At 44.1% G+C, this 1,153,433-nt stretch overlaps 9 pseudogenes; 5 read left to right on the forward strand and 4 right to left on the reverse strand.

Moving 5' to 3' along the window:
* Window positions 1-90,146: 90,146 nt before the first annotated feature.
* LOC136646669 (5S ribosomal RNA) lies at window positions 90,147-90,263 on the forward strand (annotated as a pseudogene).
* A 325,890-nt stretch (window positions 90,264-416,153) lies between these two features.
* On the forward strand, window positions 416,154-416,270 carry LOC136646163 (5S ribosomal RNA; annotated as a pseudogene).
* Window positions 416,271-714,171: 297,901 nt separating this feature from the next.
* On the reverse strand, window positions 714,172-714,288 carry LOC136646418 (5S ribosomal RNA; annotated as a pseudogene).
* Window positions 714,289-736,412: 22,124 nt separating this feature from the next.
* Window positions 736,413-736,532, reverse strand: LOC136647199 (5S ribosomal RNA; annotated as a pseudogene).
* Window positions 736,533-814,500: 77,968 nt separating this feature from the next.
* Window positions 814,501-814,618, reverse strand: LOC136647134 (5S ribosomal RNA; annotated as a pseudogene).
* A 47,145-nt stretch (window positions 814,619-861,763) lies between these two features.
* LOC136646268 (5S ribosomal RNA) lies at window positions 861,764-861,877 on the reverse strand (annotated as a pseudogene).
* A 192,445-nt stretch (window positions 861,878-1,054,322) lies between these two features.
* LOC136646357 (5S ribosomal RNA) lies at window positions 1,054,323-1,054,442 on the forward strand (annotated as a pseudogene).
* A 20,978-nt stretch (window positions 1,054,443-1,075,420) lies between these two features.
* On the forward strand, window positions 1,075,421-1,075,537 carry LOC136646963 (5S ribosomal RNA; annotated as a pseudogene).
* Window positions 1,075,538-1,118,476: 42,939 nt separating this feature from the next.
* Window positions 1,118,477-1,118,596, forward strand: LOC136646773 (5S ribosomal RNA; annotated as a pseudogene).
* The last annotated feature ends 34,837 nt before the right edge of the window (window positions 1,118,597-1,153,433 follow it).

Consider the following 1,153,433-nt stretch of genomic DNA (forward strand, 5'->3'; position numbering starts at 1 on the left):
AAGAAAAGAGCAGGCAGAGAGCAGCGACTGCAGGAGCAGAGCCCTCTGGTCCCCTGCTGGTGGCCTCAGCCTTCCTTCCTGTCTGCGTAGAGTGTCAGAGGGTGCTATAGCTGCCCAGCAGTTGTCAGGTGACTCAAGGGTTTCACAAACTTCTGTTTTTAAAAAGTGGGGCAAAGGGTAATCTGGGAGATTCATTTCATAGGTCCAGCAGGTTCATCATTTTTTTTTTCCCCCTATGGTGGCCCACAGATACCTCTGGGAAGAATCCCAGAAACTGGGGATGACAGCAACAACCGTTCCCCACTGTTCCTCTTTCCAACTCTGGGTACTCAGGGGTACACTGCCGCTGAACATGGAGATTCCGCATGCCAAATAGCCATTGATAAATCTCTCCTCCCTGGGCTCTCATCCTCCCTTTCAAAAGCCATCTAAGCTGGTGGCCATAAACACAGCCCACGGCAGCAAATTAATTGAGCATTGTGCAAATCCTCTGTATCGTTGACTAAATCTAAGGTGGTTGAGCAGATGGATCAACCCCTCTTGTTTGGGAAGTATCTTTTCTTTTAATTAAGAGATTTGAACTGTTGATTAGTGGAACGTTAATTGGCTGGAAGCAGCCTTCTGCTTATTAAGTGATGTATGCCGAGGTACACATGGGAAGTTGTCTCTATTTCCTCCATTAGAGTCTTAGTAGCAGCTTGTCATGAATGACTGCAAGGATTGTCTCAGGGCCTTTCAAAAGCCAGCCATTCACTGGGATGCTTTTTCTTCTCTAAAAGACATGTTCTCAGCTTCAGCATGGCTGCTAGCCAGAAAAGCAATTTCCTCTTTTAGTCTTCCGTTCTTTTTTTCCCTTTTTTCTTGGGGGGGGGGGGGGTTGAAAAATCACCAGCTTATATCAGGAAAGAGTATTTCAGTCTGAAAGGTGGAATAACATTTACTCCTCTTACGCAATTAATGGAAGTAAGAGGATCTACTCAGGAAAGTGAGAGCATGAAGCAATTAAAAATGCCCAAAGAAGATGGAGCACAAATATATCCTCTGCTATCTAATTTGTTGGGGGGGACGGGGACGGACGGACCAGCTGCTTCTGCTCCAGAAATATTTTGGCTTTCAGCATTTGGTTTTACAGGAGCCTATATTATTTATCCAAAAAGTCCATAGCACACAGTCTTTATCATATGCAACCTTCAGTTGGAAGGCCATAAATTCCCATGCAGTGACTGTCCCTCTCTCTCTGTTTTATCTATGCTAGCAGTATCTGGGGGGAAAAAACCAAAATATCTCTGTGATCAGTTTATAGCATCCTTGTTGTATTTATGTTCATGGGAAGAGATAAGAAAACTCAGATGCAGCTCTGGATGGAAAATTTGCTCTAATGGAATGCAACCCTGTCGACTTAAACAAGTTTCAGTCAAACTAGAATTACAATTCAATCCTATGCAAGTCTGCTCAGAATGTCCCATTGTGTTCAGGTAAGTGTGTGTATTGGATTGCAGGCTGAAGCTACTTCAGATATACATGCACCAACTTAAATTAACTGCAGACTGTCTTAACTGGCATTTAACAATGTCTCAGTATGTTTTAATTGTGTTTTAAAAAAATACTTCCTAGTAAATGCAAAGACTCATTCAGTTTATATAAACTATCCAGACTCAGTGACACATTTCAGGAGCAATAAATATTGCATCTTCTAACAGTTGCTTTGGATGTAGTAAAGGAGCAGGCCTTAATAGAGCCCATCAGTGCTTTTGCAGCTTCACTTATTGCAGACTTAATGAGGCCCTTCCACTTTTAGGCCTTAGAGTGGATGACATTACAGCATCCATCTGAATACAAGACTGTTTCCAACATTCTGTTCTGCCTTTAGTATGGGCAAGAAACAGAACCTAGGATAAGATTGAGGAGGAACTATGACAAGAGGAGCAGGCTTGATTCTCAATGACTGGGGTTCCTGGATGCACAAGAAGCTGGGAACAGCTTCACGCCACCCCCCGTGGTGTCCTAGAGTGCACAGTGTTGCTTTCTCACATCTAGTTGAATGGCTGCCTTTCATTCTTATGGGAAAAAGTAGATTAATTTTTAATTCTAGTTCAAACTTGCCTGCGGTCCTGACACGGGGCCCAATCCTATCCAATTTTCCAGTGCTGCTGCAGTTGTCCCAGTCAGGTGTGCACTGCATCTTGTTAGTGTGCCATGAGAAGGAAAAGGCTGCAGATCACTGCCTTAAAGGCATGCTGATTTATTTAAATGGAACTGGAGAAAAGATTACGCACAGTATAAGGGGCAACCCTCATTAAGCCACTAAATTTTCCTTTAAAACACTTCTCAGCTGTTGTGGGTAGACCTAGCATGGTGATTGCAATGAAAGGGATCTGTGTTCCCCATGCTGGGTGTAATTTAATGTTTCAGAAATTAATTTATTTTTAAAAACCCTTTGCAGCCAGCCATAATGCATCTTCATCTTAGTTTTCCTCCGATTACATTCCTGTTTTCCGCATTTATCTGGCTAATTTGGTTGTAATATGACAGATCTTATCATGTTTCACAGACTTTGTTTTGACACTGAGTGGCTGCGCAAGCCTTTGCTTGCCGAACACAACATTCCATAAGCACCTTTTAAAGCTCTCATCCAGTTTATTGGTTTAGTCATAAATATTTTTATGCCTCTCTGATGGATTTTTATGGATTTCAATGAGTTCACACATATCTGCACACAGTAGACTTTTTTTTAAACTTACAGGGGAAATGAAGTAATTTTTTTTTTTTTGATGTTCCCCACTGGCTTTTGAATGCATTATTTTGGTAAGTGGAATTTAGGTGGAGCTGAATGTTTTCCAGCAAACATTTCTGCAAGAAAAAAGGCGTCAGGGAGGAGTTTCCCCAAAGTTTGTTTTTTTTATTGCACCAGTTTGCTGCTGTTCATAATTCCAATCAGTCAATCAGTCACACTTCTGGTACTGTATTTTGTTGGAAAATTAGCCCTTCTTCTAAACAGTGATGCTGCAATCAAATCTGTCAGCCTGGTGACTTCACTGTAGGCCACCAAAGCTCTTTCAGAGTGCTGGCAAGGCTTTCTGAACAGGCTTTATCCTCCTTAACTTCCTTTGCCTTCGGTGACATTATTAGGAGCCCAATCCTATTGTCCTCAGCACTGGTGCTACACACGTGCTACCAACTCTGGGTGTCACAATTGTGCCATAAAGCATGTTTGTGGCATCCAGAGAGGAGCACCAGAGCTGGGTTGGCACCAGTCAGTGCTGGGCCTCAACACTGGGAGAAGGAGGAAGATGAGCCACTGCTGGTAAGTAGCACCGCCAGAGGGCTATGTGGCCTTCTGGGAGGGAGGCCTTCTGGGGTTGGGGGAGGTGGGGGAGGGCAGGACAGGGAGAAGGACCAGCCCAGGAGGGGTGGGACCGGTGGAGGCCTCCTCTACCTCATCCTATCCCTCGCATCTGGCTGCAAAGCCTGACACGGTGCTTCTAAATTCTGCGCAGGCAAAATAGCTGGTGCAGATTGTGGGATCTGGGGTTTTCTTCTGGAAGGGGACAAAAGGGAGCTTAGGAGTGGGCTGTAAATAGCCAAACCCGATTGACTGTTACTAGGACAAGAGGTTATCTTTCAGACAAAAAACAAACAAACATGAATTCAACCTTTGAAGGGGTTCACAGCAAGGCGCAGCTATCGCCACTGAATGCAAGTTTCTGAAAACAGGTCACCTGAATAATATGTGAATTATGTGCTTTCTTCTTGAAACATTACTTTGGATAAAAACCTTCCCTCGATAATCTCTGGAAAAGGGTCCATTTCACAGAGGGCAAAATGTTCATAAAAGGCCCCCTGTTTCAGCTCAGTCCTATGGAATTAACACTTGTGTTAAATCCAACCACTACCCAACCACTACTCCACTACCCATCTAGTCCAGCTTCCTGTATCTCACAGTGGCCCACCAAATGCCCCAGGGAGCACACAAGACAACCTGCGTCCTGGTGCCCTCCCCTGCTTCTGGCAATCAGAGGCAGCTTGCCTCTAAAACCAAGAGCTTGCACATACCTACTATGACTTGTAACCCGTAATGAACTTCTCCTCCAGAAATTTGTCCAATCCCCTCTTAAAGGCATCTAGGCAAGATGCCATAACTACTTCTTGTGGCATAGAGTTACACAAACTAATTACACGCTGGGTAAAGAAATATTTTCTTCTGTCTGTCCTAACTCTCCCAACACTCAGCTTTCGTGGATACCCCCTGGTTCTGGTTCTGGTGTCCCCAACCACACTTGACTATTCTTGCAAAAATAATATTTTTCAAGTCAATTGTGATAACAGGTTATGGCAAACATAAATTTAAGTAGCTCAGCATGGCCAAGCGACATAGAGTGAGAAGTCAGAATTAAGGCCAGTGGTCCTCACGGAACCCAGCGATTCTGCTGTATGGTTCTTACCTTCTGGTTCAGATCACAAGATTTGAAATTTCCATATGAAAAATTAACAGTTGACAGAAGGACAGAGATATTTGAAATGGTATTCGGAGATGGGGACCTTATCTCAGTGAGACAGTACAGTACTTGTTTTGTGTGCAAGGGGTTCCAGGTTCAAACCTTACCATCTCCAGGTAAGACTGGAAAAGACCTCCATCCAAACACCTGGTGATTCACCACCTGTTGATGTTAATCCACCACTAATGATCTCAATTATTTAATAGGCAGCTTCTAAAATTTCATGGTTCTTTCTTTCTTTCTTTCTTTCTTTCTTTCTTTCTTTCTTTCTTTCTTTCTTTCTTTCTTTCTTTCTTTCTTTCTTTCTTTCTTTCTTTCTTTCTTTCTTTCTTTCTCATTTGGCAAGCATTGAAAACATGACTTCTTGCTTCTCAAAGTTTAGTTGACCACCCCAACATGACTGCATGATGTCTATGCACTGTTTCCCTTTTCTGCTGTGATGCAAACAGCTTGGTTACAGCTTCCCTTGTGACTCCATCCCAATTGTAATCCTGGCCCATTTGTTGGCCCATGTTGGAGCGAGGACCACAGAACGCTGTCCCCCAGGAACTGTGGTCCCCCACTTACCAGATATGTCCAGAACCTCACATGGTGTCCTCTAGCCCTCTGAATGCCTTCCAGAGTGCCATTAAACATCTCTTCCAGTTTTCCAACAAAAACTGGAAGTAATGTTTAAAGGCCCTTCAGAGGCTTCAGAAGCCTTTTGAAGGGCTAGAACAGGGGTGTCCGAACTTATTGGCAGGAGGGCCACACCATCTTTCTGACACTGTGTCAGGGGCCAGGAAAAAAAGAGTTAATTTACATTTCAAATTTGAATAAATTTACATAAATGAATATATTAGAGATGGAACTTATATGAATGAATGAATGAATGAAGGTCTTGCAATCGCTCAAGGCCTTGCACAAAGCAAGGCCGGCCTTTCCTTTGCTGCTGACTGCTGCATCACAGATGTGAAACAGCAGTGGAGGGAGCCTTCATTCCACACACAAGAAGTCTTCTCACACAAGAGGTCAAATAGTCACCCTCGTGCTGAGAGCAGTTGTGTTGGGCCAGCATGGGCTCTAATAATTTTCCAGAGAGCCAGAGACTCATTGGAGATTAGGGGCTCCCCATGGACCAGATTGGGAGTCCCCGAGGGCTGCAAGTGGCCCCCAGGCTGGGGTTTGGGCACCCCTGGGCTAGAGAATGCCACATAAAGCCTCCCCAACCCTCAGAAAGGCTCCGGAGGGGAAGGTGGCGGCTGCGTGGCTGGGGGGGGATGTGGGCATTGGTGGTGCCTCCACAGGTGTGGCGCCCTGGGGCGGTTGCCCTTCCAACCTCCCCCCCCCAGAACACCAGTGCTCCATCCTATGCCATGCTGGTAGCAGATGAATACAGAAACCATGTGGGAGGCACAGGATTCAGTGGGTGGGTTCATGCAAGCTGCAGTGATTGGATTGGGGTAGTGGGGATTTGAACAGTGTTCTCCATGTTATTCTAGCCCTCCCACATAGCTTTGCTGTCTACATTTGTCATTATATGCTGCATCTACACATCCTGTGTGTTATTTACCCACCAAGTTGAACAGACCCCACCAGCCATCTGTAGTGTTCCACCAGATGCTTGCTCAACCACCCAGATTTTTGCTGCCTCCTGAGGTTGCAAGAACAGGGTAAGATGGGATTGTTGAGCACCTACCATGCCAAATACACAACAAGCTGATGAGCAGCTCTCAGCTAGGGGGAGGGTGACAGTTTTTTCAGACCTTTTAAGTGTATCAAGGAAGGACAATAGTTCCAAGCAACCAGTTGGTCCCTTGAACCAATAGCTCATTAACAGATGATTCTCATTGGAAGTTTCTTGACTCTGTATCCCGAAACTCATGATTTTATATCAAAATTCTGTTTTGCAGAAGAGAGACTTTATGTAAGGCTATGTAAGGGTCTGATTTCATGACTGTTGTTGAAAGGGAAATTGTAGGGAACTTGGACATATGGAGGGATGACGAAGAGCTGTGCTGAGCAACATTGACCCCAGTGTGATATGACCACACATAACTACCTACACAACAGTTTGGCTGTCCTCTTTTTGCACTTAGCCTGTGTTTCCCCTTGTAACATAGTTTGGAACAAAACTGACTTGCAAAGCGGTTCCAATAGCAGCTGTTTGCACTGATTGTGGGGACAGCTCTGGGAGTTCATGGCCATTTATGAAATGTGAAGTGCTCAGAATAGCTCTTCTTTCTCTGGGACCCTTGGGCTTTTCTCTTCCGAGCTACAACCAAACTGTGCTTTTCATAGTCAGGTGTAGCTTGATGGCCGTGTATCCACTTGTCAGGTGGATAGTTGTCCAAATTAAACTACAGCAATTTGTCACACAAGGAGTCTGGGGATGAACTTAACAGATGTGAGCAAGTTTTCCAGGTTAGAAACTTTCCAATATGGGGGTTTGTTCAAGAGTGTGATCCCCTACCAACATTCTGAAGTAGTATATTCTTGGAAAGGCTGTACCATATGATTCTTCTGAATGCACAGATCGGACTAAGAGGAATAGAAAAAGAGAAGTTTTGCAGTATTAAGAACATAAGAAGAGTCCCACTGGATCAGGCCAAAGGCCCATCTAGTCTAGCTTCCTGTATCTCACAGTGGCTCACCAGATGCCTCAGTATTACATGCTGCACATGGCTACCAGAGAATAGAAAGAACATTTTTGTAAGTGCATATCATGCGATGCGATGCACTGCCTGGTCCAAAATGCAATCCTTTGGAGATAATGATATGCTCTAGACCAGTGATTTTTCAACCAGTGTGCTGTGGCACATGGGTGTGCTGTGAATGGTCTGCCGGTGTGCCGCAGGAGTTTGGCACGCCATTTATTAGTAGGGTCATTGGGGGATATGAACCTCCCACTGGCAGTGCTATGCCCTTTGTCAGTTGTCCAAAAACTAATGGTGTGTCTTGACTGTTTTAGCACCTTGTCAATGTGCTGTGAGATATAAAAGGGTTTAAAATCACTACCCTAGAGGTTAAGATCAGCTGATGAAACTATGCACCATGCCACTTGGAAATTATGAGGAGCCAGACTTTCTTAGTGGTGGCACCCCTTCTTGGGATCATCAAGAAGATCATCATCAAGAAGATCATCAAGAAGATCTGCTAGGCTGATTTCCTTTTAGGCATATGATAAAACCATTTCAAAAACTCTTGGCTGCAATTTCTTTTACTACTGGTCTGCTAACTTTATTGCTAATTTTATTATTTGAAAGGTTTATAATGCATTACATTATTTTATATGGAAGCTTTGTTCTTTCAAGCTGTCTTGGAGGTCTGGTGTAGGCTGAAAAGTAGGAAATTGATAAGAACAATATGGTGGATCAAGGGGATACGGGGCACAGAATTATGCTTCCTCTGTACATCAGAGTTGTTGGAATGTTAAGAAGAAGCAAGCCAATATGGTCATATGCTTTTAATAGCTACTTGCCTTCTCATGTGTGCCAAGTTATAGTTGCTTGTTGGTGGCTAGGGAGGGAGAACTGTTGTTCATTGGAAGATGTGTGTGCCTTTCAGGCCATGAAGGACCGGAAATAGGTGTACTAAGCAGGTAAGTTAGTAAAAATGTTTGTGGACCGGTAACCTGTGTAGACTTGTCTACAAGGCCGATTACAGTGTCCCAAATAAAGGCCTCCATTTTGCAATTGCAAGAAAGCACATCTGGAAACATATGCTTTCTGTCTCTCCTAATGGACTGTGTGTTGTCTTCTCCCACACTTATCTTACATATGGCCTTCTCTGCATCCCTGGAGTTGTTCATTATTCCTCATGCCTTTTTCCTTTCCTGATTCAGATGCCATCCCCATTCCCAGCATCGTTGCTGACTCTCTGACTCTGTCCCTTCTTCTGGATACCTCATCACATGCGATGCAGCTGCAGGAATCTGAAACTCTCTCCGCGCAGTGTGGAAGCGGAGTGTGTGTCACTCCCACGCGGCAAGCCTAGGAGGGTGCTGCATCTGTAGGACTTGAGCCAATTGTTCCTGCCAAGAGGATATGGGAATTTTATATTTCAGGGCGGAAAGTCCCATGAAAATTGGGACATCTGGTCCTTTCACATTCCATCTTATCACTGGATATTGTAGCTGCTCTAAAGTGTTAGAAAAGGGAGGTTTTTTTTATTAATTTTTTTACATTCTGTATTAGAATACACAACAGATGTGGGATGTGTGGGGCTGGGAGGTCCAGCAGATGTGTGATGTGTGAGGTCGGGAGGTTCTTGTCTTCAGGCTGGGGGATGAAAAGGGGTGATGGAGAACACTTTTCCCTGCATGACTTCACCTTTAGGCTTGCTATGAAGCATAGCCGGATGTCTGTTACCAGTATGGTTTTTTGTACAAAGAGAAGGCAAGTTACGTTCTGGGGACTGTTCTGATCTAACTGGGACTCCCAAATTCTACTTGTATTTCTGCCTGTCCTAGCTTGTGAAACAGCTCTCAAAATAGTGCAAATAATGCCCAGATACTGCAGAACTCCCCAGTACCTTAGGGCCTCCTGAATGTATTGTAGGCATGTGCCGACTTTGATATACTATGAATATGGAGTTGATATTATATGGATGAAATCAAGTTAACCCAGACCAAAAAGGAACAGAATTGCAAAGAAAACGTTCCGAGAACGAAGGGGTGAAACCAAAAACGTGAAATCAAGGAATAGTTGGTCAAGATTTTGGAGAACGCAGAAATGGACAAATGGACTGTATGATACAAGTGTGCACCACTTAGCAACTGGGATATGTTCTGTTATCCCTGTTGTTATGCGATTACACTGTTAGGTGAACATTCAGCCCAATCTAGTACCTTTGTTGTGTAAACAGACACTTCCTGCCAGGCACTAGTTGGCTGCACAGCCTACTGGAAATAGATTGCCTCTTCTTTGCATTAAGAGCCTCTTTGTTGTGTTAACACACACTCCGCTGCAGGCTATGGGAGACGTAACTGCATTATTAAGAGCAGTCTTTGTTGTGCTTTGACCTCTGTTGTATATGTGGTCCATCATTAAGCAGAAGGTCATTAAGCGACACGCCTATATTTGTCATGGACATGGAGAAATCAGCACTGTACTTTTAGCCGAGAAATGGGAACCATTTTAAATTACCAGAATTAAGCAGAAATTATCATAAAATATATTTTATTTTTATCTTAACAAATTTGGAATAAAATATATAATAAAAAACATGTCATGAATAGTAGGTAATTGTCTATATATCACATTGGGGACAACCACTTTTTATAATGGAAAAACATCCATAGTTTTCACATAAGCCATGATATGTTTATCACGATAGGCAGTGATTTTATAAATAAGTTTGCCTGCAGAAGTAAAATACAATTTAAAAAGACCCGAATGACACATACAATCAAAATACAGGACAACAATGTCTCTTTTCACCTTCCTTTAAAATTCTTCAATTCCAATTATCCCTTCTTTTGTTTTAAGTACAAGGAGGTCAGAAACAGAACATTCAGATAGACTGAAATCCTCCACCACTAATGTCTCTGTGCACCTGTGTTTAGTGCCTGATTTATGCCCCTTCATGAAGAGAAAGCTTCATTTGTATGTAATCAGGAAATTGTTGATAGTTGATTGCATGTGTGATACTGGACGATGCAAATAAGCAAACCCCTGATAATGGGGCATGTGGTATTTGCCTCTCTAATGAAGTTGCTGCACTAGATTAAGAAACAGGATTGGCATCAAAATATGTTGCAGAGTTTCTAGGTCTAGGTTTGTCTCTGTGTTGTTCCTCCCCTACGCTTCATGTGTAGATCATTCATGTTCAGAGGACTGTATGGAAGAACGGACCTCCCTTCTTAGGCTCACTTGGGGGAATCATCTTGTTCCTTGGTTCATTCGAGGTCATTAAGCTTGTGCTAGAAAGGGTTATCAGGTGTTCTGTGTTGCCTTAGTTGCCTTAGACCAGTTGCCTTAGACCAGTGATTTTCAATCTTTTCCATCTCATGGCACACTGACAAGGCGCTAAAATTGTCAAGGCACACCATCAGTTTTTTGACCAATGGCAAGGCACACCATGCTAATAGTAGGGGGCTCAAATTCCCCAATTGCCCTACTAATAAATGACCTTCCCCAAAGTCCCACGGCACACCTGAGGACCATTCATGGCACACCACTGTGCCACGGCACAGTGGCTGAAAATCACTGCCTTAGACAGAGATTTTTAACTCTCCTGTTACAATTGGAGTCAAGGCAGCTGTATCTTCTCCCACCATTAGCAATGCAATAATCACCATTAACTTCTACTGGGTGCAAGTATTTTTACACACATAGAGGCTGAGAAGATTGGAAGCATGTAGGTACATAGGCGTTAACATCAACCTCCGTAAAAGCACCAACAGCATCTTGGTGCCTTGGTACCATGAATCAAAGTCTTAGACTTTGCACACAAAACTCATACCAGTGTTTTATTTTTTTTTTAATGGGTTGTCTGCCAATGTGATCATAGTGAATTTCAGAGGATGGCTTGATGGTGCAGCTGCCAGGACCCTGAAGCCAAGAAGGGGGCCCTTGGTGAAAGTGAGAAAAGCTGGATAAACAATCAAGCAAGTCTATTTTGCTTTCTTCTTTGCTCTGTGTAATTGCCTTGGGCAGCCCTGTCCTATACTTTCTACTGCTGCGTGGCAGTGCAAAAATGGCCACTGCTGTGGACCAGAGCAGCTGCTGGAGGACTCCTCAGGGTAAGACAACCTCAGTTTCCTTACCCTGTGTAGAGTCCTGATAGGTCTACTATGCTGGCACAGAACCAAGCTGACCTGTGTCAGGCTCTGCAACTCGGGAGGGGGGGAATAGGATTTGGCCTGATCTGCCCTCTGGCCTGCCCTCCTCTGCCCTGTTTTTCTTCTTCAGCTTCATTTACCTCAAAGAGTGTTGATAAAATAAACTTTCATATATATGCTGTCCTGAGCTCCTTGGAAGGGACAGAGAGACTCACATTTGAGAAATAAATGATCACCTGGGATTGTCTGCAGGACATTGCAGTGAGTTGGGGAGGCAGATGACTTTTGGTGAGAAAATGGCATGAGGAACATCTGTTAACTCCCTATGTGCCATGTCTTGAGCCCCCATGGCTGCTCTGTGACAAAGAAAGAGATGCTCCAAGTCTACTTCCTCATATTCTCTTCATTACGGCTTTAACCTGTCATGAAGTTTGTCTCCTTGCCAACAAAAAAAGTTGTGTTCACCTCAGTGCTAAGGAATGGGAAAACATAGATGGATGTGCGCAAATAAGCAAAGGCTGCTTTGCCGTTCATTTTCTTTCATAGGAGAGATGGCAACTCTAATTCATGCTTAGCTATGCGCTGCTTCCAGGGATGAATTAAACTTGATGCTGACAGAAACAGAGCTGATCTGCTTTATCTTGCCAAAGCAACAACCAATAGAAGGGGTAAAGGGGGGGTGTTTGAGTGCAGCAGGGATGGAAATTTACTGGACTTTTTGCCTGTTGAATGCATTGCTTTGAGCAGAGTATAAAAAGCTAGTTGCATCTAGCTATACTTGTGCATGATCTGAGGCAACCTTGCTGCCTTGCTTTGGTACCAGCAATAAACAAGCTGTTTTCTGCTGTACCTTCCCTCAGAATGTTAAATTGGGATCTAGCACTCCGGGTAAAGAACCTCACACTGCCTTTGTGGGTTCAAGGGCGACATCCCTATACTTCGCAAAAGCATTAGTGGGCGTATTCTGCAGGTGCAAGGAGATTCAGGGCAGCTCATGTCACCATTATGCCAAGGCTTCTTTTAAATCCTAGATTTCCCATGTAATGAGCCATAAGGCTCTGCAGATCATGGGGTGATTTTCATCGTGCCACTGATGACTGACCACAAGAAAGGGCCAGTGATCAGAGATGCCTTAACTCTTACTGTCTTTAACTCAGCATTGTCTTTTACTCTTCTTCTTTTTTTTTTTTTTTTGCTTTATTCCCTTCTCTGGATCTAGGGTGAGTGGATCTAGGCAGCCACTCTCACCAGCCTGCTGCCTGACTGGGCCTCATGAACATGTCTGCCCTGATAAGTCTGTTACTGGGAATAAAAGGGCAGCATTCCTCTAGATCAGTGTTTCTCAAACTGTGGGTTGGGTCCCAAATTTCAGGTGGGTCCCCATTCATTTCAATGCATATTTTATTTTTAATATTTTAGACTTGATACTACCATGGTATGTGATTGCATTTTGGGAAATGTCGCAGAGCTGTACTTTTAACAAGGTACTTTGTAAAGGCTTTTAACAATGATAGTCAATGGAGCGTACTCCTGGGTAAGCGTGGATAAGATTGCAGCCTTTGCGATAGTTGGGGAATTTTTTTAAACACAGAGCAACTGCTTGGGAGGGTTAGGAGGGGCCTTCTTTATTTTAAATTCATTTTAAAACTTATTGCAAACTTTCATTGATTTGATTTTGTTTTGTGAGGGTGTTAAAAATTTTCCTACTTGATGATGTCACTTCTGACCATGATATCACTTCCAGGTTAATTACATCACTTCCAATGGACCCTGACAGATTGACATTCTAAAAGGTGGGTCCCTGAGCTAAAGGGTTTGAGAACCACTTCTCTAGATAAATAAGCAGGCTTGACATGTTAGCTTTCAATGATAGGATCATTGTGTCCTAGACAACTGTGTCCTGGTCAAATGTGTCTCACTACTGGACATTTGCATCTGTTCTCTTTGTGTCTTCTCAACTGGCAGAGGCTCTCCAGGGTTTGTCCCCAGTTCTACCTGGAGATGCCAAGAGCTGAAATGGATCTTTTGCATTCAGATCATGTGCTGTACTATGAGTGATGCCAGCCCTATCCCTAGGTCAGGGTTCTGGAAGAAAATAGCCCATCCACTATGATGATTTAAAGCGATAGTAGTGTATACATGAGGCATGCTTACCAAATTTGCTTCTGCTAGAATCCAAACTGAGTTTTGAAGTTCTGCTATACTCGGTATGTTTACTGAGGTGCAACTCAAATGTCAGCATCCATTATTACTTTGAATGAACATTTCTGAAATTTTGCAATCCATAACTGAGGGAATTGGTTCAGCTTTAGCATATACTAACTTCTCAAGTGCCCTTAGTCTACCCAGCAGAGGAATATACCTAGAGTGTGTTATATTCTGACTTACTTTAATGACTTACTTTAATGTCCCCTGTGGGCTGGGGATAAGAATAGGCCCTCAGTTAGGCTGTACTTGTCGTAAGAGGCGACTAAACAGCCACCGGGTAGATGGGACTCGTCAGCCTGGGAAGGCAGCTCATCTGAGAGAAGGAAAACTCTGATCCCAAACCTCCACTGCCTTGTGGCTACATGCAGTTATGGAAAAAGGCTTCAGGAGTCAACCTCGAGGCAAAATCCGGAGCCGGAGTCCCTGAGGCAGTTCATGGCTGAACACAGTCACGTTCTGGCAACTCCTGCGACGCCGCTGGAACCAACCGTATTGGCTTCTGCCTTTCCATTGGACCATTTCAGCGATGTGGAGAGGGGGGATTTGCTGCATGGGTAACAGCCTATCCTCCATATCTACTTTACCCAGGCTTCACGCACTGGAGAGGACACTCGGTTCCAGAACCACCATTCAGAGCGTGACACCATAGTCTTCCGAGACTGAAGGATGCCAACAACAACTTTAATGATAGAATGAATGCAATCTACAGAAAGGGTCTATATCACAGCAACTATGAACTTCTGAATTCTAGAAGAATGGAGCAGACAAGCCAAAGAGAATTGCTACATAGATCTTGATTCCTCCACTAATCCCAAAACTTGTGGGATAAGGCATAAGGCATCTGTTGAGCAGAGATAAATCAATACAAAGTCTCTCTTGAGAACAGCATGCACAACTTCAATAATTGGCTGCACCTCGAGTTTTGTGTAATAGGACAATATTTACTCTGTTGGTGTTATATAGTGGGTCCATGCGAATAAAGGAAGGCATAGTGATAACAGCTCAATACCTTTTTTCCATCTTCAGAACCAAACCTAGCAAAAATACAAGGCAAACCCCTGGCTTTTTATAGCCTTTAACTCCGCCCAGACTTCCCGTGATTGGTGCAATTGGAACCTTAACTAGAGGGCCAATCGGATGGTAGGATTTCGATCCATTGGCCAGCCATGTCTGGGCCAATCGGTTATGCAGGATTTCGATCCTGCATAACTTACATACATAACAGTTGGGGCAACCATCTTAGTCCTTTCTGTTTATAAATTCCATAAAACTTGCTGAATAGGTAGAGCTCTCCTCCTCACCTCCTCCTCCCCCCCCCCAACCCCGGCTCCTGCTCCACTCAAGGCTTTTAAACAGGAAGGAAGTATCGTTTTCTTCGCCAAGCACAAAGAAGGCTCTGAGCATCTAATTGCAGCTTTCTGTTAGCAAATGGGCCCAGCAAATCATTTTCCTGTAGAAGGCGCATGCCAAACTCTTTTATAATACTGGTTTGGAGAGAGAGAGAGAGAGAGAGAGAGAGAGAGAGAGAGAGAGAGAGAGAGAGAGGTTTTTTTGGGGGGAGGAAGGGGGGAATCTGCTTTTCAAATTATTCCATTGCTTTGCAGAGAGGAAGTATTAATTACACGACTGCAAAATGTAGATCAGAGTGGGATTTAATTACAGGACAGGCTTTGTGTCTGTTGTCCGACCAAATTCAACAGGAAATGTTCCCAATGCCAGCAGTTTCAGGTGTTTTGTAGCCTGTTTTATTCTCTCGTTCTCACCAGGTCTGAAAGGTGGATCAGGTGACTCTGTTGCCCCATTGTCTGCAGATCCACAAAGCTTCTATTACCACAGGGCAGGTACACCATTTTTTTTTTTTTTTTTACAAGGCAGGAAGTTTAACTTTTTTAAAAAATAGGAAACATAATGTGATCTCAAATCCATTCTGGGTTCTCCCCCACTTTCAACTCTCCCACCTTCCTGTTAAAACAAGATGCATGATTTTGACTCTTCGGTTGCTTTTGGCGCAAGTCACACCTGTGAAAATGTACTTTATTTGTCTGCCTAACACCTGTGGCTGCCTGCCCATTTTTTTTTTTTTATTGTGAATGGTAAGTGTTTTTCAATAGTCACTCAGGCAGCAATAGCAACTCTGTTACTTTGGATGCTTTTCCAGGTAGTGGGTTGAAGTTTTATGTTCCTTCCCCACCTTCCACTTCTTCCTTCTTCCTTTAAAAACCTACTGACCAATTTCATTGAATTTTAAATAACGATCTTTTAATGGTGCTTTCACTGTATTATTTAGCTTTTTTGCCTGCACAAGAGTTGAGCAAAGAAAGCAACCCCCTTCCTCCTGCCATTGCCAACAGCGAACAAAACAGAATGTTTCCCCATCCTTTGCCCACTTAGATCTAAACCTCAAAGACCAGCCCAAACAGGTATGCTTTGTAATGCTTCCAGAAATGTTCAGGCTTGGGATCTGGTAAATCTGTAGTGGGCAGAAGTTCCATAACTGGGGGGGGGGGGCACTGAGAACATATCATGCAATTGCATTGAGGCCAAAAGCACACCTGCATAGTAAAGCACTCTATCATTTGGGAGATTTCCCCTTTCTCCCCAAGCTTCAGTTTATGTGCATCTGCAAGTGAGTCTTTTTTTCTTTTCTTTTCTTTTTTGGAGGGAGGTGTTCAAATGTCATTAAATCCCCATCAAGCAAATGTTGCCGACCACATGCCCAGTGCAACTCTCCCAGCTGCTGTCCCATAGATTCTGATGCAGCCCCACAATAAGTCGTGTGAGACTGCCTTTTTGCATTATCTGCCCACTGGCTACATCTGCCTTTAGCAGTAAAAAGCAGTTGCAATGTATAGGAAAATGTACATTCTAGTCCATTTCACCACTGCAACAGGAATCGGTTTCTTTCTACAAGTGTCACTATGTGCTCTAGAGCTAGTGAACACACGTGGTCTTAACCAAATTAAAAATCTTTTAAATATTTAGTGGTGGGTGGGAAGAAGAACAAAGACTGACTATAGAACTATTCAGACATAGTCCTCCCTGGACTATGCCCTCCACTGCATAGTTCTCCACTGCAAGAAGAAGACAAACCAGAGTCCATTGAATAGCAATGACCCTGTATTGACATGTGGAATATATGTAGCTGCCTTCTACAGACTCAGATTAATGGTCTGTCTAGGTTCACCTTGCCTGCACTGACTCTCTTGGGTTTCAAGAACAGCCTTTCCCAGTCCTACCTAGAGAAGCCAGGGATTGAACCTAGAATTTTCTGCATTTTCTGCAAGGGGCACTTGATCCTTCCACTCTCAACGACCTTGGTGCTTATCTGCAGAGGGCAGGTTCTGAAGACAGGCCCATGTTCTTAGCCCTGGGGAGGGCTCTTCCCACATTCAGACTTGTACTCTGCACTCTATGTTTGCAATGCGCACGATTTTAGTTTTGGTTGAAAACCCCACCAATCTCTCTTAATGTTGAATCATCATCTTATCCTTGAAACATTCCTTGCTGTCTCTCCCCCCCCCCCCGCCCAAAACTAGCTAAATTAACATTTTTTTTTTCAAGCCTAGTGGGGGATTTTAGCCTTTGATTAAAGTGTCAGGCTAGCCTGATAATGGAATGGTAATGTAGAAGAAACCATTAGCAAAATGTGAAGGGATACATGCAACTTTCAGGCAGCGTTAACAAAGGCAACCTTGTGTCGAATGCAAAAGAAACCTAATGCCTACAAACTGCCCAAGGGTTTGAAAAACCATTTACTAGCTGACATTAGACCCACTCTGGAACCTTAGATTATTACTGAATGGGTAATTTAAAATATGTCCAGCCAGGCTCAATTTATTTCCCAAGGGAGTATCCACTGTACATCTTTCGCTGCAATTTTCTAGTTTGTGCGTTTGTCTGTGTCCTTCTCTGTCTTCAGCAGCAGCCAGACAACAATCTTTGTGCCTGAATAATTTTAATTTCATGTTTGTGCATGTGTAGGGAGAAAGGTATTTAAACAAGAAGAGTCATGTCTATATATCATTTATTCTGTATATAACTTAAAGGCACATGTGTCCCTTCAAAGTGCAAACACTGGTTTTGCATTTTTGAGATTGTTACATAACTGTGGAAACATAAATCCATGCATAAAACAAAACGGTATTGTGCCTGCCAAAATTCAGGGCTCATTTGGAAGGAGAAGATGAAAAATCAAAGTCTTAACCTTTCCAGAGTTATGTATGTACATAATAAAGGTTGTTGTTAGTGTGGCACTAGTCTTGATCCGGGGGTAATGAAGGGGAAGGAGACTCTTTACTGCAAGAGGGGGAATGGCAGAGAGTACCTTGGCCACTCTGTTTAACTGATTTGAAATTGCATTTACTCCCCCCCCCAGTTTATAGCAATTTCCAGAGGAGTAGCTGTGTTCGAGCCCAGTCCTAAATTTCTCTCCCCTCCCACCCGCCCTGCTGATGCAGCCATGCCAAAAAAAAAAAAAAAAAGCTGTACACTGCACCCAATGGGGTGGTGGTGGTGGACTGGGAGGCTTCAAAGGGGAAAGAGGAATTATTTCCCCTTACCCCCTGTAAGCCTCCTGCTCCTCAATGGGTCTCCTCAGACCTGTGAAAGCTCTGTAGCTTGTGCGGGCCCAATCCTATCCAACTTTCCAGTGCCAGTGCAGCTGCAATGCAGCCCTGAGGAAAGGGAATAAGCATTCCTTTACCTTGTGGAGGCCTCCATAATTAACCTCCCACAATAGGATGCAGTGAACACCCCATTGGCACAGCTACCCAGGGTGGGAAAGTTGGATAGGATTTGGCCCTGAAGATCCAAGGAGAGAAAGGGAGCATGACTAGGATCTGTGCCATCATCGCCATCGTCACCAGATCTACCCCTCTGCAGTTTCCCTGCCCCATTCACCCCCCCATCCAGCCCAGTTTTGCTCCCTCCATGCCCTTTCCCTGACCACTCCATCCCCTTCACTGCCTTATCTTTTCCAGCAGGCGCAGCCAGGTCTATCAATGGAGGTGGAACACTGCTGCCTCCTGTGGCAACTTTTGGAAAATGGCCCCCAACTGAGAGCTGTGCATTCCATCGGAAGCCATTTTACAACAGTAGAACTCTGTTCCGCTGTTGTAAATACCGTATTTTTTGCTCCATAAGCTGCACCTGACCATAAGACACACCTAGTTTTTAGAGGAGGAAAACTTACTTTTAAAGTAAGCCTGCCCTCCCCCTGTGGCGCCTGTGCAAATGAGGACCTTGCCCCCGGTGTGGACCTTGCCCCCAATATTCGCTCCATAAGACGCACACACTTTTCCCCCCACTTTTTTGGGGGGAAAAAGTGCGTCTTATGGAGCGAAAAATACGGTACTTCCACATTTTCATTCTGAAATACAAGGTAGAATCACTTCCTTGGATTACACTGGGTCTCTGTAAATATTAATGTCAATATCTCATATGATTATGCAACTAGCTAATTGTTTAAAAAGAAACTGGCCAGCAACCACTAGTGGTTCTATAAGAACAGAAGGATACATGTCACCCCCTAACCTGAATGGGTTCAAAAGTGCAACAAGTATTAGGATCTTAAAACTGGGCATTTCTGGATATCTAACATGCTGGGTGATAAAGCAGTGCTTTGCATTTCTTGGCAGGGCTGGGAAACACCTAGTCTGAATCCTGGAGAGCTGCTGTCAGTTAATGTAAATAATACATTCTACAAGGCAACTACATATGTCGATATGTTTTTTTTTTATGATATATAGGGCGCAATCCTACCCTGCGCTGGAACAGGCAAGCCAAGAGGCTTGCACTGTATCCAGCGCAGGATAGGGGCTCCAAGCAGCTCAGCCAGAGACAAGGGGAAACTTTTAAATTTTTAGAGTTAAGGGGGAAATGAATTAACTTTCATTTCCTGTTTAGCATTCCATCTAGTTTCATCAGACATTCAGGATGCTAGCAGCCTCCTTGTGCTATAAGCACAAATGCTTATAGTGACCTATTTTGAGCAAGAAACACTTCCCAATAAGCATTTAAAGATTGTGATTGGGTGTACAGTGGGCTTCTATTAATACATTCATCCCCCATATTCATGGTTTCCATATCCACGGGGGGGGGGGGTCCCACGGAACAGATCCTCCACAGATTTGGGGGCACACCTGTATATAAATATTCTTAACAACAACAACAACCAAAATACTACTAATAACAATAATAACTTCACCCTTCCTTATGGCTTTCTGGTGAAGACTAGAGAGCTTTTTCTTTCATTTCATCAATAAGGGCTTACTAGCCGATCAACAACTGTGCACTTGTGCTGCTCTATACTGGGTTGATTGCAATGCCCCTGAGTCCTCTGCCTCATGACAGCTACTGTGGCTTTCATTCCCACCCTTGCTCATCTGCGGCAGCCAAAAGAGAGCCAAAATGGTGTAGGAAAGCCAGGATGATGGTGGTTCAGCATTTAGACCTGGAAGATCTTAGACCAACCACGTAGCTGAGCCAGTCACAATCATTCAACCTCACCTACAGACAGGATTGTTGTGAAGGCTAAAGGAGGGGAAGAACCATAGGACACTACCCTGAGCTCCTTGGAGGAAGGGAGGTATAAAAAAATGAGTTCCTGCCAGCGAATCGCCTGCCTAACTAGTGAGGGAGTCTCTACACTCAAGAGAGGGCAGTGCTAGTGGTCGTTCACTGCAAGGGTTTTGTAGCTTGAAATAACTTTGTAGCTTGAAGTCACTTTGATTTCTTATTTACTTATTAAGCTTATATTCTGCTTTTCCAGGGACTGCCCAGTGTTTTCCAATCCAAAGGAATGCTGATGTTTCCAGTTGTTTAGTGTCAGCAATTCTGTAGCCCTGGGACACTTTAAGACCATTTGCTCGGCTTCTTCTGGAAGGAGCTGTTGAAGACCCGGCAGGGCTACTCAGGAAAGCTGTTGGCTTCACATTGCAGAGTTTGGCACGATCAAACATCTGCAAACCCGCTTTGCGTAATTGTTTGCATAAGGAAAAGTCTGCATATCACTTTTGAATTTGCCTGTGAAAGCAACTCTTCTGATTTCTCCCAAATAGGTCTCATGGAGAAATGTAATGTGTGACTAGATGAATGGTTATATGGGTGCACTCAGCAATAGTAATGTGCTAGTAGTAGTGTTTGTGAAGCTGTTGTAGATATGTGTATTATTTGCTGTATATCACTTCTACGTCACATGCGGGGACGGCCCATCCATGAGGCCAACTGAACCACTTGCCCCAAGCAGCAGATGGATGGGGGGCACCCCACCCCACTCTATCCCCCCCACTTGCCTCTACCAGGTGGATCAGAGGCTGGTGCATCATCCAGTAAGGACAGAGGCAGCGTTTTGTACACTGCCGAAGGTACCAGGAGGTCTTGGGCCAACCTTGGTCACACATTTATAATTCTCCAGGCAGGAGTGAGGACAAGCATGTTAAAAACAGTCTCGTGGAGAAAAGTGACCAGTTAAACGCATGTGTGGGATGTGCTGAGAGATTAGTAGTCAAATGCTTCTGAATACTACAAATGGAAGAATAAAAAACAAATATTTAAAAAATACAAATATATTCCCTCCACACCTTGATGGGAAACTTCTGGTGAATGAAGGGTTCTATACAAATAGAACAAATATTTGTAAAAAACCCCATTTGAAAAAAATGGGGTTTAGGCCAGCCACTTTAAATCTATGAGAAGGGCGGTATACAAATACTGTAGTAGTAGCAGTTGTAGTAGTAGTAGCAATATCCTCTGCAGCCTTGGTGATTTTTGAATGTAGTAGCTTATGATGAAACAACTAGTTAATGATACTGGAGCAATTGTTTATGACAATGTTTCTCAAACTGTGGGTTGGGACCCACTAGGTGGATCTTGAGCCAATTTCAGGTGGGTCCCCATTCATTTCAATATTTTATTTTTAATATATTAGACTTGATGCTGCCATGGTATGTGACTGCATTTGGGGAAATGTTATAGACCTGTACTTTTAACAAGCTTCTATGCATATTCTTTTAACAATGATAGTCAATGGGACTTCCTTCTGGGTAAGTGTGGGTAGAATTGTAGCCTAGGATTGTTAAAATTTTTCCTGCTTGATGATGTCACTTCTGGTCATGACATCACTTCTAGTGGGTCCTGACAGATTCTCATTCTAAAAAGTGGGTCCCAGTGCTAAATGTGTGAGAACCACTGGTTTATGAGAATGTTGATTATGTATGTGCTGTTGGAAATTAGGGTTTTTCACAATTGAAATACAGCAATTCATTAATTATACCAGCTCAGAGAAGGTAAGTGTATGAACTAAATTTCTGTCTGGAAAGTTGGAGGCTATTATCTAATACTATGTACATATGGAAAAGTACTGTTGTATAGGTTTTTTGCCTGCAGCGTCAAGGATTGAATTCAATGATCCATATCTGAAGGTTATTGCTAAAGCCGACAAAGTCAAAACTAATTTTCCATGAGATATACTGATTTGATACGACTGTATTGAACCGAAGAAAGAATGACCTGTTCCTTGTTCTTGAGACAAGGAGTTCAGCTAGTAACTTATTGTTTTCTGCTGCTTAGGGTGTAATTATGGCCCCATACAGATAACATTCAGTCTCTTTCCTTAGTCAAAGAGGCAGAATATGTACCCTCAGATACAGTACCCTCAGAGGATACGTGGATGAAAATTGTTTGACTCTGGTAGAACAGAGAAAATGAACGCATGTGAGTCACTTCAGAAAATAATTGCAAAACGTTCATTTTGCTCTTTCATTATTGTGGAAAACACAAGAACACTAAGGGCGCAATCCTAACCCCTGATGTCAGTGCTCCCCAATGCTGACATAAGGGCAATGCAGCTCTGAGGTCAGGGAACAAACATTCCCTTACTTTGAGGAGGCCTCTGTGAGCGACACCCAACTGCAGGATGCAGCACACGTCCCATTGGCACTGCTATGCCAGTGCTGGAGACCACTGACATAAGGGGCTAGGATTGTGCCCTAAGGGTCCAATGCTATCCAACTTTCCTGTGTTAATACAGCCGTACCAATGGGATGTGGGCTGGATCCTCTGCTGGGGGGGCCAGTCACTGAGGCCTCCTCAAGAAATGAGAAACCTCAGGGCTATATTGCGATTGCACCAGTGCTGGAAAGTTGGATAGGATTGTGCCCTGAGGCTGCACAGATGACTAGGCTACACTGGGTGATTCCTCTCTTGGTTTTATATTTTTTATTTATTTATTTTAAACTTCTTTTTTTACCCACTCTTAAGTCAACAAGATACCCAGAGCGGCATATATACAATCAATAAAAAGAGCAAATATAATGTAACACTAATATAACAAAATGTGTTTTTTCCCCTTCCTTAATGTCTATGCTTTTCCTCCTCCTCCCAGGACAGTGGATGATTTCATCCGACTCTGTGAAAAAAGGAAGAGCAGGCAGCCCAATTCTAATAAAATTCCCCTGCACCGCTGCAGCAGGGCCAGTGCAACTTGTGTTGTACCCCCCAGGGGAATTATGCAGTCTGGAGGTCTCCTCAAGGTAAGGGGATGTCACCCCTTGCCCTGGGGAAAGCCCCACCCACAGCAACAGGTCTGCACCTGCTAAATTGCTGGTGCATGTCCAAATGGATCCATGTCAGCGGATCTGGCCAGGGAAGAGGGATAAGATACAAAGCACGCCAGCTCGAAGATCCCGCCCCCTTAGGGTGGACCTAATCCATCCATCGCCTGTACCCTCCCTGCCTTCTCCCTGCCCTGCTACAACCTTCCCCACCCTACCCAGCCTCTGCTGCCCAGTGCATATTGTTCCAGCACACATGGAAGTTTGCATCGGTTCAGGAAGGATGGCACAGCGCTTTCTGCTGGCACTACTAAGTTCTGCGCTGTCACTGTGTTATGGCACGTTTGCAATAGTTTGTGCTGGTGAAGCACTCACTCTGCCAGCACAAATGCCCAATAGGACTGTGCTGCTAGTCTCCCACTGGAGAAACAGGTGGAGATGGCAATGGTGATGCTTCATCTCATGCCTCATGCACAGCCAGTGGTTCTGTTAGCACCTGAGAGGGGAAGAGTATCCCAGGACCAGCTGAAGAAGCAGTGCAAGTGGAGAGGGCATTAGTGGTACTTTAATCTTGCTGGCTTCTTTTTCTGTCTTTCTCCTTATGCTCACAACTCAGTGGATGATTCTATGTACACAATATTTTACCATTACATCACTGTTGATGTGATGGCAAAACCTGTGGTAGGATCTGTGATGATTAGCCATAGAATCGTAGAGTTGGAAGTGACCTTGGAAGTCATCTAGTCCAGGGGTGCCCAAACCCCGGCCCTGGGGCCACTTGCGGCCCTCAAGGACTCCCAATGCAGCCCTCAGGCAGCCGAGTCTCCAATGAGCCTCTGGCCCTCTGGAGATTTGTTGGAGCCTGCACTGGCCCAACGCAACTGCTTTCAGCGTGAGGGCAACTGCTTGACCTCTCACATGAGCTGTGGGGTGAGGGCTCCCTCCACTGCTTGCTGTTTCACATCTGTGATTTAGCAGTGGCAGTGAAGGAAAGGCTGGTCTTGCTTTGTGCCAGGCCTTTTATAGGCCTTGAGCTATTGCAAGACCTTCATTCATTCATATAAGTTCATCTTTAATACATTCATTTATGTACATTTATTCAAACTTGAAATGTAAATTAATTCTTTTTTCCACCTGGCCCCCGACACAGTGTCAGAGAGATGATGTGGCCCTCCTGCCAAAAACTTTGGACACCCCTGATCTAGTTCAACAAAAGTGCAGGCAACTGGAGCATCCCTGACAGAATGGCTATCCATCCTCCACTTAAAAACTTCTACTTAATATGAGACAGTCTGTTTCAGAGCAGGACAACATTTTCTGTTAGGAAATTCTTACTCATGTCTAACCTAACTCTTCTTCACTTTGGTTTCAACCCATTGGTTCTAGTCTTGCCCTCAAAGCCATAGGAGTACAGGTGTCCCCTGGTATCTGCTGATCCTGTATCCATGGATCTGGTTATACACGCCCCCCCCCCCAGCCCCCATGCCCTATTCCCTTTGTTTAGCTTAATTACATTTGTGTGAAGTGATAACATGTCTTGCTTGAACAAACATTAGAAGCAGAAAGCTTATAGAAAGACAAGCAGGCAAGCAGCCTGCAACCTAGAAGGGAGACTAAGAACAAGCAGGAAGCAGGAAGTTAATATTTGCTTGGGCAGCCCAATCCTATGCTTCCCGGCATTGCAGGTTACAACGGTGCCAAAATGGCTGCTGCTGTATCTTGCAGGGCCTGAGATGCCAACAGAGGTTTCCTCAGAGGAAGAACATTCGCACCCTTACCCCGAGTAAAGACCCAGCCCCTGCAATGAGGCTTTTTGAGTCTTGAGCCAGCTAAATTGCTGGTGCAGACTTGAGAAGACTCATGCTGGGTTTCTGAGCCCAACATGGGGGATAGAAGAAGGCCTCTGCTAGTCCCACCTCCCTCACAGGTTGGTCCCACCCCCGATCCACCCTCTTCTTGCCCAAGAAGGCCTCCCCCCACCCTCCCCACCCCTGCGCCACCCAGTGCTCACCTCTCCGCTGACAACAGCCAGGTCCTCTTCAGTGGTGCTGAAGAGGTGTTGCAGGCCTCCCTGCCAGTGCCATTTACTCTGCAGGTGCCACAAACGTGACTTGTGGCACGTTTAAGACATCCAGTGCTGGTGGTGAGAGCCTACCACTGGTGCTGAGAACCTAAGGATTGGGCTCCTAGTCTCCTTTCTAGGCTGCAGGCTGCTTGCCTGCTTGTCTTGCTATAAGCTTTCCACTTATAGCATTTGTTCAACCAAGATATGTTACCGCTTTGTGCGAACATAATGAAGCTAAACAAAGACAATGGGGTGCAGGGTACCAGAGACATAGAGTTCTCTCTTATCTATAGTTTCCAGGATCTGTGAGGGACAGGATCATATCCCCTGAGGACACCTGGGGGGGTATTCTGTAAGTACTGTCCTTCTATGTAACAGGCCTTCAGATTCTTGAAGATGGCGATCGTATCGCCCCTTACTTGTCTCTTCTCCATTGGCCTGGGCAATATATTGCTGACAGTGTTCATTATTTCCTTTGAAAGGTCAGTCCAATCAAGCCATTTCTTAGATTCCCAACTTGCAGTACATTGAGGCTACAATCCTGTGTACACGTACCTGAGAGTTAGCCCCATCAGATGCAGTGGACATTACATCTGAGTAAACATGCATAGGATTGCCCTTTGAAAGAGGTTTCCACCCACTTCTGCCAGCAGTGATACGTAGCCGAGGTGGCGGGAGAGCGGCTCACAATGTTAGGACATGGAGAAATTGTACTAGACTTCACAGAGGTGGAAGGGGAAGTGAGACACGTGATGGCTATTTTTGGTGCCAGCCACGTGTTTATCATAGAGTTTGGCCTTCAGCCCAGACCAGGGCTGTTTATTCTTTTGTGGGAAAAACGGAAGACTGACAGTACCAGGAAGCTCCCTGAAACTCAACCTTGCTTCATTCAAATTTGTCCTCCCACTTTCTTTGTGCTGACTTCACTCAGTTGCAGCTGTGTTTTATTCAGGGGTCACTGCCTAATTTAATTGGAACACCTCCTTGTCAACAATGACTATAGATTTCAAATATCATAAGCGGAAGCTTCTGATTATGGGAATGGTGAAGGAGACCAAACAGTTGTAACGCTACAGGATAATTTTTTTACAGTTAATTTTCTTAAATCCAGAGGATTAGCTCCAGCCATTTATGTCCTCAACTAGTTAAGCAAACTGTCCTGTTGCAAGATGGTTTCTTTTTTTCCTTCAGAAAATGAAATATTTTGCTGATGGCCCGCTAGCAAGAAGCAAGCGTGCACTTCCATTCATCCGTCTTCCCAAATATGCAGACCTGTTTTTCATCAACAACTATTGGCATGGAGTCCAGAGCAGTTGAACTATCTTTTCCGCATGTGTAGAAGGTGCTAGAGGCAAACAGGCTCATTAAAGTGTCCGTTTCCGGCATGAAGACAAAAGTCGTATGAAGGCTGAGAAGGGGGGAAGTTGTAAAACAAGGCAGGACCATTAAATTCTTTTTGTAGGGGGAAAAAGAAAGCCTTAAAGTGTGATGTAAAAAATATTGATTTTGCTTTATGTGAAGCTAATGAGTTGGCCAAAAAGGCACTGCTTGCTAGAAAACATTTGCTGTTCTCTCTATATATTATATTGCACATTATAAACAGATGACGTCTTTGATTCTTAACATTTGAAAGGACAAAGAAAAACCATTGCATTTGCTCCCAATGTGTCACGGTATAGGTCTGGCACTTTGCATAGAGGCATCTGTTATACCAATCTTTCTCAGCAAATATTTCCTATGCCCTGTAAATCTAGCCTACAGTCATTGGCCTTCTCTTGTTTGGTCTTCAGATCAAAACCATGCCAGACTGATGTAGCCTTCTGCAAAAGCATTCCCAGAAATCATTTTGATTTCCATGCTGCCAACCAATGTTTGTTTTTGATGTTTCCTGTTGTGTTACTCCCCCCCCCCAAAAAAAAAGAACCATAGCAAATTTTGAAGCAGTCAAGGTATTGATTTGCACAATACCTACGTGTCGATCTGGAACTGAACATGAATTGAAGTCTACGTGTAAGTGCTCACACCCCTTTACTTTTTGAGGAAATGTGAAACCAGTTTCTGGATGAGGTTTCTTATGTATTATACATTTATTGAGACTGTAGGGAAATTCATTTATAATTGGGATTGCAAATGTGAGAATCCCTCACCAACAGAAATGGAGAAACAAAGCAGAGCTCTGTGAATGACCATTTCTGCTTTCTTGGACATTCAATAAATACAAAGAAACAATCCTAAAAAATTCTCTTTCAAGCTTACTAAAATGCTCATAGAGTGAGAGCTTAATACTACAGGTTGAGAGGACATATTTTAATAAACAGGGGTGATGTTATAGGTCAGCCAGGTCATGCACTGACCAAATGCATCAGAGGCCCCACCTGACCAGTCTGACCTCCCATAAGTAGAGGTATTTGAAAATGGTATTATTTTAGTCAGAAGTAAGCCCATTGTGTTTAGTAAGATTTACAGCCCTATTGTAGCCAACTTTCAAGTGGCAATGCAGCTGTGCCAGTGAGGCACACACTGTATCCTGTGGTAGGGGAGCATTCATGGAGACCATCTCAGGGTAATGGAATGTTTGTTCTCTTACTGCAAAGCTGCACTGTGGCCACATCAGCACTAGAAAGTTGGTTGGGATTGGGCTGTCTGGCTTTAATCCTATCTTACTCACTGGAAACAAACACCTCTACCCATCAGTACCAGTGGTAGTGGTATTGCTAGCCAGTTGACAGCCTCATGCTACTGCTGTGCATGTATTCACCTGTATCTGTAAATGGGAGTGTCCCCTGCATTGTCATGGGGCCTCTCAAGGACTCTACCACTGACTAGTGGGGAGGAGGAGCTGCTGCCCACCATTGCTTGCCATCTTGGGGGAGGACAGTGGATGCTGGGAGGCCACTGCCCAGGTGCTCAGGTAGACCTCATCCACCTCCCCTTGACCAATTCCTGTCGTTCTCACATGGGTGTGTGAAGGGTCATATGTGAGGGATGGACCTAAACAAAGGGCTCCTCTCCATGTTCACGGATTCAGAGCAACATTCCAAGGATTACTTATGTAAGTGGCTTCTGGAAAATCTTTTTTGTAATCAAACCTTTGAAGTATAGTTATTAAATCAGGTGTGGTTTATTTTGCGCTGCTGCTTTTTGGTTTTAAACTGCTTTTGCTGAATTTTGTTGTAGCTTTTGTACTGCTTGTATCATTTATTGTGGTTTTGATATTGTTATTAATGAGGTTTTTTCCATCAAGAGATGCCATACACTTTCTCTGAAACAGAAAAGCAACAGAAACATTATTAAAACAAAATAAGTATAAACCAGAAACTACGGGGTCTTCTTCCTTTTCGAAGACTGAGTGACATTTATCCATAGGTACTATCTCTCCTCCCATGTAGACCTTTTTTCTTTAGGAAACTTACAATTGAGTACATCGGCTTCCCACATGGTCTTACGCCTACACGCTGATCTAAGACCAGCTTAGCTTCATGAACAAAAACAAAATGTCAATGCTGAAACTGTCAGAATTCATCATAGAAATCTAAGATCACAAAAGAGTCAAACAATGTCATTATAGATCACACACACAGCACCGCCACGCAATCACCACGTTTGCGTTTCAGGAATGCCCTTTAGCTACAGCTGAGTTGAAAATTGCAACTCTTGATGAACTGTGTGCTTTTTCACAGCAAATCATATGCTATCTTTAGCTCCTGTTTATCACAGTGGCTTCACAGAGAAATTAAAACAAGTTTTCATATAAGTGAGGCCTTGCGTTGTGGTTTGTTCCAGCTGGCAGTGTGGATTCATTAAAATAACGTGCCACCTAAGGAAGGAACCGGCTGTTTTACCTTAAAGGCAGCATGAAGCATAAGGGAACTAATGAATAAAAGGGCTTTAACACTGTGCTTGTGATAGCACATCCTGCCTGTATTTTTAAAACATACTGACCAACCTCTAGGTTACCTTAATATTTACCCACCAGATGGACCCTGCGTGAATTCTTAGGGCTGCAAGAGCCCACAGCAGGTGACACATGGAAAATCTGCTCCACAGGGCATTCTCAACAGGAGTTGCCAAAGGGTAAAATGGGGCATGACTAAGAGGTCAAGGGGCAGAGTCTCACTGAGCCTCTAGGTACTTACATTTGGTCATGTTGACTGAGTTTCATGATGATGCCTATGAGCCCATGCAGGTCATTGTAATCTTGCTCCAGGATGAAAGTAGTTCTGGGGAAGTTTCCTTATTCAGGTTGTAGATGGTCTGTAGCATTCTCATTGCTTTGCGAGTAAGTGTCTTATACAACAAATTGTTCAATTGCATCACTTACAGCTTAATCTTTTGTTTGCTAGCGCTGGTGAAATGGGCACGTGTGTTGTCACAAATATACCAGGTAGGCTCTCAACTGGGAGGCATGGAGTGGGGGAGGGCAGAACAGGAGGATGTATTACAGGCTGGGGGAGGGCATGAAGGAAAGTGGTTCAGACCCAGGGGGGCAGCTGCAGCTACTGCCACATCCTAATCTCCCTCCTGGGCCTGAAAGCCTGACACGGGGCTACTCAAATTTGTGCCAGCGATTTTGCTGGTGCAGATCTAAGTAGCCCCATATTGGCTTCTGGGGCTTTTCTTGGGATAAGGGAATGAATGTCCCCCTCTGGGAGCCTCCATTCTATCTGTTCAACCTATCAATCTGCAAAGAAGCAGGTGATTATAAATGGTACCACAAACTTTCAGCTCTCACAACGAACGTGACCTTCTCAAAGTCTGCCCAGGAGCATTCCACCATCCAGGGAAGTGGAAAGTGTGAAAACATCAGTGTATATTTGCATGCACTTCATGTGCCCCCTGAAAACAAAGTGATGAAATTAGCTAAATATGCCATTTGCCGCATTTAAAACATTGATTACAATCCAGGTTATTTTGTTGTCTGTAAATAAAGAAAATTAAGAGAAACAACCAGATTCTTTTCTAATTGTTTAGAGGGAATGCAGCCCCTTCCATTGTTTAGATCAGGGGTGCTCAATAGGTGGATCGCGATCTACCAGTAGATCGCGAGCCAAAATGAGTAGATCGCGGAGTGCCGACCCCCCCCTTCAGGTGCCTCTGGGAGGAAACGCCGGGAGTAAGGCCCATTGTACTCAATGGGACTTACTCCCAGGTAAGTGTGGCTAGGATTGCAGCCTCACAGCCTAATCCTAGGCATGTCTACTCAGGAGTAAGTCCTGTTATACTCAGTGGGGCTCAAGGTACACCAACATACATTGTACACATAAATGTTATATGTTATGATGGCGTGAACATTGTAAAAAAAAACTCTGGTAGATCTCTGGGCCTTGCTGGGTTTCAAAGTAGCTCTCGAGCCAAAAAAGTGTGAGCACCCCTGGTTTAGATGGAATGCAGAATGATAGCAAGTTGCTGCTTTATAGGTGACAGCAGGACTTCTGAGAAACCTTTTTTCCAGTAACAAATAAATCCACGTTTGTTTGATAAATTAACATTTCAACTGAAGTGGGATGTCTGCCGCACAAATGATCATCAGGCCATGTCTGGAATGCTGGATGTGTTTGGCAAGGCAGCAACTGTAATTTATGTAATGATTTGACACATTTCACATCCTACCTTGATACCATTAGGATAGGAAAAGCTTTCCCGCTGACATTAACAGATGTGGTTCGAGATCATTTTGCTGTACTCAGACCGGAGGCAATCAGGAGTGAATGAAATTCCTTCTCTAAAAGCCAGACGTTTACTGTGCCAGTCAAGGACTGGACAAAATATCTGAAAAGGGCTCCCTGTCGATTGCATAATTCATTAAAAGGGGCTCGACAACATTTGCAGCTTGTTGCAGTCTTTTAAATATTTATTCAGTTTCTTAGGCATTTAGTGTTTGAAGAGGGGCCGTGGGTCAGTGGTAGAGCACATGCTTTGCATGTAGAAGGTCCCAGATTCAATCCCTGGCATCTCTAGGTAGAGCCGAGAAAAATTCCTGTCTGAAAATCCAGAGAGCATCTGCTAGTCACTAGTGCACTAGATCAGGGGTGCCCAAACCCCGGCCCTGGGGCCACTTGCGGCCCTCGAGGCCTCTCAATGCGGCCCTCAGGGAGCTCCCAGTCTCCAATGAGCCTCTGGCCCTCCAGAGATTTGTTGGCGCCCACACTGGCCCAATGCAACTGCTCTCAGTGGAGCGCAACTGTTTGACCTCTCGGTGAGCTGTGGGATGAGGGCTCCCTCCACTGCTTGCTGTTTCACATCTGTGCTGCAGTAGTGGCAGAAAAGGAAAGGCCAGCCTTGCTTTGTGCAAGGCCTTCATTCATTCATATAAGTTCATCTTTAATATATTCATTTATGTAAACGTATGTAAATTTATTCAAGTTTGAAATGTAAATTAATTCTTTTTTTCCCCCCCGGCCCCGACACAGTGTCAGAGAGACAATGTGGCCCTCCTGCCAAAAACTAGATGGACGAATGGGCCGACTCTGGAAGAGATATCTTCCTCCATACCCTCCTTGCTCTGATCATCATACCTGGACAAAGTAGGCGTGTTTACGTGCATCGTGTTGCAGCTGCCCTTTTCCCAAGTAGAAGAAAGTTAATAGGTGAAGAAGGAGTGAAGAATGAAGTAGTACTGAAAATGCAGGAGTACTGGGATCAAAATCCAGGACATGTTTGTGATATCTTATTTCCCAATATGTACAGCCAAGCAGGCAAGCACTCTGGCTGTCAATGCTAGTCTTTAAAGCAGCATCAGGTTGGGGCTGTGCAGTCAGGGGAGGCAGGGGATGCAGAGCCTCACCTGTTATACTACAAGGAAAATAGTCTCAGCCTCCCCTGTGATTGTTCAAGTTCTCCACCCAGTTTCTGAGTGGTTGCGGAATCATAGGGAAGGCTAAGCTCTAGAAGCCTCAATTCTAGTTTCTTCCTGTATAGCAGGGGTCTCTAAGATGCGGCCCGTGGTGAGCATCTATCCAGCCCGCGGCCAGCCTCTCTCCGGCCCACAGCCAGCCTCTGATCCCCTGAGAGCCTCTGGCCCAGCTGATCAAACACAACCAGAGTTGTGCTTGTGGGTTGGGGGAATGGGGTTGTGTTTGTGCTTTGGGCTGTGTTGGTGTTTGGAGAAATCCTGGACATTTGAACCCATTTATTCATTCATCTTAACTTCCATCTCTAATGTATTTATTTAAATTTTATATTTAATTTTTTTTTTACGGCCCTCGACACTGTGCCAGATGTTTGATGCAGCCCTTCAGCCAATAAGTTTAGAGACCCCTGCTGTATAGTAACAGGTTCACCCTTCTCTCTGATTGCACTCGCACTGTGGTTTCCAGGTAATGCCCCAGAATGCCTTGCAGCACCATAGCAAGTGCCATCCCAACCATTAACTTCGTCACACCACTGTATCAGGCACTTAAGAAGGGAGGCCACAGGGGAGCAGGGAGACAGCAGTGAGGATGCTTTGCATTAAGAGTTCTGCATATCATAGAGGAAGAGAAGAAAGGCTATGACCCTATCATTTGCACAGAGTTCTTTCTTCAGAGGCTTCCATATTGAATGGACATATCATCACTCTCCCTGCCTGCTCCCCACCTTGATGACTTACAGTGGGCTCCTCCCATGCTGCATGGGTTTTCTGACATGACTTCAATGGCACTGGAAGGACCCAGTAACAGCAACTTCCGTGTTGTTGAGGTCTCAGGACAGGGGCCTCTCTAAGCCTGGTTCTGTGCATGCTTGCTCAGTCCCACTGAGTTCAGTGGGATTTACTCCCAGGGAAGCATGCTTAGGGATGCAGTCTGAAGCACTCTTCCTTTATTTCTCTCCGATCCATATTTTCAAGCACAGCCACTTATCATGGGAGGGGAGGTAGGTGATGGTGGATTCTTCTCTATCTCCCAAATCCTGAAAGAAAACAGTGGTTACCCTGGAAAAGCAGGCCAGAACACAAGCTTACTATGGAATTGAATTTGTGCCAGATCCAGCCAGGAGCATATGTAGTAGGTGTTGGTGAAAGTGACCAGGAGCCAGGAAGTGATCCTAAGAAATCATAAGTAATACCTGGATCCAAAATTCAAGCTTTCTTCTGCATCTGCTTCTAATGCATCATGCCCTGCATGATGCCCTTTCCCATGCCTAATGAATGGTTTGGCTATCATTTAGTTTTTAATTTGGACTTTGTTATGGAAAAGCCCAAAATTATTCAGATGAGGGTTTTGTTTTTTTAAACCCTCTTTTGTCCATGATGACAGTTTTACCATTCCTTCAGCACATCTGGTTCTAACTCTGAAGTCCAGGAAAGGGGGAGGGAGAGTGTATAACATTGGCAAGGCATTCTGCCTATAGGGGGGAAGACTGAAAGACACAGTTTTCCTGATGATTCCCAGTGTCTGTGTACTAGAAAGGTTTCTGGCAGGTTGTATTGACAAGTAACCATTTCTGTATATTTTATAACAGAGCTTTTCACTTTCCCCCCTTCTTTGGATGGGGTAAGTATCACTTTTCCAAATGCACTTTTTCCTTCCTTCCCTGATCATTCCTCAAAGCATGCCTTTTTCAACCAGCTAGCCATCTCCACAGTCATATCTTGCCACTTTATGTCCACGAATTCTTTTGTGAAAATGTTTCTAAGAGATGTTGCTGCCGCAGTGGCATTATTTTTCATCCTAGTTACTGTCACTGCTTAATTATTATTAAGCGTCCCCTTAGAGAAATTGGGCTTAGGCTACCTCAGGACATTTAACAACCCATTGGACAGTTAAGAGATTGTGTTTTTGTTTTCATATTGCTAAACTAGTAGTAATAGTAAATGATATTCATGTTATGGATTTCTGTGGTTCCAGTACAGTTAATTCATTGAAACCAATGGGGTTTACTCATGATTATCTTTAACCAGGGGTATAGTGGTGGGAGGAAGGAGCAGAGTTCCAGGACTTCTACAACAGGAACAGTGATGTCATCAGCAGAAGTACTTAAGTGCTGCCTTTCAAACTTTTTTTCCAAAGGACTTTAGCCAAGAAAAAGCAGGCACTGCAGAAGGCAAACTGAGCCATGTGCCTAGGGGCATATGTTAATATTGCAGCTGTTGTCTTTCTTAAGGGCTACCAGACTGACTGTATGTAGCTCATGTTACATTTAAGACTAAAATCCTATGCAGATTTATTTTGGACTAACAACCCAATCCTGTAACTGTAACTCCTCGTGCAGATGCAGCAGCCCTGGCATGGCTTCTACTGCATTCTGCAGCCTCTGCGATAAACGGTTGCTGGCAACACAATGTGCCTTGCACTGGCATCCAGCCCAGTTAGGATTGGGTTGTAAGTTCTATGCAGGTAGACTTATTTCTGCATAAACATGCAAAGGTTACACTCTATAACAGTGGTTCCCAAGCACCTCCAGGGGAGTTGGGAACCAGGTTAAGTGTTTGCATGAGCAGGCAGGGGGCAGTGATGGTGCTGCAGCAATTGCGGCGCCACTGCTACCAGTGGGGTTTTATACTTACCTGGGGGGCAGCACTGACCTCTGGCAGGGTACAGGAGGCTTGCAGCCTCTTTCGTGGGTCTCCCTGCTGCTGTAAAAACCCTTATCTCCGATCAAAAGGCACTTCTGGTTTTTGTGTGAAAACCGGAAGTGCCTTTTGATCAGAGATAAGGGCTCTTTACACAGAGGGGGCTGCGAACCTCTTGCACCCTGACGGATGCCAGTGCTGCCCCCCACCCAGGTAAGTCAAAAAACTCCTTAGCAGCAGTTCCATTGCTGCCGTCCCTGAAGAGCCACTCCCCTTCAGGGGAATGCTCTGCTTCTGGTTCTCCTGGTGGATCATGACCCAAAGCTTGGAAACCATTACTCTATAACAATTCTTTAAAAAAAAAAAGTGATTTTTTTTCCCAATTTTGTATGCATTTCTTTTAAAGCAATTGTAATCCATTGCAGGAGTTTGGGATGACATGACCTACATCTTTCGGGACATCAAGTCTTGTGGGAAATCATGTGACTGATGACTCAAATTCATACTGCCATGACCGCGAAGGTCCTTTGCATTCCTGCCCTCTATTTTGAAAGCACCCAAACCCGTGTTAGCACTTACATCTGTATTTTTCTTAATATGTTACTTAGGCAACCCAAACATGCTCTTTGGAATTTCCTACTCTGAATGTGAACTACCTAGCTTGAATGTTACCCAGTGGAGGGATGTCAAGGATAAATTCTCTGTTTTGTGACAATTTGAATTCTTTAACCTTCTACTGCATGACCTATCTTGAGGTGACTTGTAAGATTTTGGCCATCCCATTTCATTAGGTGGTGGGGAAATACTCTTTGCCCTGTTCTGATGAATTCCAGAAGAGCAGCAGTATTAGTCTGTCACAGCCAACGCAACAGAATCCTGCTGCAGTTTAAAGGCAAATGGATACACTCGTGATGCACACTTTTGTAAGTGTACACAGATTCTGCTGTATGGCATGCAATTTTTGTCAGTCCTGATAGGTTGAGCTTAAAAAAAAAGGCAGATCAGGAATATCTGTTTCTCAAGCACCCCCAAATGCTTTAAAGCAGTGGTTCTCACACATTTAGCACTGGAACCTGCTTTTTAGAATAAGAATCTGTTCAGGACCCACCGGAAGTGGTGTCATGACCAGAAGTGACATCATCAAGCAGGACAATTTTTAACAATTCTAGGCTGCAATCCTACCCACACATATCAGGAGTAAGTCCCATTTACTATCTTTGTTATAAGAACAGTAGCTTGTTAAAAGTACAGGTCTGTAACATTTCCCCAAATGCAGTCACATGTCATGGTCACATCAAGTCTAATATACGAAAAATAAAACATTGAAATGAATGGAGACCCATCAGAAATTGGCCCACGACCCACCTAGTGGGTTGCGACCTACCGTTTGAGAAACACTGCTTTAAAGGTTTAACAGGACAGTTGGAAGATAATTTTGGCATGCAGTAACTACATCTTTACATTGTTTAACAATGTTAGCCAGGGAACCAGCTAAAGGTACAAGTCTAGAAGGTTGGTAAAACACCCCTTCATGGCCTTGGTTTATCATAGCATGTCTATTTTTTGCATTAAAAAATGAAAAAAAAAAAACCCATTTGAGAGGTGCTCAAGACCACTAAGAGTGTAAAAATGGAAAACAAAAATATCACAGAAACAGAGTAGGTGTCTGATGTCTTTGCCTATCTTCCCCTTTCTGTTCTTCCTCACGGATATATATACTGTATTTCATTGATTATTTTTCTCCATCCTCATCGTTGCTTGTATGAATCTAAAACCTCAGTTCTTTTTTGGGGGGGAGAAAATTACTCCATGGGCACTAAACATGGTTATTGGTCAAATCTTCCATATGAACAAATGCATCCACTGAATTACCCCAAAGGAAACTCGATTGGGTACAAACTAATTTGTGACCTCCCCCCCCCCCCAAAGTTGTTTCCCTCTGGTCCAACTTTCTTTCCCCAGTTACAATAGATCCCACAGTCCAGAAGTTTTGAAAAATGAACCCTGTGCAGGTTATTGGATACCTGGCATTTTAGGGAGTTGGGCTAAAATGTTTGTCAGGATTGCCAACCTAGAAGTAGGCAGATAGGCTGGCCAATACTTAGGCAGAGGTTTCATAAGGCCAAAAAGGTCTTCATTGGCTTCTCAGGGTCAACTGATCCCTGCTGGGCTGAATGCTGCAGTCCGTTTCTGGACACCTGCAGTGGTGGTGCTACAGTGAGGAGAAGATCAGAAGTTTCTATAGCTTGCAAGCTGCCACAATGAAGCAGAGAACCCGGTCCTTGCTGCCCGATTCTCCAATTCTTAGTATTTTACATTGTTACCGCTTGGTTTTTGAAGCTTTAAGATTGCTGTGTGGCAGCCATATATCAAAAATGACAGGATGCGGCTTCATTCTGAGTAGGAGATACTCATCTTCAGTGGTGCGCACCCTCTGTTTATTCCATTAGCGCTGCAAACGTTTAGAGGTCTGCATACGTTGCATGAAGGTCACCACCCGAGCCAACAATGTGTTCTCTTATAGCAGAAACACATTCACACATGGCTCCACTTTGACTTTTCCTTCCAACCCTTTCTTGAAATGCTGTTGGGAATGATCCAGTTGGTACTACAGGATGCATGCATTTCCCCCCCCCCCCCAGCAGGTTGGCAAATACGCAATGCAGGTATACAGCAAATCAGATACACAAATAATGCCGCATTTAAAAAAATATGTGTTTCAAAACCAGGAATTTGTAGAAGGGCTGCATTTGACATCCTCCCCAGTCTTACTCCCTTTCTGGAAGGGTCCTTATGACTTCCTGGATTTTGGGACATTCCTTCTCCTTTCCCTTTCCCTTTGATGCCAAACTATTTTATGTAAGTTCTGAGACAATTGACTTGGCTATCTCTACCTTCTTTTTTGGATGCAATTTCCTTCTGATTTTAAATTTGTCACTGGGGAAACCTTTTTCTTCCCCTAAGCCAAACAGCTGTTTTTATTTTATTTTATATTTTTCTCGGATTTTTTTTTCCCCCCACTAAAGGGGTCGAGTTCCTTTTTTGGAGTTCATTCTGTTCTCCTCCTTCATATCAAAATAATAAAATGCAGATTACAAATGGAATGGGATTTGCTTCAGTTCCTTTAAATTCTGTTGATTCCACCATCCTTCCTTTTCCCCGATATGGGGCTTGGCCTCTGGTAATGAAAATAATACATCTTTTTGATGTAGTGCTTGTTGCACCAAAAAATCCACTGTGAAGGAGGAATTCTGACATCATTCACAAACTTTGTTTTATATGTTTCAAAAGATTTAACCATCTTTTCTCTCTCCAAAAAACAGCCTAAAGTGACTTATAAGAAACCAAACTAAAATATAACAGCCTCAAAAATGACTGAATATCCACACCAACTATGATAATAAGGGCCATACAATCCCTCATGTAAATGATGGCCTAAACAGAGTTTTTTTTAGTCCTCTTCTGAAAACTGTTAGGGTTTGGTAGATCTTTCAATGGAAGGGAGTTCAGAGGCTTCATTGATTGAGCTGAATTAAATACAGAGCCCAACTGGCTGATCATGGTTTAGATAGCAGGTTGATCAGGGAAATTCCCCAGTTCACATTTCTCCTTCATGGCACACACACTAGAAGCCCAATCCTATCCTTGAGCTACACCAGTGTACGTCCATATATGCAAGCACAACAGTGCCACCAGCATAGAAACATGCTCACCAGTGGATGCACCATGGACACTTGTGTATGTCAGAAAAGCACCGCAATGACATAGCTCAGACATCACTCGGATGCCAGCTGCCATATTATATGAGGTGAGTGGCAAGAGAACAGCGGGTGAGGTAGGGGGACAGAATATTGACAGCCATGACAGCAAGTGCTAGCAATGCACTAAAGGGGTTGAATTTGTGTGGGTATGGCTAGTTGGACAGGCTGCTGAGGTAGGCAACCTGTGTCATAAGCTAATCCAATTATTGGCCCATGTAGTGTTCCTTCTAATAGGTCCATCAGGTGTTTCTCATTCAATGAGAAATACTGTTTTATGTTGGGAGGGGGGAAAGGTGAAAGGAAGCACCAAAAAGAAATCCAGCTGTTTTTTTTTCTCAAAACGTGCATACACCCCAAACTCTACAATGTCTGCTCCGAGCAACTTCAGTTGACGATCAACATAATGTCCTGATAATCCCACTAAAAATGAGTTGATAGTGTATGCGATGAAAGAAAAAGCTTGAAATGTCAGCTGCAGGTTGACCCTTCTTATTTCTTAGCCTTTTCTAATCAGGGGATTAAAGCTGCGAGTGTGTTACCGATTGATAGCATGTTTCAGTCAGTCACCTAGGTGGACCTTCAGTCACTGAAGTGTTGTTTTATACAGGTCACTGGTGGGAATTTTTTGCAGTGGTGGAGAAGAAGAAGAGGAATAAACCTGCTCCTACTCCGATCACCCATGATAGACAACAGGCAAACACTGTGTCATACACACGTGTGCATGCACATGTATTTTTCCATGTACACACATGTAGAACACAGGGCACAATCCTAACCCCTTATGTCAGTGCTTTCCAGCACTGGCATAGCGATGCCAATGGGACGTGTGCTGCATCCTGCAGTTGGGTGTCACTCACAGAGGCCTCCTCAAAGTATGGGAATGTTTGTTCCCTTACCTCAGAGCTGCGTTGCCCTTATGTCAGTGCTGGAAAGCATTGCCAGCAGTGCTGGAAAGCATTGCCCTTATGTCATGCCACACATGCCACACATGTGTATCAGAACCATTTGCAATCACCTTGTGACACAGCCCAATAGACCCTGGCAAGAACAAGAGAGGCTGAGTTACAGGCTCAACAAAGTAATATTTTGGGTGGGAATAAATATACAATAAAAAGGAGCAGTTATTGAGAATAAAGTGCAGTAGAATACATACAGGTACAGTCAGTTCTCCTTATATGCAAATTCGCTATCTGCGAATTTGCTTGTCCATAAGGGGCAGAATTGGTACCTTCTTTCATTATCTACGCCTCTGATCTCATTATCTGCTATGCAGTGACCTTCCAGAGGCTGCAGGGACCCATTTTTGCCCAACCCACAGGCCTACACATTTGACCCTTGTTGCATTTGGGCAGAAATGGTTTTAAATGGCTGGCAGAAGCTTCCGCGGTCATTTTAAAGGGATCTGTGCTGGTTTCAGGTGCCATTCCAAAGGTCCCAGCAGCCTCTGGAAGGTCTCTGCAGCATATAGATATTTTGGCACTTCCTGCTGCTCTCTGCTGGCTTCCTGAGGGTCTCTGTTGGATTCTTCTGATGGTACCCCTCCCCACCCAAGGTAACCCTTGTACTTAACCCCATTAATTCCATAGGACCAATGGTTTGTTATCTGTAAATTTGCTATCCAATGGGGTTTCCTGGAACCTAAGTGGATAAGAAGAACTGAACTGTAAGTTGTTCGGTAGATCAAGGGGGAAACTGAACTTTTCTTCCATTTCAGGAACATGGGCATTCAAAGTGGAGGAAAGGAAAAGAGACAAGGGGGAATCAGGATGTGGACAGACGGATGGGAACATCTATGGAAATTGGGAAATAATAAAATTGATTGCATATGCACACATACCTTAGAGCAGTGTTTCTCAAACTGTGGTTCGGGACCCACTAGCTGGGTTGCGAGCCAATTTCAGGTGGGTCCCCATTCATTTCAATATTTTATTTTTAATATATTAGACTTGATGCTGCCATGGTATGTGACTGCATTTGGGAAAATGTTACAGACCTGTACTTTGAACGGGCTACTCTGTATATGCTTTTAACAATGATAGTGAATGGAACTTACTCCTAGAAAGTGTGGGTAGGATTGCAGGCTAGAATTGTTAAAAATGTTCCTGCTTGACTATGTCACTTCTGGTCATGACATCACTTCTGGTGGGTCCTGACAGATTATCATTCTAAAAAGTTGATTCCAGTGCTAAATGTGTGAGAACCACTGCCTTAGGGGATATTAAGGGGACCACACTGTATCTGCTGTGTTGATCTGAAACATAGAACAATGCCGGCACTGTGGGGCTAGATAGCTGAAATTCCATGAGCTCTCAGGGGAGGCTCAAGGGAACAGGTTTAATTGGGGGGAAAGGGAGAAATGGAAGTGACACATGGAAGTGGACATGCTTTCCTGTACTAAAGGCAAGGAGGTTTTTTGAGAGTCTATTCAGTGGACCCTGATTAACCCCTGAGGGCTGGGGGATAAGAATAGGCCTTCAGTTTGGCTGTACTTGTCGTAAGAGGCGACTAAACAGCCACCGGGTAGATGGGACTCGTCAGCCTGGGAAGGCAGCTCATCTGAGAGAAGGAAAACTCTGACCCCAAACCTCCACTGCCTTGTGGCTACATCCAGTTGTGGAAAAGGCTTCAGGAGTCAACCTTGAGGCAAAATCTGGAGCCGGAGTCCCTGAGGCAATTCATGGCTGAACACAGTCACGTTCTGGCAACTCCTGCGATGCCGCTGGAGCCAACCGTATTGGCCTCTGCCTTTCCATTGGACCATTTCAGCAATGTGGAGAGGGGGGATTTGCTGCATGGGTAACAACCTATCCTCCATACCTACTTTACCCAGGCTTCGCGCACTGGAGAGGACACTCTGTTCCAGAGCCACCATTCAGAGTGTGACACCATAGTCTTCTGAGACTGAAGGATGCCAACATGATTCACAGTTTGTCTGGGTATGAGAGGGAAGGCATAAGGAGGAAGAAAAGAAGAAGGGGAAGCAAAAGAATGCCATTTCCCATTGTACCTGTTCTTGGGAAAGGTGCACCAGGTGCTTCTTGATTGCAAATGACAATGTCCTTCAGTTAGCTCTGATTGAGTTGGCAGTGTTAAATAGTGGGTCCTCTATGCAAATAGGCATAGAGATAACAGCTCAACACATTTATTTCATCTTCAGAACAGAACCTGGCAATGAAAACACAAGGTAAACACTCCTGGCTTTATACCCCTTAGCTCCACCCAGATTCCTCTCCATTGGTGCTGCTGAAACTCTAAACTAGAGGGCCAATCAGACAGTAGGATTTCAATCCACCACCCAATTGGCCAGCCATAAGACTGGGCCAATTGGTTATGCAGCATTTCAATCCTGCATAACTTGCATATATAACGGGAAGTGAAATTGGTAAGGGGAAGCCAGGGGCCAAAGGGGTTCTCTTTTGTGATCTAAAGGGTTGAATTTGTCTTGAGACCAGGAAGTTCTCAGGACCATGTCATTGTTTTGCAGGCCTGAATAAGATGAGAGGATAAGTTGAAGCTGCTCTTGGAATTCTACCAGAGACCTCTCTGATCTAGAGAGGCAAGGAGGGGGAGTTACTCCAAAGAAGCAATATTTTATCTTTTACCATAGTCTTGTGGTCCTGATGCTACTTTGGTATCTGATCAAGAACAACAAGAGTCTGGCCTGATCATTCCTTTTTTTCAGTATGCACTCATTACCACCTGAGTAGTGGTGGGCCTTAGCATTGTCAGTTACTTTCTCTATTCATGCCCTTTGTTCTTGCATATCATGTCCTTTTCTGTTTGTCCACTACTGGGGCACTGAGGTACCTCAGACAACCTCTTGCATTTTCAAGATGGCAGAACCATCAACCAGGCTAAGTAAGAGCTGGGGAAAGATGGATTGGGCAGAAGGGAGTGATGGACAAACTGTGGTGTGACTGAGCGGTGGAAAGCAACTCTATCATAAGATATACATTCCATAGGGGAGTACAAAAAGATGTGCTAATGTAATCCATTAGCTATTTTTTTAAAAAACCTTGCATGTGTGCTTACAATAGCATCAACCACCTGGACTGCCTGAGAAACAAATGAGTAGCCACATTACGGAAATGTCAAAAATTTAAAGATGCCTAAGACTGTCGTTCTACATGCATTTACCTGGACGTAAGTCCGTCGAACTTTGGGGGACTTACTTCTGAGTAGACATGCAAAGGATTGCACTCTAAAATCTTTTTCCTAGATAAGCTTAACATTGTCACCACAAACACTGAGGACCTTTTATTCTGTTTCATAGATTAGTTGAATCATGAACAGTGACTCCAGTGGCAGCCATTTAAAATATCAGAATTTTCAGGAGAAATTTGCATTTCTAACCAGAGGACTGTTGGGTGTTTAAATTTTTTTAAAAATTAACCTGCATACTTACATTCCCCCTGCTCCCTTCCCCCCAAAAAAGTGTTGAGGGAAAGCTTTCTCAAACTGGTTCAACAGTCCTTGGCATTTAAATCAGCTGCCAAGAACTGCTCACAGTGAATTCTTTGCAAATAACTTACAGTTAACCACATAAGATGCAGCTGGATTAAGCTAAACCTTCTTTTGCTACCTAATGTGTTATGCTTTCCAAAGCAATTTGGTGGCAGAGACAGATTGTTAAAAATGCAGGAAATTCACATGCACCCCAAGTGACGGCAGATCTTCGGGCAGTGAGCATGGGAAATAGAGAAGTCCTATTTGTGCTGCTTCCAGCTTCTTGCCATGTTTCTTCATCCAAGCCAAAAACTGCATTGCTCAATATTCCACAGTGGCCAGTGAAAGGATGAATGGAATTTAGTTCTCTTTTGTATGCTCTGTGAGGAGAGAGAAAAGGGCACAGTAAAGCTTTTATTGACCCAACTCCAAATCCAGTGTGTCTAACTAGGAAATTGTTCATTCAGATGGAAGCCAAAAAAGCATCTATGCTTTTAGGGCAGCTGAGACAGCAAAATCAATTCAGAAGACAACGGCTGCGTTGAGTATGTTTTTAAGGGGAGGGAAATGTAAAGCTAATGCAGTCCGTAGTCATGTATAGGACAAAGCATTGTTGTTTTGCTGGTACTTATGAAATTAGGACTGACGAGAGACATCAAGGATAATATATTTTGTTCTAAGATAATCTGTCAGATATGTAACCCAGAGTTACAGTAGTCTTTCTAGTTACTAGTATCTCTAGTCTTTCAGGTCTTTCTGTTGCTAGACTTGACAACTGTCTTAGGAGAAGGGAGAAGCAATGTACCCTTTGCTTTTCAAGATGATTCGTGGTCTTATTGAGGGTCCAAATCTGACTCCATTCCAACCTCTCGTTGGGTGGACAATTTTTCCTAGCTCATGTTAGCCTGAACAACCTTTGACCCATCAAGCTAAATGCCACCTGCTGGGTATGTATGACAACCCATCAGGCAATAAACCTGCTGGTTTTGCTACCCGCCTAGACCAGTGTCAAACACCTGGCAGGCCGAAACACATAGCTGTGTGGATCTCTGTTTGGCTTAGTAGGTCACATGTTCCATAGGCCTATTCGAAGCTTACTGACTCATGGCCAGACTAGACATTACCAAACAGACTGCTAAAAATGGCAGCCACCTGTTTGGTTCTACCCCATTTTGTTTAGTAGGGCTTACCCATGACCTGTTGTCATGATGTTCTGTGTTGCCCCATCTTCACTCCATTGGTAGTTGTGTGTGTGAAGGACCAAGATAATATGGAATGTTATGATATTAGGATATGGGTATGTTTTGCTAGCTAGACACTAGCCAGCAAACGTGGCTGATTTTTTGGAAGCTACTATGCATTTAGTTTAATACCTACTTCAGCCCTACAGCAAAATATTTTCACTTACTTCTTGCAGACTGTCCAATCACCCTCTCACCATAGGATGCAGCACACATCATTTGTGGAGCAGCTCTATTGTTGCTCACCTGGATAGGATGTGGGGGACAGGGCTGACAAGTTGAACTTAATGTAGGTTAATTAGCTAGAATTCATATGATTACCTGACTGAAGTACTTTTCATTCATTCTACCATTGCAATGCAAGCTCCTCCCCAATATACAAATGTTTGTTTCAAGAAGTGGAAGAAGGTTAAAAATTGTATTATGCACACAGCCCTATCTGTGAAATCAGAGACCCTGCTTCACATGGAGAGGTGCATACAAACATACAAGCATAAACACAGGCTCATTTCACACACTGACACAAATGCATGTAGGTTGTGGTGAAGCCCACTACAATGAAGCCTGCTCCCCACCTCTGTATGTGTGTTCTGCGTGGTCTAGGAATAAAAAAGAGGTAAGGTTCTTCTTTTCTTTAATTTGGTTAACAGTGCTAGAAATTACTGAAAGGGCTGTAAAGGTGGATGAACACATTGAGAAGGCCTGAACAAGTTAGTGACAGGGAAGAGAACAAGCTCAATGGGCACATAGGCTGCAAAGAGGTGCAAGTCTTGTTAGTGAAGACCTTCAAAATCTTGGAGCAAGCCATGAGCTTAGTAATGTGTTTAAATATTGCAAGGGATAGACTTTCAGCTTCAATTAGAATAAGCAGGGTTTCATTTATTTTCCAATCCTGCTTCCTCTCCACTTCAGTAAAACTCATTTGGTTCCAGCCAAAATACACTTGTCTTCTTTGCCCACTGTTTTTAATCCAGGTCTTGTTCAATGTGCTTTCTGGGACTCTGAACCTCCATTTTAAAACACGTTCCTGTTATGCTTATGCTCAGCCTCTTGTGGTTACATTTTCCTATTGCTTTCCGTTGCGTGATTTAAAGAGTGTCAGAAGGGATGGTGATAACCCAATCATGGGTTAGCTTTTTAGAAAGGAATCAAATGGTGGTTTAACAATTGCAAAAAGCTACCCCACATTCATCTTCAGTGTGGTCATCCTGCTTCAGTCTGCCCTGATCTTATATTCATTCAGTACCTGTGTAATTACTGAAGAGCAGCTGCATGAAATTTGGTCAGTTCATGTACTTGAGATGTGCCTCCACCTTGGGAAACAAAAAGATTGCATATGAATTTAAATATACAGGTATGTATACGTGAAGAAATGCCACAGTATTGCATTGCTGTCTTCAGATAAAACCTTGATGCATTGAATTAAAATTTCTACATTGGTGTGTGGTGAAAGAAGCTCTCTAGATGGAACATGTTCGTCATTCCTGGAGCATTGGGGAGACCTACATAGCTTATGACCCACCAAGCTGAATGCAGCTCACCAGTCATGCATTTTGGTGCCTCAGGTGTTAACAACTCCCTTGTGTTTGCAGTTTCAGTCTAGTATTCAATGCTTTAATTGTGGGGAGGAAAGGTTAGGGGCCTTAATGAAATCCATGCTCAAAGTTCCCTCAATTTTCACCAAATATTACCTCCTTCAAGGTAGCTTTGTATAATAGTGACATGCAGACCAAACTTATGCATGTGTGTTTGGAAGCAAGTCTTATAGTCAGAGGGGCTTACTCCCAAGTTAGACAGAAAATTCTGCCTAAGGGGCCTGGCACAAAAAATGAAAGGGGCTGGTTCTCTTCTGTCCCCCACTCTAATTTGAACACCAAGCAGATTCAACAGATAGCCCATGGTGGACTATCAAGCATAGCTGGTGGGTTCTTTTGGTGGGTTACAAGCTTGTGTGTTGCCTGGCATGGTTTCAAATATGAGTGAGGCCAGAAGGAATAAAGAAAAATGGTCTGTTAGAGAGAATGGATCAATTTGGGTATGGGAGACAGTTTGAGCCCATATTTTGCTTATGGATATACCTTGGAAAGTATTCATCAAAAGTATACATCTTGATAGAATGCTTAACCAATGGCAGAGAAGAGATTGCTACTAACCTTTGATCTGCATGAGCATAAGTGCAACAGATAACTTTGAAATTTGCCACACGCGAAGCTTCTTTTACAAAGTATCTCAATACATGACAGACAGCCCAATACTATCCGAGACTGGGCAGTCGTTTGCACCCATTTACAACAGCGGAACTGTCTTAAAATGGCTGCCAACAGAGTGTGCAGAACTCTGTATAGTCGGAAGCCATTTTGGGAGTGCTGCGAAAAGGGGCGACAGTTTTCCCTGGCCATTGCCAGGACCAGCCTGAATACACTGGAGAAAGTAAGGCAGCAGCTGGGTATGTTTGAAATGGGGCAGGGTGGGGGGAGGAATGGGATGGGGGTACAGATGGAGATGGATCCCATAGCAATGGCATGCATCAAATCCAATCCTCCTTTACACAGCCTCCCCACCCCCTTTCTCTCCATGAACTTCCGCCAACTAAAGAGCTGAAAAGATCTGAGGAAACCCACTGCAGACCAGAGGCTTACAGGGGGGTAAGGGAATTTAAATTTCCTTTCCCCCCTGAAGCCTCCCAATCCTCCCCTCCCTCCACTGGATACAGTGGGCGCCTTTTCAGTGTGGCTGTACCAACAGGGGGTGGTGAGGACAGGATTTAGCTCTAAGAGCAGTAGTTCCATCCATAAACCTTTATTGGCATTAAAAACAATAAATAACTGTGGCCAACACAGTGGCTATGATACCGAAGAGAAAGTCACAACAAGGGACTAATAAGGAAAAAAAGGGAGGAAACAAGGGAGGGACATGGGATCAAGGTAGGGGTTTTAACTTTGAAACTACGGAAAGCAACTCTGCTACTGCATTGGTGGTAGCCACAGAGTTGTCACCCAGAAGGACAAGTAAAGGTTCGGTAGAAATACCAGAAAAAAGTAGACAAGAAGGGTTTCAGGTGTGTATCTCGGAGGGATTGATGAGCTGGGCAACAAAGTAATATGTGGTCCACTGTGTCCAGTTCTAAGGAACAGAAAGGGCATAATCTGTGGTCACGCAGGATATAGGAGAATCTGCCAGAATGAACAGCTGAGGGAAAGATGTTAAATCTCGCGAGCATGAATGCTCTCCTCATGCTAGGGTTAATTAGATTACTGAATAATTGAAAGGGCGACCAAGTGAGGGGAGGAGACCAAAAAACTGAGGAGAACAGGTGGGGTTAGGAGTGGAAGAGAGTTGGTTAAGTTCAGATTCCCAAAGTTTGGATTTATTGATTGAATGGGCCCTATGGAAGTTAACATCTGCAAGGGAAAGAGCAGTAGTTTCTAGCAGAGCCGGGCCAAACACTGACAATTTTCTGTGTGAATTTATGGATACAGAAAGGGAGCTCAAACCACCACCACCCCAGCATATCTCGTACTGTCTACTTCAGGGGTGTCCAAAGTTTTTGGCAGGAGGGCCACATCATCTCTCTGACACTGTGTCAGGGGCCGGGCAAAAAAAAAGAATTAATTCACATTTAAAATTTGAATAAATTTACATAAATTTACATAAATGACTATATTAAAGATGAACTTATAAGAATGAATGAAGGTCTTGCAATAACTCAAGGCCTATAAAAGGCCTTGCACAAAGCAAGGCAGGCCTTTCCTTTGCTGCCGCTGCTGCCTCACAGACATGAAACAGCAAGCAGTGGAGGGAGCCCTCATCCCACAGCTCACGCAAGAGGTCAAACAGCCACCCTCATGCTGAGACCAGTTGCATTGTGCCAGTGTGGACTCCAACAAAGCTCCAGAGGGCCAGAGGCTCATTGGAGACTGGGGGCTCCCTGAGGGTCGCATTGAGAGGTCTTGAGGGCCGCAAGTGGCCCCAGGGCCGGGGTTTGGGCACCCCTGGTCTACTTGATAGTGATGTTTTCCCAAGTGGCTGAAGGCTAGTAACTATCATGTCTCTCTTCCCCTGCCCCTTAGCCCCTGACAGTGACATTACATTATGTTATATCATTTTGAGAGGGGCTTTTGGGAGATGGCAACCACTACTGCCATCATTGCGAGTGGCACTTTTTCCCTGACGCCCTATCAGAACAACACAACAACATCATATGCTCTTAAGGGCTTCTGAGGAAAAGAGATGGAACTTGCAGCTGCTGGGAGAAGCACTGCTGGCCTGACTGCCAGTTTCATCCTCACCCCTGAAATGGATCCTCCCCCAGTATTGTCACCTGCAAAAAGGGCAGTGAAAGAGCGGGGTATAACGTTGCAGTGCTTGTTTCAATAGAACAAGTATATTGCAGGAAATACACATCAGTGGTAGCAGCAGGTTCAAATAAGGGCAATGTGGATGGATGGGGATCTAGAACAGGGGTGCCCTAACTTTTTGGCAGGAGGGCCACATCATCTGTCTGACACTGTGTTTGGGACTGGGGAAAAATTAATTTGCATGTCAAATTTGAATAAATTTACATAAATTACTATATTAGAAATGGAACTTATATGAATTAATGACGGTCTCGTGATAGCTCAAGGCCAGGTCAGATTGGGGGTCCCCGAGGGCCGTAAATGGCCCCTGGGCTGTGTTTTGGGCACCCCTGGTCTAGAAAATGAGTCCTGTGAGGAAATGTTGAGGGATCTTGGCATGTTTAGCCTGAAAAAGAGAAGTTTGGGGGGAGATGTAACTTGAAAAGCTGTCACATGGAATTTTTTCTCTCTCTGCCACTCTAGAGAGGAGGAGATTTTGGTTGGATATCGAGAAGAAATTCTTAACAGTGAGAGTGGTTTGACAGTGGAACCAATTATTGCCTAGGGAAGTAATAGGTCCTGTGTTGCTGGAGATCTTGATTGCTGGAGATTATGATGTCCTTAATTGTGAAGGGTTTTTAATGTAAATTATGTTTTTAATGGTGATTTTATGTTCTTTGTTTTTCCCCACACTTGAGTCCCTTTGGGGAGAAAGGCCGGGACAGGAATACAGTAAATAAAACAAAGTTGCTTGAAAGGCAACTTTTGAAGTTGCTTGAGAGAGGACTTTCCTGCTTCAAGCATGGGGTTGGACTAGATGACATTGAAAACACCTTCCAACTCTAGGATTCTAGGTTTCTGGAGCCCCCAAAAATTAAGGGTCCAGCTGTATATAATGTTCAGTTATGGGAATGTTTCCTCAAGTTTTTTTTTTTTTTTTAATCTAAAGCAGCTGTGAGAACCTGCAAAGTGAATAAGAAGTGTGTGTGTGTGTGTGTGTGTGAGAGAGAGAGAGAGAGAGAGAGAGAGAGAGAGAGAGAGGACTGCTAATCTTTATCACTGAGGGATGTTTTTCTTTTCTTAAATGAACCCCTCCAAACTTCTTTTGGTCATGTGGGGTTACAGAGTTGGAGGTACATGTCGTCTCATGCTTTCTTTCTTTGTTTTGCAATATCTTCCTAATTCGCAGTCTCTGCACATTTGGAAACCAGATGAAAAATTGCCAGATGAGGGAGATTCATCATAAAGGATGACACTTGAGAGGGCATGGCAGCAATAGAAAGGTGATTTCACAATCACTCTCTTCCAAATCAAACTTCAGAAAGCATTTAAAGAAAGGTTCACATCTTATTACTCCAAGCTGTTTTGGAGAATGTTTCAAAAATTTTCCCTTACCTCTTTGTAAGCCCTTTGCTCTGCAATGGGTCTCCTCAGACCTGCACCAGCTCTGTAGCTGGCACAGGTCTGAGGAGACAAAGGGGGCAGGGAGGATTTCAAAACAGGGGATAGGATCTGGAACATGGCTCCCCATGACTTTTCCAAAACCATTAGGGCAGGGGTGTCAAATTCATTTCATGTAGTGGGCCAAATTGCATTCCTGGAACCTGTTGAGGGCCAGAAGTGACATCATTAAGCAGGAAGTAACATCATTAAGCTGATGATGGCCAGAATTAAGCACTTTGTTCTCACATAGAAACTCAATAGCTGCAAATAACAGAAGAGAGAATGTGTGAATCTTGTTCATAATTTCAAGATATGAAAGATCATGCTGAGAGAGCCCAACTATTATGGGGAGCAGAAAAATTGCTTCCAGGGCCACATCTGTCCTGTGGGCCTTATGTTTGACACCTCTGCATTAGGGCCTTCTGCTGCATTAGCAGCGGACTCCTGGAGAGTTTGAAAATTGCTGCCTTTCTGGGTTTTTTGTGTGTGTGGGGGGGAGCAGTGATGGCACTGGTAGCATCAGGCAAGCAAATCTGGTTGGGCCATCCCTGATTTCCACACATGGTGGTTTTATTTGACAGCCTTGATTTCAGTTGTCATCTGCAGTCATAGCGTAGGCTCCAGATTTCAGAGATGGTAAGCCCTAGCCATTGTAGTGAGCATAAGAACATAAGAACAGCCCCACTGGATCAGGCCATAGGCCCATCTAATCCAGCTTCCTGTATCTCACAGCGGCCCACCAAATGCCCCAGGGAGCACACCAGATAACAAGAGACCTCATTCTGGTGCCCTCCCTTGCATCTGGCATTCTGACATAACCCATTTCTAAAATCAGGAGGTTGCGCATACACATCATGGCTTGTACCCCGTAATGGATTTTTCCTCCAGAAACTTGTCCAATCCCCTTTTAAAGGCGTCCAGGCCAGTCGCCATCACCACATACTGTGGCAAAGAGTTTCACAGACCAACCACACGCTGAGTAAAGAAATATTTTCTTTTGTCTGTCCTAACTCTCCCAACACTCAATTTTAGTGGATGCCCCTGGTTCTGGTGTTATGTGAGAGTGTAAAGAGCATCTCCCTATCCACTCTGTCCATCCCCTGCATAATTTTGTATGTCTCAATCATGTCCCCCCTCAGGCGTCTCTTTTCTAGGCTGAAGAGGCCCAAACGCCGTAGCCTTTCCTCATAATAATAATAATAATAATATACAGTATTTATATACCACCTTTCTTGGTCTTTATTCAAGACTTTATTCAAGGCGGTTTACACAGGCAGGCTTATTAAATCCACGCAGGGATTTTTACAAATTGAAAGAAGGTTCTCTCTTTCAAGAACCACCACATTCAAGATGTTACACTCCGATCTGGTTTAACATTCTGGCCTCCATCCTCCCACAGATGGAATAGCTCAGCTGCAGCTTGCCAGCTGCTTCAAGGTCGCACGGTGCCGGTGGCCTCGAACTGCCGACCTTGTAGATGTTAATCTTCAGGCAAATGGAGGCTCTACCCTCTAGACCAGACCTCCTGCCCTCTAGACCAGACCTCTAGACCAGACCCTCCTGCCTTCATAAGGAAGGTGCCCCAGCCCAACAATCATCTTAGTTGTTCTCTTTTGCACCTTTTCCATTTCTACTATGTCTTTTTTGAGATGTCTTTTTTGAGTGGGTCAAGTCGGACCTGGGCCAGCTACCCCACTCCCTTCCTTGACCAATTCACCTACCCCCACTCTCACTGCTGATCTCCCCCTGCCCTGTTCTACCTTTCCCTGTCCTCCTTCTTCCCTTCCCCTTCCCCTGCGCTACACAGTGCCAGATTTACAGCTCCAGCGACCATAACTCTGTCCACTGGTGAGAGCAAGGTAGGCTGTGGCCTTCCTGCAAGCGCCGCAAACAGGCATGCAATTGCAAAATGCTTCAAGACACTATTGCAACAGCGTAGCGCATGCTTCACCGACATTAATGTTGGAAAGGACTGAACCATAAGTTAGCATTGGAGATGAAAGTGGAGTAGTAAGATAACTACTTTATGGACTTCTGATTCCATCTAGCCTGCCCCAAAATTCAGATGACAACCCAGCAGTGTGTTGTGAATCTTCTTCCTTTCTTCTGCACACAGGCAGGGCTGAAAATGCAAAATGTAACTTGTTTCCTACCAAGCATCAAGGACGCACATACATCCTTGATTGGATTATGTTTTTCAGTATTGCCAAGATTTACTTGGATCCGATAATCAAATTCAGAGGCTACCAAATTAATATTTCCACGTTTTTTTTTCCATTCATAAGGCCCATTCCAAACTGGCTGTGGGGTAGGGTTGGGTTTGGTGTATAGATATTGAACATCGTGGTCACTGGCATTAGAACTGCAGGGTGGGTAGGCAGAAGACCTCCTCGGTGTCCAATCTAAGCCATTTCTTGGGCCTTATCTAAGACGAGCACAAGCAATCCTTTCTAAACTCTTTCGAGCTCCATCTTGGAGATGTATCAACGAGCATAAGGTCAGATTAATCAGATTTAAAAAAAAACAAAAAAACCTATGCCAAATTGTTGAAGAGCTGCATTCCAGTTTTCACGCTATGTCTATAACATACCATCATTTCTGCAGCATTTTCAGGGGGCTTTTATATCAGCTAAGTGAAATGCACTGAGATCTTTCATCAATTCATTGCCGAACAATGCAAGCTTCATTTAAACTAAATAGCAGTTCGGAATGCCTGAATCCAGCTGAACGTTATCTTTAGGCAGTTTGGTGTAATTATTTAATTAACGGAAATGAAGTATTGCAGTATTGAAGGATCTGAATGAGTGCTGAAGGGCACTGTGGATGGCTCAGGGTACAGCTCCATTTCAGGGCAATTCACACATTCTCAAAGAATGAAATGGCGAGTTTTCATTGCTTGCCCCTCTGTTCCTCTTTCAGCTTTGCTCCGCAATTCAACCAAAGAAAGCTGTCTTCTGCCAGATAGCAGGGACGTTGGTTGCTGAAGCAACAGGTTGATTGGGAGGAAAAAGGCCTTTAAAATAAAGATGGCTCCTTTCCAACTTTTTTTTTTTCCTTGTGGCAAGAAAAGCTGTGCTGGGGATCCTGTAATCAATAAACCTGTTGTTTGCTGTGAGGGTTTCACTCAACCTTTGAATGTGGAGCTGGTGAAAACTAGACTTTCACGCCATTATTTTGAGAATTTAAGACACAGAAAATACACTGAAATGGAATTTAAAATGTTGGTTTTCTAGCAGCAAGAGAAACATTTTCTAAAAGCTCTCAGAATGCAGTGGCTTCAATGCAGCGTTGTTGAGAGTATAATTTTCAGATGGCTCAAATCTGTAAGAACAGCCCCACTGGATCAGGCCATAGGCCCATCTAGTCCAGCTTCCTGTATCTCACAGCGGCCCACCAAATGCCCCAGGGAGCACACCTTATAACAAGAGACCTGCATCCTGGTGCCCTCCCTTGCATTGGCATTCTGACATAGCCCATTTCTAAAATCAGGAGGTTGCACATACACATCATGGCTTGTAACCCGTAATGGATTTTTCCTCCAGAAACTTGTCCAATTCCCTTTTAAAGGCATCCAGGCCAGATGCTGTCACCACATCCTGTGGCAAGGAGTTCCACAGACCAACTACATGCTGAGTAAAGAAATATTTTCTTTTGTCTGTCCTAACTCCCCCAACACTCAATTTTAGTGGATGTCCCCTGGTTCTGATGTTATGTGAGAGTGTAAAGAGCCTCTCTCTATCCACTTTATCCTTTCCATGCATAATTTTGTATGTCTCAATCACGTCCCCCCTCAGGTGTCTCTTTTCTAAAGAGGCCCAAATGCCATAGCCTTTCCTCATAAGGAAGGTGCCCCTTCCATAGGTGCCCCTTCCATAGTCGCTCTCTTTTGCACCTTTTCCATTTCCACTATATCCTTTTTGAGATGTGGTGACCAGAACTGGACACAATACTCCAGGTGTGGCCTTACCATCGATTTGTACAACGACATTATAATATTAGCCGTTTTGTTCTTAATATCTTTTCTAATGATCCCAAGCATAGAATTAGCCTTCTTTACTGCCACTGCACATTGGGTCGACACTTTCATTGACCTGTCCACCACCACCCCAAGATCTCTCTCCTGATCTGTCACAGACAGCTCAGAACTCATCAGCCTATATGTGAAATTTTGATTTTTTGCCCCAAAGTGCATGACTTTACACCTACTTACATTGAAACGCATCTGCCATTTTGCTGCCCATTCTGCCAGTTTGGATAGATCTTTCTGGAGCTCCTCACAATAACTCGGAAAAGTTTGGTGTCATCTGCAAACTTTGCCACCTCATTGCTCAACCCTGTCTCCAGGTCATTTATGAAGAGGTTGAAAAGCAGGACAGGAAAGATCCTTGGGGCACACCGCTTTTCACCTCTCTCCATTGTGAAAATTGCCCATTGACACTGACTCTCTGATTCCTGGTCTTCAACCAGTTCTCAATCCAGGAGAGGACCTGCCCTCTAATTCCCTGACTATGGAGTTTTTTCAGCAGCCTTTGGTGAGGGAACCATGTCGAACAACTTCTGAAAGTCCAGATATATAATGTCCACGGGTTCTCCCACATCCACATGCCTGTTGACCTTTTCAAAGAATTCTAAAAGGTTTGTGAGGCAAGACTTACCCTTACAGAAGCCATGCTGATTTTCCCACAGCAAGGCCTGTTCGTCTATGTGTTTTGAGATTCTATCTTTGATGAGGCATTCCACCATCTTACCCAGTATAGATGTTAGGCTGACTGACCTATAGTTTCCCGGGTCCCCCCTCTTTCCCTTTTAAAAGATTGGCATGACATTTGCTATCCTCCATTCCTCTGGCACCGTGGCCGTTTTGAGGGACAAGTTGCATATCTTAGTCAAGAGATCAGCAACTTCATTCTTCAATTCCTTAATAACACTAGGGTGGATGCCATCCGGGCCTGGCGACTTATTGATCTTTAATTTATCAATGAGGTCTGAAACATCTTCTCTTTTAACCTCAATCTGACTTAATTCCTTGGTCAGGAAGGGCCATTCGGGCAGCGGTATCTGCCTGAGGTTCTTCTGCCGTGAAGACAGATGCAAATAACTCATTTAATTTCTCTGCCATCTCTAAATCTCCTTTTATCTCCCCTTTCCTTCCCTCACCATCCAGAGGGCCAACTGCTTCTCTGGTGGGCTTCCTGCTTCTAACATATTTGAAGAAGCTTTTATTATTCCCCTTAATGTTGCTGGCCATGTGTTCCTCATAGTCTCGCTTGGCCTCCCGTATCACCTTCTTACATGTTTTTTGCCACAGTTTATGTTCCTTTTTATTCTCTTCATTAGGGCAAGACTTCCATTTACGGAAGGAAGCTTCCTTGCCCTTCACAGCCTCTCTAACTTGGCTGGTTAGCCATGCGGGCACCCTCCTGGACTTAGTCGAGCCCTTCTTCCTTTGCGGTATATGCTTCCGCTGGGCCTCTATTACTGTTGTTTTAAGCAACCTCCATGCACTCTGGAGAGATTGGACTCTTCCTACCTTCCTTTTCAACCTCCTTCTAACCAGCCTCCTCATTTAAGGGAAGTCCGCTCGTCGGAACTCAAGGGTTTTTGTGAGAGATTTGCCCAGTATTCTTCCCCTGACGTACATGTCGAAACGGATCGCAGCATGATCACTGTTCCCCAACGGCTCCGTAACATCGACATCTCTAAACAGGTCCTGAGTACCGCACAATATTAAACCCAGAGTCACCTGTCCTCTGGTGGGCTCCATGACCAGCTGCTCTAAGGCACAGTCATTTAACATGTCAAGAAATCCGGTCTCCTTTTCGTGACCAAAACACAAATTGACCCAGTCAATATTTATTATTATTATTAACAGTATTTATATACCGCTTTTCAACTAAAAGTTCACAAGGCGGTTTACAGAGAAAAATCAAATAACTAATGGCTCCCTGTCCCAAAAGGGCTCACAATCTAAAAAAATATGAGGATAATTGAAGACCCCCATGATTACAACCCTGTCCCTCCTTGTCACCTCCCTGATCTGTCCGAATTATCTTCCAGACATACTGAATCCGACATACCTTCCAGAAGACCTGCATGGTTTGTGACCCACCAAGCTTACTGCAGCCTGCCAGCAATGGAAGTGAGGCCCACTGGTTTCTTGACAACTTTTCTCCCCTAGTTTTGCAAGCAAAATATCCCTGGTGAGCCTCCGCAGAAGGACTGATGGGCTGCATTTAGCTGGGTGTCCCAAAAAAAGGTGTTTAGACTTGCCCTTAGAACAGCATTTCCCAATCTCTTACAACCCACAACACCTCCACTCGCTGCAAACGCAGTGCATGGCTCCTGGAAGTGACTGGTGATGGTGTTATCCTCACCAGTCACTTCCGGATTTGGGGACTGCACAGTTGCTGTAAAAGCTGGTAAGAGGCTCAGGGCGAGCAGTCGGGCCATTTCAAGTTTGCAAAAACTGAGTGAGCTGAGCCTCTTACTGGCCTCTGTCCTGTGCAGTTTTGCTGCCGGTGGTCTGGTGGCCTGTGGCTCCTTAGGAGGTGCTTCATGATGCCCCAGGGTGCCCAGTTTGGGATCCACTGCTTTAAAAACTGCCTCTGCCTGTATGTACTATTGTGACTTAGAAGTTCCTGAAGGGACAAAAGGCTTGGCAGTGTGTGAGCTGCACCCACTCTTAAGTTGTTGGTGGGAGAGACATTCAGGAGAATGAGTTTGAAAAGACAGCCCAGGTGGCCTCTTGTTATCTGGTGTGCTCCCTGGGGCATTTGGTGGGCTGCTGTGAGATACAGGAAGCTGGACTAGATGGGCCTATGGCCTGATCCAGTGGGGCAGTTCTTATGTTCTTATGGCCTGGTCACTAGGTAGTTAGGCCTCATTTAATATTAAGGAAAACTTTTGTTTGTGGATGAGATTATACCAGTACAGGGGGGTTTGGAGTGCACAGGTAATGCACTTAGCAGTGGTGACACCACTGCTGGCCAAAACTGTGAAATCTTGGTATTTTCAAATAATACCATTATGTTATATATCAGTCGATGCTTAATTTAATGCAGAGTGCAATGAAACAAACCACATTGAAATAAAGGTATTCTATCAAATGTTATGGCCAAATGACCAGAAAAGGAAAACACAACTGCCTTATGTAACAAAAGTTGGATTGCTCCTTAACTCAAGTCTGACCAATGAGATGGATTGTTCTGAGAGCTAATGAGTTGTTATTATGACACAGCAGGTAACCAATAAGATGTTACTATGAGTCAGTTCTCATAGCCATGTATCAAAGCTAATCCTTATTCAGTTGTATGAATGTCATCAAGTTGGCCACTGGTCTTCTTGTTAGTTACTTATTTGTTGGGTGACCTGTACTGTTCTATATTTAAATAAATACATAAATAAAGTGAATGGGGGTAACGCCAAACCTCATGATGCAACTGCATTTAGGCTGTGCAAATGATATTGTAATTTATTCTGTATGGTCTGGTATGGGAGGAGGTCCATCATGGGGGTAATGCAATGACCTCTCACACTGGGGTGACGCAAACCCTAGTGTTGCCTCTACTCAGCATGCTGGCTTGCCTAAGGCCACCTTCTGAGTTAATGGAAGAGGTGAGATGTGTACCAGGGAGATTCTGATTCACAGCTCAGTCACAAAGCAACAGGAGCTTCCTGTTCTTGAACTTCCTGTTGCTGTTCAGGAACTTCCCTCTGTTCTTGGTGGCCCACAGGCATCCCTTGTAGGTTGACCGAAGTTATGGACCTCGCTTTCAGAGTTTATAGTTGATATACATTTATAGCTGATAAACGTTCAGAGTTTAGAGTTGATATACATTCACGTGTGTGCCTAAAACAGAAGTAGTACAGGATAGGGATTTTGACACGATAGGGATTTTTAAGCTATACCAAAGTGTTGAAAGTCCATGATCCTCATGGATGTGGAGTTCAGTGCAAGTGCCAGATTGCTAGAGGCCTTGGGGCACAGCCCCAGACTGGGTCCCCACGGTGTAACACCACCCCCAATGGTGCCTAAGGGTCTACCACTGCCATGTGTATTGAGGGTTTAGGGTCAGCCTGGTTAAGTGGGACCTGTGATAGGTGTTGAACTTGGCCAATGCCCCTCTTAGCTAAAACCTGATTCCACCATTGTTAGATTTACCATCCGCTCCAGACTTTTGGACATATAATTGTATGCATTATTATTATTGATATGCCACTTTTCAACAATCTATACAGCAAAATCAATTTAAAAAAAAACATACAAACTGTGCATGTGCCAGAGTGGAGGCATGGCACCATGCTAGAAAATTAGCAACCATACAGATCAATTACTCAGCAGGAGTGAAAGAAAGTGTGGGAGCCCTAACCTTCCTTTTCTCGTCCTCCCTCAAACAGCTCTGTCCATGTGTACAGGTACAGAAGCATCATATGAGGCTGCCATGGCGATGACCTGTGCTTATGTGCTAGCTGGCCTTCTAAATGAAGATTGTGGGCTCCTTGGATGAAGAGACCTGAACTTGCTTTTCTTCTTGCTTATGTTACCCCATGAAGTTGCATGCCGGCTCTATGCCGGTGCTGCATAAAGTAATGAAATAATTTAATAATGGAAAACTAGGACTAGCTAAAAATTCTTGCTTAAGTGTACTTGCTTGTAGTCTCAGCTACTGCCTTGACACCAGCAAAATGTCCCTCACACCTCTGCACACGCCATGGCTTCACTTCTGCATAAAGGACTTCATGGATAATGGTGAAGCATGTTCAAGACTGCCCCTTACATTGATCAATCATGAAAACTCCTTTTCTCATGAGCTCTGTGTACCAGGCTTGACGGAAGACAATCCCAACACTGCAGCACAATAAAACGTTCCAAATGTTAAGGATCAAAGAGGAATCAAGACATTTGTATTGCAAGCATATGAGATCCTGATTTATAATTCAAAGAACTGTCTTCACAATCCCAATTGAAAACACAAAGGCACAGGGAAAAGATTGTGCTGGTCTTAGCCAGGCACACATGTGTTCTAAAGGTGCATTGACAGACTGTATGGTGCAAGATCTAAAAGCCTACAAGCCAGTTGAGAAATCCAGTTATAACAGATAGAAAATAATGCAGAGCAAATCTACTTCTCTTTTGCAATTTGGCCATGATCCATGCAAAATTAAGAACTTTAAAGTCAAATTGATTTTAAGGAAATTTGTGTGCATCCCTAAATCTTCCATTTGAAATTAAGTGGACATAAACGTGGATTATGTTTCCTGTCCTGATTGCAGGACAAGTGTGGGTTGTCATGGAATTTGTACTTCTAGCAGAATGTATGTTAGACCAACTTGATGGAAAGCTGGGTTCTGTCCTAACTATGTGATATGAGAGATGTACATTTGCCATCTCAGATCTTCAAAGTAACATCTGGCATACAAAAGGTGCAATGTGACTGACAACACTTCCAAGTATTCTCCTCTTCAGCTCTGGTTCATTGGCTGTTGCACATGGAGGGAGGCAAAAATGCTGAACTCAATGATAGCATATCACATGAGACAAATCACATCAAATTGGGCACTTGGTGGTGGACCATTGCAATCCTATGTTCATAATAGAGAGCCAGACCTTCAGAAATTTAAAAATAAATATAGTAAAGATGCCATCAAATTCAAAACAAAACTTTGACTTTCAGATCTTGGGCTTCCAGGCCACAATATGCAATCTTCTTTTGTACTGGCTAGAGCAGTGTTTCCCAAATTGGAGGGTCATGCAAGGGAAGCATTTGGCTCTGGTCCCTTAAGGAGCAGGGTAGGGGAATGGCAGTGATGCAATATAAGTGGTTTCTGATAATTATTTTTTGTTAATCGGAGGCTTGGGGAGCCTTGCAGAGGTGTGTGCTGTTTGGGGATCACATCACTGCCATAGCTACTGCCCCACAAAGACTTAAGTGGTTCCCAACTCCTCCATAGGGGTTTGGGAACCACTGGGCTAGACAGAGCTCTGCTTTCTGTAGTGAAGGCCATAATAGAATTTTATAGCTGTGGAGATACAGCTAGGCCTTTTATGGCTGCTGACATTCTTTCCACACATAATGCAGTTAGACTTTTGTAATGATGACAACTTTGCCTTTCCCTAATATGATGCGGGTGCCTTTATAGTCTCCTGAATTTTTAGGGTGTTTCTTCCATCAGAAGGTAGACTTTCACTTATGCCAACACAGGGGTCTCTGGAGGTGTGCGTGCAGTCTTACGTTGCAAGAACTGGGCCCTTATGCTCAACTCACTACACAATAAATGGATTATGCATTTAAAAGGGCTGTATGCAATCAAGAAGAAATTTTAATTAATCACCAATAGAACTGGCTCTCTGGAAATAATGAAGCCTGACAGTTTAAAGTTTCATCAGCACATCATGGAGATTAAGAACACTTTTTGACTTGAACAGACAGCGTCCCAGAGTGTCAGTTCAGTCTGAAATACTTTAAAAAAGCTAGTGTGTACAGAACAGATCGTGCAACAATGTCATTGTTTCTCTTAATGCTGTCATTCCATCAGGAGCCCAATGCGAGGCTCTTTCAACTTCCGAGAAACCTTCCCTATCATGCAGTCCTGGTCAACACTGAAGCAACAGAGATTACAAGACATCAAACTACAATCTTTTTATCTCAGGCTCTGTATGTATAAAACAAGGAGTCAGTTTCCCTTTGAAGTTCTAATTGACTGTCTGTATCAATCAGTGCCTAATCCCTTCCCTGCATGCATTTTGGTCTCCGCAGTAACTGAGCCTGCCTTCCCTCTGCCGCATACAGGAAGGCACTTTAAAAAATGGCCATCATAATGCAAATGAATCATTGATCCAAAATTTAAAAAATAAAACTAAAACCGGCATAATTCCTGCTCTTGCTTTCACTAGATAAGTTTAATAGAAAACAATCTTAAAATGTTTTCCTTTGGAGTAAGCCTACTGAATGACTCCAACGACCAAAATACCAGCTACTATAAGAGACTTGAGGACTGCAAAGACATGCAGGCCTCTTGGACTGTTTGGGGGTTTGTCATCTAGTGGTAGGAGAGAAGCACTATTGTACACCCACTCCATTTCCTGTTTGGATCCCTCAACTTCCTGTCTACCTTTTTGGTAATGTCCACACCGCTCATCTTGCCAGTTCTTGGAAACTAGCAAAAGTACTGTGAGCCACTCAAATTTGGGGGTGGGTCACAAGTGCTTTTGGTAGTTCTGCAATGGGACCCAGGAGTTGAAAAGGCATCTGAGGAGGATGCATTGCAAAACTCTGAGACCCAGGCTGGCCAGTATGATGCTGGGCATTTGGGGAAGTGGCAGAATTATTTCTGACTCACCTTTTCCAAACTGAAGTGAACTGTAAGCTTGTCATAAGTGTTCATACTGCAGTCCAGTACTGATGTTTGAGTATTATCATGCTGTAATTACGTGGGATTTCTCTAACACTTTTTGGCACGCTACTGAAGAGATGTGACAAATACTTCATTACGTCAGTGATACGAAATGAAAGGAGTGAGCAATCTGAAGGCCGACAGCTGGGTCCTGGTTCCCACTGTCCAATGACCACTGTCGCACAACTTGTGTGATTCCACAAGCAAGGTGAGCCTGCCTAGAGTGGAACACCCTCATAGAAGCATTGGCTAAAATGACTGTGCCAGCAGTCTTAGCCACTATCAGATTTGGCCCTGCAGTGCCAAGCATGGTTGCATTGCTATGTAATGGGTGCAGTGGGGGTAGGAGCAAGACCACATAGGGTTAGCTTCTCACATAGCATCTTATGTGCTATTTCACCATCTCAGAGCCAATAACACAAGCTCTGTACTTAATATGTCACAATGCATGTTTACAAGCAAATTGCAACTGCCAGGCATACTATCAGAGCAGTCTGGCCTCACTAAGTATGCACTCAGGTGACATCCATAACTGTTCCCAACTTTTAGCTATGAATATCACATATATTTATTTCAAGCTTTTATATGCCACTTTAAGGCAGCTCACAATCATAGATTTAAAAAAAAATAAAGAACCATGTTAAGAAGATCTGGGTCAAAGTAGGGGCCCAGGGACCTTCAAAATGTGCTAAATATTTAACCAGCCATCATGACCTTGCATTTTTCAGGTAAAAACAATGCCTCTAATCAGTGGCTCAAATTTTATTACAAATCTCTCCTAAAACAGACCCTAAAAATCACAGTGAGTCCAAATTCTTAGTACGTTCATCTAAAGAGATGTGTGTGTGTGGGGGGGGGGGGGGAAGGAGGAATTGTATTTATTTAAGGAAATCCAAGTTGACAAAGCATTCAAAAAGCAGAAAGGGAGAGAATGATCCACACAAAACATGAGAACGTACACTCAGCTTCCCATACGCCTAACCCAGGGCTTTTCAAACTGGGGCGTCATGACGCCCCAGCCTGCGGGCTCTCGCCCCTGCCCTCTTAAGGGGTGGGGGAGCCTGGAGGCAGGGAGGAGGCAGCAGCACGATCCCCAGGATCATGCTGCTCAGCGGGGCTGCAGGGGCTTGGGTTACATGTCCCCAAGCCCCTGCAGCCTCCTGGGGGTGCGGGGAGCCCCGTGCGACCTGCAGCAGGGCTCCCCGCAGTAATGAAAGTAGATGCAGAGTGATCACGCTCCACTTCTGTTTTAGCAGAGGTGGGGCGCGATCGCTCCGCATCTACTTTCACTGCTGTGGAGAGCCCTGATGCAGGTCGCGCTGGGCTCCCCACACCCCCGGGAGGCTGCAGGGGCTTGGGGACGTGTTCCTAAGCCCCTGAAGCCCCCCAAGCAGCACGATCCTGGGATCGCACCGCTGCCTTCCCCCACCCCTGTTGCCTCCCCTCTCCTGCCCACGCAAGAACTTAGTGGCTCTCAAACTCTCGCAGAGAGTTTGAGAACCACTGACCTAACCTATTTGTTTGGCTGGACAGGTCCTCACATACTAGGTTGTAGAAAATAGTCATTTGTTCACCCCCTTCTGAAGAAGAAGGCTAGCATATATTCCTCTCAGATCATGTCCACGAGTTCTGGGAAACTCTTGACCAGAGAAGTACAGAAAGAATGAGCTAACTCTACCTTTTTAACAGCCTCACCGGAAGAGGAAGAACTGACTATTCATGTTGGCTGCAGCTAGCAGGGCCAGTCTTGTTTCAGCCAACCAGAGGAGATGTTTTACAAGAATCTGAAACACCCTTTAATACTAGAGTCCATGCAAGGTGTGCTTCACAGTTGGTTTCAGAGGAAGGAGGCAGCTCATCATAAACACTCCAGACTGAATTAGCATAACTAACAGGATAACAAGAAAAGAGGAAGTGACTGCTGTCTGATGACAAGCGCTGAGTGAATGACAAGTGCATATTAACTTGTCCAGGCCACCAGGATATTCTCAAGTGAGATTTTATGCCTTAGAAATGGAGCTCATCAGGCTACTTGACCAAACTTTAAAATATTTAACTAATTTTTGGCACATGTGCTCATCCCCCCCAGTGAATGGAAGTGCAGTGAGGATGGAGCGATTCCCTTCATAGCAGTGCTTAGGTTTTGCACCTGGAAGGTCCAGGTCCCATCCATTTAAGTGGAGCATCTCCAATTAAAAAGATCACAGATAGTAAGGCTAGAAAAGATATATGCCTAAAACACTGAATTACTGCAACCATTTGACTTAGAACAGCGATTTTCAACCATTGTGCCAAGGCACATTGGTGTGCTGCAAATAGTCCGCAAGTGTGCCATAGGAGGTTGGTGGAAGGTAATTTATTAGTAGGCCCATTGGGGATATGAGCCTCACAGCAGCAGCATGGTGTACCTTGTCAATAATTAAAAAAACAGATGGTGTGCCTAGCACCTTGTCAGTGCTCCGTAAGATGAAAAAGGTTGAAAATTACTGACATAGAGAGGCTTGTGTTAGATGAGCTAATGGTTCAACAATGCAAGACAGCTTGTTACACTGTCAGGGCAGCTTTTACAAGTTTCCCTTCGAGGGAATTGAAAATGTTTGGTCCCTTTCTCACAATCCAGACATTCACAAATATACAGGCTAAGCAAGTATCATGATAGTGCAAAAGATATAATGCATATTAACAAGTCACATTAAATCAGCCAAGACCTAGACCATTGCTCCCTTGATCTCCTTTGTGCTTTTAAGACTTGACAAGGATGAGCCACATAATGGAAAAGAGCCCAAAGAACATTCATATTTTGCCAGGGCAAACAAACAAAAAAATCTTAATGTTAAGTTTCATCAACGCTTTGGCTTGGAATTAAAAAAGGTATTACTAGATAGTGGCTTTTGTTCTAATGGACCAACATAGCTGCCTATGCTTTTCATCAATATAGGGTGCAATACTAACCAACTTTCCAGCACTGGCATAGCTGTGCCAGTGGGGAATATGCTGCATTCTGCAGTTGGGGGGCAGTCACAGATGCCTCCTCAAGGTATGGCAATATTTGTTCCCTTACCCATAAGCTGCATTGCCCTTATGTCAGTGCTGGAAAGCGGGTTAGGATTGCACCCATAGTTACACGCCATGGGCAAGATCCAGCTCAAGCCTATTTACATTTACTTAGAAGTAAACCCCACTTGTTCAATAGGTCTTACTTCCAGGAAATTGTGCTTAGAACTGCAACTGTTAAGTGTGTGTTTAGATCTCTCCCATTGAAATCAATGGGGAATAAATGTGCTTAAATTTGGCTGGACTGTGCCCTGAAAGTGTAATGGCTTTGAGTAAAAATCCATATAACTGCATGTTGGGAAATAGCCTTCAATAAAGGGTAAATGGAAATGTTCCGAGAACGAACAACAGGAAAATGCATCATTGATCTAAGGCTCACCAGAGACACCATGAACGAAGCAACAGCTTCAGCCTGATTAAAGACAACATAAGAGATATGGGATCTGGAACAGAACATAGCCTGGATTAGAATCAGCCTGGGGCTTCCTTGAGGAACATTGGCTTTTAGCCAGCAAATTACTTTAACGTGCAAAAGATGGATAAGCAAAAATGACCTTGAGTTGTAATTCCATTGTACAAAGAGCAATGATTGTTGTCCCTTGTGCCTACCAGGCACCCTGTCCATTCACTGGCATCGCTAGGGGGTGAGGGGGGTGCGGGCCGCACCGGGTGACACGCCAGGGGGTGACGCGCCCTGGGGGAGGATGCGCCAACATCGTGGCATTAGGAGCTACCCCATCATGCCATACACCGTTGGATGCGGAATGTCCAACAGAGTGCAATGCAAAAAACAGAATTGAAATAGCTCCTTTCCTTCAAATGTTATGGCCAAAAAATGAAGGAAAAAATGCATGGAGCCCTATGGAAAGTGAAAGTGAGCCATATCGTTTACTCGCGAGTAGGCGTACTTGCCATAGTCCATCGGAAAGGGCAGGCTGAGAGGTCTCCAAGGACGTCAGAATGGTCCTGATCCAATGAACAGCCCCCCAAAACACAAAAAGGAGGCGGTCCCTGCCTCACTCCCAGCTGCAGTCTATTGAACCGTATGGAAAGCAAAGCAGCCTCAGGGTCGTGTTTACTCACAAGTAGGCAGGTGGTCAGGTCAGGCAAAGGGGAATGTGAAGCCACCAGAATGGTCCTGATCTGATGGACCTGGAGTGCAAAATGCTCCAGAAGGCAGCCTCCCCCACCACGAAGAAGGACAAAAAGGAGGCTTGAACTGGTAAGAGGAAAGTTTTCTATTTTGCACTTGTAAAGCCAGGAGGGTCTTTTTTTTTTGATGTGCCTGAAATAGAAGAACTTTAAACTGGGCACTGGGAGGGCTGGAAATCTCACTGATTCTTTTTTTTTTTGGGGGGGGGGGGGGTTGCAGGCAGGCTGCAGAGTAAGCCCCATTGACCACTATGGGACTTACTTCAGAGTAGACATGCATAGGATTGGGCTCACAGGCTGCAATTCTACCCACACTTTCCTGAGAGTAAGCCCCATTGATCACAATGGGACTTACTTCAGAGTAGATTCACTTGGTGGAACAGGACTGGCTCCCCCTTATTTAATTATTTCTTTAATTTTAATTTAATTATTTATAATTATTTATTTTGATTTGCTTGATGATGACACTTCTGGCCATGACATCACTTCCAATGGGTCCTGGACAGATTGTCATTCTAAAAAGTGGGTCCCAGTGCTAAAAGTTTGAGAACTGCTGCATTCGGAGGAATAATACCCTCATGTTATATATCAATCAATGTGTAATTTCATGCCAAATGCAGTGAAACAAACCATATTGAAATATCTGTGTTCTAACAAAAGGTACAGCCAAAAAACCAGTGGGGGCATGGCGATGGTACATCACCACGCCCACTACATGGGGCGTTGCCCCGCCCACTGCATGGGGTGACGTGAAGGCCTCCTGCACTGGGTGACACGAATCCTAGTGACGCCACTGTGTCCATTGCATGGCAAACCAGCAGTTTCAAGTGGCTGCAAGAAGTACCAGCAGACTCTCACCCTCTCAGACTGGTTGGTGATGGCTGGAGGTTGTCTGCAATAGCGCTGCTGCAACTGGGCCAAACTCATGCTGGTCATGAGGCAGGATTGTGGTGGGACATTTTTTTTCACCCACATAGCAAGGTGGGTAATATGTGGTGGATATTAAAGTATGGTTGTTGCAACTTATCAGCCCTACAAGGGTGTACTGTGAAACCTCCTTCAAGGTGTGCAAATTGTTCAGGCACCTGTTTTCTTTGCTCAGGGAGGTGATGGTGATGGATTAGAACAAGCATGATATCATAAGAATATTCAACTATTTTCAGTGTTGTAATAATCCTTAGCTGTCTGCCATGAGCCCAGGAGTCTCTGGTTTCAGTATACTATAGTCTTTGAATTCATTGGTTGGTCTTAAGAAAGGCCCTGTCTCTTAACCTCAGCCTTTCTTCTGTAATATGGGGGGATATTAAAGAATGGTTGTTGCAACTCATCAACCCTACAAGGGCTTCCAGGGGTACAAAGCCAGGGTGGTGGCTCTGGTAGTAACCACCGAGGCAGACCTTTGTACATTGCTAGTGGGCCATGTTTGGCTTGGTAGGTAAGGTGTACAGGCTTAGAATAGCAATCTATGTGAAGTTCTATCTGTGCTTAGGAAAAGGTCTAAATAAATATATTTTTTTTATGAGTGGTGGATGTGCTTTCTGAATAACAACTTTGGAGGCAGGCATGATCTTATAACTGAATAAAAAATTATTATGAATAATATTATCCAGAACTGGATCAAGCTGCAGGGAGTCAGTTCCTGAGATTCTGTCTTCCCACAGATCAGTCTGGTGCAGAACAGTTGTCGTACCAGTTTGGCAAGAAGAAACAAGAGGTGGTGCTTCGACCTGCAGGGGAAAAGATCCTGAGGCCAGAAGCAGGCAGGAGACAAGAGGTGCCCCAGAGCTGACGGTTACAGCTCAAAAGACTGAAGGGCTTTGGCCCACTTTTGGGGTTTATGAAACTTCTAATCTCCTTGTACCAGCTTAGCTGTAGTGTCGGATTGCAAAAGTGATTAATGGAAACATGGAGTGTGGCCAAGAAAGAACATTACAGCTATCCATTTAGATCTAATTCATAACACAAGGCATACCACTTTGCTCAGCATGCCCAGGACGTCTGATAAAACGAGAGTGAGTTGTAATTCCAAAGTCGTGTTTCATAACTAGCTGGGTTTTCATAAGGCTCCCAGGAACGTCAGCGCAAAGAGACACTGGCAGGGATGGTGGCGATTGTTCTCTTTGTCATAAAGACTGAGAGCTGCTTTTATCAATGGGAACAAAAAAGAAAGCCAGCTTTCTCCAAAGCTACTGTCCTCCAAGAGGACAGACCAGTTTTCACAACCACTTTGCGTTCCTGCAGTGTGTCGTCATCGTCGCACCCCCCTCCTGACTCAGGTTTCAGTTTTCTATATTTTACCTGAAGATGAGATCATGAGACATATCATGATATTTTGGGGTCAGGTTGCCCTTGGTGCACATTAACCTCAGCTGGAAGGTGTGCGGCGGCACAACCATCTACGATCTGAGCATGGAGTGAAAATATTACACAGCTGTATCGTCTTGGGCGGGGGGTGGGGGGGAGGCACATAGGAAAATGTAATCTAGGCCAGAACAAAGTGGTCCACTCACAGGCAAACTGTTCAAGAGAGATATGCCCAGAAGTCCTGAACAACATCCTTGAAAAAAATGGCATGTGAATAAAAAATAAAAACCTAATATATAAGAGCTGTGAATGCCTCCAGAATATTAATTCTGACCCTGCTGTAAGGAAGGTCCCTACAAGGAAACACAGGGTGCAGTCCTAACCCCTTATGTCAGTGCTTTCCAGCACTGGCATAGCGGTGCCAATGGGACATGTGCTGCATCCTGCAGTTGGGTGTCACTCACGGAGGCCTCCTCAAAGTAAGGGAATGTTTGTTCCCTTATCTCAGAGCTTCATTGCCCTTATGTCAGTGCTGGAAAGTACTGACATAAGGGGTTAGGATTGCACCCACAATTCTTGAAACATCCTCTGTAAGTAAACAGAGCTAATAACCTGAGAGTGCCCTCCTATGCATGTCTACTTGGAAGTAAGCCCCATTATGTTCAATGGTGCTTACTACCAGGATAGAGTGTATAGGATTGCAACCTGCTTGCTCACTGGCACAGCAGGCTGCTATGTGGGGTCTGGATGATGAGTGACTCCTTTCTACTCATCTTAAGCAGTGTCTAGTCAAAGCGTATCTCAGGCAGCGATGCCCAGCAGGAGGAAGAATGCCAATACACTAGGAACAGATAATCATTCATTCAGGTTTTTCAGAGAATCCAGGTAATGTCCTTGCCAAACAGTTGCATTCTGACACATTTGTTTTCTCCTTTCAACTTTTCAATGATCTGTTTTTTAATGGCTTTTTTTTGGGGGGGGGGCCTTTGAGTACAATTGCATAACCTGCCTATTATATACGGGCTGGTCAAGCACTATTGAAGTGGAAGAGCAGTGATCCAAGAGGCACTTTGAAACATGGCTCTGGAAACCTCAGTTTCCTTCACTGCTTCTCCAATTAGGAAAACCGTTCTATAGTATAGACCAGGGGTGTCCAAAGTTTTTGGCAGGAGGGCCACATCAGCTCTCTGACACTGTGTCAGGGGCTGGAGAAAAAAAAGAATTAATTTACATTTAAAATTTGAATAAATTTACACAAGTTTTCATAAATGAATATATTAAAGATAAACTTATATGAATGAATGAAGGTCTTGCAATAACTCAAGGCCTATAAAAGGCCTTGCACAAAGTAAGGCTGGCCTTTCTTTTGCTGCCACTGCTGCATCACAGATGTGAAAGAGCAAGCAGCGGAGGGAGCTCTCATCCCACAGCTCACATGAGAGGTCAAAGTGTCACTCTCACGCTGAGAGAAGTTGCATTGGGCCAGTGCGGGCTTCAATAAATCTCCGGAGGGCCAGAGGCTCATTGGAGACTGGGGGCTCCCTGAGGGCCGCATTGAGAGGCCGCGAGGGCCGCAAGTGGCCCCCGGGCCGGAGTTTGGGCACACCTGGTATAGACAAAAAAACTGTCCTTCTCCTATAGCCCTCCTATTAGGGCAACTGTCTTCTTTGTTTTAATTAGAAGTAGTATTCTGCTCTGTGCAGAGTATTCTCAGTATTCACAGATAGGGATTGAATAAGATATTCAGTATTCACAGATAGGGAGATGCTCTTTACACTCTCACATAATACCAGAACCAGGAGACATCCACTAAAATTGAGTGTTGGGCGGGTTAGGACAGACAAAAGAAAATATTTCTTTACTCAGTGTGTGGTCAGTCTGTGGAACTCCTTGCCACAGGATGTGGTGCTGGCGTCTAGCCTAGACGCCTTTAAAAGGGGATTGGACAAGTTTCTGGAGGAAAAATCCATGATTTTGTATGGAGCCATGATGTGTATGCGCAACCTCCTGATTTTAGAAATGGGTTATGTCAGAATGCCAGATGCAAGGGAGGGCACCAGGATGAGGTCTCTTGTTATCTGGTGTGCTCCCTGGGGCTTTTGGTGGGCCGCTGTGAGATACAGGAAGCTGGACTAGATGGGCCTATGGGGCTGTTCTTATGTTCTGTGCAGAAACACAGACATGTATCTTGTATCTTGTATCTTGTATCACACATCAGGCAGGTGTGAGGTAGATTGAGGTTCAAGAAAGATTTGCCAAGCTAAGTTTGTTACGATTGAAGGTGCTGCGACAATCTTTTTTGTTTTCCTGCTTTTATCGATGGGAACAAATAAGAAAGCCAGCTTTCTCCAAAGCTACTGTCCTCCAAGAGGACAGACCAGCTGCAACAGGCATCCATTGCTCTCCTTCAGATATTATGTGCATATACATGACCTTAGGAATTGTCTCACCCCTCTTGGAACGACAATGTCAGAAGCAGGAGGACAGATGTGGGTAGATGTTCAAGAGGGAGTAGTTTGAGAACCACTGGCCTAGTTGAAGCCTCAGCTATTTGCTCTTGGGCCATTTTGTGGCCAGTTGTAGTCAGAAGGCTAGCCAGAATCTATTGCTCTGGGGAAAACCAGATAGGAAGACAGGCAATCCCCCCAGCCCTACCTGTCTGCCCTACCATGGGACTCTTCTGAATGGTGCAGAATTCCAAGAGACTCTTGCAGCAAGGTTGAGGAGGCTGAAGCATCACAGAAACCTCGGCAGAGTGTGAGATTTCAACAGGTCAAAAACATGGGGGCAAATCACAGATTTTTATTGCAGGCAACAGCTCAGCTCCAAAGTTGAAACGTCCAAGAGGAAACACACACGTAAAATTAAATAAATGGCACGAATAACGGTTTTCCAGAGATATCTGTCTTCTGTGCTGGAAAGCTGAGCATTGGTCCTTTCATCAGTCGTCAGACCTGACGGTTCCATCCAACTGTCATATATTGTCCCTTAGGTAAATATAATAGATAGAGAGGCTTGCCTATGAAAATCAGTCCTTTTGCTTATTTGTTTGTGCTGGAACTTTTCATTACCCCCTAGAAGGAGTCTTGGAATGCTGTGCAATAACTGTGCACCAGGGCTTTGGAAAGCTATTTTCAATTTTTAAACAAAACAAATCGTTCCAGTAGGATTAAAATACCTTAGAGCCATAGAATTCTCTAGTATGCATGACTGTTACATAAATTACAGTTCTAGAAAGTGGTCAGAACAGCCTCCACTTCGTTCTCCCCCCCATTGTATTGCAGTATGCAGAATTGCCCAGTCCACACTGAGAAGGCTTCTGAATCTTTAAGACTTGCAGAGGAGGAGACAGTCTACCAGGTGCAGATTTTCCCAACTGCACTGCCCTGAGGTGAGAAAAGCTACAACTGTCTCCTTATTTGCGACTCTAAAAGGGATGGAGCCTTCTCAGGGCCTTGAGCGGGAACCTTGAGCGGGCTCTCTTGTATTGATGTTCCATGTACAAATCTAATTACAGCAGCCTCCACCTCCCTCCAGTGCTGCTGGAGGAAGTAGAAAAAAGCTTCTGAGGTTCCATATCATTTCTCTTCACCTACCTGGTGCTTACAAAGTAGGCACGGAAAGGCAATTTGGAGCCCGCGCACCCCTTCCCTGTGCTTTTGAAGATTGCTGCATGCAGCCTCATGGCTCCATCCCTCTTCTGTTTGGAACGACCAAAAGCACAATGGGTTCCCAGCATCCTCTACATCTGATTATTTCAAACAGAAGAGGCAAGAACTAAGGAGGCTGCATGCAGCGATCTTCATAGAAGTCTTCTTATGTTCTTATGTAAAGGGAAGGGGGAATGGGAGCACACATAGGAGGGGTACACGCAGGCACGAATAAGCAGAGGTTGCAATGAGTAAAGGGTTCAGGTAGCGCCGCAAATTTTTTCTGCTGGAAAGCAGTTTAGTAGTAGTAGTACTAACATTGGTCCAACCTCGTTATGCACAGATTTTTTATACACAGATTTGACTCAAAACGAATGGCCACTGCAAATGAGAAGGAATGTGCTGATCCCTGGAGAAGGGGAAAAATGCATCCCTTTAAAATCACAGTTGGGAAAAAACAACTGCTTTTCTTACTGTTGTAGAGAGACAGTCATGCAAGCAATCATTCCATTCTTCAGCTGAGCCAGGCAAAGGCAGGGGGTCCTTTGCAGTTCTAATTGCTGATTGCCTCTCTACAACAGTAAGAAAAGCTGTTTTTAAACCACAGTTACAAAGGGACTCACTTTTTTATTTTTTTAAACTGCTTTTATTTTACACATTTTATGGTATAGGCAGGGAGCCCCAGAATCAAACCCCTGCAGATGTTGAGGCACAGCCTTATTGCATTAGGAGCAGTGGAGGGGCAAGAAACCTGGAAGTGGGTTCTTTAATCTATTTCTCCAGTGTTTTTTTATCCACAGATTTTTTTTAACCACTAGGGGTTCCGGAATGGAACCCCAGTGGATTACGAGGCATGACCTGTAATGGATAGCGGCACTTTATACTAGAACTACATAACATTACCCTTTTATTCAGTCGTTTAATAATTTTTTGTGTATCTATTGTGCATGCATGTGTGGCATATGGACAAGGCAGTAGGGTAGCCACAATCTCAGCCTGCCTCATTAGCTGTGCCTTTGATCATTAGCTTGATCAACTGATATTAGCAGGTGATTGTCTCCATGTTGTGGAAAGCCTCACCTGCTGATTTCTGCACCTCAGGCTGCTGTGAAAGGCACCAGAATATGCCAGGCTTTTGGTTTCTGACTGGATGAGAAGTCCAACCAGTAGAGTTTGCCCATTCTTCTCTATATTGGACAGCCATATAGTCTCTTCTCCAGTTACTTTGTTCTTTTCTCATCCTGTTTCTCTGTTGTCCAAATCCTGATGTCATCAGCTGTTGCCAAATTAAGTGTTGCATTCTGCACTGCTGCCAAAAATCCCCCACCCCCACCCCTTCCATGCGAAACCACCCAAAAGGATCTGGGTTGCCGTCTCATCACCATTGGAACACAAGCTGCAGGAAGTTACAGTCTTGGCATGCTAAGCTCCAGCTGCAATTCTGATCAAAGAGCAGCTGAAATTAATGGTATAGAAATGATTGTAAGAACAGTCAGGTGTTTTTATAAGTGCAGAGACTGCTCAAAAGTAATAGGGGAAAGAAACAGATGAAACAGACTGGCCTCAGCGGATATGTTTATGAATGGACTAGGAATTGTCAACTCTTCCCTATTTAGTACAATAAAATAATAGGATGTTAAAAACAGTGCAGCCTTTAATGAGGCAGGACTGTGTATGATATAGTGTTTTATTGCAGCCCAAGCAGCCCTGAAGTCGTTTCAGCTCTCCAGGGTTTTATAGGAGCTGAGCAGGCAGCTCAATGTTAGCAAAATGGTTCCTGGCAACAGGAGTCTCTAGAGAATGCTCTTAGGACAGGCAACGTCTTGTGAGGGAACTAGCCATGGAAGATCAGAGAGGTCTAAGGGCAGTTCTTCTGGTGAGAGGAAGCTTTGCGGCTGAAAACCTCCAGGGGGAACGTCAGTTGTGAATCTCTCATCTGGTTCCCACAAGCTTCTTGGCTGAGTACCTTGGGAAGATGGTAATATGGATTATTCCTCTCCCATTGTCACATTCCCTTGTGAGTTTGGAAGACCAGCTATCTCAGAATATGATCTCCTGTTGTTTGTTCCTCATGTGATGAAGATACAGTTTGATATTTCAGCTATAAATCAAAACCATCTCCAAGACTGCAACGAGAACCTGCCAGATCAGCCACATTCCCTGAATCAGCAACTATGCTGTAGGAATCCTGTCTTGTACCCATTGGCCCTTCGAACCCCAAACACTTCCTTCCTGCTGGATTAAGTAACTGACTGATAAACATCCAGGAAAGTCTTGATCATTGAGATACTTGTTGAGAGCTGTCTGCAAGATGACAGGCAGCTACTCCTATCTTGCCTCATTTGTCTTTCCTAATTAGCAATGTATCTGGAAGGGCCAACTTGCTCCCTCTGAGGGGTGGTGTTGATGATGGGGGAGAAAGCCTTTCTTGAGCTGCAATGTTCCATTTGTAGAACTCTCTCCCCAGGGAGGCTCTTTTCTTGTTTATATGATGTATTTTTGGACCAGGTAAAGACATTATTTTAAACATTATTTACTGGTTTTTTTAACATTATCTTCTCTTTTTTCCAACTGTATTTTAAAATTGTGACTGTTTTATTGTTATATGCTACTGTTCTTTTTTGTGAACTGTTCACTACTGCTGTTGAAGAGTGGCATAGCATACTTGTGGTGTCAGTTTATCCACGAATTTTATCCGCATTGAGCTGGACTTGGCTCCACCTGAACCCTCTGAAGGGAACCGGAGCTCTGCTCCAGTCACCACTGGAAGGCTTTCTCAAGCCTGCAGAAGCCACACGTGTCCACCTGTGACCTCTGAGGGCTTCAGAAAGGCCAAAAAGGCAAAAAAAAAAAAAAAAAAAAGCTGTTTCTGGAAGGAAACCGGAAGTGATTTTTTAATGCCTTATAAGGCTTTAGCAGGCCCAGGGAAGCTTTCTGGGATTTCCCTGGGCCTCCCAATACCTTATGAGGCATTAAAAATGTAACTTTGAGCTTCCCTTCAGAAACCGGAAGTAGCCATTCTGAAGCCCACAAAGGCCGTGGGTAGGTGCGCACGGCCTCCGCGGGATTCAGAAAGCCCTCCGGAGGCAACTGGAGCAGAGCTCTGGTCTATTTCAGAGCAGAGCAGAGCTCCGGTTCACTTCAGAGGGGTTAAGGGGCTAAAAACCATGAATTTGCTTATCCACAGTTTTTGGTATCCATCAAAGGGGGGGGGGGTCTGAGAACCAATCCCTTGTATGCATGTATACAAGGCCTCACTTGTATACATTTATAAAACAAATAAATAGAGCTAATGGTCCCACTGACTGGTCTCAAGCCAGAGTGATACTAACCCATTGGGCCTTGTGCTTGAGAGCCCAAGACTCCTAAAGCAAAATCCCTTCTCAAAAAGTGTCCCATTGAACCCCCCCCCCCAGGGAGGGGGGAGAGGTTACTCATCTCAGGAAAAATGCAGTTTCTTAGTTCTTACTAAGATGTGAGTGAGCAGATAATATAATCTAGTAAGTAAGATAATATAATCAGATAATATAATCTAGTAAGTAAGTCTTAGGGCTGTCTCAGCAAACTTCCAGTAAGATCCATAGTAGAGAAAGAAATATGTACCAGTATGTTCTGGTTTCCTTTCATAATTGTCTGTATGTGTTGATGCTTTCATTCTCTTTGTGGTAAACAGTACAAACACCTTTGAGATTTAGGTTCACTGACAGTGTAGTTCTGGAATGTCAGAGATATCCCATGTGCTAAAATTTTCTGGAGCATTAGTGGTTTGAAAAAGAGTGGACTGAGGATAAGATCTCACAACCTGAGAGGTGGGAATCAGTGCTGGTACCAGTTTGTTGGGGGTTCTGAGACAAAACACTGCACTGAACACCTCATGGTGCTTTTCACCTGCCCCAGTGGAGCATTTGGTGGCATCATTGTTACGGAGGGTTCAGGGGCTGGCCCAGCAAAGTAGGCCCTCGGATTGTGTGGGCTCTTGGCCAGGGTCCAAATTGGTTTATACCCAGGTGAGGATAATCAATTTGTGTGTCAAAGGTGGGCTGAATTGGACATGAGTATTGGGGCCCATCTCCACCTAAGGGCTCTGACTGGTCAACCCTTCTATGGTGGCATGGGTTGACTAGCACACTTATGCAGTCTCCACCCTCATTGCCAGCCCCACTGGCGGATGGGAGAGTGAGAGATGGAGAACTTAAGTTGAGCTTTTTGCAGCAGCAGTTGTCCTCCCCATCAGCCAATGTGCTTTGTCCCAAAGATGTCATTGCTGTAAACTTTGGGAGAAGGTTGGCCAGTTTGGCTAGTGGGAAAGAAAGATCTACTGCAGAAGAATTCAGCAGCTTCCGCAGGTGAGAGGAACTGGTGCCTTCGCAGACTAATAAACCGAGGAGTGTGTGTGAGCCCAGTTCATGGCCTGTTCCCAAGCCTAGACTTGGGGATAAAGAACCCCTTCTCAGAGTTTGCCCTCCTCCAAGGAAATCTCTTTAAAAGAGGTCTGCGCCTTAGAAGTGAAATAGTATATACAGAGCCTAGTGCAAGTGAAGGAACTCTGTCATAAAGTCCAGAGGTGGAGATTTTTAGCCTGAATTTGCAAGAGCCCTTGCGGAGCCTGATCCTGTTCCAGAGTCATCTGAATTGGCATTGACTTCTGCACATGGATCTCCCTTATGAATTAGGATATCTGTGTTTCAGATGAAGTCAGTGGGCAAAGTCCTGTGACTTTTCCCTGCAAAGTGACTATGCTTGAACCGATTGCATGGTACCTTGCAGGAATGTTGAAAAAGAGAGGTGATTTTCAGGAATAGACTGACTTGCAGCTGGAAATCAGTCCAAACAGCTGGTCAGCACTGACATGCCATGATAATTCCTGGATGTATCGAAGTCAATATATTCTTCTTTCTATCTTTAGAATGGCAGGGCCGCTGAAGGCTTTTTTCAGCATCATGTTATTGGCAGTGGATAACATACCAATGTTATCCTTTTCACTGTACATAGAATGTACAAAAGGGTCCTTGTGTCTTTTCAGAAATTTTGTGACCATTTTGTAGTGTCACTGTAAACTGCTTAGGATTCATATTTACCTCCCATCATATCCCATCATCATTTGAGCCATTTCCACGTGCCTGAATATGGAAGCTCATGTTCTCTCTCAGATCACAGCAGAAGCCACTAGATGGCACTTCAAACGGAACTGAAATTATTCCTATGCTTTTCATAAGAGGTGAAATGTTCATGGTGACGTGAGCTTGTGATGGCTATTGTAGCACGACAGGTTGACCCCTACAAGATAAATGGGAAATAGGTCCCACGGAAGTAAATGGGATTATCTTCCCAGTGAATGTGATTAAGATCAAGGTAGAAACTTATGTAGTTGACACGGGAACATGGTTGTCTAAAATAACCACCTCTTGCAATAACCATTTTAACACATATCTGCGCTTGATGTGTAATATAATTCTTCTTACTGCTTGACAGGATGAAACAGATGCCCAAGCTACTTTAGTGGAGGTCAGCAGGACAAACCTAACAGCACAATCTTATGCATTTCTACTCAGAAGAAAGTCCCATTGTGTGACTCGGACTGTAGTCTAACAGTCCAGTCCTAACCAACTTTTCTGCCCTGATGCAGCTGTGCCAATGGGGCATGCACTGCATTCTGCATTTGGGGGGGGGGGCAGTCACAAAGGACTTGTCAAGGTAGGGAAATGATTCTTCCCTTACCTTGGAGCTGAATTGCAGCTGCGTCAGTGGTAGAAAGTTGTTTAGGATTGGGCTCATCCTCCTCTGAATCAGGCTATGTTTTGTAGATACAGGGCTGGCTTTAATTGGGCCCCACGCTTAAGGGGTCCCCTGCACTAGGATAATCTACTCTAAACTTGTATGCAATTTGATATTAAAATGTGCTTGGATCCATTTGGTCCATTAACGCACATGAAATTTTTAACCACCCATCTAGATTGCTTTCCATTTGAGATATAATAATTCTGTAATAAACTGTATTTATATTTCTAAAATTCTAAAGACCTTGACTGAGAACCTGCAAAAAATGTTTCCACTTGGGCCCCGTAGCTCCTAAGGCCAGCCCTGTGTAGATCCACCAGAAATGAAACACGAAGGCTTTGAAACATGTATATCATAAAGTTTCACTTGGCTGGGTATATGTAGGAAGATGCCTTATTCTGGGTCAATCCTTATATCTAGCTAGTTCAGTATTGTTGGCACTGACCTAGTGGCAGCTGTCTAAGGCAGGGGTGTCCAAAGTTTTTGGCAGGAGGGCCACATCATCTCTCTGACACTGTGTTGGGGGCCGGGGGGGGGAAGAAGTTACATTTGAAATTTGAATAAATTTACATAAGTTTACATAAATGAATATATTAAAGATGAACTTATATGAATGAATGAAGGTCTTGCAATAGCTCAAGGCCTATAAAAGGCCTTGCACAAAGCAAGGCTGACCTTTCCTTTGCTGCCACTACTGCATCACTGACGTGAAACAGCAAGCAGTGGAGGGAGCCCTCATCCCACAGCTCACGCGAGAGATCAAACAGTCGCCCTCATGCTGAGAGCAGTTGCGTCAGGCCAGTACAGGTTCTAACAAATCTCCGGAGAGCCAGAGGTTCATTGGAGACTGGGTGCTCCCTGAGGGCCACATTGAGAAGCCTTGAGGGCCACAAGTGGGCACAGGGCCGGGGTTTGGGCACGCCTGCTCTAAGGTTTCAGAGAACAATCTTTCCTTGCCCTGCCTGGAGATGCCAGGGATTGAACCAGGGATCTTCCACATGCAGAACAGGTGCTCTGCAACTGACCTTCTGACCTCTCCCTAGTTTATGGCACACCTGAGTTTGCTGCTGGGCAAATCACCTTGGTCTCTAGGACAGTTGTAGAGTCTATCCACAACTTCTTGTAAACCATGCTGCCTAGAAGCCATACTAAGTATCTGTGAGAGGGATGGCATTCCAGGATTTCATGCTAAAAGGGATTTCCTCCTTAAGTCTGTGCTTTTAGTCATGAGATGCACTCGTGCCCATTCAGACTCCCCAAGCTGCTGGCTGCAGGTGCTGAAAGATTGCATTTTGTATCTTTCTGATGCAGCACACCAGCCAAATGTCCCCTTTTCCATTGATTTTTTTTTTTTTTTTTTTTTACAAGCTACACAAGCATACCCCTGGCTTGGGAGGACTTAACCAGATTTTTTGGGGCAAAGGTACAAGGGAATACAGATCACACCAGTCAGTGGCAGAGAGAACATAAAGTAAATAATGAAAATCCCAATTACAGTTGGCTTATTCCATACTGAAATTGATATATCGATATAGCCATGAACATATTTAATGTCAACCATGCAGGAATGAGGGTGGATTTTAAACTTGCTGAGTGTATCACCATATGTAGAAATGTTTGCAAAGTTATCTTTCTAATCTACTATGTGAGAAAATATGTCTCATGTAGGGTGCAATCCTAACCCACTTTCCAGCACTGACGTCAGGGCAATGCAGTTCCGAGGTAAGGGAACAAACATTCCCTTACTTTGAGGAGGCCTCCGTGTGTGCCACCCAACTGCAGGATTCAGCACACATCCCATTGGCACAGCTGTGCCAGTGCTGGAAAGCACTGACATAAGGGATTAGGATTGCGCCCTTAGTATGCCCATATATCCGATCTGTCTAGCCAGACCTGTAATGCTAAAAATATTTCAAGTGTTCCTTAAGTTCTTGTGTATTGTAAATGCAATTTTGGGGCCTGTTTATCTTTGAATTTCCTTTCCCTCTATGAGTTTCCCTTGTTTACTTAAACTGATCATATATATTATCTCCATAGTCGTGAGAACTGCTGAGGGAGAGAGGGTGCAGGGCCTTTGGAGTGGTGACCCCTGGGCTTTGGAGCAGTACACCAGATAAGGTTTTTGTCAGTGCTCCCTGTTGCTGCCCTATCATGAGAAATGCAAGAGCCATTATCCAGGCCTCAGCGATTGGGAGAAGTTAGTTGGAGCTACTTTCAATTTTCATAGTTTGAACAAAGCTGTTTATATTCGCTTTATACTGGCTCTATTTTTAAAAGCCTAGTTTTTATAGTTCTTGAACTTGTTTGAGAGATCTTTCCTTGTTTGCAGGAACAAAGGGAAAGCGTAAAGTCATTAAATGGAAGGTATTGTGCAGAGAATATAGTGCATTATAGGACAAGAAGGATGATAGATAGAATGTGTTTAAATTCTGTAGACTTTACAGAAATCTCTCTTCTCATATAAACCATGAAAACAGAACTTTATACGATTTGCTGCTGCCCCTTCAAGTAGACAAGCCTAAGGTGGCTTTTATCACTTAAACCAGCAACATGTGTTCAGCAGGCGGAAATAACCCCGTATTTAAGGCACCCAGAGCTCATTCTCCTGTTTAGCTGCCCCTGCACCTGAATGGGGGCAGGGAGGAGAGAGTGAGTCTAAATCTTGAGACTTCACTCAGAAATATGTGACACAGGTGTCTGGATGTCAAAGATCATGCTGGACTTGTACGCTCCATAAGGACTCTGCGAAATGTGTGCAACAGGCTGGCTGGCTTGGTGAAAGTCATTCAAAGGGGGTGCCATGTTGGTGACCCCCAGGTCAAAGGTGGCCTTGCTTTTGGTGTCTTACAAATGTTTGACAGATTAAATGCCTACCTCCTGTGGTTAACAAATAAGCCTTGCATGTTGAAAGAATGCATATGCATTTGAACTTTCTTTAGTGGCCTCTTTGTGATTACCTAATCTCTCCAGATCAGTTAAATTTAGGGTCAGTTAATACACTCTGCAGCATTGAGTGGCAAAGTGCGTTTACTAGATCAGTCATTCTCAACCTTTTTTGGCCATGTCCCCTTAGGAGTTCTTCTAAGGTCCCAATCCACCACCACCACCACCCCCAATTTTGGCAGTGATAGTCTTTGGGCAATTTGGCCAAATTGGGTCCTGCAGTTTGGAGGGGCTCCAGGCCACCGCTGCCACAGCATGGAATAGTCCATGCCAAGGTGTGGCAGATGGAATGCATTTCAGCCCTCCTGCCTGCTCTTGAGTCCATTTGACCTGAATGGGCCTCCTAGAAGCAGTTGGTGGTGACGTTATTACATCACCACCAACTATTTCTGGGTGGTACGCTTCGCACATGGCACAATTAGCAGATATAAGCTTTGCAGCCAATGTGAACCTTGTCAGTGGTACTAGTGTGGCTGGATGATGAGCGTGGGTGCAGTGGGGAGGGCAGGGGGGCACACAAATGCACTGCATTGGGCCCCACTGCTCCTGGGGCCAGCCTTTTATTTTGGGATACATGCTGCTTGGATATTTTGCCAATTCAGTTACCAGGGCCCCCTGTAAACCCTTGGGGCTCCGCTTCTCACAGTTTTCAGTCTGTAGTCCCCTTCAAATGTACCAGCACTTCCCACAGGAGTATATAGCTCCTGTTGAGAATGGCTGTCCTAGATGATACCACCACAGGTACAGGAGGAGGCTTCATGTTTAATTGCTCTTCTGTGCAAAGATGCTCCCCTGCATACAGAAAAGGAGCATGTCAGCAAAAAGATTCTCTCCTCTTCCTGAGAAGAGCAAAGCTACATGTTGGGATAGATGCATAGCTTAGGCCTGCGTGTGTGTATGTGCATGTGTGTTTAAAGTTCCCAGATTGCACCTTGCAAGGAAGAAGTATTTAATTCCATTTGTATGCTTTCCTCCTGGAGCAAATAGTAGCTTCAGGGGCATTATTTTTGTTGGCAATGCATCATGGCAGGAAAGACTTTTGCAGTCCTGCACCAAATGCCATGTCCCCAGGCCTGATCTCTCCCCATGGGTTCTAGTGAACTCACTCAGCCATAAGAACATAAGACCATAAGAACAGCCCCACTGGATCAGGCCATAGGCCCATCTAGTCCAGCTTCCTATATCTCACAGCGGCCCACCAAATGCTCCAGGGAGCACACCAGATGACAAGAGACCACATTCTGGTGCCCTCCCTTGCACTGGCATTCTGACATAGCCCATTTCTCAAATCAGGAGGTTGCATATACACATCATGGCTTGTAACCTGTAATGGATTTTTCCTCCAGGAACTTGTCCAATCCCCTTTTAAAGGCATCCAGGTCATGAAGCTTCCTGAATGATCTTGGGCCTCTCAGACTTACCTATCTTATAGGGTTGTTGTGAGGTCAAAAGAAGGGACTATATACACCACCCTGAGCTTCTTGGAGAAAGGGTGAAAAAGAATATGAATGAATTTGGAAAAAAATTAAATAAATAGGCTTGCCTGTTCGAGCACAAGTTAGGATTGGGCTGCCCATGATGTTGTAGGGTTAAAAAAGTAAAAGAAAAAGGTAAGAACTTGACAGATAATCTGGAGGCACAGACAGTGATTGGATTTATGTAACAGGAATCAGAATTGCAAGAATTCATTCACTTGAGTACAGATATTTCCATATTGTTTCATATACTAAGGGCCAGTTCTCAGATGAGTTTATCACGGGCAGCCCATTCCTGAGCTGCCAGGTGCACGGGGTTGCAGCAGCACCAAAAACGGCTGCCGCTGCATCCTGAGAACAACCCACGCAGCATCGGCAGCTCCTTGGGAGAAGGGAACTTTCATCCCCTTCTCCCGGGTAAGGCGAGTAATCTCGCAGTGCGGCTACTCAATTCTACGGCAGCCCAAGAGCCACTGACCCGGCACAGAGTCTTAGGATCTGGTAGAGCAAAGAGCCATCTGCCCTGCTCCCTCCCCCAGCATACCTTACAGCAACATTGCATGCCGTTTGCAACAGTGCGTGCCAGTGGTAAGCCAGCGTGCACTGTATGGGATTGCACCCTTAATCGCTTTAGGCTGCAGTCGTATCCACCTGGGAATAAGCTGTATTAACTATAATGGGATGTACTTCAGTGTAGACATGCATAGGATTGGGCTGTTAGCTTCAGTGAAAGTATTTGTGCATGTGAATGAGTCATGAGAGACAGAATTTTCATATCTGCTCAAGACCATGCTTTTCTATAAAGCGATGCAGGTCATTGAGTGTGGCGCAAGCAAGTGATGAGACATCAGTGGTGTATAGGCATGTGTGAACCAGCCCTAACCCTAACCAACCCTAGCATACTGAACTAGAAATGCTTATATTTTCTGCACAGGTACATGAGAAAGGGAGCATTACATGTGTCCCCTGTATCTATGGGGAATATATTCCTGCCTCCCTGTGGATACAGGAAACTGTGGATAAAAGTGAACGCTATCTCCACAGTCCCTCACAGCCATCCCACGCTCATTTATCTTATTTACACTCATCTGAACCAATTGGGTATCTTGCTTTTACAGGCCCCTATAAGCAGAAAGCTTATAGACAGACAAGCAGGCAGGCAGGCAGCCTGCAGACTAGAGAGAACAACTCAGTGCACTGGAACAGGAAGCAGGAAGCTTTCTGCTTCCTGTTAATGTTTGCTAAGTTGTCCGCCTTCTTTAGTGTCCTGTAAAAGCAAGATACCCAATTGCTTTGCGCAAACGTAAGCAAAATAAATTAAGGTTATGGGGGCCATGGGAAACCACGAATACCAAATCCACGGAGATGGGGGGAATGCCTGTATTTTCTAGCATTACAAGCCTTATACTAAATATTGAATTTTTTTCTGATATGCCTGGAGATTAAACCTGAAACATTTTAGCATACTAAGCATGTGCTCTCCTCTGAGCTATAGTGGAGAGAGAGAGAGAGAGAGAGAGAGAGAGAGAGAGAGAGAGAGAGAGAGAGACTTGCTTCTATGATTTTTGAGCTTTGAGTATAATACCTTGGTTATAAGCTCCTCGAAGACGTTATTATAAAATGTGCCTATTGATGATGGACTTGAGCTGTGTGGCAAAGAAACTTCAAGCACCAGAACCCCAGTCTGGAGAATAGTGTGGAGTCTGCAAACGTAGAAGTTGTTGAACATCCCTGTCCTAATGCCTCAGTGGACTCACAGTGTTCAGTCTTTTCCTTGTCACTGGGTTTACATTCACTTAGGAAGGTTTGTGACTGGGTCTTTCCTCAAGGTCGTGTTTGAAGACTCGTGAAATGCCTATGCTCCGTTTTCATGCCCCAGCTGTTTTCTTGACCAAAAATGTGCTGTTTGCTGGAGCAAGGAACAGCTTGTACTCATTATTCAATTGCAAGGAAGTTTTGACTAGGGTTGGAGTTGCTTTCCTTCAAAGGGAAGAGAAAGTAGTTCAACACAAGTTCACAGAGCTGCTTGAATTGACTGTGGCGACACTTGCTAGACATTTGCTGTATTCTTTTGTGTGCAATGTTACTATTGATTTTTATTTATTCACTCAGAGTTTGTACTGTGCTTTTTGATCTGCTGGTCCCCAAAGTGGCTGACAAGGTATTTGAAACTCACATGAGCTATTGCACTCACAATTAAAACTACAGAACCGATATCAAACCATTTAACAGCACAATGCAGGCTTGCGCTTGAGCCGGAGCAGCCACCCCCATGCTGGCTCAGAGTGTCTCAATCATGCTGTAAGACATGTTTGCAGCTACTTGTGAACCGGCTAGGCTAGCACGAAGGCCTGCATCAGTTCAGCAGCCCCACATCTGACCCAGCACCATCCAGCACAGGTAAAACATAGGTAAAGTAGCACTGGGCAGTGAGGGGGCTGGAAGAGGGTGGCAGGAGGGCATGTTGGAGTTAGGGAGGGGGTGTTTTGGGGTGGGCAAGGGTGTAAAGAGGGGAGAATCAGGCCTGGGAAGGGGGTTGAATTGGTGGCGGTAGCAGTGCATGCTGCATCAAAACCCCCTTCCTGAGCAAGGCAGCTTCCTGGATTTGCACCAGCAATATAGCTGGCACAGATTTGGGGAGCCACATGGGGTGGTTGAGGCTTTACCCAGGATGTGGGGAAATATATCCCCTTGCTCCAAAGGGACTTCCAGCCACCTCCTTAGCTTGCACTGAATGCAGCACAGGCCATGTGGCCTGGCTGTGTCAGGACAGCTTAGGATTGGGCCGCCCAAGGAGCACGTAGATACTGTTTTGGTTTTTGAGTGATGGGCACATATCCTGAAACACGGACCATCTTAAAAAAGGTGAGAGAGAGGAGGTGTGGAGGGGGCATCTCTTCTAAGATAGGCTTGGCCATCATCTTTGCTGTCTCGCAGCTTTGAGTAGCTTTTTGCCTGTGAAAACTCATGCATACCATGAATTACGCCACAATCCTAACCAACTTTCCAGCACTGACATAAGCGCAGTGCAATTCCAAGGTAAGGGGACAAACATTGCTCTACCTTGAGAAGGCCTCCATGACTGCCCCCCAACTGCAGGATGCAGCACATGCCCCACTGGCACAGCTATGCCAGTGCTGGAAAGTTGGTTAGGAATGCGCCCTTAGTCTTTAAAATGTCTCAAGTTCCTTTATCAAGTATGGTAGGATCAGCTGATTGTCATGTATATACATGTGCAGTCTTGTCAAAAGCATTGCATGTATTTTGTATTCTCAGTACTTAAACTCTAAGGGCAAACCACCCCTACCCTCCAACTTTCACCAGAAGCAAGAGCTCTTATTCCATTCCTATATACGAGTGATCAGTCACAAAAGTGTTAAAAAGGTAGTGTTTAATATAAGAGCCACCTTCTAGACTGCTGTTGCCTCTGCTGCCATTCCCCCAAGACCCATGCATCCCTTACCTGCCTCCTTCCTCTACATGGGTTCTTTTCTGGAAAACTGTTGCTGTGCATCTGCTGATGCTCACCTTTTGCTGCGGTGTCTTGATTGTGCAGGTCGTGCATTGCATCTTGTTCTACTGGAAAGGCTGCTGCACCACAGGTTTTGACAGCGCAGTAGTCTGTTATGATTGGCCCCTGACTCAGTTTCAGGCAATATGCTATTGGTTATCCTTACCCTGTTTGGGCTAAGAATGGTTCTCTTATATTTCACAGGGGAAGAAGAACTGTGCCTTTTTATCCCAGCATAGCATTTTTTTTCTGTTGTCATTGGCTGGTATCGCATTGGTGACTTTTTTAGATTGTGAGCTGTCTGGGTCAAAGAACCAACTTTCCACTCATTTTGCTATGTAAACTTGTTTGTGAACTTATTTTTTTGTTTGAAGATAATATTAGTAATAATAATACCTGGAAATGTTTGAGCTTGAACCTGGAACTAAACACTGGTTCTCCTGTTCCGCTAAGACAGGGATGTCCAAACTTTTTGGCAGGAGGGCCACATCATCTATCTGACACTGTGTCAGGGGAAAAAAAGAATTAATTTACATTTCAAATTTGAATAAATTTACATAAATTTACATGAATGCATATATTAGAGATGGAACTTATAAGAAGGAATGAAAGTCTTGCAATAGCTCATGGCCTATAAAAGGCCTTGCACAAAGCAAGGCCGGCCTTTCCTTCACTACCGCTGCTGCATCACAGACATGTACCAGCAAGCAGTGAAGGGAGCCCTTGGCCCGCAGCTCACACAAGAGGTCAAACAGTCACCCTCACACTGAGAGCAGCTGTGTTGGGCCAGCACAGGCTCCAACAAGTCTCCAGTGGGCCAGAGGCTGATTGGAGACTGGAGGCTCCCTGAAGGCCAGATTGGGAGTCCCTGAGGGTCACAAGTGACCCCCGGGCTGGGGTTTGGGCACCCCTTGCTAAGGCCTCATCCCCTTTGCTCTCATGTAAATTGTGTAGGGGCACAGGATTGTGTGTCAGCACTAAATGTATCATGCAATGCTAATTGTATGACTTGATCAGCAAAATCCACTTCTGAGATCTTTGACCCCTTTACTAGTTGTCATTCACGAACTATTGACAACTATTTGTCTTTTTATAGTCCCTTTTTCAAAAGGAACATCATTTTACTGGAGAATAAGCCTTAATGCTTTGATTCTACAGTCCTTTTCAGGTGTTATAACTGCAGCCACTGCCCACAGTTTTAAGGGGATAGGTGTACACGGACAAACCCCACCCACAAGAGTTGTAGCCTTGCCCCTTGCTCTCTCGGAATACAGCAGTGGTTCTCAAACCTTTAGCACTATGATTCACTTTTTAGAATAAAAATCTGTCAGGACCCACCGGAAGTGATGTCATGACCAGAAGTGATATCATCAAGCAGGAAAATTTTTAACAATCTAGGCTGCAACCCTAGCCACACTTACGCAGGAGTAAGCCCCATTTACTATCATTGTTAGAAGCCTGTTAAAAGTACAGAGCTGTAACATTTCCGCAAACGCAGTCACAGACAATGGTAGCATTAAGTCTGGTATATCAAAAATAAAATATTGAAAATGGGGACCCACCTGAAATTGGCGTGTGATCCACCTAGTGGGTCCCGACTCACAGTTGGAGAAATACTAGAATACAGAATTTGTTTGCAATGGAAAATGCTGCAGTCCATGATGCAGAATGCTTGCTGCCCAGCATTCCTTATTCCAGAGAGGCTCCTCTGTCTCTGTTGACGTGTCCCTTGATAGTGTTTGGACAAGAACATGCTGGCTAGTAAAACACACTGAAGGGATAAACAATCTTGGGGGAAGCAGATGGGAAGACCTTTCTCTGTTAGCACCAGAGTGCATCAAATTCAAGACACATTTGTGCGAGTGTGTTTTTATCTCTGTTAAAAAAAGTCTTTTGGAAATAGTTACTAGAAACATGAAAAATGAAATACTGAAAACACACACAGCAGTGAATGATTTATGATCCGTAAAAAGTAACCTTACTATATATTCTAATTAGTCATCTCTACCCCTTTTTAATTCATAACTGCTGTTTTAAAAAAATTAACACATGGACTGTGGGTTATCCCAGTATAGTAAATAAACTCGAGAAGGTGTATGGGAAGCTCTTAATTCTGCTTACCACACAAACGGTACTGATGGTAGAGTCACATGAAATTAAAGCCAGGTTGTGTGAAAGGCTGAGCTGGAGAACTTTTTCCATTGCAGTGGTATTACTAAACATTGCCCTTGATGCCTGAGTACCTTTCCTGGACATAGAGGAGACTTGGGTTCTAGCCTTCTGTTCAGTGTGTAACCTTATTGGTAGACCTGTTCTGCAGGATCCTTGTGATGATTGCTGGGGACAGGTTCAGACAATGCTTACTCCATCTGATAACAGATGTGTGCACTTTTGATGCACATACATCGCCCCGTAGTTTCTTATGGGGCTATGGGTTATTTAAATCATCCCTCACCATAAAAATGCATGTTTCAGGCGGGGAGGGGGGGCAAAAATAGGAAGCATAGTATGTGAGAGTTAGAATATTAGAGGAGGAAGGGACCTTGGAATGATCTCATTCATTTGAACCCCCTGTTCAGTGCAGGCAACACTTACAACATCCTTGACAGGTGGCCATCCGATCTCTACCTGAAAACTTCCAATGAGGAAGAGCTCACAGTTGCATGAGAGCAACTGTTGCAGTGCTGGACAGCTCTTGGTTGGCAACCTTCAGTCTCGAAAGACTATGGTATAAGCCTATAGCACCCGGTATTCCCAGGCAGTCTCCCATCCAAGTACTAACCAGGCCTGGCCCTGCTTAGCTTCCGAGATCAGACAACATCAGGCATGTGCAGGGTAACAGCTCTTGCAATTAGGAAATACATCATACTGAATGACGTGGGAATAAGCTAATTCTGCTGTCTATGGATTCTAAGGGCGTAATCCTGAGGTGCCCATGGGCTGGCTCAAGTCCCTTGTGCCGGCCCAGGAGGGTCACAAATGTGCCATTAGGCATGTTTGCGCCTCCTTGGAAGGAAGCCGGGCTGATGCTAAGAGGTGCACTGGCCTGCAGAGGCTGACACAAGTCTCCACGCCAGCTTCGTCAGTGAGCCTTGCGTCAGCCCGGCTGGATCCCTTATGCTGGATCCCAACCCTCATTCCCTGGGAGTTTGGAGTGGTGTGAAGCTGCTTCGCTCTCCTCGGACTTGTGCCATCTCAGGAGGTGGTGCAAGTCCGAGGAGACCCATTGGCGCAAAGACGCCTTACCCGGAGGTAAGGGGAAAAATTTCCCCTTGCCTCTGGCTAAGCCTGTTCCAGCACAGGTAGGATTGTGCCCCAAGTCCTGCTGTCAGGAACCAGCGTGAGGAACTTTCTTCTATGCGACAACCTTTTGGATATCTGAAGATAATTTCCACATCTCCTCTCAGTCTTCTCATCTCCAACCTAAACACACCAAGCTCTTTTAACCTGTCCTCATAGGATTTAGTTTCCAGACTCTTTGCTATCTTTATTACCTTCCTCTGAGCCCATTCCAGCTTATCAATGTCCTTCTTAAAATGTCACGTCAGTATTCCAAGCAAGGTCTGAATAGAACAGCATAGACTGGACTATTACTTGTTGAGATCTGAACTATATGCCTGTGTAAATGAATCCCAGCATTTGCTTTATTTGTCACAGCTGCATCACGTGGCTGGCTCATGTTCATCTTGTGATCCACTATTAGCCCAATCCTATCCTCTGCCATGCTGACACACTGATGTAGCACACATTGCATGCTATGGTGGGGGGGGGGGGTTGGCCAGTGAGAGGTAAGTAAAGGTGTTTTTCACCTATGGCACCTGATCACCTATGATCAGACCCATGCCAGCTATTTTACTGTTGTAAATCTGAGAAGAGGAAGGGGGCAGTGTGGGTTGAAAGAAAAAGTTCCAGCTTGTGCCTTTGCCAGCGAGATCCACCCCCTGTTCAAAGCACTTCATGTATATTGACGGACTTCTTACAATCATCAGTAAGGTGTGTACGTCTTCTTTCACACATTGCAGCTGGGGAGTTGAGAAGAGGGGAGCGACTTGTCAAAGGCCACCTTGAGAACTCATGGCAGAGACAAGTTCAGAATTCTTGCAGGAGAAACTGACATCACTTTTTTGAGAATTGTTCTAAAACTGAGTGCATTGTCTCTCCCCCCCCCCCCCCATGAACTGTAGACTGGATGCTTTGCTAGTCTGTACAGAATACCATTTTTTAATAAATGAAATCCTTGGACTTCACATTTATTTTTCAACGGATTGTAATTCATCTCCTCCACTTTTAACATACCAAGGCTGCAACACTATACACCTTAGCAGGTGCTAAGCCCTACTTGAATCAAATTCAATGGAAATTCCATCAGGGAAACATGCATTGGACTGCACTCTGCACCACCTCTCCTGTCCTGCTTATTGGACTCCTACAAAGTAGCATTCTCTTATCATTTAGGAAGATTCTCTTTTGTAATAACTTACTTGTTCTCCCAGCAACAAATAGAATGACTTCTCAGTCTGTTTACCAGTAGCCTTATCAAGCAGGCACATCAAAGTTCTGCATTCTCTTTATGCTCGCCGTTTGTTGATAACCTTGTCTGAGTTTGTCTAAATGCCTTTAATTCTCTCTGTACTTTCCATTCCATCCTTCTCTTGGGATTATGGTTGTCTTTTTCCATTGGAGATGGTTCGTCAAGCACAGATAGATATCACCGTCAGTGAAGAGAAACAGATTTTGGAGGTTTACTGTTTAACTCATTTATGTCCAGGCTTTCGCCATGTATAGGATACACACCCTTGAATTTCCAGTGCAATCTGAAAAAAAAAAAATGCATGCCCTGATTCTTTAATTGTGTTTTGTAGCGGGGAAAAAATATGAATTTGGGATGGTGTATCCTGCTGAGAATAAAAGTAGATGTGCCAGTTCTTTTGTAGGAGTTATTTTGTGTGCAATTTATTTCAATCAGTTGTACAGGACAACCATTGAGGTAGTTTTTTAAAAAAGCAAGTGGGACCAAACACTAATCAAATCCAAATGCTCACCTTTTGGAGAGTTCTTCCCCCTCCATTGTTAACAAATTCAGAAACCACAGTTCATACTCCGCACATGCCCGATCTCGTCTGATCTCGGAAGCTAAGCAGGGTCAGGCCTGGTTAGTACTTGGATGGGAGACTGCCTGAGAATACCGGGTGCTGTAGGCTTATACCATAGTCTTTCGAGACTGAAGGTTGCCAACCATATGTATAGGTTAGAGGACAGTCTGAAGGTAAATTTGCTTGATCTAAATTAAGCCAGATTTAGAAAGGACTTCAAGGTTATGCCATGCCTTGATCACTATTGTTATAGTTTTTGTTTTGAAATGCTCTTTGTACCCCAGCATAGTGTTCATCCATCATAGGCTTTTTGATTAATGAAAACTAGTTGAATTGAATGAGTCCATCTCCAGGGTTTTTATCCTTCAGTAAATTTTTCATGACTTGGCCATCCTTAGTTCCCATGCAAATGACAGCAACTTGGAAGAAAATTAAACACGTGTGCTCCAGCTTGGATCAAAATGCATTTCAACTGTGGCTCTGGCAAATCCTGAGCTCTGGGGATAGCATTTATGTGTGCGGATTGTATATCTGCCGCACTGTCACAAGTATGCAGTAATTGTCAGACCAGAATCATTTTTTTTTTTACATTGCCACATTATCCACTTGGTCAGAAATACATATTTTAGACATCTAAACGTTCCTAGGGAACATACGGTTTGGATTAAGGGAAATAACATCCCACAAGCTAAACCTAGAACTTGGAGAATCAATGCAGTGTAGTGCTAAGAATGCAAACTAGGAGCAGGTTTAACTAACACTGCAGCTATCAACAAGTGAAGTCACTGGACTGGGTTACCAGGGCCGACTTTTGGGCAATTGGGGAGATTTTGCCCAATTGGGCCCTGCGCGTGGTGGGGGCCCTGCACAACCTTTCTGCCCAGCACTACTTCCACTTGGCCTGAAATTGGGTCACTCTGAAAGCAGCTCCCACCCACTGCTGCTTCCAGTTGGTGCCACTCACTTTTTCCTTGCCCTTGCAGTTCCCAGCATCATCCTCTCTCATGTCTTGCTCCGGAGTGGGCTTCTGCGGACAGGGCAGCGACGAGCAAGAGTTGGGGAGTGCTGCGGGCTGGGTGCATGCTCCCTACTCTCTCTGGCTGACCTCCCAGGTGCCTATTCTGCACAACCACTAAATTTACAGGAGTCCTAGCCACTTGCACAGAAGTAACAGTTGTTTTTTTTCTTGGTCTCGCTCCATTCAAGCTAAGAGTTAAAAACAATTAGTAGAGGAGGCCCTTCAAAAGTATTTCCAATTGGGCCTCGCAGCTCCTAAGGCCACCCTGGCAGTTTGAATGAATTGAAGCATGCTGAGTCAATATGATCCCTCCTCCCTCTCCCCTTACTGCTTCAATTCACATGCCACCAACGTTCTGATATGTTTACGCTCTGCAGCGTGTCTGAAACCAGGAGCAGTGCTTTAACTGTGGTTCACAAACCAGGATGTGAAATTGAGATATAACTCTGGTTTCACATCTTGATTGCAAACCATAGTTAAACCACTTTGCCCAGCTTTGAAAGAGCTGCAGAACTGTGGTTTAAACAAATCAGAACATTAGCATCAGAGCTGGAGGTAAAAGGAGGAAGAGGGAACGCACATGCTTGGTTCAAGCCACGCACCTGTTCAAAACAAACCATAGTTTGCGTAAACAAGCCCAGTGTCTTTCAGTTTTGGCACCATATAAATACTAAGCATCACTTCAAAAGTAAGCCATAATTTGTAGAACATCTAATGAGATCTGTGGCTATGTACATCAGTATGAAAAGGACCTACACATGTGGGGCTTTGTTCGCCTTACAGGTTATGAGCGAGCTTGGCTTTCTTCCATGTGGATTGTTTATGGTTCACACAGATCCAGCCTTTAGGGCTGATTCACATGACTGTTTTTTTGTTCTCTGCATGAATCCGTACTCAAGGAAGAAACACATGGAAGGGAAAAAAAGTATATTGGATGCCTGAATCAGCCCTTTGGAGTATAGTGGTAACTTTTGTCTCGAAGGATAGAATGTCTTCTGAGGTTTTCCCTGATAATATTTAGAACCTAATGTCTTTCATCCTTGCATTACATGTGTGACGAATGTGAATAGCTGAGTATTTCCACTTGTCTGGAAGTGCAACTAGGCTAACAATGCTGGATGTTAATACTTCCTGTGGAATGAGGTTTGAGAAGCTGCACACAACTGTTCTCCATATGGAGTATTTGTGCTTCTTCAGTCTGTTGTGTGACTGTGTGGATGATTGCTTTCTGCTGTTCTCCATGTCCCAGGACAACCTCAGTAATGAGACATTATTTCTCGAAAGGGACTGGGGAGGGGACACACACAATTAATACTTAACATAAAGTAAAAGAAACAGGCTCAGGAAATTGGGTAAGCAAAACATGAAATACATTTCAGTGTAAACTTGCCTTTTCTTTGCCTTTTTATTGCAAATGTAGTGCCAAGTGCAATTTTGGTGTCTGTCCAATATTACAATTTAAGTATTTTGAGCAGGCACAATTGTACATGTACGCTCTGAGAAACAGAACTTGTAAGGGCAGATTTCAAACTGAAACTGACTCTGTATGAAACTAAAAAAAGGTGTAGGAAATTATGTCCAGAGTGAGTTGAACAGGCACAGTATGACTGTTGTTCAACATGGATAAGCTCTTGATTTTGTCTCTGACCCTTCCAAGGGGGTGAGAGGTTGTTGTGAAAAGTGCACAGCCTTCTCTGCCTTAGGCCGGCTCCTTTGCTAATTCCAGGAGCAAAGAGTCCATTTCTGAGCTGCCCGGCACACGGGGCTGCCATGGCACCAAAAATGGTTGTCGCCGCATCCAGAGCACTCTAGGCAGCCATCAGTGGCTCCTGGGTAAAGAAAGTAGCTCTGCAGTGGGTCTACTCAATTCTGCGGCAGTTCTTTAGCTGGTGCAGAATCAAGGAATCCCATGCCAGGCCGTGTGGCCTGACACAGAGATCCGGTAGAGCCCAGCTCCACTGAACCCTTGCCCCTCCTGCCACACTCCCTCTCCCTCCATGCCATCCCCACCCTCTGCCCACCTCAGAACACCTCCTCCCTGCCTCCCGCCACACCTCGATTTACCTCTTTGCTGCCAGGCACATCTCATGGAGCACCTGGTGGCGGATCGCCAGCCTCCGACTGGTTGCTGTCCCAGCATGGGCTCGTGCTAGGCCAGCTCCGGGCCTGGTCCGGCACTAACCACTGCAATGATGCCATATTGCGACAATTCAGGATTGGGTCCTTAGGCACCTCAAACTCTGCCAGAACACCTCCAAAGGCCATAGAGACTTGTTTTGGGGAAGGAATAAGATTAAAACTGGGACTATCGCCTGTAGCACCAGGGAGTATGCCTCCTGGGGCTGGGCTGGGTTGTAGCCTCATATGGCCATCAGCCGTGGTGGTCCTCAGTGTCCCACTTCAACCTCCTTGTCCTTGGCTCAGGGAAGGCCTTATGGAGATGAGATGGGGTTAGGCAACTCCTCCCCTTTCTGTTTCACCCACCCCAGGCACTCCTCCTGCCTAGATGGCCCAGGTCTCTGTGGGTTGGGTGACCCTTCTCAGGGAAGCCCTGCCTTCCAAAGTGTGGCTCACTGGTAGGTCTGCGTCCCCCATTGCAAGTGCAACAGCACCACAGAACAGCAGGACTTTCTCCCTCAGCGAGGTGTCCATCACCGGGTTTTGATGCTTTGCTCAGTTGCATCTTCCTACCCCCTTCTAGGCAGTCTTTGGCTTGAGTTCTTTCCACTTTGAATAGGGGTTTCAGTACAATGCGAGATATTGAGCCACAAGGATGGCCAATTAATTTCTTTCTCTTCTTTCTAACACATACCCATTTAGCAACTTACTGCTTCTCTACTTGTCCTTAAGAGGAGGGGAAATTGCCACTCGCTCACTCATGAAGCTTACACTTGCCTGCCATCCTTCTTCCAGTTACTGCTGGAGTATGCAAAAACATGCCTTAGAGCAAAGTCACCCACACCAAAGTGAGCTTGATACTTTTATGGAGCATCACCCTTTCTTTTGTCTCTTTGACTTTCACCCAAGCAAATTCGTGAAGCACTTGCAGGAAGAAAAAAAGAATTGCTGATAGCTTGGATGAATCCATTGTGGGCTTCAAACATCACCTATAAATCTCACATAATTTGAAAGGTTTACTGGGATGCTGTGCACCTGCAGATTGTTAGCTAACACCCACCGACACATTTTATGGCCCTTTAACACCTCATAGTTCGTGCAGCTGGAGGGTCATGTGAAATCGGAATGCCTAAAATTTGTCCTAAATGGTGTTGACATTTTGGGGACAGAAAGAGTGAAATAAAACTTACACAAACCCAAATCCTTTGGACTAGTTTATATATCTGCCCTATCAACACGGGATTGGAGCCGGATGGAAAGCCCTAGCATCTCTGAAAGCCCAAGTTATACTTTAAGATACAACTGTGAAGTTCTAAAATAAAGAGGTTGAAGACCTGATCACCATTCAGGTTTGGCATCAAGCCATCCTTAATGGCTAGTCTCTGCCAGCTCTTTGGAGGAAGAAAAATGAAGTGTCATTACTTTTAATTGTTTTCTCATCTCGCATGCTGATTTGACTGAAAGGGAATACTAGAAATATTGGGCTATTTGTGAAGCATTTTAACTAGTGCTAAGCTGAAGTTTCATCAGGTTCCATTTGTAATGTGAAAGTTGCCAATTTGGGGTACTAGGGATCCACTAGGTATTTATGGGGAAGTCCTTCCTAGCTGAGAAGGACCAGCTATGAAGATGCAGGCACCCAGGAGTTACTCTAACAACAGAAGCAGCAATATCAATCAAGTATTTCACTGGTTTATGGTTTATGGTTTAGATCAGTGATGTTTAACCTTTTTTCATCTTATGCCACACTAACAAGGCACTAAGAGCACAAGCTTATGCATGTTGACTCAGAAGTAAGTTCTATTGTGTTTGAAGGGGCTTACTCTTCGGAAAGTGTGCCTAGGATTGCAGCCTCAAATTGTCAAGACACACACTATCAATTTTTGCACAACTGACAGGACACACCATGCAGGTAGTGGGGAGACTCCCATTCCCCAATGGTCTAACTAATACATGACCCTTCCCCAAACTCCCATGCCATACTTGTGGACCATTCGCAGCAAGTATGGACCATCCGCAGACCGTTAGCGGTGTGAAGGGAGGCAGGGAGGAGGCGTTCTGAGGTGAATGGAGGATGGAGAAGGTGTAGCGGGGGAGGAAGTGGGGCAGGCGGGGGGCGACTGGTGGAGCTGAGCTCCACCAAAAACACCAATGTTTTCAACACTGGTTGAGATTCACTGATCTAGATACTGACACACAGACAACAGAGGGGGGTTGGGGAATGGAGTCATTTGTAAATAAGGGAAATCTGTGTGATTGTTCACTTATGCTAAATTACAGTAGGGCAACAGAACTAAGGTGCCAAAGACTTAACGGCAATGATAGATTTTAAGAAGCAGTTTGAAAAAAGTTAGTGAAGAAGCAGCCTGCAAAGGTTCCAGGTGGTAGATCTGAGTTCTCAAGAATATGTAACTCAACATAAAAGGAGCCAATACTGGTTCTATATTCCCTATTAACAAAATAAATAGAGCCCCCTCTCAATAACTGTGCCTATCTGCTGAAAAATATCCAAGTGACCCATAATGTATTAACAATACTGTACGTTATTATTACAGATGTACATCACTTAACGATGGGGAGATGTTCTCCTATCCTGTTGTTATGTGATTAGGTTGTTAAGCAAACATTCAGCCCAATCTAATGCCTTTGTTGTGTAAGCAGACACTCCCTGCCAGACACTAGCAGGCTGCACAGGCTACTGGAGACTGATTGCCTTTTCTTTGTATTAAGAGCCTCTCTGTTGTGTAAACAGACACTCTGCTGCAGGTTATGGGAGACCTGACTGCCTCATTAAGAACCTCTTTGTTCTGCTTTGACCACCGTCGTATATGTGGTCCGTCATTAAATGGAAGGTTGTTAAGCCTGTATTTTTTAAAAAATCTCTTCCACCTTGCTCCAGAAAAAAAATGGGGAGAGAACCACTGCCACATATTGTGAATTTCAGAGACAATCTGTTGCGAGCTGGAAAAGACGTTCATGCAGCTAGCTGCCGTCTGGTCGGAGCGCACACACTCCCGGCGACAAAGACGACACAAGGCAGAAGTCCTCCACCAAATGCCTCTTTACTATGTACAATATTTACAACAGCAATAGTCCAAATAGTACAAATGGTACAGGAATCACTGATCACACTGACGTAGCCTTTGGCACAAAATCCACTCTGCATCTCCCACAACCCAGCTTGCTCCTGCTGGAATATATATGAGTGACAGCCAATCAGAGAGCAGTAAAATCTGCAAAGTCACTCTGACTTGGCATGTGCTGACACACACACACACACACACACACACACACACACACAGGGAATGTCACCTGGTATGGATCACTAGATATTTCATCATCCTTTGCTCCCAGGATGCTGTGCTGGCTTAGTCAGGCCAAGGCTTCAGGCCTGCTACTATTCAGCCAGTAAATTACCTAACAGTCCCGGGGATGAACCCTTAACACAATCAGTAAACAACGGGAGGATCCAGAGCAAATAGAAGCAGACTTTTTCAGCAATCCTGTGTCTTCTTATACTAGAGAAGTGGTCAAAAATTAAATTACTGAAACTCTGGGTGAACACATCATCCTGATTTAAGGCATTCTCAATTCTTCCTTCCTCTAACATGCTAGGTTATAGGCTTGTCATTTTTAGCAACCTGTTAGCTCCCTTGTGGAGATGTTTCCTCTATGGAATATTGAGGAATCATGTTTTAGTGGTTCCAGTCCTTCCTCACTGGAATGGTCCACAAGGTAGTGCTGGGAGACTGCTGTTCCACCTCTTGGCTTCTGGTAAGTGTTGTGCTCCAGGGCTCCCATCTTATCTCCTACCTTGTTTAACATCTACTTGAAATTGCAGGGTGACGTTCTCCAGACAATGGCCTGAAGTATTATCAGTTTGCTGATGATGAAACTTGGCACACACTGTCTCTCATTTTCATCTGTGACAGGGAAATTGAGGAGGTTCTGAACTGGTCCCCAAGGTTAGCAATGACTAGATGAGAGTGAATAAATTGACAATATTGAAGTACTATCAGTTGGGTGTTCCCCTGATCTGAGGTTAGTCATTTAGCCTGTTCTGGTTGTCACTGTCCTCCCTCTTAAGTTTCAGGTATGCAGTTTTCAATATGTATTTCAAGAAAACCTACCTTTTCTCAAGAAATAACAAGGCCTGGTTGTACTGTCTCTGTTATTGCAGGATACGGAGCCAGGATGGTGTGGTGGTCCTGGTGTTGAACTTAGACCTGGAAGTTCCAGGTTCAAATTCCTGCTCATGAAGCTACCTGGTGATCTTGGGCTAATCACTATCTCCCAGCCTCACCTACCTCCCAGGAATTATTGTGAGGGCAAGTGAAGGAACCACGTACACCACTCTAAGCTCTTTGGAAGAAGGACAGTATACAAATGTGGAAAGTAAGTATGTCTATCAGCAGTAGCAGTGCAGGGCTGGCTGAAGCCTGGGATGGGGTGACGTGATGACAGTGTAATGTCACCCCCTGTCACACACCTCCCATGCTTGCATGTTACCCCCTGGCTTCTGGAATGGCTCTGATTTGGAGTCAACTGGAGCCAAAGGGCAGGTGGGAGAGCCATTCTTTGCTGCGCTTGCCACCCCAAGCGCTTGGGTAGCAAGCAAAACATGTCCCCTGCAGAGAGTCCAGAAAACCCTTGCAGTGCCATGTGGGTGGCCACACTAACCTCCCCCTCCTCAAGTCACACCACTGCTTCTCAGAGACACCCTGCTGTCCACAGTTGGAAGCAGAATACTGTTCTATCGGGACCTTTCTTCCAGTTCCAGCAAGGTGGTATGCTCTTACAGCTTCCAGCAGCCGTCGTATGGCTGCCATAACATTTGAGTCAGCCCCAGGAGCTTAATTTTAAAGAATATGGAGCTTTGATAGAGACACTGTTTCCAGTGTGCCAGTTATGGTCAATTTGGCCTGCCTCATTTCCCTTTGAATACACTTAAAGATTACGAAGACTCAAGTGCTGCACTGGTCCGAAATCACAGTTTCAGAGGGAGGACTCATGGAAATAAAGTGAGTCGGATTTGTTCCATGTGCATTAATTGGCAAAATTAAACCTATACCCTCCTGCGCAGGTTATATAATGCCCACATTCTTGCAAACTGTCTTTCGCCATCTGCACTCAGCATGTTGTCACACCCGGTCGTTAACTTCGAAAAGCAAGTCTTGCTCCACAAAGGCGTTAGAATAAATGGGTTGCCGTAAGAAAACAATTTAAAAAGAGTCACCTGTTGAGAAGAGGCACTTAATCAAGCCTGTGTAAAGAGACCACCCAAGATTAGACAGACTATCCCCCCCCCAAACCCAGTGTGGCAGTTTCAATCCAGGTGCATTAAATGAAGAGACTCACTGTAACGGCCTAGGATTGAAACTGTTGCTTCTAGAAGGATCCCTTTGTCACCTGAGTGAACCCATTGGCGGTAAAGGGATGGGTTTCATGCATTGAAATTGGCAGCGGATGATACACGCAAGGGTTGATTTGTAGGATACTTTTGGCTAGAAGGAGATCTGGTGTGGCTGACACCACAGTCCTATGTGTGTCTACTCAAAAGTAAGTTCCATTGTGTTCAATGGGACTTGCTTCCTGGAATATATAGGATTGACACCTGAGTGGCTAGAGCAATGGCTGACGGACCGCAGGCCCTGCTCAGTAGTAGAGTAACTGGAGGGGGGGCAAAAGGGTAAGTCCTGTGGGTGCCACAATGTGCCGTATAAGTGGCCCCTCCCACTCACTGTCAGAGCCATTCTGGGCAGCCATTCTAAGCAGGCACTCTCTGAACCAAACAGCGTCTCCTGTGTGTTGACATTGCTGCCTGGAATGACTCTGAGGGTGGGTGGGTGGGAGGGGCTGCTTACACGGTGCAATGCACTGCCTGCAGTACTTACCATTTTGCCCGTCCTCTGCTTATGCTACTGCTGCTTTTTGTAGGAAGCTGCCTTATACTGATCCATCTAGTTCTGGCAGCAGCTCTCCAGGGTTTCAGATAGGTATTTCTCAGAAATACCTGGAGATGCCAGTTATGGAACTTGGGAAGTGTGTCTCACTGAGCTCCGATGACTCTACTACTAGCAGTGCTCAGGCCTACCTGGAAGTCATCCCCTTACACTACCTGGCTCCAGTTCATGACTGGTAACGCAATGGTCACCTGAGACACTCTGCCACAGTCAGAAATCACATCCAGCAGAGCTAAAGCATGAGGGTAGGCAGAGGTTCACCTAACCCAGCAAGAAAAAAAAAGAACTCAACAAGTTTTTTAAAAAGTACCTTTTGCTTTTCCCAGGCTGCTCCTGCTCCAGCTCAGTCCGTTTAAAGCACACAAACACAAAGAAGGAGAGCTGCCAGTCAGTTCAAACTCACTATGTCACACACTATCATTAACTTTGAAAAGTTTTGTCCCCTTACAAGGGACAAAACAGGCAGGGACACCTGTGCAATTAAAACCAACAGGGAGAGCAGCCTTTATTTGCCCAATAATATAAAAAAAAAGACAGCGCTTGTGTAATCAGACTCTGGGGAGGCAGCAGGAAGAATTGCCTCCCCCAGGTTAGGCTGGAATCATGGGTGTCTTCAGCAAGGCGGCTGTCTTCCAATCAAAGAACAGCAGGACGCCTGCATCAGCAAGATCTGGGGAGGCAGCAGGAAGAGTCGATACTCTTCTGTTAAAAAAAAGTCATGAAAAAAGCCAGGAGACTATGCAAACGTATAGTGCAGAGACGTATAGCAGAAACGTATAGCAGAGACTATGGTGCTCTGTATAGCACCAGGAGAGGCAGGTTGCTTCGGGGGGCCTGTGCTGAGCTCTCCCAAGCTCCAAATAGGGGAAGAAGAGGTGAGTTTTTTTTTAATTATTTCTGAAGGGGGAAGAGAGAGAGAGTGTGTGTGTGTTTCAGAGACTGAGCTTAAGGGGTATGGGTGGGGGACGAGTATTGCCGCCCTTGGCCTGGACCTCACTGCACATCACTGGAGTCTGGATCAACTTGAGAAGGAAAATTTTCTCCTAGGAGCATTCTACTTACCTGCACTCTGTAACAGAGGAGCCATGAACTCTCAACTCTCATTCAGTAGAAAGGAAAAAAAAACAACACATTTTTTTTAAATAGGAAAAGAACTAAGAGTTTGCAGAGACCAGGTGCTGCTCATGCAGGTAAGTCATTTTCACATGTCAACCTTCATCATATAATTCAAACCCAGCAGAAAGTATTCATCAGAGGTGGTACTTCCCTTGCTAACTATAACTGAGGGTGCAATCCTAACCAACTTTCCAGCATCGAGGTAAGGGCAATGTAATTCCGAGGTAAGGGAACAAACATTGCCTTACCTTGAGGAAGCCGCCGTGACTGATCCCAATGCCCCACTAGTACAGCTATGCCAGTGCTGGAAAGTTGTTTAGGATTGTGCCCATAGTTTTGTTAGTTAAGACAACAACTCGTACCTGCTTGAAGATACAGATGAGCAGAACTTCCCAGTTCTGCTTCAGATGATCTCGAATATCACTGCAGAGCCCAAGTTAATTGTGACTAAACCCCTCCATGTTGATGGCCTCCACGATCAGGATGTGGTCTGCAGGTCAGGGCCTGGGATATTCGCAGATGACCTTGCAAGGCTAATGGAGTGCTAGGCAAGCCAAAGCCTGCTTGGAAATGCTAGGGTCTTGATGAGCTACAGAGCTCTGGGCAGCCTGGTTTCACACTGGCTGACCTGACATTTAAATTGTTCATTTCCTTCTCTTAATTACTTCTCAACACCAGCTGTAGCAAATTAGACTGCAAAGAAAGAAGTGCAATTCTGAAAGTTAAGTTTTACTTATACTTTTTTGTGTGCACATAGCAACAGTGGTCCTCTTCTGGATTCTGCCTGATACCCCAAAGGAATAACATTGGGAATGGGGACAGAGAATGTAAGAGTATCTCTTCCATGGGCAGTGCACAAAATAAGGCTGTCTTTGTCTAAGACTGATTCTCCCAAAGTACTCTTTGAGCCATGGATGACCAATCTGAGCCATCGGAGACACAGGATGCAGGTTTTTGTGGCACATTGGCACTCTGCCTGCCTCTTATTACTGCCATGCTGTTGCTTCACATCTTAGAGCATGTGACGCTCTGCAACAGTCTGATGTGTTGGCTAAAGTGTTGTATTTGGACCAGGAAGACCTGCATTCACATCTTGGCTCAACCATGAAGCTTATTGGATGACCTCGAACCAGTCACTATCTTTCAGGAATGTTGTGAGTATGAGAAGCGGAAGCGGGGTGGGGGGGTAGCTCTTAAGATGACCATCATCCAACTCATTGGGTGATCAAAGGTAGATAAATCTGAAAAAAAGCAAATGATTTGTTTAAAACATGTTTCTCAAACTGTGGGTCAGGATCCACTAAGGTGGGTCATGAGCCAATTTCAAGTGGGTTGCCATTCATTTCAATATTTTATTTTTAATATATTATACAATATATTATACATTATCCCCTGGGGGCTGGGGATAAGAATAGGCCCTCAGTTTGGCTGTACTTGTCATAAGAGGCGACTAAACAGCCACCGGGTAGATGGGGCTCGTCAGCCTGGGAAGGCAGCTCATCTGAGAGAAGGAAAACTCTGATCCCAAACCTCCACTGCCTTGTGGCTACATCCAGTTATGGAAAAGGCTTCAGGAGTCAACCTCGAGGCAAAATCTGGAGCCGGAGTCCCTGAAGCAGTTCATGGCTGAACACAGTCACGTTCTGGCAACTCCTGCGACACCTCTGGAACCAACCGTATTGGCCTCTGCCTTTCCATTGGACCATTTCAGTGACGTGGAGAGGGGGGATTTGCTGCATGGGTAACAGCCTATCCTCCATACCTACTTTACCCAGGCTTTGCGCACTGGAGAGGACACTCTGTTCCAGAACCACCATTCAGAGCGTAACACCATAGTCTTCCGAGACTGAAGGATGCCAACTCATTATACATTAATAATTATATTTTAATATATTAGACTTAATGCCACCAAGGTATGTGACTGCATTTGGGGAAATGTCACAAATCTGTACTTTTAACAGGCTACTATGAAGATACTTTTAACAAATATAGTAAATGGAACTTAACTCCTGACACTATCCAACTTTCCAGCTCTGGTGTAGTCACAATGCAGCCCCTTGGTAAGGGAACACATGTTCCCATATCTTGAGAAGGCCCCAATGACTGCCCCTCCACCACAGGATGCAGCTCACATCCCACTAAAACAATTGCCTCAGCATTGGGAAATTGGATAGGATTGGGCCCTAAGTGTGGGTAGGATTGCAGCCTAAGATTATTAAAATATTTCCTGCTTGATTATGTCATATCCAGTCATGACATCACTTTTGGTGGGTCCTGAACAGATTTTCATTCTAAAAAGCGAGTCCTGGTACTAAAGGAGAGAGAACTGCTAAATTAAAACATTGATATCTTTGCTTTCCATTCCATGGAAGGCACTATTCAGGGTTTAATATTTAGGATCACCCACTCTGACTGAAGCTTTTCCAATGTGTTGCAGCATCATTTCGCCAAGAAGGCCCTGTTAAAATCTCCGCATTTCAGTGGTCCTCTGGAGACTGATGTTGATTTCTGGAGACCCCAGCCCAATCCTGGAGGGTTAGTAACCTTACCAATAACCGATATTAAAAATATCAACATACTATTGCAGGCTCTAGAGTGGCTCTCATACTTTGGATTTGACTTGTTGTCCCCTTGCCAAAACATTCAGTCACCCCTTCTTAAAGCCGCAGCTTTCCATGTACCAAACTGTTGCAGTTAATGTACTCTTGTATATGTATTTGTTGTTGATTAAGCACTTTTCTTTAGGATGCTGTTAATTGTGAATGTCCCAGTGTTTGCTTCTCTGTTTCAGAGCTCCACTGGCAAATGAACTTGCATTCAATTTCATATGTGATATCAAAAGGGAAGACGTTATGTATTTATTTCCATTATTCTGGTTTTCCTTTAGATGTTGGCAGAGAGATATGGGGAAGAACAGCGGGGACCACCAGCAAGCAACATCTGGGATGTAAAACAACAGGAAGGAGTTGTTCAGAGGGAAGAAAGAGAGGGGGCTCCCCTCCTTCAATAAAGATTTGTGACAACATGAAAGGCAATAACTGTGACACTCTTGAAAACCAAATAAAGGTTTGACACACAAAAAGGAGGCTTTAAATTAAAATTAAGGGAGGGTTGCAATTAAAATAAAGCAGAACTGAGAGAAATGGTCAACACGCTATGACATCTATCCCCCCCACCCCCCAAAAAAATCCTTTAAAATGCATCAATTATATGGAGTTTTTGCAACATGGGCAAATTATCATTGAACCCTGCCATGAATGCCACTAATTTTTATTCAGTGTCAAGAGCAAGCAATGTTTGTGTTCATTACCCAGCACCCTTCAATAAAGACTCAGGCAAGGGCATATGGTATAAAGGGCCACTTTATTAACTATTTAAATATACTTAAGATTGCGACAGGGTCTAACAAATAAGTCATGCGGGTTTTACATGGGGGAAATGGAGCTGCCTGTCTACTTCCCCCTATAATGATTTGGGCGACCACACCCGACTCTGGGCAGCGTCAGTACAAGGCTGCCGCCCCCTTCATTGTCACCCTGAAGGGCCAGGGTGGCAGGCTAGCTCAGGCCACCCGAGCAAACCCGCGATGCGCCTTTGCCACCAGGCTGAGGTTCATCCAGCCTGCGTCACCCAGCCAGGAATGTCAGCATGACCAAGCGTGGAGTCCACCTGGCCCTTGCCACCATGCGGTGTACTCCGAGATAACCTTACCTACCCAAAACCCGCACGACACCTGCCTAAAGTGACCAACAAGACCTATGGAAAACCCCGACTCGGCCCCTAACTCCATAGTCTGGGGTAGGCGAAAAACCACCAACCAACGTGCCAATTAGGCTGATGGCAAAAATTCCTACCCGGCCCCAGTTGGCGACTAGCCAGTCTCAGACTGCCAAAGGGTGGGCAGGTGGGTGATCGCTGCCTGTTCCTGACTGAGCCAGCTCCCCATGCAGCCTGCATGTGGCCTCAATCCAATTAGCCCCCAGCCAATAGGCTGCGGGGCTGGCTGCTCCTGTGCCTCGTGCGGGTGCAGGGCATATGCCGGTGGCATGTTAATTCACATGCCACCAGAATTCTATGAATGCAGATAATGGTAAACAAGGTGTTAAACCTTTGAGCTTCCAGTTAGTGCTGCTAAGTGAGTTAACTCCTAGATTTCTATTTACAAAATATGAAAGGGGGAAACAATCATGTTTTTGTCTAAGCAACTCTATATGTGGATTGAAAGGCTTTCATACTTTTCAGAGGTTGATCCAAACCTTGAAGAAACTCCCTATACTCCAACTTCAGATTTTAAAAGCTGCAGTCCTTTGGGACTTCTACAACTTGTCCCCCTTGGGTCCCTGCTGGCCATTCACTTACTATGTTCATGATGAAGAGTTCTGTAGGACTCAAAAATTTGCTGTTTGGGAACAAAAACATAGAAAAGTTTGCTGTTTGGATACTTTTGTTTGAAATGACATGTGCACATGGAAATGACATGTGTGCATCCCTCAAAGTTTATGATCGTTTTATGAATGTTGATAATGGTAAACATTTGTTTAAGAGAGTGACATATGTTGCCTGATGGAGAGGGGTTTGTAGATTTGATGAAACTTTTTATTTTAAAAGCAACTGAAACATCTTAAGTGTACTGTAAACATTTTTTTAAAATTGTGTGAGAAAAGGTCATTGGTGTCATAGACTTCCACAAGTAATATATAACCAGCATTTCCATTGATATTCAGTCATGGTAAACCCTGGTTTGCTTCTTTCTAATGTGTATAAACGGCCCTTAGGAAGTCATTTCAAACCAATCACTTCCAGAATTCCCAGCTCACCAGTTCCACATCAAAATGCCAAATTTCAGTAATTGGTGTTTGAACAGCCTGCCGACTTCTGCATTAGTATATATTTGTGTGGCTAAATGGGAACTGAATGCTTATTTAGGAAACCACACTCAAGAGTGTTCTTATTTCTTACATAGCCTTTAAAAAAAACAAAAACAAAAAAAAACCAGAAACGACATCATGGGTTCATATGGGCCCAATCATAACATCAAGCGACCACTCTGAAGAAGTCTAAACTTCAATTGAAAGCAAGTCTTTCAAAGTTCATGCATCTTTCATAGTCTGCGTAACCCTTGCTCACCACTTAAAAGAAGGACCCAAGGATTTATGAAGTCAGAATCGGCGTTCTTAAGAACATTTCATATGCTGAGCAGACTAGACTGCAGAGATCAAACTTGAGACCAAACCACTAGAATAAACTCATGAGACACTTCCCTAAAGTGCAATCAGATGGCCCTGTCCTCCCCTCACTCACTTTGGTGGCATGGCTTCCTCTAGTTCAATGAAAACCCACAGCACCCCTCATAGTATTGCTGCCTTGCACTTGTGGTTTGTGTCATGAAATCTTTCTTTTCAATTCAGCATATGGCAGAAGACAGCACCCTCTGGGTAAAAACAAGCTTTGTCTGTAGCATGGTGCCAGATTTTCACATGCATAATGCCATCGTCAAAAGCTAAAGCTTTGGTTGAGTCAGCAGGCAAACAATGTTAGTTGATATTCCCGCCTAGCAGTTGTTGTGTCCCGTACCCTGTCCCCCCCCCCCATGTCTGGGCCATTTTAGCAGCTTCAGTGGCCACGTACAGCAGCATGTATGTAGAAGCTGCTAGTCTTGCTAGGAGGAGTCCTGGAATACAGGGACTGCACCCCATTCAGAACAGGCAGACACAATGTCACCAGGTTAGTGGTTCTCCTTACCAAGAGCACCTCTGTCTTATTTCAGTAAGACCTGGTGGCGGAAAGTACCATGAAACACAAAGAGTTCATGTTCAGAACCCTTCATTCAGAGGGGTTCCATTTGTGCTATATATGTCATACAATACATGGGGGTAAAGCAGTATGGAGATTTTGAAAAATTCTTGCATCCATCCTTTCTACTTGGGATTAAGCAACAGTACCTTTCAAATACCAGTTGCGAGTGTAATACACACAGTGCTTAGTCTTATGCAAACATGCTGGCTTTTGAAAAGAGACCACACAATGAGTCCAATTGTGCAAACCATGTCTGACTAGAATTAGGTCAAGTTCTAGCCGTGATAAGCGCCAAGCAGTCCTCAGCACCTGAAAACAGAAGCATACTTACAGAAACAGGAGCATATTCTGGCAGAAGAGTACTGGAGACCACAGAGGAAGTGAGTGTGATTTTTACTTCTGCCCAATGGAATCCAGTATTAATGTCTTTAAAAGGCATTACCCTTGTTTTCCTAGCATTCCTCCATGAGCATGAAGGTCGAGTCATGCTTTTTCAGAAGTATGCAAGAGATTTTAGAACATGGCTTATGGTAGTGCATTCTCTAGTTTGCTGGAAGATAAATCAACAGCAGTGGAGCATGTACCTGTCAGGGCTGGTAAGATGAGGTACAGGAAGCCAGGTACCATCCACAGAGTAGATCATGTGCAGGTGGGTGGTTTGGTTATGTCTTCTATTTGATCTTCTCTCTGAAGGTGAGTTGCTCAGACTGAGAGGCCAAATGCACAGTAATTAAATATTTACTGCCCAAGCCTATCCTTGGCTGGTAAATAGTGTGCCATGATGATGGTGCAGGCTCCACTGAATGCTATGGGCTGACCAGGGACCATGATGTGATGGAAAGGTAAATAAAATACATCTTTACTTACTTATTCTGCTACACCATGGACCCCAATGGGTCTATTCAGATAATAATAATAATAATAATAATAATAATAATAATAATAATAATAATAATAATAATAATAATAATAAACAACTTTATTTATACCCCGCCCTTCTCCCTAAAGGGACCCAGGGCGGCTTACAACATGTTAAAAACAGATTAAAGACATAATTTAACAAACAGATAAAAACATATTAAAAACACTAACAGATACCATAAAACAGTAGTCAGATAAAAAGTCAGATAAAAAGAGCATAAAGCAGCAGATCGTAGAGGAATCAGGCCTGTAGAAAATACCAAAAGATGTTAAAAAGATGTCTGTCTTATTTGAGTTTCCATGAACTCAGAAGGCTTGTTTAAACAGAAGGGTCTTCAGGCCTCACCGAAAAGTCTCAAGAGAGGGAGTCTCAAGTCAAGGGGAATTCCATAGTGTTGGTGCCACTACTGAGAAGGCCCTATTTCTTGCCGCCACCCCACGTACCTCCCTAGGCGGCGGCACTTGTAAAAAGGCCTTCACTGATGACCTAAGAGGACGAGCCAGATTGTGCGAAAGTAGGCGATCTCTAAGATACCCTGGCCCAGAGCAGTATAGGGCTTTAAAGGTCAAAACCAGCAAATTGAATTGGGTCCAGAAACAAATGGACAGCCAATGTAGCCCCCGGAGAAGCGGGCTGACAGAGTCAAACCGCCTAGCTCCAGTGACCACACGGGCCGCCGCATTCTGCACTAATTGCAGTTTCTGAACCGTGTTCAGGGGCAGCCCCACATAAAGCGCATTACAATAATCTAACCTCGATGTCACCGTAGCATGGATCACCGTGGCCAGGTCTGCACGATCCAAGTACGGCCGCAGCTGGTGCACGAGCCGAAGCTGAGCGAAGGCCCCCCTAGCCACAACCACCACCTGGGAATCCAGGAGCAGCTGCAAGTCCAGGTGGACCCCCAAGCTGCAGACCTGCTCCTTCAGAGGGAGTGCAATCCCATTCAGAGCAAGCCGATAGTCCAGCACCTACATCGAGGATTTCCGAACCAGGAGAGCCTCTGTCTTATCCGGATTTAATTTCAGCTTGTTAGCCCCCATCCAGATCCTCACTGCTTCCAGACAGCGCTCCAGGCCCTCAACCACCACCCTGGAGTCTGGAGGAAAGGAGAGATAGATCTGTGCCAACTTCTTGGCTGGCACATGTGTGCACATTTGATCCTTGTTGTGTATATGTGACGTTGGGCAGAAAAGGCTAAATGTAATGTGTAGTTTGGCTCCCAAGATCCAAACTAGAGTCTAAGGCTTTCTAGGACTCCTATTAGCTGCTTTTGTCACAATGAATCAGGCATCTATGTTAGTGCAGATGCACAAATGTTTGCTTTTCAAAACAGGTAAATGTTTAACCAGTATTTGAATATCTCCCTCCTGGTGCCACTGATGCCACTATCTCACGCAATGCAATATTTTAATTGCTGGACTGTCAATAGGGCTATTTATGTGTGTTTCCACTTCAAGAATGGCAAAGAACGGGTTTGGTTCATCTGGGCCACAAGACTCTTTTCCTTCATAGAATATGACCTGAAAATTACTCCCCAGGTGAATCCCATCTCCAAACAGGACAACGTGGCCATTAAGCCAGCAAATGTTTGAGATTTTAATAGCTTTTATCATCCAAATGTAGCCATTGTACTGTAAATTCTTTAGTGGCATATGGGGATGCGTTGGCCAATTCTTGCAAGAAGATCATTCTCCTGATGTTTTCATCCTGCATTCTTTAGAATGAACATGGTTTTACAATGTAAATATCTCCCAGCTATTTGTAGAGCCTTGTGCTGGTGCTAGCATTTCATTCTAGCCTGAAATCCATATAAAGCATGCACGGCTTCTGTCATGCTCAAACACACGCAAGAATTGTAAGTCGTGTTAGCTGGGATGGCACTAAGCATCATCTAGTTCAAAATGTTATTAAAAGTAATGGAAGGGTCATACCTTTATTCGGACCAACTAAAATTTCACTTTGCAAAGTATCACTTTGTGATATTCCAGTTTAGTGCTTCCCAAACCTTTTAGCACCAGGACCCACTTTTTAAAATGACAATTCATTGTGACCCACTAGACTGAAAAAGAGATCTAGAAAGAAATATTTTATTTCTTATTAATAATTGGTAAATCATTAATTAATAATAATTGGGTCCTGCGCTCCCAAGGCTGCTAGGGACCTTATGTATAGTATGGGTGCATAGACATTTGCTAGATTCTCCCTAGGAATGGAGTCTCTAAAATTTCCCAAGGACTACTCCCCCAAATCATTATAGTCATTCTTCCAGGGTACCCAGATGGTTGAACTGGAGAGCAAAATGTGCAGTTAGGGATTTTCAGGCAAGACAGAAGGCTAAATTTGGGTTCACATATGATCTACAGCACACCAATTGCTAGAGAAAATCAGAAAATGTGACATTTTAAATTGGGAGTAGATTTAATTTGGGAAGATTACTCATAGAACAGGTTAGCTTTCCATCTAATGATTTTCTTCTGCAAATCAGGCAAGAGTACTTGCAAAGTTTTGTTTTTTTTTTTTTTCTTTTCTTTTCTCCAGCTATCAAAAAGCTTTTGACAAAGTCCCTCAACAAAGGCTCTTGAGTAAACTTAGCAGCCAGGGAATAAGAGGATGGGTCTTGTTATGGATTGGTAACTAGTTAAAGAACAGGAAGCAGAGAGTAGGAATGAGCCATTTTCATGGTGGGGGGGGAACTAAAAAATGGGATCTCTTGTATTGGGACTGGTACTTTTTAACTTTTTCATAAATGATCTGGAGTTGGGAGTGAACAGCGAGGTGGCCAGGTTTGCAGGTGACACCAAACTTAGGATGGGTGGTGCAGTTTCCATTCATTGGACTTCTTTGGGTATGCAATCCATTGCTCTGTACATTCCATGCGCACATCCTACATAAACACAACAGGGCATGGGCAGAGGACACATGATACAGCCACCTTGCTGAAGCTAAGCAATCTCGGTCCAATCAGTGACTGCTGGGTGACTGCTGGAAACCACATGTACCTTCCCTTGAGTTTCATAATGAAAGGAAGGAGGAACTAAAAGTCCCATCCTATCCTGTCACACTGTAGCATGCAGCCACTCCAAAAAGGTGCAAACTGCATGCTATGATGGGGGGGGGGGGTGTGACATGAAGGAAAATGGAGGTAAGTGAAAACATTTTTACTTACCACAATGTAAGTCCTTAGGCTGCCCATAAGTCTCTTTGGATATCTACCACCCATTTTAGTGCTGTATGCCTGAGAAGGGAAAAGAGGTGGGGAGGTTTTTAAAAGAGGGGATAAGATCCAGTAAGTGTGACTGCTGCCAGATCCACACCCTCCCTCCTCTGATATGCTCCCATTTCCTCTGCCTAAAGGCCCTATTTCTTCCCCTCCCTGCCCATGGCCCACCTTCACTGCTGACTTACCAGTGCTGAGGGATCTAGGAGGGCCACTGTCATGTGGCTGGTGCCAGTCGCCACTTATGGTAGGAGCCAGGTAGCGCATGATAGAGTGTCGCATTTTGCAGTGTCATAACTTGGGCTGTACTACTGGTATGTGAGTACTGGTAGCACAGCCTAATTTGGACTGTAAATAAAAGAAATATACACAGAAGGAACACACACAGAGTGTATCTGCCTTCCTCCCACATCTTACCTGTTATTATCAGTGTCACTCTGCTTGAGAACATGCGTGTGAGTAAATGTGTACTATGCATACACCGTTTCCAACATTCATTCATTTTCTTTCATGGCCAAGAACTGGAATCCAGGTCAGGGTCATGGAAATAGGGGCACTGGCATGATTCTCACTGTTTGGGGTCACCAATGGCAAGAAGCAGTTTTACCCCTTTCACAAGTGCCCCTGTGGAAACGAATGGCTGTCAGCTCCCCCTTATAGGGAAGAAATAAAGTGCTCCATTTGCGGAACTGTTTTGGTGCTGTCAAAATTTTGACATCAAAAAGGGTGCTAATTGTAATTGAGTAAGTGCGTACTCCCAAACCTAAGGTCTCACCCTTCGTTGGTAGGAATTGCAGACAAAATGAGAATTTCATTGATGAGAATCCCTTGCATGTGCACATGTTTCTGTGGGGAGAGCGTAGTACATCTCTACAGAGTCTTAACAAACAGAAGCCCCCCTCTCCACTTGTGTACACACACACAAAGACATGCATGCACGCGTGCACACACCCTGCCCCCCCATGACAGGCATTTTGCTAGTTAATGAATAAGCACAGATATGGCGCTGAATTCCAGTGCTAATACTTGCAGCTCAGGGGAAAGCTCTTTACAAGAGAAAATGTCTATAAATGGATCTTAGCAGAATCTCCTTATTGCTTGCTCAACACCTTAGGCAAACATTTGTTTTCTACTGTAGTACATATTTGGCATTGTTCAAACTAACCCTTCTTTCAGAGTACATATAGTTTTGTAAAATGTCAATACATCATGTTTGAAAAATAGCTTATGCAATCTTGGAACGTCTCCGCTGCTTGTGTTCCAGTAGGAATACGAATCCTTTCATCGCCTTATCAGTAGATTGTTAAGGATAAACTTCCCGCGGGATTCTTATGCTGGGTAAGGTAAGTCAATTGTCATTGCTTTGAGTTAGTCCGATCGCTGAGGTGGCAACCCTGAATATTTGGGGGGAAAATATTAAAAAATTAAATTCAGCTCTCAGGACTGTTTCACATTGTAGTGAATCCAGATGCACATGGAGTTCACCCTTATCAGGGAGCTGCTATCCAACTGGCCCTTGGTGAGCATTCCAGATTGCTATACAAGTTTACAAGAATGCATTTGTACAGTTGTACACCTAAAGATATTAATTTATTTAAAGTATTTTTACCCATCTTTCTCCCCAAGGGGACCCAGATAACATCTAACCTAAAACAGAGATGGCCAAGGCCCTTGTTTTGTTCTTTTGCTTTTGTAACTGTGGCCAAAATAAAATCCAGAGTGTGAACAAGCCTAACTCCAGTTGAAAGTACAGTATCTGTTCATGCCCTGATAGGCTTGTCTTGAGTCTATTGAATGAAACAGCAGGCAGGAGAGACAGGGAGGGGTGCAGGCCTGACTCTGTACCATACCCAGGACTGCAGGACTTTTTACCTCTCTATTATTTGAGAAGTTAGAAAATACACCAGGTCTTCCAGGTGCCCCCCCCCCACACACACATGTAAAATTTACAGTTCATTTTTTTATCAAAGTGCATTTGATATCAAAGTGCATTTTGATAGTGCAAAGTGCATTTATCAAAGTGCATTTTTATCCCGCAGCTACAAAAAATAAGATGAAAGATCCAAATAAATCCAGTAATTATATGAATAAATTTGGAATATATAAGGAAATGCATGTAAAATTAATTCAGTAGAATATCAACAAAAATGCTATTTTTTGTAAGCTGTAAGCAAGTAAGCTGTTGGATTTTACAAAATAATTTATAAAAGGATTTTGGTTTCTGACAGGCATTCTTTATATTTGTTGATTTCTTCTCCGTTGTCATGGATCCATCCATCCATCCATCCTCTCCTTTTCATGAAATGTATCAATTCAACCATGAGAGCAAGGTTACACTTTTTTTTTTCTGGCAATTTTGTCAAGCTGAGTATTACCAGAAGCTTACACAGTGGTGGACAGAGGATCCTGGCTATCAGTATCCTTGTAGTATTTTAAATGTAAATATCAGGCCAAAGGCCCATCTAGTCCAGCAGCCTGCCTCCCACAGTGTCCCACCAGATGCCTCATAGAAGCTCAGAAGCAGGAGATGAAATCAAGGCATGCCCCTCTCCTGTCACTGCATTTGTGTGCATCAAATGTGAGTAGAACAACCAATCCCTCATCTTATTTTCAGTGCAGCTGAAGTAGCACAATGAGGAATGCTTTCCTTTGTCCCTTCATCCCTCTCATTAGCTCACTGTTCACATGGCTGCTTGCTCTAGCATGCGGAAGATAAGATTGGGCTGCAAGGCTGTCTTCTTGGTTTATGGTTTAGTTAAGCAAGACTCACCAGCCATAGAGGAAATGTTAGGTTCATAGCAGTCCCTCCAGCATCCATTAGAAGGAGGTGACAGTGGCATTGATGCTGGATGCTGGAAGGAGGATGGAGAGGGCTTACCTTTCTCCCTCACGGTTCAGTGCAACTCCTGCCACTTCCTCTAATGGCCATGGAGGGAACGCTAAACCCCCAGAGTTCCCTCTGCCAGGAAGAGGTGATGGTGGCAATGCTGGACACCAAGCAAGAGAGGTAAGCCCTTCCCATCTTCTTCTCACATGCGATAGTACAAGAAAAGATTGGATCCAGTCTGTACTCCATGGAGGGAGCAAGCTGGGGGAAGCAGCAGGAGAGTGCCCCTCCACAAAACTACCACTTCTTCCCACTTATTGCTTGACAGAAAGATCTCAGCCCATGTCATGGATGGGTTGCCCCTGTGGGAGGCATGCTAGTTTATGTGTGTTCAAGTCTGCATGCCATTCTCTACATTCCTTGTACCTTCCTTATTCCATTCTATTTTCTAGGAGAAAATTCTTCTTTTTTAATCCAGTGAAGGGCATTGATGTATGTACAGTCTTCATTAACCCCTATTTACACCATCTCGTATGGAGGACAATTCCTCTTTATAAATTATTTCACTATAAGTCCAAGCTTTCTGATCCCTAAGCCTAACTTATAAAGGGGACATTTGGCTGCATTTGGCTTTTTAAATACTTGCAGTCTGAAGAATCAAGCTACGCGCACTTTGCTCCAAAGGTTCTTGAAGTACACTGGTCCTGATCCAGCAATCTGCACATACAGCAGGGATCTCCTGCAAGCATGTTTTCCCAGGCTGAAAAGCCCCATCCAGCACCCTCTCAGCCTCAGTCCATTCATTTGCAAGAGCTTCTGTAATCTGTTCAGTGATGTGAGGAGATAAATGAGAGGTTGGATTCAGAGCCTCTAGTACAATCTCCAACAAATTGACTGAGGGTGCCCAGTTTGGCAAAGGATTCCAGGTAGGACTCTTTAGCCTTAGACAAAGCATGTGCAGTATCCATTTGAGCATGTGGCTCCTCATGAACCTAGGGATATGGGCACATATGGCCATAGCCCAGATCAGGATGACTGGAAAGATTCTAAGAGGTCAATGTGTACTCTGCTCAAGCAAGGATGTAAAGAGCAGGCAGTACCTGTGGAAAATAAGAAATGCTTTTCTAGTTCAGGGGAAATGCTGCCGAAGCCTTGTAAACATTAAAAACTAAGCTACAACCCAAACAGCTCTGCAGCGAACTGGAGGGGCACTTATCAATTACATATGCAAACACAAATGTTTTTTCACCGAAACAGACTTCTAAATGAGCTTCTGTGTCTGGCTGAAAATGAAATCTTTGTGGGTTTTCAGATCCACTGGAGTGAGCTGAGATTTGCTCTCCTCGCACATGAAAGCCTTTAAATCTTGCTCAACTTATCAACTACCTCAATTCCTGCTACGTATTTGGAGGTCAGTTCTACTATCACATGACCAAAGTCTTGTGTTTCCTTACCTCCCTCATTGTGTTTACAGAGAATGCTGAGCGTGTACATGTGTATGGAGAGGAAGAGGCCATCACCAAGTTTGCAATTTACTGGAGTTTAGTCTATGAGGAGTGAGTTATAAACAAAGACGAGCAAAGGCCACTCGCTCTGGCCAAGAACACATTGATTGCTGGCAATGTTGTGTTCTTGGCTTTCAGCTTTGTTCTTGCAGTATGGGGTTTTTTTCATAGCTACTCAAACCAAACTGAACATTCTTCAATAGTGTCTTTCTATTAGGTTTAGCCCCTTTCATTGCTATATGTACTGGTTGCAGACATCTTTTCAGTTTGGACTTTACATTTGAACTTATGCAAAATTGCACATGCTGCTACTAACTCAGTGGTTTCCAAATTTTTTAGAGGCCCTGCCTGATTAATAAATGCCAAGGGATACAATTATAATGGTGACCGGGCAGCAGTGCTTCCCAACCAAATAACAGCGTCTTTAACCCTTGATGCACATAGTCTAATCTGCCCGGTCAGTTTTGCATCCTAACAAAAATGGGGTCACAACCCAATGGTGGATCCTGGACTCACAGTTTAGGAACCACTGTACTAACTAGTATGCTTGTCTAGTATATGGGAGGGTGAATTTCTAACAGTGATTTTGTGATGTGTGAATTCAGTGAACATAAAACATGACCACTGCCACTCCTGTTTTCCTGTCGAGGTCTCTTTGCAACAAAGTTGATTCCATCTAACTGGTCACCATGCTTGCGGTAGTGTCTGTTGGACTCATCTGGCATAAAACCATGGGAAATGCCAAGTTGTTTTTTCAGTTTTTTTAAAGGTGAAACTTCCCATGTTTACCCATAAGGGAGTATTGCAAGCAAAGAACTTCAGTTAGAGAGAAACTCAAGAGGTCCTTCTTAAGGAGTTCCACAGGGGGTAGCCATGATAGTTGTAGCAAGAAACAACAAAGGCTGCTGTCCTGTACACACTTTCCAGGGAGTAAAATCCATTGAATAAAATGGAACTTACCTCTGAGTAGACATCAGAGGAGTCCACTGAAAATCTAAGGATTAACACATTTATTTCAGTAGAAGCTTTCATGGACTACAGTCTACTTCATTTGATCCATTGTCAGGTCAGATTGCCTCTGATGAAGTGGACTAGTCCATAAAATGTTGAAATAAATGTGTTCTTCTTTAAAAGGTGCTACGGGGCACATTCTTGTTCTTCTTAATTCAGGCAAGATGGCTAAGATCTGAAGTGCTACTGATGGGCTATCACAAATGGCTTGCAGGGCAGGATCCACATCATTGTTCACATGTTACACAGAACTGTTTTGCTTTGGCTGATTGACATATTTCAAACCAATCCTGTAGTTTTAGGCAGTTTGTCATCTAGAAAAACTTGTTCCTAATTCAGTGCCATTTCCTATTAAAATAAATAAGTAAGTAAATAAATAAATAAATTTAAAAAAGCTACATAGATTCTGCATTTGGTGGCTCCCAAGATATAGGGGGCAGAGTCTCAAAATAACATAAAATGCATTTTAAAAACATCTGTTAGCGCTGGTATCTTGCAGGGAAACCAATATGTCAACTTGCCCTCTGGTCAATGACTGCTTAAAGAATAATACAACAGCAGATGTACAATCGGAGCCAGGATGCTGGAATATTTGGACTTCTGCCTTGTCCACAGTAAGAGGAAACGAAGAGCTCATGACAGAAGCTGCCTAAATACAGCTTACTAATTGCTTGAGTGCTGCCTGCTTTCAGTTGGCAGAATATTGCTGTCTTCCCCTGTTAAAACATCTGCAATGTATTCTGGGGAAAGATACAAATACATATATGCTCATATGGTTGGAGCCGTCTCGACTGCACAAATAGTCACCTTGGCGTGCCAGGCTGGCATCCAAGGTCACACTTTCCAGAGTAAGCTGCCTTTTGTTCCTGAGATATGAGTTGCAAATATTTCACACCTCTTCCATGGAAGGAATCTTGGAGTAAGGTTTGCTAGTATCCAAGGTTTCAGTAGCCATGGTAGTAGCAGGAATGTATCCCCTGAGGATACTGAGGTATGCCTGTGTAACATAAGAACAGTCCCGCTGGATCAGGCCATAGGCCTATCTAGTTCAGCTTCCTGCATGTCTCAGGGAGCACACAAGACAAGAGACCCGCATCCTGGTGCCATCCCTTACATCTGGCAATCTGAGGTAACCCAATTCTAAAGTCAGGAGGTTGCACATACACATACAAGTTGTAACCCGTGATGGACTTTTCATCCAGAGATAGAGGCACAGTGTTTTTGATTGGTCTTCTAAACCAATTCATATGAAGAATATTCCTCTCCCTTTGCCCCTCCCTCTCATACAGATCCATCTAAACTCAGGAAAGAATCCTGGAAATAGTTATTTCTCCAAATACCCTGTATTTTTATTATGGCTAAGGTAATTCATGTGATGTTGGGACTATCTTTTATTACCATCTCTGTCGAAAAAAGGAAACAGGGGTGGGGCAGAAGGTATCCTGGCTTCATTTCCTGCTGGTTTGAAAACTGTCAGCTGCTAGACAGTCCACTGCGCTCACCGCACTCTTGACACGAACGCACGCTACGGACCTCTGAAAATATTTTCATACTCTTCCTTTCCAACTGCAAGCACAAGCACTTTTGCCATGTAAGCTTTTGTGTGGAACAAAGCTGCTACTGCAGCTGTTTTCATGCAGCACTAAACTGTGATGGGGTGCAAGCTTCAGACTGACATCAAAGACAAACAATAAAATTAGCCCCCAGCACTCAAGGCCCTCTGAATTTCATATTTTTTTTTATTTTTTAATGAAATCTATCTATCTATCTATCTATCTATCTATCTATCTATCTATCTATCTATCTATCTATCTATCTATCTATCTATCTATCTATCACACAGTACACTACTTAAGTCATCTTTACAATGCTGTGGTTGCCTCAGTGTTGACACTAGCTGTAAGGCCCATAACAGAGCAAGACTACAGTTTAACTTTGAACATATGAATCAGGTATCTGCTAGATTCACCTTGTATATGAATCTAGATGTTGGAAAAGTCTGCCCTGCCATCATTTCAAGTTCTACTGCTGTTGAATTGCTGGTGAACATCTGGGAACCATCTGTTGACAATTCAAATCTAAATTCCTGCTTGGACTTTAAATAGTTTCATGTTCCTTTTATAAATAAGTACTTTAACTTGAGAGATCCTTCAGTGTAGTCAGCTAGAAATATGAGGTGGAACGTTGCGAGTTCAAATCTCACCTCAGCCGCGAAGTTGCTAGATAATAAGGCCTTGGCTCACAGTCTCAGTCCCTCCCACCTTCAATATGGGAATAACGAGGGGTGATGTCACAAGTTAACCAATTCAGGCACTGGCGGAGAGCCCGGCAAAATAAAAGCACATAAGCAAGAAATCATCATAAAATTAAACATGGAAGAAACGAATCACACAACAGCATTACAAGATCAGCAGCTGATGTATGATATCAAAATGTGCTTCCAGACAGCACCATTCACTCATCCATTTGACCGGGGTGTGGAGGCAGATTAAGGCCAGGAAGGGGGCAGTATCAATGGTATCAGTGACAGCACTGCTGCCAATATCCTATCCCCCCCGTCCTGATTTTGATCCACCTTCCTGGGTCCACTTGGACTTTTGCCGGCATAGGTTTGAGTATACCCATTTGGATGGTGGAGGCTTAACCCCAGGCAAGGGAGCAAATGTTCCCTTACCTGGAGGACACATGGGAGCACAAGCTCCAGTAGCACGGCTGCATCAGTGGCGGCATGTGGGTGGGTGAGGATTTTGTTAGGATTGGGCTGTTATTTACTTAGAATACTTCTAAATCACTGCTCAAGAAAACAGCTCCACTATTTCTGGAACAGATTATTATTGCAGTTGTTGAAAATTTTGGAGTTTTGTGTTGCAAAAAGGAAAATGTTCTCAGCATTAATCTGGCATTCTCTTTTCAAAGTTATGTTGATTGCTTTTTGCCCTGCCTGTGATTTAACTTTTGTATACTTTTAAATGAACAAGGAAAAAAGAAAAAAAAAAAAAACTTAAGGGAAAATATAACAGGAGAGGAACTATTCATGCCTTATAGCTGGAGCTTCCCCCATCCCCGCTTTTTACATAATACTTCATATGACATTATTCCGTTTCATTTTTCTACTTACAGCCAAGTTCTCCAATTTATCAAGATAAATTTTTATGTTCTTCCTATCCCATTTATCAGTGTCTGGTCACTATAAATTGATTGAAGGGTCAAGATAACCGGAATGTGTGTTTACATGCTGAAAGTGAAGTACTCCTTCCAAATGCTTGGACTAGATTTATCTTGCCTTTTTTTCCCCCCTTCCTCTGGGAAGAATTAATGGAAACAGGAAATCTGCAAACATTTAAAATGGATATATGAGATTATTGGAAAAAATGCCTTTCCTACAAATAGAGCTTTTAAAAGAAAAATAATCTACAATGTTTGGGAGCCGTAGGTACTTAACTCAAGCCACATTTTAAAATAATGCATGCAATATATACCACTCTCTTTAAGTTTATATTCATAAAGGCCTTGGGACTAGGCTGGCATGAGGTGTTTTGTATCCCACCATGGACAGGGAAGTTCATATGATGTCTGATATCCTACAGATGGGACATGCTACCACGTGGTAGTTCCAGCAGGTAGAACTGCCTCTCTTATCACATATGGAGGAAAATGATGTGGGAAGAGGTGGAAATGGCAGAATATTTGAGACTGATCCATAAACAGTGCCACATTGTAGTGATATAGCACCACTGAAACCTCCTTAGTCATTATGGGAACTAGGGTCTCTGTCTATCAATTTCAAACCAGAATGATGTCAACCAGTACATGTACTCATGGAGATGAAAATCTAAATCAATGGTGCCCAAACCCTGACCCGGGGGCCACTTGCGTCCCTTGGGATCTCCCAGTCCAGCCCGTGGGGAGCCCCCAGTCTCCAATGAGTCTCTGGCCCTCTGGAAACTTGCCAGAACGCGTGCTGGCCCAATGCAACTGCTCTCACAGTGATGGCGACCATTTCCCTCTCACTTGAGCTGTGGGATGAGGGCTCTCTTCACTGCTTGCTGTTTCATATTTGTGATGCAGCAGCGGCAGCAAAGGTAAGGCCTGCCTTGCTTTGTGCAAGGCCTTTTATAGGCCTTGAGCGATTGCAAGACCTTCATTCATTTATATAAGTTCCTATATTCATTTTTGTAAATTTGAGTAAACTTATTCAAATTTGAAATGTAAATTAATTCTTTTTATTTTCCCCCGGCCCCTGAAACAGTGTCAGAGAGATGATGTGGCCCTCCTGCCGAACTGTTTGGACACCCCTGCTCTAAATGAATAGTGTTTGCTGGGGGATTTAAACATTGCTAGATGCCCAGTTTATAGCCGGGAAAAGAAGACTCAGGTTCCTCATTCTGGAGTCAACTGCTTCCGCCATTCATCCATTCAAACTTTTGCAAATGAAAACACCTAAGGAGGCTGAGACAGGGATGACTGAATGGATTATGTGATGACATATTGAAAGAAGAATTGGAAAATAAGGTCCAATTCACAAAAAAGTGCCTATCTGTCATGAGAAGTCTGCAACTACTCCTAACAGTTGGACAAGACATTATGTGAAATGCATAACATGTTGGTGTTTCTTTTTACTTCTTAACAGCTAATAAGTAAGGGGGGGTAAAGTGGGACAGAACCATGTTGGTGGGAGGGGCCTCTAGGAGTTTGCCCTGCCTGAGGTTCTGATCCCAATTGTGTCCTCATGTGCATTCTAGTTCAAAAAAAGCTTCCACTGAAAGCCAATCTTAGCTTTTCCTCTAACTAAAATAGCATGCAGCAGGGAGGTGTGATTGAGATCAGAATGATAGTAGGGACAAAGTCCTAAATACCCCTTACCCCCATGACAGTTCTGTTTTCTCATGTACTGTTTTTTAATAGATCCCAAGCCATATTTCATATTTTATGCAACACCTAGTTTGCCCAAAGTCTTCTTGTTGGCTTTGAAAACTCTTCACCTGAAAAGCAAACTTATTCCATTGGCAGCCTTCATTATTTTACTTTTGAAAGCAACCCTGAACTTAAATCAAGGGTGGACAATCTGAAATACTTGGATAACCAGGCCAGATAATCCACATTATGTAACCATCCCATAAGTATTGTAAGTTGCCAGTTGTAAGCTGTTTATGCCAAAACATAAAAGAGAAATAGCTAGTTGGAAGTACAGAAGTCCCCAGATCCATGCAGAGAGCAACTTCATTCTGTAAGAATGCAGCCTCAACTGAAGAGATGGCTGAAATCATTTTTTGGCAAAACAGGCAGTCGCTGTCAACTGTGTCCAAAACAAGGCCATTTTGCCCCATATAAGCAAGACTTTTGAGAGTTCATGTTTGCAGCACATGTATTTTTAACACAAAAATCATCATGACATCTGAAAAGTTCCAGTGATTATCTCCCCTCCCCACCTGATATTTTATTGTACTGTATTTTCTTCTCCAGGGCATTAACAAACCCCTCAGTATTTGATGAAAAGGAGAGATAGAACTGTGTGTCATCAGCATACGAATGGCACCCTACTCCAGATCTCTTAATGACCTCTCCCAGTGGTCTCATGTAGATGTTTAACAGAATGTAGGACAAGATAGAACCTTGTGGGACTCCAAATGCCAATGGCCAGAGTGCTGAACAAGCATCCCCCAGCACCACCTTCTGGGACCTATCAGCCCAGAAGGAGCGAAACCACTGTAAAACAGTGCCTCCAATCCCCAGCTCAGCCAATTGACCTAGAAGGATACCATGGTACTGAAAGCCACTGAGAGGTCCAGCAGGACCAACAGGGAACACACAGTCCCTGGTACAATCACTTACCTAGACAACCAAGGCCTAGACTAGGAGTGTCCAAACTTTTTGGCAGGAGGGCCACATTATCTCTCTGACACTGTGTCCGGGGCCAGGAATAAAAAAAAATTAATTTACATTTCAAATTTGAATAAATTTACATGCATTTACATTAATGAATATATTAGAGCTGGAACTTATATGAATGAACGAAGGTCTCAAGGCCTATGAAAGACCTTACACAAAGCAAGACCAGCCTTTCCTTTGCTGCTGCTTCACAGACATGAAACAGCAAGCAGTGGAGGGAGCCTTCATTCCACAGCTCATGCGAGAGGTCAGTCACCCTCACACTGAGAGCAGTTGCATCGGGCCAGCACAGACTCCAGCAAGCCTTCAGAGGGCCTGAGGCTCATTGGAGACTGGGGGCTCTCTGTGGGCCAGATTGGGAGTCCTCGAGGGCCGCAAGTGGCCCCAGGGCCGGGGTTTGGGCACCCCTGGTCTAGACAACCAACCAATCTCCATCCCAAAGCCTGGTCTGAAACCAGACTGAAAGGGATCTACATGGTCTGTTTCAGTCAGGAATCTCTGTAGCTGGGACACCACCACTAATTCAATCATTTTGCCTAGAAAAGGGAAGCTCATTACTGGCTAAAAATGATCCAGAACAGTAAGAGCTGTTTAGGAGGGGTCAAACTACCACCATTTTCAAGGCCTGAGCAACACCCCTTCTATCAAACATGCATTCACCACGACCCATTCAGCAGCCCCTCCACAGACTGATCTTTAAGACATACTAGGGAAGGGCTGAGGAGGTAAGTAGATGGCCTTACACTGCAAAGGACCTCAAGTAATATAAACTGAAAAGAATCCCAAACAATAGGACCAACAAATGTTGAGGGGACATCAGTAGGCACCACTAATGTGGAGTTCAAGTCACAATGCAAGCAATTTTATCTATCAAGCAATCATCACACTGAGCCACCAAGTAGTCTTCATGTATTACTTGAGGGGCTAGATGCAACAAACACCCTGCTACACAGAAAAGCTCTGCTGGGTGGCATTCCATGGACACAATGGTGACAGAGGGGAAAAAAAGAAAGAAAAGCTCTCAGAGCTTCACTGCTATCACCACCATGGACTAGACTCTAATATGCATTCTAGCCTGTGTTCACTGGACTCATTGCGAGTCTTCCCCCACTGTTGTTCAAGTTGTCTGCCCAGTCATTTCATTGCCCACAGTTCCTCAGTGAACCAAGCAGCTGCTGCAGCTCTGTGACAGCACATAGGAGCAATCTGACCTACAGTTCTAGCCTGTCCTGACAAGGGGAAAATCATCTAAGGGTCTCAGGACTCCATCGGGCTCCATCAGTCTCCAAGGATGGACCATACAAATCTGTCCCCTGCCTCTGTGGAGGCAAGGAGCCAAAACTAACCTAATCCCTACCAGGAAGTCCATGACAAAGAGTTACCTTAATCTCTTCCACCAACAGATCACCTTCCACCTGCCCAACAGTAAATATTTGGTCCAAAATATTGGGTCCACCTATATTTTTATGATATTTGTAAGCCACTTTGAATGCCTGTTAGGGAGATAGGGCAGGTATAAATTTGTAAATGAATGAAAGAATGAATGAATGAAATATGATCAGCAACATGCATTCAGGATTGTAATTTACTGAGATAGGCCTATGATTGCCATGATGACCAGGAAATCCTGCGCAACACCTACATCAGGGGCCTTGACGTGAAGTCACCCAGCACCACCAGCAGGGGACACTCCAATGCAACTGCCAAGATTTCCCCAACCAATTCAGGCAGGAAGCCTGTTGTGCAGCCTGGTGGATGATACACCAACAGAATTCCCATCTTGTCTCACCCAGTCAGCATAGCACAACAGCATGCAAACCTGGCAAACTGCTTGACAGTGCAGTGTCCTCTGGATCTTTGCAACTCCAGCTCCCTACCCCTGTAGCCATGGCTGCTGCAGCACACAGAAAAGTGGTAGACAAAGCTGAGAGTGGCCAAGCCCTCCTGCCTCCTCCAGCCCGGGCTCTACGATACATGCCAGGTCATTTAATGTTAGAGGGCCTCCTCCAGCATTAAATCTGGGATCCGACTGATCTTATTATTTACTGTTCTGGCCTTCAACAGCAGCAACTTCATGCTAAAAGGGTCATAGCCAGAACCACCAGCAGCCCTGGGGTTGAGGGAGAGACCAGAAAGAAGGATACTCTGTTGATTACTAACTCTCTCCTGGAATGGCTGGCCCACTCTCTCTGCCACATGAGACAAACAGGGCCACTGGGACGTGTGTGCCCGCGCATGTCTGTGTTTTTCTTTTTTGCTGCAGCAGCAGCCCACAACGTCTAATTTCAGCACTGTATTTCTTCAGTCACAACTGGACTGTGCCCTTTAACTCTTCAGCTGAAGAATCCCAATTCAGCCGCTTCAGAATAGGAAACTTCTGAGGTGAAAAATTGAGTGTAACCACAAAGTATTGACTCACTGCTGAAGTAATGAGCGGCTGAGGAAACAAGTTATTGTTTGAAAATGAAATGCTGTTGCCAAGCGGGCTGTTTTTACCGCAAGTGCCAAGTCGAGGTATAGAATAGAAACAAAAAGAAAATGCAGGCCAGGAGATGGACCAAATATCCTGCTCTCTGTTTTGTTTTAGTTTCAACCTGTAATGAAGTTCTTTCAAAGAATGCCACCATTTTGACTTGCACACCATTCTGACTTGGCCTTGGTGGAATATTGGCTACATGCAAAAGATCTACCACAGAAGCAGTTGTGGACCTACCATAAGGTCCGATGGGGCAAAAGCCCCAGGCGCAAGGCACCAGGACCCTGTGGAAGCCTCCACAGGACCCTGAGGTGCCCGACGGGGGTGGAAATTTTGCTTCTGGTTTTCTGGAAGCACAGTTTAAAGCATAGGGAACCTCATAGGGGTTTCTCCGATGAGGGTGGAGGTTGCGCGAGGCTCCATGAACCTCAGGTGAGTGGGGGGGATTTCTGTGCAGGGGCAGCAGTAGCCCGCGGGGGGGGGGCACCATCGTGGACCTTTGCCCTGGGTGTGGGGCTGGGAAGGTCCACTGCTGCACAGAAGGCAGGCTGGCTGCCTCTGATTGCCAGATGCAGGGGAGGGCACCGGGATGTGTCCGTTTTCTTGTGTGCTCCCTGGGGCATTTGGTGGACCGCTGTGAGATACAGGAAGCTGGACTAGATGAGCCTGTGGCCTGATTCAGTGGGGCTCTTCTTATGTTCTTAAGTCCTGAAAATGCAGCCAAGGTGCTCCCTTTCAAAGAAAATTCAATAGCATAATAGCTCTGTTAGTTATGACATTTTCAGACACAGTCTAGTTCTGGCACATTTTGTTTTTCCTTTCAGGGAAGTAAAGCCAGCCACAAATTCTTTACAAGTTATTTTTCCATCCTATGCAAAAGAATGACTTTTTTTTAATATATATTTCTGATGACTTCTGCTGGGGTGGGAGGGGGAGGGTCAATTGTGCTATCTCCAGACCTGGTCTTTTTTTTTTTTTCCTTTCCCATAATCTTGCATGTAGTAAGCTAATTACCAGTCAGAGTCGAGAGCATTCAGCACTAGGACCTTTCCCAGGCTCTGGCTTGCACTTTTTTTCCCCCCTATGTAACACTGCCAGTCTATCAGCTGTTAGCTGGATATTGAACAACAGCTGCCATCCACTGTAAACATCCGGCTTCCACTGAGCGGCACAAAGAGCCAATTGACAGGCGCAAGCATCAGAATGCATAGGAATGCGTTCACAATTACGGTGTCATTCTTCGGTGTTTAATAGTTCTAACAGAAACAGAAAAAAAGAGGGGGGAGGGTGAGCCCCCAAGATAAATGCAGTTGTGATTCATTGATTTTGTTTCCTGTTTATTACAAGACAGTTGTGAGGCCTTAAAAAATGTTTGAAGGGAGCTCTTGTAGTTATCAGCAAGCAACATTGTGATCTGTGCTAAGAATATTAAAACAGCACCTGGGACCATTTCACACAGGATGTGGCAGGAAACTCAGGTTTGCCATCAAGCAGACATTCCCCAGGCAGCTGCAGCCAATCCTGGCTTCCTAGCAGAACTGTGCAGGACCCCTATTGATTCCATTCACATATAGGCGGTGCTGTTTTAGGTGTAAACACGTGTTATTTTTAAGGCCATCCTTCAAATGTGAAATGTGTCATCTATACCAGAGCCAAGTTGTTGGGGTTCCGACGCAAAGCCTTGCTCAGGACCCCCTATAATGCCCTCAGCTGCCTCCTGATGGCATACCCAGCAATTGCACTGCCACTAGTATTGAAGGGTCATGTGTTCCTGGCCAGTGGACTTTTGTCCTCGATCAGTATCCCATGTGGCTAAACCCAAGTGGGTGCTAAATGTTAAGAAAAATGGGATAAAAACAGTGGTTTCAATATGTTGGTGCCTGAACGTGCATAAGCATAAAGTGCTTTCTAGCTTATATTTTGGGGCCCATCCAATCACATCTCCTTCATTTATGTAACCATAGGAAGTTCAGAATTGCTCTATCAGACCAACTCATATGGAAAATATTAGCACCATTAAATGAAAATGTGTGGACTAATGGAAAGATGAGGTGGGGAAGTGCTCTGAGTATTTACCCTTGTGTGGGCCCAATCCGATCAAAGTTTCCAGTGCTGATGCAACCACAATGCAGCCCTGAGGTACAGGAACAAACATTCCCTGATCTTGAAGAGGCCTCCATGACTGCCCACCACAGGATGCAGCACATGCCCCATTGGCAAAGCTGCATCAGCACTGGGAAATTAGATAGGCTTGAACCCTGTATTGCCTACCATAGCAAAAAGTATTCATCAAGAAGCCTAGATTCCATCCACCTTTCTAAGTCAAGTAGAATGTTCACATTGTTGAAAATTTATTCATACAGTACAGGTATTTGAAAGGTGGACATAGTTGGAATAATACTTGATAAAGTGAGATATAAGCAAAGCAGAAAGATCAATAAATTATTAGGTGTTTGCCTAGGTGTATCACCCTCAATTTGCAGAAGTAAACTTGAAGGGTTTCTGGCTCTATCCTCCAGCAGGTCTGTAAGATACTAGGCGAGGGCCTGACCTCCACATTCGGTAAAGCTGATACAGATCCTGAGAATCTTAATGTTGCCTCACGCACAGAGTCACTATGATAAATGGAATGTTTTGGTGGAATACTAAATTGGGGGCAATTTGGTGACATTTGTAAAATGGGTGCAGAAACATCATCTAAAGGGGTGATGTTTGTCATATGCCATGGGGCATGAGTCATTTTTTTTGATTCCTGGCACCACTGATTGGAGCAGGAGACTCCAGGTTATTTGATAGTAAAACCAAAGACCAGAATGGAGAAGCAATAATATACCATTAATATAAAGACCAAGACATGCAGCATTCCCTAACTCTCAGCAGCTTGTTGCTGAGGGAGATCATCAAACCTATTGCTCTGTGCCTGCCTGCCTGTTCAAGTACCTGCCTCTTCTCCAGTCCAGGTGGAGGGGAGGGAGAGAGTCTGCTTTTGGCCAGCACCTGGAATCCACACCTGATACTTTGGGGCAAACGCCAGGGCCCTGAGCACTCCCGGAGGGGGGGGGGGTGGGGAGAGACAGGCAGCAACTGGCAATGACTGCCTGAGCCTCCTCCCTCACTGTACTTTGGCGGCAGGAATGATGGTGGACTTCGCTTTCTGTGATGGGAGACTTCGGTTCCCTTTCGTCGTGCTGTTAGCTCAGGTGGGCTGGTAATAGCAGCATTCTAGCCAGTAGCCACCCACCATGTTGTTGTTGTTTCCTGACAATGCCTCAAATATGTTCACACATCTTCAGATCTCATGCGACATTGGGCACTGTGGGGGAGAAATATGGCGACCAGCAGCCAAATGCCTTTGTAATTGCAATTGGTTGGCTACTGCTAGAGGTAACAGCAAAGAGAAATGAATGCGACGTCTGCCACCTCACGTGTTGCCGTAGTACAAGGAGAAGACTCAGAGCCCAATCTTGAGCTGCCCAGGGTGCGTGGCTGCGGTGGCACTGAAAATGGCTGCCCAAAGCAGCTGCTGGCGGCACCTCGGGAGAAGGGGACTTTCATCCCCTTCCCTTGGTAAGTGCAGTAGGCCCGCAATGGGGCTATTTGATTCACCATCAACCAGAAAGGTCAGCAGTGAGGTAAAAGCGTCCATGTTGGACAGTGAGCCCAAGACGGAGGCTTTGGATCCAGTGGAGTGAAGCATTCTCTCTACCCTCCATTCTCTCTTCCCTCCATTCTGCTTCTTTTTCCTTCTCTTCCTCCTCCTCTTGCTCCCAGCGCCCTTTAGAAACAAGCCTATGAGAAATCAAATGAGAAAAGACCTCAGCTACAAGAAAATACAATGCACAATACACAATACAAAAGTCAGTGAGCAACCTTCATACAGGGATGGGAACTGATGGTATCCACGTCTCTCTGGCCCTCGTGCAACATATTATCCACTGCAGCCCACCAATGTGGCATAAACGTAATTGTTTTGCATCCTGCTTTGCCTCGGTCCTGGTGTTTCTAGCCTGAGCAAAATATTTTGGATTTTAGCTGCAGAGCAGGCTGTGTGAAAAGTTACTTTATCACATGGTTGGCACTGCTTAGATTCAGAGCCTGAAGAAACAAACACATATTAAAAATACCATAACCTCAGCAAGTCAAAATTATCAGGAAGACAAGTAAAAAATGTCTTTTGGATTGAATGCAGGAGAAAGCTGGGATGTTGCAACTCCCTTGAAATGTAGGTTACTACTTCAGTCGAACCCATTCAGTTTTCTGAGCTGAGGCTGTGGTATTTGGCATCATTCCTTCTGTTCTTTTGATAAGGACCTAAACAGGATGTACTTGTAAATTAAATGAAAAACAGCTCTGGGAGGTTTCCTCCCTCCGGAATAAGTATTAAGATTGGCAGATGGCTGAAGTCGAAATACACAGGAATGCACTTCAGCCAGTACTTGGAAATTGTTCCTGCAGATATTACTGAGGTCGATTCATCAAGTCCCACTGGGCATCTCTCTGCAGTGAGTCAGTTTTTAATGGCCTGGAGCAGAATACTTGAATCCAAATTGTTTCAAAACCACCATAGCCTTAAGAACTTAAATGCAAAAATAACTTCCAAGTAATAATAATCTCGCCTCACGACATGCTGTTTAATTTCACGGATATAGTTTAGTTAGTCATGATTAAGTTAATCATCTCGGAAGCCTTCTGAATGAGCTGATGGACCTTCTTGTGCCTGCCTCTTCGTATACACAAATCCCGCTTAACTGGTGGCCCACACCTATGGAACAGACTATAATGTGAACTATAATGTGTACTGTACTGTAACGGACTGTAATGTGAACTCAGGATTACATCAGGATCTGGATCAGGATCTGAAACTCAGGCCAAGCTCTGAACACCATCTTAAACTTTGCCTGCCATTGGTGCTTGCAGCCATGCACTTGGAGAAGGGAGCAATAATGATCTCATCACAATTCAATGTGGTTCCCAAACCATTGAGCACTGAATGTTTTAGCACTGAGACCTACCTTAAAAAAAAGTTTCACTTTACCAGACACTCAAGCTTCTGTGGCTATAATGGTGATTGGACAGCAGAGCTCCCCCCAGGTAACATATTGTTTAAGCCTTGATACACTTAGCCTAATCTGCCCCATCACCCAAAATTGAGTCGTGACCCCACTGGTGGGCCACAGAGCTGCGCTATGCAATTTTCACCTTCTGTTGGTATCCCTGTATGAGATCCTCTGGTCGTCTTTGCATTTTGAGACTGTACCTGCATTTTGAATGTGTGATGTGCCCTGTACATCTGCAATCTTGATTAGAAATGTTCACCTTGATTGTGTGCCACAAAGAGGCACATCAATACCCAATCTGAATCCATTCACACACTGGTTTACACATTTACACACCAATACTGAAACCTTCAGAGTCCCTTTTACACCTCAATAACCAAATGAATGTATTTACCCCCAGATCTGCACATAACCAGCCAAAACCCCTTAAATATTGGAGAATTCTGACCAACATTGTATCATTCTACCCGGTGCAACAACCCCTGTGCATGTTAGGTCAAGTCAGAGTTTCCGAAACTGTTTGGTACCCCCTGGATCCCTGCAAGTCTTCCCTCAAACCATGTCCAACTCAGGTAGCCATAAGCATACTTTGAAACTATTTTCCTCCTTGCAACTTCCCTTTCCTTGTATCTCATCTGTCCTTCACCAGTCTCAGCTCATAGGCCATGGTAAAAGTGAAGGGCTTCCCTAAACCATTTTCCCTTGAAATCAAGCCCTTTTTTTACTTCTTTGGGATGCTGAATGCAAGCATGTACATGCTCAGTTAACTCAGTTAAGTGCTCACTCAGTTAAGTGATCAATAAAGGACTGGTTAATACATGTGCATGCATTACAAAGTCTCTGTACTTTGAATATGATAACACAACTTATCATGATAACAACTAACATGATAACACAATGCTAACACAACTACTTGTTTAAATAATTATTTCAATAAAAGTCAAAAAACTAAGATGCACAAACAAGCAAAGAAACTGTCCTGTATTTTAATCAAATAGTTTACTCTCTCAATAATTGGAAGTAAAATGGAACTAATACTAATTCATACTAGTTCATACTCATTCACATAGCGGGCATCATATAATTACCTAGGAAATGGCATTACATTATATCAGGCTCAGGGTTGCCTATACTAGTGTTCCAGGTTTCAGACAGAGTACTTTCCCAGTTCTTCCTGGAGATGCCAGGGATTGAAAACTGTGACTTGTGCTCCACTGAGCAAAAGTCCATTACCAACTTATTGGCTTTAAAAAAAAAATTTATTACCATGGCTGGAAGTCAAATCCATACAGTCAAATGTTCTATACATACCCAGTGGTGGTTCTAGCTTGGGGGGTAGGAGCAAAAGTCCTGTGAGCCCAATTGTATGCTCTCCTGTCTTTTGGATAGCGCCTGTGTGTGCCAACTATTCTTCAATGATACCCAAGAATCAGGCAGTGGATGGACATAAGAACATAAGAACATAGAACAGCCCCACTGGATCAGGCCATAGGCCCATCTAGTCCAGCTTCCTGTATCTCACAGCGGCCCACCAAATGCCCCAGGGAGCACACCAGATAACAAGAGACCTCATCCTGGTGCCCTCCCTTGCATCTGGTATTCTGACGTAACCCATTTCTAAAATCAGGAGGTTGCGCATACACATCATGGCTTGTACCCCGTAATGGATTTTTCCTCCAGAAACTTGTCCAATCCCCTTTTAAAGGCATCTAGGGTAGACGCCAGCACCACATCCTGTGGCAAGGAGTTCCACAGACCGACCACACGCTGAGTAAAGAAATATTTTCTTTTGTCTGTCCTAACCCGCCCAACACTCAATTTTAGTGGATGTCCCCTGGTTCTGGTATTATGTGAGAGTGTAAAGAGCATCTCCCTATCCACTCTGTCCATCCCCTGCATAATTTTGTATGTCTCAATCATGTCCCCCCTCAGGCGTCTCTTTTCTAGGCTGAAGAGGCCCAAACGCCGTAGCCTTTCCTCATAAGGAAGGTGCCCCAGCCCCGTAATCATCTTAGTCACTCTCTTTTGCACCTTTTCCATTTCCACTATGTCTTTTTTGAGATGTGGTGACCAGAACTGGACACAATACTCCAGGTGTGGCCTTACCATAGATTTGTACAACGGCATTATAATACTATCCGTTTTGTTCTCAATACCCTTCCTAATGATCCCAAGCATAGAATTGGCCTTCTTCACTGCCGCCACACATTGGGTCGACACTTTCATCGATCTGTCCACCACCACTCCAAGATCTCTCTCCTGATCTGTCACAGACAGCTCAGAACCCATCAGCCTATATCTAAAGTTTTGATTTTTTGCCCCAATGTGCATGACTTTACACTTACTGACATTGAAGCGCATCTGCCATTTTGCTGCCCATTCTGCCAGTCTGGAGAGGTCCTTCTGGAGCTCCTCACAATCACTTCTGGTCTTCACCACTCAGAAAAGTTTGGTGTCGTCTGCAAACTTAGCCACTTCACTGCTCAACCCTGTATCCAGGTCATTTATGAAGAGGTTGAAAAGCACCGGTCCCAGGACAGATCCTTGGGGCACACCGCTTTTCACCTCTCTCCATTGTGAAAATTGCCCATTGACACCCACTCTCTGCTTCCTGGCCTCCAACCAGTTCTCAATCCATGAGAGGACCTGACCTCTAATTCCCTGACTGTGGAGATTTTTCAGTAGCCTTTGGTGAGGGACCGTGTCAAACGCCTTCTGAAAGTCCAGATATATAATGTCCACAGGTTCTCCCACATCCACATGCCTGTTGACCTTTTCAAAGAATTCTATAAGGTTCGTGAGGCAAGACTTACCCTTACAGAAGCCATGCTGACTCTCCCTCAGCAAGGCCTGTTCGTCTATGTGTTTTGAGATCCTATCTTTGATGAGGCATTCCACCATCTTACCCGGTATGGATGTTAGGCTGACCGGCCTATAGTTTCCCGGGTCCCCCCTCTTTCCCTTTTTAAAAATAGGCGTGACATTTGCTATCCTCCAATCTTCTGGTACCGTGGCCGTTTTGAGGGACAAGTTGCATACCTTAGTCAAGAGATCTGCAACTTCATTCTTCAATTCCTTAATAACCCTTGGGTGGATGCCATCAGGGCCCGGTGACTTATTGATCTTTAATTTATCAATGAGGTCTGAAACATCTTCTCTTTTAACCTCTATCTGACTTAATTCCTTGGTCAGGAGGGGCCGTTCGGGCAGTGGTATCTGCCCGAGGTCTTCTGCCATGAAGACAGATGCAAAGAACTCATATGTTCTCATATGTTCAAAGGACATATGTTCTCCTTCACCCAGTTACCCCCACTATGTTGGAGCCGCTGAAGAAGACTCTTGCCTCCACTGCCTTGTTTGCTGGCTGAGCGTCCAGCGAACAGGCTTATCAGGAGGGAATGGTCACAGGCCTGGGCCAGAGTATTGGTCCTTGCATGAATGTGAGCCTCTGGTCCAAGCTCCGCCCAGCCCTCTAAGCTCCCCACAGCCCTACCTGTATAGTCAGTAACTGTAGATGCTCTCCTGTCATATCATGAATTGTTTTTGAAACTTTCTTGGGTTTTACCAGAGTTAAAGTGGAATGCTGTTGGAGAAAGACAAGTGCCAAGCCCCTTTGGGCATTTCTTTGGATCCTGGTCTCTGTGTTTTGTAAATTATAGCCTCAAAGCAGCTGTGTCATTAAACCACCGTTGTACTTACTACCAATTATCAACATCAGGATGTGTAATTGACTGAAGGGTATTTAACAAAAATAAATAACTCTTGATCCTCTTAGCAAAACTGTTTGGGAATTGTGTCAGAAGGCTTAAAAAAAATGTTTCAGACATTGTTACAGAAGACGGTGTATTGATGGCTATTTGCTATGAACACTAAATGGAATTTTCTTGTTCAGAGATAGTTGGCAGTTGGGGAGAAGAGAACAACAAACAACAGAGAAGAATTATTGTCTTCTTGCCCTGCTTAGGAGCTTCCCAGAGGCACCTGACATGCCAGTTTGAAGAATGGCATGTTGGACTAAATTTTTGGACTGCATTTTTGGCCTGATCTCAAAAGGTAGCAGTTAACTCAAAAAAAAAAAAACAACTCCTCATCTGGTCACTGCCTCATTACAATACACTACAGTACATTAGCAGTGAAATCTCATGAACCTCCGCCCCCAAGGTGATAACACATAGGTTCCTAATGATTTCTGTAAATCAGTGATTTTGCCATGAAAGGTCAGCAGGTGTGCCACAGGAGATTGGAGCACAGAGGTTGAAAATAGCTCGAAAACTTTTCTGGTTTCTGTGGCTCTTTTCCTAGGGCAACTGTGTGTAGTAACAAATTGTCTGTCCCTCTTTCTGCACCAGCTCTGGCAGTGAAGGAATAGGGACAGAATATTTGTTAGTACAGACAGTTGCCCTAGAAACAGAGCCACAGGACCCGGAAGAGCATCCTGGAATCCAAAAGTGGCATCACAAGAGGCGAAGACCAGAGAGAAAAAATGTTGACAATCACTGCTCTAAATGGTAACATTTGGTGGGAGACAGAACTAGCAGACTTCAATATTTCCAGACCAGATCCTGCCTTGAATCAGAATAGGAAACACAGGACTCTTTTTTTCCCTGTCTGTATTGTATTTATTACCATATTTTTGTCTCACCTTTCTCTGCCTAAGGGGACCCAAGGTGACTTACTAGGTTTACCCTCTATCCATCCTGAATAGCATCAATGGACTAAAGATGGGTTTGGAACTAAACCAAGGAATCATTTCTGCCTATAATCAGTCCATTTCAGTTCTTTTCAATCAGTACTGTACAGAATGGTAGGGGGTAATGGACCATACTGTTATGGTGAGCATGAATTACTCTACCACTAGGCCTGACTCCAGTGGATATAGAGACTGCTGTGGCAGCAGTTCCCTAGTGGGCAAGACATGGCTATGCAGCTGCCTCATCCTTCAAAAGAGGTACAATCTGGGGAAGGAAGATGCAAAGTGAGAGATCAAGAGGTGCCTCATCCTTCAAAAGATGCTTCCAAAGATCCTTCTCATGCCTGGATGCCTTTAAAAGGGGATTGGACAAGTTTCTGGAGGAAAAATCCATTACGGGGTACAAGCCATGATGTGTATGCGCAACCTCCTGATTTTAGAAATGGATTATGTCAGAATGCCAGATGCAAGGAAGGGCACCAGGATGAAGGTCTCTTGTTATCAGCTGTGCTCCCTGGGGCATTTGGTGGGCCGCTGTGAGATACAGGAAGCTGAACTAGATGGGCCTATGGCCTGATGCAGTGGGGCTGTTCTTATGTTCTTATGTTAGGTGGCAGCAGCTGCAGAGACAACGGTATGTCACCCGGTCCTGTGTATAGTTGTCTTTTTCTGGTGGCAGATATGACAAACTGGGTATTGCAAAACCAATATCCATAGAAGGTGGTAGGAGCAAAATAAAAATAAAAATTAAAAAACATCCTTTCATTCTTTCTTTTTTCTTTCCAAACAAGTCCCTGATGCTAAGTTCACAAGTTGCTTTGAGTAAGGCTGCAACTCAGTGGTCAGTTGTGAATCACCAGTGTGGATCAAAGGTGTAACAATGGCCAGAGCAACACTTACTAAGCAGGATCAACTTCATTCTTGCTTTCTTCATCAGCTGAGCACTGGGCCAAAAGAATTCCTGGTGGTGGTAAAAAGCATCATATTTCCCACTCTCTCCTTGCTCTGAAACACTTAACATTAAAATCAATACAAATGCAACGAACAAATAACGTACGAAGTCTACGTCCATTTGCTTGTCTGCTTCTTTGGCTGCTTCCTGTCTGTGTCCTGATGATGGTAAATATATGGATATAGATCTACCAGTGTATTTTACTTTAAAGCATGTGATTCAATTCCAAGAGTATCTTAATTTCAGTGGTGCAAGAGGCAAGTTGGCATCATAACTGGCTACAAAAGCAGTGCAATTTGCAGGTTGTTAAACTATTTCTAATACATATCTAACTATGAAGTATGTACAACTTTGAAAAGATGCCATAAAAATGTTTTGATTAATTCTCTGACTCAGTGATCTTCAATCTTTTTAGTCTCATGGCACACTGACAAGGTACTAAAATTGTCAAGGCACACCATCAGTTTTTAACAATTGACAAGGCACACCATGCTGTTGGTGGGGGGCTCATATCCCCCAATGGTCCTGTTAATAAATGACCCTCCACCAAACTCCTGCGGCACACCTGGGGACCATTCATGGCACCAGAGTGTTGTGTGGTTGAAAATGGCTGCTCTAACTGGACATTAAAGCTCTGCCTCAGGTATCATCAGCTGCAAAGAGCATAATAAGGCCTTGGCACTTAAACAGCTGTCTCAAAGATACCTGACTGCCATAGATGCAGATCATCATGCAGTGATATGAGAAAAGCTACGCCTGTTGAATGGTCTTCTTTTCAATGGTTAAAGTGAAGCTCTCTCTATCTTTGCATCTGGCAACTCCATTTATATAGAAGTGGATTCAGACTCCACTTTTCAATTATAACACAATCCTGAACATACACAGAACTGCGCTTGCAATTTTCCACTGCCTGATTTTCAGCTAACCCAACAAAAGCACCCCTAGAACAGACACATTCACAGTGTGAATTAGATGCATTTAGAGGTTAAGAAATCAGAATTTGGGTAAGCAAGCACTAGTATGGGAAACTGGTTATTAAAGAACAAAATATCAGTTACTGCCACTGACTAACTATATAACAAATGTATAAAATGTGAAAAAAACAGATAATAGTCTAGGCTGGGGTGCCAAGCATAAGGTCTGGGGGTCTGATGCAGCCCACTGAAGTTTTTTATCTGGTCCTCAAGCTCTCAGCTGCTGAGCTGTGCTGAGGTGGCACTGCTGAAAGGGTGACCTATGAGATAATTGGGCTCTCCCATATCTTGAAATATGATCAAAGTTTGCTTATTTTCTCTTGTCATTTGAAGCTAATGAGTTCCTAAGTGAGAAGAAAGTGCTCACTTCTGGTTATGACCTGTTTAATGACATCACTTCCTGTCTAATGACATCACCTTCAGCACTCAGCTATTCAGCCCGCTGTATGAAATGAGTTTGACACCCCTGGTCTATACCTTGAATCCAGACTTATCCCTCAACTCACAGCAGCTCCTTTCAGTGGAAGTGAAAAGTTTGGAACCAAGACTATAATCTCACTTTTTCACATATTCTGTTGCTTCTTAGACAGACACCTGGTTCACTGCCTTCACCATTGCTGCTGTAGCTTTCAGTCAGGGATCAAAAATTCACAGCCATTTGAGAGCCTCTGCAGCCAGCCTGACCCCCAACATTTGGTTCCACTAGATCACATTGTATAATAATAATAATAATAATAATAATAATAATAATAATAATAATAATAATACTGGTATTTATATACTGCCTTTCTGGTCATCAGATTACTCCTCTGACTTTATTCAAGGCAGTTCACATAGGCAGGCTATCTTTAAACCCCCGAGGGGATTTTTACAATCACAGAAAGTTCTGTCTTTCAAGAACCGCACAACATTTCAGATGGATCTTTCACAGTCTGGTATCACTTCTGGCCCCCAGTTGCCTCCCACGCTGGCTGACGAGCAGCTCCTTCATCTCTCACTTGAAGGGCAGCCAAGACGCTTCTTCACTCACACCAAAGAGCATGTGGAATACCTCAGCTCAGCTTGTCAGCTGCTTCAAGGTCTCGCCATTCACAGAGCTGCTGGTGGCCTCGAACTGGCGACCTTCAGATGTTATCTTTGGGCTAACAAAGACTCTAGACCAGAACTCCTGCCAATCCAAAATCAGAAATAAAGTAACACAAGAAAAGAAAATATGATGATGCATTCATTTACTTCATTAATGTAAATTAATCTTCATCTGTTTCCTACATAGGAATTGCAGAGAGGGAAATGATTTTCTAGTTCAAAGATGTAATGGGTAGCCCAATCCTATCCAGGTTTGGGCTGCTGGGTGATGAAAAGTCTGACAGCGGAAATCACTTCTGCTTTTGTAAAATGGTTGCCAATGGCATGTACAACATGCTGGCAGTGGCCATTCTGCACGCACTACCATGAGAGGCAGCAGTGCCGCATCTCTGAAAAGGCAGGCAGAGAGGACTCCAAGGAAGTCAGAATGGTCCTCATCCAATGAATGCAGCCCCCAAAACACCTGAGAAGGAGGTCCCTCCCTCCCTCTCTCCCAGCTGCGAGTCTATTGAGCCCTATAGAAAGTGAAGCAGCCTCATGGTTGTGTATACTCATGAGTAGGCAGACGTGCCTTGGCTGGTGGTCAGGCCAGGCAAAGGGGAATGTGAGGACACCAGAAGGGTCCTGATCTGATGGAACTGGAGTTCAACTGGTGCTCCAGAAGCCCTCCCCACTAAAAAGGACAAAAAAGAGGCTTGAGCTGGTAAGGGGAAAGTTTTATATTTTGCACTTGCAAAGCCAGTTGGGTCTTTATCTTGATATGCCTGAAATAGAAGAACTTTAACTGGGCACTGAGAGGGCTGGAAATCTCACTGACTCTTTTTTGGTGGGGGAGGGAGGGTTATTGCAGGCAGGCTACAGAGTAAGCTCCATTGACCACTATGGGACTTACTTCTCAGTAGGCATGCATAGGATTGGGCTCACAGGCTGCAATCCTACCCACACTTTCCTGAGAGTCCCATTGACCACTCTGGGACTTACTTCAGAGTAGACATGCATAGGCTTGAGCTCACAGGCTGCAATCCTACCCACACTTTCCTGAGACTAAGCTGCATTGACCACAGTAGGACTTACTTCAGAGTAGATTCACTAGGTACAACAGGACTGACTCCCCCTTATTTAATTATTTCTTTTATTTAAATTTAATTATTTATTTTAATTTGCTTGATGATGTCACTTCTGGCCATGACATCATTTCCAATGGGTTTTGGACAGATTGTCATTCTAAAAAGGGGGTCCCGGTGCTAAAAGTTTGAGAACTGCTGCAATAAGGTGTTAGTAAGTTGACACGGGATGTGTGTTTGTGACTCTACAAGTTTTCAAAATCAGTAAAATCAGAGTTTGGAGGAATAAGACCATCATGTTATATATCAATCAATGCGTAATTTCATGCAGAATGCAATGAAACAAACCACATTGAAATAGAATCTGTGTTCTAAGAAAAGGTACAGCCAAAAAAAAACTGGGGGTGGGACGATGGTACATCACCATTCCCACAACCTGGGGCATTGCCCCTCCCACTGCATGGGGTGATGTGCAGGCCTCCCGCACCGGGTGACATGAATCCTAGTGATGCCACTGCCCCAACATACCTACCAGAGCCGATAACTCAGTGGTGGCGGTAGAGGGATGGGTTGCTAGGACAAGGGAGTGGGCCAAACAGAGGAAATAACTGGGCAGGTAGTGGTCAGGACCCAGGGCAGGGAGAAGGTGAGAGGGGTGGATCTGGCAGCAGTGGCTCACATCAGTTCCATATCCCCTGTTCCAGTGCTCCCTACCCTTCCTCTCCTTGGATATACGACACCAAAAGTGGTGACATATGCCTGAGGATACCGATAGGTGGCCCCAAGCCTTTCTGGGAAGTAAGTATAAATATTTATTTATATCTCCCATTGTCCTCGGGTCACCCCCAGCCCCAGCTAGAAGTAGCACATGCCTTTTTGGTGTGGCTGCATTGGTTTGACTGGCAGTGGATAGGACTGGGCCCTAAAATACTGGAAAGAATTGTCTTATGGCAAGAACTGACAGTCAATGACATCAACATTGGCTTGGTGTATGGCAGTCAATTGCTTTTGTATTGATAGTTGAGAGGGATATCAGTGACCTACGGCTCCATCCTATTGGGCTAGTTCCACTCTGTTCTGCTGTCTAGAACTATGTTCTGCTGTCAGGACATATAGAAACACACACAGCATGTCATCACTGGCCATTGTGGAGCCATTTCCACCGCAGATGGAACAGGTAAGGCATGCAGGGAGAGGATTATGGGTGGGAAGGTGGGGGAAGTGGGCATTCTGGGGAAGGAACTGTGTGGATAGTGGGGAGGTGGCAGAAGGAGTGGATCCAGAGGCAGTCACACATGCCAGACTTGATTCCCTCTTTCAAAAACCTCCCTGCCCCTTTTCCTTCTTCAAGCATACACCACCAAAATAGATGCTGTATGTCTGAGAAGACCCATAGGCAGCCCTAGTAAAACATTTTTACATATGTCCCATTTGCCATTTGGTCACCCCCCCCCCCATAAAATGTAGCACACACCCTTTTCATGCGGCTTCATCAGTGCTGGTGGCAGGAGATTGTATTGGGGCCTTAGACAGGCAGAGTCTTGGTGGTACTGTGGGAAGACAAACAGATAAATAAGGTTGAGTTTAGTCCTCAAAGATGCACCGTAAACCTATCATTCATAATTATACAGCATGTTCTAGTTCTGAGAATCCCAAGGCGGCCCCCTTGTACTGGAATGGTCAGGGCGGAAAGCAGAGGTCTAAAAGGCCAGAGAAACAGAGCTACTCATTCATTTGGTGATGGATGCACAGATGTTTTCCTCCCTGAGGGAGGATGGAGGAGGAGGAGAGAATAAAAGAGATAATAGCATATCATGTCAGCAGCTTTCCCCAGGAACTGCAAAAGTGATTCTCTATTATCAAGGGAGTTTGGGAGATAATGCATTTGGAAGCTTTGCTCCACACATAGGAAATGGAGGCCTGGGAATGTCTGTAAAAAAAAAGAAAAAGAAAAAGAAAAAAGAATAAGAAAAATTACAAAGCAATGTAACATAAATGAAGAAAAATTGATATAGCAATACTGGTATTATTGAAATGTTTGGGTTAGTGGTTGGATCCCCCACCCAAAGGGGGGGGATAAAACTATTAATTGTTAAATGAATGTGGAATAAAAAGATGATGTTTAAATTTACAGGATAGCCAGGACACACATGGAAGCCAATTTCCGATTTTTATTTTTATTTTTTAAATATGGGCACCACAATGGGGGTGGAGCCAGTTATGGTGCAACATGGCACCTCAGAATCTGGAAATGGCTGGCTGTTGACCCCATGATTCTCCCTGGCAGAACATAGTTTTGTTGGTGATGCCAGTAAAATACTGACTAGCTAGTGACACAGAAGTGCTCCATATGTCCAGCAATGTTTATATATTGCAGAAACACATACTACAAGAAGTCATACTTGTCCAGTCTACGAGAAGAGCCCTGATGGATCAAGTCAAAGGCCTATCTAGTCCAGCTTCCTGTATCTCACAGTGCCCCACCAGGTACCTCAAGACAAGATACCTGCACCCTGTTGTCACTCCCTTGCATCTGGTATTCTGCTGTAGCCTACTTCTAAAACCAGGAGGTTGTGTACACCCATCATGGTCTGTAAGCTGTGATAGGCTCTACCTCTATGTCAGACCTACATGACCTGTACTTAAGATGAAGCTGAAATACAGAATGCTTTCAGGGGCTCTCTTTTCAATTATTTTTACAGAGGTTTTTTACTGGTTGCTGGTAGTCACATTGGCAAATCGCTGTGCACTGATGAGAATGCCTGCCAGATCTAGAAATCTTTTCACAGAAGATCATGAAGTCCTAGATTTTATCAGTTCACTAAAAGAGGAACAGCCATACCTTAACACTTAATCCCATTTAAGAATGCTGTATCATGCTGAAACCTAGGCAGCCTCAGAAAGGGAAATAGGATGAGGAGCAGGAGTCTTCAACTGTTGCAACCTGGGCCTAAGGAAAATTCAGTGTGAGCATGTGTAGGCTGGCAGGCAATTGTAATGGAAGATCAGAAGATCATCAGGTGGATGATGTGGTGTTGACAGCGATTCCCTGTTTTGACAGCTGTTTGACAGCTCAGGGAAGGGCAGGGCTGGATCCACAGCTGAAATCAATCAAGGCCAATGGAGACCTGGATGGACACCTGAGCTTCATTTGACCTTGATGGGACTCTGAATGAACTAAGGAGGTAGCTCACAGCTGAGCTGCATTTGGACTTAACAAGGGGCTGCAGGATAAAAGGCAGCTTCAGAAGAAGCAAAGCTACCTGACCAAGTGTACCCTGATCCAGAGGGAACCAGACCAAGAGGGCTACCTGACCCAGATCTACAGTAGAAGGGGACTGCCAGGACTCTGCTGGAGGACACAGAAGAGAAGACTGCCAGGACTCTGCTGAAGGAGACACTCAGTTGAAGACTGTGCTGTGCTTTGGAGACTGGATTGGAGGCTTTAGACCTTCACCCACTGAGTTAAGTGGAGTTTTGGGGAGGGAAAGCCTCTGGACAAGAGGACTTGCAGGGAGTGTAGCAATAAATTTTGTTAATTGCTTGACTGATAAGGAGTTCTGCATTTCTTTGCACACCACAGCTGTTGCTCTTGGAAAAGGAGGGTGTTAATTAGCCAAAAAGCAGGCAAAGGGAGTTGAAATATTTGGACAGGACAAATTGGCGTAGTCGGCAGGATAGGGAAAATCAGGCAAGACAGCAATACACAAAGCCTCATGTCTGCACAGAAGTGTTCTTGGATGCTGAATGGAACAACTGTCCACATAAGCCAGCAGCTATTATTCATTAAAATAATTATATCTCACTCACGTTGCCTAACAGAGGCCCTAACCCTGTCCAGCTCTCCAGCGCCAATACAGCAAATATTCCCTTACCTTGAGGAGGGTTCCATGACTGCCCTCCTACACCAGGATGTAGTGCATTCCCCCTTGGCTGGAAAACTAGATCCACCAGTGCTGGAACACCCAGATGCACTTAAAATCAGTACATAATAACAATAAGTGAAAATAATGAAACAGTGAAAAAACTGAACCATCCAAAGAACAAAAAACAGCAAGATAATACATCACAAAGCAGCAGGGAAAGCACAGTAATCACAACCAAAAACAAACTGTAAAAACATGAATGCACCAGGTGATCACAGGCAAGCTACTCCCTCCCAGTCTCATCGCCCCCCACCTGCAATTGAAGGAAAATAATACACAGGGTTGTTGTAAGATAATAGCAAGATAATACAATAGAAAGGCTTTGAACCTCTAAAATGCTGTGCAAGTACTTGTTGTTGTTGTTACCCCTTTTTGCCCAGCCCATAGATGTCCACATTTGGTTCCTGTTGCATATATGCAACATTGATTAGAAATGTTAATTTAAAAGAATGTTAGATAAATAACATTGAAGCAATTAGAGTGCAAACAACCCAAGATATCCTACAGACCACTGTAGGACTGTGGGTTGGGACTCACTAGGTGGGTCACAAGCCAATGTCAGGTGGGTCCCCATTCATTTCAATATTTTATTTTTAATATATTAGTCTTAATGCTATCAAGGTATGTGCATGTGGAGAAACATTACAGATCTGTTCTTTTAACAGGTGACTATGACGATGCTTTTGACAATTATAGTACATGGGACTTACTCCTGCGTAAGTGTGGGTAGAACTGCAGTCTAAGATGGTTAAAAATTTTCCTGCTTGATGATGTCACTTCTGGTCATGACATCAAGCCCTGACAGATTCCCATTCTAAAAAGTGGGTCCCGGTGCTAAAGGAGTGAGAATCACTGCTATAGACTACAGGGAATAGGTCAAAGGATTTGCAGAACCCAGTCGATAGAGCGTGGAATAGAATTACTGGGACTTGAAGAAGCAAGTGCTCTATGAAGCTACTATTTAACTGAAACCCAATGCTTCTTCTTTAAAGGATATTTTGTAATCCCTGGGTGATGAGTAGACTTTTCAGCTTGACACTTGGGAGGAAGCAGAATTTTAGAGGAGTGGGATTGGGAAGGGGTACTCTTACAACAGATCATCAACCCTCTGTGCATCCCTTCTCCATTAAAACGTTTAACATTAGTTTATTTGTTAAGCTGTCAGGAAACAAATTGGGATTCTTCCTAGATTTCATACTGGATTACACGAGGGGAATTCTTGCTGGATTCTGAATGATGTTTCCCAAATGCACCCCCCACCCACCCAATATCACATTACAAGTTTTCAAAATAAATGTGTTTTGCAGGCTAATGAGTAATGAGGTACTTAAGAGAAATTGCTGACCCCAGCCCCTTTTCCCGTGTCGAAAGAACTTAGCATTCAGTGACAACTCTAAGGGGATTTATTTAAGCCTCAAATAAGTATTTTGGGGGGACTTAATTAGAGGAAGTGCTTCAGCTGGATTCAAATGCCAAAAGGGATTCGTTTGGGACTAAAACGAAGCCTTTCCTGTACTCAAATTAGTCCTTTCAAAATAGTTTGACAGGGGGGGAAAAAGGAATCTGGAAAAGGTAATTCTTCTTAAACTATCATGTTTATGGCCTGTGCTGGAGATTTGTGTTGAGAGTCGGAGTAATTCCAAAAATATTGCTGTTGCTGTTATTTTCAAAATTGCCTTCAGATCAAAGCACTGTGTAATATTTAAAATCCAAAGAAAGGCTCCCCAGCTTTAGAACCCTTCTTAGAACCTTGGAAGACTGTACATGTTTGAATCAAGTCCTAGTTCACAATGCCATACATTTGGTGAGTTTAGCAAGCTTGCATAAAGATGGCCAATAAGGAAATATACTGGTTCCAACGTGGGTGGAATTAAAGCAGTGTTTACCATGGGTGAATGGCTGTCTGAATAATAAATGTGTTTATTAGGCCTATGTGAAGAGTATACACAGGAGTCCTATCAAGAGTTGTCCAGGTGGAGCAATGGCCAAAGACTCACACCTACTAGTTTTGAAGGGCAAACCATTATCGTAATCTAGAGATGACTAGAGGATGAATTACTGTAGCCAGGTATCTTCTCCAGGAACAGTTACACTTCGTGCACTAGCCATAGCAGATAAAAAGCTCTTCTCAACACAGATGGCCTGTGGTCCTCTGGGTCATGGAGCTCCCCTAGCTACAACCTGCTCTTTCAGAAGGAGTGCCACTCCTTCCAGAACAGGTTGCAAGTGTATTCCCAATTTAGCTTGAACAACCAACCAACAGGACCTCCATCTACTCTGGATTAAGCTTCCATTTTTTTTTACATCCATCCTATCTTTGATAACCCTGACAGTAATTCAGGGTGTCCACTCCCTAATAAGGAGCTGCTGCGAAGAGCGCTGGGTGACATAAGCATGTTACAACAGTGCAGCTGAAGCCTCCAGTTCTGCGTAGATGCTTAAAAACATAAATGACGATGGATCCTTGCAAAACACTATTGGACAGAAGCAAAGGGATGGAGCAGAAGTAATCCTGACCTATCTTCTGTGACCTACCTTCTTTGACTTACCATCAAGGAAGGTACAGAGACACCTATATACAGCAACCCCCCTCCCACCATTCCTTTAAGCATCCTAGGAGGATACCATGGTTGATGGTATTGAAAACTGCTGAGGGATTCTGGAGAATCCCAATCCCCACCTCAAATTTGGTCGGCTCTCCCATCCACGTGAGAGATGTTCTTGTTGGACATTGGTGGCTGGACAAGGGGTAGGTGGAGGTTAAGCTTACCTGTTTAGCTGTGCCTCCCTTGCTGATCCCCACCCACACTCCCTCTGCCACAGTCTGGGCCTGACTGGTTGCCATTTTGGGCCAGGTAGGAATTTTTCTGTCTTGCCAGGTTGGCTGTGGCAAGCAGTTTTTTTTTTTTTCTTTTACCTCAGACAGTGGGTAGAGCTGGGATTTTTCTTACTCTTTGTACTAACACTGTCACTTTTGTTTTTGCAGGTTAGTGCGGATATGAAGGCTCTTGGTGTGCACCTGAAGGTCAGCAAAGGCCGGGCAGAACCAACTTCCACAGTTGCTTCCCAGCTGACAAGGTAGCCCGGCTAGAATTGCCTGGCCCACCTCAACTGTTCTCTAACCTGGGGTGGGCATCTGTGTTTCGACTGCCCGGCCCCTTGCGGTTTTGATGATGATAAACTCGTGTGTCCCTTACAAGAAGGCTGGGCTTGGAGTCAGGGTGGGAATGTCTGCTTGGAGGCCAGACTATCATCTGAAGCCTCTCCAGCATTTCCCTATGCACTATCCAGAAATCTGTCTTTTTTTTAGTCTTCTGCAGCTCTCAAGTTTCCCTCTGCATCTGGCAATCAATACAAGTGGTCCTTTCACCCCATCGTTGTCTTGATGGGAAGTGCAGGGGCAGTCAGCATGGTGACATTGCCCTCATTCATCTTCCAGTTCAAGTCGTCCTGAATACTCTGAATACTCTGATTTCTTTTCCAAAACTGAACTGAATGCCAGATAGGAAAGGAACCAGGTAATCAGCCTCTTGCAGGAAAACCTGGAATTGGGATTCTGCCCCTTGCTCAAGCATCTGGCCTAAGCATGGTATATTAGAAACTGGATGGTCATTACAATAATCAGATGGGTTCAGGCAAACCTTTTGCAACAAGGAAAAACAATGGCCTTGGAATGTGTCCCTCCTTCAGTGACACCGTCACCATTTCCATTGTCCAGGTCATAATCTCAGCTAGCTTGATCCACCAGGACAGACAAGAGTCAAGAATGCAGGTGGCTGGTCTTACCAATCCAAGAATCCTGTTCACTTCCTCAGATGAAATACGGTAGGCCAGCGGTTCTCAAACTCCAAGGGAGTTCGAGCCCCACAGTAAGTCCTTGCGGGGGCAGGGGGAAGCAGCATGGGCTGCTGGGGCTTGGCTGGACTTACCAGAGCCTCCTGCAGCCTCCCAGGGATGTGGGGAGCCCTGTGCAAGCGTCTGCAGGGCTCCCCAGGTCTTCAAAACAGATGCTTGTGCAGGGCTCCGCGCACCACCAGGAAGCTGCAGCAGGGACTGGTAAGTCCAGCCAAGCCCCTGCAGCCCCCTTAGTGATGCGATCCTGAGGATCGTGTTGCTGCCTCCTCCCTGCCTCCTTGCTGCCCCCGCACCATAAGGGGGCAGAGGCCATGGCCTTCAGGCTGGGGCGTCATGATGCCCCAGTTTGAAAAGCCCTGCGGTAGGCTGAAAGGTTATTCAGAGTCAAAGGTGATTCAAATCTGAACCTGAAGCAAGTGGAATAATTTGTTTAGGTTATGCTGGGAGACTCTGCCCCATGAAAACGCCCTGATGGCAGCACAAGGATGAAGAGGCAGCCCTTGAAAGTTTGTTAAAGGCAAACGCTGCTGCAGATGCATTTCACATCCGCTTATTTTAAACCAAAGTACATTAGTTATAATGATTTGCAGAACCCTAGGAAAACCGTATATGATCTACCTAGATTATGTTAGAGATCATTGTCTCCAATTAGGACAAATTAAAAGAAGAATGTTCTTATGCATGCAATGAGCATTGAATAGAACCGCAGAATATGGAATTATTATTAATTTGCTACTATCCTGATTGTGTAAGTGCTTAACTGTTATTCTAGGTTTCCTGTGTTGCCCTTTTCCTCATCTTCAGGAAATGCAAGTAATATTGATTTCATCTGGAGTCAGCCATGGAATTGTTCTGCTTTCAGTTGAGGAAGAAGCCGAGAGGCACAAATAAGGGGGAATACACTGGAGGAATCCCACAGCATCTGCATCCTCTGTAAACAGTCTATCAAATACCTTACAATAACTTGAGGTTTTGCAAAAGTATGGGCTGAATGACTCTAAAAATACATATGGATTAGGCCAAATGTGGGTATTAAAATACATTGTTGCCCTATAGTTTTAGAAAAGGCAAACCCAGAGCCAGAGCCTACTTTGCAATAAACTTCACATTCACACAATCTGACCTAGAAGATGCCAGGAAGGGCCTTGAACCTGTCTTCATCAGTGAGGTCCAAGCATCCATCCCCTATATTGCCACCAACCCCCCGTCCCTGGCAGGCCATTTTTTTCCAATTGGAAAAAAGAGGGACCAGTGCATTGTTCAGGTAAATTTCTTGAAATGAACAGTGGCTGAAGATTCTCCTTTATGATGTCACACAGAAGGGAATTGCAAAAGAGCTGTTAGTGGACTTTTCCTTTATTTTTTTGTTAAAATCCTTACATCCCTTAAGTTTAACTGAATCTCCATCCCTGACATCCTCCAGTCTGATCATGGTAGTCTAGAAGCATCCCAAGATCATGGCTTTTAGCCACGGCAACTTCCATACCTGCCAAACATAGAAAAAGTTGAGTCCCTAAAGCTGTCAGAAGTTGACTGAGCTCTGAATATCCGTGGTAGTTGTAACACCCAAAGTACCATCAACAGGTGAGTGGAGGGTGCCATGGGAAGCTCAGTGCCGGGCTTTGTCCCAAGGCCCCCAGCAAGTTGGTGCCAGCACTGTTCGAAAGCATATACACAGAAGTAGTCGTGAGGGATTTGGGAAAAGACCTAAAAGACAGTGAGTGGTATTTTCAGCCATGAAGCTTAGAGAAGTTGTGGTTTCAAACAGTTTGCTGTTGCAGTGTGAAACTCACAGTGACCAGAGCAATCACTTGTGCTACAAGTGCCTCTCTTTACTTTTGCTTTTACAACACCAGCATGCAGACGTACACATCCATAGAACAAGGCAGCCTCTATGGGGTGTTAGATTCACTTATAAAATGCTGGCTGCCATTTCTCATCTCCCTCACTGCTCCTCATGCATACAACACACTCAACTCATCCTAAGGTGGGGACTGAACTCATCCTATGCTGGTAGACATGGAAGTTGCCATGTAATTCATGAGGGTATGTAAAGCCAGATGCTTGCATGCTTTCCACATCTGTAAAAACATAGCACAATACAATGCCTGAACCATCTTCTTGGTGTGAATTAGAAAGACATATGATATCTTAAATGGACAAGAGTACCAGATGCATGTCAAAGGCTTCAGGAAATTAAAACTTGAATGTCCCCAAGGAAAATGTGTTTCCTTTTGAGAATTATTACAGATGTTTACATTGCTTTTTTTTTCTGCCTGTGAGGAAACAACTCATTAAGTTGCTTGTTCAATATTGTTGAAGAATAAAGGTATTCCTCCAAGTTTACTTGCCTGTGAATTACCTGTTTTTAAAAGGTGGATGAATCTATATTTTTTTTCTTGATATCTCCTGCTATTTCCATCCCTGCACTTTTGGGCTGGATGGCATACATACAGCCAAATTTATTTTTGTCTTCAGGTCTCCGGAAAAGGGAATTTGGAAAATATCTCTCAAAAGCTGGGAATAGATATGAGACTGTTGTCCTCTGCTCACTTCCCTTGGAGCACATGATGCAAGTAAAAGAATGGAGAGGTACAAGAATGTAAACAACTGAGAGCTAGGGAGCATCCTAGATCTAGGCAGACATGATACACTGATGCATGGAATAGTGTCGGCACCCTTTTGGCTGTGGTGAGCCATGCAATTTTGTGCATGAGGTCACAGCACTACATGAGGCACATGATTTTATGGACACTCATAAATGTAAGAAGGCCACATCCAAGTTGATTAAATGGCAGTGAAGGTAAATGAGACCATGAACTGTGATGACAAATAAGAAGATGGTACTGAGAAGCAGCAACTGCTAAGGAAACCCAAGGTCACTGAAATGATGTAACTGATGAGCAGGGCTAGGATTTTCTTGGTGATCTGTTTGGCCAAATCTTGTGCTGTTTCCAAAATAAGTTTCAAAACAAGAAACTATTTGCCAGAAACAGCAGTGGTTCCCAAACATTTTAGCACCAGGTTCCACTTTTTAGAATGACACTTTATCGGGACTCACCAAGCTTTACCAGACTAAAGGTTTACCAGATTAAAAAGGGAGGTCTAGAAAGAAATATTTTATTTATTTATAAGTAATCAGAAAAAGACCCTGAAACATTCATCCCCCTATATTTACACATGCTTGCAAACTGCAGGAGCTGAGCTCTTTGCAGGGTAATTAGCAGCTACAGTATCTCAAGCCTCAGGGATTGAGTCAGTTAGTTGTGTGATCATTCCATCATCCTTTCGTGACCCATCAAAAATCAGGTCATGACCCACCAGTGGGTTGTGACCCACAGTTTGGGAACCAGTGCCTTAGAGGTTTGCCCTCCATATGAAACATTCAGGCATCCTAGCAAATTTCTGTTTGCCTCCTTCAAGATAACTACAGATGTCCCACCCATGCAGAACTTTCTAAATATTTTTGGTACTTGGAGATTTTTGCCTTTGAATATGCATTTTTCATGTATCTGCCGTACCTGGAAACTGTTGATAGTCCTCTCTTCCATCAACTTTTCCTTTTCCATCAACAGTTCCTTTTGTCCACCCTGAAACTACTGTCAATCAATGTCACTCTGTAACTCCCCAACTCTTATCTTATGAGAAAGGGCAAAACATTTCTCTCTAACCACTCCTTCCATCCCATTTATAATTTTATAAAACTCGATCATGTCAGCTGCCTTTTTTTTCCCCCCTAAACTAAACTAAAAAAGCCCCAAATACTTGACCCTTTCCTCTTTACCAGGGTGTTCCATCTCTTGACCTTTTCTATCCCTTAAGAAAGTTGTCCTTTTCTGCACCTTCTCCGCAGATCGCGCGTTCTCTCAGTGCTTCCTTTCTAACTCATGCCCAAAATGTACCACCTGCCGAGGACAGAGTGGGAGAGGCTGGAAAGAGAGTCATACAGGTGGCCGACCCTTTCCTGGCCTTTCACAATGGGAGAAGGAGCTCTGTGTTTAACAGGCTGCCCCATCCCTCCCATGGCTTTCTTTTGGTTGGAGACGCATTATACATAATGTGTCTTTGAAAAATAAACACATGACTGTTTTGTAGACTTAACCTAAGCATTTAGCCCACTTTTCTGTCATTCATAACTAAAGGACCACCAGCAAGCTTAGCGCAACCTCTGGCCTTCATTAAGCACATTGTAGTTCCCCCTCCTGAAAAACGTCTTTCCTTTTCTGTCTTATTCTGTGTCACTTCATGGGTTAAGTACTTGAGAAAATGGACAGTTTTGAAGCAATAGATTATCCATTCATGGCTGGTTGTTGTTTTTTTCTCCCTTCCTCCCCACTCTCTTGTGTTTCTTTCTTTGCTGTTTCAATGAAAGATGGAGAAGAACAAAGAGATTTGGAAGAAAGTCAAGCTAATCAGATTGAAATCTCCTTTAGTTCAGAAATGCAGGAGTTAAGTCCCCTAATTCAGGCTCTGAACTGCTCAGTAAATTGAGAGGAAGCCTCCGAGAGCATTCTTTATGGGGTTTTGTAGGTTCTGGGAAAGGAAAGCAATGCTCTTTCAAAACGGTCACATTAGACCCTCTCCCTGAGGCACCTCATCTTGCAAGAACGTTTTTATGTAGTTGCACTGTAAACATCATCTGGGGGGGAGGAGGAGAGGGAGAAGGGAAATATACAAGCTTTGTGAGGAGCCAAATGATTAATCTGGAACTGTCCAAAAGACCTTGGATCAACTGAGGCTATTTCATATGGATGCTGCCGTTCCTCTTTGTAGCAATGGGAAGGGTGTGCACCGCATTTTGTTTTTTTGTACATACAGTGGAAATGATGCACTGTTGTCATTGAACTAAGGAATTCGGGGAGGAGGGGAGCAGTATGTTGTGTCTACAGTCCGCTGAAGCAGTCTTTCGATTCTTGTCAGTTCCAGCCCTGCTACATCACTTTTACTTTATACAATTAGGAAAGCAGGTAGTACAAGAGTGGAGAACAGGATTAAGAATTGCCATCCACCTAGCCCAGCCATTTTCAACCACTGTGCCGTGACACACTGGTGTGTCGCGAATGGCCCCCAGGTGTGCCGTGGGAATCTGGGAGAGGATCATTTATCAATAGGACCATTGGCGGATGTGAGACCCCATTGACACCACAATGTGCCTTGTCAATTGTCAAAAAGCTGATGGTGTGCCTTGACCATTTTAGTGCCTTGCCAGTGTACCGCGAGATGAAAAACATTGAAAATTACTGACCTAGTCCATGGTTTGCTAGCCCCCATGTCCACCTAGCCCATTGCTGTCCACTGTAATTGGCCATTGTTTCTCCATGTTTCTGTCAGGAGTCTTACCCATCTGTCCTGCCTGAAATCCTGTTGAATATGGCAGGATTGAATTCAGAGATTCTACATGGACAGTGTCTGCACTTCTATGCTATGGACCTTAAAATACCAAGCATTTTCTGCTAGATTCCCCTAACACTAGAAACCCCAAGGTTTCAATTTCCCAGGGTTTCCTGGGTATAAGAAACAGTTGTATGTCTGACATGTTATTCGATGTGCACAATATGCCCTATGGCCTATTCCTATGCTGGCTGTGCACCAGCATACTGTGCGTTGTGGTGGCTGCTTTTGGTTGTCACAAAGCAGCCTCCGTTGATGTGTGCTGCCGGGCCACTGGCTGGGATAATAAGATTCATTGATACAAGTGCGCTTAAGACTCCCATCTTTGATTTTAAAGAAAATATAGTCTATTGAGAGTGCAATCCTGAGCACTCTCTGGACTGGTGCAAGTCCCTTGTCACAAACGTGCCATAAGTCCTGTCTACGAGGACTTGTGAGTCAGCTGGGCAAGTGCAGGGACACATGCCAGCCCACAGAGGTTATATTTTGTCTGCACTGACTGAAAGAGGTAAGTTTGAGCCAGCCTCCAGTGCAGGAGTTTGTGGAGAGTGGGGGAGGGCAGAACGGTGACATCCCGGGGTGGGGGAGGGTGGGCAGCAGGAGGTCCATTGGGCAGACGAGCCCCACGAGAGGGGGGCAGAACCAGGGTTTGGCATTTAGGCCAGATCTTAACCCCCCTCCTGAGCATCCTGACCTTACACCAGGCTGCTCAGATCTGTGCCACCGAGTTCAGTGATGCAGATCCGAGGAGCCCCATTGGGGAAGCTGATGCATGACACAAAGTAAGGGGAATTAATTTCCCTAGTTTGTGCAGTAGCAGCTCTAGCTCTACACTGGAGAAGGGGCAGGCAACCTGGCCTGCCTGTTCCAGCACAGGTTAGGATTGGGCTGCCTTTGTCTCAGCAATAAGATTTGAACTTCTAGATGTAAGGTAAATGGCTCCAAAATAGCAAACAGGCAGTCCAACTTTTGGATTGAAAGCACCTGTCAATGAATTCAGTGCAGTCCATCAAATGAATGAACTGACAAAGGTGCTGTAATTTTCATTAAATGGCTCTCTTTAAAGGTTTTCTTTTTAAGACTAGAAAAAGAAGTTGGGTTGTCTCTTTGAAAAGGTCTTCAATGATGATGGCATGGTGGTAAAACTGATCTCTAGGTGTGACCAAGCCTATGTTCAATGCATCTTACAACCTGATCCTATCCCCTGTCAGCCCACAGCACACAATGCCCATGCCAGAGCATGCACTTGATGCTATAGGGAAGAAGCAACCTGATGCCCGTGAAAGGGTGACAAAGAGAACACTAACAGGAGGACCTGTCCACCACGACTTTGTCCAACCCCCCTTTGATGCCATCCAAGATAATGGCCACTTCTTATGCAACCACATGTTATGCAACAAACTCCTTAGACAAATTATTTGCTATGAATTCTTACCTCCTGTGACACTGGCACATATCTGAGTAGACCCAATGGGCTGCCATGGACAGGACATTACCCCAGGATAAGGAAACAAATGTTCTTTTAACCTGAGGAGGCCTCTGGAGGCTGAAACTACTCCATGGAATACAGTGGGTGCCACTACATTGCTGCGCAAGAAGTTAGTTAGGATTGGGCTGCATGTTGACCAAGCTTGTAATTTTCTAGAACCCCCTGGAGCCCCTTTTAAATGTTGATGTAACATTGGCTACCTTCTAGTTCTCTAACGTGGAGGCTGATTTAAGATTCCTTAACAGCTGTTGGGTGGATGTCACATGGACCCAGTTGTTTGTGATTTATCAGTCTGCTCAAGAACCTCATCACTTGTCACCCCGTCTGACTCTGGGCTTCTGACTCAGTTCAGGCACAGATGAAGATAGAGGCAAAGTGAAGACAGATGCAAAGAATTCATTCTGCTTCGCGGCAGTCTCTGTGTCCTCCTTTACTCCCTCATTATCTACCAGTCCAACTGCCTCCCTGGCAGGTTTCCTGTGCTTGATGCATTTAAAGACATTTTTATTATTTGGATGGGTGTTTTTAGACATGCACTTCTTGTCTTGCATCTCTTAATGTCAGCAGCAGGGCTGGCACATCAGTGCAGCTCACATCAAACAGTGGGTTGCAGGCAGCAGTGAACAGACTCAGGACATCTTGAAAATGCACCATCAGTGGCAATCTGCTTCCCTACCTAAGGAAGGGGGTAGGCAAGCAGATGTCCCCCTGCAAAGAGTGTTGCATGCGTCAGTAGCGGACCTCTCCAGCTCTGTGCCCCAGGGCAAAGGTCTGCAGTGGTGCCCCCATGGGATGCTGTCACCCCCCCACATGCAAATCTGCCCCCCCCCCACTTACCTGGAGCGCACAGACCCTTACGCCACTCCAGGACACATCGAGGAAGCCTCTTGAAGCTTCCCCAATGCTTTAAACTGTGCTTCCGGCAAACTAGTGTGTGCGCCACTGGTGTGTGGGTGTGTTTTCAACACAGATAAGAGGGCTGAGGGTGGATGAGGAGATAGTGGAGGCAGCAGTGATGATGGTGGCAGGGAATCAAATTGTCTGCACCTCAGATGTGGTCTGAGGTCTACCAAGCATAGATTTCCTTTGCCAGAATTTGGGCTCATTTGCTTTCCTCATTTGGTCAAGACTTCTATTTTCTGAAAAAAAGTCTTCTTGCCTTTTATAGCTTCCTTGACCCCACTTGCAAGACATGCTTGCCTCTTCCTGGATCAGGTGGTGACTTTTCTTCTCAGTGGTATACATTCTCATTGAGCTTTTCACATTGTGATTTTAAAAATAATCTCCATGGACTCTGGAGAGATTTGATCCTCTTGAGTTTCCCTTTCAGCTTCCTTTTTACTAGTTCTGTCGTCCTTGAGAATCCCCCTCTTTTGAAATCAAATGTGTCTGTTTTGGACTTCCTTGGAAACTTTCCAATTACATATACAATGAACAGAATAGCACTGTGGTCACTGTTCCCTTTCAGTGGCTGTTAACAACACTTGTATCTCACATGAAGTTCTGGGCACCACACAGAATTAAGCCTAGGGACACCCACATCTAGTTAGTGCAGAGACCAACTATTCTCAATCACCACTATTTAATCTAAAAATTTACCCTCTTTGTAAAAGCCCTGCACCACACTGCTGGTTAAATGACTGCTCGCTGTCACTTCATTATTTCACCGACCAATTCTCTCCTCTTCCCCCCAGTGTAGTGATCCCAAAACGGCTACTCCAGCATCCTAAGAACATAAGAACAGCCCCACTGGATCAGGCCATAGGCCCATCTAGTCCAGCTTCCTGTATCTCACAGCGGCCCACCAAATGCCCCAGGGAGCACACCAGATAACAAGAGACCTCATCCTGGTGCCCTCCCCTACATCTGGCATTCTGACTTAACCCATTCCTAAAATAAGGAGGTTGCGCATACTCATCATGGCTTGTACCCCATAATGGATTTTTCCTCCAGAAACTCGTCCAATCCCCTTTTAAAGGCGTCTAGGCTAGACGCCAGCACCACATCCTGTGGCAAGGAGTTCCACAGACCGACCACGCTCTGAGTAAAGAAATATTTTCTTTTGTCTGTCCTAACCCGCCCAACACTCAATTTTAGTGGATGTCCCCTGGTTCTGGTATTATGTGAGAGTGTAAAGAGCATCTCCCTATCCACTCTGTCCATCCCCTGCATAATTTTGTATGTCTCAATCATGTCCCCCCTCAAGCGTCTCTTTTCTAGGCTGAAGAGGCCCAAACGCCGTAGCCTTTCCTCATAAGGAAGGTGCCCCAACCCCGTAATCATCTTAGTCGCTCTCTTTTGCACCTTTTCCATTTCCACTATGTCTTTTTTTGAGATGCGGGCGACCAGAACTGGACACAATACTCCAGGTGTGGCCTTACCATCGATTTGTACAACGGCATTATAATACTAGCCATTTTGTTCTCAATACCCTTCCTAATGATCCCAAGCATAGAATTGGCCTTCTTCACTGCCGCCGCACATTGGGTCGACACTTTCATCGACCTGTCCACCACCACCCCAAGATCTCTCTCCTGATCTGTCACAGACAGCTCAGAACCCATCAGCCTATATCTAAAGTTTTGATTTTTTGCCCCAATGTGCATGACTTTGCACTTACTGACATTGAAGCGCATCTGCCATTTTGCTGCCCATTCTGCCAGTCTGGAGAGATCCTTCTGGAGCTCCTCACAATCACTTCTGGTCTTTACCACTCGGAAAAGTTTGGTGTCGTCTGCAAACTTAGCCACTTCACTGCTCAACCCTGTATCCAGGTCATTTATGAAGAGGTTGAAAAGCACCGGTCCCAGGACAGATCCTTGGGGCACACCGCTTTTCACCTCTCTCCATTGTGAAAATTGCCCATTGACACCCACTCTCTGCTTCCTGGCCTCCAACCAGTTCTCAATCCACGAGAGGACCTGTCCTCTAATTCCCTGACTGTGGAGTGTTTTCAGTAGCCTTTGGTGAGGGACCGTGTCAAACGCCTTCTGAAAGTCCAGATATATAATGTCCACGGGTTCTCCCGCATCCACATGCCTGTTGACCTTTTCAAAGAATTCTATAAGGTTGGTGAGGCAAGACTTACCCTTACAGAAGCCATGCTGACTCTCCCTCAGCAAGGCCTGTTCGTCTATGTGTTTTGAGATCCTATCTTTGATGAGGCATTCCACCATCTTACCCGGTATGGATGTTAGGCTGACCGGCCTATAGTTTCCCGGGTCCCCCCTCTTTCCCTTTTTAAAAATAGGCGTGACATTTGCTATCCTCCAATCTTCTGGCACCATGGCCATTTTGAGGGACAAGTTGCATACCTTAGTCAAGAGATCTGCAACTTCATTCTTCAATTCCTTAATAACCCTTGGGTGGATGACATCAGGGCCCGGTGACTTATTGATCTTTAATTTACCAATGAGGTCTGAAACATCTTCTCTTTTAACCTCTATCTGACTTAACTCCTCGGTCAGGAGGGGCCGTTCGGGCAGCGGTATCTGCCCGAGGTCTTCTGCCGTGAAGACAGATGCAAAGAACTCACATCATCCTGCAGAGATGGGAACATTCATTCCTTTACTTGGGGTAAGCCTCCATTGTACAGAGGGTGATGCTGGTGCAGTGTTTCTCAAACTGTGGGTGGGGACCCACTAGATGGGTCACCAGCCAATTTCAGGTGGGTCCCCATTCATTTCAATATTTTATTTTTAATATATTAGACTTAGATGCTGCCATGGTATGTGACTGCATTTGGGGAAATATTACAGATCTGTACTTTGAACAGGCTACTATATATATGCTTTTAACAATGATAGTCAGTGGGACTTACTCCTGGGTAAGTGTGAATAGGATTGTGAAAAATTTCCCTGCTTGATGATGTCACTTTCCGTCATTGTCTTGCAATCCTGCCGACTATGCCAATTTGTCCCATCCGAATATTCCAACTCCCTTCTAATGCCCACTTTTGGTTAATTAACACCCTTCTTTTCCAAGAACAACAGCTGTGGTGTGCAAAGAAATGCAGAACTCCTTATCAGTTGAGCAATTAACAAGAATTTATTGCTACAAACACACGCACTCCCTGCAAGTCCTCTTGTCCAGAGGCTTTCCCTCCCCAAAACTTCAATTAACTCAGTGGATAAAGGTCTGAAGCCTCCATTCCAAGTCCAATTCAGTCTCCAAAGCACAGTCCAGTCTTCCCAATCCAGTCTTCTGCAGCAGAGTCCTTCCTCTCCAGCAGAGTGTCTCCTTCAGCAGGGTCCTGGCAGTCTTCTCTTCTGTGTCCTCCAGCAGGGTCCTGGCAGACCCCTTCTCCTATAGGTCTGGGTCAGGTAGCGTCTCCCTCTGGGTCAGGGTAGCCCTGTCTCCTTCTGAAGCTGCTTCTTATCCTTCGATGTCTCATAATCCAAAATGCAGCTCACATGTGAGCTACCTTGTTAGCCCCTTGTTAAGTCCAAATTAGGCTCAGGTGAGCCATCTCTTCAGTCCATGTCCATTCAAAGTCCCATCAAGGTCAAATGAAGCTTAGGTGTCCATCAGAGTCTCCATTGGCCTTGATTGATTAAAGCCCTTCTCAGAGCTGTCAATCAGCTGTCAGAACATGGAATCGCTGTCAACACCACATCATCCACCTGATGATCTTCTGATCTTCCATTACAGTCATAACATCACTTTCGGTGGGTTCTGACAGATTCTCATTCCAAAAAAGTGGGTCCCGGTGCTAAAAGTGTGAGAAACACTGTGCTCGTGAAATCACTAGCTGCTTGGACCTGTGCTGCAGGATCAGGTCTGGGAAGGGGGTAGGATTCAGCGGCCCTAGCTGCCAATGAATCTGCTCCCTTTCTGCAGCTGATCTAAACTCCCTCCCCTCACTCTGTCGCTGCCCTGTTCCACCCTCCCCTGTTCCATCACCATCTTGTTCCATCTTCCTGCACCCTTGTTCCACCTCCCCCAACCCATCCTGCTTCCCCCGCTGGTCTGCCTTTGTTGGTGGGCTCGTAACGATTCACCAGCACAGGAGAGATCATTCCAGCCTCTCCGCTGGCGCTACTATAGCAACAAACTTCACGTGCTGCCTGAGCAACTTTTACAACTGCTGTTCAGACAATCTATGCTGGTGGAATGTGCGCTCCACCAGTATACAGCTACAGTAAGATTGGGCTGTAAAACCAAACTGCATTTGGGTTTCAAACATGATGGGTTGATTCTCATCACCGTGACTCACTTGGCCATTGCCATTGCCTTCTTGTTGCTGGTTCCACAGGTAGGATCAAATGCAGACAAATAGTGCTTACTGCACTGCATGCGCATTGACATTGCGTGCTCTGAGCAAGGCTTGCTAGGGGCTTTCAGCAACTTGCTAAAAGGCAATGAGCTCAGGCTACTCTCTGGACGTGCACACAGCTGCTTCTGCAAATGGCGCCAGAGCTAGAAATCCATGCAAACAACAGTTGAAGTGTTAACGATTATCTGATACCATAATTATTTCAATATGCCATAATCTCTAAAGTCTTGCTCCGGGTGTAGGTACTTATAAGTGTGTCAATCTCTTTTTCTTCTTCTTTGAGATTATCAGTTATGACCCCCCAAAATCAAGCAACCTAGAAGCAAGTTTCAGGAAGCATGGGAACTGTGTTCCCATCCCAGGCAGACCAGATCCATGCTTCCTATACTCTACAATCTTGTTGCACATCACTTGGACTAACGTAGTCAAAACTGACTCCTTTCCATTTCCATCTTGTAAATGGTCAGCCACGTGATCCAATTTCCCTTGAGAAATTAAACTTTTGGAGACAGGGAAACGTCACACCTCTGTGTAAAAGAATAGATTCAGCTGTGCCTGGGAAAATCCAAAGCCCCTTTCACAGTCCACTTGAGTTTTAGCAGTTCATCCCATCATCTTTACTCACTCCAAGCCTCTTATGGACAAACACAAAGGACAGCCCACTTTGCCGGGTTTCACAAAAAGTTCCCAGTCCCATAACAAATAGAATTAATTATCGGAAAAAGACCCCCCAAAATTATATCTTTTAAAATTTAAACCCATTCTTTCTCCCTGTATGGTCTCCCCCCTTCCTGCTCTCATTTAACTTTAACTGAGTGAGCTTGATCAGCAGTTCGAGCAAAGAAGCTCAGCCACAAGGAGGCAAGGAGGAAACTTACCAGAGTGTTGCTTGAGACAGTGAAATGGTTTTGTGTCACTAATGGGGTCGGCGTCATTGCGTTTGGTGGGCTTCCAGTTGATTTACCCTATAGGCTGAGAGATTAAAACATGTTCACTTGTTTATGAAGGGTGAATAAATAATAAAATAAGATGGACAGAAAGGTGAACAAAGTTGGATTCGTCATGAGCCAGCTGGAACTGGAACTGAAATTTGCCTTTTGTATTTAGAGGGCTTTGAGCATTGGAAAGTATGCAGCTCACTACACGTAATAAGGTTGCCAGGTTGGAGGCATCCCAAACCCGGAGATTTCTGCGGCAGGACATGGAATGTTGCAGGACTGGCAACCCTTAAAAAGTGGTGGTGGGGGGGGGGATCTGGTATCAAGGTGGATTCCAGCAGCAGGCCAAAAGGATTCACTCTGCCACCAGTTTGCCTGAGAAGGAAGAAAAAGGCTACCTAACTTCCCTTGTGCTGATGCACTTTGCCAACAGGGCTCATCCTGAATCCTGCAGGGGAGTTTCAGGTGCCAGAAACCTCAATGAGGTAGGGGAACCTTTGTTCCCTTGCCCTGGGGAAAGCCTCTGCTGCTCCAGTTGTCCTACTCAGATCAACCTGATGCAAGTCTGAATGAATGCACATAGGTGAATCAAAGTCAGGAAAAGGAGATAGAGTATCAGTAGCGTTGCTGCCACCAATACCTCTCTCTTCCTGGACTCAACAGCCCCCATCCCCAGCCGCTTCTCCATGCTGTTCTCCCCCTCCCACCCTACCCTCTCTTGTGCCAATTTACCAACACTGCGGCTGCCATGGTGGCCACCATTGCATAGACTCAGCTCCTCACCACTTTGTGGCGGCAGGCTGGCTGTGATGTGTCACCTTTTGTGTCAACTGTAATCTACGCTGTATCACCAGAACAAGCAGTCCAGTGATACAGTGACTCAATAGGTTTGGGTCAAAATTCCTTTACCTGCAATCTGTACAGTCCATGCATTGTATTGCTCTGTACAGATCAGGTCTTGTAGACAGCATCTCAATCATTTTGACTGCAAGCAGGAGCCAGTTCTGCAGTTTTATAGCACAAAGAGAAGGAAGGTTGATTCACTGGTGTTGCTAGCAGGGTGAGGGGAGTGCAGACCGCACCAGGCGATGCACCGGGGGGGGGTGAGGTGCCCTGGGGGGAGGACACGCTAACATCGCGGGGTTAGGAGCTACTGCGTCGTGCCATACACCGTTGGATGTGGAATGGCCAGCGGAGCGCAGTGGAAAAACAGAATTGAAACCACTCCTTTCCTTCAAAAGTTATGGCCAAAAAACCGGAAGGAAAAAATGCATGGAGCCCTATGGAAAGTGAAAGTGAGCTGTATTGCACGTTTATTTGTGAGTAGGCATACTTGCCATATTCCGTCGGAAAGGGCAGGCTGAGAGGAATCCAATGACACCAGATCCAATGAATGCAGCCCCCAAAAACACCTGGGAAGCTCCCCCCTCCCAGCAGCGAGTCAGAGCCCGAAACAAAGCCACGTGGCCACGTTTTCTCGCAAGTAGGTGGACTTGCCTTAGTCAAGGCAGGCTGAGAGGCTCCAAGGACATCAGAACGGTCCTCATCCATTGAGTGCAGCCCCCAAAAACACTGGAGAAGGAGGTTCCTCCCTCCCAGCTGCCTCCCTCCCAGTCTATGGAGCCCTATGGAAAGCAAAGCCACCTCCCAGTCATGTTTACTCGCGAGTAGGCAGACATGCCTTGGCTGATGGTCAGGCCAAGCAAAGGGGAATGTGCGGACACCAGGAGGGTCCTGATCGGATGGAGCTGGAGTGCACAGAAGGCAGCATGCCCTCCACCTAAAAAGAACAAAAAGAGGCTTGAATGGTAAGGGAAAATTTTTCTATTTTGCACTTGCAAAGCCAGGTGGGTCTTTATTCTGATGTGCCTGAAATAGAAGAACTTTAAACTGGGCACTGGGAGGGCTGAAGAGCTCACTGATTCTTTTTGGGGAGTTGTCATTGCAGGCAGACTACAGAACAAGCCCTATTGATCACTATGGGACTTACTTCAGAGTAGACATGCATAGGATTGGGCTCACAGGCTGCAATCCTACCCACACTTGCCTGAGAGTAAGCCCCATTGACCACAATAGAACTTACTTCAGTGTAGATTCACTTGGTGGAAATAAGGAATGGCTCCCCCTTATTTAATTATTTTATTTTAATTTAATTATTTATAATTTATTTTAATTGCTTGATGATGTCACTTCTGGCCATGACATCATTTCCAATGGGTCCAGATTGTCATTATAATAAGTTGGGTCCAATGCTAAAGGTTTGAGAACTGCTGCAGTAAGGTGTTAGTAAGTTGACACGGGGTGTGTGTGTGAGAGAGAGCGAGAGAGAGAGACTCTACAAGGTTTCAAAACCACTAAAATCAGAATTTGGAGGAATAATATCATCATGTTATATATCAATCAATGCGTAATTTCATGCAGAATGCAATGAAACAATCCACACTGAAATATCTGTGTTCTAACAAAAGATACAGCCAAAAAACTAGTGGGGGTGGGGCGATGGTACATCACCACACCCACCTGGGGAGTTGCCCCGCCCACTACATGGGGTGACACACAGGCCTCCCAAATGGGTGATGCGAATCCTAGTGACACCACTGGATTGATTTCCTGGATTGTTTGACTTGATAGACTGCTGAGTTAGCAGGGCTCAACCTGGTCCCTGCTTTGCAAATAGAATTTGGGTCTCCAAACTTTTCAGTAAGAGGACCACATTGTATATTTTACACATTTTCATGGGCCAAAAAAAATTGGTTTTATATAAGGCAAAGCAGGGCCTTAGGATCTGTGGGGCCAAACTGGAAATGCTTTTGTGGGACCCCCTCTAATTTTGTGGAGCCCTCTCTACTGATTGTTTTTAGCTCTTAGCTTGAATGGAACCAGACTAAGAAAAAAGGTGTCTGTTACTTCTGTGCAGGTGGATAGAACTCCTGCACCTTTAGTGGTAAAGTGTGCGCCCAGCCCGCAGTGCTCCCTGACTCTTGCCCATCGCTGCCTTGTCTGCAGCAACCCACTCCAGAGTGAGAAGGGGGAGACGATGGCACTGGGGGCAGTGAGAGCGGGGAAATTGAGAGGTGCGCATGCTGCCATCTGCATTTCAGGTCAGTTGGAAGCAGCAGTGGGCAGAAGGGCAACATGGGGCTGCCACTATGCACAGGGTCCAATTTGGCAAAATTGTCCCAATTGCCTAAAAGCTGGCCCTGAGGCAGAGATGAGCAACACATGGCACACTGTCTCTGTCCGATCCGTTGTGAAACCCAGTTTGTTATGATTTGTTTACACGTGTGCAAAAATGATACTGTTCCCTCACTGCAATCATTTTATGGCATTTTTGGCAAGTCAATTTGTAGAAATCTGATTTGTTTTATTGGCAGGGATGAATTAATATTGACTAACTATGGTTTGAAGGTTAAAAAGGCTCAGGTGCCTGAAAATGAAGGTTATTCAAGCTGACACCACTCTGGCCATATGGAAAGGAGTGTGGCAGACAGAACTGTCCATGTTAACTGTCTGACTGCATGGTTGGGGAAAAATACGTTAAGTTGCTGAGGATAAAATCTTGTGGCAAGCTGCATGTGGCCCCTGGGCTGGAGTTTGGAGACCCATGATATAGAAGGTTTAATAATTTTCAGTTGCAGGCATTTCCAGGTAAGGCAATGAAATCCTGGAGAGTTGCTACCAGTCAGAGTAAAGTGGGCTAGTAAGGCAAATTAGAATGTTTAGTTAAAATGAATCGATCTGGCTCCCCACAAGAATTATTTCTGCCGATATCATTTCACAGCGTTGGTCTGCAGGTCTCTGCTATTTACATATTTGTGATGCTCTGTGCCCAGGAAATGTCATGTTTACTTTACCAACGATAGGTACAATTACACAATTTGACAGCAACCAACATTACTTTCTGTGCTCAGTAAATATGTGAAATTGCTTCAAGTTTTTATCTTCAGGAATGCATCTGCAAGGAGGTTGGCAGCTCACAGAACATCTGTCTTTGGATGTATGTAGCTGTCTCCAAATCACCACTTTACTCAAGCTGCTTTAGTACAAGGCAGCTTGTCATTTTTGCCTGTATTCACAGTACAGGCATCTTGCCATATCCACGGTTTCACTTATCTGCGGTTCTTAAATTCCCCCAATCACACTCGGGACTCACTTTTATTCATTTGCAAAATGCTTTTCAAAATGAAGATTTTGTTGTTAGATAAACTACGTTTCATATAGTGTTTGTGGTATCACCCATGTTATGAGAGGGGTATTACTGTATCCAGGATGAAGAGGCATTTACCTCTAGATGGCTCACCTCTCTCCCAGATGAAAGGTTTCAGGTATCCTAAATATAATTTCTTACTTCTTACTCCCTCTCAACTTTCAGATGGAACCCCTCTTGTCTTGTGTAGGTTTGAAGAAATGTGGGACAGCCTTATATAAGATGATTGTGTATAATAATACTCAGGCACAAGTATACAGACTTCAGGTATCTGTTCTGTAATCAGCCCAGGGTTAAAAAGCATTGACGCCAGACATTTGTGTTGTTTCCAAGTCTGAACTTCCTAGAAGTGAGAATTTGAGGAAACAATCCTGAAAGTTTAACGGCTCCTTATCTTCATGTCGGCATCCGCATAAAGGAGCTATTGTGGCCTCAAGTGTGAGTTTTCATTTTGTTTGGGTTCATGTGGACCTTGCTACCTTGGGATGTGATGTTTCTCTTTTTCTGCATTCATTTTCAATGGAGTCTTTTAGAGGGGTTCATAAGTGTGCAACGTGATCAGAAATCTTAGCATTAAAATACGCTTTTAGAGAAGGTGAATTTAACGTCATGCGTATGCAAGGGAGGCATGTGATAACATAGAACTTTTGACCCTCTTGCTGTAGAAAATATTAGCAGGATGAAGTGGTGCAAGTTGGAGAAAAGTTAACATAGTTTGAACCCCCTTGGGTTCAGCTGTTGTCCTAAACAAATGGAAAGGTTAAAATACAAAAAGGCACCTTTTAAAGTGGTGCAGGGGGAGAGCAATTGTTCCTCTTCATCCCAACACGGCGTCTTCTCCAACAACTATTGCTGGTGTCTCTTCTGTATTGTTTTTAAAATTATTATTGTGTGCCCTTTGGTGGCAGGGAACCATTTATTGATTTATTTTACAACGTAAAGCACTTTGTGAACTACTCTTGTTGAAAAGCGGTATATAAATATTCTTAATAATAATAATTCACAAACAAAAAAAAAAAATTTTTAACTACCAAGAATGTTTGAACAAATGTAGGATATTTTTGGGGTGCTGAATTGAAAAATGGTATCAGTCTTGCCCCATTTGGTCTCGTTTTAGGGGTACAGTATAACCACTTTATATGCCGATTCAGCATCTTCCTCATGAGAAAGCTGACACCATGCCTTTCTCATGAGGAAGATGCTTGAATCAACATATAAGGCGGCTCTGCCTTACCCCCAAAACTAGAGCAATTTGAGCAAAGTTGATAACATTTTTGGATTCAGCACTTCAATTATACCCAAGAATAGGTCTAATTTTAAAGACCAAAATGTGTGTTGGGCTGTGTAGTAGCAGGGATGGGCAAATCCAGTGCAGCTTAAACTGAATCTAGTCATGACTCTCCGCCCCCTGTGCCTCGACTCAAAAACGAGTCATATCGGGGGCACTTTCCAAATCACTCAGAGTGTTTTTTGCGACTCGAAAAGACTTGAGTCTTGAGTCTTTTTGATACATATGTCAGGCCCGGGGGAAAAAAATGGGCTGCTACACAGGTGTGTGTGTGTGTGTGTGTGTGTGTGTGTGTGTGTGTGTGTGTGTGTGTGTGTGTGTGTGTGTGTGTCAGAGTTCTTTTTAAACACTTCCCTGCTGTCCCATGTCCCATCTCTAAACAGGGCAGGAGGGGATGGTACAAGCAGGTATAGAAGTGGCAACAGAGAGAAGGGTCACATGCAGCAGCTGCGAGGCTAACTAGAATGGCTTACCTGAAGCTTACCAATCCTTTGCAGTCCTACTGCAGCCAGTAGGGGTTTCAATGGGGCTTCCTTCCCCCAAGTAACAGTGGAGCTCACAGCAGCCATGTGGTTGGAAAGCGTGATTGCTACAACCCCCTTCTTCCTGGGCTTCTCCAGCCATTTCCAAGGCAAGAACCCCCATGGGCTCCTGCTCCTGCCCTGCTCACCGAAAAAACCAATCAGAATGCCCATTCTTCTTCCAGTGATCATCAGTTCCTTCAGAGATTCACAAGAAAGCCTGCTCCCTCCTCTTGCCTCCCAACTGATGCAAAAGCAAAGCACAAACCCTTCCCTGCCTCCTGGCTGGAACTTACTTGCTGCTCGCTCAGTCTGATTGATAGCCCCACGTGGTCTTTTTCGCCACGAAAAAGGTAAGCAAGCACTCCCAGAAACAGTCTTGAGTCTGTATGTGTCAGGACCAAGTTCCAAGTCAGTGGCCTCAGACTTGAGTCAATTCCTGAGTCATTGGCGCAAAGCTGACTTGAGTGTACACGAGTCAGTGAAAAATGCTGATTTTCGCGACTCAGACTCGAGTCACCTGACTCCAGTTCCCATCCCTGAGTAGTAGTAGTAGTAGAAGTACTTCCCAGCTAACTCATAGATGTTACGGCTGCATGGTGACAGACTCTTAGTTTCCAGCTGCTCTACAGACATCAGTGGAACTCATATGTTGAAAACTCAGTTTTAAGGGCCACAGACCAATGATAAAACCTAAAAATACAGGTGCTAATAATTAATTCTGAAAGTAATGAGATGATTATTTCTAGTCTATTACTTTGCAGATCTGGCTGCATTTTTAAAAAGACAAATTAAAGGAACAGTCTGATTTCTGTTACATAGCTATTCATAAAATATGAGGATGTTTGCATGGGTGGCCTAAAATGGGTGCCAAGAGAATTATTTGGATATGTTTCGCGCAAGTGCTTTCCTTGATATCTTCCTTCTGCCATATGTTTATGGAAATACTGTACACATGTGATGAGGCTGCTGACAGTAACGGATGGTTGCCATTACATGTCAACTCAATGGTAAACTGGGCTGTGCTGGTTGGAATTTGTCTTGCCAATACTCATTTGTCTCTGAGCACAATGCAAAATGCTAGGTTTGGACTTTTAAAGTTCAAAATAGGTTGCGGGATCTAGAAGACTGTAGATTTCAGGGACGAAAGGTTGGCCAGATTGGGCTCTGCAAAGGTCTATAACAGAAGACACCCATAGGGAAAGCAGAGCCTTTCCCCAGGGCAAGGTTCCCTTAACCTGAGGAGATTGTAACTGCCCCCCCATCCTAGAACGTCGCATGCGCTCCATTGGCACATCTGCTTTGGAAGCAGGGAGTGAAATAGGTTTGGGCTGCTAAATTAGGGAAGGGAGCCTCTTGTACTTAGCTCTTCAAAGAGGTCCCACACAGTGGAGTTCTATCCCATTGGCCTCGTTTTACCCCAGGGCACATTCCCCCATCACTGAGCAGCTATGTCTCTCCTGTAGGGCCTTTCACCATTCCCTTCTCAAGAACTCATTTTGAATTTTACAATTAACTGATAATAGGTCATTCATGCTTTTGATGGCTGGCCTTGTGAAATGTAATATGAAATTAATTAATTGCATAGTCTGACACAGTCCAATTCCTTCAAATCCTATTAATCAGCAGCCTTCAAATTTCGGTCAAACAGAACTTTATATTTTATTAGGTCAAAAAGAACAGAGTTGACTGTTATTTATTTTTTTAATGGGTTCCTTCTCTTAAAGAGAAAGAACATTGATATGTAGGATGTGAAAATGAGAAAGTAATGACAAATGGAAAGCTGGACAGGAAATATTGTCATCCTTTCAATCCAGTTAGAATTCTTTTATGATACTTAATTCCAAATTATTGGTTTACCTTCATGAATGGATAAATGAAGTTCTCACTCATGTCACAAATATTGCCATACTCAATTGTATCCTATAACTGTGGCAAAAATCAAACATTGGAGGGGTGTCCGTTGTTCCTGCTTCCATGAAGTCTGGGGGAACTTGTCAGAGAGTCTGCAGGAATTTGGGAATGAAATTCTCCCAGGTTAGAGAAAGTTCAACCATGGTGTCCCTTTGATTAATTTTCTACCGTGTGACTTCAATTTCAATTTGAAGCTGCATTCTGTTGTCACAATTCAACAGATTCAATAAGACAACGGAAGTTTTGGTGAACTGTAGATCCTAATTTAGATGAACCCCATACAACAGGAAAAAAGGAATAAGGTAATAGTAGATGTGTACAACTTGGAATCTACCAAGCCAAACACAATCCTCCAGCCAGTGGCATAGCTAGTGGGGGCAGAAGTTTCGCACCGGAGTGCCATGTGAGGGCGTACAACTGTGAGACCATCCAAGATGGTGGCCACAGCAATATCACACTGAAATAAAAGCTGCGGCCATCTCAGTTCCTTCCAAAGGAGGAGTGGGGGTGGCAGGTAGTGAGATCATTCCCACCACAACTGCTGTCTCTGTTGGAAGCAACTGCTTGCATTTTCACTGTGCTCTAAGAGCAGAGTGAAATGAAAAAGCAGCCAAGTCAGTGGCTACTTACCTGAAAGTAATTTATGGTGACCTGGTGATGTCATCACATCACCACCAGTTACTTCAGCACTTGTGTGGTGGGGTGACGCCTGGAGTTACCGCCATGGGCAACAGATAAGGCAGCTACATTGATGCCTCCAGCAATCTGTTTGTTATATTATTGTCTATGATTGAGAACCCCCTTTTTAATATACTTCCAGTCAGGTACAAAAACAGGAGTGTTATTGAACCACTAGTTTTTCCTATACGTGGCTAGTAGTCTCCAGTTGGCTTAGTGGCCCATAAGATGTGCAAGCAGCAAACACCTAAGTCAAGCCATGGAAATCATGGATCCTTAAAGTCCTTCTCAAACTTTCCATCTTCAGACAATCCTTTCCAGATTCTGCTGAAGAACGCATTTACATTCTCAAGGGTTATGGGGAGTGCACAGTCACTTTACATGGTGGGCTTGGCCAAATCTGTTTGGTCTCACTGTCACTGTGCATGGACTGAATGTGTACTACAGGGACATATACTATACTTCTTGCAGCATATATCAGAGGGAAGTAATGCTGGTTGCAGACCAGCTCATCTGCTATTGCTGATTTGTTCACTGGAGAACACCTGATAACCTTCTAAAAGTTCACTGAGAACAGTTAGCATACTACAAAATTCTGACATGTAAGATAAATCACAAGAGAACCATATTTGAGGGACTTTGGGAAACTCCAACTTAGGGCCTAACCTGGAAGACAAGGAGAGACAATGCATGAGCTGGAAAAAGTTGCAGCCACTGAGATACAGAGGAGGACCCATTCAGGAGCAAAAAATAGGTTGTTGAAAAGCTGTGATCAGGAGACAACTAGATATGGTATAATTGTCTGGTTGTCTGAAATATAGAAGCTCTTAAAACTGGAATTTGGAACTGGATTTGGAAATGCTTTAATCTGAGTACGCAACTTACTAAAGTGCAAATTCACTCAAGAAAGAAAACTTAAAATTACATGAAAATCATGTACTATGTTTATGGCCCAGTCCTACCCCCCGTTTATGCCAGAAATCCTTGTGATCTCCTGCTGTAAGTCCATTTATAATGGCACAAAAGGCACAGGTGCCCCAGAACTTCTAGCGTGAATGGTTGGAGGCTTTGTGTGCCCGCCAGTGAACCACCCAATCCACACTGAATCAGGTAAGGTGGTGGTGGGGCAGGTTGTGCATAGTTTTGGGGAGATTCAGGGCAGGGGATTGTTCAGGGTGGGATAGAAGTTATGCACATGCTTGATCCTACCCCTTCACCCAGCCCAGACTCCACCTCCTCCTTCTTTCCTAGCCCAGATGCATCTCCTTCCATAAACTTTTTGCAGTTTTATGCCAGCAAAATAACTGGCATGGGTTCAAGGAGACCCATAGGCAACCAGGCAGCCAACTGGGAAGCAAGTAAAAGTAATCTGTATTTCCCTTTCACTGACCATCTGATTATCCCACTGTAGCATGTCCGTTGGTGCAGATGCATGCTATGGACTGGCGGGGATAGGATCAGGCTGTTAGACCTGGTTTGGAGAGCGTGGTGAGCTCGGAGAGAGTTTGGAGAGCTAGTGCAATGGAATAACTTTTGCTTTGACTGACCTGCTATTTCTTTTGTTTTGATCACCAACTGTGCATTAGTCATATTGCAAATTTTATTTCATGTGCTGCAAAATGCTTTGACCTGTTGCTGTTGTGACTGAAAGGTGGGATTCAAAAAAATGCAAGCATAAATATGTTTTAAAAAGATGCTTTGGGTGAAGTTGTGGCATGTCCATTGTTAAACATGAGCTTTTTGGGTGAAGTACTAGAAAAGGTTGCAAAAATAGACAAACGTATCTTGATCAAGGTGACTGTTGCAACAGAAAAGTGTGTTCTGAGCTGCTGTTCTGAACAGTTGGTCTGTTGAATTTTAAATCGAGCATGCCAATGTCTCCAGTAATGTCCTTCAGTTGATATTTATCCATTTCTGTGCCTTACCCAATCTCAAATATAAGATGATGGTTTCAAGCCTGATAATAAGTGCAGAATTATAAAAGAAAACCTTTATACAGCAAAATCTCAACATGTTAACTTTATCTGTATGAAAACTAACTTGTACGCTTAAAAAATTCTCCCCAAGTTAACTCATATGTACAAATCTATTCAAGATGCCCTTGGATTTGGAGGAAAAGGGGATCCTCTAGTGGATTTGTCAGGAACTGAGTCCTTTGCTGAGAAAGCAACACCAATCCATGAAGGAGTTTTAAAGCTACAATAATGTTGATCTATACTTAAAGATCCAACAAAATAACATTCACTGGGCATAATTTGATATAATTTTCACAGGAATTTATTCATAGATTCATTTAAATAATTTCTACTCATCAAAAGAGGCACAAGGCAGCTTACAACATATTTTTGAAACAGGAACCACCGAAAATAATCATACATAAAATCAATGTATAAAACCAGTAGCTTAAAAATAGACAGTTTCAGTGATTCTAAAGTGATCCAAGTGTGAAAGACCTCGTACAAATCATAGGTTTTTGGCTGCTTACAGATGCGGATCCTGCTACAGGGAGTCTCCCCAGGTACAACATTCCACAAATATGGCACAGTTGCCAAAAAAGAGACCCTCTTCACTCTAGTGCCTGCCAAACTCATCTACTGTAGGTTTAAAGTGGGCATGTGAACAGGGCCTCTGAAGCTGCTGTGAGACTCAACAGGATCATATGGGAAGATAGCGAATGTTCAGTTTATAATCATGGCTCAATCAGATACTTACTGGCTGTCATCATTGCACCTCTTCTTCCCGTGCTGACTGCCATAAAGCAGTCAGCGCCTGTCATAAAAGATGCTCCAGCAGTACACCACTAAGAACACTGGTGGTCCGGGGGGGGGGGGCGGCGGCCAGGGTTTCAAATGCCCCAGGCAGTACAGTGTACCTCCCTCATCTTTCAAAGGCCTTTTCAAAGACAAAACTGGGCAGTGAGGGGGCACAATGGGTGGGGAGTCTGTGGGAGGGGGCGTATCCAGCAGTAATGATGTGCACTGGGTCCTATCCTCCTTTCCTGCAGTTTCCCTGCCCCCTTTCTCTCCTCAGACCTGCACTAGCAAAATCGCGAGCGCAGTTCCAAGGAGACTCATTTCAGGTCAGTAAGCTTGCAAAGGTGTAAGGGAATTTAAATCCCCCTTTGTCTCTGAAATCTCCCAATCCAACCTCCCCCCCTGAATATGGTGCACCCATTTTTGGTGCAATTGTACTGGCAGGAGGGGGAGGATAAGATTGGAGGGTTAGATGATGTTGGGGTGTTTGTGGTATGGTTACGCAGATCTCTCCTTTGGAAATTTGCTGCTCTTATGGAATCACTTTGTATTTGAGATTTTTTACATTTTCTATCTGGGAAGAAAGTCTAGTTGGTTTCAAATTTAGGTCTCTCTAACAGATCTTTGCCCACCAGTTCTTATATCTTAACAGGCCAAAGGAAGCTGGGGAAGGCACTGCCCAAGGAACACAGGAGGTGTTCTAGAAACAGGCTATGTCAGAATGCCAGATGCAAGGGTGGGCACCAGGATGTGGTCTCTTGTTATCTGGTGTGCTCCCTGGGGCATTTGGTGGGCCACTGTGAGATATAGGAAGCTGGACTAGATGGGCCTATGGCCTGATCCAGCGGGCCTGTTCTTATGTTCTTAAGTTGTAAGAAGAGAGGAATAGAAAAGACAGCACCCCAGAAGAATGAAAGGGAGAAAAAGAATAGAGGCAAACTATGAGAGAGAGGGTTACAACCATTATTCTTCATGTCTCAAATTTACAAAAATGAAAACCTGACTCTGCAAAACTTGTAATTGTATTTGATCCCAGTTTTTCTTAGATTCCTCTTCCAGACATCATCATCTCTTCCAGTCAGCTTCTTCCCGGCTTCCTTCTCTCAGGAGAACTCTGCTGTGGATGAACTAGACAAGTATCAGCAGAATTTGGCGCTCCTGTGTCAAAATGAGCCCAAGTGTGCGGTAAAATGCTTAGTCCCATGTTCCTGCCAGATTTTAAAATGAGGTTACAAGGCAGGAATATCCAGTTTAAACCAGTAGACACTCTCTGAGGACTACAGATGTTTTGTTAATAGCTTCTCTAGACCTCTAGTAACACACATTCAAAAAGCAAATCTGAAAAATTATAGATTATATGCCAAATGAATTTTGTAGTGTTGATTGTTAAATCAGAGTATGCTTTGCCTTCTTTCTGCATTCTCATAATAATGAAGAATACAGTTGCAAATACCTGCACCAAAGAATGTGCCATAGACAAAGTTGGTTAATACAATATCATGCCCAAAATTCGGAATACTGAAGACCACGGTAGAAATTAGGGGTGTGCAAGTCAATAATTTTTATGTTCAGAGTCCCATTTGCTTTTGGAACTTTCATTTTGATCATTTGGGGCTTTCCAATATGCACATACACACATAGGCATGCATGCACTGCAACCACCTGGCAGTGGCTATATTTGAAAGCCATATATTTGGGTGGCCAAAACGTGGCTCACGAACCACGTGCAGCTCTTTAATATATAATGTGCCGCTCTTGGAAATATGTTGTTTGAGCTCCTTTTTGCATCACAGTTAATATAAAATATTAATATTAAAATATATATATTTTCAAGCTTTATAATTATTTACTGGGTATAAACTGGAAGCACACTGGATTGAAACAAGTTTAATGTTCATGGTGAGTAAATATATTAAAGAATTTAAATGCTTCTTAAATACTGAGGCTCTCAAACATCTATCTTCGGAGCTCTCTTGTGGCTCCCAAACACCTGAAGTTTATCATATGTGGCCCTTATGTTAAGCAGGTTTGGCCACCCCTGCCATATACAGTACTCAAGAATGCAGTATTGGCCTGGTATAGTGTGGATTAAAATCCTGGCCAGTACTAGGAGGACTCTATGCAGTGAAGCACCTGCAACTGCCAACAAAGGTAAGGAGAAACCTAATATTAGTTGTAAGACTTACAACCCAATCCTATTCCACTTCAGTGCTGGAGGAACGAGTGTTCTGCCTGTTGCTGTTGCCTCCAACAGTGTGCAGAGGTGCGTGCTGCTAGAGCATCAGTGCGAAGGTTGCACCAGCTCCCATGTCTGGCTGTGATTCCATCAGGACCCACTGACCCAGAAATGTTAGTGGGGGAGGTGGAATGGGGCTGGAGAAGGGCAAAGTAGGGTGGCAACAGGGTTCACAGATCATCATGGATGATATCCTTTTTCTGTTGTTCTTCTGTCACAAAAGAGCTAGTTAGGATTGGGTTATAAGCTACCACAGGATACTTCGGTCATCTGTGTGGACTGTCTACATCCTCAAATCTCCCACAACCAAGATTCCCATATCCAGCCCAGTGTGAAATGTAAGTTTAGTCAACACAGTTCATCTTTTCTCCTTATCATATGATTGTTGTCCAAATGCCTTTCCCCCCAATATATGATGTTTTATTGCTTCACCAGTTTCCAGAGACTTTGCTGTTGCATGAAAAATTGGTAACTGACTCAAGATGAACCCAATTGTAGTAAGAATGCTATGTTACCACTGCAGAATGGGCATGGGATTGTCTTTCCAATTTCTCAGGGAATTTCTTAGGGAATAGATTGATAGGCTGGGTTTGGGAATCTTGGTAGTGGGAGATTCAACAGAGAGGAATTTATGGAGAACATGTTGAGCAAATGGTGACTATCATATGCCATGTAACAGTGGAGTCACTAGGGGTGTGGGGGGATACAGACCACACCAGGTGACACACTCGGGGGAGGGGGATGACACCACTACTGGTCAAAATTGTGAAAATCTTGATATGTTTGAATAATACCACCATCATTCAATGCATAATTTCATACAGAATGCAATGAAACAAACCACACTGACATACCTGTATTCTATCAAAGGTTACGGTCAAATAACCAGACAAAGAAAACACAACTACCTTATGTAACAAAAAGTGCATATCTTTAATACAAAACTGACCAATGAGACTGATTGTTCTGAGAACCAATGAAGTGTTATTATGATACTGCAGGGAACCAATAAGGTGTTAATACGAGTCAGTTCTCATTTGCATGTTTCAGAGCTAATGTTAGAATTCTTATTCAGTTTTGTGAGTGTCATCAAGTTGGCCATTGGTTTTTTGTTGGTTACTGATTTGTTGAGTGGCCTGTACTGTTATATAGTTAAATCTATCTATCTATCTATCTATCTATCTATCTATCTATCTATCTATCTATCTATCTATCTATCTATCTATCTATCTATCTAATGGGGGTTACACCAATGCTAGTGATGCCACTGCATTTAGGCTGTGCATATGATATTGTAATTTATTCTGTATGGTCAGGAACAAGAAGAGTTCCATCATGGGGGTGACACAATGAGCTCTCACACAGGTGATGCAAGCCCTAGTGACATCTCTGCCATGTAATAAGGCCAATATTGGTGTCATTAGTCATGGTGCACATTGATATCAATGACAAAGAACCAAATAATGAGCTAGTTCTTCCAAAAGGAGATGATTACCTTTTCCCTGCTTCTTCCAGTGTATGATTGAGTGGGGATCTGTGATATGTCAGAATGTAGACAGTCTGTACAGATGAACAAGGTATCTTTTGATAGCTTATAGCCCAATCCTAACTAACAATTTATGACAGTGAAACAAAGTTCTGTTGTCATAAATGGCAAACAGCAGTGGTGTTGGCGGCCCTCTACCAGTACTGGCTACCCATGGAAGCACAGTTAAGCTGGCATGGGGGACAGGCAGTGGGAGGAATGAGAAAGTTTCTGGGCAGGGCAGGGGAGGGTGGGAGGTAGGAGGGGACGGATCAAGTAGCAGCACTTGTACTAAGATACTATCCCCATTCCTTACTTACACTAGCTGGCATAGATCTGAGGAAGCTCATGAGGAAAGCAGAAGCTTACCTCAAGGTAAAGGAACAAAATTTGGCCTCTGTGACTGCTCCCCCCTGCCAAAGGATGCGGCACAGTTCCCACTGGTGTGCTGTATCAGCACTGAGAGAGTTGTTTAGGTTGGGCCTGTTGTCTTCTGTATCTAGAGCTGGCCTGTGTTTTTGTAGACTTCATTTTTGCAGCAAAAGATGCCATTTCAGGCTATGTCATTTTCTTTGAAAATCAGTGCTTCTGTAAGAAGAATCTCCTTCCATTGTGAAATCATGGTTAGCTAGAACAGGTTGGCTAAAACAGGAGAGCCATGTTCTCCTGAGCACATTCAGCTTTTGTACAAGACATATGGAGTGGAAGCTGGCCGCAGTGACAAGGAAAATGGACAAACCATATCTTTTTTTTCCTTGTCATTTTTAGAGGCAGATTAGGGAGTAGGGAGCTTAGAATGAGCACATGGTTCTGCTAGAATAGCTGTTATAGAAGAAGGTAAGACACCAGAGAGAGGCGGAGATGAAATGCTGAGAAGAAGGCATGAAAAAGCATCATCTCCAGCCAAGAAAACTGAGGTGTGGGAAGGACTTGGGGGAATTGGTAAAGCAGAGCAAGAGAGAGGCTGACTCTTGAGTCAAAGGTTAGGCAAGACCAGAGTTAAAATGGGTGATGATAGATCCATAATACTCATTAGAGGGATACCAAGGGAAAAACAGACAAAGGGGCAGGTATAAACAATAGAAATCCTGACACTCATATAGCAATTCCAAAACAATTGCCAGGTATTTATTTTTGTAAATAAATAAACAAATCCATAAATAAATAAAATTCCACCATCAATCAGAGGAATTCATCAATTAAGTCAGACTGAATAAAAGTGCTTTCAAAGAATAAATACTCTAGCAGACTGGATAACTTCTTTCAGAGTCAGTTCTGAAAAAGGTCATTTTGTGGTCTGTAATTCTTGGGCAACCCATTCCCAGCCTGTGTTGGAACAGGCAGGCCACAGTGGCCTGTGCTGTATCCAGTGCTGGTTAGGTGCAGGCTGGAGCCTCTTACGCCATGCTGAGCCCTCGCCTGCCATATGGGGCTACTCTGATCTGGTCACCTGGCGCAATTTCAAGCAGCCTGCGTTAGGCTGCAAGGCCTGGGATGGGGCTTAGGATACGGCATGCAGTGCTACCACTGATCCCACCTCCTCTCATGCCCAATTCTCCCCTCATTCTGCCCTCCACTGCCCCCAAATGCCCCTCCCCACCCCTGGAACACTCTCCTGCCATCTTCTCCTACCCTCTGCACCATCCAGCACAAACTGACCGACTGGCTGGTGCAGGGGCTTGATCAGACCCTCCCAAGTCAGTGTGGGCCTCCACACCAGCCCATCCGGCTCCCAGGTCAGTGCAAACATGCCTTATGGCACATTTGTGACACCCAGGAGCCGGCACAGGGGGCCTGCGCTGGCTCAACGCCGTGTTTGACTGTGCCTTAAATTGCACTTGAAGAGGTACTCCTGACTTCAAATTTAGATTGAACTTGTTTAGATATTGGTAATCCAGGAAAGATCATGCTGCCCCTGCATCTTGTGCCCTATTCCTCGACCTGTCCTTTTGCCCATCAAGGGAGTGGCAACAGGATACTGATGCTCTCAGAGGCATCTGGTGGGCCACTGTGAGACGCAGGAAACTGAACTGGATGGGTCCTAAGTATGGTTCAGCAGGGCTCTTCTTACGTTCTTATTCTGCTCTCTTGACTAATATGGAATAAAACAGAAGCTCTGCTCGCTGAAACATATGAAGATGGAGGAAAGGAAAGAGTCCCATGAGCCTTGCCCAGAGGTGCAGCAATAGGATCTTTGCTTGCTGCACTTGAACACTGAAAGGAACAGATGGGATGTCCAGGTGGCAACTAGCAACCCAAAGACTAGAAAGCGTTCCTCAGGAAAGAGTTATGCTGTATTACTCAGAGAGCTAAAATTCCAATTCTGGTTTTATTGGGGGGGGGGGGGGCTCAGCATGAGAAGTAACATTTGTGAATCCAACTGGACTTATTAGGTAGACTTGTAAAACTTTTGGAGTCTTCCTTCTCCTGCCCCCAAAATCCACCCACGTTTTCAGAATGGAAATAAGAAGGCTAACCCAGCGTGGAAGCATTCACTGCAACTTCGATGTCACCAAGTGCTTTAAACTCTCTTTAGGCAGAGAAGGCAATACACAGTGTTAATGACCCCCCCTCCCCCAATGTGATTGCCTTCGTAACAGTGGGTGAGATCATCATCATGAAGGCCTTTACACGGCAGCTTCCTGATGTACAAATTAGCCCACACTGAAGCAGAATGTCACATCATGTTACTTCAATAGCTTAGCTAAGGTGGGGCTAGGGGTGGTTTGCCCCAGCTGACACCCTAGGTGTCAAACGTGCCACTGAGCAGTTGGTAGGCTTGACTTCCCCTTTGGGTCTCATGGTCTCTACCTTTTGCTTTGAACAGCTTCTTAAAGCAAAGGGTAGACCTGGCCTCCACCTTGAGATCCCCTGGTGAAGGTCAGATCTACTGGTTGCTCAAAGCTATGGGTAGACCTGGCCTCCACGTTGAGATCCCGTGTTGGAGGCCAAGTCTAGTGGACTCTCAAAGCAAAGGGCAGACCTGGCCTCTAATCATATGGGGGGGGGGGTGTCATCAACAGTGTGCAGGTGGAGAGCAGCCAGATCTACCCTTCACTTCAAGCAGCCTGCCCCTAGTGTCTACTACCCCAGCTATGCCACTGTGTTACTTCAGGGTTTTTAAAATAGGTATAGGTACAGTTGTTTATATTTTGGGAGAGGGAGGATATACATTTATGTGTTTATATTGTTTGTATTGTAGTGCTGTGAATGAATGCAGTTGTTGCAGTTAGCATTCTCATTCATTCACAATGCGTTTTTTTTGTGGTACACTCTGACCTCACTCCTTCAAGGAAATGAACTCTCTTTGGATTCTGCTGGACTTGTGCCGAACCTGTGCAGCCCAGTGCTAAATAAGTGTCCTGCCAGGTGCTAGGAGCAAAGGGAATTGGACTCTATGTGAGGAACGGGCTGCCATAAATTGCATGTGTTGTTTGACTTGTCTTCTGTTGCAGCTGGATGGCCTGCTGTGCACACTCACCTCCGTCGCTGGCAACACCAGGCCATTTTTCATAGCAGGTCTTACACACTCCATTATCGGAACATTTCCAAGGGACAAACGAAAGGTCACTGCAACGTGAGCTGCTTGCCAGAGAATGCAGCTGATGACCCCTTGGAGAACCCTCTTTCTCATTTGACATCTGCAAGAACGCTGAATGTGTTTTGACCTGGTTGTGTCTTCAATTCTCCTGAAAGACAGCAGGCCGATCTCAAAAAACAAACCCAGACTCAGTTACTGAAAGCGTGAAGCACATTTCCTCCAGGGAGACAATGTCATGGAGCAAATGGTCTCGCTTTCTTAATAAGTGCCTGGGCCACATCTTTTCATTGCGATGGAGTCCCCCAACATCTGGTCTCATTGGCTGTTTGGATTAGAAGGCCTTTTACCTGCAGTAGTACTTATGAGGGTTGCAATGTTTGCTGACTGGAACCATCTATATATAAATCAGGCTTCAACACCATAGAAAGTACTTTTGCTAGGATATATCTAAAGCAGTGCTTCCCAACCTTTAGGAGCCCGTGGACCACTGAGACAAAAATTGGAATTGGCATGGACCACAGGCAAGCAGGGCCTCCAAACAGAATTTTATTAGGGGGTACAATGTTTCTTCCCAAAGGGGGAGGGGATGAAACAGAGTCGGGGAGGGTGGCACAGGCGTGGGCAGAGCAGGGGTGGGGAGGGGGCAAAATAGAGCAGGGGGAAGGTTGCAACATCAGGAAAAGATTTTGGAACCCAGGTCTACCTGTCCACACAGTGTCAGCAGCTAGATACGGTAAACCAAAGTAGATACAGAAAACCATATCCTGACCCACCCCCAGCCTGGGACACTGACATGGGTCTCGTTGATCCTGCGTCTGCTCAGTAGCGGGCACAGATCAGAGGAGACCCACTGGGGCCCCCTATGTCTTACATGGGGTAAGCTTCCTTCCAGCCCCACTGGATGCAGGGGTCACCATTTCGGTGCCACTTTAGCCTTGGGCACTGGGAAGCATTGGATTGGGCTGCCCATTAGGCTGAGATTATTTGGTCCAAGGTCACCCAGTAGGCCACCCAGTAGGTTTTGAAACTGATAAATTAAGGGCACAATCCTATCCTGTGCTGGAACAGGCAACCAAGAGGCTTGAGCTGTATCCAGCGCAGGATAGGGGCCCAAAGTGGCTGAGCCAGGGTAAGGCACCCTGGCCTCTATGGGTCTCCTTGGACTTGCTTCACCTTCTTGAGGTGGCACAAGTCCGAAGAGAGCAGAGTGACTTGAACCGCTCCAAACTCCCCAGGAACAGGGGTTGGGATCCAGCATAACTATCAAGTCCCAGCCCTGCCTCGCCACCCGCTCCCAACCTGCCCCTGGGACACCCACTGCCTGTCCTCCCCCTTCCCTGGAACGCCTCCCTCCAGCCTCCTCTCCGCCTCCCCCCTACCCACCCCTAGCTGGGCTGACACAAGGCTCGGTGCCTCCATCAGCGTGTAGGCTTGTGTCACCTATGCAGGCCAGTGCGCCTCTTGCTGACTCCCGAGGAGGCGCAAACGTGCCTTACAGCACGTTTGTGACCCTCCTTGGCCAGCCCATAGTCTTCTTACCCATGGGACCTACATGAGAAGATACCTTGGCCCAACAGGTGACCAATGTTGACAGACAAGTGCTTCAGACCAAGTGCCCCAGAATTGACTGCAACGTGAAATCTTCCTTAGCAGGGAAATTGCTTTTTGAAAGATTCCTTCCCTAGAGTACGAAGACTGAAAACCATTGATCTTCTCAAAGCAGCTTTTGGCAAAAGATTCAACAAGGAATGAGAGAGAGAGAGAGAGAGAGCAGCAGCAGCAGCAGCAGCAGCAGCAGCAGCAGCAAAACTATAGCCAAACTCACAGGAATCACTAATATTGTTTGGGTTAAGGGAAGACAGAATTTTGTACCTTATAATGATCTTTTCTACTACTACAACAACAACAACAACAACAACTACTACTACTACTACTACTACTACTACTACTACTACTACTACTACTACTATTTTAATGCTATGTCTGTATTTTGAATCAACTTGTGTTTGAAGACCCAGGGGACATCCACTAAAACTGAGTGTTGGGAGAGTTAGGACAGACAAGAGAAAATATTTCTTTACACAGCGTGTGGTTGGTCTGTGGAACTCCTTGCCACAGGATGTGGTGACGGCATCTGGCCTGGACGCCTTTAAAAAGGGATTGGACAAGTTTCTGGAGGAAAAATCCATTATGGGTTACAAGCCATGATGTGTATGCACAACCTCCTGATTTTAGAAATGGGCTATGTCAGAAGGCCAGATGCAAGGGAGGGCACCAGGATGAGGTCTCTTGTTATCTGGTGTGCTCCCTGGGGCATTTGGTGGTCCGCTGTGAGATACAGGAAGCTGGACTAGATAGGCCTATGGCCTGATCCAGTGGGGCTGTTCTTATGTTCTTATGAATTTGAGAACTTTTTTTATATGGCTAATGAGTACAGCCAGCTGAATATTTGTCTTTTCCAAACTATGGCTCTACAAATGCAAAGTCAGGCCTCTGGCGCTCCATAAACAATCTCTCCTGTGGTTCATCTATAAGAGCAGGAGTAATTTCAGGCAAAACAGCTGCAAAGGCTGCACCCTGTTCTAAGGAGGGACTTCCTAAACCGGACCAGCTGTGTCTTAACTGATTTGGCAGTTCGGTAAGATGACCATCCAAGCATGTACTTTTCCCTGGGCTGTAATCAAATCCTCCAGTGTATCCACGGTGATTTCTTTGCAATGTGCACACCAAGTAGCCCTTTCTTAAAGTGCTTTGAAAGTAATGTTCATAGAACAGTTGTGGAGAAGTCTGCAGTAAACAGCAGAAGGAAAAGACCAAGGGGGGAGGGGGGGAGAGAGTCAAAGCTTCAGTTTGGTACCAATAATATTCTTCCTACACCAATCATTGGTATCAAATATGGCCCTTTTGGTAGGTTCAGGGGAAGTGCCCAAGCATTCCTCTGAGCCCATTAGAAACTTGTAACAAGACCCCTACGAAGGATCTTGTCTGTGCTGAAGAAAAAAAAAAAATTAAATGGAGCATTGGTGTTCTTTAGCCCTTTTGCATAAGGTCCTTCTAGTTCTGGCTGGCTTCCTACAGCATCTTTTCCAAGTGTTTTTAATCTCGTTGGGCTCACATCCTGTGTCACTTCCTGTATTTGAGAGGTCTATAGACAAAATGCCTTCTGGTGGCCAATGGTTTAGCAAGTCTGCCTTGGGTGCCAGGCTGGAAGGGGGTCACAAGCACACGCTTCAGCCACTTCCTGAGTCAGAACAGCAGCTGCAGTACATGCACACTTACAGTGGTGACTTCGGCAATGTCAGAAAATCACCAAAGCCGCAGCTGTGTGCCACTGTTCTGAGTCCAAACTCAGGGTGGCTTCTTGATTTGGCTGCTGTGCCCCTTCCTTCTCCTTTGGAGAAAGCCTTTAAAGGAGGAGAAAGGGTTGTGGCAGCCAGATGGTTCTCCGCCGAAGAAAAAGTGGGGAGGTGGCCTTGTCCAGGAGAATGCCGAAGTGACATTACAATGTTGTATGGCATCATGATGTCATCAATCCAAGCAGTGCGCCCCCGGCGACACCACTGTTGGTGTCCCCTCTTCTACAATGGTGGCCTCCTATGTGGGAAACCAATGATGAAGAGGAGCAAAAGCAGCAATATGAATGTCACACCAAACTACACACAATTAGCAGTAGTGTGCCACTTTGTATCCATCGCTTTTTGCAAAGATGTTGGCATTGGCAATCCTGAGTGGAAGCCCACAGGCAGATTTTTTCCCCTGTGGTCTTTTTGCCACTCAAAATGTCCCCCAAGCTTATCCCACAAGAAAAAAGATACAAGCCATCACATCTGCTCTGCCCCTTTGATTTTCCATGCCCCTGTTTACTCACTTATGCCCAAGGCCATTTCCTAGGATCAACAGCTCCTAATTATCATTATAGTTGGAAGTGCCCAGGGCCAGTTTTGTTCTATGTGAAATGACTTCTCCCTTGATAAACACTTAAAACATCTACTGGATCTTCTACAGGCAGATGCTCTAGCCAAATGTCTGGTGACTGCTCAATTGGCCAGTGATTCCCTCTTCAGTGAGGAAGAAGCAAACAGTGGAAGTGATTTGATTTCTCATAGTCCAGACATTAGCCTTTTGCTCAACCAGGTGATTAGCCAAGATCAGCATGGCTTATTCAGTCCATTTACTTGACCTTTCTGGATGAGGCATTTAGGGATGTCCTGGGTAGCTGTTTGCCTTGGAGTCATTTCCTGCGTATGTATTGCAGACAACAAAACAGCAATGATTCAGAACAATGGGAATCTGCCATCTGAATCAGCTAGGATTGCTGTCTTCCTTCTTGACAGTTCCTCTCTGTCTTTGATAGCTGCATGACAGGCAGAAACTCAGCAGGTGTGGATTTTCCCCTGAAAACAAAGCAGAGATGGGTGAGCTTCACATCTTTCTGGTCGTTTAGTTGTCTTATTTTTTGATAGCTGACAGAGGTCATATAACTATGTCAAGACCAGCATGCTGGAGTCTTCATTCCTTAATTTCCCAGAGAAGTGAGTTCTTTATGAAAAGAGAGAAAAATCTATGAAACTATAACTCTGTCAATGACGCTATAGCGTAGCTTAACGAGACATTATGGAAAAACAAGGGCCAGAGAATCCTGAAAACATTATTTTCAAGAATGTTTCAGGAAGGGTGAAACTGAAAGTGACATCCTCTAAAATGGAGTGGTTGGGAAAGTTAGCAGAAAAAAGAAAATACTTTTTTTTTTACCCAGTGTGTAATTAATCTGTGGAACTCCTTGCTACAGGATGAAGTGTTGGCAGCTGACCTAGAGTGGATTGGACAGATTTCTGGATGAGAAGTTCATCACAGGTTACAAACCACTATAATAATAATAATAATAATAATAATAATAATAATAATAATAATAATAATAATAATAATAATAATAATAATAATACAGTTATTTATATACCGCCTTTCTTGGTCATCAGATTTCTCCTCAGACTTTATTCAAGGCGGTTTACATAGGCAGGCTATTTAAATCCTCATAGGGATTTTTACAATTGAAAGAAGGCTCTATCTTTCAAGAACCACAACATTTCAGATGTTTCTTTCTGATCTGGTTTCATATTCTGGCCTCCATCCTCCCACACTCAGAGCAGATGGAATGGCTCAGCTTGTCAGCTGCTTCAAGGTCACACATTGATGGTGGCCTCGAACTGGCCTCGAACTGTGGATATTATCTTCAAGCAAATGGAGGCTCTACCCTCTAGACCAGACCTCCTGCCCAACCTCCTGTGTATACCCTATAGCAGGGGTGCTCAATACATCGATCGCGAGCTACTGGTCGATCTCGAGGCAAAATGAGTTGATTACAGGCTTCTCTCCTGTCCACGCATCCCTAGGAGTGAGCCCCTGGCAGGCTTGTGAGCCCAGTGAGTGAGCCCAGGGAGCCCAGGGAGTGAGCACCTGGCAGGCTCCTCCCTGGGAGAGGAGCCACTGGCAGGCTTCTCTCCTGTCCACGCATCCTGGGAGTGAGCCCCATTGACTCTACTGGGGCTGACTTACCTTTCCCCTGTTTTTGCACTGGTATGTATGGAGATCTGCCCCCCCCCCAACTTCCATCTGTTGGTTCTGTGCGCAAGGGGTTTTGCACTGGTCTTGCTGTGATGTCTATATAGAGATCTTCCCTCCCCCACACCTTTCCCCTGTTTTTGCACTGGTCTGTATAGAGATCTGCTCCCCCCCACACTTGTATTGGAATCGAGGAAGATCTGGTGAGGAGGTAGATGTGGTGTCAGCAGTGGCCCCTTTAAGGGTAAGGCCTGGGCTTCCAGCAGAGTGTGCTGCACAGCTGCAGCCACTTGAAGGCAATAGGGCCCTCAGGGATATAAGAGCACCTGAGGCAGGAAGGGCTCCACTTATTTATGTGAGCCAGCCTTTTCCTACATGAAGATCATTAAGTCCAAGTACCGTTCCACCATGACTGATGAACATTTGGAAGTGTGCTTGAGGCTGGCTGTCAGCAGCTACTGTCCAATTATGCATCCTTGGCTGATTCACTTCAGTGCAAGTCATCAAAGTAAACTCAAGTAATTACAAAAAATGTTTATAGTTAATTATATTGTGTTGTGCAATATTGGCTCATGCGGTTATGCAAGGTACACCAACATACATTGTACACATAAATGTTATACGTTATGATGGTGCGAACATTGTAAAAAAACTCTGGTAGATCTCCGGGCCTTGCTGGGTTTCAAAGTAGCTCTCAAGCCAAAAAAGTGTGAGCACCCCTGCCCTATAGGTATACACAACCTCCTGGTTTTAGAAGTAGGCTACCTCAGAATGCCAGGTGCAAGGGAGTGGCAACAGGATAGAGGTATCTTGTTGTCTTGATGTGTGCTCAGTGAGGCATCTGGTGAGCCAATGTAAGATACAGGAAGCAGTTGGCCATTGGCCTGGTACAACTGGGTTTGTCTTATGTTCTTATAAGTGGAAAACCAGCTGGCAGGAGGCTAGGCTTCACTGTTCTAAGACAGCCATTTCTCCTCTCTATGTATTTTTTCACTTGGGGTTCAAAATATATTTGCAAGATCTTGGATAGGAGGATGAGAGCCACTTTCTGGGTAACATGGAGTGGAAAAATAGCAAGTGAAGGATGGGTTAAGCCTCCAGTGGTGCTTCTCTGCTTATATACTGTCTCCAATTTTTTTTTAAATGATCTTGGGGCTCTCCATGCTTACAATGTGTCCTTAGAAAATTTTCACCACTTTGGCCTTCACCTTTCATTCTGGATTTCTCTCTCTCTCTCTCTCTCTCTCTCTCTCTCTCTCTCTCTGGTTTGAGAAGTGCTACAATAGTTCTGAAGGTTAATGAATGAAGATGGAGTTCAGGCAGGCTGCCCTCCTCCTGACCCGGGTGACAGCTGTAAGGACTCCAGCTTTACAATGCAGGGCTTCATCATCCTAGGAGGAGAAAGAAAGAACAAAAGAAAAAAAAAACAACAACCCAGAATGATCTTTATTAGCCAACAAAATGCTTTTTGGGGGGGGGGGGAGCTGGTTGTTCATATGTTAATAGACCAGTTTAATGGGAAGGTTTGTGACATATGAAGACATACTCTCACAATCTGAGAGACTATAAAAATACTTTCTGTATAAAATGTCAAATGATGTGATGTCGACTGGAAAAAAAATAATGGCTGCACATGAACACATTTATCTCCGTGGAAAGAATGTATTTGAACATGAAATTACAAGTGCCCCAGGTGTCCACATTTTCCAGGGATGCTCCCAAAGTACTCCCAGTGCTTTACTCCCAGAGACAGTAAAATGTTATCCCTATTTAGCCATTTGGAGAAATTCTTTTTAAACACACACACACACAACAGGTCAGATAAATATACATGCATTAGCACAGCTTGAAATGGAGAAACCTGTTAGACTTTCTTAAAGAGAATAAATGAAAAGGAAAAATTTATCATCAGTTTACTAACAAGCGTGCATCAGATGCTGGTATAGTGCAAGACAGAGTGTTGAAGAGTACTTTAATGGGGGCATCTATAAGTGAAAATTGGAGCTAGGTTAGACCCCTAATATCTACTCAGATTAAGTCCCATTATAGTCAATGGGATTTACTCCCAGGTAAGTGGGGATAGGATTGCTACCTTAGACATCTGCAAGGTAAGACAGGGTAGGGTGTGTGTGTGTGTGTGTGTGTGTGTGTGTGTGTGTGTGTGTGTGTGTGAAAAGGAGTATGTAAAATCTATAGCGAAGTGGATAATTGGGAGAGTGGCTAATTCTATTCCAGTTTGAAAATGACATCCAGAATTAGAAAGAGACAATTAAAATGGTTGTGGGGTTGGAACACACGCCTTATGAGGAAAAACTTAAGAACTGGGGTCTTTTTAGTTGAGAAAAATAACAAATAAATGGGGGGGGGGCATGATCTATAACATTATGAAAGTTACAGAAAGCATGGCTGGAGATGCCAGATGTTCCCTCTCAAAATACTGGAATTTGGGATCACTCAATGAAATTGATTCACAGTAGATTTGAAACTGACAAAACACACCATTCATGATTAAATTATGAACATTACTACAGGAAAGTGTGGCGATGGTCACCAGTTTAGAAAAACTTTTTAAAAGAATTAGAGAAATAACCCCTATGATTCATTTAAAATGCATTTATTTCTCTTTAAAGCAGTCTAGTGGGGTATTTAACATATGCCAATAGGACCAACATTTTAGTTTTACATGTCATACAAAGCATTGACAAGGCTTCACATTTCCACTAGGTGGCACTGAATGCTTTGATATACAGAGGAGACATTCTGTTTAATGGTTTGTGGTGTGACACACATTAAATATGCCTGGCTGGAGAGAGAGAATCACGATATATATATACACAAATCTGGGAAATGTTTTTCAATGAAACAGCTAGCAAAAGACCTATCGCTAGTACATGGGCTTCAACATTAGTTTTAAAATCCAGGGCAGTTTTAAGCTGATGTAACTCAGAGCTGCTCTACACATTATGTGAAATGAAATAATTGACATGGTAGAGTACTGGACAGGGATTGCAGACCCTTTGGGCCCAGGACTAATAATAATAATAATAATAATAATAATAATAATAATAATAATAATACAGGTATTTATATACCACCTTTCATGGTCGTCAGATTTCTCCTCAGACTTTATTTCAAGATGGTTTACATAGGCAGGCTATTTAAATCCCTGTAGGGATTTTTACAATTGAAGAAGGTTCTGTCTTTCAAGAACTACAACGTTTCGGATGGATCCTTTTATGATCTGGTATCACATTCTGGCCTCCAGTTTTCCTTCCACGCAAGCTGATAATCCTTCATATCTCACTTGAAGGGCGACGAAAGAGCAGGTGGAAAAACTCGGCTTGGCTTGTCAGCTGCTTCAAGGTGCCGGTGGCCTCAAACTGGCGACCTTCAGCTGTTATCTTCAGGCAAACAGAGGCTCTACCCTCTAGACCAGACCTCCTGCCCTAACTAACATGTAGAAAAATATTATGTAAGCCATTGTTTCTCAAACTGTGGGTTGGGATGCACTAGGTGGGTCAGGTGGGTCCCCATTCAATATGCATTTTATTTTTATTATATTAGACTTAGTGCTACCATGGTATGCAACTGCATTTGGGGAAATGTTACAGATCTGTACTTTTTAATAGGCTAATCTGTACTTTGTAGCCTTTTAATAGGCTAATCTGTACTTTTTAACAGGTAGACCACAGCTGTGATACAAGGATATCTGCAAGAGGGATCTGAAGGCCTTAGGAGTAGACCTCAACAAGTGGGAAACCCTGGCCTCTGAGCGGCCCGCTTGGAGGCAGGCTGTGCAGCATGGCCTTTCCCAGTTTGAAGAGACACTTGGCCAACAGTCTGAGGCAAAGAGGCAAAGAAGGAAGGCCCATAGCCAGGGAGACAGACCAGGGACAGACTGCACTTGCTCCCAGTGTGGAAGGGATTGTCACTCCCGAATCGGCCTTTTCAGTCATACTAGACGCTGTTCCAGAACCACCATTCAGAGCGCGATACCATAGTCTTTCGAGACTGAAGGTTGCCAACATGACATATGTTTTTAATGATTATAGTCAATGGGGCTTACTCCCAGGTAAATGTCAATAGAATTGCAGCCTTTGGGATATTTGGGAATTTTTTTAAACAGATCAGAAACTGCTCGGGAGGGTTAAGTGGGTCTATTTTTTTCTTTATTTTCTTTATTTTTAATAAATGTTTAAACTTATTGTAAACTATTAATTTACTTAATTTGATTTGATTTTGTCATATGGAGGTGTTAAAAATTTTCCTGCTTGAAGATGTCGCTTCCGGCCATGACATCACTTCCAGGTTAATGACATCACTTTTAATGGCTCCCAACAGAATGCCATTCTAAAAAGTGAGTCTCTGTGCTAAAAAGATTGAAAACCACTGCCGTAAACCATTACATACCTATCACATCAGAGTGGCATACAATCCAAACAATGATGACGACAATGATGATGATGATAGCAGGAGGACAAAGCACATTTTTAATGGTCCTGTCCCCCAAAACTATCTGTGTGAGAAAAACCAATCAAGGAGAAAGATTTGGAAAAGTCTCCCTAGTATAGTTCTCCATATGCAGGGACCTGTTTACTTAGGAAGTGCACTTGCAAGCCTATGACTTCTCCCTATTGTCAAGATTCAGCCGTGGAAGTAAAAGCCCATTTTCCAGCTACTGGAGAAAAAAAAAATCAAACTGTTTTATTTTAATCAGTTTTAATGTTATTTTTGCCAGCATGGGAGACAGGATGCATTCATGTGGTGGTACCAATAGGAGACATTCAAATAGCCAGCCACTAAACCCTGCACTTTGCTTGCTTATTTAGCGACATGATCAGTGGTGAGAAGAGAGGGGGAATCAGCACCAGGTTGCTGGGACTACTGGGGCAAAGCTTGGTGTTGGGTCCCCGTCCCCCCAGCACCATCTGCCCAATCCCTGATGGTGCATTGGCCCCTGATCCTGAGGGTTCAGGGGTTAGCCTTCCCAGGTGAGCCTTCTGATATATTTAGGCCCAAATCCTAACTGACTTTCCAGCACTGGCATAGCTGTGCCAATGGGGTGTGTGCTGCATCTTGCAGTTGGGTGGTAGTCAGCAAGGCGTCCTCAAGGTAAGGGAATGTTTGTTCCCTTACCTCAGAGCTACATTGCCCTTACCTCAGGGCTGAATTGTTGGTTAGGATTGCGCCCTTAGACTCTACCTGCCTTGGCATCTGGTGTCACCTATGCTGCTGACCAATGACACCAGCCAGCTTCTGAAACCAGGACTGGCAGAATAGACATCTGCAAAGTGAGACGGGACAGGGAAAGGAGAAATAGATCCAGCGACAATGGCATATGTTGGATCGTATCCTCCCTTTCAACCCCCCCCCCCGCCCCTTTCCCTTCCTTGGATATAGACCACAAAAATAGGTGGCATAAGACTGAGGAGACCTGTAGGGGGCCCTAGGTTCCTTATCATTAAAATAAGGATAAGGATAAAATAATAAAATATAATTACATACTTTCTACTTGCCTCTAGGTCACCTTCCACCATAGGATGCATCATCATGTGCCTTTTTGGCATGGCTGCATCAGCACTGCTACTGGGGTATAAGATTGGGGCTGAAGATTGTGTAGTGTAGTGTAGTGTAGTGTACTTCACACTACAAATTTACAGCACAATCCTGTGCTGCCCAGTGCTGGTGCTCCAGCTTCAGTGCTGGCACTTGGTCTCCTAAAAGTGCTGTAAGGCACTCCGCCACCAGTAGTGAGACCACAGTGTCGGCAGAGAGGCCAGCACCAATCAGCTCTGGGCCTCAGCACTGGAAGAAAGCCAATGATGACCACCCAGCAGAAGGCTTTCAGGGAGGGGGAGAGTGAGGGAAGGTAGGGAGGAGGCAGAACTAGGGAGAGGCAGGAAGGGTCATCGGACAGGCCTGGGAGGGCAGCAGGGATGGCTGCAGAGGGTTCTGCCAAATCCTATCCCCCTTCCCAAGCTGAGCTGCCTGATATGGTCTCTTTGGTTCTGCGCCCACTCAAGAGCTGGTGCAGATCCAAGCAGACCCATCAGGGCCAGCCATACTTGACATGAGATAAGGGAACCAAGGTTACCCCAAGTAGACCTTTGACGCCTTCCCTGGCCCCACAGGATACAGCGGCGTCCATTTTGGTGCTGCTGTTCCCTGCAGCATTGGAAAGGGATTGGATTAGGCCCTTAGTAGGTAACTGATGGTGTAACATGAAACATATGGTGTGCACATGTGTTTTATATTTATACTATGTACTTATGTACATGACTGGGGCTTGAGGTGAGTGTTGTTTCAGGGGCAAGGCTTACATACGTACATACAACTCCTACAAAATGCTAGACAAGTTCTTCTGGGAAAGAAGCTCCTTAACAGAGGCTTGTCATTCCTTCACTGCTCTCCATGCTGTTCACCCAGCAACAGCAAGAGAAGCCAGGGCTTGATTCTGCAAATGGTCTCCTATCAGGAACTTGATTCACTTTTATAATGTGGTGTCAGCTGGCAGAATGCTTTGAGCACAAGGCTTTTAAGAGCTGATTGGAACCGACGGCAGGATTCTGTTGGTGAAGAACAAATGAAATAGAATCCGGATGACCCCATTTTAGTAATATTGTTCCTGCATGTCGCCTGGTGAATTTGAAGGGGAAAAAATAGGCCGGGCTGGGGGGCGTGCAGGGAAAACCTCAGAATGTAAACTGCTAAGGAAAAAAGGAATTACCTATGCATCTGGTGCTTCACAATCCATCACAGAATCATGGAGATTGCTGGGCACTAGAGTAACAGACATGCTTGATGGAATGAATGCCTGTATTCAAGTAAGGCGCTATGGCTCGATACGTTCAAGGAAGATAATGTCTGTTCATTTCAGCACCTGCTGGAAAAGAAGTGCTCCTTAAATGCTGAATTGGAAAGAGCAGGGTTCCTTGGGGGATCCAATCCAATCCACTCGTCCTTCCCTCTCCAGGGAACTATTTCACAGCCATGCCTATAGTCCAGGAAGACTACAATCCAACACTGAGTTAAGACACAATTAAGTCCATTGATTGCAGCCTGGAAACCAATTTGCTTAACTACTCTGTCTTTTGGATGTGCTCTCCTTGTCTGACTTGAACCGTGGTACTAGTTGAGGAGTCGTTTTCATCATTTACTAGGAGCAAGTCTTGTATTCGACATGGCTAGCAGTTCAGATGTCTTTATATACATTTGACCAGAGGCAACAGTGGATCTCCCTTGACAAGAGCCTTGCATCTCATTCCCTTGCAGTGCTCGTGCTGCTTTTTTAGCATGTGATTTTAATAATGAATGGAAATTATAATGAATGAACCCCATTCATTGTAGTCAAGTGACGGAGCTGCAAATCAGAACTTCCCTCATTCAAATTTTGCCTCTGCTGTGAACTCGGGAGGTGGCCACAGGCAAGCCATTCCTGCTCTCTAAGCCTCAGCTTTCCAGCTGCAATATGAGGACAACAGGACATATCTTACAGCAGGTTCTCACACATTTAGCACTGGGACCCACTTTTTAGAATGAGAATCTGTCAGGACCCACCAGAAGTGGTACCGTGACTGGAAGTGACATCATCAAGCAGGAACATTTTTAACAATCCTAGGCTGCAATCCTACCCACACTTACCCAGGAATAAGTCCCATTTACTATCATTGTTAAAAGAATATACATAGTAGCTTATTAAAAGTACAGGTCTCTAACATTTCCCCAAATGCAGTAACATACCATAGTAGCATCAAGTCTAATATATTAAAAATAAAACGTTGAAATGAATGGGGAACCACCTGAAATTGGCTCGCAACCCACCTAGATGGTTCTGACCCACAGTTTGAGAAACACTGCCATACAGGGTTGTTGTTAGGACTACATCATCAAGATAAGACAACATGAAGGACTTTGCACACTCAGAAAGCACAGGTTATGTTTGGTATGCAGAGAGGATATTTTGTTCATCTCTTCTAAAACTAGAGTCAGGGGTTATCCAATGAAAGTGACCGGTGGGAGATTTAGGATGGACAAAAGGAGGTACATATTCAACTTCACCCCGAAATGGTGAGGTCTACTGCCTAGGGTGGTTGTAAAAGGGGATTGGACAAAGTCATGGAGGTCAAGTCTGTCAGTGGCTACTAGTCACAATGACTATGCACTATCTCCAAGTTTAACTGCAATCTGTCTCCACATACCAGTATGTAGTTGCAGGGGAGGGAATTTTAAATGCTGTACCTTGCAAAGACATTTTAGAAATTCTAAAAAACAATAAGTGATGATTCACAATGATGATGATGTCATATCTTAATCCAGGCATTCAGAGACTGGCCACAGAACTGCTGGTAGAGATTTGTTTATCGCATGAACTGGCACTTCCATGAGAGGCCTACAGTCTAACAGCCTGATCCTATCTAACTCTCCATGAGGCGATGCGGCTGCACCAACATGGTGTCTACTGCATCCTGCGTAGGACTTTGGTCTCCACAGCCCTCCTCAAGGCAAGGGAATATTTGTTCCCTTGCTTTGAGGAAGGCCCCTGCCAGCCTGGTGGGTCTACTCAGACCTGCACCAGCAATATCGCTGGCACAAGTTCCTATGGACCCATGATGGCAGATCAAGTCCAGGAAGGGGGATGACAATTTGGTGAATGGTGCTGCCACCAAACCCAGTGTGGGTCGTCCAGGTATGGGGCCCAATTTGGACAAATTGCCCTAAGACCGGACCTGGTCTAGGCCCACATAAAAGCACAGGCTCAGAAAATCATCACCTCCATGTGCCCCACCTCTTTGTGATCATGCTGGCAGACCCACACTCTCTCAAAACATGAGGCCGATGCCTAGCAAGAACACAATAAACACATGCCTATCTATACGTATACATGTCGGGTAACTGTACGATTTTATACTCATGCTGATTATCAAGCTTGGGCTCAGTGGAATGGTAGAATGTTGCAAGTTGAAGGTCCAGATTCAATCCTTAGCATCACTCATTTAAAAATTATGTCATGCAAAAGGCCCGGGAAGGATCTATGCCTCCAATCTTGAAGAAATGCTGCTGCAAATAAAAGGAGACAGCACTGGATGAACACAACATGGATTCCTATGTTCAAGATTCTATAGTGCCGCTGGGCCCATTCTTAGTCTGAAAATTGAATCTAAAGGGGGAAAAAAAAATATCTTTGTGACTTCCCCACAGGCCTGGTGGTAAAAGTCCAAACTTCAAAGGTGAAAGCATGGCGCTCTGCTTAAAATAAATAAATAAATACCGGGTGAAGAACCATGAATTTAAAAAAAAGCATTAAAGTGAAGCTCGCAAGTTGCAGATATTCCTTCTAGCGCTGTGGGCAGGGGAGCAGAAGTGAGTGTGTTTCATTTGGTTTTCAACCCCTGAGGGGCTGGATTTAGCAGTAGATTTGCAAACACTTTCCTACTTCACATCACACATCTAATTATCAGCGCCTTCTGTTTATAGCGCAGGGATCGTGATAATGAGTGTGAAACCCTTTGAGGCAGCTCCTTGCAATTGTATCAAGAATATGATGGGCTTCTTATGTGAAGAACACCAACGTTGACAGGAGCTGGCTTTGAGAGTGCTGTTACACAGTCAGTATTGTATTTCCATTTAATTTGAGGCATGCAGGAGATACACATTTACAGATATGTACGTAGTGCTAGGTGCCTACAGAGAAAGCAAAGGGTTAGGCCAATTATGTGGCTATTTATGAGGATTGGGGTGCAATCCTAACCCACTTTCTCATACCGACATAGGGGGAATGCAGCTTCGAGGTAAGGGAACAAACATTCCCTTACTTTGACAAGGCCTCCATGAGTGCCACCCAACTGCAGGATGTAGCATGTGTCCCATTGGCACCGCTATGCCAGTGCTGGAAAATTGGTTAGGATTTGGGCCGTGGGCTGTTAGAAGGGTAAATGCTCATAAACCAGGGTGTCAGTTGCTATAAAGAAAGGGGAGACAAGGAATTGAGCTTCTCAAGCTTCTAATTACTGGAAGGGAGAAATTAGAGTTGAGAGGATGATGTGTGCTCCTCTCACTATATAGGAATAGTTCAAGAGAAGAAAAAGAAAATGAGATACCTTTCCCAACTTCCAGAATCACTGTGATCCCCACTGCTATATATCAATAAAGTACTTGGTCTCGGAACTGGCAGCCAGCCCGTACTAGCTCTAAATGCACTGCTGAGGATGGCCTCCTGGGTATGTAAAGGACAAATGTATTCCATTTTCTTTTTTCCTCTGCTGAAACTTCCTCCTGCTCCTGCCCAAGACCTGAGCAGTGCTACAAGGTTGCTGCTCCAGGTTGCTCCAGTAGAGGCAGGTCTCACTTGTTGTCTGATATTTTTTTTTTAAGTTCAAGAAGTAGGTTGCTGTAACACAATCACTTTGTTTTTATCTTGATTGAGCTAACCAGAAAAAAAAAAAAAAAATTACAGGTGGCATTATTTTTAAAATGCAGGTCTAACTGTACTATCTTTGACTCTAGTAGTTAGTTGCAGTTGTGTGCAAATGCCCCAGGCGCCAGCAGCTAGGACCCTGCAGAAGCTTCTCTGAGGCTCCCAACGGGGGTGGAAACTGCTTCCGGTTTGCCGAAAGCACAGTTTATAGTGCCGGGGAACCTCACAGAGGTTTTCCTGGCATGGGAGGAGGTTGCACGAGGCTCCATGAGCCTCTAGTGAGTAGGGGGGGGCGGATTTCTGCACGGGGGGGTGGCAATAGCCTGCAGGGGGTGCCATCGCAAAGCTTTGCCCCGGGCGCGGGGCTGCGGGGGTCTGTGGTTGGTTAGTTGACTAAGAAGGTAGCCTTTGGCATCACCTACACACCACTGTGCACCTGCACACACACACACACACACACACCAAAAAAAAAAAGAGGGAGGCAAAACATTAGTAACTTTCTGTGCAATTATGAGAAGGTATTTTTCATAACAGTTAATATTCTTTTACATTTTTAAGTGCTGCAAGTATTTTGTTGAAAGTTCAGAGGAGACTAGTGAGGGCTTGGCAAGCAAGCTGGTTGAAATGGGCCCTTATCATTTCATTTTCTTTATGAGAGATTATTTAATTAACGCTTTCATTGTGATTATAGAGCTAGTGTAACATAAGGGCTAAGGACCCAATCCTATCCCTCGCCAGCTGTGTCTGTGCAGCCGTGTCAAAAAGGTGTGGCAGACAAAGTGTCCTGAGAGCAAATGAGAGGTAAGCATAAAACATTTATATTTACCTGCTGGTAAGCCCTGTGTCTGCCTATAGGTCTCATTGGATATACAACACCACTTTGGGGGGAGGGCATATCTCCAAGGAGTACAAAGGGGTGGGGAGCTTCAAAAAGGAGGGATATTGGATTTGGTGTGTTCCATTACCACTAGATCCACCCCCTCCCAGTTCCTGCCCAGTTTCACTGCAACATTGGAAAAGTTGGTAATGACATTTATGAGACCCCCAAATGGCTTGGTAAATGATTCGGTTTTGGGGATGTCTTGCCACAGCTCCTCCCCACTGGGACTCATGCCCGCTTAAGGCTGATTAGTTTCCCTTGTTAAACTCACAAGTGCAGCAAGCAAAAGTCAGAGTCCAGTCCCAGTCCACAGATTCCAAGTCAGTCAGTCCAATCAGTTAAAGTTGCCACACTGGAGTCCAGAGCCAATAAGCCGAGTCACAGTCCGAGGTCGGCCAGTCTTGTCTCCTCCAACCTACACTCCTTCTACAACCCACACCCCCTAGTTCCTCCAGGTGCTGTTTATATACTTCTAGGTTCACTTTAGCCTCTAGTGGCTGCAGCTGTGCAGCACACCTCCAGCTACCACCTGGGCTTTAACCCTGCATTTACTTAGAGCAAGGGGCACTGTGGACACCACACCCTATCTCCTCGGTGATATCTTCCGCAATGTTGCTACAGGGGGTAGAAAAGATTGAGTCATTTAGAGATGTACCTTAACCAGCTTTCTCATCCCTGCTACTAAAGTATGACCTTGCTTTCTCCTTTCACTTTAATCTGATGTATCATGGGACAAGTTAGTCCAAGTCATACCACTTTGTTTTCAATAGTTAAAAGTTCAGCATCTATAGTTCAATGATCAATAACATCATGTTTGAGTCCAGTCTTCTGTGGGTTAATTTACAAGATAGGTTTATCTGATAGGTCTTCCAGTGTCCCACATAATAATCAAACAGCCATCCCCCAAGTGCTTGTTTTCACTGAGTCATTATCACAGTTCTGCTATCAAGGATAATTTGTCTTCTGCTAGCTCATCACTTAACAAGGGCTAAGATGTGATGAGAATAAATGACAGCAGGTTATCCAGGATAATGGTTTCATACAATTAAGTAGTAAGGTCATTAACTGCAGCTATAATGGGAAGACTTTAAGTCCTCTTGCTGAGAGAGCTGGTCTAGTGGGGTGAAAGTATCTCCCAAAGTTACCTCAGTGTTGTGGATCGTCTGCAGTAGTTGCTGCTTTCTTACTGTTCCGGCGATAACAGAATTTGTGAGGAAGGAGCTGTATTGTGGACTCCCATTATAGGACCTGGAGATTCTGACATACCAGGGCAGCACAGGTAAGAAATACATAGTACCAGCTCTCATGTTAATGAGGTAAATCCCACTAATTCTTCCATTCTGAGACAATTGTATTTTCAGACATAGGTAAACAGTGCAATGGAGACCCTGGGCGATGTCACACCCAGGGCCGTGACTCCAGAGTGGTGCCCCCATCACTTATCTGGGCGCTCCAGATCCTCACACAACATCTAGGAGTGTCTCTGAGCCTCTGAAGGGTTTCAGAAGTGCCTCCTGAGCCTCTGAAGGATCTTTAAACAGTACTTTTGTGGAAAACCAGAAGTACTGTTTAAAACGGGTGTCAAACATAAGGCCCGGGGGCCTGACGGGGCCCGCAGAAGCTTTTTATCCGGCCCTCAGGCTCTCAGTTGCTGAGCAGTGCTAAGGAGTTGCTGCTGAAAGCAGTGCCAGTGAAATTGGGCTCTCCCATATCTTGAAATATGATCAAGATTTGCATATTTTCTCTTATGTCATTTGCAGCTAATGAGTTCCTAAGTGAGAAAAGTGCTTATTTTGATTAAGACCTGTTTAATGACATCATTTCCTGCCTAATGACATCACTTCCGGCCCTTAGCATGCATCATGAATGCTATTCGGCCCTCTGTATGAAACGAGTTTGATACCTCTGGTTTAAAGGGCCTGCTAGAAGCTCAAAAGGCTTTCTGAGTGCTTCAGGTTGATGCAGGTGACTTGCCGCTTGGTACTACATGGTCCCCTGGCTCTAATGCCAGGGATGCCAGTGCCAATGTGTGTCTACAATAATAGTAAAAGCCCAATCCTATGCATCCTACGCAGAAGTAAGTTCCATTGTGTTCAGTGAGATTTACTCCTACAAATGTGTGGACAGGATTGCAGCCTAATTTCATTTTGGTTAACAGATGTAAGCTGCCATCTTCTGTTATTTGGATCCTGTACCTCACAGCGGCCTACCATATGCCTCAGGAATCACACAAAACTGCAATATACTTGCATCTTGCTGCCACTCCCCTGCATCCAGCATTCTACTTACCCTCACACCCCACAAAGAAGACAGCTGACTACACTTGGGTTTAACTTGGGTCACTTTATTAAACACAAGTGACCAATTTTGAATGCATGAAACCTACTGAACACACCTTCCCTCCTACCATCCATGGCCAACTCGAATGACAGAAAAAAATTCTGACCTGGCCTTCATGATGAGCAACCAGCTAATCTCAGACTGTACACACCCATAATGGCTTGTAACCTGTGATGAAGTTTTCCTCCAGAAACCTGTCCAATCACCTTTCAAAGGCATGGAGACCAGAGCCATCACCATATCCTGAGGTAAGGAGTTCTACAGACTAATTACATGCTGGGTAAAGAAATATTTTCTTTGGTCTGTTCTAACTCTCCTGACATTCAATTTTAGTGGGTGTCCCCTGGTTCTGGTGTTGTGTGAGGAAAAAAACATCCCTCTACCCACTCTATCCATCCCTTGCATAATTTTGTATGTTTCAGTCGTGCCCCCCTCAGGCATCTCTTTTCCAGACTGAAGAGCGCCCAACACTATAGCCTTTCCTTGTAAGGGAGGTGCCCTAGCCCAGATATCATTTTGGTCACTCTTTTCTGCACCTTTCCTAGTTCCACTGTCCTTTATCAGATGTGGTGACCAGAACGCAACACAATACTCCAGGTGTGGCCTCACCATTGATTTGTACAATGGCATTATAATATTAGCTGTTTTATTCTCAATCCCCTTTTTAAAGATCCCTAGCATGGAATTGGCCTCCTTCACTGCCACCACTTTTCACCTCTCTCCATTGTGAAAACAGCCCATTGACATGTACTCTCTTTTTCCTGGCCCTCATTCAATTCTAAATCCATAAGAGGATCTTCCCTCTTGACTGTGAAGTTTTCTCAGCAGCCTTTGTTGAGGAACTGTATCAAAACCTTCTGAAAATCCAGATATAAAATTCATGGGTTCTCCCACATCTACATGCCTGTTGACCTTTCAAAGAATTCTAAAAGGTTTGAGAGGCAAGACTTACCCTTACAGAAGCCATGCTGATTCTCCCTCAGCAAGGCCTGTTCTTCTATGTATTTTAAGATTTTATCTTTAATGAGGCTTTCTACCATCTTACCTGCAACAGACGTTAGACTGACCAGCCTGTTGTTTCCTGGGTCCCCTCCCCTTCCTTTTTTTAAAGATTGGTTTGACATTTGCTATCCTCTAATCCTCTGGCACTGTGGTCATTTTAAGGGACAAGATACAAATTATAGTTAAAAGATCAGCAACTTCATCCTTCACTTCCTTCATTCTTCAATCACAAATGCAGCAGCTCTCCATACTTTTGGGGGAGGGCTATGGAGATGTTCTTTCTTATGAGCTTGGCCTCAGTTCTCCACCACCAGTCACTCCTTCCTTTCCCCCCCCCTCCATTTTGCTTCCGTTCTACTCTCATTATTTATTTCAAGCTCTGTTTTTATTGAATTTCTCCCTTTGTCTTGGGAGGGGAGAGAAAGGATGAACAAACAAGTTGAGTGAAGGCAAATGAAAGAGCAATTTGCTCTACTTAGTCATCACAATCCATACTCGTTGACAGACTGTCCCATCCAGGAATTTATCTAAATGCCTTCTAAGCTAGCAGCCACCACTGCATCTTGTGATAATGCATTCCATAAATGGACTTCTATTTACTTTTTATTGACTTATACTGTGCTTTTCCATGAAAACCAGCAGGGTGTGTTACAATGCAATAAACAGCAGGATCAAAGTTGTGATTATTACACATCAGATGTTGAAAACCTGGACGAATAAAAAGGACTTCTCTTAGACCGGGGGGGGGGGGGAATCATGTGCTATGTGGTATCTTTTTTGCACAGTTTGTGTATCTTGAATTTACTGCTCACTGGGTGACTCCCATGGAGTTCCAGCATTATGAAAGTGGAAGAAAGCCATTCTCTCCACATGAAGCATATGTTGATAAATTTATAAATTTATCTTATTTTTTTTTTTAAATGAAAAAACCCAATGCACTTCAGCGTTCCTTGCAGGGACAGTGCTCCAAACTGCTGGTTTTGGTTGCCCATTTCTTCAACGGTTTCCAGCCCTATGCTGTCCTTTTTTGAGACAGGGAAACCAAAATTGTACACGGTATTCCAAATGCAGCCATACCATAGATTTGTATAAAGGCACTATGCGACTGGCCATTTTATTTTCTGCCCCCTTCCTAGCATAGAATGTGCCTTTGGGAAACCTAAAAGCTTTGAGTATTCTCCAAAATGAAATATATTCTGCACATGGTCTAGGGCTGAAGTTTTCAAACTCAGCACAGTAAGTTCTTGCAAGGGAGGGGAGGGAGGCAGTGGGGGCGGGGGGAAGGCAGCGACGTGATCCCCAGGATCGTGCCGCTCAGAGGGGCTGCAGGGACTGGGATGCACTCACCAGTCCCTGCAGCATCATCCTGGGGGTGTGGGGAGCCCTGCACGAGAGCCTGCAGGGCTCCCTAGCTGGTTTGAAGTGAAAGTAGAGCGATCGCGCTCCACTTCTGGAGCAAAACCGGATCTTGAGGCTGTCTGTGTGTTTGTGCATGCTGGTTCTTCCCTCACCTCTGCCAGTCTCCCTGCCCCCAGGAGCCCTGTTATCTTTTTCTTTGTTAAGCCGAAACAAACTTTTGCTGAGTAAATTTGAAAGTTCTGTATATTATTCAATTTGCAATTCATTTTGGACCCAATGTTCTTATGTTCTTATGTTCAATGTTAGGACATTGGGTACCTGACCTGTACTTACTCTAAACCACATTTCAGGAAGGTTGGAGAAGCGGTTTCGTTTTTTGTGAATGGAAATGTGAAAACAATGAAAGGTCACTAATTTCCCTGTGGATTGAGACCAAAACCAGGGAGGCGGTGGATCTTTCCATCTGGTTCATCTGTATCAAACTTCAGTAGGATTGGACAAATGGTGATGATTTTAGAATCAAGTTATGAACAAACTTTAACCCAGACTGCTCTCATCCGAACAGGTGGCAGCAGGGCCGGCCCATTGCTGGTGCAAGTCCATGTCAATCTGTGCAAGTGGATGAAGCCCAGAAGAGGTTAGGTTTTGGCATGTGCCACTGCCACTGAAACCACCCTCTTTGCAGGCCCAACTCACCCCCTTCCTGTTGCTGCCCTGTTTCACCAACCCCCGCCCTGTTCCTTCCACCCACCTCCCTCCTTTCTGCAGTGCCATCAAAGCTGGGGCAGCGGGCATCCAGTACCCACTGACACAGAGCTGGCCACTCTCTGCTCCTGCCAGCGGCCAGCCTGCCTATCTGGCATGACACATTTTGCGACAGTTGGAAAATGCGTAGCTCGACTGGAATGCTCATTCTGACAGCACTGCCCGCTGTTAGGGTTGAGCCACAAAAGTGTAGTCGTGTCTTCTTGGAAGTAAGCTACAGTGGGATTTGCTCCTGGATAAGTGCACACAGAATTGCAGCTGAAGTTGTAGTAGTATCCAGCCGAGCCAGCCCTCACATGGGCATTTCGGTTCCTGCTTCATTCTCCTTCTCTGCCCGCGGCTCTTCTTCAATCCTTTTCATACACCAGATGATTCATAGTCAATTTGTCTCTCTAGCATTCCATTTCGCATTGTTACCACTGCTTCATAAATAGCAATCAATAATACATATGTGCTTTTGTTGTATATCTAAACCTCTACAGCAGCTCCTTTCTGCAATGCAATAAACAATTAATATTGTTGGGAAACAGAGTGAAATAGATGTGCTCTCAGTGTTGCTACCAAGAGAGCTCCTGGGGTGCGTTTATTCTGATCTGCCTTTTTCCCCACCTCACCTGAAGTTTGTTTACTGTGTTACTTCTTGATAACCTGGACCTCAGTGGTGGACTTACCCCACCCTGCTCCCGGGGCAAAAGTCTACAATGCCACCTCCCCCACTCTATGCTGCTCCCCTACCTCCAAAGCACGACGGAGCCTCACGCAACTATAAGACCAGCTGGGAAAACATTCTGCGGCTTCCCCGGAGTCTTAAACTGTACTTCTGGAAAGCCAGAATGCCAACATTGACAATCATGTAATCAGTAATGATGTCCCTCTAAGACAGCCATTTTCAACTACTGTGCTGTGGCACTCTAGTGTGCAGCGCGAGTGGTCCATAGGTGTGCCACAAGATTTTGGGGGAAGATAATTTATTAGTAGGGTCAATGGGGATGTGAGCCCCGCACTGGCAGCATGGTGTGCCTTGTCAATTGTCAAAAACCTGATGGTGTGCCTTGACAATTTTGATGCCTTGTCAGTGTGCCATGAGATGAAAAAGATTGAAAATCGCTGCTCTAAGAGCTTAGAAGATGTGAGGAAGAGAAAGAAGAGCAAGCAGGCCCAGCAATGGTTATAGGTGTTTGAAAACGGTGTTAGAAGTAATCCCATTGTGTTTGGTATGAGGCTGTAAACCTATATTCCTCACCAGAAACACCTCTAGCAATGGCAAGGGATGTCGCTTGAAGATCTTGGAAGAGAAAGAAGATATCTTTGGGGGGTACAGAAATAAAGGATATAAATGTGGAGAATTTGCATTTCTAGCTTCTCCAAGTTGACAATTTCAGTGTGAGGAAATCTATAATCAGTGGCATATTGCCCTTGGGGCAAAATGGTATTTGCCCTCAGCACCAACTGCTTCAATTCAATTGCTTCCCCAGTCGGGAAGGAATTGGAGGGCGTGAGCCCTCTTGGCTTTTTTTTTTGTTGTTGTTGCTTCTCTTGGCAATGGATAGGAAAGTTGCACACTTAAGCTTTGAAGTTTGCCTTAGCTGCCATCCATGTAAATTCATTTTTTATTTTCCAAAATCATCTGTCAACAGGCTTGTCATTTTATGGCATTTCTGTATGTACCAGTGGATAAAGAGCAATTTGCAAAACTGCTTACGTTGCATTATTGGAAGGCCACCATTTTTAAATGGCATGCACAGTAATTTTCATATCGTGCTGGAAAGGCTTCTGCAGACAATGCAGAACAGCTTCATAAATTCCAACAGAAATGCAAACATGCTGATTAAATTACTTGACAAGGAAGGGAACAAAAAAAAACACTTTATGAATTGCAAATGACACCATTTTTTAAAAAAGCAAATAAATAGGAGAGTATCAGAAGGTGGATAAAAGATAAGCAGCTCAATCCTACTTAAGTCCCCACGTGGTGATGCGTCGGTACCAGCACAGACTACACTACATCCAGCAGTGGATTTTTGGCTGCTGGAGCTCTCTTCAGGTTAAGGGAACATCTGTCTCCTTGCCCTGGCATAAGTCTCAGCAACCACAATAGATCAATTCAGACCTGTACCAGCAATATCACTGGCACAACTCCGCACTGATCCATGCAGACAGATCAGACCTGGGAAGAGCCTTGGATTTGGTGTGCCAGCTGGCCAAAGCACCGTATATCAATAGGAGAGATTTCAAAACATTCACAAGTGTGTTCTTTCAAAATCAGGGGTGGATCCAAGGGGGAGCCATGGGTGTGTGGCTCCCCCAGACTGAGACCAGATGTAACAAAAGGCTTCCACAATGAACATCATTCTCAAGACTGACCCAGTTGACCAAATACTGAATGCACAGGCAGGTGCAAACTCACACATTGCTGTGTGCGTCTAGTATTAGGGCACAATCCAAACCTGCGCTGGAGCAGGCAAGCCAGGAGGCTTGCACTGCATCCAACTCGGGTTTGCAGTGAGCAGCAGCTCAGCCAGGGGCAAGGGGAAGTTCTTCCCCTTACCCCTGGGTACAGGCTGCACTCTCCATGGGTCTTCTCAGACCTGCGTCACCTCTGGAGGTAGCTCAAGTCCAAGGAGAGTAGACTCTGGGTCCCAGCCCCGCCCCTAGGTCCCTGCGCACCCACCCCCAGGCCTGCCCTCCCCCTGCCCAGTAATGCCCCCTACTGCCCCCCATGCCTACCTTTGTTCCTTTGTTGCTTAGGTGCTTTGATCCATTAGGTGGGTCGCAAACTAATTTCAGGTGGGTTCCCATTCATTTTCAATATTTTATTTTTAATATATTAGACTTGATGCTACCATGGCATGTGACTGCATTTGGAGAAATGTTACAGAAATGTTACAGATTTTGAACAGGCTACTCTATTTATGCTTTTAGCAATGATAGTCAATGGGACTTACCCCTGGGTATGTGTCATTAGGATTGCAGCATAGGATTGTTAAAAATTGTCCTGCTTGATGATGTCACTTCCGGTCATGACATCACTTCTGGTGGGTCATGACAGATTCTCATTTTAGAAGTGGGTTTTGGTGCTAAAAGTGTGAGAACCACTGATCTAGACTATATCACTTCAGAAAATGAGGGCTCACGAGATTTGATACTCCTCTTCATCAAAATAAGATCACTCCATGTAAAAATAAAATCACTCCATTTAAAATATTAATTGTTAAGAACAAAGATTCTATCCCAGGTTTTTCCTTGAAAGCTAGTTTTCAGTATGCTAGGAATGATCTATATAGAGGAGCAATCAATCATGTGAACTCCAGTTGTATCTTGACATGGTAGTGTTCAGCTATCCTCAGAACTTGGCCAGAGTCACACATTCCTATTGGTCACAGGCAAAACCACAATCCTGTCTCCAAGCCTGACTGCTGAGTTGTTGTTTTTTCCTCTTGATTGTCTCTGTAGTTATGTCTGAACATTGGAGTTAATCTGATTTTAGTAGGCTAAAAGCAGAGAGGAAAAATAGAACACCACCAAGAGTGGTGGTACTTTTTTCTGGCTTAGATATCGAACAGAGACTGCTACCCCTGCTGTAAAGATATGGCTTGCACAGCCTCCTAACTTCCTACAAATTTGAGTATGAGAAAACTCACTTTAAGGCAACACCATCCGTTTAATTTATTACCCACCTGTGTGTAAACATAACAATAGATTCCTTCATTCTGCAAGCATGTGGCATGCTATTCTGAAAATATAATGAATGAAATGCAAAATATATTAAAGCAAAGTTATGGCTGACATTTAACATACACCCTAGTCTGTGAAATCAAAGTTACGGCTCCCACCCAAACCGTATCTCATTCCCTTTGCATAAACATGTTCCATAATGTATGTGTGCAGGGTGGCTGAATTATGGTTTCCATGGGAATGCTCACTCTGAATATGCACATTTGTCATTTTCCTGTGTAGAACTTTCAGTAAGAAATTGCCTTTATTAATAAGCTCAGCTTCTGGGATGTTAGGAATATATTTGTTATAATGGCACATAGAGAGCTTTATGAATGGACAAGGCAGAAGGTTCTCCTTAGTGCTTCTCTATTGTATATTCACATATTTTACTGAGAGCCCAATGCTATTCCCCCCCACCGCCAATGTAGCAGCACCAAAATGACTACCGCTGCATCCTGCAGCAGGGGTAGTTGTGCAGCGGGGCCAGTTGTGGAGGCCTCTTCTGGATAAGGGAACAATCATTCACTAAACCAGGGGTAAGCCTCTGTGGCGTGGGGGATGATGGTCTACTTGGGCATGCGCTAGCTAAATAGCTGGTGCAGATCCATGTGGACCCATGCTGTGGGATCGAGACCTTGAATGGGTTTAGGATTTGGCAGCACTGGTGCTACTGAGATCTGTCCCCCTACCTGCCACCATCAGTGCTGCACAGATTAGTCGTCAGTAGGTTTCTGCTGGCAGAGAGGCTAAGATCAGAGGGCATAAATGATGGTATGGGGAGGATTGTGAGCCACCAATGTTTGCCATATCCCAAATCCTCATCCCACCTTGCCTTAAGCTGCCTCTGGCAGGCTCCTCAGAACTATACCAGTTAGAGAACTGGAGTAGATCTAAGGAGTTCCACTGGGGACTGAGGCATGACTGAGAAGGTAATTAAATTCCCAACTTGTCTTGTCTCTGATTGGTGGGCAAGAAGCAGGGCTGTTGTGCCAACAGCCCTACATCATGTATGCTGGCCTGGGAAAGTATTGGGCTATTATTCACATTCTTCCAGGTTCTTGGTCCTTGCACTCTTTGCAAGATAAGCCTTTGTGGAGCATAAATGCTACCAATGTCAGACTTGGGCAAATACATGAAGGGCTGTTGGTGCATGACCCTGCTTTTTGAACCTGTGGACAAGACCTATGAGATTGGATACTTGGGGTCACTTGAGCCACTTGAATTTTCTGAGAACTGAAATCTTGGGAATTGGTTGGGCTTCGTGATCTAATGAGCTGACTGTAAGTCAGGTCCTTTACTTACTGATCAGATGGAGAAGGCAAACAGCAAATTTAAAAACAAAATCAGTAGAGTAGGAATGGCTCTAGCTTAGATTGACTCAGTAGTCCCTTCACAATGCTGAGCTCCATATAGAAGCCACCTAGGTGATGGGATGATCCAAATCTGGTGAAAAAATAGACAAAAAAATAAAGTAAGAAGTTTTCACCACAAATGGTCCAGGGTGCTGGAAAATTGATTCAGGAAGGGAACTACGTTAATGAACATTTGAACTTGAGAAACAGATTTATTGGAGACTTGATTGACTTTAGGATAGAAGTGAGTCATGGAAAAGTGTTACAAAAATGTGACATTGATGTTTGCTCCCAGAGGTTTTTCTTAGATAATTAAAATTGCTTTGACCCTTAACATTCTGCAGAAGGAATATTTCCTGGCTTGATTGGTTGGTTACATGTGTGCTTTTCTTCGGATCAATTGGTCATTGCTCCCCTTGCTCACATGGTCTAGAATCCTGTGAAATAGTGATGCAGGGCTGTCAAACCTGAACATTAGTTTGACATTGTTTGGGCACTTTGGGAGACTAAAGGCTCAATCCTAACAAAATCCGTCCCCCATAATGCAGTAGCAACAATGGAGCATGTGCTATATCCTGCGGGGGGGGGGGGGCAGTCATGGTGATCGCCTTGATCAGTGTTATTCAAACTGTGAGGCTCTTTAGGGCTCTTTAGTGTTATTCAAACGCTCTTTAGGGCGGTGCCAGGAACTCAAAGGGGAGGCGCTGGATGTCCTCTCACAAGATACAGTCACACCCCTGGGCAGAATAGGAGCCCGTCTTCTGCCTGTTGTCTGCGCTTTTTTTTAAAGCAGAAGAAACAGGAGTTGCTCAGCTGAGATAGTGGCTGCTGCCACCCCACCCTCTTCTGAGTATGCTTGACCTGGAGTCCTTAACCCTCACTGATCCTTGTCTGGTTGGTTCCTAGTTCCCAGCCTGGGATCGCTTCTCATCAAAGTGAAATCTCTCTTTTCAACCCCCTCCCTCTTCCACTCCCCCCTTTCGATCTCCAAACCTTCCCGCTTTCCTCCCCCTCCCCAAATAAAACGCTTCCTATTCTACCAGTCATCAGGACTCTTAAAGTTGCTTCCATGCAGTTGGCAAAGGGGGAGGGGAGAGACAAGCACACACTTTACTTGCCCAGGAGCAGAAAAAGGGTACTGTTTTTAAAGTGATTTATTAATCTTGTTGTTTGACTGAAGAGCAGAGGCTGCATTTTTAAAGTGATGAATCTTGCTATTTGAAGGGAATACTTATCAGCCATTGATGAAGTGATTGCCAGCCCAATCCTATCCACACTTTCCTGGGAGTAAGCCCCATTGACTCTAATGGGACTTATTTCTGAGTAAACATGCATAGGCTTGAGCTGTACATCTCCTAGTATAGGAGACAAATCAGCTTCCTAACCAAACCCTTATCAGCTCTGATACATTTTCATGGTCTCTTTTTGTTTTCCCCATCAGCTGCTGGAAGAATTTAATTTCATTAAATTAATAAAGGGTTCAATCCTATCCAAGGAGAATGCAAGAAATGCCTAGTTGGATTGGGGTCCACAGGGGTGTGTATGTGTAATGTTGATCAGACTGGTTGTTCACAAAGTTCATTTGACAAAACAATTCTATTGGTATGCTTACAAAGTTTAAAAAAATGAGTCCTCCTGGACCAGACAAAATCTACCTACTCCAGCATCCTGTCTCCAACAGTGATCAGCAGCTGATCATTTATAAAGCATGTATATTGCTGTGTATTAATAATATATTTTAAGATCTGCATTTAATTAATGATATGATTACTATAATTAATATAAATATAATATATATTTAATATTATAATAAATATAATATTATAATATTATATTGAATATAGTTAATATTTCTGGCCACTTCCTGTTTAATGATGTCACTTCCAGCCCTCAGGAACATGATGGAGAGTCATGGCCAACAGCCACGTGGGGTCAAGGGAGCCACTGGATGGAAACGTTTGAGTAGCACTGTCCTTGGTGCTCAGCTTTTATTGCTTTTACCCTTAGGCAATCCCCCACTGCCCCCAAAAGGTCTCCTCGAATCTGCACCAGATTTTTTTGCTGGCAGAATCTGAGAAGAGTAAGGTAGAGGAAAGTAGCCAGAGAATGGTGTTAGGATCTGTCACACACTGGTGTGTCTGAGACTCACCCTTCCCTCTCCCATTCTGCCTCCTACCTGCCCCTCCACCCAGAAACTTCCCATTTTCTCTCCCTCCCCACCCCGTTCTACCCACCCTAGCTGCTCCCTGACCCCACAGTTGGATTACGTTCACTGCCATAGGTAGCTAGCAATGACAGAGGGCCTCCGGGACTGTTGCTGTTTGTGGCAGTGGATCCAAAATGGCTTCTGACAATGGGCTATGCATGTTGCTATATGGCCATTTACCGCAGCAGGACTGTGTTTTGCTGTTTTGAAGAGCAGCCTAATCCTAGTTATGATTGGACTACCCATTAAGCAATTTGAATCTTGTGAAAATTATCACAAGTTTTGTGAATATTGTGCTTTAATACTAATATTCCACCTTTCCACTCACAAAGAGATGGTCAAGTGACAGTATACTTTAAAAAAAACACAGATCCAATAAATCAAAATCAATAAAACATTAGCATTGTTGGAAAGAGGCTGGTCTGTTACCTAGATCTTTTGTCCTAGGTCCCAATTGTATTGGGCGACTCTGCTGGAATGCTTCTTGTCCTTCAGTCTCAGAAGACTATGGTGTCACGCTCTGAATGGTGGTTCTGGAACAGAGTGTCCTCTCCAGTGCACGAAGCCTGGGTAAAGTAGGTATGGAGGATAGGCTGTTACCCATGCAGCAAATCCCCCCTCTCCACGTCACTGAAATGGTCCAATGGAAAGGCAGAGGCCAATATGGTTGGTTCCAGCAGCGTCACAGGAGTTGCCAGAACGTGACTGTGTTCAGCCATGAACTGCCTCAGGGACTCCGGCTCCGGATTTTGCCTCGAGGTTGACTCCTGAAGCCTTTTCCATAACTGGATGTAGCCACAAGGCAGTGGAGGTTTGGGATCAGAGTTTTCCTTTTCTCAGATGAGCTGCCTTCCCAGGCTGATGAGTCCCATCTACCCGGTGGCTGTTTAGTCGCCTCTTACGACAAGTACAGCCAAACTGAGGGCCTATTCTTATCCCCAGCCCCCAGGAATGCACGTTCTAGCTATTCAGCATAACTTACAGTGGTCACAAAATGCAACCCACCATTCAGCAAGCTGGGCTATCCCTGTAAATGATGACTGACTGAAAACATGCACTCCCAGACCCAGGGAAAAGCCCTGGCACTTGTACGTCATTGTGGGTGATGGGCACAGGGCAGGGATGGGCAGAATGGGGAAGGGAGGGGGAGGAATGGGATATGGACTGGGGATAGGGAGGGTATGTGATAAGGCCAGGGAGGGATAGTATTGGCTGCAGTGATGCCACCATCCTATCCCCCTTCCCAGCCTTGATCTGCTTTCCTGGGTCTACTCTGACTTGTGCCTGCTCAATTGCTGGCACAGGTCCAAGTAGACCCATTCAGGCAGCAGAAATGTACCCCCAAGGCAAGGGAACAAATGTTCATTTATACAGAGGAGAACTCCAGGACTGTCCCTGCCCCACCCCACAGGAGGCAGTGCACCTTCTGGTGGAGTTGCTACAGAGGCAGGAGGAAGTTAGAGAGGACTGGGCTGTGAGTGAAGAGGGCTCTTCTGTTCCTTTTTATTCTGAAGCATTTCAAAAGTGAAAAGGTCCCCATTGCTTTCATAACTACTGGGCATTCAACAAAGCATTTGACATACCCATAACAAAGCTGTCCCTACTATAATTTACTGTGTGCCTTTCATCATAATCTATCAATATAACTGCTTGCTCTCTGGTACAATTTAGAAGCAATTTTCTATCCTTTTGGCCATTCATTGTAATTTGAGTCTTCTGAAACTGTATTTAGTGCTTTTAGAGGAAGTTCATTTGCATCTATTCAATGGGATATATCGGAGGCAGTATTCTCTAAGACAAGCAGCTGGCTTTAATGGTTTTCCACTCTCCTTATTTCCTTTAAATTTGGCTTATATCTAAATAGAAGGACATTGGGTACATAAGCAATAAAGACATAATGATCAGCACAGCAGGGACTTATCAGTAATGGGGAAACGTGGAAGAAGCAAGTTTCGCATTTGAGTAGAAGAAAAACAATATCCAGATCAGCCAAGCAGAGTGGGAAATTTTATGAAAAGAGGCTCTTGTACTGCCTAGTATATTGGCTTGGTTGGCAAAGGTGAGCATTTCAATAAGTAGCATTGATTGATCATCTGGGAAACAGCTTGCACACCACTGTCACTTAAATGTTTCAAGTATGGATCGAAACAAAAGTACTACACTATAGATATGGTTGTTTGTTAGCTGTTAGTGTGGGCTTTGAAGACATTCACCTGAGGCAAAATCATGTATTTGAAGATTATTGCCTCCTTGCCGACTCTGATTATTTTCATTTGCAAAACACATGGCTGCCAAATTATTGACTTCAGTGATGTTGGCATGTGTTGTGCAGGGATGGGGTAGAGAGTGACTGGAGACTTCTCCTCCGGTGTGAGTGGTGATGTTAGCAGCAGTGATGTTTTCCAAAGGGTCTGAGTTGCAAGAACATCAGTCTCAGCGACAGGCAAACTGAGAAACTTGCCGAAGGGCATCAGTGACAGTCTGACTTGCCCCAAAATGCAGATGACTGGATTGATCGGTCAGAAAGATGGAAGGAAGAAGTTAATTAGCCTTTATGAATAAGTTAATAAACCAAGAAGGGAAGCAGGGATTTGATTAGAATATTTCATTGGATGACGATCCCCGGGAGACCCAGCCATAGATGAAGAACTTGCATTCTGAGTATTTGTATTTATTTGAGAATTTTGTTTTTATTATTGCAACCAATCAGGGAGGTGGCATAGCTAAGTGGCCCTTTGGATGCAGAAGATCCTGTCTTAGTTTCCTATCTGGTGAGATCCTGATGAACCACTACAGTCAGTGTCAATAATACTGAGCTAGATGGACTCATCTGACTCGTGAGAAGTTAAATAACTCAGGATAAGGCAGCTTCCTATGTTCTGCCTGAGGGTTTGGGATGACATATACATTGAATGATGCAGCACATTAAGTTTCAGAGCAAGAATAAGTGGCATGAAAACACCCTAATGAAGACATTTAAAGCTGATATTTTTGTTGTGACCTAGTCTTACAGCCCAATCCTAGAAACCCCCTTGTGGCACTGCAGCTGCGCTGGGACTTTTGGCTGCCAGAGGTCTCCTCGAGGTAAGCCCCAGCAGTTGCTAATGGTCAAATCAGGCCTGCTCCAGTGATAATGCCCGTGCGAGTCTGCATTGACCCATGCAGGTGGATCAGGTCCAGGAACGGGGTTTGGAGTCAGTGGATGCCACTGCCACTGAACCCGCTCCCCTCCCAGGCCCAGTCTGTCCATCCTCAGCCCCATCTCCTCCTCATTCCAGCACTTTCCCACCCTCCACCCACCCTGTTCCACCCCCTGTACCGGATTTACCTGGAGGGCCTCCTGGTGGTTGACAGCATGCACAGGAAGGCTCTGGCCTTCCTACCAGTGTGCTGGCTGCTTGCGCTGCCACAAAGCACTTTATACCGGCTTTCTGGCAACCTGAACTGACAGAATGAGCATTTTCATTTTGGCTGGATTGGGCTGTCACCGTGACGTGGCTTTGGGGGCCTCATAACCACTTCTGAACTAAAAAATTTACTGCTACACCAAAGTTGTTGGCAAATTGCCGAGACAGAATCGATGTTTCAATGAGCTGCAAACTGTATGTCAAGGTTGGCCCACTTTTCAGCACACTCCTGTTCATGGCTACTCAGAAATAAGTCCCATGGTTCAGTGAGCCTTAGGGCACAACCCTGACCAACTTTCCAGAACTGGCATAACTGTGTCAGTGGGTCATGTGCTGAATCCTTAGTTGGGGGGCAGTCATGGAGGCCTCCTCAAGGTAAGGCAATGAATGTTCCCTTATGTTGGAGATTCATTGCCCTTATGTCAGTGCTGGAAAGTTGGTTAGGATTGCAGCCTTACTCTCAGGAAAGTAGTATTGTCTACCAAATGGGAGCTAGACTCTTATAGATCTCCGTATACTTGAGATCTTCCCCAAATGATGGAGAAGGAGTTCCTAGAATCAATGAGAACCTCCTCCCCTGTTCAAGCAGAATGTGCATTGAGGGACATTTCATTGTAGATTCTGTGGCAAAGCCAGGTGACACAAAGAGTACCTCTTATACCATGGGAATAATACAAGGGGTGAGTTTAAGGCCAGAGTATACCTATCGCAGGAATACTCTAAGAAATGGACCTCCTTAGGAAGTATTTACAGTGTTGATAATCTCTATAATGTTGTAATGTTCTATTCTCTGGAGTACTGGTGATCTCAGTATGATGGCTCAGTGTTTTGGCACCAATCCATGCAATGCGTGGATCTAGAAATGAGATAACTTGCCCCAGGGAGACTTCTCTGTAGCTTCCCTTTGGCAACTTATGTGCTACTTGTTCCTCTCCCCATTTCATGGAATACAAACTTTTCACAAAATTTAGAGTAGAAATGCAAAGTGCGCTGTGAGTTATGGATCTTGCTCTGTGATGTCAATTTCAAATGTAAACAGATCAGTACATCCTTTCTTTAAAAGCTATATGATTTCTCTGATTGACGTTCTGCAGTATTTCCTTGCTTATTTACATGCACTTGTCAGTGTATTTTATGTAGATCTGTATATTTTATGAGTCTGACAAGCGTATTTTCTTCTGCTATTTTGCAAGATGATCATAGCACCTGCCAAGTTCTCTCTATTTAGATACATTTTGTCATCCTTCTAAGCTTTCGCTCTGCATTTTCCTCCACGGTAACTTAACCAAGCTGTAGATACTCAGTTCATTAAATGAACACTTAATTCTTTTGTTCGGAATTTGAGATTATACAGCTCAGTGGGCATACTCTCAAGCGTGAAAAACGAATAGTGACGACAACAGTAGGATTGTTAACCTTTGTTTCAGCACCTTGGACAGCTATACAAAGAGCCACATATGTCTATTAATGTCTTCTACCTTTGGTTAATATAGAGGCTAAAGATTTCTGTTATTGGCATCTGTACAAGTCAGTGTTTCATCTGTTTTGAAGAAAGTCTTTTCCTTTATTCCCTCATCAAAGGAATTCGACAACATTGAGATACTTCCAGCACTTAGTGGACAGAAGGACTCAGGGTCAACACAATGCTATCCACAACCGAAAGTAGCACTATTCGTGTATTTCTATACTGTCTTCTAGCCTATTTGAACTCCAGATTTTGACAAGTATAAAGCTACAGTGGAGGACTTCAGAAGGTGCATGATATGTTCTGTAAATATCTCAACAGAAAACTTCAAAGTCATTTTGAACTTGAAATGCGTTTCTTCTGAAATGATCCTACATACAATAAATGTTCTACAAAGGTCTTATAAGACATGCTTTGAGGAAAGACAACCCTCTTATGTGGGCTTCTCCCATTGTGACCTGTTGCCTCTTTTGTTACTGCAGCAACCTAAGATGGAGTTGCACTGTACTAGTTCCCACACTGCCAGTATAGCAAATGAACAGGGCCAAGAGCTGGACTTGGTTAGTTTTATTATACCACTGATTCCTGGAGCTTGAGAATGAATGACAATAGGAGTGACATAGGCTCTGCATGGTGCCAACATTATCTGGATGTCTTCTGGATCTGGACCCTGTGTTGTGGTTGAACGTGGCTCAGATACAGACCAGTCCCCATGGGGTGGGAGCAAGCCACCAACGTCGAAGGCACATCCAACTTGTGTCAGAGTCCCCAGCAGTGACACTGTTGCATCATGTAACAAGTGTTAGTTGCATGCAAAAATGCCTGCTGGACCACAACCTTATCAGCGCTGGCCAGCAGAAGTTATTAAGATCAGGGCACTGGGGTAGAGCCCACACATGCCAGGCAGTGGGGCAGGACAAGGGTGGCATGGGGCTGACCATTCAGTGGGTCAGCTATGATGCTTGTGGAAAGCTGTCAAGCTGTAATCCACAAAAGGCATTTCCTCTGCAATGCTAGTACCTGCTGCTGCCATGTTTAGCTGCATGGTTCTTATTTTATAGTGACAGTGCCACTTTGGGAAATGTTATCCTCAGGAAGTCTTTATCTTCAGTCAAATAAAAATGAGTGGAATACCTACTGAAAATGAAAATAAATTATTTTTGAGTCTTGTGCTATTGTTCTTGGAATGGATAGAGAGAGCACACAGGCTGACAGCAGATAGATACATCTGCAGTCAAGGAAACTTTCCTCTGGAGAAGTGCTGGATGATGGACTCCCTAAAGAAATTAGCAAACTGAAGTTACTTGACAAAATAATGATCCAGACCATGCAACCTTTTCAAATTGCTGTCTATTTGAATGCTGAAATAAGTGATCGTTGTCTCTAAGCATCCTATACGAATAATGCACTGTATCTTTCCCACACCCTGAAGGAAAATAATATCCGCTTTGTCAATTGGGGCTGCTATACATCCTCATTTAGTGATAACAGACCATGTTTGTCAACAGAAAAAGGCATTGTCAAAAGGGCACTTTCAATGAAGTGCATTCGGATTGTGATGGAATGTTTCAAGGCTGGACAGTTTGGGCAGATCAGACCATTCAAGGAAAGGCTCAGTCATAAAAACAAACAGGAGGGACGTTGTGAGCTAGGAGCATTATCCAAATGAATGTGGTGGGTAAAAAATTTAACTTTTCAATTTCTGCTGGAACAGAAAATCTTCAGATGTGCTCAAGCAAGTGATGGCACTGCTGGCTCAACACCATGGCCCAGCAAAGCTGCAGCCTGGAGAAGATCCCTGTGCCATTGGTACTGATAACTCCCTTATTGTGTACTTTTTTCCCTTGATGTTTGAAAAGGATTTGTGATAAAGGTGTTGTTGTTGCTGCTGCTGCTGCTGTTATAACTACTACTACTACTACTACTACTACTACTACTACTACTACTCTAGTCTCATAGACTCAAAGCAGTTTACATTGGCAAGGAGAACATAAACCCCTTTTTTCAAATGGGGTTTTTACAACGTTTATTCTATGTAAGTGATTCATACAGTCCTCCATTCTCCAGATGTTTCCCTTCATGATGTAGTTGTTGTCCTGGATGCACAGCTCTTGAGCTTTCCAGGTTTCCACAGGAGCTACAAAACATGCCTCAGGGGTCTTTGGTAGGTCCAACTGGAGCTGCCAGGGATTCACTCAGGACTCTTCTACACACAGGTGCCAAACTACAGTTAGTCATTTTTTCTCAGCCTTACCTCACAGGGTTGTTGGAGTGCACAAATGGGGAAAACCTCATGCATTCTCAACACCTAGGAGAAAGGATAGTAAAACATAAAATAGGATGGTTAAGATTTGGGACCCACATAAATTTAAACAAGAAAGTCTTCAGGCAACAAGTCTCCTCTTTGCTTTTCCCATTCTGACACATCGCCATGTATATAACTACTTGCCCTGGCCATGTGGACTCTGAACCTGACAGGCAGGCATACCCCACAGTAAACAGAAAAGACAATTGTAAATACAAAAGTGGGAAGTGTAAAGATGATGTCAGTGGAGTGTAGCATTTCACACAGAGGCCCCAGATGTTCTCATTGAGCCTAATTTATCTCTATTTTGTATAATTCACATGCTCATTAAGCACAATGTGTCACCATTCTTTGATCCAGTCAGTCCTCTAGGACTGTTGCTTTCCAAGCTTGTTATATGCGTCGTCACCGCCAAGGACTAATAGATCTTCATCTGCATGTTTTCTCCGTGGGACCAACTTGGCTATTAAGGCTTTGGGGAACCTGCCTTCTCCACATGGAAAATCAATGGGTGGTCAGTAGATTAATCAGACAGGATATGCTCAGAATTAAGACTCTTGCTGTTTGCTTAAAAACTCCACAATTTTAGCTCTCCCAAGTCCAAATGATTCCAAATTTCTGCTGAAAGGAAAAACAACTCTGATTTTTAGATGATGATTTTAGCCATGGGGTATTTTTAGCTTCAGATTCATTTTATAAAGCAAAAGTCTCAGAGCTCACTAATGTACAGAATGGCCACAAAGTCCCTATGCATGAGATTGTGCATAGATTTCTTATTGAAGCCATTTCAGCCTGGACATGTTTGTGGCCGTCCTGAAGAATGTGCTCAGTTCTTGGTTTGTTATTCCCTTTCCAAGAAGTATTCAAGTGTTAAAAGGCCTGGGAATCGAAACATTCAAACAGGGCCAGCACAGCAGATGATTGCAAGATGCGTGTCACAAATGGCACTTAACCTCCTGGGTTCGTCAATATGGCTGAAGCTGTGTGCGATGGAAATTCTGTCACATGAATGCTGGTTGATGTGTTGATCAAAACATGTCACGATGGCAGGGGTTTGTGCCTGGGGAAATGTTGCTCCCACCCAACCAGTTTTATGCTGACATGGATCTGTATTTTTTGTACACGTTTGTCACACATGCATACCCGCCACTGGGCATAGGGCAGAAAATTGCTGACCTGTTGGTTAAGGAGTCTGCAATGTTTGAAAGAAGACTGTTCATAAAGTAGATGATTCATAAAGCAGGACATTAAAGCGTGATAAATATTTTAAGAACCGAAACAATGTAGATGGGCAAGTGTTTAAAAATCAGTCGTAATGCAATGTATTTTCTGTATTTATTTATTTATTTATTTCCCCTGCCGTTTTGTAGGCAGAAATCATGAATGACAAGCAAGGTGGGAGGAAGCAAACTTACTACCTGATTGTTGTGATAGCCTCTGTGAGATGCCATGAAAAGGAAGGTAAACATCTTTTACATTTTATTTAAAAAGATCTTTACCTGCGCAAAAAGGCTTACATTTAACATGGGGGAGAGCAACCGACCCTGTTCATCCCAGCAGAGTGTCCCTACCAATGTCTGTTGCTAGAGTCTTCTTGTGTTTCTGTTCAGACTGTGAGCTGGATAGGGAGCCATTTTCTCCTTCATCTCTAGTTGCATAAATTGCTTTGTAAACTGTGTGGTTGGAAATCAGTATATAAACATAATAATTATATTCATGTATGCCACTTTCTAACCTCAAAGCGATTTTAACAACACCTGGCAACATCTGGGGATGCAAAAATGGATAATAAACAACATGAGAAAGTAATCAAATATAAAGACCTTCAGATTGAAGTAGAATGACTTTGGCAAAGAAAGGTGATGATCAAGCCAGTAGTGCTTGGGTGCTCTAGGAGTCATACCCCAAAACCTGGAAAAAAACACCTGCATGTCTTAGATGTGAATGAAATAACCACATATGAACTGCAAAAAACAACTTCACTTGGAACTGTGCATATTTTGCACAAATATCTGTAAAAGAGCATTGTGCTGTTTTTCAAGGGGAGACTCAAGGGAAAGACAACCCATCATAGGGGATTCATTGGGTCATAGGGTCCCACTTCAGGGGTGGTATTTCTATTTATTCTAGTTTTCCAGGGGGCAATCCCTTCAGCTCTGTCCCAGTTCAACCCCTTCAATGTAATGGAACCAAGAACACTGCCTTGAACAAGGAGGAACAGGGGATCAGAACTTCTCTTTTGCTTGATTTTTAATGAAAGAAAATATGGGGGGGTTGTTTGTAAAGTCAGCCTTTCCTTGGAGGCAGGATTTAATCAGCCCCTGGTTGTGTGGGCCATTTCTTTCTGCACCATCACTGCTGCCTCTCTGGGCAGTGAGTAGAACATCAGATGATCGCAGCATCCTATCAGCTCAATCTTACGTATGTCTTCTAGAATCAGAAGAACATTCCATTGGATTCAGTGGACCTGCTTCCAAGTAAGTGTGTATAGGATTGCAGCCTACATCACTCATGGGATCAGAGTTAGCACTCAGCACTTACCACACTGCCACATTAATGTATAAGTTGAGCTCAGTTAGATAGTGACGTATAGCAATAAGAACTCAGTTGACATCATACTAAACAGAATGTTAAAAGACGTGTGTTTGGGAATAGGAGAAGTCAATTTAAATTGAAAACTGGCGACTGATGAGAATAACTGGATATCTGTATAAATGTATAAATTATGGGAATACTAAGGGCGCAATCCTAACCCCTTATGTCAGTGCTTTCCAGCAGTGACATAAGGGCAATGCAGCTCTGACATAAGGGAACCAATTTCCTTACTTTGAGGAGGCCTCCGTGAGTGACACCCAACTGCAGGATGAAGCACATGTCCCATTGGCACCACTATACCAGTGCTGGAATGTACTGACATAAGAGGTTAGGATTGTGCCCTAAGTTAATAAAGAAACCAATATGTTATTCTTAATAGTAGCAAATAGTAGCAAAATGACTGACTTTGCAAGGTGGGGAGGGGATCTAGATTCTCCAACAAGCACAGATTTTAAATGAAAATGTCAGACTTTAACTAGGAAAAAATAAATTAAATTACAGCATTTTTATTCCACATTTTCAGGCAAGTCTGGTGCTTCCCTTGATAGGACATAATGCTGTGCTTCATTACCTGTACTAAGATTTCCATAAATTTCCATTTCTCATACAAAGCAAGATAATGCAACTGATTGTTTAGGAAATGTCAGAATTGTTTTCTCAGTCCTGTCTGGATCCCCACTTTCTGTCAAGACATGACTAAAATGCCAACTGAAAATTAGCATTTCAAGTGTCCTTATTCTTTGCTTCCAAGGTGGCATGAAAAAAAGAAGAAGAAAAAACAGAACTTAGAAAAAAAAATCCAATCTCTTGCAGAAATACCACTTTGAAGTTTGGAGTGAATCTTAAAGTGACTATAGTTTCTTGCCTTGTCATAAAATGATTTCAAGGAGATTACAAAACAGAATTAAGGAGTTTTGTTAAGGGGGAAAAAAATCCACAAAGCTCCTCTCTCTCTCTCTCTCTCTCTCTCTCTCTCTCTCTCTCACACACACACACACACACACACACAGTTCCCAAAAGTGTGCTTTGAACATTCACCCCACAAGGTAGCTTCGTTATAGCAAGTAATTCAGGAAAATAAAATTTACTCAGGGTTTCTTAAGAATTAAAAGGTATGATATACAGCAGGCCCACATCTTACACCAGGGGTGCTCAAACTTTCAACTTTAGGGATGCTGGACCTTTAACAAGCATATAGAAGAGAGAATTTCAGCAGGTGCAACTTGTCATCCCACAGATGACAAGCTGCACCTGCTGAAACTATCTCTCCTACACAATTTTAAAGGTCCAGGATCCCTAAAGTTGAAAGTTTGAGCACCCCTGTCTTACACTTTACTTGTGCAAATTCATCTCCCCCCCCCCCAAAAAAAGGCAAAAATAATAGTGAAGGCCATTCCACGTACTTCATACATGCTCCAGAGTGAGCCTGAAATGAGAGAATGAAGCTGCTGTTTCCTCAGTCATCTCAGTTCCCACTGTCTCTTGTACTGTGGTTTTAATTCTTAAAGGGATGGTAGGTATTTTGGGGCTTTAAGGTTGTTTTGACTATACCTTATTTTGGCTTTATGTGCCAGCCTCACAAGGAAACCCTTGCATAAGATGCAGGCTGACTGTACTACCATATGGGATAATTTCTAGTGTGCGCTCTTGAATTCCCATACTTGCAAGGTAACCTAAAATACCTTGGACCCTGTACTGCAGCTTTTCTCTGTGCCACTCATGCCCCAAGGACCAATGTTCTAGAGCAGGGGTGTCCAAACTTTTTGGCAAGTGGGCCACATCATCTCTCTGACACTCTGTCGGGGACCAGGAAAAAAAAGAATTAATTTACATTTCAAATTTGAATTTACATAAATAAATTTATTAGAGATGGAACTTATATGAATGAATGAAGGTCTTGCAATAGCTCAAGGCCTATAAAAGGCCCAAGGCCGACCTTTCCTTTCCTTTGCTGCCGCTGCTGCATCCAGACGTGAAACAGCAAGCAGTGGAGGGAGCCCTCGTCCGAAAGCTCACAAGATAGGTCAAACAGTCACCCTCATGCTGAGGGCAGTTGCTGGAGCCTGTGTTGGTTCAATGCAAGTTTCTGGAGGGCCAGAGTCTCATTGGAGTGTGGGGGCTCCCTGCGGGCTGGATTGAAAGTCCCCAAGGGCCACAAGTGGCCCCCAGGCCAGGGTTTGGGCACCCTTGTTCTAGAGGCTCTCACAACCTCATCCTAACATATACATAAGGAAAAGTTTCCCTCTTCCAGCTTCTTAAAGGCCTCAGCGTTCTCCAGGTCTCTTACATGTCAGCCTCACACTATACTAAGTCCAAGAGGCTATTTCACATCATACATCACAAGGCACCCATTCTTAGCGTGAAGAAGGATTGTGATCATGCATATCTCACTCCCCCAGGGTGCTGGCTCATATGGCCCCTAATGAATGAGGGGTAGTTTTCTGCACTGTCTGTTGTGTGCACACTGGGGGAGGGAAAGACACGCAGCCACACTGCTCCCACATGTGATGGGGGAACAGAATATGTCCCAAAGCAGACCCCAAAATACCGAGTGGTTTAGGACATTTGCAATCTATGTTACATCAGCCTGGACTATGGTACAGATGTTAGCTTGTGCAGATTTCTCCCCTTGGAACCTCTTCTCTGTCACCTGCATAGATTATTTTCTTGCGTTATCTAAACATTAGGGGAACTGTTTCTCCAAGACTGCTTTTCACGCTTTGCCAGTAATGCTGGGATGGTGGAGATCATGTGGGAGGGGCTGATTGCATGGCTACTTCCAGTGGGAGTGGCAAAGCTGTGTGCGTGACAGTATCTTGGACAATTCAACATGCAGCACAATCCTATCTTGCACTGGAACAGGCAGACCAGAAGGCCTGCACTGTATCCAGAGCAAGATTGGGGCATGAAATGGCTCAGCCAGTGGCAAGGGGAAACTTTGCCCCTTACCCCCAGGTAAGCCACCACAACCCCAATGGGTTTCCTCAGACTTGTGCCACTTCCAGAGATGGCATACGTTCGAGGAGAGTGGACCAGCTTGAAGCTGCTTTGTGCAGCTCGGGGAATGGGGTTAGGATCCGGCATAACTGCAGAGTTCCAGCCCCACCTCCTGCTCCTTGCCTGCCCGCCCGCCGCTGGGATCACCCTCCGCCCACCCTCCCCCCACCCTGGAATCCTCCCAACTCCTCCCTGCCCACCCCAGACCTCTGTGTCAGCTGAGCTTGGCCGATGCAACCCTCCCTTCCCAAGTTGGCGTGGAGGCTGGATGCAGCCTCTGCAGGCTGGTGCATGTCCTTGTGCCAGTCCAGTCGACTCTTGAGGAGGCACAAATGTGCTTTACAACAAGTTTGAGACCCTCCTGGGCTGGCACAAGGGACTTGCGCTAGCCCAAGCCACAGTTAGGATTGCACCTTTAGTCCTCAAAGGCATCTTCAATGCAAAGATTTTATATTTGTATAGCAGAAATGTATCTGGTACAAAGGTCCTCTAGACTAGCTGTGGTCCTGCATGCTTGTGCTTTGTGGCTCACATTGGTGTGCACGTAATGATGTCATCCATTTTGTCATGCACCATTCACTTGTTCACATCTTACATTTTGAACAAGCAGTTTTTTTGCACATGGAGATAGTTTGGATACCAAGGAGGAGAGAGGAAGAGCCAAAGCTGTAAGGATAACTGTGTTCTGAATTTCATGCTGGGAAGAACAACAGAGGAATAAATACTTCCTCCAAACAGATAAGCTCATAAGGCTGAATAAAATCAAGTTGCTAAGATGCGTCACAAGTTATAAATGTGGGAGTCAAGATGTAGTAACAGACGAAAGCAAGTTTTTGTTAAGCTGTGTTTTGCTTGAGGAAATGTTTGTGAATTAGTACTATGAAAGTATATTAAAGAAATAAATCACTGGAAGAAGCTTTCTCAAAAAGGCAACAGCATGAACAGCATTATCATCTACATTGAGTCTTTAAGTCTGCAGTTTTCTCTCTTGGAAAAGCAGAGCGATAAAAATGTGCCATTCATTCATTCATATCCTGCTGACATAGCCCAATGGGCCCTCAAGGCAGCTCAAAACAAGAAATAAATAACACTGTCTATGGTAGACCCAACCACCTTGTGCAGGACTATCTCCATTTGCCTCCTCAACAAGTCAGCCTCAAAGCAGGGAGGTGGTTCTATCATCACAAGTTCTTCCCCCATTCCTCTGGTCCTCCTTGACTCACTCAACCCCAGGAGTTTAGCCTCCAACAAAGCTCTCACTTTGCATGTCTGAAAAGTGTGGTTTCTGTCTTCCTAGTGGAATGCCCCTTGTGGTACAGATGGGCAAACAACAGTGCCAAGAGAAAGATGTCTGCTGGGATGGCACCTTCATTCTGATCTGGTCCTAGTCAATGTCTCAATGATATTTCTTCTTCCACCCTCATTCCCTTGGGTATGGAAGTCATAGTGCTGCTACCCTGAACAGTTTGGCTTGGTCCAGACTCCAGACCTAAACCTGGACAGTCAAAACAAATAATCATTTAAAACACAATAATCATCTCCAAAGAAAGTCCCAACAAAAATCAACTTTATATTCAGTTATAATGAAAATCTAGAGTATATAAAGCAACTACTTGAATCAGAACGTTTAACAGCAAGCAGCAGTAAATTAAATACCTCTCTAACTAAGTTAAAAACCCAGCAGCGAATCTCCCCATGATAGCTTATTGAAATAAAAATATCTTGTCATCTTCTGGAAGGTGAGCTTATCTGGGGGGGACCTTCTGGGGAAAGAATTTCAGAAAGCAGGTGCCACTACTGAGAAGGCCATGCTCTTCTGACCTTAAAGATGCTGTCCTTGGATAAAGAGGTATTTGGAGTGGATGTCCTCTGAAGATCATAGGGCATAGGGAGGCTCATAAAGGATCTCTAGAACATCCATTTCTCAGCTTCTGTCTCTTGGTCATGCTTGTCTTCTATTGTCTTATGGATCTATCTTCTATGGCAGAGGTGAACAAGCTTTAGGCTTATAGGATCTACTGTAGGGGTTTTTCTCTATAAACTTGAGGTTTGCCAAGCAGAGTCTGGTGCAAAATCCTCAGTATTGGGGCATACATTTTGAATGAAGGAACAGAGCCTCTGGGCACATGTATAATACAGAAATTTGCTTGCAGAACCAAAACTGAGCTTATAGTCCTTTCATCCAGAAATCCACCCCTGGGTTTTTCCCCAAGCTATCTTTGTTTCAATAGCCTTGTGGAAGGAGAGCCCTTTTCTTGCAACTCTTGTTGAACAACTGGCTGACCGAAACACTTGCTGACTGCAGCAAGTCAACCAGAAATCTACCAGCAGACCCAGCTCTACCTCTGCTCATTGATCTAGACATACCAGAAGACTGGGAAGCAACACAGTGATACGAAATCTGTACGGCAAACCCCATACCTATATCGAGTCCTCGGTGGTGCATTACCCCCCCCTTCTAAATATTATAACAGCACCACCCTGTCCTGCTGAGAAAGGGAAGCCCTACAGCTCCCAAAGAAAGCACAGTACACCTCTGAATGCACCCAAGCCAACAGTCTGCAATGGAAGAGCTGCCAAAAAGCCAAGGTAAGCAAGCACCCTTTAAACACAAGTAAAAATATCAAAGAGGATCTCACAAACTCAGAGTAATCAGAGAGTATGAAGAAATTAAAATGGAGTCAGGTTGAATTAACATCAATGTGGTTCTTTATTTTATGTTTCTCTACATCTTGCCCCTTGTCCCTCTGGATTGGAGATTTTGGAGTATGAGTATTAAAGCCCTTTGAACACTTTGGTGAGACTGTATCGGTGCCTCAGGCTGGAGTGTTCCTGGGATCAATTCCCCCCCCCTCACATTCTCATTCTTTCTCCCCCCCCCCTGCTCTCCCATTCTCGTTATGATTATTTGCAATGAGGCAGAATTTGGGTATTGTGTTCCATGCTTAAAAGTGAAAGGTATAAAGGTATGCTTAAAAGTGAAAGCATCACTAGGGAGAAACAGGGTGTAGGAACTGTACTGGGTGACACCACTGGGGGGATGACACCAATGGAGGAGAGCAAAAGACAGAGCAGAAGATTGGCAGGCCAGTTCTATTGGGTGAACAGACCAGGGCTCTACATCGGGAAGCCTAGTAGACCTGGACTCCAGAGCCTCTTCTGTCGCGGCTGATGGCGGGGGAAGGAGAGATACCTTGGCCATCAGTATGGATACCATGCTTGTGAATGGGGGAGCCTCACTCTGTCCCCAGATGGGTAGACCTGGCCCCACTGATAAAAAGGAAGGCCAACACCAATCAGGAGGCCATTTCTACCCAGCAGGCATACCTGGGCTCGGTAGACCTGGGAAGCTCGGAAGACCTGGGAGGCTCAGGAAGCTCGGTAGACCTGGGTTCTGGAGACTATTGTGGCTGCTGCCATTATTCCTCTATCCTATTTGCCTCTTCTTTGTGTCCCCATTCCACCCACTTCTGCTGCCCTCCCTGCCCTGTTTTGCCCTCACCCTCCGCACTGAGTGATCCCAGCCCTAGTGATGCCACAGGGTATAAAGGCATGGTGAGATGGATCACCACATACACAGGACCTGCTCATGCCCGTTACTCTTGGCAGGAGAGCAAGGCCAAACTGACAAAAGGAGTTCCATTCAAGTTTTTCCATTCTCCTGGATACAAAGCACACTCCTATGGGAGCAGATTAATTCCCATAAACAAATCTTCTCCTAAGAGTTTTGCAGCATGTGAAGTCGCCCTGGGGGGAAAAATGTAGTATTGGATCTCCTTGTACAATAATGGCCATTTTATATAAAACGATAATCGTGCGTTCTAATTTTCTACCTGTTCTTAAGAGCCATCGGTACTGATAACTGTATAGTTATAGAAGTTACCCATCCAGCCTGACTGTTAACATCATACTTTGTTTCCACTGAGGAACTGTAAAAAGCCTAGAAGAAGAGATCATAATGAGCTATGGCACTCTTGTGAATATAGTTTATTGTAGAGTTTATGGGTACAGTTGTGAGGCTTTGTATAAAACAGGACACATTATCTTCTGCTTTAGTATGTAGGCTGTAATAAATATCCAGATTTTACACTTTGCTCCAATATTGTTCTTAGGGATGTGGGCAGATTACTCTTAAGGGATTCAAACCCAGCGTTCTTAATGATGAATGACCCCCGCAAGAGCAGAACATATTCTTGGATAATGAGCACTGCCAACAGAGATTGGCTTATTCTCAGTGAAGTAAAATTTCCCTCACTGTCCTCCCCGCGTTCACAACTCACAGTTACAATGAAGCCTGCGTCGACCTCTGCAAGAGACGGATTAATTTTTTAACCAGTTGGTTCATCTTTTACACTTTTTGTGGAATTTGATCGTAAACAACTAAATGTTAGGGGACAAAACTATTTGACATTTTGCAGGACGCCATGGGGATCTTGCAGGAGGTTTTTATGAGTGAGGAGGCTTCAAGCTGAAATGTGAAATAGCCTGGCTTTAGATTGGTTTGATGTACCTGTCGGCGCTGCAAACATACTGTGATACATTTACAGTTCGGGATGCACAAAGCCTGTCTTCTGTTTCCACAGAGGTTTTTTGCCTCTGGATATCCATGGCAACTGCATGCCTTGTTTTTAAGAACTATGAGGATAAACTGGATCCACATCTGAATCCCCATTCACAAACAGATACATTGTTTTCAGTTAGAGGTACATTCAGATACAAATGTCATCCCTTTACATTCAATGTGCATTTGAGTATTCTATCCCTTGCTTAAATCTTTGTCAGGGCCGGCCCCAGGAGCACACCCCCCACCGCAGAGGCCCCTACTCACTGAGCAGCCATGGCGACGAGCAGCCACGGTAAGTCCAGGGTGTTGGCACCATGTACAAAGCACAGCACCCAAAAGTCTGTGGCTGTAATGTGATGACATCACCACTAACTTTTTCCAGGAAGCCTGATTTTGAGCCAATCAGACACAGGGGTGGGTGGGAGGACCCACACAGAGATGTTCCACTTGCTGTTCCACGCTCCGAGCATTGGCTGCAGGGTAAGGTACTAGCTGTGGCAGCAGGTGCTCCACTTGCTGCCCTGGTGAGGCCCAATTCAATGAAATTGGTTGAATTGCTGTAAAGCCAGCCCTGATCTCTGTTTAGCTTGTTTAAGGTTTTACACTTGCAGAAGCTGATTTTCTTCTTTTTTTCCCCCAAGGGAAGATAAAGGACCACACCCTAGAAACTGTGCTGCCTGGAGGCAATTGGGATCTGGATGACAGCTAACAATGTGGATGTCACATGCTGGGGAGGATGGCAGTGGGGCAGAGGGTAGGCAGATATGGCCAAGGAGAAGGGCTGTATTGGATGGTGCATGCCATATTCTATCCCCCTTCCCAAGACAGATCCACCAATATGGATCAACTTGTTGGTCTGTGGAACTCCTTGCCACAGGATGTGGTGACAGCATCTGACTAGATGCCTTTAAAAGGGGTTTGGACAAATGGAGGAAAAATCCATTACGGGTTACAAGCCATGATGTGTATGTGCAACCTCCTGATTTTAGAAATGGGCTATGTCAGAATGCCAATGCAAGGGAGGGCACCAGAATGCAGGTCTCTTGTTATCTGGTGTGCTCCCTGGGGCATTTGGTGGGCCTCTGTGAGATACAGGAAGCTGGACTAGATGGGCCTATGGCCTGATCCAGTGGGGCTGTTCTTATGTTCTTATGAGTTGTGCACCAATTCTAGCTGCTGGAGCTTATCCAAGGGCCAGGGGACAAATGTGCCCTTACCTCAAGGAGACTTCCAGTGGCTGAAATTTCCCCCCAGGATGCAGCCTAGCCTGTCCTAGCATTGCTACATCACCACATGATAATTTAGTTAGGACTGTACATCTGCTGGTTTTATTATTGACTGATGGTTTTATAGTTGCTGCTCTGCCACTGATTGGTTTTAATATGATCAGTACCTTGCTGGAAGATGACTGGGAGTTCCATGTACACTGAACTTCCTGAAAAGTGAGTGGGACACTTGTTTAAAAATAATAAAAATATTGAAACCACTATGTAGTTTGAAGTATCCTTGGACCTTTAGAAGTCTTTCTTTGCTTTCCATGCAGAGTGAAAGTAATGCCTCCTGCATCCCCCCCCCCCATGTGGATGATTTCATGTAATCATGTAAGCATCCAATTGCAGGAGGCATTGCCTTTACTTTGTTGGCTTCATTTGGATTCAGTGACATCGTCTGGGAGCCAGATCCAACTGGTGAAGTCATGCCATGATATTGTGTTCACAACATGATCTCTGGTTGGGTGGCGTCATTCTAGAAGGGAAAAGAACCCTACTAGAAAAAAAATGTACAGAAAAGGAAAGAGGAAACAATGGAAGCGAGCATCAGTGAAAGCACTTTAATTTAAAAAAAATGAGAGAATTTGGAGGCCCTCATAGGAGCAATATTTTTGGCCGCCAAACTGAAGCAGGTGAACATTCAGCCCAGCTCAACACACTTTAAAATATGGAACAAAGGGTTCATTGATATATGGTGCGCCCACGGCTGTCTCCCTCTTCTAGAAGCTCTTAAATTATTTATAATGGCGATGGTGATGCCATCTCTTAACAGCAGTGTGATGAACATGCTGGTCGGGAAATGAGGATCCTGTTGACTCTATTAAACTGCAAACATTTGCCCGAATTGCAGGTGTCTTTCCTTTGAAGCTCCGCAGGCGACAGTCTTAATGAGACAACAGCCTTTCTTGCAGGCACAGGCCTCCTTCGGGTGTGCCATTTGTGCAGATATTAAGGTCGGCATTTGGAACATGCAATGCAAACCTCCAGCAGCCCGCAACAAAATGCATACAAAATATGATTCAGTCATGTCCACCTTAGGGAATGAGTCTGATCAGTGATATTTTTGCCTCGTTTACCAATCCTGCTGAGTAGCATAGATAGAAATAATTTCCTTGGACAAAGATTCTATTACTTCCCATTGGTTATGAATTCACAGGCCGTTTTTGGTTTTGGATCCCTCCTTCCCTCCCTCTAGCTTCTTTTCTGAGTGAAGAAACCCAATTTTCTTAAATGCTTATCTTTCAGATTATGTTCTATAACTCAGTGGTTCTCACACACTTAGCACTGGGACCCACTTTTTAGAATGAAAATCTGTCAGGACCCACCAGAAGTGACGTCATGCCCAGAAATGACATCTTCAGGCAGGAAAATTTATAGGAATCCTAGGCTGCAATCCCACACACACTAAATCCCATTTACTATCATTGTTAAAAGAATATATATAGTAGCTTGTTAAAAGTATAGATCTGTAACGTTTCCCCAAATGTAGTCACATACCATGGTAGCATCAAATCTATTAAAAATAAAATATTGAAATGAATGGGGACCCACCTGAAATAGGCTTGCGACCCACTGAGTGGGTCCCGACCCACAGTTTGAGAAACACTGCTATAACCTAGATAGCACAGTCTTATGCAAGTCTATGCAGAAGTAAATGTGGCAGAACTCAGTGGAACCAACTTACAGGTAAGTGTGTATAGGGTTGCAGCCTAAGAATGTTCACAACCCCTTGTATTTTTTTCTTTCATTTTTGCTGTTTCCTTAGGTTAGATCAGCGGTTTCCGGGACACACCAGTGGGGTCATGATCCAAGTTTTGGTTGGTCCCAAAACTGACAGGGCAGATTAGGCTATGAGCATCAAGGGTTAAACAAGTTGCTACTTGGGATGCACTACTGCCCAATCACCATTATAGCCACACCCTGTTGCATTTATAAATCAGGCAGCAGCCTCGAGGGCCTCTAAAAAGTTTGAGAACCACTGGGCTAGATATTTACCCTAACTTGCACCAAGGGGTTTGTTCCCAAAAGCCACCTTCCTGCAACAGAATACATAAATAAAATACATAAACAGAATAAAATACAGAATACATAAATAAAATACATAAAATCCTCACCTTTTCAGTAGTTTCCAGAAATGAACTATTCTGGGCTATTAACCAGCAACGTGTAAAACAAACAAGTGGTCATGAAGCTTCTATGATAGCACTGTATTAAGCACTGTATAATACTCAATAATAATATTAATAATAATGAAATATTATTATTATTACTACGTACCCTTACTTTCCCTTGACTCTCCCGTTGACATCTCGCCTCCTGTGTGGCTTACCTGTGATAAAGACAGCTATACAAAGAAGGCATTTTTTAAAAGTCTTGCATACTGCCCAATCCTATCTGGCACTGTTGCCACTGGAACCAGAGTTCTGGCTGCAGTATGTGCTTTACTGTTGTCATAAATACTGATCCAGACGTGTGTGGAGCCATGTGCCACTGCCTCACAGCCCAATCCTGAGCTGCCCGGAGCTCCCGGACCCCGCGGCTGCATGGAGGGTGGCCGCCGGATCCTACACCTCCCGCACTACGGTGAGAGGCTCCTTGGGAGAAGGGGACATTCATCCCCTTCCCCTGAGTAAGGGAAGCAGCCCCGCAATGGGGGTACTCACTTTAGTGAGTAATAAAGTAAAGGCACTCGTGTAGGGTGAGCAGCCCTGCCCAAGCGCCTTAGATCCTGCAGAGCTTGGTTCCATGGATCCGCCTCTCCCCCGTCATGCCTCCCACCCACCCCTGGCCATGCCTCCCCCTCCCCGGAACACCTCCCCCACGCCCCCACCTCCCATTCTGCCACCCAGCGGTCCAGAGGCTAGCTCCAGCAGGAGCCCGGTGGTAAGCCCCACAAACGTGCCTTACAGCACGTTTGCAACTGAGGTCTGCACCGTGGACCTCAGGATCAGGCTCTCAGACAGTAGGGAAGACCCTGAGAGCAGCAGTTGTGAAGAGCAGCCCTGCCAACATTAGTAAATCAATGGAGGGGATGGAACAGGGCAGGGGGTAGGAGGATCATGAGGATTGAGGGAGAGCCAGGGGTGTGTTGGAGGTAAGAGGGGCTGGCACCCAGTGCAAGCCACTTGCACTGGATGCTATCCCCTCCAAGACCAGCTGACAATGCCCCTTTTATTTCCTATGACTTGCACCAATTAAAGAGGTCAATTGGCACAAGTCCAAAGAGACCCATTGGTGATCATAGGGCTTATGGAGGAATAAGGGAAAATGTTTTCCCTTAGCTTTCCCAAGTTTTCTGATCAGCCCCTCCCCACCATAGCCTGCAGTGCAGTGCTTCGTTGGGATGGCTGCATGGGGAAAGGATAGGATTGAGCTGTAAACATGTGTAATGTGCAGATGTTTCAGATTTAACTTGAAAAATACGAGGGGGTTTCGGTGTGTACATGATTTTGTTGCCTTTCTGGGTGTGATGCCAGTTGGTTTGTGCTCATTTTAATGGTCTGTGAGCCAAACTGCCTAACTAAGATAAATTGGTTCCATCCCACACTTGTCAAGTTATCAGTGCTTTCAAAACAGAGTTGTATTTATCTACAAAGCAATTAGCACACTGGAGAATGTCTAAGGCAAGATGTGTCATACAGTCTTGTCTTCAGCTCAACAGCTGATTATGAGTAAAAGCCATTTTCAAAAGACAATGGCTAAATCAAGAAACAATTTGTGTAACACCAGCACAGTGAAGCTGAAGTAAATCACAGCGCAATTCTAACTTACGCTGGAACATTCAGGCCAGCAGGCCTGTGCTACATCCAGCACAAGTTTGGGGCCAGCGGTACAACCTGAGGCAAGATGAAAACTTTCCCCTTACCCCATGTCACGCTGCACTGGCCCAAAGGGTCTACTTGGATCTGTGCCACCTCAGGAGGCAGTGCAGATCCAAGCAGAACAGAGCGACCAGGAGCTGCTTTGCGCCGCCCAGGAATGGGGTCAGGATCCGGCATAACCGCCGAATCCTGGCCCTACCTCCCGCTCCCCGCCTGCCCCCAGGAACACCCGCTGCCCACCTTCCCTGAAATGTCTCCTCCTTGCCCTCCCCCCACACCCCCAGACCCATGTGTCAGCCGGCTTGACCTATACAAATTTACCCGGCCGTGTCTGGATCCAGCATTGGGCCTTACGGTACTTTTGCGACACCCCTAGGTCAGCGCAAGTGACTTGTGCTGGCCTAACCCGGGGTTTAGGATTGCTCCCTCAATCTACTGTTAAGGAAAATTTACATATAGTGAGTTTCCAAAGCCAGTTTCCATCTCTGAACCAGTTTGTCAATTCTGTCTGTGGTCCCTGCCCATGAAAGGCAGGAGTGCTAATTTAAGGCAATCCCTACAGAATTGCACCTGTACGGTGGGAATGCCTTAATTGCCCCTCATGTACATTTTAAATACTACAGCCTAATCCAACATAAATCCCTGTGTGGTGATGTAGCAGTGCTAGCTTGGGGTAAGAGGACATTTGTCCCCTTGCCTAAGAGTAAGCCTCAGGAGTCACAATGGGTCAACTCGAACCTGTGCCAGTGATATCTTTGGAGCATGTCCAAATTGATCTGTGTTGGTGGCCCAGGAAGGGGGATGGGATAAAGTGTTCAGCATCACCACTTATCTCATTCCCCTGCAGGACCTAATCCACCCACCTCCATGCCATCACTGCCCTCCCCCATTCTGCCCTCCACCACTTCCTCCCCCCCACAGCTGTGCTGGACCTTCCTGCCGGCATACCTGACCTTTGTGCTGTTGCAAAGCACTTTATGGTGCCTTTATGACAGCATGTGCTGGCAGAAGATGAATTTTACTGGTGCTAATGGGGGATAAAATTGGGTCATAAAATAGTTTTTGTGTTATATGTAAGGAACTGTTTGGATTGGTTACCCTGATGCAATGCTGGGAGTGGGGCTGTGTGTGCTCAATGCCCACACCACATGATTGGTGGATTGGTGGAACTGGGCCAGTGGACTGTATCATCCAAATAGAGTCACACTCTAGCATGTCATCAAAAAACAGAATCCAAGGTAGGGTGGGACCCAGTCAACACATTACATAGTGTGAAGTAGTCAGTCAGAATGGATGAATTCTGGACTCTTGCATTTGACACTAGGGAAGTCATATTTTTGAATTGTCCACATAAGAAACCTGTCCTTCAGGTAGTAAATCAGAGCCTGGATTAAAAGTACACCAACTTTCCTTCAGTGTGATCTTACTACATGCAGTGAGGTTTTTCTTTCTCATGAGGGCATGTATATGATGCCCATGCCTGTAGTCTGAAGTGGAATAGTTCAGAGTTCGACCACCTCACTATGCGTAAGGTATAGACCGGGTCTCAGATAGGGGCTAAGACAGTTTTCACTGGTGTCTACCAAGTTCTGCGAGACAACAAAATAGGTTTCAATCTGGGGGACATTTGAAATGGAGAAACTCTGATCCATATGACTGTTGCTGGGTGTTCAGGGGCAGAATGCATCCAGTATACTCTCCACCAGAGTTGAGTTTCAGGGTGACAGCCCACAAAATTATTTATTTATTTATTTATACAGGTATTTATATACCGCCTTTCTTTGGTCGTCAGATTTCTCCTCAGACTTTAATCCAAGGCGGTTTACATAGGCAGGCTGTTCTAAACCTTACAATTGAATAGTTCTAGTCTTTCATCGAACTCCTCATTCCAGCTGGATTCCTTCCTGGTCTGGCCTCTCTCTGCCCTTCGCCTCCCACGCTCCACTTGATGGCAACTCCTCTCTGCCACCGAGGGTCAGCTCATCAGTATATCAGCGTGTCCTCAGTTCTCGGGTACTTCCGGTTGTTTCGAACTGGCAGCCTCAGATCTTCAGGCATACAAGGCAGCAGCTCTACCAACTGAGCCAGACCTTCTGCCCAAATTTAGTAAATGGTGATTTGCTTCTATTTGCTATTCACTTCTATGGTGAAAAGGAAGGCAGTGAATTTGGAAATGCTCTCATAATGAAGAGAAAACCAAGCGACCTTCCACTCCGTGGCCCAGAGATTCGCCCATTCTGCTAAAGGAAACTCCCAAGGGGTGTCATTTGTCTCTGCATATACAGACTTTTCAGAAGTTCAGATACTCTCACCCTCATAATGATGGACATTTCACTAATTTTAACAGTTCTGTAAAAGGAACCAATAAATACAGCAAGAATTAAACAGAGTGGAATGGCAAGCATGTTGTGCAGAGAATGGAGCTCTTAACTTAAATTGCAATAGAATTTTATTAAAATTCAGGTGCTGGATTGTCACTTGGATTAACCCTGGGTGTATTTACCAGAGTTTGCTATTTTAGCTTTATGCTTTTTATTAGCTGCTGTTATTGTCTTGGTTTAATTTCATGCCGTTTTTGTTATGGCCTATGGCTAAAACAGATAAACCTGAACTGAAGTACATCACGTACTCTTCCTCTGCAGCTAAGAAGTTTATTCAAGGAATACAACAAAACTGTGGCCTGGCCAATGTGTGCAGCGGAAGGAAGTGGGGATGAAGTGGTCAAGTTGTGAGGTGGCCAATGGGACGGTCCCACTTCATATTGCAGGTCCCACTTCATATTGCAGGTGGAGGACCACCTATACACAAAAAAATTCTCTGCACAAAGAAATTAGTACAAAGTGTTTTAGCTAGGCTAGAACCTCTCTCTCTGATGCACTGGTATTTTTATTTGTAAGGATTATTTCTTTTACATGGTTGAATGTTCAAATTTGGTATTCCTTATCCCCACCTGCAGTCTGAAGTGGGATAGTCCATTCTACCACCAGAGGGGTGTGTGTGTGTGTGTGTGTGTGTGTGTGTGTGTGTGAGAGAGAGAGAGAGAGAGAGATTAATATTTATATACCACTTTTCAACAGAGTTGGACCACTTGCTGTGAAGTTTGGTGGGTGGCTTTCAGCCTCTTGCTGTCTCTCAGCCTCATCCATCTCACAGGGTTATTGATGGAGCTGGGTTTAAATCCCTCCACAGGGTTATTTCACAGGGTTATTTCAAAAATAAAAAGGGGAGTTGAGGGACCATATGTGTACCTACCAGTTCTTGGAGGAAAGTCCAGATGAATATGTCATTATGGGCATTACCCAGCCTAACTTAAGCCCATTAATTTTGATGAGACAGATTTCAACACACACTTAACTCTTTTGCAACCCAACTCTTTTGCAACCCAATCCTAACCCACGCTGGAACGGGGAAGCTGGCTGGCCTGCCCCTCATTCAGAGTGGGGTTGGGGTTGCCTGCAGCTCAGCATGAGGGTAACACTGCAGCTGCCCCAATGGGGTTACTTGGATCTGTGCCACCAAGAGAGATGATGCAGATCTGAGCAGCCGAGAGCTGCGCTAGGTCGCCCAGGAGTGGAGTAGGATCCAGCCTAAGTGCTGGATCCTGGCCCCACCCCCTGTTCTGCCCTGGCCCACCCACAAACTTGCCCACCATCTGCACACCCCCTGCCCTTCCCAAGCCCCCACACCGGCCTGACTCGGCCTGCACAGTCTTACCTGTGCACTGGCTCTGTGGGGCCTAGGTCAGTCTCCCCACTCCTGGTGGCACAAAAGTGCCTTACAGAACTTTTGTGATACATCCAGGCCTGTGCATATTACTTGCGCCTGCCCAAGGCCTGGTTAGGATCAGGCCCTTATGCCCAAATCATAACCCACTTTCCAGCACTGACAAGGTTGTGCCAATAGCACGTGTGCTGCATCCTGCAGTTGGGGGCCACTCATGAAGGCCTCCTCAAAGTAAGGGAATGTTTGTTTCCTTACCTAGAAGCTGCATTGCCCTTATGTTGGTGCTGGAAAGTGGGTTAGAATTGTGCCCTTATTGAGATAAAAAAGGACTTACAAATCCTTGCTTTTATCCTTTAGTCCAAGAATAAGGACTGTGCTTATTCTTTTCTTTTTTCCTTAACCTCTTTTCATTTGCACTTATTAAAAATGGATTCTTCTAGAAACAAGCTATTAGCTCTCTGTTGAGGAACACTTCGCAAAAAATACAAGTTTGAGTCTCACATCAAAACATCTGCCCTCTTAAGGCTACAAGTCAAAGTAGAATAATTGAGATGATTGCAGCAAGATGAGAAAACAAAGTGGGGAGTATGAAGGGAAATCATAGATGTAGCAGACATTAGACCAGAACGGATACATGGTGTGTATTGTTAGCAGGGTAAACTGGAATGTGTCTTGCATGCCCATTTCTGGTTTTAGAAAAACAGAATGAACTAATGGGAAAACGGTATTGATATGATTGCTTGTGAGCTGGAGACATGATGAAACAATCAGTTGGCAAACACATAGGAACAAAGGAGCCATGCAGAAGGGAATCTGGTTAACTGGAATCCAGGCTCTCTCTCTCTCTCTCTCTCTCTCTCTCTCTCTCTCTCTCTCTGTACACACACACACACACACAAACATATATATATATATATATATATATATATATATATATATATATATATATATATATATATATATATATATATGAGATCCAGCAGTTATGCAGGATCCCAACCCCCATTCCTGGGAAGTTTGGAGCAGCCTGAAGCCAGTCCACTGTCCTCGGACTTGTGCCACCTCAGGAGGTGGTGCAAGTCCGAGGAGACCTATAGGGGCCAGGGCGCCTTACCCAGGGATAAGGGGAAAAGTTTCCCCTTGCCTCTGGCTGAGTCGATTCTGGCCTCTTTCCTGTGCTGGATACAGTGTAAGCCTCTCAGCTTGCCTGATCCAATGCAGGATAGAATTGCACCCTTAGACTGTTCTGGCTTTATTTGCTTTGGTTACAACTTTGGCTGTGGAAGCAGTGTGGATTTGGAAAAACAGGGAGAAGAGTGAGAGCTTATGCCCTGGTTGTTTATCTTGGCCAGTTATCCATGCCAGCCAAGGTTGGCTTCTTATTTGATAAAGTTAAAGATTTCCCTCTGAATTGGTCTTATTTGTTGCTGTGAGGTCTACATGCCAAGCCCCTTTAAAGTTGTGATCTGTTTAATTTTAATCCTAATTCTTTGTGAATGAAGAATAATCATTTTGTCCCTGAAATATGCAACTATCATAAACTAGAACTGTAGTAGTACACCAACACAATAGGCAATAATGCATAATAAACCAGTGAACAAGCCCTATGTGAGCTTTATGGTAGTGGATCTTGTGATCCATCACCCTCAAGCCCCACCCTCAAGCAAAAGCTGTGCCATTGTCATGCACACCTGGGCCACCTGCACAAATGACCAAATGGACCTGAATGCCCAACAGAAAATTGTAGAAGCCCTGCTGCAGCAGATAGGTTGGCAGGGGCAGAACAGGGTGGGATAGCAGATGAAGGTGGGGAGGGAGCCAGCCAGGGGGCTGTTCAGGGTGGAAGGGGGAGGATCTTGGTGACAGCCAAGACACTGACATCTTAACCCATTTGCCCACCCTGAATTGCCTGCTGAATCGCCTTGAACGTATATCAGCTAAGTAGCTAGCATACAAAGGGACCCGTTGGAGGCAAAGCGGCTTACATTGATGGAAGGAAAAATACATTACTTACTTCTTCTGGCCTGTGTGGTCGCCCCCCACCATAGCATACAGTTCAAGCTCTGTCAGTGGCACCAAGAACTGTCAGTGGCAGTTAAAGCTCTGGGCCAGCAGGAAATAGGACTGGGCCATAAATGCATAAGTAGTAGCACTCTACCAAAATGTAAAGATCTAATGAAAAGTCATTTGCTGGCACAAAGAAAGAATACGTGCTGGATTGGTTCTGTTTTACGTAGGGCGCAATCCTGAGATTGCACTGGGCTGACATAAGTCCCTTACGCCAGCACAGGAGTGTCGCAAATGTGCCATAAAGCACGTTTGCACTTCCTCTGGAGTGTCCTGCCAGCGCATAGAGGCCAGATCCAGCCGTCCTGGCACCGGACTGGGTAAGTTCACATTGACCGAGCTTGGCCAGCATGAAGGTTTGGGGGGGGGCATGTGGACAGTGGGGAAGAGATGTTTTGGGGGTGGGAGAGGGAGGGTGGCAGATGGGCCCATGGGCAGGCAGTTGGAGAGTGGGGCCAGAATCCGGCACTTGTGCCAGATCCTGTTTCCATTCCCGGGCAGCCTGGCACAGCTCCAGTCTGCTTGGATCTGCGCCATCTCTTGAGGCGGCACAGATCTGAGTAGCCCCATTGAGGCTGATGCAGCTTTGCCTGTGGTAAAAGGAAGTGATTCCCCTTGCCCAGGCTGCACTGCTTTGGGCCCCAACCTTGTGCTGGCTGTGGGGCAGTCCTGCTGGCCTCCCTGTTCCTGCGCAAGTCAGGATTGGGCTGCCCATGTATCTGAAGTGGTTATACTGTGCTGTTGTTTTCTTAGCTGCTTCTGTTATCAGTATTGTTGTTGTTTGTGTTGCTGCTGCTACTGCTATACTTTCTGTATATAATGTATTTTAATGATATTGGATGCTGGCCTTTGCTTTTGTTTGCTTGATTGTTTGTTTGAGAGATTTATATCCCACCTTTCCCATGCCAAAGCAAATGGCCAAGACGGCTTACAAAGCTCCATAGTATAGTACAAATGAGTTTATTACAATAATTGTTCTATGGGCAGCTTGTAGAACTCTTCTCTTCCAGCTGGAATCCTTTGCAGCATCATGGTTGTCACATCTCGCCTCTGGGTAGAGAGCCTCTAGTAGGAGCGGTTTCAGGTCGGCCAAACTTTTCCCTTTTTATTGTATTTCAATGGGTGTTGTAAGCTGCCTGGGTGTTTTGTTACCAGTGGGAAAGTACAGGGTAGAAACCTTTTAAACAAATACATAAATGGTATTCTTCACCCTCAAAGGTATTTTCATTGCTGGCAAACTTTGAAAGAATCAGATCTGTACCAAATTTCCCACAGTTCCTTGCATCTTTGAATGCATGCTCACAGCAGAGATGAAATGTGAAGCTTGAGAGTCTCCACCCTCAGTTCTGGCAGCCTTGCTCTCAATCTCCCTGCTTTAGCAAATTTATGAGCGAGACTGGGGGGGGGGAGGTGTAAACTGGCATTTCTACAGATCATTTCCAATCTGGATCAAATCTGAAATAGAATTGGGACATAGACTCCAGCAATCCTTTCCCTTCTTGAATTCCATCCCATTGCTAGAAATATCTGCCAAAAGTATGACTTTTTCACCTCCAGAAGGTTCTGTGTGTGCTTGCAAGAAATTTGGATCTTTGTGTGGATCTTTGTGTGAATCTTTGTGTGAAACTTACAGTTGACAGCAAAACATTGATTTGTATTCATATTGATTGGTAAAGTGCAAGTTTTTCCTTTGGCAGCAAAGGAAACTACTACATTTTGGGAGAATGCAGCCCTCATTAATTTATTGTGTAATAGTTTGTCATTCACCTGGCAAAAATCTTGGACTTAGAGGCACTCTTCCAGTCCCATTTCTTACAATATGAAAAATAAAGTAATAAGGGACTGTAGTTTGTGAACAAAGCGTTTCTAGTACTGCCTAGAAGAAAAACAGAATGTGCTTTTCCTGGTGGAAAAAAACTAGTTTGACTAGGAAAAACACCATTTTCAGCCTGCTGGAAACATCCAGAGTGCCTTCTTCTTCCTAGTTGAAACTAGTAGATCCTGACAGACATGGTACTTTCTCGTTCTGACCACGCAGTACTAGAAACCTTGAACCCTGCTTAGAGCTTCTAGTTTTGAGTGGCCAGAACTAGTTTCTCCCAACAGATGTGGTACTTTCTAGTTCTTCCTAGGCAACACTATACCTTCAGTCCCCAGCGCTTCCAGTTATGATTAGTTAGAACTAGTAATAAGAGATTTTGTAACACATTGTTATATATGCAAGTTATGCAGGATCGAAGTCCTGCATAACTGATTGGCCCAGACTTATGACTGGCCAATCGAGTGCTGGATCGAAATCCTACCATCTGATTGGCACTCTAGTTAAAGTTTCAACTGCACCAATCATGGGGAGTCTGGGCTGAGCTAAAGGGTATAAAAGGCAGGGGTGTTTGCCTTGTGTCAGATTCATTGCCCGGTTCTGTTCTGAAGATGGAATAAATGTATTGAGCTTTTTATCTCTATGCCTTCCTTTTTTTGCTTGGACCCACTATATAACACACACACACACACACACACACACACACACACACACACACACACACACACACAACTCAATATTGCCATATGAATAGAGCCTACAATGATTTCTCATTTGAACAAGCAACTGCTGCCCTTAGTGTAGTTGCATACCTGCAGCAGAAAATGGATAATAACAATTGTGAGCCTTCAATGCCAACATAAGATTTACAAATACCTTTACCGTGGTGTCTGCTGGATGAGTCAGAGCAACAAGAAACATGCATAGCAAACTGTATGCATGCTAATATCTACCAAAAGGCATGCTGATTTTAAGCTTTAGTAAAAGCGGCAGAACAAAATCAAAGGGCATTAAATAGAAAATTCACTGAATCAGTAGGGAAAGGAGTCCGACTTCATTCAAACTGTAGTTCAATGTTGAGATATTTGGCAAATCACATTAAAAACTAATTGACAGTGCCTCCATAGTCAATAAAATGTAATAACCAAGAGTTAAGGTGGAAGATGACTTAAGTAGGGATGTAAATGATTGCACAAGATCCCTGCAGGAGAAATTATTCAGTTTGAGCCTTGACTCCTTTCATCTGTTTTGTTCTGCATAGTTCCTATAGAATTTTGCACAGAAAACACCGGTTCAATTGGTTTAATTGAAAGAATGGCAGATCATGCTCTAGGCTGGTGGTTGGCCATGTTGCTATTGCCTAGGGCTGCAATTCTATTCACACTTACCTCGGAGTATACTATACTCATTGACTATAATGGGACTAACTTCAGAGTAGACATACAAAGAATTGGGCTCTAGGAAAGATGCCAGTTGCAACTCAGATTCCCCCTTTCCCTTTAAATTGGTTGCATTCTCATAGCGCTGAACTAAATGGTGTTCCTTGAACAGCCGCAGGGCAAGCAGCATCACCTGAGAATTTTGTAAATGTTCCCTGTACATTTTCTGGTGGCCTTTGTGTCTGGCAAATATTTGGCAGTTATTGGCTATTCTGCCTCCGCATCCAAATTTATTGTGGCAGCCACCAACACTGGACAGCATTTGACAGACGGGGGTGTCATAAGTGCCAAGATCGGACATGCAGCAATCAACATGTTTGACAGTAGCTGACATGCAGCAGTGATCAATAGCTGACAGTATCTGATGAATGACTTGCAATAGAATTTAGTACTTCTGCCATGTCCCTCATTGTGCATCAGTTCATGCCTATACACTGCTGTCTTTAGGCTGCTTTCATTCATGTTGTATATCTTGCAAGAGGCTTTTCTTCCCCCTTTTGGCTTTTTTTTATTTTTCAGTGGATTCAGGAAGATGACTTCTCTCTTTTTCCAGTTTTAGACAGGTGTAGTGGGCCAGCCACTGTATCTAACCAAGTTTGGTGCTTTTGATCTGCCTTTATTGAGGTGTCTCCACTCTCTCAGGAGTGGCTATCCAAACACCTGCTTCCCAGGCTACCCACTGCAGCTGTGAACCCAGCCGAATGAAGCTGTCTTTTTCCCTATTGCATCGAAGGCTCCATCAGCAGATGGCAGTAAGAGCTAGCGATTTGCCTCGCTGCAGGTTCCCATAAACGTTGCACACATTAATCATACATACAGAAAATTCCACAACGTACAACCTGACAAAGACCTTGTTTTGCCACAATCAATCTTTATTCACCGCTAGATTAAAGCAGTTAGATATACTTGATTGCTTCAGGTCCAGAATAAAGCTTATAAACAACTACATGTATGTTCCCGCTTCAAGGCATTTGTGTTTTTTAATTGGAGTTGGGTTGTAATCTCTGAATTCTTGATTACTCTCTCTGACCACCCCAGTGCCTATTTGCTTGGATGGCTGTATACTGAAATTTCAGTGCCCAGCCATGTAAATGATGCCAGCAACCTTGCATTATTTACACAAGGAAGGATACACGGCTAATCTGATATGGTTAAAAGAGAACATCCTTGCCTGACATCTTCTGCGACCTGTCCTCTACTATACAGAAGAATGTTTATAAACCTAAACAACTGTTCAGGAAGAATAGGGCTTAATTTGTGCCAGAACTTAGTTCTGCCTTCTGATTTTAAATCGTGTTGCCAATGACCTCACTTTCCAAAATGTGAACAGACGTGCCAATGGGATGTGCACTGCATCCTTTGGTGGGGAGGCAATCACAGAGGCCTTCGTTCCCTTACCTTGGGACCGCATTGCAGCTGCACCAGTGCTGGAAAGTTGGATAGGACTGGGCCCTTAGTTCCTTAGTACATGTCTCTGAGAGTTAGTCAGAATTTTGCACTGGAAGGGTGCACCATGGATCTCTCTTATCAGAAGGTCATGGTGTGGAATGAAAAGCTGCAGCACTGCAGGGCATCTGTGTGTCACCTTCTTCTAAGATCTTGCAAATTTAGGGTGCAATCCTAACCAACTTTCCAGCACTGAAGTAAGGGCAATGCAACTCTGAGGTAAGGAAACAAACTTTGCCTTACCTTAAGGAGACCTCCTTGACTGCCCCCCAACTGCAGGATGCAACACATGCCCCACTGGCACAGCTATGCCAGTGCTGGAAAGTTGGTTAGGATTGCGCTCTTAGGCTCCCTCCTTTGGCATAATCTCCTTTGCAAGTAATAACAACAACAACAAGGTATTTATATACTGCCTTTCTGGTCATCGAATTACTCCTCTGATTTTATTAAGGCGGTTTACATAGGCAGGCGTTTCTGAATCCCTCAAGGGGATTTTGACAATCATGGAGGTTCTCTCTTTTAAGAACCAACAACATTTCAGAATGGATCTTTCTGGTTTGGTCTCACTGCTGGCCTCCAGTTCTCCCACGCAGGCTGACAAGCAGCTCCATCTCTCACATGGAGGGCAGCCAAGACGCTTCTTGCTCACACCAAGAGCAGGTGGAATCACTAAGCTCGGCTTGTCAGCTGCTTCAAGGTCTCACCATTCTCAGCTGTTCAGGGAGCTGCTGGTGTCCTCGAACTGGTGATCTTCTGATATTATCTTTGGGCTAACGGAGGCTCTACCCTCTAGACCAGACCTCCTGCCCAGTACTTCCTGCATAATAAATTTAAGTTATACAGCCCAGTGGCCAGGCCACCTAGACAGTCTTTCCAGAACTCGTCCCACCAGACCTAAGCAGCTCACACTCTGTCCCTTCAGAAACTTCTCTGATTTGGGTGCAGTTAAGCTTTTGTGCCATCCCAGAATAAATACCATTATTCACCCAGGAATGTCTTTCAGACCAATCTGCTTTATCCCCGACCCCCCTCCCCCGCTGACCCAGCAGCGCCAATAGTAACCTCTGCATCCTATGGTGGTGAGTTGTGAAGGTCTCCTCTAGGTAAAGGAACTTTGGTTCCCTTACCTTAGGGTAAGCCACTATGGTGCAGGGAGAGGGGGTCTACTCTGACCTGTGCTAGCTAAATAGCTGGTACAGGTCTGGATGGACCCATGCTACATGATCAGGTCTAGGAAGGGGGAATAGGATATCAGTGGCACAGGCACCACTGATCCTGCCCCCTCCTGAGCCTGATTCATCTCCCACCCCATCACCACCCTCCACCTGCCCCATTTCCTCTTGCCCTCTCTTTCCACCCTCCACCACTTTTCCTGCCCCTCTTACTGACTTACCCTCTCACTCAAGCAGTGGGAGAAGTGCTGAAGAGGGCGGGAAAGCACAGGCCTTACCGCTGGCACTGCTAGCAGTGTGCTGAGTAGTGCGCTGTTTGGGAACCTTTTACGAATGATGCCGACTGCTTTATGGGTAGCACACATAGTATTGAGAGCCAGGGTGGTGTAGTGGTTTGGGAGGTGGACTTAGTCCTGAAAGATCCAGGTTCAAATCCCTCCTCAGCCATGAAGCTTCCTAGGTGACCTTGGGCGAGTCACTTTCTCTCAGTCTCGCCTACCTCACAGGGTTGCTGTGAGGGAAAAAGGAGCAGAGCAGCTGTGTACACCAGCCGGAGCTCTTTGGAGGAAGGGCGGGATAAAAATGTGAAAAATAAATAAATAAATATTGGACCATTTGTTTTCTTTGTCCAAGTTCCTCTAACTACCCCAGCCCTGGAAGCAGAATTTTGGCATTCTTTTTCTCCGTTTTTGTAGTCTCTTTTTCCACTAGAAATTTCTACTCTGTCTATTTTTGGTGAGGTTTTTCCTGCTTGGAGAGCCTTTTGCCTTGGCAGCCACCCCCATCTCCAGATCAGATCACTGGGGTGGGGAGGGGTGGCATCCTTGTGTCATGTTACGTGTGTATGTAGTGTACTTGGGGCACCTCCCCATGATTAGTGGAGGTGCTGTGCTGCTCAGTCCATCTCAGGCTGGTGGGGGGTGGCCCCCCAGCACTTATTGGCCCAAAACTTGCCCCTGCCTGTGCTCCATTACTTCTTTGGCCACAGGCATTGGGCTGGGTAGATGGAGTAATTGGCTTCTTGTAGGTAGCACCAGTTTTTCACAAATGAAACACTGATGATGCATGGCTATAGCGCTGTTGATGCACAGATGTGACTGATGAGTGACAGGCTGCATTGGGGTTTCTGTGGATGCTGTTGGTATTGCTGGGAAGGGCTGTGCCAACGTTACCGGGTGGGCTACGATAGTGTGGCATTGCCTGGATGGTACAGGGGGGCCTCATATCTACTTATTTGTGGTTATTATCTGTATCTGCTTATCTGTGGATTGGATCCATGGCCCCCCCTGCACACACCCCTTGGCACATGCCCCCTCTGGAGGCAAGGGGAGCATCGCTCTCCTCACCTCCAGAGGGTCCTCTGAGCCCAGCAGAGGCTGTGGGTGTCTGTCTGCAACCTCTGCGGGGCTGAGACAGAGCCTTAGAGGCAAAAAACATTGCCTTCTGTTTTTTTTCATGAAATCAGAAGTGATGTTTTTAATGCCTTATAAAAACATCATTTCCAGTTTTATGACATAAACAGAAGTGATGTTTGTCGCTTCTAAGGGTCGGTCTGAGCCTGGCAGAGGCTGCAGACAGACATCCATGACCTCTGCTGGGCTCAGAGGACCCTCTGGAAGCGAGGGGAGTTCTGGAGGGTGGTGGTAGGCGTTTCCTCATACTCATGGATTCAGGCATCTGCAGAATACAGGGCACGCTTGTATTAGGATATGGCATCCATGTGACATCCGTGCGGCATCCAAATAGGATTGGGCTATAGGTTTCTGTGTATATGGAGCTTTTATTTTTTATTAATATGGGGTAGCATTCAAACTAGCAATGAGAAGTGTTACGATCCAGCAAGAGCAAATGCAATACCCAGAAGGGTATCTTTTTTTCAATTATTGTTTAGGGAACATTTTGGGCATTTGATCTGAAGTGGCAGAGTCAAGCAAGAACTGTACTTTGCAGATCTCTAGCTTACATAGTTTGGCTCCCTTTCCTCTGTTTTCACTTCAGTAGCTCCCTGTACAAAACTACAATCTAATCTCACTGCAAAGTGCTTTTCAGCATGGCAGGGGGACCTAGTGAAGCAAAAACAGAAGTAGTTATAGGTATGAGTCTTGTATAAACTTGCAATCAGGGAGGCTAGATATCTGCACAATGACATATTTGCCCAAGAAGTCCTCATTTGGGATATATCAATTAAAATTTTCCTGACAAGATTCTGTAACTGCCATGTTGGTGTCTACTTTTTAGCAGTAACAATTACAATACAAAAAAAAAGCTGACAAGTGAAGAATATGGAGTCACTGTTCAGGACCAAGTTAGTTGTGCTTTTCAAAACTCATAGTGCCTTCATGCTCAGAGTACTTTCAGCGTGGCATTATCTATGCGGGTTTCAATATCCTTTTGTAACAAAAAGTAACCGACCACCCAAATAAATCCTAGTTTTATCTTGAAGTCACTCATAAGTATAGGCACCTCAAAATGATCATAGCCAATTGGTGCTATTCTTATGTCAGTGCACTGAAGTCAATAGGGAGTCTAATTTTATTCAGTGGGCCCTCCATATCTGTGGGGGTTTGGTTCCAGACACCCACACCCCAGTGGATAAGGAATTCCATGGATGTTGGGGCTGATTCCCTGAACTCACACAATTACTTACCTGGAGCTTCTGGAGGTGTCTCCTGGGTTGTGCCAGGCCAGTGACCCACAACATTGGCCTCCGCAAATCTCAGAATGGTCCACATACGTCTCCAAAAGCAACTTCCAGGATACTTCGGGAAGCTTCTGTGAGCCATTCTGAGGGCTGCAAAGGCAAATCGAGTGGGTCGCACCCATTTGGACCCCCTGTAGCCACAAATGGATAAATCTGAGGATATGGGACCAACAGTTGCAGAAGGTCTACAATATGTAGCTGGGGCTGACTGCTTAAAGAAAAAAAAGTCAGATATTTCATTGAGAGCACGCACGCCCTTAATCACAGTGATGGTGGCTCACTGGATTCCAGTCTATGCATTTTATGCTTATAAAGTCTTAAGACCGAAAACATTAGCCATTCAATGCACATACCAATCCATGACATACCTTCTTGTCCTGAGCAATACAACCATCAAGACTGAAATGGAGTTATCCAATGCAAGCATCCTGCCTTCTTCCAGCTGGTTTTTTGCTTGCTTAATGGGTATGAATTGCGCACAGCAGAGCTGCAAGTGTACCCACTAAAATAAACGGATGTTCTGAATTCCATCAAAACAGAACTCGAGTCTCACTCTAGTCTCTCAAGAAAACAACAGGTAGTGATTTCAGATATCTCAAGTGCGGCTCCCAACCTACTGGTCAAGCTGCAATTGCTGTTAACAATGGAGTAAGTACAAAAGTGCATGGATTGTGCTTTGTGTTCATGCACCATTGGTGGCCTGGTAGCTTTAGATGCTGCCTACTTAAGCCTCAACATCTTTTTCCCAAAAAAAGACAACACTGCACCTAGGGAGGAAATGTTTTCTGAATTGGAAAAGGCAGTGAATGGTGCACATAAGAAGCAATTTGACCTAGAGAATACACATTTTAATACAAGCAGTTCAGTTCAGATATGTATGCATTGTCTTTTTCATCTTTAAAAACAAACAAAATAAAAACCATGTTCCCCTCTAATCAAAGGCAAAAACATTACACAACAGGCTTCAGCAGGAGCTGACATTTATTCATTGCAAGCTGAAAACATTTGAGCAGCTTGTAATTTAATCTTCTCTTTTTGTTTTTCTTATCAAGTGATTAGGCAGTGGATAACTCTATCCATTTTCTTGATTAATATACTGCAATATTACCTTTGCTTCCCTATCAGCGGTGAGGCTATGAAGACATACTAGCACTCTTGAAACTGGCACTATCTCTTGCAGAAAAACAAGAAAGCAAAAGAAATTCAATTCTCTGTGTATTGGGGTACCAAGTACCATTACTAGAGGGAAGGGCTTTGCCCTGTTTTTTTAAACCCCTTCATATGATGAAACATATATTGCCCAGATGCAATTGCTTACTATGTTGGAGACCTCCCTTTCCTACCTCCAGTGCTGGTGCCAGGTTTCTGGGGGCCTTAGGGCAAAGCCTTCTCTGAACCCTCATGTTTTGAGTGCTACCCCTGACACCAGTACTGAACTTTTAGGGGCCAACCAAGCCCACTGGGACTTCTGATGAGCATAGGACCTCAGCAGGTACCCTGTGTGGCCAATCCTTGGCCAACCTAGTGGTAGGTCTAGGGTCTGTCAAACCAAGGCACATGCCAACTTGAAGAGGGGACACCAGCTGCTGCTGTGAGCACATGTGCTCTCCAGTCACTTCCTGGCTCAGGAAGCAGCTGCAAGAACCCAGTAGTGATGCCTTGTGGTGTTGTGACGTTGCCTGACATTACATGATGTTGCTGCCTTGGGTGCTGCAGTCCTTGGGTACGCCACTGCTTGGCACCACTCCTGCCAATCCACTTAGGTTGTAATCCTATAACACTTCCCTGACAGTAAACCCACTGAACGAGGCCTGAGGAGAGGGAGAGGCAAGTGGGCAAAATCCTTGGGGCCTGGAATTCCAGGAGGCCTGAGTAAACAAAACAAACGACACAGCACAAAACAAATTTGTAGGAAAATTTAGAAAGGAACATCAAATCAGGCATCTTTCTCTGGGCCCAATGCCAGCCCTGCACTTAACACAATGGAATGCACCTCTGAGTAGCCATGCATAGGATTGTGCCATTAGCTTGGGAAAATGCCATTATGATAATCAATGTTTTTATAAAATAGCTTAACGTGAGAATCAATGTTCTTGACTGGTCCTATACTTACACAGATAGGGCCCATACATTTGAAGCTGTCTTAGGGAATCCATTGGGCCATTAGTACATCTAACTCAGCAATCTCTACCCTCCCAGTTGGATCACTCTCCAAGATTTCTAAGCCAGTTGTCTGATGGAAAGTACCGAGGATTTCCAACTGGAAAACCTTGCTGTAGGACCCAGCTGGCTTACTCTCTATGTCATCACAGCAGCAGCTTGCAAGAGACAGACACAGCTGATGTGCTCTCTATTGCATTGTCACTGTAAGCGGCTTGTGTGTGTGTGTGCACCCTACCAAACCAGTAGGGATCAGATGATACAAAGAGCCAATAGGTTTCTACCCACATCTCCAGACTTACTCTTCACTCTGAGTAATTTGTCCTGGTCCTTTAACTAGAGATCACACCTGAGAGTGGGACTTCAGACAGACAAAGCAGTCCCTCTGCTAAGCCATAAGCCTTCATTATAAACTGCAGAGCGGCAAACCCTCTTCTGGAGGGTTTTCCCTCTTTCTGCTTCTTTTGGAATAGGCTTTTTGCAGGGATCAGCTGCCTAATTCAAAGCGGTATAATATCCAACACATGTTCACAGCTTGAGTCCGGAAGGCACAGTGAATAGACTCAGCGAGAGCCGGCAGATCTTGGTGTGAGGCTCACATGAATAAAAAATAACCATTGGGAACCAAATCCATCCCATCCAATCCATTTTTTAAATGTAATAAGATGAATCCAGGTTTAAAAAGATTTGTAATTTGAATCTGAACGGCCTATGCAGGCGGAGGTTAAGTCTTTTTAGTCTGCCGCTATCTGGAGATGGAGAGGTTGGTAAGGCATTCAGAGCTACATTAAAAGTTTTGCTGGAATATTAACTTGCTGTCTTTTATGAACACCTGCCTCACATTGCATTCCTTTTGAAGTCCTGCTATTGACAAGACGGCAGTGTAAAGTGATGATAGGAATCTTCATGAAATGTGCATTGCTCAGAGGAGCCCTCCTGTCATAGCTTGAATACACGGGTGCACCACAAATGCAAAAAGCTGTAGATGATTTATTCAGCCCGGTACCAGTTGATCGGACCAGTGGGGTATGGAATAATTAACCGATCCAACTTTGATTCAAAGGACAGCTGGTGTACCTTCACCGCTGATTCTTCTGAAACAGAGATAGAGCCAACAATGTAGTGATCACTGCATACACATGCATTATCAATGAACGACATCAGAGTGAAACTGCATGTTCCATCTCAGCTTTGTGTCTTTAAAGCTGGCTGCTGCTGCTGCTTCTGTGAACATGTGGGCTGGAAGAGCATGATTTGTAGTGTAGATGTGTTGAATAGGAGGAGGACACATCACCCTTCTTCAACCACAAGTTCCCTCCCTGCTCCCCACAGCTCTTTTCCCAGTTACTAGAATGGTGTGGAATATAACCACAGAGAAGAAATACCTAACTGAATTCTGCAATGGGAGAGATGCCCCATAGGTTTCCCCCCGCCTTCTCCAAAACATTATGTACGTATATCTAAGGCTGTGTTCTAAGTGGGGAGTCATAGTTAAATTAGAAGAGAATCTGTGTCTCAACAGTAGAATTTGTGATTAACATGCATGTGGTGTTGGATCAATCCCAGGCATCTCCTATTTAACGCTCAGGATTTATGGTTGGGAAAGAGTAGCATAGCTAGAGGGTGTCACAGCGCTAAGTTTTGCGGGCGCCTGATCATGCAGTGCAAGTGGCCCCTCCAGAGCCATTCCAGGTGGCTAGAGCAAAACCAAGGAGACACTTCTAGCCCCCCAGCATGGCTCTGAAGGGGAGGTGAAGGGGCCACTTGCCCAGCGTGTTCAGGCACCTGCAAAACTTAGCACTGTGATCCCCCTCTAGCTACACTACTGCTGGGAAAGTGCCCTCTATCAAGATTGCAGGGAGCAAGTAACAATCACAATAAATATTGCCAGGCAAGTGGATCGATTCAGTATAAAATAGTGTCATATATTCAAGTGATGATTGATTGATTGATTGATTGCCAGTTAATACATGGAATGCACTTGCAGTAAATAGACTTCAGCTTGGGTTTCTTTTGAGTTATCAAACTCAAATACCTTACTTAATTACTATTTGCATTTATATGTTGCTTTCCCACCCAATTTAAGGCCATTCAAAGCCATTCAGTTTAATGAAATAATAACAAAATCATACTAAACTTACAGTTCAACAAAGAAAAGCTGCCATTCATTGTCAGAAGACAAAACCAATCTTAATAGCTCCTTTTTCATTCCCAGTTACAGAAGCACACCAGAACCAAAACAATCTCAAAACAGACATGACCCTCAGTCATACCTCCACTGCTTAATCAGCTAACACTTTTGTTGATGAAATCTACTGATTAAACCAATTAAATGTTTGAAGCTTTCAGAGGGAAAATTGACAACAGCCATTTATGAAGTTGATGCGTGCCTGTTAGTGATATAATACAGCATAGTAGCATGTTAGCTTGCAAGCTGGCTTCTGGTCTTTTATACTTTGGGGGGAAAAATGTAGCTTGTATTAGCTGCCATTCAGCAAGTGGCAGGTGGGTGATAAAGCACGTTATACATTTCTCCATCTGTCCATCACTGCATCCATCCATCATCCACTGACTACACTGTCTGCTACTCTCCACTGCACAATTCAGCATTCGTGCTGTGCCAAGGTAGATTTTTATGCGTCCGAGAGGGAGATGGATGTATTTTGGGAATCATTTGGCCTCCCTATCATTGTCACCACCACCTTAGTGAGTTCTTTTCCCAGGCAGCCATTTTGCATTGGACAAGGAAATGATTGTGTTGGCATAGGAAGGACAGTGTGCTGGTGTGCCCCTTCAAGCCTTGTGCCGGGGTGTCCCCCCCCAACCCAGGCCTAGTGATGCCACTGCTGTAGGATACCCCACAGAATCCTACTCAAGAAGGTCTCCCAACCCTTCAGAGCAGTTTTGGAAGAGGGGATGCTGGTCAAGGTGGGGGCAGAGATATTTCCTACCAGATGTGCCCCTCTGTTTGCATCCTGTCAGTTCAATACACAATGTCCATTTTTGTGTGCATGTATTCAATTTTAAATAACATTTGATTTTCTATTTGATTCTTTCCCATGGGCTTAGAGTGGCTTACAGCATTTCACTAAACCTTAAAAATTCTGTCCTCAGAGGGTTCACACTCTTTAAAAGGATTTGGGGGAACAAGAGGTCAAAAGCAAGCAAAATAACATGGTGAACTAAAAGTGTAGCATATCCTCTCTTTTGCATTCCCCCCTATTCTCATTGCTGAAGGCCTTTTCACTGTTCAGAAGCAGAAAGAGCCAGGCATGGCAGTTGACCACCAAATGAGCTACAGACAGGTGGCACTTCTGTTGCCTGGATGTTCTGGGCTTTCAACTGCCTTCTGTGCAAGACTGCAGGTCTTTTTGCTGTCGAGGGACAGAGAGGAGTTCTGAACTTTTCAGTGGCTGTTTTTTTTCCTAATGTGAGGAGCTGTGGTGGTAAGAACTCCATAACACTGGTTATGGAGTTATGGAGGTCTGGTCTAGGGGGTAGAGCCTCCGTCTGCCTGAAGATAACATCCACAAGGTCGCCAGTTCGAGGCCACCGGCACCGTGTGACCTTGAAGCAGCTGACAAGCTGAAGCCGAGCGATTCCATCTGCTCTGAGCATGGGAGAAGGAGGCCAGAATGTGAAACCAGATCAGAGTGAAACACCTGGACTGTTGTGGTTCTTGAAAGATAGAACCTTCTTTCAATTGTAAAAATCCCTACGGGGATTTAATCAGCCTGCCTATGTAAACCGCCTTGAATAAAGTCTTGAATAAAAACCAAGAAAGGCGGTATATAAATACCTGTTTATTATTATTATTATTATTATTATAACACTCCCCACTTTAGTGGTCCTGACAAAAACCATTCAGGAAAAACTAGATGAGGTGAGACAAGCTAGATGAGCTAGAATAGTGGTATATTAAGTTCATCCTCAAATGCTCTAAGGGAGGCAAGAAGTCAACACAAATGACAGGCGCATCCTAATTCCAAAGAGATCCTGCTTTTCTAAAGTCCCAAAATACAGTTAACCTGATCTCATTAGAACAGTGGTTCTCAATTTTTACGCACATGTTAATCTGATGAACCTGAATGATAGAAATTTGATTCCTTTGTTTCCAATTAGAAGCCGAAATGAAAAATCAAGAGTTGCTCTCCTTCAGATGGTTTATTTTCTAACAGGCTCGAACAGACTGGTTACGGACAAGACCATACCCCCCCAGTACCTCCCCTTTGTAATCACTTTTATAACAGTAGAAAACAAACTGTCCATAACAACCATGACGCATTTTGGCTTCTCGGGACTTTCCAAACTTCCAAAATTCATCAAAACTCAGGTCAAAGTACCCTAGTACAAGTTGACATGATCTTGGATGTTTCCTTACAAAAGTCCCTGGCTGTCAGCCACAGTTTAGAGCTGAAAAACACATTCCTTCTTATCTGCGTAACAGAGAACCAAAGTCTGTAGCCATAATTGTAGGCCTGAAAACCAGTTTCAGAGATTAATATACATTACTAGAGTTAAAACACATACAAAGGTTTACATAAGAAGATATATCACTACAGGTAACCTTAAAAATCTCCTTCAAACCTAAGCTGCAAGATGGGGCAAGAGGGAAGAACAAGTTGCTACTCCTCCATATATCCTCTCTCCACCCACCTGGCTGCTTACAAAAGCACCAAGTGTGCAGGGAGAAGCAATCTAGAGTCTACCACCACTACCCTTCCGTCCACAAGGTCCTGTGACAAATGAGAAAGAAGAGCAGAGCATGCTTCTCATTGGGACTGGTGTGGCGAACTGGAGGATGAAGTCTGCACACCAAGGTAAGGAAAGTGAAGGGCTTATGGTTGAAGGCCAGAGGCTTGCTTCTCTGCCCTCTCCTTATCTACCAGAGGTTCTGTGCATAAAGCAAATCTTGGAGGCAGCAAATTTGGGGGGGGGGGGGAATTCCGGAGACAGGGTGGCATGGGATGTCTGTGGTTGCCATACATGATTGAAGGACTGCCTTTGCTTTGGCATAGGCCAGTTGCATAGGCCTGTGTATATTTATTACAAGAACAGCTCAACAGTCGACTTTATGCAGGTCACTTTGGGAAGCCAGCTACCCAGTCCCAATTTGCATTTTTTTTTAGAAAGCTGACTTCATTCCGAGTGACAGCTTTGCACTTGCAAATTCTAATTGTAGGTGAACTTTTCAATAAAAATGGTTTTGCTTTCAGAGTCGGTGCTAATGTGCTCCATTTTTCCCCCTCTTAAAACTGCACTTATTGCAAAACTGACAGTAATCAATGGAATTTGAGAAAAATAAGAAGTCTGTTGCTTAGCTGCTCACTGAAAGCTGCCCCCCTCCTGCCCCCACATCCAAAGCTGAGTTTCTGTCAGACCAAACATGGCAAAAGGAATGTTTGAAAGATATTAAATGCATTCAATGCTTGATTTTCCTGTTTCAATTCAGTATCGTCTTCTGGGGTTGGTGGGAATGGTCATCTGAGGAAACAGAGAAAGCCGAGGCTGATAATTTCATTGCCAAATAATTGACATTATCAAAGTCACAAAAATCAAGATAATGCAAACTTAATTAAAATTGCAATTGGAGTGTTAATATAGAACATATTTTAAGTCTGAATGCATTCATTAACTCATTCCCAAATGAACCAAACTGGTACCTCTAAACCGTCTCTTCTTTGTGTTTTGTGCGAAAAGTTCCTGAGGAAAAAAAAGCAGAACTAAAAACTGTATTATGATGACTCTCTAGAGCTATTAATATTTGTTTCTGAAATAATAATATAGTGATAAGCTGTCTTGAAGGCAATAGTAATACACAATGATCCTTGAAGTTGCCTTCCGATATTTAAATATCAATAAAATCAACGGGTGTCAATGTCTTAATATTGTATCAGGTGTTTAATTTATATTTGAGCTATATTTAGTTCAAACCTAACTTGAACATATTGAACATTTTTGTCATCTCTCTGGTTTTCCAAATTGTACTGCCATTTTTCTTTAATTTTCTTTGGAGATTTTTCAAAGTTGTAATGAATTCTTTAGCTTAGGCACTCTTTAGATTGCCTTAAGAAAGTTGGCAACATGCCCAGCTTAGGGTCAGGAGCCCTATAAATCTTGTACAAGTGTTCGTAGGTAATCAAACAGTGGGGAATGCATTGATATATATATATATAAAAACTGCCTTCCACTTCCATGTATAGCATGTGATTTTTCTATAGTTGATTCCTAGCAACTGAGGGCCCAATCTGCCACAGCGGGCACACCAGTCTAGCACATGCTGCCATGGAGATTGTGACTGTGAAAGTACCATAAGGCACTTCATGATAACCCAGCAGAAAGAGGTGCCAGAGAGAAGACTCTGCAGCCCACCCAGGCATTTTGCACTGACAGAAGAGGTCCCGCAGTGCCGAGAGAGCTAAGTCCCACACCAAGTAGTGCAGAAGCATTCTGAAGTGGGGGGAATTCAGGGGAAGGCAGGCAGGGATGGAACCGGGTGGGGGCGGGCAGTGACAGGGCTGAGGGATGGGCAGATTGAACCTGGGAGGGGGTGAGGACAGCATCAGAGACTCCTGCCAGATTCTATTCCCCCCCCCCTTTCTGGCCCCGATCATCCAACATGAGACCACTCAGATTTGCGCCAGCAATTTTGCTAGTGCAGATCCAAGTAGCCCCACAGTGGCTGCCACCACGCCCCGCCCCAGCTGCCAGTGTGACAATTCTGTGCATAGGATGCAGCGGAACTACATCCCAGCACACAAAGTTAGTTAGGATTGGACTGCCTATGTGAGCACTTACCACAGGGACACCCAAATCAGTGACACAGCCGTATGCATGTCAGAAGCAATTTCCATTATAGTCAATGGGGCTTACTCCCAGGTAAATGTGGATGGAATTGTAGCCTGAAAAGCATTTATATAGTGATAGATCTGTTATGGGTTATTCACACATGTATTGAACATCACTGAATATCTCAGGCATCAAGAAATCAAAACGTATCTATGAGCCAGCCCATGGATGCTTACTAACTAATTGATTTGCTGTTTCTGGATTTTCAGGAACTGAAATCTGTTAATCACAGGGTGGGTTTCTTGTAAAGAAGCAACCAATGTTAGTTCTTTGGGCAACTCAGGGAGGGTCTTCCTTGCTTGCCTGTTGTGAAATGGTATTTCACAAAGAGGCATGCTCATTGTGGTTTTTGCAGACACAGCATATAGAATACCCAAAGACTGCAAGTTGTTGACAACATGTACTGTAGACACTTGCTATAAAGTGGCCTCACAGATAAGGCGAGGGAAGGTTTTCAACCAAAAATCATGGAATGTCCCAAGCTTTATGTTTAAGAGAGGAAGATACATTTCTTAGGGCCCAATCCTATCCGACTTTCCAGCACCAATGCAGCTGCAATGCAACCTCAAGGTAAGGAAACTAGCATTCTGTTACCTTGAGGAGGCCTCTGTGACTGCCTCCACAACACTGGAAACAGCGCATGCCCCATTGGCATGGCTGCACTGGTGCTGGAAAGTTGGATAGGATTGGGCCCTTAAGGCTGCAGGTCTATACACACTTACCTGAAAGTAAGTCCCATTGCACTGAGTAGACATACAAAGGCTTGCACTGTGAAAATAACAATAGTTACAATGGATGGAAAAAATAATCAGAACAATATAAAACGTCTCTCAGGCGGGTCAGATTTTAAGCTACAATGCTCTCTGTTCACTGGAGGCATCATAAATGAAATGAAGAAATGAGGTATTGTTTCATAAATGAAACAATGCAGTTCTTATGAATATGATACCAACAGTGGTGATGAGTTTGAAAGAATAATCAAAGGGGAAAAAATTAAAAATGAAAACGACAGTTATGTGTAAACAAAGATTCAATGTGTCTGGATAAATTAAGCAATATATATTATGCATTTTCAAGAGATGTAGCATTGTGAATATACACCCCCCCTCTCTCCCATTAGCTCCTCTTCATTAAAAAAAAGTGTTCTAATTTATAAGTAAACAAGACTGTTTCTCCAGTCTTGGGTTCTAGATACAACCAAATACATAGCTAAAATCAAGCACAGGCATAGACACAACTAAGCTCATTAAGTGACTTTACTGACTCCATGGGGTATATTTGTCTCCTTGTTGTAAACCCTCCAAGTCAAATGGAATCAATGAAGTGGAACCATCTATCTTTTTATCAGTTGGAAGTTTCAAATTACATATGAAGTGCAACTTAAAGGTCATACATTGAATTTGTAGTTTCTGTGGTGTTAGTAGATTGTACGTCACAGTGAACCATTACGTACCTCAAAATGCACCTTGGAATGTTGATGCCAGTGAAGAAAAACATGACAAGGTCTATGTGCTGCCTTCATCTTGGGCCTATCAAGTGACAGACCACGTGACTGCCCTAGTGCAGTTTTTGCACCTTCCTCCAAGGTAATCTCATTCATGTGCACTGGAATAGTCAACCATGAGGTTATCACATCATGCATGACTATGCATGGTCAAATCTCTGTTGATGCACACAAGAAGCAATCCTACAATAAGGCTCAGACATTGTGGCAACAGCTAGTGGGTGTGTGTGTGAGAAAGAGAGGGGAGGAGAGAGCTGTAAAGAAGGCAGATCCTCTGTCACATATTGATTTGCTAAGTGTTTTCTAGCAATTAAGCACCACTCTAGAAATGTATGAACAAAGTCAACAATCTAATGCTTAGCATACTTAAGTAGAGCTTGGAGAGATCAGAAATACAGGGGAACTGCCATCAGCCAGTGTAGACAATACTGAGATGAATGGACCAATGGTCTTACTCATTGCAGGCTCTGTCTCCTTAGTCTATGGCCACAGTGCCACAGAGAGTTTTTTTTTACCTTTCACCTTCACCTGATTGGTCTTTGGGGTGTGTGTGTGTGTACCTTTCCCAGACTGTTTACTAAGGTGCAATGTTACTAAGGTGCAATGTTAGATTAACCAGTCTGGTCACTTCTGGCAGGTATAGTGCATGACTGGGGAGAAGGAATAAGGACCTGGTGTGCCTTCTAAGGTATGCACAGGGTCAGAGAGGGAGCCAGTACCTATCTCTAGATATTGGCTGGCTCAGGAACACTGGCTGGTGACCCTTAAGGCCTGAACTACAAAGCCTAAAGGCTTTCCGCCTTGGGATATGCTGGGTAATCTGGCTGCCTTGAAACCCTTTCCAGGGCTGGTGGGGAAATCAGTATATGCCAATCTCTGGTTGGAGCCAGGGTGCTGTGTCTGTCTCCTTCAGAGTACATGATTACACTAAAAAGGAGGGACAAGCTCCCTAGTCAAGATTTGTTGCAGGATTTTAGTATTCTGTAATCAATAAAGTGGCCACATACACCAACAGCAATGTTATCTTGTGTCATTTGTGGCAAGTGCTTGAGCAAGTTACCTTTCTCTGTGGTTCCCTGTTTCTCTCCGATCTGAAGCTCATTTGTTGCTCACTCAATCTTCAGTTGTAAACATCTGTTTCAACATATTCCATCTCTATTGCAGAAAGTGTGCTGGAACCATTTTAAGGTTATATATAAACATATACTCGAACACTGTGTGTGAGGAGCTAAATTTATTTCTCCAGACTTGCATTCGAGTCAGAATCTTTCTCCAATCATTTTGTCCTACTTTTTATCTCTCTCCTTCATCTGCCATAGGAACTAAGGCAGACATTGTCAAATGCAGCGTACCCATCACTATTAGAAATTCATGAGCAGCCTGCAATGGAGAAGATACTTCTTGACTAACAAATATCTCCTGGCCTTCCCCATGCCAGCAATAGATAATATAGTCATAATTTAGGCAAGGCATCCCAATAATGACATCATGCTGCCATTTGTCTTCTTCCTCTTGACACACTGTCCGTAACATTCAGTTCTGAATGGCAGTCAAGTTCAAGTTAATTCTATCGCGACTCTGAAAATGCTCTGGCCAGCATCCAAACAGCACAGCTAATCCCATTCAGCCAAGTGGGTTTGTTTTTTCCCCCTCAAACAGTGCCCACCATGCCAGATAAGCAAAGCACTTTAAAAACAGAGGAGACTTTTAAAATAAATTTACAAGGTACAGTTCTCTTTATACGCGAATTTGCTATTTGCAAATCCGCTTATCTGCAAGGGGCAGAATTGCCACCTACCTCACGTTATCACCTACCTCACATTATTAATCTATCTTGTTATCTGTTCTCGTTATCTGTGAATACTGTGGTGGTGTGTTCGGGGCAGAGGGGGACTTGGTGCAGCCACAAGCAGGCAGGTGGGGCCAAGAATGAGGAATAGAGACAGTGGCCTCCTTCATGCCCCAGTGCTAGTTTTCTACATCAACTGGGTATTGGTATTGGCCCATGAAGAATCACTGGACACATTTGTGTCAACTTCCAGACTTGCCCCACCATCTTGGGGACTTCAACTGTACCTTTACAACCCTGGCTATGATGAAAGGTTGATGAATAGAGGTCTCTGGAAAGCTACCTGAGGACAGCTCTGGGGCTAGAGCAAGCCCAGGGAAGGAACCAAGAGACAAGTAGAGGAGGAGGATGGGTGAAGCAAGCCCCTCCCCACTGCTGAATTCTGAGGTCTCATTGTTGGGCCAGCAACATTCAACAAGTTGAGGGATAGCCAGTATTGAGAAATCGCCATCGAGCACAGAGGAGAAAGCATCAGATGTTGGAAATGTTGATGAGCCCTCACTGTCACGCAGCCCCATAGACTCCAAGTTAAGATTCAAGTTCATAAAGTTCATAGACTGCATGGTGAAGAGGGTCCAATTGAACCTAACCCCATTTTTCCCTAGGTTCAATTATTTAATATCTGCTAATTCAATATCTGCTAGGTTTTCCAGGAACCCAATGCTAGTGGATAACTAGAACTGACTGTAATATGGATGGATCTTCTATATTAATAAAAGTTAAATTAGAACTCTCCTTGGGCATGGCTAATAAAGTTAGTTAGTTGCATTCTGCCCTGCATATGTCACATTTCATTTTCACACACAACCTTTTCTTTTTCAAATGAATGACGAGATAAGTGCAATGTCATCAGTCTCTCTTGTGATCACCTCCTACCTCAATCAGGACTAGTACAAGCCAGTCCTAAAACTCTGTGCACCAACTGAGGAACTTCTGCATTGCAAATGCTCCTCTTTCTTCTCCTGGGCTCCTCTGGGCTCCATACATGTGCATGTTCGCGCTAGGATTCTCCCTGTACAATTTAAGAAACAAATGTGGCAGTTTAATGAGTCTCAGTTCAACCTACTTGTTTTGGGTCTTGAGCCCTTTCAGTAAACCTTGGTGCAAGTTAGCTCTTGCTGTAGCCATCCTTTCACCACTAAATTGCATCAATGTGCTATAGGCCAGTACACTGCATCTCTGCATGTGGTGGCATTCCCCCATTTGTGCATGCCACTTGTGTTTTAAAAAGCACTGCAGGTCATACTTCTGCATCCAAAGAACATGACCTTCCACTGAGCTTTGTCAGTGCAGTGTTACAAAAGGCATAAACATCAATGCCTAATAAGCAAGGCAACATGTTGAAGATCAGGATGCCACTCTGATTTTTCACCTCGTAATGTGGAGACCTCATTCTAACCTTTATTGTTCTTTTCATGTTAATATTATATGTTACTGGCCTTCTTACCTGATAATCTGGATATGAAAATGAAGAGAAAACTCTCTCTCTGTGTGAGTGTGAGTGTGAGAAAGAGAAGTTAGATTTTTCCCCTCTTCCAACTCACATATGGAAAATCTGCAGGTTTCCACTATTAAAGATTTCTAGGGGAAGCTAGTAAACACAAATACATTGCATAAACTTGTATTAGTTCTCCCAACGAGTACCTGGGGGTTCGTCATCATCATTGGCATCCTTCAGTCTTGGGAGACTATGGTATCACGCTCTGAAAAGTGGTTCTGGAATAGCGTCTAGTGTGGCTGAAGAGGCCAATTCAGGAGTGACAATCCCTTCCACACTGGGAGCAAATGTAGTCTGTCCCTGGTCTGTCTCCCTGGCTATGGGCCTTCCTTCTTTGCCTCAGTCTGTTGGGCAAGTGCCTCTTCAAACTGGGAGAGGCCATGCTGCACAGCCTGCCTCCAAGAGAGCCGCTCAGAGGCCAGGGTTTCCCACCTGTTGAGGTCCACTCCTAAGGCCTTCAGATCCCTCTTGCAGATGTCCTTGTATCGCAGCTGTGGTTTACCTGTGGGGTGCTTTCCCTGCATGAGTTCTCCATAGAGGAGATCCTTTGGGATCAGGCCATCACCCATTCTCAAGACATGACCAAGCCAGCGCAGGCATCTCTGTTTCAGCAGTGAATACATGCTAGGGATTCCAGCTCGTTCCAGGACTGTGTTGTTTGGAACTTTGTCCTGCCAGGTGATACTGAGGATGCGTCAGAGGCAGCGCATGTGGAAAGCGTTCAGTTTCCTCTCCTGCTGTGAGCAAAGAGTCCGTGACTCACTGCAGTACAGAAGTGTACTCAGGACGCAAGCTCTGTATACCTGGATCTTGGTATGTTCCGTCAGCTTCTTGTTGGACCAGACTCTCTTTGTGAGTCTGGAAAACGTGGTAGCTGCTTTACTGATGTGTTTGTTTAGCGGTATCGAGAGAAAGTGTCAGAGATCGGGTTGGTATGAACCAAGAAATAGCCCACTCAAATATAAAATTCTGTTCCTGCCATCCCCACAGACAAATTCCTTAAAGTACAGAGAATTGAGCTCAGAGTTATGAATAAAATAAATGAAATTAACAGCTGGGCAGTCTCAGCAACCATTTATTCCCTGGGTATAATTAAATGATCTGATGTTGATTGGAATGAGCTTAGAAATCACCCTGCACAATCATGGCAAAGTTCATAATGGTTCACCAAAACGCCTCCGTGAAAAGGCCATCCATCTCAAGGTCTGAGAGGGTAGGAGATTAGTACGTACTATGCACACTTTAAAAATGTTCAGGTATGAAAACTCCCAAACAACTTCAGGACATCTAATCATACAATTTTTAAAGCAGCGGTCAAGGCTGATTAAAAAAAAACTCTAAACCTCAGTGTAATGTCCATAGCGGGAGGAGGGCCCCTTCCCTGGGGTTTCAAGCGAGTGCGAGGAGCTTACCCGGTCCTTGAATGATGGTCGGCGGTGGATTAATGGACAGGAGGCAGGTATAGTTGCTTGACACAGGCGGTTTAATAGCGTCAGCCATTTTACATTCATCTGGACTGTTACGTCACAGACCTACATACATCATGCTGACTTGTGTCGCTGTTGTCTGGTGGGCTCTGGACCTGACCCTACCCGTTCCTGGGTGTTGCCAGCACCAGCTTTCTGCTCCGACTCCCTTGGTCCGGGGTCAGGGCTCATGGAGGATGCAACCCTGCCAGTCGGGGTCAGACTATCTGGCCTTAGGAGGGCCCCTGATATCTCCGGGCTAGCTTCCCAGCCAGCTAGGCCCCATGGAGTATAGTTGGCTCCAATCCTCCATCTTCATGACCCCGTCTCTCTAGGTGTTGCCCTCTGTGTGCAGGCAGGTCCTGGCTCAGGGAAGTCTTCCCCCCAGTCTCCTCTCTCCAGGGCAGACGTCCATCCCCTCCCTCTGGAGGCCTCTCTCTTTTCCCTTAGGCAGGGATGATGCTTTCCCCCTGGCTTTCCTTGAGCCTTACTCCCCTCTGGAGAGGAGCAACCTCCCTCTTTCCTCTCCAGGCTCCTTATGAGGCCTCTTCCTTCTTGGGCCGGCCCCACCCCTTCTAACCAAGTGCCTGCTTGGTGTTCCCAGCTGGTCCTTGTTCCTCCTCCCAGGCAGGTGCTCTGTAAGGGACCCCAGTCCTAGGAGTACTTGGGTCTTACTCCCGAGGAGGCCTCTACCCTAGAGGAGATCCCTGCTCCTGGGGAGCTCCTGGCCACCTAGGCTGGACCCAGGTGACACTCGGTTAAGAAACATTTCAGCCACTCTCAATAAAAGAAAGAACTGGTATGTAACTCCAAAGCCTTGCATGAGAAATCTCCAGGGAGCATGAACTGAAGAAGTGTTTGCTGCAAAGCAATTGAGCTTCGAGCAGAAACCAAAGCTTTGATCACTGCTGCTTAATACTGTGGAGTTGTTACCACCAATGTTCAAAACATATATCTTGAAGACCTTCAGAGGCCTTCTTGGACCTGCTTCCCCAACATGGGGCTGCTCAGACTTATCCGTGTGGTTTTGCTAGCACAGGCCCAAGTAGCCTCATTGTGGTTGCTGGGGCTTTGCCTGGGGGAAGGGGACAAATGTCCCTTTACCTCAAGAAGACCTACAGCAGCTTCTCTTCCCACACTGGATACAGCTGTGCCATTCTGGTGCCGCTGCATTGCAACAGGAAAGTTAGTTAGGATTGGGCTGTGAGTCTTTTTTGGAGAAGGGAGAGACAGAAACTTTAAACAAACAAAACAGCAATCATCATTCTCATCCTCATCATGTTTCCCCATCATCAGTCACTGCTCAGATAGAATCTCAGAGTGTTCAGTATGCTTCAGGTGTATGATCTGAAGACTCCCAGTAATAGTTCTCCTTTTTCAAATGCCTAGGTTAGATCTGTAATTCAGAATCAATCCTGTCTCAAACTGCGGAGCATCATATCATTTTCCATGCGTTACAATCATAGGAAGCTCAGGTGCCTTCTACTGGCTCAGACCAGCGATCCAGTGAACTCAATACTGAGTTAACTCAACATCAACTGGCAGGGCTCTCCCAGGTTTTCAACAAGAATTTTCTTCTGCTCTACCTGGAGACGCTTAGGACTGAAGCTGGGAACTTCAGCACGCAAAGTAGATGCTCTACCATTGAATCACAGCCTTTCCCCCTTTATCCATGGCCCTTGCTCGTGTTTGAAACCTTCTGTGTGTGTGTACGAATACGCATCTTGAAAAAGATGAAATGGAGGAACAAAGTCCTCTCATTTCTTTTATGTATGTTAAGGCTGTGGTATGAAATTTTTGGTTTTGCTTTTAAAAAGCTCCTTCAATAAAAAGGTCAATAGGCTTTCAATCTTTTACTCTTGACTTTGTTCCAGATTTTATCCATGAAGCTTGGTCTTAAAGATTAAAAGTATTTGCAATATCATTCTCTCTCCCGGTTTCATCTTTTGCCAATGACATCCTACACAACTGAAGCACTAAGACATTTCACTCTAGATCTAAACCCCTACTAGAAACCCCTGGTAGAAAACCAGGGTTTGGTCTGCCATATCCCAAACAGGCATTCCAAGAGCTTTCTTGGCTGCTATATTTATCCCTCGTGTGCGCCTAAATGTGACAAATATAATGAATGCTGCCTGTTCTTGAAATCAACCTGAAAACTGTTTTAAAATGTAATCTCCCATGCAGTGGAATGAGTAATATGTTAACAGAGAGAGGGGCTGGCAATGTTGCCCATGAATTTCATTTTAGCTGTAACAGAGTCTTGGAATTTATTGCAAATAATATCCATCCTAACTCTTGTATGCATTTGTTAGGAATGCAGTATGTGGGTAACATAAATAATAGAAATAGCCAAACTAGTAACTTTGATATACAGGTAGTGGAATTTCTCTGCTTCGCTGCATCCAGTTCAATGTGAATGGATTCATAAAATTGTTCTCCAACAATTTGACATTTGTTACCCATCAAAGAACAAAAAGCAGAGATAACTCAGGGTAATATTTGTTGTCTATACTAATCATCATACTGAACAAATTAGGGGACTGCTCAGAGAGGAGATCAGTTGTAATTAGCTCTTTCTTAGGAGCATCACAGTGAAAGCACTTTATTAGAAAGACAGATTATTCAACAACAAATGGGAGGGGATTCCAAAGAGAGAACTGCATTTGAATGTTGCTTGCAGCAAAACAAATGAATGAGCACCCGAGAAATGTGGCACCTGAAAAATGAAGACATTGATTGCAGTGTCAGCTTTTGTGAACTATTTTTGTGAGCATCATCAGATCAGATGTGAGAAACTTCTTGGGGTCCTGTAGGTTCCTCCATCGTCCATGCTGGCTAGCACTTCAGGAGGAGGAGGTGGATAGAGAGACAAAATGATAGACTTTCAAAGGCAGGGGCCATCATTACCATATAACAGGGGTGGCCAAACCATGGTGTGCAAGCCACATGCGGCTCTTTGACATATATGGCTTGCGAAAATATGTTTGGCATCACATTCACTATAAATGGTAAATAAGAAATTTTCAAATTTAAAATTATTTACCAGGTATAAACCGAGTCCACTGGATTTAAATGCTGCAATATTTAAGAAGCATTTACTTACCTTCCTGGCTGCTGCCCTATCCTCTATGGGTCTACTCAGATCTACGCCAGTTCTTTTGCTGGCATAAATCTGTAAATACTGCAGGGGCATGTCTGGCCTGGGAAAGGGGGTGCAGGATTTGACAGCGGTGAGCACTGCCGAGATCTGCCCCTATTCCAGTCTGATCTTCAACCTGATTTGCCAGCAAAAACATATCAGAGGGTGGTCTACACTATGCTGCTGGAGGCACAAGGCCTTCTGGGACTAGGACTGGCTGCAGCCCACCACAAAACAGCACAGAGGTTACAGTGATGGCGGACTTTGCCACACGCCAGCATACCATGCAAATAGGATTGGACCATAAGGGCGCACTCTGAAACACACTTTCCTAGGAGTAAGCCCCATTTAACATAATGGAACTTACTTCTGAGTAGACATGCCTAGGCTCATGCAGAAATCTCCCATTATTGCTTCACATCCGGAAAAGGAAGAATTTTGTAATTCTTACAAAAATTCCAGGAACTACAATGGCTGTTGCTAAGGAACCATAAATGAAGCCTTTTTACAAAAACAAAATGCTCTGCCCTTATTGTTGCGGCAAAAGTAGCACTGCATTTCAACTGCAATTCTTCATTCTCTGTAGCAAAAAGCACCTCTGATGGTGTCTCATAAATCAGGTTGCTCAGATTCCAGTAATCTTCAGAAATAGTAAGTGTGTTTAAGCGTATCTGACAATGGAATTTTCACCTGTGATTGCGGCTCATAAATCAGGCACAAAGGGTGCACTGGGCTGGCCTTACTTTCTGGTAGTCTTCCACGCAGGAAATAAAGACAACTCAAGTGGACCAGACCTGAAAACAATGGAGTGTGCAAGGACCCAATGTTAACATCTCTTCAGTTTTTTTACAGAAAGAGTGAGTTCTTTTGCACCCCCATTTTGTCTTTTTTGAAGGCACCAGATACCACTGGAAATACCCTGCTCCTGCAGCACAAAGTGGTACTGCCTTGGGAAAATTTTCTCACTTGATTCTGGGGGTGCATTGCATCTTGTTGCTTTGTAGCCGAATCCTAAATAAATTCCCTTGTGCTGATTCAGTGCTACCAGAGCAGGCTGCATCACACAGCAGAATTTTGGCTGCTGGAGGTCTCCTTGAGGTAGGGCAGGGATCTCCAAACCCCTGCCCAGGGGCCAGATGTGGCCTGTGGCGAGCCTCTATCTGACCTGCAGCCAGCCTCCTTTCCCCTGAAAGCCTCTGGTCCACAACCGAACACGGCCAGAGCTGTGCTCTGGTTGCATTGGGGGGGGGGGTGTTCTGAGGGCCAGAGAGGTTGAATGAATGAGCCTGTTCATTAATTTATTCCCTCCTCTAAGTTTATTTTTTTTATTATTTTAGAGATTTATATCCCGCCTTTCTGTCCCATGAAGGACATTCAAGACGGCTCACAGTTCCATCTCTAATTTATTTCTTTAAATTTTGTATTTTTTCCCGGCCCACAACACCGTGCCAGAAATTTGATGCAGCCCTCTGTCCAAAACGTTTGCAGACCCCTGAGTTAGGGGAACATGTCCCAGGGTAGGCCCCAGGAGCTGCAATGCGCAATATGGCTGGCACAAGTCCAAGTTGATTTGTGTCAGCGGATCAGGCCTGGGAAGGGAGACAGGATAAGGTGCATGCAGGTCCTGGTGATCCTGCCCCCTCTAGGCCCAATCCACCCACCCCGCACTCCCATCACCATCCTCCCACTGCCTCATTCCGCCGCTTTTCTGTCCTCCCTGCCTTTCCTCCACTGCTGCACCACTCTTACCTGCTCCAGCGGGCATCCCTCTGAATGCTGGTGTCAGCAGGAAGGTGTCAGCAGGAAATGGCAGATGCGCTTCAGTGTCAGTAAGTGTAAAGTTATGCACATTGGGGCAAAAAATCAAAACTTTAGATATAGGCTGATGGGTTCTGAGCTGTCTGTGACAGATCAGGAGAGAGATCTTGGGGTGGTGGTGGACAGGTCGATGAAAGTGTCGACCCAATGGCGGCTGCAGTGAAGAAGGCCAATTCTATGCTTGGGATCATTGGAAAAGGTATTGAGAACAAAATGGTTAATATTATAATGCCATTGTACAAATCAATGGTGAGGCCACACCTGGAGTATTGCGTCCAGTTCTGGTCACCACATCTCAAAAAGTCACCACATCTCACCACATCTCACCACATCTCACATTTCCACATACTGGAAATGGAAAAGGTGCAAAAGAGAGCGACTAAGTTGATTACTGGGCTGGGGCACCTTCCTTATGAGGAAAGGCTACGGCGTTTGGATGCTTGAGGGGGGACATGATTGAGACAAACAAAATTATGCAGGGGATGGACAGAGTGGATAGAGAGATGCTCTTTACACTCTCACATAAAACCAGAACCAGGGGACATTCACTAAAATTGAGTGTTGGGAGGGTTAGGACAGACAAAGGAAAATATTTCTTTACTCAGCATGTGGTCGGTCTGTGGAACTCCTTGCCACAGGATGTGGTGATGGTGTCTGGCCTGGATGCCTTTAAGAGGGGATTGGACAAATTTCTGGAGGAGAAGTTCATTACGGGTTACTAGTAGGTATGTGCAAGATCTTGATTTTAGAGGCAAGCTGCCTCTGATTGCCAGATGCAGGAGAGGGCACCAGGACGCAGGTTGTGTCTGTTGTCTTGTCTGGTCCCTGGGGCATTTGGTGGACCACTGTGAGATACAGGAAGCTGGACTAGATGGGCCTTTGGCCTGATACAGCAGGGCTCTTCTTATGAAGGCTCTGGCCTTCCTGCCAATGTGTGCAGTCTTTGCAAAGCACTTCATGGGGCTTTTGCAATAGCACAAAGGCCTGGCACACCGACAGAGTGCGTACTCTGCTGGCTTACCACTAAGGCAGGATTGGGCTATTAGGTTATTAATATTAGAGTATTAGATTGTGCCACTTTTATAAATGGAACAAAAGAACGAATTTTCCAAACTGTGAGTACAGAGGTAGATCTGATTTTGGAAGAGCAAAAGGAGGCCAATTTGCTCTGTGTATATTTACACAGGATTTAGCATCATGTTGTTCACTAAGCAGGGTAATTACTGCCCTGCCTTTTACAATGCACACACATAGGTATGCTATTGCAACTGAACACAGCTGATATATTTTGATTCACATTTTAGAGGTAATGTTTAAAGTAAATACTAGGAAGTATCCTTTTAATGAACCATTTCTTTTTCTTGTGATGCCTCCTTTGTATATATAAAGTAGAACAACCACCATCGCCCCATCTTGGTATGCTATAAATAAAGGGATGTTACCTTTGTGGTATATTGAAACCAACAACATAATTATGGGCTTCCTAGTTGTGATGTAGGAAGTAAATATGTTGCAAGAATAGCTAAAAAGCAAAAGACGTCCACTTGTTGCTCTGATCACCAGCACTGCAAGGGGCTTGGAGATAGGGCCTGGCGGGGGAGGTAAAGGGGGTAATCTGTACCCAGGCCCAGGGTCAAGAAGGGGACATCAAAAGAGGGGACACAGAAATTTCCTGGGATCTTACATTTTCCTATCTACTAAGGCGTGTGGCCGGCACGGAATGCTGAGGACACTACCATGAGAGTGCAGCTGCGGTTACTGGCAAGCCATAGATACTGGGCCAAGGAATGCATACATGACACCCCTTAACACAGTGTCAAATGTGGGAGGAACTGGTCAGCTCAAGTAGCTCTTTGGCTTGTGGATTCACTTAGCAAGGAGTGTATAGAAGCTCAGGAACACAGCTGCAAGACTACAGCTACTGCAGAAGTAGGTTTTGCACAGTAAGCACAGGGCACTTTCCTTTCTAGAGTGAGCTTAAATAAGATGATGCTAATTGTGTGCATGATTTGCTATTTTTAAAAGATTTTAGAAAGCCTGAGGAGTGTGTTTGGTTTTACGTATTACTGTATGTAGCTGCCAATGCTGTATGGATGGGCTCCAAAGACTTTTTCAGCTGCCTCCACCCTCCCTCACTCTGCCCCCATTCTGCTTGCCCATCACCACCCTCCCCCACTCTGTTTCACCCCTCCCCCTTTGCAAAGAGGCCCAACAGAACTTTGTACCCCCCTAATAAAATTTCTCTCAGAGGCCCTGATTGGAGATGACTATTTTTCTGTAGACAAGCCCGAGGAACTTCCTACAATTTATCTACAAATAAATTAATCACCAATCAATCACCTTTTGGCAAAAACAGTAGATGCTTGAATATACTTTTGGAGAAGCAAATGCTGAGCACCAACAACCTTGACTCGAATACAAAAAGCTGCAGGATTCCTCATCACTTTGTATCTGGCAGGAATAAGGTTTATTCCCACCTGCTTGTAATGGGAAGAAAACATCAGAGAAGATAGCAGCAAACTAAACTGTATAGAACCAATTACACAGGGCCGCTGAGAGGAATTGCATCAAGGGGTACAAAGTTTTTTGGGGGCCCCTTCCCAAAGAGGGAGGGGGTGAAACAGAGTGGGGGGTGGCAGTGGGTGTGGGCAGAATGGGGGCAAAACAGGCAGCGGGAAAGTGGCAACAGCTGGGATAGTCTTTGAAACCCAGGACTACCAGTCTTCTCAACATCCTCTGTTGATCATACCAGAGAGCAAGTTTGTCTTGGAAATGTGTGTGTGTGTGTGTGTGTCCTTATCACAGGATCTTCTCTGATCTATTGCTATTCAATGGTTCTTTGCTGGCCTGACCAAGTTCCCACCTTTGACTACTTGGAGTAGAACTTGGTGGACGTTGTGAAGGCTGAATCCCAAGATGAATCCTCAGGGTCCATTTTCTAGTTCTGTTGTAGGGTAGAGTTATGGAGGCATGAAATGTGAGAGGGGGGATCAGGTTCAAAAACCATAAGATGATCAGTAGGCACTTGTGCATTAAGTGTGGAACAGGGAAAACCCAATGAATTAAAAAAAAAAAGACCTCATGAAGTGTACTTCTCAAAAATCACTTTACATATGCACAGAGCTTTATAGAGCAATCATGGATTGATTTAGCCAATGTTAGGCCTTTTTGAGCCTCATTGATTTCAACAGGAGAGATTTAAGCCAGGGTATAACTTTCCCATTGAAATTCATAGAACTTAAAAGTGCTTCTCTTTGGCTGGATCATTTCCATTGTCTCATGAATAAGAAGTAACCCATTTCTCTTCTGAGAACATGCAACAGAACATTCTGGAATGGCTGTGATTTGGAAATAGATTCACTATAGAAAACTGCCCATAATTTACAAGAAACTGAAATGTTCTGGGCAGGAGCCAAATGAACACACATACAAATGGTTTATGAACGTATAGCCTTTTCTCCCCTTGTATTTTTGCCAACTATTTTTCAGTGCCTTTTAAAGCAGAAACAAATATATTCTTCAACAGTCTGACTTTGTATTAGTTCATTTCTAGACAGTGTCATTATGAGCATAGGTGTTCTAAAGGAAAAATAGGAAAAAAATGAATAAGCAGTTGTACAGATGTATGGGGTGTGTGTGTGTGTGTGTGTGTGTGTGTGTGTGTGTGTTTAAAAGTGCACAGTGACTTTGCTATTAGGATGTGTAGGCAGTTCATCATTGCAACTATAGCTGCATTTGAAATAATAGTACCATCTTCTCCCTAGGCTCACCACAATTAGAATGAATGCACAACAAATGTCTTCATTAAGCCAGATCTTTTAAAAGAACAATCAGGCTGCTGTGTTTCTGTTACCAGCCACTGCTGAAAAGGAGTCAGAAAGCATTTTTTGGCAGGGCAATCTATAGTGTGCCGCCCAGACTCTGGCCGGAAGGCTGGAGCCTTCTTGCCTGTGTTGCCTGAGCTTCAGCCACCTACAGGAGCAGGTACAACTCTGCAGGATGCAGGAGGGGGTGGGGAGGGTGGAACGGGGTAGGGAGGAGACAAAACTGGGTGGGGAGGGACATGATGGGGTGAGGCGGCTACAAGAGGGGTTGGATCTGATGACATTGGCATGCATCAGATCCTAGTCTCCATTTATGCTACCCCCGTCCCCTTTCTGTCCTCAGACTTGTGCTAGCAAAATTGCTAGCACAAGTTCAAGGAGACCCATTGCAGGCAGGGAGGTTTACATGCAGGTAAGGGGAATTAAATCCCCTTTACCTGCTGAAACCTCCTGATCTCTCCCCCTCCCAGATACAGTGCACTCATTTTTGGTGCAGCTGAATCAGCGGGGTGGGGTGGGGGGGGAGATGGATAGGATTGGTCTTATAGACACAGAAAAATAGGCATAATAAGCCTCCCCCTCCTGAAGTTTCTCATCCGACCTTCCAGCATAGTTTCGGATGCCGGGATCTATGCAAGTTGTGCTTTCTCCAGAGTTGAAAGGACTAGATCACTCCTTCCCATCAGTGTGAACAGCAATGGAAGTTTCAGCAAAGTTTGTGCTGCTCATTCTCATGTGTGAGCCAAGACACAAGCAAAAAGCAATGAGCAGTGAGGGTCATAAGAAAAATCTCAAGGCACTGGCAATCTTATAGGGTTTCCCCCCAGCATCTGTTAAACAGAGATGCACTGATTCTGAACGTGGAGGGTTTTCCCCCAGCATCTGTTAACCAGAGGTACAGTGACTCTGAACATCAGCCATCATGGCTAATGACTATTGACAAACCTGTCCTTTGTGAATTTGTTCCCCCAGAAACTCTGTTATCCTACAATTTTGTGGTTGCTTATGATTCTGGCTGGTTTCCCTTTCCACATGCTGGCATATAATGTTTTCTATTTGTTGCCTGATATAATTTAATTTACATGAGAATGAGAAGAAGCATGCCACAAGCTTTTAAGGGTTGTTTGGGAGACCTGACGGATGGAACAGGGATCGTGGTAAGATGTTCTTCTGCTTTCCATTCATTTCCCGTATTGTCTCATGCACCCATGTATTCCATTATGGTAATCAGTCTCCCAGTGGCTGAGGTGTCAAGGGAATATGGGGTCAAAGTTTCTCCATTTGTAATGCTAATACTGTACTATTTCACTTTTGAGGCTGCAGTGTAAAAGATGGTCCATGATTACTGAGAACAGAGAAAATGAACTGAGAGGCACAGTGGTTATATCATGGTGAACAGTGTGTTGTATTTAGCCATACTGAGGTACCCAACCTATAGGAAGCAGATAATAATAACCTACTTTTAATAATGTATGGGACCCCACCTCTGTACTAACCAGAGTCTGAAACTGGCATTGAACTGAATGAGCACTGCAATGGTTTGGTTTGGCAGCCAGATTGCTGTCTGAGAACAGAAAAAGATACTGTAACTGACAAACTTGTGAGTAGCACAGAAGCAGTCCCATGACAGAAGCCAACATCCCAAGTCCAAAATCTACTGAAGATCTACTTTTTCAAGGAAGAAGGAAGCTTCTTCTAAAACAAGGAAGGTGAAAGGTTGTCAGAGGCTTGGTCAGGTTGCTGGTTGATCATTATAATTGGCTCCTTCTTGCGGTCTCTTCAGAATTTATTTCAGAATACAGTAATGTTCAAATAAATCCCAGTTTGATATACGATTCAATGGGCCACTTAGGACTACAATGCAATTTCCTTCCCTCTGTGTGTGTGAGATACACACATAAAGGCTACAATCCTATGCACACTTACATGGGAGCAAACCCCATCATAGGATACAGTGGTACTTCTCAGCAAACATAAATTGGATTGCATTGAAAAAGGGTTTGAGAACAATTCTCACAAGTAGTAATCTCTTCTGCACTCAAGCAGGGGCACCCATAATTGTTATTCCATCATAAGAAATTTGTCCTATGACACTCCTCAAAGGTCAGCGTTGTTTCAGCCACTCAGATTTGGGATAACATGTTAGCAGTATGTTGATGACAGCCAATTCTTTTTCTCCGTTTCTTCTGCATTCTCTTGTGAGATTGGTGATAACCTAAGATAAAGTATATATACTAAAGCGTCATTCAGATAAGACAGATTTGGATGGTGAAGGATGAGATTAACCAAAAGGCAGATGTGTTGACTGCTCTGGATGGGGTAACTTTCCCTTCAAGAACAGGTATGAAATCTGGGGGACCTCCTGAATCCATCCCTGCTTCTGGATATCCCGGTAGCGGCTACCACTTTCAGATTCACCAGATGTGCCCCATCCTGTTATCTTACCACTGCCTCATATGCCCTGGGAACTTCCAGACTAGACTACTGAAGACATTTTGCAAACTTTGGTTGGTTCAAAATGCAGTAACACACTTACTAACTGGTGCTAGCAGTAGGTAGCATAATACAATGCCTGTGTTGACAGAACTGCTTTGGCTACTAGTATGCATCTGGGCTACGTTAAATGAAAACCTCAGCATGAGTTGGATTACAACAGCTGAGCATCTCCTAGCTGAGCATTTGGCATTCATTTAAGGATGCTTGACACATGAGAATTGGCTGCTTGTCCCACCATGCAATCACTTCATGCACTGGGAATTCATGGAGAAACCTCAATATGAATTGGGCTGAGGATGATCAGAGCCAGCTTGCAGCAGCAATCTGATCACTACAGCCAAATAGGGCTGTCATAATTAGGTTTCTCTGTTTCTGCTAGCATCAGTTATATAGACAACAGATGTAATTTTACTAAGCCAGAAATTTTCAATGCGCTTACAGTAGATATATTGTATGATATTGATTTTTTTGAGACTGGAGAAAATTAGCCAATATTAATATAATCAGCAGCAAGTGTGATCTGGTGGTAGAGCAGAAGGCTGCCTGAAGAATGTTAAGCAGGGATGGTCCTGGCTGAATTTTGGATGGGAGACTGAAAACTGATAAAGCTGATAAAACTGTCATGAGGCAACAAAGCCAGGAGGAGTCACTGTTTACAGCGAGGCCACCCTGAAACTTCTCCTGCTGGAAGCTTGGAAGGCACATCCAGATACCAGATACATAGGATTCAATCTGGAAGACAAGGGTTCTACAAGCTGCCGGTAGAACCATTATAGTAATAAATTCATTTGTACTGTACTATGGAGCTTTGTAAACCACCTTGGGCATTTGCTTCGCCATGGAAAAGGTGGGATATAAATTTCTCAAATAAATACATAAAAATAAAATAAGTCGTAATAATAATAACAACAACAACAATTTATTGCCTAAATGCCAAGAAGTTCCTTTGATTATTTTTAAGTCTGAAGTGCATTTTAGTGTTTATAGAATTCATCACTGGACAATGAAGTAATTACTACCTCTTGTAACTTCTTGCTCCAGGAGAGATAAGTGGACAAAGCTGAATAAGTAATAAGTTAAACAAAAATACAGTTTTGTTAACTGACACAAGAAAGTATTTCTGAGTACTGCCCTGCAGTATGTATCTGTCTTCAAGGTAGAAGAGCTCTGGCAGATACCATTGCCTGAACAGCCCCTGCTGACCAAAAAATGAAAGAAAATAGAGAAAAGATGTTTCAGAAGTTATTGACAAGTTAAAGATTAATACGTAGAAAGGCCCAGGTGGCCTACTCCTGAACCACTACACCATCCTGGATCTCAGTTTATTCCAGTCCAAGAATATTAACAAAATATGATATCACTCAAGGCCCCTTAGAAAGAACACTCAAACATTCGTACTTAGTACCAAAGTGTGAGTGACTTTGGGCACAAGCCTAACCAGGTCTACTCAGAAGTAAGTCCTACTTTGTTCAATGGGGCTTACTCTCAGGAAAGTGTGGTTAGGATTGCAGCCTAATTCAACAACACATGATTCCCAAGAGAATGGAAAGTGTAGTTTCCTAGCAAAACCAGTGAAGGAGGGGGATGGTGATCACCACTTAAAGGTGCGCTACCCTCTTAAGGCTGATTGACTGAGAGGGATTGATTGGTCCATTGATTCTCTGTCAGCTTCCTTATTCCTTCAAGGGGCTGTTCATGCCCTTATGTCTAGGTGATCAAAGGACCAGTTTGGATAACACTTTCCAAATGAGCCCTTCTTTTCATGATAAGAACATAAGAACAGCCCCACAGGATCAGGCCATGGCCCATCTAGTCCAGCTTCCTGTATCTCTCAGCAGCCCACCAAATGCCCCAGGGAGCACACCAGATAACAAGAGACCTCATCCTGGTGCCCTCCCCTGCATCTGGCCTTCTGACATAGCCCATTTCTAAAATCAGGAGGTTGCACATATACATCATGGCTTGTACCCCGTAATGGATTTTTCCTCCAGAAACTTGTCCAATCCCCTTTTAAAGGCGCCCAGGCCAGATGCCATCACCACATCCTGTGGCAAGGAGTTCCACAGACCGACCACTAGCCCCGCCCACAGTGTGCACTTTTGGTCCTTGTTGCGCATATGCAACGTTATGAATGGTCAAGTCAATGGACAGTGGCATTTCAGGGACACCCAAAGGCATGAAATAAACACAGCAGGGCACCCAATGAAATAAAAATAAAAATAAAATGCCATTTTAGACACACACACATCCTCCTTCAAACCATGGTCCCTCTTTCCAACTCAACCCCCCATGACTGAGCCCGATCCTGAAGGGCTCGTGCTGGCGCACTGTCAGTGCGCACTGCCACCAACATGCCGTATGGCACACCGGTGACAGACAGCACCGGCCCATGCCGGAGCTGGCTCAGCGCAAGCCTGCACTGGGCCAGCAACAGTCTGAGGTGGGCCGGACGCTGCCCAGTGTGCCACCTGAGTGCTTGGTGCCCAGTGTGCCAAGTCAGGGTGGGGAAGGTGTGAGGGGGTGGGGATAGCCGCAGGCCCTTCCACCACATCCTATCCCCCCTCCTGGTCCTGAAGATCCAACACAGATTGACGCATGGTGACCTTTGACCCTCGACTGTAAAGTCACTGGATAGCCCAGTAAAGTATAAGCAGAGTACTAAGAATGATTTTAAAAGCCTTTTAGCCCGGAGATATTATAGCATAACACACAATGGAAGAGAGCTGCTTGATTTTAGAAACAAATGCTTAAAAGCTTAAAAGTATGGCTAGAGCATGAAAGGCACACGGAATAGTGAAAGCTGTTTTCATCTTAAAATCATAGTTAGTCTCACAGAAAAGCTGCTTGAAGAATAATTTAGAAACTGTTTTCACAGAAGCAGAGACCTTGCGCTTCAAAGACTGTGATACACTTTAGAATTTGGAAAAGGGAGTTGCAACTAGGGCAACAAGGAAGATAAGACTCCTTCTTGGCAGAAGCACACATCTGCCAAAGACATTACGATGCCAAGGCTCACTTATGTTATTCTTCTGTGCTTTCAAAGGAAAAGGCACATATAGGTAAAATAGTTGATATGTTCAGAACTTGGGCTCAGTCATAGAGTTTAATATTGCAAACATCCTTATTAGTTGGCAAGGATGTTCTTGGCAGACTGATATAGTGTCTAGCTAACCGCAGACAGCTGCAGGAGACAAATTTAGAAAAAGAATACATTTAATTAGATAACCAGGAGCATCCTTAAGAATCAGACTTTGTTTGAATTGCAACTGAAATTGAGAAATGAATGTTAGAGGGGGTTGGTGCAGGTTTGGTTAGGAAGGTGCACCGAGAGAGCGAGCAGTTTGCCTAGGAAATCTGAGTAACTTGTTTGAAGGTAAATGGGAGAAGGATTTCTTAAAAAGAAAATGTGATGCAGTGAAAGTTTGGCTTGTTTTATGTTAAAATATATGAAAAATCACAAGAAGCTGGCTAAAGCCTTAGCTCAAAGAGATTACACTTTCACAGGTGCTAGGGAACCACTAAAAGGGAAGAGGTCACTTATATACACCGCTATAGAGCCCTCAGTACTAATGTACTCAAAGTAACTGGTCACAAATAGAATTAAGACAGAGTAAAACTGTTAAAAGGAAGTTTAAAGGAAGTTTAAAAGACTTTGGTTTTAAACCTCTGCAGAGGTTTGCAGAAGTCCCACAGTGTTTTACTAAAACCAGGAGAAGAGATGCAGAAGAGATAAGATAGGTGGCTCAAGCAAGGCCATACTAATTAGGAAGGGTCTGAAGGGAATATATGCCAATAAATGGGTCAGAAGTTCTACCAAATAAGGTCTTCACACCCGTGTTTAAGTGTTTAAGTGTTTTTGTGTTCTCTTTAATGAGGATGTTACACCAAACCCTACTGGTTTTGAAAACTTTTGGAAATTGTGTAATTTTGGCAAAGTTTTAAAGTGAAACCCCACCTATATGTAAATAAGAGACAATCAATGGTTTTGCTCACTTATTGCCCACCTATTTTCTATCTTTTATGTAAATAGTATTTTATCTAGAGCCTATTAGGAGTTAGCCCCATTTATGATGTCAAACTTTCAGCAAAAGAGAAGTCTAGATTTTCAGACAAAGGATTGTGTGGTATAAAGGTTAAGGACCAGCGTTCAGACGGGGTCCATGCTTTGGACATGAGTCCCATGGACCAATTGTATGCAATTCAATAAAAGCCTGTGAACCTTCATCTCTGTGTACCAAGTCGTTCTGAGTTGCTTATCTGAGTTGCTGATTTGCCTTGCAACACAGATCTCCTCAAATCTGCGCCCACTCAGTACATAACATAAGAACATAAGAACAGCCCCACTGGATCAGGCCAAAGGCCTATCTAGTCCAGCTTCCTGTATCTCACAGCAGCCCACCAAATGCCCCAGGGAGCACACCAGATAACAAGAGACCTGCATTCTGGTGCCCTTACTTGCATCTGACATAGCCCATTTCTAAAATCAGGAGGTTTTACATACACATCATGTCTTGTAACCTGTAATGGATTTTTCCTCCAGAAACTTGTCCAATCCCCTTTTAAAGGCATCCAGGCCAGATGCCATCACCACATCCTGAGGCAAGGAGTTCCACAGACTGACCACACGCTGAGTAAAGAAATATTTTCTTTTGTCTGTCCTAACTCTCCCAACACTCAATTCTAGTAGATGTCCCCTGGTTCTGGTGTTATGTGAGAGTGTAAAGAGCATCTCTCTATCCACTTTTTCCTTCCCATGCATAATTTTGTATGTCTCAATCATGCCCCCCCTCAGGCGTCTCTTTTCTAGGCTGAAGAGGCCCAAATGCCGTAGCCTTTCCTCACAAGGAAGGTGCCCCAGCCCAGCAATCATCTTAGTTGCCCTCTTTTGCACCTTTTCCATTTCCACTATATCCTTTTTGAGATGCAATGACCAGAACTGGACACAATACTCCAGGTGTGGCTTTACCATCGATTTGTACAACGGCATTATAATATTAGCCGTTTTGATCTCAACAACTTTTCTAACAATCCCAAACATAGAATTGGCCTTCTTCACTGCCACCGCACATTGGGTCGACACTTTCATCGACTTGTCCACCACCCCCCCAAGATCTCTCCTGATCTGTCACAGACAGCTCAGAACCCATTAGCCTATATGTGAAGTTTTGATTTTTTGTCCCAATGTGCATGACTTTACACTTACTTACATTGAAACACATCTGCCATTTTGCTGCCCATTCTGCCAGTTTGGAGAGATGCTTCTGGAGCTCCTCGCAATCACTTCTGGTCTTCACCACTCGGAAAAGTTTGGTGTTGTCTGCAAACTTTGCCACCTCACTGCTCAACCCTGTCTCCAGGTCATTTATGAAGAGGTTGAAGACCAGGAACACACTATACTTGCTCCCAGTGTGGAAGGGATTGTCACTCCCGAATCGGCCTTTTCAGCCACACTAGACACTGTTCCAGAACCACCATTCAGAGCGCGATACCATAGTCTTTCGAGACTGAAGGTTGCCAACAACAACATCTCTAATATATTCATTTATGTAAATTTATTCAAATTTGAAACATAAATTAATTATTTTTTTCCCTGGCCCCCAACACAGTGTTGGAGAGATGATGTGGCCCTCCTGCTGAAAAGTTTGGACACCCCTGCTCTAACAGATATGATTCTAGGTTCTCGCTGTCTCCTTCCTTTCCCAGAGTGTTCCAAAACAAAGGGAAGAAAAAGTTTCCTTTTGTGTATGCAAATGAAGATATGCAAATGAAGTGTATAAGGGGGGTGCAGAGGATTTGAGAACCTCAAGTGAACTTATGGCTATGGGGGGGGGGGGCTGCTGTACTTGCCATGTATACAGCACTTTCTGAATGTGCAGAACATTCCATGTGTGTTATCTGGATGTAATTATTTTAAAAATCATGTAATGGAAATATTATTGTCTCTATTTTGCAGAAGGGGAAGACCAAGGCTGAGATAAGAGTGGCTCACCTAAGGCAACCCAGTAAGTTCAGTACAGAGCAAGATGAAAAGCAGGGAACTGCTGATTCAAAACTTTGTCTTTTAGTCACTACAGTTACAATATGCCTTTTCATCCAAAGGTGGTCCTGAGCCTGTGACAATCCCTCATATTGGAAAGCACGGCCACTTGACCCACTCTGATCACCTGTTGGTAGTGGAGAGGACAGGTGCTATAAAATGCTTTCTCCCCTTCCGCTCTTAACAGCTTGGGGGGTGATTTAAATTGAAACTTCATGGAGGAAGTGGGTTAATCACAACATGCCCCAGTCTAAAGTGAACTCCCCGCTTTTGCTTTTCAGCAAAGACAAAGACATTGGAACAGGGCCTCCGAGAGGAATTTTGTCAGGGGGTACAAGTTTCTTTTGGACCCCATTGCAAAGGGGGAATGGAAGGGTGGGAGGGAGCAGAACAGAGCAGGGAGAGGATGGTGACAGCCAGAAAAGTCTTAGGGGCCCAGGTCTACAGGGCTTCCCAATATCCTACAGCATCGGCATCTAGATATAGTAATACAGAAAACACACTCTTAAGTCTCTCTAAAATCTATTAAATATACAAAATAGTTGCAGAATCGTATTTTAGGCTCACACTAGAATGGAAAGTGTCCTATGTGTACCAAAACATACTTCTGCAGCAGCTGTAGTCCCACAGCTATGTCCCTGAGCTCCTATACACTCCTTTACCCCTGCTAATTGGGTAAGAGGCACTTTTTCAAGTGGGTGCTCCTTTTTTTTAGCACGGGGAGAGTAACTGGCCCACCTCACCCCAGCAGTGTCTGTTCTAGTGGCTGTCTGCTGGTATTCATTTGCATCTTTTTAGATTGTGAGCCCTTTTGGGACAGGGAGCCATTTAGTTATTTGATTTTTCTCTAAACCGCTTTGTGAACTTTAAGTTGAAAAGCGGTATATAAATACTGTTGATTGTTGATTGATTCATGGTAAGCAGATCTACAAGCCAATGAGCTATTGTAGCAGGTGCGTTTCCTCCAAGATTTGACACTGTGTTAACCAGTGTTGTATATCATTCCTCAGCCCTATATGGAAGCAAGCAAATACAATTATCAGTTCTTAAATAATGTGACACAATTGTTCTAATGCCCAGATGGAATGTCCACTGAGAATGAAGGTTCTGAGAGAGGGAGGGGTCAAATGACCACTGGTGGAGTAAGTGTTGCTGTCTGCCTCTCTCGCAGAGGCAGCCAGGTAAGAAGGGCTGCTAAAGAAGACAAGTCTGGAGGGAAGGAGCGAAACTGCCATTGGTTTCAACCAAGCCAATGGAGTGGACCTCAAAGGGTGAAATCCTAACCAACTTTTGAGCACTGACTTAGCCACAATGCAGCCCCAAGGTAAGGTAATAAACATTGCCTTACCTTGGGGAGGCCCCCTTAACTGCCTCCCCACTGCCAATGCCACATTGGCACAGCTATGTCAGTGCTAGAAAGTTGGTTAGGATTGCACCCAGAGTGTCGCTTCTTCCTCAGATGGGTCAAATGTTCATAGCTACAGGATGCAGGCTCTAAAAGCTTCTGGGTGAACTGAGCCATCATGGGATAAGAGGAAAGGTCTTCATCAGGAAGCAGGAGGTAGGAAAAAAGGGACAGTAGTGCGGATCGCCAAGGATCTGTATGTAGGGAGACCAGATGTCCTCATTTTACAGGACATGTTTTTAGCTTCATGTCCTGGAAAATAACTTAAATGTCCTCCTTTTCCTTGTGAATGACCCTTGCAGGTAGCACATAGCCTTCTTGTGATTAATAAATTATATGTAATAAGTTGTATGTAATAGAGTTTTAAATAATAAGCAATATAGTGTTTAAATTAACCATGCAAAATCAATATACGAGTGTTTTTAGCTTTTATTTTGTCATGTCCTTCACTTTTCTTGGATATCCTACATTTTGGGGTCCTCTTTTGCAGTTATGACATCGGATCACCCTGTCTGTGCGGTGACCAGTGACATCACAGTGGGAGTGCAGACTGCACTGGGTGACATATGAGGGGGGTGACATCAAAGAAGGGGAGCTGGACATTTCCTTGCCAGTGCAAAAAGGCCATATCTACCAGTCAGGTAGATTGGGCTCTGCTTTGGGAAGCCTGGTAGACCAGGGCTCTGGAGCCTCTTCTACTGCAGTCAACAGAGGAGGAGGGGAGACCTTGGCCATGGGTACAGCTGCCATGCCTGTGGGTGAGCCCCCTAGACAAGCAGACCTGGCCCCTTGGACAAAGGCACACTCTATATTTATAGAAAGGCCAGGTCTAATTTATATATATTTGACACCTGTTCTCACACCAAGGCTCAATCTTTAAAAAAAATAAATGTATTTGTTTTTGTGCAGCTTGAGGCAGGGAAATAAGAGTGAATATAACACAAGCAAACAATGCAGCAGCCTGCATGTAAGGACATAAGTAGATTAGCAGATCATTTGCAGGAATCATATAGGATCTGATGTTAAGTTGGGAGACTGCAAGCTAGTTGAGAGGGCAGGACATCAGGCCAGAATGACTTGGGATATTTGCCACTTGGCCTGTGTGTCTCACCTTGCAGTCACTCTTGGGTTTCTGAAGGGAAGACTGATGCATACACCTGTTCTGGCTGTCATGGCTATGTCCTGCCCCAGTAGCGGGGACGACGATGACAGTACAGAGGGCAGGTAGATTCACTGCCAGCAGAGATGGGTTAAGACTTCCTCTCATGTCTTTCCACTGGTATGTGAGCAGCCCTTTGACCTATGCATCTCTCAGCACTGAACGTGTTGCTGGGGTGAAAAAGAGGTGCTGATGCCTGTTCTCTGCTCGTGGTCACACTCTGAGATCTTGTAGCATTTGGCCAAAACAGTATTTTGGTAAACAAGCAGGTAAATAGCTCTTGGCTCTTGTCTTTTACCAGATAGGCAAGATGCTTTCAAAATATAGAAAAGCTGTATTCTAAGATTGAAAGAACGGGCATAGGACGACACCAGCAAAATCAAATATACTACTTGATTTTACAGGCCAAGTAAAAGAAAAGAAAGCCAGTTTATAACTCAACAGTCCCTGCACTGAGTTCCACTTAGAAGGAACAAGTTCACCTCCTAAACTGGGCAGGCTGCCCGACTCATACAGTTGAACCTCATTTTTCCAACATGCTCACACAAAGTCCCTGCCAACCTTCCCTTTTGACAAGGGTTGGTTTCTGTGATTTGGTTTCTGTGATTTCGCAGTCCCTTTTCCTGTTGGGCGATGAAAGGTGCTATCAGGGCTTCCTAACTGGAACATGAGGATGGCAAGGGGAATCAAAAGGTCCAAAGGCGGCTGACCTGAGACTTTAAACAAGGCATCCTCCAGTGGTTGGTTGGCTAAGGGCTGGGACCAGAACTGAGCCTATGTCCCTCTGGACAGTTGCATGTATATTTAGTCTTCTGCCTAAATATTTCTTAGGGCTGCTGGGAGGATATCATGGAACTGGAACTTGTCACATCTTCAGCTGCTGCTGCGGAGCTGCATTTGATGGGCAAGAGCATTCTGAGGCAGTTAAGGAGTGTCGGGGAAGAGGAGTCGGTTGGAATCAGGTGAGAGACCAAGCAATCTCGAAACATTTGCTTGTATTATCTTGTGATTTACTGTTAAGAGTGTGAGTGAATGGTATTAAACTTATTAACAGGGGATTCAGAGAGGTTATTGTGAGTGACACTTCAGATCAGTGATTCTTAAACTGGTGGGTCGCGACCCACCAGTTCGTGTAACACTTTCCCATCCATTTAAGAGCCGGGGAAGTGGAGGGAGGCACTAAGGGGGGCGAGGGGGGTGCTTTGCACTTACTTTTTACAATGTAGGACTGCAGCAGGCTGCAGGAGGTGCAAGGAGCCCTGCCCAGCCCTGGCAAGCGGGCGCAAAGCACTTCTGTGTCCACTCACATGCTGTCACTTCTCCCACAGAAGTCTCAAGTTGACAGCAGTGAGTTCTGGTGAACCTCTCCAAATTGGGTGAATGGTCAACAAAATGGCAAAGGACGTTCATTGTGAGTACATAAAGTGACTCGTATTGGGGCAACACATCCAACTGCCACATGTGCACTGATGGGGTCCAAAATGATGATGACTATGGAAGAAGAAGAATTTGGGGTCACAGTGGATATGTCAATGACCATTTTGATCATGTATGAGGGATGCTGGGAAGAAGGCACATTCCATGCTAGGGAATTATTGAGAGAGAAAAAATTGAAAACAAAACTGCCAGTATTGCAATACCTTTTATACAAACTATGGTGTGGTCACATTTGGAATAATGTGTACTATTATGGTCACCACATCTCAAAAAGGATAACTGTAGACTTGAGGAAGATGCAGAAAAAGACAAAATAATGAAGGGGCTGGAGCATCTTGCTTCTGAGGAAATTAAAGTCTTTAGGATCTCTTAAGAGAGAGAGAGAGAGAGAGAGAGAGAGAGAGAGAGAGAGAGAGAGAGAGAGAGAGAGAGCTGCATGTAGGGGGAACTGAGTGAGGTCTTTAAAACTATACTAACTGTCAAGGAAGAAGATGGGACTCCCCAAGGGACTGCAGGTTGACCCAGGGAAGTAGAGCCTAGTGGTTAGCAGGCTCATTCCCTTCCTGTTCCCTTCTTTTCTATTTTGAACAGTCAGCAGAATATGGTAAAACCTTAGTAGAATATATCTGCTGCCACCAGCCCAATCAGACTAGGTGAAGGGCACCTGACCAATACCCCCCTTCCAGGAGAATACTGAACCTTAGTGATTTTTATCACAATCACTCTCACAGCAGTGCCTGCAGAATGAGGGAACGTGACAATCCACTCTATTTTTCCCATATCCAGGGACCAGGAAGACCATGGGTTAAAATATAACCAGCTTTATTAAAAGATTAAATAAGAGAAGTAAATAAAATTGAAAAAGAACAGGGTGACTACATAAAAATGTGTGATACAAAACATTAATGGAAGGTTACTGCTAATGGCCAGCAGGAGCAGCTCTGGATTCTATTCTGCTTTACTCATTCAGGAATGTTTTTTAACCCACAGGGAAAACAAAATTGAAATAAATCAGAGCCTAATAGATCTCTGCTAGACTGTGTCCCAATCCCAGTTACTTAACTCCTAGACCACTTTCTCTTGCTGCCCCTTGAGTGAGTACTTTTCTCCAAGACCCACAGAGGCAACAGGAATCAAGACCATCCCGTTTCCGGTGGGCTTGCAATTTTTAACATTTGGCTATCATAATGTCACTGGTTTACATGATTAGTCGAAAGGGTTTACCTAGATAACAGTATGTCCTCCCTTGGAGTCAGATGGGAATGTGAGCCAATTAGCAGGCACATCCCAGTCCCTGACAGGAACGTAACCCAAATGGAAGGGACAGAGCTTTTGGCGCTTACAAAACAAAGGGCCAAAAGCTACCTGTGCTGTTCCCAGAGTCGGAGAAAACAGACTAAAGGGCACAGGAAAGATGTGGGGACCCCACACTTTAGTGTGTTGCCAACTGTCCTGATGAATTGTATTAAAGGTCAGTATACAAGGCAATGAAAATAACAGATAAAACAATAAAAAGACAAGGAACAAAATTGACTTCTGGAATTTGCTGCTACACAAAGTGGTGATGGTTAGCTGTTTGATGGCTTTAAAAGGAGAGGAGACAATTTCATGGAGAGGTGGCCTATCAATGGCTATTAATCAAGACTGCCAAGTGGAACCTTTCAGTTCAGAGGCCACTGAATGCTGCTTGCTGTTGTCTTGATACCTTTTGGGCTCCATATAAGCCTTTGATTAGTCACTGTGCAAAACATGGTGGTAGTCTAATGGACCGACCATGCTGGGATTTAGCAGTGGTTGTCATGGTACTGTGATGGTCTTCTTGTGACATCGCACTCTGACATCATAGTCCCTTGGTTCAACTGTCAGTTGGTCAGAACATTGCTCTCACCAGACAAGAAAGACCAGACCAGACCAAACCAGTAAGTCTTTCTTGGTCTCACCAGACGAGAAAGACAAGACCAGACCAAACCAGTAAGTCCTTCTTGGTTTACCCACATTTCGCAGTTTTCATTTTTACTATTATAAAGAGATTGAGAGAGGAAGAGGGAGGGAGGAAGAGAACATTAGGTATCTTATTGGTTATTGTAGCGTAGTAGTAATGATGGTCCTAATGATCAGAAGGGCATTTTGGCAGGGATCTCATTGTTTTCCTTCTATCTATACTGATTGAGATATAATAACATTCAGTGCCAAAGATAGCCAGAGATCGGAAGTGAATTGATGGTAGGAAATTAAGGCCTCAATCATATGAAGAATGGGCTGCTACTCCTTTGCTTAATGTCTGCTGAAATGCACCCTGCTGGCTGCTATGGGGCTGCAAGGCTGTGGCAGAAATATTTCAACTAAACGCATAAGGAAGAAATAAAGGGAGGAGGATGGTATGAAATTGAAACAGGACTGCTACAGAGGCAATCTATGGCCAATTTGAACCAGAACATGTGAGAAAGAATAAAAGAGAGGTATGAATGAGCCTGAGCCTGATAATGTAGGGCAAAAAGCTGGAAGAACTCATTGATGGGAAGTAAAAAATGGAATAAGATATGGGTAGGTAGTGGTGAATTTTGGCCTGGTAATGTAAGAATGAAAGGAAGGAATAAAAGAGAGCTTAATATGCTCAAAGCAAACCTGATAATGCAGGAAAGAAACAAGTTCCAGGCTGATCAAGGGTTCAAATGTAACCAGTTGTATTAAAACATTAAATAAGAGGAGTAAACAAAAAAGAACAAGGCAACTAGATAAAAATGTGCAATAAAAATGTTCAGAAGGAGCTCTGGCTACTATTCTGCTTGTCTCATTTAGAAAAATTTTGTAAACCAGTGGAAAAACGGAACTGAAATGAATCAGAACCTGACAGATCTCTGCTACACTGCTAGTCCCTGTCCTAATTACCTGGAAGATGGAACTTCCAGACCACTTTCTCTTGCTGCCTGTGAGTGGGTACTTCTCTCCGAGACCCACAGTTTGGGTTTTCAGGAAACTGGCATGAAGACCACTCAGTTCCTGGTGGGCTTGCAAGTTTTAAGATTTGGCTATGATGATGTCACTGGTTTACCTGATTAGTGGAAAGATACCTGTCTATTCCCCTTTGGAGTTGGACAAATTGAAATGTGAGCCAGTTAGCAGGTATATCCCAGTCCCTGGCAGGTCCTCTGGTTCAAACGGAAGAGAAAGAGCTTATAAAATGGTGCTTATAAAAGAAAGAACCAAAAGCTACCTGTAATGCTCCCAGCTGCTGAATGTGCAGGAGCTGCTGGTGAGTCCAATTTGCCCAAAATATGAGAAAACAGACCCAAAGGCACAGAAAAGATGTGGGGATCCCAGTGAAAATACCTGGATTCAGCACACATGCTATGGAGAAAGTGGCTGGAGTTTTCCTCCATCGCCCATAATTCCAGGTGACACAATGAAGTTGATTCAGAAGAAAGGAGTTAATCACACAACATATGATGTCTTTTTGGCATCAGCAAAGATTTCATTATGCTCCCAGACATCTTGTTGGGATAAGAATTTAATGTTCAGTATCTTGTTTCTTTAGTGTGTTGCCTACTGTCCTTATAACAAATAAGACAAAGACAAGGAACAAAATTAACTTCTGGAAATTGCTGCTACAAAAAGTGGCAATGGCTACCAGTTTGATGTCTTTAAAACGAGAGGAGACAATTTCATGGAGAGGTGGCTAATCAAGACTCCCAAGTGGAACCTCTCAGTTCAGATGCCCTGAATGCCACTTGCTGTTCCCTTGGCACCTTGCTTCTGGGCTCCACAGAAGCCTTTAAACTAGTCGTTGTGCAAAACAGGGTGGTAGGCTTATGGGCCCACTATGCTGGGATTTTACAGGGGTTGTCATGGTAGTGTGATGGCCTACTTGTGACATCAAACTTCTTGTGACATCATCCCAGTCCCTTGGTCCAACTGTCCGTTGGTCAGAACATTGCTCTCATCAGACCAGAAAGACTAGACGAGACCAAACCAGTAAGTCCTTCTTGGTTTACCCACATTTCACAGTTTTCATTTTTACTATTATAAAGAGATTGAGGGGGAAGAGGGAGAGATGAAGAGAATATTAGAGATCTTATTGGTTATTGTAGCATAGTAGTAATGATGATGACCCTAATGATCAGAAGGGCATTTTGACAGGGATCTCATTGTTTTTGTACTGATTGAAATATGATAACATTCAGGGCCAAAGGAAAGGAAGCCAGAGATCGGAGGGGAATTGATGGTAGGAAATTAAGGCCTTGATCATATGAAGAATGGGCTGCCGCTCCTTTGCTTAATATTTGCTAAGAGGCACCCTGCTGGCCCCTATGGGGCTGCAAGGCTATGGTAGAAATATTTCAGCTAAGTTAACACATAAGAAGAAAAAATAAATGGAGATGATTGGTTGGAAATTGAAACAGGATTGCTCCATCTCCCATAATTCCAGGTGACACAATGATGTTGATGGATATTGATTCTGAAGAGAGGAATTAATCACACAACGTATAATTTTTTTTGGAACGAGCCAAAGATTTCATTATGCTCCCAGACTTCTTGTTGGGAATAAGAATTTAATGTACAGTATCTTGTTATTAGTGTGTTGCCAACTGTCCTTAGGAATAAAACAAATGAAACAAATACAAAGACAAGGAACAAAATTAAACTCTGGAATTTGCTGCTACAAAAAGTGGAGATGGCTACCAGTTTGATGGCTTTAGAAAGAGAGCAGACAATTTCATGGAGATGTGGCCTATCAATGGCTATTAATCAAGACTGCCAGGTGGAACCTCTTGGTTCAGAGGTCCCTGAATAGTACTTGCTCTGTTGCCTTGATATCTTCTGGGTTCCAGAGAAGCCTTTGACTAGTCATTGTGCCAAATAGGGCGCTAGTCTAATGGACCCACTATGTTGGGATTTTGCAGGTGTTGTCCTGGTAGTATGATGGCCTAGACCAGCCATTATCAACCACTGTGCCATGGCACATTGGTGTGCTGTGAATGGTCCCCAGGTGTGCCACGGGAATTTGGGAGAGGGTCATTTATTAGTAGGGCCATTGAGGATGTGAGCCTCCCCCCCCTTGGCAGCACAGTGTGCCTTGTCAATTGTCAAAAAACTGATGGTGTGCCTTGACCATTTTAGTCCCTTGCCAGTGTGCCATGAGATGAAAATCGTTGAAAATCACTGGCCTAGACTGGCCTGGACCCACTGTGTTGGAATTTAGCAGTGGTTGTCATGGTAGTGTGATGGTCTTCTTGTGACATCACACTCTGACATCATAGTCCCTTGGTTGTCAGTTGGTTGACTGACAGTTGACCCTTGTCAGTTGGTCAGAACATTGCTCTCACCAGACCAGAAAGACTAAACCAGACAAAACCAGTAAGTCTTTCTTGGTTTACCTTTATTTCACACTTTTCATTTTCACTATTATAAAGAGATTGAGAGGGGAAGAGGGAGGGATGAAGACAGTATTAGAGATCTTATTGGTTATTGTAGCGTATTAGTAATAATGATGGTTCTAATGGTCAGGAGTGCATTTTGGCAAGGATCTCATTCTTTTCTTCCTGTCTATACTAATTGAAAGATGATAACATACAGAAACTTTTGATTTCTTAATGGCTTCTGTGTCACTGTTTCCTTTGGAGGAGAGAGCACAGGAGATGTTGTGGCATTTCAGTTTTATTTGCTTTATCCACAAATCCTGTTATGTACCTGAAAGGGAGAAATAAACTTTTTTTCCCAATAGTTTACCATCAAAATGGGTGGGGGGCTGTCTCAAATTTGCAAGTGCTACCTAAGAGGCCACTGAATGCCACTTGCTGTTGCCTTGACACCTTGTTTCGGGGCTCCACAAAAGCCTTTGACTAGTCACTGTGCAAAACAGCATGCTAGACTAATGAACCCACTCTGTTGGGATGACTTTAAAAGGAGAGGGGACAATTTCAAGAGGAGGTCTATCAATGGCTATTAATCAAATCTTCCAAGTGGAACCTCTCGGTTCAGAGGCCACTGAATAGCACTTGCAGTTGCCTTGATACCTTGTTTTGGGGCTCCCCAGAAGCCTTTGACTAATCACTGTGCAAAACAGCATGCTAGACTAATGGACTCACTATGGGCCCGATCCTATCCAATTTTCCAGCACCAATGCAGCTGCAATGCAACCCCAAGGTAAGGGAACAAATGTTTCCATACCTTGAGGAGACCTCTGTGACTGCCTTTTCAGGGGTTGTCCTGGCAGCGTGATGGCCTTCTTGTGACATCACACTCTGACGGCCTTCTTGTGACATCACTGTCATCATAGTCCCTTGGTTCAACTGTCAGCAGGTCAGAACATTGCTCTCACCAGACCAGAAAGACTAGACCAGATCAAACCAACAATTCTTTCTTGGTTAACCTTCATTTTGCATTTTTACTATTATAAAAGATTTAGAGAGGAAGAGGAAGGGATGAAGAGAGCATTAGAGATCTTATTGGTTATTGTAGCATAGAAGTAATAATGATGGTTCTAATGATCTGGAGTACATTTTGGCAGGGATTTCATTCTTTTCCTCCTGTCTATGCTGATTGAAAGATAACATACAGAAACGTCTAAGAATGATTTCTTAATGACGTCTGTGTTCTGAATCTCTCTGATATTTCAGGCAATCTCAGGAAGTCGTCTCCTGGCAGCCAGGGGAGAGTTATCTGAAAAGTGATGCTCAAGACCAGATTAAACGCTTCAAGGCAGTCAAACTTTTCCTTTGTGGGCATCTTCCAAATTCCATCAGGTGAGGCAAGGAGGTGGTGAAAGAGGCTTTTCTTCTGCACTGTGATAGGCTCCCCACTTTCTTGAGCAATGAGAAAATTTGATGGCAAACTTGCTCTCACTCAGTGTCCTTTGGAGGAGAGAGCACAGGAGATGTTGTGGCATCTCAGATGCATTTGCTTTATCCACAAATCCTTTCAAGTACCTGAAAGGGAGATGTGGATTTTTTCCCCCCAACAGTTTACCATCAAAATGGGGGGGGGGGACTGTCTCAAATTTGCAAGTGCTACCTTCTGGTATCACAACTCAAGACTTAATTGCTGTTGCCTAAGATTCACTTGTGTTCTACAGTTTTGCATGGGTGTTGGGACATGCTTGGCCTCCTCATTCCCCATGTTCTCCAGACAGTGTATCGCTCTGAGGTGTTATCAGACACACTGTTGAAGTTTGCTGTGTCTCTCAGCCCTAAGCAATGGAGATGCTTGTGTGAGGAATCTCTTCTGAAAAGCACTTCTCATCTGATTTTTGTCTCAGGACGTTAACACAAGCTCTGGATGGCCAGCAAACCCAGGGAAAGAAGAAGTTGCCAGTTCCATGGTTTACCTTCTCCCCATTGCTCTGTTCTAGGTGGGAGCCATCTTGAATCCTGCCTCTGTCAAAGGAATTCAAGGATTGTCTTTGTAGTGTCAGAGAGTAGCAGTCTGAAGAAGGATAAAGCCCTTGTAGAACCAACACAAGATGAGAAAAGGTTCAGTCCAAAGAAGAGGATCTTTTACAAGGTGATGGTTGAAACTATCTGTACAATGAAATGCTGAAACCCATTGGTTCTGGGACCACTTTTAGGGGTGGGTTGGAGTGTCCCATCAGGTACAGGTGGTTGTGGAAGAAGAGAAGGAGAAACTTTTGGGAGAGAAGGTAAGGATGATGACTATTGATTGTATTTTCTATTCCACAGCACCACCCTGTAGGAGAGAAGACCCAGGATCAGATTAAAGTCCAGTGAAGCCAAGCTTGAAATTGCAGCCATAGGAAGAGAGCATGCAGCCATTGGTAACAAAATTGCTAAATTCGATTTCAAGAACATTAAACAGATACTGTAGAGCAGTAATTCCTGTTCTGAGGAGTTCTCACTGACAGTCAGTGAATTGTGACACGTGGAGGAAAGAAAAGTATGGGGGGGGGGGGCTGGATGAACCCTCTTGGACTTCATTGGGCACCAACTCTCCTTTGTCTTGCCCCTTGGTCTCTCTCAGGCAGTGATGAAAGATGCCCTGCTGAGATTCGAGTCTGCACCCACCATCCTGGCTGCAAGGATCATCGCATGTGAGCAGAGGTGAAATATCTCTTTTAAAGAGGCTGAGGAGCAGTTCATTATGTATAGCTTCATACCTGGCCTTTCAATCAAAATTATCCCTATGGCAACTTATAATAATATAAAGCAAACCAGGAGCCTCTTAGTCCTCTGACCAGTAACAGGTGCCAGAGGTTGTGGTTCTGTTGCGTTCCCCTTGCCAGTCACTGGGCAAATTGGAAGTTAGAACAGAGTTCTTTTCAGGTAGAGGGGATGAGTTACCTGCAGCTGGAACTTCTGGCCACGGAGGGGGGGACAGCTGACCTCCCCTATACCATGATGTTCATCCTGCGCGATCTGAGTATAGCCTCTCAGGGGTCCTTAGTCCCTAGTGAATATTTCTTCACAGCAATTAGGCATTACCAGGATGGAGTAAAGGATGAACCAGCATATAGGAATGTTTCATTGTGCAGCCTAGCAAAAGATCAGTTCAAGCTATGGGAAAAGGCATTGAGGAAGCTACTGATTGTTCCCTTACCCCAGAGCTGCATTGTGGCTTCACTGGTACTGGAAAGTTGGATAGGTTGGGGCCATAATAATAATAATAATGAAAAGAGCTGGGAAATGTTGACTTTGAGAGAGCAAGAGAAGAGCATTTAATTTCCCCCATTCCTGAGTGTCTAAAAATTCAACTTCATTTCCTTTTCATCTGTACCAGGGAATCCTCTGTAATCGAAGAAACTTCACTGCTGATCTAACCACTTCTCAGTGTTTGGAGCTTAAAGGTTTGTACCAGAGAGCCTTCCTGCAGGTGGGGTTTCACAATCCCCTGCCACTGCTGGATAAACTAAGCACAGTGGATCTCAAACTTTTAGCACCGGGTCCCACTTTTTAGAAAGAGATCTGTTGGGACCTACCAGAAATGATGTCATTACTGGAAGTGACATCATCAAGCAGGAAAATTTTTAGCCATCTTAGGGCCCAATCCTATCCAATTTTCCAGTGCCAGTGTAGCCATGCCAATGGGGTGTGCATTGCATCCTGTGGTGGGAAGGCAGTCACAGAGGCCTCCTCAAGGTATGGGAATATTTGTTCCCTTACCTTGGGGTTGCATAGCAGCTACACTGGTGCTGAAAAGTTGGATAGGATTGGGCCTTTAGGCTGCAATCCTACCTACACTTACCCAGGAGTATGTCCCATTGACTATCATTGTTAAAAACATATACAGAGTAACTTGCTAAAAGTACAGGTCTGTAATGTTTCCCCAAATGTAGTTACATACCATGGTAGCATCAAGTCTAATATGTTAAAAATAAAATATTGAAATGAATGGGGACCCAGCTGAAATTAGCTCATGACCCACCTAGTGGGTCCTGACCCAGAGTTTGAGAAACACTAAACTAGCACCTGGATCACTATTACACAATGTCCTCTTTTCCCTTCCTTCCAGCCTTCCCTCGAATGGGAACAGAGCTTACAGTCCTCTGATTGATTCTAAGGATGCTCCTTCCCATCCTCTCCAGACCTGATGGTGACTTTAACCAGGGCATCTCTCATCAGCACTGCAAAAAGCACTCTGGCTGGCCAGGGGGCATTGTGTGCTCCAGACAAAGAAAAGTGGCAGGACGATAGCTTCCTTTTTGGGACATTCAGCATTCTACAGGACCCAATGACAGAACACCTTGTGGGAACTGACAAGGTAAGCGCACAGAGGAGAAGGCGTAGCAAATGTGCCTTCCATTTCAAGCAGGGATGGAGAAAGCCTCCCCAGGGACTATTCCCCTTCAGCTGCATGTGGAAATGGAAATCTATGGACATAGGTTATTAAGATATTCAAAGAGAAGGGTTCAACCTCACCTCCTGGTCCTTCTGATCTCATGTGGGACTGTGAAGAGGGCTGGCCACTTTTTAGCCCTTACTTACCACAGTTATCTGTATAGTAACCAGGCGCTCTATGCATGCTATTTACCCATTGAAGTCAATAGAAGCTTTTTTTTCTAGGACAAGGAACATGCACAGGGAGGCCCTGATAGAAACTGCAACAGAAGTTAGGCTTAAAACCTCCCTTGCCTTTCACTGCAACCCTTCTCTGGATTGTCCTCAGGCCACATGGTATTTATCCATGTGGATACCAATATGTAGGGGCCAATAAAATGACCAAAGTCATGCCTGTTTGGGTCTGGGTAGCAATGTCCTGTCTCCCAAAATCCCAACTGTGCCATAGAACAAATATGGCCCATTCTGAGAAGAATTCACAGCCAGAAGGCAAGTACAGAAGTAGACATTATCATTTGTTCTGGGAAGCCCAGCACACAACCCTGACGCATCAGCCTCCTCCACTTCTCTGGTGACCCCCCCAGCTCCTTTTCTAAATTAAAGTTTAGAAAAGCATAAGTAATTATTCTCTTCAATTCTCTTCTCCCCAGATGACATTATATAAAAAGACATTGATGAAAAAGAAGAAGGAGATATGAGCCAACATCCAGAAGCTGACTGCCATAACTCAGATCTTCCAGCTGAAGTAATACGAAGACTTTAAGTCTACCATCTAGCAAGTAGGCAATTAGGATTTCCTTAAATCAGGGAAAAATTGGGAGTTCCCACAGCCTAGACTTGGCAAGCTCAGACTCTGTTCTTCCTCTGTCCAAGAAACCAATTCTCCCCATAAGGGAAAAAAAAAAAACTATAAAGAACATTGAATGAACTGGAGGACAACTGAAAAAATAGGGAGAAATTCAGAAAGAGGTAGAAAAAGTAAAACAGAATACAGTGACAGAGAGAAAAGGGCAAATGGGGAGAAAAACACACAGGGTTTTGGAAATAAAAACAGAAGAAAGAGAGAAAGAAAGAGGCCATGTCAAAACTTGCAAGAAAGAAAGGAAGAAAAAATTAATTCAAGTGAGTTAGAAGGTGGGAAATTAAGGCAGGATGAAAGAAAGAAGGGAAAAGACAAAATAGAACAGAAGAGGGGGCAAATGCTGGGAAATGGAGGCTATGTAAAGGAAAGGAAGCCAGAGAAAGGAGGTGAATAGATGGTAGGAAATTAAGGCCTTGATCATATGAAAAATGGGTAAAAATGCTGCTCTTTTGCTTAATGCCTGATGAAAGGCACCCTGCTGGCCCCTATGGGGCTGCAAGGCTGTGGTAGAAAGATTTCAATTAAATTAGTGAAATAGTTCACTAAATAAACACATAATAAGGAGGAATAAAGGGAGGCAGATTGTAGAAAATTGAATCAGGGTTGATACAGTGGCAATCAGTGGTCAACTTGAACTTGAACATGTGAGAAAGAATAAAAGAGGGGGAGGTGGTGGGAAGCTGAAACAGGACTGAAGAAGGAAAGGGGGGAAAGAGCTAAGCAGTGGGGAGCAGAAGCAAAATTGAAGAAGGAACGGGACAAAAAGAGAAATGAGAGAGAAGTAAGCAGTAGCCAAATGGAGCCTGATAATGTAAAAAAGGACAGGACAAAGGGGAGCTAACAGGTAGGAAAGGAAAAAAGAATAAGATCCAGGTGAACAGTGGCCAAGTAGAGCCTAATAAAGTCAGAAAGAAAAGAAGGAATAAAAGAGAGCTATGCATGAATGTATGATGCATATAATGCAAGAAGGAATAAAGTACAGCTCAGTATAGCTAATGGACCCTGAAAACAGAGTGAAAGGGAGGAAAGGAGAGAGCTCAGTGGTAAGGAAAAAAGAGTAACATATAGTCACAGCTGTATGACTGTCAGAGCCTGATAATGCAAGAAAGACAAAAAAAAAATAGAGACTAAGCGAGGCCACATTGAATGAGCCTGCTCATGTAGAAGGAAAAGGTGGAATAAGGAAGAAGTCAATGGGAAAGGGGAAAAAAGAATAATTCACAGGTCAGGAATGGCCAAACAGAGCTTCATAATTGAGAAAAGAAATGAAGGAACAAAAGACACCTCACTGTGTCCACACTGAGCTTGAAAATGTAGAGCAAAAAGGCAGAAGAACTCAATGATGGAAAAAAAAAATGGAATAAGATCTGGGTAAGTGGTGGTCAGTTTTGTCCTGGTAATGTCAGAATGAAAGGAAGAAATAAAAGAGAGCTTAGTGTTCCCAAACTGAGCTTGTAGGAAAGAAACAAGGAACGAGGAAGAGCTCAGTGGGAAAGGAATAAGAAGTGGCCAAAATGAGACAGATATTGCAAGATAGAAAAGAAAGAAAAAGAGAGAACCAGGAGTGATCTAACAGAACTTAATGATGTAAAAAAGTGATAAATAGGCCCAATTAGCCTAATATAAGAAACTATAAAGGAATAGAAGGGAGCTCAGTGTGGATAAAATGGAACCTGATAATGCAGGAAAAAATGGATCAATATTGGAAATATCTATAGGAAATAAAAGAAGAAAACAGAGGTAATTGGAGGCACAACTGGTGGTAATGGGTGATACCATGAGCCTGGTAAATGTAAGGGGAAAAGAAAGTCGTAAAATAAAGCATAGTGCTGACGAATTCTGCTTGCAAAAGGAAGTAAGAAACAGAAGAGAGCAGTGTGTGATCCGAGCCTGATAGTGTAAGGAAAAAGTTGGAATAAGGAAATGCTTATTAGGGCGCAATCCTAACCCCTTATGTCAGTGGTTTCCAGCACTGAATAAGGGCAAAGCAGCTCTGAGGCAAGGGAACAAACATTCCCTGACTTTGAGGAGGCCTCCATGAGTGACACACAACTTCAGGATGCAGCACACGTCCCTTTGGCACTGCTATGCTAGTGCTGGAAACCACTGACATAAGGGGTTAGGATTGCGCCCTTAGAAAGTTTTTTTTTTTTTTTTTTTTTTTTAAAAGGAGTAACACAAACATATGTACTGAACAAATATAGCCTGATAATGTAAGATAGAAAAGATGGAATATAAGTAGTGGCCAAATTGAGCCTGATAAGGTACCAGAAAGTTATTGAAAATAAAAGAATAAGGGAGAGGCCAAGGCAAAATGGAATAAGACACAGGAATGTACAGGTCAGATGGAGGTTGCAACGTGCAAGAAAGAAAAGAAGGAACACTAAAGACACACAGGTATGTCTTAGCAGAATAGAGCCTGATAATACAAAAGAGTAAAAGAGAGTTAAGTGCAGTAATGTAGACCTCCTGATTTTAGAAATGGGCTATGTCAGAATGCCAATGCAAGGGAGGGCACCAGGATGCAGGTCTCTTGTTATCTGGTGTGCTCCCTGGGGCATCTGGTGGGCCGCTGTGAGATACAGGAAGCTGGATTGGATGGGCCTGTGGCCTGATCCAGCGGGGCTGTTCTTACGTAGATCCGGATAACATAGGGAAAATATGGGGAAAGGAAATAAGGACTAAGAGAGAGTAAGTGGTGGCCCAGTAAACCTGACAATTAAGAAAGGAAAAGCAGAATAAAAGGGACCCACATGTGGCCAAGTAGAGCTTGATATGGTAAAAAGAAGGAATAAGAGTGAGGTCACTGTGGCCAGCTTGATAATGTTGGCAAATAAAGGAAGAATAATGCAGAGCTCAGTGGGGAAGGAAAACAAAGAATAAGATACAGGTAAGCGGTGGCCAAACGGAGCCTGATAGTGTTAGAAAGAAATTAAGGAATTAAAGCGAGGTAAGTGGTAGCCACACTGAACCATGTGGACTAGGAAGGGAAAATATGGGAAAAGCCAGTATTGGCAATTAATAAAAAGGAATAAGACAAAGATAAGCGGTGGCAAAATGAGCCTGATAATGTAATCAAGAAAAGGGAGAATAAAAGAGAGCTGCATTAGACCAACTTGAGCATGATAACATAGGGCAGAGGTTCATAAACTATGAGCAGTGGCTCCCTGGGAAGCCATGGAAACTTGCAAAGAGAGCAACTGAATACCTATGAAAAACCTGAAACCAACTGGGAAGAAGCAGGTTCCTTTGGTATTGGGGTTGCTGTCCCAGGGACCAGAACTTGCCTCAGGGCACTGACACAGGCCCCTTTCCTCAAGTGTGCCAGGCTTCATACCACCCCCAGGGCAAGGGCTGGTCACTGTCCCTTCCCTGACACTAGGCTAGGTACCGGCTCCTGACTCCGCCAGTGATTGCTGCAGGAGCGATCCACCTCTCCAGTACTGGACCACGGTGGGGAAACAGAATCTCAAATCAGCTGACCAGCCCACTTCCACTGTCACTGCAAGAAAAGAAAGCCCGATAGTTTCTGAACACTCTCAGAGTACTTAGTCCCACAAAACCAATGAGTGGGGAAAACTAATGAAATTAATTGACTTCAACATTCCTGGTGCTCTAACAGCTATCCTTGTCTCATACCATCTCACCAACAAATTCTGGAGCTCTCAACATGCTACCAAAGCCAGGACCCTCTGACCAATCTCTCAAATCATGCTGCTATGAAAGCAATGTAGGGAGCATTAATATGTTGGCACTCTGACCTGCAACTCGCAGAGGTAGTGCCCCCTTCCTGGGAAGGATCTGGTGGCATTTGGACTAGGGCTGCTGTCCCAGGGACCTGGACTTCCATCTGGGTTCTGGCGCAGCCCCATCTCCTCCTGTACACCAGGATTCCTTCCGTTCCCATCTCCAGGGCAGATCCCTCACCCTTCCCTGGTCACCGAACCTGCTCTTGGAAAGTCCTGGAGCTCTATAACCAGTTCTTCCTCTCCGTTTGGCCCCTTGACCCTGAATGAGGCTACCAACAGGGTACGAACACGTACCCACCCATCTGTTTACAATCTCTATCACTCCTATATCCCAGGAAAATGTGGTAGGATAAATAATGTGTTCTATGATTGTGAAATAATAATATATGAACCCTGTGAAATGATTTCCCTTGTTCCCCATATAGGCAATGCCCCCTCCTGGGAAGAACCTGATTGCATGGGGTTCGGGTCTCAACTCCCAGGAACAAACAATTGGCTCTGGCTTTTAGTGCAAACCCACTTTCTAATTTGGGCTAGGCCGCTTTCCTCCCCCTGGACTTGGACTGTTCACTCCCCATATGCTGACCAGTTCACTCTGCTTGCTCTAGGTCTGTTCTGGAGCTCTGTCCTCAGTCCTCCTTTCAAATCAGCCACCTAACCCTTTTCCAGCATGGCTGCCAGATGAAAAAGCCCCATAGTTTCTGACCATACCCTCAGTCCTAAGCCCCACAAAGAACACGGTTGTGTTGGGGTCAGGGCTGCTGTCCCAGGGACCTGGACTTGCCTCTGGGCTCTGGTGCAGCCCTCTCTTCTACTGTGTGCTGGGATTCCAACCTTCAGCTTGTCCACGACAGATGGCTATGCCTTCCTATGCCCTGGTCACTGAACCGGCCCTTGGACAGACCTGGAGCTCTATAACCGGTTCATTCTCTCAATTTGACTGCCTGACCCTTTAGGAGGCTGTCAACAAACTACCAAAACCCACCCACCCAACCATTATGCATCTATCACTCTTATGTCCCAGAAAATCAGGTACAGGGAAAATCATGTGTTATGTTACAGTGAAATAATCCTGGGAAGTCCTGGGACAGACCTGGAGCTCTATAACCAGTGCCTCCTATCCATTTGACTGCCTGACCCTTTCTGAGGCTATAAACAAGCTACCAAAACCCACTTACCAATTTCAAATCTCTATCAATTCTATCTATGCCCCAGGAAACCAATGGCAGGATAAATCATGTGTTACATTAAAGTGAAATAATAATATATCAATCATGAGAAATGATTTCTCTTGTTACCAATATTGACAGTGCCCCCTCCTGGGGGAAAAAACTGATTGCATTGGAGTCTGGGTCCCACTCTCTGGAACAAACACTTGGCTCTGGCCCTTAGTGCAAACCTACTTCCTAATTTGGGCTTGGCCATTTTCCTCCCACTGAACTGGGACTGTTCAATCCCCATATGCTGTCCTGTTTGCCGTGCTTGCTCTAGGCCAGTTCTGGAGCTCATTCCTCAATCCTCCTTGCAAATCAGCTTCCTAGCCCTTTTTCAGAGTTGGTGCCAGATGGCAAATCCACATAGTTCCTGACCGCTCCCCCAGCCCCGCAGAAGACAAGGGTCGGGAGAACTAATGTGCTGGACGGCTCTCCTGCTCCTCGCAGTGACTGTAACCCCTCCAGGAAAGGACCTGGTCGCCTTGGAGTCGGGGCTGCTCTCCCAGGGACCTGGACCTGCCTCTGGGCTCTGGCGCAGCCCCCTCTCCTGCTGTGCGCCGGGATTCCTCCCTTCCCCTTAGCCAGGACAGAAGGCTTAACCTTCCTGGGCCCTGGTCACTGAACCTGCTCTTGGACAGTCCTGGAGCTCTACAACTGGTGCCTCCTCTCCATTTGTCCGCCTGACCCTTTCTCAGGCTATCAACAAGCTACCAAAACCCATCTACCCGTTTCGCGTGTTTCTCACTTCTATGTATGCCCCAGGAAACCAATGGAAGAATAAATCATGTGTTATATTATGGTGAAATATTAATATAGTTATCATGTGAAATGATTTCTCTTGTTCCCGATATTGGCAGCTTCTCCTCCTGTGGAATAACCTGATTGCATCGGGGTCCGGGACCCACTTCCTGGAGCAAACACTTGGCTCTGGCCTTTAATAAAAACCCACTTCTTATTTTGGGCTTGGTCATTATACTCCCCTTGGACTGGCATTGTTCACTCCCCATATGCTGAGAATAAGAGAAATCACTTCACATGATTACTTTATTATTAATTCACCATATTATAACACATGATTTATCCTGCCTTTGGTTTCCTGAGGTTTACATAAAAGTGAGCATGATGCGAAATGGGCAGGTGGGTTTTGGTAGGTTTTTGATTGCCTCAGAAAGGGTCAGGCGGTCAAATGGAGAGAACAAACCAGTTACAGAGCTCCAGGACTGTCCAAGAGCAGGTTCAGTGTTCAGGGCCCAGGAAGGTTTAGCCATCTGTCCTGGCCAAGGAGAAGGAACGAATCCCGGCACACAGCAGGAGAGGGAGCTGCGCCAGAGCCCAGACGCAAGTCCAGCTCCCTGGGACAGCAGCCCCGACCCCAACGCGACTAGCTCCTTCCCTTGACGGGTTCCTGCCACTGCAAGGAACAGGAGACCTTTCCAACACATTAGTTCTTCCTGCCCGCGGGCTTTGCCATCTGGCACCAACTCAGAAAAAGGGCTAGGAGGCTGATTTGCAAGGAAGATTGAGGAATGAGCTCCAGAACTGACCAAGAACAAGCACAGCGAACAGATGTGCAGTTCCATGTACAACGTTCAATGTACATGGAAAAACTACATAGTTCCTGACCGCTCCCTCAGCCCCACAAAAGACATGGGTCAGGAGAACTAATGTGTTGGAAAGCTCTCCTGTTCCTTGAAGTGGCAGTAACCCCTCCAGGGATGGACCTGATTGTGTTGGGGTTTGGGCTGCTGTCCCAGGGACATGGAATTGCCTCTGGGCTCTGGCACAGCGCCCTCCTCACCTGTGTGCCAGGATTCCTTTCTTCCCCTTGGCCAAGACAGATGGCTTAACCTTCCTGGGCCCTGGTCACTGAACCGGCTCTTGGACAGACCTGGAGCTCTATAACCAGTACCTCCTCTCCATTTGACCGCCTGACCCTTTCTGAGGCTATCAACAAGCTACCAAAACCCAGCTACCCGTTTCACATTTTTCTCACTTCTATGTATGCCTCAGGAAACCATTGGGAGTATAAATCATGTGCTACATTAAGGGAAATAATAATATATATCAATCATGAGAGATGATTTCTCTTGTTCCCGTTATTTACAGCGCCCCCTCCTGGGGAAAAACTGATTGCGTTGGGGTCCGGGTCCCACTCTCTGGAACAAACACTTGACTCTGGCCTTTAGTGCAAACCCACTTCTTAATTTGGACTAGGCCATTATACTCCCCCTGGACTGGGACTTTTCACCCCTCATATGCTGTCCTGTTTGCCGTGCTTGCTCCAGGCCAGTTCTGGAGCTCATTCCTCAATCCTCCTTGCAAATCAGCTTCCTAGCCCTTTTTCAGAGTTGGTGCCAGATGGCAAATCCACATAGTTCCTGACGCTCTCCCAGCCCCGCAGAAGGCATGGGTCGGGAGAACTAATGAACTGGACGGCTCTCCTGCTCCTTGCAGTGACTGTAACCCCTCAAGGAAAGGACCTGGTCACCTTAGGGTCGGGGCTGCTATCCCAGGGACCTGGACCTGCCTCTGGGCTCTGGCGCAGCCCCCTCTCCTGCTGTGCGCCGGGATTCCTCCCTTCCCCTTGGTCAGGACAGATGGCTTAACCTTCCTGGGCCCTGGTCACTGAACCTGCTCTTGGACAGTCCTGGAGCTCTATAACTGGTGCCTCCTCTCCATTTGACCGCCTGACCCTTTCGGAGGCTATCAACAAGCTACCAAAACTCATCTACCCGTTTTGCATGTTTCTCACTTCTATGTATGCCCCAGGAAACCAATTGCAGAATAAATCATGTGTTATATTATGGTGAAATATAATGATTATAAACACATGATTTATCCTGCCGTTGGTTTCCTGGGGCTTACATAAAAGTGAGCGCGATGCGAAACGGGCAGGTGGGTTTTGGTAGGTTTTGGTTTGCCTCAGAAAGGGTCAGGTGGTCAAATTGAGAGGACGAACCGGTTATAGAGCTCCAGGACTGTCCAAGAGCAGGTTCAGTGTCCAGGGCCCAGGAAGGTTTAGCCATCTGTCCTGGCCAAGGGCAAGGAACGAATCCCGGCGCACAGCAGGAGAGGGGGCTGCGCCAGAGCCCAGACGCAAGTCCAGCTCCCTGGGACAGCAGCCCTGACCCCAACGCAACCGTATCCTTCCCTTGACGGGTTCCTGCCACTGCAAGGAACAGGAGACCTTTCCAACACATTAGTTCTTCCTGCCCGCGGGCTTTGCCATCTGACACCAACTCAGAAAAAGGGCTAGGAGGCTGATTTGCAAAGAAGATTGAGGAATGAGCTCCAGAACTGACCAAGAACAAGCACAGCGAGCAGATGTGCAGTTCCATGTACAACGTTCAATGTACATGGAAAAACTACATAGATTCTGACCACTCCCTCAGTCCTTAGCCCCACAAAAGAATTGGGTCGGGAGAACTAAAGTGTCGGAAAGCTCTCCTGTTCCTCGCAGAGGCAGTAACCCCTCCAGGAAAGGACCTGGTCGCCTCGGGGTCGGGGCTGCTGTCCCAGGGACCTGGACCTGCCTCTGGGCTCTGGCGCAGCCCCCTCTCCTGCTGTACGCCGGGATTCCTCCCTTCCGCTTGGTCAGGACAGATGGTTTAACCTTCCTGGGCCCTGGTCACTGAACCTGCTCTTGGACACTCCTGGAGCTCTATAACTGGTGCTTCCTCTCCATTTGACCGCCTGACACTTTCGGAGGCTATCAACAAGCTACCAAAACCCATCTACCCGTTTCGCGTGTTTCTCACTTCTATGTATGCCCCAGGAAACCAATGGCAGAATAAATCATGTGTTATATTATGGTGAAATATTAATATAGTTATCATGTGAAATGATTTCTCTTGTTCCCGATATTGGCAGCTTCTCCTCCTGTGGAATAACCTGATTGCATTGGGGTCCGGGACCCACTTCCTGGAACAAACACTTGGCTCTGGACTTTAATAAAAACCCACTTCTTATTTTGGGCTTGGCCCTTATACTCTCCTTGGACTGGCACTGTTCACTCCCCATAAGCTGACCTGTCTGCTGTGCTTGCTCTAGGCCAGTTCTGGAGCTCATTCCTCAATCCTCCTTGCAAATCAGCCTCCTTGCTATTTTTCAGAGTTGGTGCCAGGTGGCAAAGCCACATAGTTTCTGATCGCTCCCCCAGCCCCACAAAAGACATGGGTCTTTCTGAGGCTATCAACAAGCTACCAAAACCCATCTACCCGTTGATGGAATGTCCCATGGATCTTTTGGATCAGTCAGAAACTATGGGGCTTTGTCATCTTGCACCAACTCTGAAAAATGGCTCAGAGGCTGATTTACAAGGAAGATTGAGGAATGAGCTCCAGAGCTGGCCTAGAGCAAGCACTGCGATTGAACTGGTCAGCATATGGGGAGTGAAGAGTCCCAGTCCAGCGGGAGTAAAATGACCAAGCTCAAATTAGGAAGTGGGTATGCTCTAAAGGCAAGAACCAAGTGTTTCTTCCAGGGAGTGGGAACCGGACCCGAATCCGAATGCATTAATGTTATTCCCAGGAGGGGGCACTGCCAATATCGGGAATAAGAGAAATCACTTCACATGATTACTATATTATTATTTCACCATATTATAACACATGATTTATCCTGCCTTTGGTTTCCTGGGGCTTACATAAAAGTGAGCACGATGCAAAATGGGCAGGTGGGTTTTGGTAGGTTTTTGATTGCATCAGAAAGGGTCAGGTGGTCAAATTGAGAGGAAGAACCGGTTATAGAGCTCCAGGACTGTCCAAGAGCAGGTTCAGTGACCAGGGCCCAGGAAAGTTAAGCCAAGGGGCCAAGGGGAAGGGAGGAATCCTGGCGCACAGCAGGAGAGGGGGCTGTGTCAGAGCCCAGAGACAAGTCCAGCTCCCTGGGACAGCAGCCCCAACTCCAATGCAACCAGGTCCTTCCCTTGATGGGTTCCTGCCACTGCGAGGAACAGGAGACCTTTCCAACACATTAATCCTCCCTTTCCATGTCTTTTGTGGAGCTAAGGACTGAGGGAGCGGTCAGAAACTATTGGGTTTGTAATCTGGCACCAACTCAGAAAAACTGAACTCAGGCTGAGTTCAGTGGGAAGAAAAGGAGGAGGAGACAGGTAAGTAGTGAACAAATACAGTCTGAAAATGTAAGAAAGAATGCAATAGCAGTAAGTGTGGCCTCATTGAGCCTGATAACCAAAAACAAAGAGGAGGATTAGGAGAGAACTTGGTGGTAAAAAAAGGAATAAGACACAGGTAAGTGTTGGCCCAACTTAGCCTGATTATGTCTGAAGGAATAAAAGAGAGCAAATTGTGGCCAAATTCAGCCTGGTAATTTAAGAAAGGAAAGGAGGAGTACAGAAGAGGCAAGAAATGGCCAATTTTAATCAGGTAAAGTAAGAAAAAAGAGAAGGAGAACAGAATCTCTCAGTGGGAAAGAAGAAAGGGGAGAGTTAAGTGGTGACCAAATAGAGCCTCATAGTGCAAGGAGATGGATAAAAGAGACCTAAGTGTGGAGAAATGGAAACTCATAAAATATGGAATGAGGGAGAGCTCAGCAGGAAAAAAAAAAAAATAAGACCCAGGTAAGTGTTGGCCTAATAATTGAGCCTGATAAGGTAAGAAAGAAAAGGAGGAATGAAAGAGAGCTAAGTGTGACAAATTTGAGCCTGATAACATGGGGAGGGAAGTGGAATAAGGAAAGCTTAGTGGAAAGGGGGAAAGGGGATTGAGACACAGATAAATAGTGGCCCAATAAAACCTGGCAATGAAAGATTGAAGGCAAGGAATAAAAGGGAGTTAACTGGTGGGAAAGGGGAAAAAAAGAGAATAAAGGAGAGATAATTAGTGTCCAAATAGAGACTGATAATGTAAAGAGAAGGAAGAAAAAAGAGCTCAGTGTGGCCACTTTGACCCTTTCCTCACCTCTTGAGGAAATGCTTGAACCATTCACTAATGAGGCTATACTGTATCTCCAAAACTAGAGGTGATAGGGCAAAACAGATGCCATTTTTGGAATTGGCACCCCAAATTCATATCAAACCACCATACATTTTGGGAAAAACTTTTCTGGCCCTCAGTTATGTAGGTCTGTATAATGAGAGACAGAAAAGAAGAAAGAAAATAGAGCCAAGATGTACCAGATTCTGATACTGTAAGAAAGAAAATGCTGAAAGAAGATAGCTCAGTGTGGCCAAGTTAAGCTCATCTCAATGTGAAGAGAGGAGGAGGAATAAAAGAGAATGACAGTGGTGAATTTAGGGAGGAGGTTGGAGAGAGTGGAGAAAGGGAATAAAAAAGCCAAGCAGTAGAAAAGTGTGATCATGAAAGTGAGAATGAATAAGAGAGAAATGGAAAGGAAAGAAAAAAAACTGAGGGAGGTGGTCAGAAACTGTGTATGGGAGGATGAGAGCCGAATTGGAAGGAAGGAAAGAAAGGGTATTGGGGAAACTGAGGCAGAAGTCAGAAGAAAAAATAAAAAATTCATATCTGAGATTACAGAGGCAGTGATAGGAGAGTTAAATGGGGAGGAAAAGAAAATGAGAACACCTTTATGTGCAGAGAAACTTTTAACACAACTTCAAGATTTTCAATTTTTTCCAAACAAAAAAGTAAGGTGGAAAAGAGAATAAGCAATGCAAGAATTAGAGCATTGTGAAAACTACTATCATGTCCCATTTCCATTCTTCCTCTATCTTCCTATAGTAATATTGTGGAGACAGAGGTACACTCCTGTTTTCATAGAGTCCTTGCCTTCCCAATTGTGGGAAGGAGTTTTTGTTTATTTAGACATTGGTACTTTTCTTGGACAGAGGCAAACACAGCCAGGCCTGCAAGCCCTACTGATTGGGCCTTTCGTGCCCAACTTCCCCTTGCCTGCAATCCAATATTCTTATAGGGTGACTACCATTGCTCCAGCTGGAAGACATCAAGGATGGCAGTCTGAGCAATCTCTGGCTGCTTCCATCCTAACTTCTTTCTTGCAAAGCTTTGTCCATGCACAGCAGACGAGAGAGGAAAAATTTACAGCAGGTCTATGTGACCAGCATCCATATAGTTACATTGACTCCTCTGATTCGATTGAAGAAAGGCATGGAGGGATTATAGAAACCCAGTCATTCCCATTTGATCAGGAATTGGTTCAACGCATATTTGAACAGACACTTTCAACAGTGTATTCCTCCAGAGCCTTTATTCCTGCAAGGACAACAGTTGTCACATCACACAATCTCAAGTTGGCCTTCTATCAAAGTTAGCAACAGTGCTGTTGGATAAAAATAGACAAACGTACTCTGGTTTAAAATGGAAACTCCTGTATTAAATCTTAATAAAAAGTGATTATTTTTTACATTGCTTGTTGTCTTATTAGATTGTTCCTACCTTTCCATCACAGAACACTAACTTCTCCAGTACAATGGATCACTCAAAAGAGAAAAGATGGTCTCATCTGGCATGTTCTGTCCATTCAACATCTCTGCCCAGGCACAAAAGCAGTTGTCATAAGAACTAACTTACCCCTCATGCAGAGAAGAGAGCAAGCAGGAGAGGACTTGCTTTACTTGGAAGATGTAATTGACTCTTCCTGTCTTTGCCCATGGGGCTATTACTCCCACAAAGCTCTGGGAATAGAGGTCAATGGAGTTAAGAACCACAGCAAACTATAGTCAAGTCTGCTTTCTGCCTGGAAGATGATTATTGAAAGAAAGGATTTCTGAAGCCTGGGGTACACATTTCCATGAGGAGTTTTATCAGGGTGTACAAAGTTTCTTTTGGGTCCCTTCCCAAAGGGGAAGCAGGCAAAACAGAACCGGGGGGGGGGGGGGACGGACAATGACGACAGGTGGCAACAGCTAGAATAGTCTTTGGAGTCCAGGTCTACCTGCTCCCACAGCATATCTAGCTGTGCCCTATATATGCTCAGGAACAGTTCTGAGCATCAACCCAATGCTCTGCATATTGGAGCTGAAATGTTTCTCTCTCTTCCAGATGCTATCTCAGAGGTATATACTGTATGCCTCTGACTGCCCCTTGTAGTATTTCTCTTTCATGGCACCCGCAACCTGTCTTGCTGAGAGAAAGCACTTGATAGTTTTCATTCCCAGAATTAATCAGCTTATTAAAGAGAAAATTCTCCATGAAAAGTCATTGTTATGTAGTTCAAAGCTATAAAAATGCCAATGGCAGTTAAAACAGCAAAAATAATGTGCCCGGTTTGCACGTTCCATTAGTTCTCTCACAGGCGGCATCCACTTCAGGGCTGATACGGACATGCATGAAAGTGGGGAACGACAGCAGAACCAGTGACTCTTGCATACAGTTCCCTGCAGTGTCCAAAGTTCAATTCATGAGCCTTGACTGTGGCAGGATTTGTAAGTTCCTGATTCATAAATAAAACTCCCAGGTGATGATGACTCCATAAAAGCAGCTGATTTTGCCTTGGGTCATCCAATTTCATGAATTGGGTGCTTTTCCCCACATCAAGTACGGCAACACCTCTCCTGATGCAGAGAATCTGTTCCAGAAAGTTAAGCACTGTACAAGACAGTGCTATAGAATGCATTGTTAATTTGTGAGGCAGGAAACGAGCTGAGTAGCCCAGCATGCACTTCTCCCATTGGCTGGAATAGCAGTCAATCATTCTAGGACAGTGGCTCCCAAATTGTTCAGCACCAGGACCCACTTTTTTAAAAGGCACTCTAACAGGACCCACCTAGGTTTATCAGACTTTTAAAAAGGAGATCTAAAAATATTACAGTATTTCATTTATTTAGAAATAAGAATAACCAGAAATAAGAATCTGAAACTCTTTGTTGGGCTAATTAGCAGCTACAGTACCTGGTTTTTGAATAGCTTCAGGACTGGAGGCAATTAGTTATCTGATCTTTCCATCACCCTTTGGCAACCCACCACAAATCAGGTCACAACCCACCTGTGGGTTCAAGAAATGTTCTAGAACCCACTGTTCTAGTACAAAACGAGCTGTAATGAATCAGCATTAAGGTAATACTGTACATCGCTAAACACTAGGCAGTGGAAAAGTGCTGGGGTGGGGAAGAAAATAGTAGGTAAGTGGAAGGTTTACTCCTCTCTCTCTCTCTCTCTGAGAGATACTGACTTTGAGAAACATCAGTCTCTCAAATGACAGAATATTTCAGTGTGAGGAAAATAAATGTCCAACACCCCATTTCTCATTCTCTCCTTCACGAGTTCCAGCAATGTGTGAAGGGGAGCATATTTGTACTGGCCAGTCCCCACTGCCCATCAACATGTGATTACTACTTCTACACACTATTCTCACACATTGGGTCCAATCCTATTCAGCTTTCCAGCACTGATGCAGCTGCAGTGCACTCCCAAGGTGAACAACAGTGCACTCCCAAGTGAACAAACTTACAAAATTTTCTTATCTTGAGGAGACCTTGTTGACTCTCTCTCACACATATACCCCACAGGATGCAGTGCACGCCCCATTGGCATGGCTGCATTGGCACTAGAAAGTTGGGTAGGATTGAATTCACTGAGTGGAAGTTAGGAATGAACCCTACCCATGTACTGCCAGTTTGCAGGTTAGGAAACCCATGTGTGAAAAGCTGCACACACATAGTATCCATGCTTATATTCCACCCACTGTATGGAGGCAGATGTGGGGTCCAGAGGCCACATACACATCAGGAATGGAACTAGCCAGTGCAATCCCACTTCCGTCCCCTGACTGATCACACAGAAGTGAGTATGACATAAGAGCAAGGTGGCCAGATCCAACGGAGGACACAGTGTCCATACGCTTAACCATTGCATAGAAGAGGGAATTCTGGCAGGTGCTGCTTTTTAAACTAGGGCAGAGCGAAGGATGCCCTTGCCTCTATGCTTTCAGTAAAGGCCAGGATTTTCTTTCTTTGCCATAGTTCTTTATATAAGGTTAGTATTTTTACTTTACCTCTGACTGGCAACTGGGTGAACAAATAGGCAGCACAGTGAGTTGCTTTAGGAACTTTCTTGGACGTTTTCTGTTCTGTATGTTTAAGAAACAATAGAAGTGGTGGCAGCAACCATGATAATAAATCACTAAATACCCTCTGAATGTTCAGAACACAACCAAAATGGCACACGAGGCTTGTCTTGCAGTAAAAAGAATGGGAGAAGGGGGTCCATTATGATTGAAGAACTCCTCTCTGTCAAACAGTCTTAAACGATGTTAAAACAATTTAAATTGTACTGGCCATTCAAAAACCTCAAAAAAATAATTCAGTAGTAACCATGTGTCTATAGTTGACAGTCAGCAGATAGAAGGAAGGCTGTAAATCATCCAGAACTTCTTACATCCTTCAGTTACACACACACCCAAACACAAGCACACACACAGAGTTATGGTCTTGCTTTGGGTTCCATCACCCAATGAGAAAAATCACATTTAAAAGCAGGGACTTCAACATAGTTCCCCAAGGCTATGGAGTAACCTCTTGTCAACATACAACATACAACAAACCTTTATTAGGCATATAGAACCTCTTGTCTACTCAGCTTCACTTCTCCATCAGTGTTCTAGAAAAACATGCAAAAACATTCCTCTACGCCCCCCTTTTTTTGGGGGGGGGTGTATGGTTGGCTAGTTCTTCCTTAGCTTAAGCACCACGTCTATTTTTTCCTGTTTTTAAATTGGTTTGCATTTATGTAAGCCACCTTGAACTTTAAAAAAAAAAACAGCTAACAATTTTTTTTTTGGGGGGGGGGGGCTGTCTTTAATAAATAACTAATATTTTTGCAAAAGCTATTCACTGCTGAAATTATAAAGTCACAAAATGGAATAGCAGTTCTCATTGTTAGCCCTCAAAACCTGGAAGGTCGATGTGCCTTGAAATAAATGGAACGTCACCCAACTTCCTTATATCAATAGGACTTTCTTCCAATCAGAATTTCATCAAATGTTTCCTAAGTTGATATTTTGAGGGGCATTTTCCTACCGAGCAAACCATCTGACAATTTTCAAGAGAATTGAAGTGTGTCAAGAATAATGAAAAGTCTCACCTCTCTAACTTGTCCCCAAATTTTACCCAAAGAAATGATGTTAGATGCATTGGGAGGCTCCTGACTGGGGCAGGGGGAGAGCCCTGAGAAATAGGTATTCAAGGGAGGGGTGCAATGTTTCTCAAGGGGCTGTCAAAAGCAAAACTGCCCTTATCTACAACTTGCAGGTGGAGGAGGAGCAACAGAGTGGACAGAACTGGGATAGGGTCTGCCTTACTATAAGGCAGCTTTGCATATTCAGAACTAATGAGGCATTTCAGAGGAAATAAAGGAGTGAAATTGAAGATAAAAGCAGTATGTTGATGATGAAATGGACTGGGCCATTTCCTCATAGCTGTGTATTAGTTTTGTTTCTGTACTGCTGGAGCCGTATTCTCGCTAACCAAGACCTCTTATTACCCTAGAGAAGAAGAAGAAAAATCCTCCTGAAGAAAGGCACCTAACGAGTTGCGAGCAATTCAATTACAGGTTAATTGTTCTCTCAAAAGTTACATAAAGCCTAAAGCAAAAATACAAAACTGAACTCCTTCCCCAAAGAGACAGGAACAACTGTGTGCTCTCATTTCTCTACAATTGCATTAGGTAGAATTGACAGTCTTCACAAATCAAAGCCCCTCGTCTTGTTCCTTGGAGACATCCAAGGATTCTGCAAGTCATAGGTCAAATCTGAGCTTATTTATGAGGTTAATTTTTTAAAAAACCGGGTTCTGAGGAGATTTTAGAGATATGTAAATTTCCCATAATATCAGCAGAGTCTAAATTCCTTTGGCTTTATGAAAATCAAATATGGAAGAGTGGCTCAGCAGTGGATCCTATACTTGGTAAGCAGAGAGTCCCAGGTTCTATCCCTGGCATATTCAGGTAGGGCTTGGAAAGATCCCTCTCTGAAACCATGGAGAGCAACTGCCAGTCAGCACAGACCAGTCTGACAGCTTAATCCTATCCATTTAACCCCTGCTGCAGTTGCACCAAAATGGTGACCACTGCATCCTATAGTGGGAGGGGGCAGTTGCAGAGGTTTCTGGGTAAGGGAACAATTGTTCCCTTTCCTAGGGAAACCTCCACAACACGGGAGGGGGGGGTCTACTCAGCCCTTCACTATCTAAACAACAGACACAGGTCTGGGTGAACCACACTGTGGGATTGTGTCCAGAAAGGAGTTTAGGATATCAGCAGCACTGGCGCCACGGATCCAGCCTTTCTCACAGGCCCAATATGCCCACCCCTTCCCTTGTTATGCCCTCCCTCCACCCCTCCCAACTGCCCACCAGTGAGTGGCAGAAGAAGCAATGAAGCAGGCAGGAAGACGCAGCCCTTCCCACCCACACTCCTAGCAATGCACTGACTAGTGTGTTCTCTGAGTACCTTTTATGACTAGTGCTGACTGCTCTATGGCAGTCAGTCCCAGTGCTGGAGGTGCGCTGCCAGCAGGTGGCATGCATAAGATTGGCACCTGAGCTAGATCTGACTAAGTATAAAGTACAGTTACTGCATCAGACTTCATAACATTGCATTTGATGGATTCTGTTGGTCCCGAACCCTTTTGAATTTAGTTGTGGTCATTCCAAGCTGATTGTTGCCTTTATTTTTAGATAGAATTCCTGAGGGACAGAAATTCTCAGCCAGAACAAAATGTGCAAGCAATGCGTGCGGCTGAAAGTGATGAGATGGAAAATCATTTTAAACATCTCTGCAAGACAATTTAGTAAACAGGGAGAAGAATTGGAATTAGCACCAGAGACATAAGAACTGACATTACACAACTCTGTAGTGTCACCTGTGAGTACAAGCAACAGCTATACACATTTGTAGCTTGTAGCTACTTGTCAGTAAGGCTACTGGGATTCAGATTTGTACCCCATTTCAAGATGGCAAAGCCTCCACTGACTAGGACCCCAGAAAAAAAGGTGTATTGTACTTATTCATACAGAATGCCAGAGATGCTTTGCATCTCTCATGGGTTACTACGTATAACTGCTGTCTCTTCTGCTCTGTCTATCATAATTATGGGCATTAACATTCTCCGTAAGGAAAGTTCCAAAAAAGAAAAGCAAAATCATTCGTCTGCTAGACATTGTCATTGCTGCAAGGACCTTCAGCCCTTTTTTATTGAGCTCTAAGAATTTTTTTTCTATTTTTGTTCTTATTTCTCCACTTAAATAAGGACCTCTCTCTCTCTCTCTCTCTCTCTCTCTCTCTCTCTCTCTCTCTCTTCCCCACCCCCCTCCGCAATTCTCTAATGTTATTTCTGGCTCAAATCAATACGGTATCCTGTTGTGACACTTCCTTACTAACTCTGCTAAAAATGCAAACTTGATTATTTGGTCTGACTAGCTCTTATTTAATATGCAAAATCTGACCTTGCCTCCAGGAAATATTTAAATAATGCAGAAGGAAAGCATGAGATACAGTTGTTGGGGTGGAGAACATGAAAGTGATCCCAGCTGAATGATTGTTCTTCCTGTTTGCACTCACAGCATTTTTTTCTAAACCTTTTACAGATTCGAAATGAAATGTTTTCAGCTTTGCCGTATAGTAACTCTTGCAAGGCGTGAAAATCTCTGTACAGGGGCTTTGTCCACTAGTCACATCATGTTTTCTTCTGTTAGGAATTGGGGGCCCAATCCTGAACTCCCTCCCTCGCTGAGCTCTAGTTCCTCTGCTGGGTGTTGCAAATGTGCCTTAAGGGATCCATGGCACCCAAAGAAGAGGGGCAGCTGGTGCTGGGCCAGCGCCAGTCGGTGCTGAACCTCAGCGCCACATGGCAAGCTGGTGAGCACTCCAGCAGCATCGGCTCACGGTAAGCAATTTCAGGGCGAAGGGAGGTGGGGAGTGAACAGAACGGGGTGAGGGGAAGAAACAGAACAGGAGGGGGGTGGAACTGGCAGAGTTCTGCTCCGTCTCATCCTGAAATCTGTGTCGATCCAGAAGGGCTGACACAAGAGTTTGTGCTAGCAAAACAACCATGCAGATTTGAGAAGCTCCACTGCGGAGCTTGGGGCTTTCCCCAGGGGAATGGGATAAGAACATAAGGGATGAAAGTTCCCTTCCCCCAAGGAGACCTTTGGTGACCTCAGCAGTGCCACTGGATACAGCAGTAGCCATTTTGGCACCACTGCACCTGGTGGAGCCACCGGCTTCAGAATTGGGCTGTGAGTAACAGCCCAACCCTATAGAGGGCCTATGGCAGAAGATCTCTTGATCCGCTGCCATAAGTCCTCTATCAGCAGCACAACTGCACATGCCAGTATGTGCATTGGAGCTACTGGAGGAAACGGCTAAAGGCTCTGCATGCCTAACACACAAAGATCCAGCCTGTGTAGGAGCAGGTAAGGTGCCAGCAGGAGACAAGGTGACCTACCAGAAGGTGTATATAAAAAAAAATTATTTCCCTCTCCCAAACAATCTCACCCCTCCTCCCACCATTGCATGCAGTACCTACTCAGTCAGCACTGCTACATGGCCGAAGATGGTGGGGGATAGGATTGGGCCCTAAGACTAGAAAGAGTCATCCTTCAATTATTTCTTGGGGGAAAGGATGAATTTTTCAGAAGTGTGGTTGTGGATTCACGTGAGTTTCTTATGAATTACAAAAGGGTGCAAACAATTTTCTTTGAAATATGAGACAAGGCAGAATGGGGGGAAGGGGAGATTAGAAGTGTATAGGTTTGTCACAATCTTTATATCAGAGGATAAGCAAGGCCTGTTCCAATGGAAGTTAGGATTGGGCTGTTAATATATCAGTTCTTCAAACACTTCTTACTTCTAAAGTGGGTTGTGAGACGGGTATCTCTGTCGTCGATGGTTCAGACAGAAGGAGAAACCATTGCTCTAGGAAAAACTGCCATATTCATATGACCTGCACTTCATATTCAAAGGGTATTATTTTGTTCCAGACACATATTAAAACCTCTAAAGGCTATGTGTATTTTTATGACTAGTTTTTAATTCTACAGATCCTTGTTGCTTTGCATACAATTCCAGTAACGTTTTATGTTCTGCTTTGTTGCAGCGAAGTTCCACATCTGTGGGGTTTTCGCTGGTGCGATCACTTGTTGTTTTGCTCCAGGGAATCTATTTCATGAAACTAACTTTTATTGTTGCTTTCCTTCATTTTTCCCTCTCCCTTTTGGGTCCAAAATACAAAGCTAAAATATGCATGTTATTCCTCTGCCGGGGTCCTCCGAAATACTTCATCCCAAAAAGCAATCTCTTTCCCAAAATGAGCATTTGATTAGATTTAGATGAAGGGGGAAAACACTTTATGAAACATTATGATGTTGTAGACCAGATATTGTGCTTGAAAGGTCAAAAGTGGGAAATAAATAATGTGGTAAGCTGAAGTCAGTTTCAGCTTCAGGACTCTCTCTCTCTCTCTCTCTGTGCGCGTGTGCTTTCAGTGGTAACACACATATCTTGCATACAAAAGGTCCCAGGCTACTTGGCATCTCCCATCCAAAAGAATCTCATGTACTACCACTAAGTAATACCCCGTTGCAGACACACAGCAATGGGACCATACTTGTAGGCTGCCCTGACAGGCAATGGCTCAAGATCTGAAGCAAAGCCCCCCCCCCCCCATCCATTTAACTAGATATAACAGAGACTGAACCTAAGAGCTTGTTCATGCCAAGCATGTGCTTTACTACTCAGCCGTAGCCCTGTTCTACATTAAGAAATGCCGGAAAGATTACCTTGCAGTCTAAACTCATGTAGGTAACTCATGTTATTATTGGGCATTGATTAGGGATGGCTTTTTGAATGACAGCAAGGAATTTTATAGATGACAGGCAGTGACAAATTATGGACTCCCAGTGTTGCACTTGGTTTTTCAAAAGTGGTTAATAGACAGAGATGCTAATACTCACCAATCTGTACTGGCTCAGAAAATAAGCCCCAGGGCATAAAGAACGGATTGGCTGTTATGTACATCCAAGTTCCACTTAAACTAGTCAAGCTAAAGTGCAGGAATGCTGAAGTCAATGAAATCAACAGAACTTAGTGTGCGAGCTTGAAAAGATGGACACATTTGGGCCATTGGCAGCATTCCCACTTAAATAGCTGGGTAATGCATATTTTCCAAGGTACATCCCTGAAATATCTATTATTTACCACCCTTGTATTGTTCCTCTGCTCCTAACGAGTTCTTGGGTCTATGCTGTATTTTCCCTTGCAAAACCTTGTGAGATAGGTTAGTTAGGCTAAGCATGACTAACCTATAGCCACCCAGTGAGCACTGTGGTTGACTGGAGATTTCAGTGCAGCCCTTCACAGCCCAAATCTATTATTCGGTTTGCTCTACCACAGTTCCTCTTTAGCCACTGCAAAAGCTGTCAAATGCCCATGTGTTCTATGGAATGAGTGACTGCTCTGTGATTGTTTGACCATTACATGGTTGAACTTTATTTCAAAGGAGCTGCACTGTTTTGTTTTTTTCTATGAGTATCTCTCTGCAAATAGAAACAGGAGAGATCAGGTTCCGCTACCCAAAAGCAATTCAGGACCCAGTCCTAAGGGTGTGCTATGTTGGTGGAACATGCATTCTGCTGGTATAGTGCACTTTCTGGCTGTTGCAATATGATTCAACCAGAGAGCATGGCCTGGCTACTGCCAGAAGCAGTGAGTAACTGGATCCATGCTGCAATGGACTGTGGATGCCTGCCACTTCAGGTAAGACCATGAATGGGGTCAGAGGGAGGTGGGGGAGGGCGGAATGGGGTGGGGTGGAGAGAACATGGTAGCAACATGAGTGGGAAGGAGGGCAGATCAAGCCTGGGAAGAAGGTGGGTTTGGCGGCAGTGGTGTTCGCTGAATCCTGGCCCCCTTTCCAGGCCTGATCCATCCTCATGGGTCAACATGGACTTGAACCAGAGATATCACTGGCACAGGTCCAAGTTGACCCACTGAGCCCGCAGGGACCTACCCAAGGGCAAGGGAACAAATGTTCCTTTACCCTGAGGAGGCCTCCCAAAACCAAATCTCTCCCCCTTCAGGATTCCGGCTGGCCAGGAAAGTTATGTAAAGAAAAAAAAGTCTTACCTCTCTGGTTGCTGTCTGGTCCCCTACTCTGATCTACGCCAGCACTTTTGCTGGAGTAAATCTGTTTCATGGAAGGAGGCGTTTCTGTTCTGTGATGGGGGTACAGGATTCGGCAGCTTCCAGTGCCACCTAGATCTGCCCCCAATCTGGCTCATCCAGCCCCTGTTGTGGCCTAATCCCCACCCTGATCCACCTCCATCCCAAGCAAAACCATTATGGTGGATGCTCAGCAGTGCACTCTCAGTGGTCTCAGCATGGTCTTCTGGACCTTGCACCAGCAGCAGCACACTGCAGACCCTTGGAGAGGCTGCAGTGATGTTGTACCATGTGATGTGTGCAGACCTTGAGGTCCAGCAGTGTGCCATAAGGATAGGATGGGGCTGTTAGTTTGAAATAAACCCTTCTAGAGAAATGTTCTGGAAAAGATTACTCTGTGGGGGGGGGGGGGGAGAGAGAGAGAAAGAAATCAAATCCCAAAGTCTCTGAGAAGGATTTATTGATACATCTTTTTGTTCCTTTCATTTCTCTCCCCCCCCCCACCAGAATCAACTGTTAAAGTTAGTCACACTTTGAGGCTTGCCTGGCCTCTTAAGATGTTCATTCTGTTCTCTTTTCCTATGGGGAAACCAAGGTTGTGGAACAAAACGGGTCATGAAATGTGGGGTCCACTTCCTGCTAACCTGACCTCAAGTGACAGATCACATAAAAGTTGGTGGACTGAATTTTCTGTTAGTTCAGAAAAGTCTCTTGTCTAGGGAGTGACAGTCCTGCTGTGACTTGTTCCCTTCACTTTCTGCATTTGTTAAAAAGTTTTTTTTAAGTGAGGTTTGGATCATAATCATGACACATTTTAGAGTAAGGACATGGCAAGTTTTCTGCAGCCTTCAAATGTCCTTAATAATAATAATAATAATAATAATAATAATAATAATAATAATAATAATACAGGTATTTCTATACCGCCTTTCTTGGTCCTCAGATTTCTCCTTAGACTTTATTCAAGGCAGTTTACATAGGCAGGCAATTTAAATCCCCGTAGGGATTTTTACCATTTGAAAGAAGGTTTCTATCTTTCAAGAAACCACAACATTCAGATGTTTCTTTCTTGATCTGGTCGCACATTCTGGCCTCCATCCTCCCACACTCAGAGCAGATGGAATAGCTCGGCTCAGCTTGTCAGCTGCTTCAAGGTTGCACGGTGCCGGTGGCCTCGAACTGGCGACCTTCAGATGTTATCTTCAGGCAAATGGAGGCTCAACCCTCTAGACCAGACCTCCTGCTCCTGTCCTTGCCCAACACACTCCTGCATACACACAAATTCTAAAATGAATCATTAGAAGAAGACACATATCCTGGACAGAAGCTGAGAGTTTAGAGATGGTCATTGTGTTTGGGCTCTATGGAACAAACACATTGCTTGAGGAACACACTTGGGTGGTTATATACATAAAACTAATGACCAAAACCTATAAGGGCCTTTTGCTGCTGGAAATAGCGTTCTGGCAGCGTAAAGTTCTTTTATGGCTGCAGCAAAAGGTGACATGCCATATTGTGGAGCCGGGCAAACAGCTGCAGCAGCAAGCCAGCAATTCCTCCATGTCCCCCAGGGTTGGTAAGTCAGCTTGAGGGCAGGTGAGAGATGAGGATGAGGAGGAAACTAGGCAGGACTAGGGGAATGAACAAGGCTAGGAAGGGGTGGTATTGACAGCTGTGGCACTGTTGATATCCTATCCCCTTCCTGTCCTTAATTGGCCTCCTGAGTCCATCTGGACTTGTGCTAGTTATATTGCTGATGCAGGTCCAAGTAGACCTGCTTCAGCACTGGAGGTTTACCCCCAATTAAGGGAACAAATATTCCTTTTTCAGATGAGCCTTTCAGGACTGCCCCTCCCTGCAGGATGCAGTTCTAAGTCTATGTCGTGGCTGCATCAGTGACAGTAATAGATAAGACTGTGTATAAACAACAGCTGCAAGTGTACAGGCTACCAAAAAAAAAAAGTTGAACTCAGCCAAAGTACTAAGTTGTATTTTTCTAAAGTCCCTTTCTACAGCTTTTTCTGTGATTGCTTTTTCTGTGATTGTTTGCTCATTAGGCAGCCTTGCCCTCACTCTGAATTGATTCTTTATCAAATCTGATTGACTGCATAGCATTTTGTGACACCACTTCCCTATGTGATCTCTAATTGACTGGAATCACCAGTCTCACAAATCTTGGAAGTACTGCCTTCACTCTTAGTTGATTTACAGTGCAAACCTACTTAACTTCCCACAGGGCAATGCAGCTGCGCCAACATGGTGCAAGCTGTATCTCATGGGATAGTTTAGGCCTCTGGAGGCCTTCTCAGGGTAAGGGAACATCTATTCCCTTGCTCCATGGTAAGTATAGGTCAACCCACCAGGTACCCACCATGTACCAGCTATATTGCAGGCATAAGGCTACATGGACTGGGTCAGGGAATTGAGACCAAGAAAGGGGATAGCCACTGCCACCAATACTGCCTCCATTTTGCCCCCCTCTCTACCACAGTCCTTCCCCTTCCCGCCCCATTTATCCCTCTCCCCACTTCTCTTTCATTCTGTGCACTGACTCACCTGTGCCAAAGGGTGTCCTCCATCTGCTGATGTGCAAACCCTCAGCAGATGACAAGCCTATTGTCACTTGCGGCAGTAGCCAGGCCTCACTGAGTGGTGCATCTCATTTTGTGATAGCTTGTTCCAGTGGCATAAATCCCAAATAGGATTGGGCTGATAGTTTGCTCTTGTGCTGTTCTCATACTGCCAAATCTGACTACATAGTGTTGTTATGACACTCCAGTCACTAGATTGTCCCCAGATGGTAAGGATTACCCATGTGTAAAGAACAACAATTAGAAGAATGTATTGTGTGAAATAAGCCACAGATAAGGGAAACAGAGGCAGCAAGAAAGATTGGGGGGAAAAGTGAGGATTTTTACAACAGAAATTTTTGGCTCAAAATACTTATGCCTCAAACAAAAACATCATGTTTAATTCAAAAATCAAAGCAGAAGATTCTGTGCAATCCTCAAAACCCATCCCAGAGGTGAGGTGCTGAACTTTCAAATAATAAATAAACTGAATGAAAGTAATTGGACTGCACTAATTTCCACATCCAGCACCAGTAACCTGATCCAGCAAGACACATTAGTGAATAAAGCAATGATCACCATGCCAATTAAATCTTGCCATAATGACATCCGTGCAGTCATTTCTTCTTTGTTAAATTGACACATTCTTGAAGTATGAAATTGTTAAATTGAGGATTCTTGAAGTATGAAACACTCCTTTGTCATCTTTTCCCATGGTTCTTGGTGCCAGTGAAAAGCAAGCTGCTGATCACACATGACAGCATTTTTTCCCCCCATTTTAAACCTTCCGCTCTGTGACAGCTTTCTTGGAAAAATATTGTTCCCTACCCTCTTCATCTTTCATTTTGGGAAGGTTTCTTTTTCAGCATGGATGTCGTGTCTCCTCAGTGGTCCTTGCTGTTTAATTTTTTATTTTATTTTATTTTTTAAGTTCAAGACGTCTTTATGTCAGATGCAGTAAGATTCACACATGACAACACGAGCAGGGAGACAATTAAAAACTCAAGGACTTCGGAAGTGGTGAAGCAACTCCAGATGTTCCTCTGTCAAATCTGACTGTTTCTTGTGCTAGGTCATTTGTCTCATCCAGAATCTGCAGGATTTTCCAAGGTTGTAGAGTTAGTTATAAGATACGCCTGGCCAGAATTGCTGGCTTTCATTGCATGACATTTCTTAGTAACAATCGTGCTGATGAAATAATATGTGTTCTGTCAGGCCTGATTCTCACATTCCCTTTTTTTTTGACATAGTAAGGTTACCAAAATGTGACTTTGGCTCTTGATTTTAAAGTGACAAAAATGTATTATGGATTCTATCCCACATGATAGCTTCTAGTTTTTGATTGTAGTATAGGGCACAATCTATCTTCCCGTACCTGCAGCTATATGGATCTACGCAGGGACTCAGTTTTTTACTTCCTGCTTTATTCCTGACCCATAGGTGAGCAGGCACAAATTTGCAATCAGCCAGTGTTACAAAGCTATGGGAGTCTCATATGTGCTCCATCTCCCTAGGGCTTAACACACAAGCTACTCATACAAGTGGGTGGCTGCTGAATGGTCAGCTAGGCAGAGGCAGGGGAAGCTCTCACCCTTGCCAGTCCTGCACTTGAGGCAACCGCCTCAATCTGCCTCATGGATAGGCTGGTCATGGGAGGGAGGGTGTTGAATCCTTCCCACTGTGACATTTTCTTCATTAGAAGGCTTTCCCTAGAGCCATGTTTAACTCTTCCCTTCATGCTGTTTTCCAATCCTAGTCAGTCCCCAACAGACCTGGCAGTGCAAAACAAACAAACAAAACAAAAACACCTTATGAGGAACACACCTAACATCACATTCTTACAAATTCCAGGAAAGGAAAGTCCTGCACTAGGCTTCTCATGGTACCCATACTGGTTCCCTGATGGCATACTGGGTCTTACCTCTGCCACCAATACTTAGGGTACAGGGACCGGCCCAGCCATGTGGACCCTTTGATGCACTTGGGCCCTCAGTCAGCACCTTGTCTCACCTCAGACACCACCCCTGATTCTGAGACCTCTCGGGGGTTTTGTTTCACATGTAGTTTAATTCACAGTCGAATCCTAATGTGGGCAAGTGCCTGTGCAGACATGCCTTAAAGCATGTTTGTGATGACTTGTGAGTAGGTAACTTCAGTAGGAAGACCTTGCCATCCCACCAGCACTGAATCCAACCTGAGGGCCACTGGAGCAGGTAAGTGCTGTGCCAGGCAGTGGAGGGGCAGGGTGATGGGAGGGTGGAAAGGAGGTGGGGAAGGGGTGTTTTAGGGAGGGGGAGGGCAGGTGGGAATAGTTCAGGGCCGGGAGGATGTCTCCACCATAATTCCGGTCCCAGGCCTGAAAGCCCTACATGTGGAACTTGACTAGAAATTTAGCTGGGGCAGATCTGAGTAGCCCTTACGTCTGAGAAGACCTCTAGCCTGCCCAATTTCAGCACTGGAGCCATGTAGCCCCACTGTGCCAGCACTGAATAGGATTGGGCTGTCAGTCAAAGTTTCATGGGGAAAGACCTACTGTGGTCTGCATCTTGATGTTGGCAATAGAGTTGTCGCTTTCTTAGGTGGCATGGCAGTGAAATTATTACAGATGCAACATGTGTACAGGCTCTACTATTGGATGGCCTTGTAACAAAAGCTCAACATCTGTCTCCCACTGTAATTATATCAAGGTTTTTTATTTGTCACCATTTCACAGTGTTGACAGGAAAGTGCTAAATTTGTACTCAAAAAATATGCCACCTGGATAGCAAATTAAATTTATATGCAAGGAAGTCATGCAGATACTACTTTTTTTTTCCATTTGAGGTCATATCAAAGGCAAAGGTGTCATCTTGTCACTGCATCATACATATACACGAGAGCTTTAGATCTCACGACTTTGATAATTATCAAGCTTATGAGGAAGTAATTGTTATGAAGTCCATTGTTCTTGTCTACTGGTGTTCCTGGAGTGGGTGGTAAAGCAGTAAGTTTTTGCAGGCACTGGGTGTAAAGTACGTCCTCCCCTTTGGCTTCTGACCCAGTCGCAGATCTGAAAGCAAAGCAGAAGCATCTGCTCTGCTTTGCTCTTGCCTTCCTGATTGGCTCAGAAGCCGAGGTCGAATTCAGCAGTGTATGACAGTTTTGGTTCAATGACCTGGTTGAGTGGTACGACCAACCTCAAAGTGCCTCAAAATTAGGCTATCAGTAACCAGGAGACTGAGCTTTCCAAAGGAAGGTAACTGAAGAAATATAGATAGCTAGTAGATGACACATTGACTTTCAGGTACTTAAGAAATGAGTTACAGAGCTTTAAATAGTTGCAAGTGAAAGTAATCCTTGTCAGAGAGAGAGAGAGAGAGAGAGAGAGAGAGAGAGAGAAAATTGTTACATGGATCAAAGAAAGGGGCAGAGGGATTACCAATCCTATTCTGCTGGACTGGTTTTGATATCTGTCTAAGCAGCAAGGGCAGGACTGCACAATTCCAGGTCCCAGGGAAGGAAAATACAACAAAAAGGTGCTCCTTGAGCCAAAAAGGTAGCTCCTCCAATATCCCAGTCTAGAAGAACTCAGTCCCTAGAAAACAACTAATGCCCAGAAGCCCCTTCACTCTGAGTGAATCATCTCTCAGTCCAATTAGATGGGTGCACTGTGGGGTGAACAGGGGTATCAAAGGGCCCTGCCAATACATTAATCCAGATTGTCACCTTGGTTCTCTGCAACAGGCTATCTCCTGTATCTAGGGGATACACATAGAAAAGGACAACCTTGGTTCTCCTACCCAATATGACTCTGCCTAACCTCATTCCTTGCTGGGTAGATCCCCAGTAGCACTGCCCTGAGTGTAAGCAATAGCCCAGGCCCCATCTGCTCCCTTTCTGGAGTATTTGGCCTGCCTTTGGCTGGGCCCTAGGTGGTCTGGCACCTATCCCTGAGGTTTCCCTCTTCTTTCTTTTCTCTGAGTCTCCTCTGGGTCATCCCACTGGGTTTCTTTCCTCCTTCCTAGACTTCCTCTGTCTTTTCTCTTTATCTTTCTCAGTCTCCTCCTTCATCCATTTCATCCTTTTCCCTTTCTCCCTGTCTCTTCCCCCTTCCTGCCTTTCCCCCCTTCTTCCTCTCATCCTTATTTTCAGTAATTTTAAGGGCTGATGCCAAACCCCAGCTGTTCATCTGCTCCCACTGAAGAGCAGTTGGGGAGCTATTGATTCCAGCTGCATTGGAGATGCCTGCTGAGAATGCCATTGCTGAACATCCCCAGGGCTGTTCTGTTTGAGTCTCGGTGATGCAAGGCTCCTGCTGTGACACATCTGTCTGTAGTTCTTCACAATCACTTTGATATTATGTACCATTAATAAATAGCAGAATAAATTGTTTTCATGCATATTTGTATAAATGATAAATAAGACCCCTTACCATGGTGATTTGAGGCTACTGTCACAAACACATTGAGGCGACAAATTAGACCTACAAGGCACTTCCATTTGATAAATATGTTAAGTATAGTGGAAGATGGGATCCTGGTTCAAGTGTCTGCTTAGCCATAAAGTGCAGTGGGTGACCTTGGACATGTCACTATATCCCACCCTGACCCACCTCACAAGGTTGTTGTGAGGAGAAAATAGAAAGTATTTCAAGTACATTGCTTTGAGATTTTTCAAGATATCAGGGACCACCTCAATCTAACAGAATTAATTAATCTGCCCATTATTTATCCATACCCCTAAACCACTCTCTTGGCATATAATATGGTCCTAGTCTGGCCTCACAACCATGCTGAAGCATTATATTACCTCTCCTTGAGTAAGGCCCCAATCCTTTCCCCCGCCAGCAGAACCCATGCAGCTGTGGCAAAAAGGGAACATGCTACATCAAGCAGTGGGGGGGGGGGTGGATCCGAGGGAAAATAGGAGGTAAGTAGAAAACATTTACACTTATCTCTGTAAGTCCTGGGGCCACCTATGGGTTGCCTCAGAGATACAACACCTCTTTTGGTGGCATATGTCTGAGAAAAGTGTGGGGGGGGTTTGAAATGGGGGTGGATAAGTTCTAATGTGCACCATTGCTTCTGGATTCACACACCTGCCTCATCCCCATCCTGAAATCCCCATCCTGAATTCCTCTTACAGTCCGGTCCTCCCACTATCCACCCCACTCCCCCCCCACTGACTTACTGAGTCTGACAGGTACAGGGGGGTCTGGCACTAAAGCTGTGGCACTGCCGCATTTTACAGCAATGCTTACAGAATGGTTGGGAATGGAGTGACGAGCCCACCATCAGCTGCCATTTTACAACAGTGGTAAATTCTCCTACTGTCATAACCCCTCCTCCCGACCGCCCAATAGGTTTGGGCTGTCAGACTATTGAAAGAGGTCCATTCTTTAATGTCTGGCCTCAATCATGGCTGGCATTCACTTTTCTAAGGGGATCACTGAATTCACCATGTCGATCTTCCACGATTATACTACAATAATAGAAAGCTACCATTTAGGCATCCTTCATTCTAAGGTGATCGGCAGTTCCAGCCATGGAGATTTTCTTTATAACTGGACATGATGCTGGGACCCAAGGGCAGCTGCATTGCCTTGAGATGTCTAAGGGCCCTATCGTCCAACTTTCCAGTACCGGTGTAGCTGCAAAGCAGCCCTGAGGCAAGGGAACAAATGTCTCTTACCTTGTGGAGGCCTTTGTAACTACTCTTCCACCACAGGTTATAGCGCATACCCCACTGGCACTGCTACACCAGGGCTGCAAAGTTAGATGGTATTTAGCCCTAAGTGTGATTTTGAGACCAGAATGGAGTATTTAATAAACGTGATTAGAGCTTAATTTTTAATTGAATTTTTTTTTTGGAATTCAAAGTCACAGTGCTGTAATAAAGCATAACTTTTGACTTATCTGCTTTTACTCTGGAAGTAACACAACATCCGCAGTTCAACAGAGTAGAAGTCAATATCGCTATGGATAAGATCACCCAGACCTTGTTGTAAACAACTACAACAATTCTAAATCCACAATTAAACAAAAATGTTCTGATCGAATGAATGGGACCCTGTCACTAAAGGCATCTCTGAAAAATTAACTCTATACCCGCACAGAATGGGGCTTTCTTCTTTCACATTTTCTTAAAGTACAAGGCAATGACAACATACACATTTCACTAAAAGAGCAATTGTCTAGTCTGACAGCAGCTTCGGGCATGACGTGAATGCAACGGAAGCAGAAAAGATGAGTGTCTTACACCTTCTGTTCCTCTGCTTCTCCAAACAGAACTTTCACATCTCCCCAACTTAGAAGATGCACAAGCTGTTTCGGTATTTTCCAGTCAGGGGGATGGAAGGAATTCAAACCGAGAGTGAAGTCACTCAAATTGGTGCTGTCTTTGCATTCCTGTCATGTCCAAAACTCTAAGGTTTCCTGTGAACTTGTAAAATCTGTTTGCTTTATACAATGTAAGATTCCCATTTTAAAATGGGGAAAAAAAACTAGATTCTTACACATGCACGCACACACAAAATAAGCTTTTCATCGCCATCCAGCAATTTTCTGTTTTAGTGGAAGAATTCCAATGCAGCAATAACTTGCACTTTTGACTGGTTAGGGAGCAGAGCATGGATGAAAGTCAAAAATGGGTCTTAGTCAAACCATAGTCTTATTTAGCCTACAAAAAGTTTTGGCCAGTAAAAAGCATTAATAACTATATAACACAGAGTGTCAAACACAAGGCCCACGGGTTGCATGTGGCCCCCCAGAAGCAATGCATCTGGCCCCCATTATAATTTGGCTCTCCCAGAGTGGCAGTTGGGCTTTCTCATATCTTGAAAATATGAACAAGATTTGCACATTTTCCGTTCTGTCATTTGCAGCAAATGGGTTTTTATGTGAGAGCAAAGTGCTTATTTCTCGCCATCATCTATTTAATGATGTCACTTCCTGCTTAATGATGACACTTCTGGCCCTCAGTTGGCACCATGAAGGCTAACGTCGGCCCTCTGTATGAAACAAGTTCGACATCCCTGATATAACACATGCAAATAGGTGCAAAACTGAAATAAACAGAACTGAAAGGAAAAAATAAACAGAAGAACGTTGACAAAACGTCATGGAAGGTTGGATGGAATTGGACAAAAGAGGACAGCTCCTGGACAAAATTTGAAATGTGGTTATACAAGCATGCCTGCTGGGGATGCTCTTTAAAAAGATTGGAAAAGTGAATGCTAAAATAGCTCTGTTTAACCCAGTGAAAACATTGTGTTTTAAGGGTTGCAAGTTGTCTTCTGAGCTGTCTTCAGCCTCTCCCTGGTTGCTCTGAGGTGCTTCCTTTCAGTCAATGTCACTCTAGAATGCATCATGACCAGGAACAGAATGCATCATGACACTGGGGAAGGAAAGAGCCTTGGAGCAACCAGAAAGAGGGTGTAATAATAATAATAATAACAGTATTTAACTCAGAAGACTGCCAGTAGCCCTAAAAATGCAGTGGTTTCATTGTGCTAAGGTGAATGGAGCTATTTTTACCAATCTCATTCACTTTCCCTATCTTCTTAAATGGCATCCCCAGTATCCACAGAACTGCAGATAACAGAAACTGCGGGCACAGGGGTATGCCTGGAATTGAAAATGGTGGAAAGGCAAAATGATGAAAGTTAAGTGTATTGCTATACATATCCCCAGCTCAAGGTATTGTTGTACATATCCCCAGCTTCTGTACCCACAAGGCCTCCATTCCCTTCAGTTGGGTTGTCTGTGTTTTTGTAGCTCTGTGCATGCATCCCTTGGAAACTGCCATTGCACTGATCTTATTTATTTACTATTTGCATGTAAATCCTGCCCTTCATCAGGAGATTCCAGAGTGGTTGGCAATCTTATACAATCAAAGAAAAATGAACAGGGCGCAAATGCAGAAAGCAGTAGTCTTCCATTTTAGTCACAGACCCAAAGCCTAGTTCTGGTCCAAACCCTGACCCCTGCCCTATGCTGGCACTCTGTGTAAAAGATATTAGGTGTACACCCAACATATGTAATTTGTGACATAGTCAGCTACTAAGCAGTGGTGTGTCTTGCTATTCATTTATTTAGAGCAGAGGTTCTCAAACTTTTAGGGAGATTTACTCCTCAAATAATTTTTTGCGGGGGAGGGGCCAGGGTAGCAAGGCGATCCCCAGGATTGCCTTGCTAAGGGAGGAGAGGGGGTACTTTTTACTTACTTTCACTAATGTAGGGCTTCTGCAGCCTCCAGGAGGCGTGGGGAGCCCTGTGCAGCCCTCCACAGGGCACCCCAATGCTCGGAATGTTGAGACATCAGCGCACGCAAAACAGCGCACGTAAAGCACTTCCTCTTTACGATGCAATGAGGAAGTGCTTTGTGTGTGCTTATGACTCCAAGCATTGGGAAATCCTGCAAAGGGCTGCATGGGGCTCCCCGCAGCTCCTGGAGGCTGCAGAAAGCCTACGTTAGTGAAAGTAAGTAAAAAGCACCCCTCCTCACTTCCCTTAGTGACGCGATCGTGGGGATCGCCTTGTTGCCCTCTCTTCTTCCCTCGCTCCTTAAAGGGACAGGGGAACCTTTAAACGAACTGGTGGGTCACAACCCACCAGTTTGAGAACCACTGATTTAGAGTATACTAAAAAAAATCTACGCTAAAGGGCCTACTGTTAATTGCATCTAATTTTAAAGTACTTTTTATCAGCTTGTGCATGTGGCTCTCTGCAGATTTTGTTCTCATTAACATGCCCCCAAGGGAATCCGATCTGAAGCAACCATGCTATGAAACAGTGGCATACTTGAGATTAATTTACTTTTTTTAAAAAGAAGTGAGGGTACACACTGAAATCCATTCCACATGTCTGCAGTAACAATTGTGGCTGCTGGTTACAAGCGTGTAAACAGAATATATTCAACTCAGCTTGTGCTTTGGATTTTGTCAGTTGGAAAGAGTTCACTAAATATAAATCTGTCTCCAGAATTGACTTCAGTTTGCAAACTAATCTTGGAGGTGTCACATTTCATGATAAATAGCAGAGGAAGAGAAAAGAGAAATTTCTCCAGTGCCTTGTATTCCTTAGGATGGAACTCTGTGGTCTTCCCATCTAGGAACCTGCATCTCTAACGAACAGCTACAAAGCAGTCTGCGGAGGCTGCTAGTTGAAAAGAGGTTGCTTACCTCTCCACTTCTTCAGGCACCTTTTCCCCCTGAAACTTCCCATAAGTTGCTTTCTCATCAGTCAAAGCTCCAATTATGTTTCAGTGGGAAACCAGCAGATGAGGAATGGTTCAGACATTGATAATGATAATGAGGCATTCTTAGTCGCAGTCTTTAGCTGTGGTCTGGACCACCTGTACCCCACTCCTCCCCACTAGTTGCTTTTGCTGTTTCCCCTCTTCCTTCCTTCCTTCCTTCCTTCCTTCCTTCCTTCCTTCCTTCCTTCCTTCCTCCCTCACAACCCCAAACCTTCCCTTTCTTTCCCTGGCTTTCTCTAGGAATCCCAACTAGTCTACCTACACATTTTTCCCCCTTTGCTTTGCCTCTTCTCATTCCAAGGTGTTCCTTTCTCCTCCACTATCCTGCCCTCTCATCCTTCTAACTCCTTTCCTTAGGGTTCCATCATCTATACATATTAGGGATAGAATCCCACCACCACCACCACACATATAGTCTAAGAAGTGAGTGTATTAGTGTAATGAGTGTCAGCTTAAACCCCATTTTGGTTCCTGAGCGCTTTTGAATAAACTTTGGTGCACCTTAACTTTTGCCTCATCTTTCATCACCAGATTACAGAGATGTGCTATTTGGTTCAGCACAGAGCACCTGCAAACAATTGCTTCCCCCCTCGTGTGTGTGTTACACATTTTAAAAAGCACAGAGGCAACATTTTTCACTTTCAACTTTGTCGTCCTCACTGCATTGTAAGAGTTCAGTGGGAGACTTGAGTTCCCAGATCATGATCTTCATTGAATGTCTAAGTTTGGACCTTAACCTGAAGGTTGAGTCACCAGAGGTCACGAGACATTTAGACTGTTTCCTTCCACCTAGGTGTCTCAATGCCTTTGACAACAGATGATTCCAGGGAGAGATTTAAGATCATATCTAAGTCCAATTGATCCCAAACTTGTAGGATTGTATACCAAAGAAAATATGCCTTGTGTGCGAAGACTCTGAAGACATTGATTTTAGCTTCAGCTAAAATCCTACAGAACTACAAAAGCTACACAACTACTAACTACAAAATCCTGTCAAATGCTCAGGATGTATTTTGGTTCTGCTAGCAAAGGTTTTCTAGCTTTACAGAAACAAGCCATCATGGTTTTGTTTTGTTTTTTAGGGGGGGGGGCAGTAAGAAGCTTGTCTGAACCTAAATTAGACCAAGTATCCTGAATGAGTGACACAGTACTATAAATCGTCAGTGGCTTTTTTAACCACTGCTGTAAGTTGCCTTGAGACGGTGTAAATGTTGCATCGCCAACACAAACCGTGGTGCTGTTGGCACAAATGGCTGGAGGTTCTATGCAGATATCAGAACTGCACAGGCACTTTGCCATTGCAGGTAAGGTGATAGAGGAGGCAGTTCATGGGCAGTTTGGGGAACGATTGGGGTGGGGAATGGACTGAACTCGGGGCAATTTTAGAGAGGGAGAGGGTGGATCTTGTGCATGCCAGATCCTATCCCTCCTGGCCCTGACCTACCCCCTGAGCATCCTTGGACTTATGCCCCCAAAATAGCTCAGGCCAAGGAGATACACTGGCAGATAGGCAGCCTACCATGAAGCAAGTAAGAAAAAATTATTTACCTCATGTGTGCTATTTGGTTTTCCCCCACCCATCATAGTTTGCAGTGAGTGTCCCATCAGTGGCGCTGCATGCTATTGACTGGTGGGGGGGGGGGTGGGATTGGGCTGCAACACACACAGAGAAGGAAAATGACAGAAGCACAAGTCAGTTTGACTGCACACTAGACAAGGAAAAAGAGACACCTTTCTGGGTCCATGGCAAGGCTGCACCAAGAATCAAGTTTACAAGCAATCTCCTGGGTTGAACATGGGGTGAAAGGGGCATACGGAGTTTAAACACAGGCTCATTTTAAGAAAGGAAGCAGGGCAAAAGAGCTGAAACTGCTTTCCTGGGACGAGGGGCATGTTGTGAGGTTGACCACAAAAGGATAGCTGTTTAACCTGCACTGGGACAGTGGCTTTTGGTTACACTCAGGGAAGCAAATAAGAAGGGATCAATCACCAGTTATGGATACCAGCCTGGCACTGTGGTTCTGGTGTGGAGGCTGGAATGGGGGTGCATCATGTCGCACTGGTAGGTCAACAGGCAACACAACCAACACAAGGCACCTGATCAAAGACACCTTGGGTCTTGTGGCCCTACCTTATGTCCTTCTTTCTTCCCTAGAAAGAAAAACCTGGGAAATTTAGTGAGGTGTGCTCATGAAGAAACCTTCTTTGTGACTTGATGGCCTTTTGGTGGCTTATTCCTGATCCTAAAATGGTGCCACTATTCTTTGCACCCTGACAAAGGTGCAAAAGCTAGCTCTGGAGGCCAGTTTCTTCATTAGCATGGACCCCTTGATTAAGTTTAGTCGTGGTATTGGTGAGGGCAGCTAGTGTTCTGGACTCTGCTTTTGTATGTCACAAATGGCTTTGTTTCTTACAATTCAAAATGTTCCCACAGAGTTCCCATAATGCGGCTTTTCTTTATTGATTCAAATGTTCTGTGTAAGCAAGGTGTAGCCACCCACTGAATTTTCCAAGAAATGAAGTTCATGGAAAACTTCTCCCACACTAGTTCCCTAGAATATGTATAAATGTGTGTGTGTGTGTGTGTGTGTGTGTGTGTGTGTGTGTGTGTGTGTGTGTGGAGGTGACTTCTCCTTTTCACAAGTTCAAGTGAAGTGGGTGAATCTGTATGAGAGCTAATAAAATATTCAGTCCGTTCAAGAAAGAGTTGATGGCAGTATGTAGATCTCTAGATCAAGTAATAGCTGGGGCAGCAGGTGAGGAAGCACCTCTAAAGAAGGAGGTTTGTAACTTGGGGATGCTCTTAGATTTGGTACCTGAAAATGTGCATCCAGGTGATGGCCATTTCCGGAAATGCCTCTTTCCCAGGGACATGCAGTGTGGGGGTGACAGGTAAAGCGGAACTGCTCCACTGGTGTGCTCTGAAAAGCCCCACAGCCTAACCCGGTGAGCGAGCATGTGTTCTATCTGCTTACTTGGGTGCAAGTGGGTGGTGTGCATGTGTAATCACTGAGTTAGCTTGCAGCGATTCTCTGAGGACACTGGTGGGGTGGTCTTGCTCATCTGCCGCCCACTTGCCATCCTTGCTCTTTCCAACTTTGCCTGGTGTGACAGTCTCCCTGACCACCTAGAACTTGCCTGTCACATTCATGTGTTGTGATACAATGAAGAAAAAACTCTGAAGTTACTGCAGTATTTCCCTCTGTTATTATTTCTCCATTTATTATCCGTGTTCGTTTCTACTTGCGTAGGCTGAAAGGAAAGCAGTTTTAATGACTGCTGTTCACAGGACTCAGCGTGCATAAGTTTTAATGTTTAATGAATTTAATAATTATAGACGTGAAATCTTCAAATTACAGTCACAAGAGACTGAAAAGAATTTTAAAATTGCATGTACAAATAATTGTTTTGGGTTTTGTTGGGATTTCTTTTCTTTTCTTTTTTTACAAGTGTGAACCAGCATGCATGGATTGTGATTATTCTGGAATCCATTCATCTCCAATTTGAACAAAATGTTTTGGCTAGCACTGAATGTTCTGGCAATCTTTGCTTAATGGGATCAGCTCGAACACAGCAGCAAAGAGTTGGCAACATCAAACCATTTCATATGGGAATATTGGCAGAGTTTTAAAAGTGTCGTTATCTGAATTATTCACATTTATTTTTCTGATCAAGACTGACTAGAAGAATTTTTCTTGTATTGTGGCGCTTTTGGAAAGCTATCTAAGAGGGGTTTTAATGTCTGTGTGCATGGTTACTAGGACGGCACTAAGTATTCTCTCATTTTGATTTTCACAATGGAAGTTGGCACATTTGATGCAGTTTAACAGATTACTGGAAAAAAGTCACTATTTATTTGCATTGCTTTGATACTGTTCATTGCCCTATTGTTCCCTAGGCGGTTGCTACTGTTTGGCCTCATTTTTCTTCTTCTTTCCCCTCACTGTCCTCGGCCTCACTTGCCCATGCTATGGTGTTATCCAGTTCGCAATCCATGCAATCTTTTGATTATCCCACAGAGACATTGTGTCAGAGGTAGCATTATGACATCATTCACCATGTCACCACAGCCAATAGAATAAAATGTTCTGTTCAGTCCTCATCAGGTTCAAGGAAGGTGCTCAGGATAAATAGGATGCCAGATGTAGCGGGGTGGTAGTGAGATGCAAGTATCTTGTGGTTTTGTGGACTCCCTGAGGCATCTGGTGGGCAGCTGTAAGTACAGGGAAGCTGGACTAGATAGGCCCTGGGCCTGATCCAGCAGGGCTATATGTTTTTATATTCACTCAGCAACTGCACACTGATCCAGGATGGTAGTGCCTAGTGGTTAGCTACTCACTCTCTTCCAGCTCCCTTCTCTCCCCTGTATGGACCTGCAGATGAATAGGGAAAAGCGTTGGTAGAATGAATCCGCTTCCAACAGCCCATGAGATCAGCCCAACCAGAGAGGCTCCCTGGGCAGAATCCCCTTCCTAGAGAAATACTGAACCTTTAGGAGTTCCTATCAAAAGGGGTTCTCACTCTCATAGGGGTTCCTACTCTCACAGTAGCACCTGCGCAGCAAGGAAACATGACAATTCACTGCATTTCCCATACCAAGGACCAGGCAGACTCAGAGCTGAAATATTAAGAGTTTTTTAAAAGTCAAATTAGAAAGGGAAAACACAAAAAAATTGTTGTTGTTCATTCGTTAAGTTGTGTCCAACTCTTTGTGACCCCATGGACCACAGTACGCCAGGCTCTCCTCTAACTTCTGGAGTTTGTCCATATTCATTCAAAAGAGTTACTGAAGGCCATTAGGGAAATGACTTGGAAGAAAAGGCTTGCAGAAAAAAGGACATGCAGTAATATTGCATCTACTGGCCACCAGCAGATGGCACTGAGGAATCTTGCATGTGCACCTTAAACTAGAGCAGCTGCCTAGAATTTTCAGCACTTTATAAACAAGGCTAAGAGATTACAATGTAATCTCTGACGGTTCTGTAGGCTGGTTTCATGTCTTTTCTACATTGACAAGGAAATCTCACTTTTTCTACAGGTGGCTGGTGAGTTCTTCAACATGGAGGTCTGGACTGCTGGAGAGGGGGGGGGCTCACTTTCATTCGGGAAGTTTTGTCACCTAATCTCTATCTTCTCCCTGCCTGGAGAGTGCTGGCAGGAACCTGAACCAATCAGCCCACTCATTACATAAGAACAGCCCTGCTGGATCAGGCCATGGCCCATCCAGCTTCCTGTATCTCACAACGGCCCACCAAATGCCTCAGGGAGCACACCAGATAACAAGAGACCTCATCCTGGTGCCCTTTCTTGCATCTGGCATTCTGACATAGCCTATTTCTAAAATCAGGAGGTTGCACATACACAACATGGCTTGTAACCCATAATGGATTTTTCCTCCAGAAACTTGTCCAATCCCCTTTTAAAGGTGCCCAGGCCAGATGCCATCACCACTTCTTGTGGCAAGGAGTTCCACAGACCAACCACATGCTGAGTAAAGAAATATTTTCTTTTGTCTGTTCTAACTCTCCCAACACTCAGTTTTAGTGGATGTCCCCTGGTTCTGGTGTTATGTGAGAGTGTAAAGAGCATCTCTCTAACCACTCTGTCCATCCCCTGCATAATTTTGTATGTCTCAATCATGTCCCCCCTCAGGCGTCTCTTTTCTAGGCTGAATAGGCCCAAACGCTGTAGCCTTTCCTCATAAGGAAGGTGCCCCAGCCCCGTAATCATCTTAGTCGCTCTCTTTTGCACCTTTTCCATTTCCACTATGTCCTCCCCCCACCCTAGAACGCCTCCTCCCTGCCTCCACCCATCCTACACCTTCCTCTCTGCTGCCCAGCGGTTCAGGTGACCACGGAGCGGCATAGCAGTGGCAGTCCACTGGTGCTAGCCCAGCACAGGCCAGAGCTGAGCTAGCACTGCGCTGGACCGGTGCTGAGGGTTGCAGACGTGCCTTACTGCACATTTACGACAGTGCATGCCGGCAGTAAGCTGGTGCACACTGTTCAGGGTTGGGCCCACAGACATTTGTGATGCTAGGCGAAGCAAAATACAAATACAAGTTTGCAAGCAAAGGGACAGGCTGCTTGTGAAATACTCTTTGGCAAAGAAACTGCAGGGGAAGGGGTGAAAATGACCCCCCCAAAAATTGAAAACCATGAAAAAAAAAACCACAGAAAAACCCTGGTGAGGTCTGGCTGGTCTTTATGCTACGTATTTGGGAGCAAAGCAAAGATATTTTAGTTTCATCTTGGTTTCCTTTAACTATGAGTCTTTGGTCAAACTTATTAAACTTTCTTATGGAAATGTTAAGTCTCTTTGGCTACTTTAATAAAGAAGAAAGGCAGCCTATAAAGATTTAAAAATAGATATATTTGTCATCTTGGAAATGAGGCCATATGAATACTTCTCTTACCTCCATAATCAAAAATCAAGACGCTCTCAGTAGGTGACCTTAGACATGCCCCCCTCTCAGCTCCTTCATCTGTACTATGGCAAATTAGAAAAAAAAAAAAATTAAGTGCAACATATTATTATACATAGATAAAAATACTATTTATTACCAACTGTTATAGTTCTCTTTTAGTTTTTGTAACTCTTAATTTCTCAAGTTTATACTGAAAAAAACAAATCAGTGACCCAATGTTCCTGAACTGCCTCTAGGAAAAATAATAGTCCTTGGGTCCTTCTCTTCATATCAAAATAGTCTAGGAAGATTACTTTTTATTTACCTGCTTTCTGCTTTGAATTATTTGTTAAAGTTCCAACTGTCTGTCTTTGTGCTGAAGATTTAGCCATTTGAAACACTTGAGTTATTAAACCTTGAAAGGTACTATTTATAATGGAAATTGTGACAGAGATGTGAGAACACAACACATCAAGGAAGCTTTGAGGGTACAAACAACACTTTATCAAGCTCTCTTCCTCCCCCGCTCCCTTTCCGGGTGGTTACTAGCAACTTTGGTTGGAAAATTTTAACCTGGATATCTCTTCCTGGACCAAGCAATTATTATCCTCCAAATCATTGGAGGATCAGATTTTTGTCCAGTCCAGGACATTAGGGATGGTGTTAGAAATCAGCTAGGTCAGAAGTTTCAAAAAAAACAAAGGTCATGCAAGTGGCTCATGGCCATCTGAGGACCCACCTGACCAGGATGATCATGAGAACGAGTGGCAGTGATAGCGCCCAATATGCTATCAGATCTGGGAGGGAGTGACTTGGGGGGTCCAGTACAGGATGTTGCCTCAGCGTCCCCAGCAACCTGGTGCCAGGCCATTACTATACACAGTGACAAAACATTTCTTGTAAACTACAGGGTGATGGATTATTTCTGTCTCATCACCAAGACTGGCCAACACCCTGCCATGGAGACCGCTGAGAAGAAGGATTCACCAGTAAGTCCAGATCTCCCTGTTCTCCACTGGGATCTCCATGGCAGATTCAGTCCTTGTCATCTGGAAAGCTGCTACCTCTCAGGCAAGCAGTTCTGACAACCTCTTCAGATCTGTGGAACACATAATTAACCTTGGGGAGGATGGTTGGTGCGGAGGCAAGGGCGAAACCAGTGTTTGTGTTTGGGGGAGCTATGAGTACTACCTACTCCAGAGCCCAGGTCAACCAGGTGGGTAGACCTGGGCTCTGGGATGAACTTGATGGCCTCTGTGGCCAATGTTTGCTGGGTGGGTAGACCTGGGCTCCCATTCCAGCCAATCTTAGCAGTACCCACCCAGCTCTCGCACCTGATTTTGCTTCCCAACCTGGCAGGCACTCTTGCCTGCTGACAGACAGTTTAGGGGGCACGCACTGTTACCAAAAGGACTGTTTTATTTAGGGGAATTATTACACTGCCCTTATTACATTGACCCTTACACTGTTAGGGTCATAGGCTGGATAACAAGACGGCGTAATGCAGAGAAATTCCCTTTTGCTTAAAGAGGAGACTGAGAGAAAGATAACTTTTAATAAAAGATTATAGTTTTATTACAAAAGCACAGAGGTAAACATAATGCACATGGAGAAATGATAAGTGTATGTTTCTTGGTCCTAATACTTGAATCCAGTGTACCTAGCTTTCATGGTGGTTGCGTGTGGAGAGTATTTGGTGCATCCGAGGAAATTAGAAAAAGGAAAGGTTGTAGGGAAGGATTTTAAGGGTCCCTGGTCTGCCAAACCCATCTTTGCTAACTAAAGATGGGGAGAGAAAGGAAGAAAAAGTGGGGAGGTAGAAGGGAAAGAGTTCCAGTTGCAAGATAGTTACCTGTCCTGTAGAGCAGTTGGATGGGGGGGGGGGAGAGTCCTGCGAAGAGGACCCTCTGACACAACACAGATGTGTTGGTCCTTGGAGAGGGAGCCAGAGAGAGCATGTGAGAGGAAGCCCTATCTTAAAAAAGGGGTTTGCAGACAGTGCTGGTAGCTTCATTACTACCACACAGCAGGGAAAACATTGAAAGGGTCAGGATGTCCCTTATCAGCAAAATTCAATGGGGTCAATGGCTGGCTTCCTAGATGGGGGAACTTAATACAATGAATCAGCAACACAAGAAGGTAGTTCATGTTTGCATACAGTACTTAAGCAGTGATTGGATTAGGAGACACTTTTGCCTTAAACAATGATTGGGTTAAAACAATACAATGAATACAGTAATGTAGGAGACACTTAAACAATGATTTAGGATGCCAGACTTCCTCCCATAATGTGTGACCATAGGGAGGTGGTGTGTGTGTGTGTGTGTGTGTGTGTGTGTGTGTTGTGTGTGTGTGTGTGTGTGTGTGAGAGAGAGAGAGAGAGAGAGAGAGAGAGAGAGAGAGAGAGAGAGCGCTTGTGACTTGACTTGCTTGTGGCCTGTGTGCTGGAAGAAGTTTAGCCTGCATGATATTTTAGTCCATAGTAACATAACCAGATATAGAGAAAAATCACAACTAAAAGGCAAAAGGGGATTTTCACGTAACAGCACCCATGCCCCCTCTTGGATCTGCCCCTGTATAGAGGTCTGCTTCAGTTGGCCTCATGTGTGGGCCAGCTCTGCTTACCACCACTAAATGAATTTAGACATGCAGCTGATGACAGCAACTAGAGGTAGACAGCTAGACAGTACCTTTTTTATGTGTTGCTAGTGACTTAATTTACTCCAAGTCAGGAAGCTCCCAGGATGTGGCTTTCATTCATAGGTTCAAATGTGCTATAAAAGCAAGGTGAAGCCACCCATGGATTTTTGAAGAAACAAAGGCCAGGCAAAAGCTTGGGGAGGGGGACACACTGCTCACATGAACCAAAGTGTGACCTTCCTTGAGGCCTGTGGCATTTGAAGCCTCTTACCATCCTTCTAATTCCAGTCACTGCACTAGCCCAGGTTGTGCTCTCCCGGCAGCCACCTCAGACCACATACATACTGATACAAGAGTTTCATGTATTTGAATAAAGTGAGGAAAAAGTTGTGAGGCAACACCACTCTCCAGCTGTAGCGTGAGTGTGGGGAGGTAAGCCATGTTAATCCTTCCTCTCTCAGAAGTGAAGCTGGCTAATGACAATAAAACCCAACCCCTGCTGCAGATTATGGTGGAGTCAAAATAATCATTCAGTGTTGATAGGTATCTGATAGTAACATACACTTAGAAAGCACTATTATGTAGTATGATGAGAATACAACACTGTAAACCCGAAAACTGTGTGTTACCCTCAGTGAAAGTTCAGCAGCATTGGTGGGCTAGAATATGTTTGATGATGGAAGGCGTGAAATTTAGTGCAAACGGCAGTTGCCCAAGTCCAAATTACATGGCTCTCAGTTGTGTAGGGTTCACCGATGTATATAAAGAGCTTCATGTTTGCTTAAAATGCATAGAAGGGTCACTGGGAAAGGGCACAATGAAATTTTCCTCAGCTTCCAGAGAAATCAGATTTTCAGCAAGGGACAATTCTATTTGGAAGAGGTCTAAGGAGATATTATTTGATGAATGCTGGTCTAATTCTTTAAAGCCCTAAATGGACCTGGATACCTGAAGGAACATCTTCACCCATAGGAACCTGCCTTCAGAATTTTGTCTTCAGTGACCATGCTGCATAGCCCATGACATGAAGAAGTGACTTCTCAATAGTTTTACCCAGGTTAGGAACACCTTGACCTGAGAAATATCTTCAGGCACCTTCAAAACATACACACTCAGATTTCTCCAACCCATACTAGGCCAGGGGCTCAGAGTGGCTCAGGGCAAAATGAGAAACAAAATGTTAATAGTGCTATTCACAAGGGCTCTTCATCGAAAAAATTAGAGTTTAATCTGAACTTCCCATCTGTGGATGAGGTTAATGGCATTTGAGATTTCCCAGCATCTGGAATTAGATTCTAGGTTTTTATGATATGGTTTCTTAAATGCCGATACACTTATTATAACACTTCTGCTGCAGTAGGCTTATGTAGACAGATATATGCAGACAGAGATACTGCAGACACTATAGTTTTGGATGCAATAGCTTACAGAAGCTTGCTTACACACAAATCTCTCTTGCTGGATCATAGCATTCAGGCCAAACTAGATGCGACATTAAACATTTCTTTTTTTGTGGTTTTGGACTAGTGCCCAGAGCACCACACACACTCTTATGCTTTTATAATTTCAGCTGCAGGCCTGATGATAAGTGCCCCTCCAAAGCCGCTCTGACCCTAAAAGGGAAGTCTTTCATTAGCGCAGTGGGCATCTCCTTACTGGGACAAATAGTATTGGGGGGGGGGGGGGGTTCACAAATATTTAATGAAATCACAGCTCAAGAGCCAAAAATGTTCACTCCATCCTCATGCCACAATTCCAAGATCAAATGTCTGTCTCCTCAGCTAGCATCTTATAAAGCTCCACAAATGGAAAAATGCTGAAGTGTCAAATGCCATTATTAGTTTAGTGTTTAGTTTTTGATAATGGCTTCTCATTGTACAAGTGACACATTCTGTCTGTTAGGAAATTAAAACATAGCCTTGCATGCATCTTCCATCTTTTAATGTTGATTGCTTCCGCTTTGTTTAACTACTTCTTATTTTTTTAGTTCAAACATACCGTTTAGTTATATGCATATTCAACATATATAACAGTAACAAACTTTGTAATGACGGTCTTGATGTGTATGGTCTCCAAACTTAACTGTCATTCCAAAACTGCTTTTACTTGCACATCAAAGTAGTCCTTTTCACTTCTTAAAACAACATTATTTTTTACTGCTGCTACGAATACAGCTGACAGGTTTGGTTTATACTACAGCAGAAAGATTGAGCTACATTAAGCAGGTGAAATGTGTGCAGTAAGTTCAAGTATCTAATCATATCTTAGAACTCCAATGACTAGCTCTCTACCATGCTCAGTTCAGCAAGCTTTAGCCAAAAGCCTATATCTTTTTGTCAAGCAATGGGGTAACAGTTTAGTATGGTAAAGCAGTGGCAGTGCCAAGAGCCATTCTAGAACTCCCCAGAGTAGGTCGAATAACTGCACTGCCACTCACCACCTTGAACTTTATATAATGAAATACATCCATTGCTGCTGGTGATGTCACTGCAGTGGTTGGGCTCATGGCATTACAGGAAATTCAAAATGGTGGATGGCAGCAGCATGTCTCCAAGCACCTGCTAAAGCAACCCCTCGCAAGTGTGCTCTCCATTTTTCACTTTGAACTGGGGTTAACCAGCTCAGTAGTTTGTCCCATCACAATTTAGGGGAAAGGACAAGCTTTGGTTCATCAGAGTAACCATCACCCTCTTTCCTAAGCTGGCTGGCTTAGGAAAAGCTACACCTTTGGAAAATTCCATGACCATTCACACTATACTTAGTTCACAAGTTTAAACCTATAGACAAAGTACACAACTCTGAGTTCATTGGAAGAAAGCAGTATATAAAAGTAAAAACAAAAAAACACACACAAAACAACAACCATGGAATGGCTTTTGCTATTATCAGCTTGTAACAGAGACATCTGTTAATCTTTAAATCCATAAGGGCCGAATCCTATCCAACTTTCCAGCACCGGTGCAGCTGCAATGCAGCCCTGAGGTAAGGGAACAAATGTTCCCATCACTTGAGGAGGCCTCCGTGACTACCTGCCCACCACAGAATGCAATACATGCCCCACGGGTACAGCTGCACTGGCACTGGAAAATTGGATAGGATTGGGCCCTAAGTCTCTTTGTTTCTAGAGCTACACACTACCCTTCCAGGAGTACTTTTTAAAAGCTCTGCAGATTGTTATCAGGCATTCACGCTCCTTGACCTCAGATATATATTTATCTGTAATAAATATATACTTTAATAATCGATTTACAGAAGTTCAGTTGCGCACTGGATTAGGTGGAATGTATTAACCATCCGATCCCATTGGAGCAGCAATATCACCAGAAGACCTTTGCATTTTGAGGAGTTACAGTCCAATCCTAAAGGTGGTGCCAGGGACAAAAGGTGCAGAGGAGCCAAAGTGGCAACCGCCAGAAGTCAGGGAAGCCCCAAGCCCTGCAATGGGGCTTCTCAAGTCTGCGCTGGCTATTTTGCCAGCACAGACTTGAGAGATTCTGGGCCTTGCCTTTTGGCCCAACTCGGAGCTTAGGATCCAGCAGAGCAGAGCTCTGCCAGTCCCAACCCCTCCCACCCCGGTTTCTCTCCCGCCCCACCCTCCCGCACCCCAAAATGCCTCCCCCCACCCCCGAGGCCTTCACTGCCACCTGGAGCTCTTACCTCTGGGCAGCAGCCAGCTCACACCAGGTGGCCCCAGTGCTGACTCAGTGCAAGGTGTCACAGGCGTGCCTTTTGGCCTATTTGCAACACCCAGTGCTGGCAGTACTCTTGTACAGCCAGCATGGAAGAGCTCTTAGTCGTCTGCACAAGTTCATCCTGTTGACTAGTCTGCTCTTTTGAGGTTGCTGAAATATGATTGTGTCATTTACAGCGCAATCCTATACGTGTCTACTCAGATGTCAGTTCCACCTTGTTCAATCGGACTTACTCCCAGGAAAATGTGTATAGAATTTCAGCCTAAGTCGAAGTGATGAGGTCACGCTTACTAGTTTTTTGGCACCAGTTTAAGGTCCCTGTTTATCAAGAATGACCCCCCTGCTGTTTCTCATATCTTGGGGTGCTCCGGGCACTCATCCAAAACCAGAACACCTGGGATTAGGAGACACATGTGCTGTGGGATGCCATTTCGTATGTGATCGTAGAAAAGTAACTTCAAGTTATTTAAACCTTCTGAGACACTCACGGAGTGGACATCTCATTAAGCCTGAGCTGCAGGAGAGGCATCACACACCCTGTTAGCTGTGGGAGTCCATCTGCTGCCAGAGCGAAGGAATAAGGCACACTGAGGGGGTGTTCCAGAGCAAGAGAACTGTTGTAAGCATTGCTCATCCTGTTTGTACTCTGTTGATAGCTTGTCATGATGATTTTGCTTTAAGAAATAGTAGTTCTTTACCCATTGGTGTGTTCATTGCCTTTGCTTCCCAAAAGAACCATTGTCCCTGTGGCAAGACATCTAGGCATGCTTATGCAGAAGTAAATTCCACTGTTTTAAGTGGTGGTCCTGGGGGGGTGGTGGTAACTGTGCCTTTTCACCTCAGCACAGTGTCTTGTATAGCAGCTGTTTGTCCGCATATCTTCTGCATCTTTTTCAATTGTCCCTTTGGGGACAGGGAACAACTTATGTATTTGATTTTCTTTTTTTTCCTGGAAACCACTTTTGAAAGGCAGTATAGAAATATTCTAAAGTTCAATGGCTTACTCCCAAGTGACTGTCCCTATTTTTATATAATTATATGTGAGATATCTATTATTCATCTGCAATATAATGGATCCCCTGGGGTTGTTATAAAATTTAGAAGGAATAAGTATTTATGGAATTATTAATATTTCTTTCATTTAAAAATATTTTTTCAAAGTTGATGCATCTCTTTATGATGTTGAGGAATTTGAGATTCCCTTTCTCTGCTTTTTGCTTTCATATGCATATGCACTCATGAGAAAATATTTCACATTTGTTATCCTATCAAAAATTTTCTCTTAAGTTTCTTTTAAGAATTGGCTCTTTCCATTCCATTAAAACGAGATAACTTCTGTGACTGCAATGCAGTCAGTACTACAGTTTTGAAGAATGCCCTGAAAGACAAATCAACAGTTTAATTAACAGCAAGGATGAAGATTACAAAAATAGGGGGTGGCAACCATAGTTAATAAAATAGCCCATGGTAAGTTGGGACAAATGGGGGCCATACAAATGATAGTTTATCAGAATGAAGTTCCAGGTGAGGGCAAAAGCAATCAAGACACACACTTTGTTTTTTCAAGACTTTCAAAATAATACGGCGGATATAAAATGTGAATTGACATTGCATAGGTGACAAACACAAACTATCCTTTGCTTGATTATACTTGAGCAGTGCACTCAAAGGCAATTAATTTAAACAATCTAAGCATTTAAAATTCAGTCCCCTGAAATGCAGAGTTTTTCACAGCTTCTACCAAAGACCTCTTTACAGTTATATGCTTAGATGCACACCTAAGGCTCAAATGCTACACTTAGGGCCCAATCCTATCCAACTTTCCAGCACCGGTGCAGCCATGCCAACAGGGCATGTACTGTATCTTGCAGTGGGGGGGGGGGGGGAGAAGCCTCCACAAGGTAATGGAACATTTGTTCTCTTACCTTGGGGCTACATTGAAACTGCATCAGTGCTGGAAAGTTGGATAGGATTGGAGCCTCAGTTACCTGAGTCAGATCAACTGAACTCAATAAAATTTAATTCTGAGGACTCATGCCTAGAATTGCACTGTAGTGAGTGTGTGTGTTTATGTGTGCTCAAACCTATTTGGGAGCAGTGTCAGTGCAGTGGTTGCTATGTCAGCGTAATCCAAGGGTGCCCAAACCTTGGCCCTGGGGCCACTTGTGGCCCTCGAGGACTCCCAATCCGGCCCTCAGGGAACCCCCAGTCCCCAATGAGCCTCTGGCCCTCAAGAGACTTGCTGGAGCCCATGCTGGCCTGATGCAACTGCTCTCAGCGTGACGGCCAACCTCTCGCATGAGCTGTGGGACGAGGTCTCCCTCCACTGCTTGCTGTTTCACATCTGTAATGCAGCAGCGGCAGCAAAAGAAAGCCTGGCCTTGCTTTGTGCAAGGCCTTTTATAGGCCTTCATTCATTCATGTAAGTTCCATCTCTAATATATTCATTTATGTAAATTAATTCTTTTTTCCCCGCCCCCCCAACACAGTGTCAGAGAGATGATGTGGCCCTCCTGCCAAAATGTTTGGACACCCCTATCGTAAAAGTGTTGCAAAGTGCTAAACAATGACTTGTGAGGAGACAGAGCTGGTGAGGTGGCCTACACCGGCTCACCAGCACTCAGTTCAAGCCAGAGAAGGTAGATTTCTCACCAAGTGCACAGGTTGGGAGAGGGTGGCAGGAAGTAGTTTGGGCGGTGGGGAGGGGACATTTCTGAGTGGGGGCAGAATGGGTATGGATTGGTCCCTGGAGGGGTGTGGGATCAGTGGATGCGGCCTCCACTGCATCCTATCTTCCTTCCTGACCCAGCCATCGTTACACCAGGCTCTTGGACATCCACCAGCTATATAGCTGACAGAGATCTGAGTAGTCCCAAAGGGAATTTGGAGCATTTCCAGGGTAAGAAAATATCCCCTTACTCTGAGATGACCTCTAGCTGCTTCCTAATTTGTGCTGGATGCAATGCAGACCATATGATTGGGACTGGGTTGTGCATTGTTTTAAGGCATGCACTTAAACGTGTAATGTGTGAATGTGACAAACAGATGTCTGATATCGGTATTACGTGGTTACCTACTGCAATGGGTTATTGGATTGGTAATCCAAGAAAGAACTAGTTATATTGAAAACACTATATCTAAAGTTTGGAAGTTATTAAAGCTATAACGTACATGAATATTTAGTGAATGCATTGAATCATAGAGGAACCATCTCATGTCGCCTCTATATGTTTGGTTCAGTGGATTTCTTTGTGTCTCTGATTGGAGTCATCATTAATTACATCCTTGCATGGCTGAACAGCTAATCTGACCTAATGCATGACACTAAACCGCAGAATGTCTTGTTTGGAGCAGAGTGATCCTTTCTGAGTATTTTAAACAAAAGTTAGGTTGTTTCTGCAATAACTCAGATGAATGACTTTGTTAATCAAGAATTAAGGGTTCCATTACTATCTTTCCCTGTGATTCATTAGTAGAATCAGTGCCTGCTTTATTTCTTACTTTATCCTTCTTAGTTTGAGTTGCATGGCCATAGTTTAGATCAAATCAGGTTAGAACATGCAACTTAAAGTACCCCTCCCATACTTGACAATGACAAAGTATAATTATCAAGACTTCCTTTACTAAACCTAACTGGAACTACGGTGGGGGGGGGGAGGCTGTGTTGCTTTAAGCAGACCTTTTTTATTTTATTGTGGCGCAGTGATGGTTCAAGTTTGCCTTTATGGAACTCAAACATTAACAAATGATTTCTGAAAAAAAGGATCATTTAGTAAGTTATGTTCTCAGTAGATGCCTTTGCCAGGCCTCCCATTCCTTAAATATCCCCTCAACAACAACAACAGTATTTATATACCGCTTTTCAACAAAAAGTTCACAAAGCGGTTTACAGAGAAAATCAAATATCTAATGCCTCCCTGTCCCAAAAGGGCTCACAATCTAAAAAGATGCAACCTTCTACATTCTCAGCAATGTAGAACCTCAACCTTCTCAGAACCTCAACCTACTACATTCCCAGCAATGCTTTCTTACAGTACATGTTTACTTAGAAGTAAGTGCTATTAAGTTCAATGGGACTTACTCCCAGGAAAGTATGCATGGGATTGCAGCCTTACTTATAGCAACAGTGGGTATGGTTCCCATTCCCCCTTGCTCATGAATACAATGTGGCTGCACAAGTTTTTTTTTTTTTTTTCCCCTTCTCCTTTGTCTCCAAACAGGAAGAAAGGTGAAGAGGCTGATGGAAGTTGTATTCTGCTACAATGGAAATAGCTCTTACAAAGGTGAGAACTCCCACCAAACCTTTCACTGTTCTCTCTCTTTGAAGAAAAAAAAAAAGAGAAAAAATCTCATCTTTCTGTGCTGTGTCCAAAGCAATGGGAGGTGGGGAAGGACTCCCACCCACATAGGGAAAAGTAGTGGATGTGTTTGATTGGAGTGGAGTGGAGGGTTGGCTAGTGAGACTAACATTTTTTGAGCTCTAGCTTAAAAGTAGAGCTCAAAGTGTGTTGGAAGCTTGTTTTCCCACGCGTGTGTGTGTGCACGCTAAGGGAAGTGTTTTAGAAATCTCAGAATTTGTTTCTGAACCTGAACCTAGAGAACATCAGTGCCACCTCTATAACCTGGAGACTGCAGGACATTAAACCTGTCTCCAGCCACCCTCACAGTTTAGAGGGCTGTTTTCCTATGATTTTTCTAATTTTTTATATACCTGTTAGGTGTTGCCAGTCCCCAAGGAAATGCAGGTGGGAATGGACAGCTTTGTCCTATCCCCACAACATGGAACAGAACTAGCAAATGAAGCCTTCTGATTGGACTTGGATATGTCTGACTTGGGAGGCAGAGGGATCTGGTCATCTATCCCCCCCCCCCCAAAAAAAAGTCCAAGATTAGCTAGCTTATGTTCTTAAGACACTCGTCTCCAGAGGCTTTTTTGCTCTGGGCTGCTGGACATAACCCCTTGAGTGATTAGTGTTGCCTCGACCTCCAAGACTGATCAGTTTGTGGGGCAGAGGTAGTACAACTCAGAGCTTCCTTTGACTCCTTGTAATGATCAAAAGCAATATGTTGGGATCCATCAGGTGATAAGAGGCTTGGAGCCAGAGTAGGGAAGCCTGACAGAAAGGATTATCTATGGCAGCAGCGCTGAGCAATAAACTTGTGGCCTATTTAGCGAATCATCTTGTCTCATGTCTTATTAGGAGTATCTGGACAAATAGTCTAACTGTCTGATTCATGTTACTAACCTTGGGAATTCAGTTAGTTTCTTGACCATATCCTTCTTTAAAAAAATGTTACCCTTTCAGAAGAATCACAGACCTTTTTTGACCCTTGATCCTTCAGCAGTATTTGTGTTCTTAGGCTGGAGTCTAGTCAGTTGTATCAAGCTGATGTAAATAAGCCAGCATCTTTTCCCTAAAAGGGAATCACTTTGAAGAAGAAAGTCTTTCATCTGTGGGAGGCTGTTGAGAAAAATTAAATAACAAGACATTGGATATGTGCTCTTTGAACAATCCAACTTCAATGACACCCCAAATTCTGTTAACTGACCTACACTGGCTCCAAGACTTCCTGTTCCCATTGTAGAAATATTTTATTATTAATATTGTTCCTCAAGTTACTGATAGATTCTTTACTAATATTGCATGCAGCTTACTCCACAAAACTGGCTTCTTTAAAAAAAATCACTGAACGCCAGTCTGGCCCCTTGGATGCCATCATCTCTGTTAATCAAATTGCTACTGTTCCATAATAGGCATTGGTTATTGAGTGGTAGCTGCCTAAAGCAATCAAAATAAATGGTGACAGCCATATTGTTTTGAATGCAAATAATTTGTTTCCCCAGGAATTGATCTGATGTAAAAGATCAAAAGAAGCAGTGATTCAATTAACTAAATCATACTAAAAAAGTCTCTGTGCTGATCTGTCTGCCGTTCTTTGATGATCAGAGCTTAGCATTTTTTTATGAATAGGAAGATGAGAACCATGAGTAATAGCAGTAAAAATAATAATTCTCTATCCTCTTGTGATGATGTTTCAAGCATGTCCTTTACTGCCACAACTATCTGACCAAATTTGTTGTTGGAGAACAATTTCAGATGACACAGAGGGAAATCAAGAACAGACACATTATGGATCACTTTCATGTCATAGAATTTACCCATCAGTAATATATCTGTTCTGGACACTTTCCTCTGGGTTCCTAATTCCATACATCCAGCATGCCTGAAATAGATTTTCCTGACATGATTGTCTCACAATCTTGACCCAGCTTCTTGGCTACCTCTAACAGAGTCTGAAAGAGACCTTCATATTTCAGTAGAGAAATTGCCTGTCTGTAAACGTATCACTTTGCCTTCTGGGCTTTTAACATTAATGGCTTGAACCAAATTCAATTGGATTGAGAGGACAATATTGCCGATCATTTCAGACTACTTTCAAACTGAATTGCTGTGTCTCTTGTGCCCTGCAGCAGACCCACCGCTAGTTTACAAGTTCCCATTCTCAAGAAATCTACCAGCATTGCAAATTGCATCCTACTGTAATTCACAAGTGTTTGAACTTGTATTATGCATGCAGCTCCTTGTATTTCTACCAGGAACTCAATGAGTCAGAGCCTTTGCCTGGGCAAGACAGATGCAAGATCGGAAAAAAAAAGTGTGGATATAATTCTTTCCCAAAAACATGCTGCAAACTCAAGTTTGCCCAGTGGTATGTATTCAGAAGAAGCTACAACTGCACAAGAGGGAAAACATTGCTACCTACTTCAGCCCATTGTGGTTCCTGAAAAGCCACTCTTGGAGATTGGGGGACCCTTAAGACAGGATGGCATGTAGCATGGAGAGAATGAGCCAAAACTTCTTTACTGAGGCTTTTTTTTACCCTGCCTTTTTCCCACTGAGGGCCTCCAAGGTGGCTTACATGCCCTCTTGCATAATCAGATGCTATTTAGCTTATGGAATGCAGGATTTGGATACAAACTGTGGAGAATGTACTTGTTTCCTTTTGTATTTGTTTGCTGTTTTGAATTGTGGCAAAATACAGTCAGTTCTCTTTTTATGCAAATTCATTTATCTGCAAGGGGCAGAATTGCTACCTTCTCTCATTATCTGCATTATCTATTCTTGTTATTCTGCTATGCAGAGATCTTCAGGAGGCTGGAGGGACCTTCAGAATGGTGGAAGCTTCTGCCAGTCATTTTAAAAGGGGTCTGGGCTGGTTGCAGTCACTATTCTTAAGGTCCCAGCAGCCTCTGGAAGGTCTCTACAGCATTCAGATATATTTTGGCACTTCCTGCTACACTCTGCTAGCTTTCTGAGGGTCTCTGCTGTATTCTTCTGATGGCACCCCTTCCCCCAGAGTATCCCTTGTACCTAACACCATTGATTCCATAGAATCAATGGTTCCTTGTCTGTAAATTTTCTGTCCACCAGGGTTTCCAGGATCCTAACCCTAGGATAATGAAAACTGATCATATTTTTCAGAGGGAAGGGGGGGGAGAGTTGTTTTTAGTTTCAGGTTTAACCTTTTGGCTGAAAGATTAAGAAGTCAGCCCATGAAACAGAAACCAAGTGGTTGGAAAAGTGGGGGGCGGAGAGTAAGTTAGTAGTGAGCTACACTACTGGAGAAGAAAAGATTATATCTGAATTAAAATTAGCAACCTGATTTTAAAAAAAATATGTGTACATTTATATTATATATTGTGCAGGGACAGAGCTCTCAGCTGCCAGTAGAGATAAGCAAGCTGGTTGAGACTTGCCTCTAAATCTTTTGAAAATGATACAATCTTTTCTCCCCAAAATGGGGGTGGGGATGGGGGTGGATGGACTCATTTTTAGGCTTGGTAGATAGCTTTGCTGGCTGTCCCATACATCAAGCAGTCTACTACACACTCCAATGTATCCTTTGCCCCAGGTGCAATTGGGAAACAACACGTTTGCTATCATATCAAAAGTACCCTTTGCAATGACTACAACTCCCATCAGCCTCCTCACCTTTTTTCCTATTTAGAGAAAAGCAAATCATTCTACTTAATCTTCAGGGGTGTTTGTGAGTCTTCTCTGTGTTAACCAAGGTTATGAGATACCCCTACACCAAGAAATTTCTTTGATTCTTCAGCCTCTGAACCCGCAAAGTCATAAAAATGTCTCCATGTTGCTGCTCCCATAGTTTAGCTTGGCAAACTAAATCATTTGGGTTGCTGACCAAGTGTAAGGCAACAAAGTCAAATTAAGTTTAACTTCTGTACGCCGGTTTTGTTCCAGTGACACTCAAAGCAGATTATAGTGACAAATAGAAAAAAAACTACATCTAAGAAATACATTTAAGAAAAATACACAGAAAATCAGGGGTGCTCAATACGTTGATCGCAATCGACATGTCGATCTTGAGGCAAAATAAGTCGATCGCGGAGCCCTGTCTCTCCAAACTGAGAGAGACACCTTGCTCCTGCTGAGGCGAGGAGCGAGGTGAGTGGCTGTGGCCTCTGCGCAGCCCTCCCCGGGGTGCCTTGTTAGAGCCTCAGCCACAGTCCCTGCGTTGGGGGCTGCTCTTGTAATGCGGGGGCGTCTGCGGCAGGACTGCCCTCTGCCTGGCCCCCTTTTGTGGAGGCAGAGAGCAGAGGTGAGGCTGGTCTGAGAAGGGGGGGAGGTTGCCTTGTTAGAGCCGGAGCCGTGTTGGGGGCTACTCTTGGGCTGCACTACTGGGGCTGACTCCTGAGTAGACAGGCAGAGCAGCCGCTCCCCTGTCCATGCATCCCTGGGATGAAGCCCCCTTGACTCTACTGGGGCTGACTTACCTTTCCCCTGTTTTTGCACTGGTATGTATGGAGATCGCCCCCCCCCAACTTCCATCTGTTAGTTCTGTGTGCAAGGGGTTTTGCACTGGTCTTACTGTGATGTCTATATAGAGATCTTCCCTCCCCCACACCTTTCCCCTGTTTTTGCACTGGTCTGTATAGAGATCTGCCCCCCCCCCACTTGTATTGGAATGGAGGAAGATCTGGTGAGGAGGTAGATGTGGTGTCAGCAGTGGCCCCTTTAAGGGTAAGGCCTGGGCATCCAGCAGAGTGTGCTGCACAGCTGCAGCCACTTGAAGGCAATAGGGCCCTCAGGGATATAAGAGCACCTGAGGCAGGAAGGGTTTGTGGGTTGTAGAAGAAGTGCAGGTTGACTTTGGAAGCTGACATTGTGTTGTGCAATATTGGCTCATGTGGTTATGCAAGGTACACCAACATACATTGTACACATAAATGTTATATGTTATGATGGTGCAAACATTGTAAAAAAACTCTGGTAGATCTCTGGGCCTTGCTGGGTTTCAAAGTAGTTCTCAAGCCAAAAAAGTGTGAGCACCCCTGCAGAAAATCTATAAATACAGTAATTCAATCAAAACAAGATGAGAAAACAAGTATCAATTACAAAGGCAAACTAGCAGTAACAATTAAGTAATCAATTTAATAGTAATCGAATTATGAGAACCATTCATTACTAACAACATTATCAGCCAAATCCTAACCAAGTTACCAACCAGTGTTACCACACTGTGCTGAAGCATACACTCCCCACACACCTGTGGGGAGCACAGAAGACACAGAGGTCTCCTCCAGTTAGAGCAGTGGTGCCTAAACCCCAGTCCTGGGGCCACTTGCGGCCCTCAAGGCCTCTCAATGCGGCCCTCAGGGAGCTCCCAGTCTCCAATGAGCTTCTGGCCCTCAGGAGATTGGTTGGAGCCCACACTGGCCCGATGCAACTGCTCTCAGCATGAGGGTGACTGTTTGACCTCTCATGTGAGCTGTGGGATGAGGGCTCCCTCCACTGCTTGCTGTTTCACGTCTGTGATGCAGTAGCGGCAGCAAAGGAAAGGCCAGCATTGCTTTGTGCAAGGCCTTTTATAGGCCTTGAGCTATTTCAAGACCTTTATTCATTCATATAAGTTCATCTTTAATATATTCATTTATGTAAACTTATGTAAATTAATTCTTTTTTTTCCCAGCCCCCGACCCAGTGTCAGACAGATGATGTGGCCCTCCTGTCAAAAACTTTGGACACCCCTGAGTTAGAGGAACATTTGTTCCCTTATCCAGGGGTAAGCCTCTATTTGCTCAATGGGTCACGTCAGATATGTGCCAGCTACATTGCTGGCACAAGTCTGAGGTGAGTAATGGAGAGAGAATGGGGGGGGGGGGAACGGGATGAGGATATTGATAAAAATCACTGCCACCAATATCTGTGCCATTCCGTCCACCATTCTGCCCCACTCCCCCATTCCTTCCACTCCTTGTCCACTCCCACAGCTGATTTTCCTGCTCCAGCAGGCTGTGCCAGTAAAGCTGTGTTGCCTCTACATCTTGTAGAAGCATTCACAAAATAGCCTCCAGCAGCATGCTGCATGCACCATTGGCAACCATTTTACAACAGTGGAACATTGTTCTGCTGTCACAACTCCGTCCCAAATGCAACAGCCCAACCTTGTTGTGCCTAAGCCAAAAAACACTGAATAATAATAGAATTTACCCCAAATTCCTTAAGAGTAGATCAAACTAAGATCATGCTCTTTCCCTTGTGTTGCCCCCAAAGATACCACAAAGAGAGTGAGCAATTATTTCCCAAACTTCCAGATTCAGTCTACCTCTTCAATTCAGGTCAGTCAATAGGTCCCAGAAGGACCTTTTCCTATCCCACACTAGCCCCATGCTATAAGGCCAAATGACTCAAACTCTCCCATTTAGTCCACCCTCACATAAGCTACAATTGGGCTGACCTTCACCCTCACCGTTAACTACTGCAGATACTCGCCCATAAGTCAATCTCACAGATAAGTCGAGGGCAGGTTTTGAGCCCCAAGTCATGGAATTTTCTATGACCCTCGGATAAGTCAGGGGTTAAATTGAGGAGGGCCTGACTATAATTTTGTCTGATTTTACCCAAGGCCACATCCTGAAAAATAACCTTCCAGGAATTGTTACCTAAAAACTGTACAGTTTCTAATTTATTAAAAATACAGTAAAAGATCATAAGATGCATTTTTGTTCATTAACTTTTAAAATTCTGGTCTTCACAACATTTGTGTAAACACTGTCAGAGTAAGTGTTGTGCCTGTAAGCAACATACCAGTAGAACCATCAGTCAAATCCTACTTTAAGGTGCCTGGTGTGTGAAGACAGAGGCTCTACATATGACATGCAACATAAAACATGTAATTGGGAGTGTGCAGTTCAGTTCACAGCAGGGAGACGAGCAACAAGGACTGAGCTGTGCGCAGTTGCAACCCTCTTTACTCAGAAGCAGACCCAGTGCTTTCCATGGGTGTTATTCTTAAGCAATGGTGCACTGCAGCCTGGGATGTTGTTTCAGATGGAAATGAGGATCACATCCTGGGATTTTAAAAAACAGACCCCTGAACTTGGGTGTGTGTGTGTGTGTGTGTGAAATTCTTTGCAAATGACTTGCCAGGAATGTTCAGAGGCAGCAGCAAAAGAAGGAGGCATTTCCCTTCTTCTCCAAACTGGAAGGGAGACAAAGGGGCTTCTGGGAATTGTGGGGAGGCTTTGTGGGAGCATGTGCTGCATTCCATAGCAGCAGCCCATACAGACTACAGTTCCCAGAAGCGCCTTCACTTCTCTTCCTGTCTGGAGAAGAGGCTAAACTGGCTGCCTCTGAATACCGTAATTACTGGTAAAAATTCTTTTTTTCTCCACTTGCTTCCTGCTTCTCAGCCCATTTCCATGCCCCCCTTCACCAGACAGCTGCTGTGCCTCCATAAGCTTCCCAGAAGCTCCCAGAGGACTCTGCCTCATTCACTGCATTGTATAAGTCGACCCAGGATCTCAGGCTTGATTTTAGGCATAAATTTTGCGACCTATAGGCGAGTATATGCGATGGTTGTGGCTCAAAGGGGCAACTCCCTTTAATATCACTCTCTTCAGAGACAACTCACTGCCTGCAGTGAGCCTCAGAGTAAGTACTCTCCAAACTGAGAGTAGTTACAAGCGGCCAGGTGAGGCTTGCTTCTGAAGAAACATAGCCAAGAGTAGGCTTCAAGAGTTATGTCTGCAACTGGTCAAGCAGGAAGAGAGAGCTGTGCATATGGCTGCCTTCCACAGGGGCGCTTTGTGAGGACCATTGCCTTATGCCCCATCCCAATATAAAGACTGAAGTTAAAAACAAACATCATTTCATTTTATGGTGGGCTGTGATTTAGAAAAAAAATTATGAGCAGAAGGGAATAATTTGAAGTCTATTGTCTTGAAAATACCTAATGCATTTTAAAAGATCTAAGGACTGGAAACAAAACCAGGTACAATGGCACTTTCCAACCAGAATTAATGATTTATAAAAGAGAATTATGTTTCACGCTAGTACTCTGAGCCAAATCATCAGATGGTGTAACTTCTCAGAGACCCATTGTTTAATGTAAAATTATGCTGATTTATGGCAGCTGAGACTTAGGGCCTCGCTCAAGGCACATGGCATTGTTTTGCTTGTGCATGGGGTATATTTTGAACTATTTGTCTAAAGAACCTCCACTGAATGCTTCCAGAGAAATAGAACATTTGCATGCATTTAAATTACTTATTATAGAATTTTTAAATTTTCATGCAATTATGAGTTATGAGACTTTAGCCTCCTAATTGGATGGCTGGACAGATGGGCAAAGACTTACTCAGGATTGAAGACTTCATTAGCATAACCCCTGCTATTCACTGGCTATTTGTTTACTTCTTTCTGTCCTAATTATCACCCTCTCTGGGACCCCTTAGAAGAAAAGTAAAGTTTGGAGGAAAAAAAAAATATTTTAAATCAGGGCACAGTAACCTCAACTAATATTCTTTGCCATTAATTCTTCCTTGATTGTCTTAGGCAAAGTCTCAAACAGTTGAAACCTGATGATAACCTGAACTGCTAACCCAGCAATATTCAACCACTGTACCACAGTGCACTGGTGTGCTTCAGTGGTATGCAGGTGTGTTGTGGGAGTTTGGGGAGGTTCATTGATTAATAGGGACATTGGGGGACGTAAGCCCCCCTACCAGCAGTGCAGAGGGCCCTGTCAATTGCCCAGAAACTGATGGTGTGCCCTGAAAATTTTAGTGCCTTGTCAGATGAAAAATCGATGCTCTAACCGTTGTAGCATCCTCACATAGAATGGTAGAACCTTCTTCTGTTTTGCACAAAGTCATCTGCAGTCTTGAATCATGGAAGAGTTTGTGAGATTTGGGCTCTGCCATCTTGGATTACATGAGATTTCACAAGATCCAAGATGATAGCACCCAGCTGAGCTGGGAAGAAGAAGCTGCAGGGTTGGGGAACCTCTGGGCTAAGGCATTGAACAAAACTATATTCATGGATAGCAATGCCAGACTGGAACACATGAAATTTCTTTAAGTCTGCTCAGGCAACCTTGAAGCTTTTCATATTTGCAACCATGTGCTGTTGCCCCCTCTTGAGCAATATACCGTATTTTTCGCTCCATAAGACGTACCTGACCATAAGACACACCTAGTTTTTAGAGAAGGAAAACTTACTTTTAAAGTAAGCCTGCCCTCCCCCTGTGGCGCCTGCGCAAATGAGGACCTTGCCCCCGGTGCGAACCTTGCCCCCTTTGTTCTCCACCAGGCGCCTTCCCCCCTCCCGATGGCGAAGCAGCAGAGCCAGGAGCAGGGCATCACCCTGTGGGAGAACGCCGAGATCAAGGTCCCGCCCCGGCTCTCCTGCCCCTGAGAACGCCTGCAGCGTTGCAGTATTCGCTCCATAAGACGCACACACTTTTCCCCCCCCCCACTTTTTCGGTGGGGGGGGAAAGTGTGTCTTATGGAGCGAAAAATACGGTAATTTAGTAGATGGGAATGACAGGAGACCCTGGAAAAAAGTATTTGTCTCACTCTGTTAATAATAATATTCGTACAGTAATTTCTAAGTGCTTTACGGAGCACTTCATATTTATTATTATCTTCATGTTGACCTCCAGATAGTATTGTTATCCCCATATTGCAGCTGGGGCTGAGAGGGAGTGGCTTACCTAACCTCAAGTAAGCTGCAATCCTATACACGCTTTCATGGGTGTAAGTCCCACTGAATTCAATGGAACTTGCTTCTAAATAGACATGCATAGGATTGTGCTGTTAGTCGGTTCATAGCAGAGGCAAAATTCAGGTTGGGGAGTCCTGATTCACAGCTCAGTCTTTTACAGCCTATGCTTGTCTATTCAGAAGTAAGTCCCATTCTCATCAATGGGACCTAGTCTCAGGTAAGTGTTCATAGGATTGCAGACACAAGTGAAATTCTATAACACTTAACTGAGTGTAAGCTTCACTGAATACAATGAGACTTACTTTTGGGTAAAGATGTATAGGATTGCACTGCCTGTCACTCTGTTGCACCCTCTCTCAAATATTTTTTTCCCATTTAAAGTGTGCCAGGGACACCAGTACTTGAAACCAATTGTATGGCAGCAGGTGGGCAACGCTCGATTCAGGGGCAAGCTATATATTATGTTAGCGAGCAGTCTGGAAGGACAAGGGAAAGCAGCAGCTTACCCTTCAGTCCCAGCCTTGAGATGACTTGATGAGAACATTTGAAACTTGTCAGATCACTCTTTAACATTTCCCAGCACAACTATCAATTGAACAATGTCCTTGAACGAACAGATCATGGTCTGCTTGATTGAAAGGATGTAAGGAATGAAACATCCTAATTTGCTTTATAGTATATGGTGCATATTTAAATGATGGATCTCTCAAAATACTGACAATGACACTGGGCTACTTAAGAAAAACCTGCCTGATACCATAAGCAATGAAACTTGAAAATCATTCTGACACCAGGCCAATTCAAGTGACCCTGTGGTATGTTTCTATCTGCCGTTTCCCCATCTGGGCCAACTTTTTATGTCATGATGGATTCTGGTGTGCTTGTGGGGAAGCAGTCACTGAAGAAGTGTGTCATGGGCACCAGAAGCTGCTCACCATACTACAGCACACAATAAATGATGAAATGTTGAATTGAGCTCCACCCAGCTCTGAAAAAGCAAGCAAACAAAACAGCCTGCAAATGCTGTAGATATGTCCAAAGATCATGCACACTGGCATTTCGTGTTGTGATGTCATTAATTTTTATATTTCCTGGTTCAGAAATACACGTTTTGGCAGCCTGAAATTCTTAACTTGAATATAAGGCTAACAGTAGCGCCCCCCCCACCCCAGTTTTTCTCCAGCTTGGATTTTAAGTATCAGCATTTGGAGGCTCCTAATAACATAATCAGGGTGTGGGACAGTCTAGTGTGAGCTCAGAAGGGGTTAAACCAATCTATTTTCTGTATTTTTGAAAAACAAGCTGGAGTTGTTGTTTGCTTGTTAGCCCAGACTTGAGTGTGATTGGAGATTCACCCCATCATAATTTTTGTGTGCTTTTCATGACTGAGAAATTTTCCAGTGTGAGGTGATTTTCTATCATTGTTAAGGAATGGGATTTACGTGGAGTCTCATGCAAAATGGGCCATGGGGATATCGAACCTGTGGCAAGACTCAAAATATCCCACTTTGCCAGCATGATGGTGGTGCCTGGTGCCAACCATATGTTGAGCCTGTTCATTACAAAACATTCTACAAGATTCTGTAGCGCTTGTTGTGGGGTGGGGAATGATACTCATGGAATTTAGTTGAAAATACAGTAAAGCAGTGGTTCTCAAACTTTTAACACTGGGACCCACTTTTTAGAATGAGAATCTGTCAGGACCCCCCCCCCCCGAAATGATGTCATGACCGGAAGTGACATCGTCAAGCAGGGAAATTTTTAACAATCCTAGGCTGCAATCCTACCCACACTTACCCAGGAGTAAGTCCCATTTACTATCATTGTTAAAACCACATACCTAGTAACCTGTTAGAAGTACCGACCTGTAACATTTCACCTAATAATAATAATAATAATAATAATATAGGTATTTATATATCGCCTTTCTTGGTCGTCAGATTTCTCAGACTTTATTCAAGGTGGTTTACATAGGCAAATCCCCATAGGGATTTTTACAATTGAAAGAAGGTTCTATCTTTCAAGAACCACAACATTTCAGATGTTTCTTCCTGATCTGGTTTCACATTCTGGCCTCCATCCTCCCACGCTCAGAGCAGATGGAATAACTCGGCTCAGCTTGTCAGCTGCTTCAAGGTCGCACAGTGCTGGTGGCCTCAAACTGGCGACCTGCAGATGTTATCTTCAGGCAAACAGAGGCTCTACCCTCTAGACCAGACCTTCTGTCCTAATACAGTCACATACTACGGTAGCATCAAGTCTAATACAGGTGTGCACCACTTAACGATGGGGATACAGTCTCTGTTCCCTGTTGTTATGTGATTAGGTCATTAAGTGAACATTCAGTCCAATCAATTGCCTTTGTTGTGTAAACAGACACTCCCTGCCAGACATTACTGGCTGCTCAGGCTACTGGAAACTGGTTGCCTCTTCTCTGCATTAAGAGCCTCTCTATTGCAGTGGTTTTCAACCACTGTGCCGTGGCACACTGGTATGCCGCGAGGCTGTCTCAGGAGTACAGCGGGGCCAGAGGAGGCAGGCAGCAGCCATGCGCATGGGGGAGAAGCAGCTGCTTTGACCCTCAGGCAGCAGCCAGCAAAATAGGAGCAGCTGTGGCTGCTTTGCATCTCCTGCTGCTGAGCAAGAGGAAGGCTGCAACCCGATCCTCATTTACCTGGAAGTAAGCCCCACTGATTATTATGGGCTTACTTTGGAATAGACACGCCTAGGATTGGGTATCAAGTCTGCGCCGCGAGCTGGTTGGGCAGCCAGAGACACCCTGAGGAGGTCTGTGGAGTGAGAGAACAAGGGAGGCAGGAGCAGGGAAGCAGGTCAAAAGGGAGTGTGTCTGCTCAGGCCACCAGCCCAAGAACTGGCTGGCCTGGCAAAGGGTCCGTGAAAGCCCCTTTTCCTGCCACAGTTGCCTGCAACTACCCAAAGTGACCCTCCTTGCCTTGTCTTTTGCCTTTCAGAGGAAGGGCTTTGGGCCACAATCCTATCCACACTTACCTGGGAGTAAGCCCCATTGACTATTATGGGGCTTACTTCTGAGTAGACACAGCTAGGATTGGGTATTAAGTCCAGGCAGAGAGGCCCGGCATGAGAACGACAGGAGCAGGCAAGCAGGTAGGAAGGAGTGAGTCTGCTGAGGCCACTGTAATGGAAGATCAAAAGATCATCAGGTGGATGATGTGGTGTTGACAGCGATTCCATGTTTTGACAGCTGGTTGACAGCTCTGGGAAGGGCAGGGCTGGCTCCACAGCTGTAATCAATCAAGGCCAATGGAGACCTGGTTGGACACCTGAGCTTCATTTGACCTTGATGGGACTTTGAATGGACAAGGACTGAAGAGATGGCTCAGCTGAGCCCGATTTGGAGCTAATGAGGTAGCTCACAGCTGAGCTGCATTTGGATCATGAGACATCCAAGGATAAAAGGCAGCTTTGGAAGGAGACAGAGCTACCCTGACCCAGGACCAAGAGTGGGACACTGACCCAGCTGGAAGCTGGACCCTGACCAGAGGGAGGACCCTGACCCAGAGGAAAACCTGGATGGATCCACATTGGGAAAAGGGGACTGCCAGAACTCTGCTGGAGGACACAGAAGAGAGGACTGCCAGGACCCTGCTGGAGAGAACACTGCTGGAGAGGAGGCACTCTACTGCAGAAGACTGGACTGGGAAGACTGGACTGTGCTTTGGAGGCTGGATTGGACTTTGACTGGAGGCTTCAGACCTCTACCCACTAAGTTAAGTGGAGTTTTGGGGAAGGAAAGCCTCTGGACAAGAGGACTTGCAGGGAGTGTATGTGTTCATAGCAATAAATTCTTGTTAATTGCTGTAGATAAGTTCTGTGTTTATTCCTTTGCACACCACAGCTGTTCTTGGGAAAGGGGGGTGTTAATTAGCCAAAAAGTGGGCATTAGAAGGGAGTTGAGATATTTGGCAGAACAGCCACCAGCCCAAGCACTGGTTGGCTAAAAGGGTTCTGGTGCCACAGTTTGCCTGCAGCTCCTCAAAGTGACACTCTCTGCCTTGCCTTTTGCCTTTAGGGGAAGGGTGTTGGGCCACAATCCTGTCCACACTTACCTGGGAATAAGCCCCATTGACTATAGTGGGGCTTACTTCTGAGTAGACATATTGCCTAGGATTGGGCTTTTGGTTGCACTTAAATACAGGAGCAGGCAATTGGCACTTCTCCCCACCCCACTCCCTCCCACAGGCACACACCCCCCAATCTCATAATTGCAGTTAGCGCCTCTCTTACTATCCCTCCCTTCATTCCTCTGCACCTTTCCAAGGTCCAGGATCACTTTCCTCACATTCTCCCTCCCCCACTCCAGCTGAATCCTGCACTTCTTGCAATCATGTGTCTTCATTGCTCCTCACCCCACACCTCTCCACTAAGTGCTCAATCTGAACTCTCTTTGCCAACACTTTAATAACATTTTCCAGATCCTTTCCAGAATCACATATACTTTCCTCTCCAAACTTCTTGTGAGTCTTTGGCTGCAATCCTAACCACACTTTCCTGAGAGTAAGCCCCATTGAACAAAATAGTACTTACTTCTGAGTAGATCTGGTTAGGATTGTGCCCTTTGTCATGTAATGATTTAATTATATTAATTGTATTAAAATTAATTGTAATGTAGTAATTTAATGTAAGTAAAAATCTGGTAGTGTGCCTTGACAATTTTAGTGCCTTGTCAGTGTGAAAAAGGTTGAAAATGGCTGCTCTATTGTGTAAACAGACACTCTGTTGCACTCTATGGGAGACCAGATTGCCTCATTAAGAGCATCTTGATTGTGCTTTGACCACCATCACATATGCAGTCTGTTGTTAAGCGAACAGTTAAGTGGCGCCAGCAGGCTTGTATGTTAAAAATAAAATATTGGAATGAATGGGGACCCACCTGAAATTGGTTCATGACCTACCTAGTGGGTCCCAACCCACAGTTTGAGAAACACTGCAGTAAAGGATTCAGTATCTGACATTTGGTGATCCTGAAAATTCTATTAACTGGCTCAGCAAGTTCCCCAACCCTGACTTCCAGTTTGCAACTGATGCTGTTGGGCTATGAAAAAACTGACAAAGTGCCAAATGAAGCTGACAACATTCCAAATTGACTCTGCAATGACTGAAATTGACAGCTGCAGCAACACAGATATTCTGATATCCAGCAACCCTTTGGTCCCAGAAATGCTAGATAGTGTAACTGTTACTGTAGATCTATGACCTGCTGACTTGGAGGATTCCAGGCCCAATTTTATGGCATGTAAATGCAGTAAAGAGAGGGTTGTCTGCATTTCTAGAGCTCTTTTGCCAACACTGGATTTCTAGGTGAACCCGTCAGCTTCCTGTACACCAGCCCTAGATTTTGTTCTGAATCATTGCATACCCCTTTTCATCTCTTATGCCATATAATGTATTAGTCCTGGGAATTTTGTTGAAAAATAGTGTGTGTTAATGTACAGTACAAATGTTAGGTTTACCACTGTCATTTAGTCATATGATTTGAATGGAATTTCTCTAATCAGAGGCAATTGGTCTCATACTACTAGATGCTGAAACAAGCCAGCAGATGACCATCTTCATTCTGAATTTGTGAAGTATTAGAAGCATCTGATTGGCCATTGTTGGAAACACAATGCTAGACTAGCTACTACACCTTTGTCAGTTTTAGCAAGGCAAATCTCATAAGTTTCATTCTTGGCATTTATGTCACAAATTATGTTCTCTGTAAAAGAAATTTAAAACCATATACAGTAGTTAGGATCCTAAAGAATATATCCTGTGCTTTACAATCCAAAACTTTGACTAAGCAAAGTGGTGCATTCTCCGAAAACAGTTATGAATCACAGATTTGGGTAGCTCAGGATGTAAGTGTTTCTTCTCAATATGCATGGAATGAAAAATGCAACAATACCTGTTTGGGTTAAAATATTAAATCATCTTCTCCAAACATGGCTCCCAGGAGAATAGTCCTTATTGTCTTTGTAGTCATAACAGAGAGCAAACTTGCAAATGCAAACTGAGCACAGAGATGTTCATGTATCAGCATTTATCACACAGCATCTAGAATTGGTTCCAACATGCTAATGACATCTAACATTCCCCTACTGAGAGGCAGTACAAAGGTTTTACAAATGATCCTTTTTAAAATATATTAAAGCTGCTGAGTCTTTTTTTTCTACCAGCTTTTTGTTGTAGTTCTCTTCCATCCCTTAGGAAACATTAATTCCCATGTCCTCCGCTAATGTGAATCGGAACGGCATTGAGTTCAATCAAACTTGCGGAATAAGACTCTGCACAGCATGGATTATGGTGACTTAACTTGCACTTAAAATGCAGGAGTTGTTGTCTTTATTATTTATGCTCTAAATGCCCAAATTTACATCCTGAGCCTGTTCCAATAACACACCACACAGTGCTCTGATAAGGACAGAATGCAAGGTAGAAGTTGGCAAAAAGTAAACCCAGTGGTGTGGCTAGAGGGAATGCAAAGCACTAAGTTTTGCAGGGAGCCTCACCATGGCATGCAAGTGGCTCCGCCCCCTCTGGGCAGTGGGAGCAAAACAGGCATTTGTCTCCATTTTGCTCCCCTCACTCAGAAGAGGAGGGGTTGCTTGCATTCTGTAGTAAGGCTTCCTGCAAAGCTTAGTGCTTTGCACCCCCTCTAGCTATGCCACTGAGTAAACTTTTCACATGTCTTACAAAGGCATTTCATTGCTGGGTATTTTTCTTTTTTTGTGCCTAACTAAACTACAGATTATTTAACTTCATCTGTTTAAAAAGGTATACATGAAAAGAAACCAGTATTTCCCAGGGAGAATATTGAATAAGAAGATTTCACCAGTCCAATCATTCTGATCAGAAATTAGTACTGTGTTTTCAAACTACAGCCATGTCCTAGTATCAGGGAGCAAAGATCCGACCTGAGACACAATAATTAGGAATGCCTCTGAATTTCATCTAAAACAATACGTCAGCGTGAATTGAATGGTTTTTGATGGGCAAATTGTCCAGGAATAACCAAAAATGTGAAAAGGGTTTCAACAGAACTAACAAAAGTGTTCATGGATGTTCAACAGATCCTTAAATTGATGCAGGTACAATCTCCCAATCTAGTGTGTTGGATCATGGTCTCATTTCTGACATTTCACTTCTAATGTAGTGTGTTCTCCCACCTTCCCTCAGTGGTGCGAATACCTGGGTCAGTGCTGAACTAAATTGTTCCTCTCTTTGGAAGGAGAGAAAAAAAAAAGTTGTATCTGCTTAGAAACAAGAGGTAAGACTTCTGCTTTGCCACATAGGATCTTCAATTTACTTGAAAGCTAAGTATTCAGAATCTTTGATAATAAAAGAACTGCTAGCTATGGGACAAAACAATGTTTCTTCATGAAATGGAAATTTGATAGAGTTGTAACTAACCATACTTATAGCACAAGACAAGTACAGAGCATATGAGAGTAATACAGACTCCCCTGTGGGCTAGTATAATTCAGGGTGGCATTTCCTAGAACCTTCTGCATCTGGTGACTTGCCAATCCCTGGATGGAGTAGGAAGACCGTAATAATAAATATTTTGAAAATCGTCCCCAAGGTTCTCAACCGTTGCTAGATTAGCCCTATTCTCGGTGTCCTTGCATGCATCTACTCAGTGTACAGAGAGTGAAATATGGGAGCCTCATTGATACAACCTCTGGCACCCACACATTCAGTGGAATGTTGAAAAGAGGCCCTACCAGAGTTTAGCTGTATGAATATATGTTCCCCTCCTTTCCAGTGTTATACTAATTACATAGACCCTGGGAAAGAGCCAGGAGGTGCACAAATGTTAGGGTTAATCTGGTGGGTGCAGACCCCTTCCATGCATTCACTGTACCTGCAGAGCGGTTTGTTAGAAAAGAACTACTGTATCTCACATGGAATCGTGATTCCGTTTTCAGACATGCCAGGAACGCACGATGTCGGGGTGGCACGTGAGACAGAACTACCCCATCGTAGTCCGTGGACAAGCACTGCAGCTGCCCCGCCTGCTTACAGCTGAGGAGGCTCTCCTTAGAGAAAGTGGATGTAAGGAGAGCCTCCTTGGGTGTAAGTAGGTGGGGAAGCTGCCATGTTTTTCCACAGACTACGACAGGGTGGTTCTGCTTTGTCTGCCACTCCGGCATCGCATGACCCTGATATATGCTGTCGGCTTTTTAAGTGTATGTTTGCATGAAATTCAGATTTCCTTAAAAATTGGGTTATTTCAGAAGATGAAATGCTTAATAAAATTGATTTTTAAAAACCAGATCTGATTTAAAGTTTTAAAACATGATTTATTATTTAATCACCCATTTTTATCCATGCTGGGCCTCATTTGCTGGAAAGCATAGTTGGGGCATATAAGGCAGTTTAATTGTAAGCATGCTAGCTTTATGTATAAACTCCTGTCCCCCTTGTGAAGAGAGAGTTGCATTTCTTATAACTGAAGACTGTCAGTTGTCAACTAAAGGCTGTTTCACGGTATTGTGAACATAAACAACATATTGCTCCTTGGCTGCATTGCTTGTTTTGTTACCTACTCTTGCTGCATAGCATGAAATGTGGATTTGTTTAAATGTTTTGTTTAAGTGCTTAAATGTTTGCCAACAGAAGCAATGACTGTCTGACTATATTGGAATTGCAGAAGATCTGGCGAGGAGGTAGATGTGGTATCAGCAGTGGCCCCTTTAAGGGTAAGGCCTGGGCTTCCAGCAGAGTGTGTGCACAGCTGCAGCCACTTGAAGGCAATAGGGCTCTCAGGCATAAAAGCACCTGATGGAGGGAGAGTTTGGTGTGGGTAACAGAAGGAGGAAAGCTTGAGGAAGGGCAGACTGGACTAAGGAATTGATGGCTAATGGACTACTGATGAACTGATGTGTGAATGGACTTTGGAAGCTGCTGGAGCAGGAACTACTGGAGTTTGGTGTGTGGCTGCTGTGCCCAAGACCTGCTGAGGACCAAGGGGCTGCTGTAGTGGTGGGAGGCTGCTGGCAGGAGAAAGGACCTCTGCAGGTTGAACAGGCGAGCTACCCTGGAGGTGGGGTCCAGCAGGACCGCAGGGCAGAACCAGGGTCATTCTTGGGTAAAAAAAGGGGTGCTAATTAGCTAAATGTGGGCCTGATTCTCCAGGCAGAGCTTGGATTGGGATTTGGCAGAACACTGACAACGTGTATTAATTTTAGGATGCTAGTTATCATGTTTTTGTTGGTGGGTTCCAGTGGTTGGGGTCCTCACTCAGGGCTTGATCCAGATCTTCACAAACCTGCTTACTGCTGATGCATACTGTGGCACATCTACGAACCTTACCGTGGACCCAGAGGCAGAGCTAGCCTGCGGTCCACTGCCTGGTGCTCTTCGTAAAGCACTGGGTGGTAGAGAGGTAAGATTGGGGAGGAGATGTTCTGGGGTGGGCTGAGGGTTGAGGGAAGGCATGAAGGGGAGAGGGAGGAGGTGGGACTGGCAAAGGTCTGCTCTGCTGAATCCAGAGCCCTGTGTTAGGCTGTGGAGTCCGACACGTGGTTCCTTGATTCTGCACCAACTAAAAGAACTGCTGCAGAATCGAGTAGCCCCATTGCGGGGCTACTTCCCTTATTTGGGTGAAGGGGACGAATGTCCCCTTCTCCTGAGGAGCCGCCAGCGGCTGCCCGGCATACTCAGGATGGCAGTGCAGCCATTTTGGTGCTGTGGAAGCCCCATGTACTGGGTGGCTCAGGATCAGGCTGCCCGGCTCCCAGTTCTGAAAGATCCTGCCCTCAGGTGAACACTCGAGAGATATAGTGGGATGACATCGCTTCAGTTATTAGGCCAACAAAACACAATGTGATATAAGCACAAACATTTACACTGCCATAGACTAGTACCAACTAACCATTTTCAGATACTGGAGCACTTGAAATTAAACTTTTGTGCACGTGCCTGGCAATGTTTAAGTCAGGGGTGGCCAACCTTTCAATATTAGGGCTTCTGGACCTTTAACAGAAGGTCTGTAGAAGAAGAAATTTCAGCAGGTGAAATTGTTCAAGGTCCAAGTGCCCTAATGTTGAAAGGTTGGCTGCCCTTGTTTTAAGTTATATTTTATTTATGAGAGTTGATGATGCTGCTGCCATTGTTATGAACCATGACTGTGGGTGAGTTATGAAATGAAGAATGCTCAGCAACACTTGTACTGTAGTTATCATTTCAAAATTCGAGACAAGCAAACCAGATAGCAGCAGTGGCCTTATATCTGCAACAGCAGCATGCCTATGACAGCTGCACTATTGGAAATAGAGGAAATCTACCTTGTTTGAGGCTTGACTCATGGTGCAAAGATAGAAGATGTAATCGCGGTCAGTTTAGCAATAGGCTAACATTGGGCAACAGAGATAGCAGTGGAATTGCACATATAGCTATACCTTGCACTTCTGTCTGGTTAGAGACCAGAGCATGGGTGAAAGTCCAAAATGGATCAGTGTCAAAGCATAGCTTCAATCAGCTACAAATGCACACACCTGTGCAATATCACACACCTGAATATCTGGAAATTGACATGATGCATAAGCAGACATGTGATATCCTGGTACTTGTGTCTACTTATTATTTCTCCTTGCATCTCAAAATCTAATAGAAACATATACTTTTTTGATATATTTTTCATTTGTTTCTAAAAATATTCTATCAAATGGTGTCTGCTCCGTATAGAATCCTTCTTGTTTATCTTGCCCATATCTTGAATCTAACTGTAAATGAGTCCACCAGTCCATCTCAATCCCTTATGTTATCAATTCTTCTTTTGTCTTTAATTTTCCATCCTTTTTTCAGTAGATTTTAATATCTTAACAATACTTTGTCTCCATTAAACTTGGTTGAGTACATGCTTCTAAAGGCGACACCCACTGAAGAATTTTTACATTACATATTCTCCCATCCTCTCCTACAAGTATTTCTCTAACTTGCAATCATTTTGAAAGCTTTGTAACTGATCTCCTAGGCAAAGTAATTGAAAGTTAACATGCCTTTTTCTGGTTTGCCTATATATTTTAACAAACTTTTTTGTAACTGGTAGCCGGATTGTGAGGCTCTCTGAGGTTGTGTGCACCGCTCACCCACATCAACAATTCCAAAACTGTCAAACGTCTAAATTTGAGCACTTACTCTGGAAGTATTGCTAAGTCCCCAACTTGGTTCAGTTTGTGTGCATAGGGACACATATATGCATGTGAATGAGCGGTTTTGGCAACAGGGATGAGCAAGTAATTCCTTTGCACTTGGTTATTCCATTCATGCTGGTTATTAAAATGCTTCTTCATTTAGGCCCAAATTCTAACCAACTTTCCAGCGCTGGCATAGCTGTGCCAATCCTGCAGTTGGGGGGCACTCACAGATATCTCCTCAAAGTAAGGGAAAGTTTGTTCCCTTCTCTTGGGGCTGCATTCCCCTTATGTCGGTGCTGGAAAGTGAGTTAGGATTGTGCCCTTAGTTATTCATTCATTAAAAATCATGTTTGTTTAATAAAGAAAATGGACAGGGTGTGGGGTTGAATACCCTTCATTTCTGGAACATGGGGAATTAGTGTTCCTTCCTTCCTTCCTTCCTTTTTTCCTGGCAAAAAAAAGTGACAGAACTCTTTTTGGCTGCCTTGGCAACTGTCTTAATGGGAAAATGTTGCGTTGATTCAGGGCACTGGAGGGTAACATGATTAACTGGGCAGCAGATATTTTACGAAAAATATATTTTATACAATACTTACAAAAAACTATTGATGGGAGGTGGTACCTTAGAAAAAGCATGTTACTCTTGACTCATTGGGAAGAAAGCTTTCTCTAAACAGGCCCTGCTATCATATGAATGTGTTTCGTCTCCAGGCAAGGAAGCACTGCTTTCGCCTTGAGTTTTATCCATGTGCATGTTTACAGAGTCTTAAAACTCATATGATTAATTAGCTGTGACGTATTTCATCAGTGACAGTTACCTGCAAGAAGTATGGTCAAATACTCTGTGCAAAGACTCTCCGTGTATTTAGAATCAGAGGCTTAGCAACATCTGATGACAAAGAATTGCCATTATCCACTAGCATTTGAGTCTTGTCCATTTCACATGCTTTGCAGACCAACTGAGGAGAGCTCATATGCATTCCTACAATGAGCTTCAAGAGGAGAGCTCATTTTATTTCTAGATGATCTTAAATCATTGTACAAAACCATTTTCACCCACAATTTTCCACTCTGAATGAGTGACACCTTTATCATTCCCTATCAAGCAATAAATTAAATTAATGACTTCAGTGTGAAATATACTGCAGTGCTTATTTCCGAATACTTCAGTTTGTTTGGGGAATAAATCTGAGTGATCAATAGTTCATAAGGATGTGAATCATCTAATCACATCTACAGCAATCAAAAGCTCTTTCACCCCTGCGTACCCTCATATTTCTGAGGCTGTGATTCCATTCAAACCAAGGATCTTGATCCAGAGAATGTTAGTTGCACATAAGTCCCATTGCAACAAAAAGGGCTTAGGAATATAAGAAAAGCCCTGCTGGATCAGACCAACAGCCCAGCATTCTGTTTCCCGTAGTGACCTAACAGCTGCCTCTGGAAAGCTCATAAGCAGGAGAGAAAGGCATACCTCTCTCCCACCCTTGCTGTCCTGTAGGTGGTATTCAGAGAGATTCAGTGCATATTCATCATGACTAGTAGCCATTGATAGACCTGTCCTCCATGAGTATGTCCAAAAACTTCTTAGGCTTAGTTAATACATTTGCAACCAAGGAAAAAAAATTAACATATTTGTTTGTTTACATATAAACTTGTTTATGTCTAAAGTATGCATATTTAAAATATATGCATTTCATAAATTAGTTTTATTAATTCACCCAGGAGGTACATAAACTAAAATAGGAGGTATAGGCTGAGACTAATTATTCGCATGGGTTGCGTTCCAGTCACTCATGTGGATGGCAAAAAACGCACTATGACAAATCAATCTAAAAAACAAAGTTTCTTTGCTCTAGTGATTTAAAAACAGCCTTGCTGACCTTTTAACTCTAAGATAAGAGTCATTAAGAAGACCATCAATCAGTCCTTCTCCAACCGCTTCACTCAGCCCCTCCCTTCACCAATGCAAACATGCTCATGGGGAAGGGAGGGGCCACTGGAGAGAGAAGGATTGATGTATTGTCAGTCAGCTGCCCTCTCTCTCATTAAGGAGGCTATTGTTAAAGGACTGTTCAGTTTTTTAAACTGATTTTAAAGTGATGCATTTTTCCCCTTCTCCAGGGATCAGCACATTCCTTCTCATTTGCAGGGGCCATTTGTGTTGAGTCAAATCCGTGTATAAAAAAAAACCGTGTATAAATAGGCTGAACCTGTATAACAAAAATAAAGACTGTATCCAAAGGAAGTTAATCATAACCCCTCTTCCTTAACATTTACTCCTTCGCCTTAAAATTAATGGGACTTGCGTTAGTCCTGGCTACCTTGCCTCATTTATTTTAATGGAGCTTAGTCATGGCTAAAGCTGCAATCCATATACACTTGAGCTGAAATCCTATACAAGTGGGCTGGCAGTATCCATGGTGGATCCATTCCCAGACCCTTCGTGGAAACTGAACTCGCGGATGCTGAGATCTGCAGGGGAACCCTCAAAGGACCTCCAGATCTGACCAGAAGTGCCTGTCCAAAGGTGTTCTGAGGCATGCAGGGGCTACCCCAGCCTCTGTGTGCCTCATAAGGCCTTTCAGAGGCTTCTGAGAGTCACTCCCCATTTTTCATCAAACCTCAGAACACCTCCTGGATGCAATGGGAAGGTACTTCCAGTCGTGTCTGGGAGGTTTGGGGAGACCCTCCAGATGTGGGTTGGGACCTGTGGTAAGTCAAATCCAGGGGTCCCAAACCTGTGGGTAAGGAGGACCGACCCATACACATGTTCCTGGGAGTAAAGCGTCACAATAGGATTTACTTCTGAGAAAACCTGTATAGGATTGCACTGTTACTTTTCTAAGCTATTGAGGAGAAATAAAGTAGACATGCATAGAATAGGCTGTAAGTTGCTTTTAATACAGCCTATGGTAAATGCACTCTGACCTTGATAGGTTTTCAGTTCCCATTGCAAACTGGATGGAGCAAGAGCCGCTTCGAGCCACTTGCATACAAACCTTCTACCATCTTGTTTGAAAAATACAAAGGGTTTGTTATGCATTACCAGTCCTTCCACAGACCTGTTTGCAATGAAGTTCTTTCTGGAAAAGTATTTTGAATCACTATGTCTTCCTGCTCAATCCTTAAAATTAAAAAGGCATTCATTTGCCTTTGCAAAATTCTTAACCTTTTTGTAGTTGGGACAATATATAGATCTGTTTTTATTTGCCAGCATTCTGTCCCTCTGTGACATTTAAGTAATTATGCTTGAACTATAATCTAGTCATGCCTCTTCAAGAGGCACATTTCTTGCTTCTCCTTTCTGTCTTTGGGAGTAAGAGATGTCATTTTAATTATACCCTGCACATTCCAACTGATAGCAGGAAGGTAAATGAGGTGTTCATAAAACTGACCTTAATGAAATTCCCAATTCTGGACTCTCCTTTGCACACTGCAGCTTCATTTAATCTTGTGCCTTAAGTCATTCCAATTTAGAATGTGTGCTGGGCCCTCTTTTTCACTTTAAATTTTTATGACTAATGGTGGCATTCCATTTTTACCACTAATAAGGGAGTAATAATATTTCTTGACACTATCTACGAATGTGAATGTTAAAAACAAAACACTTACTGAAACCACAGAGCCATACTGAAATTCTGAAACCACAGCAAAGTCAAATCACAATTGTCAGGTGTGATCTCCTGTGCGCGACAGTCCTAAATGTTCAGATTGAATCATGTTACTTCTCAAAATAGTCATAACTGTTGCTGGTTAGCCATTCCAAATTCAGGTGTGTGTGTGTGTGTGTGTGTGTGTGTGTGTGTGTGTGTGTGTGTGTGTGTGTGTGTGTGTGTGTGTTTCCTTTGATCAGAATTTGATCAGAATATTGAAATATCAGAAATTTGGTCAGAATAAGCAAGATACACCATGAAACACACACACGCACACACAGAGATGCACAAAGGCTGGCATCCATAAAGCACGTACTCTGGAGTAACTTTGTTGGCAACACTACAAAAAGTTTATTCAAACTTAGATTTGTTTTAGACTGAGGGTGCTACTATCATAAATCATCAACTTTACTGGAGTTAGAAGGGGATGAAATCCACAACAGTTATATCCATCCATAACAGTTGCCCATTATCTCACAGCGTTAGCAGGTCTCCCATATTCCAGTTTTGGATCTCCATTGTCCTATCTAGATTGACCCAGAGAGCCAGTCTAACTCGATTAGGGAGGATGAAAAAACATAATTCAAAGCTGACTGGTTTATTGGGTATGCATCTTGCTCTTATACTGGGCTTCTGTACTGATTCTTCTAATCTTAATCTCAGGAGATGAAGTCATTGCAGCTGGCCCAACTGAGTAGCAATTCTAAGATTTCTGGTATGTTGTGCGTCTCTGACTAGTGATGAGGTCAAGCTCCCTTGTGAGCCAGTTCTGCCTTGAAAGGAGCCTGGACCCAAATCACAATGGGGCCTTTCAAATTCCAAACTTCTCCATTTAAACTTCACCCTGTTCCTCCCTTAAATGGTGCTCAGGGCAAATACTCCATCTTGCCACACTCTAAATATGCCTCTAAATTCAGCATGACCAGGCCCTCAGATTCAGAGCTGCCTTCTTCTCCAGGGGTGCAATCAGTGGTGGGATTCAAATAAATTAACAACAGGTTATATGTCCTAATGACCATTTTAAGTAAACCAAAAGATATACCGAAAGGTATAATTTAATAAGTCATGCATTAAATACTCAAATAAGTACAATAAAGGAGGTACACAACACTAGATTGTTTTAAGAAAGAGTTTTAAAATATTATATGTCCAGTCCCCCCAGTATCCTCCATCAGATGTCCAGTAGCCCCCCCCCCCCCAGTATTCCCATCAATTATCCAGACACCCATGGGTGCACGTTGGACGGGGTCAGGGCTGCTTGGGTCAGGGCTGCTTAGGGGAGGGGGCCAGGGTTGCATGGGAGAGGGGGTCAGGGCTGCTTGTGGGAAGGGGGGTCAGGGCTGCATGGGGGTCAATACTATTCTGTATTGTAATAGACAATGGTAGACAATCTTTCAATTTCTCCCCCTTTATGCTGTTATAGTTAAACTGACTTTCTGTTATGACAGTGACAAAATTTTATCTTGCAAAACTATGAGAATATCAGTCTCAAAATAGTAGTAAAACTGTGAGTAAATTTTAAGTGTTCTTTTATTTATATTGTTGGTAATAGCTTTCTCCCCCAATATACTGTTATACATTCTGTACATCCTGCTCTTACATGGGGCTGCCAGTTGGTGTTACATTTCTCTTTCACTTCCATACAATCTTATGCAACTTCCAGCTACAACCTGAATTTAAAAAGGTAGAATTCTCCTAATTTTCATCTTGTCTTTTTAAATAGCAGTGACTGGAAATGCAAAGGATCATAGTTGTATGATAGACATGCTTGCCTTTGAAAATCTTTTCTTTCTAATAGATTGCCATCTGGTCACACTTTTGCCAGAAAATATTTATCCTGCTGAATGTATTCAGCACTGAGGTGGAGCTGTAGATCACATGCTGAGTTTCTAGATACTCTGAAAAATCAAGAATTCTCCCAGTTATAACAAATACTAGAACTTGATCTAAGCTTTTCTTTCCTGTGCCATAAATAACACATTTCAGAAATCAATTTCAGGCAATGCTATTATGGAAACACAGACTCCTCTGGTCTTCCTCAGAGTCCAACAAAGTACAAGCTGTCTAAATTTAAACCTGAGTCCAACTGATTCCATTTTTTTTCCATTGAATGTACTGCAGAAAACTCTGTCTTGTATTTGGAGCTGGCTGTAACCCTACAGAGAATATATAAGCAACTCACTGACTTTAATCATCCCCAAATGAAGCATAAGATTTTAAAATGCTCAGGAGTTTTTTAGGCATGTTTGACATAAAAAAGAAATGCTTTAAGGCTCTTGAAACTTGTACAGAATTCATTTGATTCCATTCACAACAAAGCACAAAACAAGTAGTGTTAAAAAGCAGTCAAACAATAAGAAAGCAAATTTTCTTCATATTAACAAAGTACAATGTTCCTTTGAGGAGAATTCTTGTTAGAGGGTGACACCAATTTTTTCAGCATACATATTTTACTATGAGATTTTTAATCCCTTCTTTTGCTTTGAGTTTGCAATGCAAAACAGTTTTTAAAATAGGCTCAATGTTTCTGCCTAGTAACTATAGTAATGAGGAGTGCAACACGGTTCTGCAGTCTCAGTCTCAAACACGACCAAATGATCTCAGCACAAACATCAGTGCCAAGGAGAACTGAACCTGACATTCAAGGAACAGGGGTGGTCAAGTGAAATAAATATGTGAGATCCTATGCCACTACCTTTTGGCTCTCACTGACCCCAGAAAATTGGGAAGTCACACAGATATGATGACAAAATCCACAGCTGTTAAATTTTCCCTTCTACACAACTCTTAAAGGTGCAGGGGCTCTCTGGGGATCTGGATTTGACAACCCTGTGCCCCCTTGCCTTCCTAGGCTGCAATGCCCAAGACGTCTCTTCAGATATGCCTTTCTAAGTTCCTTCTGAGAACAATATTTTAATGTTAGCCAAATTGCCATCTTCCCCCCTTCCCTCTCAGATACCAGGCTGCAGATATTCTGACAGGTTTGGGATGGGTTTGAACATGATTGAGACATACAAAATTATGCAGGGGATGGACAGAGTGGATAGAGAGATGCTCTTTACATTCTCACATAACACCAGAACCAGGGGACATCCACTAAAATTGAGTGTTGGGAGAGTTAGAACAGACAAAAGAAAATATTTCTTTACTCAGTGTGTGGTTGGTCTGTGGAACTCCTTGCCACAGGATGTGGTGAGGGCATCTGGCCTGGACGCCTTTAAAAGGGGATTGGACAAGTTTCTGGAGGAAAAATCCATCCATGGTTACAAGCCATGATGTGTATGTGCAACCTCCTGATTTTAGAAATGGGCTATGTCAGAATGCCAGATGCAAGGGAGGGCACCAGAATGGGGTCTCTTGTTATCTGGAGTGCTCCTTAGGGCATTTGGTGGGCTGCTGTGAGATACAGGAAGCTGGACTAGATGGGCCTATGGCCTGATCCAGTGGGGCTGTTCTTATGGCATCAGCTCCACCAATCTGCATCAGAGGCTACACCACCACAACACAGCACACTACAGATTGCCCTACTTCTGATACCCAGCGTTCACACCACTTTTGGAGTTTGTACACGCACAAGCCTAGTCTCGTCTTGTGAGAGCCTATTTCACAGAGGCTTTTACGGAAAAGAAAAGGAGAGCCACTAAAGAATCATATGTGGTACCTCCACCACAGATGTATCATAATAAAGCAGCTGTACTGTATACAAGTATATTACCCCTTATCTGAAAGCCGGACTATTCCAAAATCCAGACATTTTTGTCCAAGACTTATTTTAACTTTTGCTAGTGTGAACACTATAGTGTGAACACTAAAAGGTCTTGTGCTCAATTCTATGTACAGTGCAGGTACAGGCTGTGAGTTATGTTCTCTGCAACGTGGCATGTGTACCTGTACAGACATAGTTGAAAAATGTCCACTAGGCCACCAGACACCCATATGGATAACAGTGAAAAGAGCAAGAGGAAGCATTTCTCATGATATTTATGCAATTATTCCAAAAGCCAGACAAACCCGAAATCCAGACACCTTTCCGTTCTAAGCAGTTTGGATAAGGGATACTCAACACTGTATAACAATGAACAAGAGATAATAGGAACCTGCACTGCTTATAAGGTAGCTAGGTGTAAAATAAATAAATTGCAATGCAACAGTCAATATAACCCTAACAATGGCCCTAAAGTAATACTCCAGATCATAAAAATCAGAATAATCCAATGATACACTTTAACTACCACTTGGCACTCAGGTAATCAAACAGTGACTCCTCTCTCCAGTGGTGTAGCAAAAGGGGGTGCAAAGCATTAAGTTTTGCAGGTGCCTGAATGTGCCGTGCAAGTGGCCCCCTCCCCTCCAGAGCCATTCGGGGCTTTGGGAGCAAAATTGGGGTGTTTGCCTTGACTGCCCATGTGCTCCATCCTGCATTCACCTTCCAACGAGTGTAGTTCAGGCATGAGGGTAGAGATCCAGGACTTCTCTTGCAGCAGGAGCCAGTGTAGCTAGACGGGGTGCAAAACACTGAGTTCTGCAGGCACCTGAATGTGCCCTCCCCCTCCCCTTCAGAGCCATTCCAGGCAGTGGGAGGCATTTGCCTCTGTTTTGCTCCCACTGCTCAGAATGGGGAGGTGCTGCTTGCATGGCATGTACAGGCACCTGCAAAACGTAGTGCTTTGCCCCCTCTAGCTATGCCACCACCTCTCTCTCCCCCAAGTGCCTGCTTACATGTGGCATGGCAAGTCTCCTCCACATTCCCGATGGCTGGTCTGGATTGGGATGTGGGTCTGTGTTGGGGAAAGTCCTCTTCTTCCTCCTTCCAGTTGGTTGCGTGCAACTTCCATGCCCCATAGCATCTTCCCCAGGGCAGCTGTGTGTGTGCTGACCCTGGATGGTTTGCATCTCAGGCTACAATCCTATCTACACTTACCTGGGAGTAAGCCCCACTGACTATAAGGGGGCTTACTTCTGAGTAGGCATGCCTAGGCAGGGGCTCTCACTCCTCCGTGGGAAGAAGCCTGAGTGCGCACTGGTGGGAAGTTTGCCTCTCCCCCTCCCAGCCCTCCCCTTCCCCCCTCAGCAGCCCCCCAGGTGCCCCCAGAGCCGCTTCCTTTGCCCACCTCGGCCAGCCAGCCAGCCAGTGCGCTCTGCCTGCCTGCCTCCCTCCCAGCCCTGGGAACCCCCAGTGGGTCCCAGTGCTGCTTGCGGGGGGTCCCTCTGGGGTGGGGGGAGCCGTGGCTGCCTCCAGCCGGACCCCACGCGGGCTGCGGGCACCTCTGCGAGGAGCGCAGTGTGTGCCAGGCTGCCAGACTCTTGGAGAGGATGTCCGGGACGTGCAGGGGCACGCGGCAGCAGCCTTGGGTGGTGTGGGGCTGAGCGGCCTGGGAGCGCAGCGTCCCGTGAGGCTGCCCCGGCCGAGGGGGAGCCGAGACCCACCTCTGTTTAGGGTGAGCAGCTGGACGGCCGGCAGGTGGCGCAGGAGCAGCCATGCCATGTGTTGTGTGTGTGTGTCCCCTCCAGCTCAGGCCAGGGGCATCCCCGTGCAGCAACAGCTTGCACAGGCTGCGGAGTTGGTGCCCACCAACAGCCCTACAGGCTGGCAGGAGGCGCACGCATGCCTGGCACATGGGGCTGGGCTAGGCACGAGAGGCGCTTCGGAGCCTGCGCCGCAGGCAGGTGCAGAGAGTCTCTCGCAGGGACCTTTCAAGGCGCGTGCTCCCGACGCCAGGCGCTCAGCTGCAGGCAATTGGGTGCCGCACTTGCCACTCCAGCCCCTGTGAGCAGCGCAGCTGGCGCATGCTAGCAAACGGTTCTGTGAACTGATCCCTAAATTAGGTAACGGTTCTGCAGAACCGGTGTGAACCAGCTGTATCCCACCACTGGGTGCAATCCTATATGCAGTTTCCTGGGAGTAAGCTTCACCAGCTACAATGGAACTATACATATATAGGATTGCACTGTAAGTGCTTCAGACTTTTCCAAAATGATATTTTCTGTTCAGGTGAGACCGGAGCATGCATAGATTCCTCAGCTACACCTTCAGAGTGTAGCTGAGAGGGAGCTGAAGGGCCTGTCTTTTTCTGCCTTGGAACTATTGTTCAATGAAGCAAAGGGGAGATCTAGTAGAGAATAAGGCAGCAAAGACAGAAAGAGAAAGACCAGCACAACTAGGAATATTGAGCATGATCTGACAGCTGGGCCTAGAACATCTGAGGGAATCCATGAGTTTCAGATTTTGCTTTAAGGCTATGATTTCCATCGAGACACTGGGAACACAGCAGCCATGCCTTGAAAAGATGGCTTAGAAGACCTGGAGGAATGATTCAAATAGACAATACCACTCAGATAGAACTGAGGAGCGTACGCTCTGAGAGAAGCATTGCATGACAAGCAGATACTCATTTTACAAGGAATAGGGACCAAATACAACATCTAGATTCTCAACTGGCTTCAGTTGTAATCATTCTAATGTAGTGAGTAAGTTATTGATACACACTTTATTCCCACCTATTACTGCTTGGGGCAATTTACAGAAAACAATAAGATTAAACCCCAGTGAGAACGGTTATTGTTTTGCTTATAAAACTGAATAAAGAGTGCACAGGAAAGTGGCAGTTGATTTCTTAAATTGCCTGAAGAATACAAATGGTTTGAGGAGCAAAGTGTCATTACATTAAAGACTGGGACTTTTCTGATCTCTCTCTCTCTCTCTCTCTCTCTCTCTCTCTCTCTCTCTCTCTCTGTGTGTGTGTGTGTGTGTGTGTGTGTGTGTGTGTAAAAATACAGGATTTTTCCAAGAGAAATATGTAAATGAAACTCTCTTTTAGCAGAAAACTGTCTAAGAAGAATACAAGTTGTTATGGACTTCACTCAGGAGACACATTTAGAGGAAAAGGTATAGGCCTGCGCAGAGGTGCTCAACAAATTATTTCAAGTGTTTGAATGTTAAGCTCTGGCATTCACAGAAATAGGGCACAGGCAATGGGTTGCGAAGGCTGTTTTATGAAAGTGATGGGAGAAGGCTTTCAATAGAGCATTGAGGACTTATGAGGAACATGCAGCTTATGTCATTTTCCAGAAGAATATCACTCTCTGGGTTGGAGGAATGCTGCTCTCCATCATTCTTTAAGTCAACAGCTCAAGAATACAGAAAAATGAAAGAAAAAAATCCTGCAATCATAAAAATATTACTTTTGACAGGTTGTGCGCACAATCAATATGTGCGTGCACACATATCATAATGCCGCACTTTTAATTTTCAAATATTTAGCTTACTTGAGCCAATTTGCTCAGGATTAAAATAACTTCCTGGTAATTTCTCCACATTAAGCCTGCATCCCTTCTAATAAGAAGGGGAGAGTGAAACCAAAGAAGCCATCCAAACAAGGAAGACCCCACTGAGCATATGCAGCTTCAGAGTACCCTTTCTGTGTAACCTAAAGAGCCATTTGAATGCTGTTACATTCAGAAGCTGGGAAAAGGGCAGAAAAATGACTGAGAAAAGAATTAATTATGGAATAATGCATTATTGGGAGTTCTCTCTCACTCTTGCTAAACAGTTTTATCCTGAGTAATGTATTGCAGAGAAGAGTAATCTTAGCATTTCATTACATGTTGGCATCCTTCAGTCTCGGAAGACTATGGTGTCACGCTCTGAATGGTGGTTCTGGAACAGAGTGTCCTCTGCGTGAAGCCTGGGTAAAGTAGGTATGGAGGATAGGCTGTTACCCATGCAGCAAATCCCCCCCACGTCGCTGAAATGGTCCAATGGAAAGGCAGAAGCCAATACGGTTGGTTCCAGCGGCGTTGCAGGAGTTGCCAGAACGTGACTGTGTTCAGCCATGAACTGCCTCAGGGACTCCGGCTCCGGATTTTGCCTCGAGGTTGACTCCTGAAGCCTTTTCCATAACTGGATGTAGCCACAAGGCAGTGGAGGTTTGGGATCAGAGTTTTCCTTCTCTCAGATGAGCTGCCTTCCCAGGCTGACGAGTCCCATCTACCCGGTGGCTGTTTAGTCGCCTCTTACGACAAGGTGTAAGGTGGAAGGTACGGATTTTAGCATTTCATTAATATTAGATTAATTATGATTAATATTAGAACAGATGATCTGAGAGCAGGTTAAGATTGGTTAGGTTTAGAGCTTCCAGTTTCAGTGTCTTAGGAACTTTTTTTTTTTAAGTGTACTGTACTTCATGTACAGTACAGCAGTTTCTCTCTAGCAATGTGGCTTATTCAGGTTCATTTCCCTGACAAAGTCCTGAAAAAGTTACAGAACGAAACTTTGGACTTTTTAACAACATGGATTTTAATCCTTTAACACAATCATGGTCTTCTCATCCAGATATGCTAAATTGTTATACTGTATTTCATTAATTATTGTCCAGGTTACTCAGAAAGTGAAACTTTCACCTTGCTCCTAATTATGCCTTCTTTGTTTATCTCTAATAGTCAATGAAGAAAATGCACTAATTTCAAACTTTCAAACATGTCACTTAATGAGGGGGATACGTTTTCCGTTCCCCATTGTTATATGCAATTAGGTTTTTAAGTGAACATTCACCCAGTCTAGTGCTTTTGTTGTGTAAACAGACACTTCCTGCCAGACACTAGTCGACTGCACAGACTATGGGAGACCGATTGCCTTTTCTTTGCATTAAGACCCTCTTTGTTGTGTACACAGACACTCTGCTGCAGGCTGTGGGAGACCTGACTACCTCATTAAGAGCCTCTTTGTTGTGCTTTGACCACCATCGTACATGCAGTCCATTGTTAAGTGGAAGGTTGTTAAGCCACATACGCCGATATAGAAAAGAAAGGAATAACAACACAGCCAAAGTCAACCCACCGAACTTAACATACCAATGTTGAATCAGTCAAAGGAGGAAACAAATAGCAGGAGGAAACATTGACTCTGTCGATGGAGTTAAAATCAGAATCCTGAAGCAACATTGCAGCTAGTCCACATTGTTATGGAATTGTAATCCCATGGCAACCACATAAACACCTTGCGTTTGAACGATGCATCTCACCAGTCTGCCTGGGAAATCTATGCAACATTTGAGTATTTAAAAATGCAGATTGATGTCTGCACAGAGTTGCACACACAAAAGGCTACAGAAGAGTCCATCACTTGATCCTTGATTTGGTGACACGAGGTGCATTTCCCCTCTTCTGTGGCTCTGAGACAGCATATGTTGCTTTAACTAGAGACAATTACAGCACAGTTGCTGATGAGATTTTTACAGCCAACTGATTCATGTAATAGCAAACATGAAGTACAGAATGACGGTTAAGAGGCATCAAAACATAAGCGACACAAAATTAAGGGATGCAACTTTGAGTAACAAGGTAGGCTGAATGCAAGCAACAATACAAGCCCTGAATGAACAGAATGTAAAAGGCAATGTTGTGCTGAATTTTGTATAACAAGCAAATTTCCACTAGGAGAGTCTCCATTTTTAGGAGGTGCAAAGGTACAGGTATAAAAGCTCCGTACCTTCCACTTTTTCACCCCATTTGAATGCTATAGTACATCAAGGTATGTGGGTTATTTGGGGGACACACAGAAAATCACTTTTGAGCACTTAACCAACCACCAAAAATGCATTTTTATTGGTACAGTGAAAGAAATAAAAATTACCAATCAGTATAAGGTGAATTAGAAACACACAGAGAGAGAGAGAGAGAGAGAGAGAGAGAGAGAGAGAGAACATCCGTTGGCTCTGTACTGATTTAAGTTTGCTGAGCTGGCATGAGAGATTTCAAGCCCAATCCTTTCTATTCCCCCCCATGCCAATAGGGTGATGCCAAAACAGCTACTATTGCATCCCAGGGGGGCAGTTGCTGAGATCTCCTCTGGGTAAGGAAAAGAATGTTTCCTTACCTGAGGGTAAGGTTCCACAGTCTGTGTGTGTCTGAAGGGGTCTACTCAGGTCTTCACTAGCAAAATTTCTGGCACAGGTCTGCATGGACCCATGCCATGGGATCAGGTCTGGGAAAGGGGCTAGGATTCAGCTACTGCGGTTGCTGCTAAATCCACCCCTCTTCCTGAACCTGGCATTCTAATGCAGAATTTTGGCTCATGTTCTTGGCTCATGATGTTAGTGGCTCATCATCAGACTTTTTTTTTGTGGGGGGGGGAGTTAAGGGGAAATCAGATCTTACTTTCCTATACAAATTTTTTTTGTGGGGGGGGGAGTTAAGGGGAAATCAGATCTTACTTTCCTATACAAATTTAGTATCAACCAGCAAGAAAGTTAGCTTTGAAGCTATTTTGTTTGGGTCACTGGGATAGGAAAGAATTTACTGTCTATTCTGAAAGAGATGTTCCTCCAGAAATCCACTTAATTGGGCAATTAGCAGAGTGTGTCTTCATCACATGTATTTGAAGAGACAGTGGGTGTGTGACAGCCTCCTGGAGCACATCTGATACTTCCTGGGATGTGACAGATCCGGAATGCCGCAGAGACAATCTTGGAGTCAGTTGCAACTTATAGCCAGTTGCTGTATCAAAATGTATCCAAACTGGGGCTGTTCCAATCCAAATGGTTTGAGATCAGGGAACTCTGGTGGTGTAACACACATAGCAAATGTAAATTACCGACCTTTGCGTAACAGATGCTGAAAGATCAGGTGGATATGCTGAGCCTTGCTTGCAGAAAGCATCTGTGTGGCAAGGACAGACTCATGATTATTCAAGTGTATTACATGTCTTTAGCCAACAATGTGATCCAGTCGTTTATCCATACATTCCCGGATTGAGATAATAATCTTCAAAGGTCTAATTTGGCCCTGTAGCAAAGGGGATAACCAAAGCTGCCTTCTTTGTGCTGTGTTCAAACCACTTTATCACTTGGATTGTTTTTTTAGACATAGTATTTTGAGGGCTAATTAAGCTTCAGGGGCAATTAAATTTAAAGACTCAGAAATGCACTTAAATGGGGTTTGATGAATGTCTGAGCTGTATGCGAGTCTTCTACCCAAAAGCTGAAAAACTCGCTTGGAAAATATAGGTCAGTTATAAATTGCTTTGCCAGTTAAACTTCCACCCGCATGTTCTCTGTTTGCTATAACATTTCTACCCCTACCATGCTGAAACTGGATTTGTTTAAAGTGAATGAAATGAAAAATGGCACACTTTATTGGGTGGTGATGAATTTTAAACCAATTTTGAGATGAAATCCTATACATGCTTTCCTGGGAGTAAGCCCCAATGAACACAATGTGACTTACTTCTGAGTAGGCATGCTTCTGTGGTTTGCGCTGTTGAGCAGTGTCTTCTGTTGACAGCTTCTTGTTTCACTTATACAGAATCATTGGGGATGAAGCTTCCCTTTCCATTTAGAAGTCGTCACCACCTGAATAACTGTGCCATTTTTTCATTTTATTTATTTTAAACAATTTCTTGAATCTTTTCTCACCAGTTGTGAAAAATGCAAACTTCTACACTTCAGCCTCTTTTCAGTAAGTACAGTAAGTACTGTATCAAAATAATAAACAGAAAGCAATGATTATATTCATGACATTTCAAAGGAGACTTAAGCTGTTATATTTTCTGCTGTAAAAGCACTACATTATGAAACTGAATCTTTTTTTCAGAAAAATGGAGTCAAGATTGATTTTACTCCTCAGCTGAATTTTTCACAAATCACTTAAAGCGAGGCCTCACTGTTGTGACAAATGCATCACAGTTTGAATGGGATTTTTTATTTGTCCCTAAGATCAACCCTTTAAATGTTCCAGCATATTAGTGTTCTTGATGTGAAGCTACTATATTACTCCAAACTTCTTGAAGGAATAGTAGGATATAAATATGCAGGGTATACATGATGCATGCAAAAATGGTGAAGTTTAGAATCCAGTCTCACATCTGAGACCTCTTTTACTTGTTTACTGCCTGTCTTTTACCTTTTTGCATGGAAGTGTTCGTACAACATTGCCCGCAGGACACTAGAGGGGGAGTGTTCAGCAGTGGTGGACCTCCCCTGCCCCGCATTCTGGGGCAAAAGTCCATGAAGGCGCCCCCCCACGCGCAAATCGGTCCCCACTTACCTGGAGCGCACAGAGCCTCGTATGACTGCAAAACGTGTCAGAGAAGCCTCTTGGAGTTTCCCAGGCGCTTTAAACTGTGCTTCCAGCAAACCGGAAGCACATTTTCCAACCGTGTTGGGAGCCTCAGAGAGGCTTCCATGTGGTCCTAGTGGTGCCTGACGCTCCACTCCTAGGGCATTTTCCCCTTTGATTTAATGGCAGGTCCACCACTGGTGTTCAGTAACGTCCAATCACCATCCGGGGACCTTCTGCCTGCCCTTCTTTGTTCCAGTGGGAGGCGTGGCCCTGACTATTTCCTTCCTGCCTTTTCTCCATGTTCTCCCTCTTTCCCCTTTGACCAGCAACCAGAGAAGATGTTGGGGCTCCTCTGGTTGGCAGCCATCTCCATCACATTGCATTCAGGAAGAGACCACTGTAGGGTCTCTCTGTCTGTCTAAGAACTACTGCTGATCTTAATCAGACACTGTACATATGAATCTTGCAACATGAGTAAACTTTCTTTTGGAAACTTCAATCAACCTTCTGTTTCGTTCCTGTGTGTGTGTGTGTGTGTGTGTGTGTGTGTGTGGCCTGGGTGGTTGGGATCACTGCATCAGTGTGCAGATTACTCTGCACCTCCCAGTAAGCCCCCCTCAACTCTTATTTGCCAGTTGTTTAAATAGGTATCTTAAAGACATAATGGGAAACCATGATATGCCACAATGTAAACAAGTTTGAGAGGCCTGCAGGCTCATACCTTCTCTCTTTCACACCTTTATACAGAGAGGAGCTTAGTAAAAGTTTTGTAAATAACAGTTTACAACAGTTCACATTATGAATTCATTAACTAAAACAATTATCAAACCATAGTTTCATATCCTGGTTTGTTACCTGATTCCAGAAGAACAGTTGTCTCTTCACAGCCACCACTTGCAAGCACCTGGGCTACTGCTCTTATAAACGTCTGGAAATTTTCTTTTTGCTTTGACAGAAAAATGTCCTTTGCTTCTCTCTTTTTCTGTATGGCTGCATGAGGAAGATGTTATCATGCATCAGTTATGAGCAGCAACTGTTACCTTGTAGATGCCTGATCTCATCTGAACTTGGAAGCTAAGCAGGGTCAGGCCTGGTTAGTACTTGGATGGGAGACCGCCTAGGAATACTGGGTGCTGTAGGCTTATACCATAGTCTTTTGAGACTGAAGGTTGCCAACCATTTTATGTAGCTGATGCAGGCTGTAGTGAATCTTTTGAAAGCCAAGAACTGAGGTCATGGCAGTAGTTTGGTTAACTGGGAAATAAGCACAAAATCAGATCGTTAAAGCTATGAGAATAGAAGAAAAACCTTGCTGGATCAGGCCAAAGACCCATCTAGTCCAGCATCCAGATTCCCACAGTGGTCCACCCCTGCCTCTGGGAAGCCCACGAGCAGCAGAGAAAAGCATCCTTCTCTCTGAACCCACACACAGAGTTCCTTTACATCATATGACAGCCACCTTTCTTTAATGTGGAAGAAGTCAAAACTTCCTCAGATCCCTAAGGAATGTAAAGCAAGAACAAATAGTGTAGCTCTCCTATGTCAGTGTCACAGACATATCCTCTTTCTTTTGGTACAAGCACTAGTTCTGAACATGCCACTTGCGTCTTCCTGTACAGACACCTTTTCTTTCAGACAACTTATGGCTCAGTCTTATGGACACACTGCGCCATTGGAATTAGGCAGCACAGTATGCTTTATAGCTGTTGAAAACAGCAACACGTGATTTTGCGAACCTGCACCGCTGCTGCAAGCCACATGTCAATGGCCTTCCCATGATTCCTGGCACTGGTAAGTCAGCATGGGGGGTGGGCAGATGGGAGTGAGAGGAACGAGCTGGAGATGGGCAGAACGGGGTGGTGAATGCTGCAGGAAGGCGGATGGTTCAAGATTGGAAAGGGGGCAGTATCAGTAGCGGGGTACCGCCAATATCCTATCCCCCTTTTCTGCATTAATCTGCCTTCCCAGGTCCAGTTGGATTTGTGCCAGCTAAATTGCTGGCACAGCTTCCAAGCAGACCCATTCAGGCAGCAGAAGCTTACCCATGGGCAATGTTCCCTTGCCCAGAGGAGACGCCTGGGAAGGAAGATATCCTTCCTGTCCATCCAAGCAGGATGCAGCACATGCTCTAGTGGTACAACTGTCATGGGTTGAAGGGATTGGCTGCCAAATTCCTTCTCCCACTTTTCTTTCTTTAATTCTGCCCCCACCATTCATTTGCTTTCATCAGCACTCTATGTATATTCCTTTTTTGTCCATCATCCTTTCTCTCTCTCTTCCCCCTCAGCTAACTTCTGCTAGATACAAGACTGGATGCTCTTGAGACTTGAATAGACTGTGTGAAAAGAAACCAGTTGAACTTATCACAGTTCCTGTTTCATTTTGAGACTGAGGACCTCTCCTTTCTGAAGGCAGCTTCAAAGTTGTAGAACAACTGAGAATGTGTTTTGATAGTTTTCCCCACAAAAACTTCCGCTGATGAATTCAAGAGGGAGAGGAGGCAAGGGGGCAGAGCTGAGCATCACTTCCCCATCCCAAACACAGGCGGGGGGGGGGGTAGAAGACTTGTTTGGAGTGACATGTGTATGCTTGGATTCCTAACTGGCCGTGCATCAAGAGATCTGACGAATCCTCAACATATCAAAGTTCAGTTGGAAGGGAAAAGCAGCAACCTCCCTGCCAGCAACATCAGTGGGCCAAAACTTGGGGCAGATATTGTGGCAGAAGTGAAGGAAGGCAGGAAGGAAGGCTCCCAAAGAGAAAAGAAAAACAAGTGAAGAAATTGGTAGGAGTCTCTTGAGGGTTAGGAGGAAAGAAACTCAGGAAGTAAAGCAAATCATGTGTTGCAGGAAGAAAGCAGAAAAGATTGGTGTAAGAGATCTATACTGGTAGTGAGATAGAGTGAGGCGGTGGCAGACCTGCCATTAATTAAAGGGGCAAATGCCCCGGGCGCGGAGCCTCACTCACCTCTAGGAGTACGCAGAAGCCTATCTAAGGCTCTTGACAGAATAAGCACAGTTTCAGATGTCAGAGAAGCCTCCTGAGGCTTCTCCGATACATTCTGGAGTTATGCAAGGCTCCGCAAAGTTTTGGTGAGGGGGGGTTAATTTGCACATGGGGTGGTGGCATCCTGTGTGGGGCACCATCGCAGACCTTTGCCCCAAGGCACAGGGCTTGGGAGGTCCACCACTGGAGTAAGGAAAGGATGACAGTCGGGTGGAAAGAAAACAACCTGGAAAGGAAAGGAAGGTAAGGTTGAGGCAAAACAATCTTGGTCAGCAAGCCCATAAAGAGCAAAGAGTACCATGTGCCTAAAGCAGAAATGGACATACTGGTCCAATTTCCTCCTCACTTCCAGGGCACAGAAGGCACAGATACACCAAGCTGTGTTGTTCTCATCTCCTTGTCTTACCTCTACCCCTTTAAAGATGCTCCTGCTCTCCATAACAAGAAAAAGATGCTTGCCAATTTGCTGCCTTTCCCAAAACTTGACCTGAAGGAGAGTGCTTCAGGTTCCTTCATCTGAGAACTGGTTGTGAAGGTGGGTTAGCAGAAGAGCCTAGAAAGGAAGGTCAAAAGGAAGAGAAGTCAAAGAAGAGAGCATAAGGATTACTCTGTCAAGACTATGCATGTGGAGTGCTTTGCACAATGAGAAAATGCTATATAAATCCTAATTATTTAGGTTATTAGGTGTGGGGGGGAGGGGCGGGGATAGAAAAGCCAGAAGAGGGACTGATCCAGAAGACTTGGTGTAAGCAGTGAAGGCTGTGGAAGGGGGAAAAAATTGGTAGCAAGAATGAGCAAAGAGAAGCACTCATGTGAGGAAGGCAGACATTCACATTTACTGTGTACTGATTACCCCACCTCAAGGAGGCTATGCCTTTCTCTCCTGCTTCCAAGGACAACTGGTGGACCACTATGGGGAAACAGGATGCTGGACTAAATGGCTCTTTGTCCTGATCCAGCAGGGTTTTTCTTATGTTCTTATATCCATGTATTGCTTTGAAGAAATGAGCCCAATCTGACTTTAGCTGTCCAGATTACTGTGCAGTTGCATACAGTAGATGTTTAGCCACAGAGTTTTGAACAGAAAATCCTCGTTAGAGATACAAAAGTAAACTTGTTAAGATATCATAGCAACTCTGAAATCTAATCATCAAGACTTTCCTCTCATGCCGTGGAGTACATTTCAGCCTGTTGTTTATTTTAAAGGTTACGTGTATGCTGGCATGGAAATGATTTTGTTTTATCACTCTCTTCTTATGTCTGAGACCTCTTCTGCAGCAAAACATGGACAGCTCACCCAATGCCAGGCTTCTTTGATTAATGCCATAAATTAACTATATCAAGAGCAGCCAACTATTCTGTGGAGCTGTCATTTGGAGTGTGGAATGACTCCTACTGATATTTCAATTATTTTTTAAGAGGAAACTTTTTCGAGTTGGCATATATAGCCTTAAAAAAAAAAACATGCACACACACATCATCATCATCACCATGCTATTCATTATGTGGAAGGATTATAAATCAGAGTTTGAGAAATAAAATATTTTTGAAAGTGACAAACATTTTATAGCTGTATGGCTCAACTAATATTTATGTAAATTGAAAAGTAAATGCAGACTTTTCCCACTGGGAGTGGGAAAAGGGGATCCAGATGATTCACAGTAGATTCACAAATTCACAGATTATTCATAGTGGATACAGATTATTTGCATGCAATTGGATGCAATTTGCTGTAGGAGCAAAGGTGTTTTGCTTGGCTCCAAATAGTTGTTTGGAAGTCTTTACCACCAAGAACCAGAAGAAGTGAATCTGGAGATACTGTATGCCTAAACTTTTGTATTAAGGGGATCATCTCACAGACCCTTTGAGAGAGAAACCAGCAACTCAAACTAATTGAGCAGGTGGTAGAAACTTCTGAGGCTGCACAGTGATTATCCAAGACCAAAAGGCCCAGGGCTATAAGTTATGGGGGGCCCCTCAGAATTATAAGAGATCCCTTCCTAGAATCAGCTGCTATTAAAAAATGATTTAGCTTTTAGGAAAGATTCCACCTTGCTCACTAAAAAGCAGTAGGGTTAATCATTCCTTAAGCTCTTTGGAACTATATTTTGTCAGTCCTGCAACCCTTTTATGCCCCTTCACTACAACTGTTCTGGCTAGAAACCTGCCAAGGGTTTTTATTCTCTATCATAACAGACTTCTTTGTTGTAAGATCTTATCTGTGGCTGATGGCCACAGCAGAATGTCCAGAAAGGTTGAAACATTCACTCACAGGTCAGTTTGCTGTGGATATTTCCCAACCTTTTTTACATCTCTAAAAAGTATCACCAAAACAAGATGATAACCGAACAGAGAACAGGCTATACCCTTTAGCACCAACCCATTTGGGAACTTTTCCAAAGGACTCACAATGGCTATAGAAATCAATCAAACCGGTTGGAATGAGTAACTGTTCAGTGGTGGGATTCATTGTTGCTCTGTCCAAAACAGTGTTCCTGATGGGTTTGAAGAGACACTTGGCCAACAGTCTGAGGCTAAGAGGCAAAGAAGGAAGGCCCATAGCCAGGGAGACAGACCAGGGACAGACTGCACTTGCTCCCAGTGTGGAAGGGATTGTCACTCCTTTTCAGCCACACTAGACGCTGTTCCAGAACCACCTTTCAGAGCGCGATACCAGAGTCTTTTGAGACTGAAGGTTGCCAACAAACAAAGGTATAATCCAGTCTTGTGGGAAATGTATGTATATTACTATTCACCATCCTCAGTGGCTAAGATGGTTTTTTGAATTCTTGAATGGGTTTGACTTCTTTGTGGATGTCTAGTGTTACAATAAGCTGACTATGCAAAGGCCAGGGATGGCGCAGACATGGCTAAATAATCATTCTGTGTAGCGATGAGCAATATTGCATGTATTCAGTCATAGGAGCTCAAAATGTTGAACTTCCCTGCTTGATTGTTTGAATCAAATCAAGGTGAGCAGGAGCACACCCTGGAACTCTTGAGGGTGAATTGACTGCTTGCAAAGGTTCTTCTCCTTGAAATCTTTGCATGTCTTAGCATGTCTTTGCATGCAACTAAAAGTTGCATGTGTGAACTTAGTTGAAAAGCGGTATATAAATACTGTTAATAATAATAATAATAATAATAATAATAATAATAATAATAATAATAATGTCTTAGCAAGTGATCAATCTGGGTACATTTAAGCCTATGAAATTATTATTTTTTTTCTTTTGGTATGTTTAAAAAAAAAATTGTTTGGAACATGCACCAAAGTTTGGCTTGATTCAGGTCATCCTTAGTTGTGACATCTCCAAAATCCATATTTTCCTCGCTCATATTTAAATTCGATACAGATTTCACTGGGCTTGCCACAATGTATTACAAGCATTAGAATTTTTAGAGACCAACCCCAAGCATTTTCCCACTGTGTAGAATGCAGCCACACCAAAATGGTCGAATGGAGCAGGGGGAGGGTGGAACAACTTTGGGGGTGGGTGGATTGAGTCCGGGAGGGGGCAGCATTGGCAGCAGCACACACTGAATCCTTACCCCTTCCCGGATCCAACCCTCCTGCACTATACCTGCACCAACAATATGACTGGTACAGGTCCGAGTTACCCATAGCAGCTGCTGGGCCGTACTCTGAGCAAGGGGGCAAATGTCCCCTCACCCCAAGGAGACCCCCAGGAGCTGAAAATCCCCCACAGCCTCCACTGGCACTGCTTCATCGCTACACAGAGATTTAGTTGAGATTGGGCTGTCACTCTCCATAGAGTGATTTTTAAATCGTTTCTGGAGAAAATTCATAACTAGCTGTTGATTTGAGTGGAATGAGATTTGTACACCAATAGTTGGAGTTTCTAATGATGTCAGATTCATTTTTCATTTCTATTTTAACATTCTCTGTTATCTGTTTGTTATAGGAGAATTCATATTAAATGCTTTCTGTATTAAAGTAATCCAACTAACAGTTAGTTTTCATTAAAAAATACACATTCTGTAGTGGTATTCTTTGCTCTTTAATGCAAATAATTTAAAGTGATCTGCATGTTAGGCCACTTCATATTTTTATTACATAAATATTCTTTACAGTTATTGGTTTCTCCCAGCTTCTTAATGCATCTCATTTTCTTATGTGCTCAAACCAAGAATGGCTGCATAGTAAATATTGCTGCATTTCCATTTATTTCTTCTAAAAAACCATTTTTTTCTCTCTTTGTCCTCATGGTAGCCAAGGCACTCCAGATAAATAATGCACCAGATACTTATAACGGCTCAGAGTTCTAAAAGCAGCTTAATGCCCTTACAAAATCCCTTTCTTCTAATCGGTGAAACTTTGTTCATGCTATTGATAATTAAAGATTTGAAATGCTACATATTTCCTAAGTAAACACACATTAGAATCTTGAGTAAACTGATTATTCTGCTTCAGTGAATATTCATGGGATGAGTGCAGGGGCTAGTTCAACCATTGCTCAGAAGCAGGATTTGCATAGGGGCAAATAAGATATATGTGTCATGCCCCCCACAGGACACTAGAAAGGCAACTACCTTATACATCTGACACTAAATGAATGTCTGATTTCTTTAAAACAAAACAAAAAACCACCACCACAAAAACAAAATAACACAGAATATAGTAGAATAGCAGTTCTCAAGCTGTGGGTCCAGGACCCACCAGTAGGTTATAAACCAATTTTTTGGTGGTTTGCAAAACTGAGAAGGCAGATTAGGCTGGGTGCATCAAGGGTTAAACAAGCTGCTACTGAATACCCACGGTTTTCCATATCTACAGGGGTGCCTGGAATGGAACCCCTACAAATAATGAAGGGCCCCTGAATATGAAGTGGTTCCCAAACTTTTTACAGACCCTAAAGGCCTGATTTGTAAATGCCAAGAAGTGTGGCTATAATGATGGTTGGGCAGCAGTAGGGCAGTTGAGCCCAGAGGCTTTCTGAGGTCCACAGAGGCTGCAGATATCTGCCAACAGATACTGCAGGCCTCAGAATGACCAAAATTGCAAAAACAAAAAACAGCGATTTCCAGGTTTATGGACCTGGACTCCTAATGCCTTATAAGGCATTAAAAGCATCACTTGGGCCCCCTATAATACAAAGTGAGACATCCACAGCTTCCAGTTGCATCAGATCAGCTTAAGATGTGAACATAGCTCAGTCACTTAGAAAAGGTCATCCAACATTTCCAAGTAAAATTCAGTACAACAGAATCAATTGTTACATGAAGGAAATGTTTTATAGATGGTTAGCAAAGGGAAAATTTCTTCCTATTTCCCTCTCTTTCCCTTGTTTGGACAAGCAGCTTTCTGGGGAAAAACCTTGGTAGTTTGAATCCGCTACCACCAACCCAGGAGATCAGGCTAGGCAGAATCCTCTAGGCAGAATCCCCTCCTAGAACAATACTGAACCTCAGGGGTCTTCATCAAAATCTCTCTCACAGTAGAGCCTACAAAGTCGGGAGATATCACAATCCATTGATTTTTTTCCTTAACAAAGCAGATTCAGAATAATATTAAAATGCTGATTAAAAAGAAAGTAAAAAAAGATAACAGAAACAAATGAACAAGAAAAGGAATAAGAAGAATCAAATTTGGCAAAAAAAAAAAGGGGGGGGTTAATTCAAAACTGAAAGAACATTGGAGCAAGGCAATACCAGTCCAGCAATCATGCAAATGGCCAGCAGATGGCACTGTGATGCTACAGGATCTCACATATGCTTGGTTTAACCCTGCACTAGCTGGGAGTTTTTTGAATGAACTTGTAATGCACCTAGAGAAGACAGACCAAAATCAACATAAAATCTCATGGTTGTTTTTTTTTTACCAAATACTTTTCCTTACTGGTTGTGCCTTTGAGGATGGAACCACTGGCTCTTTACACTTGCATCCTGTGAGGGCCTCTTCTCCTGAGAGCTCTCTGAGTGAGTGGCTGCTGGAACAAAAGAAGGGATGGCTTCCTTTCTCTTGTGAGTCTTATCCTCAGTTGCAATGACCTGTAAGCTGATCTCTGCCTGGTGGAGTGCCAGCTGCCTGAAATGTGATCAGTCAGCTTGATCAGTCTTGGCTGCTTTGAACTCCAGTATGCATTTACACTCCACTAAGCCGTGAGCAATGGAATCTCAGCTCTGAACCACAGGCTGAGTGCCAGTCTGGCTCCCACATAAGAAAATAGACAAAATATACACAGAAACACGCACAAAATATATACATTTTATAACACAAGATCTGGCTCTTTAGAAAAGCAGAATCCTCAGCCAATATAAGAGAACCCAGAAAGGTTTGTTTATGTGCAGAAGTTCAATGTTTTAACAGCTGTAGGAAGTTTCCAAGAAGAAAAGTCAAACTCTTTCCACAAAACCCAAGGTGATTTTTCAGTTCATTTCCTTTGTCTTCTCTTCTGTTCCCCATAGTGTCTTCCAGCTCCTCTCACTGCTCTGAAGGCAAAGCCTTTTAACTCCCTTCTGCCTTTTCTTCACATGAGGTTCTCACAAATTTCATCTATTCTCTCATTTTAAGCTAATTGGCTCTGACTGTGACTCCCAGAAACCAGTCTATCTCGCTTCAAATACAATGCTGCAGCGTTAACACAAATGTCACACTTTAGACTGGCTCATAAAATGGCCCCAGTATTGATCTTTTCCGTGTGACGGGCAAGCAGGGACAAACATATGTGCATCCCACATTCATCAAACAAAGCATATATATTGTAATGTGTGATGCAAGGTCTTTTTTTACATATATATGTAGTTTAAAAATTACCTAACTGGAGCAGAGCAAGGGTTAGTCTGTTCCAGCAGTGTTCTGGTAGTGGACACGCAGATGCCTACAGGAATGCATTGATGCAATAGCCATGTCTATTTTCTGCTCCCACAGCACCCATCTATGAATATTATACTGCCTCTCTAATGGTGAAGGTTTTGTTTGGTTGTCATAGTAAAGAATAAGATCCACATATTTGCTATCATTCCTCTGCCTCACCCTATCTTTAATAGCCAAGTTCTTTTGCAGCAAGATTTCCTTCCCAGTTCCAAATATGATGGCCAATTAAAAACATAAGCATTGAACAGCAAATCTCCCCCCTCACTTTTCTTGAGGGGGGGGATCATACAGATTGGGTCAGTGTGCATACAGCCACATACTTCAAGTTCTTAGTCCAGCAAAGTACCTCATATTTGAGGCACAAAGGGATGGATGTGCACCTGCCCCTCCACCATGTGGATTGACAGACAGATTGTGTGATAAACTGGCTCTCTATCTTTTAATCTTAGGAGACATCCTGTCACAGGTCACAATCCTATGCATATCTACTCAGTTCTATTGTGTTCAACAGGACTTACTCCCAGGAAAGAATGGGTAGGATTGCAGCCACAGTTGCATATACTGGGTTCATGCTATTCCATCCACATATCCCATGCTATAAGGTACATAAGCAATGCGCTACCTCCAGGATCAGCAGCAGTATGCCTCTGAATACCACTTGGGGAAGTAAGATAAGGGTTCTTTGGTCTAGAAAAAAGGCACCTAAAGAGGGACATGAGTGTGAAGTATAAAATTATGCATGGGTTCTGGATAGAGAGAATAGAGGGGTGTTCTTTTTCACTTTCACACAACACCAGAACCAGGGGACAGCCACTAAAATTGAGGACTGGAGAACAGAATAGACAAAAGAAAACATTTCTTTACCTAGTGTGTGATTGTATAAATTCTTGCCTCAGGATATGGTGATGGCACGTTTCCTAGATGTCTTTAAAAGGGAATGGAACAGATTTCTAGAAGTCCATCATAGCTTACAAGCCATGATGGGCATATATAACCTCTTGGTTTTAGAAGTCAGCTACCACAGAATGCCAGGTGCAAGGGAATGGCAACAGGATGCAGGCATCTTGTTACATGCTCCCTGAGGCATCAGGTGGGCCACCAGGAGATACAGGAAGCTGAACTAGATGGGCCTTTGACCTGATCCAGCAGGGCTCTTATGTTCTTATGCCTTTCTCTCCTGCTTGTGGGCTTCTCATAAGCAGCTGGTAGACCACTGTAAGAAACAGAAGGCTGGACCAGATGGGCCTTTGACCCGATCTATCAGGGTTTTTCTTCTCTCATCTGCCCAAAGCACCACAGGAAGTGCTACTTCATTATTTTTGCCCCTGATTTTGCCGACTGGAGGGGAATGAGTGGTGTTTTCTTCTCCACCCTCCTCTAAGAACTGATCGTTGAGGCAAAGTAAAGTAGGAAAATATGATGGCTGTTCCATTCAAAGCAGCAACATTAACTAGATAAGCAGCAATGTTCCCCGGGGGCACTTGATGGAAAGAGGCAACTACTCCAGGGAGGTATTAATTGCCCTTGCTTCTGAACCTTGTTTTGAGAGATAAGAGCTTCTATCCCTTGTGTAAACCACCTCAATTAGTTAATTCCACTCTGCTTCTGAGCACTTAACAACTCCGAGCCCAAAGATAAGCTATTATCTCTGAAGCAGAATGTGTGGAAACGAGCACCGAATCACTCGGCAGCAAAGAGCAATTTAGTAATGAGGTTTGTTTACACTTGCACTCCTTTGAGCCTCCATTGCAAAGATAAGCTGCCCTTGCTTGTTGGTCAGCAGTAAGCAAGTTATTCCTCCACATATATGTGCATATATTGCGTCTATTTTACACAAAAGCAGACCTGCTTCTAACACCTGCTTCTAACAGAAATATTTAGATTGGTTTCCGTTCGGGTGGTTCTAAGGATAGGTTGGAATACACTGTCTCTCACTGGAGAAAGTACCAAAGGTTAAGTGCAGTCGCTTTATTTACCAAGTTGGGGCATTATTAGGCCCTCACTCTGATAATTTTTTAATGTTCTGAGGTACTGAGAGTCCAAGCCTGTACAATTTTCCAGTTCTGGTGCAGCTGTGCCAATGGACCATGTGCCGCACCTTGTGGTGGGGAGGCACTCACAGAGGCCTCCTCAAGGTAAGGCAACATTTGTTTCCTTACCTCAGGGCTGCATTGCGGCCGCACCCATGCTGGAAAATTGGATAAGATTGGGCCCTAAGTGAGACAGCAGCCATTGCTTCACCAGCTCCAATCTTCTACCTCTCTCCTCCCTCTTTATTTCTTAATGTATGATTTATTTTCAGTGTTTGTTGAATCATCATTAGGAATTAATCTAAAAGCAACACATTAAAGGGCTCAAAGAGAGCAGCAGGCAATGAGTCTCCTGTAGAAGCAGCTTGAATAGGACAGCCTCAGCTGCAGCTGAAGAGCAAGCAATGGTGGCCCTCTCTCCGAAGACTATTCTCAACTCTGCATGCTACAATGGAAAGGCCCACAACAGTACATGTTCTGCCTAGCTACCAAAAAAAAAGTCATAAAGCACATTCTGGCAGCACACTGTCAGGATGCCAATGGGAAGGCCAGTGCCTTCCTGCCAGCACTGTTGACTGTCCCACCGCCTGCTGAAGCAGGTAAGTCTGTGGGAGAGGTGGAAGAGGGTGAGGAAGGCAGAGCGGGGGCATAACAGAGGGAGGGGAGGCTACAGAAGGGGTGGGTTCAGCAGTGATGGCATGCACCCGATCCTATCACCCTTTCCTACAGCCTCTATGTCCCCTTTCTCTCCTCAGACATTCATTAGTTAAATTGCTAGTGCAGATCTGAGGAGACTCATTGCAAGTTGAGAGATTGACAGCGGTGTAAAGGGATTTCAATTCTCTGTCACCACTGTAACCTCCCAATCTCTGACCTTCCTCCCTAAACATATTGTAGTCAACCTTCAGTCTCGAAAGACTATGTTATCGCACTCTGAAAGGTGGTGCTGGAACAGCGTCTAGTGTGGCTGAAAAGGAGTGACAATCCCTTCCACACTGGGAGCAAGTGCAGTCTGTCCCTGGTCTGTCTCCCTGGCTATGGGCCTTCCTTCTTTGCCTCTTTGCCTCAGACTGTTGGCCAAGTGTCTCTTCAAACTGGGAAAGGCCATGCTGCACAGCCTGCCTCCAAGCGGGCCGCTCAGAGGCCAGGGTTTCCCACCTGTTGAGGTCCACTCCTAAGGCCTTCAGATCCCTCTTGCAGATGTCCTTGTATCGCAGCTGTGGTCTACCTGTAGGGTGCTTTCCTTGCACGAGTTCTCCATAGAGGAGATCCTTTGGGATCCGGCCATCATCCATTCTCACGATATGACCGAGCCAACGCAGGCGTCTCTGTTTCAGCAGTGCATACATGCTAGGGATTCCAGCTTGTTCCAGGACTGTGTTGTCCTCCCTAAACAGTGCGCTTGATTTTGATGCGACTGCACCAGTGGGGGGAGGGGGAAGGAAAGGATAGGATTGGGCTCTAAGACCCATTAATTTCAATGAGATTTAGGAATTCCATCTTCCTGAACCCAAACACTTTTGATTGCCTTCTGAAGATTAGGAGGAAGTCATTTATGTGATCCTATCTTGGCAAGGACTCCACAGAAAGCATTCTGACTTGGGGCAAGGACTGTACAGCCCTACTTCAGAATGGAAACCTGCAGCCCTGTATTCCCAATGGAGGGCAACTGACTCCTGTATAATCTGGACTGTATAATGAACTCCCTGTACTCTGCTCCCCATTTCCTTCTTCTACTTCTAGTTATCAGCTTCCACTTTCTAAAGTCTTGTGCTCCCCAGACATGGTACACCAGTATGTCATAATGAATTATATTCCTAATGTCGCACTGCATTACATTGTATCGCTGATGTGACCCAAGCCATCATGGCATTTAAAAAAAAAAAAAATGACTTGACAACCAAATTCCCTTTTCCTTCCTGTGACTCCAGTATCAGAATTGTTTGTTCAGTTGCATTTCAGCATGTTGATATATTTCATAAAGCGGTAACTGCTAAAGTAACTGCCACAGAAACAGGTTTTTGTGGGTATGGTGGTATTTTCAGCAAGTGTTTTGTTTTTTTTCTCTTGTCGGTGTCATGGGAGAATTAGAAGTGGAGATACTTCACGGTTGCCCACAACCAATAGGGCCCATTTATCCGCATTCCTTTCTGCATTCCTTCTCCCTTTCTCTCAGTTCTGTGAGACCTGTGAGAACTTCTCAGATCTGAAGAGACCATTTTAGGAATCGGAGACTTATCTCAGGTTAACAAATTTTTCTTACATCCAGGAGACCTCTGCAAGTGCCTCCACTTGTTGGCACAGCACAGCTGCACTAGTGTTTGTTGTTTGTTTGTTAGTCAAGACTGGGATGTTAGTCAATTGATTCCCTTGGATTGCTCCTCTGGACACTGGCTACAATGCTGAGAGAGCACCTGCCTTTTTCGGCTTACCCAGTGGGAGGTAGAGTGAGAAAGGGTTTGAGGGCAAAGTTCCTTTTTGGCAACAGTGAATCTAGCTGTGTTGTGCTTTAAAGGTTCTAAATGGTGTGTGGGAAAGTCAAGTCACCGCCTGCGCACCTTGTTTCTACCCAGCATTATGACATAGAGTACTGCACACTCTTCTCTAGATAATCTTATAGACCTACTTGCTTTTCTGACTGAGGAAGTCACACATGACCTGCACGTAACATCTTGGCCTTTGTAATACAGGTTAAGACTCAGTACCACAAGGGGTTCCATTCCCAGAACCCACGTGGATGCCAAAAATTGAGTTAAAGGAAATCCATTTAAAAAACAATGTCACAAGTAGGTGAGTGTGCCTCCATCCACTTCAAAGGTCACACTGAGAGGAACACAACCCCACCAGAATGGTCCTGATCCAATGAATGCAGGCCCAAAAAACACTTGAGAAGGAAGTCCCCCATCCAAGCTGACAAGGAAAATATATTGAGGCAACTGAGACACATGTGTGCATTTAGTTGTGAGTAGGCAAACATGCCTCAGCTCCTATTGAAGGCCAGGTGAAAAGGAATGCAAGGCCTCCAGAATGGTCCTGATCCAATCAAGTTTCTCAAGTGCTCCAGAAGGTAGCCTCCCACCATAGCAAAAAGGATAAAACAGACTGGAGCAGAGGTTTGAAAAAACTTAGTCTTCTAAAGCTAGATGGATCCAGACAGAGTGTCATTTTTAGCAGTGGATCCCAGTGCTAAAACTTTTGGGAACCATGGACTTATAACACAGTTATAAGGTTCCGTAACACAGTGTTCCTCAACATTTGTCCTCTGCCATACCACTTCAAATAGCCCACCTATTCAAAGTACCAACAGATAACTGACAATGATATCATTGCCAGTTACTTCTGGGTTCGGAGGCCAGATGTGACATGACAAACAACAGTAAGAGGCTCAAGATGGGTGGGAGGGCTTTGGAGTGCAGAAAAGCATGTTTTGGAACCCTCTACCGCTGTTTGTTGTGTTGCGTTCCTAGTCTCACTGCTGGGTGGCAGGTGTCCAGGGGTCCTGTTAGTATCTCCGGACACCACCTCAAGTATCATTGGTGGTACCCATGCCGCTGGTTGAGAAACACTGCCATAACAGGAATAAGCAGAAAAGATCCTAGCAAACATTGCATATATTCAACAGAGAGAAGTTCAGAACTGCCACGTTGAGGTTCAGACCCATTAATTCTAATTAATTCCAATATTTAGCCTTGGCTAATTTAGCTGTTTTGCATGAGGGAGTTGTGAGAATCATTACATAGGGAGAGACCAAGAAGATCTTGATGTCCTGGCTGTTTAGCAGTTCCCACTTCAGCAAAGATTTTTTTACTAATGACTCATAAATTCATGGAAATATTACTGAAATCGGAATTGCCAGCACAATGACAGCAATAAACTATGGCTGTGCTCACAAATTAGGCTCACACAAAACACATTTCTCCCCAAGCGTTGTGGGAGGCAACAGTGGGAGAGGTCTATCTGCATACATGCCCTGTTTCTAGGCTTCTCAGAAGCATCTGGTTGACCTCTCCAGGAAATAGAATGTCAAATATGATGGATTATAAACCTTTTAAACCGTTAATCTTTAAATCATCTCACAAGATTGTTGTAATGATAAAAAGAAGAGAAGCCATATACACTGCCCTGAATTCCTTGGAGAAACGGTGGTATAAAAGTTTGGAAAATGAAGAAAAATAATTTTGGTCTGATCCATCAGGACACTCATATTTTTTATATTTTACCAGTTCAGCCACTTTTCCGACTGCAAGAGTAAAAGCACAGAGCCAATTGCAGGAAACAGGGTTGTCAACTGCTTCTGGAACCTAAGGCTATTACAGCGAGGTAAAGGAACAGAGGAACATGACCTGTCCCACAGTGTGAATGTTCAAGGCTCTCCTGCATTTTTTTTTCTTCTTTAAGGAGATTCTTTTGCTGTGATGATGAGCATGTGCTCAGGAGCCATTGCTCCTTTCAACCCATTCGAACAAAGCGGTCGGAAAGCTGTTTTAACAGAGCAGGAACTGCCAGAAAGCAGTTTAACAGTGCAAGAGTTTGCCTTTCTGAGAGACACAAGAAATTCTCATGTTTATATACGTCATTTGGAGGTACTACAAGTTATTGCACAAATGTGACTTGGAGTCAGAAAGCAAAAATCTGTTCAGGCTTTATTGTGTTATTTTAAATAAGTTGGGGCTCAAATGAATATTACACAGATGGGGTGTGTTGCTTTTTTTAATCTTCAGTCATGTTGAAAAAAATGAAAGTGAAAAATGAGGACTGCAAGTCAATTAATTAGATTAAAAGTTGTTGTTGGCATCCTTCAGTCTCGGAAGACGATGGTGTCACGCTCTGAATGGTGGTTCTGGAACAGAGTGTCCTCTCCAGTGCACGAAGCCTGGGTAAAGTAGGTATGGAGGATAGGCTGTTACCCATGCAGCAAATCCCCCCTCTCCACATCGCTGAAATGGTCCAATGGAAAGGCAGAGGCCAATACGGTTGGTTCCAGCGGCGTCGCAGGAGTTGCCAGAACGTGACTGTGTTCAGCCATGAACGGCCTCAGGGACTCCGGCTCTGGATTTTGCCTCAAGGTTGACTCATGAAGCCTTTTCCATAACTGGATGTAGCCACAAGGCAGTGGAGGTTTGGGATCAGAGTTTTCCTTCTCTCAGATGAGCTGTCTTCCCAGGCTGACGAGTCCCATCTACCCGGTGGCTGTTTAGTCGCCTCTTACGACACATACAGCCAAACTGAGGGCCTATTCTTATCCCCAGCCCCCAGGGGAAAGATTAAAAGTGTAGCTGTGATTACCTGGCAAAGTTCGAGGAGGTTCAGGGGACGTGTCAAGTAGGGAAAAGGTGGACAGGATCCCTATGTGTGTATGTGTTTGAGACTGCCATTGAAATTGAAATTGTGTTTGAGACTGCCATTGAAATCCACCCCATCTCATCTTTGAACCACCCCTGCCCATCCTGGGGAAAAAAAGAATTAATTTACATTTAAAATTTGAATAAATTTACATAAGTTTACATAAATGAATATATTAAAGATGAACTTATATGAATGAATGAAGGTCTTGCAATAGCTCAAGACCTATAAAAGGCCTTGCACAAAGCAAGGCTGGCCTTTCCTTTGCTGCCGCTACTGCATCACAGACATGAAACAGCAAGCAGTGGAGGGAGCCCTCATCCCACAGCTCACGCAAGAAGTCAAACAGTTGCCCTCACACTGAGAGCAGATGTGTCAGGCCAGTGTGGGCTCCAACAAATCTCTGGAAGGCCAGAGGCTCTTTGGAGACTGGGGGCTCCCCGAGGGCCACATTGAGAGTCCTCGAGGGCCGCAAGTGGCCCCAGGGAAGGGTTTGGGCACCCCTGCTGTATACTAAAGAAAAAAATCCTCAAGTAAAAGCCCTAAAGTGACAGCTTTAGTATTTACAGCATGCAACCTTGTGACAAGTTTAATAATGCATTTCCAAAATGAGGGCAAGTGCTAGAGATGGGCAGTTTGAAAAGGCTTTATCAGTCACATGGAATAAGGGACAAGAAACACCAAATGGGTACAATCCAATGTTCCAAGCTGATTTTCGTTCACGTGCAATTATTGGGGCCATCCGTTGTGAAGAACATTTCTGTGGAAGACACTACTGACCTTTTGAACTGCTGGGGGGGGGGGAAACAGTGAGCAGCAGATGCATTTTCAGTCTTTCCACAGCACCTTTGATGCTTTCAGGGCCTAAGCTATACACAGCTTTAAAAATGAAACAAAAGCTAGAGGCTGTGGGAAGAAGAAAAATGCCTTTAGCCCAGCGGTATTGCTTCACCCCTCCTGAACGAGCACGGTCTTTCTGTGATATTAGAAGACTTACATACCCTGGAGGAGTTGAATTAATTTCTTATTGATGACTAAAGTCTCTGGAGCAGTGGCGAACGTAGAGGGGGTGCAAAGCACTAAGTTTTGCAGGGAGCCTCACTTTGGCAAGCAAGCGGCCCCTTCCCTTCAGAGCCAATCCAGGTGGTGGGAGCTAAACAGAGGCATTCATTTCCGTTTTGCTCCCACCACCCGGAATGGCTTCGAAGGGGATGGTGAGAGGCTGTTTGCACACCATGCTGAGGCTCCCTGCAAAACTTAGTGCTTCCCCCCCCCCCAGGTACACTTCTGCTCTGGAGAAGCGTGCTGTTCTGGATTTTGTTTTCTGAGGAGTTCCTGCTCTGTTAAGAACTATGATGTCCACACAGAAGAAGTAGCAAATGGCTGAGAGGCAGAAAGCCATGTAAACAGGGTGCCCAAGACTATGCTGGTGATTATTGGGAAACCTAGAAATTAACTATTGTTAATTTATTCAATGTGTGCATGACTCAACTGGCACATAAGCCCTAAAAAGTTGAATTTCTAGGACATATAAGAAACCGATAGGGCTCAATGTGCTCAGTTATGTAACAGACATATTGAGCCCTGGAACATCTAGTTAATTTCCACAATCCCCAATACTCACAGCGTGGACTCAGGCACTCTGAAGGACAATGTTTACCATCTTCCTTGATACCTGGGATGTTCCATGACAACATTCTCAGGCCAAGGAAGGGAGAGAGGAATGCCACAAACAGAAGCTTCAGTGAGACTTGGCCATCATCCTTCCACAGCCCCCTTCCCCCACAAATGAGTATGGGAGAAGGGGAGTAATGGGGCAGAGTTAAGGGACTTGCCAAAGGGCTGAGACATTACAGGGGAGTTGGTGGGAAGTGTTCAGACTCAGGTGACATCATCAGGAGCACAACCAAGTCTAAACTTAAAAGCTCAGCCTAACTTTTGTTTGAATAACATGGCTCACCTGGCTGAAAGGAGTTCATCAGTCGTTAATGGTCCTATGCTTCCAGATGGGGAATGTGATGGGGAATGTAATGAGAACTTGCTTGATAGCTAGGAATGTGAGCTGGGACATGCCTGGGGCAAATCATCCCTGACCCACAAACATACCTGGGTGGCTTGTGTGCTTGCATGAGAGGAGTCCTTTGGTGAATTTTTGTTGGTAGTAGTGTGTAACGCGTCTTATTGGTTTGAGTCATGTAAAGCTATCAGCTCTACAATTGCCTGTTTCACTTCCCTCTGCCTATAACACATTGAGCTTTAAACTTGGTTGTGTAGCCCAGTTGCCAGGGGGCTTCTACTGCCCCTCTCCTGTTTTTATTCCATTCACACCTACTTTGGATTTCTGATCTTTTTCTGGTCACTTTATTTTTCCCTTTCTGTGCTTGTGAAAAAAGTTCTTAGTTGATTCCTCTGCAGCATCTAATCCATAATCAGTCAGTCAAAATTTAATTGTGATAACCATGGGTCATTACAATAAAAGGTCAATGAATTACAATATGTGTGTAATCCATAATTAACTGAATCAAGATTATAGTCCTGAAGTCAACTACTATGCATGGATGTACACCACAAATACTGTAGTAAGTCAAGCATAATTCTGAAGGTGATGCCAGCCTGGATTCCTAATGAAGGCAACAGGTTTCAAACACTTTGAAATAGTCTGAAGTATAATTACCCTTTTCAGTGAGTACACAACATACTGATGAAGATGCAAGTAGAAGACAAAAGGAGTGCATTTAAAACTGTCTCCAGTGGCTTACACAGATGTTTCTTTCTTGGGTAGATAATTTTGCAATTAAATATGCTAAATGGGTATTACAGAATCATTCCACTGGATTCCTGTCAGAGGAAGAGCATTTTAGTGTTAAAGTGCTAAGGGAGTTTGTGGAAGAAATATGCCTGCCCCATATGACTTTCACTTTATTGGCTTGGAAAATTGATGTCACCTTTAGGTATCTAGTCCTTATGATTTATCCATTTAATTATTCTCCTCCCCACCACTTGAAAGTAGTGCTTGTAACTCATTGAGTCCTTAGAATATTCCAAAATACCAGAAAAAATATCATTTAGAATTTAGAACAGCTTTACCATTAAATGGATTGCTATTATGGACATGCAAAGAATTGCTGTGGGTAGTCTCTTTACTCCTAATTTGGCCAATTCATTGATGACTGCCCATAGGTTACCCTAGGGCAGGCCAATCCTATTGACATTACCTGCAGCAGGGCCAACCAATGCAGCAGGGCCAACATGGCTTGCACTGTATCCCATGGGCGAATTTTGCAGTCTGGAGGTCTCCTCAAGGTACGGGGACATTTGTTTCCTTGCCTTGTGGAAAGCCCCAGGCGTGGGAAAGGGTCTACTTGGACCTGTGTCTGCTAAATTGCTGGTACAAACTATTATGTATTGCTGGTGAATACTTAAAATATTTTTAGTTAAAAGTCTTGTGTTTTTTTTTTCCAAGGTTATGGGTTTGTTATATTTCTTGCGCATTTTATTTATCCTTATGCTCATGTATATATAATTGGTCACTGTTGGTTTCTTATAAAATGAAAAATAAAATTGGGGAAAAAGAACATATTAGATTTTGTTATAGAGATAAACTATTAAAGATATCACAGGAGAAAAAATGGAAAATAAGAAAGAAAAAGAAACCTGAGGGTTAACCTGAAGGTTAAAGAAAATTGGAGGATTTTCTTTAGTTAATAATAATGGTCAAAATCTATTTAATAAAAAAAAACATACAAAATTGATATATGTGAATTAGAATGTATTAAAAAAATAGCTGGAAATGTTAACGTGTAGCTGAATTGTTTTATATGTGGCTATTATGTCAAAGAAAAAGGAATGTAATTAGATTGGAGAATTAGATTGGAGAATTGGAAAATTAGATTGGAGAATGGTAAAGAATATATTATAAGAGATGGTTCCATAATAGTTTGGAAATTAGATAATTTTTATTTGATATTAATGAGTAACTGAATTAGTTGAGATGATAGAATGTGAATATTTAGAAAATATATTATAGGGAATTAGGAAAAAAAATATTTTATATAAGGAATATATAAATGAGTAGAAGAGTTAGAAATAGATGGAAGAATTGTTTTATATGTTGCTATATTTTGGTAACTAAATTATTTTGTTTTAATATTAATGAGCAATTGAAGTTAGTTTATGCTTGACAGAAAGTGAATATTTAGAAAATATAGTATAGGGCATTAGGGAAAATTTATTATATATTATATAAATAAATGGATAAATTATGAAAAGCTAGAAGTAGATGAGTAGTAGATTAGGAGATATGGTATGATTAATTAGTAATGGTATATGGTATTTAGCACTCCTAAATGTATGTTATATGTTTGTATGTCTGGGTATGTCAATTAAAACAAACAAATAAATAAATAATTAAAAAAAGAACTTTCTCAGACCTTCCTACATAGCGGTGACCCAGAGATTGCTGATGACCTTCTACATAGTATGGACGCAGCCCGACGCAAGAAATGGGAACAACTTACATCATCATTAAATTTCGGCAAATCAAGCAGGAAAGCTTGGAGCCTTTTAAGGAAACTGGGTAGTGCCAGTCAACCCCTGATCAAGTCGCCTCTTGAGTTGTATCCCTTTCCAAAGCCCCAAGGAGGAAAGAACACTTGACTACCATCAAGAGAGCTCTTACAGCTTTTCAGCAGTCGTCCCAATCGCATCCCAAATTTTCCCACCCATTTTTAATGGACGAAATCAATGCAGCTATCAGCAGTCTGAAGTGTGGCAAAGCCCCTGGCTTTGACAGCATCCATCATGTATGAGTTTTTCATACATTCTGGGAGACACACAAGGATGTGGCTTGACAAATTCTTCTTGGACATACTTTCTAGTGGACACCTTCCACCGGAATTTTAAAAAGCTAAAATAATATCAGTTCTGAAACCTGTTGAACCGCAAGACAGAGTAGAGAGTTATCGCCCAACTGCCCTTCTGAGCTCATGCTACAAACTTTTGGAGAAACTAATCATAAACAGAATTGGCCCTAGAACAGATGAACACCTGCCTGTAGAACAAGCGGGCTTTCAACAAAATCTTCCTCATCTATCGATCGGTAGGCTTAAATCCAGGAAGACTTCTCTGGCACTCGCACAACATCTGCACATCAATTTTAACATCTATGCCCAATGGAAAGCTAAATGGGCAGTCGAACACCCAGAAACGGGTAGTTATATAGACGATCCTACACTTAAGGTGCCAAGTTTTGACTTACCTTGTCAGCACTGGAAAACTTTGAATAGGAAACGTAACCTATATAATCCGTAATCCGTGTTTGCCAGGACTTAATGTTTAAATGGGGGCTAGTATCTACCCTTCAGTGTGATTGCAGATTCTACCACCAAAGCATGTACTACATTGTGTCCGGCTACAAACTGAGGGTGTACACTGGCCCATGGTCTGACTTTTTCTATTAAGGTAACTCTGTCCTTGAATAGCTGCATGAACTGGACATTGATATTTGATCTAGTATAACTGATATATAAGTCCATGTATCATATGCCATGTGCTAAATAAAAAATAAAACTAGAGCTGACCTGGCAGAATGAAATAGGTGCACATTTGAATAACTGAATTCCTTACAGCAGAATGAATTAGGAATCTTCCATATCTTCTTGAACAGCATGACTAGTGGTCAAATGTATGCGCTATCCCAATTTAAATGCAAAACACACAAACACTTATTGTGCATCATTACTGAGTAATTTGTGTTCTCTAATTCCCAAGTAAACCTAACAATATGCTGGAGAAAAAAAAAAATTAACTGGATTTTATTAGAGCTCTATTGAGTTTCTCCTCTGAGGTTTCCATGAGCTCAGCAAGCTTACTTAGCAGCCGAGAGGTAATGTGTTTAATGGCTCACGTAAGGTTCTCCACACATTTACCAATGTCATGCCAGAAGGTTGGAATATGTTCAAATGAATTGCAAGAGGGCTTTGGGAATTGACTATTAAGAGAATTAATCCCCAGCTAAATTATTGCTGTGTTCACTTTACAATGAGGTGCAGAATTTATACCACTGCTAAAGAGCTCTTTCTTGCACGGCAGCTATTTCCAATGGTAAATACTAATGGCATTAAAACAAAATGAATTATCATCAAAAGCAACTGCAGTGAAATAATACTTGTCTATGCATCTCTTCATAGTTTTTTTTTTTTTTTTTTTTTATGGACCAATACTAGAAAACATTCTTTTGCACAAGTGTCATTGAAATGAATAGGAATTGAATGAATGAATAGATTAGAGTGATCTTAGGGTGCAATCCTAACCCCTTATGTCAGTGCTTTCCAGCACTGACTTAAGGGCAATGCAGCTCTGAGGTAAGGGAAGAAACATGCCCTTACTTTGAGGAGGCCTCTGTGAGTGACACCCTCACATGCGCAGGATGCAGCACACGTCCCATTGGCATCGCTATGCTAATGGTGGAAAATACTGACATAAGGGGTTAGGATTGCACCCTTATTTATTTATTTCATTTTTATACTGCCCTTTCTCCAAGGAGCTCAGGGTGGTGTACATGGTTCCTCCCCTCCTTTTCCAATGTTCTCAATGCAGGATTGCACATGAAACAACTGGGAACTTCTTGCAGAAGAGCACATTGCCCTGTGCCTTCAGGAGCAGGCTTGCAGCAATATGTGCACACCATGTAATATCCAACAGACTCTGTTCCTTTTCAGATTGTTTGGTATGTGTGGAGAGTCCTGGTTGCGCTCCTGGCCCCACGGAAAGGTAGGTTAGGCTGAGAGATAGTGAATGGCCCTAGATCACCTGTTTTCAGGGCCAGTTACGAAAGCCAGGTTTTCCTAGTCCAAGTTGAACACTTTGTCACCAGTACCGCAGTGCTTCCCAGGCACATGAGTATAGTTTTGGCTTTCTAATTCTAAACCCATTAATGGAGAAAGAATTAATCATAGCATTAAAACATTGCCAGGAGTAAAATACCGATAGCAGGATTAACAAAGTGCCAGTATAATGAATTCTTCTCTCAAGAGTTACACCTATTATTAGACAAAATACATACCAGGATTAGAATATGTTCCAGCAATCAATAAAACTGATTAATTCAATATGACATTTTTTTTCCCCAGCCCATTGCTAGATTCTCCTGCCAGCCTAAAAAAGCCAAATCTTTGGGGAAAAATTAAGTTTCTCAGATGTTCATTTCTTCTGGATTTTGAAAAATTTCTAAGCCTGAGTATTTCATTTGAAGAATCCGATTGCCTGAAGTCAGATTCCGGCAATAATTTTTTGCAGAATGCAAAGCTTGTGGAGAAATGGAACAATAGCTGAGAGATGGCTTTTCACAGACCAATCAGAAACTGCCTTACACTGAGGAGACGGAAACATTTATCTCAGAAAGTGGTGGGGATGAGCACTTGCTAGTCAAGTGCAAAGAAGGAAAAGCAAATCAGTCTTCCCTTCTGCCATTAGTCAGTCTGTGACTCTAGTAACCCAGTCCGTAATTGTATCCTTCAAGGTGATGCCAGCCAATCAGCCACTTCTCATCTAGTATCCTGAGTGCTGGTCTTCAGTAGGAGCAGGTGAAACAGCTGGTTCCACTCCATAATTAATTAATTTGTATTGAGTAAATTATGGTTTCAGTTCTAATTAATCCAGAGCCCAAATTAATTACTAATAGGGGGCTGGCATTGACATGATTAGGCCCCCAAACAGGCTGCGTTCTGCATGGAAAACATTGTGCCCTCTGCATTTCCCCTACGGAGGAAGCTTAAAGGACAAGGAGAAATCAATAAGGGAGGCCCAATCCCTGCTATGTAGGTGGCAAGCATCTCCAAGATCCAGGCACCTGTCAGAATTTGGGAACAACTTTTTTGCACCACCTATAGAAGCCTCGAGAGCCCTGCACCTCCCCAGGCTCCCAGCGTGCGAGCCAGTATTCCAAGTGACAGTAACCTTTGTATGCAACCGTGTGGAGGAGCAAAGCTGCTGGATCCCTCTGTTGGAGGACTTTGCTGTAAAATGCAAAACTATGCATCAGAGTAGTAATATGATTGCATGCTGTCTTGGTTAGAAGTTATGCTGTTGCAGTTACCCAGCTCTTACCTTGATATGGACAAATTTCCCTGTTACTTCAGAGTATTACTGTGTATTTCCACCTTGCCAGAAAGTGGCATTGCATGTTCAGGACAATTATCCTCATTCTTAGTCTTTGAATGATTATTGTTTTGTTTTTATCTTTATTTTCATTTTCTACCACCCTTCCTCTAAGGAGCTCAGGGTAGTGCACACAGTCCCTTCCCTCCTCTTGTCCTCACAACAACCCTTTGAGGTTGGTGAGGCTGAGAGATAGTGACTTGCCCAAGGTCACCAAGGAAGCTTCATGGTTGCTCAAGGATTTGAACCTGGACCTAAGTCCCAAACCATTAACTTTGGGATCTAACTCCCAAAACACTACACTATCCTGGCTCTCATTCAACGGGTCAACTTACTTACTTTTATGCACAGTGCTAAGCACTTGAACAGACTGCCAGATCCTTTCCCATTCTCTGCTAGTGGCTTAATTAGAAAGCATCTCATATTAAATTGTGAAAAAGCTACAAGTTGCCACCCTGCCATGCAAATCTGGAATAACTGTATGAAAATTTGGTGTTTTCAGCGTACTGATCCATATTTGGAAATGTGCATTATTTTCTCCACAAACCAAAAATCAATGCAGTCATTCCTATGGTTATGTGTTATGCGCAGATTTTTCCTCCCCTTGGTTCAAATAATTTGTGCCACCTGCAGGCCACATGTTTATCCCTCTAAACATTTGAAGGATTAATAAATGACCAGTTTGTTTGTGACATTTTCCTAACTAGCAAAGATGGAAAGTGTTTCATAAGGCATCTGATTCAGATGTGCATGGGAAATAAATTTAGAAGATGACTTTTGGGACCCTCATTTGGAACATTGCTTTTGACTGTGCTTTATAAGCAAGTAGCGAGGAGAGCAAACTGAATGCTGCTCATGTCGCCAGATGATAACAAACTGTCTGAACAGATTGGAAGAATAAGTGTTTTCAGTGCATGCCAAACATAGCAACCATTTTTAATTGAGTGCAGCCACTTTTGTGAGAGGAAAGAAAAGATTTTTTTCTTCGTAGCTCTATCTGTTTTGCAGGCAATTTAGCATAAGCTACAATAGTTCTCCTACCACAAAATGAAATGTGTCTGAAAATCCTTTTTCTGCTTTTCTTATTATGTACTGGTACTGGGTCATGGGCAGCCAGGAATACAAGGTAGCTGGAGATAGGAAACTTGGTGGAATGGAGTCCGATATTAGCTCCCAGGGGAATCAGTGGGATGTCCTGGGAAGGTCTACTGGGGGTCCCAGGTAGAGCGTGGGAGGTATGCAGGCAGATGGAGGGACAAACAATAAAGCATGAGGAGTGCAGGGGCTTAGAAGAGCCATGGGGAAGCCAGAATCTGATTGGTGCCAAGGGCTGACCCAGAATAATTTATAGCCCAGTCAGACTAGGGACAGTCAATGGGTTGCTTTATGGGAGGAGCTAGCATGGAACATAATCATAAGTTTTGCCAAATTCCTGATCCAAGCTTTACCTAGAGAATTTATGCCCACTCTAAGCTAATTATTTCTCCTTCTTTCCCCAACAATGGCCCTAGTTCTGCACTGGAGCACTGCTGGACCCCACCACCAGGGTAGCTCGCCTGTTCAATCTGCAGAGGTTCTCCTTTCCCCCTCTCCCATCAGAAGCTTCTCCAGCCACTGCAGCAACATTCTGATTTCCAGCAGCTCCTGGGTGTGGCAGCCACACACCATTTTCCAGCAGTCTCTGTCCTAGCACTCTCCATTCTTTTGTTCTGTCTGTCTGTCTGTCCAGCTATCAGTCAGTCCATCAGTTTGTCCAAGTTCTTTCCTTCTGCCCTCTCCAAATGCCCTCCTCCATGTGTTTTTATCCCTGAGGGCCTTATTGCCTCAGTGGTTGCAGCTGTGCAGTACACTCACTGCAATTTAAGGCCCTGGTGTTAACCCCATGCTTCCCAGATCTGTCAGAGCAAGGGGCCACTGATGACACCACAACCTATCTCCTTGAGGGATCTTGCACATTTCCACTACACCAGTGGTTCTCACACATTTAGCACTGGGACCCACTTTTTAGGATGAGAATCTGTCGGGACTCACCAGAAGTGATGTCATGACCGGAAGTGACATCATCAAGCGGGAAAACTTTCAACTATCCTAGGCTGCAGTCCTACCCACACTTCCCCAGGAGTAAGTCCCATTTACTATCATTGTTAAAAGACTATACATAGTAGCTTGTTAAAAGTACAGGTCTGTAACATTTCTCCAAATGCAATGGGAGCATACAACATTAAATAGCTGGATGGGTTTAAAAATACACCTCAGAGAAACTGTGATATACACACCTTGAAATATTTAGTGGTACAGAGTTTTTGTTTGGAGAGGATTTACAAATTTTGTGGCAAAGATACTATATCTATATAGAGTATATTTGCTCAAATAACATAAAATGTGTAAGTATCCATCTTTCATACATATTTTGCATACACAATTTTCTATACTTTGTTGTATTGGTTATTGGAATCCTTGAGGTGATTTGGTTCATTAGTAGTCAAGAATGTAATTGTTTCTCCATTATCACATGCTATGTACTGTTTTGATATTGAACACAAATGCATTTAGAGGTGCCCATTGTATACTATTTGAAATACAAAGAAATAATCATGGATAACAAACCGGTAAGTGATAACAGTGTGTGTTTGAGGAAGAGGGTGGATGAGAATGATTTGCATTTTATTCTTCTCTGTTGAGCAAAACAGGAAGCGTAGTGTGACAGCTGTTCTTGTCGCTGAATCACTTTCTTGAATTAGTTCCAAAGATTTGAAGATCTCATGTTAATTTATGATGATTTTCAGTGCAACAGAGGACACAAACATTTTGACAGTTCTGAGCTATAGATGCTGAATGAAGAATCTGGCATGAAAACTGCATTGTCTGTACATTTTCCCCGATGGTCCTCTGGACTATTCATGAATGCAAAAATTCATATGGTTGTCTAGTTGTTTGTAGCAAGGGTAAAAGGAAGAGCCACAGCAGACCTTGTTCTTTGGGTTTTGTGCAGATAACTATTCATATGAGTGGTCTGTTTGTGTAAGCAGTGCAATTTTGGAGAACCAACTCATGGAAGATCATTGTAGTTACTTCCATTAAAAAAAAAAGCTTGTTCAACTCATGCTGCTGATAGAAGCCATGCTGCTGATAGTAGTGGGACATTTGAGACACTAGTTTTCAGTGTGGCTGCACCAGCTGGCCAGAAGGATAGGATTGGGCCATTAGTCACACAAGCCTTCAGTGAGGCTCAGTATGATCACAAACATCATAGCCCTCATGGTTTCTCATGGGATTTAAAATCACATCTATTTTAGTTGGCTTTTGGAGAGGAAGAATGCTCCTAGGGATATCTTTTTTAATCAGTGCAGATTTTGTTCTCTGTGTAGTTTTTATGGTATTATTGCTGTTTTAGATTGTTTTTTATCCATTTTTTTTAAAAAAGAACATTTCTAATTGTTCTCATCTTATTGTATTGATTTTTATGTTTTTAATCATTTTTATTATATGTAAGCTCTGAAAAAGTAGCATAAAAACAACTTTTAAATGTATGTATGTATGTATGAATGAATGAATGAATGAATGAATGAATACTTGCCTAATGGTTCCAGGGGTCACTGTCTTTTGAGATTTGCTGTGCTGTCCCACTGTTGTATATCATAATTGTTGGCTATTCTGGTTGAGGTTTAGAATTGTGTTCCTTTGCAGTTTCTGTAGTCTGGTCCTTAGTACTGGATCTACTGTGATGCTACAAGAGAAAAGGCAGGGAGGACTACCAAGGAAGAGGAGGACTGTAGGAAAGAATGAAAGAATGCACTATTTTTTGTGCTTTTATCTTTCAAACTATATCTAGTGGATATAAGCTATACAAGAAGATAAGCTACACAGCTAATTGGTGATAAGATTAAAGAGCCAGTGAGAAATCAGTTGTTTTTTATGCATCCTTAAGACATCCATAATACCTCTGTTGGCATTTGCTGATAATGTCCCTGAGGGATCTTTAAGAGTCTTCTACTTTCCAGCCAGATGTGACTGGCTTCCTGCAGGAGCATGTAAAGGTACAGTTCCACCTACTGCTCTTCTTATTGACATCTCAAGCAATTCAAGATCAAACCAGTTGTAACACAAAATGTTTTTTGTGCTTGAACTTTTTTTTTTTAAAGAACATATCAGTTTTGGGAGGGGAGTTCACTGAAAAGTAAGAGTGCCCCAAGAAGCTGTTTATTGGAATAGAATCAACAAAGAGATATTCCAACTGGTCCCTATCCAAGTAGCATAGAACCCTTCTTGTAAATGACACAATTGGTTTCCAGATGCATTTGTAGATATTTCAGAGCAAGTGTGTCAAATTTTGCCTGCTGTATCCTCCTTGCTAGATGCTACAAAATTCACACGACTTTCCAGAGCAACATTGTGTCAGAAGCAACTTGCATGGTAATGCAACAGTGGTCCATTTCCAACATGGCTACCTGGAATGACAGCATTTTTTTTTTTAAATTGCCATTTCTGAAAACAGAGTCAGCAGCATACTAAAATATTGTCTTTTTTTCTTCATGAAAAGGGCCAGCATTCTGCCTTCTTAAAGTGGCAACTTGCTCTGGTGCAAATCACACACAAAAGTTTGGCTTAGTCCCAGTTATTCGTAATAATTAATGAGAATTAGAAATTTGTTATACTAGTAGATGATAAATGAGATTAATAACAATTTGATCCTGTAGTAGATGGGCCAAAGGGATAATGCTTCAGCATATTATTATGGTCTTCATAATTACATAGGCTTATTTGGTATCCCATATTTATGACTTCAATTTAGAGTACAGAAAAGCATGTGTGTGAGCTTTCTGGCTGTCTACGGTTCTACAAATTACACTGGCTATGTACAGAACCTGTAAAGCTACTGTATAACAAAAGAACTCATTCCAGTGTTCCTCCAGCCTTATTCACCTGAAGTCTTTGAAGGCAGCAAGAAACACGAACAACTCAAAGTTGATGATGTGTTGGTCATTTTGAGAACTTATTTTTTGTGCATCCCATAAAGGAATGGAAAAACTGAGCATGGGGATCCCTCAGGAGGTGGCAGCTAACTCAAGCAAAAAAGTTTTGCATTTGATGCAGGGGTGGTATCAGAGTATCAGTGGTTGGATACTGGCTGAAGACCCACCTCCAGTAAGGGGCCCACTAGGGCAGGCCAACCCCTGAACCTTCAGCACCAGCAGCAGGGGTAGCTGTTGGGACAGTGACAGTATATGAGCTGAAGCACCCATTGCACACATGCTCAGCACGCTTGTTAATGTTAGCCTACACCAGTAGCAGGAATTTCTTGCTAGTTTAGCAGCTTGTTGGTTGCTTCTCTCCCTATATTGCAGTGGTTCTCAAACTCTCTGGGAGAGTTTGAGAGCCATTAAGTCTTTGCGGAGGAGGGAGGGAGGCAGCGGGGGCTGGGGGAAGGCAGCAACGTGATTGCCAGGATCGCGCCACTCAGGGGGGCTGCAGGGACTGGGATGTACTCACCAGTCCCTGCAGCAGCCTTCCTGGGGTGTGGGGAGCCTTGTGTGAGCGCCTGCAGGGCTCCCCAGTCACTTTGAAGTGAACGTAGAGCGATCAAGCTCCACTTCCAGTTTTGTGGAGGTCCTTGGGATCACGTCGCTGCCTTCCCCCCTGCCCCACCCCTTAATGGCAGAGGCCAGGGCACTCAGGCTGGGGCATCGCAATGCCCCAGTCTGAATACCACTGCTATATTGGATGAATCTCATGTTTGGCTTCTGTTCCTGACTTATTATTGGTGCAGTTTTTTCTTAACAAGAGTCTAGTTTGCTATGTGTGGGGCTACTTTTAATCCCCTTGCTCTGCTAATAGTAGCACCCAATGTGCCATCAGGGGCCAGGTGGGGAGTGCCATGAGGAGCACAATGCAGGGCTTTGTCTTTGTCACTGCCTGGTGCTGGGAATGAGTGCATACATTTATGGGTGCTGAACTCACAAGAGAACTCTGGCAGGGAGTTCGAAAGGGCAGGTCCCAGAACAAAGAAAAGTGCTCCCATATGTTGCCTGCCAACTGAGTTTCTGTGAAGGACAGCATCCATGAATTTCTCCTGAAGACCTAATAGGAGAGGCAGATTCACATGGGGACAGATAGTCCTTCACAAATCTAAGCTCAAGTAATATGGGGCTTCAAACGGTAATGAGAACTTTGAATTGTGCCCAAATACAGCAGCCAGTGCAGGTAATACAGAAAAGGTCTTGGCCCTTGGCTCAAGTTAGCAACCTGATGGTCAGCTGAACATTATACTATAGCTGAACATTCTGAGCAGCCGCAGAGTGTATTACAGTAATAAAATAATGAAGTTACCATTACATGAGTGACCGTGACCAGAATTGGTGATGACCTTTTTCACAAAGGTATAACTCATGGCCCTCAGTTTGGCTGTACTTGTCGTAAGAGGCGACTGAACAGCCACCGGGTGGATAGGACTCGTCAGCCTGGGAAGGCAGCTCATCTGAGAGAAGGAAAACTCTGATCCCAAACCTCCACTGCCTTGTGGCTACATCCAGTTATGGAAAAGGCTTCAGGAGTCAACCTCGAGGCAAAATCCGGAGCCGGAGTCCCTGAGGCAGTTCATGGCTGAACACAGTCACGTTCTGGCAACTCCTGCGACGCCGCTGGAACCAACCATATTGGCTTCTGCTTTTCCATTGGACCATTTCAGCAACATGGAGAGGGGGGATTTGCTGCATGGGAAAGTCTATCCTCCATATCTACTTTACCCAGGCTTCGCACACTGGAGAGGACACTCTGTTCCAGAACACTATTCAGAGCGCGATACCATCGTCTTCCGAGACTGAAGGATGCCAACAACAATAACTCATGGGTGAGATCTAGTCCAGCCTTGCATGAGAAACATGGAGACTTTGGCTCTGATCCACACAATTGCATCCAAATTCTGCACGTTGTGAAGTTTTTTTAAACTATGTTCTCCAAATGACTTTTTTTTTTTAATTTGGGGGAGGGACTTCTAAATCAGCTTCCACTGGCATGTGGGTGGGAGAGGAAGGAGAGCTGAAATCCTAGCACAGCCTACATGGTGTATCTAAAGGAGCCTACACACTTAGTTCCATGTGAAAGCTTCTCTTCTTGAGAAGACAGAATCTCTAATCATGATGAATTAGGTTTGATTGCTACGTGGTAGTCAGTTAATGCTTTGACTCATCACTTTTCTTGACTGAAGAGTACAGGGTGTGAATCATTTGACCAGAGCAGACCTTAATGACTTCACCTTAACTAACAGTGTCTCTGCTTCAACATAATGAATAAAAAATAGTTCCTTAAGAGTCCTAAAGCACAATCTTCTGTTCTCATACTTTAGTCATCCTTGGAAGTATTCAAGGTTAGATAAAATGTGAGGCAACTTCCAACATCTTGTTGGCCTGACTTAAAAACCTGGTCATCATTCACTAAAAGCTTGCCAAGAAGGATGCTTCTGTATTTACAGAGCATTCTGTATTTACATGAGATTTAAAGATCCAGGAGCAAACTGCTCCCTTCCTCTCTGTAACACCCAGATGATGCCAATTGCTAATTTGCAGGCCAAACACTTGGCCTTGAAGACCTAACAGTCATATAACACAGGTGTCTTCCCACAAGGTGCTTGAAAATGGTGTTATTTACCTTACTCAAACCATTATGTTCAGTAAGACTTAGAGCCCAATCCTATGCATGTCTACTCAGAAGTAAGTTCCACTGCAGTCAATAGGGCTTACTCCCAGGAAACTGTGGATAGGACTGGGCTGCCAGGCTGTAATCCTATCTTACTCCCTAGAAACAAACCTCTGAAGTCTATTTCTTTATGCAGCTATCCTCCTAATACAAAGAGGCTCATACTTTTTCCTCTGAGATGGCTTCTTACATGGCTTTAAGATGGAGTCTCAAAGCAAGACTTTACAAGTTCTTTACAGTGAGTTAGTATGACTGGCAATGCCTTCTTGGTGGTGGTGGTGCTGCTGCTGCTGCTGTTGTTAATAATAATAATAATGTTTTGGGGGTGCCTCCTTTTCTTTTCATTAGGCAGAAAATCAAAATATTTTTATTGAAAAAGTCTGTAATGTCTAGCTCTACTGCTTTTAATGACTGTTTGCTTTAATCTTTATTTTTATGATGCCTGTTACTGCCTTATGACTTCCTTTTTGTAAGCTGTTCTGAATGCTCATTGAATACAACAGCAGGAAAGAAATATTTAAGAATAGCAATAATAACTATTATAAAAAGCCCACATGTGCAAACCACAGGCAGCCCAATCCTGAGCTGCCCAGTACACGAGGCTGCTGCGCCAAAATGTCTACCTCAGCATCCAAAGCGCACCAGGCAGTCTGCATTGGCTCCTCAGAGAAAGGGGACTTTTGTCCCCTTCCCCTGGGTAAGAGAAGTAGCCCCACAATGGGGCTACTTGACTCTGCACTGGCTCTTGAGCCAGTGCAGAATCAAGGAGTTCCGTGTCAGGTCACATGGCCCGATACAGGGCTCAGAATCAAGTGCAGCTGGTCCTGCACTGCTCCCTCTTCTGCTATGCCTCCTCCTCACCTCCCTCCACCCTGGAATGCCTCCCTCCACCTCCCTCCCTGTCCCCACTCACCTCTCCACCACCTGGCGGTTCAGGTGAGCCACCAGGCATTGCAATGTCAGCCCAGCACCGGAGACGACCCAGCGCGGGCTCTCTCTGGGCTATCTCCAGCACTGGGCCCACGGTAAGACTCACAAACATGCCCTACAGCACATTTGAGAGAGTGCGTACTGACAGTAAGCTGGTGCACACTAGATTGGGCCCTCAATTCCTTATAAGGCCATATACACTACTTGAGAATTGATACCCCAGTGTATTCATCCCAAAGAAGGGTTGAGTTTCAATGGTTGGGCATCATAAGGATTAGATATACAAACTATTGCTGTAGCAAAGTAAAATAGTCAACTCAATCCTGAACAACAAAAACCATTTGAGAAGTGCCATCCATCTTGTGAGAATTTTGAAGTGCTAATGCATTCTCGCATATCTTCCACGGTGTATATCTTTTAGGCCCATGATACAAAGCTTCGTACATAAAAGGCACACACAGCATATCTCTTTGTGTTACTATGATTTTCCTTTGAGATTTCAATTCCAATTGTTTCAGAATGCCTTACGATCATGGGACATTTTGATCCAGTGTTGTAATTTCAGTTTTTGAAAAGCCTTTAGGTAGAGTCTTCTGTGCTCTTGCCAGATTTAACAAGTCCCCCCCCCCCCTTAGACTTTAAGGTTTGGTGACTTTGTGAATGTTTCTGAAGTGTGGCTTCCAATCTAAATCCCTTAAGAAGAAGAAATTGAAGTGGTTAGGGGCTGCAGGGCACCAATCAGATGTTACAGTATAAAATATAATAGCATTCACTTGCTGAGTGAGAACAAGGGAATATAGAAGTCAGTATGCATCCCTTTGAGAAATATTGACTCTTTAAATACAAATAATAGATCTACAACATGGCAGCTTTTGTAGATCAGTGCACAGAGAGAAGGTCAGACTTGAAGTAACATATTACTAGTTGACAAAATTACCCTCCTGGGGCTACTAAGCCTTCCCTCCAGCATTTCTTGACTTCATAACTTTAGACAAAAAAGTTTGCTTTTTTCCTCCCTACATCCAAAACCCCTACTGTTATTGTTAACAACACTTAAATAATTGCATTGGCATGAATATTCCATTCCATGAATATTTCATTCATTGTATGGATATTCTAGATCAAGCGGGCAGTTCCAATCACATGGAAATGTCCTGTTCAAGCAGCAGTGGCCATGCTTGGTGTGGAGAATCATGCTAGAAAGTGGTATAGGTCAGTAGATTAAAGAGGTTTCAGACTAACTGGTTAAACCCTAAGGCTGCAATCCACTGAATGCAGTGGAACTTACTTCTGAACAGACATGCCTAAGATTGGGCTGTAAGAAAGGAACTAAACTGCCCCCATCCCACCCCAACCTGATCATTGGAACAATAGAATTGGGAAGGGAGGAGTAAATCCCAACCTCCTAAGATTTATCCCATCTACATATCCCTTCTATTACTTCCCAAATGATGCATTGTGGCCAGTGGTGCTGCTAAGGGGGGACGACAACACACAATTTTCCTGGGCTCCATGCTGCCGGGGGTGCTCTCAGAGCCTTTCCAATTTTAGTGAAAACGGAAGTCCCTGTTTAAAGACTCCAGTAATGGGGGGGAGGGGTGCACTCCAAAATCATCTTTGACCACAGACACCAGGTACGTTAGCTATGCCACTGATCATTGGAGCCAGCCACCAAGTAGTATTTCTGTAGTGGAACCAAATGGTGAGGGAAAGTAAATGATGACATCAGAAAATGAAATCTTTTCAAAATTGCAGTGTAACGCTTTAGAGCAGAGGTGCTCAAACTGGGGCATCATGACACCCCAGCCTAAGGACCTCTATCTGTATTCCTTTAAGGGGCAGGGAAGGGGGTATGCAGAAACACAATCCCCAGGATTGTGCCTCTTTTGAGGGCAGGGGCTTTCTTGTTCTTACACAGGACAGCAGCAGGCTCCCAGGGGTGCAGGTAGGGTGACCAGATACAATGGAGGACAAAGTGCCTATACCATTAACCAATGTATAGAATATTGGATTTTGGCAGATGCGCCTCTAAAAACCCTTCAATGTAAGAGCTGCACCTGCCAAAATTCCCTCTTCTATACAATGGTTAAAGGTATAGACTCTCTGTCTTCTATTGCATCTGGTCACCCTGGGTGCAGGGAGCCCCACAGAAGCCCCCACAGGGCTCCTCAAGCTACCAAGATTGTGAAAAGAATTATCACAACCCACTTTCGGTCTGCAATCACGAATCCCCTGGAACCTGCTTCTACTTTGTATGAGTACAAGAAAGCCCCTGCCTCCCCCCCCAAGCCATGCAATCCTGGAGATTGCATCTATGCATTCCCCCCTCCCTGTCATTGCATTTCTCTCTCCCTTACTTACTCTGGGAGTTTTACTCCCAGGGAGTCTGAAAGGCAAGCTAGTCATCTCCAGAGAAGGAAAAGATCCATGACAGTGAGAGAAAAACAGTAAGTGTTAGAAAGAGAATGCAAACGATTTGTTTGGGGAAGGGTGAGGCGCGCATGTACACACACACACACACACACACACACACACACACAAACTAACATGAATGTTTGCATCTCCCAGGCACTTTTAAGGGTTTGCAGCCAAGTCATCCTGATCACAAGAGTTATGTCATTTACTGCCCAGTTCTATGCAAGGGTTAACTTCTCCTTCCCTTAGTATCATTGGTGATTGGTCTTGAATTAAGGTATTAAGGACCTATCCCATTTTCCAGTGTCGGTGTGGCTGTGCCAATGGGGCATGCACTGCATACTGTAGTGGGGAGGCAGACACAGAGTCCTCCTCAAAGTATGGCAACATTTGTTCCCTTACCTAGGGGCTCCATTGTGGCTGCACCGGTGCAGGAAAGTCAGATAGGATTCGGCCCTAAATCAACAGGCAACATGCAGTCACAGATCTACAGTATCTTGTTCCGCCTTAAGCTTTGCAAATGTCTTTTCAGTCCTGTCTGTAGATTTCAGCTGTTTGAGACTGAAAATGGGGCAACAGGAACGATCATTTTGCAGGTTACAATTCCTCCTCCCACCCCATCACTTTGCCATTCTGTGACTTGTCAGATGCGCTTCTCCTCATTCCTTTGTATCTTTTCTGTCATCTTCTATCCTCTTCCCTCCACCCCCCATTTTTAGCCTTTTTCACATACTTTTGTCATGTGCCAAGTAAAGTCATGGATGGGTGGTGGCATCACAATGGCCAGGCTTCTTTCCACAAATGCATGTGTACATTGTGCTGTCTCAAGAGACCCTTGATCATACAACTATAGATCCTAAGGTATATTCTATGCGAATTAAGAAACTCTGCTTTCCTATGATCCTGAAAAGTAAAGAGAGGATCCCTCTACATGCTGCAAGCATGGGGTGATGTTGGGCTTCAGGTGGTGCAATGAATACTTGTACATTGGAAAGGCACACGCCTCATATGTGTGTTCATTGCTTATGCACTAAAACAACTGAAAAAGTTTCTTGTCATGCTTGCAGCATAGATGATGATGTCTTATGTGTCCTTTCTTAGAAGATGCCATCTGTTCACTAACTTTTTCAACAGAAGTGCTTGTTTTTTGCCAAATTTCCATCAGCAGTTTCCCCTTGGCAGCAACTGTTACCCTGTACATGCCTGATCTCGTCTGATCTCAGAAGCTAAGCAGGGTCAGGCCTGGTTAGTAGTTGGATGGGAGACCGCCTGGTAATACTGGGTGCTGTAGGCTTATACCATAGTCTTTCGAGGCTGAAGGTTGCCAACCATTTTTTTCCCCTGGGACTATAGCTTTTGGAATTATGGCATTCTAGTCAACCTTGTGTTTCATTGACTTATAAAACTTTTTAACATAGCTGGGCACTAGTACCTCCAAACATACTCATATTGGCAGTACATATTTTTTGGATCCCTTCGTCCAGGAAATTTCATAACAAAGCAATTGCATTATGTTGAGCTCAGTCCTACCAGTCCACTCACAAAATAATTCAGAACCCTAAATTTGTAAGTTAATAAAGAAATGAGGGTGCAAGGAAACCTGGCATTGGGTGCTTATCATATGTATAGGTTAATGGATATAATTAGTATTGGGTCTGGATTCCAGAGTGCTTTAGGTCTGATCCTACTTGATTGATGGTTATATGCCAGAATTCTCATGTCCAAACACCCTTGTTTAAGATTCTGATTCATCATTGATTGTTTTACTGTGATGCCTGAACCAGTATTGCTATCCCATGTTTTTATGTATCTGTATATGTTACGTCCACACAATATGACAAGATAAATATTTCTTCAAAATTTGTATAGCATGAAAACTGAAGGCATTGGCTTAATATGCACTGGAAAGAAGCTGCCTTTCAGAGTTTGAAACGCAGGTCCCAACCACCTGTCAGGATTGAGGCTGAGATAATTTTGTGCAGTTCCTGGGCCTGAACAAGAGAGAGCTTGTATTTATGCAGAAAAATGCACAAGCCTTTGTGGTTTGTTACAATTGTTCCATCAGAGGTAAAGTCTATTGCGGCTACTGTCAATTTTTGGGGTTGATGTCCACGAGGATTGGTGCCAACAGTCTGGGTGCTTGCCTGTATCCCCCTCCGCTACTCTTTGCCTGTGTTTAGACTGCATGAAGCATAGTGAGCTTGCAGGTTATGTGACACCTGGTTTGGAAAGGTCCTGGTTCTGTAAGGTTAGACTGGAAGGATGACAACAATGCATATGAACCTGTCTTGTATCCATATTCTGAGTTGTTCTACCCAGGGTCCGGCTACTCTGGCTTGCAGACTCTTAGATGGGGGACTTTCCAGCCTCTCTATTTGGCATCCATTTAGCTGGAGATGCCAGGGATCGTGACTAGGACCTTCTGCATACAATCTATGTAAATTTCCATTGAGCTGCACCCCCTTCGCTGCAAGAAAAAAGAAAAATGTAGGAGGATTGGTATATGTGATCAGTATGAATGCACATGGATATGATGTAATCATAGCTAACATTTCAACAAGCACATGCCTCTGATTGCAATTTGTCCAGTCACACAATATGAGAAAGATTACACAGAATGTCATTGATGCTATACATATCTTCTATATGAAAAGCACGGGGGGGGGGGGGAGAGGCTCACTGGCCACAGCCATCATGGAAACTCTTCTGCCACAGAGCATTCTGGGACTTGTAGTCTGGCTCTCTGCTCACCCTCACCTGTTTCTCCAAGGCTCTGCAAACACTCCTGGGTTTTTTAAAGTAATCCCCTCTGTTGCTACTGCACCTGCAGTGGCAGGTGTGTGTGTGTGAGAGAGAGAGAGAGAGAGAGAGAGAGCTCCGCCTTGCTGTACGTGTTCTGGCTACAGAGGTTTTTGGTGCCCCCTTCCCCTCTTCAGCCTCTTTGCTGGCTCAGGGGCTCCAGGAATGTTACTGTTCCTTTGCAAGGGAAACCTCTTCCATGGCTCCAGGGCTATTCCCCTGCCTGGGCGAGGCAGAGCCTTTTTGCAGTGTTTTGGGCTGCCTGGAAACGGATCAAGACACCAGTGCAGGGCAAAAGCGTGTGTGACTTTCAGTACCCCCGCCCCATTCAAACCCACAGATAAAAAATCAGTGGATCAATAGGCTGCACCTGTAAACTCTTTTAAAATCAAGGCTTTTCAAGCTCTACTTAGGCCCAAATCCTATCTGAGGACTAGAACAGTGGATCTCACAATCTGTTGCACTGAGTCCCAATACCAGCACTACCTAACCTGCACTGTTGTTGTGTACTTTGGGGCTGCCAGTGCAAATGGATGGAGGTCCCATGTGCTCATCAGCAGCAAATGGAACCTGCTCCAGAACAGGTAGGGGGGAAGTTGGGGAAGGAACCATGGTGGGCATGGGGCAGTTTGAAGGTGGGAAGAGAAGGATCTTGATGGCAGCCATGTATGCCAGAATCCTATCCTTCCTTTCCCAGCCCAATAACCCCTGAAGCACCTCGGACTTACAGCAGCTAAATAGCAGGCATGATACCTACCTAATGTATCCCACCATGGAATGCAGCACACCCTCTAGCAGAGGCTAGTACATCTGTTTTTCTGACCCTCATAATGCCTACTGCAAATCTTTTTCTCAGGTCTGAAACTTGTTACCATTTGTTCGTGTACAAAATGACTTTCAAGAGAGCAGGTGCATCAGAAGCCACTGCTCACTCAATCAAAAGTAATACAAAATGCTAAACCCCACAAATTATAATAAGCAGAGGGAAAAATCAGATAATTATGAAAGTGGTTATGGAGACATCTTTCACTGTACTAGTTTTAAAAGGGCAGATTTTATATAATAGATGGCTTTTGTCCTTCTGCACACAAAGAAAATGTTCAAAATTGAGGGAACAGACATCTTTTTAAATGTTACAGAAGAAAAATAGTGCTTGAGGGTACAATCCTATCCAACTTCCCTGCACCATTGCAGCTCCAAGGTAAGCAAATAATGGCTGAAAAGCAGTGATGGAGATGTGGAGCTAAGTCAAGGAGAAAGAAGAACTGGAACAAAAGCTTCCATGGGGCTTAGCAGTCAAAGATACTGTGCATTATGGATGGGAAATAACTGGCACTGGCAGTTTGGAGGGCTGGGGATCAAAGGAGCTGGAAGGTTATGAACAGCAGACTTTGAGAGGGTCTACTGTACCTTAAGAGCTGGCAACACTTCTGCCAGTTTTGGCTTATCCTGTCGTTGATGCATGTGACTTGGCCAGTTAGGCCAAGGGCAGCGAAGACCAAGAAGAAGTGAGTATGTGAATTTCACAAATTTACTGGGCCCAGCCAGTTCTTTAGGTGCAGGTATTTAATCTGGGTGATGCATAACTTACAATTTTTTTTTTTAACTTGGCTGGTCCCCGATGACATCTCTGGCATATTTCATTCTCGGTGAAAGTGTCCTACAAAGAGTTTCTACCCTGATTAGAAGAAACACTATCATCAGATGTCTCCCAGTGCTTCTGTCAGCCTTCCTTTAACTGGAAAAGTCAGGAACTTGATCCATGCGTATGCAAGACACATGCTCTGCCACAGCCTGCCACTTGGTGCGCCATCAAGTGAAATGTGTAGTTGGGAGTGATCTGTCTGTCTGAACACTTGGATTTGCCCATTGCAGTGTGCCTGCCTCTCTCAAGTTGCAACAATCATCAGAAGGACACACACTTAAAAAATAAATATAAAAATAAAAAATAAAAAAAAGCTCTGCTGCAGCCTCATAATGGCTGGACTGCAGCCCAAAGTCTTGTTCCTGACTTCTGCTGCATTATACAGATGATCTTTGAATCTAGCATGGGGAAGGTACTATGACAGCCCATCTTCTTCCTCATGCGGATGTCATTTTTGTGCATGAGGGAAATGTTGATTTACAGACAGTCTCATATACACCTATAGTTGACAAAAAAAAAAAAAAAAGTAGGCAGAGCTGCATTGGGAGAAGTCATTGGTCAGGAGTCCCAATGTTTCTTTCTGCCCTTTTGAGCAATAATGAATTCCAGCCTGATGAATGGTCTAATAGCCACAGTGAAAGAGATTCTGAAAACTGACAGCATTTTTCAAAGCTCCACTCGCCCTGAAGAACCTAGGCTGAGCCCCAGATCTTCTGGGAAGCCAGTCTGCCCGAGCTCCTGTATGATTTAAAATTCATTTCATTGCATATCAAGGGAATCTATTCCGCTCTGTTGGGCAAATAAGTAGCAAAGTAAAACTGACAGACAGTGCCCATATTGTTTGGTCGTTTCTGACAGTTTACAAAGGCTATTGAGCATCATCTCAATTATTTGAAAGCTTCAGAAACATATTCAAAAAGCTGTCATTCTTGCCCCTGTCACAAGCACACACCATTTTCCACTCTGAAAGAGAGAAACTCAGGTGGAACTGAAGGATAGGAATTAATGGTTAAGTAGGACAAAGAAAAGAATATGAAACTAAGGAATACATTCAGTGGTTAGCTAACCCAGTTGCTGCCCAGTGCAAAGAACATTCTGTAGCCCCCATCCCCAGCAATGATATCAAATTTAATTAATTAAATTGGGTCTTTTTATTTGTTAAAGTGAGTGAGAAATGTTCCTTAATATTTTGAAAGAGCAGGCACTTGTTGAAAGTACTTGTTGCACTTTTAGAGCGCAATCCTATTCATATCTACTCAGAAGTGTCCTGTCTTCTCAGAAGTAAGTCCCATTGTGTTCAATGAGGCTTACTTCCAGGAAAGTGTGCATAGGACTGCAGCCTTACAGTTAGTGAGGTGCACACAAATAGAAGATCTCTCTCTCTGCTGCAATGAACAAGTGAAAAGTTCAACCACAACTTGAGTTCTCAAGACCCATGGAACCTCTGGATTCATGGTGAGAACTGAGCCTTACCTGGGGCTTGTGCAAGAAGCAAACACTGGCATTCTGACAAAGGAGACAGTTTTTTCTTTGTGATGGCTGGTTGCTGCCAGCTTTGGGGGGGGGGCTTACATTCAGGTGCTGGATGAGGTGAGTGAAGGCGCCCCTCCCCTGCTGTGTGAGTGTGTGTGTGGGGGAACAGAGCATCTGTGTGTGTAAAAGAAAGGGGCAGCCTGTCCATGTGAGGGGGGGGGGAGACTTTGTGTTGTGGATAAGTCGTTGCTCCAGGCTTGGGGTGGAGGGAAAGAGAGGCTGTGATGCTCCAGGCTTGGGGTGGTGTGAGAGAGAGAGAGAGGCTGTGATGCTCCAGGCTTGAGGAGGGGGGGAGAGAGAGGCTGTGATGCTCCAGGCTTGGGGGGGGAGAGAGAGGCTGTGATGCTCCAGGCTTGAGGGGGGGGAGAGAGAGGCTGTGATGCTCCAGGCTTGGGGGGGGAGAGAGGCTGTGATGCTCCAGGCTTGAGGGGGGGGAGAGAGGCTGTGATGCTCCAGGCTTGGGACGGACGGACACAAAAATGGGCGGGGGCAAGAACGTGCAACCCCCGGTGGTGAAGAGAGCGTAAGTCTGTGGAATGCTGACCAACCTGCTACAGTGCGAGGGGTAACAGAGGAGCCCGCCAGGTTTGTCAGAGGCTGCACATCCCTGGGTGGTGGGAGGTGCAGGAAGCGGAGGGAGGCTCCTGGCTGGCTGGCTGATTGGCTCGCTGATGGGGCTCTGAAGTTTGGCCCCGGAAAGGAGGGGGAGGGCACAGCTGGAGCCACAGCAGCAGCGCCTGCTGTCCCACGTTTTCTGGGATGGGCGCGCTTGGCTGGGTGGGCGACTGTTGGCTCAGCCTCCGGCAGGGCTGCAGCAGCCCAATGGAAGGTGCGCGGGGAGGGGGCATTGTTGCACGTTGCTGCCCCTATGCGTTGTTGCCCCCCAAGCCTGCTGCCTGATGCATTTGCTACCCCCTGCACCCCTTTAGCTATGCCACTGAATACATTTATTTGGGGTATGGGTAATCATTTCTTCTCACCTCATAGAAAGTTTTCTTAGGCCATTATTCTAATTGGCTGCCATACTAATTGTGATCTGGTGGATCCTGAAACTTAGCAGGCAAAAGATATTGCTGTGCTGAGCAGTACCTGATCAAGGGTAGAAAGCAAGGATCCTAGCAACAATTTTAGGCCTTACTAATCTAGTGCCTTTGTAAGTGTAACTGACTGTACACTGACTGACTGTGTAATTGACTTTAAAAAAAAAGAAGAAAGAAATTCAACATGAATTTCAGCATCCCTCCAAAGAAAAAAACAGCTGAGAATTTTCAAGGAAAACCAAATGAGTTTCTATAAGACAAGAGAAAGTTCTCAAAGATCTATAATTCTGCTAAGCCCCAGGTCAATGTTGGAGACCCTCTTTTATACCTATATGTTGGCTGGCTTTCCTGGTTCTACAGACTAGGGGCCCACTTCTGTCCTCTTCAGTGCCTTGTGCCGTAAAGCACTTCTGTGCTAGTAGAAAAGATGCTTGGCTGGTGCTGGGCTTCAGCACTGGAATGACAAGACATTGAAGCGCTGAGCAGTAAATTTCTTGCCAGTGGTCATCAAAGCTTTGCAGGGCAGGTGAGGGTGGGAGGAGGGGAGAACTGGGCTCAAGCAGGGGCAGAGACAGCAGCAGACTCTGCTACTGTATCATGTGCTCCCTCCTTGGCCAAGAAACCTGACACAAGTTTCTTGGTTCTGCGCCCACTCAATAGTGAGGGCAGATCTGAGGAGACCCATTGGGTTTGCTGTTGTTGACACAGGGTAAGACAATATCTGCTCCCTTACACCAAGGGGACCTCTGGCTGTTTTCCTGGCCCCATTGGACACAGCTATGGCCATTTTGTTGCCACTGTAGCCCTGGGTGCTAGGGAAGCATAGGATTGGGCTGTAAGTGATTATTGTTAAATTGGCTTGTGTACTGGATATGCATGTCAAAATGGAAGGGAATCTCCTTCCATACTCCAAAAGGTCTTCCTCCATAAACCAAAATCTGAACTGGTACATGTCCATCTGAAACACTAAGTACTGCATCTAGAGATAGGCTGAAACAGATTTCAGCTGGGGTAGTAGTTCTTGCTGTGCCTACTTAAAACTCCCACAGTTTTCTGTAGGAAAATTCCACAGAAGATGGCTGCTTTTGGCAAACCTCCCTCCTGGGGGTTCCCTTAAAAGTGGTGATGACTGGTTGTCTGGGAAGACAGGGCAACCAACTCCCTTCTGAATCAGCTGAAACCAGCCAGGCTTAAATAGTAATAATAAAAGAGTTTTATTTTATAAAATGGATGAAAGAAAAGGCAAAAATAAGGCAATTAAGGAAGCAGGGAATGACAAAGGAGTGTTCAGATGGTTTGGTTAGGGCAAAGATTGGCCCAGAGGTTAAAAGGTAAATTGAAAATAGAACAAAAGGTGAGTATGCTGTAGTGCTTGACTGAGAGGCCAGGGTAAATGAGCAGAAAGTGACATGTGGTCCTGCTTTTTATAACATGGGGGCATTAATTAACAAGATTTTTTTACCTGTGGGCTTGGTACTCTGGGAGGGAGTCACCTTGATTTTCCCACTTTGGGGAATCTGGTTCAACAAACTGGATCAAATCCAAGTTCTTTATTAACAGTCGGGAGAACAAGAAGAAAAGTAAATCATAAAAACAACAACAGAATAAACATGATTATCGCATTTGAATGATTCAACAGCCCTATCAGGATTCACATGCATCAGAGGTGCCCCAGAAGTGATTTAAAGGTCCAAAACAGGTGAAATAGACAAAACCTAGGTTTTACTGTTTCTGTTGTAATCTGTTTACTCAAATTAGAACTCAAAACAGCCCAACTGCAGAGACTTATGTTCCAGTTCTATCCAACTTCCCAGAGCTGACACAGCCAGGGTGACAAGATACAATGGAGGATCAGTGGTGTAGCTAAGGCAGTGCAGGAGTAGCAGTTGCACTGGGCATCAAGCTTTAGGGGGGCAACAAGCTGAGCTTGACACTAGTGACCAAAATTGTGAAAATCTTGATATATATGATTAATACCATCATGTTGTATATCACTGGAAAGGTAATTTAATGTAGAATTCAATGAAATAAACCCCATTGAAATATTTGGATTCTATCAAAAGTTATGGCCAAATAACCAGAAAATGAAAACACAAATTACCTTATAGAACAAAAAGTGGATTTTCTTAACTCAGAACAGACCTATGTGACTGATTGTTGTTCAAGAGGTGCCCCTCTTATATTTAGCAAGAGAAGAATAACCATTCCTCTTCACCCTAACACAGCGTCTCGAACCTGCCAGGGGCACACTTTTTATTTATTTACTTAATTTGATTTTGTGTGTGTGTGTGTGGGGGGGGGGGCTATAAATCTTCATTGACCCCAGGTAGCAGATAGATGCCTTTTCACTTTTGAAAAAACCTGAGTGTGACGTCACTTCCGGTTGTGACATCACTTCTGGGGCAACATTTTGAGCTTGGCACTGGGTTACACGATCATTAGCTACGCCACTGTGGAGGATACTGTACCTATACCTTCAACCATTAGAAAAAAGAAGGGATTTTATTATTATTATTATTATTATTATTATTATTATTATTATTATTATTATTATTATTAACAGTATTTATATACCGTTTTTCAACTAAAAGTTCACAAAGCGGTTTACAGAGAAAAATCAAATAACTAAATGGCTCCCTGTCCCAAAAGGGCTCCCAATCTAAAAAGATGCAAATGAATATCAGCAGACAGCCACTAGAACAGACACTGCTGGGGTGAGGTGGGCCAGTTACTCTCCCCCTGCTAAAAAAAGGAGCACCTACTTGAAAAAGTGCCTCTTACCCAATTAGCAAGATTTTAGCAGGTGAAGTTCAACATGGAATGCTTTAAAAAGCTGCACCTGCCAAAATTCCCTCTTCTATACAGTGGTTAAAGGCACAGGCACTGTGTCATCCATTGTATCTGGTCATCCTGGACACAGCCGCAATGCAGCCCCGAGGTAAGGGAACAAACATTCCCTTACCTTAAGGAGGCCTCCGTGACTGCTCTCCCACTGCAAGATGCAGCGTGTGCCCCATTGGCATGGCTGCATTAGAGCTGGGAAGTTGGATAGAAGGGGCACCCCCTTCCCTTCAAAGGGGCAGCCTCTGCAGAAGGAATGGAAGTGCAAAGCCATTGGCACCTCCTGTTCCAGGGAGAAGCTGGAAGTGACTGCCTTGCGCCCCTCTTGTCATAGTGTCAGGGGCAGGTGCCCCTCAGGCTCCTCTGCCTGTGCCTTTTTACTTAGAAGGAAACCCATTCAGTGGGGCTTACCCACAGGTGCACTTATGCACTGTGTGCACTTGCACACAGGGTTGCAGTCATAGTCATGATGAACTTGTCTCATTGATTTCAGTGGTACTTAGAAGGAAGTACTTAGAAGGAAGATGACTGTCTTGGAAGACGACAGAGTGTGCACCTTTAGTTTAAACATAACATTATTGCTGTTGTTTTTTTATAGAAGGACAAACGGATTTCAAAACCCACCTCAGAATCCAGGATGCTAAATACAGCTTTACTGATGTCTTATATAATGAAACACAAATGCTGCTTTTTAGGATTAGAATTTGATCTCCGAATCCCCATTTACATTTTAAGCATACCATCTTCTGAGGTAAATATGCCAGTCATAATCATGCACATCTTTCTAACTGCATATCACAGATTACCAATCACAGCAGATAGATTTTGACATCAAAAAAGATCTACAAAAATTAACTGGAGTTTAGAGTCAAGATGATTGGAAAATGGAAAATTACTCCCAAAATGCAAGACACCTTAATGTTTTCACATATTTTGAGAGCCATTTGAGAGATGTTATCCAGCTTGAGGCCTTTTCTCATTCCTTTACTTTTGGGGGTGACTGGGAAGGCCCTGCAGAACTGATACAAGATTGCTGGGGGAAGCCCCAGTGCCAGCTCATCCCACAAGGCATGTTGATATTTGAGTAGTGAGGAAAAGAGCCACTCCTCTGCAACAACAATAACATGAGTGTGCTCCCTGGCCCTGTAGGAATTCCCAGTAAGACTTAATATTCAATTTCTTCTTGGGTGACCAAGGGGTTGTGTGAAAAGCTGATACTTGTTTATGACCTGAAGCACTTGGTAGGCCACTGTGAGATACAGGAAGCTGGACTAGATGGGCCTTTGGCCTGTTCCAGAGGGACTCTTCTTATGTTCTTATGACAGGAGGTCAGTTTGGCTCTTGGATATTGCTGCAATACAGAATGAAATACAAAATGCCATTTCTCAATATGGGTTTTTCTTCTAACAATGTTTTGTTCATGAAGAGAACCAATGTTGTGTAGTGGTTAGAATTTTGGAGATAGAGAGACTCTGGTTCAAATCCCTGCTCATCCATGATGCTCACTGGGTTACTTTGGACCTAGACCAGTTTGGATCTCAGTCCATTTTTCAGCCTTATCTACCACCCAGGGCTGCAGAGTTATTGTGGAAGAGCATGTATGTAACCTTGGTTGGCAACCTTCAGTCTCGAAAGACTGTGGTATAAGCCCATAGCACCCGGTATTCCCAGGCGGTCTCCCATCCAAGTACTAACCAGGCCTGACTCTGCTTAGCCTCCGAGATCAGACAAAATCAGGCATGTGCAGGGTAACAGTTGCTGTCGTATGTTACCTTGGCCTCCATGAAAGGACAAAATAAAAATGCATTAAAGCAATGAAATTGTTCTGCTGATACTTCCTGAAATTGCCTCAGAGATGCACCAATGTTATTCCTATACACAGATATTTAAATCTGACTGATCAGCTCATCAGTTGAAAGGCAGATGATTAGTACTAAGGTTTGGCAACCAACCCAGCAGCATGGCAGGGAGGAGCAACCAGGCTATTTTGATTACCTTTGGCCTTGGGTAATCATGACAGGATGAGAGGTGTTGGCCTGATTTATTTGGCAGTGGGCAGGGATTCCTTTGCTACTGCCAGACTCAGCAAAACAGAATACATTAGCTCCATTGCTCTAGTGACATGCACATTCTGCTTCTGTGTTGCAAGCCTAGAGGAGGTATATTACAATAAAAGAGCACAACCGGACTGACTCAGGGCCCAATCCTATCCAACTTTCCAGCTCTGGCACAGCTGCAGTGCAGCCCCTAGGTGGGGGAACAAATGTTCCCTTACCTTGTGGAGGCCTCCATAGCTACCCTCCCACCACAGGATGCAGCATAAACCCCATTAGCATGGGTACACCAGGGTTGGAAAGTTGGATAGGATTTGGCCTTCAGTTACCTAGAGACACAGGAGGAAGAGATGCCACTGTACCATGGGATGATGAGCAATAGGAAAACTATACTCCTGCAAGACTCCAGAGAGAAGAAGGTGGCATACATGATCTGCTTATAATGAGCTGGGGAGCAACAAACTGGGGGTTATTTTTCCTGGGCCTTCTGAAACAGCACAAAGGGAACCCAGAAAGAACTGAAAAGAACCAGGTAAGGATAAATTATCTTCCTTTCCACTGAGGTCATTCCTTTGCTATGGATCTGGGCAGGGGTGACATACCTGAACACTCTGGCAGTCAACGTATAGCCCAACCTCACGCACTATGAATTGACTCAGTGATTCCAACGAATATATCCCTTGAATATTGCAATGTGAAAATCTTTTTATCATGGCACAGCTGTGATTTCAACCCTCATTTTGGTTTGCTTTCTTGATATTAGTACATCTTATGCCACAACTGGGCAAGAGAATTCCTCAAACAATTCCTGTTAATATTTAGATGGCATATTTTCTAGATCTGTCCTATTTCTTACCTACATTTTTTCCCCCCTGTAACTGTAAAAGTCTTCATGAAAGGTATTGTTTGGGGGATCTGACAAATGTTTTTCTGACAGTCACACAGCGTGGAGATATGATGAAACAAACAACACAATATGAATACTACACAGAGTTCTATCTAAGGAACATAACCTGTACACTCAAAGAAAAATAGTCACATAAAAATGGCAAGTGTGGGAAACATGTATCTTTACCTGTCCCAGAAGCAGGTAGGATAGGTTGGGGCTAAACTCATGTCTCACTGGCTTGTGAAGAATCCTATTACAAGTAGATAGATGAAAATGCCAAGCATACATGCAAAAGATCACCAGCAAAGCTGGCTGAAATGGTACAAAAAGGAACCATTTAACATTTAATGAGAACCATTCTCTGAGACAGAAATGTGGAAAGGGTTCTCTGAAAGGGCCTTCTGTGCAGTAAGCGTGCTACAAATCAACCCTCTTGGAGAATATTGCTCCACTGGTGAAGCTTCAGAGGCACATGGCAGGCATATGTCAGTTAACTATAAACAAAATTGCCATTTAGAGCTGGAGCACATGTTGCAGAAATTTCCAGAAATGCCCTCTGCCTAATGACTGTGGCCACAATCTGTAGCATGTCATACTGACATCTGGTGTGAAGGATGACCACTCCATGGAAACGCTGCCAGGTGTCAGAATGACATGATAGTTGGTGCCACACATTATGGCTTCAACAGGGCTAATGAGTCCCTTTCCAGCACTCGCTTCACATGATATATAATGTGTACCACAGATCTTTAGCCTATCATTTTTAAGCACACTTACTTGGAAGTAATATGCAGAGGGGTAGCCATGTCAGTCTGTTGTGGCTTGCTGCACCTTATTTCTTTCGTGTTTTCCTTGGAGATAAATTTTATTTATCTTGGTGGGATTCATTCTAAGCAGACACCAAAAGAATGTCTGAATTAACAGGCATTTGAAGGCTATCAGCTCTGGCACTCCCTCAACAAGGCAGTCCATAGCAGACAGCCCCCTCACATATCAACGCAGCAGAATTAACCTGGCACTGTGCAGTGTAAGGCACCAACACTTCACAAAAGTGAAATTTGAAGGGACTTTCAGGGTTTTCCCCAAGAAGAAATAATGGAGAATTTTCAAGGGAAACCTAATGAGGAAATGTCATATCTCAAGAGATTTATTTCTCTGCATCCCTGGATTAAGCCAGGGACTTGCTGTGTGGGGGAGGAAGGTGAGACAGAACTGCCCTGACATTGTCCATGGAAAAGCACCGCAGCTGCCCTGCCTGCTTGCACCTGAGGAGGCTTTCCTTAACATAAGAACAGCCCCACTGGATCAGGCCATAGGCCCATCTAGTCCAGTTTCCTGTATCTCACAGCGGCCCACCAAATGCCCCAGGGAGCACACCAGATAACAAGAGACCTCATTCTGGTGCCCTCCTTACACCCACCTTCTCAGGTGTAAGCAGGTGGGGCAGCTGTGGTGCTTTTCCATGGACTGTGATGGGGCGGTTCTGCATCACCTGATGCCCCCACACTGCACATCCCTGGATTAAGCAGGTACACCTTTTCCTGAGATAGAAAATGCACTGATGGAAGGGTTTTACTTTTTCATTTCTGCATGTCAGGCTACTGTTACATGCACCAAACCAGGGTCAGTGTGACATTCCTATTTTTCCCAAGAGTTTCTGTCCTTCCCATGATGGGATTTAAAGATACGAACAACTGAAACTTGCCACAGGGCCAGTTTGGAACCTCACTGACCTTAAATGCATACATATTTGCATTTTCCTTCCCATTGGTATACCTGCATTGTGCAACTTGTCAGTGGTTTATCCAGATAAATCCCCTACCATGAGATGAGGTGATAGCCCAATGAATGGGGAGAGGCATGCACACACAGGGGTTCTTCACTAGGGGCCAGTCCAGACAATAGTTTGACAGGCCCTCTAGAACAGGTGAGTTCCACCTCCTACTTGCACTTTATCTCAAGTGGTTTTTAAAGGAGCTGTGGTATTCAGCCTATAAGTTAACATTTGTCTGACAAAACATACATCCTATGCATGCTTACTTGGAAGTGAATCCCACTGTGTCCAATGGGGTTTCCTCATTAGTAAATGTGGAGAGAGAGAGGCTTTCACATTAAAGGTTCAGAGCCCAGTTCTATCCAACTTTCCAGCACTGATGCAGCTGTGCCAATGGGACAGTGGTGGAAGGATAGTCATGGAAGCCTCCTCAAAGTAAGGGAATGTTTGTTCTCTTACCTCTGAGTTGCATTGGTGCTAGAAAGTTGGATAGGGTTGGGCCCTCATTCTTTCAATTTTGGGTTACAACCCAGAAATAAATGGAGAAGTGGTATTATTTGTAATTGCAACATGTAAGTTTTGATTATATGACATTGTGAAGAAGTTAATAACACATCTCCACAGAGTGCATAAAGCGCCTCCTTTGCTTGTGGATATGAAAGATCAATTGCAAGTAGGAGGTATAGATATTTAGAGGCAGCAAAGGAGTGAAGGATTAAATCAGACTTCAGGAGTATAAATGCTGTGCTCCTGTCTTGTAGCATAGCAACAGACTTCAGGTGTCAGGGCTCGTAAGGTGCTCATGGTCAGTAGAGGGCAGTGTTGAACTACTGTTTAATGTGACTACTGCTGAAATCCTAACAAAACTGAAAACTTCCTTGGTTTGCACACTGTAATTAAATCTATCTGCATTGAAAGAGACTCAGTGGCAGGGTATGTTTTAGGGGAAAAAAGAAAAAAAAAACATTGACATAATTTCTTTGCCTTAATCCTCACACCTCAATCTGTCTGCTTTCCAAAATAGCACTTGTTTTTAAATCCCCCCTCCTCTCAATTTGCCCTCGTGGTAAACTACAACAGGTAGGATATGCAACTTCAAAATCAGGAAATTATTCCATGCATTAGCATCAGAAGAGAAACTATCACATTAGTTATAAATTTATGCTTACAATATCTATAGGAAAGTCTATACTACAGTATAAAGCACAAACGAAATTCATGCATAAAACCCATTAACATAATAGAACTTACTGCATATTAGATGTTGCCAAGCAGCTTGAATTCTGGCCTGGCACATTTGCCAGTTTGCCATTTGCACATTTGCCAGTTGGTTGCTTAATGATTATATTGGAACCAATCAAGAATATAAAAAGTTGCATACATGGGAGTGGAATCATTGACTTTGTTTGGACTGTTTAGGTACAGAGATTGTCTTGTTTGTAGAACTGGGTTCTTTTGTGCATGAAACCAGTTGCAAAGCAATGACCATTCTAGTAATTAAGGAGCATAATTGCACATCTAGACACCATAGTCAGTGTGCAAATCTGACCTAGTTTGTCTCAGGTTCCTTTGAAAATATGATGTTAAGTTTTTTTTTGTATCAAAAATATGATTATGTGACATCTAGTTAATAATAAAATAAAACTTTATTTTTATCCCGCCCTTCTCCCTAACGGGACCCAGGGCGGCACTATAGTTAACCTATAGTGATTCACTTAAAAGATGACAGAATGTTCAGACAGTTAAATTTTTCTTTGTGTTCAGAGACAGGCTAGCAGGAAGGCAGAAACATGTGCTTTCTGATCAATTATATTTATTTTTTTCACTTTTTTATTCCACCCTTCCTCCAAAGAGCTCAGGGCAGTGTACACAGCTGCTCCCCTCCTTTTGTCCTCACAACAACCCTGTGAGATAGGTGAAGCTGAGAGAAAGTGACTGGCCCAAGGTCATCCAGGAAGCTTTGTGGCAGAGGGGGGACTTGAACCTGGATCTTCCAGGTCTAAGTCCACCTCCCAAACCACTACACCAGCCTGACTCTCTTTTAGCTCATCATTATGACAAGAAAGTCAGGGTAACATATCCATCCCACATTTTTATCCTTACAAAAAGGTATATTACTCTGAGTGATACTGACTAGCCAGAGTGACCAGATACAATGGAGAACAAAGTGCCTGTACCTTTAACCACTGTATAGAAGAGGAAATTTTGGCAGGTGCAGCTCAACATGGAAGGATTTCAAAAGCTGCACCTGCCAAAATTCCCTCTTCTAGATAGTGGTTAAAGGTACAGGCACTCTGTCCTCCATTGTATCTGGTCACCCTGTGACTAGTTCACAGTCACTGGTATACTACATGGCTGAGCAAGAATCTGACACCAGATCTCTCCAGACTAAGGACCTAAACCTATCCAACTTTCCAGTGCTGATGCAGCTATGCTAATGGAGCATGTGCTGCATCCTCCGGTAGGGGGGCAGTCACAGATACCTCTTCAAGGTAAGAGAACAAATGTTCCCTTACCTAGAGGAGACCTCCACAACCTTACAGGATGCGGTGGTAGCCATTTTGATGTTGCTGAATTGGTGGGGGTGGTGAAGAATAGGATTGGGCTGTTAATAATACAAATCCTAACCTTTCCCCATGCCCAGTATTCAGAGGATGAGAAAATTAAAACAAGTTGTTCAAATTGGAAACTTCTCTGTTCAAGATGACTAATCAGTCTCCTTTTATTTATCTCTGCCTGTTTAAGGAAGAGGTCAAAGGCCAATTAATGGGTCATCTGTTCCTTGTAGTTCTTCACTTAATTCAGTAATAGGAATTTTAATAGTGCTACTCCAAATAGTACTTGAAAGGAGAAAACAGGAAAAGCTTGTAGAAGTCTGTGAATATAGAATCCACACTGGATTATGTATTTGCTTACTCCACCTTTCTTGCTACAAAAGAGTTACAAATGCCATCATCATCATTTTACAGATAAGTGATAATATTGTGTAGCTAAGGGTATAAATCTAGAGAGTTTGCAGTGAATCATACAATACTAGAGTTGAAAGGGATCTTGTAAGTCATGTCGTTCAACCCCCTGCACAATGCTGCGACATGACTGATAGGTGACTTTATTATTATATCTCTTTGCCTAACTCCTAAATCCTTCATCTGGAGTGTGTCCTTTTGTTTCCCAGTTCAGCCAAAGTGAACTAATCAACTGTGACTGGGAAATGGTGCATTGGGAATAACTGGATGTTTTACCCCACTGCAACTAACGAAATAGGCTGCAGCAAATACGCCTCCTTCAGGGTTTGCATCTCTCCTCCGGAGACAGTATCTGCTGGAGCGGCTCCTGCCAACCTTTTCCATATGTCTTGTCTATCACCATGTGATGAATCAGCACTTGGGTTCCCATAGCAATCTTGAAGAGCGATTTCACTGTTTCCATCTTTTAATGAAGAATGATATGCTTAATCATTTGGAATCAAATTAGAGTCTCATTAGTCTGCACATGAGCTTCAAAACAAAATTCTACCGTTTGGGGTAATATCCCTTTCACTTGCATATATTAAATATCTACCCTCAAGAACAACCAGAGGCCAGTTCTTGAAAGCGATATCAATGCTTCTGAGATGCAGCATCTAAACTAATCGTGGTGAGTAGAGGGGGTGGGGAAGAGACAAAAAGGAATCATTAAAACTGCAGTGCAGTGCAGTGCATACTGTCTCTCTACCAACTCAGTAATAGGTGCTAAAAATACAGACATCCATTGGGTCTTTCTTTATTGCTGGCAATAAAATTTGCAGTCCATCATTTTGAACAGCATCCACCAAATTCCACATTCAAAATTACAGTTTATTTTATAAAAAACAAACTGGTATGCTTGCTTCTTAAAGATCCCTCATCTAAGCTGCATTTGTATCTGCAAAAGCCCTTTATAGCTTTAATTTTCCAAGCGCTTGTCTTGCAATTGTAGCCCATTCAATGTTCCTGGTTTCATCTACAGATATTGGAGTTTTAATTTATTTATAAACATCCCTGGAGTGTTGTAGAAAATTGCCATCACACTTTGGTTCACTTGGTGCACAAGGAACTGCATCAATTTGTTTTAATTTTAATGTAACTATGTGAAACATCTTCCTTCTTAGCACTTTATGAAATGTCTTTGGTGTGTGCCTACGTTCACATTTGTGAAACAAAGTTTCCCTGAACATAGGGGCTGGAGATATTCACACCATACATATTTCCACTGAGAATGCTTGCAGCATCTACCCTATGTCTGCAAAATGTAACACGTAAATCTGCTCCAAATCAATAAGATGATGGTTAAAATACAGCTGTTTGGTTTTTGTTTTTTTTTTGCTGAAGTCTGGCACTCTTCTGGTACTACAGCATGCAATTGATTTATAATGGTAGGAACTTATTGTGATAATGCATGGATGCCACAGGTCCTCATTCAGCTTGGTAAAAAATCAGTGATTTTTAGGAATCTGGAAAGGGTGTTGCTGGAGTTCACCAGACTCCCAAAGGAATAGACGGGAGAGCTGTGCTCTTCATGAGCACTATAGATGAAGAATGTGGTCAGGAATGGCTGGGCTGGGCATTGGCAATCTCTGAATCCTCAGTCCAGGTGAGAGTGGTAGGATCCAATGTATCATTGGGGGTGGGGGGTGGGGAAGAGGCACTGAGAGAATTCCGTATGGAGCTTTACCCTAGCGACTTAGGTGGTGGTGGTGCTGCTACCCTGGTACAGAGCATCCCCTTCATGCTATCGAGGAAACAGAGCGCCATCTGTGAGCTGCACGCTTGATGTTAATATGCCTATGAGCTATGCATTCAACACTGGTGAAGAGCACAGGCCTCCAATCATGGGGAGAAACTCTCCCCAAGTTTAATGTTTGACTCTGCAGATAAATGACAAATGTGAGGTGTCCCCTCCACCACTATACACACACTGGTTTTGCACAGGACAGTGAACGTCTGACAGCCCAATCCTGAGCACCGAGAAGGGCTGCCGCTGAATCCTGTGCTTCCTGCGCTACCACAGGAGGCACCTTGGGAGAAAGGGACTTTGTCCCCTTCCCTTGAGTAAGGTAAGCAGCCCCGCAATGGGGCTACTCACTTTACCGCCGACCAAAGGGTTGGCGGTAAGGAAAAGGCACTCCTGTAGGGCCTGCAGCCCTGCATGAGCACCTTGGATCCTGTGGTGCAGAGCTCCACGGATCCTCCTCTCTCCCTCCCCTAACACGCCTCCTGCCCACCCCCTGGCACACCTCCCTCCACCCTCTCTCCGCCTCCTGCCAGTCTCCCCCCTCCCCAGAACGCCTCCTCCCCACCCCGTCCACGCCCCCGCCCCCATCCCGCAGCTCTGCGGTCCAGGAGACCGCCAAGCCGCGGAAGCTGGGCGACCGCCCTAAGCTAGCCCAGCACCAGCCTGCGTTGGGCTAGTACTGGCAGGAGCCCAGCGGTGAGCCTTGCAAAAGTGCCTTACGGCACGTTTGCGACTATGGTCGGCAGCATGGCTCCGTGCTGCCGACCACCGGATTGGGCTCTGAATAGGGCTTAGTATTTTGTCATCATAAATGGTAAGACATATGTATGTCTATTAAATAACGAGACTGATTAAATAACTCACCTTTATTTATTGGTATGACAAATTTAATGTTTGTCCCCTTCAATATACTCCCCATTTGCACTAATACATCACTCTAGTCTTGTTTTCCACTGGTCGAAGGCATGGAGTAAATCAATTTCTGTCAGTTGTTTCAACATATCTGCTGTTTTCTTCTTTACAGCATCAACTGACTCAAAATGTGTCCCTTTAAGCACTAATTTAACTTTTGGGAAAAGATAAAAGTTGCAAGGTGCTAAATCGGGTGAATATGGAGGATGTTCAAGTGTAGTAATGTGATTGTCGGTCAAAAACTGCTTCACAGAAAGTGCTGTGTGAGCAGGCGCATTGTCCTAGTGAAGAATGAAACCATTTTTCCACAGTTGCGGCTGTTTCTTTCTGACTCTTTCTCTCAGCTTTTTTAAAACTTCCTTATAATAATGCTGGTTAACTGTTGTGCCTTCTGGAACCCATTCTTCCAAAATTACACCCTTGATATTGAACAATCTGACTGATTTTTTTCTACATTTTCTTTGGTTCTTGAAGTGCAAGGTTGTCCAGGGCGTTCTTCATCTTCGACATTCTCACGTCCCTCGCTGAATCTTTTGTGCCACACAAACACATGCACACGAGATAGGCAGTCATTCCAATAGGCCGTAGTAAGCATTTGAAAACAATTCTGTTGGTATTTTGTGCAATTTTACTAAAAATTTCAAATTGACACGTTCAATTTTTAAGCTTAGCATTTTTTCGGCACTCTACAGAAAACACAACCAAACTAAATGGTGACTCATAATCAACTGAACGTCATAGAGTGTTGCTGCTTGTCATGCAGGTTCAGACATGTTCAAGGTTACTACGTATGCAGTTATGACTGGTTCTGGCTGCTTTGTTTACTAGGTGGAATCACAGTCTCGTTATTTAATAGACATACCCCATAAGTGTCCGAATCCCATGAAAGGAAGCAGGGGTTTCTGGGGCCTGGGCATTATTAGCCTCTTCAGTAGGGATGCAGTTTTCTTCATGATCCCTGCAGCCACACATCTAAGCAGGGAGTGGTTTATGTCTGCACCCTCTCTCCTCCACCACCCTCACAGAGTCGAGCCTTGAGTCAGTGCTTGGTGCCTGGGTGCATCTTCCTTCACCCCCAACCTCATTGGATCTAAATAGGCCAGCAAACTGGGGGCTCCTGCCACTACTCTTCCCTGGAATGAAGCTGTCATTGGCACCATTAGCAGTTTCCCTTCTGGGGCAAATAACAGTTGCAAAAGACTCCAATCCAGAATTGTAGTGAGAGCAAAAAGTTAAATCTCCTGCCTCCGTGCTGCATTCTGCACTGCATTCTGAATCCAGATTGGAATCCAGTGACTGAATTACAGGAGGGCAAGAGGGGTCCAGCCCACTTAGCTATTACATTTAGAGCTCAATCCTATTCATATCTACTCAGAAGTAAATCCCATTATAGTCAATGGGGCTTACCCCCAGGTAAGTGTGGATAGAATTCCAGCCTTTGAAAAATAAGAGCCATTATTTGGCTAAAACTGGGGGGAGTCAGAAGGTTAACCTTGTAGATCTCATGAATAAACCCCATTTTCCTCTGTAATTTCAGCACTCTTTGGGGCCTCTGTGGCTGCTGTTGAAATCCCCCCTCCGAAACAACATATTTAAAGTTATATATAGTTTGGTCCTTATGAAAACAATTTATTTTCACTAGATAGCTGATGCATTACATGCTAAGGCAGCTCTAAACCAAATATCATAATTTGAAGGCTTAAAATAAATAGGCCAACTCCCTTGGTTAGGAATTGTCCCCAATGCGACAAACAGTAGATTAGATTGACCTGACTACTGGAGAGGAAAGTAGCTTCTCTCATCTTCCATATCATATTGTATACTATTGGGATTTGGCTGTGCTCTGGAATACAAATATTGGTTTGCAAGAGAGGCAAGCAAAGTTATTGATTGCTCCTTAGTGAAGAATAAATAGGCTAAATGCAGCTGTTTAATATTTGCATTTCTAATTTCAAAATCAATGGGACAATTAATGGCGACACTGAAAAGTACATTCTTTGCATTCTTAAAACAAGTGTCAAGGAAAATGGACATGTCTCATTTTTTTTCAAGTAACGCTGTGCATTTGACAATTATTAGAAGCAAGTGCTTGTAATTAAGAAAACAAATTCAGTTTTAGATTATTTATAACTCTAACCTTTTACAAGACGTATAACTTATTAAAACAATCAATAACCTGATTTTTCAAGTTGCTGTACTGACATCACTAATAAACAAAAGGAGATTGTTGTGCTAGCCTGAATCGGAACACACACTGAATGCAAGCCTTTGGGTTATGCAATTCAACCATTTGCTTTGCCGTTGCAAATTAACGTCCAGTCTCCTCTTTTGCAGAAGAGCTTAGGCTTCTTCACAAGTATATACCAAGGGAGTTCAAAATGACAATAGTCCTAGTCGGGCATTGTCTGAATGCATAAGGAGGACAAATGTGATTTGTGCTGGCTAGCCATGCCAATGCTGCATTCACTGGCGAGTCATGCACACACTGGCCACGTGCCATGTGTCAACATATGTTCCATGTTTGTCTGCAGAAGGCAGCATCAAACATGGGGAGGAAACCACAGTGCAGTGTGGAAATTCAAAGCCCATGATTGCACATCACATAGAGCAACCTTCCCATGTTCAGAGCTACACTCTGCAGGCATTCATTGACATCAGAAATAACCAGGGGGTGTGGCTAGTGAGAATCCTTCATCCTAACACATAAATTTACCCAAATTTTATAACCAAAAACCTATGGTTAATTTGAAGAAAACCACTCTGCTTTCAATTAGTAATTATCTGATCTATTCAACTTCCTGAATAGAAGTTTATATTATTCATTGATAATTATTATCAGTTATATTACTGGCACAATGAAGGTCATTACCACAGAAGTACTGATGATGATTCATGAATGACTCATCAGATCTCACCAAATATTCTTTATGAGTTCATTAATGAATGACTTTTAGATTTGGGATGAGGGAATCTATATTTTGAGTAACATCCAAAGATGAACATTTTTGGATGTATGTTTGAGTTGGCAGATATGATTTGATCATGAATAGATGATGCTACTGAATCTTGGATGATGGTTTCATTATTATCTAATAACTAGATAAATTATTATCTGTTCATTACCACAATCACCCTTGCTGTTTTAAGGCTTTGTAAAAAGGCTATGGTATTTGGGTATTTACAGGAAGAAAATATTTCAAGCAAACCATACTACTTAACAGATTGGGGAGAAGGTTATGAGAGAAGCACTTTAGGTTCTAGTCAATGGCAAAGTCCTGAAAAGGAAGCCAGCTCAATATAGCTAGGCAAAAAAGCTTCTGCTCAAGGAAATATCTCACAGAGACAGCAAGTGCCTGCATCAGTAAGATACCTTTTAGGCCACAGCATGGTTATTTGCTAATATAAAATGCATTTGCTGAAAGGAGATCTTTTTGCAATTAATCATACGTTTTGAAAATCTAGGGCAGGCCTGCACAGTCTTTGACCTAGCAAGCCAAATGCAGCCTACAGACCATATATTGCAGGCTATCAGGGAACTGATATCCCTCCTGCCTGACAGACTACAGTACACAGCTGATGAGCTGTATTCGGTTTGACAGATCACAAGTTGCAGAGGCCTGCTGTAGTGTGACCAGATGCACACCTGTGAACAGAACACACCTGCTTGAGGGGGTTGCTTGTTTTCCTTCTTGACAAAAGCACTACTCCCCCCCCCCATGTTTGGTTTTCTTTGTGTGTGTGTGTGTCCCCCAGATAAGACATCTGTATGCTGTGAACAACATAGAGAAGGAAATCTGAGATAAAAGGGTATCATTACAAATATTTACAGGACCTTTTAGAATAGGAGTTAGTAATAATGCACAATATTGGGAAATTTGCTCATTGAGGGAAGTGTTTTGAATAAAATGCATTTTGCAGAGGAGGAAATTTGTGTTACTACTGTTTGCAAGGTTTTTGGAAAGAAAAAAAAAAGCTTCATCTGATGAACTCCCATTCTTCTAAACAAAAATTAAGAGTTCAAGAGCTCCAGCCTCCATGAAAACTGCTGACCCTATCAAAATCTAACTTCTAATTCTAAATATAAAGTTTCCAATGAAGCTTTCTAATACGCAAACTACTTAAAAATCATATACAGTACCGTAAATGCTTAAGAGATTTCATGTTTGACTCCCTAAGCCCTGTTAAGATGCAATCTCCCTGCTTTAAATAAACACACAGAATGGGGAGTGAAACTACACCCATTGACCAAGCCCACCTGATGCACACATGCCTTCTGCCCATGCCCCATGGTGGCTGTGTGTTTGATGCTTGTCTGCTAAGGACAGTGGTGAACATGTGGAACATGTTTCTATATTGTTCATAGCATCTATCTTGAAACCCTGATTTTTCCCCACTGTTTTCAATCCTGTTGAAATGCTTCCCCTTTCTGCATGTTTGCTACCTTGGTATGATTCATATGCCCTGCCCCCACCCCTGCTGTTGTTTCTTCCTGGACTAGTCATGTGAGGGATCCCACCCAATCAAGGATCCCATGGTAAACAGGATGCACACTGTTAACAGAGCATCCTTGCAGTGCAATCCTATGCTGGGTTACTCTGAATTTAATCCCACTGAGAGCCCAATCCTATCCAACTTTCCAGCACTGATGCAGCCATGCCAACAGAGCATGCACTGCATTCTACACAGAGGCCTCCTCTAGGTAATCAGATGTTACCATGGTATTGCATTGCAACTGCATCAGCGCTGGAAAGTTGGATAAGATTGGGCCCTGAATTCACTGGGGCTTACTCTCAGTTAACTGTGTATAGGATAGCAGGCTTAACTAAACTGACAGAACAATCCTATAGGTTTGCTCAGAAGCAAATCCTACTGTATCCAATGGTTACTTATTCCCTGGTAAGTGTTTATAGGATTGCAACTTCAGAGTATGTGAGAATGAGAACAAATGAAGCTATGAAAATTATTCAGTACAATATTTCTGCAAGGGGTGCTGAAATAAACGGTCACCCCCTCCAAAAAAAAAAAAAGGGAATATTTTTCTGTACTGCTGAAAACATGAGCAAAACACCTTTGTTAACTGTCATTTTGGTAACAATCAGAACAGGACCGTGCAGCTGCTGCCGGAAATTGCAATGCAGGCTTCCCATGCTTCTGTATTTCCCAGTGTCCAGTCTACCTTACCCTTTCCGCTGTCCTAGCCACCACAGAACCTGGTAGAATGTGTTGCAGTTCAAACTAATGAATAAACACTGCTAGTTCCAGAGGCCTGAAAAGTGTGGTTCTTTTAATCAGTGAAATACTTATTCCCCCATCCCCAATTAAATTGATAAGTCCCAGAAAATGTCAGAGCCACTAGAGACTGAAGCGGTACTTGAAGCAATCAGAACTTCATAATTTCAGCGTTGTCGAACTAATGATGGGTCTCTCCTTTGCCTTATTAGATACCTTCCACTGAAAACTATTTCTCTGAGATTCAACCTTGATTTACCCCCTTGCTGCATGCTTGTGCTCATCTGAGATCAGCATCATCTAGTGGGGTTAAAAAATGAACTGGAATGAAAAGGGCAGAAAGTCAATCCTGTGCTCCAAGGCCTAGTTTTGGACAATTGAGGGAACTCTAGGAAGACCAGCCAAAGAAGAAGGGTCAGAGCAGGCCACGTGACACTTCCTGACCCCCCAAATAAAAGTTTCCAGGTAATGCTCACTTGCTGATCTGACCTACAGGCTGCCCTTACTGTCAGCCCAGTCCTGAGCTACCCAGAGTGTGGGACTGCCACGGCACAAAAAATGGCTGCTGCAGTATCCTGCGTGCCCTAGGCAGCTGCCACTCGTCTCCTCAGGACAAGGAGATTTTTGTCCCCTTCCCCCAAATAAGGGGAGTAGCCCCAAAATAGGGCTACTTGATTCTGCAGCAGCTCTTGAGCCGGCGCAGAATTGAAGAATCTTGTGTCAGGCCACACGGCCCAACTCAGGATTTGGTGAAACTAAGCTCTGCCCCACTCCCTCACCCACTAGGCCTCCTCCCCACCTCTGCCCAACTTCTTCCACCTTCCCCCACCCCAGAATGCCTCCCACCACCACTCACCTCTCTGCCACCTAGCAGTCCGGGCGACTGCCAGGTGGCGGAACGTGGGCCCAGCACTGGAGCTGGCCCAGCGCAGGCTTGCGCTGGACTAGCTCTGGTGCTGGGCCTGCAGTAAGGGCTCGCAAACATGTTTTATGGCATGTTTGCCACACTGTGTACTGGTGGTAAGCCAGCGCACGGGGCTCAGGATCAGGCCCTTTTTATCCCCCCTCAACTTGCCTCATTTCAGCCAAGCCTGATAAAATGGAGTTGATATGAGGAAGGTGGAAAGTGTCAACCCTGGCTTTGCCTTTGATGCTGCATAAATCTGCCTGGTTTTAAAAAAAAACAACAACACAAAAACGTAGCTATATGTCTTGATTTAGTCCTTCCTCTGGTCTGTGCAAATTTGTTATAAGCTATCCAGCACTCAGATCTTTCTCATCTACTCCATCTTTCTTTCTTTCTTTCTTTCTTTCTTTCTTTCTTTCTTTCTTTCTTTCTTTCTTTCTTTCTTTCTTTCTTTCTTTCTTTCTTTCTTTCTTTCTTTCTTTCTTTCTTTCTATGTCACTCCAACCTGCCTCTACCTTTCCACTCTCCAACTTTGCTTCAGCAGCTCACTAAAAAGTAGTTTTGTTATCCTTTCCCCCCAGATATTTCCACCTGTTCTTTATCAAGAGCATTGGAGGGGACTGGTGGGGTAGGGACACTTGTCAGCATTGATCCAGTGGCTGATAGTGCCGCAGAAAGGAAGAACAAAGTTGGGGCAGTTTTAAGGAATGTGGCTGGGTAAAAAGAAACCCCACCTCCAGAACCAATTGTCATCTGTCCCTAAGGTTGCTCTGGCACCATTATGGAATGGGAATTGTTCACCACAGCACCAAGGGAGGCATCAGCCATGACAGTATTGGGACCGTTTGAGGGGTGGAGTGGGAATTTCTGTCTGCTTTACTCCCTAACTATTTCTGTCTTTGTTTCCAGTTTGAATTGTAATTATATTTGTTTAAAATTGGTTTATCAAGCTTTGTAAGCAGACTTGCATATCAATATTGGTAGAAAGGCATGTTGTTAGGCTGTGACTCTATATGTTCTTACCTGGGAGTAAGTTCCAGTGAGCTAAGTGGGACTTACATGTGAGGCATGCATGGGCTTGCACTGTTAATACAGTAGTTTAAATAAATAAAACCTATTTTAGCCATGTGATTGGTAGAATACGGGCCACTGTGATTAGCCAATGCATGTGGGAATAAATGGGTGAAGGAATAAATATGGGCACCTTGAGCCAAGTATGGAATTAATTGCCTGTAACTTCCTGTCATAGCAATTTGTTTAAATGTTTAGAAAATAGTAAATAATGTAGGTTGGTTAAGGCAAGAGGGAATTGATTAATAAGACAATTAGGAAGAAAGTGAAACAATAGATATTGGCTAGGCCAAAACCTGCTGGATTCTCAGACAGGAAGGTGATGATTTGTTAGTCTCCAGTGGCAGCAAAACTGCTGAATAGGTGGAAGGGGGTGTAAATAACGATTATGTGAGTGGTAGTGAAGGCAGCAATTTGCTCCAAACTTATAATGACATAATGATAGCAGGAAAAGATAGATGGAAAATAGATATGGTAGAGGTGATTAGATTTGTGTGGGTGCCTGAATAAAGCTTGAGAGGCTGGAATAATGCATAAACCAGAGCCTGCCTTGTAAGCTCACTAGTCGGTACAAGAAAGTAACCAGAAGTTAATGAAGTCCCTAGAGTGGATCCAAGCCAGAAGTGCAGGGAATACTTGTTTGACTGAACTTTCATAGAGAATGGGTCTTTCAATGGCTGTGAGCCATGACAGCTGAATTAAAGATGAGTGGGAACCTCCCTACCCCAAATGTTTCTGAAAGTTCTGTTCTTCCTTCAACTTTCCTTGCAAGCGTCACCCAGTAGGAATCTTCAAATTTACCTTGGCTTGAGTGTGTAGCTTTGCATAGTTCTGAACTTCCATGCTCTTAGCATGCTTTTGCCAGGAGTGTTTTTGCACAGCGGTCTTGCGCACTGTGACCCCTGAAGAAAGCCTTGAATCACAGTTATCTATGCTTTGGTCACCTCTCTATTGGGCCATTGCAATATGCTGTTTGTAGGACTATCCTTGAAAAGTATTCAGAAACTGAAGCAAAACATTGCAGCCAGATTGTTGCTATGAGCCATGGGGGGGGGGGGCAGATATACTATCCTACCAAAGTTTTGCTGGCTCCCTAACTGGTTTCCTGGTGTAATTCAAGGTGCCAATTCATACCATTAAATAACTTTATTATTTATTGTTATTGCTGTTATTATTATTATGAATAAGAATATTTGTATACCCTTTTCAACAAGAGTAGATGACAAAGTGATTTACATAGTAAAATAAATATAGTTGGAGTCAATGATACCCAAAGGACTACTTGCTGCCATATGAATCTATGGAAGCCTTGCTCCATGTACTCTCACTGAATAAGACTGATATGCATGCAGAATGGAGCCTTATTTGTTGTGACCTCCTGAATGTGGAACTCCCTGCTGTGGAATGCATGGGAGGCTCTCTTACTTCCTGCTTTGTTACACATGTGGGCTGTAAGGAATATGAGATGAGCAGCAGCTGTTAGTCCAATCTCTTTCTTAGGGTGTAATCCTAACGAACTTTCCAGCAGTAAGGTAAGGGAAATGCAGCTCTTCTAAGGGGAACAAACATTCCCTTACCTTGAGGAGGCCTCTGTGACTGCCCCCAACTGCAGGATTCAGCACGTGCTCCATTGGCACAGCTATGTCAGTGCTGGTCAGGATTTGGATCTTAAGTTGTTTTTTTTAAATGCTGTTTTAGCTTGTTTTATGTTCCTATTTCTTGTTAATCTGCTCAGTTCTTCTTTGATTTCATTAACTACCTTGGAACCATGAGAGATCAAATGTGGGATGTAAGTGCCAATAATAAATATATAGTTGTAGGCAGCTACCCTGCATCAGCACAATGTGAAAGAAACCATGGTTCATGGTTTAGGCCAGTGATTTTCAATCACTGTGCTGTGGCACTTTGGTGTGTCACAAATGGTCTGCAGGCGTGCCTTGAGAGTCTGGGGAGGACATCCATTTGTAGGGTAATTGGGGGATGTGAGCCCCCAGCCGGCGGTTTGGTGTGCTTTGTCAATAGGAAAAAAAATTGATAGTGTGCTTTGACAATTTTAGCACCTTCTCAGTGTGCTGTGAGATGAAAAAGGTTGATACATTGCTGGTTTAGGTAGTGTACTGAATCATGCTGTTCTATTAGGTTTAAGCTGCCAGGGCTGAATGGTGAATATGTTCTGTTCATTCTTAGTGGTTGCCAAGGAGGTGTAAGCCTGAAGGAATTTTTATTTTAACCAGATCTGACCCTGGCAAATTATTTTGTAGTTCTGCCTGAAGCAATCCAATCCAATGCATATATACTTAGAAGTTAGCTCCACTGAGTTCAGTGGAACTTATTATTATTATTATTATTATTATTATTATTATTAACAGTATTTATATACCGCTTTTCAACTAAAAGTTCACAAAGCGGTTTACAGAGAAAAATCAAATAACTAAATGGTTCCCTGTCCCAAAAGGGCTCACAATCTAAAAAGATGCAAAAGAACACCAGCAGACAGCCACTAGAACAGACACTGCTGGGGTGAGATGGGCCAGTTACTCTCCCCCTGCTAAAAAAGGAGCACCCACTTGAAAAAGTGCCTCTTACCCAATTAGCAGGGGTTGCATACTTATCTCTCAGTTAAGTATGTAGAAATTGCAACTTCCATGTGTAGTAGTTGGGCCAGAGCTGAGAGGCAAGAAGGAACCTTTGCCATGCATTCTAGTAGTGAAGGAATTACTGTGGACAGGTATTATATAGGCATAGGACTGCCTGCATTCGTACTGTATAGTGTCTATGTTAAAAGCATTCTGTCATTATAAACTTCAAGTAGTCTACATGCTTATAAAATCCAGACCATTTGTCCAACTTGTTCAAAAAAAGGATCTCTTAAAGTAAAATGTAAAAAACCACAGAACTTTATCAGATGTCATGATCCATGCATGGAACAGGTAAAGCAGGTATAAACTCTTAACTGATAATTGAAATCTTTAGCCATGGTACGCGTTGCAGCTAAAGTAAATGAATAATCATTCATGCACAGCGAATGAACAATCAAGGGCAATTCTAAGGGGTCATCATGCTCATCAGAATGTATGAAAGCTTTCCAGAATCCATACTTGCCTACTCACATGAACTATTTTACACAACTCAGTTCCTTCGAACAAAAACCTCATTTTTTTTTTTTTTTGCATTGACACAAGTGTTTAGCAATTCCAGTCTAGTCTGCATAGACAGTTCAGTTCTGTGTACCTTTACCCTGGAAAAAGTTGTACTGTATTCAATAAGCCTTTCTCACAGAAGGGTACATAAGATTGCAGCCAAAAAGAATTGTAAAGTTGAAATGTACATTCAAAAATAAATGACATCATTTAATACCATTTTTTAATGCACATTTATTCTATTCTCAGAATGTCTTTTTTTTTTTTTAATCCCCATACTTCATTCATTCTCAGAATGAGTACTTTTGGTAGGGGGGAGTATCATAGGAAATGACAATCTTTTACAATTCATTAATATTTATGCATAAGTTTGTGGTTTGATGAATATGCATGAAATTAGAGACTGAATTATTTAAACCATATTAGGAGGTGTGCTCCATTTTACAAGTCAATAATTGGTTCCCAGGTGAATAAACTGTGAGATTGTGGGCTGAATAGTTTGTACCAATAGGACAAGAATTATTGGTGAAGAAAAATGGAGCTTCCTATTTATGCCTATTACAGTACAAGAGAAATAATTTGCTTTGATATTAATAAGAGTGCAGCTAATGGCAAATTAATAAGTCCTTTGCTTCCTATGCTAACTCAGCACTCTGATAACTGCATAATTAGAATTCCCAACTCTGTGAATTCCATGAAGTTATGAAGGTTGTTAGCAATCTATTTTCCTCCTGCAGTTTCCCTGCATGGAGGGAAAAATTAGTAATTTAATTATTTGGAGACTACCATGCAGGGGGCATTTGTGATGTGCAGGAATAGCTTGGTGATATTAATGGATAGCAATTAATGACTCTGGTAAATCTGCTTTTAAGAGAATACAAACACCCTCTTCAAAAAGTCTTCAAAAAGTCCTATATCATGCTGAGTTACAGGCAACCCCTTTCAAGTTTGAAGCATATAATTCATATATAATTCATTTTGCATTTCCTAGAAGAATTCAAAATATTGATACTTCCTATGAAGTATTCCTACACCAGTGTTTCTCAAACTGTGGGTCAGGACCCACTAGGTAGGTTGTGAACCAATTTCAGGTGGGTCCCCATTAATTTCAATATTTTATTTTTAATATTTTAGACTTGATGCTACCATGGTATGTGACTGCATTTGGGGAAATGTTACAGACCTGTACTTTTAACAAGCTACTATGTATATTCTTTTAACAATGATAGTCAATGGGACTTACTCCTGGATAAGTGTGGGTAGGACTGCAGCCTAGGATTGTTAAAAATTTTCCTGCTTTGATGATGCCATTTCCGGTCATGACATCACTTCCTGTGGGTCCTGACAGATTCTCATTCTAAAAAGTGGGTCCCGGTGCTAAATGTGTGAGAACCACTGCCCTGTGCAGTTTGGGACCAGGATATTTGAAGGACCACCTTCTCCACATGAGTCAGGCTGTCCATTATGATTGTCATCAGAGGCTGTGCTTTGTATCTGTTACCATCAGAGGTCAGGTTGACTGGGCAGTTTTTACATCCAGGTTGTGCTCACTCAGAGGAGCCAACTGAACCCCTCTTTGTTTCACTGTTTATTTTATTTTCTTTCTCCCTCATATGTGACATCTCAGATGCTGATTTTTCTGGATTCTGATCTACAGCTGGTTTCTGTTTTTCAGTTTGGTTCCTTGTTATTTTATAGTTTCTGTTTTAAGTGATTTTATGAACATATTGGGATCACTGTCAGCCACAAGGTAGGAGGTAAATATTTTAATAAATAAATCATTTTTGATCCAACTCAAAATGTAATTTGTCCCCAAGCCAGCCCTCCCTGCGAGCTGCAGGTTCCCTCTGCCTTCCCAAATAAAGCAAAACAACAAAAAATAACTTGATTATGGGAAGGGAATAAATAACTGAGAGGACTAGGGAAAGGACAGGCATTCCCAGCCTCTCTTTCACTGGAAGTGACACTCCTGAGCATACGATTGTCACTTCCTGCTAGGGACCATGAGATTTATAGTTTCCCCTGGTCTCCCAAAATTAATCAAGAGACATACCAGAAATTGCATGCTTTCCTGCAGGGAATGATAGTGTTCAGGCATTTCCAGTTAAGAAATGACCAGAAATACCTTTTATATTTCTCCTGAGCTGTCCCCATCACTGGTTACCATCCTCCAAAGTCAGGGGGGACATGCTTGGGAGGAAGTGACTGAGGAGGCGAGGGAGCATGTGTGATAAATTTGTTTTTAACTTAAGAATGCACAAAAAAAAACACCCCTCTCGATAATATTTTTTTAATATTTTCAAGGAAAGCTTGGGAAAAATAAAACATTTTGGAGAATGATTCAGGGAAAAATTCACTCATCATCAATATTAATGGGAGATAAGAGCATCCTGGTTCACTTGCCTCAGGCAAATTGAAACACCACCAAGCTCCATTTTCATATTATCTGGGCTGGTTATTACAACTGATGATAGAAATTGCATGTGCATCATGCAGGTGAGACACATGACCCAATCTTATACCAGCTGGCCTCCAGCATAATGTGCATTGTGCCAGTGGAGGCTGTTTTATGGCAGCCACAAAGCAGCCTCCCCTGGCACGTGCTACTGGTTCACTGGTGGGGAAGCCAGAATGGCCTCCCACGTGCCGGTGGACAGCCGAAGACCCACTGGAACACATAAGGCCATGGAGGGGGTGGAACAGGGTGGGGAGCGGGGAGAGCAGAACAGGGCAGTGATGGAAGGCAGAGAAGGACAGATTAGGCCCATGAGCGAGGAGGGTTCGGCAGTGGTGGTGCAAGACAAATACTGACCCCCATTCTGAGCCTGATCCACCTTGGTAGGTTAATATGGACTTGTGCCATCTATAGACCTGGTGCAGGTTTAAGTTGACCCACCGAGCCTACAGAGGCTTACCAGCACTGTTGCAATGCTATGCAGGGAGTTAAGGGGGATTGAGCTGACAACATGTGATGTGGGCTATGTTAGCAGAGCTGAGGAAAAAACAAATTCCACAGCAGAGGTGAGTTACACAAAGTGCTTTGTACACCAAGGGCCCAATCTGATGCATCCACTACCACCACCACTTATATAGGTGGGCCAAAAAGGCTTGCAATGCATCCTGCGCGGGGGGGGGGAGGGGGCTGTCCAGGATGTCTTCTCTGGGTAAGGGGACAAATGTTACTCCCTGTTGCCATAGCAAGAGGTTGCAATGTATTGAGCTGCTTGGGTTGTCCCCAAGTACCTCCCATTTTTTATTTTGCTAATGTCTTCAGATTTGTGCCTGCTTCAGAGCCCCAGCTGCCCATTCGTAAACTGAATATTTGTAACTTTCAAATCTCTAAGTTGGGGGGGGGGCGACTTCTGCAAATGCTACACAATAGAACAGGGTTGTCCAAAGTTTTTGGCAGGAGGGCCACATCATCTCTCTGACACCGTGCCGGGGGCCGAATTAATTTACATTTCAAATTTGAATAAATTTACATAAATGATATATTAAAGATGAACTTATAGGAATGAATGAAGGTCTTGCAGTAGTTCAAGGCCTATAAAAGGCCTTGCACAAAGCAAGGCTGGCCTTTCCTTTCCTGCTGCTACTGCATCACAGATGTGTAACAACAAGCAATGGAGGGAGCCCTCATCCCACAGCTCACTCAAGAGGCCAAACAGTTGCCCTCACGCTGAGAGCAGTTACATCGGGCCAGTGTGGGCTCCAACAAATCTCTGGAGGGCCAGAGGCTCATTGGAGGCTAGGGGCTCCCTGAGGGCCACATAGAGAGGCCTTGAGGGCCGCAAGTGGCCCCCGGGCCGGGGTTTGGGCACCCCTGCAATAGAACAAGAGAAGTAACTGGTCAATTAGGCAGAGAAACATAAAACAGCAAGAAAGGAAAATAAACTGAGAAGTCTAAACAAAGTAGGAGAGAGCAGCCCACAAGCTATTGAACTGGGAACGGAATAGGTATCAGCTCCCTCTTCTGGTAGGGTGAACACCTATACTACATTCTGTGCAGTACTAGCTCATATGCAATCACTCCTCCAACAAACCACACATAATAGATGCAATTACCTCAGTTCCTTCAAGGGCAAGGAAAATGGGATTTACACATACACAAACTTAATTGCATTATTACACTTCTGTGGCTGAGTATTAATTACTACAGCAGCTGCTGCTGCAAGACGTCCTTTGCTTATCAGTCAGGAAATCCATTGTTTGCATCTAAACTCAGTAAGATATGTTCTGCGTGGCCTTGGGCAAACCGGTTTCTCTCAGGCTCAGCCCCCATTAATAATATAGAGCCATTCTACATCCCACAGCCAATATGGTCAGAGATTGGTGGAAGAGTTTCAGAATATAGTTAAAAACTGTGACCCCACTCATGCCCAGTAAAAAAAACACATTTGGACTATTAGTTCCTATAATGAAACCTGAGTTGGCCACAAACTTCATTAGGAAGCTGTGGTAGGTTTAGTAGGCCAGTACAGATGGAGGCCCTAATCTCTCAGTCTGTCTCACTTGTGCTTCTCTTTCAAACAACGCTAACAACACTCCGCTAATTAAACACTCCGCTCTAACTCACTCTAATTACAAATGTTATTTGTTTTCTCCCCTGCCCAGTGAAATTCTCTTATCAATTTTTCCCATGTTTGCTAGCTTCAGAGTTTTGTTTAATTGCTTATCTGAAGATCTAAATGGAACAACATGTGCCTATTTTAAGGATGAAAATGAGCAGTTGGAGGATGTATTGTGTTGCCATGTAGGTCCCACTAAAATAGACACCATTTAATCAGGAACAGCAGGGCTGAATTGATATTTTTTTAAAAAAAATTAATGAATTAACTGATTTGGAAGCTATGTAGTTTCTAAAAAACATACGATTACCCAGAAACTGCTGAGTGATAAAAGCAACCTGGCAAAATCTTTCAATTTTCAAATTACAGTGCCTCAAAATGATGGCAGTTGCAAGTCACAGCTTCTTCATAGCAGAGCATCGACGTTTATAATGTATAACTCTGGAAGGATGCAACCATTTTGACAATATTTATATGCAGAGATCAGTGACATAGGCTGCAATCCTAACCACGCTTTCCTGAGAGTAAACCCCACTGAACAAAATAGGACTTACTTCTGAGTAGACCTGGTTAGGATTGTGCCCATCGCTCTTTTATTATGAGCGATTAAGATCAGGTCATTAAAAACAACAAGTAACACCATTCAGTGCTTTATAAGAAGCAGTAGTCATTGCTGTTCACTTATCTTCAGCTTCCCTGATTGTCCACAGAGGGTCAAACATGGAGGTTCAGTTATAATTAGTCTCAGGCCTTTTTCATGAAAAGCAGGTCTTGCTGAGGGGAAAAAAATAGATCCACTCATGTATCAGCATATTTCAAAGAAGTGTAATAAAAATAGCATTCACTATTAAGTTATTTCTTGGCTTGACCTGTATTTTGGTCAGAATAATATTGGGGAGCCTTGTGGAAACTGTACCACAAGAATATCATAGTGTGTCAATTCTTCCTTGTAGTCTATATTGCTCCCCCCCCCACCACTGAATATGCCTTTGATCACTATATTTTACATATAGGTATAATCTAATTATCCACAGTTTTTTCACCCACGGTTTTATCTCAATGTGATGAGAAAGGCCCTTTAAATCAAAGGGAAAATGATGTTTAACAATAGCCTCATTAATGGGGGAGAGGGCAACCAGTAGAGAATCCATCAATCATTCTCTCTGCAGGCACTTAGAACAGGGTTGCTCCCAGACAAGCGACCCCTCCCTTCCCCCTGACCATGTGAAAGAATGCAAGTCATTATCACCTCCTCCATTCTTTCCCTGCGCTGGGCTCCTGGGGAAGGGAGGGGTTGCTGCCTCAGAATGAAGTCTTTCTAGGCACCTGAGTGAGACTTGATTGCCTCTGTGTGCATTACAAAAGGTCAGCAAGGCTGTTTTAAAATCGCTGAGCAAAAGAACATTGTTTTTGAAATGGATTTGCTTTAGTGCGATTTTTTCCATCCAAGTGAATTCTGGGAACGGAACCCTTGCGAATAATGAGACTCAACCTGTATTTTTATTTCTCAAATTTATGATAATAAATAGTAGTTTTTTCTGTAGTTGAGCATAAAATCCTAAAATTACTACAATAGGAGCATAAGTAATTTTTATTGTTGTGAAGGCAAGCTGTCATGCCTTGAAAGAAGGAATTTCACAGGTATGAATTTACAGTGCAATCCTATGTAGGTTTACCTGAAGGTAAGCCCCATTGAACAAAATGGGACTTACCTGAATCTATAGTAAAAGGATTGCACAGTTAATCTAGCAATAATTTATTTAATTGGTCTTTGCCTATACTAAAAGCAATAAACATTATCCTTTCACTCCCCTTCAGGAAAATCTCTTTAAAGGAGACTGTGGAAAGCCATGAAATAGGAACTGTTCTTAATCCTTCTGAATTTAAGTACAGTATTCACTTATTCTTTAGAGGCTCTTTAAATTGTTCTGTTCTTTAAGCTAAAGTGGCTCAGAGTCATTAGTGGCCAACCATCTTGGATCATAAAATGTACTGAAATTTTCTTAATACTTTTTCTTCTTTAAAAGTAATTTGTAATAAATGGCTTTTAAAAAAGAAAGAAAAGGAAAAAAAAAACCACTGAATGCCAAGGAAGGAATACTTTCAAGCTAATCCAATCTAAACATTCACTCATAGTTGCTCCCTGAAGTGTTTTACGTATTCCAGTCCATCACTCCAATTTCTTTAGCCTCTTCCCCCATTTCAGTCACAGCTCCTCCCTCACCATCTCAAACCCTGAAAGATACATCAGGTATAAAGTAAAATACTTCTTTTATCTGTTAGAATGGGAAGGATTTTGCTTCTTGAAAGCAACTCTTTGCTAGACCTGTCACCAGCCTTTTGGTTGCATCAAGATTTGAGTTGTGTTTGGAGGTTTTTCCTAAGGTAAAATAGAGAAGGAACGTTGAAGAGAGACAAAAGAGTTTCATTGAGAATAGAAATTCCTCAGAGGGTCTTTGAAACAAGCCTACGCTCTGTGCAAGTTCCCAAGAGGCCACGAGCCTGACTGAATTTCTGGGGAATATATGTGAACGTTGCTGAGATCATTAGGACACTGGGATATTTTCCTTGAATAAGTGCCCTGAAGTGAAGTAGACTGAAATTAGTAACATCTTAAATCTAACTACCTTTCTTTGGATTGTTCCTATGACTTCAGGGCATGCTATGATTCTGAGTAAATGTTAATATTTATTTTAGTCCATGCTTTAGGAGAATTTGTCCCCTCACATATTGCATTTGTCAAATACGACTAGCAAAATAATAATAAATGCTTGTCAGTACAAGAGAGCTGTCAGAATTTCTGAATAACTGATCAGTGGCCTTAGAAGTGGCAGGAGAGATGTATATGCTAGCTTTAAACACAAGGAAAATATTCTGCTTGAGTGCAGCACACTGTGCTTGCATCCCATTACATTTGCAAGAACTCTGCCCGGTTTGTCTGCTCTGAAAACACACTTGTTTAATCTTTCAGATTCCAGACATTACATCCAGCTTGTGACTCACATACACCTCCAGCCTTTTCCCTACTCTTTTGTCACCTATGCTGTGCAAGAAGGAAGTTATGTTTTAAAAATTTATTCAACAATGCATTTTTAAGAGAGCTGTAACGTCACAGTGCCAATGCCATAAAGTTTTACAGTTCCCTAATGAAGAATAATATTTGACCTGTGGCTTCTTTCCTTTTTTTTTGTCTATTTAGAAATATCTCATCTCAGTTCAACAGAGTTCTCTTCAGATACAATTAACTGAAACATAATTGCCATTAATTGGAAACTTTTTTCTTGATTATGTTTCCATAAAAAGAGCTAAGGGTCAGAAGGGGGTCATAGCTTCGTGGTTGACTGCTTCTTTTGCATATGGGTCTTAGGTTCAATCCTTTGCATAACAGGGTAGGGCAAAGGTTCCCAAAGTGTGTGTTGCAATGCCGTAGGGCAGTGGTTCTCAAACCTTTCAGCACTGGGACCCACCTTTTAGAATGACAACCTGTCGGGACCCACTAGAAGTGATTTCATGGCCAGGCAGTGACATCATCAGGCAGGAAAATTTTTTAACACCCCAGAGTTTTAAAATGCCTCAAGCCAATTAAAAATAAAATACACATTGACATGAATGGGGACCCACCTGAAATTGGCTTGCAACCCACCTAGTGGGTCCTGACCTACAGTTTAAGAAACACTACCTTAAGGGATCAAGGCACACTCATAGGATGTCCCCAGTGGTCTCTCCTATGCGCTGTCTTGGATGCCACCCTCTTGGATCTCATGAGATTAAGGTATCGACATCTTGGAGTTTCGTGAAATTTCTTGAGACCCAAGGTAGCAGTGTCTGACTGAGCTGGGAAGAAAAGGCTGCAGGGGTGCCATGACCCTGGTCAGTTTGGGAACCACTGAGGTTGAAGTAGTAATGACCCCAGTCACAAATCCTAGACAGTTGCTGCCAGTCAGTGTAGAAAACACTGGCCAATATGGACCAATGAACTGACTGTGGAGAAGGTAACTTCCTCATATACATATATGTACTTTTTTTTTTTTTTTTTTTTGCAGGGGGAATAAAGGTGATTTAAATATGCTGAAAAATTTACAAAGTGAAAAAGAAGTTAGAACCTAATACGCAACATGATCTGAATTGCGTTTCTCAAATGTTGGATGTATAGATAAACTACCTACTTATTCTGCCATAAGGAACCCAAAATTTAAAAGGTGGTGGGGATCGTGGAGAATGCAGCATATTGTTATAACAATGTCATCCACTAACATACAGACTTGTGAAACAATGATGAAAATTAAGAGCCCAATCCTGTGGTCCGCGCCATGCCTCTGCGGCGCGAACCACAGTCACACACGTGCTGTAAGGCACGTGTGCGGGGCTTACTGCCGGTCTCCCACCAGAGCTGGCTCAGCTCCGTCTCGCGCTGAGCCAGCGCGTGGCGGGCAACTGCGTTCCGTGGCTCGGTGGTGTCTGTGACCGCCAGGCTGTGGAACAGGAAATGGGGTGTGTGTCCGGGGGCGTGGGGGAGGCGTTCCGGGGAGATAGGAGGCATGGCTGGGGATGTGGGGAAGGTGTGTCGGGGGTGGGAGAGAGGTGGATCCGTGGAGCCGAGCTCCATAGGATCCAGGGTGCTCGGGCAGGGCTGCACGCCTTAAGCGAGTGCCTTCACTTTAGTGGCGACCAAACAGTCACTGCTAAAGTGAGTAGTCCCATTGCAGGACTGCTTCCCTTACTCAGAGGAAGGAGACAAACGTTCCCTTCTCCCAAGGAGCCTCATGCGGTAGCATAGGAGGCTCTGGATCCGGTGGGAGCCCTTTGTGGAGCCACCAGGTCCCGCAGTTCCTGGCAGCTCAGGATTGGGCTGTAAGCCAATATAGTAATTAATGTAAAGATCCAAAGAGCTGCTTTTGCTCTTGTAAAATTATTTTGAGTTGTTTTATTTTTCCTTGAATGTCTTTCCACAACCCCACCCCTACACTGTACCACAATCACTTTCAAACCAGTTGCCTGTGAGGTGGGTAGAGCTCACAAAAATGACTAGAAGATCCTTGACTCATGGAGTTTGTTTTATGGTTATTTGACGCTTCTTTTCCTAAATGCTGTCTTGGATTAATACTGAACATCAACTCAAACTCTTGTCATTGTTCTTTTCTGCAATCCCACCCCTGGGACTTGCATCCTTTAGGAACTGGGATGAGCAGAAGTCTTTGGCACAGCCATTTTCAACCACTGCTGTGGCACACTGGTGTGCTGCGAATGGTCTGCAGGTGTGCTGTGGGAGTTTGCAGGAGGGTCATTTGTTAGTAGGGCCATTAAGGGATGTGAGCCCCCCAACAGTATGGTGTGCCTTGTCAATTGACAAAAAAACTGATGGTGTGCCTTGACAATTTTAGTACCTTGTCAGTGTGCCATGAGACAAAAAAGGTTGAAAATCACCACTCTAGCACATGTGATCTAAATCACCCTCTGTTTGCTTGCTTTTCTCTGCTCCTTGGAGCTCCAGGGCAATAGAATGTCCATAGAATCTGAGTCTTTCTAATAACATCTGGTTTTTTATCTAGCTGAAGGAAGAATATACAGCTTTTTATTAGTAACAGTTCTTTTAGGGTTGTTAAAACCCCAAATAGTTAATGATAACATGATGAAATAAAAGTTAATACAAGAAACCATTTAAAAAAAAAAGAAGCAAAAAAAAGGGCTGGTTTAAATATCTCATTTATGCTTTCTTTTACTTTAAATTTCAAGGGATAAAACCAATGTTTCCAGCTGTGGGAGATAGGCACAATTAGCAATGCATATACAATATGGAACATAGTCCTTCTGGGAATATTTGCATGAATCTCAGAAACCATACCCAAGTGAACGGTAAATTCAGAATGTCATGTATGGGAATTTCTTGCAAGATATTAGCTATAACTAAGGTATGTTTTTATTTTGGCACATTTTAGAAAATGAACATTTGGGAGGCTAATACTCTCATTTGAACTCCTCAAATATACAAGAAGCGATTTATGATATCCTGAATCCATCTATCTGCAAATACAGATATTGCTGCTGGCACATGTGCTGGCTTGCTATTCCATCTGCTCCTAACTGCAGAAACATTTGCTACCTTTAAGCAACCCCTCAAAGAAACCTTTTTGGCAGCAGTCCCTTATGTTCTCACTCCTACTAGTATGCAAGATGGAGAAGAAAGAAGGTCATTGTTAATTGGAAGCAACAATGATGTGATCTGTGTTCCAGTAGCATGCTGCTGTTTTGAAGGGAGGAGAAAGTCAGGTCCTGAGCTATCCAGGTCCCGTTAACCACAAATGTTTATATTGGGGCTACATGGGTGCCACAGATTAGCATCGCTGTCCCTCTAGTGATGTCTAGTCAATGAAGAAGACGTGCTGTGACTTCTGCGCACTCCTTTTTTCTTTGTTCGCTAATGAAACGAATGCTGGGGGAGATGCTATGATTTATTTATTTCATTCGTATTCCACCTTTCACTAATTAGTCCTAACAGTGCTGGCAGTAGGTGGGCAAGGACCCCGAGGCAAAGCCCTGCTCTGAGCTCCCTATGGAGTCCCCTTTCCACCCTTAATTATGCATTGGGCTCTATTGCCACCACTGGTGCTGAAGGTTTTGGGGTTGACTTGACCAGGTGGGCCCACGGATGATCATGGGCTCCTGTTCAGTGCCCAACATAGCTAATCCCTGATGCCAATCCAAGTCATGATGCCTTGAAGCCAAGAAGATATAACTAGATGAGACACCAAGGTTACTTGGAGTAAAGTTGGGCCATGTTTATTGATTTATAACAACTAATCAATTGACAAGTGCAATGGGTTCTAGTAATCCTTCCCCCCTTTAGTGTGGGCCCTACTCTGAAGAAGACAAGTACACCGCTAAGTATCCATTGGGTGACACCAAGCTGGCTTCCAACCTCGGGTTACTTCCCTGCAACCCCAGCTTCTCAGTGCCAACACCTGGAAAGGGGATCAAGGAAGCCAAATTGCTCTGCCTACCACAAACCCAACAGCCTTTGAGACAGACCTTGCAATTGAAGCCTGGGCTTGCATTCCTGAGAACACAATCCTATGCATGTCTACTCAGAAACAAGTCCTTTTGTGTTATGGGGCTTACTCTCAGGAAAGTGTGGATAGAATTGTAGCCTGAGTCAAACAGCCTCTTGAGATTGGTTGTCCATCTTAATCTCACTTATCTCTGTGGTTACACCAAAATATCTAATCCTATGAATGGTCTTGTGCTATGCTTGCCATTCATGACCATCTTGGCTACACACCACACCTTAAGGAGAGTTTGGGGATAGGTAAAAAACTTTCTACCAACAACCAGTCAGGTAGGAAGCAAAAAATTCCTATCTGGCCCTAATGGTGAACAACTAATCCCAGGCTATCCTGATGGGTGGGTGGACTGGGCACCCTAGCAAAGCACCCTATAGGATTGGGTTTTGTTTTAGAAGAAAAAAAAATTATGGCCAAAAGAGCTTCCCTATCCCTCAGAATGCCTTATAAGGCGTAAAAACGTCACTTCTGGTTCTCCCAAGAAACCAGAAGTAGCAATTTTTTTTGTCTATTTAAGGCATTCTGAGGATCAGAATGTTCCCCTGTTCCTCAAAAACCTTCCAGCACAACCAGAGCCCAACTCCAGTCGCATTCAGAGTGTACAGGCTGGGACTCAACACGGGTTGGGCGACCCGTGTTGAGTCAAACCCACAAATGAAAAATCTGCAGATGCCAAGTCCCAACCTGTAAACATCCACAGAATTATGCTATTGTTTAACCACTGCTAATTCACCATTAACAGGAGAAATGGAATAGTCCCATTGCTATTTCCTATTGGTCTTCTGGTAGCGTTGTTTTAGGCACAGTTTGTTATGGAACTGTCTTATTTTCAATTTGTCAGGCAATATTAGTGTGCATTTACATTTTGCAAGTTGGTTTCAAATTAAATTGCTTTGATGCTGCTAGCGGGATTTGTTTCAGTACAGGCCATGGACTTGCTTAAGTCATCGACTCGATGCATGCTGCATCCATGCTGAGAAGCAAGTCATTAGCATGGAAAAACCTGTGATTGTTCAAGTGTGGAGTTTGGAAACTGAAAAACAAAACAAAGACAAAGCTGAAACTGTGATAACATTAGCATCCAATTACTGGCATACTATTTATTGCCATTCTTGTCTGTTCACTAAATTTTATTAGGATAATAGACCATAAATACTTTCAGTACAGTATAAATGTGTCAGCGTCCTACATTTACATCACTATAAATGCTGTGCTTCTACAAAGTTTATTATAATAGGCAGAAATAGCACCAACAGGTTCTCCTCCTCTTGCTCTCACCATGCAACACAAATAACGGTCCTGAATTAAAATTGATTTGGTCTTTGTATCTGAATAAAATAGAATGTAAAAAGGAGACGTTGTCCTCTGTGCTGGCAAGTCATTAAAATTTATATGTGTTAGGAGAAGGAAAACCAGCAAGAGATTACCTTCAGCCCAGGTGCCAGAGACTTAAGTCTTGGCATCTAGGAGTCAATAAAAGAAATGAAAATTGCAGGTGTCTTGTTTGGGCGAGGAGGTGAAGTGTCACCCTGCTGTGCTCTCCTCTTCAACAGAACCAAAACAGCTGTAGACTTGGTCCTCTCCCGCTGATGAGGTTGGAACCAAGCATTCTTGCATGTGTGTGGTTGCCACCAAAAGCAGGGGCCTCATGTCCCACCTCTGGCAAATCTGATAGCGCAAAGCAAGGGATGCTGTCATCTTGGGGGAGTTTCTCTCTGCCTTCATGTGGTAGCCCATGCAGTGGAGTGGATTGGAGTGGGAAAGCCTGCCATGTGATTATCCGGCATCACAAGTTTTGTAGTACAGAGAGCGAGGAAGAGAAGACAGAGAGTGGGTTGTTTCTGATGGATGTTTGTGTGTGCAGTAACATATACTCAGGAGTAGATGGATAATGGTGAGGATCAGTAAAATATTATTTTCTTATTTTAGAGGAGGGGTGCAGTGTTAGGCCTTTTACTTCTTTTTCCTTTCTATGAATCTTTAAAGACTACAAAGTCCTACTTTAAGGTCCTAACTTAAAGTCATTTCGTTATACAGTTGAGAAAAAAATATTTGATTCCTGGCCGGGGTCACTGCCTGGGTGTAGTTTGCACATTCTCCCAATGCCTGCATAGTTTTCTCCCGACCCAAAAACTCACATTTATTTCAGTGTTTAATATTAGAAGGGTTTTGGGCCTTTATTTAGAAGCTTGCCAATGCTTTTTGTGATCCGAAATATTCTGTAGGAATGTAACTCTTGTTTACGTATATCAGTTAGCCCAGTAGTTCCCAAACCCACCAACCTGGGGAGCACTGGCCAATGCTCCTTTAAGGGTGGGGGGGGGGGAAGGCAGCCACAGAATCCCCAGGATTACGCTGTTGCCGGGGTCGGCAAGGGTGTTTTCTACTTTCTTACAGGCAGCACTACCGTCCTGGGGGTTTCGGACGGTTCGCGGAGCCTTACACAGGGCTCCCTGTGCCAGCAAAAGTGTAAAATAAATAAATAAATTAAAAAGGGCACTTCCAGTTTCATTGCAAAACTTTTTTGGGTTTTTCCCCCCTCTTCTTGTAGGAGTTTGGGAAGCACTGAATTAACCTATGGTAAAAGTGGTTTCATTATAAGTCATTTTGCTTAAAGTTGCAGTTTCCAAGAACCTACCTATCAACAAATTTAAGGGAGAACTTGCTGTACTCTGATCATTATCCCCTTGTTTTGGTTTTTTCAGCACCATCAGCCAAGTTCATACATTCTAAAATCCTTCACATGGGCAAGTATGAGAGAGTTGCATGGAGGAGGAAACATATGAGCAAACAGGACCGTGTGGCCTTCTGGTGATGTCACAATAGCACAGGAGGAATCATGTTCCTTATATGCTCTTCAGTCACTTCTAGGAAGCTACGTGATTTATTTTCTACATAAGTCTTAGACATATGGGAGCCCTGTCTTCCTTTGCATCCAACAGCCCTACTCACAAAGAGCCCTACCTGTCACACGTTCTGCTGCAAGGATTTAAAGTTCTTACAAGTGGTCGAGAAACTTGTAGAATCACACAGACTTTCTTTGATCCCTGCTCTGGTTGAGATGGTGTACTGCACTGTTGTAGATTAGTATACTTTCTTGATTTAGGGAGGCTTGCTGTGATACAGTTTGAGAGCCTCAGATTTACAATGATGTGATGGGCAGAATAGATCAGCAAAGGAAGTCAAACACAGGAAACAGAACATGACAGGTAGTAAATAAACAAATGGATAGAGGGGATGGGAGATGGACAGCTTATCTGAGCACTGTATAAAAGAGAATAAATGTTACAGGAGGCTTCAAGATTTATTGTTTTATTTTTGGTTTGCTTGTGTACTGCTTACTGGTAATGGAACCAACAAAACTGAGGGTTTAATCCTATCCAACTTTCCAGCACCAGTGCAGGTGCAATGCAGCTCCAAGATAAGGGAACAAATGTTGCCATATCTTGAGGAGGCCTCTATGACTGCCTCCCCACCACAAGATGCAGTGCGTGCCTGGAAAATTGGATAGGATTTGGCTCTAAGAACAAGGGAGTTGGGATTGCTTTCTCAGTGTAGGTTACTTGGAGAGTGGCTCAGTGGACACTTGAGTTGCAGTTTGCAGTAGTGGTTGGGAAGGGTGCAGGGGAAAAAGGGAGAAAAACTGGAAAGTAGTTGATACCTAACCTGAGTGGTGTCTGGCAGAGCCGTTCTTGGGTAGGCAATGCGGGTGCTTGACACAGCATCTGTAGGTACCCGCACAGTCTGCAAACAGTAGCAGCACAAAGGTGGATGGCAACACAATGAACAGCATTACGGTAGAACATGAGGATATGACCCAGCTTTTTATAGACCAAATCCCCATTCTGGCAACATATATAGGCTGTAGTAAGGTGAACTCCTCAAAGGCCATTTTTGGTGTCTTGAAGACCCATGATGGCCCATCCTTGGTTGTTCTGGGGACCTGTGTCTTAATTAACAATGCTACTTCTGACTGAATTTGGAAAAGTCATAAGGCAAGCCAAGGTTGAAAGCACTTGTTTTGTGGTCACTAATGATCTGGTTTACTCTGAAGACAGGAGGCTCCCAGAATGTGGACTTGTTTAAATTTACTGATCAGTCAAGGTGTTGACCAGGCAGATCGTCATGGAATTTTTCAGTCATGATTAGCAAACGTGCTCAATTTCAATATTATGGACCGCTGAGAGAAAGGGTGACTGCAGATGCAGCCCGTTCACTAGCCTAGGTTGCTCATCCTGTGCTTCTGTGGTCACCAACTGTACCACAGTCATGAGAACATAACATAGGGTGGGTGCTATTACAAAGAAGGCTTGATGTGCATCAGGCTGCACTGCAAATGTTTTACCAAGTATAGATGTTTGCTAACACTGTTTTACTCTCAATGGAATGCAAGTTGTCATGTGCATTAAAGTGAACATTTTCATTCATAAGTATTACAACTATCCTCCTAGATAAAATCTGGATCACCATGTAATATATGGACAAAACTTAAAGGATAACATCAAAGGCAAAATAATAGATTTTGGAGCCTAAAGTTGGTGCTTTCCAAGTCTATGAGGAGGGACTCAGAGATACAACATTGCAGCTCTTCTCAAATAATACATGTGCTCAGTGGTGTTACTAGGATTTGAGTCAACCAGTGTGGGAGGCCTGCGCATCACCCCATGTAGTGGGTGGGGCAACGCCCCAAGTGGGCATGGTGATGTACCATTGCCCCGGCCCCTCCGGGTTTTTGGCTGTACCTTTTGTTATAACACAGATATTTCAATGTGGTTTGTTTCATTGCATTCTGCAAGAAATTACGCATTGATTGATATATAACACGATGGTCTTATTCCTCCAAACTCTGATTTTAGTGATTTTGAAAACTTGTAGAGTGTCACACACACACACACACACACACCCCGTGTCAACTTACTAACACCTTTTTGCAGCAGTTCTCAAATGTTTAGCACTGGGACCCACTTTTTAGAATGACAATCTGTCCAGAACCCATTGGAAGTGATGTCATGGCCAGAAGTGACATCATCAAGCAAATCAAAATAAATAATTACAAATAATTAAATTAAAATAAAATAAGTAAGGGGGAGCCAGTCCTGTTCCACCAAGTGAATCTACTCTGAAGTAAGTCCTATTGTGGTCAATGGGGCTTACTCTCAGGAAAGTGTGGGTAGGATTGCATCCTGTGAGCCCAATCCTATGCATGTCTACTCTGAAGTAAGTCCCATACTGGTCAATGGAGCTTACTCTGTAGTCTGCCTGCAATTACAACCCCCCAGAAAGAATCAGTGAGATTTCCAGCCCTCCTCAGTGCCCAGTTTAAAGTTCTTCTATTTCAGGCATATCAAGATAAAGTCCCACCTGGCTTTGCAAGTGCAAAACAGAAATCATGCCCCGTACCAGTTCAAGCCACTTTTTGTCATTTGTAGTGGGGCGGAGGCTGCCTCTGGAGATTTGTTGCACTCCAGCTCCATCGGATCAGGACCATTCTGGTGTCCTCACATTCCCCTTTGCCTGTCCTGACCAGCAGCCAAGGCATGTCTGCCTACTTGCGAGTAAACACAACATGAGGCTGCTTCACTTTCCATAGGGCTCCACAGACTCGCAGCTGGGAGGGGGGACCGCCTTCTCCGTGTTTCTTGGGGCTGCATTCATTGGATCAGGACCATTCTGACCTCTTTGGAGTCCTCTCAGCCTGCCTTGACTAAGGCAAGTCTGCCTACTCATGAGTAAACGCGGCCACGTGGCTTCGTTTCGGGCTCAGACTTGCAGCTGGGAGGGAAGGACCTTCTCGGGTGTTTTTTGGGGGCTGCACTCATTGGATTCGGACCATTCTTATGTCGCTGGATTCCGTTCAGCCTGCCTTTTCCGATGGACTATGGCAAGTATGCCTACTCGCGAGTAAATGCACGATACAGCTCACTTTCCATAGGACTCCATGCATTTTTTTTCTTCCGGTTTTTTGGCCATAACGTTTGAACAAAAGGAGTGATTTCAATTCTGTCTTTTGCATTGCACTCCACTGGCTATTCTGCATCCAACGGTATATAGCATGACACAGTAGCTCCTAATGCCATGATTTTAGTGCGTCCTCCCCCAGGGTGCGTCACTCCCCCTGGCACATAACCCGGTGCGGCCCGCACCCTGTAGCAACGCCAGTGCATGTGCTCACTCATCAAGTCAAAAAATAGCATAGAATAGAAATTGTTATGAACTTCTGAAAGTTCCCTTTACTGGCAATTGGTCCATCTAGGCTAGTTATATCCACTGATGGCGTGGCACCACAATGTTTTGGACTGTGGCTTTTCTCATCCCCTTCTGGAGATGCTTGAGCTTGCATTTGGAACCTTGTAGATGCATGTATTCTATCATGGAGCTACAGTCCCCCTCCCCCCATAATCAATACACCAGTTTGCACAACTGCTTCCCCAAGGGAAAAAAAAGCTTCAGATGCACAAAAGCATTCAGGAAAAACAAGGCTATCTGACACACTCCTTAGACTTTCCATGGATATTCGAGAGGATGGGGAGGCAAAGTTAAAGTTCTACAGAAACAAGGGGATGGGTTTTGCAACACAGAATTTATGGGCCACATCTGTGTATTCCATGTCGGGATCATTTAATATCATTTCACATTGAAAATCTATTATGCTAGTGCTAAACAAATATGCAGAATAAATTGGCGCTTAATTTACAATAGACTTGGCTACAGACACTCAACAGCACTCATTCTTTTTCATTAAACTGTCTGAAATAATTTTGCTGCTGTTTTTTGCACTCTTGTGTATGTTAACATAAATGCTCTGAAAAGATTTACTTACAGTGGAATCCTGCATATTATAATATCCTCTCTGCTTTCAAATTACAAGAGGAAATTCAGCAAAATGTGGCAATACTATAGCACTGAATGGAGTGGCATTGGGGATTTAATAGCAAATAAAGTATATGCATTATTATAGTTGCACATTTTGTGTTTTTCAGTGTTGCATAGTAATAACTACACATTCATTTTGGTAAACACACACACAGTCCAGAACATTTGCATCTTCATAATCTACTATGGTTTACCTTAAGCTTTATTATTATTTGGGAACAATCCTAACCAACTTTCCATCACTGACATAGCTGTGCCAATGTGGCATGTGCTGCATCCTGCAGTGGAGAGGCAGTCAAAGGGGCCTTCTCAAAGCAAGGGCATGCTTGTTACCTTACCTTGGGGCTGCATTGCAACTAAGGCAGTGCTGTAAAGTTGGTTAGGATTGTGCCCTTTGTGTGATGAATGAATTGTAGGCTCCTATCTCTTGTTGGGGGGGGGGGTTAATTGCAGACCTAAAGAACATATGATCCACCTAACCAAGCACAGTTATCAGGCATGTAGTTTAAGATTTTTTAAATTCTGTAGATATTTTAATTAAGACTCTGATCCCATGTTCAACCTGATCCAAGTTCAACCTGATCCTATGTTCAACCTGATCCAGGTCTACAGAGCTTGTGTCATGAGTACACTTCTGTACTGCAGCGAGTCATAGACTCTTCGCTCACAACAGGAGAGGAAACTGAACGCTTTCCAAATGCGCTGCCTCCAACGCATTCTTGGCATCACCTGGCAGGACAAAGTTCCAAACAACACAGTCCTGGAACGTGCTGGAATCCCTAGCGTGTATTCACTGCTGAAACAGAGACGCCTGCGTTGGCTTGGTCATGTCGTGAGAATGGATGATGGCCGGATCCCAAAGGATCTCCTCTATGGAGAGGAGGGCCTCCATCCTCCCATGCTCAGAGCAGATGGAATAGCTCGGCTTCAGCTTGTCAGCTGCTTCAAGGTCGCATAGTGCCGGTGGCCTCGAACTGGCGACCTTGTGGATGTTATCTTCAGGCAGACGGAGGCTCTACCCTCTAGACCTTCCTTAACATAAAGGGCCACCCCACCTCCAACACGCCCCTGCCTGTCCCTCCTGTAGAGTTTATAGCCCGGGATTGCGGTATCCCACTGATCTTCCACATTCCACCAGGTTTCCGTTATGCCCACTATGTTAATATTTTCCCTTGTCACCAGACATTCCAGTTCTCCCATCTTTGCTCGTAGACTTCGGGCATTCGCATAAAAGCATTTATACACGGAATGCCCCAGGATGGGCTGCTTATTCGCTCCTTTGTCCCCGCATCCTCTCATTGTGCCAAACCGTCTATCACATCCCATCACCCTACCTTTCCCAATTTCTTCTCCTACCCTGCCTTTGTCTTGTTGTTCTCTAACCTCCCCATCCTCATCCCATAGGGATGAGGAGTCCCGAACCGGATGCCCCTCGGCTCCTGTCAGCCTTCCCCCAGGGAAGTACTGAGTGTTCAAACTGCTTCATGTGTGTAATCTTGAAGTTTCCCTTACAACAACCCTGTGAGGTAAGCATTATTGGGGAGCAGAATCTGAGAGAGGTTGGCTTGCCAAGACCACCAGGCATAGGTGAGATCTAAACCTAGGAAGTCCTGATGCACAGTTTAGCCACTACATTGTACTAGACTTTGGGATAGGTTATGCATTTAAATATTATTATTATTATTATTATTATTATTATTATTATTATTATTATTATTATTATTATTAAATACATATATATTCTCTTAGGATTCACAAAAAGGATTGAGCTAATAAAAGCTCTGGCATCTTTTTTAAGGCCCGTGGCATTAGCAGTTTAACTTCTGAGAGAGCACAACACGTCCATCAACAGTAACTACATTCTGCTCATTCAATCTCTTCAGAGCACTTTTTACATTGATTGCCAAGAGTGCTTTAAGCTATGTGTTGTGTTGTGCTTCCTGTTTGCAGAGGCCTGTCTAGTCCCAATTAAGTAAATGGAATATTTCTAGAAAAGCAAGTGGTGCAGTTCTTATATTGGAAGGGTTAACCAGTTTTAAGGTGTTTTGTGTCAGATAAAGCAGTCAGTTAATAGGAGGGCATATTTGTTAATGCCTTTTCTTGATCTTTGGCACTTTGCAGCAGCCAGCATTGCGCGAGCGCTCTCTCTCTCTCTCTCTGAGCTTGGTCTGTCTTTTGTAACAGGCCTGTTCGAGAGGATGCCAAATCTAAAGTTATGATTTAATGGTGGTGTTTATTTGGAAAGGGACTGGAGTCAAATTTTATCATGCATTCTTCATGGTTTTTAATGCTCCAGTGACAACTAAGGGCTGCCTCATATATACTGGCTTGGATCCAACCGAACACACATGCAATTTGAAGGCATTTGTGCTAATGCAAGGATGTGTTCATGTGTGTCTCGTGTCTGTGGCCCGCCAAAGTTGTAACTTCCAACACCTCATTACACTCCATTCTGGAAGATCTCAGGAGAACCTTTACAGGGATACAGAGGGATATAGCAGGAAGGAGGAGACTGTAGAGCCCTGTTCTACTCACATTTGTGATTCTTAGGATCCCCAAGTCTAGGTTTTTGTAGGTGTATACCTATGTTTTAAAAACGTATGTCTAAAAAGGTAATGAGAATGAGTAACAGATGTACCACAGAACTCCGCTCGACAGAGATGCTACTAGATATAGTCCCTTGTTGAGTGATCACACACCTGAGTTTATTGCTGTATAATGCTTCTGAGATTCTTTCATCTAAATTTCTCCTTGGGTTTTAGTTCCAAATGACTTGATCTTGTTTCCAAAGTGGAACCAATGTATTAGGAATTCTGCATTTTTCCATTTTGAATTAAGAATTCAGTTTTGTACATACCACTGTTGATGCACTGCCTGCCATAGCTTTGAGTTCCTTCACTTCATTTGTCCCATTCAACATTACCAGTGCAAATGTATGCATTGATACAACATCCAATAGAGCAATCTTGATGTGACCATACATATGAGCTATAGATTGTATAATTGCCTCTGGATTATGTTAGTGTGGTGCTTTACCAATACACATGTGAACTTGTGTGCATTGTTAAAACACTACAAAAAAGCAATCTTACAGCACAATTCTATACATGTCCACTCAGAATTGAGACCCGTTGCGTTCAATGGGACTTATTCCTAAGTAGGGGGGAAAGCAGGGTTTCTCAAAGTCTGAGTCATGACCCACTTGGTGAGTTGCGACCTGAGGTCAGGTGGGTCGCGGAAAGATGGGTGCCACCATTTTGGAGACTGGCAAATTAGGCCGGCGGCACCATCTTGGAAGCTGGAACTGCCTTTGCCTCAGCTTGCCTGTGTGTACTCAAAGCTCCTCCCAGGAGCAAGAGAGCAGCTTACACAGGCGCACATGAGTGAGTGTGGCTGCTGAGTGTCTCAGGGAGCATGGCTGGATTATCTTGAGGTGGCTGCAGCTTCTCCCTGCAAATGGGGGGCTTGCTTGTTTGTTTTGCTTTCTCTTTCACCACCTCCTTCCAGCTCCCCCTCTCCCCCCACTCCCATCCAGCCCAAGCCCTGCCCTTCCCTCCCCTTTCCAGGCACTTCAACCGCAGGAGAACCCTGAAGAGGGGGAGGTTTAAATAGGTTTAAATATGCGTCAAGGTTTAAATACTTATTTCTCCTTATACTTTGCTATTGGTAAATGGCTGAGAAATAACCCAATAAAAGCTAATAAAACACCATTAGATACTCTCCCTTTAATACAGTGAACAGGTGGGATGCTTGGTAGCAATGGGGGGTGCGGTTAGAATTGAAACAAGCTTCTGAGCTGGACTATTTTCTCTTGTCATTTGCAGTTTAGGAACTACTAGGTGAGAACAGTGATGTCACTTCCTGCTTGATGAGGTCACTTCCGGCCATGACATCACTTCTAGGTTGATGGTTGATGATATCACTCCTGGTGGGTTCCGGACAAATTGTAATTCTGCAAAGTGGGTCCCGGTCTAAAAGGTGTGACAATCACTGGTGTATAGGATTACAGCCTCAATTTGATTGTACACCGTGTTGTATCAAGAAACTTTTTGTATGCTGAATACAATCTGATCTACAGTCATATTGAGATTTTTTTCTTTATTTTTTTTTTTTTGCTGCGGGGGAAAATATGCAAATGAATGAACTAAAAGTTGCACAGACTATGCTGCATAATCCAGTTTCTGAATTCAATCCAGAAATTCTCGTAGTTGATTGAGAACTCAGAAGGAATGGGACGCATTTTTTTAAAAATTAAATTTAAAAAGTTTCCTTCCACTGGGGGACTCAGAATTACTTACAACACAAACAATCAATACCAATCATGCAAAATAAAAGAGGAAAAATCAGGAACAGCCACAAAAACACTTTAAACCAGGGCAAACATAATCAAACCTGAAGAGGCAGCATCTGAAACAAGAGAGCCCAGGACATGCCTGCTGAAAGAGATCTTTAGTCTCAGATGAAAAGAACAGCAGTGGGGGACCAGGGGAAGATGACGTGGTAGGGGGCTCCGGAGGATAGGGAGACACCTTCTTATATGTCACTCCCAAGAAGGCCCTCTCAATTTATTGTTATAATTTAAATTATTGGTGGTGTTTTTTTCTATAGCTTGTATGTAAACCACCCTGAATCTGTGGAAAGGTTCAGGGCACAAAATATGATAAATAGGTAGACAGGTAGTGGTGTGTGTGTGTGTGTGTGTGTGTGTGTGTGTGTGAGAGAGAGAGAGAGAGAGAGTAAAAATTATAATTTATAATATATCCATGAAAGAAGGTGGTCCTTCAGGTATCCAAAACACAATAAAGGAAAGGAACAGGGGAAATCCTTTCATCTCTGTGAAAGCTTAGCTTGGATATTGCATTTCTTTCATTTAAGACAAACTTTGCACTAATACTTGTGAAATTTGCTGAATGTGAAGATGGCTGTGAGCATTTGGGTGCTAATCTAGGAAATGTCTTTCTGTTGACAGCGATGGCTGACATTTCAAACATCATGGCTTGCTAATCCATCTTAATAAGCTTCTGGCATTGGCTCTCTTCTCACTGTTTCCCTGACAGTTTACTTCTTGCCTCCTCCTTTCAGCACATCATTATTCACTGAGAAGGAAGGGTACCTGTAGAAGCTGAGCTTGCGTTTGTGTGATTTTCATACAAATCTCCTGTGGCTTTTTCTTTCGCAGTGCTTAAACTTTTAAAGCAAAGACTTGCTTGTGCAATTGTTTTGTCCAAGAGGTTAAAAGAGACTGGAAATCACCAAGGAGAGGAGAATTTCTTCCTTTTGCTTGAATAATTTTTGTTTGCAGAGAATGAGTCTGATTTCTGCTTCAACACATATCACAGTCCAGAAAAAAAAAAAAAAACTAACTCTTTTTCTAACATGTTGGTTTTGCTACCTTCTTTTGATAGGAAGGCCCATACCCCTGAAAAGGTTGATTATCTTTGTGCCTAATTAACCATGCATTACAGCCTTAAGAAAACAGAATCTGTATTTGACTCACTGAACATTACCACAGACCTAGCTACAAGCCCTTTGAGTTTAATTAGGGAAGGATGAGAGATGGAGGGTTCTAGACCCTTTTCCAACCCAAATTTTCTTATCCATGCCTCACCCCCATCCTTCCAACACTGAGGCAAGTACCTATGGCAATATGAGACTTGGCTTGCTTTCCCAGTTCTCACCTAGCTGCCCCTGTTTCCCCATACTAAAAATAGGGTTGGGAGGATAGATATATGTCTAATCCCCTCCAGCCAGAATGGCCAGACCCGCTTCCACTGCCACATCTATCTCAACCATTCACTTATCATTCACCCATCATTCACCCCCAATCCCACCCCTCTCATGTAGACACAAGACCCCCCTCAAAATACCATGAGTCTCCCACCACAATTTTGAGCACAATCCTAACCCACTTTTCAGCACCGACATAAAGGTACGAGCTCTGAGCTAATGCAGCTCTGAGGTAAGCGAACAAACATTCTCTTACTTTTGAGGAGGCCTCCGTAAGTACCACTCAACTGCGGGATGCAGCACATGTCACAATGACACAGCTACTCCAGTACTGGAGAGTTGGTTAGGATTTGGGCCTTCATCATCTTCTGCCTGACACAATAGCAGCTGTAATACTCACTCTACACAAATGAGAGAGGAAACAGCACTGCTCTCATCAGCTATCGTTCTCTCCTCCCCATGTTAAAAAGGACCTGAACCAACTTACATTCTCCCATATGATCCCCCTCTCACAGAGACTAAATGGCTAATGAGGTAGATAATGTATTCAATGTATTCAATGAAACCCCAGGCCAGGGGGGGGGGAAATGGATTGCCCCTGCCTTTTACCAACCAGTCCCTCTGTCACGGAGAAAATGGGGACGTTTACCCTCATAGCCTCTTGGACTACAGTTTTTCTTCCCAGATCTATCAACTTTCCTCTGCTGCTGCTTTCACTTTGTTTTTTTGTGGTGCTCCTTGGGGACCAGATATCAACACTTCCATGCAGTTGCTGGAGGGACCCCTCCTTTGCAGCTCTGGAGCAATTTCCAGGACAAAGGACATTATCCTTTATTATTGTACCTGTGATAGTGGGTAGGTTTGACCTGTAGCAATATTATTTTTCCCTATAGTAATAAATGATAATCGTGGTAAAAGTAAACATGTGCTCAAGGATGTATTGTGGTGAGGTCTAAACTGTGTACTGTCCCTAATGCAGCCATTTTCAACCCTTTTCATCTCAGGGCACACTGATATGGTGTTAAAATTGTCAAGGCACACCATCAAGTTTTTTACCATTGACAAGGAACACCATGCTGCTGGCGGGAGGCGCACATTCTCCATTGGTCCCATTAATAAATGACTCTGCCCAAAGTCCAGTGGCACACCTGTGCACCAACCACGCCGCAACCATGTGCCACGGCACAGTGGTTGGAAAGCACTGCCCTAATGATTTCAGTGTCTGGAGTGAGAAGCAGGCTCTGCCCTCTCTCCTGTCTTAAGTTGCAGCTACTTTCTTATGCCCCATATAACTCAGTTGAAGCCATTAAGAGGCAAGTCACCTCCCTGTGTGCATTACCCTGGTGTGGACTGTGTTTCTTGGTCATGCTAGAGTCTGATGGAATGTTGGAACTGTGGGACAGAATGTTGGGAGCTCACATTAATCGAGAAAGATGGTTGATACATACTTCCATTGAGTATTATAGGAATACTTTGATGCTACTGCTTCCTTGCTTATAGCAAATATATTCTGTTCTTTTACTTCCTGATTATACGTACTGATCCTTATACCACTTTTGAAAAGAGTTGATGGCATTTAAACCCTTCACGGTGTTAAATGGAGTGAATAATAGTAGCCCAAGCAACCATTTCCAGCCAATTTCAAATGACAGGATCAGTGAACATGAATGGAAATGAAAGACATCCAACTTCAGAACGTACCTTAACTTGGACTTAAAAAAAAACAACAACTTGGAATAATTAATGTATAAACTCTTTGGCACCAAGTGAATTGGAGTGAGGAATGTCATTGTCTGATGTATAGGAGGTAGCTTTTAGGAAGGATGCAAAAGCATAGGAAGGCTCAATTCTCTTGTTGTTAATGATGTCATGTCACAGTATTGATTATTTCTACTTAGAATTTCTAAAAAGTATAAAATATAATTTGGGACATAATCCAGCACCTAAGCCCCATTGATTTCAATGCAAGCTAGCTAAGCATATGTTTAATGCTCTCACTGAAAGAAATGTGAATGAAAAGTGCTTAATATTGAATGTAACATGTCCATGTTTTAAATTATTAATAATGAAATGTAGGGTTAATAATCACAGAAGAGGTAGAGGTATCTTGGAACCATAAAACCTGTATTTATTTGATGGGATGCTAAAAAACGGATTGTGAAACCAGCAGCTGCAAACATGATTTCTATCTTTAAATAGTGGGGGTGGGGGGAGCATTAATTACCAAAAGTAGTAAGCCAATAATTAGAATTTAGTTGTATATAGTTTGTGTGTCGTGTATCTGTTAAAACCAACAGAGCATTCAGAGAGATATATCTCTAATGTAGAGTAAAGTTATTTATTTACTAAAAGAATACATTTTGAGGAAATGCACACCACTTCCTAAGGGTCTGGTTTGAAGTTTCTCTGAAGTTTGGGGGGTCCCTTTCTGAAGTCTTGCCTTCGTCAGAAATTTTACAGCAAAAAGAGTTTCCTCATCTACAATCTCCTGTCGTGCTTTGCCAAGGTTCTTCTTCAAGTAGCATGAAGATGATGATATGAGATGATTCCACCAGGGACTAAAGTATGGATTCAACTGTATCTTGAAAATGTACCTGTTCTTTCTCCCGTGGCCCACTATATATGTATATTTTACCACATACACAAATTGCTGCTAAGAATCTCGGGTGGCTACTCCGCAAAGGCCATGCTACTTTTGTAATCTAACAAAAGGATAGTTTGAAAACGGCTGTGAGAGAAAATCCTTGAGAATTTCCAAATGAACTGCAGCACTCCTTGTTCTGATTGTAGCAAAAAAAAGCTCTTCCTTGATTGGGAAGCAATTTTGAGGAACACCAGCAGAGAATTGAAACCTGGGGCAGCAGCCATGTTGAGATCAGTTGTAGGAAGAGTTGCTATGTTCCAAAAAGCTTTTGTAGTTTCATACTTTAGTCCCTGGTGGAATCATATTCATTTCATAAAGTTTATATCAGCAAATATTACATTCACCCCTGTGGAGAAGCAGTTACACTTTAGGTGAGGTTCAAACAGCATAGAGAAATATGGCAGCTGAAGTGAAGCATGCATGCTGAAATGTAATTCATTAGTGAGGACAATACGGTGCTCTGCCCAACAGCAGCTTTGCAGCCCAATCCTAACTTGCACTGGAACAGGCAGGCAGGCAAGATTGTATAATAGATTGTATAATTGCCTCTGGATTATGTTAGTGTGGTGCTTTACCAATACACATGTGAACTTGTGTGCATTGTTAAAACACTACAAAAAAGCAATCTTACAGCACAATTCTATACATGTCCACTCAGAATTGAGACCCGTTGCGTTCAATGGGACTTATTCCTAAGTAGGGGGGAAAGCAGGGTTTTAACAATGCACACAAGTTCACATGTGTATTGGTAAAGCACCACACTAACATAATCCAGAGGCAATTATACAATCTATTATACAATCTGCCTTCCTCCTGCCGCCCTGAAACGCCTCCCTCTCAGCCCTCCCCACACCCCTCCCAGACCCCCGCAGCGGCCAAGCTTAGCTGATGCATACTTATTAGGCCCGGGGCTTGCGTTGGCATGCAACACATCTGTGCGCTGGCCTATTTCCCCTCAGAGTGTTGCAAAAGTGCTTGATGGCACTTTTGTGACACTCCTGGGCCGGTGCAAGGGACTTGTGTTGGCCCAAGGGCACTTCAAGATTACGCCCATAGTGATTTAGGCCTGGACAGCTTGATACCATGTATTTTGTCAAAGGATGGGTTTTAGTTTATTCATTCAATCATTTATATAGCACTATCAATATGTGTAGTGCTTTCCATAGAGCAAAAGATAGGTCTCTGCCCCAAGGGCCTTACAGTCTAGATTAGGGATGTCAAACATATTTCATACAGAGGGCCAAAGTTAGCATTCATGCTGCCTACTGAGGGCTGGAAGTGACATTGTTAAGCAGAAAGAGACATCATTAAGCAGATGATGGCCAGAAATAAGCACTTTGTTCTCACATAGAAACTCATTAGCTCCAAATGATAGAAGAGAAAATGTGCAAATTTGTCCATTTTTTCAAGATATAAGAGAGCCCAATTATCAAGGTGGGAGAGCCCAGTTATAACGGGGGTCAAATAAATTGCTTCCAGAGTCGCCATGGGCCTTATATTTGATACCCCTGATCTAGATAGTAGCATAAGGGGGGCAGCATAGGAAGGGAAGAGGTATGGAGACAGAGGTCAGATCATGTAACTGTTCTTTATATACATAGCTTAGTTACAACTAAGGCATGGCATGGTGCCAAAGGCTACTGTAGATATTGTTAATCCCCATACCTTCACAATGAGACTGGTTAGCGACGTGCATCTAATGAGAAACATTTGTGCATATATCTGGTCCACACCTGTGAATTTGTAATCTGTCAAGCCAAATGTAGCTATATATGGTGGCTCTTCAGGGACTTAGGCCCAAATCCTAATCAACTTTCCAACGCTGGCAAAGTGGTGTCAATGGGACATGTGCTGCATCCTGCAGTTGGGGTGGCATTCACAGAGGCCTCCTCAAAGTGAGGGAATGTTTGTTTCCTTAACTCGGAGCTGCATTGCCCTTATGCCGGTGCTGGAAAGTGGGTTAGGATTGTGCCCTTAGGAAACATGATGACTTAGTAAACATGCTTAGTAAACTATCCCAGGAAGTTGACAAAATCAGGATGCCCACTAGCTGGCCCTAGCAAGACTTGATAAATACATGGTGGATTGCTCAGTACAGCTAGAGAGAGAATGTCTTTGTGTTTAAAAGATTATTTTGAACCTGCAGAGAGGAGCTATTTATGCCATGTGTGAACATTGTCAGAGTGAGAAAGAGAGCAGAAGGCGGATAATCAAATATGCATTTTGCCCTCTGCTAGGTCCATATCTGCATTATGGATCATTTTAAGCAGCATCTTCTTGCATGAAAGCACCCTGACCTTCCTCTCGCTGTTTACAGCACTTGCTGTCTGAATTACTTAGATGCACATGTCCAAACCCATCTATGTCAAAAGCACATATAGAAGAAGTGCAGCTGGTCCAGAGTGTGGCACAAGTCACAGAGTGTATATTACATGTGTGCTGATACAGCTGCACTGGTCACCTGTACATATCTAAGAACAGTTTGAGGAGGACATTTTTCACTACATAGCTAGGGCAGGGGTGTCCAAAGTTTTTGGCAGGAGGGCCACATCATCTCTCTGACACTGTGTTGGGGGCCGGGGGGAAAAATTTAATTTACATTTAAAATTTGAATACATTTACATAAGTTTACATAAATGAATATATTAACGATGAACTTATATGAACAAATGAAGGTCTTGCAATAGCTCAATGCCTATAAAAGGCCTGGCACAAAGCAAGGCCAGCCTTTCCTTCCCTTCCACTACTGCATCACAGATGTGAAAGAGCAAGCAGTGGAGGGAGCTCTCATCCCACAGCTCACAAGAGGTCAAACAGTCACCTCACACTGAGAGAAGTTGCGTTGGGCTAGTGTGGGCTGCAACAAATCTCTGGAGGGCCAGAGGCTCATTGGAGACTGGGGGCTTCCTGAGGGCCGCATTGAGAGGCCTTGAGGGCCGCAAGTGGCCCCCGGGCCGGGTTTTGGGCACCCCTGAGCTAGGGTATAGCATACCTTACGAAGCATTTTCTCTAGTATGAATCCTCTCACAACCTAGGAGGTCATCCAAAGATTTACCCTGCCTGCCTTCTCCATTAGAAGTTAGAATAAAATTGATAGGGGCTTGGATCCATACCATAATGATAGTATGCCGCAGAATATTCTTCCTGGTGAGGTTCTTTTGCAAGTATGGCATCAGAAGTCGGCTAGGTCCGGCTTGGCTGAGGGGCCCTGCTTACCAAGGTATCTACCTGGCCAGGCTCACCCCTGAATCCTCAATATTGGTGGCCCATCAGGGTGCCATGAGGGGCTCAGTGCCATGCCAGCACTGTCATTACACATAATCTCTGGCAGTTTTTCAACTAATAGATTTCTCTTCCAGGCTTGGGCTGAATTGAATGCCATACAATAGATAGGTAGTTTTTCTAAGCCTTCATTGTTTCATTATTCTATCACTTAATTGGGAGTGAACATTTATTGGAATGCTAGATTTTGATTGACCCTTTAAGTGGCTTCCTCTGTTTAAATCCACCCTGATGGTCTTCTTAGGAAATAAGTGTGTAAGTAAATATGTGGCAGCTTCTATGCTCCCCTTCACACAAACATGGCCACGCATTCAGTGACTGCATGACGGGGGGAGCAGGACTTGTACCTGCTGCTCCCCTGTCTTTGTATGCCTGCTGGCCTTACCGCTCAAGTTGACATGTTTATTTATTTATTATTTTTATTACAGTATTTATATACCGCTTTCTCGAAGACTCATAGTCTTGAGTTATAAAGAATCAAGGAAGTTTACATAGGCAGGCTAGAGGCTAACCATTTTTCAAACTGGGTTTTTATAAGTGCTTTTCTATGAGATAAACTCATAGGATCATCCATTTCTCCAGATGTTTCCCTTCACAGTGCAATCGTTATTCTGGCTGCACAGCTCTTGCACTTTCCAAGCTTCCACAGGCAGCTGCAAAACATGCCGCAAGCTGGTTCTCAGGATGTTATCCATTTCTTGCCAGTCCACATTCCTTCGGCACTAGCCAGCGCCTTTGGTCTCCCGTCCAAGGCAAAACTTGAGCTGAACCTGCTTAACTTTTCAAGGCAAGGCAGTGGCTCAACTTCCAGACCACAACTCCTGCCTCATATTTACCAAAAGTGTAAAGGAGGCCCTACATGCATACAGTAAATGTGTAGCTGTTCAAGGACATGAGTCTAGTGTACTGCTGTCCTACCACTTTCTGATGGTGCACAGAGACATTAGTGCAGCAAGGGCTCCAGTAAATAATTCTATATACTTCTTAAACTGACCTATTTTCTTTTCATCTTCTGCTTATCCCTGTGCTTGCTTCTTAATACACTGATTTCTCCCCAAAGGATTCTATAATATAACCTCATCTTTTGTCCTCTTTAGCTGTACTGCTAGACTATTTATTATTTATTTTTAATTATCTCTTTCCCTCCCCCTTCATTCTCTTCCATTTCACCAGCTTATTATTTATTCTTTTTCTTTTGCTTGTATTTTGAATCTCGTAAAGTATTCACAGCTTAGGGCTGATGAGATAAAACTCATAAATATGCTAACTACAAATACCTGGGGACATGAAATCCCCCACTTGTAAATTTCACTGCTTTGAACTTTGATCTTTTCCTGCTATAAAAACTGAACAATGCATGTATTTTAAAAAGGAGCATCTGCAGTCTCATTAATTTTAATACTGTTTAAAAAGTTAATAATTAGAAACAGACACAGAAACATATCTAGTGTTGAAACGAGTGCTGAATTAGTCATACAGATTTGTGTAAACATAAAATATATTTTGTCATGGTTTCATTTTAACAACGCTTCATAGCGACATTCTCTTCTAGTGATGGGAATCATTGTTCATGTTATTTATTTCTATAAAACAGTTCTGTGACATTGAGATTTGATGTTGTGAATGAGTATAGCACTCAGGCTAGGCCCAGAGGAAATAGTCTGTTGCCTGAAATGGTCAAAGAGGGTAAACAAATGTTAACGGCCCAAAAAACTCTTTCAATTAGAATCTTCAGTTGGGGGCCCCGAAGACCCTGAAATACATCTGCTTGTGAAGAACAGCTAAGGTGTAAGGTGATTTCTCCTCTCCATCCTCTCTGACTCAGTGAGAGAGAGACAAAAACAGCATATGCTGGACTGATAGCTAACTTGCTTAGGACACCCCTGTTGCTGAAGTTCCTTGCAGGGATGTGCTACCTATTCCATTCAATGCTCAAAACCATATAGTTGTAAGCTCAGTGAATTGTTAGCGGTGACAGGTATTCAGTGGCGTCACTAGGATTCACGTCACCCAGTGCAGGATGCCAGCGCATCACCCCCCCCATGCAGTGGGTGGGGCAACACCCCAGGTGGTGTGCATGGTGATGTACCATCACTCCACTCCCACTGGTTTTTTGGCTGTACCTTTAGATAGAACACATTCTGCATGAAATTATGCATTGATTGATATATAACATGATGGTATTATTCCTACAAACTGTGATTTTGGTCACTAGTTGTGTCACACACACCCCTCCCCCAAGGTGTCAATTTACCAACACCTTATTGCAGCAGTTCTCAAACTTTTAGCACTGGGATCCACTTTTTAGAATGACAATCTGTCCAAGACCCACCAGAAGTGATGTCATGGTGGAAGTAACATCATCAGGCAAATTAAAATAATTAAAGTAAAACAAATAATTAAATAAGCAGAAGTCAGCCCTGGTCCACCAAGTGAATTTCTTCTGTAGCCCCCCCCCCCCCAAAAAAAAAAAAAAAAAAACCAGTAAGGTTTTCAGCCCTACCCAGTGCCCAGTTCAATTTAAGAACTTCTATTTAAACCAGATCACTGTCAGGATCCACCTGACTTTGCAAGCCTCAAAAAAGTTCACCTTATCAGCTGAAGCCTCTGTTTTTATCCTTTTTAGTGGGGGGGAGGCTGCCTTCTGGAGCACTTGTTTAGCTCCAGGTGCATAGGATCAGGACCATTCTGGTAGCCTTGCACTCTCCTTCACCTGACCTTCCACACCAGCCAAGGTGCCTTTGCTTACTCACGAGTAAATGCAACCATGAGGCTTAGTTTAGCTTTCCATAGGGCTCAATACATTTATCTGCTTGGAGGAAGGGACTTCCTTCTCAGGTGTTTTGTGGGGCTGCATTCATTGGATCAGGACCATTCTGTGTTGTTGGATTCCTCTCAGCCTGCCCTTTCAGATGGACTAAGGCACATTCACCTACTCACGAGTATACATGGGATACAGCTCACTTTCACTTTCCATAGGGATCCATGCATTTTTGTTCTCCAGTTTTTTTGGTCATAACTTTTGAAAGAAAGGAGATATTTCACTGTGGGTTTTTGCATTGCATTCCACTTGAAATTCTGCATATATAATATGATGGGGTTACTCCTAACCACTGCAATTTTAGCGTGTCACCTCCCTGTGCGCACCCCCTGCACTCCCGTAGCGACGCCACTGCAGGTATTTCATTCCAGGCTGCCAGGAATACCATACTGTTTGTGACTTTGCACCACCACAGGGACCTTTGTAATCTTTGTATTGTTGTGTGAGCACCAAGTGCCCTTTAGATAAGGCATGGAATTCTATGGCTCTCTTAATCACATCTTAAAACATGAAGAACTGCCTTAGAACAAAGCTGGTGGTTTGGGACCCAAAGAGCTACAAGATGAGGCTATTTCAACCTTTCCCCTCTGCCTGAGAACCCTCACTGTAATTCTCCTTATAGTGGCTTTCCTGCCGATAGGGAAAAGTTAAGTAGGCCAACTGAAACTGTTGCATCAGGCATGTGTTTGGTGAGCGGAACTGTCCTCCTTCTGGCTTGCACTGCTCTTCCTTCACTCCAGATTGGGAAAGAGAGGGACAAAGGAAAAGGAAATGTGGAGGTCAGGAGTGTTAAGTAAAATATTGTCAAGTGGGAGGAGAAGAGGCTGGCACATCACTGAGTAAGGGGGCAACATTTGGAATGTTGCCTTGGGCATCAGGTAACCCTGCTAAGGGCCCTATCTGGTTTAGTTCAAAGGTTCATGGAATCTAACTAAAAAATTTGATCTCAAAGTGCTATATGCAGTGCTTTTTTGTAAAAAAATAAAAAAAAAGGTGCAGGAACTCACAACTTGTTAATCTTTTATTTGTTTATCCCAAGCATGTATACTCAGAAGTAAGTCCCATTATAGCCAATGGGGCTTACTCACAGGAAAGTGTGGATAGGATTGTAGCCTGAGAGCCCAAGCCTATGCATACCTGCTCAGAAGGAAGTCCCATTATATTAAATGGGGCTTACTCCCAGGGAAGTGTGGACTGGATTGTAGCCTGAGTTCCCTTGGGATTAGACTGCCAACTTTTCCCACCAGCTCTTACTCCAGTGATGTTTATCAGCAGGGTAATCTTCAGCAGCTGGATTTCTGCATATCAACCTGCTGCTAAAGCTTTGCAAACTAGCAGCAGGTTGGTTTTGCTGGCTAGTTCACAGTGGCAACTGGTTGACCAGTAAGTGTGGGGCACTGGGGCTTCAGGATGTGATCCTAGTCACACTTTCCTGGGAGTAAGCCCCATTGACTCTAATGGGACTTACTTCTGAGTAGGCATGCCTAGGATGGGGCTCTAAGGCTGCAATCCTATCCTCACTTTCCTGGGAGTAAGCCCCATTGACTATAATGGGCCTTACTTCTGAGTAGACATGCATAGGGTTGGGCTCTGAGGCTGTAATCCTACTCACACTTTCCTGGGAGTAAGTCTCATTGACTAATGGGACTTACTTCTGAGTAGACATGCCTAAGACTTGGCTGGCAACTGATGCAGGAGCCAGAGACACTGATGGGAGGGGCTGAGCTGGCAGGATGAGTCCCTCTGAGGCCTGCCCCCTCCACCCTCCTCTCACCTGCTCGCTGCTCATGGCTGCGCAGCGGCTGCTGGTCCCTACACTGAGTATAATGGAAAGGGGGGTGAAAGTGGCATGGGGTGGGCGAGCAGGATCTACGACATCCCACTGCGGGACTGTCCCAGGAGCAGCTGTGTTGAGGGAAGTCCCATTGCCCCGCAACCATTTCTGACTCACAAAGCGCCATGATTGGCTCACCCCGCCCTGCCTCCCTCAACCCAGCGCCGAATCTCAACCGCCCAGCCACCCGCAAACCCCAGGGCTCTGATTGGCTGAGAGAGGAAATGGGCGTGTCCGTGAGAAGCACCGCCCTCTATGGAATTGTGAGTACCTCTTGGGGAGAGCATTGCAGGGCAGATCACGCGCCTCTTCTCTCTCCTTGTAGTCCTGCCTGGTCTTGATTGCTTCAGGCAGTAGATTGTAGTCCTATCTAAAAGGTTAGACACCGTTCCGGTGCGTTCTATTAGAAAAAAAGCCCTGGCTATACATGCATCGGTATAAATTTAGCACTGTGTTGCATGCATTGCCTTGAAAAGTAGGCACCTGAACCATAAAAAATTTGTACATGGCTGCAATCCTACACACGTATGCTTGTAAAGTGAGCTGAGTTGACATCTATGGTACATAGTGTGTACTTCAGAGTAAATGTCATTTTGGATCAGAGCGCTGATCCTAAGGCTATTTTGGAATACTCTCTCTCTCTCTCTCTCTCTCTCTCTCTCTCTCTCTGCCATATATATATATACGTATTTCACTTGGAATTTTGTAACTATTAACTTGCCTGAAAAAGTGAAATCTAAGTCACAAACTCACTTTATCCGCCAGTTATATTGTCACTGAAATGTTATGCTAATAAAATAATCTATTTTTTATCATCGCTGCCGTATTCAGTGGTCTAATGGAAAGTTTTTTTAACCTCCTTTCAAAACAATTCCTTAATTTGCAAGCGGAACTTGCTAATCGTCCTAATCATTGTCTTTGCAAGCATTTGAGCAAAGAACATTCAAGTCTTGAGGTATAATCGGAGATTACATGTTAAGCTTCTGAATATAAGCAAAGGAGCTGATTACGTGCTGATGCTAGTCAGAGATTTAAATATGAATCCAGTACCCCTCATCTGGCAAATTCTGTCCAAACAATTAGGAAAAATACACTATTCTAGCATCAAATGCATCTTGTAAGCTGAAAACATTATTTTGCAAACAGACCTTCTATCTGAGAATAATAATTCAGTATTTGATCTTTTGATTAACAAACCATTTCATGGCCTGATGCTTGTTCTCAGTCTCATCTGTGTACAATTCATTAAAAAAAATATTCAAAATTCAAATTAGGCAATGTTCATATTTTTGTCCAGAAGTGTACAAAGCAATGCGTGAAATTGTATTTTAGACTTGCATTTAACCATCTTTGTTTGAGAACTAACAGATGAGTTGATAGTTCCGTTCTAAAAACATTTATTTTCGAGAGCACAATACTGGTCTCTGGCATCCTATATGAAATCTATTATCCAAGATAACTACATTGGCCAATGCTGAATGGGGGAGAACAAAGGTGTTTCTTTTTAGTGTTTCTGAATGAACATCGGGGTGGCTGCTGAACCCCTCTGGCTGCAGCCTCTAGTGTCCCATCATATGCCTCTTGAAAGACTCTCCGGATATGGATTTCTGGGCTTGTGAAGCCCTGACGTGGGAAGGAAGACAGAAAGCCCTATATTACATGAATGCGTAGACTTTTTTACCCCCACTAGACAACCTCATCAAAACAGAAGGGCTGTAGCTTGGCGATACAGCACATGCTTTGCTTTGTATGTGGAATGTCTCAGCTTTGTTCTCTGGTATCGCTGACTGGGAAGTGGGAGAGATCGCTGTCTGAAACAGCTGCCTGTCAGAAGACAATACACTGATGGGCTAACTTGGGATAAATTTTTATGTATTTTATTGTTCACATTTTTATACCACCCTTCCTCCAAGGAGCTCAGGGTGTTGTATATCGTTTCTCTCCTCCTGTTATCCTTCCAACAATCCTGTGAGGTAGTTGAGGTTGAGAGTGGCTGGTCCAAGATCACTCTTCTAGCCTGGGGCTTTTGGGCCAGGGCGAGAGATTTTTTTGGTTCAGAGGAAGAAGTGAGTCGAAGTCCAGGGCTGTCAGAAGAGAGATTTATTTGGACAGGAACACCCCAGGCATCCAGGGTCATCTCCAGGCAAAGGTTTATGATGTTTCTAGGCATATGACCTACCAGTGTCCAACAAGGTCTGAAAGCCCCCCAATCACTGACTGAATGCAGAGGCTTTTATATGCTAGCTGTTTACTCCAGCCGCCTTATACAGAAATAAGTGCTAATTGGCACAAGATGGACCACTTGACAGCGCCTTGATATGTCTGGTCAAACCTGGGGTTCTCACTGTTTAAGAGACAGCTTATCACACAGGTGCATTGGATAAGGGCCAGGCTGATGCCAGCAAGATATGTCCCTCCCGTTAATGAGAGCCTGGGACCCAGAGGTGAACACTTTCTATCACCTTCTTCTCATAAGGTCCTTGGTCTGTGTCTGACTTCTCTTTGCTTCCCATGAGAACAGCTCAACAAAAAAGCAGGCAGTTCCCAGCAACTGGAAGACCCACAGGCAGGCATACAGGATGGAGGATGGGTGCTAAGATTTGACCTGGCTGAGTCACCCAAGAAGCTTTATAGCTGAGTGAGGATTTTAATCTGGATCTTCCAGGTCTAAGTCCAACTCCCAGACCACTACAACATCCTGGCTAAGGTAGCTTCATATGTGCAACAACCAGCCCTCCAGTCAGGTAACACTGCCCAAATGTACTGACTCTGTACTCAATATGCTTTCTAAAATTAATCTCCAGTTCGTTAATATGAAGATTGCCACATATTCCTTGAATCTATGATCTGTTTTAAAAGCGACCCAAGATTTCCAAGTGGCATCCCAATTACTTGCTTCCCCTTTTGTCAATATATTGACAAAGTTATCATTGATAGCTTTGGTGAATGGCCACAGCCAGTGGCATAGCTAGCAAGGGGTGGAGGGGTGGCCAGCCTTGGGGGGGGGGTGATACCACATCTGACCAAAATCACTAAAATCGCGATTTCATCATGTCATATACCATTTGATGCTGAATTTACAGCAGAATGCAATGAAAATGCAATGAAAAACCGGAATGAAATATCTCCATTCTATCAAATGTTAGCTTCAAAAAACAAAGATGCATGGAGCCCTATGGAAAGTGAAAGTAAGCCATATTGTGCATTTACTCATGAGCAAATGAACTTGCCTTCGTTCATTGGAAAGGGCAGTCTGAGATTACTGATTTTTTTTGGGGGGGGGGTGTTATTGCAGGCAGGCTACAGAGAAAATTCACTTGGTGGAATAGGGCTGGCTTCACCTTATTTATTTATTTATTTATTTATTTATTTATTTACAGTATTTATATACCACTTTTCAACTAAAAGTTCACAAAGCGGTTTACAGAAAAAAATCAAATAACTAATTATTTATAGTTATTTATTTTAATTTGCCTGATGATGTCACATCTGTCCATGATTTCACTTCTGGTAGGTCCCGGACAGATTGTCGTTCTAAAAAGTGGGTTCCAGTGCTAAAAGTTTGAGAACCACTGCCTTAACTCAAAACGGACTAATGAGACATCCTCGGGGGGGGCACACCCTAGTGACCAAAATTGTGGATATCGTGGCTTTTTGGAATAATACCATCATGTTATATACTCTGATGCAGAATTTCATGCATTTCTTGTGGGGAAATATTCACTGCATTTATTTTCTCGCCATTATTATTATTATTATTCATGTCATGACTATTACTATCTCTCAGTCTCACCTACCTCACAGGGTTGTTGTGAGGACAAAATAAGGGGAGGAACCATGCACACCATCCTGAGCTCCTCAGAGGAAGGGTGGTATTAAAAATGTGAAAATTAATTATGCCATATGAGGGTGAGAAAAACTTATGGGCCTTGGGTGTCAAATGACCTAGCTACATCACTGGCCACAGCAGACATTTCAGTTGTGTAGAATGAGCAAATAAGCAACCATTTCATGTTCCCAACATTTCATGCACATAAGACAGAGTTTACCACTACAGCAGAACATATTTTGCCACCCTTCAACATAATTTTGCAATGCCTCTGCTGTCACAACACATTTTTTTCCCACATTTAAATGATCTTTTATGGTCCCTTGAGTGCTAAGTAACAATGCATACAAAAAATATGAATTGTCTTTGCTGCAGGAACAATAACTGTGTTCCTTTAATTTTAGGGCTTGTAAAATCTCAGTGTTAACATTTACAAAGTATATTGCTTTTCATAAATATTTCATTTCTTCATCTGCACTGTGTTTTCTTATTAACAGCAAAGTTACAATAAAGTAATTAAAAATGTTCCTTCCACTTATTTATGGGATGCACTCTGCGACCTTACTTTTCCCCCTCTCCTGATTAGTTTAATCAAATGAGAAATGGGGAAAGATGCTAATAATTTGCAACAGAGAAGAAATTTATTATGTCAGCAGTTGTGTGTAGCATGCATCAAAATCAGTTGTCTCCTCCGAGTTAATGAAATGAACAAAGGGAACTGTTTTCCCATAGACTATCTGAGAGTTCATTTATCTCTCAACAGTAAATAAATAGCATGATATCCTTTTCAAATCAAGTGTTACCGCTCCAAGTCATGTGGTCAAAGCGGCCGCTACTCCCACACGCGAGTGCGTAGCTGCTGCCTGCCTCTTCTGATCCCGCAGCACACCTGAGACAGCCTCGAGGCACACCAGTGTGCCGTGTCACAGTGGTTGAAAACCACTGCTCTAGAAGAACCTCCATTCTTTTAGCACAGTGCTGGATATCATACAAAGACTGTTTCTATTGTGACTAGTCATGATTGCAGCAAAACTCACAACCCAATCCTAAACTTCTCCGGCATAGCGAGACTGCATGGTCTCCACTGCATTCAACACCTCTCCTGAGGTCTCCTCAGGGTAAGGGGATTTTTCCCTCTTACTCCAACTAACATCACAGCCTGCCCTATGGGGCTACTTGGATCTTTGCCAGCTATTTAGCTGGTGGAATTCTGAGCAACCCCATGTAATGTTGGCTGGCCTGGGGCGGGGTGAGGATATGGCAGAGGCCTGCTCTGCTGGTTCCCCCTGATCCACCCCCATTCCATCTTCCTCACACCCCTCTGCTGTCCAGTACAAACCTTACTTCCACTGGCAGCCATCGGGCTGGATGCAGTGTCAGGGGCTGCCTACGCTGTAGGTGTTGTGACATGCCTTATGGCACCTTTGTAACATCCACTGCCAACACAGGGACCGCTGCGCTGGTAGATCAAGTTAGGATTGGGCTTTCAGAGCATAATCGTATGCATGTTTACTTGGAAGTAAAGTCCCATAGTTTTCAGTGGGGTAAACCCCCAGGTAAATGTGTTAGCTGCAGCTCACATGGTATATACAACCAGTAGTTTATTGCCAGGTGTAGGGGCCCACCCCTGGAGGGGCCTCAGATTGGCTGGAGGGGTTCCAGCACCCTTGTCGTCCTCCTTAGCAGATCTGCCACACCTGGCTTGGGAGCAGGCGCTGTTCAACTCACAGCTCCCTGCTTCACACTGCCTGCCTCTCATCCCTGGCCTCCCTGTTTTATGGAGCATGCCCGCCCCCTTTTGGCCCCTCCCCTTCCTCCAGGTGGGGCAGAAAAGGCCTTTCCTGTTCCTGGCTTGTTTCCTTCAGTATTACCTGTTTGCCTTGCCAGCCTCCCCTGTCTGGTTGGGGTGAGCCAGCCTTCTTTGCCCCCCCTCAAGTTCAGGGAAGTTTTCCCACCTTGGGCATGGGGTGCCTGTTCCAGGGTAAGTCGGGGGTCAGGGCATCTGGGAGGGGCCCTGACACAATGTTATGTGTGACATTGCTCTCATCTCAAAGGAATTGGTCCGTCCCTTAAGTTTGTCTCATCTTAGCTTATTTTTATGGTGTGCTGCTTTCAGTGTGTCAAACTGTTCTATGGAAACTTTTTTCTAAAAATTGATGCGTTAGTTTTTGAAATGTGGCAAGTTGCCTTGACCTTTGGGACAGTTGGTGTGAAAACTGTGTTAACTTAATATATGAATATGAATGTATTTCCTATCCCTTGTGGTAACTGGAAGAGGTAAAAATGTACAACTTGTTCAAAACTTGACTTCGACTACCACCCCTATTTCAGGTCACTATTGTAAAAATGGATCTCTGTATTTAAGAAAAAAGAAAAGAATGAGTGGTATACCATTGATGGGAAATCTCATTTTGGATACTTTTGCAAATGAAGGAGAAGAACCTTTCTCCTTGACCAGTTGGCATTCCAATAATAGGGTATTTTTAATGTTGAGATGTTCTGCATTCATTCAATCTCTCACATGCATTCTGAAGTGGTTAAGTTCCTGGGATACTAAGCTATGTTTTGTCTTCTTGAATGTAGTAATCATTCCTAGAAATGGTTACTCAATTGCTAGGGTGGGGCCGTAGCTCAGTGGTAGCATACATGCTTTGAATGCAGAAGGTCCAAGAACGCAGGCAGCTGTCCAGATAGGGCTTGGAAAGACCTCTGTCTGAAGTCCTAGAGAGCCGCTCTTAGTCTATGGTCCAACAGTATAAGGCAGCTTCATAGGTTCTCATACATCACAATCTTATGCATGTCTTACTCAGAAGTAAGCCCCACTTGGTTCAATGGGTCCTACTTCCAGGAAAGTGAATATAGGATTGTAGCCAAAGGATACTACCAGGTAATTAAATGAAGCTGCAATCCTATACACATTTTCCTGGGACTAAGCTCCATTGTCTATATTGAGACTTCTGAGTAGAAAGGCATAGGATTGGGCTCTAGGCCACTCACAAGGTAAATGTGGGGTGCAAAAGGATGCCTGCAGCTATGGCCTGCTTAGTGTAGATATACACCACTCAATGTACATGAATGCTTAGTGTACATACATGAAACCAAGCTATAGATAAGTGCCCATGCTCTCATATCCACACAATGTGTGAACAGTGGAGTAATTGCATATGTTTGCTTTTAAATGTTACAAAAAGATTTTAGATGTCATTAGAAAAAAAACAAAAAACAGAAATGATAGACTCTGCTCTCCTGTTGAAATAGCCTGTTCTTCAGATCCTGAATGTCAGAGCTGCTACACTTCAGTGATCGTTCCCCAGAAATCCCTTGTCATATAACAAATGGGAATAGATTTTCTATAGCACAGAGCAAGCACTCTGGTGGTATACCATAACTAATTCTAAGTGAATTGCTAACCGGATTTTTAAATTAATTTTGTTGTATCCGATATCTGTATTTTTATATTGAACATATGCATTTGAGAGAAAGAAGCTTCATAGTAGGTAATGAGTTAGAGTGGCAATAACCAATGAATTTTTGTGAAGGTATCTCAGACCCAAGACATTTAGAGCTTTAAAGGTCAAAAACAGCATTGTGAATTTGGAAACAAATGAATAGACACTGAAGATCGTAAACAATTGGTGCACTGTGGTTGGCTCCCGATCAAAGACAACCTACTTATGCCATGTGCAGCACATTACAGCAGTTGAGTTGGGAGGTTACCAGATCATTGCATCAATGGCCAATTCTTTAACTCCAGCAGGGCAAGGCGCAGTTGGCTTATCAGCCAAAGGTGAAAGCTCTTGGTCTCAGCTATTCTTTGGGTATGTCAAAGCAATGGTGGGGCCTGAAGCTTTTCTGCTGTTGTAACTTATAATTGCAACGCAAATATGAAAGACTTTGTGATAAAGCCACCAATAACTACTGTACTGAACTGAGCAATAAAAATAAAAAAATACTGAGCAATAAAAATTGCCTCAAGTTTGGCTGCTTGGCTTACTGAGGGTGGTTTTGTTGCTACAGTTTTGCATGACAGGGCACCTGATGGAAGGGAAAAGAGTTGAATAGTAATCTCAGCATCATAAACGCCTAGACCAGGGATGTCAAATATAAGACCTGGGGGCCAAATGCACCCTCCTGGAAGCAATTTATACTGCCCCCGTTAAAACTGGGCTCTCCCATCATGATAATTGGGCTCTCTCATATCTTGAAAATATGAACAAGATTTGCATATTTTCTCTTCTGTCATTTACAGCTGAGAGTTTCGATGTGAGAACTATGTGTGCTTATTTTTGGCCATCATCTGCTTAATGATCTGACTTTCTGCTTAATGATGTCACTTCCAGCCCTCCACAGGCAGCATGAATGCTAACTTCAGCGCTCTGTATGAAATGAATTTTGATACCCCTGGCCTAGACTATGCACAGTCCTTAACAGCTAGTCCTTAATGGCTCAAAGAAATCTCTCCCCATACTCTGGAGTGTCACACATCTATCAGAATGTAGAGAAGGGATACTTATGTGGCGTCCGCTGTATCCCATAGGGGAGTTATGGCATGTTGAGGCCTGCTAAGGGGAAGGGAACCCTTCCTCAGGGTATGCCCCTGCTGCCAGCGTGGTTCAACTCATACTTGTGCCAGCAATATCACTGGTGCAAGTCCACACTGACCAACTGAAGATCGGGCCCAGAAAGGGGATTAGGATTTGATGGACAATGCTGCTGCTGAACCCACCCCCTTTCTGTGCTTGACCTGCCCTTCTCCCCATCCCTATCACCTCTGCATTTTGTCCATCCCTCCCTGCCTCCCTCCTGATGCCTGTGCGAACCTAACGGTAGTGGTGGATATCCACTCTCCATCATCATGGAGACCTGGCAGCTTACCACTTGCAGCAGTGGCCAGGCCACATTCACTTGTGCTGTTGCATGTGCAACAGCCGTAAAACTGTTTATGCCACTGAAACGCTTGTTCAGGCAGCATAAACAGGATTGGGCTGAAAAACAGCTTTGAACTAGTTTGAAAGTGGGTAGAGTGGAAGACATTTAGCTGGAGTTAGCTACATGGGAAGTAACCCTGCAGGGGAATTGTTTGTTAGGAATCTGGTGAAAGAATAGCGGTTGCACTACATGTTATGAGACTGCTTCCTTCAAATTTGCTCAGCCTGTATATTTGTAAAACAACAGATAATACATGACAGAATAAATGCCCAATATTCTTTCATCATAGTTAAAAAGCATTCATACCCGGAGCTTCCTACTGCTTGAGGGGGTGAGATGAATCCCCTTTTTGTAATACGTACTTTTATAGATTACAGATTTCACCTAGTCGTGGGGAGGGGGAGCTGAAGAGCCAGGTGCGTTTGAAGGAGACTATATAATGTTAAAAAGTGAATGAATGTAAATGATTCTGCTGCAAAAAGTAGCAGGTTTCTTTGAGCTCTTTGTTTGTTCACACCGTTCTCTTAGGGAGACAATTCTCTGGTGTCAGCTGTTTGACAAAGATGTGAAGGGTAGCTGGCAGCTGATGAAGTGGAGATGTTAGTTTTGACAAGAGGAATTGCTCACTTCTTATCCTTGTCAACATTTTTGAGGCTGTTATTTTGGCCAGCAATGCCTGTGTAGTGCCATGCAGTACACAAAATGCAACATCCACTGATCACTGAAATTTCCATTTTCAGTGAACGGACACCTTTGGAATACAAAGTAACACTAGATCAGAGTCCCAGAACTATTGAGTGATTGCATATTCTTCTCTTTTCTATGTTATGTATATGAATAAAAAATCATGCTAATAGTTTGTAGACAAAGTGGTATGATTTTTTTTTCTTTTTACCAATTAGATCAACATAGATCCCCACATCAAGGAAGACAAAAAATTGCAAATAGGGAGACAGGATACATCTTAATTTAATGTTTATATTAACATAATTTTTTTAAGTACATTTATTGAGCTATATGAAAATTAACTGCCTTCTTGTGCTGGGTAAGTTGCTAAACTGGATTTTTCTAGAAACCAGCATTAGAAAATTTTGTAACATGTTATGAAAGCTCAGAGAAGCATAAGAAAAGTTTCATACACGTAAAGAAACACATCGATTTCACTGTGTTGAGGATCATTCAATCAAAATGCATGATAGAAATCTTCAAAATGAATATCCAGAGAGCCAGGATGCTGTAGTGGTTTGGGAGTTAGACCTGGAAGATCCAAGTTCATATTCCCATTCAGCCAGGAAGCTTCCTGGGTGACCTTGGGCCAGTAACTCTCACCCTCCTCTATCTCACAAGGTTGTTGTGAGGACGATGGGGCAGGAGGAAGAACTATGTATACCTTCCTGAGCTCCTTGGAGGAAGTACGGTATGTATGTGCAGAGCATGCATGGGGCATGTATGGGGGGCAGGCAGAGCGTGTATGGCTGCCATGGACAGAGATGCTCAGGTGCTACAGAGTGACAGGGCAGGTAAAGTCACCTAAATAATGAGAGAGGTTGATAGAAAAAAACAAGGCATGTGGCCAAAACATGCGAAACAAGGTGGGTGGGGTAGGTTGAAAGGGGAGTTGGCAGAGGACCGGGGGGGGGGGAAGGCTAAAAGGAAAGTGTCCAGTACTAACCTGGGAGAGGAAAGCAAAGAAATGGGCAGAAAAAAAGAGTACTCATGGCCAGAATCTATAGCAATAATAAATAGCTATGTAGAGATTATAAACTAAGCAAGTTCCAAAACTGAAAAGCCAGTTTTATTACATTCTCTGACTCTAGTCTAGAACAGGGGTGCGCAAACCCTGGCCCGGGTGGCACTTGCAGCCCTCGGGGGCTCCCAATCCTCAGGGAGCCCCCAGTCTCCAATGAGCCCCTGACCCTACAGAGACTTGCTGGAGCCTGTGCTGGCCTGATGCAACTACTGTTTGAACTCTCACCTGAGCTGTGGGACGAGGGCTCCCTCCACTACTTGCTGTTTCATGTCTGTGATGCAGCAGTGGCAGAGAAGGAAAGGCTGGCCTTGCTTTGTGCAAGGCCTTTTATAGGCCTTGAGCTACTGCAAGATCTTCAATCATTCATATGTTCCATCTCTAATAAATTCATTTATGTAAATCTATTCAAATTTTAAATGTAAATTAATTCTTTTTTTTTTCCCCGGCCCCTGACACAGGGTCAGAGAGATGATGTGGCCCTCCAGCCAAAATATTTGGACACCCCAGTCTAGAACAACCAATAAACAGACCCAAGGATAGGATCTGAGCAGCCTTTATTTGCAATGACTAGGATATTTAGGATCAGGGAGCAGATTTGCTTTTCATATACTGTTACTTTCTCTCATATAAGTGGTTGTCTTATATGAATGGTTGTCATTTATGCTCATAGGGGAAAATGTAATGTGCTACCCTTGGGAATTCTTGCAATCAGTGGTTGTGCAGTGTTGATATGTACAGTACTAAAGGGCACAGCTGCTTAGATTGGGTATCCCGGCCCTTGCTGAGAGAGATCTGGAGGGGGGGGAGTTGCCTGCTCCCCTCCCCACTCATGCTGTGACAATCAGCTACTCTATGATCACAAATCAGAAAACATGCATCTTTTGGGAAAGATAAATGGTAAACCTGGGTTGTGCATTACTTGGTATACCAGCAGGAAGGCAAAGCCTAGCTAAGCGAACACAAGGTCACAGATGCTAGGATGCCATGTTAAATAAACATTGTACAATGAAATGAATTTCCTTCCACTCAGATAAACAGCCGCCATAATCCATTATGATTTAATGCTCTATTACCATTCCTGTATCATTAAGTTCATGCGGTGAGAGTTGATTACATATTTGATGATGTGGGGCTGCCAATTTCAGAATGAATCCAGAGGGTCACATGCAAGAGGAATATTTATTTCCACTTGGCTTGCATGTAGCTGGGGTAATTTTTTTTTACTGGTTTTAGTTTCATCTGCCCCATCGTCTTCATAAAAGCGACCTATAGCATTTTGTCTGCTCCCTGCAGTGCATTGTACAGAAGCAATTACCAGCAATGTAATACTCTGAGAGTAGTGACTAATTATGCATGCTCCCCCCTCAGCTACTCTTTTTGAAACTTTTCTCCTGGAAATTGGCTGCTGCTGTCATCTTTTCAAATGACCACTGTAGCTGGGTCTTTAATAGCATCTTGTAGCAGGTGATCAGGTTTATTATGGCCATGATGCAAACTGGTTTACCTGCTGATCTCTGCACATCAAGTCACCATTAAAGACATAAGAGCAGGTCAAGCTTTGTTTCTGGTCAGTTAGCAATCTTACAGGTAGCCTTCCTATTTGGGGAATAGTGTGTATGTGAGGAATATAAAAGAGAATGACCACAATCCAGACAGCTATATCCACAGGGTCTTGTTTTCTTCTGCAAAAAGAGAATTGCTTTCCATGCACACTGTGACTATGGTGTTCAGCTGTGCATTTACAGAAGATGCTAGGAGGCAGCTTTGGTACCAGGTTGGGAGACCTGCACTAGAGCCTGGCACTGGGCACCATGTGGCAACCCCTGGATGGCATATTGGGCACCACTATGGTCATGAGTCAGGGATCACCCCAGTCAAGACTTTGACATTACTCTTGATGGGAAGCCATGCTCAGTTTCTACATTTGGCCCAATGTAATGTTTATGGGGAAGTCTTTCTTTAATCTTTGCCAAGTTTCTAGAAAACTCTTATTGCGGGTTATTGGACTGGCAAGACAGAAGTCTGTGCAGGAGTATCCATGAACACTGAACACATGAGTTGGGACTAGCAAGGTCCTCCCCTGGTCTATATATGTTCACAGGGTAGGAAGTGGGCCGAAGCGAGTAAATCTCAGCAGCAAATGCTCACACTGGATCCAATCCCCAATTCTTCAACCTGCCACACCCTGTCCTCTCCTTAGATCTATGTCAGGAAAATAGCTGCTGTGGGACCAAGGAAATCCACAGGCAATCAGATGGCCTACTGGAACATCAGTAAAGAAGTTCTTTCTACTTACCTCTCACTGGGCCTCTGATAGTACCCCCACAGTATACCATGCCATGTGTTCCCATTTTCTTGCCTATTTGAGCCTTGCCTGTCTTCTTTTTCAGTAAACTATTTCTAGTACTGGAAACTCACCGGCCTGTTTCATTCAGACTAGAGTGAAGAGTTCTCCGTCTTGTTCTCTTCCAAATCACTAATAGCTAATACTACAAGTCACTGCAAGTCACCTGTATTGGCAAGGACAGTTGGCTCCTCAGATGTTTCTTTAGCCACCAGTTTCCATGCTGAGGCAACTCTGGAAAGTAGGTTCTTCCCAGAAAGGAAGAAGAGCATGACAGGGCTGCATCAGGTGTGCCCTTCAGCAGGTGAGCTGTGGAGCAGGGGATTCTCATGTGCATTTGAAGACATCCTTAAAATGACAGTTCAGGAGCTTCCTCTTTTTTTGGAGCTTGTCACTGGAAGATTTCATCATACTGGCTGTGTCACCTCTCTTTTGAGCAGTGCTCACAAAAGGAAACTGACTTGGCAAAAACCACATGCCAACCCAAATCAAAGCAGCTTTGCCAAAGCCTGGGATTGAACAAGAGGTCTTTAATGCTCTCCCAGCTGAGCTACTTTGGCTGCCAGATTGGATTGTTCACACTCCAAAGGGGGGACCATGGAGAAGCCAACCTTGGAAAAAGATTTTGGCCATGTTTTGAACTAGGGGCCTGTAGAATATGAGACAAATATAACAACAGCTGCACATCAGAATCCATGCTTTGTCCTCTGTGAGTGCTCTTTTAGCAGCTGGCTCCCATTCTATTGCTCCAAGGGACTTCCACAATCCAGGCCCTCAAATGTCACTTTGGCTGAAAAAGCCCTATCCAGAAATGTTCTGAGATGCCTCTTGATCAGTACACACACACACACACAGAGGGAGAGAGGGGAAATTTATTATTCTGAGTTCCTGGTGGGACCAGTACATCACTGTGTACAGTTCAGACCATCTGGTCTTGCACAGGCCTACTAATAAGTACCGTAGATACTTGCCTATAGGGTGATAAATTTCTTCCCAGAAAAGCAGCTTGAATCATTGCTCCGCCTTATCTCCGGGGCAGGCAAGCAGCCTGGGGTGGGGGGGGGGGAGGTGAGTGAGCCAGCCAATCATTATTGTGGAAGGAAAGGAGCAAGTGATTTTCTGCTGAGAGGAGGCTGTGCAGGCTGGAGCTGCTGCTGAGCATTTGCAGCTGCCTGCAGGTGTGCTCCACATGCTCCTTCAGGCTGTTGCCCAGCTGCAGAAGCTCCAAGGGCAGGGCAGGGCAGGGCAATTGCCACCGCAGCCATCAGCAGCCTTCCTCACTCAGCACTAGTGCCCACAGAGGCATCTCTGGAGCAGCACCCAAGACAGAGCAGGAGACAATGAGCTGTTTGAGCGAGGGAGAAGCAGTCATTTGAAAGGGCTGAGTCAGTCTCCTCTTTCCTTCTTGTTCCCCCTTCCTACTGTATTTAAACTTCAAGCACTCAATTGGAAAGCCCAACTTGCTAACCCCCTTCCCATCTCCCCACAAATGAAGTTGGACAGGGTGGGGAAGGGGGAGAGTGATCTTTTTAGAGGGGGGGCAGCTTGCAGAAGGCTGTACCTTTGTTTCTCAAGCCATTGAATGGGTGAAGTCCATCTCCTCTTTCTTTCTTGTTTTTGCCCCTCCCCCTAATTGAATCCAAACTTTAAACTCTGTTGCAAAGCTGAGGCTTGCTAGCCCCTCTCCCCCTAATCATTCAACACTGATGAAGTTGTACTGGGGGGGGGGAGAGGAAGAGTTAACTTTTATAAAAGGAAAAGTTTGTGTGTGAGAGAGTGTGTGTGTGAGAGAGAGTACTTAAAACAGTTAAGGCTACAATCCTAGCCTCACTTTCATGGAAGTAAGCCCCACTGACTATTAAGGAACTTGCTTCTGAGTAGGCATGCATAGGATTGGGCTCCCAGTCTATTCCCTCCTCTTGCTTTCCTCTCCACCTCTCCCCTTACTGTATACCAGGGGTGCTCAAACTTTCAACTTTAGGAATGCTGGACCTTTAACAAGTGTATAGAAGAGAGAATTGCAGCAGGTGCAACTTGTCATCCCACAGATGACAAGCTACACCTGCTGAAATTCTCTCTTCTATACACTTGTTAAAGGTCCAGCATCCCTAAATTTGAAAGTTTGAGCACCCCTGCTGTATACAGTCACACTTCAGTCTCTCCTTTGCAAACCTCCTTGTTAACCTCATTTCCCCCTATCTTCACCAATGAAGTTGGACTGGAGGGGAAAAGTCTCTGCATTTGTGTATGGGGAGGGGGAGCATCTGTGAAAGAGAGAGAGAGAGAGAGAGAGAGAGAGAGAGAGAGAGAGAGAGAAAAGCAATCTTTTGGAAGAGTCCTGGAGACCTTGCAAAGATGCAAAACACAGAAAAAGCAGAGAGTAGAATTTAAAGTAGAATTATTCTGTGGCAACAGGTATTTTAGCCAGAGATCTTAGCTGCAGGAGCTACGAAGCACTTGCAACAGCTACTTATGTAGTAAGCTTTTAGGAGAGCATGCTTGCTTCTGCAGTATCCCCAGGCAATCAGGCATTCCTCCTCTTCTGCCCCTGCCAGAGATCTTAGCTGCAGGAGCTACGAAGCACTTGCAACAGCTGCTTATGTAGTAAGCTTTTAGGAGAGCATGCTTGCTTCTGCAGTATCCCCAGGCAATCAGGCATTCCTCCTCTTCTGCCCCTGCTAGTCTTCACAAGGACAGGAAAGGGGAGCAGGAGCCTGGAGCACGTCCCTTGCATGTCGTCAATGGGGCTTACTCCCAGGAAAGTGCATGTAGGATGGCAGCCTTTGAGCCCAAGCCTGTGCCTGTCTACTCAGAAGTAAATTCCATTGTCAATGGGGCTTACTCCCAGGAGAAGCTGGCGGTGAAGCTAAGCCAGCAGTGCGGTGTGGGGGTGTCAGGAAAAGGGCAGAATCACCCCACTTCTTTAAGAGTGAAACTCCCCTGATAGCCTTGATCCTGCTGTAAATCAAGAGGAGGAAACAGCCCTCAGACCAGGTGAGGGTGGGCTTGTTGCAGCTGCAGGATGCACCTTCCCTGAAAGTGGAAACATTCCCATCAAATGTCTCACAAACTACAATTCAGAGTACCATTACTTAGGAATAACACCCAGGGAAAGCAATGGGTTTGCTTCTGAGTAAATAGGGTTTCAGCTATGTGCAGCTGCACTTGGTCATAGCCATTTGCTGTTGCTTGTCTCTGCTGTGAATTGAATTGCACACTCCCAGTTGTGTTCTAAGTTGTATGTTATATGTAGAGCTTCTGGCTTAAGAACAGAAGACTCTGCCTTTGCACTGTTTTGCACCAGATATGTCCTGAGAAATTCTGAGTGATCTTTTTTTATGTTCTAGTGTTTTTCCTGTGCTGGTCTTCAATCACTGGTTCAAACATGAATTGATCACCAAAAATTAGCTATTGGTGGGGCTTTCACAGTCAACTAGCTACCTCCCTTCCTGCCTTGCTGCAAGGCATTCTGGAGCACTGCCATTATTCCATTCTCTTTCAAGTACCCCTAAAGGTCCTGTTGAGTGCCCCTGGGGGTACATGAACCCCAGGTTGGGAACCACTGTTCTATTAGTATGTTGTTTACAGTGCACTTAATACTCTGACAGTGTTTACAAAAAGGTTGTGGAGACCAGAATTAAAAAAGCTACTGAATACAAATGTATTTTATGATCTTTTACTTTATTTTTAATAAATTAGATGGTACAGTTCTTAGATAACAATTACTGGACATTTTTCAGGATCTGGCCTCAGGTAAAATCAGACAAAATTATAGTCAGACACCTCCCTAAGTTAAACCCCGACTGATCCGAGGGTCATAGCAAATTCCATTATTTTGGGCTCAAAACCTGCCCTCGTCTTATCTGTGAGATCAACTTATAGGCGAGTATCTATGGTAGATGAAATTCTGAGAGGTGAAGTTGAAACTTCTCATTGGTTGTGTTATTGTAAAGAACAATCTGAAAACTGCATATTTTTCTGACATCTCTGAATTCCCGAACTCTAAGGGGCATTATCAGAATAACAAGGAGCACCAGAGAGAGGCTATATAGCACAATGGTTGAATCCATGCTTTCTGTGGTGTTCCAATGTCAAAGTATTGCTTTTCTTATTCCCAAGAAATTGTTTTCTCTGCAGAATAAAACTGTCAAGTGGTATCTGCTTTCTTGTATATTTAAAAGTTCTCCTTGTCTAGATTTCTTCACATGCTTCTGTTGTCGCAAAGGTCATGTTGATAGCGTGATATTATATATAGTTATTACAAATTATAGTTAGAACAACCTGCAGTGCATTTGCGAATATATTTTTGTTCACTTAATAGGGATATTATTCTGCCAAAGGTCAGCAAAGGTTGAACAGTAGCTAGAATTTGTCTTCGTTAATTTTGTTCTAAATAAGAAAATAACAGGGATTCTTGATGTCCATTTTGCAGTTCTCTAATAAGGCCACCCTATTATAATAGGTATCAATATGTAAATGTGGTATTTTGTTTCATTTGAAGAAGTACACGCAAGATGCAGTTTGGTTATTATGTTTGCAGAATCGTCATTCTTTGCTAGTGCGATGCATGAGTGGAAGAAAGTTTCTTTGGGTAGGGAGGCAAATACTACTCAGGGAGTACTACTGTACTACTACAGGGGGGATAATGTCCAAACCATCCACCCTCAAAGCATTTATGGACATGCACAAAATCTTTCTCCAAATTGGGGGGATAGTATAAACTGCCCCCTCAAAAATGATCACATACTGTTGTAAAGTAGTATTTAGATCACCAGTGAAGTGGTTTGGAGTATGCCCCCCCACAACTAGGAGATGTGAAACAATGGGTCAGTAGTGGGAGATGCTCAACTTCATCCTTAATCTCATTTTAAAGTGTGAGGAGAGTCAAAGGTGGCATAAAGTTCAACAGTGTCATATGAGCTAACCCAGAATTCAGTCCTTCAAGCAGTTACCAAGCTATAAAAATTCTTTTCCTGCTCATCTGTGGCTACATGGTTGACTTAGGAATCTTTGCTGAGGAACTTTTTTCAACCGTTTTTGAGATATACAGTATAAAATATGCCTTCTATCTACCATTGCCAGGTAATTTATGATAGCGAAAACTTTGAACATGATCTTCTAAAGACCATGGTCTTGTTACAATCTTCCTTCTTTTATTCCCTCTGCCTTTGTTCAGTACCTCACATTTCTAAAAGAGCATAAAATTTGGGCTTACATAATGTTTATATATTTATGGCAAAGGAGGAAATATTTATGGTAAAGGAGTCTTTGCGCCGCCCCCACCCCCATAATAATACTACAAGTTGGGGTCATCTGATGGATTCAGTACTGATAGAGCAAATATTTATTATTATTATTATTATTATTATTATTATTATTATTATTATTTTATTAATTTGTACCCCGCCTTTTTACCCAACGGGCACACATGAAAAACAGTTAAAAACAATTTACAATGATTAAAAAGCTAAAAACAAAACAAATATTCATATAATGTGTGAATTTGTTACCCCAGGATGGGGTTATTGTCATAGGCTAAGATGGGGGATTAGATGGCATCATGGAGGGTAGGTCTACCAAAGACGTTGACTATGGCGGCTAACAGAATCTCCATGTGCAAAGGCTGTGTATTTCTGAATATATGACATTAAGGACAAACAGCAGGGAAAACCAATATCCTCATGCTACCCTTGTGAATGCTCAGAGGCACCTGACTGGCTCTTGATGGAAATAGAGTGTTTAGTTCTGTGTATTAAGTAAGGTTCATGTATATCACTGCCAGTCCCAGGTCACTGGAGGCTCTGGAACAAAGCCCTTCATTGTGCCCCCCTGAAACCACCTGCTTATCCAATTATGGTGCATTTGGTGTTACCACTGCTACCACTACTGTGGGTGTATGGGGCTGGCCCAGTTAGGTGGGCCTATGACAGTTATGAATCCTTGACCAGAGATATCATCCCTGATATGTATTGTTACCACATGGGCTTGGAGCCATATGTACTATCGTCCACACACTGTGGCAAAGATGAGCATGTGAGCTCATAACTGTTGGACATGTGCTACCCACCTCAGATCTGGCACTGGGCAAAAGAGAAATTCGTTCCAAAATAGAGTGAAAAATAATGAGCACAGTTTATTGAAGGATTATTTACAATAATCAGGAGGGGGAAAGCATGGAATAAATGACACAAATGCAAAAAAAAAAAAAAAAAAAAAAGATTTAAACCTAGTGAGAGGGAGTGCAGTGTCTACAGGGAAAGTTAGTAAAGGGGCACTGACTTTTGACATCATGCAAATGCAAAGTCTAGTGTTCCCCAGTTGTTCTAGGGTTGTTTTGGGATAAAAAAATAAGACTCTAGGGCAAGTGGGAGAGAGACAGAGAAATCCTAAAATGGAAGTACAGAAATTGACAATTCCAGCTGAGGCATAAGGGTGCAACTGCAATCAGGCTGTCTATACCAAGAGAAACTTAAAAAAAAAATATGATATAGGCTATTTTAGAATAGCTAGCTGAATAATAAATGTGGTACACAAAAGGGAAGAGATACAGGAGAGGGACTTTTAAAGAAAGGACTACAATTTGAAAATGTATGTGGAAAGGAGAAAATCAAGAGAGAAAGGAATGGAAGCCATGTATAGCTTTCTATTTTTGCTGGACAGAAGTTGGTGGGCCAGGGATCAAGAAGTATGTCTCAAGGCAAAAAGCTAAATTACAAGAGGAAAAGGCACTCGGACCATAATCCAGCCGGGGTAGTTACAGTGAAGTGGAGCGACTTCTTGGAATAAGATGGACAGCGTTGACTTATTGAAGAAGCTGGGTGCATTTCAACGGGGCGGGGGGCTAACAGGAGGAGGAGAGGCTCTTACCCAAGTGCGGCTCTTACCCAAGTGCTTCATAGCAGGGTCTTGGTCCAGGTGCGCAAAGCAACAGAGTGATTGATGTGCAAAGAGGAAAAGAAAACTGTGTGCAAAGCTGGGGGGTTTCTGTAGATTAGCTACCGTATATGCTCCAGAACAAAATAAGACAATAGCATTTGGGGGCTTTGGCAGTACTGAGATGACCAAGGGAGGGGAGGCTCCAGACCAAACAAAAGTTTTAACTGAATGAATTGACTGAATTTAGTGGGGCAGACAGACAAAGGAGCCTGTATGCTTAATTAGACTATGTGTGGGGAGGTACTTCGCAGGAGACATCTAAGCATTTGCTTTTAATTATTTATTTTTCACATTTTTACACCGTCCTTCCTCCAAGGTGCTCAGAGTGGTGTACATGGTTACTCCTCTTTTTGTCTTCACAACAGCCCTGTGAGAGTGTTACTGGTCCAAGGTCGCCCAGGAAGCTTCATGGCTGAGTGGGGAATCTGAATCTGGATCTTCCAGTCTAAGTCCAACTCCAGAAATGCTGCAGCATCCTGGCTCTCATTGGAAGAGAGAGTTCCTATTTCCTTCCATAATTCCCTGATCTAAAAAGTCCTGACTTCCAGGTTGGTCCTGATTTGGCCAAATAGAGCTGGTCCATGCCTAGAGACCAATTCACATGTCTCAAAAGGAGATCTTGGGTGACAATATGTGATAAATGAATGTTTCAAGCCACAAGGATTATATTGCTTCAGGCACTCAAAAACTGGAACTGGCATCAGATGCCTCCTTAATGTGCATGCAATGGCAAACATAACTTTTGTGTCACAAAATGTGTGAAACAGCATTAAATGTCCCTTCCTTAATCTTATATTGGTGAACACTTTAGTCCGTTATTTATTACTGTCTTTGGTAGGAGTTATGATCATTGCCTCCAATTCCACATTAACTGCAGCAGCTAATTATAGTATGCCTTTATGCTATTCCGCCTCATTAAGAACATTAAAGTTATGACCCAAACTAATAAAAGGGAGAAGATTCATAGTGAAGGGAGCAAAATGCTAAACATCAGCTCCAATAAGGGAGATAGATCCAAAAGGTGAAATCCTGAGCCCTTTAAATCCTGAGCCCTTAAATCATTTGAAGGTTTGCCTCAATTCATTGGATCTGGTCAGCAGCCAAATGTTCAGGGGCCTTGCTGCATTTTTAATGCTCAGCCAAGCATTTTTGAGCCTACAGACATGACTTTCTGTATGAATGCATTTGATATATATGCTATATAGTTCATTTGGCTTAAGTTAAAAAAAAAATTGAAACTGATAACAGAACTTTTCAGAATCAGACCATCAAGTTGAGACTTTGCGGTATTTTAAAAGGCACACCAATTGGGAGGACGGTGCACACAGTAGTGGCTAATAGGAGTTAAGCTGATGTTGGTAAGTTGGCAGAGTGAGCAGAACAGTGAGTGGGTAGAATGGGGAGGGTTGGGAACATGTCAGAGGTGGGACAGAGTGACCCCCAGTGTGAGCGACTTGCACCAGATGCTATCTCATTCCAGAGCCCGTTAACATGCCCCCTTTGTGTCCTTGGACTTACGCCATCTCAAAGCTGGCACAGGTCTGAAGAGATCGATTGGCAGTCAAGGGTTTTACGGAGAGGTAAGGGAACATATTTTCCCTTTCCCCTCCCAGACCTCTTGTTTGCCCCCCCCCCCCCATAGCAGGCAGTACAGTGTTTGGACATGGCTACATGCTATGGCAGGAAAAGCCAGAGGATTGGACTATGAGGTTATGAAGGTACTAGAACAATTACTCACCCCTATACTATCTAAGGGTTTGTTTATTTATTTATTAGATTTGTAATTCACCTTTCTCACCAAAGGGCACCCAAGGCGGCTAACAGATAGATAAAATGCACAAAAATCTAAAATACAGATAAAAACTAAGTATAAAAGACAATAAAAAGACATCTGTCCAAAACAGCCAATGCTGCATAAATTTTACCATGTGTGACCAGGATTAGGAAGGCTTGCATTCAACTCTCCACTCACAGTGTAATCCTATACTCAGTACCCTAGGAGTAAACTCCATTTAACAAAATTGGGCTTACTTTTGATTAAACATAGGGTTGCACTCTTAGGGCGCAATCCTAATGCCTTATGTCAGTGCTTTCCAGCACTGGCATAGCAGTGCCAATGGGATGTGTGCTGCATCCTGCAGTTGGGTGTCACTCACGGAGGCCTCCTCAAAGTCAGGGAATGTTTGTTACCTTACCTCAGAGCTGCATTGGCCTTATGTCAGTGCTGGAAGACATAAGGGGTTAGGATTGCACCCTTAGTCATGGAGCACACTGGGTTACCCTGGGTCAGTTGCTTCCTTCTCAGCCTAACCTTCCTCAAAAGGCTTCTCGCAAGGGAGAAAAATGCATATGTATGGAAAACCTTGTACTGTACAGGTCCCTGAGCTTCTTGAAGAAAGGGCAGGATAGAAATATAACTGATAATAAATACACTAAAAATTTATATCAGATTAACTGTCAGGACTCCTGACCCCACTGCCACATATCTTGAGAATTTTAGTCTAAAGCTCCTTCCCGTTCTTCAGCCCCCCACCTCAAAGAATTTGCACATTGAGGAGGCAAGCTGATGTGGGAAGTCATATTGCAGAATGCTTCTGCAGGCAGAAAAGCTTCATTTCATGCATTAAAGGACCACATTAAGGAAAGTTTAGTGCGGCACTCTCTGGATTTAGTACATGCAGTATGGTTTTTGTATGTGGAGGATTCAAAGATATGACCCCCCCCCCCCAGTCTGAAGTGAAGCAGTCCACAATTCTACCACCTCAGTTGATCACCTGCCTCTGGGGAGGTAAAAATGCTATAAAATCTGTTTAAGATGCAATCCTGTGCATAGCCAATTAAAACTAAGCCCCGCTGAGCAGAATGGGACTTACTTCAGGAAGCATACGTAGGTTTGAGCTGTATGTTGGTGGCGTGTATAAATTCCCCAGATCTGCTTTAAAAATGCCGTGAATGTCTATTACTGTCTGAAATGAAGCCCGTTTAAGATATAAAAAATGATACTTGCCTTTTAGAACTATTTTTTTTATCACAACCCTTAAAAAAATTCTTTTCTGGCTGCATGTTCCTGTAAAGCTTTAATTTTTATAAGCCTTTCTGATTTTTAATTCCTTTTTTCTTCTTCCTTTTTTTCCCCGTGGAGTGTTTGAGCAAGAAATATAATGGCCAAAGGATTCTCTTAATTTTTTTTAAATCTTAAATTCCCATTAATTGCAGAGTTAGTCAAGACTTTTCTTTTTTTAAAGCTCATCCTTTTTTTTAATTGCTATTTTGTGAGATGCATATCAAACAAGACTTATCAACACTGAGAAGCTTTGGAAAATGGGGGATAGATAAAAGTTTTGCTGTTGCTCCCATTTTTTTCTAGACCAACCATGTTATCGCACACAATTAAGCATGAGCTGTAGTCACACACGATTAGAAGTGTTCCCCCCCCCCTTAGGAGGTTGTGACAGCTACCAATTGTCCCCTGGAAAATACTGGCCATGCAGTTCCAATGAGAAGAAGGGAAGGGTAGTGATGTCACTGTATCATGAGCAAAATTATAGCCAAACATTGCTTTAATTCAAGCCTGTTCACCTGCTGTGGTTCTCAACGGACGGCCCTGCTTCTGATCTTTGTAGGCATGTGCATTTCAAAACTGTGCCTCCATGTTTTTCAAAATGGACAGATTCAGAGCGCAATTCAAATGTCGCTTGAGCTGGCACAGGCTCCCTTCACTGGCTCCTGAGTGTCGTAAACATGTCATAACGCACATTTGTGCTGACTCAGGGGTTGGCGAGGAGGTCGGAGTGGTGGCACAATGAGTGAGTTTGTGTTGGACAGTGCAGAGGGTGGGTGAGGGTGGCAGGTGTTCCCTTGTTGAGGAGGGGCTGTTTTTGGGCAGGGGGGGTGGAACGGAAGGCAGATCAGGCCTGGGAGGATGGTGGGATTGGCTGCAGTGGCCCAGGCAGAATCCATACACCAGTCCCTGGCCTAAGCAACCTTACATGGGCTGCTCAGATTTGCGCCAGCTAAATAGCTGATGCAGATCTGATCAGCCCCATAGAGATTGCTGGAGCTCGACACAGAGTAAAGAAAAAAATATCCCTTTACCTGGAGGTGACCTCCAGCCAGCAACTAACCTGTGCTGCATACAGCACAGTCCACTGTGGCCTGCCTGTTCCAGCACAGGTTAGGATTGGGCTACCCAAGAAGGTGCAAGGAGGAGACTGGGGGGATAGAAAGCAAGCCATCTCTGAAAGTCCTTTTGTCCCAAAGTCTTCAAATGCAGTATGCCTTGCATGCAGACTTTTAAAAATAGCTGGAAACAACAGGACGTGCAAATGAATGGAAGTCATGAAAGCAAGATCATTGTATATGAAATGAATGGTTTTAATAAATGAATGATTGAACAAATGACTTTTTCCAATAATGAATATGAACCAAACACTGAAAACAAACATCTTACCTCCTGATGTCAGATGAGCATATTCAGGAAGCCAATGCATGTATAATTGTGGAGGGCTCTGTCCACAGGATCCAGAACACTGGAAAAGAAGGGTTCAAGGGTTCCCAGCAGATTTCTCAGTAGAAGATGCATAGATCATAAACATTTCACCTATTCACTTACCAATGCTTGTGCTATCAAAAAAGGGCAACTCTGCACAAGCTCAGAAGTGTTTTTGTCTTTAGTAGATAATGATTTCTGTTTCTTTGAGAAAGGCCCCTATCACAAATGGTGCAGGATGGGGCTAAATGGGTATTATTTATCAGGGCTAGAAGACCAGCAGTGCCTGGAAAGGGTTGCTCACCCCCCGCCTCCCGACCGCTTGCTTTGCTTTTTTATGTGGTCTGCCCTGGTAGACATTTTGATGTCACCAGCTATCTGGCTTTAATTTGTTCTGTGCATCTGGGAACCAAATGCTTTGCTGTTCAAGTGGCTTTTTAAGAGCCCCAGGAGGAGTAATTTGGGGATCTTTGTCAAACAAGATTGTGATGGAATGGCATTTGTCTGAACACAAATGTCAGCAGGTGAAGATGTCAGACTCATTGATGTAATAAAGTTTTCACTGGGGATATAATAAGATGACATAAGCACGAATAATTCTCCTAATGTGCCTATGGAACGGTGATCAAAATACCATAGCACAGGAACCTGGAAAATGAAACAAACAAAAGAAAATACACTTTCAAAGGGTTTGAAAGGGTTTTCAGGTCAGAAAACAGCTATTTTTCAATAGCAGGTACCTGTGAGACAGAAATGCACACGTGTATTCAGGGGGTCATTATAGGAGATTAGATTAATTCTGAGCAAAAGTGGATGCAATCCTAAAAGAAATTACAATTCTTTTGCAACTTCTGGGTATACACTATGCGATTCATTTATTACACTGTATTAAAAGTGTCAGAGTTTTAGATCAAAACCCATACCTTGGAAATACTATGAAAGAGCAATTCATGCTAAGGGGAAAACATACTTAGCATATAGAAAGTTTCCTGTACATTTAGCTTCATAATTTCATGCTTGAAGTGTTAGGACATTGCAGATAACAAAAGGTAGAATGATTCTAGGTCTCAAAGAAAGGTAGGAACAACTTAGATATAAAGTGCGAGTGTGTGTGTGTGTGTGTGTGTGTGTGTGTACAAAATGAAGGGTAATTGGAATTAGAAAATGTGCTTAACGGTTTGAAAGTAGTTTTAATATCTCCAAACAGGTATCTGAGGTTAACTCCTAGCTTGCTTACTTCTGTTTTCCTTGACTAAGTTCTCTGTTGGACAGTGGGTGATAGAGGAGTTCATAATTCCGAATACAAACTTGTCCAACAAATGCTCCATTCTCATATTGCTTTACCCAGCATGGGACTCTTTGCTACAGGATATTGGGATGGTGCCTGGCCTAGATGAGATTGGACAGATTTCTGGAAGAAAAGTCCATCACAGGTTAAAAGCTATGACGGGTATGAGCAACTTCCTGGTTTTAGAAGAATGTTGCCTGTATCCTGTTGCCACTCCCTTCCATTATGAGGTATCTTGTGATCCTGTGTGAACCACTTTGCATCCTGAGGCACCTGGTGAACCACTTTGATATACAGGAAGCTGGATTCAAAAGGGCCCTTGACCTGATCCAGCAGGGCTCATTTTACATTCTTAACTTTTCATAATATTTCTTATAATACTCAGTAACAATCAAGCATCATGTCACCATATGGCTTGGACTGGAAAACAGTGTTCTGTATAAGTGCAGTCAGTAAATTTAGAACTCTCTGGAGGTGGGGCCACAGATGGGACTTGGTAGGGCATACTCATGCAAAGCTGGGACCAGTACCCAACCAATTTCTGAGGCAGTGATGGTTCAGTGTTGCTACTGCTCCTGGACACTTTCTAGCAAGTCAGAGCCCATAGGAATGCTTACCCAGGATTGTGGGAGAGCAGGGGCTGCTGCAGACTATCTTCCTCCTCCAGTACCATTTTACAATTTTCTGGATATCCTGTCACTTGACTCTGCTTCAGGGGCTGGGGCATTTCAGAAAATTGATAAATATAGGACCAAGGAATGAAAGAAGATGGTCTACTGCTGCCACCACCACCTCCCAGTAAGACCTCTCCACCTTGGACTTACCAGGAGGCAATGGGGGGCGGCGGCAGCAGCACTGGACCATCCTCTTTTTCTCCCAGCACCATTTCATACATCCTGCTACCAGTACTTTTCTCCATCAGCTGGTAAGCCAACCAGGGGCCCAGGGCAAAACCTGAGAGGCTTATCAGGAGGCAATGAGAGAGCATGTGGCAATAGTTGAACACTGCCTGGGCTCTGTTGTTACGTGAAAATCTCCTTTTCCCTTCCAAGTTGTGATTTTATATGTATTTTGGACTAAGATATTATGTAGGCAACACCTCAGCATACAGGCCACAGCCAAGTCAAGTCCCTAGTTCTATAGGGACAAGCAAATGTCTCCTATTCTCCTAAATGTCCCCTAAAAATGTGTATTGTTTTAACCTAATCACTCTGCCTCCTGATCCAATCACTGCATATGCAAACACCATAAGGGAGGAAGAATTTAGCAGCAAAGTCTAAGTATCTAGCCTCCACCTAAATCGTTGCGTAAGTATCTCCTATTGTTAACTAAATCACAGCCATTAAGCTACATCCTGACTCCAAAGTCCAGTAGCAACAGGAAGCAAGCTATCCCCCCTCCCCCAGGGTCAGCCTTTGCTGATAGCTGATTTCTGGACCCTTCCACTGTTTTACATACTCCATGTGTACCACTGTGTGTGTAGTGAGCATGCGCATCAGCTCTGGGACACATCCGGGTCACCCAGGGTCAGCAAAAAACCCTTTTTAAGAGAGGCTCCAAGCACATGGCTCTCTCTCTGGGCTCCCCCCCCCTTCAGGGACACAGCACATCGGTGTTGTGAGGGTCTTCCATAGGACTCTCCACCCCCCCCCCATCCATCTGCTCCCTGGGACAGGTAACTATCCTGTGTTTCTGAAACTCTTTCCCTTCTTCCCCATCTATTCCTCCCTTCTCTCCCCATCTTAGTTAGCAACTGGGTTAGGCAGATTAAGGGACCCCTAAAATCCTTCCCTACAACCTATCCTTTACTGATTCCTTCTCGGATGCACCAAATACACGGCACATGCAACCACCATAAAGCTAGGTACACAAGATCCAAGTACTAGGAAACAAGAAACATATACTTACCATTTTCCATGTGCATTATGTATACCTGTGTTTTTGTAATAAAAATATAATCTTTGATTGAAAGTTATCTTTCTCCCAGTCTCCTCTTTAAGCTAAACAAGGGATTTTCTCTGCATTACACTGTTTTGTTATCCAGCCTGCGATCCTGAGGTTTCCAAAAGGGTAATATAATAATTCCCCTTAAAACATAACAGCCCTTTTTGGTAACACTGTGCACTAGGGGGGGATAGCTGGCATGCGTAGGTGTTTGAGGGACGGCACCATTGGGAGCCCTAAAAGGGGGTTTTGCACCAAGGCCCCCAAAAGTTAAAGCCAATACTACAACTGCCCTTCGATATTTCACCTTTGAACACTAATCACAGCCCAGTCCAAGCTGACTGGGTTCAAATAACCCCAAAGAATCTGGGTTATTTGAAACTACCCAGAAAACTGGGTAGCCCTGTTATAGGGCACAGCTCATAGATGTTCCTAACTCCTGGAGACAAATGAGCTGTACAAACCATGAATTTTGTTTGATCAAGTTTGGGGAAACTACCTGAACTGAATAAGCTGAAGCTTAAGCCCTTACTCAGTTGTTATTCACCCCCCCCCCAATTCACTGAACATTATGCTCACGGCTTGTGCTTTTGCTGATATGGGACCATACCAAGAATCTAATGGATCAGACTTGTGCTTTTGAAAAGCTGGTGCATCAGCATTGCTAATATGAGGACTACTGCATTGCTTTTGCTTCTGTTCTCTTTAGAGATGCTGGGAAATATATCCAATCTTGGGCTCAATTTACTTCACTCATACACTGCAAAATATATGTACAGTATGTGTAAATAGGCACAGATGTATTTCTCAGCCAGCGTCCAGAAAAATAGGCAGGATCATGCTTACATCTGCACATTAACCCAACCCCTATTTCTCCTGTAGGAATTTCATCTGTCTTTGCTCAGTCAGTCTGAGCTCAAGGATGAGATGACGGTTTCTGGGCAGCAGTGATGTTTCTGGAATTCTTTGCATGCACGATAGCGATAGCATGGACTGAATCAGGGAATCCTGATACTGCCTTTCTTGGGATGACACTGCTGCCCATATATTGCCAGAACAATGGAAGATCAGTGTTCCATGGGTGACTTCCTGTGCCAGTAAGCGTAATGTAAGACCCAACATTTTTCAAGGCCCACTTCAGTCCTTGTTCCAGCTCCATAGTGTTCCCCCATCACACAGCTTGGGAACCATTGTTTTAAATACAGTCAGCCAACATCTTGTACGAGGGTTACATTCCAGAGTCAGTGTGTAAAACTAAAATTGCACACACCCCAAATTGCCTTGAAAATCCCCTACATCCCGAAAATGTGTAGAAAAAAGATGAGACACAGGCTGGAGCTGAAACTGAAAGCAACTTCTTTGTCAGGTTCCCTCCAGGGCATAGATTTAGGGCACAATCCTAACTCCTTGTCAGTGCTTTCCAGCACTGACATAAGGGCAATGCAGCTCTGAGGTAAGGGAACAAACGCTCTCTCACTTTGAGGAGGCCTCCCCGAGTGACACCCAACTACAAGATGCAGCAAACGTTCCATTGGCAACGCTATGCCAATGCTGGAAAGTACTGACATGAGGGGTTAGGACTGCACTCTTAGTAGAATGGTCAGGTGGAATCACCTGCACTAGTGAAATTGCTGAATTTTTGTTTTTGGTTTGTCAACTCCATATACTGGAACACGCATAAGTTTAGCATTTGCAAGACACAGATCAACTGTATAGGACAGTGGTTCTCAAACTGTGGGCTGCTAGGTGGTTGTGAGCCAATTCTAGGAGGGTCCTCATTCATTTCAATATTTTATGTTTAATATATTAGACTTGGTGCTATCATGGTATGTGACTGCATTTGGGGGAAATATTACACAACTGTACTTTTAATAGGCTAATTATATATATATATATATATATATATATATATATATATATATATATATATATATATATTAGCCTATTATATATATATATATATATATGCTTTTAACAATAATAGTCAGTGGGGCTTACTTCTGGGTAAGTGTGGATAGGATTGCAGCCTAGGATTGTTAAAAAATTTTCTGCTTTTTCCAGAACCACTGGTATAGGATATTTTGTCTGTGTTCCAATGTTACACAGACTACCAGTTCTATTTCAAATCTGTAATTCCACCCCCATTCTAATTAATTAGGACTGCAGTCCCATATACACTTAATGTTGGAGTAACCCTCATGGAACTCCATAGGGCAGTGATACTCAAACTTTTTAATGCCAGGGCTCACTTTTTAGAATGGCAATTTGTCAGGACCCACCAGAATTGATGTCATTAACCTGGAAGCAATGTCATGACTGGAAATGACATTTTCAAGCAGGAAAATTTTTAACACCCTCATACAATCAAATTAATCAATTAAGGGTGCAATCCTAACCCCTTATGTCAGTGCTTTCCAGCACTGGCATAGCGGTGCCAATGGGACATGTGCTGCATCCTGCAGTTGGGTGTCACTCATGGAGGCCTCCTCAAAGTAAGGGAAGGTTTGTTCCCTTACCTCAGAGCTGCATGGCCCTTATCTCAGTGCTAGAAAGCACTGACATAAGGGGTTAGGATTGCGCCCTAAGTAAATTAAAAGTTTGCAGTAAGTATAAGTTTAAAAATTTAATTTAAAATAAAGAAGAACCTTCCTAACCCTCCCAAGCAGTTGCTGACAAATTACCCAAACATCCTAAAGGCTGCAATCCTATCCACAATTACCTGGGTGTGAGCCCCATTAACCATCATTGTTAAAAGCATATACATAGTAGCCTGTTAGTACAGGTCTGTAAAATTTCACCAGATGCAGTCAATACCCTGGTAGCACCAAGCTGAACATATTAATAATATAATACACATTGAAATGAATGGGAACCCACCTGAAATTGGCTTGTGACCCACCTTGTGGACCCTAAGTAGGAAACTAAAAAAATTCATCTTAAAGGACCAGAAATCTATAAAGAAAATGTATATTTACACAAAAAACTAGGCAGCAAAGAGAGAAGCAATTCTGCAGCTTAATTTGGACTTAAGAAAGAAGAAAAAAGAAAGAAAATGGCACACAGAAAGTTATCGTTATCCTTAAATAACGAGATGATGAATTATGCAGCTAAATGTAAAATTATGCTGAAGTAAATGGAAGGATTATGCAAGACACTGTAATTGAATTAGGAGATGTAATTAAAGACACGACCAAAAGTAAAGCCAAGTACAATATTTAACTTTCAGCTTGGTCTGCTTTGCACTCTGCTGGTAACATCCCCTTTGGATGACACGTGGAACTGAAGCTCCATTTCCATTGAGTTAGTCTAGCAAAAGTGATGTGCAAATATCCAACAGCAAGCTTAATCACCAAAGCTGAGAAGAACCTTGGGCTTGTTCAGATGTTACTTACCAGACTGCTCCCTCTTTGCATGTTAGTGCTGGAAGTGTGCACACAGCCCCGGTGCACTGGTCTATTTAGCTTAATTGCATCAGAGAGCAACACACGCTACATAATGTATGATGAGTAGCATGTGTAGAGGAGCAGATGAAAGCACACACAGAAACCCCATGTCATTAAGATATAAAGGCTCTGAGTACTAGGGAAGGAGGGCTGTGCATGAAGAGGGGCTAGTTTGATAAGTATCATCTGAAACAGTGATGAAGATTCATGATCACATCCCTAGCTGGAAAAACACACATGCAGACAAGGTGTCAAAAAACCCCTTCTTGCTGCCAGATTATCAGTAGAGTGAATGAATCTTCCGCATTCCTATGCATAAGTCTTCTGTGAATTGGCTGTGTCTGGTGTTCCCTTTAGTCTCCCAACTTATCCCAATGAATCTATATAAATTAATTTTGGAAAGGATATGTGCATAGTTGGTTCTTCCCACAGCTTTCCAGTCTTTGCTGTGATTGAATGCTTCTGGAACAGACCAATTCAGGGCCCAATCCTGTGCTCAGCAGCACGGCTCCATGCCGCCAAGCACTGTCGCAAATGTGCCATAAAGCACATTCTCCAGCCTCACTGCTGGGCTCCCACCAGTACTAGCCCAGCGCCAGCCGGTGCTGGGCTAGCGCAGGGCAGTTGCCCAGCTTGCGCGGCTCAGCAGTCTCCTGGACTGCGGAGTTGTGGAACGGTAGGCGGGGGTGGGGATGGGGGCGGAAAGGAGGCATTCCGGGGAGGGGGGAGGCCAGTGGGGGCGGAGAGAGGGCAGGGAGGAGGTGTGACGGGAGGTGTGATGCAGGGAGGGGGGCGGGCTCGAGGCAGCCAATGAGGTGTTATGATACAGCAAGGAACAATAAGGTGTTGTTATGAGTCAGTTCTCATTTCCATGTATCAAGAGTTAATACTAGAACTTTTATTCAGTTGTGTGAGTGTCATCAAGTTGGCCATTTTTTTGTGTTAGTTGCTGATTTGTTGGGTGACCTCTACTGTTATATAATAAAATTAAGTTAATGGGGGTTGCACCAACCCTAGTGATGCCACTGCATTTAGGATGAGTGTATGATATTTGTAATGTATTCTGTATGGTCCGGTATGGGAGGAGGTCCTACATGGGGGTGACAAAATGAACTCTTGCACAAGGAGTTGCAAACCCTAGTGACACATCTGTGCCTGTTTGTCCTGCTTTAATGGATAGCTTCAGCTTATTTTGCCTGAGGTTGTGGACAGGGTTTTTGGAAGTTTGTGACTATCTACTTGCCCAACTGTGGCATATTTGTGGAACTGGCAAAAAGAAGAAAAGGAAGGGTAGAGAGAAGTGATAGAGGTAACAAAAGGGTCCTGGGCAAGTGAAGAGAAAAAATGTTTGAGGGTATTTTTGTTTTTTTTAAAAAGAATTTGTGATCTGACAGAAGTCAATGGATCAACTTCTGAGGAGTAATTACAACCAAATTGGCTCCACACTTGGGAAAATTGCCATTGTTGGATTCCTCTGTTTTCCCATCCAAAATATCATAGGAGAGAACCTTCAACTTCAGCATTTCATCCTTTAAAAACAAAAATAAAATGAAATTTGGCCTACTAGCCCGCAATAATGCAATGTAAATATCATACGTTCATGCCATTGCCAACTGAGAAACAGATGGAAAGTACCTGGAAAGGTTGTCTCTCCTGGGATGCTTTTAAATATCAGATAACCAACAATTTTAGAGAGAAACATTAAATTAAGTCAGAGCCAAACACGCCTCTGAGTTTGCAGACCAAGAAAGTTATTCCCCAGGAGATTGGAATGAAAGTAAGTAAACCTCCTCTCGTCCGTCATATAACCTGTGAATTATGTCCAAGAAATGAAATACAATGAAATACTTAACTGAAGTTTTTCATACTCATGAATTATTATTTTGCGTGGTGGCATCTATTTGTAGGGTAGCCAGAACCATATGCAGAAATAGAGGGTTTTGTGTGTGTGTGTGTTTTAAAACAGGAGCAGATGTAGCATTTCCTTGTAGGCATTTTGGATATGTAGCTTTTTTGTAAGAGAGTCTTTGTTAGTGAGAAGAGAGTTGATGGAGAAGAGTAATGGATGCCAGGGCTAACGAACTAGCTAGCTCAGTGTTTCTCAATGTTTGTCCTCTACTGTACCACTTCACATAGTCCACTGGAGTACCACTCCACCACTCTATGGAGTACCATATTTCACAAAGTATCACTGGAAGTAACTGTTGGTGACATCATCACCAGTTATTTCTGGGTTGGGAGGCCAGATGAGACGTGACAGATACCAGTAAGAAGCTCAGGGTAGATGGCTTTTTCAAGTGTGGAAAAGCATGCTTTGGATCTCTCCCCACCAAGCCAAGCCTCATACCACTGTTTGTTGTGTCACGTTGCTGCTCTTGCTGCCAGGCCCAGGAGTACCAAGAGACATCTCCTCAAGTACCACTGGTGCTATCCGTACCACTGGTTGAGAAACATGGGTAGCCCAATCCTGAGCTACCCGCAGCACGCAGATCCAGCGGCTCCATGGCGGGCTTCCGCCGGATCCTGGGCCTCCCGCGCTACCACAGGAGGCTCCTCGGGAGAAGTGGACATTCGTCCCCTTCCCCCAAGTAAGGGAAGCATCCCTGCAATGGGGCTACTCACTTTAGCGGCGACCGAAAGGTCACCACTAAAGTAAAGGCGCTCGTGTAGGGCGTGTTCCGCAGCCTGGTGGTCTGGGAGACTGCGGAGCTGTGGAACCCGAGCAACCGCTGTTAGAGGAAATTAAAAGTAGTTTCCTCTTTGGGGGGAAGCAGAGTAGCTTAAGCAGCGAACCACCCTTTTGGGTATCACCCCAGGGAACCTCCCTCACCCAGCTGACTGCTATTCAGTGAAAAAAGACAAAGAGGCAATGGCTTGTTAAAGTTGCAAAAAGAAGTTGTTTACTTACAGTTCCATTGAGTGTATATTTACAGCATCTGATTAGGATCAGAGGTTCAGCTAACTTAGAGGTAGCAAGGCCCTAGAGCTGTCTCGCCCTGCATGACATGTGCTCAAGATGGCGTGGGCATCACAGCCCTGGTGAGCGCCATCTTAACAAGTCAGTGGTCAGAGGACAAGAGAGGTGAAGTGCTCAGAGGAGAAGGAAAGATAAAGGTTTAGGGCCACACCCCACAAGGATCACAGAGAGAACAGGTAAAGAAACAGTAGAGTCACTGGGTCATAGCTTGACCCCTTCTGGACAGCATCCTGCCCCCTCTGAATAGCAGATGGAGTTGCATCAATGCCAACAACTGCCGCGCGCCAGCCGGAGCTGGGCTAGCTCCGGCAGGAGCCCGGTAGTAAGCCCTGCAAAGGTGCCTTACGGCACATTTGCAACTGAGGTCCACGGTGCGAAGTCGTGCTGCGGACCTCAGGATTGGGCTCTGAGCTAACTAATTAATTACTGGGCAAAGCAGCCAAAACTGTATAATCTAGTGCACAAATAGAAATCAGGACTTACTCAGTAGTAAGTCCTATTTTTTCAGTGGGGTTTACTCTCAGGAAAGTGTGGTTAGGATTGCAGCCAGAGGCAATCAATAGTTGTGACATGAGGGTTGCAATCCTAACCACACTTTTCTGAGAGTAAGCCCCATTGAACAAAATAGGACTTACTTCTGAGTAGACCTGGTTAGGCTTGTGCCCCAGGTGACTGCACAGACACACACTTGGTCATGTGTATCCAAAGATGCATCCGGTCCACTTCAGTGTGGTTTGGATTATTATCACAGTGCAGATGGGGATGTATACCGAGAAGCACATCTACATGTGCATTTGTGGAAGACTGCTTCCATAAGTACGTCCCTTGCTGGACTGAGGCTAAGGCTTAAATGCACTTATTTGAGAGTATGTTCCATTAAACACAGTGGGGCTTACTTCAAAGTAAATATGCATAGGCTTGCCATCTTCAAAACCAGAACAGAAGGGGGGATAATGCTTTCAAATGTTTTATGCTACACCATGCATCCTTAATTGGTCACAGCAGGACTCTATAGCTAAATCACATTATTTTTAATGTCTAATGTTTCCATTTCCAGTGTTTTCATTCTTATAAATATAACTGTGAATATAATCTTAGTACTGTCTTTCATTATTAATAGCCCTGGACAATGATTCTTCAGGGCCTTCAAAGAACTGGATTGCTGTTTCCCTCATGTTCTTATATAAAAGATTTACAAAATCTTTGCTAGGGTCTGTATCAAGTATTAGATAAAAAGACTTCTTTTTTTTTTTTTTAAAGCATACTCCTGTAGCTCTCAGATGATTGATTTTTTTTTTTTTAGTCTTTTGAATCAAGACAGCATGTTAGAAAAAAGTTCTAGTACAATTGAGGCAGTGAAAAATGCACAGAAAGGCTTTGCAATAGAAAGGACCATGAAATCAACCTTAGGCAAAATATTCCCCTCTCTGGCAAGAACCCTACCTGACTCCAAGCTGCAGTAATTGCCCTTATCGCTGTGCTACAGAAGACCCAAAATTTGGGGCTAATTATAGTCTCATTTTCTTTGCTCCTTCAGGGTGATGACATTGCATCTGCCAAGCTCTCAGATACTGTGGCTGCCCAAAGAGACTGGTCTGGCATCTTAAAGGTTAACTCGAGATGCTTCTCTGAGGCTCTTTGAATGACACATATGCAGAATGTGGCTTGCTCTGTCCATGTCTGGGATCAGCTGAGAATAATAGCTCTCAGCCAGTTCTCCTGCTGAGACTGGCATGTGCCCACCGGGTAGTTTTCCTTCATCCAGTTGGGTTATTCTATGACATCATGAAACCTAGATTTCTTGAGGTGAAGCACAAGGCTGCTTGGGTATGTTCCAGCTTGGCTGCTTCAGGGAAAGCTTCTGTGGGCTGTCAAACTCTCTCCCATCTCCCAAGGATCTGGGAGGTGTGAAGGGCTGTTGAAACTGACCTTGGCAGTTGGCATAAGTATCACAAAAGGAACAGTAAAAAAATGTTGATGCTTTAAAGAAGTATTTTGTTTTGCAATTTTGCCTGTAATTGCACTAAGATCCACACCTGCATACTGTCAACACTCAAGATGTTTTTTTTCCAAGTCTGCTTTATTTATTCTTTCCTCCCTACAATTTGCCTACCCCATCCACCAACTTTGGTTTACTTCCCCTTTCTTTTAGGTTTTAGTAAGCCATTTATAGGTGTATATCTTGCCTGCTTAGTTCGTGAATGGGATTGCCCCCTCTCTAGATCACTCACACTGTGCTTTGGATTTAAACAGAAACTCTACTTCATTGTCCCACTTCCCTCCCCTCCCAGGAATAACTTAGATCACTGTTTCTCAAACTGTGGGTTGTGACCCACTAGGTGGGTCGTGAGCCAATTTCAGCTGGGTCCCCATTAATTTCAATATTTTATTCTTACTATATTAGATTTGATGCCAACGTGGTTTGTGACTGCATTTGGGGAGATCTGTGCTTTTAACAGGCTACAATGTATATGCTTTTAACATGGGGCTTACTCCTGGGTAAGTGTGGATAGGATTGCAGCCTAGGATTGTTAAAAATATTTCCTGCTTGATGATGTCACTTCTGGACATGACATCACTTCCAGGTTAATGACATCACTTCTGGTGGGTCCCGACAGATTGTTATTCTAAAAAGTGGGTCCTGGGCTTTGAGAACCACTGACTTAGATGGTCCATCTGCTTCCCTAGTTTCGGATAGTGGCAGTGGATATTGACTAGTTTGGTCTCTCCCCCCATTCAGCCCTTGGCCCAGCAAATCAGTTAAATGTTAAGCAGGAAGAGGTACCTTAACCACTAGGTACTGCTCTCCTTGATCAGCCTTCAACTTTCCTACATATGTTAAAAATTATATTTGGAACCATAAAAATTACATGACAGCAGAGAAGCATAAAATCATAAGCAAAATCCTGCAATACAAATAGTCTTTCTCACATCTGGTCAGGCTGGAAATTCTTATAAAGTGTAAAGAACAGCTGCAGTATTACAGATGTCCTTCGCATTTGCATTCCGAAGAGGGTTTTTCATATTAATGTTTTAAAGAAATACTTTGGGAAGTGTTTTGTGGACTAAGAACTCTTGTGTGGGCAAAATCATCATCTTCAAGATGCTGAAAAGGTGATGACAAGCCTTGGGAAAATAAAATTGCAGACTAGTGACAGACCTGGTAAATACGACATTGACTAAGGAGTTATTCCCAATAGAAAATGGGGCATCTTTCATGTTTAATTAAGACTCAAACACATTAGAGCTTTGCCTCTAGATATCTATGTGGTGACCTTGTTTGGATCTTATTGATTTTTTTAACGGCATTACTGTGAAATATTCGTATTAAGCTTTTTTTGAAAAGGATTATATTTTTTTCCAAAAATGTTATATGCCACCACTTGGACTCTTTCTTTCACAAATGTTTAAAGTGAAAAGCTTTAAACGTTCAAGGGTTATGGATGACATCCAAACTTTTTCCTGAAGGGCAGAAAGCTTGTACAAGGAAACTTTCATCACCTCTCCTGTCTGCCAATGCCCCCATGCCCACCAAAACGGTTCTCATGATGGTCAGAAGGGAGACCCTCCAGAAGAACATAAAAGGAAGGGTAGAGGTTCCAGAAGAAGGTGAGCAACTACAAAAATAATCATGCCTCATGCTCATCTGTGATTCCTGCCAATATGGCATATGGGTAGAGCCCATTTCTCAAGAATGCCCAACGTGATTGGCAGATGCATTGGCATAAGGGGTTGTGGCCAGCAAGCATAGTCCTGCTTCCCCTTCACCTGACTGCAGGGATGTGTAACTATGTGATTACATAGTTTGGAGTTCTTTCCTGGGAGCCAAAAGGGATATCTGAGTTCAAGAGAGGCTGTATTTCAGGCCTCCATCTTGCTTGTCGCTAGAGCAGTGGTTCTCACTCTAACACTGGGACCCACTTTTTAGAATGAGAACCTGTCAGGACCCACTGGAAGTGATGTCTTGACCAGATGTGACATCATCAAGCAGGAAAATTTTTCACCATCCTAGGCTGCAATCCTACCCACACTTACCCAGGAGTAAGTCCCATTGACCAGCATTGTTAAAAGAATATACATAGTAGCTTGTTCAAAGTACAGGTCTGTAACATTTCTCCAAATGCAGTTGTGTACCATGGGAGCATCAAGCCTAATATAGTAAAAATAAAATATTGTGGGTGCTCCTCTTTTACTTAGCAGGGGGAGAGTAACTGGCCCACCTCACCCCAGAAGTGTTTTTTCTAGTGGCTCTCTACTGGTGCTCTTTTGCATCTTTTTAGATTGTGAGCCCTTTTGGGGCAGGGAGATGTTAGTTATTTGATTTTTCTCAGTAAACTGCTTTGTGAACTTTTTGTTGAAAAGTGGTATATAAATACTGTTGTTTATGATTATAATAATATATAATAATATATTATATTTATATAATATTATAATAGTATATCATATAATAATGATAATATTGAAATGAATGGGGACCCACCTGAAATTGGCTCGCGACCCACCTAGTGGTTCCCAACCCACAGTTTGAGAAACACTGAGCAAGAGAAATTCAAACTTCAGTACTATCAAAATATCTCAGCCTGTCCTCACCTATGTTCTTTGGTCCTCTCCCCTCCCCCAAAAAACCACACACACACATACTGTATTTGTTTAACATCTACAGTGAGGCCTCGCAAGACGAAATTAATTCGTTCCGCGAGTCGTTTCGTATTGCGAAAATTTCATCTTGCGGTTTCCCATAGGAATGCATTGAAAAAAATGCAAAAAAATTCATCTTGCGAAGCACAGCCATAGAAAAATTTGTCTTGCTAGTCACCAAAAAATCGCAAAACGCTTTCGTCTTGCGAGTTTTTCGTTGTACGAGGCATTCGTCTTGCGAGGCATCACTGTACTGTATTCAAAATCAAAAACCCAAAAAGGATCTGTGACACTGCCACAGACTGACATAGCAGATGTAGGCAAATCATTTTCTTTCAGTTCCCCAACTGCAATACTGAAATAATAACACTGATCTGTGCAGTAACTGACTGGTTACTACTGGTTGAAAGGTAACTGCCAGCACAAACCTGTTCATGTTTAATAAGAAGTAAATCCCAGTGTGTTCAATAGGACTCAGTTCTAGGAAAGTATGCATAGGATAAAAGGCAGAGATAATGTAGGTACAATGCTTTGAATGCTCTAAAGTGCTATATGAATGCTGAGGATTTGTGTTATCCTTTCTCTCACCTCTCCACAGCAATTAGCAGCTTTTAGATGGGTATTGTTTCCTCATGTAACAGTTACCAACAGGCAGCATTGGTGTATTCATTGTAATAGACAGTCACTCAAAAATATGTTAGAATACACTCCACAAGTGACAGCATTGCAGAACCACAGAGTGTCAGCTGTCTCTGGAAGGCCTGATGCATGTGAATGGGGCCCAGTGTGGAGAGCCACTCCTCTTGACAGTAGAATGCAGTTAGAAGGAGCAGGTGCCAAAAATCCAGAAAAGGCCACATTCCAATGAGCCTCTGGCCCTCTGGAGACTTGCTGGAGCTGCGCAGGCCCGATGCAACTGCTCTCAGTGTGACGGCCAACTGTTCAGCCTCTCATGTGAGCTGTGGGACAAGGACTCCCTCCACTGCTTGCTGTGTCATATCTGTGACGCAGCAGCAAAGGAAAGGCTGGCTTCACTTTGTGCAAGGGCTTTTATAGGCCTTAGCTATTGCAAGACCTTCATTCATTCATATAAGTTCCATCTCTAATATATTCATTTATGTAAATTTATGCAAATTTGAAATGTAAATTAATTTTTTTCCAGTGTCAGAGAGATGATGTGGCCTTCCTGCCAAAAAGTATGGAAACCCCTGTTCTAGACCAAAGCAGTCTTCCCCCCCCGCCACTGTGATCTATTAGAAATAATCCCTTTCCTGTCCACTAATGGATGGAATCCAATAATAAGCTTTTAAACAATTGGCAAAGCACAAACTTATTTCCTGTCACCTTTGCTAAATATCCCTTTCTCTAGCAATTTCATGCTCGACACTTTGATTACAAGCTGACACCAACACTTCTATTTAAAGAGAAACAGGAGGTACGACCAGGATACTTTTAGGGTGGGTGGTATAAAACAGTCCTGTGTTTGATCAGGAAATGATGGCACTATAAGATATTAGGGAACAATATTAGTTTTTAAAAGTGGGATCAAAATAATGAATGCAAGATATTCTCCAGAGCATTTCACCACAAAATTGTTAAAATCCTTCCTAAGAGGATGCTCTGCTCAAGTGCCAGGAGTATAAATGAGTTAGGTAGACAGTGCTGGGGAGGAGGTAGCAGTTGTGGTGCATGTCGGCACCAACGATGTGGGCAAGTGTAGCCGGGAGGTCCTGGAGTCCAAATTTAGGCTTTTAGGTAGGAAGCTGAAACCCAGGACCTCAAAGGTAGCGTTCTCAGAAGTGCTACCTGTTCCACGTGCAGGGCCAGCTAGGCAGGTGGAGATCAGGGGTCTCAGGTGGTGTAGGGAGGAGGGGTTTAGATTCGTTAGGCACTGGGAACGTTTTGGGACAAGTGGGGCCTGTACAAGAGGGACAGGCTTCACTTGAACCAGAATGGAACCAGACTGCTGGCGCATAACATTAAAAAGGTGGCAGAGCAGCTTTTAAACTGATCCCTGGGGGAAGGCCGACAGGAGCTGAGGGGCATTCAGTTTGGAACTCCTCATCCCTATGGAACGAGGATGGGGAGGTTAGAGAACAACAAGGTAAAGGCAGAGTAGGAGAAGAAATTGGGAATGGTAGCATGATGGGATGCAATAGACAGTTTGGCACAGTGAGAGGATGCGGGGACAAAGGAGCTAACCAGCAGCCCATCCTGGGGCATTCCATGTACAAATGCTGTTACGCAAATACCCGAAGTCTCTGAGCAAAGATGGGAGAACTGGAATGTCTGGTGACTAGGGAAAACATTGACATAGTGGGCATAACGGAAACCTGGTGGAATGCGGAAAATCAGTGGGATACCGCAATCCTGGGCTATAAACTCTACAGGAGGGACTGGGAGGGGCATGTTGGAGGTGGGGTGGCCGTTTATGTTAAGGAAGGGATAGAATCCAGCAAAGTAGAGATTGAAGGTGGGTCCAACTCCACCATAGAATCTCTGTGGGTTAAATTACCAGGCCTCAGGAGCAATGTAATACTGGGGGCGTACTATTGTCCTCCAGACCAGAAACCAGAAGGGGACCTTGAAATGAGGAAACAGATCAGGGAGGTGACAAGAAGGGTCAGGGTTGTAATCATGGGGGACTTCAATTATCCTAATATAGACTGGGTCAATTTGTGTTCTGGTCACAAAAAGGAGACCAGATTCCTTGACATGCTGTGCCTTAGAGCAGCTAGTCATGGAGCCCACCAGAGGACAGGTGACTCTGGATTTAATATTGTGCGGTACTCAGGACCTGGTTAGAGATGTCAAAGTTATGGAGCCATTGGGGAACAGTGATCATGCTGTGATCCGTTTTGACATGCACATCGGGGGAAGAATACCGGGCAAATCTCTCACAAAAACCCTTGACTTCCGATGAGTGGACTTCCCTCAAATGAGGAGGCTGGTTAGAAGGAGGTTGAAAGGGAAGGTAGAAAGAGACCAGTCTCTCCAGAGTGCATGGAGGCTGCTTAAAACAACAGTAATAGTTGCCCAGCGGAAGTGTATACCGCAAAGGAAGAAGGGTTCCACTAAGTCCAGGAGGGTGCCTGCATGGCTAACCAGCCAAGTTAGAGAGGCCGTAAAGGGCAAGGAAGCTTCCTTCTGTAAATGGAAGTCTTGCCCTAATGAAGAGAATCAAAAGGAACATAAACTGTGGCAAAAGAATGGAAGAAGGTGATATGGAAGACCAAGCGAGACTATGAGGAATGCATGACCAGCAACATTCAGGGGAATAATAAAAGCTTCTTCAAATATGTTAGAAGCAGGAAACGCGCCAGAGAAGTGGTTGGCCCTCTAGATGGTGAGGGAGGGAAAGGTGAGAGAAAAGGAGACTTAGAGATGGCAGAAAAATTAAATGAGTTCTTTGCATCTGTCTTCAAGGCAGAAGACCTTGGGCAAATACCGCTGCCCGAACGGCCCCTCCTGACCAAGGAATTAAGTCAGATAGAGGTTGAAAGAGAAGATGTTTCAGACCTCATTGATAAATTAAAGATCAATAAGTCACTGGGCCCAGATGGTATCCACCCATGAGTTATTAAGGAATTAAAGAATGAAGTTGCTGATCTCTTGACTAAAATATGCAACTTGTCCCTCAAAACGGCCACAGTGCCAGAGGATTGGAGGATAGCAAATGTCATACCAATCTTTAAAAAGGGAAAGAGGGGGGACCTGGGAAAATATAGGCTGGTCAGTCTAACATCTATACCGGGTAAGATGGTGGAATGCCTCATCAAAGATAGAATCTCAAAACACATAGATGAACAGGCCTTGCTGAGGGAGAATCAGCATGGCTTCTGTAAGGGTAAGTCTTGCCTCACAACAACAACAACAACAACAACCAGTATTTATATACCGCTTTTCAACAAAAAGTTCACGAACCTTTTAGAATTCTTTGAAAAGGTCAACAGGCTTGTGGATGAGGGAGAACCCGTGGACATTATATCTAGACTTTCAGAAGGCGTTTGACACGGTCCCTCACCAAAGGCTACTGAAAAAACTCCACAGTCAGGGAATTAGAGGGCAGGTCCCCTCCTGGATTGAGACCTGGTTGAAGACCAGGAAACAGAGAGTGGGTGTCAATGGGCAATTTTCACAATGGAGAGAAGTGAAAAGCGGTGTGCCCCAAGGATCTGTCCTGGGACCGGTGCTTTTCAACCTCTTCATAAATGACCTGGAGACAGGGTGAGCAGTGAGGTGGCTAAGTTTGCACGTGACACCAAACTTTTCCGAGTGGTGAAGACCAGACATGATTATGAGGAGTTCCAGAAGGATCTCTCCAGATTGGCAGAATGGGCAGCAAAATGGCAGATGCATTTCAATGTAAGTAAGTGTAAAGTCCTGCACATTGGGGCAAAAAATCAAAACTTCACATATAGGCTAATGGGTTCTGAGCTGTCTGTGACAGATCAGGAGAGAGATCTTGGGGTGGTGGTGGACAGGTCGATGAAAGTGTCGACCCAATGTGCGGCGGCAGTAAAGAAGGCCAATTCAATCCTTGGGATCATTAGAAAAGGTATTGAGAACAAAACGGCTAATATTATAATGCTGTTGTACAAATCGATGGTAAGGCCACACCTGGAGTATTGTGTCCAGTTCTGGTCACTACATCTCAAAAAGGACATTGTGGAAATGGAAAAGGTGCAAAAGAGAGCGACTAAGATGATTACTGGACTGGGGCACCTTCCTTATGAGGAAAGGCTATGGCGTTTGGGCCTCTTCAGCCTAGAAAAGAGGTGCCTGAGGGGGGACATGATTGAGACATACAAAATTATGTAGGGGATGGACAGAGTGGATAGGGAGATGCTCTTTACACTCTCACATAATACCAGAACCAGGGGGCATCCACTAAAATTGAGTGTTGGGAGAGTTAGGACAGACAAAAGAAAATATTTCTTTACTCAGCATGTGGTTGGTCTGTGGAACTCCTTGCCTCAGGATGTGGTGATGACATCTGGCCTGGATACCTTCAAAAGGGGATTGGACAAGTTTCTGGAGGAAAAATCCATTACGGGTTACAAGCCATGATGAGTATGTACAATCTCCTGATTTTAGAAATGGGCTATGTCAGAATGCCAATGCAAGGGAGGGCACCAGGATGCAGGTCTCTTGTTATCAGGTGTGCTCCCTGGGGCATTTGGTGGGCCGCTGTGAGATACAGGAAGCTGGACTAGATGGGCCTATGGCCTGATCCAGTGGGGCTGTTCTTATGTAGGGCCCAATCCTATCCAATTTTCAGGTGCTGGTCAGTCATGCCAATGGCACATGCACTGCATCCTGTGGTAGGGAGGCAGTCACAGAGGCAGTGGTGTAGCTAATGATCGTGTAGCCCTGTGCCAAGCTCAAAATGTTGCCCCGGAAGTGATGTCACAACCAGAAGTGACGTCATGCCCGGGCTTTTTAAAAAGTGAAAATTGGAACCCACCTTTTCTCCCTAGCAGCTCACCACCCACTTGCTCTGCTGCATCTCCCAGGTCAGTGGCATAGCTAAGGTATCTATCTGCTGCCTGGGGTCAAAGATTTTGTAGCTCACCCTCCATGACAAAAACAAATTTAATTAATTAAGTAAATAAAAAGTTATTGGTTCCGTGCTGTATCATAATAACATCTCATTGGCGCTAAGAACAATCAGTCTCATTGGTCAGTTTTGAGTTAATCAAATCCACTTTTTGTTCCACAAGACAGTTGTTTTTTTTATTTTCTGGTTAATTAGCCATAACTTTTGATAGAATACAAATATTCCAATGCAGTTTGTTTCATTGCATTCTGCATTAAATTACCTTTCCAATGATATATAACATGATGGTATTATTCATACATACCAAGTTTTTCATAATTTTGGTCACTAGTGTCAAGCTCAGCTTGTTGCCCCCTAAAGCTTGATGCCTGGTACAACTGCTACCCCCTGCACCCCTTTAGCTACGCCATTGCACAGAGACCTCCTCAAGGTGTGGGAACATTTGTTCCCTTACCTCGGAACTGCATTATGGCTGCACCGGTACTGGAAAGTTGGATAGGATTGGGCCCTTAGGGCACAATCCTGAAGTGCCCTTGAACCAACACAAGTCCCTTGCACCAGCTTGGGAGTGTCACAAAAGGGCCATTAAGCACTTTTGCTCCACTCTGAAGGGAGACAGATGTGAGCCCCGGGCCCAGTAAATGTGCAGAAGAGCAAGTGTATATTAGTAAAACACAAAAAGAATGTTGATGTGATCATACATAGACCATAGAAAGACTGCTTTGTTGCAATGTTTTATCAGTGCAGATATTTGCATCAGTAATGTGCTGATTGGGTACCCTTCAGGGAGAAAGGTGGAATACAAATCAAATAAATAATTGCATAAATAAATAAATAATGTTGATGAGGGGTGTGGATGCAAATGAATTAAAGGAAAACTGTAGCAAATTGTTCGCAAACCAATTCAAGAAAGATGTGATCCACATAGGTAGTCCAAAATACTGGCTTTAAAACACTGGATTTTAAACACTGGGTTTTAATCTATGGTTACCTTCCTCTGGAAGGAGCCCTTACTCTGGAGCAGGGGTCTCCAAACATTTTGGCCAGAGGGCTGCATCAAATATCTGGCACAGTGTTGAGGGCCAGAAAAAAATTTAAATATAAAATTTATATAAATAAATTAGAGCTGGAATTTAGATGAGTGAATAAATGAATGAATGGCTCATTCATTCAAACTCTCTGGCTCTTAGAACACCCTCCAGATGCAACCAGAGCACAGTTACAGTCATGTTTGGCCAAGTGGGCCAGAGGCTTTCAGGGGACAAGAGGCTGGCCGTGGGCCACATCTGGCCCCCGGGCTGGGTTTGGAGACCCATGCTCTGCCGGAAAGAAGCCTTAGGTTACAGGCCAGTAGGAAGCACCTGGAAGCACTGGTATGGAGAACAGAGAAGCAGTCTTTGCACCATGGGGTCACAGTGGAGTTTTAAAAGATTTTCAGCCCAATCATAAGCCATGCTGGAGAGAGGCCAGCTGGCTTGCCCGGTATCCAAAGTGAGGTTGGGGCTGCCTGCAGCTCAGCCCAGGGCCAGGGGAATGCCTTACCTTGGGTAACACTGCAACAGCCCCAATGGGGCCACTCAGATCTGCACCACCTAAAGAGGTGGCACTGATCTGAGTAGCCCAGAGCTGCACCAGGTCACCCAGGAGTGGAGTAAGGATCCAGCCTAAGTGCTGAATCCTAGCCCCACAACCCGCTCTGCCCAGCCCACCCTCTCCCTGCCCTGGACCACCTCCTTCCCACCCTCACCCCACCCTCTCCAAGTCCCCAGTCCGGCCTGACTCAGCCAGCACAACCTTACCAGTCTGCCGGTGCTGCGGGCCTTGTGCTGGCCTACCTGCTTGTACAGTGGCACAGAAGTGTTTTATGGCACTTTCTCAACACCTCTGGGCTGGTGCAAGGGACTTGCACCTGCCTTTCAGATGTTCGGGACTGCACCCTTTGGCAGGCTGCTTGTTTTTGGCAGGAATCAGCTGGGTGGCTTAATCGGGGTGCTCTTTTTCAATGCCCACCTTCACTGATTATGAATGTCTATTTCAGGCCTCGCACCAAGAGGACCTCAAAATCCTGAAGCTATATTGCTTCCTGCTTCTTCCATAGGTTGATCTTCTCTGTCATCAGTGAGCAAGTGATCCAGGATATGAAACTAAGATATGTGTGGAAACTTAGACTTCATTATCAGTGCTATAGCAATCCTGTGATTGAGACTAATAAAGCTAACTCACAGTAGGAAGCAAGAAGGTTGTGAGATTCATACATGTTAACCATCTTGGGGCAGTCATCAGGTGATGCATGAATGGATCTTGAAAACTCAGTTGAAATGTCACAGTTTAAAGTGTATCCGTTACAAAACACCAAGCATGGCAAAAACCAGGACCTTAGGTAATATCAGTGTATTAAAGCTATTATTACAAGAGCATTTGGAATGTAAAAATTCATATGAAAATGGAATATCATTAAGATTCCATTTTAAATGTTCATATTTTTAATTCCTCCCAGCTCTGGGCCAAGGAGGCAGGCAAAATATATCATAAGGTTAATAAGCCTAGAAATGTGATTAAAATAAAGTTGAGTGTTTTATTCATGACTTCAAGTGTAAAGAGCGATAATAATATAGCCAGACCTCATTGATTTTGATCTACCATTAGCCACCAGATGGGTCACGAATATCAATAAATCCTGGGGAGTAATTGAAACTTCTGTGTAGTAAAATTTCACAGCAAATATTTTTACACCTTCAAATTTTTTTTTGTAAAAATCTTTTTTCTCTACCAGCATTCCATATGTATTTAAAGTGTCTGGAATACATTGCATATGATACTTTCTGCTACACAGGGCCCATCTAGTCCAGCTTCCTATATCTCACAGTGGCTCACCAGACACCTCAGTGTTTCTCACTCACATAGTTCTTGCCTTATTAAACTTAGATTACCAGCCCAAGTCTATCCAACTTCCCAGCACCAAGGTAAAGGAACAAATGTTCCCTTATTTTGACAAAGACTTTGTGACTGTCTCCCCGCCCCCCACTACAGGATGTGCTCATGCCCCGTTGCCATGAGTGCATTTGCTCTGTTGTATAGGATTGGGTTCTATTTGTTCTAGATACCACTTATAGGAAACAACTGAATTTGCAGCTTTGTGTCTTGCTAAATAAGCAGGCAGGCCAACTGGTGACATTCACCTGATCTCCAGGCCGGACTGAGCAGGCAGAGAGAACAAATTGTGGAAGTTCATCTGAATTCCTTGTGTGTCTTCTGATGTCCCCTGGAGTTCTGGGGCTCCCCAAGACCAACAGGTTTGAGAACTGCAGCACTACAGCATTCCATCAACAGTTCCGTGAAGGGCATTCTTCAAAATGTATCCAGGACTTTTCTGATATATTCTTCACTAACTATTCTGCAAATGGCACATTTGGTCATGTGGTTGTATTTGTTTTTGGATTGCTCTCCTAGCTGACCAGTTGTAGGACAGTACATAGTACAGTATATAGCTTTACATAGCATGGTGTTTAATTCCTTTCACAATACAGCATTAATTTCACTAGTAATAAATGATCGCTTCTATAATGCAACCTGATTAATCTGCATTTCATTTATAAAATGGGAAAATAATATTCAACATAAACATCTCAATGGGGCTATTCTGTTCGTGAAGTTAAACCAAAAATACCATGGAAGGTTCAATGTAGACTTTGGGGACTAAATATATTATCTTCGGCACATTCTTAAAGGGAAGATGCACCGATTATGAGCATCCCAGACAAAGAAAGGTAGACTGATACAGAAATAACCTGAACTAGAAAAACCTGTCCTTTCTAATGAAATGTTTTAACAAAGCATGAGGTGTGCTGCAAAAGCTTTGACTGGCATTGGAAAGTTACCAGTACATTTCTTTCTAGGAAATTTTTGGAAAAGATTTCACTTTTGCCCAAGTAAGTCTTACAGAGCAATCCTATGCATGTTTACTTACAAGTAAGTCCCACTGTGTTCTGTGATGCATACTTACTTACTGTCCCCTCCAGTAGCAGCTTCCCTGCCCCCTTTCTCTCCTTGGACTTGTGCCAGCAAAATTGCTGTCAGAGAAATGTCAGAGTGTCAGAGGAAACTCGCAGAGGAGTAGGAGGCTTACAGAAGGGTACGGGGGTATAAATCCCCTTTCCCCTCTGAAGTCTCCATCCCTCCCCCTGCAGGATCTGGCATTCATCTTTCTAGCATGGTTGGACCTGGTGTGGGGGGGATAATGGAATTGGACTGTTAGATGTTAGGTGGGTATTAGGTGGTAGCTATTAAACTATTGATAGACTTCACTTTCCATGCTCAGTTTATCAGAAAGGTGGCCTGGTGTTATTGCTGGCCTATCTAAGTCGAGTCTGAAAATCTGTGACTCATAATTTTTCAGGTGTTTTATAAGGGTGGACACTTATGGACCATGCTGATAGAACTTAAGGGAATATGCTGACAAGTCCATCCCTGGTGCCACACTCTTTAATCCCGTGTCCTATTCTTTGAGGGGCAGCAGCATATGTGGTCATCCAGCATTCTACATCATAGGGGTGTTCTCTGTCCAGGAACAGAATGCTCCCTCTAAATAGAAGAGGTTGAACATCACTGCCTTATACAGTTCTTACACTGTAGGATTTAGACTGCTAGATGTTACAGAACAAGCTTGCAAGCTGAAATTCAGTGCTCATCCACACAAGTTGATTCTTCATGTGATGATATTGGTAGCCATTCCCAATACTGGATTCTCATACATATTTTCATGAGTGGTGCAGACAAGCAGAACCGTAGGCAGAGATTGCTGATGTAAAAACTTTCCATAATTGCAAGAGTTTCTCTTCCCATGGGCAGATTCCTTGTTTGCACTCTCTACTTTGTTCTCTCAATTCAAAAAGAGGAATATACAAGTGAATGCTACAGATATGCTACCTGGGATCAAAAATTAAAATTCAAAGGATGGTTAAATCCAATTCTCTGCTCTTAGTCCCCTCCTCCAAATAGTCCCAGATCAGGGGTGTCAAACTTGTTTCATACTGGGGGCCGAATAGCATTCGTGATGCCTGCTAAGGGCCGGAAGTGATGTCATTAAGCAGGAAATGATGTCATTAAACAGGTCATAACCAAAACTAAGCACTTTTTCTCATTTAGGAACTCATTAGCTGCAAATGACAGAAGAGAAAATACGCAAATCTTGATCATATTTCAAGATATGGGAAGAGTCCAATTTTCACATGGGCTACCTCTTCAGCAGTAACACCTCAGCTCTGCTCAGCAGCTGAGAGCCTGAGGTGATAAAAAGCTTCCATGGACCACATTTGGCCCCGGGGTCTTATATTTCACACCCCCGTCCTAGATGATCAGGGCTGACTGGGCCTCTGATCCTGGATCTCACCTTTGCCTCTGAAAATACAAGCAAACACCCATAGTCTCCAACTGTATTAGGAGCAATGTTTTTACATTCACAGCAACCAATGCCAGAGTTTTAACCAATTAAAGCCTTTAGTCGATGTCCCCACTGCTGGACAGAGCTAAGCACATTTCAGTTGACTTATTTCAGTTGATTTAAGCATGCTTAACTCTGTACTATGGCCGATATGTGAAGACAGCCATGCAATATGATGGTGTTGCTCTTTCAGGGTATGGTTGTGTACTGCAAGATGGATTTAATTAACAGTTTCTCATTTCCCCTTGCCCCTGCTTTATTTTAGTATCAGAAATGAATAATTCTATGCTTATTAGTGTTGGGTGAATGGAAAGACCTATGCCAGAATAGTTTCTTGGACAGTAAATTGAGGTATGGGATCCATTATCAACACATTTCTTTGCATAATTTGTCCATTGGTTTAGAATGAACTTTTAAAATTTCAACCATAAATCTGAGGATCCCTTTGTATCTTAGACAGGCATCCTAGCCAAATGCTTGTGTGAACAGAATATCAATTGCTGTATATGGGTTGTGTTCTCCTCGCCCAAAGTTACTACATGCATGTGGTTGTATTATTCCCTATTCTACCCATCTACACACTTTACAAGGCCTTTATGGTTGCGCAGTGAGATTATTCTCAACTGTGAATAGGATAACAGAAATCTGCCTAAGAAAGGGCTAACACAGTCTCAGGTCTTCCCCTGAGTCTCAGGTCTTACCCTGACACACTTTGTGTGTCATAAATTTGACTGCACATGAGACAAGGGGGGGGGGGGTTGTTGATTGACATTGAGACCTATCCCTTTGTACTACTTGTATGTGAAGCATTGCAGGAATCATGTGACTGAGCTGCCAACCAACTAATCTGGGTTGAAAAAGGGGTGCAAATGGTGAAAAGGGCTTAGGAGCTGTGCTGGCTGCATCTGTGTCACTTCCAGTCGCTATGGTGATGAATGAAGTGACTAATCCAGGTATTGTGGAAGGTATGTGTGGGAGAGTCAGGGAGAGTAGGTGCAGTGGGCAGCTGGGCTTAAAAGCCCATCACCAGCAGAGGATGAAGAAAGCTGAGAAGTGGGGAGTTGAGGACCTAACTGAGGCTGAAACGGAGGTGGCCTGGAGATAGTGTCCAGTGAGGCAGACCAGCTGATGTGGAAGGATGAGGACTATGGTGGCCCTCAAACCCAATCCCCCATCACCTTCCCATCCCCTCCCCAAACCCCCTCTCTCCCTCGCCCCTCAAACTCCATCCTACCCCCACTCCTACTGCGGTCCTCAAACCCCAAATCTCATCCCCTCCCCAGGCAGCCTTACCTGGAGTATTTCTCCACAGCACCTCATTTCATGTGGGATAATTCTTCTACCCCAGGTGTCACAGAATGAATGAAAAACAGCTCTTTATACCTTTTCCTCCCATAGAAGCATACAGGGTCTTTTGTTGCATGAACTCTTCAAGGAACCGTCTTTTGTAACCTGTTGGCCTCGATGGCTTATCCACAGCCTTAAATGGGTTATTCTGTTGTATAGCACCCTACCAAAAATGCAACAGCTAGCTCTGTGGGCCAGTGGCTTCATTAGGTGAACTAATGCATGAACTCTTTTGAGTTTTGCCATGGAGTTGGTGAGATGTGCTGCAGATGGGGACACTTATTTTCCAAGTCCATAGAACATCCCTTTGAACACCAGAGGACAATAAGTACAAGAGGACAGCTCTGCGCCCTTCATGACTTTTTGTTGTGGGTCTTCCAGAGGCACTTGGCCAGACACTTGGCCAGGAGACAGTATCCTGGACTAGATGGACTATTGGTCTGATCCAGTTGAGCTTTTCAGATATTCTTAGGTTAGTTCCATTGTTCTTCCTAGTTCTACAGAATGTAGAAGTACAGTCTGACAGAATACAGGTCTGCTGATGACCCTAATTTTGTTTCCATAATTTATTTCACTGCTTGCCTTTCCTTTTGAATACAGTCCTTTTTATTTGTTTGGTTTTTGCCTAGTAGTCTTCCAATCCCTACATTGCACAGATAATTTTTAATGTATTATTTATTGTCATGGAATTGCTCACCAATAATCCATTATTATAGTAGTAACTTCTTGGAATGTACATATCTTGTTGATATAGTAAAGTGGGGTTGGGGGGGAACCATATTGGCATTGGACTAAATCTTCCACTACAGTATGTTGAACTGTAAGAAGAACAGAAAAGAAGATTTAGAAGTATATAAAAAGTCTTGTCATATACACAGCTGTGATAATAATGTTGTTATGTTTCATAGGGCAATAACCCAATTTTCACATTAGGATAAACTTAGAGCTTAGACTTTATTCTCAATAGGATGCGGCTGAGATCTCCTTGTTAGTTGTAGTGCTGCTGATAGTCTTTAATTGACCAAAACATTATACAGTACAAATAAAATGTCTTCTGTGACTTTCAGCATTTTTTACAACCTTGCAAGGAAAAGAATTCCTCAACTCATCCCTCCAAAGACATAACACTTTATGCGAAGAAGGAATACAATCCATATGTGCCAGGACAACAGAGAAAGAATCAAGGTAAACATTCACTGATATTTTGATTTCAAGTGAAGCACGAAATGAATAATTTCAGGCACAATCCAGCCTATGTAATTACCTTTAAGTTCAATTGATTTCTATGGAAGAGTTAAGGATGTGCTTAAATATGGACAATTGAATTCAATGTGGCTAAAAATGTGCCTCACTTGGGGTAAGCTGTGCTCTTATTTTATATAGTTCACATACATCCACAACAGTTGGTACTTGGTACTATTTTATACAAAATACAATAAGAGGTTGTGAAAACTCACTCAGGCCATATAATAGACATACCCACCCACACTGCTGAAAAGTAATCCTGCTGATTTAGTAATCCTAAATCCTGCTGAAAAGTAATTGGTTTCCTGGAATACTTAGCATTTATTTGATGCTTTTAGCATTTGAGGCATTTAACATACATTACTTCAGAAATGTTAATAAAAGCTCTGCATTAATATCCTCATATAGCAGGGTAGGGAACTTACGCAAGTCCATCCAACAATCCCTGGCTCAGGCATGGCATGAACCTGCTCATAATCTTAGCGATTACTTTACTAGTAAAGTAAAACTTACCACTGGTTTAGTTAGCTCATGTGCTTTGGAGTAGACCAGGGGTGCCCAAACCCCGGCCTTGGGGCCACGTGGCCCTTGAGGCCTCTCAATGCGGCCCTCAGGGAGCTCCTAGTCTCCAATGAGCCTCTGGCCCTCCGGAGATTTGTTGGAGCTCCCACTGGCCTGACGCAGCTGCTCTCAGCATGAGGGTGACTGTTTGACCTCTTGTGTGAGTTGTGGGATGAGGGCTCCCTCCACTGCTTGTTGTTTCACATCTGTGATGCAGTAGCAGCAGCAAAGGAAAGGCCAACCTTGCTTTGTGCAAGGTCTTTTATAGGCCTTGAGTTATTGCAAGACCTTCATTCATTCATGTAAGTTCATCTTTAATATATTCATTTATGTAAACTTATGTAAATGTATTCAAATTTTAAATGTAAATTAATTCTTTTTTCCCCTGCCCCCCCCCGACACAGTGTCAGAGAGATGATGTGGCCCTCCTGCCAAAAACTTTGGACACCCCTGGAGTAGACTTAAAAACCTCCTTGCCCTCTCTCTACTTGGGAAGGAGAGGTGGGTCATTCGTTTTGGCTTTTCAAGAAATGTCTGAATGTAATTCTTGCACAAAAATCTCTCAGTTGGCCCCCAGTTTTTCATACCAACTGCTATGGGGAATAGTTGCTGTTATGGGTCAGTTAGCAATCCTATGTTGTTGTTCTTGTTTCAATAGCAAAAAATGATATTAAATAGTATGGAAGAAAACATAGATGGAGATGCTGGAAAACTGTGTTATTTATTTTTACTCAGAGGTAAGCCCATTGTGTTCAATAGTAGACTAGTGGTTCCCAAACTTTTTAGAGGTCCTAGAGGCTGCTGCCTGATTTCTAAATGCCAAGGGGTGTGGCTATAATCATGATTGGGCAGCAGTGCTCCCCTCACGTAGCAGCTTATTTAACCCTTGCTGCACATAGCCTAATCTGCCTTGTCAGTTTCACAAACCATGAAAAATTGGGTCATAACCCACAGTTTGAGAACTGCTAATTTAGGTTGTAATCCTTACCTTACTCACTGGAAACTAACACCTCTAAACAGAGGACATGATCCACTCAGCAAGTGGTGCAGAAGAATTTTCTAAATTCCTAATATGTTTCAGGTCTTAAGATTCTATTTCAAGAGAAATTAATAGTGGAAGCCTCTGTGCATTATACTCCCAGGAAAGCGTGAACAGGATTACAGTCTAAAAATTGTGAAAACATTAAAAAAAAAAACTTCAAGTAGACTTTTGTACAATGTTTATACCAGTTACATGTAATGTGTGTGAGCCAGTCTGATCACGGTTCAGGGCTCCACATAGACCGTTTCTATAGAGTCCTGTTGTCCACTTCTGCATGTCATGTGTGCACACAAAGGTAGTGCAACAGTCCAATCAAAACAAGATATAAGAGGTCTATGAACTTCTCCTATATCTGTGGACAGCCCTCCTATTGCCTGGCATTAGTGAATTGCCATTGCCTCTAAGCATTAGTAAATTGTATTGTGCAGAGCTGGGGAGCTATCTAGGGACTGGGGAGGGTATGCAGATCTCTCTTTACCCCCACACCCGCAATAAAGACACCAGACTTCGGCTTGGATGAAAATGGGCCACTTTATTGAACTTTAACTGCAGCAGGGCAATAACACTGAACATCAATCGTGCGGGGCCATATGGGGGAAACGGTCCTAGCCGTCTGCCTCCCCCTGCGTACTCATTGGGCGTACTACCTGGCTCAAGGCCCCAGCCGTCAGATGCCAGCTTAGGTCTGTCACCGCCACCCCCCAAAGGGGGGCAAGGCAGCTGGACTTCAGGCTAGTCGGCTGAGCCGCACCATCCTGTCAGTCCAGGCAAGGGGTTCGCCTGCCTGCCTCCTGGAGCCGGTCAGGCATCATAGGAGCGGTTCAGACTTACCCCTCACCCTACTTCCTTGGATAAACACCGAGCCAAGTACCTGCCTACCCAGCCCCGCACGTACCCTGCCACAGGGGAGAGACAGCCTAGCGCTTTTCCTCAACGCTCCCCACAAGGAGAAAATCCCCCAAGTCTTGCTGCAGATCGGCCAAAAGCAAATCATTGCCCGTCGGTTAAAGGTACCCCCGTCACTATGAAAAAAAAAAATCAGGGCGGGCTGATGGAACCCAATGGCAGGGCGCTGAATCACAGCCCCGCCCTGCCCGACTACGACCCTCCCCAGGTAAGCATCCACCCGTTTTCTGGTGACATTGACCCTACGGACACACCGTGCCCTGTGCCAAACGCGACGGGGAAGGAGATTGGACTGGAGGATGGCGATCCCCGGAAACTAGCTTCTAATCAACGAGAACTCCCTACGGACCTGGAGCCTCAACGACAGTGAAGTCCTCTGGCCCAAGTCATTCTCCCGAAATGCATTACGATTACCTGGGGCAGGGGGGGGTGCCACCTAAGACAGTCAAACAATATGGGCATAACTGCTCCTAGCACATGCCCCTTCTGGCAGCCCCGGGTGATGCTGGCCAGGCCACCCCAGTCCAACTGGGATCCAAAGCTGCCCGCCAGCACTCTTTTCCTGGCCCAAAAGACAATTGCATGACCGCAGATTAGGACCCTCACCAGAGTCACCGGGGCAGACTTGCAACAGATAAGGTGACATAAGCTCCTGATTCCCCTGTAACAAGATGCCACTAGGCAACAAAACCAGGGACTCCAACGTGGACCATCCCTCCGGAATTAACACCAAGGCTGGCAATGCCAGTCAACACGCCCCCCCCAACCACTGGGGGAGCCCGATAACCTGCGTTCTGGCCCCCACCCGGCAGGCCTCAATGCACATAGTACTTGAACGCCACAGAGCGCCACCGCCCAATCCTCTAAACAGCTCCCGCTCGGAAGCCCAGCCCCACTGCCGCCGATGCGGCTCCAAATCTGAATGAATGCAAGTCGAACTGTCCGGCTGCTACACCCAGCCATCGCAGGGTGGCGTTGAGCACTGCCCACTGCTCCAGCACCCTAGCCACTTCTGTCCTGCACCTCCCTGCCAGAAGCCAGTCGCAGGAACCACCACGCCAGCAGAGGCAGGGCACTACAGCCTCAACCAAGAGCCTCCATTGCTGCTCCAGCGCCCTAGCTTCTGTCCTGCTCCTCCCCGCCTTTGAGGCCACCCAGGCTCCCTAGGGGAAACGGGGAGAGGGCACGCGCTCACCCAGCTGCTCCATCCATCCTCGTTGCCAGCTGGGAGCAAACTGAGCTCCAGCCAGAGTGCGCGCTCCTTGCTGGAGCTCAAGTCCCGCCTCCCCAGCTGCTTCGCCCAATCGCGGCTCAAGCCTCAGCCCTGGAGCACGAGGCAGGGAGGGGGCAATCGGCTGCTAGTGCCTGTTTGGCGCCAACAGCTGTTCCCTGTAATGACCTGTTACACTGTTTGCATATATGCCAAAAGTTGAGGGGATGATGGCTGAATCATGCCCAATATATTTTATACATATAAAATGTGCTTAACTTTCAGATGAAGATCAATGCAGCTTAAAATGCTTAATTTTGGCTGGATCATTCCCATTAATTCAAATACAGATAATATAAGATGCGATATAATCAATTTAAAGTATAACTCTGAATATACTACAATCTGCTGGTAGATTTATTTTCAGTGGCCAGGGAAATACATATAAGATATTCACGTGCACAATATCTTAAAATGAAAGTGTATCATATAAAAAAAAAAAGCTGTCAATTTGAGTTACTCCATAGGTTTTCTTCCAATTGCTCCACTGCGTTTTAAGAACCCTTCCCCGATATGAAATGCAGAGCTTGTTCATTTTCCTTGAAGCTGGAAGCAATCTCTTTGTAGTGCATCAGTGGGAAATAAAAAGGTCTGCAAACATCTGCTCGTGACCCCCATCATAAAATCTGAATTGCTGTGATAACATATCACATTACATCCAAGGATGGCAAATGGCATGGGGCTATTTGGTGTCTGTCAAGATCAGGATGCAAAGGCTGCCTTAACCTTCACATTTACCAGATAATTCTAAATGCCTTCTCTCCCCCCCCCCCAATACGTTCAGAATTATCTGATGCCTGCTAAGGTTAAGACAGGCATTGCATTCTGATCCTGGCAGACACTGAATAACCCCATGCCATTTTCTACTCTTTGGAAGCTTGCAACATTCAGAACATTGTTATCAATGGGCAGTTTTTTGTTCTCATCTCCTGTGACCATGTCAAACACTCTACAGCTGTGTTTTTTTTTTTTTTTTTCCAATATGGTTACAGAGGACAAGAAAAAAAGAAAACCTGGCCATTGTTGAGAGTGTTCTGAATGTGTTATGACTCACCATAGCACAGGGAACCACTCCATGGGTCATTGGCACTAGGTGACCAGCTTTACTGCATAATTCCCCCTACATATATATTCAGAAGTTGTCTTCAAAAGGGCTTACTGTAGATGAGCATGCATAGGATTACATTCTTTGGGTGGAGCCCACTTTAATCAGCAAGGGCTGAGTTAATTTTTTTAAGACATCTATTTCATGAAAGAGTGTTGTTTTTTTTATTTGTTTGTTTTGTTTTTTGGTAGTGCAGCTAGTATAGCATGCTGGCCTAAACATTAAGCTGTGAATCAGGTCTTCCCTCATTTGAAATTATCATTATTAATTATTAACAGTATTTATATACCGCTTTTCAACTAAAAGTTCACAAAGCGGTTTACAGAGAAAAATCAAATAACGTAAATGGCTCCCTGTCCCAAAAGGGCTCACAATCTAAAAATATGCAACGGAATACCAGCAGACAGCCACTAGAACAGACAGTGAGGTGAGGTGGGCCAGTTACTCTCCCCCTGCTAAAAAAAAGGAGCACCCACTTGAAAAAGTGCCTCTTACCCAATTAGCAGGGGTCAGATAAGAGGGATAAGAGGGAAATTCACCTCATATCATTAACTCCAGGCTTTAAACAAATCATTCCCTCTCAGCTTTAGCTTCTAGATGGGGATAAGTGGGACTGGTATCTATTGGGGCCTGGCCAGGACAGGCCCTGGCTAAGGATCCCTACTCATCATTAGCGGGTTTATCTGGATGGGTTGATCCCTGAACCATCGCTACCAGTGGTAACACATATAGAATAGAAAATTTAGAATAGAAAATTTATTTGTCATTGTACCCGTACACACAACGAAATTAGGTGCTTTCGCAAGGTAAAACAAGACAAAACCAAACAACAAAGTCAGGCAGACTACATATACAATCACCACATTGCTAAAACTCTGTTCAACATATCAACATATCACTGTACCCCCGCATTTAATCTAGACACTGCACTGGGATAGAAACTGTTCTTTAATCTACTCGTTCTTGTTCTTATCACCCTATATCTTCTTCCTGATGGCAATAATTCAAAAAGCTGATAGCCAGGATGCGAGGGATCTCTCAGAATTTTTGAGGTTTTCGACATACACCTTATACTATAAAGCTCCTCCAAAGAAAGAAGGGAACAGCCAATAATCCTCTGAGCAGTGTTGATAACCCTTTGGAGCGCTTTTCTCTCCATCACTGCACAACTCGCAAACCAACCACAGAGACAGTAAGATAGAATGCTCTCTATGTAGCTGCGATAAAAAGTTACCAGCAATCTCTCAGACAATTTTTGTCTGCTAAGCATTCTCAAAAAGTACAATCATTGTTGGGCCTTCTTGACCAGAGCAACGGTGTTTACACTCCATGTCAAATCCTTCTTCATAATAGTCCCTAGAAACTTGCCCTCATCCACCTGTTCAACACAAACGCCCTCAATACACAAGGGCCAAATATCAGATTTCCTTTTCCTATAGTCCACAATAAGCTCCTTAGTCTTATTGATGTTAAAAATAAGATTATTATTTTTGCACCATAAAGACAACCGTAGTCCCTCTTCGCGATAGGCGGACTCATCATCTTCAGAGATGAGCCCCACTAACGTTGTGTCATCTGCAAATTTAATGATCTTATTACTGGGATAAATACTGGTGCAATCTGAAGTATAGATGGTAAACAACAGTGGACTCAACACACAGCCCTGTGGAGTACCCGTGTTGAGAATCCCAGCAGAAGAAACAAAGTCCCTTAATTTCACTCTCTGAGGGCGATTTAAAAGAAAATCCAAGATCCACATACAAATTGGATCTAGAATTTGTATCTTTACAAATTGTATCCCAAGATCTTTAAGTTTAGATATAAGTTTGTATGGTATAATTGTGTTAAATGCTGAGCTAAAATCCACAAAGAGCATTCTTACATAGGTCCCCCGCTGCTCTAAATGAGTTAAAGCAGCGTGTAAGACGGTGTTTATAGCATCTTCTGTTGATCTATTTGCCCTGTATGCAAACTGATATCTATCAAATGAGTCTGGAAGACAGGAAATGATGTACTGTCGAACTAATTGTTCAAATCACTTCATAATAATAGGAGTGCCACTGGTCTATAATCATTAAGGCTGCTTATAAAGGACTTCTTTGGCAATGGAACAATGGTAGAAGCTTTCAGACATGATGGAACAATAGCTTGGGATAAAGACCAATTAAAAATCTTAGTCAAAACCCCAGCCAACTTTTCTGCACAGTCTTTTACCACCCGGCCGGAAATACCATCAGGTCCGGCAGCCTTCCTTGAATTTACCACTTTCAATGTCTTCCGCACATCATGCTCTCCCACAACAAGGGGGGAGCCATGCTGAGTTGATAACCGTGGTGTGGCAACTTCAGTTTGATTTACCTCAAACCAGGCAAAAAACGTTATTCAGCTCCTCCGCCAACAGAGCATCTCCATCCGTGGGGACAGCATTTTTTGTTTTATAATTAATTTGCTGAACCCCCTTGCCACACCTGCCTCGTATTATTACTAGAAAAGCAATTTTCAATTCTCCTCTTATAATCAGCCTTGGCTTGCCTAATACCCCTCTTCAGATCAGCCCTAGCAACGCTGTACTCATCACCAGATTTAAAAGCCTTGTTTCTCACATACAGAAGACGTCTGACCTCTCTAGTCATCCACGGTTTCTGGTTAGGGTACATCCAAATATGTTTATCTACCGTAACAGTATCTATACAGTGAGTGATATATCCCGAAATTGATGCAGTATACTCCTCTAAAACAGGATGCTCAAAGATATCCCAGTTCGCCTCTTCAAAACAATAATGCACCATCAGGAGGCAGGAAGTGATATTGTAGGAAAGCTAGTGCAGGGCTTTGTCCCAGGACCTACAGAAACCTGACACTGGCATTGGAGATACCAGTAATACTGACTGTTAAGGTGGTTGTAAGGATTATATCAAGGTAATAATGCATGTGAACTAGTTTGTACCTTCAGACCATGTTACGCAAATGTTAAGTATAATCACAATCAGTGGGAGAATTAGATTTTTTTTTTTTTAGAATGGTTCATGTTTAGAATGTAGAATGTTTTCTCAGAATTCTTTTTTTAGAAAGTTCACAGCATTCTGGTGTGTTATGCCATGACAGGAACTTAAAAGGAAACAGAGTAACATGGCAATTCCTTCTAACTATTAGCAGCAGGTATGGATTGTCTCACATATCCTTTAGTATCTCAAAAAGGCACTTTGGTATATTGAGCTTTGGGCAGTATGCAAATGACTAGCCAATTAAATTGGTTGCAGAGCAGATGATTGTCATTCAGTTGAAAACTCTTGTTTGCCCAACAGTCCTAATGAGTACACATGTACAGACTGACTCACATGGGTGATCTCAGCAAGAGAATGTGTCGCACCTGAAAACCAGAGAAGCCTTCCATGAGCTTGGTGGGCCAGGGATGCAGAAATGGAAGCTGTAGCATCCTTTTTCTTTGTTATAAAGATACAACATCAAGTATTTCCAACCAAGCACGTGGCTGTACGCTACCCATTCTATAGTCCCAAAATGTTCACAATAAACCCATTTCCCAAAAAGAGCTGGTCTAAGCTTACAATCCTATGCACGCTTACATAGGAGTAAGTCCCATTGAATTTAATGCGACTTAACTTCTGGGTAGACATACAGACATAGGCCTGGTCTGTTTTATCAGTGAAAAGAATGTGATGTTTTCTGCCATCTCATCTAAAAACCATAATAAGTGAGCTACAGATAAAGTTCTGTACTTTTGACTACAAATACAGATGCAGCTATCATAGCAAATCAAAACACGAAGCTGATGTCCTTCCTATCTTCTTTCCTTTACAGGAAACAATTCATTTTCAGTCTGTCAATTAATGTTGACTTTAACAGAATGTGGGTCCAATCCTATTCAATTTTCCAGTACTGATGCAGCTGCAATGCATCCTCAAGGTATGGGAACAAATATTCCCACACCTTGAGGATGCCTCTATGACTGCCACCCCACCACAGGATGCAGTGCACGCCCCATTGGTACTGCTCCACCGGCACTGGAAAATCAGATAGGATTGGGCCCTGAGTCATTTGGCCCAGAATCCCAACTTGTTTATAGCTCTTTGTGAGATGGATATTTTATACCAATGGAAGCTTCAGGAAAACTGGGTAAATTCAATTTTAAGGCTTCCGAATCCATTACAGAATCCATTACCAAGTATGAGTGTGAACAAAAAAGCAACAGGAAACATTTTGAACTTGGACTACATCAAACAACTGAAGCAGGGGGTGGCAACGGGAGTTGCAGGGAATGCACACCAAGCTGGGTGAGTTGTGATTCCTTCAGTATCTTCTCTTGGAAATCTGATCCTTTCAGGAGAGAACAACAGAACTGGTAGCCAGATTCCTCTTATATATTGAGGACAGAACTACAGCAGTTCTTTTGGGGACTGAATTTAACTGGAGATCCTGAGGTAAATGTGAGTTCATAACTAAGCTTTAGTTTTGTAGTTACTTCTCTGCTCACATTTAATACCCAGTAAACAGCCTGCCTATTACTGAACTCCAGCTGTGCTAGGAGCTTCTCGGCACTGTGTAATGTAGAATTCATAGATGAGTGACAGTCAAAGAGGAGAAATCCTTTATATTTTACAATATACCATAGGTTGCTATTGGTGCAGGAGGTTTATGGGTTATTATAAATACTGTTAATAATAATAATAATAATAGATAAGAATTCCAAGGAGTGTGCATCGTAATACAAGGCAAGGAGCTTGACTATAGTAAGTTTGAATTAAACTATTCCTAATAGGCTAGGAAACATCTGACATGGATTTATCATCATCATTAGACAACTCATGTTATGGTCATAAAATAAAGGGGAGGTTTTTCAAATTATAAAGGCATAACCTGAATTGCCAAATTTTATTTGCAGAGCGAGTTCATTTTTCACAGCAGAAATGGGACTCTTGGGTTTCAAGGAAGAAAAATACATTCTGTTCTGAAGTTGTAAAAATCTGCATCTGCACCCAAATTCTGATGCCTTTTGACTGTCCACTTTCCACAACTTAAGCTAGTGACCAAGATCTACATAACTAGATCTGCATACCCAAGTGTGCTTTAGGCTTGTATTTCTCATATACCAGTCTTCCAATGTTGTATGCAAGAAAATTATTTGAAATTAATCAAACTTTCAAAATCAGTTCTTTATATGGAATGTGTTGTAGGGTATATTCCAAAGGGGGGGCAGGAATGTGTTGTAGGGTATATTCCAAAGGGAGGCAGGAATGTGTTGTAGGGTATATTCCAAAGGGGGGGCAGGATTGTACTAGGTATGCTGAAACCTTAACATGCTATAAAATTAGTTCTCTGGATCTTGGCCCAGACATAATTTATTGGGAAAAGTTAGATAACCATATTTTGACAGAAATCTTTGCTAACCTATGCACATTCAAATATTATCTTTGATTAAAAGTTTTGTTAACATACAGTCATTTTCATTGTCTGGCTAGAAAATAGATCATGCTAATCATCACTTTGCCATGTGGAAACAAGAACCACTGTTTCAGGTAGCTTCTTAAAATATAGAGGCAGCTTGTGGAAATTGCAGTTGAGGCAAATTCCAGGGAGTCAAATACATTCATTTGTTCTTTTTATCATGTGATTGCTAGAGGTGTGATTTTTTTGGTGATAATGAAATAAAAACACACAACACTGCATTCTGCACTTCTCATCTTTATAAATAAACAACTCCCCAAATCTGCAAAAAAATAAACTGGGAAATCTGCGGGGGGAAAAAAAAATTAACGGTCTGAACTGGGGGGCAGGGGGTTGCATGGGTAATGACTGCGGCTGCTGACTCTGTGCCACCTATATCACCGACCTTATACACTTTTAAAGCAATTATAATGTATAATTATAATTTATAAAAATATGCCTTAAAATAAAAACATACAACACCACTTTCTGTACTTTCTTCCTTGGGAAAAAAAAAACAAAAGCTACAAAAAAAAATGTTTAAGAACTCCTCTAGTGATGGCACAGGGGAGGGGAATTTGCCACACTGATGCTAATACAATGTCTAGACCAGCTTGTATATTGAACAGAATTTTAACATAAATATTGCTTTTCCACAAAGTTGTGCCCCATGGCTTATTGTAGACCAACCACAAAACAATATATATTGAGAATAGTTTCAACAATTCAGCAATTGTATCACATGCACTTGAGTAGATAGTGTGTTAACTGTTCAATAAACATATCAAATTCATTTCAATAAGGAGTATGGGTTGAATTCTAACCTGTCAAGCAGAAAAAAGTTTTTACAAAAAAAAAAAAAAAAAGAATCTTTACTGTCTCCTCCTCCTCACAGTAGATCCTTGTGCCCCCTGAAAATCCTCTCTTGGGGGTTATGGGGACTCTTGGAGACATGTTGGGATGGGGTAAGGGAGACTGCAAGAGGACCAGGAAACCCCTGGAAACCGAGTGGAGGCACAAGCTCCCAGAGTCTCCAGGTAAGCAGATAGTACTGATTTTTTATGGCATTAAGCTCAATCAAGAGAAAGGATTGATGAATGAGTGGGACTAGAGAACTATACGAATGAGTTGGACTAGAGCCGGGGCAAGGAAAGATGGTGGTAGAAAAGGGAAAGGAGTAGTACTGCTCCTGGGAAAAAGATATGTAATAGTTCCTTGCTATCCTTCTTTATAGCTGCATAGACACAGCTGCATGCAGAGGTGTTTACATGTTCATCCACTGCAAAATGATTTGCCCTTCAAAATAAAGCTCTTACATTACAATGAATGGACAGATTTATGTACATAATTATGACAAAATGGCTGCAATCCTAACCTAACTTTCCAAAGAGTAAGCCCCATTGAACAAAATAGGACTTACTTCTGAGTAGACCTGGTTAGGATTGTGCCCAATATTTCAGAAGAGCCAAAGTAACTTTATTGCATAACTCAGTACTGATGGAGCATTCCAAGGTCCCATAGAGAAGAGTCTGCAAAGCCAAAGAGCAAATGTCCCACCACCGCTTTGTTACCTCCTTGAACACTGCGTGACAGATCCAGTCATTATGAGCCATATCTCATGAGCCAGGGAAAGAGAGGTGGGGCTTACAGAAAGTTCTACTAAAATCAGTCAGATGTAATTAGTTCTATTGATCTTTCTCAGCAAAGATGCTCAACCAAAGTCACAAGCCGGAGTTCAGGGTCAGATGCATGCCAAAAGTCTGAATGTCAAATATCCAGGAAGTAGATTAGCCATGGCGTTATCTTTTCCTGAGGCACAGCTTAGAAATGGGGTTGTAGCTTATGCTGGGCGGACATGCAAACTGCCCTTTGAAAGGAGGCAGTGTACAGCTCTAAGCCTGGCACAATCCCTTCCCTCCTGACACCCAGCCACACCAGTATTTTGCCAAGAGAGGAGGATGGATTGTATTTTGCAGCAAAATGCATGTGCCCCCCTGCTGGGGAGGAATACCACATGTTCAGAGAAATATCTGTACTTCCCCAAACCTTGTTTTTCCCTATGAAACACAAACGCTATGAAAATCTGATGCAGTCCTTGTGGTGATTCTATGTACTCAATTGAATATTGTGATTTTTATTTTTTTAATGGGCAGGAACTGAATCACCCTAGATATTAGGCACTCTGCTCCTGAGTGACAATTCCTGGCCAGTAAAGGATCCAGCTTCTGCCAAGTGGTTTTTTTGTAGCCAGAATGGGCATTGTGACAACTTGTAATTAGGCATCTTCATATCTCAGTCTCCTTTTCCGCATCTATGGGTGACACTAATCGAAATAGATGCAAAGCTTGAAATGGTTTGCTCGAGTCATCTCCTTGCTGGTATCAGGCAGAATGATTACTGTGAGGGCTTCTGTCTGTAATGCATCTGTTTTCTGCTTGAGGAACAGTGCATAGGTTTGTAGGCACACGGACCTGAGGAAAGCCAGAAGATGAATTATGAGGTGTAGAGTCAGAGCCCTTTTATACAACCAGGAGAATCAAATGGCAAAGATTTCCCTTATCTGCTCTGTACCATCTCAGGAGTGGTCGAGTGGTTTATATGTTGAAATGCTGCTTAATAAAAACATAAGCCCTGTTCCCCTCCATGTGTTCACTGAATGTTCAAAAGTGTAGGGAAATGTTACTGCACCAAGTGATCATGTTCACAACATCTGCATGTTCAGCTAAACATGTGAAAAGGGTCTTTATGCAGGTTACACACACAATAGGGGCAGCATAAGATGAGCCTCTCCCTGAACACACCTCCAAATTGTATCACCCATCCCACTATCCCTGTGCAATGCATGCAGTGCAATACAGCACACACATCAATAGTGCGCAGGGAGCAGCTTCCCATTGCTGCCCAGTGACTCCATTGACTTTTCACAAGAGGAGATTGCGGACAGCTCACCTTGTCTGACCTCCAGCTTCACTGCCACTTTTGGTAGTGTCTTGGCAGGGAGAATCCAGGGAGCAAGAAGCTCTCTGCTCCCAGCATTCTCTCTACCAGCCATTTTACAAGAAGAAGCAGCAAAGTTTGAAGGAGGAAGCAAGTCTTCTTCATCTTCCTCTCTTGAGCTTCATGAGTGTATGTATTGAAAGAGGATGGGTTACTGGGCACATGGCTGGTCAGAAGAAGGGACAGATGAAGTCAGGATATAGGACATCCCCACCAGCTAATTGTCTTCCCCAGCCCACCATCTGTAGTGAAGGGTTCAGCCATCCTCATGTCTTAATCAGCACTGCCACACCCATGTCAGTAATCCCAATAGTGCAGGATTCCTAATTGCACAGAAGTCCCTATGCACATATGGCTATAAGTATGTGAGGCTCTTTTCTCATGTTCAGCTGAATACACAAAGGATGTGATGTGGCCAGTGTGTGCATCCCAGGGCATGGAGTCAGTGAGCACTGTCTTGCTTTTCCCTCCAACCAGTGTGTATCTTAATAGAAGAAAATGAATGAACTGTCAGTTTTCAGCCTAGGATTTTGCCTGACATGTTATTTTTATAAGTTTAGGAAATAGTATATGTAGGTGGTGTTGTGAGAAGAGGTGCTGTGAGCATTCACAGCCCAATCCTAAAGGCAGTGGCACCATAGGGTGCAGTGGCACCAAAGTAGCTACTACGGCACCCTGCAGCACCACAGTAGCCGCCGGAGGTCTCCTTGGGGAAGCCCCAAGCCCTGCAATGGGGCTTCTCAAGTCTTTGCTGGCTATTTTGCCAGTGCAGAGTTGACAGACTCTGTGTCAGGCTGGAAGAAGTTTGTGGCACCCAGTGCAGGCCCAGCTCAGGATTGGCCCCTTAAGCCTCAAGTGGGCATTATTTTTTTGAAATCCAGAAAATGGCTTTACCACTCACTTCTGCTGATTGTATAAACTGGCCCATCCCTCTAAGACTAAATGGTCTTTGCTCCCTGTATCAAGGAGCCCTGATCCATTCAGGTGGGATCTTGGAGTGCTGTTTCGTTTACAAGAGCTTTCTCTGTTTCCATCCTACGCGTGCTGCTGACTAAGGCATAATACCATGGAACATCTTTTTTTTTTTTTTTCCAATTTTGGTAATATATAGTCTGAAAAAAGACTTCTGTGTAACACAAAAGAAGGGACTGGTCCTGATACAGTCCAGGGACAGATTCTTTTACAGTATTTAACCACTATAAAACTGTGTGTAAAAAGGAATTATTTCCCATCCTTGTGACTTTTGTTCTAACGAATCACCTTATTTTTATTTACCCTCTTGCTTTTCTTCCTCTTGCATGTTTGATGCTTCCTTTTGAAGCTTTTCCAAATTTGAAGATCTGTTTGAACTAGATTTAGAACAAGTTCCTTTTTTTTTTTTTTAGGAGTTACATTTCAGTTCTTCATTTTTAGACAGGTCTGCAGTTTGCTGCTTCCTGGATGTCTTTCTTTTCCCTTTTTCCTGAGCCATTTTGCAAACTGGCACAAAGCTTTCAGAGGTAGTCTGTGCCCAGCAATTAAACTGGCAGTAAACCCCTGTGGCGTCACTGATGGCAGCATCCTTTGCATGATGCCCAATAAGCTCTGGTCTATTTTGGGCAAAGCTAGCTGGATCCTTATAAAAAGTCAAGAACAATCCTTTACTCTGCTGTGAAAGGGGCTAATAACACTATTACAAGAGGTGTGCCCACTGTGAAAAGAGATCCCCTTTGGAGGGTTGAAGAGAAGACAAAATTCTTCTTCTTGTTAAAAAGCTTAGTGCATCCAGCTGCCCGGCCATCTGGCTTTTTAGAAAAGGGAAAGTTTTTAGAGTGGGTATCTACAACCTGCTTGACGATTTTAGCACTATATTGCTATACAGAAAAGTATACCACCCTCGATTAGCAAGCAACCCAAATTTTATACATTATGAACGTGGTCTTATGTTGATTAATTGATAGACACTTGAACAGAGAGATAAGCAGCAAATTGAATTCCATAGTTTGCCAGATTAGATCCCCTTGTGTTACATCCAGAATCATTTCTTTCAGATAACTTAGGAAAACGTAGAAATGGTATAAGCGTAATATGCGCGCTGGCCGTTTTCCCCGTTCCCAGTCAGGCAGACAGGCACAGGCTGGCCTGTTCTTCTTGGCCCTGCCGGGCTTAGGGGCAGGACTAGTGAGCAGGCTGGGCTGCGCTTTGCCCAGCCTGCACAGAGCAGTCCCAGCCGCGTCCGGAGAAGGAGCGCTTCCCTGACGCTGCTGCTCAGGGCTTGGCTGGGGCGTGTGGCGCATGTTCCCCGATCTTGCTAGCAGGGTAAGGTGAGGCGGACAGGCGGAGGCTGCACGCTGCGGCTGCAGCATTGGCCCTGTTTGGCTCCTGTTTTGTTGGGAGGCTTTCCCCCCCCCTTCAGCTGTGGGGGTCCGGAGAGGGGTGTGCCTCCCTTTTCGCTCCAACCAGGTGGCGGGAGGCAGCCTGGGGGGAGCGCATGCTGCAGATGAAGCGGCGGCTCCGCTTGCCTCCCATTTGGACAGGAGTCTTGAAGGGGGGAAGAGGCACGGGGCGGCAGCAGGAGAGCGGTTCGCACGCCTCCCTCCCTATTGCTTACGAGTTTTTCCCACATGGCGGGTAGGCTCCACCATAGCCCCCTTTAGGCAGCAGTGATCTCTGGTGCCTTGTGCACCCTCGCGGCAGCTGCCATTTTGTGACCAGGCGCTTTTGCCTCAGGTACCTGGGGAGGGTTCCTGGCCTTCCTTGAGACCTGGAGGGGGGCTAGGAACAGGTGGCTCTTGGCGCTACAGGGTGAGGAAGGCATTTAAACTTCAGCCTGGGTTAGTGGGCGCTGTGTGTGTGGGGGCAATTTTTTGGGTTTTGCCTGCTACTCCCTAGGTCCCTCAATAGGTCCCAGTGGCCTTCTAAGGTGCTGGGGTGGGTTCTTTTCTGCAGCCATGTTCGTGCCAGTGTGACAGTGAGGATCTTCATGGAACAGAACCTGAAGTGCAGCCCTGTAACCTTGCAGTTAAAAACAAGACACACTTGGGGGCGGGTGGTTCTGCTTTATAGTGCTATTAATAGCAGATGTTCACGTTAGCAGCGGTGTTTGGTGTCCTGTATACAGTTGAGCAATGGGTAAGAAAGCTCAGAAAAAGGGAGGGAAAGCCCCCAGGCACCCTCCACCACCAAGGGAGGTGTCTACATCATTATCAGAGGACAAAATGGGTGATGGGGATATGCGTGCACTTATTGCACAGGTGGAAGCCCTTGAAAGAGAAGGGCCCTTCGTGCAGCTGGCAGGGGCGACGGTGGCTTGGCCTCCTCCAGCCTGGAGCCTGTGAGGCAGTCGACAAGGAAGGGGAGGGGTTCTAAAATGTATAGAGCCTTGTCTTCCAGGGTGGCAGTTTTGGAGGGCACAACTTCTAGCGTCGCTTCGAAGGACATTACACAGACAGTGAAAAAAGATCAGAAGCTTCAGGATAAGATAACTGAGGTGTCATAGCAGTCCTCTTCTTTGACGGGTAGTCCCACAGGTGAGGCCGCTAAGGGTGAGTATTCCACAGTGTCACGAGTCTGGGATGCTCACGAAGGGGTATGCATGCAAGCAGTGTGGCGTGGGGTGGGGTGTGGCGCTCCCTCCCTATACATATTGACTACAGTGAGCAGTGCGTGGCATTCCCTTACAAGGGCCAGCTCCTCTGCCCCCCTAGTTCTCAGCTTGGATCCCTTCACAGGGCCAGCCACAAGGGGCTCCTGTGCAAGGGGAGGCTGGCCAGATGGCTTGGCCATCTACCACACTCCTCCCTGGTGGCCTTTATGCTTCTGTCCCCCAGGTGGCAGTAAAACCTTTTGTGGGAAGTGTGCAAAGTTTTTCTAGCCTAGATTTTGTCGGTGATCGCCGTAGGCATTCCTATGGGGATTTGGCCCTTCCACTAGGGGGGCAGTTAGCATTATCAGTGAAAGAAAATATTTGGAGGGGAGAATTTGTCGATTTGTTTAGTCTCCTGCGTACAGAGCCTGAACCGGTCACTAAAGTGGCGGGATCCTGTGCAGGAACAGGAGGTAATAAAAAGGAGAAAGATTGACAGGAATTGGACGAATTGGTTGTACGGCTACTCCATTTATATGGCTGTTATTCTTCAGATGCAGCCAAACAGGGCGCAGGCTCTAGTTAAGTACCTTGATATTATACATAGAGCCTTATGGGACTACTTTGGTCAGGCCTGGTTAAGTTATGATGAGCATTTTAGGCTCAGGGCCTAAAATGGATTGGCGGGTCCCGCAGTGGGAGCTTTGGCTACATCTGGTAGTACCTGCTAAGCCTACTGAGGGGGATTGGTCCAATAGCAGACACCTGATTGCTCGTAACACATCTGTGACGACTAAGGCACCATCAGGCACCCAATGGATTCAACCCCAGAGGGTGTGTTTTGAGTATAACTCCACAGGTAAATGTGGTAAAGGCGCCTGCTCCTTTGCACATATCTGTGGCTTGTGTGGAGGAAAGCATTCTGTGCAAACCTGCGCTAGCATATATGCTCTGGAGGAATATAGACAGAGGGCCAATTTTTTAACATTGGCCCTCTTTTTCAGCACGCAGACAGTTCCCCTCTGACCATGTATCAGTTTAGAACGGTGTTTAATCAAGTTCTGAATTTGCTGGGTTTACCAGCTGGGTTATATGAGCTGCATTCCCCTCGTACTGGGGCAGCTACAGCTGCTGCCATGATGGGCATGCCACCTGAGGTAATTCTACACAATGGGCATTGGAGATCGGAGGCCTGTAAGCTTTATATTCATAAATAAGCACTCCTGTCATTAGCAGATTGCTAAGCTTCTATTTTACAGGCCTGTAGTTCTTTCTGCGTGTCACAGTTCATTCCTCCTTTTGCCGTGTTGAGCATGGCGCTCATTTAGCAGCAGTGACTGCCTTTAATTTGAGCATGGCATGCAGGGCGGAAAGGGCCGCAGTTTTATGTTGAGCATGGCGCTCATTGGCAGCATGGTGCTGCAGTTTATCTTTAGTGGCACTGTTGTGGTTTGAGCATGGAGCTCATATTTTCCCTGGTTCTCAGGGCAGTGTCCACTTAGGCTTTAGGCAGTTTCTGTTGGGCCATGGCAGCCATTGCGGAAAGTTTGGGTTGTGTTAGTTACATAGGGTTTGGCTTAGAGCTCTTATCTCATTATGTGAGTTTTTATCTTCACAGCTGCCCCTGCAGATTATTCTAATACACTTAGGCAAAAATGATTTCGGGCAGAGGACTTCTGTGTCCTTGAGGCTGCAGATCCACAGGGACCTTCTACTGATCTGGTCATGGTTCCCAGGAATAAAAGTCCTGTTGTCCAACCTCCTACCTTGACGGGTTTGGAGGAACGCCAGGAGTTTGCATAGGGTTGACATTACCCGTAAGAGGGTCAACACTTACATGGGGTGGCTGGTATCGATTCAGAGTGGGGCCATTATCCAGCATCCACAGATTGTGTGGCAACGGCCCAAACTGTTTCGATCGGATGGCATTCACCTAACAACTTTGGCCACAGACATGTTCTTGTCAGACTTGCAGAAGGGCCTGAAACTGTTTTTGTTGTGGGGTAGTGGGGGCCAAGCGCCTCCTGGGTGGCAAGAGATGTGCGATCCCGCATGTGAAGTTTGTAGTCAGTGACCTGCTGTTTTTGTTGAGTTAGTAAATAAAGTGGCCCAGTTTCATTCCAAGCCTGTTTCTGTGTGTTTATTGGATGGTGCCTGGTAAAAGAAATTGTAAAGCCACAGGACTTTTTAAAAAGAGTATAAAATGATTAATGGCGTAATCCTGACCTGCAGATAGGTTGGTGTAAGTCCCTTGCGTGGCCCATTGTTGTCACGATAGTGTCATAAAGCACCGCGCTGATATAAGCGGGCCCCAGGGAAAGGGTAAGTTGTATCCGATGTGCTCAGGGAGGGTGGCAAGGAGGCTGGGAGGAGGTGATAAGGAGGCATTTTGGGGCAGGGGTCTGGAGGGCGGGCGGTGGATGTTCCTGGGGGCCGGGGAGGAGTGGGAGGCAGGGCCAGGATCTATTATTTATTTATTTTATTTATTTATTGGATTTATATTCTGCCTTTCTCCCCAAAGGGCACCCAAGCGGCTAACAATCAAAATAAAGCAAAGCAAAATAAAATACAAATAAACATTTTAAAAAAAAATTAAAAACAATTAAAACAAGATAAAATGCAGTCAGCAGATCAAAACACATAGTAAAAGACATAATTTATAAAAGCAGCCCTCATAGGGCCTCAAAGGCTTTCATAAATAAAAAATTATTCAGGCCCCGCCGGAATGTCAATAACGAGGAAGCTGCTCTCAACTCAAAGGGGAGGGAATTCCACAGTGCAGGCACCACCACCGAAAAGGCCCTGTTTCTGACCTCCATCCCCTTCACCACTCTCAATGACGGCAGAACCAACAGGGCCCCTTCTGATGACTGAAGAGAACGGACCGGACTACACGAAAGAAGGCGGTCTCTCAAGCCATTTAGGGCTTTAAAGGTCAAAACCAGCACTTTGAATTCAAACTGGAAACTAATCAGCAGCCAGTGCAGCTGCTGAAGCAGCGGCGTGACAGAGTCAAACCGCCGACCTCCAGCAACTACGCGAGCCGCCGCATTCTGTACTAGCTGTAGTTTCCAGACTGTCTTCAGGGGCAGCCCCACGTAGAGCGCGTTACAATAATCTAAACTTGATGTCACCATGGCATCGACCACCATCTAGCAGTTATCCCAGATCCTAACCCTATTCCCGGGCTGCTCGGGTTTGTGCCACTTCTTGAGGTGGCACAGATCTGAGTAGCCCTATTGGGGCTGCTGTGATTTTCCCCACGGTAAGGGGAAATAATTCCCCGTGCCCTGGCCTAAGCCGCTTTCATTCCCAATCCTGCCTTGGATGCAGTACAGGCCTGCCAGCCTGCCTGCTCCAGAACAGGTTTGGATTGCGCTGTAAATCTACTACCATCAAGTTGTTTATGTTCATATTTTCCCAGAAACAAAAGGACTGACTACCTAACAAGATAGGTATCACACACCTAATAAGATATCTATCTTTATGGAGACTTGATTCTGAACTTGAAATCAACCATTCACCAGCAGCATTCTATCTTGTGTTGTCCAGTAGGTGGTGGTCAAAGGACAGTACCAGGGAAGATCAAGGAAAAGGCATCAAATGGATACAGTGACTTATTTTTCTTATACTAGTTTTAATGTGATTTGATTGTCAGAAACTTTTGTATGCCATTCTGAAAACCTCTTGAGGCTCTAAAGTGGGATATAAGCAGGTAGTATTATCGGTTTATACTGTATTTTATTTTAAATATACTTTGATCTTTTAAATAAAAAAAATGAACAAGGATGCCATGCATAAAACATGTTCCAACAGTTCACAATTCAATATTAAAATAATATTTTAATCTCTCTCTCTCTCTCTCTCTCTCTCTCTCTCTCTCTCTCTCTGTGTGTGTGTGTGTGTGTGTGTGTGTGTGTAGACTGCAAATAAAATGTTTTTACTTTCCTCCTAAAAACCACAATGTCAGGGAGTGCACTTGAGGCAAGAGTGACCTAAGCTGATCTGCTACCTGCATTATGGAAATCTCCTGCCCTTGCTACTATGTACCCCATCATCACCTTGCAGCTGGATGGGCAAGAAGGAGGCAAACCACAATAGGAGCAGCAATCCCCTTTTTCCTCTGACTTGCAGCACCTCTGCTTCCTTCTCTATCTTACTCTCAGCAGCCTGGTTTGAAATAAACAGAATGTGTGGAGGATGCTGGGAAAGCTCCTATAAGGCTCCACTCAACCTGTTTGTTTCAACAGGACTGGGCAGAGCCAGCAAGAGGAGGATGCACAGAGGCTGAAGGTAAGAGGAAGGAAGTGTTGGGGAAACCACCTCCCTTTCCTTCTTGCCCGCCCGGCCTTCCTGCTAAGCAGGTTAGTAGGTGAACTTATATTCAAATGAAGCTATTCTGATCCCTTGTGGAAATGAGGACTGTGTTGCTTTTTGTTACAGCTTCACTGCTGAGATCGCTGAGAGGGGCAGCAATGGTCAAAGAGGTGGGCTGCCACTGCCCCACTCCTCTTTCCACTCATTCTCAGCTAAGAAGAGGATTGCAGAGCAAACTGAAGTGGTTCAGCGGGTGGCAGGCCAGAGGGGGCTGGTCTGTAGATATAGGGTATGGGGCATCCCACATTAGTTTGCTGCTTCCCTCCAACACACAACTTGAAGCAGCTGCTTCACTCATCCTCATGGCAAGGCTAGTCCTGACTCGAGGTACACTGCCCTTCCACATGTCTTTCTATTACCTACAATTTGTGACATGCTTAGGAATCAGGTAAATTCAGCCTGATTCATTTGTTACCGGGGCAGACCTTCGTACTCCAAGCATATGAACCTGGTCCATCTTTGGCTCACTTTCCCCCACCCTTTTAGGTTTCAATATGGAACGAACATCTTAGCTTTTCCCTTTCTATCCTTTTCTTTGTGTGATCTAGGAACATTCTTGGTAGGAAGTATAATTGGCTCTGTATCCATGATATTAAAAGACAGAAAGACAAAGGGGAAAACATGGCACAGTATAATATGCTAGTATAGTTTAGACAGTTGGACTGAAATATATTGAAAATCAATAGCTACTCACAATTTTGGAAGAAAGCTTATAACCGAATTAGGGACCAAAGAAAACAGGAGAAAAAGAAAATCCGAAGGTGAGTTTGGTTGCTAAAAAACAAGCTTAGTTTTGAAATGTGGTTTCAGATCTGGTGCAGTTCGTGGGAACACTGCATGCACTGCACGTATTGATGCATTAGAGGCATGCAGAAATGTCTAAGTTGTTAGCTGATTCAGGGCCCAATCCACACCGGTTCACGCTAGCTCAGCGCTGACAGTGTTGCAAACATGCCATAAGGCACACCTGTGACACTGCTGGGCCAGCACGGGCACTGGCTCAGCGCAAGCCCGTACTGAGCCAGCACCAGGTGGAGCATAGATGGCGGACGCCTGGAGCTCCAGGCGAGCACCAGGTAGCAGAGAGGTGAATGGGGACATGGGGGGAGGCATCCCGGGTGGGGGAAAGGCGGGAGAGAGGGGTGGTGGAGGGAGGGAGGGAGCAGGGTAGGAGGGGGAAGGACCGGCGGAGCTCAGTTCCACAGAATTTGAAGCCCCGTGTTAGGCCTCCTTACCTGACATGGGGATACTTTAGCACTGGCTAAATAGGTGACACAGAATTGAGTAGCCCCATTGTGGGGCTGCTTCCCTTACTTTGGGGAATGGGACAAATGTCCCCTTCCCCCAAGGAGGCATCGGGCATCACCTGCATCTGTCTAGTATTTTGGCGCCACTGCAGCCTTGGGTTCCAGGCAGCTCAGGATTGGGCTGTTATACACTGCTCTAGCTCTGCTCACATGTCATCTCCGCTCCAATATGAATGTATTCATTTCATTACAGTAGTCTTCAGAATATCAGCAACATTATATGTTCTCCCAAACAGCACCTAATGCCAATTATGTGTGTGTGTGAGAGAGAGAGAGTTCTTAAAAGTTATAAATTTGTGTATCCCAATCATTGTGTGGTACCAGGAAAGGTTTGACATACTCATAGGTGTGGAAGCATTTGAATTTCACATATTGCTTTGAACAAATTAGATCAATGTTTAGTTTCAAATGTGTAGTATATATTGTATTTGTGCCTCTTATAACCAGTGGAATCAAATCAGAAGAAAGCAACTGCTTTCTTGCTCAGTACATTGCAGTGGCAGAAAACAACAACCTGGAGCGTGGATTATGAAATTTTAAAAGAATCAGCAAAAATGTTTCTTGAGGATATTGTTTATTTAATCCTGATCAGATATATTTGGGTGCTGCCTTTGCAGAAAGTTGAACCATGATATATACAGGGTGACCCAAGAGTAGGTGGACAGTAAATGATAACATTTATTCCACCTACTGTCCACCTACTTTTGGGTCACCCTGTATGCTCAAGAAAAGTGAAGACAGTAAACATGAGAGTAATATGCTTTCTAAAGCGAAAAATAAGAACTACGAAGCACATAAATCCTTAGGTAATTTTCCAGGAATGATTTGCAGTACCGTCAGTTTATGAGAAACGCAACACACCAAAATCCTACAACAAACTTACTGACACTGTGGCAATTGCTAATGTTACCAATTGGGTTTCAGTGCAGACTGAACCTTGGAAGTTCCAAAGATAAAGGACAATGAACTTAAACCTGGTGTACAGAATTCACACAACTGACATAGTCCCAACTTTACAATTCAATCACACTGAATTTGCAGGCCCACATGCTTCAGGAGAAACTCATGGCACAGTGAATGAGGCAAACCAAGTCCACAACTTTGAACAAATTAATCTACAGCATGTCCCTTGCAGTGTCATAATCTCAAGATACACAGAAAAGGCCAGGTAACCTTGGTCCATAGCACAACTCAGTGCCAAGGTGTGTTGTGAAAATCATTTGCACCTGAAATGGTTCTTAGCAAAAACTGAATCTCAGGAAAATGGGGCAAGACTAGTACTGACCTTTTGAAGTACGCACACTTCCTAAATAGAGTAAGGTCAAGGTACAACAGAGTTTGAGCCAGATCACTATGCCTCCTGCTTGAAAGGTGCCAAGCCAAAGTGGTAACCTAGGCAGTTAGGCAATGTGGGCAGCCCAATTCTAGGTTGCCTTACCACAAGAGCTGCAGCCCCAGCACGGTTGGAAGGCCTGCATTGCCATGTCTACACTGCAGAATAAACCCTGGCCACCAGTAGTGAGCAGGTAAGTGCCGAGTGGTGCAAGGGTGTGGGAGGCATTTCTGGGTGGGAGAAAGAACAGGGGGAGGGACTGGCCTGACACGGGGATTCTCAAGTCTGTGCCAGCAATTTAGCTGGTGCAGACTCAAGAAGCCCCATTTAGCAGTCTGGGGCTTTACTCAAGGAAAAGGGATGAATGTCCTCTTCCCCCAAGGAGACCTCCAGCGTGTTCAGATCTAGCACAGGATCCGGCGGTGACTGGAGCCACCGCTCCTGTGCTGGATAGGATTGGACCCCTAATCTCCTCTCAGAGATGGGGATTCTGTTGTGTTGGAACTATTTGTGATCGAGTCCCATGTGATGCAGGGACTTGGCAGAATTACCCATCCCCAGCAGGGATTTCACCTCCTCTGTGGATGGGTGCTCCACTTAGTTGATTATTTTCTTCTCAAAACACATGACTATTTTCTTCTCGGAGCACATGACATGTGCTCCCATATGATTATTATTGTTCTTGCTGTTGTTATACTGCTTTTCAACAAAAAAAGTTCACAGTTGCAGAAAAAATCAAATAGCTCAGTACATTCGTCATGCCCCAGCATACCATTTGCAAATGGCGACCTTTAAATGGATTCATAGGATCAGGCAGTAGGGTCACAGATCAGGCTCTCAAAACTAGCCCTGAGCTCCAAATCCTCACTGAAGAATGGGGGTAAGCAAAATTGGACAGTGCTGAAACCAAAAGCGATATGGACACAAGGAGCCCTCCTTAGAAAATTTCTAGGGCATCTTCTTGCTAATTTTACTGTCAGCTGGAAGCAGGTGGCTGTCCTGTATCCTATAAATTGTTTCTTGCTGTCCATTTGGAAGCAGAAGCAGTGGTTGTGCAGAGCTCATTTTGGCGGCTGGCTCCCACCAGCTGTCTTGAGCCTTCCCCTGGAATGTGCTGGGAATGAACCGTAGTTGGAATAAGTTGGAATATTAATTCTCTCAAATGATGGCCAAAACCAAAATGATACCATTTGAGAGGAGGCCAGGCAAGCAAAGACAAATGCTCAGTGAAGTTTTGTACAGGCGTTAAGGGTCATTATTTGTAACATAAGCAAGTGTATTAATAAGATCTTAAAATGCAGGAGGACAGATTTATGTAAAGCACGTTATGAAGAGTTGAGAAAGAAATCATAAATGGATCACTGGAATGAACAAATAAGGACTTTGCTACTGCATAAGATTAAGGATAGACAGTAGTATCACAGAACATTCTTATTAATGTTAATCCATGGGCTGAGACGTTAAACTAGTCAGAATGCAAGGTAATTTAAGTTCTGGGAAAACAAAGTTCTAGGAAGACAAAGAAAAATAACACCTAAGGTTGTTGGACAGATAGAGAAACCACACTTCTGTAAATCTGACCAGATACTGTTTTCCTCCTCCCTTTATAGGAACAAATTAAGGGATGACACTCCACTGTTGTGGATAAGAGAGAAGGATAAATATAAATCCCTTTACACATTGTATTTTTGTGAGCCATGTTCCTTGAGCAATCATGAGTGCAGTTGAATTTTGATAGCAATTTTTTTTTTAAATTGCATTATTCTTCACATGTAAGAGTGAGGCCAAAGTCTTGGTAAGAACTGAGATCAATACTTAGGAATCACAGGTGCTTGAAAGCATTTCAAACAGGGGTATCAACTTCAAAGACAGGAAGTGAGACCATGCATTGCTAAAGATTGTCTGGTGATAAAGCTCATGAAATTGGAGACCTTCCTGAATTCAAATATTTGTGGCATAATGTTAAATATGGTAACCTGGGTAGGAGAAGATGGGATAGTACAGAGTAAAGACTCAGGGGCCAATCCTATCCAATTTTCCAGTGCCAGTCCTGCTGTGCCAATGGGGCATGCACTACTTCCTGTGTTTGGGAGGCAGTTTTGGAGGCCTCCTCAAGGTTTGAGAACATTTGTTGCCTTACCTTGGGACTGCACTGAGGCTGCCCTGGTGCTGGGAAGTTGGATTGGATTGGGCCCTCAACCTACAGCAGCTTTTGAATTTCTATTATGAGTCTAGATTTCTGAAATCAATTTATAGCCTAATCCTAAGAAACGGCCCAATCTTATCCAACTTCCCAGCCCAATCTTATCCAACTTCCCAGCACTGATGCAGCTGTGCCAATGGGGTATGCGTTGCATTCTGTGCTGGGAGGGTGGTCATGCACGCCTTCTCAAGGTAAGGAAACATTACGAAGGTAAGGGAATAGGACTGCATTACGGATGCATCAGTGCTGGAAAGTTGGATAGAATTGGGCTGTAAATCCCCACATGGTGATGCAGTGGCGCTAGCACAGTTTCTCCTGTATCCTGCAGGGAATTTTTGGCCACTGGAGGCCTCCTTTAAATAAGGAAAATTAAGTTGCTTGCCCTGGTGTAACCCTCAGGAGCTGCCAAGGGTCAACTCAGACCTGCACTAACTGCTAGTGCAAGTCTGAGTTGATCCATGAGAGTGGATCAGGCTTGAGAAGGAGATCAGAATTCAGCATGTGCCACAACTGAACCTGCACTCTCAGGCCCAATCCACCCGTCCCCATCACCACCCTGTTCCACCCATCCCTATCCCGTTCAACCCTTCCCCTTCTAACCCCCTACACAGGCTTATCTACACTGGTGGACATCAGGTGTCTGTCTTCATGTGGACCTGGCCACTTGCTGCTTGCAGCAGCAGTCAGGCTTCACACACTAGCCTAGTCAGGTTAGTGACAGCTGTAAAGTAGTTTACACTGGCAGAATGCAGATTCTACTAGCCTAAAGGGTCACTAGGTTTGGGCAGTTCATTCCAGTGACAAAAGCAGTTTCCTACTGAGAGCTGGACCGCAATCCTATAAAAAAACTACTTTGCAACAAGCCTCATTGGGCTCAGTGGGACTCCTGAATAGTACAAATAGTACATCTGCTTAAATCTCATTGGTTAATTGGTTCTGAACAGCGCAAGTAGTTCATGATAGCAAAGTAAATGGTTTTATGTCCCAGTATTTCAGTTTAATTGATTGATTGGTTTGGGCTTTATTTGTACTGAAGGTTTGTTTGTTTTGTATCAGAAGCCCCAGGCTTGGTTTGATTCAACACTTTCATATTTAAAAAAGACATTAAAAATTAGAGTCTGTTCTTATGATCAAAATGTGATCTGGAGTTTCCGGAAAGCCAATGTGCCTGACATTGCAGCAAATAGAGAGGCTGTCCTTTGTCGATCTGTTGCTCACTTGGGGTCAAATGGGCACTAAATCAGCTTCACTCCTGGGGCAAAGAGCAACTTCAAGGGGAATTTTCAACCAGTGAAATCTATTAAAAATAGTATTCACCCATGAAATGGTCCCAGCATGGATCAGACCCTCTGCTATTTAAAAAAAAAAGATGGAAAAGTGTGGATGTGTTGAACGTCAAATTTCATTTGAGCCTCAGTTACCTTTCATTGCATACTGAAAAGTAGACTCTGTCTGCTTTTAGATACTTATGCTTAGCATTGTGAGTCTAGAAAAGTTTCATAAGTATTATTGTGTTATATCATCCTTACCACAAACCTTGAAGATAAGTATTCCTGGATTGCAACTGAGGCTGAGAGGGCATGACTTGTCTAAGGTTCAAGGTTAAGGCAGAACTTGAACAAATCATTTCTGTGATTTGAACATTTTCAGTTCACCGAAATAGGTGCTTAGGATGCTCTTTACCTAGCCTAGCACAATCCTATGTGCATCTACTGAGAAATAAGTCCAACTTGGTTCAACTGAACTTACTCCCAGGCATTCTTTGAGCCATTATACTACCCCGGATCTCTCTTGCTAGAGGACTTTGCTAATCAATTTCTCTCCCTTTTAAAAATGTCTGATACAAACTAATGCAGTATCATGACACATTTGAATGTGATACCCACCACTGCATGAGAAGTATTCGCTTACATTCCTTGTAGCGTGCATCAGTTGAAAGATGTCCCTTGTCCCTCACTCACTCCATGATATCCTTCATCTCCTCTGCCTTACCTTTTCCCTATGGACACTCAGGCTGCCCTCTGGTTATGAGCCAGTTGGCACTCTTTTTAGTTGCCTTTGATAGGAAACTGTTGTGTCCTTATAGGTGCAGTTCCCTCCCAGCGTGTTTCTTGTAAGTTTTTTCCTAGATGGCCCTAGTTGAAAGGGAGAGGCAAGTTGGAGGCAAGCTGAAAAGAGAAAGGAAGAAAAAATTGTAAATAGCCACAACGTTTGTGGATGTCCCATGTCTTGCTTGCTTGCTTATTATTTCACATCTTGGTATTTTTGAAAGGTACTTTGGAAGTTTTAGCAGAGCAGATCTATTTGGAACAAACAAATACAGAGTAGGGTTATGTCTGGGAACTTCCAGCAGTGCTGCTATGTCCACCACTGCTCTCAACAGTGGTGGACTTACCCCTTGCCGCTCCTGGGGCAAAGGTCCGTGATGCTGCCTCCAGCGCAATGCTGCCCCCCCATCTTCAAAACACAACGGAGCCTCGCACAACTCTAAGACTTCCGGTTTCCAGAAGTACAGTTTCCGATCATGTCAGGAGCCTCAGTAAGTCTTCCCGCATGGTCCTAGCATTGCGCGGGCTCAGCACCAGCGCTAGATTCGCTGCTGGCTCTCAGATGCAGCATCTTTTCTTGTAAAGAAAGGATGGTACCACTGCATCCTCTAAAATCTTGTAGATCCAAAATCTTGGATATATTCACAACAGATACAAAGCTCTTCCCTTAATTTTCCCACTTGAGAAAATACCAGCAAAGACGGGGCAGAGGGATCTTCAGATCAGCCCTCCTTCGGACTACTGAATCCCATAAGCACTGCGTGAAGAAATCATTTCTCTTGTCTCTCCTGAACCCACTGCCGATAAATTTTAACAGGTGACCCGGAGTTCTCGTGTTATTAGAGTGGGAAAATTTTTTCTTTCTTCAATCTCTGCACACTGTTCATAATTTTTAAACCTCTGTCAAGTCTCCCCTGGATCTTCTCTTTTCTAAACTCAAAAAGACTCAAGTGCTTTAACCTTTCCTTGCAGGGAAGATGCTCTAACGCAAAGCCTTTGCAATTTAATTCTTCAAACACTAAATCTGGTTTTAGCTTCTTCTATACAGAAGATCCTGGACAAATTGTATTAAGAAAATAAAACCAGGAGCACCAGTATAGACTTGGTGGGTTGGAAGGGGGGGGAAGAGAGATTTCAAGAGAGAGTAGGAATAAATAATAATAATAACTTTATTTCTACCCCGCCTTTCTCCCCGAAGGGACTCAAGGCGGCTTACAACATATTAAAAACAATTTAAAAAACAAATAAAAACATATTAACATATACTAAAAACAGCAGTCAGAGTAAAAAAAAATAGGTAAAAAGAGCATAGAGCAGCAGCAAGTCATAAAAGAATCAGGCCTGTAAAAAAATATTAAAAGATGTTAAAAAGATGTTAAAAAGATGTTAAAAGGCCAAGAACTCAGAAGGCCTGTTTAAACAGAAGGGTCTTCAGGCCTTGCCGAAAGGTCTCAAGAGAGGGAGCCATTCTTAAGTCAAGGGGAAGGGAGTTCCATAGCGTTGGTGCCACTACTGAGAAGGCCCTATTTCTTGCAGCCGCCCCACGTACCTCCCTAGGCGGTGGCACTTGTAAAAAGGCCTTCTCTGATGACCTGAGAGGGCGAGCTGGATTGTACGGGAGCAGGCGATCTCTAAGATACCCTGGTCCAGAGCAGTATAGGGCTTTAAAGGTCAATACCAGCACCTTGAATTGGGCCCGGAAACGAATGGGCAGCCAGTGCAGCCGCTGGAGAAGCGGACTGACAGGGTCGAACCGCCTACCTCCAGTAACCACACAGGCCGCCGCATTCTGCACTAGTTGCAGTTTCCGAACCGTCTTCAAGGGCAGCCCCACATAGAGTGCGTTACAGTAATCTAATCTCGATGTCACCGAGGCATGGATCACCGTGGCCAGGTCTGCATGATCCAAGTACGGCCGCAGCTGGCGCACCAGCCGAAGCTGAGCGAAGGCCCCCCTTGCCACAGCCGCCACCTGGGAATCCAGGAGCAGCTGCGAGTCCAGGTGGACCCCCAAGCTGCGGACCTGCTCCTTCAGAGGGAGTGCAACCCCATTCAGCGCAAGCCGATAGTCCAGCACCTGCATCGATGATTTCCTAACCAGGAGAGCCTCTGTCTTATCCGGATTTAATTTCAGCTTGTTAGCCCCCATCCAGATCCTCACTGCCTCCAGACAGCGCTCCAGGTCCTCAACCGCCACCCTGGACTCTGGAGGAAAGGAGAGATAGAGCTGGGTGTCATCAGCATATTGATGGCACCCCACTCCAAACCCCCGGATGACCTCTCCCAGTGGTTTCATGTAGATGTTAAATAGCATGGGGGACAGAATTGAGCCCTGTGGCACCCCGCATCTCAAGGGCCAAGGTGTCGAGCAGGCATCCCCCAGCACCACCATCTGGGACCGACCCTCCAAGTAGGAGCAGAACCACCGCAAAACAGTGCCTCCAGCTCCCAACTCGGCCAATCGGCCCAGAAGGATACCATGGTCGATGGTATCGAAAGCCGCTGAGAGGTCCAGCAGGACCAACAGGGACGCACTCCCCCTGTCCAGTCCCCGGCGTAGGTCATCCACCAAGGCGACCAAGGCGGTTTCCGTCCCAAAGCCCGGCCTGAAGCCAGACTGAAAAGGATCCAGATAATCCGCTTCATCCAAGACCCTCTGGAGTTGGGACTCCACCACCCGCTCAATTACCTTGCCCAGAAACGGGATGTTGGAGACTGGCCGGTAGTTATCCAACACAGTGGAATCCAGGGAGGGCTTCTTCAGGAGGGGGCGAACCACCGCCCGTTTCAAAGCGAGTGGTAACGTCCCCTCCATCAAGGAAGAGTTGACCACCCTCCCTGTCCACTCAGCCAGCCCACCCCGGGCAGCTCTTATCAACCAAGCTGGGCAAGGGTCGAGCAGGCAGGCAGATGGCCTCACACTCCAAAGGAGTCTGTCCACATCCTCAGGCTGTACAAGCTGAAAAGAATCCCACAACACAGGACAAGCAGTTGCCAAGGGGACATCGTCAGACACTGTCAATGTGGCATCCAAGTTGTGACGAATACGATCGATTTTATCTGCAAAATGTTGCGCAAACACGTCACAGCGGCTGACCGTGTATTCCTCCTGGTCTACTGGGGGGGGCTGATGAAGGAGGCCCCGCACCACACGGAACAGCTCTGCCGGACGGTTGTCAGCAGACGCAATGGTAGCAGAGAAGAACGATCTCTTCGCTGCTACCACCGCCACGGAATAGGCTCTGTAATGGGCTCTACTCCGTGTCCGGTCGGATTCATCCCGAGTTTTCTGCCACCGTCGCTCTAGACGCCTGCCCTGCCGCTTCATCAGTCGCAGCTCCTCAGTGAACCAAGGAGCCGCTCCGAGTCTGCGACGTGGCAGAGGTCGCTCCGGAGCAATCTCATCCACTGCCCTGGTCATTTCCCCATTCCAGAGGTCAACCAGGGCCTCAGATGAGACGCCAGTCTTGGCAGTGGGGAAATCCCCCAGAGCCCTCAGGAAACCTTCAGGATCCATTAGCCTCCGGGGGCGGACCATAGAAAACGGTCCCCCGCCTCTGCGGAGGTAGGAAGTCGCAACAAGCCTAAACCTTACCAGGAAGTGATCTGTCCATGACAACGGAGTGATCTCGATCTCCTCTACGTCCAGATCACTGCCCCCGTGCCCAGCTGTAAACACCAGGTCCAGCACGTGTCCTGCAGTATGTGTCGGGGCCAAGATCTTCTGGGACAGGCCCATGGTTGTCATGGCGGCCATGAAATCCTGAGCTGCACCTGACGCAGGTGCCTCGGCATGCACATTGAAGTCCCCCAGCACTAATAGGCGGGGGGCCTCCAATGCCACCCCCGAGATCACCCCAGTCAGCTCAGGCAGGGAGACTGTTGGGCAGCAGGGCGGGCGGTACACCAACAGAATCCCAATCCTGTCCGGTCCTCTCAACATAAATTCAATAAAATTCACAACTGTGTTTTAAATGCTTAAAGGGTGCATTTTCAGAACTTTTGTTGTAGTTACTTTACATAATCTCAAAACCATAGCAATGTTGTCATTAAAACAAAAATAAACAGTCAAGACGGCCACCCTTCTATCAAAGGAAGGGACTTGTACGATTATCGTGCATACTTAGCAGACAGGCTTGTTTAAGTATTTATGATCAGTCTGTAGAACAAATGAGCTGGCCATAAAGCTAAAAATGGCATGAGATATGAAAGATTGTGTGCTACTGCCTAAATGGCAGCTCTGAGAACAATACATCTTCAAATCATCAAAATATGTGATTTGGCTTGAAGCTTAGGATGCTGTTTACGTAGCCTAGCACAATCCTATGTGTATCTACTGACAAATAAATCTCACTGAACGTATTCCAGGTGAGTATGCCTAGGAGTGCAGCCTTAAGGTAGCATCTCACCTGCGCAAGATGTGGCCCACCAAGCCAGGCTCTGGGGTGGATAGGGAGGAGGTGGGGAAGGGTGGTCCGGGCAGGTGTGGGCAGGAAGGAAGTGGTGCGGGCAGGCAGGGAGTGGGAGGAGGGATTGGGATCTAGCTGTCCCAACCCCTGTTCCTGAGCAGTGTGGAGTGGCTGCAAGCTGCTCCACTCTCCTCGGACGTGCTGCACCTCAGGTGGTGCTGCACATCCAAGGAGACCCATTGGGGCTGAAGTGGCTTATCCAGGGGTAAGGGGAAGAGTTTTCCCTTGCCACTGGCTGAGCCACTTTGGCACCCTATCTCATGCTGGATACAGCGCAAGCCTCCTAGCCTTCCTGTTCCAGCACAAGATTGGATTGCACTGTTAAATAGTTAACTTGCTCACCTCCCAAAAAGATGCTCCACAATCAGAAAATCAGATCTCTAACTAATTGATTTTCAATTATAGTAAATGATGTATTTGCTCTTAAACATTCCATTACTGTGCACTTGTGATTAATATCACCAGACCTATCTCATTTTAAGTAGAAAACAAATAAATCATTCGCAAAAGACAACCTTGGTTAATAAGAATTTTGGAAACAAGGATCCTGTGTCAAATTCAATCTGTTGCACAACAAACAATTAGGAATGCAAGACTGAGCTCCAATAAATTATGAGACTAGCCCAACTACAGACACTTACAGCTCTGTAAGTCCTGGAAGAAGACTCAAAAAGCCTTTTGGAACATGATGTCAACAGAGGGTATGCTAGGGAACTAACATACTCCAGTACAATTACATAATTGTAATTAGGTATTACTGAGAGCTCTCTCCAGAGACATGTCTACAAGATACACATATGATTCAGACTTCCACAGAGGGATCTTTGCTGCTTGGTTCATGGGCCACTTACACTGTGCATTGGCACTGCAGGGGTTAACAGCAGAAACACTAATCAAGAGTAATTGAAATTAACCAAGACTAGTTTATTGAAGGATTATTTGCAATGCAAGGAAGAGGGAAAAGGCAATCTAACAGAGGGAATCACTGTGCTTTGCGATTGATGATAAGGTTGCAATAGAACTGGTTATGCTCTGGAAAGGACGAGAGCTATGTTATCCTCTGAGAGGGGAGGGGAAAGACAGCCGGCAAGATAGGCAGGGTGACTCAAGGAGAGAGGCAGTTCACAGGTGCAGGGGGGTGAGGGACAGGATGGGACACTGGTGTTTATAGAAATGAGGCTATTTACCCAGAAGTCAAGTGAGTTTGATGAGGAAAAAGGGTTCAGGTCTCCATAAGCAAACCTCGGTTCACAGTCAAACTTGACTGTTCTTCTCTTACTTCTCTTTCAAAATAGAAAGGGGGTGGCAACCAAGACAGGGCCTTGGTTATCTTCTGAAAGAACTGCTATAATGAAAAGAGGAAAGAGCCTGAGTGGCACTGATGTCCTGGAGTCAAAATGGTGGTCACTCATGGCATCACTAGCATGAAGTCATCTAAGGGTTTTCGTGATGTTGATCAAACTCATGAGATGACAGAGTCTTTACTGGACCAAGAACAAGCCAGGGCACCCTGTTCCTTAGCAAAGGAGTTAGAAGAGGGCTGGGTCCCCTTCTTCCAAGTCAGATGGTCAGATCAAAGGACATTGTAGAAAAATGCCTGCATCCACTCTTTACTGGTGAAAGATAGGTAGAAAACCAAATTCTCCTGAGAGAGAGATGTTTGAAGGTAGAAAAAAGAGGCAAATGCATGAATATGTTCAGGAAAGAGAGATTCAGTCCAACTAAGCAGAATACAGGTGTGTCCTCCCATAACTGTGGATCCCATATCTGTAATTTCAAAGACAAGTTCAAAATCAGGTCCTCAAACCACAGTAGTTAGAAAGTGGAGGGAGGGTGAGACCTGATTGACTGAAAAGGTCTGCCCACCCCTTGAAGGTATAGAATTTTTTGCTATGTGTTCTACCCCTTTCAAGAACCTTCCAAACCCCCATTTGGCTCTACATACTATCCAATTCTTGAATGAGAAGGGACAAAGGGATGTAGAATGGAAAAATGGCAGATACTGGAGCATGATAAGAGTGTTACTTGCTGCAGCCACTGGAACAAAGACAAAGATGTGGCAATGCTGAGTCCCAAATTGTTGGAGGAACCCCTTGGAGCAGGGTCTAAACAGACTAAGGCACAAGCCTAACCAGATCTACTCAGAAGTAAGTCCTATTTTGTTCAGTTGGACTTACTCTCAGGAAAGTGTGGTTAGGATTGCAGCCTTACTTACATTTGATGTGTACTGGGCTCAGACAGGGCATCAGCATCAGCTAAGCTCACCTTTGGAAAATGTCATCTTCTGTATGACTATTAATGGGAAGGATCAGGAGAAAGAAAGAAAAAATTGTTCTTTAGCCATGTCCTGGCCAAAGTTAATGCTCTACAAGCATTAACCTAGGTCAGAAGACATGTTTCTAGAGCCCCCATAAGAATGGGACAATGTTCTGCAACATAAGACCCTACTGAAATTAAAGCAGGTGATTTATTTCAGTGGGGCCGTAAGATTTCATTTTATTTAGATTTTTTTTAAAAAACTGTGTTTGTTGTCATCCCTCTCAAGTTCAGAGCTCAAGTCCTGAACTTCATCACAGTTCAGCGGTGCCTTTTATGGCCATAGATCAAGGAATCAATTCATTGGCTCCCTGAAGAGACCATACTTAGACTACAAAAAGACTGCTCTTTTGGATCACATGCATCTACAAACCCAATCAAAATGGAACAGCTTGAATGCTCATGAGGCATCCTTTCTCTAGGGACTCTCCTTCTGCTATAACATTGCCATCCATGTAAGGAGTGTTAGCATTTGTACAGTTCCATGTTGTTGTTGTTTTACTACTACTGCAAGAGTAGTGAGAACACCCACAGAGTAGGGATACCCACAGGGTATTCAAGCTGTTCCATAGAGAGTCTGCAATATGGGCACTGTCATTGTGCCTATGTATCTGAGTAGATGGATAGACGCATGTATCTTATTTGAGGAACATACCGCTAGGAACTGCTAGAAAAGGTATTACAAACACCTTATTGCCTTAAAAGGAAACTGCTTTAAAAATATTTTGAGTAATTTACATACCATTGACGAATCAATTCCCCTTTTAAGAAAAAATATAATGAGTAAAAAAAATCCTGGGCCTCCTCCCTACCCCTGCCACTGCTCCATTCCTCCTACCCCTGCTGCATTCATTCCCTTCCTGACCTCCCTCCAACCTCCTGCACTTACCTGCTTACCTGCTCCAGTGGGTCTCCATGGGTCTGCAGGTGCATGGGAGGCCACTCTGGCCTCCCCACCGGCAGGCCCGCTTCAAGCATTGACAGAAGCTGCTTTGCGACTATTGTAAGGCAGACTCTGCTGGGGCAACGCTGTAGTCATGATCTCCCAGGAAGAATTGTAGGGGAATTGGAAGGTTGGTTGGGCCCACACCATCAGCCAAAAAAAAAAAAAAAATCCTTGAGGGAACCTACAATAATAATTAAAAACTAAGGTGGCCTTATCATCCTCTGGCCACTAACTTCACTTGTGTCTCTAGCCCCTGAGCAATGTGGCAGTTTAGCTCCTAAGGTGTTTTCAATTATTATTGTAAACCTTCCTCCCCCATCTGAATCATTTTGATCAAAAGGTAGGTTATAAATCCATAAGTACATATGATGTAACCACCTTGGATACCTCCCTTGAGGGAGGGAAAAGGCAGGTTACATATTTTAAATAAATGAGATGGGATCTTCCACTCACACATTTAGGAAATTCTTGAATTAAAGATAACTAACATTAAAAATACTACACAGTTAAGAGGGGAATCTTTCTTACTTGACCAAATGTTGGTGTGAACAGTACTTTAATCATGTGATTGACCTCGCACTATGAAGGATGTATGTGCTCTTAGCAAGTGTATTTTCTGTCCCCTTCCTTCACTTCATGGTTAGTTTCCTCACTTATGTGGCTGTATTGTGAATATACATGCATTGTTATCTCTGTTCTTTATTCCTTGTCATAGTTGGAAAAAATGGGCTGTAATGGAAATCTATTTCAGTTTGCTAATTAATTAGAATCTTTTTTAACAAAAAAGAAAAAAAAGAAAAAAAATCCACAAAACTAAAAGTGAAGAAGCATTTTCAAGGAAAGGAGCTGAAAACTTTTTAATGACTTTTGTTTGCAGTGACTTTAAAGGCTAATGGGAAGGTTTTATGCCCATAATATTTTGTGCTTCCATTTGTTTTTGCAATCTAATTGCCAGCAACTGGCAGAGTTCTTATACTATAGAGACTCAGATTGTGTGTTAAATAAATGCTAGCTGCATTTATTTGGTCAGCATTGAGGTACAGGATAGTATTTCTTTAGCATTTTTCCACGTAGTTGTTTACTTGCTAAAGGTTAATATGCAGCTCTTAAAGTATGCATGACAGCACCTCCAGAATCAGGTTCTAGGACCTTGAATAATCTCTGGACAATGGACACAGCAAATTGGTCACATCTCCTATAAAGGCAACACTGGAAAGTACAAGATGACAAGGGTCAATGTTCAAACTCTTCATCTCAAAAAATGACTATGAATGAAATGCCCAAACAAACAAAAACAGTGGCACAGCCCAAGCCTATGCATGTCTACTCAGAAGTAAGCCCCATTATAGTCAATGAGGCTTACTCCCAAGCAGGACAGACCTTAGGAGCTATAGGACCCAATCAGAAATTTTTTTTTGCGGGGCCCCAGGTTTACAGCCAAGGTCTGTAGAATCTTAGAGATATAAATAAAATTTATTAGACATTATAGATATAAAGATTCTATGATAGAATGGATTCTATGGTAGAAACTCTATAGATTCTATGATAGAATGGAAAACAATTGAAATGTGCACTTAAAAAGTACATGAGTTAATGGACCAAATGGTTCTAAACACATTTTAAAATTGCATGGATGTAAGCCTATAAGTAATCAAACTAAATGTGTAGATTTAGGAGAGTATATTAGTACATAACATAAGAACATAAGAACAGCCCCACTGGATCAGGCCATAGGCCCATCTAGTCCAGCTTCCCGTATCTCACAGCGGCCCACCAAATGCCCCAAGGAGCACTCCAGATAACAAGAGACCTCATCCTGGTGCCCTCCCTTGCATCTGGCATTCTGACATAACCCATTTCTAAAATCAGGAGGTTGCGCATACACATCATGGCTTGTACCCCGTAATGGATTTTTCCTCCAGAAACTTGTCCAGTCCCCCTTTAAAGGCGTCTAGGCTAGACGCCATCACCACATCCTGTGGCAAGGAGTTCCACAGACCGACCACACGCATATTACCCTAGCTCAGGCCCCCCATTAGGCACAGGGCCCAATTGGGAGCAATCGGTCCACTTGGCATAAAGCCGACCCTGCTCCCAGGTGAGTGTGCATAGGAGTCCAGCCACAAACTCCTAATGCCTCATACATTGGTGCTGAGGAGAAGTGTAGTCAATCAGTGTTCCTTAAAGCAGATTTATATGACATGAAGAAATCTGAGATGGGGACCTTCCTTGAGTACTGGTAGGCTCCCTGACTTCAACAGCTTGCTCTGCCATCATAACTATGCCAAAAGCTTTCTCCAGTCCCCAACGAGTGGCTGGTTGTGCAGAGCTGGAGCCAGAGTGCGATGATGGGGCAAAGGTCACTGGTTATTATGTTAACATCCTTAGCCCTGCTTCATTTCTACATTTGTCTTGCTTCTTCAATGGGCACAGAGGCAAATCCGAAATGTAGTAGACAGGGATGTGGTGATGCTGATTGGTTGTCTGCTGCTTTGCTTCCTAAAATATAGAAGGTGCACTGTGAGGTTCCTTGTCCCTCACCAAGGGGCACAACTAGTTTGGGAACAAATGTCAGCAAAGCCACAGCTGCGTATGGAGAAAAATAAATCATTATGACACTTGCTCATAAGTATCTTAGAGACAGTAGCATATATGAGGGGCAGCTGACATCATGTTAGCTCATTAGCATAATGGAGGAATAGGTGAAAAGAGAGAGTGTAGCTAAAGCATAGTGCAGACGAGTTACACCATTCTTTTAACTTGAATTTATTTCTGAACAGCATGACATTCACAGGTGCCCAGTAGTGACTTCAGTGACATTCTGGGGAATGGTAAAATAAACTGCTACAAAAATTCATCTTTGCTCTCAGGGTTTATTCCTTCAGCTTTGTTTTTTTGGGAAAAAACGGAACAAAAAATCTCACCAGTCCATGGTAGATTCTTTTGTGTTCCAAGGCAAAGGAACTGAAGGCCCCTTACAACTCATTCAGGGTTGATTTAAATGTGGTGGCTGTCCTCTGCAGGCCACTAAAAAAATCCCTTCTCTGAAGTGCTCTACTCAGTGGATTAGGCACACTGTTGAACATGCACTCTGTTGAGTTCTTTTACTGGCAGGGCTCCCTTGCCTTGCATTTTTGCCCGGCTCACAGGTGTACACATTTGGTTCCTGCTGTGTATATGCAACGTTGGGCAGAAATGGCTTAACACTTGCATGGCAAATTGGAAAGCAGCCTCCTTGACTGGATGACCTCAAGGAAGTTCTACCAGGTGATTCCCCCCCCCCCCATCACTGCATTTCAATGCTAGGAAAAGCTGTATACGTTGAATTTCCATCTTGTCATGCAGTCATTAAAGATGTGGGGTTCCTGTCAAAAGACAACGTGAGAACCTTGCTTCTTCCTCATCTTCATAGCCACGGCTTCGACCTTCTTTTCAAAGCCAACTTTGAGCCAAATATCTTTATCCTGTTCCCGAACAGGAAATGGGGGGGTGGAACCGAGGGAAGTATGTGCATAGTTGCTTAGCAGCAGAAGTTGGCCTCCTTCTCAGACTGGTCTGAACAAGTCCTTTTAATGTGGCACGAGAAAAGTGAACCTAGCATGTGGTTTCATTCCAATTTGCAGTTCATCCTGAGGAGTAGGGGAAAAGAAGTCACAATTAGAAAAGAGCATGCAGACTCCCTCATGTTCAGACAAGAGATTGAGTTGCTAGGGCCAGAGCTTCACAATCAGAACATTGGGACCGGAGACATACAGAATATAAAAAAGAGCTGATATCATATTTAATTTGGTCTGTGAGCCAAACTAAATGGTTTTGCATAGGAGTGAATCAAATCTTGACTAAAGCCTCAGGACTATTCAGGGCTCAAAGGTGCTGAGTTAGGAAGGGTACAGGACAGTCCAAGGTGATCCACTGCCCAACATAAAACCCTCACCAATGCTGACCCCAACCTGCTGCTGTGTATCTCCCCAAAACACGTGGACAATGGGCCTACCTCTTCATGTCATTTATTCCTCACTTTGTCCCTTTTAACAAACCGGAAGTGCAGGACACATGGGAGCTTCCAGCAAAGTGCAAGAGTGGACAGGAAAGCAGATGATAGCCTTCTGCAATGTTCCCCTCCCCTCATGCAGGGGTGGCTGCAGAGACCGCCTCCGTTCCTTGCTCACTTACCTCACTCCTTTCTCATGTGGTCCCTTTAAATAAAAGAGGAAGTGCATGTATCAATGCCTTCTTATTCACTCTGGCTTGCTTTTAGAGAATGGGACGTGAATCCGTGTAATTCTGTCCATGCCAGGCTAGAGGGAGGTGCTGGTGGATTCAGGTGTCATTTGTCTGCCACTCTCCACTATTCAACAGTGAGTACCTTGCCCATGCGTCATTGATGTACCAGCTGTGAGAAGGGTCAAATCTTTCTTCCATGGTGCTTCTCCACCTTTCCTGAAGTTGCTACATAATTCCACAAGGAGTTATCTCTGTCCAAATTTGGATACAATGCCACCTGCAGGACTCTGGAAGCCACTTGAGACTATCTTACCTGTCCTCTCTGTGGTTGTTGCAGGACGTATTGTCCTTAGCTATTTCCTTCCTCCTTTCCTCCCATTCTCTCTTTCTTTCCAGACACCAAAGGAGAAGGATGTGCTTTGCTGAGGCTCTGTGCCTGCAGGCACATCCTTACCACACTTCCACACAAAAGAAACAGCTCTAGGATTCCCTGTTCCTACTTGCATGGTTACTTCTGTGCACCTTACAGAAGCTTCAAGGTGGGATTAGATCAGGGAGATGGGGGGGGGCGGTCAACTTCTCTCCTAGCATTACTGCTCCAACCAGTTTCAGAGCTACCTCATAGCTGTTTATGGTTATAAATGAAAAGATTGGGAGAGCCAGTCATTGGGAGTTTGGGCATCAAGTGGGCATGAATTTGGTCTGGGCATCAAGCACTCAGCTGAGGGTGCTTTGTTAACTTTCCACAGATTAAGGTGGTGTCCTAAGAGGAGTCAAGAGGGACAGAGCAGAAAGAATAACAATTATTAAGAACATACCTGTACCACTTTTCAGCAACAACAAAAATCCCAAAGTGGTTTACAAAGCAAAAGAAATGGTTTCCTGCCCTGGAAGGGTTCCCAGTTTAAAAATGATGCAGAAGAAACAAGCAATCACTAGAAAAGATGCTGTACTAGGGCGAACAGGCAATCAATCCATGTTTGACTTGTTGGCATGCTCTTCTTGCCATTTCAAGTTTAGACGTGAAGGTGGGTTCTCAGTTCATATAACAGAGAAATAAAAATGTATAGGTACTGACTTGTAGTTCACCTTTAAATAAAACTTTTTTAAACAAAAAATAATTTTCTCTCTTCCTCCTTTAGAGCAACAGAATTATTTCAAGAGCACAGTGTAAATTATGAACTATCAACAAACCTATTATGCAACATTGCAGACTAGACAGCTAATGAAACTGAAATCACTGGACCATATCATTTTTTATTTTATTTTTGCTGGAAGTTCTAATTTAATACACTTCCATATCCGCAAGAGACTTCTTAAATTTATTTGCCTTGCCAATTTTCATTACCTAATCCAAAATAACAGCCTAAAGTTGAACCTCTAAATTATTCTAATAGCATCTGAGGAAAGGTCTACATTTTCCGCAGCCTCATGATAATGTACAGATATACATCACATTAATGGGGACATGCTGTAGAATACCCCCATTAACAGGGTTTTTGTATAATTGCTATTTAGCCTAAGCTGCTATCTTCTGCCTTGCCCTAGGCATCAATCCAATTGGTTTCCACTCTTCATAAGGCAAGGGATTTAGCAAACCTGTCCTTGGGTCACTGGATTTTGACCTATCTCTTCATCTTTGCACTTTTAAATGCATCTAATTATATGCTTCCTCACACCTCTGTTGCCCTCCCTGAAGTTATCAGACCAATCTTATAGTTTCTTTTTTCCTCACAGGATAATGGCTGATGCTGTTTTCCCATTCAGAAGGTGACCACATGCAAATGTGGACAAGGAACCTGTTCCTTTAATGGATGTTAAGAAGAGGAACTGTGAAGAAAATAAGCATTTTCTCAGTACTTTTTTTCCCTTCCCCAAAAATGGAAGACATTAATGTGGTTCTCTTCAATTACAGTATCCCAAAACTATGTATGGCAGCTCATCAGGGACTCAATAAACCTCCCTCTTTTACTGTCTGCAAGACAGTAACAGCACAGTCCTAAGCTCTTCTTGAGCACAGCTACTCAGCTACTCAGGAGCCAGTATTGCAAGCACAAAGGTGTGCACCGGACTACCAATGCCTCATCCCAGTTTAGTGCCAGCCAGAGCAGGTAAGATTGTGCCAGGCTGTGAGGAGTGTGGCAGGGAGGGGGTGTTTGGGGGCAGGAGGAGGGAAGAATGCAGGATCGGGCCCAGGAGGAGGCAGGGTCATTATAATCAGCATATGGCCTAAGCCCCCTCCCAGCTTGCCCAGCATTACACTGGGCTTCATGGATTTGCACCAGCTAATAGCTGGCATGGACCCAAGAAGCCCCATGGGAACAGCTAGGGCTCTAACTCCAGGTAAGGGGAAATATATCCACCACCTAAGCTGGACTGGATGCAGTGCAGGTCATGTGGCCTGCAGTTTAGGATAAGGCTGCCTAAGGGCACAAGCCTAACCAGGTCTACTCAGAAGTAAGTCCTATTTTTTCAGTGGGGCTTACTCTCAGGAAAGTGTGGTTAGAATTGAAACCTGAATCTTTGAACTTTCTATTGAACCTCTTTTAAACAGTAATGCATGGCTGGTAAATTGGATTTTGCTTTCTAGCCACTATAGTTCATTGCAAAATTAGTCACTTTTCTGGTGAATTGTTTGCCCAGCTGTAGTTGCTTAGCATACTTCTATATTTAGGAGAAAAATTAACAAACCTCACAATCAAATATGAAAATGCGGTTACCATAAATTAAGATGGATTTTCTTTGTTGATGCTGTCATCCCAATGTTAATAGGAAACAGAAGGAGAGGAGGTAAAGAGGGCAAACTAAAGACCTGTACTAATGCATTTGCTATTTTACACAGTCATGGCATCAGTATATGAGAGTGATTAATATATTCATTAATATTATTTGTTCATGATCTGGAAAGGGTGCGAAGAGCATAATGTCAGCATTTTTAATTGGAAGGCCATTATTAAAATTTTGTCTTATGTTTTCTTATGCTCTTTCCTCAACTTGCTTCTCCAAAAGACTTTTTCAACTGCTGTTCTTTAAGAGCTCACCATAACACACAGAGAAATACAGAACTTAATATTGCAGAGCATGATTTTTTGGTGTATTTTGCGTGGCTCTGAAGTTGAAAATAAAGTGAAAGAGTTCATTTTATTTCTCAAGATTAATTAATTAAAAATCAGTGCATCCTTCCTTGAATACAGTGTTACTGCACTTTTGTCTAGTCAATATTCTTTACCATAAAATATAGTTTTCATGCTAAGCTTCCATGTACGCTTCAGCTTGGACCTTCCCTGCCTTGGTTTGAAACATAACATGTTCTTAAATCTATTCTTGAAATAGCACACCATGCCCTTAAACTGAGTCATAGGCCATGTGCATACATAGTTATTAATTTGGATTACTGTAGAGATGAGTTTGGTTTCAACTGTATTCTAAAATCAGGGAACCTATATAATACTTAGTGGTATCAATATTCTGCTTTATTATGTATAACGTTGTCACAATTGATAGTCACAGAATCTCTAACAAGTTGAAACCCAAGTTAAGCCTAGGAGTAATTTTCTATCAGAACTTTATGTGAAATCCTTATTTTTTGTTTTCCAGTAAAGATTTGGCTTTATTCAGTCCCCAATACTGCTGGTTAAAGAATTACAGTGCCATACTACGCATTATCCTGAACTCATGTTACCATCTTGTTCCTCTATTGCAGTGCTTCTCACACATTTAGCACCCGGACCCTCTTTTTAGAATGAGAATCTGTCAGAAACCACTGGAAGTGATGTCATGACTAGAAGTGACATCGTCAAACAGGAAAATTTGGAACAAACCTAGACTGCAATCCTACCCACACTTACCCAAGAGTAAGTCCCATTTAGTATCATTGCTAAAAGATTATACATAATAGCCTGTTAAAAGTACAGGTCTGTAACATTTCCCCAAATGCAGTCACATACCATGGGAGCATCAAGTACAATATATTAAAAATAAAATATTGAAATGAATGGGGACCCACCTGAAATTGGCTCATGACCCACCTGGTGGGTCCCGACCCACAGTTTGAGAAACACTGCTCTATCGCAAAGTGCCATTTGGAAGAACTTATCAATAACTATTACTAAGGCTATTGATGCTACTGAACTGCACATGAGTAAGAATGAAGCGGTTTCTTGTTCTGCTTTTATTTGGTTTTTAAGGTCCAAATCTTAACCAACTTTGCAGCACTGGCACAGCTGTGCCAATGGGACGTGTGTTGCATCCTGCAGTTGGGTGGCACTCACAGAGACCTCCTGAAAGTAAGGGAATGTTTGTTCCCTTACTTCAGAGCTGCATTGCCCTTAGATTGGTGCTGGAAAGTGGGTTAGGATTGTGCCCTAAGTTTCTTAGTGTACTGCTATTCTTTCTGTACTGTAGTAAACTTTTTATAATTTTGTACTTATTTGTAAAACATTACCTAAATTGCTTTGAGGGACCAGGCCTGAATAGCAGTATGAAATGTAGTCATAGTTGTGACTTTTCTAATACAAGTTTATTCATAAAATTATACTGATACGAACACCGCAATGAAAGTTTGAAGCTTTTCTGGACCAAGAAACAAAGCTAATAGGTTAAGCCTTGGTGCTCAATCACCATACCTTCTTAGAGCTGTGCCTTTAAGTTGCTCGCTTGCCCACTGTACATTCTTTGCATGCTGGATAATAGTGATTGTAGAGTACTGAATATGGTTTCTATATTAGGGTAGTGACAAACACCTAGTTTGGATGCACAATGCAGAAACACAATGCAGAAAGATTTAAATTGGTGGAGCAGTCTAGTCTTTAAAATACTTCAATGTGAAACAGTGGAGCTCTCCTAGAAATTAAATTGTTCCAATAATTTTATACTGCTCTCTGTTGAAAGCTCAGTGCTCTGATAATTTCCAGCCTTGAGTATCTCTGAAAAAAGATACTGCCTTTAGAATGGCAGTAATTTGTTCTGCTTTGCACAAATCCACTTTTGGATTTACATTCTTAAAAGTGCTCAGATAAGCATACAAAGGCAAAAGCGATTTGCAGTCATTCAAACTTTAAAATATATATTTTTTAAAAAAATCAAACAAAAGGAAACGCGGAATATGGCCAAAGGGAGGAGATTAAAGGGCAGGACACTGAGCTGTGTGAAATTTCCTCCATGAATTTTGAAACTGTTAGAGGTCAGAAGCCCAGTGAAAGAGAGAAAATGAAAATCCATAAAGCCTCAGTACACGAGGCTACACGAGGACGTGTGAAAGAAAAGGGCTGAAAATGAATATTGGGGTCAACCTGTACGGAAAAGATATTTCAAACATACTTGGAGGCTGACTATAGGGACACTCTGGGAGTTAACTGCTGTGTACCCCGTGTAGAAGATGATACCAAACTGAGACATTCACAACAATCTCCATTCTGTATCTGCTCTGCTCCTAAACCAGTTGTGATTTTGCTCAAAGCATCTAGGAAGTATAGTTCCAGTAAGAATTATTTATTTAAGGAATTTATATTCTGCCTTTCGGCCCTGCTTAGGAACAGTCAAGGCGGCTTACAAAATAATTCAATACAACAGATAAAACAATGCTAAAACATTAATAAAAAAACAATTAAAACCATAAAAACAGTAAAACACAGCTCGATCAGTTAAAAAGATGTTTCATAAAATGCGCCCAGCCCCCTGATGTCAACATTTCAAAGCTTCCCTAAATAAAAAAAGTCTTGAGACCCCACCGAAAGAACTCCAAAGGGGGAGCTGTTCTCAATTCCAGGGGGAGGGAATTCAGTAGACAGGGTGCCACCACTGAGAAGGTCCTGTTTCTTGCCACCATCCCCCTCACCTCTACTGGTAGTGGCACAGTTACAAGGACCCCCTTCTGATGATTTGAGAGGATGGGTAAGATTATGTGGAAGGAGACAGTCCCTCAAATACCATGGACCCGAGCTGTAAAGGGCTTTAAAAGTCAAAACTAGCACTTTGAATTCAGCCCAGAAACAAACCAGCAGCCAGTGTAGTCGCTGAAGCAGCTGCCCAACTGAGTTGAACCGGTGAGCCCCAACAACCTCACGGGCAGTCATGTTCTGCACTAGTTGTGCCTTTAGCTTGCCGGAGGAGGATCCTATGCCAGAGTGGATCGTTATGATTGGCTTGCAAGAGCCACGGATGCCATATGGGTGTCTCTAGCCCCCAGGACAAGGACAAGGGCCAGTTACTTGGGTGAGGGAGTTCCGCCTGTTTCAACAAACTGGTGCCCTGCCAGAAATCTGACCTACCCCCCCCCCACCTGGTGTGCTTTCTTTTGCACCTCAGTGACTCAAATTATCCTGTTTGATATCTCTCAACTTACCTAGCTTTTTGCTCCAAGGTGGATTTCCGCGTCCACAAAATGATGGAGGGTTTTCATCAGGCTTCTCAAGCTTGCCGGATTCCTGGCAGCCCATTTCTCCAGTCATTTTATATGGCCCGTGTAGCTCATTTGGAACTCTTTGGACCTCAACCTTTGAGGCTCAGCTATTCAGGGCCATATTCCTGGTCATGTTCTTTGGTACCTTTTGCCTCAGTGAGGTCCTCAGTCTGCTAAGACCGATGTCACTGGCAGAGCTTTGCAAGTGTATGACCTGGGGATGATGCTGGATGCAGTCGTACTGCTGCTGTGCTGTTTTGACCAGAGGGCCAAAGGACAGGGAGTGCGCCTGGACCATGTTGCAGGGCTTGCCTTGTGCCCAGTGTTGGCTCTGGAGGTGTATCTCCAGATGAGGCTGCAGGTACCTAGCCCACTTTTCTGTCCTGAGGATGGCTCACTGGTGACACTGTACAAGTGCAGGTTTCTTTTCCAATGTGGCCTGGGGTCATTGGGTCTTTCTCCCAGTGACTATGGGCTGCATTCATTCAGAATCAGGGCGACGGCAGTGGCTTTAGGTCTGCTGCCTACCATTTTTACCAGTGTTGGGTACCCCATATTTTGCCATGCCTGCAGCCTGGTCTGGTGTTCAGGGCCTTGTGTGATAGTTCCTAGCTGTGTTCTTGCCTGGTGTAATGGGAAATTTGTGTTTGTACTCCTAAAGATATAGGAATGAGGTATAGGGTTGGTAAGCAAGATCGTGTAGAAGGGGTTAAGGAAGATTGAAGAGCAGTAAGTTTCTAGAATCAGTGCCTTTTGTAGGGAAGGTAATTGTTCTCAGCTGGAGTACTGAGTCATGGGTTAAGATAGGCTTTTCAGGAGAAAGAGAAGAGGTATAAAAGGAAGGGCCTGGGAGTAGTGTTTGCTTGTTCTTCTGTTTGTCCCTTGGGTTGCTTTCTACTCTTTTGTAGCACTCTGCTAAGAGGGTTGGTTTTAGAGATGTTTCTTTTTCTTTTTACAGGTTCTGTGTCTATTTTTATATTTAGTTACTGAGAACCTTTAGTTCTCTCTTATGTAGTTTGTGGAATAAATGTCTTTTTTTATCAATTTTGTGTGGAATGTATTGCCTGGGATTTTCAGATATATGCTCAGCCTATATTTAGTGGCCTTGACTACTCTCAGTCATAAGAGTCCTAAGGTATGGCTACCTTTACAGTACTGTTACAAGTTATAGGTTGGGTTATTCACATTCCTTTTTGTGTTTCAAGTCTCTGCTGGTTGGTTCCCCATTGGTGTCCTTATCATTGGACACTCTTGTATTTTGGGTGAGGAAGAGGGCAGGTGCTTCGGACTTCAGCACCCAGCTCAGCTTAGGTGACACGGCAAGGGAGTGGTGGGCTGCCAAGAGAAGTATACTTTGGGGCCAGTTGCTCCCTTTGCAGCCTGAGTTTTTAGACACCAGGTTGTCCCCTCAGGTACTGTTAATATACGTACTTGGGTGATAACGACCTGTGCCAGAGGACCTCGTTGTCCTTGAGGCTACAGGTTCACAGGGATCTTGCTCTGATTCAGAGCTGGCTAATGGGGATTAGGATCCTCTGGTTGGACATGCTTCCAAAGAGGGTCTGGCATGGAGCTGTCAATCCCTTTGCTGTCAACACCCTTGGACATCTCCAGGCCCAAGATCAAAGCATACCTGAGGTGGGTTGTGTCTCGGCAAGATGGGACCTTTCTCTCCCACTCCGGGATCATGTTCTCCTCACTGTCCTTGTTCAGAGGTGATGGAGTACATTTGTCTCCGGCTGGGGCAATTTTTTTTCTTTTGGATGTGGAGCAGGGCCTGCAGAGCCTTTTGGGGTTCTCATGGGATGATGGAGGTTAAGTGCTAGGCTAACCCCACCACCACCACCACGAGCCAGGTGACATGCTGGCAGGGTAGTCAGGAGGTTGGACCAGTGTATATCCTGAGGCAAGCAAGGCAAGGCCAGAATTGCTCTGACAACACTTTTCCAGTTTGGTGAAGCTGGCTGGCGAGACCCTTGGCTGGTTCAAGCAAAGGCTTACACAAGGCATTTTCCTGTCTGTGCTGGCTGACTTGACCCTTTGGGGTTGTCTGGGAAAGGCTAACTCAGTCCTTGATTGAGTGATGCCTTGAGCCAGGATATGATGCCCAATGGGGGTCTGGGGGTTGATGACCCATGCCATTTCCTCCCAGGCAATTAGATGCCAGCTTGCTATGGGTTTAGATAGGTTTTTCTCTGCTGCATGTTTGTTGTTTATCTGTAAGTTTTAAATCATTACAAGACTGTTTCTCGTGTGCTTCTTTGGGGTGCCAGTGGAACTGTTTTTAGAACCATGAGTACACATTGTGATTTACAGAATGACATTTAAAAAAACACACACACATACAGGTTGCTAATACAAGGGTCTTACTGTCTAAACTCAACAGTGTTGAGTTTAGTGAAGAGTTTAGGGGAGAAAGTGAAGAGGAAGGAATCAAAGAAAAAGAGAGAATGAATTTCTGCAAGTGCAGTTACATGAACTTAGATCTCATGTCATAGTTAAGTCAAAGTCTTCACGAGAAAAGTAGATTTTGATGACAGATTTAAGGGAAGAGGGAGAAGTGACATTTTGGCAATAAAATTGGTTATCAATAAACTATTAATAATATACCGCTTTTCAACAACAAGTAGTTCATGAAGTGGTTTGCATAGCAAATACATCCATCAATGGTTCACTATCCCCAAAGGGCTCACAGTTGAAAAAGATGTGCGAAAGAACCACCAGCACCAACTACTTGAAAAAAGGCTAGGGTGCAGAGGGACAGTGGCTTTCCCCCTGCTGTGTTTAAAAGAACCATCACTTAAAAGGTGCCTCTCTGCCTTTAATTTCAGGCTATGGAGAGCATTTTCAAAAATACTGGTCTTTGATCCTTATAGGCGAGCTATGCAAATGGACAGATCCAAGATATATATATTGAAGACTTCAGTCCTAGTGTTTCAAGGCTGAGACCTCTTTTCATTAGGCTTCATTACTGGGAATAAGATTTTGAATATAGCAGCTCAGTCTGCTCTGTATGACCTCAAGATTCCTCAGCTGAACCAATTCTTCAATAACCTTTCAGTTGTCTTTACTGTGTCTTAGTTCTTGGATCCCTGTCCCTTTTGATGTATATGACAATTCTTAAGTTGTGACTGTATATATTACCATATCAAGCATGAAGGTCAAGGCTTTATCTGTTTCAGCAAGGTATGGCTTGATCAGGTGAAGCATCTGGGGGAACTCTATTCCCTATAAAATAAACGCTTTCTTCTATCTTTTACTGAAATATACTTTGCTCTGCATACCTATTCTGGTTTCCGCCTTCCATTTATATGCTTGATGATACTTTCCTTTGGGTCAGTCTAAAGGGTCATCATGCCTGGGTCTTGGTTAACCCGTCAATTGTTTCAGACTAGAGGTGTCTGAAGGAGTCTGTCTTGCAAATGATGTCATTTGCAAGTCTCATTATATCAGAGTTATTGCTTTCCTATTCTAGACATGGTATAAATTATTGAAAGATTAAATCCTGTGTGTCAACCACATGCTTTCATAAATAGCTCAAGACAACAAACTGCCTGTTTGATAGCTTTATGGAAAATTAGCTGTATGTGTGGAATAAGAGGCCTTGCCTCCGGCATTTACCACACCCTAAAATAATATATGGCTCTTTCCTTTAGGAATTCTATTCATTAAATATAAAAGAATGATGTCTTACAAAGACAGTATGTTTTTATCAAAGAGGACATTTGGATGAAGGTATGAACAGAAGCTGTCAGACATTTTTCGTGCCTACTCTGGCTGCTAGCATCTCTTCAAGATCCCAGGTGGGTATCTTTCCCATCCTAGATGGGATTCATTTTTAATTGGAGAGGGGATGCTCCTTAATTCCCCCCCCCCAACACACATACACACACACCAGAAATACGAGAAGAAACCCTGGATGGTGACTGGGGTGAACATACGTTTGGAGCAGAAACAGTACTCCCAACATTGCAGTGGATTCTGGCCTGTTCAAAGATGACATTAATATTTGGGTCAGTGATTGACTGTGTCATTAGAATGATGAAAGAGGTCATTAGAGCTGGGCTTGAGGGTGATAACAAAATAAAAACACATCACACCGCTTTCTTCAGTTCTCACTTTCCATGAAATCTGTGAAAAAATAAAACCGTTTTCACTCACTACTAGAAATGAACCAAGAATACCTTTATGTGGGAGCCAGGGCTTTGATGTCAGAGGCTTCCTATCTTAGAAGTATAGTACTGTACAGTGTTCCCTGCCCTTTGCAGGCTGCATGCTTGTCTCACAGCCCAATCCTAGCCACACTTTCCTGGGAGTAAGCCCCATTGACTCTGCTTACTTCTGAGTAGACATGCATAGGATTGGACTGTCAGTCTATCTACCACAGGTCTCGGGGAGGCCAACCAAGGCAGTCATACAGTGTCTTGCCAAAGGGCTCCTGCTTCAATGCTGTTCCTCCTCCAGCTCCCTGGATTCAGAAAGAAAGAAACAAAGAGGAAGTGTGGAGAGCAACACCTCAGACACTCTAGCCCACTATGCACTTCTTCTCCACATTTCCTCTTCTGCTGTTTTTGATTCTAAGGAGCAGGTGGAGGCAGAGGAAGGTGGCTGATAAGCCTTGGTCACTGCGAGAGGTCATGGGCAGCCTTGTGCTCTCTCTCACCATCAAGCTACAGGAGCCCACAAGTTCCAAGCCTGATGAAGATCCCAGAAGAGGCCTGAAAAGGGAGAAGGGATCCCTCACAGAAGAACAGGGATGTTGAGCATTTGGAGGGGGGGGGGGAAGGCTCCTGCAGTGGCGTAGCTAAGGGGGTGCAGGGGGTAGCAGTTGCACTGGGCATCAAGCTTTAGGGAGGCAACAAGCTAAGCTTGACACTCATGACCAAACTTGTGAAAATATTGGTATGTATGAATAATAGGCCCTCAGTTTGGCTGTACTTGTCGTAAGAGGCGACTAAACAGCCACCGGGTAGATGGGACTCGTCAGCCTAGGAAGGCAGCTCATCTAAGAGAAGGAAACTCTGACCTCAAACCTCCACTGCCTTGTGGCTACATCCAGTTCTGGAAAAGGCTTCAGGAGTCAACCTCGAGGCAAAATCAGGAGCTGGAGTCCCTTAGGCAGTTCATGGCTGAACACAGTCATGTTCTGGCAACTCCTGCGACGCCGCTGGAACCAACCGTATTGGCTTCTGCCTTTCCATTGGACCATTCCAGCGACGTGGAGAGGGGGGATTTGCTGCATGGGTAACAGCCTATCCTCCATACCTTCTTTACCCAGGCTTCGCGCACTGGAGAGGACACTCCAACTTCGCCATACGGCGTCGGCACAACACGGGAAGCAGCAGTTTACCGGTTATAAGTCTTTGCTCGATTGGCGTAGAGCATGACGCCAGGGGCTGCTTCCGACGGTGGGAGAGATCATTGCATCTCATTGGGCAGCTACCGCCCGCCTTAAGCTGGGCAGTCCCCAGCCAGTAAGGTGTTGCCTCGCCACGGTCCATTAACCTCATGGGGTGCGTGGAGTTTAGGGTGAAAACCGACAAGCGGATCGACAACTCTGCACCATGCAACAGAAAACAGAAAACTACTGCCCTAAAGCTGGGCACCTGGAACGTTAGGACAATGACACCTGGCTTATCTGATGACCTGCAAGAAATAGACGACACACGCAAAACAGCTGTCATCGACATGGAGCTGAGCAGACTGCAGATGGACATCGTCGCCCTTCAAGAGACTAGGCTGCCAGATTCCGGATCTGTCAAGGAGAGAAATTTCTCATTTTTCTGGCAGGGAAAACCACCAAACGAAACCAGGGAACATGGCGTTGGCTTTGTGGTCAGAAATACCCTGCTGAAATCCATCATCCCACCTACTGTGGGAAGTGAAAGAATTTTGTCCCTGCAGCTCCAGTCATCAGCAGGACCTATCACTCTCATCAGTGCTTATGCACCGACTCTGTTGTCTCCAGCAGAAGCCAAAGACAAATTCTATGATGACCTGGCCACCACTGTCAAGAAAATCCCTGTAAAAGAGCCATTGTTCATCCTCGGCGATTTCAATGCTAGAGTTGGTGCTGATAACAGTTCATGGCCCACTTGCTTAGGTCAGTTTGGCACTGGGAGGATGAACGAAAATGGCCAATGCCTGCTAGAGTTTTGCTGTCATCACGGTCTCTGTGTCAGCAACACATTCTTCAACACAAAGCCCCAACATAGAGTCTCTTGGAGACATCCAAGATCAAAGCACTGGCACCAGCTCGACCTGATCCTCACCAGACGCTCCAGCCTTCCCAGCATCAAGATCACACGCAGTTATCATAGTGCTGCCTGCGACACTGACCACTCCCTGGTGTGCAGCAGAGTGAAACTGCAAACAAAGCGACTGTATCACACGAAAAAGGAAGGAAGACCTCGCATTGATACCAGCAAGACCCGGGATCAGAGAAAAGTGGAGGAATTTGCACAAGCGCTTGAGGAATCTCTTCCAGGCCCGGCCGACGCAAATGCATCCAACAGATGGGAACATTTCAAGAATACCGTTTACAACACCGCCTTGTCCATATTTGGCAAGAAGACCAACAAGGCGGCAGACTGGTTTGAAGCCCACTCTGAGGAGTTGACACCAGTCATTGAGGAAAAGAGGAGAGCTCAAGCAGCATACAAGGCCTGTCCCAGTGAGCGCAACCTGCAGGTCCTCCGAACTGCTCGCAGCAAAGTCCAACAGACTGCCAGGAGATGTGCTAACGACTACTGGCTCCAGCTCTGTTCCGAGATACAGATAGCAGCTGACACGGGCAACATCAAGGGGATGTATGATGGTATCAAGCAGGCCCTAGGTCCAACACAGAGGAAAATTGCCCCTCTGAAGTCTGCCACAGGCGAGGTCATCCAGGATCGGGCGCAGCAGATGGAACGCTGGGTGCAGCACTACTCTGAGCTATATTCCAGAGAAAATGTAGTCACCGAAGAAGCACTGAACAACATTGAGTGCCTGCCTGTGCTGGAAGAGCTTGACAGTGAACCAACCCTAGAAGAACTTCACGTGGCCCTGGACTCCCTTGCCTTTGGCAAGGCACCTGGAAAAGACAGCATCCCTGCTGAAGTCCTAAAATGCTGCAAAGAGATCATCGTCACTGAGCTGCATGAAATCCTCTGTCTCTGCTGGAGAGAAGGTGGAGTACCTCAAGACATGAGGGATGCAAACATCATCACGCTGTACAAGAACAAAGGTGACAGGGGTGACTGCAACAACTACCGCGGCATCTCTCTCCTTAGCGTTGTAGGAAAGCTGTTTGCCCGAGTTGTACTAAAGAGGCTCCAGGTACTTGCAGAGAGCGTCTATCCAGAATCGCAGTGTGGATTCCGAGCCAACAGGTCCACCACTGATATGGTATTCTCCCTTAGACAACTGCAGGAGAAATGCAGGGAACAACGACAGCCACTCTTTATAGCCTTCATAGATCTCACAAAGGCTTTCGACCTGGTCAGCAGAGACGGCCTCTTCAAGATTCTCCCCAAGATTGGATGTCCACCCAGGCTCCTCAGCATCATCAGATCTTTCCACAAGGACATGAAGGGCACTGTTGTCTTCGATGGCTCCACATCAGACCCTTTTGACATCCGAAGCGGAGTGAAGCAGGGCTGTGTTCTTGCACCAACCTTGTTTGGGATTTTCTTCGCTGTCCTGCTGAAGCAGGCCTTTGGAACTGCAACAGAAGGCATCTATCTCCGGACCAGATCAGACGGAAAGCTCTTCAACCTCTCCAGACTGAGAGCAAAATCCAAAGTCCAGCTGAAATGTCTGCGTGACTTCCTCTTTGCCGACGATGCAGCTGTCACTACCCACTCTGCCAAAGATCTCCAGCAGCTCATGGATCGTTTTAGCAAGGCCTGCCAAGATTTTGGACTGACAATCAGCCTGAAGAAAACACAGGTCATGGTTCAGGATGTGGACTCACCTCCCTGCATTACAATCTCTGAGCATGAACTGGAGGTTGTCCATGACTTTGTGTACCTTGGCTCAACGATCTCCGACACACATTCTCTCGATACCGAGCTAAACAAGCGCATCGGTAAAGCAGCTACCACGTTTTCCAGACTCACAAAGAGAGTCTGGTCCAACAAGAAGCTGACGGAACATACCAAGATCCAGGTCTACAGAGCTTGCGTCCTGAGTACACTTCTGTACTGCAGCGAGTCATGGACTCTTCGCTCACAACAGGAGAGGAAACTGAGCGCTTTCCACATGCGCTGCCTCCGACGCATCCTCGGCATCACCTGGCAGGACAAAGTTCCAAACAACACAGTCCTGGAACGTGCTGGAATCCCTAGCATGTATTCACTGCTGAAACAGAGACGCCTGCGTTGGCTTGGTCATGTCGTGAGAATGGATGATGGCCGGATCCCAAAGGATCTCCTCTATGGAGAACTCGTGCAAGGAAAGCGCCCTACAGGTAGACCACAGCTGCGATACAAGGACATCTGCAAGAGGGATCTGAAGGCCTTAGGGATGGACCTCAACAAGTGGGAAACCCTGGCCTCTGAGCGGCCCGCTTGGAGGCAGGCTGTGCAGCATGGCCTTTCCCAGTTTGAAGAGACACTTTGCCAACAGTCTGAGGCTAAGAGGCAAAGAAGGAAGGCCCATAGCCAGGGAGACAGACCAGGGACAGACTGCACTTGCTCCCGGTGTGGAAGGGATTGTCACTCCCGGATCTAGACGCTGTGCCAGAACCACCTTTCAGAGCGTGATACCATAGTCTTTCGAGACTGAATGTTGCCAATACTGATTGACTGTGTGCTGGCCATGGCTAAATCTCAGAGCATGGAGGCTAGCCTTCTAGAGCAGCTCTAGGATGTCCCCAGGACATATTGGTGCTACCTCATAAACTCTGACTCTCTTCTGAAGCCCATGAATAGTGTTTTAGTTGGCCATACGAGAGCCTTGGAGTTTGTGGGTCAGTCTCTAGTTTGACTTGGGAATCCATCCTGGTTGCAGCCTACTTTAATTAATGGAATGGATCTATTTCATTGTCTGCCAATATTTTTCTGGAGAGGATTCGCTTGGTTGCAGTCAGCTCCACTGCAGATGCCAGCTATTCGCCTGGTACCTTCTGAAGCATGCCACCACATTTATTATATTTATTCCAGAATGTATATGCAATTTGGGGATCAGTCAAGGCCCTCTCAGTTTAAAAACAGCATTTCCATTTCTAGTCATCACATATATAATTTCTTTTCCATCACACACCAACATTTCCATTCCCCTGGAGCACAGTGGGAGTACAGAACTAGACTAAAATGGGAGACAAGGACTACAATCCTCAACATAGCTTACTAATGAGTGAGCTCCATTGGACACACTACAACTTACTTTTGGGTAAATATGCATAGATTTGCACATATGTCCTCTGCTCAGTGCATCAGGATCAGCAGTATAGAAAGTTGACTATGAAAGGCCATGCAGCTCTGGGTAATATATTATATTGCCCTGCCTTGTGCAGACAGGTGGAGCCTTCCATTTCATTGGCTGAGTCAGGCTGGGGAGGTGGGATGAGCATGCTAGTCAGGTGCACAAGCTCCTGACTCAGCTCAGTTCGTCCCAACCAGCAATCCCAGCCACCTGCAGGATCTGAGGCAATCTGAGAGTAGCTGGTCACTCTTTGAGCGCTGGGAAGGAATTTTTTTGCTATCAACCTGATTGGCCTTTGGTTGGTTGTTTTTTCACTTACCCCAGACTGGCAAGGGGAAGGGGGACTGTTGTTAAGGTTATCATTTTATTGGTCACTTTAGTAGGTGTCCTGCGGAGTTGGGGTAGGTACGCTTTACACCTTGGTATCCAATCTGAGGCTGCAAGGTCAGGGAGTGAGCCAGGGCCACTTGGATGATGTTTGACTGGCTCAGTGAAGCTGGCTGGCAAGCCCCTGGCTGGAGTGCGCAAAGGCTCTGCAAGGCTTGTTTTGCGAGTCTGTGCCATCCAGTTGTCTCAACCCTGTCTCACTGGGCTATGATAGACTTGCTTAGTCTGTGGACTGAGCATGGTCTGGAGTCAGATTGTACTCTCAATGAGTTATTGGGGGCGGTAGATGGCTAGGACCATTTCCCGACTTAGAATCCTGTATGTTTGGTTGTTTTTCCCTTAGCAATATCCTGCTGCAGATGTAACATATTACAAGAAAGCAGCCCAAGCCTCTTCCTGTTACCTTTATTGTGGGTGCGGGGTAATACCTGAAGACGACCTAGATATATTTGATCAGAGAAAAAAAAAATCTACATGTTAATTTGAAATCTTTCTCTGTCATCTTACTCTTTGTTAAAGGGTGCAGATGTGGTACATGCTATAATTTGAAATGATAGTACACACCACATTCAAATTCACCAAGACCACCCACACCAAGGCCACTAAGTTCTTGACCTCCACCATTTTGGAGTTTGCTGCCATCACTCCATAAAATTCAACAGGGATTCAGTGAGACTCTTCTAGGGCAAGTGGCTTATGGACTACAGCCAAAGAAAGGTAAAGTTTTCCATAAAACTGGCACATTGCACTGTTTGTCAGACACTGCTGTGACTAAACAGGCTTGGGTGCTTTTCAAACTCTGTTCAGGACGTATTGGTGCCTCATTCATCACAACAAGCACTCTTCTGATTTGATTGAAATGTCTTTATTAAACACGGTATTGATCGCAAAGTACATCTTGGGGACAGATGCCTAGGCAAGCTGGTGCCTTGTCTAGTTTCGAGAGTCTATTAGGAGAGAAGACTTCCATTTTAGTGATTATACATGGAATGGTTTAAGTGCAGTTGTCCTCATTGACACTTCCTGTTTCATAACCTGGTAAATGGAAATACTAATGACTTGCCTGTCAGGGACTTTGTTGAGATAAAGTAACCTGTGGCACGAAAACAAGGTGGATCACACATCAAGATTTTTCATAATTTCTTCACCCAGAATGTCTAACTTAATATCCATAAAATACATCACAGCACAAGCCTATACCTGCTTACTCAGAAGTAAGTCCCATTTTATTCAATGAAGCTGATGTCCAAGTATGCGTGTTTAGGATTACAGTCCCAGTCGCTCTTTATGAGAGAACTAACGAGGGTAGGGAGACCGTGGTTCAAATCCCTATTTGGTCTATGATGTTCACCAAATGATCATGGGCCATTCTACAGGTTAATTTACCTCTCAACAGTCATGCGAATATGTGCAGGACATGTATGCTGCCCTGAGCTCCTTGGAGGAAGGGAGGGATAGAAATATAATCAATAATAGAAGATGTACATTTTTAAAAAATATAAATTTTCTTGCCTAAGTCAAATGTGGAGGGCTCAAGGGGAGGAGGACTGAGGGTGGAGCTAAATACAGATATCATTGACGTTTTCCTAAAAGCCCTGGCATGCATGCACATACACACACCATTTTTTTTCCTGAGCAAATGTGCCACAAACCATTATTTGTGTGTGGTTTTAAAGTCACTCTCATGCAGTTAAATGACTCATCAGATAAGCCAGGCTCAGACCAGCTATGGTTGTAAGACCTCCTGACATTCAGTGCCACACTTCCACACACATTCTGTCTTTTCTAGAGGGATTAAAGCGACTCATCACTACAAGTCCATTTTTATTTATGCCTGCAGAAAGAAAAGCAGCCATTTCCTCTCAAGGGCTTGTTCACAGTCTACCTAGTGGCTGTGCTTTGAAAACTCAGCCACTGTCTCTAAACTTTCAGATCTGATTCATGAGACTCTCAGCCTTGCTTGAAGTGCTTGCACTTGTCAACTCTCTGCCCATGGCCTGCCAGCCTCTGCCTTAATGGATTGTTATTATTTGTATCTTACCTTTCAGCCCATTCAAAGCACATAAATATGTTCAGGATTACAGTTTTGCTCACTTGTAAAAATTAAGCTTGTTGATCAAACTAACTGATTAATCCATCAGTGAAGAGAAGGCTCTTATTAATCCGTGCAGCCCCCTGTTCATTTATGAGGCTGCTTGCTTCTGCATGTTAACATGATAGGGAATGAAAAATCACTTATCAGCAATGTCCTTTTCTTCTATTTATTTGAGGCAGCTTTAAAAAAAATAGTTAATGTGCCCTCAATAGGAGAAACAGTTTCATTTGGAAGAATTGTTTTCCTTGGGAAGATCAGTATTTTCTTTTTATTTTTTCAGTGTCATACTACCCATGTGGAAGTGCTTCTTTTTCCTGAACAAAAAGCCACAGAGAGGGGGCGTTCCTGGTTGGGACCACAGTGCTTAGGGAGGTAGAAATCAATGCTCCCCCGTGCTATTTTCTCACCACAAATCTGCAAATTCTCCATGGGGTGGATTTAAGTGGCTAAAAACAGAAGGGAAAATGTCTTCCTTTTCCCGCATGCCTCAGTCCCAATCAGGATCAGGCGGCAGTGGCTGTTTTTAATGGGAAAGGACATGCTTTCAGTTCGAAGCTTGCTCTTTTATTTCTCCGGCTGAATGGAGAAAGCAAGATGCTTTTCTCCCCTCTCAGCTGGAAGAATATTATCACCTAAATTTCATTTCCTGGCCAGCAGAGGGAGCCCACATTACTGTTTTCATGCTCAGCAAACAAGCAAACAAATAGCTCCAATTACTTCAAAGTTCTCTGCCAAGGGCTACCACTTAAGCAGTGGCTATACATTGCTTTAATGTGAAGAATTCAGGGGGTGAACCATGGTGTGATAAACTTGCTATTGCGTTCATGTGTCGTTTTGCTGGCCATTTTGATAACAAGGGACAAATCAAGGTGAGGTGATATGTATTTTGAATAGGAATGGAATCTACTACCCACGGGTGCCTATCAGTTTGTCCAGAGTCCAAGCCAGATTTAGCTATCGTCTTCCCTGGCAGGGGAGATCTAGTCACAGCAGGGAGATGGATCCTCCTGTCCATTGCCAACAGGGAGGGCAGGGAACATGAAGGCCCCATGAAACATTGTTGTGGAGGGAGTCACAGCCACAGCAATGACTTCTCCCCTAGAGGCCTCATCTAAGGCACATCCACACAAGACCTGGACTCAGTATCCCATGCGTGTGCAGGATGTATCAGGCTATTTAAGCAGATTGAGACGTAATGCCAAAGTTGAATCAATGTCACTGACAGCTCTGCCTCTGGAAAGGAGTGAGTCAAGGGGGTTGGCTGAGAAAGGAGAGACATAATGGTGCTCAGGAGCCCCTTTCCTCTTTATTCTGAAGCACTAGAGCTAACAAAGGCTAAAGCAGACCAAAGCAAACCAGAAGTGATGCTTTTATGCCTTTTAAGTCATTCTAAGGCCTGGGGTAGCCCTCCCCAGCTTGAAATGGCCTATCTGAAGCCCACAGAGGCTATGGGTGGACATGGGCAGCCTCTGTAGGTTTCAGAGGAGACCAGTGCACCGGTTGGGCCAAGTCTGGCTCAGTAAGGGTCTGGGGGACCTGCGTGTAATGGAAGATCAGAAAATCATCAGGTGGAGGCTGTGGTGTTGACAGTGATTCCATGTTTTGACAGCTGGCTGACAGCTCTGAGAAGGGAAGGGCTGGCTCCACAGCTGTAATCAATCAAGGCCAATGGAGACCTGGTTGGACACCTGAGCTTCATTTGACCTTGATGGGACTTCGAATGAGCTAAGGAGGTAGCTCACAGCTGAGCTGCATTTGCACTTAATGGGACACAAAGGATAAAAAGCAGCTTCAGAAGGACCAAAGGAGCGGGGAGAGCGGGACCCTGACCCAGAGGGAAACCCGAACCCTGACCCAGAGGGAACCAGACCCAGAGGGCTACCTGACCCAGACCTACAGGAGAAGGGGACTGCCAGGACTCTGCTGGAGGACACAGAAGACTGGGAAGACTGGACTGTGCTTTGGAGACCGGATTGGACTTGAATTGGAGGCTTCAGACCTTTACCCACTGAGTTAAGTGGAGTTTTGGGGAGGGAAAGCCTCTGGACAAGAAGACTCGCAGGGAGTGTCTGCGTTCATAGCAATAAATTTGGGTAGTTGCTATAGGTAAGGAGTTCTGTGTTCATTCCTTTGCACACCACAGCGGTTGTTCTAGAGATCAAGAGGGTGTTAATTAGCCAAAAAGCGGGCATTCGAAGGGAGTTGAGATATTTGGATGGGACAAATTGGCGCTGTGAGCAGGATTCGAAAATTAGGATAGGACACTGCATTGAGTCAGATCCGCAGATATATAATCCATGGATACAGAGGCACCACCTGTACTGTAACAGTCAAGGCTGTTGGGAAGGAACAAAGCTCCCTCCCAGTAGGGAAAGGCCATGGCTCAGTGGTATAGCATTCACTTTCCATGCAGAAGGTCCCAGGTTTCAGTCCTTGCATCTCCAAGTTGGGCTGGGAAAGCCTGCTTGCCTGTCTGCCAGGAGGCTGTGTTGATAATACTGAGCTCGATTGTCTGATTCAATACAAGGCAATGTCTTCCTTAGGGTAACAGAAACCCTAAACTCCCCTAAGACACCTTTGAAGTGAGGACCTGACTCCACCCCCACATTTGACATTGGGATGTCCAGCTTTCTTTGGGTGGAACTTAATGAAGAAATCAATGCATCTTTGAAAGCAGAACAATCAGAGCTGTATTGCATTCCCCAGGAATCTCTGTAATACAAGGTCTCTTTCCACACAAACGGATCATATTGACATGCATTTTGTTATTGTTAAAATAAAACTGAATCAAATTGTAAACAAGACTACAAAAAATCCAAATCAAATCCCTTTGATATCAGGGTTTGATTTCAGTACTGCAAAGCTCATTTAGGAGATAAGCCACAGAAGTTATCAAAAGACAATGTGATGTAGAGATTCATTGGATTAGCTTCACGGGGAAAAATGACTTCTTTGCATTAAGGATCATTAAACTGGGCCTTTAATGAAGCTGCACAAATAATCCAATAGTTTGTTCATGCCCTCCTTCTCAAGTTTCTATTCCATGCTGATTGCACTGATAGTCTTGCAATGCAAGCTGGCAAGGTTTGTTTTCTTAACAAGTGACCAATTTGTGCTGACAGATTACCATTTCATCTCAATGGAAGGACTGAAGTGTAGAAAGAGAGACCCTGTTTGTTCACTTTTTCCCTGTAGGAGACCAAAAGGCCTTGCAATTGTGCAAGAGCATTTTACAAAACACTCTTATTCTTCTGTTTGGTTTTTAAGGGGAGATGGTGTTTTTGAAATAATTGGCTTCCCTAATGAAACAAAGGCCTTTAAACACAGCAAATGTATTGGATAGCACAAACTGTTTTAAAGAGTAAATCAGGGGAGCGTGTGGCCAGAATCTTGACTGGTAATTTCATCCCTACTGCAGATGCTATACTGAAGGAAGCTGAGAAACAAAGAGCATAGAGAATTCTGAGGGATTAGAGCCTTGAGGGGGTTACAGCCCAAACATATGCATGTCTACTCAGAAGTCTACTCAATGGAGCTTACCCCCAGGAAAGTGTGCATAGGATTGCACCCTTAGAGAGCCACAATAGTGTAGTGGTTTGGGAGTTGGACTTACACCTGGAAGATCCAGGTTCAAATCCCTGCTTGGCTATGAAGCTTTCCAGGTGACCTTGGGCCAGTCACTCTCTCTCACCAACCTCACAGGATTGCTGTTGAGGGCAAAAGGAGGGGAAGAACTATGTATATCGCCCTGAGCTCCTTGGAGGAAGGGCAGTATAAAAGTGTGAAAAATAAAGTTTAGAAAGAGCAGCCACATAGGTATGGTGGAGAAGTTTGTCTGACCAAAGGAGAAGACTCTGAGCCCAATCCTGTGGTCTGCGCCGCGCCTCCGCGGCGTGGACCACAGTTGCAAACGTGCACAAGGCACGTTTGCAGGGCTTACCTCCATGCTCCGGCTTGAGCTGGCTCAGCTCCAACCGGCGCTGAGCCAGCATGCAGCGGATGCCCGTGTTCAGCGGCTCAGCAGTCACTGTGACTGCCGGGCTGCGCAACAGGAAATGGGGGTGTGGTCGGGGTTGTGGGGGAGGCGTTCTGGGGAGGGGGAGGCATGGTCGAGGGCTTGGGGGCATTCCCGGAGGCGGGGGAGAGGCAGGTCTGCAGAGCCGAGCTCCGAAGAATCCAGGGCGCTTGGGCAGGGCTGCTCGCCCTACACGAGCGCCTTCACTTTAGCGGCGACCAAATAGTCGCCGCTAAAGTGAGTAGTCCCATTGCAGGGCTGCTTCCCTTAGTTGGGGGAAGGGGACGAACGTCCCCTTCTCCCGAGGAGCCTCCTGCGGTAGCGCGGGAGGCTCTGAATCTGATGGGAGCCCTTTGTGGAGCCGCCGGGTCCTGCAGCTCTGGGCAGCTCAGGATTGGGCTGTCAGGCAGTAGTCTGTAAAATGTATGTATGTATGTATGTATTTAAAAAGTAGGGGATGTAGTCTAGAAGTTAAGGCTATGCCTTGTCCGAAGAAGTTAAGTGGGAGTAACCCTGCCCGTAATTTTGAAGGGAGACCATTGCAGCTGATAAGCTGTTGTGAGAGAATGGAGCCATGAGGAGTTGCTGTCACCATTGATTACCGGGCCATGAGAGGGTAAGGAGTCAACTGCAATAAGCTGCCAAGATGTGGAGGAGTGTGAAGGTCAGTTGCCAAGAACAATAACACCTGGCTGATTTGTGGTTGCTCCTGCTGAATGCTTGGAGGGTATGCATTGGCAAAAGAATGATGACCACACAGGAAGGAAAACATCTGGAAGTGAAGAGCTCTATGAGTTTTCCATAGAATATTAACTGAATTTGTAAAAGTGGGGTTTGGGGACAGCCTCCCTATGTCAAGCACCTTCCAACACATTGTGAGAGTCAGTAAAAAAAGGCAGTACTGAATACTGTAATAATAATCCCCTATGGGACACTACCTTGCAATGGTGGTGGGGCTTCTGTGCCTCAGTGAGGCAGGGGGCTAAGCTGGAAAGGGCCACCCAAACCAGACAGGCCTCTGCTGAGAAGTTCAACTAAACGTGTCTCAAACCCTACCTAATATGGTGTGAAATATGAACAGAAAGTCTTTGTTAACTTGGTCGTTGCCCAGGTCAACAAGAACCGCACCAGGTGCTGGAGTTCCTGGGCACCTGGTGATAAGTGGGGTATGGGACTCAGGATCTCCAGTTAAGCACACAGGACTGGAGGTTGTACAGCTACTGGAAGAAATGTCACTTAAGTGGGAAAATTTTTTAGAAAAAACACCAACAAAGAAGTAATGATATGTTATTACAAGTCTAGCCCAGCCAGAAGAGGTTATGAGAAAAGAATATACCAAATTTGGAAACAAAAACATCCAGACACAGAAATATCAAAACAAAGGTTAGCAGTTCAGTGAAGATTTGTAGAAAGGAATAAATTATTCACAGAAGTTGAGCTGGAAGAACTGCAAAGAATAACGCGGGCTCAAGAAATTCAAGAACAGTTACAACAAAGGGAGGAAGGTACCAGGGCACAGGTGGAGGAGATGCTGGTGACAGAGGACGCTATTGGTGTTCAGACATCTCAAATTCAAAATAAAACAACCTCTCCTTTGCCTTCATCTCAAAAACCTGAATGTCATTAACAGAAAAGCTACAAGAACTAAAACAAAAAATAACTGAACATATGAACCAACCAAACACCAGGGTACGACTTCCAGCTCTAAAAACAGTTGCAAAAAAGCAACTTGCTCTATTATTAAAAGATATAAACGCTGCAGAAATACAGGTGCAGCCCATTTATCCACAGATTTTTTATCTGCAGATTTGTCTCTGCAGGACCAAAAGCCACACACACCTTTGCCTCCTTTGCCCTGCGCTGGTGTCTTGCTCCGTTTCCAGGCAGCCCAAAACACTGCAAAAAGGCTCCACCTCGCCCAGGCAGGGAATAACCCTGGAGCCCTGGGAGAAGTTCCCCTTGCAAAGGAACAGTAACATTCCTGGAGCCCCTGAGCCAGCCAAGGCTGAAGAGGGGGGCGGAAAACCCTGTGTAACCAGAACACATGCAGCGAGGTGGAGCTCGCTCGCTTGCTTGCTTGTTTGCTTGCTCTCTCACACTCACACACACACACAGGTGCCGGTGCCGTAGCAACAGAGGGGATTGCTTTAAAAAAGAAGAGGTGATTGCTTTAAAGAAGAGTGTATGCTGAATTCCCCCCCCCCCCATGGTGCAGGCTATCACAAAGCCTTCCCACCAAGCAAAGCATGTGATTTATAGCCCAATCCTCTCCACACTTTCCTGGGAGTAAGACCGATTGACAGGAATGGGGCTTACTTCAGAGTAGAAATGCACAGGACTGGACTCTTAAAAGATCGGCATCCCACCTGTGAAAGAAGCTGGGCAGCTGGCAACAGGGAGGGCTCAGGAGGGGGAGGAGAGGGGATTGCTTTAAAAAACCCAGGGAGTGTTTGCCGAATTCCCCTCCCCCCAGATGATGCAGGCTCTTGAGAAGTCTTGGAGAGACAGGTGACGGTAAGCAGAGAGCCAGACTACAAGTCCCAGAATGCTCTGGGGCAGAGGAGTTTCCATGATGGTGGTTGGGAGGGTTGCAGGAGTGGCAGCAGCAAAGAGGAGGAGAAGAACCTAAAACACTGTTGGGAGGCCGCCTGGGACACAGAGGCTTCCCAAGCAAGCTCACCATTCCAACTGTGAAAGAAGCAGGACAGCTGGCAACAGGAGGGCTGAGTATGGAGGGGAGGGAATTGATAACAGCTGCCTTAGTTTCCTTCCAACTGGAAGTGTCAGGCTGTAGCCTGTTTGCTCTATGAACTCTAACTCTATAGACTCAGCACAACGCGTTTTTTGTTAATTGCACTGAGTCATGGAACGGAACTACCGTGGATAAATAGGCTCTACCTGTAATAACTAATAATTTGCAAGAAATAAACCAACTTATGTATAGTGCAGCAACAATAACATGAGCTCGGATGTAAGATTTAGGCCCAAATCCTAACCAGCTTTCCAGCACTGGCATAGGGCCAATGGGATGTGTGCTGCATCCTGCAGTTGGATGTCACTCAAAGTAAGGGAATGTTTGTTCCCTTACCTCAGAGCTGCGTTGCCGTTATGCCGGTGCTGGAAAGTGGGTTAGGATTTACCCTAAGAGACCTGCAAAAAAAGAAAATACTGCACCTCTTAAATGGAAGATTGGACTCCAAAATAAAATTGCCAGGCTTTGATCAGATGCTAAACAAATTGAAAGCTATGAAAGACAAGAAGTTGAAGCAGGAAAATACCAAACAATATCTGATCTGATCCAAAAATACTATCTAGATTCAAGGAGAATTGCAGAAGTACTAGAAACAGTAAAACAGCAAATAACAGCAGTGTTGAAAAAAAATTAGCAGATAAGAAGCCAGAACGGCACAATATAGCAGAATATCTAGTTCCAGTCGAATCAAAAATGGTTCTATCAATGCATAGATGGAGAAACTGCAAGAAACAGCAAATAGATAAGAAATACTGCAGTTCTGGGCAAAGTTATGAGACACTCCTACAGATTACAACAAAAAGGCAGGCTGGATAAAAAAAGTCAAAAAATGTAGTCAACAAATGCATGATTTAAACATAGCACCAGCATGAATAAGTAAAAGAGTAAAGAAAATTAAAAATTGGACTGTGCCAGGTGATGATGAACTGCATGGCTTTTTGCTTAAACATCTAACAAGTTCATCAGCACCTAGCAAAACAGTTTAATCATATTTTGCAAGGCAGCAATTTTGAACAATGGTTAACAACTTACAAAATTCACCTTATAATGAAAGATCCAGCAAAAGGTGCAGTTCCAAATTATTATAATTATAATTATAGATCAATAACCTGCCTGCCAACCATGTTTAAATTATTAATTGCTATAATAGTAGATGAAATGCAACACCTGTTAATCAATAAGCAGCTCCCAACTGAGCAGAAGGGAAACTGCCCAAACACCAGAGGCACGAAAGGCCAATTGTTGATTGATTTCTAAAATGATTTTAGAAAATAGCAAAGAAAGAAGAACAAATCTAAGTGTTGCATGGTTTGATTACAAGAAGGCCTTTGACTCATTGCCTCATGCACGGATATTAAAACATTTAGAAATAACAGGTGTCAGCAAAAATATACAGGCATTTATAAAAAAAAAGGCAATGAGCGTGTGGAGTACACAGTTAACAATCAATGGCGAAACTCTTGGACAAGTGAACATCAGGAGAGGCATCTTCCAAGGGGACTCATGGTCGCCTCTGCTGTCTGATAAAAGATCAGATTACCATCTTCTGGCAGCTGGTTGCAGAGGTGTGGTGCCACTACCGAGAAGGCCCTACATCTTGCCATCATCTCATGACTTCAGATGGCAGCCCTGTCCTAAGGGTCCTCTCTGATGACCACAGGGGGACATAAAGGAATATATGGGAGAAGGCATTCTTTGAGATATCCCAATCCCATGCCATATAGTGCTTTATTATTATTTTTACTTAAATATTTTTATTTAATATTTATTTATTTATTACAGATACAGGTAAGGAAAATGGGTTATACTTGGGGCTGGTATACACAGGTTACACATGAGGGTATTGGCCCTAGATTACAACATGCATCATTCAAAAAAAAAAAAAAAAAAAAGAAAGAAAGAAAGAAAAGAAAAAAGCAATCACTGAAAAAAACACAATAATCATCAATACAAAGGCTATCATATTTATCAGTATAAAAATTTAGATTTATTGAAACACTCAATATTGTTTAACTAAAATTATCTATCCAGTCATAAAAAGGCTTCCAATATTTTCTTACTCTACCTAAATCTCTCTCTTTCATTCTTTCTGTTAAAACTTCCATTTCTGCTATTTCATAAATTTTGTCTATTAAATTTTCTCTAATTGGCACGTCTGTAGATTTCCATTTTTGCGCCAACAATATTCTTGCCGCTGTAGCAATATGTACAGTAAGGTATTTCTTACATTGGTCTTTAATTTCTGATGTCACATTTAGGAGAAATATTCTGGTTTGAATGGTAATACACAATTCAGTATCTCTTGCAACAATTTATGTGTCATTTTCCAGTATTTCTTTGCTTTTTCACATGTCCACCACATATGATAAAAGGTTCCTTCAATCTCTTTACATTTCCAACACTTATTTGATGACCCAGAATACATTTTTGCTAATTTCTCTGGAGTTAAATACCATCTATAAAACATTTTATATAAATTCTCTTTAAAAGACACTGCTTTAGTTATCTTAATATTTATATTCCAAATTTGTTTCCAGTCATCCATCAATATATTATATCCAAAAATTTTTGCCCAGCACACCATTGCATCTTTAACTGTCTCATTCTCCATTCTTATCTCAAGGAGAAAATTGTACATTTTTTTTATATACTTCCCCTCATCAATCAAAAATATTTTATCAAAACTTATATCTTCTTCATAAAGACCTATTTTTTGGTCTTCTTGTAATCTTGTTCTTATTTGCATTTCATTCCACCAGTCCAATTTTATTCCTTTCTCTTCTAACTCAGGCTTACTTAGGATCTCTGCCATATAGTGCTTTAAAAGTAATCACAAGCACCTTGAATTGGGTTTGGAAAAGAATGGACAACCATCGTATCTGCCAGAGCAATGGCATCACATATCCCGCATATCAAGCCACAGTGACCAACGAAGCCACTGCATTCTGCACTAATTGCAACTTCCAAACCTTTTTCAGGGGTAGCCCCATTTAGAGTGTGTTACAGTAGTGTAACCAAGATGTCACTAGGGCATAGACCACTGTTGCCAAATCAGACTGACTCAGGGCCCAATCCTATCCAATTTTGCAATGCCGGTCAGTGGCATAGCTAATGATCATGTAGCCCGGTGCCAAGCTCAAAATGTTGCCCCGGAAGTGATGTCACAACAGGAAGTGACATCACACCCGGGCTTTTTAAAAAGTGAAAATTGTGAGGAACCCACCTCCTCACCCAAGCAGTTCGCACCCACTTGCTCTGCTGTCTCCCCCCAGTCAGTGGCATAGCTAAGGCATCTATCTGCTACCTGGGGTCAAAGAAAATTTGTAGCCCCCCCCCCCGACAAAATCAAATTTAAGTAAATAAATAAAAAGTATGCCCCTTATTGGTCAGAGACACTGTGCTGGGGTGAAGAGGGATGGTTATTTTCCCCTTGCTAAATATAAGAGGGGAACCACTTGAAAAAGTGCCTCTTTCCCCAGTTGGCAGGGGTAACTGAATGGAAATGAAATGAAATGAGTACTACATGGACTCATATTAACACCTTATTAGCTTCATGCTGTATCATGATAACATGTCATTGCAACATGTCAATAACATAATAGCATGCCATTGCCTCTAAGAACAATGAGTTTCATAGGTCAGTTTGTAAGTTATGAAAATCCACTTTTTGTTCCAGAAGGCAGTTGTGTTTGCATTTTATGGTTAATTGGTCATACCTTTTGATAGAATACAGATATTCCAGTGCTGATTGTTTCATTGTATTCTGCATTAAATTACCTTTCCAATGATATATAACATGATGGTATTATTCACAATTTTGGTCACTAGTGTCAAGCTCAGCTTGTTGCCCCCCTAAAGCATGATGCTCGGTGCAACTGCTACCCCCTGCACCCCCTTAGTTACGCCACTGGTGCTGGTGCAACTGTGCCAATGTGCACATGTGCACTGGTGTGCCGGTGCAACTGTGCCAACTTAACGCACTGCATCCTGCGTTAAGGAGGCACTCACAGAGACCTCCTCAAGGTATTGGAACATTTGTTCCCTTACCTCAGGGCTGCATTGTGGCTACACCAGTGCTAGAAAGTTGGCTAGGATTGGGCCCACAGGTAAGCTTTAGCTGGCACACCAACCTAAGCTGGGCAGAAGCCCCCTTGTCCACAGATGTCACCTGAGCATCCAAGGACAGTTGAGGGTCCAGGATGACGCTCAGGCTCCAAACTTGCTCCTTAAGAGAGACTGCTACCCCATCCAGAGCAAACTGTGGATATCTACATAACCACCTTCTGGATCAGGAGGATCTCTGCCTTGTCCAGATTTAATTTCAGTTTATTAGCTCTCTTACAGGCCCCGACTGCTTCCAGACAGTGTCCCAGAACTTCAACAGCCCCCTTGGAACCTGGTGGAAAAGAGAGGGAGCTGGGTGTCATCCGCTTATTGATGACATCCAACTCCAAATTCCAGGATGATCTACCCCAGCGGCTTCATGTAGTTGTTAAACAATATGAGGGACAAGATAGATCCTGAGGCACCCTACAAGTCCATGGCCAAGAAGCCGAACAGGAGTCCCCCAATCTCACCATCTGGATCCAATCTGTCCAGTACCCTCAGTGCCACACTCAGGCACTCGATGCTCACACCCTGCTGGGCAGGATACCTAGGAGAAGAAATAGACTTCTGAAAGACCAGTGCAACACCACCAGCAGTTCCATGCTGTTGTGGCTGCTGCAGTACACAGAAACCAGGTGGGCACAGCTGAGTGAGATCTACCCCAGCGTCAGGTGTCTTTGATACAAGCCAGGTTGGTGCCCTCCTCCATGATTAAGTCATGGATCAGGCTGGCCTTACTGATCACCAATCTGGTATTTATCTGGTTTATTCCTTGACAAATTGGTGCGGCCTAGGAAAGCGCTGGACCTAGGAAAGGCATAAAGCACATTTCCTAAGTTCACTCCATGGTGCCCTCAATTGCCCAAAGTCACCAAACAAGCTAAGTTGTCTGGGTGAAATTTTGACTCACTTTATCTCCAGTCCATTTGCAACGTTCTAATGTACATCACATCAGCTGTCCAAGTGAAATTCAGATCCATATTATTGACCTCACATTGTTCTTGGGTTCTAAGTCCTATGATGTGTAAGAAGGACATAGTTGCTCTTACACCACTGCATTATTGTAGTAAGGTATAAAGGAATCCAAGATCATTGCAGAGTCAACACTGCCTTTGTTACTTAAAATGACAATTGGCACATGAGGGAGGATCCCACTTTATTTTAACTGCACTGAATGGGGGAGGGCGCAGGACAGAACAACTCCTTCCCATCCAGACGCAACATGCTTCTGAAAAACACAGCCACAAAAAATCAGTGTAGTACATACAACAGCATCATCAGCAGTGCTATGGGAGCAAAACATCACAAAAGCATGCCCTTGAAGCTTGAGAGAAATTTTGCAGCATCAGAAGAGACTGCTTCCAATGTTCGTGTGGCTTTGGTTGCCAGGAAGCTCACTCAGCTGCCTTCCAAATTCACACCACTGCTTTCTGATATGTCTCCTGTAGCACTGAGCTTGGAAGAGATAAAGCATTTGAGAAAGATGGGGAGGGAGGCATTCATTTTTTTGAGTCCATTCTTTTCCCTTTCTCCTGAGAGCCTGTTTTTCTGAAACAACAATGAAAATAATTTCCGGCATGGTCTTTCCCTGTCATCAAATACAAACTGTCATCTCTGCTAATAACCATGAGCTATAGGTAGGAACTATAGGCAATACCTTCTCTTTCTTCTTTTTCATTGTTGTGTGTATCCTGCTGGGTTATGCCCTCTTCATTGTGAGTGGGAAGATTACTGATTGCCTATTGGAGGTAAGATTCAGGCTTTGAAATGTTTTCCAGAATGTGGAATTGACATCTTGCCCTTGCCCTTCCCTTACACCCAGTGTATACTGTGAAGGATTTTATTATTATTATTATCACTATCCAAGCATGCTTGCTTGGAGCTAAGAACTATATTAGAAGGAATTAACTCACACAGTGCTGTACATGCTACAGAAAAATAAAAGCCAACTCAACTCCTTTTGCTTTTTCAAGAAACAATCCACTGAAATTTCAATCATCCGAGCTGCTGTCGCCTTCTGAAGTCCTATTTCATTTTACATTCATGGAACTTACTTAGCACAAATCAAAACTATATACAATGACTTTTCCAATGAGGGGTCTGAAGGGATGCTCTTCACTTAAACTGAAAATGATGAGTTCTGCTGGCGTTTATCTTCAAGGAATCATAAAGGCAACTTTTTTTTTTAATTTTCCCCTGCTAGTGATATTGATTTTTCTTTTACCATAAATGAAATGAAATGTTTCAAGCAATATAGAGATATAACAGGACTTTTGGGAAAAGAGGATTCCTGGCTGGTCAAGTCTTAAGGAACTGTTTGAAAGCAGTAGGCCTAAGGAGTCTCATATCCTCAGATGAAAACAATTATGCACCTAAGGCTTCAATGCTACATAAACGTATTCATTTTCACTTATAGCCATTTTCAACCACTGTGCCGTGGCACACTGGTGTGCCGTGAATGGTCTGCAGGTGTACCATGGGAGTTTGGGGGAGGGTCATTTATTAGTAGGGCCAATGGGGAATGTGAGCCCCCCACCAACAGCATGGTGTGCCTTGTCAATTGTCAAAGAACGGATGGTGTGCCTTGACAATTTTAATACTTTGTCAGTGTGCTGTGAAATGAAAAAGGTTGAAAATCACTACTAGTAAGTGAAACTTAAGAGGAAGTGAACCCATTGAACATGCCTGCTTCAATGGTTCAGATTTATTTCTGAGTAAACAGACATAAGCGTGCACTGCACTAAAATGAATGCACAAACAATTGCTTGCCTTCATTTAAAATCTGCTGAATTTTAGGGTTAATGTGATTCCTCAGGGTCCCAATTTCTCAACGATTACTTGTGTCTTTTAAAACCCTCCAACACCACCAATTTCTCAGCTATTTTTCTTTTCCAAAACAGGGTGCTCTTCTTTAGGGGGGAGGGTGGGGAAATTTTATTTGGAGGGTGTTAGTACTTATGGAGCTCTTGAAGCTCTGTCAAAATTGTGGTGGCCATTTTGGTGTTCTCAAGAGACCTTCTTCCAAGGGGAATCCGAAAGGACTTTGTCACTGATATGGCTCTCCCCACTGGAGGCCACCACTATGGGGAACGAGAGGATATGTAAAAGGCAGAACTAGAAGTGGATTATTCATTGCCTGGGTAACACATGTTCCCTTTGTGCATGTGTGTTCTTTTGTTCTCCTCCGCTTCCACACTTACAAGAACTTTATTTGCTCAAGACTTCCCTTTCCCCATGAGAAAAATCATGAAAAATGCAGTGAAAAGAAATAGAGAGTTACCATTATTGAATTTCCCCAGATTAAAAACCCAATTAGGGTTTCTGGGTCACAACCCACCAATACTCACTGTAGCTTTAAATTTACCACACAGCCAAGGGAAAAGGCAACTGTACTTTTGCTGATCTTGGTTCTTTAAACCAGTTTTGGTCCCATCACCGCTGGAAAAAAGCAGTACTTCAAGTGTGTCACACAGCAAGTGGAGTCAAGGAATGAAATGCTGGTAAGAGCAGCAGCAGCAGCAATCTTGCCCAGCTCCTCTGTGAATTTCAAGGTGCAAGGTGAATCTCTGAATTGTGACCTGGCAAACCTAAAGCCATTAAATATGAATGTATACATGACATTTGATAATACAGCTTGTCTGTCAGGTGCTTATTAATCTTAGCTTTTAGGGTGTTAAAACCTAGAAGATACACTAAAGGAAAGCTGAAGATGTCAAACTTGAATGGCAGATTTGACTAGACCCATATAAGTTCCTTTTCACACTCACTCTGGCCACATTTGTGACTTTGTTTTGAGCACTTTGCTTCACCTGTAATGAAAATGAGCAGATGAGTGGCAGCTGCTTCACCAGACCTGTCAGTCTCTGCTTCTCACTGTTTCTTGAACTTTGCCTGAAGTCCTTGCAGGTGAATTGAATGTGATTGGGCTCTCTCCCCATGCAAACACCACAATGTGTCTTGTACACCCTGGGCCTAATTGAAACTCCACAGAAGTCAGTCTGCTGTTTCTGTTAACGCTGATGGCCTTGGGATTTGATTTTTGACTCTTCCAAGCATTCTAGACTTAGATTTCAAACATTGGGCTTTTACACTTTTCTCTCAAGGCATTGAACTGCAAACTAATTAGAAATCCCTCTGCTGTTTCTTACCCTCCCCACCCCGAACCTTTGGTATCTCAGTGATGCTTTCAGCATAATTGTCTGTGGTTCGGCAAGTTCATTAGTTAATTCCCCCTGGACTGTTGGATTCATATCATGCTGACCTGCTGATCCACTGATAGTCAATTGCTTTTCAAATATTCCCCCACCTACACTTTATCAACAGCAAATGCCGACAAAGTCTTCATTAATTCCTAATTACCTGTACTCCGTATACTCTCTCTGTTTAAGGAATTTTTAAAAAAGAAAGAAATTAGATTAGGTGGGCTAGAATTCTCATTGATTTGATTTGGGTGTAATAACCAACACACATTGTTCTTAGTAGTTTTTTTTTTTTTTTTTTAAACCTGCATTCTGATTAAGGTTTGAAATTATACAGAAATAACATAACACTGAATCCAAACACTTTTCAGGGGATGGTGGGGGACACACGACACTGTTCGCATCCACTGTGGAAAGCCTAGCTTGGTTTTTCATGTTATTTATTTAAGTAGTATTATTTACTTTTGGGATACAAGAGCCTAATTCCAACTGGAAAACACTATTGGGAAAGGTACTAGTGTCAATTTTTTAGAAGACCAAGTACTAGTTTGACTATTACTGCAATCTCCATATACTACTATTGAAGTGCTTCACCAAATTTGCTTTTGGTGGAGAATTTTAGTTTAGGTGAAAGTCCTGTAACAAGCACAGGAGTCTGACACAGAGTCAAACAACAGACAACCATTTTATATACTTGGCAGCACAAATTTATCCAATCACATTTGTACAGCACATAACTCATCCAATTGTCTTCTCCCAACACACATCACCAGTTAGGGAGGGAAACTGACTTGGGCAAACTAACCTTAACCAGTTTGAACTAGCTGAGACCAGCTATGATTGTAACCAAGGCAAGTGAGTGAGTGATAAGTGAGTGTGTGACATGTCTGCTTTGCTATAATGGCTTCCCTCTTTTCTCCTTCCTTGGGAGGAAACTGCACAACAATTACATGCACAACATCTTGTACAATGCGTTGTTCAAGCACAAAGCCAAGTCAAGATTCAATTCGCCTTTCTTTGTGCAAGAATCGTGCACCAGACTTAACCTTGCTAGGCCGAGACTTGGTTGCAGCAATGCAAGGATGTGATTTCCCTATCGCCGCTAATGCAGGGTTTCCAGAATAGTAACCTTTGAAAAAGTAGTTATGGATGCAATGCACATTGCATTATCATTCCCTTCACTGGCTTCAGGGGGGATGTGGTTTGCATCCAATGTGGAAGTAGTAATGAGATTTTAAAACTTAAATTAGGCTGAATATGAGAACGATTGTAATCATCAACCAGCAAAAGAATGTAATATAACATTCAATCATATAAATGGCACCGCACAATGGTTTTAAATTAATGAGCGTAAGCAATCATATTTAAAGGAAATGAAGAGCATGAATTTATTTGATCGCACAATATTGTGCAGACTCTGTAACATGAAAGAAGCTTTCTGCATGTTCATCTCTCATCTAAATGCAACTCAAGTCATGCACAAAGGTTCGGGTTGAAATCGTCCCTTCTGTGTTCTGAACGTGGGGTTGGACATTGGCCACTTCTCTGGTAAAGGACTGGTAAAGGGATAAAAACTCCTGACCTCTTCAGCCAGCAGGCCATCATGGCTGACAAACCTAAGCAACTGTTAACAGAAGAACAGCCCCACTGGATCAGGCCATAGGCCCATCTAGTCCAGCTTCCTGTATCTCACAGCGGCCCACCAAATGCCCCAGGGAGCACACCAGATAACAAGAGACCTCATCCTGGTGCCCTCCCTTGCATCTGGCATTCTGACATAGCCCATTTCTAAAATCAGGAGGTTGCACATACGCATCATGTTGTAGAAACCTTTGCTAGAAGCACTGTACATCACAGCCAATGAACAGAGTGAGGCTCTCATGACTAGAGTCAATATATGTAAAAATGAAACAGCAGGACAAAAGGACAAAATACAGCACAAGAGGGACAATGTGAGAAAGAATGCAAGCTGGATTGCAACCAGTAAGCTGAACACAACCAACCAGTTTTGGCCCAGGAGCACCACATTTTTCAAGTTCCAGGCAGGAAAGAAAAAGCTGAGTTGCATGATCCTCTGTTTCGGATTGCCAGTTTTAAAATGTCCCCTACAGTTATGCCTTTGAAATAAGGTCATATGTAATTATATCCATTTAGTGCAAGGCTTTCTCTATCTAGTTTATTTATTGACTTCTACAAATATAACCGTTGATCAGACACATGCCAGTTTGGTTTATTTTTTTCCTGGTCTTTTGGGTTGTTGCAATTCCTTCGATTTACAAAAACCTTGGTCACGATGGTTAGCAGGCCACTAAGGTTCCGGTTCTCAAACCCTTCAGTGTTTTGTATTCTCCGTCCAGCGCTGATTGTGCTGCAAAAATTAGCTAATCAGTTTCTGGTTCTCTGCAATATGCAGGTTGATACTGGTGTATCACTCAAAGGATATCTAAAGCCTGGATAAGAAATCAGACTGATGCTTTGAGGCTTTCTGCAGACTACTATGGAATCGGTCCAAATTCAGCATCTTGCTTACAACATGGCAAATTCCACATAGTAGAGCCTCCATAATATCGTCCAATACTTCTCTTGAAATGTAAATTAATTCTTTTTTTTCTGGCCCCCAACTTATTGTCAGAGAGATGATGTGGCCCCCCTGCCAAAATGTTTGCCCACTTCTGCTTTAGCACATACATATAATATACATGATTTTCACATTTATTCCTTTTTGTGTTGCCACTAGGTTCCTTCTCTTCATTGTTGGTACTCATAATACATACATTACGTGCAAACATATATAGTGAAGATTGCATCTGGGTATACAATTCAGCTACTCACCTATAGTTTATCTTGTTTTGTAGAGCCTGCAACAATGCATTTTGTAATTGTTTCACAGCTTCCCAAAAGCTGTTAGTTACTGGACATGCGGAGTTAAAATACTGAAGGTAAATATTGCACATTGCTGGGGTAAAATCTAATGTAATTGGAACTCAGATATGTCCACATGCAAATTTCATTTTTTTTATTACATCAACTCTGATGTTACAATGAATATTAATGGGCTTCGACTTACAGTAGACAGATGTCCCCAAACTTTCACAAAAGCTGTCTCAAGTCTTTGTTTTGATATTAGCATTGAAATTATGGGTTGGTTGGTGATAATGAGGTAACCTGAGTAAGAATCAGGTGCAACGATCTGACAAGCTTGTCGCCGTCGTGCTGTTAGGAGGAGGCTGTTGTGCTGAAAGTTTTGACTGCTGAAATAATGAGGTGATCTTTGATGCAACTACAGGGGAATTGGGCTTTCAAGAAAAGGGAGAAGTAAGGTGACTGATTTTCTTAGGCGAAATTTCCTCAAAGAAGCGTAAGCTTCTAATATCAAAGAAAAAGAATGTGGCTTTGCTTGTTCGTGTTGGACTTTGATTCAAACTGTGATTCAGTTGTATAGGTTTTGTGTCCTCAGAGCCATAGTTTGCTTATTCTTACCCTCTAGTTTTCTTCACACTGAGCATGGTGGACATCCAGTTTCTGCCACTTCTGTTGGCCTGTTATCTATCAACTGAGTTATGATAGGGAAAAACCTTATGAGATAACGTGTAAAGGGCATTACAGAAATCCAGTATACTATAGTGTTCATAATTTTTCCAGAACATTCATCACCTCCTCATGCTTTCATCAGCACCAGATGCATCTCCAATGTTTTGCTATTCATAATAATAAGTTCAGGTTTTTTTTCACATCCATGTCCTAGGTGGAATAAATTTTGCAGTGAACATTTGAATACTTTTTGTAGCACACATTTTTTTACTACCATTTTATTTTCCAAGTTTGAATACATCTTCTTTACAGAAATAGTAAATGCAAAAAATAGTTGGACCTTCTTGGTAGTTCAACAGGTTTTGATGCTGGGCCAATTCATTAGTTTTATGGGCCAATCGTTTCTCCTGCTACACTATGCACAGCCATTTTCAACCAGTGTGTCGTACCACATTGGTGTGCCACGAATGGTTCATAGGTGTGCTCCAGGAAATGGGATAGAATCATTTATTAGTAGGGACATTGGGAATATGAGCCTCCCAGTGGCAGCACAATGTGCCTTTTCAATTGTCAAAAAAACTAATAGTGTGCCATGTCAGTGTGCCAAGAGATGAAAAAGGTTGAAAATCACTGCTATAGCATGTAGCCATACCAACAGAATGCATGCTACACACTTGGGGGGGGGGGAGAGAACCAGGATGGCCAACCTCTGGGAAGGCATCTGGACCACCTATGGGACTTCTCAGAATCACACCAGCTATGTAGCTACCATGAGGAGAGCAAGGGGTTGAGGTGGGCTGAAAAATAGGGGATAGGATCATGCTTGGGCTGTTGGTATGTGTGCTGCACCTCTGGCAATTTGTGGCAGTGGCCCAAAAGTGTGCAACAGCTGCCCCACTTTTGCACCATCACAAAGGGCCTTGCACTGCCTGAGTGGGTTCTGGCAGCATGAGGCCCAAACTGGGCCATAAGGCACTTCGGGAAGAATGAAACAACAGAGTTCAGATGGATGAGTTAGAGCAAAGGTGGAACAAAGGTTAAAACAGAAACTGAAAATGAAACAAACAATAATATGGCTTGCTATGTGTTTTGCATACCACATACTTTGCAGATTTATACAGAGTTGTACGTCGCTTAGCATCAGGGATGCAGACCAGCACCCCGGTTGCCAGGCGAGGCTTGACGTTATGTGAAGCCTCAGAAGGCAAGGTGAGCCACGCTCTCCTTACCTCCAGAGGCTGTTCTGAGCCTTGCAGAGGCAGCGTGCATCCACGCACTGCCTCTATGAGGCTCAGAATGCCTGTTTTGGGTGAAAACACGTGACTTCAGTTTCCCAGAAAACTAGAAGTCATATGTTTTCGCCTCAAATGGCCAGTCTAATGCACTCTTCCTCTGCAAGACTCAGAAAGTCCTCTGGAGGCAAGGGAAGTACAGCTCCCCTCGGCTTCAGAGGCTGGGGGTGATGAACAGGGACCAGCAGCAGCCGTCACGTATGCGGGCTGTTGCTGGTCGGAACATCGCTAAGCAACACTCACCTATACTGTCTTTCTCCAAGTAGCAAAACCTCTATTTTTGTTAGTCCAGGATTTAGGTCCTTACACTCACATTTAGCCAGACAGGCAAGTGATCTCTGTTGATACATCCAACATATTGGATGAGAAATGAAAGCAAAAAGGCTAAAGAGGAGTGTGTGATCCTGATTTTTACATCCTGCAGGAGTGGTTACTGCATTCAAATGACTCAGCATCTTCAAGATGCTGAGTCACCACAGAGGTGATAAGAAAGATGCTGAGTCTCAGAGGTGATAGGAAAGTTCAAATAGGTGGAAAGATAAGCAAAAAGAAAGGGGGGCAATCAGGGATTTTCACAATTTAGAATTGGCAGTGATCTTGTCAAGAGATGAATGAGGAACAAGTCCATAATTCTACCTCTGAAATTTTCATAAAGAGAAGCTTTGCTTTGGCTGCCATCATTCCAGTGTGCATATTCCAGCAGTGATAACAGCTCTTGGGCACAGCACATGGTACATAAATCCAGGGAAATTGCTGCCAGATCCCCTTCTGCCCTTTTGGAGAGAATTTCATCTAAGCCTGGGGTCTCATATGCTTCAGCTTGCCTTCTGGGAATGTGTAATCATGCAGCCAAGAGGCAGCGTTCTGACCACTGGCAGCAATTGCAGAAACAGATTAAAGGTGCACATGGTAGACCTGAGTGCAGCACTAGTTGTTTGGATGGTTCATAATGATCAGCTGTGTTGTCAAAACACAAAATGTGTTTCTATCCAGGTAAAATTGTGGAGTCAGAGAGCAGTGTGTAGCTTATAAGTGGGGGATGGATGCTCCAAACTCCTGCTAGAACACATGCTACGTACTTTAGAGTTTGTTACAGAGCTTCTCTTAATATCAGCCAGGTCCTTGAATGGGATAAATGTCATTCCATTGACACTGACATCCATTTCATTTAGGGGGGAAATCATGGAGCTCTGCACCCAGCAGTTTTCATCACAGGTGGAAAACAAGCACTCCTTCCCATGCTTCCCTCATATCACTCCATTTGCTTCTCGATTGCACCAGCAGAACCAATTAGCAGTTCATGAGAAACCAACAGTGTAAATGTAGGGATGATGTCTTGTCATTGTGGCTTTAGTAATAGCTAATCATTGCCGAGCCAGGTCTCTTCATTCGGATTCTGTCCTCAAAAATCTGCTTGACACATTCAGCAAAAATACTTTGCATCTTTACAAAATATCTACCACTCATCAGCAGAAACAGAGAACATCTATACTCATTTACTTTATTTATTTGACAGCAACATCAAAAGCTTGGGGGGAAAAAAGTTGCCCATTAATTACAATTTGTCATTTCATAATAAATTAGATAACTCTAATTCTGTCTATAGATTAGATAAATCTATCAATTTCCTTAGATAAATCTAATTCTTCAAAGCTACTAAGCTAATACTAGATTGTGACCTACTCATAGATTAACCTCTGGGGGCTGGGGATAAGAACAGGCCCTCAGTTTGGCTGTACTTGTTGTAAGAGGCGACTAAACAGCCACTGGATAGATGGGGCTCGTCAGCCTGGGAAGGCAGCTCATCTGAGAGAAGGAAAACTCTGATCCCAAACCTCCACTGCCTTGTGGCTACATCCAGTTATGGAAAAGGCTTCAGGAGTCAAAATCCGGAGCCGGAGCCCCTGAGGCAGTTCATGGCTGAACACAGTCACATTCTGGCAACTCCTGAGACACCACTGGAACCAACTGTACTGGCTTCTGCCTTTCCATTGGACCATTTCAGCAACGTGGAGAAGGGGGATTTGCTCCATGGGTAACAGTCTATCCTCCATATCTACTTTACCCAGGCTTTGTGCACAGGAGAGGACACTCTGTTCCAGAGCCACCATTCAGAGCACGATACCATAGTCTTCCGAGACTGAAGGATGCCAACAAGGCATAGATTATTTGTTAGTTTCTGGTGGACCATTAAGTGCCTTCTGGTTAATGAGACACTTACAAAAAATACAGGACTAGGGGCCATATCCTATCCAAATTTCCAGCACTGATGTAGCTGTGCCAATGGGGTGTGCGCAGCATCTTGCTATGAGACCTTCACAAGGTAAGGGAATGTTTGTTCGCTTACCTCCGGGCTGCATTGAGTCTGCATCAGTGCTGGAAAGTTGGATAGGATTGGGCCATAGGTCAATGGATCTAACCCGGTAAGGTCCCTTAAATATTCATTCATGTGTTTAAAGGAAAATGTACGCTCAGAACGACTTAAAAGAAGGCAGTTATGTCTTAAGACATGGACGGTAAGCATTCTTCCTTTGTAAAGTTAAAACATGTCAGTGGCCCACGGGGATTCTTTTAATAAAAGCTTCCGAGTGCAAATCCCAGGTTTGAACTTGGAAGCCTAGCACCAGTTCTACTTGATAACCATCTGCATTTCTATTTTTAAAGTTGTTTGAAAATCTGTTTTGTAGTACATACACTTCTCCACGCAGGTTTCACTCTGTAGCTATGTGGGTGGGCAAAGGGACAAAGACACCTGCTAAGCAACATATTGTCCACTCTCTTGCAATTAAACAAGTGACCCACATTTAAAAGAGGGAGAAAGCAATCAATAAGTAAAATTAAAAAAGAAAAGATGACTTGGAATGAAAACAAATAACACTGCTTTTTACCTTTTTCAATTTTTTTTTTAAAATTTACTGAAATTTGAAAACAAAACAAAACACAATTTTGACACACCTCTAGTGATGGAGCATGGTAAGGGGCTTCTCTTTCAGAGTGTTGTGGCAGAGGCAGTAGTGTTAGATCTAGGGCTGAGGCAACAGGCAACATTCCCAGTTGAATTCCCATTCATTCTTTTGTGAATGTTAGTGTCGAATTAACTGGACAACTCAAACCTGATATTTAAAATAGAATATTTTAGATATTGTTTAGAGTCTGTATTTCAGTTCAATTGCATCATGTATATCTAGATTTAGCTATGTCTAAATTATTAAACATATGGTAGCTAGTCTGAAATGCACTTTTAACAATTCCCCTCCTATAGAAAATTGTTGATTTTTTTGATATATGAATAAATCACTGTTGTTGTCTTTGTTCTTTTAATACCCTGCATTATTCATAAAACTACTGAAAGACTACTACCTTATTAAAAAATAAAATCTTTGCGAAGCTTTCAAAAATAATTTTCGGTATATTGAAACTCTATAATTCTTTAGGTGGCATACAATGCATAACTTAGGGCACAATCCTAACCCACTTTCCAGCACTGGCATAGCTGTGCTAGTGGGGCATGTGCTGCATCCTGCAGTTGGGGGGAAGTCACAGAGGCTTCCTCAAGGTAGGACAATGTTTGTTCCCTGACCTCAAAGTCGCATTACCCTTATGTCAGTGATGGAAAGTGGGTTAGGATTGCGCCCTTAAGGTATGTTAACATAGCTGTCTGCAGAACTCCCATACATAAAAAAAGAATACACACACACAGCCCAATCTTAAAGGTACCACCACTGCCAGGTGCAGTGGTGCCAAAACGGCTACTGCTGCATCCTGCGACACTGTGACAGCTGCTGGAGATCTCCTCAAGGGAAGGGGACTTTTGTCCCCTTCCCCTGGTGAAAGCTCTAATGCCCGCAATGGGCTTCTCAAGTCTGCACCAGCCATTTTGCCAGTGCAGAGTTGAGAGACTCCATGTAGGGTCGGCAGCCCAATTTAGGTTCTAGCAGAGCAGGGCTCTGCCAATCCCACCCTCCTCCTACTCCCGTTCCTTCTGCATTTAATTCTTTTGTGGCCTTTCCCCAAAGCCCTTGGTTTATTCAACCACTCCACCCCACCCCAGCCATCGCTGGCCATAATCAGCAGAAATTTCTTTAGGGCAGGAAATCTTGAATCCTCTCTGATGAAAGCTTTGTTTACAAAAGCACCTTTTCAATTGTCCTTCTGGCAGTGCTACCAATGCTCAAAATTAGAAGTCACAACACCCAAAATGACATTATAGCACTTTACTCATATTAACCATTCACCTGTAGTTCTGTTAAAAACAAATAGCAAAGCTAATTCTGATTCCCCCCCCCCCACTGTCACTCTATGATAAATAGGCTTTGGCTTTTGTTTTAAAAAACAAACAAAATACTTTTAAAAATCAAAGTCTCTTCAAAGAATTTCACAAGGAGAATCTGAAAATATTATAGATTTTGAAAAGGACTGATGTTTTAAAAAATCTGCAACTTGACTGAAAATAAGCTCTGCATGTTCTGCTTTAGTAGAGAATTTATTTTTTGCATTTATTTATTTATTTTTAGTAAAGGAATTACTAAAGTAAAGTAGCAAATTGTGTTTCAGTTTCAAATACAGGCAGCGCTAGATTATTACAAAATTAATCTACACGTTTACGAAATAGTGTAATTTGCAAATGAATACTGGAAGTCAAATTTACACTGGCGATTTTTGAAATAATGCAGTCACTTAGCTGTAGGAGCAAGCACAGAGAGAGGCCTCAAAAGGCAGAAGATAAAAGAAAAAGGACATGTGCACACAGAACTACCGCTCTGTCCCCAGGTTCAGTCTCCAGCATCTCCCGTTAAATCACATTTTGAAACCTGGAGAACTGAAAGCATTCAATGTAGACAATCCTGAGCTAGATGGACCAAAGTCACACAGTCCAATCTTAACTAAATCACTCCCTCCACAGACATAGTTGTGCCAATGGAGCATGCGCTGTATATTGTGGAGTTAGTCCCAGAGACCTCCTCGACATAAGAGATATACCCAGACCTGCATCAACTCTGAATGGACATGGGGGTGGGTGAGTGGGTGATCAAGGCCAGGAAGAAGGATAGAATATAGATGGAGCCGCTGCCACAGATAACCACCCCCATCCTACCCTTGACACACTCCCTCTCCACCCACGATCACCCCCTGCATCAACTTATCAGCATCAGGATATCTTTGGAGGTCACTGTTGAATGGCCACCATTGCTCAACATTTCTGTCAATGGCCCAGTTGTACGTGATGGCGCATTGCATTTTGCAATGCCAGAAAGGCCACTGCGAAGTCGGAACATGAGTTCTGACAGCACAGCAGCAAGTTAGGTTTGAGCTCTAAGGGCTCAATCCTATCCAATTTTCCAGGGCTGGTGCAGCTGTATCCATGGGGCATGTGCTGCATCGTGCAGTGGGGGGAGAGTCACAGAGGCCTCTCCTCAAGGTATTGGATCATTTGTTCCCTTACCTTGGGGTTACACTGCGGCTGCACTGGTGCTAAAAAGTTGGATAGTCTTCAATCCTGTACATAGTTACATGGGAGTAAGTTTCATTACAATTAAAAGGACTAGGCATGCATAGATTAACACAATATAACATAGCCTCCTAGGCTCATATTCGCCTAATGTGAGCTCCCCATATTGCAGTGAAGGAGTTTCCAACACTCTCCAGAGGTTGGGGCACACCTTGATAGGGAGCACAGAGGACTGATGTCACAAAGCTGTACTTAGGATCCTCTCTTACATTACGTTTGTGATGTGGGAGTTCCTGCATCAGGGCTGTCCTCCACCTCCTTCCCCCAGGTCTCCAGTAATATGACAAGGCCTGGGGCAGATGAGTGAAGCACATACAAGAACTGCAGCACAGATTTTATTGTGGAAGACTTGAGCCTTCTCATATTAGCCACTCAGCATGGGAAGGAGCAGCTCCTTGACTCAGAGTGTTAACAATGCCCAGAGAATGTGCCTTTAGGCAGACACAGACCTTGATTAGTGTCCTTTTTGATCAGGACATTGGTTACTTTAAGCTTTAAAGAGGTCTTCAGTTCTGTTAGCAACCTTATGGGCCTTTTACATTTCAAACAGTGGACTGAAATAAGCAGGAAACCTGGACAGGAATCTGCCTCTCTCTCATTTCTGGGCCTCATAGCAGGGGCTATGGAGCAACTGCTGCTATATCATTTCTAATGGCTCTTTTCCACTGGCAGTTGCGCAGTAGTTGGGTTCTATTATTGCCACTTAAGGGCACCCGCTGTGCTTGTCCAGCAACTGATAAGGCTAGATATTATGTGTTCACAAGGAAGGAAGACTGTTAAAACACACACAACTGGTTTTTGCAGCGATGGTAATTTGTTTGACACTGCATTTCAATAACATCAATCAAGGACTAAGCCTCTATTAATATTGATGCATTGTGCACTCCACAGGAACTGAGATGTAATGTTCTATGCACTGAATATGTCACTCTTGAAGTTACTTGGAAACGATGAATGCTACAGAGGTCAGTCTGGCCAATTTTTATTGTCTGGATATTATTTTAATAGCAACGCGTATGGCTTTCTAATTTCCATCTGAAAGTTGAGTTCAGCTCATATTCTACAGAGAGAATCAATCATGTTAAAAATCACTCAAAATGTTAAACTTCAACCTGTTCTTTGTGCAAGCAATATTGCGTCCTTTGCATTTTGTTGCCTTGGCAGGGCCTTATGTAATCCTAATACCAAATACAGGCCAATATGGTGGATTGGTATCACACACAGGCTATGTTTTCACTGGAAACCCAATCCTACCCCCTGCCTGCCCATAGCATATAGCATCACCGACCAGAGCATGTGCTGGGGGGGAGGAACCAGATGGCCCAGAAGAGGTAAAAATCTTTCTTACTTACTTTTCCATAGGCCAGTTCACCTCCAGTGGGTCTCCTTGGATTTACTTCACCTCTTTAGCTGGTGTAAGGATGAGGAGATTCCTGGGGGCAAGTCCAGGCCAGGAAGGGGGAATAGAATTTTGGTGTGCACCCCTGGCCCACTTCCATCCCCAATCTGCCCATGATCCTCCCCCAAACTGCCCCTACCACTGACATGATGGTGATAACAGGGGACAGAAGAAGTTCATCAGGATATCACCCATGTGTGGCTTCTGGCCATTTGTGTTAGCGGTTGTGGCCCAACAAAAGGTGGAGCAGCTTTCCCCCATCAGCCCAGTACTTAAGCTGTTGGATTGCAAGATCCATCAGTGTAAAGTCTTGATGGAATTCAGCCATAACTCAACCTTAATCCACCTTGCCAAAAACAACACATCATGAGGAAGATAAGAAAACTCTCATTCATATTTCACTGGCAGTTCTAATTGAGCTGTAATAAATAATCAGTGTATCTTTACAGAGAGAGGGAAAAGAGCTATGCTAAAACACTTCTTCCAACATGCTACTTTGCCATATGCAGGAAATATTTGATATGGCACAACATAAAAGGATCATGTAATCCCCGATCAGCAGTCTTAAGTGGTACAATTCGTTAGGATTGGTACCAGGTTGCACTGGGATAGGCAGCTTCTGCTTGGCGCTCTACTTACCTGGCAGGCAGTGGTGGTGAGTGTGCTGTTGGATTCAGATCCTCCCTCTCCCACCTGCAATAGATGGAAGGAGAGGCTGTTACCTGGCTTGTTTCATGGTCCTCCTGAATAAACACTAAAGATCCCCTGGCTAGCAAGACTGTGTGTGGGGAGGCAGAAATAGCTGCATGAGACTCACAAGATCATTCAGAGAGAAGAAAATTATAGTCATTGCCCAACTTTCTAATTTCTTATTGACTAGTTCTAGTCTGCCATCACTTGCACAGCAGTTCAAGGGTTAGATTTATCCTTGCATAGGCCCTTGTGTGGACAGTGGACCCAGAAAGCCTCACATGTGGTGCTGTCTCTGTAGTCCAGCAAGCACTGCAATGTGTGATACGGGGTGGGGTGGAGGTGTCCCCCTCCTTGTAAGTCTCCTTATACATTTCCCTGCATTTAAAATTCCCATCAGCACATGCTGTTGAGAAAGGGTATTGGAGAGGTGTCAGCACATGTTCCATGCCCCATAGTGTGCACACGCACATGTCAGGGATGTCCCTTTAAGATCTCAGAAGTGTAAGAAGGTATGTGGGTGGGACTATAGTAAAGAGCACAAGCAGGGGAATTTTTAACACCAAATTCCTCAAAAGGCTGAGAACTTAAATGCAAGGAAACATAGCAGTCAGACTTAAAAGGTGACCCCTTGTATGTGCTCAGGACTGCAAGTCACTTTCTTCAGGCCCTATCTTTACCTACCCCATTGTTTCTTACAGAAGAAAATCCCTCTCTTTTATTTTAAAGCCAATGTAGGGCATGGGTGTATGTATAGTCCCCCATTAAGCCATATTTGCATTCTTTCTTACAAAGGAAAATTCCCCTTTACAAGTTGTCTCATTATGAGCTCAAGCTTTCCAGTCCCGAAACCTGACTTATATAGGGGACCCTGACTGTGTGCCGTGTTGTTCACTGGTTTGACAGACAGTACCCAGCTTCTGCAAATGACCAAAAACCTTCTCAGGAAATGTTGTATGTCTCATTATGCCAGCCAGAAGGAACAAAATTAGAGTCAAGTTGCCACAGCATTTTTTTAAATGTTCCAAAGCTACTTTTGAACACCACTGGGTTTTTACATGCTTCTCTTTCAGAACTCAAACAATCAAAAAAGCTTCAGTTCTTCGAAGAATTGGGTAGACTGCTTATTTCACTTTATCAGTCTCCCTTACCTCTTTTATAACAGTTTCTCTCCCCCTCCCTTTTCTACTTGCTTCCTTGTTTCTACTTTAAAGTGTATTTATAGGTCAATTTTCTTTATGTCTCACCTTTCGTCTCTGCTGCAGGTTGGCCCAGGTGACTTCCATCTTCAGAGTCTTTAACTTTAATCTCCCCTGCAAAGCTTCTTCATGAGTGGACAGCGAATTGGGGGCGACGGCGACTATAGCCAGGAAAATGAGAGTCAGAAGTTGTTTTCTTTTCAAGACAATTGCAATTTCTTTCTGTGGCAAGAGACAGTTCTGGCGCTTTTTAATAAGGCTTCAGTGGTGTATGCGTACCCGTCCCCCCCTCCATTTGTTTTTACAGTGGTAGTTTTTTGATAAGTACTTTTAAGCATGCTGTGAGTTGGAAAGATCAAAGACAGAGGCTGCCTTCAGTGGAGGCAGCGTTTTCCTGCTCTTCTTTTGAAGTCTTCACTGTGCTCAGGTCGTGTGCCTTTGAAGAAATAAAGTCTAAGCAAATGTTTGAGACATGCAGTTAGAGTAAATTAGAAAGAAATCCTGATTTCTTGCCCCGCCCCCTTGTTCCTTCCATCAGGAGACTGTACAAATATTATGAGCAACCTTAAAGAGCAAGATGAGTATCTGTATATGTTAAGGGAGAATTCTGAGAAAGTTTGGTGCATTCAGGCAGTGCAAGGTCCTTGAGGGTGGTGCAGAAGCTGGGCCAGCTTCGAGAGCTTCTGGGCTGTTGTCGCAAATGGGCAGTGGTGCAGCATGTACAGCATTGGCTTCAGAGGAGATAAAAGGAAGGAAGAGGAAGGGGGGCATGCAGGCGCATTAGGGTTATAATCATGTTCCCAACTGCAACTTGATCCCATGATGATCATGTGAACTGACGCATGTTGTCTTTGTAATACTTGTTTTCAAATATTCCAAATACAGTAGAACCTCCAAAGTTGAACACCTCTCTATAATGACCACCTCCTTAAGTTGACCTAATTTTCACAGTATGGACAGACACTGCATATACACTATGGGAGACCAACCTCTCTATATTGACCACCTCCGTAAGTTGTATCTTGACCACTTCGACGATTGCACAGAGTATTAATTTAAACTCCGTAAGTTGCCCACTGAACGCGATACTGGGGGCTTCTGTTTTGTCTGGTTTGTCCCATCTTGGAAAAGCAAGAAGCCACATGACAATCCCTCCCCTACACCTGCTAGCGTGTGTGTGAAAGGGTTTTTATAGGTGGGCACGCTGCACATAGCCAACAGACCTGCGCCAGCTGCCGATCGTACCTGGACATGTACCAAGTTGTGAGGGACATGAGGTTGCTTGTGCATAGTGAAGCCACTGTCCTTGCACTTTGGTTCTCATCACCAGTGCATTACTTCACACTTATATTGAAACACAACTGCTATTTTGCTGCCTATTCTCCCAGTTTGGAGAGATCTTTCTGGAGCATTTCACAAACCCTTCTGCTTTCTGGAGCATTTCACAAACCCTTCTGGTCTTTCCCTGGTCAGAAAAGTTTAGTGTCATCCACAAACTTGTCCATCTCCCTGCTTATCCCTGTTTCCAGCTCATTTATGAAGACGTTGAAAAGCACCAGTCCCAGGACAGATCCTTGAGGCACTCCACTTTCCACTTTCCACCTCTCTCCACTTTTTTTGTCAATTGCCCATTGACACCCTCTCTCTGTTTCCTGGTCCTCAACCAGTTCCCAATCCATGAGAGGACCTGTCCTCTTATTCCCTGACTGTGGAGTTTTCTCAACAGCTTTTAGTGAGGGACCGTATCAAACACCTTCTGGCATTTAATGAATCTGAGGAGACCCAGTGGAGGCCAGGCAGCTTAAGTAAAAAAGTGGGTTTTTTTTTAGCTGTTGGGGCTATGTAACATGCTACATGCTATGGGCTGGCAAGGGATAGCATTGGTCTGCCTGTCTGCTATGAAACCAAGTATTTTTTTTTTTAACTTACAATTTTTAAATGAATTGTCAGGGGTTTTTTTAAACACTGATTGTGGGCTGTTTATTCTCTGTCTCTTGATATAGATGATATAAATAGCAAGCATCACAAGAGGATCAATTCTCATTAATATTTGCAATAAAACTTTTTAAAAATCCAATCTAAATAATAACTTGGCCTTGCATTTGTTGACCTGGGAGCTAAACATGATAATATTTAAATGCCTTTTTTTCCATATGTTGACCACCTCCCTATGTTGACCAATTTCCTCCAGTCCCTTGGGTGGTCAACTTAAAGAGGTTCTACTGTATATCAGTTGCATAGCTGGTCACAGGAATGCTGTGACCCCGGGAAGCAATCCAACATCCTGCTCCTCTCGCTCGCAATTGCCTCCATGCTCCCTTCAAATGCGATCGGAGCTGTGCTCTGATCAGGTCTGGAATGTGTTCTGAGATCTCTGGAATGTCATTTCCAGGTTTTTGGGCAAAACTGGAAGTGACGTTTTAAGACCTTTAGAACGCTTCCCCCTGGCATCAGAACACCCTGCAGATATGACTGGAGTAAATGTCCAGTTGTGTTCGGAAGAGTACAGGTCAGGGGGCAGCCCTGGAAGGTGTGCCCTGGGGCAGCACTCCTTCCAGCTACGCCACTGAAATTTATAAGGAGATATTCCAAATATTGGAAGCAAACCCATTTCTAAAGTACAGGCAGCAAAGTCACTGATCCGGCATCAGTTTTTCCCCAAACCACCATTCCAGTCCTTTCCTCCCATCTCAAGGCTTTGCCTCAGCTTTAGTAAGCTCCAGCTAACAGCTCCCAACTTTCTGATTGACTCTCATCTCCCTGTAAATTTAAGCTATAAAACCGACTTCCAGCTGTTCCTCTGCATTTCTCTTAGCTGAAGGCAGTCACCTTCAGAGGCAAATAAGGATTCTAGGCCATAAGCACCTCTCTTGTTAGATAGCATTCAGCTTCTGTTTTTAAGCCTCTGTCCATTCATCATCAGTTACCAATTTACAGTAATAGTTATCATTATTAATAATAACTAATAATACTAATAATAATTCATAGTTATCAAGATGGTCAAATTTGCAATAGTCGGTTGAATTCATAAGTTTTAACACGTTCATAACACTGTACTGTCATGGCTTCCCTGAAGAATCCCTCCCTCCACCCCCAATTTCTTGCTATTGATTCACGGAGTTGGGGAAGGGGCAGAGTGGGGAGTGGGGAGGCGGCAGGAGGGGGTGAATACAGCGGCAATGGTGTGCACTGGATCCTATCCCCTCTGGCAGCAGACTCCCTGACCCCTTTCTCTTCTTGAACTTGTGCTAGCTAAAGAGTTGGCACGGGTCCAAGGAGATCCATTGTGGAGTGGGAGGTTTACGGAAGGGTAGGGAGATTTAAATGGATTTGGTGCATCTTTGGCATGGCTGCACCAGTGGGGGTGGGGAGGGCAGAACTGGGCTGTCAATCCCTAAGTAACACACACAAGCACATACACACCCTTCAAAAGTTATCCCAGCCACAAAAACATTTTAAAATTCTACCTTGGCAAGTTGGCAAGTTGACCAGCTCATCAAAAGCATAGATTGAATAACTGGAGGTTAAAAAAGAATCCACTACTTTTTCAATAGAGAACATTTGACGCAAGGGGGAAAGGTGTGCTCGTAATATGAAACCTTAAGAGATAATGAGGCTTAGCTGTTGACTAAGTACCTGGAAGAAAACTATCTGAGGTCAAAAGAGCAGGGTTGGGCTGCTAGAGGAGGATAACTTGATTGCAATCCTCTAATTTGTGTGCTCAGTTGAAAGGTTGTTAATGCACCATAATTCTGGAGAGCGGGCTGAAGGTGTGAATGACATTGGTCTGATGTACAGCATACATTCGTACGTGATCTATTGGCATGTGTTAGCCTTTGCAATAAATAACTGATACCATCGCTTGGGATCCGAGTACATTATACTCCTTCCAAGTGATTGGGAGTGGAGAACATTTACTAGTAAGCTCTTAACCCATTCTGCCCAGCCCACAGGCAAGCACATATTTGATCCTTGTTGCGTATATGCAACGTTGGACAGAAATTGCTTAAACTAACTGAGAGCACAATCCTAATTTGTGCTGGAAATAGCACAATGTGGCAGATCAGCATGCCCTGCACTGTATCCAGTGCAAGTTTCAGGCAGTCAGAGCCTCAACAAGGGGAAACATTTCCCCTTACCTTAGGGAGAGTCACTGCAGTCCCAATGGGTCTACTAGGATCTGCGCCACCTCTGGTGGCTCAAAACTGAGCAGCCTGGGACAGCTCTGGGCCATCCAGGAATGGAATCAAGATCTGGCATAATCGCGGGTCCTGGCCTCACCACCTGCCCGCCCCTGGAACGCCTGCCACCCACCCTCCGCTTGCCCAGAAACGCCTCCTTCCCACCTCCTCCCCGCCCTTCCCACTCCCCCCCAAACCCCTGAGTTAGCTGAGCTTGGCCAACGCAACTCACCTTGTCCCCGGGGCCTGGTGCAGTGTGGGGAGGATGGTGCATGTCTGTGTGCCGGCCTATTTCCCAGAAGAGTGGGAGCACTTTTGCGACACTCCCAGGCCAGTGCAAGGGACTTGCGTCAGCCCAAGTCCATGATAGGCTTGCACCCTAAGTAATGCATATAACATCATTTAAACACACACACACACACACACACACACACACCCCAATATGGCTCAAAGTATGTGTGACCACCTTTTTCCTTCTCCTCAAGCTGAATGCGCTAATTGAAATAGTCTAGTTTAGGCAAGATTTAATGTTGAGTAGTACAACATTTTTGTTTGTTTGTTTGTCAAAAGTTGAGTATTCTGTTCCTGGCATCTCCAGGTCAAAGGATCTCAAAGCATCTGTAGGAATGTTGAAAGAGGTTAAAACCATTCCAATAAGATTTATGAAATGTCTCTGGCAGTGTTGCACATTTTTAGGTGAGATTAGTACTCTTTATATATCTTTAGCGATTAGGTCTTGCTTTGGGCTTAGACTTGAGAAGAAAAGATTCATGATTATTTACAAAGCAGCAGCATGCTAAAAATCCGTGTTTCCCCAGTTGTTTCCACTGCAAAATAGTGTTTATATTTTTGTTTATTACTTAGGTGAGTGCGTTTTCTTCCATTCGCCTTTAAATAAAATAAAATTGGTGCACAGTACTTTAATGTTAGTATTTTACACAGACATTTATGTACATATGAAGGCAGGCTGGTGTTTATCATAGTTACTAAGCACCAGCATGTTATCATAACTATTTTTTTTAAATCACTCTAAAAAGAAAATATTTTAAATTGTGCCACTGCTGTACAACATAGTATGTTATCAATAAATCAGTTTCAGGCCTCATTTCTTTTGTCTTCGGCATTTTATTTTCTTGTTCAAGAACTCTTTTCAGACAGCAACTCTGTGCTGTGCTTTCAACAGCTTTTTATGTGCAAAATAAATTACACATCAAGAGCATTTTTTAGGCCGTTAATAGGTATGAATCATTGTGCCTTAGTGCAACATCTCATTTATACCATATCTGTCACAAAACCACTCCGTGGGGTGCTGTATAAGACCAGATGAAACAGAAATACTAAAAAAATAAATTTGTACTGAGTAACAAAAGACACAAAACTAAATCTCAACTTTCACTTTGTCAAGTTTCTATGTAAAATAGTAAGTGGTTGTTATCAAGGAGATGGAAGGATAGGAAGATCAATTTAAAAAAAAATGTTTACATTGAAGATTGTGTGTTTAAAACTCCAGGCTTTGTCTTTGTTATCCTCATCAACATTAATGCACTTCCCAATCAGTGATGAAGAAGATATTTATGTACACTTCTGAGTGCTGTTCAGATTCTGGTTCAGAACTAAGGACAAGCTGGACTTCCATTTCATTTGTGAACAGAAATTCCAAATATCCTGCTAGTTATTCTGGTATTGCACAGTCAGATCAGCCAAAGCTGAGCAAAGCCTCCTGTGACAGACTCCACGACCTCCCGCAGAGTGTCATGCAGTCTGCTTATTGCCTCCAGAGGTAATTAACAACCCATCTAGCCACTTAACACCTCTCAGGCTTCTCCTGTTTCAGTTGCCAATTGCTCTACAATCAGAAGAGCTTCCAAACCTGATATTCAGGTCAAGTCAGCAAACCCCTTTGAGCTATGCTCCAGCCTGAGCCTCCCTGACTCGGCCTGAACCCAGGCGCAGGTCTCCATGACTGGGGTCTCCAGTTCACATACCAACCAACCATGGATTAGCTCCCACAACCAAGTCCCTTTTTGTTCCATCAGTCCAATAATCCAGTCAGCTGTGATAGATAGGATTTATTGAAGAGGAAGTTAAAGAAATAGTTATACAGACAGGCAATGCATCAGTCATAGATTTCAGAATTTAGATTTGAGCATATCATTACAACACTCAGCAACAATAAAACAATATAGAGCTAACTCCTAATTCTAACTATCACTCACCAAAGTCTTACACTTTCAAGGTTCCAGTCCAACCCATCCTTGGGTCAAGGCGGGTCCATCTTGTCAGAATGGTCAAAGCTCAGGCCCCTCTTGGCCAGAGATGAACTAAGGAAAGCTACTTCCTTCCACCTTTATAGGTCTCCTGACCCATCCAGAAATTAGAACTCGAATCCAGCTGAACATTCTGCATGTGGACTTGCCACAGGCCTTTTCCCTCATGGTGGATTCCCACGCCCCCTGCACCTTGTTGTTAATCAAGCGGCCTTGGAGCCAATTTAGCAAACTGGTACCTCATCTGAGGGCCCTGTGAAGTGGCCACCTCCTCAGTTCTCTCAGACCTGGAATGTGCTAATGAGCACTCTTGGTTGCATCTGATCCTTGTACTTCAGGCCTAGCAACATGGCCAAAGGCAGAGACTTTCCTTGCTCTGATTTTACCTGGTCAACCCAATGTTAACTTTTCTCCCTCACCACAGTTACCATCTGGGAATCCAAAAGCAGCCCTGCATCTAGACAGCAAACCTTTTCCAGAGGAAGTGAAATTCCATTCAGATTAGGGAGATAGTCCAATACCAGAATGACCCAGATGACAGCAGAATGGCAGATTTTCGAAGACTCTTCAAAGGTATAGGGCATGTTACAGTCATCAAGTAACAATATTACCAATGCAACTGTTTCCTTGCACATGCCCAATCTCGTCTGATCTCGGAAGCTAAGCAGGGTCAGGCCTGGTTAGTACTTGGATGGGAGACTGCCTGGGAATACCAGGTGCTGTAGGCTGATACTATTGCCAACCAACCAAAGGTTGCCAACCAACCAATGCATGAACCACTGTGTTCAGACTGGAAGATCTGGGACGTTTGCAGCTGGTTGCCCCAGTCGAAGCTGGGTAAAGGCCCCTCTGGCCACTGCTGCCACCTGGGCATCCAGGAGAAACAAAGAATTCAAAAGAATCTTCATGTTGCTAACCTGCTTTTGTAGAGGGAGCGCTGCCCTGTGCAGGACAGGTTGCTGATCCAATATCCACATTGCAGGTCTCCTAACCAAGAGGACCTCTGTTTTGTCCAAGATTTATTTTCAGCTTTAATTTCATCAGTCCCTACTCACCAATGTTCCTTTCAATTTTTACAGAGAGTGTGTGGAACCCTAATGGAACAGTGCAGGGGCAGCTCCAGAGTGCTTGGCTATGATGTCATCATCATCAGTGACAAAATCTGCATGGGGTTCTGACTCCAGGTGCATGGCTGCCCAGCTTAGATGGGAGGCTGCTACTGATCTCAGGTGTTGGTCAATGACTTTTACAGCTTCCCAGGCTTTTGAAGGAATAGCTGGGTGTCATCTGAATATTGGTGACACCCAATTCCAAACCCACAAATGATCTCTCCCAGAGGTTTTGTGTAGATGGTAAATAACATGGGGGCAAAACTGAGCCCCTGAAGCAAGCCATCAGTCAAACATCAGGGCAATGAGCAATTTTTTATCAATAATGTGAAGTCCCCATATCGCTTCATAACAGTCACACAGCAATGGGGACAGGGTGAAAAAAGAAAGCAGCCACCAAAGAGAACTGTGGGCTGCTGTTGCACCTCCCAAAGAGTTGAGCCCCGCACATGTTTTGGGGGAAGCTTACTTTAAGTGGCAGCAATTTCTCAGCAGCCACCAACTTTTTCATTACAAGACATTGGATACTGGGAAAGTCCTTAGAGCAGTGGTTCCCAAACTGTGTGCCATGGTGTCTGAGGGTGACAGGTGTGGTGCAGAATGTCTCTGGTGGCTTCTTTTTCCCTGTACTCCCAGGCACTGCCATCCTGGATCATACAAGATTTTGTATGATCCAAGATGGCAGTGCCCCTTCCCAGCTCTCCTGGGCTCTGCCTTCTTGGATCACACAAGATTTTGCGTGATCCAAGAAGGCTCATTCAGGAGGAAGAGACCGCTGTGAAAGAAGGGTTCTGTGACCACGGTAAGTTTGGGAACTGCTGCTTTAGGGCCTGTTCACGTATCCCTGATAGAACTGCGCCCCAAGCCAGTATCCCACTAGGCCAACCATTGACACAAGCACTGAGCTGGTGCTAGGTTCCTGTTTGTCACCGAATCTTGTCACTATAAGTGCAAGGTCCTGCCCAGTGAGGCATCTGCATTAAGAGGAAGAAGTAAGAATCACACATGCTCCAACTGTTCTCTCCAGTTTTCTGGTTCCTATTTTAGGCAAACCACTCTCCGTATTTGTATTGGAATCATGGAAGAACGGGCAAGGAAATAGGCTATGGTGTCAGCAGCAGCCCTGTTAAGGGTTAAGGGTTAATTCAGCAGAGGGTGTGCTGCACAGCTGCAACCACTTGAAGGCAATAGGGCCCTCAGGCATAAAAGCACCTGATGAAGGGAGATTTTGGTGTGGGTAGTAGAAGGAGGAAAGTGTGAGACTGGATTGATGGACTATGGAACTACTGATGAGTGAATGGACTTTGGAGCGGAAACTGCTGGAGACACCGAGATTTGTGTTTGGCTCCCATGCCTAAGACCTGTGGAGGGCCAAGATGCTGCTGTAGTGGCGGGAAGAGCTGTTGGCAGTAGAGGGGAGGGAAGGAGGACCTCTGCAGGTTGAACAGGTGAGCTACCCTGGAGGTGGGGTTCAGCAGTGCTGCAGAGCAGAACTGGGGCCATTGTTGGGGAAAGAAGGGGAGCTAATTAGCTGAAAGTGGGTATAAGTTCTCTACGTGAAGCTTGGACTGGGAAACTGGCAAAACAGTATTTTAGTCCTCTTTTGGACTTTGGAGGATGTCATATTCAAATGTTTGTGTGAATTGCTAAAGTTTTCATTTCAGAGTTCAGCTCCTTCTTGAATCCCTAGAACAGCAAGTTTAAACCTTTCTCATCTCAAGGCACACTGACAAGGTGCTAAATTGTCAAGGCACATCCAGTGGCGTCACTAGGATTCGTGTCACCTGGTGCGGGAGGCCTGCGCGTCACCCCATGTGGGGGGCGAGGCAACGCCCCAGGTGGTGGGCGTGGTGATGTGCCATTGCCCCGCCCCCACTGGTTTTTTGGCTGTACCTTTTGTTAGAACACAGATATTTCAATGTGGTTTGTTACATTGCATTCTGTATGAAATTACGCATTGATTGATGTATAACATGATGGTATTATTCTTCCAAACTATGCATTTAGTGATTTTGAAAACTTGTAGAGTCTCACACACACCATGTCAACTTACTAACAACTTATTGCATCAGTTCTCAAACTTTTAGCACTGGGACCCACTTTTTAGAATGACAATCTGTCCAGGACCCATTGGAAGTGATGTCATGGCCAGAAGTGACATCATCAAGCAAATTAAAATAAATAAAGAAATAATTAAATAAGGGGAGCAAGTCCTGTTCCACCAAGTGAATCTGCTCTGAAGTAAGCCCTATTGTGGTCAATGAGGCTTACTCTCAGGAAAGTGTGGGTAGGATTGCAGCCTGTGAACCCAATCTATGCATGTCTACTCTGAAGTAAGTCCCATAGTGGTCAATGGAGCTTACTCTGTAGTCTGCCTGCAATTACAACCCCCAAAAAGAATCAGTGAGATTTCCAGCCCTCCCCAGTCCCCAGTTTAAAGTTCTTCTATTTCAGGCACATCAAGACAAAGACCCACCTGGCTTTGCAAGTGCAAAATAGAAAACATGCCCCTTACCAGTTGAAGCCTCTTTTTGTCCTTTTCAGGGGAGGGGGAGAGGCTACCTTCTGGGGCATTTGTTTCGCTCAAGTTCCATCGCATCATTCTGGTGTCCTCACATTCCCCTTTGCCTGGCCTGACCACCAGCCAAGGCACAACTGCCTACTCGCGAATAAATGCAACCGTGAGGCTGCTTTGCTTTTCATAGGGCTCAATAGACTGCAACTGGGAGGGGGGACCTCCTTCTCAGGTGTTTTGGGGGGGGCTGCCATTCATTGGATGAGGACCATTCTGAGGTTGTTGGATTCCTCTCAGCCTACCTTTTCCGATGGACTAAGGCAAGTTTGCCTACTCGCAAGTAAACATGGCCACATGGCTTCGTTTCAGGCTCAGACTCGCAGTTGGGAGGGAGGGACATTCTTGCGTGTTTTTGGGGGGCTGCCATTCATTGGATGAGGACCATTCTGACGTTGCTGGATTCCTCCCAGCCTGCCCTTTCTGATGGACTATGGCAAGTATGCCTACTCATGAGTAAACTTGCAATACGGCTCACTTTCACTTTCCATAGGGATCCATTCATTTTTTCTTTCTGGTTTTTTGGCCATAACTTTTGAAGGAAAGGAGCTATTTTAATTCCATGTTTTGCATTGTGTTCTGCTGAACATTCCACATCCAATGGTGTATGGCTTCACAGGGTAGCTCCTAATGCCACAATTTTAGTGCGTCACCCCCCGACGTGTCACCTGGTGTGGCCCACCCCCCCGCACCCTCTAGCGATGCCACTGGGCACATCATCAGTTTTTTGACAATTGAAAAGGTGCATCGTGATGTCAGTGGAAGGCTTACATCTCCCAATGGCCCTAATAATAGGTTACTCTCCCCCAAACTCTTGCGGCACTTCTGCAGACCATTTGTAGCACATCAATGGGCAGCGGCACACTGGTTGAAAATCATTGCCCTAGAAGTTAAAATCCTGCAAGGGGAGTGAATGCCTCTTGTCTAAAGTGCAACATGTATGTAAAAATGTATGTGCATGACAGTAGGGCTCCATGCTTTATGTTTACGTTTACCATTACAGCCACATACATATGAGCACCCATGTTGCGCACAGCCTGACTTCTTTCATGCTAGGAAGCAGGTGAGGTATATTTTGAACTGTTGATTTGTAGAGCAATTATGTTGTTCAAGTGTATCTGTAATCCAAAGGTCAAACATCCTCTTGGCTTTTAAATCAGTAAAGTACAGCCTATTGTAAATGAGCTCAGCATATAAGAGACAGAGCAGACCTTTCAGCAGCGTGTAATAGTGGAGGTTGGAAGCCTGTGACAATGAGCCTTGTAATGAGAATAGGTATGTCATGAGCTCATCTCCCCCTGTGAAATGGTAGAGAAAATGGCTTCACAGATGGGCAGCCCAATCCTAACAAGACTGCCCCGTGCTGTGATACAGCAGCGCAGAAAAGGCCACCACACAGGCAGAGAGGAAGCTGACAGTCTCCTTGAGGTAAGGAAACATTTGCTCCCTGACCCTGTGTTGAGCCCCAGCAGCTGCTATGGGTCTGCTTGGATCCATAATAATAATAATAATAATAATAATAATACAGGTATTTATATACCGCCTTTCTTGGTTGTCAGATTTCTCCTCAGACTTTATTCAAGGCGGTTTACGTAGGCAGGCTGTTTAAATCCCCATAGGGATTTTTACAATTGAAAGAAGGTTCTATTTTTCAAGAACCACAACATTTCAGATCTGGTGTCACATTCTGGCCTCCCTCCTCCCACACAAGCTGACAAGCAGCTCCTTCATCTCCCACATGGAGGGCAGCCAAGACGCTTCTTCGCTCAGAGCAGATGGAATAACTTGGCTCAGCTTGTCAGCTGCTTCAAGGTCGCACGGTACCAGTGGCCTTGAACTGGCGACCTGCGGATGTTATCTTCAGGCAAAGGGAGGCTCTACCCTGTAGACCAGACCTCTTGCCCTAAATTGCTGGCACAGAACTGAGTAGCCCCATGTAGGGCTTTCAGGTTTGGGGTGGGAATAGGATCTGCAGGAGACTCTGCCATTTTTCCATCAGCAAATGTAGGGGTGGGATATGTGGCAATTCACTGGTGTTGAGGGGTCATCCTGGTTATGTGTGCCATGAGAAGTGCATGCAGTACCTATGCCGTGCCCAATCTTGTCTACCCTTTTCCTGTTCCTCTGTTTTATATGACAACTGATTCTTAGCCAGAGCAGATTAAGCATGTGCTTGGAGCAGATGTGTTTGCTTCTTACTCTCTGAATAGCAGTGGTGGGGCTCCAATCTAGATCAGGATCATGGGGGAGGACAAAGGCTCCCCCCCCACACACACCACAATCCCAATCAGGATCATCACCCATCCTGCTCCCACACACACAGCTTCTATTCAGAGAGTAATAAAATAAGCACATCAATTCCAATCCCCTGGTTAATGTTACATGTAGTTTGGCCCTGAGATTCAGTTTTAACATGCTGCTGCATTTGTGGTACAGTCCTCATTGGTGTTTGCCCTAAGCTGTGCAGTTGCACAGCTCAAAACCTAGCTCCGTGCAGCTCAGAGCTTGGTGACCCAAAAGTTGGTGATAATGTATGATGTCACAGTCAAATGTCTGGTGATGCCTCAACATGATGGTACAGTCACAAAAGGGCTCTGCGTGGCGGGATAAAAAATAAGGGGTAACACCAGTCCACATATGCAATTACAGGTATACACCATGTAACGACGGGGATACGTTCTCTTATCCCTATTGTTATGTGATTAGGTCATTAAGTGAACATTCAGTTCAATCTATTGCCTTTGTTGTATCAATAGACATTCCCTTCCAGGCACTAGCTGGCTGCACAGATTATTGGAGATAGGTTGCCTATTCTTTGCATTAAGAGCCTCTCTGTTATGAAAACAGACACTCTGCTGCAGGCTATGGGAGACGTGATTGCCTCATTAAGAGCATCTTTATTGTGCTTTGACCACCGTCATATATGCAGTCTGTTGTTAAGCAAACGGTTGTTAAGCGGCGCATGCCTGTACATAACTTCAGAATCTACTTGGCAAATCACTTTTTTAAAAAGTTCCCTTACATAAAATTCTATTTGCGCATGATGATCTTATATGCTGATTGACTCTCAGGAAGAATCTTTGAGAATTTTAAAAGAAATTTTGTTTGGGTAATCACATCCTTGCAGATGAAAATCTGCAGACTGTATATCTGCTGATTATAAGCAATTACTCATTTACTTCCATAATTTGCAATAGAAAATATTTCAAATATGAATTGTGCTAATTTGAATTTATTTGGCAACATTAATTCCGTGGTTGTACTCTCGCCAAACATAGTAAATGTGAAGGGTATCCATCTGTTTTTCTTTAAACTAGCATGTGTTTTCTTCCTTTTGTTCCAGACGCATCTTCCCACACATTTCTTTTCACGATATAACAGACTGTTACAGTAATTATGTTCTGTGAGGAAAAGCCTTCTGGTGTTACTCTTTGGACCACACAAAATAATAAATGAATAAATATGTAGTAATTTAGTTACTACATTAATTATAATATTTAAGAAAATGCAATGCCAATAACTCTACAAAGATGTATATTAACTTCACATGCATTATTCTGAAAATAAGTATTGGAGGAAGAAGAAAAAGAAAGAGGGAAAAAATAAGTGATAAAGCAAGATTAGTTCCAGAAAATCATACAGGGTTGATCTTTCTGACCCAGCACACGATCAAATACAGCTGGTATTCACACACAGAAAAAAAATATGTTAAAGGGCTGTACCAGTACAGTTGTTACAAGATCAGAAGGGACACAGGAGAAAAGGGAGGATTTGTGCCGAAAGGCAAACTTTCAAGCTGAAAACAGCTTATAGCTGTAATGTCTCCAATGAACAGTTTTCAGTGCTTGGTTTTCATTGTGTTGGAAGAAGTAGGTGTTGACTGATGCTGAGAACCTTGTAAACCTCTTATGTTATCAAGAGAAATGCAATAAAATAGAGTGGTATGTGGTATCACTAGACCTGATTGGTATTGTTAATAGCTAAATGACCGCTGTGAGAGGGGTTTGGAGTGGGGTGTCATCAATATGCTGATGACACCCAGCTTTATCTCTCCTTTCCTCCAGACTCCAGGGTGGCGGTTGAGGGCCTGGAGCGCTGTCTGGAAGCAGTGAGGATCTGGATGGGGGCTAACAAGCTGAAATTAAATCCGGATAAGACAGAGGCTCTCCTGGTTCAGAAATCCTCGATGCAGGTGCTGGATTATCAGCTTGCTCTGAATGGGGTTGCACTCCCTCTGAAGGAGCAGGTCCGCAGCTTGGGGGTCCACCTGGACTCGCAGCTGCTCCTGGATTCCTAGGTGGCGGCTGTGGCTAGGGGGGCCTTTGCTCAGCTTCGGCTGGTGCGCCAGCTGCGTCCGTACTTGGATCGTGCAGACCTGGCCACGGTGATCCATGTTACAGTGACATCGAGGTTAGATTATTGTAACGCGCTTTATGTGGGGCTGCCCCTGAAGACGGTTCGGAAACTGCAATTAGTGCAGAATGCGGCGGCCCGTGTGGTCACTGGAGCTAGGCGGTTTGACTCTGTCAGCCCGCTTCTCCGGGGGCTACATTGGCTGCCCATTCGTTTCCGGGCCCAATTCAAGGTGCTGGTTTTGACCTTTAAAGCCCTATACTGCTCTGGGCCAGGTTATCTTAGAGATCGCCTACTCCCGTACAATCCGGCTTGTCCTCTCAGGTCATCAGAGAAGGCCTTTTTACAAGTGCCGCTGCCTAAGGAGGTACGTGGGGCGGCGGCAAGAAATAGGGCCTTCTCAGTAGTGGCACCAACATTGTGGAACTCCCTTCCCCTTGACTTGAGAATGGCTCACTCTCTTGAGACCTTTCGGCGAGGCCTGAAGACCTTGTTGTTCAACCAAGCCTTCTGACGTTATGGCCTTTTTAACATCTTTTATATATCTTTTAGTTGCTTTTTTATAGGCCCGATTCCTCTAAGAACTGCTGTTTTATGCTCTTTTATTCTGACTCTTCTGACTACTGTTTTTATGGGTTCTGCTAATGTGTTTTTTAATATGTTTTTATCTGTTTGTGAAATTATGTTTTAATCTGTTTTATATGTCGTTAGCCGCCCTGGGTCCCTTTTTGGGAGAAGGGCGGGATAAAAATAAAGTTTTATTATTATTATTAATGTTGCCATGCCTTTCAATGTGGTTCCAGGCTGCTAGGGTGGAATCTTGCACTGGGTCCCCATGGCAATTTTTTGCCCATGTATGATGCACTGAGCACAACCACTTGTACTGAAGGTTCAAGAGTTGGTTTCTTGCCAGCAGCCTCACTTTCCAACACATGTACTCCTGACTCCATCTTGGTTTCGTAGCTGACATTTCTAAAAGTCTGCCAAGACTTTGTGATTGGTGGGGGTGAGGTACATCTCCCTCTAATCAAGATCATGCTAATAAAGGGCCATTGATTGGAATGGAAAGCTGTAGCACTGCAGGATATCACCTTCCTTTAAGGTGAATTCGGGCTCTCCATCTGACATAATTTTGCTTGCAAGCACAAGTTGTCCTGAAAAACACACTGAGGGGTCAATCCTGAACCCTCCCAGCACTGGTGCTGAGCCCTAGTGCCAGCGCTGGGTGCTGTAAAGCACATTTAAGGCACCGGGAGAGTAGGGAATACTGGTGCTGGGCCCATGCCAGTCAGGCACTGGAACCAGTGCCAGCAGGAGGAGGGTGTGCCGCCACTGGGATATCTGAAACCACCAGGCAGTGGTGTGGCCTCTAGGGAATGGGGGAGGGTGGAACAAGGATGGGGCAGGGGAGGAAACAGGGCGGGAGAAGGATGTGCATCCTAAACCCCATGTTGAGTTGAAAAGCCCGACATGGAGGCTCTCAAATCCGTGCTGGCAAAATAGCTGGTGCAGACTTGAAAAGCCCCATTTCCCCAGGGGAAAGTAGAAAGTCCCCCCTAGGAGACTCCCAGAGGCTTCCTGGCTGGATTCAGTGGTAAACAGTTTGGCACCTCTGCTCCAGCGGGTGCCGGGATGTTTAGGATTGGGCTGCACTTCAAATGCCCAGTGGTCAAGTTTCCTGGACAGTCTTTTCAGACTCCTTTTCCAGTGCATGTTAACTTGTGTGGCAATGAAGAGTAAAAACCCATCATGTTATTGATCAGATGCTTGGTGCCAGATCCCAGCAAAGTCTTTTACAAAAGCAGGAGATGATGATTAGCTGTCATCTGGATAGCAATGTGTTCACACTTAGCTAGAGGGGGTAGCAGTAGAAGATCTTGTCAATCTGTCTTGCAAGAAAATAAACTTTTGTCCGAATCTGAATTAGGGGAAGGTGAATTGATAAATCAGCTAGGGTACAGAGTTGGGGGCACAGAGCAGGCATTTCAGTTTTTCTTAAAATCTCTCTCTCTCTCTCTCTCACACACACACACACACACACACACACACACACACACACCCCACCTTCTATAGATTAGAGGAAGTAAATGTGTAATGTTTTTTGCTTTATTATGGCATGAATAAATACAGATTTACAGATCTCTGGGTGCAAATTTATCATCATGACAGGGATAAATCAGGTGTGCAGATCATGCATCAAAGTTGTGAAAGATACTACAAATTAAATTAAAAATAAGCCCAATCCTATTCTCCCCTCCCCACTGGTGCAGCCACACCAAAAATGGGTGCTCTGTATCCAGTGGGGAAGATCAGGAGGCTTCTGCAGGGTGAGGGGATTTAAATCCCCTTACCCCTGTGTAAGCCTCCCACTTTGCAATGGGACTGCACTAGCAATTTCGCTTGCCCAAATCCAAAGAGAAAATGGGGGGGGGGAGGTTGGGGATAGGATCTGGCACACACTATCACTGCTAGAGTTACTCCCTCCTGCAGACTCCCTGCCCAGTTCCACCCCATTCCCACCCAGTTCCACCCTCCCACACTCCTCCTGCCTCTCCTGCTGGCTTACTTGCTCCAGCAGGCACAGAAGAGCCTATGACAAGCACAGGAAAGCTCTGGCCTTCACGCTGTTATCACGGCTGCATTCTCCTGATGCCAGCATGCTATTGAGGACACCGGCATGCTACAGAGCACGCTGCCAGAAATCTTTTAATGGCACTTTTGCAGCAGTCTTCACCAGTGCACATTCCAAGGTGATGAGGCACAATAGGATTGGGCCATAAGATACATATTGGTATTGCACAAACAGAGGGAGAGAGACAAAGATGCTTGTCACCAGAGGTGATATTTCATCTAGGGCCAGCCTTGAAATTGTCTCTTCATTTAAACCTATTTATTGTGTCTAACTTCATTCTGGGTAGTGAGGGCAAAACATTCCTTGCTACAGATCAGTGGTGTACCTGAGGGGGAGCAAGGGGGAAAATACCATAGGTGCCAGGCTTGGGGGGGAGCAACACATTGCCATCCACTCCCCTGTGGTGCTCTCTCGTGGCAATCAGTCAGCTGCTGATAGTATTGGCGTGCCGATTGAGGGTCGCCCCCTGAGGGCCTCCCCCAGAGGCATTCTGAGAGCCACTTGTGGCCTCCTCGGCCCTCCGAAGGCCTTCAAAGGCCTTCTGGAGGCTGAAAATCATCCCTTCTGGTTTTCAGTTGAAAATGGAAGTGATTTTTTGACCTCTAGGACACCTTAGAAGGCCCTCAGAATGCTGGGGGGGGAAGCAGGCATGGGGGGCAGCATTTCCACATGGGGGGTGGCATCTCTGGAGGCGTGTCTCCGGGTGGCACAATCGTGAGGAACACCACAGCTCCAGAGAAAAATTCCATCATAATCCTTTGGTTCTTAAAACAACATTCATGCAAGTTTTTGTTGTTTTGCTTACCCACTGTAGTAATGGTTTTTCCCATAGTCCCACGACAATGGCCTAGGTTAGTGCCATCTACAAAGGCTCTTACTTAAAGATTATATCATATGTTCCAGGACCAAAGCATGACATATGTAATAATCTGTAATGTAAAAGACTGACAAGTCTTACTTCAAGTATGTATCGAAGTATAAACATTCAGTTCTTGACACAACACAGTATGGAACGGAATAAATAACTGCTTTCTATATCTCAGGGGGTTTAGTCATGATATTTTTCCAACCTATCAGAAGATCTCACAGTTACTCCATGGCAAAAGGAACAGATTCATAAAGACTGGACTGCAAGCTCAAAAGCTTGCAGACATCTGCTCTAAAAGTTGGAGAGGAAGCAAAGGGGAAGCACACCAGAATTCCAGGTGACTAAAATCCATTTCATTTATAGCTAGCCTTTTTGATCATGACATTCAAAATGTATGCCATGGAGGTTGAAGCATGAAGATCAAGGAATTACATTCAGCCTTAATGGCTGCTCCAGTTCTTCTGTCTGAAAGTCTTTTCAAGTCAATACTCTTCAAAAGCGGAAGCTATGCTTTTGAAGTGACCTCATCTTCTCCTTTCGAAACATGTAAGTGATTCTGGAGAGAGGGGTAAGAATTAGCTCCTGACTCATCAAGCTCACTTGAATGTTCAAGTGGGGTAGTTTGAAACTTTTAAAGACTGCTCCTTGTTCCGTTCAAATGTAGCATTGCTATTCAAACCACAATCAGAGGAAACTAAGAACTCAATCCTATTCCCACCCCCCTGATGCTACCAAAATGGCTACTGCTGCATTGTGCAAGGGGGGAGAAGCAGAGATCTCTTCTGGGTAAGGACACTATCATTTCCTTACCCAGGGGTAAGTGTCCAAGGCACGGGGGAGTCTAAATTGCTGGCACAGGTCTGTGTGAATCCTCACTGCAGGATCAGGTCTGGGAAGGGGGTTAGGATTCAGCGGCCACCACCGCGACCAAACATGCCCCATTCCTGGACCTGATCTGTCCTCTGCCAAAGCTGTAATTTGTATCCAAAGCAACTATTTTGCAGCTTTGGCACAATTTTCAAGGAGAGGAGGAGAGTTAATGTAGTCTTGGTTGGAACACCCATGGCTGCTTTCGGTTAAAGAAAGGAAGTTGAAAATCCAAACATAGGATTCATCCTTTGATAGTAATGTCTAGTTTAGTTCTCAGTATTTTGGTCTACAGAACAAAAAACCAAATGGGTACTATGAAAAGCTTGTTAACTATTTATCATCTGGGTACCATGGCATAATATAATGATAAATATATGCATAGTGATGATGAGTCGTATAGCACCATCAAGGTACATAGTGTTCTACACATAATGAGAGGCTAGGTCCATGCCCTGAAGAATTTATAATATAGATCAGGGAGGTCCAACACGTGGCCTAGGAGCCAGTGCCCTTGAAAGCCTCCCTCAGCCACCATCAACCACATCCTTCCACTTTGCTTGCTTTTTGATCTCCCTACTGCAACATTCCAGCTTCTCCTTTGCAGAAGGAGAAGTCAGAACGGTGTGATAGGGAGATCATAAAGCAACACTGCACCCACCTCTGCCTCCTGCTCCATGAGCCTGCAGAATGATTTTGGCAGCTCAGAACCTGGAAGTAACTGGCTTACTGGGAGGTGGGTAAAGATAATTTTTACTGACCTCCTATTTGCCTGTGGGTCACCTCCCCCCCCCCCCACTGTTGGATATAGCACACACTTTTTTAGTGCAGCTGCATTGTGAGGCTGGTAGGGAATAGGATGGGACCTTTAATATGCTATTTGTTGCAAATATACAAAGTTTAGGGAGCACTGTTTGTATTGGTCATCCCCATCCAGGCATATATGACTTTGACCAGTGCTTTTTCAATTATTATTTTTTTTAATTTCTCTAAATCTCAAGAAGGCTATCAGCAGGATAAAAAACATGCAAACAATGTGCAATAACATCAAATTACAGAATAAAAATTAATGATTGCAAACACAACCAAAAATATTCCAAAGGCTTTCTCCAGTATAAAACAGCTTGGTTCACATCTGCCACTTAGGCCTCTGGGGGAAAGGCATTGCACAAAGTATTATTGACAGAAGTGGCAAACAAAACTGTACACATTCACTTCACATTTTACTTCAGAGGAAATTTTGGTATCTACTAATCCTAAATTCTGTGCTTTTTAAAAAGAAACACATGCTTTTCAAACACCAACTCTTAAACATGCTACCACCATCAGGCGCATATAACTAATGGTCCAATCCAAATGAGGGTCTGCACTGGCAAAACACATGCTCCACTGACATGTTATGTTGCAAAAGTGCAGTAATGCACTTTGTAACAACACAGGGTTATACAGGAGGTGGAGGGTTGAACAGGGCAGGGGGAATGTGGAACAGGGCAGTGACAGGGGTGGACGTGGACAAACCAGGCCCAGGAGGGGGCAGGACAGGCTGTGCTAGTGCATGCCGTATCCAACCACTTTTGCCAGCCTGCTCCGCCTAACACAGATCAACGCAGACCTGAACTAGCAGTAGCGCCAGTGCAGGTTTGTGTTGATCCATTGAGGCTGCTGGGGCTTATCCCTGGGCAAGGGGACAAATGTTCCTTTATCCCAAGATGTCCTCCAGCAGCCAAAAATCCCTTGCAGGATTCAGCATAGCCGACACTGGCGCCATTGCATCACAGCATGAGGCTTTACATTGGATTGGGCTGTATATTCTCTGAGAAACAATTCCCTGAGCTTTGTGAAGCTCTGAGTGCCGTGAAGTCACTTTCCTCTCATAATTACTCTGCCCTGGGAAGCTGTCACTGCTATTCCTTATCACACTAATGATAAATTCCATCTCGATAACAAGTTTTGCTTCCAGCCAGTGCATATTGTTTGTCATTTCTCCTTTCTTTCTCATTAAATGTTTTTAAATTTAGCCCCATTCTTTGCAACTAATTGAAGTTGTTTGATGTTTCCGGTCTAATTTGGCTTTGTATGTCATTTGTTCTGTTCCCCTTTCATGATGTTGTTCATACTAGTCTTCTTTTCCCTAGCCATCCTAGGCTCTCTTTCTTTTGTAATGACCTGTTTTTGTTTCCTTTTGATTGCTGAAATCCCATTGTTATCTGATATGGTGCATTTAATCATGTTTCAGCCACTCCAGTGGCCTGGTTCAGTCGCCTACCCCTTGTCAGTTAACTTTGCAGTTGAGGAACAAAGTTTGTCAGCTCTTTAAAATCTGACCTTCAGACATATTTGATTGTTTCTCTAAGTGTAATTGCTTTTTCACTTGATGATGGAGCCTGGTGAGAAGGAAACTTAACAAGAAACAGTAGTTGCCTGTTCATCAAAGACCTCTATATATAAACGTATGCCATGTGAGTGCCCTCTTATGTAGTGGTGTCACTAGGGTTCGCGTCACCCGGTGCGGGATGCCAGCGCGTCACCCCATGCAGTGGGCGGGGCAACACCCCAGGTTTACTTGTGAGTAAACGCAACCTTCTGGCTTACAGAAATTTCACTTTCCATAGGGCTAAATACTCGTACATTCATCTGCTTGGAGGGAGGAACTTCCTTCTTAGGTGTTTTGGGGGGCTGCATTCATTGGATCAGGACCATTCTGGTGTCGTTGGATTCCTCTCAGCCTGCCCTTTCCAAAGGACTAAGGCAAATTTGCCTACTCATGAGTAAACGTGCAATACGGCTCACTTTCACTTTCCATAGAGCTCCATGCATTTTTTGTTCTCCAGTTTTTTGGCCATAACTTTTGATAGAAAGGAGATATTTCACTCTGGTTTTTTTGCATTGCATTCCGCTTGGGATTCCACATCCAATGGTATATAATATGATGGGGTTACTCCTAACCATTGCGATTTTAGCATGTCACCACCCAAGTGCGTGCCACCCCCCCTGTGCACGTCACCCAGTGCGGACCGCACCCCTCCACCCCCTAGCGATGCCACTGCTCCTATGGTTTCTTCCCACTTCAATTTGTTAGTTTTTAGGAGTCCTGAATCAGATGGCTGGAGTTAATCATATGGGAACTTATGTCCTGATTCTCACTGTATTTGTGGTTGGGTGACAATCAGGTTAGACAGACCCTGTATTTTGATCTCAGTTCTTGAGGTTAGAATGTATATTAAATAACAATAACAAATATTTTTTAGAAAATTATACCAAAACAGCAAAACATGCCACCAGAAACTATACATCCAATTAGTGGCAAACTCTGCTTTATCAGCTTCTTCAAATACCACTAACTAGCCTGGTAAAATGCATTTGTCTTCACAATGAGTGCCAGTTGAATTGAGAGAATGACCAGTGAGGTGCTTCAACAGAGAATGTCCTGTCTCCACTTCACTTGGAGAAAGTATAAACAGAGATGAGGGATTAACAGCCCAGTCCTGAGCTGCCTGGTGCACGGGGTTGCTGCAGTGCCAAAAAATGGCTGCCATGGCATCCTTTGTGCAGCAGGGCAGCCACCAGCAGCTCCTTGGGAGAAGGGGATTTTTGTCCCCTTCCCCAGGTAAGGCAAGTAGCGCTGCAATGGGGCTACTCGACTCTGTGGCAGCTCTTTAGCCTCCCCACCCCGGAACGCCTCCTCCCCACCTCCTCCCATGACCCCATGTACCTCTTCACTGCCCAGCAGTTCAGGCAACCATGGAGAGGCAGAGCAGCAGCAGTCCACCGGTGCTAGCCCATCGCCAGCTGGCGCTCAGCTAGTTCTGGCACTACGCCAACACTGAGGGCTACAGACATGCCGTATGGCATGTTTATGATACTCAGCACTGGTGGAGGACCAGCAGTAGGAGCTCAGGATTGGGCTCTCAGTCAATAGCTTTCCAACTATATTCTGCACCAGATGAAATTTCTACACAGACTTCATGGGAACCTCACATAAAATGCATTGCAGTAATCTATCATGGAGCATGACTAAGTGTAGCCAGATCATGTATTCATGTTAATTGTCCACAACTACCATACCAATTGAAGCTGGTTAAAGATGTCTTGGAACCATAGATGGTACTTGAGCTTCTGTCCTCAGATCTGGGCCTAATGCCATCCCCACTTCCATACAGTCCTTTGAAGAAGTATGACCTCCTCCAGAAGAGAATGAATCCCAGTTCTTTAGTGAACTAGATTGTCACCCACACAGTGCAATCCTACAAACATCTAATATAAAGTAAGCCTCAATGGCATGTACTCCCAGGTAAGTGTGTCTGGAATTGCAACCTTAGTCTTGTCTGGCTCAGTCCAAATCCATGACCCAAGTAACACCTTCAAAAAGCTGTTCAGCACATCTACCACCAAATCTCCAAAAGAACTACAGTCTAGTGCCATTTTATTTTAAGTCCTAGAACAACTTCCTCCACCACTTTTATATAGGTATTAAAACTGAGAGACAATTCAGCACTGCAGAACCTCTTCACATCAATGTCATGGGACAGAACAGTAGTCTTCCAGTACTGCCCTCTCAAACCAGCCATTCAGCTAGGAAACCCAAGAGCACAGTGCTTCATATGGAAACAAGGTCCATACTGCTGCAGTTACATTTGAAGGGAAACACAGTTAACTGCTTGAAATAATAATAATAATAACTTTATTTTTACCCCGCCTTTCTCCCCGAAGGGATTCAAGGCAGCTTACAACAGGTTAAAACAGATTAAAAACATAATTTTAAAACAGATAAAAGCATATTAACACATATCATAAAAACAGTAGTCAGATAAAAAGTAGTAAAAAGGTAAAGAGAGCATAGAGCAGCAAGTCATAAAAGAATCAGGCCTGTAAAAAATTAAAAGATGTTGAAAAGATGTTTAAAAGGCCAAGAACTCAGAAGGTTTGTTTAAACAGAAGGGACTTCAGGCCTCGCCGAAAAGTCTCAAGAGAGGGAGCCATTCTTAAATAATGGGAAAGGGAATTCCATAGCGTTGGTGCCAGTACTGAGAAGGTCCTATTTCTAGCCACCGCTTCACGTACCTCCCTAGGCGGTGGCACTTGTAAAAAGGCCTTCTCTGATGACCTAAGAGGACGAGCCAGATTGTACGGGAGTAGGCGATCTCTAAGATACCCTGGCCCAGAGCAGTATAGGGCTTTAAAGGTCAAAACCAGCACCTTGAATTGGGCCCGGAAACGAATGGGCAGCCAATGTAGCCGCTGGAGAGGCAGACTGACAGAGTCAAACTGCCTACCTCCAGTAACCACATGGGCTGCCGCATTCTGCACTAATTGCAGTTTCCGAACTGTCTTCAGGGGCAGCCCCACATAGAGCGTGTTACAATAATCTAACCTCGATGTCACTGTGGCATGGATCACCGTGGCCAGGTCTGCACGATCCAAGTACGGCCACAGCTGGTGCACCAGCTGAAGCTGAGCAAAGGCCCCCCCCTAGCCACAGCCGCCACCTGGGAATCCAGGAGCAGCTGTGAGTCCAGGTGGACCCCCAAGCTGCGGACCTGCTCCTTCAGGGGGAGTGCAACCCCATTCAGCGTAAGCTGGCACCTGCATCAAGGATTTCCGAACCAGAAGAGCCTCTGTCTTATCCGGATTTAATTTCAGCTTGTTAGCCCCAATCCAGATCCTCACTGCTTCCAGACAGCGCTCCAGGCCCTCAACCGCCACCCTGGAGTCTGGAGGAAAGGAGAGATAGAGCTGGGTGTCATCAGCATATTGATGGCACCCCACTCCAAACCCCTGGATGATTTCTCCCAGCAGTTTCATGTAGATGTTAAATAGATGAAAAAATCAAATTCCTTGATCCAAGGAAAATTCACTTGGCTGTAAGAATCCGTCCCACTGGGTTCAATGAAAGTTCTTTCCAAGCAAGTAAGAACTGCTCAACTCTGAAACCACATAACTTTGTCTGGATTATTTGTGTTACTATTTTCTAAAACAGCAGTCGCCACACTTGCATCCGCTGTGCTGCACTAAATCAAACTAGTGCATACCTTTCCGGTGCGTGGCTCAGAAGAAGCCCCTCCAATCTCTGGGCAATTGTGTTTGTAGCCCACTGACCCAGCAGGTGTCACACCTGGATTTCCTGGCAGACACAACTGCTGTGATGGTCACACAACAGAGATGGAGGAGTTTCCTGTGAGTAGCGTGCCAAACAGTATGTGCCGCTCACACAGGGAGGCAGCACTGCACCAGTTCCAGCCCACGGGCTGTGATTTGGCGAGCACTGTTCTAAAGCAACATTTATTCTGTTCTACATTGCTTCTTAGCAATAGAGAAAGATACAAACTGACCTCAAAAGGCCATGCATATAGGTCAAATTATGTTGAAGTCAGTGCCCTTTCAAGGTATTCCCAGTTCACTCCTGAAGCATTTCTAATGCACAGAAAACCAGGATTCTTCACAGCATTTGGATTTGACAGTGTTGTTGCTCTTTCTGGTTTTAAAACTAAAAAAATTGCAAAGGATTAGAATCTCTCTTTTGTTATGGTATCTGACAAGAAGATGCTGGGATTGCACATGGGTGAAGATGCAGGTGAACGGGCATAGTATATTATCATGAAAAGCGGGAAAGATAGTTTTACTAAACAGATAATATATTGAAAGAAGAGAGAAAAGAAATCAGCCTTGGGCTAAGATTAGCATTTGAGGATGGATCTGGCTGTTTTCTCATAAGGCATTGAACCAGCAGCAGAAATGTGGTGTTTGCTTAGGGGGAACAGACAGTCTTTCTTTTGAATGGCTAACTTGTTAATGTCTACAGAAAAAACCTCCTGAGGACAGTACTGTGTATACTTTGCTTTGTCTCATGTGGTTGTCCCTGCTTGCTACCCAAGGCTTTTAAAAAGTTCAGATCGTCCTTTTGAACAAATTTCACTGTATGCCCTGATCTCTGAACTAGTGTATCAGTCAATATATACTCTTGGCCTTTCTCCTGTTAGATGAGCAGCTGAAGTTAGGTGGGTAGCTACTGTGGCTTACTTTGTTTTCCTGGTCTGTCTTTCAACAAAGGGGCAAATCCTCTTTGCAATGTATAAGGGTTTTTTGTTTGTTTGTTTTTTGCAACAATTGCAATTGTTATACATTGCTGGATTGTAAAAACCCTCTGCAACCCAACAACTTGTAATAATATGCATTTTGGGTGTGTTGGGGGAGGGGTGGGGTTCTGCTAAAGGGTTTTGCAAGAGTGTCCCTGTTTGCATTTGGATTATGTTGGAGGGTGTTGCCAACACTGCTCCTTCACATGTACACGTGTATTCTACAAGTGTCATACACACATACACAAATAACAGCAGTAGGCTTTTTTGCTGCCAAAACTGCACCTCAGCAGTAGGCTGCTGCCCAGAAGCTGTGTGGAGAAGGCAGATCTACTCTCCCGATTCCTGCTCAAACCGCGGTGCTGACAAGACAAGCCTGTTTCCCGCCAAAGCACCACACAGCAGTTGAAGTGCTGCCGAGACCCTGTGAGGGCACGGCAGAGGGCGACACAGTCCTTCAGAAGCCAGTTGCAGCGTTTTTGATGCAATAAGGGGGTGATTTGTGGAAGATGGCAAGCCTCTCTAGAGAGGCATCTGAGACTCCAAATCCAGGCTCTCTGCCTCTACCAACTGGGAGAAATCAGCGGTCAAGATTCAGGCCAATGTCTCCTCCAGCTTGGCCACAGCTGTGGTGACCCTCCAGAGATCGCTGGGCCAATGCAGTTTCGATCCCTTCTAAGCCTGAGCTCTCCCCCCTCCCCCCACAAAGTACAGTCCCTCAATGTGAGGGGGGGATTTTTACCTCAGAATTTTTACCTCAGAAGCTGCTACTGCAGTTAGAGGATTGTTGAGCTCCTGCCTGGGCACATCCCTCTCCTCAGCATCTCAGCTGACGGGGTTTTTCAGTGTATTCTAACAGGCATGGAGGCTGCACTCCTAAGAAACCATGAGGCTGCCAACTGAGGGCCCAATCCTATCCAATTTTCCAGTGCCGGTGCAACTGTGCTAATGGGGCATGCACTGCATCTTGTCACAGAGGTCTGGCTGGTTTAAGGGCCTGTGGATTAGACTGTGGCTGATTTGGGCAACTCATGGGGACCAAGCAGGTGATGAGAGGACAGGACTTTAAGTCCTACAGGTTCAAGCGCCAGTGTTCACCTCCCCCCTCCATCTTCATTGGTTCTACTTTCTCTAACTCTGAGGTGACTCTGCTAAGGGTGCAAACCTAACCCCTTATGTCAGTGCTTTCCAGCACTGACATAAGGGCAATGCAGCTCCGAGGTAAGGGAACAAACATTCCCTTACTTTGAGGAGGCCTCTGTGAGTGACACCCAATTGTACTGACATAAGGGGTTAGGATTGCACCCTAAGAGGTGCAAGTCTCAATCATCCATCTTCCCTGCCACCCCAACACTACAAGTCTTATGGGGCAGTTCTGGGAGCCCATCTGACCATTGCTTACTTCAGGATGCACAACACTCCTTCCCATTGAGACCCCCTTTTGCATTATTCCTGCCAGTTGTGGCTGACCTGGCTCTGTCCTCTCCCATTCAAACTCTTGAAAGGACTTCACAAAAGTTCAATCATGCAGGAGCAACAAAATTCCTATTTGGCTCCCAAAGGTGGGCAGACTGTTATCCTGGGCAGGTGGGATTGCGGACCCTATCTGCCAGAATGCTGAATGACTCCATGCATCAGGGAGGAACTGAAACACCTGCCACAGCCCCTGCCCTCCCACCTACACCATTTTCTTCCCTTGTTTCATACTGCACAGGGATGAGTCAAAGGAGCTCTTGCTTTGAGCAAGGGAGCAGTAGTGTTCTGATGGAAGAAGATCAGAAATATTGAGTGGGTACAACACAGTTAAGGCAGCAATTATTGCACAAAGCAAACATCACTAAAAATGTGGCCACCATTTGCATTACAAGGTTGGGAAAGCATCCCTCAGGAAACCAATTGTTTCGACTGATTTCAAGGAAGAGTGAGCCATCATGCTTTGTTCTTCGGAGGAAAAGAAAATCTAACTTCAAGGTCAAGGAGAAAGGAAACGGCTTGTACATTTGATTGATTAAATGTCCTTATTCCATTTACTGTGATCTGTGGTGTCGACATGTGACAATTTAATACAATTAAAAAGTACATTGACCAATTAGGTTTTGTTTTGTTTTTTAAGAAAAAGAAAATTGAGAACAGTTTCTGGTGTGGTCAAGCAAGCTTGTAGACCAAGCATGTCTGTGTTATATGCAGCTTACAAAAAATCAATTAATGATGTACATGCATAAATATTTCATAATTGCGTAATTTATTATTCACTGTTTTACAGTCAGTTTCATGCATTAATTTGCCTTTATCACATTTTATATTAGGTTTCAGATTGTAATTAGATCAACCTGCTGGTTTTGCCAGTTAAATGGACTTCAGTGGTTTGAGATTTGTTCCACAGCTGTGAACCCAAATATTTGTAGCTAAACTTGAAGGAATTCCAGAGTTTTTGTACTTAGCCCTATCCTTTAACAGTGCAATACTAATCATGCATGTTCATAAGTAAGTCCCACTGTGTTCTGTAGGGTTTACACTCAGGTAAGTATGGATAGGATTGCAGCTTAAGGAGTCTATCAAAAGTGTTGAGAAGTTGTCACAGAGTTCAGCCTTTCCATGTTTTCTGCCTGCAATTTGGACTGCACTTCTAGCTAGACCTGTTTCGGGAATTCTGTTTTTGTTCTGTTCACTGCAAACCAGCCTGCAAACTTCACCATTGTGTGGGATTATTGTGCACTTTGCTCTTGAGTAGCACTCCAGCTGCACCTGCTGGGCATTACTAGTTATTGATTCCCTTCTATTTAATCTATTTCTTTGTGTCCAACCAGCCAAGTTCTGGTAATTTCAATCAGTCTGCATGTTGTATTTTTCTTTACCCTCTTCTACAGGGCACACCAGTGTTAGAACAGGATCACGAGGAAAGACCACAGACACCTGAGGTAGACTTTAAACCTTTTATCTGAAGGTGCATGGAACCAGAACCTTATTTAAAACTCATCTATTATAAAGTCTCAAATCAGCCAGAGACGCACAGGAGGTTGACTTGAGGCGCTTGGCTTGAGGCAGGTAAAACAGGCTGAAGGCTTGCTGGAGACTTTGCAGACTCTCTCTTGGCCCTCAGATGTCAGCAGAGCTCTCCCTTGGATGTTCTTGCAGCTTCAGCAGAGCTCTCGTGGTAGCCTCCTGGCTTAAGCAGAGCTCCTTCCAGCAGAGCTTCCCTTGGTGGTCTGGTTTCTCCACTGAGACAGCCTCCTTTTATAGACTGAGAAGCTCTGCATACATCACTAAAATCTTTGCAGACGGCCGTCTAGTTTTGCACTCAGCCCTCTACTGTTTTGAACACGGCACTACAGTTTTTGCACTCCGCACTCAAGTTCTCCTGCTCAGGCCCACCCAACTCTCAGGGCTTGTCTCCAGATTCATGCAAGGTTTACTTAGCTCAGTAACAGACTATTGGGTCAGACAAACTCAGTAACAATTCGACTATTGGCTCAGATGGAGCACAGCCAAACAAGGCCAAGAAAGTTTGCTCATAACACTTCCCCCTCTTGAACATTATTCTTCACTTAGAAGAATTTTGTTCACCAACTTTAGACTGCTGCACTTCATAGGCTGGGAAAGAACATAGTCCTTTTAAGCAGTTATACACAGTTGTTGTTGGCATCCTTCACTCTCGGAAGACTATGGTATCGCGCTCTGAATGGTGGTTCTGGAACAGAGTGTCCTCTCCAGTGCGCGAAGCCTGGGTTACGTAGATATGGAGGATAGGCTGTTACCCATGCAGCAAATCCCCCCCACGTCGCTGAAATGGTCCAATGGAAAGGCAGAAGCCAATACGGTTGGTTCCAGCAGCGTTGCAGGAGTTGCCAGAACGTGACTGTGTTCAGCCATGAACTGCCTCAGGGACTCCGGCTCCGGATTTTGCCTCGAGGTTGACTCCTGAAGCCTTTTCCATAACTGGATGTAGCCACAAGGCAGTGGAGGTTTGCGATCAGAGTTTTCCTTCTCTCAGATGAACTGCCTTCCCAGGCTGATGAGTCCCATCTACCCTGTGGCTGTTTAGTCGCCTCTTACGACAAGTACAGCCAAACTGAGGGCCTATTCTTATCACCCAGCCCCCAGGGGTAATACTGTATAGACAGTATTACAACAAGAAATGCATCACAATACACACATGACAATTATTAGTCCGCTAATGATGATGATAACCCATTTCACAATTTCTTCAATCTTTCCCATCCATTTCGGTAGGGCATCCCAAATGTTTTTGAACCAGTTAACAATACTGTCAGTCCAGTCAGCGTCATTTTCAAATTCAATTTGCAAATTCTTCCCCAGTAAAATTTTTTTTCTTTGACTATCTGCTGTAGATGTTCCGCTCTATCAAATAGAGCAGGGGTGCTCAGCACGTCGATCCCGATCGACTGGTAGATCGACTGGTAGATTACTAGAGTCTAGACTAGACTAAGGGCTCCGCGATTGACTCATTTTGCCTCGTGAGGATGCTGCCTTGCCTGCGGGCGTCCACGCAGCAGCAGCACCGCTCCACGCATGCCATGTTTCCGCCGCAGGGCAAGCCTCGTCCCTGCCTGCCTGCCCAGCTCAGTGCCTGCCCGCCCGCCTCTTGCCCACTGACTTTATTTATAGCATGCTTGCAGCTTCAAAGGCACAGGCAGGCGCTCATCACTGGCTGAGCGGGGAGAAGCCCCTCCCCTCCAGAGAAAGGGGGCTGCCTCTCAGCTCAGCTCTCCAGGCTGGTCTCTCCCCTTCTCTGCCTGCTGCCCTTTCAGCAAGCAGCAGGGCGAACAGACTGCTGCTTTTCTCTCCTGCGGGGGGGGGGGGGAGAGCCAGTGCTGCTTTCTCCAAAGCCCAAGGCTTGTACATCAAAGTTGTGCAGAGGCTCTGATCCAGACAGCCACTTGCTGGAGGGGCTTTGGCTTGCTTTGTGACTTCTGGAAAAGGCGGCTTGCAAACCTAACAAGGTTTTTTTTTTTTTTTTACATTTAAAAAAAATTTCAATTGGCAGCCTAATCCTAAGCATGCCTACTCAGAAGTAAGTCCCATTAGAGTCAATGGGACTTACTCCCAGGAAAATGTGGATAGGATTGGGCCCCCAGTTTCCTCATACATGCCTGTGCACATACAGAACTAAAGAGTAATGTTCTTTTCCCCACCCCTTAACAAATATTTTCCCTGGAGATCCAAAAGCAAAGCCCCCATTCTTTCAGTTTGCTCACTTGTTTTCCTACAGGCTTGGGGTGGGGGGGAGAGAAACTGATTTCATCTAGGATAATTCTGTTATGGCAAATGCTATTATTGTAAAAACAACTCTGGTAGATCTCCGGGCCTTGCTGGATTTCAAAGTAGCTCTAGAGCCAAAAAAGTGTGAGCACCCCTGAAATAGAGGAATCGTTTACATATACACAGCACTCCTGTTTGATTAGTGCACAAGTTCCACCTTTTGCTGATAACACAAGGTCTAAAGTCATTCTGTTCTGTAAAGCCACCTTATTTGCCTTTGTTCAGTTGCTTGTACTTTAATTGTTTCAGCCACTTCAGCAATAAGCTCTTCAAAAATTTCTTGAATACACAGATAAACTCTGCTTTGTTTTTCTCTCTCAGACAGTGTCCTATGATTCCGAATTTTACCTCTTGGCAAGCTGGTATGGATCTGGGTGAGCATTTTAAACTATGCTGGGTAGCATGAACCACTCCAGGCCACTGGTAAATGCCAGTACACCTTTGTTTCGCATATCCAATAAGCTTCTGAAATAATCTGACCCTGGTAAGGGTTAAGGGGTTGCTAATTAACTTGAGCCTCTATTCCCTCATCATAGATCCATCCATCCAAGCCCTTTAACACAAACTCTTGCTTAGATACAGCAAGAGTTTTCCTTAGATACAGTCTCTTCTTCAACTACAACTGCCTTTTTCACCAATGAATGGTGAATCCACAACGACCTTTCGGCAACCTGGATAGCTGTATGTGTGGTCAGCAATACTCGAAAAGGTCCTTCCCACTTCGGGGTTAGAGGGGTAATTTTCCAATCTTTGACATACACAGAGTCTCCTGGGAGGATCAGATGACATGGGACGTTAGCAGGTAGGCTCTGCTCAATCACAGCATGCTCCTGTATAGGAGACAAAACACATTGAAGGTCAGACACATACAGTCTCAACAATTCATCTCCCACAGTTATGACTTGCTCTTTATTTTTCATCCCATCTCACTCTGCTCTGGTAAGTACCTTTGTAGCTGGTTCAATATGAGCTTGTAGCCCTTGGTTTTCTTTAACAACGGCCTTTAGGCACCCTCTGATCTGCTGCAGTTCTCTAAAGCACATTTCTACAATCTGGGTTTTCCTATGTTCTAGGTAGCCCATGAGCTGTTCCAGTTCACTCAATTCTTCTTCCTTGCAGGTCAGCTGCTGGCATGCTCTAGTGCAGGGGTCTCCAAAGTTTTTGACAGAAGGGCCACATCATATCTCTGACGCTGTGTCAAGGGCTGTGTCAAGGGGGGGAATCAATTTACATTTAAATTTGAATAAATTTACATAAATGAATACATTAGAGACAGAACGTAGATGAATGAATGAATTGTACTATCCTGAAATCTCATTTCACAGCAGGGAAGACCAGACCAGAGGGGGTCGGGTGGGAGGGAGGCGAGGGACACCCAAAGCACATACATCTTGCCCAGGAGAAAATGCACAACACATGGAGGAGTACTGGGCAGAGGCAAAGAATCACATTCTTTGCAACCCTGAAGACCAACCCTGAAAGAGGGTTGAAATGATCACACAGACAGTGAAAAAATTAAATTCCTCAGAGCTCCCTTGTGCTGCTCCTGCTCAGTTGAGGGGCTGGGCGTGCTTGCTACAGCCGTGCTTGCCACGTGGACAGTAGACCCAGAAAGCTGCAAAGCTGTGTCAGCTCTCGTGGGCACGCTGCTGGTGGCTGCAGGGTGCCTGAAGCTGCGGCTGCAGGCTCTCCACGCAGCTTCAGCTGAAGCCTCTCTGTCAAGGGGTGTGCTGCTGGAGGGCTCTCCACGTGGCTTCAGCCAAAGCCTCCACCAAGGGGCGCACTGCTGGTGGCTGCGGGGTGCCTGAAGCTGTGGCTGCGGGGCTCTCCACCCGGCTTCAGCAGAAGCCTCAGCTGAGGGGCACGCTGCTGGCGGCTGCAGGGTACCTGAAGTGGTGGCTGCTGAGGGGCACACTGCTGGCGGGCTCTGCACCCGGCTTCAGCTGAAGCCTCTGCCAAGGGGCTCGCAGCTGGCAGGTGCTAGAAGCCTGAAGCTGAAGCAGCAAGGGTGGATGGGACCGCAGTGGGAAGGAGCTGTTGGGAGCTACAGGTGAAAGGCTGTCTTCCTTTGCACAGGCACTCCCTCTGCAGGTTCTGCGAGAGACCACACTTGGCTCTTGCGAGGGATCCAGTACTTGGCCCTCGCCAGTCTTTAGCTGTGTTATGCCAGCAAGTGCTGGCAGAAGTCTCTGCTGGGCCACTGCCCTGTTGGAAACCAAGGGGTCCCCGTGGGCCGGATTGGGGGTCTCTGGGGGCCGCAACCGGCCCACGGGCCTGGATTTGGAGACCCCTGCTCTAGTGCACTGAAGGTGGCTATCCTCTCTTAAGTTTAGACAGGTTCTCTTACAACTGTGCAGCTTGCTCGACCAGCCTTCTTTTCTCCTGCTTTTCGCTCTGCAAGGCTCTTACTACTTCCACATTCTTCTTGGTTAGTTTGACAAATTCATTTTGCAGTTTAGTTAGCTGTTCCATGAGCTCTCTATTTTGTATTAGAACTTGACTAATGGTTGCCTTATTGTTCTGAATGTCCTTTTCCAGGGTTTGCTGTATATCCACAGCCTGTCTGGTGTGGCACTGTACAATCCTTTCCAGCATCCGTAGCTGTTTTCTCTGCTCTTGGTTGAGGCTGTGCAGCTGCTCATGATCTCTCTCCTGAGCTTGGCACTTATTGTGATTTACTTAGATCAGTTCTTTATTGGTTTATTTAAAGTTTTTATTAAGTTATTTAAAGTTTATTGGCTCAGACAAACACAGTAACAGTTAGACCAGGGGGGGTGTAGACCTCGTTAGACCTCATTTCATGCAGCAGGTCGAACAGCATTCATGAAGCCTGCTGAGGTCTGGAAGTGATGTCATTAGGTAGGAAGTGATGTTATTAAACAGATCATGACCAAAAAAAAGCACTTTTTCTCAATTAGGAACTCATTGGCTGCAAATGACAGAAGAGAAAATATGCAGATCTTGATCATCTTTCAAGTTATGGGAGAATCCAATTTTCATGTGGGCTACCCTTTCAGCAGTAACACCTCAGCACAGCTCAGCAGCTGAGAGCTTGAGGGCCGGATAAAAAGCTTCCGTGGGCTGCATCTGGCCCCCGGGCCTTATGTTTGACACCCCTGAGTTAGACTATTGGCTCAGATGGAGTACAGCCAAACGAGACCAAGAAAGTTTGCTCATAACACCAAGAAATTTCAGCGTAGCACACCCAGTGGTTCAGTTTACACACACTCTCCGGCAGCCTCTGGCTTGTCCAAATGAAGTCATGGCAGCCTCCCTTTGTAATTTCCTTGTTCCTCTTTATCGCTAAAAGAAGGCAGGCACTACTGGAGGGCAGGTGAGTAGGCAAGCAAGTAGAATTGAAAGGGGGTCTGTTGTGGATACCTGTAGGCCTTGGTTCCGCTGCTACAGTGAACGAAAGGCCTTTGGACATGTGGCAGCAGGTTCACAGACTGCTGTATGAATTTCATCAGCCACCTGTGATGGGTGATTGAAAAAGCAATGTTGTTTTGATATTATAACATCTAACAACTCTGACTTGCTTGCCCTCATGCTGCTTTGTGAATTGCTATTTCAACCACCACCAATGAAACCTTCTTACATTTCAGTCCTAAATTGCATGATAAGTGTACTACGGGGGAAAGAAATTGCTCTTGCATAGAACATAAATTCTCTTGGAGAGAAATGCCAGGGATAAGTAGCCATAGGTTTGCTTGTTCACCATTAAAAAATGCAAAATATTGTATAGTTGTGATTAAATTGTCTGTCTTTTATAGCTGTGGCTGTTCAGTCCTATCAGTGTAATTCCATTCCAATTCCAGTGAAATGTCTCCAAGTTTTGGTGTGGTACTCAAATTCTTCCATGTGAATATTTCAAGTTAGCATTAACTGGAATGGGGCTGTTAATGTTGTGGTATCTGAAATGAAGCTAAGCAGAACTTGTGGATGACAAAGGATTTGGCTGCTCCCACTAACCCCAATTATTGGAAAGCTTTTAAGGAGTTGTTGTGTAAATTGGGATTCTCCCATAAAGAGAATTACAGCGAGGAACTGCTTGAGAAGAAGGAAAATTGCTCTGCAGAGAAATTCAGATTTATTAATCTTCTTAGCTTGCTTATAGGGAAATTAAAATGAGTTTAGTAGAGGGAAATGCCTCATAGCAGTTCTCTTAAAACCCAGTAACCACTGAACTGGAAGTCCTTACTATAGAACTCAAAGGAATACAGCCAGATAGAGAATGACATTTAGATGAAATGTTTGAAATTAATTTTTGTGCGTGATGGGGAACTTGCAGGTTGAACGGCAATGCTGTGTTTGCAGTTCAGCAAATATACAACTTAAGAAAAAGAAGGGTTTTGATTATAGATCAATATTTTCACATTATGGCTCAATGTTGAATGAAGGAAGCTCTCTGTTTTAGAGAGGGCAAATCTTGTTGGATAAAGCAAAGCTGCGGTTTTGTCAGGGAGACTTCAGACATGAAGAAAGCCAAAGTCAGTACAAAATGTATCATCTCGGAACTGCATCTCACACTTTCGAGTGCTGTCCAAAGCAATAAAATGAACCACAGTTTAAAACATACAAATCTCAAAGCTGGCAATTTTAGAGTAGCCAAGACAGGATGTTATGCTCAGATATAAATTTAAACTTTAATCTGATTTACAGTTTGGTAAAAGAAAATATGATCTGTAAAAAAATCACGTGTTTGTATACAGAATATGCTTAGCAGTGGTCTTTTCCTATAAAATAAGGGGGGGTTGGGAGGGTAAATGTATTTATTTCTATTTCTTAGTATACATATTTCCATGTCTGCTCTCCAATCAATGCCCAAGGCAACCTACATAAAAATACATAAAAATCAATAAATACAAAAACGTAGAACAAGAGGTCAGTACTACAAACACCGTCTAATTTAAACTAGAACAGTCACTTCTAGACAACTGCACTTTGTTACTGAGTAGCCAGAATCTAGAGCAGGGGTGTCCAAAGTTTTTGGCAGGAGGGCCACATCATCTCTCTGACACTGTGTCGGGGGTCAGGGAAAAAAAAGAATTAATTTACATTTAAAATTTGAATAAATTTACATACGTTTACATAAATGTATATATTAAAGATGAACTTATATGAATGAATAAAGGTTTTGCAATAGCTCAAGGCCTATAAAAGGCCTTCCACAAAGCAAGCTTGGCCTTTCCTTTGCTGCCGCTACTGCATCACAGATGTGAAACAACAAGCAGTGGAGGGAGCCCTCATCCCACAGCTCATGCAAGAGGTCAAACAGTCGCCCTCACGCTGAGAGCAGTTGCGTCGGGCCAGTGTGGGCTCCAGCAAATCTCCTGAGGGCCAGAGGTTCATTGGAGACTGGGGGCTCCCTGAGGGCTGCATTGGGAGTCCTCGAGGGCCAGGTTGCCCCAGGGCCAGGGTTTGGGCACCCCTGATCTAGAATCTAGGCCAGGGGTGTCAAACATAAGGCCCAGGGGGCCGGACGCGGCCCGCAGAAGCTTTTTATCCAGTCCTCAGTCTCTCAGCTGCTGAGCCATGCTGAAGTGTTACTGCTGAAAGGGCAGCCAACTTGAAAATTGAGCTCTCCCGTATCTTGAATATGATCAAGATATGTACCGTATTTTTCGCTCCATAAGATGCACGTTTCCCCCCAAAAAAAAAGTGGGGGGGGGGGAAGTGTGTGTGTCTTATGGAGCGAATACTGCAAAAAACCCCAAACAACTGCGGGTTGGAAACGGCCCGGCCGCCCCTTCTCCGCCCCCGGCCCTGCCCCCTGCCCGCTCGCTCTGCTCTGCTCTGCACGGCTTCCCCGGGCAGTCAGAGGCTGAACTGGCCGGGGGGCTCCTGCCTTCCCTCAGCGCCCGCGCGGACTGTGGCAGCGCCGGACGGAGCGCGAGGGCGATGAGCAGCGGCTCCAAGGCACCACAGCCAGCCAGAGCCTGAGCCTCGGTGGTGCCGCCGCACACCCAAGCCCGCGTGTCTACTCAGAAGTAAGTCTCAGAGTCAGTGGGGCTCACTCCCAGGAAAGCGTGGGTGGGGTGGCAGTCTCGCTACGCAAGCCCGCGTGTCTACTCAGAAGTAGGTCCCAATAGAGTCAGGGGGGCTTACTCCCAGGAAAGCCTCTCTCTCCCCCCCAAGCCTGGAGCATCACAGCCTCTCTCCCCCCAAGCCTGGAGCATCACAGCTTCTCTCTTCCCCCCCAAGCCTGGAGAATCACAGACTCTTGCTCCCCCCCCAAGCCTGGAGCATCACAGACTCTTCCCCCCCAAGCCTGGAGCATCACAGCCTCTCTCTCTCCCCCCCCAAGCCTGGAGCATCACAGCCTCTCTTTCTCCCCACCCCAAGCCTGAAGCATCACAGACTCTTGCTCCCCCCCAAGCCTAGAGCATCACAGACTCTCCCCCCCCCCAGCCTGGAGCATCACAGCCTCTCTTTCCCCCCACCCCAAGCCTGGAGCATCACAACTTCTTTGCAACACAAACACTTTCCCCTCTCTCTCTCACACAGCAGGGGAGGGGCGCTTTCACTCACCTCATCCAGCATCTGAATGTAAGCCCCCCCCCATCACAAAGAAAAAACTGTCTCCTTGGTCAGAATGCCAGTGTTTGCTTATTGCACAAGCCCCAGGTAAGGCTCGGTTCTCACCATAAATCCAGAGGTTTGTTGTGTCTTGAGAATTCAAGTTGTGGTTGGACTTTCCACTTGTTCATTTGTATTGGAATCACGGAAGAACTGGCGAGGAGGTAGATGTGGTGTCAGCAGTGGCCCCTTTAAGGGTAAGGCCTGGGCATCCAGCAGAGTGTGCTACACAGCTGCAGCCACTGGAAGGCAATAGGGCCCTCAGGGATATAAGGAGTACCAGAGGCAGAAAGGGTTTGTGGGTTTTGAAGGAGTGCAGGTTGGAGGTAGGAGACTGACTGACTGACTGGGTTTATTGAATTTGGAATCTGACTGTGGATTGTGACTGGACTTGGATACCCTGACGGATTTGACTGACCTACCTGGAACCTGACCTTGGACTGTAATTTGGCTTATTGGCTCTGGACTCTGATTTGGCAACTCTGATTGATGGGACTGATTTACTTGGCATCTGTGGAGTGGAACTGGACTCTAACTTTTGCTTGCTGCACTGGTGAGTTGCACAAGGGGGACTGATCAGCCTTAAGCGGGCACGAGGCCCAGTGGATTGGAATTTGTCAGAACATCATTGTAGCAGAAAGATAATGTGATCCCCTATTTGTGTGCACCTGCTTTTGTGAGCTTCATAAATTCTGACTCTAGCGATGATGAGTTCTTGGGGTTTCCAGAAAACTAGAGTACTCAAATCTTTAAGTCTCTCCATTTGTTAATGACAGTGATAATGGTTCTTAATGCCACTGTTGACTGCTGTTCACTTTACATGGTTCAGATGTTGTTCTGTTATAGTTTATTAAATATTTTATTACACTATTTAGTTCAGAATATTTTTTTTCCTGTTTTCCTCCTCTAAAAACTAGGTGCGTCTTATGGTCAGGTGCGTCTTATGGAGCGAAAAATACAGTATATTTTTCTCTTCATTCATTTGCAGCTAATGAGTTCCCAAGTGAGAAAAAGTGCTTATTTTTGGTCATAAACTGTTTAATGACATCACTTCCTGCCTAATGACATCACTTTCAGCCCTCAGCAGGCACCATGACTGCTATTCAGCCCTCTGTATGAAATGAGTTTGACACCCCTGGTCTAGACAGTGTTACAAACATCCTCTTTCCCCAAACACAAGTGCAGTTTAAACTGACTCTTGGTTTCAGAGTCGGGCAGGCCTCCCTGAAGTGAAAAGGGATGAGATTTTGCTGGCTCCCAAGGAAAGGCCCCTCTATGGTAGATTAAATCTGGATGCTTCAGGTCTGACAAAAGATAGCTAACAAGAACAAGTCCTTGAACAAGTGAATGTTAAATTGAATTACAATTGCCCAACTGGGTAGTTCCTTTTCAGACTCTAGGCCAAGAAGTACTTCCACCTGAGATAACACACCCTGCCACACTATTGTTTAGCAGGAACTTCCTGGATAGGCCATCAGGCTCTTTTGTGTCCTCCTGGAAAACTCAATCTAGGCCAAGAAGCTCAGGAAGAAGCTACAAACTCCTTTGTCCTGCAGATATTCCTTTGTTTCCTTTGTGAAAAGTTCTGTAACTTACCTGCTCTAAAAGCAGATCAGACAGAAGAGAGAGTTTGTTCACTCCAGAGGCAGTGGGGGAATACAGCCTGGCATTTCACTTTCAAACAACCTGGGAACTTGGCAGCCCAGCCTTGCTGTTCAAGAAGGACTTCACTCTCAAGCAAACCAGCAGACTAGGATAGGTGATTCTCCCCCCCCCCCCACTTTTGATCTCTCTCTCTCTCTCTCTCTCTTCCCCCAAAAGATTATTTCTTTAATAAACTATCATTTTTGAAAAACTCTGTCTTGTGGTTACTGTTAGCCTAACTTTGAGGCACTTTGAGATTGGTTGCACTGCTCATCCATGTCAACGATCTGAAACCTTGTCACACTGCTAGATTTGACCTCTTGCTTGCTAATGTCTCCAATTTTAGTTATGTTCGCATGACACGTGTAGGTCACACATGTACATGTGAAGGAGCAGTGTTGGCAATAACAGCAGCACTTGAGATAAATTGTTGACTTACTATCTATAGCAGTGTTCTTCAATCTGTGGGAAAGTGCGTGGGTTGTGACCCCAATGGGATTGCAAAGCTTCATGGGGGGGTCGTGGCAACCTTTTAAAGCCTGTGTAAGAGAGGGCTTTGACCCAATACAATAATGGTATTAGCTTATCAAAACTAGGTGGATTGGGTACTGGGAGGGGGGTGGAATTGGTGCTGGGTCCCCAGTCTCAATCATTCGTTCACTGGGGGCATGGCATGAAAAAGACCACTGATCCTAAGCTAGGGCCTCCAAATGCTGGCTTGTGGGCCATATCTGGTGCTCTCAACAATTGAGTCCCAGTGCAGCACGGCAGTGCTGAAGCCTTTCTGTTCCAGCGCGAAGCGACCTGTTTTTGCACAGTGACTTTGCAGATCCTCGCACCAGGCACCGACTTCTGCTGAGAAATCAGGGCATGGAGTCTCCTGGAGCAACAGAAGTGGCTGCCCAGTGCAAGCGTCTGCAAAGTCATGCGCAAAAACGGGTCCCTTCATGTTGGAATGAAAAGGCTTCATGGTTGCGATGGTTTGGTCACCATGTGCTGTGATTTGGAGGCCCCTGATCTATAGGATAGTAGTGATGATGTCAATGGAATGTCTCTGGGAGTGGGGACAGTTCAGAATACTCAGGAACGTGTGTGTCACAACTGAAGCAGCCCTGTCTCAGACGCTACCTGCCTCATTTTTGAAGTTGGGGGCCTTCACTGAACAGCTTATATGGGAAGTGATAGTCCTTTGAATACCTGGTCTGACAAACCCTGTTCTTCTCTATATACAGTGAATATGTCAAGAGGAAATGGGAGCATGTCAACTAGTGATGCACCCTGTGTTGACATGCCCCCTTGGATATGCTACACATTCCGTGTTTGTGAAGAGCAACCCTGAATTTGAGAAGGATTCCTCCACATGCTTCCAACCTGTGAAGGATTCAAAACATGAAATCATACAGGGGGACCCTCTGCATTTGACAGTGTCTCTTATAAACTAACACATAATTGCCTGGAGGAGAGGGCCAATGGGTATGTTGGTGCAGAAGTTGTGGGTAGCAGGTGTGATTCCCTTTCTCTCTTCTGTATTCACTATACACAAGGAGGGATGATATCTACACACTTTTACATACAAGTTGAAGCCTCATTGAATGTCGTGGGACTTCTGAGTTATATGTGTCTAGGATTTTGTGCTGTGGGTCATTCAAATATCCTGGCAAAAAACTGATTACATGAAATATAGGCCTGTTCTAGTCATACTGAAAATGGACTGTGGGGTGCTGAATCCTTCCCCCACCTCATGTCTTTCCCTTTGTAGTCCTTGCTCAATGCACTTTTCTCCCAACCAGGTTCACTCCCTGATTGGAGGTGGGAGGCAGGGAGGGACTTTGGGGGATAGACTGAAGAACAAACAACCCAATCCTATGCATGTCCTCTCAGAAGGAACACCCATTATAGTCAATAATCCTATCCACACTTTCCTGGGAGTAAGCTGTGTTGACACCAATGGGACTTACCTCTGAGTAGACATGCATAGGATTGAGCTGTAAGAGAAGTAAATGGAGGAGGATTCAGCACTGCATGCACCTCAATTGCAGCCCCAGCTTTAGATGTGGATGCGGCAGAACCACCATTATATAGTTTGGACAGTATAGACTGGCAGAGTTGTGTTCCACAACGGGTAGTGTAGTGTAGCTATGGGGGCGACAGCAGTAGGTTTTGCAGGATGCCTCAATGCTTTATGTAAGCTACTCCTTCCCCTCACTTGTCAGAGCCATTCCAGGCAGTGAGAGCAATACAGAAGAGATGCCTCTGCTTTGCTCTCACTGCAAATGGTTTCAATGGCAAGGGGAAGGGACAAGTTACACAGCACATTGAAGTGCCCTGCAAAACTTAGTGCTCCCTTCCCTGCTCAGGGAAGTAAGAGTTTGTGGACAAGTAATGGATAAAATGAAATAGGAATGAGGGAGTATGGGTTTGGAGCCAGAAGGTACAACAACAAAGTATAGGTTTGTACTTTCAAAGATTTCCTGACAAGCCCTCCTTTTCTTTGGCCTATCTGAATGTCTGGATTGTGGCCCACAGGGTTTACTTAGGAATAAATTCTATTAAAGGAATTTACCAAAATATTTCTAAGATTTCCCTTCTAAGCATAGCACACTGATGTCACGTGCTTCTCAGAGGGATGTAAATTTAGACAAATTTATAATCCATTTTAACTAAAAATAGATCTGTTAAGTTTTGTTATAAGAAGATCCTGAAGTAACACAAATCAGCCTTGCCAATATTCTGTGTTTCTCATATATTAAATGAAGGCGGCAGCCTTAAGCATGTGTGAAATCAATGGAGCTAACTTTTGAGTAAGCATGGCTTGTAAGTCACTTTGCTTATAAAGTGGATAAATAATCTCTTGCAAAGATTTTATTTTATTTTACATTTGCTTATATTCTACCTCCTCATTGGCAGTTCATAATATAAAATGTCATCAAAGATCAAATCGGTGAATAGCCTATAAAGGGAACAAGTGTAGTGAAACAGCAATAAAGCAACCAGCAAGGAAACCATTGATTGCATACAATGAACATTGGTTATGACTAAGTGTCAATCAGTGATGCTTGTCATGACTAAAATCCCAATAATTTCAGTGAGATAGCAGGTGATCATCCAATGAGAGAGATACTCTGCCATAGGAATAGTTCTGGAACACTGCCCTCTCACAAACCGAGGCACCAAGTGGGCATCGCCTGGGCAAAACCTATACACCAGAGATGAACTGTCTCCTTCCACTTGTATAAGCCTGCCCTATAAGCCTGCCCTAACTGACTATGCATACCTATTTCTGGCTGTGAGCTTGCTTGAAAGCATCAGGGTTTTCACAATGTGTTAGAAAAAGGCAAAGAAAGAAAAAATAAGTTTCAAAGGAGTGATGGGGTGGGGAGCCTTGCCAAGAGCTCTGGGAGCAAAGGTAAGGAGTTGCAGAAGGAAATACACAGAAGGTTCTTTGGAGTTTGGAGGTTCTTTGGAGGAACTCTGGAGTTTGCTTGGGGACATTCAGCAACTGATCTTCCTTCTCACAAGCCCCTCCTTCCTAGTCCTGGGGTTATTCATATCCCCAACAAAACTCCCTCAACCAGTGGCATGGCTAAGGCATCTGGCACCCAGAGACACAAAAAATTTCAACAACATAACACCCCCCCCCCCAATTTTAGCACCCACTCATCCTCATACAGTATCTTAGTGGCCTCCAAAAGGAACTGGTTTTTGGTGAAAACCAGAAGTGCCTTTTGGAGGTCTCCAGGAGGCCTTCTGAGGCCTTGAGGGGGTGTCTTAGAGGCCTCCAGGTACCAAGCATTTCATAGGTCTCTAAGACAACCCCTCAAGGTGTGGTACCCTGGGCAATATACCTCTGCCCCCCTTAGCTATGTCACTGCCCTCAACAACAAGCAAATTGTCTTTCACAAAACACTGCTCCCACTTGCACACACAGCACTGCTGCAACAGCTGAACAGGCACTCTTGTTATACAGCCATGCTCAAACAAAGGAGCTTGGCAGGTGAAGACATTTCCATCTCTCCGGTGTTGCTCAGTCTCTCAATACTCACTACCTTAACTCTTCCTCCACATCTTTGTATCTTTCACCAGCTGGAATGAGGTGAACCCATCCCCTAGTTTCAATCTACAAATGGGCTCTATTATCTTCAGAAAAATCCCCAAATATATTCTGAAAAAAAAATATATTTTGTTAGACTTTGGTATCCATATGCAATTGGAAGGAATCACATCAAGAGTCCATTTCTGTTGTGCCTTTGCTCTTGAGCAACTTTCTCACAGCTAAGCTTTCTGTAGAACGAATGCTTGAATGTTCTGCAGCCCAAGACTGCTTGGCACCAGAAGCAGTGTACCAAACACCACCACCCCTAACCTGGTGACATGCCAGCTTCTGCTTCTTGAACTCCCAGAATGGAAAAGGAAGAGGACAATGGAGTGGAAGAGGAAGTATGGAGGAGGGGAGAGTTGTGTCATTGGTCTTCTCCACACTTCCTCTATCCGTCTTGTCCAGTCTAGAGAGAATGAGGAGAAATAGTGGTGGAGGTGAATGGGTGGATGGAGCTGGGTGTCTCTGCCAGTCTGCTGACCGAGCCCCGTGGATGGACCAGCCTTGACTTGTCTCATCCAGAACACAGAAAACCAATATGGGCAGCCCAATTCACCTAAATCACTGATGCAGTGTTGCTAGCGTGGGCTACGCTGAATCCTGTGGGAGATTTTTGGTTGCTGGAGGTCTCCTTGGAATAACGGGTCATTTGTCTCCTTGCCTCAGGGTAAGTACCAGAAGCTGCAACGGGTCAACTTGGACCTGCACCAATGATATCACTGGGTGCAAGTCTGCATTGATCTGTGCAGGCAGTTCAGGCCTGAGAAGGGCCTCAGAATTTGCCGTGCACTGGCACCACCAATCCTGCCCCCTACCAGGCCCAACTTGCCCACCCTGCCCCAGCTCCTCCCCATTCTGCCCTCCCACTTTCAGCTTCCTCCCCACCCTCCCTGCACCCTCACCCTCCCTGCACCCTGCAAGTGGACTTATCCACTCCAGCAGACTCTGTCACTCCACCAACACCAGCAGGAAGGCTGCAGCCTTCCCACCAGCATGCCTGGAACTTGCACTGCTGCAAAGCACTTCATGGTGCTTTTGCAGCAGCATGTACCGGTGGAATATGCATTCTGTCAGCGCAGGCCTTCAATAAGATTGGGCTGTAAGCCCAACTCACTGTATGGCTCCCTGCATTATTAACCTATTTCTGATCCCAAATAACCTCTTTCTTGCCAGGCCCATGAGAGGAGGGTAAAAGGGTTTTCCATATTACTGCATCTAGTGGCTGATGCTGCAGGGGCAAGTAGATCTTTCCAGTTGTTGCCATTGTCCCCCTGCCCTGTTTTGCCCCCTCCCCACCCCTGTTCTGCTCAAGTTTGTCACCACCTTCCCCCACTCTGTTTCATCCCCTCCCTTCTCCCAATAGAAAGGGGCCCAAAAGAAACTTTGCACCCCTTGATAAAATTCCTCTGAGAGGACCTGCTTCCTTGTTCCTGAGGGGTGTATTCTGACATTAAGCAGGTGATGGCTGTGTGCCAAGGGCTTTATATGTAAGAAAGCTGATCTATCGCCACTTTTGTATTAAAAGAATATCACAAGAAAGAAATGAGAGGATGCAAAATGTGTGTAACATTGATCAAAGAAAGCAGATGAGAGAAACTAACTGAGAATTACGATTAATAAAACAGCGGAATGAAGGGAAAAGTAGAAAATGCATGATTGTTCAGATCCCGCAGGGTTTCTCTTTTTAAAGGAAAAGGAACGGGTCAAAAAAGGTCACCCTGACAATAAATAAATTAGTTTGTTTCTGATCTCCTGTTAATTTATTTATATGGGAACTTGAAGATTTTTCTGTTTTCCGTTAGTGCTTTCTGAGGATGTATTATATATTTATGTCATCTGTCTAACACGCAGTGTTCAAATGCCATGGAATTAACAATGTTATGCTGTCATGCGTCAGCTTTCGTAGATGATTTTCAGGGCTAGAGCCGCCTGAGGGATTTAATATAATTAGGGTCATACCATTTGTGGTTGCACATGCCCATAGATGATTACAGTTCATATGCTTGATTTTTGCTGCAATTATTATGGTTAAGAATACTAATAATCATGTCATCAGCACTGTATCTGAAATTTTAGAAAGTACTGTAATAAAAGATAGGTCTCTGCCCAAAGGAACTCACAATCTAAACTTCAACATCAGAGTCACAGACAATAGACCATAGGGAAGACAGGAAAGGGAGGGGCAAGAGTAATAGGCAATGACAGCCCAATTGGAAGTGAATTTGAGCAAGTCAAGTTCCATGTACTCAGATATCATTTCAGTTGGGGATGGCACCAGACAAGTGGGGGAATTTGTTGTTTTGAACAAATGCCCTAAATAGCTGTCACATGCTCCTCTTCTCCTCTGTATATGAATGTACAGAAAATGTACAGGTGTGGTACATTCTCTGTACAGAAAATGTTCTGTATCACTGGCTGCCCCTGAGAAGTGATGTGGGAAAACAAAATTTGATCTCATCATGTTACATGGTTTCATTAATGCACAGGGAAGAAGACTTGTCATTAGATCACAACAGCCCCATGTTCTTTGTCTTAAGGTCTGCCCTAAGAATCTCTCCAGTGTTCTTGCTATTTGACAGTAACCTAGAGAGTAAACACTAATACCCTATGTATATGTAGTCTGAGTATCTGGGTTTTCACTGATGTCTTACACTGAATCCAACCATTGGTTGATCTAGCCCAATATTGTCTGCTATGATTGGCAGCACTTCTCTGAGGTCTTAGGCACAAGTCTTTTCCAGCCCTGCCAGCTGAGATCCCTTAATTGACACCTTCAGGCTTGAACCTGATACCTTATGCATTTAAAGTGGGTGATCTACCAGTCAGCTATGGACTTTTTTGCTTTAATTTGTCTCATTGTACACCATACTCACAGCATATGGATATTTTATTGCAGAAAGGGAATTAAGAAGTTTTGAAAATAAATGCAATAAAAATAAGTCAGACTGCAGAATATAAGTCCCTAAGTAACACTGCCCATGGGAAGGTTAGGCTGGCAACAGAATAGCAATCTTGCTTTAGTGCTCAGTAAACTGCACCTTAGCCTCATCCGCTTATATTACAGAAAGCTTGGCTCTTCAGTTGAGTGGTGTGTAAAATTATCTGATTAGTGCTAGCATCAGCTTCTTGCAAGAGCAGTTTGGTCACAGGGAGTAAACTTGCTAGTACATTTCCTATTTCGTATATAGGTATTTTGTTCGACTCAAAATGGAAATAGGTGATGAAGCAATTCTGGAATCATGGTTATAGAACTACCCATTATGGCCAGTGTGTGGCTGCAGCCAAAATCAGTGGATCCTTCTCCCCGTAATGTTCCAAAAGCCAAAACTGTGATAAACATTATTTTTTTGAGTTTCTCCACTTCATTGGCTGCTGCTTCGAATGGTCAGGAAGGGAGACTAGACCTCTCTCAGCAACTCTTCTCCTTTATTTACCCAGTTCCTGGGGCATCAATGGGATGGGTATCAGCTGCAACTCTAACAGAGTTAGGGAGAAGTTTTTCTTTTTCTTTCACCCCTTTGTTTCCTTGGCACACTGCAAACTAATACACCTGAAGAAGCCATGATGGTGATGTGGGAGGATTTTTCCTTCTTTTTCCACCCATGTCATCTTGACTTGGTGCTTCTTAGCACCAGGAACAAAGGACAGAAATTCACAATTCCCCTTGGAGCTTGTAGTCTTTTCCCAAGGGATCTTGAAACCACACGTCCTTTTCCCAGTGGTGTCACTAGGGTTCGTCTCACCCAGTGAGGGATGCCAGTGCATCACCCCCCATACAGTGGGCAGGGCAGCACCCAAGGTGATGTACCATCACTTCGCCCCCACTGGTTTTTTGACTGCATCTTTTGATAGAACAAAGATAGAATACATTCTGCATGAAATAACACATTGATTGATATATAACATGATGGTATTATTCCTACAAACTGTGATTTTAGTGATTTTGGTCACTAGTGGTGTCACATCCCCACCCCCCCACCCCCAGGTATCAACTTACTAAAACCTTATTGCAGCAGTTCTCAAACTTTTAGCACTGGGACCCACTTTTTAGAATGACAATCTGTCCAAGACCCACCATAAGTGATGTCATGGTGGAAGCTACATCATCAGGCAAATTAAAATAATTAAAGTAAAACAAATAATTAAATAAGCAGAAGCCAGCCCTGGTCCACCAAGTGAATTTCCTCTGTAGCCTGCCTGCATTAACACCCCCCCCCCTCCAAAACCAATAAGAATTTCAGCCCTACCCAGTGCCCAGTTCAATTTAAGAACTTCTGTTTAAACCAGATCACTGTCAGGATCCACCTGGCTTTGCAAGTCTCAAAAAGGTTCGCCTTATCAGCTGAAGCCTCTGTGTGGATCCTCTTTAGTGGGGAGGGGGGAGGCTGCCTTATGGAGCACTTGTTTAGTTCTAGGTGCATAGGATCAGGACCATTCTGGTAGCCTTGCACTCTCCTTCACCTGATCTTCCACACCAGCCAAGGCATGTTTGCTTACTCATGAGTAAATGCAACCATGAGGCTTAGTTTAGCTTTCCATAGGGCTCAATATATTCATCTGCTTGGAGGGAGGGACTTCCTTCTCAGGTGTTTTTGGGGGCTGCATTCATTGGATCAGGACCATTCTGGTTGGATTCCTCTCAGCCTGCCCTTTCAGATGGCCTAAGGCAAGGTAGCCTACTTGCGAGTAAGTGTGTGATACAGCTCAGTTTCACTTTCCATAGGGCTTAATGCATTTTTTGTTCTCTGGTTTTTTGCCATAACTTTTGAAAGAAAGGAGGCATTTCACTCTGCTTTTTGCACTGCATTCTGCTCAAAATTCCACATCCAATGGTATATAATATGATAGGGTTACTCCTAACCACTGCTATTTCAGCGTGTCACCCCCCAAGTGCGCATCACCCCCCCGTGCACGTCACCCGGTGCAGCCCACACCCCCGCACCCCCCTATCAATGCCACTACCTTTTTTTGCTATTTGCAATTGCAATATCCCTTGCAAAGACATCAAGTCCCAAGGGACAGTGCAAATTCTGTTCCTGCCTTCCTGGCATTAAGAAACAGAGCACAATGATGATGAGGATGGAAAAGGAATAAAAATCCAATCCACCCCCACAGTTTATTGTAGGTCACTGCATATCAGGGAAATAAAGGACACAGAAAAGAAGATAAACCGCCCTCTTCCCCACTTTGCTGGTGCCAATCCTGCCCATCTCACTACTGTCTGGGGGTGTCCAAGCATTTTGGCAGGAGGGCCACATCATCTCTCTGACACTGTGTTGGGGGCCGGGTATATTAATTTACATTTAAAATTTGAATAAATTTACATAAATGAATATATTAGAGATGGAACTTTTATGAATGAATGAAGGTCTTGCAGTAGCTCAAGGCCTATAAAAGAACCTTTCCTTCTCTGCCACTGCTGCATCACAGATGTGAAGCACTAAGTAGTGGAGGGAGACCTCGCCCCACAGCTCAGATGAGAGGTCAAATAGTCGTCCTCACACTGAGAGCAGTTGCGTCGGGCCAGCACGGGCTCCAACAAGTCTCTGGAGGGCCAGAGGCTCATTGGAGTCTGGGGGCTCCCTGCAGGCCGGATTGGGAGCCCCCAAGGGCCACAAGTGGCCCCCGGGCCGGGGTTTGGGCACCACTGGTCTAGACCAGTGGTTCTCACACATTTAGCACCGGGACCCACCAGGACAGAATGAGAACCTGTCGGGACCCACCGGAAGTGATGTCATGACTGGAAGTGACATCATCAAGCAGGAAAATTTTTAACAATCCTAGGCTGCAATCCTACCCAAGATTAAGTTCCATTGACTATCATTGTTAAAAAAAAATATACATAGTAGCCTGTTCAAAGTACAGGTCTGTAACATTTCCCCAGTTGCAGTTACGTACCATGTAGCATCAAGTCTAATATATTAAAAATAAAATATTGAAATGAATGGGGACCCACCTGAAACTGGCTCGCGACCCACAGTTTGAGAAACACTGGTCTAGACAAAAAGAAAGGGAAAGAGGAAGTATTGTTAGGAGAGAAGGATCAGTGGGAAGGGTGCTCAGAGAATAGGGAACAGGCTGAAAATCAAACACTTCCTGAGTTTCAAATTTGTTCAGTAAATGATCCAATTTTTCTCCTGGTTTGGGGACAAAAGATTAGATAATGTCCAAATCATTTTTATTCAACTTTTCCATCTCTAGTGCTGGCATCAACTTCTTTTCCAGTTGTCCAAGGCTTACAGCTCAATCCTATTCTGTGCTGAGCCAGAATGTGCAGAAGCACTGATGCAGCCTCAGGATTTTAATGAGGATTCCGCAGCTCCCCAGCGAACCTCAGCTCACAGTTTGGGAACCACTGCATTAAACTATAATATGTGCAAGATGTGTTCAAGGTGCTGGGCTTCACACTTTTAAATGGGTAACAGAATTATTCAAGTAGCAGAGTTCTTGATTTAAAGAGAAGACTGTTTCTGTTTGGCAGATCCAAATTTGATGCCAGTTTTAAAATAAACTTCTGCCTTCACAAATGCAGCAGTCAAGAAGCAGTTCCTTAAAATCTACTCGAGATGTTTGCAAATAACATTGTGAGAGCATAAAGAATTGAGGATATTAGATTTTTGACTATCAAATATTTATCTGTTTCCAGATACAGCAGACCATAAGATTATATAATGTTATTTGGCAACAAAAGTATTGTGTCAGCGTAAATGTGGCTGTATTGTTTGATGAGAATGAAATATGTATTGTATTCAGGCTATCTGGATGCAAATATGTTAAGTACAATTGGTAAAAAAATATTGATTATGCAACTGTTCCTCCCAATTACGCTATGTTTTTATGCTTCTTCCCCCCCCCCCTTTTAAAATATCATGGATAACAGCTCCCAGCAAATTTCATCCCCAGTTTGGTTCATTATGGGGGAATACTTAATTCCCCCTGGGTTTTACAAGATTTGGTCATTTGAAGGTAATTACAAAAGTACTTGCTGGCATGTGAATTGTAGCCTAATTAAACTAGCCTTGAGGCAGCTGAACTGATGATGCTGGATAAGCAACTTTAAAAAAAAAAAAAATTCCCCCAATGCAACTGTGTTCTTTTCAGTTTTGCTGATATTGTGCATTTTCTGCCAACTTACTTAGTGGTTTACATATGAGTCAATTTGGGGCTTAGTTTCCATAAGATGGGGAGGAAAAAAAAAACAAAAAAACAATAAATAGTCCCTTTTCTGGATCTCAAGCAGGAGCAAATGAATCAAACAATCAGATTTTGTTTTATGAAGGTGAGCGAATGTGTTGTTGCCAGGGTGCAGTTGCAGACCTACATTAGGTCCGATGAGGCAAATGTCCCAGGCGCGAGCCTCTAGGACCCCAAGGAAGCCTCTGTGAGGCTCCTGATAGGGTTCGAAACTGCTTCTGGTTTTCTGGAAGCACTGTTTATAGCATCGGGGAACCTCAGAGAGACTTCCCCGACGCGAACTCAGGTTGGCGAGATTCCATGAGCCTCAGGTGAGTGGGTGGGCAGATTTTTGCATGGGGGGAAAGCGACAGCCCATGGGGGGGCACCACTACAGGTCTTTGCTCCGGACGTGGGGCTGGACAGATCCACTGCTGTCAGGGTGTATTACATCGTCACCACTTCTGTGGTGGAGGGGTCGGCACATGCCCCTGTTTTCTATAAAATCCCTAAAGTATCAAGATCTGGTCTTCCATTGTGAGGTCACATGTACAGCATCCAACTTCTGAGTTGGCCTCATACATTATCCTATGCAGCAGTCAGCATGTGATACGTTTAGGTGTGCAATGCCGACATCCACTAAAGGACAGGAACAATTAGGATCACACCTGACCAGCTGGCAACCCTAACTATAGCCTATGAAGGTCATGTTGAGTAATATAGCCCCCTTCCCCAGGTAAATAATGCAATGAAGAATCCTCCCTGCACACAGTCCTCAGCATGGAGGACCTGCAGTACATGCTGTTTCTTCTGAGTAGGAGAAAGGTGAGCATGAGCTCCTCTCCCTGTATAAAAGGACCAACCAGGCACTAAGAGCATTGTGTATTTTGTGGGTTCAGGCTCCATATTCAATCCACCACATTGCACTGGGGGGGGGGGAACAGAATGGTAATTTATTCTGCTTGTATAAATGCTTTGTTTTTCTACTTTTCTTCAAGATGTTTTGGGCACCATCAAAACAGTCAGTTTCAAAGAGGAAAGAGGTGATTCCATAACTTCCACAAACACTTGAATAGGAAGAAACTGCATTCACCTTCCTGCTGAATCTTGATATCATTGTAAGTGGAAGAGAGAACTATCCAGTGCTCAAGGGGTGGAGACCTGACCTGCGAGTACATCAGCAACTGGAGGTTCAGATATAGTAACAGCCCAATTCTGTCGTTTCTGCCATCATTGCATGCAGCCATGCCAAAAGAGACTGCACTGTATGCTACGGTGGGACAAGGCTGATCAGGAGGCTTGGGTGAGGTAAGGGGAACTATTTCCCCTCCCGATCGCCAACTGGTCTCCTCAGATGTATACTAGCTCTTTAGCTGACACAAGTCCTAGGTGATAAAAGGAGAATGTCATCTCAGTCCATAGGAGACAACATCTGGCGCAAGTCACCCATGCCAGGTACCAGCCCCTCCCACCTTCAACACACACCCTGCCCTCTCCCACTGCACCCTGTTCCACTACTCCCACCCCAATACACCCCTGCTGCCTACTCACCTTCAACTGTGGGCTCTCTACTTCCTGGAGTTGTTGGCTGGGCTACCATAGCCTCTCCGGCAACAGTTTGGAAGCACATGGCTACACATGCTTCTGGATCACTGTATACAATATCTGAAAAGCACGTGCCACAGAAATCTAGTTCCAGCACTGGCCTGCATCCATAAGATTGGTCCATCAACCTCTGAATACCAGTTACAAGTGGGCAACAGTGGGAGCAGGCTAAGGCTTTCATGTAGTGCTGGTGGACTTCCCAGGGCATCTGATTGGCCACTGTAGGAAGCAGGTTGCTGGTCTAGATGTACCCTTGGTCTGATGCAGCAAGGCTCTACTTATGGAAAAGCATAATAGTGGTTCAGAAGAAAGTATGCTAATGAAGAAGGTGCTGTAGTTTGTTGGGCAAATCCCCAAATTAGTTTCAGGGGAGGGTGAAAAATATGAACAACCTTGCTGTACATGGCATAGGTGCATGCAATATTTTATAATCTCTTATATATTTGATTGTATTCTCTGATATATATGTATATATTTCAGATAAATTTTTGACTGCATTATTGTTGCCTTCTCAGTCCTTTGGGGATAAATTTGCAAGTATGGCCACTTAGGCAGTGTCTCTGAATTTTACATGTGCTCTGAGCTTTTGCAGGATGACTTTATATGAATAAAACATTGTGCATGTAATTATACAAATACAGATCTTGTGGGTACAAAACTACATTTCAGGGAATTATCCTTCTTTATTCCTTGTTTTTCCCCAAGACCAAGGTTACTGTGACATGAAAATGCGCACAAACAAACTGACATCTGCAATAAAAATTGGATTTTTCAAAAAGTATTCACTTTTATCTTGACTTAGATTATTTCCTTTAGCAAAAGAAATGGTATCTTTCTGGGAGGAAAAACAAACAAACCAGTAGAATATTTGTTACTCTTTACACTGACTTTTTATTTTTTAACAGACATCTTCACAAAGGCACAAACAGTTCAGCCTACAAATCTGCAAGAGGAAGACAGCATGTGATTTTTTATTTGTGAACTTCTCACATGCATTTAATTCACCAAACTTTTAGGGTTTTTTTCCACTGATTTACAGAAGAATAGACCCCTTTTTCAGTAATTTAGGCTGAAGTCCTAACCACACTCTCCCAAGAGTAAGCCCCATTGAATAAAATAGGACTTATTTCTGAGTAGATCTGGTTAGGATTGTGCCCTCACACTGAGTATAGTGCAGCATGAGCACCAGCCTTCCTCCTTGACCTATGTGCATTCATGCAAACGTTTTGATGGGAGTTCCTAAACATATATAGGGCATTCTCTGATTGGGTAGAGATTGACGTCCCAGTCCTACTGAGAGTCTGCAGTGGTGGAACACATGTGGAACGGATGTGCACCACACAAATGCACCATAAAGTGCTTTGCAACAGATCAAGGCCCAGAAACCCAACAAGAAATATGGAGGCTTCCTGCTGGCGCCAGCAGTTATTGGGAGGCCAAACTGGAGCAGGCAAGTTGAGCGCAGGGGCAGAGGGGAAGCAGGTGAAGGGGCAGGGAAAGGCAGAATGGGACAGTGATGGAGGCGGGGTAGACAGATTGGGCTTGGGAGGGACCCGGCTTAGCAGTTCCAATGCACACCATATCCAATTCCTCTTCCCAGACCTGATCCGCCTGCACAGATCAATGTGGACTTGCAGCAGCAGTAATGTAGGTACCATGCAGGCATACAGAACTGGATTTTGTCATCCACTCATCTTAGGATGTAAGTCCTTCCTGTCATGTCACTTGTGGACACCTGTGTCTGTGTACGGTCACATTGCTGACCCCTGTTCATGGATGTGAAGAAGTAGACTGTAGTCCATAAATGCTTCTGCTGAAATGAAGTGGCTAGTCTTCAAGTTGCTCAAGAAACTTTGATGTTTTTGCTGGACCAGATTAGCATGGCTACTCTGCGAGTGATCCTTGACGTCTCCTAAGACGTGTTTGCACTTACATGAAGCTGTCTTTCTCTGTTTAACAGATACACAAATGAGAATATCCAAGCCCATAAAATGAATAAACAACAGCATTCAAATGTATTCTGTTTCTGCTTTATAAATATTTTTAAACTTGCAACCCAGCTGCTTTTTTTCACTAAGTGATTTCTCTCCATCACCCCTGGAGAGGGGACCATGGGGAAAATTGCAATTTGTGAACTGGCACCTCACTTGCACTCTGCAGCAATTTATGCGATTGTGTCAGCACTTTGGGGAGCTGTTACCATCACAGAAATTGCCCCGCATCATATTCATATTCTGTCCATTTGCAGCTTGTTCGACTGCTGTGTTACCAACCAGGGAGAATCAGCAGAGATTGCTGGAGGAACGGAAAAGTGGGCAGCTTTGAATGCGTCAATGAGCTAGAACTTGGCAACTTTGCATGTATCAACAGAACCTGTTTCAAGTGTTCTAAACATTACACAGAGAAATAACTGCAAGGCCTTGCGGGTCGGGCCTGATCACCACCAGAAAACTTGATTCCATCCACCAGCTAAGTACTTAGGACCACTATCACATAGATGCAATGGAGGACAAGGCTCCGGCAATCTTCATATACTTGGATCCAAACAGTAGCTTAGCCAATGGGAATGCACAAGGACCTGTGCATTCCAAGCGGAATCTTTGAATTCATTTTAAGAGAAATAGATTCCCAAACTTTGAGGTTTGCTGTATGGTGTGCTATCTATAGATATGCTGTCAAGATTTCACTGGGTATACACTTTAGCTCTTTAGATCCAAGTGTGTAGAAAAGGGTGTGTGTGTTGTGTTGTGTTGTGTTGTTGTGCTGTGCTGTGCTGTTTCATGTACAGGGATAAGAAAACCTGCACACACATGTCCTGTTTTACCCAGGTCTCAAAGACAGATGAGCCCAGTTCACCCTCTGTCATCTGGGCAAGCACACAGTGCTTTCCTCATTCTCACACCCCCCCCCCAACCATTATTGCAATTTCTTTTTGTAAATTACAATGCACCTTAGAGATTTACTCCCAGCTTTAAAAAAAAAAAAAAAAAAAGAGGATTAATTTATACTGTCCTCTCCAGTGCTGACCAAGAACATGGTTTAGATTAAGTCATAATCCTTGTGGACTCAGGAGTAAAAGAGTTTACCTTCAGGGATCCTTGCAAGCAAAAATGGTTTTTATGTAAGGAGCTCCATGCTTGCTGCTCTTGCCTTCACTTACGACATTGGATGCAGTCCAACAAATGGAGAACCAATTTAATAAATTAACTCTCACCAAATTCATGGGAACAATTATTCTAATTCGTTTGACTGTAAAAGCATCTTCTGTTGTTAATCACGACTCCATTAACTGGGAGAGTGGTCAGCAAATCCGCCGCATGTAAATGAGGTGGAAGCATATACAAGACAATAAGAAAAGGCGACATTTCTCAAGACGGATTTGCTTCTTCTTTGCCAAGGTTTCAGACGTCCTAACGGTAATCTAGCGAGTGTTGACTGAGGCACATAGTTATCTCTCACTTCTCTGTGAGCCGAGGTATTCATTTCCTTAGTTCAATTACTACTGATTGACAGCAGCAAATGAACTTCTCCAGAATGGATTAGCTAGAATTCATTATAGTGGCGACCATGATACCTACTGCAGCAAAGCCTCAGTGCATGCTTTCAGAGCCTGGATGTTTTCCAAGTAGATTTTGTCCTTCAAGTATGGATTAAAAATCTTAAGGGGGAAAAAATCTGCAGAGAATGATTATTATTCATGACCCTGATGAGTCAGAATTCTGCACTAGCTCATGGAGTCTGCTGGTGGAAGGCAAGCTGCCCTTGTTGGGTTTCCTGGGTGGTTCCCAGCAATATTCGACCATTGTCAAGGCATTCAGATGCAACCTTAGAGTTAAACTAGACACGGCAGCCACAGAGTGGGACCTCCTGATGCCTGAAGCGGCATGCCAAATGCTGTCCCCCTTTAGCTGATGATGTTCTTGCATCTTCTCCTGCCACCAAATTATTAGCAGGAGCCATATCCTTGAAGCAATTTTCATAAATGACAATACAGTAAACTGCTTTCATAACACGCTTCTGTGTTTAAAATGCAGCTACCGTTTTTAGAGGCTTTTTTTTTATCTCTCACCTGCAACATTACATTATTTTCAATGCTTGTAACAGCATATTTTCTGCAAATAGTCACACAGCTCGTTCTGTTGCCCTTATATGTTTTAATGATGGAATTATATTATCCAAATCACCATTTTTGTTAATGATTGCAATACTTGAGGGGTTTTCCCCCTCCTGCTGTGTTTATTCAGTTGCATAACACTGACAGTTTAACTGTGTATCTTATGGAAACAGCTGCTTACTTTGATTTAGTTGAACACTTTGCAAATTGTTTGGTTTTTTTCTGATACGCTGCCTGCCAGTCATGCCGCATAATTTGCCTGACGAAGGTCTATTTAAGCAAATGAATTTGTCAACAGCTACAATTCTTATTACTCCAGGTGTGACCTGCTGAGTGGCACCATCTATATATCATGGCCTGCAAGTTCCTGAAAACTTCTGTGATAAGCTACAGAACCAGGAGATTCCCAGTGCACCTAGTAGACTACTGTCAGTCAAATTGTGACTAGCTCCCTGCACAGTGATGCAGTGGCACCAACGTGACTTCCACTGTATCCCTTGGGGAAGTTTCAACCCTCCTTGGAGTCAGGGAACATTTGTTGCCTTGTCCTGGGGTAAGCCCCAGCAGCTGCCATGGATCAACTTGGACCTGTGCTGGCGGAAGTTCACGTTGATCCAAGAAGGCTCACTGAGCCCAGTAAGGAAGTTAGGATTTGGCAGATGCCACTGCTGCTGAACTCACCCTCCTCCCAGACCCAACTTGTCCTCTTCCCTGTCCTGACTCATCCCCATTCCACCCACCTTACCCCTTTCAATTCTCTCCCAGCCCGACTGGCAGGCATTCAGCATCTGTCTTTACCAGGCCATGCACACTGGTGCTGTCACATTTGCAACAGCTGTAAAGCTGCTTATGATGATGGGATACTTGTTCCACCAGTGTAAGGGCATGTACATCGTTCGGGGGCTCTGCTTGTTTGATGGACCTCAAGTTGGGCAAATGGAAAACTGTTATAAACAAATCTTTAGGGGGCAAAAGAAAGGGGGCTCCTATCCCCCCAAACCTTCCCTTTTCCTTCCTACTTTTTACTTGCCGTCACCTACCAAAATTCACCTTTGCAATCCATAGTGCCCTATAGTTTCTCAGTCATGTGCGGTATCTCTCCTGGCCCCCTCCTTAGTTGCCACCTGCCTTGTGCCTGTATCCAGGCATCTCTCCAGCTGAAGTCACTCTGGGCTGCCTAAGACTTGAAATCACTAACTTTGCAAATACGTCTAACAAGTAAGTCTCAGTGATTTAAACTGAATGCATTTTAGACTACAAGTCAAGGCTACAGTTCTTCCATTGGGAAAAGTTGATCAAACCCTAATGAAGTCCAATGAAATTGAAACAACATGATGGTTTGCAGGAGTGCACCCTGAGATTGCACCCTGCGTACACCCACACTTATGAGACAGCAAGCCCCATTGACTACAATGAGCCTTTCTACTCAGTGAACATGTTTAGGATTGTGCCATAAATATATTTATTTGGGGGATAAGTCCCATTCTGTTGAGGCTTACATCAAATAAAGAGGTTTAAGACTCAAATGTTAAATTTGTTACATGTTCCGGTATGTCTAAAATATCTTCCTGTAAGTTAAAATTTGCTTCTTAAGAGTGCCAGTTTTGGACAATGACATATAATTGATTTAAAGAACTTTCCTGTACATAAACAGCACAAACGCCCTAACTGTCTTCTGTCCTCCAGGGAATTTTAAAATTCACTAGTTGCTGTTCTTAGGTTCAACTGCCTTTCAAAATGTTGTGTTTATCTATTCTAATGTAGCAGTTTTTCTTGTTGATTGCACAGGCCAACGCACATTTTGCTTCCTTAAACGTTACACCAATTCCTGGGTATTTTTGGGGTACTGATTTCAAAAACGGCATCCGTTTTGCCCTATCACATCTAGTTTTGGAGATATAGTATAGCCTCTTTAGTGAATGGTTCAAGCAGCTTCCTCATGAGGAAGCCTACACCATGGCTTCCTCATGATGAAGCAGCTTGAGCCATTCACTAAAGAGGCTATACTATATCTCCAAAACTTGATGCGATCGGGCAAACAGATGCCATTTTTGGAATCTGCACCCTAAATTCATATCAAACCACCATAAAGTTTGGGAAAAACTTTTTTGACCCTCAATTCTGTAGGCCTGTGTTGTCAGTCTGATGCAGAATTCATGAATCACAGGACCATCTGGACTTTCTTATAATTGGTTTTCCACTTATATGACGGATCTCCAAATCTTTCATAATTCTCTGCTGTCCATCAATGAATGTTTTTATTATTGCATTAAGCAGCCAATACAGGGTTAACAGGGCTTTCATTTGGATCTGTTTTCATTTCGTAACTGTAATAAGCACAGCACTGTGCATAAATCATGCAAGTGCTGAAATGAAACTCTTCATTACTTATTCACATATGCAATTAGAAGGGCATGAAGGCAACAAGGAAAAGGAATTTAACCGACAAGTTGAATATCAAACATTTGTTAGTATTCATTGGATGGCGGTATTTATGGGTGCTAAGAATAGCGCCATACCATCTCATAAGGGAAAACAAAACAAAACATGATCACTTCAGGCAGAGGTACCCTTGCTCGTGGCAAGGCATCCACAGCTTGATCCTGGTGACAGGCCCTCAAAACAGAATGTCTAAAGAAAGTTACCCACAACTGCACAGGGGCCAAACTGGGTTATATCAAAGATTGAAGATGCCACCATGTAGCAAATTATGTAGGTGTGAGCACAATGCCTCCTGCTCCCACCTAAGTGAGTGATCATGGGAGAAAACGATGAACACCAGCAATATATCTGCCATTGGGACCTTGAAACGGACAGCAGCAGCAGTGAAAAAAGGTGAACTTGAGAAGTGGTTTGGGGAAACATTTAAACCAGAGAACCCCATGTTTAAATCAAAAATTCTAGCCATCATAGATCAGATTTAGGGTGCAATCCTAACCAACTTTCCAGCACTGGCATAGCTGTTTCAATGGGGCATGTGCTGCATCCTGCAGTTGGGGGGCAGTCACAGAGGCCTTCTCAAGGTAAGGCAAGGCTTGTTCTCTTTTCTCGGAGCTGCACTGCCCTTATGTTGATGCTGGAAAGTGGGTTAGGATTGTACCCTCAGTGTATTTGTGATATAAGTGAAGTTTGCTGTCAGGGTGCAGGCAGGATAATGTAACTGACGACTCACAGTCATGATATCCAGGCAGTTCTGAGTGAAGGTGTAACAAGAGTGAAAGCTGATAGAACATTAGCCTTATGGCAGGAATCTTGTACAGTGATTTCTATCCATTCTGAGTCCTTGATGCGGGGAGCATTCATTTTGAGTTGTCACACATTTTTATATCACATTGATCTCAGCATTGACATCTAATCATTGGATCTATTCCAACCCTTGTTAACAGGCACCTTTTAAAGTGGTGCCTTATATTTAGCAGGGGGAAAGCAAATGTCCCTTTTCAACCCAGCATGGCATCTTTTCCAGTGGCTGTTGCTGGTATCTCTTCTGTATCTTATATATTTTTGTTGTGAACCCTTTGGGGACAGGGAAAAATTTGAACAATTTGAATTATTTTACCATGGGAGTGGCTTTACCAACTACTTTTGTTGAAAAACTGTATATAAAAATTCTTAACAATAATGATAATAATAATAATAATAATGATAATAGCTACGTATATAGATCAAAAGTACAAAAAAGTGCTCTGAAACCTGCTGGATAAAACCAATGTTATTGTACTCTTTCTAAATTAATTGTATTGCCTTCGTCTGCAGTCAATTGAATTGCAGACATATGGCTACGACTTCCTAAAAAATCATTATAACTAATACTTTTCTGGTGCATGCAGCAATGATTAATTTCATCCAGCTGTTTTCGCTTCATTATATTTGAATTACTCTTGAACACATATTAGTCTTGTTTTAAAGATAGGTTTTAGACAGGAAAGTGTCTTAATTCCATGAAGAAGAGTGCCTTGATTGATAGGTTTTTTATCTTGGTATCACAAATTATTTCAAATTTTGGAGCTCAGAAGGCATTACCTGTGCATTGCTGTACATCATTTGGAATGGATGGATTTTCAATGAGGCATTAAGACAGATCTTGAAAGAAATGTACATCGGCAGCACAGAGACTGGCAATGAATATAGACTGCTTCACAAGGGAAAAAATGGTCATGATTCATGTTTAGGCATTTTGTGAAAGCAGCTGACAGCTATAAACAGTAGAACTTCTTCGAAAGAACAGAGACAGCTAGCATTGGAATGGATAAGCTTGTGGACGTGAGCAAAGTGGGCAGTTGGTTTGTTTCTTGAGCAGCGTTCACAGATGCTTCCAGAATTGCACAAAGTTTGAGGCCTTCCTAGATAACCACCTGATAGCATTTTTTGCATGGAATTCAACAGAAATTGCCCAGACTATAGGTCAGAGATGTCAAACTCATTTCATACAGTGGGCTGAATAACATCCTTGGTGCCTACTGAGGGCTGCAAGTGATGACATTAAGCAGATGATGGCCAGAAATAAAGCATCTTGCTCTCACATAGGAACTCATTAATTGCAAATGACAGAAAATCTTCATCATATTTTCAAGATATGGGAGAGCCCAACTATCACACTGAGAGAGGCCAGTTATGCGAGCTGTCCTTTGAGCAGACCTGCTTCAGCTGAGACATCATTTTGGAACTCAGCAATGAAGGCTGGCTTTGGCCCTGCAGTGAACAGACCCATTGTAATAAGGACCACTATCTGGAATGTGAGTGTGTGAATGCTGCAGACATCTGTCACATGCAACTCGTTGCATCAATGGTGGTGACCAAGCATACAAATTGCTTGGCTGTATTTTGACCCAAGCACCAGAGCTCAACTACAATGGAGTAGTCTCTCAATGTAAACAGTTGTTGCAGAAAACAGTAACTTCGGGGTCAACTAGCTGCCCGAGGGTTCCATTTTTGGTGGGAAAATAGCATGGGGAATAAAGGTTCCCCCACCACCTCACCCCCCAGCATGTCACGGTCTTGAGTCAGACCAGACGCCCTGTGGCTACTCCTTTTGGTCCACTTCCTGTTGTAAGCTTGTCTATGAAAGGATTAACATAACCTGTAGGTTTGGCTCAAAAAGGGTCCTGATCGACCATTGCCCCAAAATTGAGCCCCAAAATTGAACTAAGTCTGATTCCTTCTTTTTGCAGTTACCTACAACAACTTTTTGGAAAACTGCCCACAAACATCTGAAAATCAGCAATCTGAATCTGAGGAGATTTAAATGACGCTTAAAAAAAAAGGCATAGCAGTGTTTAATAAAGCCAGCAGTTCTTCAATCTGCTGCTGCAGCTTGGTCCCCCCCCCCCCCAAAGAGACATGTTTAGCTAATAAATGTGCATTTTAGTTTCATCAATGTGGAGTACAGAAATGTGTAGTTTCATCAAATATTAAAGCGCGTCAAGAAAAGAAGGATTAGTCAACGGAAGGCACATGAGAAAATAGTAGACTTGGCAAACGTTACATGGGATCACTTTTAAGAAAAGAAAAGAAAAGAAAAGCTCCCTATATGTTAATTTTCTGCCAATGAAGACAAAAACATTGACATTCCAGGCATCTTTTCGTTTGATGCATTGAGTAGGCTTATATCGGTTCAGCCAAAAACTGTGGAAGTCATTAAGCAGACAATGATGAAACATTACATTCCGTTTGTTAGCCATCTGCATTCTCCTAACTTAGAAACTGACATTGCCAGAGCTTACAGTTATGTTTTTTTCTTTTCTTAAATGCTGTTTTTATGGAATATTTTCTCATTTTCCATCATGGGAAAGTGAAATAGCACAATAATAACAGATAAACACAAGAATGGAACAATTCATGTTATTTCTGTTCGCGACAATATTATTTTCGCTCACAACAATCACACCACATGATTTTCACATAGAGACAAAGATTGCCAAGCGAGATGTCAACAAAAATGTGGTGAAAACAGTGGGCAAGATTCATCTGAATTCAATGATAAATAGTTCATGTGTCTCAAGTTATTTGGGGTGTAATCCTAAAACTTGGAGTACTCATGTCTGCCTACATAGGAGCAAAGTCTTTATCAAATACCCTTTGAAGAATTAAATTGTGAAATTCACATCTCAGAGAAAACTATTTAAAGAAGCTAAAAAATAGGTAGACATAATTCCTTATCAGACTCCCACCTCTAATTTGGTCCAGAATGAATACATTGTAAAGTCTGACTAGTTAGTCATACTGACCATTAACTGTCCTGTACTTAATAGTGCAAGTGTTAACTCATGTTAACTCAGAAGTATATTCCATTGAATTTAATGGGACTTCCAGTTCCAATGCGTTTGGGACCGCAGCCTAAGGAATCAAATTGAATTACACAGGGCATGAAGTTATTAAGTAGTTAAGCACATAGTGAAGTAGTGAAGTAGTGAAGTACAGTAAGATTTTTGTGATTGGCTCACTATGTGCCAAGTCATTGTCATAAAAGAACTGTAATAGAGAAGGGCTCTTTGGATATGACAGTTTTACCCAATGGCATTCCTAGAGGGGAGACCAAAACACTAAGATTTGTCAGGCACAGGAATACCTGTGTAAACCCCTCCTCCTTCCCTCCAGAGCCAGTCACCAGCCAGGATCCATGGAGATCCTCTTTACATGCAGACCACATCCACCTATATGACTGTGCTACTCATGCACATGTTTTGGGAGCATGGAATGCCACATCCGAAAGAGCCTTTGACACTGCAGCATGCAAATGTCATGGAGACCTGCAACAAATTGAAAATACTTCCAGAAAAGGACAGATCTAGATGTTAAAAGACGCAGCACTCTTCCGTGTCCCTTTGACCTCTCTCCTTCATAAGCTACACAACACAACAACATGATGTCATTGTGCTATGCACCTCTTCATTGTTTGTGGGAATGGGGCATTGCACAGCTTGATGACATCTTGCACAGCTTGATGATGACATCATCAGCTTGATGATTTTCATAATGGGGTAGGTAAAGAGAAAGTAAAGAGACAGCAAAAAAAAAAGATGCAGTAGTTCTGTATTCCTTGTAAAGTTTTGTTTCAACTACAGCACTTGGAAGATTTCAACCTGAGCTACATTTCTGAAATAGACTGTCTGTATGTTATATTTGGTAAGCCTCAAGCATATTGCTTCTTCTTGCAAAAGCTAAACAATAAATTAACCAAAGTTATGAAAACGATACCCTCCATCATTTCTACACATAGAAATTCAACAAGAAAACCCACTACAGGAACCGAAAAAGCAAAAACAGTGACAACTGTTCCCATAGTTACTTGACAGCTCCTCCTATCAGCCATGATATTGTCCCTAGACAACTTCCTTAGCAACTGCACGAGGTTAAAGAACCATCACGACTGCATGAATGGAATCATTTCATCCATAACTTTGGTCTCATACTCTATAGCTGTACCAGTGCTGCTGATTTGACATAGCTATGCAGCACAGGGCACAATCCTAACCTACCTTCCAGCACCGACATAAGGGCAATGCAACTCCTAGGTAAGGGAACAAACATTCCCTTATTTTGAGGAGGCCTCCGTGAGTGCCCCCCCAACTGCAGGATGCAGCACACATCCCATTGGCACAGCTGTACCAGTGCTGGAAAGTTGGTTAGGATTTGGGCTACAGGTGTCTTGCAGTGGTTCAGCGCTTACTCCGCTTAGCTGTAGCAACCCATTGATAAGCTGCATTGCACAACTGCCATGACAGCAACTGTTACCCTGCACATGCCCGGTCTAGTCTGATCTTGGAAGCTAAGCAGGGTCAGGCCTGGTTAGTACTTGGATGGGAGACCGCCGGGGAATACTGGGTGCTGTAGGCTTATGCCATAGTCTTTCGAGACTGAAGGTTGCCAACCACAACTGCCACGAGGATTCACACACAGTTCTGGGCTCTCTAATGTGGCCTTGACATAAACTTTCCTGTAAAAACATAAAGCTTCTTTGAAAATTTCTTCAAAATATTAGGTACTTCAAAAAGCTCTCTCTCTCTCTCTCTCTCTCTCTCTCTCTCTCTGCTCTCTTTCTGCATGTGTGTGTGCATATATAAGTAGAAATCTAATAAATAATTAGAAACCTAATATATAATTACACTTAGAATTTATTGCTTTGTCTTAGTAGCATAAATGAAAGGAAAAAAAAAAACACAAGCAGTCATTTTAATTATCTGTCAAGTAGCCTGAAGGATTGATTTAGAGTGTTTGGTCTAGTTATGTTTCTAGACACTGTTGAAAGAAATAGAAAGATAAATCTCTTTTTAAAATCACTTAGACTCTAAGTAGATACACAACAGATGAAGGATGAGAAGAGGGGCATAATCAAACTGTGCAGTGCATCACAATTGCAAGTATCCCTATTCTCTCTGTTTGATGTGCGGCATCAAAACTCATGTCTGGGGGGAGGGGAAGAGGGAGAGAGTGCGCTCAGTTGCAAATAAGCCTGGCTGAGAGAACAAGGGTGTCAGCAGTAAGAAAACAACTTAAGATAGTGTCATCCAGGTACCTGTAGTTTGTCACGATTTGTCAGCCAAAAGGACTGGAAATCTGTTTTATTTGGAGTACAGGATTTGGGTTTGTCATTAATTAGTTAATTGATAAATTAGCCCAATATCACCAGGGCCGGGCCCCAGCAACATAGACCTCTTTGAGAGCAAGAGAAGTAAAGGGCTCCTTGGGAATAAGGAGCTCCTCAGGAGTAGGGAAGCTGAGTGAGTACTACCTGGATCCAGACCCCAGGCAAGGGGTGTCCTTGGGAGTAGGGCCTGAGATCACATGGACAGAAGGGGTGGGACCGACTGGGGAAGGATCCTCAAGGAGGGGGTCTTGCCAGAGGTCTTGCTAACACCAGAGGTCTTGCTACAACCCCAATTTCTTACCTGGCTCTGCTCGCACCCTGGTTCAGGCTCATTGTTCTAGCCTTAATCCTTAGACTTACCTAAGGACTGTGAACTTACCTCTAGATTGTGGATTTGCCTATAGCCAGTGGGACTGTGAGTAGACACCCCCCCCCCGGGGGGGGGGAGGCAGGATCCCACCATGGATGTACAGCCATTAATGTTTATAACTCTTTATGGTTTCTAAGAGGACAGGTCCCCACCCCAGTGAGCTTACAATCCAAAATTAGACAGAGGAGAGACAAAAAAGTAAAGGAAGTGGAGGCAGAGATCATATGTGATTATTTCAATTCCACGTACTTTGGTTAATTGCAGTAGGGGGGTCTAGTGGTACTAGTTCAAAGTTGATGGAGGCCTGAGACAAAGCCCTACAGTAGGGTTCCATGCCTCCTCTGTGGGTAACCAGAGGTTACCACTGCTATCAGCACTGAGGATTCAAAGGTTAGTTCAGCTGGGTAAAGCCTGTGACAGGTGTTGGACCCTTGGGAGTGCCTATTTTGCCAACCCTGGAAACCACCCCAGGGGACTGGAGGGTTCTACCAAAGGTTTCATAGAAATTACTATTATATTATTACACTAGGTCCTCTTTATCTGCAGATTAGGAACACACAGATTTAACCCACTGTGGGTTCTGAACCCATGACTGGAGGACCTCTGGGATGTGACCAGAGTTTGCATTGGTAGGGTCTTCTGAGTCACAGGGAGGCCACGCACAGCTTCCCCACACCTCAAAATGCCTGCCTGAAGGCCTTGGCAGGCATTCTGAGTTGCAGGAAGGTCACACACAATCTCCCTGCACTTCAGAAAACAGGTCAGACCGAAGATTTCATTATCTATGGATTTTGGCATCCACAGGGGTTCTCGGAACAGAATCCCCACAGATGTTGAGGACTGTCCAGTAGTTAATACACTTTTTCCCATCCCTTACTCTCAAGAACTCTGGGAATTGTCCTCGGTCCCTCCATGGTATGCTCAAACCAACCCTATAAGGTAGATTAGGTGGAGTGATTGCCCGAAAGTGAGCTTCATGATTGTGATGTGGGTATGTACAGGACAACCCACATGAAGAATCAAATATTAGGCATCAGCTAGAGCAGCCCTTGGGAAACTAGGCTCTCTTCTTTAACTGAAACCTCAGCACCTTGTTTCAATGGAAGGAAATAATCGTCAGTGCCCCTTTACGAGTTACCATTGCAAAGAATAACTTGCTGCCTCAAAACAACCTTTTAATTCAGTGTAGAGTTCCATGGCTCACTATATTTGCAAGATTAAAAATAAAAAAATGTGATCTCTACTAGCAGTTGGAAAATATATTTCTGACTTCCAGCATTTTTCACACTTTTTTCTTGTTTGGCATTTCATTAAAGTAAAGGAAGCCAGAGGCTTCCAGAGGCAAGATTATTTCTTCTGGAATAAGTCAGCAAGTACTATCCAAGTATTAAATAAATCCTTTGGATCACAATAAAAAAAAAAGCAGCTCTAAGTTCTTATGACTTCATCACATTTTCTTTTTTCCATTTCATTTGCATGAATTGCCTAAGTAACCACTTGATTTTTGTGCTTCTCATCTCAGTAGTTCCATTTCAGTAAAAGTTGTTTCGTTAAACATCATTAAAATATGCCCTCACCAGATTGCTACACCTACGTTAGCTGTTGCAGTCACTTTGTACCTTATTTCATGTCTGAAGAGGATCAACGGAACACATTTTATTTCCAACTGTCACTTGTTATATCTCAACCACTTCATAGCAACGACTAGATCCTAAAATGTTTTCTTTTCCTTTGTGGGTGTGTGGCCATCTTAAGTAGCTTGGATCTCAGTATTCCTTTATCTCAGTCATCCCTACCCCATGGCCTAAAAGCACTGCCAGTCCATAGCGCCCTTTCAAATGGTATTTTATTGAACAATTGAAGCATGTGCTAAAGAATCCATCCAGAGCAGATAATGGTGAATGCCAAGCCAAATCTCAACTTCTTCTGCACTCTCATTTAGTTAAACTGGACGTGTAGGATAAAAGAAAGGAGAAGGGGAAGCTATGACACACATTCAATATATGGACACCACTGGGACCTCCTACAGGAGGAGTGAAGATGTCATCCGCAGGGGCATTCAGGTGCTGCCTTTGAAACTTTTTTTTTCAAAGCTGAAAAGAAGTATCAGGCTTATCAGGAGGTAAAATGAGAAATTTGCCTGTGGCCATAAGTGCCATGACCTCAGATGGATCATAGATCGGGGATGGATGGCTATATAGGAGAGTGGTGGGGAGGATGCCTGGAAGGAAGGGAGAAGGTAAGCTTGGTTCATCCCCTCCAGGAAGCAGAGTGTTCATTTCATTGTATGAGATGCCCCAGGAAACATAGGTGGTGGAAGCAAATGGAACTTAGTACTGAATGAACATGCACAGGATTGCACTCTATTTTTTATGTTTATTTGGGGCTTTGTTTTTAACTATGGTAACCCACTTCAGATGTGTATGGGATGAACTATACTTCATTATAGCTGCAAACCAACGCATATTTTCCTGGGAGTAAGCTCTGCTGTACACAATGGGGCTTCCTTCTGAGTAGACATGCCTAGGATTATGATATTAAAGTTGTAGCTAATGACGTTTCAAAGATGAAATAAGCGGCAGGTGAAGAAAACTCACCAGTGAAGAAATTTAAAGTTGATTTTTGGGTTGTACAGTCTTATTGATTGATTTTACTAAGTTAACCACAAATCTCCTGTGGGATACAGCAGGGACTGCATCAGTGCCACGCGGAGATTTATGTAGCGATTGGGCTACTAGTTGAGAACTTTGAGGGGGCTTTTCTGTGTAGCAACTGAAATATGAAAACATGTGGTTGGTCCACAGAGAGTGAGCAAATTGGAAAAGAGAGTCAAAAAGAACAACAAATGAGGCATCACTGGATTATACTGATGCTTAAATCTTAACCAATTTCTTTTTAAAACATGTTGAAATTCATCCATGAGGACAATGCATTATTAGGTGTTAGGGAAAATAATTAGTACCTCTGGGTGCATATATTTTGGTTCTTTTACAATTTACAGATATGGTTTAGTTATATGTTTTCCATTGTGGGGGAAGAGGTATTGAAATGGCTTTTTCAAAGTATAGGTTTTTTTGAAAACTGAAATAATTTTGTTTTAGTAATGGGCCATTTTAAAAGTCTAAGGTAAAAAAAAAGCAAGTGAAAGTGAGTTAATTGGATGTTAAGGGAGCACTTTTAGGGATATATTAATCTCCATTTGCATACTGTTGGCATATCTAAGTCCCATATGTGATTGAAGAAAGTTATAAATATGCAGTATAATTTAGCAACATATTGGATGGAGAAAAGTCAGAACTTTTATTTTTGGTAGTGCAGGTGGAAAGAATGAGGAAGATATAACAACAACAACAACAACAACAACAACAACAACAACTTTATTTATATCCCGCACTTCTCCCCAAAGGGACCCAAGGCGGCTTACAATAGGTTAAAAGCAGATTAAAACATAATTTGACAACAGATAAAAACATATTAACACATTGACAGATATCATAAAAAAACAGTAGTCAGATAAAAAGTCAGGTAAAAAGAACATGGAGCAGCAGATCATAAAGGAATCAGGCCCGTAAAAACATACTAAAAGATGTAGAAAAGATGTTAAAAAGGCCATGAACTCAGAAGGCTTGTTTAAATAGAAGGGTCTTCAGGCCTCGCCGAAAAGTCTCAAGAGAGGGAGCCATTCTCAAGTCAAGGGGAAGGGAGTTCCATAGCATTGGTGCCACTTCTGAGAAGGCCCTATTTCTTGCCGCCGCCCCATGTACCTCCTTAGGCAGCGGCACTTGTAAAAAGGCCTTCTCTGATGACCTAAGAGGACGAGCCGGATTGTATGGATATTCCTCATACCAGTGGGGTGTACTTTGAAGTAAAAATTGATGGGAGTGGAGTGCAAATCGGTTTCAACAGTTGTGTGAATGCACTGTTCACATTTGGTGACAAGACGCTGACTGGATCAAAAGAGAGGTGTGTGAACTTTCATCCTGAGAGGTGTCAGGAGTCTTAACCTCTTGTAACTTCACCCCAAATTCCTCAGACGTTTTAACATAGGAGATAGTGCCAAATTCACTTTGAATTTCAAAGTGGCAAGAACTATGGACAAGTGGAGGACATGCAGAAACCCCCTGAGAATGGCTGCAAATCTCTCTAGGATTCTGTGTTTCGTCTGTGGAAGAGCCCCATATTTGCTTCCAATTTCACTTGAGGCAACTCTAGAGCAAGATCAAATGTGCAAATGTTTCTACAACTGGTTGTCAGGAATTACTGCGGCTAGAAGCAGTTCTTCACAGCTCTATCAATAACTGCCCTATGAAGTGAGTCACCAGAGCTCCAGGCTACCACATTTCCCTAGGCAATAAAAGGTTTTAGATACGGGAATAATTCCAAATGAGGAAAAGAAAAACAATCTTGAAAAGGGGGAGGTAAAACCTCAAAGAAATACAATCTCATGAAGAGAATGTGGGATTTAGTGAAACATGACTGACATGTTTTGGCATATGCCATCTTCAGGGTTCATAGAAAGCCTCTTGATAATTGTGAGAAATTTCACTCTCTGAAACGTATGATGTCCCACGTTCTGCTCATCTTTTTGAAGCTTTGATTAATCTTTTTTTAATTACTTGAATAATTCCAGGAATTTTTATTTCAGAATTTCATTTCCCTTTGTTATTAACCACCCCCCTTTTGTTACCTCTTTAATTTTCATAATGAATGCCCTGATGACATTATGTTGGTGTGGGGGGCGGGGGGGGGGGGGCGGAAGGACATGCCAACCACCAAACAGCAACCTACCAGAAGAAACTTGGATTTTACATTTTGAAAGTATGTATAGAAAAAAAAAACACGTCTTTTATGAGCTCCTGCTACAAGATAATTCCCCCTCCCCATCCCACACTCAGTCTTTAGTTATGAAAATGGATTAGAGCACTGAATGAACTGCATGGTCATATACCATTTGGTTCCCATAATTTCATTGGAGGACAAGGAAAATGGGTCCAATTCAGATCTGTTTTACCATTCATACCAAAACAAATTCACTCATGTAAAAAGCCTTCCTGATCAGGTTGGACTTTGCCTGGACAATGATAGCCTTTTTTGGCTCCGGCTTTTGGTTCCTTTCTGGCCCTGAGTTGTGGCTGGATCTTTCTGTTTCTTTCACTTCGCAACTACCTATGGTCCTCTTCCAACATTGATCTACATTGTACATACATAAAAAATATTTGAGATTTGTCTTTTAGAGCCTGCCACCTGCTTATAACATGTGGGTTGTGAATGCAGTTACAGGTGCAACCTATTTATCCACAGATTTTTTTATCTGCGGATTTGTCTCAGTTCCAATGGGGTGGGGGAACTGAAAGTCACACACACCTTTGCCTCCTTTGTCCTGCGCTGATCCTTTTCCAGTCAGCCCAAAACACTGCAAAAAGGCTCCACATGGCACAGGCAGGGAAATAGCCCTGGAGCCCTGGAAGAGGTTCCCCTTGCAAAGGAACAGTAACACTCTTGGAGCCCCTGAGCCAGCAAAGATGCTGAAGAGGGGGGCGGAAAACCCTATGTAACCAGAACATATGCAGCAAGGTGGAGTGCTCTCTCTTTCTCTCTCTCTCTCTCCCACACACACATACACACACAGGGGCAGGTGCGGTAGCAACAGAGGGGATTGCTTTAAAAAACCAAGGAGTGTTTGCCAACCCCCCCCCCCACACACACACACACTGAGATGGTGCATCTCTCCTGCTCCAGTGGACACAAACAGCCCAGCAAGTAAGCCTTCCCAGCAAGCAAAGGATGAGATTTAGGCTCCAATCCTCTCCACACTTTTCTGGGAGTAAGCCCCATTGACTACAATAGTGTTTACTTCTGAGTAGAAACACATAGGACTGGACTCTTAAAAGCTCAGCATCCCACCTGTGAAAGGGGAAGGAGGGGGAGGCGAAGGAGGGGAGGGGATTAGTAACAGCTGCCTTAGTTTTCTTCCAGCCCCAAATGTCAGGCTGGAGTGTATTTGCCTAACTTTGTGGAATTTAGCACAACACGTTTTTGTTAATGCGCCGGGTCACGGAACAGAACTAATGCGGATAAATAGGCTCCACCTGTATATATAAAATCTACAGCAGCACATGTCAGACAGGTTTAGATCGTACACCTGAACATCTAATACCTGCTCCCAGGTGATTTGGAGCACCCTTACCAGTTTCTGGCTCCATATTCACTGCCCTTTTGTCCCGCAACTTATTCATACTGCCATTTCTATCTGCCTGCTGTCAATCTATTTTTTTCCTGAGAGAGCATACCACTGGTCCTCTCTATCCACAGGAGATCTGTTTCCAGACCCCCTGCAGATACCGATATCTGCAGAAAATGGAATCCATGGGAAGAACCTCCCAGATGTAACTGGAAACGCCTTCTGGTTGTGTCCGGGAGGTGATCTGCGGTGTGGGGAAGCCATGCCTGGATTCTGTCTGTTAAGAATATTTGCCATACAAACTTAATAAATACTTGGAAACATTACTTGTAGCATACCTATGTAGCTGTGTTTCTATTACCAAATAATCTCTAACTATCCTCCACAATACAGGTTGGGTCTCGTTATTCCTGAGGGTTTCATTCCTAGAACTCACATGGATGGCATTGCATTAATTAAAAAAAAATTGCATTAATAAAAAAATTGCATTAAAACAAATCCATTTAAAAAACAACATTCCTTTGCTAGGTGACCTAGCCTTGCTGACCTTTGTGATGTAAGACAGAGTTGTTAGGCAAACAATCCATCAATCAGTCTCTCTCCAGATGATTAGAAAAGCTTCACTCTGAGCCAGCAATTCCTGCAAAGTGATTATCTTTCTTTCATGTGCTGGGGGCGGGGGGAGGAGGGAGGGGTTGCTTGCCTTGGAGTGAAACTGTTCTAAGTGCCTGGAGAGAGAATAATTGATGGATTGTCAGCCGGCTGCCCTTGCTCACATTAACAAGGCTATTGTTAAACAACCTTTTTCATTTAATTTAATGTAAAGGATCCTTCTCATCGCATTGAGATAAAACTGCAGGTGAAAAATCCATGAATTAGGTTATACTTGTATATATGGTACACTTCCTATTGTTTCCACAGACATGGCAGCATTCCAATAGAGCATGGTCTCTTTTTCTCATCAGGTTACTATCCATTCAGTAAATACTCATTGGGATTTAGGGGCTTTTGTGGTTACATCATTGAGATGTTTGCATAATAGAAGATGAAGAGCAACAGTGAAGAAGAGGAACAAAATCTATTGGAGACTGATACATAAGCAGTTCTCTGCAAATCATTTACAGCTAGTGAACTTGAATTTAAACTAGCTTTTCTCCATAGTGGACTCTACAGCTGCCATATGTACTCAATTGATTCCAGTTCTACACCAAATCAGGGCTCATTGCTTTGTCTGTTGATGTTAGGTCAATTCACACATTAAGGAATTCAGCAGTCTCCTTTATACAATTACCAGCATGCACAAAATGATCCTGTTTTTGCACCTTTTTGCTTTCTTTTTAAATGGACGAGCAGCAACAGTTAATGTCAGGCCATTTGGGAGCCACTGTTTGCCAAACCTTGAAGGGTCAGTCTTGTGACTGCTCCGTTGTGGCATGATGAGGCCCTGCCTTCGAAATCTTAGGCTTCTGGATGCATCCAACCTGGCAACCTTAGCAACACTGGCGCTGCTACCGCTACTGCATCACAGTATGGCTACTGCAGAGGATTTTTGGCTGCTAGAGGGGGACATTTGTCCCCTTACATTAGGTAAGCCCCAGCACCTGCTGTGGGTCAACTTGGACCTGTGCCAGTGATATCACTGGTACAAATCTGCATTGCTCCATGAAGGTGGATCAGGCCCAGGAAGAGGGTTAGGATTCAGAGTGTACCACTGCCACAGAACCCAACCCCCTCCTGGGTTCTTTCCAGTCTCTCCCCTGCCCCTGTCACCAACATGTTCCACCTACCCACATCCTATTCAACCCCCTCTCCGCCCCCCTCCAAACTCCTACATGACCTTACCTGCTATTGCAGGTCTTTATGGATCTGGCAACATGCAGGAGACTGGTTCGGTTTCCCCTCCAGTGGGCCTGCAGTGCATGCTAGTGGAGGCTGCTTTGCAACTTCTTTAAAGAACCCTCTATCAGTACAATGCTAGTTTCGCCAGCAGGAGAGGGGGATAGGATTAGGCCATCAGATACATGGGATTGCAGACATAAATACGATGTAACAAGTGAGCTAGTTTTTTTATTGCAAACAAACACACATACACACAATTGACCCAATGTTTACCTTTTTTTAGCTCGGTGGAACATAGGAATTGGACATACCTAGCTATATAAATATCCCTGAAGGGGACTTCACCCAGCATTTGGAGGCAATTACTGCATCAGTTAAAAAAAAAATGACTTCACTTTTTTTTCTTGTTGCCCTTTACAGCTATGTGGTACCATCTTTCTCTCTTTCCCCCTTCAAATCTTCAAAACCCACTACTTTAGTGAAGACTTTCCCAAGTAAAAGAAGCACTTATAGTGATCATTATATAGCTTCATTCATACCTTGACTAACCCTCACCTCCTTTTGTTGTCTTCCACACCATGGTGTGTGAGTGCATGCCCATGCTTGTGTGTGCCTACCTTTTGCATATATTACAGGTGGAGCCTATTTATCTGCGTTAGTTCCATTTTGTGACTCAGTGCAAGTAACAAAAAACATGTTGTGCTAAATTCCATAGAGTTATGCAAATACACTGCAGCCTGACACTTCTGGATGGAAGGAAACTAAGGCAGCTGTTATCAATCCCCTCCCCTCTGCTCCATACTCAGCCCTCCCCATTGCCAGCTGCCCTGCTTCTTTCACAATTGGGATGCTGATCTTTTAACAGTCCAGCCCTATGTGTTTCTACTCAGAAGTAAGCCCCATTGTAGTCAATGGGGCTTACTCCCAGGAAAGTGTGAAGAAGATTGTAGGCTATATCTCATAAGAACATAAGAACGTAAGAACAGCCCCACTGGATCAGGCCAAAGGCCCATCTAGTCCAGCTTCCTGTATCTCACAGCGGCCCACCAAATGCCCCAGGGAGCACACCAGATAACAAGAGACCTCATCCTGGTGCCCTCCCTTGCATTTGGCATTCTGACAAAGCCCATTTCTAAAATCAGGAGATTGCGCATACACATCATGGTTTGTACCCAATAATGGATTTTTCCTCCAGAAACTTGTCCAATCCCCTTTTAAAGGCGTCTAGGCTAGACGCCAGCACCACATCCTGTGGCAAGGAGTTCCACAGACCGACCACACGCTGAGTAAAGAAATATTTTCTTTTGTCTGTCCTAACCCGCCCAACACTCAATTTTAGTGGATGTCCCCTGGTTCTGGTATTATGTGAGAGTGTAAAGAGCATCTCCCTATCCACTCTGTCCATCCCCTGCATAATTTTGTATGTCTCAATCATGTCCCCCCTCAGGCGTCTCTTTTCTAGGCTGAAGAGGCCCAAACGCCGTAGCCTTTCCTCATAAGGAAGGTGCCCCAGCCCCGTACTCATCTTAGTCGCTCTCTTTTGCACCTTTTCCATTTCCACTATGTCTTTTTTTGAGATGCAGCGACCAGAACTGGACACAATACTCCAGGTGTGGCCTTACCATAGATTTGTACAATGGCATTATAATACTAGCCGTTTTGTTCTCAATACCCTTCCTAATGATCCCAAGCATAGAATTGGCCTTCTTCACTGCCGCCGCACATTGGGTCGACACTTTGCTCATGCTTTCATGCTTTCTCATGCTTTGCTTGGTGGGAAGGCTTGCTTGTGTCTGTGATAGCCTGCACCATGGGGGGGGGGGGTTTGTTTGTGTCAGTGATTGCCTGCACCATCTCATTGGGGGGGAATTTGGCAAACACTCCCTGGGTTTTTTAAAGCAATCCCCTCTGTTGCTACCACACCTGTCCCTGTGTGAGTGTGTGTGAGTGAGTGAATGAGTGAAAGAGAGAGAGAGAGAGAGAGAGAACTCCACCTTGCTGCACGTGTTCTGGCTACAGAGATTTTTGCCCCCCCCTTCCCCTCTTCAGCCTCTTTGCTGCCTCAGGGGCTCCAGGAGTGTTACTGTTCCTTTGCAAGGGGAACCTCTTCCAGGGTTATTTCCCTGCCTGGGCGAGGCAGAGCCTTTTTGCAGTGTTTTGGGCTGCCTGGAAATGGAGTGAGACACCATCACAGGGCAAAGGAGGCAAAGGTGTATGTGATTTTCGGTTCCCCCACCCCATTCTCATTGAGACAAATCCGCAGATAAAAAATCTGTGGATAAATAGGCTGCACCTGTACTCTGAAAAGTGCATTGATGATCAAATCAATGCACTAAATCATATCAAATATTTATCTACAACTATATATTATTCAAGCACTTTCAGAGTGACAGAGAGGATTGCGTTTAACTGCTAAGCCTTCTGAAGACTGAACAGCAAATTCAATTGGAAAATACATCCCTTTTATTTAAAAGGTAAAATGCCAGTTTAAGCACATGGGCGCTGGTTTAAATGGTTTTTGGATTGCACTCTGGGTAATTTATCAGAATTTTTTGAAGAGGGAAAAAAAGCCTCAAGTCTTCTGATTTAACGTATTTATAAATTGCATCTATTAAAAACCCTTAAACAGCTTTTTATTAACCGTACCATAAAGTCTGTATTGCTATAAACAGCACGTTGCTGCAACAATGCAATCTGACAGATTTAAGTAATTAATTCTTGACAGTTTCATGTTAATAGACTATAAACATTCAGTGCTATTTTCATTTTTACAGGCTGAATATAAAAGTCCTCTAGACACAAAACAAGCAGGCTGCAGTTGATGCAAAAAGCACTTTGGGCCTGTGCAGTCTGCTATTTGAGGGCCTTGGCAGTGGCGATCCATGCAACAAAATAATTGGGCTTAACTTCAGAGGTATACTTTGGGTCATGGAGTGGTATAAATAAAAGATATACTCATTGATCTCTGATCTTTGTCATTGAGCTATCATCCACTCCTACAACATATATGCTACCTTTGAAAAGTATTTCAGATACAATGCCTCACCACACACAGACCCACACACAGACCCATGTATACCAGAAACAGCATAGGAAGCCACTGCCCCAGAGCTGATGCCCGTGCCACTTTGCTAAGCATTTAAATCCAGGAAAGAACAAATTGAGTTATGTGTAGACTTGAGTTCTTATGCAGTGATAACCCAACTAGGCAGGAGGCCAATAGTCATGGAAGAGAACATAAGAACAGCCCCTCTGGATCAGGCCATAGGCCCATCTAGTCCAGCTTCCTGTATCACACAGTGGCCCACCAAATGCCCCAGGGAGCACATAAGACAACAAGAGACCTGCATCCTGGTGCCCTCCCTTGCATCTGGCATTCTGACATAGCCCATTTCTAAAATCAGGAGGTTGCACATACCCATTATGGCTTGTAACCCATATTGGATTTTTCCTCCAGGATTTTTCCTCCAGAAACTTATCCAATCCCCTTTTAAAAGGCATCTAGGCCAGATGCCATCACCACATGCTGTGGCAAGGAGTTCCACAGACCAACTACATGCTGAGTAAAGAAATATTTTATTTTGTCTGTCCTAACTCTCCCAACACTCAATTTTAGTGGATGTCCCCTGGTTCTGATGTTGTGTGAGAGTGTAAAGAGCATCTCTCTATCCACTCTGTCCATCCCCTGCATAATTTTGTATGTCTCAATCATGTCCCCCCTTAGGTGCCTCTTTTCTAGGCTGAAGAGGCCCAAACACCGTAGCCTTTCCTCATAAGGAAGGTGCCCCAGCCCAGTAATCATCTTAGTCGCTCTCTTTTGCACCTTTTCCATTTCCACTATGTCCTTTTTGAGGTGTGGCTACCAGAACTGGACACAATACTCCAGGTGTGGCCTTACCATCAATTTGTACAACGGCATTATAATATTAGCCGTTTTGTTCTCAATAGCTTTTCTAATGATCCCAAGCATAGAATTGGCCTTCTTCACTGCCGCCGCACATTGTGTCGACACTTTCATCGACCTGTCCACCACCACCCCAAGATCTCACTCCTGATCTGTCACAGACAGCTCAAAACCCATCAGCCTATATGTGAAGTTTTGATGTTTTGTGCCAATGTGCATGACTTACATTGAAACGCATCTGCCATTTTGCTGCCCATTCTGCCTGTTTGGAGAGATCCTTCTGGAGCTACTCAAAATCACTTCTGGTCTTCACCACTCAGAAAAGTTTGGTGTCGTCTGCAAACTTAGTCACCTCACTGCTCACCCCTGTCTCCAGGTCATTTATGAAGAGGTTGAAAAGCACAGGTCCTAGGACAGATCCTTGGGGCACACTGCTTTTCACCTCTCTCCATTGTGAAAATTGCCATTAACACCCACTCTCTGTTTGCTGGTCTTCAACCAGTTCTCAATCCAAGAGAGGACCTGCCCTTTAATTCCTTGACTGTGGAGTTTTTCAGTAGCCTTTGGTGAGGGACTGTGTCGAACGTCTTCTGAAAGTCCAGATATATAATGTCCACAGGTTCTCCCACATCCACATGCCTGTTGACCTTTTCAAAGAATTCTATAAGGTTTGTGAGGCAAGACTTACCCTTACAGAAGCCATGCTGATTCTCCCTCAGCAAGGCCTGTTCGTCTATGTGTTTTGAGATTCTATCTTTGGTGAGGCATTTCACCATCTTACCAGGAATAGTTTACGTTCCTTTTTATTCTCCTCATTAGGGCAAGACTTCCATTTACGGAAGGAAGCTTTCTTGCCCTTTACAGCCTCTCTAACTTGGCTCATTAGCCATGTGGGCACCCTCCTGGACTTAGTCGAGCCCTTCTTCCTTTGGGGTATACACTTCTGCTGGGCCTCTATTAGTGTTGTTTTAAGCAGCCTCCATGCACTCTGGAGAGATTGGACTCTTTTTACCTTCCCTTTTAACCTTCTTCAAACCAGCCTCCTCATTTGAGGGAAGTCCGCTCGTCAGAAGTCAAGGGTTTTTGTGACAGATTTGCCTGGTACTCTTCCCCCAACTTGCATGTCAAGAGTGAACCACGCAGTTTGATCCTTCACATGAAGCAGAGTATGGGCTAGGATTCAAACCTCAGCCCTGCAGCTCACCCAACACTACCATCTGTGGGTGGTCTACAGAGGAAGGAAGGCAAACTAGAACCAGACTGCTTTTCTTTCTCCCTTTCCTACTTTGGAAAGAGGAAACAATCTGAAAGAAGGAAGGAACTGGGAATGTGCTTTTAGGAGAAAAAAGAAAAGGGGAAGGAAAGGATGGGGCCCTGTTTGGTACACCGCATCAGGAAGCAACAGTGATGGATTAACATTCCCTGGATTGAGAGGCTTACTTCAGTGGTATGGAAACAGGCCATGAGGAAATAACTTTCAAGCTTCTGCTTGTCTAATTGAGCCCAAGGCACTTGGGAATCAAAGTCCTAAACTCTTATTTTGAGTTTAGGGAGTTTTGGGAATCAAAGTCCTACTCTTATTTCCACACATTATTTTGATCCACAGACTGCTCGTGCACACTGTTTTAATGCTAGGCACACACTGAGCTCACAAACCCATGATTCAGGAACTTGGGATTCTTCCTTTGCACAGATGTTGACTGCCTTTTTGACTAACTACCATTTTTCAAATTACTGACGACCAAGGATGTTGACTTGGACATCACAGCTGCCATATTGGAAATCTACACTTTTCTCCAAAAGTAGTTATTATGTGAGAACAGGAAGACCTGAGAATGGGATGGTTTAAAGAGTTTTTCTAACATCTTACAGTTCCACTGAAGAGCAGGGAACAGCAGGGAACACATTTCTATCTCCTCATGCTAAAATCATAGTTCCTCAATGTACACCTAATCTTAATTCATTCTTAATTCATTTTTAAAAATACAAGCACAGGAAAAAATTGCAATAACATATGTAGGGGCAACCCAAGCAAAGCCAACACCTGAGACAGTCAGATTTCATCACTCACGCCCTTCCTGTGAGCACTACTACCCCCCCCCAAGTGCCAGCACACACCACACACCATCCTTATTGGTGTTCTCTACTGCCACTGCTTCTTCTAAACTGACAATGAAATTCCTGGGAGCTCCACTTCCAGCATCCCACCCAGCTAGTGGCAGCATTTCTTCCAGAGACTTTGGAAAAAGAATCACAGTAGCAATGAAGCTGGAGTAACTCCCCCATCCAGCACATATTGGGTTGAATGCCTAGACAGGCGGTGGAATGGAGGAAGTGGCAGCTGAGCACTGGGTGCAAGGCACTCCCCATCAGTGTTCCACCTCCCCCAGCCCCCTGCCTAAAGTAAACACCTCAGCCAGGGCCCAGTCCTATCCAACTTTCCAGCACCGGTGCAGCCGCAATGCAGCCCCGAAGTAAGGGAACAAATGTTCCCATACCTTGAAGAGGTCTCTGTGACTGCTGCCCCACCACAGGATGCAGTGCACACCCCACTGGCACAGCTACACCAGCACTGGAAAATTGGATAGGATTTGGCCCCCGGCCTCTTGACCAAGCTGCCCCAAATATGTGAATAAGGGTACAATCCTTTACAAACTTTTCTGGGAGTAAGCCCTGTTTAACACAATGGGACTTATGTCTTAGTAGACTGTACTGTAATTCAGTGAAAATCTCCAAAATAATTCATTCAAGGACAGAAAATATTAAAAGGAAAGGTCCTGCATACATTTAGAGCCCTGACAAATTTAAGATTTGATATTTTAAACATCATCAGCTTTGAACTCATCATATTTGGCAAGAAAATACATGGGTACTAAACAATGGATTTTTTGTAGGCCTCTGGGGTTTTTGAAAACACGGTTTGCTTTACACCCTGGGTTAGGAATGTAACATTTGTGCTGAAGCTCAGAAGGGGAAAAAGTTGAAAAGTAGAGATTCACTAGAATTTTTTTTTCCCCCATTTTGGCAAACCAATCACATGTGCCATTCACATTTATGACTTTGAATTTAATGGTGTTTGATTGACATTCACTTATGGCCCAAGACTATACTAGATGCCTGGACTCCTAGGGACCCCTCTTCTGCTGGTGCTGACCACTGAGAAGCAGTCAACGTCCGTTATAAAAGGTGTTCTGGCAGCATGCTTCTCAGCACGCTACCGAGAACACTGGAGGGAAGGCCGGAACAGGGCAGGGAGGGAGCAAACCATGGAATGAGCCAATTAGATTCTGGAAGGGGATGGGTTTAGTGACAGAAACAGCTGCTGAATCCTAAACCCCTTTCCAAGCCTGATCCCATAGTGCAGGTCTATGCAGATCTGTGCCAGCTACTTAGCTCAGGTCCAAGTAGAACCTCCCATGCCTTGGAAGCTTACTGCCGGTAAGGGTGCAATTGTTTCCTTACCCGGAGGAGACCTCTACAACCGTCCCTTCTGCGGAATGCAGCGGTAGCCATTTTGGCGCTGTTACATTGACAGTGGGGAAAAGAATAGGATTGGGCTCTTAATCACAGTAAACATTGACATGCCCAATATGCGTTGAAAATTATGATTTAATTAAGTCAACAGCAAAATCTGTTTAGCACAGATGCAAGATTGTTGAATTTTAGAGCAATAGATAAGGAATGCATTAGTGTGTAGGATGTGGAAGGCCTGATTTATGGGTATAGCGGCATCTGTCTGTGGATTTCTTTTATATGAATGCTTGTCATTTGCCATTTTTTAATTGTGATGGAGATGTCTGAAAACCTGTTGTCTTCTGCCAGGGAACATTCTATTTTTGACTTAATGATGGATGGCATTTACTGGAGTCCTTCTGTCCATACGATAAAACTACCATGAAAATAATGGAGCTGTCTGAAAAGTTTATTAACTGAATGGTTGTGTAATGTCTCTTCTAGATTCAGCATAAAAGCCTCATGAATTTCTGTTGCTTTTGGGGTGTTTACAGGATTTCTGAGGTTTCTGTAGAATGCACTGTAAAAAACATCATTATAAATCAGAAGTATAAACACTGTAAATGTTCTGTAAACTGGGAGACTATTTGGTTTAAAAAAAGCTGAGGTGGATATATCTTCATGAATAATTATGTATGTATCTGAGGACCTGAATCGTATGATGAGTGAGTGAATAACATATTATACAAGGATGTGTGCAATCTTCCTAAACAATTTTTTTTCCTTCATGGAAAATCTTCTGACTTCTCTCACTTTCCCTTGAATGTTTTGACTGAAGAGGGATCCTGAAAGTTGCTTCAAATTTCATGTGAAATTTTAGTGGAAGATTTAAGCTTTTATATTTTAATATTGCCCAGAAGAATAGTGGCAGCATATGGGTAGAAGCCATCATAGTATAATATATAGGCAATAAAATAAATTTGGATTTTTAAAACTTTTTGATAATTATGCATAGAGAAGAGCTTTTCATAGAACCATCGAGTTGGAAGGGACTCAAGTTAATTTAATCGAACCCCTGCCAGTCGCAGGAAATAGAGCATCCCCAACAGGTTTCTGTTCAGCGTCTGCTTAAAGATATCAATGAGCGGAGGTGAAGGAGAGTAGTAAACAAACCCACATGAACACATGTTCTACTAAACCAATGAAGCTAATTTATTAGGTAGTTAAAAGCAAAAAACCTTGCGCCAAGGTAGCTGGTGAATCATGCAGAGATTTGCTCTGCTGATCTAGTGAAAGTGGAAAACATTGGACACATTGGTCAACTCTCAAGCTGTCTTCAAAGCATGGAATTCTTTCAATACTAAGTTCTACTGGCCCTGCTACTATATTTTAGTTCCTTCTGTTGGGCAGGAAATCAGTTTCACCGACTGTCTCCTGGTGATTGCTGGAAACACAGGCGGACCAGAGGCAAGCTAGGCAAGCACATTCAGGCTCTAGGGGAAGCCTCAGCTCCTTCCTCCCAGCTACTCTCCCAAGCACCAGTCCCTCCCCACCCTGGCTTGCCTCCATCTCACTCTCCTCTCACAGCGGGTGCTTTAAAGACCCATCCCTGAGCATTTGAAACTGATTTCCCCAAGGAGGAAAGGATGCTGAGCCGCAACCGCTCTTCTCTGCTTCGGCAGACTCTCCTGTGTTATAATTCCACTGATGATTCCAATGTATGTGTGTCTGAGTATGGGCATGCATGTGAGCTCCCTCCAATGGGGGAGGGGCCTCAGAGCTACCAGGAAATGGCTACCCAAAGCACCATAGACTACCCTGCATCCCTCCAACTTGCTGTGGAAAGTAAGGGAAACTTTCTCCTGGCTTTCCCCCCACTTTTTAAAATAGTTTTAAAGGGATCTTTTTAGAACGTGGATTTGATTTGAACCAGAAATGCGGGAAAACATTATTTCCGGTTCCGATTTAGGCAGCCGTGGATTTTCTCAACCGCAGGGGCTTGCAGAACCAACTCACCGTGGATAATAAGGTTTGACCTGTAATCCTGTTACAGAATGATATCGTCTTCCTTTTTTGTTAGGCACATTTATTCTTTATTTTTCTTTATTCTTTATTCTTTCCCCATTTCTGGTTATCTTATGTCCTCACATTATAACAAAGGACAATATGGATTCTGATACCAAGCAACCTTACTACCAGGCAGCTTCATACACCAGCATCAATAGATGGCCAGTGTGCAAGATAACTATTTTCTCAGAACTTCTGTGCCCAAAATGGACAGTAAAGACACTACTTCTCTGATATGCAGGCCATGCTTCTAAAGGACTCTGGTCAAGCCGCAAACTTGTGAACATGAACTCTGTTCACAAATGAACTCTGTGAACATGATCTCTCTCCTCTGCCCCCCCCCCCCATCATGTATCCTGGGAAGAGGAAGATACTTTCATTTTGTTTTCCACTGAATGCAAGTTTCTTTTCTCTTCACCTTACTTATGGAAACCTCATTTCAAGATCCAGACATCCACCTGACACCTCTGCATGGTGATCTGTATTTTAGCTGACATTGCCAAACCTTTGAAGCAACCCGATTACCTCCATCCTGATTAGAAAGTCCTCCTTATCACCCGAAACCAGCCGAACCCAGTTATCCACATAGCAGCAAGCCCAAAAATCCTTAAGTAGTAAAGAATTTTGATCTCAAGTTGTCACTCTACATAGGTACAACACTCCCATGTGTTGTGTCAGGATAGCATTTCCACAGGCTGCTCAAAGGACCTCTGGATCCCTGCAAGAAAATTCCCTTTAAGAATACAGTAGCTGTATTGTACTTGAAACTCATTCACTCCCTTTCACTCCATTCCCCGTTTCCCTTCTCTGCTTCCCTGTCTCTAGCTGCTAGAAGCCGGAGTGGAAGAGCAGAGACTCCTGGAATCCTTTCCCTAAATGTTGTCCTCCTTCTTTTCCACAAATGCACCAAATACACTCTAATTCCACTGCACTCACCACAATAGGACACTCTGGTTAGGGCATAACAATACTTCTCTTTTTAGTTGAAATAGGTATGTCTTTATTATGTACCGTTCTTAATAAAGTATAATCTTTTATTGGAAGTTATTTATCTCTGTATTTTCTTTGAGGGAAGGGGCTTCTTTGTATCACGCTGACCTGTTATCCGGTCTGAGATCCCTCCTTCAAATAGAGCTGTACTGTGTGCTTCACCCTGGCTATATTGTCTCTCTCAGTGAGCATTATTGTAAAGGGATTGCCCCCCGCCCCCCCCCACCTTAAGGAGAGAGACATATAAATTAATAATTCCCCTCTCCAGCTCTCTTGGTAACAATCCCGTATGGAGTACAGCCAGGTGTTTGTTTGCTTTGGTTTTGAGTGTAGCTGTAGCATTACCCAAACTGAGGGTCCACCCTAACATTTTCTGTAACCCTGCCACCCCTTCTGTGGCTGTACTTTTCAGGAGAAGGATTGTAATGTCAGACAAGCTGTCTATTGGGCAGCTTGTCCACCATGACTTATCTTCTCACCAAAAATCCCCTCATATGCATTTTTCACAATGGTTTAGAAAATACTGTTTTCAAAGAACTTGAGAGTTTCTCAGAAAACAGCTACAAGACTGCTGCCCTAGGCCACAGAAACTGTGTGTGCATTATTGGAACAGCGACAACACATGAGCTGAACCACCCAGTGCATATAGGCCAGAAATGTGGACATGTTGAGCACCCACCAGTAGGGTTTACTCTCTCCTACAGTTACCAGACCTCTGGTGTGACTTCTTTTCCTGTCTTGCTGTTTCTGCCTGTGTGTAACAATGGCTGCAGTTCTCTCTTTGTCCCAGTAAAGCTCTTAAGAAAAGTCAGTTTGTTACATGTGGAAATGCTTTAATCTCTAAGCTCTGCTAATAGGCAAATGGTTGAGAAAGAAACCTCCTATCTTTACATTTCTTACCTAATGCATGAAGAGAAAGGCAGAAATACAGCTCTGCATTCTGCAAGCTCTATTAATTCCTCTATCCTGTGCCATGTCCTTTGTACACATGTGTGTATGTGTGTGTGTGTGTTAGCGCATATTAAAATTATGGGCAGCAGCCAAAAGTGATAAGGGTAAATAATACTGCATTCTCTGACAGGCTGATTGTCTCCAAAAAATGAACAACTATTAAATCTGTTATGATGAAATTTCATCTAGGACAAAGTGTTCTCCTAATGCAATAATTTTAAAGCAATAGTTCTTCCATCTGGTAAATGGAATTCATAGGCTTTGGATTCAAACTGTTTTAATGAAAGAGCAATTGTCTAGGAAAATGCACTCATAAAAAGTTCCATTTTCTCTGAAGCTAGGCTAGTTGAAATTTTGCAGTTCAACAGAATCCTCTTATCTGAAATTAGTTCATTGATTTGCATACAGACCAAGCCCAGATGGAAAGGAGATTTTAAAGTGAAAGCATCATCTGCATTTATCTTTAATGACAAGCTGTAGAGTTGCCAGAGAATCTCATTTTCAATAACTACTGTGCAAAATGGTTTACAAGTCATCATAATCATTACTTTCGCACCTACAAAGCTAATATTGGAAAAGCCAACTGCAATTCGGTCTGATCAAGAATGGAGGTGTGCCGTCTCCTTTGTAATTAATGGCTTGATAAATAGTACTCTGCCGCCTTCAGCATGCAGGCCACTGCCGATCATCTCAACAGAGTTGTAACCTTTGGTGCTCAACAGGTAAGTGAGGCACAAGTGATTTGAAACTGCAGTTATCTTTAGGGGTAACCTGAATTATGTGGAGTCACAAACTGTTAATGGGACAAATATGAAGAAGTACCAGTAATAAACAACTATAGCTCTAGATGCAATAAATAGAAAATTACTTTAACCAATTTCTGCCCAACCCACAGGTGTCTACATATGATCCCTGTTGTATATATACAACTTTGGGCAGAAATGTCTTAATCAAACCTTGAGTACTGAAGTAAATGTGAACCACTTCTTTCTTTATTCTTCCAGTTAACACCTCCTCAAAGATCTTCCAAAAGAGCATTGACTAGAACAATTGGCAGGAAGGAGGAACTGCGGGAAAAAAACGAAGCTACTGCCAGGGTGTGTGTGTGTGTGTGGGGGGGTAGTTCTCTTTAAACACTCCCCTGATGTCCCCATTCCATCTGTAAACAAGGTGGGAGCGGGTGGGATGGACTGCGTGAGAGCGGGGATAGAAGTAGCAAGAGGGAGGGCACAGCAGCTGGGAGGCTTACAAGTGTGACCCAAGCCTTTGCAGCTCTACTCAAAAGTAGTCCCATTTGTGCCAGTTGTTCAATGAGGCTTCCTCCTCCCAAGTATCAATGGAGCCCAAAGGAGCCATGCTGTTGGAAAGCGTGATTGCTACAAACCACCTCCTCCCCCCCCCCAGTTTCCTTGCTTCTCCCCCTCCCTGGGCTTCTCCAGCCAATTCTAAGGCAAGAGCCCTCTTGGGCTCCTCCTTCTTTCCTACTTCATCCAAAGAAACAAATCAGACCACTCATCCTTCATCCAATGATCATCGGTTCCTTCAAAGATGGAAAAGAAAGCCTGCTCCTGCCTCCCCCACCTCCTGCTCAAAGTGAAAGCAAAATATTAACCCTTCCCTGCCACCTGGCTGGAACTTCCCTGCTGCTCACCTGGTCTGAATGATAGTTAAATGAGGTCTTTCACACCGTGAAACAAATGAGCAGGCACATCCAGACACAGACAAACTCGAGTCTGCATGCGTGGGGACCAAGTGCCGAGTCAGTGACCTCAGGCTCCAGTCAATGTGCAAGTCATTGATGCAGGTGACTCAAGTGTACAGGTCAGCAAAAAACACGTGTTCCCATCCCCTCTTAATTAAAGTACAAGAAGAGAGTATGTTTTTGTGTGGTTGTTTTTAATCGCACAAACTAAAGAAAGTATCCACCACCCCCACTTGCACATTGAAGTGGTACAGTTCAGAATACTACTTCTTCATTGGTAGTTCCCTTCATACAGTTCAGAACACTACCTCATTTTGCCTAATACTGGCAAAGATCAACTCCTTCCAATCTATGCACCTTCTGAAATCCAAGCTACGATCCACAATAGATTCATCACAAACACTGAAAACAGTTTGAAGTTCAGCTTTACATTTGCCAGGTAACACTTGAAGGCATAGATGCATAACATCCGGAGGCTTGAAGGGAAGCTGTGCAGCTGAATTCTGAATGCTGCTTTGGAAATTTATAACTAGTGCCATGACTTCAAACATGTCTCTCATAGCTATTTGATGCAGGATGTAAACTTCACACTTTCTTTTTTTAAAGAGCCCAGATGTATCATTGTTCCTGGCTCCAAAGTTGAACTCTTTGCCTCTCAGGGGGTGATGACTGCCATTTCTATGAATGATTTAAACGCCTCTCTAGTGGCATCAACACAGACTGACCTTCAAATGAATTACAACTTCCCATTCACTTCAGTCCATCTATTATCCCAGACGCATTAATTGGGCTCTTTCTACTCTGTGTGTGTTCATGTGTGTTTTCTGGTTCTGTAATTATGATAAAGGAATCAGAAAGAGTTGGTTTCAGCATAACGCTGATGAGAAGGAGTGTCTGATTAAAATACGTCCTTTGCTTTCATCTGAAATAGCTGAAACACTGCTGCATGCACTGATAGCGGGCAAATTAGCAAATAAAGTGGTATCTGAATCACCTTGAAGTATCTTTTTTTTTTTACCATCACTGGAAACACAGATTGGAAAAAGGTACACTAATAAATAATAACATGTCTGGGCTGTGCAATACCAATCAATACCAAATCAATATTTCTCTTGAGGTAGCTGATCTACTAAAAAGGAAATGAATTTGTACTAACTGTTCTTTTTTCTAGTCTACACTAACTACTGCAAGTCTCTCAAGGTTGAGTCTAACAGCCCAGTCTTATGCATGATTATTCAGAAGGAACTCTCACTGAATTCAGTAGGGTTAACTCCCAGCTAAACACACACATCTTTGAGAATAAACACTGTTGCACAGTACTGCCCTTCCATTGCGACTGTAAAAGATGGAAGTATGTCGCTCCAGCATGTGAGGCAGGAGCAAGCAATTTAAGGCACTAAGAGCCTGATCCTATTGAGGGCCTACAGCAGCAGGTCTTCCAATCTGCTGCCAAATATCCTCTAATGATGGCACAAGTGTCATGCTATCATCTGCATGTTGGAGCTACCACCAGAAATGGCTGAAGGCTCCATAGGCCTGCCACACATGGACCCAGCCTGCATCTGAGCAGATGCCAGTGGGATCAGGTTGCAGGAGGGCTGTGGGTGGTTTGGGGAGGTTCAGGGCAGGGAGGGCAGGGGTGGTTCAGGGGCTGGAGGGTGAGGATCCCTGTAGTATCAGTGTGCGCTGGTATGCTATACCCATTTTTCCAGGCTGATGTGTTGCCTGTCTCTCCTTGGACCTATGCCACAAAAATAACTGGTATATTGGACCTTGGTATAGGTCCAAGGAGACCCATTGACAGACAGGTGGCCTACAGAAAGGTAAGTCTGAATTTTTTTTTACTTACTTCTCCCCGGCCATCTGGTTGCTTCCCCACCGTTGCATGCTGCATGTGGTCTGTCAGCACAGCTGTACGGTGGAGGAAGATGGTGGGGGGTACAATTGGGCTCTTAGAGGCAGGTGGGGAAGTGTTGAGAACTCTTTGCCTCCTGCGGCTTTTCCACTCAAAAGTCCTCTCCTGAAGTGACTTCTCTCTAGGAAAACCAGCTACTGGGCTTTTGTGACACACATCTGAGAGGAAAGTGCAATTACACCCTAAGCTAAGTTCGACACAGAAGCCTTGAAACAACTTCCCAGTCACTGGCTGGTGACAGTTAACTTAAGTGTTTCAAAGGAGATTTCAGACATGTGTGAAGAGAGCATTTTCTTTCTTCCAAAGTAGCCTTTCATGTTTAGATTTTTGTTTTACAGCAAAGTGGCTTTTCTCAAAAGCAACCTGTTGTGCTTAAAAGTACAGAACTGACAAAAGAATGGGCTGGATGGTGCCACAGGGTTGGCTTCTTGGGGGAAAAAATAAATAAGGGAGGATATATATTTTACTCCAAGTTTTCAAACTAATGCCGTTTTAATCACCTCACGTTTGTCATGTCGTCCTTAAATAACTCCTTGCCTGCTTCAGTCAGAACTCTAGAAGGCAGCTATATCCCATAAGGACCACCTACATTTAGGGCAATGCTTTTCTTGTATTTTCAGTAAGAGGTCTTCAAGCAAAGAACTGTGTGATTATAGCACACAGCATGATTTTAACCCATTTTTGCCCGGCCCACCAGTGTACATATTTGGTCCCTGTTGTGTATATGTAACATTGGGCTTAATGGGATCAGACTACCACTTTATGGTATCAATTCATGGGAGGATATATATTTTACTCCAAGTTTTCAAACTAATGCCATTTTAATCACCTCACATTTGTCTTATGGGGCCACTTTTTCATGGGACCCAATTTAAATAGACCCAACTGACAGGGGATCAACTATCACGGTCATGAAGAAGTGCTTAGTTCTTCAAGCTGTGTGATCAACAAAACAGAGTAGAGGAAGAAAAAGTTTCCACAATCTTCAGTTTACAACAGTCTGAAGACAGAGTGCGGGAGTGGATTCAATTAGATTTTGCTAGGTACAAAACAGGTTTCATGTCGTACTGGGTCACAGGTACAAATAAACAAGAATGGCTATTTCCTTTCTACATAAAAGCATGCAATTACTCAGCTTCATTCCCAGAACACACAGACCCCTTGTGAAGTAGAGGCCAAGTGTAAAAAGAAATGTGGTGATCCTATTAGTAAAGTTACAGGTAATATAAAAACTACCACATTTTCCTTTACTGAGGCTGCAACCCTGCACATGCTTTCTGGGGGATGGGGGTGGGGAGATCCATTGAATACAATGGGACTTTCCCATAAGTAAACATGTGTAGGGGTTTTTTGCTAATGTGCCACCTACAATTCTGTTTGGAGACTTTGAAAGCTAGCATACAATTTTGTGATTTTTAAAAAATGATCCTAATAAAAGTATAGCCTGCTGTGGCTTTTTGGGTTTTTACATGAAAGCAGTTTTTACATGAAAGGCACACACCATCAGAGAGGACTATGGTGTAGTTGCAATCATTTTACACTTGAAAACTCTATGCTCATTTGAATAGTTTGCAAGCTCCTTAGATTAATTCTATGTGGGATGGAAACAAGCGGTCTTTGACTTGAATAGGAGCAGAATCCAGACCTGTGCAGAGAATGCTTGCTAAGGTGAGATTTGTGATGTTTCCATTAATAATATACATATGAGTCATTCAGACCCTCCTGCTAAGATGATGGTTCTTCAAAGGTGGTACGGAGACCACCAGTGATTCATGTTGCACACTCATTCTCTTCATGAAAGCACAATGAAAACAATAGCATCAAATGCTGAAGAGCTGAAGATTTCTTTGATGTTTCCATCCCAGTTGCTTGTGCCCCTGAAGAGAAAAAGATCAGGTAATAGGACATTTCAAGCAGCTTCCTAAGAGGTAGTTATAGTGTAATAATCTGGATTGCATAGTCGTACCCTGATGAAAAAGGACTAAGCATGCATAGCGCATGCTCAGGCCAGCATCATTTAGGGAGGGGGCACAGCTCACAGCTCAGCGAAACACATTTTTCATGCAACAGTTATCAAGCTCAATCCCTAGTACCTCCAGGTAGGACGTGAAAAGACCTGTCATGGATTGCATATATTTTATGGATATTCCTATGTAATTCTGTGTGATCCTTATGGTTTGGGGCATTGTCACCCCTCCCTCTGCAGCTTTTCTGTTAAACCTTGCAGAAGCTGTCATACAAGAGTGGGGGGGGGGAGGAGACAGAAGTGCAAATTTGATCCAGCCATTAAGACAAGCCAAACCGACCGGTTTTGGGGAGGTGGGGGTGGCAGCAGCAGATTGGCTCATCTTCCTGCCAGTACCCCTCTCAAGAAGGGGGGAAGTAGAGATGAACAGATGTCATTTCAGCTGAGAAAGAAAAGTAGTACTCTCTGGAAGCTCATGGTGCTTAAACAGTGTGAAAATTCACCTTTTTACTCCAGTTTGGCATCATTGATACTGCAGCGGTAGCCACCATTTTGCATGTTATGGTCAGGATCTGACTGAATGTGGCAGTTACATGCAATTGTAATCAATATTTGGCATTATCTGATATATAGCAGTATTGGGCAGTTTCTGATTGACGGACATGCAATAGCACCATGACAGACATGAAGCAATAAATATTTGACAGAATCTGATCACTAATATACAGAGCAAAACACTTGACAGTACCTGGCAGCTGGCATACAGTAGCAGCAACTAAGGGTGAAAGTGACTAGATTCTGGCTTCCAGCAGTTTACCACATGAAATGGCGGGCTGGGGTGTTGGTTGTGAGTGCATTCACCAGCACATCAGGGGTGCTAAGGATCCTGTTTCTCATAGGGCAGTGGTTCTCAAACTGGGACGTCACAACACCCCAGCCTGAGAGCCCTGGGCCCTGCACCCTTAAGACTTGCTATGGAAAGCTAGGGAAAGCCCACCCTTAAGGGGAAAGGGCAGGGAGAAGGCAGCAATGTGATCCCCAGGATCGTGCTGCTTTGGGCACAGAGGGGACTTTCCTTAGCAAGCCTTACCTGCTGTCAGGGTCTGAGGGGTCTGGGGAGCCCTGCAGGGTTCCGCAGGGCTCCCCACAGCTTGTAAACATTGAAAAACACGATCACGACCCACTTCCGGGTTGCGAACGCTAAATTGGAAGTGGGTAGCGATTGTGTTTTTTCACTGTTTCCAAACCGTGCGGAGCCCTGTAGAGCCCCCTGTGGGGCTCCCCGGACCACCTGGAACCTGGCAGCAGGTAAGGCTGCTCTGTGCCCGTAGCGGCACGATCCTGAGGATCGCATCGCTGCCTTCCACCCCTGCCCCCACGAAGGCTTACAGTGGCTCAAACTCTCCCTGAGAGTTTGAGAACCGCTGTCCTAGAGTATCTTTTTAGAGGTTGCAAGGACGTTATGAAGGAAGGAAATACTATACTGAACTCTGTGGTATTCAGGGGTACTCACATGCTCAGTCTTTAAAAACTGCAGCTAGAGGCTGACAGGATGAGATGCCAAATGTCCTAGTAGTACAGTATGTATCCTGGTAAAATAAGCTGGTGCAGATGCACCCTTGGAGATTTCAGCTGCTTACAGTTAGGCTGCTGAAATCCCACTGAAGTCTATGAGATGTAAGCAGCCTAACCTTGTGCAGGACGATCACCTTAGAACAAAAATAAATATCAGCATTCTGATGAGGTTGCCCCTTACAACCCAGCCTTTCATGAGAGGCGCCGGAATGAAACTTGTCACTCTTTGGTACATACTTAACTTTTTATCTTGAACTCTTGACTTCAAAACTATGCGACAAACAGAAGCGAGTGTGTATATGTGCGTGCGCATAATCCGGAGAGTTTGAACAAGCAATTCTTCAGAGGGCTTTCTGCTACTGGCAAGTGGAAGAGCTTGTTGTCATTCTGGATGAACAAGGAAAGTCAGTGTACTGTTACATCATCTGGACAAAATAATCTTGCTTTCTTTCAAAGACTTTCGAAGGAGCCGTGAAGCAAATCCTTCCAACTATTTGCATGCATCACAGCAGAACTGTCAGCTTGGGTAATGTATGGAATATAAGGCAGGTGTGGCAATTCACAGCTATGTGGGGCTCCATGCAAGCAGGGAGAGCCCTACACTCTGTTTTTGAAATAGGGATACACATGATACAGGGCACTTTATGATCTGTATAAAGGTAAGGCGGCCATTCTCCATGTGGAATTCTTGTGTGCTCTGCAGGGTCGCCAAAGAGATACACTGCCAAGTCACCCTGGGTCATCAGGCAATCCATAGGGGAGACCCCTTGTGCATACCCCCCATGGCTGGGCTGTCCACCCCCAAAGGTCCCCCCTCCCATTCCATTCCCAGCTTCCCTAACTACCTGGTAGATGGAGGAAGGTTTTTTCCCAGGAGGTCAGGGCCCCTAGAGGATTGACTGTAGGAGACTCCTAGAGTCTCTGGGACTGGGAGACTGGGACTGGGAGAAGTGTTTGTGTAAGACATCATTCTTCCTCCATCCCCCAGCCAATTGGATTGCACTCCAGAATTGTTCACAGAAGATCTCTGGAGAGCAACCTGGGAAGGAGGCAGGATCCAGGCAAGACTTGTGCTGGTCTTCTCCCATTCCCCTGGCCAATCACGCTTGCTCTTCAGAGACCCAGGGGACTGTGCAAAAGTGAGTAAGAAAGAGTGACATCAAGCAAGAAAATTTTTTAACAATCCTAGTCCTATCCACACTTACCCAGGAGTACGCCCCATTGACTATCATTGTTAAAAGCATATACATTGTAGCCTGTTCAAAGTACAGATCTCCCCAAATGCAGTCACATACCATGGAAGCATCAAGTCTAATATACTAAAAATAAAATACTGAAATGAATGGGGACCCACCTGAAATTGGCCCACAACCCACCTAGTAGTTCCCAACCAACAGTTTGGGAAACACTGTCCTAAAGCAAAGGTCTCCTCACCACATGGCAAGACCACATTGAAAAATAACAAGTCTCTAGAGCTTAAATAGGTTTAGAGCTAAAACCCACATTGTAATAGGAGAAATTTTTGTTTCTCTAGAAAGGACGTATTAGCTGAGTATTCTTTTTCTCTCTCACATAGTAAGAAGTGCCACACTCCTGAACTGCCGACCAGAGAGACTGAATCAACACATTTCCTTAGTTAAAATATCCTAGCAAGGCTAAATGGATGAAATTGCAGGAATTGTGTAAAAGTTGCAAACATGGGGAGAATGTTTGCTCCCCTGTGCTTGAAATCAATTTTTCTCCCCCTCCACACACCAAGTTAACAAAGAACCATTTATATTGAAACCTCCAGTGAAGGCCTTTAATTTGATTTTCTGTGCTGCCACATGAAACCAAATGCTTTCTATATCGTGCAATCAGGCCACTGTACCATTGCAACGAAGCCCTTCTGAGCTCTGAGTTGCTTTTGCATCAACCATAATTTAAATGGTATGGGGAGTTCTCGGTGTGAACAACAGACACACAGCCAAATCCTACTAAATTTCCATGCAGCAATGCAGCGGTGCCAGGGAGGGCTGAATCCTGCATAGAAATTTTGCCTGCTGAAGGTCTCTGTGAGGTAAGGGAACATTTGTTCCCTTGCCTCCGTGTAAGCCCCAGCAGCCACAATGGGGCTACTAGGGTCTGCATCAGCTAAATCACTGGTGCAAGTCTGTATAGTCTTGGGTCGGCAGACCGGCACCAGGGAGGAGGATAGGATACAGCACATGCCACTACTGCCCACCCCTCCCTACTGCCACCCCCATTATATGCCTCCTCACCTTCCTCCTACCCTCTTTGCTCTGTTCCTCATCCACGGCTCTCAGTGCCAAGCTTGTTTCCTAGCACTCGCTGCTCCTTGCTTCTTACCCTGGCTCAGGGCATGCTATGTGCAGAAGATTGGGGTCTCAATTAAAAATTTCCATTTGTGGCCACTCATCAAGTTCCCCCCCCCCCCCAGAGTGGGTTGTCTTGCCTGCTGTCTCCACTCAAGTAATAAAAGAGGAGAACAAAGAGTGTTTTGTCAGAGCTTTGAAACTGTTGAAGGGGGATCAAAAATTCCAGGCCTTCAATGTATATATTTCAGTATTGATGCCTAAAATAAGTATGAAGACACAAATGGTTGGCAACCTTCAGTCTCCAAAGACTATGGTATAAGCCTACAGCACCCGGTATTCCCAGGCGGTCTCCCATCCAAGTACTAACCAGGCCTGACCCTGCTTAGCTTCCAAGACCAGACAAGATTGGGCATGTGCAGGGTAACAGTTGCTGTCACAATGCATAGTCCTTCCCACTTTGTAAACCACATGTACTGCCTCTCAGGAAACACTGACTGCATCCTACATTGGCTGGGTTGGGACAGCAAGGTGGAAAGGTCATCTGATCTGCCTCAGGGAGGCAGAAAATGTTTTCTGAAAAATAGAAAAGTTGAGTACATGGAATACAAGGTCAAGATGGTCAACAATGCACTCACGCAGCTAGGTTGAAACTGCACAATAAACCTGGTGGTTGATATACGGAAATCAGGAGGTCATGGCAGAGCCCATAAACGGAAACTCACCAATATATTATTGACTGCTTGCCCTATCACAGTGAGAGGCTTCACAGAGTGACATCTGGAACCGCAGGTGTTCAGGCATCTCCAGGGAATCATACCTATCAATACTGTTTTTGATCATCCATTGTGTGTTGTCAAGGAGCGTATGTTCCTCTGATTCATCATTCCGTGAAACGATATGACTTTTAGCAAAACACTGGGACGCCACAAAGAGTCTTTGGTCGTTAGCCTTTCTACAAATAGACAATCTGTCAAAGGGTTTATTCTCCAGCGAAAACAGGGGAAATTCCAGTAAGACAATCCTCTGAGGCCCCTCAGTTACTACTGTATGAAAGGCATGTAAACAGCATTTTGTTGACAGACTTCACTTTGGATTGTCCTCCCATTTTGATTTGCCAGAACAAAAGAAGAAAAATCACACGCCATTACGGATCTCTTTTCCTAGCTACATGGGGACTCGTATTCTAGCCCCAAGCCATCTCTCCAAATAGCTTTGTCACTCTGGTCTGCAGTACATTTGAAATGTGGTCACTGATGCACATTAATATCTGTGAGACATAATGTGTCCTGGGGATGCTAGACATTCATCATTATTGTTCTGAGGCTGCAACTAGATTTGCCAGTGCAGTTAGTGGGGGTGGGGGCACAAAGTCTTTCTCTGGATTGCTATTTATCCCAAATGAAAATGTCCAGGTTCCAAGCTCCCAACAGCAGCACATCGAAAGCAGCCCAACAACACACACTGAAAGCAAAGAACCTACTGCTACTTCTCAATCATGTTCTTGCAGCTTAGCTGTCATGGTGCTTCTTGGGGCTCTGATGTCACTTATAGTCCCATAGTAATAATTCTGTGTTCTGGCTGCTGACTACAATGTGGATTAGGATATGGAACCTTTAAAGTCTTTCAGTCTTAGCTAGGTAGATAGCGCTGAGCATATACCTACAGCCCAGTCCTTCCTTTTTCCTACTCTCTGCTGGTGCAGCCATGCCAAAAAGGAGCATTCTGTATCCACAGAGGGGACTGGGAGGCTTTGGAAGGAATCAGGGATTTAAATTCCCTTACAACTCTGTGCCTTTCACTCTGCAATGGATCTCCTCAGACCTGCACCAGCAGTTGAGGGGATAGGATGTGGTATGCACCATTGCTGCCACATACACCCCTTCTGCCGCCTCCCTGCCCTCCTTCCTCCCCCTCCCCGCCCCAGTTCCACCCTCCCTTCCCCATTCTGCCTCCCCTGCTATCTTACTTTCCTCACCAAGTAAGTGCCTGTGTGGGCAGGAAGGCTCCATTCTTCCTGCCAGTACTCAAGTACTTAAAATGACCTCAAGCAGCAGTGCTGAGAAGGACTTTGGAGAGCTCCTGCCAGGCAGGAGTGGACTAGAAGGACCAACGGTCTGACTCAGTTTAAGGCAGCTTCAAATGGTCTGAAAGCTCAAGGTGATGCCTCTCCCCTGTTATTTGACCCTAGCCTCATTGCTCTGCTTCTGTCCATGAGCTAAAACGATGAGTGATAGACTTATTCTCCAGTGGCGACTCACTACAGAAGTGTAGATTCCTAAAGAAGCAGAATCAGCATAATGGGATGGTTAGTTATGATGGAAGATGCCACAGCGGGGATTGTTACTTGCATCCATATGCACATTTCTGTATGAGGCTATTAGCCTTAGGAACATTGCCCATCCCCTTAATATAACAACTGCATTAAATTGTTTAGGAGAAACCATTTGCCTTGATTGGAAACTCGAGCAAATGCATGTTTCCCATGACACTTCAGTGGTTGTCAGTTCCTATCTGTTCAGACTGTCAGCTTTCTTCCACACATCCTACGATATGGTCACTGAGAATTCTTTCCTTTGATCAAGGAGGCAACCGCTCCCAGCTTGAATAGCAATCATCTGATCAAAATGAGATTTAGCAGTGGTTTGCATCGCCTCAAATGGCCACTCTGCAGTATTTGTAAAACAGCATTGAGAAACAAAACAAAACCCAGTGTGCCTCTATTTTCATTTGTCAAGTAATTCAGCACGTCTCTGTAATGCTTTTTCTGAAAACAGTTAAATAATTTTAAGCACCTATTTCCGGTTAATGCAGCAATTTTCAACCCTTTTTCATCTCACAGTACACTGAGAAGGCACTAAAATGATCAAGGCACATTTTTAGTTTTTGGACACGATCAGTTTTTGGACAATTAACAAGGCATGCCACGCTGCTGGCCGGGGGCTCACCTCCTCCAATGACCCCACTAATATATGACCCTCCCCCAAATGTCCTCGGCACACCAGCAGACCATTCAGGGCACACAAATGTGCCACGGCACAGTGTTGAAAATTGCTGGTTAATGCTGTGGACAGTTGTCCTAAGGAATGCCAAAAAAGAAAGGCATATGCAACCAATACCACACACTCAATGTATTATTGATAGCCGACATCATTCACACTGTGTTGTGGAAATGGCATGAACAAACTGAGACACTCCAGTGCCTGACAAAGAATTATTTACTTGTTAGAAAAAAAATTGTCTGGGAATTCCAGGGCAAAACAGAGACTGGTTCAATATAAAACAAGCATGTATTGTGCCTCAGCTTTTCATCTGGGCATAGTTCACCCCTGAGTCCTGAGATGCCAACATAGCAACAAGCGGTACCTGGAAACAGTGTGTGCATTACTGAATCTAAGAGCGGCAAAACTGCGGCAAAGCTGTTTCTGCTCAGTAGTGCTGGCATAAAGCAATCTGTCACAAAACACTACTACTGAGAAATACAGCAAGACACAATGGTTTTTATACCACAACCAACTGGAATGATATGAACAGATTTCAGTTTTTGTGCCTGGATTCAGAACTGAAGAATGGAGAATATTTGAGTTAATAATGGCCTCAACTTTATTAAACCTTGTCCTTCCCCCACCTACATGACACTAAGGGCGCAATTCAAACTTACCCTGGAGCAGGCAGGCAGGCAGACCTGTGCTACATCCAAGGCAGGATTGGGGCTACAAGTGGCTCAGCGTGGGGCTAGGGGAATCATTTTCCCTTACCCTTGGGTAAAGCCACAGCAGCCCCAATGGGACTACTCGGATCTGTACCACTTCAGGTGGTAGCGCAAATCCAAGCAGTCCGGGACTGCCCCGGGCTGTTGGGGAATGGGTTTAGGATCTGACATAACTGCCGGATCCAGATCCTGCCTCCCACTCTCCGCCCACCTGCCGCCGGGAACACCCGCCGCCCATCCTCTCTCTGCTCCAAAATGCCTCCTCCCCACCTCCTCTTTGCCCTTCCCACACCCTCCAGACCCCTGCGTCAGCCAGACTTGGCCGACACAACCTACCTGCCTCCCGGGGCCCCCGTTGGCATGGGAAGACCGGCACATGTCCATGTGCCGGCCTAACACCACTTAGGTCATTGCAAAAGTGCTTTACAGCACAAGGGACATGCGCCGGCCCAAGGCCTGGTTTGGATTGGGCCCTAAGCCTCTTTGGATGCTAGTGGTTTTACTCAACCAAAGAAGCAAACAGATGCAGACTTAAGTGGCTGTTAAGGAACTCTGAGAGAGGATGCCATTGCACTTCTGTCTCAAGGAGGACATCTCTGCCAGCCCTATGGACTACAGTCTCCTTTGTCAAGGTGCCAGAATTCAGGATACCAGCCCTGGTGCTAACAATTTGCAACAGAACTGAGGAGAACACTTTCTTCACTTCTCTTCCTGAAGAGGATTCTGGGTCTAAGCAGGTTAGTGACTGCTTTGCTTTTTGCTGTTGTTATCAAACAGGATACTAGTAGTTCAGGTCTTAACAACCCACTCCTACTCCTCACCATTGCAGCCTGCGCTGCTTGCTCTGGGCTTTCTGGGAACCAGACAACTCTGGAGAGGTAAGTAAAGGCATGTTTTACTCACCTCCTTGTAGGCTGCCTGGTCCCCAATAGGTCTCCTCAGATCTACAACAGCTCTTTTGCTGCCATAAGTCTGTAGTGCCTCTGGGGACAGGTCCAGGCTGAGAAAGGGAAACAGGACTGGGCGCATGTACCTGGTGCCAAGATCCACCCTTCCTGTCCCCAAACTGTCTCCTGGACTGCCCACTCCCTGCACCTACCCTTCCCTGATCCACCCCCACCCCATTGTATAGGTGACAGCACAGGTTCTGCAGGCTTTGAGTTAGAGCTTTGTGCTGGCGGCAGCAGCCCGCAGAATGTTGCTGCCATACCAGTGCCCCAGGCCTTATGTTAACAGATTATGAAAACCACCAGTGTGAGGTCCAGATAGGACTGGGCCATTACTTGGGTAATTCTTGTGTTCTGCATCCTAATGGGCATAATTCAATTACCACTTGCACTATTGAAGTCTCCGTGACTCAGGGAAAAAACAGGGCTGTGGCCAGACGCTGCCCAGATACAGAGAAAGAAAGAGGAGAAAAAGTGACTCAGAAGTAAGCAGTGAACAGTGTAAATCAAATAAGTCAGGTTTGCAAATAAGGCTGAGTGCAAGAGTTTCTGTCAACTTCTTGGGCTTGGATTAATCCATCACAACACACATATGTCTACAGGTTGTAGCCAAAAATGAAAAAATGTTGTTCTAGGGAGGTGGCAGGCAGAGAAGAAACACCCAGCATATGCTTCATTCTCCATGACACGACCCCGGCAAGAGCTATATAAGATCTCAAAGTTGGTCTGGCTAGTTGTTAACAAAAAATAATGAAAGGTCTCGAGGAGTGGTTCAGGTGATCTGGCCTCCTGAATCAGGGTAGGAGGTTACTGAATCAGCCTGGATCAGGGCAGGAGGTCTGGCCAGTGTGTAGCTAATGAATGTGTAGTCCAGTGCGGAGCTCAAAATGATGCCCCAGAATTGATGTCACAACCGGAAGTGACATTACACCCAGGCTTCTTAAAAAGTGCAAATTGGCAGAAAACCTGCCTCTCCATATTAACACCTTATTGGTTCCATGCTGTATCATAATAACATCTCATTGGCTCTCAGAACAGTCTCATAGGTCAGTTTTGAGTTAAAGAAATCCACTTTTTGTTCCTTACAGCAGATGTGTTTTCATTTTCTGGTTAATTGACCATAACAATCGATAGAATACCGATATTCTAATGTGGCTTGTTTCATTGCATTCTGCATTAAATTACCTTTCCAATGATATAAAACATGATGGTATTATTCGTACATACCAAGATTTTCACAATTTTGGCCACTAGTGTCAAGCTCAGCTTGTTGCCCCCCCCCCAAAGCTTGTTGCCTGGTGCTACTGCTAGCCCCTGCACCCCCTTAGCTATGCCACTGGGTCTGGCTCAAGTGGCAGAGCTGCCACTTTGTATGCCTGAAGATCTGGGGACACCAGTTCAAAACAACTGGAAGTATCCAAGAGCTGTCGACATGTTGATAACACAGATGAGCAGACTCTCTGTGAGAGAGAGGAGTTGCTGTCAGTCCAGCATGGGAGGTGAAGCAGCCAGAGGGAGGCCAAATCAAGAACGAATCCAGCTGGAATGAAGGCATTCTAATTGTAAAAATCCCTACCTGGGTTTAGAAAAGTCTGCCTATGTAAAATGCCTTGAATTAAAGTTTGAGGAGGAATCTGATGACTAAGGAAGGAGGTATATAAATACGGATTATTATCATTATGGCCTCCCCTCCAATAAACAGGCCTGAACAAGAGGAGACAAGAAATTGAGTGCACCATGATCATATAAATCCTTAATGATGTGGGCTGGGTTGGAAGAAAAAGTCATCCAAACCGGCCCAATGTATCCTAGCGCAAGGGTTAAAGAACTGGAAATGAGGACAACTTGTAAGACTATAGGAGACGGTCAGCCATGATAACCCTTAGGACCGAGACTAGGAATGCTTACAATCTACAGTCATCCAGTGTCCATACAAATGCAGCCAAGAGAGAAGGTGGCTGGATACAAATAGTATATCTGGTTTAGGAAATAGTATCAGCAGCCTGACTGAAACAGATGACCACCTTATGCTCACAATGGCGACTGATAAGCCACCGTAAAGGATAAAATATAGTTTTATGATGATCATAATTATATATTTTCAAGGAGCTGCCTTAGGAGTCCCCACAAGTTGGGGAAAAGTGCAATATAAATGTACAGTCAGTTCTCGTTATTTGTTAGGGTTAAGTTCCTGGAAAACCAAGTAGATACCGAATTAGCAGATACTGAATCATTGAGCCTAAGGGGGAAAAGGGGTTAGGTTCCAGGGAACCTTCTTCATCATATACTCTATGAACTTTATGAACCTGAATCTTAACTTGAAAGATGGGGCTGGGTATTGCAAGGGCTCATCAACATCTCCAACATCTGATGCTTCCTTCTCTGTGCTGGCTCTCCTTTGACATGTTGAAAGTTGCTGGCCCAACACAAGGCCTCAGAGTTTAGCAGTGGGGAGGGGGTTGCTTCACTCATCCTCCTCCTCCTGTCTTTGGTTCCGTCCCTGATCTTGCCCCAGCCCCAGAGCAGCCCTCTCATCATTGCCAGAGTTATCAAGGTTCAGCTGGAGTCCCTGAGATGGTGTCCAGGTTGGTGGGGCCAGTTTGGAAGCAGACACAAATGTGTCTGACAATTCTCCACGGGCCAATATCAATGCCCATTTGATGCAGAAAATTGAACCAATCCAGACAACTTTCTAAAAAATGAGGAGTAAAATTGGACGTGATTACCTCAACTCCCTCCACCATTGGCCATATACAGCACAGGCGACTTTAACTCTCCCCCCTGCATGGCGCTGGCGCTACTTTCAGTTCGTGGGGAGGTCACTTCTCCTCCTTCTGCAACCTCTCTTGCCTCTGTCTATGTGCTTGTAGCTGTGCCAAGCCCCCCTCTAGAGTCACAGATAATGAGAGGTAGATAGCAATTCTGTCCCTCACAGATAATCAAATTAGCAGATAGTGCATTTGCGTGTAAAAAGAACTGACTGTATTAAATACATTAATAAACAAGGCAACTGCCCTAACCCAGGCCTCTTGTCAGGCTCACTGACTCTACAGATGTTAACCCAAAGGTGTGTTTCTCCTCCCCTCCTACATCAGGACTGTCAGCACCATTCTGAACCCTCATTTCCTGATTCTTATTAGATTTACCTATAAATGACATATACCTTTGCGTTCAATTCCTGCATACTTCCAAAAACTGGATGTAATTTTTTGTGCTCTCTGAAGGCCTTAGAAGGCTTTCTGAGGATTGGGGAGGTCTCCCCGACCCTCAGAACAACGTCCCAGATGATTCCTGTGATGTGCTGGTTCTGAGATATTTACTCCTGTATACTTAAGTATGCTGCTTGGGATTTGGGGAAATCGGGGAGCATTTGAGTGTGTGCTTTATTTCTGTGGTGTGTGCTGGTGCTTGGAGAAATCCTGTAAACTTTCCTGGGATGTGCTGGTTTTGAGATATGAGCAGCCCAATCTTATGCTGCCTGGAGCACGGGGCTGCCACCGCAGCCATCACACTAACCATGCAGCACTGGCAGCACCTCGGGAAAAGGGGACTTTCATCCCCTTCCCCCAGGTAAGGCAAGGTAAGGCATCCCCTTCCCCCAGGTAACCCTTGGGCTGCTGTAGAATCTAGAGCCTCTGTGTCGGGCCTGCAGCCTGACACAGAGGCTCTGGATGTGGAGGAACAGAGCTCCTCTGGTCCCACCTACCTTCTGACCCATTACCTCCCTCCAGCACGCCTCCTCCCTGCCCCCTCCCTGCCCCAGAACGCCTCCTTCCCGCCTCCCCCACGCCCCATCTACTTCTACGTCGCCCAGCAGTACGGGTGACCGTGGGGTGGCAGAGCACCCGGCTAGCCCTGAGCTAGCACCAGCACTGGACCAGCGCTGAAGGCCGCAAATGTGGTTTATGGCACATTTGCGACACTCACTGCTGGCGGAGCGCAGGTGGTGAGAGCTCAGGATTGGGCTCTTATTCCTGTTCATTTAAGTAAGCTGCTTGTGGAGTGGGGCAATGGGAGTCCATTTAAGTGTGTGCTTTATTTCTGTTATGCGGGATGGTGGTCAGAGAAATCCTGGAAATTTGAATCTATTCATGCATTCATGAATGAATGAATGGGCTCAAATTTCCAGGATTTCTAAGTTCCATCTCTAATGTATTTATTTAAATTTTATATTTAATTTTTTTTTTTCCAGCCCTTGACACCATGCCAGATATTAGATGTGGCCCTTTGGCCAAAAAGTTTGGAGATGCCTACATTAAAGCAAAAACTAAGTCTGAAAAAACAATAAATACTGTACAGACTTCTACATAATGATTGGTTTCTGGACAAATTCTCTTCTATATGAAGGAAAACTCAAGGTAACAAAGGTAACACAGTGCTAGTTCTCAGAGTGGGAGGTGAACCTCTCTAGATGAATTCTACCACTTCATTCTGTGGGATTTCATACAGTTATGTCGTAATCACAAAGTTAAAGCAAATGGAACAAATATTGTACTGTTATTCCATCGTAACATGCAACGTCTGAAAGCAAGCTGTTTAACTCTCATGGTCTTACAGCAGGTTGCTTTCAGAAAAGACATGTTGTGCTGGAAGATAGAGCAGTAGTATAATTTTTTCTTAAGCTGAAGTTAATGTTTGGGATCAAAACAACCAAAACACATATGATGGGGCTTACTTCCAAGAAAGTGTTATTGGATTGCAGCCTTAAGTGTGTGGAACCAGTCATAGGTGTGCTTTTGGTATAGGTCCCAGCAATTATCTTCAACTCAAGAAAAAATTATACACATGATCCATTGTCTTCATCAAAAGAGTAAAACAAATGAACTAAAGAAGGATGGTGATTTAAATATAAATGATAAGAAAAAAAATCTTTTTTAAGATTGTTTTCTGTTGAAAGGCCATAGTGAGCCTAATGAAGAATCAGCAGGCTGCTTGACAGCAATGATTATGAACCTCAGGGTGAACTATCTTTAAGAATTGCTTCAAAAACCAAATGCAATCTTTGACCCAGACAATAGAAATTAATTTCCACTGCAAAAGCAGGCATACCAATTAGTCAGTCTTTTAGCTGCATCTTTTCTTGGGCAGAAATATGCATCTTCAATAAGATTCTCAATTTCATTCCAAAGCATAACCTTTTTTTGAAATGGGGTTGATTCATTCAAATTGCTGAGACAGATTAGCATGTGACTTAAAACACACACACACACACACACACACACACAGAGAGAGAGAGAGAGAGAGAGAGAGAGAGAGAGAGAGAGAGAGAGAGAGAGAGAGATTCTCTTGAGACATCTGATTGTCATCCCAGTTGATCTATTTTTATACCTTCATCATTTAACTCAAGTACTTAAAAGGTGAATTTTTAAGGACTTGTGGCCCAACCCTATTTGCATTCTGTGTCAACAGTTCACCAGTGCTGGCACAATGTACATAATATCTTAAGGCTTTTCAGGCAATGCCATGTTGACAGTGCCCATAGAAACCTTGACACAGCCTGCAGCGCAGCATCCCGCTACTGATGTGTCATTAGCGCATCATTGGTGTGACGTCATTGCACCACCTGTGTGATGTCATGTATTGGTGGGATGATGGCACCAGCTAATTAAGCTACGAGTAACTATATATAATGAAGTACCTGCACAACAGCATGTATTTGTGTGTGAGAGAGAGCATGTGCCATTTGGCAGCATAGTTTCATACACTGCTTTAGAATGAGGTCTTTATCCAACTCAGGCCACAAATTACAATATATTACAATTATAAATATATAATATGTATAACCCTGTAGGCACATTGCTTCAGATGGCTGTAGCTATATGTGTTTATTAATCTGTCTTCTCCAAAGGGAAAGAAAATATTTTCCCAGGAAGATTTTCCCTGCTTTTTTTTTCTTCCTCTATATAAACAGTAATTCAACTCAAAGTACAGTTTGCCTGAATAATTAATTGGAGCATAACATTATTTTCCCCCAAACCCACATGTGCCTCTGTTGCAGACACACAGCTAGAAATTCTTCACTGGGCCCCACAGTTTCACTTGCTTATAATTTCTCAATATAATTAGGCACCTAAACTTGGTTGATGTATTTTCATGTATGTAATTATGAATTATTAAAATACACTTTGCGCAGCTTTGTTCTTCATTTCTACCACTCAGATTCCTGAGGGAAATGTTGGCTTTTGCATGCCTTTTCAAAGGCTGTCTTTGCTATTGTTTCCTTTATATTAAAGTTTTACAAAGATTAAAATGCCAGTTAAAAAAACAGAGAAGGGGAATAAAAGCTATCAAAACGCTTTGTAACGAAATGCAACATGACACAAACAAATTAGATGAACAAATATAAAATATGAATAGTCAAGCTACTGTAGGGTTTGTCAGAAATGCAGCCAAGCGTGATATGCTGATGTTTGGTCTCCATCAGCAATGGAACTCAAGGATAAACCCAATGGGAGGGACTTGATATTTTCTTACATCCAGTACCTGGAATTTTTGACCTTTGGGGTATTGCCAAAATGGATGCATCAGAGAGATAGGAACAAATGCCTCTGTGGGCAGCTATCTTGGAGGGGACAGCTACCCTGCCAAAGCCCTCCTGCCAAAGCTACCACCCAGGCCCAAATTCAGGATCAATTTGCGTCTTTTCCAGCTTAATCACCACCTCCTGTACAGAGGGTCAAGGATGCTGAACTCTACCCCCTACCCCAAGCTGGGCAACCTTCAAAGTAGGCACCCCAATTCAAGCCTGAAGGTTTGCCAGCCAGCCTGCATCCCCAAGGGCCCAATCCTAACCAGGTCTACTCAGAAGTAAGTCCTATTTTGTTCAATGGGGCTTACTCTCAGGAAAGTGTGGTTAGGATTGCAGCCCAAGTCAGACAGCCTCAAGAGACTGGTTCTGGGTTCTCTCTGGCACTTGCTTGCCTAAGGACAGACACCAGATCCCTACTCCTCTTCTTTGTCCTGCCATAATTGCTTCTTGTCCTTGAGCATAGTCTGGGGTAGGTAAACAAAACAAAACTCCCATTCCAATCTGGAATAAAGCTTCCCCCCCCCCCAAAAAAAAAAAAAAAAAAATCCCATTTGGCTCCTAAAGGCTAATCTCAATCTCAATGTCAAAGGGTGGGTGGGTTGGTTTCTTCACTTGCCAAAACAGAATTGTGCAGGGAGGTTGTGGCACTGAATGGCATCACTCCAGGGACCTCCCCTATGCCTGCTTCTCTAACTGCTATCCAGCAGGCACTCCACATGCTGCAAGCATGTGAATGGGGGTGGAACCAGGCAAGGACCACTCCCCCATACTTATGGGAGGCAGAGCAGCACTCTGTGATTCTAATTATCTAGTTCCATACTCTTAATGGTTCTGAAGATCTTCACCAGAACTGTGGACCTCCACAGTTGGACCTCCACTGTGGACCTCCACAGTTCTGGTGAAGATCTTCAGAACCATTAAGTGTATGGAACTAGATAATTTGTTAGTTTTTTTTTACTGCATCTTCCCTAAACAAGTATACATTGCCTTTGTTAAAACCTATCAGGAAACCATGCTTTGGCCATTCAAGCCTGATGTTTAGGCCAGGGGTGTCCAAACTTTTTGACAGGAGGGCCACATCATCTCTCTGTGTCAGAAAAAAAGCCCCCAAAACAGCCCCCCCAATAAAAAGAAAAAAAACAGAGCCATGAGAGGGTAAGGTGAATTCTTTTCTTTTTCAAATTTGTAACGCCAGGTGGGCCCTGACTGTGATATGGTTTACATATAAGAACTTAAATTGAAGTGGGCATTGGGTAGGGCTGAAAATCTCACTGATTTTTTTATTTTTTATTTTTTGGATGGGGCTTGTTATTGAAGGCAGGCTACAGAGAAAATTCACTTGGTGGTACAGGGCTGGCTTCCCCTTATTTAATTATTTGTTTTACTTTAATTTAAAATTATTTATTTTAATTTTCTTGATGATGTCACATCCAACCATGACATCTCTTCCCGTGGGTCCTTGACAGCTTGTCATTCTAAAAAGTAAGTTCTGGTGCTAAAAATTTGAGAACCACTGCAATAAGGTGTTAGTTAGGTGACACACAGGAGGGGTGGTAGTGGTAGTGACACCACTAGTAACCAAAATGTGGAAATCATGGTTTTTAGGAATAGTATCATCATGTTATATTCCATTCAATACGTAATTCACAGCAGAATGCAATGAAAAAAGCCAGAGTGAAATATCTCCATTCTATCAAAAGTTATGGCCAAAAAACTAGAAAACAAAAATGCAATTGTCTTATGTAACAGAAAGTACATTTCCTTAACTCAGACCAAACCAATGAAGCTAAGTGTTTGAAGACCTAATGAGATGCTACCATGACACCGCATGGAACCAATAAAGTGTTAGTAAGGTTTTAGTAAGGTGATATCTGGGGTTCCACGCTGTGTCATGATAGTGCAACAAATGCTCCAGAAGGCAGATTCTCCTCCCCCCCCCAAAAAAAAGGACAAAGAAAAGACGCTTTAACTGGTAAGGGGAAGCTTTCTATTTTGCACTTGCAAAGCCAGGAGAGTCTTGATCTTGATCTGCTTGAAATAGAAGAACTTTAAACTGGGCACTGGGGAGGGCTGGAAATCTCACTGATTCTTTTTGGGGCATTGTTATTGCAGGCAGACTACAGAGTAAGCTCCATTGACCACTGTGGAATTTACTTTAGAGTAGACATGCATAGGATTGAGCTCACAGGCTGCAATCCTACCCACACTTTCCTGAGAGTAAGCCCCATTGACCACTATGTGACTTACTTCAGAGTAGACATGCATAGGATTGGGCTCACAGGCTGCAATCCTACCCACACTTTCCTGAGTAAGCCCCCTTGACCACAATAGGACTTACTTCAGAGTAGATTCACTTGGTGGAACAGGACTGGCTCCCCCTTATTTAATTATTTCTTTTATTTTAATTTAATTATTTATAATTATTTATTTTCATTTGCTTGATGATGTCACTTCTGACCATGACATCACTTCCAATGGGTCCTGGACAGATTGTCATTCTAAAAAGTGGGTCCCACTGCTAAAAGTTTGAGAACTGCTGCAATAAGTTGTTAGTAAGTTGACATGGTGTGTGTGTGACTCTACAAGTTTTCAAAATCACTAAAATCAGAATTTGGGGGAATAAGACCATCATGTTATATATCAATCAATGTGTAATTTCATGCAGAATGCAATGAAACAAATCACATTGAAATATCTGTGTTCTAACAAAAGGTACAGCCAAAAACCAGTGGGGCAGGGGGCTGGTACATCCCACCTGGGGCATTGCCCCGCCCACTGCATGGGGTGACGCGCAGGCCTCCCGGGTGACACGAATCCTAGTGACACCACTGACCATATGTATATCATTTTTTTTTTTGAAGCAATGTTACCACCACCTTCTTGCACCTGCCAAGCTACCTAGAAGCTCTGCTATGGGACACCTAGACAATGAAGTGGTGTAATGCTGTACTCCAGACACTAACCCAAAAGGAAGCACTGCTGCCTGTAGGTGGACCACAAGTGTGTTGTGAGACTACTTATGCCTCTGCCAAGCCAGGAATCCAGGGTGACAGGGACATTAGGGAAGCGGGACACTAGGGAGGCTGGAAAGGGTTAACACTTCCCTAGCTAGCTGCAGTTACTTCCTTTGGTCTCTTACTGCATTTTTTTTTCTTATTTTGACAGCATCGGTTTGGGACCATATTGGAAGAAAGAAGAAACAGACTCAGTCTTCACAGCAAAGAGCCAAAACAGGAATGAAGCCTTATACGTGCCAGGTGTGCGGAATGACCTTCAATAACTGTGGTCCTCTTATAATCCATCTTAGAACCCACACATGGGACAAATCCTATCAGTGCCAGAAGTATGGAATGACCTCCAATCAGAGTGATCATCTTATATGCCATGATAGAACCCACACAGGGGAGAAACCCTATCAGTGCCAGGAGTGTGGAAAGGCCTTCAGTAAGAGTGGTAGTCTTTTAAAGCATCATAGAACCCACACTGGATAAGCCCTATAAATGCCAGAAGTGTGGAATGACCTTCAGTCAGAGTGGTTATCTTAGAATCCATCACAGAACTCACACAGGGGAGAAACCCTTTAAGTGCCAGGAGTGTGGAAAGGCCTTCACTCAGAGTTCTCAACTTATTGGACACCAGAGAACCTACTCAGGAGAGAAACTTTAGACAGCTTCAGTCAGGCAACAAAAGTTGAGTCCCTTGTTTGGATCAAATAACTGATGTCTGTAAAATTCCTGCTGTTTCGTCAGTGTTTGTTTGAAATGTAGATGAAGTCTCTCCATTTGCTTGTTTTTGTTTTTTTAAAACAAAATGTGTCAAAATTGCCCTGTTATTATTTGCTAGATTCTATGGACTGGGCTTTGCTCAGTCATTGTCCAAGTTGGGGTCTAGCACCAATCACTATGACACATTGAATCATCAATTTAACAAACCTTGATTTCACCGACCTCAGAAATGGACATTTTCTAATACTATTGAAAATTAGTTGGTTACATTTTGCAGATCTGCATCTCCATTGACTTCAGTGTACTTGGATTTAATGGACTTTCAGCACTAACAGAACCCCTTTCTATTATTTAATTAAATTGTGGGTTCACTGTACTAGGGGCTTCATTTTCCTTATTTGGATCTACCTGTACCACTGAGGCTGCAATCCTAACTACACTTTCCTGAGAGTAAACAAAATAGGACTTACTTCTGAGTAGACCTGGTTAGGATTGTCCCCTGAAAGTCCCAGCATACATCTGGAAATTGAACTTGCTGCATGACCACACCTTGCTGAGGGCTAGAACCAGACCCACAGGCAATCAGATGCCCACTGTCTGACCAATCCCTTGAAGAGCTGGAGATGGAGCCACAGCTCACTGCTCCTAATGCCCATTCAAGTCAGGGGTCTAAAGCAGCCCTTAACAGAAAGCTCTCATTCTGAGACGTCCAGGCATTACAGCATAAGCCATACATGTGTGGTTGATGTCCAGATGCTCAATTAGGTGGACCCTGTCATAGCAGAGCCCATGGGAGTGGATACAGGGAGTAAATTGTACCCTGGACCAGGGTCAAAGAGGGGGCCCAGGAGCCAAAGGAGGGGCCGGGAAATTTCTTAGGATCTTCTATTTTCCACTCACTGTCCACGTGGAATCCCTGCAGATCTCACTGTCTTCACTGCTTTTGACATTACGTGTCTCCAATGTAGCCTCCTGCAAGTCATGCTGGGGCCTCCATTGTGGGCTGCACCTCAGACACTGCAGCTGCAAGTTGTGTGCGCATACACACAGCACACACAACCAAGGAATGCATACTTGACGCTCCTTAACACAGCGTCAAATTAGGAGAAAAGTGGCCTGCTACAGTAGCACTTTGGCTTGTGGGTCCACTTACCATGAAGGAGTGCATAGGATCTCAGGGAAACAGCTGCAGAAGTAAGTTTTGATACCTGGAAATTTCCTGGGATCTCAGCTGGCCTTGTGGAATGCAAAAGATGGGGGCTGGGCCTACTGAGAGGCCAGGTCTACTGGGCAAGTAGACCTAGGCTCTGGAGACTTTTCCAGCAGCTCCCATCCTTTGCACCATTTTGTCCCATCCCTGCCCTGTCCCACCAGCCCCCATTGCCCTTGTTCCCCTGCACTGTTTTGCCTCTCCCCCTTTGGGAAGGGAGCCCAAAAGAAACTTCGTACCCCCTGTTAAAATTGCTCTCAGAGGCCCTGCCACCAACATCAGAGACCTGACTTGGTTGGGAATTTGAAGACAGACATCTCTATTGTGGTGTCCAGGCCCTGGTGTTGCAAGGTGCAAAAACCAAGATGTTACAAGGGATCCTAGATATTACAAGAGATCTCAGATGTTGCACTGTAATCCCAGGTACCAAAGCAAACTCAGTAGACAACAGTGATCAAATCCAGGCTTTTATTGTAAATCCATCAGCAAAAGATTGCAAATCTATCCATGTCTCCAAAGGAGACTGTGCATCAGAAATGGGGAGAAGAGAAACCCCAAAGGAGACTGCTTGCACCAGAAGTGGGAAGAAGAGAAGCGTGTAACGCCCCCTTTAGCTGACTTTTATTACAATCTGGGGTTCCCTCCTTGAAACACATTTGGAGACAATTCATTGGTGGGTTCAAAACATCCGTTGTTTTATAATAGGTCATCTTATACATCCATCATATACAATATACCCCCAGCAGTTAGCCAATGGCCCTGCACACAAACCTGATCTCATCCATAACCATCGGATGATGTTCTGTGGCCTTCGTAAGGCAACCAGTGAAATGCAACATACTTGCTATTGACGTCAGGGTGTGTGAGTTCATCTGAAAACTGCTGTGAAATGATTTTCTGTGGGAATCTGACCTTTGCAATGTGTTAATTCGGAAGTGCTTTGATGTCATGTCTCTTTAAACTCTAGAATGCAGTTAGTCCACTAAAACTCAGTTAAAATATTACTATTTGTTAGTCACACTTATGTGTACCCCAAAACTGATTTCAAAATGAAAAACAAGAAAATATAAGAAAGCTAAGCTTACTAGTGTTCTTCTATGAGAGCTGGTGTGAATATTTGCTTTCTGGCATGTGTGTGCACAGCTTAGTGCTCTAAAAGTCTTCAAACTGGACGTTAAAGCAATGTTAAAACTTCAAGCCGAATTCAAACTGCTAGATTTTTTTTTTCTGTGCTCTGAAGACAAAGACTTCATTCAAATGTATCAACATTGTTCTAAGAGAACATCTTGTGGCAGGCTGCCCAATCCCAGCCAAATGCTTGTGAGACTCAAATTGAACTTGCTTGGACATTCAGAGAGAGAGAGAGAGAGAGAGAGAGAGAGAGAGATCAAAAACATCTATTTACTATTTACATTTAGAAACTATTTACTATTTACTATTTACTATTTAGAAACTATTTACATTTCAGGTGAGCATTCTGTACCATAACTAACAGTCCTTGATACTTTCCAACACTGGCACTCCCTCCCAAGGAAAATACAACTGGTCCCATCTATATTATCTTTTTAGCGTGCTTTTTCTTCCAGAGTTCTTTTAATTGTTGGAGACACTTTTTCACAGTTACTTTCAGATTTGTAAATTAAGGTTTTACAGCTGTGTTTGTTTTTGTGCTGCTTTAATTGTGGTATGTGGATTTCATATAGTATTTTATTTATATCTTAATATTGTGAGTTGCCTTGGGTCCCATGCTAAGGTGAAAAGCTGAGGTAGAAATGCCTAAAATTAAATGAAGAATTATTTGTGTAGGGACAGCTGAGCTTCAATGGAGACAAACTGGCCAATGGCACTCCAGGTTTGCATTGAAAGTGACTTCATGGCAGGCTGAGCCTACCAGAGGTGGACCTCTTTTTCTAGTGGTTCAGGCCCCCAGCCAAGTCCTCTTCAAATGCAGTTGTCATAGTAACAAAACAGGCAGAAGTTCCCAGCTACAAAGCACATAATAAAGAGCTAGAGCTATGTTTTTAGAGCAACATTACAACAGAGAATGATAGCAAATTCAAAGGCCGACTTCCCCATGCAGCTTTTTATAGTTCTAAAACAACAAATACCAATTTTCAAAGGTGTGTAGTAAAGAGAAGCAAATTAAATGGATCAGACAACACAACTTTTATTAAATGCAGATAAGAAATTGCAGATAAGAAATATATTCTCTTTTGAAATCAAAATACAGTTTTAAACTAATTGCTGTGGAACCATCTCTAACTCTTTAATGAAAGGAATAGGTTTATGGGAACCCATTTAAAATCAGTGCATGACCTTGGAAAAGCAATTGCTTTTGCAAACATATGTAAATGCAAATCTCCTTTGCAAATCTCCTTTTGCAAATCTCCTTTGGAAACAATCCACATTAAAAAAAAAAATATCTTGGTTAGACAGAAAATCAGACCAGCAAACTTCAACTTCCAGTGATCAGTAGGTCTTTCCACAAGCACAATTTTTTTTCTATCCCTCTCCTATTAGCTTTGAGTCAGATCGAGGATACTTGAGCTGCAGGAAACTGTTATCAAATATAAAATAAATTTGGCACATCATTATTAATGCAGACCCACACACTAGAGAGCCTCTGCTAGTTGTTCAGATTAAGCTGAGATATACTAAGTGACACCCCCTTGTATATTTTGGATAGATTTAGAGATAAAGTAGGTGAAAGTGCTATATAAATGCTAACTAGTATTATTATCAATCTACCAGGCGGGGTTGTATCTTTTTTAGCCTAAGGACCTACTTCTCCATGCTGCTGAGATGTTACCTGCATAATTAATATGCATTTCAATTTGCATGTTGTTATGTTCTGCCAGGTGACAGTTCATTCACTTGAATTTCTCAGATCTCTCTCTATATGCAGGTCACTGTCTAGGAACTTCAAGTATTCAGCAAAAATAAAACCCACTTATTGCTGCATAGGGAATTTCCTCATTTGGGTGCATGAGAGCAGTAGTGTTTAGCAAAGCAAAATGAATTAGGAAAAGACTATGCAAGAGTTTAACAGCGATGCATATATGACATGCAGGTTCAGAAGGCCTAATCTGAAAAAAAGACATTGAGTCTCCAATTAATTGCACTTAGTGAACTTATATAATTGGTGCTTACCTTCAGGCTCAGGCAGAGGTAAAGGGACATGCCCTGAAGCTTTCAATTCAGCAATAGGGAAGTAATAAAAAATATGTGTTTCCATGAAAGGAGCATTAAAAAGACTATTTTGTTCCATTCAGTTGGCATCCTTCAGTCTCGGAAGGCAAGAAAATACACGAAAAGCATTTACAGTGGATTCTTGCTCGGGTTTCCTTTTGCTTGTTGCTCAATGTCAGTGACCCGTGCCTGGGGGATGGGCTCTAACTATCTGATACACCCATGATCAATAAAGCAAAGGTGAGCAGGGAGACAGGTCACCCCACTCCACTTTCTCATTCCGACCTACTCACTTCTTCCTGTCCTTGTTGTGCTTTGGGATACTCGACATTATCCACGCCTTCTCACAAGCAAGGTGGATTGATGTAAATTCAATTCAATTAAGTCATTTCTGCCCAGTGTTGCATATACGCAACAGGATCAAATGTATACACCTGTGGGCCAGGCAAAAATGAACTAAGACAATTTAAATCACTAAGAAAAATGACTGATTAAAGTCAAGGTCCGCATATTGTGCCCCCCAAAAATGCCAATGGTGTACAGTGCAGAAAGAAGCTATGCTGGTGTGCACAAGCGTAAGGATCAGCATATGAATTAATGGGCAGATTTGCCCTGAAAAAATAACTTCTTGTATGGAAGTTCATTTTGTTTCCCTTCAGAATTCAAAGATGTTTTGAGCACTGAAATTCAAAGTGAATTGGAATCTGTGTGAAACTTTGGTGCCAACAAAATATTTGGCATCAGATGTTGGGCCAAGTGAAACATTGTATGGATATATGTTTTGCACACACTGACCGCCCAGTCCTATCTTGGCCTTGTGCTGCCAGAACCTGCCCTCCAGCAGCACATGGTGCTTCGCGGTGGTGTGAAAGCCAGGATGCCTATGACTGCTTCCAGATCAGTGCTGCAAGCGGCCAGAGGAACAGTTTGTGCACCAGCAGCTCCAGTGTTAGTAACTCGGTAGCAGAGGAGTGGGGGTTCATGGGTAATCCAAGGTGTGGAGGGGTGAAGGCTATGGTGGGCTGGGCCGGGGAGCTGGCTGGAGGATGAGGGTTTCAGTGGCAAAACTGCATGCTGGATCCTATCCCCCATTTTTCAGCCTGTCCTGGCCCCTTTGTCTCCTTGGATTTATATCAGTTTATGCCACACCCATACTTGATGTGGGTCTGAGAAGACCCATAGGTGGCCAAGGGGCCTCGCCCAAAGATAAGCAAAAAAGGTTTTCACTTTTCACAAAGGTTGGACTTCTGATTACTTCTCCACCATTGGATACAGCGCATGCTCCTTCACTGCAGGTGCATTATCGTCAGTGGTGGGGGTTTGGACTGGGCTGTTAATGTTCTTACTGAAATTAGCACACAGACTCCAGTAGGATCCTGAGGAAACAAGGACCAATCAGTGGTGGAGTCTGCTACATTACAAATGAATGCAGAACATTCTTCAGGTCTGTAATGAGATGATACACATGGCTAGTCTGTCATAGGCACACAGGAAAGTGTCCTATCCACACTTTCTTTGAGTAAGCTCCATTGACTATAACGAGACTTACTTCTGAGTAGACATGCATTGGATTGGGCTCATAGGTCTTGTTTTAATGTGGCCTTATTTGGTCATCCTTTTTTTGTGCTCTGGCCCTAAAAGAAGTTGTGATAAGTGACCTGAAAGATTTATATTAACAAGTGCACTCCCCCCCCTTCCCAAATCTTGAGCCAGAAATGACTTTTCATCATATTTAGCCGGACAAATAAGATCTGGACATATTGAGGAAAATGTACTCCAGATGCTGAGAAACAGACTTCCTCCTGAAGCTGTTAAGTGGAAACCAGCTGGTGTGAGAAAATGAGGGTGCCCAAGGGAGCCTTGAGGAGAAGTCTTTGTTGGGAGATTAGAACAATTGATCTTAACTCGATAAAGCAGATGGAATCTGGGGCAAGGGTCAGGGGAGCGGAGGAGACAAAAGTTTCTGCACTGTAACTCAGTGTTGGCTGTGGGACAAGAGACTGTGAACCAAAGTTTTTTGCACATTCATCTGCCATTGGATTTCTACAACAAAGTGAAAGGTGTATAACAAAAGTTCTGTGAAATTTAAGAAGCTTCTTTCCTTAACATCACACTGCTTTTGAAGCATAAACCACCAGAGTCTTGTAGCATCTCAAACACTAACCAGCATAAGCTTTCATGGACTGCAATCCATGTAGGCATTCTGTGGATTTCATGCATAGGATGAAGGGACTGTAGTTCATGAAAGATTGTGCTGAAATAAATTAATTAGCCATTGGGGCATTACAAGACTCGTTGGTGGCATTGCTGCAAGAGACTCACAATCCTGAGCTGCCTGGAGCATGGGGCTGCCGCAGTGCTGAAAACGGCTACTGTGGTATCCCACACACCCCAGGAGACCGCTACCACCTGCTCAGGAGAAGGAGACTTTCGTCCCCTTCCTCCAAATAAAGGAAGTAGCCCCGCAAAGGGGCTACTTGATTTGACAGTAGCTCTGGAGCTGTCGCAGAATCAAAGAGTTCCATGTCAGGTCCTGTGGCCCAACATGGAGCTCAGGATCCAGTGAAGCTGGACTAAACCTTGCAAACGTGCCATAAGGTGACAGTGTGCACTGGCAGTAAGCCGGCGCACAAAGCTCAGTACTGGGCTCTGATGTGTCTACCTCTCTGGAAATTGTTTTTGGAGATATCTAAGGGGGTATTTGGCAATGGAGATTAGTACTGAGCTGAAATGTAGGGGCACTTTTTATGAACATTTTCACTACTCTGTGAAAATGTGCTCTCCTTTTCAGCTGTTTTGGATTTCCTTTGCAAAAGAATGTGAAACTGTAAGGTGGCATGTATCACAGAGAAAAAAGAATGCACCACTAGTGGCAAGGCCACTAAGGAGATGCATCCTCGCAAATACAGCTATTCATACTTGACTAATGGGAACACAGTGCAAGTAGGCATCCAGATGTGGATGTTTTTTCTCAGGCTCATTATACTATGCTGGTGGGCAGTGCAATTGCTTGTGCAACATGACGAGAGAGGGTCTGTTTTTTGGTTGCCTCTGCAGTGGGTGGTTGTCATGGGTCCTGGAATGGAAACCCCTCGTCCTTGGGAATGAGGCGGTTGAGTCTAAGAAGATGAGATTTCCCCAGCACTGAAAGCCCCTTCTTCAGAGCGCCTATGCAAAGAGTACTCCAGGAGTTGGACCCAGCATCCTTTCCATGGTTGGTAACCTTCAGTCTCGAAAGACTATGGTATAAAGCCTACAGCACCCGGTATTCCCAGGCGGTCTCCCATCCAAGTACTAACCAGGCCTGACCCTGCTTAGCTTCCTAGATCAGATGAGATTGGGCATCTGCAGGGTTACATGATCAGTGGACAAAGCTCTCCTCTCCTCTTCTAACTCCAAAGATTGTTCTGAGGAACATGGAAGGGAGCCATTTCCACCCCCACCCCCAGCAAGAACCCTTTAACAGCAGGCTTTTCGGAGAAACGGTTGGAGCTAGCTACCATCCATTTCTCAGGAGGTACTTAAAAATTTGGTCTGCTTTACACCTCTGTTGGAATGACAGCCTAACCTGCCTTCCTTCCTTCCTGTGCCTGGCCTAGTCTCAGAGCAGTGTGACCTGCTGTGTATTGTGTTCTATCTCTCTTGGAAGCCTGGCACCTGGGACTGCATTTGTACCATAATCTGAACTCCCTGTGTTTCCAGTGCATATGCTCATGATACTACCTGAAATAGGATATTGGGGTGCATTTTTTTTTCCAATGGGCAGATTTCTAGTATGCCCGTGGAGCAGGCATAGAAAACCCCCCTCAAAACAAATGGAAAAAAACTGGTGATATAACTGGAAATTGAAATTGTTTTATTCTCAGTGCATTTCAACTGAACCAATCTTTCTCAAGGGAATCAATGCATTTCAAAAGAACATGACAAAAAAAGAAAGAAAGCCTAAAGCAGGGTGACCAGATGTTATAACTACAAAAGAGGACAAAGCACCCCAAAATGTAGGACATCAAAATGTATATGACCAAGGAGTGGCCGAGTAGGTGAAAGTTTTCTTTACTTATCTTTCCTGGCTGGCCTGGTCCCTGGCTCACTCACAGGATGCAGTGGCCATTGCGTTAGCAGTCCTGTGACCTGTGTGTTGGTGGAGGATAAGATTGGGCCATTAGTAACAGAATTAACATTTCAAACCGTTATGTTTCAATCTCCAGTAGGAGAGACAGCCATAAAACACAATTGCTTCTTGGCAAAAGTTGATCAGGAAAGCAAGAGGTGTGTCAAGGCTTTGTTTTTGGCAATCAACACAACACCAAGAAAACACAACATACCTGCTGCCTAGTCCAGTTTGGTTAGCTTTTGGAATGAAGTCACTTGAGCCTTAGAAAAAAAGGAAACTGGTCAGACCTGAGAAATCAGGCCAAGGTGGATCATATTTGTCAGAGAACAAATGGTGAAAGATTGAAGATTCACTTTGAAATTAAGATGTATTTTGTTAATTTTAGGAGGAAAAGCGCAAGAGAGCACCTGTGCACTCGTACATTATACCCAGGGTCATATTTCAAATCTCTTCACACTGTTGGGAGTTCCTCGAGGGCAAATTGGTCCTCAAAGGCAAATTCATTATTAAAAATATGATCCAAATAATGATTTGGGTCACTGTCTTCAAATTATTCTCACTGGAGTATTTCCACCGAAGCTAATGAGGGAAAACCTAAAGTAGTTACATTTCTGCAGTTGTTCAAAAGGTGATGTTATTAGCAAGAAGGACAGGAGAACCCTTTGCTAATAGTTCTGCTTCACCCCAAGTAACATTGCATATTTACGACACTCATCCACAGAAACCGAAATGTGATTTTTGTGCACGTAGAGGGAATTTGCATGTTATTTTGCATGTTAAGGAGAAGCAGATCAGTATTATACATAGCTTCCCTGTATAACAAATATTTAAACTTTCAGAGCATTTAAGGGATAAGGAATTGATTATGTATGCATATACATTCCAGAGAAGGAAAATAAGGAAGAATATCTGAAACACTTCTAAAATACGGGGAGGGATCTGAACATTTTCAGTGGGTGCAGGTTACCAACCTTTGTGGTGTTTATGATCTGAAGCAGTCCCTCCTCCCATGGAGCTTTTCCCAGAGAAGATCTTCCTATTCTGGCAAACAGCAAGGGGCCACTCCTAATAGTGAAACCCTGGCAAGCCTGATGAGCATTCCCGCTGATTCTAACATTCAGACTGGTATAGGCTGTCATTTGGATTCAGTCAAACCACAGTGGGCTATCACTTGAGCCCAGTTCTCTGTTTCATTTCTACCACACGAGGACACTTCTAAATATTGGGGGGATAATGCTTGCCTGTCATCTAAATTAACACTGAAGAAGAAGCGTTTTATTAGCATTGAGCGTGGGATTTTAACGTAAAGTTCATAGGCAAAAAATAGTCTATGTAACTGAGACAACAAGAAACTACCAATCAAGAGGTCCCTTCTTATATCAAGGTGCTGCCTGCATAGTTGAGCTTCCACTTTGAATTCTGTAATACTGTGATTCAAATATAGCTAGAGCTAAGAAGGTACCACTGTCTATGAACTTGTGCTTTTGGAGAGTGGCTTGATCAAAATAATGTATTCCTTCAAGGTTGTGTAGAACTCTTCCAAGTGAGAAATTTCTCTGCTTCTTGCACAGATGCTTTTGATTTATGTCAGCTCCTCAGAAATTTCATTTGAGTGGAATTCCCTAAATTTGTGGCAATGTCTTTTACAACTGTACTCTGGAGCATGGTGGAATTTCTTTCAAAGGAAGCTTTCAATGGAAGCCCAGAGGAAAGCTCTTACTGTTGTTATACATCAGGGGCCTCCAAATTCTGGCCCCGAGGGCCAGATGCAGCCCGCGAAGACCCGCTATCCAGCCCGTGGCCAGCCTCTGATCCCCTGAGAGCCTCTGACCCAGTTGACCAAACACAACCAGAGTTGTGCTTGTGAGGTGGGGGAATGGGGGTCCATTTTATTGTGTGTGCTTTATTTTTTGGGCTGTGTTGGTGCTTGGAGAAATCCTAGACATTTGAGCCCATTCATTCATTCATTCATTCATTTCAGTTATTCATCTAAGTTCCATCTCTCATGTATTTATTTAAATTTTATATTTAATTTTTTTCCCCGACCAAAAAGTTTAGAGACCCCTGTTCTACATGATAGACATTTTCATGAGAAACATCTCAACATGTGTCGCTAGTGTAAATTGGGAGAATCAAGGGAAAGTCAATAAGACTAGCAACATTTCTCAGGGAGACTCCATATAATGATTAAGGATTTGATTATGAATGAAAGGTCTTCCACAATTCTATAGAATTAGCATTGCTTCTGAGCTTCACTGAAGAGGAAAAGTGAGGTGAGTTTGGAGGATGCTGCTTCATGGCCAAAACATCACATAGACTGTAGGTAATAAATGGAAACAGCAAATATTCATTCCAGTTTTCATTCATATATCTGTTTTCAATTACTGCAGTCATTCAGTAATCTCTCTTTAATGAGATTTCTCTGTAATTGGGTTTTCTTTTAATAATCTCACTTTCAGATGATAATAGCTAGTTAAATCAATTAACATCTACAATACCTAAAACTGATGATGCAGAATGAAAAAGACTAGACAGTGTGGTGCTTTCATTTTAGACAAGCTGAATAAAAACAAGTGTGAAGCTGTGATGAATTGCATGGGGGGGGTTAATTAACATTTAGGTAGCATTTTCGGAATGCTCTTCAAAAAAGTTCACATACATTGCATTGGTATCAATCAATCAATCAATCAATCAATCAATCAATCAATCAATCAATCAATCACATTTTTCTACCACCCTTTCTCCAAAGAGCTAAGAGTGGTGTACATGATTCCTTCCCTTCTTTGATCCTCAAAAGAACCGTGAGGTAGGTGAGGCTGAGAGATAGTGGCTGACCCAAGGTCACCCAGGAAGCTTCATGGCTGAGCGGAGATTTGAACATGAATTTGAACCATTTCTCTGTTTCAGATGTATTGCTTAGTTCTCTGGTCAAAACTGGAAGTCAAAGTTCTTCCTTCTGTAGGCCCTGGGGCACTGACAGTTTAGCCACAGAGTTGAATCCCACTCCCAGACTTCTACACCTTGGGCAGGAGGCATAGAGGGTAGAGCCTCCGTTAGCCCAAACATCAGAAGGTCGCCAGTTTGAGGACACCGGCAGCTCCCTGAACGGCTGAGAATGGCGAGACCTTGAAGCAGCTGATAAACCCAGCTGAATGATTCCACCTGCTCTTGGTGTGAGCAAGAAGCACCTTGGCTGCCCTCCATGTGAGAGATGGAGCTGCTTGTCAGCCTGCATGGGAGAACTGGAAGCCAGAAGTGAGATCAAACCAGGAAGATCCATTCTGAAATGTTGTTGGTTCTTGAAAGAGAGAACCTCTATGTTTGTAAAAAATCCCCTTGAGGGATTTAGAAATGCCTGCCTATGTAAACCGCCTTGAATAAAGTCAGAGGAGTAATCTGATGACCAGAAAGGCGGTATATAAATACCTAGTTATTATTATTATTATTATTATTATTATTATTATTATTATTATTATTATTATTATTATTATTTACACCTTATACCAACCCTTAGAGAAGTGGTTCCCAACCTTTAGAGGAGCCACAGACTACTGAAGCAGAAATTGAAATTGTCATGGACCGCATCCAACCCGCCCCACTCCCACTGCACACAAAAAATACAATTTAATTTGTAATAATTAGAGGTTTATTAAAGATTTGTTATTTATAGAGAAGATTTGTGAGTTTTTGCTTTTGTTGCCAGCTGCAACTGGTTCATTATCTGCCCTCTCTGGTGGTCCAGCAGGGAGTGCTCACTTGGTGAGACGCTAAAAGTGATTGAAGGCAATCTTTTTTTTCCTGAAACCTCATGGACCGCTTCTCAGGGTCTTGTGGACCACCTATGTTCTGCAAATGATGGGTTGGGAACAAGTGCCTTAGAGTCAAAGTTGTACCCTCTGCCTCCCAATTTGACTAGCCTGGTGCCTGTAGTTGACCAGAGAAGGAACAGCTGCAGGAAACATGTTCAGAAAGGACTCAGCTCTGCTGCTAAACTGTCAGTTGCCCTGCAGCTGCGGACCAGAAGGAAAAACTCTGGCTTCCCTTTTTGACCAGAGAACTAAGGGATGCATCTGAAAATACTTTTAAATTAGCATTTTCAAATAATATGAAGACTGCTGCAAACCTCTTGGATCCAAGATTCAGATTTTGTCATATGGTGATAATGACGTGTTTGACTGGACTACTGAACTTGATTAGGACTGGATGTTAGAAAAGCTGACAATACCATTTGTTTCTTAGTAGATAAAGGGGGAAGAAGAAGCTGGGGTTCCATTCCTCCATCCCTACCTGAAGAACTGTTTGATACTGTAGCACTGGCTTCTGTATTTAATAGGTGTGCTTATGAAAAACATCACTGATTTCCTGTGTACAACTCCAGTTGCTGGATGCAGAGTATCCTTTTATATACGTGGATCAGACCTGAAGAGTATTCAATGTGTGGTTTAATCTTCACTGGTCCAGGTAATTATCTTTAAAAATAATCTTCTCCTGCGTTATCAATAAAAAGGGGTTTGGTTCACACATGCATCATCATCATCATCCTGCAATGATTAAAGCACTGAGTGGTGGCTTGTGGGAATGAGGGCCCAATCCTAACTAAAGGCTGCCTCCAGGGAACAGCGGTACGGACACATCGCATCCTACAGGCGGCCAGAGTCTATGCAGGAGCAGAGAGATCTCTCTTTCACTTATCTTATTCTGCTCCAAGAGGGCTTCCTATGGATCTACCTGGATCTGCACCAGCTCTTTAACTAAAACAGAGTGGAAGATATTGGCATAGCCATCGCTGCCACTACTGCCTTCCACCAACCACACCCTGTGGCCCTGATTCCCACTCAGTGCCACTCACCCTGTTAGCTTACCCTCAGTAGTAGTAGAAGCTGAATTTGGCAGCAATCCTCTGTCACCACCTCCACTTGCAGCGGTGCCTCTAAAATGGCCACTGTCGGTGCTATGTATGCCTCCAAAGGCCATCTTACAACAGCGGAATCATTTTTCCTCTGTCATTAAAGCCATCTCAGCCCTAGTTAGGCTTGTGAGAGCCATCACAGATCTAATGCCACAGACACTGCTGTCATCTAGATAGATAGATAGATAGATAGATAGATAGATAGATAGATAGATAGATAGATAGATAGATAGATAGATAGATAGATAGATAGATAGATAGATAGATAGATAGATAGAATGCTTTTCAACAGATAGAATGCTTTTCAATGCTTTTCAATATTTCACTGCAAATACCCTAATGATGCACATAATTGGTATGAATGCATGAACTCATCCTGCTTTTGATGCTTTTTCATATTGCTTGATGGCAATTGATTCACAGCCAAGATTACCTCCCCCCTTTTCAGTGCTAAACTAAGAGAGCACTTGTGTGATTGAAGCAGCATTCCTTTTTACTAATTATTCCTACATCAGCAGCCTTCTACACCACATCCCACACTATTATGGGGGGGATATCCTGACCCTCAGGATTGGCTTTTTGGAGAGTGCTGGGGGCTTCAGAATGAAGAATGGGGCAGGAATTGCCTGTCTCCTTGAATAGTACATGATTTGTGGTTCTCTGGAGCCAAGCCTTTGTAAACTTGGGCACTTATAGTTCGCTGCATCCAGGAAAGATATTCTCCAGACATTAAACACTTCAGCACAAACATCATTATTTCAACTTTCAAACATAACTATGACAAATGATCTAAACTAGAAGCTGCCTTGGAACACCAATGTGATAGTATTAATTGATTGTTGTGATGACATGGCTCTTGGACATTAGACAGCTGATTATGCCAAAGGATCAGGAAACAATGGGAGTTTTATGCTGTTTTGAAATAAAATTACAGCAAACATCTGCTTCATTATTAAACAGAAAAAAAGATAATCAAAAGAAATATGTGTTTTAAAGAGGATAAACAGCAGGCCTGGTGAATTATGATATAATAATTCTATCAACCCCTGGAGACAGCTTTGTAGCTCTGAGGTCAAAAATGCCCTTTCTATTTTATGGAACAAGATACGTTTATCAATAATTGGGTCCCCTGCTGCTCACACTAAAAATCCACTTTGCAAGATTTCCTGTTGGGGATATTTCCCAACCAAAACGTTTATATTGTGAGTTCTCCTGATCTTTCCTTCATGGGTGCTTTTTAAATGTACACTGGTTCTGGTTGGTTTTGCTTTCCTTATTCTGTAGTCTCGGTCTCATTTTTAACACACCAGACTTCTTGCTCTGCTGAAATTCAGGACCTGCATCCATGTGTTGGTTGAGCGTAGTAGTAAACTGCAAACTGTGAATCACAACTTCCTTGGTTCAAATCTTGCCTGACTATGAACTCAGGAGGTGGCCTGGACTCAGCTTCCCCACCGCAATATGGTAATCAAACTTACTGACCTTAAAGGGTTTTTGTAAGAACATCAAGCTCATACATGTGATGTGCTTTATAAACATTAAGTATTATGATTATGTTTTATATGGTTCTAATTTTGAAGCTGCAGACAGTAGACTGGAAAAAATATCTATCCTAAGCATTAAACTAGTTTTATAAACATTCCCTCTTGCCTCTGATTCTGGAGTGTGTGTTGGAATGTACAGGTCAAGAGATCACCAGCAGATGGTCATCAGCAGATGAACAACATCAGTAAATGGACTTTGATGGTCCAATCCAATCCCCTGCTAGCCCAGACCATGCATCACCCATGGTGGACCATGTACTGCATGCTATTGGGGAGGGGGGTGGCAAGTACCCAACCCAACCAGATGAGTAAAAATCCTTTTTACTTACCTTCCTGTAGACTGCCTGGCCTCCATTGGGTCTCATTGCCCTATCCCAGCTATTTAGTTGGCCTAAGTCTGAGGAGCATCAGGGGGAATTGCGCCAGGAAGAGGGGCATAGAATCTTGGCATGTGCTGCCACCAAGATCTTTCCCCTCCAGCCCCTCCTGCCCCTGGTGCAGCCTGCTGCTTGATCCTCTCCTGAACCGCTCCCAACACCACCTTACCTGCACTACTGGGGAGTCTGAGAACTGCTGGAATGTGCAGCTTTCATGCCTTTGGAATGCAGCTTTCATTGACAGATTATAGGATCCATCAGCATAGGATTTGGGCTACCCGACAGCCCAATCTATGATTCAATCTAACAGCCCAGACTAATGAATCTCTACACCAGGGTATCTAAACTTTTAGGCCAGAGGGCCACATTAAATATCTGGCATGGTGTTGAGGGCCGGAAAAATAAATAAATTTTAAATATAAAATTTAAATAAAATACATTCAAAAGCCTCAGAAAGCCTAAGGCCTTCAAAGCCCAAAAACGTCACTTCTGGTTTTTCAGGAAAACCCAGAAGTGATGTTTTTAGGCCTTTAGAAGTCATTCTGAGGGGAAGCGCATGGCCTCTCCAGCCCTCAGAACACCCTCCAGATGCAACTGGAGCACAGCTCTGGTCGCATTCGGTTGAGAGGGCCAGATGCTTGCCATTGGACGGATAGAGGCTTGTCACGGACTGCATCTGGTCCCCGGGCCAGGGTTTGGAGACTCTACACTGACACAATGTTTCATTTGATTAAGTGAGGGTTAAACCACACATTACTGAAGAGCATGTTTAGTGCCTCTGTGTTTGCTTTTGTACAGTAAATAGCTGCTGAATCAGGGACCTTTGGGGCAGCAGAAAGGAGGACAGTAGTCCTGAGCCCTGGTATTGTTAGAAAGATTTTGTTTGCCAGATTCTTTTAGCTGGACAGAAATTAAAAGAAATACAATTGAAAGAAATACTTGCGGCTACTGTTCAGTTAAGACATCTTTATTGTCAGCAAAGACATCATACAAGACAGCATGCTCATCCAAGAACAAGTAGGACTAACCCAAAGCCCTTAACTGGCCCTTAAATAAGGTGGTGCCAACAAGCTCAGACGTAACTGCTACATCTTTCTGTACATCTCAACCTTCACCCTAATTTGGACATGTAAACTCCAACAAGGCCCTCCAGTGAAAGCTTTTGGCTCTTGACTCTGGGTTTTCCCAAGTTATTCACAAATTAGGAGGTCACTCTGCCCTGAACATCTCATGCTCCAGTATCCTCCCCTATCTGGAAAGCCCCTTGCCCGCAGCCGACTGAGGCCTTGGTATGTTTTTCACAAAACCATTCTCCTGTCACGTAAGCAGACTGAAACCATGGGCTGCAGCCATGATACCAGGCCTTTGTTTTATGCCTGCATACATGCCTGTCTGGTTAGGTTGATTCCTGACCCTTTAGATGGACCCAGATAACTTCCATTAGATGAATATAAGAGTGTGAATATGAGAGTATTTAAAAACAGATGAAAACCACTGATTGTCCCAAATCCTAATCAGATTTTCCCAATTGATTAGGGCAGCTTTCTATGTTGAGTCCCTGAAGCTTCTAATTATCAAAGGGGAGATTCATTCAATGGTGAAACATTTCTATCAGAAAATGTGAAAAACACATTTATTAGAGGAAAATGTACCAGGTGAAAGGAAGAGATCAACAACTAGAAAAGTACCAAGTGATGTGTGCATATTTAGAGAGAGCAAAAGTACTTCTGTATTCATTTGCTTATACGGCTTGCTTCCATTAGAGTGCCGAGAGAGCACACTCTTAAACTCACAACTTTAGTAGAAATCACTAAAAGCAATTAAGACAAGAAACTGTGAAAAACATCATTAGCTGGCTACAGACTACAAAAGAGGTACATTTCAAACCAAAGTGCACACTGCACAGGGCAAGGCCTAAAACACATGTGAAAATGAAAGCTTTCTTTCATAGAAGGAAAAGACAGTTTTATTGGAAAAAATAGGACAGCTAGCTGATAACGGAGATAAAATTCTACCATATTGATTTGCTTAAGGCAATTGAGTTATGGCATGGGTCGAATAAATCCAGCGCCCCAGTTGAACAAATTATTGTCCCTGAATGTTGAAAATGTGGCTTAATTTTAAAACAGGAAAGTCAATTTAAGCCTTTATCTTTATTAGAGCACATGTATAGCTGAAGCAAGCAAAAATCTTAGTATCCGGCATGATAAAAAAAAAATGCAGCCCTATAAACAAGAGGATACTGTGAACTTTAAAGGACATAAACTATCTTCTGATAAGGGTTACAGCACAAGAGATTTTTAAATAAAGGAATACAGTGTCAAAAATATGCATAATTTTTATTGACCAAATGCCAGTACTAATGAGCTGAGCCCATGTACCAATTAAGAAGGTCTTTACTCGGAAGCAATGCATCGGTTGTACCATTAAAATTATATGGCACATGACATAGATTACAGCAAGGGATGTGCAAGACATAGCTCTGAGAATCTGCAAAGGCACTTGTTGCTCAGTAGCACAGCTGTGGGGGGAACAGCAATAAGTGTCTCAGGGTCCCTTAATGTGATGTGAAAACCTGCCCTCCCCCTCACTGTCAGAGCCATTCCCAGCAGGGAGAGCAAAGCAGAGGAGTTGTTGGTGAATCCCATTGTTATTGCTGTTACTGTTACTGGAACATCTCTCTCTCTCTCTCTCTCTCTCTCTCTCTCTCTCTCTGTGTGTGTGTGTGTGTGTGTGTGTGTGATGATCTTTCTGTTGCAACAAGGGTTGCGGCGGCAATAGTAGCTGAGTAGAAACATTACAGAATGCCTTCTAGGAAGTAGAAGAAATGGACCTTCTTCAAGATGGCACCTGACCAAGTGTAAGCTTTGCATCTTACTCAGGCAAATGGAGAGAGAGGATAACCTCTTGATATCCCACCCACGATCAGAAATGGCACTGAGTAGATTCCACTATAATTACAGAAGAAAATAAGCATGTGGGATATCAATTCAGCAATCATGAATCTGAAATTGTTCCTCTGAGGAGAAAAGGCCATGTCTTGTATGAAGTGAAGACAATCTGTGATACAATAATTTTGCTCGAAATACTGAATGCTTTAATTCAAGACATACGCACTTGCTAGCATATAGTTCATTCTGGCATTCCCTCATGTGCACATTTCTTACAGGGTAGCTTTTATCAGATGAAGATTGAAAAGGAAAAAACAATATCTGGGCTTGCTTATCATTCAAGCGGGAGTTTTGGGGCAAGGGTTCATGTAAAAGATTGCAGCGCTGTGGGAAATGCAAGAGCCAGCTCCTACTACAGTAACTGAAGCAAATTATAATGAAGGGCAATGAGCCCAATCTTGAAGTTCCAATGCACACAAAATACTCTTGGAAGATTATTTGGGATTTTTTAAAAAAATCTTGCCTAGACTTTGTAACCTTGAGTATATTATTGCAGTGGCCAACTTCTTTTTACAAAGAAGAAATATGACTATAATTGTTACCGCTGTAGCATATCTGTATTATGGAAATGGTGGTACATGTGATACTTGACACCAGGCTACTATGAATATTTACTGAAATGTACTGTCATTTCCTAACTTGTACTTGATAATGATGTTGAGCAGCAGAAATGGGGCATGTGGGTGGTCTGCTATTTAACTGGAAAGAAGAAAAAAACCCAAATTCAAGCAGGACCAAACTGCACACTGAGCGTGCAGTGTCATTTGGCGCACAATTAAAAACAGTTACATCTCTTAGCCCATCAAAATGCTTATACACCGGAATCCTGATGTGCACACGGGGACGACGACATGTGCACACAACGGGCTTTCAATATTTTCAGCACTGCTTTCATTGCCTTGTATTTCTCATTTTCCTTCTCTCATGTGCACGCTGCCAATGTCACCTCAGGGCATTCACTTCTGGTTCTCATATGCCACAAAATGTCTTTTCCCAGTCAATTCCTGCACATTTGTTTACCTTTCATTTCCACTCACAGACCATTCCAGCTTTCTGTTGCGTATAATTGTTAACTGCACATTAAACAAAAAACAAAAAACTGCCACCTTTGTCCCACAACCCCCCCACCCCCAAAGAAGTAAAGATTTGCTGACCTCCTGCTCAGTTTATGATGATTGACTTGTCGACCAGCTGGGTTCTTGCAAGAAGAAGCTGGTGCTTCCTGTGCTAATATACCGTTGGATTTCCCCCCAACTTCAAATGCACTCCCAAATTTCTCAAGAAGTACTTGGACATATTCTGAATACTGAAGCAACAGTAGCATAGCTAGAGGAGCGCAAAACTGCAGGCGCCACAACACATCATGTAAGCAGCCCCTCCCACTTGATGTTGGAAGCATTTCAGGCAGCCACAGCAATGCGCAGGGGATGCCATTTTGTTTGGCAAGCTCCTGCAGGTTTATGTTGCTGCCTGATATGACTCTGGTGGCCAGTAGAAGGGACCACGTTTAAGGTGCTTTGCTGTGCCTGCAGTACTTACTGTTTTGCCCCCCTCTAACTACGCTACAACTAAAGGCAACGGCGTTTGGGCCTCTTCAGCCTAGAAAAGAGGCGCCTGAGGAGGGACATGATTGAGACATGCAAAATTATGCAGGGGATGGACAGAGTGGATAGAGACATGCTCTTTACACTCTCATATAACACCAGAACCAGGGGACATCCACTAAAATTGAGTGTTGGGAGAGTTGGGATAGACAAAAGAAAATATTTCTTTATTCAGCGTGTGGTCGGTCTGTGGAACTCCTTGCCGCAGGAGGTGGTGACGGCATCTGGCCTGGATGCCGTTAAAAGGGGATTGGACAAGTTTCTGGAGGAAAAATCCATTACGGGTTACAAGCCATGATGTGTAGGCGCAACCTCCTGATTTTAGAAATGGGCTATGTCAGAATGCCAGTGCAAGGGAGGGCACCAGGATGCAGGTCTCTTGTTATCTGGTGTGCTCCTTGGGGCATTTGGTGGGCCACTGTGAGATACAGGAAGCTGGGCTAGATGGGCCTATGGCCTGATCCAGGGGGGCTGTTCTTATGTATCAGACGAGATTGGAAAGTACCTTTGTGTAGTTAATAGTTATGTTTGGCATTAAAAGGCTCCACAGTGTTGCAACAAAAAGTTATAGAGCTAATAAAGAGATCCCAGGCCCAGGGTGACATTTTTTTGCAGTTTTTCTGTGGTAAACAAATGGATCTATAGGACACATCTATCTTCTTATATTAGGCACGAGTTCTGGGACCCTCGCTACACATCTGCAGACCATTCACGGCACACTAATGTGCCACAGCCCAGTGGTTGAAAATCGCTGAGATACACAAGCATTTTCAGAGCTCACTGTTTTCTTTTGGGATATACAAGACATTTCCAAATACACTGTATGAAGTCCAAATCTCTTTCCGTACCATAAAAGCAGGAATTACTAATCATTTTGTTCCTAAATAGATTTTATACTTCAGCAATTTCCCTTGAGTATTTCTGAATTTCTAGCTGCTCTGTATTTGCGTATCGGAAAAAAAAAAAATGATTAAAATCTGTTTATTTCAATTTTGAAAGACACTTGGTAACACTTTTGTTTGTGTTTTGTTTTTCTCCCTGGGTGCGTCTCTCTCTCTCTCTCTCTCTCTCTCTCTCTCTCTCTCTCTCTCTCTCGTTAGATTTGCCAGACACAAGCTGCTGAAATTTTCCATAGGTGATTATAAAATGGCATACAGCAGGAACTCAAAACATCAGCTGGACTACTATCCGCATAACTTGTAAGTCTGGTTTCCTGCTCCCTGTGGCTATTACAGCTCCTGTGTCTTCTGGTTCTAAGTGTACAGCTAGGAAATGCCTTCTCATTTATACCCATGTCCTTCTCAATTAACACTTCTGACACCAAGTAATTTTCTTGGGTCCGTAAATGCAAGCTACAGGGATGAGGATTGGCGGGGGGGGGGGTGGTGCTTGGATACAGTTGCCAGGTCACCATGGTGACCGCTCTTCCCTCAGCTTGCACATCTCTTCCTTGTATCTACCAACTGTAGAGAACTGGGCAGGGTTCTTTCACTGTGTGCTGGGCTTTTGCCATCATGCCCAAACTTGCTCTTTGATGTTCTTATCTTTTAGGTTTTAAGTTAAAATACAACACCCAGGTGGAGGCATCTCTTTCCAATTCAGTCTCCAGAATCCCCACATAGGGCAGAGAAAAAAGAAAAAAGTCCTGTCTGGGCTCCAGAAAGCTGCTGGCATGAGACTTTCCTATGGTCCTGCATTGTGTCGCATTTTGTGTGTCAGTCTGACAAAGACGAGAACAGGCATCTCATCATGATATATGTGTTGTTCAGGGGGATAACATCATTGAAGCGGGTAAACATGATAATTCCCTATGAGTTTAAGGGAGGTGACATCTTTGGAGCGAACCAACCAACCAAGCAAACAACTTCTTGCAGAAATCGCCAGTTTTTGTAATTGGGAGCATATTTATTGTTAAATAGGCTTCTAATGACAGAGATGGGCAGTGAAGCTGAGGGCTTCTGACACCAGCTGTAATGGGATGATGGTTTCTTGATTAGATAGCTAAATCTGTTTGAATAACACAATTAGATTTTTGTTCCCAAATTGCTTTAAAGGTTTCTTTTTTTTTTTTTTTAAAGCTGTGTTGCTAAAATAACGCGTCGGATTCAACAAGATAAATTGGTTGAATCCCTGCAAATTCAACACCAGCTCAGGTATATTTCTTTTCTGAATGAAGTCCCAAGTGGTTCATAAAGAAATACAGTCTCTCTTAGGCAGTCTCTGTAAATCCATGAAATTGAAGCATTCCATCTTCGCAGCCTGCTCTAGTTGCAGTGAAATGAAAGTGAGGTGGGTACAAAGAAAGGAAATGCTAATTGTTCACACCTTTAAAGTATCTTGCTGCTTACTCTTGTTGTCTACCAATTGTTGGAAGATGTTTTATTTTGTACCAGCAGCTGACCCTTTTGCCATTAATCAGCATGAAAAAGCTCCAGAGAACCTTTTGTTACTTGTATAGCTCTGAAATGGGCTGCACAATATTTTTCACAGCTTCTTAATGAGCTTGATTCTGTGGCACTTGGCCAAAAAGGAGATCCAGGTGTCTGTCTATGGGATTTAGGTGGTTTACAGCTCAATCCTATCCCCCAGCTTTGTATACCATGCAGCCACACTGACAGAGTGTGCACCACATCCAGTGGGGAGGGAGGAAGCAGAGGTAAAAACCTTGATATTTACCTTTGGCCGTCAAAGGAATCCTTGCCAACTTTGTAACTGGAGTAACTATGATTAGAGAAAGGGGGCAGGGAGGATTGGAAAATGGAGACAGGATCTGTTGTAACCTTTTGCATCAAGATTTGGCCCCTCCAGCCTGCTCCCCACCCTTACCCTCCCCACTCACCAAATGACCCCTCTGCCAACTTACCTGGTTTGGTGGAGCATCCAGGCAATTCTGGAGCAAATGCAAAGCCACTGGCCACTATCACCAGTGGCTCCAGCATGCACAAAAGTGGCACACAGTTTGTCATCTCTCGGCCTTTTGCACCAGCAGATTGGAAGACAGTGATAGCTGAAGCTACTTTGCGGTTGCTCTCCTGAGGAAGCAGCTCCCAAGAACTGGGTCAAGAGAGTCTGTGAACTGAAATATAAAGATGTATGAGTTATGTAGGATTATACTTTTGAAGTTTCTAACTTTGCTCAAGTGACAGCTGTAAATTCAGTAAGGAGACACTAGCCTGCTAAATTGTGGTCTATAATTTCAATGGAAAACAGAGTTTAGCACCCCAATCCTAAGGGCATGTTATCCTATGAGCATGTAACATGAGTTCCACTAGCACAATGGGCTTTACAGCAATCACAAATGTGACTATGTCAGTAAGTGTGGCCTGGCCACTTCCACACGTGGTGAGTGGCTGTGTCCATGCTCCAACAGACTGGGGATGCCCACCAGTGCAGATAAGGCTGTATCTTACATCACAAAGGTCAGCAAGGCTGCTTTTAAACCACCAGAGCAAAGAAACTTTGTTTCTTAAATTGATTTGCTATGGTGCGTTTTTTGCCATCCATGTGAGTGCTTGGAAAGGAACCCACTCGAATAATGAGGCTCAACCTGTAGTGTCTTTTGCATTTACATTGTACTCGGTGTGTATAATGGTCTGTTTATGCAGATGCCTTGCAGAAATATGATCTATAAATCCTGAAAAGCAATACAGCTTCCCATTTGTCTAATAGTGTCAAGAGCAATAGGGCTTAAACCAGAAGTTATGTCCTGAGGTTGGGACCTGGCTTACAGCCCAATCCTGAGTTGCCCAGCATCCAGAGGAGCACTGGAGCCAAAATGGTGACTGCTGCATCTTGAATGTGACAGGCAGCTGCAAGCGGCTCCTCAGGAGAAGGGGACATTTGTCCCGGGTAAGCGAGCAGGCCCACAATGGGGCTGCTCAAGTCTGTGCCAGCTACTTAGCCAGCGGAGAGTTGAAGGCCCCATGTCAGGCCAGGAGCCCAGCACAGGTTTCTGGATCCAGCAGTGCAATGCTCTGCTGGTCTCACCCCCTCCCACCCTGCTCCCTTCCCCTGCATCAGCTCCTCTATGCCCTCCCCTCACCCTGACTCACCTCTCTACTGCCCGGAGCTCATCCCTTGCTCCAGACGGTGTGTGGCAGGCCTCTGGCTGGTGCTGGCTCAGCGTGGACTGGCGCTGAGCTGGCATCAGTGTTGACCCAATGCTGAGTGCCACAGGCATGCCTTACAGCTCATTTGAGGCACTCAGCGCTGGCAGAGTGCCAGCAGAGTGCCAGCGCTGAGGTTTCAAGATCAGGCCCTTAGTGAGCTATCTGAAACAGTGTTTTTAAACCTGCGAGCCCCTTTCAGTCAGAGAAGCGAGGAGGATAGACAACATCCCCACCGTGGTTGATGGACAAGTTTGGTATTAGTCCTAGGAGTCTGACCAAGAGAAGAGCAATATCTATCTCTGCTCAGCCTCCAGCTTCCCATTGCTTCAACCTCTTTCTGCTTTCACATACTCCATTCTTTCCAGACCTAGGGCTATTTTGAATGATACTTTCTGACCCAATCTGATTTCATGCAGGTATGAACATGTTCACTCATGGTGGGTGCACATCTTTGCCTCGCCCCTCATTTTCCAGCTGGTTTCAGTAATCCTGTGGCAGGGTGGTTCATCCAAACTTCCTTTCTTTTGTTTCATGAGCTTAAAAGTAAACATAGCAGAATGTGCAGTGTGATGGTTTGGTTGATTCAAACCACCACACACAGAATGTGTGCATGTTCATAATTGTATGGAGCTGGTTCCTAGCGGAAGGAAAATATTATCCAAATCTGCCCCTTGATTCATTAATGGTGGGCCTGCCAGGACCGGTCCAATAGAATAAACTGGAGTAAAAATGTGCTTAGATGGTGATGTCTGTAAGAAAAAAATATATTGAAAGATGGAATTCATCATTTCATAAAGTGTTATATGAACTTTGAGAACAGTAAGATACTATATGAAAGCCATGAAGCGATTTATAAGATTTTAACACTAGCTTCTTAACCAATTAGCCCATTTTAATAATGAATCGACTTTGGGTTATCTACACTTTACTGCCATATGAAAAAGAAGAATGGGTGATGGATTAAACTGATGAGAAGAAATGGTAAAATAGAATAAAATGAAGATAACAATGCCAGAGAAATAGTCGCATTTCTAGATATCGCTCCATTGCACTCTCACACACCTACTTAGTTTATGTGGATTGGACAATTTAAAGCAGTATTACATTTGCTATATATAAAAAGGGCCATAAAATAATCCTTCAAAATAGATCTTGAAACTCTGATGCATTGAACCCTTTCATCCTAATTCTGCAATGTAAGCAGTTTAATCAGATAATACTTTGCAGAGCAAAGTCAGTGCTGAAGCTAATATTCTAATCAGCAGTAATGTGATTGAATTTAAACATTCAGGCCAAGTCTGATGCCATTTCACTGCCCAAATGGAGAGTGATGTTTTCTTGTTGGATTCCCCCCCCCCCCCCCCCCGCTGCTGAATTCAAAGTGAACATCAGGAGTTACTTATTAAATAATGGGCATCCCAATGCTATGAATGGTTACTCAAAACTAAGTTCAACTGAGTTCAATGGGACATACTCCTAGTAAGTATACATACAACTGCAGATTTATTTTCGATAGAGCTTTCAGCCTGAAAGCTCTGTTCCTGGAATCTCGGTGCTTGCAATTTAGAACTACAAAGCAACTTAGTTGAAGGAAGGATGGACAGAGAAAACTCGTCAGTATTATTTAGCATATGGCCTAAAATGAGTTCTAACATGTTCTAAAATGCATTTCTGGATTAGGAATTTCACCTCTCATGTTTTTGTGGGTCAAACTAGATATGATGGTGACAGAGTCATGCATTTAAATGTGGATTTGCCACAATAAGAAGAAACTAGAGATTGGGGGGGGGGGCAGTAATAACAGCAAAAGGAGGATGCAAGTAAGGAGTAAGCTCTCTCTCTCTCACCCACATTTATCAGAGTGTCTTTCCCTCCAGTCAGGTTCATTTTCAGACTGGATTCCAACTGAAAAGAAAGTGCTTGGGAATAGAAGCTGTCAGATGTGCCCCTTGTATTGCAAAAATGTGGCCAGTTTCTATGTGTTCAGTATAGAGCCAATTTAAATGCTTGGGCCTGCCACCTTCTACAGTTTGAGAATTTCTTTCTGGATTTTGGAGGTCATAGTTATCCGGTCTTGTGACCAATGAATTAGCAATCTTCTATTGTCCCATTTTGAATACAATTCCTTTGATATTTTGCAATATTTTACAAAGCAGTGTGTGAAACCACAATGAGTGAAAGCCTTCAGGTCTTTTAGGTTCTTCATGTCTTTCCCTGCAAAAAAAAAATTGTGGCATCATGATCACATACTTGATTGCATCAAGATGCTTGCTGTGCAGGGTTTCACCATTGTGAATGTGAGCATCAGTAACACACTGCACAAAATAATTGTATGTGTTTGTATGGACCACACTGAGATTTTTTGTAAATTTCCCTTTATGTTATTAATACACGCATGTCCATCAATAGTATGGAGGGAGACAAACATGCAAATAGGATGATGAAATTGAAAGCTGAAGTAAGTTGTATATTCTCCAGCTCAATAATAAATTTCAGAAACTCTTGCAATAAAACCAGAAGTCAAGAGTAGAAAGAACACAGGGGCAGAATAAACCAGAGGAACAATAAAGGAATGGAACAGAGAGAATTCTCTCATCACTAAAAAAAGTCCAAAGAAGCCAAAGGAAGATTTCTTCTGTCTGATTCAATTTTTTGTCTTGTACAATGCTTTATGAGTCCTTTGTAGGAGTCACAGTTGAATTACTGATGCCAAGGTACAAAAACTTCCACTGTGATGCTGCCAGTATTGTGCCCTTTTGTATTGAGTTCTGCCTCAGTAGCTCTCTCGATCCCCAATGCTGTTCATGAGTTTTTAATCACACATCATTCAGTGATGGACTGAAGTCCACTAAGGGAAAACTGTGTGTGTGGGGGGGGGATATTTTCACCAGAGAGGTGAAAATATCATCTGAGATTGAAAGTTTTCAGACTGTTTCTATGTTACAGAAGTCTGGTAAAAAGCATTTCCAGATGCCTTGAGTGGAACACATGGTTTGAGCTCTCTCTCTCTCTCTCTCTCTCTCTCTCTCTCTCTCTCTCTCTCTCTCTGTGTGTGTGTGTATGCATGTTTTAAAGTAAATGGCAATTTACAGAGATCTTTTGGCAATTCATTTTTAAAACTAATTGCATTAATGCAAATGAACAAGCTTTTAATTTTTGGCCATTATCTTAAAAACAGAACACACCGTCCTTAACATTATTTTGAAGTACTGATCAATCAGCACTCCTAAAATACTTAGAGATGAGCAAACAAGCATTATGCATTCAGGAATAAGTAGCAAACATATTGTTGCATGCTCTTTCACCTCCCTAAGCAGTGAGAAGTTTCAAGAGTAGAACTGCTCAGGTTTGGTTTACTTCTGTGACGATAGCTATGAAGAGTTTACAGGTGGATAAGTAGAGTACCTGCGTTGAATGCTGGGGATACCAGTTTTGATTCCTGGTATCTTTGTGTTGGATGGGGAAAGACCCCACTGTGGGGTGATCCATGTAGACAGAATCATCTGGTTTGACATTTTCAAGTTGTATCACATTCGAGGACTCCCCACCTCAGCTAAACAGGAAAGAAAATGCATATTGTTTCTTCAGGCTCAAATTGATGTTCCACCCTTATGTGAGTATCTGAGGCCTGGAAGCCATGTCTTTGGTAAAGAAGACCCAGGAAGAGGCACTTTGAAGTGGTGGGCAAGCATGATTGACCTTTGCCTGCTGCTTTGTGTCTGACACTCTTCTGCCAAGTCACTTCCCACTTTCCCCTCCCCTTGAAACTCCATATACATGTTTGCATGAAATACATCATTTGGAAACTGTGCTGTGAAGAACAACTAAGGTGGAAGAGTCCGACTTTTGGGTTTCCCAGAGGCATAACTTTTGAGTTACTGTAGGAAACAGGATGCTGCACTAAACTGACCTTCATGAATATAAGGAAGGATGAATCATGTCTTAGTTTGTCCATGTCTACTACTTTGTCCATGAGTAGCAACACCTGTGATTCAGAGGCACATACAGGGAAGAATGGCACTTCTGCCCTTTGAGATGGCAGCATCCACTTGTGTTCCACGTATTGAGGTTTCACATCTAGTTTCCAGAACCCTAGTACTATTGGTTGATATTCATGCTTCTTCTTCTACATCATGTACTTCTATCACTTTCTGTAAGGTGGCAGGGGCTGAAACTGTTGGGAGTAATCACTTCTCCGGCCATTATTTTACACCATTGTTAGGCTTCTTGCCTCTGCTTTTGAGCTACTGTTACATCCTAGGGTCAGGGAGGAAGCTCATCTTTCTCACTGCCTCAATGTTCAGGCTTGGTTGCTATGGCAATGCTCTTGTACCACTCCACCAGTGTTGAGACACAAAGCTCCACTGCTTGGCTTCAAATATCCTTTAGGTACTCAAGCAATCTGTTTTTTTTTTTTTTCTGGAGCAGTGGAAAACTTTAGCAACTCACTATGCTAAACTTTAGCAACTCACTATAAGCAATGCCCACTTAAACAGAAGTGGAGGCCATGAAGGACAGCAATCCCAGTGAAACACAGCCAACCAAACCACTATCAACTCCATTTCATCCTCAGTGTTGAACAGTGCCAAACCGTGAAAGACAGATTCACACATACAAACCTCGATTAAGGATTCTTAACCAGAGAGATAAGAAGTGGTTCAAAAAGACAGGATATTAATTTAATACCAATGAACACTTTGCTGAATTTTACCAATTCAAAGAGAGCCTCAACAGTTCAAAATGTAAATGCATGGAAATAATTGGATTCAAAGTTGTTAGCTCCCTGTATTTTTTTTTCCCCATTCTATGTCTCTGACAGAATCAGTTCACCCAATGGAAAAGAGACGAGCCCAAATCACCAAGTAGTTTCCTATGTCCATGGTGGGTTTAACACTGATAAGGTTCACTAAAGAATTAATAGCTTCCTGGGTTAGATTGCTTTATCTGAGATGTAAGCAGGTGACAAGACAAGAAGCGAATGTATTCAAGGTGGGGACAGCGGCTGTTTGAGACTGCTAACTCGAGGGACCCAATTTATGGCTTCTATCAATCCATACTACTCAGTAGCATAGCTTAGCTATTTAAAGCAGAATTAACACAAGAAGGAACTGTATGGAACAGAAGGCAAACCCAGTCTAAAGGGCATATATCTCTGGTCAGCAGCCAACTATTAATAGTGGGTCTACTTTAATTTGAGCAAAAAGTCTTTCTGCATTAGACAAGAAACAAACAAGGCCCTCTATACCTTCTCATACCCAGAATGAACAGCAACAGAGGATCAATCGAAGTTCTCACCTTATGCATCTTCACTACAAGCTTCTTCAGATGTTCCTTCTCTGCAGAGAGAGACTAAGGCCCAAATCCAAATCAGCTTTCCAGCACTGGCATCCTGCAGTTGGGTGGCAGTCACGGAGGCCTCTTCAGGGTAAGGACATGTTTGTTCCTTTATCCTGGAGCTGCATTGCCCTTACCTTGGTGCTGTAAAGTTGGTTGGGATTGAGTCCTATGTTGTCAAGGCAAGGGAGCATGCTGGAAAGCCCCGTCTCCAGTGAGAACATGGGCCACAGCACCGTTCCTACTCTTCACAAGTTTCCAAGATTTTCCCTATGATTATGAACACTGATACAGCACAAACACTATAATCATGCAGAGCAGGGGAGTGAGGCTATGGCATGTGCCACACCAGCACATTTCTGATGTGCTCCCACTGTGTAATTCCACAGTTTTTACCCTGCCCATACTTTCCCAAATCTTCCTATGATAATATCACTCAGTACTGAAATACCTTCTTCATGTTATAAAGTGTGTGGGTTGGGTGGGTGGGTGAATGACCGTAGTGGTCCCAATACCATGTGCTGAGGGTCTAATTTCATGTGAGCATGACTGCCTGAGCAAAACCTCTGCTGCCAATCTTAGTGGGAAAGCAGGTTCTTAGCAGATATATCTCAGTCACAAATTCTTGGGCTGGTTGTTAAATGAGCAATAGAAGGAAATTGAAACTTTGCCACGGAGTGAACAACATATCTGTGCATTGTTTAACGGTAGCTCAGAAAGCTTCTGCATTGGATTCAAACAATTGAACAAAACATTTAAGCTGTGTGGTTCATGTAGATAACACTGTTCCTGTGCAAAGTTGGCCATAAATCTAGTTCCCTTAACCCAAGTAGTTTCCTTGTACTATCTGCACCATTAAATTACAGAATTAGCATGCCCAATTTGAATATTCTGAAGAAAACTAAGATTGTTTCCTTTAGAACTTGTTAAATGGGGTTTTGGAAATGAATATTTATGAGGTACTGTGAAGTAATTGTGATGATGATCCTTAAATGTGAAGCTAATTTTATTTACATGTGAAGCATTATATTTATGCAAATCAGGCATACGAGCAGTTTAAAACAAACAAACAAAAATTAAGTGACCCAAGTCTTGACTAGAGTTCTCTAAAGGCTGATATAAACTTCACAGTCACAGGAAGAAAACATTTCAGGTCCATGAAGTAGCGATATGGATAGCTTTCAAACAAGGTAATCGCTTTCCCTAGTTTCTGATTTGCTTGTGCCTGTCCAGGTTGGTTAAGGCTTTCTTTTAACAGGAGTGTACTTCCCTGTCATTGTGGTGACAAAGATGGCAGCATTTAAGGAAAGGTAAGAAAGAAGTACCCACACAGAGCTGCAAATTTAATGAAATCCACAATACTGGTACCTGGGTGAGGTTGGGAGGTGGAGCCCCGTGATGGAACCCAGAGTAGGAATGGAGCCGGAATTACGTGGTGCAGCCAAGGTGGCCTGAAGGAGTGACAGGGGCACAACCTAGCAGAAGCATGTCTAGACTATTAAAAAAAAACATTGATTGGCAAGACATTACCCCTTATTGGCAAGACATTACCCCTTATCTATCAGGAAATTGATTGGACCGCCAATCAAAAACCAGGCTGGGCCACTGTATTCTCTTCCTGTTGGTTAGCAACCCTCCTCTTCTCCATGCTTCAGACATGAGCAACTCTTGGTCAGAAACATCAGTGTCCTTGTTCAGTTGGTAATTGCAAGTTTTGCAGCTACATACTATTATTAAAGTATAAGCAAGGCAACAGACATATGTATGGGGCATGCCTCCTGAACGAGGCAGAGATTTTCAAGCAGTGTGCCACAGCACGTTGGTGTGCCACAAATGGTCTGTAGGTGTGTGGTGGGAGTTTGGGGGAGAATCATTTATTAGTAGGGCCATTGGGGATGTGAGCCCCACAATTGCCTAATTGTCAAAAAACTGATGGTGTGCCTTGACAGTTTTAGCACCTTGTCAGTATGCCATGAGAATATATATATATATTTTTTTAAAAAGGTTGAAAATCACTGGTATAGGGTATTTAAAACAAACAAACAACAAACAACACCTATGTTAACTTGGAGTGCATTGTTAGGGGAGGGGGCTCTTACTTGAAATTATCCAAAAGCAGATTTGTCCGCATTTTAGAGAATCTTCCGTCTTTTTACAGCCCCTTGAAATTATTTAGCACTCTGACTACTTAGCATTGCCAACTATGACCAGACCATTTATTGGAGATTTGTTTCCCATCGTGATGTATAGTGATGTGAACCTCTGATTTAATGGAATTAGAGCCCAATCCTGTGGTCCGCGCTGTGCCTCCGTGGCATGGACCACAGTCGCAAATGTGCCATAAGGCACATTTGCGGGGCTTACTGCCGGGCTCCCGCTAGAGGTGGCTCAGCTCCGGCCGGTGCTGAGCCACCGCCTGGCGGGCACCCGTGTTCTGAAGCTTGGTGGTGCCTGTGACCGCCGGGCTGCAGAACGGGGAATGGGGGCGTTCCCGGGGGAGTGGGGGAGGCGTTCCGTGCAGGGGAGAGGCGTGGTTGGGGTCGTTCCAGAGGCGGGGGAGAGGCGGGTACACGGAGCCGAGTTCTGCAGGATCCAGGGCACTCGGTTAGGGCTGCTCGCCCTACACGAGCACCTTCACTTTAGCGGTGACCAAACAGTCGCCGCTAAAGTGTGTAGTCCCATTGCGGGACTGCTTCCCTTACTCGGGGGAGCGGTAGCATGGGAGGCTCTGGATCTGGCAGGAGCCCTTTTTGGAGCCGTCGGGTCCTGTAGCTCCGGGCAGCTCAGGATTGGGCTGTAAGGCTGCAGTCTAGGCACACTTGAACACAATGGAACTTACTTCTGAGTAGACATGCGTAGCTTTCTGCTGTAAGTCTATAATCCTAAACACACTTATTTGAGAGTAAGCGCCACTGAAAAAAAATGGGAGTTACTTCTGAGTGAACATATATATGATTGTACTATAAGGGGGCGGAATGTTTGTTAATGTTGACAGCCCATTAAGTCGGAATGCATTTATAATCAGGCAGATGTCAAAGTTTGAGGCATGTATGTGCTTAATGGCACATGTGCACTTTAGGTTGTTTGGAAATTCGGGTACTTTCGATTTCTTCTCATACTATGACTGAACAATTGTTGCCTCATAGTTCACTATATGAATTAATTGTATTGAAGAACACTTCATTTGAACTGCCGTCGCAAAATATGAGTGTTCTATCCTGGGTGTTAGATATGTGATGGCTCATTCACACGTGCAAGTCATTACCTTATTCTACAGTCAAAAATGATTAACAAGGCTGTGCAAACTGGCACGTTGGCACACAAAGCATCTGCCCTGCAATGGACCTATGGCCGAGGCCTCCTTCTTTGAGAAGTGATGATTAGATCTGAAGGGACATAGCATTTTCTGAAATTATATACATACCCTTGAAGACTGGGGGAGAACTTTCTGAACAATGAAGACTAGTTTTCATTCTAAATAGGAAAGCAACCTATCAAAAGGCTTTTCTTCCACAGAAGCTATTTTTTGCCCCCTGCAATTAATGTCAGCATTTAATGGTACTCTGCTATTTAAAATACATCTGTAGGCCAACAAAATATTCAGGCTTTTGTCTCTCTTAAAACAAAGCTGACAATGCAATGGAAAGTCGGTACCTTAATAGGATGGTTTTGTCCCCTCTGTTCTTGAATGCATATTTCTCTACGTTCATCCTACCCATCTTAATAAGGTCGTGCCGGTTGCTGTCCCTTGCTATATTTGCATCTTGGGTTTTTGTTTTCTATGCAATTGTATTCACATCTTAAAGAAACATATCTTTTGAGCACAACACAAATTTCAATGCACACACACGCACAGAGAAAGAGCTAATTATATGTTATAAATCAGTCTCTTTTTGCAGGCATGTATCTAGTCCATGGGTGTGGTCTCCTTGCATGAATGGTGGAGAGTACCATGGATGTGAATATTTATGAAACACAAAAGGGCAATCTCTAGGAGCAAGGCAGGCTGAGTATTTAGGTGTATTTAATCTGTTTGTACAAGTTTCCACAGTATTTTTCATGAGATATCTTTTTCTTCCATGTTACACTGCTCATAGAAAGAGGCCATCATCAAGCAGAGATCTCTCTGCAGCCACTGGAGAGAATATAGGCACTGAACCAGGGCCTATATTATCTCCTACATACCAAAAGGCACCTGTGCAGTTGTAATATTAAAGACAATGACACAATTAGATAACTGACAATGGAATGGGTAGGGGCCATAGCTGAGCACAAGCTTTGCATACAGAAGATCCCAGGTTTAATCATCAGCATCTCTTGGAAGAACTAGGAAAGCTTTGCCTTAAATCCTGGAGAGCTGTTGCCAGGCAGAGAAGACAGTACTTACTATGCTAGATGGGTAAAAGGTTGTAGTTCAGTGGAAGGCAAAGTTATATGTTCATATAAAATGGCACCCAAAATCTGCTGTCTGGTGTAATCACCTCACTGTGGATACAACCATGGCTACTCTGCTATGTGTCTCATAGACTTGTTGTGGGTGAGTGGCCATTGTAAGCTGCTGCAGCAGTTCTTAATGTTGCTAAACTAGAAGCTGTTTAAGCATCAAATGGGGGGTTACCTTACAATGTGTCCCTTTTTTCACCTGTCAAATTCTGGAGGGTATACTCAGGTTAGGGGGCATCAGAGGTTAGCCTGGTCAGGCATTGGTTGAGGACTCACACCAGTTAGAGAACCCACCTGGTCTAGCTGACCACAGAACCCCTGAGTGGGTTCAAGAACCCCCAGGTGGGCACCAACAGTGCATAAGCTATAACTCAAATGTCATCTGGAATTGTTCGAATAGGGCAAACATTGTTATCAGCTAACTAGGTTTTCTTAAGCTGCAGTTGCAGAGTCCTCAGGCATGAATGCCCCACTCCATGAACATGTGCTGTTTACTTTTTTTTTTTTAAAGTGGAATAAGAAAACAAAGTAATCTGAGTCTGTCTCTTTTCCAAGTTGAAAGATGCAATGCAAGTATTTAAATATTCCTTTTCATATTCGGTTACTAATGTTTTGCCTTGATCTTTTCACTTATCTGCAGTGTGAATGATTCATTGTGGATATTTGTCAGCCTGTGCTATGCTGATCAGTATTTTTGATAAATAAAATATTAAAAAAAAAAAACCTTTCATATGCACTAAAATCATTTTTAAAGCTGAAAGACACACTGACAACAGCCAGTAAATTCAAAGTTAAGCTTCTGATGCCAAAATTGGCTGTTTTCCAATGGGTACATTTACTTTCAGAAAAAGAGATCTGCTAATGATTTCTACTGCCAAGGAGCCAAAGCTAGCAATTTGTATTTTACTCACAGCGTTCTGGATAAAAGGCACTTCTCTTGTCAGTTCAGAAAAGACAAGTACCAACTTTAAGTATTTCTTCAGACTTACATAGGCATAGTTTCTTCATGCTACTACTTTTATCATGGAAAGTGACTAGATAATAAGATAGTTGGATTTCTGTTCCTCAAGCAATTGTTAGAAAGTGATCTCACCCAGCTGCCTTACTGGTGATTGGGCACTCCTCCAGTCAGGCTTGGTATAGGGCTCAGAAAACAAAAGTATTTTCCTCAGATCTTGAAAAGAAGCTCAGTATATTCCGAGCACAATTTGGCTTCCTTTGCATATCTGATGATGTCATCAGGAGTGTAAGGAGTGTAAGTATCAAAATGGAAGTTATGCCTGCAAACCAGAAGTCACCTCTGGTCACTTCTACAGGGCATTATGGCGCCCGTGAAGGCCAATGGAGTGGGTTTCAGGCCTGGCACAACATGGAAGTGGCCTTAGAGAGCTCCAAGAAAGCATAGCAGCGCTACAGGGAACATTGCATTATGGCCCGGCACATTGTTCACAACCCACCGCACACTGGGTCGCTACCCACCATTGAGTTGCCACCCACAGTTTGAGAAATACTGCTATAGCACAATCCTATTCAATGTGTACTATGAAATAAGTTCCATTATGTTCTTTGGGGTCTACTCCAGGGAAAGGATATATAGGATTGCAGCCTTACAATAGCATTCATAACAAAAATACTCATGTATATCATTGAGAATTCTTCAGCACAAAAAAATCTAGAGTCATTTAATCTGTGTCACCAAGCTTGGTTGAAACATCCATATATGTCTGACTCACATTCATTACCCAACACATTGCTCTACCATTGCAAAATCAACTTCTCCTTTCCTAATGTAGAAAGGCTGCAATCCTAACCACACTTTCCTGAGAGTAAGCCCCATTAAACAAAATAGAACTCTGAGTAGACCTGGTTAGGATTGTGCCCTAACTGAATCATGTTCCAGCACGATAGCACATTATGTGGGAAGGTGTGTACATGGTTCCTCATGCAACTGAGGGGCTGGTTGGATGTATCATTTCAGCTGGCCCACAGTGAAATTATTGGAATTATGCTAAGCTGGTGGACCAAGGATGGATGAGCAACTCTTCAGAGGGTTGCCTTCCAATCTCTAGTGTAATGTCTAGACTGGCTTGTATTTAAATCCATATTGTGCTGATCACAATTCATCATTTTTTTCCTTTAGCATATATATTGTCTCTGCAGGGCCACTTTCTGTCCTTCACCTTGAATTATGTTCATTTTAGGATGTGTTCAAATGAGTTCTTGCTCAAGCCATCTTAACGTATTTGCTTGACTGATAGGTTAGACAAAGATATCAACGGCAGTCCAGGATATTTCAGATTTAGTCTTAAATGCGCACTGAATTATCATAGGTAAACGCTTTAGAGAGAAGAGTACCATGAATTTCAAATGACATGTTCAGTACTGTGAATTTTCAATATAGCAGCAGCTCCATTCCATTCACACAAATCATGTAGCTAGCAGTTGGCAGAGAGAGGGCGCTCATTTCTCCAGTGAATAAATATACACAATGCCAAACAGCAAAGCTCCAGGTAATTACAGCAAAGATTAGGCACTTTGTGAAAGCATAAAGCTTATGAACTTCGATGGTCAGTGATACTGCATATAGTAAATAAGGTATTTATAGAGCTGCTGGAAAAGTTCTGCGCTTCAGATGTAAGGCATTCTCTGTGAAAACCATTATAATCCTAAGCAATTTGAGACATTTTGCCCTATCATTATGAAATTATGTATGGTGAATTATGTGGGTGCAGAAATGGCTAAGTTGCAGCATTCAAAAATTGGAGCAGAAGAGAGTGTTTCTAAATGTTTTTTCACCATTTTTTGTTGAATTGGGAAAGCATAGCTTACACCGATTTGGCTGGAGGAGCTTTCAAAAGTACAAGTGTGCTTCTGAGATGTGCCTTTCATTTAGCTTTGGAAATCCATCGCTATATTCAATTTTAGAATGTTTTCCAGTAGCCATGTTGTTCAAGGGACAGAGATGGAGCTCATGTCACTCATACACAATTGTAGTGGTTGTTGCAACTTAAGGTGCAATCATAACCTGCACTGGAACAGGCAGGCCACAGTGATCTGCACTGTATCCAGCACAGTTAGATGCAGGCTGGAGGTCAACTTAGGGAAAAGGGATATTTTCCCCTTATCCCATGTCGAGCCTCATCACCCCTATGGGTCTACTTGGATCTGTGCCAGAAATTTCTCTGGCACAAATATGCACAGTCCATGTAGAAGTCTGAAGCCCAGAAGTGGGGGGGGGATAGGATTTGGCACACCCTGCCGCAGCCAATCCCACCCCCTCCTAGGCCTGATCCACCTCCCATTCTACCCTCCCGCACCCCCAAACACCCCCTCCCGCCACCCTCTCTCACCCCCTGCAACGGCTAACACAATTTACCCTGTCCTGGGCTGGATCCTGCCTTTGCGAGCTGGTACAGTCCTCCGCGCCAGCCCAGCTGATTCCTAAGTGGGCACAAACATGCTTAATGGCACGTTCGCGACACACAGGAGCTGGCGCAGGGGGCCTATACTGATAAAGACCATTTCACAGACATACAAAACTGGTTTCGCTTTGCTCTCTATATCAACAACATTCAACCTTTTTCATCTCATGGCACACTGAGAAGGTGCTAAAATTGCCGTTGATCATTGGTTTTTTGACAAATGACAAGGCACACTGTATTGACAACCAGGGGCTTGCATCCCCCTATGGGCCTACTATTATATGACCCTCCCCCAAACTCCCATGGCATACCTGCAGACCATTCTTAGCACACCAATGTGGGAAGGTGGCACACCGATATGCTACAGCACAGTGATTGAAAATGGTTTATTTATTTTATTTATTTATTTGATTTATATTCTGCCTTTCTCCCCAAAGGGCACCCAAGGCGGCTAACAATCAGGTTAAAATACAAGGCAACAGATAAACATTAAAATACAAAACACTTAAAAACAATTAAAACAAGATAAAATACATAGATTTTATAGCAATACATATGGTTGCTCTGTATCCTACCAGGGCAAATTTGTGTAAAGGATATTATTACTATTTTTGCTATAATTGGTCTGTTGGGTAAACACAGAATAACACCTTCTCACATGTTGATAATAATAAAATCTCTGTTCTATTTTATTGCCCCCAAGAAACTGAAAAACATGTTATGTTTCACACTAGTAGTTAAAGAAGTTCACAGCAGCAGTTAAAACAAAACAGGATCCCTTTGTTTCTTTTGAGCATTTATTATTTTTAAAATTTTTTATTACTCTTTAAAGAACAGAGAGGCCAGAAATGGTCAGCTGAGTATTGATTAGACATATCCACTGGATTAGAAACATGCTCTGCTTTGATTAAAACTAAAGACCAAAAACAATGTTGCAAGCAAACCCTTTTTCCAGGAAACTGTGGTCAGCAAATCTGTCCTTTTACATTGTGTCATTTGAGATTAATTATCTATATTTACATGCTGAACTCATTAGAAATGATTGGCTAGCTTTTTTTCTTCTCCTTTTTGGAAAAGTCCAATGTATTATTCTCCTTGCATTGTAAAGTGATTTGTTCTTCTCGAGTTCTCTGACTCAGTTCCAGTTCTCCTTATATATTACTGATCGCACATAACTACTGGACCCGGATGGGGATGTCCATCCAGTCATCAGCCAGCCGTGCAGACTCACATCCACATTGCAGATGCAGGTTTGCATGAGCTATGTCTGCAGCAGCATGCTTGCACGTGTGGGTCTCTTATCACTCTTGTGAAAGACTACATTCTTACATTTCCTTCACACCCTGTCCTAGCAGCTGCCACAAGCAACTTTCAGGCCAATTTGTACCTAATATAGCCCTCACTAACAACATAAGCCTCGTTAGTGAGTGGTTCAAGCTGCTTCCATGTGAGAAGCCTAAACCATGGCTTCCTCACAAGGAAGCTGCTTGAACCATTCACTGAGACTATGTCGTATCTCCAAAACTAGTCATGATAGGACAAAACTGATGCCATTTTTGGAATCAGCACCCCAAATAGGTAGGAGGTCTGGCTCAGTTGGTAGAGCTGCCGCCTTGTATGCCTGAAGATCTGAGGCTGCCAGTTCGAAACAACCAGATGTACCGGAGAACTGCTATCCCGATGAGCTGACCCTCATCAGAGAGGAGTTGCCGTCAAGTAGAGCGTGGGAGGCGAAGGGCCAGAGAGAGGCCAGACCGGGAAGGAATCCAGCTGGAATTAGGAGTTCTATGAAAGACGAGAGCTATTCAATTGTAAAAATCCCTACGGGGGTTTAGAACAGCCTGCCTGTGTAAACCACCTTGGATTAAAGTCTGAGGAGAAATCTGATGACCAAAGAAAGGCGGTATATAAATACCTGTATAAATAAATAAATAAAATAAATAAATTCATATGAAAGCACTAAAACAGCCTAATCCTATTTGCTGCAAGGTAAAAGCCTTTGCTGCAAGGTACAGCGGTGCTGAAATGGCACTGCGGTATCCCACAGACCCAGAGCAGCTGCCAGAATCTCCTTAAGGTAAGGGAACTGATGTTCCCTTACCTCAGATAGAATGCCACTGGCCCCAATGGGTCTCCTTGGATCTGCACTCACTCCACAGCTCTGGAGGGGGCATAGGAGTCAGTGGCAGACCCTGCCATTGTCCCCACTCCCCTCCTGGGCCCAATCCATCCTCCACCTCGCCCTTCCTCAACCCACTTTCACCCAATCCCTGCCTTCCCCCCACCCCGAAAAGCCTCCTTGCCACTCAGCGGAGATACTTACCACCCGGCGCTCCTATCCTGCATCTTGCCACTGCTGAAGCCCAGCACGGACTGGTGCTGGCTTCTCTGCTGGCGGGTGTCTCCCTCCAGTGCTGACGTACCTTATGGCACTTTTGTGACACCCAGCACTGGCAATGGGGCTGGAGTGCCAGCACTGCACCTGATATGATCAGGCTCTAAATTTCTGACCCTCAATTCCACAGGCCTGTGCAATTACTTGGGCATAATTCATGTTTGTGTGCAGTTGTTCAGTCACTGGGTGACTGCTGCACATGTGCCACACGGTTGCAGGGCCATCACTGTATCGTTGCCACAGCCAGTGATGGTACCTGGCCAGCACTGTAGTTGCTGGGGATTCTGATAGTGTTGTAGGACTAGATAGACTAGTCACTAGCAGGACATGGCTAGGACACTCATTCAGGCACTCAAGCCCTGACAGATACTGCCCATCTGGTCAGCAGCAGAGAGTGCTTGTAAACAATTTCTATTCATTGAGAATAGTTCACATAAACACAATCAACTTGCAGCCTGCCTTTCTCGCATGGCTTCATGTCTGGAACTATGGCAGGACTAGAGCCTCATCCAATAGGACTGAACCACTCCAGGTGAGTATGGGGAACTGAGCTTTCCCATTACGAATCACTGAATGTTTCATTAGATATACCACAGGAGGCAGTCACTATTGTGCTCTCTGCCTAGGCTGTTAGGGGAAGGGTGTATGTAGCTTGTCCATTGTGTGCACCGCATTTTGCTTTGTATTGTAGAGGAATAAAGAAATACTCCTTATTTTCAGTTGATTTGAGTACCAAGAGAAACAGGATGAAATGTTTACAGCATTTCCTATTATAGCATTCCTATTACAGCAGGGTAATAGGAATCTCTTCCAATATTTCTGAGACGGGTTTCACATTTTGAGTGAATGTATATCAATAATCTTTGATATTGATGGCAATCACAGTCCTGTGAATTCTAGCATGCTAGACTCCTTCTCTTCCCTCTCCAGCAGTCTTCTGAGTGAGGGCAGGGAGCCTTGCCTTCACTCTTATTGACTGCAGAATGATGCCATGGTATGATGTGGCACAGTCATTCCTTCAGTCAGAGGGAAGGCAGTGTCTCCTGCCTTCACAGTGGTTTCTTCTGGGAGAAAAACGGGCACCCACCTGCATTTGGAACAAAGAGTTCAGTTGCTGTCACCTAGAGGTGTGTAGCCCACTGCCCCCCTTTTCATGTCATCCCCTTCCAAAAAAGCACTCAGATATCCCCCCACGTTTACAACATTCAGAATGGTTAGAAAAACTGTAGAAGGTGTTTTGAACAGCCTTAGAATATTCACCTATAAAATATTTTTTTAGGATTAAAAATTTTACCCCACTGAGGGCCCAATCCTATGCAGTGCACGACGGCTCACTGCCGGCGCGCTTTGTCGCAAACATGCCATAAGGCACATTTGCGGGGCTTAGTGCCAGCTGAGCACCAGAGCTAGCCCAGCGCCTACGATTCTATGATGGCCCTGCAACCATGCGACACATGTGCAGCAGTCACCCAGTGACTGCACAACTGCACACAAACATGAATTATGCCCAATTAATTGCACAGGCCTGTGGAATTGAGGGTCAGAAATTTAGAGCCTGATCATATCAGGTGCAGTGCTGGCACTCCAGCCCCACTGCCAGTGCTGGGTGTCACAAAAGTGCCATAAGGCGCTTCAGCACTGGTAGGAGACACCCAACGCCAGCAGAGAGGCCAGTACCAATCCGTGCTGGGCTTCAGCAGTGGCAAGATGCAGGATAGGAGCGCTGGGCGGTAAGTATTCCCGCTGAGTGGCAGGGAGGCTTTTCGGGGTGGGGGGAAGGCAGGGAGGGGGTGAAAGTGGGTTGAGGAAGGGCGAGGTGGAGGATGGATTGGGCCCAGGAGGGGAGTGGGGACAATGGCAGGGTCTGCCACTGACTCCTATGCCCCCTCCAGAGCTGTGGAGTGAGTGCAGATCCAAGGAGACCCATTGGGACCAGTGGCATTCTATCTGAGGAGATTCAGATTCAGGAGTGGAGTGGGAACAATGGCAGGGACTGCCTCTGACACCTGTGCCCCCTTCAGAGCTCTGGAGGGAATGTGGAAAGGAATGGCAACAGGATTCTGGTACATGCCAGAGCTGCTGGGCTCCACCCTTCCTCCCCCTTTCCATCTCCTGCCTACCCTCTTCCCCATGTGGACACCTCCCCATTCCTCTGGTCTAGAGGGTAGAGCCTCCGACTGCCTGAAGATAACATCCACAAGGTCGCCAGTTCGAGGCCACCGGCACCGTGCGACCTTGAAGCAGCTGACAAGCTGAAGCCGAGCGATTCCATCTGCTCTGAGCGTGGGAGAAGGAGGCCAGAATGTGAAACCAGATCAGAGTGAAACACCTGGACTGTTGTGGTTCTTGAAAGATAGAACCTTCTTTCAATTGTAAAAATCCCTACGGGGATTTAATCAGCCTGCCTATGTAAACCGCCTTGAATAAAGTCTTGAATAAAGACCAAGAAAGGCGGTATATAAATACCTGTTTATTATTATTATTATCCTGTCCTGTTCCTCTCACAACCAGCCCCTGCTACCAACTAACTGGAGCTGGTGGTGGGAGGCCTCTCTGCTGGCCTGTGCACCCAGCCGCCAGCCAAGTTTGCTGACAGACTTGTAACACATGCAATCACCGCAGCACTTCCACTGCCGGGAGACAGCCCAGTTGGGATTAGGTTGTTATTAGAAAATTATGCTAGGACTTAATGTGATCTGTTTTCATTCCTGTGCGTTGCATTCAGTGTGATCAATGCACATGAAAACTTCTGCCTGTAAATCTACAAAATGTACTGCTTTAAGGAGAATCCAAATACGTTAAATTTGATGGATTTGACTGAGACGGTTCATTGCCAATTTGATTCTAATGTATACATGCATCATAACAATTATATTATACTGCTTATGCAACACATTCAAACAAGCTTTTTCTTGTGACCATAATTTCCTGCCTTTGCTTTCCTTAAATCAGGGATTGAATAGACCGTAATAATGTCTCCTTTTAGAACAACTCTATGTAAAGTAAGGAAGGTATCATTTTTTAGATGCCTTTGCTGCATTTATTTCCTTTGTGTAGCAAAAGTGAAATAATTACAAGAGACAGGGAGAAATGAATTAAACATGAGCAACCTTCTAAACAATAATTATTCTTTTTCTTTCCAACAGCCAAAAAAGAAATTAATTCTTTATAAGAAAGACAGTTAGGGAAGCATTTAGCATCACAGACTTCCTTGCGACAAGATTTAAGGAGACCAAGATACTCAGTTGGCATTGTGTAAGGACTTTACTTTGTGCTCCATATCTTTCCCATAAAAGCATCCATATACGCTATGAACTATTCTTCAGAAAAATAAATGTGCAATGGCACTGTATTCAATTTTGACAGAGTTGAACTGTGTCCACCAATTATTCCAAGCTAGCTATCTCGGTTTGATGGGCCAGTTCTGTGCATGTTCTATTTGCAGCAAATTCATTATGCAACAATTGACTCCAGAATGCAATTTCTTTTTTGTTCTGTTTCAAAAGTGTGTGCATGCTCAATGCCTTGCATAGTTTAAATGGTAAAAATACATCTGAACAAGAGGATGCAGGACACATTGTAACAAGAGGAATTCTGTTATTATTAATCATTTGCAAAAAAAATATGCATTAATTACACTAGCGTCACATTAACATTACAATAATAAACTTATTTATTTCCTCTTCTCTAGGAAATATTGTGAATTGCAGTCATGTGAAGCCTATATATTTCTTACCAGATATTCTGGCATAAAAATAATGTAGATTTACATTAGGAGTCAATGTGTTTCTATAACATATAAGAGTTTCTTGAATCTCTGCCAAGCTTCTGTACAAACAGAAATGACTTTGTGCATTCTGTCATGTCAAGAAAGGCAATGAACAACCCTCAGCAAGGACCTTGCACTCAGGGTTAACTGCTAAAGAGAGTGGCTGAGATTCAACTTTGCCCAGAAGTGACACTCTCTGACCTGGGAATCTTGTAGATACTCCTTAATTGGGAGAAATAAGTTTGCACCCACCCATTGACAATCTGATCTTTCAAGGGTCATATCACTGAGGTTCTGGAGCTCAGCCCACAAGTTCTGTAGCTTAATCATGACTCAGATTAAATGCTGATCTCTTAGCATCCAAACAATTATTATAGATACTCACCTATAAGGCAAGAAATTTTTGCCAATAAATAACCAGATTGTCTCCTTGCCTTATCTGTGGGATACTCAGGGGTCAGGCATGTTGCAGCAACCACAACAAGCTCAAAGGAGAAGCCCAAAAAGGAGAGCAAAAAGACATGGAGGGGAATAAGTTCTTTCTTCCCTTCCCTCCAAGCTGTCCCATTACACAGAAGGGGGGGGGATAGCACACAGTACTGCATAAGTTTCTTGTTAATCTCTTTGAAAAGAGTGGTGCCGCTCAGATTCTTTCTCCCCTTTCAATCAGGCTACAGGGCAATTAGTCTCCAGGGAAACCAGGCTCCAGGGCAAGCTGCAGACAAAGCTAACATTTTCACTTCTCCTGATAAAAATGTAAGTCAGGGCTCAAGGCTTCCATTTAAATCAAATGTGCCTCATTCGCTTTGGCGAATCACACCTAACCCTTTGCACCCTTTTGCAAATGTTTGGCAGAGGTCTGGTTTTTAAAACACAAGGATGTAATCCTCATTTTCATCTTGAAACGAAGTCTGAGGCTACAATTCAGTGCACCGTTACTTTAGAATAACACCCATGGGAAGCAATGGTGTCAACCTCTGAGTAAATCAGGTTGAAACTATGCGTAGCTGCATTTGCTCATGCTCATTTCTTGTCGCCTGGCTCTCTGCAGTGAATTGATTTGCACGTTCCCAGTTATACGTTATATGTTGTACGATATACATAGAGCCTCTGGCTTAACACACCAGGCAGCTTAAAAGAAGGATTTGATTAATGGTTCTACTGACCAAGTGCAGTAACTGCACTTACTCTGATAGTGTTTACAAAACGGTTCTGAAGACCAGAATTTAAAAAGTTAATGAATAAAGAAGAATCTTATGATCTTTTACTATATTTTTAATAATCTAGAGACTGTATAGTTCTTATGTAACAATTACTGGAACTGGTTACAATTACAATTTACTGGTGCTGGAAGTACCAATTATTTTTCAGGGTCTGCCCTAGGGTAAAATCAGGCAAAATTATAGTCAGGAACCCCTTATGTTTACTCCCTTATCCAAAGGTCATAGAAAAATTCATGATTTTTTGTTTAAAAACTTATATGTGAAGTTGACTTATACTCAGGTATCTACGGTAGTACAAAATGGGAGCTAAATTAGGAGGTGCTAAGCTTTCCAGAGTGAAGTATCTATCTCGTATGTGTTGATTATTGCACACTCATCCCTACAAGACTTACCATATTATCTAGGCAGATTTTTCTACAAATTTGACACATTGTACCCACTGCCAATTTGCCTTTTTCTCTGACTTTGACTGCAGCTTTTATTTAAAACAAAACCAAAAAATTCCAGCAAGTTTCTATCCGCTCTAGAGATATGAGCCAAGACGTGTGGGGAAGATACTGTGCAAATTGTACAATAAGAAGAGTCTACTGCTGCCTTCCATTCTTCTAGCTACTGTGGGAAGGCAGAGCCAGGATTGACAGGTAAGGAAAGCAGTGATAAAGGGCTTTCTTTTCCTATCAGGAATGTGGCTTTTAGAACTAGAAAATACGACAGTCACCATTTAGTTCTTTGAGAACGGAACTTACTAGTTCCTTCGCAAAGTTAGTGGGTTGCCCTCCCCTTCCCCTGAAGCGAGAGCTTCCCATAGAACAGCTATTTTCAACCATTGTGCCGTGAATGTTCTGCAGGTGTGCCATGAGAGTTTGGGGGAGGGTCATTTATTAGTAGGGCCATTAGGGGATTTAGCCCCCCACCAACAGCATGGTGTGCCTTGTCAACTGTCAAAAAACTGATGGTGTGCCTTGACAATTTTAGTTCCTTGTCAGTGTACCGCGAGATGAAAAATCACTGCAATAGAATATAATGAAGAAATCATTGCCTAGGTACTGCCCCACTCACACAATAACCACACGTGACAGTTTTTTTTTTTTTTTCAAAAATGAAGGGCCATGATTATTGTTTGTTTAATACAGAAATTGGGCAATTGCAGTGGGTCCTGCCTAATTGTTCTCCACCCCCTGTGCACCCCCTTAACTTGAAGGAAGCTGTTACCTGCCTGAGCCATTCTTCGGGCATAGCCACCCTGGCCCAAAATATGAGGTTCCCAAGTGGTTCCCAAGCATAGAATGGTGCTTGCAGCCAACTTCTTGTGACCAATACCTTCCCAGACTTTAAACATCCATTTTGCCCCCCCCCCCCAGTGAAATTAAACACTCACACACACACACGGTTCATTCTTCTTTCAGGCAGAGAAAAATTGAGCATCTGCGGAATTTTAAAGAAAGTCAAAGAAAGTAAATGAGTGACAAGTGTGGGCCTGTATGTATGGGTGTGTGTACACACAGACATGCATGCGTGCACACCCAGTTTGTCACTGGATTTTGCCTCATGTAGAATTCCAGGAAAATTTACAGGTGCCTTTTTAGATGAAACACGGAATGATTTCTGAAAGAGGCCAATAAGAATCTAAACATTTCTCAGGGAATTCCCCCCCCCCCCCCGCACATCCCTGAGTGAAAGTGAGCTGGTCAAATTTAAGATATCTATTTGCTGCCTTTTTCTAGATTAAAAAAAAAAAATGTTTAAAGTTGGTAGCTGTACCCAAATGGAAGTACTACATTCTCAAGATTCATTTCACTGCTCCAAAGCCCGTGTTCTAGCTTGTATCTGGCACACAGAATTCTGAGGCCAGGTTGTAATTTTTGGCACATCCGGTTTCTTGCTAAGCTCTTTTTCTCCCTTCTTGAGCATACTTGAGCAAGCAGTGGGACAGGGCGAGATGGTTTACAAGCAAATAAGGTTGAATTAATTCTGGGGAAGTCCCATGTCTCTGCACCATTCTAAAGCCTCAGATAGGCACCCCATCCATTGAACATAAATTGCTTGTTCATTGGGCATGCAAGAGAGCTGTTTTCCACGGTACTAAAATCATGTAACCCCTGAGAGTGGTTCTGGGGGTAGCTGAGCTTTACAAGCTGCAAAGCCCAGCATCATTAGAATTCCTCTGTGCCAGTAAAAGGTTTGAAAGCACAACATTCCCTCCACATTTAACTTTCATTCATGCATCAGAGGAACGCTGTACTGGGAATACACATGAGTCTTGAAGCTTTGGTTTGTCCACTGCCAGATACCTACATATTGTATGTGGAATTATATATAGGTGTAAAAGAGACCATTGAACTCACAGATGCTGTTAATTAAAATGGTTTTTTTTTAATTCATGAAATCAGTCTGAAGAGGAACTTCCTCTTAAGCAAGGTCAATTCACTACTGACCAGAATGCTGACAAGGAAAAAGACAATGACACAAGGGAGTTCTTTTGGACTCAAAGAAATGCTTTAGCATGAAAGAGAGTGCAGTTCAGTCTTGACTCTTAGAAGATAATAATGAAATGACTGAGCCCTCTGTATCCAATGAATACATTATTTAATGAGAGAATGCAACACCCATGTAGTACCAGCATCACTGCTATGTTGGTGCAATGTCTGTTTCAGGTTCCAGGAGGGGTATCTATCAATGTCAGTTCCAGGAGGGGGTGGGATCCACTCTGCCAGCTCCAATGATATCCTATCCCACTTCTCAGACCCAATCCCACAGTGTGGGTTCATGCAAACCTCCACCAGCTATTTAGTTAGTGTTGGTCCAAGTAGATCCCCCCACGCTGTGGAGGCTTGCCCCAAGGTAAGGGAATGGGGTAGAGGGAGGGCAGTACAGGGCAGTGACTGGGCGGGGTAGGTGAATCAGGCCTGGGCAGGTGGCAGGATCAGCAGGTCTGATGAGCACTATATCCAAACCCTCTTCCTGGGCCTGATCTGCCTGTATAGATCAACGTGGACTTGTGCCAGTGATATTGCTGGTGCAGGTCTGAGTTGATCAATTGCAGCTGCTGGAGCTTATCCTGGGGCAAGGGGAAAAATGTCCTCTTACTCCAAGGAGACCTCCAGCGACCAAAAATCCCCCACAGGATACAGCAGAAGCCATGCTTTTAGGTAGGATTAGGTAGAACTGAGCTCTTCAATCTCTTACTCAGATGGAAGATTTTGGTAATATTTTCTAAAGGACATCAGCTTGGTCTCACTTCCCCTCTAGAAATTAATTTGAAGACTGCATCTTTACAGCTGAGACCATTTAACCCCTGCATCCTTTGTTCTTGACTTTGATCTGCATTGTCCCAAAGGAGCACAACAATCTTGGAGGTTAGAAGTTACAAACTTTGAACATTCCTATTTTAATTAATTGAACACAATTCCTGCGAAATGAAGCACTTGATTTTGAGCTTTTCACTGCATAATTAAAACAACCACAATGTAAAAGCAAGACAATTTAAATGACCTTCACTTTGAATGGCTAAATGATTTCATGTTCAGCAGAGCTGACAATCTCTGTGTGTAATGCACACGGATATTTTCCCAATTAAAATAGTTACTTGTTCTTTCCTGCCTTGAAACATCAACAATTCTGCAGTTCCATTCAATTTCTACCTATTGTATTGTTCCTGGTTTTTTTTTTTTTTCACATTGACATTTAAACAGTATGTTTTGCTTCTAAAATACAATAGCATATGTCGCCATGATCTCCCTCCCTTCCTCTGACATCAAACCGCTATGCTGCATCTACTAGAATTGCTAACACCCTCCTTTATTTGCAAAGCTCTTTGCCATTACAAAAGAAGAAAAAATAGATATATTGCTTTATAAAAAGAAATACAGATCCAAAATAGGTAATGGTTGGCAACCTTCAGTCTCGAAAGACTATGGTATAAGCCTACAGCACCCGGTATTCCCAGGCAAAAGGGAGGTGAAAACCATCAGAAAATGCCAAAAATACACTCCCCAATAATAAAGGAAACACAAAAAAAGCATTTAAAGTGATGGTTTCATTCTTTACTTAGAAAAATACATCCCATGTTGTTTCCAGGCACTGGCATCTTTAGGGGTTGTGGTGCTATCACAGGAGATGGACACTCTGATTCAGAAGATGGTTTGATTCAGAACTTTGCATTTACATGGAAGATGGGGAGAGTCTCAGTTCCAGCCACTGCTATTCCACATGGATAGACACAGGATCAACATGAGAAGATCAAGGAAAAGAATGGAACCAAAGACCACAAGAGAATGGGTTCCCATAAGACATAATGTATATAAAGTATTTCTCCCCTGAGGGACATTTTTGGTGGAAGGTTTACCTCAAAGCATGTTGTGTTTTGTGGAAAGTACCATAATCTTTTGGTATTTTTGAGGAGCTCAAACTGGACACATTTATGTGAAATAGAGAACAGACATAAAGTTACTGGAGTCTTTTTTCTTCTTATTTTGCAAAAAATTAACTTTTAACTTGGCATGTAACCCTATGCCACACCAGCCCAAATCACACAATGCATGCTACCGGGGGAGGGGGGGTGGTAATCAGGGAGCTGGGAAATAAATATATTTATTTTCCTTCCTGTAGCTATTTAGCTGTCCTAAGTCCAAGAACACTCAGGAAGCAGGTCTGGGCTGGGAAGGTGGGATAGGATCTTGATATTACATTTCATTGTGTTTTTTAAAATATTTTCTATGTGCAACTCTTTGGAGATCAGATAATAAAAAATAAGGCTGAATTTCTCTCTCTCTCTCTCTCTCTCTCTCTCTCTCACACACACACACACACACACACACAGAGAGAGAGAGAGAGAGAGAGAGAGAGAGAGAGAGATTTCATGCTCCATGAATTTCAGCATGGAAGCAGAATATATTTTCAATATCACAAATTATCTTTTCAGTATGACAGCCATGTGCTAAATGTTACTTAGCATTTATTAATGAATACCTACATTAATTAATCTTGTTAACATAGCCTAATTCCTAGTTTCCATTTTTTTTCTCTAGCTCTCTATTTCCCAGCCATTAGGCAGCAAGAGGCAGATTGAGCAGTGGAAACTGGTGCAACAATTGTCTATTGGTTCTTATCTTTCCTGGGGGTATCTCATATCACCATACCAACTATACGATCGTATACCAAACTAAATTAACAATCTATTAAGATTTTGATATGAAATCTCTACTTTAGATGTTTAGGTGTTACTCCTGAATTTGGAGGCTTCTGAAGTGCATTACTATTGTTACATAACTTCCCATATCAGCAAAATCTGCTATTATTGGAACAACTGAAGTAAATTAAGTTGAAGTTGGTAGAACTATACTTCAAATGGGTTAAAGCACATTCAAAGATGAAACTAGCAAATGAGCTTTCAAATGTAATTTTACCCTTCAGCAGATATAATTTGTTCCTATCACTTTATGTGACTATTTCTAAAAGATCTTACTGATGTTTCTCAAAACCCCCCAGGAGTTTTTCCATCAGGAGGAGCCTCCAAATTCACTTCATATTTCTGAAAAAGATCTGGTGACAGCCTATATGTGGAAACCTATGAGACATGTTGAGAATCTTATCAATGCAATTCTTCTAATGTTTTTGTCTAAAGATGGTACTCCCAATTTGTTCTGAATTTCATTTCAGTCCAAATTTTGGTGACAGTTGTCATACTAATCATAATCTACTAGGTGTAGCACCATTTTCATGCCACTTGCTAGAGTAATTTAAATTCTCTCCAGTTGCCTTCCCACAGGTGCGCACTGATTCACTACTCCTCCCCTTGTCATGGTTAATATTCACTGGTATGAGGCTTCAATTTTAGCTGTCAAAATATTGCCAGCAGTTCTCATCTTCTGTGAGTTTTCAACTGAACTGGTTGCCACAGATGTTTTCAATTGTCACTCCAGCTGCAGTTTTGTTGCACAGATGAATTAATTCATACGTTGACTATGCCTCACAAAACTATCTCCTGAAGCTCTGAAGGTGTATCATTATCCCGCAGTAATCACAGTGGCATTTGGAAATACAAATGCTAATCACATATTTAGTATTTGGCAGAATGACATGAATCTGAATTATGGTCAAGGAAATAGTCCCTGGAATTCCTTCTTGTTGGCATGCTTCAGTCTCAGAAGACTATGGTATCGCGCTCTGAATGGTGGTTCTGGAACAGAGTGCCCTCTCCAGTGCACAAAGCCTGGGTAAAGTAGATATGGAGGACAGACTGTTACCCATGCAGCAAATCTCCCCCCCCCCCACACACACACATCGCTGAAATGGTCCAATGGAAAGACAGAGGCCAATACGGTTGGTTCCAGCGGCGTCGCAGGAGTTGCCAGAACGTTACTGTGTTCAGCCATGAACTGCCTCAGGGACTCCGGCTCCGGACTTTGCCTCGAGGTTGACTCCTGAAGCCTTTTCCATAACTGGATGTAGCCACAAGGCAGTGGAGGTTTGGGATCAGAGTTTTCCTTCTCTCAGATGAGCTGCCTTCCCACGCTGATGAGTTCCATCTACCCAGTGGCTGTTTAGTCCTATTAACGTAATAAATGTGTTTGCATAGCTCCAATTAAATTACATTATTGTGATGATGATGATGATGATGATGATGATGATGATGATGATGATGATGAAATGAGTAAACTGGAATTGAAATCATTTTTATCATACATTCATGCAGTGATTCCACATGTTAATTATTAAAAAAATGTGGTTAGTTGAACTGAACAATGTCACTATTATTATCACATCCCAACCAGAACCTGTTGAATTAACAGCTCTGTACAGTTGTTATCAGAAGCACATCTGGTAGCATGCTGGGAGCACATCTGGAAAGCTGTGCTTCGCTCTATATCGGGGTGCCCAAATTCCAGCCCTGGGGCCACATGAGGCCCTCGAAGACTCCCAATCCGGCCCTTAGGGAGCCCCCAGCCTCCAATGAGCCTCTGGCCCTCTGGAGACTTGCTGGAGCCCGTGCTGGCCTGATGCAACTGCTCTCAGTGTGACAGCCAATTGTTCAACCTCTCACGTGAGCTGTGGGACAAGGACTCCCTCCACTGCTTGCTGTTTCACATCTGTGATGCAGCAGCAGCAGCAAAGGAAAGGCTGGCTTTCCTTTGTGCAAAGCCTTTTGTAGGCCTTGAGCTATTGCAAGACCTTCATTCATTCATTCATATAAATTCCATCTCTAATATATTCATTTATGTTAACTTAATTCAAATCTGAAATGAAAATTAATTCTTTTTTTCCCAGCCCCCGACATAATGACAGAGAGATTACTCCCTATAGCTAAGTACATCAGTAGCAAGGGTGAGGCTCACATCACTTACATGGTACTGTCAGCATAGAAAGTCTTCACACTTCAAGCTGTGACTGGACAGCCTGGACGCCTTTAAAAGGGGATTGGAAAGTTTCTGGAGGAAAAATCCATTATGGTAAATTTTCAACTCAAATTTTTCAGCTCCAAATCTTTGGGAATGACATGTTCTTCCCCTCTGAAAGCCTATATACCGTCTGCTTTAGCAAGGCTATCCTGTCCTTGGGAAACTTTTTGCTCTGGTAGCCACCCTCACCCTTGTATACGTTCTGTGTTCAATGGAGCCCATTTCGCTACATAGATGGACAGCATATGCTAGTCTGCCCTACAGATTAGGATCAGATTAGGATTAATTTCTTCTCTCCCTTCCACTGATCCACATAGCCACCCTCCCTCCCTTCTAAAGCCTTCACTCTCATCTATATTTTGAATCTTCCACAAATTTTCTGTTTTGCTGGCTGAGGAGAAAAATCAACTCAGCAACAAGATATCTCACTCCTTTCTTCCCTCATTTAATTCATGCAAGTTCAAAAAGGGACACGTTCCCCCCCCGTGTGTGTGTGTGTGTGTGTGTGTGTGTGTGTGTGTGTGTGTGACATGTGAATGAGCACTGTGGGCAATATAACCCAAACATCTGCCCTGTCACTGAGATAGAAAGGAAACCACTGAGAGGAGTCAGCGGCTGCCCCTCAGAAAAGAGGCAAAATGTCACCTCAGGCCATGCTGAACCTCTTGCAGGAGAGACTCTGATGGAATGTCATCTTAACATAAGAACAGCCCCGCTGGATCAGGCCATAGGCCCATCTAGTCCAGCTTCCTGTATCTCACAGTGGCCCACCAAATGCCCCAGGGAGCACAAGAGACCTGCATCTTGGTGCCCTCCCTTGCATCTGGCATTCTGACATAACCCATTTCTAAAATCAGGAGGTGGCACATACACATCATGGTTTGTAACCCATGATGGATTTTTCCTCCAGAAATTTGTCCAATCCCCTTTTAAATGCATCTAACATTGTCTCTCAATCAGGAGGGCATCAACCAGGAGGGCATCTGGCATTCTGAGATAGCCCATTTCTAAAATGGATTCTTCTGCATCTTCTGTAGAAAATTCAAGTTAGGAGAAATTTGGCAACATCTATAAGACGCCAAATGAGACAGAGAGCAATAGGGGCAAGCAAAAGGAAAGAAAGTCATGCTGAGAATAAGGAGAAGCCAGGGCAACAAGATATTTTGTTGTTGTTGTTGGCAACCTTCAGTCTTGAAAGACTATGGTATCGCGCTCTGAATGGTGGTTCTGGAATAGCATCTAGTGTGGCTGAAAAGGCCGATTCGGGAGTGACAATCCCTTCCACACCGGGAGCAAGATATTGAGTAACAAGATATTGAGTAACACTGAAATGATATGGAAGGGTTGTAATGAGTGTCAACATTTACCAAAACCACGAGGCAATTCTTGACACTCCTGGAAATGAACATAGAACCAGATTGACGTATTTCTTTTGGCTCAGCCCTATTTGAAATTCTTGTTTGGATCAACTACTACAAATGTAAATTATGTATCCTCAAAGCAATGACCCACCGACTACCAAGTTTTGAAGAGAACTGCAAATCATTGCATATTTTAAAAAATAATAAATTTCTGCTTGATATGTGTTTATAAGAGCATCTGATGAACGGTCCCAAAAGTTGTTGGGATCCTCTGAGAGCTTTTAAACAAGTAGATGCTGTTATCATAAATCTGAAACATTTTTATTGAACATTTCAATGCCTATACAGGACCCTCATTATTTTTAATTGCTTTGGTGACCTTCAGTGCTTTGCTCATTCCAGCGAGATCAACACACAATGCATCCCTCTTGTTCGTGCTGTTTTCACCATATACAAACGTGGTTTTTTTGTTTTCTCACAGTCAACATTTAATTCACTGCATTTGAATTAATTCGACACATTTAGTTCGCCACTTTCATTTGAGCCTCAGAAGTGAGTCTAGGTTGCACTTATGTGCAGATCTACTGGAATAAAGTCCTACTGAAATCATGGCTAAGTGCCAGGGACATGCGGTTAGGGGAAGCATGGGAAGCGGAGTTTCACCTGTTATCTGTCATACTCCAATGAGAATTGCTTCAGCCTCCCTTGTGTTTGCTCACACTCTCCACCCTGTTTTGAGGGGTTGTGCATTCACAGGGGAGGCTGAGCTCTCATTGCTGCAAGTTCTAATCTCTCCCTGTATAATAACAAACCTGTTACTATAAATGGAGAGACTAGAGCTTGTGCTATGACTTCAGGCCCCCAAAATGCCTTGCACTGTAGCGCCACAGCAAGTGCCTCTCCAGCCCTTCACTTCTAAGCTCACATGTAGGATTAGGCTGGGGTCTCCTGTTTGAAAACCAAATTCTTGCACTGCATTCTTAAGCCCCATAATGCAGAAATGCTCCTCAGGAGCATCTGGTAGTTATGATATAAGAAATAACAGCAAACAAGGTACCCTACAATTTTGCAGTTCAGACATTTCCATTTTAAATGGAACATATCAAAGAGCCAGCATTTTTCCATGTAAAGCTTGACCTCACTCCCCACCAAGAACAGTGGAACCCAAAATGATACTCCTGGTTGAACTATAAATTGAAGTACCATTCTGTGGCACCTGAAAATTCTTTAGACCCAAAGATAGTCCAATGGATAATGAAGTGAAGGACAAACTATGCCTTACACTATAGCCAAGTGTGAAGTTAGACCAGAGGTTCCCAACCTTTAGGAGCCTGCAGACCACTGAGGCAAAAATTGGAATCATTGGGTGGACCACATGCAACCCTCCTCACACAAAAAAAATACAATTAAACTTGGTAGTCTGTGGAGATGCACTTGGTGAGACGCTGGAAGTGCCAGCTGTGGTTGCAGGCAGTCCATTCTCCTGCAACTGATGGTCCATGGGGAAGCGTCTTGCCAAGCAAGCACTTCCTCACAGTCTACCAGAAAGGGCAGAAAATGGACTGCCAACAGCTGCAGCTGACACTTCCATGCCAGCTGCTGGCAGTCTGTTCTCTGCCCTCTTTGGCTGTCCACGGGGGAGCGTTTGCTTGGCAGGACACTGGAAGTGCTGGCAGCATGTGTTAGTTCTCTGCCCTCTCTGGTGATCCATGGGAGAGCACTCCCTCAATGAGATGCTGGAAGTGATAGAAGGTGATTATCTTTTTTTCTGAGATCTCACAGACCACTTCTCAGGATCTCACGGACCACTTATGGTCCATGGACCACAGGTTGGGACCACTGAGTTAGACCAACAATTCATTCTCTACTATGAGGCCATCTTAAGGTGGGGACTGAAAGAAGAGATATGTCGCTGATTCTCCTCCCACTACTTCACTGAAATTTTCCCTCAAGTTGCTTTTATCTCCATGGCAACACTCATGACTACAGACCTAAAAATTACCTTCATTCTTTTGTCCATTCAAATACTTCATTGAGATTTGAAACAACAACTCCTGTGGTAAATTTTATATTTTCATAGACAATGACAGAGAATTTATAGGCAAAAATGTGTAGAGGAGTCTTCTTAGCAACTCCTACATTTGGAGCTAGCATACGAGCTCGTACATACAAATATATATCACCTTGTAAAAAAAAACTTCTGAGGGAAAAAAGCAGCTGTGGCAAGGAATTTGAAGAGGAAAATGTCAGCTGGAAAAAGGACTAAAGCCTCCCCCATTTGTCAGCTGAAAATCACCCCTCCTAGAGATGGAGAAGAGGCTGTTTGGGCGATCAGTGCTCAAAATGCAATCCCTGTATATATTGCTTGGGCCCAATATCAGACAATAAGTTTTCCAGAATATAATACTGAATCATTCAAATAATTTTTCTTTTCCTTCTAAAGTTCATTTTATGCCCAATTCCCATGGGCTCCCAGCAGTATTTCTCATGATCATGCCCTACCACATTAAAATTGGCGAGAAGGTTTAACACGATGCACTTTGCTTAGGCATGGATGAAATTAACTTGGTGTCTACTAAAGCATGACCTATGTAAGAAATGAAGATAACCACATTCCTTCCATTTTTCTGCCCTTATCTTTTAACACTGCGCACACAAGCCACACTATGGAAGCTTACGTTATTTCAGAACACATTTTAAGCACTGAAGTACTTGTTTTGCTCCACTAGCACAATTGTACATGTCTAAGCAAACTGGGAGCGATCTTGCTATGCTATCTTTTTAGTTAACATGCTTCCTTTTCTCTCTTCCGAACAATGCCTGACTTGGGCACGAACCCTTCCATTCCCAGAACTTTACAGCCCAATCTAACCTAAATCCCCATGCGTCGATGCAGCAGTGCTGGCGCAGGCTGCACTACATCCCTCAGGTGATTTTTGACTGCTCAAAGTCTCCTCAAGGTAAGGGGACATTTGTTCCCTTGCCCCAGGGTAACCCCCAGCAAATGGGTCAACTCTGACCTGCACCAATGATATCACAAGGTCAAGTCTGCATCGATCTGTGCAAGTGGATCAGGTCCACTGCCAATCCTGCCACCTGGCCCTGCCCCATCTCCTCCCCATCCTGCTCTCCCCTCACCCCGTTCAGCCCCTTCCCTGCCCTACAAGTATCAAGAACCTTGCAGGAAATAATGTTCTGAGCATGCTTCACACTGTAATTTTCAGTTTTGGAGGCATGTTGACCCGTAAACCCCTGCTTATGTACTGGAGCAATGCACAGCCTGCCATGGGTGTTTTCTCCTTCACAAAACTAGACCTTTTTTTTTTTTTCCTTATGAAGGAATGAATGACTTTTTGCGAGCATCCATGCGAGATTCACAAAACCCCTCATGGGCACGGTGATTGTCTACCAGGGATGCTCAAAAAGCACAAAAGCACAGGTGATTACATGCCAAGCAGAGTTTGTTGGCCCAACCTGTGAAATGGAAGTGTAACTATGCCAAGACGTTAGATATGTTCTATTACCTATTATGGAAAAGTTCTACATGCAGTTGCCCTATGTGCATTCTATGTCAAATTTCATTCCATCCTCAGCTTGACTTGCATCCATATTGAATTAATACAGCATAGGAAAGATATATTTTTCCACACCAATTGCTTGTGACCAGCTGTGGCTATTCAGAAAAATTTGCAGCATATGTTGCACTGGCTTTACAGCATTGCCCTGCATCTTTGCTGGTTGCCAGAATATGTGGTTTGCCCATGTTACTCCACTGCTTCTTTTCCGCGCATCTGCTCCAAGATGTTTTATGGCACATTTTATATGCTTCAGTTCAGTCTTTAGTGTTTTTTGCTGTGCTTCACAGGTATTTTTGCTGTCTGCTGCATTTCTCTCTACTTTGTGATCCGCCTCCTGTTGTTTCTGAATCCTCTGGACATATTTTTTATACTAAGATTGCTGGCTCAGTTCATTACCGGGAGGATCTCTTGTGGATACTTACCTCACAGCCAGTGCCCCTGACTTCTTCACCTGGACATCCGTCTCTTGCCCTGGCTTTAACTGTAGCTGTTGTGCCTCATTTAGCTTATGGAGTCTTTAGAATTGCTGACTTCTGCTTATTGCTTTCAGACCAGTGCAGCCTGCGGTTGTGTCTTCACAGGGGCCTGAAGCATCTGCTTCAGCTGCTTATTTTTCCATGCAAACCTGAAGACATTTGCACATTAATCACTGACTTAGCATCCGAACCACACATGCAATTCTGTTTACCGATCAAGATTCTCCCTTTTCAGTAGCGTTTAATCAATTTAATGAACAGATTACTGTATTCAACTAAAGCTTTATCTGATTAATCAGAAGTGTTCAATTTTAATTGGTGGGAGCTCATTTTATACATCGGATGGTAAACTGAGTGCACACTGTTTTCTGTTTATCTTGTTTTAGCATGTTACTCAAGCACACTATCATCCTTTCTATCCATCTGTCATTTATCTGGCTGACTTGGGTGCCCTTTGGGAGAAAGGCAGGTTAACCATTGATTGAATGAATGAATGAATGAATATCACTGTACTAGTCAAGCTCTGGGTCAGACTAGTCAGACCTATTAGGTCTACACCAGCAAAAGAGCTGGTATGGATCCAAGTAGGCTCATTGGGGCCTAGGATAGAATAGGTAAGTAAAACATTAGTTATATTGCTGCCACTGCCTAGGCCCCAATCAGCCCACAGGATGCAATGGAGCAAGAACATGCAGTGTTGGGTCTGCACGTGAGGCAAAACCACCCCATCATTGTCCATGGAGCGCTGCAGCCTTCCTACCTGCATACACTCAGGAAGGCTCTCCTTACACCCAAGGCTGTCAATCTAAAAAAAAAAAAAAAATACAGAAGCGTGGTGACAGTAACTGGAAAAGATACCATGCTGGAGTGAAGAAGGACAGTTACTTTTCCTGCAAATCTAAGAGGACACCACTTTGAAAAGTGCTCTTTGTCCAGTCAGCAAGGGTCTGCTTTGGTGATTAAAAATGTGGGCTTCCTTTTGGCCTGTGGGATCTGAGTCCTCTTGCCATCAGTTCAGTTTCAGACTCATGTTACTGGCCTGGGTTGTGCTTTCTTGGCAGGCACCCAGCGCCACAACCACATCACGCATCTTGCACATAAGATGAAAAATAGAAAGGATTATCAGGCAACACCTTGCAGAAGCAAATGTCTTTCCTAAGGAAAAACCCCCCAAAATGTATGAAATTTAGGTGAACTTTCATTGGCACCACTACCCATAAGCATGAGAACTGCAGGCTTTTGTTTCTTTAAAATGAAACTGTTCCAGATCCTGCCTTTTATGATGTCTCTATTTCTGACATGCTGTATTGGGGCATTGTGTGGCTCTGTCCTTTTTTAAAAACAAATCTTAACATTTTCTTTTCTTTGGATTGTGCTGAATTATGAACATCTTCTGTTTAGTGAACAAACATCATTTGCATACTTCCCTTTGGGTCTGTTTGCTATTTTGCCTGCTGTTTACATAGTTCCCCAAATTGTTCTGAATAATAAACCTCTCTGGGTTAGTGAACAGGAATCATCAGCAGGGCTACACTAGGGACTCTGCTAAGGCTACGATTCTATGCACCCTTTCTTGAGATTAAGCCCCACTGAATACAGTGGGACTTTGAGTAGACATGCATATGATTGTGTTGTAAATTTTCCTCTGGCATGACAGCACTGGGGAATAGCTATAGAGGTGCAGGGTGCTGTAGATACAAGTCACCGTTGAATAGGACTGGAGCCCTACAGGAAATGCTGGAATGTTGCAAGAACAAAGCTGAAAAGGCAGATAGTGATAGTAGAGAGTGAGGAGGAAGACTTGACAGTGAATGGGACGGGCATAGCTAGAGAGCCAACCAGACAAAGCCATGATTTGGCTGTTGCCCAAACAAAGACTGAGGATCAGGGTGACCAGATACAATGGAAGATAGAGTGCCTATACCTTTAAACATAGAAGATGGAATTTTGGCAGATGTGGTTTTTTAAACCCTTCTATGTTGAGCTGCACCGGCCATGATTCCCTCTTCTATATGATGGTTAAAGGTATAGGCACTCTGTCCTCCATTGTATTAGGTCATCCTGTCAAGGACTGACCTGAAAACATGTACGGTGAGGCCTGTCCCAAGGGAACCAATGAGTTGCTTGGGTAGCTATGATGGAGGTTAATACTTCCTGTCTTTGTTCTACAAATCTGAATGGTTCACCACTTGGGGCAGTAGAACATAGGTCCTAAAGGCCTGAGTTTGATTCCCAATCCCTTCTGGCATTGTCAGTATCATTTCTTGCTTCTGTGAGGTTAGCATTGTGGTACTTTAACAACACAATGAGTACAAAAGGTGGAGAAACATGCACTGCCCTAGCACATTAGTGCAATGTTCAATGTGCAGCGCAATCCTATCTTGTGCTGGAGCAGGCAGGCCAGGAGGCCTGCACTGTATCCAGCGCAAGATAGGGCCCCAAAGTGGCTCAGTTGGAGGTAAGGGGAAACTCTTCCCCCAGGCAAGCCACCGCAGCCCCAATGGGTCTCCTTGGACTTATGCCATCTCCGGAGGTGGCATAAGTCCAAGGAAAGCGGAGCAGCTTGGAGCTGCTCCATGCTGCTCAGGAACGGGGGCTAAGATCCTGCATATCTGTCAGGTCCCAGCCCCTCCTTCCTCTCCCTGCCCGCCCCTACCTGCCCCCGGGAATGCCCTCTATCCACCTTCCCCCCGGAACGCTTCCCTCATGCCTCCTCCTCACCTCCTCCCTGCCCACCCCAGACCCTTGCATCAGCCAAGCTCAGCCAATGCAATGCTCCCTGTCAGAGACAGTGCAGATGCTGGATTCAGCCTCCACAGGCCAGCACACGACCCAGCCAACTCTCAAGGACAGCTGACTCTCTTTATGGCATGTTTGCAACCCTCCTGGACCGGCGCAAGGGTTAGCTAGGATTGCGCCCTTACACTCCTAATGCCAGGAAGTGGTCAGAGAAGGCCACTTCTCTGACCACTTCCTGGCATTAGGAGTGTTTCTGGAATATACATACTGCCTCCAGGAATCCCAAGAGTCAATTTGCTCAGCACCACAAGTTCATCTTTCTTCACTACAAGCATTAAGCATGGCACAGGAAAGAAAAAAAAAAAAAAAGCATGTGCCACATTGGAGATAGACTGAAATGATTGCTTTACTTCATTGTCAATGGTGCCAGGACTCCGTGTGGACCCAGATGCCATTTTCTCAATGAACAGATAGAATCAAGAAACAGATGAGGCTGACAATGCAGGAGGAAAATCATGCAGTCTGGCCATTTATTTTGCTTTCAAATTAAAATGTGCAATGCATCAGTCTTGTTTAGCAGGAGAAAGATTGTAAACATCCAGTGATATATGTTCAGTATCACCATCGGCTAGTGGTTTGTTAGAATTGCCTTCTACTCAGTGCAGGTTGAAAAATGTGGGAAGGTGTATATGGCTGTATATGTGTTTCAGCCATCGGCTCAATAGAAATGCAACTTCTAAATTATTCAGTACGCTGCTTATCCTTCTTGAGGTTTTTTTTAAATCTGACATCCTATGTAAACTGCAGTGTAAGCAACAGTTGCCCACTGTAAAATTTTTACTACTACTGCCACTATTTGAACAGCTCAAGAGCATAGTGGGCCACCTCTTGGCTCACAGTCTCAGTTATGTGGTGGTGCCATTGGTGAGAACAAATGCCTCCATACAGAGGCTGACCTCGGCCACTGTCATTTGTGCAGCTGTAGTAGTTTGAAACATGATTTCTGTGATCTCACATAGACAGCCCCACATGAAGACACCAAAGTTGTCTCTGCACAGACAGGGTGACCAGATATCATAACCACAAAAGAGGACAAGGCACCCCAAAATGTAGAACATCAAAGAAAAATGTAGAACATGATAAAAATAAAAGTTAAAAACACTCAAATATTTCCTGCAGTTAATTTAAGCACTGTATTACTTATTATTAAATTAAAAACTATATTACATATAATTCATTACATATAATTTATTAGTTACAAGAAAGTTATGCACTGCCTGCAGGGGCCTGCTCAGGGAAAAGGAGGATTTTAAAGTTATTTTCCAGGACACAAGACTAAAAAAGAGGCTGTGTCCTGGAAAAAGAAGAAATCTGGTCATCCTGTGCACAGATGTTACTAGATCATGAGCGAAATGGCAGTTGCACACACTCATGGTATTGTGTGGAGACTGCTGTTAGACCTGGAGCAAAGAGTCACCAGACTCAATGTGCATCCCATGGCGCCCTCATTCAAGTCTGGACACATATAGCTGTTTCATGGTATGATGTGAACATGGTACACTGTATTATATAAAGCCACCTTATGTTGAATCGGAAAGTTGATCCATCTACCTCAGTATAGACTACTCTGATTGACAGTGCCTCTCTTGTTTTCAGGTAAGAGTCTTTCCCAGCCCCAACTAGGGATGCCAGGAATTGAATCTGGGTGTTTTGGCAAGCCAGCCTACCCTGCTGAGTCAGTTGGTGGGTAACTGGGAAATTGAGCATGAATGTCCTTGATCCAAGGTGAATGCGCTATCTATCTATCTATCTATCTATCTATCTATCTATCTATCTATCTATCTATCTATCTATCTATCTATCTATCTATCTATCTATCTCACCAACACCCAGGCTGCAGGGCTCTTGGTGAGAGCCCCATGGTGTCTCACCTCAGACAAAATACTTGCATGACACTTCATACATTCCAAACTAGCCTATAGCCCAGTGTTTCTCAAACTGTGGGTCAGGACCCATAAGGTGGGTTGCGAGCCAATTTCAGGTGGGCCCCCATTCATTTCAATATTTAATTATTGATATATTATACTTGATGCTCCCATGGTATGCGACTGAATTTGGGGGAATGTGACAGACCTGTACTTTTAACAAGCTACTATGTATATTCTTTTAACAATGATAGTAAATGGGACTTACTCCTGGGTAAGTGTGGGTAGGATTGCACCCTAGGACCGTTAAAAATGTTCCTGCCTGATGATGTCACTTCCGGTCATGACATCACTTCTGGTGGATCCTGACAGATTCTCATTCTGAAAAGTGGGTCCCAGTGCTAAATGTGTGAGAACCACTGCCATAGCCAATGCTTTGACTAGAAGATTCCAATGTGCACAATCTCCTCCCCTCCCCCCCACACACATACAGGTAATGGACTGTGGGAAAATGTCTTCATCCTCTTTTCGTATCCCTGATGCATGCTGTGTTACTCTTGTCCATCACTTCCTCTGCCTTCTTCTCATTCTTTGCTGCAGTTAATACATTGACAGTGGTAGTTTTGTATAGCAGAGAATGCATCTCCTCTTCCACCTCCTCCTCTACGTACCTCAAAGAATATGTGAGCTGCTTTGTTACGATGCCTATTCAAGCCATTTCTCTTCCCTTTGCAAGTGAGTGTGATTGTGCAAGAGCAGGTACTTGGAGCGAAAGGCAAAGGGCAGCTGGGGGGGACCACTTGCCAATATTGCTGTCAAAATGATGAACTGAAGCACGCCTTTCTACCCCTTACTTCTTTCCTGTCTCTCCCACCCCCCTCCTACAAGAGCTGTTTATGCCAAGGCTTCACTGCCACAGGCACAATAAAATATAATATGTGTGTTACACTGTCAGAGATTATCTCCATATAAGAAAAATATGTGCAAAGTGACCCTTGCACTCCTTAAATTGATATTCTGCTCGCAAATTCCACACAGCAGGCTTATAATACAAACAGATGGCTATAGAAGGCTATAATTTGCTGAAAAGTCAAGCTATACATTCAGTCCACTGTGAGGCATGAATATTTAGGTAGTTGCTATATGTTTATTCAAAGGCATGTCCATAAAAACCGTTCTACAAATGGAACTCTTTGATCAAGGATTTCGGTAAAATTGAACACAATCCTAAAGATGTGCTTGGCTGGCGCAGGTCCTTTGTGCTGGCCTGGGAGGGTCACAAATGTGCCGTAACGCACGTTTGTGCCTCCCTCAGAGTAAGCCATGCCAGCATACAGAGGTGCGCCTGCCGACGGAGGCCAGATCCAACCTCTGCAGTGATGACAGCAGGTGAGTCCGCACCAGCTGAGCTTGACCAGCACAGAGGTCTGAAATTGCTGCGGGGTGGGCGGGGAGGAGACTTTGGGAATGGAGAGGGCGTTCTCGGGGACAGGCAGGAAGGGAGTAGGATACGGGGCTGGGATCTGGCAGTTATGTCCAGGATCCTAGCCCTGTTCCTGGGTGGCACAAAGTGGCTTCAGGCTGCTCTGTTCTGCTTGGATCTGTGCCACCTCGTCAGGTGGCGCAGTTCTGTGTTGACCCATTGGGGCCGCTACAGCTCTCCCTGGGGTAAGAGGAATGTCTTCCCCTTGCCTCGGGCCAAGCCTCAGTCAGCCCCAAACTTGCACTAGATACAGCGTAGGACCGCTGGCCTGCCTGTTACAGCGCAAGTTAGGATTGCGTTGATTCAGATGCTACATCACAAACATACACAGCTATCCTATGGAGACCTGAATATGGAGAGCTTCCCACATTAAGGTGGCGGAATGAGATTTGCTTGTCGGAGCCCTGCCATTTGTCAACTGCCCTACCCTGCCATGTGGCTTGGCAGTGGCACAATCATGTTGAGAATTTCCACACCCGTGGCCACTTGGATGGTACAGCATTGGCATGAAGGTGGTCCAAATACTGTGACTAGTCCATGTGGTTAGCAGCTTACAAACTATGTAGTCCTTGGTACACTATGTAGGAATCACTGCCATATGAGCATTGAGTGCTTAAATTTTCCATATGAAGACTAGCATTCTAAGCATTCTTGAGAACGTTCTTATGAGAAAGGTAGACCCAACAAAAATGCTGAGAAATGAAAATCCAACCCCAGTATTCAATAGTGAACTGTACTCACTAATGGTCGGCAACCTTCAGTCTCAAAAGACTATGGTTTAAGCCTACAGCACCTGGTATTCCCTGGCGGTCTCCCACCCAAGTACTAACCAGGCCTGACCCTGCTTAGCTTCCAAGATCAGATGAGATCAGGCATGTGTAATGATTTAATCTAACAACAGGTCTAACCTAATTCTCTCTGTCTAGTAAATACATTCATGGGCAAGCATATGACAGGGAAAAAAAAAGGGTGACACAAATGATCTTAATGAAACTTTTTTTTTTTGTGAACTAAACCAGAACTGCCGAAAGTCAGCAAACAAGAGAGAAATATAGAGAATTTAGTTGAGAATTTATTTTCTCCATTGTTTTTGGTGATTGTCTTTTAATGATGAGAATCTGTGGGCGATCTCAAGGACTACTCAATGTCACAAATCTAATTACTAGTGGGCATTTTTTCTGCAGAGCATTCGTAAACCACAAGAGATTAACTGGTATGTATGTGGGAGAGGGAAAATATGGGCAGGGACAGGGTCTGATGTACATGATGCTACAATGTTGCTGGTCTGGATCTAGTAGTTCAGTGGGAAACTGCCCGGGCACCCTGTTTTTGGAGCTCTGAAAAGTAGAAACACAATATCTATGGGCATATCCCGCAACTTGAACACAGTAAAGTGGCTGAACACAAAAAAGTACAAAGGTCTCAAATGAGAGACAAAACCATTTTTCTTGTGTGGAATATAACAGGCTGTGGCATTCATTCTTCTATTGAAAATAATTCCTGATAACCTTGGGGCAATGATTATTTCAGATGTGAATAATTTTCAGAAACAAACTAGGGGAGGCTGCAAGTTTTTCAAGGAACATAACTAGCCTCTGGACTTATATGACTGATGTCTCTGAAAATGAGATACACTGAAGAGGGATGACTGTGGGCATCAGAGACCCCAGAGGCCAAGTCTAGTAATATATTATAGGAAAACCACTATGAGCTGCTAAAACATAGTCTAATAGCTGAATGACTTTGCAAGTAGCACAATAGTCTGGAAATAGTGGTTCTAAGAAGATACCTTGATAATGGGGCCTTATTACTTTCTAATACAAGTTAAGCTATTTCTGCCCAACGTTGCAAATACGCAACAGGGACCAAATGTGTACACCTTTGGGCTGGACAAAAATTGGTTAAACTACCAATAAAGAGCTAGTTTACAATGACCTATTTCTTCTACAGCAGGCCTTCACAACTAGTGACACAACTAGCAGCCCAATCCTATGGGTGCCTTCAGTTGAGGTTACTAGTTTTCAGTCAGCGGATGGTCCTCTTTGTTGGAGCGAAGGCTACAGCAACAACATGTGCATGGGGGCCACCAGCAAGAAAAGTTGGCAACTGTGTATATGTGCTACCAGCCACTACCAGAAGTAAGTTAGCATAGGGGTGGTCTGTGGGTGAAGAAGGGGAGCATCAGGGAGGGATTTCATCCACTTGCAGTAGACAAGCTTTCTGAACTGATACTTCAAGTTGCTAGAACACTTGCTAGGCTGGCCAAGGGAGTTTGGTAAATGAGGCTAGTCTTGAGCTTCCCACAAAGGTTTAAAAGAACAGAAACCTCCCCCCCCCCCCCACATACAGGCATACTCACAGAGAACAAAAGAGAAAGAAACAATCACTAAGTTACAGCCAGAATAACTGCACATGGCAACACAGGGAAAGAGAGAGGGGTTTTGATGGGTCCTCAGCCCTGGTCTGCACCTGGTCAAGGTTTCCTGTCCTTTCTGCATAGCATGAGGTAGGTCATGGTGTTGCAGAGGTCATAGTAGCAAAGGGCTGACCAAGCAAATATCCCAGGACAAGAGGGACCGCAGAAACGGAAAGAGGGGTGTGAAGCAAGCCCTTCACATGCAAGTGAGGCAGTGACCTTAGGGTAGCCAGGCAAGAGAACTGGACTGCCTTATGTGCTGAAAGAAAGGAGGGGGTGTCAAGGGCATTTGGAGAATAAAAGCGAACCAGGAGGATTGGTTGACCAGCCTGTGCGGGCTTCAGCAAGTCAGTGAAGCTCAAGGGAAAGGAGAAGAGAGAAGAGAGAGAAGCTGGAAAGGAAATGGGGTCATGGGGTGTTACCATCCTGGATGCCATTTGGCACAGTGGTCTTGGAGGTATGCTGGAGGTGCTTAAAATAGCGTCAACTCAATACCACAGCTCAACACTGTAGGCAGAATAAAAATGAATCAAAGAACCAAATAGAGAACAAAGAACACAAGGCTCTGAAGCCAAGGGTTTTTATTTATTTTTGCCTCATAAAATCCTTTGGGATTGTTGAGTGGAGTGACTCATTCATGGGATTTCTTATATTAGGAAAAATCCCATGACTGGTTCTGCCTTTGTCTTATCCACCCAGCTGAGGGTGCAATGGCTAGGTGGATGACTCTTATATCATCTTCAATTAAGCATTGATTGGTTGGTGAGGACAAATGGAGGTATGAAAACTGCTCTTTGTCTTTCAAAACATATTTTACCAACTCAGGATTCCAGGGAAGTGGTTCAAGTCATAAACCATTAATTATATTATTCCAGGAGGCCAGACAGCTTCCTCTCCATTTTGGAGGCATGAAAGTTACATTAGCATTTAAGCTGTAAACAAGCTCCATCTTAAATGTGAACAACTTTGGGAGGGGTTTTGGTTTCAAGCTCAAGGTTAAAAACATGGCCTGTTTGGCTGTTTCATCAAAAGTATAGCCTTTCTGGCTAGAGGATCTGTTGACTTCCTTCTAACAGTCCTGGTCTGGCCCTCTGTTCTCCAGGCAGGTGCTACAGCTGAGCACCAAGTACATGTGTTTAAATATGTGTCTTCTGCACCAAACAGAATTAAACAAAATAAAATATAGACCATGTGGCAAGGTCCATTCATTATGTAGGAAACTATACATTACTATGTATACCTTCGTATATCTGTTTCATGGAAAAACAGATCAACTTACTAATGAGTTAATGGATGATATAAATTGAAGAAAGTCAACTTCATGAAAATCAATGAAATCGTAAAAATTTCCATATTAGCACTTTGCTTTTCCGTTCCTTAAATGCTTGACCACAGTGAAGGAAAACACCCCTTCCATACAGGGGATTTTCTCTGTAATTCTTCGCCCATAGAACTGCATTCTGACATCTTATTTTGACCCTTCATAATCAAGCAAGCACCATGGGCTATGACCAATGCAGAATATGCTGCCAATTTTCACCCTCAATTTCTCAGACCTTCATTTCTTTCCTTTGATGTTCCTGAAGCTATATTCAAAATTAATACCTTAATTAGCCGAGTTAAAAGGCGCATTTTCCTGCTTCTTCTGTGGGATGAATGCTCTTCTATGAACATTTGTGAGTGCTGGATTACATGCAGATTAACATGCATCATGATGAATGTCTTTGAATTAGAATAGAATCACTTTGTACTCAGGATATATAATATGCCATTATCTGGAGGACTATCATTATAAATGCTTTTACATCCTGCTAAGAAGCATATTTTTAAATGTCTGTGCCTTTTTGGGTGTGGATGCTGAAAAACCGATATATTTTCTGTATTTATGAGCCACACTCAACTACAGTATACCAACTTTTCTGTTGCTTTGTTCACTCTTGGCATCTGTCTACAAACACTACAAGGGGTTTCTGAAGATATTGTGTGTTGGTTGTTACTCAGCAATTCCTATGTTGGCCTCCAATAACTTTTATTTTTTTTTATCTTTCGTAAGTATTTTTTAACTTTACACTATTCTCTTTTTTCCTTTGCATTTATGTCATTGTGGCTAGGTCTTTGTCTTATTCCTATTCCTTCTAGTTTCCCTGCAGTCTGCAATTTCTTGGAATATTCCCCATCTATCATACTTGATCTCACTGTATAGCAAGTTGACTCTTACCAATCTTGTTCACTATTTTCTTTTTTTCCCCCCTTTTCTATCTATGATTTCTTTTCAGTGATGTCCTACACATGTTTACTCAGAAGTAAGTCTCATTCTATTCAATGGTACTTACTCCCAAGTAAGGATGTATATTTTTCCTTTTGTCTGCCTTTCCCCCCAGTTCTGAATAATATGTTGCGGACATCCTCCTATGGGATTCACTTTCTTTTGGTATCCATTCCTTTGGTATCAATATCCTTCCACTGAAGATACATTGGAAGCTATGCTTTCTCATTTATCTTGGACTTCACGTCTACTCATCTTTTTTTCCTCTTTTAATCTGAATTAAGTGATAAATGAATTTATCTTCTAAGAGTAACAGTCTTTTTGTCCCAAGATCATTGGTGATGATGGCGGGAGTGGGAGTGGTGTGCTACAGAAACCCATTGATTAACAAATGACCTTCAAGCACCACCCTCCTCCTTATCAACGATGTAGAGAAGGTTGTTTGATATTACAAAGGAGAATCTATTTTTAGAACGCATGTCTAATGAACCTATGACCTTTACAAACAGAGCATTACATTTGAGAAGGGAGGAATGCAAACCCTGATCTCCTCCTCTGGAAAGTTGCAAGTTTGAAATAAATACTGAACAACTAATTGCCAAAAAGACCTTGACAAGCTGGCAGGAGTTCAAAGAAATGAAACAAAATATGATGAGTCTAGATAGATTGGTTTGTGAGGAGTCATTAAAATACTTAATTATATGTAACGTGGCTAAAGTATAATGAAGGATGGACAAGATAATAATCCGCAAGTAGGAGGAGGTTACAAGATACGAAGGAAAGAAAGTTGCATATAGCACTGAAATGCACTGAATTTTAATTTTATCCCAGGTAATTAGTATTTTAGATGCAAGTTAGAAAACATTTAAAAAAGTATTAAAAAGATGTGTAATACATACAAGAAAGAAGATAAAGAATAGAGTGAAAAATAAGCTAAAACTATAATGCTCCAAAAATATAACAAAGCCCGAAAGACATCATAACATAAAACAGAAGTATATGTAAATACAAAATATAACACAGGGTAACAAAAATTAGATAATAAACTGTTATCTTTTTACATTATACTACATATAGGACCTATCCAAGTTTCCGGTGCTGATGCAGCTGGAATTCAGCTCCAAAGTAAGGGAACAAATGTTCCTTTACCTTGAAGAGGCCTCTGTGAGTGCTCCCCCCACCTCAGGATGCAGTGCATGCCCTATTGGCATGGCTGCTTCAGCACTGGAAAGTTGGGTAGGATTGGGCCCATAGATCTCCTCTGGAGACCCCTTCAAAAATCTGCAGCAACTAACCATTTCACAGATACTTGGTTAGGTCCAGGGATGGGTGACTAAACTCAGAAGACTTGGAATCAAGTCACCAAACATGCACTTTTGGTGACTCGTGGAGACTTGAGTTATGCTTGCTTTGAAAATGGAAGTGATTTGGGAGTTTTTCTTGGGAACAAGTGGAGAAGCCGCTGTGCTTGGTGTGACTCTCTGTGTGTGAGCTTGCTTATTTTTTTCACGAATTCCGAAGGACCTCATGGCAGTTCAGAAGCTGCATTCAAACTGGTGCAAGCAAGAGACTTGGAAAGATGAGGGTAGGTCGTCTCTAGGAGGTTGGGCAGGGGCAGGAAGGAGGCTTAATTTTTGTTTTGGGGGCCCACCTGCCTGCTTCTTCTGTCCCCTCGCTCACACTGCCTGTCCCCTCCTGCTTTGTGAGCTGGGACAGCTCCTCCTCCCTCCCTTTAGGTTCATCTGGGTGGAATCGGGAGTTATGATATGAACAGGGGTTCATGGTTGGAGTTCATCACGAACCGATTGTATCCATGCTCTCTGCACTGCTGCCCTCGCTCGAAGAAAAGCAAAGCTTTTGTTTACGGATGGAGACATCAGGGAACTCACACACACACACACCCTGCCAGCATTCTGTTTTTCCTGTGAAGTGGCACCTGACTTGTTTGCCAAAAAGACTCTGACTTCAGTCAAAAGGAGTCCCAAAAATGCTGTGGACGAGTCCCCATGACCGCTCATTAAGACTTGCGCATGAGTCAAAGGAGTGGGGGTGGGGCTAGACTCTAGTCTAGTTGAGGTGGATTAGTACATCCCTGGTTGGATCTCTTCGTTGGCGTGCACATTACAATGCTTGTGGCCTTATTTTTTTTTCCCTCTGTCTAAGTGCTCCTTATCATACATGAGCAAATTGTACAACCAGCAGAACCTAACTACAGAGTTTGCAACTCGGTGCTGTCATTTCCCATTTGATTCAACTACCTCCAGATTCTGTGGCTGTTGGGCTCCAAATAACAGCTGTAGTGAACATTAGTGGGAGTGAAGTACTTTTCTCTTCCATTTATGGGCTTCTCAGAGACAAGTGTTGAGCCACTGTGGGCAAAAGGACGCTGGACTAGATGGGCCTTTGGCCTGATCCAGCAGGACTTTATGGTTCTTCTGATGGTAAAAATGGTTCAAAATTTAGCAGCATCACAGCCCAATCCTGAGCTGCCGGGGCACCCAGGCTCGATGGCACCAAGGAGGGCTGCCGCCAAATCCAGCGCCTCCCATGCTACCGTGGGAGGCACCTCGGGAGAAGGGGACGTTCATCACCTTCCCCTGAGTAAGGTAAGCAGCCCCGCAATGGGGCTACTCACTTTATCATCGGCGGTAAGGTAAAGGCGCTCGTGTAGGGCGCAGCCCTATACGAGCTCCTTGGATCCTGTGGAGCTGAGCTCCGCAGATCCGCCTCCCATCCCTCCCCTGGCACACCGCCTGCCCTTCCCCCTCCCCACATCACACCTCCCCGTCATGCCTCCTCTCCGCCCCTGTCCCCACCCCCACCTACCGTTCCACAGCCCGGTGGTCTGGGAGACCGCCGAGTCATGGAACCTGGGCGACCGCCCTGCGCTAGCCCAGCACCGGCCAGCACTGGGCTAGCACAGGCAGGAGCCCGTGAGTCCCACGAATGTGCCTTATGGCACATTTGTGACTGCACTCGGCGGCATGGACCCATGTTGCCAAGTACAGGATTGGGCTCTCAGTTGGTAAAGCTGTTATCTGACCAAACCACTTCAGGATGCAGAAAAGTAGTGACAGGGAAATGATTAGGCTAACCCTCACCCCTTGCCTGCTGATCTAGTTTTCTGTGTCCAAAGGTATGTTTGTTTGTTTTTTTTGTGAAATATGTAAACACTTGGAAAATTGATATATGATGAACCAGGAAATTCCTACCTCCGGAAAGTCTGGAACCTCTGGAACCAGGAAAGTCTTGCCTCTGTCATTAACTTGAGAGCCTCTTTCATCCTCAACCTCCCATCTGCAATATGGGGATAATGCTACTGTTTCCCAAAATACCCTCCCCAAACTTGGTCTAGGGAACTAGCTTAAAGTTCTTCCCTTTCTTTAAGTAGCTTTAAAGTAGCTACTTGCTTTAAAGCAGCTTCCTTTTCTTCCCCAACAATGGCCCTAGTTCTGAATTGCAGCACTTCCGGACCCCACCACCAGGGTAGCTCAACTGTTCAACCTGCAGAGGTCCTCCTTACTCCCCTCTCCTGTCAGTAGCTTCTCCAGCCACTGCAGCAACACCTTTGTCCTCAGCAGATCTTGGGCATGGCAGCCATACACCAGTCTACAGCAGTCTCTGTTCCAGTAGTATCCAGCAGTCCCCATTCCAGCATTCCTCAGAAGTCCATTTGCCCATCTGCCCATGAGACAGTCAGTCCATTGGTCAGTCAGTAGCCAGTCCATTAGTCCCTCAGTCCATTAAGCCATCAGCTAATTCTCACTCACTCCTTCCTCCAGGCTTTCCTCCTCCTACTACCCACTCTACTACCCACTACTTCTACTACCCACTCTCCCTGCCCCAAGTGCTGCTTATAACCTGCAATGTATCCTGTATATCCTGTAATGATCCTCTAGTGGCTGCAATTGTGCTGCACACCCACTGCTAATTAGAGGTTTGGGGTTAACCCTATGTTTCCTGGCTGATCTTGAGTAAGGGGCCATTGTCAGCACCACAGCCTAGCTCCTCAGGGGAAATCTTCCGCAATTCCACTACAACTACTCATCTATAATATTGATGTAAGAATTATTGAGATCTATTGAATTTTCTTGGATACTTTATAGTAGAGTTTAGCTAAGTTTGCCGTCCCCCAAATCTTCTCTGAATTGTGCTGGTGAATTTTTGTTGCATAATCTCTGAGCATCTAGATACTCACTGAACACTTGCTGTTCAGCATAATCATTCATAGTGAGATTTTTTTCAGGAACAATAAATATTTGACAATGTCTTCCACTGGTATACACTAACTTGACAGGATCTGGCATGTAGCAGTCAGCATTTGGTGATATTTGACAGCTGGTGATGTCTTCTCGTGATGGTGACATCCTGTGATGGTGATGCATTCATATGGGACTTTACAAAGAATGAGAGGACAGGTCCCTGCCCTAGAATCTGACATTCTAGAAAATGACACAAGATATCCAACAAAGAAAGGGCAGGAAAATGAGGTATGAGTAAATAGTAGAATTTGCAATTATTACAGTTATACCTAGATAGATAGATAGATAGATAGATAGATAGATAGATAGATAGATAGATAGATAGATAGATAGATAGATAGATAGATAGATATGGCAATATTTGACAAGTCACATGTGCACTCATGATATATCATACATGTAACAATCAACATTTAGAAATACGTGACAGCTGAAAGGCAGAAGCTTCCAGAACATAACAGTATTCAAACATTTGATAATAACTGACATCTATCAAGATGTAATAGTGATAGATGGTTCTGACATCTCATACTACAGACAGTGTATGCCAATACTGGACAGCTGACATGCAGTACATTGTGTCAACATCTGATTGTACCAGACATGCAGCAATCAACTTTGGACAGTATCTGGAGCAGGTATGCAGTAGCAGTTGGTAACTGGCAGTATAGGACAACAGACTTGCAACACAATTTACCACTTTTGATATTTACAGGGTTCAGATGTTCATTTAGATCGGGGTGCCCAAACCCTGGCCCTGGGGCCACTTGTGACCCTCGAGGACTCCCAGTCCGGCCCTCAGGGAGCCCCCAGTCTCCAAGGAGTCTTTGGCCCTCCGGAGACTTGCTGGAACCAGCGCTGGCCTGATGCAACTGCTCTCAGCATGACAGCCAACCGTTTGACTTCTCATATGAGCTGTGGGACGAGGGCTCCCTCCACTGCATACTGTTTCACGTCTGTGATGAAGCAGCGGCAGCAAAGGAAAGGCCAGCCTTGCTTTGTGCAAGGCCTTTTATAGGCCTTGAGCTATTGCAATACCTTCATTCATTCATATAAGTTCCATCTCTAATATATTCATTTATGTAAATTTATTCAAATTTGAAATGTAAATTAATTCTTTTTTGTTTCCTGGCCCCCAACACAGTGTCAGAGAGATGATGTGGCCCTCCTGCCGAAAAGTTTGGACACCTCTGATTTAGATCAGCAAAAGAGGCAAATTTGGACTTCTTGACATGGGCAAATGTCAACGTCCAAATCTAGCTTTTGAAATTTGAAAAGAATGTGTCAGCTGTTGAAATTTTGCTAAAAGGCCTTTCAGCTTTTCTAAAACATATCATATACATTAAGGAGGAGGTATACAGGCATCCCTACCCCCATATCCATGGATCCTGTATCTGCTGTTCTCCCTCCCCCCCCCTGCATGGTCAATGTACTAATCTTCTTCCCCGGCAGCCCTTCTTTTTAACAGAATGCTAGAGGAAGACTGCAAGAAGCAGCCAGCTTAGCCTAGAATACTAGAGGAGGGAGACTAAGAAAATGCTAGCAGGAGGCAGGAATCTTCCTGCTTTCTTTTAGCATTCTGGGCTGCAAAGAGAGGCACCGTGCAAGCCCTTTGTGTTAGCTTTGTTTCTCTTTTGTCTCTCTTTGTCTCTCTTCCTGTTACAAAATGCTAGAGGAGGGGTGCAAGAAGCAGTCAGCCAGTATGCTAGAGGAGGGAGACAGAATGCTAAGAGGCAGCAGGAAATTTCCTAATTGGAATTAGCATCCTCTTAGTCTTCCTTCTCCAGTGTTCTCACTCACTGCTTCCCGCGTTCTGCTTCTCTAGTCTTCTGACTGCTTCTCAAGTGTTCTGTATCAGGAAGGGCTGCAAAGGAAGAGACAAGAAAAACAATGCACCACAGTAAGTATAGAGTTTCCTTTTATCCACTGTTTCAGTATTGGGGGACGGGAACATATTCCCTTGGGGGGAATTCCACATGGGGGAACATGCCTGTACAGCAAGATAATGCATTCATAGGTCCTCTCTGTTATTATCTGTCAAAATGATGTGTGATTTCCACAGCAGACAGTGCAGTGACTAGCGCACCTCACTTTTTTCCCCGAACCAAGTTTCAGATACAGATCTCTGAGCAAAACTTGCCAATGCTTGCAATCACCCTTGAAGCAACCAATGTGGGCTGATGGGATATGTTTGTGGATTATGTTTGTTGCATCTCTCAGTGCATGACCATGCTCTATCTCTTGAACTCGAACTCGAATTTGAAGCTCTTTCCCCTATCTGATCCTTACTAAAAGATGGCAAAACACTCTGTGCTGGTTTGAACAAGTTACATAAATGCAATTCTAGAGGGACTTGATGTTTGAAAGACAATTTTTTTTTTTGGGGGGGGGGGGGAATCTCAGGAACCAAATGAAGCCTTCAGCCAGAAACACACAGCTGAGGTTCTAAGGAAATGGATCCATAATGTATAAAATGAAAAACTGCTGCCACCAGCACCGGATAGTTTAATCTTAGGAACTGTGAATTGGCTTTCAGAGACTGACTGGAGGCAGAAAGCCGGCTGATAACTTGAAATTAGATCCATTATCAAGGCCTACGGTGTGACTTCAGCAAAAGCCATCTAGAGTAAAGTAGTAAAATTTCAAAATCAATATGTCATGAGACAGGCAGGCAGTGAAGCTCGCTTAAGAGAGTGACAGTGCAATCAGATTTTTTTTATTTTATTTATATCATGAAATGTAGCTGGTAATGAAAGAGCAGCAGCTGTTCGTGCAAGCTGAAAAACAAAGAGGAAAGAACCACAGCAGAAGCAGGGCAACAGCAGCGCTCCGAGTCCAAGAGAGAGATGAAAGGCTATAGAACTGGGAAGATTATTTTCCTCCAGTTTCGCTTGTTTGCAGCTTGTCGATATCCTTCTTTGCGCGTTTCCCAGAATTCAACGTCATTCCGCGGACAAGTTCTTACCAGCGCTGAGAAGAGATTATGATTACTTCCTCAGTCTTGGAAACTGTGCTTCTCGTAACATGTAAGAAAAAGGCTGGCAGTTGTTTCCTGTGTTATTGCATCAGATTTTCTACTCCTGCTCTGTTTCCTAAAATCACTTAGGCCAGAGGTTTCCAAAGTATGTGTTGCAGTGCCCTGGGGTGCTGCAGTGGATTCGCAGGGGTGCTGCGGGATGTCGCTGGTGGTCCCTCCTACCACCTCTCCCGAACACTGCCATCTTGGACCGTGTAATCACAAGGATGGTGATTAAAGGGAAGAATCCAGGATCCTGTATTAAAGAGACAGGTCATGTCGAGAGCTATTCTGCACTTAAAAACATAAGAACAGCCCCACTGGATCAGGCCATAGGCCCATCTAGTCCAGGTCATTTATGAAGAGGTTGAAAAGCACCAGTCCAGGACAGATCCTTGGGTCACACCACTTTTCACTCCCCTCTCTATCTGCACATCCCAGTTAGTTTTGGGAAGCCGGCTTCTTTCTTTTATCATCTGCAGTGTCTGCAGGCTGGAAGAGCATTCTCCCTTGCAAGATGTAATGCACTTCCATCAGCTGTACTAGCAGGCAGGTTTAGTGGCATTGCCCACTCAGAGAGAAGAGGTATCCATGAAAGGAATTGTGTGGAGACTTTAGAACATATATTTTTTTACTGCCCACCTCATGACATCCTCTGGCTCCACTGCTGAACAAAATGCAGCATTGGGAAGATTTGATTAAGTTACAATCTCTACTTTCCATATTGCACACTGACTCTCTTGACAAGGTTGCTAACTTTGTCTCTGGGATACTGGCGGGACAGAGTTCTGCGTCTTCTGCTACATTATGTGAATGGGGGAAGGGGATAACTATGATTGTTTTACTTTATTGTTTTTTGTTTGTTTTCTTTGTTTGTGTGTTGTTTTGTATCTCCATTATCTATGCCAATAAAGGTCTTATGCATGTATGTATGTACGTATTTAAAGATATAGGTCCTGTGAGAGCTTTGGTGACACTTTGGGGTGGTCTGTAATGGAATAACTCAGTTCCCCTCTGGCTCTTACCTGGGGTAATTCAGTCCTATTGGGTGAAGCTCTTATTCTGCCTTAATTTCCAGGCAGGAATGGAAGAAATGAAATATTAGAAAGGCTTGCTGTGAGTTGTTTTTAGGCAGGTGCTCCTATGAACTTTTCTCAATAATTAGAAGACGTTTACAAATCTACCTCCCTTGGCTGAGTGTTGACTTGAGGGCAAGAACAATCAAGGCCTGGGAGTACCTTATCCCTGGGACCTATAGACAAAGAGAAAAAATTCTATCCAGGCTTGGAGGAGATTGTTTAGCTAGTGCCCAGGCTTGCAGGCTGAAACTTGCTGGATGTTGGAAAGCAATTTGCATGTGTCCTAGAGAGTAGAAATTATTGTGCAACAAACCGAAGACATGCTTGCTATTCAGACTGTTCTTTGAAACTCCGTGGCCAAGTCGACTACAATGCTTACTTTGAATAGTGACTTTGTCTCCAGTTTGGTGTCTTGAATATTTTATTGAAACGAAGCCGGCTTTTCAATCCTCTGGATGCCGCACTGGATGTCATTATGGTATTGAATCTGTTGCAAAGACTTTGAAGAAAATTGGCTGTCCATATTATTTATTAAGGGAGATTGCCAAGCAAGCTCTAGTTATTGAAATGGTTCTAATGTATTCCAATTTCTGAAGAGCTGACATGCGTTCAGTGAACATAGTGGCTGCACATATATGTGTCTTCTTTTATATACAAACTGTGCTGTCAAGCAGTGGGTTCTCAGAAATGCAGGCACTTACTGTGTTGCCAGTGTTCCTGTTTTCATTATGTAGGTGTTAATAAATACACTCTCAATGCATTTTCCAAACTCTGAAATTGAGGTGTTTTTTGTGTGTGTTTCATTCTGCTGTACCAGAACTCCAGAGCGTATAGTGGAAAATGGAATGGATTTTACAAGTCACTTCAGGCATGCACCATGAGTAAATCCCCAATGAGTGGTCAATGAACACACCAGCTTCTGTTGCTGTTGTCAGAAGAAGCCCAGAACTCATTGCATTAATGGCACAGTCCTATGCTGGCCTCAACTAGTGGAACGAGCACACACACACTGTCGCAAATGTGCTATAAGGCATATTGCAGTAGCACGGATGCTCGTGGTGTCAGTGCAAAGCCCCACACTGGCCTGCTGGTGCCAATCAAAGGCCTGCACCTGCCGGACAATGTAAGGTCTCCATGGGCTGGATAAGGGGTGAGGGAAGGGCAGAACAGAGGCAGGGAGGGTGTAACGAGGCGGGGGGAGTAGGGAGGGGTGGATTTGCCCTGGCAGGGAGCGGGAATGGCAGCAGAGGTCTCCTCCATATCTTATCCCCCGTCCAGACCTGATTCCCCAACATGGGGCTGCTCAGACTTGAAACAATTATTCTGCTGACCCATGCCCGAATAGCCCCACTGTGGAAGCTGGGGCTTACCCAAGATAAGGGAACATCCAAACAAATGTTCTCTTACCCCAAGGTGCCTGCCAAAGGCCTCCTTTCTTCCACAGGATGCAGCGTAGGTCATTTTGGTGCCGCTGCATCCCTCTGTGGGATGGAGGATAGGACTGGGCAGTTGGTTAAGTAATCAATGCCTAGCTAATTCATGTATTACTGTTGCAGCATAGTTGCCAACACAGAGTTCATCCCCATGGTTGTATCTCATCATTACTGCATAACTAATTTAGGAACAGTTTTATTATGGGGCTGTGCCCGAAAATGTGGGCACTTTCCATTAGCTTAATTTTATATAGGAATTTGTATTCCACTTTTAATGTTATCACTTGTTACCAATGTTACCAAGGTTGTTTACATATTAAAACAATTGTATTGTTTTAACACAATTTGATTAATTAATTGATTAATTGATTCAAATTAATCAATTCAAATTGAATTCAAACTGAATTCAAATTAATTAATTTGATTAATTAATTGATATTAATTTGATTGTATTAAAACAATCAAAATGTATAACATTTCAAAAAACAGCTTACAATAGCTGAGCAATAAAAACATAGCAGCAGAGTGAAACCAGTTTAAGCAATCTCTTAAATGATTTGGAAAAAACTTACCGTCCAATCCGACCTAAGTTCACCTGTACTGATGCAGTGGCTCCAGCATGGTGTCTGCCAGCAACCACAAGGGAATTTCAGTTGCTGGAGGTCTCCTCAAGGTAAGGTAGCATTTGTCCCCTTGCCTTGGGATATGCCCAGCAGCAGGATTGGGAACTCAAGTCAGGTGACTTGAGTCCAAGTCGCAAAACACATGTTTTTTTTTGCCTGTGTCACCTGTGTCAATGATTCCAGCACTGACTCAGGTCTGAGGCCACTGACTTGGAAATAAATCCTTATGTGTGCAGACTCGAGTCTGCCCGTGTTTGGGTGTGCTTGCTTACTTTTTTTTTGGCACATGAAAAACTTAGTGGGCCTTCATTCAGACTGCTAGAGCAGCAGGGAAGTCCCTGCCAGGAGTCAGGAAAGGGTTAATGTTTGGGTTTTGCATCGAGCAGGAGGGGGTAAGGGAGGCAGGAGTGGGCTCTCTTGTCCATCTCTGAAGGAACCAATGTTCACTGGAAGAAGGATAAAATAAGGATTTTTCCCTGGTTGAGTAAGGAGAGAAGGTGGGGGGGGGTGGCGGTTCCTAGTCATAGAAGAGAAACTCATGGCTCTGGCAGGCTCACTGAATGATCTGCTACAGTGGGACTACTTCTGATCAGAGCTGCAAAGGATTGGGTCATACTGGTAAGACTCCAAGCTGCTGTGCACAACCGTCCTCCCACTTTCCATTTCTGTCTTCATTCTCATGCAGTCCGTCCCACCCTCTCCTGCCTTGCAAAGGTCAGGCACCTCTGTGCCCTGTGCTCCTTCTGAAGGTGTTATGTGAACAGGAGAGGTATTTTGTAGCTGGGGTTTTTCAGGAACTGATCGGTGCTTTCTGCTTTTTGTTTACAAATGGAATGGGCACATCAGGGGAGAGTTAAAGGAGAATTCACACACACACACACACACACACACACACACACACACACACACACACACACACCACCAGTGATGCCTTTTTTTCTGTGAAGCCACACACGTATTGAAAAAGACTCCTCACTCAAGTCAGAGTCCCAAAAAAGCTCTGGACAAGTTCCCACAGCCGCCCATTAAAACCTGGGCACAAGTTGAATCAAAGGGGGTGGAGACTTGGGATTCAGCTCAAGTCCAGCTGCAGTGGATTTGCACATTCCTGCCCAGCAGCCAGAATGGATCAACTTGGACCTGCACCAGCTATTTAGCTGGCACAAGTTCATGTTGACTTGTGTCAGCAGATCGGACCCAAGAAGGGAATCTCCTTTGGGCAAATATTGCCAAATCTAAATATGAACATTTATCCAACTGGGCTATGTTGCCCCAAACAATCTGCAGATATATTTGAATGTGTAAGTTAGTCAAAGCTGCTATTAATTTAAATTGAGGGCACAGAGAATACGGCATGTGGACGCTGGTATTTAAAAACGCAAAAGCAAAACAATAATCCTTAACTTCAGTTGAGGTTAAAGTTAAACATCCACTGGAATATGAAACACATTGAATATAGTTTCAAAACTGAATTTAAAACCCACCCTTCCTTGACTGACAACTGGTGAGAAGATAAATTAACTACTAAATCTTGTTCTAACCTCTGCACTGAGAATGAACCCTTGATGGATACTTATGATGTCTCTCCGTTGAATAGCTGATTATACTCTCATTCTCTGAAGTGCAGGCAGATACCTCACCAATGTCATTGCCCTCTGTGTCCAGGGTACTTTCTTCATCTTAAATTTATTAGAGAATACCTTATATACCCTTCATTCAACGGTATAATCTTGTTATAATCTTGTTCATTCCTTGTTCAGTCTTATTGCGTTATTATTTTTTAATGTTCATGGCTTTACATTTACAGTGAAAACAAGCAAAACATGTCTCCATTTTCTTAACTTTGCTAGAAAACCCTTGGGATGTTATGATTTCCCTTTAATTCAATTTCTAAAGCAGCACCGTGGCATTCATAGTCGATCATTTCCTGCTGCATCTTGCTTTTGATCACTAACAGCATCAAATCAACTGAATGTTTGTTCAGAATGGAATCCCATTTCATTTCAAAATTCTTGCTTCCATAAACATCACTGGATATATCCTAAGCTTAGTTAGCTACGACTAAATTCTGTTTCATTTGTAAAACTTGCATTTCTGATTTGATCCTTTTTTCGTACCGAAATTGGAAGTCAGGCCAGACCAAATTAGGACTGCACAAGCATCCCTGTATTTGACTCAAAATGGAGGAGGTTTTACATCCATTCCAAACAAATTCCAAGCTTAAGCTTTTGTGAGTGGCTAATTTGAATGCTGGCAAAGGCTCGGATGTGATTGCAAAAGCCTGGGCCTCTTGCAAGCAAGCAGATTCCTAACAAATGCTCAGATGCAAAGCACCTGCTGCCACGTGCATTGCCACCTCCCAATTCCCATCAATGTGCTTATCTGGCGGGATGAGGAAAGTGGCAGCAGGTACTTTCAGGGCCCCAATAGTATACTTGACCAGCGAGAGTGGACAATGCTGATCCAAGCATGTCAGGCAGGAAATGAATGTTATTTCTGGCCTGGGAGAATGGACTCTTGTGGGCCCTTCCTGACTTAAAAGGGATGATGAAACATTTATGATATGGTGTCAATTTCTGCCTAGGAATTCTGGGCCCAGTTAGCACAGCGAAGTGCATGCTGTCATTTCTTCCCCGCCCCAAAAGTAAGCACTTTGCTGGAGGGGAGATGGTAGGTGGGCACTTCTCATCTGAACCCTTGCAAGCAGTCAATTTAATTGCTCCCAGAAGCTGAAGACTTTGCAAATGGACCTGCCTTTCAGTTCGGTTCACATTTCCCAACGCCTCTGCCTGAATGTTGATGACCTCTCTAATCCCAAGAAGCATGATCTATTTCACTTCATAAATATGTTCTATCACCACCACCCTGAAGTGGTACAGTCCATTTAACACCTCAGTATTCTATCACCTTGTTTCCTTCTCAGTCTATTGCATATGAAGTCCAGGCTACTTAAATAAGCCTTGTAATGATGTACCTTATGTGTTACTTTTTTAAACTATTTATCCCCCTCCCCATTTCTGCTTTATTTCTGATGTGTTCAAGGTAACTGACATCTAACCTGTTTTCCCATGACCTATATAGACTGGCTGTTTCCTCTTCTGTGGCATCCATAGTTTTTTTGGTTTAGAATCGAGATTCTAACAAGTTTTCCGATTGTAGTAGTTAGACTTTACAAAGCATATTCTTCTTAAGAATATGCTTAATACCAGAACCAGGGGACATCCACTAAAATTGAGTGTTGGGCGGGTTAGGACAGACAAAAGAAAATATTTCTTTACTCAGCGCGTGGTCGGTCTGTGGAACTCCTTGCCACAGGATGTGGTGCTGGCGTCTAGCCTAGACGCCTTTAAAAGGGGATTGGACGAGTTTCTGGAGGAAAAATCCATTATGGGGTACAAGCCATGATGTGTATGCGCAACCTCCTGATTTTAGGAATGGGTTAAGTCAGAATGCCAGATGTAGGGGAGAGCACCAGGATGAGGTCTCTTGTTATCTGGTGTGCTCCCTGGGGCATTTGGTGGGCCGCTGTGAGATACAGGAAGCTGGACTAGATGGGCCTATGGCCTGATCCAGTGGGGCTGTTCTTATGTTCTTATGTTCTTATGTTAAGACAGGCTTGTCACACTGTGTGTGTGTGTGTGTGTGTGTGTGTGTGTGTGTGTGTGTGTGTGTGTGTGTGTGTGTAAAACTATTACCAGTGCACTTTTTTCAGCTCCTGAAGTTGATATGGAGTGTGCATATTATAATCTTATAAAAGAAATGTCCATTACCTTGTGACTTCTGAAAATAAAGACATGGCTTGCAACTTTTTAGAGCAGTAGGTTCAAAGGAATTTCTCTAAAGTATGTAGATAAATTTTGAGAATTCTGCCAAGTTTTCTGTGCTATAGCAAGAGGGCAATTCTTTGATGTTTAACCTTCTCCAAACTGTTTTAGTCATTTTTCCCAAGGGAAAGTCAGTTCATTTTTAACCACAGAAAATAGTCTCCCCTACTCCTCATTTTAAAGTAATTTCCCAAACGACTTAGCTCTGTAAAATATCAGCAGTTACAACAGACACATACCAACTGCAAAGCCATCTACGACACCGTTTTCCTGCTTAGGTTCAAGATTTGGAAAGCACCGGTTTCCAAGGTTTGGAAAGCACAGGCAGAAACATTCAGAAAAAAACTGTGTGAATATCCAGTATCAGCAGTTGCAGAGCAGAATTATAAGAAGTGTGAATGACAATTCATTTCAGCTATCTCTTAAAATACAGGGGGCCCTCCATATCCACAGTGGTTTGGTTCCAGGACCCTGCGTGGATGCTAAAATCCATGGATACTCAAGTCCACAGATGTAATTCTGAGAAAATGCCATAAATTTGTGGAAACTGCATAATTTGCACAAATTGCATAGATTGCTTAAACATGAATTAAGTGCTTAAACTTAATGAATGAGGCATCATCATTGGCATCCTTCAGTCTCGGGAGACTATGGTATTGCGCTCTGAGGCAAGAGCTAGGAAATGGCAGGATGCAAGGCAAATGAGGAGTGCTGCAGAGAGAACTGTGAAATGGAGGGAGGTTGCAGCACGGTATGTAAAATTTAAAAAATACATTTTCAATCCGTGGATGGTTAAATCCATGGAGGTGGAGCCTGCAGATTCTCTCTCCATCCATCTACCTGAGGCTGAAGTGGTTGTTATCCAAGGGTAGAATTAAATGGTATATGGTGGGCCCACTGTAATCCAGTTTATTTATCACATTTATATGCCACTTTTCCTCTGATGCATACAAGGGCTTCTTTGCATTTTACCCTCATTAAAGCCCTTGTGAAATGAATTAGGCTGAGAATAATGAGCACAACATCAGCCACTGAGCTTCGTAATTGAATGGGGATCTAAACCCTCAGATATCCCTGGTTCAAGGTCAACACTCAAGCCTACACTATATGGATCCATTTCCTTCTCCAGCTCAGGAAGGTCACTAGTATCTGATTTCTCTTCTTCTGAAGATTTTGATTAGTTCCGTTTAATGCGGCGTATGTTGCTGGGGCTGCCAATTATATTTCCTGGCACAGCTCCAGTGCCTTCAGCAGCTGCACAACAAACCTTAATTTCACTGGTGAAACATTTACCATTTCTGTATTGGCATGCAGGGAAACATATCAACTGCTAAATCTGTGCTTGTTACACTGCCCTCAAAGACACAGGAGCCCTGTGTCAGACACATGTTGGCAACCTTGAATGCAGCCTCTTTAGTGACTCTAGAATTTTATTCCAATGTCGCAAGTAATAGGCCACTTCTACAACAAGGAACATTCAAGGAACAACAACATACAACATTCTATGCTGTTGATATACTCACTGGCTGCCAACTGCTGTACACCCAGTGGCAAAAGTGAATTTGCCTCTGTGTGATGTGTGCAGAGATAGATTGCAAATAACCTGGGTTGCATGCTGTGTAAGTATTATATGCAATTGCATGAGCGTTTTACCATTTGCAAAACTTTGCATGAAGATATGCAAGCCATATGCTTAACGTAGAAGCATGACTGGGTGAATTGACTCTAAGAATACCAAGTATACTTAAATTGATGCTGAATGTTTTACACCCTGCTATTTTATTCATTCATGACTCTGCTTTCTTCATATTCTCACGTCTCCAATTTTAAATGTTTTATTATCCTATTTTTCTCAAGAATGTTCTGTTTAATTATCTCCTGTTTTTAACACACTGCTGGGGGAGAGTACCTGAATCATTAAAAACAACACAAGACCATCCTGTTTAACGATTCTGTAAGAGATGGAGGCAGGTTTCTGTGACATCCTGAATGGCTGACAATGAAATTAGATGAACTTGGAACTTGGGGCCAAGTGACACATGATATTAAGCATATTAGGGCGCAATCCTAACCCCTTATGTCAGTGCTTTCCAGCACTGGCATAGCAGTGCCAATGGGACGTGTGCTACATCTTGCAGTTGGGTGGCACTCATGGAGGCTTCCTCAAAGTAAGGGAATGTTTGACCTCAGAGCTGCATTGCCCTTATGTCAGTGATGGAAAGCACTGACATAAGGGGTTAGGATTGCACCCTTACTGTCCTTTGCATGCTTTTTTCCTAAATAGCAGCCATAAGCGAAGCAGGGTCAGGCCTGGTTAGTACTTGGATGGGAGACCACCTGGGAATACTGGGTGCTGTAGGCTTATACCATAGTCTTTCGAGACTGAAGGTTGCCAACCAAGGAAGCTGAATCAAGCCTGGGTTTCTGTTATGAGTTGGGAAGGGATTTAACTATTTGCCACCATTTGGTCACTATCCAGAAGTTTTTCTGTGGCTGCTATTTACCTCAAGGAGAAGCTGCCTTTGGTGTCAATTGCTGCTATCCTTCTGGGGCAACAGCCACAAGAGGTCTAGTCTGGTTTTTCCACCTCTCATGCTATGGCCCTGATCCTAATCATTGCCCTCCTCTCCCAGCCTGTAGCTGCTATTTTCAAAACAAAAACCAAACAAACAAGGGCCAATGAGGTACCTACCATAATATGTAGCTTGGTCTTTAGATCGGTGGAGGCAAAATGTACAGTCACTATGGCAATCAGAGGAATTCTCTAGAATTATCATAATGCAAACAATATCTCATTCAGAGGAGTTGAGGTCTTGATGAGAATCTCTTCAAAATGTGTAACCCTTTTGTGCAGGCATCTGATTGACCTCTAAAGCTAAATGTTGATATTGTTACCCTAGAGTCCATGTGGCATCTCCCCATCTAAATCACCCTCACTTGCTAAACTACCATAGCAGAAAACATACAGCCACTTTAAGGGGTGATTTAGGTGAAGAAGCAGCATGGGGGAAGGATGAATGCGCAATCTCCCAATTTTTCTTTGGTGATCAAAGTCCTCCCCCCCAGCTGTTTTAGGTCAAAATGAAAAGATTGGGAGATTGGGGGTCAGATGTCTTTCACATCTTCTCGGATTGGCCCTAATAAATGCCGTGCAAGTGTGGTTTCCCCTCTTGCTTGTACAAGCAACTCTTGCATAAACCAGAGAACATTGGAAATAATTTTTTGGTTTTGGTTGGCAACCTTCAGTCTCAAAAGACTATGGTATAAGCCTACAGCACCCGGTATTCCCAAGCGGTCTCCCATCCAAGTACTAACCAGGCCTGACCCTGCTTAGCTTCCAAGACCAGATGAGATCGGGCATATGCAGGGAAGTCAGCAGCAGTGCCTGCATACATTGGTCATGGGATGGCTCTCTTCCTCCTCTAATGTTACACCTCCCATGCAAGGAAACTGCTACCATACCTGATGTGTCTGTTTTCTTGATGGCATGCTGGCTTTCATGTTTCAGGAAGTTGGAAACAAACATCTATCTATTTTTAATACCTACAAAAAAAAAAACAAAAACCTGAATCATGGCAAGGTGTTATAGCTAATTCCATCTAGGTCTAAGCACATATAGAGCAGTCTGATGCACATCTACTCAGAAGTATGTTCTATTGAGTTTAATGTACTTACTCCCAGTAAGCATGTATAAGATTGCAGCCTTAATTTAGCTATCTTCAGATCACTGGAGGAAAAACTACAAGCAATTTCACGTAAAGTAGTAGTGGCTACTACTACTAGTAATAGTGGCACATGAGGTAGTAATTGCATTTGCAGGAAACTGCTTGCTTGGCTTCACTGTCAGTATAGGCTGCCCATGACTTAACCATGCGCTAAGTGTGCAACCCTGCTCCATTCTTTCTGAGCTTCCTGGTCAATACTGCTTGAATTTCCACTTTACCATTAACGGAAAGAGCACACTAATTCACATGTAAATGCATGAATGACTACGTGAATTGTGAGACACAATCAAAGACATATCCATCAATACCAATGACCTCCCCACCATCGTCCTCCCCATTGATTTAAGAAGTTGGTTGAGACTGACAAGAAAGTAATAAGGAATTCATGGGAATAATGAGAAATGGAAGAGAAATAGGGGGCAAGTAGAACTGAGAGGAACTTCAAGATGAATTCCATTCTTGTAAAAAACAACAACAAAAAACTCTACAAAATCCCCCATGTCTAGAGATGTTTGAAAATGGTGTTATTTATTTTACTCAGAAGTAAGCCCATTGTGTTCAGTATGTCTTGGGCTGTAACAGGGTGACCAGATGCAAGGACAGAGGAGGACAGAGCACCTGTACCTTTAACGGTTGTATAGCAGAGGGAATTTTGGCAGGTGCAGCTCAGCATGGAAGGGTTTTAAAAGCTACACCTGCCAAAATTCCCTCTTCTGTACAATGGTTAAAGGTACAGGCACTCTGCCTTCCATTGTATCCATGCTGTAATCCTATCTCACCTCACCAGAAACAAACACCTCTGCCCATGTCTCTTTAAAAGCTTCAGAAGTATGTGTGGCTATATAAGTAACACTGTAATCATCAACACATTTATTTGGAAATGTCCCATAGATCTTTAAGAAACTATGCATAGGACTGGCATCTACGCAAGTTCAGTAGGAGGGCAAGGAGGCTATGGTGCCAACATCCTGAAAAGCAACACCCTAAAATAAATGTCCGCTGTCCGCTGTTTGCTGTCATGGACAGATCACTTCCTGGTAAGGTTTAGGTTTGTTGCGACTTCTTATCTCCGCAGAGGCGGGGGACCGCATTCTATGGTCCGCCCCCGGAGGCTAATGGATCCTGAAGGTTTCCTGAGGGCTCTGGGGGATTTCCCCACTGCCAAGAATGGTATCTCATCTGAGGCCCTGGTTGACCTCTGGAATGGGGAAATGACCAGGGCAGTGGATGAGATTGCTCTGGAGCGACCCTTGCCACGTCGCAGACTCGGAGCGGTTCCTTGGTTCACTGAGGAGCTGCGAATGATGAAGTGGCAGGGCAGGCGTCTAGAGCGACAGTGGCAGAAAACTTGGGATGAATCCGATCGGACACGGAGTAGAGCTCATTACAGAGCCTATTCCGTGGCGGTGGTAGCAGCGAAGAGATCTTTCTTCTCTGCTACCATTGCGTCTGCTGACAACCGTCTGGCAGAGCTGTTCCATGTGGTGCGGGGCCTCCTCCATCAGGCCCCTCCAGTAGACCAGGAGGAACACACGGTCAGCCACTGTGACGTGTTTGCACAACATTTTGCAGATAAAATTGATCGTATTCGTCGCAACTTGGATGCCACATTGACAATGTCTGACGATGTCCCCTTGGCAACTGCTTGTCCAGAGTTGTGGGATTCTTTTCAGCTTGTGCAGCCTGAGGATGTGGACAGACTCCTTTGGAGTGTGAGGCCGTCTGCCTGCCTGTTTGACCCTTGCCCAGCTTGGCTGATAGAGCTGCCTGGGGTGGACTGGCTGAGTGGACAGGGAGGGTGGTCAACTCTTCCTTGATGGAGGGGACATTGCCATGTGCTTTGAAACGGGCGGTGGTTCGCCCCCTCCTGAAGAAGCCCTCCTTCCACTGTGTTTAGACAACTACCGGCCAGTCTCCAACATCCCATTTCTGGGCAAGGTAATTGAGCGGGTGGTGGCGTCTCAACTCCAGAGGGTCTTGGATGAAGCGGATTATCTGGATCCTTTTCAATCTGGTTTCAGGCCGGGCTTTGGGACGGAAACCGCCTTGGTTACCTTGGTGGATGACCTATGGCGGGGACTGGACAGGGGGACTGGACTGTTGGTCCTGCTGGACCTCTCAGCTACCTCTCAGCTTCAATACCATCGACCATGGTATCCTTCTGGGCCGACTGGCCGAGTTGGGAGATGGAGGCACTGTTTTGCGGTGGTTCCGCTCCTACTTGGAGGATCGGACTCAGATGGTGGTGCTGGGGGATGCCTGTTCGACACCCTGGCCCTTGAGGTGCGGAGTGCCACAGGGTTCAGTTCTGTCCCCCATGCTATTTAACATCTACATGAATCTGCTGGGAGAGGTCATCCGGGGTTTTGGAGTGGGGTGCCACCAATATGCCAATGACACCCAGCTCTATCTCTCCTTTCCTCCAAACTACAGGGCGGCAGTTGAGGGCCTGGAGCGCTGTCTGGAGGCAGTGAGGATCTGGATGGGGGCTAACAAGCTGAAATTAAATCCAGAAATCCTTGATGCAGGTGCTGGACTATCAGCTTGCGCTAAATGGGGTTGCACTCCCTCTGAAGGAGCAGGTCCTCAGCTTGGGGGTCCACCTGGACTCGCAGCTGCTCCTGGAATTCCCAGGTGGTGGCTGTGGCTAGGGGGGCCTTCGCTTAGCTTCGGCTGGTGCGCCAGCTGTGGCCGTACTTGGATCGTGCAGACCTGGCCACGGTGATCCATGGTGATCCATGCCACGGTGACATCAAGGTTAGATTATTGTAATGCGCGCTATGTGGGCTGCCCTTGAAGACAGTTCGGAAACTGCAGTTCATGCAGAATGCGGCGGCCTGTTTGGTTACTGGAGGTAGGCGGTTTGACTCTGTCGGTCTGCTTCTCCAGCAGCTACATTGGCTGCCCATTCGTTTCCAGGCCAAATTCAAGGTGCTGGTTTTGACCTTTAAAGCCCTATACTGCTCTGGGCCAGGGTATCTTAGAGATCGCCTACTTCCGTACAATCCGGCTCGTCCTCTTAGGTCATCAGAGAAGGCCTTTTTACAAGTGCCGCCGCCTAGGGAGGTGCGTGGGGTGGCGGCTAGAAATAGGTGCACCAGTAGTGGCACCAACTCTATGGAATTCCCTTCCCCTTGACTTAAGAATGGCTCCCTCTCTTGAGACTTTTCGGCGAGGCCTGAAGACCCTTCTGTTCAGACAAGCCTTCTGAGTTCTCGGCCTTTTAAACATCTTTTCAACATCTTTTAATTTTTTACAGGCCTGATTCTTTTTTGACTTGTTGCTCTATGTTCTTTTTACCTTTTTACTACTTTTTATCTGACTACTGTTTTTATGATATGTGTTAATATGCTTTTATCTGTTCTTAAATTATGTTTTTAATTTGTTTTAACCTGTTGTAAGCCACCTTGAGTCCCTTTGGGGAGAAAGGTGAGGTAAAAATAAAGTTGTTGTTGTTATTAGAAAAAAAATACAAAGTATACCTAGCTTTCCCTGAAAGCAAATTTTATTGGGGGGAGGGGACGGAACAACCATAACTAGTTTAGAAAGTCAGCACAATGGTGGGTGCTTTCCAGATTTTTACATAGACCATGGATATCAAACTTGTTTCATACAGAGGGCCGAAGTTAGCATTCATAATGCCTGCTGAGGGCCAGAAGTGACATCATGAAGCAGATGATGGTCAGAAATAAGCACTTTGTTCTCTCACAGAAACTCATTAGCTGCAAATGACAAAATACCAAATATGCAGATCTTGTTCATAATTTCATCAGAGCCCAATTAACAATCTGGGAGAACCCAATTATAGTGGGGGCCAGATACTTTGCCTCTGGGAGCTGCATTCAGCCCACAGGCCTTGTGTTTGATACCTCGACATAGACCATTATGAGCATTTCGGTTTGCCTTTTTGGCATAAGTCCTGGCCATATCCTCAGGGTATTGAGCTCCCAGCAATCAGGGAACAGGTTTCTTCCCTTGAAGCTGACCTGAAGAAGTTGATAGAGAGATATGTGGGGCATGATAAAGATATTTCACTCCTGGGCACATAGCTCTGCTGCTGACAGAGGGAGGGAAGGCGGGCATCTTTCTCATAAAGAAAGTCCCACTAGAAGGAACCCATGTTGCATGATACAGTTATATTCATGTGGCATGAATACCCAGGGAAACATGACCCAGGACAGTCTCATGTCACTTCTGTGGGCTGATGACAGGGAAGCATCAGGTCCTTCAGACCTTTAGGGAAAAGGCCAAACCGATTTCTCAGAGCAACTACAGCCACCCCTTGCTGGATGCTTTAGGATCAACCTCATGTTTTGGAAAATGTTCTGATCAGCCACACATTCCTGGGTCAACCAATAACAAGGCCACATCCTGGGAGCCTTCTGACTTTGAAGGAAACAAGGTTATTAGAGATCACAAAAGAATTCCTTCAGTCTTGGCTTTCCTTTGCCAACTCAGGGCCCAAACCTAAAGAGTGTGTGCTGGCTCATTGCTGGTGCACACTGTTGCAAACATGCCATAAGGCACATTTGCGGGCCCCATTGCTGGTGCTGGGCTATTGCCAGTGGAGCACCGGACCTCTGCCGCTCAGCGGTCGCATGGACGACTGGGCAGCGGAGAGGTAGGTGGGGGCAGAGGGGAGGGAGGAAGGAGATGTTCTGGGGCAGGGAGAGGTGGGGGGAGAGTGGGGAGACAGCAGGGAGGAGGCTTGCCAGGAGGAGAGATGAGAGGGAGGTGGAACTGGTGGAGCTTTGCTCCACTGGATCCTGAGCCTCCATGTTGGGCCACCCAACATGGAGCTTCTTCATTCTGTGCCGCAGCTTTTCAAAGAGCTCTTTTCCCTGGGAAAGTCATCTTGGCTCCCTTGCCTTGCTTTCCTCCCTGGAACTAGCTATGGCTACTCTCTAACCTAGGGGTGTCAGGCAGAAAGCCTGTGGGTTGGAAGCAGCCTCAGAAGCTGTTTATCTGACCCTTCTGCTCTCCTAACACCATCGTCAGCTGCTCTCAGCTGCTGAGCTGTGCTGAGTGTCATTGATAAAAGGGCAGCCTGCATGATAATTGGGCACTCCCATATCTTGAAAATACTATCAGGATTTGCGTATTTCCTCTTCAGTCATTTGCAGCTTAGAGTTCCTTAGCGAGAAAAAAGTGCTTATTTCTGGTCATGACCTGCTTAATGACATCACTTCCTGCTTTATGACATCACTTTCAGCCCTCAGCAAGCATCATGAATGCTATTCAGCCCTCTGTATTAAATGAGTTTGACAACCCTAGTCTAGCCTTTCTGGGTTTGCATTTCAATGCCCCCCCCCACAAGCGCGCACACACACACACACACACATGTTTGAACCAGGAACTCTCTTTGTTTTGGCAAACAGCTGTGAAGGCAAATTCCATGCCAGGAATCATTAGGAAAAGGATCAAGAATAACACTGCTACTATTATAATGCTCCTTTCCAAATCTATGGTGGAGCCACATTTGGAGTTCTGTGTACAATGCTGGTTGTCAGACTTTGAGAAGGACATTATAGAAGCAGAAAAGGTACCAAAGACCGTGACCAAAATAATGGACAGGTGGGAGCATCTTCCTCATGAAATGATGCGACATTGTTTGGGGATCTTTAGCTTCAGAAACAAGCAATTACGGGAGGACATGTTTGAGAGCCCAATCCTGTCCCCAGCTGTGCTACAGCATGCAGCCATGCCAAAAAGTGGAGGGGAGTGATCTGAAAGCAAACAGGAGATAAGTAAAAAATATTACTATGTGTAAGTCCTCAGGCAGCCTATAGTCTCCTTGGACATACCCATTTTGGTAGTGTATGTCAGGGGAGCCATGGTTTCTTTCCTGCTTGTGGGCTTCCCAGAGGTGGCACTGTGGAAAACAGGATGTTGAACCGGATCAGCCTTTGGCAGGATCCAGCAGGGCTTTTCTGACATTTTTTATATCAAGGATCCAGCAGGGCTTTTCTGGAGCCATGGCAAATTGCAGAATTAATGCTAAGTTAATAATAGTATGAACCAGGCACACTTCCGCTGGGCATGTTCCTATTAGTCACCTTTATACTGTGTTTCATGACTAATTGCGGTTTCTTCAGGTTTTCACCATAAAATGGCAACTGTTTAAATATGAGTCTGATTGAAAGGTCACATGCCACATTGTAAGGCTTGCACATTGTAAGGCTTGCTTTGGAAATGTGGGCATTGTTCATGTTCTGCTGCGCACATAAAAGAAATCAAGGGAGCTTCAATCAAACTCCTTGAAATGCTATGGAGTGGAAACATTTTTTAATACACCAAAACAATGACACCTTTGTGTAATGCACCTGCATAAACATAGCTGATTTGAGTGATGTTTTCTATGCACATACACAATCAGGCCTAGATTTATGAGTTGCAGAGGTTGGGACTTGGCCCCTCAGTTTCTGTCTTGGAACATGAATTGCAGTTGTGAAAAAAGGACATCCTTGGGTGGAAAAAGATTTGTTTCTCAAATACAGTCCTTTGTAGACCTTTTTTTTTTAAAAAAAAAAAGTTCAATAGAGTCCCACATGTGATGTTCAAGTACTTCACTTTAATAATGACTTGTTTGCTTGTTAAGTTGCCTTTACTTTTGACTTGCTGAATCAGATCCAGTTCTAGTGAGAGTTGGCATATTTGAGCCTTAAGCAAGCCACTCTTCCTCTCAGCCTCAGCCACTATGTGGTTACAATAATACCTTACAAGCAATGGTTGTCAAACGTTTTGCACCTGGACCCAGTTTTCAGAATGACAATCTGTTTGGGACCCACCAGAAATGATGTCATGGCCAGAAGTGACATCATCAAGCAGGAAGTGCTTTCCTGAAATTGCACCATTTTCTCTAGATAAATGGGCTATAAATAATGAAATGAAATAAATAATTATAAATATTAAATTAATGTAAAAAAATAATTAAATAAGGGGAGATGACTTGGGGAAGCCAGCCCTGTTCCACCTACTCTGTAGCCTGGCTTTTGTATGAACAGATGAGTGACATAATACTTCGCTGTGTGCCAATGGAGCAGGGAAGCACCAGCTGGGCAGTGCAGGGGATGGGGAGGCTGTAACAGGTCAGGGGAGAGCAGAGATGTGGCAGATAGGGCCCAGGAGGGGCGGGATTGACAGTGCTGGTGCATACCAATTCTACTCCTGGACTTGAAAGCCCAACATAGGGCTTGTTGGACTCGCTCTGGCCAGTTAGTAGGCTGGGGCAGGCTGTGGATTTACACAGAGTAAGGGGATAAATTGTTCCTTTCGGCTTGCTCCTTTCCAATGCTAGATCAAGCACGGGCCAAGTGGCCCCGCTGTTCTGGCACTGATTAGGATTGGGTTGCCTGATAATAAGGAAGTAAACATTCTTATAATATTAGAACTGCTAACAGATTAATTTTTTAATTGTTAATAGTTAACCACTCACTGGCATAGCTAGAAGGGGGGTGGCACACTAAGTTTTGCAGGGAGCCTCCCTGCAGTGTGCAAGCGGCTGCTTCCCTTCCCCTTGGGAGCCATTCGCCTCCATTTAGCCTCACCGTAGTGTGCAAGCAACTCCTGCCCTCCCCTTTGGAGCCATGTAGGCGGGGGGGGGGGGGGGACAGAGGCTAATGGCTCCCAAGGGAAAGGGGAAGAGCCTCTTGCATGTTGCAGGGAGGCTCCCTGCAAAACTTAGTGCACCGCCCCCCTCTAGCTACGCCGGTGTAACCACTTGCTTGTTAAGAGATTACTCAAATTTAGATAAATTTACATATCTCTGAAATCTCAAGATAGCTACCTTTTTTGAGAAACTGAAATGTGAGTTAAACAGATTTTAACCATTCACTGTGTTTAGAAGGAAGCATCATCTTTTAATATGTTCTTGTTCATGCCCTATTACAGACACTCACCAGGACTACAATAGCTTCAAAATGCAAACGTGCAACACGTGGCATGTTTTCATAATCAGTTAAAACACCCACTCATTGATTACAGTTGGTTTTTGCTTTAATTGATGAATCTACTGATGAAGACTGCAATCTTATGTACAGAGTGTAAGAATTCTATCCTAAGGGCTTGAGCACCTGCTGGCGCTTGGGCCTCAGCGCCAGGAGGACACTGGCGAAGAGCAGCCGGGGGTAAGAACCACTGCTGGGCAGCAATGTGTCTTTTGGGGGCAGGGGGGGCATTCTGGGGCAAGGGGAGCGTGGAATGGGGGGAAGGACTGACCCGGGAGGGTGGTGAGGCCAGTGGAGGCCCTCCTCCGCCAGATCCTATGCCCCACATTTGGACCACAAAACCCAACATGGGCTTCTCAAGTCTGGGCTGGCAAAATCACTGGTGCAGATCTGAGTAGCTCCATTGCAGGGCCTGGGGCTTTCCTTGGGGAAGTGGAAGAAAGTCCTGTTCTCCCAAGGAGACCCCCAGCAACCTCCCTGGCCTTGCTAGATACAGCTGTAGCCATTTTGGCACCTCTGTAATCAGTGGTGCCAGGATCGACAGGCTTGGGATGCCCATCTCACCTAACACAATTCCAGGTATTGTACTGTATATCAATGAAGACGAGAATGCTTCTTCTATCCCTGACATACCACCAGTAACTAAAAATGTCCCCAAATTACGTATTTTCCTGCCTGCAATGAACATGTGAATAAGGGATATGTAGTGCCTTGTATTTTATGTCTCAGCTAACAGTTGTAGCCTCTAATAAAAGGGTCATCATTTTGATTCCCCATATTCAATATTACGACAAATGGTAAAGAAGAAATTAATTGTAATTTTATGTGACTGATTAGACAGAACCATATGTTCCTCAGCTGCTTTGGTTCAGAAAGTCAGATCTTTTTCACACAAATGAGGCAAAGCCCTGCTAACAACTCATGGATCATGTCATGTTTTAAATTATTGCATGCAGATGAAAATGTTCTTTTTCCTTGGGGTTTTTTTTAAAGCAAATGAAATGATTTTGGGAACGTCAGAGGCAGAAACGGGACAAGAAAAAAATACACTTCAACCAACTGGGGATAAAGATAAAACTGAAAACAAATATCACCTTTTGATGCGTAATGTTGCAGCAAAGAATGGAAGACAAAATAGCACTATTTGGAAGTAGGATTTCTGCAGAAGAGGTTGTTTTTCTCATCCTGAGTTTTAGACTGTTGGACATTATGTGGATACAGTGTTTTTTTCATTGATCAAAATAATAAAAGAAGGCATCCTTACAGTTCATTCTTCACCACCGCCACTGGCGTACCTAGAGGGGGGCAAACGGGCAAATGCCCCAAGCGCTGACCCTCCAGGGGCGCCTCTTGAACCTGGCCCCCACCCCCCGTGGAGCGCCCAGTAGTGCTGCAGAGAGGTAGCTTGCTGCCTCTCCGTCAGTGCCTAGGCGCTGACCGAGCCGCCCCCTCCCCTCCTCCTTTATAGGAGGATAGGAGACAGGCACCCTAGAGAGACACTGACACATTCTGCTGCCTTCCAGGAGTGCCCCTACTGTGTCTCTGAGAGCATCCCTCAGAGGCGGAGTGGAACCGGTGCATGCCTCCTCCGACTTTGGAGAAGACACACACCGCTTCCCGGCCCAGGGCACGTCTCCTCCATCCCTCAGAGGCAGAGCGGAACCAGCGTGCGCCTCCTCCATTCGGAGGAGACGTGTACCTCATCCCAGGCCCCCACGGAGCCTTCCACACCGCTTGCAAGCAGTACGGAAGGCTCTGTGGCAGCCTTGGCAGCCTCCTCCTTTCCCCCTTGTTTTCAAAGGGGGAACGGAGGAGGCAGCTGTGCGGAAGTAATGTCACCACAGTTACTTCCAGGTCAAGTGCAGGGCGGGGCAGAGAAGAGGAGTGAAACGGGGTATGGGGGGGCGAAAAACTGGGGGTTGCCCCGGGCGCGGGGACCCCAAGGAACGCCTCTGACCACCACCGCCACTGGTACAGCCATACCACTCACTTTTTATATATTTATTTATTTACACATTTATATCCTGATTTATCTCCCTAGTGGGCATTCAAAGCGGCTCTTGCAACTACCATAATGCACTCTTTCTCCCCCTCTCTCTCCCTCTCTCTCTCTCCTTCTCTCTCTCTCTCTCTCTCTCTTTGTGTGTGTGTGTGGGGGGGGGGGGGAGAGATAATCTTTAAATAAAAGGAACTGGGTAATATAAATAAGATATATTGATCCCCTCCTGTGCCAGCCATAAATGTCTCCTAGATTACCCACAAATTTGTTTACCAGACACTAGATGTATGGCTGCCATCAAAAGTAAATGCTGTATCTTAGACATTCTGAGAAGAGAGGAAGAGATAAGGAGCTGATGCATTTCTCAGAATTTGTCCTAATTACTGGCTTGAGTAGGGATGGCTGGTATTGGCTAGGTATGAAAATTAAGCAAAGGATCCTGGAGCAAGGATAGTTCATATTTATACAACAGTAATTACCTTTCAATTAACAGACACTGAATGGACACCAGAAAGCTGATGTAGATTGTCCTGCTGTTTAGTTTACCAAAACTACATCAGCAACACAAGTGTAATTGGAATTGTATTAATATAGTTAAATGTAAAATCTCTTCATTTTATTGGCATTTAATAGGATAATTAGAACAAGCAAATTAGAAATTAACATACTTATTAAAACTCTGTATTTAAGGAATAATAGATACCAATTGTTTTCCTCTAGGCTACTGTTGGCAAGCTTAATTAAGAGTCTAATTAATGAAAATGAAATAAACAGATCCTATATGCTTTTACAGTGAATGTGCTGAGGAAGCCCCTGTGCAGGTTATCATGGAGTTGGTTCAATGACAAAGTGAGTCATTTACTGGTCTCCATTGTCTTCAGTGAGCACCAAAGTGGCTCTGAGTCAAAATGAAAAATTACCTCTGCATGTTAAGTCAGATATCTATTGGCAAGTAGAAAGACTTCTCTATTTTTATTTTACTTTTCCTTCTCAGTTGTAATTGAAATTACCCAAATCAAGTTTATTGCCACGGAAGTCCACAGAAGCCAATGTTATCAGAAAGTTCAGAGTGCTGCATCAGTTATGTTTAGAAGCTGTATATAAATAAAGATAGATATAAAAAAAATAAGCTGTACAAGCTATATAAAAAGGGGGTAGAGAGTGAAGATAGACTTATTTTAAGAGTATTGAGGTAGTTGGATTGCAACATCACTGCCCTCCAAACAAACGTACATTTGTTGTTGTTTTTGTTCAGGAGTGAGCCATGAAAAAGGGATTTTGCACATTTTCAACGTAGTTGAATTAGAACCCAGGAAAATCAAACTGTAGGTGAGCAAAACTGGCTAGCAATAATGACATTAAGGCAACTCCTTTCCCCAGATCCCAGAGCAATTTTGAAACCAGTTTGAACATGTTTGTGATATTTTGAGAGCACTTAAAAGTGGAGGGTGAACATATATCTGCATAAAATATCTGCATATTTTAACTGGGCAAACAGTCTCTGTTCTTTTCTATTTAGCAGTAAGAAAGCAACTTTCCCTATCCAACGCAGCATGCTGTCTTTTCCACTAGCTAGTTGCTGGTAGCTCCTTTGTGTCTTTTTTTCAATTATGAGTCCCTTGGCACAGGGTGCATTTTTTTCTCCCATTTCGTTTGCTACATAAACCACATTACGCACTTTTTGTGGAAAGTCAATACGTAAATATTCATCATCATCAAATCTTATATGTAACTTTAAAAAGATAAAAGGCAAACAAAACAGCCTGCTTCCCGCAGTGCTGGTTCTCTACTTATTACTCTTCTACTAACATAGAGAATAGCATTAAAAAGGAGTTGTAATCCCTTGTCAGCAACCTGCAGTGATACAGTCTATTCTTCCATGTGATGGACTTCATACTCAATTTTCTCCTACATGCATTGATCCAGCCAGAGAGAAAAAAGCTGAGGGTTTTCCAGATGTACAGCACAATCCTATGCATGTCTATTCAGAAGTAAGTCCCATTGTGTTAAATGGAACTTCCTCCTAGGCAAGTGTTATTGGATTGCAGTCTGGCAGCCCAATCCTGAGCTGCCTGGTGTGCGGTGCTGCAGTGGTGCCGAAAATGGTTGCTACTGCATCCAGTGCGCTCCAGGCAGCCGCCGCCTCATCCTCATCATCTTTCGTCCCCTTCCCCTGGGTTAACAATGGGGCTACTCAATTCTACAACGACCTGAAGGTTGGCGTAGAATGAAGAGCTTTTGTGTTGGGTGGCCAGCCTGACACGGAGGCTCAGGATCAGTTGGAGCAAAGCTCCACTGGTCCCACCTTCCTCCCGCCCTGTCCCCTCCCCTGACACATCTCCTCGCCACCCTCTCCTTGCCCTCCACCTCCCTCACCCTGGAATGCCTCCTCCCCCCATGCCCTCACATATCTCTCCACTGCTCTGCGGTCTGTGTGACCGCCAAGCAGCAGAGCTCTTGTGCTAGGGTCCACAAATGTGCCTCATGGCATGTTTGCAACAGTGCACACTGGGGGTGAGCTGGCGCACACTGAATAGGATTGGGTCCATCATTTTTATTCTGGTACCTACATTACTATGGTAGAATATTATACATGCATTCCCTTCCCCCCCCCCCCGTTTTTTTTTAAATCAGGCAGAAGAGGACCATGCCTAGGACAACGTGAGTTAGGAAATGTCTTCTTTGTTTTCTTATTACTGTAACAATTGTAGCTTCTATTTTCAGGTTCTCAACATGGAGTGGAGGATATTTTAAATAATATTCTGAGTCCTCAGCAAAATGCATTTTCCCTTCGTGATATGACAACATTAAGATAGGTCAAATTAGTTTAATAATCCTCCTTCCAGTAAGACTATGTAAACTGTAAATATAATTAGATAATTCTCTTTAATGTCTCTTTTCACAACCTGCTTCTTCCTCGATGCTTACAAGGAATTAGTCTCCTAATAATGTCTAATACCCTGATCCTAAGTGCACTTGCCTGGAACAAGAAGTGAGTTTCTCTGACTCTAGTGAAAAGCACTAGGTCCAAGGAAGGACCACTTCATGCTACCATCTCAGTGAAGCAATGTGTGAAACCAACCCACTGCAGTCGCTGTCACTGTCACTGTCACCTGCCACTGTGGTTGCTTGTCTGCCTGTGACCAAGGAAGACTGAAAACAGCTGTGGATCAGTCACTAAGTGTGTGATCCTAACCAATTTTCCAGCACTGGCATAGCTGTGCCAGTAGGGCATGTGCTACATCCTGCAGTTGGGGGTAGTCATGGAGGCCTCCTCAAGCTTAGGCAATGTTTGTTCCCTTGCCTTAGAGTTGCATTGCCCTTACCTCAGTGCTGGAAAGTAGGTTAGGATTGTGCCCTAAGACTTGTACGCACCATGCAGAAGAAGTTAGTGCTAAGACTGATCCACAGTCATGACCAGTTCAGGCTGCTAGTCTGGACCAGTGGATGAAAGCAACAGATCATCTCTGGGAGGCCAAGACAAGTTGCTCTAATTTATTTATTTATTTATTTATTTTCACATTTTTAAACCACCCTTGCTCCAAGGAGCTCAGGGTGGTTTACACAGTTCCCTCCTTTTTTCTTCACAACAACCCTCTGAGGTAGGGGAGACTGTGAGATAGTGACTGGCCCAAGGTCACCCAGGAAGCTTCAGGGCTGAGCAGGGATTTGAACCTAGCTCTTCTAGGTCTTCAATCCAACTCCCAAACCAGTACACCATCACTCTCTGTCAGATGCTAGAAGAAGGCAGCATGCTGTCTTCTTCTAGCAGAGGTCAAAAGTAGCACTGAGAGTGAGATTGGGAGAGTACCATGTCTATGAAGTATGCTTTTCTTAGCGTAGGTTTGCTGCCACACCCTCCCATCCTAAGGAGGGCAGAAGCTGGCAGCAAAAAGTGTTCTCTTTGGAGCTCTTCTGACATACTTTTGGTGGTGTGGGAAGTGCTGCATTTTTCTCAGCTACCCTCACCATATCAGAAGCCCCGGGGCACACAGGAAGAGATGACAACATGTCTTCCTCTACCACCTGTATTACCTATCCTAGAACCAGCATTGTGGTCCTCTCCATTTACCTGTTTTTCCCCCCAATGATACTAAAGTAGTGAAAGGCGGAGATACTATAGTATCGCCTAAGTAAGGTTGGAAGTGGCCTAACCTTACTTAGGTTTGACATATATCTGTGAGGCTACACACCCGTACTCCACTTGTCACTGAAAATGTTGAAAAGCCATTGTTATCTCCAAAGAGGTATGAATAGACTGAGATAATATAGACTGTATCCTAGAGCTCTCCAATTGCTCTCAAAATCCCATGTAAGAAGCTGTGGACAAATGGATCTGGAAGCCTCCATTCTTCCCTTCCCCATAAGGTGGATGCGCAGAAAAGTCTGAGAAGTGTTTTGCCTATGACAATGCCCTATATAGTGTTGGGACTGTTGTTATCAAACACATGCTTTGCACAGAGAATTTTTTTTTTCCTTTTAAGAATATGCAACGATCTCTCCCGTGAAATGGAGTACATAAAAGAAATTGGATCCTGAGTGGGGAAGAAAGCAGTTTATTTGACTGAAGGTCCCATGTGAACAATCTTATTGGAGTGTATGACTTTTCACATAAAGACTGCTGAGGTAACACTTTTGGTATTAAGACATAAATTTCAGCAAGTCTAATGCAAGAAGAGAGCACTGAGGTGTGCGGCAAATTGTAGGACCTCACTCTCCAGTGAAATACAGTAAAATTCCAATAATCGTAGGGGACCTAGATGGTGTTGGACTATCAAATTTGCCAGGCTATCAGAAGGCACATATTTCAAAAATGCATAAATTTAGTCATAGAATTGAAACAGCTGGAGAAAACAGAAGTGTTGTCTAGCGCTACAGAAAGTCTGTGGCAGATCCATCTGGTCCTGACTGGGTTTGCGTGGTTCAGCTACATCTGCTGCCGCCTCATGATTTGGTTTTTCAGAAGTTCAATCCCTTCCATGTTCATTTTGATGCCAGAGTAGCAGGATTGGGCTCCGGATTCTTGGAATTTGACTGTAATGTTCAGGTAATTGTGCAGCATTCTGAATATGAATGAATGGACCACCTGGTTGCAGAGAGGACATGTCCTTCCATAAACACAAAAACAGAAAGCACACTAGACACACAGAGCTACCCTATTCCAGAATTATATGCAAAGGGTATAGACAGGTTAACTACTAAGTCCCATATGCCAACAGAGCATTATACCAGCATAGTGACTGCCAAAGGCCGCAATCCTAACCAACTTTCCAGCACTGACATAAGGGCAATGCGACTCCAAAGAAAGGGAACAAACACTACATTACCTTGAGGAGGCCTCCATGACTGTCCCCAGCTGCACTAAACAACTTGGGACCAGCGTATTTGAGAAACCGCCTTCTTCCATATAGTCTGGTCCGTTCTCTGAGGTCATCAGAAAGGGCCCTGTTGGTTGTGCCATCATTGAAAGTGGTGAAGCGGATGGCAGCCAGAAACAGGGCCTTTTCGGTGGTGGCACCTGCACTATGGAATTCCTTCCCCTTTCAGTTGAGCTTCCTCGTTATTAATGTTCTGGTGGAGCCTGAAGACTTTTTTATTCAGTAAAGCCTTCGAGGCCTTATAAGGGCTGTTTTTATTAATTTATAAATTATGCCTTTTACTGCGTGCTTTTAATCTGCTGCTGATATGTATTTTATCCTGTTTTAATTGTTTTTTTTATTTTTATTTTTTATGTTTATTTGTATTTTACTTTGTTTTGTATTTTAAATTTGGTTGTTAGCCTCCTTGGGTGCCCTTTGTGGAGAAAGGCGGAATACAAATCTAATAAATAAATAAATAAACTGCAGGATCCAGCACATGCCCCACTGGCACAGCTATGCCAGTGCTGGAAAGTTGGTTAGGATTGCGCCCAAAGTCACACAAATACCCAACATGTTGCTAATTTCATGCACATGTGGCCAGTCTAGTTTTGTGCTAACGAAGGGATGGACTAACAGCAGTGTCTGCAAAATCATGTTTTAGGGAACATATTCCTTCACCTGATTGGCCAGTGGTGATGGTATTTTTCACCTACTCCAGACTGTCGAAACAGGTGTTGGGTTTTAGCCAGGTTGGTCACAACTGACAAGTGTAGTGTGGATTAGGGATTAAAGGCCCAATCCTATCCTTGGGCAGCACCAGCATACCACTAGGTATGCCAGAGCAAAGACCAACATGCCAGCCCCTCCAGCCACCCGACAACTCCACCAGCAGAGAGGCAAGAAAGGGTGAGAAGTGGGGTGGGGCAGGGTGAGGCAGAGCTGACAGCTGCCATATCCTGAACCCCTGTCCCATGCTGGACAGACTCCCAACAGCTGCTCAGAGCTACGACAGCAACAGAGTCCATGCAGGGGACCAGGCAGTGACCGACACTCAGGTAAGTGATCCCCTTCCCACTTCTCTCAAGCAGCCTCTCTACCTGGCAGCACATTAGATGCTGCAGCCATTGTGCTGGTGGCCGTGCATCCAGTGCGCTGTCCCTCTTAGGATTGGGCTATTAGAATAGAGCCTGATGTGCATCCTGGGAGGTGAATTAGACAGACCAGTGGCTGATGAAAATAGTATCCACCCCCACCCTGAAGTTGGAAATTCTTGTTCTAGGCTTTTGTACCTTGTTCTCAAAATTTAGAGTGGGATTTTCATATTTTCTGTCATATTTTCATAGAGTGGAATATTTTGAATCACTGAGGCTGCAATCTTAACCACACTTTCCTGAGTGTAAGCCCCATTGAACAAAATAGTACTTACCTCTTAGTTGACCTGGTTAGGATTGTGCCCTAAAACCATATTTAGGTATCCTTTCTCACCTGCACGCTATCCATGCAGAGAGTGTGCTGCTTAAACATGTCTCCATGACAATGCACTCCTTAGGTCTTACTCCACTCGCCATGATTCTCAACTAATTCATTTCCGTTCACTCACTGTACCCCAATGCATGACTACATGTGAGGGCTTAATGGTAGCTTTTCCCTTGTTGGTGACAAAGCCCTGCTCCCACCTGCCCTGCGATCAGTTTGTCTGACTGAGGCCTCAGACTTCTCAAGGCAAGCATCATTTCCCCCATCTCACACTCTTCCCTCAATTCTAGACAGCGGTGTAGATCTGTCTTGTGTCGCCCCAGGGCACACGGTTGCCGCCCCCCACCCCACCTGACCCAGAAGTAATTGAGGTGACTTGATGCCATCACCGCACAGCCACCACAGCTAGTTTGGGCACAATCATGTGCCTCAGAGCAGTGCTGCCCTCTTTCTCAGAAGCGAGCAACATAGCTCTGAGTGACCACACCAAGTTTGGCTGCAGAGGTCATAGCCAGTCTCAGTGTAGTTGCATGAAGGAGGGGGGCAGGACTGGGGGGGGCAGCTGACCACCACAGAGTTCTTCCTGGGATTCTGTGACATCCCCCCTCAGCTACGCAACAGGTTCTAGGTCTTGGTAGAAGGGTAGAAGCAATATTCCAGCAAATCCTTTTTCTTTTTTTTTTAATGATTGTAATGGCTACTTGCCTTTCCCTTTCAACACTCCCACTTCCTATCCACCCACACATACTCGCACCACTGAATGAGCTGTTGCAGTGACAAGACTTTAGTTACTGATGAGGAACCTCACATCGAACATGGGCAATCGGCTGTGAGGGAAAAGAACATTAATTAGGTTGAGAGAAAAACACACTGTAGGAGCTGTTGACAGAACAAGGTATTAGTGTGAGATTGGTGTAGAGCAAACTGGAAGCTGAAATGTGCAGAGCCTCAAAAGGCCGAATTGTAGATATGAGATCTAAATAAACCCTGGTTATGGATCTCTAGTTAAATAAGGGTGCTAATGGGGTGTACACTGCATCCTGCAGGGGAGGGGCAGTCCTAGAGACCTCCTCAAGATAAAGGAACATTTGCATCTGCGCTGGAAAGGTGGATAGGATTAGGCCCTAAGTGACTTTGGGCACAATCCTAACTCACATTCTGGTACCGACATAAGGGCAATGAAGCTCTGAGGTAAAGGAACAAACAATCCTTTACTTTGAGGAGGCCTCCATGAGTGCCCCCCAACTGCAGGATGCAGCACACATCCCATTTGCACCTCTATTCCAGTGCTGGAAAGTGGGTTCAAATTTGGGCCTTTGTTGCATCCCAAAGTTCAGATTCTGTGTATTTATATTGTACAGCATGGTGTACAATAGTGTGGTACTTCAGAAAAATGACTATATTTTACTAAATATTCAGTGCACACTTATAAATATAAAGAGGAACTGCGTTATTATAATGTGTAGGCTTCTTTTTTCCATTTGTTTCCAAGAGTAGTTCAGGTGAGCTGAAGTAAACCCATTCTTACATTACCGTTTTGATTGACCATCTCTTCCTTGTTTACCTCTCCACAGAATTTCGCTCAGGTTGCTTCCCTGCAGTAAATTATGGCATCCTGAGTGAAGGGAAAAACAAAACTGACAGAAACTTTAGAAAGCCATCTGATCTTTCCTTCCAAATCCATTTGTTAGCTTTTGAGTCTCAAGCCATTTTATATCTTCATTAATGCAAATGAAGGAAACAACTGGTGAGAAAGGTCAGTTGTTTTAATTACTGAGTGTTCTCACAACTGCCATATATGTGTCCACTAAGAGCAGTGTTTTTGTTTTGTTTTTTGTTTTTTCTGGTTTAACCAAGCATATCTCTCTCTCTCTCTCTCTCTCTCTCTCTCTCTCTCTCTCCCTACATAAGCAAAATGAACAAAATGAAGATCCAATAAATATATTGTGATTTCTAGGCATTGTCCACATGTCTTGAATAGAGACAAGACTATCTACAGCAGTGTTTCCAGTGGTACTTGTACCACTGGCTGTATTTGAGGTGGTGCCTGGTGGTACTTGCAAGACCCCCAGATTCCCACTGCCCGGCAGCGAGACCAGCAATGCAACACAACAGTCATCAGTAGGAGGATCAGCTTGGGGGGCAGAGCTCCAGTATGCAGTTTTCATACAATTGAAAAAGCCATCCCATCTGTCCTGAGCCTCTTACTGGTGTTTGTCATGCTCCATCTGGCCTCCCAATCTGAAGATAACTGATGATGAGATTATCACCAGTTACTTCTGGTGGTACTTCCAATGAGTGGACCATGCAAAGTGGTACAGCGGGAGACAAACATTGAGAAAAGCTGATCTACAGGGAGAATCATTCATTGCTGCTAAAAAAAGGGAAAATAAAAACATACAGGGAAGCACAACTGTGAGCAATAAGAAATGCCTCTCTGAAACAATATTTTAATATGGAACTTGTATTTTGAGTTTTGATTATAGAATACCATAAACCTATTTTTATTAGGGATATGTATTTGATTCAGAAAGAATCACACTGTAAATTAATTACCGTAGCATTTCTCAAACTGAGGGTCATGACCCACTGGTGTGTCATGGTCGGATGTGCGGTGGGCATGAACCCATGCGCTGGGCCACGATGCAATGCTCCTTCTGGCTCCTTCCAGTGCCACAAGTCTTTCTTGGGATATCCCAGAGGCCTGGATCTTCCAAGTCTAAGATCCAACCCCTCTCTTAAGATCAGGAGAAAACAGAGAAATGCAAGGGCTTGAGGCAGAGCTAGGAGAAGTGTGACATCTGGAAAAAACAGGTCAGGAGGCAGAAGGACACAAAATAACTGTCCCTCTTCCCCCCAGTATGGCTTCTTTTCCAGTAGCATTTGCTTGTGCCTCTTCTGTATTTTTTTTTTTTAGCTTGTAAGCCCTTTTGGGCAGGGAACCATTTATTGATTTATTTTACTATGTAAAATATTATGTAAAAAAGCCAGCAGGAGACCTTTGAGTATCTAATGGGTCTACTAATTGGCTCTTGGTTAGAATTTAGGAGCAAAGGATCTCTGCCTTAAATAAATGACTCAGGAAAGAAGAAGTACTAGATGGGAGGAAGTACCAAATCAATATTGCAAGCTTCCCTGAGGCAGAAAGTGACTAGGAGCCAAATTTCTCTTCCTATAATTCTGTGCTTGAATAACACTTTCCAATCTGATGGATAAATTTATGGAGGGGAGGGGGGCAGGGCCTCTGAGAGGAATTTTATCAGGGGGTACAAAGTTTCTTTTGGGCCCCTTTGCAAAAGGGGAGGGGTGAAACAGAACAGGGGAAGGTGGTGACGGGCAAGCAGAATAGGAGCAGGGAGGGACAAAGCAGGGTGAGGGGAGGGTAGAGACAGCTGGAGAAGTCTTAGGAGCCCAGGTCTACCCTCTGCTAATTGGGTAAGAGGCACTTTTTCAAGTGGGTGCTCCTCTTTTTTTTAGCAGGGGGAGAGTAACTGGCCCACCTCACCCCAGCAGTGCCTGTTCTAGTGGCTGTCTGCTGGTATTCTTTTGCATCTTTTTAGATTGTGAGCCCTTTTGGGAAAGGGAACCCTTTAGTTATTTGATTTTTCTCTGTAAACCACTCTGTGAACTTTTAGTTGAAAAGCGGTATATAAATACTGTTAATAATAATAATCATCATCATCATCATCATCATCAGTAGTGTCCCCAGCATCCCATATGAGCAACAAGTCTGATAGGAAAATGTCAGATCCCAGGAAACTTCTGGGCCCCCTCCTTTGGCTTCTGGGCCCCCCTTTAGACCCTGGGCCCGGGTGCAAATTACCTCCTTTACTCCCCTCTCCTAGGCCCTGGGGGGGGGGGGATAAGTAGAAAGTGACCAACGAGTGAAAAGCGAAGATGAGGAGGAAGTTAATTAACTCAAGTCTTGAGGAATGCAGTCAACATGATTGTATTGAGTGTTTGAGGCTGGAAGACTTCCTAGATCACAGAAGAGTTTATTATTCCTGTTGAACTTCCTGAAGTCTCCATCCCATCCCAAAATGTCATTTGGGAGATGGGGAGAGAGAGAAAACTTGCCTGCTTATAACATGCAATTTTATAATGATGAGCATTTTCTGCGATGGTAGGAAAACCTTTCCTTCTTTCCCTCATGCTCATGGGGATGACCAGACTTGCTGAAGGTAGAATGAAAACACACACACACACACACACACACACACACACACACAAACACACACACACACAGAGAGAGAGAGAGAGAGAGAGAGAGAGAGAGAGAGAGAGAGAGAGAGAGAGTCCATCCTGTCCTATAAAAGAGGAGGAAGTCATTCCTGTCAAAAGAGAAGGAAGTTAATGGATACAACTATTGAATATGCCTGTCTGAGAAGCAGCTGCTTCTCTTGCCGCAAAATATACACTGCCTCATTCCAGATTTACTTCTTGTGAAAACCTCTTCCATTTAGTTTTGCTTCTACATTTTCCATCATTTCTCCCCATGATGCACTCTGGCTGATCTCGTTTCTGCAAGCTGTATATAAAAGATACCAGAACATGCTTGAAATATATCTTATTGGCCTATCTGTAATTTGTTTTTTTGGGGAAAAAACATGTTGCTGTTCTGTTTTTGCTGCTCTGGTATGCTTTATGCTTCTTATATGACCTCTTGATGGCTCTTAAGCATAATTTCAAGATCCTCTAGCAATTCTGACAAATACTTACTGAACAATAGGAAGGTCCCCAGCCGCTTGCTGTACAATAAGAACAAATGAGGCATAGCTGTACAGATCCCAGGATACAGCTGCTATTACCCACTCTAATATATTCTGACTAGAAGTACTAAGTTCATGTCCATCTCAGCATTCCTCTGTCAACACTCTGAACCCTTAAAAAAATGGTTTGTGTTTCTTGTGTTTCTTGCAGCCCTTCCTTCATGCATACACCTCCCCCTTTTCATCATTACTGATATATGATCATGTGATCATTCAGTGTAAAAAGTGCTGGATGAAAGGGACAACATAAGAATACTGTATAACTTATTGTGTATTTTTCAGCAACACTTGCTTCACTATATTGACATTTTATTGCCAACATGACTTGCTCTGATGTTGAAAAGCTCTGTTTCTCATTTTTGTTCCCTAATGGTATTTGTTAGCATTTTTTTTGTTCAAATTGCAGTCATTCTGGGTAGTGTGTGGTCTTAACTGGCTATTATACTAGTGCTCATTTGACCTCACAGTTCCACTGGGAAATGATGCGTTATGCTTTCATTTGATTTCAGACTTCCCTTTTCCCTTCTTTCAAATGGAGGAAGCTTTAAGTTGTTTGTGTTGTGCTTGATGTTCCAAGTGCTTGCCTTCAGGACACTATGTTAATTTGAATACAGTTTTGAATACAGTTTTGCCCAAATCAGACCTCACTCTGAATTTTTGCATCCCATTCAAGCAGAATTCCCTCAAAAGAGAGAATTGCTAAAATTCACCAGTTGATCCAGCAGGTTTGGGTAAGCCTTTGGATGGCACTAGGTCTCACCAGGCATGCACAGAGTACTCTAGCTTTAGTGTATTTGATTAACCCATTTTTGTCTGGCCCACAGGCGTGCACATTTGGTCCCTGTTGTGTATATGCAATGTTGGGGCAGAAATGGCTTAAATGTGCATACAGTGTTTTGATTATACAAAATGGTATCATTGAATTAGAAGGAAGCCTGTGCACATGAGTAGAAAAACCTTACATACCCGGCCTCACTGTGCATGTGTGGAGGGCTTAGGCTGAGTACACAGTCAATTGTTGGGCTGCTGCTCAGGGCCTCAGAAAGACCCACTGCTGTTCCCTGACACCACTTCCATGCCCATGTGTGATAGTAGTGGAGTGACCTCCTTGATACCCACCAGGCAGAAGTGGGCAAGGAGGAAAGCTTGCTAAGGGCTCCAGAAACCTGAGTTGGCTCTACTTCCAGGCATACGCAGTAAGGTCTGGATATTGTTCCAGGTTCAGTTGTTCACAGTTCAGACATATGGACCTACTAGATTTAACCCCAAATTTCAATAAAACATCTGAATGGAATTAGATTTCAAACAAACGAACAGCCCAGTCCTAGGAAGGGCCTGTGCTGGCAGAATGCATGTTCTGAATGCTGGAGCCTTCCTGCTGGCATGAACAGTTTTCAGAAGGCCTGATGAAGCAAATAAGTCCAGCGCAGGGGCAGGAAAGAAGTTGAATGGGGCAGAAGAGGGTGGAACAGGGTGGCAATGGGGGCAGATGTGGCGGATTGGGCCCAGGGTGGGGGTGGGATTGGCAACACTGACATGTGCCATATCCCAACCCCCTTCACAGGCCTGCTCCACCAGTACAGAGCAACGTGGACTTGTGCCAGCAATTGAACTGACACAGGTTCGAATTGACCCATTGAGGCTATTAGGGCTTATTCCGGGGGAAGGGGACACATGTCCCTTACCTTGAGGAGACTTCCAGCAGCCGGAAATTCCCCATGGGATGTACCATAGCCTGCATCAGAACCGCTACATTGCTGTGCAGGGAATTACATTGAATTGGACTGAAAACAAAGCAAAACCGGCAACTTCACCAATTTCTTCCCAGAGTGAAATCAAGACTTACTTGATTTCTACACTGCCTATCTCTAGAAGGATGATTTGTAAATACTGAAGCATGGCAGCTTTGGTAATTCATACATGGATATTCATCATTTGATGAGAACAAATGATGGTCTATCGCAGTTGAAACATCACAGGCAAAAATACTTTTGTACTATGTTTTTCAGTAGGTCAGTTCACATATTTGGTTGGAAGTCATCCAGTTGTCAAGAGTAATCCAGTAACGTACATGCCTGTCTGAACCAGCTTTATATCACCAAAGGGTAGGCTGTGTTATACCAGTGGATCTTTACAATGATATAGAGAATTTTGTTTATGGAGACTTTACCCGTTTTTGTGTTGTTGAATTAGCTTTTTCCCCCCTTTTTAAATCTTGTAATGCTGTTACAGCACCAGTGATACTACTTGATGCATTTTTAATGAAGCCCAAATGTGTCTAGATATGTATAATTGAGGATGTACTTAAAAAGGTTTTTTTTCTTTTTTGTTAAATTGAACATCCCCAGTTAATATTGTCATTATAAAGAAATGTTTGTCTTCGGTGTTTGCTAATTGTGTTATATTCACTTTTATCCTATTTATTTGAGAATTTCAATTGTATTAGACTATCAACTGTATTAAATGAAGTTAAAAATGCCAGTGCCCCTGGTAGTATACTAATATACCACTGAACACTTCAATAGCACATATAATTAGGATGTAGGAAGGAGCACTAAAATGCTGTTGAAGTTTTATAAAACATCCTGTGGCACCACAAATCTATCTTGAAAGAACCAATTTCAATATTCATCTCAGATACAAAAACAAAAGCAAATTGAAACTTACTGACATGAGTCTAGTCAAAATTAAGTACCTTCAGGTCTTACTGTTAGGATCTAAGAAAATGCTCAATTCTTCCAATGCAACCAACAGTGCTTTGGCACAACACCACATGAATGTTGCAAGACAAGCCTAACCCGCGTTTTTCAAAGGAATGGAATATTTGTAGAAGAATATCAAAATCTTGCAAAAATCTGAAATCTAAGCTACCAAGTGATGATGATGATGATGACATCTAAAAAGAGCAAACTAGTCACCATTTGTATGTGCAGTAAATGGTGCCACTATTGAAATGTCACTGAAGTCAATTTGGAGAGGAACATCCTCCCAAGGCAGTGCGACAACTTTGGTTGTGTTGAACGGCGTTCTAGAAATCAACAATTTATATAGAACAGCAATTATTATTTTTATGTTATTATTAAAATAATAATTGTATTAATAATAATTTTAATATTATTGTTTAATAGATATTTTTATTGATCTATAGAATTATTGTTCTACAATCATTTTAATTAACGATAACACATTAACAAATACGTGTGAGCCCACTTGCTCCCCAATAAGGACAAAGTCTGAAGTAAAACTGGGCAATAATGATTGAAACCGCTGCCAATCAACAGGCTGTGTAAACCCTATCTCCAGACATTCCTCCCCACTTTACTACAGGCATCTACCCTGGAGGAGAGAACATGCAACTATCTATTCCATCATTGAGCATTCCCATCTTGATTCAAAGCTGTGGATAGGCTGCTACTAATCCACAGCTCTCTATGCTAAACAACCCCCCCCCCCCATCCCAAATGAGGGTTAATGAAGTTGTATTGCACCAATGTCTCAACTGGATTCTGAATTGGTATAGACAAACTATTCTCCCTGGTCACTCTACCACTTATTCTGGCTGGTCCATGCACAAGAAAATTTGATGCAAGTTGCCTTTGGTTATCAGGTCATGGAAGGCAAGACAATACCACTCTAGACCAGCGGTCTCCAAACTGGAAACTGCTGTGTCCTGAAAAAAACCTTCCTGTCCCAAGTGGGTGCTTACCATTCTGCTGGTGCTGCATTTCTTTCAAGCTGATGTGGTGGTGCTGCATTTCTTTCAAGCTGATGTGGGCACAGGGATGCAGAACAGTAATCGCTGCTCATGGGAAGGCAGTCTTTTTCCAAACCCCAGATCCAGCCCGTGGGCTGGGGTTTGGAGAGCCCTGCTCTAGACCACCAATCTCCTCTCCTCCCACTTTCTTTTCTGCTCTATTTCCCTCTCTTTTTTTGAATGCAAGCAACCAAGGAGGGGCAAGGGGCAGAGTAGTTCTTCGCAAGCTTTGTGCACTGCCACATGAGATAATTGCAGGAGGAAGAGGAGAAATGGACAGCAGAGGTGACAATGGTGAGCAAGTGAGGCAGTGGCAGATGTTCCTCAGCTCAGGTGTCCAAAGGTTTTAGGTGACTACAGTTCAGAAGAAAAGTGTTCCTGACTAATTTCAGAGGGTGTAGGGTGGAACAAGGATGCTTAGGTTATCGTTAGTGATTCTTGAACAATGCTCACCAACTTTTTTTTATTTTACATTGGAGAGTGACTTTCTGGGGACAATGGAAAGTAGCATCCTCTCCCATGATTGCCTATAGTTGCTGCTTCCTGCACATATATCCTTTTATCTCTAGCTTGGAAGCTATAGGGATACATAGTCACAACTACAAGGCCATGTTTGATTTAGGGGCTGGCAATTGCTGATGTACAGGATGTCTCAAAATATAAACACATTTGAATGAGCTCTAGTTCATACATACTTCATTGCAGGAAACCTACAAAACTCAAACATCTAAGGGAAGCAATTGAAGAGATGTGTGATCATGCACATCTCAGCGCCTGCAGATCCTTTTGTCAATGTCAGTGGCGCATAGATGCCAATGGGGAACATTTTGAACACTTGGTCTAATGCAGTGTTTCTCAAACTGTGGGTTAAGACCCACTAGGTGGGTAATGAACCAATTTCAGGTGGGTCCCCATTCATTTCAATATTTTATTTTTAATATATTAGACTTGATGCTAACATGGTATGTGACTGCATTTGGGGAAATGTTACAGACCTGTACTTTGTAAAAGTAACTATGTATATACTTTTAACAATGATAGTAAATGGGACTTACTCCTGGCTAAGTATAGTTAGGATTGCAGCCTAGGATTGTTAAAAATGTTCCTGCTTGATGATGTCACTTCTGATCATGACATCACTTCCGGTGGGTCCTGACCGATTCTCATTCTAAAAGGTGGGTCCCAGTGCTAAATGTGTGAGAACCACTGGTCCAAAGCATTAACTGACTGATTCATTAATTAACTGGGTCAAGCAACTGCTTCTGTGTACACCTTATGCAGTATATGTATGGATTATAGCATAGTAAATTTGACACTGTAAAGTCTGTGTACGGTACATTTTCTTGAGACGCCCTGTATTTTCTTTAGTCACAGAATAATGCTCTGTGTATCACACGGCATAATATGCCAACGATCATGATTATTGACTCTAGCCTAACAATCCAGCTGTTAGTCTTGCGCTGAATGCCTACCTACCGTGCACCTAATTATTGGTGTGTTTCTCTATTATGCCTGCAAGTTCATTAGCGATCATCTGTTTGCCAACCTGCTGCTGTTTGTTCACTAAGAAGAAATACGGACCGTCCCACCTCTCTCTTTGTGTCTCTGTTTACAGTATCTGAACATTGCCAGTGCTTCTGACATACGGTAGAACAATAAAAAGTTTAAAAGCTGATTTCTCTTTAGCCTAAACGCATTACGCATCTGGTTGTGATTACATTCCCTAGAAGGACATTGTCTGATAAGTGATCATGCAGCAGTTTTACATTTGTTTCAAACAATTATGCTAATCGTCTTTTGTACATTATCTGCTGTTTGTGATCAGTGACTAATTGTTAACACCTGGTGCATGGGCCACAAGGACACTTTCAGAATCACTCATGAACTTATCAAACACTTCCTGATAGAAAACCTAACATGATCTAAATTACGGTGAAGAATAGAAGGTCATTTAAAAAAGGACAGAATGTCTGGATCCTTTGAAAGTTGTGCTGAAGGAGGCATTTTAACACGTTCTGCATTTTATATCATAGTGTTCCGGAGGTACAAAAAAAAAATCAGCATTTGCTGAAATCCCCTGCCTGACGAGTCTTAAATTTGCTGGCAAAAATCGCAATTTATACAGCGAGCCCTCAAATTTAACAAACAAATTTAGCCGTCAATTTAACAGACTTCAAAAACGGCGGACTTTTTCTGCTCTATGAAAACTAATCACGTACATTTTGCACATGTATATCTTCATTAACTTCAATGGAGAATGCATTTGGATTTAGCAGTCTTTGGGCATAAATGGACACCACTCCCCCCATTAGCCAGTTAAATTGGTGGTTCACTGTATCTGTGCTATACAACTTATAACATCCCAATCCAATGCTTTCCCCTGCCATAGCATGCAGCCACACCAAAACAGGTTATGCTGCATACTATGGTATGTGTGTGTGTGTGTGGGGGGGCAGATTGGGAAGCTTGGGGGGAGAGGAAATGACTCTTAAGCTTCATAATCACGAATGGGTTTCCATTAGTTTCCATCTCCATCAGACCTGTGTCACATCTTTAGTTGGCATAAGTTCAAGCACACAAAGTTAGGCTGCAATCCTAACCACACTTTCCTAAGAGTAAGCCCCATTGAACAAAATAGGACTTACTTCTGAGTAGACCTGGTTAGGCTTGTGCCCTTGGTTTGTCATCTCACTCTGGAGGGGATAGCATCTGGTACAAGTCACCTGCACTGGGTGCCATGTCATCCCGCCTCTGATACACTCCAGCCCTTCCCATTCCACCCTCTTCTGCCCACCCCTCCATCCCATTACATCTACTTCACAAACTTGCTCTCATTGGCAGGCCTTTTTCACCCCGCCATCACGTGCAGTTCTTCCGTAGCATCCCCGTGCAGGTCTGGAAGTGCATGGCTATGTGCACTTCCTCATGGTCGTAAAGCCCATACTGCCACTGGAACGCTGGTTTCAGCAGCAGTACCACTAGCATAGGATTGGGGCTGAAGTGAATGACAGAGTCCGGCTGTGTGACGCAACTGCAAAAATAGGTACTGTAATGCTGAGCTGCATTAATAGAGAGGTGTAGACTCCAGATCACGAAAAATAATAGTTACACTCTATTCTGCAATAGTTAGATCTTACTTAGAATACTGCACTCAGTTTGGTGAACTTTACTTTAAGGTCATTGATAAGCTAGGTTCAGAGGTGGGCAACAAAGATGGTAATGGGGTTAGATACAGATGCTGAAGAAGAGGAGATTGAGGGAAGATATTCTTGTTGTATCTGAAGAGTTGCCTCATAAAACATGATTTAGCCTGGACATGAGGAAGTAGATTTAGCCTGGACATGAGGAATACTGACATTTCCTAACTGTAAGAGCTGTCCAACACTGAAAAAGCCTGCCTTGTCTAGTTGTATGCTCTCTTTCATTGGAGGTTTTCAAGGAGAGGCTGGACCACCCCTTGCTGGGGATGCTGGGCTGACCAAGAGTTGGACTAGATGATTTCCAGGATCCCTTCCAAATCGAACATTCTCATATCGATTTTTATTTTGCATCTGGGACTGGGTTTCCCAGCACAGAAAAAAAAGGCAGTCTGAAAAGCTTTCAAATCCATGTGTCTCCAGTTAGTGCTAGCACCAAATCCAGTACAAGAACAGAATTTGTGTTTGTGGTTCAGGAGATTCTGTAAAACAAAGTCGTTCCATATTCTGCTTATATGGTTTATGTTTGGTTAGAGGGTATCAGTGGCAACAGTGCTAAGGGTTAAAACAGATGTAATGTTAATTGTATCCATACTTATTCGGTCCCACTGGAGTGAATAACTTTTAGGTTCTCTTTGTACATGTTCCTCCACTTTTCTGCATTCTCATATATAATCTGTTTCTTCCTGCATGCCCTGCCGTTTGGCTGAACAATCACGCCCTCACTGTGTTGCCACCACCAAAATCATTGCATTTCAGACCATCTCCATATCTAGCTCAGTTGTCTCTCTCTGTTCTTCATTGTTAATTTAAATGATAGCCGATAGTCAATGTGTCATTGCAGAGACTGCAGGGATCCTGGTGCTGAATGCAGCGTGACTGAAACATCTCACATTTGGTGAAAGAGAAGAAAAAAGAAAAAGGCCTTGGTCCCATTCCCCTGCGGATCAGCTCCCCAACACTTCTCACATAAAGGCCGAGTTTTCACAAATAGCACATAAAGTGATAAACTTGTTTCTAGGTGAGATCACATCAGACTGCTGATGAAATATGGAACCCTGTTCCATATTTCTTAGATGGAACAGGATTAAATGCTGTTCATCTAAAAACCCCTTTGCACATAAAATACAAAACAAAGGCACAGCATGCTAGGGAAATGTGGAAGCTAGAAATCTTGGCCCTGTGCTTATCGCTTTATATATTCAGGGTGTATTTTTGTGTACTGAAACTGAGCATTGAAACATGAGTCCCACATAGTCTGAAGTGGTGCAATCCACAACTCTGTGTGAGAACTAGACCCGGATGCCAGGCAGACCAATCCTGAGCTGCCCGGCGCATGGGGTTGCAATGACTCCAAAAATGGCTGCCACTGCATCCAGCGAACCCCAAGCAGCCGCCGCTGCCTTCTTGGGAGAAAGGGACTGTCCTGAAGGTTGGCATGGAATGAAGAACCTCCATGTCGGGCGGCAAGCTCATGTCAGGAGACTCAGGCTCTGGTGGATCAAAGTTCCACTGGTCCTGCCTGCCTCCTGTCCTGTTATGCCTCCTCCCTGCCCTCCCTCCGCCTCCCCCTGCCCTGGAATGTCTCCTCCCTGCATCCCCCCATGCCCCCACCTACCTCTCCACTGCCCAGCAGTTCGTGCAACCACCGAGTGGCAGAGGTCCATTGCTCTACTGGTGCTAGCCCAGCGCCAGAAAGCATCGAGTTAGCACTGGCACTCCACTGGTGCTAGGGTCCACCAACATATCTTATGGCACGTTTGTGACACTGCATGCTGGCAGTGAGCCAGTGCGCACTCTTTAGGATTGGGCCGTAAGAGGGTACATTTGATCTATCTTCAATGTCAAGGGGCGTGAGAGGGACAAGTGATGGCCCAGCTGCGCTTAGCTGTAGCAGCACCATTAAAAAGATTTGGGGGGAAGTGTGAGCTTCAACCCACATGCCCAATTTCTAAAGAAAGAATTGTATCCAATATTTCGTATTCGAAACGGAAGTGAGCACATGATGAATGACTATACATATTGATTAATGCTAATAAATAAAAGTATTCTGAGCAAGGGTTTTCAAACATCTTTGAGGGGGTTAAGTGCCATTATCTGAGGACCACTTTGTCAGTACCACTTTTCCCTGTGGCACTGCCACCGGTGAAAGCTGCTGTTAGCAGAAATGAGCAGTGCACCCCACAATTGTTCCTGCAGCAAGGGAGAGGTTCCTCTGTGCTGCTTCCTGATCTCTCTCCTGCTTTGCACCCTCCTTGCCTGTGTTCCCTCTAAGGAAGCCTTTTTCAACCACTGTGCTGTGTCATGCTGGTGTACCATGAATGGTCTGCAGGTGTGCCACGAGAATTTGGGGGAGGGTAATTTGTTAATAGGGCCAATGGGGATGTGAGCCCCCCCCCACCAACAGCATGGTGTGCCTTGTCAATTGTCAAAAAGCTGATGGTGTGCCTTGACAATTTTAGTACTTTGTCAGTGTGCTGTGAGATGAAAAAGGTTGAAAATCACTGTGCTAAGGTATGCAGTGGCATGGCCGCACACCCTCCCAGCCGAGTTTTGTGCAGCTTGGAGTTCAGCAACCTGGAAGTTCAGCTATGACATCATTGCTGAACGTTTGGAGGAGGTGTCATGACAAGTACCGATGCCACACAGCTGCTAAAGGGGGCCACACGCTGGTGTGGATCCTTTAGGGAGAATGTGGTTTCTTGTCTTAACTGTACCTCTTTTGAAGAGCGGGTTGCTGTAGAGCCACACTTTGTTGCCAGGAGAATCAGGTCAGGCAGAGCAGTGTCTTGCTGTCTCTGTGGCAGTGGTGCTAATTATCACTACTGTCATACTGTGAAGGACCACTAGTGGTGCATAAACCACTGATTGAAAAGCATGAGTCTCTGAGAAGTGTGTCTCCTTCAAGTAAACTTCCACAAAAGGGGCAGGGGATGGGGCAAGTGACTTGCCTGAGAAGCCCCTGGCACCGCTTATGGCATTCAGCTATCTTGATGTTTCATACTTGTCCCAGAGATAGCAAGGTTTTTAGTCACTGAATAGGGCTGGATGAAGTTTCAGCTGAGCAGTCAACCTACTCTGAGAGAGCACACAGTGCTTTCTTGGGGTCATTTTTTTCATTCCTGGTTAAACTCAGTTCAACTTCTCTGTGAAGAATCACTGCAAAACTCACTGCTATTTTGCGCTTTGTTTTTTTTCATTTGTTCACACGTGGGTGTGAATGTTTACAGAGCAGCTTTCTTTTTGTTAGGGCTTTAGTGTAGCAATGTCGGCTGGGTACGCTGCAAGTCTGACTTGCTAATCATCCCTTTCTCCTTCTGATCCAGCACTGACACCACCCACAGAGATGTGTCAGAATGCCCTGCTGCCACCAAAGTGATAGAACAGAGGAGGACAGTGTTGGTGCTGCTGTTTAAAAACGAGAGTTATTATTACACCTACTCCCAGCAACACTGCACATGTTCTTGGTCTCCAATTCCTGAGCATTCAGCACAGTACTTAAAGTTTCTTTAAAAAGTTCCAAAGGTTGTACTGTGAGAATCAAAAAGGCTAAGCATCAAGATGAAAAGACATCTAAAAATGTGGCGGAGGGGAGTCAGTTTAAGAATCCAGTCTTTCAAAGACCTTCATGTTGAACATAGAGATTCACCACTAATGTCGTTTGGTCAAAAATTATAGTTTAAATATCACCAAGGAACATATAAGATGAAATATAATTTGCTCACTTTTTACAAGTAGCGTGCATTACATGCTAAGACTTCAAACTGCTGAGAATGTAGTAAACTCTGCAGTTTATGGTGGTGGCTGTCCCTGCGATCGATTAATGCTGGAATAGACACAATGGTATAAGACTGGCTTGAGTATTACAGCTCATTGCTTGGATGATTTCCTCTGGTCCTATTGCATGCAGGGGTTTGGGACATTGCAATTGGCTGATGCAGGGCTTTGTTTCCCTGCCTACGGAGTTTGGTATTCTGCTAGTCAAGGATAAGATGGAAAGAGGCTACATGCTTCACCTTCTAGGGGAATTGAATCGACTTTGGTAGCTGGGTGTAGCTGTCTGCCAATGGACAATAATCCATCCATTGATCAGGTGATGAGGTGACATGCTGCATGCCATGAAAGTGACACTACAGTGACTGCTGATGTTAGTGGAACACCTCAATTCTGCATGCAATGGTAAGATTCTTTTATGGTTTCTTTATGATGTTAAGTGAATGTGATTGGGCTGCACCATGATATTAGAATAACCAAACAAATGAGGGTGAATTGGTGCATGTGGCTTGAATTCCTATAGGAATTCATTGGGGTGCCCTGGCAAACTGAAAGGCTCTTGGAAACTAAACTCCAAATCCACACAGATGCTGCTGGTGGAATGAGATTTGGGGTATGCATTCAGGGGTATTGTCTCTGTTATCAATCAACAGATATCCAGGTTCCCAGGGTGAGGTGCTTTGTCAGGGCTTTGTGAGACAGGATTTGCAAAAGAGCACTTGATTTATTGCCAGGTGTGTTCCAGGGTTGCAGAATGGCATAGCTGATACTTTTTCAAATTTTCTGGAGGACAATTTTTGAGATCTGATGCCCTTGGCAGATCTGGACATGGAATTGATGCTTGTTGGGCTGGGAAGCCTTGAATCAGCAAGGCACACAGTGCCATCAGAGCTTCCCTAGTACCTAGCATGAGGCCAAACTATGATATTAAGATGGTGGTAAATAGATGAAGGAGTCTTGGACTCTAAATCAATCTCACAACACTCACACCACACAAAGGAAGAGAGGATAGTCATCAATTTGACTGTACAGTAGATACAGAAGATTGGGGCCAATGGTCATAGCTACTAAAAGCCAAAGTTACCTTGATTGCCAAGACAAAAGTGATCCCCTGGTACAACAGTAGAGATAAAAGCAGAAAAGTGTTGAAAAGCAAACCAAGGAGGGCTGTGTGATAGCTTCAGCTAGTTTCAGAGCAGGAAGCAGAGTAAGGCAGGTGAGATTGCTTTTCTAAGGGAAAGCTTCCTAAAAGTGGATCAGCAGGTATTTGAGCAGCAGTTTGCTGTGGCGCTTGGGGGAAAGGTATGGAGAAGAAGGGGGAAAGGCTGGAAATTGAAGGGAGTGGTCCAATACTTGTCCTTGGTGGCCACTTGCACAGTGCTTTTTAGGTAGCGAGGTAATCAGGCTGTTTTACATAGCATAAGTGAATTACTGCGCAATCCATGAGTGGTAGCCACAGCAGCAATAATAACAGGGAAAAGTCTTATGATGATAACAATGGGTCTGTGAGCCAGCTTTGAATAGCCAGAATTCCCATATGAAAACACAGAGACTATCAGGGATGGGAAAACCCAGTGTGGCTTGACTTGAGTTGAGTCTAGAGTCATCACCCACCCCCGTGACTCAACTTGAAATTGAGTCCCAACGGGGGCACTTTCTGACTTGCCAAGTCACCCTTTCACAACTGTGAAGGACTCAAGTCGAGTTGCCCTTTTAAAAAGCCTGCCATGGAAAAAACAGGGCTGCTGTCAGAGTGTGTGAATATGTCAGAGTTTTCCTTAAGCTGTCTTTTCCCCTGCTGTCTTCACTGATCTGTAAACAAGGCATAAGGGGTGGGACTGACTGCATGGGAGCCAAAAGAGAAGTGGCAAGAGGGAGGAAAGTCCCGTGCAGCAGCCAGGAGGCTTACCAGGATGAACCAATCCTTGGCAGCTCTATTCAGAAGTAGTCCCAATTTCATGGGTCATTCAATGAGGGTTCCTCCCCCCAAGTTGGAGCTCTCAGAGCAGTCATGCCATGAGGTAGAAAGTGTGATCACTATGAAGCCACGATGAAGCCACTATATAAACAACAACAACAACAACAACAACGGCTTCCCTGCCTCCTCCCCCTCCCTGGGCTTCTCCAGCCAATCATAAGGCAAGAACCCCCTTGGTTCCACCTCCTGCCCCACCTCAGCCAAAGAAAATATCAAATCACCCATCCTTTGTCCAATGATCATCGATTCTTTCCTTCCTATCAGAGATGGGCAAACAAGCTTGCTCACGCCTCCCCTCTCCTGCTCGGATGCATTAACTCTTCCCTGCCTCATGGCTGGAAACTCCCTACCCGGTTGGTGGCCCCATAAGGTTTTTCATGCCGCAAAAACAGTAAGTAAGCACACCCAGACAAAGGCAGACTCAAGTCAGCTTGTGTGGGGATGAGTGCTGAGTCAGGGGGCCCTTGACTCAAGTGTTTTTCCAAGTCTTCCACGTGCACAACTCATGAATCCACAAGTCAGCAAAAAACATGCATTTTTGCAACTTGAGTCCAAGTCACCTGAGTCACTTTTCCATCCCTGGAAACTATGTAGGGTGAGCTCCACAAGGACCATTATTTTGTACTCTGATGGTCCTTGATGGCCCCTGATTTATCCTTGGTTGGAGATGGGTGCTGTCTATTGTTTTGGGCCTGTGGGTGCAGCAGAAACTTCTTGATTGCATAGGAGGCCCGTGTTTCAATTATTACAAAACTCCTGGTTGAATTTACAATGACGTTGGTGAGGGAAGTCAAGGCTGAAGACACTTTTTTGTGATAACTAACTAACAAACTCGTCTACCACAAAGTCAGGAGGTTCCCAGGATGTGTCCTTGTTTACAGGTTTTAATCTGCTGACCAAGCAAGGAGTGGTTGGTCATGGAATTTCCCAATAGGCAAAGCTTTCCTAAACCAGCCAATGAAAATGGTGGGGTTTTTTGCTCTGATTAACCAAAGTTTGGCCTTTCCTTCCAAAGGACCATGGAATCTGATGCTCCTTAACATAAGTCAAGGCAAACTGCCATGAAACTGATCTGGGTCATGTTGGCATGTCATGCACCCAGCACCGCAAACTATATACACAGAAAAACATGGGTGGTATCAGAGTTTGGCCATTTTGGCACTGATCAATGATCCACACCCATCAGACAGCTGAGCTTGCCAGACTGACCTCTGAAACCTCAGTAGCAGTGGCCGTGGCAGCAGCAGCACCCTATACGCCATCAGAGGACAGATAGGGGCCTAATGCAGGGCTTTGTCCCAAATTCCTCATGCCAGCACTGTGTTAGTGAGAGAGAAATTTGCTGTACTGTTGCTTCTGTCCATGTCAAGAGTAACATGTAGCCCAGGCCTGAGAGACATTTGCAACATGGAGGTATAAAAATACCACCCTTGAATGTTTACAAGGAGTTGTTCTGTAACAGTTAGGGCACAATGCTATCCTGCGCTGGAACAGGCAAGCCAAGAGGCTTGCGCTGTATCCAGCACAGGATTGTGGCCATAAGCAGCTCAGCTAGAGGCAAAGGGAAACTTTTCCCCTTACCCCTGGGTAAGGGCAGCTGGCCCCTATGGGTCTCCTCAAACTTGTGCCATCTCCTGAGGTGGTGCAAGTTTGAGGAGAATGGAGCGGCTTGAAGTCCCAGAGTTCTCCCTGTGAATGGGGGTTGGGATCTGGCATAACTGCCGGATCCCAGCCCCGCCTCCCGCTCCCTGCCCACCCGCCCACCCCTGGGGCTGCCCACCCTTCCCCCGCCCAGGAATGCCTCCCTCCCACCTCCTCCCCATGCCTACCTTTTGTCCTTGCATCAGCCCAGCTGGGCCGATGTAAGTGTTGATGAGGAAACCGGCGCGGAGGCTTATATCAGCCTCCACAGGCCAGTGCTTCTTGGCCCAGCTTCCTTTCAAGGAGGCACAAATGTGCCTTACGGCATGTTTGTGACCCTCCTGGGCTGGCGCAAGGGACTTGCGTTGGCCCAAGGGCATATTTGGATTGTGCCCTTAGTCCATTACGTATAGATTTTAGCTAAGCTCTAAATAAACATTCTCTGAGTATAAAACAATAATTAGAAATGGTAAGAACTCATCATTACAGGAAACCAGTAATAAATCAAACCATATCAAAAGAAATGGGTTGCTCTCAATATCTGTTCTTTGATATTTTGATTTATTGCCCAAAGGTGTTTTTTTTCCTTCGCAAAGAGAAAATATTAATAGTTCTGCACTGACCTCAGCATTTTCTTAAACCTGAAAAGGAGCGCAGAGTTTCTAATAACTTTTAAGTTTCAAGGAATAAGATAAAAAGCCTGTGAAGGAAAGACCAGAAAGTGGTCATCTGATATTGGCCTTGGGATAGGGGATTGTAAAGAGCTTATGTAGTATAAAGCTTGGGCTGGAAATATTTTTCATTTATGCTGCCATTTGGGGACTCTCTCCCTCTCTGTAATCCTCTTGGATATAAGATGCTATTCTAGTGTTTTGTGAAGCTCAAACGTTCTCCCCATTAGAAGCTTGTTCTTGAAATGGAATCACCTTTCCCACTTTGTCTCTTTTATTCTGTGTGACCAATAACACTTCAAAGAATAACACAGGTACTCTTTATTTCAGTGCCTATATGAAGGTCTCCAAAATAGTTGGATCTGCCTCTGTTCTCCAGAGCAACTTTAAAAATGAGATTTTGTTCACATACTATATTGAGTGAGAGAATAAAATGACCTATTAAAAAAAAAAAGGATGGGGGGAATTAAGGAGTTGCATGAACATTTAAACATGGTCAAACTGCCAAGAACTGCAAGGTTAAAGGATGTAATGACAGGAGGGAACAAATTTTATAGCCTGATAAACCATTATTGTATGGGCCAAACTAGATGATATGCTGAAAGGACCTGGGTTTAATGGAACATGTGGTCCCCAACCTAGATCATAACTGAAAGGGGGATGGGAGGCTTTAACCGTCTCCACCTGTGGCCATTTCTGAATGAAACACCCTGCCCCTTCCATTAAAGCCAACAGAGGAGTCATCCTGAGGGAAACAGAAGCTGCAGAGGAGGCAATATGAAAGAGGACAATGACAAGGTAAAGACTGAATTACCTCTCCTTCCAGTTGTGGTGACAGGACGTTCCTTTATCTCTTCATATGCCAACCACAAATGGCTCTCCATGGACTTACACCAGCTCTACAGCTGGCATAAGTACAAAGAGTCAAAGGAGGTATGTTAGGAGGCTCTGGAGGGGATAATGTCTGGCACACATTGCTTGGGCGTGATACACTCCCTTCTGCTTTTTACCTGCCCTTATCCCGAGGAGACCTCTAGCAGCCAAAAATCCTCCATGGGATGCAGCAGAAGCTGAGCTAGCACCACTGTCTTTGCTATGAACCAATTTAGGTAGGATTGGGCTGCCAATTATGGAAAAAATGAAAAATGCTTGTAGCTTACCAGATATGGTAACAATGATATGAGAAGGAACCGTGCCGTTGAACTAATCTGTCCTTCTCTATTAAAGGTAGAGGAAAGGCGTAAGATCAGACCATAGAAAACATCTCCCATGTTGCTCTGTTAATGATTAAATTGGTCCATATTCTTGATACTTTTTTCTTACAAAGAGATGTACATCATAGCAATAATTTTTTCCCCTTGTTTCCATTCTATCATTTCAATATTTGAATAACTAGAGTTCTTTCTGGAGATTCATATTTACAAAACACTTTCTCAAATATTAAATTTATATTATGTATTAGTGCGAAGAATGAAATGTATGTTTTTTAAAAATCCACCATAAACCAATCTATGCATGCCAACAATTTCATCAACTGCTGCAGAACTAGTTGTAACCATCCTTTTAAATTCACTGTTACCTTTCCAACTCTTCTGATTGGAGTGCATCATTTGTCACAGAAGGGATTGTTCATAATTAACTTCTTCACAATTTAGCTGGCCTCATTTAAACATGTTGCAACTTCTGGTCTTAACGTTCCAAAATCTCCATAATTCATTCACGAGGGAATTGGTTTCACATTGCCTTTTCTAATGATGTCACTTCATGGAGACCTTCAGTCATTAATCTGCAGAAAGCAGTTAAACCCCATAAAGATAAAATTATGTGGGCCATTTAACAGTAAACAACAGCAAAAATGTAGTGTTAACAGGGGGTCAGGCTTTGCCATCCGACATTTCTTTCCCCCCCCCATTGCTGTAAAATGACTAGAAACATTTCTGCCACAATAAATTACTTGCCTCTACATCACTTCAAGTTCTCCAAAGAACATTATGATTGCAGTTTGTTCCTAAAATTATTTGTTACTAAAATTATTTACACGGCAAGGAATAAATTGGGAGGGGGGAGAAATATAATGCCACCTAGTAATATCTGCTTTTGCCATTTACAGTTCCACAATATGTACAAATCCGATTGATGAACTTGCTTAAGTAGCCCCATTAAAATGAATGGTTGAAAAGTTCCTTGGAGCAAAGGCAAGATAGAAGGGTGGGATGTACTGAAATAACGGAACTGAGCCGGGTCTAGCGCCTGCACGCTAGATCAGGCTCAGTTGTCCTGCCCCCTAATGCCAGCCAGCCAATCAGCTGGCAGCAAAGCCCTGCTGCCGGCTGATAGGGGGGCTAGGCATGGTAATCATTGCTAGCGTGCCCATACAGGCACGCTAGCTGCCACTCAGCTGTATGCATATCTGAGTCAGGTGATCCTTTCTCGTCAAAAATGGAAGGACAGGTCTATATGAATCATGTGCATATTCACAACTGACTTGTTGGTCTAGAGCGGTGTTTCTCAACCAGTGGTACTTGTACCACTGGTTTTACTTGAGGTTGTGTCTGGTGGTAGTCACATGACTCCTAGACCCCCGCCACCTGGCAGCAAGACCAACAATGCAACAGGACAAGCAGCAGTAGGAGGTTTGGTTCAGTTGGCAGAGCTCCAGTATGTGCTTTTCACATGCTTAAAAAAGCCCTCCTGTTCACCCTGATCCTCTTATCAGTGTTCGCTGCATTGCATCAGGCCTCCCAATTCAGAAGTGACTGGCAATGGTTCTTCCAATAGGTGAATCATGTGAAGTGGTGCAGCAGGGGACAAATGTTGAGAAATGATGGTAGAGAGCAGGGGTGTCAGACACAAGGCTAGAGGGCCAGATGTGGACCTGGAAGCTCTTTATCCATTCCCCATGATAATTGGGCCCTCCCAGCGTTGCCCTTTCAGTTGCGCTGCTTCTGCTGATGCTTTGGGAGGGAGAGAAGGAAAGAGGACTCAGAAGGCAAGGAAAACTTTGAGGGGAGAGCAGACCAAGAGGGGTGGGAGAAGGCGACACTACCAAAGGGATGGCCCAATTATGATATGGGCCACCCTTTTGGTAGCGCTGCTTCTGCCTAGACGTCACTTTGCAGACCACCTCTCAGCAGCTCAGCTGCAAAGTCGCACTTTGGCTGAAGTGGCGCTGCTGAAAGGGCGGCCTGCATGATAAGTAGGCTCTCCCGATGTGATAATTGGGCTGTCCCATATCTTGAAAATATGATCAAGATTTTTTCATCAGTCATTTACAGCTAATGGGTTTCTGTGTGAGAGCAAAGTACTTATTTCTAGCCATCACCTGTTTAATGACATCAGTTCCTGCTTAGTGACATCACTTCTGGCCCTTAACAAAAGCCATGAGTGCTGTTGTCCATTATATGAAACAAGTTTAACACTCCTGGTCTAGAGGCATGATCCTGCTTAGAGTGCAAGAGGTCTCTGGTTCATATCCTTGCAGGATATCCTAATTACAGGCATACAGCTGTGTTATATGTTACGCTGTAGTCATCAGTCGAGCGCATTACATCTCATCCTTCTACTGTGCCCTTCCTCCAAGGCACTCAGGGTGGCAAACATGCCTTTGAGGTGGGTTGGACTGGGAGAAAGTCACTGGCCCAAGTCTATCCAGTCAGTTTGGTGGCTGAGGGGGAATTTAAGCCTGGACTCAAATCACTACACACTGGCTCTTTATGGACTCTGGCTCAGCAGTGCAGCTTATGGTTTGCTTGCAGAACACTCCGGGTTCAACCTCCAGTGATATGTAGAACACCCACCGAAATGCCAGTTCATCAATTCAAAGCAAAACTGGAAGCGAAAAGTCTATATGAATGCCAACATTAATTCATTGGAACGTTGAGGGAAGTTGAAAGGGATACTTCTAGACTTCTATCTCCATTTTCAAGACAAAAACAACTTAACTATCCTTCCAAACATATAGGAAAATCAATCTAAATGGAAAGAGAAAACCTGCAGCAAAAGCAAGACAGATAGAGCCATGTGGCACTATAGAGAAAGCCCACACAACTTCCTTTCAACTATCACAAGGAGGTGTGGACTGCACCAGATGGTACCCTCAAGGGGGTGACACCACTAGTGGACAAAATTTTGGAAACTTGGAAAATATGTATTTATGGATAGTACCAACATGATATGCATAATACCAACATGTATTATGGATAATACCAACATGATATACCAATCTGTATAATATGTTATACAGATCATGCTTCATTATTAACTGATTTGACTCATCTTTGATACCGAGGTCCCTATTTAAATGCCTTGTAATAAGGAAAAAGTAGCACCAAAATCCTATTTCCTACCTTTGTGCTGTTAAACCACACTGGTTGCAAGCTTCTCTGGGTTAAAGATAGCTTTAAAGACCCACTTCTGGGTTTCTTGCTCCTCCATTGTCATCCCAGCATCAGTAAAGACACTATACTGCATTTCAGTCATTATTTCATTAGATTCCATTATTCATCTAGTGACTGAATGCGGTACAGAATCTATACCAGTGCATTCTGCGGTTACAGTGGAGGAGCAAGAAACCTGGAAGTGGGTCTTTAAAGCTATTTTTCCACTGATTTGGTATCCACTGATTTTTTTTAATTATTCACTGCGGGTTCTGGAACTGTCATTGGAATGGTAATTTCATGCAGAATGTGATGAAACAAACAATGTTGAATTATCTGTATTCTATCAAGTGTTATGACTAATTAACCAGAAATACAAAACACAACTGCCTTATGTAACAAAAAGTGCATTTCTTTAACTCAAATCTGACCAATGAGACTGATTGTTCCAAGAGCCAATGGGGTATTATTATGATACAGCAGGAAACCAATAGTTAGTATGAGTCAGCTCTCATTTCCATGTATCACAGCTAATACTAGAGCTACTGTTCAGTTGTGTCAATGTCATCAAGTTGGCTACTGGTTTTTTGTTGGTTACTGATTTGTTAGGTAATCTCTACTGTTATATAGTAAAACAAATAAATAAAGTTAAGGGGGTTTGCATTTAGGCTGCATGTATGATATTGTAATTTATTCTGTAAGGTTTGGTATGGGAGGAGGTCCAGCATGGGGGTGACACAATCAGGTTTTGCACTGGGTGACACAAACCCTAGAGGCACCTCTGCTCCAAACTATCTACCAGCACATCAGGGAAACAGGTAAAAAGTAAGGGAAGCTTAACATTGTTTTTAGCAGCCTTTCCAGAAGAATCTGTTTGGTCACTGCAAGCAAAAGGGTGCTCCACTTGAAAGACCTTTGTTCTGATTCATCAGGACTCATGTTTTTATGTAGGTGGGCATAGTGGGGGGACAGGACATGTGGACATTCCTACTTCCCCCATCATGCTTACCGATAGTTCCTTCAGTAAGAAATAAGCCTGGTTAAATGCCTCCTTCATGAGCCACAGTCTTGATGTTGGCCGCTATTTAGCTTTAAAACAAAAAAAACAAATCACTAATCACACAGGGCCAAACAATGCATTTATTCCATCATGTCACTTGACCCAAAGTTATCTGTCTTGTTAGAGGAGTTGGCATAATTTTGAGTACTACTGGAAGTGGGGTTCCTGGTTGTCCCAGCGCCCACGGCAGCCCCCTGTTTTCCACCTCCCACACCTCATTTTCACCCCACACCCCCTTTTCCGCCCACCCGCCTTGACCCGGAAGTAATTGCGGTGACATCATAACCGCAATTACTTCCGTGCAGCTACCTCCTCTGTTCCCCTTTTTTTTGAAAGGGGGAACAGAGGAGGCAGCCAAGGCCCCATTGGAGCCTTCCACGCCACTTGTAAGCGATGCGGAGATCTCCACTGGAGCAGTTTGGGGCCGCTGGAAGCTTACAATCAGCGTGGAAGGCTCCGTCAGAGCCCAGAAGCAGCACACGTCTCCTCCAAAATCAGACGGGGTGCACACTGCTTCCCCTCCACCTGTGAGGGATGCCCTCAGATGCAGAGGAGGGGCGCCCAGGATTGCCGTGGAGAGGCCGTCAGCGCCTCAGCACCAGACTGGACCACCTGCTCTCCCCTCCTCCTTTATAGGAGGATAGGAGATGGGTGCCTTAGAGCATCAGTGCTACGGGAATCGTGACTCCCATTGTGCTGCTTCTCTAGGTCATCCTCTCTCCTCCTCCAAAGGGGGAGCAAGGCTCGAGGAGGTGTCCCAGAGGGTTGGCACCAATGGCTTTTGCCCTGCTTGCCCCCCTCTAGGTATGCCAGTGACTACTGGGAATAGAGATACACCCATGAAAATTGCCAGCATCAGGGTGGAGTGGGGGTTTCTGAAAAGACGAATCCTAGAGAACAGCAAACCAGCTGATTTCCTTCATGTCCTCAGAGAAGATGACTCTTCTCCCAGTCAGGCTGGAAAACTCATTCAGGAGGAGAAGGTGGACTGGACAGATGTATCTTGCCTGGAGGCATGTGAAACATTTCATAGGCAGATACTGTAATCTGGTTTCCATGTTGTTGTTTGTCAGAGATTGTATCAATTTTTATTCGAGCTGTCTGAATTTCACCCCCTCTGGCAAGTTCATTGGAGCTACTGCTGTTCTGGACAATTTTACTGCAGCATATCTATTTAAAGAGAGGCAGCAGATATAACTTGTGTACTCTGGGGGCCTGTGTTCATTTGGAAGAGTCTACTAAATGAGAGGATTTTGACAGGGAAAATGCAGCAGGTAAAATGTGCAATTTGAAAAAGAAGGGAATAAAGGGAAGGGTAATTTTTTATTTTTTATTTGCCTATCATTACATTAGCATATAGTGAGCAAGAAAGGAAGAAAGCATCAGAGCTGTGAGTTATTAGGTCCAACTACAGAGCGCATAATTCCGAAAGCTTTCTAAAATTAGGATGGTGAGATATGAGTGTTGTTCTGGGCACAGATGATTCATTCCCTTTTGGGAAATAGCATGGGTTCTTCCATACTGGCTGAGTAGTCAACAACACAATACGTGCCTGCGCTTATTGTTTTCAGATCACCTTGGGAACCATCATACCATTTCCCGTTTCATGGGAAGTGCTGAATGTGCTGAACTTCCAATACCTTGCTGTACTTTTTCTAAGTTAGAGTGGATTTTGTGGCTAAGCCTGCACTGTTATCTTTGATGAAAATACAGAAATATTGCCTGTACTGTATAGTGATAGTGTGGCCATCTTAAGTGCAAACAAATCCATCTTGGCTGACAACACCTGTGTCAGGAGAAAAGGTTAGTGTCTCCAGAATAAGTTATAGTTTTCAAAGACAGCAGATGAATGGGTAAACTTGTGGTAGGGGCTCACATAGTTTAATGTTTTACCAAACAAGAAAATGTCTTGCACGGAGGAAATGAATGAAAAGCCTAGAACAGAATCCTGCTACTTGGAATCATGTGTTTTTTCTTTTCCAATTTGGTTTACCCTGCAGGATTCTCAATGCCATATATACACATCAGAGATCAAACGTTCCCAAAAGTGTAATACTTCCTAAATACTGCATTGCAGAATAGGATGGTCTTCTCGCCCCCAACAACAACGACAAGAGAACCCAAACACCACCATAATATGCAAATTACAATCATCTGATGTATACACATCACATGGCAGGTGAATTAACAAAGTAATTCCTTTTCAGCAATTAAAAAAATAAAGAAATTTCAGCCTCCGAGGGAAGAATCTAATTTATCAGTCAGTAACAGGAAAGTCTGCTCTACAGCTACAAAAATACTATATATGGTAAGGGTGAAGATGACAGCAACACTTTCATATCACTCTCGTTGCATGATAAATCAAATGTATAGCTTCTTTTGCATGTGAATAACAGCCACAAGGAAGCTGCCAAAACAAAAAGTGTGACCCACAAAGCAGTTAACAGCCCAATCCTATCCTGTGCTGGAACAGGCAGGCAGGCCAGCTTGTGCTGTATCCAATGCAGGATTGGGGTTTGCTGCGACGCAACCCAGGGCAAGGGGAATCACTTTCCCTTACCCTGTGTTGCACAGCAGTGGCCCTGGTGGGGCTACTCGGCTCTGCATCACATAAAGAGGTGGCGCAGAATCAAGTGGCCTGGTGCTGGGCCGTGCCATGCAGGAGGGGGGTTAGAATCTGGCCAAAGTGCTGGAGGCTGGCATCAGCCCCTCATGGGCCCTGTTCATCCAGAGGCCCAACCCCTGACCTTACGGCACATTTGCAACAGTCCTGGACTTGCGCCAAGGGATTTGCGCTGGCCCAAGGGGGCTTTAGGATTGCACACTAACAATGCTATGAATGTCTACTCAGAAGTAAGCCCCGTTGAGTTCACTGAGGTTTTCTCTCAAGAAAATGTCATATGATTGCAGCCTAAATGGCCCTTCATCCTTCTTTTTGAACTATTGGCACACTTCAATATACAGGTCCAGCCTCGTTATGCATGGATTTTTTATACACGGATTTGACTCAACACGAATGGCCCCTGCAAATGAGAAGGAATGTGCTGATCCCTGGAGAAGGGGAAAAAATGCACCGCTTTAAAATCACAGTTTAAAAAACTGCTTTTTACTGTTGCAGAGAGACAGTCATACAAGTGATTACAAGTATAACCTAAGTATCCACAGATTTTTCTATCTCAAAGCTGACGAGAAGGGCCCTTTAAATTAAAGGAAAATAGTCTTTTAATAATGTCAGAGAGGGCAGCAGGCTGACAATCCATCAATCATTCTGTCTGCAGGCTTCACTCCTCCCTCCCCCCTGAGCATGTGAAAGAAGGCTAAATGGAAGTGATTATCATCTTCTCCATTCTTTCCTCCTTGCTGGGGCTCCTGGTGAAGGGAGGGCTTGCTGCCTCCTAATGAAGCCTAAGCTCCTGGAGAGAGATTGATTGACTCTGTGTGCATTTCAAAAGTTCAGCAAAGCTGTTTTTAAATCACCGGAGGAAGGAGACTTTTTTAAAAATTGATTTGCTAGTGTGTTTTTTGCCATCCACATGAGTTCTTGGAACAGAACCCTCGCGAATAATGAGACTCATCCTGTAGTACCTTCTGCAAAAAATGATGAAGATAAAGAAAAGAATTATTCTAACAGAATAAAACATACCTGTGTGACGCTGTATAATTTCAGGAAGGGAAAGTTACCCATCAATATTCCTATACATTTCTTTCAGAGTGGGGGAGAATTTGGGGAGAAAAAAATTAAAATTGCATATAAAAACATTTGAAGGAGTCAGACCCTTTTAAACTAAGCAGCAGAAGGCAATTAAAATGCAAAATATAAAAGTCTTGGAAGCAAAACAAAGGGTTATAAACACCAGAAAAGAGGCAAGAAAGGGCATAGTTATACAGTTAAAATATTTCAAATGAATAAGCTTGTGGAAGATGTTTGGAAATCAGGCAAAACGACATAAACTGTAACACGCCTTCGCACTTTGAAAAAAACCCGTAAAGCTGTAAAATATACAGATTAAATTTAAGGTTGCTTCAAGCAGGAAATTATTCATAAAGTGAACTGAGAAATATTCTCCTAAAATGTCTTAAAAACCTGACTTACTAATGTGTTAAAATGTATTCTTGATACTTTCCACATAGCAGCTGAATCATTAGGGAGAACTGAGGCCCAATTTTATCCAGCGTTCCACCATAAATCCAGCTATGTTAATGGGCATGCACTGCATCCTATGTTGGGGGTAGTCATGGAGACATCTTCAAGGGAAGTGAACATAATGTTCCCTTACTTTGGGGCTGCACTGCGGCTGTTTTGGCGCTGGAAAGTTGGATAGGATTGGTTCCCTAACTGCTCTGTGTCACGGTGTTCTAGATGTAAAGGAAATGCAAGGCACTCAAAAGCAAGAAAGAGAAAGGAGATTGTCTCCAAAAAGGGGCAAATGCTGTGTGAGATTTATTGCCACAAAAAGTGTGCTTTCTCCACACTCCATTTGTTTTGACAAACTGTTTTCTTCAGAGGCACAAGAAGAAGGTTTCCTCAAGAACTGTGGTGGACCGGGCAAGGCTGCTCTGCTATGTCCCACACATCATTTTCACACACCTTGTTGTCATCCATTTCCTCTCTCAGTTTTACCATGTTCCAGACTGTACATAGCAGTTTCTTTGGAATACGTACAGTTAGGATCCACAGAGCTGCTGCATATCTGAGGCATCTGATCGTTATCTGCTCTGTCTTCTCCAGCCCCTCCCATAAGCTCCCATAAGCCCCAACCATATTGTGGTTGGCAACCTTCAGTCTCGAAAGACTATGGAATAAGCCTACAGCACCCGGTATTCCCAGGCGGTCTCCCATCCAAGTACTAACCAGGCCTGACCCTGCTTAGCTTCCGAGATCAGACAAGATCGGGCATGTGCAGGGTAACAGTATTCCTTCTACCAAGTTCTGTGGGGGAGGAGGGGGAAGACGTAGCAGATAGTTGGACTGGACCCCAAATGCTGTCTGCAAGACCCATCTTCAATATATTTCTATAGTTATTATGAGGTACACAAAATAAAATAATCACACTGAATTTTAAGATGGAAATATATTCAAGAACAGGACTTTGAACTTCAGTGCAACTATGGGCCAGTTTGGAAAATACCGTGTGAGCTATTTCCTCTGTGTGGTGAAGGATGTACACAAGCATGTACCCTTGGCACACCCTGACCCTTCTACCTAATTGCGTGAAGAGGCAGGTAGCTTGAATTGTATCATCTGCGCCATTCTTTTCAATGTTTGCTTTCAAGCACCAGTTTCTGTTTCTTCATTCTTCATAGAGAGCTGCTATTTCCATAAGCTTTACCTAAGTTAGCATTTCTCAGCAGGATCCATCAAGAGCTGGCTGTGAGATCTTCTCCAAGAAAGCATCGTTCCCAAGTTCTTGACCTTATATTCATAATGCATCATTGTAGAAGGGTAGACATATAATTCCACATAATTCAGTCGTGACATTAAAGTGTGAAGCCACATTCAGCGGTATGAATTTTTTACAAGCCCCTTGTACATCCTCCTTTGAAAATGCTCAAAGAAAAATGAAATGCATAACTGTCGGAGGCGGAGAAATATTAAAATGTATCAATACTTCTGTCTCCAAGAAAGAAGCTCAGAAATAATTCAATACTCCAGAAATGATCAGTAAAAGTTGAGGTTTCAGACACATAAGAAGATGGAGTCATCACTGTTTTTCCTTAACAGACTATAACTTTCTGTACCGAAGTATCACATGGCAACATGTCTTTATAAATAGGTTTGGTAGACATTTCACCACCCCACCATTGCGCACCCAGAAAAAACACACTTCAGACTTGTGTTTGCTGGGACTGCCAAACACATGTTGAAATGTTACCAAGACATGGAGCCAGGCCAGCCTAAATGCTATTTTATCTGCATCCCAGTATCTTCCTCATGATGAAATGGCACTTCTCCCGCATAACATGCATCACAAGCACATGACATGGTACACTGGCTCCCCAAGTTATGGACAGCTACATCAACACATTTGCGCAAGCTAAGTACATCTTTTGAAGGTGTTTTTCTATACGCATGATAGTGTTGGCCCAGCAAGAGCCAGATGTTTCAGTTACATTTCAACTTATGTACAGACCCCAGGACCTAAACAGCACATATGTTGTGGACTTAGGGCCCAACACTACACAATGTTCCAGTACTGATGCAGCTGTGACAGTGGAGCACCCTCCCCTGCCCAGGAACACCTCCCCCACACACTCCTGCCACCCTCCCCATGCCCCCTTGGAGCCACGCCACCCTTGGTGGTGGTGGGGCTTACTCTGTGGCGCTGGAGGGTGGCACAGGCTTCCTCACTGGTGCTGCTTAGTCCAAGGGTGCTGCAAATGTGCTTTATGGCACATTTGTGACACCCAATGCAAGTGGTATGAGTGTACGCTGGTGCAGAGGCCCATAGGAATGGGCCCTCAGTGAGCTATCATCTTCATTCACCCCACAAGCTCCTGACATTGCTGTGGATTTAAGAGCGGAGAAAGTCACTGTGTGACCATGTCATATGATCTGATATTTGTTGTTATACTGGAGAGCCAGAGGCAGTCATCATCGTGAGGGCACTGCTGGGACAAGGTAAAGTAATACCTACCAGCTGCTATACGTCTATGGGATGGGCTGTAGCTCAATGATAAAGCACATGTTTTGTATGTAGAATGTCCTGGCTTTGATCTGTCACCTTTGTAGGTAGGGCTGGGTAAGAACCCTTCCAACCTCTAGAGAGCTACTGCCGTCAATAATGAGCTAGATGGATCAAAGATTTGACAATATAACAGTGCAGTGCTAAGCATGTTTACTCAGAAGTAAATTCCACTATATTCAAAGAGGCTTACTCACTATTCCGTGCCTTTAGGATTGCAGCCTTAGGCAGCTTCACTTGAGAAGACTGCAAGAAGTCAGTTCATAATTTGCAACATTATCATGTGAATCCTATACCCCAACGATGCTGTCGCTGCTATTTTGGGTTCAGGATCAGCCCGGGAGGATTGGCCCACAGGTGCAGGCACTTGGCAAGTACCCCTGGCCCCACCGCAGGTCGTTATGGCTGCTGAGAAAAGCTGGCCAAAAACAAAGAGGAAAGAAATTGCAGCAAATGGTGAGGGTCCAGGAAACTTTCCTAGCAAACTTTAAACTATGGCCATCAGTTCCTAGCTCAGGTTCACTGTTGATGGCAAAAAGCATGTAAAGGCATGCCAAAGCTGAGTACAATTACTTCTGAAAGTACAGTAAAAAAGCAGGAACCTGGCACTTCTACAAATAAGAATGTCACCCAATAATTGCAGATACATTGTCAAGTGTGAATGCTGTCACTGTGGACACAAGACCAAATGGCCCGTAGCAAAGAATATCTATGAGCTGAACAGTTGACAAAAGTGCTTGGTTATATATCATTAGAAATGTGGGATGCAATGAAAAAGAAGCATTTGGGCAAGAGTTACTGCAGGTGGCATAAAAATACCTGGAGGAGGATATTTTGCAAAAATATAGTTTGCTTTTAGACTTATTCCCCAATCCATCTAAGGATTGCACACCCATGGACGCAGCTTTCTGAGTATTTGTCCCTACCTGGATGGGGAATTATGCATACAGATGGATTCGGCATATATGATTCCAAACTCTGAGCCACCAGCAGGGCACTTAAAAGAAAGTTGAAATTCCATTGGTCAAATTGTTTGAACAGTGAGAGGAAATAAGAGCGCAAACCTGGAGTTGTGCTGGGCCAGCACAAGCCCCCTGTGCTGACCCAGGAGTGTCATGAACACGCCATACACAACTACTCTCAAGTCGGGTGAACCAGCACAAGGGCATGCACCAACCTCCCCATGCTGGATGCAGCTCTGGATATGGTGAGTTCGCACCAGCCAAGGCAGGAAGGCGGAGGGGGCAGGAGAGGGTGGCTGGAGGGTGAAACGGAGGTGGGAGGGGCATTTTTAAGCAGGAGGAGAATAGTTTGGGAGGTAGATTGAGTCTGGGAAGGGAGTGGGATTGGCTGCGGCAGCGCAGGCTGAATCCTACCCCCCACTCCCTGGTGTGGGCAAATTCGCTGGCGCAGTTCTGAGTAACCCCATAGAGGTGGCTGGAGCATGACATAGGTAAGGGGAAAAATATCCCTTTATTCTGAGTTGCACTCCAGTTGGCACTACCTTGCACTGGATACAGCATAGGCCCTTCCTATCCCAGGTCAGGTTAGGACTGGACTGCCCAGGACTTGATTGAGTCGTTCACTACATATTCACATATTCATAGCATCCATGACCTACTTCTGAGTAAAGATGCCTAGGATTGGACTGACAATAATGCTTCTTCATCTGAAGTTACTTTTCCCCCTTTTCCAGCAGATATTGCCAGGAGCCTCAGATTAAAAGGCACTAATGTGTTAAAATGGATTAGGTGCCTGACACAGAAAGCATCACAGTAGTGTGTGTGTGTGTGTGAGAGAGAGAGAGAGAGAGAGCCTAAAGAATTTTTGTTGGAGGAGCACAAATGATTTCTTTCGCTCAATGAGTAAGGATTTAACAGCAATGAAGAATCAATATGCAAAGCCTCAGGATGACAATTTAAGTGTTTAAAGCCTACAGGTGATAATTGACCATTTTGAGACCATTTGGGACTGGTAAAAAGCTTCCTGGGGCTTTTATTCAGCTTATGCAAACAATTGCCTCTTTTCTATTCATGGAAAATGTTGGGAAACAGGGATTATTTACAATTATTCTCTGGCTTCATCCTCCAGGCATGAACAAACACTTCCGCTATATTCACCTCCCTAGAAATCCAGACAATTCACCTAAACTAAAAGGAAGAGCAGGAGCAGAATCAATTCAACTGCACATACATTGGAAGGTGGTAGGAACACGTTTTACGCCAGCATTTATAGGCAGTTAACCTGTTTATTTATGAAGTGTTTTCTCCTGGACTCAAAATGGCCAACATATAACAGGTGTAAAAATTACGGAATAAAGCCACACAACACAGCAGAGCATTCAGGTATTACAAACATAAGAGAGGCAGATTAACCACACAATCAGCAAACAGCCATTTGAAATACAGTCTTCAAAATAAAAGTTAAAAAAAATTAATTCAGCAAGGATGCCTGCACTGCATGCATTTTTCTCAGAGTTTCAAGAACTAGGGGTGGGTTGAACCCCACTGAGAACATTTATTTATTAGATCCCTTCTTTTGCTTCCCTCTACCTTACTCAGATATTTCTTTAGCAGGAACCACCAACTTCACCTAAAAATGTTTTCAGTGGTGGCAATTTGAACACTATTTCTGTCCTTTCTGTATCACCATTGTGGCTTTCCATGCGCTATCCTCCAAGTGAGCAACACTTTTGTTTCCCCATCATCAAAGGGTCTCATTCCACATCCAGGAGAATTAATTGCATCATTTTATTTAAAGATACATGACCCATATATCTGGCATTCAGTTCAGACTGGGGCCAATAGCTGTGAGTGACATTGGGAAATGCTTTGGGGCAGTTCTGTCCCACTGAGAGTTTTAGTTATATTCATAGCTGCTGCTCCTGAGTTCCCAGCCTCCTTGATGGGACTCACAACCCTCTAACCTGGTGTTTCTCTTTACCCTCCTTCCACCTTCACTGGTGCTTGAAAAGCTATTATGGTTTTATGCCAAGCACCTGGCCCTTTGGGAAGTGTAGTTTTCCACTTCTTTCCTCCCTCCCTCCATGGAAAATGTAGTTTTCCTAGAAACAGGGGAGGGAGTTTGAGAGTGAGGAACAGAAACTGGCTTCTCATTTCCTGCTGCAACTGCAGCCACAGCAAGAGCCTCAGCTGGGTAAGTTGGAGGCTGTTGGAGGGAAGAGCAATCCATTCCTTTCACAACTTTTTTCCAATTGAACTAGAGAAATGTGGAGGAGAAGGAAAGTTCACAGTTCAGAATCAAGGCATGTATTATGAGCGTACTTACTACAAACTATATAATTACAAGGCTTGGCAACATCAGTAATTTTATTTATTAAATATGGAGTTGGCAAACTGGTCTTTCATGCCTAATGATAATTGTAGCCCCGTAGTTTCCTACCCAGCTATTAGAGTTTTTAGAGTGGGCATGACAAACAAAATAATTCTATGTCTTCTACCCTTAATAGATTAGGATTTTTCTTTGGGGGGGGGCAGAATTTCTATGTTGCTCCTTGCTATCCCCAAAGCATTTATTTATTTATTTATTTAGTCAGTCAGTCAGTTAGCTAAAACTGTACAAAAGGTTGATTGATGTTGGTTTGGGTGGATACTTAATTCTTCCCACAGTAGAAGTACACATAAATGCTGTAGAAAATTTATTCTAGATATTGCTCCTGAAATATGAACACTCCATAGAAGTTATGAACATGGGTGACCCTACAAAATGTGGTCAGCCGACAAAACACTGAATTACCAAGCTCACTTGCATTGCTGCAGGGCGTGCTGCACAGCGTTTATCTAGCATTTACCCCTGCGTACCCCACTTCTACCAGAAATGTACCCCCACTTACCGGATCTTAGCTCTAATTCCACAGGAGGAAATGAGGAGAAGGTGGGCTGCCAGAATAAGTGCCCATTTGGGAACAGAGCTACTGACTGTCACTGCCATTCTGCTGGAACAGCTGACACTACCTCCGTGTTCCCACAGCCAATCAGAGATCATGACACTGGGACTCATTATGACTGATGATTAAGCAATCTGCTGCCTGCCTACCCTTGCACTGAAGTTCCCAGTAACACTGAAAGAAGGGGTGTGCATCAAAACGATACAAACCAATTCTACAAACTCCCTCAAATGAGGGTGCCAAGTTGGTTATAGGTTCTAATTCCACTTTTTCTTGATCTTCATAATCTTCTTCTGGAGTTTTTCTATTGAAGGACTATCACTTTGAAATCTGCAGCAGGCTGAATTCAGAGACTGAAGTATTCCCCAACTAGTTTCTGGCTATTGCCATTTCTTATTTCCAGTCTGTATCCATTTATTCCTTTGCATAGAGACCAACCAGTTTGTCCTATGGAGACAGCAGAAGGGCACTGTTGACGGATGACAGCACATAACGCTTTGGAAGATGAGCAAGTGAATGAGCCCTGAACACTGTAGCATTATCAGATCCTGTAAAGGTGTTGCTTGAGCAGATATGGGGAGAACACTCAAAACAAACAAAATAAAAAGCTTCCCCCCCTCTCCTAGCAGGTATGGAGGCAGCTTGTAATTAATTGGCTAAACCCAGCCTGAGTGGAATGAGGGTTCACACATCACTACAGATCAGATGAAAGGGAGGCAACTGAGAAAGTGAATGCAGAACAATTTACTTGGTGCCTGTGCAATTTCACTTTGTGACTGCCCCTGTCTGCATTTTATCATCAAACAGCCTCACTGATTTTCCCAATTGGTGCTGCACTTATGTTCTTAATGTGATGTTTGTTACTACTTTTCATGGTGACAACCCAACGCAGACGACCCATCTACGCCCAAAGGAAAGGAGGTAAGTGCACTTGACTGACTTGGATTATGGCTCATATCTTGAACGATTTGTTCTTCAAGTGTCTTCTGGACTGCTAATTATAGGGTAGAAATAGGAAGTTACTGGAAATGCCTCCCCGGTTCCTCACTCCTGGGAACATGCAGTAAAATAAAATGAGTTAAATGATGTTCTCACCCTCCAATTCCCTCCCCTCCCACTCCACTGGATTACTGGAACCATTTCTTCGTTTGTTCAGCTATGAAAACCTTGTTGCAAACTTCTAATTGAAAAATAGCATATAAATATTTTTACAGCCCAATCCTACCTAAATCACTATGCTGGGATGCAGTGGCGCCCGTGTGGCTTCCACTGGATCTTGTGGGGAATTTTTGGCTCCTGGAAATCTCCTTGGGGTAAGGGGACATTTGTCCCCATGCCTCAAGGTAAGCCCCAACAGCTGCACTGAGTCAACCTGGACCTGCACCAGCGATATCAATGATGCAAAGCTGTGTTGATCTGTGCAGGCAGATCAGGCCCTGGAAGGGGACTGGGATTCAATGTGCACCTCCAAACCTGATCCCCTCCAGGACTCAATCTGTTCACCTCCCCGCCCCCTTCCACCTTCACCCCCTATTCCCCCTCCCCTCTCTCCCCCACCCCCTGCACTGGTCTTACCTCAACTGGTGGGTCCCCATCAATCCACTGGCATACGGGAGTGTTTCAGCCTTCCCACTGGTGCACCGGTTGCTTGCGCTGCTTTACTACCTTTGTAGTAATGCATACTGTGGATGTCACATATAGCCTCCTTTATTCTGTTGGTCTTCATTTTACCCTCTTAACTTGTACTGCTCATTTCTGAACAATATACCCACTGCGGCAGTTTCCCATCCACCTACACATTGTACTTAACGCTGCTGTGGTCATTTTTGCTGTGACCTGACAATTTACCCCATGCATGCACTCATTTGACATTAAGTCAAGAGTCCTCTTTCCTTTCGTCAGCTGTAGAATTCATTGCTCCAAGACACGCATAAGTCTCGCAGCTAGAAGCATCTCTTTTCGTTCTGATGTCCGTCAACATTTTTCCAGTCAATCCAAGGACAGTTGAAGTGAGCAGTTATTATTGTTATAATTATTACATTGGTTGCTCTTGCTCCGAATACCCTTTTTTGTGCTTCAGGATCACTCTCCACATTTTAATCAGGTGGCCCACTTTATATCCCTCTCACCCAAGCCTCCGTAATTTGTCACCCACCAGTCAAATGAAGTTCATCGTGAGTCATAAATGAGGGTCTAGCAGGTGCTTGAAATTCCTTGGTCTCTGGCAAGCAGCAAACAGTGGAGGTTTACTGAGCCCTAAGGAGCCTCCACGCATGATTGGTGAACTGGATTTTATTTGGTCTTCATCAATCAGACAGGACAGTTGGATGCCTTCGTATACCTAGAATCAAAACGATTTTATTTTATGAGATTTTGTTCTGAAAAGATTTCTAAGTAGAACAGACTTTCAATAACAGTTAATCAGATATTCAGAATATGTTCTCTTGCCCCAGGGAATACCACCCTCTTTAGTAGTTACATATCCATTGTGATAAACTCCTGCCAGGAGTCATTAAATGAGCAGCAGAATGATCCTGAAACAGCACACTCCTACACATGTCTACCCAGAAGTATCACTGAATTCACTGGGGCTTACTCCAAAGAAAGTGTGTATAGGACAGCAGCCTAAGTATATTTGCTCAGGTGTAAGCCCAACTAAGAGCCCAGTCCTATCCAGCTTTCCAGCACTGATGCAGCTGTGCCAATAGAGCATGCACTGCATTCTGCGGTGGGGGGCAATCACAGAGGCCTCCTCAAGGTAAGGGAATGTTTGTTCTCTTACCTCAGGGCTTCAGTGCAGCTGGAAAGTTGGTTAGGATTAGGCCCTGCAATCCTAAACACCCTTACAAAGGAGTCAGACTGTTGCGGGTAGCTTTCGCAGCAAGCAGCTGGCCGGCAGCACAGTCTGCCTATCTCTCAAGGCCAGAGCGTAGACACTCCCGGGAACAAAGACAACACACGGCAGATGTCCTCCACCAAACGTCCCTTTACTATGTACAGTATATACAGCAAACAGTCCAGATAGCACACAGTTCACGGATCACACTGACGTAGCCTTCGGCACAAAATCCACTCTGCATCTCTCATGATCCAGCTTGCCCTGGCTGGAGTATATACTTGCTACAGCCAATCAGAGTGAGCTAGAAAGTGCTAAGTCACTCTGATGGCACATGGGGTGACACACCAGGTGACTGTCTCTGCCTGGTGTTGCATCAGCCTTTCCCATGATGCTCTGTTTAGTCAGGCCAAGGCTTCAGGGCCTGATACTATCCAGCCTGCAAATTACCTGCAGGCCCGGGGATGATCCCTTAACACAGTCCCACTGCATTTACTGGGGCTCACATCTAAGGATTGTGCTGCTGTTACATGATTAAGATCATGCTGTCAGTCTGTAGTATGAAAGTTTAGGATTAGAGCCCTGAAACCATAGCAACTATCTACAGTGCAGAGCAACATATTCCAAAACAAACAAGTGTTCTACTCCCCTCCCCAAAAAAAGAACTATCAAACAGGAAAATATTCAAAAATTGCAGCTGGAACAGTGTGGCAGGAGCTGGCTTATCTGAAAAACTTTCCGCTTCCTCTCAGCTCTTGTAAGCAGGTCTGTTTTGACATACACAAAAATGACACTGCAAGTTGAGTCTCTTCAGTCGAAAGGGTTCCCTTTCCAGAACTCATGTGGATGGTAAAAATTGCATTAAAGCAAACCCGTTTAAAAAGCAATGTCCCTTTGCTAGGCAATTTAAAAACAGCCTTGCTGACCTTTGTGATGCAAGATGGAGTCATTAAGCAGACAATCCATCAATCAGCCTCCAGGCGCTTAGAAAGGCTTCACTCAAAGCCAGCAACCGCTCCCTTCACCCAGAGCACAGTGCTGGGAAAGAATGCAGAGGGATTATCTTTCTTTCACATGCTTGGGGGAAGAGAGGGGTCGCTTGCCTTGGAATGAAGCTGCTCTAAGTGCCTGGAGAATGACTGATGGATTGTCAGCTGGCTGCCCTCTCTCGCATTAAGGAGGCTATTGTTAATTTGATTTAAAGGGCCTTTTTCATTGTGTTGAGATAAAACCGCAGGTGAAAAATCCATGGATAATTACCGCAGACACTCACCTATAAGTCGACCCACAGATAAGTTGAGGGCAGGTTTTCAGCCAACAGGAGATAAGGCGAAGTGAGAATTGGAGCTTGATTACTTGGCAAAAATTTCACGTACTATACCTGAGTATCTATGGTAGGTTATACCTGTATATATGAGACTTTAATACCTATGCTGGCTAGCTTTACCTGTGTGCATTTTGGAAGTCAAATCTGACAGTGTGTTCATGCCCTCCTTCAATGCCAGAAAAACACAACAGTAAAAACAATTAAGTAGCAACTTGGATTTCAATCTGAGTAGAGAAGAAACTTAAATTCTACCTCCCTGCCTCCTCCACTGATGACCACAAATCCGATGCCCAGAAAGGCAGTATATAAATACCGAGTTATTATTATTATTATTATTATTATTAACCATTGCAGAAGCTGCAGCCCCAGTGGAATGGAGTGATATGCTCTCGCCTCCAATCCCTGTTGACTTGTGGACAGTCATCACAACATGCCACATGCAAGAAGCACTGTGGGTGCAATCCTAACCAACTTTCCAGCACTGACTTAGCTGCAATGCAGCCCCAAGGTAAGGTAACAAACATGTCCTTACCTTGATGAGCCCCCTTGACTGCCTCCGCACTGCAGGATGACGTTCATGCCATGTTGGCACAGCTATGTCAGTGCTGGAAAGATGGTTAGGATTGCGCCCTATGACTCATAGTCTTCCTAGCAGTACATTCATGATGGAAACACTGGAAAGACTACAGTTCCCATACTTGCATCCAGCATGTTGTGATGATTGTTTACTAGGTGCTTGGAAAAGGGGAGAGAAATCTTCCCCTCCATTCTCCTGCAGTCACAAAAATAAGAATAAGGAGAAACAGGCAGAAGAAGGAGAAGGAGAGGACAAATTTTTGGGAGGTTGTGGGAGGTTGCACACCAAATGACATACTGGGAAGGCAAAAGGGTCTGAACAAATTCAGAGGCAAAAGCAACAAATTGTTTTCTAAGTTGGGAGGGAATTATTTTATTCTTTCCAAACCCACCAAAAAGTCTTGATGAGGTGGGTCTCACCCTTCACAAATGGGACTATTCCAATCCCGTACACATTTTCCTGGGAGTAAGCTCCACTGAACACAATGGGACTTACTTCTGAGTAGACACATCTAGGCTCGTACTGTAAATCTAGCTGAATCAAGGCTTGAATCAAGGTTTGAAGGGAATACCATCATTAGAAAGAAGGTGCATACTTAAAACTGCAACCCCAGACACATTTTGTGGTGAGTTAATTCTACTTATCACAGTGGCACTTACTTTGGAGTTCAATCCAAATTGAGCTGTGCAAGGAGTCAGTTCCCACAGGTTCTAAAGCAGATATACTAAGAACTTTACAAAGTAGACAATAATTATGCTGTGACTAACAATTATATGGCCAATTAAAAAAAAAATCTCACCTATGACATTCCCCATCCTTGGTGATATTTGGAGGTATAGAAAGTCACCTTTATATGGATGAAACATGTTCCAATAGATTGAACAAAGCCAGAGTTATATCTCATGGTCTTTACTATAGCTTCTTAGGTGTTATAAGGCAGGGCGTGCATGATCCTTACATCTGGTAGATTTGTATTGCTAGTGGAACAATCCTACTGAGGCAACCTATTGAATAACTCTTAAAGATAAGTGTTTGCAAAAATCACTGAGGAATACACAATCTGTGCCTAACTACATGAAACATATGGTAATTGCAGCTGGCATTTTTCAAGGGAGTCTAAGGGCATTCCCAGCTCTCCTTGCAATTCACGCACCCCCAGCTGGGCACACATTAGCACTTAAAATGATATTTTAGCAACCCAGTTGCTTCAACAAATTAACTAGCACAACCTTATTCTGTATTCGACAAAAAGTACGTCAGGACTTTCTACTGCACTTGCAAATAAATACTCGACGTGTTTACTTTTATCAAAGCAGTATTTAATAGCAAATAACCTCTGTGTGTGCGGCAACACAAGGTGTGAGCAAGCCAAAAGGGACACACTTTTAACTCTGTCTTAAATTGGGCTTGTAAATAGGTCCTGCCTGGATGCCTGTAACAAGCAAGAATCAAAGCAGCCTGGAAATAGCTTTTTTGAGAACATGTGAGAGTAAGCAGGCTGGTCTTATCTTCTTTCAGGCTGTCTACTCTGCACAGATATATGCAAGCCAATAGGCTAGTTGATTGCACCTGAACTGAGAGAGAGGCTTCTCTAATTCAGATAGAGCCAGGTAAAAGAGGCACTGATGCAGTTCTGGGGCTGGATGAGCCTAGTAGTGGTTGGTCTCAGCCAATTATGGAAGGTGCCTCATTATCTATGCAGGCCTATTCAGAAGTAAGCCCCATTGTGCTCAGTGGGGGTTACTCCCAGGGAAGTGTGCACAGGATTGCATCTAACACTCTGTAAGGAAATGACCATTTTCAGAATTATTGGAGAATTCAACATACTTGGAGTCTGTCAGCATGAGAAGCAATGTGCTAGACATTTCAAGCAGACTGTTGGTAAAAAAAAAAAAATTGCCTTCCTCTTCATGGAAGTCATGCAGTGTAGCAGACAAGGAGGTATGAATCCCCAGAATATGGGTCATCCATGCATCCCGTTACCACAACTGCCAACCTGAAATGCTATACACTTTTAGCAGGGCACCAAAACATCTAGCACAGTGTTTCACATTCAGTGGTGGAGGTACCACCACTGGTGCCTGAGGTGGTGTCTGGTGGTACTCTTGGGATCCCTGGATACTTGCCACTTGCCAGAGAGACCAGGAAGGTGACACAACAAACAGTGATAGAGTCTCCAAAGCATGCTTTTCTGTGCTTGAAAAGCCCCTCCCCCCATCCACCCCGAGCCTCTTACTGATGTTTGTTGCATTGCATCTGGCTTCCCAACACAGAAGTAACTGGTAATGATGTCATCACTAGTTACTTCAGGTGGTACTTTGAAAAGGTGGACCATGGGAAGTGGTACAGCAGAGGACAAATGTTGAGAAACACTGATCTAGCATAATAATGCCACGTCATCCCAGAGAGATGGAACGATGGAATCAGGTGGACTTGCATATGAATTTATATGTGTCTCCCCAGGTCGCATGCTCACCATTCATGCAGTGGATGGGGCAAGCAGGTGGGATCAAACATATACTGCCAGAATAATGGACTTTTTCTGTCTAGCTAGTAGCAATTGTACAAACTGGCCCTGCATTAGAATCAGATTTCTGTGACTCACAAATGCCTGACTGTATTTGACAACGTCTGCTTGTCTACACACACATGTGCATGCTGAATTCTCCCCTTTTCTGTCATCCTCTATTTGTGAGTTTCCAGAGATATCTGGCTCTTAGGCCTAGATGGGCCTTAGTTTTTAGCTGTTCTTACATTCTTAAGATCCACATTAGGTAACAAATAAGGAGAGAATGGGATTTAGCTTTGCTATGGCGAATACTCAACCCTTACAACCTGCGAATGAAACTTAATTTTTCCAGCTTCCCAGAACTTCCTGACCTTCAGTGCAGCATCATGCCTCGAGAGACAATTATGGAGCTTGCAGCGTATGAAGAGGCTTGAATGGTGAAACAGCACTCAAAGGACACCAGGCATCGAAAGCATACTGGCTTAAATGATTCTCAAACATTGCTCTTTTCAAAACAGCATGCTAGTCAGTTATGTGCCATAAAGACCTTTTGTTAAGGGTCCTGTAGCTGGAGACGGAGCCTTGGGAACACAGTAGGTGTTTATCCTTCCTTGCAGGCAATTGCTGGCTGCATATTATTCCAGCAAGCAAACACCCATGTGCTGTTGAACTTTACAGAATGTCCGAACATATAACAGCAGGAAAGCTTTTTATACAACCACTAAAATGCGTATCAGAAAGGGAAGGAGCAGGTCATTATCAGGCTAAGCTGTAGCTCTGAATCAAGAAATGAAAACTCACTAGTAATATGAGAAATAGTAACCCAGAAGTGGGTTTTGGTTACTATAAGACTCAAACAGTGGGGCCAAGCCCTTCCTATGGCTCAGCTTTCCTCACTTCTTCCACAGCATGTGAGTGGGCTTGGAGGCCGGTCCAGGTGCCCATATCTTGACAGGGATGCGATGAAGTGCACATTGCACCTGTACTGCCACATCATATTTGGCTTCACGCCGTGTTGCAAGTCACAGTTCAGTTAACCTAGAAAGATTAATGGCTTGGGCCTACATGTGCTTCAGATTACCTCTACAATTGTGGCCCTGTGTGAGGGTTATCAAGGCATGGAAAATCTCCATGGTTACGGGGCTAATGTGAGCATGCCAGTGAGCATGCTGACAAGTCCTGCCAGATGCTGGGAACAGCATCTGTTTGCAGAGCCACATGCTATAGGGCCGGGCCACTCATGCGGAAGTGTAGTGAGGTGAGGTGGGCTGTATGGGGGTCCTGTGTGTGTCCCTTTCCTGCCTACGGCCTCTGCCTTTCGCACACCATGTGCCACTGACATTTCCGCTTGGAGGCAGCAATGGCCGCTGCTAGACCTCTTGCATGCTCTGGTTTCCAGCAAGGCTTGGCCTGGCTAAGACCGAGGGTGAGCAACCAGCCTAACAGTGGCAGCTACCTCCACCTCCAAGGTGGCTCCCTTCTATCTCATGTGGGCCCAGCCTTGGCAAGAATGAGTGACCTGGGAGCAGCTGCCTCCGAGCTGGGCTGAGTGCTTGCCTTATCTTTCAGTAGAGAGAAAGCGAGGAAGCTCTTATGCTCAGCAGTAGCCATTGTCATATGAACTCTTTCTTCCTGGTTCTTATTTCTTGTATGGGGGGAAGGCAAGGCAAGATCTTGGCAAAATGGCAAGATGGTCGCCCATCCATGGGTAAGGACCACACCTGCGCCCTAGCACTGCATTGCTTCCCTTGCATAAACTTCTTTGCTCTTTAAACTGTTTGACTTGGGAAGAGGAGAAGGCGGAAGATGAAGTCATGTGGTGTCTTTGGTAAGAGGTGGAAGAAGAAAAGAAGGTGGAAGGAATGGGGTGTGATGCACTGCTTTAGTCACAGGGGAGGTTCAGGCTGGTGCTCACTGCACCCAGGGAGCAAATCCACCTGTGATTTGGAATGTTGGAACCCCAGCTCAGCATTACAAACTGCAACATTAGAGAGGGAAGCCATTATGTCCTGCTTTCCTCTCTTCCTGTTGTTTTGTTTAACATTCCACCTAAGAGTTGGAGAGTTTGAGCACGATGTGCTATTTTAGTTGATCCTAATAAAGTCATCACCACCGACACTATGGCATTCTGATGTTTTTGAATTGATCGACATGACACACATACGTACCAATTTCTGCCCAACATTGCTTATATGCAACAGGGACCAAATGTGTACACCTGTGGGCTGGGCAAAAATTCTAATAGAGCCAACAGCATCTTTAAAAAAAAAAAAAAAGGAAAAAGGCAAAAATATGGGGTTCCCAGAGGTCGCCCATAAGTACCACACCTGCTTAACTTTAGCAATGCAATTTAGACTGTCCCTCCAAAGCGCATAACAACATCTCCTTGACAGCAGACCTTGTCATCTCCAGTACAGATCTGAAGCAGACTTGTTCCCCCCCCCCCTACAATTTATCAACACAAATATAAGAAGTTTGTAAACTAAAAACCATCCAGCAATTTAATTTAGGTCTCTGGCTTGTACTTGAACTGTAGTCTTCCAGGTATGAAGTCGATGGCAGACACCTGCTAAAAGCAATCTCATTTACTTATTTATAGCAGGGATCTGGCAAGGCCTTGAAGGCAGAGAGGTAAGCTACCTAGCTCTTCTGTCCGCCTATGAAAGAAAAGCAAGAAGAAAGTGTAATCTAATTTGTCATATTTTTCATATTGAATTTATTCATATAAATTAGATGCCCAAACTAATTCAAGGTTTTCTGCACAACCTAATGAATGGTATTTCCAAATAGCTTCATCTGTTCCTGAGGATGTTATTCTCAAGCATATATTTTTAAGAAGTGTACTTCTTGCCATATTCATTTTCTCCCCATTATGCAGTGTATCTGATGTAATTGAAAGCAAGTTCAACAAAAAATTTCAGTTACAGTTTCTAATATGTATATATATATATTTTTTTAAAAAACTGTTATACAACATTAGAAATACTGAAGATATTTACAGTGCAATCTGCATCCCATTTACTCAGAAGTGAGTCCCATTAAGTTCAATGGGACTTAGAGCCCAGCCCTATCTTTCCCTCTGCTGGTGCAGCTGTACGAAAAGTGGGCACACTGTATTCTGTGGGGAAAAGGGTAAATAAGGAGGCTTCAAAGGCCAAAGGGGATGTAAATCCCCTTACACCTCTGTAAGCCTCCTCAGCTGCAATGGGTCTCCTCAGACCTGTGCTAGTATAAGTCAGAGAGAGAAAGGTGTGGGGGAAAGGGAGATAGATCTGGTGTGTGCGCCATTGCTGCCAGACCTACCCCTCCTGCAGCCTTTCTGCTCCCATTATGTCCCCTCCCGCAATGCTCTCATCTCTCCAGCTGACTTACCTGCTCCGGCAAGTGACGGGAGAGCTGACAACACAAGCAGGAAGGCACTGGCCTTCCCACCAGTGTGCTACTGAGCACATTGCTGAAGCGCCTTTTATGACAACGCTGACTGCTTTATGGCAGCATCAGCAAAAGAGGTACTAGAATGTTGGCCAGTAAATCAAGGATTGGGCCATTACTCCCAGATAAGTGTGAAGAGGAGTGCAGCCTTATGGCCCAATTCTAACGAGGCCTTGCGCTACCAAAACTTTCCAGCAGCACAAAGTCCTTAATGGCTGTCGCAAAAGGTGACACACCATTTTGTGCATCCAGGCTGCCAGTGGTCTGTCCAAGTTAGTGCAGGGGGCAGGAGATGGTGGGGATGAGAGCAGGGAGGGGGAGGAACTGGAGAGATCAGGTGGGGTGGATCAAGTCCAGGCAGTGGGCAGTGTAAATGGCAGCAGCAGTGCCAATAACCTATCTCCCTTCTTTGCCTCAATCTGCCTTCCGGGGTCCACTCAGATGTGCCAGCTATATAGAGTGCAGGTCTACAAAGATCTACCAGGGCAGTGATGGCTTACCCCTAGTCAAGGAATAAATGTCCCCTTACCCAGAGGAGACCTCCAGAACTGGTCCCCTGCAAGATGCAGCATATGCTCAAGTGGCACAGCTGCATTGGTGGGGAACTGTTATTAACCCATAAAAAAGTTTTAATATATTGGACATGAAACACGTAGTCACACTGGTGTCGCTAGGTGGGTGCAGGGAGTGTGGACCGCACCGGGTGATGCGCCGGGGGGGTGATGCGCCCTGCGGGAATGACACGCTAACATCGTGGCTTTAGGAGCTACCCCGTCATGCCATACACCGTTGGATGCGAAATTCCCAGCAGAGTTGGTTGGCAACCTTCATTCTCGAAAGACTATGGTATAAGTCTACAGCACCCAGTATTCCCAAGCGGTCTCCCATCCAAGTACTAACCAGGCCTGACCCTGCTTAGCTTCTGAGATCAGACACAATCAGGCATGTGCAGGGTAACAGTTGCTGTGCAATGCAAAAAATCCCGAATGAAATAGCTCCTTGCCTTCAAAAGTTATGGCCAAAAAACCAGAAAGAAAAAATGCATGGAGTCCTCTAGAAGGTGAAAGTGAACCATATCATGCGTTCACTTGTGAGTAGGCATACTTGCCATAGTCCGTTGGAAAGGACAGGCTGAGAGGAATCCAACGACACCAGAATGGTCCCAATCCAATGAATGCAGCCCCCCAAAAACACCCGAGAAGGAGATCCCTCCAAGCAGATGAATGTATTGAGCCTGAAACGAAGCCATGTGGCCGCGTTTACTCGCAAGTAGGCGAACTTGCCTTAGAAAGGGCAGGCTGAGAGGACTCCAAGGGCATCAGAATGGTCCTGATCCAATGAATGCAGTCCCCAAAAACACAAAAGGGAGAAGGAGGTCCCTCCCTCCCTCCCTCCCAGCTGCGAATGTATTGAGCCCTATGGAAAGCGAAGCAGCCTCATGGTCGCAAGTAGGCAGACATGCCTTGGCTGGTGGTCAGACCAGGCAAAGGGGAATGTGAGAACACCAGAATGGTCCCAATTTGATGGAACAGAAGCTCAACATATGTTCCAGAAGGCAGCCTCCCCCCCCCCTCCAAGAAGGAGAAAAAAGAGGCTTGAACTGGAAAGAGAATGTTTTCTGTTTTGCACTTGTGAAGCCAGGAGGGTCTTTATCTTGATATGCCTGAAATAGAAGAACTTTAAACTGGGCACTGGGGAGGGCTGGAAATCTCACTGATTCTTTTTGGGGGGTTGTTATTGTAGGCAGACTACAGAGAAAATTCACTTGGTGGAAGAGGGGTGGCTCCCCTTTATTTAATTATTTCTTTTATTTTAATTTAATTATTTATAATTATTATCAGCAACTGTTACCCTGCACGTGCCTGATCTTGTCTGATCTCAGAAGCTAAGCAGTGTCAGGCCTGGTTAGTTCTTGGATGGGAGACCGCCTGGGAATCCTGGGTGCTATAGGCTTATACCATAGTCTTTCGAGACTGAAGGTTACCAACCATTTATAATTATTTATTTTAATATGCTTGATGATGTCACTTCTGGCCATGACATCACTTCCAATGGGTCCTGGACAGATTGCCATTCTAAAAAGTGGGCCCCAGTGCTAAAAGATTGAGAACTGCTGCAATAAGGTGTTAGTAAGTTGACAAACGAGTGTGTGTGTGTGTGTTTGTGTGTGTGTGTGTGTATGTGTGACTCTACAAGTTTTCAAAATCACTAAAATCAGAATTTGGAGGAATAATGCCATCAAGTTATATATCAATCTATGCATAATTTCATGCAGAATGCAATGAAACAAACCACATTGAAATATCTGTGTTCTATCAAAAGGTACAGCCAAAAAACCAGTGAGGGCGGGGGGATGGTACATCACCACTCCCACCACCTGGGGTGTTGCCCCGCCCACTGCATGGGGTGACGCGCAGGCCTCCCGCACCAGGTGACACAAATCCTAGTGACGCCACTGTGTAGTCATATCCTTTACATACCAACACCATTATAGAACTTTCACACCTCTGTACTTTTCTCTGTAATCATACATATTCTGTGAGTTTTGCCATCTTAATTCCAGGTTTTCTGCCATTCTCATTGTGTGAACCCCAGAAATTTCTACAATGTTATGATATTAAAATTAACATGCATATTTTTAACTAACAGTCTCAAGCAGACCAATCATATGGTGTGAAGGCAGAGGTTTATGAATGGAGTGGACAGGAGAGACATTTATTTCTCATAATACCAGAACTGATGGAATTGAGTCATATCAACATGCTGTAATTGCATAGGGCTCTTTATGCACACACACACACACACACACACACACACACACACACACACACCAGATTAGATAAGGTCCAGTGAATATTCTGAGAGCCTCTAAGGTGGAAGCACAGCTGAAGCTAAGAAGATGTAGTCTTGGTACGAAACCCCCTGCAGGGGATGATCAAAGTAAATCCCATCTAACTAATACCTTATTTGTAAAAGATTAGACAGATTGAAGCATTGGTGTATCAACAATGGTTAGCTAATATAGCTAAATACAACTTCCATGTACCCAGGTAGTAAACCCAATGCTGGGGTTAAACCATGCACATTAAAGATGTACATTAAAGGTGCAAAAGAGAGCGACTAAGATGATTACGGGGCTGGGGCACCTTCCTTATGAGGAAAGGCTACGGCGTTTGGGCCTCTTCAGCCTAGAAAAGAGACGCTTGAGGGGGGACATGATTGAGACATACAAAATTATGCAGGGGATGGACAGAGTGGATAGGGAGATGCTCTTTACACTCTCACATAATACCAGAACCAGGGGACATCCACTAAAATTGAGTGTTGGGCGGGTTAGGACAGACAAAAGAAAATATTTCTTTACTCAGCGCGTGGTCGGTCTGTGGAACTCCTTGCCACAGGATGTGGTGCTGGCGTCTAGCCTAGACGCCTTTAAAAGGGGATTGGACGAGTTTCTGGAGGAAAAATCCATTATGGGGTACAAGCCATGATGTGTATGCGCAACCTCCTGATTTTAGGAATGGGTTAAGTCAGAATGCCAGATGTAGGGGAGAGCACCAGGATGACGTCTCTTGTTATCTGGTGTGCTCCCTGGGGCATTTGGTGGGCCGCTGTGAGATACAGGAAGCTGGACTAGATGGGCCTATGGCCTGATCCAGTGGGGCTGTTCTTATGTTCTTATGTTCTTATGTACATTTTGTTAGCTTCCAAAGATTTCTGACCAGCCACTGCAGTACACAGAATGGTGTACTCCATGGACCATGCAAGACAATTCTGCCAAGGGTATGTGAACAGTTACAATTCTTGCAGTATTGCTCTGCCCCAACTCCATCTGTGGTCTATCTCAGGGCCATCCAAACCCCGGCCCTGGGGGCTGGATCTGGGGTTTGGACAAACCTGCCTGCCCAGTGAGCAGACTTTACTGTTCCACTTGATCGCTGCATGTATACCCCTCGATAGGGGGATGGGGATGCTCTGGACTCAAAAAGGACATAGTGGAAATGGAAAAGGTGCAAAAGAGAGTGACTAAGATGATTACAGGGCTGGGGCACCTTCCTTATGAGGAAAGGCTACGGCCTTTGGGCCTCTTCAGTCTAGAAAAGAGGCGCCTCAGGGGGGACATGATTGAGACATACAAAATTATGTATGGGAAGGACAGAGTGGATAGAGAGATGCTCTTTACACTCTCACATAACACCAGAACCAGGGGACATCCACTCACATTGAGGGTTGGGAGAGTTAGAACAGACAAAAGAAAATATTTCTTTACTCAGTGTGTGGTTGGTCTGTGGAACTCCTTGCCACAGGATGTGGTGATGGCATCTGGCCTGGACGCCTTTAAAAGGGGATTGGACAAGTTTCTGGAGGAAAAATCCATTATGGGTTACAAGCCATGATGCGTATGCCCAACCTCCTGATTTTAGAAATGGGCTATGTCAGAATGCCAGATGCAGGGGAGGGCACCAGGATGCAGGTCTCTTGTTATCTGGTGTGCTCCCTGGGGCATTTGGTGGGCCGCTGTGAGATACAGGAAGCTGGACCAGATGGGCCTATGGCCTGATCCAGTGGGGCTGTTCTTATGTTCTTATGGGCAGTCACGTCTGCCCAGACATCCTGTCATGTAGTCTTCTGGGATGCCGGGCAGCAGATGCGATCCCCAGAGGTCCCTGTCCCCCAGTTGAGGAAGAATACATGCGGTGACCAGGCAGAACGGTAAGATGCGAGGACCTCATTTGCGGTTCACAGCGGTTGCGAGTCTGGTGACCACTGGTCTATATCATAATAATATTGGTTGAATTTAGAAATTTCAAGGTTTGTTCTGGATTCTGAGTCCAGATTTGTTTTGTTGAATGGGCTCAGGGAAAGGAAAGTCATGACTGTTTAAAATATAGGATTCTTTTTTTGGATCACTGTTGTTTTCTATACCTGTAACTCAAATATCAAAACAAACCTGGGCTAGAATGTACCACCTTTGGAATTTGAATTATTTGCTTTGTCCTGTCCATTTCCAATGGATGATATTCAAATAGGATGCATTGTAGCTCAAAGGGCATGTGGGATTCCCCTACAAATAATAAAAAGAGCAATAATGCAATTATTGCCCAAACCTACAACCATACATAGAGCTCTGCTCTACCCATTCATAACATGTGATAGAATTCAATCATTTCTTGCTATCATTTTGCTAAATGTTTGAACTTCTGGTTGCACCAACTGTGAAGGCGGTGGAGTTGATGGAGGGTAGGTGGGGACGGGACAGGACCTTAACATAAAAATGTTAGCAGCCTTTTTCAGGAATTATTTGATCACATGGGTGGGAGAATAGGATTATGTGTATTTGATCTCACTGAATTTTGCAGAAGGCCTACAAAAGCCCCTAAATGATTAGGAACTCTGATTTAAAAAAATTTCCAGTTGCACTGAAAGTCTCTGTCCAAAACTGACGCAAGAACTTTTCAAATTTATAATGAGTGTGTAAAGACCAAGTAGACACAATCCTCCTCTCTTTCCTTTCCATATGTCCAAAGAACTTCTGTAAAACTTGGCAGGGGAAGAAAGAAATAGGCTCAGTTGCCATTTGTGGTGGTATCTTTATGGAGGCTTTGTTTGTTTTAGGGTAATTTCTATTCCTGCCTTCAGTATTCCTTCCTTTTTTCTGGAACATGTCAGCTGCCTGTTTGATGTCTTGATAGATACTTAATAAACAATGTATACAAAAAAAAAAAAGAGAATGCAAAACTGATGTACCAAATAATTCAGACCTAATGGAATACATTCTGGTCCACAGAGCCTCTTTCTTTACAATAGGAATAATTGTGGTCTATATCGGCATGGCTGTTAAGAGGAAAAACAGCATACAAGTTGTAAAGTGCCTTTAAACAATGTTAGAATAACATAATAGTCAAAGTAAACAGGTGTACAAAGCTGGGGGCCTCTTTGTATTCCATGGTAGAAAGAAATCAAAGAGGTATTGGCTATAGCACTGGTGCTTATTGAGTACTGACAGTTTTCCCCAGTTTCAATTCTTTACAGGTGAGGATCCCTGTTACTTTATTTCAGACCAATGGAGTGAAAGACTACTTTGCACTCTACCGAATTAAATTCTACATTAAATTCTAAATGGCGACTTCGGCGCCATAACAACCCAGGTGAATGTTTGATTCAACATGATAACGCTCGGCCTCACACAAGTTTGAGGACTTCGGAACACATCACTAAACAGGGTTGGACTGTGTTACCCCATCCACCCTACAGCCCTGACCTAGCTCCCTCAGACTTCCACTTGTTTGGGCCATTAAAGGATGCCATTCGCGGAAGACATTTTGAGGATGACGAAAAGGTGATTCGCACAGTGCAGAAATGGCTTCGTGACCAGAACAAGGAGTGGTACCGACAGGGCATACATGCCCTTGTGTCTCGCTGGAGGAAGGCCATAGAACTGGACGGAGATTACGTGGAAAAATAGGGAGTGTAGAAGAAACATCATTCTTTCTTGTGTGTAAGTTTCATTGTGTTCAATAAATAATTGTTGAAGAAAAAAAATGTGGTGCATTACTTTCTGGGCGACCCTCGTAGCTTAGAGCGCTTGTGACTTTCAGGAAAGCCAGCAATGTAACTCTAAGGACACATCCATATGTTTAGCAATATGTTTTATGCATTTAAGTAGTTATTGATTTCAAATCAAGGAGACAAATGGAATAAAGAAGGGAAAAGAAGTATGGCTGAAGCAGCAGAAAAAGGTGAAGCAATTAACACTGCTGTTGGCACTCCCCCCCTCCACAGAATGGACCACTTAACACAATCATAGTCATCTGCCACTGAAATAGACCTGGGTTTGGTGAGAGAGGGTATGCCTCCCTCCATCTAAGAGTCTCAACAGCATGGAAACTGAAGCCCCAAATGTAACCCACAAGGGCACCTGAAGCAGCACCCTAAATGTCTGCTTCCTGCATAAGTGTGTGTGTGCATGCCCGCACAAATGGGTGCATTTTATCCCCCTAATTTAAGGGCAGCCCAGCCACAAGTCTGATTGAAAAGTTTGCCTTGCAGTGGGCTGGGCTAGGTGGCAGGCTGGTGGGGCTGTGCGTGCCTTACCTTTTAATCTGTTCTCACCTGCCAGCTCCCTGGCCCACCTCTGGCCTGGCAGTTGGCTCCATCTTGTGTGCTCAGAGAGCACATCCTCCAATTTCCTGTGGTGGACAGGGTGGTACAAGGGTGGTGGTATATGGGCAGCAAAAATTGCTACTGCAACCACATTCATTTGTACTGCAAGCATCTCTCCAAAGCTGAGAGAGAACTCTTTTCCAGTCCCGTGGTTGAACACTGACTGTATGCACTTGATCTACTACTGACCTGTGGGTCCAGTGGGCTTTATTTATGGGTAGTTTGCCCATCCTTTCCCCCATGTAGGTTGTGCCATCTGTCCTGGCTTCACATTACTGCCAGCCTGAGATGCAAGATATTGAGGATTACTGTAGGCCATGCACAACAACTTTCTGGCTTGCAGGAATAAGAGGCATTGAATATAAGACAAACACCTGCATACCTTGAAGAATCATATGAAACAGGCCTTCAGGGGAGCAATTGCTTCTTCATCTCTTGCCTATAAAATGTCAAGCTTCAATTGTTTTCCCTACACTCTAAAATAGCAATAGTTGACTCCAACTGTAAAGTAGTTCGGTTTGATATTGTCTTATAACATATACATTTATGCATCTGTATACACAGTTATACAAGTACACATGGTAGGCTTATATAGAGGTGTTTGTTTCCGATGAGTAAGACTGGTTACAGTATAGCTGAATATAAATAGGCTGAGTAAGGTAAATCAGTGGCATAGCTAAGGGGGTGCAGGGGGTAGCAGCTGCACCGGGCATCAAGCTTTAGGGGGGCAACAAGCTGAGCTTGACACTAGTGACCAAAATTGTGAAAATCTTGGTATGTATGAATAATACCATCATGTTATATATCATTGGAAAGGTAATTAAATGCAGAGTGCAATGAAACAAACTGCACTGGAATATCTGAATTCTATCAAAAGTTATGGCCAATTAACCTGAAAATGAAAACACTACTGCCTTATGGAACTAAAAGTGGATTTTCTTAACTCAAAACTGACAGAGGGCACAGTCCTAACCCCTTATGTCAGTACTTTCCAGCACTGGCATAGCGGTGCCAATGGGACATGTGCTGCATCCTGCAGTTGGGTGTCGCTCACGGAGGCCTCCTCAAAGTAAGGGAATGTTTGTTCCCTTACCTCAGAGCTGCAATGCCCTTATGTCAGTGCTGGAAAGTACTGACATAAGGGGTTAGGACTGCGCCCTGATTGTCAATGAGATGTTATTATGATACAGCATGGAACCAATAACTTTTTATTTATTTACTTAATTAAATTAATTTTATCATGCGGGGGGGCTACAAAATCTTCTTTGACCCCGGGTAGCAAATAGATGTCACTTCCGGTTGTGACATCACTTCCGGGGCAACATTTTGAGCTTAGCACCTGGCTACACTATCATTAGCTATGCCACTGAGGTAAATAACATCATTTTCAAACACCCCTAGTTAGAAATGTAGGACTCCTCTATACATTCAGGAACTCTGAGAATCAGGAACCTTGGAGGAACCCTCTGTCCATAGAGATGCATTGCATTGGGCCACTCACATGCACATGGTGCATGAGTGAATACCAGGGAGAGGGAGCATGACCAGTGGGTATAATCCTGCTCTTTCTCCTTAGATTTGATGTACACATGGAGAGAACTTAAGTATGGGGTTTTGGTTCTTTGAATCTTGCAATTGTGTGCAGTAGGAACAGAGAGAATAAATGATCATGTTCTTTTAAACTTGAAATATATTGTAATTCACACTGAGTGTTGAGAATAGAGCAAAATAAAAATCTAAAACAAATACTTCTACTTCATTAGCAGCGTGAATGGGGCTGCATTTTTCAATGTGTTTTGGCCTCCACATGCTAGCTTAATGGGGATAATGAAATCTAGGCAAGTTTCTATTATATATGCATTCCAACTTGCACTGATGAAGCTTCATTGCTCCGTGCCGAGCTCGGCTGCTAAATGGGCTGCTAGAGAAATCACCCTTTGATTGTATATGGAGCAAATTTGTTCCGAAAGTAATCTAAGTCCAATAAAAATGGTGCTCTTATGATGACACTTTTATAGATTTGATTTTCTGAATGGAAGTGCACTTGGAATTCCCCTGAAATCGCAGGAATGCAGCAACTTTTTTTGTTTGTTTTACTGCAAAAACAACAGATTCAGCAATGCAGTCAAAGGACAATAGGACTATGCCAGCTTTCATGGAGCAATAAATTGGCTCCCCAGTGACAGTTCTGTACTTGGAAATACACAAAATGAGAAGCCATTTCAAGGGGAAGAAAGACAACCTAGGGACAATGCTGTGTGATTTCATTTAAGACGACAATTTGTTTTTGATGAGATAATATCTTTGAAGTACAGATCAACCAAAAGCAACACTATAATCTGGATTTAACGTGTCAAAGGACAAGTCGGTTTTTGTGTAGTTCACACACATGAGGCTATGTGTGTACAGAACTACCTGGCTCCCTGTTTAGGAGGGAAAATAAGGAGGGAAAGGAGGGAAAATATTTCCTTCAGAGGGCAAGACAGGCACCTGTTGTCTGAGACAGCTTTATGCACTCTTGTTTTTTTCCCTTAGACCAGTGGTCTCCAAACCCCGGCCTAGGGGCCAGATGTGGCCCCCGGCAAGCCTCTATATGGCCTGTGGCCAGCCTTTTCTCCCCTGAAAGCCCCTGGCCCACTTTGCTGAACATGACTGGAACTATGCTCTGGTTGCATCTGGAGGGTGTTCTAAGGGCCAGAGAGCTTGAATGAATGAACCCATTCATTCATTTATTCACATATCTAAGTTCCACCTCTAATTTATTTATATAAATTTTATATTTAAATTTTTGTTTTGGCCCTCAAAACCGTGCCAGACTTTCGATGAGGCCCTCTGGCCAAAAAGTTTGGAGACCCCTGCCTTAGACTGAACTTGCATATCTGCTGCCACCGCTAAACACACATACTTCTATGCCTCTAGCAGCTTTTGGTTACTCAGTTTTAGCACCTATAACTCAGCATTATTCTATTCTGGAGTACCTTTTGCAATTGACATTGAATGCTTTACAGCAGTCAGTGCCAGCGGAAGAAGAGGACCGACAATGGCCCATTTCCCTTCAAAGCAAAGAGCAATTGTCTTTTGCTACCAGATGGAATCACTCAGGGCTACCATAGATGAAGGATGGTGCGGGCACAAAGGGGGATGGCGAGGTCAGTGGCTCCCCAGGTTTCCTCAGGAGCAACCAGCCTTCATGGGGACCAAGGACCTCACTGATTGGGATCATCCCCAGGCGGGAGAAGGGCAGGGAAGGGTATCCATTTTCACTCTTCTTCTCTCATGGCAGCAACTACCCCTTTTTTGTTTTGTTGGGAGGCACCCAAAGATGAATGGGAAAGTCAGATGTATTGCCTGTGTGTCCTGCTTCTTCCCTGCATCACCTGACAGTGGGTTGTGGTGGCCCTACCAGATTATGATTTGCTGCTCTATGCTCTTTTTATCTGACCACTGTTTTTATGATATGCTGTTAATATGCTTTTATCTGTTTTTAAATTGTGTTTTCTAATTTGTTTTAACCTTGTTGTAAGCCACCTTGAGTCCCTCCAGGAAGAAAGGCGGGGTAGAAATAAAGTTAATAATAATAATAATAATAATAATAATAATAATAATAATAATAATAATAATAATAATAATAATAATAATAATGAGGCAGTCAGGTCCCCATAGCCTGCAGCAGAGTGTGTGTTGACAATGGTTGGCAACCTTCAGTCTTGAAAGACTGTGGTATAAGCCTACAGCACCCGGTATTCCCAGGTGGTCTCCCATCCAAGTAATAACCAGGCCTGACCCTGCTTAGCTTCTGAGATCAGACAAAATCAGGCATCTGCAGGGTAACAGTTGCAACAAAGAGGCTTTTAATGCAAAGAAGAGACAATCTATTTCCAGAAGCCTGTGCAGCCGGCTAGCTTCTGGCAAAGAGTGTCTGTTTACACAACAAAGGCACTAGATTGGGCTGAATGTTCACTTAATGACCTAATTGCATAATAACGGGGATGGGAGAACGTCTCCCCATCATTGAGACACACCTGGAGAGATTCAAAATGAATAAGAAAATATGACTTTGAAGATCTAACGTCTTAGAAAAGCAACTCTGCTTAGAAGAGTGAGCTATTACTAAATGTATATGTTATTGTTAAAATATGAGACAGAAGAGGAACAGGTTAAGGAATTTATGGTACAATGGGCCAGAAACATTGGTCATGAGATTTTAATGGCGCAATGGGAACATTTGTGGACTAAAAGACTCTATTTATATTAAATGTAAATCTTAAAGTGAATTTTTATACAATGTGTATAGCTAAATTAGCAAAAATGCATGAAAATGTACCTAATAGATGCTGGAAGTGTAAGCAACAAGAAGGTTTAATCTATCATATGTGGTGGACATGTACCAAAGCAAAATAATATCGGACTCTGATATACCAGCAGATGCAGCTGATTTTCACGGTAAATCTCCAAATGAAACCAGAAGCTATTCTGTTGGGAATACTTGATAATTGGATACAGAAAGACTTTGAAATTTTATTTTTATACATGATGACTGCGGCAAGGATATTGTATAATAAATACTGGAAAGTTCCAGAGGTACCTTCAGGTGAAGAATGGTGGCAAGTGTCTAAGAACTTTAAAGGGAAGTTTCTATAATACAAGTGACATTTCTCATGGGGATTCTGCACCCACTCCACCCCCCATGAAATCCGTTTTGCCTAAAACATGTCATCTGGTCATTAAGAGCCATCATCATTAAGAGCCATTAATGTCATCATGTTATTAAGAGCCTCTTCGCCGTGCTTTGACCACCGTCGTATATATGTTCTGTCATTAAGCGGAAGGTTGTTAAGCGACACATGCCTGTATGCTGAAACTATTGGGAACTAAATCCTTCCTCTAGTAATTCCTCTCTTGTCTTCATCCTCTATTCCCCTTCTATAAAGATGATTACATTTCTGTATAATAACCAAGTTTCTGCCAAGACTATGCGACGACCAAAGAAAGCTTCTTGTGAGGAAATCCATAATGGTACTTTTGTGTAAAACCTATTTTTACATTTGTTCCATACTCTCAACAGTGCATGTATAACATAATGTTTTTTAAATGCTGAATTTGCTTTCAATTCAAATTTCACTTTACTGATATTTTGGTGCCAACACCATCTCGTACTTCTTGTGATGGCACAACAACAACTATGAGCACTGCCATTTATTCTCTTCTCTTGATGTGGCATTTGTGCCAGCTTCCTAGACTTTGAAGGGACCACAGAGGATGCTGAACACAGCCCATTCATCGTAATGGCTTCTGGTAGATTTTGGTTATGGACAAGAGAAGGTTAGAGTGAGTAACCTTTCCTTTAATATTTGTGATGGTTTTCTGGACTAGCCTGCATATGTGTGACTGTAAATATGAATTTCTTTTAACTCTAACACACACACACACACACACACACACACACACACACACACACACAAGAAGCTAAGAAAGAGGAACAATATTATACTGCATGTTATCGCTATTTCTTTGAAGAAAATGAAATTGTTGATGGCTTATAATCTAGATAATATGCAAATAGTAATAATTATAGACATAAAATTAAGCCTGCTTAGTAATATATTTTGATGTTTGCATGATGTTTGTGTAACTGATAACAGCAAATGATCCTGTGAAGCAGACATAAAAATTAAGTGCAGGAGAGATGTGTTCTGTTTCCCATCATTTTACTGGCACGGCAACATTTTAATGAACCTGGATGCTGCAGCTTGTAAACTAAGCTATGTTAAAACCAATCTCTGGAGTAATGTCTGATACTGGAAAATGTCTCTTTTGCATACACACTGAACACTTGACTTATGGATAGAGTCACTTGTGAAAAATTATGCAGGGCATTCCAACTTTCTTTTGGCTCTATGACTGAAAGGCTTTTGACATCATCATCATCATCATCATCATCTCACATTTATATGAAGCCAAATAATGTCTATTTTCTAAATTTCACTGCCAAACCACAGGACCTCCCAGAGGTCCAGACAGGCCTGGTTCACTTCCAGTTTCTGTGTCCCCAGCCACAAAAACAATAAAAGCGCACTGCCTAAGACATGCAGTTTCAGCAGATTTGACCGGTCAGCTCCCTTCCCAAAGGAAGGCCCCCCCTTTTTTCTCCCGTGCCTTCATTACTGGTGCTGGATAAAGAGGTGGGGCCCCTTTATGGTGGGGGCGCTGCAAAGGGCAGGGGTTGTGGCAATAACTTCTCTTTTTCCTTCTGCAGGATGCGGTGAGAAGTCGGTTTGTGAACTGTTCTGCGGCCATTCCATGGTAGTTTGGGTCCACAAGTGGGCGGCTGCGAGACAATTTGGAATGCAGCTCGGGCTCGGCCCCGCCATGCAAGTAGGCTGGCTGGCCAAGCAGGGGATGCGGTGGGGCCAGCTGCTGCCTGCAATCATGGAGTAATTGAAGGAGAACTTGTTGCCTGACATATTAGTGATTCACCTGTGTGAAAATGAACTGTGCAGGATGTCCGGACTGCTGCTAAGGCCCAGAGCAGGCAAGGAGCTCGCCACCCTTCAGGGTTGACTGCCCGGCATCATGGTGGTCTGGATGGACTTCCTACAGCGGCGGGTGTGGTGTGGTGTGGTGCCAGCCACTGTGCTAAATTGGAGAGGATGAGGAGAAAGGTTGCCAAAGAGATTGGCCAGTTTGTGGCACGGACCGGTGGACGGGTCATTGTGCATCCACCCATTGCCTTCTCGATGCCTGCTCTCTACAGAGGAGATGGGGGCACTTGTCTGAGCAGGGGGCAGACATCTTTCTGAGAGACCTGCAGGATGGCCTTAAGGTGCTTCTCCCCGTTTGGGAGCAGGGGGGTCAAGCGCTATGCTGACCCCTCCTTGTGGCAGGTGGTGTGGTAGAGGCGTGCTTGGGACCTTGGAGTGCACCTTCATACAGCAAAGGCAGGGCAGAATCCAATAGCAGGGGCTCAGCGGCACAAGGACATTGAATGGGGCCCTGGCCGGGACTGCGGGGTCCTCCTCAGAGGCTTAGTGGCTCGAGGCAGCACAGCCTGCAGTTCGGCTGCCTTCCCCTTGTGGGACAGACCTGGATGAGCTGCGTCGCCCAAGAACGGGGCGCAGCTTGGAGTCGGGTGCACATCCAGCCTGGTGGACAGATTTGGTTCTGAGGCTGCCCAGTGGTCCTGCCTCCGCACCACAAAGGGGTTTTTGCTGCCCCTGCAACTGCTGGCCTCAGCCTCCTTTCTGTATTAAAATGCTAATAAAGTGGCCCTTTCTCCCATGTGTGTTGTCTTGAGTGTTCATTGGACAGTGCCCAGAAAAAATCCTGGTCATAATCACATAACATAGTATAGTAAAGGATTTTGCTCCCAATCCTATCCAACTTTCTAGCACTGATATAGTTAGGACAACAGGGTATGCGCTGCATCCTGAGTTAGGGAGGCAGTTATGGAGGTCTCTTCAAGGTAAGGGAATGTGTGTTCCCCTATCTCAGGGCTGCATTGAGGCTGCATTGGCACTGGAAAGTTGGATAAGACTGGGCTCTTTGTGGAAGAAGTGACAAAGTCTCTGTGGCAGAGATTGACTGAGGGTGCAATCCTAACCCACTTTCCAGCACCGACATAAGGGCAGTGCAGCTCTGAGGTAAGGGAACAAACATTCCCTTACTTTGAGGAGGCCTCTGTGAGTGACACCCAACTGCAGGATGCAGCACATGTCCCATTGGCTCCGCTATGCCAGTGCTGGAAAGTTGGTTAGGATTTGGGCCTGAATTCTCGTAATGTCAGAGTGGCAGAAACGCCATTCCAGAGGACTGGATGAGAGTACAGGCTAGAACTGGGGCTAGAAGGAGGACTTGTTACCAAAAGGATGCAAGATAGTTACCTGTCTTGTAGAGCAGTTCGATGGGGGGGGGAGAGTCCTGTGTGGAGGACCCTCTGACACAACACAGATGTGTTGTGCGCTTGGAGGGGGAGCCAGAGAGAGAGCATGTGGGGCAGTTCTCTCTTAAAAAGGGTTTTTTTGCAATAGAGCTGACCTGGATGTGCTTGCTTCCTACCACACAGTGGGGTATTTGGAATATGTAAAACATTGAAAGGATTATCAGCAAAATTCAATAGGGTCAAATGACTGTCTTCCCAGCTGGGGGAACTTACACAATACAGTAAATACAGTAACCCAGGAAGGCAGTTCAAATTTGCATATTGTACTTAAACAGTGATTGAGTTAAAACAATACAATGAATAGGAGACACTTAAACAATGATTTACTATGCTAGACTTCTTCCTATAATGTGTTTGCATAAACAGTGATTGGATTAGGAGACATTTTGCATACAGTTCTTAAAATAATACAATGAATACAGTGACCACATGGAAGTGGAGGCTGTGTAATCCATGAGCTTGTGGCTTGACCAGAGTTTTGGAAGTTTGGCCTGTGTGAGAAGTTTGGCCTGCATGATGTTTTAGTAACATAAACAGATATAAAATCACAACTAGGGAAAAAGGGGATTTTCACGTAACAGATTTTGAAACTGAAAAGAGAATGGGCAAAATCACATGCCCATGAGTTGCATAGGTGAAAAAGTTTGACATGAAATTATAGTTGTGTTGTCAACTATCTCTCCAGACCTGCTATGCAAAATACATATATCCAGAATACATAATGGTGATCAGACACATAATTCCAGTCTTGCACAAATCTACTACAGAGGTTCTGGGATTTTACCTCAGAATGCCAGATGCAAGGGAGGACACCAGGATGCAGGTGTCTTCTAGTCTTATGTGCTCCCTGAGGTATCTGGTAGGCCATTGTGAGATACAGGAACCTGACCAAGATGGGCCTTTGGCCTGATCCGGCAGAGCTCTTCTTACGTTCTTATGTGCTAGATCTTATTTTATGGGAAAGCAGACAACTGTATTTGACAGTTGGTGGGGGGCAAACACATCCAGGCCATTTACTATGAAAAGATTGTTTTTTCCTGTCAAAATAAAGTAGCTCTGGAGCGTTGATCTCCCAAACCTCTAAATAAACCCTGTGCTTGGCCCCATCTCACCTCATCCTGTACAGTGCTAAGCCCGCACATTTTGCCAGGTGTGGGTACCAGTGACAACAGTTGCACTGGTGATGACGCTAGAAGTCATTGCACTCAGAGCAATACATAGAATCAAGCAATCTGATTCCACGTGCCTGGCTCTGTTGATTTTAGTCATCACCATGGCAACATTGGATTCAATCCTGCTCCTGTTGAAGCCGCTGAGCTATTTCCCAATAATTTGAATGGAACAGCATTGCCGCCTTTCATTCTTAACAAATCTTTTTATCAGAAGAAAGACAGTGAAAATCAATTAAAGGAAATAAAGCACCTCATTTTGCATCTCCACATTTGGTGACCATTTTCATAATGTCGTCAGCTGCCACTGTGAATGGACAAACAGAAGTTTAGTGTTCTTCTATCACTATGTTTATGTGACTTTGCTGAGTGCTATTCTCTTTGATTAGCTATTAGTCTGGAAATTAGACAGAAGTAGAGAACAGGATCAAGTATGAATCTTGCCTTGAAACTACCTGAGTTTCCATGAAAACCATGGTGGTATACATTATGCCCATTTAAGAATTCAATTTGTCAAGTCAATAGCACCCCTGTTACTCTTTATGGTTACGGGGGGGGGGGGGGAACTGTGCAGTTCTTTTCTGTTGAGAAATTCTGCTTTTCGTTGTACCACTGAGCTGTGAAAGGGATTTCTTGGGAAAAGAAAGGATAATAAATAGGCTAGCGAGACAGTGCTGGAAGAAAATGCATTGGCATTTAAGAATGTTTTACTGTTTTCGGTACTACAAGGTGCTAAGAGGCTTATAGATTCATAAGTGCTTAAAATGGAAATTCCACTGACATCCCCTCCCATGAAGTGTAACTTTGCTGAATCTTACCTTTGGAAGACAAAGATTAAAATGATTGCATACTAAAAAAAGGTAATCTGTTTTCCTGATGTATTTACCATGTCAACTTTTGCATTGGTTCTCTCTGCCTCCCTTTCACAATCCAACACACACACACACACACACACACACACACACGTTGCTGTTATATTCAAGGCTCTTCATGACCTACTGCTCTTTTCTTGACAATGTTGAAATAGTTACCATTAGAGCATTGCCACTTTGGGTAAAACTTGTTGTGGTCTTAACAGATACATGAGCCCAATGTCTTGTCTGTCTTAATGACAGTTAGAAGGGAGGATCAGTGGGTTGGGATGTTTCACAACTGCCCATGATCCTTTGCAAAGCCACCCCCCCCCCCCCACACACACACACACACTTCTGCTTTTGGAACTTGACCCAAAGGGGAAAAAAATTAGTAATGGGAATGTCCCCAACACAGACCCTAGAAGCCAGTGAAGCTTAGAATCCCTCAAAACTTCCTAGGCAAAAGGTATCCTGGGGTTGGACTCAGAACCCCCTCTTCAGTCAGTGGACACAGCTTTACTCTTCATTTCTGACTCCAAAGATTAACCTGAGTAGCATGTAAGAGAACCACATTCCCCCCTGCACCACTGGGGGAAACAGCTGCAAAACCAAGTGAGGGCCTTTAACATTTACCATTCTCAAGGAATGGGTAGAGCAGTGTTTCTCAAAATGGGTAGAGTAGTGTTTCTCTAGAGCAGTGGTTCGGGACCCACTAGGTGGGTCGCAAGTCAATTTCAGGTGGGTTCCCATTCATTTCAATATTTTATTCTTAATTTATTAGACTTGATGCTCCCATGCTGTGTGACTGCATCTGGGGAAATGTTATAGACCTGTACTTTGAACAAGCTATTATGTATATTCTTTTAACAATGTTAGTCAATGGGAATTGCTCCTGGGTAAGTGTGGGTAGGATTGCAGCCTAGGATTGTTAAAAATTTTCCTGCTTGATGATGTCACCTCCGGTCATGACATTGCTTCCAGTGGGTCCTGACAGATTCTCATTCTAAAAAGTGGGTCCCGGTGCTAAATGTGTGAGCACCACTGAGGTAGAGTATTTGTAACCATGTACTTTGCTTCATGCCTCTGCTTCAACCATACCCAGGCCTGTGTTGCTTGCAATATCTGACCTATCCTTGGAAGCTATCCATAGCCCTAACCACCAGAGTGTTCTGTCTCCCTTGTAAGCTGTTGGAAATATGGCTCCCAAGACTATGCTCATGCCATGATTTGGACTATCTGTGCAACCACCACTCGTAAGGGTAACCACAGCAGGATACCAAGGTACTGGCAAGAACAGTTCTTGGATTGCAGCAGAGATCTCTTTTGTGTCTCTAGAGATAACTCTCTGTTTTGTTGCTTTCTCTTTTTCCTTCAAGCCATTCGAGGTACCTAATTTATGTCTACCCCGACACCTTTCATCTGCCCAATCCCAGTAATCCTCACAAAAACATTCCGAACAAGACTGCTGTGGCACGATTTGGTTCAGAATGGCCTGATGTTCCAATTCCTCAATTTACTGCTCAGCTTAATGCCTCTGAAATCCCTTGAAAGCTTGTAGGGCACCGTGCTCGGCTGTTTTTACATGTCCGCTCCCTGCCTTTGTTTAATACGCACGCCTCTCTTGCTGCTTCCTGGGCTCCTGATGCAGAGCGAGTCTGATGGGAAAATGGCAATTACAGCAGATCGTAAGATTGGAAGGATTTATTCAGCACAGTTTGTAACACTTTTTAAACAGCTCCCTGAAGCTCTAATTTTTAAACAACGCCTTCTTATCTGTGAGAGTATACTGCCGATTTGTGTAACCTGGATGACTCACACGGAAGATTGCAATAACAGATAGCGGGCTCTTATCGGTGCCAGAATTTAAAACAGCTACTTTTGCCGGGAAAGGTTGGTGATAATTAGGTGAAGTTGACATTTTATGTTTTACCTCTTTATCTTCGTTTCTAACAGTTTCACACCTTGCAATGAGAAATTGCATTTTTTTAAAAATGGGCACATCAAGTTATTCAGATAAATTCTCATTTATTATCAATAGACTAGACACATAATACTCCCAAACTACCATTAAAATATCAATAAACATTTACAGGACAAGGCAACTCTGAAGAGATGATAATTGCACAATAGGATATGGCATTCCCTGGCTGCACAGCCGAAACTGCCTCAGAGATGGCGCACCCCCCCCATTATGCTGGTCTGGAGCAGCAGGTAGGCATGGAGGACAAGGGTCTTCGGGGAGGGCGGTTAGGCGCAGCCCCTCCCCCAAGACCCAGGAAGTGCCCTTCTGGGTTGCTGCCCAAAGAAGGCTAATTAGAGATGATCTGTCCTCCATGATGACCTCACCATACAAGCTGTTTGAGAGTTTCTGGCCTATGTTGTTGAATCACTGACCTCTGCACAGGGACCAGTTTCCAGCCCCAGGGAAATAATACAAAGAGAATCCCAGGGGTTTGCTTCAAGAACTATAATGGGCTTCCTTAGAGCAGAAATGAGAGCTTCTTCCTTGCTCTGGGCCCATCAGCTGCTCAGTGGCATAACCAGACAAGAGGAGGCAGAAGACAATAATAATAATAATAATAATAATAATAATAATAATAATAATAATAATAATAATAATAATGACTTCATAGCCTTACTTAAAAACAAGTGTCACTTTAAGGGAGAAGATGGGTGGTAGCAGGTCAGACATCTCTTTCTTCTTTTCCAAATTGGAGACCAGCAAATCCTCTTCTCACACCCACTGCGCCCTCCATATGAATTCTGGGTTGGCAGTAAGGAATAGGTTTGGCTTTGTGGCCCACGTTCCTGATCCCTAATCCCTAATTTCCAATCTGCACATCTGCAGGGGTTGTGTCAAACTGTCAAGATCCACCCCCTCCAGCCCTTGAAATGCTACCTGCCCACCCTGATTCTCCCCCATCTCACCCATGAACTGTCCCACCACCATCTTACCTGCACCAGTGTGGCATCTGGAAGCCACTGAAGTGAGGGGGCCTCCGGTTGTTTGCACTGGTGGACCCACACTTCACAGTGCACATCCTACACATGATATAGGAAATTTTACAGCGGAAGATTGTAAGATTCACCCCCATAAGCCCTTGATCAATTTGGGCTGCCCATCTCTTTCTTTGTCACCTTTGACATGTTCCTCAAGCGTCCTTCTCTGTTCTATTAATTATTTATTATTATCAAAGTACCATCTGTGTACATGTTGCTTTTTAGAAAGTGAAAAGGCAGGTCTCTATCTTGTAGGTTCACAGTACAGAAGAGACACAAAAGAGATCACAAAGGAGGTTTTCACTTTCTCAATTGTCAGTTTTGTTCCTTTTTTTGTCCCCTTTCTCTGGATTTTCTTTCTTTAGCTGTTTTAACTCTTGCAATCCCTTCCCCCTTATTAGCCTGCCCTACATTCTTCTTATTCCTAGAGGCCGTATGAAGTAAATCCCTGTCACACTGAAAATTTTCCCTTCCCTCACAGAAGCTGGACTGCAAACATTCTGACAGTGTTTGTCCCTGAACTATTGTGAACATTCTATATTGCTTATCCCAGTTTAATCAATCTGTTCCCGTAGCTTCACTATGGCGGGCATAATACAAGATGATCTGAATACACCCATTAGCATCCATAGCACTTTACAGAGCAACATAATCATAATCATAACTCCACACCGTACAATGGATTTTACCTACAAGCCAACTTTATCAATGATTTGCGAGGGCAATAATTGCTGCAGCAAAAAGAAACAACCCCCGAGGATTTAGACAAGCAAACACCCCAGGATGGAATGAAGAGACCAAAGAACTTTATAAGACCTTCCTACATAGTGGTGTCCCAGAGATTTCTGATGACCTTCTACATAGTCTGGACACAGCCCGATGCAAGAAATGGGAACAACTAACTTCATCATTAAATTTCAGCTAATCAAGCAGGCAAGCTTGGAGCCTTTTAAGGAAACTGGGTGGTGCCAGTCAACCTGCAAGACAAACACCCAGTGTAACCCCTGATCAAGTCGACTCTCGAGTTGTATCCCTTTCCAAAGCCCCAAGGAGGAAAAAGCACTTGATTACCATTAAGAGAGGCCTTACAGCTTTTCGGCAGTCATCCCAATCACATCCCAAATTTTCCCACAAATTTTCAATGGATGAAATCAACGCAGCGGTCAGCAGTCTGAAGTGTGGCAAAGCCCCTGGCTTTGACAGCATCCATTCTTTTTCATACATTCTGGGAGACACACAAGGAAGTAGCTTGACAAATTCTTCTTGGACATACTTTCTAGTGGACATATTCCACTGGAATTTAAAAAAAGCTAAAGTAATATCAGTTCTGAAACCCGGTAAACTGCAAGACAGAGTAGACAGTTATCGCCCAATCTGAGCTCATGTTACAATCTTTTGGAGAACTTAATCATAAACAGAATTGGCCCTATAATAGATGAACATCTGCCCGTAGAACAAGCAGGCTTTTGACAAAATCGTATCTGTGTTGATCAGGTGTTGAGCTTGACAAGCTATATCGAGGCTGACTTTCAACAAGGTTTAAAAGCTACAGTTGTATTTATTGACCTAACTGCAGCATATGCCACCATATGGAGATGGTCTGCGATATAAACTGTGTCACATCATCCCCTGTAAAAAACTGTATTGATTAGTCAACAATATGCTAAGTGACAGATCTTTCCTGATCATAATGGGGGACAATGCAAGCAAGGTAAGAAGGCTAAACAATGGCCTCCCACAAGGCTCTGTCGTGGCACCCACACTATTTATCCTGTACATCTCAGACTTGCCAGTAACAAGGGGATGTAAATTTGGATATGCCAACAACTTGGCTCTAGCAGTGCAGAGAAAGAACATGGAGGAGCTGAATGGCCTCCTCTCAGAAGACCTCAAGATTCTGGGAAAATATTTTGCTGACTGGAGGTTAATACCCAGTATCAACAAAACAGTGACTACGTGCTTCCACCTTAACAATAAATTAGCTAATGCAGCCCTGAAGGTCTATCTAAATAACAACCTACTCCCTTACAATCCTCATCCAAAATATCTTGGAGTAACTTTGGACCCGACTCTCTCTTATAAGTCACACCTCGAGATCACGTCTGCAAAAATCAATACCAGGAACAACATACTCCAGAAATTAATAGGAACGAGATGGGGAGCTTCAGCCACTACTCTCAGAACATCAGCATTAGGTTTGATCTACTCCACAGCAGAATACTGTGCTCCAGTGTGGTTTAACAGCTGTCATACTAGCAAGATTGATGCCAGATTAAACGAAACCATGAGGATTATAAGCGGCTGTATAAGACCCACTCCTGTCTGTTGGCTCCCCGTCTTGAGCCACATAGCACCACCAGCCCTATGGAGACAAGAGGCTTTAGTGAAAGAATACAGAAAAATCACCAACAACCCACTTTTACCAGTACATGCCGATCTTCTTCATCTATCAATCGGTAGGCTTAAATCCAGGAAGCCTTCTCTGGCACTCACACAACTTCTGCACAACAATTTTAACATCAAAGCCCAATGGAAAGCTAAATTGGCAGTCGAACACCCAGAAACGGGTAGTTATATAGACAATCCTACTCTTTAGGTGCCAGGTTTCAACTTACCTCGTCAGCACTGGAAAACTTTGAACAGGATCCTTACCCTACATGGTGTTAGTCAGGACTCAATGTTTAAATGGGCTAGTATCTACCCCACAGTGTGATTGCGGGTTCTCCTGGCAAACCATATACCACATTGTGTCTGGCTGCAAACTGAGGGCATATACCAGTCCAGGGTCTGACTTTTTCAGTGAAGGCAATTCTGTCCTTGAATGGCTGGACAAACTAGACATTGACATTTGATCTAGTCTAATTGATATATAAGTCAATGTATTATATGCCATAAGCTAAATAAATAAATACACACCAAAAAAAAAACACAACTTGCTTGCCCTGTGGAGTTTTATAATCTGAATTTAGTTAGGGAGCAGGATAGACAGGTGAGGAAGGAAATGGCAGAGGTGATAAAACAGCAGATGGATGAAAATCTTCTGAAACAAGCAGGGATTCAGCAGCTAAGGATCAAGACATAAATATGTAAATGTATAAAGAACAAACAGCACCTATAATTCCTACAACATAATTGTGTATAATTATGCTTTTGATTTAATATCTTTGGAAATCCTGCTCAAGGCTAAAGTCTGTCTTAGGAATTTCTGATAATCCTTTATTGCCTCCTTTCCATTTTGCTGATATTCAGTCCATTATACGGATGCAATTTTCACAAAGGACAGTTGACGAAATATGAGTGCAGTAAGTCAAGGTTAGGTTGTCTTTCAAAAATAAAACCCTCTCTTTAGCCTCCCTGGCCCTGAGTCAAATTTCTTCTGCACTCAAGAGGAGTTTTTACTAAAACCTGCTGTGATACCTCTGATGGGAAACCCTTTTACCCATTCCCCACAGCTTTTTTTTACAATTGCAGAATGATGAAGAGTAACCTTTAAGTGCTCTCAGTAAGTTCCATTCAATTACAATCCACTGAAAACCGCTCTCCCTCAAGACTCATTGAAATGAGATAGTCGTATCTCTATCGGGCTTGGTGCATTGTGCCCATGATAAAAGAAACCACATCTCTTTGGAACCAGCTAGTTGGCAACTTGATTTGCAGCAGAGCCAGTGGTGAGTGAAATTTTGGTAAATGCTCATTGGCGTGGTCTCTGTATACATCTCATAAATAGATTGTTTGCATCAGGTTAATATTTCAAGGACTTTTCATTTGAAGAGGGTTTTAGGAATTGGTGTCTTTTTTTAACCTTACTAAAAGTGCTTTTCAGGGGTACTAAAAATGTGACTAAGGAGTGAGAGCCATTCCTGAAGGTTCTGGATTCAAGTTATGTTTGGTGTGATTTCAGATCATTGACTACAAAGCTACAATGACAGCAGAGCCTGAAGGTTCTGGATTCAAATTATGTTTGCAAAAGGAACATTTTTGCAAACATGAAAAACTGTCTATAAACCACAACAAGACCAAAGTGGTTCTTTTTGGAAACAAAAAAAGAAGCATAATTGGAGGATTGACGGCATTTCTATAAAACAACTTGGAGCTTTTAAATATTTAGGCGTCACTTTTAACGCCCAACTTGCTTGGTCTTCTCACTTAAATATGGCCAAGCTCAAAGCAGTTCATACAATCCAATCCTTATTATACTTCATGAGAACAAAAGGAGGTAATCTTGTGACTCCTGCGGTAGAGGTTTTTGCTAAGAAAATAATCCCTCAAATGATTTTTGGAGCAGAAATCTGGGGTTACTCAAAAACCTCTACATTAGACTCAGCCCAAAATGTCTTTATATGCTCATTATTGAATGTACCTCGGCAAACTTTATCCCCGCTCCTTAGAGTGGAAGTGGGTTTAATTTCGATACAATTTTGATACAAGCCCACTGTCACACTGCACTGGCTCTGTATTGGTTTAAATTAGCAGTCATGGAGGAGTTTCGACTTCCCAAGATGTGTTTCCAAGAACAACTTCTAAATCCCTCCCGGCTGTCCTGGGTAACCTTAGTCACACAGATTCTTGAGAAATATGAAATAGTCACGGACACCTTGCCTTCTTATTTATCTAAAAATGCTAAGGCTATGGTGAAAGATCAGATCCGTCTTTTTCACATGAGACGTGACTTGTGTGATATTTCTATTTCTCCTTACTCATCCTGGATTTCATTGTACAAGTCGTCATTCGTATTAGAAAACTACCTATCTTACCTTACAGTGCCAGCTTTGTGCAAGGCTTTTATTGCCTTGCGCTTTCAGTGCATGCATACTTCGGTCCTTGAAGGTAGATATAAAAAGACTCCCTATCATCTCAGGACCTGCATTTGTAATTCTGGTGAAATAGAGGATTTCTCATTATTTATTAGAATGTCCTTTATACGAGCTACCCAGATCAAAATATTTATCTAATATTATCTCTCAGTTTCAAGAGAGATCTATTTTAGCTTTGATCTGTTGGCTTCTTGCAGACTCTGACCCTGACATCACCTACAAAGTTGCTATCTTTGCTTTTGTGGCAAAGAAAATCCGAGATAATTTTGTGTTGGCTTGAACTTAAACTTTTCTGTCCCCTTTATTAGCTGGTAAGATCCTGATTGTGGCTGAAGTTTTTGCTTTACTTTATGCGTCTGGAAGGCTGTAATGTCTCTGTCTGTTTATTTGTATTTATTGTAGCATGGTGCTTTTATACATTGTAATGACCTATGGTTATACAATAAATTTCTAAATTTCAAATTTCAAATTCAAATTATGTTTGGTGTGATTCCAGATCATTGACTACAAAGCTACAATGACAGCAGAGCCATAGGGTTTATCGGAGCTCATGGTGAGAGGCCCCAGGTGTTAGAAGATCGGAGGGGGGGGGGATGAGAGAGGAGGAAGGACACCAGGTAGGAACACACCCCCACAGGACAAAGAGGTTAGGGCCCAATCCTATCCAATTTTCCAGTGCGGGTGCAGTTATGCCAGTGGGGTGTGTGCTGCAATCCGTGGTGGAGGGGCAGTCACGGAGGCCTTCTTAAGGTATGGGAACATTTGTTCCCTTACCACAGGGCTGCATTGTGGCTACCCCAGAGCTGGAAAATCGGATAGGATTGGGCCATTAGACAGGTAGCCTCTGCCTTCTGGAGAACACACTGCTACCCAGTGTCCTTCAGGCAGCATTATACTATACCTGCTTTCCAAAAAAGTTAATCAACATGTGCTTTTCAGTCAAGCAGGAACCTGAACTTTCCATTGTTTCTTGGATCCCACATTATATCACAAGTGCATGAAGGAGCTTGAGCAAATGGTGGCTTAATCAAGAACATAAATAGTGAATGTCAACAACAACATAGCACTTCTTTCTGTGTCTCTGGTGATAGAAATTGTATTGCTTATTGGTTTGGAACAAGTTAAATTAATCCCACTTGAGGTCTCAAAAGCAAGAACACTATTTTATAGTGAATTGATTAGTCTTAACCAAGAACATTTTCAATCTCATTCTCCCAGTGAATTTCAATTTTGGAAACAAACAACAATCTCCTATGACCAGTGTTCATAGAAAGGAAGGTGTTGGCTTGCTATTTTTATCTGCCTACTTTCCCTCGTTCTGTTCATCTAATTTCCACCTGATTAAAATATGCTGCAATGCAGCTAAACTCTAAGCACGATTCAGTTGCTTTTCCTTAAATATAGGGTATGGACTGTAATACATGCTGAGGTATAGAAATCCTAATATTTAGCAGAGAGGAACTGGTAGGAGGAGGGGCGCGAGAAAGGCATCAGTTCCTTCTGTAGGAAAAAGTGGTCTGGGATCCTATAAAAACCAGGGAAAAGAAGTCCAATGCCCACTTAGGATTTTGGAAGCACACAGTGTACAGTACTTTTGGACCAGGAAAGTGGAGTACAGTGCTTCAAATCCCTTAACAAAACATGCCAAGCGTAGGGTAAAATAAACTCAATGCAGGTAAAAGATTACCTTCATAAAACAAATATCATTCACCACATATTTCTTATAAAAATCCTTCCCTAACCCTTCTAAGTGGCTTGAACTCCTGCACATGCTTGATCTTGTCTGATCTTGGAAGCTAAGCAAGGTCAGGCCTGGGTGGAACTTGGATGGGAGACCGCCCGGGAATACCAGGTGCTGTGGGCTTATACCATAGTCTTTCGAGACTGAAGGTTGCCAAACAACCCTTCTAAATGCTAATGCTTCTCCAATTGATTAGCTAAACCAAGCTGCATGGTGGTTTTCCATTTTACCTTGAACCTTGAAGAGGATTGAAGTCTGGCACAAATCCACCCCTACATCCAGGTGATCAACAGATGCAGAGCAAGTGTTCACTAGTGCAGCAAACCCCATGTTATATATCCTAAGCCCCTTATCTGAGCCCTAACACTAACCCCACCTTTATGTGATAAAAATTAAAAAGTACATCTAATATTAATATATGTATATTTTATTCAAGAGATTTATATTCCTGCCTTCCCCATGCCAAAGCAAATGCCCATGGTGGCTTACAAAGCTCCATAGTACTGTACAAATGAGTTTATTACAAAAATTGTTCTATGGGCAGCTCATAGAACCCTTTCTTTCCAGGTGGAATCCTTCACAACATGGTTGTCACATCATGCATCTGGGTATGCCTTCCAAGCTTCCAGCAGCAGCGGTTTCAGGTCACCCAAGCTGCAAACAGTGACTTCTCCTGGTTCTGTTGTCTCATGACAGCTTTATCAGCTTTCAGTTTCCCATCCAAAATTCAGGCAGGAGCGCTCCTGCTTAGCATTCTTCAGGCAGCCTTCTGCTCAACCACCAGACCATAGCTGGGATACAAGTATCTGGGACACAAAGAGGACAGAGGCAAATGTCCAATACTGGGTCACAGTGGTCTTCCCATTCTGCCATTCTGACACACACCTCCATTTTGCACATATGCAATGTTGTACTAAAAGGAACTCTGCAGGTGGAAGATTATTTCTGCCAACAGATTCTCTTTCTGAATAAAAGAGAAGCAACAGGGGTCCAGCATCTCTAAAGCAAGTGAAGATGGAAAGAGGGCTGAGTAAAGGTAAACACAATCACTTCAATCCAGCAAGGGAAATCAGTTCAATGCCATGTTCTGCGCATAACTGATGTGCATCATTTCCTACATATTGATACTAATCAAGTAGGATTTTTTTAAAAATGGAGATTATGCATTTGTACCCAGGGTTACAAAATGTTCCACAAAATTGGACCTTTGTCAGTGTCATCGTCTTTACTCTCGTCTAAAGCTTTTGATAGGAAGATTTAAACGTGGATTTCATTAAACTGCTGTGTTTCAGAAATGTGGTTTTGTAAGCGACCATTCAGACATTTCAAAGTGAGATTCATATTTTTGCAAGCTGGTCCTTCTTCTAATAAGTAGCTGGCATGAATGAATGAACAAACGAATGGACAAATTTCAGAGCTCAGCAGACCTGTAACTTTACTTATGCAATCTCTGCCATCTCAGCATATTGTCTCTGTACTCGAGGGCCGATATTGGCTGTCAGAAGCAGCTTTCCCTCCTGATTTAAAAGATCATTCATTTTGCCATCCCCCCTCAGCTGTATCGGAGCCAGGTTCTACAGTTAAAAGAGGGAATTAAAGCAGAGTGCCAGGACTTGAACATCCCAAGGAGCTGGTGTGCTGACCACAGATCTAAAATTTCACTTCATGTAATGGGATTCTAAAGCATAAGAACATAAGAACAGCCCCACTGGATCAGGCCATAGGCCCATCTAGTCCAGCTTCCTGTATCTCACAGCGGCCCACCAAATGCCCCAGGGAGCACACCAGATAACAAGAGACCTGCATCCTGGTGCCCTTCCCTTGCATCTGGCATTCTGACATAGCTCACGCAAAGCACGTGCAAAAACCTTGTGAGAAATTTTAGTAAATCAATAGCCTCATGTTCACTCTTTACCTTATTTACCAGTGCCCTCTTATAGCAGAAAATTGTGTCCATTCTCATACCCGCATGCAGTACACACACCCCACAGTAACAGCTGGCCAACACCACGACAGTGCTTCCTACTTTCTTAAGCACTCCCTGATCCAGCCCCAGCCCCATCCATCCCTAGTTCTTGCATTACAGTGTTTGCTTGCTTTTAAAATTTAAAGCTGTTGGAATGCTCATAAACATCCCACAATATCTCAGCAACTGAACTAAGGATGAAGGAGCTTTGCTTTCAATCAGCAGAAGTCAGAGGAATGGCAGCTAATAGCTAATGAAGTTTCAGCAACTGACAGCTGAATCCTGATCTGCCTGGTGTATGGGGCTTCCACCACACCAAAATGGCTGCCGTGGCATCATGAGCATGCCAGGCAGCTGCCAGTGCCTCCTCGGGTGGAAGGGGGCTTTTGTCCCCTTCCCCCAGATAAGATAGATAGATACTTTATTAACAGTCATCCGACCAGCTAGTCACAAAACAACACAACAAAATACACAAAATTAAAACCAACATCCCTTTACACATATATAAAATCATCAAATCATCAATTTATACTCTCAATTTTCTTTCTTATCAACTGTGCAGCATGGCAGAAACGGGCCACCCTGAGCGATATATCAGGATTTACATCAGACAGCAGAAAGGCAAGCTGCTCCTCCACCTGCATTCCCGTTACAGCGCCAAAAACCGGGGAAATAAATTTATATCGCAAATCATCATAATTTGGACATTGCAGAATAATGTGGGCAGTTGTCTCCACCACATTATTATGGCAGGGGCACAGTCTCTCTGAATAAGGACGCTTTGCGTAACGCCCCAAAAGAACTGCTGATAGGAGTGCATTGCACCTGGCTTTAGTAAAAGCAATCCTGAATTTTGGAATAACGATGTTATAAAAATACCTGGCAGGAGAAAGCGTAAGAGCTTGATCCCCAAGAAAAACATATGTAGAAAGTCTGGCTCTCGCAGATCTCATTTCAAGATCCACCAACCTCTGACGCAAAATTTCTTTTGCGTCTCCCAGGCTCATCATCGTTAAAGACTCAGGGGAAAGATCGCAAAAATTAAAGTAATCCAGGCACCTCTTTTCCCAGGAGCCTATAAAGGGATCCAAAAAGATCAAATGAGTAAAATTACCCTGTCTCAAGAGAATCTTCAAGAAATAATGCAAGGCATTTAGCCACATCGACATCTCTATACTTGGGGTACCAGATTCCAGCCTAACCACAGTATTTGGCACACATCGGGGGACATACATCAGTTGACGCAAAAATTTGGTCTGGATCACCTCTAAAGACCTGGTGTTTAAATATGGGGCGATCTCAGAACCATAAAGCAATTGAGCCCTAGTTTTAGCATTATGCAGCCTTAAAGCCGCAGGGAGAAATTTGGCGCCTTTGGATGAATAAAAACGATAAATGGCACCAGATGTTTTCTGTGCTGATTGACCGACATAGTTTTTATGGGCCAAACGGCCACCTTGATAGTGAAAAATCACCCCCAGGTATTTTATTAATTTAACCTGCTCGATGGGTTTCCCATTTAGGAGCCATCGATGGGCCTTATAGCGTCTGGCAAAAACCAACACCTTTGTTTTATCAGAATTAATGATCAATTTCTCCTGTGAGCTAATCAGGGCTAAATGGCGAAGGGCCCTCCTCATGCCGACCTGTGTTCTCGATAATATAAGTACATCGTCAGCATATGCCAGAACAGGGACGTGACGATCAGCAAGCTTTGGAGGATGTAAAGCCAGATCATCAAAGGAGGTAATCAGTGAATTTATATAAAAATTAAATAAAAGGGGGGCAAGAACACAGCCCTGTCTGACCCCTTTATTAACAAAAATTGGTTTCGTTAAATGACCTCTAGATGAACACCTAATCCTTATGCCCGAGTTGCTATATAAGCTAACCATAAGCAACAATAAACGACGATCAATAGATGAAGCTGCAAACTTATCCCATAGCCTTGATCTAGGGATTAGGTCAAAAGCAGCCTTAAAATCAACAAAGGCTACAAAAAGTCTAGTGCCCCTAGTGGCCAGATGTTTCTCGACAAGGAATTGCAGCACCAAAGTCTGATCAAGGGGTGATCTTCCAGGGCAAAAGGCTGCCTGAATATCAGCTATAATGTCTTGAGATTCCATCCAGGCTAATAGCTTATCTCTTAGATGTAAAGCATAGAGTTTGCTAATAACATTTAGCAGGCTAATAGGCCTGTAATTTGAGGGAATTTCATGACCTCCTTTCTTATAAATGGGAACTATAATCGCCCAACTCCAATTTGAAGGCATATTAGCAATTTCATCGATATACGAAAATAAAGCAGCCAAAGTTGGAGCCCACCAATCCTGGTGTTCTTTAAGCAAATCACTCCTAATAAAATCTTCCCCTGGAGCTTTTCCACTTTTTACTCTCCTAATAAGAGAGACAACCTCCTCACTGGTTACAGGTTCCCAGGATGGAAGATCTTCAGCTAATAATTTTGATCTTAAATCTGGACAGGGGGGTTCCTCCGATGCATAGATCCCCTGAAAGTGTTCCACCCATTCTGATGCTATAATATGATTAGAAGCTCCCGAGGGAGACACTTTCAGTAGTGGATTAATTGTATGCCAGAAAAGAGAAGTATTTTTCCGAATGGCCGCACTAATTAAAACTTCCTAATTTTTCTTTATGAAGATTTCCTTCTTAAGTTTGATGGTTTCCTTAAATTGCTTTTTTAAATTTTTTAGATGCACATAATGAGCCTCCAATTGAGATTCTCTTGCCATAATCAAAGCAGCAGTAACCTGCTTCTTCAGGATCCTACATTCAAAATCATACCAATCATAAGATCTACGTCTCAGACTGATATTGTTGCGCGTGTAACTACTTAAAAAAGGTTTTAAGGCAGCAACAACATTATTATAATGCAATAAAGGGTCACCCTCCTTAGCTATAATCGCATCCCTAAAGCCCATTACCCGCTCACAACTCAGAAGCCCCTGAATTTTAACACTGACATGACTGGTCCATTTCACGCATCTTGTCACAGGACCTGAATGATCAGTAGGGTGATGGATCTCTTTAGACTTAAACTGCCCACCTGTTGAAAATTTGAGCGATAAAGGGAGGTGATCACTCTCTGATCTACTAAGTACCCTGAAATCCAGCAAATCTGGGAGCAATGACCTAGAAATGGCCACATAATCTAGAAGTGAGGGTTTAGCCCCCCTCCAAAAGGAGCACACAGCCGGGTGATCCTCAGGCCATGAGCCATTAAGTATTATTAGATCTTGCTTTATGCAGCATTGGGCCAAAAATAAGCCCTGACGATTACATCTACAGTCATTTGATACCCGTTTGCACAATGGAGAAGGGTCAGAAAAAGGTGGAGGAAAAGCTCCAAATTTTGTAAAGAGTTCAAAATCATTTCTGCCCATTTTTGCATTAAAATCCCCCAAAATGACCACCTGAGCAGAAGGATGTGCCTCTTGAATCTCCCCAAGATGCTTCTCAGAATTGGTTCATATTTGCCTTATAGTGACTAAACCCACAAGTGGCGGGAAGTACACATTAACCAAAATTAGGGGACTTGGCTGTAAATTAAGTTTTACCACCAGAGTATAACGGTCAAAAGCAGGCAGGGATTCCACTGCAATAGACAAATTCGTAGAGATCAATGAGAGTAATCCCCCCTTAAGTCTACCCCTTCCCAAACCAGGTACCGCTGGAGTTAAAAAGGCTCTAAAGCCATCTACTTGGGGGGGGAGAGGAGAGCCAGACTTCCTGAAAACATAAAATATCCCATTTCTTGACAAAATCCAAAAAATCAGACTGCCCTAATTTCCCCGCCCACCCCGCCACGTTCCATGAAACAAGATGAAATACATTAGCTGCACTCGGGTCAAATACCCACTGAAGGGACCTGACTATTTGCAAAAGAAGAGATGGTAAAACTTATATCATCTGCTACACAGGGATTCAGTACAGGGGACTCAGTCCCCACATTTCTGTATGGAACCCCCTTGGAGACTCTTTGAATCCCAACTGGGCTTGAGCCCAACTTCACAGCTGGATACAGATTTGTAGTATTTGGAGAAGAATGAGTATACAGTGCTGGGCAATCCAAAATTGTCTGGTCATTACCAGACGAAGATTCAACAGCCTCCATAATGGTCAGTTCACTAGAAAGATAACTTTGTTGTGAAACATCAGTTACTGTTATTCCAGGGGTTTGACATCCACTTTGTGCAGACAAGAGCGCCCGGCCATGGGCAACAGAAGCAGACTTTACTTCTTCCAAAGTACTCTTTCCAACCTGAGAAGGAAGCAGCAGAGAGGTTGAAGAAAGAGAAGGTGCCACTGACTGTTCTTTAAAGTCCATTAGACACTGTAGATCTGGATGAATGATCTTAGAAGCAGGTATTTGTTTCACAGCTACATCCATTTCCATCAAATCTTCTGTAGGGGCAGCCTGCTTCTGGAGTAGAGTAGAAACTGATGTATCTTGTATGTTTTCAAAGTCTTGCACCAGTTCCTTCAAAGCTGAGATCAAACGCTCCTGTTCTAACAGAGCTAGCTCTGAAAATGACTCTTTCAGCTGAAGTTCAAATGTGGGGTCCAAAAGTTGAGAGTCCATATGCTCAGAGGTTCTAGGCCTGGTAAGGGAAGCCTCTGCCCTAACTGTATAGGGGTGTCCAACTCCCCGAGATTGGGTAAAATCAATAATGGGAGGTTCATAATAGACTTTCTTAGGTCGTATTCCAAAACGATATAAAAGAGAAGATAACTTAAAAAGCATTTGAGGTATTATATCCTGGCGAAAAGACAGCAGAATATTTTGCCAGTTGGAAGAAGAACTTAACCTAGTCACATTCAGCAGGTCCACTTCATGCAAATCGCAGCGTAGAAGACTGCTCAGAGAGGATTTTGCTCTGAATTTTGTATGCCACCTGCCATAATTTAACTGGCTTTGAAAAATGGAGAGGGAGATCTTGCAAGGTTGCAGTCTTCTTCTCATCCTTACTTCAGATGTTGAGGAAACAGCAGGAATGTCACCCCCACAGGGAGACCTATCCCTCACTGTGAGTGGTTTCATCTGCCTACTCAAAGCCTCTAACTTGCAGGCCATAGACTGCTGGCCTCTAAAGATAGTATGCAGAGTTTGTGAAAAGAGAGCACATTGTTTACCAAACAAGGCTTTCAGTTCCTTGAGACCTATCAGTTCCAAATTGTCTGTATTGGTAGCTACATTGCACGCTGAATTGGGTTTCACTGCCCCTTTAAGTACACAGGGGGATAATGGGGTCTCACTCCTTTCTCTAGGATGACTCGATGTTTGACTCCCTTCTTCTGTCTCCTCGACCCCCTCTGAAGTTAATTCCACAGTCTTACTCACTTTTACATGATTAAGTGGGCATTCAGATAGCAGCAGCTGTTTAGAAACCTTGAGACTGCGTTTCTTTTTCAAGACGGTTTCCCCGGAGGCAGCTGGGCTGGTTCTCTGTCGCTTGCTTCGTTTCTTCATACCAACAGATAAACACTGATTTCTTATCCCCACCAAGGACATTTGCAAACCAAAACACTTGGCTTGCAGACCTACATTCAAAGATGCCACAGAACAGGATATGTCATAATACCATGTTGGCATCCTTCAGTCTCGGAAGACCATGGTGTCACGCTCTGAATGGTGGCTCTGGAACAGAGTGTCCTCTCCAGTGCGCGAAGCCTGGGTAAAGTAGGTATGGAGGATAGGCTGTTACCCATGCAGCAAATCCCCCCTCTCCACGTCGCTGAAATGATCCAATGGAAAGGCAGAGGCCAGTACGGTTGGTACTGTCATAATGTCATAATAAGGCACACATAAACAGGAGAAAATAAATTTTTTAGACGGAGCTCAGGTGAAACATGTCCTCTCTGAATGGGCCAGTTGTGGCTCTAGCCCCCCAGATAAGGAAAGTAGCCCTGCAATGGGGTTACTCGATTCTGTGGTGGCTCTTTAGTACAGCCCAACGTGGAGCTCCAGATCTGAGAGACCTGAACTCCGCTGATCCTGACCCCTCCTACCCTGCTTCCTCACCTGCCACCCTGTCCTCCAACCACCCCAGAATGCCTCCTTCCTGCCTCCTTGCACCCCATCTTACTTCTCTGCTACCCGGCACTTTGCATAGAGCACCTGGTGGCAAACTGCAACCCCAGTGCCAGAGTTGGCCCAGTGTGGGCTTGTTCTGGGATAGCTCCAGCTCTGGGCCCATGGTAAGGCTCACAAACATGCCTTATGTCACGTTTGTGACAGTGCGTACTGGCAATAAGCTGGCTTAGGATTGGGCCCTGAGGCCTGTGCTTGCCATAGGTTTTTTGTTGTTGGGTTCATCTGACTTGGGAGCTGATTGGTGACACTGCTTCTTACTTCTTGTGCACCAGAGCTGTATGCAGGACCCCATCTACAAACAGGAGTGTCCCCCAGAGCTCCCAGCTCATTGCATGGCATACAGGTGATGTTCCCATTGGCTGACAGGGAGGGTCAGAGGGCCACTACCCCCAATTGCCCATCACTTGCTGCTGATAAGCTTGGGGAGTGGAAGACCCAATGTGCCTGAGAGGGACACATGCAGGGCTTTGCCTTTGGGCCTTTAGAAATCTGGTGCCATCACTGATTATATGTCTAGATTCCATGGGAGGCCTTGATGAACAGGAGGCTAGTGTAAGAATTGAGAGTTCAATGAAGCTTCCTGAATTCCTGAAGTATAGCATAATAAAGGAAAGGCTTGTGCATCCCCTCTTTTATTAATTTATCCCCTCACCAATGCTACCAAATAAATAAATAACTATCCCCTCACCAATGCTACCAAATAAATAAAGCAGAAATACATGACGGCTCTTAGATTTTCATACAAGTAAATTACCCTTTAAAATTATATCTGTAGGAAGCCTGAACTTTCTTTAATTTTTAAAAAGGAGAGTAATATATTAAATAGCATTTGTCCTAATGGAAAGGAAATTCCTTGCAATACTGGAGGGATTTTAACTGGGTCAGAAGTGTGTGCTTATCTGCAAAGGTAAGAACTGTGCGAAGATTATTTTTAAGAGAGCCAATTAATATACCTGCATTTACTTCATTAATTCCCTTCTATAGTTAAAAGTGCATTGCCACTGAATGAGATATAATTGTTTATGAGCTACTATTAAGTAGGGACTAATTAGAGTTAATGGAAGTCTCCAGGGTTCCATTTATGTGAGTTTAAGTGTAACCAGCAGGACACTCTTATAGGGTTAAGCACTCAAATAGTCCTATCCTATCAGAGTTAGGCATGCCTCTCTCCATTGATTTCAATGGTTTTCGATGTACTGAACTCTGTGCAGGATCAGGCTGCAGAGTAGGCACTGCACTGCAAGTTCTTTGAACAGCATCCTAGTTATAGTGCTAGACAGTATGATCCTTTGACTAGTCCAGGGGTGTCAAACTTGTTTCATATAGTGGGCCGAAGAGCATTCATGGCACCTGCTGAGGGCTGGAAGTAACATCATTCAGCTGGTGATGGCCAGAAATAAGCACTTTGTTCTTCCACAGAAACTCATTAGCTGCAAATGACTGAAGAGAAAATGTGCAAATCTTGTTCATAATTTCAAGATATGAGAGAGCCCAATTATCACGCTGGGAGCAGGGCCTAGGAGAGGAGGGCAAAGGAGGTAATTTGTACCTGGGCCCAGAGTCAGAAAGGGGGCCCAGGGGGCAAAGGAGGGGGCTCAGAAAGTTCCTGGGATCTGACTTTTTCCTATCTCACCTGAACTCACTGCCTGCACATGATGCTTACAGACAATCACATGCAGCATATGCAGTGTTAACTGCTGCTGCAAGCCATGCACACCGGCCCCAGGATTGTATCCATGACCCTCCTTACCACAGTGTCAGATCTGGGAAGAAACTGGCCTGCTACAGTAGCTCTCTGGCTTGTGGATCCCAGACCCATGAAGGAGTGTAAAGAAACTCAGGGATCCAGCTGCAGGGCTACAGCTGCTGCAGAAGTTCATTTTTGCCCATTCTAGTATGAGCCTAAATACAATGATGCTAATTTTCTGCAATGGAAATTCTATATTTCAAAGATTTTAGAGAGACTTAGGAGTGTGTTTGGTTTTCCATATTCGTTTATCTAGCTGCCAATGCTGCAAGGTCGGGTAGACCTGGGCTCTGCATCAAGAAGTCTAGTAGACCTGGGCTCCAAAGACTATTGTGGCTGCCAGCACCCTCCCCCTGCTCTGTTTTGCCCCCATTCTGCCTACCCCCTTTGCCCCCTCCCCCTTTGGGAAGGGGCCCAGAGAAAACTTTGTACCCCCTGATAAAATTCCTCCCATAGACCCTGGTTGGGAGAGCCCAGTCATAATGGACTCCAGAGAAATTACTTCTGGGGGCTGCATCTGGCACCTGGGCCTTATCTTTGACACCCCTGAACTAGTCCTTTGGCTCAGCAAGTGAGGCAGATGCAATGCATATCTTGCAGTCTGTAGAGAACTGCAGGTCTGGATTAACTGCTGATACCTAGTGATTCCCCACAGTATTCCCTCCCCCACTAATATTTCTTGGTAGAAATCTGAAAAGTGAAGAATGAGTTTAGCTCATTCCATTGTTCCTGAAGTCTCCACACTCTCTCCAGTTTCTTGGCGACAACAAAGATAGAGTTGCAATTAAATCTTGAGTCACCTACTACAGTTGCCAGCCAAAATCTACATATGCTTGGTGAGGCACTGAGACCAGACACATGCCATATGTACAATGCAAACTGTATATGTATACCTACACAGTTGGATCAGATTCCTATGATTTTTCTTCCGTTCTTGAAGAAGGATGCTCACAGACGGGCCCTGTATACGTATGTTCCAAGCCACGCTTGATCCTGTATATGTAGAAAGTAGAACGTGAAGCTCCAATGTTTACTGTAAATACATATAAGGCAGTGTTCACCCAATGCCTAGCTTGATGTCATTCTGGTGCAAGACAAATACTTCTTTAAATTCTTCCAGGCATTCAAACACAAAGTTAAATTGCTGTTATCTGCTGCATCTATCTGCATGTTCTATTTGAATTGATTTTATTATCGTTCTTATCTTAATTTGGCAGTCTGTCTTAGAAGCAGTGATGTGCTGAAGGGTGGGATATGAATAAATAAAATAGGGTAGCATTTTCTTGCCAGTGTGGAATTTTCTAATGTGGAACTGGCCCACAATGAACATTGTCAGCCACAATAACCCTTGCTAACTGGCCAAAGAGACATATTTTAAAGTGGTGGTTCTGTTATATTTAACATGCAGAGAGTACATGTATGTATGTATGCATGTATGTATGCATGTATGTATGTATGAATCAATCAATCAATCAATCAATCATGATGGTCTTCTTTCCAGTGGCTGTTTGCTGGCGTTTGTCCAGTATCTTTTTAGATCGTAAGTCCTTTTGAGACATGTACCCATTTCTTTATTTATTTTGCTCTGTAAACGGCTTTGTGAATTTCTTTGTTGAAAAGCATTCTATATAAAACTATCTAAAATAATAATATTCATAATCATATACTCATTACATGTTCCAATTTCTTACAGAACAGGAACATATGATACTATAAGAGGAGGTGGAAAGTTTAAAGCAGTTGAAACTGCAAGTTAGCTATGACCTTTACAAAATACACTGGTGTGCTAGAATGATTTTGTGATATCCCTTGCAAGCCCTTGTTTGTGAATAAACGTCATCACATACAAAGAACTGCTTTTGGTCTTTGACATGGCACACCTATGTTTTAACCATTTCTGAGAAAAGCTAGAAGAATTATTTCTGGCACATCTATAGTTCATCTACTATTAAGGTTTGTCAAAATTCCAAACTGTTTTCTCCCCCTTCCTCCAGCTTGTAAGTTCATAAGACTTCCGAAGATCAGTATCTATGCTTTTGTAAAATGATTTGAACTACTCTAAAATCTCGCCTTGCCCTCGGTTGGTTGGGTGCTCTTGTAGTTAGAGAAAATCAAATACGTCAGTGTTGGCTTAGCCTCCAACTGAATGCTCGAAGACTATTGTTAGTTTTCTCAATCATTTTCATGCATCAGTAAGGATCCTTTCAGCATAACCAGCAAACAATATACTAGGCATACAATTAAAATATGGAAGCCAGTAGCTTCTTGGAAGAGTTTCTGTTTATCACTACTTAAAACATGGTTAATTCAAAAGACATGGGTTATAAAAGTGTGTGTTTTCTAGATAAGAATTGTATATAATTACTACTTCTAGGATTAACATGGGTTTAGGACATGCTCAAATTCAGAATTTAAAAAAAAACACATTCATGAAGGAAAATGAACCCCCACAGTAAAGAGAAAATGCTAAAACCACAGCAGAAGAAATGTACAAAATAGATATGACCCTCCTGTAGAAAAGGTGACTGAAAATAATGTCCCCGATTAACACAAAAATGTATCAGACAAGCAGTTAGCAACTTACAAATTATAGCTACAGTGTCAATAAACTAGTGGTTCTCAAACCTTTTAGCCCAGGACCCACTTTTTAGAATAACAATCTATCAGGACAAACTGTAAATGATGTCATTAACCTGGGAGTGATGTCATGGCCAGAAGTAACATCATCAAGCAGGCAAAAATTTTAACAATCCTAGGCTGCAATCCTATCCACACTTATCCAGAAGTAAGACCCACTGACTATCATTGTTAAAAGCATATATGAGATTGTAGTCTTATTGTAGATTGTAGTCTGTTCAAAGTACAGATCTCCCCAAATGCAGTCACATACCATGGTAGCATCAAGTTTAATATACTCAAAGTAAAATATTGAAATGAATGGGGACCCATCTGAAATTGGTTCGTGACCCACCTAGTCCCAACCCACATTTAAAAAAAACAACAGTGCAGTAAACCATACAGATGAGCTAGACTAACAGCCCAATCCTAACCTGTACTGTATCCAACCAGCTCAACTTCTGGTCAGGACTGCACTCTAAATGTGACATTGGGGGTGCACTGAAGCATTTCTGGTGTTGCCCCCCCAACACACTGTGTCCTGTCTTAGTTTGAATTGAGGCTTTGGTGTGCATGGAAAGGAGGATTGTACCTTTCTCTCTGTGCCAACTCTCCAATCCAAATCATCACAGTGAAACTATTAGCCATGGGGGGAGGGGTCCGCAACAATATGTCTAGATGATATTTGCATCAGGAAATCAGCGCACTGGGAAGGGTCTTAGACATCTGATATACTTTCCCATTTCCCCTGTCTCCAGCCCTTCCTCCCCTCTGTGGCCTTCCTTGTGTCAATATCTCTAGAGCAGGGGTGTCAAGACTCACAGGCCCACAGAAGCTCCTTATCTAGTCCACTATGAATGAGCTGCGAAATGACTCCTGGGCAGCAAGCAGTTATAGTAAGAGCTAAAAAAGAAAGATGTCCCCAGTTTATCTCTTCCCTTTGTTGTCTAATCTCTCTCATGTGAACTGGAGCCAGGCAAGGTGTGCAGATTGCTGACAGAAGTGATGCTTCTAAGAAAGTCAGTAACTTAGGACCAGGGTATGATGATTGAGGAAGAGTGGGAGAGCTGGACAAGAGAGGTCATTATAGTTAAGTCAGACTGGCCATTGCCCATTTTAGGATGACAGTGGTTATGTACTGCTCAGGTTGTTAACTGCTGCAGATGGCAGGGAAACAAATTAGAGGGAGTGCTGCTCAGCAGAAGACGAGCTGTTGAAAGGGTGACCCTGTGATCATTGGGCTCCCATATCTTGAAAATATGATCAAGATTTGCATATTTTCTTTCCTGTCATTTGCAGACAATGAGTTTCTAGTTGAGAGCAAAGTGCTTATTTCTGGTCATCACCTGCTTAATTAACGATGCCACTTCCTGCTTAAGGATGTCACTTCCAGCCCTCAACAGGCACTAACTTCAGCCAACTGTATGAAACGAGTTTGATATCCTTACTCTAGACCAGGAGAGCCCAAACCCCGGCCCTGGGGCCACTTGCGGCCCTTGAGGACTCCCAATCCAGCCTGCCGGGGGCCCCCAGTCTCCAATGAATTTCTGGTCCTCTGGAGACTTGCTGGAGCCCACGCTGGCCCGACACAACTGCTCTCAGCATGACGGCCAACTGTTCATCCTCTTGTGTGAGCTATGGGACGAGGGCTCCCTCCACTGCTTGCTGTTTCTGTGATGCAGCAGCGGCAGAGAAGGAAAGGCCAATCTCGCTTTGCGCAAGGCCTTTTATAGGCCTTGAATTATTGCAAGACCTTCATTCATTCATATAAGTTCCATCTCTAATATATTCATTTATGTAAATGTATTCAAATTTGAAATGTAAATTAATTATTTAATTTATGTAAATTAATGTATGTAAATAAATTAATTTATGTAAATTTGTGTAAATTAATTTATGTAAATTAATTATTTTTTCCCCTGGCCCCCTGACACAGTGTCAGAGATGATGTGGTCCTCCTGCCAAAAAAGTTTGGAACCCCTACTCTAGACTAGTGGTTCCCAATGTTTAGTTTGTTTTTTTGTTTGTTTTTCACTTGCATACCCCTTGGCAGTCCATTTCTATGCATTATACCCATCATATTAGCAAAATGCTGGTAATTAATATAGTTGCTGTTATTTCAAATTTATGTTTTCAACTGTTGATCCATATCTGATAATACACAAACAGATGACCAAAAACTAGCAGTTTGGGGGGCTTTCAGTCAGCTAGCTGCCTTCCTTCCTGTCTTGCAAGCCCCACAAGGCATTCTAATCCAGACCTGCCTTTGTCCACCATTTTTCAATTCTTTTTCAAGTACCCCTAAAGGTCCTGGGAAGCACCCCTGCGGGTACACGTACCCCAGGTTGGGAACCATTGCTCTAGACTGTAAGCCCCTGTCTTTTCACTCTGTTTAAAACACCATGCATCATTACCTGCACTTGCACATTATATACAGAATCCTGCCCATAACCTCATACAAAATAGAGCATTTTATTTACTTACTCGGTATTTACTCTGTCATTTAGTGCAGTTAGGACCCAAATAAGCTGAACTTGGCTTACATCTGGAATTCTAACGGTCCCGTTCAGCACAACTATTCATTAGTGATTACGATATCTAGATGTTTCCCTAGGGCTGAATGGTCTCTTTAAACAGAAAATACGACTTCTAATTAGTTTGTGTATTTGAACAATAAATGTACCCTTACTTGGTGCATCAAAAATGAAATCGCCAGACAAAACTCCAACACAGCAGGATTTCACATTTGATTTAAATGAGCACTTTTCCTTGAGATAATAAAAACACATCTCAGTATCATATTCTGGATCAGACACTCATTGAGTTTTTGGAAGCTCTTTCCAACCTCTCGTGCTTGGATGACAGATGAACAATGATCAGAGCTTGAAAGATTTGGGAAACATCGATGCTGCTGTTTCCATTGAGAAGAAAACACAGTGCCCATTTTCAGATGTTCAAGGAGGTTAAATGAACACCCGGGAGGTACAGGGGACAGATAGTAGCATTACAGGAACAGGATAAACTCTGGGACTGCTGGAAGCAGCCTCTGACTGCCGCCTCTCCCTCGACAGCACAGAACGGGCATGGAGGAGTGCGACACTTCTCTTTTCGGCCAAATGGCCTTTAGCAGCTTGCTCCCTCAGAGAGCCTTTAGCAGCAGTCATTTTCTTTGCCTGTAAGGCATCCTGATCTTCCCCTCTGCTGAGGCTGGAGTTGGAGACTGCCTGCCCCTGCCAGAGGCGGCTGACTTTAGAATCCCTGACCTACTCCATATTCGGACTGGCGATGGGGCTTGGAGAAGATCGGGCCACAGTGCTGCAGCCTTGTCCCGCCAAATGGAAGTCCCTCAGCTGCAAGGGGCATGCTGCACAAGGCTGAGGGAAGGCAGAGGAGTGACGGGGCCTGTTCCTCATCAGTGCCAGGTCCAGGATCCAGGCCTCAGTTTCTGAGAGCGCGGAGCACAAGAGTTGGTGAGTCAGCCTCCCTCAGTCTGTTTTTTTCTTGTCTCTCCATAATGGCCAACTTTGAAGGGGAGCCCATTGATGGGCCTGTCCTAATTATGGCGCTATTCATTGGGAGGAGTTAACCAGCAATGGACTTTCCAATGGGCTAAAGCAAGTTCACCTACTCACAAGTAAATGCACAATGGGGCTCAGTTTCCCTTTCCATGGGGCTCCATGTATTTTTGTTTTCTGTTTATTTTGGCCATCATGTTCGATAGCGTGGAGATCTTCTACTCCAGTTTTTCTCATTGCATTCTGCTGTAAATTCTGCATTGAATGTTATATAACATGATGGTATTATCCCTACAAATCGCAATTTTAGCAATTTTGGTCACCAGTGCACACTACCCGCCCCCCATTTGCGCCACCCGGTGCGGCCCACACACCCCCTAGAGATGCCACTGGTATTTGGTTGTTAGTGTGATGCCAAATTTTGCCACCTGGTTTCTACCTTCATCCTAGCCAGATTTTTCCATCCCTGGCTGTTCCTTTTCCATGGGTTCTGGTAATCATAAACTGGTAAGAGGCAGGCATCCTTCCAGAATGAAGGTGTACAGATGACCCACCAAGCAGATTTGGCTACTCTCATATTTCCTACATTAACATGCTTATCACAAGCTTCAGTGTCTTCTAGGGAGACAGAACTAATCAATATGCTGATGACGGACCCTCGAGAGACATATGGATCACTTGCCTAGTATATACAAGCCAACATTCTCAGATCTGAAAGCATTTAAGGCAAGTGCCTCATTTAGAATCAATGGCGTCATTAATCAGAAGGTGAAAGGCATAGTTTCAAAATTATGCGTTGTTTCCCTTAATTAATTTCACTTACAGGAGTCCAAGTACTAACACTATTTGTCTGGCTGATACAATTCAGGACAACAGAGAGGAACTTTGTCCACTGTTTTATTCTGTGAGGATAATATAAAGACGGCTGTGTACAGCGTTGCAGAAGGTGATTCAGAAACTTGAATATTCTAAGAACTTTGTCTCTGAGAACCCTGAGAATTCTGAACACTGAGAACTATGATATAGTCATGCACCCTAATGGTGTGACTCTCAGCAGCACACTTCTGTAAATATTTACTCAGAAGTTATATCTGAAGAGGAAGAGGAAAAAGGGGGGGAGCCATTACAATAGGGCAACCTCACCATGATTTTCTGAATCCCTTTCATAAGAACATAAGAACAGCCCCTCTGCATCAGGCCATAGGCCCATCTAGTCCAGCTTCCTGTATCTCACAGCGGCCCACCAAATGTCCCAGGGAGCACACCAGATAACAAGAGACCTCATTCTGGTGCCCTCCCTTGCATCTGGCATTCTGACATAGCCCATTTCTAAAATCAGGAGGTTGCACATATGCATCATGGCTTGTAACCCATAATGGATTTTCCCTCCAGAAATTGTCCAATCCCCTTTTAAAGGCATCCAGGCCAGATGCCGTCACCACATCCTGAAGCAAGGAGTTCCACACGCTGGAGTAAAGAAATATTTTCCTTTGTCTGTCCTAACCCTCCCGACACTCAATTTGAGTGGATTTCCCCTGGTTCTGGTGTTATGTGAGAGTGTAAAGAGCATCTCTGTATCCACTTTATCCTTCCCATGCATAATTTTGTATGTCTCAATCATGTCCCCCCTCAGGCATCTCTTTTCTAGGCTGAACAGGCCCAAACGCCATAGCCTTTCCTCATAAGGAAGGTGCCCCAGCCCAGTAATCATCTTAGTCACTCTCATTTGCACCTTTTTCATTTCCACTATGTCCTTTTTCAGATGTGGCAACCACAACTGAACTCAATACTCCAGGTGTGGCCTTACCATCGATTTGTAGAACAGCATTATAATATTAGCTGTTTCGTTCTCAATACCTCTTCTAATGATCCCAAGCATAGAATTGAGCTTCTTTACTGCCGCCGCACATTGGGTCGACACTTTCATCGACCTGTCCACCACCACCCCAAGATCTCTCTCCTGATCTATCACACAGTTCAGAACCCATCAGCCTATATGTGAAGTTTTGATTTTTTGCCCCAATGTGCATGACTTTACACTTACTTACATTGAAACGCATCTGCCATTTTGCTGCCCATTTTTCCACTTTGGAGAGATCCTTTTGGAGCTCCTCTCAATCACTTCTGGTCTTCCCCACTTTTAAAAGTTTGGTGTCATCGCAAACTTCACCACCTCACTGCTCAACCCTGTCTCCAGGTCATTTATGAAGAGGTTGAAAAGCACCGGTCCCAGGACAGATCCTTGGGGCACACCGCTTTTCACCTCTCTCCATTGTGAAAATTGCCCATTGACACCCACTCTCTGTTTCCTGCTCTTCAACCAGGTCTCAGTCCAGGAGAGGACCTGCCCTCTAATTCCCTGACTGTGGAGTTTTTCAGTAGGCTTTGGTGAGGGACCGTGTTGAATGCCTTCTGAAAGTCCAGATATATAATGTCCATGGGTTCTCCCGCATCCACATGCCTGTTGGCCTTTTCAAAGAATTCTATAAGGTTTGTGAGGCAAGACTTACCCTTACAGAAGCCATGCTGATTCTCCCTCAGCAAGGCTTGTTCGTCTATGTGTTTTGAGATCCTATCTTTGATGAGGCATTCCACCATCTTACCCGGTATGGATGTTAGGCTGACCGGCTATAGTTTCCCGGGTCCCCCCCCTTTCCCTTTTTAAAGACCAGTGTGACATTTGCTATCCTCCAATCCTCTGGCACCGTGGCCATTTTGAGGGACAAGTTGCATACCTTAGTCAAGAGATCTGCAACTTCATTCTTCAATTCCTTAATAATTCTTGGGTGGATGCCATCAGGTCCCGGTGACTTATTGATCTTTAATTTAACAATGAGGCCTAAAACATCTCCTCTTTCAACCTCTATTTGATTTAATTCTTTGGTCAGGAGGGGCCGTTCAGGCAGCGGTATCTGCCCGAGGTCTTCTGCAGTGAAGACAGATGCAAAGAACTCATTTAATTTCTCTGCCATCTCTAAGTCTCCTTTTATCTCCCATTTCCCTCCCTCACTGTCCAGAGGGCCAACCGCTTCTCTGGCAGGTTTCTTGCTTCTAACATATTTGAAGAAGCTTTTATTATTCCCCTTAATGTTGCTGGCTATGCGTTCCTCATAGTCTCATTTGGCCTCGCATATCACCTTCTTACATTTCTTTTGCCACAGTTTATGTTCCTTTTTATTCTCCTCATTAGGGCAAGACTTCCATTTACGGAAGGAAGCTTCCTTGCCCTTTACGGCCTCTCTAACTTGACTTGTTAGCCATGCGGGCACCCTCTTGGACTTTCAATCTGGCTTCAGACCTTTCTTTGGGATGGAGATGGCCTTGGTCGCCTTGGTGGATGACCTACACCGAGGGCTGGATGGAGTGCATCCTTTTGGACCTCTCAGTGGCTTTCAACACCATCAACAATGGTGTCCTTCTGGGACGGTTGGCCAAGGTGGGAATCGGGGGGCACTGTTTTGCAGTGGTTCCAGTCCTTCTTGGCAGACAGGTCCCAGATGGTGGTACTGGGGGACTCCTGTTCAGCACCCTGGCACTTGAGGTGTGTGGGATGCTGCAGGGTTCTATACTGTCCCCCATGTTGTTTAACATCTACATGAAACCACTGAGCGAGGTCATCTGGGGATTTGGAGTTGGGTGCCATCAGCATGCAGTTGACATTCAGCTCTATCTCTCCTTTCCACCGGACTCCGGGGTGGCTGTCTCTGTCCTGGAGTGATGCCTGGAGGCAGTTGGGATCTGGATGAGGGCGAACAAGCTGAAATTAAATCTGGACAAAACAGAGTTCCTCCTGGTGCAGAAATCCACGGTGCGGGTGCTGGAATATCGCACTGCTCTGAATGGGGTTGCACTCCCCCTGAAAGAGCAGGTTCGCGGCTTGGGGGTTCTCCTGGACTCGCAGCTCCTCCTGGATGTCCAGGTGTCGGCTGTGGCCAGGAGCACCTTTACCCAGCTCTGGCTGGTGCGCCAGCTGTGGCCATACCTGTCTCGGGCGGATCTGGCCACGGTGGTCCATGGTGACATCAAGATTAGATTATTGTAACGCGCTCTACATGGGGCTGCCCCTGAAGATGGTCCGGAAGCTACAGCTAGTGCAGAATGCGGTGGCTCATGTAGTTGCTGGAGGTCGGCGGTTTGACTGTCACGCTGCTACTCCGGCAACTGCACTGGCTGCCCATTTGTTTCCGGGCTGAATTCAAGGTGCTGGTTTTGACCTTTAAAGCCCTAAAAGGCTTGGGACCAGCTTATTTGAGAGACTGCCTTCTTCCATATAGTCCGGTCTGTTCTCTGAGGTCATCAGAAGGGGCCCTGTTGGTTGTGCCGTCATTGAGAGTGGTGAAGGGGACAGCGGCCAGAAACAGGGCCTTTTCGGTGGTGGTGTCTGCACTGTGGAATTCCTTCCCCTTTGAGTTGAGAACAGCTTCCCCATTATTGACGTTCCGACAGGGCCTGAAGACTTTTTATTTAGGAAAGCCTTCGAGGTCCTATAAGGGCTGCTTTTATAAATTATATCTTTTACTGTGTGTTTTTATCTGCTGACTGCATTTTATCTGGTTTTGATTGTTTTTAATTATTTTTTTAATGTTTATTTGTATTTTATCTTGCTTTGTTTTTTAATCTCTATTGTTGGTCGCCTTGGGTGCCCTCTGGGGAGAAAGGCAGAATATAAATCCAATAAATAAATAAATAAATAAATAAATAAATAAATAAATAAATAAATAAATAAATAAGCTTTCTTGTCTTGGACATTCAGAGCTAAGTTCAGCCAGTTTGAACCAGTCTTGACTGGTTCTTCAGAGGCAGTTTCCCTCTACTGACAACTGTGGAGATGTGATGGAAGGTGTTGATTGAATAGGTTTGGCATGAATGTAATTGGGGGTAGGTTTACAATTCCTATCTGTACTATAAAGCACTTTGTTGTTCCTGACTAAGGGTCAGATGCATGTACTTGCTATGTGCATCTCACATGATGCATCAAAGAAACCTCTTTCTATTTTGTGTACCTCTGCTGATTTGACCTGAGCAAGGGGTGAAAATTCCCCTACAATTCACTGTGTTTAATGGAACTTACTCTTAGGTAACTGTTTATAGCAGTGGTTCCCAACATTTTTTCATATGTGTACCTCTTGGCAGCCTATTTCCATAAATTGTACCTCTCATATTAGCCCCACAAGGCATTCTAATTCCAGCCCTGCACTGCATTCTAATACAGACCTGCCTTTTTCTGCCATTATTCAATTTTTCAAGTACCCCTAAAGATCCTGGCAAGTACCCTTGGGGGTACCTGCACCCCAGGTTGGGAACCACTGGTTTATAGGATTGCAGCCTCAGGTTGAAAGCCCATGGACGCTTTTAGACTACAAACCTATGCACCCTTACTTCAGGGTAAGCACCATTCAACATATTTGGACTTTCAAGTAAACATTCACAGAATTGCCCCATCAGTTCCAGTCTCAGCAGAACTTATTTTTAAGTAAACTGACATAGGACTAGGCTGAACAGCTGTCCGAGAGTAAGTCCCCATTGAGTCCTCATTAGGAGTACCCATGCATAGTATCAGCTTGCACACTTCTCCGAAAATATGGGACTTGAGTTAGTCACAACTATCTTAAGTTCAGTTGCTTTCAAGGGGACTTGATCACAAGTTGCCAACTTTAGCTAAATGTAATAAACTATTAGAGCAAAGCTCTCCGCATCTACATTGGTTCTTAGTAAAAGCTGAGATCCTTTTACATTCTATGTGTGGACAATTTCTTTATACCTTTCTTTTCTTCTCAGCTTTTCCCTTCACATCATATTCCCTGAACAGGAGATGAGATGACATCTACAGACAGCCCTTAAGAATGCTGTCACAAGTGGAAGGTTGTAGATCACTACCCAGCAGAGTTGACACTTTGACATAAGGCGAGCCTAGCACATGACTTGTGAGACACCAAGCTGGACACACCACACCAACCATCTACAACGGCCACCAGAGATTCAGCAAATCCTGTGTGCTTGAATTTGATAAATGATTGGAAAGGCAAGAAGAGGGTAATCATTGAGAAAGAGAACTTCAACACACACACACATTTATCCAGTACATTTAGGATGATTACAAAACCTATGTTCTGAAGCCAAGACGCACAGCAATGTTATTCTACATCCTTCTAACCAAAAGAATCCAGAAATATTTGTCTTGCCTCTTGCCCTACTTACTTGAAGACAAAGCATTTCACAGCACCACTTCACTAGCACCAAGGCAGGTTTTCATTCACAGCACTCCAGGTTTTTCAAGGGGACCTTCACATCAGTCAGGTATTTTGTCAAGCAATGAATCATGATGACTGCCTACCACTTGTATGGTGTTGTCCATCAAAAATGCAATGTATATTGTTTCAACTCTACTGCAAGTGCATCCAGCAATTTGTGTCAATTTCTACATTGCTAAGCAACTGTCCTTTGTGCTTATTATCATTGGTATTAACCTGGGAATACGGCCAGCATAAATCTCAGGAATTCATGTTTGTTTTTTTGCCTAGTTGCGTGTTCTTCATGTCCTTTATTATGTTGTCTTTTATTGTTTGTTTTTGTCTTTTCTCTTGGCTTTGCTCTTTCCACTTGTAAGGACTCATTCTGTGAGAGACTGCTAATTAACACATCTCTATGGTAGTAAACAGAGCTAGAATTCAGAGAAACATTTTGTGATGAGAAAGCTTTTCCAGGTTTGATTTGGGCTAATCTCAAACGAGTTAATTTGAATTAGGTTTGGATTGGAATGAGCAAACTTGTGTTAAATTTTGTCTGATTGGAAGAGGGCTCCATAACCTCATTCATAGACTGAGGCTGCAATCCTATGCACACTTTCCTGGAGGCAAGCTTCATTGATTAGAATGAGACATACTTCTGAGTAGATATGTGTAGGATTGGGCTGTGAGTCTTCTGCACATACCAGTTTCCCCTACTAGTTTACTTTCCCTATCTTATCTGGAACAGGGGTAATGGCTGAGAGCATTGACTGCAGTGCAGTTGTCAGACTTAACACTTAGATATTTCCCAGAGAAGCAGAAGAAACTACATTTCTTAATATGAGAAATGTAATTCCCATTTACCCCTGGCTCAAAAGAAAAGTTTCCACTGATTTTAGGAAGTACTGAGAATTATAGTCCCATTATTCCCAGCAGCTATGGCCACAAAGGCCATGAAGGGAGAGGGCTTTTACTGCCAAAATGGCTCCCCCATACCAGTTTTTCCCTAGCAAGGGTAAGTTTAGGAAGAGGGGGAACTGGAGATAAGATTTTTTTTGGGGGGGGGAGGGGGAGTGATTTGATTCTGAATCAATCCCCTTTTAAATCAGACCTGAACGTCTTGGTGACTGAGGCTCAGTTTGGAAAGGACTCAGCCAGGGAGACTTTTGAATTCACTATTCCAGGTCCTCCCCGTTTTGAAATTCAATGCCATTATGATGCATGCTTGGCTGCTGCTGGAAATCTACCATGCCCCAGTGTAAAGAGGTCCCAGTATGTGGAGATGTACCTGGTATATATTTTGTCTTGTGGACTGGAATGCTAACTTTTTCAAATTAGACTTTCTGATTCTTTCAGATGTGCACTGAATAGCTTGTGGAATTGTACGCTTTGCAGCAACCACATGTTTTGGAAGATACACAGTAAAACAAGAAAACACAGTTCATTTTAATTTTGCAGGAAATCCCAGATTACTGGATTTAATACAGTTTTTAAGACATTTTAAATCTAATTAATGCTATATTTCTGAAATTTTTAAGTAAGTATCCTCAAGTTTCCAGCCTGATTTTTCAGAGAAATGCTGCTTTACTGCTTATCCAACCTTTTTTAAAAAAAAAAAAAAAAAAATTATCTGCTGAATAAAGGAGAAGGCGGAGCAGGCTATAAATCACTTTATTAAACTGCAGTTTTTAACTCCTAGCAGCTGACTGAAGTACTTCAAGCACAATTCATCTGTAACCAAGCTTGATGTGTTAAGTTTGTGGTTTGGAATGCTTTCTGTAAAAAAATGCTTCATAGTGTGTTTTTAAACTTGTCTGTAATTCTGTTTACGGCAGAAGATCTTTTGAGGATCAATTTGCCATTCTCATTGCTTGTGGTGGACTGATATTATGATTCTTTATTACACAGCAGAGAATGTATTTCATTCTGTATATTCTTTTGCCTTTTCTTTTATTATTGCAGCACAGCGAATCTTACAATGCAATGTATTTTTCAGCATGCATTCTCTTTTTTCAGCTTCTGAAGACAGAAGGTTTCAAAGTTTATCTGTTAGCAAAACTACATTGTGCTGATATGGTATAGAGATGTAAATCTGTGAGAGGCCCAAGAACACATGAATTGCCAAGTTACTTGCATAGGTTTCAAAGACCTATGCTTCTACCTGGAAGGAACTCTGCTTAATGAAATTTTTAAAAAATAACAGTAGAAAGATCAATGTAGGGGACCTGACTTTGATCACAACTGTGATGTTGAGGGGAGAGGAAGGGGTTAATTCCTTGCTGAAAATTGACCCCCAAAATTGCTATTTGCCCCTGAAGCAGCAAATAACTAATTCTGGTGCAGCTTTAGGAGTGATCTTTAGCAAGAACGGTATGATGGAAAAAATGTTAATGCCTCCCCCCCCCCTTGCAAGAATGAATCATGATTGGACCCTCTGTAGCCTGTTCCTGTTGGCAGAGATAAAACACCAAGGCACACTGTGCAGGAGAGTTTAGATAGGAAGCTCTGTGCTTGTATTCCAAAGTCAAAGATAATTTTTTTAAGGAAATATGGAAATACATCTTTGTAGGAAAAGATGGAAGTGGATTCTACATGTAGTCAGTTTAGTTATAGACTAGGAGGGGAGAGAAAGAGAGAGAGAATGAGAGAGAGAGACATTTTTGCCGAAGGGCCAAAGAGCAGCAGTCTTAAAAAAAGAGCATAAATTACAAGGGAACAGAAAAGAGAGCATACCTTGTCCCCTACCACTACCTTACTGTACCCTGCTGGTGTAGGTGCAACACACACATAATTGCTGCATATTCCAACACTTCCCACATGTGGCAGGCAGTTTAATCCTACCTAACACTCCCACCAATGCAGGAATCCAATGCAGTGGCAGGGGTCTCCTCAGGGTAAGAGACCTTTTCTTCCCTTGCCCCTAGGAAAAGCCTTGGCTTACCTTATAGGTCTCCTTGGTCCCGTGCCAGCTATTTTGCTGGTGCAGAACCCAGGAATATAACATTAGTGGAAAGGAAGAGGTTGAGGGATAGGATACAGCAGCATATGAGTGCCACTGATCCTTCCCCTTCCCCCCATTTCCCCTTCCTGCCCAGAAACTCTCCCAGTTTTCCTTCTCCACCGAGTCTTCTCCACTGGTCAGTGTGCCCAGCTGCCAGCAATTGTGCTAGTGACCTCACAGTGATTGCTGGTGGAAGTGATGTTTCTGCAGCATCCTTTTTCTGCCACCAGAACCCAGTGGTGTTCTGCCAATAGTGGGGAGGATTGGATTGGGCTGTAAATTTATTCTGGATAAAGTAAATTTCATGCCTCAGATTTTGACTTGTGCAAACCTGTCTCATATTCCAGGAATTAGTGTGTCTTGTGCTACACATGCACCAAAAGTCAGTCTTCTTGTGGCCTGAATGTACCTTAATCATTTGAGAGGTATACTTTGAATGTAATTTTTTTGCAGGAGAGGTGTACATACATCCTCTTTTTCTAGTAGCTGGACTGCTTTGGACACAATGTGTACTAAACTTCAGACCTCTCCTGTGGCCTACAGGAGGTGAATCAATATGATTTATATTTATCTCTGGTCTACTTTCAATGACTTTTGTACTAGGATATAATATTTGATGTAGGTGCATGCTTCCAATGAAAGGTTTGTACATATTTCTGTTTTAGTGTTTTTACTTTTGAAATACATGTATCAGTAATAAGCCTTAGATCATTCATATTTTAACAAGACATGGCCAAAAAAAATGCACTTCAGTAAGTATTATTATTGCTACAAAAATGTGGTTCTGCATATTTTGGGAATTTATAATTTTGTAGAAATTGGTCAATGAATCTTTTGAAGGAAGAGAAATGAACATGCAATTGTGTTACTTTCCCAATTGTGTTATTAGTTCATTTCAAAATCTCCTTGAATGCTTATTACAGTGACTTGTTTTGAGTGTGCATTTACCGATGCTCTTCTCCCCCCTCCCACCGCTGTCTTGCAAACCTCTTTAATGTACTGAACTGATTAATTTTTGCTTTGCTACAACAAATGGGGAGTTGCTTGCCCGTGGTTTATAGATGGAAATGTATGGTAATTTAATGACAGTTTGATTTGGTTAGGCTTCTGCCTGTGCCCGTCAGTTGAAGCAATCATTTCAGATGCAGCACTGCTTATTAGAAAAGAGCAGATGAAGCGTTTGACTCATTATAGGAAATTAACCAGTCCAATTAAAATGATTCCTCAGAGCTGCAAGTCACTGGAGGTCAGGATCATAAACAGCTTTTAGGCAGCAGGTGTTATGAACTTAAATAATTTAAAGAAAACCCGGAATATTTCCATAAGGTGCAAGACGGATGATTTTGATTATAGAATGTTTGCTGCAAGGACGTACAGTGGTAAATATTCAGAAGGAGGTACAGAGATTCAATTAACCATACCGCTTCCATTAACATTAATAGGGGACTACATGGTTACTGCCCTGCATATTTTGCTGAATAGCCACCCTGCAGAGTTTAATTAGAAAACCATCAAGCTTGTAATAAAATATCTGCCATACTCACTGGGCAGACATCAGCTGCAAAGAGATGGGTGAGGATGGCTTAAGGCTCTACAACCGGAGCCTTAATTGAACGACAAATATCAGGAGAAAGCAAAAGTTGCGACGTAATAGATGAGGCGACACAAGAGTTTGGGCAAAGGAGCTAGCAGCAGATCCGTGACATGCAAAATGTAGAGTCAACTCAGGATACGCACTGGAGAGGACTGTTCTGAAGTGGGTGAACAAGACTGGCAGGACGGAGTGCAAAGAGCACTTAGCATGCAAGCGGAAGGCCTCCTTCGGCTGATTTGATGGACAGGTCTAGCATTTACAATATCCGCTATGTGTTCTCCAAAGGGTATGGAAATGAAGGGAAAGAATAAGCCCTGACTTTTATGCAAAGCCATAGCAGGCAATTTGTTCAGCAGCAAAGGCCGCCTAGTTTTGTAAAGTAAGAAGAAAAAATGAATGTGAAGTGGAGCTGTCACTGTGAAAGTTTACATATCACCAATACGCTTAACCACAATTGCATTATATTCACTCAGATTTGCTGGCTGTCCGGCCAGTGCTGGTACAAACGCGGTGCTTTCGATATGGCTCGTGAGATGTGACTGGCAGGATGTTTTGATCATTTTCAATATTGGGCTTCTGAAAATGCAGTTGCAGCCACCTGGGACCAAGCCAAATGTTCCCACCCAGAAGGCCACTTCTCAGAAACATTGCGGTACAATGAGAAGAAATGAGGCATAACAACATATATTCGCCTTCTGAATGTTCTTATTTCTCATCTGGTTTTTCAACCTTTCTGGCAATCTGCTTCTCTCCCCCCACCCCAAACAACAAGGACTGCATACTTTGTTTAAAGATAAATGAAGGATGCGATCCATGCCTTATTCTGCATGTGCCATTGCCTACACAAAGCAATCCATATGTAGGATGGGGCAGCAGGAGAGTTGGCAATAGGGGAATCCTACCTGCAGCATGGAAGGAAAAGAGAGATCAGTGTAGGGACTGGGTCATCATGTAGATTTGCATTAAAAGTTTAGAGACAGATATGTCCAGTGGTCTCATATGGGCACGGACCACACGCTGCTTACCACTGCAAGGGATGATTCAGTCTAGAAGGGGCACCATTACAGGAGAGGAAGAGAAAGAGCTCACCTACCATTTCCTTCTCCTTTCTCATCTTTTGAGAGCAAGTAGCTTATTTAATTGACCCTGTTTTCAAAATGAATATAAATTTCTGAATGTGGCAATCTGAATATCACTATTTTAGGAAAGATCCCTTGCAGCCCAATGTCGAGCCAAATGGAGGCAAAGTAAAGGTACATGAAGCCTAATTTGTAAAGCCAGCGTAATATATGTCACTGTACAAAGCCTGACATTGCATGGACATTACAGTAAAGTGATCACAGCACATTCCAATTTCCACATCTTTTGGAGCATGAATAAAAATTGAAAGCACCTTAAATGGCATCTTAAACTAAGAATTTTCTTTAAATTTTTTTTTTTAAATTTATGCAATGCCTGATTTGATGTTAACATGGAAAGGAGACTGAAGCAATGTGAATGAGAATTCTGGCCTGTGTAGGTTGTCCATTTGCTTTGCACCAAGCTGATTGAAGCAGGACCTGCTTTAAGTTTCATGTGAAAATGTGAAAACTCTTAAGAAATACAAGGACTATCTAGGTGCTCTGTGTGTGTGAGAGAGAGAAAGTGAGATGGATTGGATTGGAATGAGTTAAAGGTCCACCAAACGCTTCTGTTTTTTGCTGCAGATTTTCTCCAGTTCCAAAATGAGAGAATGTGACAAAAGTCAGAAAGTGACCTGTATCCTGAAATAATTCTAAAATGCTTATACAGTCAAGAGAGAGACAACCTATGGCTTCCTTGCAATTCTGGAGCATCACAAAGCCCAGAGGTCTGTAAAAGACAGACTGAGAAAGGGCTCATTTTTTTTCCCCCTAGCAAGTACAGCCTGGAACTATGCCCAGACCTGCAACTTTTACCTTACATGTTGTGTTTTAGCATCAAAAGTTAAAACCCCACAGACATCCAAATATAGAAGTCAACACCTTCTAAAAGTCAGTGTTTTCCCCAGGTCACAGACTGAACTATCAGAAGCTAGGCAACGAGAATGAAAAGAGCTGGCACAACTGACTGCATCATAAGGAAAGGGAGTAACTTTATGAACCAAAGTAAACTAAATGATTTGATTTATCTCCTGTTAGGCATTTTACAATCCATAAGGCATTTACAATGCCTTGATAAAAATTGTTGCATCAGAAATATCTACGGAGGAGACACACCATGGAATTTTGTTCCTGAAATGGTATCTTGCTATGGCTATATTGTGGTCACAAGTCATTATCCTGTCAAGAAATAAGCAGCCCATCATGATGTTTCATGGTCGCTATGGCATCAGGCTATCCAATCAATCTGTTATCTTGAGGGGTGATAAAGGAGAAGGTTGCTTATTTTTCCCATTCTTGTGGGCAGATTGGAAGACAGATCTTTCTCAAGCAATGTCAGAGGCAGCATCTTTATCTCCATAAAAACAATTCCTGAAAAATGCCATTTTACTTCCTAATATGACCATGCCTTTCTCCTGCATTTGTGTACCAACAACATTTAATGGCTACTGAGTCACAAGACCACCGTGCAAGTAAATGCAGCCTAGATAAAGTGGTGCACAATGATCGAGGTCCTCTGCAACAAGAAGCTCAGTGACCGTCCTAAATCAAAGATCTATTGGACAGTCATCCAGCTGGTCACACTCTATGGAGCTGAATGTTGGCTGGTGACAAAAGAAACAGAACATCACCTTAATATCATGGAGACAAAGATGATGCTCTGGATTAGTGGTATTAGGGTGCAATCCTAACCCCTTATGTCAGTGCTTTCCAGCACTGGCATAGCGGTGCCAATGGGCTGTGTGCTGCATCCTGCAGTTGGGTGTCACTCATGGAGTCCTCCTCAAAGTAAGGGAATGTTTGCTCCCTTATGTCGGAGCTGCATTGCCCTGATGTCAGTGCTGGAAAGCTGCTCCAATCGCTGCTCCAATCGCAGCAGCTCCAATCGCTACTCCAATCGCAGCTCCAATCGCTGACAAGATGAGAGAAGCTTGTCTTTGATGGTATGGCCACGTTCTGTGTACTGATGATGATATGCTGGTACAGAAGGACCTTCAGTTGGAGGTCAACAGCAAAAGACCAAAGGGCTGACTGAAGCAGTGCTGGCTTGACATGTTGCATGGTGACATGAATATCACCTGACTACACCCAGACCAAGCCCACAACCGAGAGAAATGGTATTTCTAATCCAGAATAGCAGACCCTGCCACCATACTGGACAAACGCTGAAGAGGAAGAAGAAGAATATTCAATGGGTACAATGCTACTGTCTGTAAGTGGGCTTCCCCTTTCCTTTAACTCGTTTGCAAAGGCTCTGGGTTAAGAAAATGGAATCTGAGGTGTGTGCTATAAAAATTTAGGACGTTGTTTATGGGGGGAGAGGAGGATATGAAGATAAAGCACTGCTCTACAATAGAGTAAAAACCTCTAGACACCTGCAGTTGTCCGTAATCTTGCCAGACATTATCAAGTTCCATGTCTGGTAAGGGGGAAGGAAAGTAGGGCAAGGGAGGGAGGAGAAAGTGGCAGAGACTAAAGTAAGGGAGGAGGGTCAGGGAGAAGCACAAGTAGAGCTTGCCATCAGGTCATATTGAGTGAGTGAGGAGATTGTTACTGCCCTATGCTCTTCTCACATGTTCTTGCTGTCAAATGCAATTACCGACCTGTCAAGAACATGCCCTCAGGATAATTTCACACATAATGCACTGCTCTGAAACACAAACGTTGATGGGAGAAGGAACCATATGTTGAGACACGTTTATGATACCTTAGCTTTTTTTTTCTTCCTCATTCTGAGGGCTAATTAGTTATTTGTTGGCAAGCAAAGGGAATTCTTAGGAAAAAACAACACATTACAAGAAACACATACTTGTCAACTGCATGCTTGTTTCTTCTCCTTGAATAGCAGCCATCTTGGGGGGGGGGGGTTGGTGTCAATATAGAGCAGGACTGTGGCATGGGTGGACTTTAACCCTTACCTCCCCCCAGATTTATCCTGATATGGATCAGACCCTCCCCCATGGCTGCCATTTATGTGGGAGGAAAGCTCTCACTGGTGCCAATATCAGGTCAATACTATTTCACAGCCCAATCATATTCATGCTTTCCTGGGAGTAAGCCCCATTGACTGTAATGGAACTTACTTCTGAGTAGATATGCATAGGATTGAGCTGTCAGTCAGTGCAAGTAGCTAAAGCCTCTTGCTGAAATACTGGACTTTTTAAATTCAAATTAAAAGAAAAACTGCAGGTCTTCATTCCCAACTCAACACTTGCGCAATACTGCCAAGGTTCGATTCATTAAAATTAAACCTTTAATTAAAGGTTGAGGTTTTAACATGTTCATCCGTGCTTCCTTAAACCACTTCCTCACTCAATTACATTCAACACTTTATTCTTCATGTTGGTATAATGGTTTTCCCCCTCCCCCATTCTAACATTCCATAAAGGGTCACCAATATTCTCTCAAATCTTTCTTTATTTTTCATTCATCCCTGTAATTTTTTGAAATTCTTAATGTAATAAAATCAATTGAAATTAATGTGGTAACTTTGTGTAAAAGTAGCCATTGTTGAAAAAAAAAATGACATTTTAGGGTCAAGTCTTACTTTCACATAAAATGCTGTTTGGTGTTTGTGCGAAGCCATCTGTAAAATCCAGTGTTTCATTAGATCAAGTGCAGCTTCCCTAGACTCTGGAGATAAGCAATGGGCGATAGGGATTGGGCCCTTATCACAATAGCTAACAAAATCATGGCACATGACAAGAGAGGACTGCATGAAATGTGAGAGGAGCTTTGTGAGTCCTTTAGTTTAAGCCTCTGCTTGATTTTGCAACTGTTACCCTGCACATGCCCAATCTCGTCTGATCTTGGAAGCTAAGCAGGGTCAGGCCTGGTTAGTACTTGGATGAAAGACCACCTGCGAATACCGGGTGCTGTAGGCTTATACCATAGTCTGTCGAGACTGAAGGTTGCCAACCATTGGCTGAGAAATGATTAGACACACAATGACATTGTCCCTGTGATTCTGAGACAAATATTTTCCCTATTATATTTAATGTCAGATTTTGCACAAATGGAAAGGGTGGGCGGGAGGCTTGATTCTTTAGGGAACAACCCAAATCAGCTCAGAACTGACTGCAGATGGAGCCTCTGCATGGTGAGCAAATGCTTGCTTGCAATACTTCAAGCGAGCAGATGGATGAAAGTGCAGCATAAGCCTGACAGCGAACTATACCTTGTGCTCAAGCTGAGAATCATTAAGAAGGTATATAATGTTCCTTTTGATGCTTCTATTACGACACCGCTAAGAGAAGTGTATTTTTCCCATATCAACCTGTTTTGTCTTTATTGTGGGTTTTAGTGCAGCATTACTCCAGTTGTGATAATAGTTGACACATTTGTTTTAGGTTTTTTTTTTCATTCAAACACACAGGATCTGCTTTGTATACGAATCTTGTATGCATGTGCAGTTCACACATGCATATACAAACTCTTACTGTGAAAGACAGCTGAATATGCACTTCTCCATGAAGTCCATGAAACTTGACTTAGGCTGGATCATGCCCAAAATCTTCAATACAGCTCGGAGTTTATTCATAATTTTTATGGACATGGCCACCTTTCATAGATGATTCATGGGCACTCAGTAGACTAAATGGGGCATTCATAATAAGGCGCACCACCTGTAGTTAAAGGTACATTCAAATGTTGGGCATGAAAGTGTGTAACCTATTAATCTGCATATAAAAAGATGTGCCTTACAAAAGAAAAAAATAAATGAGGCAATCAGAGATAGACTTCCTAAAAGGCAAATCTGTAATCAGAAGCAATCTTCCTAAACTGCAAAATCATAGGAGCATTAATCATAGCCTATGGAGTTTGTCTCTGCTTAATTTTGGCAGAGGCTGAATGTGCATTGTTTGCCATTGCTCACCATTTCCTTGGTTTTTTATGCCAATTTCACTATGTCTGTTCATGGAATCCATTGTTGCTTTAAATAAGTATTCATTCTGGAAGCAATCAATCCAATGCATCATGACTATAGTCCATATCATCTGCATGGTGCACCGAGCAAGGGGTGAAGAACAACTGAGGAGGGGTAAGGAAGTTAGCAGAGGAAGAGTCTTGTTTGTCCTACATCAATGGTTCTCAAATTGGTGGGTTACGACCCACCAGCTTGTGTAGTTTCCCCTGTTCCTTTAAGGGGCGGGGGAACGGGGGTGAAAGAGGGCTATTTTTACTTATCAAGGGCTGCTGGCAGCTGCAGGAGTTGTGGGGAGCCCTGAGCAGCCCTCCACAGGGCTCCCCAATGCTTATAATGTTGACATAGATTGTTAGAATGTTGAGAAAAACCAATCGCCAAGCAAACAGGAAATGCTTAGAAACTGTTTTTTCTCAACATTCTAACATTCTATATCAGGGGTGCCCAAACCCTGGCCCTGGGGCCACTTGCGGCCCTCGAGGCCCCTCAATGCGGCCCTCAGGGAGCCCCCTGTCTCCAATGAGCCTCTGGCCCTCTGGAGATTTGTTGGAGTCCACACTGGCCCGACGCAACTGCTCTCAGAGTGAGGGCGACTGTTTGACCTCTCGCGTGAGCTGTGGGATGAGGGCTTCCTCCACTGCTTGCTGTTTCACGTCTGTGATGCAGTAGCAGCAGCAAAGGAAAGGCCAGCCTTGTTTTGTGCAAGGCCTTTTATAGGCCTTGAGCTATTGCAAGACCTTCATTCATTCATATAAGTTCATCTTTAATATATTCATTTATGTACATTTATTCAAATTTGAAATGTAAATTAATTCGGCCCCCGACACGGTGTCAGAGAGATGATGTGGCCCTCCTGCCAAAAACTTTGGACACCCCTGTTCTATATCAACATTCTAAGCATTGGGGAGGCCTGCGGGGGGGCTACTAAGGGCTCCCTGCAACTCCTACAGCTGCCAGCAGCCCTCAGTAAGTAAAAATAGCCCCCTTTCACCCCACACTAGCCATGCGATCCTGGGGATCCCGTTGCGGCCCTAGCCCCTCCCCCGCAAAGACTTACTGGGGGAGTAAAACTCTCCCTAAGTTTGAGAACCACTGTCCTAGATTATTTCCCTTCTCTTTTCTTCCACCACTCATTAACATCTGATCAATGTGGCCTTTCACTTGGGTGCATCCAGCCTCCATCCCATCAGACTGCATCAGAAGCAAGGGCAGTTCTGTATGCAAGCCTGGGCTGTCAATTGACTGGGAAAGAAGTAAACATATCAGATTCCTTGAGCAGTGAGAAAAGGGAGGGATGGGGAGGAAGGGGAATAAGCCAAGTCAACTGATTCCCTTTCTCCCCCTTGCTTGCCACTAAACCCTTGCTGTGGCTCCTTCTTATGATATGCATGCATGTTCTGCCTTCCATATAGAGAGAAAATGGATCAAAGCCACTACTGTTTTCATTTATAATATTTGTGTGCAAACCAGCTCTTCGTGTGTCAGGTATCCAGGTCTGAAAACAAGCAAGAGCCAGCTGCTAATGGCTGGAGATGTGGCAGGTACACCCGCAAGAGGAAACCAGACAGGAAACACCAAAGAATAACATAATGGGTTTTTCCCGTGTCGGGTTTTCCAGTTTATGGGAATGCAACAGACTTTTGAGGCCTGCAGCAGGCAATGGCATGGAATTAGCTTTCGATTTCACCTGATTCTCTGAACCTGAGGATTTCTTGGCTTCAACTGCTGGCAGCTCCCTCTTTCCAGCTTTGGCCCTTCTGAAGCAGGGAGTAGAGAATTTTGGTCAAGGCTCATAGCACCTGACAGCATGTCTGAAGGTGTGGACATATACCCTGCTGTTCTCTCTCTTGCTGTTTCATGTTCTTTGCCCTTGTGCCCACTCTTGAGCAGGTTGGACAGACAAGCCCCTCCCTGTGAAGCATCAAATATTTCTGATATCAGAGGTGAGCAAATGCACAAAGCATAATTTTTTATAACGTTTTTTATAATGTGTGGGTGTTAACCCTGACTAACTTGTGAGATTAGATTCTTGGGGTCCCCTAAACCATTTGAATTTCCTCCTTGTGGAAATCAGATGGGCTTCAAACACCAATGAGCTTGTTCAAAACGAGGTCCCTTGTTCAGCGGTCAGCTGGGGAAGAAGAACATGTTGCTCAAAAATAAGCAACAACATTGGATCAATGGCTAGTGTATCTGGATGACTCAGCAACCCTTAAGGATGCTGAGGCATCAGAGAAGCCTCCGAGGGGAAAGAAAGGTGCAAAGGCAGTGAAAATTAGAGGGAAAACCTGGGATGTTCACCACAATCTGGCATTCCGTTCAAAGTTAGCGTGTCATTCACCTCACAGAACTGTACTGCTGCTGGGCCAACATGTCATACTGCTGCTACAGGGCTGACATTCTTGACATATTGAAGATTGATGTGCCTGAGTGTGTGATTTTCATGTTCTTGAGCTGCCACTATCTATTAGTGCAGCGATGTTATTTCAGTTTGATTTTTTTTTCCTCCTTTGATGTTTCGCAAAGATTTTTAAAACCATTTCTTAGCTTAAAACCATTTCAGGCACATGCCTTTGTACTGAAGGCATATCTCCAGGCAATTGAATTAAGTTTGATTTAACTGCTTAGATCAATATGTTTAGAACTTTTTAAAAAACAATATTTTATCAATTGTGGATAGATTCTCAACCCCTCAATTCTCAAGAACAGTAGCAGTGGTAATGGCCAGTTGGGACACCTCAAGATGATTTCAGCATTTACTTTTGAACCTGTTACTGTGCAATTAACTTAGAATTAACAGCATATAAAATCTCTTTAGCGATTTCAAAAGTAATTTTTTAAAATATATTTTGGCAGCATGGTACTGACGTATGCCACACAAATATAGCATGATTTCCATTTTGAGCTTCAAACTAATCATATTTGAAGTTTGACTTCATTAAAATTGAACTAATTAAACTCAATGAAATGTATATTTAGATTCTATTAAAATCTTAGCGATTTTACACTCATTTTATTTATGTAAAAAAACATTTGTGTTAGGTTTAGTTTTACAACATGATGGGATTTTTCAGTCTGTTTGAAATGTATAAAAGAGGTCAGTTTCTGACCCATGGCGTTATGTTGGAGAAACTTAATACAGGCAGGGTGCAATCCAATCCAATTTTCTGGCACTAAAGTAAGGACAATGCAACTCCGAGGTAAGGGAACAAACATTGCTTTACCTTGAGGAAGGCTCCATGACTGCCCCACAACTGCAGGATGCAGCATATGCGCCCTGGCACAGCTATGCAAGTCCTGGAACATTGGTTAGGATTGCGCCCGCAGTTGCTTAAATCAAAGTGGCCGACCTTTCGTTGCTCCCCTTAGCCTTACAGAGTGGCAACCAACACCCCAATCCTGACTGCAGTGTTGGCAACATGTCGTGCCAGTTTCAGTGAATTTTTCTTCCAAAGTGGTATGCTGAGGAACAGCTTTGTACATGATTCATGCAAGCCTGTGAACTAGGCAAACCCCTATTGCGGAGACAGCTTGCACATGTCTATTTAAATCATACTTAACATTTGTATAGGGCTTTCTGAGTGTACTTGTGCCGTGTATTATCTTGATTGAATCCTTACAACAGCTCCGCAAGGTCAGTAAATATTATCGCTGTATTGCTGCCAAGGCTGAGATAGAGCGGCTTGCCTAAGATGACCTAATAAGTTCATGGCAAAGTCATGAAATTTGAAGTCCTGATTCCAATCTCAGACTTAGCTACTCTGCCACACCAGCTCTCAGACAGAGAAAGTCAGTTTTGATGATATACCAGACATCTAGTAGAAGAAAACAAAACAAAAATAACCATCTGTTCATGTGCAAGTATGTCTAGTTATCTGCCTTTCTTTCTCCTTTTCATGAAAGGGAGCTTATACTCTTCACTCACAACAGGAGAGGAAACTGAATGCTTTCCACATGCACTGCCTCCGACGTATTCTCGGCATCACCTGGCAGGACAAAGTTCCAAACAACACAGTCCTGGAACGTGCTGGAATCCCTAGCATGTATGCACTACTGAAACAGAGACGCCTGCGTTGGCTCGGTCATGTCGTGAGAATGGATGATGGCCGGATCCCAAAGGATCTCCTCTATGGAGAACTCGTGCAAGGAAAGCGCCCTACAGGTAGACCACAGCTGCGATACAAGGACATCTGCAAGAGGGATCTGAAGGCCTTAGGAGTGGACCTCAACAAGTGGGAAACCCTGGCCTCTGAGCGGCCCGCTTGGAGGCAGGCTGTGCAACATGGCCTTTCCCAGTTTGAAGAGACACTTTGCCAACAGTCTGAGGCTAAGAGGCAAAGAAGGAAGGCCCATAGCCAGGGAGACAGGCCAGGGACAGACTGCACTTGCTCCCAGTGTAGAAGGGATTGTCACTCCCGAATCGGCCTTTTCAGCCACACTAGACGCTGTTCCAGAACCACCTTTCAGAGCGCGATACCATAGTCTTTCGAGACTGAAGGTTGCCAACAACAATCTAGTGTGATGACAGTGGCATATTTTCTCCACAAGATTAAGGCCTGGCGATGCTGTAATCCCTGGTTAGATTCATTGCTTGTTCCTGTCCTTGGTAGCCCCAGAGAAACTGACAAGCAAGGAATGGTCAGGTTTTGTGAGAGGAGAGACCTTGGGGGGGGGGGGGGCAGATAAGTGTTTTTTTGTGACTGCTCCCTACTTTTGGCATTTTCTTTTCAAATTGTGCCAGATCTGAATCTGCAAAACATTTTGAGAATACAATTATAATATAAGCATACTGTTGAAACAACATTTTTCTTATTGATTGTCTGTTTAAACAATAACGGTTCTTAGGTGCCATCAGTTTTACAGATTTTTTAAAAACCTCTCTCAGTTTTATCAGCATGCATAGGCACGGCCCTGTTATAACAATGAGGCCAGTGCTGATAGGAAACAGGAAGGTGGCATGGGACTAAAACCATCTCCCCTACTTTGCCCCTACATCACTTTCTCTGGGTAAAAAAAAAAAACAAACTCTGTTCAGGGCACTCTTCTGTGGATGCATTTCTTTATCCAGGTAGTTATACAGAAATCTGTGTCTGTGAATGTATGCAACCTGGCACAACTGGAGGAACTAAGGTTACGCTCTGAGATTAAGTCCATAGCTGACAATCCCATTGAAACAAATGAGACTAGACATGCTGACTGGACCATGCCCGTTACCTTGGAAGCTTCAGGAATACATTAGACCACCAGTTCTCAAACTGTGAGTCATGACGCACTGTGGGTTGTGACCCATTTTTTGTGGGTCATGAAAATGACAAGCTGACAGCTGCCAAGGAAAATGTACTGAGCTCTATGGAAAGTGAAACTGAGCCACATGTGCTTGATTACTCAGAAGCAGGTGAATGTGTCTCAGCTCTTATTGAAGACTAGGTTAAAGGGAATGCAAGGCCACCAGAATGGTCTTGATCCAACGAACATGGAACTCAACAAACATTCCAGAATGCAGCCCCACCCCACCATAGTAAAAAGGAAATAGAAGCTGAAGCAGCTGGTAAAGTCAAACTTTATTCTAAATTTAGCTGGGTCTCAACAGACTGTAATTTTAAAAAGTAGGTCCTATAGCTAAAAAGTTTGGGAACCACTGGATTAGATAAAACAAAACAGTTGTTACAATGTTGTTTAGTGGCTTATGATATTAAAAACCATAATTTAAATTTCTGGTAAATTTATCCCATTCTCTGTGCATCACCCCCCCCCCCCATCTTTATTGGAGTCAGTCAACTTTTTGCTAGAGGAAACATTTTGAATACATTTGATTATGTATAATCTAGACTTATTGTTATGCCTGGTGCAAAGCCACTGAAGACATTCAAGCGCTGGATATGCCCCGATGTTTCATGATTGCAATTCAGTGTAAGATTATGCAAGGTTATTATTAGAAGGATAATTACCACATTGACACAGGTGCACTATGGGAATTATGTTAATTACTCTTAAATATTATATTCTCCAACGACGACCCTTTTCTCAATTGTCCCAAGAAATATAGAGCTATAGGTGATAAAAATTAATGACTTTTTCCTCTTGTACAATAGCTTAAACACAATTGATGAGCTGAGTTTTGATCAAAGAAGCCATTCATCCTAGAAAACTCCTCAAAAAACAAGGTCACAAAGAGTCATAATTCAAAATCTAATAGAAAAGGATGTGGGGGAGGGGAACAAGCGCATTAAAAATCAATGACTGAAGAATGGCAAAGATGTTCCAGTTGCTATAGGAGTAACAACAGAAAGCTATTTTTTAAATAGCACAGCAATGTTAGGCTGTTCATTATGTAAAATAGCTGGTCTTTGCCCCAGAAATCTTTCCTTCCCCCCCCCTTTCTTTCATTACAAAACACTCTGAAAGCAAATTATGATTATAATGGATACATATTCTGCCTCTGGCACACTAGCAAATCTAATATTGGTAGACAAAGACGTTAACATATGGGGAATGCGAGAAGCAGGTTGTTTTGGACACAGTCATTATATAAGATCAGAAATGACTGTGCCTTCTAATGAAGTCCCTCTTCTCCTTCCTGTCGTCAAGCAGAGCTGGATTTCATGTAGTATAGAAAACACTGTTGAATGTACATTTATAATGCTTCCATGTGAAACTGACATTGGTGACATTATATACAGCTGCATGCAGACATCCATAGTGCGCAATTTTCCAAACATCCAATGATCGTGATGGATTCACATTCATTGCTATTTGAATATGTGTTGCATTTTTCAAGAGATTTTCATGGCAAATCCTATCCAAATCCACGTGTGGCGATGCAGCGGCAGTGCAGCCCCCACTGTATCACATGGGGAGTTTTGGCTACTGAAGTTCTCTTCAAAGTAAGGGGACGTTTGTCCTCTTGCCCTAGGTAAGCTCCAGCCACTACTATGAGTCAACTTAGACCTTCACCAATCGCTGGCACAAGTCCAAGGTGATTCATGAATGTGGATAATGCCCAGGAACGGGATTGGGATTCAACATGCACCACTGCCACCAAACTCATCCCCCCCCGGGCCTGCCCCATGCTATTACCACCCCATTATGCCCTGCTCCCACCCTGTTGCACCCCCTGCAGAGGCTTACCTGCTACTGCAGGTCCTCATGGATTTTCGGGCATGAGTGGGAAGGCTCCAGTACTCCTGCCAGTTCTCCAGCAGCTAGCGTTTTACGGCTGCTTTGCGTTCCACAGATGTGGCAGCTCAATAGGATTGTGCTACCCAGCTCATTGGAAGCACTTCACATTTGCAGTAGCATTCCTAACAGGGGCACAGCGCTAAGTTTTGTAAGGCAGCTCAATGTACTATGTAAGCACCCCCTCCCCATTGGAGACATTCCGGGTGGCAAGAGCCACCTGGAGGTGTCTCCTCCAAATTGCTCCTGCTGCCTGGAATGGCTCCAAAGGAGAGGGGGGAGGGGTGCTTACATAGCACAGTGAGCTGTCCTGCAAAACTTAGCACTGTGACCCCCCTCTAGGAACTCTACTGCACATTTATAAGAATGGAAGTTGAAGAGTATCTCAGGATTTACTTGAGAGTTCTTCAGGACATTTCTTTTTTCCCCTTGCTCTCCTGAAATGAAAGTACCCATCCATGATGGAATGTAATATTTTCCACCCATTTGGCCTGGGAGTAGAGAAGACAAGTGCCTCTGCTCTGAAAATGAAGAGTAATCAGACAGCCACCATGGGAGAATTTTTTTAAAATGCATAATTTGGAGTGCTCTCAAAATAATTTCCAGAAGTTTCTGCTAATATTATTGGCATGTGCTGTGAAAATTGACTGATGTTGAATTTGGACCAGTTAATGCTGTTTGGCAGGTGCTGTAATGTAGAAACCACCTGTTGCCCTACAGCACGGATGCTACCTCTGCCGCCATTACTAAAATTTCAAGGAATAGTCCGGCTTGGCCTCGTGGGCTCTCTGATGGACAAAAGCTGAACAATGTGATAAAGTGCAATGATTAATCCCGGACCAGCTCACTACTACAAACCTGAAGAACCAGAGAAAGTTTAACTCCAACAGCTATAGCCTGTTCTCGTGAGAGGTGGAATATTTAGTGCACATTATAGCAATGCACCGGATCAATCCTGTTAAGGGGGCAGTTTGGGGCAAGGAGCGGGCTGAACTGGGAGTGAATCAGGGGTAGTTTCAGGCTGCTGGTGGGAGGAGGAGGAGGAGGATCTTGGTGGCAGTTGTACATGCTAGATCCTTTCCCAGGTTAGATCTGCCTCCTATCTTCCTCAAACTTAAAGCAGCAAAATAGCTGACATGGGTCCAAGGAGACCCATTGGCGATCAGGTGGCATACCAAGAGCTAACAAAATATACTTTTACTTTACTGGCTGTCTGATCACACCCCCATGCACACACCATAGCATGTAGCACATGCTCCACTGGTGCAACTGCATGCTATGGACTGGTGGAGGATAGAATTGGGCCATAAGTTTAAGAAGTTCCTGTTACCACAGATCTTGATAACAAAATCACAGTGTAATGTATCATGTTCTCTTCACAAGTTTAGTCATAATTTCTTTTGTGTGGTGCTCTCTTCTCATGGTCAACTTTGCTTAGGCAACTGAATTTCATTTAGGCTGAATCCTCTTGAGTCATCTCTTTCTTATTTTCCATATTAACTCTGCTACATTATATAAAACTACCAGCCTCTGAGGGTAATTCACACAGCTGTACAGCGAATAGCATTTATGCAGCCCCTCATGACTATTCCTGCTTATGGCAACTGCAGTAAGAGTGTATCTGCAGAGAGCTGATTTCGACAGCACAATTCTGTGTGTGATGCATGTATCCCCAACAGGTGAGACAGGTTGTCTAGAGACCATTGCACTATTAATTAGCCCTGAATTTTATTAGTTACAGTCAATAATACCACATTTAAATATTTCGCAACGGAAAAACTTTTTTTTTTTGCCAAAATCCATCAAGACTAACAGAGAACTGAAATTTGTATCAGAAATACAGTTTACCTGTATCTTTGAAGATTTACAGCCCAATTCTAAAGCCATTGTTGGAGCCCTTCTTCCACTGACTGCCATAAAGCTGTCAGTGCCAATCTTAAAAGATGCTCTGGCAGTGCACAAAGTCACATGCTGCTGGAATGCCAGCGGGAAGGCCAGAGCCTTCTTGCAAGTTCTGGAGAATCATGAAGATTCTGCTGATGGAGGTAAGGTTGTGGGGGATGTGAAAGGCGGAGAAAGGTGGTGACGATGTGGCATTAGGGTGGAACAGATGGGGTGTGGGAGGGCAGAATGGGCCCAGGATAGGGGCAGAATCAGTGGCACTGGTGCTGTCAATATCCTAACCCCCTTCCTGGAACTGATCCCTTGGTGTTGGCCCACATGGACCTGTGCCAGCTATTTAGCTACCACAGGTCTGAGGAAATCTCCCAATGCTGTGAAGGCTTAACAATTATTCCCTTGCCCACCTTGACAACTGCCCCTCCCCTCAGGATGAAGCAATAGCCATTTTGGCACCACTGCATCAGCAGGAGGTGGGAAGAATAGGATTTGACTCTTAAACACTTAGCAAAATATTCCCCGGAAACTGTTTACCCATACTGGGTTTTGTCTTCTATTACTTTCTACTCATAATATCATAATGTTACAGTTGTGCGATTATACTATTTGAGGAGAAAATTCTACCTTATTTTTTCACCTATCTTTATAAGAATCTTCAATGCATCTTTGAGATTTTGATTTCATTGCCCTGGACTGCAAGTTATCAGTGGCGCATATTTAAACACACACACACAGTGCACCTGAGGAAAAGCAATTATGTGCAGGGACCCAGTATAATGGCCAATGATGTGACTGTATAATTCAGCAGTGAAACGAAAAGAGATGAGCTTGAAGGTGCACAAAGTGCTATAGTGCTCAAACCCCCCCCCCCAAAAAAAAAAAATTAAACTGGGCTTATCTTGAGTGAGTGGGAAGCAGATCATTTCAGCTTGCGTTGGCGGCAACAGCAATGTCATCAGCAGGCTTGAGGTGAAAGGCACCCCAAATCCACCACCCTCTTGGACATCTTGGACATCTCACAATCTGCTGCTGATGCAACCCATGGATCATGGATGATACCATAGCATCATGATCATGGAGGAACCAATAAGCCAGTTTGTATGATGATATCTTGTTCAGTTGCCCCATGAGATTACAGGTACGCATACTCATGACATGTGACAGAAGATAACAGTCACTTTCTGTTAACTTCCTTAATTGTGTGGGGTTAAATGAAGTTTAGAAGTGCATGTAAAGGGACAGGGTTAATTGGATGAATGATTTCCCAGTGATTAAAGGAAGTAGCAAGAAGTCAGGATATGTGTGCACACCCCATAATCTATAGTCACTTGGGACTGGTGTAGACAGGCTGAGTAGCGTCCAAATTGGTCCAATCACTCCTTTGCAGAGCAGTCCTAAAAATTTATGTATGTATAAATTGGTAACCTTGGTCAATCTTGTAAGCTCTGATGTGTGTGTGATTCACAGACCAATCCTATCTGCACCAGTCCATAGCAAGCAAGCAAGCAGCGCTGCCGACGAAGAGAGCACTGCATACTTTATTGTGGGGCAGGGGGCAACCAGACAGCCTGTAAAGGTAAGTAAAAATTTTATACTTCTTCAAGAATCACCTAGCCATTAATAGGTCTCCTTGGATCCACATGAACTCTTTTGCCGGCGTAAATCTGAGGGCAGCTGGGGTGTGGGTCCAGATCAGGAACAGGGGATATGATCTTGGTGTGTGCACTGTTGCTGCTAAGAGATTCACCCCTTCCCATCCACGATTCCTCCCCTAAACTACCCACAACTGCCCCTGCCACCACTTTACCTGCTCCAGCATGGCCTAGATTCATCTTTCGTGGGTGCACAGAGCCTCCAGCCATCTGTGCCAGCTGCTCTGGGGAACCGGATAATGGTAAGCCTTTCACATCATCATAGCTGGACTTATGGCAGCAGATCATGAGATCAGCTGCTACTGTAAGCCAAGGACAGAACTGTGTTCCTATCACTTCTGTATGTATGTTACCTTAGGGCACAATCCCAAACCCCCTTTCGGCCTGTGCAAGTCCCTTACACCGGCCAAAGAGTGTCACAAAAGTACTATAAAGCACTTTTACGCCACTCTGAGGGGAGATAGGCCCTAGCAGTTATGCCAGATGCTAGCCCATTCCTAGGTGGCTCAGAACAGTCCTGGGCTGCTTGGATTTGCACTACCTCTTTAGGTGGTGTAGATCAAAGTAGACCCATTGGGAGTGCTGGGGCTCTCCCCGGGGTTAACAGAAAAGTTTCCCCTTGACTCAGGCAGAACCTCAGACAGCCCCAAACTTGTGCTGGATACAGTGCAGGCCTGCCAGCCTGCCTGTTCCAGCACAAGTTAGGATTGCTCTGTTAACTGTAAAATAAAAATATGTATAGGGTATTTACAGCCCAATCCTAAGCAGGTCTACTCAAAAGTAAGTCCCATTCTTTTCAATGGGACTTGCTCCCAGCAAAGTGTACACAGGATTGTAGCCTTAATGTGGTAGATTTCCACATTTAGTGGATTTGGGAGCCACAATTTGTGGTTGAATCAATTTTGGTAGGAAGAGACCTGAAATGATTTTTTATGTTTGCCTCTTGCCCAGGGAGTAAATTCAGGGTGCCCAATCTGCCCTATGTAAGACTCTACTTAATAAAATTACATTAATTGTATGAACCGATTTAGAAAACTAATTAAGTCAAAAAGTTCTGCTATTGTTCTTTCAAGGTTGTTCATTTTTTTTTACAGTATTAATGATGAAACCTGATTTTTAAAAAATGAAATTTTTTTTAAAAAAGATTTCTCTATTGATGGTGTCTTAGTTATTTTTCTGGCATTTTACCGGTTGATGACTTTATAGGAAAAAGTCCCTTAAAAAATTCTTTTTAACCATCCACATATTCACTGAACAGTTTTTTTTTCCTTATTTGCATTTAACTAGCGACACAATTATTCTGTGGCTTTTAACAAGAGTTGAAAGGTTCTTTTTGTTATACATGTTTTGGAAGTACTGCAATTTCAATTATAAGTAGAGTCCATGTACTTCTGTTTTCATAGACTCAACTTCAGAGGCCAGCTAATGAATTTAGATAGCAGTGGTCACAGTTCAAGCAAAATAATTCTGGTTCAGTTTGGCTTATACAACATTGAGATGTTTATCCACTGAGCCCCATAAATGATTTGAAACATATTTTTCCTTTAAGCTTTCATTCTTATTCTTTGCAAGACCATACTCTTTAATACACATTTCAAATTAAACATTCTTTTGATTTCCATATCTTCCCACACATCCTCCAAAGAGAGAAGTGACCTACATATCTAAAAGCTAGTTCTCAGCATTCTTTCACACTTTAGTGTGACAAACAGTCCAATCCAATGCATGTCTACTCAGAAGTCCCGTTGTGTTCAATGAGATTTATTCCCAACAAGGTGTGGATAGGATTGCAAGCCAAAGAAACATAACACAGGTTGGAGCTGTGCACATGAAAGGGCAGGTTGCATAGACTTGTTTGATTCTCCACATCTGAGGTCACCCATAGAAAGTAGAAAGTGTACAGCCCAATTCTATCTCACACCATCTTTCTGCAAGCTGTCACGCTGACAGAGCACGTGCTGCATGGCAATGGTGGGTAAGGGAACCAGACAGCTTGGAAGAGATAAGTAAAAATATTTGTCACTTACCCCTTTTGACCATCAGCTATTTTGCTTGCCTACGTTTGAGGAGAAGCAAGGAGGTGTGTCGGGCCTGGGAAACAGGGATAGCATCCCAGTGTGTGCTACCACTGCCTCTCTGTCCTTGAAATTCCCCCTTTGCCAACATACCTGCTCCAGTGTAGTGTCTGGGAGCGAGGGCTATGCATGCAGGGTCTCCAGCCATTTATGTTAATGGATCTGAAGCACACAGCAGTGGCACACCTTTTACAATGTCACTGCAGCACTTACAGTGGCAGATGAAAAAGGACCAGGATGGTGAGGCTATCCTGAGTGCCCAGTAGGAATGGGCCATTAATATCTCCTTAATGATGTCTCTGATAGACAAGCTAGGCATAAAATTCAGCTTGTAACGGTAGCCACACCCAGAAGTCTTTATGACCAAGTACAGGCTGAGTCTATCCAGAAGCCACATGGACATCAAAAATCATGTTAAAGCAAATCTATTTAAAAAACAGTGCCCCTTTGCACAGCGATTTAAAACAGCCTTGCTTATCTTTGTAATGCAAGACAGAGGCATTAGGCAGACAATCCCTCGATCAGTCTCTCTCCAGGAGCTTTAGAAAGGTTTAACTCCGAGGCTGCAACCCCTCCATTCATCCTGAGTGCAGTAGGGAAAGAATGCAAAGATATTATCATAGGGGAAGGGAGGGGTCACTTGCCTTAGAGTGAAGCTATTCTAAGCTCCAGAATAGAGAATGATTGATAGATTGTCAGCCAGCTGCCCTCTCTTGCATTAACAAGGCTATTAAATGACTTTTTTTCCTTTAATTTAAAGGGCCCATCTCATTGCACAGTGACAAAACCACAGGTGAAAATACATGACTAATCAGATTATACATGTATGTTCTTGGCTATTAATGTAAACTGAGCATATCCCTGAGAGTCCCAGCAATATACTCCACTCAAAGCCAATTAAAAAAAATTATTCTTCAAATAGTTCTACAGAGAAGTAAAAGGTTTCCAATAAGAGAACGTTAAAATAGGCACAGAACCAGTAAAAAGAATTTCTAAAAACTAACTCCCTCTTGCCAGGATACTGCAGAGTCCCAGGTCAAAATCAGCCAAATCTGCAACCCTTGTCACTCCAAAAGTCCAGAAAATAGAAGGAAAACCCAAAAAGCAAACAGGAAAACAGAATGCTAACTCACCGGCCCTCCCTTTATACCCCTCCTTTTTTCCTGAAAGCACTCAACTAAGGCTTCAGCTGGTATCAATCACCTTCCAAAACACCAAACCACAGCACAAAGAAAAGGCCTGATCCTAAAAAACTGTTCTTCCTTCTCCCTTATCCTGGTCATGTATCTTGACACAGCTTATCAGTAATTACAGCTTGAGGGTTCTGTTCCAAGAACCCACATGGATGGCAAAAAACCACACTAAAGCAAATCAATTTAAAAAACAAAATCCCTTTGCTCCAGTGATTTAAAAACAGACTTGCTGACCTCTTGAAATGCACACAGAGTCAATCAGTCTCCAGGCGCTTAGACTTCACTAGGAGGCAGCAAGCCCTCTCTTCACCAGGAGCCACAGTGAGGGAGAAAGAATGGAGAAGGTGATAATTGCTGCCACTTAGCCTTCTTTCATGTGCTCAGGGGGCAGGGAGGAGTAATGCCTAGAGAGAGCATGACTGATGGATTGTCAGCCCTCTCTGGCATTATTAAGCAACTGCTTTCCTTTAATTTAAAGGGCCCTTCTCATCAGCTTTGAGACAGAAAAATCTGTGGATACTTAGGTTATACCTGTAATCACTTACAAGACTATCTCTCTAGGACAGTAAAAAGCAGTTTTTAAAACTGTGATTTTAAAGGGGTGCATTTTTCCCCTTCTCCAGGGATCAGCACATTCCTTCTCAGTTGCACGGGCCAGTCGTGTTGAGTCAAATCCGTGTATAAAAGAATCCATGTATAACAAGGCTGAACCTGTATACATTTTTACTTGGAAGTAAATTCCACTGTGTTCAATGGTTTACTCCCAGGAAAATGTACAGAGGACCTAAGACACTTCTTTTTTCACATGTATAAAAATATTTGCATGCCTGCTGCCTGTTTGTGACCCTTTTTAAACAGAATGTATGTAGTTTTCATGGATCATCATGGCATCCAAGGATCTAATTTATCATCAGAGGTTTGATAAGATCACTGACTAAAGTCATCCTGCTTGGACCTTTTGAAAACAAGTTGATCAAGACTTAGGACCCAATCCTATTCAGTGTGCGCTGGCTCACCACCAGCGTGCACTGTCACAAATATGCTGTAAGGCACGTTTGTGGGCCCTAGTGCCAGTTGAGCACTGGAGCTCCACTGCTTGGCAATTGCACAGACCGCTGGGCAGTAGAGAGGCAGGTGGGAGGAGGCAGGGAGGAGGCATTCCGGGATGGGGGGAAGCAGAGGAAGGGTGGGGAAAGGGCAGGGAGTAGTTCTGGGGGGGAGTGGGGCAGGACAGTGGCAGGACTGGTGGAGCTCTGCTCCACTGGATTCTGATCCTCCATGTTGGACCATCCGCCCCACACAGAGGCTCTAAATCCTCAGGTTGTCATAGAATTGAGTAGCCCCATTGTGGGGCTACTCACTTTACCTGGGGGAAGGGAACAAAAGCCCCTTCTCCTGAGGATGCAGTGGCGGCTGCCTGGGGCACGCTGGATACAGCGGCAGCCATTTTTGGTGCCGCTGCAACCCCATGTGCTGGGCAGCTCAGGATTGGGCTGTTAATTTCCCCATCTTTGTTTTATTTATTTATTTATTTATTTATTTATTTATTTATTTATTTATTGTCTAAGATGCAGACCTAATGCTTAAGGCAGATAAATAGCCTTTATGCATCTCATTCATCTCATGAAAATGGAAGTGGTTTCTCCTCATAAGTTCATCCAATCTTTGCCTTTTTAGTTGGCTTTTAGAATACTAGATAACATTTATAAAGCATGCCTGGAAGTAATGTGTTTGTTCTCCTTAACTAAAATCTATTCACCTTGAAAGTATGAGCTCATGAAGGATAAATAACCCAGAAGATAAGATCATTCCCATTAGCAACCAAAAAGAAAATGGCTTTTCATAGAAATAAATTAGAGACATGTTCCTTTTCTGTAAGGACGGTTTTGAAATGACGCACACATGCGTATGCTGACACACACATATACACTATGAATCAGATTAGAATATTTTATGTATCTTCGCAGGAACTGCACAATTTGGCATTGTGAGATGCTTAGAGAAGATGGGAGTAATTTCCAATCTCATTGGTCAGTGAAATTAACCAAGCCAACACTCTGTGATGAGGTCTTTCATTTCTCCCAGCAAAGCACCTGGTTGTCAGCACTAAATGGAAGCTGAGGACAGAGGAGAGAATATGCAATTACCAAGCAAAACTGCCAGTGGTGACCAGGAGGTTAATCTAATTTGTATAGTTCACCCTCAGCTATCTTGGACTTGGACAGAGGTCTCTGCAGCCTGTTGATTTTCACAGTTCACGGATTGTACTTTCAGTGATCCATGGAGGCGGAATGGATGGGATGGGAGGATGCGGGTTCAAATCCCTGTCCAGGCACAAGCTTCACTGGATAACCTTAGCTCAGTCAGCTTTAACCTACTTCCCAGGATTGTTGTGAGGATAAATTTGATACATGTACCCTCCCTGAGTCTGCTGGAGAGACCGTGGCTTGGTAACTTTCTCCCCTCTGGAAAGTAAAGTAAACAGAGAACACACTCAGAAGGCCAGCACATTTAGGAACTTTGCTATGAATCAGTCTTGGTAGAATTATTCCTCCAAATTTCAGTCAGTCTTGCCTTCAGTTTCAGAAATAGATGCTGGGAGGATAAAAGCCTTATTGGAGATAACACAAGCAACAATGCTTTAGGAATAATAATAACACTGCTAAACTGTTCAGAGGAATATAATATGTAGTGCTGTTAGACCATTAGACACTTGGACCTTATATTCCAACACTATCTTTGCATCTATAATCATAATGTGTTTTCAAAAAAGGTTCTTCATGGTCTACTCTTTTGATGCTGTGAATGGCTGAATTGTCAGGTCAGAAGGTGACAACCTTCATGGCTGACATTTGGTGATGACACGTGGGCATTCTTGTGTGTATCGCTACATGGGCTTCTATTGCTTAAGGTGACTTGGGTACCCTTATGACATTACCTGACCAGGGTGGCAGCTGCTGCAGCATGAGATTTCCCCACTCCACTCTAGTAATGTAAGAAGCTCCAGGAGCATGAAAGGAACTCACAAAGTAGCTTCTTTCCCATGCCAGTGTTGCCACAGCTCCGAGTACCAGAAATACTGTGGCAGAAAGGAATAATGTCATTGGATCTTCTTAAATGGTCTGGAGAGTCTGATGTTAGTGAAGCAGTGCAGAGAGTTCAAATTGCAATGGCGCCCAGGGGATTAGGGCACCCAGGTGATCAGAAGGTGCCCTGAGTGACTACAGCTAGCCTCTTGTATAGGGAAGACATGGCATCTGATACTGTTTTAAAGGAAACAGTAAGAAAGAACTGACACCAGGCCTACACACCTTTTGATTTAGCAAGCCAAATGCAGCCCACCAGTCAAGTAATGATCTATTTATTTTTAAAATTTGGGGGCCACACAAAGGACCCCAAAGCAGCAAACGGTCTGATTAAAATATAGTAAAACGTTATGTCATATTAAGATGAGCAAACAAAAAAGGCAATAAAGCAAACTTAAAATATAAATCCTCAAAAACAAAACAATAAAAGCCTTCATGCAAGGGCAACACAATTATGGTAAATTAAAAGCCTGCCTAGCAAAGTGGCACTCACTAGTTTGCAAACAGCTGCCATGGGAGGAACCTGAAAGATCAAGAAGGGCCTGTTCCACAGAGCCATCAACCACACCACAGATGGAGGTGAGATGTAACGCTTCCCCACAAATCTCAAAACTTGAGTAGGATCCTGCAAGAGCAGATGGTCCTGCAGATATCTCCAAACAACACCTACAATTTCCATCTTGGAACTCCGGCACTTGATATATATATATACACCTGTATTATTTAAATAACTGTATTATTATATATACCTAAAAATCCCCTGATGGTGGTAGCAGGCAAGGAAGCCATAGTTTCTCCCACAGTCCTTGCTGTAGCCCTCCTCATATACTGTGCAAGCAGAACGTAAGGTACACGACAGAGCTGGTGAAGGAAGGTACTGACAAGACAAGAAGACTGAGGGAGAAACCCATGAGAAAAGTTTCAGCTGCCTTATTTCTTGCTCGCTTGGGGGATTTCAGTACATTCATCCAGTGTCCAGAGTACATTGTGGCAACCCTAATGTATCATGACCACCATCTGGTTTTTGTAGTCCCAGGTAAAACTTGAGATTAATCAAGCCCCTGGTGATTATGTTATGACACTTCAGGACTTCTCTTCAATCAAATTCCATGACAAAATTATCCATTGGTTGCCCATGGAACAGACTCAGAGTGCAATCCTAACCTGGACCGGGCCGACCCAAGTCCCTTGGGCTGGCCTGGGAGGGTCACAAATGTGCTGTAAAGCACGTTTGTGCCTCCTAATGAGGAAGCCACATCGGTGCATCCAGAACACGCATATGGAAGGGGTGACGTTTAATCTTGCTTCTCTTTTTGTGTCATCTTTTTTTACTCCAACCGGAAGGACAAATTCTCTTTATGTCCCTCCCAGAGGATAAAGGAAACCCTAGCATGTCTATGACTAGTACAGTGATAAGAGATTGGATTCTAATACACCGCTGCTTGAATGGGGGCTCTCTGCATTTGTAGAAGAGATCCTGCAATACAACAGGAGACTGACCTCCTCTGAACATATTACAACATAAGCAAAGTTGTATTGAAGACAGTTTAAAACTGGAAAGCTAATTCATTTTGATGTTTAAATCTGTACCTTACAAAATAATGCATCCAGAAAGCATGAAGGAAAACCATGCAAAACATGTATGCATCTGAGGGCGCAATCCAAACCTGCGCTGGAACAGGCCCCACCTCTGGCTCCCTGCACACTCCCCCCTGGGGTGGCCCACCTCCCGTTCAGGAACACCTTCCTCCCTCCTCCTCCCCGCCCCCCCACACCTACCTTTTCCGCTTGTGTCAGCGTAGGCGGGCCAACACAAGCGGCTGAGGGGAAGCCGGCGCCAACACAAGTGGAAAAGGTAGGTGTGGGGGTGACACAAAAAGAGAACCAAGGTTAAACATCGCCCTTTCCATAGCATCGCCCCTTCCAGACATCCCCTAACCCCAAGAAGACCTCTAGCAGCCAAAAATCCTCCACAGAATGCAGCAGAAGCCATGCTAACACTGCTGCAACAGCATATGTGGATTTAGGTAAGATTGGGCTGCTAGTTGTGGAACATTAACGCAGCATGGCTCTGTAGTGAACGCTTTGCTATTAATCCTTTGCTGCGAGGGAGCAAATCCTGATCTATTCTCTTTGCGGAATATTTGTCATATTTGTACGTCTTCTGGGATTTAGCCATGTCCCTCCCGCCAGCTACTAAAATACAAAAAGGAAGCTATATTAAGTTATCACTGTGGCCATCAGTGGTGTGTTTGCATGAGGCCTCCAAGGCAAGTAGTTATGTTGTATTGTGCTTCCAGTTGTGTGTGATATCAGTATTCCATGAAGAGGGACAACAGATGTAAAGGAAGAAAAGAATCTGCTCCCCAAAGAGAAGATTGCTTGGCCTTCAGCTAAAGAAGATATCGGGTATGGGAGTGTGCTGCTCAGTAGTCTGAACATTTCAGTGTACCCCAGTATAGACACAAATATATTCCATGTTTTTCATCTTCTCGCTGTCATCTGAATTTTACAGCAAAAATTGCACATGTCCCCTCTTCAATCCTGTATAGGAATCTAGGGAAAGAGTTGGAGTGATATAAGAGATTTATGCACATTAGCAGAGCCATCATCAATTGCTGGGGTCATAAGAACATAAGAACAGCCCCACTGGATCAGGCCATAGGCCCATCTAGTCCAGCTTCCTGTATCTCACAGCGGCCCACCAAATGCCCCAGGGAGCACACCAGATAACAAGAGACCTCATCCTAGTGCCCTCCCTTGCATCTGGCATTCTGACATAATACAACACCCCCCATGGTGCTCCCTGCCCCCCTCCTTGATAGTACAGTGTGCATTATTATTGCTACCTCAGAGCACAGTCTGTTATATAGCCTGTTATACATCAGGGGACTCTGATGTGGTCCTTCAAAAAATTATCATCAGCCTGAGGGGCTGGGTTCACTGTCCAGCATGGCGGCATTCCAACTACTCAAGAAGAGACTTCTCAACATTCATGCACAGAATCTGATGCTGCGAGGAAAGTTTGCTCCCTGCCAAGCCTTCAAATCCCTACCAGAGTTGGTCACATGCCATTGTCCCTCACCTCGTTGAAGTGCCCCCATGAATGCAGGACATTCAACCTGTCCAGGTGCAAAGTATTTCCTTCAGCTGTGCTGTATGGAAGATTTAACAAGGGCTCATATAATGAAAGATGCTGTAGATGTGAGGCAGGTAAGACAGGATCTCTTTCCCACATGATTTTGCATTGTATGCTCTGTGTAAAGCCCATTAGTGCAGTATGTGCTAGCTGTCACTGCCCCGCCCCACCTGGTGCAGGCAGGCTGAAGGGGCAGGCTCTCATTGGCCCATGCCATTTGGCGGGGAGGAGACTGAGCTCGCATGGGCAATTGCCACCTGCTCAAACTCAGTCCTGGGAGCTGCAGCGACCCTGCCTGTCCTCCCTTGGCGCAGTCTGAGACTAGCTGGTTGCTATTGCAGGGCCGGGTAGGAATTTTTTCTGGCACCTTGAATGGCTGTAGGTGTCAGTTTTTTTCACCTACCCCAGACTGTTGTCTTTGGAGGTGTAGTTTTTCTGGTAGGTTGTCATTTATACAGTCACTTGGCATGATGTGTGCAGGGCAGGGTAGGTAGGGCAACTCAGTGTCCATCCAGGGCAGCAGAGTCAAGGGGGGTGAGCCAGAACCGCCCACATGATGCCTAGCCGGCTCAAAGAGCTGGCTGGCAAACCCCCTTTACTGGTCTGGTTACACTTGCATGGTTTGCCCAGCGAGCCAGCTGGCCAGCTCCCCTGCCCCTTTGGGGGTGACGTAGACAGGCATGAATCCCACTAGGATTCATGTCACCTGGTGCAGGAGGCCTGCACGTCACCCCATGCAGTGGGCGCGGCAACACCCCAGGTGGTGGGCGTGGTGATGTACCATCGCCCCGCCCACTGGTTTTTTGGCTGTACCTTTTGATAGGACACAGATATTTCAATGTGGTTTGTTTCATTGCATTCTGCATGAAATTACGCATTGATTTATATATAACATGACGGTCTTATTCCTCCAAACTCAGATTTTAGTGATTTTGAAAACTTGTAGTGTCTCTCTCACACACACACCTGTGTCAACTTACTCCACCTTATTGCAACAGTTCTCAAACTTTTAGCACTGGGACCCACTTTTTAGAATGACAATCTGTCCAGGACCCATTGGAAGTGATGTCATGGCCAGAAGTGACATCGTCAAGCAAATTAAAATAATTTTAAATAGTTAAATTAAAATGAAAGAAATAATTAAATAAGGGGGGGGTCAGCCCTGTTCCACCAAGTGAGTTTTCTCTGTAGTCTGCCTGCAATAACCCCCCCCCCCCAAAGAATCAGTGAGATCTTCAGCCCTCCCAGTGCCCAGTTTAAAGTCCTTCTATTTCAAGCATATCAATACAAAGACCCACCTGGCTTTACAAGTCTGAGAGCCCAATCCTATGCCTGTCTACTCAGAAGTAAGTCCCATTAGAGTCAATGGGGCTTACTCCCAGGAAAGTGGGGATGGGAGTCCAGCCTCAGAGCCCAATTATATGCATGTCTACTCAGAAGTAAGTTGCATTAGAGTCAGTTGGGCTTACTCCCAGGAAAGTGTGGGTAGGATTGGGCTGTGAGGGAACTTTGCAAGTGCAAAATAGAAAACTTTCTCCTTACCAATTCAAGCCTCTTTTTTGGTCCTTTCTAGTGGGGAGGGGGAGGCTGCCTTCTGGGGCTTTTGTTGCACTCCAGTCCCATCGGATCGGGACCATTCTGGTGTCCTCACATTCCCCTTTGCCTGGCCTGACCACCAGCCAAGGCACATCTGCCTACTCACAAGTAAACGCTACGTGAGGCTGCTTTGCTTCTCATAGGGCTCCATACTCTCGCAGCTGGGGGGAGGGACCACCTCCTCCTCGGGTGTTTTTGGGGGCTGCATTCATTGGATCAGGACCATTCTGAGTTGGAGTCCTGTCAGCCTGCCCTTTCTGATGCACTAAGGCATGTCCACCTACTCACAAGTAAACACACAATACGACTCACTTTCACTTTCCATAGGGCTCTATGCATTTTTCCCTTCCGGTTTTTTGGCCATAACTTTTGAAGGAAAGGGGCTATCTCAATGTGGTGTTTTGCATTGTGTCCCGCTGGTCATTCTGCATCCAACGGTGTATGGCACAATGCGGTGTTCTGCCAAATTCCCAATCCAGTCTCTGCCTGGAGAATTATGCCCACATTTAGCTAATTAGCACCCCTTTTTCACCCAAAAATGACCCTGGTTCTGCCCTGCAGTCCTGCTGGACCCCACCTCCAGGGTAGCTCGCCATTTCAACCTGCAGAGGTCCTCTCTCCTGCCAGCAGCCTCCTACCACTACAGCAGCCCCTTGGTCCTCAGCAGGTCTTGAGTACAGCAGCCACACACCAAATACCAGTGTCTCCAGCAGTCTGTTCCAGCAGTCTCCAAAGTCCATTCACCATCAATTCCTTGGTCCATTAATCCAGTCAGTCCTTGCTCAAGCTTTCCTCCTCCTGCTGCCCACAAACCCTTCCTGTCTCAGGTGCTCCTTATATCCCTGAGGGTCCTATCGCCTTCAAGCGGCTGCAGCTGTGCACCCTTTGCTGAAAGCCCAGGCCTTAACTCTTAAAGGGGCCACTGCAGACACTACATTCTATCTCCTCGCCAGATCTTCTGCTATTCCACTACACATGGTAGCTCCTAATGGTGCGGTTTTAGCGTGTCGCCCCCAGGCGCGTCATCCCCAGGCGCGTCACCCAGTGCGACCCGCAAGCCTCACACTCCCTAGCGACACCACTGGCTGTACCCAGTCGATCAACTGGTGGCAGCCCGAGTCAGTTGGTTTACCCTTGAGCCCCAGGGGAGGTAGATGGCCAGGTCAATTTTCCCCAATTTTAGGCCCACGCATGCCGGGGGGCTAGCGCCCTGGCCCCATCTAGCCCTGCTGCTGTTTGGTGTTTGTTGTTAATAAAGTGGCCCTAGTTCAACCCAAAAATCTCAGCTTGGCATCTTATTTGGGAGGTCAGGGGAAATGATCCATAAGAAATATTTAGCCCCTGATTTGAACAAGTGGGTAGACTGTTTGGATGATATTCAACTGAAGAACTTGCTGTCACCTGATGATCCAACTTTAATTGAGACTTTGGGGACTTTTCTACAGCATCTCCTGAGACATCGCAGCTCAGTCAGTAGTATTAGAGAAATGGGTTGTATCTTCTAACATTTGTGGAATCATTATTATTCCTCAAGTCCGCAAATTGGTGGTTTGTGTATGTATGTGACAATATGACACAATAAATGTTCTGAAACGGAAACTATTGCTACCAGAAACTATTGTTACCTATTCTTGCTGCCTATACTCCTAGGTATAGGATTACCTATTACTACTCCTTGGGAGTCCAGGAGATATTTTGTTTAGACTGTACTTTTTTGCAGTACAGGACAGGTAGCAGGACAGGAAGACGGGACAGGTAGCAGTGATCCATATTGCCAAAAGCGATCAGGCCTCATGCACATGTAGATACATGTTTCCCTTCTTTTGAAGAAGAAGAAGAAGAAGAAGGAGGAGGAGGAGGAGGAGGAGGAGGTCAGTAGTTGGACAAGGGCATATTCTAGGTCATACTGGAATGCACACTAAAAGTAATGTATTCCAAACAGGAAGAGATAGCTTCTGTCAGATAAGCTTGTGCACAATTTTCCCTACCTAGGCTAAAGATAACTATACCTTTTCTTACTCAGTCATGTTGAAAATTAGCAGCAGGGCTGTCAGACAAAAGACCTCCAGTGTGCCAAGTCAAGTAGTATTGCTTGTACTCAGAGGGATTATTCAATAGTTGGGAGGGGGGTCTCCAAATTGCCAATGAGAGAAAGTACTGCTAAAGAGCTGAAAAATATCTTGCCAAGAGATGTCACGCTGGCAGCAGCTCCAAGGTCATTGTGCAGGAATGTTGGACCTAAGCAAGCATCAGTCAAAGCATCTCAAGACGTCTCACTCAATTTTCCGAAGCCACGATGCGTTATACGGGTAATTAATTTCATTTTCCCATGACTAAACATGAATAACAGAAAGTTAAAAGCACAGTCCTGTGAGCGGTCATGATTTCTGAGTGGCTGTATGTTTTCGAGTATCAGTTGCTGCCCTTTTACACAGTGGGCAGTGCTGATAAAACAAGGAGATGTCACAAGAGAAGCCACCTGGCAAGTGGAAGAAATACATGTTCAGGGAACCAAGAGGATCGAGGGAATGAAAGAGTCTCAGAAGTCACTCAAATCAAAGCCCAATTCTAACACCCCCCACCCCACTGCAAACAATTCTGGGATCCTCAAAACAGTGCCCCTGGATTCTGACAATTGGCCTGGGCTTCATGTTCTTATCTGACACATCCCATGAAGATCTGGAAGCAAGCTCCCTTCTGGATTCCGTCTCTCTCCTTGTGAGATGGTTTTGGGGAAGCAAAGATCAAAACATTGTCTTTAATTGCTCTTTAGGTGTGAATCTGCTGGCTGAAGGGGCTGGTCTAGCCTTGCCCTCTCAATATTTTATATATATATAAAATTTATATAATAAATTTATAAAATTTATTATAATTTTATTATATTTTATAATATTCTTCAAGCTGATATCAAGTCAGGCATAGGCTGAGATGTTGCTTCTTAGCTTTATTATTGGCTGTGGTTGTGTGGCCAGTTGCTCTCAATAGAACTGGTTTAAATTGTTAGTACTTTACCATGTTTTATGGTCTTTACCTACCACCTCAAACCTTAAAGAACAGAGATTCAAAGAATAATAAATCAATCAGTGAGTAACCACCCAATCCTATCCCCCATCATTGATGATGATGAAGCTGCACTGATGTAGCACACACTGTATATATTATTATTAAAAATATTTATATACTGCTTTTCAACATAAGTTCACAAAGCGGTTTACAGAGAAAAATTAAATAAAAAAGAGTGGGGGGGGGAACAGAAGACCATCCAGAGGTAAGTAAAAAAGCTTTAAAACTTACCTCTAGGTAGATTTGGAAGCTTATGGACCATCCCCATGTCTCCCATCCCCCACTGCCAATTTATCAAGATCTGCAGAATCTTTGGAAGCCACTGGCATGAGTACAACACCTCTGGCCATTTGTCACAGCAGCCCAGAAGCATGTGATGGTGTCCCAGCTTTTGTACCACCACAAAGGGCCTTGTGTTGCTGGAACATGAGTTCCAGCAGCAAAGGCTGATAGTGTTGGGTTCTTAATTGATTGAAAATTGACTGGAGTCAGGAAAGTAGCTTTTTACACAGCTGCGGATTTACCACCCAGCCCCGCTTCCAGGGCAAAGATCCGCAAAGCCTCCCCCTGCAAGATACCCCCCCATGTGAAGCAGCACCCCCTGTGCAAAGCCTTGGAGCACAATGAAGCCTTACATGGCCACAGGGCTAACTGGGGAAGCCTTCTGAGGCTTCTGACGGGAAACTGCTTTCAGTTTTCTGGAAGCACAGTTTAGCAACCTGAGCAGCAACTGTTACCCTGCACATGCCTGATCTTGTCTGATCTTGGAAGCTAAGCAGGGTCAGGCCTGGTTAGTACTTGGATGGGAGACCACTTGGGAATACCAGGTGCTGTAGGCTTATACCATAGTCTTTCGAGACTGAAAGTTGCCAACCAGTTTAAAGCCTAGGGAAAGCCTCGGGAAGCTGCCCTGACGCAGTCTATGGTTGCACAAGGCTCTATGAGCCTCAGGTGAGTAGGGGTGCAGATTTGCATGTGGGGGGCAGCGACATCCCATGGGGGCACCATTGCGGACCTTTGCCCCGGGGCACTGGGCTGGGGAGGTCCACCACTGCCTAGGAAAGGGAACAAATATTGCCTTACCCAGAGGAGATTTCTGCAACTGTCCCCCGCAGGATACAGTGGTAGCCATTTAAACATTGCTGCTTTGGCGGCGGCAGGTGGAGAATAGGATTGGGCTATTACTTTTCTACAGACATGGCAACAAGCCTTTTCTATCCTCAAGCAATTAAAAACCACATACCTATTGCAAATATCAGATCCTGAGACCATAACTGTCTTCTTACATGCCATTCTCTTTCACATCTTTACTTTTGTATCTGTACAAGAAAGGAAATGTAACAACTGGCATATCTGATGATCTTAATCGCTTGCTATTTACAGTAGTGATTACCTTTTGAATTTGTGAAGCTATAATTCAAGTGATAAACATGGCCAGCAAGAAGTCTCAGTAGGAGCTTCATTTCTGATGTTAGCCTCTTGGAATGAAATTGATTATTGGCAAAAATGAAAGTCCTCCGATGCGGTAATTGACTAGGTGTGATTTTGACCCATTCTCCCCAGAGAAGTGCATTGACTTGCTTTTAATCTCCAGTAGTAGTTTGAAATAGTTTGAACGTAGCTGTTTGAACTCGGTGGCTATTTGGCACAAGACAAGTGATGGGTTGCATTCTGTCAGGGGGGTTTGTACAAATGATTGGTTCCTGCTTAGTACCTCTTAAGAGATTTTTGGAGAAAGGGAGGTAAGTAACGTGAAAGGCTCAACTATTAAGCTTTTACAATATTGCTTTTCTAAAGATAAAACCTGAGCCAGACAAGAATCACCCCACTCACCCACTATGAAACAGAAGCTGATGACTTTACTGATGGCTGCTCCTATATCTGCTCTAGCAGCTCTTGCAGCAAGGATGATAGCTGCAATCTCTTCCCCTCCCCTCCCTCCTACTATCACTATCTTTTTCCATGTCTCAGACTGGCAGCAAAATCAGGGAAGTTATCACACTTCCATGGGCCATCATGCTTGGACGGCAAGTTAGGTTTAACTTGAAGGGTCACAGATTGCATAGGCCTAAATTAAACAGTATGAATGCATCCAACCAACCTAATAGGCACTAACTCTGTCTAACACGCACACACGCACACACACACACAGAGAGAGAGAGAGAGAGAGAGAGAGAGAGAGAGAGAGAGAGAGAGAGAAGAGCTGTTTTTGTATAACTGGATTTTTTAAAGTTTTTTTTTTTAAGTCTTTAAAAAAGGAGGAAGGATGGTGTCTCCACCTCTTCTCCACTCCACTTCCTCTCCCTTTCAGGAATTCTGGGACATGTAGCTGTCAGGTGTCCGTGGGAAAGTTATTTCCCCAGAATTGAGCTGCTAGGGACAGAGGGAAAGAAAGGAGTAGGGAGCTGACACAGTCCCAGCAGCTGCTGTAGAGGTGCAGGTATAGGGAAGGAGAAGTTAGAACATCTGTTCAGTAGTAACCAGATGGGGGAGGTAAAGTAGGAGACTAGATTTGTGGACTCTCTTCTGAGCAAATTTTTTCATCCCGTTTTCATAATTCTGACCCCAGACAAAATTGAGCCTGAGGGAGCTCACCCATTTCTAACAAATATACCGTTGGCATTGACAGAGCAAGTGATAGTACAATAATTCTCTTTCCTCCTCCTCCTCCTCCTCCTTTTCCTACACATCAGGGCCTGTCACACAACCCATGCCTATTCAGAAGTTGTCCCAGTGATTGCCACCCTGGAATATTCCAGGATGGCAGTCATGGGTAAAAACTCTCCTCCGGTTCAGCTTTTGTCTCTGGAGACAAACACTGTGTGCGTAGTAGGACCAGCTTGTATGTGCTTCATCAAGTATGGGGCTAAGGGCGCAATCCTAACCAACTTTTCAGTGCTGGCGTAGCTGTGCCAGTGGGGCATGTGCTGCATCCTGCAGTTGGGGGGCAGTCACGGAGTACCTCAGAGTACTGCCATGTTTGCTCCCTTACCTCAAAGTTGCATTGCCCTTATGTCAGTGTTGGAAAGTTGGTTAGGATTGATCCCTAACTTGCGCAGTTCCATAGGCCCCTCACAGATTTGCCCTCCATGAAGAATGCACATAGTAGAGAGTTTCAGGATACACCACACCGTTTAGTGCTCAGTGCTGAGGTGGATTTGGGCTGGTGCTAGTACCGGCCCAGGGGGTGTTGCAAACGAGCCATAAGAGAGCTTGAAATATCTTTATTTTATCAAAAGTGATAGCCAAAAAACCAAAGGGGATGGGGCAATGGTACATTATTATGTTCACCACCTGGGGTGTTGCCCTGCCCACTGCATGGTCGGAGGTCCATCATAGGGTTGATGCACTGGCCTTCTGCACTGGGTGATACAAACCCTAATGACACCACTGCTCTTAGACTGCCCCCTCCCACAGGATACAATGTGAGCCGTTTTGGTGCACCTGCATCAGCAGGAGGTGAGAAAACATAGGATTGGGCTGTTATTTATGTTAAACTTCTGGATATCCATTGGAGGAGTATTTAACCTCATTCCAGACTATTAAGAAGGAAGCCCAAACTCATTAGAAATAACTGAAACAGACTCCGTTGAAATCATATGTCTGAAGGACCTAGTTAATCCACTTGATAGCTTGAGATAGATGGAATGAAGAGACTTAAATAAAATCTCTGCTTGTCCTTGGGGTTTGACTCTCAACTGCTGACCACAGCAAACATGTTCATGTGCCTGGTTCAGTCTTATTGGTTGGAGATTTTAATTCCCTCACTGACTAGACAAGCATTTTCTTTGTGTTCCATCCACTCTTTTATTGGGCTTTATATTTCCCATAATAGAAGCCACTACTGTTTCATTTGTTGCCAAGTTACGTGCAAGCGTCCCAAGATATATTTTCTGTCCCATGGCAACATTTCAGTACTGTATAGGATTGGATGTAACATTATTAGCTTGTTTCTAGTTTGTATCTAGACCCCAAACAAGCAAACAAACAAAAACCAGAATAAATTTTTATTTTTTATCCCATTTCCAAAAGAGTGAAATCTGGAATGGACAAATATTTGCTGCAGTGGTTTTCAAGCTACGTTCCAGGCTTCCCTTGCAATCTCATCCCTGGTTCTTCAATGAAAGACAGCGTATCCCCTAAAACACAGCTTGCTGACATGCTACTCTTCTGTCCTAGCTGTAGGACAGCAATGGGGGTATTCTGAGTTCAAGAGAGACAACAATGAGGCCCACAAAGCCAGTGTCCTATATGAACTGAGCATTTCCCTGCAGGGTTTCCTCATTGGCCATGTCGCCACCTTCAGGGTTTATCTGCAGAAAGCAATACTGTATGCGGGTAGACTCCTCTATGACATGCATCTGTTGGCATTCCAGAATTCCACATCACCTGGTAGAACTCTTCCTGCATTTGGCATTGCCCTCTGCATGGAGTGCCTGGGGTGTGGCCAGTGAGTTTATCGGTATGCACAGAAAGTCAACATGCTCCCATTTTCTCTCTCATGCATTTGCAGTGCTTTGTGGGTAATAACAATGACTAAGTGCCCAATCATATCTTTTCTACCACCTGTTAGTGCAGCAGTGCCAAAATGGTGACTGCTGCAGCCTATGGGTGGCAGTTGTAGAAGTCTCATCTAGGTGAGGGAGCAATCATTCCCTTACTGGGGGAGGTAAATCTCTGCAGTGCAAAGGGGTCGCTGGACCTGCAGCAGCTATTTTGCTAGAACAGGTCTGTGTTGATCCACACTGCAGGATCAGGCCTGGGAAGGGGGTTAGGACACCAGTGGCAGCAGCAACACCAATGCTGCCCCCTCCCAGGACCTGATCCGCCCCTCCCCACCCTCTCCTGCCCCATTTTGCCCCCTTACCACCCCATTCCACCCCCCAACACTCCTCCCGCTTCTCCCTGTGACTAAGGGCCCAATCCTATCCAACTTTCCAGCAGCAATTCAGCTGCAGTGCAACCTGGAAGTAAGGGAACAAATGTTCCCTTACTTTGAGGAGGCCTCCATATCTTCCCTCCCACCACAGGATGCAGCACGCACGCCATTGGCACAGCTACACCAGGGCTGGAGAGTTTGATAGGATTTGGCCCTTACCTAGTCATCCAATGGTGGGAGATGTGTCCCTCCCTCACTGGAGGGAAGGCTCAGGGCTTCCCAGTGATGCTGCCAGCAGCACACTGAGTTGTGTGCTGTCAGAGTGCCTTTTGTGTATTATGACAGTCAGAGCCATCACAAAGGAGGAACTGACATTGCATGAACCACCATGGTAAATATAAGATTGGGCTATGAAGAAGGCTACACACAGGTCCTGTAGCAGTTTGAAAACCACTAATTTCTTGGAAATCTTGAGTTAAAATCCTGGTTCACTATGAGGTTCCAAGGCAGATTGCATCCGGTTTCCCACTCTGAAAGTTTTGTGAAAATATTTTCTTTCTTTAGTTACTTCCCAATGTTTTCTTTGAGTTCTAGAAATCCTCTACACAGTGTGTAGATTTTCAGCATTAGTTATTAACAGATTAACAGCTTGAATTGTTGGATCATTTTGAGGGTTTCTGGAGCAAAATTTAAGATTGATTTCCATCTCCACAAACCATAACTTTAATAAGTAAGATTAATGATGGTTTCTTCCAAGCTCAATATATATATATTTTAAAAGTTGTAAATTAAGGCTGCTTCACCAAATGATTTAACTCTGAAATTATGCTGATTAAATCCCTCGAGTATGTGGGACTCCTGGACTAGAATTGTAATTTAGGTGTGAATTGTTTGAAAGAGATTGAAATAGGTGGAGGCACTCAAAGGGTCTAATTCAAAAAACACTGTGGTTGTGACATCAGCACTTCAGTTGACGTGGATAGTAAAAAACATGCTGGAGGAATAAAAGCCAGAATGAACAGAATATATCAGGCATACTAGTGTGAGTACCAGCAAGGTCCAGCCACCAGCAGCCCAAAAGATAGCAAGTACAGGAGTGGGTCACTTTACAATGGAGACATGTTCTCCGATCCCCACTGTTATGCAGTTATATCGTTAAGTGAACATTCAGCCCACTCTAGTGCCAACGAAGGCAAACAGACACTCCCTGCTAGACACTAGCTGGCTGCAAAGGCTACTGGAGATAGATTGCCTCTTCTTTGCATTAAGAGTCTCTCTGTTGTGTAAATAGACACTCTGCTGCAGGCTATGGGAGACCTGAGTGCCTCATTAAGAGCCTCTTTGTTGTGCTTTGACCACCATCATATATGCAGTTCATCATTAAGCAGAAGGTTGTTAAGTGATGCATGCCTGTATCTAGAGCAGAAGGGGCAACAGGGAGCTGCAAACATTCAGAATGCACAGGTGGGTAACTTCTGGCCCAAGCCCCTCTCTTGCTGGTGTAACTAGCATTGCACCAGCGAAGGCTACTTTATGGCAGTCACAACCTACTCCAAAAAGTGCGGCAGGTCCACTAGAGGAGAAGGCCAGAGTGGCCCCCCATGTGCCAACAGACCCATGGAGACCTGCTAAAGACCTGCCAGAGCAGGTAAGCTCACTTAGGAGGTTGGAGGAAGGTAGGAAGGGGGTTGAATAGGGTAGAGGTGGCCAGAACAAGGTGGGGACATGGGCAGACTTGGGGGCAGATTGGGCCCGGGAGTGGGTGGATTTGATGGCAGCAGTGCATGTCGAATCCTAATCCACTGATCTAGAAAGATTCTGATCTGTGAGATTTGCAAGTCTTGCCTGCTATTACCACCAATGCCCTGTCGTATGGTCATGGTGCATACATTCTAGAGATAGTCTCCATGGAACAGGGGGATGCGAAAATAGGGAACTGGGAATCATGAAACAGAATAAATTCCCAGAGAGGTATGAATGCAACTATCAAGGGCGAAAAGGAAATAGTGTGCCAGACAGCACAGAAGGAATCAGTGTTGCTTGGGGATGGAAGCATGTGTGTCAGGATATATGAGCATGAGAATGCTAAGGAAGGAGATGCTGCACACATGCATAGTGTGGCCCAGGGGGACACGGGGTTTCTATGAAAGGCAAGGCTTGTGGGGCAGAAGGTAGGGATAGAGGACAAAGTATACCTTTTCTTTTTCTGTTGAAATGGGATTCAGAGGGGATCAAAAGGCAGAGAAGGGAAGCGTTGCATTAGAAACTTCAAGGCTTGGGGAGCCAAGTTCCCAGGGAAGGCTGAGCAGCCAAGTCAGTAACTAACTCCATAACTGCTGTGGTCTCTGAACAGGGTTGGTCTGGCAACTGGAGATCACCTGAGCTGACAAAGCAGTCATTGTAGGAGATCCTTGACTGGGAAAACAATTAGCCCAAAGCGATTAGCCCAAAGTAAATAAAGGCAAAAAATAAGAGTGGGAGTGGGAAGGCCCCTCCATGGTTTCCCTTCCCCTTTGTTGTTTGTCCTTTTCTTTCTTTCTCCATGTCTCCTCTGCATACATCTTTAGCCAAGATGTTTCTCTATCCACACATGTGTCTATCTGTACACTAAACTAGTGTTGTTCATAACCTGTTTGCTAAGTCTGCAATACGCATCCCAAGCAAGGCAAATCGGAAAAACACAAGATCCGAGGACAAGAGTCAAGTTGCTCCAGAGCCCATTTGAAACAAGATCCAAAATGGATTCTTCTTCTGTCAAGGGAAGGGTCCAGTTACTGTCTGATGAGCTGTAAGAACATGTAAGAAGCTTTTTTTCCCAGGGCATGTTCAGAAATGCAACACCCTCCTCTATGGCCTGAAATACTATCGTCTAGAAACCATCGTCCCAGTCTCTGTGATATGTGGCTCAGATCTCACTACCCAATCCATAGTGACAATCACTTCTTAAAGAACATCATTCCACATAGAGATTCTGAAGAAACACTAAGCGGCATGGTGACACATCTTTTCCGATCAGAAAGCAGAAACTCGCATTCTTTAGCTAAGACCACAGTTAATTAAGCATTAATATCTTCATTCGCTGTATGTTTAAGTTAATTGCAGCACTAGTTGCTGAGTCATTTATCGTTTATGGAATAAAAAGACAACTGTTTAATCACAGTTCCATCAAACAAGCAATTCATCAACTGAATCAGCCTAACACACCTACATGGTACTGGTGCAGTCACGGAACCCAAAATTTGAAATTCATAGCGAGATAACAATGCCTAGAATGCTATCTGGAAGCCAAATGTTAATAGCCACCTACAGTTTTGACAAAGTGATTGCATTTTATAGCTAAACCGAAAAGTTCTCTTTTTAAAAAAATAAACAATTAACATGCTTGTTTCCTTTTTTTTGTAAGGTCAACCAACCGGATCGTTTTTATTCTTGCTTGAGTTGTCCTTTCACATTCTGTCTAGGAACAAAGCATCCATCTGCTTTGGCAGAGGAGGAGTTGATTTTTGTTGTTTTCCCAATAGAGATTAATGGGGATTAATATTAAGGGTATATAGTTTAATAGTTTCTGCTCACATTGAGCACTTTAGAAGATTAGAAGGGCTGCTAAAGTATTACCACCATGTTTTATGTCAAGATGCAAATGTATCCATCAAAACTTGAAAAGACTGTGGACCTAGGGTCCATAGGACATGTAGAGTGTAGCATATAAGCCTTTATACTGCTTTATTGCTTTATACTGATTTATTGTGTAAATCACAAAAGAAAATGTTATTCCTTAGAACAGTATGGAGCTTCTAATTTTATTTATTTACTGCATTTTTATCCCACCTTACCTCTCTTAAGGGGACCCTTCTAATGACATCCTACACTATCCATCGTACACTAATGGTTCAATCCTATGCGGCCATACTGCCACTGGAACTAGCATCCAGGCAGGAGGTCTGGTCTAGAGGGTAGAGCCTCCGTCTGCCTGAAGATAACATCCGCAGGTCGCAAGTTCAAGGCCACCGGCGACCTTGAAGCAGCTGGCCGAGCTATTCCATCTGCTCTGAGCGTGGGAGGATGGAGGGCAGAATGTGCGACCAGATCAAGAAAGAAACATCTGAATTGTTGTTGCTCTCGAAAGATAGAGCCTTCTTTCAATTGTAAAAATCCCTACAGGGATTTCAATTAGCCTGCCTATGTAAACCGCCTTGAATAAAGTCTGAGGAGAAATCTGAGGACCAAGAAAGGCGGTATAGAAATACCTGTATTATTATTATTATTATTATTATCCCAGCAGCGGTATGCACTATACAATGTAGCAAAAGGTACTCTGGAAGCATGCAATGTTGTGGCAAAGAGGAGCCCCGCTGGTGCCAGTAAGGCCCTAACCAACTTTCCAGTAATGTGTCAATGAGTGTATGCTGCAGTCATGGCGGCCTGTATGCTGCAGTCATTGGGGGGCAGTCATGGAGGCCTCCTTAAGGAAATAATGTCTATTTCCTTACCTCAGAACTGCATTACCCTTACCTCGCTGCTGGAAAGTTGGTTAGGATTGCGCCCTAAGTTGGTGGGGTGGGTGGAGAAGGGCAGGGGGATGGGAGGATCATAGCAAAACAGGGGGCAGACCAGGGGGCATGTTAGAGGTGGGAGGGGATGGCTCACAGCATGGGCAACTTGCATTAGATGCTATCCCCTCTGGAACCAGATGATATGCCCCTTTTGTCTCCTTGGACTTATGCCAGCTAAAGAGCTGGTGCAGGTCTGAGGAGACCCATTGGTGGTTGAGGGCCCTTTCCCCTCCCAAGCATCCTGACTGCTCCCTCCCATCATAGGTGCAGCCAGGGAAAGGATAGGATTGGGCTGTTAGAACCTGCGGAAAACAAATGCAAATGGCGCCCCCATAAGGAAAAAGTTGTAATAATAAAATAAGGATCCCATTCTACTGGGAACTTGCACTGCTGGAACTGGTATTCTGGAAGTGCAAGGCCCTTTACAGTGGCATGAAAGCTGACAGCTGTAATGTGCTGCTGGGCTGCTGCCACAAACAGCAAGAGGTTCAGTAGATTCATCACTAAAATGTGGTGATACACAAGCCTGTTCCTTTCTTCCTATTGCTCATGCTGTACATGGCTGGTACATGGTTGAACATCCCAGTGTTCAACTGGGAACTGGAAGTGCAAAACTGCTCTGGGGATGGGAAGAAGAAGAGGATACATGATGGTCTCCAGGTGATCCATTCTCTCCACTGCTGATTTCTAGAGATTTGCACAAGAAAGGAAGAAACTGTTCTAATCAAAAGTTGTTTGCAGTTTGCCCACTGCTGTGTCAGTGTTACAATTGTCTTCAACATATGACTCCTAATGCAGACCTTGCTATAGACCAGGGATTTCCAAACTTTTTGGCACCAGGGCTGCATCATATATCTGAAACAGTGTCAAGGGCCAGAAAATAAATAAATAAATAAATAAATAAATCATACATACATACATACATACATACATACATACATACATACATACATAAAGGGCGCAATCCTAACTGCGCCCTATGGCGGCCCAAGTCCCTTGGGCTGGCCTGGGAAGGTCGCAAATGTGCTGTAAAGCATGTTTGCGCCTCCTTGAGGGGAAGCTGGGCTGGCGCTCTGAGAAGCACTGGCCTGTGGAGGCTGACATAAGCCTCCATGCTGGCTTCCCCCCAGCTCCTTGCTTTGGCTCAGATGAGCCGATGCAAGGACGAAAGATAGGCATGGAGGAGGCGGGGAGGAGGAGTGAGGGAGGTGTTCCTGGGTGGGGGGAGGGCAGGCAGTAGGTGGCCCTGTGTTGGGGGGCAGAGAGAGGGAGGTGGGGCTTGAATCCAGTGATTATGCCGAATCCCAACCCCTGTTCCTGGAGAGAACGGAGCGGCTTCAAGTTGCTCTGCAATCCTTGCACTTGTGCCACCTCCAGAGGTGGCGCAAGTTCAAGGAGACTCATTGGGGCCAGCAGCCCTTACCCAGGGGTAAGGGGAAATTTTTCCCTTGCCTCTGGCTAAGCCACTTCTGGACACAATCGTGTGCTGGATATAGCACAAATCTCCTGGCTTGCCTGTTCCAGCGCAGGATAGGATTGCGCTCACATGCCTACATACATGGAGAACTGATGTGCTGAGAATTTGATTGAATACAGTAAGTGAATGGGGGTGGAAGGAGGAGAGCAGAGGGCAAAATTGACTTGCACAGGACGAGGGGGAATGGATTTTGAAAAAGCATCAAGCAACCTACAACACAAATCACACACTTTTTTTTGTCTCAGTTCCTGCTCCATATAAGTTTAACATAGACATTAACTTCGATTTATATTTATATTCCATGTCTCCCAGCATCTGTATCTATTTCAGCCTCTAGAGGTGCTGAATGTGAATGGGATAATTTATTTCCATTACGTTCAGCACCTTAAAGGTGCTGAATGAGAATATACCCATGCTGGGAGACCTGGAAGTGTGTCTTTGGAGCTATTTTTAGCTCAGGAGGCTGGATAAAATCTTCCAGAGGGCTGGATGTGGCCCATGGGCTGGGGTTTGGAGACCCCTGCTATAGACCTCTGGTGCAGGAGAAAGAACCAAGAGCTACAGAGTTGGAAGGCTATAAAATAGTTGGGATCTATATGCATATACATGCAACCTACAGGACAACACATATGCTGGCATGCATTTTTTTCTGGTCTCATGATTGTTTCTACCAGAGACTATAGGTTGGAGCTTGGTGCAACAAACAGGTAGATCCCTGTCTGACTCCTTTGCAAATGGCTGGTTCAGAAATGTCCCAAGTGCACACAGTTAATATGAAAACATAACCCCAAAAGAAGTGAAATTCTTTCAATGTCGTTTGCAGTACATGGCTCACATAATAAGGCATTGTCAAAGCTAGTGTCACATAGTATTGGCAACCTTCAGTCTCGAAAGACTATGGTATCGCGCTCTGAAAGGTGGTTCTGGAACAGCGTCTAGTGTGGCTGAAAAGGCCAATCCGGGAGTGACAATCCCTTCCACACCGGGAGCAAGTGCAGTCTGTCCCTGGTCTGTCTCCCTGGCTATGGGCCTTCCTTCTTTGCCTCTTAGCCTCAGACTGTTGGCAAAGTGTCTCTTCAAACTGGGAAAGGCCATGCTGCACAGCCTGCCTCCAAGCGGGCCGCTCAGAGGCCAGGGTTTCCCACTTGTTGAGGTCCATCCCTAAGGCCTTCAGATCCCTCTTGCAGATGTCCTTGTATCGCAGCTGTGGTCTACCTGTAGAGCGCTTTCCTTGCATGAGTTCTCCATAGAGGAGATCCTTTGGGATCCGGCCATCATCCATTCTCACAACATGACCAAGCCAACGCAGACGTCTCTGTTTCAGCAGTGAATACATGCTAGGGATTCCAGCACGTTCCAGGACTGTGTTGTTTGGAACTTTGTCCTGCCAGGTGATGTTGAGGATGCGTCGGAGGCAGCGCATGTGGAAAGCGCTCAGTTTCCTCTCCTGTTGTGAGCGAAGAGTCCATGACTCGCTGCAGTACAGAAGTGTACTCAGGACGCAAGCTCTGTAGACCTGGATCTTGGTATGTTCCGTCAGCTTCTTGTTGGACCAGACTCTCTTTGTGAGTCTGGAAAACGTGGTAGCTGCTTTACCAATGCGCTTGTTTAGCTCGGTATCGAGAGAATGTGTGTCGGAGATCGTTGAGCCAAGGTACACAAAGTCATGGACAACCTCCAGTTCATGCTCAGAGATTGTAATGCAGGGAGGTGAGTCCACATCCTGAACCATGACCTGTGTTTTCTTTAGGCTGATTGTCAGTCCAAAATCTTGGCAGGCCTTGCTAAAACGATCCATGAGCTGCTGGAGATCTTTGACAGAGTGGGTAGTGACAGCTGCATCGTCGGCAAAGAGGAAGTCACGCAGACATTTCAGCTGGACTTTGGATTTTGCTCTCAGTCTGGAGAGGTTGAAGAGCTTTCCGTCTGATCTGGTCCGGAGATAGATGCCTTCTGTTGCAGTTCCAAAGGCCTGCTTCAGCAGGACAGCGAAGAAAATCCCAAACAAGGTTGGTACAAGAACACAGCCCTGCTTCACTCCGCTTCGGATGTCAAAAGGGTCTGATGTGGAGCCATCGAAGACAACAGTGCCCTTCATGTCCTTGTGGAAAGATCTGATGATGCTGAGGAGCCTGGGTGGACATCCAATCTTGGGGAGAATCTTGAAGAGGCCGTCTCTGCTGACCAGGTCGAAAGCCTTTGTGAGATCTATGAAGGCTATAAAGAGTGGCTGTCGTTGTTCCCTGCATTTCTCCTGCAGTTGTCTAAGGGAGAATACCATATCAGTGGTGGACCTGTTGGCTCGGAATCCACACTGCGATTCTGGATAGACGCTCTCTGCAAGTACCTGGAGCCTCTTTAGTACAACTCGGGCAAACAGCTTTCCTACAACGCTAAGGAGAGAGATGCCGCGGTAGTTGTTGCAGTCACCCCTGTCACCTTTGTTCTTGTACAGCGTGATGATGTTTGCATCCCTCATGTCTTGAGGTACTCCACCTTCTCTCCAGCAGAGACAGAGGATTTCATGCAGCTCAGTGACGATGATCTCTTTGCAGCATTTTAGGACTTCAGCAGGGATGCTGTCTTTTCCAGGTGCCTTGCCAAAGGCAAGGGAGTCCAGGGCCACGTGAAGTTCTTCTAGGATTGGTTCACTGTCAAGCTCTTCCAGCACAGGCAGGCACTCAATGTTGTTCAGTGCTTCTTCGGTGACTACATTTTCTCTGGAATATAGCTCAGAGTAGTGCTGCACCCAGCGTTCCATCTGCTGCGCCCGATCCTGGATGACCTCGCCTATGGCAGACTTCAGAGGGGCAATTTTCTTCTGTGTTGGACCTAGGGCCTGCTTGATACCATCATACATCCCCTTGATGTTGCCCGTGTCAGCTGCTATCTGTATCTCGGAACAGAGCTGGAGCCAGTAGTCGTTAGCACATCTCCTGGCAGTCTGTTGGACTTTGCTGCGAGCAGTTCGGAGGACCTGCAGGTTGCGCTCACTGGGACAGGCCTTGTATGCTGCTTGAGCTCTCCTCTTATATATAGTGTCACATATATGTTTTGTATTTACGGCTACATCCCAGGCGGTATCACACTAACATAAAGCGCACTTCCTGTGGCAACTGAATGCACTTGATGGAATGTTGAGAGCTTATCAGTTGACAGAAAGCACTTATTCTTTAAAGGATTAGGCTTTATAGTTGTCTGTTTTGATGGCAACTTGGAAATACAGGTGGGGAAATGGGAAATTTTGACTCTTTTGCTTTTTGTGCTTTTGAAAGAACAGAATCATATTTAGGATTTCTGTCTTCCTGTCATCCACTCCTTGCCTTTTCTTTCCTTCTTAAAAAAAAAAAAAAAATCAACATTGCTTCCTGGAGCCTGGCACAAGGACAAGTGATATATCCAAGCAGAGGTGACAAGGAATTTTCAGGTTGTTTTATATCACAGATATCAAAACTCTTGGGGCATATCAAAACTGTACTTGCCAACCAGATAGAAATCTGAAACATGTTACACACAGAATCCAAGGCACCCTAATGGAATATTTTATGAGTAGTGTGCAAAACATCCTATTACTGGATATCAACTGATAGTTTTTGCACATTGTCCAAAAGGGTTATAGCATATTTGGAACATTTATCTGCAAAAGGGGCATTTTTGCAAAAGCAGGACCCCCCCCCCCCGTGTATTTGTTTACTGCATGGTTTGAGCCAATCTTAACAACAGTGAAACATTTTTAAAAATGCAGAAATGTGTTTCTGCCCAGCCCACAGGTGTACACATTTGGTCCCTATTGCGTATATGCAATGTTGGGCAAAAATGGCTTAAACAAGAGCTCCTATCAGATGGGGGAGAACGTCCTTAATTGTGTCAATTTACAATTAAAGCACTGTCCAGCTTGCTATTGCTCATCTAGTTCCCCATTCAAAATTCAGGCTGACTTTTTGGTGCATAGACATTGGTAGAAATTGCTCACTGAAAGTCAAGTGTGCCGAGGAACCAGTGACTGTAGAATAACAAACTGAAAGGGTAGGAAGGGCCAGCCTCCTTATGTTTTGTTATGGTGCAGATACAATCTCTAACAATAGTCCTCAAGCCAGATGGACTTAAGCCTCAAGCCATACTGTTGACTATACGGTAGCGCCCCCCCCCCATCCATGAAAGATATGTTCCTACCATTATGATAGATACCCAAAACCATGGACAGCAAACCCAAAACTTACTGTGGCACCACAAAGCATTCTGGGGAGCAACCAGGTTGGTGGGCAAATGCTAACAGGATGATGTTTGGAGGGCAAATGCTAACAAGAAACGGATTGGAGGGCTGCAAATGCTACTCCCTCCATCAGCAGCGATAGAAGTGGATGGTGAGAAGCAGGCAGCAGGAAGACAGTGGCAGGAGGGCTGCAAACAAAGATAGATGAGTCATGAGCACTACGGGGGAGGGATGTGTGAACTACAGATAACAAACTGTGGAAACCGAAACCACAGATACAGGAGGGCTACTCTATTTTGTAAATATTTGGTGCTATTAAGGTAGCAATTCTATATACACCTTCCTGTGAGTCAGCCTCACTGAAGTCAGTGGAACTTACTTTTGAGTAGACAGCCATAGGACTGGCCTTAAGTCAAGCTTCACAGAGATTGACACTGTAGTGCACATGTTGAGCTGCTAAGCTGCAAGAGCTTTCCCTATTCAAAGGGATTCATAGAAGGAGAATGAACCTCTTCCCTTGAAGTGAATGGAGGAATCTGGTTTGTGCAGCAGTCCAGTGTAAACTAGTGTAGTCCAGTGTAGCCCAGTCCCACTCAAGAAAGTGTTGAGCTCTGAATTGTGGCCACTGGCTACTCATTTCTGTGTCAGTACACATTCATTGCAGGACCTTGCTGTGATATTCAACTAAGGAAACTCCCTCCCGCCCTCCCTCTCACTGTTTATATATTCTGTTTATCAAGTAACATATTTCAGAGTACTTCATTCTTCCCTGATATACATAAGCAACTATGTTTTCCCCACCTGCAGGAATATTATATGTTTAGATTTCTATGTAGTTGCACTAACTTGAAGGCCTCTGTGTAAAAGCTTTGAGAAATCATAAATCTTACCTCTGTCACTTCCTGGCTTTTTCTACAGAAAGGTCAGCCATCCCCTGGAAGCTATTTTCTTTAAAAAAAGAAAAAGAAAAAGAAAAAAGAAACAGGTCAGGGCCACAAAGATTCCAAGAACAGCAGCTTTTGGTGATATATCCTCCTTCAATTCCACTTCTATCATTTTTTATTGGTCCTTTCCACTTAATTCAGGAAGAATGCTGGCTGGTGCTGATTCTAGCCACCCCTATCAAGAGGACTCAGCACAATCAAAGCCAGGTAAATTGATACTAGAAAGAAATTGTTTTGTCATTGCATAGAAATTCCCATCACAGAGTAGCAGAAGTTTCAACAGCGGACTCCAATTCAACGGAACGCAAGTGAGGCATAAGAACATAAGAACATAAGAACAGCCCCACTGGATCAGGCCATAGGCCCATCTAGTCCAGCTTCCTGTATCTCACAGCGGCCCACCAAATGCCCCAGGGAGCACACCAGATAACAAGAGACCTCATCCTGGTGCTCTCCCCTACATCTGGCATTCTGACTTAACCCTTTCCTAAAATCAGGAGGTTGCGCATACACATCATGGCTTGTACCCCATAATGGATTTTTCCTCCAGAAACTCGTCCAATCCCCTTTTAAAGGCGTCTAGGCTAGACGCCAGCACCACATCCTGTGGCAAGGAGTTCCACAGACCGACCACGCGCTGAGTAAAGAAATATTTTCTTTTGTCTGTCCTAACCCGCCCAACACTCAATTTTAGTGGATGTCCCCTGGTTCTGGTATTATGTGAGAGTGTAAAGAGCATCTCCCTATCCACTCTGTCCATCCCCTGCATAATTTTGTATGTCTCAATCATGTCCCCCCTCAAGCGTCTCTTTTCTAGGCTGAAGAGGCCCAAACGCCGTAGCCTTTCCTCATAAGGAAGGTGCCCCAGCCCCGTAATCATCTTGGTTGCTCTCTTTTGCACCTTTTCCATTTCCACTATGTCTTTTTTGAGATGCGGCGACCAGAACTGGACACAATACTCCAGGTGTGGCCTTACCATCGATTTGTACAACGGCATTATAATACTAACCGTTTTGTTCTCAATACCCTTCCTAATGATCCCAAGCATAGAATTGGCCTTCTTCACTGCCGCCGCACATTGGGTCGACACTTTCATCGACCTGTCCACCACCACCCCAAGATCTCTCTCCTGATCTGTCACAGACAGCTCAGAACCCATCAGCCTATATCTAAAGTTTTGATTTTTTGCCCCAATGTGCATGACTTTACACTTACTGACATTGAAGCGCATCTGCCATTTTGCTGCCCATTCTGCCAGTCTGGAGAGATCCTTCTGGAGCTCCTCACAATCACTTCTGGTCTTTACCACTCGGAAAAGTTTGGTGTCGTCTGCAAACTTAGCCACTTCACTGCTCAACCCTGTCTCCAGGTCATTTATGAAGAGGTTGAAAAGCACCGGTCCCAGGACAGATCCTTGGGGCACACCGCTTTTCACCTCTCTCCATTGTGAAAATTGCCCATTGACACCCACTCTCTGCTTCCTGGCCTCCAACCAGTTCTCAATCCACGAGAGGACCTGTCCTCTAATTCCCTGACTGTGGAGTTTTTTCAGTAGCCTTTGGTGAGGGACTGTGTCAAACGCCTTCTGAAAGTCCAGATATATAATGTCCACGGGTTCTCCCGCATCCACATGCCTGTTGACCTTTTCAAAGAATTCTATAAGGTTCGTGAGGCAAGACTTACCCTTACAGAAGCCATGCTGACTCTCCCCCAGCAAGGCCTGTTCGTCTATGTGTTTTGAGATCCTATCTTTGATGAGGCATTCCACCATCTTACCCGGTATGGATGTTAGGCTGACCGGCCTATAGTTTCCCGGGTCCCCCCTCTTTCCCTTTTTAAAAATAGGCGTGACATTTGCTATCCTCCAATCTTCTGGCACCGTGGCCGTTTTGAGGGACAAGTTGCATACCTTAGTCAAGAGATCTGCAACTTCATTCTTCAATTCCTTAATAACCCTTGGGTGTATGCCATCAGGGCCCGGTGACTTATTGATCTTTAATTTATCAATGAGGTCTGAAACATCTTCTCTTTTAACCTCTATCTGACTTAACTCCTCGGTTAGGAGGGGCCGTTCGGGCAGCGGTATCTGCCCGAGGTCTTCTGCCGTGAAGACAGATGCAAAGAACTCATTTAATTTCTCTGCCATCTCTAAGTCTCCTTTTATCTCCCCTTTCCCTCCCTCACCATCCAGAGGGCCAACCGCTTCTCTGGCGGGTTTCCTGCTTCTAACATATTTGAAGAAGCTTTTATTATTCCCCTTAATGTTGCTGGCCATGCGTTCCTCATAGTCTCGCTTGGCCTCCCCTATCACCTTCTTACATTTCTTTTGCCACAGTTTATGTTCCTTTTTATTCTCTTCATTAGGGCAAGACTTCCATTTACGGAAGGAAGCTTCCTTGCCCTTCACAGCCTCTCTAACTTGGCTGGTTAGCCATGCGGGCACCCTCCTGGATTTAGTGGAACCCTTCTTTCTTTGGGGTATACACCTCTGCTGGGCCTCTATTACTGTTGTTTTAAGCAGCCTCCATGCATTCTGGAGAGACTGGACTCTTTTTACCCTCCCTTTCAACCTCCTTCTAACCAGCCTCCTCATTTGAGGGAAGACCGCCCGTCGGAAGTCAAGGGTTTTTGTTAGAGATTTGCCTGGTATTCTTCCCCCAACGTGCACGTCAAAACGGATCGCAGCATGATCACTGTTCCCCAATGGCTCAGTAACGTTTACATCTCTAACCAGGTCCTGCGTACCGCACAAAATTAAATCCAGAGTCACCTGTCCTCTGGTGGGCTCCGTGACTAGCTGATCTAAGCCACAGTCATTCAGCACGTCAAGAAATCCGGTTTCCTTATCGTGACCAGAACACAAATTGACCCAGTCAATATGAGGATAATTGAAGTCCCCCATGATTACAACCCTGTCCTTCCTTGTCACCTCCCTGATCTGTTTCCTCATTTCAAGGTCCCCATCAGATTTCTGGTCTGGAGGACGATAGCACGCCCCCAGTATTACATCGCTGCACAAGCCTGGTAATTTAACCCACAGAGATTCTACGGTGGAGTCGGACCCACCTTCAATCTCTACTTTGCTGGATTCTATCCCTTCCTTAACATAAAGGGCCACCCCACCTCCAACACGCCCCTGCCTGTCCCTCCTGTAGAGTTTATAGCCCGGGATTGTGGTATCCCACTGATTCTCCGCATTCCACCAGGTTTCCGTTATGCCCACTATGTCAATATTTTCCCTTGTCACCAGACATTCCAGTTCTCCCACCTTTGCTCGTAGACTTCGGGCATTCGCATAAAAGCATTTATACACGGAATGCCCCAGGATGGGCTGCTTATTCACTCCTTTGTCCCCGCATCCTCTCATTGTGCCAAACCGTCTATCACATCCCATCACCCTACCCTTCCCAATTTCTTCTCCTACCCTGCCTTTGTCTTGTTGTTCTCTAACCTCCCCATCCTCATCCCATAGGGATGAAGAGTCCCGAACCGGATGCCCCTCGGCTCCTGTCGGCCTTCCCCCAGGGATCAGTTTAAAAGCTGCTCTGCCACCTTTTTAATGTTATGCGCCAGCAGTCTGGTTCCATTCTGGTTCAAATGGAGCCCGTCCCTCTTGTACAGGCCCCGCTTGTCCCAAAACGTTCCCCAGTGCCTAACGAATCTAAACCCCTCCTCCCTACACCACCGTCTCATCCACGCATTGAGACCCCTGATCTCCGCCTGCCTAGCTGGCCCTGCGCGTGGAACAGGTAGCACTTCAGAGAACGCTACCTTTGAGGTCCTGGCTTTCAGCTTCCTGCCTAAAAGCCTAAATTTGGCCTCCAGGACCTCCCAGCTACACTTGCCCACATCGTTGGTGCCGACATGCACCACAGCCACTACCTCTCCCCCAGCACTGTCTACCAGCCTGTCTAGACGAGAAGTGATGTCCGCAACCTTCGCACCAGGCAGGCAAGTCACCATGCGGTCCTCACATCCGTCGCAAACCCCCCTCTCTATGTTTCTAATAATCGAATCCCCCACTACAAGAAGCCCCCGACCCCCCTCCCGCCGAGGAGTATCCCGAGTGCGCTCGGATACGGGCCCATCCCCTGGAGAAGGGATCCCCCCTAGGGGATTGTTTCCCTCCTCTCCAGGATGACGTCCTCCAGTCCCGAGACTTCCCACCCGGACAGCCGAGGAGCTGCACGCCTGAGGTTGGGACGAAGCCTGATCGTCCCCGGAAGTCTCCCCACGGTCCTCCTCTGGCTGCCTGCGCTTCTCCAGGTCAGCCACCAAGGCTTCAAGGGAGCGGACGCGTTCCCTGAGAGCCTGGAGCTCCTTGCATCGAGGACACACCCATGACTTATGCCCCAGATATATATAATATATATATGCCCCAGGCATATAATCTTATGCCCCAGGCATATAATCATACATGTGGCACTCGATGCAGAACACTGGATAGCCCCCACCCTGCTGCTGGCTGTCTGACTGCATAGCTTTTTTTTTGTTGTTGTTGTTTTATTTAGGGGTCCTTTTAAAAACCGTACACTGGATAGCAGCCCTTTTCTCTAGGGAAGAGGAAGGGCAGTGTATGGGGCCCTGGCCTCCTCGCCCTGCTGCTGAACTCGCCCAGATGCTAAACTCTTGTGCCTTACCTGGCACTTGGGTTCCCAGAGGCCACACGCGTCTGCAGAGAGCCTCACGCGATGGCCCGCCTAGCTTTATACTCCTGGCTGGCTCCTCCCCCCCTCCTTCCTTCCTGATTGAAAGGGGGCTGGCCTTCCCAGGTGAGGCAGCTAGCCTACGCCTGCACAGGCCTTTATAAAAGATGAAAACCCAGAATTAGACAAAGTACAGGTGGAGCCTATTTATCCGTGTTAGTTCCATTCCGTGACTTGGCCCGACTAACAAAAAATGCGTTGTGCTGAGTTCCATAGAGTTATGCAGATACACTGCAGCCTGACACGTCTGGAAACTAAGGCAGCTGTTCTTAATCCCGTCCCCTCTGCTCCGCCCTCAGCCCTTCCTGTTGCCAGCTGTCCTGTTTCTTTCACTTAAGCCCCCACTGTAGTCAATGGGGCTTACTCCCAGGAAAGTGTGGAGAGGACTGTAGCCTTGGTGGGTTGTTTTGTTTCTGTAGGCTGGAGCAGGAGAGCCTGGACCATGGGGAGGGGGAGGTTTGGGCAAACATTACCAGGGTTTTTTTAAAGCAATCTCCTCTGTTGCTGCTGCACCTGCCTGTGTGTGTGTGTGTGTGTGTGTGTGTGTGTGTGTGTGAGAGAGAGAGAGAGAGAGAGAGAGAGCGCGAGAGTGAGCGCAAGCAAGCAAGCAAGCAAGCTCCACCTTGCTGCACATGCTATGGCTACAGAGGTTTTCCGCCCCCCTTCCCCTCTTCAGCCTCTTCACTAGCTCAGGAGCAGAGGCATTGCTAAGGGGGGGGATGCACTAAGTTTTGCAGAGAACCTTCCTGCAGCGTGCAAGAGCTCCTCCCCTCCCCTTCGGAGCCATGTGGGTGGGGGTGAGGCAAATGGAGAGGGAGGAGCTGCTTGCACTTTGTAGGAAGGCTCTCTGCAAAACTTAGTGCACTGCCCCACCTGTAGCCACACCTCTGCTCAGGGGCTCCAGGAGTCTTACTGTTCCTTCTCAAGGGGAACCTCTTCCAGGGCTGTTCCCCTGTTTTGAGCCTTTTGGCAGTGTTTTGGGCTGCCAGTGCAGGGCAAAGGTGTGTGTGACTTTCTGTTCCCCCCACCCCATTTGCCTTGAGACAAATCCGTGGATAAATAGGCTGCACCTGTAGTCTATCCAGACAAAGTCCAGTGAATCCAGCCCTCTGCACCCCTTCCTGAATAGCCAATTGGCATGCATTCAGCTGTGTTTACAATGCTACTTGTGAGATTCCTGCTGATGGATCATAAAGGACACTGTACTCTGAGCAGCAGCAGACCCCTTTCCCAGGGGTTGCTATCAGAGGTGTTTTTTTTTTCCTTTTTCATTAGCCCTCTATGTGGTAGAGAGGAGGAGAAGGAGCCAGTGAGCCCAAGAGGAAGCCCTGTCCCATGGACTTACTAACATCCAGGGGAGGATGATTTTCCTTGGCCAACCTGTGAATGGACTGCCCCGTGGGTCATCCCCAAAGGAGGCAACACTTAAGGGGAAAGTCCATTTGGTGTTGCCTCCTTTGGAGATGACCCACCAGATGTCACTTCATATTGTCATGAGGGCAAGATCCTCCTCCCCTGTCCTATTCATCTTCTAGCAGTGAAAGGAGGGTGGAGGAGTGAGCATGAGGGAAGAGTTGGGCTAGTTGGGAGGCAGTTGGTGCCAGGACTGGGTGAGAGGCACCTCTTCTTTCTTTTCTCTTGCCATAGACTTGGTGGGTGTGGGTGGTTATGTTGCTGGAGTATGGGCCATTTCTTTCTCTGCTGACCGTGGATGTTGTTGGGGGTGTTTTAGAATTGCTTGGACAGGATACTTTTGGTGAGGCAGGGATTTTTAGTTGCTTCTGCTACTGGTTTGGGTCTCTGCTGTTGGAATTGCAATTTTTGGATAAAAAGAGGGAAGAGAGAGTGGCAAAACTATCCATAGGGTGACTTACCAGTGGAGATATGATAGTGAGGGTAGGGCAGGCCATTGCAGAAAAAAGGAGATGAATCATGGGTGGATTATCTCTTTCTGGTCCTTTTCCCAGCCCTCAAACCACTAGTGTTCCTAGCAGTAACCCCTCTGTCCAGAGGCTGCTGAATGCTAGGTCAATGAACAATAAAACTATTCTAATTCTAGATACTGACCTGGCACCTATAACAGAAGTTAGAAGGTTAGAGCAGGAGAGATTGCATCCACCTTATGTACTGGCACTTAAGGAATTGATAAAGAAGGCAGGAAGCAGGAGTAACTGAAATGAACCAATGTTGGTTTATGGAAGGGTTATTTGCACCTTTGGGAAAAAGGAAGAAAACAATGCAGTCAGGGAGTTCTGCAACACATGGTCCTTGTAGATAAGGTCCTATTCCTTCCAGATGTTTCTACATTACCGATGCACTCCCCAAATGAGCACTACAGACACAGTCTTGGGAAGAGCCACTTTATTTTAACAACAATCAAATCTGCAGCAGAGGTTAAACTACACCATCCATTGTGCAGGCACTAAACCTGGGGAAAGCTAATTGATCCCCATGGAAAATGGGAGTATCCATCTGACTCCAAACCAAACTCAGGCAAAACCCAAGCGGCTTATCATCAGCCCAAAGGGTCAAGGTGGCAGGATAGCTTCAATGCCTGCATGATACCTGCCAAAGTGACCAATTTGAAACTAAGAAATTCATGAATAAATATCCATTCCCTGCCCAAAAGACTCATAGCCAGTTTGGGGTAGGCAAGAAAACTGCTAGCCTTCATGCCAATCTGGATAACTGGCAAAAAATTTCTACCCAGTTCCATGAAATTGGCAACCAGCTAGTCTCAGACTACACCAGGGGAGGACAGGTGGGTGCTGATGTTCATGGACAAACTGTGCCACGAGGAGGGCCCTGGCAATAGCGCACTGCTCACTTTCCCCCAAAAGGCCCCAAGCAGCCAGTCAGAGGCTGCCAAACCTGTGTCTGTGTCACAGAAAGGCAGGGTAAAAGATGGCATTGCACTTACACAGTGTGTACACAGCACGCCACCAAAATTCTCATTGTCACAGCAGTGGAGGTAACGGGCAAGGATGAGCAACAAATGTGTTTTCATGCATAGTAAAAATCAGACCACATATTGACATCAGCATCAAGGTGTTGTTTGCACCAAACAACCATTGTTTAAAATCAGATTTAATTTTATATCATGCTAAGATAAAAAAAAAAAACAATATGGGATGTGGTCTTCGTTGTAGGAAATTAAAAGTAGTTTCCTCTTTGGGGGGGAATCAGAGTAGCTTAAGCAGCAACCCCCCCCCCCCTTTTGGGTATCACCCCAGGGAACCTCCCTCACCCGGCTGACTGCTATTCAGTGAAAAAAGACAAAGAGGCAATGGCTTGTTAAAGTTGCAAAAAGAAGTTGTTTACTTACAGTTCCATTGAGTGTATATTTAAAGCATCTGATTAGGATCAGAGGTTCAGCTATTACTTAGATAGCAAGGCCCTAGAGCTGTCTCACCCTGCATGCCATATGCTCAAGATGGTGTGGGCATCAGAGCCCTGCTGTGTGCCATCTTAACAGGTCAGTGGTCAGAGGACAAGAGAGGATGTGCTCAGAGGAGAAGGGAAGGATAAAGGGTTAGGGCCACACCCCCATAAGGATCACAGAGAGAACAGGTAAAAAAAAAGAGTAGAGTCACTGGGTCATAGCTTGACCCCTTCTGGACAGCATCGTGCCTGCTCTGGACAGCAGACGGAGTTGCATCAACTCCAACAGTCTTGCCCTGCAAAGTCAGGAAACTGCCTTCTGCGGAGTCAAGTCTGTTGCTGCATCTGGGTCCGTATTGCCTACATCAGTGGTTCCCAAACTCTGTGCCGTTGCTTCCCCAGGGAGCCACAGAAACCAGCCAGGGGAGCGTGGAATCCTTGCAAAAAAACTCTGCCAGCCTATACACTATATATGATTGTAGCCCTAATGGGGAACTGAGGCCAATGGCCCAGTACACCAAGGGAACCTCCAGTCAAAAATGTTTGGGAACCAATGGCCTACATGGATTGGCAGCAGTTCTCCAGAGTTACTGACAGGAATCTTTCTTTCCCAGCTATGCCGGCAGATACCAGGATTAACCCTATGACCTTGTGCATGCAAAGCAGGTGGACTACAAAGGCGTTATGGCCTTTTTCACAGCTTCCTTTGTCTGAAGTTTTCAGACAAAATTGCACTTGACTGCTTATGTCTCGTTTGATTTTTCATGGCAACATGCAAACAATTCGGAGGCAGTATTGCATCTGGCATATTCTCTAGCCCTCACCTGTGGTTGCTTGGATACAATTCACTTGAAAGCTTTTTACAACATTCCTTTTATATGTATCTAAAAGAAATGTTGCAAAAAGCCTTGCAGTGACTAGCCTCCATGCATGTATACATATTAAAGCTCTGTCAAGATACCTCTAGGACACCCTCCTCTCCAGGGATTAAAATACAGAGATAAAATATGGAAATTGCAAAAACAAAAATGCCCTAATTTCTTTTTTTGAGTACACCTACAGTAAGTTTAAAAATGAGGGAGGCACAGTTTATATGTGCAGCACAGATTGGCTTAAGAATCACTAAAGCCATGTTGCCCTCTCTCCCCTTGTTAGTGTACACACAATAATGGCCCAGTGATACAGGCTCCATGGTGTATGTATGCGCCAAAGACAGAGCATTGAAAAGGGCAAGAGGACTTTTCAGAACCATGTGCCAGTGTGAAGATTTAGCCCCCACAAGGGTCAATCTGGGCTTTCGTCTTTCTACAAAAGAAAAATCTAGCAATGAGGTCTACCCGCAGTCTGAACAATGTTGATTGCAAATAAGGTCACATTCTCCTCCCAAGCATTGGAGTGAAAAGCCCTTCTGATTGTTGAATGGTTCCATCTTTCCCTTGGAGCCTAGTGACTTGTGAAAGGTCATTTTCTTAGGTAAAATACACTGCATGTTGTAAATCAATGTCCAAAGCACGGAGCGGCCCATGAGAATACAGAATGGTCCAACAGCTTTAGGTTAATGCAGGGGTTCCCAAACTTCTTACCTTGGTAACCCACTGTGTCGTCTCTGGTGGTTCCAGGACCCGCCAAGGTCAGGAAGCTGCAGAACAAAATGGCACACAACCTGGAAGTTACTTCTGGGACACACCTGCATGTTCCTGCATCATTGGCCATGTGAATGTGACACACAGTTTGGGAAACATGACATGATGCAGTCAGTGATGGGGGAGCATCTAAGTCGGCCCCAGGGATGACTTCTGGGTCATGCACCATCTTTATTGGAAGCTTCCTGACATTGGCAGGTCCATGATCCACCAAAAATAGGGTTGCAATCCACCAGTGGGTTGTGACCCACCATTTGGGAAACCCTGGGCCAATATAAAATGCTTAGAACTGACAGTGAATCTCAACTATAGAAAAATCATTGTTAATTTCAGCACCACAAATTGCCGTCTGTGGATGCAAGTTGAAACGGTCATGACAGAAGTACACATTTGTAACATGGCATGTCATTTCATTATACTTTACCTTCTCTTTCAAATACACAGACCTTCCTCCTATTGCATTTTCTTTGGCGCCTACAACCCAAACCTAGTCCTGTAAGCAGGAAGGGTTTTAATACTGTGAGTACAGTTGGTTATAGGTACATTGCCAAATCTGATAGCTGGCTGCACTCCAGATAAAATGAAACAGAACTACTTTATCAAGAATATCCTGATAGCAGTCACACACCAAAGCTTGTGAAATTAATGGGGAAGAGAAAAATAAAAGATTCCATCTCTGAGTCACGCTGTACAGTGGACCCTAGGGGGAGAAATGGTAGCTTATCAGTGTGAAAAGAAAACAGATCTACTGCTTACTGAACAGAGTCAAAATACTCCCTGTGAAATATGAAATGGCTATAAATTGGTGGCCAAGAAGATGCAACAACTTTCGCTGTTGTTAACTGATGTTTACCAACTTGGATAAATGACCTCAGGCAGGAAGCACGGAATTAATAATAGACACTTGACACTTGTAGGGCTCACCCACTGCACCATAAGCCACTTTGAACAATTCTCCAGCAGAGTTTGAGTTGCTGACAGGGGAGTGCTTTCCATTGTGCAAATCCTCACCAAGCCTCAGGCAAAATCAGACTGATAAGGTTTAGCCTGACTCTGCTGCTAGAACTACAAGGGAAAAGGATGGTAATCTGCATGTTTGTGTTTGATATGTCAGGGAAGAACAACTTTGCTGTATGGCACTGAAATGGATACTATTTTCACTGCCAACCTTGATGGTTGTTAGTATCTTAGCAGATGAGAGGCAGCTGGAAGGCAACAGGAGCCATCTTGGCTGCTATCTTAACCCATAAACTGCCACTGCAATCTTAGGCATGTGTTCTGCCAAATCTCAATCCAAGCTCTGCCTGGAGAATTATGCCCACATTTAGCTAATTAGCACCCCTTTTTTTACCCAAGAATGACCCTGGTTCTGCCCTGCAGTACTGCTGGACCCCACCACCAGGGTAGCTCCCCTGTTTAACCTATAGAGGTCCTCCTTCCTGCCAGCAGCCTCCCACCACTACAGCAGCCCCTTGGTCCTCAGCAGGTCTTGGGCACAGCAGCCAAACACCAGTCTTAGTGTCTCCTGTAGTTTCTGCTCCAGCAGCTTCCAAAGTCCATTCACACATCAGTTCATCAGCAGTCCTTTAGCCATCAATTCCTTAGCCCAGTCTGTCCTTCCTCAAGCTTTCATCCTTCTGCTACCCACACCAAACTATCCCTTCATCAGGTGCTTTTATGCCTGAGGGCCTTATTGCCTTCAAGTGGCTGCAGCTATGCAGCACATTCCCTGAAAGCCCAGGCCTTACCCTTAAAGGGGCCACTGCTGATACCACATCTACCTTCTCACCAGATCTTCAGCAATTCCAATACAGCATGTCTATTCAGCAGCAAGCACCATTCTGTTTAATGGGACTTGCTCCCAGGTTAAGTGTGTATAAGGATTGTATTCATTGAACTTATGAATGAACATGCCTGGGATTGGATGGCAAAGTACATCATCATCATCAAAGATTTATATCCCTCATCTTTCCTTTCCTGCAAGAGAGATGCTTGCACATGGCTTACAAAAACACTGATTTAAAAAGCTACAGAACAAAATGTAAATAAGTAAAATAAGCCAACGTAAAAAGGGCAATAGTGAAGATCAGTGGTGCACATAGAGAGTCTCCACTTTTGCTCCTGCCCTGCCCATATAGGCAGGGCAGAAGCAATGCCCTGAGGCAGAGCATTCAGGCAGTTCTGGTACACACATGGAAACTGCAGTCATTTCCACTGTCTGCTTCATAGTGTGTGATGGTGGCACATTTGCAGTGTTGCAAGGCAATTTACAGCAGAAGATTACTAGATTAGCCGCCTCACCCCATTTCTGCCCAGCCCACAGATGCACACTTTTCATTCCTGTTGCATATATGCAGCATTGAATAGAAATGGTTTAAGGGCCCAATCCTATCCAACTTTCCAGTGCTGATGCAGCCATGTCAAGAGGCCTCCTCAAGGTAAGGGAACATTTGTTTCCTTACCTCGGGGTAGCATGGCAGCTGCATTGGTGCTGGAAAGTTGGATAGGATTGGGCCCTAAGTCCTCCATTGGACTGGGTCACAAGTGAAGTATATGCATGTGTATGAAGCATGCATTTGCAATCTTTGAATTATGTTTGATGATGATCATAATGTCTGAGATGGCTCGATTCAGATATCAGATGACAATTCATTTTATGTCTTTCATCTCCATCTTCTGAAAGAGCATGGGGCTCATTCTGGTGTTCAAGTTTGGAAATGTATTCCCTTTCTTTATGTTTTGAAGTGATCTTAATGTAAGACTCCCAAACCCTAGCTGCATAAGCCAGGTCTACTAACATCCTGAGTGTAGACATCAGCATACATTCTCATACCTCAATCTTCAGTTGTTGTATTACAGTTTTGCATTTTTCTCTTCTTTCCTGAAAAAGATTGTGGGGGATTGAGCTTGAAATGTATTTTCATGTTCCAAAGAAGAATTGTGCTACAAAGAGACAGACCAAAGAAAACATCACATGGTAAAGTTAAACCAAAAATTTCACTTGTCATAGGCTGCAATCCTATGCACAGTTTCCTGGGAGTAAGCCACATTGAGCACAATGGGACTTACTTCTGAGTAGGCCTGTTTAGGGTTACACTGTCACTGTGTTAACTTATTGACTGCTAGCCCTTTTTAATAATCCAGGAATCCTTTTGTTTCCCCACCCCTACAAAAAAAAATACCCCAACAATCCCCTCCTGCATGAGGTCATATGCTTTAATGACTTTTCTGGAAATACATCAAAAATATTTTCTTTTTCTTTTTTCAGGGCTGTGCAAAAAGACATGATGGAAGGACATGTCAGAAATATTCTGAAACACCTCTATTAAAGTGATCAAGGCAGACACTCATGACGCAAGATTAAGGGGCGCATGATTTCTCTGCAATGACCCTTCTTGGCTGCCATATGCAGGGTTTCCCAGCACTTTAATACTCAGACAAAGTCTGGGTGAATTTAATAGCTGCTTACTAATTCTGTTGTTGATAGTTAGAAGGTTTGGGGAAAACTTTCATAGCTGGCTATAATTTGTAATCGCACAAAATTGCCAGTTGCTTTATAGTGCAAAATCTTTTCAATTAATTTTCAGAACATGGCGTCTTAAAAGCACATTTGAAAATAAATGCATTTACCCTGCAACATATTTTTTTACATTCGTTCAGGAGAACTTTGACTACATATTTAATTTTTAAAACACATAATAAAATGAATGATAGTTCTTAAGAGTGGATTTTGCAGCATAAATACTTTTATGGTTCATCAGAAATGAATGTATGTAAATATTTCATACTGAGGACTTATAAAAATCACATTTTTAGAGTCCTATTAAAGCATCTGAATTTATAATTCGGCAGATATGAGTGGATCTCAAAGGTTCTTCCTCCAGCTGGAACCACGTGTTGCATAAGCTCTGTAAAATCTGCCTTGTTCCTTTCTGCTTTGAAAATCTTCATCTGCAAAATTCTCAGGGTGTACCTGAAGCACTGGCATCACTAGGATTCGTGTCACCTGGTGCGGGAGGCCTGCGCATCACCCCATGCAGTGGGCGGGGCAACACCACAGGTGGTGGGCATGGTGATGTGCCATCGCCCCGCCCCCTCTGGTTTTTCGATTGTGCCTTTTGTTAGAACACTTATTTCAATGTGGTTTGTTTCATTGCATTCTGCATGAAATTGCGCATTGATTGATATATAACATCATAGTCTTATTCTGCCAAACTCTGATTTTAGTGATTTTGAAAACTTGTAGAGTCACACACACACACCCCTGTGTCAACTTACTAACAACTTCTCACACAGGCCACATTTCCAAAACTCTGATCAAGTCACAAGCTCATGGTTACACAACCACAACCTCCCTATGGTCACACATTATGGGAGGAAGTCTGGCATCTTAAATCATTGTTTAAGTGTCTCCTACATTACTGTATTCATTGTATTGTTTTAACCCAATCACTGTTTAAGAACTGTATGCAAACTTGAACTGCCTTCTTGTGTTGGTATTGTTTAAGTTCCCCCAGCTAGGAAGCCAGCCATTTGACCCCGTTGAATTTTGCTGATAAGGGACATCCTGACCCTTTCAATGTTTTACACACTCTAAGCACCCTGCTATGTGGTAGTAAGCAAGCTACCATCCAGCTCAGCATGGTCTGAAAACCCTTTTTAAGAGAGGGTTTCCTCCCACATGCTCTCTCTCTCTGGCTCGCTCTCCAAGGACCAACACATCTGTGTTGTGTCAGAGGGTCCTCTTCGCAGGACTCTCCCCCCCCATCCAACTGCTCTACAGGACAGGTAACTATCTTGCGACTGGAACTCTTTCCCTTCTTCCCCCCTTTTTTCTCCCCTTCTCTCCCCATCTTTAGTTAGCAACTGGGTTTGGCAGGTCAGGGACCCCTAAAATCCTTCCCTACAATCTTTCCTTTTTCTAATTTCCTCGGATGCACCAAATACTCTTTACACGCAACCACCTTGAAAGCTAGGTACACTGGATTCAAGTATTAGGACCAAGAAACATACACTTATCATTTCTCCATGTGCATTACGTTTACCTTTGTGCTTTTGTAATAGAACTATAATCTTTTATTAAAAGTTTTCTCTCAGTCTCCTCTTTAAGCAAAAGGGAATTTCTCTGCATTACACCATCTTGTTATCCAACCTGCAATCCTGAGGTTCCAATAAGGGCAGTATAATAATTCCCATAAACAAAACAGCCCTTTTGGTAACACTGGGATCCACATGTTAGAATGACAATCTGTCCAGGACCCATTGGAAGTGATATGGGCAGAGTGACATCATCAAGCAAATTAAAATAAATAATTATAAATAGTTAAATTAAAATGAAAGAAATAATTAAATAAAGGGGAGCCAGTCCTGTTCCACCAAGTGAATCTACTCTGAAGTAAGTCCTATTGTGGTCAATGGGGCTTACTCTCAGGAAAGTGTGGGTAGGATTGTAGCCTGTGAGCCCAATCCTATGCATATCTACTCTGAAGTAAGTCCCATAGTGGTCAATGGAGCTCACTCTGTAGCCTGCCTGCAATAACACCCCCCCCCCAAAAAAAAAGAATCAGTGAGATTTCCAGCCCTCCCCAGTGCCCAGTTTAAAGTTCTTCTATTTCAGACATATCCAGATAAAGACCCACCTGGCTTTGCAAGTGCAAAATAGAAAACTTTCCCCTTACCATTCAAGCCTCTTTTTTTTGTCCTTTATAGTGGGGTGGGGGTTGGTGGCTGCCTTCTGGAACATATGTTGAGCTTCAGTTCCATGGGATCGGGACCATTCTGGTGTCCTCACATTCCCCTTTGCCTGGCCTGACCACCAGCCAAAGCTCTTCTGCCTACTCACAAGTAAACACAATCCTGAGGCTGCTTCACATTCCATAGGGCTGGGAGGCAGGGCCCTTCTGCTCCCTTTTGTGTTTTGGGGGGCTGCATTCATGGAATCAAGACCAGTCTGACGTCCTTGGAGTCCTCTCAGTCCTTTCCTGGACTAAGGCAAGTTTGCCTACTCACGAGTAAACATGGCCACATGGCTTCATTTCGGGCTCAATAGACGCAGCTGGGAGGGAGGCAGGGACAGCCTTCTCGTGTTTTGGGGGGCTGCATTGATTGGATCAGGACCATTCTGGTGTCATTGTATTCCTCTCAGCCTGCCCTTTCCGACGGACTATGGCAAGTAAGCCTACTCACGAGTAAATGCACGTTATGGCTCATTTTCACTTTGCATAGGGCTCCATGCATTTTTTCTTTCTGGTTTTTTGGCCATATCTTTTGAAGGAAAGGAGCTATTTCAATTCTGGTTTTAGCAATGCACTCTGCTGGACATTCCACATCCAATGGTGTATGGCATGATGGGGTAGCTCCGAAAGTCACAAAGTTAGCATGTCTTCCCCCCAGAGTATGTTCCACCCGCGGCGCGTCACCCGGTGTGGCCCGCACCCCCCTAGCGACGCCAGTGACCTGAAGAATGTCAGCCTAGACCTCCTCTGCACTGCAACATCAGATTGATTACTATAACATATCCTGTGGTTCATTGGTGCTCAAAGTGATGGGTTGCAACCCACCATTGGAACAAAAAACTGGTCATTTTCCCTTAACAGGAGTGACTCAGGAATGGGTGCTCCAGCGGCGCCACAGTGACTGCAATGCCGCAGACACCCAGAGTCTTGCCATTCTACCTGAGAGGGTCTGCCAGCCTTGGAGAGGGTCTGAGAGGCCTGCAACCCCTCTGCGCGTCTCCCAAGCTTCCTTTTGTTTCGATCTGCAGGTCAGAGCAACTACCGCTAAACCAGAAGTATACTGGAAGTTGCTCTGATCAGCAGATCAGAGTGAAACGAAGCTTGGGGAAGACATGCAGAGTGGGCTGCAGACTTCCCGGATTCTCTCCAAGGCTGGCAGACTCCCTCGGGTAAGCTGGCAAGCCTCTGGGTGCCCTCAGTATTGCAATTGCTGTGGCACAGCTGGGTCACATCCCCCCTCCAAGTCCCCACCCTTGCAAACACTTGCATCCAGTTCTCGGACTCCCAGCGAGTTTGAGAATCACTGTTATAGTTACCGTACATGGTGAAGCACTAGGTTTTTAACTCCCTGTTAACATGGTAACAGGTCATTCTCATGCATGTAAAGGTCTAACTACGTGATGTGGAAATTGTGTGATTTTTCTTATTCAAAAAGCAGCTAATAATAATAATAATAATAATAATAATGTTGGCATTGAGGAACTGGGGGGGAGAGGCCATGGCAAAGGGTGGCCAGGGTGGTTTGCCCAAAGGAGGGCTCAGACATGTCAACTGTCTTCTCCAAGTTAGGTGCCCACACTAAAGGGGTGAGGTTAGTTAGGACCCACTGCAATATCACACATGGCCCTGTTTCCCTGCAATATTTGTGACATGCGTATTTGTGGGTGTGGGGTGGGGGCACCTGGGCAAATCTTAATATTCTACATTCCCTAGGGAAGGGACAAGAGACGGGCTTTAGGCCACAGGTTTCCCAGACACATTCAATTACCGTATTTTTCGCTCCATAAGACGCACCTAGTTTTTAGAGGAGGAAAACAAGGAAAAAATATTCTGAACCAAATAGTGTAATAAAATATTTAATAAACTATAACAGAATAACATTTGAACCATGTAAAGTGAACAGCAGTCAACAGTGGCATTAAGAACCATTATCACTGTCATTAACAAATGGAGAGACTTAAAGGTTTGAGTACTTTAGTTTTCTGGAAACCCCAAGAACTCATCATCGCTAGAGTCAGAATTTATGAAGCTCACGAAAGCAGGTGCACTCAAATAGGGGATCACATTATCTTTCTGCTACAGTGATGTTCTGCCAAATTCCAAACCACTGGGCCTCGTGCCCGCTTAAGGCTGATCAGTCCCCCTTGTGCAACTCACCAGTGCAGCAAGCAAAAGTGAGTCCAGTTCCAGTCCACAGATGCCAAGTAAATCAGTCTCATCAATCAGAGTTACCAAATCAGAGTCCAGAGCCAATAAGCCAAATTACAGTCCAAGGTCAGGTTCCAGGTAGGTCAGTCAAATCCATCAGGGTATCCAATCCACAGTCAGATTCCAAATTCAATAAACCCAGTCAGTCTCCTCTCCTACCTCCAACCTGCACTCCTTCAAAACCCACAAACCCTTTCTGCCTCTGGTACTCCTTATATCCCTGAGGGCCCTATTGCCTTCCAGTGGCTGCAGCTGTGCAGCACACTCTGCTGGATGCCCAGGCCTTACCCTTAAAGGGGCCACTGCTGACACCACATCTACCTCCTCACCAGATCTTCCTGGATTCCAATACAAGGGGGGGGGGGAGCAGATCTTTATACAGACCAGTGCAAAAACAGGGGAAAGGTGTGGGGAAGGGAAGATCTCTGTATAGACATCACAGCAAGACCAGTGCAAAACCCCTTGCACACAGAACCACACAGAACTCCCTGGGCTCCCTGGACTCACTCCCTAGGCTCCCTCCCTGGGCTCACAAGCCTGCCAGGAGCTCACTCCTAGGGATGCTTGGACGGGAGAGAAGCCTGCGATTGACTCATTTCGCCTGGAGATCGACTGGTAGCTCTCAATCGACATAATGAGCACCCCTGCTCTAGGGGCTTGCTCAGCAAGACTGCCACCCCACCCACGCTTTCCTGGGAGTGAGCCCCAGTGACTCTGAGACTTACTTCTGAGTAGACAGGAGGGCTTGCTCAGCAAGACTGCCATCCCACCCACACTTTTCTGGGAAGGCGAGCAGAGCGGGTAGGGGCGGGGCTGGGGGCGGAGTTTTTTTTTTTTTTTGCAGTATTCGCTCCATAAGACGCACACACTTTTCCCCCCACTTTTTTGGGGGGAAAAAGTGCGTCTTATGGAGCGAAAAATATGGTACTTTCCTCTTAGCTTGTCACTAGTACCTCTCCTGCCCATACTGGCAAAACAGTTCAGGGAAAGCAGGCAGATAAACAGAAAAGCAAACTAGCAGTGTTGTGGGACATGATTCCATAACATAGTTGACACCTGGCAGCCCACTCCTGTTGCACATTTGAACTTGCTACTGATTCTGTGTCCAATTAAACAGGGCAGCTAAAGCTTGTGGTTTCAGAACACCCTTTTCTGAATGCACAATAAACTAGAACATTCGCACGGGAAAGCCTCATGCTGCTTTCTTGTGATGTGAGAATGAAATGTCCATTGGCTCCCTCATAATGAATGAAGTGCATTTATACATTTAAAGGATAACAAGATCACAAGCTGTCCTAAGGAATGGGAAAGGTGTTACTTTCAGTGATGGTGTGTCGCCTAAAGGTGAAACCTCAGACATGTCCTCCCTATTGCTACTGGTAACAAGGCCTCATTACCAGAAATAAGTAACCAGAGGCCAAGAAGTTCAATCAGATGGCCAATCCACAAACCGTCTATAGTGAAAAAACCGTCTGAGGTAATTTTATATTTTGAAAGTATTATGCAGGATCAATTGTAATTATCCTGTTAACTGCAGGTTTGCTCTGTTTTGAAGGGCACTCATAAATCAGTAGATACAACAATAACAAATATTGTCAACCAGCATTTGGGCTGATAACTAAACCCTAACAAAGCTGTAGAACGATGTAAGATTTGCCCTCTAGCCAGTGAATTCGACACGCCATGTATTCTTTTTTTTTTATGCTTTATTTATTTATTACAGATACAGGTAAGGAAAATTGGATAGACTTAGGGCTAGGACTATACAGGTTACACACAAGGGTGGTGGCCATCAATTACAACAAACATTAATCCAAACGAAATTAATAATCAATACAAAAATTATCATATTCTTTAACCCAACTGGTTAATACTTTAACACTCCATATTTTTCCTCTAACCTTATCTATCCCATCATAAAAAAAAACACTTCAAACTTTTACTTATAGACTCTTCTTACCACTAAACTAGTCTCTAAAATAAAATCTTTCTTATCTGATTCTTAATTTCTAATATGACATCTAAAAAAGAAGTCTCCGATTACCATGGTATTACCTCCTTCAATATCTCTTATAAAATGTTATACATCATTTTCCATAACTATCCAATCAAAAAAAGCTTCAAATTTTTACTTATAAGCTCTTCTTACCATTAAACTAACCTCTAAAATGCAATCTCTTATCTGATTCTTAATTTCTAATATCACATCGAAAAAAAAATATCTCCAATTACAATAATATTATACTTTGCTTATCCACCACATATTTATTAACCCAAAATACAGGTTTAATATTTTCTCCAAAATAAATTGACATCTATAATTTATTTTATTTACCTTCTTTTTTTATAAAATAACCCTTTATTTGTCTTAATACCACTATATTTTACACAATACTTATATTCCAAAATTGCAGTTCCATCTAATTTATTTCATATATTTACCACTTTAATTTTCACGATACTTATATTCCAAATTCCCTTTTCATCCACTTTAGTTTAATCTAATTAATAAATTTATCTTAATACCACTTAATTTCCGCAATATTTATATTTCAAATTTTCATTTGCATCTATTTTAATTTAATATGTTAAAAAAAAAAATTCTATTTATTATTCAACCATTTCGCCCTTCTTCTTATTGTTTACTTTGTACTCTATCTTATTGGTGTTCCCTCTTAGTCCTCCTACTGGTTCTTCCACTTCTACTTTTTCTTCTTAAGTCCCCTCCTCTGTTTTTATTTCTTCTTTTTCATTCTGTTATTCTTGAATTCAATCCATAAATTCTTCCTCTTCTTGAGACAGCTTGCTCTCTGAACATTTCGTCTTTTTTCTTCCTTAAAATTCCCAGTTATTATGACAATTGCTTCTTCCATCTCATGTCCCATTTCAAAATACTCCACTTCTTTAACTTCATTCACCTGACATCTGATCCATTCTTTTTTCTTCTCTATTGTTTATAATCTGTTCCCACGAGTTTACAAGGGAGAAGCTTATTTGCCCAATTTGTTCAGATAGTTCTCTGACTTGTTGCTCCATTTCTCTTCTAAAATCCATCAGAAAGTCCACCAACAAGGCCTGGCTTTCATGATCATCTTTTAGATTTTCAAAAGCCATTTTTATCAACACCAACTCGAGCCACTTCCTGCAGGGCTACTTTCTAATTTTGTATCCAGGGCTACTTTCCAAATTTTTATATCAAAAAAAAGTCAATCAAATCCACAGTCAAATTAGGTTATTATGCCTTTAAATGACCAAAAGAAGAAAAAAAAACTTCAAGCCTCTTGCTGAGAAACCGAAACCGAAACCATCAGTGTCCAGGCTTAAATAAAGGCTTTTTGCTGGGAAAATGAAGGTAGACTTTATTTCCTTCATTGAAGATTACTTATTTATTTCTCTTCGGTACATACCATTAAAAAAATATATAATCTTGTACTTACTCCAGCAGGGGAAATACCAATTCACTTATTCCCCCCCTGGGTGGCTAATGGCCAGCGTAAATAATCTTGAATTATCTCCTCCTCCTCCAGACTTCTTACATACAGTTCTCAGTAAAACTTTTTAACGAGCCAAGTTCACTCACTCTTAATAGCTTTTTTCGCTGCGATGTTGTTGTATCTAGGCCGTGGGAGGACGGGTTTTCAGCTCTCCAAGCTTCTCAAAGATGGCGCCCGGGATAGATATGCTTCAGCACAGAGCAAAACAGAGAGAAATCCTTGAAATTGCCTGTTTCTAAGGACCCCCCCCCCCGTTCAAGCTTTCAGCTCTTCATACTGTCTTCCTGGCACCGAAGCATGCCTTAGTTGTTTCATGTTGGCATCCTTCAGTCTCGGAAGACCATGGTGTCACGCTCTGAATGGTGGCACTGGAACAGAGTGTCCTCTCCAGTGCGCGAAGCCTGGGTAAAGTAGGTATGGAGGATAGGCTGTTACCCATGCAGCAAATTCCCCCTCTCCACGTCGCTGAAATGGTCCAATGGAAAGGCAGAAGCCAATACGGTTGGTTCCAGCGGCGTCGCAGGAGTTGCCAGAACGTGACTGTGTTCAGCCATGAACTGCCCCAGGGACTCCGGCTCCGGATTTTGCCTCGAGGTTGACTCCTGAAGCCTTTTCCACAACTGGATGTAGCCACAAGGCAGTGGAGGTTTGGGATCAGAGTTTTCCTTCTCTCAGATGAGCTGCCTTCCCAGGCTGACGAGTCCCATCTACCCGGTGGCTGTTTAGTCGCCTCTTACGACAAGTACAGCCAAACTGAGGGCCTATTCTTAGTTGTTTAGGCACATGAAAACATATCTATTTCGCAGTCTCTTCGGGAACCCCCAAAGTTCACTGCAACTTCGCTGAAAGTTAGCTCCGCCCCCCCACTCCATGTATTCTTAATTAAAGCATCCCTTGAATCTTTTGAATTACTAAAGAAAACCTCTGATTTTCTTTAGCTAATGTTTTTAGGAGGTATGTTTTTAACTGAAAGGCATTATGAATCACCTGAGGCCCCAATTAATGTGAATGGGGGAAATGAAACACTACCTCCAACACCTTTATTACTTCATACTCAACAAAGGCATCTCATTGTGTGTGCGTGTGGGGGGGGGGGTCTTTTGGACCACAATATCATGTTCCTAGTGTTATTTTCACTCATGTAGGAAGACTAGTTAGCTTTATTACAGTAAATGTGGAGCTGAACCAAAATCTCACATAATCATTCGGCATTTGGCAATAGGGAGGAAGTGAAAGAAATGGGGGGGAGGGCTTACTGATAATGGTGGTACTCTTCTCACCAGGTTGTGGCTACCATTTTTATTTCTCAGAAGTCCATGAAAATGATAGTCTATAATCATGGGCAGTGGTGATAAAAGAGAGTGCACTGGGGGCAGTTTCTCCTCCGTGTACCAAATTTGAACGGACAGTTCTCATACACGCACACACCCCAAACTCACAGAGTTACACTGCAGTGCCCAGGCATGCCCAGCGTGACCAGATACAATGAAGGATAGAGCGCCTATACCTTTAACCAATGTACAGAAAGGGGAATTTTGGCAGGTGCAGTTTTTTAAACCCTTCCATGTTGAGCTGCCAAAATTCCCTCTTCTATACAGTGGTTTAAGGTATAGGTACTCTGTCCTCCATTGTATCTGGTCACCCTTGGCATGAAGGGAGGGACAGGATGTATATTCTCATGGCACATCCATGTCCTTCATCACAAGGGGGTGGTGCCACATGTGAAAGTGTAATTCAAACCAGTGTCTTTCCTAAGTCACTTTTAAATGCATGTGGAAATCTGAAAACCAGTTTGTTAAATAATCTTGCTTTCACGCACAAGGACACAGCGGAGCCAATAGCGGCACTGAAGTTTTTCATACCTCAACACTACTGTCAGACAGTTGTGAAAATGTTCAGATAACAGCCAAGGTACAGTATATAAATGTACATTAAAACTGGAGTGCTAAAAAAAAAGAAAAAAAAAGAAATAGCACTTAGACATAGTGAAGTGTCACGTAAATAGGCATTTCGGTATGAAAACCATTCCTCTGCAGAGTGCACTCTGATTTAAAAAAATAAATTCAATTCTACTATATAGAGAGCAAAACACATATCTAGATTTTTGCTTTCATATTGCTTCATACACATTTCTTTTATAGGCTTTGATGGTCAAGAAATTGATTTCTATCATTCATTCTCATTTGTGATTCTGCTGCAAACCATATTACTTTATCTTGAAAAACAGTTTTTGTACTTATTTCATTTTTGTATGGAATCCCAGATAACGTGCTGGGGATAGGGTGACAGTTGCTCTCAGTTGTGTGTCATGAACTTTCCTCTCAAGTTTCTTACCTTCTTAGAAACTGCTATCGAGTTCCCCCCCCCTTTTCAGGGAGTTTTAACAGCCAACACATGATCACAACTTGAAAACTTTCAACTAGTAATGCTATGGATGTTTACTCAAAGAGGTTAGTCCCATTTATTTCAGTGGGACTAACTCCCTGGTAAGGGTTTATATGATTGTAGCCTATGGCTGGAATCCTATCCACATTTTCCTGGGAATAAGCTCCATTGACTATAATAGGGCTTACTTCTGAGTAGACAGGCATAGGATTGGGCTTTAAGTGGTATAAACAACATTATACAATTGTATAATGTTATACAAGGGCAGGAAGTCTGGTCTAGAGGGTTGAGCCTCCATTTGCCTCAAGATAACATCCGAAGGTCGCCGGTTCGAGGCCACCAGCACCGTGCAACCTTGAAGCAGCTGACAAGCTGAGTCGAGCTATTCCATCTGCTCTGCGCGTGGGAGGATGGAGGCCAGAATGTGCGGCCAGATCAAGAAAGAAACACCTGAATGTTGTGATTTCTTGAAAGATAGAAACCTTCTTTCAAATTGTAAAAATCCCTACGGGGATTTAAAAATTGCCTGCCTATGTAAACCACCTTGAATAAAGTCTGAGGAGAAATCTGAGGACCAAGAAAGGCGATATAGAAATACCTATATTATTATTATTATTATTACAATATTAGCAGCTTGATGACGAATATGAAAACTTTGCAGCCTAGTCCTAAAATGTTTTTCATTTTGTTCATCAAATTACCACCAATTATTTCAATATGTTTTTTTTTTATTATTTCTGATATTCCCCAACTACAAACTATACCAAAACCAGACAGCTATACTGTTTGTAACTTTTGTTTCCTTATGTCAGGGTAAGCCACTGCTTCCCCAATGGGACTCCTCAGATCTACGTCTGCTATTTGCTGGCATAAGTCCGAGGAGAGTAAGAAAGAGGGAAGGGGTGAGGGAATGGGATTCCAGTGCAAGTCACTACCACCAGAATCCTACCTCCCCCGTTTCACCTCCCATCTTTCCCCTCCCCACCCAGAAACTCCCCATTCCTCCCCCTCTCCACCCTTTTCCTCCCACTACTCACCCTCTGCACCAGCTTACCTACTTACCCCACACCATCTGTGCTCCCTTGGGTAGCCAGTAGTTGCAGTAGGCTGCCAACACCGCCATTTGCTGTGGCTCTAAAGTGGTCATGGATGATGCACCACCGTATGATAGTTAACTCTGTTCTGCTGTAAGGCAGCAGTTAGGATTGGGCTGTAAATATATTTGAATCAGATGCCATATGGTCAGTAGTCCAATTTTAAGAAGTCACATCTGTTGTGTTGTTTTTTTTCCTCTCCTTTAGAAGCTATTTGTTAAACCTCAGTGTCTTCTTCTGACTTAGGCTTAATAACGAAGTTAGATAACAAGGTAGCAGAAAACATTCACTTAACCCCATTAAAAAGAACTGTCTGCTGGCTGGTAGCCTAGAGACATCTCTCTGAATAGTTGTGGAAATTTTTCTACAAAGAGTAATATTAATTATATATAGAAGATGTCAATGGTATTTTGTCCTTATTTGTGTTTTACCCAGCACCCCCCAATAAAGACACAGGCAAGGGTATATGGTACAAAGGGCCACTTTATTAACTATTTAAATATACTTCAGATTGCAACAGGGCCTAACAAATAAGTCATGCGGGTTCTACATGGGGGAAACGGAGCTGCCCGTCTACTTCCCCCTATAGTGATTTGGGCGACCACACCAGACTCAGGGCAGCGTCAGTACAAGCCTGCCGCCCCCTTCATTGTCACCCCGAAGGGGCAGGGTGGCAGGCTAGCTCAGGCCACCCGAGCGAACCCGCGGTGCGCCTTTACCACCAGGCCGAGGTTCATCCAGCCTGCGCCACCCAGCCGGGAATGCCAGCATGACCAAGCGTGGAGTCCACCCGGCCCTTGCCACCCTGCGGTGTACACCGATATGACCTTACCTACCCAAAACCCGCACGACACCTGCCTAAAGTGACCAAGAAGACCTATGGAAAACCCCCATTCCGCCCCTAACTCCACAGTCCGGGGTAGGCAAAAAACCATCAACCGATGTGCCAATTAGGCTGATGGCAAAAATTCCTACCCGGCCCCAGAAGGCGACCAGCTAGTCTCGGACTGTGAAAGGGTGGGCGGGTGGGTGACCGCTGCCTGGTCCCGACTGCGCGGGCTTCTCTGAGCAGCCTGCACGTGGCCCCAGACCAATTAGCCCCCAGCCAATCGGCTGCGAGGCTGGCCCCTCCTGTGTCTCGTGGGCGGGCAGGGTAAACGCCGGTGGCGTGCTAATACACGTGCCACCGGAATTACCCAGCACCCCCCAATAAAGACACAGGCAAGGGTATATGGTACAAAGGGCCACTTTATTAACTATTTAAATATACTTCAGATTGCAACAGGGCCTAACAAATAAGTCATGCGGGTTCTACATGGGGGAAACGGAGCTGCCCGTCTACTTCCCCCTATAGTGATTTGGGCGACCACACCAGACTCAGGGCAGCGTCAGTACAAGCCTGCCGCCCCCTTCATTGTCACCCCGAAGGGGCAGGGTGGCAGGCTAGCTCAGGCCACCCGAGCGAACCCGCGGTGCGCCTTTACCACCAGGCCGAGGTTCATCCAGCCTGCGCCACCCAGCCGGGAATGCCAGCATGACCAAGCGTGGAGTCCACCCGGCCCTTGCCACCCTGCGGTGTACACCGATATGACCTTACCTACCCAAAACCCGCACGACACCTGCCACCCGGGGGGTCAGCCTAGCGCTTGGCCCCACCGCCCCACACGGAAACAAATTTCCGCAGGCCCAGTTGCAATTCAAGAAGAAAAGGATAATTGCCCAACACCAAAAGGTGTACTCCATCGCTTCTGAACAACTGGGACGCATCATAGCTGATGCCTGGGTGATAAATGACACCGACTCCGTAAAGGGGTACCGCCCGCCTCACATATGAATTTACCTTCGTCCTATCCAGTTCAATCTTTTTAACATCAGAGGCATAACACCAAACACTGTGAGGCAAGAGGTCAGACCATAAGATGACCGTCCTGCAAGATGCTGATTAATGTGGAGAATATCGCTGTAGGCCTGAAGCCTCAAGGACAGAGTCGTCCTCTGGCCCAGGTCGTTCTCTCCCAAATGTATAACGACGATGTGAGGCTGGGCATGGGCATGCACAAACTCATAAAAAGCAGGAAGAAGCTGATCCCACAGCATTCCCTGCCGTGCAACCCAATGCACAGTAGCCAAGGAACCAAGCTGCAACTGCATGCCAAAGCTACTGGATGCCGCCCACTTCCTTGCCCAGAAAACGATGGAGTGGCTGAAGATAATGACCCGAACTGCTCCCGCCCTGGAACCTGTGGACAGGAAAACAGGAATCACAATTCCAGAAACATGCATCACTTAACCATATAGCACCTGGCAAAGTCAGTGCAAGTGAGCGCCCAACCGCTGTCACGGGACGAGCCCGGAAATATAGCATGCAAAACAGGAACATGTGGCAGTGCCACTATAAACTTCTGGCAATGCCAGTATAAAGAGCGCCCAACCGCTGTCACGGGACAAGCCCGGAAATATAGCATGCAATACAGGAACTTGTGGCAGTGCCACTATAAACACCTGGCAATGCCAGTATAAAGAGCGCCCAACCGCTGTCACAGGCCGCGCCTGGAAATTTCTGTGGTATCTGCATCACCCCTCGCCCCTACCACCAGGGCGAGGGGGAATAGCCGAGCGAATCCCGCTCAGCGCTTGTCAGGCTCTCTGACGTAATACGAAAATGCGCAGGAGCGCCAACGGCCAATCCTCTGAATGTCCCGGGCTGGGAGGCCGATATCAGCTGTAGCCGATGCAGCCCCAATCCTGAAAGAGTGCAGGCCGTAATCTTCCGTCCAAAACCCCAGGTCCGCCACTGCCCTGCGAAAAAGGATCCTAACTGGAAAAACATAACAGGTGAGGCATCAACATGACAGAACAAGGCATCCCAAACCACAGGACGTGCAGCCAAACAAGACCAGCATCAGCAAAACTTGAGGCCTTGGCACAGAACGCCAATGCCGCCAAGTACACTGATAAAGACCCACACGATACGTTAATGCCCTGCAGGTATAAAAGAACCGCATCAGGTGTTCTGGCGGAATAGGCCAGACTTGGGGTACGGCCAGGGCTGCCCAAAAGGCCTCAAATTCCCTTGCCTCCCTTTGATAGCTGTGAAGGTAGACGGCGCAAGCGCAGACAAAATTACATGCTGCGCTCTGCACAGCCAAGGGTCCTAAGCCAAAGGGGCATCGGGTCGGGATCCCGCCGCACCCCTGGAGCCAGCTGCCGGAAATGCTCCACCTAAAAAACGAGATAGGGTGTCGGCTATGCCGTTATCAAGACCCTGGATGTGCCTAATGAAAAACAAGGTGTTAATCTTAAGGCAATGCAAAACAAACACCCTCACCAGTTCCATTACCTGTGGGGACCGGGACGTCTGCTGGTTAACGACAAAAACCACAGCTTGGTTGTCGCACCAGAAACGCACAGTGGAGTTGGCAAATTCCTCTGCCCATAATTGAACTGCCACCGCAAGGGGGGGGACAGCCCTAAAAAATCATGTCTACAGTAACCCCTTCTGAAACCCATGTATCCGGCCAAGGGGCAGAACACCATCTCTCTCTAAAGTAACTCCAAATCCAAAACCACCCGCAACATCAGAGTGAACTTGCAGCCCCGCCCCAAGTAAACACTCCTGCTGCCAAAAGGATACACCATTATAAAACTCCAAAACTGTAACCAGATTACCCAATCTGCCTTCATGTCCTGGGTGATCCGCAGGCGATGATGAAGCCTCTAATACCCGCCATGCAGGCATGCAGCCCCTGAAAAAAGGCCTGGCCAGGGGCAACTACCCTGCAGGCAAAATTCAGATGCCCCACGAGAACCTGCAAATGTCTCTAGGCCAATTTCGGAGCCTGGAGGCCAGCACGTATTAGCTGCTGCAGCCTAACCAACCTGTTGCCAGGCGGCCTACTGCACCGCTGTACAGTGTCTAATTCAATACCAAAAACGTAAGGGTAGTTGCGGGCCCCTCAAAATAATAGACCATTGAGGCGAGTCGTGCTCTGCTCACCACTAACCACCCCATAAGGGAGGCAGATTTCTCGAAAGGGCACAGGAAATTGCGCATCCCATTGGTAGCACTTTATCCAGATATAAGGAACCATTAAACTGAAAACCAAGCAAACAAAAATCATCAGGGTGGACGGGCAAGAGTCTGACTGCAGACACAATATCCGCCTTGGCCATAAGGGCGTCAAGGCCACAGCCACATACTACCCTGATAGCTTGGTCCAAAGAATATATCATAATGAACTAAGGTGTGCAGGGATCCAATCACTAACTGAACCCCCATAAGGATAGGACAGATGGTGAATGAGATGGAAGGTCCAGGACCTTCTTGGAACTACACGTAACGGGAACACCTAAACATTGGGAAACTGAGGAGACTTAAAGGGGCCCACCAGATGGCCGGCTCCCTATTCCTTATCTATCTTAGCTTAAACTGTTCCTTCCATACCCTTTACCGACAGGAGATTCCTGGCCCAGGTAGACCTGGAGGGAGGGGCCACAGGAATCTGAATCCCTTGTCACTACCTTCAACTAATGATTGAGCGTCCGAAAACTTAGGATACCCCTACAAAATACAGCCAACACCTCTACTCTAATCAGGGTGGGCCACCTTCCCAGCTTGAGGGGGCTGACCACCCCCACTTTTGGCCTGCCCAGCTCGAAGCCTGGGACTCCTCCTAAATCCTGCCAACTCGGGGCACATGGACACCGAGTGCTGGCCGTTGTACTGCCCGCTGACATGTGCAAGGGTGCAACCTGCCCTGCCGCCCCGCCCCATGGAGTTAAACTCATAGCAGGAGCGGAGGATGAATGCATCACACTCCTAACATCCCTGCCACTGGCCCGGCTGCGCCCAGAGCAAATGCCCACTAAGGATCAATCGCCCAAATTGGACCGGGCCAGCCAGATAATTTGAACCCACAATCCTGCTCTGAAATCTGCCAGTCGAGGGGATAATATCCAGGTACTTAAAGTGCAGCTGCCCGTGCTGCCTACATATGAATAACTACTGCAGCATAAATATCAGGTCGACCAATTATTCCAATTTTTATCAATTTTTCTGCCTTCACCCCACTTGAGGGACAGGCACTGGGTCACCCGCCTTCAAGGCTGGCTCAGGTTGCTCACACAATAAACCAAACACAGTAACAAACTCGCCCTGCTAAATTTTCCTTTAACTGCCAAGGCGAGTTGACCACCCAAAGGCAGGGCCACATCCCACTAGGCCACTCGTGGACATTCACCTGACCCTTCCGTGGCTCCCTGAGAGAAAACACCATACAGGACATCAGCATAAGGAGCTAGGCTGTAAGGGACACCAGAGACCATCAAGATCCGATGCCTGTACCTGAACAACTGGAGGTCCCGGAGCCTGTCGCTCAATGAGCTTGTCCAAAGTGGTTAATCTCTTCTGTGCCCAGAAAATGATGGAGTGCCCACAGATAAGAACCTGAACTGTCCCTACCCAGGAACCTGGGAAGATGCCACCTGTGGCTGCTGCTGCTCATCAGGGTCCCACTGTGCTTGCACAACTGGAGGTCTGGCTGGAGCCTGTGACTCCTTAAGCTCCTCCAATGGTTACTCTGGAAGAGAGGATTTGCGTTAGGTTCGCCCCACGTCCCTTCCTGGTAGACCTCCCTGGGGAGGGAAGCGCCTGATGCATTGACCATCACCCAAACCAGCGTTTGCACATTGCACTCTCCTTCTTAAAAGCTTCTGCCTGTGCAACCAGAGCCCACAGCTCAGCTGTATCATCCTCCTCCTCTGAGGAAGAAATCAGTGCGAGCTGGGGGGGGCCTTCCCCCCTGATTTCTTATTCCTCATTGGGCATGCAGACGTCTCAACAAAAAACCTGGGGGGGGGGAGTGGTGGCAACTGACAGCCACCTCTCACCCCTCCAATATATTTCTATTAGAGAAATATATATATATTATTTCTGAGAGCCCAGTCCTATGCATGTCTACTCAGAAGTAAGTCCCATTATAGTCAATGGGGCTTACTCCCAGGAAAGTGTAGACAAGATTGAAGTCTTATTTATCATGACCGTCTTATTATTTAACAATCATTAATTTTCTTTTTTTTTTTGTTTTGTTTTGTTTTGTTATTAATTTATATTTTAACTACAACTTCCTTAATTATGGAATTTGGTTTTTTTTGTTTGTTTGTTTGTTTCGTTGTGTTTTGTTTTTTTTAAATTAAATTTTTTATTATTATTATTTATTATTTTTATTAATATTATTATTTTTAATCTCACCTCTTTATTTATTTATCCAATCAACTTCTTATTTTCTTTCCTCTCCCCCCCCTTTTTTTTCTCTCTTTTTTTTTTTTTTTTTTTTAAACTAGCATGCAAATGACACAGCAAAACAACTATCCAACTTGCGGTCTCCCATCCAATTCTAAACCACAGCTGACTCTGCTTAGCTTTGCTCAATGTTGAGTGTAAAACACCACTCAGCCAGTAGGCCTTATAGGTAAGCAAAGGAAGCAAACTCCTGGCAAAATGCCCTTCTATACTATGTGCTGGGGAGGAAGCTGGCGACGCCCTGAAAGCCCCAAACACACGGAGGAAGGTGCAGAGAAAAGCTCCTGGTGCCTCTGCCAGCAGGCTCAACAAGCAGCCGGGCAGGAGGCAGAGCAACCCCAAGGGTGGCAGGCACCAGCTGCAGCCAGGCACGCGCCCAAACAGCGCTCCCACGGGGCGCCTGCACACCAAGCAGGCGACCCGTTTCCCACAGGCACCCCAAACGACCAGCAGGCTCAAACACTGACCCGTGCAGAGCCGCCAGGCGTCCAAGCGCTGGCCACCCAAACTACCCTGGGGAGGTGGGGGGGGTCGGGCACTGAGCGAGGGAGGTGGGGGGGAGGTCGGGCGCTCAGCGGCTCCCGCTGAGCGCTCTCGCTGAGCGCAGCCAGCAGCCTGGAGGAGAGCAGCCAAGCACCAGCCCCAAGGCACACCAAGCCCACTGGAGGCATGGGCACACCAGCCGCACACACGAGGCCAAAGAGGGGCGCAGCTGGACCGCCGCCCCTGCAAGGCAGCCCACCGCAACCCAGCCAAGAAGCCCAACCCAGGCAACACCACCAGCAACCGCTCGCTGCCCACAGGTAAGCCGAGAGGGCAGGCGGGCAGGCGGGCGCCCGCAGCCAAGTCTGCTGGGCTCGAGGCCCCAGCAACGTGGCCTGAGTCGGGGAGCAGCGTGCAAGAGGTCCTTCCCTGACCGCTGCCTGGTCCCGACTGCGCGGGCTTCTCTGAGCAGCCTGCACGTGGCCCCAGACCAATTAGCCCCCAGCCAATCGGCTGCGAGGCTGGCCCCTCCTGTGTCTCGTGGGCGGGCAGGGTAAACGCCGGTGGCGTGCTAATACACGTGCCACCGGAATTCTTTTATCTGCCATTTGCTGATTCCTCTTTTAGAAAGCGTCGACTTTCTTCCTAATGGAGAGTTTAGATAAACTTCCTGCATGCCCTGGGTTGCTTAGCAATTCAATAATCTTTCAGAAGAGGATGATTTTTAATTTTGTGTGACAGTGAAACAAAGAGATATTTATGACCACAAGAATTACATTCCTGGAAAAGAAATCTAGAGTTGCATGTAAAGAACTGATTTTATTAATCATAAAAATAGATCATGCTGAACCGTAATTATGATGATACCTTTTCATGCATCCCCTTGCAGCTACCAAAAGACAATGAACCTGGACTTGCAAATCTTCTCTTATCTCACGAAGGGATTATATTTTATTTCTGCATCCTGAGAGATATGGTCCTGACCTGCTCCATTGCAATTCCCATTCTCTGTGTTACAAAATTCCTTGGATAGGCATTCCCTATTTGCTGGGCCTACAACAGATCCTAATACTAGTATATACTATTATTTAATGGAGGAACAGATGAGCAACAATTACTTCTACACATGAAGTAGTAACTTACACTGACAAGTCAATCCAAACCCCAGCCGCATTTTACCACACAGCCATGCTAACAGTTTGTCCTGCATGCTATAGTGGGGATGATGATCAGTCATCTTGTGATAGGTAAGTCAATTTTTTTAAAATTAATGGGTCTATAGGTGTTTTGCCAGATTCCCAGTCCAAGCTTCACTTAGAGAATGTATGCCCACTTTAAGGTAATTAGCTCCCCTTTGTCCCCATCAATGGTCTTATTTCTGCCCTGCAGCACAGTGGATCCCACCAACAGGGCAGCTCACCTGTTCAACCTTCAGAGGTCCTCCTTCCTCCTCTCTCCTGACAGCAGCTCCTCCTGTCACTACAGCAGCACCTTGGTTCTCAGCAGGTCTTGGGTGTGGCAGCCACACGCAGCAATCACCAGCAGTTTCCAAAGTCCATTCACCCATCTCTTTAGTCAGTTGCAGTAGTTCATCAGCCATTAGGTCTTCAGTCTTTTAATCCATCAGTCCAGTCTCCTACCTTTCTCAAGCTTTCCTCCTTCTACTATCCACACCCCTTTCCTTCCTGCAGGTGCTGCTTTTATCCCTGCGAACCCTACTGCCAGAGTCTCCAAGAGGAGTCCTATCAGGGGATACAATGTTTCTTTGGGGCCCCTTCCCAAAGAGGGAGGGAGTGAAACAGATGGGGGGGGAATGGGGTGGACAGTCTTTTGTAGCAGCTACAGCCCCACAGCTGTGTCCCTGAGCTCCCATCTACTTCTTCATGGCAAGCAGATCCGCAAGCCAAAGAACTCCTGGAGCAGGCCAGCTTCCTCCCAGATGTGAGGCTGTTAAGGAATGTATGCATTCCTGGGCCTGGTGCATGTGGCTTCTGGCAGTACTTGTTGCCATGTGCATCCAATGTGGGCAGTGAGTCAGGATGAGATTGGAAAATGTAAGATCCCAGGAAATTTCTGGGCCCCCTTTCTGATCCTGGGCCAGGGTACCTCCTTTACCCCCCTCTTCTAGGCCTTTCCTATTGCCTTTGAGTAGCTGCAGCTGTGCAGCACACTTACTGCAATGTAAGGCCCTGCTATTAACCCCATGGTTGCCTGCAAGAGCAAGGGACCACACCCTATCTCATTGAGGTATCTTGCACATTTCCATTACAATAGGTCTCCTCGAAACTGTGCCAGCCATTTGCTGGGTAGGGCCATTTTGCTGGTGAGGGGAGTCAGGCTGCAAAATGGATAGATCCTGCAAAAAGTCACTGTCATTGGATGCCCCCCCTCCTGTTCTTGACATGCCTCTCAGTTCCTTCTCCTCCCTGACCAGTTACACCTCTGTCAGGGGTCCCCCTCCTAGCCCACAAACTATCTCATGCACCAGCCTATCATTCAGACCTGTGGCAGCAGCAATGAAATCTTCATGCTGAGGCAGGGATTTTTATACCATAAGTAACAGGCCCATAGTATTAGGCCATAAATTCTTAGGTTGGAACAAGGAACAAGATCAATCATGGGCTTATTCCTAAAATGTCAATGGTGTGTGAAAATCCCCATCTCTTTCCATGATCTTTAGTTATACATACTTTTAGAACTCATAGCTGTTATTCATTAGCTCCTCCATCAAATAATATCTAATAATACCTAATGTTTATGATCTGTTGTAGGCTCAGCAGATAGTGACTCCCTAGCCAGTGTCAGTATACACAGCATGTATTCCTATTGCATCCATTAGTGAGTGTGGTTCAGTGTTAAAAAAATCAGTCAAAGGCAATACTGGCATATGGAGGAAGCTTCACCCACTAGAATCCTTACAACTAATGAATGAAACACTGAGTCATGGTTTGATGACTCAAAAACATTCATGGAAATGGTGATATTCTCTTGTCTCTTTATAAGTTGACTTGTTTCTTCACTAATGGTCCATGGGCAGGAATTAATCTAAAGAACTTAATACATAATGCCAACAGGAATTTGACCAAACATCTGAATATGTTGAAGGTATCAAATGAATAACAACCTGGCAGATGGATTGATGAGTGTTATTTGTTTGAAATGTGTTTGCTTTCAACCAAGAAACACTCTGTGTTCCTCAAGAATTTGAGAATTAACTTTAGTTAATAATACTTAACGTGTGCATTAATTTTAGTGTTCAATGCACATGACCTCAATAATCCATATCTCAGCCCTGTAAGCAGGGATGATATTACTCCCATAGCGCACAGTACAGGCTGAGAGAGTGGCTTCCCTAAAACGGCCTCGTGCAGCAGTTCTCAAACTTTTTGGTGCTGTGACCCACCTCATCCTCTATGGTGGGTCACAGTCCTATTGGCAGAGGGAGCCCAAGGGAACCTCTAGAGGGCTGTTCTGGATCAAGCTGGACTGTGGACTCATTCTATCAATCTCCACAGGCCTCAGAATGGCCCACAGAAGCCTCTGGAAGCCACTTCCAGTTTTTGGAAGCAAACCAGAAGTGGCTTCTGAAGGCTTCTGCGGGCCATTCTGAATCCTTTGGAGGTTGATAGAGTGGGTCTTCCACCTGGCACAACCCAGGCACAAACCTTCTGAGGTTCCTGGTAAGTTGTTCAGCCTCCAAAATGGTTCCTATTCAGAGCTATTCAGAAGCAAGGGCAAGTGGAAGGGCTGAGCCTGTGACCCAGCTCACATGGGGTCATGACCCACAATTTGGGAACTCCTGGCCTATGAGTTTATTGCTGAAGGTGGGAATTAAACAGTGAACTTCCCACCTTTTTAACTCACTTGGGGCCCAAACCTTCCCTCACCACCTGATGAGGTTCCTCTGATGCTGACTGCTTTACTGCCTTTTGTGAAAGACACTCCAACAGCATGTGAGTCAGCACACTGCTAGAAGCTGTGGTCAGAAGGTCTGCGCCATCCTTCCCCAGTCATCCAGGAAGTCCCTGCTTGCCAGATCAGGTAAAATGACAGGAGACGTGGGGCAGGGTGGTGGGAAGGCAGGATGGAGGCAGGTAGAGGACAAAACTGGGTGAGGACAGGGGCTTAAAAGGGATGGAGAGGCAGCAGGAGGGGAAAGGTCGGTTGTGGGTGGCCCACGACAGATCTTATCCCCTCCAATGAAAGCTTCCCCACCCCCGATCTCTCCTCAGACTTGCGCTGGTGGAGTTGAAAGCAGAGGTTCAAGGAGACCCATTGCGGGTCAGTAGGCTTCCATGGGGGTAAGGGATTTAAGATCCCCTTTCCCCACTGAAGCCACCTGGCCCAGCCACCCCCACCACAGATGCAGCGTTTGCCAGTTTGGCTTCACTGCAATGGTGGGGAGAGGAAGTGTAAGACTGGGCTGTCAAATACCTCCATATCTCATTGTGTAGGATGTATATGGGATCTGCACCTGTTACGGACACTGTTAAATAATTTAACCAGCTAGCTGACAATGAGTATTGAATACAAAGTACAACATTTAGGTATAGGAGAAAATCTATTCATGTGTTCCATTCATTTAGACTAACTTAAAATCGTTACTCGATATTGTTATTCTGTAGTCTATAAACTTACATAATTACAGGGAATATCTGTCAAACATTTTATCTTTCAGACTGCAATCCTATGCACACTTACTTAGGAGTAAGCCCCATTGACTATAATGGGACTTACTTCTGAGCAGATTTGCACAGGATTGGGCTCTCAATCGTAGATTAATATGGCTACCAATACTAAAAATTTAAATCCTTTTTCATGGGAAAGGATGTTCTCATTAGGTATATATTTGGGGGATGGCATCCATTCTGTAGGTGTACGACAGTTGTACATGTCATTTTCCTCCTGCACTGAAGTCAGTAGGGTAATAATAATAATAAATAATAACTTTATTTTTACCCCGCCTTTCTCCCCGAAGGGACTCAAGGCGGTTTACAACAGGTTAAAACAGATTAAAAACATAATTTAAAACAAATAAAAACATATTAACGCATATCATAAAAAACAGCAGTCAGATAAAAAATAGTCCGGTAAAAAGAGCATAGAGCAGCAGCAAATCATAAAAGAATCAGGCCTGTAAAAAATATAAAAGATGTTAAAAAGATGTTTAAAAGGCCGAGAACTCAGAAGGCTTGTTTAAACAGAAGGGTTTTCAGGCCTCGCCAAAAAGTCTCAAGAGAGGGAGCCATTCTTAAGTCAAGGGGAAGTGTAGGCATCATATATGTAATAAGTCCCCAGTCTGGGCTTGATTAGATCTAAATCATTTCAGATCATAGACACACTCGTAACACCCTCCACCTCTCTTGGAATCTAGTGGAAAGCAGATGCTTCCCTGCCACCAAGGTCCCAACACAGAGAAGAAGGTTACAAGTCATGATGGGTTTATGCAACCTCCAGCCGCGGACCTCCACAGCCCCGCACCTGGGGCAAAGCTCTGCGATGGTGCCCCCGCAGGCTATCGCCACCCCCCCTGTGCAGAAATCCCCCCCTACTCACCAGAGGCTCACAGGGCCTCGCACAACCTCCTCCCATGCCGGAGAAACCTCTGTGAGGTTCCCTGGCGCTATAAACTGTGCTTCCAGCAAACCGGAAGCACAGTTTCCGTCCCTGTCAGGAGCCTCAGAGAGGCTTCCGCGGGGTCCTTGCGGCCAGTGCCTGGGGCATTTGCTCCAGGGAAGTCTATGGCAGGCACGCAACTGGCAACCTCCTGGTTTTAGAAGTAGGCTACCTCAGAATCCCAGACACAAAGGAGTGGCAACAGGATACTCCTTTGTCTTGTGTGCAACCTGAGGCATCTAATGGGCCACTGTGAGATACAGGAAGCTGAACTAGATGGGCCTTTGGCCCAATCCAGCAGGACTCTTCTTGAAGCAAAAACACAAAAGTCCACTGTTCCCACTGCATTCAATCCCATCCTCTTACTGACCACCATCTATAGCACCTAGTGGGTGTTTTTTTTGTGACATATGAAAGGTTCTTACATTGGGAGCAACAGCTCTTCTCTTGGGAGGACTGATGGATCAACCTCAGAGTGAGTAAACTGTTCTGAATATCAAAAAGCTAGATACTATGGCTGATGTCTGTTGCAGCAGCAGCAGTGCTTATGCTTCCAAGCGGGTTGTATCAGCAGCAGATTGCAAGGGGTCTGAGGCAGTGGGTGCCCTTCTTGTGGGGTAGTGGGTCTACTACCAAGCCTGCTGCCACAGCCTCCCTCCAAACTGCTGCCAACCTAAGTCACACTGTTCTGCTTCACGCTCACTCAAGAACAGAGCAAATCGTTCCCTTCCTTTAAATGCTCCTCATGTGCTGCAGTGAAAAGTACAGGAGTAACTTTCAAACAGCGCAAGAGTTCATGCTGTCCCTGTAAATGAAACTGGAAGTCCCATACTTCTGTTTTAGTGCAGAAGTGGACCTGAGATTGAACCAGGTGTTGTTCTGTGCCCTTGGTGGCCTCCCCCCCCCCCTCATTGTAGGGTACAGTGGTTCAATGAAATAAAGTTTTCCTTTTACCTTTACTTTGCGTTAGAACATCCTGGAAGGGATTCTGCTTTGTTCCACAGACTTGGAAAACATAAGCAATATTCTGAGATGCTCTCTCCCACTTCATTAAAGCAAGCAACCCTTCCCATCATGCTCTGTTTCCTTCAGGGAACTGTTACCCTGCACATGCCCGATCTCGGAAGCTAAGCAGGGTCAGGCCTGGTTAGTACTTGGATGGGAGACCGCCTGGGAATACTGGGTGCTGTAGGCTTACACCATAGTCTTTCGAGACTGAAGGTTGCCAACCAACCACTTGCAAGAGAAATAGGAAGAAAAATTGCCGTCTCACTGAAGTGAATAAACTGTTCTTAAACTATAGCATTTAAGTGTCAAAAACCTCTGGAGCCACAGAGAGGCAGCCAAGCTTCTCAATTATGTAAATACTGCTATTCATATGTCATGAAATAAATAGTGCACATCTCTCAAGCATGAAGCAAAATGGCAGGGGAGAGATTGGCTTGATTTTCTGGAAATAAAAATATGGCTAGGAAGGTGATGAACAGTTGAGCCTATACAGAGGATGAGTGATTATGTTAAGATTCATAATTGTTATTATGGGTGGTAGAAAAATTGAATTGTGGAAATAACTGCAGAGAAAATGCAGGAACATGTCATGTCGTTCTCAGAAACTATTTAAAAAGTAGAGCTTATAAGTCCCCAAAAGTATGGAAAAAGATAAATGGCTGTAGATTATCTTTAAGAAGTTGTTAGAACTTCTTTAAAAATTCAGCAGAAATATATATATATATATATATATATATATATATATATATATATATATATATATATATATATATATAATCAGGCTTATTCCCAAAAGCTTTGAGGATTTCCCTTCAGTAACTTAACTTTGAGTTGAGTTAAGATTTTCTTGGAAAACTATATTTCAAGCTATAGACCAGAAGTTGTCAAAAGCTTATAAGATAGTTATTGAAGTCAGTAAAGGTCAATGGCAATGTTACTGTAAAAAATGTGAATATATTACCTTCAAGTCATCAACTTACCAGATCCAGTTTTGAAGAAATTTCAATTCAGAAATGTTGTTGCAGGTCATTTCTCTAATATGGATGAATATGAACACCAATACTGAAAATTTAAACAATAAATGTAGATACAATTTATTTCTTCTTATTTAAAGGAACATTTTTGTTGTTGCATATGGAAACCAAAATGGATTTGAGGCTGCAACAGCAGCTGTGGTAATGAAAGAGTTTGAAAACTCAAAATGGGTTCTTATAATTTGACCGTGAACTAAACATTTTAAAGTGTTATTTCATTAGAAGGGCCACTACTGTAGATGTAGATTTTTTTTTTAAAGGATTAAGCAAACTCATAAAGAAAGTCTCACTGGCTTTGCTAAATGGAACCTCCATTCCAATGAAGTGTATCTGAGGGCACAATCCTAAAAAGGACATGTGCCAGCGTAAGCCGGCCCATTGGTGTGGCAAAAGTGCTTTAAAGCACTTTCGCAACACCAGGAGAGGAGGGAGACTGCCCAAGCCCCATTGGGCCAGCACAGAAGGTGAGTCCATGCCAGCAGAGCTAGGTGGGGGTCTGAGAGTGTGTTGGGAGGCATTTTGGGATGGGGAGGGCAAGCGGTGGGCAAGTCCATGGGTAGGTGGCAGGGAAGCGGAGTTAGGGCCTGGATCTGGCACTTGGGCAGTCTGGGGCAGCTCCGGACTGCTTGGATCTGCATCACCTCCCGAGATGGCACAGATTCAAGTAGCCCCATTGGACTGCTACCACTTTATGTGGGGTAAGGGGAAGCAATTCCCCTTGCTCCAGGCTGAGCCGATTTCAGCCCTAACCTTACACTGGATATGGCGGCAGGCCAGCTGGCCTCCCCATTCCAATGCAAGTTAGGACTAAGGCTGTGAATGTTAGATGCTGAGAAAAGAAAAGGGAAGGGCTATAGCACTCAAACTCTATTCATGAGTCCATATTTCAGAGTGCATTAAATAGACTGAATGATCCAACTATGCAACGAGCTACAAGTTTCAATATAAACACCTGAAATCTTTAACATTTAGTGCAGAATTCCATGGCTGGCTCCTCATCTCCATTTAGTCTGTTGAATTTTTAAGATCAGGAGCAACTGGAAAATTTTCCAGTTGTACACCAAACTATGCAGTGAGGGCATATGAACCGATTCTAGTAGCTGTTCCACATCAATGGAACTTCCTGCCTTTGTAAAACCAAACAGCTTGAAGACTACTTTCTTTTGGATGGCTTTTAATGGCTGGGGTTCACTGGGATTCAGTGGTGTTGCTCTCGCCACCTGGAATGGCTGACGGCAAAGGGGAAGGGCAGCTAACATGGAACGTTGAGGCACCCTGCAAAACACTGTCCCCCCTTTCTGGGAATGTCACTACTGGGATTGCAAGGGGTTTTGAGTGTATGAAAGTGCATGCATGCACTTTTTGCCAACTGGGGTTCTTTTGGGGATTGTTTTTTCCAGATTTGGACCATTGTGGGGCTTGCACCCTGTGAACTTCCCCTGAGGAGACATCTGGCGGCTTCCTGGTGCCCACACGATACAGCGGTCACAGTTTTGGCACAGCTGTTCCTCTGAGCACTGGAAAGGATAGGATTGGGCTGCCCAAATGCTTCTAACAACAGAAGTTTAATTGCCCAGTTAGTATAAGACTATTGCTCCCTATAAAATGCATCTGAGGACCTGCATTGTTTCCTTGAGATGGGGTTGAGTCTATAGAGCTCTGATCATCCTCTCTACCTTTAATTGAAATTTCTCAGTAGGGGAGCAGGATTGAATCCCTTCCTAGTGGTCATTTTCAAAACTGAATCAAGGGGTTCCTGTCATCCCTATCAAATACTTACCAGATATCACTCTGTTCCAGAACCACTATTCAGAGCACGATGCCATAGTCTTCCGAGACTGAAGGATGCCAGCATGATTACACATCCATTGTGTACCAGCTTTCAAATGCAATCAAATATGAAAGATCAATGATAATTCCAGTAATACCCAAAGAAGATACGAAATACTGGAATACTATCCTGTTAATTGATACTTGAATCCTCAGAAGTGAATTGTGAGAAGCCTTTCAAGGAGTTAATTTTTGAAGTCCTGGGAGTTATAAGGAGAACTAGCAATACAATGACTTTTGCCACTGTTGACGTCTTACTAGAGCTGGATTCCCCAGCATTCCTTGTGGACATTGAGATACACTTTTTTTGGGGGGGGGATCATTCAAGTAACTTCTCAGGTTATTCTCAGAGCTTCAGGGAGATAAGCTGCTGGAGAAGGTAATGCAGTTCCTTTGTGCACTGCAACTGTAAACTGTCAGTTGCAACACACATCCGGCTTTATGTAGGCGGGTGGCTACAAACCTCAAACACAGTTAAATACTCTATAGAAGAAGGGGTCGCCTTTATTTTCTGTTCCTTGTTGGTGCTTCAAAGGATTGCCGGTGCTATAAAAGAGCACTACAGATGCCCAGCACGCAGTGTGTGACTGGCTTTGATGGAATGTCTAAAGCTTCTCACCAGCTGCCGAAGTGATGGTGGCCAAGCCAGCAGTTTTAACATGCCAATTTCAGGTAAAATGGAGATGAATAAAGGAGACAATATGGCTCCTGTCTGCCTGATAATAATTCTGATTGATTGCTCCCTGCACAGCGGAAAAGTGCAGGTCCCTGCTGTTTCTCATCCTGCTCCTTTTATTGCTGTCCGAGTAACAAGGGACCATGAATAAATGAGAAGATTAGCAAAAAACACTTTACAACAACAGCAACAAGATCTCATTTCCCTGTTTGGAGACGGATCATTATGCCATCGTCATGCCTATTCCGTATAAGCCTCAGAGCAATTTAAATTTGGGGTGCCACTGCTAATTATTTGAATACCAAACCAGGCCAGAAGTATGTTATGGCACAGGCAAAACTGTCACCCAAAACCACTGCCATCCATCTTTCCCTCTGTCTCTCACTCCCGTTTACATCTGGTAATACAAAATCTGTGAGGTGACATCACTGTGTTGCAAGTATCCCTTTTTGTAAGCAGCAACCAATGAGCGAGAGCAAACACATGTGATGCAAGTGATGATGTCAGACAATAGATGCTACGGGAAAGGATTGGGAGACCCAGAGCAGTGGCTTGCTTTGGTCCACAACTGGTCTCAAAAATCCTGTGAGGTAAATTTCACTAAGAAACAGTGACGTGGCAATGGCTGTCTGCAGAGTTTTGTAGATGACGAAGGGTCTGAAACTAGGTATCTGAAGAGACCTATGTCCAACACCCTAGTAGTACATACTGTGTCGGAGACATGTATGTGGTGCTATAAGACATTTTGGCATTTCTATCGCAATGGAAAATTAAATAATAAAAGTGCTTTTTAAGTCAGCCCTGACTGAATAAATTCAGTCCACAACCCTTCACGCACACCCGGAAAGAAACAGCACCTCAAAAGCTCTGATGCCATTTCAGCTAAGTGATAGCAAGATTTATACTTCACCATAAGCACTTTTGCTTGGAAGTGAGCCCCATTGATTTCAGTAGAATTTACTTCTGAGTAAGTGTGCTTAGAACTGTAACCTTAAAAAAGGAACGGATAGATAAATATCTTTGTCCAAGGAAGGTTAGACACATCAAATAAATGGAAATTAAATTACCAGGAAGTAGAATTTATGGTAAGTGCCTCTCAGCCCGAGTAATAAAAATCAACACACATAATTTAACAGTAGCTTGATGTTAAATCAGGACATAAACCAGCAACTGAAAATCCTGTTTTTTAAAAAACATATTGGCAAACATACATTGTGGCATTTATTCAGGATTCCAAATCTCCTTCCACTTGAACTCAAAGAAGGAAAGAATAGAACAACTCCATCAAACCTTAATGCCATCACAAAATCTGAAATATATGGAGCTTCCTGATCCTCTAGCCTAGTGTTGTCCATTCAGACCCTATAGTTCAGTGGCTCCCACACTGTGTGCCTCAGTGCCCTGATCTTCCTTTGTAATATGCAGATGTGAGAATACTGGATCCTCTGACTTATCAAATGAATTCTACGAGTAGTAACACCAATGACTTACTCCACATATACTCTAGTTCTTAAGCAGGATCTCTCTTTGCGCGTGTTGTAACTGAGGAGTTATATGTTTCCCAGAGCTCTATCGTTTCGTATGCTAGTTAGTTCTTGTCTCAATATGTTTTGCTCCATTTCATTTTAGCAATTGCTCATTTTATTGCAGTGTGATATAAAACGCATGCTGTTCGTCTGCGGTGAATAATTTGATAAAATATTCTTCTGTGGCGAATAATTTGAAATGAAGATCATTTTGTCTCACTTTTACGTAGTCTAAAAAAAGAAATTTAAAAAATCCTGAAGGGATTTTTTTTTTGTCTTTTGCCTGTCAATCCAGTTGATGAACCAATTTCCTAAAATGAAGTATGTGACTGGAACAAAAATATATTTACAGAATACAAATACGAATTTATCTTAATGTTCAGTTGAGAGCATTTCCAAAATATGGAGAAGGGAGCAATGTGTAGAGATAAAGCTTGAAGGTTTTAATGGGGTAGTTGATTGCAAAAAACTGAATTAGCAAAACCACAAAATTTATGATGTGGTTTGAGCCCAATAATGTCATGGTCGGAGTGGATATGGAAGTTCCAGGTTCAAATCCTCATGTCCACAAAGTTCACTGGGTGATATTGGGCTAGCCACTCTCAGTTTAACGTACCTCAGCAAGGTTGTGAGGCAGCATGGCATCAGGAAAGCCGTATACATGGCACTAACCTCTTTCAACAATGAGTGGGATAAAAATATAATCAAGAAAGAAAACACATTTAAATGAAAGTTATGAGTTCATAAGGGGCAGAAATGAAGATTGTTCTACCTTCCAAGGCACAGGAGAATCTACATTATACAAAGACAATTATTTCACTTACGTCACAATCCTATCTTTCATTAGCTCTGTTGGCGCTTGTGCTCTGCTGGCTCTACTTGTTGCAAAAGCACCAGTTAGACAGCGTACCAGTACCCGCCAGTGCAAGGACCAATGTGCACCAGAAGAGGTAGGTCTCCTGCTGGGCCATGGAGGGGTGGGAAAAGTGGGGAAGGGTGGCAGTGGGGGTGGTCTGATCAGGCCCAGGAGGGGGCAGGATTGGTGGCACACACAATCCGGCTCGCCATCTCAGGTCATCAGAGAAGGCCTTTTTGCAAGTGCCGCCACCCAAGGAGGTCCGGGGGGCGGCTGCAAGAAATAGGGCCTTCTTGGTAGTGGCACCAACATTATGGAACTCCCTTCCCCTTGACTTGAGAATGGCTCCCTCTCTTGAGAGCTTTCGGTGAGGCCTGAAAACACTGTTGTTTAAACAAGCCTTCTGATTTCTGGCCTTCTTAACTTTTTTATACATCTTTTAGTTTTACAGGCTTGATTCCTCGGTGATCTGCTCTTTTACTCTTTTAATCTGACTACTGTTTTTATGGCCCTGTAGTGTGTTTTTAAATGTTTTTATCTGTTTGTATTAATGTTTTTAAAATCTATTGTTTTTTAATATGTTGTTAGCCGCCCTGGGTCCCGTTAGGGAGAAGGGCGGGATAAAAATAAAGTTTTATTATTATTATTTATTATATCCTATCCCACTTCCTGGGCCAGATCTGCCAACACTATATGACAGAGCACAGGTTCAAGCTGTTAATGGCATAGATTCCTTACATATATGCTATTCCTTGGATATTTCTAACAAAGTAACCAAGATTTTGCCTTTGTTCAGGCAACTTGCCTTGATCCAGCAAGCAAAGATATCCAAAGGGAAGCAGCTTTCATGCATAGATTATTTGCATCTGGGACATCACAGACTCAGTGTGCCTAAGGTTCGACACCAACACCTCACATTCTCATGTAATGCACCCAATGCAACCCCATTCATACTGTGTTCATCTGCACAGTGCTATAGTTGGCAATGCGCAACCTGAACCACTGGGCTCTGGGGTCATATTGCATGTGAGTATATCCGGATTAGGATATTTTTTTCCTTTAAGAAAAGACCAAACGTACAGGTAAGGATTTGTATAATGTTAACATCCTGAAAGCAGGTAATTTGAAAGGATGTTATGGGTGCCTTGCAGCGACATAATTCAATCAATTCCTACACTGTTGAATTACAACTTTTCATTTGTTGCTGGTTCTTATTTAGAATGCAACTGTTTATGAAAGGCATAAGTGATAGAACAATAGAAATGATTTGACAGCCCTTTCTTTACAAACAGTTTGGAGACAAATTGATTCATCTAACCTTTACAAGAACAGAGTGCTGCTTATACCGTACATGGGAAAAAAATGTGGCTTGTATCTAGGGATAATTTCATAGGAAGCTGCCTTATACTGAGACATACTAGTCCAGTACTGTCAAAAAAGACTGCCAACAGCTTTCCAGGATTTCAGGCTGGAATTTTTTTTCCACCCTACATGAAGATTCCAGAACTGAATGTGCATGCAAAGCATGTGCTCTACTATTGAGCCACACACCCTGTATCTGTTTTCCTTATGATCTGTCCTAGAACATGCTGCAAACAACATGGGGACACTAACTGCAACATATCCCAAGACCTGATCCTGGTGGGCAAATTATTTTCATTATAGGAATCTCTCTTCTACTACGTCAGATCACTATTCCATCTAGCTCAGTACTGCTTACACTGACCCAGTGGTGTAGCTGTGGTGGTGCTGGGAGTACCCAGAGGGATCACTAGGGTGGAAGAGCTCCTCATTGTGTCACCCCCATGATGGGACCACCTCCTTTACCAGATCGTACAGAATAAATTACAATATCATATGCACAGCCTAACTGCAGTGGCATCACTAGGATTGGTGTCACCTTCCATTAACTTTATTTACTTGTTTTACTATATAACAGTACTGGTCGCACAACTAATCACTAACAAAAAACCAGTGGCCAATTTGATGGTACTCACGCAACTGAAGTTCTAATATTATCTCTGATTCATGGAAATGAGAGCTGACTTACACTAACACTTCATTGGTTCCCTGCTGTGTCATAATAACACCTCATTGGCTCTTGGAACAGTCAGTCTCATTGGTCTGTTTTGAGTTAAGAAAATCCACTTTTTGTTACATAAGGCAATTGTGTTTTCCTTTTCTGGTTATTCGTCCATAACCTTTGATAGACTACAGATATTGCATCATGGTCCATTGCATTGCATTCTGCATAAGATTCTGCATCAAATGTTATATAAGATTATAGTATTATTCAAAAATACCAACATTTCACCATTTTGGCTAGTAGCAGTGTTCCTCCCCCCCTCCTCCAGTGCATCACACTGACCCCTGAACCACTGGGAGGATGTTGCTCCCCTGCAGCAGAATGGTGGTTTTTTGCCATCTCTGTTGAGAGGGGGTGACTGCGTTTGCCTTGCTCACCTGGCAAATGCTATTAAATTGGTCTGCCTGCCCACCCCTGTCTTCCTACACGTCAAAATGGAGCCATTTTCAGAGGTGATGGCTGCCTTTGCACCAGGGAGGGGGTGACAGAACAGGCACAGGGGGAGCTGGTCCATGACATCAGTCAGCCCTGGGAGTCTCCTGGCCTGGCAGCAAAAACTGCACTGATTGGCAGGTGCTCTATAGGGTTATGAACAGGAGTCTTCCCCAGTCCTTCATGGAGAGCTCAGCAAAGTATGGGCTCAATCTCAGAATGGAAGAAGACACGCTGGAAATTGCTTTGGCAATGGACTGCAAATGTAGACAGGAACATTACGAGGTCAGTCACTGAACGGGAAGTTTTTGCACAAAGACCAAGAACAGATCAATGTTTGAGCTGCAAATGATCAATTTCCAAAGAGAAAGAACACAGAAAGTCCAACCCCCTCCCCCCCCCCCACAACCCCAAGGCTCACTCATGGACTTTCAGGACACTTCCATTGTGACCAGAGGGTTGTATGGAAAGAACACCATCATAAAGTTGGACACATTTGCTAAACTGTGCTTGAGTTGGAGATTGGATGGTTTATAACGTTAGTCTCTCTTTTCTGTCTCTCTCTCCCTATAACCACTTGGCCTATTTTGTCTAGGCTGCTAGGGAAAAATGACTTAGGGCGCAATCCCGACTCTCAGATGGACTGGGCGCAGCTCTGACACCAATCCAGAGCTGTCATGAAAGTGCCATAAAGCACTTTTATGCCACCATTCAAGGACAGAAGCTGGTGCACGGATGTGTGCTGGCCTCTGGAGGCTGATGTGAGGCCCAAAGAGACAATGAACAAGTAAGGCCGCACCAGCCAAGTCAAGCTGGTGCGGGAGCTTGGGGAGGGCGAGAGAGGGCAGGAAGGATGATTTCCGGGACTGGGGGAGGGAGGGTGGTGAGCAGGCCCATGGGCAAACTGGAGTCAAGGGGGATGGGACCAGGATCCAGCACTTGTGCCAGATCCTAACCCCAGTCCTGGGCAACCCAAAGCGGCTCTGGGCTGCTCAGATCTGCATCACCTCTTTAGGTGGTGCAGATCCAAATAGCCCCATTGGGGCTGCTGCGTTGTTATCCGGGCTAAGGGGATCGCATTCCCCTTGCCCCAGGCTGAGCCCCAGGCAGTCCCAACCCTGCTCTGGATATGGGGCAGGTCAGTCTGCTTCCCTGTTTCAGTCTGGGTTAGGATTGGACTGCCCCATTAATGAATAAAGAATCAAGTGAATGCTTTTCATTTCAATTTTTCCTTCCTTATGAAGTGAATGTATATCCCTCCAGAAGACAGTTTGTGTGCTTCCCACTTCCCTGTTATGTCTGAACTCAATCTTTCAGATCTCCCTTCAGCTGAAGCTTGTGAGATTTTTATTTTTTGTAGGCGTCAAGTCCACTGGTCTGCTAAGTAATCTACACAACTTTGCACATCTCTAATTAGATTGACCCAGCTCAACTAAAAAATCATTTATAATAATTGAATTATGGAGGGGGAAAATCCCTAAGGCTATAGTTCAGCACACAGCTGGATCCCATTCCAATATTTGGAACTTAGAAGCCTTTAATGGCACTGAATAGCACCCCAGTTGGCATTTAGACTGAAATATTGAAAATGTGAATTAGCAGAAGCAATTACCTGAGATGAAAGTTCAGTTTATTGTTGCTTTGGCAGTGAGCCGTATCAAAATAACAGCTAAAAACTGTGCAAGACTATCATTGAAATATAACAGAATTCTTCATTTGCAGCCATTATGGAAACTTATTTTTGCAAGAGACAGGCAGGACCTGCAGAAGGAACTGATTTTATGTTCACCACCAAATGCACAAATATATAACATGATAAATAATACTCTCATTTCTACCAAGGGCAAAAAATTCCTCACTCTCTCTCATTGTGCAGGCAAGTACTGAGTTTTACAAAGAAGGTTGGGAAGGTTCTCCACTAAATTAATACATAAACCCCTGCACATAGAAAACTAGCATATCAAGGAAGAGGCCAGCTACAACTCTTAGAGCTCAATCCTGAAAGCGCTCTGAGCCAGCTCACACCCATTGCACCACCACTGAGTGTCCCAAACATGCCAAAAGACAGGTTTGCACCAACTTGGGAGCCACCTGGGCTGGCGAGGAGGCTCCTGCTGGCTCCAGAGGGCCAGAACCAGCCCTGAAGGGTAAGCTTCTGCTGGGCGATGCAAGGGGTGGGAGACAATGGCAGGAGCCAACTTGGGAGCCACCAAGGGGCTTCCAGGGGTACATTCCAGGGGTGAACTTTTTTGGGGGAGGGGGAGGGAGGAATGGGAGGTAGGTTGGGCCTTGGAGGGGGTGGGATTGGCGGCAACAGCAAGTGCCTGATCCTAGCCCATGTCCCTGGCCTAAGCAGCCTGACACGGGCTACTCGAATTTGCACCTGCTATTTAGCAGGAGAAGATCTTAGTAGCCCCAGAAGGGGTGACTAGGGCTCAACATGGGGTAAAGGGAAAAAAAATTCCCCTTACCCCATGGTGACTTCTAGCCTGCACCTAATCTGTGCTGGATACAGTACAGGCCACTGTGGCCTGCCTGTTCCAGAGCAGATTAGGATTAGGCTGCCCAGAACATTAAAAAATGGACCTTCGACATACTGGATCAAGTTGAAAGCAAAGTCAGCCTATCATCTTTCCCAGAGTGGCCCACCAGCTGCCTCTGGGAAGTCCATAAACAGGCAAGAAAGGCTGACCTCTCTCCCATCATTACTCCCTTGCAAGGGGTCATTCAGAGGCATGCTCGCTTTCAGGCTAGGGGAAACATATAGCTATCATGACTAGTAGCCAGTGATAGACTTGTGACTGACAAGTTGATCCTTCTCTTGACATCTATTTTTCTATGTGGAAATAATTTTCTTTAAGAAGATACGTATTTTAAGAAGGAATCTTATTCAAAAAAAATTGAGATGTGACTTTTTCAAACTTTAGCTGGGGAACAAATCCTGGAAAACAGATCTGTCCTGATTAATGGTATAATGAGGTCAGAGTACTATGTCGTTTTCCACCCTAATACAGAAGGCACATTTTTTTGCAGCCTAGGAATGAAGGCAACTTCTAGTTGCCTTTGTAACCAGCAACCTTACTATTTGTTTCATTGGTCAAAATGGCCTCTGAGGTATGATGCTGGAGTTTATACCGAAGTTGTAAATAAGCCCTGATAAATATATTATAGCTTATTGAGAAGGGCCTGTGCATAGTTGGGAAGGGGCTATAGTCTTGTGATAGAGCACAAGCATAGTATGCACAAAGTTCCAGGTTAAAAAAAAGTTGGTTTTATCTCAACGCAATGTGAAGGGCCTTTTAAATTAAAGGAAAAAAAGTTGTTTAACAATAGCCTTGTTAATGCGAGAGAGGGCAGCCAGCAGATAATCATTCTCTTTCCAGGCTCTTAGGACAGCTTCACTCCAAGGCAAGCAACACTTCCATTCCCCCTGAGTATGTGAAAGAATGCAAAGGGAAGTGATTATCACCTCCTCTTGCATTCTTTTCCTGTGCTGCACTCTGGGTGAAGGGAGGGGTCATTGCCTTGGAGTGAAGCCTTTCTAAGCGACTGGAGAGAGAGAATGATTGATTGATGTCTCCCTGATGCCTTTGTCTTGCATTACAAAGGTCAGCAAGGCTGTTTTTAAATCTCTGAGCAAAGGGACATTGTTTTTTTTTTTAAAATGGATCTCCTTTAACGTGATTTTTGGCATCCACGTAGGTTCTAGGAATGGAACGCTCATGGAAACCGAGACTCAACGTGTAATAAACAAATCTATATACAGGTTGAATTAGTAAGAAAAGGTACAGATCAAACTGTGGCTGCTGATTTGCCCTTTGTAAAGGTCATGGTTTGCTCATTTTATGGCATGCTTGTTTTAGGAACCAGTCTCTTCATTTCATTTTCTGACCTATTACATTGGCATCCTTCAGTTTTGGAAGACTATGGCATAGCGCTCTGAATGGTGGTTCTGGAACAGCGTCTAGCGTGGATGAAAAGGCCGATTCGGGAGTGACAATCCCTTCCACACTGAGAGCAAACGTAGTCTGTCCCTGGTCCATCTCCCTGGCTACGGGCCTTCCTTCTTTGCCTCTTTGCCTCAGACTGTTGGCCAAGTGTCTCTTCAAACTGGGAGAGGTCAAGCTGCACAGCCTGCCTCCAAGCAGGATACTCAGAGGCCAAGGTTTCCCATCTGTTGAGGTCCATTCTTAAGGCTTTCAGATCCCTCTTACAGATATCCTTGTATTGCAGCTGTGGTCCACCTATAGGGTACTTTCCCTGCAGTAGTTCTCTATAGAGAAGATCCTTTGGGATCCGGCCATCGGCCATTCTCACAACATGACCAAGCCAACAAAGGCATATCTGTTTCAGTAGTGTATACATGCTGGGGATTCCAGTTCATTCCAGGACTATGTTGTTTGGAACTTTGTCCTGCCAGGTGACACCGAGGATGCATCGGAGGCAGCACATGTGGAAAGTGTTCAACTTCCTTTCCTGTCGTGTGTGAAGAGTCCAGGACTCACTGCAGTACAGAACTGTACTAAAGACACAAGCTCTGTAGACCTGGATCTTGGTATGTTCCGTCAGCTTCTTGTTGGACCATACTCGCTGGAAAACGTAGTAGCTGCTTTACCAATGTGTTTGTTTAACTCAGTGTTGAGAGAAAGAGTTCAGAGATCGCTGAGCCAAGGTACACAAAGTCATGGACGACCTCCAGTTCATGCACAGAGATTGCAATGCAGGGAGGTAAGCCCACATCCTGACCCATGACCTGTGTTTTCTTCAGGCTGATTGTCAGTCCAAAGTCTTGGCAGGCCTTGCTAAAATGAATCATGAGCTGCTGGAGATCTTTGGCGGAGAGGGCAGTGACAGCTGCATCAACAGCAAAGAGGAAGTCATGCAGACATTTCAGCTGGACTTTGGACTTTGCTCTCAGTCTGGAGAGGTTGAAGAGCTTTCCGTCTGATCTGGTCTAGAGATAGATGCCTTCTGTTGCAGTTCCAAAGGCCTGCTTCAGCAGGATAGCAAAGAAAATTCCAAATAAGGTCAGCGCAAGAACACAGCCCTACTTCACTCCGCTTCAGATGTCAAAGGGGTCTGATGTGGAGCCATCAAAGACTACAGTGCCCTTCATGTCCTCATGGAAAGACCTGATGATGCTGAGGAGCCTGGGTGGACATCCGATCTTGGGGAGAATCTTGAAGAGGCTGTCCCTGCTGACCAGGTCAAAAGCCTTCTTGAGATCTATGAAGGCTATAAAGAGTGGCTGTCATTGTTCCCTGCATTTCTCCTGAAGCTGTCTAAGGAAGAATACCATATCGGTGGTGGACCTGTTGGTTTGGAATCCACACTGCAATTCTGGGTAGACACTCTCTGCAAGTACCTGGAGCCTCTTCAGTGCAACTCGAGCAAACAGCTTCCCTACAAAGCTAAGTTGCCACAGTAGCAATTGCAGTCACCCCTGTCGGTCTTTGTTCTTGTAGAGTGTGATGATGTTTGCATCCCTCATGTCCTGGGGTACTCCACCTTCTCTCCAGCAGAGGCAGAGGATTTCATGCAGCTCAGGGATGCTGTCTTCCCCAGGTGCCTTGCCAGAGGCAAGAGAGTCCAGGGCCACTTTAAGTTCTGCTAGGGTTGGTTCACTGTCAAGCTCCTCCAACACAGGCAGGCATTCAGTGTTGTTCAGTGCTTCTTCAGTTACTACATTTTCTCTGGAATATAGCTCTGAGTAGTGATGCACCCAGTGTTCCATCTGCTGTGCCCAGTCCTGGATGACCTCGTCTGTGGCAGACTTCAGAAGGGCAATTTTCTTCTGTGTTGGACCTAGGGCCTGCTTGATACCATCATACATCCCCTTGATGTTGCCCATGTCAGCTGCTACCTGTATCTGGGAACAGAGCTGGAGCCAGTGGTCTTTAGCACATCTCCTGGCAATCTGCTGGACTTTGCTTCGAACAGCTCGGAGGACCTGCAGGTTGTGCTCACTGGGACAGGCTTTGTATGCTGCTAGAGCTCTCCTCTTTTTCTCAATGACTGGTGTCAACTCCTCAGAGTGGGTTTCAAACCAGTCTGCTGTCTTGTTGGTCTTCTTGCCGAATATGGACAAGGCAGTGTTGTAAACAGCATTCTTGAAATGTTCCCATCTGTTGGATGCATTTGCATTGGCCAGGCCTGGAAGAGATTCCTCAAGCACTCGTGCAAATTCCTCCACTTCTCCCTGATTGCGGGTCTTGCTGTTGTCAATGTGGGGTCTTCCTTCCTTTTTCATGTGATACAGTATCTTAGTTTGCAGTTTCACTCTGCTGCACACCAGGGAGTGGTCAGTGTCACAGTCAGCACCCTGATAACTGCATGTGATCTTGATGCTGGGAAGGCTGGAACATCTGGTGAAAATCAGGTTGAGCTGGTGCCAGTACTTAGATCTTGGGTGTCTCCAAGAGACTCTGTGTTGGGGCTTCATGTTGAAGAACATGTTGCTGACACAGAGACCATGATTACAGCAAAATTCTAGCAGGTGTTGGCCATTTTCGTTCATCTTCCCAGTGCCGAACTGACCTAAGCAAGTGGGCCATGAACTATGATCAGCACCAACTCTAGCATTGAAATTGTCAAGGATGAACAATGGCTCTTTCTTGGGGATTTTCTTGATAGTGGTGACTAGGTCATCGTAGAATTTGTCTTTAGCTTCTGCTGGAGACAACAGAGTTGGTGTTCTGACCTATAGACTCTTTGAATTACAACCATGCTGTAACAAAATCCAAGCCACTTGCCACCTCAGTATAATGACACTGTTTGGGATGAAGCAACCAAAAAAGCAAAACCATAAGCAGCTTTGGAGATTTTTATGCGTGTGAACCATCTGAGGAATTTCAAATGATGCCAGAAGAGCTTTGATGAGGACCACATAATTTTTTAGGGACATTTTCACATATTCTTGGACTCAGGATCAGCAATCCCAGTCTGTGCTAGCACAGTGCCTGAGGTATGGTACCTACTTGACACCCCCACCCTGCTTTGCCTTCTTCCACTCTTTCTGCCTGCTCCAACCTGCTTGAAATGGGAGTCAGGCTCCAGGCAGCAGAAAACTAGTAAAGGCTGGGGAGGGGAAAATGGCCACCAGAGTTGTGCTGACCTCATTCTGGCTGGTTTGCATTTGGGAAGGGGTTAGTGTATGAAGATTGCCTATTGGTTGGATCTTCTTCCCAGTCACCAGATCGTCTTTCTTTCTTTCTTTCTTTCTTTCTTTCTTTCTTTCCATATGTTTTCCTCCCAGAAGGGAAGCAAGACAGACCACAGCAAGCAACTGGGTGAGCAACTGGCTAGGCAGTGGGCTGGAGGAACAGGTACAGAGTCCACACTGGGGATCAAATTTCACCGATACATTTTAAAGTGAATTTGGTCTTGCTTAGGCAGAGCATCTCAATATGTTAAGGAACACCAAATGAATTTTGCCTAAAACTAATGAAATTTTTCTGCACAGGTAGTTACATATTTTAAATTCAGGATTTTCCCCCTCTGGGTGATTACACAAGGTAGAAGCTTGTGATATCACCTCCTTGTTGGCATCCTTCAGTCTTGGAAGACTATGGTATCGCACTCTGAATAGTGTTCTGGAACGGAGTGTCCTCTCCAGTGTGCGAAGCCTGGGTAAAGTAGATATGGAGGATAGACTGTTTCCCATGCAGCAAATCCCCCCTCCCCATGTCGCTGAAATGGTCCAATGGAAAGGCAGAAGCCAATACGGTTGGTTCCAGCGGCATCGCAGGAGTTGCCAGAACGTGACTGTGTTCAGCCATGAACTGCCTCAGGGACTCCAGCTCCGGATTTTGCCTCGAGGTTGACTCCTGAAGCCTTTTCCATAACTGGATGTAGCCGCAAGGCAGCGGAGGTTTGGGATCAGAGTTTTCCTTCTCTCAGATGAGCTCCCTTCCCAGGCTAAGGAGTCCCATCTACCCGGTGGCTGTTCAGTCGCCTCTTATGACAAGTACAGCCAAACTGAGGGCCTATTCTTATCCCCAGCCCTCAGGGATCCTAGTGAATGAATATTTTCAGTTTTTTGAGACACACTTGTCGACTCGCTTCATCAGGGTCTCCATTTTGTCCTACTCTTTTGGAATAAGTATTTGCCAATTGAAACAAAGACGAACATTACCTGCCTCTCTGAAAGGTTCTCTTCCCCTGCTTTTGTGTAGCAGGTGTTACATTTATTCAACACAAATGAGTCTTGACTCTTGTTGCCAGATGCAGAAAATGGCTGGTACTTTCCCATGAAGAATCACAAAAGACCCTGTTTATGTACGCCTACAATGTGTTGTAACCATTTTGGCACCATACCACCGAAAATTTAGATAGATATTTTAAAACTAAGACTGGGATTACTGAACATGGGTCCTCTGTATTTAACTCATTTAGGTGTGCATTCTACAGTAAGCAGAGTCATATGGAAAACATACAGATATTTTATAAAATCAGTCCACACTTCATATTCTGAATATTTATCCCTATCATGATTCTGTTCCACATTTAACTAACTAAAATTTTAAAATGGTATCAATAAGATTTAGATACCGCTCCCAAATCTTCTACACCCTGCAGTGGTATGGTGGTAATTTTTTAAGTGCAGGGGCTTGTCATAGCTGCACTCACTAACAGACCAACCTTGAGCTGCCCGGAGCACGGGGCTGCCACGGCACCAAAATGGTGGCCTTAGCATCCAACATGACCTGGGCAGCCGCTGCCATCTCCTCCTCAGGAGAAGGGGACTTTTATCCCTTTCCCCTGAATAAGGGAAGTGGCCCCACAATGGGGCTACTCAATTCTGTAGCAGCTCTTGAGCTGGTGCAGAATCAAAAAGTCCCATGTCGGACTGCGTGGTCGAAAACAGGGCTCTGGATCCAGTGGAGAGAAGCTCCACCGGTTCCACCCCACTCCCACCCTGATACCTCCTTCCACCACACCTCCTCCCTGCCCTCTGCTCACCCTCCACCCATCCCAGAACGCCTCCTTCCCAGCTCCCCCACACACCCCACTCACATCTCTACCACCCAGTGGTCTGGTTGACCTAGTGTTGGGCTGGACTAGCTCCGGTGTTGAGCCTGCTGTAAGCCCACTGGGCCTTATGGCACCTTTGTGACAGTGCGCATTGGCGGTGAGTCAGCACGTACAGAATCGGGTCATAAGGGTCCAGTCCTAATGCTCTATTGCATCCTGCAGGTGGCTAAGGACCATGCAGTCTCAAAAATATGAGATGGAAGAGGAATAGATTAAGGAGTATATGTTTAAGGATTAAACATATTTAATCCTTAAGGATTAAGGATTAAATGTTGGTCTTGAGATAGCAATGGAGCAATCGGAGAGCTTGTGGATTAAAAGATTAAAATTTACACTGAATGTAAACCTTAAAGAGAACTTTTGTAAGTTGTATAGATGGTATTTGACTCCAGGTAAATTGGAAAAAATGTATGAAAATATACTGAATAGATCCTGGAAGTGTAAAAGACAAGAAGGAAAGTTTTATCATATTTGGTGGACCTTTACAAAAACGAAAAAATATTGGACTTTGTTACACCAGCAAATGTAGTTGATATTGAAGGTAAATTTACAAATGAAAACAGAGGCTTTTTTGTTAGGAATATTGGATGATTCAATTCAGAAGGACTATAAAACTATGTTTTTATATATGACAACTGCTGCAAGAATATTGTATGCCAAAAACTGGAAAGTTCCAGAGATACCTCTATTGGAATAGTGGTGGTTAAAGGTATTGGATTTGGCAGAAATGGATAAACTTACAATTCTTAAAGATAAGTCAGTAAAATCTTTTATGGACAATTGGAAACCATTCATGGACTTCCTGTGCATCAAGGAGAAAATGGGCCAAATAACCTATGGATTTGATGAGTAGTTAAGTGATTTAATTTTCCCCCCTCATTTTGTGTGTGTTGAAAATGTACTTTTTAATACGTAGAAGGCTGTTTAAGATTTGATAGCTTATATTTTGAATGATTTTGTAGTAGAACAAAAAAAATGTTGTTCAAGATCTCCGCACTTGCCACACAACTTGCAGTATCTTTACTTTTTAATTTTTCTTTTTCTTTTTAATAAAATAAAAATTAAAAAAGACCATGCAATCTCTTTAGCTGGTGTAAGTCTGAGCAGAGGTAAATGGGTGTATCAGGACCAAAACAAAGTGAAGGATATCAGTGAAGCCATTTCTGCCAATATCCGCCCTCTGCCTGCCCCCACTCGGATCCCTGCTGACCACCCCTGCTGCAACATGTAGGCTTGCACAGAGATAAATAAATATGTTTTTTACTTACTTCTTATTTGCCTTCAGGTGATCCCCCCCCCACAATAGTATGTGGCCTGTGCATTTTAGGCACAACAGCATGCTATAGTCTAGCAAGGGATAGGATTCCGTTCTCAAAGTGCTAGAGGAGTGTTACTGAATTCAGTAGAACTTACACCCAAGTACATTTACACAGGATTGCAGCCTTGATGTGACATGAGTTACATATTTTCAGGTAAGCATCAGGAAATATGATGGCCTAGACATAAACATATGCCCTAGGCAAATTTTCCAGTTTGCTTCCTGATCTTTTTGGTGAAGATCCTTTGAAAGAATTTTTGATGGCGGGACCTGAGGGCTGCTGTAGGAAGTTTTGAGAGTTTTTCTCTTCCGCTTTGATTATACTACCCTTTCTCTTCTGTGTTAAGGAACAATCCTGAAATATAACACTATGTAAAGTTCATAGTGCACAATCAACATACTTTTCTTCCCATAGGGATTTCCCAGCTAATTATCGCAGTTGCAGCTCCAATCGAGATGGAGCTCTGTTCGCTAGAGTTCTTAGTATTATAGTTAAATCAGCCCCAGAAGATAGAGGTTTCCTCTGCAATAACCAGAATTATTACTACTGAGCATTACCAGACTCTTCTGGATGCATGTTCTTGCAAAAGGTTTGTATCATCCCCCTGAAGTGTCAGTGTGCTTGAAGATATTACACCATGGGGGAAAACAAGAACCACAACAGAATTGTATCTAAACAAACCCTAAGATGAATGAGATAATTTGAAGAACTGCTTCCAGATCTATTGGCTAGGGTATCCCAGCAAATTCCATTTCCTTTTATTTTAGAAGGTTATTTACACTTTTAATGAAAAAAAAATATTAAATTGTCATTCATTCTCCAATCTCAACATTTAAGTTCATCTATTACATTTATTCCATTTTCACACAGTGTCTTTTCCTCGGAAGCACACACTACCACTTAAATTTAACTGGAATTTTCAACTTTGAGATCATACACACAATTATAGACAACTGAGAAATGCAGACTGATGCAAGGGAGGGCACCAGGATGCAGGTTGTGTCTTGTCTTGGGTGCTCTCTGAAGCATTTGGTGGGCCACTGTGAGATACAGGAAGCTGGACTAGATGGGCCTTTGGCCTGATCTAGCAGGGCTCTTCTTATGTTCTTATGACTGCAGAACAGCCCCACAAAGTGTGACTTTTTACATTGTTTGATCGCAAAATGAAAAGGGTCCCTCTTGTCACTATACTCTGTTTATAACTATTTTTTAAAAAAAATTTTAACATTCAGAGAACACTTCCCATACCAACTCTTCTGCTGAGGAACCCCTGGACATCTGGAGCCCCAGTTTGTGGCAGAGATTTCTGGGATATATTCTCTGATGCATATTCAGTCCATGTGGGACACTGACATTGGCCAGTGAGTTCAAATGGGACTTACTGCTGCCACACTTGAATGGGATGTGACATAAAACACATTCAGCATTCTCCAAACAGTGGACCTTGCTGCGACTCTAAATTTAATCAGCCCTATCTCATCCTTTTCCCCACCAAAGTATGCAGCCATGTCAAAACAGGCTGTACCGCATGTTATAGTGAGGGGGGCCAATTGGGAGGCTTGGGAGAGGTAAGGGAAAAATATTTTCCCTTACCCCTCCATAAGCTTCTCAGCCACCAATGGGTCAACTCAGACTTGCACCAGCTCTTTAGCTGGTGCAAGTTCGAGGTGACGAAGGGGGGCATGTCAGCTCACTCTGGAGGGGATAGCATCCAGCACAAGTTGCCCATGCTGGGTGCTACTTCTCTGCCTCCAACATACCTCCAGCCCTCCCAAGTTCTGCCCTGGTCCTCCTACGCCCTTGCCCCATTCCTTTCACTCCACCAACTTACCAAAGTCTGCAAGCCTTCTCTTCACTGCTACTATGCACAAAGTCCTCCTTGCCATCCGCGCTGGCAACTTGGGACAGCTCAGTGCACTACCGGATAGCCTTTTTGCAACATCTGTAAAGCATCAACCACCACAGGAATGCTAGTTCCAGTGACAGCAGAGCCGTATTGAAATGGACTATGAATCACTGTATTTTTTTTTCTTCTTCTAGGCCCAGAATGTACTAGATCATAAAACAGACATTCAACTGAATATATTTATGGGAGGAGAAGGTAGCCTGTGGGTGGCTGGGTGAGAAGTGCAGTTTTAACCATCACACAAACAACATCCTGAATAATTCTAAATATTGTGCAAATCAATGCCAGCTATGTGAACGTGTGGGATTTTAGTATTAATCGTTCTTCCTCATCTAGTGCAGGAATCCTGAACGTCATCCAGGTCAAAAAGTCAACTTGAAAGCAAATGAAGAAGCGCAGAGTCATAAATACATTTTTATGGCCATGTTTTTCATGACCATGCGTAAACAGATTCATAATGTAAAATGACTAGCTTGGCAGAGCTCTAGATGATGATTTATGCTTGCTAGCGGTCACTAGTTCCTCAAGGGAGCACTGATGCTGCAAGCCTCTGAGGTGGCCTGCTCTCAGAGAGTTTGTTGTCCAACTGCTCCAGCATGCTCTGGTCCTCCTGTTTATTTCACACATGACAGTGCAGAGGAAGAAGGAAGCGTGGGAGCTGAATGTCAGGGGGCAGGGAGCCAGTTCCAGATCTCTGTGCTGCTCCATGCCCCTTCTCACCTACCTGGCCACTCTCCTAAGCAAATAGAAGGAGGTGGCTGCGGCAGCAACAGTTGCAGTGGGGCACTCTCGGTTTTAGGAGAATGGACTGCATACTACTGGGGCAGTGGACCTATGGGGCAAGTTGAGGTGGCAGATCTGTGTAGACCATTCCTGCTTCCAAGGTTCCCATATGCAGGGAAGGGACTACTGGTAAATGTGAACCAGCTCTATTCAGTCACTTCAAAGAAACCCAGCAGCAACTTGAAAAAAATATGGGCCTCCTCCCCTCATAAATATTATCAATGCTTCCCTCAGAATTTCTTAAATGTTTTCCTGAGATGGAAGCCACATTTATTTTAAGATTTTGCTTTAGTTGAATTTGGTAAGAACTAACAAGAACTGTAAGGAGAGTGCAAATTGTTTTGTAGAGTTTAGAAAAAAGAAAGATATATGCTTAGAATTTCAAACATTGAAACAGTCCCATTAACGCGACGCAACTCAATATACATCTGCTTGAAAATCCTAGAATACAAAGCTGGATCCTGTACCTTGCAATTCAAAGTAAAATTCTGTACTTCATTTTGTTTTGTTACGATCTTCACCAACTCCTTTGTTTCTGATTATTGAACTGAGAGCTGTTTTGTTGCTTGCCTTATAAAAGGTCTGTAGTGAAATGAGAGGTGAGTTTAGGGTCTCCCCCCCGTTTGATAATACTTATACCTGACAAGCATCTAGTTATATTTTTGCAACATCTATCACTAGGGCTAGTGGATTCATATGGCAAACCCTCATCCAAGGTCTTTCTTGAGTTCTAGTGAGCTGGACCTATTTGGAGCCATAAAACTTAGGGCGCAATCCTATCCTGCGCTGGAACAGGCAAGCCAGGAGGCTTGCACTGTATCCAGTGCAGGATTGGGGCCATAAGCAGCTTAGCCAGAGGCAAGGGGAAACTTTTCCCCTTACCCTTGGGTAAGGGCTGCTGGCCCCAATGGGTCTCCTTGGACTTGTGCCACCTCCGGAGTCACTCTGTTCTCCCCGGAAATGGAGGTTGGGATTTTGCATAATTGCCAGATCCAAGCCCTGCCTCCTGCTCGCCGCCCATCCACCCCTGGGGCCACCTACCTCCTGCCTTCCCGCTGCCCAGGAATGCCTACCTTTCATCCTAAGGCGCTGGGAGGAAGCTGGCGTGCCGGCTTCCGTCAGCCTCCGCAGACCAGTGCTTCTGGGAGAGCCAGCCTGCCTTCCTCTCAAGGAGGCGCAATTGTGCCTTACGGTACAAGGTGGGCATTGCGCCATTAGCCTATGAGGAAATAGAGCAATGAACAAATGCTTTGTGAAGCAATAAACAGATGCAATCTCTTCTGCTGGACCTTAGGATCGGGCTGCTAGACACATACATTCAGATCTGAAACTTTGAATTCTTATTAAACAATACAACATTCTTTACATGTTGAACTCTTTGCCACACAGAATCTGCCAAATTTGTCCATATTTTCTCCTCAGCTGCAAATGTGCTGTCTTAAAAAAAAAAGTTTGTGTGATTGTAGTACAGCTCTTGTAAACACAACAGTTCAAAAGCATCGCAAATACAATTAGAGGTTGGCAACAGACACGTAGCAAATCTATTCTATGCCGTGAGAGAGTCGTCAATACAGAGTTGTCAGAGCATGTTCTTTTATAGAGGTATTGATTATTAAGAATATTGAACAAATGTTCTTTGGCAAGTATAAGGTAAAGAAAGGTAATATAAAGTTGCTTAGTTTCTTCAGGCTGTTCAAAAGATGAAAAAAAAAATACACTATTAGTCACAGAGATCAGGACAGCAGTACTTCAGTTTCTACACCTGGAATTGATATTTTATTGCCTTCCCACCTAAAGTATTTTACACACACACAAAAAAAAAGTTTCTTGGCTATGGTGAGCCCCTTGTTTTTTTGCCAAATACAATAACAAAAGTAAAAAAATGTCAAAAGTCAAACAAGACAGTATGTCTCAATGAGTCCCAATGAGTCTCTGCATATATCTATATTTATAGAGCAGTGTCTCCCAAACTGTAGATCCTGACCTGATAGTTGGTGGGTTGTGAAACTGAAACTGACAAGCAGATAGCTGACAAGGAAAATGCACTGAGTCATATAGAAAGTGAAATTGAGCTGCATGTTTGCATTTTCTCGCAAGTAGGTGAACGTGCCTCAGTGCACTTCGAAGGGTGGGCCGAGAGGAACATAAAACCATAATACCCCCAGAATGGTCCCGATCTGATGGATGCAGGCCAAAAAATGGTTGAGAAGGAAGCCCCCTCCCCATTCCACGCTGACAAGGAAAATGTATTGAGCTCTATGGAATGTGAAACTGAGCCACACATGCACATTTACTTGCGAGCAGGCAAACGTGCCTTGGCAAATGAACCCTGTAGATTTGAAAGTGCTGTGATGTGTCTGTCAAGCCATTCATCCATCCATTCATGTTCTATAACAGACAAGAAATCTAAGGACTCATTACATCCAAATGTCCCATTAATTTCTAATGGCACAGATTTAAAGAAAATTAAATTTCACAAATTGCATTAGTACCAGCAGTGGTTTCTTCAATCAAATGGGTTAGGAGCCTATCCTCTCTTTTTTCACTTTGTCACAATGAAGTCATTATATACTCCCCCCCCTTTCCCATCTTTTCTCGTGAAACTGACATCCTGACAGGCTGTCTCCATGCAGTGGAGCTTGACTTCATTGTCATAGTATCAGCATAGAAAATCAGTGAAGTACAAGGAGTATTAAAAAATGCCATCTGTTTCTCTGAAATCTGCAGTAGATTTCTGTAGACTTCCAGTGGCCCTCCCTATGAAACTGTTAAATGGCCTGCACCAGCTTAGAGCCAGTTCATGGGCATACGCCTATATTCAATGCTTCATGACTTTCTGTCTGTGAACTTCTTCCAGTGCTCAGATTAAGAGTGGGGCTAAAGCTGAGCCTCAAGTGATCAATCTGGGGTGGTGGTAAAATTGGGGAGGGTCAAATCACCCTCATTTTTTGCTGCCATTGCCAGTTTGGCAGCAGCAATACCAACTCAGAACTCCCTCAAAGAAACACTGTATTCTATCTCTCTGAGTGGGGAACAAAGGGGATCACCAGCTGGCAGCAGGACCAGTGTTGCCCCATCAATAAATGTGATGTCCATTCCTCCTTTTACCTCTAGTCCAGAGCTATTCAAACTGAGGCGTTGTGACACTCCAGCCTGACAGCTCTGGCCTCTGCCCCCTTAAGGGGGCTAAGGGGGACTGCAGGGACTGGGATGTACTCTCCAGTCCCTACAGCAGCCTCTCAGGGGTGTGGGGAGCCCTGTGCGAGTGCCTGCAGGGCTCCCCGACATTCCAAAAGTGAGTGATCGCGCTCCATTTCCGCAAAACCAGAACTGGAGCGCAATGGCTCCGCTTTCACTTTTAGAAGGTCGGGGAGCCCTGCAGATGCTTGTGCAGGGCTCCCTGCACCCCCAACAGGCTGCTGCAGGGACTGGTGAGTACATCCCAGTCCCTGCAGCCCCCCTGAGTGGCGCGATCTTGGGAATCGCATTGCCGCCTTCCCCCTGCCCCCGCTGCCTCCCTCCCCTCACCTGCAAGGACTTCCTGCAGTCCTCAAACTCCCTGAGAGTTTGAAAACCACAGCTCTAGTCCAAAAGAAACACCAAATATCCCCCCCCCCCATATTCAAAGTCTGTTCAGCCCCTCTCCCTACTTGATGACAGTCTCTTCAGGTACTATTTTTTCTCAGGCTACAGGGGAGCATGGTTTGGCTCAAACTAGAAAGAGTCAAGGGCTGGCATTTTGGTGCTAAATTGGCGCCTTCCTAGGTTTCAGTATATGATCAGCGAGTTGCCATGTAGTTTCACTTCACGTACTGAAGCTTGTGTCATAAAATACTGCTCTAACTACAAGATGCCTTTAAAAAAAATAGTAAGATACAGATACACTATGCCCCACCTACTTGGGTTCTGCATCTCTGTTTCGTAAATGTTGTACTTCTCTTGGAAGTAGATGGTCATCCCCTTAAGCTGGGCTCAAGGCATGTACCTCTGCTGCTTTATGCTGATGACGCTGTCTTGATGTCCTGCTCACATACAGGTTTACTGCGCCTTCTAAGTAAATGTAATGATTACCTAATTGCTAATAAATTAGAACTTAATTATGGGAAGACTAAAATCTTAGTATTCTCAAATTCACGGAAACCATATCCATGGTCTATAAAAGGGAGGAAAATTGAACAAGTTAAGACCTTTAAATATTTGAGGGTGAATTTTTTGTTACAATCTTACATGGACTGCCCATCAGTATCTGTCAGCTAACTTAGCCCACTATACCATTCAATCTATCACTCGTTTCTTCTTTAGGCAAGGCAATTGTCATATTCCAAACACTCTTAAAGTTTATAATGGCAAAGTAATACCGCAGCTCCTATATGTTTCTCCAGTATGGTTATGCTTGATTAATCATTCGTTCAAGCGTCCTCAGGCTAAGTTATTTAGGGGTATACTGGGTGTCCCTGGATGTGCACCTTATGCAGCTAGTATTTAGAACTGGGGCAATCATTGCTGGAGACTAGGGCATGGCAGCTAATCTTTAAGTACTGGCTGCGTGTCCTTTTTCACACTAGCTAGGATAGTCTGCTATACTTCATGATTTCTGAACATGATACCCCCGTGTGGCTCACTAGAGTCTGGATGAAAATAGAATCCATGGGCTTTCTTTTCAACCATCTGGTCCTGTCTTTGGAAATCAAACTCCTTTCAAAAGTTAAACAGAGGCTTGCGGACATCGAATTTCAAAACCTTCTTAGCCAGGCCACACGAACTTGTTCCCCCTTAAATTTCCACATTCCATTAGCCCACAACCAGATGGCTCCTTATCTGACTCTTCTGATTAATCCTAAGGAACGTCACGTAATTACACAAGCTAGATTTAATGTTGTTCCTTCGGCAGTAACCTTAGGAAGGTACCATAAGGTCCCTCTCCTTGATCTGCTCTGCCCTTGTTCTCTGCTCCAGGTCGAGACCCTCTCCCATATATTTTTCTCATGTCCAACACATTTGGTTATGCGCTCTATTCATCTAGAACAGGGGTCTCCAAACTTTTTGGCCAGAGGGCCGCATCAAATATCTGGCACAGTGTTGAGGGCCGGAATTTTTTTTTTTTAATATAAAATTTATTTAAATAAATTAGAGATGGAACTGAGTGAATAAATGATGAATGGGCTCATTCATTCAACCTCTCTGGCCCTTGAACACTCTCCAGATGCAACCAGAGCATAGTTCCAGTCATGTTTGGCCAAGTGGGCCAGAGACTTTCAGGGGACAAGAGTCTGGCTGTGGCCCGCATCTGGCCCCTGGGTTGGGGTTTGGAGACCCCTGATCTAGAATCTAATCTAGCGAAGAAGAATGGGCTCCCAGAGCTGATGAAACATGTATACTTATTTAATGATGGCCCAGTAGATGTGTTGCAGGGCACTGCTAATTTCCTTTTGTCAGTTGTAGAAAAGTATGGAAAGAGATTGTTGTAATGTTTATTTGTATGGTCTGTTTGCATTTTAACCTTAAAATTTATGTGACCTTTATTTTATTTTTATTTTATTTTTAATTCTTTATTTCTTTTCATTTCACATCTTATTTTACTTTAATGACTCATTTGTTGGAAAAATGAATTAATGCCAATAAAGGTCTCTAAATCTAAATCTAGTCAGATACAGATACACTATGCCCCACATACTTGGGTTCTGCATCTCTATTTTGTAAATATTGAGGTGGCTGAGAGAAGAAGAGCTAGAAACAGTTCATCTTCCTGGACAAGAACTGATGTGCTGATCTGTAATTGTGCAATTGATGTGTGTAAAACCGTATATACTCTGAATGACTGCCTTTTATAATCACCTTGTGAAAGCATTATAAAAACTGTTGATGTTAAAGAACTAAGAGCCCAAACCTGTAGTCCACACCGCACCTCCACGGCGTGGACCACAGTCGCAAACGTGCCATAAGACACATTTGTGGGGCTCCCGCCAGAGGTGGCTCAGCTCTGGCCGGCACTGAGCCAACGCCCGGCAGGCCCCTGTGTTCCGCGGATCAGCAGTGCCTGCGACTGCCAGGCTGCGGAATGGGGAATGGGGCAGGGGTGGAGGCATTCTGGGGAGGGGGGAGGCCAGCGTGACATCTGGATCCACTCCGCTGGATCCTAGGCGATCGTGAAGGCTGCGTGCCTTACACAAGTGCCTTTACTTTAGCGACACCCTTTGGGCGCTTCTAAAGGGAGTAGCCCCATTGCAGGGCTGCCTCCCTTACCCAGGGGAAGGGGATGACCGTCCCCTACTCCCGAGGTGCCTCCTGCGGTAGCATGGGAGGCGCTGGATGCAGTTGCATCCCTCGTGGTGCCACCGAGCGGGGGCGCCCTGAGCAGCCCAGGATTGGGCTGCCCCTTAGGATTGGGCTGTAAAAACCCAATCCTATCCCCATCACCTTCCATCATGCAGCTGTACTGTCAGAGTGTGCCCTGCATTCATTGGCGGGGGGCCAACCAGACAGATAAGTAAAAAAATATTTTTTTACTTACCTCTCTATAGACTACCTAACTGCCGAAGGGTTTTTACAACACCACTTTTACCATGCCACTGCAGAGCTTGTGGCAGTGGACTGGCAGTTCCACCGCCGTAAGTGCCCAAAAGGATTAAGCCGGTGGTTCTCAAACTTTTTAGAGGCCCTAGAGCAGCCATTTTCAACCACTGTGCTGTGGCACACTGGTGTGCCGCGAGTGGTCCACAAGTGTGCCACAGGAATGTGGGGGAAGGTAATTTATTAATACTAAATTAATAGTAATTTACTAATTAATAATTAATTAATACAATGGAAGATGTGAGCCCCCACTGGCAGCATGGTGTGCCTTGTCAATTGTCAAAAATTTGGCAGTGTGCCTTGACCATTTTAATGCCTTGTCAGTGTGCCGTGAGATGTGAAAGGTTGAAAATCACTGCCCTAGAGGCTGCTGCCTGATTTATAAATGCCAAGGGTATGGCTGAAATGATGGTTAGGTTGCAGTGCTCCCCTTTTCAAGTTGATGCGCCTAGCCTTATCTGCACTGTCAGTTTTGCAAACCACCAAAAAGTGGGTCATGACCCACTGGTGGGTCTCAGACCCACAGTTGGAGAACTACTGGATTAGGTTGTAAGTTTCATGAAAAGTGTTGCACATGCAGTGGTGTCACTAGGGTTCGCGTCACCCGGTGTGGGAGACTAGCGCAACACCCCCATGCAGTGGGCAGGGCAACACTCCAGGTGGTGGGCATAGTGATCTACCATCGCCCTTCCCCCACTGGTTTTTCAGCTGTACCTTTTGATAGAATAAAGATATTTCAATACAGTTTGTTTCATTGCATTCTGCATGAAATTACACATTGATTGATATATAACATGATGGTATTATTTTTCAAATGGTGATTTCAGTGATTTTGGTCACTAGTGGTGTCACTTCCACCCAGGGTGTCAACTTACTAAAATCTTATAGGAACAGTTCTCAAACTTTTAGCACTGGGACCCACTTTTTAGAATGACAATCTGTCCAGGACCCAACATAAAGCAAATTAAAATAAATAATTATAATTAAATTAAAGTGAAACAAATAATTAAATAAGAGGAAGCCAGCCCTGTTCCACCAAGTGAATTTTATCTGTAGCCTGCCTGCAATAAAACCCGCTGCCCCCCCCCAAGAATCAGTAAGATTTTCACCCCTAACCAATACCCAGTTCAATTTAAGTTCTTATATTTCAAGCATATCACTATCAGAACCCACCTGGCTTTACAAGTTCCCAATCCTATGCCTGTCTACTCAGAAGTAAGACCCATTATAGTCAGTGGGGCTTACTCCCAGGAAAGTGTGGATAGAATTGCAGCCTAAAATAGAAAAAAAATTCACCTTACCCTGTCAAGTGTTTGTGTCATTCTTTTTATGGGGGAGCCTGCCCTCTGGAGCGTTTGTGGAGCTCCAGTTGCATCAAATCAGGACCATTCTGGTGGCCTCACATTTCCCTTTGCCTGACCTGACCACCAGCCAAGGTACATTTGCTTACTTGCAAGTAAATGCGACCATGTTGCTTAATTTCGCTTTCCATAGGGCTCAATACATTTGCCAACTTGGAGGGAGGGAGCTCATCTCTGGTGTTTTTTGGGGGTTACATTCATTGGAGCAAGACCATTCTGGTGTTGTTGGATTCCTCTCAGCCTGCCCTTTCCAACGGACTAAGGCAAGTTCACCTACTCATGAGTAAAAGAGCAATACGACTCTGTTTCACTTTTCATTGGGTTCCATACATTTATGATTTTTTGCCAATAACTTTTGATAGAAAGGAGATATTTTACTCCTGTTTTTTCCATTGCATTCTGGTGGAAATTCCACATCCAACGGTATATAACATGATGGGGTTACTCCTAACCACTGCGTTTAAAGCGTCAGCCCCCAGTGCACGTCACCCCACCTTGTATCACCCGATGTGGCCCCCACCACCCATACCCCCCTAGCGACGCCACTGGGCTTATGTTTATGGTGATCTATTCCAAGATAGATCAAGAGTTTGTTACCAGGACACTGGTCCCTTCAGAATTCTTGTGTTTTGTTTTCTTTTACAAAACTGTCAGTGATGATTTAAAAGTTCTTCAAGAGCAGCTATGGCATAAATGAAGGTTAATTGGGCACAATGGGGGCTTCCATTTGAAAATGTCTTCAGACAATGTGATTTCACAAAAGAAAAGCAGTCATTAAACATAACCTTTTACCTCCTCCCCAAGGTCCATGATGATTTATCAATTAGTTATTCCTTGTGTTCCTGCTCACAATGATCTGGGTCTTCATCTCTTCTCGGTTGGCTGCTAATGGGGTCCATGGCTGGTGACTGGCCACCTTTTCATTTATTTTTACTTTCCATTTAATTAAAACCAGATGACATGAAGGCTGATTATAATCTCGGATGCTTTTCATACAGAGGTTGATCTCTTGAAGTTTGATCTCTTAATGGATCAGCTCACCCAAATCTTCAAAGAATATTTTCAGTTGCCAAAAGAATCAAAGTTCAGGATAATGATTAGTCTCAAAGTGATAGATTCTGCTTCAGTATATACCGTAGATACGCGCCTATAGGGCGATAAATTTATCCCAACAGATAGCTCCTGAATCTACCCTTCGCCTTATCTGCGGGGCCACTCAGGGTCAGGGCTATTTCAGGCACATTGCAGAGCAGCTGTGGTGCTGCTGGGGAGGGTGATGTGCCACCCGCTCCCCCACCATGCGCAGGGAGTCTGAGGGAGCTGCTCAGCTCACCTGCCGCTCCCTCCTTCCCACCTGGAGCAGGGAGACTGACGGAGCTGCTCGACTCACCTGCTGCTCCCTCCTTCCTCATTGCTGCTCCTGAGCATTGCAGTCCCACCCACTCAGTCTCCCCGAGCCTGGTCTCCTTGGCTCTGACTTCCTCCTCCTCCACCCCTGCTAGTCTTCGCAAGGACAGGAAAGGGGAGCAGGAGCCTGGAGTGTGTCCCATGCCTGTCATCAGTGGGGCTTACTCCCAGGAAAGTGCACATAGGATGGCAGCCTTTGAGCCCAAGCAGTGCATGCCTACTCAGAAGTAAGTTCCATTATCATCAATGGGGCTTACTCCCAGGAAAAGATTGTAGCTTGAAGATGGGGAGAGAAACGGGAGGGCTGCTTCTTCATGCAGAGTCTATAGCTCTGCATCTGCTTCTTCCAAGCAAGAGGGAGGAGGGGAGCCCCCCACACAGCCTCCTTCTCTCCTTCCCGCCCCCACTCCTGCACTGCCTGCTTCTCTCTGGCCTTCAGCCCCTCTCTTCCCTCCACCAGCCTTCACTCTGTTGTACTATTTTTTTCTCCCTTCCCCACTGTCCCTCTTTCTCTGCCCCCTATTTACAAGCCATGCAATCAGGGAAACTGACCAGGAAACCCCCTGATAGCCTTGATCCTGCTGTAAATCAAGAGGAAGAAACAGCCCTCAGACCAGGTGAGGGTGGGCTTGTTGCAGCTGCAGGATGCACCTTCCCTGAAAGTGGAAACACTCCCATCAAATGTCTCACAAACTACAATTCAGAGTACCATTACTTAGGAATAACACCCAGGGAAAGCAATGGGTTTGCTTCTGAGTAAATAGGGTTTCAGCTATGTGCAGCTGCACTTGGTCATAGCCATTTGCTGTTGCTTGTCTCTGCTGTGAATTGAATTGCACACTCCCAGTTGTGTTCTAAGTTGTATGTTATATGTAGAGCTTCTGGCTTAAGAACAGAAGACTCTGCCTTTGCACTGTTTTGCACCAGATATGTCCTGAGAAATTCTGAGTGATCTTTTTTTATGTTTTAGTGTTTTTCCTGTGCTGGTCTTCAATCACTGGTTCAAACATGAATTGATAATCAAAAATTAGCTATTGGTGGGGCTTTCACAGTCAACTAGCTACCTCCCTTCCTGCCTTGCTGTCCTGCAAGGCATTCTGGAGCACTGCCATTATTCCATTCTTTTTCAAGTACCCCTAAAGGTCCTGTTGAGTGCCCCTGGGGGTACATGAACCCCAGGTTGGGAACCACTGGTCTATTAGTATGTTGTTTACAGTGCAGTTACTCTTTGATAGTGTTTACAAAAAGATGTTGAAGACCAGAATTTAAAAGTTTATCAATAAAAATGAATCTTATGATCTTTCACTATATTTTAAATAAATTAGAGACTGTCAGTTCTTAGGTAACAATTACTGGTAGGTTATTTTTTAGGATCTGGCCTAGGGTAAAATCAGACAAAACTATAATCAGACACCCCCCCCCCCAGTTTATGACCCCGACTTATCTGAGGGTCATAGAAAACTTTATGATTCTTGCCTCAAAACCTGCCCTCGACTTATCTGTGAGATCGACTTATAGGCGAGTGTCTGCAGTATTCATAATGTGCCATGAAACTTGACAATTCTTAGTATTGGACTAATGAAAATGTGAATGAAAATGTTTTATCATTGCCAGGGTTGCTTCTGAATTCTCCATATTTGAATTGTTTCCCAGATTCTGGTATTCTGAGTTACCTAGGGTTTGTTTCCGAATCAATTCCTGATGAATCAGGAATTATCCATTGTTCTTGTTTTTTGCTTTTTAATTTTCACATTTTGTATGGAGTATGTGCATGGGCAGTTTGCTACAACTTCTCATTCCTTTAACTAATGTGTGTACAGGCTGTGTTTCATATCCACTGGGGTTTCATTCTAGAACTCCTAGTGGACTGAACAACACTGGATCCCAAATCAGTGGAAAAATAGATTTAAAGACCCACTTCAAGTTTCCCCTTCCTCTGTTGTCACCCCAGAACGCTTTGGTATCAGTGGCAAACCTGAAAGGGGCAAATGCCCTGGATGTGGAGCCTCGCACGCCTATAGGACTGCGCGGAAGCTTCATTTAGGCTCCTGATGCGTCAAAAACAGTGCTTCTGGGCATCCTGGAGTTGCATGAGGTTCCGGAACGTTGTGGTGAGTGGGGGGGAGGACTTCCTCAGGGGGCGCCATCGCACCAGAACGTTGAGGTGTGGGGGGTTGCATCCTTCAGGGGGCGCCATCGCAGACCTTTGCCTAGGGGCGTGGGGCTGGGGTGGGGCTGCCACTGATTTGTATAGACACTGAACTGTTTTCAGCCACTAGATGGGGTGAATAATGGAATGAAATTAAAATTATTTAACAGCACAAAGGTAGGAAATTGGATTTTGGTGCTTTTTTTCCTTGTTACAAGGCATTTATAAAAGTGGACCACGTATCAGTGGTAAGTCAAATCAGTGGATACCAAATCAGTGGATACCGAGGTCCCGCCTGTATATTCCCTCTCTGAATGACCAATTAGGTATTGCAAAGAAAATCCTCAATGCGCTCAGACATTGTGATGTGTTTTATGAATAAGCATGTGCATTCGCATGTGCGCTGTCACATTATTAACACAGCAAAAAAAAAAAGCATGTTCTTGTGATATAGTTATATCAATATTTTTTTGTGCAGGGTTCTACCAATTTGCATGAGCAGCTACTTGAAAAGTTGTAGTTTTTACTAGTACTAGTACTCTGCGTTTTTCATGTCTCTTTGAGACTTTGACATGATGCTACTTGGGCGCATTTTTTAGGTTTCCTTTCTTCATAACCCAGCCAATCAGGGATCCTGTAATGAACAAGATAACACCACATCACATGTAAATCAATCAGATTTGACAATATGATGCTATAACCATATTGAAATGAAGGCTTCCCAGTGTCATCACTCTGTGGCTGGGGAGAAAATGAAGGAATCTATTCTCATTATCTAGGCAAGTGGGTGACATTTTCTGTCTCGCCTCACTGACGTCTTAAGCTACAGTATCAGGATTTAATTTGATATTCTCATTCAAGTAAATAGGTCTAAATTGTTATAATTCCTGCTGTTCTGAATTAATAGGTTTTTGGACTGGACTGTTAATTTTTTTTCTTTGAAAAAATGCCTGCTTTATAAGTCTAATTAAATGCTTGGTAATGAATGAGATAATTGTTGTGGTTAAGTGGCCGTAATAAGGATAAAGAGCTACCAATAGTTCAAAGTATGACCAACAGAAAGATCTCTGATGAATCATAATTAGAAAACAGATGTTGTGGAGTCACATTTGAATACTGCAGTGGAAAGGAATTGTGTAAATTTGCATTAAATTTAAATTGAAACATACTGCATACTGAATGGACAGGAAATAGTTTTGATCTGTCCCCTCTAAGCAGGTGTTTATGGGAGACAGTAGTGTATGGGGAATGCTAATTACTGCAGGCACTGCAATGCGCCATGTAAGTGGCCCCTCTCACATGCCATCGGAGCTATTCTAGGCAGCAACAGCAATGTGCAGGAGAGGCCAATTTATTTGGTGAGCATCTGCATGTTGCTGTCGCTGCCCCAAATACTCCAACGGTGAGTGGGAAGGGCTGCTTACACAGTGCACTGCAGTGCCTGCAGTACTTACCATTTTGCCCCCCTCCCAAAATGCTATTGGTGGGAAAATCCATGAGTGACTCAATCTGGTCCTTTCTATAGCATGAAAACAGAGACAGTTTGCAGCTTCTCTATATAGTGCAGATTCATAGACTTCAGTTATGAATTCTGGTAGCTTGAAATGCTTCACTTAAATCTGAGATAATTATTACAATCCTGCTCTTCGCATGTCAGACATAAACTCACCAGCTCCACCTTCAGCCTCCTGGATCTCGCTTATCACCATTTGCATCATCTGGGTGACCTTGCCATCCTACACGGTGATTTCTTTGCACACTTTTTCCATTGCAGAGAGCCTGGCGACAAGAGAGCACACTGGCTTTTGCAGGCTTGTATGACACTCTGATGTGCCTCACTCTCATCACCTCTGCCAGCTTAAGCTACCTGGGTTTTCTCCATTGCTTCCATTCTAGCCACAAGTGTTCCTATAGATACCATACCCTCCTCCTCACTCAAGGAAGAGGGAAGTGCAGCCTGATGTTTAGAGAGGGCTAACCCATCTTGACCCTGATTTCTAAGCCTGTTTGGGCACAGTGGCAACATATAAAGGTTGCTTGCAAACAGCTGGTCTCAGAGAGGGATGTGGCCTAAAACCTGCACCTGCTATGTGCAAAGCTATTCATGGTAGGAACCCACAGACAGGACTCTCTCCTCTCAATTCCCTCAACCTCTCTCAATGCGTTCACTCAGTATTTATTAATATTAACTTTATATAATGCCTGCCTTGGAATGCTGGGGATTGAGGCCTTCCCCTGACCGAAGGAAGCACCAATCATTTACACGCCCAGTCCCCTGCCTTATGCAAGGATGTGGATCAGGCAAAAGATGTCCTTGCCAACATCTGTTGGTGTGTGTGTGGGGGGGGAGGCAGAGGTAAAATCTCACAGATATGATTATTAATACAAAGTTGAACAGCTAGCCAAAGAGTCGCCTAAATAATTAACAGTGGAGACTAGTGATATTTCTCGGACAGGGGTGGGGGCTTCCACACATTCCTACCTGAGATCTGCAGAAAACATCAATTTGGCACATGCAATGTTTGCTATGGGTACCATCTCCCTTCACCGGCACTGGATGCCCCATTGGGAGTCCAAGTCCGCTGAAGAAACTTTCCCATAGGGAAAGATGATAAGATCTGGGGCAAGAGTTGCCTCAAATTATTCCTTAAACAAAATTCGACAGAGAATTAGAACAGTGATTTTCAACCTTTTTCATCTGACTAATGAGCAAAGTTAGAGAGGCTGTAAAGGGCAAGGAAGCTTCCTTCTGTAAATGAAAGTCTTGCCCTAATGAAGATATTAAAAAGCAACACAAACTCTGACAAAAGAAATGCAAGAAGATGATAGGGAGGCCAAGAAAGACTTTGAAGAGCATATGGCCAGCAACATTAAGGGGAATAATAAAAGCTTATAAAAGGTGAAAAATGTCTATTCCATGATCTGAATCATTAAAAAAAGGGACCATGAATAAAATGGTCAATATTATAATGCCATTGGACAAATCAATGGTAAAGCCACAACAGGAGTATTGCGTACAGTTCTGGTTTCCACATTTTGCAAAGGATATAGTAGGAACTGAAAAAGGTGCAGAAGAGAGAGACCAAAATGATTACTGTGCTAGGGCACCTCCCTTATGAGGAAAGGCTACAGCATTTGGGGCTATTCAGTTTAGAAGAAAGGCAGCTGAGGGAGGAAATAATTGAGATGTAAAAAATTACACAGGGGATGAATGCAGTAGATAGAGGGACATTCTTTTCCCACTCGCACACCACCAGAAGCAGGAGACATCCACTAAAATTGAGTGTCAGGAGAGTTAGAGCAGACAAAGGAAAATATTTCTTTATCTAGAGTGAAATTAGTCTGTGGAACACAGGACATGGTGATGGCGTCTGGCCTAGATGCCCTTGAAAGGTGATTGTATAGACTTCTGGAAGAAAAGTTCATTGCAGCTTACAAGCCATGATGGGTATGTGCAACCTCCTGGCTACTTCATAATTTCAGGTGCAAGAGAGTGGCAACAGGATGCAGGTCTCTTGCTGTCTTGTGTGCTTCCTGAGGCATCTGGTGGGCCACTGTGAGATAAAGGAAACTGGACTAGATGGGCCTGTGGCCTGATCCAGTGGGGCTCTTATGTTACGGTTTAGCAAGAAGGTGCTACAATTTACAAGGCACACCGCACTGCCAGTTCACAACCCCCAATGGCCCTAACATATGACCCTCCCCCAAACTCCCATGGCACATCTGTAGACCATTTGAGACACACCAGTGTGCCACAGCACACTGGTTGAGAATTGCTTAATTAGAAGATTCCTGGCTAGGACAAACATTCCAGGAATTTTGAAGGAAGCTAAAGGCATTTCAATCAGACTAGAAAAATTTTTCAAGGGGTCCCACTTATCCCTGCTGTCAATTTATCTTTGAATATATATATATATATATATAACTTGCGTACAGAGGGAATAATATTTAAGGGGACTAATCCTTAAGGCGTTAGTTTAAATTCTTTTGAGACATTATTCAGGTGTTTAATTATGTATCAAAACATTTTGTATCCTTCCAAAAGCTCTTCAAAGTTTGCTTATTTGAAATGGTTCAGGAAGCCTGGATATTGAAAGAGGATTGGAGTCATCCATTGTAAACGCACGACCACAAAATACTAAGTAGCTAATGTCTTGTTCGTTTCATTTGCCATAAACCCCCTATGACTGATGCTACTGATCCCAAGATGTAATTTAAACAATGTCACTGTAGGGTGAATCTGGTTTTTGGCTTCAATTTAATTATTAGCTTCACAGTATTTAATTTTATAGTGAATAGTCTCAGTGAATGAATAGGCAACATTCACATAAAATATTCACTGAAGGGCAAATAGTATTTTTGTAGTTAATTTTTGCAACTAAATTTTTTTCCCTTGTAACTCAGAAGCCATTCTTCCCCCTTTTCCCCTTAACCCTCCATAAGCCTCCTCCTCTGCAGCTGGTGCAAGTCCCAAGGAGAAGAAAGGGGCAGAGAGGCTTGAAAAAAGAGAGGATCCACCCCCTCTCACCGCCTCCCTTCCCCCTTCCTTCCCCTTCCCCACCCTGTTTTGCCCTCCCCGCCTTCACAGCTACCTCACCTGGTCCTTACCTGGTCCTTACCTGCAGCAACTGTTACCCTGCACATGCCTGATCTTGTCTGATCTTGGAAGCTAAGCAGGGTCAGGCCTGGTTAGTACTTGGATGGGAGACTGCTTGGGAATACCGGGTGCTGTAGGCTTCTGCCATAGTCTTTCGAGACTGAAGGTTGCCAACTATTACCTGGTCCAGCAGGTGGGATGGGGCTCAACAGTGGAGTCTGAGCAGTGCTACCTGTTTACTGTACTGTACCTGTTTACTGTACTGTTTACTGTACTGTACTTTACTAACAGCTCAATCTTAGATAGGTTTAGGATAGGGATAAGACAGAGACCATTTTGGAAGCAAAGAACAAAAATGAAAGTTTAGTTCCCGCCTGATGTTAGCACCTCTAGGCTCAGCTATCCTGCTTCCCAAAAACTTATTTTTTCCTGAGTTTCTTTCAAAAGATATTTTACCATTTGAGGAAATGTATTCCATATCTCTTGCATCGTAAGAATATAAGTAATGATGTTGGGTGAACTATCTTCCCTTCTCAAACATGGAAGGATTGTTGATCTGGGGAAAGACCATAGCCCAGCAGATTGAGCACCCACTTTGCCTACAGATTCAGATGCAACCCCTGACCTCCCCAGGTAAGGCTGGGAAAGACCCCTTTCCAAAACTCAGAAGAGCCCCTGCCGGTTGGTTTAAGGCAGGCCTGGGCAGACCATGAACTGAAAAAAGGCAGCTTCATAATCATGATTTTTTTTTGCACATTATTTTAATTTGGATGCTTTTTTTTTCTTTAAGGAAAGAAGGGGCTCTGTTTATTATTTTATAGTAAAGTGATAAAAATAAATAAATAAAAGACATTCACATCCATCATAAACACCAATATAGAAAAGTAATCACAAATAAAATAATTACATTTGCATCCATCATTGACACAAGGGTTTAGAAATTATAAACAGGGTTGGGCTGGAGCCAAAGAGCCGAGTCTAAATCGAGTCACAAGTCTCTGCCCTCCTGGATTCTAGTTGCCTACCAAGTCATAACGGCGGCTGTCACAACTTGGACATTGATAGTCCAATATTAATATTTAACAATTTGAATAGCAATTTGAATATCATTCGAATAGCCTGTTCGAAGTACAAATCTGTAACATTTCCCCAAATGCAATCACATACCATGATAGCATCAATATATTAAAAATAAAATATTGAAATGAAAGGGGACCCAACTGAAATTGGCTTGCGACCCACCTAGTGGGTCCCAACTCACAGTCTGAGAAACACTGCCATGTCATGTTACCCATCTTTCCTTTGAACTTCAACCCCAGAAAGCTGTGAAATGAAATCATCACATGTGTATTTCCTTTCACTCCCATCCTGCTCTATATTATTATCTTTCATTGGGGGCCAGGGCGGGGGGGGGGGGAAGGATGCATAACATGATGAACTGTGGTATATTTTCTTTGCTAAACATAACTAAGGGGAAACTGATGTTCAAACTGGCCCACCTCACCCCAGCAGTGTCTGTTCTAGTGGCTGTCTGCTGGTATTCATTTGCATTTTTTTAGATTGTGAGCCATTTTGGGACAGGGAGCCATTTAGTTATTTGATTTTTCTCAGTAAATCGCTCTGTGAACTTTTAGTTGAAAAGTGGTATATAAATACTGTTGTTAATAATAATAATAATAATAATTAATAATGTGCTATTCCTGTAATCACTGTGACATCCAGTTCCAGCCTGATTGCTGTGCTAGGCAAAAGACTATGTGGGTATGCCAGCCAATCCACACACACACACACACACACACACACACACACAAAGATATTGTACACATATGAATTTTACTTGTTTTTCATTACCCAGATAGAGTTTCAGCTTTAATTATTAATACACCCTGAAGACAAAACTGTGTGCATGTATTCCATATTCAGTAGGTTTGTTTACAGTTTATAAAGCTTCGTTTTCGGTATCATAAATAAGGCATATGTTGCTTGTTTGAAGAATTATTAGGTTAAGCAAACTAGCAATCATTCCAGCCATGCACACACAGAGCCCTGTCAGAATACTGGTAATTATGCAGAATACTGTCAATTATGTTGGGTGGGAGTAGGGCACAGAAGACACAGAGCCCAATCCTGAACTCTTTAACACCAGTGGTACAAGCGTATCACGGGCGCTGGGTGTCACAAACATGACATAAGACATGCCCATGACACCCTGCGCTGAGTCAGCGACAGTGTCAACCCAGTACAAGTCAGTGCTAAGCCCAGTGCCAGCCAGATACCACCCAGAGCTAGGTAAAAGCTCCAGACGGTGGTGAGGGCTTTTGTGGTGGGGGAAGACATTCTGGGGCAGGGGAGGGCAGGGCAGGAGGAGGAATCGGGGTGTGAGGCGGGTGGAGCCAGTGATCCTAAACTCCATATCGGGCTGGAAGACCAAACACAGAGTCTCTCAAGTTTGTGTTGGCAAAATAGAAGCCCTGTTGTTGGAGAAAAGTTCAAGACTTCCAGCAGCTGCTACAGGGCTGCAGGATGAGAGGAGAAGGAGCAAAAACACAGCCTCCACTACTGATTCCTTGGCGTGTGGGCAGCAAACTAACAACAGCTAGATTGTAACATTCTCGCCTTTATTTTCTCTTTTCAGTAACTTAGTAGAGTTTTGTCAATGGTGTGTTGCATGCGTTTAATACTAGTGAACAACAGGGGAAATAATGAAATTGCCTGCTCAGAGATATATCAAATATTGTCTTCATCAACAAGGGATATGAAGTCCAGTGCTAGCACCAGCAAGGGTAGAAATGACTGTGGTGTAAAGTGTAACAAAGCAGAGCATAGATTGCATTTAGGCATTTTTTCCCCCCATGGATCATTATCTTTAGCTTCATACATATACATAGATGTATTGGTAGAAACACAGACACTCACCCTCCCACACTTCTTCCAAATCAGTATTTGAAGCAAGCCATAAAGAACATTAAAATTATGTGTAGCGCATCAAGTCATAAATCATCTATACATTTAGGAACAAATACATATTCATTCAGCATATTTGCATATTTTAATATTAGTCAAAAGAATATGCAAAGCACATCAGCACGTTATTGTACTGGCTTCAGGAATACCTCTATGAAACACAATATTTAACTAAAATATTTTAGAGATCTTCAGAGCTTCATGTGTCAAATGCACTTGGAAGAAATAGATAAAGGGTGCAATACTGTGATAGGTATAGCATGTTCCCGTGGAATTTTTGTCTTTAAATGACCTCATTTATTCTAACAGAGACATGTTTAATATCTTCCTGAGTGACACTTTAAAGAAGGCTTGCTAAAGTATTTTCAGAACTACAGAACCTAAATATATTTCATTTCATCCCTTCCCTCAGTACTGAGATCAGCAGTTTCTCAGTTCTTGTCTGGGAGCTCTAATAAACCCATCATCTGTGCAGTGAAATAAAATAAAGAAACAAAGAGCAGTTGAGATAGACAACTTTTCTTAGAACCAGCTAGTGGTGGAAGCAAGCTTTCAAACTGTACAGCATTCTTCTCAGGTTTTCCACTGCTGAGAGGTTCAAATACTAAAAAAAAAAACAACTGAGGGCGCAATCCTATCCTGCACTGGAACAGGCAAGCCAGGAGGCTTGCGCTGTATCCAGCACAGGATAGGGGCCATAAGCAGCTTAGCCAGAAGCAAGTGGAAACTTTTCCCTTACCCCTGGGTAAGTGCTGATGGCCCCAATGGGTCTCCTCAGACTTGCACCACCTCTGGAGGTGGCACAAGTCTGAGGAGAGTGGAGCAGCTTGAAGGCACTCCGTTTTCCCCAGGAACGGGAATTTGGATCCGGCATAACTGCCGGATCCCAGCCCCGCCTCCCTCTCCCTGTCCGCCTGCCCCTGGGGCCACCCACCGCCCGCCCTCCCTCCACCCATAATGAAAAAAAACATCCAAGCTGATGCAAGGCAATGGGAGGAAGCCAGCCCAGAGACTTCCGTCAGCCTCCGCAGACCGGCGCTTCTGGGAGTGCTGGCCTGGCTTCCTCCTGAGGAGGCGCAAACATGCCATAAGGCACATTTGTGACCCTCCCAGGCCGGCCCAAGGGACTTGGGTTGGCCTAACTTGATGTTACGATTGCACCCTGAGAGTATAATCCTGAGTCGCTTGCTCTGACCCGAGAGTGTTGTGAACATGCTGTAAAGCACATTTGTGACTACTCTGGAGAATGGGCTGGTGCATGGACATGTGCTGGCCTCTCTGCACCAGATCTAGTCCCCAACCAGGTAAGTTAGTACTGGCTGAGGCAGGCTAGCTCAGGGGGTTGGGGAGGGTGGTTGGAGGATAGAATGAGCACAGTTTTGGGTGGGGGAGGGCAGGTCAGTGGGAGGACCGGGCCTTGAAGGGCGTGGAACCAGCCTCAGCACCTTGGCCTGGATCCTAACCCCCCTCCCAACTAGCCTGATGTTACACTGGGCTGCTCAGATTTGCACTAGTGATTTTGTGGGTGCAGATTCAAGTAGCCCCATAGGCGTGGCTGGTGTGCAACATGGGGTAAGGGCATAAATAGCTCCTTACTCAGAGTTGCACCACATCCACCTCCTAATCTGTGCTGCATACGGCACAGGCCAGTTGGCCTGCCTGTTCCAGTGCATGTTAGGATGGGGCTGCCCTTATGATGTACCTACCAGTTGTATTTGAATATGGAAAGCTGCAGGGACAGCCCAAAACTTTCAGGTACACATGAAGCACCAAAGGATGTTCCTGATCTTTCTGGCACATGGTATCACAAAGAGCTACCCCCTGTACCCTTGGAAAACCAAGCCATGCTTTCTCTTATTTTCTTTTTTCTGTACTTCACTGCACCTTGATCTGCTCATTTTCTGTGGTTTGATGTCATTCTGTTATGCTTTGGGAGGGTACCGCCACAGAACTGTAATTTGGCAGTGAGGCGATTGAGTTCTAAACTGTGATCTGTGTGTGATCTGTGATCAGGTGTATGCCCCTGGACCTGGATCTCCCCTCTGCCCCAAGCCACTCTCTGTAAATGCCGTTTCTGGGGCTTGTCTGGGTGGTACTGTACTTTTGAGAAGCTTGGAAAACCAAGCAAGGCTCAGTGAAGCCCTTCTCTGATTTTAATTTTTTGGTATTGTACTGCACTGTGACGTCCATGTCCCCGGGGTCCCCCCGTGGTATTGACTCACCCGCTTCGTCCAGCCCTGTCCGGTCTCTCCAGGATCGACGTGAAGAATTGGGAACAAACAAAGGGGTCTTGCTTACTTTCTTTAATTTGGTTGTGGTCTTTACATTCATTGAGGGGTCTTGTTCCCTCACAAGAACCCCGTACGCCCAGGTACAGTCTCAATAACAGTCTTTCTACAGTCCAGGACTCAAGTGGCCAGTCGCCCCAAGAGCCTTTACCTCCCCCCTCAGTTCTCACCACGAAAGGTGTCTGGTGCGGAGTGTTCTCCGTAGGTCGGATCTGGAGTTATGGGCTTCTCTTGGGAAGGGGCTGGGTCCAGTGGTTGCCCTCCTTTCCCCTTGGTTCTCCCTGGTTGTTGGTTCCAGCCAGGAGTTGTTCCTGAAGTCTTCTGGACAGGGATCCCTTCCCCAGCCTGTGGGCAGCCCCTTCCTCAAGGGGCTGGAGTATTGGACCTTTCCCAGCTCTTGGCTGTCTGCTAGTTGGGAGGGCCTCTCCTCTCCTAGAGGTATCTCCTTTCTCCCTTCTCTTCCCCTCCCTAACCCCCTTCTCAGGGAGCTCAGGAAGGTGCTTCCTCCCCCTTCCGCTGTCTCTTCCCTTCTTCTTATCCCTCTGGCCAGTCCTCTTAGCCCTGTCCCTTCCTTCCCCCACCTGGGACCAAGATCTTGTGGGATCTCCTCCTCCCTTCTCCCTGCCGGCTCCACCCTTTCTTTCCTCAAAGGTTGATGCACCTGGGCTTTCCGGTCTCTGAGGAGGCCTCTGCCTTGTCCCAGAGGAGAGGAGCCTGCTTGTGGCAAAGACTTAGGAGTCTCCCTCTCTTTGTCTGACTCCTCACTCTTCCCTGGTCTTCCAGGGGTTGGTATACCCCTTTTCTCTGCTTTCCACCCTTTTTCCTCCTGTTCCCAGGCTGGGTTTTGCTTCTCCTGGTACCCCCCCCCCCCGGGGTGACATGCACCTTGACCTGATCACTTTCTATGGCTTATTTTGCACATTCTGCCATTCTGGTATGCAAAGGAGGGACATTGTGATTTTAAACAAAAGTTCTGCTTGTCTGTGTGGTGCTGCACTCTTGAGAAGCTTGGAAAACCAATGAATATATATGTATGTGTGTTTGGTAACAGTCTAAAAAGATCAGAGTTGAAATGCTTATTGTGCTTTATTGTGCTGTTTTGTACAATTTTGAATATGAATTTGGATAGAAACACGTAACACCGTAGTTCAAAATTTTGGAAAAAAATATTACAATAAAACACCCCGAGTTATGGCTTTCTGACCGACCTCCCAAGGTTGTTGTCAAGATTATCCACAGAGTGGGATAATCCCAGGTATTCCCATGGGAATTCCCAGAGCTCAAGGGAACAAACAGGGAAGGAAATGAAAATGTGTTATATTTCAGAAGCATAATATTTGATATAGTATTTAGTAAATGAAATAAATAATAAATCACACTGTGCCATTACCATTTAGAGAGAGGGAGAGAGAGACCATAATAAACCAGCAAAGTAAAGTCTGAAGGCCGAATCTGGGTCTTTCTTTATAGCCAATAGGTTCCACCACATATTCAATCCTATTTTTCTCCCAACATGAAGACCTGTTTGAAAATAGAAATACGATAGCATGTAAATGCTGGCTCATTTAATTATAATGATATCTATCAAGTACTTCAAGTATCCATCACCATGGCAACCAGGCACTAACTATAATTCTGTATGTAAAAGCTTCACTTTGAATCAATAAGGACTGACAAGATGAGAATGTATTCTCTTTACATGACTCTGCATCACGGGATCTATGTCTGTCTTAATACACTTGGCATTGCTCCTTTAGAATGTGTGGGTAATTTAAATGCATTTCAGTAGTTTATGGGTTTATTTTCCTTCTTCTCTTTTCCATTTCTTCATCTCCTTTTCTTCTTCTATGAGTCGTCCATTATTTTAAATATATTTTTTCTTTGTTTCATTTTTAGTGCAATGCAAAACACTGAAGCTTCTAGCCTACCTCTCTTGGTCAGGTCTCTCCATTTAGTTCTTCTCTACAACTTGACTCATATCTTGGAAAAGCCAATCTAGCCAAATCATGGGGCTGGTGGCATGATGTAAATCTTTGGTAACTACAACACTGGGGCATGACCTGCATGGAGCCAAGAGGAAGGAGAGTGGAACTTGACTGGTAATAGAACCCCAAGGGTAATCGGATTCTACAAGACTTAGGGGAAAGGATTAGAAAAGGCTGAGAAAAGTCTGCAGAAGCAGAAAGGGCCAAAAATGAGACTGGATTCTTTTCTCAGTTCCAGGAACAGACAAGCTTGGGAACAATAGCTGAGGGTGTAAGATACCCAACTGAGGTCTAACAAATGATCTGGTACATAAAGCAAGGATATACTGTGAGATTGCATGATTGGGAACAGAGCAAACCAGCTTCTCAGCCCCTAGACTTTTTGAAAAGTCACACTCCATATCTAACACCACACCTAACACTTTTCTGTCTTCTATTCTCATCTCAGAAAGAGCAATTTCGATTGCAATGGTCTCCCATTCTCTTGCAAAAAGACAGCCCTACTCCAGCTACCATCTTTGTTTTTCATCCTAAAAAAAATGAAAAGAAGCTAGTTAAATGATTAATGTTTCAATGGCTGAATAGATGCCCTATCCAAGGGACTGCTGCTTTGTATAATGAATTCACTGTCACCAGATCTAGCTCAAATTTACACGGGGGGGAGGGAGGGGGGAACAAGAGTATTTCTATACAGCCTCTGAGCTGCTGAAATGCCTCTTCTGAACTAAAGGAACCAGGATCATCTGCTGCCCTTTTCTGGCAGGTACGGTCGTATTTTGTTGGCCTGAAAAATACAGCAATGCCTTAAATATTTTATGAGGAGCAACGGTGCACCTCCAAAGTAATCCTGTGATTTGACAAGCAGTAGCTGCTGCTGGATGCACCCCAGAGGAGTGTCACTGATGTCAGTAGGAATGCATTTTAGTCAGTATCTTCATTATTACAGCTCAAGACATCATGACTGCTGTGATCTTCCACTCCCAATGTTTCGGCTGCCAACATGCTGTTGCAGAATCATTAGTGTTTGGACATGGAGTAAGGAAGAGAAGATAGAGGAACCCTGGATGAAATCCACAAGCCCCATCCCTGATCCTCTCCCATTATAGCCATATCATGCCCCCCCCCCTTTATAACCTTATGAAAACAAAGGGGAATATCACAAAAAGTAGGGGGCAGAGCCCCTTTGCAATTTGAGCACTGGGGGTGTTCCAAATGAGTGCAAAGGTGGAGGATTAATGGCACTAATTGTCCTGTAAGCCAGCCAGTTGTCCGCGTCATATTCTGATAGGGACTGTATTCCCTGCTCCTAATACAGTGTCCGGATCCATGCCCACTGGCTGAGACCAGTGATGCACAATGAGGTCAATGGCTGGTGAGGCACTTGCTGTGGCAACACAAGGCATTCTGGGGCACTACTTGGAAGCCACAAGGCATTCTGGGGCACTACCCAGCCACAATCACCCTTAGAAACTGGGTGGAGTGCAGGCAAGAAGCAAGTGCCTGAGGCTATTTGCACTGGAGTATGATGACAGGTGAAGCTTTGTGTCCTGTAACCACATATCCCTGACTGAGACTCTGGATGCACCCTGCAGCTGTTCAAATGCCGCTGCAAAGAAAACTGTTGTTCTCATACTGGTGCAGTGTTTCCCAAACTGCGGGTCATGAAATTGCAACTGACAAGCAGATGAGGAAAATGTATTGCGCGCCATGGAAAGTGGAACTGAGCTGTGCTCTGAGCCATGTTCATGTGCTTTCACTCATGAGGAGGCATGTATGCCCCAGTCCACTTTGAAGAGAAGGTTGAGTGGAATGCACCACCACCAAAACACCACCAAAACACCACCACCAAATCTGATGAACACAGGCCCAATAAAAACTTGTGGAAGTAGTTCTCCCTCTCCAAGCTGACAAAGAAAATGTACTGAGCCCTATGAAAAGTGGAACTGAGTCCTCACATGCACATTTACTCATGAGTAGGTGAACATGCCTCAGCTCTTCTCAAAGGCCAGGCAAAGGGGAATGCAAGGTCACCCTTGGGAATGGTCCCAACCTGATGAATGTGGAGTTCAACAAATGCACCAGAAAGTGCCCCCTCCACCATAGTAAAAAGGATACAAACAGAGGCTGGTAAAGTGCAACGTCTTACTATTGTAAAGCCAGGTGGGTCCCCATAGAGTGTTGTTTTAAAAAGTGGGTCCCGGTGCTAATAAGTTTGAGAACCCCTGTGCTGGTTCATTTCTGTAAGTTCTACATTTCTCTTTAGCTATGAATCTTGAGAGAGCTCACATGGGCTTCCCAGTTGGCCAAATGCAAGTGCTTCTCTGCAGAAGCTCTCTCGGATTCACACAGAAATAAGTACACTGCACCAAAATCACAGCCAATGGCAGCTGCACGACAAATTTAGAGGCAAAGGTAAGAGCTACATGTCGATGCAGTAATTTCCTTCTCCCTGCAGGGGGAAAAAAGAAAAGAAATTTATTACAGAATTAAGAAGCTCTCAAGTGAGAATAGTTTTGAAAGGGGTATTGACTTGCTTGGGATTAGGATTAACTCATCCAGTTAATTTTATGTAAACTTTGAATGATAAATACTAATTCTTATCTCCAGAGCTTTGGGGAATTTTCTTATCACTGTCTAAAAACCACCAGTACATTGTACTATGTACGTCATTTATTTTTAAAAAAAAAATATTATTAGTGTACATTATGCTTCAGTGCACTTAATTAAGTAGAATGATTATATGTGATGGGTAAAAGAACAAGAGGTGAACAGGGCAGCTTAAGTTTATCATTTTGATGACAGGAGTTATTTTCTCGTTCAGTAGGAGACAATCGGCATTAGACCCAGATGTAAATCACTTCTCGGTAGACCCGGTATTATGTGGAATCTACACATGCTTCTCAGGGGAGATAAGAGTTCAGCTCCAAAGCTGTCTCTTGAACCTAAATATTTATTGGAATGTTTGGCAGGAGAGAAAGCAGCAGGAAAACATTTGACATTCCAAAAAGCAAAGCCAAGAGATAATGATGAGTACTGAAGAGGAAAGGAATCTCTCTGTCAGGATGGCCAACTTGTTCAACTCAGGGAACTGAGGGTTCAATCCTATACAATGTGCACTGGCTTACTGCCACCATACACTGTTGCAAACATGCTGTAAAGACATGTTTGCAGGGGTTAGCGGTGGCCCAGCACCGGAGCAGGCTCTGCACGAGCCTGAACTGGGCCAACACCCATCAGGGGATGGTGGAGCTCTGCCGCCCGGTGGCAGAGAGGTAAGTGGGGGCATGGGAGGCATTCTGGGGCAGGGAGAGCATGAGGAGAAGGTGTGGTGAGGGGAGTGGGGCGGGAGGGGGGCCGACCTGGTGAAGCTGATCTCCACCGGATCCAGAGCCCCACATCTAGCCTCCTGGCCTGATATGGGATTCCCTTACTCTGCACTGGCTAAATAGATGGAATAGAGTTGGGTAGCCCTATTGTGGGGCGACTTTTCTTACTCAAGGGAAGTGGACAAATGTCCCTTTCCTCCAAGGAGCTGCTGGTGGCTGCCCGCCATGCTGAGGATGCCGCAGCAGCCCTGTGTGAACAGCTCACAAGATTGCTCTGAGGCTGTGCTCTGAGGTGGAGGCTGCTCCGAGGCTAGGGACTCACTGGTAATTTCCTTAATGTCCAGTTTCAGCAGTTTGGATTGGCAGGAATTGGACCTCCTACTGAAGAATCTAGCACTGATGGGTCCAGAATGATCCTGAGAGAGCCGCTGCTTCTTCCCCACTGCCAGATTGGGAAGAAGAGGCTAAAAGAAATGGCCTAGGAGATGGGTATGGCTTACGGGCTGCAAATTGGCCACCTGTTCTAGGACGTTTCTGTTCTAGACCCTGTAATGAATAAGCAGCCCAAAAAGTTGTGTAATTCTTCACTTAACATGACCACCATCTCACCACCTTAACCTGTGTGGCAAAAGTGGTTACATTCAAAGTTTATGCCAAAATGTGAGAGTTTGATACTCTCAAGTTCCCAACATTTCAGCTACTATATTGAGCACAAGCTCAGTGCCACAAATCCAAGCAGCCCAGTATAATGCCGGGCTGGCTAGGAGGGGGATTAAGATTCAGCCTGTGGTGACATGGCCAGTCCCACCCCCCCAAGCCTGATCCTGCCCCCTCTCACGCTCCTCCTGCCCAAAAATGCCAATCCCCACTTCTGTTCCGCCCTTCCACAATGCTCTCCCACCCCCCACTCTGGTTTCCCTCAGCCGATATGAACAACTCACCTGCTCTGGCCATGGATCTGGTCATGAATCTGGCATCCGTGGTTGTGCATGTGTGCTGTATGGCTCATTTACGACACTCCTATGCCAGCACAGGAGACTTGCGCTGGCCAAAAAACAAAGGAAGGATTGAACTCTTATAGTTTCACACAATGCCAGTAATGAACTTGGTAACCATAGACTACCTAGAAATTCATTATATTTTATACATTGTCCTGAAGGCATTCTATACAATACCTTAGTTTCACATAATGCCAGTAACATATATGTGTATTATTTCTCATGAAATTATAGGCAAGCTGTTCAACAACTCTCTCTCTCTCTCTCTCTCTCTCTCTCTCTCTCTCTCTCTCTCTCTCTCTCTCTCTCTCTCTCTCTCTCTCTCTCTGTTTCCAGCAATATAAAGAATAAGACGATGTGTTTGAATCATTTTTTCTTATTCCACCCACTTTACTAACAGTAATACAGAAGCATGAAGACCTTACGAAAATAGCCTGTGCTCCTTTATTCCTGTTGACTAAAACATCTGTGATCTGTAGAAACTTGCTAACCTTTTTGCCCTTCACAGTTCATCTCTTGGAACAAAATTCTTGATTATGAAATCTGACTTTGACTTTTAGAAGTCACTTGCTGAGAGATATTATTGAGAAGGGATATTGAATTTTGCTCCTTCTGTAGATAGTAAAGCAAACTGGAAGTACGCCAAGATGAAAGAAGAGAAAATCAAATGTTAATCATTTAAACCTAATGAGACGGCTAGCTTTACTTGTCTGAAATTATATATAAATTTTCCTGCAGATGATCTAGTTCTAAAGTGTTGCTGAATAAGTACCCTGCATTCTACATTTTTAGTATAGCATGGACTGTACCCCAGAATTTCAATTCTTACACTGTTTATACAAAAGCTTATCAATTAAGTAGCTTGTTGACTTGCAGTTGAATACTTCACATTCTAAGCCGCCCTGGGTCCCTTTGGGGAGAAGGGCGGGATAAAAATAAAGTTTATTATTATTATTATTATTCTGATAAGAGCAAAAGATGATGCTGTTGCTTAATTGTTCACTTTCATCCACTCAGCCTTTTCCTGAGCAATTAATAATAATAATAATAATAATAATAATAATAAATAAATAAAACATTAATACACTAATAATACACTAATGCAGTGGCTCCCAAACTGGTGGGTCATGACTCACCAGGGGAACTGGAAATAGGCCTTTCCCCTAAGGACGGTGGCTCTGGAATGGGTGCCCTGACAGTACCGCAGTGATTGTGGTGCCATGGGCTCCCAAGAATTTTTTAACATACTGCTCAAGTCTCCATGAGGGTCCTGGAAGTCCACAGACCCCTCTGTGAACCTCTGTGTGTCTGCCCTGAGCTCTGATTGCTGTTCAGAGCTCACTTTCGGTTTGCAATTGTGCAAACCAGAAGTGAGCTCCGATCAGCAATCAGAGCTAAGGGCAGCCCCCTGGAGGCTCGCAAAGGGGGCTGCGGGCTTCCAGGACTTTATGAAGCCTTCAGCAGCCCCCCCTCCCAGTATGTTAAAAAATATTCCTGGGTTTCCACAGCGCTGCTATCACTGCAACGCTGCTGGGGCCACCCCTTCACTTCTGCCCCGCCCCTACTACTACTTATGAGTATCCCAAATCCCTTGGAGGAGTTTGGGAACCTCTGCACTAATGCATGAGGTCAAGCTATATGTTGAATTATGAGAACTATCTAAATCTGTAGAATTGGTGTCAAGATTTTAAAAGGCATCTTTGATAGAAAAAGACTAATCCTTATCTGTTATCAGGGCTGGCTCATCCATGAGGCTGCTTAAGGTAGTCACCTGAGGCAGCAGATTGACTGAGGGGGGCACCCACCTCCATCTGCTGCCATGTTTCTCTCACTCCTCCTTAAAGAATGGAATAAAACAAAAGAGGAGATGTGGAAAAAGAACATGGTGGCTACAGTATTCTCCTTACATCCTCTTCCACTGTGTTCTCCTCTTCTCAAATTCAGTGAGGGAAAGAAGCAGAGGTGAAAGCTAGGATGCACCTAGGGGTAAGGAAGATAACATTTGGCGTACTGCCTCAGGGTGGCCCTGCCTGTATCGGTGGAGTTCCAAAGCAGAATTTTGTTCCAGTACGAAGAACATGGAACCTGATCCAGTGAAGGAGATTTCCTTGCCGAAGAAGTCAGTGGAAGCACACTTCAGAACATCAATTTTCAACCCTTTTCATCTTGGTGCATGCTGAGAAGGTGCAAAAATTGTCAAGGCACACCCTCACTTTTTTGACAATTGACAAGGCCCAGCGCACTGCTGGCCAGGGGCTCACATCCCCCAACGGCCTTAGTAATATATGAACCTCCCCCACACTCCCACAGCACACCTGCAGACTATTCACGGCACACCAATGTGCCGCAGCACAGTGGTTGAAAATCACTGTTCAAAGAAATATATGATCTTTGTACGGTGAAGTTTGCTCTCCCTTGTCACCGGAAAAATGAGAGTGAAAAGAGGAAAAGTCAGAAGCCACTACTTCATATCAGAGAAAGCAGAATGGTTGAGTAGAATGAATGCCATAGGGCAGAGAAATCTGCTTCCTGATGACAAGCTCTGTGACTGACCTACACGTATTTATGTATAAGGTGATGCCTGTACAAGACTATGCATTTACATGCATATACAAATAGGCTCACTTCTGATGTTCAAATTAATGGACAGCTGCTGAGGCCACTCCTTTTCGTACACATGTGCTCCCCCTGAATAAATGTCTGTAAGTGCCTCTTATGGGACCCAGATCCTAGCCCTCAGTCAGAGAAAGATAGATGTGACTAACTTCTCATTGATTTCAGTTAAGCTTAACAACCAATTTTCCTTTGGATTTGGACAAATATCTATGTTGATGTCAGGGGTCAAAATTGTTTCAAGTAGCAGGCCGAATAGCATTCTGGTGCCTGCTTGAGGGCTGGAAGTGACATCATTAAGCAGAAGTGATGTCATTAAGCAGAGGCCAGAAATAAACACTTGGTTTTCACATAGAAACTCATTAGCTGCAAATGACAGAAAAGAAAATATGCAAATCTTGATCGTATTTTCAAGACATGAGAACCAAATTATCATGTGGGCCACCCTTTCAGCAGCACCACTTCTGCCACAGCTAAGCAGCTGAGCGGTGGTCTGTACAGTCAAGCAATGCCTTGGCAAGGTCTCCCCCTCACACTCCTCTTGGTTCACCCTCTACCTCACAGCATTCCTTGCCTAATAGAGCCTCCTTCCATCTCTCCCTCCCAGAGCCTTGGCAGAAAAGGCACTGCTGAAAGGGTAGCTCTGAGAAAACCCTCTTATCACAGGGGCCATTAAAGAGCTTCCAGGGGCTGCATTCGGCCCCATGGACCTTATATTTGATACCTCTCATCAATGCTGGTTGGATACTAGTTTTCTTCCATAACTGAGCAGAGCTCAGATTGATTCAATGGGTGAAATTTAGTCCAAATTTCTGTCCTACAACAGTTTATCTTGGGTGGAAAGTACCTTTACAATAAGTGAGATTTCCATGAAGCTGTGAATATTGCTCAGAAAAAGCAGCAGGAAAGCAGAGCAAAATCTCAACCAGTAATTTCTCTTCCCTTTAATTCCTCATGGGACAGAATGAAATTTCAGGCCAACATAAGACCTGGTTTTAATAACGATCTAAAACATTTATGTAACAGTCTCAAGAATGCTGGCCTCCATACTCTTAATTGACCTGGGTTTCAAATAGAAGCCATTCATAACTCTTAAGAGAATATAATATCTCTAAATAGCAGTAAATTTCTTCTCTGGCATGCGGATATTTCAAAGAGGAAAGGTGTCCCTAATCAAACCAAATCGTCCGTTACAAATTGCATCCAAAAGAATTCCGCAAGCAAGGGCACTCTAAAGCAACTTCTGGAAACGATCACTGTGCCAGGAATCTCATTAAGCACACAAAAATGCTTAAGTGCAGATAGATTAAGATGAAAGTGTAACATCAAGAAAAGTGCATTTACCTAGCCTGCCAGCAGCCTTCCTTGAAATTTAAAGGTCAAGGGCAAAACTGCCTAAGAAGCATTTCAGTCCAGTTATAATACAATTATGTACATACAAGTCTTGGCTCAGAGACCTCATGTGGTGATCACCTCTATGTGTATGTGTACAATGAATACGGCTAGGGCTGTCCTGAATCATAGTGGTGGTCACTCATTCAGACCACAATGTTTACTTGTGATGGAGATAATCAAATTACAAGAAAACCAGTTTTGTCTTGTTTCTAGCAACTGTATGCCATTTTTTTAAGGACATTTTTTTCTTTACCTCCCAAGTTTGACTTTCACAAAAAAGAGCACCCCATTTCAAAACTACACGTTTGCTACGATTGTTTTCATTGCATTCGTATTGTGAGCATTAAACATAAGAGCCAAGGACCTCACACAGCACCACAATCAAATGTCACCTTCCTAAATGTCAGTCAATAAAATACAATACTTACAACTTACATCACACAGAATCTAGGCAATGACGACACATGCATGGGGCAAGATCACACTGCAGTAAAAAAAAAAAAAAGGGATGCATCATCTTTAATAGTTGGATAGAATTACAGTAGATGCAGCTTTTCTTTTCTCTGCATGATAACCTCCATATGGCAAAATTTCATTTTTTTAAATTGCTATTAAGCAGTGGTTATCAAACTTTTTAGAGAAGGGACTCACTTTTGTTGAAAACAACGCTACTGGGACTCACCTACCTTTATGAGACTAAAAAAAAAATCCACCTTTACCAGCCACTCAAGCCTCTGTTTTGATCCTTCTTACTATGGTGGGTGGAGCAACCTTCTGCTACATTTGTTGAGCTCCATGTTCATCAGATTGGGATCATTCTGGTGGTCTTGCATTCCCCTTTGCCTGGCCTTTGATAAGAGTAGAGGCATCTTTGCCTGCTCATGAGCATCCTGTCTGATTTTCCCTATCCTCCCGACTACGCCAATTTGTCTTGTCCCAAAATTCCAACTCCCTTCTAATGCCCACTTTTTGGCTAATTAACACGTCCTTATCTCTAGAAACAACAGGTATGGTGTACAAAGGAATGAACACAGAACTCCTTATCTATAGCAATTAACCAAATTTATTGCTACAAACACTTTCCCTGCAAGTCCTCTTGTCCAGAGGCTTTCCCTCCCCAAAACTCCACTTAACTCAGTGGGTAAAGGTCCAAAACCTCCAGTCCAAGTTCACTCCAATCTCCAAAGCACAGTCCAGTCTTCTGTAGCAGAGTCCCTCCTCTGTGTCCTCTCCAGCAGAGTGTCTCCTTCAGCAGGGTCCTGGCAGTCCTCTCTTCTGCGTCCTTCAGCAGAGTCCCATAGGTTTGGGTCAGGTTACTGTTGGTCTGGTCGCCCTGGGCTCTTTCTGAAGCTGTCTTTTATCCCATAATCCAAAATGCAGCTCAGCTGTGAGCTACCTTGTTAGCCCTTTTTTAAGTCCAAATTAGGCTCAGGTGAGCCATCCCTTCAGTCCATGTCCATTCAAAGTCCCAACAAGGTCAAATGAAGCTCAGGTGTCCATCAGAGTCTCCATTGGCCTTGATTGATTACAGCTGTGGAGCCAGCCCTGCCCTTCCCAGAGCTGTCAAACAGCTGTCAAAACATGGAATCACTGTCAACACCACAACATCCCCCTGATGATCTTCTGATCTTCCATTACAATGAATAAAAGTGCACATGTGACTCAGTTTCACTTTCCATAGGGCTCAATTCATTTTCCTTGTCAGCTTGGAGAGGGGGGACTTCCTTCTTAGGGAGGGCACCAGGATGAGGTCTCTTGTTATCTGGTGTGCTCCTTGGGGCATTTGGTGGGCCGCTGTGAGATACAGGAAGCTGGACTAGATGGGCCTATGGCCTGATCCAGTGGGGCTGTTCTTATGTTCTTAAGTGTGTTTGGGGGCCTGCATTCATTGGTTCTGGACCATTCTTGTGGTGTTGCATTCCTCTCAGTCTGCCCTTCAAAGTGAACAGAGGCACATTCACCTACTTGTGAGTAAATGCACATGTGCTGCTCAGTTTCTGTTTCCATAGGGCTCAATAAATTTTCCTTGCTAGCTATCAGCTGGTCAGTTTCAGTTTCCTGACCCACCAACAATCAGGTCATGAACCACAGTTTGGAAAACACTGCTATAAAGCTTGCAATAGCCTTGTCTTCTACCTTGTGCGACTGCAGTGCTGCACAGTTGAAGCATTAACAAAATGAGCAACATATTTTGAGTATATGCTGAAGCTTCATTCAGAAGCAATTTGAAGAGTAAACAAATTAGTTTAAAAAAAAAAAAGTAGGAAGGACTTTTATCCAAAAAAGTAGTTCATGCCTTTTTCCCCTGAGGTCTAATGAGTCCATACTAAGATAAACAGTATCACTGAACTTTTGATCCACAACTAATTAACAAACTAACTAATTTGCTTGTGCACCACCCAATGGACACTCAAGACAACATACACAGGACAAAGGATCACTTTATTAACAAGTAATAGACAGTACAGAACAGCTTTGCAACTGTTGTGACAGCAAAGCACCTATGGTGTGGAGTCTGGGACGTGGCGAGGCAACCAGAATCCCATCTGGCCCACTGGGCCAGACATGCACCAGACTCAAAGCCTTGTCCCTTTTCAGGTGGCGCAGCTTGTCCCTGTCAACCCAGTGAAGGGGTGAGGCAGCTGGAATGGGCAGCTGCTGAGCCTTTGAGGCAGACCCCACAGTCCCGGCCAGGGCTCCCTGTCCAAGAAGCGAGCTGGGTGCTGGTGCCTTAAGAACCACCCCAGGCCCACCCAGATACCTTCCCTCCACCAATCCCCTGCAACGGGGGAGGAGAGTCTCGTGTCCCAGGCCGAGTCAAACAAACCCCGATCTTGCTGCTTGCATTGCGTGATCAGCATAACTCACCCCATATTAAAATGAGTTGAAGGATGTCCACATGCTGCATTTTCCAACACAGGATTCCTTTCACTTGAAAATCTTGTGCCTTGAATTAATACCCAAGCACATTCACACAATGTGTGAATTCCTTGTGAGCCTCAACTAGCCTGTACATCTGTTCCTTTCCTCCTATCTCTTGTATTCACACTGTCAAACTTAAACTCAGGCCTACGCAACTTGTAACTCAGCACAACACACCAAGCGACATCTTGTGTACTACCTGGTTTTTGACCATCCCTGCTTACAGGCATAGAGCAACACTCTGATGAGTGTCAGACATCGCTGGTGTGGTGCACCTGCTTGGTGGGTCACAACAGACTCTCACTCTTACAAGCCAAGAAGGTAGAGTCCTTGTGATAGGGACCTTCTTTTTGCTTATGCTGCTAAGTGCCTTCTACAATAAATCCTACTAATGCACTATCCACCTAGATGGCTTCCCTGTGAACTTGTCACCCAAGGCGTGACTTCCTAGCCCATAAAAATCAAAATTGAAATAAATGCACCTCATGTGCACTGTACGAATTGTTCTCATTTGCCCCTTCAGCCTAGGTGTGATGCCAAAGCTCCAGCAGGCCCTCACACCACAGTAGTGATGTTGACCTTAGAAGCGTGAGTGGCTCTACCATCCCTTTCTCAGGTGGGATGCACAGAGGACTGGAGCCATCACAGCAGAGCAGTTGCCCTTCTCTGGGAGCAAAGGGCAGTTTCCCAGAGCACCGCTTAGCCACATGTACCCAGCTCCATGTCAGATTGTGGCTTTTGCATTTAGCATCTGCTCTGCTCACCGAACATGAAAGCAGAGCCAAAGAAAGAACAGGAGGTGGCCCAAAGAAAGCAAAGTTAGGGCTTCACATTGTGAAAATCGAACGATGGATTTAATTGCCAGGATTAGGATGTGCCTTGTCTCAATGTATGTTTAGCGCCTCGAATAGGCAACCAACTGTGCCCCTGTTCCACTGTCTTCCAGCTGACTGCATCAAGTAAGAACTTAATGGGCCATCTGCACAGAAAAACTTCATGCCCTCTTTTCATCTCTACAAAATATTTAAAAAGGGAATAACAGAGAACTGGGATAGCAAAGCCTTGGCAGCAAAGCTGCTTTAGTTTGTCAAGGACTTCAAACAGGGCAACTGCTGGGCGCTCAATTTAAGTATGAAGGAGATTTTACCATTTTTGTTATACCATATTACAAATAGATGCAAAAGAGAATATCAAAGTGAATTGGGCTTTTTCTAAAGAAAAGTAATGATATTGGTAAACGATGGGCAGTCAACAATGATAGACCTTTCCCTTCATTCTTTTCTTTTGTGGATCTCACACCTGTCATAATGCACTAATGTGTCATAATGCACTGTCATAATGCACTTCCGTTAACACACAAAGTTGTGCTCTGACCAATAACAAGGTCTGCTTGGGCCTGTTGTCCCCTTGCTTAATGATGCAGGCAGGAAGCACCAAAGAATGCTTAAGAAGGCTTGGCAAGTCTCAAGCAAGACTATCAGAAACAAGGACATCTTTTGTAGCATGGCAATCTTATGCCCACTGCTGAGAAGCAACATATGAAAGATGACAAGCATAGTATAAAGAAAACATACGGAGACTCCAATATTATTAAAAGAGAGATACCAAACTATTTCCTAAGGGTTAGGACAGGTTTACTGAAAAGACACATGACAAAAATATAATTCATTGAAAAAAGCAACCAAGCAGTGCGGCAGACAAGCAGGCTCTGGATTCTTGTAGGATACTGTCAAAACATTTAATAGTAAAATGCTTAAGTCAGTGTTTCTCAACATTTGTCCCCTGCCATCCAACTGCGCATGATCCACCGACTGGAAGTACCACTGGAAGTAACTGGCAATGATGTCATCACCAGTTACTCAAAAATTGGGAGGCCAGATGTGACGCAACAAACACTGGTATGAGGCTCAGGGTGGATGGGAAAGCTTTTTTGAGTGCGTGAAAAGTGGACACTGGAGCGCTGCCCACTGAGCTGAGCCTCTTACCAATGCTAGTCATGTTGTGTTGCTGGTCATGCTGCCAAGTGGTGGGGCTCTGGGGATCCTGCATATACCAGCACCTTAAGTACCACAGGTGGGACAAGCACCTCTGGTTGAGAAACACTGATAAACATGGTTAACCAAACAGAAAACATTGTGGGGGTGAGCTCATCAAGAAGCTTTGTTTCTCGATGGCCCTTGATTGTCCATCCTTGGTTCAAGATGGGTGTCTTGGTTGTTCTGCACCCTGTGGAGGGTGTGCCAGATGATTTCCTGAGAGCTCAGGAGGCCTGTGCCTCCATTCCCATATACATTCTTGATTAAGTTTACAATGACGTTGATTGGAGAAGCAGAGGTTGAAGCCACCTTTTTCAGTATCATGAACAACTTTGTTTACTCTCAAGTCAGGAAACTCCCACAATGTGGCTTGTTTCACAGGTTTGTATCTGCGGATCAAAGCAGCTGTTCGTGGAAATTACCAAAACGCAAAACAAAGACAAGGTTTCTGCTAAACCAGCCAGCTAGACTGTGGGGGGTGGGGGTGGGCAGGAAGTTTGCTCTGAAGAACCAAAGTTTGGCCTCTCCTGTGTCTATAGGACCTGAGGCTTCCCAGCTCAAAATCCAGTTCAAAATGCCCCAGTTCAAAATGACAGCAACTGTTACCCTGCACATGCCCAATCTCATCTGATCTTGGAAGCTAAGCAGGGTCAGGCCTGGTTAGTACTTGGATGGGAGACCGCCTGGGAATACTGGGTGCTGTAGGCTTATACCATAGTCTTTGGAGACTGAAGGTTGCCAACCATAAAATGCCCCAGTCCAGTTCAGAATGCCCCAGGACCAGCCTCAGGGCCCAGTCCTATCCAATTTTCCATGGCTGGTGCAGCTGTTCCAACAGGGTGTGCACTGCACTGGGAAGGCAGTCACGGAGGCCTCCTCAAGGCATGGGAACAGTTGTTCCCTTACCTCAGGGCTGCATTGCAGCTGCACTGGTGTGGGAAAGTTGGACAGGATTGGGCCCTAAGTCATGTTCACCTTGCAATGTGTCAGGCAGCCCAGTGTAGCTTTTGTTGCCTGACCTCCTCCACCTCCTTCTGGGCAGTGAACAAGCAAATGAGGGAGCCAACAAAGCTCCATTCATCCTAGTTATGAAAGGGAGGGCCAGGCCAGCAAGTGAGATAACTTTGATTTTCCTCCCCACCCCTATGCTTTACCTTACTCAGCAATGGGAGGGCTGAATAGATTTGATAGTTTTCTCTCTAGTTTGCAGTCCTAGTTGAAGTAGCCCTTTCATGATATAAGAAAAAAATCTTTTGTTACTAACAATGGACAATTTGCATGTTGCTTACTGAAGTATTTGACTGATAGATGTATTCAGTCCCCACTTTGGGAGAATATGAATATTTGTCATTAAATCAGGGAGAGAGCATTTATATTCTATGCAAGCTGTGATAATCTCCCCCATTATTCTGACAGCAGGTATGTATATTACTTGTGTTGAACTTTATTCAGGGAAAACAAGTTAGGTACTATATGAAAATGAAAGACAGAAAAATCTTCACATCCTGGGAACAATGCAGCAAATGCCAGCCATTATTCAGTTCCACTTAGTGAAATGAAAAACTCTCAAGTTCATCACAGCTCAGTCCAATTATATTGCTTTCAGTTTGAGTTGTGCCCCGTGTCGGTCCTGACACTTTTCCCACCAGGGGCCACACCCCCATCTGCTGCCTGAACCAGGAAGTAATTGCCGTAACGTCATCACATCCCTGCAATTACTTCTGCACCTCCTCCTCCTTTCCCCCTTTTAAAAAAGGGGGGGACGAAGGAGGCAACCCATGGAGGCAACCCTTTTTCACATCACTAGAAGTGGCGCTCAGGGGGTGAGCGCGGCTTCTAGTGGCTGCTTCTAGGAGGCAGGTGATGCGGAAAAGCTCCAATGAATTGGTGCCTGCCCCCTGGAAGTGGCCGCTAGAAGTGGTACTTGCATCCTGGGCGCCACTTCTAGCTGTGCCAAAGAGCTGTAATGGAGCCTCTCATGCCACTCAGCAGTGGTGCAAAAGTCTCCATCGGAGCTTGAAGCAGCACCAGCCTCTTCAGAAATTACACTTCCGCAGCCACTATTGGCAGAGTTTCCAACTGCACCAAAATCCTGTGGTGTGAGAGAGTGGGTAGTGGCATCCCCCCCAAAGCCTGGCACATGGGACATTTGCCCCCATTTCCCTGGTTATGCCACTGATATGCCTGGTCCACAGATAGCTCAATGAGGCAGCAGAATCCTGGGACAGTAGTGTGGATATGCCACTTCAGTGAACAGTGAATGTTCTCCCATGTTGAAAAACAAAACACAAAATGCCCACAAGCAGAACATATCAAACTGGTTCTGACCTAGTCCTCTTCCTACTGTGCTCATTTTCTGCTTGTAGGGTTCTTTTGTTTTGTTTTTTTTATAAACGTAGGGGGGCATTCTCAAATTTGATCCCTTCTATTCAGCCTGCAGTTGTACAGTTCTTTCTACCCCCTCAGGAATCCCACCTTCCAGCCTAATCCTATCCTACCATTAGGTCACAGGAACATAATGCACCATACAGTGCAGCCTGCTGTGTTATCAGAGTGGAAGAATTGTGTCTGTACTATCCTCTTTTAATGTACAGATATATAACTAATGTCCCAATCCTATCATTTTCCCTGCCATAGGATGCAGCTGCCCCAAAGCAGGCTGAACTGCATGCTGTGTTGGGGAGTGGCTGATCAGAAAGTTTGGAAGGGGAAAAGAAATATCCCTCCATAAGCCACTCAGCTGCCAATGTGTCTTTTTGGACCTGCAACAGCTCTTTAGCTTGTACAAATCTGAGAGGACAAAAGGGGCATGTCTGCTGACTCTGGAGGAAACAGAGTCCCGTGAGAATCACCTGCACTGGGTACCACCCTTTTCCACTTCACCCCGTCCCACTCCCTTGGCCCTCCTCCGTTCCGCCCCAATCTGTTCTGCCGCTGTCTCTTCTTTTTTCTCTCTGTTGGCTTGTTTTAGATTTTAATTTAGTGTTTGTTTTCTTTCAATCATCGCAATTGTTTATACGTAGTTTCAACAATGTTGTGAGCTACTCTGTGGTCCCTGTAGTGGAGACATACTTTTTAGAAATCAGAACAAATGAGTACACTTTCTGAAGTATAGTTCAGGACATCAGATGTATAAAGAGGTCACCTAAGTTGCTTACAGGCTATATACATCCCACTACAAGAATGGGGAAAGTTTTTTACACAGTGAAGCTCAGTGGCCAAGAAAGTGCAGACGATCTAGCAGGTAAAACACATTTCAATGCATAGCACCAGTGAATACAACACTATCAATATGGTTGTCAACACTATCAATACAACACTATCAATATGGACCCGCACACAGCTGGTGGCTAGTACATTAAAGATAGTCAAAGCATCAAAAGCAAAGTCATTATTTTCTATAGTGGAACAAATATAGAGAACATAGGGAAGTTGCAATAGTGCCAAACGTAAAGCCACAGTATGGCTGTGGCCAGTGTTGACAGAAATATGTTTCTTGCTTTTCTTCCTCTCTTCCCCATAAATGATGTGATGTGATTGTGTTGAAAGCCTCTGTGCCCCTTCACGGGCTGCTGCTTGTAGAGACCTTCATGAAGGTTAGAGTGGAAAAAGGAAGATAAGTCACTGCTATAAAGCAGAGTTTAGGTCTGAGATACCTCAGAGGAATACAGGCCTAGTACACCTAAGGACCTACTGCGTAAAATGAAATTAAGCTTCTTTAAAGTCATGAAACAGTTGTTGATTGATTGGGAATTTAGACGCTTATAACAATATAGAAAACACTGGCGTTTTTTGCGCACCCATTTTTCTAACCAATTCCACCTGACAGATGAGAGCTGCACTGAAGTTTGCTGTTGAGCAGTGAGGCAGCAAGGTTACTTCTCTTACTCCATTTCTGTGTCAACAGTAGATGTTTCCTTGGTCTCAAGCGACTGAAGAATTCTTAAAGATATATCATGGAGCGGTTTGAAAGACTGAACATAGGATTTGCCATACACAATAAAAGTCCACTGATCCATTAAGTGTGATATCTTGCCTCCAGCCGTGATCATTCCTTAATGCTTCAGAGGAAGCCCAAAATACAATTTTCTAGTAGGCACTTTTTATTGCACCTTGCTGGGTGGGGGGGAGAGAAGGAGGGTGCACCAAGTTATATAGGAACAAGTCATTCCTCCAATGATTGTGGATAAACACTGAGCTGCATGCATGAGGGATTAAGGTTAAAGTATCAGATACTGGAGGGTGAACAGTAATTTCAAGATCAGGATCATTTCAGCAGGGTTCTTTGTGCTTGAAATCCTCAACCTAAGTTTCTCCACATAACAAAGACTATATGTTTGGGCAACAGCAGGACAAAGACTAGTGGAGAAAAAAGCAAGGTTATAGGCAAAGATAAACCAAATTCTGTGATATTTATATGCCTGGGTTAGAAAGCAAGAGATCTGGAAGGAGCCATTCACAACAAAAGATTTACTATAGTGAAATGGAAATGTGAAGAATGAACACAACAGCTTGGTTGGGTAGACCAACCACCTCCCCCTCCTGTTAATCCCTCACACACCTCCTTAAATAACACCATGAAAGGATTCTAAAATCACACCCACTTTTATCACATATGAGGACATTCATTTTTAATGTAATGGGGAAGAGACTCCAACAAAAACTTCTGTCCCATGATGGTCTCTTACTCTTAATGACCACCTGCTGCCATCATATGCTTAAAATCTTTCCAGTCACAAGATCCTCTCCTGGTCTTCAAGACTTCTGCGTCTTCTTTATGGCAACACTGCTCTCAAATCCCAATAACAATCAAACCTCACTATTGCTGCCCCTTTTATTTGCTGCCCCTTTTATTTAATCCCTCTCAAACTCCATAACTAATCATATGACACACTCTCTCATTGGTCCATAGTCATCAACCAATAAGAACCTGTGGAAGGAATTTTGAATTACTAGTTCGAAGTAGAATTTTGAATTACTAGTTCGAAGTAGTTCGAAGTCCACCCAGGCTCCTCAGCATCATCAGATCTTTCCACAAGGACATGAAGGGCACTGTTGTCTTTGATGGCTCCACATCAGACCCTTTTGACATCCGAAGCGGAGTGAAGCAGGGCTGTGTTCTTGCACCAACCTTGTTTGGGATTTTCTTCGCTGTCCTGCTGAAGCAGGCCTTTGGAACTGCAACAGAAGGCATCTATCTCCGGACCAGATCAGACGGAAAGCTCTCCAACCTCTCCAGACTGAGAGCAAAATCCAAAGTCCAGCTGAAATGTGTGCGTGACTTCCTCTTTGCCGACGATGCAGCTATCACTACCCACTCTGCCAAAGATCTCCAGCAGCTCATGGATCGTTTTAGCAAGGCCTGCCAAGATTTTGGACTGACAATCAGCCTGAAGAAAACACAGGTCATGGTTCAGGATGTGGACTCACCTCCCTGCATTACAATCTCTGAGCATGAACTGGAGGTTGTCCATGACTTTGTGTACCTTGGCTCAACGATCTCCGACACTCATTCTCTCGATACCGAGCTAAACAAGCGCATCGGTAAAGCAGCTACCACGTTTTCCAGACTCACAAAGAGAGTCTGGTCCAACAAGAAGCTGACGGAACATACCAAGATCCAGGTCTACAGAGCTTGCGTCCTGAGTACACTTCTGTACTGCAGCGAGTCATGGACTCTTCGCTCACAACAGGAGAGGAAACTGAGCGCTTTCCACATGCGCTGCCTCCGACGCATCCTCGGCATCACCTGGCAGGACAAAGTTCCAAACAACACAGTCCTGGAACGTGCTGGAATCCCTAGCATGTATTCACTGCTGAAACAGAGACGCCTGCGTTGGCTTGGTCATGTTGTGAGAATGGATGATGGCCGGATCCCAAAGGATCTCCTCTATGGAGAACTCATGCAAGGAAAGCGCCCTACAGGTAGACCACAGCTGCGATACAAGGACATCTGCAAGAGGGATCTGAAGGCCTTAGGGATGGACCTCAACAAGTGGGAAACCCTGGCCTCTGAGCGGCCCGCTTGGAGGCAGGCTGTGCAGCATGGCCTTTCCCAGTTTGAAGAGACACTTTGCCAACAGTCTGAGGCTAAGAGGCAAAGAAGGAAGGCCCATAGCCAGGGAGACAGACCAGGGACAGACTGCACTTGCTCCCGGTGTGGAAGGGATTGTCACTCCCGGATTGGCCTTTTCAGCCACACTAGACGCTGTGCCAGAACCACCTTTCAGAGCGCGATACCATAGTCTTTCAAGACTGAAGGTTGCCAATACAAAAGTTCGAAGTGCTCATTTGTTGACCAATCAGTTTCTGGATTACTTAGGTAGCCCTGGCATACATAAAACTCAATATTTCTGTCATCTTTGAGTGGCTCAAAGCTTTGTCTTCCGTGTCCCTTAGCAAATACGATGTATCAATTTTTTTACAGGTTCCACTAGTTCAACTTTCACCTGAAGTTCTGTTTACAGTCAACGTAATATCTGAATCCTGTTTCTTCCCTCTGCTCCTTCCCCAAAATGTGCTAGAGGTTGGAAAAGGTAAGAAAAGAATGAACGTGGAAGCTGAAGATGTAGAAAAAAATTAGCAAGGAGATACTCAAGAATGGATGGGAAAAGGCAAGAGGTTGTGGAGGCTGGTCAGGAGTAAAATATGTGGTGAAAACAAAACTTTATGGGTATGTAATATAACTGCGCTGGGTCATGGGAAAAAATGTTTGAAGAACACTGCTCTGGTCTAGATCATGCTTCTGCCTTTATGACTGCTTTTGTTATTAATGAGTCTCCAGAAAGGTGAGACTATGAACTTGTAATTATGCTGTTTGGGAACTACAGGTCAGAAGCAGCTGCTCTTTGAAGATGTTTGGACCTTGAGCATGTCATGGCTTGCAGGCATCATGTAAACTCCATATGCAGCAGCACAAAGACTGCCAGACCTATGCAAAAGGAGTGTTTGACCAACTTGTGTATCTTTGCAGTATTTTTCTTCATGTATATGCTACAACTTTTGTTTCATTTATTCTATTATTTTAATATACATGAAAGTTGCTCTTTTCAAAAGCTCTGTACTCATGTGCAGTTGGAGGTCCCTTACACAGACACATGCTGAATGTGTGTTCACCAGGGGGTATAGCCAGGAAGCACAATGCTGATCCCTCACCACAGCAGTGAACCTCCCCAGTCCTGCACCTGGGGCAAAGGTCTGGGATGGCACCTTCCCACAGACTGTCGCCGCTGCCCCATGTGAAAATCCACCCTCCTACTCACCTGAGGCTCATGGAACCTCATGCGACCTGAGCCCACGTTGGGGAAGCCTCTCTGAGGTTCCCTGATGCTAGAAACTGTGCTTCTGGAAAACCCGAAGCACAGTTTCTAGCATCAGAGAACTTCAGAGAGGCTTCTGCAGGGTTCTAGAGGCTTGTGCCTGGGGCATTTGCTCCATTGGACCTAATGGTAGGTCTGCAACTGCCTCACCATGTATGTGACATGGATGGCAACCTTCAGTCTCGAAAGACTATGGTATAAGCCTACAGCACCCAGTATTCCCAGGCGGTCTCCCATCCAAATACTAACCAGGCCTGACCCTGCTTAGCTTCCAAGATCAGACATGTGCTGGGACCAAGGAAATGGGTGTAGCTGCCTGTATGGGACATAAGGGGAATGTTAATGTATATTGCTATTGCGGCCCTGTGCCTTCTATTGGCTCAAATGCACATAATACATGAACATATATAGGGAATTATCAACAGCTTATTTCTTTAGCTTCAAAAGGTGATATAGTGTTGAAAAGTGGAGGAAGGTAAAGGACACTTAAACCTCTCCTTGCCAACCACTTTCCCACTGAAACTTTCCTCATGCTACTGTCCTCCCCACCAAACACACCAAGTGTTCGAAGCACAGGTTTTACCCATGGTAAAAGAAGAGTCATTAAGCATTTATTTTCCTTGAGAGGGCTATGAGTGGAAAATTTACCTTTCCAACAGTGTACTTTCAGAGAGTGTTAGTTTGATTACATTTTCAGAAAAGGAAGTTATATCATGGAGTTGAGCAACATTGTGTCCCCCTGTGTATTTCTCTGACAGAGGTTGTTTGTCATTGGCTTGTGTGTTCTTTGGCTGTTTGGAGTTAAATCTTTATGTGCCTTGGAGTTATTTTGCTGAGATGACTAGGGAATATGCGAGGCTGTGAGTCAACACTGTTTCTTCAGGAGAACCGCTGTTTGTTTGTTTTTGGAACCAGGCTAGCCTCAGGACACCTGTGAGGAAACCACACGTATGAAGTGGAATTTTATACACAAAGCACCAAAAGATGAAGGAAAGCCCTCCATCAATCTGAAAAGCATCAGCGTCCTTTCTCCAGACCATTAAAAAAATGCTCTGTCCTGCGGCAGATGATTCCTCACACCTGCTATGGGAAATACCAGAGGTTACTTAGTACCAGAGGTTACTTAATCTTTTGGTGGAAATATTGATTGATCTAAACAGTTTATAGTGTGATTGATGTACTGGCGATGGTCCAGTGTATTGTGTTCTAAAATTCCATGCACAAGTTCCACAGCAGGGATACCCAAAGTGTGTGCCATGACACACTACCTTGCTGCAAGAGGAGCTGAAGTATGCCATGAAAAGAATAATGCAACATGTTGAATACATCCTCAGCTCTGTGCTCTTCAGAGTAAGGAAGCCGTCCTTCCATTTCATTCCTCTTTTCCTTCTGTCAGTATAAAGAAAGTAACATAGGGCTCAATCCTAACCAACTTTCCAGCACTGAGGTAAGGACAATGCAGCTGCAAGATAAGGGAACAAAATTCCCTTACATTGAGGAGGCCCCCGTGACTGCCACTCAACTACAGGAGGCAGCACATGCCCCACTGGCACAGCTATTGTCAGTGTGGGAAAGTTGACTAGGATTTGGGCCGTAATCTGATAACAAATGGCATTCCACCCCCAACATGAGGCCCTTCCCAGATTGCACTGCTTACTCCTTTCCCACTGATGATGCACTCACAAGTCCTATCCTCATCCTCTACATCAGGGGTCTCCAAACTTTTTGGCCAGAGGGCTGCATCAAATATCTGGCGTGGTGTGGAGGGCCAGAAAAATTTTTTAAATATAAAATTTAAATAAATAAATTAGAGATGGAACTTAGATGAGTGAATAAATCAATGAATGGGCTCATTTATTCAACCTCTCTGGCCCTCAGAACACCCTCCAGACACAATCAGAGCACAGTTCTGGTCATGTTCAGTTGAGTGGGCCAGAGGCTTTCAGGGGACAAGAAGTTGGCCATGGGCTGGAAAAAGGCTTGCTGTGGGCTGCATCTGGCCCCCAGGCCAGGGTTTGGAGACCCCTGCTCTACGTGTTCAGCCTTTGAATGCAAGGGAAAACACTAATCATGGGGCGATTTTCTTCCCTCAATCACAAGCCTGGAACATTCCAAGGTTTCATTGATGGGAGCCTTGCCCATAGTCTGCATTAGCTTGTGCAGACAAACCCTGCATATGGGGAGAGACGGGGTGAGGCTAATGCACGTGTCACTGATAGAGATGGAGATAAATGGTGCAACCCAAGGCATTATTATTATTATTTTTGCCTTAAGGAAAGGACAAGATGGAGTCCTCCCCAGAAGAAGTTGCTTCAATGGCCAGGATTTGTAACCCAGATGCCTCAAGGCCAGCCTTGATTGGAAGACTTGAAAAATGCAGGCACTACCAGGGAAAGTAGCAGCCTACTTTTTTCCTCTCTAGCTCCCATTGCAGTTGCCTGTCTGGGGAAAAATTGGGAGAATGGTGCATTTCCTGAGAAAGAATGTTCATTCATGTAACGCTTGGTTGGGTCCATCTGAGGGGAAGATTCTTTGGGGGGAATTGGACCAGATGTTGCACAACTCTTCCAAATTTAAAATTTAAAAGGTGATCTCAAGTTGCAGAAATCAATATAAAGGTGGAAGTGAGCAAATTGAAGATGAAAGAGAATACTAACACCAGAGTAGGTTGTGCCATCTAAAGGCTGATATATCTGTGTTAGGCTTCTTTCCCTTGGAAATTTCAGAGCTGCTGTTCCCATAGCAACTATAACTCAACCACATTGTTAAGCAATTAAGTCATAACTAAGTGGCAGTAGTGCTACCATAATTAAAGCAGAAACTAGTTTTCCAGCAGAATAGAAATTATCTATCTATCTATCTATCTATCTATCTATCTATCTATCTATCTATCTATCTATCTATCTATCTATCTATCTATCTGTCTGTCTGTCTGTCTGTCTGTCTCAGTGGTTCTCACACGTTTAGCACCAGGACCCACTTTTTAGAATGAGAATCTGTCAGGACCCTATGGAAGTGATGTCATGACTGGAAGTGACATCATCAAGCAGGAACATTTTTAACTATCCGAGGCTGCAATCCTACCCGCACTTATCCAGGAATATGTCCCATTTACTATAGTTGTTACAAGCAAATACATAGTAGCCTGTTAAAAGTTCAGATGTGTGACATTTCCCAAAATGCAGTCACATACCATGGTAGTATCAAGTCTAATATATTAAAAATAAAATATTGAAATGTACAGGAACCCACCTGAAACTGGCTCACAACCCACCTAGTGGGTCCCAACTCACAGTTTGAAAAACACTGATCTATCTATCCATATACCCATCTTTACTTCAAGAAATCAAGTCAACCTCCCTACAATTTTAGATGTTGTTTTCCATCTCACGCCATTAGGTGATCTTAAATAAATGCTGTTTTGAGAAGTTTTCATGTGTTTTCCAGAAATCAATTGGTAAATGAGGGGTTTATTTACAAATACATCTGTAGTACAGAAATAGTTTTAAAAAATCACAATAAAAACAATTGTACTCTGCCCTAAAAATCAATAAAACATTAAATCAAATGTACAAAAAAAATCATAAAGCACAACTGTAATTAAACAGAAGAGCTACAGCAACACCTAAAAGGAGAAACCTTCAAAAGCCAGGTGTTAATTTAAAAGGCCAAGATTCAAAAGGCTTGTCTGAATAAAAATGTCTTTAGACCTCGCTGGAAGATTTCCAAAGGGGGAGCAGTTTGTAGCTCATGAAGGAGGGGAATTCCAAAGAAGTGGTGCAACTACTAAGAGGGTCCTATTTCTTGTGACTACCCCTGTCCCTCCCTAGGCAATGGCACTTGTAGAAGTGCCTTCTCCGATTACCTTCTCTTATGCAGTAAAAGCATTAAAGCAATGTACTTACATATGAAAACCAAACCACAGAGCAATATCCTACTTAAGGTTTGTTCTCTTTCCTTTTTGACTTTTCTAAACAGTAACAGAAAAGACAGCATTACATTAGCGTAATCAACATTTTAAAATGCAAAATATTGCGGCTAGGAAACTACGAGCTAAATTTTTGCTCTCCTAAATTCATATTCCTCTGTTTTTATCTGTCTATAAGACCCCAAAATTGATCAGCGCTTTCCATGTTTGGTTATATTTTATGTTCTTTGTGGGTTGTAACGTTATATGCACTTATATGCATATACTGTAATATGTGTCTTTATATATTGTAATGACCTATGGTTATATAATAAAATATGCATACATACAAAATGCAAAATAGTTGCTTTGATGAGTTCTCAGCAATCATGTGACCACATCTAATTTCTAGACAAGATTAAAAAAAAACTTATCAGAAACATGAAAAAGAAAATCTTTCAAACTTTCAGTCAACTCTGTGAATGCATTTTAAAAAATCCTCCTACTCTATCTAATTTTGCTTTTGTATTTTAAAGTCAGTTTCTCCATAAAGCCATTCTTCTCCTTCTGTTTCAGACTGTCACAGAAGAATCATTAAAAATAAAACCATTCATGTTTTGTGGTGTTAAAGGTAAGATTACTTTCTTTTCTAATATATGGATATATGAAAACAGAAGACTCACAAGAACAGTCTTTCAAATATCTTAACGGTGTGTAAAATTCCCTTGTGGACTTCTGAGTTAGTGTTTTGTATTGTTTAACAATGACGAGAATTTTCAAAAATGATTGAGCTCCTGGTCTTCCAAAACAGACTGAAAAAAATGAAATGAGAGGCAAATATGTGAAACCTTAGACATTAGGCATCATTTGACACAGGGCCCTGTCTCATGCAATGTTTGCAGTGTGGAAACTGCTGAAATACAGCTCCTGCTTGCATCACTCAGGCCATTTGTGATGCACCAGTCTATGTGGAAGAATCCACAGTGCACCTCCTCCCAGGATATTATTAACCTGGGAAGGAACAAGAACATGCATATCCATTCAGAACCAAGCCCCACTTAATTCAATGGGACTAACAATCTGATATTAATACACTAATTACAATCTGATCCTAACACACAAGCTGCTGTCAGAAACAGCAGTTGTGTTGGTGGCCATTGTTGCCACTGGCTCCCTGCAGGAACAGAGGCAAACTGGTGCAGGGGTTGGGCAATGGGAGGAATGGAGTGGGAGGGAGGATGAGCAAGCGGCTTTCTGGAATGAGCAGGGATGGGGAGGGCAGGAAACAGAACAGGGGAGGCAGGAGGTGCATTCTAACAGCAGTGACTTGTGCTCAGATCCTACCCCTGTTTCCTCTCCCTTAGGGCCCAGTTCTAAACATCTTCCGTGCTGGTGCTGAGCTCCAGCACTGGGTGTCACACACATGGCATTAGGCACATCTGTGGCACTTGGAGAGGAGGGGCCACCAGCACTAGGCCAGTGCCAGTTGGGTAAGCCTCAGCCCCATGGAGCGCCAGCCGGCAGTCAGTAGTGTTGGGGTGGGGGGGAGGTGGGGAGTGGGAAGAACGGAGCGGGGAGGGTGGGCAGGGAGAGGAGCCAGGGTGGGAGGGAGAAGGACCAGCAGAGCCCTGCTCCACCAGATCCTATGTTCTGTGTTGGGCTGAAAAGCCTGACACAGAGCTCCTCCAGTCCATGCCAGTAAAACAGCTAGTGCAGACTGGATGACCCCAGACCCACTGTGGAGTCTGGGGCTTTCTCCAGGGGAAGGGGGCAAAAGTCCCCTTCCTCTGAGGAGACCTCTGGAGGCCTCAGTGGTGCTGCTGGATGCAACAGTAGCCGTTTTGACACTGCTACACCCGGTAGAGCTGCCCAGTTTCAGGATTGGGCTGCTCTACTCCTTGGACTTCTTGGTCAGCAAAATACATGACATAGAACCAAGTAGACCCATTGGGGAAGCAGAGGCTTACCCGGAGATAAGGAAACAAAAGTTGTAGCCTTAGTGGCAGAGTCAGTAAAACATTAAGTCCATCTCTTAAGAGAAGAGTTTAAAGCACAAAGTGGATCAGATATAGTTCTTTTAAATCCCCAATCAGCTTTGGGGACCTGTTTCAACCAGGAACATAGCACACCATGAGAAGGGGTTTCATGTTTTGCCCTTCCACTGTTTCCATGGTAAAATTCACTTTTCCGTCTGTGGTTATTTGCTCCCAAAGCATTATCTCTTGCAAATCATCATACCAGAGCAAAATGCTATATCAGGCCCAATTTTCAGTGGTGGAGGAAAGCAATAAGCCCCTTTCACAAATGCACCCATTTGAATCAGGCCCCCACAACTGTTCAGAGGCTTACCCAACCCACTTTTTTTCCTTTACACCTGCTTCTTAGAGGTGCATTTAAAATAATTTCTAGATTGATCTGTAACATCAAGTTCATGGTGAATGACAAACATTTCAAGGGAGGAAAGCAAGCACATCTCCCACGTGAAAGCGCCTCATGGAGTTGTCCCTGTGAGCCACTTCCTTGGGCATAAATTTGAAGCTGTGTAAGAAAATAAAGGAGGGAATCAAATTCTGAAATGCACCAGAAAATAAAGAGCTGTAGAAATGGTTAATAGGAATAAGAGATCAGTAATACTTCTGGAATACTTTTCTATGACATGAAAACAAAATATAAACCACTTCTATGTACATCTTATTCTCTTTTGTCACACTCTGGAATAGATTCCCTCTTATTTCCATCCATCAGTGGAGATCATCAATAGCTGACATTTTTTTCTGGATACTTATTTGGGAATTTGATCACATATGATGTCACATATTTATCAGATGTGATTGATATTCCTAATAAGAAACATGAGAACAAAAATTCACAGCTTTCAAGTGTTGTAGTGCTCAGGAAAGAAAATGCTAACATGAACTAATGCCCTTAAAATTGGGTATTTATTATTACATCTACAGTTCTGTTAGTATGCTCCCATTTTTAAGAGTCTGTTTTTGCTTTTTATAACTATTGCTGTGAATGCTGTAAGGTAGAAGGCTATTTACAAGGATTACAGCTCCAAGTTTGAAACTGTTGAAACTCCTCTGTCTAGACCCAGAAAGAGTAAGCCTTGCTTACTGAAGCCTTGCTTACTGAAGCCAAGAGTAAAAATGAAGTTTAAGATCTGAAGTTTATAGATACAGGAAGACAAGGCCCACCAAATCCAGCACCCAGTTTCTCACAGTAGACAATGAGATGCTCTGGAAAAGCACATAAGTAGAACATAATGGCAATTACACCCAGGGCCGACCCAACCATGAAGTGGTCAACGGAAGTTGTCTCCTCGGACAGCAGACTGGTGGGAACATCCATTACTGACCACCTACAGTACTTGGTTCCACTGCTCCTCCTTCTCTTTCCATTTTCTGGATTCAAAAAAGAAGAGGAGGATAAAGAAGAAAAAGAAGCGTAGAGGGGAAGAGAGCATTTGTGTGAGAACATTGTAGAGTGGAACAGTAGCAGAGCTGGAAGGTGGAACTGTAAGTGCCACACGGCTCCGAAACTTGCTGTGTAAGCTGCCCCTCCCCCTCACTCTCGGAGCCTGTCTGGGTGTGAAAGCAATACACGTCTGCGTTGCTTTCGCTCCTTACATGGCAAGTCTTTGTTGGCCTTGCCTTTTACCAGTACTCCTTAAGCTAGTTAGAATTAACTGTCTTACCCCCCTCCATGCATAGGGCTGCATGCTAAGGTAGGAGGCGATCAGGAGGCTTCCTGGTGGTCTATGGGTCTCTTCAGACCTATGCCAACTATATAGTGAGTGTAAGTTCAAGGAGAGAAAAGGAAAGGGATTGGTTAAAAAAGAGGGGATAGAGCCATGTGAGACTTACAGCTCTGCCCAGTGGCGTAGCTAAGGGGGTGCTGGGGGTAGCAGTTGCACCGGGCATCAAGCTTTATGGGGGCAACAAGCTGAGCTTGACACTAGTGACCAAAATTCTGAAAATCTTGGTATGTATGAATAATACCATCATGTTATATATCATTGGAAAGGTAATTTTATGATGAATGCAATGAAACAAACTGCATTGAAATATCTTCATTATATCAAAAGGTATGGACAATTAACCAAAAAATTAAAACTTAACTGCCTTATGGAACAAAAAGTGGATTTTCCTAACTCAAAACCTACCTATAAAACTGATTGTTCTGAGAAGCAATGACATGTTAATGACATGTTGCAATGACATGTTATCATGATACAACATGAAACCAATAAGGTGTTAATATGAGTCAGCTCTCAAGGCACTTTTTCAAGTGGTGACCCTCTTATGTTTAGCAAGGGGAGAATAACCACCTTTTCAACACTGCACAGTGTCTCTGACCAAAAAGGGGCATACTTTTTATTTATTTACTTAATGAAATTTCATTTTGTTTGGGGGGGCCTACAAATCTTCTTTGACCCCAGGTAGCAGGTAGCTTTAATAGCTATACCACTGGCTGAGGGAAGGCAGCAGAGCAAATGGGTGGCTGAGGGGAAGAGGTGAGTTCCTTCCAAGTTTCACTTTTTAAAAGCCTGGGCATGATGTCACTTCCTGTTGTGACATCACTTCCGGGCAACATTTTGAGCTTGGCAGCGGGCTACATGATCATTAGCTATGCCACTGGCTCTGCTCCCCTCTAGCTCTGCTACTGGAGTGGAAGAAGCAGAGGCAATCACATCATCGACTAAGAGAGGCAACATTTGACATGCCACTTCAGGCGTCAGGAGGTCTTCGGATGTCCCTAATAGCACTCCTCTCTATTTGCAACTGTTATTCGGAGCTACATTGTCTCTGAACACATTGACTTCAGTGGGACTTACTCCCAGGTAAGTGTGTATAGCGGGGTGCTCACACTTTTTTGGCTCGAGAGCTACTTTGAAACCCAGCAAGGCCCGGAGATCTACCAGAGTTTTTTTTACAATGTTTGCGCCATCATAACATATAACATTTATGTGTACAATGTATGTTGGTGTACCTTGAGCCCCACTGAGTATAACAGGACTTACTCCTGAGTAGACCTGCCTAGGATTAGGCTGTGAGGCTGCAATCCTAGCCACACTTACCTGGGAGTAAGCCCCATTGAGTACAATGGGCCTTACTCTCAGCGTTTCCTCCCAGAGGCACCTGAAGGGGGGTGTCGGCACTCCGCGATCTACTCATTTTGCCTCGCGATCTATCAGTAGATCACGATCCACCTATTGAGCACCCCTGGTGTATAGGATTGAAGCCAAACAGTTCAAGCCTAACTAGAACTGCTGCTCTTTGTGACTAAGCAGAACACTTCCATTGTTGTAAATGATTATATAGTAGTGCATGCAGCATACTTCTGGTGGCCATTTTGAGGCTGCCACCACAATTGTGCACCAGGATACTATCCTCTCTTTTTTAACTAGTCCCTTTCCTCTTCTCTCCTTGGACTTACACCCACTATATAGTTGGCATAGGTCTGAGGAGACCCATAGACTATCAGGAAGCCTCCTGATCACTCTCACCTTAGCATGCAGTTCTATGCATTGCGGGGGGGGGGGGGTAGGATAGTTAATTCTAACTAGCTCAAAGTGTGCTGGTAAAAGGCAAGGCCAACAAAGACTTATGTGTTCATTTAAAATTTAAATAAATTGGCTTCATTGGTTGCGTTGGGTGGGTAACGTCTCAATTTTGATTGGCTTGGAAAATAAGCCAAACTGTTTCTAGTTGGGGCATGGATATGCAGGATTTGCCTTATTTGCCTTATTTTCTGAGCCAATCCAAAGTGAGCTACAGAGAAGGTGACCATCACTAGATGGAATGGAGTAAACAAGATTATTTGAAATAACTCAATGATCAGTTATCTGAAACAATCAGATACTTTTAAAGAGCATAAACCTATGCTTTCTTTAATGTCTTTTGTCTATTTTTATGGGGTAGGCTGAAAAACAGGTCAATATTATGTTTTCTTTTGTCGCTGAAATAATTTGCTAATTGCTCTCTTGGTATTTTACAGAAACTTGATCCTTGTTATGCAGTTTTTTTGCTTACCAATCAATAACTGAGAATTAATTTGGCCAGTTGGCCATTTTTGCATTTAATGTTGTGACCGAACCTCATAAGAAGTTACCTGGCATTTGTAGTGATAATTTTTTCTGAGACAAATACAATTATTTCTGGGGGGGGGGGGGGGTTCAGAGTTGCTATCCTCAAATAATTACCAAGACTCCAAACACTGTCCTTGACAATTTCTCAATTGATATTCATGCATTTTAATTCTCGGATTTATATAGATGACTGCCCAATCCTATCAAGGGCCTATGGCAATGGATCTTGCAATCTGTTGCCATAAACCCTGTTTTGGTGGTGTGAAACTTGAGCCACTATCACACACTTCAGAGCCACCAGTGCAAATGGTGGCTGAACAGGGAGGGAATGCAAGTTTGATTCAAGCAGCTAGGACTAGCTAAACTGGTCCAACTGGTTTCAAGGAGATGGGACAGAGTGACCAGCAGCTGGCACTCATCCAATCAGCTGACGTCATTTCAGCCAAAGAAGAAAACGGTTTCCCACTGGAACCACGCTTTTTGTCTCCTCTTCCATCAGTCCAGCACTCCAGGTTGGAAAGCCCAACAGCTAATCTCTGGGAACGCTAGAGGAAAGGGTTGGTTTTTCCATCACCCCAGTAAGATCAGATAATGAGCTGTGTAGGGAGACAGTAATTAACATTTTATGTTGTTTTGATGTTTGCTTCCTTTATGTCATGCTATAGCATTTCCAATGCTCAATGAAGTGTGTGCTAAAGCTTGAAGTTAAAACTCATGTATGAGATTTTGCAGCACCTCAGCACTATCTGGTAGCAGTTTGAATGAGGGTTAACCCTTTTAATGCCAAATTCAATTAGCCTTACTCTCTTTTCTTGTTCATTTGCTTTTGTTATTCCCTTTTTATTTTATTAGACTTTTAATAAACCTTTTACAGTTTAACTGTGAGTCTGCATGGTCCCTGGTATAGGAAGCAAAGTGAATAGTCGTGTCTCCTCAATCTGCAGGTGTTTTAATAGAGACCCCCGAGGTTCAAGATTATTCTAGGACAAGGGTTCTGCCCAGGGAGCCCCTCTGGCTTGCCTAATCTCCTGAGCTGGTGGCTGTTAATTCAGTCTACCAAAGCTTTTCCTCATTCTCCTGTGTGTTCAGGCAGGAGAGAGAAGGATGTAAGAAAGGAGTGAGCATGCTGACCAATAGGCAATACTGCCCTGGATCAGTGTGCAGTCACTTGTCTTTGACACCCTCTCTTGTCTTTGACACCCTCTATGAACAATTTAAATATTACTCTTTAAATTGCTTTCGAAGGAATAGTTTGGATTACCTCATGGAGCCCTCAAGTCCTATCATGTGATGCCCACAATATTCCCCTTAGGATAGTATTCCAAGCCTCAAAACAGCATAATATATGCTGTGCTTTGATGATCACAGATTGTAGAACAGGATTTTCATAATCTACTGTGCTGATCTATTTCGCTGACTCCAAGAAATAAATTAATATTGCTAATTTTGAAAAGAAAATGGAAGATTTGAATAGAATCTGCTTTTTAGAGTCAAAACTAGATAAATTTGTCACACTTGAAGTTGCATTGCTTATAGAGGCTGTGCAGACATTGAGATACATCCTCTTTAGGGACAACCTTGTGTCCACCAATGATGACTCTAAGAAGAAGATATTATTATTATTTGAACTAGTTTCAATAATCAGAATTGCTGTTCAAACCAGTGTTATGGTTGAACAAACAAACGTCATCATATGGGTTTTGGATTGTAAAGGTTGATTTGAGTTGTGGAAGCTGTACTTCCATGGATGGCCCTGCCTTTGAACTTGGCCTGGAGCATCTTTTAATGCCCAGTGATCTGATGACTCAATGCTCTGGATAGTTTTGTAGTGTCCTATTCACATCTGTCACTGAGCCAAAATGTTTAATCCGCATGATTTTGTACATCTGCTCATCAATCACAATGACTCTTTTCGAAGCAGCCTCAGCTGTTGTTGACAAGAAAGACCACCAACTGCTTTTGCATCTGCTATTGCCCGAGATAAATGCCTTTATCCGTGCAATGAACCTGCCACCATCTCCTCCAACAATGCTTTTAAATGTCATCTATGCTTATGGCCCCATGCCTTTGAAAATCTAACTTGCTATTGTGGAAATTGTTCAGAGGGACTTTTTAGCTGGTTCCATTGCTATTCCATTCGCTCAAGAGAGAGACTGTAAGCAGATCTTCACTAATGCTGCATCGCTTTTACAATTAGGGAACCGGTATTGCTTTCCTGATGCCTGGAGATCAGTAAGCATGCATAGGATTGTGCTGTCAGTCACATGCTTGACAATCACTAGTGGGACCAGACATATGGCACTCTCATGGTGATGGCTCAGGCAACTTTGCTTTGGAATGAGACTCTCTCCCTGCCCAAGGTGAATTGATCAAAGTTAATTCTAACCCTGTGCTTCCTACTTGGACTGCTATATAGGAACTTGCTCTCAGAGTCACTTTCCCTACCAAAAAGAGGACAGCTGAAGAGAGGACAGTATCATTTGTCTGGGTGAGAAATACCAATTCAACCAGTAGGGCTTGCTTCAGTTCCTTTTCTTTACAAAGAAATATCAGCCCGTGGGGCAGGAAAATCTAGCTAGCGCTGCGACCCACCTCGTCCTCCGCAGTGGGTCGCGATGCTGCTCGTTAGAATGATTTACTGGGTGCCTCCAGAGGCCTCTTCTGGGTTGCACCAGGCTGGCAACCATCTCTGGTGGCCTCTGTGGGCCTCAGAATCATCCACAGGAAGGTCCAAAAGCGATCTCCAGTCAAACCTTCGAAAACAGGGAGCAAGAAGCCCCATTAATTTTTAGAACAGGGAAGCATATCTTATACTGTGGCAGACCTTTTTTGCTTTTTAAAAATAATTTAAAGTTTAAAAGGAGCAGCTGATGTCCTTTAGATGGCCACCTCAGAGGAGATATTTCACACACACATACACACACCCCCAACAATGTTCTGGATATTGTTGCCATCTGAGGCATTGTAAAGAGAAAATGGCTGTTCCCCCCAAAACATGGTGACGTCCACTCAATATTACTCTTTATTATTATTATTATTATTATTATTATTATTATTATTATTATTATTATTATTATTATTAACAGTGTTTATATACTGCTTTTCAACAAAAGTTCACAAAGCGGTTTACAGAGAAAAATCAAACAACTAATGGCTCCCTGTCCCAAAAGGGCTCGCAATCTAAAAGATGCAAAGCACCAGCAGATAGCCACTAGAAAAGACACTGCCAGGGTGAGGAGGGCCAGTTACTCTCCCCCTGCTAAATAAAAGAGGAGCACCCACTTGAAGCCCTGGTTGATGCCCTATGATGCTCCTATGATGCCCTAGACAGAAAAAACATCCAGAGTTGTGGGAAGAAAATGGCCACCCCCAAAGGCAACTGTCAAAAGATGCTTTGACACTCCTTTTAAGCTTTAAACTAAAATAGAATAAAAACTTGGCATTCTGTTGCTCTAGAACAGTGATTTTTCAACCTTTTTCGTCTCATGGCACACTGACAAGGTGCTGGGCAGGAGGTCTGGTCTAGAGCCTCTGTTTGCCTGAAGATAACATCCGAAGGTCACCAGTTCGAGGCCACCGGCACCGTGAACGGTGAGACCTTGAAGCAGCTGACAAGCCTAGCCGAGTTATGCCGAGTTATTCCACTTGCTCTTTGTCTGCTGTCAACCTGTGTGGGAGGAAAATGGAGGCCAGAATGTGATAACAGATCATAAAAAGATCCATCTGGACTGTTGTGGTTCTTGAAAGACAGAACCTTCTTCAATTGTAAAAATCCCTATGGGGATTTAAATAGCCTGCCAACGTAAACCGCCTTGAATTAAAGTCTGAGGAGAAATCTGACGAACAAGAAAGGCGGTATATAAATACCTGTATTATTATTATTATTATTATTATTATTATTATTATTATTATTATTATTATTAAAATTGTCAAGGCACACCATCAGTCTTTTGACAATTGACAAAACACGTCATGCTGTTGGTGGGGGGCTCACATCTCCCCATGGCCCTACTAATAAATGACCCTTCACCAAACTTCTGAGGCACACCTGCAGACCATTCGCAGCATATCAGTGTGCCATGGCACAGTGGTTGAAAATGGCTGCTGTAGAAGGAAGGAAGTTCCCTGCATTCTGGGAACTGTGGGTGCAATCCTAACCAGCTTTCCAGCACTGAGGTAAGGGCTTATGAGGAAAGGCTATGGTGTTTGGGCCTCTTCAGTCTAGAAAGGAGATGCCTGAGGGGGGACATGATTGAGACATACAAAATTATGCAGGGGATGGACAGAGTGGATAGAGAGATGCTCTTTACACTCTCGCATAACACCAGAACCAGGGGACATCCACTAAAATTGAGTGTTGGGAGAGTTAGGACAGACAAAAGAAAATATTTCTTTACTCTGCGTGTGGTTGGTCTGTGGAACTCCTTGCCACAGGATGTGGTAACGACATCTGGCCTGGATGCCTTTAAAAGGGGATTGGATAAGTGTCTGGAGGAAAAATCCATTACGGGTTACAAGCCATTATGTGTATGTGCAACCTTCTGATTTTAGAAATGGGCTATGTCAGAATGCAGATGCAAGGGAGGGCACCAAGATGCAGGTCTCTTGTTATCTGGTGTGCTCCTTGGGGCATTTGGTGGGCCGCTGTGAGATACAGGAAGCTGGACTAGATGGGCCTATGGCCTGATCCAGTGGGGCTGTTCTTATGTTCTTATGTAATGCAACTCTGAGATAAGGGAACACACATTGCTTTACCTTGAGGAGGCCTCTAGGACTGCCCTCCAACTGTAGGACGTAGCACATGCCTCATTGGCACAGCTATGCCAGTGCTGGAAAGTTGGTTAGGATTGCACCCTGTAATCCCAAATTGCCTGTATGACATACTTAAAATTCAGTAACCTCTTTGCATCATTTTTGGAATGAATCAAAAATGAACCATAGGTGTCCAAATCAGTGCAGTTTTTCTTATATTGCTGTCAGCTACCAACAAAGCATCCTTACTGCAGAGTTTCTAATAGTAGTGGAACAAAAAAGTTAATTTTTTGTCTCACAGTGCATGATAAATTGTGCTGGTGCACAGGAATTCTTGACTCCTCCAGTCGCTTTCCTTTGCTCAAATAAAGTTAATCTTGGAGAGAATGAAAAACAAAGTGACAATAAACAAAGAATATCATTCTATACAGGGCAATTCTGAAGATAGATTTGCTTCATTTGAGTATTTGTGATAGCAGAGCTTGCTAATTACTGTACTTTCTGAGTCATGCTTTAATAAAAAGCAGGGATATTGCTACTCTGTGTTCTCGGTAGACTAGTTCTGTACAGTTGAAATGTGCTAATTCACAGCAATACCCAAAGACTTGGAAAAACTACTCCATTCTGCAAATTACTAAAGAAGTAAGCAAACGTTATTAGATATTGGCATTAACTCCAAAGTGTATTTATGGTCATTTATGTTGTCAATTGCCTGTTGGGTTTAATAATTCAGAATGTCATTGCTTTATTCTACTACACTGACAACTGTGCATATGGTGTATACCAGATGCATTGGGGTTCTTGTCCTCCAGCATTCTTGATCATCTCTAAATCAGCATCTCTTACTCTAGCATGGGTTCCTTAGCCAGCACATCAATGTAGAAATGTTCTGAATGATAGACTGTCCATTCCATCCCCAAAAACCCACCATTACCCACCCACCATTACCCTGGTTTCTGATCCTCCTTGTACTGGTCAAATAATTAAGGGCACTTATTTTTAATCTGGTGTTGACTTCATTTCCCTCAAAATCCTTTCCTCTGAGCTTCTGTGCCACTGTTGTCAATTTGGGCTGCACAACCAGTGGTATCACTAGGGTTTGCGCCATCCAGTGCCAGAGGCCAGTGTGTCACTGCTGTGATGAACCTCCTCCCATGCAGTGGACCGAGGCAATGCCCAAGAGTGGTTGTGGTGATGTACCATGGCCCCACCCCTGCTGGTTTCCTGGCTATCACTTTTGATAGAATAGAGATATTTCAACACAGTTTGTGTCCCTGAACTCTACATGAAATTATGCATCAATTGATATATAACAAAATGGTATCATTTGAAAATGCCAAGATTTAAATATTTTTGGCAAGTTGTGGTGTCACCCCTCCCCCGTGCACATCATCCAGTTCAGCCCCCACTTCCCCACACCCTCCCTAGTGAGGCCAAGGACTCCATCCATGACATTTTTCAGTTGCACACTGTGAACCCAAGCCTGTGCATATCTACTTAGATGTAAACCCCATTGTAATCAATGGGGCTTACTCCTAAGTAAGTGTGGATAGAATTGCAGCTGTAGGGTACTTTCAGTGTGCCAGTGATCAAACCAGTGATCTGGTTTGGCCAATTTCATTTGAACCAGGCCCCTACTGCGCCCCTCCCCCACCCTGCTGTGCTTCCCCAATTCTTCTAACTGCATGGAGGGAGGTTGTCTGAACCACCCTTTCCAATCTTCCCCTTCAATACTAATTTAAATGAACATTTTGGTTTTATATGAGGGATTCAGTCATGTAATAAAGAGAAATTGGGAAAGCACAATAGGATGGAGAACACACAGTAGGGAAGTAGCTTGTACAGTTTTGTCCAAATGTACCCCTAGTGAACTGGCACAAACCTCCGTAAGTTGTATCTTGACCACTTCAACCATTGCACAGAGTATTAATTTACCCTCTGTAAGTTGCCCACTGAATGCGATACTGTGGGCCTGTGTTTTGTCTGGTTTGTCCCGTCTTGGAAAAGCAAGAAGCCATGAGACAGTCCCTCCCCTACGCCTGCTAGCATGTGCGCGAAAGTGTTTTTATAGATGGGCACACTGCACATAGCCGACAGATCTGCGCCGGCTGCCAGTTGTACCTGGACGTGTACCAAGTTGTGAGGGACATGAGGTTGCTTGTGCATAGTGAAGCCACTGTCCTGTCACTTTGGTTCCCATCACCAGTGCATTACTTACACTTATATTGAAACACAACTGTTATTTTGCTGCCTATTCTCCTAGTTTGGAGAGATCCTTCTGGAGCACTTCACAATCCCTTCTGGTCTTTCCCTGGTCAGAAAAGTTTAGTGTCATCCACAGACTTGTCCACCTTATCCCTGTTTCCAGGTCATTTATTAAGATGTTGAAAAGCACCAGTCCCAGGAAAGAACCTTGAGGAACTCCACTTTCCACCTCTCTCCACTTTTTTTGTCAATTGCCCATTGACACCAACTCTTTGTTTCCTGGTCCTCAACTAGTTCCTAGTCCATGAGAGGACCTGTCCTCTTATTCCGACTGTGGAGTATTCTCAACAGCTTTTAGTGAGGGACCATATCAAACACTTTCTGGCATTTACTGAATCTGAGGAGACCCAGTGGAGGCCAGGCAGCCTAAGTAAAAAATGTTTTGTTTTGTTTAAGCTATTGGGGCTATGTAACATGCTACATGCTATGGGCTGGCAAGGGATAGCATTGGTCTGCCAGTCTGCTATGAAACCAAGTATTTTTTTAACTTACAATTTTTTTTAAGCTTATGAATTTTCAGGGGTTTTTTTAAACACTGATTGTGGGCTGTTTATTCTCTGTCTCTTGATATAGATTATAGATTATAGATATTGATATAGATATAGATGATATAAATAGTAAGCATCACAAGAGGATCAATTCTCATTGAAATTTGCAATAAAACTTTTTAAAAATCCAATCTAAATAATAACTTGGCCTTGCATTTGTTGTCCTGGGAGCTAAACATGATTATATTTAAATACCTTTTTTCCGTATGTTGACCACCTCCCTATGTTGACCAATTTCCTCCAGTCCCTTGGGTGGCCAACTTAAAGAGGTTCTACTGTATATATATTTCATGACAAATCCTAGATTTTTCTCTAGGTAAGGCATGAAATCACCTTTATTCGCTTTTTATTCTGATTTCATTAGGTGGTTCTTTTGGCATCCCATCATCATCCATTCCCTCTGAATTTCTCTGGATTTGAAGAACTCCAACTAGCATCTCTCTTTTCCTCTCCCTTCTCTCTAAAACCAACCAACCACCATGCACACACATCCCAATTCCATTCTGATAACCCTAATGCCTCAACCGCTCTTTACTGACCTGATCTTTCATCTCCTGTCCAATACTATACTTTGAGCTGTCTCCCTTAACATTTCTTTCTATTGGGCTAATCATACTATAAAATGAGAATAATGGATATTGTAACTGAAATAGAATTTTATTTATATAAACCCTCACTGCAGTTTTATGTGGCTATTAAACTTATACTGGGGAAAGAGTAGAGCTACTTTCAGAGGACACGACTGTAAGATAGTCAAATGAAAATGAGGCAAGTGCTACTGAGTTGAAGGAACTGTTAATGTTTCAGCCAGTAATCATACCACATACAATGACATTAAACCAATAGATTCACAGATAGGTCTGATGCAAATGTACATTGCATCCACTGCATCTGGATATGCATCCAGTCCCCACTGAATCTAGTTGGAAGTGTCTGCCATGGCTTAAGATATGCAACTACAGTTGGATCATGGTCACCGAGCATCAGACTGGATGATTAGAAATAAGTTTGTTCTCATAGGTAGAATGAATTGTGGCACAAAATTTAGACTGCATTACGTATGGCGCACTGTACTTAAAAAGTATTTGTTTGAAATCTGTGATATAAGTGTCCAAAGTTTGCTGCAGATGGTCCCAGTCAGGGCTGAGAAAGATGGCAGTCTGAAACCTTGGAGTGGTAATATATTTATCCTATATTATTTTCTCTTATTTTCTGTTTATGCCATGCCCTTTTGCTGCCAGACGACAGTGCCTGCTCACACCAGTCAATGCCAGTAACATACAATTCCCCACATTAACTTAGCTACAATCTGAGGTCTTCTAGAGCAGCCCTCTTGTGCGTCATGGGGCCACTTGAAGTGGTATCAGAGGAAACATGTTAGAGAGACGTCCCTGTTGTAGAACTCACTTCTCTAGGTGATTTGCTGTGCCCGTCACACTTTTTCATTTCATCACTCCTTGAAAACTATTTCCTTAGTTTGGCCTTTCTTAGTTTTGTTTAGCTCTTGGCTGGTTCTCTCTCCCATCCTATATTGGTTTAGGGTAAGTTGTTTTGTTTTATCACTTTTTTGATATGCTGTGTTTTAAAAATTGTCGTGAGCTGCCTTGAGTCCATCAAAAGTAGAAATCCTTTAAAATAAAGTAACAGCTCTCCCTGGGTTCAGCATGTGACTGAAACACCCAGGGTTCTAAGTAACATGGAGAAAGTGTCTTGGAGCTCACCACTGCCCTCCTCAGTAAGTGCTGAAACTGGGAAGCGTAGAGTGTGTGGCCACAGAGCATATCAACATAGAGACAAAGATAGCCACTGTACGCACATATTCCCTCTATTAAACTACAAACCTATTTGAATTATTCTTGCATGGGACTTGTAAAAGGATAGTCATGTTTAACTCTTTCCTTTAAAATAGAGCTAACTACTTTTCCTTATACAATTTCTCTCTCTGTTCAAGAGATTTACCTATCTTAAAATCAGTGATTAGATTCCTTGCTCTTTTACTGGTATATTTCTTAAAAGGAGGGAGAAAAATCCTTTGATGACTCATTTATTAGCAACCTCTTTTATTAGCAACCTTCTATGAAGCAACCTCCTATTTTTTATTCATTTGAAGACAGTTTTGGTGTTAATTCTTTCCTTTGAGAGAGGTCAAAGGAAATAACATCTTCATCAAAAGAATTTTATTAGCCATAAAGGAAACTTCTATAATTCTGAGAATGTGTTAAGATAATCAACTGGGATATTTTCACGATCGCAGGCTTTCATTGTTCAATTAAGTCTACTAACCCACCTTGGCCACAGGTATTTGCTTAGATAGGCCACCAAAATCTGAAACAGGATTTATGTGTCTTTACTGTGATGAAAAGATTAGTGATTCTACCTATGTTGATTCAGCTGGCTTGCCTTGTTCATGCAAAATGTATTAAACTATAAATGCAAGCAATAATGTAGTGTCTTGTTTATATGGGTTTGTGAAGCATAAAGATAAATCTTACCATCTTGCACTTTTTCTGTGGATGTGGAGGACAAGGTCAACAGTGGCTTCTATTAGGGTTCCAGGAAGATCTACCCATTCACATTATGTGACCGAAACACTTGTACATGTTGTAGAGTTCTTTACAATTCACTGTGCTGCTCAGTTCAACCATAAGATGATTTAGCTGAGTAGTAGAGCACATTATTTGCCTGCAGATTCAATCCCTACTATCTCCCTAGATAAGTCTGAGAAAAGACCCCAATCTGAAGCCCTGGGAGGTAGCTACTAGCTAGTATAGGAAATGTTGTCATAGATGGAGCACCTCACTTATACCTCACTTTGAGCAGTGATGGTAAGTCTCTGGGCCACATCTGTGACCCAATGTACTTCTGTATAGCTCCTGGGGACGCCATCAAATTTGAATCAAAGATTAATCACAATTTCACTAGGTTGGCTTGAGTGGCATCTATGTATATACTGTTCCTAATTCAAGATGAGGGCATAATAGAAAATAAAAGAAAATCCTTCAAGACAAACATCATTTATAACAATTGATCATCCACACCTTAGGACAACCAGCATTTGTCCAACCAAAAGCAGCAACACAGTTGCACACCAGTATTCATTGTAGCCTGAACAGAGAGTGCTGGAGAAGGGAACTGTTGGGTGTTTAAGATGGACAAGGAAACGTCTTGACTTGAAGTGAAGTGTGAAGTGCCACATCATGACGCACCTGTAACAGCAACAGTGCACCAAATCTAGAAGCACCACAGCAATACAAAGGAGAGATGGTTATCCCGGAGATATATGAGAAGCTGATTCACATCCAGCTCACTTTGCATACAGAGTTCCCAGACTGTGTCCAAATTGCCTTTCAGTAAGCACATAAGTAATAAGAGTAGCATCTGATTTATATGGGTTTTTTTTATCAATCTGATTTATATGTGTTCTAATTGTGACATTAAAATAACAAATATTATTACAATTTATTGTTATTCATGCACAGGAATATCTGTGACAAATGCTCCAAGCATCAGAAATGGAAGTAATATTTCCCTGATAATGTAATGCATCTCTGTGCTTAAACATATCCATAAATGGAATCAATTTGTAAAATGAGATCATCTGTCTTTGCTACATAGATGCTCTTTGTTGGCTACTCTTGCTTGTTTACTCTGTGATCATAAAAATTGTGACTGAATGGTAACGCTATTTGTTTTTCAGTGTGCAATTCATTCTAATAACTGAAATTAAAATGAACATTTTCATACTATTAATCTTCCCGATCTTTATGCTTATCTGTAACAAGTTAGGAGAGAGACAGCAATATAACATAGAAATATACAAAGTTTACATGAAAGCCGGTGTTTTCCCCAGGGAATATACTGGGTCAAGCTACACATTATGCTACACGTAATTTAAAAGAAAAGGTCTAAAACAGGATGTGAACAAGAAGTGCCCTCCCCCCCTCTGTGTGTGTGTTCTAAAAAGCATTGCTGGTAACAGTGGCAGCAACATATCAGCTGGTTGCCTTCCTCTACCACCATCCTTGTTGTTTGCTCCTTCTAGGCGCCGAATATTTTAGAAGGGAATGAAGAATGAAACGGAAAAGAAAGTGTTGAAGGAAAGAGTCATAGCTTAGAGCAATGGTTCCCAATGTTGTTTTTTTTTTCCCCACTTGTGTACTTCTTGGAAGGTCATTTCCATAAATTGTACCCCTCATATTAACAAAATGTTTGTAATTAATGTAGTTGCTGTTATTTCAAATTTATATTTTTTCAACTGCTGATCCATATCTGATAGAACACAAATTGATGACCAGAAACCAGCAGTTGCTGGGGCTTTCACACCCAGCTAGCTGTCTTCCTGCCTTGCTAGTCCCACAAAACATTCTAATACAGACCTGCCCTTTTTTGCCATTATTCAATTCTTTTTCAAGTACCCCAAATGTCCTGCCAAGTACCCCTGGGTGTACATGTACCCCAGGTTGGAAACCACTGGCCTAGAGGGTATCCCAAATATAGAAATGGATAACATATAAAGTAAAAGAGTGACATCTTCCATTTCATCCAAAGTACTCAAAATAACTAACATTATGTATTCATTGGTGTCTCCTGGCAACTGAAATGCAAAACATACCATGCTCCTCATTTCAGTACTATGAAGTAATATTTAAAGGCTTAGGATATTGTAATGGATAAAGACCACAAACCCATTCTTAAAACTGCTGTTAGGTTCCTGGCTTAACGTGGCGTAACTGCACCAAGGCCAGGATGCCTATCACTGAAGAAGAGTTGGAAGAAAGTATGCCATTAATGCAATGACAACTAGACTATATTCCTTTGTAGTTCTTTCTTCAGTGAAAATGATTTTGGCAAAGTGAGACTCTGCTACCTCTTTCCACGGGACACTGCAGACCGAAAAATGCTTGCATGATCAAAAGAGTTAGTTACTTTTTTTTGGTTCCCTCTTGAGCTTGTCAGAGATGCTAATGACAACTCTTTCCCCCCTGCAGAAATGAAAAGCCAAGGCACCGCTTTAGCAAGACACAAGAGTTTTGACAAACCATAGTACAAGAAATGCAAAAATCCCACATAACCGTTTAGCCATTCATCTCCCAGTCAAGATAATTACAGCTGTCAACCATCGCGGCACCATGGGATTCTTTGTCCAGAGGGTTCCTTATTTTCCTCTTCCATCTTGCGCTGTCAAGGGGTAGCAAGCATCAACGTCAGTGTCAGAATCTACATCAGCATTTGTGGCAGCGCCTGAACCTTTCGTTTCAAATGTCTGTGTTTCAAACTGCCAATCTCCTCGCCGTCGCGCAAACGGGATGGCACATTACTCTGTGGCGCCGAAAGTGCACTTCAAATGTGTTTGGAATACAGAGATGCCTTGCAGGAGAAACAGCATGTTCTGCAACAGGGTGCTAGGCGGGGCAGTTTCAGTTCGCTGTGTCGCTCGGCCCTCTTTTGCTTTTGCCACGTAGGCTGTTAGAACGAAGAAAACAAGGAAGAAAATCCTGAACTGGATTGTCAACCTCCAAATAGAAATGATAAATGCTCTGTTGATAGTACCACATCGTGGATAACAATACGAGAAATGATTTGCCCTGAAATTATACATCCAAGCAGAGAGGTGTCAGATAGCATTGTACAAGAGATGGGCGCATCGTTAGTCAACATGTCATGTGTATGATTAAAAAAAGTAACCTTACAGAAAAGGAAACTTTGCTTGCTTGTATTATGCCTGCATAATGCTCAATTGCCACAAGGCACATTGCTGTCAGGAGGTTTAGAGATGCATCGAATGACTCTGAATGTAAAACACAATACTACTGTTTTGACAGAACCCTGCAGCTCTTCACAGGCATTCAAAGAAAGAAAAATGAAAACATACATGATTTGATTAAAGAGTTAGATGCTGCTGCAAGATTATACTAGGAATTTGAGAGGCAAGGGGATGGGCCATTCCCACTCTACAAACCTCCCTGTCCCTCCACATTGTTCTCTGTTCCCACAGCTTGTCACTTGCCATATTTCATCTTCTTTCTCCACTAGCTATTTTTTTTTAAATCCACATTTTGCAAGATGAATCCCTGCAAATCAGGTACTCTTTTTTTCTCAGGTCTCTGCCTGTTCCACATGCCTTCACAAATGATCCTATATCCTCTCACTTACTCTGTTTCTTTCTGTCACTCTTCTCTTGAGCTCTTGGACCCTGAAGCACTCTACTTTCTAGGACAGGGGTGTCCAAACTTTTTGGCAGGAGGGCCACATCATTTCTCTGACACTGTGTCGGGGGCTGGGAAACAAAAGAATTAAAAAATGTTCCCCGTTGAACTTCCAACTTAAAATTACATTTGGTCAACAACCAAAATATTTGTCCCTCTTAATATGCCCCCTGGAGAGGCGGGCTTTCACCCTGGCACGTTGTAATGTGACCCCCTCTAATGACCTACTCGGCAGATTTAGAAATGAACATTTGTGTAACTGCTTCTTAGGCAAAGTAGAATCATCTATACACATTATGCTGCGCTGTCCTAAATATCAAGCGCTAAGACATCAATTTCTCTCTCCCTTGCTCAGTGCTAAAACAGGGCATTCAGAGAATGCTATAATTCAATACCTTCTGTGGGGTGACCACGAGTATATAACCCTTTCAGTTACACAGTTTCTAAACCTGAGTAACTTGAACCGAGCCAAGCTATTGGTCCCAAGTAACCATTGAGTAGATCACATCCTGGCAAAGTCTGTAATTGGCTGTTTTCTGTTTTTTAAATACTATATGCACATATGTATAATGTTATGGGCAGGAGGTCTGGTCTAGAGGGTAGAGCCTCCATTTGCCTGAAGATTAACATCCACAAGGTCGCCAGTTCGAGGCCACCGGCACCGTGCAACCTTGAAGCAGCTGGCAAGCTGCAGCTGAGCTGTTCCATCTGCTCGGAGCGTGGGAGGATGGAGGCCAGAATGTTAAACCAGATCGGAGTGTAACAGCTTGAATGTGGTGGTTCTTGAAAGAGAGAACCTTCTTTCAATTTGTAAAAATCCCTGCGTGGATTTAATAAGCCTGCCTGTGTAAACCGCCTTGAATAAAGTCTTGAATAAAGACCAAGAAAGGCGGTATATAAATACTGTATATTATTATGCTTGTATGTATTTGTGTGTACATTTATGAGTGCACATATCTATCTATCTATCTATCTATCTATCTATCTATCTATCTATCTATCTATCTATCTATCTATCTGTGTATTGCTTAGGTCTCTATTCTTGGTATAGTATCTGTTCAGAGACCTTATTTACCAAATACTTATGCCAAATAAAGGTTGAACAAATGAACAAAAGAATTAATTTACATTTAACATTTGAATAAATTTACATAAATAAATATATTAGAGATGGAACTTATATGAATGAATGAAGGTCTTGTAATAGCTCAGGGCCTATAAATGGCCTTGCACAAAGCAAGGCCGGCCTTTCTTTTGCTGCTGCTGCATCACAGAAGTAAAAACAGCAAGCAGTGGAGGGAGTCCTTGTCCCACAGCTCACATGAGAAGTTGAACAGTTGCCCTCAGGCTGAGAACAGTTGCATCGGCCAATGCAAGCTCCAGTAGGTCTCTGGAGGGCCAGAGGCTCATTAGAGACTGGGGGCTCCCTGCGGGCCAGGCTGGGAGTCCCTGAGGTCCACAAGTGGCCCCCGGGCCAAGGTTTGGGCACCCTTGCTTAGTACATTGCTTCCAGACCATTTTTCAGTACCTGGCCTTCTTCACCCAGCTCTTCCTTCCATACAATTTGTGCAAGGATTTAATCCCAGTGTGAGGGGTGCCCTGAAAAGGGGGGCTCTCAGGGTGTCATCTGGCAGGGTGCCGAGGGTCAACTGGATGGTCTCATGGGACCCCTGGGTAGGGTGTCCACCTCCCTAGGGTTCCTTGCAGGGGAAGCCTCAGGACAAGCCAGGGGGAGGGGGTTCACAACACCCTTGTCCTCCGCCCTGGAGGCAGGACCTGAGGCCCTTGGTCTTCAGGCAGGGGCTCCAGCCTCCTGCCTTCCCTCTCCAGCACTGCCTGTCATCATAGGCCTCCCTGCTTTTATCCTCCCCTGCCACACCCTCGGCTCCTTCCCTTCCTCCCTCTCTAGGCTTAAAGGGGCCCTGACCCTGGCCTGCTTCCCTCCTCTTTGGTGGTTATTGGTGACCCGGCCCTGCTCACTGCTCTGGTCAGGTGAGCCCTGGGGGGAGGGTCTCTCCCACCCAGCTGCCCTACATCTTTCCTGGTCAGCTGGAGAGGTGGTGGTAGCTCTATGGCCAGGCAGTTCTGCCCCTGGCCTGCAGCCAGGTGAGGCAGGGGTCGAACAAGGGCTCGACCCCTGACACCCAGCAAGATAACTATCCCTTCCTATAAAGTCTAGACTGTGAATATCTTGCTGCTGACAGTTTCTGTTCCCTGAGCAGCTGGAATAGCTGTGGATTCCAGTTCAAACAATCAGTGTTGGAGGCTTCACGGCCAAAAGCACAAAACAATATATATGTCACAGGACAGAGAGCTTTGACAATGACAATGATGTATTTGCAAAATATTGGTGACCTTTTTCCCATCACTCAAACTTATAAATTTTTTTTTTTTTTTTAGTCCAGATTTGGGGCATTCAGATTAAAAGTAATTTCTGCAAATATGAGCTCAGAATATTTGTCAGAAGGTCAGATAAAACTCTGCAACTATGAGCTCAGAATATTGGTCACAAGAATCTAGTCAATTATGGTCTCTTGATTCAAATGGGAGAACATTATTAAAATATAAGAATTGCTTTGCTGAATCAGACCAAAGATTCCTTTCCTCAGCATCATATTTCCAAATATATCTTTAAAAAATGCAGAAGCAGAACATGAAGGCAACAGCCCCCTTTTGTTTGTCCTTCACATCTGGCATACAGAGATATACTTCCATTGAACAGGGAAGTTCTATTTAGCTAGCATGGCTAATAGTGAATGTGATACCCACAAGTTTGTCTGAACTATTTCTAAAGCCATCTAAGCTAGAAGCCATCACCACCACTTAATGGTGGCAATTTAATCCATTTATTCTGTGTGTTTTTACAAAGAAGTACTATGAGCATGCTTTAGTTGCAATCTGATACACACTCTCTTCAGAGTAAACCCCTTTGGACACAATGGGACTTACTTCAGAGCAGACATGCACAAGATTGCACTTTTACTCTCTCACTGAAATTAGTGAGATTTATAATTGCTTATCTTTCACTGAATTACTCGTATTGTTTTGGTCCATCTGGTACAGTAAAAAGGGGGAGGAGGCAATGCAGTCACCAGGATCACACCACCATTGGGAACAGAGGGGCTTTTGTCTTACCCTGTCTGCATTGGCCTCTTGGGGCGGGGGGGCAGGGACCTCTGTGGACCCCATTGCAAGGCTCCCCGCACCTCAGAACACTGAAAAAATGTGATCATGACCCACTTCTGGTTTCAGGATCACAACCTGAAAGTGGGTTGCAATTGCATTTTTTTCAGTGTTCTGAGGTGCAGGGAGCCCTGCAAAAGGGTCCGCAAGACTTCCTGCATCCCCTGGAGGATGGCGTAGGCAAGGATAAATCAAACAAAAGCCCTTCTGTCCCCAGCAGTGGTGCAATCTTGGCAATTACCACCATCCACCCCGTCTCCACAAAGACTTGTCTCGGTTCTCAAACTCCCAAAGAGTTAGAGAACTGCTGCCTTACATTATTTACTTCATAACACCATGGACATTAAGCTTCAACAAGGAATGCAGGTAGTGTCTTTCAAGGTTATTTTTGCTATTTATTTTTACTGCCTATGCAGGTATTTATAATGACCACTGTTTTTAGTGGGTTAAAAAAAAAAATTTCTACCATTTTCTTTCCCAAGCTAATGCTATTCTTGAGCTTCAGAGCAACCAAGGTGAGAAACATGGAATGGGAGATGTTTCTTTGTTGAGAAGGTTCCTAAATCACTGTCAAATTTGCCATGCCAAATCATTCATCATTTTCGACATTATGGCAGAGCAAACGTTTTCTTCCTGAACTACAGGATGTATTTGTTGTACTGTACTTCTCAGAAGACTGATTTGACTGATATTCACAAAGTTTACAGTACAACCCTATAAGTGCTATATGAAAAAATAATGTAGCCTAACATGAAGGTCAATCATGTTCCACACTGTACGGGGATACAAATTGAATATTTCTCAATTGATTTAAACCTTGCCCCCTTAAAGTTTTACTTAAAATAAAAATGGCTGCAAATTCAGATATTCTCATACAAAATCCATCAGGAATGTTTAGGGGAACAAGGAACTAAACAAGGTGCCTGAATAGAACAGGTAGAAAAATGCATTTGAAATGTTACCTTATTCAGTCTTGTGCATTTAAAACAAACTGGACTCTGTTAAAACAAGAACCACATGACGGAATAGCTTTGCCCGGCCCACAGTTGTACACATTTGGTCCCTGTTGTGTATATGCAATGTTGGACAGATATGGCTTAATGAACACCACAAGAGACCAAGATTTGCCATTAGCAAAGCAGTCAGTGAGGAGGTCTGATGGGTGTTCAAGAAGAAGGCATTCTAAAACCTAGGTGCCACTGCTAAAAATAGTGTGTCCCGGTCACCACTAATCACACTTCTGATGAGTGATATCAGAGCAGGGCCCCAACTGAAGATCTCATTGTTCAGGCAGGTTCATATGGAAGGATGAGGTACCTGCATCCCAAATAGTGGTAACAGACACTAACCTGATATTATACCCACAATGCAATCCTGAGGTAAGGGAACAGACAATCCCTTCCCTTGTGGAGGCCTCCATGACTGCCTCCCTGCAGGATGCAGCACACACCCCATTGGCACAGCTGCACTGGCACTGGAAAATTGGCTAGGATCAGGCATGGTGTTTAACTCTGTGCTACGAAAGGTGTCACTGTTGATTTCCATTCATTAAGACCCACAGCAAGGCAAAAGAACAAAGCAGTTTGGCTCTGTGTGTGTGAGTGGGGGGGGGGGGGGTGTAGAGTCAGTATTTCTAAACACAACCCTACATGATAACTCTACATTACAGCAAATGTCTCACATGAGTCAAGAACATTGCTGTCATATAGCTTCAGGGGGCGCCTCCTGTACCTATGAATTTTGGTGAATTTAAAGGTATTGAAAGATGGCTTCATACATATGAATCAACTGACTATGTTCAGGAGTCGCTATTAACTAATTCATTCCGGACTGAGGCTCTGATGTAGAGAGGCTTCTGTATTTTATGAAGTGCACATGCCAAGTACCTGGAATAAATCATAACTATATTGAAATTGGATGGTGAAATACAAGTTACAAACCAGGCCTGGGGCTGTTTAAATTAGTCCCTGTACTGCAGGTGAGCATTCAAATCCTTATTATAAATCATTGGCATTTCTGGCTGCACTACCACCCACACAATTTAAGCAGCCTTGCTAGCTGGGCTGTAATCTGTAATTTCTATCATTCATATGCATATGTAATAAAGGCCGAAGCCTCTTTTCTCTTTGTCCTTTGACTGAGCTCGGTGCATGCAGCGTGAATGAAAAAGGTAAATTTTGGAACAGGATCAGCAGGTCACATTCTTTGAAGATTATGCCTTTCAGAAGGTAGAATCATCTTTTATTTTTTTACCCCCCTATGAAATGCTCGTTCTTAGGCTTCCTCTTTCTTCGTGACCTCAGGAGAGGTTAACAAGTTGAACAGAAGGAAGAGCTAACTTAAATTCGGCTAAATTTAAACCCGAAGAGTATTCCTGAGGGCCGCTTCAGGTTTCTGACCTATGCCAACTTGGAACGGTTACAGTGCACCACAGCTGCAACGTTAAGCCCATTTACTGGGGAGTAAGCCCCACTGAACTTGGCCAGTTTGGCATGGATTTGCATAATCGCTCTTTGCAGTTGGGTCACAATTCTATGTGCAAGGAGACTGCTTAATTCCCACCAAGACAGTGGAAAGCAGCGCACAGCATTGCAGCCATTATGTCCGGAATGGGGGGGGGGGGAATGGACTAATCTTTGTGGTCTGTAAACATTTTGCCTTCAGAGAATACGTTCCTAATTGTTTTGTCTCAGCAAAGAACCCTTGTGCATTTTAAAGGATGCTGGCAAGGAATAGTGCATTTCCAAAAATGCTTGGGGTTGTCCCAAATGAACTTGGTTGGCATGTGCTCTATTGTACGAGTACATCTATTCCTGTAGCAGTACATGGCAAGGAATATTTGATAGTGGCAAATAAGCTGTCCTTCAGAGACACTCATCAACATTCATTCATTCATTCATATCAACCTTCCTTCATGTAGCTCAGAGTGCTATACATGTTCCTTCCCTCTGTTTGTCCTCACAACAACCCTCTGAGGTCTGCTTGCATTGCCTCTTCCATGTTTGCTTGTGTGCCTGTCTTTTCATTTGACTGTTAATGTCTAATAAAGGTTTTTGAAATTGAACCCTCTGAGGTAGGTAGACAGCCCAATCCTATCCACACTTTCCTGGGAGTAAGCTCCATTGACTCTAATGGGACTTACGTCTGAGTAGACATGCATAGGATCAGGCTGTGAGCATGACTGGCCCAAGGTCACCCAGGAAGCTTCATGGATGAGGGAGGATTTGAACCTTGGCTGTTCCAGGTCCAAACCACCACACTACCCAGACTCACTTTCCCAGAAACAAGGTTGACAACTGACCAGAAAAAAAAATGTTATCAATAAAATATACTGAGCCTCAGTTTTAAAAAAGCAAACCTTGATGTCCTACAATGAGGCAAAAACTGACAAAAAATATTCAGTTTGAGCAGCTTTGGCCATATAAAAGATGGTTGTTGGGAAGTGAAAAGGTGCTTTAACACTGGAAGCATAAGAGATATTTGGAAGCAATTCACAGATCATGTCCTATCCAGAGCATATCTTGGGAGGGGACGTCAGCATGACCCAGCATTCACTTTCCTGCTTGGTGAATGAGCAAGGAAAGTCTCTGCTTCTGAATCATCTATCTCGCCCTGTTCATGTGCACCATCCCTAAGAGCCCAAGATGCCATGCTGGGCTCCAGAGCCGTAGCAAAATCCTGAATCTGGCTGCTCCTGCCTCTGATTTAAAGGAATATGTCATCAAAGTCACCATGAAGATTCCAAAGGACTAGAGAAGGATCTGTGCACAGTCCTGGAGCCAAGTAACAGCCAGCAACTTAAGAAGCACAGTTCCAAGCACTAGTGTCTATTTCATTAGAAATAATTCTATTATCATGTAAATTAGCACAATAAAGAAATTACAAAGTTAAAATCTTAAAGGCACATGTGATATCACCAGATGAGTGTGTTCTATTTTGGCAGTGTTTAATAAACTTCAGGTATGTAGAATCATAGAGTTGGAGGGAAACTTCAAGACCATCTCTAGTCCAACCCCCTACTTGAAGCAGGAAAACCCTGGCTAGATCTTTTCCAAAAAGTGCCTGTCAAGACTCTACTTGAAGACCCCCAACAAGGGATAAACCACTGCTTCCTTCAGTAATCAGTTCCTTTGCTGAACCACACTTGCATTTAAAAATATTCCTCCTGATAGTCACTCAAAATCTCCTGTGACTTCACCCCATTAGATCTGGTCCTACCGGGGATGGGAAAATCCAGAGCGGCGCGACTCGAGTCAAGTCAAGAGTCACTGCCCCCCTGCAACCCGACTCTAAAATAAGTCATAATGGGGGCACTTTCCAAGTCACCCTTTCACAATTCTAAAGGACTCTAAAGTGGTTCAGCAAAGGAGCTGACTTGAGTTGAGTTCACACACACACACCCCCACTGTTAAAAAAACAGCCATGGAAAAAATAGGGCTGCTGCCAAGGGGTGTGTGTGTGTGTGTGTCGGAGTTCTCCTTGAACACTCCCTTGATGACGCGCCCATCTGTAAACAGGGCGGGAGGGAGTGGGAGGGACTGAGTGAGAGCCAGGACAGAAGCGGCAAGAAGGAAGAGGATCACGCGCAACAGCTACAAGGCTTAACAGGATGACCCAATCCTTGGTAGCTCTACTCAAAAGTAGTCACATTGCAGCCAGTCATTCAATGAAGTGTTCTCCACCCAAGTAACAATGGAGCCAAAAGAAGACATGCGTTTGGAAAGCATGATCACTATGAATTGCCTCCCACCTCCTTCCCTCCCTGGGCTTCTCCAGCCAATCATAAGGCAAGAACCTCCTTCGGCTCCTCTTTCTGCCCTTCCTCAACCAAAGAAAACATCAGAATGCCCATCCTTTGTCCAATGATCATTGGTTCTTTCCTTCCTATCAGAGATGGGTAATAGAGCTCTCTCCCGCCTCCCCCCGCCTGCTCGGATGCATTAAGTCTTGCCTCTGGTTGGAACCTCCCTGCTGTTCTCCCAGTCTGAATAATAATAATAATAATAATAATAATAATAATAATAATAATAATAATAATAATAATAAACAACTTTATTTATATCCCGCCCTTCTCCCTAAAAGGGACCCAGGGCGGCTTACAACATGTTAAAAACAGATTAAAAACATAATTTAACCAACAGATAAAAAACATATTAAAAACACATTAACAGATACCATAAAAACAGTAGTCAGATAAAAAGAGCATAAAGCAGCAGATCAATCAGGCCTGTAAAAAATACTAAAAGATGTTTAAAAGGCCATGAACTCAGAAGGCTTGTTTAAACAAAAAGGTCTTCAGGCCTCGCCGAAAAGTCTCAAGAGAGGGAGCTATTCTCAAGTCAAGGGGAAGGGAGTTCCATAGCATTGGTGCCACTACTGAGAAGGCCCTATTTCTTGCTGCCGCCCCACGTACCTCCTTAGGCGGCGGCACTTGTGAAAAGGCCTTCTCTGATGACCTAAGAGGATGAGCCGGATTGTGCGGAAGTAGGAGGTCTCTAAGATAGCCTGGCCCAGAGCAGTATAGGGCTTTAAAGGTCAAAACCAGCACCTTGAATTGGGCCCGGAAACGAATGGGCAGCCAATGCAGCCCCCGGAGAAGCGAACTGACAGAGTCAAACCGCCTAGCTCCAGTGACCACACGGGCCGCCGCATTCTGCACTAATTGCAGTTTCTGGACCATCTTCAGGGGCAGCCCCACATAAAGTACGTTACAATAATCTAACCTCAATGTCACCGTAGCATGGATCACCGTGGCCAGGTCTGCACGATCCAAGTACGGCCGCAGCTGGCGCACCAGCCGAAATTGAGTGAAGGCCCCCCTAGCCACAACCGCCACCTGGGAATCCAGGAGCAGCTGCGAGTCCAGGTGGACCCCCAAGCTGTGGACCTGCTCCTTCAGAGGGAGTGCAACCCCATTCAGAGCAAGCCGATAGTCCAGCACCTGCATCGAGGATTTCCGAACCAGGAGAGCCTCTGTCTTATCCGGATTTAATTTCAGCTTATTAGCCCCCATCCAGATCCTCACTGCTTCCAGACAGTGCTCCAGGCCTCAACTACCAGCCTGGAATCTGGAGAAAAGGAGAGCTAGAGCTGGGTGTCATCAGCATATTGATGACACCCCACTCCAAACCCCCGGATGACGTCTCCCAACGGTTTCATGTAGATATTAAATAGCATGGGGGACAGAATTGAACCCTGCGGCACCCCGCACCTCAAAGGCCAGGGTGTCGAACAGGCATCCCCCAGCACCACCATCTGGGACCGACCCTTCAAGTAAGAGTGGAACCACTGCAAAACAGTGCCTCCAACTCCCAACTCGGCCAATCGGCCCACAAGGATACCATGGTTGATGGTATCAAAAGCTGCTGAGAGGTCCAGCAGGACCAACAGGGATGCACTTCCCCTGTCCAGTCCCTGGCGTAGGTCATCCACCAAGGCGACCAAGGCAGTTTCCATCCCAAAGCCCGGCCTGAAACCAGATTGAAAAGGATCCAGATAATGACGGCCCCACAAGGTTTTTCATGCTGCGAAAACAGTTAGCAAGCACACCCAGACACAGGTAGACTTGAGTTTGCATTAACAGGGATGAGTCATGAGTTGGAGGCCCCTAAATCGAGTATTTTTCCCAGTCTTCCAAGCGCATGACTTGCAAGTCTATGAGTCAGCAAAAAATGTGTATTTTTGCGACTGGAGTACAAGTCATGTGACTCAAGTTCCCATCTCTGGCCCTACTCTCTGGGACAGAGAGAACAAATAGAAACAGGTATGACATATCTATCTTCTTCTGATAAAAGCTATCAATTTAGCCATAAGTACAATCTGATTTACCACTGCCTCCATCATAAGATTGAAAATAATAGGACAACTGGAATTTATCTTACCTCGATGGCAGCAGTGCATGCCAGGATCCTACTCCCCATTTCCTAGCCAAGGTCCACCCACTGAGGCTCTTTAGACTTACGCCTGTTAAATTGCTGGTATATGTCCAATTAGCAGCCAGAAGGCAGAGTGGAAGATAAATGAAAATTATTTTTCTTGTCTTGCCTGGGCAGGCTGGTCACACACACCCGCTAGGATGCAGCACATGCTCTGTTGGTAACATTGCATTGTGTAAACTGGTTGGGAATAGGAATGGAACCCTAGACAAATTCTTTAAAAAGCAACATATCTATTCATTCTCAGACCTATATTTTAAAAGCTCAGTGGTTTCTACTCGAATTCTAGACACATCACTAAAATCTGGCACATGTTTTGTTGCACATTCAAAAAGGATTATTTGTATTGGTGCTTGCAATGCACTTTACAGAAGGTGGCATTTGTAGAACAAGAGATCACTGCTGCATAAATGTGGTGCGCTCTCTCTCTCTCTCTCTCTCTCTCTCTCTCTCTCTCTCTCTCTCGGCTAAAATATTGCCACCCACATTTACATGTGACAAACAGACGAAAATGCATTCTGGCAATCACTAGAGAACATGAATAGTGGTTATTATACTCCCACAGTCGCTCAGTGAAATGCAGGAGCTAGAAAGCCAATTCTGAATTGCATTAACCATTGCTATTCACTATCCTCCCAAGTCCTCCTCAATCTTCCAGTAATAACAAAAAATATTTTAATTTGGATTGATTGACCCTGGATCACAAATTAGTGGTTAAAACTGGCAGTTCAAATTGGAGCTGTGATATATTTCACTTGACTAGTTTACTCTTCTCATAGGGGAGGCAGATATTTGTTGAACCTGGGGTGCCAGTCTGACCTTCTGTCTGAGTGCTTGCTCATGCGATAGGAGAAGTTTCATTCTTTTACACACCTGCAATTCAGGTATCTGTAATTTCTCTTTGGACCCTCTCTCCTCAGAAACCCAGCCCACCATGTTTCCTTTCCTTTCAATTCTCCCTAAGGTAATGGGGCAACAAAGAAAGCATGAGAAGGATGGGATCATTAACTTGCAGTCCAATCCTACCTAAACATCCTCCCCCGTTGATGCAGCTGCATCCTGGAGGCGAGCAGTCGTGGGGTCCTCACTAAGGTAAGCCTCTGCTACCCTGATGAGTCTAATCAGACCTGTGCCAACTATTTTGGTGGTGTAAGTCCAAGTGGACTCAGGTAGGTGGATCAAGTCAAGGACAGTGTATTGGACAGAGCTTCTCAAACTAGGGCGTTGCAACGCCCCAGCCAGAGGGCCCTGGCCTCTGTCCCCTTAAGGGGCGTGGGCAGGGGGGAGGCAGCGACGCGATCCCCAGGATCACGTCACTAATGGGGGCACAGGGACTGGGATGCACTTACCAGTTCCTGCTGCAGCCTCCCAGGGGTGCGGGGAGCCTGCATGACCCTCCACAGGGCTCCCCAGCCTTCTAAAAGTGAAAGCGGAGCAATTGCAGGGTGCGATCACTCCACTTTCACTTACTGGAGGCTGGGGAGCCCTGCAGAGGGGCGCGCAGGGCTCCCCAGCCTTGAAGGCTCCCCAGCCTCCCCCTGGAAGGCTGCTGCAGGGACTGGTAAGCAAATGCCAGTCCCTGCAGTCCACTTAGTGATGCTGCCTCCCCCCTGCCCCCGAAGAACTTAGAGTGGCTCAAACTCTCCCAGAGAGTTTGAGAACTGCTGGTATAGGATATCAACAGTTGCTACCACACAGGCACCATCCCTTTCCCATTCTTGACACACCTCATCCATGCCCCAGTCTATACCCCATTCTTCTCACTCCCTGCCCACCCCGTTCCGGCACTGGAGCTCCCACAGTCACTACTGTCACCCAGCTGTTGCCACTCACTGTTTGTGGCAGCAGTAGCCATGCTGCACTCTATGGCGCATCATATTTTGTGATGGCTGTAAAGTGTTCAGTGCTGCCCAGGGTGCACATTCTGGTGGTGCAGCCATCCCTAGGATTGGGCTGTTGGAACTGTTGATTGCATATATGTTTTCTCCTCCAGGAGGATTAGCTTATTGGGTGGACTGATGAAGCAGATAATCATACTCAAAGGCATGAGCTATGGGAGTGGAGGAGCCATAGTTCAGTGGAAGAACACATGCTTTGTACGTATCCGGGTCAATTCCCTTGCATCTCCAGAGGAAGACCCTCACCATCTGAAGTCCTGGAGAACTGCAATCAGTCAGACTAGATAATGCTGACCTAGATGAAGCAATGGCTTGACTAGGTAATAATGCTTTGAGCAGTATTGGGGGATGGGACAGCTTGTGCATTTATTAAAAGCTGTTTTAACTTGCCTTTCATTTTGCAATGTGTTAAAGGTGGCTAATCGGCAATCTTTTATATCATCATTACGTCAATGCATCTAAAATGTCACCAGAAAGCAAGACACAGAACAAGAGCATGGCAGAGAACAGTGACATTGGAGTAAACCAAGATTATTTGTGGTAACCTTCTGGACCTGTTACCCTGAACATGCCTGATCTTTTCTGATCTTGGAAGCTAAGCAGGATCAGGCCTGGTTAGTACTTGGATGGGAGACCGCCTGGGAATACCGGGTGCTGTAGGTTTATACCATAGTCTTTCGAGACTGAAGGATGCCAAACAACAACAACAACTTCTGGACCATGTTTCTATTGGAAGAGATTATCAAGAAATATGAACTCTAACATCATCAGCATGCATGCCTCCAGGCACTGCTTTGGGGCTTCAATGACCTTAAAAAAAAGAAAAAGGGTTTATCTCATGTTCTGGTGGCATACTGCACCCCTACCATCTTTCCCTTTTCCTCATGAATGACTGTACTTGCTGGGCTGTGCAGAAGAGAACCTTATTAAATTATGCACTGAGATGTGATGAATGAATGTTTGGTGTCTTGTGAGTAAGTCATGGATGACTTGGGCAGCTCTGGGTGCGAATGGATCATTCACTAATATTTTGACAGCTGTTTGCAAAAGCAAATGTCTTTAAATTATCAAACAGAAAATGCAGCAGTTAAGTGTGGCCTAATTTTTTTAAAGCCATGTGGGGAGGGAAGAGTGAGTACTTCTAGGTGAGCTCCTAACACCATTAGGGAAGGGGCATTGTGTTTTCTTGTAAGGTTGCCAAATCTAAGTTACACTGGGCATACAAGATGTGTTTTGGGAAGAATGGGTCACTGAATTAACACAACAATCAATATGAAGCAGGTCCTATCTAAAGGGACATCCCTTCCTCTAGTATGGGCCACTATCCTGGAAGAGACCGGAGTCCTGTTACTCCTCCTCAGGCACCCTGGCTGAAACTTCAGGTGGCCACAAGTAATGCCAACTTCTCCATGTCAACTCCTGGAAAGGGTATTGAGGCAACTGAATTGCTCAGTCTATCCCAAGCTATAACAGGGGCAGGGGAAGATGAAACAAGGGCAGGGGAAGCTGTGATGGGGTAGTTTGGGTCCAGGAAGTGGGTGGGTTTGGCAGGAGCAGTGACCATCAAAACCTCCTTCCCAGTCTTGATCCCCTGACATGGGTCCACACTGACCAATGCAAGCTATTTAGCTAGCACAGGTCTCAGTAGACCCACCCCCGAGCTGCAGAGGCTTATCCTGGATAGTTCCCTTACCTATAGAAGAACTTGTTAACTGCTCCCTCTCCACAGGGTGCAGCAGTCACCATTTTTGTGCAGCTGCATCGGAAGGGGGGAAAAATATAATTGGGCTCCAAGTCTAATTGAACACAGTGGGGCTTACTTCTGTGTAGACAAGTCTGGGATTGTGCTGTAAGAGTTGCAAACAGTCTATGCAAACTTTAAGATGAAGGGTCCAATCCTATCCAACTTTCAAACACCAATGCAGCCACAATGCTGCCCTGAGGTCAGGGAACAAATGTTCCCTTTCCTTGATGAGACCTCCATGACTGCCCCCCCCCATTGAGGAATGCAGCACATGCCCTGTTGGCATGATTGTGTCAGTGCTAGGCAATTGGATAGGACTGGGCCTGAAGTGTATAATTTTTGCATGCTAGCAGTGTTTAATGACATTTTTTTTCCTCCACACACAGAGTCATGAATACCCAATCATGTAGAGAGAAACAGGAATCAAGAGACTCTTTGGTAAAAGTCTATGATGATCAATTTTTAAAGCCAGTTCAAAACATGAAGGCAAAATGCTGGCTGTAATAGTCCAGCTTCTAGTCTTACCTTTCATCTTACCTTTCCCCATTACACTTTGTTAGATAGAAATTTCTTTACCGGTTCTTTTAGCTGAGTAGCCAAATAGAATGACAGAGACCTGTACTATTCTTAGTACATCTTTATTGCTCCAGCAGATATGCCATACAGGACAGAAACAAGACCGTCAGGACATAGGACCAGCCCCCAAGTAACCTCCCCCTTTGCACACAAATTTATAGCAATGTGTAAACAAGCTTACTGAGACCCTTTGATGTAACTTGGCTCTCATCCCAGGACTTTTCACAATTCTCAAATCCAGAGGTCACCTTGCACTGAACATTTTGACATATTTCCCATATCTGTTCTTCCAACAAAAGTCCCTGGCCCCCAGCCAACTGAGCTTTTGGTCATAAACATGTTTTTCACTTTATCTGCTGCATAGTATTGGCAACCTTCAGTCTCGAAAGACTATGGTATCGCGCTCCGAAAGGTGGTTCTGGCACAGCGTCTAGTGTGGCTGAAAAGGCCAATCCAGGAGTGACAATCCCTTCCACACCGGGAGCAAGTGCAGTCTGTCCCTGGTCTGTCTCCCTGGCTATGGGCCTTCCTTCTTTGCCTCTTTGCCTCAGACTGTTGGCCAAGTGTCTCTTCAAACTGGGAAAGGCCATGCTGCACAGCCTGCCTCCAAGCGGGCCGCTCAGAGGCCAGGGTTTCCCACTTGTTGAGGTCCATCCCTAAGGCCTTCAGATCCCTCTTGCAGATGTCCTTGTATCGCAGCTGTGGTCTACCTGTAGGGCGCTTTCCTTGCATGAGTTCTCCATAGAGGAGATCCTTTGGGATACGGCCATCACCCATTCTCACGACATGACCAAGCCAACGCAGGCGTCTCTGTTTCAGCAGTGAATACATGCTAGGGATTCCAGCACGTTCCAGGACTGTGTTGTTTGGAACTTTGTCCTGCCAGGTGATGCCGAGGATGCGTCGGAGGCAGCGCATGTGGAAAGCGCTCAGTTTCCTCTCCTGTTGTGAGCAAAGAGTCCATGACTCGCTGCAGTACAGAAGTGTACTCAGGACGCAAGCTCTGTAGACCTGGATCTGGGTATGTTCCGTCAGCTTCTTGTTGGACCAGACTCTCTTTGTGAGTCTGGAAAACGTGGTAGCTGCTTTACCGATGCGCTTGTTTAGCTCGGTATCGAGAGAAAGAGTGTTGGAGATCGTTGAGCCAAGGTACACAAAGTCATGGACAACCTCCAGTTCATGCTCAGAGATTGTAATGCAGGGAGGTGAGTCCACATCCTGAACCATGACCTGTGTTTTCTTCAGGCTGATTGTCAGTCCAAAATCTTGGCAGGCCTTGCTAAAACAATCCATGAGCTGCTGGAGATCTTTGACAGAGTGGGTAGTGACAGCTGCATCGTCGGCAAAGAGGAAGTCACGCAGACATTTCAGCTGGACTTTGGATTTTGCTCTCAGTCTGGAGAGGTTGAAGAGCTTTCCGTCTGATCTGGTCCGGAGTTAGATGCCTTCTGTTGCAGTTCCAAAGGCCTGCTTCAGCAGGACAGCGAAGAAAATCCCAAACAAGGTTGGCGCAAGAACACAGCCCTGCTTCACTCCGCTTCGGATGTCAAAAGGGTCTGATGTGGAGCCATCGAAGACAACAGTGCCCTTCATGTCCTTGTGGAAAGATCTGATGATGCTGAGGAGCCTGGGTGGACATCCGATCTTGGGGAGAATCTTGAAGAGGCCGTCTCTGCTGACCAGGTCGAAAGCCTTTGTGAGATCTATGAAGTCTATAAAGAGTGGCTGTCGTTGTTCCCTGCATTTCTCCTGCAGTTGTCTAAGGGAGAATACCATATCAGTGGTGGATCTGTTGGCTCGGAATCCACACTACGATTCTGGATAGATGCTCTCTGCAAGTACCTGGAGCCTCTTTAGTGCAACTCGGGCAAACAGCTTTCCTACAACGCTAAGGAGAGAGATGCCGCGGTAGTTGTTGCAGTCACCCCTGTCACCTTTGTTCTTGTACAGCGTGATGATGTTTGCATCCCTCATGTCTTGAGGTACTCCACCTTCTCTCCAGCAGAGACAGAGGATTTCATGCAGCTCAGTGACGATGATCTCTTTGCAGCATTTTAGGACTTCAGCAGGGATGCTGTCTTTTCCAGGTGCCTTGCCAAAGGCAAGGGAGTCCAGGGCCACGTGAAGTTCTTCTAGGGTTGGTTCACTGTCAAGCTCTTCCAGCACAGGCAGGCACTCAATGTTGTTCAGTGCTTCTTCGGTGACTACATTTTCTCTGGAATATAGCTCAGTGTAGTGCTGCACCCAGCGTTCCATCTGCTGCGTCCGATCCTGGATGACCTCACCTGTGGCAGACTTCAGAGGGGCAATTTTCCTCTGTGTTGGACCTAGGGCCTGCTTGATACCGTCATACATCCCCTTGATGTTGCCCGTGTCAGCTGCTATCTGTATCTCGGAACAGAGCCGGAGCCAGTAGTCGTTAGCACATCTCCTGGCAGTCTGTTGGACTTTGCTGCGAGCAGTTTGGAGGACCTGCATGTTGCGCTCACTGGGACAGGCCTTGTATGCTGCTTGAGCTCTCCTCTTTTCCTCAATGACTGGTGTCAACTCCTCAGAGTGGGTTTCAAACCAGTCTGCTGCCTTGTTGGTCTTCTTGCCGAATATGGACAAGGCGGTGTTGTAAACGGTATTCTTGAAATGTTCCCATCTGTTGGATGCGTTTGCGTCGGCCGGGCCTGGAAGAGATTCCTCAAGCGCTTGTGCAAATTCCTCCACTTTTCTCTGATCCCGGGTCTTGCTGGTATCAATGCGAGGTCTTCCTTCCTTTTTCGTGTGATACAGTCACTTTGTTTGCAGTTTCACTCTGCTGCACACCAGGGAGTGGTCAGTGTCGCAGGCAGCACCATGATAACTGTGTGTGATCTTGATGCTGGGAAGGCTGGAGCGTCTGGTGAGGATCAGGTCGAGCTGGTGCCAGTGCTTTGATCTTGGATGTCTCCAAGAGACTCTATGTTGGGGCTTTGTGTTGAAGAACGTGTTGCTGACACAGAGACCGTGATGACAGCAAAACTCTAGCAGGCGTTGGCCATTTTTGTTCATCCTCCCAGTGCCAAACTGACCTAAGCAAGTGGGCCATGAACTGTTATCAGCACCGACTCTAGCACTGAAATCGCCGAGGATGAACAATGGCTCTTTTACAGGGATTTTCTTGACAGTGGTGGCCAGGTCATCATAGAATTTGTCTTTGGCTTCTGCTGGAGACGACGGAGTCGGTGCATAAGCACTGATGAGAGTGACAGGTCCTGCTGATGACTGGAGCTGCAGGGACAAAATTCGTTGACTTCCCACAGTAGGTGGGATGATGGATTTCAGCAGGGTATTTCTGACCGCAAAGCCGACGCCATGTTCCCTGGTTTCGTTTGGTGGTTTTCCCTGCCAGAAAAATGAGAAATTTCTCTCCTTGACAGATCCGGAATCTGGCAGCCTTGTCTCTTGAAGGGCGACGATGTCCATCTGCAGTCTGCTCAGCTCCATGTCGATGACAGCTGTTTTGTGTGCGTCGTCTATTTCTTGCAGGTCATCAGAGAAGCCAGGTGTCATTGTCCTAACGTTCCAGGTGCCCAGCTTTAGGGCAGTAGTTTTCTGTTTTCTGTTGCATGGTGCAGAGTTGTCGATCCGCTTGTCGATTTTCACCCTAAACCCCACGCACCCCATGAGGTTAACGGACCGTGGCAAGGCAACACCTTACTGGTTGGGGACTGCCCAGCTTAAGGCGGGCGGTAGCTGCCCAATGAGATGCAATGATCTCTCCCACCGTCGGAAGCAGCCCCTGGCGTCATGCTCTACACCAATCGAGCAAAGACTTATAACTGGTAAACTGCTGCTTCCCGTGTTGTGCCGACGCTATATGGCGAAGTTGGAGTGTCCTCTCCAGTGCGCGAAGCCTGGGTAAAGAAGGTATGGAGGATAGGCTGTTACCCATGCAGCAAATCCCTCCTCTCCACGTCGCTGGAATGGCTGCATAGGAATGCTGCATAGGCAGACTTTAAGGTAGAGCTTCAAGCCTCTGCCTGCAGCCATAACACTAGGCCCTCAGCTGTAAATTTGCAGGGTAATATTCATTTCTGGCTCCTTAGGATAACTCACTGTGTATATGATTAAATAGAAAGATTATAACAGGTAAACCCCTAAAATCTCTCACAACTTGAACAAACATAGGTCATAAAAAAGTATATTCAGCACCTGCAAATGGAAGACTCCATTTATAAATATGCAAATATGGATTTGAATCCCAGGTTAGCCATGACACTTACAGAATGACCTTGGCAAAGTAAACCAACAGAGTTCTCATGTGGATAATATAGCAAATCACATTTGCCACTAAGAGCTCTATCGAGAAAGGATCGGGTGCACATTAAATATTTAGTCTTTTGGTGTTTGAATTCCACCATAAAAATTGTCCCCTCCCCACCCTCTTTGCATTATTTAACAGAATGCTGACTGTACTATCCTTAGTTTCAACACTGCAGAAGTAAACTGCTTCACAACTAGCACTACTAAGTAGGCACATATACAATACACACAGATTGAGTAGTTCCAGACTGAGGTTGCTTTATCCTGTAAATGTATGTAGCCACTTCCAGCTCAATCCTATCTGACTTTCCAGCTCCGGTGTAGCCACAATGCAGCCCCATGGTAAAGAAGGCCCCAGTGACTGGCCCTCCACCACAGGATGCAGCGCACACCCCACTGGCACAACTGCACCAGCACTGGAAAATTGGATAGAATCCAACATTTCACTACAGTTATTGACAGTTACTCCATAGAGGGGAAACTATATTTTACTTTAGTGGGTTCACAGCAGTATGCAAGTCTCCCTAGTATACTGTATGTAATCGTGAACATTTGTTTCTCTCCCCATGGCAACAAAGTAGTCTTTTCACTTGTTTTAATGACTAATACTTCAGCCTTGAACGCATTTGAGACTGCAAGCATTTCTGTGCAAGCGTGGGAAAAGAGATACAGGAGTAAATAACACAAATATAAAATAATTGTCTTCTTTCGTAGAAGATGTCATTAGTTACTGGGATTATTGCAATGAATTTCTTGGAATACAGTGTTTGGGAAATTTGTATAACAATAATGTTGGTGAACTGTGAAGTAGTGTTAAAAAAATTCAATCTGGACTAAATGGCTCTAGGTCCTTGTGCAAGGATGGCAGAGGAGGTTAATTTAAATGTTCCTTCGCGACCAACCAAGATCCTCGCCAATCAATCAGAAGTATGTTGTGGAACAGGCAGTTCCAAAATTAGATGCAGAAAGGTGAAGGATGAGCGGTAATACAGCTATAGGTGCTTGACACAAACTGACACATTTTATAGATGTGGGGAAATAGACCTGTTCTGAAAGTGGGCAGCTAAACTTCTAAATGGAACTTACTGGCCTTTTATTTTCCCCACTCCTTTTACTTTCTTATGAGAAGACTCAACATTTTTGTATTTCCTCCTTATCCAAATTCAGTCACTTTTTATCCTTCTGCAAATTAATTTGAAAATGTGACTAATAGCCAGCCAGGTTTGGAAAATTTGATTAATCTTTAACCCAATTTTATGAGCCTTTTACAACAGCATATCTCCCCATACACTGCTGGATCCAGCAACAGTGTGAAAATCATGCCACTGGTGGACCAGTTTCGGCCTCTGTCTCAAAGTGGAGGAGGCTCCACAGTCTTGATGCCACAGAGCCTGGGTTGTGCAGACCCTGGTGCATCAGCAGTGAGGGTGTGTTGGGGGGGGAAGGGCAGATGGTAGGGAAGGGAAGGGAAGGGAGGAAGTGGGTCTTAGTGGCAGCAAGTTGCACCAGGAACCCTTTCCTAGTCATCTCCTCAGACCTATACCAGCTCAGAACTGGTGTGGGTCCTGGGAGAACATAGGTGACCTTTCTACACAGAGGTAAGTAAAAATATTTTTTTGTTTACTTACCTCTGTTTTGCCTTCTGGATGCCCCACCCCATAGCTTGTAGCACATCCTCTGTTGGTACAGATGGCAGGGACTGGAATTGGGGCTATTAATCTAGTAGCATTGATTCCTTTTTTATGTAAAGCAGGAATCTTTACATTCTTCTAGAGTTTGAGGCCATTGCTCAGTAGCTGAGCACCTGCTTTGATGCTGAAGGATGCAGTTCATGGCATCTCCAGGTATGGTAGAAAAAGACCTGTATGCTGAAGAGCTGTTGCCAATCACAGTAGACAATTAGATTGGCACAGTCAGGGCCTCTGAGAAGAATGTTATGAGGGGGTACAAAGTTTCTTTTGGGCCCCTTCCCAAAGAGGGAGGGGGTGTAACAGAGTGGGGGGTGGCAATGGGGGTGGGCAGAATGGGGGCAAAACAGTCAGGGGGAAAGTGGCAACAGCTGGAATAGTCTTTGGAGCCTAGGTCTACCTCTCTTTCCAATGCAGACCTCAGGTCTAGCTGCCTGCCCGGCATTGGCAGCTAGATACATAAAATGGAAAACCAAACACACCCTTAAATCTCCCTAAAATCTTCCAAATATTGAAAATCATTGCAGGAGATTACTAGCATTGTATTTAGGCTCACACTAGAATGGAAAACATCCAGCGTACACCAATACTGACTTCTGTAGCAGCCACAGTCCTGCAGCTGTGTTGCTCTGCTCCTCTACACTCCTTCATGGTTAGCGGATCCACAAGCCAAAGCGCTTCTTTAGCAGGTCAGTTTCCTCCCAGATGTGACACTGTTAAGAAATGTATGCATTAATGAACCTGGTGTGAATAGTCTGTGACAGTAGACGTCGCCATGTGCCCACAGCAATGCCCCCAGCATCCTGCATGGGCAGTGAGTCTGGGTGAGATTGGAAAATGTAACATCCTAGGAAATTTCTGGGCCCCCTCCTTTGGCTTCTGGGCCCCCTTTCTGACCCTGGGCCTGGGTACAAATTACCCCCTTTGCCCCCCCTCTCCTAGGCCCTGGCCTCTCAAGCAAAATGTGTTGTTTCACAAGATTTTGTGAGTCAGGGGACAGGTAATGAACTTGAAGCCGCCCCCCCCCCTTTTCTGTGACTCCTCCACACGTAGTACATGTTCCTTGAACGATGGGGTCCCACCTGGAGAGCAGTTCAATGAGTTTCAAAAAGTTTCCATTGTCTGGATCACCAATTGGTTGGGATGAACCAGTAAACGGTAGACCACGTTCTCCCAAGACGAGTACAACATCTATTATACGCTTTAAGAGGTTATACCATTTTGCAGCTTCAGTTCCGATTGATGCTTGTAAGATTTTGTCAGCTCCTGTCTCAGACAGCAGGCGCCTTTCCAGTTCTCGCCAAGCTAGGTAAGATTCTCTGTGGCTATTGCCTTTTTTCATGTTTTGGGATCCTGTAGGAAAGTTTCCGCCACATTCCATTCAAACCCCAGCCTTCAGCAGATACCAGTGCAGACTTCTGTGCAGCAGAAGTGCTAGTCTTGACTGTCTTGTGCCAAAATAACCTACATGGGAAGCAATATAAAGCTTGTTTCTCTTGACTCCAAACAAGCCAGTCTCAGCCACAATTTTTTTTTTTTCAGATGTTGAAAATGTTTAGGGAATATTTAGGATGCCAGCAGGCCACAAGAACAGATCTCGGTGCCTCTTGCAGCTCAGAGCACATGCCCGCCTTGTGTATTAGTGCTCAAGCCCATAGGTGGTGCAGCCACTTTGCCATATGAGAGTTGGAGGCCAGTTTGTCGGAGCTAGCATCAGTGCCCTGTCTCCCGTGCAGCAGTCTGCTGAGCTCTCAGGAAACTGTATGGCTCCGGGCCCCCTCATCTAGCTCCCAGTCCCCCTTTCAGACCCCAGGCCCGGGTACCCCCTTTACCCCCCTCTCCTAGGCCCTGGGCACAGTAGACAATTAGCAAGACTAAAGGCTGGCTCAATATAAAGCAGCTTCATATGCATTTTCCCCCTTCAAATTTCACTATAGACAGCCAAGGGATTGTTGGCTAGTCTGTCCCCTGTTCATTGCTAGCCCACCCATGAGGTCAATTGAAGTGGTCACCTCAGGCAGCAGATTGATGGAGGGTGTCCATCTTTTCCTATTTGCCTCAGTTGCCTCAGCTTCTCCTTCTATTTACTGGATGGGCATAGGAAGAGGAAATGTGGATGGGAGGGAAGCGCTGAGCTCAAGCATGGCAGGTGGGCATAGCAGAGGCTAGCTCATCACCAGGGAAGAGGGAAGCAAATGGCCTGCCACCTTCTGTATCAGAAGAAATTGGGCTGGCCATGCCACCGTTTGACATTTCACATGTTGCACATCCTCTTGAAACTTTTCAGAAATGTTGTCAAAGCCCTGAATGCTGCATCTGAAATTCAGCAGCAACTCTGCTTTCAACCCTGAACTGGCAAAAAGTTGAAAGGGCTGAGTTATTCATGCATCCAACTTAGGCTTTGAGTTAATTGCCTGGGTGTCACTCCCAACAGTTCATTTCCTTTAGAGAGTTTAAATGAGGCTGTGAAGAAAGGAATTATGTCAAGGCTTTGGGGAGGTCCCTCTGACGTACTGGCAGTTCATTATGTTTTCATAATGCGTTCAGTTAATTTTGCTTGATTCGGTATCAGAGATGTATGGAGTATGTAGTAAGATTACTTAGGCAATGTATGTACTTTTATTGCACAAATTAATCCTAATAGTACTGAGCTTATTGTAGTTTCATGCTATTTAGACAACTTAATCCAAAGACAAACTGTCCAATTATCCTCCTTACCAGTAGGGAATTTAATTCCAACCCTTGGTGGAAGCCTGTTTTGGTGCCTTAGAACAAATCACCTTCTACTGTCCCATTGCAGCTTGAGAAATACTGCAAGTTTTAAAATATGCAAATTACATCCTGCTTGGTGAACACACAAAAGGATTGCCCTGCTCCTGAACTCCAGAAAATTATGCTGATGGCATCTATAAAGAAACCAAACCCACCTTCACATTTTAAGGTGATTAGCACATCTTCACTGCACTGGTTCATGTGTTGTTGCCTGGAGCCTTCACATGCTGACTCCACAGTGCATTCTCTCCCCTCTGTTATGCAGACAGCACCATGAGTTGGGGCTTCCACATGAATTCTGGATTATGCAAAGACCACATTATTCCCAGGACTGCAACATCCTGCAACCACCTTCCTTTTCTGGCTTTTCCTCTCCTCTGCCCCAAGCACCACCAAATCATCTGAAGCCAGAGTGGGCGGGTCAACCAAACTCTTTCTGCACTTGAGACCTGTTGCATCCAGGTAAAACCATGTGGTCACACTCTTGCCTCTGCTACCCCTGCAATGCAATGATCTCAAGCTTCACAGAACAATAACAATAACCTTGGTCCACAGGACAACCTCATCAAGGACCCACCAAATCTCCACTATATGTCCTTGTCTCTTTCTCATTCAAAGTCAAATTGACTTTACACTTAGTCATTGTGGGCACAGTCCTAACAGGTCTACTCAGAAGTAAGTCCTATTTTGTTCAATGGGGCTTACTCTTAGGAAAATGTGGATAGGATTGCAGCCTGTCTCTATTACCTCTTTGTGAATGCTGTGATATGTTTGATTCAGGACTTTTTCTGCTTTTTTGCCTTTTTGTCAGGGGCCCGAGATCAGCTAAAGATGTACGTTGTCAGTCAACACCCTTGACCGATACAGCAGGTCTTCTAAATGCCCTCTGGCGTTGGTCAAGAGTTTGTTCTGTGGGAGACTAACTTTCCCACAACAAGTGCCTGAAGTGCTTTGAGGCCTGTTCTCCTTACCTGTAGCACTCGGTTCATGCTACAGTGAGCCATTCCTAACCACAGCCCTTCTCTGCAATCTGAACCACTTATACCCTGCATCTTTCCTCACAATCAATCCCTTCAGCTTTGTCTCCTCTTTCTTCCTTCTCTACACTCCCTTTCTTCTCCCAGGTTCCCCTGGGAAGTCCAGTTAATCTAATTATGTCCTCCCCCCCACACACACACTTTTTCTCACTTTGCTCTGCCCCTTTCCATCTAAGGCAGTTCTTCCCAAACTTTTTAGAGGCTGTAGAGGCTGCTGCCTGACTTATAAATGCCAAGGGGTGTGGCTATAATGGTGATTGGATAGCAGTACCTCCCCTCTCCAGTATCGGCTTGTTTAACCCTTGATGCACATAGCCCATCTGCCCTGTCAGTTTTGCCACCCAACAAAAATTGGGTCACAACCCAGTGGTGGGTCTTGAACCCACAGTTTGTGAACTACTTTTCTAAGGAGTTTCTGTCTTCTTCTTCCTCTTCTCTCTCCTCCTACCAACGAACTTTCTTTAGAGCTCAATTACTGTACAAGTAAGGAGTCTTGTGTTGGGCCAGGAGACCCGACACTCGGCTTTGAATCTGAGCTCCGCCAGCCCTGCTCCCCTCCCGCCACACCTTCTCCCAGAACACCTCCCCCCATCCCAGAACGACTCCCCTCATACCCCCCCATACCCCCACTTACCTCTCTGCTGCCCAGCGCTTGTCCAGACCTCTGGGTGTTGGTTGCCTGTCCTCTGCCCAGTGCTGGCTCAGCATAGACTTGCACTGTGCACTGGCCGGGTGGTATGTGTTGCAGGTATGTGGTATGTGTTGCATGCACCTTACAGCATGTCTGCTGTACTAGCAGTGAACTGGCATACTAGGTTCAGGATCAGACCCTTAAATCTCAACCAGTCCTGACCTGTCCATGTGTTTTTCAAAGTGTGTTTCAACAGTCACATATTATTAGGTGCATACTTAATACCCATTGAACCAATTTGGATGATAAGTTTGACTAGCCCTGCCCACCAAGATATTAGAGGCATGAGCACACACAGGACCTGCAACAGGAGTTTTAGCCTCTGAGAGGAGGATACTCCATACTCCAAGAGGAGTATTCCTTGGCCTGGAAAACAAAGTTTCTTTTGGGCCCCTTCCCGAAGGGGAGGGGCAAAACAGAATGAGAAAGAGTGGCAGGAGTGGGCAAAAAGTGAATGGGCAGGGGACAAAACAGAGTGGGGAAGGGTGGCAAAAGCAGGAAATGTCTTTTCAGCCCAGGTCTACCGAGCTTTCCAGTGTGAAGCCTAGGTCTACCTTGCCTATGCAGTATACTGGCAGCTAGATACAGTGAAACCCAAACATGCTCCCAAGCCTTTCTAAAATCTTTTAAATATAGGAAATCATTACAAAAAAAATTAGCATCATTGTATTTAGGTTCATGCTAGAATGGAAAGTGTCCTGTGGGTACCAAAACTTACTACTGCAGCAGCTGTAGTCCTGCAGCTGTGTCTCTGAGCTCCTATACTTCATGTTAAGTGGATCCACAAGCCAGAGCACTACTGTAGCAGGCCAGTTTCCTCCCAGATTTGACACTGTGTTAAGGAGTGTCATGTATCCATTCCTTGGCCTGGTTTATATAGCTTGTGGCAGCTCCCACACACCCATGCCCATGGTAGCACCCCCAGCATCCAGTGAGGGTAGTGAGTCCAGGTGAGATAGAAAAATATAAGATCCCAGGAAATTTCTGTGTCCCCTCCTTTGGTTCCTGGGCCCCTTTTTTAACCCTGGGTCCAGGTATAAATTACCCCCTATACCCCACTCTCATGAGCCCTGAGCACACACATTGTACTCTGTTCTGATTCACATAATTGCTCCGGAAGGCAGCTCATCTGAACCCTCCTTTCCCACGTGATCTTTAACTACTTTTACGAAGTATTTAAAATCATGTCAGAAAGGAAGGTATGGATAGGGTTACCTGATACAAATGGGGACAGAGTGCCCTAGAGTCACCCTAGGTTTGGACTATTCACCCTGATGGTATCATGTGAACCAGAACAGCATGCTAGGAGGGGGAGATAGATATGTGCTTTCATGCCCTTGCTGCATGGTGGGTAAGGCTAATGGATCATATTATGCAGGGGAAGGTACCAGGATGCAGGTTGTGTCCTGTTGCCTTGTATGCTTTCTGGAGCATTTGGTGGGCCACTGTGAGATACAGGTGGCTGAACTAGATGGGCCTTTGGCCTGATCCAGCAGGGCTCTTCTTATGTTCTTATATTCTTAAAGCAATCCATGTATGTAGAAACCCTAACTCCGATTAAAGCTTCAGAGAGCCTGATGAAGAAAATGTGCTGAAAGTGGAAAGAACATCACAGTTTGGTTGACTGAACACCAGAATCTTCTGCCATGTTAATCATGTGACTTTTTATCAGTGTTCCATGAAATTCAGATTATCATTGATACAGTTATTTTTGCAGTGGAAGTTTCTTAGTAAATGACAAAACAGATTGCTGTGGAAAAGGAGTCTTAACTACAAATTAATTACAGCAGGGGTTCTGTTTTACAACTCATTAAAATCTGCTGAACTTCAGTTCCTGGAGTTTTGCCTAAGCTGTTTCTCAGAAATTACACACTTGGAAATTTGTTTGCTGTAATAGATAAACAAAAGAGTTATAAACCAACAGTGCTGAAGATTATTATGCGGCATTTATTTCCTACTTCTTGTCATCTACCTTAAAATCAATGCCTATCGGTTTAATTGCTGCATCTCAAATGTATTTTGGCACTTTCTCCCCCCCGCCCCAACCTCCACAAAAATCCTTTCTACACCTTTTCTATTCCCTTGAAGTGCATGTAAAACATGAAAATATGATAGACTATACTCCATCATCACTATTTTCTGAAGTTAATAAAACCTTCAGCGGGCCTATTAATTTATCATTAAGACCAGCTTTATGCAGCTATAACAACACCGTTTCAGTTGATGTGTAGTTGCTCTGTAATGGACAATGAAAGAGAAGATCAGAGCTCTTCCTATCAAACTGTGAGAGATGTGAAAACCGTGGAGACAATGACCACAAGTAAATTCATGTTTGTTTGCTATTAGCTGCATATCACACTGAAGCTCAGGCTCACACTAGATATGCCTGCAGATATAGGCTGTTAAATTCAAAGGGCCACTTTGGAAAGCAGCTTTCAGAGAGAGTAACAATTTATCCCTCCTTTACCTGCTTTCTACGGCATTTTCAAACATGGTTGTGGATATGCATTTACTAAGCTTGGATCTAGAAGACCTGAGAGAAGCTGGTCAGAATCAGTCTGACTTAGAGCAGAAAAAGAATAGACGGGCAAAGTTAAGCATCCACCCCTTGTCATTTTTCCCACTCTGCGAGGGCAGTTCTATGATCCATTTAGGACCATAGAATTTTGCTTCCAAAAAATGTCCTTATGAAATCTCCCATTCTAATCCATAGTGTCCTGCTCTTTTGTGAGGATGTTGCAAGTTTTATTTAATTGCTAATGCTGTTTATTTTTTATTTCTGCTTTTATTTTTGTATCTCTATTGATGTCTTTTTGTTATGGGATTGTTTTAATTGTGATGTTATGACTTTTGTAAGCCACCTTGGATGCTCTGGTAATTGGTAGGAAAGAGGGGGTATCAATAAGCAGCTGGCGTCAATTAGTCTTGGACGACCACAGTATCGTGCTCTGAATGGTGGTTCTGAAACAGAGTGCCCTCTCCAGTGTGCAAAGCCTGGGTAACGTAGATATGGAGGATAGACTGTTTCCCATGCAGCAAATCCCCCATCTCCTCGTCGCTGAAATGGTCCAATGGAAAGGCAGAAACCAATATGGTTGGTTCCAGCGGCGTCGCAGGAGTTGCCAGAACGTGACTGTGTTCAGCCATGAACTGCCTCAGGGACTCTGGCTCTGGATTTTGCCTCGAGGTTGACTCCTGAAGCCTTTTCTATAACTAGATGTAGCCACAAGGCAGTGGAGATTTGGGATCAGAGTTTTCCTTCTCTCAGATGAGCTGCCTTCCCAGGCTAACGAGTCCCATCTACCCGGTGGCTGTTTAGTCGCCTCTTATGACAAGTACAGCCAAACTGAGGGCCTATTCTTATCCCCAGCCCCCAGGGGAAACCCAGGGTATCAATAAATACATGCATATATGTATGATAGCCCCCAGGGTATCAATAAATACATACATAACTCAGCCAATACAGGGGCCAAAAATGGGCAGTAGAGGGGATATGCTGTGGAAGAGCAAGCCTATTTTGCCTACAGTCCTATAACATTAACCCATTGTACTCAATTGGACCCAGTCCTGAGTAGACATGCAGAGAATTGCACTGTACATCCCTCAAACCATGGGATTTTCCGATGCATCTTTCTGACAAGCAAACAGTGAAGCTGTCTGGGTCTTGTACTGCACTATCCATATCACTGTGTTGGATAATTTGCCCTTGTGTGTTTCCCTCTCAAAATAGCTGTTTGCAGCTTGTGGGAGTGGCAGATAGGGATGTCAGCCTCTGTCTTGACAGCTGCTTGTAATATAAGCATTATGACAATGGTTCCCAAACTGGTGGGTCTCTATGTACCAGGGGAACAGGAAATGGGCCATTCCCCCTTAAGGAAAGTGGCCCAGGAATGGGTGCCCCAATGATGCCACAGCAATCACTGATTGAAGTCCTACGGAGCTGTGAAGAGGCATGCAAAGGGGTCCGTGAGCCTCCCAGACCCTCCTAGAGCTCAGCATGACCTGCCAGGTACATTAAAAAACCCCTGGGTTCCCACAGTGCACAATTGCTGTGGCCCCATTGGGGCAAACCCCCCTGTTTCTGCCCTGCCCCTGTCAAGACTTAGCACATTCCCAAAGTTCAAGTAGGACTTTTGGAATCCCTGCATTATAAGGCTTATGCTGGGTAAGCCACAGTAGTCAATAGTGCTGATGGCACTGTGGTGTCTTTGCGTATGGTTCGACATAATTGTTTCGGGCAGCCCAACCTGAGCTGCCTGCTGTGCCAGGACTGCCTCGGAGCCAAAACGTTTCTGGCAGCTGCTGGCAGCTCCTCAGGGGAAGGGAACTTTCATCCTTGGGCTACTGTAAAATCAAGAGCCTCCGTGTTGGGCCACTGGTCCAACATGGAGGCTCTTGATGCAGAGGAACAGAGCTCCCTCCCTCCAACAGGCCCCTCCCTCCCCCCCACCCTCGCCCCGCTTCCCCCTGCCCCGGAACACCTCCTCCCGACCTCCCCCCCATGCCCTCGCCAACCGCTACCCCATGATTTGGATAACCGTGGAGTGGTGGAGCAGCAGTGGTCCACCAGCACCAGCTCAGCTCTGGCTGGCACTGAGCTCGCACTGGTGCTGGACTGGTGCTGAGGGCTGCAGATGTGCCTTAAAGCATGTTTGCGATGCTCAGAACCGGCAGTGGACCGGAGCTCAGGATTTGGCTCTAAATTATCTATTTGTGACTTTGATATTCGCCTAGAGCAGGGCTGGGCAAACCGTGGCCTGGGGGCCATTTGTGACCCATGGGGTCCCCCAATCTGGCCCACAGAGAGCCCCCAGTCTCTAATGAGCTTGGAGCCCATTGGAGACTGTTGGAGCTCATAAGAACATAAGAACATAAGAACAGCCCCACTGGATCAGGCCATAGGCCCATCTAGTCCAGCTTCCTGTATCTCACAGCAGCCCACCAAATGCCCCAGGGAGCACACCAGATAACAAGAGACCTCATCCTGGTGCTCTCCCCTACATCTGGCATTCTGACTTAACCCATTCCTAAAATCAGGAGGTTGCGCATACACATCATGGCTTGTACCCCATAATGGATTTTTCCTCCAGAAACTCGTCCAATCCCCTTTTAAAGGCGTCTAGGCTAGACGCCAGCACCACATCCTGTGGCAAGGAGTTCCACAGACCGACCACGCGCTGAGTAAAGAAATATTTTCTTTTGTCTGTCCTAACCCGCCCAACACTCAATTTTAGTGGATGTCCCCTGGTTCTGGTATTATGTGAGAGTGTAAAGAGCATCTCCCTATCCACTCTGTCCATCCCCTGCATAATTTTGTATGTCTCAATCATGTCCCCCCTCAAGCGTCTCTTTTCTAGGCTGAAGAGGCCCAAACGCCGTAGCCTTTCCTCATAAGGAAGGTGCCCCAGCCCCATAATCATCTTAGTCGCTCTCTTTTGCACCTTTTCCATTTCCACTATGTCTTTTTTAAGATGCGGCGACCAGAACTGGACACAATACTCCAGGTGTGGCCTTACCATCGATTTGTACAGCGGCATTATAATACTAACCGTTTTGTTCTCAATACCCTTCCTAATGATCCCAAGCATAGAATTGGCCTTCTTCACTGCCACCGCACATTGGGTCAACACTTTCATCGACCTGTCCACCACCACCCCAAGATCTCTTTCCTGATCTGTCACAGACAGCTCAGAACCCATCAGCCTATATCTAAAGTTTTGATTTTTTGCCCCAATGTGCATGACTTTACACTTACTGACATTGAAGCGCATCTGCCATTTTGCTGCCCATTCTGCCAGTCTGGAGAGATCCTTCTGGAGCTCCTCACAATCACTTCTGGTCTTTACCACTCGGAAAAGTTTGGTGTCGTCTGCAAACTTAGCCACTTCACTGCTCAACCCTGTCTCCAGGTCATTTATGAAGAGGTTGAAAAGCACCGGTCCCAGGACAGATCCTTGGGGCACACCGCTTTTCACCTCTCTCCATTGTGAAAATTGCCCATTGACACCCACTCTCTGCTTCCTGGCCTCCAACCAGTTCTCAATCCACGAGAGGACCTGTCCTCGAATTCCCTGACTGTGGAGTTTTTTCAGTAGCCTTTGGTGAGGGACCGTGTCAAACACCTTCTGAAAGTCCAGATATATAATGTCCACGGGTTCTCCCGCATCCACATGCCTGTTGACCTTTTCAAAGAATTCTATAAGGTTTGTGAGGCAAGACTTACCCTTACAGAAGCCATGCTGACTCTCCCTCAGCAAGGCCTGTTCGTCTATGTGTTTTGAGATCCTATCTTTGATGAGGCATTCCACCATCTTACCCGGTATGGATGTTAGGCTGACCGGCCTATAGTTTCCCGGGTCCCCCCTCTTTCCCTTTTTAAAAATAGGCGTGACATTTGCTATCCTCCAATCTTCTGGCACCGTGGCCGTTTTGAGGGACAAGTTGCATACCTTAGTCAAGAGATCTGCAACTTCATTCTTCAGTTCCTTAATAACCCTTGGGTGTATGCCATCAGGGCCCGGTGACTTATTGATCTTTAATTTATCAATGAGGTCTGAAACATCTTCTCTTTTAACCTCTATCTGACTTAACTCCTCGGTCAGGAGGGGCCGTTCGGGTAGCGGTATCTGCCCGAGGTCTTCTGCCGTGAAGACAGATGCAAAGAACTCATTTAATTTCTCTGTCTCCTTTTATCTCCCCTTTCCCTCCCTCACCATCCAGAGGGCCAACCGCTTCTCTGGCGGGTTTCCTGCTTCTAACATATTTGAAGAAGCTTTTATTATTCCCCTTAATGTTGCTGGCCATGCGTTCCTCATAGTCTCGCTTGGCCTCCCCTATCACCTTCTTACATTTCTTTTGCCACAGTTTATGTTCCTTTTTATTCTCCTCATTAGGGCAAGACTTCCATTTACGGAAGGAAGCTTCCTTGCCCTTCACAGCCTCTCTAACTTGGCTGGTTAGCCATGTGGGCACCCTCCTGGATTTAGTGGAACCCTTCTTTCTTTGTGGTATACACCTCTGCTGGGCCTCTATTACTGTTGTTTTAAGCAGCCTCCATGCATTCTGGAGAGACTGGACTCTTTTTACCCTCCCTTTCAACCTCCTTCTAACCAGCCTCCTCATTTGAGGGAAGTCCGCCCGTCGGAAGTCAAGGGTTTTTGTTAGAGATTTGCCTGGTATTCTTCCCCCAACGTGCACGTCAAAACGGATCGCAGCATGATCACTGTTCCCCAATGGCTCAGTAACGTTTACATCTCTAACCAGGTCTTGCGTACCGCACAAAATTAAATCCAGAGTCACCTGTCCTCTGGTGGGCTCTGTGACTAGCTGATCTAAGCCACAGTCATTCAGCACGTCAAGAAATCCGGTTTCCTTATCGTGACCAGAACACAAATTGACCCAGTCAATATGAGGATAATTGAAGTCCCCCATGATTACAACCCTGTCCTTCCTTGTCACCTCCCTGATCTGTTTCCTCATTTCAAGGTCCCCATCAGATTTCTGGTCTGGAGGACGATAGCACGCCCCCAGTATTACATCGCTGCACAAGCCTGGTAATTTAACCCACAGAGATTCTACGGTGGAGTCGGACCCACCTTCAATCTCTACTTTGCTGGATTCTATCCCTTCCTTAACATAAAGGGCCACCCCACCTCCAACACGCCCCTGCCTGTCCCTCCTGTAGAGTTTATAGCCCGGGATTGCGGTATCCCACTGATTCTCTGCATTCCACCAGGTTTCCGTTATGCCCACTATGTCAATATTTTCCCTTGTCACCAGACATTCCAGTTCTCCCACCTTTGCTCGTAGACTTCAGGCATTCGCATAAAAGCATTTATACATGGAATGCCCCAGGATGGGCTGCTTATTCGCTCCTTTGTCCCCGCATTCTCTCATTGTGCCAAACCGTCTATCACATCCCATCTCCCTACCTTTCCCAATTTCTTCTCCTACCCTGCCTTTGTCTTGTTGTTCTCTAACCTCCCCATCCTCATCCCATAGGGATGAGGAGTCCCGAACCGGATGCCCCTCGGCTCCTGTCGGCCTTCCCCCAGGGATCAGTTTAAAAGCTGCTCTGCCACCTTTTTAATGTTATGCGCCAGCAGTCTGGTTCCATTCTGGTTCAAATGGAGCCCGTCCCTCTTGTACAGGCCCCGCTTGTCCCAAAACGTTCCCCAGTGCCTAACGAATCTAAACCCCTCCTCCCTACACCACCGTCTCATCCACGCATTGAGACCCCTGATCTCCGCCTGCCTAGCTGGCCCTGCGCGTGGAACAGGTAGCACTTCAGAGAACGCTACCTTTGAGGTCCTGGCTTTCAGCTTCCTGCCTAAAAGCCTAAATTTGGCCTCCAGGACCTCATGCTGGCCAGCGACTGCCAGTTGTGACTGACAGACACAAGCTGCGGGCCGAGTTGCAGCAAGGCCTTTTATTGTCTCCATGTGCTTTCTGCTTTCCCCTGGGCATTATTTTAACCCTCCCCCCATTGCCTCTGAACTACTTATGTCTCCATGTGTTTCTGGCTTGGTCTGGCTTAGTCTGCATGTTTTCACTGTGCGGGAGGTGTGTGGCAAACAGTTCATAGTTCTCATGTGGTTCTACATTCCTGTATTATAGTTTGCATGTGTATTAAAAATAAGCTCAGTAAAAGTCATTCATTCATATAAAGTCCATCTCGAATGTATTCATTTATGTAAATGTATTCAAATTTGAAATGTAAATTAATTCTTCTTTTCCCTGGCCCCCCACACAGTGTCAGAGAGAGGGTGTGGCCCTCCTGCCAAAATGTTTGCCCACTCCTGGCCCAGAGCAAAGGATTAAGACCACCCTAATTGGTATAATGTTGCTATTTCCTTTGTATATTTCCATCAAAGTGGATCATGTAATTTTGTAGAGCTTTTGAGTGACACACCATGTGCTTGTAGCTTTATCATGTACATTGGTCCAAAATCAGAGATTTATACTGCCCAGTTTCTCAGATGTTGAAATGTATTGAGAGACGTAGATGCATTTAAGTTGTCATTTTTATTTTTTCCCCTGATCTATTTCATGGTGAAATTTTAATAATATTTCTAACTTATCAACCTAGATGCTATCACAATATGTCATTTTTTCCAAAGGCTTTCTCATCTCTCTGCTGAAAACGTTGCTGTTGTTGCTTCCTTCATATATTTATTTATGTCATAGATCTTTGCCTGACCTTATCAAGGTAATAGTACTGGGGGTGGTGGTGGTGGTGGAATATCCGCAGATCCTGTATCCACAGATTCATTTATCCACAGATACAGGAAGGCCTCCCCCCATGCCCTTGCACCCTCCAGGGGCTCTTCTGAGTCCCACAGAGACCGTGCACATCTGCCCAAGGCCTCTGTAGCCCTCAGAATAGCTGTTTCAGCAAAAATGAAGTCACTTATGGTTTTTTTTTTGAAAAACTGGAAGTAATGTTTTTTATGCCTTTAAAAGGCATTAGAAGGGCCACAAAAGTCCTCAGAGCATCTCCCCTTGTCTTCAGAGGGCAGAGGTGGGGGGGGGGGGTTCCTGGTATCCATGTTTTCAGGTAACTGTGCGGGGTTCCAGAATGGAACCCCCATGGATATAAGGGCATTCCTGTAATACACCGTCATTATAATGAAATAAAGTATAAGTAGGCTGGCCTTGGGAGGTGAGGGACCCAATTCCACAAGGTCCTTGTGGGAACCTACACATTTGTTTTGCGAGGAGGGGGCTACATGGTCCCCCACCTGCAGAGCAGTAGTGGCCCAGATCTGGCATAGCACTGGTGCCAGTGCAGCACCTGGAAGTCGATTGGCGGTGACATGCTGATGTTTGCTGGTGACATGCTGATAATTGCTTCTGGAGTGGCCAATTTCAGGTCAATCAGAAGCAGGGGTGGGCAGGAGCCCTGCGAGATGTCTGTTTGCAGGACCAGCCTTTGCATGGAGGTTTACCTCCATGCAAAGTGCAGGCTGTGGCTGCAGGCGGCCCACTCTCTGTCGAAGTGTGGCGCCCCCACTCCCGGCATAAGGTCTGATTGGGCCAAATTGGTCCAATCAGGTTAAAGCCAGCTCTGCCCATTGGAATGGATTTGAAGCAGGGAAGTGTGAAGAAGTGTTGCTTATCACCACCTCCACAGTTTCTCCACAGTATATTTCTCACTTGAACAAGTCAGCCACCTACTTCCTCTCCCTCCCCAAAGGTTTTAGGTATGTGAACCTTTAGTGAAAATACTCTAACTAAAATATATGTGGAATCTCTTGGAGAGAACAGTAAGTGACAAGGAACTGTTTATAGCTGAAAATGAAGGTAGAGAAGGAGAACAGGACCTCTTCCTTTCTACTGCATCTCTGCTTCTAGATTGTCCCCTCTTGAACCTGATTTTCTTCAGATGAAGCAGCCATGGAAGTTTTAATCTACCTGCAACACTTAGAGTGGCCCTCAGCCTCCCCTCTTTCAATTTTTCTGCTTTCACCTGCTCTGTGTCTTGCAAATTGGATCCGAGGAGACCCTTAGATGTCCAGAAGGCCACCTCCCCATAGCATTCTGTGCAGCTGTGTTGGTGTAGCTGCATGCTCTGGAAGCATGCTTTGAAAGGATTGGGGCTTTAGATTTCCATTCGGTTGAGCAATAGAAGTATAGAATAAAGGCTGATGTGGAGGAACAGTGAATAATTAATGTATTGCATGAAGATAAAACAACCACAGGGAGAGAGGAGATTCCAGACTGGGAAAAGGCATGTACTAAAGCAAGAAACTATTATTATAAAGAGCCTGAGCAATTCACAACTGGTACATATTACCACTGGCAAAATCTGAAAAATAAATGATGCAAAACTTGAGTGAGAGTTTTACAAAGACTGGCTTGAGAGATCAAATTAATTTTTTTATGACTCTCTGCAACCTTAAACTGAGAACAAAAGGAGATTGCGAAGCACATTTAACTAATCTGACCTTGATTATGAAGAATTTAAATTTAACTGGTTTTGTGCTCACTGCAAATCAAAAGTTTTTATTTCTCTTGGGATCTTTTTCTGAGGAATTAATTGGACATTTCATATCAGTACTGAGTGCCCAGAAGAACTGCAATTAAAAAGAAACAACTGCAGTTCTTCAAAAGGCACGTACAGAGAATAGCACAGATCCCCAACCATGCGGATCGAATTACAGGTCAGGACTCAAAATCCACTGATTTTTAATCTGTGAATTTGACTCAGTGCGGGTTCCCCAACCAACCTTGTATCCTGGCCTGTACCCTCCAAATGCACTCTCCATCCCCAGTGCCCAGAATGACTTCTAAGGGCTGAAAAAATGCCTATTCCGGTTTTTGGCCGAAGTTTTTGGCTGAACTTCACTTCAGAAGTGAAGTTTTCTAGCCCTTAGTAGGCATTCTGAGGGCCAGAGAGGCTGCCCATGTCCTCCCTGGACCTCTGAGCATCATCTGGACATGCTTTCAGAGGGTTGGGTGCCAAGATCCGCAGATTTGATTATCTGGCATAACTGAGAACAGAAGTAAATTTGAAGCTCCTCATTGCACAGACAAAACGAAGGGAGTAACATGTTTTTTGTGTTGAAATAGAAACCATCTCAGCAAACAGTGTAACAGTCCAACACAGCAGTGGTAAAAACCAGTCTGGCAGCATGCAGTGTTGCACACTGCCAGAGCGCCAGTGGGAAGGCCGGAGCTTTTCCCCATGTGCCAGAGGGTCAACAAAGACCTGCCAACAGCAGGGGAGGGTGGAATGAGGCAGCAATGGGGGCAAGGGAGGGCAGAACAGGGCAGCAATGGGGGCAGGTTCAGCAGCAACGGGAGCCACCAAATCCTATCCACCTTCCCGGACCCAAAGCTGCTGAATGGGCCCATTTAGGCCTGTGCCCAGCGAATTCACCAATGAAGGTTCGCGTAGAACCCTCTGGGCTGTAGAAGCTTACCTCCCAGGTAATGAATGTTCCTGTGTCAAGAAGACACCTCTGCAACTGCCTCCTCATAGGATGCAACAGTAGACATTGCAGCATTGGTGGTGGTGGGGAGAATAGGATTAGGCTGTATGAACATGGGCATAGGTCAGTGGTTCCCAAGGTAAGGGAACCACTGATTGCTTGTAAGGCCGTACGGAGGTTGCAGTGCCACTGTCACCACCAACTTGTGCACCACTGCCACCACCAACTAAGTAAAAAAGGGGGTTGCATTTACTAGGCAGCGGCAGCAGGAACCTGGGTTTTGCAGCCTCTCCAGTCACCGTAGGCACCTGGTAAATGCAACCCCCCCTTTTTTTACTTAGTCAGCAGTGGTGCAACCCAGGAAGTGTCATTCTCGCCATACTGCAGTTGCTGCCAATCTCCACCGCCCTTAATTCCATGTTTCCCATTGACCTGGGGTGGGATCACAAGCCCCAGGTTGGGAAACACTGGTATAGATGAAACAATTCAGATTAATGAAGATAACCAACGTATGAATAAATTATACTATTCCTAAATTTTGTAGGCCGGGAGGATTGGTTGAGTTTTTGCTGTAGTTCCATCATCTGATCAGACCCTTCAGTGGCACTGAGAGTCGGATTTTCATATGCAGGCCTCCTGGTTCAAGCCTCACATTCTGACAGAACACTGAGGATCCTCAGTGAGAAAAACAGGAAGGCAGAGAAGCAAAATTGGAAGTCACCTTGCCTGCCACCCATCTTCCTTTGTACAAAGAAATATTTCATATAGAGAACTGGGGTGGTATAGTGGTTCAGGAGGTGGACTTAGACATGGAACATCCAGGTTCAAATCCCCCTCAGCCATGAAGCTTCCTAGGTGACTTTGGGCCAGTCATTTTCTCTCAGCCTCACTTACCTCACAGGGTTGTTGTGAGAACAAAAGGAAGGGAGCAGCTGTGTACACTGCCCTGAGCTCTTTGGAGGAAAGGCAAAACACTACATTGGGCCCCTACTGGCACACTGGGTGCTACCACTGCCATTTAGGGTTCAAGAGTTGGGTTGGTCAGTGCTTGATCTGGGCTCAGTGATGCTCCATGGGCTTAGCTAGCACAGTGCATGAACTTAAAATGTGTTCTGGAACATTCCCCAGCAAGCAAGGACTTCGGTTCTGACAGGACAGTAGAATGGGTTCACTAATAGGAGGAAGTTGAGACCCATGGGCATAAGGCAGCCTTTTAACTAGAGACCTATCATGTACCTTCTGTCCCCTCATGTCAGTAGCCATTAGAGACAGAAAGAGGCATCCTTCAGTGTTTTGAAGGTAGTATGTTGGAATTATCGTTGCTTGTGGCGCCCTCTTCCAAGCATCCTCTCTAATAAACCAAGTTTCTGTGGTGCATGAAATCCCTGCAAAACCTTATTGATCAAAATGATCACAGGATAAAAAAAATAAGTGGGAGCAATGGTGTTTTGTCATGCTCCTTTCATCTCTCTCTCTCTCTCTCTCTCTCTCTCTCTCTCTCTCTCTCTCTCTCTTATGTTATCTGACTCTAGCCTGTGATTGTACTGCTTGGACACCTAGCAGGCTGACTTATCTGGTTATGTGAGTCACAACTTACAGATACATGCCAGAGGACTTAAGGCCATCCAGAACTGCTTTCGAACTAACTCGGGACTTATCTATATCACTTTGTTCTGGACGATGAAATGGCTTTAGAGTTTCGAGTATGACTTTGCGGCTGTGATTTACTCGAGATGTTTGTTTTCTGTGATTGAATGAAGTGCTCAAGAAAACAAAAGATGGAGACCTCTGGAGACAGCCATACATGCTGGCAGAGTGAAAGCTCTCCACGACTTCTATTTTGGTGCCCTTGAGTCCTGACCTGCCGCACCTGTGATATTTCAGTCCTGGGTTTGTCATGAATCGCAGTTGACAATCCCATTAAATTGTTTCAGGTTCTACAGTGTGTTGGTCAGGAAAAGAAAAGGCAATAACTACAAAATTCAATTGTGAGATTATTTTATCAATTTGCCCAATGCCCTTTCAGAGCCATTGTTTAAAATGGACACGTGCTTGTAGGCTTAACACCTATTTATAGACAGAGCTTCAGTGCCGTTGAAAGCTGTACAGCAGGCAGAAATCCACAGGTGAAAAACTGTTGACTGCATGCAAAAGAGGTCAGCAGGGCTTCTGTCTCTTATCATAATAGAGTCATAGAACTTGTCAAACAGGAATGAGCAAAGCAGCACTGCAAAAATTCTCTATTCTATACAGCAAATACTGTAGGCACTTCCTGGGGGGAAGGGTATATGGTATGGGATTGTCACACTTTGTTCACCCAGTTTTGACAAGAGGGTTTCATATATTGTCATCATCAATCCATTGTCCACCTATATTTCCCCCAGCCTTAGGCTGCAATCCTATCCACACTTTGGGAGCAAGCCTATGGGATTTCCTATGCATCCGTTTATTGTATGTGTGGTGCCCAGTTGAATTTTTAGAATGAATGATACATTGGATACACTGCTTTAGCTTTTCCAGTTAGATGCAAAAAAAGGTCCTGGTGCATGGATTCTCAATAATATGATAGAAGTCAACAACTGTAGCAAGCCTTGCAAATTTGCCTCCTCCTAATCTCTCTCAAAATGCTGACAGCATAATTCTTTAACTGGAGGTAAGCAGAGAAAGCAATGAAGATAACCAGGCTTGGCTGATACCTGGTTTTGAAATGGATAAATTCTGGATGCATTCAGTCGTGCTAGCTGCCAAAGTTTGGAATATCCAGAGTCAGCTGTGATTATCGGAAAGGCATGGGCTGCAAATTTGCTAACTGTGGCCATAAATAGAAAACCACTCCCATATTACCACAAATTATCAGTTGATATATTCCATTCATCATCTGCTTGAGCTGGAGTATTAACAAGCTCATGATTCTCCAGTTTTCTTAACTACACTTCATTCTTAACCATTCTATGTGTTTGATTTTAATCTCCATTTTGTGAATTGCCTTAGGTGCTATACAGCAGAAAGATGAGATATAAAAACAGCCCCACTGGATCAGGTCATAGGCCCATCTAGTCCAGCTTCCTGTATCTCACAGCGGCCCACCAAATGCCCCAGGGAGCACACCAGATAACAAGAGACCTGCATCCTGGTGCCCTCCCTTGCATCTGGCATTCTGATACATAGTTCATTTCTAAAATCAGGAGGTTGCACATGTGCATCATGGCTTGTAACCCGTAATGGATTTTTCCTCCAGAAACTTGTCCAATCCCCTTTTAAAGGCATAAAGGCCAGATGCCATCACCACATCCTGTGGCAAGGAGTTCCACAAACCAACCACACGCTGAGTAAAGAAATATTTTCTTTTGTCTGTCCTAACTCTCACAACACTCAATTTTAGTGGATGTCCCCTGGTTCTGGTGTTATGTGTAAAGAGCATCCACTCTCTATCCACTTTATCCTTCCCATGCATAATTTTGTATGTCTCAGTCATGTCCTCCCTCAGGCGCCTCTTTTCTAGGCTGAAGAGGCCCAAACACCATAGCCTTTCCTCATAAGGAAGGTGCCCCAGCCCAGTAATCATCTTAGTCACTCTCTTTTGCACCTTTTCCATTTCCACTATATCATTTTTGAGATGTGGCAACCAGAACTGGACGCAATACTCCAGTGTGGCCTTACCATCGATTTGTACATCGATATGGAGTTTTTTCAGCAGCCTTTGGTGAGGGACCATTGTCAAACACCTTCTGAAAATCCAGATATATAATGTCCATGGGTTCTCCCGCATCCACATGCCTGTTGGCCTTTTCCAAGAATTCTATAAGGTTCGTGAGGCAAGACTTACCCTTACAGAAGCCATGCTGATTCTCCCTCAGCAAGGCCTGTTCGTCTATTTGGTTGCTGATATGTTGATAGAGGGTACAATTTGACTTGTCATTTAAGAATCACTGCAGTTTTCTGATAAAGATGTAAAAGAGAAGATTGAGTGCCTCAACTTTTCTCTCTGAAGAGAGAGGAGCCCTTTAGATCCCTCCATAGAGAAGACCATATGTGGAAACTAGCAGGATACCCGTTGCTTCACTATTTAACTACTTAAAATTCATTTTGACTCCAATAAACTTTTCTTTGATTGCAATGAACAATTGAAATTTAGCACAACTACGTCATGTCAAGTAATACCCTGCAATTATTGAAAGTCATGGTTCCATCAAATTTTTTTTGTTTAATAAATTGTTATTTTTGGTTTTTGAATTGGTTTTGTGCTTTAATAGCATACTACCTGTGCTTCACAAAGGTATTCACAAAAGTTAAGGGAAACAAATTAAGAAAAAGTGTACGTAGTTTGAATAAAGCGAAGCGTGTTGATGCAGAAAAATGAAAAGTGAAATTTGAAATATAACATTTGATGAAGAAATAACAAAGAGAAGATTGTAGTGAAAAACATCACAAAAAATACCTACGACGTTTGGTTCTCTACTTAAGGATCTCTTTGTAGAACATGTTGGTGGTTCTTTCCTCTGGTGCTAGGGTCATCAGGTGGCTGGGTGAGCTCACTCTGAAGCAGACCACTTAGAACTGCCCTTGTGAGAAGCAGTCCTCCCTCAAGTCAATTCCTGTCACCTTCAGTATTTCTCCTGGGACTTATTGATGGTCATAGCAAAGCAGACTTTGAGGGGGAACTGCAGCTTCTTGAACTCGAAGGGGTAATCTGATGGCATGAGTAGTATGAGTGGTGAACACTGCAGCCTTGATGACATTCCTTTGGATGGCCTTCACTCGCAGCATGGTGCCATTGCAGAGTTTGGGTAGGTTGAGGTTCCAAAGCAACATTCCTGGAGCCTCCACTTTGAGGAGAAGCTTGTGGGCTGGGATGTCAGGAGGAGGGTTGAGGGTCCTGAGGAACTCCACAGGGTAGTAGACCACGCCATCAGTTTGCACCACCGAGTCCACAGACCTGCACTCCATTTCTGCCCTTTCAAATGACTTAAGTAGAGTGTAATTAATGATGGCAGGCTTGTCATTCTTGGGGGTCAGAATGGCTTGGTCACACTGCCACTCCATTGACTTCTCTTTCATATCAGAGATATCGGTATATCCTGGGTACTACTGAGCCCAGACCTGCAGGAATGGTAACCTTTGGAGAATTGCCCAGACGTCACCTCTCAAGTGGACCCTCATGTTATTTCTGAGAGAGAGTTTCCAGATGAGGGGCCATAGATACGACACCTTGACCTTGTCTGCTTAAGTTCCCCTTGGCACTAGTGGCAGAGTCTGCCGGAAGTCTCCAGCCAGCAGCACAGTGACTCCTCCATCGTTGCCCTTGATGTCTTTTAGGGTTATGCTCAGTGCTGTCATCCTAAACAATGAGCTTACAGTCCCGCAGCACTTTGGCCATGTTGCTGTGTTTTGAGATGCTGCACAGAAGTCTTCTGCATGGATAAGGTTGAGGGGCATCTTGAAGGCAGCATTCTCAGTGGCACACAGGGATAAGCAGGGCAATGCCTCCTGTGAGGGAAGCTAGACTCCACCACGCAACTCTCAAGTCAGTGCCCTTGCTCTCACTGGAACACAGGGAGAAGCAGAGCAAGGGCTGGTGATAGCACAAATTCTCAGGAGAAAGACTCGACAAAATCTTGGGGTAGCAGAACCTTGCACTGAGCCAGAAATACACTTCATTTTACTGTTCCTCAAATGACTGTTATTTTTCTGTTATTTTACTGTTACTATCCCTTGCCATACCAGCTTAAAAAGGGTTAAAAGGGCCAACATGACTTCAGTTGCCATGCAGGCCATAGGCCTCTCTCAGGCAGTAGCACAGAGGAAAAAGTCAGCCAGGCCTAAGTAACAGGAAGGGTTCTACCATTCACCCCTGAATTTAGATTTGCCCCTTTGAGGGTTAATTAGAGCAAAGTCCTGAATTATGTTTCTAAGCATTTGTATGGGTAAGTTTTGCAAGCAAAAACCAAGTAAATATCTCATCAAGACTACGAGATATTGAGGAATCCATGAAAACACATTTTACCCCTTCTACTCCCTTAGGGGTCAAATTTCCAAAAATCCCATCTTAGTGGGTCCTTAGGCCATGGAAGAAATATACTCCCCAAATTTCATGTTTCTAGGTCCAGGATGTTGGGCTGGGCATTGATGAGTCAGTAAGGACATTTGCTTTTGTATATATATATATAAAGGTTGAGCTGCTGCCTTGCCTGAGAAAACTAAGCAGGATCAGCTTGGGTCTTACCTTGTATGGGTGTACTCTACACACATGCTTCTCTAATCCTTAACAGCTCATCTTCTCTGCTGTTCTCATACGATCCTAGGCATTGCTGTCTCCTCCCCACTCAAGACTATGCTATTCACTCCCACAATCCTTAATTCTCCTCCTGTGTGGCATACTGATCATTCTCGGTGTGTGAAGGTTATTGTAAATCTGACATCATTGCATCAGTGCTGTTTGTCAGCTTTATTGCCAGAACATCTATACCCCTCTTTTCTCCACGAGTCAAGCATTTGACACTGACATTTCTGTAAGACAGCATTTCTGTAAGACGGAGAAAGGCAGTGTGTCGCAGGTGACAATATATAGAATATAACATTTCTACATGTATCGGTATTGCTGTAAATGATAGATTGTAACTTCCAAACAAAGTTTACATAGCTAGGGAATAGAGGCAACATTTATTTGCAGGCAGTGAATTTATTGTAAGCCACTGTTGCGTAGAGCTACCATGATAAAACTAGCCAGGAATTAGTTACAAGGACTGATGCTATCTGTAAGCGCTCTGATAGAAAGCCTCCAAACAGGAGAAATTAGCTTCTTAAGCAAGTGCTAGAGCAATGGGTTGCACTCTGTTGGGTTCAATCAAACCATATCACTTTGTGTCAAATGAAACGCAATATGAAGTGATCTATTAGGACACCACTCAATCTGACTGGTGTAGTGCAGTATCTTGGAAATGGGCTTTAGAGGCTTGCTTTCACTCACGTTAAGTGCTCCCTGTCATACTGTGGTTATCCAAACAGAATGTTTTTGAGTAACCACAGCTAAATACCAAACAGCTCTTCCCCCTCCTCCTCAATAAGTCATTAATGTATAAATAAGGATCTACTGAGGGCAGCACAAAGAACACAAAGCAAAGACTGTACAAAAGATCACTTATTTAAAAGGGGGATGTTCTTGGTATAACCTGATCACTTCCACCTATTTTAGGCTGGTACCCTAAACCACATGCTTACTAGGAAGTAAATGCTGTTGAACACATTGGGACTTCTTTCTGAGTAAACATGTGCTTAGCCTTCCTCCAAGAAGGATGTCACATAAGCCAGAGCAAGCCCCTTGCCCCACACCCTTATACCTTAATAGAAATCCTAAATAAGAATAACTGTTCCTCACTGTGCATATCTTCAGCATTCCCTTTGCTGGAATGTGTGAATGGTGTCCACTTGGGAATATAATACATTGTATTTGAGCTTTGTGCTCCCAAGTTTGTGGTAGGAAGTGTAAGACAGAGCATGAAATGACATGTGATCATTATCTGGAGTTGGCCTCGCAGAAAATATCCTCACCCATCATCCTTTTTTATTGTAGTTCTTTTTTTGGAGGGGGAGAGAAACAATCAGAGAGTAAGTGGTGAATTCTGAATTAAAGGAACAGAGAGAACTGAGTTTCCCATCCTGCACTTTGCCTCTTGTGAAGTTGACATGATGATGGATAGCAAATATTGACACAGTATGCTGGTTCTACAGCCTTCATTATGGCTCTGCTATCTTGCTGCCTCCTTCATGTCCAGGATCGCTTGTCAAAGATTTGTATTAGATTTTCAAGTGGGTGCCTCTTATGTTAGAGCTTGGAAAAACAGGAGTTGTGCTTGGATCCACAATGCAGTTTGCTGCAGCTGACATACAAAGATGTGGGACATAACAGCTTGAGCATTGCAGGTCACGAGAGTCCCTACAGGTGGTATCGATGGCCTACCAGCTCACATCGTGATATCTGTTGTTAATGTGAAGAAAGACACAAGGATGATGAGGTCTTGTATGTATCATGGAAACAGTCCGTAACAGTAACAGAACAGTCACCAAGGGCTGATAATGATCAGATTGCCTGGCTGTTGTCTTAATGAACTTAAAATCCAACTGAGTTGAAGATTCTGTTAGGGCAATAGGACTGGAAGACTGGTGGTGAAGGTTTCCCACTGTGCAACTTCCTCAGTCAGAATTTTCCCTTTCCAAAATTACAATTAACCCTACATGGGTGGGGGGGGGGAGGGAGAGAAATAGGCTCAGTGCAAGCATTTTGTACATCAACATTCTGAACATGGTATCAGTACACTGCTGTTTATTGCAACACACATTTCTCAGAAAGCCACTCTGAACATAGGATCATGAAATGACCTGTGAGAAGAAAAAGGAAAAGCCAGCAAGGTGCAGGCCCAGCATTGCTATCTCCACTTGCCTGTGCGTTTTAAAATTTGAACTGTTCTCTCCCTTAACAGTGGTCACAGAAACACCATATATTCTGTGGTAAAGAGGAGGAGGAGGAGGAGAAGCCAGTGAGGCATACTCCCCCCCCCCCTTCACTTTTCTGTTGTAATGATTTCCCCCTGGTTAATTTTATTTGAGCTACTCTGGGAGTCTTGTTGGCTGAAGTGTGGGATACAAATGCTTTAAATAAATAACATACACTTCCCTTAACCATGCTCTTAGGTCTTTCTTACGGAGGCAAAATGCATATTCAGCCCCTGAATATATATATTTGCCGGGACTAAACTCTTCCGTCAAGAACAGATGTGTGAAAAAAAATAAAATTCAAGTCAATTGTACTTCCTGTCTTGTTCCTTTCTTGAGATCTGGCCAGATAATGGGCTTTATTCTAAGTTTAGTTAGTCGTGACTTGATTTCAGTGGGGACTCTGTCTTAACCAGTTTCCTTAGTCATAACCAACAACCCAATCCTATTGGGCTTATGGGCTGGGAAACTAGCATTACACCAGCAGATACTGCCTATTTCAGTTGGCATTACAGAGGAAGCCTCTCAAGCAGCATGCAAAGCTGCATACCACTGGAACGTTGTCAACGAGGTAGGAGGGGCCCTGCACATGATGACAGATCTCTGAAGGCCTGTCAACCCAAATGGGCCAGTGGGGGAGGCAGAATGGGGTGGGGATGACAGAATGGGTGTGTGTGTATTGAGTTCTGGTAAGGGAGTTTCAGCAGCGGTGGGTCAGCTGACTCCAGACCCTCTTCCTGGACCCAATGTCCAGCAAGAGCTCGGGTTTTGCGGCATCTCCAGCCGCCTCCGAGTAAGTCAGAAAACCCTCCTTTTTTATGACACAAACCTGGAAATGCTGTCATCGCTATCCTACCCTCACCACTGGTGGCCACTCTCCTTAAGGGGGAATTAGATGTTTATGTTTGCCCTGGGGGGGGGGTTCTGACCCCCAGGTTGGGAAACACTGCTGTACACAGTTTCCAGGGAGTAAGCCCCTTTGAACACAATGGCTCTTTTTTTCTGCGTTGACATGCATAGGCAAATATCCTAGACAAGAACAACATATTTGCTTTCAGTCTTCACTTCTTATGCCCACGAGTCTCTGTTTCTGGAGCCACCATCAACTGCCATGCAAGCATAAGAACTTAAGAACAGCCCCACTGGATCAGGCCATAGGCCCATCGGGTCCAGCTTCCTGTATCTCACAGCAGCCCACCAAATGCCCCAGGAAGCACACCAGATAACAAGAGACTTCATTCTGGTGCCCTCCCTTGCAAAAAGCAAAGCAATTCGTACATATATATTGTTAGCATCCTTCAGTCTCGGAAGACTATGGTGTCACGCTCTGAATGGTGGTTCTGGAACACAGTGTCCTCTCCAGTGCGTGAAGCCTGGGTAAAGTAGGTATGGAGGATAGGCTGTTACCCATGCAGCAAATCCCCCCTCTCCATGTCGCTGAAATGGTCCAATGGAAAGGCAGAAGCCAATACGGTTGGTTCCAGCGGCGTTGCAGGAGTTGCCAGAACGTGACTGTGTTCAGCCATGAACTGCCTCAGGGACTCCGGCTCCGGATTTTGCCTCGAGGTTGACTCCTGAAGCCTTTTCCATAACTGGATGTAGCCACAAGGCAGTGGAGGTTTGAGATCAGAGTTTTCCTTCTCTCAGATGAGCTGCCTTCCCAGGCTGACGAGTCCCATCTACCCGGTGGCTGTTTAGTCGCCTCTTACGACAAGTACAGCCAAACTGAGGGCCTATTCTTATCCCCAGCCCCCAGGGGTATTTACCCCAGGGGTAATTCGTACACACCTGAGCAAGATCAAGCCTTGATGGAGAGTACTGTGTGGGAGGATGACATGCATTTGTAGGGAACCTTGACCTTGAATACCTTTTTCACTAATTAGAAAATTGCCAAGAGGAGCTATTAAAAACAAATTAAATATAAGTGCTTTTAAACTTTGCATCTGACACATTTGACATTTTCTTCTTCTGAATCCCTGGAGATTTCCTTGGGAGTATAACTAATATTCAACAGGAATGTTCTTTTTTAAAAGGCAATATTCATAATAAAACTCTGTCTCCTTTAAAAAAAAAAAACTCCACACCTTACATCACTCTTATAATAAATAGCAAAAGAACACTTCAGGTGATGCAGTGATGCTTGTTAAAGTGAATCATGGGTACCGCTCATCCATTTGAAGTGTACTTTAATCAGGACTGTCACGTAGACTGTCATGTACTTGTATTGCTGAAAAAGAAGAAAATTCAGGACATATTACTATGGATATGTATCAGGG

Source organism: Tiliqua scincoides, chromosome 3 (genome assembly GCF_035046505.1).
Source record: "Tiliqua scincoides isolate rTilSci1 chromosome 3, rTilSci1.hap2, whole genome shotgun sequence".
NCBI classification, from domain to species: Eukaryota; Metazoa; Chordata; class Lepidosauria; order Squamata; family Scincidae; genus Tiliqua; species Tiliqua scincoides.